Source organism: Schistocerca gregaria, chromosome 1, assembly GCF_023897955.1.
Source record: "Schistocerca gregaria isolate iqSchGreg1 chromosome 1, iqSchGreg1.2, whole genome shotgun sequence".
NCBI lineage: Eukaryota > Metazoa > Arthropoda > Insecta > Orthoptera > Acrididae > Schistocerca > Schistocerca gregaria.
In genome coordinates, this window is record NC_064920.1 from 549,481,439 (window position 1) to 550,460,829 (window position 979,391).

Sequence of the window (979,391 nt, forward strand, 5' to 3'; positions counted from 1 at the left end):
GTAATCACTGAATCAAACAAGATTTTCTCATTGTTTTAAATTTTATTGCCTTCGAAATAAATGAGATGTTCCATCAAAATGACAGGATTCTCAAAGTATTCCATCAGAGGAGAAGTTTGGGAACCCCTGATTTAGAGAAGCTTGTGTTAACTCGGTCTGGAACTGTAACGGTTGTGTTGAGAGAAATGTAATTATTATATTCAACATAAAAGACACAAAATTTTTTAGTTTTTCATGCACAATTCTTTCTGTGAAAGACATTGTAGAGCTTTTATAGGAATTTTTAAGTGAAAACAAGAGTCACAATGATACAAGGGTAAGTCAATTATTATCCGCAATTGAGTTATATTTTTGTTTATTTCGGTAGTACTGCATTGATGATGCATGCTTTGTTTATTTGTTGTTATATCTTTGCAATTATTAAGCTGCTAGGTTAGTTTCATTATCGCTGCTCTGCTGTCTGTTTGCACCAAAGAAGAGCAACATTCAGTGATATGTTTTTTTTGTGGTGGGAAAGCATATCGGGCCGAAATTCATCAAAGATATTTGGTACAGTACAGGAACAGTGTTTTGCCACAGCGAAGTGTCTACAAATGGATTGAAAAAATTCCAAAATGGTCCCACAAGTGTTACGCTCAATGAAGGAGCAGAACGACTGTTTACCGCCGCAAATGAAAAAAAGCCATTTAGCATCCATGTGGAATGATTCTCTTAGACAGACAATTAATTATTGACGAAGTGTCACATCATCTGCAAATTAGTCACGGTTCTCCCTACAAAACCATCCACAACATACATTCATTTCATAAAGTTTGTGCAATATGTGTCCCAAAACAACTCACACAGTTGCATAAACAAACGTGCTTGGACATCTGCAAAAAACATTTGGATCGCTATGGTAATGCAGGGGACAACTTCTTAGACAGTATCATTACTGTTGATGAAACATGGATCCATCATTACGAGCCAGAGTGTAAATTGTAGAGTATGGAATTGAAACATCCAAATTCTCCATGCAAGAAAAAGTTAAAGACCCAACTATTCGCAGGAAAACTGATGCTTACGGTTTCTTGGGACGCACAAGGTCCAGTACTGGAACATTTTGGGGAAGGGCACCACAATAAACAGTGTATGTTACGGTGAGTTGCTTACTGCCAGGCTAAAGCCTGCAATTCGAAACAAACGCTGAAGATTTCTGTCAAAAGGTGTTGTGTTGTAGTACAACAATGCCCGTCCACATACTGCTGCCCACACTGCTGAAACACTCAAGAAACTCAAATTTGAAGTACTTGATCATCCTCCGATCATCCTCCATATAGTCCCAGTCTTGACTCTTGTGACATCACTTGTTTGGTCCACACAAACAGGCGTTAAGGGGCTGTCAATTTGCCTTGGATGAAGCAGTGAAAGAAGCGGTGCATTCCTGGCTTGCAGCTCAACTGAGAACTTTCTTTTATGAGTGCATCAGGAAGCTTGTACAACAATGGACCAAGTGCATTGAAACGCGAGGAGCCTATGTCGAAAAATGATGTTCTTGTAAGTCTCCTATTTGATTATAGTAAAATTTTGTAACTACTTCGCGAATAATAATTTACTTGTAACTTCCCCCTCACTTACCGACCTCAATGACAGTGAAAAATTAAACCACGTGTACCTAATGGAAATTTGGGAAAAGCAATCGTCACCAAAGTTAATCTGTCGGTAAAGAGGGAGGAAAGGGTTGCATCTAAATGAAAGGAAAAATACAAATGAAACTGGTGGAAATTAATTTTGGAATGGGTTACAGTTAATAAAGAAAGTAAATGTGTGGCTGTTACGTTAACAATTAACTAGCGGTAATTAGATATTTGAGATTTGGGGGAAATTACAGTCGCCAGTCCTATCGACAATTACTATAGTAACTGAAAAAGAAAGGTTATTACACACATAATTAGTATTAGAAGTGTGGCAACTGAAGGTTGACACGTGTAGTGTGAAAACTGAAAGTTTGTCAGAAGTAAAAAATTTCACTACACTCTGACTTAATTTAGCAAAAGAAATAATGAAACCAGAAAATTGAAAGTTAATTTAGTGACTGAAATTAATAGTGAGCTTTGTTTCTGAAGCACATCGAAATTCAGTAAAATACGGTTAGTCTTGGGCTACCTCAACAATCATTTCAATAGCTACTTGAATGTACACAATTTAGAAATAAGAGATTTAACTTTGAACTTGAATTAAATGATTCTGGACAATTTACAATAGTAACATTTAGTACGTACCAAGCTGAGCTACAACCACAGGTAAGCTAAAATATGCTAACAAATCTCGCACTCTTAATGTGTGCTTGTGTAATCTAAATATTGTAGCCAGCTATGAATACCTTAACTGAACTTTGAAATTAAATCAGTGAAATGGAATGATATTACTTTAATGCTGGCATCTGAATTCCAACGACACTCGGGTTCATTTCGAAAAAGGAAGGGACCCTGCTTGGTAATGCAATTGGGACAATGAGCAACAAAGGTTCATGCTAAGTTGCTGTAATTTTGTGACGCAACAATTTTAAAAGCTGAGGTCTGCCATACAGTTCTAAGACTTTACGTGCTTCCAGTCTTCCTTGTTGGGTGATTGAAGCCGTCGATCAAGGAGGTGGTGACAGTCACCCATTGTCAGCCGTCGCTGTTGCAGAAGCTGGATGTTGGCACGCCTTCTTCTCGACACGGTCACCAGGCGAAATGGGCTCTTGATGTGCGCCAGCTAACACTTCCCGTCCGCGACACCGTGTCAGGAACTAACATAGCAAGTCGAGCGCAATTACATGCTGCCAAACTCCGAAAGCGCGGCAACTCGCGGGAGTGTCACATAACACACGTGCTCCACTGCCCTCCTTCAGCCAGACTCCCTCTGCTCTGCCCGCACTCCAAGCGTCAGAGTTCACACTACCAAAGATCCTAAACACCTTGGTTCTCCACACGACCTATCGATGTATTCGTTCAATAGCATAGTTTTCCCTACGCCAGACCCAGCGTATAAACACAAATAATATTCACAAAACAAACCAATTATACATTGACATAAATGCATGTATATACAAATACTAAAACAATTACAATATACAAAGACACAGGAACTTCATATCTTCAGGTAACAAAATAAGGAAAAAAAATTGCAGTGCAGTAGATGGAAATAGGGGATATGCATATCCGGTGTTACAGACTTACCCTCGTATATATGATGACAATGGAAATAGTCTGCCCAGAAGAGTTTCAAAAACACATCACACAATGAAAAGTTTTTTATTGTAATGCTAACGTAAATATGTGTGAATGAAAGCACTCTTTTTGTTTTAATCTATACCCTTATTGTCAGTCAGTGGGCTCATTATTTCTGCAAAGACTCGTGCAGTTCTGTGTGATGCTAACCACCTGGATGGCTAAGATTTAAATAATTGTGCAAGGAGACACTATGTGTTTACATTACGGAGTGCAGCAGGTTAAGATTGTTGTAAGCTACAAAGAAATTTTAACTGTGGGCAGAAAATGCAAACCTCACAATGAAAATTTATTTATTCTGTAGCTGAGCTGATGATAGCGTAAGGTCAACTTAAGAAATTGTCCTTTTAGTCTCAAACAGCACATTGTCTTATTATTTTAAATAGTCTCAATTGTTCCAGTTTCTGATACACTTGATGATGCATGTCATTGTATCTTTGCATCATATTCTACAATGTAATATACCAAGTGCATGTTTTAAGTATCCACGCCTCGGCAGCTGGCAATTCCACCTCCTCTGCCAGAAGTGCTTAGACCCCCACCCCCCACCCCCTGCAGTTTCCATCATTAGAGATACTTTTGCCCTCCACTTGCTGCCGTTCTGGATGTCAGTGCTGATCGCATTTGTAAACTGGACACATCTGACAAAAACACCTGGATATTTTTAGCAGAATTTAAGAATTACAATTATTTTGTGTGGGAGTCTTTATTATTATAAAATGGAACGTTTTATGAGGTGCCTCAGTGGCATGGGTCCAAAGAAGCAGCAGAGAAAAATATAAGATGCAAACTGTGAATTTAAAGTTAAATTAGACCAAGACTATTGCCTTTATTCAGAATTTAAATGGCCCTCTAACCTGTCTTATTTGTCATGAAAAATTGGCTCATAACAAGACATCAGTTTTGGAGAGTAAGTTGACAATTAATCACATTGTTTAGTACTCCATATCATGTCACAATGTTATGAATAGGGAAGTTTCTACTCACCATATAGCAGAGGTGCTGCCTCGAAGATAGGCACAACAAAAAGACTGTCACAAATAAAGCTTTCGGCCTGTAAGGCCTTCGTGAAAAATAGCTCTCTCTCTCTCTCTCTCTCTCTCTCTCTCTCTCTCTCTCTCTCTCTCTGTCTCTCTCTCACTCACACACACACACACACACACACACACACACACACACACACACAAGTCTGCAGTTTCAGACAACTGTAGCCACACTGCGAGTAGCAGCAACTTTGCATGATGGGAGTGGCGACTGGATGAGGGGTAAGGAGGAGGCCGGGGCAGGGAGGAGGAGGGGTAGTAGGATAGGAATGCAGACAGTGCAGTGCTGCTGGGGAGTGCACAAGGACGAGGTGGAGAGAGTAGGGCAGCTATGTGCGGTTAGGGGGTTAGACAGAGGCCATGGGAGAGGGGATAGCAGGAAAGGAGAGAAGTAAAATGACTGGGTACAATGGTGGAATGAGGGATGTATGGTGCTGGAATGGGAACAGAGAGGCTGGAAGGGTGAGGATGATGACTAACGAAGGTTGAGAACAGGAGGGTTATGAGAACGTAGGATATATTGCAGGGAAAGTTCCCACCTGTGCATTTCAAAAAAGCTCATGTTGGTGGGTAGAAGCCATATAGCATAGGCTGTGAAGCAGTTATTAAAATGAAGGATGTCATGTTTGGCAGTGTGCTCAGCAGCTGGGGGTTTCACTTGTTTCTTGGCCACAGTTTGTCAGAGGGCATTCATGAAGACGGGCTTTTTGGTTATCGTGCCCACATAGAATTCAGCACAGTAGTTGCAGCTTAGCTTGTAGATCACATGTCTGGTTTCACAAGTAGCTCTGCCTTTGGAGGGATAGGTGATCTTTGTGACGGGACTGGAGTAGGTAGTGGTGGGAGGATGTGTGGGACAGGTCTTGCATCTAGATCTATTACAGGGATATGAGCCATGATGTAAGGAGTTGGGAGCAGGTGTTGTGTAGGGATGGATGAATATATTGTATAGGTTCTGTGGACAACAGAATGCCACTGTGGGAGGGGTGGGAAGGATAGTGGGCAGGACATTTCTCATTTCAGGGCACAGTGAGAGGTAGTCAAAACCCTGGCGGAGAATGTAATTCAGTTGCTCGAGCCCTGGATGGTATAGAGTTACGAGGGGACTACTCCTCTGTGGCCGGATGGTGGGACTTTGGTAGGTGGTGGGAGACTGGAAAGATATGGCATGGGATATTTGTTTTTGCACAAGGTTGGGAGGATAATTAGGGTCTGTGTAGGCTTCAGTGAGACCCTCGGTATATTTTGAGAGAGACCGCCCGTCGCTGCAGATACAACCGCCATGTGTGGCTAGGCTGTATGGAAGGGATGGTAGCTGTCGAAGTGGAGGTATTGCTGATGGTTAGTAGGTTTGATACGGACGGAGGTACTGATTGTGCCATCTTTGAGATGATGGTCAACATCTAGGAAGGTGGCTTGTTGGGTTGAGTACGACCTGGGGGAGAAGTTGTTGAGGTTCTGGAGGAATGTGGATAGGGTGTCCTCACCCTCCATCCAGATCCCAAAGATGTCATAAATGAATCTGAATCATGTGAAGGGTTTAGGAAGGATCCCTGTAGATGGCCCATGAATAGGCCGGCATAGTGTGACATCCAAGTTGTTACACGATAACATTTATTGCCGTACAGCTCCCAGTATTGGAGTTGGAGGGTGTGAAGGAGACAGCAAACAGTGTCTTAGCGATGAGTCATTCGCACTTGTCACTACTGCTAGCCGTGAGAAATGGTATCTGTGTCACTTAGTAGAGGCCGTATATTCAAACCCCCTGTGAGCCTTAATAAATTATATTAAATATTATTCAATCATTTTCAAAATCGGTAAACTAGATTTTGTTATTCAGGAGAAGACTGAATAAAAATTTCGATGTTGTGACTATCGTGGTTTTGGAGATAGAGAAAATTACTTAAAAAGGAGGGGGAAAAAAAAACGCCACTTAGGGAATTAAATCTAGTTAGGAACTATAACAGTTTATCTTTTGAAATCATTTGAAAACATAACCAGAACTTTCAGTGGGGAGAATTATTTAATTGAGATTTTAATTTAAAAACTTTAACTACTTTTCAATTTTGTAATATAAAAATCAGATAAAATTATTATTTGTGTCTTATGTTGTTGTGGGAATAAATGAGAGCAAATGTGACAGTGTATGAGAAGCATACATTAAATTTCAAGATTAATTTTTTGGTTTCTCGCGTCCATATTGTGTTGTCGTGAAAGCAGGTGCATTTACGGACAGATGGGTGAAAGTTGGAAGTTTTGAAATTGTTTTGTTGGAAAAATGACCGCGTGTGAACTTTCTCCCTTTTGTGTAAATTCCGCGTGGAATTTTTCGTATTCATATAAGGAATATTTGGCAAGCAGTTTCTGTTAAAGAAATCCACTGAAAATGATCGAGAGTGAAACTCACTATTAGTAGCAAAACTGTAATTGTGAAATTACATAATTATTTGGGTCGGACTTATGTATATTTCTGGCTGCTTTGCGTGTGATCTGAATTGCATGAACTGTTAACTAATAAGACCACGTTCTCAGTTAAGTACATTTGGACTTCATTGCAGGTTTTTCTCAATTGAGCTAAAGGACATAAAAAGACTTGTGGAATTTTGACATTTTACTGAAGGAATGACACAACCACCTTCAGCCCAAAAATTATTATAAGATATTTACAGGATAGCTGGCTACTAGAGTTACGCGGTCTTTGCAACGTAAGTGAAGGCATTGTTTCATCAACGCTGCTTTTTCGATTTACTAATAGTACCTACGTTTGCATAGAAATGGGATGGTGAACTGATGCCGTACTGAGGTAGGTGGAACTTCTGCAGTGAACAGTACGACGAATGAGCAAGCAACATTTTATAATCTGCCCAACCGCAATAGGATAGTGCTATGTGTGAGCCCATAGCCATACCTCGGATTTGTTTATATGTAATGCCTTCAAAGGAGAAGTAATTATGACTGATGATATACACTCCTGGAAATTGAAATAAGAACACCGTGAATTCATTGTCCCAGGAAGGGGAAACTTTATTGACACATTCCTGGGGTCAGATACATCACATGATCACACTGACAGAACCACAGGCACATAGACACAGGCAACAGAGCATGCACAATGTCGGCACTAGTACAGTGTATATCCACCTTTCGCAGCAATGCAGGCTGCTATTCTCCCATGGAGACGATCGTAGAGATGCTGGATGTAGTCCTGTGGAACGGCTTGCCATGCCATTTCCACCTGGCGCCTCAGTTGGACCAGCGTTCGTGCTGGACGTACAGACCGCGTGAGACGACGCTTCATCCAGTCCCAAACATGCTCAATGGGGGACAGATCCGAAGATCTTGCTGGCCAGGGTAGTTGACTTACACCTTCTAGAGCACGTTGGGTGGCACGGGATACATGCGGATGTGCATTGTCCTGTAGGAACAGCAAGTTCCCTTGCCGGTCTAGGAATGGTAGAACGATGGGTTCGATGATGGTTTGGATGTACCGTGCACTATTCAGTGTCCCCTCGACCATTACCAGAGGTGTACGGCCAGTGTAGGAGATCGCTCCCCACACCATGATGCCGGGTGTTGGCCCTGTGTGCCTTGGTCGTATGCAGTCCTGATTGTGGCGCTGACCTGCACGGCGACAAACACGCATACGACCATCATTGGCACCAAGGCAGAAGCGACTCTCATCGCTGAAGACGACACGTCTCCATTCGTCCCTCCATTCACACCTGTCGCTACACCACTGGAGGCGGGCTGCACGATGTTGGGGCGTGAGCAGAAGACGGCATAACGGTGTGCGGGACCGTAGCCCAGCTTCATGGAGACGGTTGCGAATGGTCCTCGCCGATACCCCAGGAGCAACAGTGTCCCTAATTTGCTGGGAAGTGGCGGTGCGGTCCCCTATGGCACTGCGTAGGATCCTACGGTCTTGGCGAGCATCCGTGCGTCACTGCGGTCCGGTCCCACGTCGACGGGCACGTGCACCTTCCGCCGACCACTGGCGACAACATCGATGTACTGTGGAGACCTCACGCCCCACGTGTTGAGCAATTTGGCGGTACATCCACCCGGCCTCCCACATGCCCACTATACGCCCTAGCTCAAAGTCCGTCAACTGCACATACGGTTCACGTCCACGCTGTCGCGGCATGCTACCAGTGTTAAAGACTGCGATGGAGCTCCGTATGCCACGGCAAACTGGCTGACACTGATGGCGGCGGTGCACAAATGCTGCGCAGCTAGTGCCATTCGACGGCCAACACCGCGTTTCCTGGTGTGTCCGCTGTGCCGTGCGTGTGATCATTGCTTGTACAGCCCTCTCGCAGTGTCCAGAGCAACTATGGTGGGTCTGACACACCGGTGTCAATGTGTTCTTTTTTCCATTTCCAGGAGTGTAGTTGGTCATGGCTACTAGGAAGGAAGTTGTTGGTTTGGAATCCGTCGGATGTGGGGAAAGGTAGCGCTCAATAGCGGTAAGGCTATGGGCATAAAGGAGTTTAGTGTAAAGGGAGGTAGCATCAATAATGACGAGCAGAGCACTGTGTGGTAAAGGGATAGGAACTGTGGCGAGTTGGAGGAGGAATGGTTGGTATCTTTTCTATAGGAGGGTAGGTTTCGGGTAATAGGTTCAAGGTGTTGGTCTACTAGAGCAGAGATTCTCTCACTGGGGGCAGAGTAAGTGGCCATAATGGGGCATCCTAAGTGGTTGGGCGTATGGACTTTGGGAAGCATCTAGAAGGTGGGCGTACAGGAAGATGGACTCCATGGAGAGGCTTTGGGATGGGTCTTTTAGATTTGAGGAGCAACTGGAGATCCTGCTGGATTTCTGGAATAGGGTCACAGTGGCAAGGTTTGTGGGTGGATGTATCTGACAGCTGGCAGAGTCCTCTTATGAGGTAATCCATGCAGTTCAAAACAACATTGGTGGAGCCTTTGTCTGCAGGTAGGATTAGAAGGCCGGGATCAGGTTATAGAGGGTGGACTGTGGTTCTTTCTGTGGATGTAAGGTTAATTTGCATGTTGAGGGATTTGGTTAAGAAATTTTGGAAAGTTATGAGGGAGTGATTCAGGGGCAGTGGAGATGGATCACAGTTGGATGGAGGAGTGAATTGAGATAGCAGAGTTCAACATTGGTTTTTAGTTGAGTCTGATTGGTAGGCTTGGTGGCGAAAAAGTGTTTCCTCTGTAGGGACCGGGAGAAGGAGAGAAGGCCTTTAAGAAGTCCAACATGATTGAATTTGGAAGTGGGATAAAAGGTAAGGCTGTTGGAAAGGACTGATACTTCTGTGGGGCTAAGGCTGCTGGAGGAAAGGTCCATGAAAGTATTTCTAGTGTGTTTAGGTTCTGGATTTTGTGTGGTGGTGGGAAGGAGTTTTGGAGGGTGGGGTAAATTTAGTAGGTCTGTGAAACAGGGTTTGTCAGCTTTGAGGGAACATGGAGCAGGTTTGGAGGTTGTTGCTGAAGTGATAGACAGTGGTACTCCAAGGCGGGAGTAGGAAGTGAGCAGGGTGGGGAACTTCTTGAGGTCTGTCCACCCTGCTCACATCCTACATCCATCTATGAACCTTGCCACAGTGACCCTATTCCAGAAATCCGGCAGAATCTCCAGTCGCTCCTCAAATCCTTAGGCCCATCCCAGAACCTCTCCCTGGAGTCCATATCTCTGCTCACCACTAATACTTCCTGTACTCCTACCTTCTAGATACATTTTAAAGTCCATAAACCCAACCACCCAGCACACTTATTATGGCCACTTACTGTGCCCCCATTGAGAGACTCTCTGCTCTCGTAGATAAATACCTTCAACCTATTACTCGGAACCTACCCTCCTAGATAAAAGATACCAACCATTTCCTCCTTCGACTCTCCACAATTCCTGTCCCTTTACCACTACTCGTCACTGTTTGTCACCTCCCTTTACACTAATATCCCTCATGCCCATGGCCTTACCACTATTGAACACTGCCTTTCCCAAAGCCGGATGGATTCCAAACCAACAACTTCCTTCCTAGTCGCCATGACCAGCTATACCCTTGCCCTCAATTACTTCTCCTTCGAAGGCATTACCTGTGAACAACTCCAAGGTATGGCTATGGACACCTGCATGGCACCATCCTGTGCCAACCTGATTATGGGCCGTCTAGAGGAATCCTTCCTAAACACCCAGACTCCTAAACCCCTCGCATGGTTCAGAGTCATTGATGACATCTTTGCGATTTGAATCAAGGGTGAGGACATCCTATCCACATTCCTCCAGAACCTCAATAACTTCACCTGGTCCTACTCAATCCAATAAGCCACCCTCCTAGATGTTGACTGTCATCACAAAGATGGCACATGTGGTATTATTGGGAATGTTCTGCATTCTGTTACGGACTTGCAAAGTCTCACCTTTGTTTTTCGCTCTCTTTCCCTTTCTTTGTTTCCCTTTCCCTCTCGTTCCTCTGCCTTGGCATTTGAGGATCCTCGTTTTTCTTCTTCCTCCCTGTGCACTCCTGAAGGATGTCTGACTTATAACAAGTGACTGGGTAACACATACTTCTCAGCCCTGGGTCGACAGGTAGGGTTCGCATGTACCTGCTGGTAAAGGCCAGGCCCGGGGAGGGGTGATTGCCTGAGCTGTAACCTTCCCAAATACCTGATTGGTCCCTCTGTCATGTGTTCGGGAGGTGTGACCTGAGGTGTGAACAATCACCTAAGGCGGGTGCGCCCCTTGTGAAGGTGGACCCAGTTGGAAGGAGCGTGCCATCAGAGATGCTGGCAATCATCGAGGATTCCCCCACGATGAGTCAATCATCTTCCCACTCAGAGCCTACAAAACGTAAACATGATGAGACTAATGATTCAGAGACCCTCCCCACTGCACCGTGGTTCCTCGTGGTCTCACGTACTGAAAATGGTTAGCGTTTCGCCACTGTAAATCTGTTTATTATTGAGATAGGTGTAGATGGAATTGCTGCCCCTGTGAAATCCTGCTCTCATTTATGGAATGGCACTTTGCTTTTGGGGACCACTTTTGATTCTCAACCACAACTACTGCATGGTGCCTTGCTTCTCCGCTGTTACTCTGTTCGTATCGAGGCCCGTAGAACTTTGAATTCTTCCTGTGGTGTAATTTACACCAGGTCGACGGTCTAACTGAGGCCGAAATCCAATCTTACCTCTCTGATCAAGGTGTCATTGCCATCCATCATGTAATGAAAAAGGCAGATTTCTCCTTAGTGGCTACCCACACTCTCTTTCTCCCCTTTGATAGAATGGTGCTTCCATCCAAGCTCAAAGCAGACTATGAAATTATTACCATCTGGCCATTCATTCCAAACCCGGTGCACTGCTACCAGTGTCATCATTTCAACCACACTAGAACGTCTTGTCGACACCTAGCCAAGTGTGTCACCTGTGATAGGGATTCTCTTGAGGCCGATTGTCCACCACCTCCTCCCCGCTGTATCAACTGCAATGGTGGCCATGCCTCCTCCTGTCGGGATTGTCCAGAGTATCTTGATGAGCGGTGTGTTCAAGGGATCCAAGTAAAGGAAAAGCTGCCTTATCCAGTTGTTCACAAGTTACTGGATAGTCGCATACCCTGTGTTCTCCTGTTTGGTACCTATAGTTTTGTTCATGTTACCCTCACTCCATGAAGGACATGGCAACGCAGACATGCGACCTCCAATTCAGCTCTGAGGTTGTGAACTCACCCAGCATCCAGGTAGCATCGCCATAGCCCCATCCAGCTTGCAACAAGCCATCGAACTCTCGCCTCAAGGGGCGAAGCCACCAGCTACACAACTGGTAGGCCAGAAAGGACAGGAGCCAAACACTCGAGTCTTCATTTAACCAGAAAGGCTCGAACAGGTCCACCAAAGGCAAATGGTCTTCTCCTTTGCCACCTTGAAGGTTCTCTTCAAAGGTGTCACCACATGATACCTTAGCCCAGCAAGCCTCTGTGTCGCTGTTGTGCACCAACAATCATTTTTCAGTGTTGGACTCCACAGATTGACTGCACAAGCAAGCTGATGCGTCTGTGGATGCCATGGAGCAGGATCCTCCTGTTTCTGTGTCCCTCTTTCCCAGCTGTCACTTGGCAGCTGTCGAGGTGACACCCCTACATCTCTTCTGCCTCATGACTCTCCTCCAATGGAATGTTCGTGGCCTTCGGTCCCACAAAGAGGATTTACAACTGCTTTTAGCGTCACAGGATCCCCTTGTACTCTGCCTTCAGGAAACGAAATTGTGCCCTCATGAGGGCTTTGAGCTTTCACATTTCTTACTGATTCTTTTTGACCTTCCCACTGAGGTTGGCATACCATCTCACAGGGGTGTCATGCTGCTCATACAGGATGGCATTCATAGTTTCCAAAAGTGTTACGTGTAACAGCTTTTTTAATTAGGTTGTATACGTTATTTTTTTAGCCAATAGACCAGCTGTCTCATTCCAGTAGATTCATATGTAGGAATTGATTTAAATGGTATTGCTGATCTATCAACCAAAAAGAGGAACACATATACAAGCTAACGAGAAACCTATTCCACCTAACTCACTTGTGAAATTTATCTACAATACAGTTATATCAGCTATCATAGGTAAATCAAAATGGGAACTTTGGAAAACATATAAGGTAAATATGACAATGCAAAAACATTTACTTGAATATTAGTACACTTCAGACTGACTACCGATCTTCAAGCTATCGCAGTTCGCCTTTTCCTTCCCCACCTGACTTTCTCCCATTGTACCATTTATGTACCTCCATCACTCAATGTCACAATTTTTTGCTCCCCCATTTTTTGCTACTCGGTGACTTTAATGCACATCATCCCCTTTGGGATTCTCTCAGGACCTGTCAGAGAGGTGCCCTCTTGGCTGACCTTAACCAACTTAACCTCTTCTGCCTTAACACTGGAACACCCACTTTCATTTCTGACTCCTCGTACTTCGATTTGGACCTCTCCTTGTGCACTGCCCAGCGTAACCCTCCTCTTGAGTGGTCCGTTCTTTCTGACACCTACTTGAGTTACCATTTTCTGTGTGCTATACGTTTGCTGACTTCTACTCCATCTGCAGGCCACCTAAATGGCAGCTTCCTAAGGCTGATTGGCAGCTTTACTCCTCCCTGGTGACCTTCAAAGAACAAGATTTCCCCAGTTGTGATGGCCAGGTAGAATATTTCACAAACATTATCCTTACTGCTGCAGAACGTTCTGTCCTCCGCACTTCCTCCTTACCATGTTCTGTCCCAGTCCCTTGGTGGACTGAGGCATGCCACGATGCAATTCGCATATGGAAATGTGCTCTCCACGTTTTTAACTGCCACCCAACGCTGGCAAACTGCATTCATTATAAACAGATGCATGCAAAGGGTCGTTGCGTTCTTTGGGATAGCAAAAGCACTAGCTGTATTTCAATCACTAGTTCTTTTAAGAGTTCCACACCTTCCTCTGTCGTGTGGGCCAACCTCCAATGGCTCTCTGGAACCTAGATCCATTCCCCAATTTCTGGCCTGACTGTAGCTGACAATGTCATCGTCGACGCTATTGCTATCTCCGACACCTTGGGCCGCTATTTTGCAGAAGTTTAGAGCTCTTCCCACTATCACCCTGCCTTCCTCCATCGGAAACGAGTGGAGGCTGCTCGGGCGATACACTTCTCTTCTCCGAATCATGAATGCTACAATACTGCCTTAACTATGAGGGTTAGATCATGCTCTCAGTTCATCCTGATTCTCCGCCCCAGGTCCAGACGCCATCCACATTCAGATGTTGCAGCACCTTTCTCTTGCAGGCAAGCACTTTCTGCTTAACACGTATAATCACAACTGGGCAGAAGGCACAGTTCCTGGATGCTGGCTGAAGCCACTGTCATATCCATACCTAAGCCCGGTCAGGACAAAAAACTTTCTTCTAGCTACTGCCCCTTCTCTCTTACCAGCTGCATTTGCAAGGTGATGGAATGTACTCGTATGATTCATGCCGGGCTGGTATGGCAGCTCAAGTCTCTCAATTTACTGACGAATGCACAGTGTGGATTTAGAGCGTGGTGTTCTGCAATTGACCATTTCGTTACTTTGTCCACCCTTGTCATGAATGGTTTTCTGTGGAAATCCCAGACTGTGGCTGTTTTTTCAATTTGAAGAAATAGTATCCTCTGTAGTCTTTACAAGTGGGACTTCCATGGCCATCTGCCCTGTTTCCTTCAGGAATTTTTAAAAGACAGAATTTTCAAGTTTTGAGTGGGTTCTGCCTTGTCGGACACCTTTATCCAGGAAAACGGTGTGCCCCAGGGTTCCGTCCTGAGTGTCGTCCTCTTTGCTGTCGCCATTAATCCTATCATGGCCTGTCTGCCACAGGGCATCTCTGGCTCCATTTTTGTTGACGATTTTGCCATCTATTGCAGTTCTCCACGGACCTGTCTCACTGAGTGGCGTCTTCAGCAGTATCTTGATCATCTTTACTCCTGGAGCATCGACAATGGCTTTAGCTTTTCCACTGACAAGACCATCTGTATGAATTTCTGGTGGTGCAAATGGTTTCTCCCAACATCTCTGTTGCCCTTCCGTCCATTGAAACTATGAAATTGCTGGGGCTCAGGCTTGATAGGAAACTCTGTTGGTCCTCCCATGTATCTTACCTGGCAGCCCACTCTTACGTGTCCTCAATGGCACTTCCTGGGGTGCCAATCGAACACCCTCCCTTGTTCATTCGAAAATTGACTATGAGTGCTTTGTTTATGCGTGTGCATGTCCATCCTACTTACACCGTCACAACACTGTCCACCATCATGGCATCTGTTCGGCCACAGACACCTTTTACACCAGCCCGGTTGAAAGTCTGCATGCTGACGCTGCTGAACTACCACTGTTCTATTGCCGTGACTTTCTCCTCAGCAGGTGTGCATGCTGTTTGTCTGCCATGCATGGCCACTCCTCCTTTGATGATTTCTTTGATCATTAGTATGGGGCTTGTCCCTCTTCTCTATTACCTCCTGGAGTCCGCTTTCGGCACTTGCTACGGCAACTTAACTTCACACTACTGGCAACTTTGCCGGTGGGTGTGAGCCTTTCACCAACTTGGCTTCGTGAAGCAGCCCATGTTAACCTTGGTCTTCATGCGCATCCTAAGGACACTATTCCAGCCTCAGTCTATCGCCTTTAGTTTCACGACCTTTGCATGGAACTTCGCGATAGTACCTTTGTGTACACTGATGGCTCTTGGACTGACCGTGGGGCCAGGTGTGCCTTCATCATTGGCACCTGTGTCTTTTGATATCGGCTTCCGGCACACTCCTCAGTATTTACAGCCTAGCTCTTCTTCTTGTATCAGGCAATGGAGTACACCTGACGACACAGCCTTTTCAATTGTGTCCTCTGCGCAGGCTCATTAATTCCTTTCAAAGTCTATGTGCACTGTACACTGCCCATCCCTTAGTGCAATGGGTCCAGGAAAACTGTCAACTACTCACTCTTGGTGGAGCCAGTGTGATGTTTCTGTTGGTTCCTGGTCATGTCGGTCTGCCAGGAAAGGATGCTGCTGACGCTGCTCCCAAAGCTGCAGTCCTCGTTCCTCAGCCCACAAGTACCTATATTCCCTCCGATGATCTCTTTTTGCCGTCTGTCAGGAGGTGATGTCCCTTTGGCATCGCCAATGATCCTCCCTTCACTGGAATAAGCTCCGGCTTATTAAGTCTCTCATAGTGGCTTGGATGACCTTCTCTTGGCCCTCCCACCGGGAGGAGATTATTTTAACTTGGCTGCATATTGGGCACTGCCTTTTAAGCCATTGTCATTTGCTAAGTGGCGCTACCCCACCTCTTTGTACACATTGTACCCAAATTTTAACTGTCCGCCACTTCCTAATGGAATACTCTTTTTTTAACCATTTACGTTCCAGCTTGGATTTGCCATCTGATTTATCAGCCATTTTAGCGAATGATGCACGGGCTGTCGACCTCGTTTTAATTTTTATCTGCTGAAGCAATATGGCGAAGGCCATTTAATTTTTAGTTTTGGACCTCCATTTCTGTATGGAGTCTTTTGTAGCCCTTTTTCTATATGCCTGATTTTAGCTGTCTTCTATTCTGTCAATTGGGACGGACATATAGTTGTTTAACTCCTCTCTGCGTTTGTGTTCTATAGTTTTGACTTGGGCACATATGACCCCAGTTGTTATTTGCACCCTAAAGCAAAACAAAAATGAAACAAAACAAACCTATACAATTTACTCGTCCATTCCTACACAACTCCTGCTTCCAAGCTAAGCTGCAACCACTGTGCTGCATTCTATGTAGGCATGATAACCAACAAGCGGTCTGTCCGCATGAATGTCCACCGACAATCTGTGGTGAAGAAACAAATGGACACCCCGGTTGATGAGCACACTGCCAAACATGACTTCCTTCATTTCAATGACTGCTTGTGAGCCTGTGCTGCATGGATTCTCTCCACCAACATGAGCTTTTTGAATTGCGCAGATGGGAACTTTTCCTGCAATATACCCTACTTTCCCATAACCTTCCTGCCCTCAACCTTTGTTAGTCATTCTCCTCACCCTTCCAGTCTCACTGTTCCCGTTCTAGCACTATACAGCCCTCATTCCGACATCTCACCCAGTCTTTTTACTTCTCTCTTTTTCCACTAGCCCCTCTCTCCACCTCTGTCTAACCTCCCAACACATAGCTGCCCTACTCTCTCCATCTCATCCATGTGCGCTTCCCAGCAGCACTGCACTGTCTGCATTCCTACCCTACTAATCCTCCTCCTCCCTGCCCCATCCTCCTACTTACCCCCACCCAGTTGCCACTCCCATCATGCACAGTTGCTGTTGCTCGCAGTGTGGCTACAGTTGCCTGAGACTGCAGTCGTGTGTGTGAGTTGCATTTGCACATGTGTGTTTGTTGGTGAGGGGTGTCTGTTTTTGGCGAAGGCCTTACAGGTCGAAGGCTTTATTTGTCACAGTGTTTTTGTTGTGCCTATCTTCGAGGCAGCATCTCTGATATACAGTGAGTAGCAACTTTCCTTTTCATAACATTGTTACATTCCAACCTGAATTTTCCATTCAATATCCTGTCAGTGATGCAAGGAAGAACATAGTAAGGAACTTCAGAAGAGTCAACAAAAACAAAATTCTGTGTTTAATTACTGTATGCAATCTTACAACAATATTAATATTGTAGCCTTCGTGGTTAGTTAAAAGATTGCTGAGAGAGGGAAATCGTATACAGATGGTGAATATATATATAAGGGGACTTCAAAAAAATGGTGCTAAATGTAATATCATGTCCATCCAAAGTGAAATGGTGTCAACAATTTGATGAAGGCTGCACAGATGTTAGTGATGCTGATCTGGAAGGAATGTCATCAACATTGAGCACAGACGACAATGTCGAGGCAATAGAGGAACTGATTTACAGCAGTCTCACGTTTTTCTAATGATGGCAATGTTAACTGAGTGATTCTTGAGGCTCTGTGACCCAGGAGCAATTTCTATCATTGAAGAATTGTATGCTTGCTACAACGTCCTGATAGTTATTTACTGATAATTGGTGACTGTGTTGGAAAAATAATGCCCTTATCTGTGTCACTTTGAAGTGTAGTTTAGCACAAACTTTCGGAAGTCCTCTCATTAACAGTTTTTTTATAAATGCACCTAAAAAGCTGCTTTGGGATTTTAAGAACAAAGCTGATATTCTTAAAACATAATTATAGAGTTACTATTGACTGCTAATCAGGAAAAATGGAACAGTCAAAATATCTTTGAATATAGCGAACAGGCAGGTTGAAGATCTTAAATTATTTTTCGGCTTTAAAGACAGCAGTTGACAAGTCTTGTGACATAAATGATACAGTGTAAGTTTAACTTCTTGTATGATTTATTTCATCTACATGTCCCAAACAAGAACTTTTACATTTGTTGCCACTCAAAGGTCAAACGTGTGGAGAGGACACAGTAGTGGAAATCGGTGTAAAAGCATTGATATTTGTAGGTAAATTATAGTCCAATCCACAAACGATGGCGGATTGCACATGTCGAGGCACGGACGGGGATTGCATTGTTAGTGATTCCAACCAACAGTTGCAGTACATGTGCGCGTACTTATCACTGACCACCACAATCAGCAATGACAACTCACAACAAATGGAATTTAAATTCACTAAGCAACTCGCTACAATCATGTTTAATGCTGGCATTAGCTACAGGATTCACAGCAGAGTGCTCAGAACACTACTGATCACTCATTGACTGTTAGAGAATACGTCACGTAGGTGCACAGAACGAGTCTAAACTTGACCGCCATCTTTCATGACTCCAATTATAACACTGTCAGTTGGAATAATTTTGTACAATGTATAAGCAATAATATGAAATCAAATAGACTGACTGACAAATGCAGTCAAATAGTATTGCATTTGATGACTGTAATACAGAATATAACAAGACATTAATGATTCAGGTGTTGAGGGTGGAATCCTGTATAAAGGCAGTCAGCACTGTGTGTGTATCCCTCCTGCAGATAGGAAATCATTAAATTGGCAAGAGGTTGAACTGTTCAAGTACAGTGACTGATAATTCCATTAGACTGGGCACAAAATATGGACAGATTGGAAAATATGGGCAAAGTAGAAAATTATGTTAGGCATAGAAAGGGTTACTTTTGCACAAAAGAAGATCTAAAACTGTCATTCATCTCAACTTGTTGCTGATTTATAGTTGCCAGTAACTATCAGACGTGTACGACAAATTTTGTCACATAACAAACATGTAGCATTCAAGAAACTACGAGAAATCCACACTAACGCCCAAACATAAACTGGCTGGATTGGAGTTTGCTGAAAACTATATGTCATGGCCATCAGAATGGGATTAAGTGATCTTCAGTGATGAGAAGTTTATTTGAGATGGGCAGGATGGATTTCAGTGATATTGGCATGATCTGAGAACAGGACAGCAGATAAGAATGAGCAGAAACTTTATCAGTGGGAGTGTTCTGATTTGCGCAGCCTCCTGCACTAAAGGTAAGTCATTTATTACTTGGCTGAACACTAGACTGTAATTTAACATGAGTCCTAAGATGCTAGAGACAGAACTGATTAGAATGTACAAAGGGCGTTCAAAAAGTTTTGCATAGTCGTCCCTAATTTTTTTATTTTTTGCAGGAAGAGAATGAAATTTTTTTTGAACGCACTTGAAACCCTTAGATATGCATTGAGCCTACTCAATGTAGCCTCCATCATCTGTGAGGTACCTGGCCCAACATTCTTTCCATGATGTAAATGCACTTTGGTAAAATTCTCATGATTGACTTTTACACCAATTGTCATGATGTAGTCTGATGAGCTGACCCTGAAGTTGTGGTTTGTGGGTCTTGATTGTCCAGTGACATTTCAGAAAGCTGTCATGTCATCAAACATCTGTCATTTTGGATGATTTGATCAATGGCTTCCTTATTCACATCAGTGACTGCCGTTGATGATCTACCTTATCATGGATTGTCCAGTAGAGAGAAATCACCTTCTTTAAACCTCTGCAACCACCGCAGGACACTGCTGTCATCCACTGTATCCACCTCATAAACAGGGAGCAACTTCCTGTGAATCAATGTGGCAGAGTCATCGCCGGTCTTGAAGAGGAAATCCATCACCGACCGTTGTCACAACCTGACATCTACTTCCCAGTCCATTATGGCTCACCATAAATAAAAGAAAATACTTTTATACACCAACTTATAGATAAATTTTCCAAGTAAATTCAAAAACAATTTCATTCTCCTCCTGCAAAAAATGGAAAAATTAGAGACGACAGTGCAAAATTTGAACGCCCTTTGTTATAAGGACCTAGGGGACGACAGTTCAATGTTTCAGCAAGATAATGCATCTGTGTAATTTTTGCTGTAACAAAAACTGGTTTGAAGATGTCAATGTCTTGCCCTGGCCTGGATGTAGCCCGGATTTGAACCCCATGGAAAACCAGGGAGTGCCTTTATGCCAATTTCCATCGAGGAAATTCAGATGCCTTATTTCGTTACTCATTTTATTAAAGAAACTATTTAATTTTGTCATGATTGTTTGTCTTATAGGTATCTCCTATTTTCATAGTAAATTCAATACCTGGATGTTTCAGACAATGTGCTATTACTTTTGTGAAACCCTGCCTGTACTGATTTCCACTACTGTACAACAAATGCTATAATTGACTGCACTGAAAATATCATGTACCACTTGATAAATTTTCTCAATTTCAACAGATAGGCTGAAAAATATGACCAACGTAATAAACGGGTTTTTTGATATTTTGAAAGAAATGACGAGATACGTACCAGGTAACTATTGCCTCATTCATCAAGAAACACTTTGTGGACATAAATTTCCAGAAGAAAATTACAGAGTTATGGAATTCATGATTATCAATTTCATTATATCTACAGCATTAATCAAAACCAATTTAAAGAAGTTTCAGTTGAAATGGAGAGTGAGTGCCCAGATATTCTGTTGCATAAGAAGGTACACTGGTTAAAAAAAATAGAACATTTTTGAATGTTTCTCTTACTTATGAACAGAAATTAAAGCATGTATCCTTGAGGTTGGTGTTCACTATCTACAGGGAGTTTCAAAAATGACTGGTATATTTGAAACGGCAATAAAAACTGAACGAGCAGCGATAGAAATACACCGTTTGTTGCAATATGCTTGGGACAACAGTACATTTTCAGGCGGACAAACTTTCGAAATTACAGTAGTTACAATTTTCAACAACAGATGGCGCTGCAAGTACTGTGAAAGATATAGAAGACAACGCAGTCTGTGGGTGCGCCATTCTGTACGTCGTCTTTCTGCTGTAAGCGTGTGCTGTTCACAACGTGCAAGTGTGCTGTGGACAACGTGGTTTATTCCTTAGAACAGAGGATTTTTCTGGTGTTGGAATTCCACCGCCTAGAACACAGTGTTGTTGCAACAAGACGAAGTTTTCAACGGAGGTTTAATGTAACCAAAGGACCGAAAAGCGATACAATAAAGGATCTGTTTGAAAAATTTCAACAGACTGGGAACGTGACGGATGAACGTGCTGGAAAGGTAGGGCGACCGTGTACGGCAACCACAGAGGGAAATGCGCAGCTAGTGCAGCAGGTGATCCAACAGCGGCCTCGGGTTTCTGTTCGCCGTGTTGCCCATTTTTCAGATCCGAAAAGATTACTGCATCACGCTATCTGGACATTCTTCGTGAATTTGTGGCAGTACAAACTGCCTTAGACGACACTGCGAACACCTCGTGGTTTATGCAAGATGGTGCCCAGACACATCGCATGGCCGACGTCTTTAATTTCCTGAATGAATATTTCGATGATCGTGTGATTGCTTTGGGCTATCCGAAACATACAGGAGGCGGCGTGGATTGGCCTCCCTATTCGCCAGACATGAACCCCTGTGACTTCTTCCTGTGGGGACACTTGAAAGACCAGGTGTTCCGCCAGAATCCAGAAACAATTGAACAGCTGAAGCAGTACATCTCATCTGCATGTGAAGCCATTCCGCCAGACACGTTGTCAAAGGTTTCAGGTAATTTCATTCAGAGACTACGCCATATTATTGCTACGCATGGTGGATATGTGGAAAATATCGTACTATAGAGTTTCCCAGACCGCAGCGCCATCTGTTGTTGACAATTGTAACTACTGTAATTTCGAAAGTTTGTCTGCCTTAAAATGTACTGTTGTCCCAAGCATATTGCAACAAACGGTGTATTTCTATCGCTGCTTGTTTAGTTTGTATTGCCGTTTCAAATATACCGGTCATTTTTGAAACACCCTGTAGAACTAACAAATGATCAGTGGGTCCAAAAATTTTATTTCATGGTAGACTTTTATATCATGTAAATTATCTTAATGGTAAAGAGAAAGGGAAAGTTTTTTTGGTGTTAGAAGATGTTCTTTCATTTGAAACTAATTATCTCACTCTGCTCAAGATTTTGAAAGATAAACTTTGATTCACTTTCCAAATCTGTTGATACATCACCAAGAAAATAATTCTGAAATGGTTTGCTATTTTAAAATTACACCTTTAAATGAGGAAGTGTTCTCTTAACAGGTTTCAGGAATTCAGAAATAGCAAACCAGTGTTAGACTTTGAATTTTTAAAAAAAAATAACTTTTGAATGGTACCATAACTATATTAAATTTCTCTCCCTTTAATATTGGCATAGCAAGTTCAAAATGTAATTGCTGAATTTAAAAAACAAAGAAACGTGGTGCTTGAAATTTGAATTTCTTTGTACTGATATATAAATATAGGAGATAATCAAATGTGAACTTATTTCACAGAACAAGTGGTTTGCTTTGAAAGTAATGGAAAACGAAGATATGTGGATTTTTAACACCTGGAACAGCATTCCTGACTCATGTAATAGGTTTAAAAAACTAGCATTCACTGTTCTTCCCTTCACAGTGGTGGAATGGTGTGCCACAGGGAATGGGGATCTTGGCGTCACCCATATTACCTCTATGAAAAACCTGACAGTCTCAATTTTTGGCATGTGCTGATAACAAGCATGAGTGTTGACTTGGAGCAGTCACTAACAGGCAACCTCTGGGGAAACTGCTACATTTAAGTTGCTTAAGGCATACTCAGGCAAGTGAGGCTGTGAGTGAACCCTTATTTTTTTTATCGTTTTTGTGGGACTGAGGTGGATCCCTCAAAATGTTCTCTTCCACCTCCCAGCAGAATGGGTGGGGCACTGATACGTGTCAAAACTTAATCTCTCAAGAGGCCTCGCATGACAAGTCCTCCAGATTCTGGATTTATTTGAGGTAGTTCGGCATGCATGTTGCAGATTAGAATTGGGTGTGTGCCCCATGAACACAATGTGTGATCTATTAAATATATGGGTTGTTAAGTCATAATATAATACAGTACCTATTTCACAGTTGGTTTTTTGGTTTTTTCTTTCCTTTGAACCAACAGCAAGTTCCTGTGCTGCACCAGAGGTGATGTGTCTGCATGGGTGCTTCCTTGTAATTGTTCTGGAAACACATAAGCAAGGTGCTGTGGTAGTATCAACTTCCATTTGTGACATCTCACCAAGCTTGTGTGAAATATGGGTAGATGCATGCAATAGGAAAGTTGCGCTCAGCATGTTTTCTCTTCTGCTACCCTGAGTTCAGCATGTATTGAGTGAGTTCAGGTATTGTGTCTAATGTGATTGAATGATATTTTAGCCAGCAGTATCACGAAACGAGTGTTCATAATAGTGTACAGTAGGTATTTTTAATTGCACTTTCTAATCACTTCCATTCAGTGAATAAGTGAAAAATTAGAGCTTGTTAAGGATGTTCGATCAACTGCAGGTCTTAGCAGTTTAAAGGGAGAACAAATCCAGCAATCTCATACAAACATTGAATCCAGATAATTAGAACAAAGTGGTTTGGTAATGTGACAGTGAAGCATTGTGTAAACTCTTCTGTTGGCCATGTTTGTTTCTCAGAAAGGGCAAATTTCCTTGGAACAGCAAATATAGTGCTTATTCGGTCCTTTACAGGCTGCAAATTGCAATTTCACTGTATGAAAAGTCAGGATCTTCTATCCATGCATGAATAGCAGGGGCACATTGGTTGAAAGTTGGATTGATGTGCAGTTAGATGAATAGAAATGTGCAAGGATTTTAAAAGTGCAATGAACCAGTGAAGTAAAACTTGGGAACACTTTGGGAGATTGAAAGCAGCCATCTGCTTTTTAGGACAACTAGAATTATCATTTCGAGGTTACTGGGAAAGCTGCGACACTAAGCATGAAAGCAATTACTGTGGAAAATCCATAAAACTGAGACACAATTGCTACCAATTAAGTACATTGATTTCTCATTGTTATGAGATTTTCAATTTAACTTCCTTTACTGCCTGTCTGAAGAACTGACTTTGCTAACAGATGTTACATTAACATTGTGCAGTCAAAATCCTTAGAATTACACTTTGCAGCAAGGAAGTGGACAACTTGTTAACTGTGCTTGTTACTCTTACGCAGGGGCGCTGACTTATAGAGTAAATTGTGGCCCCCATACCTGAGGTCTTGCCCAGGAAATTTTCTAAATTTTAGATGAAAAATAGTGAGTTTTAAAGTTTTTTAAGCATGTTAGTGTCATAAGATCAACATTAGAATCCCAAAAACTAAACTCTCGATAATTCATCACTCCAGGAAACTCGACAAGCATGACACTTTTTTTCACTTTGAAAAAAGAGACAAAACATAAACACGCACGGTAGTTTCATAAAAAGCTAATTTAATTTACAGTAATAATCATGCCCTCCATAAACCATGGACCTTGCCATTGGTGGGGAGGCTTGCATGCCTCAGCGATACAGATGACCGTACCGTAGGTGCAACCACAACGGAGGGGTATCTGTTGAGAGGCCAGACAAATGTGTGGTTCCTAAAGAGGCAGCAGCCTTTTCAGTAGTTGCAGAGGCAACAGTCTGGATAATTGACTGATCTGGCCTTGTAACACTAACCAAAACAGCCTTGCTGTGCTGGTACTGCGAACGGCTGAAAGCAAGGGGAAACTACAGTTGTAACTTTTCCCAAGGGCATGCAGTTTTACTGTATGGTTAAATAATGATGGCGTCCTCTTGGGTAAAATAATCTGGAGGTAAAATAGTCTCCCATTTGGATCTCTGGGAGGGGACTACTCAAGAAAACGTTGTTATCAGGAGAAAGAAAACTGGCGTTCTACGGATCGAAGTGTGGAATGTCAGATCTCATAATCGGGCAGGTAGGTTAGAAAATTTAAAAAGGGAAATGTATAGGTTAAAGTTAGATGTAATGGGAATTAGTGAAGTTCGGTGGCAGAAGGAACAAGACTTTTGGTCAGGTGAATACAGGGTTATAAATACAAAATCAAATAGGGGTAATGCAGGAGTAGGATTAATAATGAATTAAAAAATATGAGTGCGGGTAAGCTACTACAAATAGCACAGTGAACACATTATTGTGGCCAAGATAGACACGAAGCCCATGCCTACTACAGTAGTACAAGTTTATATGCCAACTAGCTTTTCAAATGATGAAGAAATTGATGAAATGTATAATGAGATAAAAGAAATTATTCAGGTAGTGAAGGAAGATGAAAATTTAATAGTCATGGGTGACTGGAATTCGAGAGTAGGAAAAGGGAGAGAAAGAAACATAGTAGGTGAATATGGATTGGGGGTAAGAAATGAAAGAGAAAGCCGTCTGGTAGAATTTTGCACAGAGCATAACTTAATCGTAGAATCATAAAAGAAGGTTATATACATGGAAGAATCCTGGAGATACTAAAAGGTATCAGATAGATTATATAATAGTAAGGCAGAGATTTAGGAACCAGGTTTTAAATTATAAGACATTTCCAGGGGCAGATGTGGACTCTTGACCACAATCTATTGGTTATGAACTGTAGATTAAAACTGAAGAAACTGCAAAGAGGTGGGAAATTAACGAGATGGGACCTGGATAAACTGACTAAACCAGAGGTTTTACCGAGTTTCATGGAGAGCAGAAGGGAACAAGTGACAGGAATGGATGAAAGAAACACAGTAGAAGAAGAATGGGTAGCTTTGAGGGATGAAGTAGTGAAGGCAGCAGAGGATCAAGTAGGTAAAAAGACGGGGGCTAGTAGAAATCCTTGGGTAACAGAAGAAATATTGAATTTAATTGATGAAAGGAGAAAATATAAAAACGCAGTAAATGAAGCAGGCAAAAAGGAATACAAACGTCTGAAAAATGAGAGCGACAGGAAGTGCAAAATGGCTAAGCAGGGATGGCTAGAGAACAAATGTAAGCATGTAGAGGCATATCTCACTAGGGGTAATATAGACACTGCTTACAGGAAAATTAAGGAGACCTTTGGAGAAAAGAGAACCACTTGAATGAATATCAAGATCTAAGATGGAAACCCAGTTCTAAGCAAAGAAGGGAAAGCAAAAAGGTGGAAGGAGTATATAGAGTGTCTATACAAGGGCGATGTACTTAAGGAAAATATTATGGAAAAGGAAGAGGATGTAGATCAAAATGAAATGGGAGATACAATTCTGCGTGAAGAGTTTGTCAGAGCATTGAAAGACCTGAGTCGAAACAAGGCCCTGGGAGTAGACAACATTCCACTGGGACTACTGACAGCCTTGGAAGAGCAAGTACTGACAAAACTCTACCATCTGGTGAGCAAGATGTATGAGACAGGCAAAATACCCTCAGACTTCAAGAAGAACATAATAATTCCAATCTCAAAGAAAGCAGGTGTTGACAGATGTGAAAATTAGCGAACTATCAGTTTAATAAGTCACAGCTGCAAAATACTAACGCGAATTCTTTACAGACGAATGGAAAAACTGGTAGAAGCTGACCTCGGGGAAGATCAGTTTGGATTCCGTAGAAATGTTGGAACACGTGAGGCAATACTGACCCTACGACTTATCTTAGAAGAAAGATTAAGGAAAGGCAAACCTACGTTTCTAGCATTTGCAGACTTAGAGAAAGCTTTTGACAATGTTGACTGGAATACTCTCTTTCAAATTCTGAAGGTGGCAGGGGTAAAATACAGGGAGAAAAAGGCTATTTTCAATTTGTACAGAAACCAGATGGCAGTTATAAGAGTCGAGGGACATGAAAGGGAAGCAGTGGTTGGGAAGGGAGTGAGACAGGGTTGTAGTCTCTCCCAGATGTTATTCAATCTGTATATAGAGCAAGCAGTAAAGGAAACAAAAGAAAAATTTGGAGTAGGAATTAAAATCCATGGAGAAGAAATAAAAACTTTGAGGTTCACCGATGACATTGTAATTCTGTCAGGACTTGGAAGAGAAATTGAACAGAATGGACAGTGTCTTGAAAGGAGTATATAAGATGAACATCAACAAAAGCAAAACGAGGATACTGAAATACTGTCAAAATAAGTTAGGTGATGCTGAGGGAATTAGATTAGGAAATGAGACACTTAAAGTAGTAAAGGAGTTTTACTATTTGTGGAGAAAAATAATTGATTATGCTCGAAGTAGAGAGGATATAAAATGTAGACTGGTAATTGCAAGGAAAGTGTTTCTGAAGAAGAGGAATTTCTTAACATCGAGTATAGACTTAAGTGTCAGGAAGTCGATTCTGAAAGTATTTGTATGGAGTGTACCCATGTATGGAAGTGAAACATGGATGATAAATAGTTTGGACAAGAAGAGAATAGAAGCTTTCGAAATGTGGTGCTATAGACTAATGTTGAAGATTAGATGGGTAGATCACATAACTAATGAGGAGGTACTGAATGGAATTGGGGAGAAGAGGAGTTTGTGGCACAACTTGACAAGAAGAAGGGATCAGTTGGTAGGACATGTTCTGAGGCATCAAGAGATCACAAATTTAACATTGGAGGGCAGCGTGGAGGGTAAAAATCATAGAGGGAGACCAAGAGGTGAATACAGTAAGCAGATTCAGGATGTAGGTTGCATTAAGTACTAGGAGATGAAGAAGCTTGCACAGGATAGAGTAGCATGGAGAGCTGCATCAAACCAGTCCCAGGACTGAAGACCACAACAACAACAACAACAACAACAACAATAATCTTGCTTATAGACTATTACAGAACAGTGAATATATATAGCCCTGAAAAGACTGAAATTATATTTAAATAAATCCTAAACTATCATTAAAAGAATAAAACATAAAATATTGCTGTCGCACAGTAATAGCACTTTGATTAATAAAGAAGTATCTAATTTAAGCTTACTTTGAAAAAGGGTCGTGGTTCATTAAATAAAAACAATATCTCAAAGTTAATACTTGAATACAGTAAGTAAAGTTAATACTGTCAGTCAAAAAGAACGTAAACAGTGGGGTTTAATTGGGTCTTACACCCTAAAAATATTTAAGTATTTGAAAATAAGTAATACATTATTATAGTAATATAGTACTAAACTAGTACTAATATTTTGAAGCTGAAAATTTAACATTATGTATATATTTAACACCTCTATTTTATAAAGATTTTTAATATTGCTCTTAATGCCATTATTAGGGCTAGAGTGTCTTTACAAAGGCGCAAATTTCAACTGTCAGATTGGATTACTGAATATGAAGTTGTTCAATTCATCAAGAATATCTTGGTGGGTATGAAGAACAGCCAAGTTGTTCAATCGCTTCTGTCCCATTGCTGATCGGAGGTATGACTTCACATAACATTTCTCCAACTGCAGGCTCTTGTGTAATGTACTTTCTTACATCACATTTTTTTTTTTTTTAAGGACCAGTTGATTTTTATTAGCGATATCAGCTAATATATTCAAGTGTAAGTGCAGTCTCTCAATGTCTAGGTCATTTTAGAAAAACTCAGTTGATTTTTCCAAATTTGTTTCACCTCTGTTTACTAAAAGCAAGCACTCTTGTTCAACTGCAATGACCTGTGCGAGTCCAGTTGAAGCAAACCGCTCAGTAATGCGAGATTGTATGTTTCACAAACTTCAATGTAAATAGCTTTGTAGTATTCCTTTGGGGGTTTGAAAGTGTGCAGTGAGCTGGCTTCATTGCCTTCATACTTCTTTGGTATACTTCGATTCCAAGGAATTGAAGAATCATCAACTTGTGAAGGTTTCTCTTTTAAACACAATTCCCAAAAGTGTTCAAAACTATCATGCCTTCCATTCAATATACAAATCAAGCCATCATATATTTTTACCAGATCAGCAACACTTAGATGAGGGCATTGAATTTTTTCATTGACATCCTCTACTGGGTTCATAGCATGGCAATAAAGACGTAAAAAGAAACGTCTTGAATAGTAACATTGACTCAAGGTAGCCTGCACATTTGTAAGCTGCCTCTGTTTTGTCCTCTGCAGAAAATGTTGCAAAAAACTCTACAATTTCTTAAAAGATTTTCAATATTCTCAAGATTCTAGAATTTTCCATTGTCCATCAAGTCGGGCAGAGGGGTCATAGACCAGCTTGGTTGTTAGTGTTTTCACAGCATATGCTTCTGAACAGTCCCATCCTTTTGTTGGATTACCTTATGGTGTTTATTAAGTCCTTGGCTAAAGCCATAATATCCCTCATAGACGTAAGATGGCAGAGACTGTCTACAACTGCCAAGTTTAAACTGTGAGCAGTGCGGTGCACATAACATGGTTTTGGTTGTATATCCAAAACTTTTTAGTCCTTTGAACTTACCTCTCATATTTGAGGCACCATCACAGCACTGTCCTCATGTTATCCATTGACAAATCAAGACGAGCAAAAACATGTTTTAAAATACTAAACAGAGTTTGTGATTCAGTGTTGGGCATCTCTTATAAGCCAATAAAGTGTTCATTGATGATTAAGGAATCATTGACAATACAAATACAAAATGACACTTGTTCATGAATCGAAGAATCACTTGTTTCGTCAACCACAACAGAAAAAAATTCAGTCTTCTTGACTGAAGTCAACACCTTTCTCAACACAGACGTTCCTAGTAGATCAATGATCTCATTTTGAATATCGTGGGATGTTCACTTATATCCTGAATGCCCTAACCAATCTTCAAACTCAAGTATGTCATTCTTTCGGAGTTCCAACAACTGAAAAAAATTTGAGTTTGCTTATTCATACCCCCTAATTGCTATTCCCTGTTGACATAGAAGCACAGTAGTAAAAATTGTCTCAAGAGCTAAATGGCCTTTCTTCATATCACTCCCTAACTGTTCATTCAATTGGGAGGCCACACTTTGGTTAGTGATTGAATTTAGTTTCAGAAAACCTTTTTGCGTAAACATATTTTCATGAAGACGGAATTTTTCCAAATCCTTTTTCCAGTTAGAAAACCCTCAGGAAGTAAATGCATCTTCTTTTTTTGAAGAAAATTGTAATAGATTTTTAGCATCTGCCTCTTTGCAGGTTTTGCAAAAAAATTTTGGTAGATGTTTCATATTCTAACCATGTATATTTGATCAACCAAGACTTCTGAAATGATCTTCCCTTACTGGATTCTCCAGGTTTCGGCTGTGAACAGTTCTCAGCTGACGACAATTAAGCAACTGACACAATAATTGCTGGAGGTTGACTTGCAGTATCAACAACTTCCAAGCACACCTTTTTGGTAACAAATTTATCCATTGTGAACTTAATTCACAATACACTGAGAGACTGAAGCAAACGAATAAAATGTAGTCATATAAAATAGTCCACTAGACACTAAAGATGAAACACGTCTGCAGCATTACTGAATGAAACTATCCACACTGAATGACTGTGACAACAGGGTGGGCTTTATATAGCCACGGCATCATAATGTCTCAAAGCGTCAAGGCGCTGCAAGGTGGAGGGTTCCAGGCACTTCTGCTCCAGTCCTTTTGATGTCACCACGGCTGCAGCAATGGTCTGCTGGCACCAGCCTTTACCTGAAGGTTTGCGCACCAGGACAAATTCTACGTGTGCTTGCAGCACCTCTTACAACATAATAATAATTTGTTTAACTCATGACTGAATGTGTTTTAAAAGGTAACTATCATCAAACAAGGAAAATAAAAATTCCAACATAATTTTGTGATTTTACAAAGCATAATATAACTAATAATTTTCTTAAATTACTGGGGGATCTCTCCCCCCCCCCCAAACGAATTTTTGAGGAGGCTCGGGCCCCCTCAGGCCCCATTGAGTCAGTGCCTGTGCTCTCACGTGTAATTTATATCTGCTGATTGGTAGTAGGCACACACCTGCTGGCATTGTCAGCACTGAAACGCAAGTGAGGGAACATTCCCCCTCTCATTGTGCAGCTTATTGTCTACAGACTGTTTGTGGCCTGGAAAATAATCTGATTTGACACAGATGTCCGGGTTTTCTAAGTTTTTGTCTGGGATCGGCAGTTTAAGTGATGGCAGGACAACCACAGTGACACCTCAGCTTAATTAGTTACACATTATTGGCGCCTGAAACAGTTTAATCCACAAAAATTACTCCATTCAGTACATAATTAAATGAACATGTTCACTGCTTATGTTAACTTTGGCATACCCCTGAGATATGTCTTCTCTTAGCACCACCCTCTGTCAGCATAATGCAACACTGCTTCAGTTCAGTTAATTGAAATATGGCAAGCTGGATTCACTTAGAAGAATGGCTGGATAGCTCTGTCAGTGAACACACTGAAGAGCGGTTTCAGTTAAAAGAATGAATACATGGTTCAACTGACAGAAAAATTACTGATCGTTTTCACTTGGAAAGAAAGAAAGAAAGAATATTTCAGTCAATATGCAAATCTTTTCGGTTGATTACTTCCACTGACTGCTGTCACTAAAATAAATAAATAATTATTCCAACCGCCAGGTAAAACTGCTGCTGACTGACACGATTGTTTTCATTCAGCTGCCCCCACAGACTGGTTTCATTTAAATGAATGAAAGAGTAGCCTGACCAACTGAACGATTGTTTTCATTCGGTAGATCCTACAATCTGGTTTCATTCAAAAGCATGAATGAATAATTCAACCAAATGAGTCTATTGTTTTACACCTACGCAGGCACAGCTCTATGATGAGTGGCTTCTTTCTTTGGCAAGAAGACCTTTTGATGTGTGGTGTTTGTGGCATACAGTGATACAGTTTTTACTAGACTGTGTTTTATTTTCAGACCAGAGGGCAATGGCAGGTTTGCCCTCAATTTTAAGTGACATTCAAACGAATGTAGCTAAGGTTTACATGATTTGTGATATGTCCAGTTTGTTTCCTAAAATTTTTTAGGGCATTCTTAATGTGTTCACATGGTGATTGGCCAACCCACGTGTTTTTCCCCCTAGCCAGTCATATTTCCCTAAGCTGCTATTTTAGCTTTCATCTTACATTTCGTGTTTTAATTTCATTTTAGGACCTAAGATCGCTCCTCTGTCATTTTACTTATGTTTTACTCTCATTTTAGGACCTAAGGTCACTCCTCTGTTGTTTTACTTATGTTTTACTCTCAAGTATAGCACATTTCGCCCTTTCCCTGTTGTCTTAAGGTGCATGAGATAGAGCGATTGTGTGCGTCAATGTGAATGAAAGAGTGAATGAGTATAATTTTGTAGGTTTACCATCATCATGTGACAATCATTTTTATATACATCATGTGACAATGTTTTTAGAAAAACCACACACACAACACACACATACACACACACACACAAACTCTTGGCACTTGAGCTTGCATTTTTCTGTTAAAGGTCCGTTCATCTATTTTTAACCGTGTTTCTTCTTCCTGTGTCTTCACAAAAATCCAACTTCATAATATGGCAGCATCCAAAGATGATGGTGGATTGAGCTGGATGACCTTTTGCTTAAAAGTACAGATCCTTTTGCCATGAAGTCAGCCAATAATCTTACAATGACTAAAGACACAAAATAAAACATACATAGGGTTATTAATAACAGTGTATTCAGAAATAAAACCACAATTTAAAAGTCCACTTACATTATGTGATTATGAGTGCCATTTGGTTGCGACTCGTGAATAAAATAATGAAATAATTCTAGTATTAAGCGGAGCTGGAACGATTCAACTGTAATTTTAGCAAATAGAGGGAATGTTTTTTTTCTAAAACCATTAAACATATTGCTCTGAAATTTGGACTACATGTTCAGTGAATATTTATTTGTTGTTGTTGTTGTTGTTGCTGCGGTCTTCAGTCCTGAGACTGGTTTGCTGCAGCTCTCCATGCTACTCTATCCTGTGCAAGCTTCTTCATCTCCCAGTACCTACTGCAAACTACATCCTTCTGAATCTGCTTAGTGTATTCATCTCTTGGTCTCCCTCCACGATTTTTACCCTCCAATACCAAATTGGTGATCCATTGACTCCTCAGAACATGTCCTACCAACAAATCCCTTCTTCTGGTCAAGTTGTGCAACAAACTTCTCTTCTCCCCAATCCTATTCAATCTTCCTCATTAGTTATGTGATCTACCCATCTAATCTTCAGCATTCTTCTGTAGCACCACATTTCGAAAGCTTCTATTCTTTTCTTGTCCAAACTATTTATCGTCCATATTTCACTTCCATACGCTACACTCCATACAAATACTTTCAGAAATGACTTGCTGACACTTAAATCTATACTCAATGTTAACAAATTTCTCTTCTTCAGAAATGCTTTCCTTGCCATTGCCAGTCTACATTTTATATCCTCTCAACTTTGACCATCATCAGTTATTTTGCTCCCCAAATAACAAAACTCCTTTACTACTTGAAGTGTCTCATTTCCTAACCTAATTCCCTCAGCATCACCCTTCTTAATTCGACTACATATCATTATCCTCGTTTTGCTTTTGTTGATGTTCATCTTATATCCTCCTTTCAAGACACTGTCCATTCCATTCAACTGCCCTTCCAAGTCCTTTGCTGTCTGTGACAGAATTACAATGACACCGGTGAACCTCAAAGTTTTTATTTCTTCTCCGTGGATTTTAATACCTACTCCGAATTTTTCTTTTGTTTCCTTTACTGCTTGCCCAGCATACAGATTGAATAACATCAGGGAGAGGCTACAACCCTGTCTTACTCCCTTCTCGACCACTGCTTCCCATTCATGTCCCTCGACTCTTATAACTACCATCTGGTTTCTGTACAAATTGTAAATAGCGTTTCACTTCCTGTGTCTTACCCCTGCCACCTTTAGAATTTGAAAGAGAGTATTCCAGTCAACATTGTCAAAAGCTTTCTCTAAGTCTACAAATGCTAGAAACGTAGGTTTACCTTTCCTTAATCTTTCTTCTAAGATAAGTCGTAGGGTCAGTATTGCCTCACGTGTTCCAGTGTTTCTACGGAATCCAAACTGATCTTCCCCGAGGTCAGCTTCTACTAGTTTTTCCATTCGTCTGTAAAGAATTCGTTTTAGTATTTTGCAGATGTGGCTTATTAAACTGATTGTTCGGCAATTTTCACATCTGTCAACACCTGCTTTCTTTGGGATTGGAATTATTATATTCTTCTTGAAGTCTGAGGGTATTTCGCGTGTTTCATACATTTTGCTCACCAGATGGTAGACTTTTGTCAGGACTGGCTCTCCCAAGGCCGTCAGTAGTTTCAATGGAATGTTGTCTACTCCGGGGGGCTTGTTTCGACTCAGGTCTTTCAGTGCTCTGTCAAACTCTTCACGCAGTATCGCATCTCCCATCGCATCCTCATCCACATACTCCTTCATTTCCACGATATTGTCCTCAAGTGCATCGCCCTTGTATAGACCCTCTATATACTCCTTCCACCTTTCTGCTTTCCCTTCTTTGCTTAGAACTGGGTTTCCATCTGAGCTCTTGATGTTCATACAAGTGGTTCTCTTATCTCCAAAGATCTCTTTAATTTTCCTGTAGGCAGTATCTATCTTACCCCTAGTGAGATAAGCCTCTACATCCTTACATTTGTCATCTAGCCATCCCTGCTTAGCCATTTTGCACTTCCTGTCGATCTTAGTTTTGAGACGTTTGTATTCCTTTTTGCCTGCTTCATTTACTGCATTTTTATATTTTCTGCTTTCATCAATTAAATTCAGTATTTCTTCTGTTACCCGAGGATTCCTACTAGCCCTCGTCTTTTTACCCACTTGATCCTCGGCTGCCTTCACTACTTCATCCCTCAAAGCTACCCATTCTTCTTCTACTGCATTTCTTTCCCCCATTCCTGTCAATTGTTCCCTTATGCTCTACCTGAAACTCTGTACAACCTCTGGTTCTTTCAGTTTATCCAGGTCCCATGTCCTTAATTTCCCACATTTTTGCTGTTTTTCTACTAAGTTATATTACCATCGTAAGAAATATATATTAGTTTTTGTTTTACGATTTTTCTAAACAGATGCTTATTTTTTCTCTAAAATTTTGCAGTTTTTCTTCTATAACTCTTGAATTATTCAATATTTTTTTACAATTTGTTATAAAAATGAAGAAAAAGAAGTAAACAATATTGTGTGTATAAATTTCATTGATATACTGTTACGGGAAATGGCTTCCAAAGTTTTTTAATACGTTCCCGCCCCATATGATGGATTATCAGCATCCTCTTCTTTTTCCATTGTTAATTTCCTTTTCACTGGTCTTTTCTTCTTGTTTGCTGCATGTTGTAGGCTTTTGTCTCTTCTTCCCGCACCTCTTAGTCTTTCTTAATCAATTAGGCACACCGAGGAAATGGTGTAATGACCTTGTTGGAAACCTAAACGTTTCAGCACCTCTCATTTGATAATGTTTCCTTCATTGTATGTTGCCATTGCATCATACGAGGTGCATGCAAGAGCTAAGGCCTCCGATTTTTTTTCTAATTAACTACTCACCTGAAATTGATGAAACTGGCGTTACTTCTCGACGTAATCGCCCTGCAGACGTACACATTTTTCACAGCACTGACGCCATGATTCCATGGCAGCGGCGAAGGCTTCTTTAGGAGTCTGTTTTGACCACTGGAAAATCGCTGAGGCAATAGCAGCACGGCTGGCCAATGTCCGGCCACGGAGAGTGTCTTTCATTGTTGGAAAAAGCCAAAAGTCCCTAGGAGCCAGGTCAGGTGAGTAGGGAGCATGAGCAATAACTTCAAAGTTGTTATCGCGAAGAAACCGTTGCGTAACGTTAGCTCGATGTGCGGATGCGTTGTCTTGGTGAAACAGCACACGCGTAGCCCTTCCTGGACGTTTTTGTTGCAGTGCAGGAAGGAATATGTTCTTCAAAACATTTTCGTAGGATGCACCTGTTACCGTAGTGCCCTTTGGAACGCAATGGGTAAGGATTACGCCCTTGCTGTCCCAGAACATGGACACCATCATTTTTTCAGCACTGGCGATTACCCGGAATTTTTTTGCTGGCGGTGAATCTGTGTGCTTCTATTGAGCTGACTGGCGCTTTGTTTCTGGATTGAAAAATGGCATCCATGTCTCATCCATTGTCACAACTGACGAAAAGAAAGTTCCATTCTTGCTGTCGTTGCGCGTCAACATTGCTTGGCAACATGCCACACGGGCAGCCATGCAGTTGTCCGTCAGCATTCATGGCACTTTCTGGCCATCATGCAGGATTGTGTGCACAGAACCCACAGAAATGCCAACTCTGGAGGCAATCTGTTCAACAGTCATTCGGCGATCCCCCAAAATAATTCTCTCCACTTTCTCAATCATGTCGTCAGACCGGCTTGTGTGAGCCCGAGGTTGTTTCGGTTTGTTGTCACACGATGTTCTGCCTTCATTAAACTGTCGCACCCACGAATGCACTTTCGACACATCCATAACTCCATCACCACATGTCTCCTTCAACTTTCAATGAATTTCAGTTGGTTTCACACCACGAAAATAAAGAAAACGAATGATTGCACGCTGTTCAAGTAAGGAAAACGTCTCCGTTTTAAGTATTTAAAACAGTTCTCATTCTCGCCGCTGGCGGTAAAATTCCATCTGCCGTACGGTGCTGCCATCTCTGGGACGTATTGACAATGAACACGGCCTCATTTTAAGACAATGCGCATGTTTCTATCTCTTTCCAGTCCGGAGAAAAGAAATCGGAGGCCTTAGAACTTGAATGCACCTCGTACACTCCAAAACGCAATGTTTTTATCTGTACAAACACTCTTTTGGGAATCCTAATCCAAATTAAATTATTTACACATTCATTTGGATTTTGTGTTTTCCCATGTAAACACTTTTCCAATAAACTTGGCTGTGATAAATCTCTCAATATGGGCTCAAATACAGCATTTGGCAAACTGTTTTTATGGGCATATTCCTTTCCTTATTGGTATGGTACTTACACCATGAGCCATCACCTTTGGGGCACACTGCATGTTGTGTGTGCTCATTTGTCAATCTTTTCTGAAGTTGCTCCTCTAAATCTCAGGTTTCGTGCGGACAGGTAAAATAACCTCATTAATTGCACGAGCATCCAAAACAACTCTGATATTCCGGTTGGGTTTCTTTACAATAAGTAAAGGGCTGCAGTAATGTGACGTGGAAGGTTCAATAATTTTCCACTCTTAACATTTGTTTCAACCCGTGCCACACAGCACGTTGTTGGGATAGTAGCATATTGTAAGTTTTGTGGAAGAAAATCTGGTGAGGCTTAACTTCTATTTTATACACATGTGTTGACCACATCTTGTCGTTTGCTAAATACTTGTATATGCTTTGACAAAACATCATAAAGTTCATTACGTTCATCATGTGTGAGAGCTGTGGTTCCTGGTAACTTATTACTAATTAAAGTTTTCAAGTCCTCAAACTCGGCATCAGGTGCGTGTGTCTCTGTGTCAGCATCATCAGTGTCCTGTATTAACTGAATCTTGTACCCTGTACAATATTTATCGTGCTTGAGAGTCCTGGTATCCAGGTCAATTGAAATGTCACTGTACTTATCACTAAGTATACATTAACGCAACGCTGGGAGAAGTCAATAGTGCTTCCCGTCTCGCACGATATATCTAAACCTAAAATGCAATTAGTTACCATGTTTTGGACGACGAGCAATGGCCATTGTACGATTCCATTACCTAACCTGAATGTCACAAATAACACGTCTCCTTACCCTAGAAGACTTATTGCTTACAGCAGTTAAAATTTTACAATTCTGGATAGGATACTCGCACATTTTCTTGTAAGAATCATAGGACAAGACACTGACAGCTGCTCGTGAGTCCAGAATAATAGTAGTGGGAATACCACCCACAACACCTGTAGTTGAAGCCAAAACAATATCATTGGATGATGAACGAAATTGTGTGTTCTCTAGAACAGTTCATCAGACAAGTTTTCGTCATGATTATATCTTATGAGTAATAATGCTTGCTGTATACAAGTGTGAGGTCCATGATCATTGTGCCGTTGTCAAATAATAAATTTAAATTGAAGGTGCCCCCCCCCCCCCCACACACACACATATCAATTCTTCCACAGCCAAGACCTGGGGTACAGTAGTGACTGTTTTTAGTTTGACGTCGTCACATTTGTAGTGGGTGCAGCTACAGATGGAGGTGGAATATCACTAGTTACTTCGATAATATTTACATAGGTATTGTTTATTCCAATCTTTGCGTTTCGTTATCATGTTTTGACTCATCTACAGATTCGTAGATGCGTTCCAGTTCTGAGTTTGCATTTGCGGCGGCGGCAGTTACCACTGGCCTGTTTTGTTCTTTTGCTGTGGTGGTGTCGCAGTGTTTTGACACAGGGCAGGGTAGTTGTTGTTACTCCATCTCTGTTCCTGGTTTGGTAGGGACTGATGGTTATTTTTATTTGTCTTAAAATTTTTGTTACCATTCTGATAATTATTATTACCGTTGCAGTAGTAGTAGTTGTTGTTGTTGCTGTTGCGCTGTCTCTTATTTGGATTGCCGCCAGTATAATAAGAAGTGTTATTATTGCTGTTTGTGCTGTGTTAAGCATGTAGGTTCTGTTGTGTATATACATTTCCCATGTGAAGCGTTAGTTTCTGTTGGCGTGCGTGTCCGACGGCAACAGGCGCGCCGGAATTGGGTTGGCTACCCTGAGTACGTTGCATGGCGGTGGTGTAAACATTGTAGCAATTGTTTTAGCGTACGGAACGCTGGTCCTCGTAAAGCATGTCCACAGAATTGAGCACTGTGAGAAAATACCATGCTTCGTTCTCTGGGATGTGCAGAAGTTTTTCTTTGATATTTAACGGCAGTCTTGTCTTCAATGCGCGGAGGATGTCTCGCGTTGCAACCAGCTCGTCAAGGAAATGTCCATATTTAGATATTTCTCAAAATACCGGCGCAAATTGCCGTGCTTAGGATTGAATGGTTCAGGATCCCCAATCTGCCTACGAAGTCGTTCCTGAACATATTATGACCAACATTTAGATAAAAAGACTCTCAAATTGTTCGTACGTGACACATCTGTCTGCTTCATTATACACCTATACAGTTGCGTCGCCTCGGGTATAACAAGACATCCTCTTACGGTCACTCCACGTACGAGGAAATGTATTTCTAAAGGCTTTAAGAAAGATGACAGGATGTACGGTTCTTTTTTCAGGTATAAATGGCTGAAATTGTCTATGTTTTATTAGGCTCTCATCTTCCTTCGCATTATAGTAATGTTTAGTTTCAGAATGATTACTGTATGGTTCAACTGGCGAATGGCAAGGTAAATGTTGTTGATACTTATCACTGCAATGCAGTGTGTCATGTCGAGGTGCTTACTGTTGTTGTTGTTGTGAGTGCATAGTGTGCGGTATGTATGCGCCGTGAATGTACTTGTGTTTATTGTCAAACTGTGTTCTTTGGTTGCTATCACCGTCATTGCACACTGGTTGTACGTAATTGTCAAACTGTTTCGATTGCACAACGGCAGATTACGTGTCTGTTGTTATTTATAAATTCCGCGACAGTGGCATGGACAACAGCAGGCAATTTTTCTTGTAAGCACTCGTCAAAATATTTGTCGTTATGCTCTATCCAACTGTTAAATTCTCTATTGATACATGAGAAACGGTTGTCAGTGCGTAGTCTTTATCAGAAAAAGCTTTCAATTGTGTCAACCTTGTTTTCGACATCGGCAATTCGCGTTTTCATATCATCTTGCACTGCCACATAAGATTTAATCACTACCACATAAGATTTAATCTGAGTCACTACATATTAGCATGTTTTACTAATACGGGAAAGGGATACGATTATCGGTCGAATGCAATAACTATCCCCATTAAAATCCACATATAGACATACTTCCTAGTTAGTCATAAACGTGTACACAGCTTGAGATACAGAACAGAACTAACAACTAACATGGAGGCAGTATTGCCAACTCTAACAAAAACCCGAGTCACTAGATTCGATATCAAAAGTCACTAGAAAGTGGCTAAAACTGATTTTACTAGGGGTGTACTGAAAATTTCGTGCTGTGAATGGTGTAATAAGCCAGTGGGGATGGGGGTAATAAAATATTAATAAAAATTGTCTCATATGTAACTGATAAATTGTCTTAATTAAACGATGTACCACTGGCGACAACATACATTTAAAATACGCTAACGTTTAATTAAACATGCTATCATAATTGACACAACACATAAATTGTTGTTTCAATCACAGTAGTCAAATATACTAGATATATACAACTATATTCGTAACAAAAGAAAGCAAGAACTCAAATTAGGTTAAAAAGTATATAACAACTAACATGGAGGCACTGTTGCCAACTCTAACAAAAAACCCAGTCACTAGATTCGATATCAAAAGTTACTAGAAAGTCTAAAAGTGAGCCATTCATCGTCGTCACTCAGAAGATCGAACAACTTTTCTGTTTCATGCTCTGACAACTGTAGTTCATGTAGAGGGTTGAACGTCGCTCAAAAGATGATGTTGCAGTTTGACTGGTTTTGTCGCAAAAGAGTTACTTTTGTTTGTTCTAATAAGCTCCAATACAATCTTTATTTTCTTTCTTTAGCTGGTCTCTCAATATGATCAAAGCATGAATTGTCTTTAACGATAATCTGTTACGTTGTTTAGTTTATATAATGTTTATAGAACTGAATATTCTTTCCACTTCTGCATTTGAATGCGGTAAGCATAGAAGAGTCATTGCTAGCTGTGATATCAAAGAAAAAGGATTCTCCCCTGCGGCATTTTTATACTGCAAAACCTCACTCCAAAATCGAACAGTGTTAGTAGTGCTATTCCACATTATGAAGTTGATATTATGCCATTTTTGCATCATACCATCTATGAAATCGCCACTAAAACCCAATTCTTTGGATACATCCGCTACAGCATTATTTTTATTCACTTTTAGTGTTTCTTCAACATTCAGCATTGACATTTTTTTCAGGATCGTAATGTTACTTGGCAGTCTTTGTTGAAATTCTTTTACGAGTTTCAAACTACACTGAATGCATCTCTTATTCAAATGAACCTTATTTTCTTCAGACAAACTTGACTCAGACAATTTCTGTTCAAACATAAAGCCAAGGTTCGGATTTGTGGACATACATTCGCTTAGAACTGGTGTTGTCAACAAATCAACAGTTGGAAAAACTATGTTTTGTCAGAGCGACTGCATGAGAAATACAAATGCATCTAGTAATTTAGTGGGGTAATTGTCTTCTCCTTCAAAAGCTTTTATTGCTATTTGTACGTCTTTTAAAGCATGTTTAAGGTAAAACATGTAAAGATGATTTGAGTCATCACTGTACATCTTGTACAAAAGATCAGCAGTGTAATAATTGTATTGAACCATGGCAAGTGAAAAATGTAGCTTAAGTTCTTCCCACTGCTCCAGAAATCTTCGTATTGCTGGTTGAATTGAAAGCCAACGTGTTGCACAGACCTTCAAAATTTTTGGTGGCTGTTTTCCACAATTTATTGTCTCATAAACATTTTTATATTCCTCTTGTCTTTTGGGTGAAATGGAGAACCAATTGTAGGTTTCCCATACAAGAAACTCTATGTTTCTAGGTATGGTATTCACTGAGGCGTGCGAAACTGCAAGCTGAAGAGAGTGACAAATGCAACGGATCAATACCAAATGCTTCAAACCATATTTTCTCTTGAGTTGTTCGAAAAGCCCATTGTTTATTCCAACAATTGTAGAAGCATTATCTGTGCCAATTCCTACCATATTAGCGATTGGAAGTTTGAGATCTTTCAAAGAATTCACAAGAACAGCAGCCAGATTTCTTGCATCCGCAGTTTCTACTACAGTGAGTTTGAGAAATGCTGATCTAATGGTTTGGTTATTTACACTATAGTACTGTATAACGATACCTAGCACTTTAGATATTCATACATCTGTGAATTCATCCATTAGTGCATTGTATTTATGGTTACCTATACCTTCAACCAATGATTGTGTAAAATATGGAGCCAAAATTTCAGTTATAACGTTAGTGCACTTTGTACGATGTAATTGCATGTTTTTAGCGCCCTCATCACCGGAAAACACCTTCTTGCTCAGTATTCCTAAATGATCTACCACTAAAATAGAACAATGTTCAGCAATAAATAAAGAAAGGGCGCTTTCCGTTCTGCTTGCTATTCTAACTGTAGTTTTTGGAACAATTTTCACAGGTAAGGTGGTTTGTGTTTTTTTAAATCAATTCTTTGTTTATGTTTAATAGTTTTCGAATGCTTTCTAATATCACACAATTTAGCATAAAACTCTGTTGCACATATTTGACATCTTGCCTTGGATAAGTCTCCAACGACTGGTTTCAGCCACCCATTGAATTCAGGTTCTGCTTCCCACGCATCCCGATACCTTTGAGTGTACTGCTTCTTCTTCTTCTGCAGTAAATCCATTATGTAAGCCACCACAACATAAGTTTCACCAATTTATAATCACTGAAATTACATTAAAACTCAGGCAAACTTGAGGTCATGAAACAATCTACTCACTCGGTAACTCGATATTAGTCCTATTGTTCATTGTTTAAAACGTAATAATGTCTGACATACCCGACCGAATTGTTCTTGCGTTACCACTGTGCATGTGGTAATAATTTGACTGCGAGTTAACATTTCGAAAAATTTGAGGTTGCTGGACAGCAACTTGATATTATGTGTTTTTTGTCAATTCGGAAATAAAGGGACTTCAAAAGTTGAAGACTTATAGATCGATACGCTATCGACGATAACACACTAGTGGGTAATGAATAATGAATTATTCTACAGTCAAGGTTTTCTTACTCTGTAGGCAATTCCCACATTCAGGTTTACTAAATGCTCAACAATGATACATGATCTGCTATGAACTTAATTAAGCTTAGTAAATCTAGAACAAAGTCAGTGTGGTACCCATTCTATAGTTAAAATCTTAGTTTTGTTAATGAAAATACTGGCCCAAAATAGTTTTGATTTGTACTTCAAAAGTTGTCGGTACTCCAAAAGTCGCCAGATAAGTCGCTAAATAATTTTTATCGCTAAAAAGTTCTTTTTTGTCGCTAAGACGAAGGCAAAAGTCGCCATTTCTAGCGACAAAGTCGCTAAATTGGCAACACTACACAGAGACTCGGCAGAGCAATAATGACGTCAGACACCAAATTGCGAGGCCTCGCCAAAATGGATTCGGAACTAGATTAAGGCATATTACTGGTAGACGGTCTATTTTCTAAATTTGCGTTAGCAGAATAGTCAATAAAATGTCGCTCGTTAGTATTCGAGTCAACCGTAACGTCACTTTCATTATTTAATTGGCATGTGAGAGTCTGATTTCGTCTGTGTTTGCAGTCTCTGGTTCTCCATTGTTTTCTTGTCAGTGTATGACACAATAGAAATTTAAAGTCGTGTGTGTAATCAGAATAAATGTAAAACTTAATCTCGCTGTGCAACAATGTCTGAACAATAAGAGTCCAAAGCTGGTTTAATCGTGGTCGATACGACCTATCGACGCCACACAGATTGTTGACTTGTGCTTGGATATCTGTCACATCTTTATTTGTCTTTTCTTGTTGTAATGAAAGCTCTGAAAATTTCGCGTTGAGGTCGGACACTTGTCCAGTCAGTCTATTATTTATCTCCTCAACACGGCTACACAAAATGTCTTTTGGTGTTTTAAGTGCAGCTATATCTGATTTAATTTTATCATGTGTTTTCATCTCGCCATGAGCTATTTCTAAAGTGGCGCGATAGGCGTCATTTATTGGTCATGTTGTGTAACAATAGCATCGAACATTCGGGCAATACTAGTGATGTGCAACTGTTCCACCTCGCCACGTCGTAAGACATGACGTCAGACACCAAATTGCGAGGCCTCGCCAAAATGGATTCGGAACTAGATTAAGGCATATTACTGGTAGACGGTCTATTTTCTAAATTTGCGTTAGCAGAATAGTCAATAAAATGTCGCTCGTTAGTATTCGAGTCAACCGTAACGTCACTTTCATTATTTAATTGGCATGTGAGAGTCTGATTTCGTCTGTGTTTGCAGTCTCTGGTTCTCCATTGTTTTCTTGTCAGTGTATGACACAATAGAAATTTAAAGTCGTATGTGTAATCAGAATAAATGTAAAACTTAATCTCGCTGTGCAACAATGTCTGAACAAGAAAATTCATTGTCGAAATTAAAGGTGGAATTTTGAATACTAATGGCTGCACGCCATGTTACGTCGCACAGAACTAAAGTCGGTCATATTGTGAACTGATAAAACTCTATTGTTGCACTGTATGAATAATGAAAATAATTTTGGAAACCGCGATGGAGCTTGAAATCACCGCTTTGACTTATCTTGTATCCGCGATTACAGCGTAATTTCAGGTGTCGACATAGAATTCAGGTTTGGAGGGAGGGGGAGGGGTTGTGTTCACTGCATACTGGACGATTTTTCACTAAATACCAACTCTTAATTTACATTCTGTCTCGTATCTCGTATGTCGTTTGTAATAAGTATGTAACAATAGGAACACAGTACAGTACATAGAACAGTGCGTCCAGACACGAAGTCGCCAGTTTAATTAACGTTTTTTTTAGATTAGTGATTACAATATATTCTGAAATAAAACACAGTTTAAAAGTTCACTTACATTATGTGATTACGACTGCCGTTTGGTTGCGACTCGTGAATAAAATAATGAAATAATTGTAGTATTAATGGCGGCCCGCCTAAATACGTCCGATCTGGACAAGACCTAGAAAACAAAAGGTGACTCTTCCTCTTCTACCAGTAATATGACGATCAAGTGTTTCCAGCGGCTGCATGCAATATTTATACAACCGTGGACCATATCTATGGCACTAATTACTTATTTCATTACTTATAATTACGTTTTCTGCTAAGAAAAGCTCAGCATGTAAATGTGCCTTTAAAATAGTAAGATCGAGAATATTTTTAGTAATGGCCAGCTCAAGAGTACCATTAAGTTAGTAACAAGGTACGTACTTATATAGTTTAACTTTTAAAAAATTGTCTCTCACAGGAAATTTCAGTGGGTGTACTGTTGATACTTGGCTCTTTTGACTAACGACGAAACCTATGAATGAAAACAGGTAAGCTACCGTGTGGCATGAATTGCCAATGGGACAAAAATTCAAGATATACTCTTGCCTCTGATGCATCATGCAAACACCCTCCATCTAGAATGAGATTTTCACTCTGCAGCTGAATGTGCACGCACTCCACCGCAGAGTGAAAATTTCATTCTGGAAACATCCCCCAGGCTTTGGCTAAGCCATGTCTCTGCAATATCCTTTTTTCCAGGAGTGCTAGTTCTGTAAGGTCTGCAGCAGAGCTCCTGTGAAGCATTGAAGGTACTAGATGAAGTACTGGATGAATTAAAAGGCTGTGAGGAAGGGTTGTGAGTCATGCTTGGGTAGCTTGGATGGTAGAGCACTTGCACGCGAAAGGCAAAGGCCTGAGTTCGTGTATCAGTCTGGCACACAGTTTTAACCGTCCGTCTACTTCTTTATTAAAGCATTCATTCAAGTTTGCAGCAATCACATGAGTGAAAGGAGTTCTTGACATCAGATATGCAAGCAGCTATTAATCTGAACCATGTGCCTAAACCAACCTGCACACTGTGTTCTATATGTGTAGGGAACTATTTTCTAATTGTCACTAAAATGCTTCTAGATGTGTGACCACACTGTCAATGTGTAAAACTTCTCATTTTTCAGACACTATTGCAGATGGCCTTCCACAGGATGTTTTCCCTAATATAACTGTATTGTCAATGTGTACAACTTCTGATGTTTCTGTAGTTAGGAAAAACATCCAGACAAAGGCCATTTGTAACAGTGGCCAAAACGTTGGAAGTTTTCGGTCGCAAACGCAAAAGAATTTTACTGACTGTTACAATGGCCACAGGAACCTGTGTTTACATATTTTTTAATGGTTGTTCTGGTATGATAAAAAGTCAGTTTAGCCATAGTTCATTTGTTCACTTGCAGTTTTATGCTCCTTCATCAGTCTCTCCAAACAAACATCACTCATCCTGTTTAGTGACAAAAATCATTTTGTTTCAACAATTTCAAGGTATGAATAATCTAGTTACTTCACTCAGATTTGTTCAAGACTATGTCTAGTGTTCAACTTTTATACATGGTCACCCAAGAAATTAATTTGTCATGTGCTGCCATTCGCGTAACACTCTGCTATCTTCAGTCTGTTCAAAACACAATTTTGCACACATTTACTTCACAAAATTACCATCCATCAATTTTCAATTACAGAAATGACTAAAAATTGAGGTGCCACCCAAAAGAGAGACATCAATAAATAAAATTACACTTTTCATGGATCATATTTATCACCATCACTTTCGAAGAAGTCCACTTGGGATGTGTACACACTGGTCCTAATGGTTTTTGCAGGAACTGAAAGCTCCTTGGAATGAATTTTCATGGGCCTGTTTAACACTGAAACTTCCTGGCAGATTAAAACTGTGTGCCGGACCAAGACTCGAACTCAGGAAGTTTGCCTTTCGCAGGCAAGTGCTCTACCGTCTGAGCTACGTAAGCACGACTCATTCCCCGTCTTCATAGCTTTACGTCTGCCAGTACCTCATCTACTACCTTCCAAAGTTCACATAAGCTCTGAGGCTCAGTCCAGCACACAGTTTTAATCTGCCAGGAACTTTCATATCAGTGCACACTTTGCTGCAGAGTGCAGGTCTCATTCTGGAAATATCCAGCAGGCTGTGGCTAAGCCATGTCTCCGCAATAAACTTTCTTCCAGAAGTGCTAGTTCTGCAAGGTTTGCGGGAGAGCTACTGTGAAGTTTGGAAGGTAGGAGACAAGGTACTGGCAGAAGTAAAGCTGTCAGGATAGGACGTGAGTCATGCTTGAATAGCTCAGATGGACAGCGTGTTCGGTCAGAGGGTTAGCTGCCCTCTGTAATAAAAAAAAAAAACTGAGTTAATCATTCAACAACGAACTTAAACGGATGTCTTACGACTTCCGCCCCGAGCAGATGCAACGAACAAAAGTGAACAAAATGAGATTTAAAAAAATCGTAGAGCCTTGCCTGCAAAAGGCAAAGGTACCGAGTTCGAGTCTTGGTCCAGCACACAGTTTTAATCTGCCAGGAAAGTTTCATATCAACGCACACCTGCTGAGAGTGAAAATATCGTTCTATTTAATACTATTTATTTTTTTAAATTTTTTTCCTCCATTAAGTCCTGGGTGCTCAACAAAGTGTGTAAACTCACTTTGTTGTGATGGGAGAACCAACTGCCCATGAGCCACTTTCATCAGACAAAATCCTCTGACACTTCCTGTAAGACAGCCAATGACGTTGGCATACGTCATGAATGGTCTGCCTAAGATGTTCCAGCACCATATTCCGAACAGCAGGAACATTTTCAGGAGTAATGCTGTTTCACAGCTGTCCTCAAAGGGGATCGTCGTCAAAAGATCTTGTGTCATCTTGAAAAATGTTTAAAACCGTCATAAATTTAAGTGTGACCTAAGATGTCTTCCCCAAATGCTTGCTTCAATATTTCATTTGCTTATGTAGCAGTTTTTTCTGAGTTGGAAACAAAAGTTTTTGCATACATTTTGTTCCCAGACACCTATTATCAATTTCACATGACATGCAAAACACGAGAATGGGGCAATGTGCATAAAAACTAAACAATACAACCTACCACAAAACTTGTTGAACCACCAATTCTCAAAGTATATATGAGGTACCACCTGGCTAGACTTAACCAACTACACATTCATTCTGGGAACGTTGGGGTAGCACCACGTATATACTCCCTATGACCACCAGAATCATTATACTTCAATTTTAAACTGTTGCATGAACTTCTGGGCCACAGCAGAACCATCACTCTTGGCCACTAGCCAAAATTCACTCCAATGTCTTGAAAGCACGTGCAGTCCACCTGGAGTTCCCCAACTGCTAGCACATAACTGTAACTTCCAGAACCTGGAATATCAATGACATCACAGCCACAAGAAATGAGATGCTACTGTTAATGTTTATTCAGAGTGTCAATAATGATAACCTTTCAAAATACATACAATATCATTCTTTGTCACCTTTCAACGATGCTTTAATACTTGCCAACAAAGCAATGATGCATTTTGGAATCCATATTAGCAACAACGTGTAGAGCGTGTGTAACAAATATTAACAAGGTGGAATAAAAATAAGGGCTGGGGAGGTTTGGAGGAAGGGGGAGGAGTTGTGTTCACTGCATACTGGACGATTTTTCGCTAAGTACCAACTCTTAATTTACATTGAAGAAGAGTAGGTAAGCTTGTTTCCATTAAGAGCTACAGTATGCATTCCCTAAAGCCCCAGAAATATATGTTAAAAAAACAACATATTGTTTAACAGTATTATAGGAGTGAAGGAAAGGCTACTTTGTCCGCTCCATATTTTTTACTGAACGTGTTTTCAGAACAGCTTACCATGTAAATTCAATGTATGTGATACAGAGTCACAACCTCAATAGCCGAGATGAATGTGAGCTATGAAAATTCTCCGTTGACTTGCACATCTCAAACTTACGCGGTCTACTGGGGGCCGAAACGGAAACACACAGTAACACTGGGTTCGATGTGGGGCGGCGGAAGGGTGAGTGGACTGCTGTAGCCTGTTATGGGGTTTTGTACCACTGTGGGCTATGCCGGGGATGAAGCCTCTCCCTCGTTTCTTCGTCCCCAGTTCAATACAACACAATACAGTACAAGTTCTAAAATCCCTCCAAACTGGTTGTTGCTCTTTGATGTGTTTATTCTTGCTGTTGTGAGTGTACTCACCAAGGTGTAGTGGTTGTCACATACAGATTTCAGTGTGCTAAATTCGAATTAACTGTATTTTATATTATGTAGTGTGCAGTGATCAGCTTACTGGTGAATCAGCTATTGTGTGTTATGAATTATATATATCCATATTTTTGTAGACGATTACCTAACCATTTTTTTCAGAATCCTTATTTTAGTGTATATTCTGTTACTGTGTGTATTATTAACAACTTACACTGAAGAGCCAAAGAAACTGGTACAACTGCCTAATATCGTGTAGGGCCCTGTGAGTACGCAGAAGTGCCACAACATGACATGGCATGGACTCAATTAATGGCTGAGGGAACCGACACCATGAAACCTACAGACCTGTCCATAAATCCGTTAGAGCACGAGGGAGTGGAGATCTCTTTTGAACAGCATGTTGCTAGGCATCCCAGATATGCCCAATAATCTTCACATTTGGGGAGTTTGGTTACCAGCAGAAGTTTTTAAACTCAGAAGATTTTTCCTGGAGCCCTTATGTGGTCCTTCTGGACATGTGGGGTGTTGCATTTTCCTTTTGGAATTCGCCATGTCTGTGAGAATGCACATTGGACATGAATGGAAGCAGGTGATCAGACACGAAGCTTAGGTACTTGTCACCTGTCACAGTCGTATCTAGATGTATCAGGGCACCCATATCACTCTAGCTGCACATGTCCCACATCATTACAGAGCTTCCATCAGCTTGAACAGTCCCCTGATGACATGCAGGGTTCATGGACTCATGAGGTGGTCTCCATTCCCGTACTCATACATCCACTCGATACAATTTGAAACGAGACTCATCCAACTAGGCAACATGTTTCCAGTCATTAACAGTCCAATGTAAGTGTTGACAGGCCCTGGAAAGTCCTAAAGCTTTGCGTTGTGCAGTCATCAAGGGTACACGAGTGGCTCCAAAAGCCCATATCGATGATGTTTCGTTGAATGGTTCAAATGCTGACACTTGATGGCCCAGCACTGAAATCTGCAGCAATTTGCGGAATTATTGCACTTCTTGTCACGTTGAGTGATTCTCTTCAGTCATCATTTGTCCCATTCTTGCAGGATCTTTTTCCGATGGCAGCGACGTTGGAGATTTGATGTTTTACCAGATTGCTTATCTTCACGGTACATTTATGAAATGGTCGTATGGGGAAGAGCCCCGCTTTTTCACTACCTTGGAGATGCTGTGTCCCATTGGACGTGCACCTTGCTATAACACGATGTTCAAACTCACTTAAATGTTGATAACCTGCCATTGTAGCAGCAGTAACAGATCTAACAACTGTGCCAGACTCTTGTTGTCTCACATAGGTGTTGCCGACTGCAGCTCCTTATTCTGCATATCTCTGTATTTCAGTATGCATGCCTATACCAGTTTTTATGGCGCCTCAGTGTATTTGGCAGCAAGTATTTTTATGTTGGAGTCTGAATATGACAGTAAGATGAATATGTGTGATGTTGAGAAAAAGAGTAATTACCATATTTACCTGATTATAAGACGAGGTTTTTCCCCAGATTTGTCATTCGAGAAATACAGGGTGGTCTTATATTCACAGATTATACTATTGCTGCTGAGGTTAACATTTTTACGTTGTTGAGTAGACCATATAACGCTAGTGCTACATTTACAGAGGTCGCTTTTACATTTAGAGACGAAACTTTGCCCTTTGAGGTCAGGTTTAGATCTGTTTTTAAGAATTCCGATGGTCACGGCTCGTCATACATTATTTGCATTCCAGCAGTTTCGAGATTTCCCAATACGCTGAAGTGTTCGATACAGTATCAGCGTTGCTTGAACAACCACGTGACACTGATCCGCGCTGTGCTTGTGCAAGAGATACGCGAGAAACTATGAACCAGCCATTACAGCAGTCTACTGCTCCTGTTAACATTTGATGATTTTGTGGAACCCAGGAGAAAATAGCAGTAAATTCTATCTTGGAAGAGGTATAGTGACACCATCTTGGCTGAGAGCTAAGATGATTTCTGGGAGGATAGCGGAGAGCATGCAGCACATTTTGTCGTGTTGCCAACCAAGGGAATCTGTCCCATGCAATTTGTCTTTTTATGAACATCTGCTTCGTTTAACATGTGGTTAGCGTGAATCCATTTGCAGTCGGAATTGGGCTGACTTTAAAACTGGTCAAATACTCAACAAGAGTACTCATTTATGCAAAATAAAGATGGGGGCAAGTGACGTACTTACACCTTTCTTGTTGCAATGTTGTTGACGCTCGCCGTAACATATGACAGGAATTACAGAAGGTGGTCAGCTTTTTCTACACAGCCAGTGAGAGACTGGCGGATGGGCGATAAGTTTGGAAGTGAGAGACTGTGTAAATTCCCACGTCGGTATAGAAACGAAATTCGGAAACAGCTGTGTTCTCTGGTCCCACCGTAACAAAAACCTCAGAAATAGCAACATATTCAGAAGAAACTGACAAATATTTATGACAGTGAAGATATAAATTTCACAGTTATGCTATTAGCATGATGAAGGTTAAAAACGTGATACCACAGACTAAAGGGTTAGTAAACAAAAAAGGTAGAAAAGAAAACAGTTTGAAAAATAATATAACCATTTATTTTGTTTCTCAAAGCATTATCAAAATGCTGACAATCAATAAATGGCGTAAGTTTAGAATAAACATAATTTTAACTTTTTGGCAGATACTTTATGACAGTAAAGTAGTTTGTTGCTTTGATTAGTCAGAATGTGTGGAAAATAAATTTTTCTATAAAAAAGGGAGGTCGTTTATATTCTGGGTCATCGTATGCTTGGGTAAATATGGTATGTGATTTTATGATTAAGAGTTCATCTCCCTCAATTTTTGTGTTTCAGATATTATGATGACATTTGTTCTGAATATTTTTGTTAGGTTTATAATGTGCATAGTGTTTAATGTTTTTAAAAAGAGACGTGGACAGTTCTCATTTAGTCACTGATGGGTGTAAAACTCACCTTCAGAGCGTAGAACGTCCAGTAATTTCATTTGGAATGGTTCAAAGTGGACGACTATGCTCCAAAGATTTTATAAAATTCTATAGAAGTATAACTACACTCCTGGAAATGGAAAAAAGAACACATTGTCACCGGTGTGTCAGACCCACCATACTTGCTCCGGACACTGCGAGAGGGCTGTACAAGCAATGATCACACGCACGGCACAGCGGACACACCAGGAACCGCGGTGTTGGCCGTCGAATGGCGCTAGCTGCGCAGCATTTGTGCACCGCCGCCGTCAGTGTCAGCCAGTTTGCCGTGGCATACGGAGCTCCATCGCAGTCTTTAACACTGGTAGCATGCCGCGACAGCGTGGACGTGAACCGTATGTGCAGTTGACGGACTTTGAGCGAGGGCGTAAAGTAGGCATGCGGGAGGCCGGGTGGACGTACCGCCGAATTGCTCAACACGTGGGGCGTGAGGTCTCCACAGTACATCGATGTTGTCGCCAGTGGTCGGCGGAAGGTGCACGTGCCCGTCGACCTGAGACCGGACCGCAACGACGCACGGATGCGCGCCAAGACCGTAGGATCCTACGCAGTGCCGTAGGGGACCGCACCGCCACTTCCCAGCAAATTAGGGACACTGTTGCTCCTGGGGTATCGGCGAGGACCATTCGCAACCGTCTCCATGAAGTTGGGCTGCGGTCCCGCACACCGTTAGGCCGTCTTCCGCTCACGCCCCAACATCGTGCAGCCCGCCTCCAGTGGTGACGCGACAGGCATGAATGGAGGGACGAATGGAGACGTGTCGTCTTCAGCGATGAGAGTCGCTTCTGCCTTGGTGCCAATGATGGTCGTATGCGTGTTTGGCGCCGTGCAGGTGAGCGCCACAATCAGGACTGCATACGACCGAGGCACACAGGGCCAACACCCAGCATCATGGTGTGGGGAGCTATCTCCTACACTGGCCGTACACCTCTGGTGATCGTCGAGGGGACACTGAATAGTGCACGGTACATCGAAACCGTCATCGAACCCATCGTTCTACCATTCCTAGACCGGCAAGGGAACTTGCTGTTCCAACAGGACAATGCACGTCCGCATGTATCCCGTGCCACCCAACGTGCTCTAGAAGGTGTAAGTCAACTACCCTGGCCAGCAAGATCTCCGGATCTGTCCCCCATTGAGCATGTTTGGGACTGGATGAAGCGTCGTCTCACGCGGTCTGCACGTCCAGCACGAACGCTGGTCCAACTGAGGCGCCAGGTGGAAATGGCATGGCAAGCCGTTCCACAGGACTACATCCAGCATCTCTACGATCGTCTCGATGGGAGAATAGCAGCCTGCATTGCTGCGAAAGGTGGATATACACTGTACTAGTGCCGACATTGAGCATGCTCTGTTGCCTGTGTCTATGTGCCTGTGGTTCTGTCAGTGTGATCATGTGATGTATCTGACCCCAGGAATGTGTCAATAAAGTTTCCCCTTCCTGGGACAATGAATTCACGGTGTTCTTATTTCAATTTCCAGGAGTGTATTTTACTCTGAGCTAGCTCTCTCTCTCTCTCTCTCTCTCTCTCTCTCTCTCTCTCTCTCTCTCTCTCTCTCTCTCTCTCTCTCTCTGTGTGTGTGTGTGTGTGTGTGTGTGTGTGTGTGTGTGTGTGTGTGTGTGTGTGTGTGTTCCCCATGCTTGGCTTCATGATTTATCTTCTCAATGGATTTATTGAAATGAGTACTTTGTGCTTTTCAGGAGCCTGTGCAGAAGATGATGCATGATTATTCATTTGCTCGAATTCCCAAGTTAAAGGAAAAAATGCAGTAGGTGCCCAGCAGTGAAGATGATCTAAAATATCCAGAAGTCAATTCTGGTACAAAATCAGTGTGGCTGAAGTACAATAAGCTGTGGCCAGTGAAATAAAAGCCCTGAGCATGGAATATCTGCATTCAGCCATTGCACTGGGCTGAAGTATACCTCATAGAGTGTTCCCACTCAAATGCCCATCTGTGTGCTGCCAGGTGGCAATGGGCACAGTTTGGCAAATAGATGATGTACAGGGATTTCGGCAGCCTGACAGTAGTGATTGATCTTACTTTGTTGCCAAAACACCCATGAGTAAGGGTGATTAAATGTCTCCTGCATACGCAAAACATGTGCAGTAGTTCATGTGAGGGGGAGGGGGGGGGGAGGATTGTTGGTTGAGGGAAGGCACCTGACCATACAAGTGTAGCACAATAGATGCCCAAGCTGTCACATGCCCATTCATGTTGAAGAGCAGATGACTGTGCTGTTGAGGGCATCAGGACTCTTGGTACTGGCCATTACACCAGGTGGTCTTTGCTCTGGTTGTGTGTCACCCATGGAGAGAACCATTATTTGGAGTAGGCGGCATCGTGGCTTACATTTGCTGTCATGAAATCACCAAATTTAGCAGCACCTGACTGCAACTCTCCAGCAGTCTCTTCAGACAGACTGCAGTTCAGTACAGTCATGACCTTAGGTATTTTCTCTCATGTGCTGTGCCATTGATTGAGAACAAAACCAAATTACTTGAAGACACTTACTCCCCTCAGTTCTTGGTTTATACCTGAACAGATGAAGAATCTCCTGAGGATGTAGGGTTCTGAACTGATGTTTTTTGATGTTCGATGTTCATTGATGACAGACAGTGATCCCAGGTTGTGACTAGTTCTCCTGTACACATCTAACCAGGACACCTCCAACACAGTAATCCAATGGAACGGCAATGAATATTACTGTTGCCTGTGGTAACTACAACAACTAATTTCCAGCTCTTTGAGGAACTGTACTGGCACCAAGAGAGCATCCGGAAGGGTCTGTACTTTGGCTCTCACAGATATCATCAGTGAGTGGATTTCATTCCGTATGGGATTGTGGACAGTAGCAGTGTGGGTACAAACATCCCCAGTGATCACAATGTTGACATTTATTGACCTCCAGGCAGGACACATATTTACTATGAGATGACCGCCTTAATCCACTAATAACACTACATCTACATTTACATAGATAGTCCGCAAGCCACCGTAGGGTGCATGGCGGAGGGCACCCTGTACCACTACTTGCCATTTCCTTTCCTATTTCACTCGCAAATAGAGGAAGGGCAAAGCGACTGTCCATATACCCCAGTATGAGCCGTAATTTCTTGTATCTTATCATCATGGTCCTTATGTGCAATGTATATTGGTGGCAGCATAGTCGTTTGGCAGTCTATGACAAAGCAAGCTGGGATATTTTTACTTCCACTCTTTTTTTGCCATCTGCCACCTTAAAATTCATTTTTTCAATTTTGACTAATTGTTGTTAACATATGTGAGTATAAAAAAATGGTTCAAATGGCTCTGAGCACTATGCGACTTAACTTCTGAGGTCATCAGTCGCCTAGAACTTAGAACTAATTAAACCTAACTAACCTAAGGACATCACACATATCCATGCCCGAGGCAGGATTCGAACCTGCGACTGTAGCGGTTGCTCGGTTCCAGACTGTAGCGCCTAGAACCGCAAGGCCACTACAGGCCAGCTATGTGAGTATAATCTGCATTTCTGTAGAAGAGAAAGGTCGGCCCTGAGTCTTAAAGAATATAACACCAGACCTCATATTGTGTTTAGTTTTATGTATGTAATTGATTTTAAAATTTTGACTATTCCAATTAATTCTTTTGTTATAAGGTGAAATCAGTAATTGTTCCGTGACTTATATTCTATTGTTGACTTATAAAAGTTCTGTAATAATTATGAACTTCTGTAAGAACCACCAATAGCAGTCTTTAAGTATCCGTTTGGGTCTATTCGAAAACATGTTAGCAAAGCCAGCCCTTAATTAATTCTAAAGTAATTACCAGTTTTGTCAAAAGTATTGTTTACGTAACTGTATCTGTTAATTTCATCATTTAAACAAATAATTCATTCTAACTCTTGTAGTAGAAGAAACTATTAAAAAGATGGAATTTTTCGATGTATTCAGTTAACTTAATGAGTTAAGTTTTAATTGTAATTTCTGTAAATTAAATGTCAATGTATAGTTTCAATGCCTATTATTGCGATGATATATATAGGCCCGATTTTTCGTCCCGAGACAGTCAGTCCACAGCCTGGTTTCAGACGAGGAACGTGAACCAGTTAGATCAACAACAGTGCATCCACTTAACTGTGAAATAAATGTAATAGGCTGAGTGCTAAAACAATGACAGTGCCTGTCCAATACGTACCGTATTATTAGGCAAGAGCTGTGTGGTTAGGTTTTTACTGCTTGTGGATGTTCAGCAGTAAACTATTGTAGCAGTATGTTGAAGTCTGCTGGCAACCTATTCGTGAGACTTATCGAAAGTTAATCAATGGGGCACTGGTCATAGAACTGTGTATTATTGGGGGGTTGTGAACAGTGAAAGTAAAGAACTGTGAAACGCAATTCTGCACCTGTCGGCTAAATTATTTGAAGTAGTCAGTGTTGAAATTCCACCTCGTCCCCCCCCCCCCCCCCCATTTTTCAGCCAGTATCACAACACAGTACGTCAACACCGAGGACATTCAAATTGGGAATAAAGCAGGCAAACAACACAAGTCAGCTTCAAATGCCGGTTCTCTAAATTTTCTCAATAGTGTTTCCAGAAAAGAACATCACATTCCATGCAGGGATTCCCAATTGAGTTCCTGAAGCATCTCCATAACACTTGTGTGTTGTTCAGACCTACTAGTAACAAATCTAGCAGCCTGCGTGTGAATTGCTTTGATGTCTTCATTCTATCCGACCTGGTGCGGATCCCAAACACTTGAGCAGTACTTAAGAATAGGTCACACCAGTATCCTACATGTGGTCTCTTTTATAGGTGAACCACTCTTTCCTAAAATTCTCAGAATTAACAGAAGTCGTCCATTTGCCTTCCCTACCATAGTTTTCACATGCTCGTTCCACCTCAGATCACTTTGCAGTTTTATGCTCAGATATTGTAATGGCTTTAATGTGTCAAGCAGGACACCAGTAATACTGTATCTGAACATTAAAAATTTGTCATCCACATTAACTTCAATTTTTCCACATTTAGGGCTAGCTGCCATTCATCACACAAACTGGAAATTTTGTCTAAGTCATCTTGTATCTTCCTACAGTCACTCAACTTTGACACCATGGCATCATCAGCAAACAAACACAGATTGCTGCGTGCCCTGTCTGTCAAATCATTTATGTGTATATAGAGCAACAGCGGTCCTGTCACACTTCCCTTGGGCACCCCTGATGATACCCTTGTCTCTGAAGAACATTCGCTGTTGAGGACAACTCAGTTATAATATTTAAAAAGTCTTTGGGCCACTCACATACCTGTGAACTTATTCCATATTCTCATACCTTAGTTAACAGCCTGCCCAACCCCCCTCCCACCTTTTTAACATATTTGAGGATTCCAATGTCCTCCATGAGAAGAAGTACCACTTTGCCTGATCAGGGCCTTCTGAATTACTAGCTTCTTTCCAATTTTGATCTCTCTCCCCTCACAACAGTACACCTATCCATTTTAGAGCCACCCATGGCACATTTTTGGCTATCAATCTTACAATATCTCCTCTCCCCTCATTGCTTCGCTACAATGGTCGGTGCATTATAATCTTTGGGACAGTGAACACTTTCTGGTGATGCTGTCACTTCATTGTTACTGCATCACTGTGAGGTAACGGGCTATTTGCGGCACCCTGGAAATATTTTATGTTCGGAGTTGGGGCCGCTACACGGGCCTCTCGGCCATCCGGGCCCTGGCAGCAAACACATGGTGCTGAACGTGAGCTGGACGAGAGGGGTAGCCCCAGCGCATGGTCCAGGCGTGTGGCTCGGAATTCTGCTGTGACGAGGACGGTGCTTTGTGTCGATGAAGGAGATGTCTATCCCGGGAGTGCCAAAGATGGCAGACTTTGTGAAACCTTAATGGCAGACATTTCACAGTTCGTATAGAAAATAACAGTAGCCATTTGAATGATGATACCTCAAAAAGAAACATATACATTACTGTTATTTGCACGATGACTCTGTTAGCGTAATCAGATTTTCAATATCTTTATTAGTTAAAAAGTTTAGTATCTGACGGTAAATTATACAAGTAACACGCAGCAACAAATTTCCAAAATATAAACGCTTCGTCCGATTTTGTTGATCGCCATGTCTTTAGAAAGCTATTAGTGTAAACCTAAATTGGTATGAATTACATACATGAACCTTGAATAATACATGAGTTATTGGAGGTCAAAGTGACCGGTTACTATCGATCGCATCAGGCCATAAGTACTCCACAGTGACATTAAAAAACGGTAGCAGCATGCTTGTGAATATATTTATTCATCTGTGTCTTTGTTTATATCGGAGATACAATATTAATGAAGAAATTGGTTAAATATTTACCGTGTTTTCGAAAGCACAGAGACATTACGCTACTGGTCTACCTTGTGTTTCTATTCCTTTGATATGTTTATTTGATTTGTTTATGCATTTAATGATGTGTATTAGAGCGTACACGTTTGTGAGTGTACATTTGCTTGGAGACATGGAGGGAGCGCTCTAGCCAATCACAGCGCTCGTTACTAAGGGAGGCGACTACGGAAGTGAATGGAGGGAGTTCTGGACAGTACGCCATACAACACAATGGTGGACGCGGCGGATACGGAGTTGGCGGAAGGACTTCGGGTGTGGAGTGTTTGCGTGTGGTCGCGGCAGAAAGAAATACTTTGGAGTGCCGACTTGGGCACTTGTGAGATTTCCGTGGCTTCTACAGTGAAGACATAGTGTGTGTTTAGAAGTGAATATCTCGCGAGCTGTGTTCTTCATAACTAATTATGTGCTGTAGGAATCTATCGTTTACCTGTTATTCAACTTATATTTTATTTAATTGCTGGACCATGGACACCAATAAGTGTTTTGCAGAAATATACCGCATTCTCAAAAATACTTCTACTATCGTACTCACCATTTAAAGTCATTAAGATAGTACCAGCAGATTTTATTTAATTGCAATCTTTCATTAATAAATTTATATGCTACATTCGTAATTCAGAATTGCCGAGTGATAGAAACCTTCGACCATTCATGTGTGTATTGTTATCTTGTACTGTAGACTCGGCAGTATTTGGCCTGTAATGCGGCATCTACGTATCCCAGCCCCTAGACAGCGAAATCAGCCAAAACTTTTAATATTTCATCTCTGAGTTGGAGGGTGCGTAGTTCTTTGAAAGCCCGCAATGACAGACCACTTAACGTGATGGTTTATTCAAAGAGCTGACTGGCAGTTTTATACCTCACCTTTGTCCCTCTGTCAGATTGCATTAATGAGGTTGTGTGAAGCATTTCCCGTGATTTCACCTGCATTTTTGTAAATGCAACCCAACCCCCTCCCCCCCTTTCTGTACAAGCCCTCTCCAGTGTTGGGCTTGACTACTCTAACTTCTTGGCAATCTGAATCTTGTAGAAGCCACCTCATTGTTAGTCTTATGAATTGCTTTTTTGTCACGAGGCACAGACATTCCATAGAACATTGTAGCAATTACTAATGCAGTTGCAAGAAATGGTTTACTTTCTACGATTCTAATGGCGGATGTGACATGAACAGTTTGATCACAAATATTGTGTTGATTCCTCAGAACTGCATGTAATACATTACAGTATAGAAGCAAATATACCTGATGTAAAGGCATTTAAATTTCACAGCCAACAACTATATCTTCCACTGTGAAGATCAGTTACAATTTTTGTCTTTTATCCTGTATTTCAGATATCACCTTATGATTTTAGTGTATAGAATACAATGAATGCAGTGTTAAATTCAAAAGACTTCTCATTAGCAGTCACATCTTGTCCACTATCATCAACAGTGGCAGTTTTTATCAGTTATTGCATGACTATCAAAGATGAAATTGTTTTGGAGAAATCTGGACAATATAGCAAGCAAATGACCTGATCATGTTCATAGCAATAATAGATAATGTGTAACTTCTGATAGTTAATTGGGGGAATTCTGTTCAGTAAGATTGTAATAAATAAAATAACTTGTAAAATGTATGTAAAAATTATCTGAAACATACGCTTTTATATTTAATACATTAGTGAAGGAGTGGGTAATTGTTATAGCTTGGGGGGCCACTTTATGGAAGTGGAGGTTAGCAGAAGGCTGCACCTTTTAAAATGACTGCATTCATTAGTTAACTTTGCCTTTCTGAAAAGGTATAAAAGCCAATAAATATAAATGAAATAAAATTGTGGCACCTTTATTCAATTTATTTATGTACTAATTTCATGTCATCTATCTGCAAGCACATTTAATTTTAGAGTCAGTTCCATGAGACAAATGTATTCTATCAACCAGCTTTTTTAAAAATTTTATTTTAAAGTTAGGAGTGAAGACTACTGGTTGAGATCATCATACATGGCAAGCTCATGTCTGCTGAAGAGCATCAATATTTGCATGTATTGATCTTCAAACAAGAAATACTTTCCTAACAGGTATATGTAAGCCCAAACACAGAGAACATTTTCCCAGCAAATTTATTAATACATGGACATTTTTCAGCAGGCAAAAGATTTATAAAAGCCAACTAATGTCCCAGCATTAAACATTTCTTTCATGGCGTGATCTGATTAACAATGTGTCAGTAAGTTCAAACTACAAGGCCTCAGGTGCTATGTCAATAGCAGGGACGATGGGATGAGAGAGCAAATTTAACTGAGCTCAGTTTTCTTAAACTCGTCATTTCTTCTTGTGACATCATTCTCCAAACATTGCAGATGCTACATAATCTTAACACAAACACTTCCAGCCTCATTCTGTTTTCCTAACAAAGATAAATCACAAAAACTGCCTTTCTATGATTGCTTTGCAACAGACCTAGTATTGATTTTAATAATTTTACATGATTCCTTTACCTGCAATGTTCCATTCAGTTCATCCAATTTCTCAAATATATTAGCTACAAGCATCATAGCATGTTTTGTTTCATAATTGTACTTCTTAAATACATTTCATGACACAATAAGCGAATTGCTTTATTTTCTCTATTAATAAAGAAATAAGTGTTTCTGTACTGTGCATTAAACACATGACATTCATCACTGATATTGTAGATTTACTGTCACATAAACAAAATGGAAGCAGACCAGATCAACCAGAAAAACACTGCGTTATACTGTTCATGCAAACTAAATTACTGATGGGAACAACTGTAACTGGAAAGGACCTTTAAGGTTGCTCTCATTAGCATTATACATCTATATTGAAGTGTTCATCCTAGTGGAAGTCTTCAGTTGTGCATGGGGAGGAAATCTAGGTTCAAGGTGAATTTTTCTGATTGCATTGGCGGGCTGCTCAAAAGTCCTTATTGGGCAACATGTGGCCTGCAGGCTACTATTTGGACACCACTGCTTTAGGGTAAAATCTGTGATCTCTAGGTAAGAAACAAGCCCAAAATGTCAACAGATTCACTGAAAACATCAGGTATTACTGAAGCTGGAAAATAAGTAAGGTATACACCTTTTTTTCTTTTTTTAAATATATGAAAGAGAAGAACTGTTCTAAACACATATGTGCCCTAAAACAGCACACAAATTGTCATTCCTGGTTGAGATCAGTTTGCTGAACACAGAGTTCCTGAAATTAAGGTAGTTCTGTGACAGCAATCCTCTGTTAATGTAAACTTTGGACATACTGCAGCAGCCACCATTATATTGGAACTCTATGCATCAAAATGATGGAGGATCCTGTTTTGTCTGCAAAATTGTAGAAAGTTATTATGTTTATAAAAATCTCAGGGTGAACTACATGTTGATGGAATGGGTAGCTGCTGATGTAAAACGGACAATGCTGGACAATCTCCAGGGACACCCGCTACACACTAGTTGTATTAAGCTAGCTAGTCGCTCAGGAATGTGTTGTTCTCATACAGTCTTCTTATGTAGCCAGCCTTAATGTGATAATGAAATGATTTGTTGTAACACTCCCGCTTATATGGGCATAAATTCTGGAAACAATAACATACAGTCAACACTGCATGCTCTGATTGAGGACCCTCCAGAGCAAGCTGAAGAGCAAGTTGCAAATGTAAAGAGTAACAGTTCAGAGTTTTTTCAAACTATGTTTTTAGCAGTGAAAAACAAGGAGGGAATATTTGTGAATCTGTCATTTTAATTTCAGAAGGCATTGCAAGTAATCATAAAAGATATAAAATTTATAAAAAATGCCTAATGATGGCACCTTTGTAACTGAAACATAAACATCTCAGTATGCAGAAAGTGAACTTGGCTAACTTCAGAAACGTTGTCATGTTAATGGAAATCCTAAATAACATAGAGACTGGATCAAATAGTTAGTACAGAGGTGGGAAATACAATAAATATGATTAGTAGTGAGCTGGAGCAAATGGTTTCCATTGCAATAATAATAAGTTCACTTGTATTGCCAGAGCACAGGCTTCCTTGATACGAAAGTGCAACAGCATACAAGATGCTTCAACTTACCTTATGGACGCTTTCTGTTGGAAACAGTGCATCTGATCTTTTTCGAGTGAGATACGGATTTTGTTCACATAAATACACTCCTGGAAATTGAAATAAGAACACCGTGAATTCATTGTCCCAGGAAGGGGAAACTTTATTGACACATTCCTGGGGCCAGATACATCACATGATCACACTGACAGAACCACAGGCACATAGACACAGGCAACAGAGCATGCACAATGTCGGCACTAGTACAGTGTATATCCACCTTTCGCAGCAATGTAGGCTGCTATTCTCCCATGGAGACGATCGTAGAGATGCTGGATGTAGTCCTGTGGAACGGCTTGCCATGCCATTTCCACCTGGCGCCTCAGTTGGATCAGCGTTCGTGCTGGACGTGCAGACCGCATGAGACGACGCTTCATCCAGTCCCAAACATGCTCAATGGGGGACAGATCCGGAGATCTTGCTGGCCAGGGTAGTTGACTTACACCTTCTAGAGCACGTTGGGTGGCACGGGATACATGCGGACGTGCATTGCCCTGTTGGAACAGCAAGTTCCCTTGCCGGTCTAGTAATGGTAGAACGATGGGTTCGATGACGGTTTGGATGTACCGTGCACTATTCAGTGTCCCCTCAACGATCACCAGAGGTGTACGGCCAGTGTAGGAGATCGCTCCCCACACCATGATGCCGGGTGTTAGCCCTGTGTGCCTCGGTCGTATGCAGTCCTGATTGTGGCGCTCACCTGCACGGCGCCAAACACGCATACGACCATCATTGGCACCAAGGCAGAAGCGACTCTCATCGCTGAAGACGACACGTCTCCATTCGTCCCTCCATTCACGCCTGTCACGACACCACTGGAGGCGGGCTGCACGATGTTGGGGCGTGAGCGGAAGACGGCCTAACGGTGTGCGGGACCGTAGACCAGCTTCATGGAGACGGTTGCGAATGGTCCTCGCCGATACCCCAGGAGCAACAGTGTCCCTAATTTGCTGGGAAGTGGCGGTGCGGTCCCCTACGGCACTGCGTAGGATCCTACGGTCTTGGCGTGCATCCGTGCGTCGCTGCGGTCCGGTCTCAGGTCGACGGGCACGTGCACCTTCCGCCGACCACTGGCGACAACATCGATGTACTGTGGAGACCTCACGCCCCACGTGTTGAGCAATTCGGCGGTACGTCCACCCGGCCTCCTGCATGCCCACTATACGCCCTCGCTCAAAGTCCGTCAACTGCACATACGGTTCACGTCCACGCTGTCGCGGCATGCTACCAGTGTTAAAGACTGCGATGGAGCTCCGTATGCCACGGCAAACTGGCTGACACTGACGGCGGCGGTGCACAAATGCTGCGCAGTTAGCGCCATTCGACGGCCAACACCGCGTTTCCTGGTGTGTCCGCTGTGCCGTGCGTGTGATCATTGCTTGTACAGCCCTCTCGCAGTGTCCGGAGCAAGTATGGTGGGTCTGACACACCGGTGTCAATGTGTTCTTTTTTCCATTTCCAGGAGTGTAGTTTCACTGTATTTTGCATAATTTTGCTGATATTGTCTAAAAATCTTATTGAAACTAACGATTTCAACAGCTCTAAAGGAAAATCCTTATTTTCAGATTAACGAATGGGCTTTTTAGTGTTGGAAAAAGGGGAGAAAAGTTTTCTTCAATTTTTATATGTGACTAAACTTGTTTTCCAATTTTTGCGCTTACCATATAACAAATTACCAGAAGATATCACTTTTGTATTTGGATTTACAGTAGAAGGTGTTCAATATGCATTCTGACTTGTTCCATGCATTTTTGTGACTGCCTTTGTGCACTTTTAGCACATGAAAGTATCTCTGCATCTGGGATTGACCAGTATACTTTCCGAATTCCTTTTCTCATTTTTATTTTATGTTGCAGGATACTGTTGATACACAATCTTTTTGATACATCCCAGAAAGAAACAAACACAAGTTAAATCTGGTGGCCAGGCAAACCAAGTCTTTGCACTCTTGTTACAGTATTTAAAAAAATGTTCTCAACAAAGCACTATTTGGCTGATCAGTCAACCAGGTAACATTTGATTTAAGGCCCATCTGGCCACCAAGTAAAAATATCTTGGATACCCCATCTTGCTGCAACCAGATTAGCACCTGTACTGCTAAAGAAACATCATCTGGCAACTCTGTCAATGTATTTTGAAGATATTCAGAGTGGGCCAATGCCACTCAACATTTAATTGATCATAACTCAATGAGGGTCTGATAACTTGATCATAGATGAATTCGCACCAGATATTTATGCACTAGACATGCTGTTTGTATTGCTTGCTTCTCTTGTAACCAATAGTAAGCGTTGTGGATAGTCACATTGGCTTTAGAGTTGCAAGGAGCTTCATTCATTTTAATTTAAAAACCAAATGCAGAAGACGATTCTTGTCTGGAAATCATTTATGCTTAAAGCCTCATGAACATGGTGTACACAACTATGATACAGAGCTCTCATCTTGGAATACTTTGGTATTCTTCGTATAGAAATATGAGATTTCAGATTTATTGTAGAAAAACTATTTGCAGTCTTGTTTTGTCTCACAAGCCTTACGTTGCTTTGTCTGGAAGAAGATCCTGCAAGAATGGGGACATCAATGTTCAATGTGACAGAAGTGCAACCCTTCCACAAACTGCTACTGATTTCAATACTTGGTCATTAACTAGTGTCAGTATGTGAACCATTTAATGATAAACCATTGATGTGGGCTTTTCAGAGCCAAAGACCCCACTCATTTACCCTTGATGACTGCACAACACAAAGCTTTATGCATTGCCTGGGCCCATCAACACTGACATTGAACTGTTGCCTGTTGCCTGGTTGGACAAGTCTCGTTTCAAATTGTATCAAGCATATGGATGTGTATGGGTATGGAGACAACCTCATGAACCCACAGAACTAGCATGTCAGCAGGGGACTGTTCAAGCTGGCAGAGGCTCTGTAATGATGCGGGACATGTGCAGTTGGAATGATATGAGACCCCTGATACATCTAGATTGACTCTGACAGGTGACACATACGTAGGCATCCTGTCTGATCACCTGCATCCAATGATGTCCATTGTGCATTCTGATGGCAATTCCAGCAGGACAATGCGACACACCAGATGTCCAGAATTGCTACAGTGTGGCTCCAGGAACTCTCTTCTAAGTTTAAACACCTCCACTGCCATCAAACTCCACAGACATGAACATTATTGAGTATATCTGGGATGCCTTGCAACGTGCTGTTCAGAAGAGATCGCCACCCCCCTCATACTCTTATGGATTCATGGACAGCCCTGCAGGATTCATGGTGTTAATTCCCTCCAGCACTACTTCAGACATTAGTCAAGTCCACGCCATGTCGTGTTGCGGCACTTCTGCGTGCTCATGAAGGCCCTACAAAATGTTAGGCTGGTGTACCAATTTCTTTGACTCTTCAGTGTGTATGTTGGAGAATTAACGATGAATGAGCATACTGCAATATAGTATACGGTACTCGCAACGTAGTGAAGGGGTGGTTTAGTGATGATACAGAAACGGTCAAGCATGCTGTTGTGTCATTGGTCGACATTGAAATTATGCAAAAAGCTGGTAAAATTGGAAAAATTGATCTCACTATCAACTTTAATGCTTATTACATGTAAATTGATGGTGTCTTTCCCATTCCATCCATCCAATGGTATACTGTTGATTACCACATAATGGTTGACTGGCATAACTAGTTTGAGATGGAGAGGGTTGGTGGAGAGGCAACACTTTCCAGTGATGACCAGCACTGAAACAGTGATCACGTACATGACTGTAATTTGCGGAATCAATCGAAATGGAACACTGAGCCGCCTGCTACCTCATCACTGTGAAATATGAGTGTAAGTGTAGAGGTCATCATTACCTTTCGATCGCTGTTTAGAAACGATCCATAGTGCCGCAAAATTCTACCAGTTTCCATATGTTGTGACCATCTTTTGTTTCAACCATTCTGCGTGTGTTGTGGGGCAACAGTATAATTTACACTGTGCGATGTCCAGTTTTCTGTGCGAGCTAATGGAATGAATCTTTAAGTCGCGGTGGAAAGAACAAAATGTGTGGCAGTGTACAAAGCTGTAGTCATACACTGCTTGGGCGTGTTACGGCAGAAAAAAACAATGTAGTAAACAACAAAACAGGGATCCTCTCTTGTGACTGGTGGTCTGTGGGATACGGTCCTCCAACAGTACAGATGATGAAACTTTACACTGTTTTGTGAAGGTCACTTTGATCACTGGCCACCTGCTCCAATGGATCAATACCCATATATTTAATAGGATCTCTACATGTGCTCAATGCCAGCCCATAGACAGTATTTGTTTCCTGATACAGTGGACGAGAGACATGCAGTAAAATCCTATTGCGTTCTCTATCAGTGACATTAGCAGATATTTTATGGTTCATAGTTTATCTCTGCAGCATGGTACAAACATCTTGATGTCATTTACAGTCTTATTAAAGCAGTGACAGTTACAAAACGGTCTACTAATGACGCAATATGGACATCACAGCAATCTAAACTTGAGTACAAGACAGCTACTTTATATGAATGACATTGGCATCCATACCTGTTCGCACCAAAATTGTAGTTGCAGGTACTTGAAAATGGCGATTAAGCAAAAACAAACGGTCATATATAAAGATTACTTATTATAAGCAGCTATTTGGTGTATCTCTCTAATAATATTCAGCTGAGTTTAGTAACTCCTGAAGCAGCTCGTGCTCAAAGATAAGGAAATGATGTGGCATTTCCCACAAAAGCCACGAAGTGTCTCACCTTCACAAGTGTGCTGTGATCTTTTAGAGCCCGTGTTCAAGTGAAGCGTAGTGGTGGTGGTGTACCTCGGATTATAACTTGTGTTTGTATCACAAATTGTTTAGATAGTCTTGCATCATCTGCAAAGCTCTCGCTCTTTGTGCAATGGTGCATTTAGTTCCTCTGACATATTCAAGATATGTATGTGACAATATACCACACATTGCTTAACGTAAGATATAGTAACTTCTGGAGCAGTTTGTGTTCAATGACAAGGGTCATCTACCGCCACAGAGAAGGCTGAGGTATTTCCTGCTTACCTCGTGGCTACCCTTGGCTACCACTTGCTGGCACTGCGGGCCTGGCACGTGGCCTCTTTCAGCAGGGTGCAGAGACTCTGGGGCAGGAAGTGCATCCGCCGGAGTGGGTGATCGTGTTGCCTCTTGCGCTTCGGAAGACTGATGGGATTTTTATCAAATTATCTACAGTTACAGCACATGAATTTATCAGTATGATTTGTGAAGTGTAACTTTGTCCCATCCTGCTGGATCTTCATTATTTGATGAAGTGTATTTGTCCTCTTCTTACATTCGCCAAATATCATTTCTTTCCAAGCATCACACAAATGGCTATCAATGCAGTTTTCAGCTGCATGATTATAGCTAATATACCCATTAATCTCCTTGAGGTACAATAAGTTTTGCACACTTCTCATCAAATTTATTTCTCAAGTCACGAAAAGTTTGCAACCTTACTAAATTACTTATATTAAAACTGGCAGTTTTGATATCTTGGCCCCTCCTGATAAAATTTCTGTGGACGCCTATGCCGACTAAAATCATTTAATCACGGGTTCTCGATAGACTGGCGTGCCATCACTCTAGTACAGAACCGATGACGTTCGCGTATCTGTCCGCAAGTTGCGTTTGTCTCGATGCCCAGTCAGGTTGGTCATTGCTGCTTCCAGATGCGGCAGCACCGTGTACTACATTTCACTCTCTGCATACCCCAAAATCATCTGTAAATTTAATCACGTATTCTTCACACTACATTGTATACGCAAAATAATTAAAATTTTGACATTTGCGGGCACACACCATTGTGTTCCCCAACTGGTGGACGAGCGTTTCAGGACTGCTGATAGAGACGTCCAGCTGCGCAACGAAGTATTTAGTGTGATTCGTCGATCACTTCGAATGAGACGTCTGCGCGTGCCAACATTCCAATAGTCACAGCTGTGAGCGTCCGGCTGGAACGCCGGAGATCGGACAGGTTCGGTCGACCTTGTTACGATGATGACAGACGCCTCGACCAACGACTCACCGTGATTTCGTTCACTGCCAGGTCTCCGTAAACATCCTGCAAGTCTATGAATATTTGCAATGCTCTGTTTTCCGCCAAAACAAGCTCAATGACAACTACCTGCTTGGAACGCACCTCCGTTACAGATGTTTTTTTGAAGGCTACGTATAGCAGCGTCACCTATCGGAACTTCATGAAACTATAGAGGCTGACTCGGTAATATACCACGATGCCCTACAACTAATTTCGCATGTTTTCAACAGAAACTGGCGGAGTAAAAACGGTTTTATTACTTATTAACGCCTCTCGTACTTTTGACATACATTAACAAACCGTGTAACGCCCCGTTTTTAAACCGTTGAACAAGTATCTCTCTTTGCACATCCTAAGGAATCTTGTAATTTTTATTGAAATATTGCTTTCATAGAAGATATGCTGTGTTGCTCTATCGCCCCCTACAAACTAGTAAGATCGCGCATAGTTAAGATATTTGATTCTCATTTAGTAGGACAAGGGGTTAAAGCTGTGTTCGGTGAGTCAGATTCACATTGCTAAGGGAGAACCTGGGATGGTTCTTTCGAAAAAGACACAGCTGATATCCTTCCACATCCTTTTTCATTCCAAGTAAGTTTTTCCTTGTGCTCACTAAATCTGTTGCTGCAAATTTATATTGCTGCAGATTTATATTTCTTTTCACATTAAATAATGCGAAAAGCAATATAAATCTGCCTATTCGAACAGAATGTTGTTAGCTTTTGAGACGCTTAGCACTTTGCATACTCAACTCCGCAAGATGCCCTTAATTTGTGCCTACGTTTGTAAATAATTATAGATGTGGATGGTCTTTATATATGTCAACTGCCCTAACAAACCATATGCTTTCCACTACATTTGTACGACCAACAAGGAAGAGCGGTCGTCCTACCCGTACTGTAAATTCAACGCCAAGGAAATTGTGTGTGTGTGTGTGTGTGTGTGTGTGTGAGAGAGAGAGAGAGAGAGACTGTGAGTAGGAATAGAAAGAGAGACCGATAACACTAATAAAACCTGATAGGCCGCGTTCGGTCATACAGCTTGACTAAGAAGAAGTAATGTATCACATGTTATTAAAACATCAGTATACGAGGAAGAATGAAACTTGAATTTCGTTACAGTCCCTCAAGGTCAAGGAAACCTACGTTGCCTTCACAGGTATTGACGTTGCTTTAGAAATTAAATACTAGCGGTTTTAGACTCCAATGGTTAGCTTCTTAACTGTCGACTTAGTGTTTAGATTACCTGCACAGACTTCAGCTGAGAAGTTCTAAAAGAGCCTTCCACGAGCTCGAAATTCAACCCGAGCACGACGCAGACCGCACTTCGTAATTAATGCTAAAACTTATAAGAAATAATAGGAAAATGAGATTGTTATAGAGCAGAGGCGAAATGTCCCCCAACAGTTTATTTCATAGATAGGAAAGTCTGTAACAGCTACATTAGATAAATGAATCTCTGGATGTATGAGATTTAACTGAAAATCTGAAGGCCTCTTTTAGTTAACTGTAAAATATATTCTCAATCTGACAAAATGCCTTCGATCAGTTTTGTCCACGGCAGAACAAGCCAGTTTGTTCGACATAAGAGCGCCACTCTGGCTAACATTGCTCTCTATTTCCTCTGTTCTATCGGCAAGTTATGTTCGCGAGGCTAGTCACAAACAATGCAACTTTCTTCGTAGCACGGTTGTAATTTTATAATGCAAGACTGTAGGAGCTTTAAGAGAAGGTTGCTTGGGTATGATAAGCCTTTCGCAAAAACGCAAAGAACAACTCGTTTACTGAAGACTTTTGTACCAACTGAACTGCTACTGCAATTTGCAACTCCTTCTTGGGTACCATGACACAAATCAGCACGTACTCAATTTATCATCAGTCAATTCCTTGTACATCGGGTTTCAAAACTTTGCAGGGATCAGTATGCTGCATGTAAGTAATACAGTGTGTGTAATGGCAAAGTCTTCAGTCAGTACAGGTAACAATGTGACAGTAGTAAATCCCAACTCATGGCTGGGATCAGTATACTGCAAGCACATCAAAGTACATATAAGGAGGTCTTACAGTTTGGTAAATGTCGCTTGACATCTCATTGCTAGTGTGGATCGCATTCTTCAACCAGCGCATATCACTCTGTACACAACTCCAACGGTTCTCTTGTTTTGACCTAAGTCGACATGATTAGACATCCGAGGAATATACACAGATACCTGCAGTACAGTGAAACAGAAGTTGGCAGTTTCATTAGTAGTTTTGAGCACCAACTCTTGTCAGCATAGCTGATGCCACAGGTTTATTGGTTGATGTCTTATAATGTGTTCCTGTCTTGCTCAAGATTGGCCTACTGGGAACACATCATGATGTAGCTAACAGGAGAAATACACGATGTCAAGAGTTGTCACTTAAAACACAGGCAGTTATTACTGCAGAATACATTATATATCACTCATGGCTGAAGTTGCTACAGTGTGTATGCGTGAAGAGAGCGTCATTTTGCTTGCAGCAGTACTTGATATCATCTTTGACAGTTTACAGCATGTCTCCAATCAGGACAGCTGGTAATACAACACCACTAACTGTCCACTCTATAGTATTTCCCGAATCTCGATATAGCGTACATGCAGAGGTTCTCCAGCTTGATGGAGCTTCAATATACAATTATGCATGCTCCACGCAAAGTAGCTGGTACTGAAGGCGCCATCATGTCTCCCATATGGTTGATGTAGAATCTCAGATTAGGCTAGCATGCTGCAATGAAACCGAAATACGTTTGAATCAGTCTTGCAGTGCAATATTTTTAACACCATTATAGAGCTTGGTTAGCTGGTAGTCCAGGCACTTAAGTGGATATCTTCTAATACGTACTTGAGGTCTTTTCCAGGAATGGGGTACTACTGGTAAATCACAAAATTAATAAAGAGCTTAGACGCTTTTTTTTTATCGACCAGTTGAAAACACCAGTGTTGGCACCATGTCTGTCCCGCTAAAGTTTGGCATACTGAGCTGCACGTAAAGAAATTTTAACACTTGCTAAGCGGCACTTGACTTTTGGAGTTGCCCATTTTCTTCAACCAGAGCAGGTAATACTACAGACACCTAAAATGACATATCCTGAAGCTTGTCGTCATGATGCAGCTCACTGTGGCAACACTCAACATTAGCAGTTTTCATGTAAAGCACAGGCGGACGACACTATATATCATTAATGCCTAAAGTTGGTATGGTGTGTGCCCTAATTCTGTGCTTTTCATTGCAGCAGAACTTAACACCATTTTCGCCAGTGTTGAGCATATTCCCAACTACAGCTTTTGGTAATTCGTAAACCACTTTCAATCACTTTTGTAGAGTTCCCCCAAGTCTTGATATGGTGTATGTGAAGAACTCCTACAACTCACTGAAGCTCTGCTTGACACATAATTTCCACTCAAAACATGGGTCTGCAGACATACACTTAATTTCCCATATGGTAAATACAAATCTCGGATTGTGCTGATATGCTGCAGGGATACTGAAATATGTTTAAAGAGCTCCTAATGTTCAGTATTTTAAAGCCGTCATAAAGCCTGGATAGCTGGTAGCTGAGACACCAATGTGGATCCCTTTCAGTGCTACACCAATCCTTTTCCGGGGATGGCATACTGCAGGCACATCACAGGGTACATACAGAGCTCCCGCTGTCTGGTGTAGCGTAAGCTGACTGCAGTACAGTTGGCGTTATGTACATCATCCAACCAGAGCAGTGGGTACTCCAGTCAACACAATCGATCCCCAATTTGTTACACTCCAAATTTTGGTCTCCCCCAATGTGACGCAAGCAGAGAGCTCCAGCAGTTTTTGGAAAATCGAACGACGTTCACACGTTCTCCGCACGACGCACTTAGTTCGTGAGCACCAGTATCGACCTCCAGTCGTACGGCAAGTACGGGCCTCAAACTGGGCCGGCGAAATTCGGGCAGAGTGCTACGCGCATAGGGATCTCCAGCAGCTCGTCAGAACGGTTGCCTATCTCCGGGCTAGGCGGTTGGCAGCCCTGACTCGCTATTCGACCTCCTCGATGGTGGGCCCCGTGTTGCGGCCGGTCTGGTGCAGGCGCGTCATGATGGGCGTGCAGACGGCCTGCAGCTCCCCGAAGCGGCGCTGGACGTCGTCCTTGCTGGCGTCGGGCACGGCGTCGAGCCACGTGAGCGCCTCGTCGCAGGCGGCCGCGGCGCGCTGCCGCGCCCCCTCGTCGCCCAGCCGGCTGCCCACCTCGTCGAGTGCGCGCTTCACTGCCAGCGCGTAGTCCTCCAGCCGGTGGCGCTCGTTCACGCGCTCGCGCGCCACCGCGTCCTGCGCGCGGAATCTCTCCGCGTCCGCCACCATGCGCTCGATCTGGTCGCGCGTCAGCCGGCCGCTGTCGTTCCGGATCGTGATCGCCTGCAGGCAATACGTTTACCTCTACGGACCGGTAATACTGAGCATGTTTCAACAATATTCACGCCCAGAAAAAAAAGTGAAGCACGCGGAAGATATGGTTGGATATCAGTGTAACTCCGTACATGCACACATCATTGACGGATGAGTAAATAATATTTACAGTCGCAGTTTTCTGTAACACGTAGAACGGTGCGTAATGCCTATTAATTTTTTCTCAGAATATCATACCTTTTTATTTTTTTCTCGTTATTAATTTCTATGAATGTTTTCTTTTCTCCTTAGTAATAAGACATTTGTACATTGCCGCAGAACACGGCAAAGATAGGCTTTTAAAATTATCATCGTAGCAGAGGAGCAATGTCCGGGGAATATCCAAAATTTTTTTATCAACTTTTATTTCAGTCTCGCTTAAGAGTACTCATGTCTTAGATGTCAAACAAAAAAGACGTGCAATTTTTACTCGTGCGTCAACAATGTAGAAGTAAGTGATATGTGTGATAAAAAATGTAAGAAAATACATATTGTAAGAGTTATCATAGATGCAAGAATATTTTCATTTATTACGCCAATATTCTTCCACAAGCATGATTTTTGCCTACAATCATAAGAAGTAGTAATTTCTTCCACCCTGCAAGACATCTTATATATGCTAATCATCACACGTGTGTGTGTGTGTGTGTGTGTGTGTGTGTGTGATAATCGAGCAACTGACTTTTTGGTAAGCACCAAGTTTGCCGCAAAATATGATTTGTGTGACTTCAGTATTGGTACGTTGCCTTGTATTTTTCTTACGCTATAAGGAAGACTGTTCATGGCACCAATTTAGTTACAACAAGAATTCAGGCTTTAATTCCAGTACGGCAATCTGTCATTACGTAAATTTCATTCTGATTCATATTCTTTGTGTTAGCTGTTGGGCTGCCTCCCAGCACGGTTATTCCAAAATCGACCAACAGGCCTAACACAACGGCCTCTAGATTGGATTAGTATTATTAGTGTTCAGTGGCATTACCAGGCCTGGCAGAACACACGCAAGGCGTGAAAAGCATCATATATCGAATGATAATTGTGAAGGACACAGAGAGATGGCGTATTCATGTGAAAAGTGCAATCAGCATCTAACAGAGTTTCAAAGGGCCTCACTGTTGGTCTCCATTTAGCCAGGTGGTCGAGTTGTACAACATCCAGAGTTGTGACAGAGGCCCAGTCTCCGACTGGATGGGAACACGAGGGCAGGCGGACTCGTCATCAAGGTTTCCGTCGACCACATCTCGCCACCACAAGGGAGGATCACTGTATTGTGCTTCGTGCACACCGTGACCCCTTCCCATCTTTTCCTGTTATCCAATTCCCTCAATCATTTTGTGTCATCCCACACAATTGGTCAGGTACTAGCAGTAGCCAAACTAGGGAATTACTATTCCACGCACAGGCTGCTGTTAACACCTCAACACCCGAGGCTGTGTTTTGAGTGCAGTAGTCAGTGGGAAGCAACTACCCTGAATATCCATTGCCTGCGTATATAGCGGCAACCTAGGGAGAAGTCTCGTTCTTCCAATTTAGTGGTGGGATACAACAGAGTTACTCGTGGCATCACGATCTGGGGTGCTGTCGGATTTGACAACAGGTCACGGTTGGTAATGGCTGACGCTCAGGGGACTACAGTATGTCACGGAGATCTTATGTCCTCCTGTGCTACCTCCCATGTGACAGTATCGCGATGCCATGTTTCACCAGAAAAATGATCATCCACACATGTGCTCTGTGCATGGTGTCGAGGTACTCTCATGGTCTGCAAGATTCGCAGACCTGTCCGCAGCAAGGGACCAGCTCTCACATCAATCCCATCCCAGCCCCAGTATCTCAAGTGAAAAGCAGTAGTTAGAACAGTTGTGGGGAAACTTCTCGTAAGGGATGATACAACAGCCTTATATCCCAAGTGAGTTAGTGCATACATCCAAGCCAGATGGGGTACAACGTCATAATAATAAGTAGGTTCATACTGCACAGTTCTTTGTACATTTGACTCGATTTTGTACTCACTGAAATAACATCACATACCCTCTCAACCTCCTCTACTTTTGGGCGCTTCATCGATAGCTGTACCGCAGCTTCAGCCAAAATGGAGGGGTCTCTCTGGACAGGCCATTCTACTCTGTGCTTTAACTGCCGCATTATATGCGCAGATATTAACACAGAACGAACCAGCTCTGTCAGTGCACAGCAGCTCCTTACTACATATTTAATGGCGCAGTAATCTTTAGAGTATTTTAAGAAAACTGTGAGTAATCTCCATACATTTTGTGGAACAAATTCTCTGACGACATGGACAGTGCCATGTATGCAGAAAGAAGGGAGCCTCACCTACCTGGGTCAGCTGAACAACGACCAACACAGGAGACTCTGGTTTCGCAGTGCAGTAAAGGAAGTAATGGATGTTATGAATGACGCAGCATACGATACGAATATTGATATGGAAACCGTGGTCATTATCTCAATGCAGATTGGAACGTGAGAGAAAGAGAGCGGCAAACGTGCAAAGACTATTGGGACAAGCTTCACGAGAGAAAGAGGCGAGGTCGTTGGCACTGGCCGCAACCTGCCACTGAGCATTGCTGTGGTATGGAATACGGACGCAAAACACTCTTTTCTTTTACTGGTGGACAGACATGGATAGTGCCTTGTTAAGAAAACAAAAGTAAACGTCACAGAGATATCGGTGTCGGCCCTTCTGTCATCTATGTAGAGTGTCACGTTGGAAATTGGTGACAGCTTCACATCGTGGCATTAGGGAAACTGGTGTTGTCAGCAAATCCACAGTGGAGAAAGGATGTCAAAACATAATCTCACTGGGAAAAAACAAAATTAAAATCGAGCTAGCCGCGCCAAAGACAGCCAACTTATTTGTGCAGTCCCCAGTGCTTCTAGCACGAAATCTTGAAACATGAATACCTGATCACATAATTCAGTGTCAGAGCGTAATAAGGAGTGTGAACAGTCGTCTTAGTGAAGAATAATTTTAAATACTGCCACGTCTTCTATTACAGCATTTAACATGATGCGATGAAAAAGAAACTAAAGAAAAATGGGAAGAGCTCAGTTGTTGTTGTTGTGGTCTTCAGTCCTGAGACTGGTTTGATGCAGCTCTCCATGCTAATCTATCCCGTGCAAGCTCTTTCATCTCCCAGTACCTACTGCAACCTACATCCTTCTGAATCTGCTTAGTGTATTCATCTCTTGGTCTCCCTCTACGATTTTTACCCTCCACGCTGCCCTCCAATACTAAATTGGTGATCCCTTGATGCCTCAGAACATGTCCTACCAACCGATCCCTTTTTCTGGTCAAGTTGTGCCACAAACTTCTCTTCTACGCAATCCTATTCAGTACTTCCTCATTAGTTATGTGATCTACCCATCTAATCTTCAGCATTCTTCTGTAGCACCACATTTCGAAAGCTTCTATTCTGTTCTTGCCCAAACTATTTATCGTCCATGTTTCACTTCCATACATGGCTACACTCCATACAAATACGTTCAGAAATGACTTCCTGACACTTAAATCTATACTCGATGTTAATAAATTTCTCTTCTTCAGAAACTCTTTCCTTGCCATTGCCAGTCTACATTTTATATCCTCTCTACTTAGACCATCATTAGTTATTTTGCTCTCCAAATAGCAAAACCCCCCTACTACATTAAGAGTCTCATTTCCTAATCTAATTCCCTCAGCATCACCCGACTTAATTCGACTACACTCCATTATCCTTGTTTTGCTTTCGTTGATGGTCATCTTATATCCTCCTTTCAAGGCACTGTGTAAGGCCCCTACACTTCTGTACTCCAGTACGCTCCCTTTGTGTCCTATTCTCAGTTTTCCGTATCCCCTCTTAACTTCATATACTGAACATGATAAAGATCGTCGCAGTGAAATTAGAATGAAACCGTAAAATTCCGCAGAGTAGTAAAGTTTGGTAGAAAAACGTATCTACACAAGAAACTTTTTTCCGTTCAATTATGGAATTTATAAGTAAAATTCAGTCTTTTCTATAGGGAAAATTCTACAACACCTCGATACACCAAGTGATAACAACGGTTGTATCTCACTGAAATACTATATCAGCCATGGCACACAGAGAGCTTATACAGAGTTGGTTTCCAAAGACGTTATCATACCTGCGTTCTCTGAGACATTATTTAAAACCTATTCTAATTTTTTAGTAGGTGCCTAATACATCGTTCAACAGGATAGTAATTCGAATGGTAAAGAAGGAACGGCACTGTTGATAGATTCATGGGTGTAATTGTCTCACACCTCCATAAGAACCTTTCAAGTGATAGCAGCTGGAATTCGTCTTCTAAGACTGTTAAAACTACAGTGCTAATATACTGTAAACCAAAAGCGACTGAAGTGGAGGAATGCTATTCTCTAATCTACTGTCTAGACTCGCCATACGTGGTTTGCGAAGATTTCAGCATGGTTCATGTCACAGTTAACACTTACAGAGGGGATGTACTGATTAATTTAATCGTTCACAATGACGGGTCCCCAGTATTCATATTATTTCCAGGCCACTGATCATGGACGACATTCCTCACAATTTACTCTTCAAATATCGCGTAACGAAGTAAGTGGGAAACATGTCCTACGCCCGTATCCCATACTTACAGACCACTTCTCCATCGCAATAACTTTAAAGAATTATCTCAAGAAAGACACACCTTCGGACGTCAAACGAAACATGAGAAGGACAGATTGGAAGATATATAAAATTTACATCCATCAGTGCATTCAATGAGGACTGATGCAAGGTTCAGGTAAGGAGAGTTATTGCTTGCTAATTGTACTAATCCGTGATGCTGCAACTAATGCAACTCTTTAATCTACCGACTGGGGAACCAAGTGGAATCAGTACCATGGTGGATCCAAGAATGCTCGCGCATGATCACATAACGAAGACGTTCATATAATATATGCAACAAACAGCATTTTTAGGAAAATAATTCAAAAAAAGCGACAATAAGAAGTGACAAGAAAAAGTGAAGCACCTAGAAAAGAAGGATGAGACGAAACTTCATGAGCTGAGAGGGTATGTATTGTTATTTCAGCGATTGATTCGGATCTACAAAGAACTCGGCAGTATGAGTCCAATTATCAGGATCACTTTTCACTCCCTCTGGCCTTGATGCATGTACTGATTAGGTTGGTAAGGGTATCATGAGGTCGTTTTGTTCTCTCCTGAGGCAAGGTGGTCCTAAATTGTTCTAGGAGGTTCTTGAGATCCTCGATACTGTGAATGGGGCAGATTTGACGTCCGAGTTCGTACCACATATGTTCTTTCAGTGACTGCTTTCTGGACCTCGCTGACCATGGGGCTACCTCAACACCCTGCAGACAGTTCGTAGAGACACATGAGATGTGTCGACGAGCATTATCCTGTTGAAAAATGGTACCACGATAAGGTCGCGAAAATGGATGCAGGGTGTCCATGGCGTACCAGTATGCCACGAGATTCGTCCGTCACTACCAGTTGTGATCTAAAGTCATATCCGAAGGCTCCCCACAACATGGCTCCAAATTCAAAGCTATTGTAATTAAAATTTCGCTACTTGTGCCAGTGTAGACGTTCAATCATATGGATACCCAAATTTATAGGACTCATGTTCAGGCTGTGTGCTGAAGGATTTGTTTTTTTAGTAGTGTTACTGCCAAGACTTTCCTTTAGGTGTTGATACTGGTATGACGACGCAGGGTTGAAACATAAACATCAGAGTGCATTATAGTAGCAAACAGTCAACGTGGATCTGGACAAAGTGAGCAGTGCTTTATTCGTAAAGCTGTTCATCAAAACATCAGCAGCAGAACTGCTGTTCTTCGTGAGTGTCGATGCATTGAAGGAATACGGAGGCGTCTTCTTTCTGTGCTGGGGTTGAAGAACATGGTTCGGAAGTTCGAATTGACTGGTGATTCGTAAGTTCCTCCTGAGAGAGGCCGATAGTCAGTTGCGCCACAAACTGTTGAAGAAGTCACTGTTGCCATGGCTGGGAATGCTGGATGCAATGAGAAGCCTTCAAGCAGTGTATGAGCTGTGTCACGACAGCTGAACATTCAATGATCCACCATTCGAAAAGTGCTGCGAACAATTAGGAATTTGTATCCGTACAAACTACACACTATTCACCAAACTTGGCACATGCTGAGGAGATTCGAGCAGACTTGCTACTACGTTACTTGCTAGGGTTGAAGCGGACGACCTGTGACCTTGGCACATTTTGTGCAGTGATGAGGCACACTTCACACTCACTGGGGCGATGAACGCTGACAATTTTCGCATTTGCGGAACGTCGTTGCGAACGAACCTTCGTTATGTTCCCCCGCATAGTGAACACATCAATGTGTGGTGTGGCTTTACGGCGAAGTTGACGGCTTCGAGGACCAAGGATGTGCAGCGCGAATGGCACACGATACTGTGGTCTGCTTCGCCACATGTGTTCGCTGCTCTATGGGAGAGAGGTGCTTTGCGCTCGACTGTTTTGAAGCGCGATACAGCTGCGCCACCTCACACTGCCCGCCAGGTAACTCGGTTACTCCGTACACACTTGGAGAAAACCGAATCATTTGCCAATCGCTCCAAACTGTGTACCCACCAAGATCGCTACCCATGTGATCTCTGGCACTGGGATTACCCGAAGGACAGGATTTATCAAAGAGTGACACAAGTTGGAGGTCGAAGATGAACGTAGAGATGTAAGGAAGCAGTCTCTAGTGTGGTTCCATGCTGTCGTGGATTCAATGGTCGTTACACTTAGCAAACTCTGGAACCTGAATGTAAACATGGTACGCAGTTAACATACGTTGCCCTCTCATGTGGAAATTAAAATGTGTTTCTTTAAATGGTTTATTCGTTATTTCTCTTCCGCACTTCCTTACCAATGTTTCCACAAAGTTTCACTCATTTTTCATTGAGGCTGTCTCGAGTAGTGAAAGTTTAATTATAACCACCATATATATGTATTTCCCACAAATTTCTGTCGGAAGATGCAAATGAGAAAGCAAAACTCTCATTATATATTGCGCTTGAAAGAGCTGCAGAAACCACTGGCCTTTCTAATCGCTCAAAAAGGCATAACTACAAGCGCTTGTCAAAACTTCACTACTTCAGAAACATTTGGAGGAAGGAAAAGTAAATGTTATTTTTAGATAATATCGCGAGATAGGTGGTCACTGGACTGACACACAATTTTCTCATTACACAAATTCTTTCTTTTATATCGACGGACATTTAGGACGGGGGGTAGGAACAGACCTTCGAGTGACATTCTACTGAGTGCACTATCCGAAATTTACCTCGAGCAATTAAACATAGAACAGACTCGTGGAGATTACTGACAACAAACAGACCCGAGCTTTTCGACTCTGTAAGCGCAGAACAGGGAATCGGTGATCATAAGGCCGTTGCAGCATCCCTGACTATGGAAGTAAATAGGAGCATAAAAAAGGGAGGAAGGTTTATTTGTTTAGCAAGAGTAATAGGAGGCAGATTTAAGACTACCTAACAGATCCAAACGAAAATTTCTGTTCCGACAGTGACAATGTTGAGTGTTTGTGGAAAAAGTTCAAGGCAACCGTAAAATGCGTTATAGACAGGTACGTGCGGAGTAAAACTGTGAGGGACGAGAAAAACCCACCATGGTTCGACAACAAAGTTAGGAAACTACTGCGAAAACAAAGAGAGCTTCACTGCAAGTTTAAACGCAGCCAAAACCTCTCAGACAAACAGAAGTTAAACGATGTCAAAGTTAGCATAAGGAGGGCTATGCGTGAAGCGTTCAGTGAATTCGAAAGTAAAATTCTATGTACCGAGTTGACAGAAAATCTTAGGAAGTTCTGGTCTCACGTTAAATCAGTAAGTGGATCGAAACAGCATATCCAGACATTCTGGGATGATAATGGCACTGAAAGAGAGTATGACACGTGTAAAGCTGAAATACTAAACACCTTTTTCCAAACCTGTTTCACAGAGGAAGACTGCATTGCAGTTCCTTCTCTAAATCCTCGCACAAGCGAAAAAATGGCTGACATCGAAATAAGTGTCCAAGGAATAGAAAAGCAACTGAAATCACTCAACAAAGTCCACTGGACCTGGCGGGATACCAATTCGACTCTACACAGATTACGCGAAAGAACTTGCCACCTTTCTAACAGCCGTGTACCGCAAGTCTCTAGAGGAACGGAAGGTTCCAAATGATTGGAAAAGAGCACAGGTAGTTACAGTTTTCAAGAAGGGTCGTCGAGCAGATGCGCAGAACTATAGGCCTATATCTGTGACATCGATCTGTTGTCGAATTTTAGAACATGTTTTTTGCTCGCGTATCATACCATTTCTGGAAACCCAGAATCTACTCTGTAGGTATCAATATATATAAATGACCTAGTAGATAGTGTCGGAAGTTCCATGCGGCTTTTCGCACATGATGCTGTAGTATACAGAGAAGTTGTAGCATTAGAAAATTGCAGCGAAATGCAGGAATATCTGCAGCGGATAGGCACTTGGTGCAGGGAGTGGCAACTGACCCTTAACATAGACAAGTGTAATGTATTGCGAAAACATAGAAAGAAGGATCCTTTATTGTATGATTATATGATGGCGGAACAAACACTGGTAGCAGTTACTTCTGTAAAATATCTGGGAGTGTGCATGCCGAACGATTTGAAGTGGAATGATCATATACAATTAATGGTTGGTAAGGCGGGTGCCAGGTTGAGATTCATTGGGAGAGTCCTTAGAAAATGTAGTCCATCAACAAAGGAGGTGGCTTACAAAACACTCGTTCGACCTATACTTGAGTATTGCTCATCAGTGTGGGATCCGTACCAGGTCAGGTTGACAGAGGAGATAGAGAAGATCCAAAGAAGAGCGGCGTGTTTAGTCACAGGGTTATTTGGTAAGCGTGATAGCGTTACGGAGATGTTTAGCAAACTCAAGTGGCAGACTCTGCAAGAGAGGCACTCTTCATCGCGGTATAGCTTGCTGTCCAGGTTTCGAGAGGGTGCGTTTCTGGATGAGGTATCGAATACAGGGTGATTCAAAAAGAATACCACAACTTTAAAAATGTGTATTTAATGAAAGAAACATAATATAACCTTCTGTTATACATCATTACAAAGAGTATTTAAAAAGGTTTTTTTTTTACTCAAAAACAAGTTCAGAGATGTTCAATATGGCCCCCTCGAGACACTCGAGCAATATCAACCCGATACTCCAACTCGTTCCACACTCTCTGTCCAGAACTTTTCCTTTTGCACAAACACCCATTCTCTGTAAACTGTTTATACCAACGTTTAATACACCACCTATCAGGAGGTTTAACACCATACTTCGTTCGAAATGCACGCTGAACAACTGTCGTCGATTCACTTCTGCCGTACTCAATAACACAAAAAGCTTTCTGTTGAGCGGTCGCCATCTTAGCATCAACTGACGCTGACGCCTAGTCAACAGCGCCTCAAGCGAACAAATGTACAACTAAATGAAACTTTATAGCTCCCTAAATTCGCCGACAGATAGTGCTTAGCTCTACCTTTTGTCGTTGCAGAGTTTTAAATTCCTAAAGTTGTGGTATTCTTTTTGAATCACCCTGTATATTGCTTCCCCTACTTATACCTCCCGAGGAGACACGAATGTAAAATTAGAGAGATTCGAGCGCCCACGGAGGCTTTCCGGCAGTCGTTCTTCTCGCGAACCATACGCGACTGCAACAGGAAAGTGAGGTAATGACAGTTGCACGTAAAGTGCCCTCCGTCACACACCGTTGGGTGGCTTGCGGAGTATAAATGTAGATGTAGATGTAGATGTATCGTAGTATGCGACATTGTCTGCTACACTAAACTTTTCCCTCATTTTTGTTTCCTGAGTTCTCCTTGTGATAATGTGTGTTTAGTCTTGTTTAGTTTTGGTTGATCCTTTGTATGACTATTCATTGGTTGTACTGACATGACTAATAATAAGGCGGCAAAGTTTTTCAAATCGCAATGCGCGACGTTTCGAGGATGTGGATACGGACTATGAACACGTGACTCAGTTTGTCAGTTATTCTGAAAGTAGGAAAGAAACGTAGGTGACAAAAGAACTAATTTACTTTTAAAATAACATATCTAACATAAGTGACGTTCTATTTTTAATTCTAGATCTTTATTACAGTTTCATAAATATTTTCGCAAGTGCCTATATTAAATTTTTGAATCTGGCAAATTTTGAATGGTTTTTGCTTAAGACGTCCAAGGTCAATGAAAAACGTTTTATGCATATGGATGGGAACTGAGGGTAAGTGACCATGTGTCATCGTAACTGCCTTCTGCTTCACGTCTGCTGTGCTGCGAGCTACGTTAATTGAAGTATTTTTATTACTTGTCACTTCTTCCGTGTGTTTTTGCTTTTAGGAAGCTTTAATTGTCGAGTGACAGTAATAGTGTTCCATAGATTTCGTGTTTGTTTTGAATACAGTCAGAGAGAGTCCCTTTAGTCAACCATAGTGCCAGTGTGCTAGTGTTTGTTTTCAATACAGTCCAGAGACAGGCAGTGCTATATCATTGTTTTCTACAAGAAGTGTCTAACAACCACAGTTTAGTCAACAATCAGCCGCCTTTAGTGAATTAGCAGTCTAGTTAAAAGTTGATTAACTCTCTACAGTAAATTGATTTCTTAGGATGGATAGGATGTGTGACTGCTGTGTACGGACGCAGGAGGAGCTGGCCACTGTTCGCGAACAGCTGAACGTGTTGATGGCCGCGGTGAGCCGTCTTCAGGCTGCTGCCTCGGAGTGTAGCGGCAGTGGGGAGTCTGGTGCGTTGCGTGGTACACCCCAGGTGTTACATGTTTCACCCACTGTCCCTGCTATCGAGACATCTTCGCGGGTTCCGGGCGCGGTTGGGCCACCCTCTCCCCAAGGGGAGTGGCGGGTTCAGCGGCGCACGAGGCGGAGGGTCAATGTGGAGGCTGGCCGTGTGGCATCGCCGGCTATGCCTGGGAGCGGACATGTGGCCGCTCCTTCAGCAAGGTCCGAGCAGGCACACGGGGGGAAGGGTTTATAAGTTATTGGGAGCTCCAACGTTAGGCGGGTGATGGAACCCCTTAGAGAAATAGCGGAAAGGTCGGGGAAGAAGGCCAGTGTTCACTCTGTCTGCTTGCCAGGGGGTCTCATCCGAGATGTGGAGGAGGCCCTACCGGCGGCGATAGAGAGCACTGGGTGCACCCGAATGCAAATTGTTGCTCATGTCGGCACCAATGACTCCTACCGTCTGGGTTCAGAGGTCATCCTCAGTTCGTACAGGCGGAATTGGTGAAGGCAGAAATCCTCGTTCGTGGGGTGGAAGCTGAGCTAACTGTAGTATCGTTCCCAGATCCGATCGCGGTCCTCTGGTTTGGAGCCGAATAGAAGGCTTAAACCAGAGGCTCAGACGATTCTGCGGAGATCTGGAGTGCAAATTTCTCGACCTCCGCTATCGGGTAGAGAAATGTAGGGTCCCCCTGAATAGGTCAGGCGTGCACTACACGCTGGAAGCGGCTACAGGGGTAATGGAGTGCGTGTGGAGTGCACATGTGGGTTTTTTAGGTTAGAGAATTCCCTCCCTAGGCCCGACAAGACGCCTCCTAAGACGCGGCAAGGTAGGAGTAGGCAAAATGCAACAGGGAATAATAATATTAACGTGCTAATAGTAAACTGCAGGGGCGTCTATAGAAAGGTCCCAGAACTGCTCTCATTAATAAACGGTCACAATGCCCATATAGTATTAGGGACAGAAAATTGGCTAAAACCAGACGTAAACAGTAATTAAATCCTAAACTCAGATTGGAATATATACCGCAGAGACAGGATGGACAGTGAAGGGGGAGGAGGGTTTATAGCGATAAGAAGTGCAATAGTACCGAAGGAAATTGACGGGGATCCGAAATGTCAAATAATTTGGGTGAAGGTCACGGTTAAAACAGGCTCAGACATGGTAACTGTATGTCTCTATAGGCCCCCTGGCTCAGCAGCTGTTGTGGCTGAGCACCTGAAGCATAATTTGGAAAATATTTCGTGTACATTTCCCCACCATGTTATAATTCTGGGTGGAGATTTTAATTTGCCGGATATAGACTGGGAGACTCAAACGTTCATAATGGGTGGCAGGGACAAAGAATCCAGTGAAATTTTTTTAAGTGCTTTATCTGAGAACTACCTTGAGCAGTTAAACAGAGAACCGACTCGTGGCGATAACATATTCTGCTGACAAACAGACCCGAACTATTTGAAACAATTCATAAAGATCATAAAGCGGTCACTGCATCGATGATTTCAGCCGTAAATAGAGATATTAAAAAAAGGTAGGAAGATTTTGCTGTTTAGCAAAAGTGACAAAAAGCAGATTACAGAGTACCTGACGGCTCAACACAAAAGTTTTGTCTGAAGTACAGATTGTGTTGAGGATCAGTGGACAAAGTTCAAAACCATCGTACAATATGCGTTAGATGAGAATGTGCCAAGCAAGATCGTAAGAGATGGAAAAGAGCCACCGTGGTACAACAACCGAGTTAGAAAACTGCTGCGGAAGCAAAGGGACTTCACAGCAAACATAAACATAGCCAAAGCCTTGCAGACAAACAAAAATTACGCGAAGCGAAATGTAGTGTGAGGAGGGCTATTCGAGAGGCGTTTAATGAATTCGAAAGTAAAATTCTATGTACTGACTTGGCAGAAAATTCTAAGAAATTTTGGTCTTATGTCAAAGCGGTAGGTGGATGAAAACAAAATGTCCAGACACTCTGTGATCAAAATGGTACTGAAACAGAGGATGACAGACTAAAGGCCGAAATACTAAATATCTTTTTCCAAAGCTGTTTCACATATGAAGACTGCACTGTAGTTCCTTCTCTAGATTGTCGCACAGATGACAAAATGGTAGATATCGAAATAGATGACAGGGGGATAGAGAAACAATTAAAATCGCTCAAAAGAGGAAAGGCCGCTGGTCCTGATGGGATACCAGTTCTATTTTACACAGAGTACGCGAAGGAACTTGCCCCCTTCTTGCAGCGGTGTACCATAGGTCTCTAGAAGAGCATAGCGTTCCAAAAGATTGGAAAAGGGCACAGGTCAACCCCGTTTTCAAGAAGGGACGTGGGACAGATGTGCAGAACTATAGACCTATATCTCTAACGTCGATCAGTTGTAGAATTTTGGACACGTATTATGTTCGAGTATAAAGTCTTTTCTGGAGACTAGAAATCTACTCTGTAGGAATCAGCATGGGTTTCGGAAAAGACGATTGTGTGAAACCCAGCTCGTGCTATTTGTACACGAGACTCAGAGGGCCAAAGACAAAGGTTCACAGGTAGATGCCGTGTTTCTTGACTACCGCAAGGCGTTCGATACAGTTCCCCACAGTCGTTTAATGAACAAAGTAAGAGCATATGGACTATCAGACCAATTGTGTGATTGGATTGAAGAGTTCGTAGATAACAGAACGCAGCATGTCATTCTCAATGGAGAAAAGTCTTCCGAACTAAGAGTGATTTCAGGTGTGCCGCAGGGGAGTGTCATAGGACCGTTGCTGTTCACAATATACATAAATGACCTTGCGGATAACATTGGAAGTTCACTGACGCTTTTTGCAGATGATGCTGTGGTGTATCGAGAGGTTGTAACAATGGAAAATTGTACTGGAATGCAGGAGGATCTGCAGCGAATTGACGCATGGTACAGGGAATGGCAATTGAATCTCAATGCAGACAAGTGTAATGTGCTGCGAATAGATAGAAAGATAGATCCCTTATCATTTAGCTACAAAATAACAGGTCAGCAACTGGAAGCAGTTAATTCCATAACTTATCTGGGAGTACGCATGAGGAGTGATTTAAAATGGAATGATCATATAAAGTTGATCGTCGGTAAAGCAGATGGCAGACTGAGATTCATTGGAAGAATCCTAAGGAAATACAATCCGAAAACAAAGGAAGTAGGTTACAGTACGCTTGTTCGCCCACTGCTTGAATACTGCTCACCAGTGTGGGATCCGTACCAGGTAGGGTTGATAGAGGAGATAGAGAAGATCCAACGGAGAGCAGCGCGCTTCGTTACAGGATCATTCAGTAATCGCGATAGCGTTACGGAGTTGATAGATAAACTCCAGTGGAAGACTCTGCAGGAGGGATGCTCAGTAGCTCGGTACGGGCTTTTGTTAAAGTTTCGAGAACATACCTCCACCGTAGAGTCAAGCAGTTTATTGCTCCCTCCTACGTATATCTCGCGAAGATACTATGAGGATAAAATCAGAGAGATTAGAGCCCACACAGAAGCATACTGACAATCCTTCTTTCCATGAACAACACGAGACTGGAATAGAAGGGAGAACCGTTAGAGGTACTCAAGGTACCCTCCGCCACACACCGTCAGGTGGCTTGCGGAGTATGGATGTAGATGTAGATGTAGATATCCTGACTGTGCTAAAATTAGAAATGAAATATAATTTATTGAGTTTTCATTTATTTTTGAAATCATATTTCTGTCATAAGTGACTTTTTTTTACTAAATCCCTGTTTTGATTTAGAATTTCATAAAAATTTGTACAAGTTCCCATATCGAATTTTACAATCAGCATTGCATGTAGCGTTTCAACTTTAAGTGAAGTTTTTCCGATTCCACATAGTATTCATCAACGAAAATACTCGTTCTGAAGGTGTGTTCGTCCCTGGTAAGCCGAGTACATATTGGACGAAGGCCAGGCAGCTTGTGTGTGGTATGTGCAGTTCATTAAGTTTTTGAACACCTCTAACCACCGTTCCTCCGTGCTGCTCTTCATACCTTCCCATCTCTTCAGAACATCGTGACTGACGTAATCTGAAATGTAGTTTACCTCTTCAAACAATCTATCTTCAGCTATTGTTAGTTGTCGTCGGTGGCATCTGCAGAATTAATTATTGGTACAGCTGTTCCACAGCAGCCCATTTCAGACTATTTTATAACTCAGTCCAGTCATACTCTTTGATATCATTGTACTGATGCATATACTTCTGTAGGTACTTGATGCAGCTATCAGAGGAGTTATATACATAAAATAATTTTTGTCGATTTTCCCATTCTCCACAAGACTTCTTAACTTATTTCGTATGTTCAGAGGAATATAATCTTATTCTAAGCGCTTTGCGTACTTGTTTTTGTGATCCATAAACAAGTGTAAAACTTCCGCAAAGAAAATTCTAACTCCTTCCATCATCTTCACAGAGTCATTAAATAAAGCGTCTTGTACATGTACAAAGCTCCGAACATTCATTAGATAAGAGTGCATGTAGCACAGCTGGGCATTTATCTTGCGATAGAAAGTTAAGATGTCGATGGTACAGACATTTGCATGGCTCTCTCTATAGCAGGCAAAAGTGCAAGCCATCGTGTTTTACTATATTTCAGGATTCTTTTGTATTGAATTTCTGCTTCTTCACATAAATGTTTGAGGGCTTTTACATCCACTGTGTATATATAAACGTACGAATAAATCTTAACAATATATTCGACGCCCACGGTAACAAGTCTGCTGATGTTTGTATAGCGTTGTGTGTAATATGCGCTGCGCACTCCACACCAACTATTTTTCTCCCTGAGCCCTCTCGAAGTTTGAAGAAAACATTACATTGTTCTTCACCTTGAACTCCGCCAAATCTGTATTGGCATTATCTGCACAAATTCCCATGACTTTTCGAAAGCTAATGTTTTTCAGAAGGCGCTTTGAAGAATCATATACACTCCTGGAAATTGAAATAAGAACACCGTGAATTCATTGTCCCAGGAAGGGGAAACTTTATTGACACATTCCTGGGGTCAGATACATCACATGATCACACTGACAGAACCACAGGCACATAGACACAGGCAACAGAGCATGCACAATGTCGGCACTAGTACAGTGTATATCCACCTTTCGCTGCAATGCAGGCTGCTATTCTCCCATGCAGACGATCGTAGAGATGCTGGATGTAGTCCTGTGGAACGGCTTGCCATGCCATTTCCACCTGGCGCCTCAGTTGGACCAGCGTTCGTGCTGGACGTGCAGACCGCGTGAGACGACGCTTCATCCAGTCCCAAACATGCTCAATGGGAGACAGATCCGGAGATCTTGCTGGCCAGGGTAGTTGACTTACACCTTCTAGAGCACGTTGGGTGGCACGGGATACATGCGGACGTGCATTGTCCTGTTGGAACAGCAAGTTCCCTTGCCGGTCTAGGAATGGTAGAACGATGGGTTCGATGACGGTTTGGACGTACCGTGCACTATTCAGTGTCCCCTAGACGATCACCAGAGGTGTACGGCCAGTGTAGGAGATCGCTCCCCACACCATGATGCCGGGTGTTGGCCCTGTGTGCCTCGGTCGTATGCAGTCCTGATTGTGGCGCTCACCTGCACGGCTCCAAACACGCATACGACCATCATTGGCACCAAGGCAGAAGCGACTCTCATCGCTGAAGACGACACGTCTCCATTCGTCCCTCCATTCACGCCTGTCGCGACACCACTGGAGGCGGGCTGCACGATGTTGGGGCGTGAGCGGAAGACGGCCTAACGGTGTGCGGGACGGTAGCCCAGCTTCATGGAGACGGTTGCGAATGGTCCTCGCCGATACCCCAGGAGCAACAGTGTCCCTAATTTGCTGGGAAGTGGCAGTGCGGTCCCCTACGGCACTGCGTAGGATCCTACGGTCTTGGCGTGCATCCGTGCGTCGCTGCGGTCCGGTCCCAGGTCGACGGGCACGTGCACCTTCCGCCAACCACTGGCGACAACATCGATGTACTGTGGAGACCTCACGCCCCACGTATTGAGCAATTCGGCGGTACGTCCACCCGGCCTCCCGCATGCCCACTATAAGCCCTCGCTCAAAGTCCGTCAACTGCACATACGGTTCACGTCCACGCTGTCGCGGCATGCTACCAGTGTTAAAGACTGCGATGGAGCTCCGTATGCCACGGCAAACTGGCTGACACTGACGGCGGCGGTGCACAAATGCTGCGCAGCTAGCGCCATTCGACGGCCAGCACCGCGGTTCCTGGTGTGTCCGCTGTGCCGTGCGTGTGATCATTGCTTGTACAGCCCTCTCGCAGTGTCCGGAGCAAGTATGGTGGGTCTGACACACCGGTGTCAATGTGTTCTTTTTTCCATTTCCAGGAGTGTATAATAACTATAGTTTCACCAGGTCAGTTCAGGATATCTAATATTTTTATATTAATTCCAGTCTTTGGATGAAAGTATCGCACTAGTGTTGGAAATATTTTGAGGTCTTTGTGGTTTGAAACGTCTGTACAGATAAAGATAAATGGAACGCCTTTAAGTTCTGTCTGTAGGTTGTCTAAAGAAAAACCCGCAATCGCATTATTTATTATTGCTTCGCACTTAGTTTTCCCGCAGTGTAACTTCTTTTGAAACACTAAAAATGTTGAAATGTATGTGAAATCTTATGGGACTTAACTGCTAAGGTCATCAGTCCCTAAATTATCGTAAGGACAAACACACACACCCATACCCGAGGGAGGACTCGAACCTCCGCTGGGACCTTGGAAACACTTTTGAACCAATTTACTAGTACATTCCACCGATCTAAAACTCTGTGACTTACCGTGTGAAAAGCCAATAAACCTACGGCTCTTGCGAGTTCTTCGTAGTCAGCGAAGTTTTCCAGACGGAAATAAGTTGAGAGAGATTGTGTACCTGCAGCAGTCTGCGCCCTTTTACGTGTTTCAGATGTTAAATGAATTTGTATATCTTGTTTCCTGCAGTGAGCAACGGAGAACACCCCATTACACTCTTTGCACCGCACTTCCAAAGGTGTTGTACACTTCTGTAAAAAAAGGGGAACTCCTTTTGCAAGTCCTTCGTGAATTGAAAACATCGTTTTCTAACAGTCGGTGGCATTGCTAAGTAAAACAAGGAAATTAGTTCACGGACCCCAACGAAGCACGGAAACACAAATCAACAATGTTGAGTCTCCACGCGCGGACTAATTTAGAACCTAAACAACTTCGGATCACCCGGAGTGCTTCGTCTGGAACCTATTGTTTTTCAAATCGCTGCCAACCTGAGAGAACTAAAGAGTGGTCACCCCGGGCTAACAGCAAGTGGTGTTTCACCCAGCCGTACTATATATTTATTTCTTTTTTATGTACACGAGACAACGAAAGGAAATGCACATAATCACACCCATAAATCCTAAGTTCATTTCCTGATTCGTAGTGCTTACGATACGTGGCAATAATCTGCAGGGGTGTAAATTACCGGAATGCGGGACAAATTAGGCATTTTGCTGGACGGTGTGGCAAAATCCAGGAAGGCCCCTCAGAATCCGGGACGGCTGGCCGCCTTAACTAATAACACCGAATGAAGACTCGCTAGCTAAGCTTACAGGGCATGCAACAAATACGTTTGTGCGTAGGCTTCAGGTACCGAACCGCACCTCCCTTACCGCATGGTGGTCGTTAACAACGGAGCCCTCGCCACTGCAGTTGTCCCCTCCCTTAGTGTGCCGACCGTACAGGCTAAGTTATTTTTCGCGCGCTCTAAGAAACAGCCCGTGTGGTGGTATTGACGAGTAACGGCTGCAGTGTAATAGGAAATACTTCTGAATGAACAAATACTACAGTGACAAGGCTCGAACGCTCTTGATTCGTTTGAAACTGTTCACAGCTCACAGTCTAGTGGATAGCCTAGCCGCCTCTACATAGTAGGGTCCCAGGTTCGATTCCCGGCTGAGTCAGAGATTTTCATAGCTCAGGGACTGGATATTTGTGTTGTCCTAATTGTTCCATCTCTTCCTCCTCACAAAGACGAGCAAGTCGCCGAAGAGCCGTCAAAAGGAAAGACTTGCACCAGACAGCTAGAAACCCAAGCTGGCGTCTCCTGGCCTTAGGACCATTTCACTTCTTTAAAATTAGCGACTTTTTAAAGGCAATAAGAACGGCATTAGGATACAAACTGAGGTGATCAAAGTCATAGGCTGCTTTTGCAAAGAGTAGTACAGCAGCTTGATGTGACATGGACTCAAGACGTCGTCGGAAGTCCCCTTAAGAAATATTGAGCCATGCTGCCTCTTTAGCCATCCATAATTACGAAGACGTCGGTGCAGGATTTTGTGCACGAACTGATCTCTCGATTCTGTCTCTTAAATATTCGTAGGAATTTATGACAGGGGATCTGGACGGCCAAATCATTCGCTCCAATTGTCATGAATGTTCGTCAAACCAATCGATAACAATTTTTGCATGATGTCATGGCGCATTGTTATCCATAAACATTCAGTCGTTGTTTGGGAACATGAAGTCCATGAATGGTTGCAAATGGTCTCCAGGTAGTTGAACATAATCATTTCTAGTCAACGATCGTTAGATTTGGACCAGAGGACCCAGTCCATTCCATGTTAACACAGCCCACATCTTTATGGGGCCACCACCAGCTTGCACAGTGCCTTGTTGACAACTTGGGTCCATGCCTTTGTGGGGTCGGTACAACACTCGAACCTTACCATAAGCTTTTACCAACTGAAATCGGGACTCGTCTGGCCAGGCCAAGGTTTTCCCGTCGTCTAGGCACTAACCGATATGGTCAATCGCCCAGGAGAGGCGCTGCAGGTGATGTCGGGCTATTAACAAAGGCACTCGCGTCAGTCTTCTACTGCCATAGACCATTAACACCAAATTTAGCACGTCTCACATTGACTTCAGCGGTTATTTCACGCACTGTTGATTGTCTGTTAACACAGACAGCTCTACGCAAGCACTGCTGCTCTCGGTTGTTAAGCGAAGGCCATTGGCCACTGTGTTGACCATGGTGAGAGGTAATGCGTGAAATGTGTTACTCTCGGGACGCTCTTGAGGCAGTGGATCTCGGATTATTGATTCCTAACAATTTCCGTAAAGGAACGTCGCATGGATCTAGCTGCAACTGCCATTCCGCGTTCAGTCTGTTAATTCCCATCGTCCGGCCATAATCACTTCGAAAACCCTTCATAAAAATAACGTAAGTACAAACGACAGCTGCCCGCCGCTGTGGCAGAGCTGTTCTAGGCGCTTCAGTCCGGAACTGCGCTGCTGCTGCGGTCGCAGGTTCGAATCCTGCCTCAGGCATGGATGTGTGTGATGTCCCTAAGTTAGTTAGGTTTAAGTAGTTCTAAGTCTAGGGGACTGATGACCTCAGATGTTAAGTCCCATAGTGCTTAGAGCCATTTGAACCATTTTGAACGAACGATAGTTCCGCCAATGCACTGCCCTTTCCTATCTTGTTTACGCGATTGGCAACCGGAATAAAATAATAACTGGATCCTTTGAAACGTCCCCTTAGAAAAATTATACATGACTGTGCTTAAACTGACACACAATATTTTTTTTAGCGCAACGCAATCTGACTTTCAAAAATCCCTACAAAAGAATGGCCCTGACTAAATTAACCTATACGTTTCACAAATCACTTACCTCACAAAAATCTTCGTTATTCGAACTACTGCAATACTGCGAGCGCCACTACTGCCAGTTAAATAAAGATTCAAACTACTGAAGGCACTAACTACTGATAGGCATAGTTAGCAAATGAAAGATTTTAATAGAGAACAAACAATGTATTTAACTTAATATCATCAAAAGTCATAATATATATAGCAGTTCATGACATCCAGTCGTACAGATTTCAAAACTCCGCCATTTCTCTCCCCACATCCACCACTGCTGGCGGCTCACCTCACCAACTGCGCAACGCTACGCGCTGTTAACAGCCAACAGCCCAACACTACAATGGCAGACAACAATGCAAACTAGCCACAGACTGCACACAGAACAGCCAGTGATTTTCATACAGAGCGCTACATGGCGTTACCAATAAGAAAACCTAAACAGCCTACTTATAAAGCCCCCATGCTCCCCACAAAAAATTTTACAAATTGTTTTGGACAGTGGCCAATACAGATTTGAATAAAATTTTTCATAATTACAATAACAAAGGATTGAAATGCACACGCTTATCGATACAATGTTGGTCAAAAGCTAAAATGTTCTCACAGTCCATAAAGACAATCCTGATCATTCATCACAGTAAAATTGCAGTGTTTTTTTTCTCAAAGTCTGAGCAGTAAAAGAGAATGCACACGGAAGTAGTGGATTTCCATGCAGTCTTGAAGAAGTACTGTTGTCCTTCCAACGGAAAGACAGTGCTGACTCTTGACATGCAGACAGGTAATGGGCCATAACAGAGCAAACCCACAGAAGAGTCAGTCGAAGTTTTAAAGAATATTGGTACGTAGGTCGTCACAGAGTAGACCCATTGTGGTCCTGGTAGAGATTACGGTATTGGTAGGCCACCAGAGGTGCAGACCCACTGCAGTCCTTGTAGAAATAATGGTATTTTTGGGTCATCAAAGGTGTAGACCCACTGTAGTCCTTGTAGAGATGGCCAGCAGCCATCCGTTTGACTGTGCAAGCACGCAATCACCATTGAAGAGTCTTGCGGATAATATAGCAAGTCCATAACCACCACTTGTCCACTCACTAAAAATTTGTTTGAAATGACCTTAGAATCAGCAATGCTGTTATCCAGTCCCTTGCTGAATTATTAACACGCGTGCAAACACTATCAGTCCCTACTTCTCACATATTGTCCATATACTATGACCAACAGAAACATGTGCAGTGAAATGTAATTTACAAGTTACTTAATTTTATGAACTGGTGTCAATTACAATTTTATAACATAGAATAAAATAACAAAGGTACAAAATACATCATTAAAAACATAATAATACAGATAACATTTGTAATAATAGGGGCTTTACAAAAGAATATGAATAAACATGTACATCAGTGTTACAAGAATTATGACATAAGTACATATATAAAATAATGAGAATAGTTTTCGAAACATTAATTACACACATGACCATTAAAACAGAACAGAATTAATAATGTCTATAAACATCTTTACAAAGAAAATAACATATTATTAATGCAAATTATATTTGAGGATAACACTATTCCTCATCATAGTGAATGTACCTTAGTACTAGAAAAATTCTACAACATAAATCGTATTAGCTAAACACATAAAGACAGGAAAAACACAAATATACAAGAGTACTAAACACATAGTAGGATAACACAAAAGGAAAGGACAGGGTTTCTTTTCAGTGTACCATTTGGTACTGCAGTCCAACCCAAAACTTCATTCCATAGATCTTTCGTCTTATTTCAACATTTGTTTCCACCAAAAAAAATCCTATCCAAGCATTTTTTTTGTATTTATATGTTCACACATTTCTTACCTCATTATTTATTTTCCATTATCTTACCTCATCATTTATTTCCATGAAAATCCTACCTAAAACTGTTGTCCCTAAACCTTATTTTTTTGTTCATATCCTCTTTCAAAATACTTTTTTGGCCAAACCATTTTCTTATAGCTTCTCAATGCATTTCTTGCAATTCATCACAACTTGTTCTCTTATATGGCCTACCCCATCTTAAGCTAACTTAAATCTACTGAGCTCAGATGCTAAACTAAGGGTTGAGGCAATGAAGCAGCACAAAACAATTAGCACAAGCAGCAATGACAAAAAATGCACATTGGCAAAGCAAGCAGCAGTAAATCTAAATTAACAGAGAAAATGCAACATTACAACTAATATGAGCCAATGTGCAGCAACAAGAAAAATAAATCAGTAGTAAAACTGGCTTAACAGGGTAATACAAAGTCAAATTCAGTAACACTATGCCTGGCAAACAGCAGCAGCAAATGCTATAACTTATACCTAAACATAACAAAGCTCACTAAAGACAACAATGCAGATAAGGGAAATGTCTATTCACATCTTAATGTCTATGTAATTAAAGTGGTGCACCACAACTTATTCTACCAAGTACTTGAAAAGAAAATTATGTATGCAATTCCTGTGAAGGGAAATGTCTTTTTGTGCTCCCTCATTTTTTGGAAGTATATCACAAAATTATTATTTACTGGATCTGTAGACAGAAAATATTTATATTAGTACATCTATAAAATTTTATTTTAACCAATGCTGCAGTGCAGCTAGAAACTAGATGTTAAACAAAATAGGCAAAGCAAGGCGTGAAACGTCATTCACTATCCATATGGCATTTCATAATGCAGTAAACAACCTTTCAACTAGCAAGACAATAGATGTGAAATGTTTCTAATCATTTCATTTCAGAAAATATCATAAATTAAGAACACTACAGTGTAATCATGTTTTCAAGTTTAAGCGTGTCATATTTGCGATGCTTTCTACAAAGAAATGTAAATAGCGGGACACACAATATTTGTTTTTAGCGCTATGCAATCTGACTTTCAAAAATCCCTACAAAAGAATGGCCCTGACTAAATTAACCTATACGTTTCACAAATCACTTACCTCACAAAAATCTTCGTTACTCGAACTACTGCAATACAGCGAGCGCCACTATTGCCAGTTAAATAAAGATTCAAACTACTGAAGGCACTAACTACTGATAGGCATAGTTAGCAAATGAAAGATTTTAATAGAGAACAAACAATGTATTTAACTTAATATCATCAAAAGTCATAATATATATAGCAGTTCATGACATCAAGTCGTACAGATTTCAAAACTCCGCCATTTCTCTCCCCACATCCATCACTGCTGGCGGCTCACCTCCAACTGCGCAACGCTACGCGCTGTTAACAGCCAACAGCCCAACACTACAATGGCAGACAACAATGCAAACTAGCCACAGACTGCACACAGAACAGCCAGTGATTTTCATACAGAGCGCTACGTGGCGTTACCAATAAGAAAACCTAAACAGCCTACTTACACCTTTTACCGACCTCCTAATTCAGATGATACAGTTGTTGAAAGGTTCAAAGAAAACTTGAGTTTGATTTCAAACACGTACCTCATTCATACGATTATAGTTGATGATGACTTTAATTTACCCTCGATATGTTGGAGAAAATATGGCTCCGGAGGTACACATAAAACATCATCCGAAATTGTGCTAAACGCATTCTCTGAAAATTTTTTCGAGCAGTTAGTTCATGATCCCACGCGAATAGTACACGGCTGTGAAAACACACTTGACCTCTTAGTAACAAATAATCCTGAGTTAATAACGAGCATCACAACGGATACAGGGATTAGTGAACACAAAGTTGTCGTAGCGACTCACATCCTCCGAAAATAAACGAAAAATATACCTATTAAAAAAAGCACATAAAAATTCACTTGACGCCTTCCTGAGAGACAACCTCCACTCCTTCCAAATTAATAATATAAATGGAGACCAGATGTGGATTGAATTCAAAGAAATAGTATCGGCAGCAATTTAGAGACTTATGCCAAATAAACTGAACGACAGAGCTGATCCTCCTTGGTACACAAAACGGGTCAGAACACTGCTTCAGACATGCCTAATTTAAACAGACGCAAAATCCCCGAGACTGGCCGTCTTTTACAGAAGCTCGAAATGTAGCGCTGACTTCAATGCGAGATGCTTGTAACTGTTTCCACCAACGAAACAGCTTCGAAACCTGGCAGAAAATCCTAAGAGATTCTGGTCGTATGTGAACTATGTTAGCGGCAAGAAACAATTAATGCTTTCTCAACATTCTGCAATGGAGATACTATCGAAGCCAGTGCTGCCAAAGCAGAGTTACTAAACACAGCTTTCCGAAATGCCTTCACAAAAGAAGACGAAGTAAATATTCCAGAATTCGAATCAAGAACAACTGCCTACATGAGTAACGTAGAAGTAAATATCCTCGGAGCAGTGAAGCAACTTAAATCACACAATAAAAACAAGTCTTCTGGCCCAGACTGTATACCAGTTAGGTTCCTTTCAGAGTATGCTGGTTCCAGAGTACGCTGATGCATTAGCTCCATACTTAACAATCATATACAACCGTTCGCTCAGCGAAAGATCCGTACCCAAAGACTGGAAAGCTGCACAGGTCACACCAACATTCAAGAAAGGTAGTAGAAGCAATCCACTTAATTACAGACCCATTCATTAACGTCGATATGCAGCAGGATTCTGGAACATATATTGTGTTAGAACAGTATGAAATACCTCGAAGAAAACGGTCTATTGACACACAGTCAACATGGGTTTAGAAAACATCGTTCTTGTGAAATACAACTAGCTTTTGACACTGTAACACACAAGCGGCTTGTAGTGAAATTGCGTGCTTGTGGAATATCGTCTCAGTTATGTGACTGGAGTTGTGATTTCTTGTGAGACAGGTTGCAGTTCGTAGTAATTGACGGAGTAAAACAGAAGTGATTTCTGGCGTTCCCCAAGGTAATGTTAGAGGCCCTTTGCTGTTCCTTATCTATATGAACGATTTGGGAGACAATCTGAGCAGCCGTCTTAGGTTGTTTGCAGATGACGCTGTCGTTTATCGACTAATAAAGTCATCACGAAATCAAGACAAACTGCAAAGCGATTTCGAAAAGATATCTGAATGGTGCGAAAATTGGCAGTTGATCCTAAACAACGAAAAGTGTGAGGTCATCCACATGAGTGCTAAAAGGGATTCGTTAAAATTCGGTTACACGATAAATCAATCAAATCTAAAGGCCGTAAATTCATCTAAATACCTAGGAATTGCAATTACGAACAACGTAAATTGGAAGGAACACACAGAAAATGTTGTGGGGAAGGCTTAACCAAAGACAGGACACTTGTAAAATGTAACAGATCTACTAAGGAGACTGTCTACACTACGCTGGTCCGTCCTCTTTTAGAATACTGCTACGGGGTATAGGATCTTTACCAGATAGGACCGACGGAGTACATCGAAAAAGTTCAAAGACGATCACCACGTTTTGTATTTTCGCGAAACATGGGAGAGAGTGTCACTGAAATGATACAGGATTTCAGCTGGACATCGTTAAGAAAGGAGTTTTTCGTTGCGACGGAATATTCTCACGTACGGAAAGATCTAGGTGTCCGTTCTTTCCGCGCGCTATGCGAGATTGAAATAATAGAGAATTGTAGAGGTGGTTCGATGAACCCTCTGCGAGACATTTAAATGTGATTTGCGGAGTATCCATGTAGATGTAGATGTACCACTGTCTGTATATGTGAATATCACCATCTCACGACTTTTGTCAGCTCAGTGAACACGTCCGCATCTGTAGGTGAATGGTCAGCATATCTGACTGCCATGCAGAGTACCCAGGTTTAATTTCTGGTTCTACCAGAGAATTTTCCTTGGTGAGAGTATTATAATGTGATCCACTGAGCCTCTAGATGCAACATTTCAACATTCGAAAACCGACAACGGCCGGGAGTCTGATGTGCTAACCACATATCCCTGCATACTGCATCAGAATGAAGCCTTATGGCACAGGATGACGCAGTGATGGGTCACCACTGCGCAGACCTCTGGGCCTAACAGCTAAGCTAGATTTCTTAACTGTAATAAAAAGTGAATAGTTTTGACCAATTACCAAAAAATGACTGGAATACTCCCTTTCAAATTCTTAAGGTGGCAGGGGCAAAATACAGGGAGCAAAAGGCTATTTACAATTTGTACAGAAACCAGATGGCAGTTATAAGAGTCGAGGGACATGAAAGGGAAGCAGTGGTTGGGAAGGGAATGAGACAGGGCTGTAGTCTCTCCCCGATGTTATTCAATCTGTATATTGAGCAAGCAGTGAAGGAAACAAAAAAAATTCGGAGTAGGTATTAAAGTCCATGAAGAAGAAATAAAAACTTTGAGGTTCGCTGATGACATCGTAATTCTGTCAGAGACAGCAAAGGACTTGGAAGAGCAGTTGAACGGAATGGATAGTGTCTTGAAAGGAGGATATAAGATGACCATCAACAAAAGCAAAACGCGGATAATGGAATGTAGTCGAATTAAGTAGGGTGATGCTGAGGGAATTAATAAGGAAGTGAGACACTTAAAGTAGTAAAGGAGTTTTGCTATTTGGGGAGCAAAATAACTGATGATGGTCGAAGTAGAGAGGATATAAAATGTAGACTGGCAATGGCAAGGAAAGCGTTTCTGAAGAAGAGAAGTTTGTTAACATCGAGTATAGATTTAAGTGTCAGGAAGTCATTTCTGAAAGTATTTGTATGGAGTGTAGCCATGTATGGAAGTGAATCATGGACGATAAATAGTTTGGACAAGAAAAGAATAGAAGCTTTCGAAATGTGGTGCTACAGAAGAATGCTGAAGAATAGATGGGTAGATCACATAACTAATGAGGAAGATTGAATAGGATTGGGGAGAAGAGAAGTTTGTTGCACAACTTGACCAGAAGAAGGGATCGGTTGGTAGGACATGTTCTGAGGCATCAAGGGATCACCAATTTCGTATTGGAGGGCAGCGTGGAGGGTAAAAATCGCAGAGGGACACCAAGAGATGACTACACTAAGCAGATTCAGAAGGATGTAGGTTGCAGTAGGTACTGGGAGATGATGAAGCTTGCACAGGATAGAGTAGCATGGAGAGCTGCATCAAACCAGTCTCAGGACTGAAGACCACAACAACAACAACCAAAAAATGTCATGAATGGCAAGAAATCGCTTTTATTTTGGTGAATCCTAGGGTATTAAAAATGTAGTAGGGTGTATAACGGAAAGAATTGTTATTTAAAATTGTTATTTAAATAGCACCATTAAATATCGCTGCTAGGAAGCTTCGTTGGCAAGTTAAGTTACACTGATCAGACAGGACATTATGACCCCTACCAAATAGCTGGTATGTCCACCTTTGGCAATAATAACAGCAGCGGCGCATCATTGCATGGAAGCAATGAGGCCTTGGTAGTTCGCTGGAGGGAGTTGGCACCACATGTACACACTAAAGTCACCTAATTCCCGTAAATTCCGGGGAGGCGGCGATAAGCTCTGGCACCACATTCAATCACGTCCCAGCTGTGTTCGATTGGGTTCAGGCCTGGCATGTTGGGGATCCAGCACATCAATTGGAACTCGCCACTGTGTTCCTCCAACCACTCCATCACACTCCTGGCCTTGTGACATGGCGCATTGTCTTCTTGAACATGCCACTGCTGTCGGGAAACACGATCGTCATGAAGGGGTGTACGTCGTCTGCAATCAGCGTACGATACTCCTCGGCTCTCATGGTGCCTTTCGCAAGGTCCACTGGCCCCACGGATGTTCACGTGAATTTCCCCAGAGCATAATGGAGCCGCCAGCAGCTTGTCTCTGTCCCGCAGTATACGTGTCAAGAAGCTGTTCCGCTGGAGGACGATGGATTCGCGTCCTTCCACCGGCCTGGTGAAGGAGGTGTCGGGATTCATCAGACCATGCAAAGCTCTGCCACTGGGCCAACGTGACGATTTCAGTCATAGTTGCCGATGTCGTAGTGTTAACGTCGGCACATGCATGGGTCGTCGGCTACAGAGGTCCATAGTCAGGAGTCTTCAGTGCACTGTGTGTTCAGTACTCTGTCCAGTGTTAATGTCTGATGTTAGTTCAGCCACAGTTCGCCGCCTGTCCTGTTTTACCATTACGGCCAGCCTCCGGTGCCCGACACCTGTAATGAGGGGTGGCCACCCAAGTCCACGACGGGTGCAGGCGCTTTCACCTCGGTTTCGCCTCGCGGTGAAGACACTCACCACAACACTCCTCGAACACCTGACAAGTGCCGGCCGGCGTGGCCAAGCGGATCTAGGCGCTACAGCCTGGAACCTCACCACCACTACGGTAGTTCTAACTTCTAGGGGACTGATGACCTCAGAAGTTAAGTCCCATTGTGCTCAGAGCCATTTGAACCATTTTGAACCTGACAAGTCGTGCAGTTTCCGAAACGCTCGGTCCGAGCCTCCGCGCCGTGACAATCTGCCCTCGGTCAAACTCAGATCGCGCGCCTTCCCCCTTCTATACATGGACAGCTCGCTCCCTAATAGTGCAGGCACCATGCGTAGCAGTGATTCCTCGCCTGGACGGGTTTATATCGGTGGTCACAATGCTCTGGCTGATCAGTGTATTCTACGAAGATATTTCGTACTGTGAGGGGTGTTGGACAGGCAACGAGGAGGTACCTGTGAGCGTCCAGTGCTGGCGTCCCGGGCCGACACGTTGAGGATGCCATTGGCGTCGATGTCGAAGTTGACGTCGATGCGCGGCACGCCGCGGGGCGCGGGCGGGATGCCCACTAGGTCGAAAGTGCCCAGCAGGTTGTTGTCCTTGGTGAGCGCGCGCTCGCCTTCGAATATCTGCCGAACGAAAAACATCCAAACAATCGTTCCGATCGATAATAAAAGGGACACAACGATCAAGTCCAAAAGGGGCGAGATCCGTATGCCTTACGGCCACCGTCTGTATGTCGTGGTTTGCATGCGGAGAAACAGAAGCGTAAGCCATTAGAGATATCATTTACTACTTTTGATGGTCCGTTACCAGCACAAAAGACGTGCATATTCACTCACGCTGTTAATCAGAAATGAAGAGTGTCAGTAATGATTACCTTTTTTTTAATGTTGGCAACAGACCAGCAAACGAAGTAAATGTTGATGGAACGAAAGCTTTCACAACCGGATGACATTGCTGCTGGTAAATCTTTCGGTGTATAAGGTCGTTGTCCTCGAAACTGTTCCGTTCCGAATGTTCCGTCCAGAGCTGCGCTGCACATCGTCAGAGGCGTTGCTCCTCTGTTGGGTCTTGCCGACCGATGCTCGGAAGCCCGAGTGTTTCTCTCCTTTGTATTAAAAATGTAACAGATCGGATCGGAAATATTTTACAGAAATACGATATTAGGCCGGTTTTTAGACCAACAAAGAAAATAGGTCAAACACTCCGATCTGTAAAGGTTAAACGCCATATTCTGTAAGCACGTGGCATATACAAGGTGTTACAAAAAGGTACGTCCAAACTTTCAGGAAACATTCCTCACACACAAAGAAAGAAAAGATGTTATGTGGACATGTGTCCGGAAACGCTTACTTTCCATGTTAGAGCTCATTTTATTACTTCTCTTCAAATCACATTGATCATGGATGGAAACTCACAGCAACAGAACGTACCAGCGAGACTTCAAACACTTTGTTACAGGAAATGTTCAAAATGTCCTCCGTTAGCGAGGATACATGCATCCACCCTCCGTCGAATGGAATCCCTGATGCGCTGTTGCAGCCCTGGAGAATGACGTATTGTATCACAGCCGTCCACAATACGAGCACGAAGAGTCACTGCATTTGGTACCGGGGCAGCGTAGACAAGAGCTTTCAAATGCCCCCATAAATGAAAGTCAACAGGGTTGAGGTCAGGAGAGCGTGGAGGCCATGGAATTGGTCCGCCTCTACCAATCCATCGGTCACCGAATCTGTTGTTGAGAAGTGTACGAACACTTCGACTGAAATGTGCATGAACCACATGTTGTGTCGTACTTGTAAAGGCACATGTTCCAGCAGCACAGGTAGAGTATTCCGTACGAAATCGTGATTACGTGCTCCATTGAGCGTAGGTGGAAGAACATGGGGCCCAATCAAGACATCACCAACAATTCCTGTCCAAACGTTCACAGAAAATCTGTGTGGATGACGCGATTGCACAATTGCTTGCGGATTCTCGTCAGCCCACACATGTTGATTGTGAAAATTCACAATTTGATCACGTTGGAATGAAGCCTCATCCGTAAAGAGAACATTTGCTCTCAAATGAGGATTGACACATTGTTGGATGAACCATTCGCAGAAGTGTACCCGTGGAGGCCAATCAGCTGCTGATAGTGCCTGCACACGCTGTACATGGTACGGAAACAACTGGTTCTCCCGTAGCACTCTCCATACATTGACGTGGCCAACGTTACCTTGTACAGCAGCAACTTCTCTGACGCTGACATTAGGGTTATCGTCGACTGCACGAAGAATTGCCTCGTCCATTGCAGGTGTCCTCGTCGTTCTAGGTCTTCCAGTCGCGAGTCACAGGCTGGAATGTTCCGTGCTCCCCAAAGACGCCGATCAATTGCTTCGAACGTCTTCCTATCGGGACACCTTCGTTCTGGAAATCTGTCTCGATAAAAACGTACCGCGCCACGGCTATTGCCCCGTGCTAATCCATACATCAAATGGGCATCTGCCAACTCCGCATTTGTAAACATTGCACTGACTGCAAAACCACGTTCGTGATGAACACTAACCTGTTGATGCTACGTACTGATGTGCTTGATGCTAGTACTGTAGAGCAATGAGTCGCATGTCAACATAAGCACCGAAGTCAACATTACCTTCCTTCAATTGGGCCAACTGGCGGTGAATCGAGGAAGTACAGTACATACTGACGAAACTAAAATGAGCTCTAACATGGCAATTAAGCGTTTCCGGACACATGTCCACATGACATCTTTTCTTTATTTGTGTGTGAGGAATGTTTCCTGAAAGTCTGGCCGTACCTTTTTGTAACACCCTGTATAGAATTCCGTTTGCGTGCGGTAAATTTTATATTGACACAACCAAGAAAAGCGCGAATACACGGCTCAAGGAACACAAAGTCTTTGCCGACTAGCATAGGCAACATACACAAATTGGCTGTAGGAGTACATGCTCTTCAGTCAGGAAGTCACGAAGTGCAGTTTTCTGAAACCAAATTTTTATGTCTAACGACGAAAATTTTAATAAGAAAGAAGAGACTATGAAACCTAGCGACATATGGACAGTAGCTCTGCAGAATCGATAGTGAAGTTTTATCTTTTATAATGATCATTTCTGTTTATCACATGTGACTCCGATCACGTTTCCTTTTTATACAGTATAAATGTCGTTCTCAGACGTCAGATGAGTCAGTCGGAAAGAGTAAACGGAGCAGCAATACCTCCGAAGACGTCCAGCGCAGTTCTGGACGAAATGTTATGAACAGAAGAGTTTCGTGGGCTACCACCTTATACCCCGAAATATTTACCAGCAGAAAAGTAAATGTTTCCCTTGCTCCATAGGCAGGCCAAAACACGTACGCAATTCAGAAAACTACTACAATAAGACCCAGGTGTATTCATGTTGAGTGTTTTTGTATTGTCATTTTTTACCGAACGGTGAGATCATATCTCAAAACGTGTTGCAGTATTAAATAATGTTTAAAAAAGGTATCAAAGAACTCGGGCTGGGGGCAGTCTCTAAAAAAACTTATTTTAAATTGTAAGAAAAAATAACACTCGAATTCCAACCCCTGTTGCTTCTAATAGAGTGAATGTAGACTCTCCTGGAGTACACTATTGATGAACAACCCTCGGGCTTCGAGTACTCGGACACCGCGAGGCTTGGACGTTGTCCTCACTCATCTTCTGGAATATGTAGACAGATCGCTTGGAGATAACGAGTACGGCATTCGTCCAAAAGTCGCTGTGTCGCTATACTGCCATCTGGCAGACCAACAGCTTTTTATTGTGGCTTTCAGTTTTTCAGGTCGACCATATCAGTTCCTTTGACTGGTTCAAATGAGAGTGATTGTTCACTCTTGCGAAAGTGACAGAATTGTTTCAAGTGTTTAATCGGAAGTAAGCAGTATTTAAGAGTGAAATAAAGGTAATTTTAAGATTTTGTTGTGAAATTTATAGAAGACATCACTTGAAAAACCATGCACAGTTGTTTATTCAACGTAGGCATAAAAACACCGAAGCACTGTCCGCTGCTGAGAAAGATGCGGATGACTGGAATGTGGCAGTGAGTCAGGTCTGCATTGTGACATGTCCTATCCAGAATAGTATGCGCCGTTCTAAAAACATTTCTGTCAACATTGTAAGAACGACTGACTTGATGAGGTTCGAACTATTCATCTCTTGGTCGGTTGGTTGGTTTGGGGTGTAAAGGGACCAAACCACAGCGCCATGAGCCCCATTATCCTCATGCAAACAAGGCTCAAGTTAAAACAATTCCCAAAAGAAGTCGCGGAAAGGAATAGGGCGGAAAACTAACGGGAAACCACACCGAAAGAAAAACGAAAGAAGCCAACCAAAAGTGGAAAACGTACACTAAAGGAAAAGTCGTGGACGAGATTAAAATAATATATCAGATGGCCGAGGCTGGCTGGTTACAAGAATGAAAAAGGATGAGCCAGCAACTCTGCAACACACTAAAATCTCCAGCCTAAAAGAGAAGGCGAGATGAACACACATAGGGACCAGAAGAATACCAAGGCAAACAAACAGCAAAGAAAGAGTGAGGAAGAGTTAAAATGGAGGGAGGCTGGATGCCAGGGAGAGAAGGCCAGACGCCCACCCTTAGATTGTATGATAGAAACCCGCTTCACGAATAAAACGTAAAACAACACCTGCCATCGATGCATTGTCTCCCAACACCGTTGGCAGTGTGGCAGGAAGGTTAAAAGTCCGCCGCAGAGTGATTAAAATAGGGCAGTCCAACAAAATGTGGACTACTGTCATGTGGGAGTCACAGCGACACCGAGGTGGGTCTTCGCGACAGAGGAGGTGATCATGTGTTCGCCAAGTATGGCCGATGCGGAGTTGGCAAAGGACAAGCGAGTTCCTGCGAGTGGCATACATGGTTGATTGCTTCATATTCGTTGTCTCCTGGATAACACGTAGTTTATTTGGTGTACGTAGGGTGCGCCATTCAGTATCCCAGATCACAAAAACTTTAGGGCAGAAGACCGATCGGAGATCAGTTTCCGGCATGCCCATCTCCAGAGTTGGTTCGCCGGTAGCCTGTTTGACTAGGTGGTCAGCAAGTTTATTGCCTGGGATCCCGACATGTTCTGAGTTCCAAATGAAGGTCACTGAATGTCCACTGTTGGCGAGGGAATAAAGAGACTCCTGGACAATCATTACCAATCGATTGCGTGGGAAGCACTGGTCGAGAGCTTGTAAGCTGCTTAAGGAGTCACCAAAGCACTGATATTGGTCAAATTATCCATTTTTGTTCATACGGTTTCAGCATCTACTGTGGAAACAGTTCAATAGTACTTTTAAGTTAACGCGTATGCCGCCAAGCTGTCATCTGGAACAGAATTGTTGGTGTCATAAGGATCGACACGAGTGAGGGAGTCTAGCCGAAATGGGCCAGCACCGAGAGAGGTGGCACAGTGGTTAACGCACTGGACTCGCATTCAGGAGGACGACCGTTCCAACCCGCGTCCAGCCATCCAGATTTAGGTTTTCCATGATTTACCTAAATCCCTCCAGGCAAATGCTGCGATGGTTTCTGTCAAAGAGCACGGCCGATTTCCTTCCCCATCCTTTTCAAAATCCGATCTTGTACTCCATCTCTAATGACATCGATGTCGACAGGACGTTAAACCCAACCTTCCTTCCTTCCTTCTTCCGAAGTGGGCTGGCTGTCAGTGGCGGGCAAGCGTTCGCCTGAGGGCGAGCTCGAGGATCCTAGGTTGGATGTCCCAGGGCCCAAGTAGCTGGGAGGGGGTCTGGTCTGTTGGATTTGGCGACACATCTAGGACTTTATGGGTCGAGATGACGATCCCAAACATGGTAGCTTCTGGAAGAATGGCAAACAATGGGTACTACGAAATATTTCAAATTACAGATTTTTACAGAGACTCATTGCAGATTCACTGCAGTGCAGATTTAAGCATACCAGCGTAATCACGGCACTAATGTGCTTGTATTGACACTTTAATATCAGTAACATTATTAAAACTGCAGAAGTTAGACGGCAGGGTAAATTTTTAATGTTACACAACCTTTAATAAACTCTTGAACGCTTCTTGCAGTCTTTACGATCAAGGTGTAGGATTGATACGAAGAAAGTGTGCACAGTCTCGGCAACATGTGGGTGGGCCCACGTGTTCCCACTGCACTGCAGGAGTCTCGCTGGGAAGCCCTTGCACATTCTCTGTACAGTCCAGATCTCTACCCATGCGATTTCCATATTTTTAGTGCCCAGAGGATCATAAACAACAACATTAATGGCTTTTGATTTGCTTCGGACAAAGATGTGCACGCGTGGGTACAATCATAGTTCCGTAAGCAACCGCAAAACACTTTTCCATGAAGACATTGACCGTATTTGTCTCACAGTGGAATAAATGTCTCAACAGTTATGGTGATTACTTTTGAAATAATAAATAGTTTACTTACTTTTTCAATGTACCTCGTTTTCATTTGAGTGCCCCTTATATTTCGAAACAACGTCCCAGTTACTGTGGAATAAATGCTGCAATAGGTCGTTCGATTTACGCATGTTTTAGTTTCCTTATTGAGAAAAAGGCCAAAAAATTGGTCGGCAGATACAGTTTTTTTGCAGTTTCTGGAAGTATATAAAGAGCGACTTGATGTTACTGATAAATTGTGCGTAGGAGGAAGCGCTTGTGTGCGACCACATTCACACAAAATAGTTATAACGAATCTGGAAAGCTTTTTGGGTGAATGAATAAATCTAAATATGAAACCAAAAATGGGAGTCGTATAAAGATTATGTTCTGAAACACCAAGAACTGTACAAACCGTGTATTTCAGGGGTTCCCAAACTTTTTCTCTGGCACAACACTTTAATTCTGGTACTTCGACGGAAAACCTTGTTTGTTTGTAAGGCTAATAAAATATGAAATTTTAAGAACTAAGAAAAACTTGTTTTATCCAGTGATAACTTCAATTTTACATGATAAGCAATAACACAGAAATAAAAAAAAATTGTTAAAAATTAGAAAAAATGTCGAGAAAGAAACGTTATGTTCTTAATACATTTTCGCGGAATACTTATTCAGTTCCCAAGGAACACCAGTGTTCCACTGAACACCGTAGCTGCGAAAGTAAAAATAATATAAGTATTACAAATGGCTACATTAACGAAAAATAAAGTTCTATAATCCCAAAAGAGTGGTGCGTCCGCAGATGATGTTTACAAGCCAGTTTTTGGTTGGTTTTTCATGGTAGACAGTATTTTCATCTTCTAGTGCGATTTTTTTTTGTAAGTATATTTGTTGCAAACATTTCATTCCTGCGCGAAATGCATTTCGATTAACCATTTGTGTTACTTTGCCTTGTATTTAACTCACATATTAGCACTAATGCAGTGCAACATTGATACCCCCTGTACGATTTCAGCTGACAGGACAGCTAAGATCCTCGTCACTGCGTGAAATGTGTGGCGTCCTGAGAGACCTGAAGCTGACCGTGCCACGGGCTGTGAGGAGGCTTTAGCTGCGTGCGTTCGCGGCTCCGCAGCGCCTCTGGCTGAGTCCGTACAGTGAATGGTTTGCGCTCACCTGGACGGTGACGGCGGGCTGGTTGTCGGCGTAGGTGGAGAAGGTCTTGGTGAGCGAGCAGGGGATGCGCGTGTTGCGGTCGACGACCGCCGTCATGATGCCGCCGGCCGTCTCGATGCCCAGCGACAGCGGCGTCACGTCCACCAACAGCACCTCCTGCAGGTTGGCGCTCTTGTCCCCGCTGATGATGGCCGCCTGCGCACCGCACGTGCAACCTCTCTTTCATACACCTCCGCATTACCTTCTACGTCTACATCGACACTGCTGGCCATCAAATTTACAACGCAGTAAAGGTAGCACCCAAAAAAATAACATTAAAATAGCATCAAGTGTACTACGCGCGGCGTTCAATAAGCTATGCAATACTTTTCTCCTTGGCCAATTTATGAAACTTTTCCCGCTTCAGTCTATATAGCTTCATGAAGTTCCGATAGGTGGCGGCGCTATACGTAGCCTACAAAGTGGCGTCTGTAGAGGAGATGTGTTCCAAGAAGAGACCCGTCGTTGAGTTCTTTTCGCGGAAGACCAGAGCATCGCAGATATTCATAGGCGCTTGCTTAATGTCTACGGATACCTAGCAGTGAACAAAAGCACGGTGAGTCGTTGTGCGAAGCGTCTGTCATCGTCGCAACAGGTCGCGCAAACCTGTCCGACGTCGCTAGTGCCGGCCAGCCGCACACAGTTCACAGTTGTCACTCATGCTGTGTTGGAAGGTGCGCAAATTCTCATACGAGGTGATCAACGGATCACAATCGAACTCCTCGCTGGTCAATTGGACGTATCTCTTGGTAGTGCTGACACACTCATTCAAATGGTTCAAATGGCTTTGAGCACTACAGGACTTAACATCTGAGGCCATCAGTCCCCTAGACTTAGAACTACTTAAACCTAACTAACCTAAGGAAATCACACACATCTATGCCCGAGGCAGGATTCGAACCTGCGACCGTACCAGCAGCGTGGTTCCAGACTGAAGCGCCCAGAACCGCTCGGCCACAGCGGCTGGCAACACACTCGTCCACCAGTTGGTGCACTCAGAGGTGTTTGCCCACTGGATTCCTCGTCGCCTAACAGAAGACCATGAACACCAACGAAGGACCATCTCTGAAGAATTGCTTGCGAGTTACGGGGCTGATCGTGACAATTTTTTATCTAACATCTTCACAAGCGACGAACTATAAGTCCATCACTTCGAATCGGAGCGCCACACCATTTTTCCACCCAAGAAAATGTTCAAAGCCGTACCCTCAGCCGGTAAAGTCATGATGAAGGCTTTCTGGGACTCTGAATGGGTTATTCTGTTTGATTTCTCTCTCATGGTGCAAATATCAACGCGGAAGTGTATTGTGCTACCCTCAGGAAACTGAAGAAACGACTTCAGCGTGTTTGTCGCCACAAAAATACAAACATTGTAACATCATCCATGATCCATGATCCATTACAACACAAGGCCTAACCCAACTCTTCGCACCCGAGAGGCCTGTTCTTCCTCGTGTACCCCAAAGCTCGGATCTTGCACTTTCGGACTTCCATCTGTGTGGCCCAATGAAAGATGCACTCCACGGGGAGCAGTACGTGGATGGTGGGGTGGTTATTGATGTAGCAAGACCTTGGCCCCGGCGTCGACCAGTAGAGTCCGGACATACAGACTCTCGCAGTACGGCAGCGTAACGCCTCGCAATCATCGGAGATTGTGTAGAAAAATTATGTTTAGCAGTCAAAAGAATGGGGAATAATATGGTGCACTGGAATCCTGAATAAAAGCAACCTTCTTTCAGAAAAAAATGTGCTCCATTATTTACTGAACACCCCTTATACACATTGGAATACGCAAATGATTATCATTACAGCGGAACTGTACAAAATATATAGCAATAATATCATCCGTATTCTGTATATAAGGAAAGATTACACAATGGAAATTTCATTCGGAAATGACATTTGAATATCACGTTGACAATTATTAATTTGTATCCGTCTAATAATAATTGAATTAAAGAAATCTCTTGTGCCACATGTGTTTCATCTTTTTTAATTAAAGGGATCTTCAGTGGCCTGAGATATAGACACATTTGTGTTAATTCATACTATTTTGTTTCACATATTCGACATTACACATTGAAATTATAAACTGTTCCGGGATTTTCTGCTTTTCTGATATTTAATAGTAATTTACGTTTCTATTGCAAATGAACTAACAGACGCTGTAGCCACAACGCCAGTTTTAGGCACTGATCACTGCAGCCTATGACTTATGCCTGATACAGCACCCTTCAGCGTGGGCAGCTTCCTTGCTTCAGTCTACTTCCACGAGGCAATGACTAGGGCCACGGACAACCTTCTGCGAGATGAAGGAATGTGACAGAACTTCTTCCTCCTCATGATCAGCTTCAGATAGCAGTATTTATATCCACACAGCCAGCCAGTCATCTTTGGACAACTGGACTATGTGATGATGTTGGCCTGTGTGGAATGCTGCCGTCAAGACGACGATGTGTGAAGAGCGTTCAGTAAGTAATGCAGCAATTTTTTTTCTGAAAGCAGGTTAGTTTTATTCAAGATTCCAACACACCATATTATTCGTCACTCTTCTGGCTACAAAACCCCAATTTTTAAAGTAATCTGTGTTCAATGTGACAGCCTTACGCCACCGTATTGGGAGGGCCCGTGTACCCACGTGGTACCACTCTACTGGTCGACGCCGGAGCCAGTGTGTTGCTAGCCGGCCATTGTGGCCGAGCGGTTCTAGGCGCTTCAGTCCGGAACCGGGCTGCTGCTACGGTTCTAATACTGCCTCGGGCACGGATGTGTGTGATGTCCTTAGGTTAGTTAGGTTTAAGTAGTTCTAAGTCTATGGGACTGATGACATCAGATGTTAAGGCCCAAAGTGCTTAGACCTATTTGAATTTGAACCAATGTCTTGCTGCACCAATAACCTCCCTGTCACCCACGTACTGCTAGTTGCGCAGTACATGTTTCATTGGGCCAAACAGATGGAACTCGGAAAGAGCGAAACAAAAAATGGTTCAAATGGCTCTGATCACTATGGGACTTAACATCTGAGGTCATCAATTCCCTAGAACATAGAACTACTAAAACCTAACAAACTTAAGGACATCACACACATCCATGCCCGAGGCAGGATTCAAGGCCACACCGGCCAGCGGAAAGTGCGAGATCTGGGCTTAGAGTGGATGAGGAAAAACAGCCCAATGAAATTTCGTAAGCTTCTCTCGGCTGCGCAGAATTTTTTGAGGCGTTGCATTGTCATGGAGAAGGAGAAGTTCGTTTGCGTTTTTGTGACGACAAACACGCTGAAGTCGTTTCTTCAATTTCCTGAGGGTACTGTATCAGAGACACTTTCTGAGTTGATCGTCACACCATGAGGGAGGACATCAAACAGAGTAACTCCCTCAGAGTCCCAGAAGACCGTTTCGATGACTATACCGGCTTTGAATTTTTTCTTCGGAGCAGAGATGTTCGATAAAAATGGTCACGAACAGACTCATAGCGCACAAGCAATTCCGCACAAATAGTCTTTCATTTCACCATTGCACTTAATGGTTTTCTGTTAGACGGCGAGGACCCACACAGGCAGTCACCTTTGAGTACCCCAATAGGTGGACAATTGTGTCAGCACTGCCATCAGTGACGTCCAGTTGCGCAGTGAGATGTTTGGTTGTGATCCGGCAGCTAAGTGGCTATGTTTTCATATATTACTATTGCTTGTGCGCTATGAGTCTGTTCGTGACCATTTTTATCGAACATCGTTACAGGTGACGAAACATGGGTACATCACTTAGAACCGGTAACAAAACGGCAACTCATGGAGTGATACCACACCATCTCTGCTCCGAAGAAAAAATGAGACTGTCCGCACTTTCCAACACTGCAGGAGTGACAGCCGCATGCGGCCGTCCGGCACGCTTGAGGTTGGACAGGTTTCCTCGACCTCATTGCGAAGATGACAGACGCCTCTCCCAACGACTCACCCTGCTTTTTTCACTCCCACGTCTCCGTAGACATTCCTTAAGCGCCTGTGAATATCTGCGATGCTCTGGTTTTCCGCCGAAAGAAACTCAACTCTGGTTGGAAGACACCTCCTTTACGGACGCCATTTTGAAGGCTATGTATATCACCGACGTCTGTCGAAACTTCATAAAACTATCGGGAGTGAAGTGGGAATATTCCAAGGTGTCTCACAACAAATTCGGCATTTTCTTCAACCGAAATTGGTCGTGAAAAAAAGAGTTGCATAACTTATTGACCACTCCTCGTGCCTTTGATGCACTAGCCCACACCATCACCGAGCTTTGAATGCCCTGCTGTTGCCTGACTGCGTTGGCAGCCTTACACTGTGCTGCCTACTTGTCGAAGTTCACCCATCTTCGGAAGTTCAGAGACTTGAACTGAGATCCTCAGCCATGTGGCGCTGAGCCTCACGCAGCCAGCCACATCCATTCGTGAAGGATGGCGTCAAACAGAATACCTGCTTCAGAGTTCCGGAGGATGGTCACCATGACTTTACCGGCTAACATTGTGGCTTTGAATCTTTTCTCCACATGGGCCCGGACACTTGAGATGGCCCCAATTCTTTCGAATCAGCGTCAGAGGACATGCGCTGTCGCAGACGAGAACGGTGCTAGGAGGTCAACTTGCAGGGAGCCTCTGTGACGGAATGTGTGTCACACTCACCAGTGTTCCAGTGAACAATAGCTGTGACAAGAAGATTGAATGTTTACAAGTAAAAAACAATAAAGGGCATTTGTATCCATTGACTGCCTTATTCTCCTGCACTAGAGTAGAGAATTACTCGTCTATACCAGGCCACACTCGGTCTCTGTCACGCTACCTACAAATTTCGGAGAAGCCGCTCTACATGTGTTCTTTTTTCCGTTTTACAGAAATGAAAACTTATTTGCTTGATGTTATTTCTGCATGTTGTTACCAGCTATTGAATGTTATAGCCAACTATCGAAAGTGTGTTTGTGATGTCAGTGAAATAGTAATATATGAAAACATAGCCACTTAGCTGCCGATTACTTCTCCCCCCCCCCTCGTCTCTCTCTCTCTCTCTCTCTCTCTCTCTCTCTCTCTCTCTCTCTCTGTGTGTGTGTGTGTGTGTGTGTGTGTGTGTGTGTGTGTGCGTGTGTGTGGGTGGGTGTCCGGGTGGAAGGGTGGGTGGCGTGGGAGTTTTGGGTGGATAAGTGTGTGGGCTTGTGTTAACTTGGTTAGGTGTGTAAACGGATACTTTTTTACGTTATCAATTCTTTTATTAAGTTTAGCAAAGCATTTGTTGATATGTGTCTTGTCATTTTATCACGTGTTCGTTCTCTGCAAAGAGGTTCTGAATTTAGTAGTTACCCCGCATTGCTATAAGGCATTTGTTGTGGTTAATTATCTCGATGATTTTCATATCTTGTTCAAGTTGGTGAGATGATGTTTTAAGTGCTCCGTAAATCTGAAATGGTTTGTTTCATACATCCAATACCTGATATGTTATTTGTACTGTTCTAAAATTTCTGCATATGTATACTGCATTACAACTTTGACATTCAAGTCAGTATTTTCTTATCCCTAAAATTTGCCCCTTTGATTGTTGGTTGACGCAAGTTTGTTTGGTGAGTTTGCACAGTTTTATATGCTGAAAGGAGACCCTGTTTCTTTAGTGAGTTTGCCACTCCGTGTGTTCAATTAAGTATGTAAGTCATAGTATAACATGTACTTTGTTTCTGTGTGCTGTTGTCGTTGTGTGTGTGTGTGTGTGTGTGTGTGTGTGTGTCTGTGTGTGTGTGTGTGTGTGTGTGTGTGTGTTGTGTGCATTTTCCACTTTGGGATTTGCGAGTTTTTATGCATCAATGGACTGATGGATGTGTTGTTTATTGTTTCATTGCTGTCCATATGTTGTTTTCAGTTTTTTTCTATCAGTTGCAATGAGGACTGTGGAATTTCTTACGTACTATATTTCGCACAGTATCACTTTCAGGTACGGCTTTTTCGAATACAGCCTCTTAACCTCATTTAGTAACCAACACTTTTCTGCATATAATTTCAACGTTTCTGCGGCTGGTTTAGATTTAACCTGTTCCTCTTGCAAGTCTGGTTGAACTTTATGTGCTGTATCATTTTCTGGAGCCTCAAACCTATTTTCTTGTATTTATCCTACTTGTTGACAGGAAATCCCTGACAAAGCTGTAACAACGTCTCTAAGTATTATGTTGTTATTAATCAACATAATATTACATTGAGGTGACAGAAGTCATTGGACACCGCCTAATTTAATGTCGGAATTCTTTTGCCAAGCTTAGTGCAGCTTCTCGACGTGCCATCGACTCAACAAGTCATTGGAAGTCCCCATCAGAAATATTGAACCATGCTGCCCCTATAACCGGCCATAAATGCGAAACTGTTGCCTGTGCAGGATTTTGTACATGTACTGACCTGACCTCTTGGTTATGTCCCATAAATGTTCGATAGAACTCATGTCGGGCGATCCGAGTGGCTGAATCATTCGCTTAAATTATGCAGGATGTCCTTCAAATCAATCACGAATAATTGTGGTCTGGTGAAATGGCGCATTGTCATCTAAACAAATTTTATTGTTTTTTGGGAACATGAAGTCAATGGGTGGTTGCAAATGGTCTCCAAGCAGCCTAATATAAACATTTTCAGTCAATGATCGATTCAGTTGGGCCTGAGGTCACAGTCCGCTCCATGTAAACACAGGCCACACCATTATGGAGCCAGGAACAGCTTTCACAGTTGTTCTGTTTACAACCTAGGTCCATGGCTTCGTGGGGTCTGCGCCACACCCGAACCATACCATCAACTTTTACCAACTGAAAGCCGCGCGGGATTAGCCGAGCGGTCTGAGGCGGTGCAGTAATGGACTGTGCGGCTGGTCCCGGCGGAGGTTCGAGTCTTCCCTCGGGCATGGCTGTGTGTGTTTGTCCGTAGGATAATTTAGATTAAGTAGTGTGTAAGCTTAGGGACTGATGACCTTAGCAGTTAAGTCCCATAAGATTCGACACACATTTGAAGATTTTGGACCAACTGAAATCGTGACTCAGCTGACCAGGCCATTGTTTCCAGTGGTCGAGGGTCCAATCGATACGGTGACGAGGCCAGGGGAGGTGCTTACATGTGATGTCGTGCTGTTAGCAATGGCACTCCCGTCGGTTGTCTGCTAGACGCCAGATTCCGCCTCACTGTCCCAATGAATAAGTTCGTCACCGTCGCATTCGGGAGGACTACGGTTAAATCCCGCGTCCGGCCAACCTGATTTAGGTTTTCCGTGATTTCTCTAAATCGCTCCAGGTAAATGCCGGGATGGTTCCCTTGAAAGGGCACGGCCGACTTCCTTCCTCTTCCTTCCCTAATCCGATGAGACCGATGACCTCGCTGTCTGGTCTCCTCCCCCGAAAACAACCCAATAAGTTCCTCGTGCGTCTCAAGTTGATTTCTGTTGTTATTTCACGTAGTTGTCTGTTAGCACTGACAATGTGTTCAAGCGCCTGCTCTTGGTCGTTAAGTGAAGGCCGTCGGCCGCTGCGTTGACTGTGGTGAGAGATAATGCCTGAAATTTGTTATTCTTGGCACACTCTTGACATTAAGGATCTTGGAGTATTGAATTCGTTAACGATTTCCGAGATGCAATGTCCCACGCATCTAGTTCCAACTACCAATATGCGTTCAAAGTCTGTAAAGTCCTGTCATGTAGCCATAATCAAGTCAAAAACCTTTTCACGTGAATCACTTGAGTACTAATGACAGCTCTGCCAATGCACAGCTCGTTTATACCTTATGTGTGAAATACTACTGCCATTTGAATGTTGTTTATTTGTTCAAAGATCATGTTATGTTTCTTGTGGGATGGAATGACAGGATCATGGTCTATAAAGATTGTGGTTTATCAGTCCGCAATATTGCTGCACACATCTGGAACTCACGACTTTTATATGAATGTGGAATTCATGGGAGGACAATGCTCAACACCATATGGGATCTCAACAACCCCTTGGCGAGGAGCATCCTACGAGACAGGTACTTTGTTTGCTTGGCTGTGCAGCCATTAGTAGGTATGTAGTGCCAGTTCAAGCACAGAGCGTGTCATTGATGAGATCATCGATGATGTCATCAGTGCCGGCCGGAGTGGCCGAGCGGTTCTAGGTTCTACAGTCTGGAACCGCGCGCCCGCTACGGTCGCAGGTTCGAACCCTGCCTCGGGCATGGATGTGTGTGATGTCTTCAGGTTAGTTAGGTTTAAGTAGTTCTAAGGTCTAGGGGACTGATGACCTCAGACGTTAAGTCCCATAGCGTTCAGACCCATTTGATGGCATCAGTGACACACTCTGTACTTGAACCAGCATTACCTTCCTACTGCCACCTCTTGTACATCGAGTCAGGAAATGGGCTTGTTCACTTAGCACAGCAACTATTATTGCAGCTTCCCTTGACACTGCAGCACAGAAAGGCAGGCCAATGGCTCTGAGCACTATGGGACTTAACATCTGAGGTCGTCAGTCCCCTAGAACTTAGAACTACTTAAACCTAACTAACCTAAGGACATCACACACACCCATGCCCGAGGCAGGATTCGAACCTGCGACCATAGCGGTCTCGCGGTTCGCGGCAGGCCAATGGTTGTCCGCCAAACAACAATAGCGGATAGAGAAGTGCCACCACGTCCGCTTTTCAGACGAGTCGTGATTCCACCACAGAATATGATGGACATGTCTGGGGCACCCAGCAGAACGAACATAGCCGTATGATATTGTACAGGATTTGGCGATAATGCCGCGAGGGAGAAGGAATGTGGACATCTGGGTGAGCAAAACATCACAAAAATGTAAAACTCTGGCTGCAGGTTTATTCCACTAAATCTAGCCTGAACGGATACAGCTGAAAGATGCAGCTAGTTGCAGATTAACGACGGCCAGACTAAAGGGTTATAGCCCCAGAATAAGGAGAAGCAGGAAGGTATGTGCAGTTGGGTCAAGGTCTGGTTAGCAAGAGAGCGTCTTGGCGCTGCCAGTGCACTTTCACAAGTCAGTCCTGGGACCCTCACGTGACCATTCACAACCATCTGATTGGCTGCTAGAGGAGACTTTGCAACAAATCAGTCCTGGGCCCCTCACGTGACCATTCACAACAATCTGATTGGCTGTTAGAGGGGACTTTGCAAGTATGGCCTAGTCAGCGAATCTTCAGTAAAGTGTTACCTCGTCAGCAGTACTCACTATGAGAAAACTATTCATGTGAACTGAATGTGAGTAGGTGGCCATATCGAGCGGGCTCCGGTATCAAACCAGCACAGACCCAGGCACATCTCTCAGCAATGGAACACAGCTTCACTGCCTTAGAATGAAAAATTGAAAAGAAAAAGAAAAAAAATTAGTTGATAATAACGTTTTCAACTTAGCCTGGGGGTCAACCACGTACAGTATTCATCACAGTCATACGCATACAGCACCCTGGAGTGGTAGTATGGATGTTACTGAGTACTTGACAAGGTCAGGGAGATGACAGTGCCCTAGCTTCGAGGTTTCCATGACACTGTGGCTGAACAAGATAATGCAAGACGGCATTTTGCCCATGCTGTGTTCATCTACCTTCATGCAGAGGGTGTTCGACTTTTATCATGGACAGCAGATCTTTTTCTGGGCTTACGAGAGGCTGTCACACGACAACTCGCTAGCCACTACCGTCGATGAACTGTGGCATAGAATCAAAGCCGTATGGAACGATGCACTGGTATCTGTCAACCAACATCAGTTTAATTCTACACTCAGAAGGATTAGAGCCACTGCTGCTGCAAGAGGTGGCAGCTTTGTGTAATAAATTTCACATCTTGCATACCCGCAAATCACCAGAAAATTTAATCATGTATTCTACCTACTGTAGTAGAGAGGGTGTCTCAAACCTTTTGGATCAAACTGAAACAGGTGATAGTGGGTCCACAACCGTTCAGATCGAGAACCAGTGGTTGGAAATGCATATTTATCGTGTTGTGGACATACACAGCATAACCACATAACAACGTATCTCATAGTAACTGTTCAAAGGGACGACCGCTAATCTCAGTGAATGAATGGCAACAGTGCATGACGTTTTGCCACACTCTTTCAAAGATCCCTGGTGTCTGATGTACCAGTGGACAGTCAGCTTGGAACCTAGCAATCAGGTCTTCATCCATTTCTACGGGGGTTCCAACACCAAAGTCTTGAAAAAGTCCAGACGTGTGAAATCCGGCGATCTTGCTGGTCATGGGACAGGACCTTCCCTTCAAGCGGCGCCGAGTGGCCGCCGCACGGTCTAGGGGCACCTTGTCACGGGCCGTGCGCCCCCCCCCCCCCCCCCCCTCCCCGTCGGAGGTTGGAGTCCTCCCCTCGGGTAAGGGTGTGTGTTAGTTTAAGTTAGATTAAGTAGTGTGTAGGCTTAGAGACCGATGACCTCAGCAGTTTGGTCCCATCAGACCTTACCACAAGTTTCCAAAAATTTCCCTTCCAATCAGACGGTGAGGGTTCGTATTTTTCGGGCGCTCGAGGGCACTGACACCGAAGTGGGCTGGTGCACAGTCGTGCTGAAACCACATCCCTCCGTGGACAACAACGGCCAGAGCCTCCAAGAACTGCATGCGCCTTTGCAATACATGCATTGGGAAGGGCGGTCATCGCTTTGCACACTAAGAGCTATGCCGTTGATATGCGATGTATAGCGTGTATGTCCACAACACAGTAACTATGCGTTTCCGGCCACTGGTTCCCCATCTCAATATAATCAGTTGTGGTCCCACTATCACCTTTTTAATTTGACAAACCGTTTGAGACACACTGTATTTGTACAATAAGTAAAATTTGATGTTGCGACATTAATGGTCATCAGTGTATAATCCTTAAGCCACATTACAATGTGTGGTCGTGGATACTTCTGGTAGCACTACAATTTCTCTCTTTCCTGTTACATTCACGAATAATGCAGGAGATTAGTTACTGTTTGTAATCGTCAGTATGAGCTTTAACTCTAAAATATCCTGGCGATTTCGCCTTTGGCGTTTCCATGATGTCAAACTCGTGGACTTGGCCAGAATCCACTCATAGTTTCTGATGTGCGGCACATGAGACAAACTACACAATGTACTGCTCATAACATTTACTCGGAAAAATTTATTGACGGACCTGGATTAAATCTCACCACTATTGAGTACTCAAGTAAGAAATAAGGGTCGCCAGTCTCTGTTTGGCTCGCGAGGCAGGATTAAAATTATCACTTTTTCTATGCTACCAATAAATGCTCCGTAGCATCTAACTACTTTCAGAAAGATTCCGAAATACGATCTCTGGATGGAAAATGTACACCGCTAACAGTTCATTCATGCCTCTAGTCGGCTGCTAGCAACTACGCATGTAATCTCCACTAGAAACAAAACAAGATAACAGCTCAAAGGCAGTGCTGATAAGTAAAAAGATGACACAAAAACATCACACCTTCAGTTTACACGAAACCAAATTTAGCTTACTGGCTTCAGTTAAAATTCATCAATTCTACATCTTTTATCCAATACCACCTTCAGTAGGCTACTGGATCTGCGGTCTGACATAAGAGCTCTGCTTACCAAGCACCATGAGTAATTAATTAGAATTTCATACTCACACACGGGAACGTTGATATGTCGGGACACATAGACCACCAGCCTGACGGGACAGCGCCGTAGGTAGATGAAGAGAGGGTTCGTAGGGGCCACAGCAGTGAGAACTAAAATACTAATACGCTGAAGCGGCAAAGAAACTGGTATAGGCAGGCGTTTTCAAATACACAGATATGTAAATAGGCAGAATACGGCGCTGCGGTCGGCAATGTCTATATGAGATAACAAGAGTCTGGCGCAGTTGTTAGACTGGTTACTGCTGCTACAATGGCAGGTTATCAACATTTAAGTGAGTTTGAACGTGGTGTTATAGTCGGCACAAGAGCGATGGCACACAGCATCTCCAAAGTAGCGATGAAGTGGGGATTTTTCCGTATAATCATTTCATGAGTGTACCGTGAGTATCAGGAATCCTCCGGAAAAAGATCCCGCAAGAAAGGGCCCAATGATGACGGAAGAGAATCGTTCAACGTGACAGAAGGTGCTGCAAATTGCTGCAAATTTCTATGCTCGACCATCAACAAGTGTCAGCGTGCGAACCATTCAACGAAACATCATCGATATGGGCTTTCGGGGCCGAAAGCCCACTCGTGTACATGACTGCACGACACAACGTTTTACGCCTCGCCTGGCCCGTCAACACCGATATTAGACTATTGACGACTGGAACCATGTTGCCTGGTCGGACGAGTCTCGTTTCAAGTTGTATCGAGCGAATGAACGTGTTTGAATATGGAGGCTACCTCGTGACTCTACAGAGCCTGCATGTCAGCAGGGGACTGTTCGAGCTGGTGCAGGCTCTGTAATGATATGGGACGTGTGCAGTTAGAGTGATATGCGACCTCTGATACGTCTATATACTACTTTGACAGGTGATGCGTATGTAAGCATCCTGTCAGATTACCAGCATCAGTTCATATCTATTGTGCATTCCGACGGACTTGGGCAGTTCTAGGAGGTCAATGCGACGCCCCACACGTCCAAAATTGCTACAGAGTGGCTTCAGGAAGACTCTCCTGAATTTAAACACCTCCGCTTGCCACCAAACTCTCCAGGCATGAATATTAATGAGCATATCTACATCTACATCCATACTCCGCAAGCCACCTGACGGTGTGTGGCGGAGGGTACCCTGAGTACCTTTATCGGTTCTCCCTTCTATTCCAGTCTCGTATTGTACGTGGAAAGAAGGATTGTCGGTATGCTTTTGTGTGGGCTCTAATCTCTCTGATTTTATCCTCATGGTCTATTCGCGAGATATACGTAGGAGGGAGCAATATACTGCTTGACTCTTCGGTGAAAGTATGTTCTCGAAACTTTAACAAAAGCCCATACCGAGCTACTGAGCGTCTCTCCTGCAGAGTCTTCCACTGGAGTTTATCTATCATCTCCGTAACGCTTCCGCAATTACTAAATGATCCTGTAACGAAGCACGCTGCTCTCCGTTGGATGTTCTCTATCTCATCTATCAACCCTACCTGGTGCAGATCCCACACTGCTGAGCAGTATTCAAGCAGTGGGCGAACAAGAGTACTGTAACCTACTTCCTTTGTTGTCGGATTGCATTTCCTTAGGATTCTTCCAATGAATCTCAGTCTGGCATCTGCTTTACCGACGATCAACTTTATATGATCATTCCATTTTAAATCACTCCTAATGCGTACTCCCAGATAATTTATGGAATTAACTGCTTCCAGTTGCTGACCTGCTATTTTGTAGCTAAATGATAAGGGACCTATCTTTCTATGTATTCGCATCACATTACACTTGTCTACATTGAGATTCAATTGCCATTCCGTGCACCATGCGTCAATTCGCTGCAGATCCTCCTGTATTTCAGTACAATTTTCCATTGTTGCAACCTCTCGATACACCACAGCATCATCTGCAAAAAGCCTCAGTGAACTTCCGATGTCATCCAGCAGGTCATTTATGTATATTGTGAATAGCAACGGTCCTATGACACTCCCCTGCGGCACACCTGAAATCACTCTCACTTCGGAAGACTTCTCTCCATTGAGAATGACATGCTGCGTTCTGTTATCTAGGAACTCCTCAATCCAATCACACAATTGATCTGATAGTCCGTATGCTCTTACTTTGTTCAGAGGGGTGTTCAGAAGAGATCTCCACTCCTCGTACTCTTACGGATTCATGGACAGCCCTGTACGATTCATGGTGTCAGTTCCCTCCAGCACTACTTCAAACATCAGTCGAGTCCGTGCTACGTCGCATTGCGGCACTTCTGCGTGCTCGCGGGAGCCCTGCGCGATACAAGGGAGGTGTTCCAGTTTTTTTTGGCTCTTCGTGTTGTCAGGGGTACCTATGGATGCCGCTGCTGCGAGCAGAGGAGATCATCCCACCGACAGGCGGCACATCGTCCCGAGGAGCCACTCCTATCGCGGATCTACAGGGAGTCTATAGTTAAAGTCACAGATTCAAAACGCTGCAGAAAGAGAAGCTCTGTTCAGGATGACGTCAAATTTGATCATCGCCAGCGTATTATTGACGCCGGGCGAAACGTCATTGAACAAAAAAATTAACGAAAATTTTACCAGTAGATGGAGCTGTAAGCGTCTGAATATGAACACTTACACACGCGCTGCACGGGGCTGATGCTCAGGTTTCGTGCGAGATGCCCATTGTGACTTGTCTCCATCAAGGATCGCGCGCTACTCGTAAAGCTCTTGCAGAAGTTCCGGAGAGTCACGTGTGTGGAAAAGGTATTGGTCCGATATCTGCTAAGGATCTGGAGAAAATGATTACAAAGTTCTAAAACACAGGTTCTTTCGAAGTGTAATGTGGCAATGGGAGGAAAACATTTAATACGAAATGGGCCGAAGACGTGGTCAAAGCACTGCAGGAGGTGTAAGCGGTGGTTTGCAAACATGCAGTGTACGGGGAATTGCCCGAACGCTGGACATGCCTGCGAGCACGGTGCATAAAATCCCATCCAGTATTATTCATTGCTGTTATTACAAAAACATCCATGTTCAGGAGTTGCTTCCTACTAACATGCCATCAAAACAAACGTTCCCGCTGGATTTTCTTGCCCGCATGCAAGTGGACAATGAATAGCCATGGAACATTCTGTGGACAGATGTTAATACGCACAATTGCAGAAAATTGGCAACGGACAATCCGCTTGTGCATCAGCTGGTACTACTTCATTCCGCGGGCATCGTTTATCGCAGGCCCATATTTATGAGTCCCGCGGGTCTTGTTACCTGTACCGTCACTGTTACACGCTATAGGAGTCTTTTGCGCACCAACGCCATTCCAACCTTTCAACAGCATGAAAGGCGCTCCACCGCATATTGCGCAACCATTGAAGTGCCTGCTGCAGAGGCATTTCGGAAATACTACACTACTGGCCATTAAAATTGCTACACCAAGAAGAAATGCAGATGATAAGGGGGTATTCATTGAGCAAATATATTATACTAGATCTGACATGTGATTACATTTTCACGCAATTCGGTTGCATAGATTCTGAGAAATCAGTACCCAGAACAACCACCTCTGGCCATAATAACGCCCTTGATACGCCTGGGCATTGAGTCAAACAGAGCATGGATGGCGTGTTCAGGTACAGCTGCCCATGCAGCTTCAACACGGTACCACAGTTCATCAAGAGTAGTGACTGGCGGATTGTGACGAGCCAGTTGCTCGGCCACCATTGACCAGACGTTTTCAGTTGGTGAGAGATCTGGAGAATGTGCTGGTCAGGGCAGCAGTCGAACATTTTCTGTATCCAGAGAGGCTCGCAAAGGACCTTCAACATGCAGTCGTGCATTATCCTGCTGAAATGTAGGGTTTCGCAGGGATCGAATGCAGGGTAGAGCCACAGGTCGTAACACATCTGAAATGTAACGTTCACTGTTCAAAGTGCCGTCAATGCGAAGAAGAGGTGACCGAGACATGTAAACAATGGCACCCCATACCATCACGCCGGGTTTTTCCATTCGTGCACCCAGGTTCGTCGTTGAGTACACCATCGCAAGCGCTCCTGTCTGTGATGCATCAACAAGGGTAACCGCAGCCGTGGTCTCCGAGCTGATAGTCCATGCTGCTGCAAACGTCGTCGAACTGTTCGTGCAGATGGTTGTTGTCTTGCAAACGACCCCATCTGTTGACTCAGGGATCGAGGCGTGACTGCACGAGCCGTTACAGCCATGCGGATAAGATGCCTGTCATCTCGACTGCTAGTGATACGAGGCCGTTGGGATCCAGCACGGTGTTCCGTATTACCCCCCTGAAACCACCGATTCCATATTCTGCTAATAGTCATCGGATCTCGACCAACGCGAGCAACAATGTCGCGATACGATAAACCGCAATCGCGATATGCTACAATCCGACCTTTATCAAAGTCGGAAACGTGATGGTACGCATTTCTCCTCCTCACACGACGCATCACAACATCGTTTGACCAGACAACGCCGGTCAACTGCTGTTTGTGTATGAGAAATCGGTTGGAAACTTTCCTCGTGTCAACACGCTGTAGGTGTCGCCACCGGCGCCAACTTTGTGTGAATGCTCTGAAAAGCTAATCATTTGCATAGCATAGCATCTTCTTCCTGTCGGTTGAATTTCGCGTCTGTAGCATATGTTCGTGGTGTAGCAATTATAAGGGCAAGTAGTGTAGAATTATCAGCCGTCATTTTCCTAGCCTTCTAGATTCCGTGGCTGTCTAGACCACCTGATCTTAATGCGTGTAACTTTTGTCTGTGCGGTTATCTGAAAAATGTTGTGTTCGGTGTTCCAGTTGCGAACGTAGCTGAACTGAAGGCACGCTCTGTGCAACGCATTCTAAACGTGACCCCCCAGACACTCAGACATGTTGTGGAACATGCTGTTTCTGAATTTCAGTTTGTGGCAGGTAACAATGGATACCGTATTGAACATGTATTGCATCTGTCTCACGACAATTAGAAACCACAGTCATTCTGCTTTTTATGCGTGTTTTGGCCGCAGGACGATGAAAAGCTGATGTCATTTTGCTTTTTATGCGGTTTTTGTCTCAGAACAATTAAAAACCGATTTTTCCCATCCGATGTGGTACGACCGTGCCGTGCTGGAAAGGTTTACGTAACTAACTGTGCCACAAGTGTTGACTGCCGAACTCGTCCAGTCATGAAAATTGAACAGTGCGGATGATGTGATGTGCAACTCAAATCAAAGTCGTCGTATTGCGATTCATGTGTCAATTGTAGGCGACCTCATTTACCTTAATTTACGCCATCTACTGGTAAAATTTTCGTTAATTTTTTTTTTCGAACACGTTTCCGCATGTGTCGATAATATGACGTCATTCCGCGCAGTGGTTCTCTGTCCACACCGTTTTGAATTTGGAACTTCAATTATGGGCACGCTACCCTATCAAGTGTTCGCAAACAGATTTTTCTGCCGGCATAGTATTTAAACGACCAGTGCCCAACTGTCGCCCTACGAAGTCGACTTTGTACTGCCAGCTATCCACCGAGAAGCAGAGCTGCGACCTTAGCCTCTCTGACCTCTGGTGCCAGGACTTCGGTGTTTGCGATATGAAGTGGGACAAGCATGTAATGGCAGTTGTGGGGAAGGCGGATAGTCGTCTTCGGTTCATTGGTAGAATTTTGGGAAGATGTGGTTCATCTGTAAAGGAGACCGCTTATAAAACACTAATACGACCTATTCTTGAGTACTGCTCGAGCGTTTGGGATCATTATCAGGTCAGATTGAGGGAGGACATAGAAGCAATTCAGAGGCGGGCTGCTAGATTTGTTACTGGTAGGTTTGATCATCACGCGAGTGTTACGGAAATGCTTCAGGAACTCGGGTGGAAGTCTCCGGAGGAAAGGAGGCGTTCTTTTCGTGAATCGCTACTGAGGAAATTTAAACAACCAGCATTTGAGGCTGACTGCAGTGCAATTTTACTGCCACCAACTTATATTTCGCGGGAAGACCACAAAGATAAGAGGGATTAGGGCTCGTACAGAGGCATATAGGCAGTCATTTTTCTCTCGTTCTGTTTGGGAGTGGAATAGGGAGAGAAGATGCTACTTGTGGTACGAGGTAGCCTCCACCACGCACCGTATGGTGGATTACGGAGTACGTATGTACTTGTAGATGTAGATATAGACTAGACTGCTACTGTGCTATTGCTATTGGACAGCCGCCCAAAATAATGATCCTTTTCCAGATAGATTTTTTTGTCCATATAATATTCAGTGGACTTTTTTAGTAATGGACAGCTACTACAAACTTTTCACAGACTACTTAGAAGCAGACAACACAGAGTCTGCTCTGCTAGCTAGAAATTTTTGTGTCTTTTCTTGGTGGCCGAATTATTGGAGAATTGTGAAGTGTTCTCTTATGCGAACTCTTTCAAAGTTTCCCATACCGGCGGAACAAGTTGATTGATCTCTAAAGATCAGCTCTTGAACGGATTCGCACAATTCTCTTAAAACATCATCCGCGCCCCATCGAGTCTCCTACTAGCATCCTACATCCGAGATGACTGTCCGAGGACTTCTCTAATTCGCGAGCTCCAATTCTGAATAAAAGAGAATTTGTTAAACTGAAAACGTACAAGTTAAACTCATTTCAGACGGTATTTTATCTGGAGTATAGCTCTATATGGAAATGGAACATGGACAGCTAACAGCACCAGCAAGAAAAGAGCGGAAGATTTTGAAATGAGGCGCTATAAAAGAACGCTGAATAATAGGTGGTAGACTGGACAATCAGTGGAGACGCATTGGATGAAATCGGAGAAAAATTAAATCTAGGGTACAGTTCGACTAAAGTAAGAGATAGTTTATAAGGGTACAATGTAAGGCTCCAAAGAATAAAAAGTACGAGAGCTGTTCCAAAAGTAACCGACTTCATTTTTTATTGTTGAAACCAACTGCGGTACGGGGCGTGTGCGTTCTCTATGGTGGTAGACATTTTTTCCGCAGCTGCCGAAGCAAACAGTTGCTGGATAGCCGTTGAAAAGTGAACACATGTAAGTGGCAGTCTGCTGACTTTGTGTCGTGGGCAAAATGCCAGGAAAAATGGAAGAACATGGTCGCATTAAAATTTTGTTTTAAGCTTGGCGATTCTCAAGTTAAAACAATCAACAAGATTCGACAAGTCGCGACAAATCAATGGTTACCACACAAATAACAAGTGTTTCAAAGATAACTGAGCATCAGTGAATAATGACGATCCATAACATCTGCAAATGAAGTTGTTATTGATCACGTACGGACTCTCCTGATGCAGAATAGACGAATCATAACCGCAAAACTTGCAGACGAGGTTAATTTAATACTGAATCTATTCGTCCCACTTTAACGGAATATATGGACGTCAGGAGGATGCCAGCAAAATCTGTGCCCAACTTGCAAAAAAATGAGCAGAAGGAACTTCGTTCGGAGATCACACAGAACATTTCGGGTATTGTGAACAGTAACCCTAACTTTCTGAACTCAGTGATGATTGGTTATGAGCCACGGGTTTATCATCACCAACACCAAAAATCGAGGCAGGTCCGCAGTAATGTAAAAGTAATGCTGACCATCCTTTTTTTTTAAATTTTAATATTTTTAGCACAATGGCATGGTCCATCACGAGTGCGCTCCAGAAGATACTAATGTCAATAAGGAGTGCTACCAAGAGGATCTGCGTCGCCTTCGTGAAGCAGCGAGACTTTATAAGCGGACGATCTGGACGTGTGTCCGCCAGAAAAAGGCAATTTCTAAAGATGAATGTCATTATGAGTTTTGAACATTATTAAGGTAAATACATGGTTTGTTCTCTATCAAAATCTTTCATTTGCTAACTATGCCTATCAGTAGTTAGTGACTTCATCAGTTAGAATCTTTCATTTAGCTGGCAGTAGTGGCGCTAGCTGTATTGAAGTAGTCCGAGTAACGAAGATTTTTGTGAGGTAAGTGATTCATGGAAGGAATAGGTTATTGTTAGTCAGGGCCATTCTTTTGTAGGGATTATTGAAAATCAGATAGCGTTGCGCTAAAAATATTGTGTGTCAGTTTTGTGATGATCAGAATAAGTAAAGAGAAAACTATTTGAGTACGTTGGGTTTTGCTCAGCTGTCTGTACATCAAATAACGTAAGAGGTTTACCAGCACAGTAATTCATAATTTTTCTGAGTGGATATTTCAACGTAAACGGCCAGACTTGTGGGCAGCAGGCAGTTGGTAACTTGACGACGATAATGCACCCGCTCATTATTCTCATGTAATTCAGAGGTTTTTTTGCCAAACACAACACGGCTGTGATTTGTCAGCCTCCCTGTTCCCGTGACGTAGCTTCAAGTGACTTGCGGCTTTTCCGTAAACTGAAAAATACTCTGAAAGGGACCAGATTTCGGAACAGGGAAGGCACTATGCAGAATTCGTTGAAGCAGCTGCGCACCATACTAACAGAGACTTTCCAGCGATACTTCCATTAGTGGCAGCAGCGTTGGGAGAGGTGTGTATAAGCTCAAGAGGACTACCTCGAATGTGGCTAGTGACCAACAATTGTACCTGAATAAAGATTGATTTCATAAATAATAGTCGGATACTTTCTGAACAGCCCTCGTGTATCCATTCCGCTACTCCCATCAACCACCGCCCGGACAGTCTTGATAGCGTACGCCTACAGAGCAAGTTCGTAGTGAGAAGAAACGGCTGAGAGGACCTGGACGGCCGCGCCGTAGGCGACGGCCTCGTCCGGGTTGATGGAGGCATAGAGCTGCTTGCCGTTGAACATGTCGCGCAGCATGGACTGCACGCGCGGGATGCGCGTCGACCCGCCGACCAGCACGACGTCATGCACCGCCGCCTTGCTGAGGTGCGCGTCCGCCAGCGCCTTCTCCACCAGTGGCAGCGTCGACCGGAACAGGTCCATACACAGCTCCTCGAAGCGCGCGCGCGAGATCTTCGTGTAGAAGTCGATGCCGTCCATCAGGGCGTCCACCTGTCGACAGATGTCTCTATACTACCTATAACCCAGTGACAAAGATTACAACGGCTTGTCCAGCGCACGTCGTGTATCAGATCCCAGGACGAATTGCGAGGGTCACTGCAAAAGAAATGCGCGTCTTTGCCATTCAGAGAGGTTATAGAAACATTCTTCCCACTTGTATTCAGATTCACGAGGGGCGCTCAATAAATAACCCATCTTTTTTCTGAAAGCCGATTTCTTTTATTCAGTATTCCAATACACCATATTGTTCCCCACTATTTTTTGCTGCAAAACCCTACTTTTTAACATAATCTCCGTTCTATGCGACTGCCTTACCCCACCTCATTCGGAGGTCCTGTGTGCCCTCTTGGTCGATGTCAGGGCCAATGCCTTCCGCGTACCAATAAGCTACTGGTCAGTTGCATACTGCTCCTCGTGAATTACACAAACAGTTCCATACAGATGGTCCTTAATTGCTCTTTACGGTCAGCTGTTAGGCGGCGAGGAACCCAGTGTGCACACTCCTTTGCGTACCCCAACTGGTGGATAAGTGTGTCAAAACTATCGACAGAGACATCCACTTGAGCAGAGAGGTGTTTGAGTGTGATCCGTCGACTACACAGAATGAGAGTGTCCGCACGTTCCAACATTGCAGAAGTCACAGCGGAGTGCGGCAGGCTGGCACGCGGGAGATCGGACAGGTTGACAGACAATTTGCCCAACGGCTCACCGTGCTTTTGTTCACTGCTAGGTCTCCATAGCCTATTAATATCTGCGATGCTCTGGTTTTCCGGCAAAGAAACTCAATGACAGCTCTCTGCTTTGTCACACCCCAATTACAGAAACCCTAATAAACAACCCCTTGTGGTAAAAGAAATAGGAAAATTAGTCATCCTGATACTGACGGCAGCTACGATGACAAATTTTACACTTGTAATAATTTGATTAACAGGAATTTAAGGTGAATAATACTATTTATCATGAAATAGAGACTGAATGAGAAAATCTGAAAAGATACGCAACAAAAACATCAAAGAAAGAATTGCAAAATAACTAACAACGAAGGTTAAAGCCCAGATGGTAAATTGCTCAAAGATAACATTTACCATAGAAGAGAGTCGTAGCCGCATCCAAAAGGAAGTTCGATGTGACTACAGTGTAACTCGGAAATGGAAATGTTAGCTTTAGTAGCTATCTAGTCGCTCTCTAGTACTATAGCGATAGTAGCATGAATGTAAGCGCTACTAGATTGTTTTAAGCTAATCGGAAATTTGAAAATTTTGCGATATAGACTGAAGTATTATTCAAAAAAGCAAACTCATCTTTACTGTTAGCAAGACAACGGGATAGGGAGATTCGCGACGAAATTAAATCGTGTCAGATTTGTGATGGGACTTAGCCTTCGTGATGCTGAATAAGCACGAACAATCAAGGACATTGAAAAAGAAAGATCGACGACAGAAAAACAATCATTAGTCTCGAGTAGGTAATAAGACAAACGTAAAAACGAAGAATTTACAACTGCGCCGAGTTGTCAGAAGTTGTCGTCAACGACAGGATTAGTAATGCAAACGGAAGCAATTCCCTGAGTGAGAAATCGGTGTGCGTGCTCAGCGTAGGGACAACTAATTACAAGGAACAATAAAATTGGATTCAAACTTTAATTCTTCGTGTCGGCTACATAACTGAATAGACATTATCATGGGTATTAGCGAAAATTGACTATTACAATATTATGAACTGAATGAATTCATGATGATTTAATAGTGAACAGTCATCGATTTGTCCCAAGATTGTGACGCAGTCTGAACCGTGCTTAAGTATATGTTATCTCTGGAATTGCATCGTGTAGTTATTGAACACGCGACGTAGCGACGTCTTGACGACGGAATAATAATTTATCAGTTTAACATCCTCGCAATTCCATAATGTGGCCACGATTTGGGTGATGCATTGAAGATTCAAGACTTTATATTATTAATATTCAACATCCAGTATGTAAGCGGGCATAATAAAAAGAAGAACTACAGTTAGCCAGTGCGAGCAAGCTGAAAAGTCTGTCGCGGACTCACAACAAAAGAAAACCACGCGAGGAGTTTGTGTTTTTCTACTAGTTACATTGTGGCGTTGTCGTGAGCGACGGACGCCGTTCCACGTCGTACCGACTAGGACAACCATCGCTACCGAGTCGTGTGAACTCTAAGGAGACGCAGACGCCACAGCTTGGAACAAACCTCTGTTACAGACGACATTTTGAAGTCTATGTATACCGCCGCCATCATCAAAGCTTCATTAAACTATAGGGGCAAAAACAGGAAATTTCACGATATCTCACAAACAATTCCGTATTCTTTAGCCGAAATTGGTGAAGGAAAAAAGTGTTCCATTACTCAATGAACACCTCTCATAATTCAACTTGTTTCTGCAAGGCGCACTGTCGTAGAACTCCGTCAAGATGACTGCTGTACTTAATGTTTGTCTGAGGCACCATGCTGTTATAGAGTTCTTGTGTTCTGAGGTAGAGACTGTGCGAAACATTCACAAGAGCAAACGCTGTTGATCGCACTACAGTTAAGTGTTGGACAAACAGATTATCTGGTGAAAGTGGATGCGCCAATACTCGCGCCCACATGTGCAGTGCCTGACAAAGAAGCACTACACAGATTCCTGAAAATATGCACTGTATTCAAAATCTGATTCTGATTGACGAACAAAAAGCAGTGAGCGAACAATCAACGCGAATGACCGTAGGAGAAGGGAGTGTGTGCACAATACTGAAGCAGTTGAGGTTGAATAGGTACGCACCAGGTGGGTTCCCAGGAAGTTGATGGATCTCGCAAAGAAACACGCAGACACTGTTCAGTGACATTCTGTGACGTTACGACACTTCTGGAGATGCGTTCTGTGCAAGAATGTGGTGAGAGGTCAGCTAATGCTTGGCACTTAGCAAATGCCAGGAAGAGGCCATTGATTTGATTTAGACCTTATAGTATAGGATATAAAATAAAACAGCACTTTACTTTTGTCTCAAAACGATATGTGCATTTTCTTGGATGGTTATCGTCATACAAACATTTAAAACATTCAGTCTTTATGAACACTACCTTACTGCAATCAAATTTTTAATTACAAATTCACTTCATTATATTTGTGCAAAATAAAGAAGTTAATGCAGTAATTGTAATGTATGTAATGCAGTAATTGAAATGAAATATTCAAGGATCAGATATTAAATTTAAGGATCGAATTTTATTTAAAATCACGTTAAAAGAATAAAAAAGACCACAATCATTTTGATAACCATTTCAAAAAAAATTAACGTGCTCTCAGGATTGAAATCGCGCCTCTGGTTTACAAAGCTAGAACCTTAACCATTACCTACGAAGATACTGAGTCAATTCATGTTATTTTTAATGGTTTAGCGCCACAGAAGCAATTTTTTTCTTCGTATAATCACAAACAAGGATCTACCAGCGAGGATGGCTGCACTGTTTGAAACTCGGCACCGAATCCTATGCTATTTTATGAGTCGTCTCAAAAAAATCAATCCCACCCCTAGTGTATCAGTGGCAAATAACTCTTTATTGTATTCGGAAGTAAATGATTTGTAACGATAACATTTTATTATCAGATGAAATACCGACAATTTATACCAACATAGTTATATGCGTTGTACGTAAACCCTTTGTGGCACACATAAACAAAACAAGTTTATCTTATTCCTCAGCGCTTTTCATTTTCCTGTCGGGAAATTATATATGACTCTCTTAATACGTTCTTCTCTTGTTGAACAGTAATATTGTAACCTGTCAGTCCACAGCGACTGACAAAAAACATGAACCACGAAACTACAACATACTGGACAACAATTGTCCACCAACAAGAAAGCAACGTTTACTCTAAGTGATTCTTAGCAAAAGTACTGTAAGAAAAGTAAATACATTGCAGAAGAAATGAATGAGCCTAATAGTAAACTTAGAACAATAAATACGTAATACTTGAATTACTTTCTTATTGGTAATCATTGGACCCCCTACTCTAATTGATCGGGTTATTACGATTACCTCTGACAACACTAGGGGATTCCTCCGTAGTTTTGCGGTATTGTCATCTTACGACGCATAATGTGTGGTGTACCCAGCGTTCACTTTTATAAATGAGCTAAAATTGTTACTACACACTGCAGATTTAGGCATCTGTTGGTCAGTATGTAGAATACCAATCACACATAACTTGATACTTTTACACACAGGCGCGGGCCCCCTAAAACATTTGCTGGCTCTTGCTACGTGGCGAATCTGGCACTACGGGAGTTTTTGAAGCGGGAACAAAAAGCCAGTCGTGGAATAGGATAATGGAAACTCGCTCAAGAAGAAGTTCAACATAGCGCCTTCAGGAAATGCAAAATGGCTAAGCAGGGATGGATAGAGGACAAATGTTAGGATGTAGAAGCTTATCTCACTAGGGGTAAGATAGATACTGCCTACAGGAAAATTAAAGAGACCTTTGGAGAGAAGAGAACCACGTGTATGAATATCAAGAGCTCAGATGGCAACCCAGTTCTAACCAAAGAAGGGAAGGCAGAAAGGTGGAATGAGTGTATAGAAGGTTTATACAAGGGCGATGTACTTGAGGACAATATTATGGAAATGGAAGAGGATGTAGATGAAGACGAAATGGGAGATAAGATACTGTTGAAGAGTTTGACAGAGCACTGAAAGAGCTGAATCGAAACAACGCCCCCGGAGTAGACAACATTCCATTAGAACTACTGATGGTCTTGGGAGAGCCAGTCCTGACAAAACTCTACCAGCTGGTGAGCAAGATGTATGAGACAGGCGAAATACCCTCAGACTTCAAGAAGAATATAATAATTCCAATCCCAAAGAAAGCAGGTGTTGACAGATGTGAAAATTACCGAACTATCAGTTTAATAAGTCACAGCTGCAAAATACTAACGCGTTTACAGACGAATGGAAAAACGACCTCGGGAAGGATCAGTTTGGATTCCATAGAAATGTTGGAACACGTGAGGCAATATTGACCTTACGAATTATCTTAGAAGAAAGATTAAGAAAAGGCAAACCTACGTTTCTAGCATTTGTAGACTTGGAGAAAGCTTTTGACAATGTTAACTGGAATACTCTCTTTCAAATTCTAAAGGTGGCAGGGGTAAAATACAGGGAGCGAAAGGCTATTTACAATTTGTACAGAAACCAGATGGCAGTCATAAGAGTCGAGGGGCATGAAAGGGAAGCTGTGGTTGGGAAAGGAGTGAGACAGGGTTGTAGCCTCTCCCCGATGTTATTCAATCTGTATATTGAGCAAGCAGTAAAGGAAATTTAAAAAAAAATTTGGAGTAGGTATTAAAATTCATGGAGAAGAAGTAAAAACTTTAAGGTTCGCCGATGACATTGTAATTCTGTCAGAGACGGCAAAGGACTTGGAAGAGCAGTTGAACGGAATGGACAGTGTCTTGAAAGGGGATATGAGATGATCACCAACAAAAGCAAAATGAGGATAATGGAATGTAGTCAAATTAAATCGGGTGATGCTGAGGGAATTAGATTAGGAAATGATAAACTTAAAGTAGTAAAGGAGTTTTGCTATATAGGAAGTAAAATAACTGATTATGGTCGAATTAGAGAGGATATAAAATGTAGACTGGCAATGGCAAGGAAAGCGTTTCTGAATAAGAGAAATTTGTTAACATCGAATATAGATTTATGTATCAGGAAGTCGTTTCTGAAAGTATTTGTTTGGAGTGTAGCCATGTATGGAAGTGAAACATGGACGATAACTAGTTTTGACAAGAAGAGAATAGAAGTTTTCGAAATGTGGTGCTACAGAAGAATGCTGAAGATAAGGTGGATATATCACGTAACTAATGAGGAGGTATTGAATAGGATTGGGGAGAAGAGAAGTTTGTGGCACAACGTGACTAGAAGAAGGGATCGGTTGGTAGGACATGTTGTGAGGCATCAAGGGGTCACAAATTTAGCATTGGAGGGCAGCGTGGAGGGTAAAAATCGTAGAGGGAGACCAAGAGATGAATACACTAAGCAGATTCAGAAGGATGTGGGTTGCAGTAGGTACTGGGAGATGAAGAAGCTTGCACAGGATAGAGTAGCATGGAGAGCTGCATCAAACCAGTCTCAGGACTGAAGACAAAAACAACAGCAACAACAACAACGGAACCATTATCAGTTACACGCGTATGTGGCACCCCTTTACAACCTTAATGCTGGAACATGTCGCGTTCGACAAAATCGACAAAACCACGAAGTTTAGCTGTTGCATGATAACTCCCAGCCGTATGGCAGTGAGAAAACCACCAACGAGATCATGAAGCTTGGGTGTACGGAATTGAAACACCCACCGCTCAGTCAGGATCTGGATCCGTGTAATTACCTCCTCGCCTGTAAACTGGTTGAATATCTTCGCAGAATGATATTTGAAGACGATAACTCCTTTGTGAAGGCTGCTAAACAGTGGCTCAGACGTGCTGGTCCTGACTTCTACCGCGCAGACACATAGGCCTTAGTAGTTTAGCGTCGCAAGGCGTATCAAAGGAATGCATATTATATGGAAAAATTACCTTTTGTCTCTGAGGTTATATCAACATACTGTAAAAAATATCAAAGGTATGGAGAAAATTGGATGTTTAAAAAAGCGTTGTGCATTTATTTTGGAGTGACCGTCGTAATTTAGGGAAACCATGGAAAACGTAAATCTCGATGACTGTATATAAATTAGAGTCTCCAGTCTCCCAAACTCCCAAACTCGTCCAATGTACCGATTTTTCGCTTTGGGTCCAGTGCCGTATAACATCCGGGAAATCGCATTTAGTTGCTTTTTTATCGCCCGCCCTGTTGCCACAGGAAGTCCAACACGTTTCCCCGTGTACCGTCAACTGGGACCTATTCGCGTTGTATTTGGCAGTTCCTGAACTAATCAACAGAGGCACCTTTGTTTACATCACAGGCAGAAGATAATTGTTAAATTAATTTTATTTGCTTTCGGAGGAAAACTGTGAAGCCATTATAATTGCTTCAGTTAGTGAGTGCAACCACATTTTTAGTACACGTCTACTTTATGGATATACAAAATACAAATTCACTATTTTCTGTGTCAGAGTTTTGTCTCCGTGTCTTGTAGTTGACGTACTATCAAACGATTGATTTTGCGGTTGTTATCACTCGTGAATGTTTTAATATTTGTTGGCAAGGGATTCTTCATTTCTGCGAATTTTTTCCGCAGTTTATTTTGATCTGAAGCGTATTTGGAATGATCAAGATTTGCGTCGTCTCCTGGATATTCACTACATGTGGGAGAGTCTGCCACTCAAATCCTGTAGAGGTGTCGAGGGAAACATGCATGTCTCAACTTTATTCTAATCATTGGGAGATTTTTCTGACCGTACCACGGATTTGTTGGTATACCGCACAGCACTGAAGCGAACGAAAAGCCATTTTTCTGCTGGGTTACTTGTCACTCCTGTTTCCATTGATTGTACGCCTGTTTTTTTGAAACATGAAGAAAGTGGAAGCTGTGTAAATATCGGGTCTCCTTCTTTGATGCTTCCTTTCGCAAGACCATCTACTACTTCGTTATGACGAGGGCCCCTTTACCCGTTTATTAAATATGCGGATTTATTTTTATTGTTGCCTTTCATTACTAAATCCATCACATCGTAGAAACAACTTTCCACTTTCGATGCTCTAATTGCTCCAAAGCACTTCTAGAGTCAGTCAGAATTATTGTTTTGTTTCGCTTTTCAGTTCCAAAGTTAACTGCTTCTTTAATAGCTGTTACTTCTGCAATGTAAATGCTGCTTAATGGAGATAATAAAAAAATGTTTAGCTCTCTGCAGCCTAGGGCAATAATATTGGCAACCAAGTCCCAATGAGTTTGGGATTCATCAGTACACATATGTAAAAAAACTGACCATTGCTTTCCACGTAATTTATTACATCCTTATTAATTTTGACCTCTTGACGGATTCTGCCTGGTAGATGAAAAGCATAAGGTTGGCAGACAGTTGTTTCATATTCTTTACTGAACACTGGTGACGTTCCGTCTGTCCGTGTCAAATGCAACGTGAATCTGAGGCACTGGAAGTGGTATTCGTTCAGAAGATATTTAACGGCGGCTATTTTAGCATTCTCAGCATTGTCGCGTGTTGACTGGGTTTCGTCTGTGTTTTTAGTTTCGTTTTGATTAGATGGCTGTTTGGTAGTTTCAGGCACGGATCCAGGGTTGAAAGCTCGAGGGTGAGGGAGTTACAGTTCTTTTTTTTCTTTTCCAAGAAGTATTTAATAATAATTATGATAAAATTTGTAAAATGCTTTAATATAATAATGATAATAATTAGTTTACATTAATGTTTAATGTATCGCTTTAGCTTAACGAGAATAATAATTTATGCTGTAAAAAGTCGAAGAATGCACTCACCATTATTAGTCAATCGTCAAGGGCAATTTTTCGAGTCTTTTTTCGGAGAATTGCATCGTACTGAAACTGTCCGCAGGTCGTGGTCTAGTGGCTAGCGTTGCTACCTCTGGCTCACGGGGTCCCGGGTTCGATTCCCGGCCGGATTGGGGATTTTTCTCTGCCAGGGGACTGGGTGTTTGTGTTGTCCTCATCATTTCGTCATCATCATCATTTGTGACAGTGGCTAGACTGGACCAGGTAAAAATTGGGACTTTATACGTGCGCTTTCAGATCGTATAAGAATGAGAAAAATTAAAAAGGGTCAGTCTATAAGACCCACTTGTTACAAGTATACAGCATGATTCCGAGATGATATATATAACTTTTAGGGATGACAGACAAGAGATTGTCTCAATTTAAGGGAGGGGATCCTAGTTCGGAAACGAACGAGTCGAAAGTTGTAAGCGAAAATGGTTTTGATATCTCTGACAGTGAAATACTTGTGCCAGTACTGTTATTACTAAGACAGTAGATTAAACAACTTCCTGAGGTTGTAGTACGGACCAAAACAAAAACAGGTCTAGTAAACCTGGGCTCTAAAATGCATACCTTAAGGGGCTTGACTACTTGTTGATCTTCTATATTACGAAACAAATCTCTTCTACAGCAAGCTCTTTGACTTCCATATTTTTGGAGGAGATAGTATCAACCGAAACAAGAAATAACTGTCCAATAAACATGGGTTCTAAAACGCATACGTTAAGAGCTATGGGCATTTGTTTAGTAGAAGAGACGTGTTTCACTGTAGGGAAGAGTAACAAGTGCCCATAACTTTTAAGATGTACATTTTAGTGCCAATGTCTAACAGAAAGCTTTTTCTTGTTTTCGCCCATTCTGTCACCACCGAAAATTGCCTAACCTACAGTCTTAGAAACTACAGTACCGGTACACGTAGCCGGACGAGGTGGCTGAGCGGTTCTAGGTGCTACAGTCTGGAACCGCGCCACCGCTACGGTCGCAGGTTAGAATCCTGTCTCGGGCGTGGATGTGTGTGATGTCCTTAGGTTAGTTAGGTTTAAGTAGTTGTAAGTTCTAGGGGACTGATGACCGCAGAAATTAAGTCCCATAGTGCTCAGAGCCATTTGAACCATTTTGAACCGGTACATGTATTCTAGTGTCAGAAGCAGCAGAACGATTTTCGCTTATAACTTTCGACTCATCCATTTCCACACCAGGGTCCCTTGCCTCAAATTGATTTATTTACCCTCCTCCATCTTCACTCAAAGTTTGTAGCATGAGCACGGCACCATCCTGCGTGTGGAAGGAAATAGGAGGCGGTGGAGAAAGTGGCTTCAGATTCTGGGCGATGTACCTGACGGCAAAACATGTAGCGTCATTAGGAAGGATGGCCACAAACGGAGACGCAGGCACGTGGCACTGTGGCAGACCTGTATGGTGGACTCGGTGGTGGCGGACAGCTCGCGCTTGGCGCGCTCGGCGGCGGTGCGCAGGCGTCGCAGCGCGCGCGGGTTCTCGTTCACGTCGCGCTTGAACTTGCGCCGGAACTCCTCGGCCAGGTACCCCACCAGCCGGTTGTCGAAGTCCTCGCCGCCGAGGTGCGTGTCGCCCGCCGTCGACCGCACCTCGAACAGCGAGCCCTCGTCGATGGTGAGCACCGACACGTCGAACGTGCCGCCTCCCAGGTCGAAGATGAGCACGTTGCGCTCGCCCCTCAGCCCCTTGTCCAGGCCGTACGCCAGCGCTGCCGCCGTCGGCTCGTTGATGATGCGCAGCACGTTCAGACCCGCGATCGCGCCCGCGTCCTTCGTCGCCTACGGACCGGTGCGTTATCCTGTTACAATTTACACTAAAAACCTCGATTTTTTTCCTTTATTGTGTTTTCATTCCCCCGCTCCATAAGGGCAGGGGTGGGCTGCTCTTCAGCCGAGTGATACAGTTAGTAAAAAGATGAAAACAATATATATAAAACACGATAAAAAGGTGGACATAAAAACACAATAAGGGGGACAGTGAGGGTTAAAAAATACACTTACACAGATGTTCATTGTGGGACTTTAAAGTCCACATAAAGATAAAAAACAAATTTGGCGATTTGCAGAGCACATAAAATACACTGAAGTCACACGCACAAATTAAAAGTTGGCCAGTGTTAGAAAACACCAGAACGACAACACTTTAAAAGCACTGCACGAGACTGAGCACACACGACAGAGAATAAAAACTGCTAGGAGGGACCTGCCGAGGGAGGGGAGGCCTGAGAGGAGGGAAAAGAGGGGAGAGGAAGGAGCAGAGGCCGAGGGGGGCTGGAGGGGGCGAGATGAAAAGAAAGGGGATCGGGGAGCGCACAGAGGAGCAGGAGGTGGGCGGGGTGGGAGAGGGAAGGCAAGTTCGGAAGAGAGTGAAGAGATGTGGAAGGGGTGCACGGGAAAGGGAGGGGGCACAGGAGAGAGGAAAAAATGGCTCAGGGGAAGGGAAAAGGGTGGGAGAGGGAGCGCTGAGGAGGGGAAGGGGGAAGGGGGAAGGGGGAAGTGGGTTTAAACTTGGTAGGAGGGATAGATCTCAGCGAGAAGCTCAACATCTGGGAGGTCTAGGCGCTGGAAGGTACACTTTTAAAAGAGGTGGAGGTCGTGGAGATGGAAACTGAGTGGAACACAATGGTAAAGGCGCAGCAGTGGGCTGGGGCTAGAGGGGAGAGGTGATGCCAGGGGTTGGGGGAATCCAGTCTGCACATAATGTACAGGGTACGGATATGTTCAAGGAAAAGGAGAAGATGTGAGATGGGGATGAGGTCACAGAGGATCCAAGTGGAGACGCGAGGCAGATATGGAGAGTAAGGCAGAGTGCATGGCGTTCGAGGATTTGGAGGGCTTTATAGGATCTGGGTGGGATCGAAATCCATGTGATGCTGGCATCACCAATTTAACTGTGTGGCCTTGCAGATGTCTGGTTATTGGGGCAACAAATGGTCGCGTGTTTTCTACAAATGCCACCACGTGTTATTGCCCAGAGACCTTTCTTTACACAGTGGAGGAATATTTTTGTGCCACAAAGTCTCAGGTGGTTCTCTACATAAAGGGCTGGACCTTATCATATCTATATGGAGATTATCATCACTCGTGCCTTGATTTTTGGTATTACTTGCAGACTGCACATGCGGAGGTTGTGCGCTGTTCCCACTATCGCGCGTATCTTGCTAATTTTCTTAACAGTGTTTTTACCATACATCTACTAAAAGCAGGCGTGTTCCCCACGTGGTAGGCGGCCACTCGATTGGGAACAAAATATGACGCGCCGACACCTTAGACTCAGGCCGCCTGCCATCCTTTATTACTTGTGGGGTTTCCAGGTTTATGTTCCACATAAACTTTTCACCGCTAATATCTCTGGAACCACAACAGATACTGACAAACAGCTTTCACGGTGAATGTACGGCAGAGGCTCGCGACAGTAAATACTATGAGACATTCTAAGCTGTGTATGAATATTGATTTCAACACAAACTTATATTTTTATTTAAATGGTCAGCCCATATTATTCCACACGCAATCAATAAAAGAGACATCGCTATAATAATGGTATTGGTTGTATTGCAATACGTAATTTACATCCCGAGAAATTGGAACGCGAAGTTGGGGCATGAAATGAACGAAACGCGCCGCTATTGCACTTCCCGTGATGGGAGTGTGGCCCACACGTTGTTCGTAATCGCGATATAATTAACGTGCATATTCGTACTTTCACTGCTATCTCAAGGGCCGAAAGTAATAATAGGGATTCCTACTGCCAACATCGATACATACATAACGGAGTCCTTTGTGTGTATTGCATTTATCTACTTACAGACTGCAGAACAGTGCCGGCCGGTGTACACCACCCCGTTACACCGCCACGTCAACCGTTCCACCTCTGCAGTTGTGCACAGGAACGGGCTTCAATCGACGCTCTGTGTGGAAGTGACTCACTACGAAGCAAGTTGTTTTATGTGGAAGTACATACTTCTTCATGGCACCAGTGTACTGTACACAGTAATTGATGTTAGTGTTGTAATCTTGATATGAATTTTTACCTGTCCATCCGTTTTAGGCATTTGACACGGTATTCACAAACAAGGAAATGGTTGACATGATACTACTGTACGGAGAATGGTACCAAAATGACACACGTGCGGCACAGGGGTAGGCCTAGCGGTACCATAATAGACGTCGTCCAATCCGCCCTACCTTCGTGAACATTGTTAGAGGACTTCTCACGACAAGGCGGTTGTCTCCAAAAACGCAGAGACAGAGCTGAGGCGTAACACATGAAGCAGCAAAGGTAGGTGTTCTGGTGGCCGCTGCAATAAACCCTCATGCAAGTATTCGTGAAATGGAGAGGCAGATGGGAATCCCTCGAACAAGAAAAATGCATGTTCCGCACAGGCATAGGTACCGCCCATACCATATGGCGCTAAATCAAAGCCTCCGTGGTAACGACATTCACAATCGCCTGGAATACAGTCAGTGGGTTCTGCACCAAGGCCATGACTTTATACGTATGGTACCGTTTACTGATGAGGCCACGTTTACAAATCATAGGAACATCAACTTACACAGTATACACTACTGGTCAGCAGAAAGCCCACACTGGATTCGCCAGGTTGCACATCAGCGGCAGTGGAGAGTCAATGTTATTGTGCAGTATTGTAGGACATACAGGGTGTGGTAGATAAGTAATGAGACTCAGTCTAGAAAAACAAATTTATTGATCCAATTTGTACAAAACGTTAATATTCTTCAAAGTACTCGCCTTGGGCGTCGACACAACGTTGCCAGCGCGTTTTCCAAGCTTCATAGGCCCCACTGTAGTCCGTTTGAGTTATCCCAGTTAGTGCCTTCGTGACAGCATGTTGGATGTTCGGAATATCGTCGAAACGATGACCCTTCAGGCATCTTTTGACCTTCGGAAATAGGAAGAAATCAGGAGGACTCAAGTCAGGGCTGTATGGTGGCTGCGGCACAACTTCAACTCCAATTCAGGTCAAGTAGGAGGTCACGAGGAACGCTGTATGCGCCGGAGCGTTGTCGTGGTGGAGACGCCAGCGTTGAGCAAGGTCCTGTCGCTTCCGTTTGACGGCTCTGTGCAATCGCTGAAGGACTTCTTTGTAGAATTCGGCATTGACAGTCTTCCCCTGAGGGACAAACTCTTTGTGAATTAACCCCCGCTTGTCGAAAAACAGAATCAGCATTGTCTTGATGCGGGACTTTGACATTCTTGCTTTCTTCAGCCGCGGGGATGCCGGTGTGTGCCACTCCGAGCTCTGGGCTTTCGTCTCCGGGTCGTACTGGAATGTCCACTATTCGTCGCCTGTTACTACGTTGTCTAAAAAGTCTGTATTATTTTCCAAATCATTCAACATCTCACGGCAAACGTCCACTCATTGTTGCTTTTGTTCGGTGGTGAGCTCTCGGGAACCAATTTTGCGCAAACTTTCCTCATCATCAAAATCTTGCGTAACAATTTGGTGAACTGTAAATTTATTCACGGAGACCTCATCGGCGATCATTTTGAGACTTAAACAATGGTCGGAGTCCAGGAGTTCTTTCACTTTGGCCACCGTTTCATCCACACGACTTGTTGAAGGGCGTCCAGATCGTTCCATGTCTTCAACGGATTCCCTCCCGTTTTTAAATTCATTAAACCACCGGAACACTTGAGCTCTTGATAGGGAGTCTTCTTTGTAGGCCTCCGTAATCATAGCAAAAGTTTCCGAAGCAGTTTTGCCCAAGCGAAAGCAAAATTTGAATGCATACCGCTATTCTATCGAGCGATCCATCTTCAGCGTTTTCACAAGTGTCACGGGCACACAAACAACGTAATACGCGAAGCTCGACCCTCACTGCACCAGAGCTCCGACGCGACTGCGAACGGGTTCTATTGTTAGCTTAGATCCCCCACCACGTGACGTACAGGTGGAGACCGCCCTGCGAGCGACTGGGGCGCCGCGCGGCGGCCAGTCTCATTACTTATCTACCACACCCTGTATCATTTACCCGTATTTCACTGATGACACTCTTTACAGCCGGCCGCTGTGGCCGAAAGGTTCTAGGCGCTTCAGTCCGGAACCGCGCGACTGCTACAGTCGCAGGTTCGAATCCTGCCTTGGGCGTGGATGTGTGTGATGTCCTTACGTTAGTTAGGTTTAAGTAGTTCTAAGTTCTAGGGCACTGATGACCTCAGAAGTTAAGTTCCATAGTGCTCAGAGCCATTTGAACCATTTTTGAACACTCTTTACAGGCGACAGTCTGAGCAGTTCCTGAGATCTATCTTACCTGGACTGATGGGAGACCTACCCCTTCATTTGCGCCAAATGATGTGGTATCAACATGATGCATGACAGGCGCTAAACCAATAATTTCCACATCAATGGATTGGATGGGGTAGTGCCATTCTGGGATTTCTAGCACGGTCGCCAGACCTTACCCCCCATGGACTTCTTTCTCTAGGGATATGTGAAAGATGTGGTTATCAACAGGTCCAAACAACAATGGCCTGCACGAAAGCCCGTATCACCGCTGCACGTGCTACAAAAACACCACAAACACTAACTGCCGTGTGTGGATCGGTGATGAAGCGCGAACAGCGGTGTTGCCAAGCAAATGGCGCTCTCTTCGAACATGCTGTGAGACATGTGATTGCCCACAGGCATACACTTTATGTTCCGGGAGATCAAAAAGTCAGTATAAATTAGAAAACTGAATAAATCACGGAATAATGTAGAGAGAGAGGTACAAAGTGACACACATGCTTGGAATGCTATGGGGTTTTATTAAAGCCAAAAAAATACAAAAATACAAAAAATGTCCGACAGATGGCGCTTCATCTGATCAGAATAGCAATAATTAGCATAACAAAGTAAGACGAAGCAAAGATGATGTTCTTTACAGGAAATGTTCAATATGTCCACCATCATTCCTCAACAACAGCTGTAGTCGAGGAATAATGTTGTGAACAGCACTGTAAAGCATGTCCGGAATTATGGTGAGGCGTTGGCGTCGGATGTTGTCTTTCAGCATCCCTAGAGATGTCACGTCGATCACGATGCACTTGCGACTTCAGGTAACCCCAAAGCCAATAATCGCACAGACTGAGGTCTGGGGACCTGGGAGGCCAAGCATGAGGAAAGTGGCAACTGAGCACACGATCATCACTAAACGACGCGCGCAAGAGATCTTTCACGCGTCTAGCAATATGGGGTGGTTCTAATAAAACCCCATGTCATTTCAAGCATGTGTGTCAATTTTTACCTCTCTATCTACATTATTCCGTGGTTTATTACGTTTTCAAATTTATACTGACTTTTTGATCACCCGGTATTACGGAGAAGACCTATGCTTGTTTCGTTTCTATTATCGCACGTTAATGTATTCGTTACACCATCTGCAACGGTTCAATTGTGTCTCAGTCATTAAAGATGTTCAGTGACATCTCCTGCACGTGGCATGTCCCACTGTGTAATTGATGTACAACTACGTACAAATAGCATATATCCCTCTGTACAGCCCTTAGACAGCCATTAATTTGGTTTATTGTGGCCGGTTGTTATCGGCATTACGTTACCATTATGTCCATTGCAGTACTGTCGATAGCTTCAATAAAGCACGTGCAAGTAAACCGCGTCCTTATTTTCATTGTGGTGGCTGCACATCCTATGTTTCCCACACGCACTAAGAGTGTACGTAGCAATACGTGAGTACAGCATTATTCCCATCGTAGAACGTCAATCACCTTGTAATTACGACCAGCGCGAGGGTCACGCTTGCATCGCAGGAAGTACAGCAGCGGCGCAGTTCGTTCATTTCACACAACTTGGCGTTCCAATTCTTCGGGATGCAACAATCCCATTACTGTTTTCATTTCTCATGTTACTGATTGCGTGTGGAATAATTTGGGGTGTCCATTTAAAAAAATATGTTTTTTGTTGAAACCAGTATTTGCACACGGTTTAGAGTGTCCCATAGTATTTATTTGCGTGAGCCCCTGCCGTACATTCATACCCGTGAAAGCCGTTGTCAATATCTATTGTGGTTCCAGAGATCAGGTAAAAATGAGTGTGTCAGGGTGTAGCACAGCGATGAGAATGGGGGAGCACCGGGTCCAGGCCTCGAGATTCGATCCCCGACCCCCTTGTTGTCCTCCAGCCTGTAGGTGACTGTGAGCCTAATAAAATAAATAAATAAAAGAAAAAACTTTAAAAAAATTAAAAAAGTAATGGCTAATGGTCGCTGCTTGTGGTTTTTGTGCCACGTGTTTGAAACCCAATTATTGCTTTTAGTTCCTTTAAGCTTTTTTTCATTTATCTGCCCCGCGCGGCTTTATCGATTAGTATTAGTAGTGAAAGGTTATTAGATAAATGTTTCTTATCAAATTAAGGGATACAAGGGCGTTATATTAACTGTAAAACTGGGTTTCACAATAAGTGGCATACGTTTATTATGTAGGTAATATACAGCGTGTCTCACCTTAGAGGCGTTAGGCGCAGTTTCTCTGATGTTTCAGCAGATATTTGCAATTTCGTTTTTGCGTCTGTAGCTGGAGTCAGCCCAAACAAATAATGCTGGCCAGCTTTTTCTCAAGACACCCAGTGTCGACAGACATTATAAACAAAATTATTTTGAAAGTGGAATTTTACGTGCCCATTCCGTAAAGCGGTCGGAGATTAGTCTAGTGCGATTTTTGTTTTATCCATTATTATTAACCACGACAGTAAAACACGAAGAAAAACCAGTTCTCCAGCGACGACAGCGCCGCCTGGACCCCGCGCTGACTAGTACCATCGTGAAGAGCCGGTCATTGTGGCCGAGCGGTTCTAGGCGCTTCAGTACGGAACCGCGCTGCTGCTGCCGTCGCAGGTTCGAATCCTGCGTCGGGCGTGGATGTGTGTGATGTTAGTTAGGTTTAAGTAGTTCTAAGTGTATGGGACTGATGACCCCAGATGTTATGTCCCATAGTGCTTAGTGCCATTTTAAACCATCGTGCAGACTTGCACTGCTAAGTCGCTGCTTGGGTACTGGTTGTTCTTCGTGTTTTACTGTTCCTATTAATACTAATCGATAAAGCCGCGCGGGGGGCGCCTTGTCACGGTTCGCGCGGCTACCCCCGTCGGAGGTTCGAGTCCTCCCTCGGGCATGGTTTTCTGTGTTTTCCTTAGCGTAAGTTAGTTTAAGTTAGATTAAGTAGCGTGTAAGCTTAGGGACCGATGATCTCAGTAGTTTGGTCCAGTAGGATCTTATCACAAATTTCCAGATAATCGATAAAACAAATATCGCACTAGACTAGTCTGCGACTGCTCTACACTCTACAGCTCCCTGTAGTAGCATGGAAGTTATTCCCTGATTTCTTGACAGATGTCCTGTCATCCTGTCCCTTCTTGTCTGGAGTCACAATCTTTTTAAATTCTCATATTCTTATATTTCATTCTTTTATCAATTCTTAATTCTTATATTTTATTCTTGTGACTATTGCTCAGAAAGATTTCGTGCATTCCATTGGATCATACCAATGGTACAACATTCGAAACACAGTTATTCTGGACAACACGAACATCACGCGAAGGCAGGTTTGCCATTGTGACATTTCTTCATAGGAATCTTACTCGGGAAAGAAAAATCGTCAACATTGGTGGCGACTTCACGCGTCGGCATTAGTTTCGTGGCAAACCATGCATAATGGATCACTTTCTCGAAAGCTGGCGCTCGCAGTTGATTATAAATATTGACAGACACAGAAATTTCACGGAAAACAATTTCAAATAATTTTTTCATTTATTTATTTTTTTATTCCTTCACCATACATACAGTTAGTAGACCGAATAAGGATAACGTTATTTCAGTATTCATTGGAAGATGGTCGTGTAGAAATCTTCTACGAACATGGTTATGTAATGAGAAACAAAAGTAAAAATAGTAATCGGGTTTCGAACGCTTGGCGCAAGAGTGTGAAGCCGCGATTATTTGCTAAAAGACAAAACACCTCTACACCTTTGACCACCGTTTTCTCAGAAACGGTCCGAATATCTAAGAATAGGCCGAAACACGTGTTTGCTAATTTTGACCCATGTTACATTGAACCAAGTTTCTGGGAAGTCGGGTTATGGCACTTGCTGTGTTTTCCTCGCTAGTAAGTGTATACAATATAGCAGAAAGAATATGTGATCAAATTTGTACGTGATCTGGGAATATATAGACTACGAAATTTAGTATAATTTACCAGCCATCTCTGGCAGCGACATTTTATTGCTCTAATCTGGCTGGCCATTGAATCGAACTAAACTGTGATGGCAGATGCGGATAAGTCATTTCATGTTGCTTCAGCTCTGTGCCGGAGATCATCAACTACAGTGATTGATTGCACTGTTTAGTCACTTACGAAATATTTAGGTATAATTTCATAACACTAAAAACTGTGTCACATTACTAATCAGTAATCAGATATAAATTATACGTTCTATATTAAAATTTAGGATTTCGTTTGACTTTAGACTGTTAGGGCAAACTTGCTTAAATGCGAAACAGTATTCAGTAATCATTGCTAACTCACTCCGCAAAAGTCATATTCTGTACAAAATTAACTTCCATATGCTTACAGTTCCGTTAGGAGAACTGGTTTAAGAGGTGCTACTTTGTAACGCTTTCTGCTGTAGTTTTACTTTTCTCGACAGACGTAAAGTGGAAGGTTGGCTAGTTGGGGGCGAGGGTAGCTAATACGAGTACCTGTTTTTCTTTCCAAAATATCTCTTACTCTTTCTTTATGGTTAAGAGGAGTTAAACCTAATGCGGTAGGCCTATAGTGAGTAATATGAAAATATACATTTATATGCCGTTCTACTTCCAGGAAAATTGTTTCTAAAAAAAAAAAAAAATTCAATTGTGTGTGAAATCTTATGGGACTTAACTGCTAAGGACATCAGTTCCTAAGCTTACACACTACTTAACCTAAATTATCCTAAGGACAAACACACGCACCCATGCCCGAGGGAGGACTTGAACCTCCGCCGGGACCAGCCGCACAGTCCAACTTGTTTCTCAAATATGTTTAACTGAGTGAGAGTTGTTATTGCACGCATTTTTGTTTTTCGATTAAAAACCGGGACATTTGTGTATCCCGAATGATTTTTTCGGGACACCATGACATATATGTGGAAACCGGGACTGTCCCTGAAAAAGCAGGACCAAATACGTCCTATCAGGCGATGTCGTTCGGGGCCGATGAGATCCTGACTGGTGTCCTGAACATATGGATTCCATACTTCCATAGCACTCGTATGTTTTCCGATAAACGCGTGCAGTACTGTGGTGGAATAATACACTGCAGCCTCGACATGTCACAATCCTCCCGCTGTCGAATTGCAACACGTGCTGACAGACTTTTCTCATTGTTTTCTGAGGTGTAACACGATCTTCACATGCCATTTCTGAATGAGAAAACGCTGTCTATAATAGATCCTTAAAAGACAACGCTCATGTCGTTACTCCTACTTACTTCCTGCGGTTGTGCTGGTATGCTAATACACAGGTGTGCAAACGTTAAGGCAAAACATAGAAAGAACTTCTACAGTATAGTACAGAAGGTAACTAAAAGAAATACGCAATGACGCTTTTAATCACTAACTTTGTGTTCTGCCTTACGGCAGAAGCCTCGTCAGAGAGGTCCACCGCATGGGCGTCTAGGGAAGTGATTCCAGTGGTGGTTTCCCGTTGCCTTCCACTGATGATGATGAAATGATAATGCGGACAACACAATACCTAGTCCATGAGCGGAGAAAATCTCCGGCCCAGCCTTGAATCAAACCCGGGCCACTTGCCGTGACAGAACGCCGCGCTGACCACCTTTTCTTCTTTAATCTTATTTTGTTGTATATTGTTCATTAAAGTTGTTCGGGGCTGACGTCCGTTGGCACCCATTTAGGTTCTCCATTGATCGGTTCACTCAGTTTTTTGTTACAGAGAGTGGCTAACCCTCTAACCGAACACGCTGAGCTACCGTGCCGGCATAAAATTTCGATTTTACCACCATTTATAAGTACTCTGTATCCTTGAAAACCATCCACAGGCTGGCCGGCACACCGGACCTCGACACTAAACCAACAGGCGGATTCGTGCCAGTGACCGGCACGCCTTGCCGCAAGGGAACCACTCAGCTTCCGGGGCAGGCGCTTTTAACCAAAGGCATCGATTAAACTGAAGTTACCAAGATTTATGATGGTCCCCTGGACATCGGAAAAAGCGGGACATGGTTCGTAATAGGATGTGTGATCACCACAGACGGTAAAGCACGCTCTACCATGTGCTCTCCTGCTGGCCACAATACAGGTAAGGAGTTCTTAAGGTAGGGTTTTCAATTCCTCCACAGGCGCAATTAATGACTCCTAGATGGTCGTTGGCGTATGTGGGCGTACTGCAATACGACCCCCAGCGCGTCCCACATGTTCCAGATGGGATTTAAGTTCATTCGTCGAATACTCACTCGTTCGAAGAGCTTCTCCAACTGCGTCGAACGATGAGGTCGCACATTGTCATCCATAAAACTGAAGTGAGGGCAAAATCGCACTCCTAAAAAGATTCGTATGGGGAAGGAGTACAGTGGCACAATAATGCTGGCCAGTGAGTGAAATATTTGAGGGTGAGTACCGTCAAGCCACATTATGGCTCCCCACACAGTAACACACGGACCACAAAAACGATCATGTTCGACAGTCTTAGACGTACCCTCATATGGCGTGAGGTGAGAACACATACTGCACCCAGGAACATTGTCGAACGTGATAGTTTTGCTGGTTCAGGTGTTATGCTGTGGAGAGTTGCAATGCTATTTTGTACTGTAACCTCGCTGTTACTAATCGGCCTATCCTACTTGCGACATAAAATATGACCGTAGATCGCGTGTATGCCTAATGAATTTTTTTAATTCTATAAGGCTTGCTATTCCGAAGAAGTGATACCGATAGTTAGGACGAAAGTGTACAACCGACGCTTCTGATGGAAAGTCTACTAAAAATAAAAGTAATTAAACCGAACAGGGCTATAATTTGGAAAATGAAAGTTATTTTGTGCATGCATTCACCAACAACACTGGACAGGAAGGGGTACCACTGATCATGATTCCAAAAGTAACACTAATGAACGAAAAGGAAGTAATTCACGGTCGCCAGCCCACTAGGGCGATTTACATACAAAATCCTGTACAAGACGATGGGAAAGAAAACATGTATTATTATACACTGACATGGCAACTAAAGGCTGACACGTTTTTGTTTTTTTGTTTTTTTCACTAATTTTAAGTGAGTATGTAATGATAAAGAAAACTGAGAAGTCACTCTTACGTTATGTTTGGCATTAAATTTTGATATGCAACTGGTACTGAACTTCGTTACATGAACAATGACTTTCAGTGACCTCAGCATAGAAAAAAAACAAGCACTTTTTAGTTGGCCATTACTTATTTTGCAAATTGGATTTCATATTATTGTCTGAACAACTGAGCCTTTTTTACTGACTTGAACAGAATTAAATACTAGAATACGTACCAAACCAAACAGTCCTGTGCTCCAAGCTATATGAAAAATAAATAAAACTTCCGCACTCTTAATATGTGCATTTCTTTAGATTTGGATTTTTTTCCAGTGTTTGATTCTCAAACTTGAAAAATGAAATTACTTTACTTTAGTCATATACTGAAGCCTCTGTTGTACAACAGTTAATTGAAAGTAGACTGAGGCTAAAGTTGTTAAAAGAGAAATTATTCATTAATTAACTAGCTGTAACTATTCAATTTGTTTCTTGTGACATTCAGCGTATTACGGGGGGAAAAAAGGGACAAGGATCGTGCCTGGTAAGAATGTCTGGGAGCAATGAGGACAATCGCCCTGAGTTTAACTGATTATTATTTAAATAAATCTTATCGATCAAATCACATTCAGTTGCGCTGCTGGGTTAGCCGTTAATATTTTCTGCCGATGAACAGTCTTACTTCAGCGCTGTGCATACGACGAAACTCAGAGCCGACGACGAAACCGTGTTGCTGGAACTGCTGCTGTTGTTGAGGACGGTAGCATATCGTGGAGCCACGGCTAATTATAGGAACGGGCCGTCGTAATTAATACAGCCTCTTCCGCCTGTCCACTGTCCTTCCTCCTGCTACTAGTCATCTGGCCGGGGCGCGTACATGATGCAGCCGAAATGGTACTCTCTCCTGCGAGAGCGTTAACACCACACTTCCGCACACCACAAGCGCTGGAATCCTTCGATCCTCTCTCCGCGCGCTCTGCGCAACAACTCCAAACCCAAGGATTTTACAACGTACAAACATTGCTACTATCGTTGCTAGTCGATGCAAATAACAATTCTTTTGGCTTTTTCCCAGAGTTTATCAGTTTCACAGTAAAACACAGATAAAGACAACGAAATGTCAAACTACTTCTACCTAAATGTACACATACAGTGAATCAATGCCCTTACTTATTAAAAGGAAGCATTTAAATTACAAATATTTACATACAATTGTTTTATATACTTGTTTTGTAAATTAAACTGCCTTTTGCTGCTGCTATTTAGTTTATTTCTCCCATACGCGTTTCGCCTTTTCTTGTTTTAAGGCATCATCAGTGGGATCTACAAAGATACATTTTTGTTTAATTTTAGAATAAAACAAGAAAAGGCGAAACGCGTATGGGAGAAATAAACTAAATAGCAGCAGCAAAAGGCAGTTTAATTTACAAAACAAGTATTTATATGCTTGCTGCGGAAGATGGCCACGCAAACAAAATTGTTTTATATCGATAGCAGGTGCCATGCATCCTGCATTTCCGGTGTTACAGTACAGGTACATGCTACTGGTACATGGTACACTCACTGTTGAACGCCATTGTGACACTGTGCTCCTTCCCCACAGGTGGCCGGTCGGTGTGGCCGAGCGGTTCTAGGCGCTACAGTCTGGAACCACGCGACCGCTACGGTCGCAGGTTCCAATCCTGCCTCGGGCATGCATGTGTGTGATGTCCTTACGTTAGTTAGGTTTAAGTAGTTCTAAGTTTTAGGGGACTGATGACCTCAGAAATTAAGTCCCATAGTGTTCAGAGCCATCTGAACCATTTGAATCCCATAGGCGTCATTTGAGGAGGGCATTCGGCTCTGACTTTACTTTTAAGGATGACAATGCGCGACAGTAACGAATTACACAGGCAAAGTAGCTCTTGGAACGAGAAGACATTCGGCGAATGGAGTGACCTGCCCGTCCCTCCGACTTAAATCCCGTGGGGCACTTGTGCGGCTCGTTGGGGAGGCATATCGCAGCATGTCGACATGCACCAGCGACACTCCAGCAGTTGCCAGCTGCGCTGGTGGACGAATGGAACCTACCTCAGGAGCTCCTTACCAACCTTGTGTCCAGCATGGGAGCTTACTGTAGAGTATACATGGCCGTTCGTGTAATTACACACCCCATTAAGAACCATTTCTCGACTTTTTTAATGTCCAAGAGTCCATTATGAATCGTGGTTACTTCAGTTTAATTGATTTTAAATAAAAGTGTCACTTCTTGTGTCGTCCCATTGCGTATTTCTTCCGAGTATCTTTTGTAGCAGTTCTTTCTGCATATGGTCCAAGTTTTATCGAGCTACGTTACTTGGTAGTAAGACATCGTGCGAAAGCCACTTTCGACCTTAAGTTTTGTGCACCCGTGTAGTCTGCATATCCAGGCATGTAGTACTTTTCATGTCAATTTGACTTTTTTTCATATCGCCTTAGGGCGTTGCAATTTTAATGGCCGTAATCCAAGATGCTACTCCAGGTGAGTGTAAAAATGAACGTGTGCAACGGAAAATAATATGCTAAAATGATAATTTGGCCCTGTCTGACTACCCCCCGAAGCAGATCTTAGGATCTCTTAATCCTCTTTTTTACATATAAATTACAATCCAAACATAAATAAATGATGAAGGCAACTAATACTACTAAATGATGAACGTTGTTGTTCAATATAAATTTAGTATGGATTAAAATCATCCCTTTAAGTACAATTGTCTATATTTACTAACTAAAATTATTAATCAATTGCCCAACTCTTCCCCTTATTATGACTGTGCGGTCTAATATCACTAACACGAAATGACTGACATCATCTACGTACCAAACACTAGAAGACATCACTTTCAAAGATGATCTACGGTGGTGTGGAACCTCAGTGGAAATAAACTAACGTGACCACAGCTGTTTAGCTTTATAGCTGTTTATAGTAAGCCGAAGCAATTTGCGATATCACCATATGTACTGCGACCAGTGCGTCGAAGCGATGGTTTTCGTACTCGTCTGGACGATGGAAGAGCTCCAGCCACAAATAAACTCTTTCAGACTCTAGGACGGCAGAATGCGGTCCTCCGACTAATATACTCTAATACTGTCTTCTCCTCTCTATGTTCTACAGACGAGAAACTCGAAATCCGAAATTCAGATAACGTCTCAACGTAAGTATACGCAGAAGAAGTGCTCTCAATTACTGAACGCTGTGTACTCAACGATAACTTCCAACCCGGACGTGAAGTCCAGAATCGTATAGGTTCGCAACAGTACAGTGCCTAACTGTTCTAACTATAAACTCTCCTGAGAGCAAAGACTGCAAGTCGGTCTATACCATCAAAGCTGATACCGAGCGACCCTCACACACGGGCGCTCACAACGGAAGACCCCGTCTCTCCACCGCTGGCTTCCCAGAAAGGCTTGGATCCCCACCCTCGTAATTCTGAAAACGAATCATATTCCCAAAACCACGGAATATTCTCCCTCTATACAGATTCTTCCGAACGCCGACAAACCATCGTAAGGACTTTGTCGACCAGCGCGGAAAGTTTGCGTGGAAAAACCTATACTCGTACAATGGTACGCTTCTGTGTAAAAATCCTTGGAAATAACCCGGGCTGCGTGGTTTCCGTGGTACCGCTTCTGCGTTCCTCCCCCCTTCGTCCAAGATTTGCAGAGTTCCCGGTTATCCTTACGGTCCTGCTACAATAGCGGCCGGCCATCACCCTAATGTGCTTCAGAGCTCAGGTGCCACAACGTCTGTCTAGCTACTTCCTGTTTTTAAGCAGGACCAACACACCTGTGCAGGCCTTCCACCCAGAGCTTGAGTTCTGCCTGCCGTTTCATCTCCACTGGCGTTCCAGCCTCTACTAAGATAGAAAATCATTCATTGCACCGTTCTGTTAATAAAGACACTCCGTCACCTTTCATGCAATAAGCGTTAACAAGGCATTCGTGACATTGTCAGTCTCCTTTAAATATTCATATATACGATGTACAACCTATCAAATGATAGCTAATTGTGGTTGTAGTTCACAGCAAAGTATGTAGATGAGTGTTCGTAAGGTGCGAAATTATAGCCACCTTACAATAAGTGTATATTATGTGTTCATGAAAGCTTGTTTATGTGGTGATAGCGTCTTACCGATGGAGTTGGGTTGTCAAAGACAAAAAAAAAAAGCAACATTTTTTTCTAACGACTACTGAAAAGAAGAAATTAAGAAGGTGCTGGGGGGACACAGACGCAACGACAAGATCGGTGAAGGGAAAAATATGAATGAGAACAGAACATTACTTCGCTGACATTCGCTGTTGCAGCTTCCACAACAATCGGCCGAGCTCTATCCAAGGAAAGTATAATGCCAATATTTCAACCACCTACAATTAAAGCCTTTTGGGCTGCGTGAAAGATAACGTCGTTTTTTTTCTACCCTGGATCGTGCAACAGGTTACTCCAAAGTCGCATCACAGCACACGCGTGCCATATTAATCCACATAAATCCGTCTGATGATGGAGATTTAAATCTCCGAAACGCCTAGTGGGCAAAACAAATAGTGGCACGTAACCGTAAACCCGTTGATCGATAACAGTAACAGTCACGGTAACGCCTAACCAAAAATGTTCGTATTTGACTCTAGATTGCAAAAGACTCGAAACTTTATGATTGTATTTGATACTAATTCGCGTTTCCCATCAACGTGGAATTGTCAGTATAGGGTGTACAACAGCGCAACTTTTACTTATTTTGTATGTGACATCCTCTGGAGACCTTATAATTGTAGGTAATTAGTGCATAAACTATAAATTATAACTTCCTTTGAATAAAATATGGAACAGTTGGCTTAGTAAAAGTGTAACGTTTTGCCCCCTTTAGTGTTCTAAGGTTAATGACTACGTATCTAAATTAACAATAGAATGTTCTTTTGTATGTCTAGTAACAATTCTTTCAAGAGCACCGGACAGAGAATTGAACATTTATACAGGTCTATAAGTACCATCTAGACACCACATGACAGTAGCATACAAGACCCATATTTCTGTATTATAGTCATACGCGTAGGTACACCAGTATTTAGTCACATACATATAAGAGGTATATAGTGACATACATTTAGAGCCTGAGCTTCCCGTATCCTGCTGATTGGCCTGTGGGAATACAGTCAGTTATTTAAGCGTTGGTCGTCCCCTGGCATTCTAATTACCAGGAGCATTAGAAAAGCAGCGCAGAGAGCTATACTGGGGCGTTGTCACTATTGACGAACTCGTATATTATCTTACACCTGGATGACAGCAAGGTTTGCAGGCTGCCTGAAGACTGATGACCAAGAGGACGAATATTACTTGCAAGGGCGTTTGTGTGGTACTTTTTCCGAGGAACAGGCAGGAATATATGGCTTGGATCATCCTCCTCTCCGCAAACATATGGAGGGGTAGCGCTTAGGTTGAGCCGACAGAGGTGTTTGTTGAAGTTGTAATCTTGTAATCGTGGGATGAATTAGTGCCTAGTGACTGCCTTTGTTTTAGATATCCGCGACCATTCCTCTCGCCAGTCAGAGGACAATCACTTTCTGGGCATGTCTTTGAACTGGAGTTTATCATATTTAATTAGCCCATGCCTGTTTTGCTAGGGCATCTACTTGTTCATTTTCAGGTATCCCAGAGTGGCCTTTCATGCATACCATCACGATGTTACGACTGCTCCTATGCACCCGAAACAAAACGTCGACAACTGCTCCAACTATGGGTTTGGGACAATTATTATGACAGATCGGCTGTCACAATAGTGGAATGTGGATTCAGCTTGTACAGGCCTCGTCATTAAACTGATTCCGGGCGGCCGTTGCGGGATATAAATGCCCGCCGCTGATATCTACAGGGTGTTCCAGCACAGTGGTTGCAAACTTCCGGGAGAGACAGAGTGCATCTAGGTGCTGGAAAATCACCTGCATCGCCGTCCGGAGTCTTAATTGCGAAGACCTTCTCTGATGACGATCGTTGACTGTTTTTGTTCTTTTTCTTGGTTTCTGCTCTACTAAGTGTAATAAACATTTTTTTCGCCCTGTTCGTTTTATTATTTTCTTCTATTTTGTGTCGTATGTCAAGAAAACGTTTCCGACCATGTATTACTATGTGATTTTCCATCGTCTAGGTGCAATCTGTCTCTCCTGAAAGTTTGTAGCCACTCTGCTGGAACACCTTGCATATCAGGAAAAAAATGAAGACTAGGATAGAGGAGATTAGTGTTTCAAGTCCCGTCGACAGCGAGATCATTAGAGGCGGAGCACAAGCTCGGATTAGGGAAGGATGGAGAAGGAAAGCGACCGTGTCCTTTCGAAGGAACCATCCCGGCATTTTCCTTTAGTGATTTAGGAAAATCACGTAAAATCTAAATCAGGATGGCCGGACGTGAGTTTGAACCGCCGTTCTCACTAACACGAGTCCAGTATGCTAACCTCTGCGCTATCCCGCTCGGTATGCAAGACTGCTGTTTAACCACAGTCCACGATAATGAATCGCGAAACTCCCACAATCCCCCCCTCCCCCTCCTACAGCGTCGGTAAGTGAGTGGTGAGTGGCACGGATAAGTACACCGAAGTGATTGTGTGTTTTGTATTTGGGAGTGGGGAAGCACATTTGAAGTGCAAACGAGGTCTATTTCAGGGTTCATTGTCGCGCTATAAATTGTAGAACCTTCGATTTGCCGTATGTGAGAGGCTGTTAATGTTTGTCAGGGACAGAAAATTAGCACACTGCGATTAAATGATGATACAGCACTGGTAGACGAAAGTGAACATGTTAACTGTAACGGAGCATGTGCTAGTTGCAGTTTAAGATATGCACAAAATAAGGAGAATGCGTCACGTGTAGACATGCTGGAGGACTAAATGTTACAGCCGGGAAAGAGAATCTTGTAGATACATATACATTTTGGTACCTAGGAAGCAGAATAGATAAAAATAGTCAATACACGTAAGGCATACTAGAGCAAGGACAAGGCCGAAAGAGTGTTTATAAGAAGAAGCAGCTGCTTTTCTCCAAGAATGTGAAAATCGTGCCTAGTTTTGAATGTGTTAACATCGCTAAGAAATTCGCAAAGGAACTCGTGAAATGAACTACAATCGCCGTAAAGATCAGAAAGTATGTGCAAAACACGCAAATATACTCTTATTGAGTTGCTTTTGTGGAAATTAAAACACCACTTCAAATGCATTTGTCGTTTGAAAGGATTTTCAGTTATTCGATTAAGAGTCTGCTGCTGTGAACCACGTATATTACAGTGCAGTGAGAGCTCATTATTAAATGCTGACATTATAGAAGACTGGATATTATTTTGATTACGTTTTCCTGTTCGTTAGAAAAATCACCGTCATATTCAGTGATTGTCAAATTTGGAAGTAGGAGTATTAACCCATTCGCATTCAGAGATGGGTGCAGCCGTTATACCAGTTCCGTGTTGTGCGGTACAAAGACAGTTTCACTTGTTATAGATTGTAGACCTAACATCCGGCTTTTCTGTAGCTCGCTGCTTTCTGCAGTAGTTCTACATCCATACCCTTAGTTCTACATCCATACCCTTAGTTGTACGTTCGCGATATTCAGGCATTAATTCTAGATTACACGCATTTACTGTGTGTATCGTGAGCCTAGTGAGTGACAACATGGGTCATCCCTATGAAATAGAAGGCACCAGAATTCGGCGTTTTTTGGAAGAAAGCGATTTTAGTACTTTGAGTAATGGTGAATATTATGACACTGCAAGCGACACATCATCAACTGATGAAAACAGTAGCATGTTGGACAACAGAGAAACTGGAAATAGACAACAGAGCGCGGTTGCACAAGAAACGAGTGCCGATGAGACAACAGAGCGCGCTGCAGACTTAAGAGAAGATACGTCAAGGAGTGTAAAAAGATACATGTATATCTCCTGGATATGGCAATGTTAGATGAAAGCATAATTTACCACATAGTGAACCTAGAACCGAATGTTCCGGTTCAATGTGGCAGTGCAACTTTTGAAGAATGTAACTCCCCCTGTCTACACTTTTAAGGGACCACCAAGCAAGACTGAAAATCCACTAAGGCTTCAAGGCAAAAGTTAGCGATATTTTCCAACAAAAATAACGCTCCTAAGTGTGTATATTTACGAAAAATGAAAAATGATACACGGTGTACCATAAACAATAGAAGTACGAGTGAATTATTATAGTGTTATAAGTGCATAGAAGTAGTATATCTTTTCATGTTTCGTAAATAATCAGGTACTATATCTCAAAAACAAAAACGTATGGTAAAAAACAATCATATTTCAATGACAAATCAGTTCTCAAAAATGGTAGACGACTGGGTTAAAAATAGAAAATTTTTAGTTTATTTCGTGCCATTCTTGTGCTACCGCTGGTTGGTTATAATTAAAGTGTAGCTACTCATAAAGGTCCAGTGTTGGCTGTAATTTTCGTATGGCAGCGGAACTTAGTAGATACTCTAATCCGTTAATGCGGAATCGATTTTCGGTTGAAAACAAATTAGTTCCGATTTTGGCTACGAGAAGCAAATCTGGAGCTCTGAATTCAAGAAAAACGTATAGCAGTGTTTCCATATGTAATGGGCCAGGAACAGGACATGGGCAGAATACGTCAAACAAGTGAGAAAGATATAATGTTGATTTTACAGGGTGATTCAAAAAGAATACCACAACTTTAAAAATGTGTATTTAATGAAAGGAACATAATATAACCTTCTGTTATACATCATTACAAAGAGTATTTAAAAAGGTTTTTTTTCACTCAAAAACAAGTTCAGAGATGTTCAATATGGCCCCCTCCAGACACTCGAGCAATATCAACCCGATACTCCAACTCGTTCCACTTCCACACTCTCTGTCCAGAACTTTTCCCTTTGCACAAACACCCATTCTCTGTAAACTGTTTATACCAACGTTTAATACACCACCTATCAGGAGGTTTAACACCATACTTCGTTCGAAATGCACGCTGAACAACTGTCGTCGATTCTTTTCTGCCGTACTCAATAACACAAAAAGCTTTCTGTTGAGCGGTCGCCATCTTAGCATCAACTGACACTGACGCCTAGTCAACAGCGCCTCAAGCGAACAAATGTACAACTAAATGAAACTTTATAGCTCCCTAAATTCGCCGACAGATAGTGCTTAGCTCTGCCTTTTGTCTTTGCAGAGTTTTAAATTCCTAAAGTTGTGATATTCTTTTTGAATCACCCTGTATTACTGACTGCCGCTTACACAACTTGTTCAATGGGAGCACCGGAGACGTCGACGAGATGCTGTATCCGTAAAACGACGTGATCGTTGTTTGCAGCACTTCCGGTGGAGTCTGAGCAACTTCTTGTTGTATACTAGCCTTCAGATCAGGTGGAGACCAAACGTGTCATTGGTAAAAGCTTTCTGATATCCCCAGAGACAGTCAGATGGTTTGAGATCTGGTACTCTTGCAGACCATGCATGAAGAAAGCCTATGGAGACAACACGTTCATGGAAGGTTGGATTATGCAGATCTTTCACTGGGTGAGCGACATGAGGTGTTGCCCGTCTCGAATGAAATGAATGGTTCCCAGCCGCGAGGAGTTGCTGAACGGTCTGGGGCGCCATGCCACGGATTGTGCGGCCCCTCTCGCCGGAGGTTCGAGTCCTCCCTCGGGCATGGGTGTGTGTGTTGTTCTTAGCATAAGGTAGTTTAAGGTAGGTTAAGTAATGTGTAAGTCTAGGGACCGATGACAGCAGTATGGTCCCTTAGGAATTCATACACATTTCAATGGTTCCCACACGTTTGCGTTCTTCCAACGCAGTAATCACATGCTCTGAAAGAGGGTCGAAAGAGGGTCTTGATAACGTGCAGACGTTGCAGTACACTTGACAGACCCTCTAGGTGTGTCCTCTTCAAAGAAGAACGGACTAAAAAATGGTTCAAATGGCTCTGAGCACAAATGGCTCTGAGCACATCTTAGGTCATTAGTCCCCTAGCACTTAGAACTACTTAAACCTAACTAACCTAAGGACATCACACACATCCATGCCCGAGGAATTATTCGAACCTGCGACCGTAGCAGTCCCGCCGTTCCGGACTGCAGCAGAACGGACTGAGAATAATGTGCTTGTGAATCCACACTGCTTAGTCACATACGGCGAGGGCAATGGTTCATCGCATATAACACGCTATTTATACTATACTGTGTGTTCTGCCTTACGGCAGATCTTCTCATGGAGGAAGACTCGTCAGAGAGGTCCACCGCATGAGCGTCTAGGGAAGTGATTCCAGTGCTGGTTTCCCGTTCCCTTCCACTGATGACGATGAAATGATAATGAGGACAACACAACACCCAGTGCCTGAGAGGAGAAAATCTCCGACCCAGCCGAGAATCGAACTTGCGGCCCCTTGCGTGACAGACCGACGCGCTGACCAGTCAGCTATCGGGGCATACACACGCTATTTAACAGTACGCCAAATTTGGCATTTCTGTATATCCATTGCACCCTTTAGTGTAAAATGCGGCTCGTCACTCCGAGGAATATTACCCGCGCACATGTCATCAATTTTGATGCATGCCAGAAACCGAAGAGCATACAGGATGTTACAAAAAAGTACGGCCAAACTTTCAGGAAACATTCCCCACACACAAATAAAGAAAAGACGTTATGTGGACATGTGTTCGGAAACGCTTAATTTCCATGTTAGAGATCATTTTAGTTTCGTCAGTATGTACTGTACTTCCTCGTACTTGTGTTGACATGCGACTCATTGCTCTACAGTACTAGCATCAAGCAAGTCAGTACGTAGCATCAACAGGTTAGTGTTCATCACGAACGTGGTTTTGCAGTCAGTCCAATGTTTACAAATGCGGAGTTGGCAGATGCCCATTTGATGTATGGATTAGCACGGGGCAATAGCCGTGGCGCTGTACGTTTGTATCGAGACAGATTTCCAGAACGAAGGTGTCCCGATAGGAAGACGTTCGAAGCAATTGATCGGCGTCTTTGGGGAGCACGGAACATTCCAGCCTATGTCTCGCGACTGGGGAAGACCTAGAACGACGAGGACACGTGCAATGGACGAGGCAATTCTTCGTGCAGTTGACGATAACCCTAATGTCAGCGTCAGATAAGTTGCTGCTGTACAAGGTAACGTTGACCACGTCACTGTGTGGAGAGTTCTACGGGAGAACCAGTTGTTTCCGTACCATGTACAGCGTGTGCAGGCACTATCAGCAGCTGATTGGCCTCCACGGGTACACTTCTGCGAATGGTTCATCCAACAATGTGTCAATCCTCATTTCAGTGCAAATGTTCTCTTTACGGATGTGGCTTCATTCCAACGTGATCAAATTGTAAATTTTCACAATCAACATGTGTGGGCTGACGAGAATCCGCACGCAATTGTGCAATCGCGTCATCCACACAGATTTTCTGTGCACGTTTGGACAGGAATTGTTGGTGATGTCTTGATTGGGCCCCATGTTCTTCCACCTACGCTCAATGGAGCACGTAATCATGATTTCGTCCGGGATACTCTACCTGTGCTGCTGGAACATGTGCCTTTACAAGTACGACACAACATGTGGTTCATGCACGATGGAGCTCCTGCACATTTCAGTCGAAGTGTTTGTACGCTTCTCAACAACAGATTCGGTGACCGATGGATTGGTGGAGGCGGACCAATTCCATGGCCTCCACGCTCTCCTGACCTCAACCCTGTTGACTTTCATTTATGGTGGCATTTGAAAGCTCTTGTCTACGCAGCCCCGGTACCAAATGCAGAGACTCTTCGTGCTCGTGTTGTGAACGGCTGTGATACAATACGCCATTCTCCAGGGCTGCATCAGCACATCAGGGATTCCATGCGACGGAGGGTGGAGGCCTGTGTCCTCGATTACGGAGGACATTTTGAACATTTCCTGTAACAAAGTGTTTGAAGTCACGCTAGTACGTTCTGTTGCTGTGTGTTTCCATTCCACGATTAATGTGATTTGAAGAGAAGTAATAAAATGAGCTCTAACATGGAAAGGTAGCGTCTCCGGACATATGTCCACATAACATATTTTCTTTCTTTGTGTGTGAGGAATGTTTCCTAAAAGTTTGGCCGTACTTTTTTGTAACATTCTGTATACAGAACGCAGCTGAGGATCATAAGGTTACTGTTGCTGCACAGTCTCGATCTTGTACAGGTACGATTGCAAAATAGACGGTGAAACTTCGCGTAGTTTTGGCCGTAGGGTGGACAATTCTCGTGACACTGCAGGAGCACTGGCACCGCACGGCGCACCCGCTGCACGTTCGGTTACAGCATCAGCAGCCTCGTCATTAACTTCCACCGGGATACGGTGCCTTCCTCTTCCAGGTGCCACACCAAGCTCTCCCGTGTTTTCGGATTTCATTATAAAATTCTTTAAGTCATTTAATGACATCGGGCCCCTCCTCACACCTTTCTGTCGACAATACTCTCTCGAAGCAGCACTATAAGAGCCGCAGTTCATAGAGAGCCTGTATACAGAGTGGGTGGCCATAGGTGAAGTTGCCCGTGATTGGTTGATTAGCTTTGGTGCCATTTTTCTGACAAACGTCTCTCGCGCTTCCTATGTTCGCCGTGCTTTTGAGTAGAATTGAAGTTCAGAGGACTTTTGAAACGATTAAAAGATATTTGAATTATTGAGAGACTTGTTATGCGTTGTGCATGCATGTCCGATTTAGTTGTATATCTTTTTTAGTACGTAATTAAATAGGAGTTGAAATAATGATGCGTTTTGTGATGAAGTCGGTAGGCCTACATGTCTGCTGGAAACGGAAAGTTCCTGTAATTGTTGTGCCATGCTCATTCGACTTTATAGCGTCACGTTTTATTTCGTTCCGAATCAGACCACTAGGCATTATTTTGGTTTCAGTATTATTGCCTGACTGTTGACGCAGGCAAGTTGTAAGCACGTTTTCCACAGTTGTCGTGGTTGCTGAAACATTATTCGTAGTAAATAATTGTAGGTCCTCTTGAAGACAGTTTTTAGTAGGCCTACTTACAGTGGGGTAGAAGGGATACGGTAGTTTTCTTGTTATATTTGGTCGTTATTACAGTAGCCTACATTTAACATTGCCTGATTATATATATATATATATATATATATATATATATATATATATATATATATATATATATATTACTGAATACCTCTCGTAGATAAACGAAAAAGATTACAAAAATCAGGTAATGTTAAATGTAGGCTACTGTAGAAAGTCGTAAGCAGATGTTTACTTGTGACATGCAAAAAGCAGTACTAATACTTCTCACACTTTTTGCATGTCACAAGTAAACAACTGCTTACAACTTTCATTTATCTGACGTAATACAGGTACGTTAAATCTTTAGCGTTATGCACTTCCGATACAAAACAAATGCTATAAACTATTTTTTGAATTTACGTTACTTTCATTGCAATATGTCTAGCAAACGAACTTTAAAGGAGATAAATGCAAGTAACGAATAATTTTTACAGCCACTGTATCAAATTTTGCTGTGATGTTCGTAGTGGGCTACTACGAGTATATTATAGCTGTAAAGAAAGGCATTTAACGAATGATTTCGCCATATTGTCTTGTCCTTTTGATTCGGTGAGTGTGTACTCCACTACTGGCCACTCAAAATTCCCACCCGCAGTTTGGCAGAAAAATGGCCGCCGTATCGTCCGGTTGGCCACTCTCTCTCTATACAGGCTCTCTAGCAGGTCACAGCGCGCAGCGATGGATTTGCACCTGGTGGCTAAAATTGAAACTAATTTTCTTTCCATTATACATCACTCCATATTAAAGCATTAGCATATCTACCAAGTTTCGCGATACACCTAGGGTTGCCATACGCCACGGATTTCACGGACAGTTCGCGATTGTAGGGTAAATGAAAACGTCCGGGCCGAAAAGGCAAATGTCCGCGATATTTGCTGGATTTCAAGTCAACTTCCGGTAATTTCAAAAACTGCCGTCAAAGAAGCATCAATATGTTATCTCTTTGCCTTCACATTATATAAAATCCAAACAGAACAGAACAGCTTTCGAGATATGGAAACAATGGGCAGTCAGGCTCAGGCGTACGGTACATCCTCTTCGATTTGCGAGATTGCGAGTTGTCGATACAGTGGGTGGTCAGTCGTCTCTGGCAATGAAGAGTTTTATCCTCTTTGATTAGCTTGTTGAATGTTCGCATGGTTTGTTGTGCTTGCGATTTCGTTGTGTTATATTGTGTTAAATAGTTGTTATTATTTTCCTGGTGGTTTAATAATGTCGGCTAGACGGAAGGTTAAGTACAGGGAGGAATATACTGAACAGTTTCCAAGTATAAAGCGAGGAAGAACTGAATACGAAGCTTTCTGCAAAATTTGCGGGTGAGTAACATTACGATTATACACAGACCCATTGAAATCGTTGTTTTCCTAGAAAAATTATTCTATTATACGTTTTTCCTCTTCACAGTTCCTACATTTTAATCAGTTATGGAGGTAGACGTGATATTAACGACCACGTGCAATCGAAAAAGCATAAGACGGCAGTGGTTTCATCATCTTCCAAACAGCTCACCAGCTTATTCAAAACACAGACAGATGGTAATAAAGTAGCTGCAGCAGAAGCTGCATTTGCATTTCATTATGTCAAGCACCATCATTCATACAACTCAAGTTCTTGCGCATCAAAAATTATCTCTCACGTTTTTAGTGACAAAGTTGCAGTAACCTTCTCCAGTGGTAAAACTAAAACAGAAGCCATAATAATTTCTATGGCAAGTCTCTCTTTTTCTATCAAACTGGTATTGATTACTTGATGAAATGGAGTAAGCCTTTGTCTGATATTAAACATTTTGACTGGATGTTGCTAAAGACTGTACCTTCATGGGAAAATGTTGAAAAGACGTTCAAGTGGATGCATGAAAACACAGGCTGTAAATTGAATGAGTCCCTTCTCTTTGACCAAGTACTGAAATTAAATTGTGTTTTGGGGGAGGTCAAAGATGAAAGTTTTGAGAATATGATGTCACATAAGAAATGGGTGTTCTTCATTCATAATTGTATTTCTAGTGAGCAGTATTCAGAGTTGCTGAAAATTGTGGAATTTTATTTCTCCATTCCCAGTCATAACGCCAATGTAGAGAGAGTCTTTTCCCTCATGAATTCTCAGTGGACAGAAGAAAGGAGTAGGTTAACAGTAAAATCAGTTGATGCAAATGCAGTACAATGAGATGGTGTTTGTTTACGGCAAAGCAGACAGAAGGGTTCGAGAGGCAGCACAGCTACACCAAAGCAAGTACCTCACAGACACCAACCACATCACAGAAAATTTCAAACCCTGTTTGGGCGTTTGTGTGAACGTGAGTCCTTTTAGACAGTCTAATATGCAGGGAGGCGGCAGACTATGCTTTCACCACATTTGGAGAGCCTTACTACAGGATAATGAGACGAAGCCTAGTGGAAGCTCCAGGGGGTTAACAGTAAAATCAGTTGATGCAAATGCACTACAATATGAAAAATGTAAGTTGCAGTGAATTTCATAAACTGATTGAGAACCAGATTATGTTGCTTTCATCTATTCATGGTTCTGAGAAATACGATTGGTATAAGAAAAGCTCAAATGATGACAATAGAACTTCGTGTACTGAATAATGTAATGCATATTCTTATTTTTTGTAATAAATGCTTTCTTAATGAAGCAGTTCTTCCTCAACTCTGGCTCATTAATTAAATGCACATTTCCCTTAGGTTATGGGCATGAGGATTCCTTATTCCTCTCATTTACTTCGATCGGCTACGGTGATCGTAAGTTTTGTCCTGGTTTTGGATTCCCTAGATACACCGTACTTCGCCAGATGGCCTTTTCGAAACGTCGTGCCGACACTGCGACCTACGGCGGCAAGATTCTGCCGAGGCGTGTGTAAGCTGTTAGAAGGCTGCTAGCAGGCTGCGAGAGCTGAGTACCTGTCGCTGCGAGTCGTTGAAGTAGGCGGGCACGGTGATGACGGCGTCGCGCACCGGGGCGCCCAGGTAGCTCTCGGCCGTGTCGCGCATCTTGCCCAGCAGCATGCCGCTCAGCTCCTCGGGCGAGAAGCGCTTCGTCTCGCCGCGGTACATCACCTGCACCAACGGCCGGCCGCCCTCGTCCACCACGGCGAACGGCCACAACTTGCGGTCCGCCTGCAGCACCGCGTCGTCGAAGCGCCGGCCCACCATGCGCTTCGTGTCGAAAATCGTGTTCGTAGGGTTCATCGCGGCCTGAAAGGCCCACCACGTCCTGCTTAAGTGCTTCCGTATGAGCTCATACTCGTCTGTGCCTTAAATCCAGGGAATACAACATGCTACAGACTTAAAATATACACTACTGGCCACTAAAAATGCTACACCACAAAGATGAGATGCTACAGGCGCGAAATTTAACCGACAGGAAGAACATGCTGTGATATGCAAATGATTAGCTATTCAGAGCATTCACACGAGGTTGGCGCAGGTGGCGACACCTACAACGTGCTGACATGAGGAAAGTATCCAACCGATTTCTCATACACAAACAGCAGTTGACCGGCGTTGCCTGGTGAAACGTTGTTGTGATGCCTAGTGTAAGGAGAAGAAATGTGTATCATCAGGTTTCCGACTTTGATGGAGGTCGGATTGTAGCCTATCGTGATTGCGGTTTATCGTATCGCGACATTGCTGCTCGCGTTGGTCGAGACCAAATGACTGTTAGCAGAATATGAAATCGGTCGGTTCAGGAGGGTAATACGAAACGCAGTGCTCGATCCCACCGGCCTCGTATCACTGGCAGTGCGAGATGACAGGCATCTGACCCCCATGGCTGTAATGGATCGTGCGGCCACGTCTCGATCCCTGAGTCAACAGATGGGGACGTTTACAAGACAACAACCATCTGCACGAACAGTTCGACGACGTTTGCAGCAGCATGGAGTATCAGATCGGAGACCGTGGCTGCAGTTACCCTTGACGCTGCATCACAGACAGGAGCGCCTGCGATGGTGTACTCAACGACGAACCTCAGTGCACCAATGGCAAAACGTCATTTTCTCGGATGAATCCAGGTTCTGTTTACAGCATCATGATGGTCGCATCCGTGTTTCGCGAAATCGCGGTGAACGCACTTTGGAAGCGTGTAATGGTACAAATGGTTCAAATGGCTCTGAGCACTATGGGACTTAACATCTGCGGTCATCAGTCCCCTAGAACCTATAACTACTTAAGCCTGACTAATCTAAGGACATCACACACATCCATGCCCGAAGCAGGATTCGAACCTGCGACCGTAGCGGTCGCGCGGTTCCAGACTGAAGCGCCTAGAACTGCTCGGCCACAACGGCCGGCAGGAAGCGTGTATTCGTCATCGCCATACTGGCGTATCACCCGGCGTGATGGTATGCGGTGCCATTGGTTACACGTCTCGGTCACCTCTTGTTCGCACTGACGGCACTTTGAACAGTGGACGTTACATTTCAGATGTGTTACGACCCATGGCTCTAGCCTTCATTCGATCTCTGCGAAACCCTACATTTCAGCAGGATAATGCACGACCGCCTCTTGCAGGTCCTGTAAGGGCCTTTCTGGGCACAGAAAACGTTCGACTGCTGCCCTGGCCAGCACATTCTCCAGATCTCTCACCAACTGAAAACGTCTGGTCAATGGTGGCCGAGCAACTGGCTCGTCACAATACGCCAGTCACTACTCTTGATGAACTGTGGTATCGTGTTGAAGCTGCATTGGCAGCTGTACCTGTACAAGCCATCCAAGCTCTGTTTGACTCAATGCCCAGGCGTATCAAGGACGTTATTACGGCCAGAGGTGGTTATTCTGGTACTGATTTCTCAGGATCTATGCACCCAAATTGCGTGAAAATGTAATGACGTGTCAGTTCTAGTATAATATATTTGTCCAATGAATACCCGTTTATCATCTGCATTTCTTCTTGGTGTAGCAATTTTAATGGCCAGTAGTGTAGTTATTTTAATGTAACACTACCTTTCTGCTCGTAGCTTCTCCTGAGCCTACATATCTACATTTACATCTGCTTCGATACCCCGCAATCCACCTTGCGGCACCTGGCGGAGGCTATCCCGTACCACTACTAGTCGATTCCCTTCCTGGTCCACTCGTCAACAGAGCGAGATGAGGCCTAATCCCTCTAGTATTATCTACGTGATCCTTACGCGCAATGTGTGTGTGCGGCAGTAGAATCGTTCTGCAGTCAGCCTCAAATGCGGGCGCTCTAAATTTTCTCAGTAGTGCTGCTCGAAAAGAACGTCGCATTTCCTTGAGTCATTATCATTTGAGTTCCCGAAGCAGCCTGTGTTGTTCGAATCCACCGGTACCAAATCTTGCAGCCAGTCTCTGAATTGCTTCGAAGCCTCCCATTAATCCGAACTAGTGCGGATACCAAACACGAGGACAGTACTCAAGAATGGGTCATACTAGTGTCCTAAACGCCGTCTTCATTACAAATGAATAAGGGTATCCTAACATCCTTCCACTAAACCGAAGTCGACCACCTGCCTCCCGTACTGCAAACCTGACGTTTTCATTCCATTTCATATCGTTTTGCAGCGTTACACCTCGACACTTAACTGACGTAGCTGTGTCAGGCAGCACACTACTAATTCTGTATCTTCACATTTCTGGTTTGTTTTTCATAGTTATCCGCATTAACTTACTTTCTTTTCCGCCACGACTTCGATGTCTGTCTTCAGAAGATTTCCATCTCATGTGTGATGAAACGTGACACATTCCGCTAAACAAACGAAGATTTATGCAATGTACTCCACCCCCTTGTCGCATCTTGGGTATAAAATCGAGACTTCAGCTTCATGACTAAGTTAGCGATAGGTGCTTGTTAGTCACTGCAACCTGCATGTATACATCTGCTTGACAGATGTGCTGTTTGCAGAGTTAGTGGCAGCATGACTTGTAATTTCACATGTCGGACGCCGCTGTTATGCGTTTATCTGTTTCCTTGGAAGTGGTTTCTCCGTTACTAACGCTCATTTTATATAGGACTGAGGTGGGCATAGTATAATTTCTGATCCGTAATCGGATGTGAACAGTGGACGCTATACATCTCTGGAAAAGCTACACTGTGCATGTATCACACAGACCCTCTGTTTTAAGGAAGTAGTTTTTTCGTTTTACAGTTTGTTACAGTAGTTTATCGTAGAGAAACCTGCAGTAAGGATGTATGTCATTCTCTGGAAAAAAAATTTCTTACATTAGAATATTAACAGCGCTGCATTTCAGACGACTGATTGGCAGACCGCGGCCATTAGCTGCTCCCTCCGGTTTCATATATAGGGACCCGCTCTGCCCTAGTCCAGTCAGTCTGGTACTCTCTCTGGATTGCGTCTCTATCACAGCGGTACTGCGTTCTGGTCGTTGCTCGTTATTGACATTTCCTGGCTCTGGTTCCGAGTGGATTTACTATTGGTGTCAGATGTGGGGTGTTGTGGTTCCTACAAGCCTCCGTTGTTTATCTATTCCTTGTTGTGTCCGTCCTAGTCGGTCGTTGTCGGTTGTTGTCGGTTGTTGTCGGTTGTCGTTGGCCTGTCGTCTGTAACGTTCCCTCTTTCTGTTTATTTAGGTTTGATTTGTTTGATTGTTATTCTTTATTTCTATTATTCGGAATCTTTTTTTTTATTAAATTGAGCCTGAAACTTACATAATAAATACTTCGCGTGAAGTACGATTTGCAGCATAAACAAAAATTAATTTCGGAAATGTAATCCACTGAATATTAAAAGTAAAGCTTTTGAACAACGCGCGTGACTGACTAGATACATTCAGAGGGTACGTACATTCGCGTGCGAGTGGTTGCGGTCTGATGAGAAATTTTCATTGTAAAATAATTTCGTCGTAACACACTCGGAGATTACGAACGTACATTCAGAGTAGAGGCACGTACGTTCTATCATTCCCCGTGGCCTGGGTAAAAGAATGGCAATTATTTAAATCTAAGAGTATTTCTTTTGCATCGGACTAGTATTTTTATAAGAAAAAGAAGATTGCAGGTTCTGAATGTCTCGGCAAAACGAATCGGAAGTAATTTTAGCGGCCACGAAAGGAAAGTAGAGAGCACAATCACGTACCTCTACTGTTGAGCAGCGCCGTTTTGAAGATCTTCGGTTCCATCTAAAACTCGCCTTCTCTGCTTAACATAAATACTCCATAGGCATGGGAATAAGGCTTGTTGTGCGATGAAAACAATATAAAACACATCTTGCGTCTTTTAACTCATTCATTTACCACACACACACACACTAGTAATTAGACAGTACGACATCCCACCAGCCCATCAGAACAAAAAGTAGTCGTTCATACAAGAAATAAAAAACGAAGGGCGAAATTGTTCCTATGTCTCTCAAAGATAAAAAGTTTACCAGATATTTCTCTGGTGTGTCACTGGAACAATTTTTCAGCACCTCTGCGATTAAATCACAATATTTTCAGTTCCTTTACACGTCCGACTCGTCCTTGTGTTTACCCGGTGGTGTGAGCTCCACCGCCGGCGGCTTCCCCGCCTGGCGGCTCCGATCCGCAGCGCAAGGCGTTCCCAAGGTTGGTTTTGGTTACTACACATGTTACAAGCTATCCTGCCTTTATAAATCGAGGTATGGCATTACCTCCGAATGACATGCTTTTTTCCAGACAAATACCGTGACACTGAATAAGGACGGTGATCGTAAGAGTGTATATTACCAGACCAGCAATGTGGTTACAGGTCTCCAACGGTGCGCCCTCGAAATAAAATTACCGAATTTTGAAAGTGATTTGGCTAAGGAGCTTGGTATGAAAACTGTATTTGCAACTCTCTCGTGCCACCGCTAGATATTCCTCCAGTATTTGTAACGCATTCTGTTTCAAAGCCATGTCAGAGGTTCTGTGATATATCCACAGGTGGTGGTTGATTGAGAATGGCCAAAAAACAGCAGTAGATGGCGTACTGATGGAGATCGTAAGAAATGTACACTAGCTTTTCAGATCTCTAGTGCTACGCTTTCAGTAAAAACGATATCTATGATTTGGAAGCAAGTCTTTCCATTCAACCACATACCAGGGTTGTATCCGATGGAGAAATCCTTTAATGATTACAGGCACAAGTGAAACATATTTCTAGCCTCTCATATCTTGAACCGAGTCACCTTTCTCGAACCTATCTGCTACAGTAAATTTCCAACATGGTTTTAGGTACTCCCTACGCATTTTTCAACTGCTGCCATTTCTGCAGCTTTGCGCATGTCATCGTTCCAATTTAAGTCGGACCTGAGCAGAAGTCGGAGAGAGATTCACCACCTTCTGCAACTCGTGTAGAAACATAGTGACCTGAGTTAGTGCGACACGGTCGTGTTCTGACCATTCGGTGGAAATGGGAACAAGTTGTCATAGCACTGTCAACAATGTACGATGTGTAAAGTCAGCACCAAGCGAAGCCTACTGCTGCAGCACTAGATAATATAAAAGACTGTATGGGGACTGGGAAGAGCACAAGCATTTTGCTACTGCACTGTGGTGTGTCCCCAAACTACGTACAGATACTACAGTCCGAAGCTGATACCCATCCCTCAGGGTCCATTCATGTCTATCAGTCCAACATGCTATCTTCGTTATTCTGCACCATCCAACAGAGAAAAATTACGAACTATAAAAGCTCCACTAACTTCATCCAATACAGAACTCGACAAGATTTTTCCCACATCTCTCTCCTACCATATATCGGAAACAAATACCAATGCATTGAGCACATGTGATGATCCTATTAAATATACAGTTATTAAACCTACTGCGCAGACCAGTTTAAAGTTTCATCACCTGTACTGTAGAAGGATGACCGTAGCCCACAAACTATAAGTCAAAGAGACCCTCCCTGTGACTCTGCATTGTTGTTTGAAACACTGTTTTTTTCTGCTGTAACACGCCTTGTAGACTGACATACATTTTGTTTTTTTTGTCATGACTTCGAGGTCTGTGTCAAGCTCTAAACTGAGGTTAAGATGTTCCGACCCATTGCTTCTCACAGAAAACTAGACGTAGCACGGTATAAGTCCTGCTGTTACTCCTGCTACCATAGCACACCACACACACTGGATGATTTTAAATAAAAGACAGTTACAACTTAAGGAAATGGGAAGAGTTTGATGGCATTGTGGAGAGTTTCCAAACTGCAGTCCGAAGGTGATTGACGGCCTCTACATTTAAACTCATCTGTTACAAGGATGGAATAGCTGATGGCTTTTCATTCCATTTCGACCGATTCCTCGTATTGCAGACATGTACTCGATGACTGTTTCAGTGCTAGCCACTCCCAGAAGGTGTTGCCCCTCCACCAAAACTCTTTCTCCAACTCAAACAAGCGATGTCAGTCAATCATTATGTGGTAACCAAAAGTGTACCAGTGGACGAATGGGATGGAAAAGACACCATCGATGTACCATAATATTAAGCATCACAGTTGATAGCTGAACAATTTTAGCAATTCTACAGTAATTTCAACCCCAGCCAATGATGCGACAGCATGTTTCCTCAGTTTCAGTATCATAGCTAAACTTCCCCTTCTCTACTTTGGGAGTATCATTGTGAATGTAGGTAGATGACTGTGCAGTACGTCCATTAGTTGTTAATTCTCGAACACATATATCATCAGAGTATACCAGACAGCACTCTACATATATTTAACACCTCGAGCATGGTGTATAATTTACGATCTATCTCTATGCAGATGGGAGTCAGAGAGCATTCTCGCAGTCTTAGGATAACATTAGAGACTGAAAGACCCCATCGCACTGTCTTTGACCAGCCTGCCCTGCAGCACCGTTACCGATTTAATCTGCAGCCGACTAGAAGCAGACTGTTACATTCCACGTCTAATGAATGAATGGAGCTTGCCGAGTCCTCGCCCATCCAAGTGCACAAGATTTCTCCAGATGTGCCCATGCCGAGGAGGTTAGGACTCCTTATCGATGTATAGTAACAGATTTGAAAGTGTTGTGATGTAATAGCAGACGTTTAAGAAGAACAAGAAATTGATGATTTTTATGCATGATGGAGCTCCAGATGGACGGAGTTCCGCTGCGCGGAAGAGCCGCCGCGGACGCGGAGTCCTCTATGGGCTGGCCGCGTCCATTTGTTCTGGCGCGTGTTCGACTTCCGCGGCGGGAGGTACTAGAACATATGTACTTTGATGCACCTGTAGAACCAAGGCCGCTTGTGACAGTAACATACAGTAGTTGTTGCGATCGGGTTTTTTAACATCTGGCGGTTTGTAAGACGATTACACATTTCTTTCTAAGACATAGTGGTAGCATTCACAAGAAAATCTTATGATACATGTCCATCCATCGCTGATTTTCTCTCATTATTATTTGTGAAGTATTATACTTAGCAGTAGGGGATGCTGGATAGGTTTATCAAGCTTATAAAGTATGTGTTTGCGTTCTGACATGTGCAAAGGAAATGACTATGTCCAGTCGTGAGGACAACCACAGGTGGAAACACAAGCGGCCAAAGACACTGCTAGCTAGGGCATAGCCACCTATGGTAAACTAACATACGCAAACAGCGACAAACGTCGGTAAGCCCCTGCATATCAGCGACACTGACTGGCAACTACCAGCTGCTATTAGAGCCGACCAACAGGCCACAGCAGGGACACCGACGAGCTCGCCCACAGGCGCACAAACAAACTGCCAACATTCCCTCACACTGTGTCCCCGGTATATGACCTATCGGACACAAGATCGATAACAAACCTAACTGTTGCAGGCTGCTGACGCTGAACGAGGACTCTGTACCAGCACCCAGCGCCAGCCGCCGAGCAACACAACGCACAACGCCAAAGTATCGACATGCAAGATACCCACTACTAACAAAGCCTATCCTTGCACAACCTATCGCAGGCAACAAGACAACCGCTACTGCTCTTACCACCCGACCTAACTATCGCAGAGGTTTTTTTCCCTTGGCTCTTGCCTTGGCACTTTTTTTTCCTCTGCCCTTAAAACAGCTACCCAACGTCAGATTTCGACCAATCTATCTCCAGATGAGCGCGTATTAATGGTTAATCTTAACCAGACGTACGCAAACATCGCAGTACCCACATCCTGCGACACCTCACTTTAGTGAATACTAACCCTTACGCAGAGATGGCAGTAGACCTTTTGTGTTTGCCATCATGCCGGTGTGGGCGTGGAGGGGCTCCACGACTTTTTATATAAAGTCGTAAGGAAGGTACGGATTTGATGTGGAATACTGTGATAGAAAGGGAAGAGTATGTCAGGTCATAAGAATGGTACAGATATTTCTATTTTCAGAGCTACAGCTGTCAGAAGGGTGTATTTAAGATACTTCACTCACTGTCGAATGTTATTCAACTGAGACTGCGATCATAGAATTTAAGTATAAGTATAGCCATCTAATATGTTTGAGACCATTTTTCCTAGGACGATTCTATGTGTGCTTGGCGAGCATCACCGGTGACCTGTGGCCAGAAAGATTCACGTTTCCCATTAATGCCAGGAGCTGTCCCAAGTAGCTGACTTAACCGTGTAGTCCTCTAGACGGCCGAATAGCGAACTAATACTAAGTATGTGTTGGAAAGCTTTCGTGATCGCGTGGATATTTGAGAAGATTCAATATGGATGTCCGTTTGCACTGGACCATTATTCTCTCCCATGTAAATTGTCTGGTTGACTTCTTCTGCATATTTCGCACCTTTATTTACTTGAAGGGACGTCGATTGTGGTGTGTGTATCTAGCAGGTGAAAGCCACGTTTTCTGGTTCTCTAGACACGAGAAACACCTTAGTTGACTTTGTAAATTATAGGGATGATTTCGAATCTGTTATATCACCGACATCGGTATTCACGAGAAGAAATATCTGTTTCTCTCTTTTTTTCGAATTTTCGTGTAAAGGTTCTTTGCAGATGGGATAAGTTTCTAGTTACTGAATGGTTTATATCACGCTCCACCTCGCTAAAGTCTTGGGTTTGTAGAGAAATAATTTCCAGTCTATATCTTCAGTATTATGTTGCGCGAGTGGTACTGCTACACAAGCAAATATTGCTATGTGCTTGATATCGAGAAGTATCGCGAAAATGGTGTGATATTCTGACAAACCATGCAAATACTGTGGAATACTGTTCTTGTAATCCCAGATTCTGGAGATGGGTGCAGAAAAGCAAGCAAGCAAGTGGGGCAGGAGTAGAAACAGTTGCGTCTTTGTATTGAGGGGAACCTACCCAGCCTTTGCACAACAGTTCTGAGTGTGACTTCAGTCCACTGACAGCGCTCTGGTCATGCATCAGAAGTGGATGACCACCCGACCTCGTGGGTGTATCTAGTGCAGCGAGGAGTGTACTTACGGTGCATGTTCTTATGCTGTCTCTCTTTGCAGTATATATACGAATGATGTAAATGTGTAGATTTTTTATCGTGCAGACAAACTGTATCTTTACTACAGCGACACAGTACACAGTGATATATTGCTAGGTTGGAGATTGGGTTCACATTCTAATATTCAAGCTCCCATCCTCTGTGGCAGAGCAGTGTAATTGTGGAAGAGTCTTTCTGTATTTGACGATCTGAAGGTCACTTTGCAGGGTTTACTTGCGAGTGCAAAATGGTGATTTGTAAAAAATACAATCATAATACTCCATTCATTCACAAGACATCCTTTGTGCCAGGACATAGGAGCATCTACAAAATGATTTGCGAAAACGATGGAGGCAAGGTATGTATGGAAAGTTCTGAGAAAGCAAATATTCAAAGACAAGGTGAAGCAGACCATCTATCTCTGGCTAGGATGCCGTCACTCATCCAGCACTGTGGCATTAGGACATCTCCAGACCTGTAGCAGTAGGATACCGAAAATTCCCGCCATTTTTCTCTTCTGTAAGAAAGTACTTCGAATTGTGTTTGTGTAATTGTTGTCATTTCCCTCGTCTGTGCTTAGATAGTGCTCTCTTTCCAAACAACAAAGATGCTTTTATGATTAACAGTATTTCCGCGAGCGTGCACAGACATGATGAAAGCTCTTAGTGGTGAGAATGTTTAATATTTCTGAGACGTATGTTGACAGCAAAAAATAGTTCAAATGGCTCTGAGCACTATGGGTCTTCTGAGGCCATCAGTCCCCTAGAACTTAGAACTACTTAAACCTAACTAACCTAAGGACATCACACACATCCATGCCCGAGGCAGGATTCGAACCTGCGACCATAGCGGTCGCGCAGTTCCGGACTGTAGCGCCTAGAACCGTTCAGCCACCCCGGATGGCTGTTGACAGCAGGACGTCACGATTACCAGGAAGGAAACACATGATGTCTCGTTAGGACCATCAGGAAGAATGCAATCGGTATTATTCTGGGCTATTTTCGTAAACAGGTCCTGGTCACTGTGCGAACATTTTGTGGCGATGCGTCAGCCACGCTGGGCAGTTAAGCACGGCTGGACGCAGCTCGCATGTCCCGTTCGGATCGCTAGGAACTGTGCACCCTGTGCTATTCTGGAACAGATTTCTATAACGTGACCTGCGACATCAGAGTCCGCAGGTATAGCATCAGCAATGATAAACACACATGCTGCCCAGAGGTGCCTTGCGTATGGGATCAGTGTGAGCGCACCTTGGAGTTCTATGATGTCAGTATAACACTCGAAGAACTCTAGCTGTATACCCGAAAATAGATGTGACTTTCATCTGCTTTCTGTGGGCAGCAGTGGCGTGAGAGCGATGGCTCATGCTGGCTTGTGTCCGGTGGTGGCTCATGGTGGCATCGACACACGTGCGCCTTTGGAGCCTCTGATACATTGACAATTGTTTGAAAGCGTTTTTATGTGCAACGAGTGTTTATGTACTACATTATTTCCGACTGTTGAGGAATTGTGACCGTGTTTGCAGAGCATTATAAATGCATTATTTCAGTGATTTACGAGTAGTTTGCAGGTCTGTATGCTGTGTACTGCATTATTTTGACGATTTACGGGTTGATTTTCGTGTCTGCACATGAGTGTACTGCATTATTTACGAGTAGTTTGCAGCTCTGTAGGCTGTGTATTGGAACCCCAAGCACGTCAGGGCGAGTGTTTTGCATCAGTGTAATAAATATACTATGTCAAATACATCCCTAAATAAATTATTCCAAAATGATTAAAGCACAGTCCTTCCTCTCTCCAGCAGCTCAGCACAGGCTGAGTCTTTTCCCGCCATTTTCCCCTCCAGACCGCCATCTTGGATTACATCATGGAAGGGACGACAGCGCCCTCTGGTGGCAGTACTGTATACTATGTCAGCTGGACTCTGGACCTCGTGGTGAACACACTGGATGGAAGTATTCCCTCAAATTGTTTAAATACAGACTGCCTGCAAAATAAAGACTTACATCCATCTTATCTAGACAGGCTGAGTCCTTTCCCCACAATATTCCCCCACCCCAGACCGCCATCTTGGATTATGTTATGGGAGGGATGACAGTGCCCTCCGTGGTGGTACTGTGTACTAGGTCAGTTGGACTCCAGATCCAATGGCGAACACACTGGATGGCGGTACTGCCTCTAATTGTTTAAATAAAGCCCAAATGCCCAACACAGGCTGAGTCCTTTCCCGCCATTTTCTCCACCCCAGACCGCCATGTTGGATTATGTCACAGAAGGGATGACAGAGCCATCTGATGGCAGTACTGTGTACTAGGTCAGGTTGGAGTCCGAACCCCATGATGAACACAGTTGATGATGGTGCTGCCTCTAATTGTTTAAATAAAGACTGAATATAAAGACTTATATTCAGCACAGGCCGAGTCCTTTTCCTGCCAATTCCTAGGAAGAGGTGGCGGTCGGTTGGCTTAGGTTAGTGGAGGTAGCCCAAGTGACCTATTTCCCCGCCATTTTCTTCGGTTAGTGGAAGTAGTCGTGGTGTGTTGCATTGTCCAGATGTAATTTGAACTTCCCTCCGGGGGGGTGTAGCAGGGGGCATGGCACTTTCCTACTGAAAGCCATCATTTTGGATAGCGGTACTTGCGTCATCAGCTGACGTCACAGCCGACATCTTGGATGATGTCATGTGCTGTTGCCAAGTCTACAAGCCGCCATCTTGGATGACGTAATCGCTGCCATCTTGGCTACATCTAGCAGCAATGGAGAGTGGTGTGACAAGTGCTTAGTCCCACTAATCATGCCTGAATGGGCACTGGGGGACGCCGGATTGAAAAGCAGCTTGTGAAATTTGTGCAAGTAAATGCAATTCATTATTAATGTACAGGTGACAGGATTTTCGGTCTCCCCGACATCAAGTTACTGTCGTGCGTCGTTAGTAGCCCACCAACAATGGTAATTATCTGAGAGTGTTAGGGAGTATTCAGCAGGAATTTTGTACGTCAGACGAGGGTTCGGAAGTTGGGGCACTTAGTTTGTGCGCTTCCTGTGGCAAAGGCAGAACTGGAGTAGATTTTCGCTTACACATTTCGTCTCGTTCGTTTCCGGACGTAGGGTACCCTGCCTCAGACTGGTACATTTACCCTCCTCCGACATCCCTGAAAGTTTGCAGTATTATCACGGAATCACGATGTGCGATTATGCAGGGTGTAAACGACAACTGTTTACAACTCGCAGTGATGTGGAGGAAGTTGAGACAAACAATTCTGATACACTACGCCTGGCGTCCACCAAGTCGGGAAAGCTTCAGATTGGACTACGAAAAACATTTAAGCTATACCGCAAGGATGTCGCATGAGATTTTCAGTATTCTATCGCTCATTTCGCGCAAATTATCAGCTCTAGAGAAAAAATGAATAGGAACTTTTTTTGTAATAAATTTAATATAGTTTAATTTTGCATCAGGACACGTTCTCGATCAAGGCCGCAGTTTTCGAGTTTTTCAAGAAAAATGTACAAAAGTGAACTTCAAATGCACCGCCACTGGTCACAATTTAGAGTGTTATTCATGGTATTCTCTCCTACTACTGTACAAAAATTTGCGCGACTACACGAATTGTAAGCCATATTCGACCTTTTCCGGTCTCCATTTACTGGACTATTTACGCCACCTGCTTATTCTTGCACTTACACATTGTAAAACTGACATTTGTGAAAATTTTGCCTAACAATTTTGTGAACTTAACTACCATAAAATTGACAAATCATTTAGTTTGTCTGGTCTTCTTACTACGAAACTACTGTTCTTGTAAGGGTCAAATTTAGATCGAACTATAATAGTAATTAGTTTCCACACAATGTTAACATAGGTTTTTTCTTTCACTAACTTCACGGAAAGTTTAGTTCTTAACGAAATAGCCGACCCCAAAAAATGTCAATACGGGAAACAATTCGTGTAGTCCCAAATTTTCGTGTAGTGGTAGGAGGGAGGCCATGGGCGACCGGTGGGGGATGAGTGTGTGGCCGGGGATGCCTTTGAAGGTCACTTATGCACGATTACCAGCAAAAACGTATCCCAGTACAAATTTAAACTACACTAAGTTTCCTACAAAAAAGGCCCTACTAAATATTTCGTTAATTTTTTAGTTCGCAAGAAGAGAGCGAGAGAATATTCAAAACGTAGCGCTACGCGTATGTGCTGTACCTAGGTGTTTATTGTAGGCCAATTTGAAGAAGTCTTCCCTCGTCATAAACTACAAGTGTCCTGTATCAAACTGTTCGTATCGATTTACTCTACACTACTGTGATACCTTGTAACATCCTGTATATTTCACGTGCATTTAACATATTTCACACATTTTGTTCACGTATTTCATCTGTATCGCTAGCAAATTTTGCCCTGCAACTTCATCTGAATTTTGAGGTAACTTGTATTTTTGCCAGTAACTGACGGTTGTTTCGAGGAAAAGGACTGTCGCTGGCAGCTGTCTGATTCTCCGCCGTTTTAAACAATGCGAATCTAACAGGGCTTTAATTATATCTTCGGTATTGAGCCGTGTGGCATGATCTTTGGTCCTGAAACACGCTGGCACAATTATTAGCTGGGAGTAGTGCTCATTGCCATGATACAGCTGATGCACTGAACAACGCAAATAGGAGACAGGTTGCGGTTAATACTTTTAGAACATTCTAAATCAACTACTGACATGAAAGAAGTACCAAAGGTCGTTTTCGGGCTTTTCCACATGTTGCCCCTTCTCATCGTCACCCCGCACTCCTAGCAATAGTACGGGTATCTTACTTCCACCGCATTTTTATGCAAATAATGAGCTACGTATACACAAAATTTGTTGAAACTGCGCCAGGCTTTCCTGAATTATGCTTTTATGTCATCCCTTATCATCCCAGACCCTCAGCTACAGGGAAGCAGAGGGTATTTTACTGTTACAGTAAATTTTTGCAGATATTAACTGATACGTGTACCAAATTTGGTAGAAATTCCCTTCAGCATCGCGGAGAGATGCTGATACGTAACTCTCTTTGCGTCTCTTCCACTCTTGACGACAATTCTTGGCATAAAACGTCATTGTGAGTGTCGCCAAGATATCTGGCGACCCCGAAAACGATGTATTTTTTGCAAATTTAGGACGTTATCGAAAACTTTTCCGTGGCACGTCTTGTCATCCTCATCCCCAGCCCTATTGGTGATTGCGGTATATTACCCCCACATTTTTATAGAAACAATACGTTATGTATACACAAAATTTGATTGATATAGCTCGAGACGTTCCTGAATAAGGCCTCTGAGTCACTCCCTTTTCACACCCACCTCTATTGGTGGTAGGTGGTTCTTCGCGGGCGTGCGCACAACTCACCAAAGTTTCATATTAATCGTACAAGTGGTATAGGAACGCATAGAAGACGTACAAGCAAACAAATCATTTTTAGGGTTCCGTATCTCAATCGGTAAGAATCGAATCCGTTAAATGGGAGGTTCAATTATATTAAATTCCCTGAGGATATTAAGAAGAAGCAGACATGCATTAACGTTCAAAATGAAAATCATAACGTTTGGCGATACAGTACGGAACCGCGTGACTGCTACGGTCGCAGGTTCGAATCCTGCCTCGGGCATGGATGTGTGTGATGTCCTTAGGTTAGTTAGGTTTAAGTAGTTCTAAGTTCTACGGGACTGATAACCTCAGAGCCATTTGCACCATTTGATAACGCTTGTTTTGCATGGTCAATCCTGGCTTGTGAATGAAAAATTAATCAAAATACAGAGCACACATCTCGATATGGAATAAGTCTTAACATTTGTGAATGTCCTAACTTTGACGGTATCGAGTTCCCCGTAAGGATTCAGGACATCCCAAAATTTGAGGCACAAAATCCCAGAATATCGGTTCACGTTTATGGCCTGAAGAAGAAGCAGAAAAGCAAGCCAGATGAGCACGAGCAGCATGCTATCGCTGGACCACTCCATTTTTCTAAACATGCAGGTGAGCGTGATCTTCATGTAAACATGCTGCTCTTCTCTGAAGCTGATAATCAACAGTATGTATGGATCAAAGACATGTCCTGCCTCCTTTGGAGCCAGTTGTTGAAACATAAAGAAACACATTTGCTTCAGATGTCTAAAGAACTTCTCAGAAGAAAAGTATTTAAAAAGACATCTGACAGACTGTGAATCCAAGGAATCAGTACATGTTGTAATGCCTACACAAGAAAAAAAGTTCATTAAATTCAAGAACGGTCACCGCTAGGGGCAACGTCCGTTTGTTGTATACACCGACTTTGAATGTCTCCTTGTTCCTAGCACTTGAAGTGAAGGGAACCCCTTGCCTCACATACCACCTACACGCAAAAACACGTACCATATGTGGCGACGTACCAAGCTGCATGTTCATATGGTTCCAAGTCTTAACCACTACGAATCATAAGTCGGGGATAATCCTGCTGTTTGGTTGTTCACTGAGCTTGAAAAACTCTCGTGGGAAGGAAATGGATATGCTGTGTGGCTAGGGCCTCCCGCAGGGTAGACCGTTCGCCTGGTGCAAGTCTTTTGAGCTGACGCCACTTCGGTGACTTGCGTGTCGATGGGGATGAAATGACGATGATAAGGACAACACAACACCCAGTCCCTGAACGCAGAAAATCTCCGACCCAGCTCGGAATCGAACCTGGGCCGTTAGGCATGACATTCCGTCGCGCTAACCACTCAGCTACCAGGGGCGGACTCTCAGCACCAATATCCCCAAACCGACTCGGAGGTGGATAAGAAATTATACGATGATGCGGTTAGCTGTCATATTTGTAGACTGCCATTAGACAGAAAAGCTGAAACTCCCCGTAGAGGTCATTGTCATCTTACAGGGAAGTTCCGTGGTGCAGCTCACAACACGTGCAATTTGAAGTATCAGTTGCCATGACACATACCCGTTTTTTCCATAGTTTAAGTGGGTATGATGCTCGCTTTCGAGCTGAGCAATTGGTTAATTTTGGGTAGTAGAAAAATCAGGTCAATGGCCTGCCTGAGAGTGTTGAGAAGTATATTTCATTCTCCAAACAAATGACGCCAAAAATTATGCTCCGCATCCTTGACACGCTACGTTTTATGCAGGCACCACTCCAGAAACTGGTTGAAACTCTACGTCTGGAGGATATGCATATCACCTGATCTGCTTACCCCGACGAAGAAAAGTTTCAGCTTGTGACTAAGAAAGGAGTTCCCCCTATGAGTATCTGAACAGTATGGCGAAACTCGACAAAACCAGGCTATCCGGCATACCTGCATTTACCAGAACTCTCACAGGCGATGTTATATCTAGTTCAGATTATGAGCATGCCGTGAATGTCTGGCAGGCATTCAACATTCCAAATTTGGGTGAATACGCAAGACTATACATGGACACCGATGAGCGCTTGCTTGTGGATGTTTTTGGAGAAGTTCTAGAGTGTATGTATGGCCATGTACTCTCTGGACCCTGCCTTCTATTACATGGGACTTGAGTTGCCCTGGGACGGAATGCTCAAGAAAATGAGGCACAGCGTCAAACTTGTGACTGATGACGATATGCTTCTTTTCTTTGAGCGCTTGATCTGTGGAGGACTTTGCCAGGCACATAATTCACGTGTGAGTGTGGGGCTTAACGCATCTCTTGATTCAAATTATATTCTGTATTTGAATGTGAGTAACTTATACGGGCATGCCATGATTTAGCCAGTGCTGGTTGGTAGGTTTCGATGGGTGCCCGAAAACGAATTAGAGGGATCAGGTGGAAAAATATTGGGCTGGTAGCTGATTCTGATGTAGGGTATGTGGTGGAGGCAGACCTCATATACCCCGTTAGTTTGGATGAAGTGACAAGCGACTTGCCATTATGTCCAGAGCAACAAGCTCCACAAGAAAGTAGTATTCCTAAACTGATGACCACTGTTGTACACAAGCAGAGGTATGTAATTCATTATTGTAACCACTAGCAGTGCCTCAGCTTAGTGATGAAGCTGGGTAGAATCACCTAGGCTATCTCCTTCAATCAGTCCCCCTGGTTGAAGGAGTATATTGAATCAAATACCGAAAAGAGGGCGGGTGCGACTAGCGACTTCGAAAAATATTTTTACAAATTGATGAATAATTGCGTTTTCGGTAAAATCATACAGAATGTAATAAATGAATGCGATATTTTGATTAGGACCAATGGGGCGTAAGAAAATGCAATGCCAGACCAAACTTTAAGCAGGTCACAATTTTCAGTGAGAACTTTATTGCTGTGAAAATGTCAAAGGATCCAGTAGAGTTTACGAAACCAATCTATTTGGGTATGTGTATACTGGACACCTCCAAACTCTACATGTACTGCTTTCATTATGAGTTGCTAAAACTCATTTCGTGGAACCAGTTACTTTATATGGATACAAATAGCTTCATGTACTGAGTTAAAAACTGCAATCCGTATGAAGTATTTAGGTGTCACAGTAATTAATTCGACACATCGTGATAAGCAGCCAATAATCCTTACGGTATTGTACCTCAGAATAAGAAGGTTAACGGCTTTACAAGAGATGAGGCGGATGGATTGCCGATTGTCGAGTTTGTGGGTCTAAGATCCAAAATGTATGCATATCGTACAATAGGTGGAACCAACCAGAGGCAAGGTAAGGGTGTGCGACTTACGGCACCATGTGTCCTCACAGACTACTTGCAGTGCCTGCATGGTGGAGTTGGCGCCGCCACAACCACCACATTTGGTACAGAAACCAGTATTCGATCGCCAGCTCGTGAGGTGTACACTGTGCTGCAATCTAAAGTCGGATTGTCACCTCATGACGAGAATTTGTGATGACAAGATCGAAACCCTACCGTACTCACACAATTTACTTGAAGCACGAGAGGGGATGGGGGACTCCTACGGTGTGAATGAGAATGTGTGAGTGACTGGTTGAGTGAGAGCTTGTACCTAATAGTATGGCTCTTTTATCATAGCTGAAATATTGTATGTGTGATGTATAGCACACCTGCATGTGTGAGTGCATATGTGTGCCCGTGTGTACGCTTGTGAGTGCATTTGAGTGTGGATGTCTGTGAAAATATGTACAGCTTCTCTTCTCTTGTCGTCTAAACTATTATTATCGTCCACGTTTCACTTCCATACATGTCTACACTCCATACAAATACTTTCAGAAACGACTTCCTGACACTTAAATCAATACTCGATGTTAACAAATTTCTCTTCTTCATGAACGCTTTCCTTGCCATCGCCAGTCTACATTTTATATCCTCCCTACTTCGACCATAATCACTTATTTTGCTCCCCAAACAGCTTTCATAAGAAGACGCAACAGTATTTTCACACATGTCCTTCTTGTTGAACTGATGGATAGCAGGACACCCGTAGAATTCCAGGTCTTGAATAGATGCAAACTTGAAGATTCGCTGCATCCATGTGATCTTCTCCTCGCCTTTGGCGTAGATGATGGTCTCAGGATGATCGAATATTCGAAGTGACGTCATCTTTTCTTTATGAGGTTTACCAGGATCGTGCAGTCGAGTCCATGAAAGAAGCGTGTTACTCACTTTGCACTTCTCGGTGTCTTAGCACAGTTCACATCCTTGAAAGGCCTCGGTGATGCAATTCTTGCTGAGGATGTCTCTATTATACCAGCATCTTCAGTATGTGCTGTGAGTCTACACTCATCATCACAGTAACCTTGAAAGTTGGCATTTCACACTGCAAGTTGTCATTGTGAAATGCTCTGGCCACGCCACAGCACTTGGTCACTTATACAGCACGCTGCACAACATCAGTAAGTGGGCAATAGTTAATCGCATTGTCATATAGAACTAGAGCATACACTTCGGTGTGTTCTGGGAAATTTGATGAAGATTCAAATTCGATTCGTACATCTATTCGTCCTGATTTAATTATCTCATTCTGCATAAAACAGTCTATCACGATGATTGGTGCCAGCTCCTTGAATTTCGATGGACTGAGTAGGCATCTCACCTCTTCACCAATAAGAAGCACGAAACCTTGCACAGACGTCAAATGCTTGACTGTATACATTCTGACCTCACAGTAGCAATAAACTGTCATACAGATCGAATTCGGAATTCAAGTAGACTCTGGCATTAGTTAAATTACAATTGTCAAATAGGGTGGAATCATTTGCTAAATTCCCCTTATACAGGTCTGGAATGCAAGTATGATGAATCTTGGTGTTTTCAGCTGCACTGAGGTTTTAATAGCCCATGTTTGTCTGTTCAATGTTACTAGCACTGGGTACTCAGAAACCTCCCACGAGTGGAAAGTTAATGGTAGATATGAGTAGGGGGGCAAGAAGGATGTAAGTCCATTTCGTTACTGTGGGTTGCCTACTTCATCGGCACGTTTGCACTCAGGGGCAAACCTATTGTTCTGTTAAGTGCCTTTCCATGTCAACCTATTGTTCTGTTCAGTACTTTTCCGTGTCAACCTATGGTTCTCCTTTGATTGACAGGTACTTACCCTATTGTTCTGCTAAATGCGTTTCCATATCTCTGCACTTAACCTATTGTCCCCAACCCCCTCCCACTCCCCTCCTCCCTCAGGAAGAGGATGCAGGTGCATTTTGTTAGGGAGGATTGCCTACATGAGGGGCAAGTATGCACTCAAGGGCAAACCCATTGTTCTCCTTTGATTGACAGGTATGTAACCTATTGTTCTCCTTTGACTGACAGGTCCTTGCCCTATTGTACTGTTAAGTGGTTTTCCATGTCACTGCACTTATCCCATTGTCCCCCACCCCCTCCCACCCCATCTCCCTCAGGAAACTCCCAACCACTCACTGCTACAGGTACACTTTCAGGTTTGAGTTAACATATTGTTCTGTTAAGTATTTTTCCATGTCACCTCCATTTCACTTTTGATTGACAGGCACTTAACCTATAGTCTTCCTTCCCAGTCACATCCCCTTCCCCGATCCCACACCCCCCTTGCTGCTACAGCTACACCTTCAAGTCTGAGTTATAGCAATAGGCCCCTCTCACACTTATCAATTTGATTGACTACTTAATTAAATTGATTAATTAGTTAACCTCTCTGGTGGTAAAGTGCTACCGCCCCCTTCCACGCACCCCCCCCCCCCCCTCCTGGTGGTAAGTTGAAATCCTGTCAGGACAATGCAACCTCTACTAACCTCAGAAAATGGTGGGATAAAAGGGCACGTCCACTAACCTAAGTCATCCAACCACCATCTCATTCTAGGAATTGGCGGCAAAAAAGACTCAGTTGATTGATCATTTGGAGGGTATTCGATTGTAACGTATGGAATATTGTTTAAACAATTTAGGCATTGTGTGGAGTATTGTTTATTTTTAAAAAAAATTAGGGGATTCAAGGCATTGTATAGAATATACTGAAACTGATTGATAGGAAGGATCTCATAACAGGAAATTCAAGGGTATATTGTTTATTAATAAAAAAAAACAGTTTGTGGGCTTGGACTTCCCTTGCTCATCATTCCTTGCTGTCTGGAAACACATAGGTCTTGTAAGAAGTAATTACATAGAGAAAACATGATGCACAACCTGATGTTCAGCACTGTGTATCTTATCCTAATGTTTGGGCCTTTGTTTGCACTTTGTTCTGTTAAGAGGTTTTCTATGTCACCCCCATTTCCTTAAAATATTCTATCACCATTGATAGCTGGCCATGTTGGCCGAGCAGTTCTAGGCGCTTCAGTCTGGAACTGCGCGACTGCTGTGGTCGCAGGTTCGAATCCTGCCTCGGGCATGGATGTGTGTGATGTCCTTAGGTTAGTCAGGCTTAAGTAGTTATAAGTTCTAGGGGCCTGATGACCTCCGGTGTTAAGTCCCATAGTGCTCAGAGCCATCTGAACAATCTACCGCCATTGATACCAAATTAAGTAATTAGTTATGTCCTCCCACCATATTCTGGTAAACTTTTCGAATTTCTCATGCTTTTGAACGCCATTTCCGGCACATTCTTCTTTGCCACACACCCCCTTAAAGTTTTGTACTGCATTTTACATTTAAAAAATTTGTAAATTAACCTAGTGTTCTGCACTTAACCTGCTGTTCTGCTCCATGTCACCCAATCATGCATCACCTTCCCGTTAACTACTGTACCGCTAACACGACACTGATATAAAAAATTTATGCAAATTAATTAAATCGGCATTCTTCACATGTATGGGGTACTTTTCCTTAATTCGCAGCATCCTATTGGTCAGTGAAATCGATGGAATATAGCCGCCGCCACGAGCCACCTCTGGACGCAAACCACTGTGAGCCATCACTCTCATACTGCTGCAAGTGAAAGTTGGGTCTATTTTCGTGCATACAGTTAGAATTCTTCAAGTGTTATACGGACATCACAGAAGCCCAAGGCACGCTCATGCTGGACCCATACGTGATGACGAGTAGCTGTGGTACGGTCGAGCACTGAGATGATTCAATGCTTCCCAGAAAGGCACAGGGTGCATTGCTCATCAAGGAACAGGTGAGATGCGTCTAACAGTGCTTCAACTGCCCAGCATGACTGACACAACGCCGCAAAGTGCCCGCACGTAGCTACAAACCCTCGCAAGCGCATCTAACAGGGTTCTCAATCATATAGTGATGTCACGTGACTATGTAAAAAATAAAAACCGAGACGACCTCGCGGAAATTCTATAGTGTCCCAGAAATAGTTAACGACCGCTTTCTTTATGTCTCAGCTTGTATGAACGGAAATTCTTGTCCTAACAGAACCTGTTTACGAAAATAACGCAGAATAACGTCGAATGCAGTCTTCCTTGTGGACCTAACGTGGTATCCAGTCTATCACGTGTTATCCTTCCTGTTTTCAACGCACACAAACGTTCCCTCCGCTGTGTAGAGGCTCCCATATCCCAGCACAAAGGATGTGAATGAATCGAGCATCATGATTGGCTCTCAGCGAATTTATCAACCGAATTACTGATGCCGCCAGTATCAAAGCACCAACCACCTTGTCTTTCTTTCTGTAGAGGAGACTTTCAGCAGTTAGTTTACACAGATCGCCATATTGCACTGGCAATTAAATCTTACAAACTACCATACATATCGTGAAATACAGAAAGACCCTTACTCGTTTACACTGCTCTCCCACCGAGGACAGGAGCTTGAATATTAGAGTGTGAAACCGACCTGTGACCCATCAATATACAGGGTGCGTTCCGAAAGTAATGCAATTATTTTTTTAAAAGTAATTTATTGAACAGATTTGCACAAACACTTAAAATTCTTCAAAGTAGTGTCCTTGGGCCTCTACACATTTTTTCCAGCGACTCTGCCATGACCGGTACGCGCCCTGGAAGGCGTCTTCTGGGACCTCTCGCAAGGTCTTCGTCACGGCGGATTGGATCTCGTCTATGGACGAAAAACGGGTTCCTTTCAGGGCTGACTTAATCCTAGGAAACAAAAAGAAGTCAGCTGGGGCGAGGTCAGGACTATAGGGGGGGTGGGGCAGCGTTGGCACCTGCTGTTTGGCCAGGAACTCGCGGACTCGTAGCGCGTTGTGGCAAGGCGCGTTGTCGTGATGGAGTTGCCAGGTAGCGGAGATGTCCTTTCTCGTCCTGACGACCCTTTTGCAGAGTCTTTCCAGCACATCCACGTAGTAGGCAGCGTTAACTGTCTGTCCTTGAGGAAGAAACTCCTTATGGACCACTCCTTTGCTGTTGAAAAAGACAATGAGCATTGTTTTCACTTTTGATTTGCTCATTCTTGCCTTTTTGGGCTTAAAGGCCTTTAACCACCTCGAAACTTGTGAGTAGGACAGAGCAGAGTCCCCGTAAGCCTCACGAATCATTTTGTTAGTCTCCTCAAAAGATTTGTTCAGTTTAGCACAAAACTTAATCGCGTAACGTTGCTCGATCCCATTTTTTCCGTGACACGGTCGGCGCGCAGAGGTTTACAATAACAGACATCCTGCCGCTTCCACAGCTCGGAGAGCACTGAAACCGGTTTCGCGGCAAAGCTTAGCGTCCCCCCCCCCCCCCCCCCCCCCCACCTACTCCATGTGGCCCGCTCCCACTCCGACTACTAGGAGCAGCGCGGGAAGTTCAATTGCATTACTTTCGGAACGTACCCTGTATCACCGCATGCCCCACAAAACGTCAAATACGGAAAGACTCTTAGTCAATTACACTGCTCTCCCACAAAGGACAGGAGCTTGAATATTAGTGCGTGAAACTGATCTCCAACTCAGCAATATATCACCACGTACCGTGTCGATGTAATAAACATACAATTCGTATCCTGTGCCAAACAAAATCATCCCTTTTATATCATTTGTACATATACCGTGAAGATGGACTGTACATTATATATACTCCTCACAGCACTAGAGATTTACTCGCAGCCAACGATCACAAGTCATCCACCCCCAACGCGCGACCAGAGCGCCCACAGTGGACTGAAGTAGCTCTCCGAACTGTTCTACAAAGTCGGGATCGTTTCCCCTCGGCACAAACACGTTAGTGTTTCCATTCCGAATCTGCTTCCTTGCTTGCTCGCTTTTCTGCACACATCTCCAGACTCGGGGATTACAAGAACACACATATTTTCGCATGGGTAGCCATAATATTATGCTATTTTCTAAGTGCTTCTCAATATCAAGCACTAGGCAGCACCCTACCGATCGCTAGCGCAACATAATTCCCAAGATATAGACTGGAAATTATTTCTGTACAAACCCGAAACTTTAGCTATGTGGAGCATGCTCTAGACCGCTGAGTAACTAGAAACAAACAAACGAGAAATGATATTTCCACCCACGAATACTGATCTTGTTGATGTAACAGATTCGAAATCATCCCCATAATTTACAAGGTCAACTAAGGTGTTTCTCATGTCTAATGAACCAGCAAACATGTCTTCCACATACTAAATGCACTCCACATAATCGATCTTCTGTCAACTAAATAAAGGTGCGAAATGAGCAGAAGCAGGCAACCGAACTGGAGGGAATAACAGTCCAGCACAAACGCACCTCCATACACAATCTTCTCAAATTTCCACTTGATCACGAAAGCTGCCCAACACATACTAAGTATTAGTTCCCTACTCGGTCGTCTAGAGGACGGCAAAGTTAACTCCGATACATTCCTACACACCAACAGGCCTCTGCAGTCGGACAGCTGCTGCTGTTAATGCGAAACGTGAATCATTCCCGCACAGGTCACCAGCACTGCAAGCCAAGCACGCAATGGTAGAATCAATCATCCTAAGAAATCGGTCACACAAAACAAGTTTGTTTGTGTGGCCATCCTCCGCAGCAAGCATATAAATACTTGTTTTGTAAATAAAACTGCCTTTTCCTGCTGTTAGTTACTTTATTTATCCCGTACGCGTTTCCCTTCTCTTGTTCTAAGCCATCATCAGTGGGATCTATAACGATACAGTTTTGTTGTTATGGATTATCAAACAGTTCACTTCACGATTTTTTGTAAAAAAGTAATTACTTGCGATTTTCTGATCTGCGTTTCCTCACATCTGGTCTGGAGGTCGCACTACCACTTTTATCACCGCAATATAATCACATCTTTGTGTTGTCGCCTTCCACACACTATTCACCATGCTTCTCACTCTTATTTGTGGTGGACTGTTGTTCTTTTGTCACTAGATAGAACTACTTCATCGTACACTGCTTTTGACAGCGTAAATATTGCAAATCCATTACATGTATGATCTTCATTGGTATGTTTACCTATTTGTTGCCAACCTAACGAAGTATATGTTCGATACTAACTTCTATTTATGATGTTTATAACGTGTGTGTGTGTGTGTGTGTGTGTGTGTGTGTGTGTGTGTGTGTGTGAGGGAGAGAGAGAGAGGGGGGGGGGACAGAGAGGACGTTTTTTGTTTTTTTTTGGGGGGGGGGGGGGGTGGAGGTGTACTAGCTGTTAGCGCGTGGCTGAAAACTTTGGTGGCAGCTGTTTTGACTTTTCGTTTCAATATTCTGTGGAGGAGTTCATAAGTGAGTGTAAAGATGTTGGGTTTTATTATTATTACATTGGACAGTATTATTATATTATTACTTTTTTGGAACGTTATTCTATTATTTTATCTGTTAGTGTAAATAATGAATTGCTTGGCATGTGTATTTGGTCATTCAACAGGATTTTCCCCTCTGCTTTGGTTTTACGCAAGTAGTAATTTCCTTGCATGGTCAGGAGGTGTTTTTTTTTTATTTTGTTGATTCTAATAATTTTCATGTCATCTTCTCTAGTGGTTGGTTTGTGGTCATTTTCTCTTAGGTGTTCTGCAAATGTGGTGTGGTTTGTCCCACATTTCCAGGCTCCCCTGTGTTCCTTGTATCTGATATCAAATGTTCTCCCTGTTTGCCCTATGTATGTGCGTTCACAAGTGTTACACTGTAGCTGATATATACCTGCTTTCTGGTATATGTCTCTGTTTTTTGTCAGTTTTGGGGTGTAATTTTGTATAGATTTATCTGTTATGTATGCTATGTTTATTCCCTGTCTTTTGAAAATGTTGGTGATTTTATGGGTGAGTTTGTGTTTGTATGTTATTGTGTCCATCTTGTGTTTTCTTTCATCTTTTTCTGATTATCCATCGTGTTTGTTATGGGGCTGCGTGTTTGTGTTTGGTTCTCTTGCGTTGTTGTCTGTGGTTAGGAGCTTTCTGCTTTTATTTTACTCTTAATTTTGTTGTTTAGCTTTGTGACTGTGTTATTATTGTAACCATTATTTTGTGCTATCTGCATTATTATGCCCAGTTCCTTTTGGTAGCTTTCTTTGGTGAGTGCTACCGTGTTGAGTCTATGGAGCATGTGTCGAAGTGCTGCTTGCTTTTGTGTGTGTGGGTAGTTTGAGGACTGGGGAATGATATGTCTGTTGCTGTGAGTTTACAGTAAATTTCAAACATATGCTTATTGTTTTGTTCTTAGATTGTTATATCCATAAAGTTAATTTGGTTGTTCTGTTCTCTTTCAATTGTGAATTTTTTATTTTTATGTTGGGGGTAGAGAATAACGATGATAGCATGTTGGGCTGATTGATTTAAATGGACGCAGATCTGCTACGGACTGTAGTATCTTTATCAAGTTTGTATACGTACCACATGGTGTGCATTTCCTCCAAATGGTCACAAATGGTTCTGTTGCACTAACTCAGGTCGCTTTGTTTGTACACGGGTTACAGAAGGTGGTCTTTCTCCAACTTCTGCTTACTTCCGACTTAAATTGTGACGATCACATGTGGAAAGCTGTAGAAATGGGATCAGTTGCAAGATTCGTATGGAGTGACTAAAACCACGTTGGAATTTTACTGTAACAGCTAAGCTCAGGAAAGGTGACTCGTTTCGAGATGTGGAAGTGCCAGAAATATGATTGAGTAGTGGTTGTAATCATTAAAGGAATTGTCAATAGGATCCAATGCAGGTATGTGCTTCAATGGAAAGACCTGTTTCCAGATCCCAGACATCATTTCTAGCACTAGAACCTAGTACACATTTTCTTATGACCTCAATCATCACATCATCTATTACTACTGTTTGTGTTCCTTCTCAATCAGTCATGACTTATAACTCAGTCCATATATCGCAGAACCTCTGATATGGTATCGAGAGAGAACGCGCTACAAATGCTATAGAATTATCTAGCTCGGGCGGTGTGAGGGAGTTGCAAATACCACTTACATACCATATTCCTTAGCTGAATCACTTTCAAAATGTGGTAATTTTATCACAAGGTTGCATTGTGGGCTACGTGTTCTTCTGATATTACACATGGTATTTGTCCAGAAAAAACCACATCATTCAGAGGTAATGTCGTACCTCGATTTGTAAAGTGGGTACAGATTTTAACATGGATATTTGTGTGCATCTGTAGAAGCAAGACCACTTGTGACAGTAACATACAGTAGTCGTTGCGATCTGGTTTTTTTAACATCTGGCCGATTACATTTCTCTTTCTATGACACAGTGGTAGCACCCGCATGAAAAACCTAACAGACATCCCCACCCATAGTTGATTTTCGGTCAGTATTATTTTGCATCCTGTGGAATCATTTATTGGTCAAGTATTATACTTAGTAGTGGTGGTGGGGGGGGGGATATGTTTGCGTTTGAGCATCAGTCTCATAATGTATGTGTTTGTGTTCCGACATGTGTAAAGGAAATGACTATGTCCAGTCGTAAGGAAGGTATAGATATTTCCATTTCCACCCTTCAGCATGGTGTATTTCCGATACTTCATTGTGGAAAGTCGTTCAATTGAGACGCCGATTGTAACATTTAGTTGTAAGTACAGGGATAAAATATATATGTCACCGGTTTCTTAGGATGATTGATTCTACCATTGCGTGCTCGGCTTGCAGCGCCGGTGACCTGTGCGGGAGTGATTCACGTTTCCCGTTAACGGCAGCAGCTCTCCAAATGTAGAGGCCAGTTGGTGTGTAGGAATGTATCTGAGTTAACTTTGCCATCCTCTAAACGACCGAATACTGAACTAATACTTAGTATGTGTTGGGCGACATTCGTGATCAAGTGAAAATTTGAGAGGATTGTGTATGGAGGTGCATTTGCGCTGGATCGTTATTCCCTCCCATGTAAATTCTTCAGTTGACTGCTTCTGCACATTTCACGCCTTTATTTAGTTGAGAGAAGATCGATTGTGGGGTGTGCATTAGTATGTGGAAGACTTGAGAAACACCTTGGTTGATCTTGTGGGTGCTCTGGTCGCGCGTTGGAGGTGGATGAATTGTGATCGTTGGCTGCGAGTAAATATCTAGTGCTGAGAGGAGTATATATACGGTACTGCCCGTCTTCGTGGTATATGCACGAATGATGTAAAAGCGATGATTTTGTTTGGCACAGGATACAAACTGTATGTTGACTACATCGACACAGTATGCGGTAATATATTTCTGGGTTGGAGATCGGTTTCGCGCACTAGTATTCAAGCTCCTGTCCTTGGTGGGCGGGTAAATTCGCTAAGAGCCAGTCACAATACTCGATTCATTCACATCCTTTGTGCTGGGATATAGGAGCCTATACATAGCAGAAGGAACGTTTGTGTGCGTTGAAAACAGGAAGGATAACACGTGATAGACTGGATACCACGTTAGGTCCACAAGGAAGACTGCATTCGACGTTATTCTGCGTTATTTTCGTAAACAGGTTCTGTTAGGACAAGAATTTCCGTTCATACAAGCTGAGACATAAAGAAAGCGGTCGTTAACTATTTCTGGGACACTATAGAATTTCCGCGAGGTCGTCTCGGTTTTTATTTTTTACATAGTCACGTGACATCACTATATGATTGAGAACCCTGTTAGATGCGCTTGCGAGGGTTTGTAGCTACGTGCGGGCACTTTGCGGCGTTGTGTCAGTCATGCTGGGCAGTTGAAGCACTGTTAGACGCATCTCACCTGTTCCTTGATGAGCAATGCACCCTGTGCCTTTCTGGGAAGCATTGAATCATCTCAGTGCTCGACCGTACCACAGCTACTCGTCATCACGTATGGGTCCAGCATGAGCGTGCCTTGGGCTTCTGTGATGTCCGTATAACACTTGAAGAATTCTAACTGTATGCACGAAAATAGACCCAACTTTCACTTGCAGCAGTATGAGAGTGATGGCTCACAGTGGTTTGCGTCCAGAGGTGGCTCGTGGCGGCGGCTATATTCCATCGATTTCACTGACCAATAGGATGCTGCGAATTAAGGAAAAGTACCCCATACATGTGAAGAATGCCGATTTAATTAATTTGCATAAATTTTTTATATCAATGTCGTGTTAGCGGTACAGTAGTTAACGAGAAGGGGATGCATGATTGGGTGATATGGAGCAGAACAGCAGGTTAAGTGCAGAACACTAGGTTAATTTACAAATTTTTTAAATGTAAAATGCAGTACAAAACTTTAAGGGGGTGTGTGGAAAAGAAGAATGTGCCAGAAATGGCGTTCAAAAGCACGTGAAATTCGAAAAGTGTACCAGAAAATGGGAGGAGGACATAACTAATTACTTAATTTGGTGTCAATGCCGGTAGAATATTTTAAGGAAATGTGGGTGACTTGGAAACCTCTTAACAGAACAAAGTGCCAACAAAGGCCCAAACATTAGGGTAAGACACACAGAGTACAGAGCTGAACATTAGGTTATGCATCATGTTTGCTCCATTTAATTACTTCTTACAAGACCTATGTGTTTCCAGACAGTAGGGAATGATGAGCAAGATAAGTCCAAGCCCACAAACTGTTTGTTTTTTTATCAATAAACAATATACACTTGAATTTCCTGTTATGAGATCCTTCCTATCCATCAATTTCCATATATTCTATACAACACCTTGAATCCCCTAAATTGTTTAAATAAACAATATTGCACACAGTGTCTAAATTGTTTAAACAATATTCCATATACTACAATCGAATACCCTCCAAATGATCGATCAACTGAGTCTTTTTTGTCGCCAATTCGTAGGATGAGATGGCGGTTGGATGACTTAGGTTAGTGGATGTGCCCTTTTTTCCCACCATTTTCTGAGGTCAGTAGAGGTTGCATTGTCCTGATGGAATTTGAACTTATTACCAGGGGGGGGGGGCATGGACCTTCCCCCCAGAGAGGTTAATTAATTGATCAATTTAATTAAGTAGTCAATAAAACTGATAAGAATGAGAGGGGCCTATTCCAGTAACTCGTACCTGTAAGTGTAGCTGTAGCAGCAAGGGGGGAGAGGGTTGGGGGAGGGGGAAGGGGCTGGAGGGTGGGAGGGACAATAGGTTAAGTGCCTGTCAATCAAAAAGGAAATGTGGGTGACATGAAAAAGCACTTAACAGAACAATATGTTAACCCAGACCTGAAAGTGTACCTGTAGCAGTGAGGGGTGGGGAGTTTCCTGAAGGCAAAAGGGGGTGAGAGGGGGTGGGGGGGGGGGACAATAGTTTAAGTGCAGCGACATGGAAGACCACTTAACAGAACAATAGGCTAAGGACCTGTCAATCAAAGGAGAACGAGATGTTAAGTACCTGCCAGTGAAAGGAGAACGATAGGTTTGCCCCTGAGTGCATACCTGCTTCTGATGTAGGCAACCCGCACTAACAAAATGAACTAACGTCCTTGTTGCCCCCCTACTCTTATGTACCAGTATTCAGATCTTTTAGAAACTTCCAATGCTCCTCGTCTGCCACAGTGATGTGCGGCCTTTTGCGTATAATTTTATTGATGATGATCTGATTCTGCTCTTAAGAATCCATCCAAAAACATGAAAGTCCTGCATGGCAGAGTTAAAGCGTTTTAATGCTGGATGACAATCCTAATTTCATCGTTCATGTTAAATGTCGGTGAAGCACAAGATTTATGCGAGCAGTATTCCTAGTGCATGATTCGCTCATCATATTCCACTGGATGAGATATATTGAGTGACGACGTCATTGCGTGGTTTCAAGCCTACTGATTTAAGAAACTTGTAGTTCGCACTTGTTATAACCTTGCTGTTCTGCTACGAAGTGCTATACTGTGCGCTGGTTTTATACCTTACGCCCATCTTGTCGTAGACGTAGTCATACAGCCATTTCATCACCACTAAAATCAACAAGTTGGTTATTCTGATCCACAATATGCAGCTCCAGTTAGTACAATATCTGAACTGGCACTGGAAGGTATATAGCGGTGGTAGGAGCACGAACAATCTTATACTCTGTTCCTTAAATCGAATGAACCTATCTATCGTTGAGATAGTTCATTGCAATTTTCACTCAACATGGATGGTACTGACAGGGAGAATATGCACTGTCTGATCAGATTTGTAAAATTTAATGTGATCTGTCTTCAAAACCTGTCCCTTTGTGTAACCCAGTAGTGGGTCTATTGAACCTTCCTGCTTGAAGTCAATCGAAGCATTCATCTTCCTTATTTCAGATTTAATTCTATTGATGTTTGCATGGAGCTCAATCCCTATTCCATACTGTTTTAAAACTTCGTTTAAACCGTCAATGTCGTATGCACCAGGTTCAGTTTCTACAATTTCTTCTTTTCCATTAATTCCCAGATGCAGTTTATTGTTACCCTCTGTTATATTTGAGATGGTGTTGTATGTCTCCAGTCCAATCAGCGCGATGCTCCAATCTCGAACGCTTAAATCAATTGATGGGAAGCAATTAGCACGTAGTACAGGCGATCGTTCGACTGGTGAATGGGTACTTAATACCCGGCCTTACATATCATTCGTAAACAACAGAAGGAACGTGATGCATAGATGACCACACAGGAATGTATTAAAGTCTTGGTAGCGTCGAAAGAAATACAAATAGTAGACGTTATTTGTATTTCTTTTTTTAACATATGCTACTCAGTGAATTCCAGATCGCCGTGCTAAATCCAGATTCACAATTCCGCATTGTCCTGATTTCCACATAGTCTTCAGTAATGTATTCCGCATAAATACACCTCAGAATCTCGGAATGTTGAATTTCTTCGTAACAAACTGAAGCAGATCTATATTTGTAAGCGCCCTGTCTGGTAGGCCTGCTAGGCGACTTTTATGTGTATGAAGAGACCTAATCCTTTCTTCTATGGTTTGAAGTATAGCTCTTTTCCGATGACTGTTGCTTCCATCATGCGATTATGTCTTCGTACCTCCTGCAGTTGCTCCTGAGAGCTTTGTGCATTCTTGACAGTCCTGGCAATAGCCGCAGCACTCCCAGCCAGTGAACCCATCTCTGAGACCGGCTGAGGCAGGAATGAGGAAGGGAATAATTCCACCCGACGTCTTGGGTATTGGTAGAACCCTGAGTGGTTTAATCAATCTTTTTTTTCTCCCTCATTTCTGCTTCAGGGTGCTTTCTTCAACTGCAAATGCTGCAGTTCCATATACGCTTCCTCGAGTAAATTTATTCCCTTATCACCACGTGCCAATCGTCTTAGAAGTTGTGTTCCAGCTCCACAGTAATTATATCCAGGAATGTGTAATTCGACTGGTAGTTTGTCGAGAATACCGCCTCCTCCTCTAATGCGTCTCCTATCAAGCATGTTATGCCACTGATGTATTTGTGCTCTGCGTTCCCCATTATATAACAAATCGTCAGCATCAGTTCAGTTGTTTCGCGATGCGGGAAAACCAAGCCATTTAACCAACGCTCTATTCCCTCGACGCCGTATGGCCCTCTCTACAAGGTACACATCTGGTTCCGAGCTCTTCTGTAACTCTTGTGTGTAAAAGCATCCTGCAATTTCAGTATCGCTGCTGTCTTTTAAGAGGAAGGTTCTAGGATTCGTTCTCAGCACTTTGGAATCTGTGAATATTTCGGTTGACCAGTTTGGCATGTATGATTTCTCAAACGTTGTCTTGTGTTTTGAAATATGTACTAAATCACCTACATTAAATTGCTGTTTGCTCTGATGTATCGTTTTAATATGATTGTCTACCGTATCTAGAAGTCTATTATCCCGAACATCGATTGGTCTCATTTTATTGTGCGATATTTGGTTCGATTATACTGTGCAATTATTTGCGGGAGGATATCAATCCACCTGTGTTAGCCACGAGGACTGAATTGCATCTACATCTGGGATTTCACTGATCTGTTCAGATGTTCCACGATACGCACCTTCAAGTGGGTGAACGTCGAGTAGTGATGTATTCCATACCACTCCATCACGGCCTTCAAATATTTGTTGTAAAACTCACCGCCGTGATCAGTTTGAAGGTTGTCTGGGATTCGATTCTTCCCCGTCTGCAGCACTCCATCAAACAAATGCGCGACTTCCTGCCCGGTTATCGCATTAATGCCCAGGCATAATTAGACCATTAAAATATATTTCAATCCGTTATTCACACGTGAATATTCCCTCATGTCGACAAGATCATCCTGCCACAGGTCGTCCAAACCTTTAATCATAACGTGTTTTCGGGGGTATTTTTTGGGTGCTGGTTTGTGCAGTTCTCAAACTAGTCTCGTTACTTATTCGATGACGCCGCTCTCTCTAAACTCATAAATTATTTAAAAACTTCATTACCAGCGGCATCTGATGCCATGAGCACTCGTAGCCAGTCTAATAGCTCACTGGGGTCGTCGTATATACTGCTGGAGTCGATTTCTCGCTCTTTTATGCCGAATATCACTACCATCACCACTGCTATTTTTTTCACCATCCAAAGTAGATCTTATAATAGATTTGTATTTCACATTGTTTCGACTTTTTGCATTCTTCTGCAATCAGTTCAAAGCAATACTTCACGATACGTTTCCTGATCTTTAGGCGAATAATTTACAGTTTTAGGAAAATAAGGTTCAGTAGACCGGGTGTTCTGTGAAATTTTTTTCGCCGATCTGTATTGTTTTTTCATTTAAAGTTGTAGGCTGTGTGCCCAGCATGTATTGTTTCTCACCACTAATATCAAATGTTTTGTCTGTCCCAGCGTCGCTGAGGCGGTTAATCAAATCGGCAATAGCGTCATCGTCGTCATTAGAGAATTTCGCTGAGAGTTCATCGAGAGATTCAGTAATGCTTTAAAGGTTTCTCGCAGTGTCTGCTCCCACTTCAAATGCCATAACCTCAGCAAGGGCAACTTCTAGCGAACGGCCTTCCGTGCCTCTGTGACTTTATTCTTAGTCGACATCCTACTGTATACTAATCGGACTTCTGTTCACCATGAGGTTTTATTTATCCACTCTTCTTCATCTTATGCTACTCGTCCTTCTCAGTAACAGTTATTCTCCCTTCAGTTGAGCTGCTTATTTTCAATTGCGTTAACTTGTTCGTACAATGTCCCGTTCTCAATGACAGCTATTCCCCCTTCAGTTGAACCGTTTACTTTCTTCTCGATTGCATTAACCTTATCATTCAGTGTATTGTTCAATCTCAGAAGAGTTTGACAATACGTCTCTAGTTCCTTGCGTACATATCCAACTTTATGTTCGAGAGTTTGAATTTTCGCGTCCACATACAAGCAAATGTTTTGTCTATATACACCCATCTTATCAAACTGTCAAACTGAGCTCCCGACATGCGTGCGAATTTATCCATGGTGATATATATATATATATATATATATATATATATATATATATATATATATATATATATATATATATATAACTCATGGAAGTTCCATCTTCCGTCTGTACCTGCCATCATTCAGTTTTCTTGTTTTATCAATAACGAGAAACCTGTACTGTGAGTGATTCCAGCAATCTGCACATATCCATACAAGACCTTTGAACGACATACCGGTTCCTACATGAGTCTGTTAAAGGTGTTTTAAATTCAGATTGTCCTGTTTGAATGCTGTAATTAGATTTTCATTATCCCTCACCAGCTGTTTTGGGATTCTGGAATATGTCTCACTCAGATAAAATACATCAACAGCCATATGGCGACCGAAACAGTAATATTTTCGAATTCCAGCTTGGTTTTCCACAGCAACGTCGTGAAATATGAGCAATGTGTTTGGCTTTATTTTACCGGTGGAGTGATATCGCTGCTCTCTCTGAATGTCGTGTATGCCATACAATTTGCACTCGTGTAATATCTCCTTAAATAGTTGGTATTTGGGCTGAAACAGTGTTTTTGAAAATACACTTACATGTTGAAAGCGGACTCCATCCAGATGTGTTAGCAGCGACATGAAAACATTTGTCTTGCCGCAGTTGGATGAACCTACAATTATTGCACTATGTTGTCGGGAAGGAGTGCGCCATTCTTCTTCTTCCGGTTTTCTTGCCACCGTCACATCTCCAGTCGCTTACAACAACAAAGCCTTGATGCTTCATCCACCCTGCCATGATACCTACTACGTCAGGCACTGGCATGCAATGGTTTTTTTTATAGAAATGATAAACACTATGCCCTTTCCATGATACCGACCACTACAGGGCTTTTACGGATAATTTGGTTTTAGACATAATTTTCTGCTGTTGCATGTTTCCAGTGAAAATACTGGGGCAATAGCTTTAGTACTTGCAACATAATAAGAGGTAAGAAATAAAAAACACATACATGGTTACATACTTTTTTTAATTCAGTAATCATACACAGGATGCACTACATCAACTGGTTCTTTCTTTATCTTAACGCCAATACAGAATATAGAAAACAAAGCCTTCTTGTAAGCAGAAAATTCAGCAAATATTTCTCTCGACCTTATTGGCAGTACATTAGTTTTCTCCTGCACCATACTGACCCACTGTTCGAAGTCGTCTACATGCACACTGTTCATACTTAGATACTCTGCAATGTCTCTATACAAAGCTTTAACACAAGGAAGCCATCTGTTCTGTCTTTCCAACACAATGGATAGCATCATCTTTAGATCGAAAAAGTTTTAAACGGTGGGGTGGTGTAGATAAATGGATGTGTTATCTGATTTCGCACGGAGTGCAGAGTCATTGTACACTGTTGTACAGTAGCACAGTAAATGTGTGGAGGAGGACGGCTCGGATGATAATCGGTGGTCAACTGCTGCTTGACGTACGCTTTAGCACGACAAAATTCATGCCATTCCACCTCCGTAAACCACACTTTAATATTTTTAGCTGCATTCTCGTCCTCTATCACAATATGCTGCTCTCTGTCTATGGTTGCTTCTACAGCAGTATGTAAACATTTCGAACCACTAGTGGTTAAATTATTCACTCTGTCCGCGCAGTATCACTGGAATATTCTGCGATGGCGCGTATGGTGGAGGCCAGTACCGACCTGCATCATGCTGATTAGGACCTTCGGTGCAGTTCGGCGAGTCAGGAGCTGGCTGGGTGTCTTCAACCGACAATAACAGCTGATTGTCCTGCTCTATGAAGCTGCCCAGGAACGCGACAGGATCCCAGGATGCTGCCGCTGCCGAGGATCCCGACTGGCTGGAACACGTCGCTGTTGCAGACCCTGACAGACTGGAGGATGTCGCACCCGCTGATGAGCAAAGAAGAAAACCCATTACAATTCATGATAGAAGCACAAAGACCCTCGCACGGCAGTAAACACAGACAGTAAGCAGGGGGTACTTACTCTTCCGCGGGTTCTTCGTATTCTGTTGCTGTTGTGGTTGGACAGCTCTGGGCCATCTCGACTGATGCTTCATTCTGGGTGACTGCCTGCAACTGAGGCTGCAGAGCTGCTGGGGCCACCTTATATCCCCATTGTGATTAGATGCTGAGTTACTATTGGCTACTATCAATTTCAAGCGCCTATGGTGGTATAATTGTGTTAGAGGGGCGCACTTGGGCTTGCTGCCCGGGAGCACCAGCGTTCGAGCTCCAAAAAAGGAACTGCCAATTTTAATTTCCTACCAATTCCCGGGTGGAGGTGGGGTGGGATGTCTGCACAGCCCTGGGACAAAGAAATTCAAGCCAAAATTCGAAATTCCCGCCAATAGGGTGGGTTGGGGGATAGAGAGGGTGGAGAGGGGGGTTGAGGCTAGAGTACACGTGCAGGCTGAGAAAGTCACGTGCTGTCATCCGGGAGTGGGGGTGGGGCTGATCGGGTGCGGGGGTGGACGGCGCTGGGGATGATTAATTGATCAACTTAATTAATTTGCATATCAATTTTATATCAAAATTGCACCCGTAACCCCAACTCCCTACTACTAACAGGTACTACAAACATTACATTTTAGTAGATATCAGTGGACAACAATCTTCCTCAGACGCCAATGAACAATGAAAATCAAATAGCACACACTCTCACACTTCCAACACTGGATCGACTAGTGAACACTGTAGAACTAGAGTTTACTAAATGCAGCACTATTCAATAGAGTTAAAGTACGGTGTCACTGTACCACTCATTCTCGTGCACAAATAAGAGTTTCGATGTAATATATTTTTGTGCTTGATAGTACTGGCACAGTAACATGTACCAGTACTGCAAAATGTATTCAGTGGCAAGCAGCAACACTGTTCAAAGCAGAAATACATACTCTTTCTGTGACAGTATGAATAGAGTTGAATACTAGTTTTGTCAGTGATTGCTAACGTGTTCTTCATTAAATGCGAGAAGGTACAAAAACAGATCTGAACAAAAATAAGGTAGAAAACAACAAATATCCCTACAACGCATTTAAATCAAGCAGTTCACACATGGATTCGTGGGCGGGAACATATGAACGCAATCAGTTTCTGTTCTGCAAGAAACATAAAGAATTATAGAATCATATACTCTACCCAATATTACATATGCGAGACAAAAATCAAGCAGAATATGACAACAAATTCATAATGCAGATCAAAGAGTGCAATCCATGCAAGAAGTCGTAATCAGGAACACAGTGTTATGAAACCAGGCTGCGTTTATTACGAAATCAAATCAAATATGAAAGACATTGAATCACCCAGTGAGAAACGGAGACGAAGTATTGATTAAAGCTCTGTACAGCACGGCGCTAGGCATTATGCTACTCAAAACTTCGAAGGTACACAACACTTCCTATGCTTCACGTATAACGCTTGGGCCCACAATGGCTTCTACTGTCACGTGACGCGGTTTCAGCCAGTTCTGAACTGCAGACGGCGGCAAACGCAGGGGAAAAGGATGGCCATACTTCCCTTTAATACAGAGCTTTAGGACTGATAAACTTGCAGCGCTCCAAGTGGCCTAGCAGCAAACAAACGTGTTACAGAAGTTCCTACATGAGTTTCAACCCCCTAGTGATGGCAACAGTGAACTCTATACTTGAACAGAAATATTTCCTATGTAGAAATCGCTATACTCATACAGTGAGAATAACCTAAAACTTGATCCACAGGTATTGCACAAATGGAAGGTGCTACATATATGCGGTTTTCACAAAATAGATTGATAGGCAGGGGCTTATATTGTTGTAGTAATACTGAGAAAGCGTATTTTTTGTGCAAACATACATCTTTTTAAATGGGGCAATGCCTATTGACATCAAGAAACTAAAAGCAGGGTAAATTAGAATGCAGTGGTGTCTGTTTCAGGATTCTAGTGCGAGTCCTTTGCGGATGTTCTGAAAAATTTCTACACCGGCACTTGTTCGTGCAATTCAACGTGCATTGTTTTTGCTTACAGTGTGCTTGTGTATTCCTTGGGTTCACTGCCACTTGCTAGTCAGTTAGTAGGTGACTGTCCAAGCAGTAGGTCGTTAGTGAAGTGTGGGATTTACCATTGTAGAAAAAGCCGATATGCTCGTGGTGTAAGGAGACTGTAGGAAAAATACATTTATTTCTTGTACGGTGTATGCGGCAAGCTGTCTCAATAGACGTCTACCATCTCGGCAATTATTTATCAACCTCTTCAATCAGTTACATGAAAGTGGTAGTATAACATCTAGGCAACGTAACAGAAGGAAGCAAGAGGCGACAGAATAATGGGAAATTAATGTTCTTCCTGCTGTTACAGTTGATATGCACGTTAGCTCCCGCGCGATCGCACGAGGAAGTGTCACGAGTCAGGCAAGTGTCCTGTGCATTCTCCATCGGCATAGGTTCCACCTCTGTCACATCTCTCTCTGTCAAGAGCTGCAAAGGAACGATTATGAGAACCGTGTTAACTTCTCTGTTCATGGGCATCAAGACAGGATACTCCAATGCAGGGGCGGCTTCTGAGGTAGTGCCACTGTGCCGTGGCATCACTTGTACAAAAAAAGAAAGAAAGAGAAATCTGTGTGAACTGCGCTTAAAACATTGTTTCAGAGTATGTATTTTCTGATTTGAAGAGGCGCATTTCGCCGCGCGTGTTCTCCGGTAGTTTTCTGAAGCTTGGAGCCAAACACATATTGGCACCGTCTGTCCTCATAAGCGCTGGTTTCTACACGCATCTTTCCTTCGGCCAGAGAGCAGTAAGGTCCAGGACCTATAGAAGCACGATCTGCCATCTAGTGATCATATTAGAACATACCGGGGTGCAGGTTTCTTATGATCCAGTTTTACAATCTTTCTGCAAGTTAATGCTAATGCATCCCTAAACGCTAATTAATGCTTAATTAAATCGAATGCAGAAATAATACACTTAAATATCGTTATAAATTGCTATATGTAATTTGAATATAATTATGCCCTTATATTTTGCATTATTTCAATATTGAAATATTTCACAACAGTAAGGCTATTGCTACAGAACAAAAACACTAACGTATTCACCACCAGTTGAGCATTTGTTTTCCAAACAAAGGTGTAGTATTTCTGTTTATATTCGCTACGTTCGTGTAATGCAGTCCTGTGCAAACACGTTGTAGTTATTGCGAGGTCAGGTAGTGAACCGTATGTAGCTGTTGGATTGGATTGGATTGTTTGGGGGAAGAGACCAAACAGCGAGGTCTTCGATCTCATCGGATTAGGGAAGGACGGGGAAGGAAGTCGGCCTTGCCCTTTCAAAGGAACCATTCCAGCATTTGCCTGGAGCGATTTAGGGAAATCACGGAAAACCTAAATCAGGATGGCCAGACGCGGGATTGAACCGTCGTCCTCCCGAATGTGAGTCCAGTGTGCTAACTACTGCGCCACCTCGCTCGGTATGTAGCTGTCTGCACAGTGCTATCTGCAAGGAAAAATTCAGTTGACTGTGAAAATAGCAAACATGAACAAAGTAAATGAGTTATTAAAAACGCCATTTAGCGACAGGACTCTCAGATAGAAAACACTAGGTAGGCCACTCCCGAATCTGAATATGTAGCAGCAAACAAAAAATCGATGCCGTAAGTTCAATCCAGAAATTTACCAAAAGATGAAATGTATTTGTGGTTGTGAATAAAGCAACGCTGTTTTTTGTTTTCATTGTGCGTCTTCATTGGTGTAAGACTGCAATAACTGATATTGGGCACATATGGTCTAAAATGAAAGTACATGAAATGTCAAAGCGACACATTAAAAATGTTCATAGTCTTTCATTTCTAGGCAAAACCAACGTTCAACAGAAATTAGATCCGCAATATAGACAACAAATACGAGGGCTATCCACAAAGTACATTACGTTTTCGTTTGTGTCCGTTAGGGGCGGGGCTAGCGCGGCCTCCTTGGTGTCATGGCATTCCGCCGCTCAGTCGGCATCCTGCCGTGCTAGTGAGAGGTTCGTGCTGTACTCCGTTGAGTTACTGTGACAGTTTGAAATGTCAGTGTTAATTGAAAATTACGGGAAGTCTGAAGTGCGTGCTGTAATAAGTTTTCTGACTGCAAAAAACTGTGCACAGATAGAAATCTATCGGCAGCTTTGTGAAGTGTATGGGGACAACATAATCACTGAAGGTGGAGTGCGTCAATCGGTCATAAAATTTAAAAATGGCCGAACTAACGTTCTCGACGAAGAGCGAAGTGGAAGGCCCAGCATTCTGACTGCCGAACTTGTCGAAAAAGTCGATGCCGCGGTCCGTGAAAACCATAAATTCACAATAACGGAACTCTTTAGGAGTTTTCCACAAATTTCACGAAGTTTGTTGCACGAAATCATTACCGAAAAGCTTGGTTACCACAAGTTTTGTGCAAGATGGATACCAAAAATCTTGACAGAGATTCACAAAAATCAGCGAATGGCTGCAGCGTTAACGTTTTTGGACGCTTACGAGAAAGATGGCGACTCATTACTCGATCGCATCGTTACTGGTGACGAAACATGGGTTAAGCATGTGAACTGCGAGACAAAATAGCAGACAATACAAATTCCCCCCCAAAACCCAAGAAATGCATGCAGACAATGTCGGCAAGGAAGGTGATGACGACTGTCTTTTGGGACAGAAAAGGCGTGATTTTTGTGGATTTCCTGGAAAGAGGCACTACAATAAACTCTCAAAGGTATTGCCAAACTCTGCACAACCTCAGAAGAGCAATATAAAACAAGCGCGGGGGAAGTTGCGCCCAAAGATCTTGCTTATTCACGACAACGCCCGGGCCCACACGGCAAATGCCACTCGTGAAGTTCTCGAATCTTTTAAGTGGGAGTTGTTTCCTCATCCTCCGTACAGTCTCGACCTAGCACCGAGCGACTTCACTTATTCCCAGCAATGAAGAAGTGGTTGGCTATGCAGCTTCAAGAAGTGGTAACCACGACGAAGGAATTTCCAAGCTCGTCCATCGCTACGATAAGTGCCCTAATTTAAATGGCAACTAAGTACAAAAGTAGTATTTAAGTGTGGCTTTCACCTGTATATAATAAAAACAATCCAATACTTTATTTATTTTTAATTCCAAAACGTAATGTACTTTGTGGATAGCCCTCGTATACAGCCACAACAAAGGCGTATAAAAGAATAGATGTATATTGAATTTAACTGTAAACTTTATTCGGTTCTGTGGTGCTTTGGAGCTGCCTCTCAGGGGCCACGATGAATCTGATGCCTCTCAAAATAAACGGTTTTTCGCGAGCTAATTTAGTTTCGCGCGGAACTGGATAAATATCTTCAAGTTCATCTCACTCAAGCATCAGTGTTCAAAGGCATTTCTAAGACTGTTCAGAACAAACTACTGCAGTGCACGTTAGAAATGTACTATGATGAAGTTCGTAAAGAAATACAACGTGCCGAATATGTTGCAATAATCGCGAATGAAAGCATATATGTGTCTTGCGATTTTCAATTGGTTATTGTTTTGTGTTATGTTGTTGAGGGAAAACCTGTTGAAAGATTTTGGAACTTTGTTAATCCGTCAGAATGCTCATACCGTAGCTGAGAATATTCTGAAAGAAATTGAACCATTAGTTGGCGATGTTCGAGCAACACTAATAGCTCAGAATTACGATGGTGCAAACGGCATCAGTGGCAAGTCGAACGGGCATCAGAAATTAATTAAAGACAAATATCCAAATGCAAACTACATCCCCTTGAGTTCAACCTTATGTATACGGCAGCCTCTGTTAATCGCAAAGCCCGCATCTTCTTTGCACCCCTTCAGATAATTCTTCTTTCTTTCTAACTCGCCACAGAGATCAAAGTTATTGCATAGCATTATTCAAAAAAGCTTACCCCGTGTGTGTGACGAGATGGAATTACTATTCATGAGTAGTAAAAGATGTTTTTAAAAACAGTGGAAAATCTTATTACTGTTAAGTGAGAGCATTAAAACTATCTCCTACTGTTGAAAAAGCTGGTTCATACAAACAAAGACTGCAAGATAACGAATTCATTTTTTGGCTTTCATTTTTGTGTAAGATAATGCCTCATGCAGACGTACTTTTTAATCAGCTTCAGAAGAAGATAACCGAACCGACCACAGCAACGCAAGACAACCAGAACTTTGAAGCGGTAATGCAAAACATGAGAGATGACATTGACCCCATCCTTAAAGAGATAAGTTTCGAAAATTACGAGACGACGCCCGCCAAGAAGCCACGAATTCTTGATGGGCATAGAAAAAGAGATGCTTTGGATGTGTGCGATGCCGTCCTTTCTGAAATAAAATTACGTTTTCAGTTCACTGGACACCTCATTGCAGCCAACGTATTTGATGTAAATCAGTTTCACAAATACATCACAGATTTTCCAGACAAACACCTTGAAATTAAAGACACATATGCAGGTTGTTACGAAAAGGTACGGCCAAACTTTCAGGAAACATTCCTCACACACAAATAAAGAAAAGATGTTATGTGGACATGTGTCCGGAAACGCTTAATTTCCATGTTAGAGCTCATTTTAGTTTCGTCAGTATGTACTGTACTTCCTCTATTCGCCGCCAGTTGTCCCAATTGAAGGAAGGTATTGTTGACTTCGGTGCTTGTGTTGACATACGACTCATTGCTCTACAGTACTAGCATCAAGCACATCAGTACGTAGCATCAACAGGTTAGTGTTCATCACGAACGTGGTTTTGCAGGCAGTGCAATGTTTACAAATGCGGAGTTGGCAGATGCCCATTTGATGTATGGATTAGCACGGGGCAATAGCCGTGGCGCGGTACGTTTGTATCGAGACAGATTTCCAGAACGATGTCCCGACTGGAAGACGTTCGAAGCAATTGATCGGCGTCTTAGGGAGCACGGAACATTCCAGCCTATGTCTCGCGACTGGGGAAGACCTAGAACGACGAGGAAACGTCCAATGGACGAGGCAATTCTTCGTGCAGTTGACGATAACCCTAATGTCAGCGTCAGAGAAGTTGCTGCTGTACAAGGTAAAGCTGACCACGTCACTGTGTGGAGAGTGCTACGGGAGAACTAGTTGTTTCCGTACCATGTACAGCGTGTGCAGGCACTATCAGCAGCTGATTGGCCTCCACGGGTACACTTCTGCGAATGGTTCATCCAACAATCTGTCAATCCTCATTTCAGTGCAAATGTTCTCTTTACGGATGAGGCTTCATTCAAACGTGATCAAATTGTAAATTTTTACAATCAACTTGTGTGGGCTGACGAGAATCCGCAAGCAATTGTGCAATCGCGTCATCCACACAGATTTTCTGTGAACGTTTGGACAGGAATTGTTGGTGATGTCTTGATTGGGCCCCATGTTCTTCCACCTACGCTCAATGGAGCACATAATCATGATTTCGTACGGGATACTCAACCTGTGCTGCCAGAACATGTGCCTTTACAAGTACGACACAACATGTGATTCATGCACGGTGGAGCTCCTGCACATTTCAGTCGAAGTGTTCGTACGCTTCTCAACAACAGATTCGGCGACCGATGGATTGGTAGAGGTGGACCAATTCCATGGACTCCACGCTCTCCTGACCTCAACCCTCTTGACTTTCATTTATGGTGGCATTTGAAAGCTCTTGTCTACGCAACCCCGGTACCAATTGTAAAGACTTTTCGTTCTCGTATTTTGGACGACTGTGATACAATACGCCATTCTCCAGGGCTGCATCAGTGCATCAGGGATTCCATGCGACGGAGGGTGGATGCATGTATCCTCGCTAACGGAGGACATTTTGAACATTTCCGGTAACAAAGTGTTTGATGTCTCGCTGGTACGTTATGTTGCTGTGTGTTTCCATTCCATGATTAATGTGATTTGAAGAGAAGTAATAAAATGAGCTCTAACATGGAAAGTAAGCGTTTCCGGACACATGTCCACATAACATATTTTCTTTGTTTGTGTGTGAGGAATGTTTCCTGAAAGTTTGGCCGTACCTTTTTGTAACACCCTGTATATTTCTGAAAAAAAAAGGAAGCTGAAGGGTAAACTTCAAGTCTTCTATGCTAGGCCTGAGTTATGAGCAATTGCTGAGGTAGTTCCATTTCCTTTGCTGATTCTAGAGGATGAACTTCGTGGCACATTCGACGAGACTGATACAAAGTTTTGAAACTGCTAATCGCGACGCCTATCTCAACATCAGAAGTTGAGCAGTGCTTTTCAATGCTCAAGAGAATTAAAACGTTCCTGTGAAACACCATGAAAGAAGAATGACTGAGTGCCTTAGGGATGCTATCGTGTGAAAAGTCATTAGTGTGTAAAATTGAACATTTCAATCTGAGATGACTGATTTACTTGCCAACAAGGAGTGACGAATCGATTTTCAATATCGTTCCTACTAATTATTTTGAAGCTATCTTTCCAAAGTCATGGACTTGTTGCTTTTGGCGAGTAAATGCTTTTAGTTTTATCTACATCTACATCCGTACTCCGCAAGCCACCTGACGGTGTGTGGCGGAGGGTACCCTGAGTACCTCTATCGGTTCTCCCTTCTATTCCAGTCTCGTATTGTACGTGGAAAGAAGGATTGTCGGTATGCTTCTGTGTGGGCTCTAATCTCTCTGATTTTATCCTCATGGTCTCTTCGCGAGATATACGTAGGAGGGAGCAATATACTGCTTGACTCTTCGGTGAAGGTATGTTCTCGAAACTTCAACAAAAGCCCGTACCGAGCTACTGAGCGTCTCTCCTGCAGAGTCTTCCACTGGAGTTTATCTATCATCTCCGTAACGCTTTCTCAATTACTAAATGATCCTGTAACGAAGCGCGCTGCTCTCCGTTGGATCTTCTCTATCTCTTCTATCAACCCTACCTGGTGCGGATCCCACACTGCTGAGCAGTATTCAAGCATTGGGCGAACAAGCGTACTGTAACCTACTTCCTTTGTTGTCGGATTGCATTTCCTTAGGATTCTTCCAATGAATCTCAGTCTGGCATCTGCTTTACCGACGATCAACTTTATATGATCATTCCATTTTAAATCACTCCTAATGCGTACTCCCAGATAATTTATGGAATTAACTGCTTCCAGTTGCTGACCTGCTATTTTGTAGCTAAATGATAAGGGACCTATCTTTCTATGTATTCGCATCACATTACACTTCGCTACATTGAGATTCAATTGCCATTCCGTGCACCATGCGTCAATTCGCTGCAGATCCTCCTGCATTTCAGTACAATTTTCCATTGTTGCAACCTCTCGATACACCACAGCATCATCTGCAAAAAGCCTCTGTGAACTTCCGATGTCATCCACCAGGTCATTTATGTATATTGTGAATAGCAACGGTCCTATGACACTCCCCTGCGGCACACCTGAAATCACTCTTACTTCGGAAGACTTCTCTCCATTGAGAATGACGTGCTGCGTTCTGTTATCTAGGAACTCCTCAATCCAATCACACAATTGATCTGATAGTCCGTATGCTCTTACTTTGTTCATTAAACGACTATGGGGAACTGTGTCAAACGCCTTGCGGAAGTCAAGAAACACGGCATCTACCTGTGAACCCGTGTCTAAGGCCCTCTGAGTCTCGTGGACGAATAGCGCGAGCTGGGTTTCACACGATCGTCTTTTTCGAAACCCATGCTGATTCCTACAGAGTAGATTTCTAGTCTCCAGAAAAGACATTATACTCGAACATAATACGTGTTCCAAAATTCTACAACTGATCGACGTTAGAGATATAGGTCTATAGTTCTGCACATCTGTTCGACGTCCCTTCTTGAGAACGGGGATGACCTGTGCCCTTTTCCAATCCTTTGGAACGCTTCGCTCTTCTAGAGACCTACGGTACACCGCTGCAAGAAGGGGGGCAAGTTCCTTCGCGTACTCTGTGTAAAATCGAACTGGTATCCCATCAGGACCAGCGGCCTTTCCTCTTTTGAGCGATTTTAATTGTTTCTCTATCCCTCTGTCGTCTACTTCGATATCTACCATTTTGTCAACTGTGCGACAATCTAGAGAAGGATGCACAGTGCAGTCTTCCTCTGTGAAACAGCTTTGGAAGAAGACATTTAGTAATTCGGCCTTTAGTCTGTCATCCTCTGTTTCAGTACCATTTTGGTCACAGAGTGTCTGGACATTTTGTTTTGATCCACCTACCGCTTTGACATAGGACCAAAATTTCTTAGGATTTTCTGCCAAGTCAGTACATAGAACGTTACTTTCGAATTCATTGAAAGCCTCTCGCATAGCCCTCCTCACACTACATTTCGCTTCGCGTAATTTTTGTTTGTCTGCAAGGCTTTGGCTATGTTTATGTTTGCTGTGAAGTTCCCTTTGCTTCCGCAGCAGTTTGTAACTCGGTTGTTGTACCACGGTGGCTCTTTTCCATCTCTTACGATCTTGCTTGGCACATACTCATCTAACGCATATTGTACCATGGTTTTGAACTTTGTCCACTGATCCTCAACACTATCTGCACTTGAGACAAAACTTTTGTGTTGAGCCGTCAGGTACTCTGTAATCTGCTTTTTGTCACTTTTGCTAAACAGAAAAATCTTCCTACCTTTTTTAATATTTCTATTTACGGCTGAAATCATCGACGCAGTAACCGCTTTATGATCGCTGATTCCCTGTTCTGCATTAACTGATTCAAATAGTTCGGGTCTGTTTGTCACCAGAAGGTCTAATATATTATCGCCACGAGTCGGTTTTCTGTTTAACTGCTCAAGGTAGTTTTCAGATAAAGCACTTAAAAATATTTCACTGGATTCTTTGTCCCTGCCACCCGTTATGAACGTTTGAGTCTCCCAGTCTATATCCGGCAAATTAAAATCTCCACCCAGAACTATAACATGGTGGGGAAATCTACTCGAAATATTCTCCAAATTATTCTTCAGGTGGTGAGCCACAACAGCTGCTGAGCCCGGGGGCCTATAGAGACATCCAATTACCGTGTCTGAGCCTGCTTTAACCGTGACCTTCACCCAAATCATTTCACAATTCGAATCTCCGTCAATTTCCTTCGATACTATTGCACTTCTTATCGCTATAAACACGCCTCCCCCTTCACTGTCCAGCCTATCTCTGCGGTATACATTCCAATCAGAGTTTAGGATTTCATTACTGTTTACGTCTGGTTTCAGCCAACTTTCTGTTCCTAGTACTATATGGGCGTTGTGACCGTTTATTAATGAGAGCAGTTCTGGGACCTTTCTTATATGTTGGTAATTTGATTAAATTTGCTTCGCAAAATCCAGATTACAAGTTCGAATAATTTGATCTATTATTTCTGATACTGGCACTCATGCTGTAGAAGAAACTTTTCTGGCAGTCGGCTGCGTATGTAAAAGAAACGAGGAGTTCTGGATGTCGAGGGGTAGAAGAGCGGAGTGGAGTGACAAGCCACGCCTCCCTCACACAGGGCTGGCAGCCTACGTCAGTGTTATGTGCTCCTGGGAAGGCAGGACCGATGTAATAATGGACATATGTATCGCTGATTCAATCTGGTGTGACAGTCATATTCTAACCTTGTGACAGAGCAAGACTGCTCTCTGCACTCATTTCAAAGTAAGAAAAGGAATCAACCAGCAAGCACAACTCAAAGCGGAGCACACAAATCATTTCGCAACAGCTAGAGAGCAATTGTTAGCTTTCGTTGGTGATGTCGTTACGTGGTAGTTCAGGCCAGATTTCCACCGGTATCTTAATCAAAACACCCCCTGCTTACGACTGCCACGTAAAAGTGACCGAACATTCCCCGTGAGGAGTGAATAATTGTACTGTTGATATGTGTGCGTGCGTGTGCATTTGTGTGTGCGACGGAGATTTTCGGAGTTAGTGTTACGTTTTGTATTGCTTGTAGACATGCGAAAAGGATAGCTAAAGCAACCCCCCCCCCTCTCTCTCTCTCTCTCTCTCTCTCTCTCTCTCTCTCTCTCTCTCTCTCTCTCTCTCTCTCTCTCTCTCTTAAACAGACATTTGCTATCATGTTCTCCAGGAATATATCAATCTCTTACTGTGAATAAGAAGGGTGCTGTTGCAATAAGTGTTTATTTCTGTTTCTATATATGTTTTGTTTGATGTGATATCTTATGAAATATATGGATTACCCACAAAATTCCATATATGTTCGATGTTCGATGCTACGAAACTATTTTTTTTTTTTTCTCCAACACCAATGGAATGGAATTCCTGAGCGGCCGCCACTGCTCCAATGTATCACGTATCTTGTTTAGACATGAAGCCACATTTACCAGTCATGGCCAGGTAGCTGGAACATGTCTGTCTCTTGACAGTCCCCATTGGCTTCGTCAGGTGGAACCTCAGCGCCCATCGAGTGTAAACATATGGCGTGAGATAGTAAACCTCAACTCATAGGCCTGTTTTTCATAGACAGAACAGTGAATGTGCAGAAGTATCGCAGACGCCTAACAGACCTCCTGACATGGATGGTAGGAGAGATTTTTCTGAAGACTAAGAGGAACCTGTGGTACCAGCAAGACAGCTGTCCAGCCCATAGCGCACGAAGTATTACATCATGTCTTCACGGATTATTTCCAAATCGTTGGACTGGACGCAGAGGACCCGTACTTTGGCCAGTCCGTTACCCAGATTTGAGGTTGTAGACATTTTTCTGTAGGACAAACTGACAGATGCTCTCTAAAAGGACATACCAACTACTCCCAATGATGTGCAGCGACGTATTACTGCAGCCTTCATGGACACCGTGACGGCATAGGAGAAAGGAGATATTCTATTTGGACATACCCAAACAACGCCATGAGCGATGTTTTCCGATTTGTGGGTTATTGGCGTGGACTTTCCAATGCGTCTACAAGAAAAGGTGTACCACACATAGCTATGTAACCTGGCATGCAACAGTGCTTGTACAAAGACCCTAGCTGCTAGGAATCAGAAACGAGTGTGTCGGCTTGTCAATGACAAGAGGTTTCAAACCTGCAGGGACTGCTGCTTTCAGTGAATGTAAGTTATCTCAAGAAGTTTCCAGGCAAAGAATGCGAAGGGAACTGCGTCCAATAAACATTATGAGTCAGATACCATAAAAGCCCTTTGGCCCAGCAGTACATAAAACTGAATGTTTTCTGTGGACCAAACAACTCAGAAACTGGGCAATAGCTTATTGGAGGCGTGTTGTGTGGTCCAATGAGTCGTGATTTTTCTCTTTTTTTCAAATGATACGAAGCACAGAGAACCCACACGGCCCAATAAGGCGTTTAACCTGCAGATTGTGAGGGTATAGTTCTGGTTGGAAGTGGTTTCTTGTTATATTGGTGCTGTTCCTTGTGCCACGACTTGGGCCCTCTCATTTAGGTCACAGTAAATGTGAACCAGGATGTTTCTTTCTATCTTATCTGTGATAAAGTACTGCCCTTTGTTCTATACATTCATGATGAGTATGCTGTGGCTACCGCATCTTCCAAGATGACAACAGCTATGTTCAATAGGCTTCATGCCTACTTTCGTCTTACGAACACTGTGGCATATTATTGCACATTGAATGGCCCTTTAAATCAGCCAATGTTAATCCTACAGTAAACTCCTGGGACTATGTGGTACAGTGGGTGAAACTTAGCAATTAATATGTTCACAGTTTCATAGCTTTGCGAGATCTAATCGTCAATCAGTGGCTTCAGCTCAGTTTCATATACCGGAAAAAACTAGTGGCCACTCTTCCTTGCCGAACTGAGCCCGTTGTCTAGGTTAGAGGTGGTTTCAGCTTAATGTAATCTGAGGATGACTAATGTTTTGTCTGGCATGCTTACATGAGATATATTGAGTAAGTTGTGGTGGAGAGCCTGTTCAAGATCACTCTGCATTGCTGCCAGATTCCCCCATCCCTTCCCACCTTCCCCCAATGATGTCGTGTGGTGTTGTCGGATATCCCTTCCCATAACCTTCTGATGTATATATAATTTCTTTCTTTGGGGACAGTTTTTTGTACAGTACATACATAGACCTAATTTTGGCAGAAAAATTTTACAGAAAATATCCAGAGATACAAGAGTTCTTTTGTGGAATAATAATAAAGACCAGTAGCATTGAAATAAAACTAATACATACACTTAAAAAGAATGTATATACAGTACATTTCCCATGGTGGTATGTTACACTTCTCAGCCAAAGGAATATTAGAGAGAGAGAGACTTGTTTAATACAGTTATCATTTATTGAAATGAAACCCTCTAATAAAGAGTGTATTCAACGCAGAAATCGTTTATTATGTAAAAAGTCAAAGATGTGGTTACGGATTCTGGTGTAGGATGTGTTGTGTTAGTAAAACTGGTATATCCTAATAGTCTGCATAATGTGCACAATGATTTTCAACATGTCTGAAGCGCCTAGTTCCATGCAATGGTTCCCTCTCCAGGCCGATGACGATGCTGGAAGATAAACAGAGACTTATAATACAAAACAGAAACCTCCAGTAGTGCATTAAGTTATGGATGAGCTGATTAGAAGTCACCCACTCTATCACCTTCAATTAGTCACGCTGGCTGAAGAAGTATATTGATATTATGCGAACATGAGGGATTCTACAATGAATGACCATGAAAAAGATTTTTGTAAACTCATAAAGAATGCAATATCCAGCAAGACAATGGAGAATTAGAGAAACCATCATGATATTTGGTTTGATTTTTAGTGTATATATTAGTTTTATTTCAGTGCTGCTAGTCTTTCTTATTAAAGTAAAAAAGAAAAACAAATCTCTGGACATTTTCTATAAAACTATTGATTCCAACTTCATCTTTTTTTTTTCAGTTTCATATGCATTTACGGTCACCATTTTCATAGCATTTCCCAATGTTTGCCTTCCTATAGCAAGAAATTTAAAAGTTTCATTGAATGTTTTTCATTTCCATAGTATAATTTTTAAGACTTCCTGCACATTATCCCCTCAGGATGAGTGTATGACATGCATATGAACTTACCCATAGTAGACAATGTACTGACATAGTTACAGGTTGGTACACAATCTTTTAAACAGAAATTCCTGTAAGGTTCGTTTGTATTACCCCTCACTCCATTTTCTTGTTTTATCAATAACCAGAAATTTATGCTGTTCGTGATTGAAGCAATCCCCAGATATTGTTATAAATTCATTGAATGTCATGCTTCTTTTTCCAAAAAACGTCAGAGTCTTTTAAGACCATCCCACTAGCATTCTAACGTAGTTGAAGCTGGGACATGATCCTGAAAGAATGTAGTACTAAATGAGCAACTGCGGACAAGATAGGTCAGTAGTATGAAAATAAACATTTAATTTCTTCATTTATGCCGTTGCAAAACCCACAGCAATTCTCATTTCACCAGCTTTCAGTGGCCTTGAAAAATTAAATGGGTTCATTGAAAAAAATCTATAGTCACTTGATAATGTGCTAGATTACGAAGTTCCATATATTAACCATATGGCAAAATACTCTCCTGTGTGTGCTATCATTTGCCAAAATCTAGTTCCGACATCTCAAGCTGTTTATATGAGATACGAGCGATGTTACGACTATTTCATCCTGGCTTTATCATTGGCGCACACGATCAAATCTGAGTAAGCTACATAAAATGCATTGTTTCGAGATAGATAGAAACCTCCTCCCAAGTCTAAATAATAATTCAGAATATTAACTAAATTTTATACACAGCTACTGATGATGTGCTATGCTCCAACTGCAAAATCATAAGGACCCCTATTTTTCATTGTAAACTTTTTGAATTTCGCGCAGTGTCTTTCTTAGATGCGGAATATCACAATAACTATGTTCATTAACGAAGTGATGGGGATTTTACAATGAGGCTGACAGATAGATCTATAAGTAAACCAAACTCTGTTTTTTTAACGAATAGTTCCTGTAAAATCGTGTGAGAAATAATGGCACTGTTGCATCTCGACTAGCAGGTCAACCGGCATTCTCTGTGTGCACCAATAGGCGCGTGCAGCTGCACTGGACAACAGGGCTTGTTGACACGCAGATTACTGACTTTGTGTACTTACACTGAAACACGAATGTGGTCCATTCGATGTCCTGGCGTTACACAATAAGAACCACCAATGTGCCAAAATCATGAGTGTGCCAAATCTGTTGTCGTGACGTTGTCAAGAACACATATTTTAAAATTACATTATACTAGCGTTGCATCTCCTTCTACTAATCCCGAACTACAAGGCGGCTCTTTCATGGAGGATGCTGGGAGACAAATCTTGCGACAGTCTCCTAGAACACTGGTTGCAGGGACAATCGCTGCCGCCTCCGCCCCAGGGCAGTCAGCAAACAACATAGCATGAAAAAGAGCGATGGTTAGTCACTAGGAAGACCAACTACAGCTTCTTCGCTTACAGTAATAATTATCACACACAACACAAACGAATCAAAACTATTTTCACAGTGGCTTCTTTACTGCTATGTAGCTAAGCTTGGCAACGATCAAATATTCCTTAATGACCAAAGTCAGCGTAACTTAACCAATCAGAAAAACGTCACCTTAAAATGCGTCATCAGTACAGTAGGACAATAACACATTCAAGCCTCTGCAATAACAAAGAACACGAGGCGTCTAACTCGTCAATACGCATGTTAATATCGTTTGCGTCTTCATAATAAGAACGATATAGAAAAGAAAATAGGACACCTTATCAATGAAGTCATAGAATCAATGTGTGAGATTTTTATTTAGAGCTGTTTAAAAGAACGATTTAATATGCAGAAAGATAAATAAATAGATGAGTGAATATGGACCCTAAATGCGCTTCTGTAGAGTTTTCACAACTATACTTCCAGTGTGACTGAAAAGAAAAGCTCATAATCCATATATATTACCAGTTTTGACTTAACGGCAATCAGCAATAGGCTTTTCATGCGAAAGCAATTGAAAATCTGACGGCTGTTCAGTGAACAATTGAGACAGGAAATCAAAGAAGTGGATGAGGGATCATATCGGAATGGAAGACGCAGTGCTATTCAAACTAACCTTGGAGTTGATGACAAGTTTGCCTTTTTAGCTCTGCTACGGACCTCAATAGGGATAGCCATCAATGGATTCTACACAGAACAGAATGCAAGGCTACAAAGTAGTGGTGCAGTTTCTGTAGGAGCCTGAATGTGCTGGGTTGTGACAGAGGAAATAACAAATTAAATGATAACTCTAGGAATCTACTACAATCCCTTACATATTGTTCCCATAGGGATCGCGAGGATAACATTAGATTAATTATAGCACTCACAATGGCATTAAACAATCATTTTCAGCGCATTCCATTCATGATTAGAACTGGGAAAAGCGCTAATAACGGTACAGTGGGACGTAACTTCTGCCATGAGCTTCACGGTGGTTCGCACAATATGAATGTAGATGTAGAAATTCAACTTGTATCGCGTTTCATCTCCATAGCGTCTATTAGTTAGGTTAGTTAGGCCAATCGTCTGTAGATGTTCTGGAAGCCTCAGACTGTACGGAACAACATGCAGCACAAAATTCTGTTACAAAAGAACTGTCTCTGAAGCTTCAGAATCTGCACAAAAGTAGTCGTGTAAATGGTTCGGCTTTATAGATGTGTCAAAATCCTGGAAGACTCAGGACAATAACTCGAAACAATGTCGATTTCCCCCAATGGCTTTTATTAGGCAATTGTTCAGAATTGCGTGAGAACAATCTCAAACGATTCAAACGGATTAATACAAGTGAAATCCCCTACAGTCAGTAAGAACCATAATCACGACAGTTCATTTTCCTGAGCACAGAAATAAGTCTAATAATAAAACTGACCTTGCGACTTATTTTAGAAGAAAGATTAAGGAAAGGCAAACCTACGTTTCTAGCATTTGTAGACTTAGAGAAAGGTTTTGACAATGTTGACTGGAATACTCTCAAATTCTAAAGGTGGCAGGAGTAAAATACAGGGAGCGAAAGGCTATTTACAATTTGTACAGAAACCAGATGGCAGAACTTTATTAGAGTCGAGGGGCATGAAAGGGAAGCATTGGTTGGGAAGGGAGTGAGACAGGGTTGTAGCCTCTCCCCGATGTTATTCAATCTGTATATTGAGCAAGCAGTAAAGGAAACAAAAGAAAAAATTAGAGTAGGTCTTAAAATCCAGGGAGAAGAAAGAAAAATTTGAGGTTCGCCGAAGACATTGTAATTCTGTCAGAAACAGCAAAGGACTTGGAAGAGCAGTTGAACGGAATGGACAGTGTCGTGAAAGGAGGGTATAAGATGAACATCAACAAAAGCAAAACGAGGATAATGAAATGTAGTCGAATTAAGTCGGGTGATGCTGAGGGAATTAGTTTAGGAAATGAGACACTTAAAGTAGTAAAGGACTTTTGCTATTTGGAGAGCAAAATAACTGATGATGGTCGAAGTAGAGAGGATATAAAATGTAGACTGGCAATGTCAAGGAAAGCGTTTCTGAAGAAGAGAAATTTGTTAACATCGATCATTGGTTTAAGTGTCAGGAAGTCGTTTCTGAAAGTATTTGTATGGAGTGTAGCCATGCATGGAAGTGAAATGTGGACGATAAATAGTTTAGACAAAAAGAGAATAGAAGCTTTCGAAATGTGGTACTACAGAAGAATGTTGAAGATTAGATGGATAGATCACATACTAATGAGGAGGTATTGAATGGAATTGAAGAGAAGAGGAGTTTGTGGCACAACGTGACTAGAAGAAGGGATCGGTTGGTGGGACATGCTCTGAGGCATCAAGGGATCACCAAATTAGTACTGGAGGGCAGCGTGGAGGGTAAAAATCGTAGAGGGAGACCAAGAGATGAATACACTAAGCCGATTTAGAAGGATGTAGGTTGCAGTACGTACTGGGAGATGAAGGAGCTTGCACAGGACAGATTAGCATGGAGAGCTGCAGCAAACCAGTCTCAGGACTGAAGACCACAACAACAACAATAAATCTGAAGGAAGAGCAGCAATGCAGTATCCGTATCAATGTAGGCCTAAGAACTACCATTGTTTGCATATCTTCGAATAATAAAGTCTATTTATAACTCGACCTGAATGCCGTTTTAACTGCATTCAGCCTGAAGCGCTGTAATCGAAAATGCACATAATTATTTCTGAGATTTTATAATGAGAGGGATAAAATATTTCCCGAATAAAGCAATATAGACACACACAACCGTGCAAGCGCACGGACTACAAGCTCACTTGTTCGAAATTGTAGCTCATTTACAATTAATTTCCATGATATCCATTTAATATTTGAATCGAGTTGGAAATCTTGCCTGTCTATGCTGATTGATACCCACATCTACATACGTACGTACTATACATGGCAGAGGATACGTAGCAGATTTGGGCTTCTTCATGCTATAGTCATGTATGGAGCATGGAAAGAATGACTGTTTAAATGCTTCTGTGCATGCTGTAGTTAGTCTAATTTTTTCTTCATGGACGCTAAGGGAGCTTTAAGTAAGAGCCTGAAGAATATCTCTCGATTCTTCAAAAAAATACTTGTTCTTGAAATTTTGTAAGTAGACTTTTGCGGGATAACTGACGCCTATTTTCAAGAGTCTTTCATTTCAGGTTTGCAATATTTCCCTCATACTCTCCCGTGGAAGAAAACTGCGTTCTTTTGCGCCACACTTCTTTTATATGTTCACTATCCCCTGTTGGTGCAATTTGGTACGCATCCTACACATATGTTCATTATTCCAAAATGGGATGCACAAGTGGTTTGTTATGAATCTCATCTCTAGACTGTATTTTCCCATTACCTTGCTAACGAGCTGAAGTCTGCCACTTGCTATCCCTACAATTCGTTAAATGAAAGTATTTTTTATGATGTGACTGATTTTAATTGTGAGTTGTTGATACTGAAGTCATACAATACTACAGTTTTTCGTTTTGTGACTTACAGAATTTTACATTTCCGTGCATTTAAATACAGCTGCCAATATTTGCAATACTTTGAAAGCTTATCAAGATCTGATTGAATATTTCTGCAGCGATTCGGACAGTACTTGGTTGATGATAACTGTATCACATGCAGAAACTCCGAGGTGGTGTTAACATTGGCTGTCAGGATGCTAATATACGGTAAAACATGAACAGCCAGAGTTCAAACACACTTCCCTGCGGCATACCTGAAGTCACTACTACTTGTGTCCATGACCTTCATCTAAGATAATGTATTGTGTCCTCCTTACCAATCCGAGAGTTGTATAATGTTCTATGATCAAAATGGGAGATGAAACAGTTGCAAATTCTATGTGGAATCTGATAGGAATCACATACGTGAAATTTTACGTACGCCAGCGGCGGCACAATGTGCTGACGTTGGCAACAACCGCCCATGAAGTAAGTAATTAATGCTCTTCGTGCACTATGGTTGAAAGGTTCATGTTTGTAACCTTGTCCGCTCAGTAAATTAGTTATCGTCGAAAGCGGACTTTTCGTAATAAAACTTTTGCGTTGGTATGAATGTCACATAATGTCCAGCATTCAACGGTCCTTGCCAACATCAGCACACTACGTCGGTGCCGTAAGTAAATTTTAATCGTAATAACCATCTTCGCAGTGGCGTTGGAGATAAATCTGGACAGTAAAGGAACATTTATAAAACGACGCACGTTTTTGTCTACGGCCGTTGTTGTTCAAGTCATACTATACAGAAAATCTCAGATCTGCAGACAGCATCAACACCGTTGAAAGGAAAATGTAGTACGTAATAATTCTGTCTATACCTGAGTTCGAACTTGAAGGAAAGCACACAGAAATTGTCTCAAAATGTTCAAAGGAGTGGACACGTAACATAAATACACGTTACCTGATTCTTGGCTGCCTCTCCTAAGAGTCTCTCGGTTTCCGTAAACGCAATATAACTCGGTGTTGTGCGGCTGCCTTGTTCATTCGCGATGATTTCCACTTTCCCAGCTTGGAAGACGCCAACGCACGAGAACGTTGTCCCCAAGTCGATTCCTACGGGAGGCGCTCTGCTTGACATGATCGCTAGACGGTCCTTGGTCTATCTCACAAACAATTTTATACTCCCGATCAGGTATGCTGCTTTTGGTTTTTGAGCGTGTCTTCGTAACGGAGACATGAATACTTGTAAATTTGATTGGCCTAATTTGTTTATTTCAGTGTCATCATCACACAATCTATGGAAGTTTTTGTAATCCGCAGATGTTACAGATGTTTAAACACTGCGACAAACAGTTGAATGACACAAAAAATTCTAAACTGCTGAGAAAATTATAGGTGCAGATTTGCTCTGCATAAATTTGTATGGAAATCTTATATTACAATATCGAAAGCAATTACATCGTGATTCTGCTACAACACTAGTTTTCGGTAGTGACTGAAGGATCTGTGAATTCAAAGGCTGGAGCATACAGAAAAGCTGTTAGTCCCACATCTTAAAAACATGAGACACAGGCAGTGCCACGATCTCAGTTGGAAAGTATATTACCGGTATATATCTGTTTTTCGCGGTCTCGCTAACTTTCGTTTTTAAGCCTGCACAATAGTCAAAGTAAGAACTCAGTCCGATTAAATAACAGCTTTAAAATAAGATAGCAGTAGAAGTCCTACAATGAATTATTTAGTTTTATTTTACTGCATGAAATGAAAGACAGAGAGAAAGATTCTCTTGTTTTCCTAGTTCGCTGTATTTTGAATCTTATATATTCTGCTGCTGATGATGATGATTATGATGACAGGTTTGTTGTTGTTGTGGTCTTCAGTCCTGAGACTGATTTGATGCAGCTCTTGATGCTACTCTATCCTGTGCAAGCTTCATCATCTCCCAGTACCTACTGCAGCCTACATCCTTCTGAATCTGCTTAGTGTACTCATCTTTTAGTCTCCCTCTACGATTTTTACCCTCCACGCTGCCCTCCAGTACTAAATTGGTGATCCCTTGATGCCTCAGAGCATGTCCCACCAACCGATCCCTTCTTCTAGTCACGTTGTGCCACAAACTCCTCTTCTCTTCAATTCCATTCAATACCTCCTCATTAGTACGTGATCTATCCATCTAATCTTCAACATTCTTCTGTAGTACCACATTTCGAAAGCTTCTATTCTCTTTTTGTCTAAACTATTTATCGTCCACATTTCACTTCCATACATGGCTACACTCCATACAAATACTTTCAGAAACGACTTCCTGACACTTAAACCAATGATCGATGTTAACAAATTTCTCTTCTTCAGAAACGCTTTCCTTGACATTGCCAGTCTACCTTTTACATCCTCTCTACTTCGACCATCATCAGTTATTCTGCTCTCCAAATAGCAAAAGTCCTTTACTACTTTAAGTGTCTCATTTCCTAAACTAATTCCCTCAGCATCACTCGACTTAATTCGACTACATTCCATTATCCTCGTTTTGCTTTTGTTGATGTTCATCTTATAACCTCCTTTCAAGACACTGTCCATTCCGTTCAATTGCTCTTCCAAGTCCTTTGCTGTTTCTGACAGAATTACAATGTCATCGGCGAACCTCAAAGTTTTTCTTTCTTCTCCATGGATTTTAATACCTACTCCGAACTTTTCTTTTGTTTCCTTTACTGCTTGCTCAATATACAGATTGAATAACATCGGGGAGAGGCTACAACCCTGTCTCACTCCCTTCCCAACCACTGCTTCCCTTTCATGCCCCTCGACTCTAATAAAGTTCTGCCATCTCGTTTCTGTACAAATTGTAAATAGCCTTTCGCTCCCTGTATTTTACCCCTGCCACCTTTAGAATTTGAAAGAGTATTCCAGTCAACATTGTCAAAAGCTTTCTCTAAGCCTACAAATGCTAGAAACGTAGGTTTGCCTTTCCTTAATCTTTCTTCTAAGATAAGTCGTAGGGTCAGTATTGCCTCACGTGTTCCAACATTTCTACGGAATCCAAACTGATCTTCCCAGAGGTCGGCTTCTACCAGTTTTTCCATTCGCGTTAGTATTTTGCAGCTGTGACTTATTAAACAGATAGTTCGGTAATTTTTGCATGACACGTTTCAGGAGGTTAAACATCTAATGTCATCAGTCCCTTGTTCCCCATCCCCATCCCCACGACGGAAACAGTGTGCCCATCTCGTCGTTAATCCCTCTGGCAGATTCGAATCAGATCCGGCGCGCATCCCCGTCCCAAAAGCGGACGCTTATACACGCACGGCCATCTGGGTGGGTATCGGTGTTTGTGATGTTTTTAAACACTACTGCAGTATCCTGCTCGCTGTAATGGCTTGAGCGAAATTAAAGATGTGGCATTTCTTAATATCGCAAGACCCCTCTCCCATTTCGAAGTCTTTGCTAACAGGAGGAGGCTGCTGGTAGTTTGACTATTTTATACTCACTGTCCTGCAAAAAGTTTGAGGCCCGACTTTCATTGTGTGTGTTCACGAACTGTTAGGCAAATAGCAATATATTATCTACAGGATTAGAACAAGAAACAGGCAGGATTTACATGTACGAAGGAAAAATAGTTATCTCCAAAAACAATTTTCTAACTGGGAATAAAGTTATGTAATACGATTGTCCTATTGTTTAAAGAGAGAAATCAAACAAATTTATTCTAAGAAGTCTTTGTAATGTACCGGTACCGGTACCACTTAAGTTACAGTTAGCCCTACTGCCGAAGATATAATACGGGGTAAAGGTCGTTAAAATTTTTGAAATAAATCTTTTGTGGCTAACATTACTCCTTTCCAGTTTGCTGAGCTTAAGTTCACATTCATTATGAAGGAATATTGACTATTTCATTTGATAGTAAATGAGGAGGAGCAGAGGATTTGAGTGACTTTATGCCAGTACCAGTGGGGATCAACATAAAACTGCACTGTTGTGTCTGTAATGCAGACTAATGTGTCTTGAGATGGTGTTTAGAATTATGTGCTTATCTTCAGAATGATTGCACTTGTATTTGTACCTGTGACATTCACGTCGCTGCTACACACTGATAAATTATTAGCGACTAGCTAATATAAGTCTAAATAAACAAACAGCTGAAAATGAGTAAGTACTATCCCCTAAAATTGTTGTGCTTTCATTCTATGACAAGAATTATGTAATGCCTCCCCATCCCCTATCTTTACATATTTCATAGTTTACTTACAATATATGCACCAAAATACTCATCTAAGATTTATCTACCATCTGACACATATTTCGTGAATTTACCTTGCAGTTCTACCTTTTATAATGAAAAATGCGATACATATGGCGGAAATGGAGATATCAGGATCAGCTACCACAAGTTATTACCACAACTTTTATTTCATTTTCACATTTGTTGGCTCTGCCAACTCTAAACCAAATTATCACCTTCCAACTTTAAGCACCAACAGCTCATTCACTCACAATGTTTGGTAGAAACCATTACGAAGGAGGACCCTCTGGAATACGTAAAGAATGCAGGTCATTGGACAGTTTCAAACAGAGTCAACTACTGTAGACTGAACTGACAATTTTAATTAATCAAATACAGTCAGTTTGTGCTTAAATACACTACAAATGGCATAAGAGAATTACCAGGAAAGTTGCTAATGGTTCTAATGGCTCTGAGCACTATGGGACTTAAAATCTGTGGTCATCGGCCCCTAGAACTTAGAACTACTTAAACCTAACTAACCTAAGGACATCACACACATCCATGCCCGAGGCAGGATTCGAACCTGCGACCGTAGCAGTCGCGCGGTTCCGGACTGAGCGCCTAGAACCGCGAGACCACCGCGGCCGGCGAAAGTTGCTGATTTCTAGGTTATACTAAGTAATTCCTTGAAGGAGCATGTGTTGATGAATGACCCAGTAACATGACGAAGGGGTTAATGGTTGATTGGTGTAAAAGATGGGGGACGGGACCAAACTGTTAGGTCAATGGTCCCTTGTTTCGAATAAAACAGTGTCACAAGAGTGAGAATAAAACAAGCGCGACTGACAAAACAAAACGGAGAGAAAGGAAAAAAAACCACAAGAACGACGGAAGGGCAACAAACACTTAAATGGACAAAGGGGGACAAGAAAACCACAGAAACGCAAGACACAGGTAGAAGAGATTAATACGACAAAACAGATTACCATGGCTGGCTGACCATGAGAATAAAAAGGAGAAGCCAGCCACTGCAACACATTAAAACCTCCACCCAAAAGCTTTAGGGTGGAAGACACAGAGGGACAAAGGACATGCGCTAAAACTTAGATCAGATGATAAAATCCACTCTCACGAATAAACCATAAAACTGAATTAAGGTGTTGTCAGATAAAAGCGGCAACGAGTCCGGTAACCGGAGATTTCGGCGCAGGGCAGTCGAAGTGGGGCAGTGCACCAGAAAGAATATGGGCCGCTGTCGACCGGGCGCCGCCCCGACACTGAGGCGGCTCTTCACCATACAGGAGGTAGCTGGGGGTCGGCCTGACGTGGCCAATGACGAGCCGGCAGAGAACCACAGAGCCCTGCGAGAGGCTCGCATGGAGGACTGCCACACGTTTGTAGTCCCCTTAATGGCTATCAGTTTGTTGTGCGCACTGAAACTGTGCCATTCCGTCCCTCAATGCCGAGAAGCCTGGTGGCGCAAAAACGAATGCACGTCAGTTATTGGAATGCCGATCTCCATAAGTGGTTTCCGTGTAGCCTATTTGAACAGCCTGTCAGCAAGTTCATTGCCTGGGATTTCGATGTGTCCTGGGGTCCACAAAAATACCATTGAACGACTGGACCGTTCCAAAGCATAAATAAACTTCTGGATGGTCGCCACCAAAGGATGACGTGGGAAGCACTGGTCGATAAGTTGTAGGCTGCTCAAGGAGTCAATACACAGAAGAAACGACTCCCTGTGGCATGAACAGATGTGCTCGAGAGCACAAGATATAGCCACCAGCTCTGCAGTGAAAACACTGCAGCCATTGGGCAAGGAATGCTGTTCAATATGTCCTCCATGGCCATACGCGAAGCCGATGTGACCATCAGCCATTGAGCCATCAGTGTAAACCACTTCATGGCCTCGGTACATGTCACGAATCGAGAGGAAGTGACAGCGGAGAGCCGTGGGGTGAACTGAATCCTATGAGCCATGTGGAAGGTCCAGGCCAAGTCGCAGCCTAGGTGTAGATCATGGAGGTGTACACGAATGGACCTCGAGTGTAGGTGGTAAAGGCAAGGACTCCACTTTGGATAGAAGGGATTGGACATGAACTGCAATTGTAAGCCCTGACCTGGGCCACCGATGGGGGAGGATGAACCACCGTGGGTGGAAAAAGGAGACACTAATTCACATGCCAGGAGAACTACGAACGTGTGCGACATAACTGGCGAGCAGTTGTGCACGCCTGACCTCCAATGGAGGGACTCCAGCCTCCACCAGGACGTTGGTCACCAGACTCGTCCTAAAAGCCCCCGTCGCTAGTCAAACGCCACAGTGGTGCACTGGGTCGAGTAAACGCAAAGCTGAGGGTACTGCCGAACCATAAACTAGACTCCCATAGTTGAAGGCAGGATTGAAAAAGGGCTCTGTGGAGATGCATCAGTGTAGAGCGATCTGCACCCCAGTTGGTGTTGCGCAGGCAGTGGAGGGCATTGAGGTGCTGCCAGCACTTCCGCTTTAAGCTGAGGAAGGTGAGGAAACCAACTAAGTCGGGTGTCGAAAACCAGTCCTAAAAATCGATATGTCTCCACTACAGTGAGGGGATCATCAGTAAGGTAAAGTTATGGTTCCGGATGAACGGTACTACGTCGACAGGAATGGATAACGCACAACGTTGTGGCCGAAAACTGGAAGTGTGGGCTAGAGCCCATAACTGTGCCTTGTAGATGGCTCCCTGTAGGCGCCGCTCAGCAACACCAGTACTGGTGGAGCAGTAAAAAATGCAGAAATCGTCTGCATACAGTGAGGGTGGGGCAGACGGCTCTACAGCTGCTGATAGACCGTTAATATCCACTAAAAATAGAGATACACTCAATACAGAGCCCTGTGGGACCCAATTCTCCTGGATATGGGGTGAACTATGGGAGGCACTAATTTGGACATGGAATGTACGAAGTGACAGGAAATTCTGGATAAAAATCGAGAGCGGGCCTCGGAGACCTCACTTGCATATTGTGGCAAGGATATGATGTCGCCAGGTCGTGTCATAGGCTTTTCATAAACCAAAAAGATAGCAACTAGGTGTTGGCGTCTGGAAAGGTTTGTTTGGATGGCAGACTTGAGGGACACAAGATTATTAGTGGTAGAGCGACCCAGGCGGAAACCGCCCTGGCACAGAGCCAGTAGACCACCTGACTCCAGGACCCAACCCATTCTCCAACATGCCATATGTTCCAGCAATTTATGTTGGTGAGGTTGATGGGCCACATCAAGCGGGTTGTTACCAGGTTTGAGCTCTGGTACGATGGTGATCTCCCGCTAGTGTGATAGAAAGATGCCATTGTACCAGATCCGGTTGAAGATCACGACGAAATGTTGCTTGTAGTCACACGAGAGACGTTGATCCAGTGGATCCAGTCTGGCCCAGGAGCTACATCAGGGCAATGTGCAAGGCTACTGAGTAGCTCCCACTCTGTAAAGTGGGCATTATAGGGTTCACTGTGGTTGGAGAGTCTAAAAGAATGGAGGGTAATTCTCCAATCCAGAGGCACGAGCATAGTGCTCAGCAAACTGCTCGGCAATCGTGTTTGCATTGATAGATAACTCACCATTTATGTTGACACCGGGAACACCTGTTGGGGTTTGGTACCCAAAAACTCGTTTGATCTTTACCCAGAAGTGGGAAGGTGACTATGGCACCCAACAGACGAGATGTATCTCTCCCAACACTCCTGTTTCCGTCTTTTGATAAGCTGGCGAATGTGGGCACGGAGCCGTTTGAAGGCTATGAGGTGCTCCAAGGAAGGGTGCCGCTTATGCCTCTGTAGAGCTCGCCGATACTCCTTAATTGCCTCAGCGACTTCCGGCGACCACCAAGGGATTGTCTTTCGCTGGGGCACCCTAAAAAACGAGGGATCGCGTTTTCCGCCGCAGAAATGTTCGTTGTAGTTACCTGCTCAACCAAGACATCGATGTTACCATGTGTGGGAGATTCAACAGTGACAGCAGAGGTGAAGGCTTTTCAGTCCGCCTTGTTTAAAGCCCATCTGGGCAGGCGTCCGTGGGCCTGACGCCAGGGCAGTGACAGGAAGATGGGGAAGTGGCCACTACCACACAGGTCATCATGTGATCTTCAGTGGATTGATGGGAGAAGGCCAGGACTGCAAACCAAGAGGTCAATGGCCGAATATGTGCCATGTGCCACACTGAAATTTGTGGGGCACCTGTATTTAAGAGGCAGAGGTCGAGTTGTGACAGTAAATTTTCGACATCTCTGCCTTGACCAGTAAGCACGGTGCCACCGTTATGAATGTTAAAATCTCCCAAAAGTAGCAAAGGTTTAGGGAGTTCATCAACCAGCCCAGCCAATGCATTCAGGGGTATTGCACCATCTGGAGGAAGATATACTTTGCAGATAGTTATTTCCTGTGTTGTCCTTATCCTGACAGGCAAGCTTCAAGAGGGGTTTGAAGGGGCACAGGTTCACTGCATACTCAATTCAGGACATAGAAACAAACTCCAATAGTCACTACGATTCTTGTAATATTCCCTATAGCTGCAGAGGGCAAGGGTCCACATTGTTGGGAACCAGGATTCCTGGAGGGAAATTCAGAAAGCAGGTGTAAAGCTTAACAGTTACTGTAGCTCAGCCAGCCGCAATTCCACTGGAGGATGGCATTATCATGAGGCTGGGAAGGCATGAAGCGTGATAGGAGGCACATTTTGCCTCAGGGTCACCTGCTGCCACCGATTGAGTATCTGTTGTCATTTCTATGGTGGATGGGGCGTCAGTGAGATTCTGGTCTGCAGGGGACACTAAAATCTCCATCGCATCCTCAAATGCAGAACTGGTAGGGAGTAGAGGTGTAGGGGCCACCAGACGGTCCTGTTTCTTAGCAGACTTCTTCTCACTTTGCTTGCTCCCTCGTTCTCTTTAGGAGCTTGCTGGGAAGATTTATCTGAAGCAGCTTCAGGCACAGAGGAAGACTGTGAGGCTCTTCATCCAGCAGCTTTTGGCTCCTTGAGCCACTGGCGTGTGTCTGCCATGGCATTAGTGGAGTCCTTGGGAGAGAGAGCCGCAGGGGGCCTCTTCCTCATGAGAGGAGCTGGAGGAGGATGTTGCTTCTGCGACAGGGGGTAGGGGACCGATGTCCCCTGTATTTGCAGGAAGATTTGCCCCCTACCACCAAGCGGCAGGTGTGTTCTGGTGGCCCGGAGGGTCCACAGTTCATGGCACAGAATGAGGAACCACTGGCACTTGGGACGGCAATGGTGACATAGCTGCAGCTTAGGTCGATGTCAACCGAATGGGATGTAAACTTTCAAATCTGCATTTAGCCCCTGTGTAGGTAAACTGGTCCATGGTCTTGTACTCGACGATTTTCCATTCCTTTTGAAGTACTGGGCAGTTTGGCGAGCAGGGGGAGTGGTGCTCTCCACAGTTGATGCAAGTGGGAGGAGGAACACATGGAGTATCTGGGCGCAGTTGACATCTGCAGTCTTAACATGTGGCACTGGAAGTGCAGCAGGAAGACATGTGCCTGAACTTCGAGCACATAAAGCACTACATATTGGGAGGGACATCACAGCTGTAAAACATCACCTTGACCTTTTCAGGCAATGAATCGCCCTCAAGATGAAAGCACTGGTAGCAACCCTGTTGTCTTTCAGTCTCCTGTAAATGCACTGGGTGAAATGAACACCCCACCGTTCTAAATTGGCGAGGAGCTTGTCGTCAGACTGCAAAAGGAGATCACAATGGAAAATGATGCCCTGGACCATGTTGAGGCTTTTATGGGGAGTGACGGAAACAGGAATATCACCCTACTCGTCACTCGTCACTGTCACTGTCACTGTCACTGTCTGAATCAAGACTGCACCGTTTCACACTTTGGACAGTGCTGCCACTCCTCCAAACTTATCCTCAAGGTGTTCAATGAAAAATTGAGGCTTCATAGGTAGACAGGAGACCCCATCAGTTCTGCTACAGATTAAAAACTGAGGCGAATATGGCTCTCTCTGTTCTGTAGCCCTACATTCCCCTCACGGTATAGCAAGGGAGGGAAACAATTTAGGGTCATACCTGTCGGCACTGTATTTGACCTTGCCCTTCTTAGAGACTGCTGGTGCCATACAGTCACCAGCAAGAGATGACTTAGTCCACTTCATTGCGTGTCATTCACCCTGATGCCACCCACTCTGATCAGGGGCTCTCCTCATGGGTGCCACCCAGCCACAGCAAAGACCAACTGGCATGATGGCCATTGCCAGGAGTCCTGATGCCCCAGGAAGACAGGCATCTACTCCTTGGCATGCATGGGGAGTTTACAGCTCAGGCATCAGCAGTGTGATCCCTGTGTTGTCAGGGGGCTACCACCAAATGGGTACATGACGGCCCCACCACAACAGACTGGCTACTGTGCTGGATATTGTGTGCAGAGAAATCGAATATTGACATGGGGGTGAAAGACGACAGGAGACAATGGAAGAAGATGACATACCCTGAAAAGTGTCCTTGCCCAAATAGTTGAAACACACGTGGAGATGCAAAGCCATGACAAGAGATTCAGGATATCAAATCTAAGAGCACTATAAATAACTCATGCATCATGTAAGGTGTCCTCCTTCCCCATATGGCCCGCACTTCTATAGATTTTTAAAAGTGGCAGGTCAAACAATAGAATGGGACCTGAACTCCTAGGGCCAAAACGTGAGAGACCAATTTCAGTTGCCTCTTACAACAGACAGGAATACCTCTGGCCTATTCTAACCCCCGAACCCACAGGGGAGAAGGGTTAATGCTTTCCATTGATGAATAAACCCGTAACATGGCAAAGGAGTTAATGCTTGCCACACCTGTATCATTTAAATCAAACTACATGTGTCCCTTAGGTCATTTTAAATCGCATATACTCTGCGAGCTCCAACTGATTTTTTTTTTTTATGTAATAGGTCTCCCAACCTAGAGTCTTGTAGCACTACCCGTCATTTAGTATGATAATTTAAAAATGGGCATAGTTCAGCAAGCACCTTTGGCAGCATAAAAGTGAAGTTCAGTGTGCCTCAGAGATCTGAATATCTTGCCTTTAACTCAGCAGATAATGAGGATGGTTTGACTCTTATAAGGAAAAAATCCTTCTAGAGCTAAGTTTTAAGGCAATGGAGTGGGTGAGTATTAAAGTGAAATAGTCATTAGTGAGAACAACTAGGGCATCTGACACTTCCTACTTGAATTAGGCACATGAACAATGATTTAGAAATTTTCAGAAAAGAAAAGGAAACTCTAATACTTGGGTAAAAAAAGAAGATTATGATGATGATGGTGATGGTGATAAGTGGAGCTCTGTCTAGGTCATCTGCCCTTTCCCTAACTGCTCCTGGATCATCTAGGGAGCCTCATAATTCTCTCAATAATTGGGTAAACCATTAAGCCGTCGGCACACAGACCATGCATCCGAACGTTGAGAGTTGAACGTGACGAGTTTCTGATGTCATAGCATGGAATAGCATGTTCGGGAGTCTTTCCGAACATGCAGAGCAATATCTAGCATGTCAAATATCCTGAGCGTGCATCTGAATGTTGACCAATCAGATGGCATAATACCACCATGTCACATGCGCACCATCTCCCTTCAGCATTGAGCTGTGAGGTGCCATATTGGCATTCAGTTCAAGCCTACATGTATATATGTCATTTCTGAGTACCAGCAAATTGAGAATCATTCAAAAACCTGCTGTTAACTGTGTGACTTGTTGCAACAAAATAATGAGAGACATCATATTCGTGGTAAAAGAATTATTGTAACTTGCGTATTATGAGAGTATATCATTTGAAGTTCGCAACACACTGAGGATCCACAAAAAACACATTGTTCTGGGTACAATTTGTTGTAATTAAATTTCAGTTAGTAACATATCTACGATTAAAGTTTTAAGCAAGAGGCAAGATCTCATAAGTAGACCCTCATTGAATAATAGTATTCTGCCGTCCGATATGTCTGCATTGTGGTATAAACATGTCAACAACACACTGCCCACCAATCAATTCAGCTTCTCACCTCCTCCAACTGTGGCAGGTGTGGCGTGCTTGACACCAGAGAACACCGCCTGCAATGTCAAGCTGTTTCCGATGTGTGGAGGACTTGCCAGTTAATGGTGGCTCTCATGACGCGAACTACACCGGCCCTCGTCTCTGTTGATAATGTCATTGTACCTGATTTTAAATATTTCCCACGTGCAAAACACAATACTGCTGTGTGGTTGTTGGGCCATACTGTCTACGCCCTCATCGACCGGAAAATTCACAATGGACTCACTTTTTTGACTTACATTTGGGAACAATATGCTAAGATCAAAAACAGTGAAAAACACCATGAATATTTTGCCAATTTCTCATCAGCTGCATTGCATCATGCATATGCGAAACAACTCTAAGATGTGTACGAGCTCTTCTCAACTTCCCTCAATTGTCCATTTAGTATCGGAATTGAGTTTTGATGATTCGTACACTGATCTCATTCTTGCCTCTTACATGTAGTATTCAGGAAACATTCCTCACACACAAAGAAAGAAAGAAAATATGTTATGTGGAAATGTGTCCAGAAATGCTTACTTTCAATGTTAGAGCTCATTTTATTACTTCTCTTCAAACCACATTAATCATGGAACGGAAAGCCACAGCAACATAACGTACCAGTGTGACTTCAAACACTTTGTTACAGGAAATGTTCATAATGCCCTCCGATAGTGAGGGCGCATGCATACACCCTCCATCGCATGCAATCCCTGAGGCGCTGATGCAGCCCTGGAGAATGGCGTATTCTATCACAGCCGTCCACCATACGAGCACGAAGAGTCTCTACATTTGGTACTGGGGTTGCATAGACAAGAGCTTTCAAATGCCCCCATAAATGAAAGTCAAGAGGGTTGAGGTCAGGAGAGTGTGGAGGCCATGGAATTGGTCCGCCTCTACCAATCCATCGGTCATCGAATCTGTTGTTGAGAAGTGTACGAACACTTCGACTGAAATGTGCAGGAGCTCCATCGTGCATGGACCTAATGTTGTGTTGTACTTGTAAAGGCACATGTTCTAGCAGCACAGGTAGAGTATCCCATGTGAAATCATGATAATGTGCTCCATTGAGCATAGGTGGAAGAACAGACTGACGAAACTAAAATGAGCCCTAACACGGAAATTAAGCGTTTCCAGACACATGTTCACATAACATCTTTTCTTTATTTGTGTGTAAGGAATGTTTCCTGAAAGGTTGGCCTTACCTTTTTGGAATACCCTGTATAGTTAGCATCAGGTGGTGAAATATAACCAGTCTCCATGTATCTGTCTACCTTTGTTATATGTTTACGTATAAACTAGTATATATATGTTCATATTACGAAAAAAAATAAAAATAAAAGGAAGAGAGAGAGAGAGAGAGAGAGAGAGAGAGAGAGAGAGAGAGAGAGAGAGAGAGAGAGAGAGAGAGAGAGAGAGAGAGTGAGTATGGTAAAAAAAAAGAAAATGCGCAAAAAATGAAAAGAAATAAAAAATAAAGAACGCAAGAAAGAAAGAAAAACAAAAAAATTGTTGTCACTTCAGCGTAGTCAGTAGTGTCGATGAATCAAGGCCAGATACGCGAACTGACGATAGTTCGCATCTCGCTAAATCTAAATATTTTTTTCACAATATTCACATATATAATAGGTTCTGATGCTTTATTATTAGTTTATTGTAAGTATATACAACAATATTTGATGTTATATTTACATAAGTTCACCTTTTTTGAGGAGTGAGTTTGTTCGATTGGCTTAATCTACAGGACAGCTTGCGCTGCTTGTATAAAGATATGTTGTTCCTTTTTCTTTTGAGTTTTGTGATTTACAAGTTGTAAAGTTTCTGCTACTGGGTAGGAACAGTGATCAAGTAAGAATGACTTTAGGGTTTTACTAAAATGTGGCTAAGATAAAATAGTGTTTATCTTATGTGGAGAACTAATGCAAATTTGTGTCCCACTGTTTGTAATGGAACTTTTGTAAACCTGTGTCCTTATTGATTGGACATGGTACTTTTTTTTTCTTAAAACATGTACATCAATACTGAAGTTTTTATTTGTGTATATTACATGTAGAACAACATGACTAGGATATGAACAATGGAGGAAATGTGCGTTTTAATACAGCTAATGTGGGAATTTTAAGCAGCCTGTTGAGTAAACAGTGTTATTTATGAACTAGAAACATCCCAAAACTGCCACTGGAGAGCGTTGCGATCTTGTATACCATGTTGAGGCCCACGTACCTTATGCACAAGTTTTGTCATTCCTGAGCATTCAGCAGCACGTTGAACTTGGCATGCTCCACATTAATGTTCGACAGCACGGTCCGTGTGCTGACGGCTTTAACATTTGACAGTACGGTCCATGTGCCGACGGCTTTAGGTGATATTCACATCAAAGCCAACAAGAGCCATATTGATCACACAAATCAAAATGATAATGGAAACAAATAGAGAACACAATTCAGTTCACAGAAAGTATTTTTAATTTTGAAGAGGAAAGAAGGCAGCAGTGATATGCTTTCATCTTATAGCATACAAAAAGCGTTATGAGAAATTGTAGGTATACTTTGGTTCCCAATAATGAGTTGAAAGATTAAAACGCATTTAGGCCAATACAAATCATTCATGGAAACAATAACCAGTTGTAGCAGGAAGTGTTGGGAACTTACATAAATATACTTAGAGTTCTAGAATTGGACCACTTGAGAAGAGCATGTAGAATTTTCCGATTTGACCATATAAGAAATGAGGAAATAAGAAAAATAACATAAAACCAACATAGGATTATGGACTGAATGGAAGAAAGACAGGTAGGATGGTAATTTCATTTCAAAAGAATGGAAAAAAAGCAGGGGGCCTCAGATAGACTTACAAATCCAAAGTTAGTGGGAAAACTGTGTCCCAAAAACCAGGATAGGTTTAAACACTCTGTCCATCTTCCCCCATTGTATTACATGACTATGTTACCTATCAGTTTCCATGTGTCTTCATCACTCTGTGGTAAGTATCACTCTACTCATTCTTTTATTACAGTCTGCAAATCCTGTTTTGAGAAATGCATTCCAGAAAAGTAGAATGAGCCAATATAACCATTAACAAATGATGCGCTTTTAGCAACTGTATTAATAATTTACTATCTTTTAATTGTTAGAAAATATTTGTGCTTACTCAAGCTAAATGTAGCACAGTATAGTTATTAGGAAAGCCATATCTTTGAAAAAACCTGCTGCTCCTTCCTCATTCATCTATACTACAATATAAAGCCAAGTCATTGTTTAAGGTTGTTAGCAAAAATCTCAAAAAGTTCTTGACCAATTTACTTCATCTTTTTGCACGATTTAAACTTTGGACAGATAAAGGATTTTTTTAAAAAAGGGAAATGTTAGTATAAATCAAAGAATTCCTAACCAGTTTACTTCAAAATTTTAAACTATGTTCTACTAAGCATTTGGAATTTTCACACATTACTCTAATAAATGTTCAGATGAATGTAAGCTATACATTTTCTTAAACAACAATGTTGACATCTTGTATTAAAACCAACTACGAGAAAGAAAATGCTGTGCTGTGCTGTGAAAATTGTGGGTTTCTTTCTCGCAGTCAGTTTTAACTACAATAGCGTGGCATTTTAACTATCACAAAAAATTGTTTCTCCCATATGTATTCTTTGTCCTTATACATAATTTTACACAAAAATTGTGTACACAACTATGTACTGTTTTGTTTTCTTCTTCACAATTGTTTTACAATAAAACTGGGAATGAACTAAAACTTTGTAGTCATACCCAATTGCAAATTGAAATTATGCAAAATACTATCATTGAAGCTACTATCCTCACAGATTGAAGCAAGCAATATTAGTTGTTTTTGTTCATTACAGTGAGTGTTTTAAGACACCTTGCCAACTGTGTCATTCATGATTTAAATAGTGAAAAACTGCATCAGTTACTTATTTTTTCATGCTTAGCACAATGCATTTTGAGAATTTATTCTCATTTTCAAATGCATTTGTTTACTTGAATATTTTTGGTGATGTTTGTGTGTGTGATTTCCTGTCTCTTTTTCATTGAAGATGACTTTTTGATGTTACAAGGTACTGTGCTTCCTCCATTGAATAGAGTGTCACACATGCAAATAATCACTTACGCTGTTTGTTTATGTAATCAAAACATGCTAAAACATTATTTGCAGTTATGGAAAACAAGCTCGAGACTTTTCATATCCCCTCACAGCCTATTCATTTTTGTCGTCCCCCCTCCAACTTTTTATGCTTACTCTGATTTCTTGTCTTTATAAGGGCCTCCATCACATAATTCACAACTATTTACTTATATAACACCAAAGTTTTGTAGCACTGCAATGTGCCAAAACCACGCTTCCATGTTGATTCTTTAGAACATATTTTTATTTTAGGGTACTCTTCCATATAAATGTATTGAGTGTTCATTTGTGTTCTAAAATAATTCACGCACTGATTCCACAGAAGGATGTAGAGAATCACGTTGAGTCACACCTACCACATCAAGCGACACAGTGGTCGGATGGGTCCAACTGGGCCATCACAGCCAGAATGCAGAGCCTTGCTTGCTTGCTGTACTTGAACATCGAAATTAAACACAACTCAGAACTATAAAAAAATATTTGCGTGAAACAAATTTTCCTGACATTTGTAATTTATACTTTGTGAAAAAGAGCTAAAAATGAAATTAGGTTTTTGACCGCATCTAGTCAATTTGTTTGTTTGTTCATTCACACATCATGTTTTGTAAGTCCTGTCATAAAGGAGAGCTTTCTTGTGTAGTTGTGCTAGAATTGAGTTCACATGACCATATGTATACTGCACTCTCAATAAGGAATCCTTCAAGGAAGGCAAACTGAGCTGCTGTTTCTGCATTATTCTCAAAAAGATGGTACTCCACTGTAAGCTATCTTCTTAAAAAATTTGAGAACAAGGGAAGGAAGGTAGTGGATCTGTAATCAAACATCACTTGCTTAGATCCACATTTATGAATAGGCTTTATTACAGCATACTTTAGTCTTTCAGGAAATACCCTTTGACTCATCAACTGGTTACAAAGGTAACTCAAGGGTGGCACAACCAAATAAGAAGAGATTTTAGTACTGTAGTTGAGGTCCTATCATAGCCAGAGGAACTGCTGTTTTTCAATGACTTTTTTTTTGTATCACTTTAAAGCTGATGTTTGCTAGTGGAGAATGCATTGCCTGTCTAATAAAGACTAACAGATGCACTTTTAACAGACCATTTTTCAGTCTCTCAGGTTTTCTTGGCACGATTGATTAATGTGCTTCCAGGTGTGTTGTCAAGTCCTTTTTTCCATTTTATGCACAATGTGCTGAGGGCCAACCAGCCATCTTCTTCAGGTGCTGCAAGTTTTGCTGTTATGTCTACATGGGGTCCAGGCAGTAAGTACACATAACAGAAAAATTTGCAGATGGATGGGTCAGTCTTTGAGATATTGCGCCCAAAATGGAAACAGCGACTCAGCAGAACATCTGGAAGTGGACTTATTTGTTCCCATGTTTTGATCCAGTGTCGGTCACTGAATTTAGTAGCCATTGATCTGAATTTCATATGACTGTCCCAGTGCTATTGCCATCTTAGAGTTGGGTACCGCTTGTCTTACTGTGTTTATTTCTTTCGTGCTTGATAGGTAATATCACTCCAAATTGTCCTTGCCTTGTTCTTAGAATTTTGAATTTTGAATTTTTCTTTGTAGTTACATGGTTTTCTTCCTTTTGGTGAAACACTGAAGGCTTTTGCAATACTGCTTGTGGGCCTTGATTAGAGCTAGTCCTCTGTGTTAAATAAAGATCTCTTCCTGGCACAAGATATTTGGATCTCAGATGTTAGCCACCCTTTCCCAAAGCTTTCATTGTAATTGCCACTGACTACAGTAAAGGACAATTGTATACATTGTACAAATACTTTTAGAAAAAAAATTCTCATCTACTGCACCCTTGGTAAACTTTTCTACATTTTTTCATCTTGTAAATTCTACCTGAAATATCGTAACTGAGACAGCATTTTTGATTCTGTGAAATTCTCCTTTTCCTTTCTTAGTTAAACCTGACTTATGAGAATGCTTTGGTGTTGCCATTTGACAAACACAATCAAATAAACCATTTGTTAAGGGACTCATCTATTTCAGTAAAGAAATTCAAATTAAATAATAAATTTGCAGTTGCTGTTACATGATGACCTCCTGTTCTTTTTGGGAATGTTACTGTGGGGGTGAACTGAAGCTGGACATCAGTAACTTGAGGTTTCCTCAATCAGAAGTGTTTCAGATGAGATCTATCTTGAGAAACTCCACATCCAGTTATTTCTACTATGTATTATTAGTGGCCCCCACTAATTGCTTAATGAAGTTTAAAACAATTCCTGTTGGGGCCTCAAAGACCATCAGGGCTATCTTTTATGATTCCAAGACTGTTATTGAAGAAGAGAACTCAAACAGCCCGTAAATTTCAGCCGGCACTGAGGTCTTTGGCACAGAACTTAACCCACTTTTTGGTGTATGTAGTCACTCCAATTTCCTCATATTACATCTGCAGTAACACTAGGTAGATACCCATTAATATCTGCATGACAACGTTGAGATTTATTTTTCGACATGTGCATTCTATGGGCTGTAAGAATAGACGCATATTTAAAATCAATATTGCTACCAACCATGCAGTTAACATGAAATTTATTTCCTAGGATGTAGATACATAAATAATTTACAGACATGTTTCTAATTTGTAAAGTTCCCCAATTTCTTGGTTTGTATGTGTTGAGAGAGTGTTAAAATGTTTGTCAGAATAAAGAATCCCACTCAGAATCTTAAGCTAGGATGCGAAGTCAACAACCGTATCTAATATTGTGATTGTGGCAATCACCAATAATCTGTTACCCAAGTTCGTTGAAGCATTATACACCACTAAGCAGTCAGTTTACTGGGCAAAAAACAGTATTCCAAGATTTATGTGAATATTTGAAGCAGTTCAATGTTTTAGGTGAAGAGCAACTGTGATCATTACAACAACCAAGAGTATGAAGTATACTGCTTTTCTTGTACAACATATGAGGAAGCTATGTTTGGCTAAATAACAATCACTTGCATTCTAAGAACATTTTAGGGTATAAATGTAATGAATACAGAATGATGTTTAATAATTTTGTATGTCTTATTAATCCCAGCAAATGACAGTGTTCTCATGAATCTGATGATAATTACAGACAATTGCCGTCAAAGAATGAAGCATATATAAAACTCTCTTTCACAATTTATTCTTGCTCTGTGAAATTGTAAGGTAAACATAACGCTAACTATGGAAAATAACTATATAAAACTGAAAAGTTGTAAATAACTACAAAATAAAGAAATAGCTGGGCATATTTGTGATTATTTTTAACCTTAGACTTATTTAAGGTTACATAATACTGTGACGTTCATATAGTAATTCACTGCCCTGATTCTAATAGGGAAGATAATGATTTTATACCAAGCTTCATTTCTTTAAGTACTGCCAAACTCTGTCTTTTAGTGAGACATTCATAAAACAATGAACAAAACAAAATTCAGCTATTTTGTTTCTCAGCATGCATAGCTGTTAGTAACAGAATTAAAATCCAGCTGAAAAAGTAATGAAATAATCCATAATATTACGGAATGAACTGTGACGTGTAGAAACAAGTACTGTCTAATGGCAAAGAAAAGGCTGCAATTATTACTAGCACACGACATTCTGTTACTACTGTTGTGGCCTGACAGTGTATTTGCCTTCAGTGTCAGTCAACTAGTTTATAAGCTACAGAGTATTCAGTAACTTCATTTATACAATGAAGCATCATAAATGTATTATCAAACATGTCAGAATAATAAGCAGATGAAGACATTCTTTAAACAGCTCCTATTTGTATTAGCAATCCAGAAGTACTAAACTGAATGAAAAGCAAAATGCTATATGCGTTGGGTACAATACAGCTTAGAAAATTTTTCTTTGTACTGAGAGAATTGCAGAATCAATATGTATGTATATGTTAGGCAATGTCTGGAAATGATAAACACCACTATAATGTCTACACTGGACAAATAAACGTAAAAAATTTGAATATGAAGAGCTAAGGAAACTAAAATATTATTTACAATAATGGAAGAATTATGAAACTAGGTCACTTATGTACAAATGTGTGTTTAATAATAGGCCTCAACAACAAATTATTTCATGCATCATTTTACAAAGATATCAAACAACTGACAATTGACACATGACTTATTCTCACTGCCTACAGAACATCAATGACGTTCGCTCATTGTTGAACTGAGTATCATCTGACTAAATAAATTTTAAAACATAATATATTTAATTCATTTAATTATATGTTACTTCTCTTACAGAGAAATGCCGGAAGACAAATTACTTACAAAATTTATGTACTTTACAAGATGAAAAATTGGGTAACATGAATATATCACTACATAGCTTTTCCTTCCTCAGGAAATTAGTACATATTTCTTACACACACTAGTATTTTCTAGCAAAATAACCTCTGTTGTATACAATTATCATTAGTATGTTTCGTTGTCATTGTTTCAGATAGCTTCAAAACTTCTGTCATATGAAGGTATAAATCAATCAACTCTCACAAATTTATGGACATGTATTAACTCTTCTCCACTCATGAATAACAACAACAATCACTATGAATTAAATCTCTTCATATTAATAAGCAATCTACAAACATTTTGACCTACAATGACAAAGATTTATTTTTTATCTTGAACTTCTGAATCCATTGCAAAATGATGAAACTAGACAGAACATGCACAGTTTCATTTGAAATAAAATATCAGAAATTAGAAAGTATTATTTATTTTCATTTGTACAAACTTCTGAAAGCAGTGCCGAAGTTATGAATTGTATGAGTGGTCGTGATAATCCTGCCACATTATCATACTTACACTTTACCATCAAATGAAATATTTTTTATTTAAATCAATACATGAAGGCTGGCACTCTAATGTCAAGTTTCCTCACTTCATACATGTACAAAGACAAAGAAGAAATAGGAAGATATAAATTAATGGGAATGTACAGAACTGATGAATAATGACGATAAATAAATAACATAGGTAGTTTTCTGCAAAGTCCCGGACTTCTGCAGTAAGAACACTGCATTAGAAAGGTCCAGTACAACTTGCAAATCTCATGAAACAAGTTGTCACTGTGTAATTATTTAATAGCCTTCTCTGACAGTACTTCATCACATAGGATTCTGTGGGGACAGGAGGTTACCATTACAGATTCAAAGATGAGTGAAGAATTTAAATCCAAACCTGCAGTAGAGACTGTAAAACCAATAGAGGTATTTGAACAAAAGGAATTGGTTTCTTCTCCTCATTACACATTCTTGTTTTGCCTACCACTCACAGGGACAGGAAACAGACTGTTACTAATCAAAAGGTCAATGGTGAATTAAAGTAGTTTCCTGCTGCTTTGAAGATACCTGAACTGGTTGGATTGATTAAAGCCAGTCTGCTTGGTTCACCTGGCACTGTTTCCTCACTTAAAACTAAAAAGGCTTTAAAAATCACCAGCAAGAATTAGTCTGTTAATGACAGTGAACCTGTTTCAGGTAGTTACAGACTGATTCAACAAAAATACTTGATGGTAACAGGGTAAATGTTGCCAAACAGCAGACGAGCAAAGGTATCACTTTACTCACTAGTAAGAATACCTTAGAATAGTAGGAGAGTGGCACTTTGTTGCTGAAGCCTCAACAAAAATGAGAATTTTTGCGTAAGTAATCTGTGCATCTTCATGTAGTAACAGTTTCTCAACAAGGACACAATGCACAGGTATTTTCTGAGGATAAAATGGGTGATGAACATGACTTAACATGTTTACCACCACAAGGCCACTGGAAGCCGCAACAGAGTGTTATGCGTGACACCTTATGCCCATTGGCAGCCATAGCAAAACCTCCTGCATGATGACCTCGTGGTGAAATATCCATCAATATGTGTGTGGCAGCCAATGTGGTAAAAGCTAAAAACCAGATATTGTGAGAAGAACATGACAAACCATTTGGCAACGTTAGTCAGAGAAAAGTAATGAATATAGGTAGTAGCAATACAGCCCCTGGAAGTATTAATAGCTAAAGAAGAGCTCTAAGGAGCAGAAAAAATTCATACTACTGGTGTCAGTGAGGAGTTGAGAAAAGAATAGAAATTTGTCAGAATCTGGAGAACAATATTGCAACAGCTGTGCTCACACCTTCAACACAGGTCTTGTAAAAAGCAGCATCCATGATGTATCTGACTTGAGTTTCTTGAATTCTAATCGAGTTACTGTATGTACTGAAGTTTTATCAGACACCTGTGGAATTTGAGTGAGAAAAGTGCAAAAGTACAAGCACAGGTATAAAACTTGCAGTTAATCTAGAGCTTTAAGTACAGATGTAAGTTCTAACTGTTACTGATAGCTCTCCACGTAAGAGAGATAGAGGATAAGAACTGTTGCTGTCATTACAGAAGAAGCAAAGCAATGTCTTCTTTCAGAAGTGATTGAACCAGCTTGTACACAGACAGAGACAGTGTTTGTAAGTGACAACCTTCAAAATTGATTAGATGGCTATAAAGAACAAGGCAGATAATCAGTCTGCTGCATCTGAAATCAATGTTCCATCAAATGAAACTAGTGAAGAGGAAATGTTGAGCAAGACAACATAAAAATGAGAGAAATAAAAATGAAGAACCTAAACATGAGCAAAATAAAGATGAAACGAAGCGGAGTGTTCACTAAGTAAAAGAAAGATGTTCACGAGAACAGTCTCCAAAAAAGAATGAGAAAGACGTACAACCTGACTGTTGGATGTCTGACCAGAATCCAAAGTTCTCTCTTTTAGAACAACGAAACAACATAGAAACAGCTGCACCTGGGCTTCTATTCCAGTGAAAATACAATAGTGGCTTAACTATGTGTTTTTGTTTTTTTTTTGTTTTTGGTTACTGTAAATTCAATTATATTTTAAATACACCAGTTGCATAGGAGGCCAAAGAAAATTTTTGACTGGAAACCAGCTTACAGACATGAATGCAACACACCATAGCATTCTTGGAAAGATCACACAACAAAATAATGGAGCATCAGGGAGTATGCAAGGAGGATGCCCTGAATAGAAAGGTTTGGCAGAAGAAACAGGAGTACAAAAAAATTTTATTTATTTATATTTGTATTAATTAATCCTATAATAATATATTAGCAGCAGTTCTGTAGCTAGTATTGTTGAGGGATTCTTTTAAATAAGACGACCTATATCATTTGATACTAATTTTACTTTCCATGGAATGTTCTACCCTGATAATGACTGTTACATGGAATTAACCATAATATATACCGAAGTATTTGTCAATGTTAAATGTCTTGAACTTATTCCAACCAACTCTTAATTTTATTTGAACAGCTGTTGGATTTTAATATTCCAAGTGTTAGAAAGCTCCCTGAAACAGGACTAAAAATAATAATACATTCTGTAAAATCAGTAGAGGGTCCAGGAAAGCTGAAGAAGCTCTTTACTTGTTTTAGCCTCCAGTTGATAGTTAAATTCCTATAGCTGGTTGAAGTTGTGAACTGAACTGAGTGGAAGCCCACCAATACATTTAATATTTTATCATGAAATTTTGCATTTTTTAAAATAGAATACTGTTTTTCAATGTAATACTGTTAATTAAATGTAATACTGTTTCCCAAATGTAATATTGTATGCTAGTTTTCCCACAATAATAACGAAGCTTTTTATATTAATTTCACATGTAAGAAATAATGTTTACCAATATTTGAGAGTCAAATAAGAACATTTATCGTATCCTTATGATTCTAAAAGCACTGTAGTTATTTCCTCTGTGTTATGGTTTTCTGCGAGTGGTAACTGCTGCTATCTTAGAGTTCTGATAAGTGGCTCACTTGTCATTCTCATCTGTTCTATAAGCTTAACACTGTAGAATTTTAAATTAGTCATTTAATTTTATTCAGAATATGTTTTGCAATATCCATAAAGATCTACTAATATGAACATAATGTATCACCTTATTCTGTTGGTATGAAAACTTTATTTAACAGTATGTGTCTAAGTGTTAACACTAAATATTCTTCTACAGCGATCTCCGAAAAATACTGTCTTCTATAGACAGACTCCATCAGAATACTAGTTTCTCCGTTGGAAATTTATTTTGTTGATGTTAAGCAAAACCGCAGTAGTACAAATCACTATTGTAACTATCCCTGAGATGCCATGACAGGAATTTGATGCAAAACTTTGGAGATGTAAAAATGGTTCCAAAAATTAGTTTTTGTCAGGGTTCATTGTATTTTCCTTTTTGATGTGTTTTCATCACATTAAGCAATTCATCATTATCAATGTGACAGGAAGTATGACTCTTTCGATGGCAGTATGCTGTTCAGCTGTTTCAGATTGACATTTATCCAGTTTTACCCACAGATTCAGTTGTGTACACATCTCTCTCTCTTACTCATGCTATCTCTGCTGTCCGTGTAAAATGATCCTTCATTTATAGGAAGTTATAATCCACTATTCAGATCCGAAATTCATGAAGAATTTTTTGCTGCTGATAATTCCAACAATGGAAAATCCAGGATGGAATGTAATAATCGTATGAAAAGGATAGTAGGTACTCACCATATAGCGCAGATGCTGAGTCGGAGATAGGCACGAGAGAGAGAGAGAGAGAGAGAGAGAGAGAGAGAGAGAGAGAGAGAGAGTGTGTGTGTGTGTGTGTGTGTGTGTGTGTGTGTGTGTGTGTGTGTGTGCGCGGTCGCGTGCGTGCGCCAACAAAGGCCATGTTGGCCAAAAGCTCATTTCCTGACAGTCTTTTTGTCGTGCCTATCTGTGACTCAATATCTCCGGTATGTGGTGAGTAGCAACTATCCTTTTCATTACATTGGTAATATGTGCAAGTTCTTTATTTTGTAACGGGCCCATGTCAGTATTTACACACACACACACACACACACACACACACACACACACACACACACACACGTGTCTCACCTTGTACATGCCCAAATCCATATGTTTCTCCATTATTATTTCACCCACTGTATGTTTCCAACTAAAAGTAGTTCTATGTCCCTCTTTGTCAACAGCCTATAGAGTTTTGGCTTATAAAATTGGTTTTGTACCAGGGTTCCTCCTATATTCATGGCTAAATTAGTCTATGTTGGCAAAATTGATGACAGCCAATAATGTAGCTTTGTAAACCCACACAATGTGCCTTTCACTTGGCTTCTGGTAAACAAGAAATTTGACAACTTTAATTACTGACTTCATTGTGTATTTTATTTATGGCTCACAAAACTAGACAAACAACTGAATCCTGTGACTTCTGAAATTTTCCCGGCGTATTTGTTCTTCTAATAATTTCCGGGTATGCAGCCGGATCCCGTCGACATTCTGCCACGATATTTCGGCCCAGAGACGTCCGGCCATCATCAGGTGAGCCGCGCGGCATGCCGCGCATGTCAACACGTCTGTGAGAATCGGTATAAATACCGAGACTGCACCTGGGCTCTTCAGTAGTTGTGTACTCACCTGATGATGGCCGGACGTCTCTGGGCCAAAATATCATGGCAGAATGTCGACGGGATCCGGCTGCATACCCGGAAATTATTAGAAGAACTGAATCTTTCTTGCTACAGTTGCAATCTGTTCCTAAGAGGTTTTCTGCATACTCCCACAACTGAGAATTACGTTAATTATGTGTCATACTTTGTTAACACAAAACAACCACTTTAACTGATGACTTAAGGTTCCAAATGTAACCGTAATTACCCTATACCATCATGTTCACTTTTCTTGTATAATGCAGTGAGCATACTGCTTCTTATAATGGAATGATTGTATTACGACACAAGAAAATCTACAAAATTACTATGATGCTTACAGCTCAACTATTTTATCGATCCTTTATGTCAGTGTGTTATTTTTAGAACCGGAAAAATATATAAACTACAATAAAATGTGTGCCATCAATTTGTATGAAGAAATACAAAACAGGAACAGATTATATTGTTTCATACCTAGGTAAGACAAGGTAGTAATTGTAACATGTTGTTGGTTGCTATTACAACCCTTTATAGTAAACCGTGACACCATACAAACTTGACATTTTGCATTATGCATGTATTATTCATTTTCCTGAGAAGTAAGTTTCATTCATATCAATTGCTTTTCGTTTTGGAGCCTAAAGTATGCCACATTGTATTATAACCTGTCACAAATTATAAAGTTGCATTTAGTGAGGCACACTGATCTATTGATGTCTATAAAGCATTAATCTCAAATAAATATTAACCCCACTTACTCTGTGATCTTGCCTTATTGCATGTACTAACTGATTGTGATGTACACTGATGTTAAAATCACAAAAAATTAAAATTAATTATCTCTGGCAAGTTTTATTTTGCAAAAAAAATATTAGAAATATAATCAAACAGCAACATATTTAAGTACACCAGTAATAAATAAAAATTAAAGCTACAATACATACACATATTTCTATTTAAGTACAACTATAAGAATATATTCAAACCCCAGGTTATGCCACTAAGTCAGGTAATAACATATTTCTTCTGGAACTTTGGTCCTTTATGTCCCTTCTTTTTAATATAAAGTGCTAAATGTTGACAATATCACAGTACTGACATCTATGGAAAACATTCTAGTACATTGCTTAAAAATATCTGCCATTTGTCTGAATACTAAAATACACACCAACTGTACACACAATAGTATACAGTAAACAAGAACAATGACATATAATCTCTTCCTAAAAGCTATACACATTTTCAAAAGCTTTTCTGCGCCTGAATCACAAGGCAGAAACTAAAAATATCTTCAGAATGTAAAAGAAACTTACTGCTTCAGTTAGTTCCATATAGTTTCTTATCAAGTAGTGTGCTGCTTCAGCACAGGCAATATGAGCACTCTCACAGAATGCACTGCATATTCAATTGCTTCAGTGTGAAGCCTGTGTTCACCATTATTAGTTTATTCAACACAACCAAAGCAGTAGCGACACACAAATAATGTCTAAGGTAAGTGAAAATCAACAGCATATGCAACATGACAAAATGTTATGAAAACAATAACTTAGCTACTATACAAATACATCTGCAACAGCTACAAAAACTGTCTTACCATAGGCTTTCACTTTTGTACCTTTTTAAACCTCTCAGACATTTATTATTCTTATATAATTAATACAAAAATAACATCATACTGCTTGTTTCTTTCCCGTTATTACAAGTTGTTTTAACTACTGAATTAGTTTATTCGATTATGAAGACTCTGATGATTTATGGGAAGGACTCTTGTTGTGCTAGATAATTTATGTCAGTCTATATTTTAAAATTCCTAACACTTTCTGTAACACATGCACCAGTAAATTATTTTTGGACATCAAAGAAATATGAAACATAAATATGCTGGTGACAGCTCTCAACATGGAACTTGATTTTTCACATTTTAGAGTCCAGATTTTTATATGGCATGTCCATAATTTGTTATTATCTTTCAAGTTATTTAGGCACTGTTCACTACTTACATCACCAAGTTACACGGCACCAAAAAATATTTCAACATTCTATGAAAAATGTTCCAAATCTCCCATTGCACCACGACAAATAACTGGACAAGATGTTAACATAGCAAATCTTAAAAATTTATACATTTCAGTTGTGTTAATTCCACAAAACAGGAACAATCTACAGATAACCACATTGATAAACATCTCACCATTTTAAAACAGTTACATGAAATATTTTATATCAATCAAAACTGCTGCATTAGTTACCCCCATTTTCATTCGAGCAACAAGAAAATACTACAAAAAACAATGAAACACAATAATGAACAACTGTAAAATAGTAACTTTCTTAAAACACACATGTGAATTACAACAAGTTATTAAAATGCTATGATGAAGGCAAACAGTCTACAAAATGCCATTAACACAGATATAGAAGCATACTTTCTCAATTATTTACTTGATTCATATGAGGTGATACAATTACAGTATTACCATAATAAAAGGGTGTATAAAAGGGCCAGGTTCTACTAAACAGCACAGCATTAAAAAATACTCTTAAGTTTTCTTCTTCCTTGTCTCCACTTAAAAAACTATTTTTCATCCCAACACTCATTATGTACACATAATTAAAGTTACTAATGCACGTTTATCATAACTTACATGAAATTTGAGGCAGTTCTTATGGAGGCAATAGATGTGGGAAGAGTTACTGAATTTCTTACCAACATACAGAGTGTACACTTTCCTTCATTTTCTTTGTTTTTACAGTCCATTTGGCAACTAATAAAAACAAATGAGCCTTAACTAAATGTAAATGAATTAAGTAATTTAATGACCAAAAGATTATAAAGTGTCACACATGATTAGTTTCATACACTGCATCAGGACCGCTGAAGTAGGGCAATTGGAGGACAAACAAGCTGAAATGCCGCAAATAAACATTAAATGAAATGACACAAATCATCCACACTTACCCCACAATAATAGCAAATCAAATTACTGAACTATCAGATGCAATATTAATGCAATGGACTGATAGAATATCGTAATTTGTGCCGGAAATATGAACTTTCATGATGAGGACTCTCGATAGTTTACGACAATACTCTTTACTGGATTCACAAGCCCCCCTCATACTCATGCACCTTAGTTTGAGTGGCAGCCTCTTCTTGTGGGCTGCCTTTGGGCAAGTGCTAGCACTCTGGGCAGTTAGGTTTAGAAGAAGAATCTGGCAGCAGCACAGCATGTTCCTCTCCTTCTACTGCTACTTCACCTTCCACTTCTTCCACAGGCTTTGCACTACCATTTGGAGGGCTGCGGGCAGGTGTGTTGCCTGTTGACCTGCGACGTTCTGCTTCTGCTATGTATTGCTGCAGCAGGCTTTTATCGGTCTGTCAGATGAAAAATTTACATCTTCACTAAAAACTGATAAAGTATGAGAATTATATTAAGTAACAGGAGAAAAAAAAAACAGCTATATGTAATATAGATTTGTTAAGTATTATATCAAACATTACAGCTAATAGCAAACATACAGGAATTTTTCTCAGTGTTATTTCTCATAATTTCAACCTAAACTTTCCTCATTGTTACAGACAGTAAACAGTAACAATGAAACTCCAGACTATCATCCATTCCTACATCACTGCAGTTTAAACAAAGTGCAGCAACCACAAAAGAAATATTTATTTCTGACCAAGAGAGATGGCACAATGATGAGCAAAATGGACTTTCATTTGGGAGGAGCAATGTTTAATTCATATCCAACCATTCAAGTTTCTGTTTCCCAGTTTCTGAAACCATTTCATTTGTAGACCCTTCAATAAATCTGTGGCCACATTTTCTCTCAGCATCCCAGTCTGAGAATGGGCTATAACTCAATGTATAGTTGACAAGGTCAAACAATGGAAAATCCAGGACAGAATATAGCAATATTAAGAGAAAGAAAGTTGCTACTCACCATATAGCGGAGATGATGAGTTGCACTCACACTACATCCCCATACCCCCATCTTTCAACCATTCCACTATGCAGCAATTACTGCTTAGTGTAATAGGAGACATTGAACTACAGCTAGTAAATAATGAAAAATTATTCTGGATTAAGAAAAAAAATAATAAAATTAAGATGATAGTGAAAAGAAGGAAAGGTAAGTTTAAAGTCTTTCAAGATAATTAGAGAAATTACTCAAGTGAAGAAGGCTGAGTTTTACTATCTGCTTTGCCCTATCATATGGGTGATTGTGCATTTCACCTGCTGCGATTCAGGAAAATCAAGAGAGATTTAAATAAAAATTATTGAACAGAGTCTCAAATCTGAGGTCAATATCCTGATATTTTTGCTAAATTAAGTAAGTAAATCAAACATTATGCCAGACATACAAAGAAGCTGGAAATTGCATGCATAAATTTTCTGACCTTCATGGATCATTTCAAAAGTTTAAAGGTCATACACAAAATACTTAAATTAAGACAAAGAGATTTTCACAAGTTAAGTATATGCAAGCACCATTAATTGGCAACATGTACCATTCACCTCATGCAACAATGAGAACATGCAAGTTGATTCGTTAAGCTTACACGTTTCAGTCGCTCTTCTAGAAAATGGTAATTTTTCCACAAATATTTTTTCTCCACATTTAGATTAAATTTAGGTCAAAATTCATATCTTACTAATCTTACCCCCACACACGACAATATGCCGAAAGATGGTGCAGTAATTAATGCACTGACTTTGCACTCATGAGGACTGAAATTCAAATCTCTGTCCAACCATCCATATTTAGTTTCTTTCACTATTTTCCCCTCAATCACTCAAGGTAAATTACGGCGTGGATCCTTTCAAATGGATGCTTCCGTTTACCCTTTTTTATTTTTGTTGATGTTCATATTATTAGTCTATCTGTCCCGTTAATGAAATTTGCGAGAACATTGTAATTCTGTCAGAGTTTTTAGTTATTTTCCCAGAACTTTAATTCCTCTTCCAAATTTCTCCTTGCTTTCATTTGTTGCTTGCTCAATATACAGTCTACAACACTATCTTTCCTCTTCTTAACTACTGCTTCCCTCTGATGTGCTTCCACCTGTTACAGCTGCAATGTGTTTTCTGTACAAGTTGTATGTAATTTTTTGCACTCTGTATTTTTTCTCTGCTATCTTGAACATTTATCAAAAGTTTGCTCTAAATTTAGAAGTGTTATAAATTAAGGTTTGCCTTTCTTCAATCTAGGTGTCAGTACTACCTCATTTATCTGGAGCCAGACTCATCTTCCCTGAGGATTGGCTTTTACCATTTTTTCCATTCTTCTGCAAATAATGTGTGTCAGTATTTTGCAACTATGATTTACTAAACTGATGGTCTGTAAGAGTGACACCTGTCAGCACCTGCTTCTTTTGATTTGGGATTATTATACTCAGAGTATTTTGCCTGTCTCACATCTGGCACACCATTTTTGTTGTGGTTGACTCTCCAAAACATTTAAATAGTTCTAAGTTACAGTTACAATCTCGGAATGGGTGTGAATGCTTACCTTTCATACACAGAATTCATCAGATCATGAAAATGCAGTCAGTGCAGCATATAATGACACTGCAGCTATGTTTATGGGAGTAGGATGTTAGACACAAAACAACTGAAAGGGCTGAAAGCAAAGCTTTAAATTAAAAAATGTATTTTCAGTTACAGATGATGAATCTTGTTACTGCTGCTTGAGCTTGAGCATTACTACAGTGTGTCACTGCCTGGCCCACATTTTTTGGCATCTGCTATAATGTGACAAGCTTGCAGAAGTTTCTTTGCACTTGATACTCCTGGAACCAAGCCATATATCACTGCCATGATGGGTGGGAGATCCTAACTACATCAGATTGTTGATTGCACATATTTTAAGCAGCATAAATAAAATACAGATCATGCAAATTGTCTACAGAATACAGAATTAACTAACCAGTATCAATTATCATCCAATCTACATACATTTCATCCTGCTTATTGTGTTTATGCCTTGATCATTCTCTTATAATTTGACTGCCCCCCCCCCCTCCCCTTTCTCTCTCTCTCTCTCTCTCTCTCTCTCTCTCTCTCTCTCTCTCTCTCTCTCTCTCTCTCTCAGCATTAATTATTCTTTGGCATTTCAAGATGTGTCCTATCAACCTATCCTTTCTTTTAGTGAGATTGTGCCACAAGGTCTTTTTTCCATATTTGACTTTGTACCTTTCCATTAGTTATCCAGTCCAGGTATCTCACATTCAGCATTCTTAGAAGTAGAATGATTTGTCCCTACTTCATTCCACAAGCTGGCAATTTCTAACCATTCTTTTAATAATGTCTCATTTTATGTGATCCCACTCCTACTAGAGGGTAATCATACAGCTACATTCTTGGAAAATATATGTATGAAATAACTGGAGTATATGTATTACTAAATGTGTTCCACCAACTGCTTAGTGCAACTTCCACTGGCAACTCCAATGAAAATGTGACTGTCACATGACTAGCAATCTGTAGTGGGGCAGGAAAGGGGGAGGGATAGCAGGATACTTGTGGGGGGAGAGAAGAGGACTGTCTAGGAGGGTGTGCAGGGACTCAAGATTGTAAGGTGCAGTGTCGGGAAGTGGTGTGTGAGGGGAAAAGATAGGGACCAGAAAATGAGAGGAGCAGGAACAGGAACAGGAAAGAAATGGCAGGTACATTGCAGAGGGTAGCATACAAAGAGGGTTAGGAAATGTGAAAATGGAGGAGGTGATAGGATGAGAGGTGGAAACTGTTGGTTAGAGGGGTGGGGATAGTAGGTTACCATAACCTGAAGCCAAAATAATTTCGGGTGTGGAAAATATGTTGTAAGGATAACTCCCATATGGACATTTCAGAAAAGCTGGTGGCTGACAGGAGGATCCAGATGGCTTAGGTTGTGAAGCAGCCACTGAAATCAAGCATTTACGTTCAGCTGCATGTTGTGCCACATGGTAGCCCACTTTGCTCTTGGCAACAGTTTGGTGGTGGCCTTTTATCCCGGTGGACCGCTGGTTGGTACTCATACCAACACAAAAAGCCATTTAATGATTGCTGTGGACATGATATACAACATGGCTGCTTTCACAGGTGGCCTGGACTTCGGTGGCGTAAGCTAAGTGTAAGACAAGACTAGAGGAGGAAGTGCTGGGTGGGTGGATTGGGCAAGAGCAAAGTAGATCATCTTGTGGAACAACATGCAGCTGGAGGGTAACATTCTTGATTTCAATGGCTGCTTCACAGCCCAAGTCATCTGGACCAGTCCCAAAATTATCCTGGCCTCAACATAACATTAACCTAAAGTCCCCACACCCATCTCCCAAGAGTTTCTGCCCCCTCACCTTATCACCTCCTTCCTTTTCACATTTGCCTCACTCTTTTTGTGTGCCTCCTACTGCTTATGTATCTGCTCATCTTTTTCCCTTCCCTGCTTCACTCTTTTTCCACCCCCTGTCTACCCCCACACCCCCTACCTCCTGTCACTAGGCCTGGCAGACTCTATTCCTGCAAGCCCTGCCAGATGGCTTGGCTGAAAGCTATAATGTGTAACAGTCTTTTCATTGTGCCTGCCTGCAACTCAGTGTGTCATCTTTACAGTGAATAGTAATCTATAGTTTTCCTAGTTGCTGTTGTTAGTAAAGTTTCTCATTTGTCAAAAAAGAACATGTTGTAATTTCTCTGTCTGGTAGTAAAAGTTGTGTTTTGTTCATTAAAGTTGCAACTATTTGTGACACACTATGCTTAAAGGCCTGCATTTCATCCAACTTCTTGCAGTCAATAGATTCTGCCATGAAATTCCATTCTGGAAGGACTGCACAATATCAATACGTGGCAGGTTATGGAATATTAAGTGGAATTATAACATTTGCCAATTAAAAATCTGCTTACATTTGAGAACAGATGGAATTCAGAGGTGGCAAAATACACTGCACATGGTGGAGACTTTGACAATCACTACTGTAAATCCTGCTGTGTTCTCATTGTCAATACACATTTATGAGCAGGTGCAGTGTCATGAGGAAAGACTTTCTTTCCCTACTGATCTCATTTACACTTAAATGTAGATACATACTCTGCAAGCCGCTGTAGAAAGCATCATGGGGGTACTTTGTGCCATTGTTACTCATTGTCTTTCTTGTTCCACATTCAAATAGTGTGATGGGAAAATGATCGTATGTGTCTGTACAGGCTATAATTGTTCTGGTCTGTCCACAAGATGTACATTGTGGTCAATATAAGTGTTTTGCAGTCTTTCACAAATCTGGTTCTCTCATTGTCTGCACCACCATTTGATAGACAGATCATTGTCTTCTCTCTAAAGATAAATATTTACGTTCATGGAGCATTTTTGTAGCATTCTAGTACTGACTGAACCAACTGGTAACAAATCAAGCAGTAGGTCACCAAATGCTTTAAGGTTTTCCTTTACAAGCGGCATCTCATTTCTTCATCCATACTTTCACGTTTTACTCTGCTAGGTAACAAATAAGATGAGTGACTCATAAGACGTAGGGAACAATGATCTTAACCTTCTCAGCAGACGAAACTGACTTCTTTGCATTTGTAAGGTATGCAGCCATCCAGACTTGGCATGTAGTAAGTCCTCAGAAACATCTTTATCACTTAATACTATATTTATGATGCATTTTGAGTAATCATCATCAGATAACTGCAACCAAATTAACACAAAAGACGAATCAGAAAAGCCCATATACAAATATTAAAAGACCAATGGGCCATCAGGAACAAAGTACACATTGAGCACAAGTACTTACAATATGCTTAGGAAGTGAAGTCAAATGGATTTATAATCATTATGACTGATGACTCATATGTTGATTTCATATTCTTAATTGACAAAAATATCAAACTGTCACACAAAAGACATCATTGTCCTCTCCCATGCAGAGAGACATTAACAAACAACAGATAATTCATTATGCTGAAGCTATCGATACACTTTACATGCTTTGATTGTAAAGAAAATTCTCTAATAAATTATATGACACTCAGTGTAATAATGCCATTGAGCTTCATTGCAAAATGTGTCAGAGAACCAGTCACCAATTAAGGTCTCTTTAAGCTCATATAAACTTGTGGCTTTCATGACAGTCAGGACTCGAAGCAGCCATTGTCCGATCAGCAGTTCTCACACAAGGGTAAATTCTTAACAGCACATCTGTGATAACAGGCATACATTAATGAATCACATGCAGGTTATAGCATTCAACACCTTTCTCACCATTGACAACGATGTGTAGAAGACCTGTTGAATCATCCTGATGCCTACTGACGGTTCGTAATGTACTTGAATCCAGTCTGCACATGATAAAATTCCTCTTAGTAATTGCAACTGATAAGTAATAAATATCAGATTTATTCACAAAATATTCATCCTTTATTTGCTGTAAATACATTTATTCATTTTGAGGTCTAACTAATTTCTTTCAGAGCAGTGTTACTGATAATGCAAAAACTTGTTTCCATTGGTCCAAACACTGCTGGAAACACTTTTGCAGCACAATATTTTGGAACAGTGTAATTTAATGTTGCTTTACAGATTCTGTTTTATCTTGACTCAACACAAATCTGTTTTAATACTTTTCAGTTAATGTAATTGCCAAAATACTTATATGATGTCAAATTGCAGAATGGGGACTTCACAGTAAAGCTGTATGCAATTACAAAATCCTGCATCAGAGGCAGATAATGATTACTAATGGAGCTGCCAAGTTGACTGCTGCCCATTGGTCTGATCATTTGCACTGTTAAAGATCACTAAGATAATGATAAAACTTTTGGTAGAACTTCTTTGTAATGATTTTGTCTTGGACAGTATGCACTCACAAGAGCTAAAGAAAGTGATCTTAATCATCTGTAATTTGTATATATAAAAAATCTAATCACCATGTGGCACCAGGAAAACCACAGATATAAAGGTACTGAAATCTGCAAGAGCCAGTGGCTCTTCCTCCTGGCACAAGGGTTGAAGAAGAAGGAAGAGGGTTAAAAAAAAGAGGGCTGGTGAGATGTAGGTAATAGGGAGAGTTCAATAAAGACTCCCAGAGCTCCAGGTCAGGGGAGATTTATTGCATGGGATGAGAAGGAAAGACTGATCATTGGAGATTGCACTGGATGAGATTTGTGTTGTCATTTTTGTTGATATATTGAACCATGTGACTACTGTTCTTTCTGATATATTAGCTCATTGATAAATCAGCCATGTGGCCATCATTCATTGATTATTTTTGTTGATGTATGGTCTACACTTTACTGAAGACTAATTGTCCTTTTGCTAAGGTGCGTCATAAACCCACAGTTTATATTATTATAGTGTTCAGTGATTAAAGTGTTTAGCAAGTTGTGGTCACTATTTACATTGTTCTGTATGTCTTAGTGTTTTCTAGGTGGTGTTTCTTCTGTTCCATCTCTTGCAGCCTCAGCATAAATTTCATGTTTTCTCCTCTCAATCACAAATCCTCACTCAAAACTGGTTGTATAAATCAGTGTTAATAACCGTTTGGTTTGTGATCTTTTTAAATTGTTGCTTCAATTGTCCTACATAGCCACAATGTATAACCAGTGACAGTCATTATCTTTGGATGACCTACTGGATGTAATTTGCTGTCCACTATCGCAAAATAATTTTTAAAGTGGTTACCACTCCTTCATGCACATTATTTAATTTCCAAGATTCAAAGACTATCAAGTATAATTTACACTTTGATATTTCCAAGTGTGTGTTATTTCATGGTAGTTAATAATAATAAAATTATTATTATTATTATTATTATTATTATTATTATTATTATTATTATTATTATTACATAAAATCATTCCATTCCATCATTCATTAATCAAATGTTAATGTCTTTAACACTAAAAATAATCAATTTTTGGCAATATAATTTAATGGATAGACCAAACAATTTACTCACCAAGTGTCAGCAGGACAAAACACATGAAAAAAGGTTAAAGGTATGCAAGCTGTCAGAGGCAGAACGGTTGAAGGGGAAGGAAGAGTGGTGAAGGAAAAGGACTGGTGAATTTTAGAAAAAGGAGTAGAGTTCAAGAAAGTCATCAAGGACTCTGGGTCACGGGAGACTTACTGGACAGGATGAAATGAAATGTCGTGTGACAAGGGCCTCCTTTCGGGTAGACCGTTCGCCTGTTGCAAGTCTTTCGATTTGATGCCACTTGAGAAGGGAAGACTCTTTCCCTCTCATCCTGTCAGGTTAAGTTTTCCCTTACCTGGGGTCCAGAAAGACTTTTCTGAATGCTACGGTTTTTTCTAAACTTCTCCAGTCCTTTTCCTTGACCCCACTTTCTTCACCTTCAACTCTTCTGCCAAAAGCAGAAGACCTTTTTTCACGAGTGTTTTCTCCTGCTGCTGCTGCTTGGCAAGTAGGTTTTATAGATCCATATGTTATTGTCCGGTATTTTTGTGTGTAGGAAAAAATTTAAGACTGCCTGTGAATGTGCTCCCCCGCACCTCTCAACTGATGGACAACTGCTATGTTCATTTGTTGAGATGGTAAAAATTAAGCTTCAAAATTTCTAGTACATTTCTTTTGGGCAGTAGTGATCAATACTTTGTGTCAAATGACTGGGTTTCAGATCCACATGAAGAAAATTAAAAATGGAAGAAGTATTTTTGATATGAAAATCAGATATGAACTAATGACAATAACTTGTTTTTATAATGAAAAATAATATTAGGAATTGAAGTAGAACATACTTTAACAAAGAACTGTCTGGGAAGATTAAAATAAGAAACACTGCCTTTCATATACAATATTCTACTACCAGTACAGGACCCAAGATTTTAGTACCTCCTTTAGTACAAGCTTACCTGTGAGTAATAATTAGATACAGGAGAGTCCATTGGTCCCTGGCTTTTGTCATCTTCATCCAGAGAGTGAAGCAGCTTTGAACAGAAAATATGTCACTAATTATAGCATCACGAGACTTCACTGAAACAAATCATCTTTTAGAGATCAAAATTGAAATAAAATATGCCACATATAAAAATATTTTTTCATTTGAAGTATGATACCTCAAACAAATCAAGAAACTACTTGCATTTCTAAGGAAGTAGCCAATGCAGTGATTGCTTTTTTAACTTTAACTAGATAATTATGCTCCGATACTGTTATCACGTACACCAAAGGGCAAAAATGGTGGAGCTCCGGTGAAATCTCATGCTAGATAATAAGAAGAAACATTTTGTACATGTGGTGTCTGTTCTTTCAGAGATGTCCAACAGAACAAACACCACATGCATAATTAAAGGTGAGGATGACCAGCTGATAACTTCAGTGCAGATGCACACCAAGCTCAAACTATTACAGGAATCTGCAAAATGCCATGAGTAATGAGGGAAATGGACAAGGGGCACTACATCAATAGTGTGGGTAAGTTCAGAATCCGGGTCTGATGAGAGGCATGCTACGGTAGTCCATGCAGTTGTGATGACCACTGTCTCTGGATGGCACAGTGATCTGCAAATCTGCCTAATAAGCAGAAGAGCTGGGTTTGAATTCTGATCTGGAGAGAAATTTACAGCTTTCCCTTTTCATTTAAATCAATGGCCACTAGGGGCTAATGCCATTTTTCCTTTGTATTTTGAGAAATATGTTTAGTCAAATAAGTGTGGGCTCTTAAATGGGATGTAAAGGTGACCATTAATTGAATTTATTGTGCACACAAACATATTTCCAGCATTAGTCTCTTTTCTTGTGTGCCAGGCCTTTTGTAACGCAAAAACACATTTGTATTAAGAAATGACAACATGCACCCCATGGACTGCTATTGACAGATACCTGGACCTTTTTAGGATCGCTAAAAACCAATTAAATTATGGAGACACAGTCACAAATTACATTACATTTTTTTAGCACTTTCAGCCTCAACAAGAACTGTGTCAATATGTTAACTTCATTATTAAGAGTACCTCTCCCTGATGTCCAACCACACACTATTATTGAACTACTTTATCTCAAGTTAACAATCCATAAATTTCATAACAATTTTTATTCTCTTGCTAAAGAGCAAAAAACATTCCAAAACATGATATGAACTCACATGCATGGATCTGATCTGAAATACAGGTCTTATGCCATTTGGCTACAGTTCCAGTAAAATACGGCATTTCTTCATCTGCGGAGCTAGTTGGCACATAGACTACTCCTACTTTGATGGATGTGGGCTTTGTTTCTGTTTCGGCTACAATAAAGTGTTCACTATGCTATTTGTTGTAGCTTATCTGCATTCTTATTTTCTCATTCATTATTAAACCTACTCCCGCATTACCCCTATTTGATTTGATTTTATAACCCTGTATTCACCTGACCAGAAATCCTGTTCCTCCTGCCTCCAAACTTAGCTAATTCCCTCTACAAGCATTTCCCTTTTTAAATTTTCTAACCTGCCTGACAGATTAAGGGATTTCACATTCCACGCTCCGATCTGTAGAACACCACTTTTCTTTCTCCCAATAATGACATCGTCCTGAGTAGTCCCCATGTGGAGATCAGAATGGGGGACTAACTTGCATCTGGAATATTTTAATCAAGATGATGCCATTATGATCATTTAACAATACAGTAGAGTTGCATGCCCTCGGGAAAAATTATTCCTGCAGTTTATATAAAATTAAGAACTTTTACTGCCATAGTGAAAGTTATTAACTTCATTTAATAAAGGCCAACAAAAGTTCCATGCTATCATACTAGAATTAAGTTATTTAAACCTCACAGTTTATAGATGTCGCATGTCAATAAAATAAAATATATAACTCATTTCAGCTAAATAATAGGTAAACCTGCTTGTTACTTACACACTATCACTTTCCTGATGAAATAAAATACACATTTCATGAAACCTATTTCAGATTATGTCACTGGTGCTACCACTTTTTCCATCATTACATAGGAAAAACAAAGTCACATCCCTCCCCCTTGAGTGAGCAGCCGGTGTTGTGAGCTCACGTTGTGAGCTCATCACCCGAAGTGGTGCCATCTAAGAACGTTTATCACTTTTTAAAATTATTTTTTAGTTTTTCTGTTGTTTCTGCTATGAAAGACAAGGTTGGCACTTTACCAACAGTTTTTACCCCAGTTGTTCCTCTGTTGCTCACCACTTTACACTGAAGGTGAGTGATACTCAGTTTTTTTACCTTACTTCATTAAAACTTCCTGACAAATGTGTGTACCAGACTGGGACTCTAACCCTGAGCATGATCTTTCAGTGGCAGCACTCCAGATGACTGAACTATTCAGCCACAAACACAACCCCACCAATATAGCCAGGGCTGTGGCTAAGTCAGTGTACATATCCTTTCTTCCAGGAGTCTTAGCCCAGCAAGGAATAAGGGAGAATGACTTAAGTTTGGAAAGCACGAGGGGGATACTTGAAGAATTAAAGTTGTGAGAGCATGTCATGAGCTGTGCATGGAGGTCTGCATCAGGCACACACAGTACTGCTTGCAGAAGGCTTCAAGTTTGAGTCCAGTAACGTGCACCTGTGCACACACACACAAAATTTCTTGTAATCAAATATTCCACCACCGAGTGAAAGATTAATCTGGATCCTTTGGGAAATTCTCAGACATATTTTCATTGATGAACTTTAGTACATTTTTGTTTAACCAGATATTTGCTACTGAAGTGTGTACCTGGAAAATGGCCCAGGCTACGAATGTCTAAGTGAAGTTCAATCCACTAAAACCTCTACATGTAACTAGATATCAATAACAGAAACAAAATTAATGCCTTTTATTTCTAACTGAGCAACACTGGAATGATCACTGATATTAGCAATGATGATTTAAAATGAAACAGTGTATCATAAACATTACTCCTTTATTTTCAAAATATGAGGATGAAATTGCTATGAATAGCTTGTTACCTAAACAACAGAAGTGTTAGACGTGGGTACCATGAAACGCAATTACAGAACATTTAATAACTTGAGTAATCTGGAATAGAAACATAAAATGCAACAAAATGATTACAGATTTTAATAGCAGTGATACATACCTTCTCCACTTCATCATCAAAATGATCTTCAGACTGCCTCTCAGTCTTATCACGCTCCATTAGTGTGGCACGCTTAGCAGCCAAATAAAGTGAGCGCTTCAGGCGCATGTAGAAAACATCTGTAATTGCTCTAACTGTGTAATCTGGTATAAATGAATGGCGCAACATGCTGTCCAGATTCACTGACTGAATAGAACCAATATTCTGTGGGTTTTGTGTTGTTGGAGAGTCTGAAACATAATCAGAAAGTATGCAAAAATATAAAAACCAATGCTCTAACATCTGCTTCTTTACTTTTCCTCTACTGTCACTGATGCAATGAGAATGTGTGAATGCAGTTCCATCAAAGCTATTAAATTTAAATATTTATGTAAAGTTGGCCAACTTTAATGCAAAAAAGGATGGCAGTTACAGAACTAACAATAAGATGGTGTGTCACAAATCTAAAATGCGCTATCAAAGTCAAATAAACCTCTGTCACAGAAAGTAATAAACATATTTTATACTAGTACAATAAATGCTACTCATGCATGTTATGACATTTCATTATCGCTACATTTTCAGTTCTCTTTTCTCTTCTAAATTTAGTCCCTTTTGCCTTATCTGATTTTACTACATTTTTACTCATTTTGGTTAGTGAATAGTGATTATAGTGCAAACATAATACTTAAATAGTAGCTCAGTGCAAATGGTGCAACAACAACAGGACTTTAATGATACAAATGTGGTGTTGTTGTTGTCTTTAATCTGAAAAGAATCTGCTTATTTTACTTGTCTCCTGGACTCCCTATGCACTTTTTACCCCTCCATATTTCCCTCCAGTACTGAACTGACAATTCTTTCATGTATCAGAATGTGCCCTAATAACTAATCCCTCCTTTTGCTCATTGCTTCCCGCGCCCGGGTTCCCAGGTTCGATTCCTGGTGGGGTCAGGGATTTTCTCTGCCTCGTGATGACTGGGTGTTGTGTGATGTCCTTAGGTTAATTAGGTTTAAGTAGTTCTAAGTTCTAGGGGACTGATGAGCATAGATGTTAAGTCCCATAGTGCTCAGAGCCAACCTCCTTTTACTCAAGTTGTACCCAAATTTCCTCTCTCTCTCTCTCTCTCTCTCTCTCTCTCTCTCTCTCTCTCTCCCCTCCAATTCTATCCAGTACAACCTCATCAGTTAAATGATCTAGTCATCTCAGCATTCTTCTGTATCACCAGATTTCAAAGGCTTCTGTTCTCTTCTTGTGAGAATTTTTTATCATCCAAATTTCACTTCCATGCAAGGCTACACTCCATACAAAATTTTTTGGAAAAGGCATCTGAATGATTATATTCAGTGTTAACAAATTTTTCTTCTTGAGAAATGCTTCTCTTCCCATTGCCAATCTACATTTTATATCCTCTCTACTTCAGCCATCATCAGTTATTTTACGGCCCACACACCAAAGTTCATCTACTACTTTTACTGTCTCATTTCCTAATCTAAATCCTTCAGTATCATCTGATTTAATTTGATTACATGCTACTATCCTGGTTTTACTTCTGTTAATGATCATCTTATATCCTCATTTCAAGATACTATTCATGCCATTCAACTGTTCTTCCAATTCTTTTGCTTGCTCTGATAGAATTCCAATATCAAGAAACATCAAATTTATGAGGGTGGTTTGGAAAGTTCTTGGAATTACCACGAGAGGTCAGTGCAAGTTATTACCATTATATTCATTGGGCTGTACACATGTGCCACATCAGTGCTCTTGGAAGAGAGCTGTGGTGGTGGCGTGACTGTTGTTGTTCCCACGTAGTGATTAAGTACTTTGTAAAGAAAGGTATGAAAGTAAAGCACATTCACGCTGATTTCCAGAATTCCCTGGGGCACTCCGCTCCTTCATATTCAACTGTTGCCAAGTGGACAAATGAATTTAAATTTGGTTATGATCCGCACAGTGATCGGCCAAGATGTGTCACTACTCCAGAAATCATTGCAAGAGTGCACAAAATGGTCATGGAGGATCGTCTATTGAAAGTGTGTGAAACTGCTCACTCTTGCCAGATGTCATCTGAAAGGGTATATCACATTTTAACCGAACAATTAGCAATGAAAAAAAAATCTGCAAGATGAGTGTCCCGACTCACGCAGCTGGATCAAAAATGCATTACAATGGACATACCACAACAATGTTTGGCCCATTTTAGGAGAAACACACTTTATTTTTTGTGCCAATTTGTGACCACAGGTGAAACTTTGGTGCACTACTATACCCCAAGAGACAAAACAACAATCAAAGCATTGAAAACATGCTGATTTTCTGCCACCAAAGAAAGCAAAGACAATTCCTCTGGCAGGAAAGGTCACGGCATCAGTATTCTGGGATGAAAAGGGCAATCTGTTTGTTGGGCAAACAATTACTGGAGAATACTATGGTAATCTCCTGGAAAAATTGAAACAAAAGATAAATGAAAAAGGCCAGGCTTAACAAGAAAGAAAGTCATCTTCCATCAAGACAAGGCACACCCACACACAAGTGCCTTCACCATGGCAAAATTACATGAACTACGGTATGAATTGTTGCCACATCCACACATGATATGGCTTTGTCAGACTTCCATCTCTTCCCAAAACTGATAATTTTTCTTGGTGGATGAAGATTCACTTCAAACAAAGAATTGATAGCTGGAGTTGACAACTATTTTGCAAGCCTGGAGGAAACTTATTTTTGAGGTGGCATCAAGGCACTGAAACATTGTTGGACCAAGTGCATTAATCTACAAGGAGACTACACTGAAAAATAAAGAAATGGTCCAGTGATGTAAGTACTTTTTCATTGTTCCATCCTCAAAACTTCTCAAACCAACCTTGTATTTCTCCTCTCTGAACTTCACTTCCTTCTCCTATTTTTTTGTCTCCTTTTCTGATGCTCAATGAACAAATTTAACATCAGGTTTGGCTACAGTTATGTCTCACCCCCTTTTCAGCCCCTGCTTCCCTTTCATGCCCTTTGAATCACAATTCCTGTCCAATTTCTGTGCAATTTCAATATAACCTTTTGCTTCCTGTATTTTATCCCCGTTACCCTCAGAATTTCAGAGTGTATTCCAGTCAACATCGTCAAAAGCTTTCTCTAAGGCTACAATTCTATCACGTAGGTCTGTCTCCCTTTAACCTATATTCTGGGACAAGTAGTAGCAGCAGCAACACTGGCTTGTGTGTTCCAGCATTTCACTGTACACCAAACTGCTGTTCTCCGAGGTCAGCTTCTGCTAGTTTTTACATTCTTCTGTAAATAATGGATGTCAGTATTTTGCAATCATTAATTATTAAACTGATAGGTCAGTGATATTCACACCTGTCAGCACCTGCATTCTTCATAACTGGAATTATTACAGTCTTCTTGAAGTTTGAGGGTATTTCACCTGCCCCATCCATCTTTTACACCAGGTGAAACAGAAAGAGATACCAGCAGTTCTGAGTGAATGTCTTCTACTCTAGGAGCTTTGTTTCAGCTTAGATCTTTCAGCATTCTGTCAAATTCTTCTTGCAGTATCCCATCACCAATCTTATCTTCATCTGTTTCTTCTTCTCTTTGCCCTCAAGTTCATTTCCCTTATATGGTCCCTCTATACATACCTTTCACCTTTCAACTTTTTCTACTTTGCTTAGCACTGGTTTTCCATCTGAGTTCTGACATTCATAGACCTGCTTTCTTTTCTTCAAAGGGCATATCAGTTTTCCTATAGGTGGCATGTATCTTTCCCACAGCAATACATGCTACCTCACATTTGTCCTCTAGCAACCCCTACTTAGCAATTTTTGCACTTTCTGTCAATCTCATTCTTCAGGCATTTATACTCACTTTTACCTGTTGCATTAGCTGTATTTTTACATTTTCTTCTTTAATCAATTATGTCATCTATCTCCTGTGATACCCAAGGATTTCTACTAGGTCTCGTCATTTCATCTATTTGATCCTCTTGCTGTCTTCACTAATTCATCTCTCAAAGTTAACTATCTGTTGTCTATTGTATTCCTTTCCTCTATTTCACTCAGTTGTTTAATTCTTCTTTTGAAACTCTCAACAACCTCCGTTTCTTTCAACTTATCCAGATGCTATGGCCTTAATTTCCTACTTTTTGCAAATTCTTCGATTTTAATCTACGGCTTGTAGGCTCTGACCATAATTTATTACATACATCTGCTCCCTGTAAATGGCTTACAGTTTAAAATCTGGTTCCAAAATCTCTGTCTTACTGTTATATAATCAATCAGAAACCTTCCAGTGTCTCCAGGTCTCTTCCTCATACACCCCCCCCCCTCTTTCTCTCAAGATTCTTAAACCCAGTGTTATTATGCTTTGTGCAAAATTCTACCAGGCAACTTCCTGTTCCTTCCATTCAATTTTATAGTATCCAACTCCACTCTCCCATCACTATTAAATTTTGGCTCCCATAACTACCCGAATAACTTATTTTATTTGATCATATGTTTCTTCAATATCTTCATCTGCTGAGCTAGTTGGCATATAAACCTGTACTGCTGTACTGGGTGTGGGTTTTGTGTGTATCTTGGCTGTGATAATGCTTTTACGTGCTATCTGTAGTAACTTACCTGCATTCCTTTTTCTTACCCTTTGTTAAACCTACTTCTGCATTAGCCCTAACTGATTTTGTATTTAAAAACCTGTACTCACCTGCCCAGAAGTCCTGTTCCTCCTGTGACCAAAAATCGCTAAACCGCACTATATCTGACGTCATTCAATCCACTTCCCATTTTATATTTTCAAACACACCTACCTACCTACTTACCTACCTATTTAAGGGAGGTAACATTCTATACTTAGATCTGTAGAATGCCTGTTTTGTTTTCGCAGTGTTCTAAGCTAATACAATACTTTGCAACACATGAGATATCTGCCTTATGGATTTCCTCTGTTGACAAGGTGATTTGTTTATATTACATGCAGAAGTAAATTTTCTTACAAGTATACAAAATGTATGGTCAGTACATACTTCCACCAGATGAATTCCAAGATCTGCCAGCACAATTAAAAGTAGAACAAAAGCACTACCTAGGTTTTGGAAACATCTTGAGCAAGGGCAGAAAGAGGGATAGGTTATGGAAGACTCTAAAGAAGGGCAAGTCACTCAGATCCCAGTATGCGAATGATCCACCTGTTGAGAGGATGAGGTAAAGGTGGGAAGCATCCAAGAGATTATGAAGCCACATTACAACACAGGTAATAGCTTCAACCTAGAGATGATGAAAGGATAGTGCATCTTTTTTTTTTTGGGTTGGGGGGGAAAGGGGGGGGGGGGGGGGAAGGAGACCAGACAACGAGGTCAGCAGTCTCATCGGATTAGGGAAGGATGGGGAAGAAAGTCAGCCATGCCCTTTCAGAGGAACCATCCCGGCATTTGCCTGGAGTGATTTAGGGAAATCACGGAAAACCTAAATCAGGATGACCGGACGTGGGATTGAAACGTCGTCCTCCCGAATGTGAGTCCAGTGTCTAACCACTGCGCCACCTCGCTCGGTCACTGTAGCGTACCAAGTGAAGATGGATTAAGAGGAATGAAATGAGAAGTGGAATTAACAGTGAAATTAAGAACCATAAGAAATATGGAAAGGGAGAAAGGGAAGAGCCATAAATAGAGAAGGAAAACTGTATTAAAAAAATTATGAGAAGAAATAAAGTAAATATTCAAACGTTCATTACATTTGTTATGTCAGTGTAAATGATATTTTTGCTTACACCATTAAATTCCCTTACTGTTACAAAAAGTGTTCAAATAAGATATAAACAAACACCATACAAACAGGCCTCGAAGGCCCACCAGTACCGACCGGCTGTCATCCTCAGCTCTTAGGCATCACCAGATACAAATACATAGGGCACGTGGTCAGCACACCGCTCTCCTGGACGTTGTCAGTTTTTATGACCTATGCTGTTACTTCTGAATCAAATAGCTCCTCAATTGGCCTCACAAAGGCTGAGTGCACCTCGCTCGCCAACAGCACTTAGAAGATCTGGATTGTGACCCACACAAGTGCTAGCCAAGCTTGACAGCATTATTTAAAGATATGGTATAAATTAATAAATTTCCATATATACATGTCTGCACCATTCACCACTAGCTCTGCCAGAATCTGTGCAACTGTTTCAGTCCATATAGTCTTTCCTGTTCCATTGTTGTAAATTCCTCTTCCAACCTATCACTTGTTCTGCATTAACACTATCCATCTCACCTGATACAACTATTCATCCATGTTGAGCTGCTTAATTTTTTTCAGAATCACAAGGTTTTTGTTTGTACAGATGAATTAATTTTCGGTTAAATAAGGCACGAATAAGGGAAGCAATACATCTGACTATTGCGGTGTTAAACTGGCATGCTGGCCACAATGAATATAAAATGTGCAGGTAGTGTATACAACTGCTTCATTGTAGTATTGTATATGATGAAGTGTTTATCATTATGCTTAAATATGTTTACATGAATGGCTTACCTACAACTCCAACATTTTGTGCAAGTGCTTGAGTGCCGAAATACGTAAATGGTCCACTTTCAAATACCATGCTTTCCTGCCCTACTGTCACTTCAACACGGCCTTCTAATATTAGAACAAAATAGTCCACTGGTTTACCCTGCAAATAAAGCAAACATTTTATGAAATATTACAATATGCGGTTGGTGCACAAATTTATAGTGTTTTTACATAAGTTTAATAAACATAACAGAGACATCAGTCATCAATAATAAATTTACTTCACTGCTTACAACAGTCTGCCAATGTTGGGATAATTATTCCTAATCCGCCACTGTGGAAACCATGTTGTTTTGAGGTAAATAATACATCAAGCAATGTTCGGAGTGTGTTTAACCAGGAAAGGAAGTTCCCTGAAGATTGTTTGACAGAGACGGAAAAAGATGAAAACCTGAGAGCACAAGATCAAATGAATAATGTGGGTGCAGAAAGACATCTCAGCCCAACTTTTGTGTAGTGTTTTTTGTCAGTCTAGCAGAATGTGGGCAGGTGTTATTGTGGAGTAGCACAAATTCATTGTTTTTGGACTGCAACAGGGAGACATATTTGGTGATAGTAAATGTCAGCAGTGATGGTTACACCTTGGGGAAGCAATTCATAGTAGACCACACTGTTACTGTTCCACCACATGCATAACATTATGGGGAGTTGCTGCTTTGGGCTCAACTGTTGCTTTCTTTTCTTCTTATTAGCGTAAAGACAGAATTTCTTGTCATCAGTAATGATACAGGATGGGAATGGTCAGTATTGTTCACAAGCCAACTGACGACGTGCAAGCAGAGATGCCTGTATGGCCACTCGCTGATTTTTGTGATTCTGGCTTAGGGCACGCTGCAACCATACACCTGATTTTTGGACCTTCCCCATTGCATGCAAATGTTGCTCAATGGTTGAGTGATTACAGCTGATCACATTTCCCAGTTTTTGAGTACACTGATGTGAATCATTGTAAATTAATGTGTTTAAGTGATCATCACCAAACCCCAAAAGTCTTTCTGAATGTGGAAAGTCGCTAATGTCAAAATAATCCTCCTTAAATTGAGAAAACCATTTTCTTCCCATGCTCTGCCCAGTGGGATTACCCTTATAAATGGTGCAAACTATTCAACTGCCTGCACTGCTGTCATCCCTCTATTGAACTCAAACATAAGAACATTTCAGAAATGTCCTGATTTCTCCACTTAGCACTCCATTTTCTAGCATCTGGAGCTCCACTCACTATCTCCAATGACAAAATGACAATATTTAAACTCAAATAAAAACAGTGAATTACAGAATATTTGCTATTGATAAATAATCCAACAGCAATCAGAATACCAACATCCAAAACAGAAACAGTACTTAGTAAAAAAATAATTATGACTTAGAAAGTGGGGGGAAAAGTGTGATAAGGGCATATTTACATTCCCATCCACACCCTGAGATCATTATTCAAGATGGATAAAATACAACAACAAAAATACTAAAGGAGAAAAGTATATGCAAAGGGTAAAGGAAAAGAAATGATATAGAAAGGAAACGAAACAGAAAGGACATAAGAAAACATAATGAAATAAAAAGAGAAAGAAAGATGAAGAAACAATAGCACATCAAAGATATGATTGGAATAAACACAAAAATTTTAAAAGTACAGGAGAAAAATACTGACAATGAAATGTTTGCAATGCAACTAAGAAGGGGACCAGCACGAATGTAAACTTAAGTATTGAGGAAGTGCAGTAACTGATAAAAGAAGACAGTGCTATGTTGAAGCACCAAAATGAATACATTACTTAATTGTGTTCTGCTCAGTACATCATGAAGGAATGTCTTCAGGCATATCAAACAACTGAAATCAATGTATAGGTCTACCCTATTGAAGAGAATTAACTCTCAGGAACTACTTCTATAGGCTATGTAAACAATTAACTATCAGTAAATTGCCAAATTCTATGGTGCTTACCACATGGTACAAATGAATGCAAAAAAGTAAGAAAGCTGTAACTTTTAGACAATTAGCAATGCCCCAGATATAGTAAGCAACAGATGCTTACCTGTTACTGCTCTTTTAATATTTACTGCAAATCATTCTGCAATACTGAAACTGTATAGTTCTAGTAAAACTTCTAGTAATGTAATACAGCACTCAGTGACAGGTGACAGAAGAAAACGTGTAGGATTGAGTGTGTTAGCATTACATGAAAATAAAATCAAACAGCATTTTATGAAGGGCAACTGCTGGGAAATAAGGTTCATTTATTGTTTCTCTAATGAATGTACTCTATTGATGTTCAAGTGCTTACAGTTTTAGTGAATGATATGGTGTCTGGTTTCAAGGGGTGAATGCTAAATGCAGGTTTCATTGCCAGTGATGTTTAGCTTAGGGTGTTTCAATAGAATTTATAGAGTTCCTTGCCTGTTTTGTTTCACAGCTTCACATCACCATAATCAGCACTTAACTAGACATTCAGTTTCAAATACCTCAGCCAACTATCCACAATTATGGAATTTCTTGTAAAATTTCTGGAAATCAGACACAGTTGTCTCCATAAAATGTCTGCTCCTTCCAGTGACTCCATCAATCAGTTTAATCAGTTTATAGCAGTGCTAATGATTATAGCTTCACTCCTCATTTGAACTTTATCTAGTATTGAACTGATCAATTACGCCCACTCTTGGCACTGGTATTCTCTCTGCTTCACCTACAGAAACCAAACTGATTTGATAGTGAATGTACACTTGCCTCGTGGAGTCCACATTCTAAAAATGCTTCTCTGTATGAATCTAAGAAGAGTTGGCTGTTAGAATTCTGTTTCTCATTGTTAGACACCATATTCTGTCACCTATACACTTAACCAAAAATAACAAACTTTTTTCTGCACTACATTATTCCTTAGTTACCTCAATGGAATTTCTTTTTCAGATTCAGCAATTACACAGGGAAGCTAAGAATAAAATAAACTAAAAGAAAGTGAAACTGGTGATGGTGACTGTAATAAGTGGCAGATCCAATTCATTTAGCATATATTGGCTCATTCCAATGAATGCCTGTAAAATAAAGAATTACACTATATCACCACCTTTCCTAAAGGTGAACACAAAATATTTTCAAAATCATTCTTACCTGAGAGTATATTATTGTCTGAGGATCGTTGCGTGCTTTTTCTTTATTTTTAACTTTGACATGATAAATAATATCCTGTTTAAGCAGTCTTCTTAAAATTGTTTCAGATATTGTTTCTGGTTTGAAGGCATCAACAGCTAGAAGAAAATATACAGTTATTATTGGATTAATGAACAAGAAATTTGTTGGCGATGTCATTGCAGTTTAAGAACCTAAGCTTTTACTAGACATTTCAATATTTACAATATACCTCTTAGTACATAACTGTCACAAGTGCACTAAATATGGGTAGATTTGAGCTTACTTTTCACTGTAACTTCCTTTCTCTGTTAGACTAATGATTAATGGCCCAGAGACATAAATTCATACTTGACTACCTCACTCTTCAAATGAAATTTTGTGCTGCAGTCAATATAACAACAACACACATTTTTCATAAAAGTTAAATGTACACAGTTTTTAAAGATTGTGACCACTGAATTTTTAGTTTCCTCTCAGTTTTTAGACATAAGGTTTGGCAAATGATAAACGTAAGAATAAATACACTATATGGCCAGAAGCTCTGTACACATAATTGGGTGATATCCTCCATCTGACAGCAGGTTATGCATCCACTGAATGCAAATGTAAGTACAATACATCAACACCACAAATATATTTCTGTCAGACTGATGCAATTGGGATAACTAAGAATAAACACATTACAACTGTGTGGGTCTACCATTTTGGGCACATTCAATTTGAGATTTTGCATGAATTACATACTCCTGTTCTACTTTCAGTTATTTCAGTTATGTGAAAGCATCATTATATAACCATAATAAGTCCACTAATTGGAAAAACTGACTGACTTGCTAGATAGCTGGATTCCCTGACCACTCCTAGTAAATACCCATGTGTGTAGCATCATTGCAAAAGTCATGGCAACTATTTTTTTTGCCTCAAAAATGATAATGAATTTAAAAAATTCTGAAATGTATGAGTGGACGGTTAGTTCATACACAAACATTAGAGGTAGGGAGATGAATGAACACACACACCACCATAAAATTCAGCATTAGAAAAAACATGAAAAAAGTTCACCATCGCAAAAGTGTTTTACTGTTACTTGCAACAGTACACAATAGTACATTATGAACTATGCACATCCCACAGCATCAGGAGCCTCCCCAAGAATCCATGGTAATGTGATGTGATGATAGATGGCACTCCTTTCTAGGAGAACGCAGCATGAAGAGTGACCACAGTGTGAACTGAGCAACCATTCTAGATGATTGTTACATGCCTTTAACAGTGTTCTTACTTAAAGAATGCAGATCACTTCAAAAGAAATGTGCAACAATGCCACGAGGAGCTTTTGGAAGTGGTAGGAACTGCTGCTCTACCATACCAAAGGGTTGCTCAGTGGGTAGATGCATTCAGGTACGGCAGAGCTGCAATGGCCAAAATGCACCGATAAAGGCAGCGTGTCAGTGTGTGTACAGGCTGTGTTCATACCCAGATTTCCCAATGCTTTGAGTGCAACAGACTGTGAATGCTGCAGGAATTACAGTTCCATACCTGTATTGAGAAGACAAAAATCTACAGGATTTTATATGATGAGCTACATGTGCGTAAAGTTTGCTACAAGCAAAGTGGGTGCCTCATGCACAAATTGAAGTGGAAAATTGGATATATTATGAAACTTGTCATGTGCATGTAGCGCATTATGAGGAGAAAGGAGGCAATATGCTTGCTAGAATTGCTAGAATCATAGCCATAGATAAATTTTGGGCCAGGGTCTGCAAGCCAGAACTGAATGCCAGGCAGCGAAATGGTATCATCCAGGTTCACCAATCTGGCAGAAATTTCGTCACAATCACTTTCCTGTTAAGTTAATGGTCATAATAGCCTATGGCATTATAAGAGTGATTTTGTGCCATTTCATCCCACGTGGACAAACTGGTAATGCACTGTACTGTTGTACTTTACTGCAACAACACCTATTATGGAAATATATATATATATATATATATATATATATATATATATATATATATATATATATATATATATATATATAGATTCCAAGACTTACCAAGCGGGAAAGTGCCAGCAGACAGGCACATGAACGAAACACACAAACACACACACACAGAATTACGAGCTTTCGCAACTGGCAGTTGCTTCGTCAGGAAGGAAGGAAGGAGAGGGAAAAATGAAAGGATGTGGGTTTTAAGGGAGAGGGTAAGGAGTCATTCCAATCCCGGGAGCGGAAAGACTTCCCTTAGGGGAAAAAAAGGACAGGTGTACACTCGCACACGCACACACACACACACACACACACACACACACACACACACACACACACACACACACACATCCATCCGCACATACACAGACACAAGCAGACACAAGCAGACATATTTCTGCTTGTGTCTGTGTATGTGCGGATGGATATGTGTGTGTGTGTGCGTGTGTGCGTGCGTGCGTGCGTGCGTGCGTGCGTGCGTGCGTGCGTGCGTGCGAGTGTACACCTGTCCTTTTTTTCCCCTAAGGGAAGTCTTTCCGCTCCCGGGATTGGAATGACTCCTTACCCTCTCCCTTAAAACCCACATCCTTACATTTTTCCCTCTCCTTTCTTCCTTCCTGACGAAGCAACTGCCAGCTGCGAAAGCTCGTAATTCTGTGTGTGTGTTTTGTTCATGTGCCTGTCTGCCAGCACTTTCCCGCTTGGTAAGTCTTGGAATCTTTGTTTTTAATATATTTTTCCCATGTGGAAGTTTCTTTCTGTTATATATATATATATATATATATATATATATATATATATATATATATATATATAGAGAGAGAGAGAGAGAGAGAGAGAGAGAGAGAGAGAGAGTGTGAGTGAGTGAAATTTGGTCATGTGATAGAGATGGGAAGTGCTTGAGCATCCACCATAATTGTCAGGATGTGAAACATGGCAAATAGGGTGATGTTCCAACAATTTTCACTTCAAGTCTACCACATTTCCCCCTCACTGTTAAGCAACTTTGTAGATCCCACTGTAAAAACTCCTTTGTAGACAGGTGCATTTCTTGGATGGAAGATTTTTTTTACCCCCATTTGGAATGCAGACACTTTACTCATATTTTTCCAGTCATTTGGGTCAGAAGCCCCGCAAAATACTTGTCATTTATTGTTTCACCCTTCAAATGTTTGTTAGTAAGATGTGTGTGAATCAAACTGCCTTCGTGTGTAGAAGCCCTGTCCACACAGAATCAACTGAATTTACACTGAGCCACATTTCATGGAAATTTGTTTTTAAAAAAAGGTGGAGCCCTTGTCGGTCAAATACTCTTGACAAGTGAGTAGTTCAGCACTTTTGACATAATGAATTGGCTGCCATGGGTGTCCTTTTTTGTTTAAACATTGACATCAAAACCGCATGTGTTGTGAGTGTTGTTTGGCAACTGAAGAGTGAATATGAGGCTATGAGAGATTGTCTCAACAGAAAGTTGAAATATTATAGCAGAATTAAGAAACCAGCAATGATGACAGAGTTTATTAATGACCAAAGCAAAATTCCTCGTATATGTTTTTGACAAAGGCCCTAAGGAAAATCTTCCACTCTGCTAAGAATTGAGAGAATGGAAATTTTTAAAAAAGTAATCAGTTTTTATTTGACTGAGAAAACATCTGCATGCACACAGGTCAAACAATATTTAGAAGGCAGAAATAGTTTTATTTCTTTCAACTTTGTTCTTTGTGTCATTTTCTTCCCAACTGTAGATTGGTGTAGAAAACTATTTTTATGCTGGGTTAATGCTAGTTTTTCACTGGTGAAGTAATTTTCGTTGCAAAACACATTTTTATGTTCTTATTTATGCATGTATGTATGTTTTTCTTTGTCTTGGTATTGGAAAAACTAAGTAATATTTTGTTTCCACTCTTAAGTCACTATCATGGGGAAAAATATGACATCCTCATGCTGGATTTGGAGTGTGTAGCAAAAACAAAGCAAACAAACTAAAGATCAAGTACATACAAAAAAAAAGTCTTCACAACTGTGTGATTAATCACACTGAGAATCAGTTAACTTCCAATGCTAACAGAGGACATTACATTGTTTCTGAGCATGCACAGTGTTCAGCACACTCAGTATTTTAGAAATGTACACTGGCTCACTCAGCTGATCACTGCAATCACCAACCCAATTATAGTGTAGTTGGCAACAGTTTTACACACTGTCATGTAGCTCACACCTACCACTACTGGATGATTTAAGTTAGAAACTTGCATGTATAAAGCAGAATATAAACTGCATTTATTCAGCTGTGCATAGACACAACATAAAATCATTAATACAGGGTGTAACAAAAAGAATCATCCAATTTGGCACATCTATATTTCTGAAACTAGAAACATATACAATGAATTTTGTTTTTTTTTTTATAAAAAGGAAACTCAAAAAGCTTTTTTTCATACCTTTTCATAGGTGTTCAATATGCCCCCCACCCTCTCCCTTGAAATGCAGACCACATGTCAATGTGGTGTTCAAATTGTTCCTGAACTGTAGTAAGTAAGTCTTGAGTCACAACTTACACAGCTGCTGTTATGCAATGTCTCAGTTCATTCATTGTTGTTGGTAAGGGAACCACACAAACAGAGTCTTTTATAAACCCCCGCAAAAAATAATTAAATACAGTCAGGTCCAGTGATCTTGGAGACCAGTAATGTAAGGCTGAATCATTTGGTCCGGTGTGACTGATCCATCATTCACTAATCCTATGCACACCGAGATACGTGCTTCCTGTAACAATGTTCCAAGCAAAGGAAAGCGGACCATACTGCTTTTCCTGTGAAACTGCACTAAACACATCAAATTTTGGCAAGCCCCTCTCATGTTGTACAACTTCATATGGTTGTTCCATACCCCACATTCTCGTATTACAACAGTTAACCTTTCCATTCAAATGGAATGTTGCCTCATCAATAAACACTAAGCATGGAAGAAAACTGTCATCCTCCATCTTGCCAAGAACGAAATTACAAACCTCCACATGTTGTTTGTGACCCTCAAAAGGAGCTTGTAGTAGCTGAATTTTGTATGGTTTCATATGTAAACATTAATGTAACACATGCCACACAGACATCGGATGCATTTTTAGCTGTCAAGCTTCATGGGAAATGGATTTCTATGGACTCCTTCTGAAACTATGGTGGATGTGTTCAACTTTTGTGTCAGACACTCGGGGATGGCCCAGAAATTTTCCTATACACAAACAATCTGTTTCTCAGAATTGTTCATGCCATCATCTAATACTCTGTAGTGTTGGAGGATCTACACCATACCTAGTACGAAAGTAATTCTAAACAGTTATTACTGCCCTGCACTGCGCAAAACGTAGAACCCAAAACACTTTCTGCTGTCCCGACACCAATTTTATTAGAAATGAAGTGGGTGCACACTGCTGCTACCTAGTGGGAACCATGTAAAACCACAGAGTTTGTTCTTTCCAACAGTACATTGTTTGCACACATATCTCAGATAAAATAATAGTTATGACATTTTTAAATTGGTTGATTCTTTTTGATACACCCAGTATATTGGTCCACATCTTGTTGAGACTCATTTTTCATATTCACTTCTGGCCAGCATTAAATTAATATCACATCCATCTTGTATGAAAGTATCTCACAGTAGAACAAAATTTTCACTCTGGAGCAGTGTGTGGCAGATCAAAACTGTGTGCCGGACTGAGACTAGAGCTCAGGACCTTTGCCTTTCGTGGACAACTGTTCGACTGACTAAGTTATCCAAGCACAATTCACAACTAATCCTCACAGCTTTACTTCCACCAGTACCTTGTCTGCTACCTGCCAAACTTCACAGAAGTTCTCCTGCGAAACTTGCAAGCAACTATTTCGTGTATCTTTTGCTCACTGATGATCCAATACCCTTTTACTGTTGAATAATGTACTGTGCACCTTCTAATTTTTTTTTTCAAATGAAGTTGATGTTTTATTAAGTACTTCACATAATTTTGCCACATTTCAATCGAACCTCAACTTTTAGGACTGTAGAAACGTTCAGAGACTTTAAATAAGTTTCTTTGGCCATAAAATGTTCAAACTGGAGAATTTTTGTGGAAATAAATGGTACTTCAGTTTGTCTGTTTGGACAAAACGCTCACAGTACAACTGATTTATAATTTTTTTTACAACAAACTAATTCTGCAAATCAATTTGATACTTGATTCACACTTCTGCATATCAATGTCATCTCTGTGCTAGGAACAGATATTTACACCATGCTTTCACATTCAAAAAGTGAATTTGCCGTAACAAAAAATGTAATCACTGTGAATACCAATATTTGTTTCCATAACAGACATTTTTTTTTGTTAACAGCTGCAATTAATATATTCTAAAGATACCTGTATTTCCCCATTAAATTACTTACTTGTGCTCAGGTACTGGAAGGTTGCTAACGTTAGTTGTGGTGAGATGTGAATCTTTTGTGCCTCTCGACGCTCGGCGAAGATAGTGAAGTCTTGTTTTGTTGACTTAACCCTGCGGCGTTTTGATCTGTTGTCCACTTTGGGAGAAACAAAGTTTGTCATTAGTTTATAAGTTGATTGTGAACACAAGCTACACTAACACCATGACATTTCATGTATTACGTAAATATAGCGAATTTAAAGTTCTTGTACAATAGGTAATCACTCTTAGACATTTGCTAAGCTCTTTAACTATTAGTTGCTCTGTTATTGCAATATATTTTTATTACTGATTTTGAGATCATTAGGAATATGGAATAAGACTTGTGTAACTCCATGAGAAATATTGTATAGAGATGGAGCAATGAGAGAATTTCAGATGATACCATTGTTTTTAGCAAACTACTAATCAATTCAGCATCTAAACTGAACCTAATACAGAAAAAACTTTTCACCATTATTTTTACTATTGTTGAGTGCAGCAGAGGATTTATCACAACAACATTCAAAATTCACACAAGTCAGATTAAATTATAGAACGAACAAATGACAGAAGTACATGATCATAAAATTTTATTCAAAAACTTCTTACAAGACCTAATAATATTAATTTCATTAACATAACATGGACAAAATTCTTAAATGCTTGTTAAGCACTAAATGTAACTTTTGATATCCAGTTATTTTGACTAAATTTTACCAGTACCAAAAAGGAAATTGTATTGCTGATATGACATACTTGAGTGTGTGACATTCGGCAGCTACTTACGCTACACAGACAAAAAGCAATGGCATTATTGGCGTGTAGGTGAAACAACAATATCTTATATTGTCTTGCATTACATTTTTTATTAACACTGTGGCAATGATTCTTATGTGGCAATTTTAGTGTGTAACACACTACCAATCTCCAACAGTGGACAATGTACTGTGAGGCTAGAATAAAACAACCAATCTACCCATATGGCTATGATTCTTCATATCCTTTGACCACACTTGCAATAAAACTTCTTGTACATAAACTACTCCTGGCAAGACTGACAACGTGAAACAACCACCTGTGAAATTATGTATTTCAGACATCAGCCAATACGCAAACTGATTTGATGTTAATTGAATGACTTAAGATAAGCTCAGTGGACAACAAGTTAGTCACCTCTAGAGAAATCATTAAAGGCATTGTTAAATGCCATATAATTCTACCCCTGGACTTTATAACTATCTGGATTAAGTTAGGAAATTATTCCATGAAACTGCACATGTACATCATATCCACATTAGGCAACTTGCTGAGGATTTGATTGCACAGTTCCACTAAATTGCAGAGATGGTAGTGTCAGCATTTTACCTGCTGTTCCAACATGTTCCACAGATTTTCTATGTGCTTCAAGTCATGTGATTTTGCAAGCCACTCAAGATGTAATACAATGGGAAAGTGTTCAGAAACTTCAATGAACTATGTTGTTGTCATCATCTTTAAGTGTCTGAGTGAGTACTGGCCTCTTGCAAGGTGACCGACTCCAAATGTTCATTGCATGCAGTTCCCGTCACAATGTTCCCTTGCTAACATGTTGGGATGGATCTTTGTTCACTGCCTGCAGCAATTCCTCGTTACATTCGTATGCTTGAAACATTCTTGAAACCAGAACTAAGAAGACGACGAATTCCTTTAAAACATGTTTGGTTTCAGCAGGACGGGGCAACATCGCACACTCCAAACACTTCAATGACAGTTCTAGGACGCACGTTTCCAGGCCGGATTATCTCATGTTTCGGCAATGTTCCTTGGCCTGCCAGGTCTCCAGACCTGTCAGACAAACCATGAAATTTGGACGAGTTGAAGAAAGCAATCATTCAAGAAATTGCTGCCATCCCTGCAGAGATTTAGAGATTTAGGATTTTGAGAAGAGACCGAGTCCTGCATTCGAAATGATGGACATCACCTTGACGACATTATTTTTCACAAATAACTTTGTTAACTAAAACGGCAAATAATGAGCTTTGATTTTGTGTAAGTAAACATGCATCAATTTTAAAGTTGGCTGAGTACTATTTCATTAAAAACCATCCGTATCCCATGTATCACCCTGCATTAACCCATATCTTCACAGAGAAAAACTATATTTACAATTTGTGCTTTGTTTATGACATCCATCTGACCTGTTTGTACCAGAGTCTCCATATGATGACTTCATTTTTGGAGTCCATATTCCGTGTTTGTTTGTACCTCTGAGATTGACTTGCAACTATGACCATGTAAGAACAACTTAAGAAAGGCCAACTCTGTTGACATCTCATGAGAACTTCTCAACAAAGATGCTCTTAACAGGCAATAGAAATTCACACATTTTGCTGGTAAATTAGATGAGATGAGACAGAATTTTTATGCTGTATGCTGCATAGGATTATCATAATGAATTTGTTTCAGGTATAATTTCTCATTCACTAAAATGTTGGGAATAACAGGGTAAAAGTACTTACTCCAAACATCTGTTTCATCAACAATTTCTGACTGGATAAGTTCCTCAATGACATCCTCCAATGTCACAAGCCCAATTGTTTCATAAAATGGATCTCCTTCACCTTCTGAATTGACTCTATGAACAAATGCCATGTGTCCTTTTATTCCTGTTAAGACAAAAACATACACAATATTACTCTCAAATTTCACTCCAGCATATATATTATATCACTGACTTAACATCATTGTGATAGAGTGCATTCATTTGAAGGAAAAATGAACTATTTATGATTACCTTCTTTGAACTGCTTGAACATGACATCGAGGGTAGTATCTTCAAATACAAAATTACATGGATTCTGATAGAATTTGCAGAGTGTCTTTAATGGAGTGTTATCATCAGGATCAACAAATGCTAGATCTTTAATGTATAAGACAGTCACAATGTTGCTACGACTTCCTTGATAAACTGGTATCCTGGAGTATCCTGCAGAAAAGAACAACTTTTAAGGTGTTGACAAGTAACAGTAAAGTGAGCAGCCAGAAATTACTTTTTTCTAATTTCAAGTGAGCTGCTTACGCTACAAATCATTGATATAAAGAAATGTTGACACATTTCTACACCATTCCTTGCCAAAAAGGAATCACTATTAACAAACAATTCAGATTCAACAAAATAACCATTAACATGTTGTTGTTGTTGTTGTTGTTGTTGTTGTCTTCAGTCCTGAAACTGGTTTGATACAGCTCTCCATGCTACTCTATCCTGTGCAAGCCTCTTCATCTCCCAGTACCTACTGCAACCTACATCCTTCTGAATCTGCTTAGTGTATTCATCTCTTGGTCTCCCTCTACGATTTTTACCCACTACGCTGCCCTCCAGTACTATATTTGTGATCCCTTGATGCCTCAGAATGTGTCCTACCAACCGATCCCTTCTTCTAGTCAAGTTGTGCCACAAACTCCTCTTCTCCCCAATTCTACTCAATACCTCCTCATTAGTTATGTGATCTACCCATCTAATCTTTGGTATTCTTCTGTAGCACCACATTTCGAAAGCTTCTATTCTCTTCTTGTCCAAACTATTTATCTTCCATTTTTCACTTCCATACTTGACTACACTCCATACAAATACTTTCAGAAATGACTTCCTTACACTTAAATCTATAGTTGATGTTAACAAATTCCTCTTCTTCAGAAACGCTTTCCTTGCCATTGCCAGTATACATTTTATATCCTCTCTACTTCAACCATCATCAGTTATTTTGCTCCCCAAATAGCAAAACACATTCACTACTTTGTCTCTTTTCCTAATCTAATTCCCTCACCACCACCCGATTTAATTTGACTACATTCCATTATCCTCGTTTTGCTTTTGTTGATGTTCATCTTATATCCTCCTTTCAGGACACACTCCATTTCGTCCAATTGCTCTGCCAAGTCCTTTGCTGTCTGACAGAATTACAATGTCATCGGCGAACCTCAAAGTTTTTATTTCTTCTCCATGGATTTTAATCCTACTCCGAACTTTTCTTTCGTTTCCTTTACTGCTTGCTCAATATACAGATTGAATAGCATCAGGGAGAGGCTACAACCCTATCTCAGTTGCTTCCCAACCACTGCTTCCCTTTCATGCCCCTCAACTCATAACTGCCATCTGGTTTCTGTACAAATTGTAAATAGCCTTTCGCTCTCTGTATTTTACCCCTGCCACCTTCAGAATTTGAAAGAGAGTTCATATACATATATACATTAACATATACAGGCAAAAACAGTTTTCAACTGGTTTGGAATAAAGATCATTTTCTTATGTGAGAAAAAGCAGCTAGTGAAACTGCCAGATACTTACCTTGTTTCATTATCTCAGAGACTGTCTCAAAGTCCAATATGGCTTCATAATCCAGCATAAAGACATCTTCAAGCTTTGTCATTACATCAAAAACAGTTTTTTTCCGTAGTTCCAGGGCACCAGAAATGATGTTAACTTCATCTTTCTCCAAATCATTGTATTCTGTGGTAAGCTGTAGAGGCAAATGGCAAGCGAATGATGAATTTGGATGTGATATAAGATATGGAAGATAGTGATTTACTTATATATGAGCATTATATTTAAATTCACATTGTTTTTGAACAAAATCTTTATTAAGCTTTATTAAGTAAAACTGTTATGAAATGAAGATCAGATTAGAAAGTGGTGTTCCTCAGATCAACATGGTCATGGAAAATGTCACAGTATACATTTTATGCAAGAACTGATACTCTTAGATTTGATTATCTCACAGAAAATGAGTGAAGTTGTTACCGCGTATGCATGACAACCAACTAATTTACAAATTAACAGGATAATTTTCATACACACATAAATGACTACATGCCGGAGTGAGTAAAATAATTCAAAGGGTAACATATCAAAGTATCCAGAAAATAATATACTTTGAATATTTTCTTATACTTATCACAGCTGTGCTAAATGTAGAGAAGACAAACATTACATTATATTCTTTAAAATTTATTTAATTGGCAGCAGAACACATATATAAAAGACTTATGATTGCCAAGCTTTCGGAGCTAGTGGCTCCTTCTTCAGGCAGAAGTGTTGAAGGAGAAGGAAAAATGGTAAAGGAAAAGGACAGGAGAGGTGTAGAAAAAGGGGTAGATTTTAGGAATGCCACCCAGAACCACAGGTCAGGGGTGACATTCCCAAATCTACCCCTTTTCCTAGACATTTCCAGTCCCTTTCTTTTACCATTCTTCCTTCCACTTCACCACTTCTGCCTGAAGGAGCCACTGGCTCTAAAAGTTTGCCAATCACAACAGACTTTTATGTTGTGCTGTGCCACCAGTTAGTAGATTTTTTATCTACCCAATTAAGTAATTTAAATAAAATAGAAAGAAACTTCCACATGGGAAAAATATATTAAAAACAAAGATTCCAAGACTTACCAAGCGGGAAAGCGCCGGCAGACAGGCACAATGAACAAAACACACAAACACACACACAGAATTACTAACTTTCGCAACCGATGGTTGCTTCTTCAGAAAGGAGGGGGAAAGACGAAAGGATGTGGGTTTTAAGGGAGAGGGTAAGGAGTCATTCCAATCCCGGGAGCGGAAAGACTTCCCTTAGGGGGAAAAAAAGGACAGGTGTACACAGGTGTACACACACACACACACACACACACACACACACACACACACACACACACACACACACACACACACATATCCATCTGCACATGCCCAGACACAAGCAGACATATTTAGGCAAAGAGTAAGGGCCCGTAAGGGCAGAGATGTCAGTCGAGGCGGAAATACAGAGGCAAAGAAGTTGTCGAAAGACAGGTGGGGTATGAGCGGCGGCAACTTGAAATTAGCGGAGGTTGAGGCCTGGCGGATATCGAGAAGAGAGGATATACTGAAGGGCAAGTTCCCATCTCCGGAGTTCGGATAGGTTGGTGTTGGTGGGAAGTATCCAGATAACTCGGACGGTGTAACACTGTGCCAAGATGTGCTGGCCGTGCACCAAGGCATGTTTAGCCACAGGGTGATCCTCATTACCAACAAACACTGTCTGCCTGTGTCCATTCATGCGAATGGACAGTTTGTTGCTGGTCATTCCCACATAGAAAGCGTCACAGTGCAGGCAGGTAAGTTGGTAAATCACGTGGGTGCTTTCACACGTGGCTCTCCCTTTGATCGTGTACACCTTCCGGGTTACAGGACTGGAGTAGGTGGTGGTGGGAGGGTGCATAGGACAGATTTTACACCGGGGGCGGTTGCAAGGGTAGGAGCCAGAGGGTAGGGAAGGTGGTTTGGGGATTTCATAGGGATGAACCAAGAGGTTACGAAGGTTAGGTGGACGGCGGAAAGACACTCATGGTGGAGTGGGGTCTTTCCGCCATCCACCTAACCTTCGTAACCTCTTGGTTCATCCCTATGAAATCCCCAAACCACCTTCCCTACCCTCTGGCTCCTACCCTTGCAACCGCCCCCGGTGTAAAACCTGTCCTATGCACCCTCCGACCACCACCTACTCCAGTCCTGTAACCCGGAAGGTGTACACGATCAAAGGGAGAGCCACGTGTGAAAGCACCCACATGATTTACCAACTGACCTGCCTGCACTGTGACGCTTTCTATGTGGGAATGACCAGCAACAAACTGTCCATTCGCATGAATGGACACAGGCAGACAGTGTTTGTTGGTAATGCGGATCACCCTGTGGCTAAACATGCCTTGGTGCACGGCCAGCACATCTTGGCACAGTGTTACACCGTCCGAGTTATCTGGATACTTCCCACCAACACCAACCTATCCGAACTCCGGAGATGGGAACTCGCCCTTCAGTATATCCTCTCTTCTCGATATCCGCCAGGCCTCAACCTCCGCTAATTTCAAGTTGCCGCCGCTCATACCTCACCTGTCTTTCGACAACTTCTTTGCCTCTGTATTTCCGCCTCGACTGACATCTCTGCCCTTACTCTTTGCCTAAATATGTCTGCTTGTGTCTGGGCATGTGCGGATGGATATGTGTGCATGTGTGTGTGTGTGCGCGCGAGTGTACACCTGTCCTTTTTTTCCCCCTAAGGGAAGTCTTTCAGCTCCCGGGATTGGAATGACTCCTTACCCTCTCCCTTAAAACCCACATCCTTTCGTCTTTCCCTCTCCTTCCTGAAGAAGCAACCATCGGTTGCGAAAGCTAGTAATTCTGTGTGTGTGTTTGTGTGTTTTGTTCATTGTGCCTGTCTGCCGGCGCTTTCCCGCTTGGTAAGTCTTGGAACCTTTGTTTTTAATACAATTAAGTAATTTGATCAATAATTGATTGTTTCCATTATTATATTCTTTAAGATGTATAAGAGTCAGATCTATCAATAAATTTGCCATCATGAAGGAGTAATTTGTCAGCAATAAATCCTTCAGGTTCTTCTTCAATTTTACTTCATTACTAACTAAACTGTTTAATGTTGGTGCAAATTATTAAGACTTTTTTCCGAATAACAGTTTTCTTTTCTTGAACCAAAATAATTTCTTATGTCGACTGCTCTTATTGCTTATACTGAATCTGTAATCTGAGCTGTTAGGTGGAAGAAATGTATTTCTTGTGTGCAGCAAATCCCCTTAAGGGAGGTAGTCCTCTTTGAAGATAAAAATAAATCTATTTTAATTTTTCAGGTTTAAAATTTGCTGTGTGGTGTAGCGTTCACCCCAAATTAATCAGAAACTCCATTATCAAGCACAAGGCGATTTGTGAAAAAGAGGCTCTGAAAACCATTCACAGCAACAACAAAATAGTATACACATAATTTTAACACAGCATAACTAACAGGCATTATGGAAATTTTTAACATGCCCGAACTTGAGATTGGACCAACCCATTACATCTTCAAGCACAGAAGCAGAGGTAAAGGGTATTGAGCAAACAGTGCAGCAGGTGACAGGAGCTGGCAAAAAGAGGCCCACAGGACCACCATGGCCATGAAGAAAAGGCAGGAGGAGCCCCTTTTGGATCTGGAAGAATTGCTGTAGGCCTATAAACCAGGGTTAGCTGATTAGAGGTATGTTTAATTATACTACAAAAAATATAGACCGAGAATTTGAACACCTTTTTCTCAAAACCATGTTTTTCAGATTGGCAGGTAATGCAGCTTGTGAATGGTACATATGATTTTGATTGGAATTTGATGCCAACTATTTAAAATCAGTCTGTTTACAGTCAGTCAGTCAGTCAGTCTGTTTACAGACAGTCAGTCAGTCTGTTTACAGTCAGTCACTGTTAAGGCATCTGCCAGCACTAAGGAGGCTATCTGGGTTAAAGTCCCTATCTAACACAAATTGTCTTTACTACCTTCCTTTTTTGTCTTTCAACAGGTTTGATGTGGCCAGCATGAATTCCTCTACTGTCCCAACCTATTCTTCTCAGATTAACATTTACACACAATGTCTGACTAATTGGTGGATATATTCCGGTACCTGTCTCCTCCTATCGCCTTGCTTTCTAAGGCTTTCTTTAGAACCACAGATGTGACGTTCTGATGTCTTGCTTAATGCACAGTTATTCTGTCCATTCTTCTAATCAGTGTTTCCCAGATTTACATTCTTTGCTAATTCTGTGGAGAACCTCTTCATTCCTTACATGAACAGTCCACTTAAATTTCCAGCACACTTCTGTGATGCCACATACTGATACTTCTAATCTCTTCCTTTCCAGTTTTCCCACAGCCCAAGAGTCACGTCCATACAGTGCAGTGCTCAAAACATATAGTCTCAGAAATTTCTTCCTCAAATTAAGGCTGTTTTGCGAACAGCACATGGAGAGATTCCATTCCAATTTCGTCCAGCCCTTACCAAAAAAATTCAGAAATATTTAAACAATATGAAACTTCAGGACAGATTTGAACAGTAGAAAATATTACAAACTAAATGAACACTATCCTGGGATGACTACATGCAGAGTTAATGAGCTAGTAAATTTTATAGGAGACTTTTCCCCTCGTAAGTAATTTTCTTCACAATTCCAAACTGACCAACTGATGTGTTACCATCAAAAATAATCACAGAATGAAAAGGTTTGCACAATTTTTGTATTTCTGGAAATCAGTGTAGTTAAATAGAGCCGAGTTGGCATGTTCATTGAAAAGTAAGACAGAAGACATTGATTTCAAAACTTCCATCACCAACACATTTCTGCAGGAGGCGGCCTTTTATTGAGGTGGCATTAGACTGCTGACCTACCTAAAAAAGCCAGGGAATCCCTACCACCACTAAACCTGAAACACTGTAGGAGTATCAGCACTGCCTCCCTGGTAAAGTTGGCTGCAAAGAACCACTTTTTACCAATGTACTCACTTCATAGTGAATCCACAGAGGAAATAAAAGCAAAGGAGATATGCTCCCAATGCCCACTCTAAAGCAACAGAGTCGGTTGGTTTTGATCTATCACAAGGACTCTGGTGGTGGCGAGTCCGCTGCTGTATTAGTTACAATGTGTGCTAGACTTCATTACCTTGTAGTCAGATATGTAAGGGAAACTTATGATAGGTACCTGGTTGCGGGTCGAAGATCCACACTGCATATCCGATTGCTAAAATAATACGCATTTGCATCTAGTGCAGCATGTCGATGTGTCTGTGGTAAGTGGTAAGCAATGCATTCATATGCCTGCACTCTCATTCTCTTCTCGATAACTCCCTTGGTTCAGTACCTGCTTATTTATTTCCTTCTACAGCTACATCAGACTCCGCAAGCCACCTAATGGTGTGTGGTGGAGGGTAATTTCGGTACCACTATCTGAACCCTCCGATCCTGTTCCACTTGCGAGCAGTGTGTGGGAATAATGATTGTCGGTAAGCCTCTAGATTGTCTCTAATTTCTCGAACTTCCTCCTCATGTTCAATATGCGAGATGTATGTGGGGGGAAGTACTATGTTGTCCTACTCCTGAAAAGAGCTGTCCCGAAATTTCAATAGTAAATCTGTCCGTAATATACAACGCCTCTCTTGAATATCCGCCAGTGGAGTTTGTTTAGCATATCTGTGACGCTCTCTCACCAGCTAAACGCGCCGCTCTTCGTTGGATCTTCTCTATCTCTCCTAGCAGTCCTACCTGATAAAGATCCCAGATAGATGAATAACACTCAAGAATCAGGCGAACAAGAGCCTTATAAGCCACTTCTTTCGTGGACGAGTTACATTTCCTTAAGATTTTTCAGATGAATCTGAGTCTGTGGGAAATCTCGGGTTCTGTTAGATCTGTACATCGGCCTACGATCTAAGGGCTTTTGTTTGTACTATAACAACGACCTGTCTTGTTGTTTAATCATGATTCTGTTCAATTCTCGAGTTTTCGCTCGTTCAAATGGCTCTGACAACTATGGAACTTGACATCTGAGGTCATCAGTCCCCTTGAACTCCTTAAACCTAACTAACCTAAGGACATCACACACATCCATGCCCGAGGCAAGATTCGAACCTGCGACCATAGCGGTCGCGCGGTTCCAGACTGAAGCGGCTAGAACCGCTCGGCCACACCGACCGGCTTTTCGCTCGTCCCGCGACATATAGAGGTTTGATGGTACTATCTCGAAGAGGGGTCATTCCGCTGTAACTTATCATCTCGATAAAAATTATACATACTGGTACAGTATAAGAACTCTAGCTGTTAATTTGATCGAACACAGCAGAAATCTGTGGAGCGGTAGGATTTAGTGCTGTGTTTTACATTGTTTCACACAATCGTCGAAGTTATGCAGAGCCATAAATTAATTATTGTGGTTGGTTCGTAATTTCTTTCTTGTCCCTTGCACACGCGCCGCGCGACTCCGCGAGTCAAATGTCACTTAATTGATCCCACTATCTCGATACAATATCGAACGCAGCTGTATATCGGAAACTATCGAGCCCGTTCAAACGCGAGTATCGTTTGCACAGCTCTACTGATTTGGATGATAGAATGTTAGTTTATAGTGAAGTGGAACAAGTTATTCTTTAAAGTGTTACAATGTAATCAAACTTAAGACACATTGTGACTCAACCGATCCCGGCAGATTTCGAGTTTTTCGTTTACATAAAAAGAAGTCATATTAAAACAAAGTCAACTATAATTAATTATTTCGTGTTTAAATATTTATATTCTACGTCTTTGGAACAATGCTGAAGTTTGTAAGAATTTTTTTTTTTAAATTATATTCTAGTAAGTTTTGCTTAATTTTTAACAGTGATTGTACCTGAAGAGAGAAACTCTTTGCTTTCTATAGCATCTATGCACATCTTCATTATGTGCACACTAGGCGGGAAGTTCTGAATGATAGTAAAGTAATTTTGCGAGGGTGCATAAAGTAGAAACTGTCCTAGATATTAGTTCAAACATTGTGGTTATAATATCTGAAAAGTTTCAGAATACAAACGTTTAAAGATTAAGACGATATCGTAAACTGGGATTTACCAAATATTCGCAGTCCTCCTGTCAGTTTTCTATGTATTAACCCAGCCTGTGGGCATTATCATGTCTCTACAGAAGACAACGAAATCAACATCAACACTATCTTTCACTGAAGAACTTTGTATCTTAGTATGTGGATACGCCCTTCAATGCGGAATTGAAAAGGTATATTACGGCGTGCACGTGCATCAACAACTTTTCAGATAATGAAATACTGCGCCAGTTAGGATTTTCATGCGAGCACGATGCGTTTTAGGTATTTATCCCCATTTTCAAGTAGCCAAGGAAGTTTACATTGGTACTGTAAATCATGTCCACACGTGTGCTGCTGCTGATTTCTTTCCCAGCACTCTTCTTATGATCTTACTGCAATCGGAAATCCAAGATATATATGGTGAATCACCTAATATTTGCACCGCAAATATTGCGAAAATACAAAGTGCTATTGATGTGCGGTTTTCACATACTGGATTCGTGGTTGGGGCCTCGTATTGTTAGACAATCAACAGACTTTCATAATACTTAGAAAGTGTACTTTTGTGCAAACATACACTTTTATAAAATGGAACAATGCTTATTGACATAAACAAACAAAGTAGGATAAATTAAAATATCATGGTGTTTATTGCAGGATTCTAGCGCGAGTCGCTTACGAGATACCGTGTTCTGAAACGTTCCAGCACCGACCCTTGCACAAAGATCAACGAAAGTACTTACGCTTGTTACGTGGATTCTGTTCAGTAACGATACCATTACAGGTCAAGTTCAAAATGATCACCGGTAGCGACAATACACGCATACAGTCTGGTATGGAACGAATGCTGTACGCTTGCTAGCATTTCAGGAGATGTCCGAGTAGGCTGCAGTAACTCGTCGTTGCATATAATCGGGCATAGTAGTTATGTCCTTTTAGACAGCGTCTTTCAGCTTTCCCCACTGAAAAAGGTCTACAGTCCGGGGAACAAGCTGGCCAAGCAACAAATCCTCTGCGCCCAATCCAACGATTCGGAAACATTTGAAGACATGCTGTAGTACTTCGTGTACTATAGGCTGGATAGCCATCGCGTAGGTATCACAGGTTCCTCCTAATCAGTAGAGGAACGTCTTCCGGCATCTATGAACAATAAGTCTGTTAAGAGGCTGGTATACTTGTGCGCGATCAGTGTTCCGTCTATGAAACACTGGCCTATGAGCTTATGGTTCACCGTCCCATGCCACATGCTTACACTCCATGGACGCAAACATTCCACCAGACAACGCCAAAGGGTACTGTCAGCAGATCAATAGTGCACGGTTCGGTAGTTTCCCTGGCCATGATTTGTAAATGTGGCTTTATCACTAAACAAGATACAAGGCACATCTTGAATATCCTGTCTTAACACCCATGTACAGAAGTCAAAACGATTTTCATAATCGCTTTCACGCAGCTCTTGATGGAGAGAGATTTCAAAGGGATGGAACCTACTACGATGGAGAATGCGTAGGACACTTACCTGACGCACGTTGTCTAGGTGTTACACAACCACTTACACGTAACTGGTTGAAGACTCTGATAATTAACTGGCGAGATGGTTGAGGTCTTGTGGGATATCTTGCCGCATACACCGTACGGAAACGAAGTGCATTTCTCCTGCACTCTTCATACACCGTATGTCGGCTTTTTCTGCACTGGTAAATCCCTTCGTCCATTTCAGGACCAACTGCTTGGACTATCGCACACTAACTAGCAAGTTGCAGTGTTTCAAGGAACACATAAGCACACTATAAGCAAACATAACAATGTCGCTACCTGGCAACTACGCAGATCGAATGCCACAAACAAGTATCGGTGCGGAAACTTTTCGCAACATGATATATCGTAAGGGACTCTCACTAGAGTCGGTAATTTCCAAAAATGTTTGCCAATCGAAGCCGCGGGCTCCAAACGATAGATATCGAACGTGCGATTCTAAATCAATCACGCAACTATGGTGGCGCGCGTTATGGTAAATTATTTGTGAGATGTTAGGAAAACCAAAACGATTTATGACGGTGTTGAGTGGTATGTCTGGTATTGTAGACGCTTCTTTGGTCGACTGCCTCACGTGGAATAATCTAATTCCATGGTTATGCAATGTAGAAAATTGTTTGAATTTTGTCGGAAATGTGACACTCAACCCATATTTTTGCGTGACACTTGCAGAGTCTACCCAGGTTACAGCAAAAAGGGAATGCTTCCCCTAGCATACACATCAAATGGACTTTCTCATGACGATTAAGTCGACGACGAGTGAGCTAAGTCGTTTCCTTTGTAAGTACAGCTATTTTAATAACGCTCTTGTTATGCCGCTGCTGCAGTGACCACATGCTCATAACGCGCGCCATTCTTGGAAATTACCCTACAATCCTGCAGCAAACGCCACTGACATTCTAATTTAATGTATTTTTGTTTGTTAGTTTCATATGGCATTGTTCTATTTTAAAAAAAGTATGTGTTTGCACCAAAACATTTTCTACTTGCGTCTGCAAAAAAATAGACTTTCTAAGCATTATTACAATCTGCTTATCGGCTAACAATACGAGCCCCTGACTACCAAACCATTTTGTGAAAACCGCACATCAATAGCACTTCGCATTCCCGCAATATTTGCGGTGCAAGTTTTACACCAGTCACCATGTATTTTGAGATTGCAGTATGACCGTAAAAATACGATTGCAGGAAAGACTGGTAGCAACACACAAACACACAAACACACAAACACACAAACACACACACACACACACACACACACACACACACACACACACACACAGTACTTAAAATGGGAATGCGCCTTGCTACGCATGAAAACAGGAAACAGGAGCAACGTTTCAGTATTTAAACTATTGCTAAGTTTTCTATGGCTCAGATCTTTGCGTCCGGGAACTAGTATGATAGTACGGACACACGCATCCTCCTCCCTGCTGCACGCGCAGATCCAAGGGGTGAAGGGAACATGGAGGAGTCATGAGACCCACAAAAATGGTTTTTAGAGTAGAGTAGAGCAGAGCAAACCATCAGTGGTAGCCAACATTATATATCATCATATGTCTGTGCCATTCCTGAAGACAGTGATTCCAATTCAATTGCAGCAAATTCTTGTTAACATTTCTTATTAATTATCTTGCTGTTGATCTCTTCAAATCAGTGGTTATTTTATTTCGTAACTGGTGTAAAAAACATATTTAAGTGTACTGAACTTTTCTAAAACTTTGAGCTTTAAACTGAATTAATATAACAGGACAGTAATCTGTTTTTCCATTCGGTTTTTGTTTTTAAGAAAAGTAATACATATAGTACTCTTAAATTTTTGTGCTGTAATCTCTGCTGTTGTAATTAATAAATAAGATACTTGGTTTTGTACGTTACAACTGCAGGATTAGCTTGTATCCTTTTTAAAGGAGGTTTTTAAAAAGATCTTTATAACCTGGCATATCTGATATCTCGGCATCGACATATCACCGAGCACCAAGGCCCTACAGTATTAATTTTAAAATTTTCAGCTAGTTTACGGAGTAGGATCTAGTATCGTGAAAACTGGAGTCTACAAAATGGTGGGAAATTTTAAAAATTACTACCTTTTTTAGTAGAGGGTACGTTTTAGCTACATATCTGAGGGTTAGCTCACGTGGACTGGTCTGCATCCTGATTGGCTGTAAAACCCTTCCCGGACCGTGAAACGCACCCTTACACAGGTTCCACCCGTTGTTAACAACAAACCTGACTCCTCGTAATTTACACAACGGAAAATGTGGTAAGTTCCTTCCAAAAAAAATGCATTTAGAGAGTACAGCATTTGAAAACTGCCTTTCAGCTGACTTCTTCAGAAGACCTGGTCTTTTCTTCGCCTTCTGCTCCATCTGTTACTAAAAAGTAAGAAACAGTTGCAATAAACTAACAACTATGACCACTGTTCGTTAGTCCTCGTTAGTCCGCAGATGGATCCGGAAAACCACAGGAAGTTGGGGAAGACAAGGCAGAAAGAAGAAAGACAATCCACTAAGAGAATCTTAAGAGAAAAACTCACTCCTCCAATGTAGGCAGCAACGACTGAAAGAAACAGTATTGTCCTCAGCTGCACACTTGAGCTCACCACAATCGTAACGTAAGTGAAACAACGGTGAGTGCACACTTCGATTTTATATTGTGAAAATTACGACGAAGTCAAACTTACGAGTCTGCACAACTACACTTATTAAATTTTCGAAAGAACACTTTTTATTAATAGGCGGAACCTTATATAATGCAAAGAAAATAGTAGATCTTCTGAAGGAGGTCAACAAACATCGTCTGAAAAGAGAGAGTACATCACCAGTTAAATTAACTTACTGAGAATTCTGAAAAGCAAGTATGACAACAGCAAGAAAAGAGACAACTTTAAATATCGGGGTGAAAAATAAACATCAAAAACGAAAAAGCAGCAATTAAACTATGAAATGAAAAAAAATGAAAGGACATACATGAAAGTGAGATGTATGTACAAGAAAAAAGGTTTTACTGAAGACATTAAATTAAGGCATTGTGATTCAGTTCTAAAAGCAAGAGTTCTCGATGGGTCGGAAATATTACTTATACGTGGATGCAAAATGACCTTATAAGATGTGGAAAAGTGTCTTGTGAGAAATATTAGGTTCAGTCGAGAAAAAAAGACAAAAATTTGGTTTTGAGACAAAATAAAGAAATATATTCATTCTGTCTTAAATAACTTATGAGATTAGACGTGCTTCGCACTATGGACCTCTAGAGAGAATGAGGAAACATGGATTAACAAAGAAATTCTATCTATCGCTTGCAGCTTTGTCCTGCATTTTGCGCGGGGTTGGCGTGGTTAAATCGGATTTAACATGTTAATGTGAAGGGGTTGCCGGATACCCTTCCTGCTGACAACCCGTACCCCCCGGGACGGAATCAGAGTATCCCATCTGTCTGCGTCCAGTGTAAATCATGGAAAGGTGCGGATGTGTTTCGAGTGTCTGTGAGTCGTGTAACTGAGGCAGGACATGGGGACCAGCCCGGTATTCACTTAGAGGGATGTGGAAAACCGCATAAAAACCACATCCAGGCTGGCCGGTACACCGGCCCTCGTCGTTAATTCGATCCGGGGCCGGCGCGCCTATCCGAGTCCAGGAAGCAGTGCATTAGCGCTCTCAGCTAACCTGGCGGGTCATGGATTAACAAAGAAAATCCCCCTCAAATTCTAACAAAACAGGAAATGAAGGGGAGACAAGACGGAACAGAACTTAGAAAAAAATCCAGATTGATCAGGAGTCCTTACTCAACAGAAACAAACAGAAAAACAACTCTTGTGAAACAATCATATAAGATTTCATTCTGAGAAAAAGTTTAGGAGAAGGAGAAGGATGAAGAAAAGAAACAGTTATCTTTATGTGGACCTAGCTGACATGAATAGAAGCTTTCTAAATGTGGTGCTACAGAAGAATGCTGAAGATTAGATGGGTAGATCACATAAATAATGAGGAGGTAATGAATAGAATTGGGGAGAAGAGGAGCTTGTGGCACAACTTGTCTAGAAGAAGGGATCGGTTGGTAGGACATAATCTGAGACATCAAGGGATCACCTGTTTAGTATTGGAGGGCAGTGTGTAGGGTAAAAATCGTAGAGGGAGACCAAGAGATGAGTAGACTAAGTAGATTCAGAAGGACGTAGGCTGCAATAAGTACTGGGAGAAGAAGAAGCTTGCACAGGATAGAGTAGCATGGACAGCTGCATCAAACCAGTCTCAGGACTGAAGGCAACAACAACAACAACAGCTGACCTGAAACGAAATAAAAAAAATAAAAATGAAAAAAGACATTTATGTATATTATTTTTATTGCAATCTAAGTACGCGTGGGGCATTAAAGGCGACGGACCGCAAGTTATATTTTGAGGCACAACTGATCCCTGGATCGGTGCCTGCCTGCGCCGCACGCTACAGCGGCCGCATTGCGTTCCCGCTTCCTCTCTCGCCGGCCGGCTGGGGGCCGCAATGCACCGCCCTGCAGCCGCCAGGGCAGCGCCCCGCAGCGGTTGCGGGCAGAACCGGTCACGCAGCCGCTTACTGCCCCGACTTCTCACTTGGTCAAGGCCAGTGGAGGTGCGGAGCGCAAGGCACACCCCTGCTATATAACACGTTCCGCACCGACGCCGGTGTAAACTGTCAAGTGCGCCAGATCGAACCGGCAGCGTTACGACTTGCTCGACCTGATCCTGCTGCCCCTGTAGGTATGTGTGTGTGTGTGTGTGTGTGTGTGTGTGTGTGTGTGTGTGTGTGTGTGTAGTGTTGGTCAGCCATTGCAACACATCTGGGATCTGAGTACCACATTCGAGAGAGGGAAAAACTTTTCACTTTGCGGATCGGCTCGAGTCGCCAGCACTCATGGATCAGGATGAGACCGGTTGTTAGCTGTTGTAGAAGTTCTCGGTTCTGTATCAAGTAACGTATTTTGTTTATTCCCAGCTGCCTCTCGTTACTAGAATTCGGGCAAAGACATTAACCTGTTACGGAAATTTTGTCCGATCTTTAACAGTTTCACATGGCACACACCGGTGGCGAAAGATACCTATAAGTACGTCGACTGTCTGTATTTAGGTTTCTTACGTTTCTACTTGCGATACATATTTCGGAGCGAATGTTCCATCGTCAGAATTTCCAAGATTCGCTTGGAGGTTTTCCTCATGACCTAGAGAAGCAGTCGCGTCTGAATATTGCGACTGCATGGTTCAAATGGTTCTGAGCACTATGCGACTTAACTTCTGAGGTCATCAGTCGCCTAGAGCTGAGAACTAATTAAACGTATCCAACCTAAGGACATCACACACATCCATGCCCGAGGCAGGATTCGAACCTGCGACCGTAGTGGGCGATTGCATGCTTCGCCATAGATCCTTGGCGAAATTCATGAAAGTCGTTTCGTTTTCACTGCACATATATCGTCAACAAATTGAAGTATTAAAATCTTGAAAAAATAGTACTTATTATATCTAGTAGAAGCCACTGCATTAATGGTCGAAACGTCTGTTTTGTTCAGTGACAATTAACAACAGGACACCATATGCAGAAAACTTTTCTGTTAACTCTCGCCGAGAAAGCTCCCTACGGATGAATTTCTGTGTGTTAGCTATGTTTTCCAAGCAATACTTATGACCTAATACGAACAAAACGAAAGTATATAGTGATTACATATTTCACTGCAAATTCTTTAAATTAGGGCGGTTGGTTATTTTGGATAATCATAACAACTATTTTAGCAATAAAGAAAAGAGATACTTTCGATTAACAACACCCTTTGGCCGAGCGGTTCTAGGCGCTTCAGTTGGGAACCGCGCTGCTCCTACTGTCGCAGGTTCGAATCCTGCCTAGTGCATGGATGTGTGTGTGTGTGTGTGTTGCCCTTAGGTTACTTAGATTTAAGTAGTTCTAAGTTTAGGGGACTGACGACCTCAGATGTTGTAAGTAGGCTGTTTAGGTTTTTTTTATTTGTAACACCACCTCTGTATGAAAATCACTGGCTGTGCTGTGTGCTGGCTGTGGCTGGTTGTCATTGTTGTAATACTCGCCATTGTAGTGTTGGGCAGCTGTATATTAACAGCGCGTAACGTTGCGCAGTTGGAGGTGAGCCGCCAGCAGTGGTGGACGTGGGCAGTGTTGGCGGAGTTTTGAAATTTGTAAGACTGGATGTCATGAACTGCTATAGATATTACTATTACGGTAAATACATTGTTTGTTCTCTATCAAAATCTTTCATTTGCTAACTATGCCTATCAGTAGTTAGTGCCTTCAGTAGTTTGAATCTTTTATTTAGGTGTCAGTAGTGGCGCTCGCTGTATTGCAGTAGTTCGAGTAACGACGATTTTTGGTGAGGTAAGTGATTTGTGAAAGGTATAGGTTAATGTTAGTCAGGGCCACTCTTTTGTATGGATTTTTGAAAGTCAGATTGCGTTGTGCTAAAAATATTGTGTGTCAGTTTAAGCACAGTCTTTTACAATTTTTATAAGGGGACGTTTCAATGTTAAGTCCTACATAGTGCTTAGAGCCCCTTTTTTTTATTAACAAGCGGCAACCTGAGACTATATAAACAAAATATTTTTTTACAAAATAGTTTCCCTGAAATGAGAATGGAAGCATAGGAAAGGCAACAAATTTATGAAACATTTTTTTTCTTTTTTAACAATAAATAAGGTGTTATTCGATATATCACTGTCAGTTTAGACATCGAAGGCCACAGTATGGCGTAGGTTTGGAGCTTGGGGGCGCTCAACGGAGAGGTTATCAGCGGTCCTACCAAAGTAACAAATAAATATATGTGATGCTTCGGACAGGGCAGAGTGACCTGTCTGCGAAAAATGGGTTTATCTTACCGTGGCAAGTGGGCTCGTAAATGTGTGACATATTCCTGGCTGTGCCTGTGCATTATTGTAGACGCTAGGGACGATTCCTGGTTATCATGCGGAAGAGTGTCTGGCACAGGTTGCAGAGGATGGGTCGTTAGGAGTGAGTTGTTGCCTGCTGTGCTGCTGTAAGGTAACCACAACTAATACGGTGTGGGAATACCGTTCGCATTCAAAACAGTTTCCAGTCGTCTCGCGATGGATAAATAAAGATCCCGGATGGTTTTCAAGGAAACTTATGCCACTATTTCTGCAAAATAGTGGCAAGTTCAGACAATAACGGAGGTGGATAATGATCAAGCACACATTTCTCCAAAGCAGACCACGAAAGCTCAATAGTATTGAGATATGGCGATTGTAGTGGCCAGGTGAGAGGCGACAATTCATCCTCATGCTCTCAAAACCAGTCCCAGACGATTCGAGCTGTTTGAGCAGGGCCCTGTCGTCTTGTAACACAGCATCGTCATTGGGGAACGAACACTGTACCTTGGGACGGAGATGGTAGACCAAAGTGGTCACATAATGCTTGGCAATATTGGGACCCTGTTCAGTAAATATGAAGTACCGCTCAAATCATCACCGAACTCTGTCGTGTTTCACTCTTGAGGCGTAAGCTCGTCTAGAAGTAGGAAACAGTGTGAAACGGTACTCATCGGACCATATGATTTTCTTCCACTGCTCCACAGTTCAGGTTTTTAGGGCTGCGGCATCGTATTTTCCTGTTGCGGGCATTTGCATCACTGACAGATGGTTTCGCAACTCCAGCTCGCCCTGAAATCCCTGCTTATGAAACTCCCTCGAGTTGTTTTGACGCTGACAGGATTCGCAAGTGCGCGATTCAGTTCTGCATTGCATTTTGCTACTGTAATCGTCTTTCTTCCCCCCCCCCCCCCCTCCCCCCAATCCTCTTCAATGCCCGTCTGTCACCATAAGTCAACACAGACTTTCGTCCACGTTGTGACTTAGCGGATGTTTTGCGCTTTCCCTGTGTGCGGTATAAACCTTCGATGCGTTGCCTCTTGAAACATCAAACGTTTAAGTTACCTTGGTTACAGAAGAATCCGCTATACAGGCACCAACAATTTGCCCACGTTCGAATTCACTTGGCTCCTTCATACTGCACTGACAACTGACACAATACTGTTCCGACCACGAGTGACGCTCGCAACGCATTGAGTACGTAGCGCAGGTGCCTTGCGTGGTCAAATACAGCAAGCAACGCGAACTGCAGGCAGTGCTCTGCGGGTGTTAGACATCTACTGGAAATGGAAATCAGGGCACAGCAGCGCTCTGGAGAGTCGTACCCCTAATGGTTGCAGGAGCTGGCCAACTGATGCGCCTGCATTCGTCTCAAGCTGACTGCCAGAAAGGCCTAAATGTTGAAACAATAGTGTGGAGCTGCTCGGAGCACGCGAAATCGAGGAATCGACCAATAAGCCCCTGCCGGTGTAGTGGGCAAGTAGTGGACCCTGTGGTGAGCAAATGGTGATGTAACAATGCTGCTCGTGTGTTATCGGGAGTGGTGGATCATCAGTGACGAATCAAGTTTTTCTGCAAGTAAGTGAAAGAATTAGATTCTTGCAGTGTGCAGGCGTGGAATTTGGCTTAGTCATTTCATGGTTTTCTACTCGTTTTGTGATTCCGTGAGTGAGCTCGTGGTCAATATGCAGAGCCTACCATCAGACCGCGGACCTAGTAGTGAGCTGAATGCAGCGGTTGATAAAGTGATGCCGAATTTTGTGAATTTTACTTAATGCCTCATACAAACGCAGTGTGTGTGTGAGAGAGAGAGAGAGAGAGAGAGAGAGAGAGAGAGAGACTTGTTTCCAAACTGACTTTGAAATGTTGTTTTGTTTTTATGGAGATTGGCGGCGGAATGGAGCCACGCTAATGCGGTGTATGAATTGTTGGCGGTGTAGATGTGCCACATCAGAGTTCGGTTTTCAGGATATTGTTGAAAGTAGTCGGATGCTTCGGGCATCTATTAGTTCGTAGGCGTAGTGAGAGACGTTAACTCACTCTCTTGGGACAAAGCGAGGCTGGCGAACATTGTTCAATAACGAATCGGTGCAGGAATTAGTACGCGTCCGACAGCAAATGTTTACGATTAAATCTGTGGAGCCATACAAGAGTTGGACACAAATAAGGAAACACCACGAGAAACACATGCCTGAACATAAATGCAGATGTTAGTCAAGCCTGCAGGTTGCACTGTTGTATTCTACCAAGAACGGCACCTGTGCTACGTTCTCAATATGTTTCACACGTTAGTCATGGTCAGAACATTGTTCTGTGTAGTTCTGAGTGCATTACGTCGGAGCTAAGTGACTTCGAATGTGGGCAAATTGTTGGCGCTTTCGTAACAAAGACAGCCAAAGTGTTCGGCGTGCCAAGAGGCATCGTGCTGAAGATTTATACCGCATGCAGGAAAATCTGACAAAAATATCAGTTGCATAGTTGCAACGCGGTTGGAAGTGCGTGTTGAGTAATCATTGCAGACCTTCATTGAAGAGGATTTTAGCGAAAAACACGAGGATAACAGGTGCAAAAGTCATTGCAGAACTGAATATCCTACTCGCGAAACCTGTCAGCGCCGAAACACGAAGGTAGTTGCTAAAGCTGGGAACTGTAGGACGAACTGGAGTTCCAAAACCAGACGTGAGTAATGTAAATGCCTACAACACGAAAACTTGGTGCCGAAGCCGTAACCTGGATTATGGAGCAATAGAAGAAAGTAATTCAGCAGACTGAGTCCTACTGCACAATGTGAGACTTCACACGTCACGTTCCACAGTGACACGCTACTAAAATATATGTGTAACTTTTCTACACAAATGGATCATGACTTCAGCATGTCAGTACCGCCATTTCAGCTCATGGCTATTCCGGCAGTTTCATATGTAGCGTTGGCTCGACACTCGAGTGTTACAATATGGTCCCGAAACCAAAAACACATCCCTGCAACTTCCCCTGTACGCCATCGCTCGCTTGTTCAGCATTAAAATTTAGAGTTTTGGTCGAGCTATGCTTCAACCGGTTCGATGATATTACTGTGGGCATTAATCTGGCAACTTGCATTATGGAGTGGCATGTAGGACAAACGCCAAAGGGGATTGTGCCCTTTGGTTGCAAAATGCGTTCTCGATTGTTGCATATTCGGAGCAGTTTGATCAGCAACTGCTGCATCGGGAAAGTTTTATGGCAGGAGGAAGAGTCTCTGCCACAGACAACTCCGCAGTGCAGTAAGCAGAGAATGTGATCAATGTATGGTTTCCTGTACAGTGCTCGCGTTCAAATCAGTTGTTGATCAAATGCGATTAACATTCCCTGGTAGGTGAAAGCGGGGCTATCTTCCAATGCTGAATCATTTTCACACTTGTGGCACACAAGATTTATAATAGGCCTTTGATATATTTATCATGCAGCTAGCACCACGTTACTTAACAGGAACATCTGACGGCTAAAATTTGTATCTGTATATATACAGACCACATACTAGGTGATAATACAGTGTTTCAAAAGACTCATTCGATTTCACTTGACTACATCTTCAACACGAATGATACTGTGTGAAGAGTTTGACAGAGCACTGAAAGACCTAAGTCGAAACAAAGCCCCAGGAGTAGACAACATCCCATTAGAACTACTGACAGCCTTGGGATGGCCAGTCCTGACAAAACTCTACCATCTGGTGAGCAAGATGTATGTTGTTGTTGTTGTTGTTGTTGTTGTCTTCAGTCCTGAGACTGGTTTGATGCAGCTCTCCATGCTACTCTATCCTGTGCAAGCTGCTTCATCTCACAGTACCTACTGCAACCTACATCCTTCTGAATCTGCTTAGTGTACTCATCTCTCGGTCTCCCTCTACGATTTTTACCCTCCACGCTGCCCTCCAATGCTAAATTTGTCATCCCTTGATGCCTCAAAACATGTCCTACCAACCGATCCCTTCTTCTAGTCAAGTTGTGCCACAAACTTCTCTTCTCCCCAATCCTATTCAATACCTCCTCATTAGTTACGTGATCTATCCACCTTATCTTCAGTATTCTTCTGTAGCACCACATTTCGAAAGCTTCTATTCTCTTCTTGTCCAAACTAGTTATCGTCCATGTTTCACTTCCATACATGGCTACACTCCAAACAAATACTTTCAGAAACGACTTCCTGATACATAAATCTATATTCGATGTTAACAAATTTCTCTTCTTCAGAAACGCTTTCCTTGCCATTGCCAGTCTACATTTTATATCTTCTCTACTTCGACCATCATCAGTTATTTTACTTCCTAAATACCAAAACTCCTTTACTACTTTAAGTGTCTCATTTCCTAATCTAATTCCCTCAGCGTCACCCGATTTAATTTGACTACATTCCATTATCCTCGTTTTGCTTTTGTTAATGTTCATCTTATATCCTCCTTTCAAGACACTGTCCATTCCGTTCAACTGCTCTTCCCAGTCCTTTGCCGTCTCTGACAGAATTACAATGTCATCGGCGAACCTCAAAGTTTTTACTTCGTCTCCATGAATTTTAATACCTACTCCAAATTTTTCTTTTGTTTCCTTTACTGCTTGCTCAATATACAGATTGAATAACATCGGGGAGAGGCTACAACCCTGTCTCACTCCTTTCCCAACCACTGCTTCCCTTTCACACCCCTCGACTCTTATGACTGCCATCTGGTTTCTGTACAAATTATAAATAGCCTTTCGCTCCCTGTATTTTACCCCTGCCACCTTTAGAATTTGAAAAAGAGTATTCCAGTCAACATTGTCAAAAGCTTTCTCTAAGTCTACAAATGCTAGAAACGTAGGTTTGCCTTTTCTTAATCTTTCTTCTAAGATAAGTCGTAAGGTCAGTATTGCCTCACGTGTTCCAACATTTCGCCGGAATCCAAACTGATCCTCCCCGAGGTCTGCATCTACCAGTTTTTCCATTCGTCTGTAAAGAATTCGCGTTAGTATTTTGCAGCCGTGGCTTATTAAACTGATAGTTCGGTAATTTTCACATCTGTCAGCACCTGCTTTCTTTGGGATTGGAATTATTATATTCTTCTTGAAGTCTGAGGGTGTTTCACCTGTCTCGTACATCTTGCTCACCAGATGGAAGAGTTTTGTCAGGACTGGCTCTCCCAAGGCCGTCAGTAGTTCCAATGGAATGTTGTCTACTCCGGGTGCCTTGTTTCGACTCAGGTCTTTCAGTGCTCTGTCAAACTCTTCACGCAGTATCGTATCTCCCATTTCGTCTTCATCTACATCCTCTTCCATTTCCATAATATTGTCCTCAAGTACATCGCCCTTGTATAAACCTTCTATATACTCCTTCCACCTTTCTGCCTTCCCTTCTTTGCTTAGAACTGGGCTGCCATCTGAGCTCTTGATATTCATACACGTGGTTCTCTTCTCTCCAAAGGTCTCTTTAATTTTCCTGTAGGCAGTATCTATCTTACCCCTAGTGAGATAAGCTTCTACATCCTTACATTTGTCCTCTAGCCATCCATGTTTAGCCATTTTGCACTTCCTGTCGATCTCATTTTTGAGACGTTTGTATTCCTTTTTGCCTGCTTCATTTACTGCATTTTTATATTTTCTCCTTTCATCAATTAAATTCAATATTTCTTCTGTTACCCAAGGATTTCTAGCAGCCCTCGTCTTTGTACCTACTTTATCCTCTGCTGCCTTCACTACTACATCCCTCAGAGCTACCCATTCTTCTTCTACTGTATTTCTTTCCCCTATTCCTGTCAATTGTTCCCTTATGCTCTCCCTGAAACTCCCTACAACCTCTGGTTCTTTCAGTTTATCCACGTCCCATCTCCTTAATTTCCCACATTTTTGCAGTTTCTTCAGTTTTAATCTACAGGTCATAACCAATAGATTGTGGTCAGAGTCCACATCTGCCCCTGGAAATGTCTTACAACTTAAAACCTGGTTCCTAAATCTCTGTCTTACCATTATATAATCTATCTGATACCTTTTAGTATCTCCAGGGTTCTTCCACGTATACAACCTTCTTTCATGATTCTTAAACCAAGTGTTAGCTACGATTAAGTTGTGCTCTGTGCAAAATTCTACTAGGCGGCTTCCTCTTTCATTTCTTAGCCCCAATCCATATTCACCTACTATGTTTCCTTCTCTCCCTTTTCCTACACTCGAATTCCAGTCACCCATTACTATTAAATTTTCGTCTCCCTTCACTATCTGAATAATTTCTTTTATTTCATCGTACATTTCTTCAATTTCTTCATCATCTGCAGAGCTAGTTGGCATATAAACTTGTACTACTGTAGTAGGTGTGGGCTTCGTATCTATCTCGGCCATAATAATGCGTTCACTATGCTGTTTGTAGTAGCTTACTCGCATTCCTATTTTCCTATTCATTATTAAACCTACTCCTGCATTACCCCTATTTGATTTTGTGTTTATAACCCTGTAGTCACCTGACCATAAGTCTTGTTCCTCCTTCCACCGAACTTCACTAATTCCCACTATATCTAACTTTAACCTATCCATTTCCCTTTTTAAATTTTCTAACCTACCTGCCCGATTAAGGGATCTGACATTCCACGCTCCGATCCGTAGAACGCCAGTTTTCATTCTCCTGATAACGACATCCTCCTGAGTAGTCCCCGCCCGGAGATCCGAATGGGGGACTATTTTACCTACGGAATATTTTACCCAAGAGGATGCCATCATCATTTAATCATACAGTAAAGCTGCATGTCCTCTGGAAAAATTACGGCTGTAGTTTCCCCTTGCTTTCAGCCGTTCGCAGTACCAGCACAGCAAGGCCGTTTTGGTTAATGTTGCAAGGCCAGATCAGTCAATCATACAGACTGTTGCCCCTGCAACTACTGAAAAGGCTGCTGCCCCTCTTCAGGAACCACACGTTTGTCTGGCCTCTCAACAGATACCCCTCCGTTGTGGTTGCACCTACGGTACGGCCATCTGTATCGCTGAGGCACGCAAGCCTCCCCACCAACGGCAAGGTCTATGGTTCATGTATGATGCAAGATGTATGAGACAGGCGAAATACCCTCAGACTTCAAGAAGAATATAATAATTCCAATCCAAAAGAAAGCAGGTGTTGACAGATGTGAAAATTACCGAACTATCAGTTTAATAAGTCACAGCTGCAAAATACTAACACGAATTCTTTACAGACGAATGGAAAAACTGGTAGAAGCCGACCTCAGGGAAGATCAGTTTGGTTCCGAAGAAATATTGGAACACGTGAGGCAATACTGACCTTACGACTTATCTTGGAAGATAGATTAAGGAAAGGCAAACCTACGTTTCTAGCATTTGTAGACTTAGAGAAAGCTTTTGACAATATTGACTGGAATACTCTCTTTCGAATTCTGAAGGTGTAAGGAGTATAATACAGGGAGCGAAAGTCTATTTACAATTTGTACAGAAACCAAATGGCAGTTATAAGGGTCGAGGTTGGGAAGGGAGTGAGACAGGTTTGTAGCCTATCCCCGACGTTATTCAATGTGTATATTGAGCAAGCAGTAAAGGAAACAAAAGAAAAATTCGGAGTAGGTATTAAAATCCATGGAGAAGAAATAAAAACTTTGAGGTTCGCCGATGACTTTGTAATTCTGTCAGAGACGGCAAAGGACCTGGAAGAGCAGCTGAACAGAATGGACAGTGTCCTGAAAGGAGGATATAAGATGAACATCAACAAAAGCAAAACGAGGATAATTGAATGTAGTCCAATTAAGTCTTATGATGCCGAGGGTATTAGATTAGGAAAAGAGACGAAGTAGTAAATGTGTTTTGCTATTTGGGGAGCAAAATAACTGATGATGGTCGAAGTAGAGAGGATATAAAATGTAGACTGGCAATGACAAGGAAAGCGTTTCTGAAGAAGAGAAATTTGTTAACATCGAGTATAGATTTAAGTGTCAGAAAGTATTTGTGTGAAGTGTAGCAATGTATGGAAGTGAAAAGTGAACAATAAACAGTTCAGACAAGAAGAGAATAGAAGCTTTCGAAAAATGGTTCTACAGAAGAATGCTGAAGATTTGATGGATAGACCACATAACTAATGAGAAGGTATTGAATACAATTGGGGAGAAGAGAAATTTGTGGCACAACTTGACTAATTGGAGGGCAGCGTCGAGGGTAAAAGTCGTAGAGGGAGACCGAGATATGAACACACTAAGCAGATTCAGAAGGATTTAGGTTGCAGTAAGTACTGGGAGATGAAGGAGCTTGCACAGGATAGAGTAGCATGGAGAGCTGCATCAAACCAGTCACTGGACTGAAGACCACAACTACAACAACACCAACAACAACGCACTGTAACGGTCGTGAGTGTTAGTTATCTTTGAGATTGGGCGTATTGAGTTGATGTTAGTCGAGGATGCCTCTAAGACGTCGAAGACGCCACTGGCTACAGCTCCAAGAGTTTGAAAGAGATCGTGTCATAGGGCTACAAGAAGCTACTAGATGTTCCTTCCGCGATGCTGCAGAAAGACTTGGCAGGAATGTAGCCACGGCACATGTTGCTGGCAGCGGTGGTCCCTTGTACTAATCGAGCAAGTGCAACCGACATGGAACTGCGTCCCACAAAATGACATTCGGCACCAGTACGACACAATGCATGCACGTTTGCATGCTTTCATTTAGCTTTCTGGCGGTTGCATCGGTTATTGAGGTACCAGCATTTCACATGCGCAATGGCATTTTTCGCGCTTATTTTAACCTGTGATCTTGTAATGTTAATCAAATGTGTTCCCTAGACAAAGGTATTCCAGAAATTTCATTACTACACACGAATTACTTCTTGCTGCTGGGATTTTTTTCCGTCAGTGTATTAAGGATGTTGATGAAAGATTATGAGAAACATCTTTGGGTAAACTGTGGCTTCAACAGCAAAGACACTGGGCATGTTTGATTATTGCCTTGATGTTTGTTGTGCGTCCGGAGGAGAGCACACCGATCGTTTGTTCAAGATAAATGAAAACTTTGATCCTAAACGTCCCTGTAGAAACCACAGTAAGATTGTGATTGTAACAAACTTCATTCCCGTAATAAATTATCTCCTATTCTCTTCTATCTTTCCTGATATGAAGCGAACAATAGTTTTGATGAAAATGGGAAAGTAATCTGTCATAACTAATTGCAGGGACTTCCAACGTGCTAATGACAAGAGGTGCACATTGTAATGGAATATCAATATAAACACTACCATTTCTGTTTTAACACTGTGGAAATTTGATGAATATTTTCAGCCTCACCAGGAGAAAATAGTCCACAAGCATAGCCTAGTATTTAAGTTTGTACTCTTGACAAATAGACCAGAACAAAGCCACAGACAAGAACAAGCTGTTGGCAACCAATGCAAGATTTTTATAGAAGCGCATCACATTTGATTCACCATTTCTGCTTCAAACACAGGCTCGAGTTAAGAATTTCGTTTTCCTTAATTTTTCAAGACTAAATTTATAGAGCAAAAAGCACTATCTCATACATTTATACTATCAATTACTTTGACAATGTACCTGCAGTAAATCACACGTATATGCCGTTTTGCTTGAGGTGCCGCGTTTCCCACACTGTCTTCAACCTTTAGCTTGAACCCGCTATTCACACTGAGGCGACATGAGATACCTCCGAATACCGCGTCGGACCTCCTTTCGCCCGGAGTAGTGCAAAAACTCGACGCACCAGGGACTCAAAAACTGGTTGGAAGTCCCCTGCTGCCTCTATAGCCGCCCATAATTGCGAAAGTGTTGCCGGCTTACGTCCTGTAAATGTTCGATGAGATTCACCTCTAACGATCTAGGTGGGCAAATAATTGTGCAGAATCTTTTTCAAACCAATCGCGAACAACTGTGACCTGGTCACATATCGCAGTGTCGTCCATAAAAATTCCATCACTGTTTGGGAACATCAAGTCCATGAATAGCTGCAAATAGTCTGCCAGTAGCCGAACATAACTATTTCCAGTCAACGATCGTTCAGCTGGACCAGGGGACCCAGTCCATTCCATGTAAAAACAGCCCACACTACTGTGGAGCCACTTCTAGCTTGCACAATGCCTGGATGACAACTTCGTGGGGTCTGCGCCCACTCTAAACCTATCATCAGCGCTTACCGCTTGAAATCGGGATTGATCTGAACAAGCATGGTCTTCCAGTCGTCTATGGTCACCAGACCAGGAGAGGCGCTGCAGGCGATGTCGTGTTGTTGGCAAAGGCACTCGCCTTGGTCGTCTCCTGCCAGAACACATTAACACCAAATTTCGCCGCATCTCCTAACTGACACATTCGTCGTACGTTCCACATAGATTTCTGTGGTTATTTCACGCAATGCTACTCATTTGTTAGAACTGCAACTGTACGAAACGCCGCTGCTATTGGTCTTGAAGTGAAGGCCGCCGGCCACTGCGTCGTCAGTGGTAGGAGGAAATGCCTGAACTGTGGTATTCTCGTCTCTCTCTAGACGCTGTGTATTTCGTAATATTGAATTCCCTAACGATTTTCGAAATGGAATGTTCCACGTGTCGAGCTCCAACTACCATTCCGCATTCAAAGACTTAATTCCCGTCGTGCGACCATGATCATGTCACCAGAGCACAAATTACAGGTCCGCCAAGACACTGCGCTTTTATACCTTGTATGCGCTAGACCACCACCGTCTGTATAATGTGTGCATATCGCTATCCCACAGCTTTTGTCACCTCAGAGTAATTATTCCACTCATTGAAGTTACGTGTAACTTGCAATAGTGATACAACGTATTTTCTGTATTTTCATTCATGACTATCACTAACTCTGCACACCCCAAATAAAAAAGAATGCAGGCTCGTTGCTCAAAGCGTAAACTTATAGATCTGTTTAAAAAGCTATCTATTACGCTCGCTGCGCAAATACATCAAAATGTTGGCCCGTGCCTTATATTTTTAGAACACACTAGTGAGACAGACCTCGGAATAAACTTGTCTTGTACACTGTCTAGCCGGCCCTTCTGACCGAGCGGTTCTAGGCGCTTCAGTCCGGAACCGCGCTGCTGGTATAGTCGCAGGTTCGAATCCTGACTCGGGCATGGATGTGTGTGAAGTCCTTAGGTTAGTTAGGTTTAAGTAGTTCTAAGTCTAGGGGACTGATGACCTCAGATGTTAAGTCCCATAGTGCTTAGACCCATGTGAACCATTTGTAAACTGTCTCCTCTGGAGTGTGCGACCACATAAATCTACCAATGGGATCGGTGATGCCAGACTCAGCTTTGCTTTAAGACTGCAGAGGCAGGGTAACTCGCGCACGAAAAATGTCGCCAGCAAAAATGTCGTTCGCCGTATTCTTGATTACTGTTCGTTTTTTTGGGAGTGTTATCTAGTTACTTTCTTGTTCTATATTTTTTTTTTAAATGATGTCATTTTGCTTTCAGCCGTCGGCATTAAGTCATTTTCTAGCACAAGATTTTGTCAAACACGTCTACGTTAAGCAGAGGTAACAACGTAAAATAAAATTGTAAAGGCTGAAAGCAAGACGACATCATTTTAAGGAAGTCATGAAGTTGGATTAACGGAAAAGATAGAGAAGACTCAAAGAACGGCGAGTTGCGGCTTAGGTTTGTTTAGTTAGCGTGTAGATCACTGACATGCTCAACAGTCTGCAGAGTTATGGGTAGCAAGAAAAGTTCTCAAAATGTTCAAATGTGTGTGAAATCTTACGGGACTTAACTGCTAAGGTCATCAGTCCCTAAACTTACACACTACTTAACCCAAATTATCGTAAGGACAAACAAACAAACAAACACACAAACACACACACACACACACACACACACACACACACACACACACCCGATGGAGGACTCGAACCTCCGCCGGTACCAGCCGTACAGTCCATGACTGCAGCGACTACACCGCTCGGCTAATCCCGCGCGGCCAAGAAAAGTTCTATAGGACACGTTCCAATAAGAGTCACTAAACATACAGCTGGTGTTAATACAGCGAAGATATAATCGGAGCCATGCCGAAAGGGTTGCGAGATAGACTCGAATATCTGTATTCCGTCTCGAATATGTGAATGATGAGTTATACAAATACTATTGACTTTCAAGTACGTTTGTTGTGTCGTGGGGATTTATCGATCACCCCCGTCGGGGGAGGGGGGGCGGCGGCAGGAGGTTGGGGCATTCGGGAGACGTGAGCACGGGCGGACTTGATGCTTTCGTTTGAAGTATCAACGCAAGAGGAAGTGTACCCTAGATAACAATATATCACCCGCTGCTGACATTCGCTTTATTACCGTGCCGTGGACACTACATTCATCCGCGTCGCGGGCGTTCGTAAACATCGATTTTTTCAATGCCACTCCGTTACTGTTAACTGTGAATGCCACGAAGAAATGTAGTTATGTATTGCACAGCTATATCTGACAAGGGCGACAATAGATACAAATGGTCATTAGAACACTGTCACAATTAAAACTAAAGTACGAATAACAGTAGGCTTGAGCAGAGCAGCCCACATGTACTCCGGTCTCAATAGACGAACAACTTTGCCAAAACTTCTGGTGAGTAATTTAAATGTGTGTCGTTTGCCCAAACCTGTTGACATTCTACACGTGCATGACTATTCTGCAAATCACACGTTAAGTATTTGCGGAGGGTTCACAGAATCACTTTCCGACTATTTTTAGATCGTTCCATTCTCGAATAGCACTTGGATAAAAGGGAACACCTAAATGCTTCCGTACGATCTCTGATTTCTCTTATTTTACTGTGTTGCAGGCAGCCACCATAATACTTCCGCATTCAGAGGAGAAAATTGCTGAGTGAAGAACCTCGAAACAAAATTTCGCCACAACGAAAAATACCTTTGTTTTAAGGATTGGCTTTTAATTCTCATATCATATTGGAGTCACTCCCTCCCCTCTTTCGTTGTAACACAAAACGAGCTGCTCTCCTTTCAGGTTTTTCGATACCCTCTGGCAAGAATTCCATACCTCGGAGCAATACTCCGTAATAGAACGGACAAGTTTAGTGCAGACAGTCTCTCTAGGTTGTTTGTTACGTCTACTGTCTCCCCTACCAACAAACCTCAATCCTTGGTTTGCCTTCCCACGATATAATCTATATGATGGTTCCAATTAAAGTTGTTTGTAATTGTCATTCCTACTTATTTAGTTGGATCGACAAGCTTTCAATTTTTGTGATTTATAGTCTAACCAAAATTTACCAGATTTTTTTTTTAAGTATCGTATTCTTTTATTACAATAAGTCTTATTTGGATCATACGCATATTACTTTTAAGCGTCTTCAGTCATCATTGTATCAGTTCTGGTTTTCCTTAATAAAGAGTTATAACGAAATCTATGCAGCTTTCATTTTTTGTTAATGGTCCCCCTTGTTTTGCAAATGTCTTCAATAGTGTTATTTTTATGACATGTGCACAGTGTCTGAATACGTCGAGTATTGAAACGTGCACAGTGTCTGAATACGTCGAGTATTGAAACAGGATTTTTCTAACTTTAGTATTTACTACATTCGTTTCGTTATCGCTAGTTGATAATTGGCTTGCCTAAAAACTAATTATCACCACCACTAATTTAGCAGCGTCGTTATCATTGTTCATTAGTAAACATATACTCTCTTACTAACTTTCAGATAAAGAAGCGCACAAATATATGTAAGTAAGTGAAATATTCATACAGCTAATGATGAACACACGTTAGCAGTTTTTGCACTCATTTAGTTTTAGAGTAAGATGTTTCGTTAAAACTTTGGTACTTAAATAGAATCCCATATTTTGGCAAACTGAACAGCATAATTCAATAGCAATTATGGTTTAACCTGAAAGGTCTCCACTATGCATTAAGCAGGAACGTACATTTTAATAACTTGTGAAACTCCAGCAGACAACAATAAATAAAATTAGTTCTAATTATTGTAATTTTATAAAAGTGAGTGTGTTGAAATACATTTTATTCAGTCGGCAAAAAGTCATAAAATGAGTTACAGCCCGTGCTGTTCTAGGCGCTTCAGTCCGGAACCGCGAGACTGCTACGGTCGCAGGTTCGAATCCTGCCTCGGGCATGGATGTGTGTGATCTCCTTAGGTATAAGTAGTTCTAAGTTCTAGGAGACTGATGACCTCAGATGTTAAGTCCCATAGTGCTCAGAGCCGTCTGAACCATTTGATGATTTCTTGGGTTTGCCAAGCGGTCTTGTTTCTTCGGATTTCCCCCAAGCACTGCTTTGGCTGTACTGTATTCGGGCATGCGAAGCTAGTTCCGTGCTCACTGAAGTCACCTTGCCTTTTTTTCTGGATAATTTTAGGAATTTTAGGTAGATACATAAATCCGTACAGTTCACAGTTTTTCCTATTGTTCAGCCATCCGCATTTCATAGTTGGACAAAGATTTCAAGATTTTTATCTTCAAATACTAGCAGTTTCATATCGTCCTCCTTTGTAATCCGCAATGCGTGTGTTCGATGTAGCGCTACTGGAAGTATTATTCCATTACACGACTCGAGTCATTTTGTGGGAGGGTGCACGTTTGACATCTTATGTTTCATGTTGAAGTATGTTCTAGACACAGTAATAATCCGCTGTTTTATCTCTGGCTTTGATTTACTGCTGTTGAACAAGGCGCGCGAGTTGTTCACGTTTTCTACGTTAGCCACACTTAGATGGCCAGCTTGCAGTGGAGGCTCTCTGGACTGGGCCTCTGGACAGCACCATCACTTCCGTGTTCGAAGCGTTGATTATCAGGGCAACATAGTATGCGTCGTGGAGGGCTACGTTTCTTATTACCTCCACCGTCTAGGCTCCAGACTATGCCAATACTGCAATCTCATCAGTATGTGCAAAAAAAGTTTTGTTCATGTGGGCACTATATTATTGCGCTGTATAGCGCATAGTGTTACTGTCTCAGTGTTTTCGTGCTCCGTTCCAAATTCCCTACTCTTTGTTCCATTTCTCTTATCGGAGGGGTGACACACAGTGGGAAAAAGAAACTACGTCATCAGCTTCGACCCTATCACCGGCATTTGCTTCGTCTATGACCGGGTTACGCCAGATCATCCGTGACGAGCGTGGCAGCTGGTTGGCTGGCGTCCAGCGCACGGTGCCAGGAATAGAGGGAAGATGCTAACGCCGGATACAGCCTACCACGCGGCAAGACTTCCCGCCGCGCGCAGACCCTGCGCCAAATAACCAGAAAACGTGCCACGAGTCTGCCGAAACTGTGGCAATCAAGGAACAGTACAAATTCAATTTCTTTCGTTTCTTCACTTCTTCCATTTCGGTCAGTGTGTGAAGTCGTGACTCGAAACTGCTTATGTCCGAGAAGTTCCCCGTAAACCTAGGTCAAAACAGTATATTGTATACTGTGCGAGGGACATTCAGTAACTAAAGAGACAAACTGGATGCAGAAAACATTGCATTTTTACAAAATGAGGCTTTTACTACTGCTCAACAGAACCCCCACCAGAACAAATACACTTGTCCCAATGACAAACTTGATGGAAAGAAGTCTTTGCCTTGTTGTTTGAGTCACTTTCCCACTGTTATCACGGAACTTTTTTCTAAGTAATGCCTCTGAGTGAACCAAATAAATTAAAATCCAAGGGAGCCAAATCTATACTGTAAGGAAGATGAGGTAATACCTCCCATCCCGTTTCTTCGGTGGTTTCTTGGGTCAGTTGCGCGGTACAAGCTTCGTCATGTACCAATATCGCGCATTTCTTTGGTTCTAGACCTTATCTCTCCTTGCTGGCTTTATTTTGTTCATCAGCATATTTGAGTAGTGGGCACTATTTAATGTACACTGATCTTCCAAATCATCACAAAAGATAACGCCGTGGGTATCCCAAAAGACGAGCAACATGACTTCCCGCTGATACACACCTTCCGAATTTTTTCGGACAGGTGAGCTGGCATGCTTCCATTTTATGCTTTGTCTTCTGGACTCGGGTTCAAAATGGTGAATTCAAGCCTCATTACGCGTAACTTGCTGTTTCTTCTCTGTACTTGACCTTGTTACTGATAACAAAAAAGAATAAAAAGGATCACTGAATGTTATATGGCGTAGTTTGACACAAGGAAACGTCGGCTTGGTAATGGAGGGAAGTATGAGAGGGCGAAAACTGTCGAGTGCAACCAAGGGACGAATACGGTGATCAAGTTCAGTGGATGTAGACTGCATCTGTTATTCGGAGATTTAGAGACTTGGAAAGGATAGAATAGCGTCGAGAGCTGCATTAGATCACCTTTCCGATTTAATACCGCATCAACAATACTTTTATTTATGTTTAAGGCCAGCTTTGCATTTATACACAAGGCAAGTCCATTTTTTTCTGTGTAGGCGTACATTCTAAAACACTGTCATATTTCTGCAAGACAAAGAGCACCCTGGAAATGAGCAACCCGCACTATGCAGCTTGATCTGGAGAACAGGGCTATTAAATCGAAAGAGCTCGTAGTTAGCATAAAATACGACAGTTTCAGCGTTCAACACAGCACTCTTACGCTGAACCACCAGAAGTAACGAGGTTCGCTCACCATCGGCGGTGATGTGCTGGTTCTTCATGACTTGCCGACAGTTTTTGCGTCCCACATTGACCTGCTGTGTTCAGTTGATAGATGCAGTATGACTCACACTGGAGAGGGCTTTAATCAGCTATCCTCGAGAAGGCGGATGGTCTGGTAGGTTACCGGACGCAACCATAGCTAGATTTTTGTGCAGATGCAGATATTCGTGGATATCAGCCGTAATGCAGCAGTAGTTACTTTGCCAATAGAAGACTGCGCTGGCGTATCTGCAGACATTCGGAAAGATAATTATTTTGGGTTGTCGAAGAGCGGTGTCAGTATTAAGAGTTCCGTCCGCATCTCTCTATAACTAATGTTTCGTATAAAATTATTGGAGTTATCAACGTGTCTCTTAAGTATATTTACACGTATAGTAGGCATCTCTTTTGCAATGAGAAATGAAGCAACTTCGAATGATTTAATAGTGTGATGAAAGTAACGTAAACTATGAAAGATAGAATTTTGAGGCAATGAACGATGGAGACGAGTTGAGATAAAGGAAAAATTGTGAACTGCAGGAGTTGTGCAAATCGCTGGTCGCTGTGGTGGTGATTAGAGAGTGGAGACTTAGGTAAATGGGCACATAATGAATGCATCGAAAAGGCCAGATCCCCAGACAGATGTTGCAAGAAGACATCAGACGCAAGAGGCAATAGGCCGAGCGGAAGACCACGGCTGGGATGGATACCCGGAGCGAGAGAGGCTGTGTGTATGATGGTACTAGCCGGGGAATACTACATGGACTGAGGGAGATGGAGGGGCTGATTGACGAGACCAAAAACCGGTTGCGGTTTGTGTGGCAAACATAGTGAGTAAAGCTGTAGATTTTTATTAACTTTAAGGAAACTTGCTGACATTTTAAATCCTCATATACATAAGGATTAGAGATTGTGAAAACGTCTCCGTGTAGCAGCATTTACGAAGTAACTATGAAAACGAAAGGATAGTTTGGCATCATTGGCCGACAGGCCCCTCCTGCGGTTGTTTGGCTGCCTAGTGCTAGTCTTTATTTGATGCCACTTCGGCAACTTGTACGTCTAACAGTATGTACGGCTTGATTGCAACATTTAAGACGACTTTACTGAGTCCGAAGTGTTTCGGAAATATTCCAGAGAATTCAACGAAATGCATTTTAGTGACTGCAACAGAAAGTTTTAAGTAGAGGGACGTATCAAAAATATGAGAAGGTAAACTTTATACAATTGTGATCATGATCACTCTACTTTCTCAGTCAATGGAATGTGAATTACGGGGTCGACTATCAGACGAAGATTCAGGCCAGGCGCAATCCTAACGTCAGAGATCTTGATTGTTGAATGGATTTAAGAGGTTCACATATTTTTAATAATTTCTCTTATTCATGCGGACCCGTTTAACTACAGGGTCAACACTCAGGAGCGCGAAGCAGATAGCAAGAAAGAAGTATTTATTTATGGAGGTTCAATGCACTTTTTACTCGTCGCCAATGCGGATATACGGAGACATTTTCACAATCCCCATTCCTTACGTATGTCAGGATTTAAAATGTCAGCAAGTTTTTTTTTAAATTTAATAAAAATCCACAGCTTTACTTATGTTTGCCACACAAACCACAACCGGTTTTTGGTCTCGTCAGTCAGCCCCCTCCATCTTCCTCAGTCCATGTAATCTTCCCCGGCTAGTACCACCGTATTGTGTTGTATTGAACTGGGGACCTAGAAACGACGGAGAGGCTTCGTCCCCGCCCTAACCCTCGCTGATTCACAACCCCACAACAGGCTACAACAGTCCACTCGACCCACCACAGCCCCACACCGAACCCAGGGTTATTGTGCGATTTGGCCCCCAGTCGACCCCTGGGAACGTCTCATACCAGACGAGTGTAACCCCAATGTTTGCGTGGTAGAGTAATTGTGGTGTACGCGTACGTGGAGATAGTGTTTGCGCAGCAATCGTCGAAATAGTGTAACTGAGGCAGAATAAGGGGAACCGGCCAGCATTCGCCGAAGCAGAAGGAAAACCGCCTTAAAAACCATCCACAGGCTGGCCGGGACACCGGACCTTGACACTACTCCGCCTGAAAGCAGTGTGTCAGACCGCACGGCTAACCGAGCGGGCAGCTAGTACCACCATACACATATCCTCTCTGGCCCAGGCAATCCATTTCAGCCGTGGTCTTCCCCTGGGCCTATTGCCTCTGATGTCTTCTTGCAACACCTACCTCGGGATCTGGCCTTCTCGATGCATTATGCACCCATACTACCTAACCGTCTCTCTCTCATCAGCGCCACAACGACCAGCGATTTGTACAACTCCTGCAGTTCTCAGTCTTTCCTTTACCGCCACTAGTCTCCATCCTTCATTCCCAAAAATCTGTCTTAGAACACCATTCTCAAATCTCAGGAGTGTTATTTCTATCTTTTGTGTTATAGCCCAGGTCTTTGCTCTGTATAGGAGGACAAGTTGTATTACTGTTGTCCAGATCCTAATCTTTGTGGATCTCGATAGAAGCCGGGACTAGCAGCTTTCAGAGTGCAAACCATGATTTCTTTCCTGTCTGGATTCTTGCCATTATTTCCTGGTCCATCTCATTCCTTTCGCTGAGTTCTGCCGCAAAATATTCGAACTCTTTTACACTTTTCAAAGACTTTACCACGCGCATCTGGAGGTCTGTCATTGTTCTCTCTATTCACGACGAGGTATTTAGTCTCACCCATACTCATCTGCAGGACTGCTCTCATTGTCTCTTCCATTAACACACTTGCCAACTGAATCAGACGTTGCTCATTCTGTGCTATTAGAGCTACGTCGTCCACATAGGCCAAGGTTTTGATCCTGCCACCCAGCTGTATTCCTGCCTCAAAGCTTGTTAACTTTCTCAGCACACTTTGACGAACTAGATTAAACAGAAGGCGGGAGAAGCAGTCTCTTTGTCGCACTCCAGTCTTTACGTCGAATTTCTCTGACATCTTTCCATTTTCTTCCACCGTACACGTTCTCTCTTGTATAAACGCTTCTGTTTTATTAGTTTACTTGGAGGCTTCGTCATTTCCATTTCTGCCACATCGATTGTCTATTCACACTATCATACGGTTTTTGGAAGTCCACAAAAAGACAGTGAATATCTGTGTGACATTCCCATCTTTTTGATAACATTAGCCGTATTATATACAGTTTGTCTGCGGTTGATTTCCCCTTTTTAAACCCTGCTTGTTGGAATCAAAGTACCTCCTCACCGCTTCGGAAACAACATACTCATACTCAGGATCTTGTAAGTTGTGCATAGTAAGGTAATTCCTCTATGGTTACTGCATCTTATTGGGTCTCCTTTCTTTGGTATTGAGAGGACGACAAACTGCTTCCATTCTGCTGGGATCATTTGTCTCCTTTAAATTAAACAGATTAGGTGGTACACTATCACTTGCAGTATACCTCTTCTCCCCTTTTAGCATCTCTGTAGATATCACACCTATTTCTGGCGCCTTCCTCTCTTCAGCAGTTTTGTGGCTTCCCCTACGTCTTCCCCATGCTCAGCAGTTCATTCTCCGCTGTTGGTATTATTACTCTATCTTCTCCGTGCAATTCTTATTCTTATACTGCTGTCATAATGCTGATGATGGTGTCGTCCACATTCATGGGATTGTCGAAATAGTTTTCCCATTCCTCCATAGCTTTCGTTTCATCTCTCACCATTTGTCCTACTTTAAGAACTTGACTATCCAGTGAAAGTGTTTTGTATTACATACTGTTCGATCCATTCCTGTCAGTGCTATCTTGCTGTATGCATACTCTCGCTTTTTTGTTCGACACCTACAACAACTATGATCGTCTATTTTAGCGCACTAGTTTGCGAGATATGGAGGTGAACCACTTAAAGATCGAATCTGCGCCGCGGATTAACGCCGAAGGCCGGCACACTGGCACACCTTAGTGCTGTTTGCAGGGTATTTCCCACGCTTGTTTAGGCAAATACTGGGCTGGTCGCCAAACTCCGCCTTTAGAGAATACAATACACAAACAGTCAAAATCGATAACACGCAGAACGAAGTTTACACCATTCACAGACAGATGGCGCGCACGACGTGCCTTCCTTGGGTTACCTTGACGACTGTGGCGGCACGGAGGGCACCCTGCCACAGAGTTAATTAATGAACTAAAATTTGCCAAATAACGAAAATGCGGACCGTGTACTTGACGAGATAAACGCCAGGGAAAAGTAGAAGACAGTTCTTGGCAATACATTCCGAAGTTTCGACTGTAGGACTCATCAAATGCGTTTTGGGTACACCATTACCAGCCAAGAGTGGCGCTTGTTTAGGTTTCGCTAGGTGCTACTTAAGTTTATTTGGAGTTACATGACACGCGCAACTAGGGGGGATTCGTACAGCTTCTTCTGCCAAAAGAATGTGCTGTATATTTTCTGCAGCAAGTACTGTAAGTAGGCTGTTTAGGTTTTTATATTGGTAACGCCACATAGCGCTCTGTATGAAAAATCACTGGCTGTGCTGTGCGCAGTCTGTGGCTAGTTTGCATTGTTGTCTGCCATTGTAGTGTTGGGCAGCCGCAGCTGGATGTGAACAGCGCGTAGCGTTGCGCAGTTGGAGGTGAGCCGCCAGCAGTGGTGGACGTGGGGAGAGAGATGGCGGAGTTTTGAAATTTGTAAGACTGGATGTCATGAACTACCATATATATTATGACTATTAAGGTAAATACATTGTTTGTTCTCTATCAAAATCTTTCATTCGCTAACTATGCCTATCAGTAGTTAGTGCCTTCCGTAGTTTGAATCTTTTATTTAGCTGGCAGTAGTGGCGCTCGCTGTATTGCAGTAGTTCGAGTAACGAAGATTTTTGGTGAGGTAAGTGATTTGTGAAAGGTATAGGTTAATGTTAGTGAGGGCCATTCTTTTGTAGGGATTTTTGAAAGTCATATAGCGTTGCGCTATAAAAATAATGTGTCAGTTTAAGCACAGTTATGTATAATTTTTCTAAGGGGACGTTTCATAGTACCCCTGGTAGGAAAGAGTTGTCCAAGACTTTTACAGTTCGGACTATCAATATGAATCTTAGTGGTGAGAACACTGCATAAATGAGAACCGTCAGTGCGCGAGCCCGTTACACCATTCAGTGCGCGAGCCCGTTACACCATCGCCCTTATCCGACATCTGTATCGGACATTCCGTGACTGATAGGTCGAGTCAGCTGCATTGATACAGCCGCTACGTCTCGTGTCCTTAGATTTATGTTTATGGTCTACGCTGGGACACGGGTTTACGGCACTTTAGTGCATACGATTTATGCGCTGGTCGATGGAACTGCTCTTCCCTATCTCTGCTACACTCAGCTGACGAGAGGTACTGGAAAGGACTGTCAGTTAAAAGGGCTAATTAAAAATTTATGCAAGGTCCAACGCGTCCTCTTACGCAAATATCACTTCTACAATAAATCTGTCCGCTGAATACTTCAGCCAATATTGCTTTCATTTGTGGTACATTTAGTGTTTGCTGTATGTTACCTTCAATGTCAAAGATTTAAGACTAGTGATGGTAGGCACCTCGCATCAAGGCGTTCTGTCAACTCACTTCATTACAGGACAAATGTTTCGTAAGTTATTCCATATGACGATGCTGAGCCCAAACTGAAGATACAAAAAGACTACGTAAGGGCAGCAGGCTCTAAGCAATCCATCTGCTTTCATCATTTGTGGACCTAGCAATCGACAGAAGCCAAGAGCTAGGACTGATCCTAATACTTTCGGCATACCTCTTTATAAATTATCATCAATGTCGCAGTGGAATAACTTGCGTAGCGAGCAATTTAACCCTTCCGAGGTTGATGGGACACACTTGTTCCAAAGCAATACACGTTTTTGAGCGTTGGTGTTTCTATCGGTCATATCTGTCTAGTGTTCGCAGGCATCCTTTCGGAACTTTGAGAAAAATTCTACGGAGCATGGGGAGGATATACAGAAGGCTGTGAGCGATCAAATGGGGGCGGCCTGTGGTTACAGTGTCTGTGTCACAAGACTCAGATCGAATTAGCAAATTCTCCAGTCTAAGAATGTCTGAAGTAAATAATTGTCTTCAACTACGCACCATAGACTTTTTTTTAGAAAACGTAACTTCATTCCTGAGTAACTAAGCTGGTTTCTACATAAATTATATTTAGTGAGGCGTATATGCCCCAGATATCTTCATGGAGTGTCGAAAACATCGATGTGTGTTTAAAAAGCCGTCTTTATCCTTTATGTTCAAAACTTACATCGGACATTTCATATTTTTCACCGTCCCGAGAATAAATGTGCTTTGATACGGATTTGTTATACTTCCCACATATTGACATCCATCATGTGTACAAGACAATACATCCGCTTTTGCATGCTTGCTTGTAACACTCTGGCGGTCAGACCGGTTATTAATGAACCAGCATTTGACATTTGCAATGGCTCATCCCGCGCTGTGATCTTGCAATGTTAATTACTTAAATGTGTTACCCAGACAAGTGCATTCCCAAAATTTTATTACTCTGCATTCATTAATTTTTGGTGTTGTGATTTTTTTCCCTCACTGTAAATGCAAAATAAATTTCAGCCGTCAAAGGGAAACGGTACTATATCGGGAGGTGTCAGGGATGACTGCTTCGAGCAAATATCTCCAGTGTGAGGAAAACACTTTCCACAAGTCGCTACCGCAGTTAAAATAAGGTCAGTGGATAAAAATTTAGTCACCCACTTCAAAGAACACACTGGTCGCTTTGGGGCGTTCAAGACGGGGTTGAATTTGTACACACGGTCACGTGACACCCCACCGCTGTCTCAAGTCATGGCAGTAAAGTAATGAGCATGTATCAGTCAATTGCATGTAATCTATGATTTAAGATGGATCGACGTGGAGATGTGACAGTAGCAGACAGAAGCTATCGTCTCTGGACATGGGCATGACCAGACCGTGAATGAGGGTGTCGCATTTATTGATGTACCAACGTGGACTGTCCAACATCTCTGTAAGGACTGGTGTACCACTCGCGGCTTAAGAAATAGTGATCGTATGAAGATTGTACACGCCATGCACCGTAGACGAGCGTCGCTCCATGTCAATGACGTTCTGTCTCACACATGACAAGAACTGCTGCTGCCAGTGAACAAGGCCTATCTTAACCAGTTTCAGAGCTAATGCTGGGAACGGAATTACAGACACTGGACGTTTGGAGTCAGGCATGTCAGTGGCGGATACAGAAAAACCTCAACATGGGGACGCTAAAGATATCTTGAGCTACGTTTTCTTTTACTGTAATAAAAAAATAATCAAGTCACAAGCTAAGTTTTAGAAATTTTTATTTAAACTGATTATACACATATACAAGATAGTGCTATCATATGATACAAAAAAGTTAAGGTAGTGGTTCTGTTCCTTAAATGATGAATTCTATGCGCCTATTCTTCCTGACAAATTGGTTAATTACACCGTCAATAGGACAATAAATGACAGGGTGAGTGTTCAACAGAGCTAAGATATTAAGTCGATGCTCCTCCATTGTCGACCTCAACCGTAATGTTGAAAAACTTTCTATTGTAGTAATAGATGCAGATAGACGCACACTTATCCATTCTTCAGTCTAACCGGGTGATCAAAAAGTCAGTACAAATTTGAAAAATAATGTAGATAGAGAAGTAAAAATTGACACACATGCTTGGAATGACATGAGGTTTTATTAGAACCCAAAAAAAAATTGCTAGACGCATGAAAGATCTGTTGCGCGCGTCGTTTGGTGATGATCGTGTGCTCAGCCGCCAATTTCGTCATGCTTGGCATCCCAGGTCCCCAGACCTCAGTCCGTGCGATTATTGGCTTTGGGGTTCCCTGAAGTCGCAAGTGTATCGTGATCGACCGACATCCTAGGGATGCTGAAAGAAAACATCCGACGCCAATGGCTCACCATAACTCCGGACATGCTTTACAGCGCTGTTCACAACATTATTCCTCGACTACAGCTATTGTTCAGGAATGATGGTGGACATATTGAGCATTTCCTGTAAAGAACATCATCTTTGCTTTGTCTTACTTTGTTATGCTAATTATTGCTGCTCTGATCAGATGAAGCGCCATCTGTCTGACATTTTTTGAACGTTTTTATTTTTTTGGTTCTAATAAAGCCCCATGTCATTCCAAGCATGTGTGTCAATTTGTACATCTCTATCTACATTATTCCGTGATTTATTCAGTTTTCAAATTGATACTGACTTTTTCCATCACCCGGTATCTCTGCTTCTGAATGTAAACTAGCTTGCTATTCGGTCCATATTTATAACGCTACGCATCGAAGGTTCTCTGTAAAAGAAATCAGTAGAGTATTCGCGACTTTTCTCGAACAAATGCCAGACATAATAACGTATCGAGATCACTAGAATAGCCGCAACTTTTCTCGTAGGTATGCGTTAGCTATCTATGTGCTACACAGAAACGTATGAAGTACGATGACGCGAACTCACGTGCCACATAGGAAAGTACAACTACTCCGTAACTCTCTTCATTCGAGTCGACTGGCGAAAGAAAGCAACGAATTGCGTGCGGTGTGACTGGCGGGGACGGCGCGGGTGGCAATGCGGGCTGCCTCCCGCAAGGGGGGAGGACGGAGGGGAGGGGGGGGAGGGGGCGCCCCGTGCGGCCCCATATGTATCCGCCACTGGGGTATGTCGCTAAAGGACAGCGGCACATGAAGCTGCTGCTCTCTGTGGGGCCGAACGACACGAACTGCACAAAAAGTGACTGCAGGCGTGTAGGGTACACCTACGAGTCATGATTTTCCGTTTTTTCAGAGGATTCTGGGCGCCGAGTGTGCCACCAGCCCAATAACGACGTTAGCCCGCACCAGTGTGCAGTGCAGGCTGGGCGTGGTTCTGTTATCTTTTGGGGGTGTTCTTCGAGCCATAACTTGGGCTCGCTTATTCGGGTTATCGTGAACACGCACGATGATGTTAATTCAGCATTCTGCCGAGCAAGTGTTATCTTTTCTTCTACATCCTCACGCAGAGACTACAGTCGTATCCAGAGGCATCCACGCGTACCTTTCGTACTTTGTCCAACAAACAAGCAATCTAACATACCTCGACAGGCCCACTAAATCACGTGCTGCTAATCCCATATATTACGTCTGAAACTATTTGGAAAAACAGGTGAAACGTAGCATTCAGCATCCGCGCAAGTTGGTAGCTCTATAACTACTAATCCTCCACTAATTTCTCGTCCAGTGTACTTAGCTTTGAAGGGTAACGTTCATCCTCCAGGATTGTCACCTGTCACTCCTCCACTCGATCCCTTCAGTCAGCCATTGAATTAAATATTGCTGTAGTAGTGAAGAATAACACACACTGTGTGTGGGAGGGGAGGGGGGGGGGGCGAGCGAGAGAGAGAGAGAGAGAGAGAGAGAGAGAGAGAGAGAGAGAGAGAGAGAGAGAGAGAGAGAGAAAGAGATATCACTAGACCCATTGAGTAGTCGACACTTGCAGTTCCCACTATTCTGCCGGACGACATTTAAGTGAGAACGCAGTGTCGCCTGTATCTGTATGAAGTCACATCATATCTTACGATGCTACTGTCGAATTCTGTTACATTTGCTACTCTTGATGGCTTCTGCTGCTTCCTTTTTGCAACTGGACAGGTCAATTTGTCCAGTAGAATCCAGTCCTTGTCAGAAATTCTTGTAACTATTTTCAGTGAGCCTACCTCAGCCGTCTGGCCCGTAGGGTCAAAAAATGTCGAAAACTCTTCCATCGCTGGCCTCTGGTTCCTATGTTCGTACATTCAAGTTATGAACGTATAGTGCGAGAGGACTCACTGCCCGCCCATCATTTCCACTGGACTTTATACACAAGAGCACAAGGTACTTGACACAACACACCTCTGTTACAGCAAATAGCAAGATACAGTGTGTTATGCTCATTGCGGAGCTTGCTACCCTATTACACAAAGTACGTCCACTTTAGGCGGAATCTCCGACCTACCTTGTCACCCTTAAAGTTATCACCACCATCCACCATTAGACTCTCAATGGCAAAGGAGAACTTGTATCGTCTCAGTTATGTCATTGGATTCGTGATTTGCTGTGAGAGAGGTCACAGTTCGTAGTAACTGACGGAAAGTCATCGAATGAAACAGAAGTGATTTCTGGCGTTCTCCAAGGTACTGTTATAGGCTCTTTGCTGTTCCTCATCCATATAAACGACTTGGGGGACTATCTGAGCAGCCGGCTTAAGCCGTTTGCAGATGACGCTATCGTTTGTCGACTAGTCAAGTCATCAGAAGATCAAAACAAATTGAAAAACGGTTTAGAGAAGATATTTGAATGGTGCAAAAATTTCCATTTGACCCTAAATAGCGAGAAGTGTGGGGTCATCCACATGAGTGCTAAAATGAATTCATTAAACTTCGGTTACACGATAAATCAGTCCTAAATTCAACTTAATACTTAGGAATTATAATTACGAACTGAAATTGGAAGGAACACGTAGAAAATGTTGTGGGGAAGGCTAACCAACGACTGCGTTTCATTGGCAGGACGCTTAAACGTAACAGATCTACTTCGGAGACTGCCTACACTACGGTTGTCAGTGCTCTTTTACAATACTGCTGCACCGTGTGGGATCCTTACCAGATAGGACTGACGGAGTACATCGAAAAAGTTCAAAGAAGGGCAGCACGTTTTGCATTACCGTGAAATAGGGGAGAGAGTGTCACTGAAATGATACAGAATTTGAGGTGGACACCATTAAAACAAAGGCGTTTTTCGTTGCGGTGGAATCTTCTCACGAAATTCCAATCACCAACTTTTTCCTCCGAATGCGAAAATATTTTGTTCGCGCCGACCAACAGAGAGAGAAACGATCACCATGATAAAATAAGGGAGATCAGAGCTCGTACGGAAAGACATAGGTGTTCGTTCTTTCCGCGCGCTATACGAGATTGGAATAACAGAGAATTGTGAATGTGGTTCGATGAACCCTCTGCCAGGCACTTAAATGTGGTATGGAGAGTATCCATGTAGATGAAACCAATGAACTTGATAATAAAATTAATGTGGGTGGATTTTAGCAATAATAATAATAATAATGATCCTTGGTCAATCGCAGGATTTTTTCACTCTCCATTTATTTCACGGGCGGAAATGCGAAAAATGGCAAGGTGCACTGTGGTTCGGATCCACGTTGGACTGAAGGCTCTGAGCACTATGGGACTTAACATCTATGTTCATCAGTCGTTGGACTGTAGGTCTCGCTTTAACTGGCTCAGATAATCAGTTCGATTCTCAGAGAAAATCGTCAGTGTAGCATCTCCAATAGAACTATGTCTGCTAAGGCACCGTGGTATTCAAACCAAACTTTGGATTCACTATAGCTCTGTTTTAATTGCAATAATAACAACAATAAAACCATCGTCCACGCAATACTAAGATGATATATACTCTAATCAAGCATGAGCATGCAGATCTGCTTTTTTTTTACTTTAAGTATATTTTTTATTCAAAGATGGATCAAATATTTTAATTTTCGTGATTTCAAATAAATTTATTTTCATATTTTTCTTTGATATGCAGCTACCAGACGATATGCATGATCAGAACCACTTTTCATAGTTTTTTAAAGGAGCAGCTGATCATGGTGATCAAAACACACTTTGTATTTCAAGAAACTCTTCACGTTCCCATCAAAAGATGGAAAACAAACTCTGAGCTCCGACTAATTTTAATCTCGCTAATGGAAGCCGGCTGGTGACAGACGCTAATCCGCCTGAAGCGGTGCTCCAAGGGCAAAGTCGAAGCAGGCGCATCAGACGGGCAGAAATCTCTGGAACTCGGCAGAGACTCTACTGAGGCCGCGGCGGCGTAAGCAGCAGTGGGTGACCCGGTTAGGCACGGGCTGACGCTGGTTCTGACGACAGGCGTCTTCCGGCCGCGGCACCGCAGAAAAACAAACAGCGCCAAGTGATTTGCGACGCTGACGGGTCGATCACGGCTGCAACCGGAGTGTGGGGTGGGGGGATGGGAGGGGCAGGGGAAGGATGCAGCCTTGGCGCGGGACGGATATACGGCGGGTCAGGCGAACAAGCGCGCGAAATACGGCGCCCATAACTCACGTGCACGTGCGAAAACTGTGCCACCACCTGGCACTGATCTCCACTCTCGCGCGTTGCTTAAGGCGAGAGATAATACGCGCACTTACGAAACTGATAACGCTGTCGTCCGGCTAAATTCAAGTTTAGTGCAGGCGTGAAACAAGTTGGCAGCTACGTCTCGGGCCAGCTGCAGCGTCTTTTTCGAAAACAATAGCAATTACTGTAGCGCAGCCAGTCATTTGGGATATGCACTTGTCTCGCTACGGGCGTATGTGAAAGGAACCTAACAAGAACACAAAACTAACAATGTTTAAAGAATAACTATTCCACTCTGCAGCGGAGTGTGCGCTGATTTGAAACTTCGTAGCAGATTAAAACTGTGTGCCGGAACGAGACTCGCCCACTAAAGGCAAAGGTTCCCGAGTTAAGAGTCTCTTTCCGGCGCACAGTTTTAATCTGCTAGGGCCGTGCGAGCTTAGCCGAGCGCTCTCAGGCGCTGCAGTCACGAACTGTGCGGCTGATCCTGGCGGAGGTTCGAATCCCTCGGGCATGGGTGTGTGTGTCCTTAGGGTAATTTAGGTTAAGTAGTGTGTAAGCTTAGGGACTGACGACCTTAGCAGTTCAGTCCCATAGGATTTCACACATTTGAACATTTTTGAATCTGCTAGGAAGTTTGTAATAATGTTTTTTTTTTTTTTTTTTGCTTCGATATTATTTGTTCAGATTTATGGAATAAAGTATGTGGTGAAAGGCCAGACCATAGCATAACCCGAGGTGGAGGTGCAAAGCTGTCGAATGTGATGTGAGATGATTGTCGGCTTCACTTACTCAAAACCTTGAGAAGTTAATCAGAGGACAGTGTTCTGATGTTAACGTCTCACATTACTCCGAAGGCAAAGTTCAGCACTATATCGCGTGCGACAGAGTTATATTTACTGGTATGCTCTTTGGTATCTTATTATTAAGCTGGTAACGTCACGATGAAATAAAATATATGTCGTGGAATTCTGCCACTGTTTCCAGCATTTTAAGTACTCAGACATCTTAGACTGCTCTCCTCTATTTTGTATTTTTTCCTTATAAATGGTTCAAATGGCTCTGAGCACTATGAGACTTAACTGCTGCGGTTATCAGTCCCCTAAAACTTTTTAGAACTACTTAAACCTAACTAACCTAAGGACATCACACACATCCATGCCGAGACAGGATACGAACCTGCGAGCGTAGCAGTCGCGCGCTGCCAGACTGTAGCGCCTAAAACCGTTCGGCCACTCCAGCCGGCATTTTTCCGTAAATTTTCTTAGAAAATCGTAGGGCAAATAATATAATTTCAATTAACCCATTCAGTTCTTACATATCAGCACATTGTAACACACTATATATAATAGGTGCCAACGGCCTTGCCGCAGTGGTAACACCTGTTCCCGTCAGATCACCGAAGTTAAGCGCTGTCGGGCTGGGCTAGCACTTGGATGGGTGACCATCCGGTCTGCCGAGCGCTGTTTGCAAGCTGGGCGCACTCAGTCCTTGTGAGGCAAACTGAGGAGCTACTTGATTGAGAAGTAGCGGCTCCGGTCTCGTAAACTGACATACGGCCGAGAGAGCGGTTGTGCTGGCCACATGCCCCTCCATATCCTCATCCAACGACGCCTGTAGGCTGAGGATGAGACGGCGGCCAGTCGGTACCTTTGGGCCTTCATGGCCTGTGCGGGAGGAGTTTTGTTTAGTTTAATATATAATGGATACATTATATACTCCTCTTTGAAATTCTGAAGGTAGCAGGGGTAAAACAAAGGGAGCAGAATGCTATTTACAACTTGTACGGAAACCAGACGGCACTGTAAGAGTCGATGGGCACGAACGCGAAGCAGTGGCAGAGAAGGGAGTGAGACAGGGTTGTAGTCTATCCCCGCTGTTGTTCAATCTGTAAACTGAGCAACCAGGAAAGCAAACAAAAGAAAAATCTGGAGTATGAATTGAACAGAGAGGAGAAATAATAACCTTGCGGTTTGTCGATGACATTGCAGTTCTTTCGAAACAGCAAAGTACTTGAAAGAACAGTTAAACGGAACGGGCAGAGTATTCAAACGAGGATGTAAGATGAACATCAACAAAAGTGGAACAAGGATAATGGAACGTAGTCGAATTAAATTAGGTGATGCTGAGGGAATCAGATTAGGAAACGAGACTCTTACAGCAGCAGACGAGTCTTGCTATTTGGGTAGCAAAATAAATTATGATGGCTGCAGTACAGAGATATAAAGTGTAGATTGGCAACGGCAAGAAAAGTATTTCTGAGAAAGAGAACTTTATTAACACTGAACATAGACTTTTTAGGATGTCTTCTCTGAAGGTATTTATCCGAGGTGTAGGCATGTATGAAAGTGAAACAGTTCAGACAACAAGAGAATAGAAGCGTTCGAAATGTGATGCTACAAAAGAATGCTGAAGATTAGATGGGTAGATCACATAACTAATGAGGAGGTACTGAATAGAACTGGTGAGACAAGAAATCTGTGGCACAACTTAACTAAAAGAAGGGATCGGCTGATAGGATACGGTCTGAGACCTCAAGGGACCACCAGTTTAGTGCTACAGGGAAGTGTGGGGGGTAAATAATAAGTGTAGAGTCAGACCAAGAGATGAAAGTAACCAGATTCAGAAGGATGTAGGTTGTTGTAGTTACTCGAAGGTGAAGAGGCTTGCACACGGTAGAGTAGTGTGGAAAGCTGCATCAAAACAGTCTTCGGACTGAAGACGAGAACGACATATTTCATTGGTTGATTTCGCTTTTGGATTTATTCTCAAGTTTTTCGCAGTCGTGCATAAAGTTAAATGGCGAATTTCTGTACCTTCTGAGCCATTCGTCATACACTTGTGTTACTGTGAAGTGCAGCATCATCAATGAACAAAAAAAATACTTTTCACAATATCCAATTTATAATAGTAACGAAAATAAGTGCTAATCATATTCTGAGCACTTGCTGCAATAGCTGACAATGTGTCACTCGCTGCTCACATCGAAGTACTGCCCTGTGGAGCGAAATAAAGACCTAGAAACCGGGAGAGGAGGTTGTTAACAGTGTATGCTTCAGTGTCCTTACAGCGGGATCGCTTCCAAAGACTCCAGTGCCCGGCGCACTACAACAATTAAATAGTGACCAGCACTTCTGAATGCTCACAGTGTGTCAACATACGCTCTCAGTGTAGTGTGTATAAATCTACGCTTGTTCTCACTAAAACACAGATTACTTTAGAGAATGAGATTTTTCACTCTGCAGCGGAATGTGCGCTGATATGAAACTTCCTGACAGATTAAAACTATGTGCCGGACCGAGGTTCGAATTCGGGACCTTTGCCTTTCGCGGTCAAGTGCTCTGTCAGGAAGTTTCATATCAGTGCACACTCCGCTGCAGAGTGAAAATCTAATTCTGGAAACATCCCTACGCTGTGGCTAAGCCATGTCTCCGCGATATCCTCCCTTCCAGGAGTGCTAGTTCTGCATGGTTCGCAGAAGAGCTTCTGTGAAGTTTGGATGGTAGGAGACGAGGTACTGGCAGAATTGAAGCTGTGAGGACGGGTCGTGAGTCGTACTTGGGTAACTCAGTTGGTAGAGCACTTGCCCGCGAAAGGCAAAGGTCCCGAGTTCGAGTCTCGGTCCAGCACTCAGTTTTAATCTGTCATGAAGTTTCACGGATTACTTTAGTTCTAATGCTTCATTTTTTCCTTAAAAATCTAACAATCATAGCACATCTTTTTTGACCATGTCGTTTCATTCGCACATGTCTGAACAATAAAATCCATGAATTTCTGGAAGATCATGGTTGGCAGACAGCTATAGTATCACTTTATTAAATAAACAGTTTCGGTCAGAAACGGACCATCCTCGTGTCTAACGTGACATTATTTAATGAGATGCATGACAAATCTTAATTATTAACAAGCATCATGCCATAAACCAACGTGTTAAATTCAACTTTAATACTGGGGTACATACAACACACAGTAAGTAATGTGGTGAAGCACATCCCAAGACCGGAGTGCATGTCTCCCTAGTACAGAGATGCATTTTGTTTCCGACAACTAGGAGGCACTGTCTCGGTACCAACGAGCCAGCGCACCGAAACTGTAAAGAGTACATTTTTGCGTATGTTGTTTCGTTCGTTTGCGGTCTTGGATTGCTCGGCAATGAAGCAATGAAAATAGCAAAGCTTAAGCGATGCGAGTTACGACTGTGTGTTCTCCCACGTTTTGAAATGTATCAGAAAAGAAGAATTATTAAAATGTTTAAGTCGCAATGATTTCAATAAACGAATAACCAAGTTAGTGGGCGACGAGGGTTAAACAAAAAACTGGGGAATATCAGCGAGATGGAAAAGGTTGGGGGGTGCAGAGAGAGCAGAAGTGAAAAGTAAAGTTTGCCTAGGATGCCAGTTATCCTACTTACTCCACTGGGGAGTCAAGATTCGGCGAACATGTCTAGGCCGGTGTGGAAAGAGACAAGGATCTACCAGGGGCAAAATCCGTCCCCTCGTCTGTCTCTTAAGTCGACTACCAAAATAACTGGTTTCAAATCAAGTGATAATATCTACTTTCCCGCAGAAAGGTTGGAACACGGGTTGCTTTCGTTGCATCGTCATCGAGGCTGTGGGACAAGCACAGGCCGAGATGTACGAGGCGTGTTTTGAAGTAAGTACCGTTTTGAAATTAAAAAAAGACCTGCTAAGATATCTCAATTTTATTTTTACATGAAAGCCTGTACCTTAATCTAAAAAAAAAAAAAAAGTTCAAATGGCTCTGAGCACTATGGGACTCAACTGCTGTGGTCATCAGTTCCCTAGAACTTAGAACTACTTAAACCTAACTAACCTAAGGACGTCACACACATCCATGCCCGAGGCAGGATTCGAACCTGCGACCGTAGCAGTCGCACGGTTCCGGACTGCGCGCCTAGAACCGCGAGACCACCGCGGCCGGCCCTTAATCTATACACTGACGCCATTAAAGTCTGATTCTTCCTTGTTTACGTTGTGTACTGAGTGTTTAAGAAAGATGCCTCTGATAATCTTGAGTCCCGCCGACTGTGAAGTACGGGCTGTTATAAGCTTTCTTAGTGCTAAAGACCTAAAAGCGATCGATATTCATCGTAAGATCTGTGCAGTTTACGGAGAAAACATTGTGAGTGATGGAATGGTTAGAAAGTAGGTGAGAGCATTTAAAGATGGCCGCACAAATGTGCATGATGAACAACGGAGTGGACGTCCTTCGGTCGTTAAAGAAAGTTTGTTGCCAGGAAGTGGACAATGAGGTAAGAGAAAACAGACGCTTTACGATTTCCTCCTTGCGGGATGACTTTCCTAATGTTTCTCGCAGTGTTTTGTATGACATTGTGACCGAGCACTTTAATTACCGAAAATTGATCGCACGTTGGATCCGAAAATGTTGACGGGTGTGCACAAAACCAAACTTTTAGGCAGAGCATTGACTTTCCTTCAGCGGTATCACAACGATGATGATGATTTCCTAAGGCAAATTGTTACGGGCGATGTAACATGGGTGGGCTACGTCACAGCAGAATCAAAGGAACAGTCCACGGAAGTTGAGCAAGGGCATCGGTTTGCTGCAAGACGATGCCCGTCCGCATGTGGCGAATCAGACTAAAGATCTCATCACATCTTTTCGATGAGAAACTCGAAATCATCCTCCGTACAGCCCCGATCTTGCGCCCACTGACTACCATCTGTTCCTGCACTTGAAGAAACACTTAGGCACTCAGCGTCTTCAAGACGATGACGAAGTCAAAATAGTGGTGATGGAGTGGTTAACAAGTCAGGCGGCAGACTTCTATGAGGAGGGTATTCAAAAACTGGTACAACGTTTGACAAGTGCCTCAATATTGACTGAAATTACGTAGAAAAGTAGAGTAAGGTACAGGCTTTCGTGTAAAAATAAAATTATTGAGACATCTTAGCACGTCTGTTTTTAATTTCAAAACGGTACTTACTTAAAAAACACGCCTCGTAATTAACGTACGCCGTAGATCGAGGATGCCTACACATCAGTGGGAGGTGTGGCGCACCACCAGCGTCACTCTAGAGATGCAGTGCTGCCCTCTCCCTCTCCCCCCCCCCCCCCCTCCCCTCCACTCCAACCCAAGACACTCTCACTGTTCCACGGAATATCGCTGAGGTTATCCACTCGAGAATTATCACTGAGTCATTAGTAAGACTGGAGGATACTTTACGATAGTAACATCGTGATGATTCTCTCTCTTCCTTTTGCAATTCACAGCTTTTCCTCAATAAATGCAAGTAACCCCTACACCGTTCACAGCTGTCACACTCTCCTAATCGCCTGCCGCTTGCACAGTACTACATGCACGCGGCAGCGACGTGTTGAGTGCCTTATCGCATTAGCGAAGTATTTATGGCGCCTAACTGGCAGAATCACATTGGCTCAATTGCAGGGGCAAGTGTTGGCGCGCGACCGACTCCGCCACTGCTGGAATCAGGTTCAAACCGGTACCCACGGCGTGCAGGTCACAGTCACAGTCAACGCGCCGCTGCTGTTTACTGGCTGGCGCTCGCCGCGAATGCTCTCTCCGCTCACAGCACATAGCCAGGGACGTCACCAGGTACCGTACGATATTGAGTATCGATGTCATTGAACCACAAACTGTATTGATACTTCGATAATACCGAAACGAACTAGAATTATATTAATGCAGTCAGGTGCTCACGGGCGTTGATAAATATCAAAGGGGGCCGGTGAAACGCTCTATCCATCTGAGCCACCGAGGGCACAGAGGATAGTATGACCGCAGGGACTATCCCGCGCACGCCTCCCGCGAGACTCACATCATCACCTTGTATGTCCACTCACTACATTCGTAGTGTCCCACCCAAACACACTCATTACTCGTGGAAGACATTCTAACCAAGTCCCGTAAGAGTTCGGGGAATATGTGTATATCGGCGCAGAAGCAGGAGGTCGTGGCCGGTATTGCCAGAACTATATACTTATATGGATATGGTGTCTGTTCTTTCGGACATGTCTGTAAGTCAGACGTCATTGATGACCTGCAGCCATCTATAACGAAATTAGAATTATATTAATACCGTCAGCTGCCCACAGGCGTTGATAAATATCAACGGTGGCAGGTGAGAATGTGTGCCCCGACCGGGACTCGAACCCGGGATCTCTCGATTACATGGCAGACGCTCTATCCATCTAACGCACCGAGGGCACAGAGGACATGTCCAATAGAACAGACACCATATCCATATAAGCATATAGTTCTGGCAATACCGGCCATGACCTCCTCCTCCTCCTGTGCAGATACACACATATTCCCCGAACTCTTACGGGACTTGGTTAGACTGTCTTCCACGAGTAATGAGTGTGTTGGGGTGGGATAATACGAATGTAGCGTGTGGACATACAAGGTGAGAATGTGAGTCTCGCGGGAGGCGTGCGCGGGATAGTCCCTGCAGTCGCACTATCCTGTGCCCTCCGTGGCTCAGATGGATAGAGCGTTTTCACCTGTTCCCGTTGATATATATCAACGCCCGTGAGCAGCTGACGGTATTAATATAATTCTAATTTCGTTCTAGACGGCCGCAGGTTATCAATAGTGTCTGTTCTTTCCGACATGTCCAAAAAAACAGACAGCATATAAGTATAACACGGAAACAGGTTACAGGCAATGTCCCAACATACTGAGTTGTTATCTGTCTTTAAGCTTTCCTAGAACACTAAACGACTTATTTGTAGTTCAAGACGAAATGCAAAACGTATGTTTTTAGAGACGAAATTCAATCTATACATATAAAAATGTTAATGTTCGTTGGCTCAAAACTTTCAATGTACGAAAGTGTAGTATTTTATCCGTTCTCAGCAACTTTAGCTGTATATATTGAAATAATCAGCATCCCGTTGCATAAAAGAAATTTGATTTCTTAACCGATTTCGGGCCTTACTGCACCTCTTCAGAAGATTATACGTATCACATTATTTGCGAATGTCGACAATAAAATGCATACAGTAAAACGCCGTGGTCACGTGATTCACACTGCATGTATACACATTTTTGCACATGCACTATGACCCACATGACCACGGCATTTCGCTGTATGCATCTTACTGTCGACAGTCGCAGATAATGCAACTGGTTGCTGATTATTTCATTATTTGAAAGTTCTCCACCTATTCCTTTGAAATTTTTGCTCGACGTGCATTCAAATACCAGCGAGTTTTTATATGTCATTTCTTAAATATATATAATAAACAAATAAATCAAATAAATAAATATGTTAGATATACAGAGCAATATTGTTACCAAAAATGACAAAAGTACTCGACCGATTTAATTTTCACGCACTACTGTAACAAAAATATGGACACATGTAGTTTATATTGTTTTATACATACAACAGGAAAAGTCGATAGCAAATGGCAAAGTTTTTTTTACAGCTCTGTAGCAGACTGCTACAGAACTGAATTAAGAAGAACAATAAACTAGGCTGAAGGTCAGAGAGATGGCGGGAAAATGAGGTGTACAAGGAGGTGGGATGAAAGAGAATTACAAAGCGGAAAGGGAGAGATTGGGCAGGAAGAGATGGATAGAGGTGGGTTGGGGGGGGGGGGGGAGCAGATTAGGAAGTACACCCAATTCCCATACATATTAGAAACGCGTGATTCCTCATTTCCCCCCCCCCCCCCTTCATTTAACCAGGACCAGCCGGGGACAGCTAGTATAAAATAAAATGCAAACGCGAGAAGTAAGGGACAATTATTCGAACAACAAACTAAATATTGGTCTTTCCATACGTTTTATGCCACCCTTATGTCCCAGTATTAGCGTGCGAGGTAAAATAGGAATTCGTGGTATGTTTGCATTAACGATGCAGGGTATAAAATAAATATTGGAACTACTTAACCGAAGTAGTGGGCACATAATATTTCTGGTATAGATAGCTGATATCCGGTATATGTAGTTGACATCTTATAATGGACTAAGCATCTTATCTAGTTTTTCTACTGTACTTGTGTTTCCCGTATAATAACTGGACGAAACAGATGTCCATTTTAATTCCACCCAAACTAGTAATGGAAGGTTATTACTATCCCGTCGCACCTTTCGATAGTTGAACATTTCTTAACATATTATAAACTTGCTGCATATCTGGTGCTGCTATTACAGATATTAAAGGAATCGATAGTCAGTCATTTCAGTAATACCGCAGCTGTGCAGCGCCCTCTTAGTCGTCGACTCTACAACTACTTTGCCTGTCTACTGCTAAACCTTTCATATCCGCATACCGCCTCCTTATTTTTAGTCATCAGCCTTCTGACTGGTTTGACGCGGTCCACAACGACTTCCTCTCCTCTGCCAAGATCTTAATCTCAAGACACCCAACGTCCTACTCATTTGTCCCTTACATTCCAGCCTCTGACTTTCTATACAGTTATTATCCTCTACAGCAGGCTCATCCAAGAATTGCGCCCGGCGGAAGGCAGGGTATTTCAGCGCCCCGTCCGCGACCGTGTGTCGCTAGTGTCGGCGTAGGAGAGGGAGGGGGAGAGGGAGAGAGGGAGGGAGAGGGAGAGAGGGAGAGAGGGAGAGAGGGGGAGGGGGAGAGAGGGGGAGGGGGAGAGGGAGAGCGCTGCGGAGTGAGTGAGACCGCACAGCACAGCACAGCACTGCTCTGCGCTGGACTGTCCCGCGGTCTGATCCAACATAAACAAAAAATTCTATTTTAGAAATAATTTTATGTAAGGGATAAAGAGTCTCATTCTTACAGTTAGTAGTTACAAGTAAATATTTCTTGTTATACTTCGTGCTACAGCTTTTTGTATCCCTCTTAGGAGTTTAGAAATCGGATCCTTAGTTTGCTGTTTTGTAATTAATAATTTTACCTGAACAAGTTTAAAAACTTATTAAAAATATAATTAAGGTTATAAAGCTCTCTAATTCTTACAGTCAACATTGTTAAAGAAAACAATTAGCATTTTACACGTTTTTCTTTTTCGAGGAAACGATTTTGTCTAGGTTTGGTACAATATTCCGTGAGACTGCTGACTTCAAAGAATTAGTCAAATTTTTATCGCCAAGTAATGAGAGAAATTTGGCTGCGTGCTTGAGCAAAAGAGGATATTTCTCTCGTGGAAGATATCTGGTAAGGTCAGCCAAAGTTTTACACATAAGAAAGCGGTTCTTCAGGCGGATACCGCAATGCAGGTCAATCAGCTCTAGCTGAAGCACTTGTGAGCCGTCCTCTGCCCGAAGGGAAAACGGGCGAACAAATATATCTAAGGCCGGTTGAAGCTCACTTATCTCCAAAAATCTGTTTTCAAACTGTTCTTGTAATTCGCAAATGATTTGAACATAATCTGAAAAAAACCACATCTTCTTTAAGACTGTCTAGTGCAAGAAAGTGTCCACAATTCTTCTCGCGCAACTGTTTTCCCCACAAAATAAGTTATTTTTAAATGCTTGAATCGTCTGCACTAAATCAGCAACAGAGTGATTTTCGCCTTGGAGTGAAATGTTCAAAGTATTTAAATGACCAGTAAGGTGACTCAAAAAAGCCAAATTCGCCACCCACTTAGGATCACAAAGTAATTCTTCTGCACGTCCTTTCAATTCAAAAAGGTATTTATTTCACCCCTCAAGGAGAAAAACCGATGCAGCACCTTTCCTCTGCTCAGCCATCTTACTTCGGTGTGGTACGGGATGTCCGGGTATTCCGCTTAGATATCAGCCAGAAATTCTTTAAATTGGACATCTCTGAGTCCATGCGATCGAAGATAATTAACCGTTCGTGTCCACAACATTTTTCATGTTGACAATCTTTGCATAAAGTGCCTCCTTGTGTATCAGACAATGGACTGCCGCGAATAAGGAACAGCCGACTTCAGCCATTTTTGACCCAGGAATCCAGTGCGTATCCCTCCATCCATTGTTACACTTGTCAGACGTTCCCATTTTCAACCCATTGACACTAACACGTTTTCCAGGCCAAACCCGTGGTTGTGTCTTGTAATGGTATAAGGTCGAGAGGCGCGGCGGGCGGTCGGGCGGTCCGCACGGCCAGCTAAGCGGCACGGCTCGGCCACTGCAGCAACACACGAATTCGCCCGGGGCGCTGGCCGCGGGCACAGAGTAACATTGTCTGTGTCTGTGCCGCGGGCGATGGCAGTTTGGACGAGCCTGCTCTACAGGACCCTCAACTAATATAGAAGTTATTGCGTGACCCTTAACATGAACTATCATCCTCTCCTTTCCAGTCACAATGTTCTAGCAGGAAATAAAACTATGCAGTACTCTTTGCCTAAGCAGGTTAACGTGATAACTACAATGATCTGCTAAGCAATACTTTATATACGGTGAAGGATTGCTTTTGAAGCACAGAGTAGGAATCTGGTAAAATACGTAACCCTAGTGGAGTGGAACAAAAGCGCCATTATCATTTCGTAACGCACGTTCACAATTTACCTTTTCTTTTCGGGAAACCTTACACCCGAGTTCTGCAACTGATTACACCACCAACTTTTTGTCCTCTTTCTCAGCTCCTACAACTCACTCGTTACGGAGGAATTCTCACTGTTTTTCAAGCAGCGGCAAATAGAAACCAAACAGCATCGTAAATATTTTTATTCAAATAGTCTTGAACGTAAAACATTAGTAACTATGTTGTACCAAGCAAAACAGTTCTCATGACGGCTTAGCAACTGGAACTGGTCAACATCTTTACTAATTTTTTGCGATGAAGACTATTTCAGAGACGTACAGAACTACATGAACAGTTATGAAATAAAACTTGCTGGCAGATTAAAACTGTGTGCCGCACCGAGACTCGAACTCTGGACCTTTGCCTTTCGCGGGCAAGTGCTCTACCATCTGAGCTACCCAAGCACTACTCACGACCCGCCCTCACAGGGCAAAGGTTCCGAGTTCGAGTCTCGGTCCGTCACACAGTTTTAATCTGCCAGGAAGTTTCATAATAGCGCACACTTCGCTGCGGAGGGTAAATCTCACTCTGGAATTATGAAATAATTTATCTGCAGGGAGGTAGGTAGAAGAACAGTATTTTATAATACACACATCAAAAAACGTCTTGCATCACTCCGGTTCCCAGAACTCCTGAAAATAGACTTTGACTGTGGATATTGTATCACAGACACAGTCCCTTTCACTGCTCAGAGATGTCACTAAACCCGCCCAAAGTTGTAAACAATCATGCATGACCAGCGCCTACTAGATGGAGGGCGTCCGACAGCCAATAAGTTCCAGTTATTCCACCAGGAAGGAGGTATATGGCTCGTGTTGTCTGTAGTTCAACCATGCGTAGACGGTCAATACCGCGGTTCGATCGCGTCCGCATTATTACTTTGTACCAGGAAGGGCTGTCAACAAGGGAAGTGTCCAGGCGTCTCTGACAGAACCAAAGCGATGTTGTTCGGACAGGGAGGAGATGCAGAAAGACAAGAACTGTCTATGACATGACTCGCTCAGGACCCCCATAGGGCACTACGGATCATGGCTTTGAGAAACCGTGACAGCAACGCCACCATGTTGAACTACAGGACATCGTGTTACGACTCAAACTGTGCGCAATAGGCTGCATGATGCGCAACTTCACTCAAGACGTCCACGGCGAGGTCCATCTTGCAACCACATCATGCAGCGCGGTACAGATGGACCCAACAACAAGCCGAATGAACCGCTCAGAATTGGCATCACGTTGTCTTCACCGCTGCGTGTCGCATATGCCTTCAACCAGACAATCGTCGGAGACGTGTTTGGAGGCAACTCGGTAAGGCTGAACGCCTTAGACATACTGTCCAGCGAGTGAATCAAGGTGGAGGTGGGGTGGCATTATGTGGAACCGACGTACGCCACTGGTGGTCATGGAAGGCGCTGTAACGGCTGTACGATACGCGAATGCCATCCTCCGACCGATAGTGCAACCATATCGGCAGCATATTGGCGAGGCATTCGTCTTCATGGACGACAATTCGTGCGCCCATCGTGCACATCTTGTGAATGACTTCCTTCAGAAAAACGACATCGCTCGATGAGAGTGGCCAGCATGTTCTCCAAACACAAACCTTATCGGACATGCCTGGGATATATTGAAAAGGGCTATTTATGGACGACGTGACCCACAAACCGCTCTGAAGGATCTTCGCCGAATCGCCGTTGAGGAATGGGACAATCTGGACCAACAGTGCCTTAATGAACTTGTGGATAGTAGGCAATGAAGAATACAGACTTGCATCAATGCAAGAGGACGTACAGTGTACAAGAATCTGGACCACCACCTCTGAAGGTCTCGCTGTATGGTGTACAACATGCAATGTATGGTTTTCCTGAGCTATAAAAAGGGCGGAAATGGTGTTTATGTTGATCTCTATTCCAATTTTTTATACAGGTTCCGAAGCTCTCGGAACCGAGGTGTTGCAAAACGTTTTTCATACCTGTATTATGAAAACCGCACGTCGTTATAGAGGTCGTCATAATTACTACTAAACACAGAATTTCGTGCTTTAGACGCACATTCTGAGGAACTGCAGTAATAAATGAAGGCATATTTTTGATACTAGTAGACTATTTTGTCCAAGAATACACTGTCTGCCTGTGCTTGTCAATTTATTATGTCCCTCTTTGCTTCATCACTCAAACGTGAAATGCGTGTGAATTCCTAAGGGACCAAACTGCTGAGGTCATCGGTTCCTAGACTTATACACTACGTAAACTAACTTACTCTAAGAATAACACACACACTAAGCCCGAGGCAGGACTCGAACCTCCGGCGGGAGGGGCCGCGGATTCCGTGACATGGCGCCTCAAACCACGCGGCCCATCAAACGTCATTTTGCTTCAGATCTATGAGAACTACTTCACTTGATCTAATACGTGGTATCCATGTTTCTTGTTATGTTTTCCCCTAATTCACCTCTGTGCCACATCGCTTGCTTACTATTACTAGTTTCGACTTGCGGCATTGTCAAGTGGAATTACAATGGGACAAATATCCAGTAATTACGGCAGTTCATCGAGGAATGAAAGATGCTTGGCGAGTGTTACTAGACACGACCACAAAACAATCCGATGGAACAGGAAACAGACTGAAGAAAAAGACAAAATTACGACTGTAATGAAAATGAAATGGAGGAGGACGAAACATTTATTCATATGACTGGATGAAAGAGAGGAAAAGGAAGTTCTTTTTGAGTCCAAGACGTAAGAAAAGAGGGAGACTGCGACTCGTAATGGTCGCGATGGGGAAGCACAGTGGGCCCGAGTCGCACCGGCGCACCAGCTATTTCCACACAAAAATGTTGTGTAAAATATGACTGAAATTTATTAAAATATTACTGGACTGCTGCTAACAATTGCGTCAATTTCTATTCGCCGTACATGCGTTTCCATCATGGAATATAACCAGTTCGTAAACTTTATTGGACGTTTTACGGAAAAATGAAATCATTCAACAATGACAGAGTTATGTCTGCTACAAAAAGTTTCTTCTGATTTCGTAAGCTTATATCGTTTACAAAAGTGAATATAGAAGCCTGGACTGTATTTTAATTCGCATACCAATACTAAAAGTTCACCTTGACACCAGTAGTAAGTTGCCAGTTCATGATGTTGAGGGGGGGGGGGGGGGAGGAGGAGGAGGAGGAGGAGGAGGAGGAGGGGGGTGTTACCGAGTATTTCTAGCGTTAGCTGTCTTGCTAGTTCATTACACGATTGCGAGAAAACACCGAAAAAGGCATTTCGCAACAGGAAGGAACACCACCGTACTGGCACCTGCTTGAATGAGCGTTTCTTCACATTGAGGTACCGTCAGTAGTGAATCGGCCTTGAAGCGTAAGTATCTCGCATCAATGCGCCATTAGCCTGCGACGTCACCTGATCCCAAGGTATGTGATTGTTTTTGTGAGGATCTGTGAAAGACCCCGTTTGTGCACTTCCCATTCCAACACTTTTGGGGGAACTGCTTCACTGCATGGCAACGGCAATGACTGCCTTAGCTCCAACAAATACTCGCAAAATTATGGGACGAGTTTGACTGTCGACTGGAAGTCTGTCGTGCCTCTGGTGGAGGGCACTCTGGACATTTGTGAGAGATGAATGAAGACTTTGATCAGAAACGTAGCTGAAGAAAATATCAACCTTGTATATCAAATGGCTCTACGCACTATGGGACTTAACATCTGAGGTCATCAGTCCCCTAGACTTAGAACTACTTAATCTAAGGACATCACATACATCCACGCCCTAGGCAGGATTCGAACCTGCGACCGTAGCAGCAGCGTGGTTCCAGACTGCAGCGCCTAGAACCGGTCGGCCACAGCGGCCGTCTAGCATGCAGCTGAAAGCTTTACCCTTGTAAATTACGATGGTTCTTTTGAAAACAACATTTTAGTTCTATGCGCCAAGTTGAAATTTACACTAGTTTCTATTTTTATTCGTGTACAAGATACACAGTGTAAAAAAAAAGTATTCCATGTTTTGATAGATGGTAGTATCTACCAAAACAATAAAAAAATGTCTAGTAAACATGGGCTCTAAAACGAGTTCCGTAAGAGCTGTGACCACTTGTTCAGCAAAGAAGTCTGTTCCACAGATGCGAAGATGAACCAATGCTCCTAGTTCTTACGGTATGCATTTTAACACCATGTTTACTAAACAGTTTTGTCTTGTTTTGGTCCGTACTACATCCTATCAAAGGACGGAATACTTTTTTTAACACTCTGTATTCGTGTGAAATCTGACACGTATTTTTGAAGCCCCCTATATTTTTCTTTTAAACTTCATTATATCACATCGCGATGCAGTGCTGAGTTTCGGAGACCCTTAGTTTCAGTCTTATTCCGTAGTAACTACGAATTAACGATGAAGAATTACGCAGCCACTGGATTCGTGATTTCCTGAATTGCGTTAATTTACTTCAGTTATTTTGAAAAATGGAAAAACCGCAAGACAGTTGCTTAAACCGTAATTTTTTTTCGTGTAGATGAGCGGTTTCGGAACTCTTAAGTTCCGTCATCTGGTGTAAACTGTAATAATAAAAATATTCTATTACGCACGGATGGGAGGGGATCCTCAAGTCTGAAACATCAGATAAGAAACTATGCCGCTTAAATTTCTAAATTAAAACAAATTGAAAGAGAGAAATGGACGTTACTTAGGAAGACAATCTCTGAAGTCATTCTCACCCCTAGGTTGTCATGGAGCAAAAGGTTTCGCATCAAAAGGGTAAAAGGACCTGAAAAATCCGCGAATAAATGGACATCACGACCGGACACTAAAGGTTACCAAAATAATGAAACATGTAAAATGCCATTAAATGGGGGGAGGGGGTGATTGAATCACATTTTGAGTGGAATTACTTACAAAAAATTCCATAACAACCGCTCCTCCGTGCTGCGCGACTGGAAACACAAATTGTCTTACACACTAAAGAGAAAGATCGGCTACTCGCTGTTCTGGAGGAACTTCAAATCTTAAGAAATCTTCATTCCTACACCTCCCCCCCTCCCAATAAATTAACCAACCAACAGAACCATCACAAAAATATTTTAGTTAATTATTAAATTATCCAGGAAGATTAAGATGTCCACAATACGTAAATTTTTTTTTTTTTTTTTTTTTTTTTTTTTTTTTTTTTTTTTTTTAAGTGTAGGGGTCCTCTTCCCTCCTGTCACAGTTTACACTAGAAACCCGCCGGCCGCTGTGGCCGAGCGGTTCTAGGCACTTCAGTCCGGAACCGCGCTGCTGCTACGGTCGCAGGTTCTAATCCTGCCTCGGGCATCAATGTGTGTGATGGCCTTAGGTTAGTTAGGTTTAAGTAGTTCTAAGTTCTAGGGGGCTGATGACCTCAGATGTTGAGTCCCATACCGCTCAGAGCCATTTGAACCATTTTTTGTCCCGAAACCGGTCGTGTACACAAGAAAAGACCGTGGATTAAACAACTGTCCTGTGGTTTCTTCATTCTTCAAAGTGACTTGTTAAGTTGCGGATGCTCCGTAAGAAAAAAAAAATCTTTGTTACTGCAATTAAGATACCCTTGTAATTGACATTTCTGCGGATCGAGTGGCAGCCTACTAATTTTATTTCCTTCTCTAGCGCCACGTGCTCACTTCGTTGCTTGCCTTTTATTTTGCAGGTAGCCTATATGCAGCCCAGAGCACTGAAGTATTGGTGACTACACTACGGTAACAAATGCTCATCAATTCCATCTGCTGATCACAGAGTTATTTTATTCGATATGTACCGTACAATTGTCGAGTGAACGGCTTTGGGTCAGCCTGTTCCAATTATTTTCGTTTTCCTTGTCCGTCGACGTTTTCATCGGTAAGGAGAACTAACGTACCAGTGTCGCATAGCAAACTACAATCACTGGTGAGTACAGTCTCCCACTGGCTACATGGAAGTGTGATTGAAGTTCACTGTGTGGACTCTGGTCTAAGGAGTTGTGTTGTGAAACACGGGAGAGTAAGACAACGGAAACTTTGTGGTCTGCTGCCACATTGCGCAACCATGTGAGGAGCCAAGTGGCCGCGTTTAAAAGGCCACAAAACAGCGCCCTGCTAACAGCTGTGGCAGCTCGCACCATTGCGTGGCCCGTGTGTGTTCGCTATGACTGCACAGGACGGCAAAGCCGCTCTCAACTGCAGATGCCCGATTTTATTCTGCAGTCAAAATCTGTTTTCAAATTGTGAATGCATGGCTGCAGCGCTCGCACTTATTTCACCATTTATTCCAACAACGCTTTTGGAGGATATAGTAAATTAACATTGACTATGCTTCTTCCTGCGTAATTTTCTTAGCTCCCAGAACTAATTTCGTTACTTAATCCTTCGAAGGTGACCTTACCTTTCTCCTGGGGGCACTTTTTTCTTTTTCTGTCCTCTTGTTTTCCTTAAATCCTATTTTTTTTGTGTCGCTTCTCTAAAAGGTGTTCCGATATCTATTGCATCCATTCTAATTGCAGTGTTTTCAAATACTTGTCAGTTTCAGTGAACCACGTGTGTTTGGACCTGTCGCTTTTTAATAGGTTGAAGGTATGCTTGGTTAGTCTTACCTATTCGGTATGTGTGTCTATAAAACTGTAAACTTCTTTTCTTCATTATATCAGTTAATTTTTCCGTTTTCATATAGAGTTGTCTGGCCTTGATTTGTATTTAGTATTACTGTTGCTTCAAAGTTCCAAGCTTGTCATTACAATTCTTCCTTCTTTCTAAGTTTTCCAGTTTTTCAATATCCTCAGATCTTGTTACTGTAATTGTTTCTTCTGCATACAGTGCCTCACGCCTGATAACATCTTAGTTTTGTGTTCCAGGACAAAGACTTTTTGTTTCCTACAATTGTCAGTCATGTGGAATTCTCTTCTAATTTTGTTTTTGTTTTCCCATTATTATACAAACTGCGTATAACGTATTTTATCTGTTTCCAAGCTTTACTTAATGTGTCTATTTTCTGATGCCAGAAAGAGCTAACAATTACAAGACAGTATTTAGGTGTTTTTGATGATAAAAACCATGTCTTCACATGAAAAGCATCTCTTAATCGTCATACTGCCGAGGCAGTTGCGCTGTGTGCTCTTGTGTTCTCCTGTATGAGATGAACGTAGGGCTTTGTTTTAGTCGTTGAAAATGGCTGCAGTATATTGTCAACACAATAATCGGAAGTTAGGCGATCTCTCTGGTTCTTTCGGCGCAACTGATTAATAGTGTTCTTCCGGGCGTTCTGGCGAGTGGTTCCTTTCATTTTTGGTAGACTCCCATGGAAACATGGCAGCGTATTTCGCTACCTTCAACCAACAAGGGGAGGCCAATACGTTGGGCTCACGGATTTACTTCAAACTTTGTACACTTTTAGTAGGCCATTAAAACAACATAATGTACAAACAGTAAAGTGCACTACTCTGGCAATTGCGGAGAAATCGCAAGAGACGTTTTATGCGTCTGTAATGTAACTGATGTATCTGTGTGATGGTGCGGTCCGTAAGAAGTCATTGTGGTCAAGTCGAGTTTGGTCAGAGGGTTAGCTGCCTACTGCAGTTAAAAAAGGACTAAATGAATAGATCTACGATGAACTTCAACGAGCTTCATGGCACGTCCGCCCCTAACGAACACAGAAACCAATAACGAACAAAATGAGAAAAAAAAAGAGTAGTTAGTGTTCGGCTTTGCAAGGGGGGCGTGGACGAGGCGACAGTTCGAATCCTACTAACTCTTATTTTTAATCTTTTTTTTTCATTACTGGTCACATTAATTTATATGAGATTTGAGAGGGAATTAGTGAAAAAGAAACCCACGTGCATTTTCATGGAGCTATAATGAATTTCATAGGTTATTTGACTATTTACTATTTGTAATTAAAATCGAGAGAGGCCCGCCAGGATTAGCCGAGCGGTCTGAGGCGCTGCAGTCATGGACTGTGCGTCTGGTCCCGGCGGAAGTTCGAATCCTCCCTCGTGTGTGTGTGTGTGTGTGTGTGTGTGTGTGTGTGTGTGTGTGTGTGTGTGTGTGTGTCCTTATGATTATTTAGATTAGATAGTGTGTAAGCTTAGGGACTGATGACCTTAGCAGTTAAGTCCCATTAGATTTCACACACACTTGAACAGACCTGCCAAGTTAGCTGAGGACGTTACGGCACTGCTTTCTGGACTCTGGTAGGCGCGCCGGCTCCGGATCGAATACGCCCACCGGATTAACGATAAGGGCCGGTTTGCCGGACAGCCTGGCTGTGGTTTTAGGCGGTTTTCCACATCCCACAAGGTGAATACCGGGCTGGTCCCCATGTCCCACCTCAGTTACACGAACCGCAGACTTTTGAAAACATTCGCACTATTTCATGGCTTACACTAGACGCAGACAGCTGGGGCACACTAATTGTGTTCCAAGGGGTTCGGGGTGACGACAGGAAGGGCATCAGGCCACCCTCAGACACTAACATCGTCACATCTATAGCAACAAGGCCGACCCCGCGTTGAAGTGGTACAAAGCCCAAGAATATGACGCTGACTATTCGTAATTAAATTTTCAAGGGCGAGGGTCAAGCTTGGAAAACCAAACATTGATATATAATAATGCGAATGACATTATTCACAATCAGTTATTTAGTAAGTCACACTGTGCCAGACGACAAGAGTAAAGCACAATTAGTCATCGGATGTGCTCTTAACATCAAAGATAGCAGGATGGTATTTTCATACAGACTTAGAAAATACAAATTGTAACTTCATGCACATGCATGTGGCTTTTTTTCCATTATATTACCTCTCAGATGTCATGTAAATTAAATAATATGAAAAGTGACGAATAAAATATGGATTAAAAAGGTGTTGTGGGAGCTGACCCGTCGCCTCATGAAAGTTCGTTTTACGAAGATCGAATGCTAATCACTTGACCACCATGAACTCCAATGTCCGACACCCATAAACACATACATTAGTTATATAATAGACACGTAAAACTTCTCTTTGAGTTTTCTCGAGATTGCCAGATTAAGGCACCTTACTATTTGCACATTATTTTGTTTTAATGGCCTACTAAAGATTTACAAAGTCTGAAGTAAAACTGTAATCCCAACAGCGCGGCTTCCCCTTGTAAGGTAAAAAGAGTTCTTTGTAATGTTAAAGACATTCTGCGTCTCCGATAGTCGAGTGTGTGTCGTGTTCCATACGAGTATGGCGTGTCTTGTGTGGTGCAGACTATCAGAACAGTCGATGAGACATGCAACAAAAAACAGCGACGTATCCGACTGAAACAACTGAGCAGATCAGCTATCGTCCAGCACTGTTTCGGACACAATCAAGAAATGAAATACGGCGAGACCAGTGTTGTTGTGCAAATGGGAAGTTTTTGAAACAGCAAAATTACGGACTTTATCGGAATTACGAGGCCAGAAAATCTAATCAAGAGGGTCGCCAGTTTCAGTTTAAATAACGCTAGGGTCCGGCACTCAGTTTATAAGAACCACATCCAGCAGAGTTGGAAAACGCTAAGAAAATTCACTTTTCAAGGGATATTAGCGCGAGCTACATCGAAAGATGTATTAGGCGTCGGGAATCGAACCTGGCTATATGTAGCGGCGTGAGACAAATAATTCAGTCTGGTTGGGATCCAGAAAGTGAGTACACACAGCGGGAAGACTAGCAGCACTTGAAGAAGGTGGCTACGCAGAAAATGGGAACAACAGCTGGGCAGAACACACGGAAGCTCACTGTCAATCGGAAATTAGGGTACAGTGAAAAAGCATCGTCCCAGTAAATTGTAAAGTACTTATTCCATAGCATAAACCTAATTCACGTGATGCACATGGTCTTGATGTAACTGATCACGATTTTCAGAAATCCAACGTCAATTTTTCTGCGAGTTCACGGAAGTAAGTGAATGCAGCAGTGCTTCAGAAGATAAAGAGCCCGAAGCGATCTACCACTCCGTGGATCACAGACCGCAAAGCTCGGAGGTAGTACTGAGGTTGAGCAACAATATCTGGACCGGTCGAGTAATGCACTATAGTTTACTTTCTAAGATTTTAGTTTGAGTTGCCACAGAGACCTACTGCTTGCCAGGCTTGCAAACAAAATTCTGTAATTGAATGTTTCAGTCTCGGATCACACAAATGGTATCATAACCGGTTTCCAGTTGTTAGAAAAAACGTCATGCTCAGATAATCTGTTTCACGGAAAGAACAAAAACGTGAATGATAACACATTAAGGAACTAAATTATATGGGAATGAAACATAGGCGATAAATAGTGCAGATAAGAAAAGGACTGAGGGTTTCCAAATGTAGCACTACAGAAGATTAAATGGGTAGGCAGGATAGTTAAGGAAGAACTGCTGATTGGAGAGAAAAGAAATTCATAGCACAGTTTGGCGAAAAAAAGGGACAAATTCATAGAACACATCATGAGGCATCAAGGAAGACTCAATTTAGTGATGCATAAATTGTAGGTGGAGACCAAGGCTTGATTAAGCAGGCTCAAATGGGTGTCGTTTAGGCTGCAGTCACTTTGCAGATATGGAAAGACTCGCACAATTTAGAATACCACGTAGAAGTGCACTCACGTAATCTTCAGATAAACAACAACAACAACATAAATGAAGATCGGGGCCAGGTACGAATTGACATTTTTCGCACATACACAACGATGCCGTAAGTGATGATATGCTTATAGCGAAGAGAAACACTTTAAGGTAGTGGAAATGGAAGCGGTGGATTGAAATCGTTGTACTTAACCAAATGATCGATGGAACCCAACTACCTAAAGCCTGTGATGTCGTAGATCGATAGCACTCTCACTAGCGTCTCACAGTTGCCAACGGAAACGCAGTGTGCCGATAGCGGTCGCGCGGGGCAATGATGCGCGGCCGCTGAGCCTTGCCTTCAGTGGCTCCGACTGCGAGCACTCTCCGCCGTCTCGGTATAGGATGGCCAGCGGCAGATACAACGAACGCCCAGTCTCAGGCTTCAGCAGTCTTCAGTTTTAGGCAGCCTTCGAAATTTCGCTCGTGCATTAGTACAAAGAGCGTTCAAAAAGATTTGCACAGTCGTTTCTAATTTTTTTTAATTTTTTGCAGGAAGAGGATGAAATGTTTTGTGAACATACTTGGAACATTTAGCTATAGGGTTGGTATATAAAAGTATTTTCATTTATTTACAGGTGAGGCATGATGGACCGAGGAGTAGGTGTCAGATTGCGAAAGCGGTGTGCGATGGAGTTCCTCTTCAAGACCGGCGATGACTCTGCCACACAGATTCGCAGGAAGTTGCTCCCTGTTTGTGGGGAGGACACAGTGGATCGCAGCAGTATCCAGCGGAGGTTGCAGATGTTTAAAGAACGTGATTTCTCTCTACTGGACAATCCACGATGCGGTGGAACATAGACGGCAGTGCGTGATGTGAATAAGGAGACCAATGATCAAATCATCCAAAATGACAGATGTGTGACGACACGACAGTTCGCTAAAATGACTCATTGGTAGTCACCAAGGCACAGAAAAATCTGTGCACGTTGGATGCCTACATTATTAACAAGGGAAATGAAAACGATGAGGAAGAATGTGTGCGAGGGTCTCACGAAGACCTTTACTGAAGAGTGGAAACAGTATTTTAACGGCGTCGTTACCCAGGATGAAACATGGTTGTTTTTGTCCGAACCTGACAGCAAAACCCAATCCATGGAGTGGCGTCATCCGGGTTCCTCTCGGAACAAGAAACAAAGACTTTCGCGAACAGCAGGCCGAAAGGAGATGGCCTCCTTCTTCTGGGATCAGTGTGGTGTCATTTTCATTGAGTTTTTGGAACCTGGCTCCACAATTAAATGTGACAATGTCAAACCTCATACAGCCCTTATGACGCAGGAGAAAAACAGTCCGAACTTGGTTCCGTCTGATTTTTATCTCTTTAGCCGTCTGAAGGCCCACCTGCGCGGTAAAACATTTGATAGTGAGAAAGACCGAATTTGCTGCGTCAAGCGATGGTGCAAAACTCAGTCCCCAGAATTTTACCAAAGTGCATTTACATCATGGAAAGAACGTTGGGCCAGATGCGTTACAGCGATGGAGGATACGTTGAGTAGGCTCAATGTATAGCTAAATGTTCCATACATGTTCACAAAAAATTTCATTCTCCTCCTGCAAAAAACAAAAAATTAGAGACGGCTGTGCAAAATTTTTTGAACGCCCTTTGTAGTAGAATCCTCAAATCCTCACACTGCACGATACTTCAGTTTGCTTCTTGTAATAGCTGGACTTTATTGCTGTTTTTTGCTGTGTTAAGTGTCTCCACAGCGCTTGGAGAAAGCTGTAATTGCAAGAAAACTTCTGTTTACTATATTTGGGAGTGCGCTGATCATTTATGCTACTGTCCAGGTTCCCTACGACGTCAGCTGCTGCATCATTCTGTAGCCTACCTCTCTCTGCTTTTGTGTGCGAAGTAATACACAACAAACCCTATTCAATCGCAAAAGTGTTTCAACAGCAATTAAAAATAAGGAGAAGTCAGACGAAAAGTCGTACAAGTTGAACTACCAGCTTGGTACAAGAAGGCGGCAGCACGCATTTGAGAATCTGCGCAGCCGCTGCCGAATGCCAGCTAAGAGGCTGTGATGACGTTCGGTGCGAGGAATCAGCGAATGACATCACGTCACTGAATCACAAAACTGCGCGGATGGCGCTCATTAGTGCCAAGTCACCACCACCTACTCCAACTGCAGTAGCGCGATCCCCGGAAAAAAATTTCTCGAGATCAAACATTCGCAAGAGACTACATGATATCATAGCGTAGCACTTACCTGTCATGACCAAAATAGATCGAAACAGCGAAAATGCTTAAATCTTCCTCAAAAGGACTTATATTTCATCGTACACTAACAGACTACTGGAACTAATCTGCAAGTCCTGGTGCAACTAACTTCGGTTATAGGAAATGCTTCCATTAGTACAATAACGTGCTACTGAAGTTCAACTTCACAAACGTATCATAACCACTTTTATTTTCTTTTGGGTGGGCCCCACAGCCTCAGATCTCAAGGAAGACATTACTCCACCAGGTTGTGTTTAAAGTATTTTATTTGCATCACTAGTTCCAGGCACCGCCAGTTTTCAAGTGATTCTAAAAATCAAAACACTCCATAAACAGAGCTGGAATCTGAACGTCACACAACTACATTGGATGTCGCATTGAACGAAGATAGTAGGCACCTATAATAACTTACGTAAATAGAGCGTTGTCATTTCAACGGCATGTGTTTTTTTTTAACGAAATATAAACGATGTAACCACATATGTTACAACTGGAACTACTATGTTAGTTTAACGCTGTAGTGGTACGACTTTCGTGTTCTAGCACTCTTTATTTAGGCTAGTTTATGTTTTTCGAAGCACTTGAGAATGTGCAGCACCTCCAACTGGTAGTCCAAATAAAATATTTTAAACATAGTCTGGTGGAATTATGTCCTCTTTCAAACATAATCACTTTCTTCGCAAATTTATTTAAGCAACCTAAGGGAAGTTTGAGAAGTTCAATAGTTACAAAATTCTCCAGCGGTAAGGCAAAAATTAACGACAGAATTGTCGTTTTATAGAGCCCTTCAACCTACAAAAGCTGCTACAGAAACCATCTGGTTACGGGGATGAGTATACGAAACCTACAACATTAGACACAAATCAGTCATAAAACTTGTGTGTTAAGCGAACTTTACGAGCCAAAAGAATCTGTTTACGTTGGACAACGTTTAACAGCAATCGTTGAATACACAAGACTAAATTTTACTAAGAAATGCTTCACGACTCATAACGTCCAGTGTTCCCAATGTAACGACTAAAATTCGACTAAGAAAGACTGCTAACCGGAAACCTGTTGTAGAAATTCCGTTGCGTCCACAAAATTATAAATTAAGGTACATCACAACACAATAGTGAAGCTACAATTTCCAATTGTACGTATTATTGCATGAAAATTGAGGCTCTAAACATAATCCCAATAGTGCTAGTTTACTGTTTGTATCAAATCAAGCTTGTTGGCAGAGTGGCACACGTTATCATCTCACAACAAGGAATAATTGGATGAATGTAGTAGTTTTCAATAATTCTGAAAATAAATAACAGTTGGGGAGCATACGGTTGGTGAACACAAAAAAAGACGCGAAGAAAAAAGACGTCTTTCGAAACGGGTTCGGTTATTAAGCGATAACGCTTCGCAGAGATGACAAGCAACTGCAGTACTGGGCATTACATGAGAGGTATTCTGCATTACGCAGAGGTTTACAGGTAGTATTCCGAGAGCGTGCATTCCAACAAGAATCAGCTGACAAATTACTTCCGCCCACATATTCTCTCGCGAAATGATTAATGGTAAACATAGAGAGATTCGGCTTCTTATTGTGGCTTACAGAAGTCGTAATTTCTGTGCACAATTCACGAACCGAATAGGTAGGAGGAAAGAGGTGGAAGGGAATGAGGGGGAGTCGTTAACGGTACTACATGAAAGTACCCTCGGCCACACTAGTGTGTTCAATAAGTACAGATAGGCGAACAACAGATTTTATAGGAAATGGCCCGAATATAACGAAACAGGCGCTCACATTGGCATACCAAAAGTCATGTACACTAGTGTTTTTGGATATTGCGGCAATATGCCAGTAAAATGCAAACGCTATGAAAGCTGCACGATATTCAAAGCCGTTGAAAACATTTTCTGACGGATAACGCACCCGTGGGCCGAGGGGACCTATTAAACGATCAGAAAAAAAAAACAAGTAGGCATAGAAATGAAGAAGAACTTTAAGATCGCGTGTTGTACACGCTGCATGCCAAACCAGCACATGACTCCACGGATTGAGAATCGCGAACCGTTCCGTGAATCTGGTATTCGTGCACAGTACCGTGAAACAGAAGTTTGCATGGCGAATAAGGGTGTTTCACTAATACGACTGAGGAAGGGGAGCGACCGAAGCTTTGACCTTGTGGCGAGCCAAGAAATTCGACATCAATACGGGACGGCATATTTCGTCAACAATGAGAGGTACAAACCCCCCCCTCAAAGCAGTTCGGCGTCTCTTACGACGTAGACAATGATTTTATTTATGTCCATAAGTTTAATCTGACGCAAACATACCTACCATTACAATGGGCTGGTCGGTGCCTCCGACGGCTTACACATACACTCTGAAAGTTTTCATTCGTGTGGCTACTGTGATCGTAGTTGCTGTACGATTACTCAGGATGTTTCAAATCAGAATATGTAACTACTGAAAATGCATATTTATTTTACAATATTCGTTTCCTTTCGTTGACTTTAAACATAGTCTCAAGTCTAGATGCAGAGATATTTACGAGTTTGGTTTACTACTAAGTCTGAAAGCAGTTCGTTCCAAAAGATAACTGAAGCGTAATTTATGACTCATTGCATTTTAGTCTGTTTTCTGCACACATAGGTACTGTCTACACAATCGGCAGTTATTTCTACCCCTGGCTCTCGTTTATTCAGCCTTTTTTTTAACTCTTACTTGTAGCATTTCACACTCCGTGGCGCAAAATACGACTGAATATTGCACCACAATTGTGCACAAAGGCTTATTTACAATACCATATTAAACATGAAGATTGTGTGTGCAGTGTTGTAAATTCCTCTGCTAAATTCATTACCCAACTTACCTAAATCGATAGCCACATATGAACTACAACGTCAACATTTATACTAATATTTATTTATGTCAGCGAGATAGTGAAGCATTTTTGAAAGTTAGTTAAATAAATACATATCAACGTAAATTTAACAACACAGAACACACACGACAGAGCATAAATCAAACGGATGATTTTTTTTACATGAAATGAATACCGAAATTAAGCATATAAGTTGGCCACTCCTCCCACAAAGTACAGAAACGCACGTTTACAAGGAACTTAGCTCCAGTTTTGACTACTGTGGCAGATAAGAAGTGTGACGTCACAGAACCGAAGATCCTTACATAAAGAGCATTATAGAACATTACAATAAACGCACACCTAACGTGTCGATATGGGTTATCCTTGAGTACCAAAGGAGACCAATGCTGCTCCACACTGTGAACACGCAACACCAATGAAGTGTTAGCACGCTCACAGGTGCCATCCAACGCATTCGTAGAGCACGAAAAACTCTTCTCCAGTTTGCGAGATGAATACTGTTTCCAAAATTACGTTTTCTCCTTGACTTGCCAGTTTAACTGGCTCGTCGCCTATTGAACATATCGAGGATTTAGTCACGGTAGTCGTCGAGAAAACTTTTGCTATTGTTCAGAAGCCAACGCAAATTCTCAGGAACATTACGAGTGCTTCACGGAACTCCTGGGTGGATACTCAACTGAAAATTCTACCGCGTCGTAATTGGCAGGATCCAAGACGGTATCCGTCGCAATATCTAACAACAGAAGCACACACCCAGAGGGTCACCGTTTTTGCTCTTCTTTTCCTTGATTCACAGATACACCAAAAGGTTGCTCCAACACACCAAAAGGTTGCTCCAACATCATGCACTTCCGAGTTGCTTTTGAGGAAGCTCGGTCCAAAGCTTTCCGGTCCTTCTACACTCCTGGAAATTGAAATAAGAACACCGTGAATTCATTGTCCCAGGAAGGGGAAACTTTATTGACACATTCCTGGGGTCAGATACATCACATGATCACACTGACAGAACCACAGGCACATAGACACAGGCTACACAGCATGCACAATGTCGGCACTACTACAGTGTGTATCCACCTTTCGCAGCAATGCAGGCTGCTATTCTCTCATGGAGACGATCGTAGAGATGCTGGATGTAGTCCTGTGGAACGGCTTGCCATGCCATTTCCACCTGGCGCCTCAGTTGGACCAGCGTTCGTGCTGGACGTGCAGACCGCGTGAGGCGACGCTTCATCCAGTCCCAAACATGCTCAATGGCGGACAGATCCGGAGATCTTGCTGGCCAGGGTAGTTTACTTACACCTTCTAGAGCACGTTGGGTGGCACGGGATACATGCGGACGTGCATTGTCCTGTTGGAACAGCAAGTTCCCTTGCCGGTCTAGGAATGGTAGAACGATGGGTTCGATGACGGTTTGGATGTACCGTGCACTATTCAGTGTCCCCTCGACGATCACCAGAGGTGTACGGCCAGTGTAGGAGATCGCTCCCCACACCATGATGCCGGGTGTTGGCCCTGTGTGCCTCGGTCGTATGCAGTCCTGATTGTGGCGCTCACCTGCACGGCGCCAAACACGCATACGACCATCATTGGCACCAAGGCAGAAGCGACTCTCATCGCTGAAGACGACACGTCTCCATTCGTCCCTCCATTCACGCCTGTCGCGACACCACTGGAGGCGGGCTGCACGACGTTGGGGCGTGAGCGGAAGACGGCCTAACGGTGTGCGGGACCGTAGCCCAGCTTCATGGAGACGGTTGCGAATGGTCCTCGCCGATACCCCAGGAGCAACAGTGTCCCTAATTTGCTGGGAAGTGGCGGTGCGGTCCCCTACGGCACTGCGTAGGATCCTACGGTCTTGGCGTGCATCCGTGCTTCGCTGCGGTCCGGTCCCAGGTCGACGGGCACGTGCACCTTCCGCCGACCACTGGCGACAACATCGATGTACTGTGGAGACCTCACGCCCCAAGTGTTGAGCAATTCTGCGGTACGTCCACCCGGCCTCCCGCATGCCCACTATACGCCCTCGCTCGAAGTCCGTCAACTGCACATATGGTTCACGTCCACGCTGTCGCGGCATGCTACCAGTGTTAAAGACTGCGATGGAGCTCCGTATGCCACGGCAAACTGGCTGACACTGACGGCGGCGGTGCACAAATGCTGCGCAGCTAGCGCCATTCGACGGCCAACACCGCGGTTCTTGGTGTGTCCGCTGTGCCGTGCGTGTGATCATTGCTTGTACAGCCCTCTCGCAGTGTCCGGAGCAAGTATGGTGGGTCTGACACACCGGTGTCAATGTGTTCTTTTTTCCATTTCCAGGAGTGTAAATACCAAACGACAGCGTCAGCCGTCGGGCTGCAGCGTTAGCACAGAAGACAAAGGCTACAGACAAAATCTGCCTGTGCTGCATTCAAGTCTAGTCAATGTTTTTATAGTCTTTCGACAAACAGTTGTATCACAACAACTTGTTTCTTCAGACTTAAAAATGATAATAATAATGATGGTAGTCATAATCCTACATTCTACCCGATGTATAATCGAGATATATTAAGGAATAGTGATTTAATTATTTATTTATCGGCACATTTATGCGCGTATCACAGTGAAGTCATACCGGACTTTACCTGTTTCGAACAATGTACACTGTTTCTTTGCTTTTGGAGCAACATAAGAAATCAGCTCTGTCTCTTATTCGTGGCATGGGCCAGGAGTTGCTTGCTTTCATACCTGCTGCGCGCCCGAAGTGACAAATGTTGTCAGTGCACTGTTTGCAACAATAGCCATCAAGTTTCTGGTGGAAGATTTGGGATAGAAAAGATGAGATTCAATCCGAGACTCATGGTCTGACGCCTTAGAACATTGTAATAACGCCACTGCTCGACAGCCTGCGGTTTCTTATGGTATCCAACAGGCTCGAAAAGTTTCAACCTCGGTGCCTCGAAAATGCTTCAAAAAGTACAGCGTTATTGACCATTATTCGTTTCATCTAAGTATATACTACAAAAGCGCAAAAAGTAAGCGAGATTGGTGACCTTTTGGTTGTATGCTTCCCATGTATGTATCACAAACTTCGTCGTAACGATTTAGATCAGGCTGAGATTTACCCAAGTACATTATTTTGGCTGACTGGGTGTTGTGTGATGTCCTTAGGTTAGTTAGGTTTAAGTAGGTCTAAGTTCTAGGGGACTGATGACCATAGATGTTAAGTCCCATAGTGCTCAGAGCCATTTGAACCATTATTTTTGCGCAAGAGGCGAGACACTGTCAATAGATTCTCGAATCCACAACGCCGTGTGGTGGTTGATTTGTCCAAGGTTGCAGATCCGGGCCTTCATATAATGTTTCAGGAGATTTTAATTATTAACAGAGAGTTCGAGTATTTTTCGCTTATTATTATTATTATTATTATTATTATTATTATTATTAAGCACAAAGTAGAAACATGTTGCTCCACTTCAATATGGCGTCGTCTGTGTAGCCACCGCACTATTTAGCAGAATATAATCATCTGAAACAGCTCATGAGGTTCTGCTAGGAACTGGCCCAACTCACTGAAAGCTCTCCAGAGCTGTTGACAAATGATCGATCACCTCCTACTGCGGTGGCTGTTTCTTTACTATGATGGAATGTCATTCTTACGCTGTCGAAGAGACCCCTACACCACAATCACGGTTTCTTATGAATAAATGACCATCTGTAGCCGCCCGGAGTGGCCGAGCGGTTCTAGGCGCTACAGTCTGGTACCGCACGACCGCTGCAGTCGCAGGTTCGAATACTGCTTCGGGCATTGGCGTGTGTGATGTCTTTAGGTTAGTTAGGTTTATGAAGTTCTAAGTTCTAGGGGACTGATGACAGAAGTTAAATCCAATAGTGCTCAGAGGCATTTGAACCATTTGATCATTTGTACAATTTCCGATGACACTGAAGGCCAATTTCCAGTATGATTCAGTGCCGCAAAGTTAAATTCAGGAACTCTCTCAGATTGAAGCTTCTGCTCGCAGTAAGTTTATGCTTATAATATATTGATTGAACCGTGATGACATGACGATCGAAGAACTAAAAAGAGGACAAAAAACTAAATTCGCTACAAAAATATCAAAATAAAAATGAAACAGAATATGGTTACCATAACTATATATCAAATGATTGGTTTTGGTTGCATATTATTAATCTGAACTCGAATTTTCCCAAGACTAGGTTTTTTGTATGTAATCGATACTCTTTCATCTTTTTTGGTTAGAATTAATTAAATCGTCTTTTGACTGAAACCTTACCTATTTCGAGGTTTTTTGACCTTTTGCGTCGATACTTCAGTTGCTTCAGAATGCTATTGCAATCAAGATGCCCCCAAACGGTTTTCGCGGAATTTTTTTTGTAGAAGTTGCCCCCGCAAAACCTATTAAGTCATTGTGAATTAGAGGTGGTCCAGATCTGCAATAGATGTTAGTATTGCTGGGGATAATGTTTAAAAGATTAACCCGATATAGAAAATTTAACCACACGAAAACAGCTGAAATTTCAGGGATCAGCAGAAAATGTATGTTATGTTACATCAGAACGAACTTTTATTACGTGAAGATTACGTTATGGCAGACATAGGGCCTTCCTTCGACGCAATAGGTCTTTGATTTACAAAAAGAGCGGTCAGATCAATAGAGTCGTAAAATAGCTGAGTTGCGTTCTGTGGGTATAACACTACTGCGGGGAAGTACCATACTGGCGGACGACCATCGCTTGTAATAAAAACGTGTCCAGATAATCTACAGAACCAACAGAAATAGCAGATAGTGACACGTTCGTAACAAGGGTTTGCTGAAACGTGGCACTTACCCTCACCAATTCCTTGAGCCTCTCACGGTTGTAGACGTTCCCGATCTCGACGCCGAGCAAGAAGTCTAGCACGCGGCTGATGGGGTAGGAGAGCGGGAAGGTGAGGCCCATGATGAGCTTGGTGACGTAGATGGTCTTGGCGCCGACTGCCAGCCCGTGCCTGGAGCAGATGGCCTGGGGCGTGATCTCGCCGAAGATGACGATGGCCATCGTCGAGCCGATCACGGCCACGAGGCCCGACGTCAGCTCGTCCATGACGATCGTCAGCGTCGAGTTGACGAGCACGTTCCCCAGCAGGATCGAGCACAGCAGGTAGTTGCCCATCTTGCGCACGGGCATGATGGCACGCGCATACCTGTCGCAGAAATGGTCCGACGTCAGCCAGGACGAGAGTCCGACACAGGTTAGCTGGCAGCTGACGGCGAGGCACATTGCTACCGCCTCCAACACAACAATGGGAGATGGCACTGTGGGCTCTAGGGAAACGAAAAAAAAAGTAGCCACACTTCTCGGTATCGAGTACTTTCATTTCGATACCGACACTTTTTACTCGATACTTTCCAATTGATACTTATATCAGTACTGTATAGCAGAAAAAAATGGTTCAAATGGCTCTGAGCACTACGGGACTTAACACATATGGTCATCAGTCCCCTAGAACTTAGAACTACTTAAAGCTAACTAGCCTAAGGACATCACACAACACCCAGCCATCACGAGGCAGAGAAAATCCCTGACCCCGCCAGGAATCGAACTCGGGAACCCGGGTGTGGGAAGCGAGAACGCTACCGCACGACCACGAGATGTGGGCATGTACAGTAGATATCGTATCGAATGATCCTAGTATTGATTTATTACATTTCTATTATGTAGCCAAAATTATAACCGCATGATTCAGTTCTGATACTTTCAACAACTGAAGGTGCTGGCACCAGCCGGACACGGAGGTACTGAGGTGATCCCGCGCCACTGGCGAACTACCAAAGCTGCACCCCTTCCCCAAAAAACTGCATTTCTGCAATTTTATGTGTAAATTTAGTACATTTTATAATTTTTAATTAGGTTTAATAAATTGAGTATGACTACCAGATACAACGAAATAAGTGTCCAAGGAATAGAAAAGCAACTGGAATCACTCAACAGATGAAAGTCAACTGGACCTGACGGGATACCAATTCGATTCTACACATAGTACGCGAAAGAACTTTCCCTCCTAACAGCCGTGTACCACAAGTATCTAGAGCAGGGCCGGTCAAACGCTGCACAGTGTGCAGACGTGCGGAAGTGCTGCACATGTGCGCACGTGTCCGACAGCGACATCTGTTATTAGACAAGTGTCCTAAATGAACGGCGGTGGCTACACTTCTCTGTTTATGTGGTACAAGCAAGAGCGCAACATACCCAGTCTCGTTTACCCCTGGTAACCGTAACCTTAACCTTAACCTTAACAGAGCAGTACTGAGAAATGGCAGGTACTGTGGTAAAGCAAAGGACGGGAGATCTATGTTCTCAGTCGTTTAAAAATGACTGGGAACTGCAATTCTTTTTTGTAGCCATTGGTGAAAACTCACAGTGTTTGCTATGCCGCCGAATAATAGGCGGCCAGCGTAAGTTTTCAAACGAAAGACACTACAATACATATCACAAAGACGAGTGTAGTGTACTCAAGAGTGAAGAACGGCAAGCAAAATTAAATGCCCTTAAGAAAATGGCTGACACACATCAACTCGATTATCATTTCTCGTGACCAGTGATAAACGTGTTTGGATTTATTCCTTTCATAATTAAAAATTATTGTTTACTAAGTGTGCATTAGTGCCTCATTCTGCTCCATGTTACATTATTATCAGGAATGTTGGTCATTAAACCGATTGTTCCAATGTATACTTACATTTAGGGTTTTTTTTCATGTGTGAGGGGCTACGCTCAGCTGAAGTCGATAAAACGTTACATACATTTAATTGTCGGTTATTATACAGATTTCAGTCGGAGCTGATGAAAGATGTAGCAATAATGGTATTGAAATAACAGGTGATCATCAAGAGGTCAGTGAGACAGAAATTACGTGGATGTAACTGAGGGCACAGAGAATTAGTTACAGGAAATCTTGCATTAGTTTAATGTTATTTGAAATCATGAATAAGGTTCGTTGGAAATCACTAAGTGCTCTCTTTCTTAAATACTAGATCAAAAACATTACTCGTATTTACGTGCCGTCAGTCAAGCTGCCTTAAACTTTTATTACTGGGTTAAACTGTTAACATAAAAGTTTACGTCTCAATGAGTAGACTGTGCAGTTCCGCACTGTCGCCTGATAAAGTAAGAGCCTACGAAATATCAGACCAGCTGTGTGGCTGGATTGAAGAGTTTTTAGACAGCATGTTGTTCTCAATGGAGAGACGTCTACAGACGTTAAAGTAACATCTGGCGTGCCACAGGGGAGTGTTATGGGACCCTTGCTTTTCACAATATACATAAATGACCTAGTAGATAGTGTCGGAAGTTCGTGCGGCTTTTCGCGGATGATGCTGTACTATAAAGAGAAGTTGTAGCATTAGAAAATTGCAGCGAAATGCAGGAAGATCTGCAGAGGATAGGCACTTGGTGCAGGGAGTGGCAACTGACCCTTAACATAGACAAATGAATGTATTGCGAATACATAGAAAGAAGGATCCTTTATTGTATGATTATATCATAGCGGAACGAACACTGGTAGCAGTTACTTCTGTAAAATATCTGGGAGTATGCATGCGGAACGATCTGAAGTGAAATGATCATATAAAATTAATTGTTGCTAAGGCGGGTACCAGGTTGAGATTTATCGGGTCCATCAACAAAGGAGGTGGCTTACAAAACACTCGTTCGACCTATACATGAGTATTTCTCATCAGTGTGGGATCCGTACCAGATCGGGTTGACGGAGGAGATAGAGAGAAGATCCAAAGAAGAGCGATTATTTGCTAAGCGTTACGGAATATTTAGCAAAGTCAAGTGGCAGACTCTGCAAGACAGGCGCTCTGCATCGCTGTGTAGCTTGCTGTCCAGGTTTCGAGAGGATGCGTTTCTGGATGAGGTATCGAATATATTGATTCCCCCTACTTATACCTCCCTAGGAGATCACGAATGTAAAATTAGAGAGATACGAGCGCGCACGGAGGCTTTCTGGCAGTCTTTCTTCCCGCGAACCATACGCGACTGGAACAGGAAAGGGAGGTAATGACAGTGGCACGTAAAGTGCCCTCCGCCACACACCGTTGGGTGGCTTCCGGAGTATAAACGTAGACGTAGAACCCGATGACGCTTGTTTATTCAACAGAGGGTTCTGTTTCGATGAAGAGAGTATAGGTGTCTATAGGCCTAATGACCAAAAGCTCTCGTAATATTATTCATCGGCTAGAGAAGGCTTATAATTGAATTCTTTTTTATTTACACATAGCGGCGAGAATGCCTGGTAGACATAGTAAATCACGTACCTCTTCCACCTTTTTTGTTACTTCCTTTTCCGCCGCGTCTCGTTCCAGTTCTTTACTTGCAAAAACCGGCAATGCGTTCTGTCTAATGGCATATTTTCTCCGACACCCGCTCGCCAGCTTTGCGATCCTACGATACAGTATCAAAGTAGCAGCAATAACTCCACTGTTTAACATAAGCGACCTATATAGGCGGTAGTTGTATGGACAAAGCGCACTGTATCCACGTAAACCATGTCAGCGGTAGACGTCTGTTCGGTTGCAGTAATTTCCTTATGATGCTGTTTAACGAAACGACACAGTGTTTACAGTCGCGGGCCGACAAACTATTCTTGTCGTGGGCAGAATATAGGAACACTCGCGGTTAGATGTTAAGCCGTCTTTCCTTTCTTTTTTTCTGTCAGTTTTCCGCCCCACTTTTCCTGCGCCCTTGCCGGTGTGTATTCGCCGTCCTCGCGATGCGGTCCTCCATGCAGGGCAACAGTTTATCGTTCCGTGTACGCGTTAGCGACAGAGCGAGTGGTCGAAATCATTTGTCCCACTTTGCCGATCTTGGCAATAATTTGTTTGAAATGACTTGGCTTGGAATCCGTTTGTTTGAAAACAGATGGAGAGATTGGAGCCATCAGTATGTACATACTCTAATCTTTTTATCCAGCCTAAGTAATATCGATAGCTCAAGGTATCAATATTCTTATGAAAACGATACCTTTCTTACAATACTACTACTGAATAACGTACCGGACGTTTTTCATTCGATACTGTGTTCTTAGGCAGCTCAAACTGTATTGCCGCTTCCGCTGCGTGAAGCACCATATCCTCTAGTTCACAAATAGGAAACTTTCGGAACGTGAAAATTTCACGTGCTTTCAGAAAACCGAAGTAACAACTGATTTTTGACAAACTTAAGACACTGCATACGGATCTACGCTATGCCTGTATTTCAGAATTTGTACATGGTGTTTGTAGGAAGACTTTAAACTTTCGACAGCTTATACATACCAAACACAATGTAATACCAAACTTTGAAAAGATTTATTTGCCATCGATTCAGGAAATCAACGAAAAAAATATTTCACTAACATACAAAGTTTTCAAGATAACATATAAATGTAAAGCTGTTTCCAAGATGTGAAAATATCACCGTACGAAACTATCATTATGCTGCTGTCCCTAACTGAAATGAACACAATTTTGACATGCTTAGAGATACTATAGAGATCTACAAGATATTTGAATTTCAGATTTTGCTTTTTACGTAATTTTGTAAGGTATAAGGCTTCAGAGCGATTTTCTATTGGCACGGAGATGGAGCCCTGTGGCTGCCTGAAGACATTATTGTCGCTACAGCACCGCAGCTGTGGGCTTTCAACATCAGACGCGAACTAATTTCAATCAGGCTGCTGTGTTCGGTTATCGGAGAGCTGAAAAGCTTTCGATTCCAACGCGTTCTCGAGAACTCAAGCCCAGAGTTTCAGCACCATTTCCGACAACAACGCAGCATTCGAGACCAGAACGAAAATAGATATATGTTGTTCTCGTAAAATTTCTTTGCTCTCGGACGTATTTGTTTCTAGCTCTGTCTTACTACAGCAACTGACCCTTAATAATGAAAAGTGGCAAATACTCCACATGAGTACTAAAAGGAACCCATTAAATTTCAGTTAATAAATAGCAGAATTATAAAAGCTGTCAATTCGAGCAAATACCTATGAATAACAGTAACGAATACTTCAAATTGGAACGGTCACACAAATAACGTTGTGGGGAAGGCGAAATAAATACAGCATTCCTTGGTAGAAAACCAAGAAAATTCAACAAACCCACTAAATAGACTGCCAACATTGCGCTTGCCTTTATTCAGAGCACTGCAGGGCGGTGTGGGATCTTTAACTGATAACATTGAGGGAGGACATCGAAAAAGTTCAAAGAAGGGCAGTTCGTTGTGTGTTATCGAGAAAAAGGGGTAAAGAGTCGCTGATATAGTATGGGACTTTGGGTGGCAATCATTAAATCATGAGCGTTTTTGCTCACGGCGAGATATTTTCACAGAATTTCAGTTTCCATATTTCTCTTCGCTACTCGGAAATACACTACTGGCCATTAAAATTGCTACACCACGAAAATGACTTGCTACAGACGCGAAATTTAACCGACAGGAAGAAGATGCTGTGACATGCAAATGATTAGCATTTCAGAGCATTCATACAAGACTGGCGCCGGTGGCGACACCTACAACATGCTCACATGAGGAAAGTTTCCAACTGATTTCTCATACACAAACAGCAGTTGATCGCCGTTGCCTGGTGAAACGTTGTTGTGATGCCTCGTGTAAGGAGGAGAAATGCGTACCATCACCTTTCCGACTTTGACAAAGGTCGTGTTGTAGCCCATAGCGATTGCGGTTTATCGTATCGCGACATTGGTGCTCGCGTTGGTCGAGATCCAATGACTGTTAACAGAATATGGAATCGGTGGTCTCGGGATGATAATACGGAACGCCATGCTGGATCATAACGGCCTCGTATCACTAGCAGTCGAGATGACAGGCATCTTATCCGCATGGGTGTAACGGATCGTGCAGCCACGTCTAGATCCCTGAGTCAACAGATGGGGACGTTCGCAAGACAACAACCATCTGCACCAACAGTTCGACGACGTTTGCAGCAGCATGGACTATCAGCTCGGAGACCATGGCTGCTGTTACCCTTGACGCTGCATCACAGACAGGAGCGCCTGCAATGGTGTACTCAACGACGAATTTCGGTGCACGGATGGCAAAACGTCATTTTTTCGGATGAATCGAGGTTGTGTTTAGAGCATCATGATGGTCGCATCCGTGTTTGGCGACATCGCGGTGAACGCACATTGGAAGCGTGTATTCGTCATCGCCATACTGGCGTATTACCCGGGGTGATGGTGTGGGGTGTCATTGGTTACACGTCTCGGTCACCTCTTGTTCACATTGACGGCACCTTGAACAGTGGACGTTACATTTCAGGTGTGTTACGACCCGTGGCTCTACCCTTCATTCGATCCCTGCGAAACCATACATTTGAGCAGGATAATGCACGACCGCATGTTGCAGGTCCTGTACGGGCCTTTCTGGATACACAAAATGTTGGACTGCTGCCCTGGCCAGCACATTCTCCGGATCTCTCACCAACTGAAAACGCCCGGTCAATGTTGGCAGAGCAATTGGCTCGTTACATTACGCCAGCCGCTACTCTTGATGAACTGTGGTATCGTGTTGAAGCTGCATGGGCAGCTGTACCTGTACACGTCATCCAAGTTCTGTTTGACTCAATGCCCAGGCGTATCAAGGCCGTTATTACGGCCAGAGGTGGTTGTTCTGGCTACTGATTTCTCAGTATCAATGCACCCAAATTGCGTGAAAATGTAATCACATGTCAGTTCTAGTATAAAATATTTGTCCAATGAGTACCCGTTTATCATCTACATTTCTTCTTGGTGTAGTAATTTTACGGGCCAGTAATGTATTTCGTTGACACACAAATATGTAAGGAGAACTGGTCATAGTAATAAAATTTTGGGAATAAGAGCTAGCACGGAGAGATCGAATTGTTCCTTTTTAGCGAGTGCTGTTTGATAGTGGATCGTCAGAGAAATAGTGTCGACGCGGGTCGATGAGCCCACTGCCAGGCACTTAAATGTGAATTACCGCGTAGTCCATTAGATCTAGATGTACATGTAGATTAGACTGAATAAATATTGCGTCCGACGAACAGAAAGGAGCTTTGCAGTTCAATTTAGAGAGTACACACATGATCAGAACAAGAGTGCCCTCGCTAATCATCTGAACGCCTATAAAGCATAAAATTGATCGTACACAAGATAATTTCGGAACTTCACGAGGGAGCTAAAAGCTACACCTTAAATATAATAGAAGAAATGGAAATATTTGTTCACGGCAAGATGATCGCAGCGCCTGTTTAACGAACAAACTTCTTTCAGAGCAAATCGTTATCTTGTCTTCTTCCGGGACCTAGTAGCGTAGCAATGCAAACAGCGGGGCGGCCTCGGTCGAGGACAAGCCGGCACGGAAGCTCAGCGTGTTCGGTCAGAGGGCTGCTAGCCCTCTGTAATAAAATGAGTAAAGAAATCAACGATCAGCTGGAACGGATGTCGTGTGACGTCCACCCAGACCAAATGCAACGAACAATACCCAACAAAATGGGGAAAAAGGTGTGGTACAGCCTGTTACGCTGTCCATCGTGTGCGCGTCGGTCTGTGGCGGAGGATATGGCCACGCGTGGAGCGTCAACACCGGAAGTGAAAGCAACAGTTTTCAGTACTGCTCTGTATATATATTTAGTAATCGTATGTTTCCTATTAAAGTCTTGGGTCATATACTTACTTTCGTGGCATGCATTACACATTTTAATACTTACTAATGCAATACGGTGCCTTAAAACATATTAATCCTCATCCGTGAAGACTGTCAATACTAAAACCGGCAGATATTTGGGTTTAAAATAAGAACAGTTGATGTTTCAAATTACTGTATAAACACAAACGAGGTCGTTGGTGTACTCCTGTCAGTCCAATGAGTTTCGTCATTTGATTAATAAAAAACAGACTTAAGATGGTGGTTTCAATGCTTCAAGTCTTCTACATGGTCTCCCTTCCTCCTTCCCCCAGCTCCCTTTCTCAACATTTTAGTTCAACGCACAGAACGTTCATAAAACCATGTGAAACTGCCAGAGAAGTCCTTGTTTGGAATGATGTTCAATTCACGCGTCAATTTGCACTTTTTCGATGTTAGGGAACCACCTGAGATCCTTCTGTGCTTTGTTGTTCTGTAGCAAGTTCGCACTGATAACACAAAGTTCAAATGGTTCAAATGGCTCTGAGAACTATGGGACTTAACACCTGAGGTCATCAGTCCCTTAGAACTTAGAACTACTTACACCTAACTAACCTAAGGACATCACACACATCCATGCCCGAGGCAGGATTCGAACCTGCGACCGTAGCAGTCGCGCGGTTCTGGTCTGAAGCGCCTAGAACCGCTCTGCCACCGCGGTCGGCCGGTAACACCAAGCCTCGCCACAGGTCTTTATTTTTTTAATTTTTTTTTATTTTTATTTTTTTTATTTTATTTATTTATTTATTTTTATTTTTTTTTTTTTTTTGCAAGAATTGTCCGCATTTTGCATTTCAATCAGGTTGTGGCACACAATGAAGCGTCGTTTAACGGTTGAGGGTCGATGTATGTGGTACAAACTTTGTAAACATTTCTGTCTTTTTCAAAATGTTATAGAGAACGTCTAACACTTTATTTGCTCAGTTTGTTGCTCCACTGCGGTTTGCGACACCACAGTGTCAACACGATATGGTAGCTCGCCGGTTACTTTACATACCTACTCACAACTGGCTGGTCGAATCCACATCTGCTGTGAAGAGGTGTTGGTTCAATTTACCACCGTTGTAACTGCGCCCAGGAATAAAGCCAGTCTCAGAACTTTCTGACGGACTGTGTATACTATTGAAACTCGTCTCATTGTAGTGAATTAAGGTGCAATGTGCCTGAACTGCCACGAACACCAAATTTTCGGCAGTAAAGGAAAACTTCATTACTGTTTTGCGTATAGTGTGTCCGCCTTTAAAGAGCTGCACACCAAGCAAATACGAGGGTCAGTCAAAAAGTAATGCCTCCTATTTTTTTTCTACATTTAATTGTCAGGAAATTTAAATGCAATTACATAGGTTGAAAACCACAACTTTGAGGATCATTTTGTCAATTTTCAATGTAATCTCCGCCCATCTCTACAGTTATGGTCCATCTTTGAACAAAGGCATGTATCCCAGCACGGTAAAAATCACAGCTCTGCTTCCTAAGCCATTGACGCACAGATGTTTTGACGGCCTCCTCATCTTCAAAATGAATCCCACGATGAGCTTCTTTTAGTGGCCCGAACAGATGGAAGTCTGATGGTGCCAGGTCAGGGCTGTAGGGGGGATGAGGCAAAACTTCCCATCCAATTTTGACAATCTCGTCAGAGGTGTGACGACTGGTGTGTGGTCTTGCATTGTCATGCAAAAGAAGAACATCTGCCATTGATTTTGTTGGGCGAACTCGCTGAAGACGTGCTTTAAGTTTTTTGAGGGTTGTGACGTATTGAACAGAATTTATTGTGCATCCCTGCTCCAAAAAATCAACCAGAATCACACCCTCTGTATCCCAGAAAACTGTTGCCATAACTTTCCCTGCCGATCGCACAGTTTTGAATTTTTTCTTCCTCGACGAGCTTGTGTGACGCCACTCCATTGACTGCCTCTTTGATTCGGGTTCAAAAAAATGCACCCATGTTTCGTCCCCGGTCACAATTTTTTTCAGAAACTCATCTCCCTCCAAACGGAAGCGCTGCAAGTGTTGGGAGGCTATTGTTTTCCTTGCCTCTTTATTCTGATCGGTTAACATTCTTGGAACCCACCGTGCACAAACTTTTGAGTACCCCAATTGTTTAATAATCGTGATCACACTGCCTTTACTAAGAGAAATAATGCGACACACTTCATCTGCAGTCACCCGACGGTCACCACGAATGATGTCATCAACTTGCTGAATGTTGTGTGGAGTCACTGCACTCACCGGCCTGCCGCTCCGCTTTTCGTCAGTCAACGGTGTTTGCCCTTCAGCTTCCTTACAACGACGAACCCATCGTCTAACAGTGCTGACATCCACTGTCACAACACCATACACCTTCTTCAGTCTTTCATGAATGCGTATGGGCGTTTCACCTTCTGCATTCAAGAATTCAATCACACAACGCTGTCTCAAACGAACATCGATGTCGGCCATCTTACAAACTTCTGCTGTGCTGCCACCTGTTGACACAGAAAGTTACTACTGCAGTGGATTGCAGAAGAAGGTTTGAGGAATGGCGCCAAATTCAAATTTTTCACTTAACTTAATTTTTTTAAGTAGAAAAAAAATGGGAGGCATTACTTTTTGACCGACCCTCGTACATAGTGTCTCTCCAAACAGTCGTGAGGCGCCTTCTACCTGGAGTTTTGGCAGATATTTGCAATTTTGTTTTTTGCAATGTGCAGTTGGAGTCTGCCCAAACAAATACTGCGCATCACGTTTGTCACGTGACGCCCAGTGTCGAAGGAATTCGTCGGTCTCTTTCCAGCCACGAACAAAATGATTTTTAAAAAGGAGTTTTACGTGTCCATTCGACAGAGCTGTCTCAAATTAATCTATTGTGACGTTCGTTTTGCCCATATGAGCTGAGAGGGACAGCAAAACACGAAGAACAGGCAGTACTCCAGCACCGCCTTCACCCGCGCTGACTGCCATCACAATATAGTTATATACTGCGCATGCATTCCGTGACATTTGAAACGTCTCTTGTGAAGTCGTTACCTAAGACGCTTGTTGAATTTGGTACAACTTATTCACTTTACAACCTGGTTTTAGCTCAATTCACGAACTGCTGGGAGCAGACGCTGTTGCTTCTCGTTCAAAGGAGAGCACAGGATGACCAGCTTAGGTTTCCAATACCTGAACAGAGAGGTTTATCCATCTTAGTCGAAGTCTTTTTTTGTGTGTGAGGTTGGTGACGGAAGGCTACCCCTCTGGTAGCTTCCGCAGCACGGGGAGCTAGGTAATATCGAGAGAGAAAGCGGCACTCTTCGGCGAACGCTTGGTGAGTACGGATCGTAGCTCGTAAGTGGGGTTTCAGGTGATAGGAAGCAAGTTGAGTTACAACTTCGTAATGTGTAACTGTTGAAATACTTAAGAGCTTGAGCTTAACTGAAGCGTGTGAAGCAAGTTATTTTTCCGAATGTGCCATAATTATATTGCTTTAAATAGGCGACTTTTTGCTGTTTAAGTTAAAAGTGTGTAAGTTACTGTGTTCATTTTGAACAAAGATTAAGTAGAATTTCAAAAGGTAAATCCGATTAGGAAAAGCTGGTTAGGATCACTTCAACCTGACGTGAGTGTAATACTGTGTCGAGGCGAGTATGATTTATAATCTTATATTTTGTGGAAGGTGCTTTTGTCTTTGTGTGTCGATTTTGTGCCACGTGTTTGGTAATCAACGACCCTTCTGGTCCACCACGGCACCGCAATAGGCTTTATTCTAACAGTTTGCTTGTTTAATGAGCTATAATTTCTTTCGTGCGCTTTCTACAAAGTAGCACAACAGTTTGATTCGGAATGCAGCACGTGCTCTGGTTCGGCCGTTTGCAAGCAGCAGACGCAGTTATTGTTGTTGTTGTTGTCTTCAGTCCTGAGACTGGTTTGATGCAGCTCTCCATGCTACTCTATCCTGTGCAAGCTGCTTCATCTCCCAGTACCTACTGCAACCTACATCCTTCTGAATCTGCTTAGTGTACTCATCTCTCGGTCTCCCTCTACGATTTTTACCCTCCACGCTGCCCTCCAATGCTAAATTTGTGATCCCTTGATGCCTCAAAACATGTCCTACCAACCGATCCCTTCTTCTGGTCAAGTTGTGCCACAAACTTCTCTTCTCCCCAATCCGATTCAATACTTCCTCATTAGTTATGTGATCTACCCATCTAAACTTCAGCATTCTTCTGTAGCTTCTATTCTCTTCTTGTTCAAACTAGTTATTGTCCATGATTCACTTCCATACGTGGCTACACTCCATACAAATACTTTCAGAAACGACTTCCTGATACATAAATCTATATTCGATGTTAACAAATTTCTCTTCTTCAGAAACGCTTTCCTTGCCATTGCCAGTCTACATTTTATATCCTCTCTACTTCGACCCTCAGTTATTTTGCTCCCCAAATAGCAAAACTCCTTTACTACTTTAAGTGTCTCATTTCCTAATCTAATGCCCTCAGCATCACCCGATTTAATTTGACTACATTCCATTATCCTCGTTTTGCTTTTGTTAATGTACATCTTATATCCTCCTTTCAAGACACTGTCCATTCCGTTCAACTGCTCTTCCAAGTCCTTTGCTGTCTCTGACAGAATTACAATGTCATCGGCGAACCTCAAAGTTTTTACTTCGTCTCCATGAATTTTAATACCTACTCCAAATTTTTCTTTTGTTTCCTTTACTGCTTGCTCAATATACAGATTGAATAACATCGGGGAGAGGCTACAACCCTGTCTCACTCCTTTCCCAACCACTGCTTCCCTTTCATACCCCTCGACTCTTATGACTGCCATCTGGTTTCTGTACAAATTATAAATAGCCTTTCGCTCCCTGTATTTTACCCCTGCCACCTTTAGAATTTGAAAAAGAGTATTCCAGTCAACATTGTCAAAAGCTTTCTCTAAGTCTACAAATGCTAGAAACGTAGGTTTGCCTTTTCTTAATCTTTCTTCTAAGATAAGTCGTAAGGTCAGTATTGCCTCACGTGTTCCAACATTTCGACGGAATCCAAACTGATCCTCCCCGAGGTCTGCATCTACCAGTTTTCCCATTCGTCTGTAAAGAATTCGCGTTAGTATTTTGCAGCCGTGGCTTATTAAACTGATGGTTCGGTAATTTTCACATCTGTCAGCACCTGCTTTCTTTGGGATTGGAATTATATTCTTCTTGAAGTCTGAGGGTATTTCGCCTGTCTCATACATCTTGCTCACCAGCTGGTAGAGTTTTGTCAGGACTGGTTGTCCCAAGGCCGTCAGTAGCTCTAATGGAATGTTGTCTACTCCGGGGGCCTTGTTTCGACTCAGGTCTTTCAGTGCTCTGTCAAACTCTTCACGCAGTATCGTATCTCCCATTTCGTCTTCATCTACATCCTCTTCCATTTCCATAATATTGTCCTCAAGTACATCGCCCTTGTATAAACCTTCTATATACTCCTTCCACCTTTCTGCCTTCCCTTCTTTGCTTAGAACTGGGCTGCCATCTGAGCTCTTGATATTCATACACGTGGTTCTCTTCTCTCCAAAGGTCTCTTTAATTTTCCTGTAGACAGTATCTATCTTACCCCTAGTGAGATAAGCTTCTACATCCTTACATTTGTCCTCTAGCCATCCCTGTTTAGCCATTTTGCACTTCCTGTCGATCTCATTTTTGAGACGTTTGTATTCCTTTTTGCCTGCTTCATTTACTGCATTTTTATATTTTCTCCTTTCATCAATTAAATTCAATATTTCTTCTGTTACCCAAGGATTTCTAGCAGCCCTCGTCTTTGTACCTACTTTATCCTCTGCTGCCTTCACTACTACATCCCTCAGAGCTACCCATTCTTCTTCTACTGTATTTCTTTCCCCTATTCCTGTCAATTGTTCCCTTATGCTCTCTCTGAAACTCTGTACAACCTCTGGTTCTTTCAGTTTATCCAGGTCCCATCTCCTTAATTTCCCACATTTTTGCAGTGTCTTCAGTTTTAATCTACAGGTCATAACCAATAGATTGTGGTCAGAGTCCACATCTGCCCCTGGAAATGTCTTACAACTTAAAACCTGGTTCCTAAATCTCTGTCTTACCATTATATAATCTATCTGATACCTTTTAGTATCTCCAGGGTTCTTCCACGTATACAACCTTCTTTCATGATTTCAGTTATTATGTTGAATAATTATGGCACAACCTCGTGCATTGGTTAAACCTCTGTCCAGAATAGTGCATGAGTAGAATCGTAATGCGAATCTCATTGAGATATTTTTGTGGTATGAATGCAAAGGAGATGATAGTATCATTGTCTTCCATCCCCGTTTTGTGTGTTTCTTCTTGCTGTAGTTAAATTGTGCTCTGTTACATTCTCACGTAATTCTTTCTTACATATTCCTAGTGAGGCACCAGTTATGTAGTTAGAATGTGCAGCCGAATACTTAGATACAATAAATAATCTACGTGAAAGATAAATTCTGTGGTGTTGATCTTACACACTTACTCCGATTTCCAATTCTGAATTAATAAGTTGTTCATGCACGGCATGGAGTGTTATTTATCTGGCTACTTAAAGAAATTTGCATACTTGTAATTAAATTATTAAAGTAATTGAACTAATAATTTTCCAGCTCCGTTTTTTTCTAAATGGTTAAGAAGGGCTTGGGCTGGTGGCGACCCTGAATTTCTGAATTTTTGTCGTTATTTGTGTGAGAGAAGCAGCTATAAATGCGAGATAACGTATGTGGCTCGATGAGAAACGTCGTAAAGATTGCATAAGTTGTGTGTCGGGTATAGTTGCTCATGATATAAAGCCAAAGAAACGTGTAACGTATTACTAATTCGTAGTTAACTGACTACATTCTTGAGAAGAAGACTCAGTTGTAAGGAGCTGGCAAAAAGTTCCCCGACAGGTGATTAAGAGCAACAAATGTCTATCAGTGTAACACAGGTGGTATAGCGGTGTGACAAGCGTAAAAGCGCCACAAAACGCGCTATATATTCTGTGACTTCTAGAGAAACAAAAATTGCGCTGCACGGCTCGATGGCTCGATGGGTGGAATGTTGGGGCCGATAACTGGGTGGATGGCTTACAGAATTTAAAAATGGAAATACATAAGCTGAAGTTAGATATGGTGGCAATCTGTGAAGTGGTATGATAGGCAGAATAACAGTTCCGGTCAGATGAGTACAGCGTTCTACATAGGAAATGATGATGAATAAACAGAAGAAGTAGTGAAAAACATCATTCAGTCCCTGAAGAATAACAAAGCACCAGGAGAAGACGCTATAGCTGCAGAGCTAGAGACAAAACAATCAACAAGTTGACAGAGATTAGCCGGCCGCGGTGGTCGTGCGGTTCCAGGCGCTCCAGTACGGAGCCGCGCTGCTGCTACGGCCGCAGGTTCGAATCCTGCCTCGGGCATGGGTGTGTGTGATGTCCTTAGGTTAGTTAGGTTTCAGTAGTTCTAAGTTCTAGGGGACTGATGACCACCGCAGTTGAGTCCCATAGTGATCAGAGACATTTTTTGACAGAGATTATAGATGTTCTGGGTTAATCGATATGCTAATTTTAACTTTTTAATCCGAGTTGTTAGTGCTGTTTCTTCTCATAGATTATGTTCCAACCACTCTCCTAGATACCAAAATCTGTCAACTTTCTCAATTTGACCTACCAGTTGTAGTTCACTGGGAGTATCACTGATGCTGGTGAGGTATTTTGTCTTTTCTAGTGGCAATTGAAGTCCTGCCTTGGCAGCCTGGAGTTTGAGCACATTGAGCTGCTTTATTGCTACTTCTACTGAGCTTGCTATAAGCACCAGATCATCTGCGAAAGCTAAACAGTCTACTACTAGTCCCATTTGTGTCCCAGGTTAATACCGCTCGGTATATTTGGACTTCCATTTCTTTTCGCCACTCTCTGATCACCTTGTCAGGTGCACAGTTGAAAGGAAGAGGTGAAAGTCCGTCTCCCTGTCTAACTCCTGTCTAACTCCTGTCTTTATTCGAAACTTTCTGAAAGTGTTCCCGTGAACTTTACTCGTGATCTAGTGTTACTCAGGGTATTTTGGATAAGGCTGTGGGTTTTCTGGTCCAGGCCCATTTCCTGCAAAATTCTCATTAGAGTATGTCTGTCGATAGAATCGTATGCTTTCTTGAAGTCAACGAAAGTAACTACGTACTGTTTATTCGCTAGTTTAATTTGACTTAATACTGACTTCAAGTTAAGGATCTATTCAGCACAAGAACGTCCTTTTCTAAAACCACCCTGACAATCTTCACGTTTTGGGTCCAATTGGGGTTCGGCTCTGTTCAATAATGCCTTAGATAATATCTTATAGGTGACTGGTATCAATGGGATCCCTCTATAATTGTTGATGTCACTCAAATCACCCTTCTTTGTAAGGGGTGGATCAGTGCACATGTCCGGTCATCTGTTAACTTCTCAGTGTCCCAAATGCCTCTTTAAGGCTTGTACGATTGACAGGTCACTAACTGAAATTTAATTATAAGACACACGTCTGTGATAAACCTTCAATGTGTTATTGCCTTGAAAGGGCATACTGTGAGATGTAATAAAGAGCATATAAATATTCCAAAATCAGTATGGCGTCTGCTCCATCGAGTGACATGTCATTACGTCACTGCTCTTGGTGTAATTCTGTCATTGACGTATAATGGTAAAGCGCACGAATCGACAGTTCACCTAAACAAATCCAGATTATTATTATTTTTTTCAGAAAAAAGTCTAATGTAGTAAGTACTTTTTGGAAGTACGTTCTCTCATCCTTGCCAATCTGGGAACCGGTTTTACTCGACAACAGATGTGAAGTTTTTACAAAGGTAGTGCTCTCTTGTGCTGTTCGTAATATCGCAAATATCTGTGAAATAAAAAAATCAATACTATCAATTTATTAATATTTGCTGTCAGTCTTTCATTCCCGTGTTATGTTCGTGACGTCAAAAGCAAGTCGTTGCGGCCTGCCGCGAAAGTTTTTTTGCGCCGTCATTTTTCGCTCTCTCACTGCGAGGCAACAACATGCGCTATTTTCGATTGGACAGCCTTCTCTTCAGACACGCTCTTATGGTCCTCTTCGCTTGAAACCGCGTCAGTTCACTTTGAACGCGTGTTTATAACAACAAATCTTAAAAAAATTCAGTTACTTTTGCTCGGTGGCCATAGTGTTGGTTTTGCTGCTGTAACGTGCCTCACACCGCACTAAGGCTTTGAGACACATTTACCTGATATCAGTGTCGGTGCTTTTTGAAGATCGGATGATCATCTTGTTGAAGACAGTTTTCTCTTGAGCAGTTCTAACTTCTGCTTTGTTCTGTCCATTCCTACTGATCTTTCTTACTAAATAAGTAAATGAGTCAACTTGCTCAGACAAATAGTTATCAACGCAATAGCGAACTTTGGCTCTCTCTTCTTTGGGTTTTACATTGGCGTCGCGATGGTTTCATAAAAATAGCCGGCTGCTGTGGCCGAGCGGTTCTAGGCGCTTCAGTCTGGAACCGCGCTGCTGCTACGGTCGCAGGTTCGACTCCTACCTCGGGCATGGATGGGTGTGATGTCCTTAGCTTAGTTAGGTTTAAGTAGTTATACGTTCAAGGGGACTGATGACCTCGGATGTTCAGTCGCACAGTGCTCACAGCAATTTGAACTATAAAAATAAAAATTTTGTTTGTTTCCTTTGTGAGAGACGGTTAGCGGGCCTGCAAGATGTGTTGTTACTATGGCAGCGTGGTAGGTGGCAGGTGGCAATTTAGCACTGTCTTATAGAAGTTGGATGACAAATACATGTACATTAAGTTTTGTCTGCTCTTCACACGGTTTTGGAAGACAGTTGACCGAAGAATTGAGTTCGTGTGTGTGTGTGTGTGTGTGTGTGTGTGTGTGTGTGTGTGTGTGTGTGTGTGTGTGTGTGTGTGTGTGTGTGTGTGTGTGTGTGTGTCATTTAACTGAACTCAGTGTTTGCTTTCTGAAGTACTTTCCAGAAAATGTTGATCAACATAAGTGGATCAAAGATGCTTTCAGTACAGAGCTTCCATCAATACTTCCCATGGAAGAACAACAGCAATTTACTGATATTTCTTCGGACTCGACAATGAAATCGAAGTTTCTTTGTTCAAGTGTGCTCTAATTTTGGAGCTTAGTGAAGCAGGAGTACCGGTTCAGATACCTTTTGAAACGTTCTGCTTATGTGATACTGTTTTATAACCTTTGCAGTCATCAATACGAAATAAATATCCCCAATGAATATGAAGAAAGGTTTGCAGGAGGGCATCTGTAAAGTTTGGAAGGTAGGAGACGGGGCGTGAGTCTTGCTTGGGTAGCTCAGATGGTAGAGCACTTGCCCGCGAAAGGCAAAGGTCCCGAGTTCGACTCTCGGTTCGGCACACAGTTTTAATCTGTCAGGAAGTTTCGTATCAGCGCACACTCCGCTGCAGAGTGAAAATCTCATTCTGAAAACATGTAGAAAGATTTGCGAGTCGCAATTTAAAATCTTGAGCCCAGATTTGAGGAAATGATGGCTGGTTTCATTACAAAAATAAGACGTAATAACATTGAATGCGGATTAAAATGTGTTGTCAGCAGTTAACAAAGAAATAACTGCACTTACTCGTTTTTGGTAAATGAAGTTTATTTACTCCAAATTTTGAAAAATGGTTCAAATGGCTCTGAGCGCTATGGGACTTAACATCTGAGGTCATCAGTTTGCTAGAACTTAGAACTACTTAAACCTAACTAACCTAAGGATAACACACACATCAATACCCGAGGCAGGATTCGAACTTGCTACCATAGCGGTCGCGCGGTTCGAGACTGAAGCGCCTAGAACCGCTCGGCCACCACGGCCGGCCTCCAAATTTTGAGTCCGATATTTCTTGAGGGAGGAGCCGCGGTTGTATGTATTCAAACCAACAGAGCTTGCACTTTCAGCTAAGACAGTTATATCATAGGTATATCGTAACGTATCTGTTCGTTACCCGTACATTAGTGTACCTGTCTGTGAGTCTTCTGAGGAAGTCTCTCTTCTACCTAAGGTTTAAAGGTAAGGGGGGATAATGCAAAATCTTATGTGGCATATTTTCGTACCTGCAATACTACTTGGTTTGCCCTTTCATCATCGACACCTGTCTCATTTTTGTAAATGTTTCATATTACTATCCAGTCCTATAGTTTATTCGCGCTTTCTTCAAGGACTCACACTTTGTCCCGTTTGATATTGTTAAAGGCTTTTTTCATTGCTTCTGGAAGCTATGCATACAATTAGAATCATTTCCAGGCGATTCTCTACAGCTAATTTTTCGGATGGTATTCGTTCTTTAGTCCCCCTATTTTTTCAGAATATAAACTGATCTTTTGAGAGTATAGTTCTTTGCTGTTCAGGAGAATCACGGGTATTTTAATGCATGAACAACTAGACTCAGAGTTCTGTAGCTTTCACATTTTATGCCATCTGGCTTCTTGGGGATGGGTATCATATGTTTCACAGAATCCGCGGGCGCTTTCCCTGCTCACATATAGGATGACAAACTGCAGAAAACGATGCCTGAGGTGGTTTAAGCAGCAGAGACCGTCATGTGCACATTTGGCTGGATCTACCATCCAAAGGAGATACATCCACTTGAAGGTGGAGATAAAAGATGTTTGACAGAAGCGACCTGCGAACACACCAGCAAGTGGGAACGTTGTGTCTGTAGTAGTGTTTTAGCTCCACGCAAAAGAGCAGAGAACTACAGCACCACCATGCAGCAGCCGTGCTGACCTTCCTAGCACCAAAAGCACGTCTCCCAGCAAGGGATTCAGGGCCACTGTAGCAAGGGCAGGTAAGCCTCAATTTATGAGAGGCTTTGTGGAAGTATGACTGGTCCCACGAGGCGGTCGCCAATAATCCCCGCTCACAAGCTGTGGTCGAACTACTGCCGATAGCATACTTTCACCATACCGTGAGGATTCTCCGCAGCCCACCGATTGATGATACCGCCCCTGGTAAAGCTACTATAGTCTGTGAATAGAATGGATGAAACTGATCCCAGCACCCTGACAGCCTGTGTGATGAACCACCAACAAAACCTTCGCCACAGAGGCAATCCCGTGTGTAATAAGCCCTGTACGCGTTGTAGGCGATATAGATACAAGCAACTGTCGTGGAAAACGTTCGACACGGTCGCCTGGCTTATCCTATGCTGGCTGGGCCACCTGCCTAGTGCTAATTCCGGGGTCACTTATATCCCACCTCCTTGCGGGGTGTACCTCTCCTGAAACGCGTTTCCGGCCAAACGTACTTATGACCTTGCTCCTAACCCTTTGTTTGTCCCCTTCAGCAAAATCACCGTGTACATTGTATCACGAAAGATTAAACACACTTTTCATTTTAGTTCCTCCTGATTCAAACAGTTCAGCTGGATTGTTGTCTATACCAGGAGCACTGCTGTTATTCGGGTTCTTCAGAGAGAAATTCAAACTCATCTTACGTAACAGGTTTACTCAGGTTAGTTGCATCTACTTCTCCTTTTCCCCTCAATGATTTTTCAGGCAATTTTCAGCTGTACTATTAATAGAATAGCGGAATGAAGGTGTGTGTACAGTTTTTCCCGCGATTACGCTGTCTCCCCTCCAACAAACTACGTGTCAGTTTCTATCACATAGCTTATGTCTCACTTTTATTTCACTGACATCTTTCTTATACGTACTATAATAGAATTCTTGAGTGCTTCTCATTTGACACTGCAGACGACAGGAACCCTCTCAAATACACAGGGTGTCCGTGATTGAAATTCTAGTTTCAAATCGTTTAAATGGCTCTGAGCACTATGGGACTTAACTGCTGAGGTCATCAGTCCCCTAGACTTAGAACTACTTAAACCTAACTAACCTAAGGACAGCACACACATCCATGCACGAGGCAGGATTCGAACCTGCGACCGTAGCGGTCGCGCGGTTCCGGACTGAAGCGCCTAGAACCGTTCGGCCACTCCGGCCGGCAATTCCAGTTTCAAAACGCTGTAGAAAGAGAACCAATGCTCAGAATGGCATCACATTTGAACAACATCTTATTAAAAAAAAGAGGGAAACGTCATGGGAAAAAACTAAAATTTTACCAATAGATGGCGCTGTAAACGCCAGAATATGCACACCAACACACGCGTGGCACACAGCTGTCCGAGATATCTAACATAACTGTCTCCACGAAGGATTGCGCGCTGCTGGTGAAGCAGATTTACATGAACGGTAGCCTGCGGAATTGCCGAACATTCAGGTGCAAAAAGATATAGGTCCGATGTCTGGTAAGAGTCTGAAGAAAAGATCACAAAATTCGAAAAGACATTGCGGGAGGGATCGAGCGGTGATGCACAAATGTGCAGTGCACGTGAAATTGCCCGAGAGCTGGACATGCCTGCGAGCACGGTGCCTAAAATCCTATGAAACATCCTGCATTGCTATCCATAAAAAGTCATTCTTGTTCAGGAGTTGCTTCCTGCTCACCTACCGGCAGGACGAACATTCGCTGTGGAAGTTCTTGCTTGTATGGAAGTGGACAATGAATGGTCATGCAACATTCTGTGGACAGACGAAGTCCATTTCCATAGCCAAGGACATGTCAATACGCAGAATTGTAGAATGTGGGCAACGGTAAATCCGCTCGCACGTCAGCCTGCAACACTTCACTGTGTCGAGGTGACTGCGATGCAGGTTGACGGCATCGTTCATCGTGGAGCCGTACTATTTCGGGGAGATGAGTCCTGGGTGACCTGTTATCCGTGCCGCCACTGGTAAACGCTGTGAGAGTCTTTTGCGCACCAACGTCGTACTAACTCTTCAACACCGTGGATGTGTGAGTACGATCACTTTTATGCAAGATGGCGCTCCTCCGCACAGCCAGTGAGCTCCTACTACCATCTTCGAGACGATTGCAGGGAACGGTGGTGTTTACCCGAGGGCATGGACTACTACTCTGATAATTTGTGAGATGCCAGGTACTTAATTTTATTTGGGTGTCATAAGTGTGTGCAAGCGAAGCCAGTGAAGCGGGAATGCTGGAATTATCAACCGTCGTTTCCCTGCAGCCCGGCTACCCACATCACCCGATCTTAATCCGTGTGACGTCTGGCTGTGGAGTTACTTTAAAGATGATGTGTTCAGTGCTCCAGTTCCAAACGTAGCTGTACTGAAGGCACACATTTCATAACGCATTCTGAACGTTGCCTCCCGAGACACTCCGATCTGTAGTGAAAAATTCTGTTTCCCTATTTCAACTTGTGGCAACAAACGGTGGACAGCGCATTGTACATATCTTGCGGTAGTCTCACAACAATTAGAAACCGAGGTCATTTTGCTTTTCATGCGATTTTTGCCCTCAAGACAATTAAAAACCGATTTTTCCCATAGCAGGGGGTAAGACGTTGCACTGGCAGATGGGCTTACCTAATTAACTGTGCCGCAACTGTTGAATGCCCAAGTTGTGCACTCATGCGCATTGAACAATATGGATGCTGCAATGTGAAACTCTAGATATAGCCGTCGTATTGCTATTCATGTCATATGTAGCCGACCTCATTTATGTTACGACGCATACAGCGCCAGCTATTGGTCAAATTTTCGTTGAATTTTTTTGTTCCATGACATTTCCCCTTGCGTCAGTAACATGTTATTCTAGTTTAGTGGTTCTGTTTCTACAGCGTTTCTAAACTGGAACTTTAATTGTGGACACCCTGTATAAGCTACTGACATTCGATCCAATACCGTCTTAACTGTCTCAAGTTGATAAAAAGCATAGTGTAATTGTTAGTAACTTTTCAGGTTTATTTCCCATCCTTAGTGTCCTGCTTTTAAACTCCCCCCCTCAACTGTAACGAGAAGCTGGACAAAAGTGTCAACCAACTCATGTACAAGATTTTGGAATATACTAATGAAGATTGGCGATACATTTAGGTGATATGTGCACTATCCCCACGCGTTTCACGGTTGCGTTAATATCCACAAACCTACTGTTTTTCCTTTTCCTACGCCATTTTTTGTTTCGTCAAAAATAGTCGACACGCGAGGGAAAATGTGTATAAAAATATGAAAGTTTTGCCCTGCGGCTGTAAGAAACGTTGTATCAAGTAAAACCTGTGCAGGCTATTACTATTACTATTACTACATTACTATTACTATTACTACATTACTATTACTATTATAAAAAGAGAAAAAAGAAATAGAAAAAGGCAAAATACGGAAAGGCAAAATACGGAAAGGCAAAATACGGAAAGGCAAAATACGGAAAGGCAAAATACGGAAAGGCAAAATACGGAAAGGCAAAATACGGAAAGGCAAAATACGGAAAGGCAAAATACGGAAAGGCAAAATACGGAAAGGCAAAATACGGAAAGGCAAAATACGGAAAGGCAAAATACGGAAAGGCAAAATACGGAAAGGCAAAATACGGAAAGGCAAAATACGGAAAGGCAAAATACGGAAAGGCAAAATACGGAAAGGCAAAATACGGAAAGGCAAAATACGGAAAGGCAAAATACGGAAAGGCAAAATACGGAAAGGCAAAATACGGAAAGGCAAAATACGGAAAGGCAAAATACGGAAAGGCAAAATACGGAAAGGCAAAATACGGAAAAGGAGGAGGAAAAGGAAAAGGAAAAGGAGAAGGAAAAGGAAAAGAAAAAAAGAAGGAAAAGAAAAAAAGAAGGAAAAGAAAAAAAGAAGGAAAAGAAAAAAAGAAGGAAAAGAAAAAAAGAAGGAAAAGAAAAAAAGAAGGAAAAGAAAAAAAGAAGGAAAAGAAAAAAGAAGGAAAAGAAAAAAGAAGGAAAAGAAAAAAAGAAGGAAAAGAAGAAGAGGAAAAGAAAAAAAGAAGGAAAAGAAGAAGAAAAGAGGAAAAGAAGAAGAAGAAAAGAGGAAAGGCCTTCTCTTCTTTCAGCCCAGTGTAAACGCTTGTTCACAGTTACAAGGGAACTTCACTGGCGGATCGTGTGCAAATGCACGCGGTGTAAGCGAGACTTTACGGAGTGGGGTACTCGCCTCTTCTCGGTGGGCGTGCCCGTGTTGCAGATGATCTTGAGGTCTGTCTGGTCCATGGACATGAGGCCGAGGTTGAGGCCGGAGAAGAGCGCCGAGAAGACGAGGCAGACGCAGATGACGATGATGGACAGCCACGTGGGCAGCAGCGGCGTGTGCACGCTCAGCGACACCCACGGCTCCTCGCCCTGGTGCACGAACGCGGGGCCCTCGCCGATCTCCATGCACAGGTAGTAAGTGCCCACCACGGACGGCACAGTCACCACCGCCTCAGCCGACGTGCCGGCCTCCGACACCTGGTTGATCTGCGCACACACACCGCACAGCGACGCATTACAGCCCTCTCCTGCACTCCAGAGAGCAAGTACAATAAATTATACTAGCTAATTACTATAATCATTCGCTACTATCTCGTTTTCCTTTTTCCTAAAGTAATCTCAGTTGCGATTTTGTATAATCCTTTCTTCACAAAAAAGTCGCGAAGGTACTATAATTGCACTGCCTGATAATTGCTAAGGAAGAGGCACATCACCGGACAGGAATAATCACAGGCAAAGATAGACAACATTAAACATAGTACATGTGTATAGAGGTAGAGTGAAATATTTGCAACAAAAAAATGGTATGCACTACTGGCCATTAAAATTGCTACACCAAGAATAAATGCAGATGATAAACGGGTATTCATTGGACAAATATATTATACTAGAACGCACATGTGATTACATTTTCACACAGTTTGGGTGCATAGATCCTGAGAAACCAGTACCCAGAACAATTACCTCTGGCCTTAATAACTGCCTTGATACGCCTTGGGCATTGAGTCAAACACAGCTTGGATGGCGTGTACAGGTACAGCTGCCCATTCACCTTCAACACGATACCACAGTTCAGCAAGAGTAGTGACTGGTGTATTGTGACCAGCCAGTTGCTCGGCCACCATTGACCAGACGTTTTCAATTGGTGAGAGGTCTGCAGAATGTGCTGGCCAGGGCAGCAGACGAACATTTTGTGTATCCAGCAAGGCCGTACAGGACATGCAACATGCGGTCGTGCATTATCCTGCTGAAATGTAGGGTTTCGCAGGGATCGAATGAAGGTAGAGCCACGGGTCGTAACACATCTGAAATGTAACGTCCACTGTTGAAAGTGCCGTCAATGCTAACAAGAGATGACCGAGACGTGTAACCAATGGAGCCCCATCCCGCCACGCCGGGTGATACACCAGTATGGCGATGACGAATACACGCTTCCAGTGTGCGTTCACTGCGATGTCGCCAAACACGCATGCGACCATCGTGATGCTCTAAACAGAACCTCGATTCATCCGAAAAAATTACGTTCTGCCATTCGTGCACCCTAGTTCGTCGTTCAGTACACCATCGCAGGCGCTCCTGTCTGTGAAGCAGCGTCAAGGGTAGCCGCAGTCATGGTCTCCGAGCTGATAGTCCATGCTGCTGCAGACGTGGTCGAACTGTTAGTGCAGATAGTTGTTGTCTTGCGAACGTCCCCATCTGTTGACTCAGGGATCGAGACGTAGTTGCACGATCCGTTACACCCATGCGGATAATATGCCTGTCATCTCGACTGCTAGTGATACGAGGCCGTTATGATCCAGCATGGCGTTCCGTATTAAAATCCTGAACCCACCGATTCCATATTCTACTAACAGTCATTGGATCTCGACCAACGCGTGTAGCAAGCTCGCGATGCGATGAACCGCAAACGCAATAGGCTACAATCAGATCTTCATCAAAGTCGGAAACGTCATGGTACGCATTTGTTCTCCTTACACGAGGCGTCACAGCAACGTTTCACCAGGCAACGCCGCTCAACTGCTGTTTGTGTATGAGAAATCGGTTGGAAACTTTCCTCATATCAGTACGTTGTAGGTTTCGCCATCGGCGCCAACCTTGCGTGAATGCTCTGAAAAGCTAATCATTTGCATATCACAGCATCTTCTCCCTGTCGGTTAAATTTCGCGACTGTAGCACGTCATCTTCGTGGTATAGCAATTTTATTGGCCAGTATTGTAGATTTCACATAGGAAAGCAGGATAACTATACACAAATAACGTTCATGTTATAGACTCCCAATATAAATGAAATTACAATGACATCCAGACCGTTGGCTGCTTACAGGCGTTCATAAATATCAACGGTGGCAGTTGAAATTTTTTGCCCCGACCGGGACTCGAACACGGGGTCTTCTGCTTACGTGACAGACCATCAATTTTTTTTTACCTCATTTTGCTCGTTATAGTTTGTTCCATTTATTCGGGGCGGACGTCCTATGACGTTCGTTTAAGTTCTTCGTTGATCCATTCACTCAGTTTTTTTTTATTGCACAGGGCAGCTAATCCTCTGACCGAACACGCAGAACTAACGTGCCGGCTGTATCCGACTCAGCTATCGAGGACACAGAGGATAGTGTGACTGCACGGACTTACCTCGTGAGACCCACATTTCCAAATTACTGTCATCACAATACATTTGTAGTGCCCCTGCACGCTATACTCATTTCTCGCAGCAGTCAATCTATGACTCCCGAAAGAGTATTAGCAATTTGAGTGCATGTCCGAAAGAACATATACCATCTTCACATATTCATTTCCCAACATAACGGTTGATATCGGACTCAGTAACGAATATGCCTTCCTCAGGTAATAAAGCACATTTTCAACAATTCATGCTGGCTACCAAATTGTTGTGGAGCCTGGTGGGGTATTCTCCCACTGCTCCCCCAAGGTGGGTTTGAGTTCTAGCACGGTTCTGGGAGGGGGTCTACTTCTCGTCAGCTGCAGATTGAATCGGTAACAGCGCTGCAGGGCGGATTGGTCAAAGACAGTGCGAGGGGGTCTTTCAGTCCCTGACTTTATCCTAAGGGTTCAAGAATGCCCTGTGACTCCCACCCGCACAGAGAAAGATCGTAAATTACGCACTATGCTCGAGATGCTAGAAATATGTAGTTCGCTGTATGGTAAACTCTGATGATCTGTATGTTCGAGAATTAAAAATGAATGGACGTATTGCACAGTGATCTATCTATATTCGCAATGGTATTGGCGAAGTAGAGGAGGGGATGGTTTAGCGATGATAAACTGGGAAGCATGCTGTCACATTGTTGCTCAGTGTTGAAATGACTATAAAATTGCACTGTTGGTCTGATAATAGACACTTCAGCGATCACTATGTCATACGTCGATTTATAAGGCTTGTATAGTTTTCAACACGTATGTTAGCGATACTTGTGAGAACCTGTAGAACCAATACCGATTGTGATAGTAAAATGGTTTTGCGATCGTGTTTTTAACATTGGCGGTTTATAAGACGATTACGCCTCTCTTACGAAGACACAGTGGTACTATCAGGAAAAACTTAGGAGACACGTCCATCCATCACTGACTTTCACTCACTGTTGTTTTGTATCACCAGCAACCAGTAATTGGTGAAGTATGATACTTAGCAGTAGGGGATGAGCAATAGTTTCGCCTTGACCATCAGGCTTATAAAGTGAGAGTGTGTGTGTGTGTGTGTGTGTGTGTGTGTGTGTGTGTGTGTGTGTGTGTGTGTTCCGACATGTGCAAATAAAATGGTTTTGTCCTGTCATAAGGAAGCTATGCAATTTAATATGGAATACTGCGAAAAAGGGAATATAAGATTATTTTTTTTAACATGGAAAAGTGTGTCAATTCGTAAGACGCAGCTCGTGGTCGTACGGTAGCGTTCTTGCTACCCGCGCCCGGGTTCCCGGGTTCGATTCCCGGGGGGTCAGGGATTTTCTCTGCCTCGTGATGACGGTGTCGTGTGTTGTCCTTAGGTTAGTTAGGTTTAAGTAGTTCTACGTTCTAGGGGATTGATGGCCGTAGATGTTGAGTCCCATAGTGCTCAGAGCCATTTGAACCATTTTTTTTCAATTGGTAAGAATGGTACAGATATTTCTATTTCCAGAGCCACAGCCGTCAGCAAAGGGTATTTCTGATACTTCACTCATTGTTGAATGTCGTCCAATTGAGACCACAATCGTAATATTTACTTTTAAGTATAGCGATCAAATATATATGTAGCCGCTTTCCTAGGACGATTCTGTCTGATGTGCAAGGAGTACGTGGCGGCCGTGGCCTGTGGTGAGAATGATTCACATTTCCAGCTAACGGCAGGAGCCGTCCAAATGCAATGACCAGTTGGGGTACAGAAAGATAGCTGATTTAACCGTGTCGTCCTCTAGCTAGCTGAACAGTGAACCAATACTCAGTACGTGTTGGACAGCTTTCGTTATCATGTGTGTTCCCCATGGAAATTCGTGAAGATTTAATATGGACATGTGTGTGCGCGGGGGCATTATTCCCTTCTGTGTAAATTGTCCGACTGACTGCTTCTGCACATTTCCCGCCTTTATTTGGTTGAGAGAACGTCAATAGTGGTGTGCGCATCTAGCAGGTGAAAGATAGGTGGAAGACATGTATGCACTTTCTCTAGATGTGAGAAACACCTTAGGTGACTCTAAATTAGAGAGATGATATGGAATTTGTTCTATCACCGACATTAGTAATCTTGAGTGCAAATACCAGTTTCCTCTATTTTTTTTCGAGTTTTCAGATAAAGATCTTCGTAGACAGGATAAGTTTCTATTTACTCAGTGGTTTAGAGCACACTGCACCTTGCTAAAATTTCAGGTTTCTAGAGAAATAATTTCCAGTCTATATCTTCTGAATTATACTGTGCAAGCGATATTGCTATGTGCTTGATATCGAAAAGTATCTCATAAATGATACAGTATTCTGGCAAATCATGTGAAAATACCGGTTTTCTTGTAATCCCAGAGGATGGAGATGACTGTAGAAAGCAAGTAAACAGGTCGGAGCCAGAAACAGTGACACCTTTATGCCGAGGGGAACTGACCCAGTCTTTGTACAACAGTCTTCACAATATATGTACGAGAGTCTGGTGGTCGCTAGCAATATGCAGGACGCAGGAGCGAAGATTTTATATGACGCAGGATACGAATTGTATGTTTACTAAATCGATACAATATGTGATGATATATAGCCTGGTTGGAGATCGGTTTCACTTTGAAATATTCAAGCTTGTGTCATCAGTGGCAGAGCAGGGTAATCGAGGAAATGTCTTTCCATATTCGACGATCTGTAGACCACTTGTTCAAGGTTTAACTGTCAGTGCAATATGCGATCTGTACAAAATAGTTTTGAGGCATTGCAACAGCTTCTATATCGCGTCCAGAGGGTGCTTGTTTACAGAGACCTGTGACGTCAATATAGTTCTGACAACCTTTTAGCTGCACTTGCGATGGTGAGTCGCTTGGCAATTAGGTCTTCGCTGGGCCGCAGGAACGATGGCTGTGCATCTTTGCGCCTGCAACGGCGGTTAGGGAAACACGTGCGTGGCTGGAAGCATCTCGCAGGCTGGTGTGACATTCTTGCGTCGCGCCAGAGTGCACGCCTTGGCGTAATGTGGCCCTAGGCACATCAGCGTAATAAACTACGTGAAATTGTCCCAAAGTAAATAAAGTACTCTCCTTCCTCTCTCTGGCAGCCGGACTCAGAGTCAGTCGTTTTTCCGCCATTTTTCCCATACCACTATGGGACGACAGTGCCCTCTGGTGGCAGTACTGTGTGCTAGGTCAGTAGGACTCTGGACCTCATGGTGAACACACTGGATGGAGCTAATGCCTATGACAACTCAAATTGTTTATTTAGTCACTGCATGCAAAATAAAGACTTATGTCCATCTTATCCAGCAGCCCAGCACAGGCTAAGTAGTTTTCCCACCAGTTACAAGGAAGAGGTGGCGGCCATATGGTTTAGGTTAGTGGGGGTAGCCCAAGTGACCTATTTTCCTGCACTTTCTTAGTTAGTGGAGGTAGCCCAAATGATCCTTTATCCTACCAAAATTTGAACCTCCCACTATTTTCTTGGGAAGGGGGGTTGAGGGGATTAGGTTAGTGGAGGTAGGCCAACTGACCTAGCTTCCCATCAAATTCTTCCAGAGATGACGTCATTGTGACGTTGCCACATATATCGCCACCATCTTGGATCCATCATCTTGAATAAATTTGGTAAGAATGCCGAGTGGGGCCGCAGTGCTTTTGTCCTCCTACTGACGATTATCTCAAAACTGTTTGGACCGATTTAAAAGGAATACGACTAGAAAAGAAGTATCAACCAAGGAAGTGTGTAGAAATCTGTGATCCATACCAATTCGAACGTAAAAGAGATCGAAGTATTATACGGACACTATGTGGCAGTTTTAGGAGGGGAGCGTTTTGAATCGTGTTTGTGTAAGATATCTCTAGAAGTCGGGCCTGAAGTACCACTGTCAACCCCAGCAAACAATTCCGTTGTATTCTCTCCCAAATGCTTTGTTAGTCCAGTTTGCCTTGGGTTGCAGACTGATTTTTTCCTTATTTGAAATGAGTGAATAGACTAATCCCAGTGCATAAAGGGATTCGACTGTGACCCTCACAACTACAAAAGGTACCAACGATCTCAGACGACCGTTATGTCAGTTCTGCTTTCGTGGAAGCACAGAACGCGGACGTAGGATGGGAGCCCTTCGAGGAGGAGGTGGGGCTTGTTTCCCCGGACCGCTCCTCTGCCCTCGTGCAGTATAAGTTGTTTGTTTACGTTCGCGGCCAACTGCAACGATATACTGTCTGCATAATATGCTCCAACTGCCGTGTCTGGGACAGCGAAGGGCCCGTAACGCATAGGCGGCGTCAGATCACCGCCCGGCACTCTGGCCCGTCTAGTGGGCTGTGGGGGCACGTTCCATACACATTTTATGCGAGAGTCAACTGGTGTGACAGGAACGTCTCCTCACAGAACCGTGAAGACTCAAACTGACACCTTATAAAGTAATGGTATTGTACCGACCGGGGAGAGAGGGGGGGAGAGAGAGAGGGGGGGGAGAGATGAGAGAGAGGGGGGGGAGAGAAGAGAGAGAGGGGGGGGAGAGAAGAGAGAGAGGGGGGAGAGAGGAGAGAGAGGGGGGGGTGAGGAGAGAGAGAGGGGGGTGAAGAGAGAGAGGGGGGGTGAGGAGAGAGAGAGGGGGGTGTGAGGAGAGAGAGAGAGGGGGGAGGAGAGAGAGAGGGGGGGAGGAGAGAGAGAGGGGGGGGAGGAGAGAGAGAGAGGGGGGGAGGAGAGAGAGAGGGGGGGAGGAGAGAGAGAGAGGGGGGAGGAGAGAGAGAGATAGGGGGAGAGAGAGAGGGGGGAGAGAGAGGGGGGGGAGAGAGAGAGGGGGGAGAGAGAGAGGGGGGAGAGAGAGGGGGGGAGAGAGAGAGGGAGGAGAGAGAGAGGGAGGAGAGAGAGAGGGGGGAGAGAGAGAGGGGGGAGAGAGAGAGGGAGGAGAGAGAGAGGGGGGAGAGAGAGAGGGAGGAGAGAGAGAGGGGGGAGAGAGAGAGGGGGGAGGAGAGAGAGGGGGGAGAGAGAGGGGGGGAGAGAGAGAGGGGGGAGAGAGAGAGGGGGGAGAGAGAGAGGGGGGGAGAGAGAGAGGGGGGAGAGAGAGGGGGGGGAGAGAGAGAGGGGGGGAGAGAGAGAGTGGGGAGAGAGAGAGTGGGGAGAGAGAGGGGGGGGAGAGAGAGAGGGGGAGAGAGAGAGGGGGGAGAGAGAGAGGGGGGAGAGAGAGAGGGGGGAGAGAGAGAGGGGGGAGAGAGAGAGGGGGGAGAGAGAGAGGGGGGAGAGAGAGAGGGGGGAGAGAGAGAGGGGGGAGAGAGAGAGGGGGGGGAGAGAGAGAGGGGGGGAGAGAGAGAGGGGGGGGAGAGAGAGAGGGGGGGAGAGAGAGAGGGGGGAGAGAGAGGGGGGAGAGGGAGGGGGGAGAGGGAGGGGGGAGAGGGGGGAGAGGGAGGGGGGAGAGGGAGGGGGGAGAGGGAGGGGGGAGAGGGAGGGGAGAGAGGGAGGGGAGAGAGGGAGGGGGGAGAGGGAGGGGGGAGAGGGAGGGGGGAGAGGGAGGGGGAGAGGGAGGTGGAGAGGGAGGAGAGGGGGGAGAGGGGGGAGAGGGGGGAGAGGGAGGGGGAGAGGGAGGTGGAGAGGGAGGGGGAGAGGGAGGGGGGAGAGGGAGGGGGAGAGGGAGGGGGAGAAGGAGGGGGGAGAGGGAGGGGGAGAGGGAGGGGGAGAGGGAGGGGGAGAGGGAGGGGGAGAGGGAGGGGGAGAGGGAGGGGGAGAGGGAGGGGGAGGGAGGGAGAGGGAAAGAAAGAAGACAGGAGTTTGTCTCGCGAACAGCGAGCTCATTTGAACGCCGATATGAGCGCCTGCGGCAGGTTGCCGGTGTCTGGGCGACAGAGGAGGGCGGACTGACCGTGAAGACCTCCGGCTGCGGGAAGCTGCAGGGCGCGCCGCGCGCGGCGGCCACGCGCGTGAACGTCATGTTGGTGCCGGGGCGCAGGGCGACGCCGAACAGGCGCAGCCGCACCTCGGAGTCGGCCAGCACCTGCATGCGGCCTTCCTCCACCTCCACCTTCTCCGCCTCGATGCGCAGCGACACCACCGACGCCACGTCGCCCTCCGCGGAGCCGGCCGTCTGCAGCCGCACCTCCTGCGCCCGCGACAGTCCCGGGGCGGAGGCGTCCGCCGCCAGGGGCGACACCGTCGCCGGCTGCAGCCGGGACTCCGGCAGGCTGACGTTGCGCCGCTGCCGCCGCACCACCCACCTGTAACACAGCGCCACACGGCCTGCTCAGAACACAACCCTAGCCGTATTCGCCAATGCAGTTATACACTAGTAATGTGCGCGATCGCCTTGACGTTGCTCTCGTAAGACCTAGACGCGGCGTGGTACATCGTGGGGGAGGGGTTCCTAAAGAGACACCGGAATCGTTTTTAAAAGCAATATGTTTTCAATTTGTTTACAAAACAACCTGATCCCTCTACATCTACATCCACACTCCGCAAGCCACCTGACGGTGTGTGGCGGAGGGTACTTTGAGTACATCTATCGGTTCTCCCTTCTATTCCAGTCCCGTATTGTTTGTGGAAAGAAGGATTGCCGGTATGCATCTCTAATCTCTCTGATTTTATCCTCATGGTCTATTCGCGATCCCTTTCAAAATACTCTCCATTGCAATTGATACATTTGTCCCATCGGTGCTTCCACTGTTCGAAACATTATTATAGTCATCTTCAGAAATGGCTGGCACCTCCCTATTTCCCTCCTCCACCCCCCCCCCCCCCCCCCCCCCTTGAGTCCTTTAGTGTTGTCAAATCGTTGTCCTTTCGTGCCCCTTTTCATGCGTGGTACTAAGAAGAAGTCGCAAGGAGCCAGGTCAGGCTTTTAAGGAGCATGGCGCAGCGGAATCATACCATTTTTAGTCAAAAACTAACAGACGGCTGTGTGTGCAAGTGCATTGTTTTGATGGAAGAATCAGTCTCCTGTCTGCCACAAATAGGGTCTTTCTTTATGACAATCTTCTTAAAAATTCCAAATTAAATTTGAGTGCAACCTCTCGAATTTTTTCAATATTTTCGTCGATTCGGGCTATTGATGGACGTTCAGAACAAGCTTTGCCATCAATCGACACATTGCCATTTTTAAATCGAGCAAACCACTCATACAGTTTCCCCATATCGTCAAGTCGGTAAGCTTTATTCAATATTAAAATAGTTTCAGCAGCATTCTTACTAAGTAGAAAAAAAAAAATCACAGCTGCAAGTTCTTCACTTGAACTTGCCATCACAAAAACCGAAAGAATAATAAAAGAGCGCTAGCAAAAACAATCACTGCAGAACAACACGACAGGCTAGGTCGACACAACACAGGCGGCACTGAACTAGGAATGAGTGCATAATACACGCCCAACGGCGGAAATGCGTACCACACAACTTCCAGCCACGGCAGTGTTATTCCTCTGTTTCTTCTTTTTCTTCTTTTTCTTTTTGGTAGGGTACCCTCTCGTAATACGCACGATACTGGGCAACGACAGCAGAACGTCGCTAATCCGACCTCTGATGGTCGTACACACGGCATCCCAGTTCTGGTGTTTGTTTATCATCGTCTGCGACATGAATCCGTAGGCAGATGGCCGTTGCTAGATGAGATAGTTCGATCACTTTTAGTATGAAATAACTTGTTTCTAACTCCATCAGTAAGTGTCATTGTGCACGCATTTGCTTTACAAATTAGTGACACTGTTGTTGTTACATACTGAAGTGTGTAATACTAAATTATGGCACCAACTAAACGTAAAAAAGTGACGGTCACTCTACAACCAGCCCAGTGACTTAAGTTGGTCAGGATAGCTGATGCTGAATTTCGTTCACAATATCAGACGTTTTGTAAAAGCCTGCAACTGTGTCATGTTTTGTAAACAAAATAGTGGAAATGATGATTTGCATGTGTGTGATATTCTTTTTTATGGAGGCGACACAATACCTTCTGACTTCGGAAAGATACAAGAGAAGTAGAAAATCACACATGCAAACATCACCAAACATATTTATGTAAACAAATGCACAAATGCACCTGAAAATGGGAATAATCCTCGAAACGCGTAGTTCTACGCAACAAAAAATAAGAAACTGGTGAAGTTCGCATTATTTAAATCATAGCTGACGCTGACTGCACAACGGAAGCAGATTTAACTGACAGTCAGCTCATTAACGCTGGAACTCGAACAATCGATGAGAGAGAAAGAAAGATAATGAGAACAAAGACACTGAACCTACGGCTGGAGTATCACAGACGTGTGCTAAAGAAGCATTTGATATATACCCTCAGTTCATCGAACGAATCTCTACGACTACCCCAATAGACATTTTCTTGATTGGGAAATGGTGGAACTTCGCGACAGTATATAAATTGTCGTCTGCTAAGCAAAAGAACATTGCAGACTTTTTTCGTCACGCTTAAGACCAGAACACTGTTTACCATTTGATTTCTAATGTTTTAAACAGTTAAGTACAAATCAGTTGCGTGTCAATGGACCACTGTAGTGAGATACGTACAGATGTTGAACTTCCACTCGCAGTAACAATATATTTCCAGACGATACAGTGATTTTACAATACATGCGCTAGTGTATATTAAACTTTCGTGTAAGGTCTTTTAGTGTGTGAATGTTTTCATTTCGTTTCTGTTTTTACATGGAACAATATACCTGGGTTACCAGGCAAAATATCGTGGCATGCAGTCTACGTAATATAGCTGTAATCCCGAAACTTCACCGCGTACTCTTTACGCTGGTAAAATTTCAAGTATCATATCAGAAAAGTACCTGTCGACCAAGTATGCCACATGCAACCGAGGGGACGGGAGGGGAGGGAAAGTTTTATACGCAGTTAAAATAAATAAATAAATAAAAAAATCAACTGTCAAGCCTCAAACTTGGAATGCTGCAAAAAAACTTTGTGGAACACTTTGCGAAGGCGGTTACAGTTCAAACCCTACCGTCTGCACCCCTTTTAACACTTAAAGGCCGGCGATTACGTCCGACGCCTTCAATATTGGATCACAGTGCAAGAAGCACTTGAAGATCAACATGTGGCGTACAAGCTGATATTCAGCGAGGAACCAGCCTGCTAGTTACGTGGAAAGGTTAATTGCCAGAATGCGAGTGTTGAGTCACTCTTCCAATTGTGGCTCATGAACAGGATTTGCCGACTGTGTCACAGACGCAACCCTATTGGCGTTTTTTTTTTTTTTTTTTCCCCCATGACAAGACTAAGAAGGGTACCGCTAATCTTGGTGTGTTGCACTTGTGGTTGTTCCTGCAAGTGAATCGGAAAACTTTATCTTCCAATAAGACACAGTCTCAATGGAGCAAGAATGTTCGCCACTGCCTAAACGACGCTGGATTGTGCGTAGTGAAAATGAAGTGCCTCTTTTCCCTCCCCACCCCCACCAGCCCACACTCACCAGGTCGCTTGACCTAACGTCTTGCGACTTTTTCCTTTTGGTGGGGAGAGGAGGGGGGGAGTGTACTTTAAGAACCGTGTTTACATACGTCCACTGCCAAAATCACTGGAACAGGATGTTGTCGCACAAGGCAGGGAACGAACTAGATTACCGCTTCCACATGTGTCACAGAACATATAAAGAATGCAAAACGCAAACTTGTCGATTTTATGGTCCTATTCATGTATCAACCATATTTGTACACATCATACTTTAAAAAATATAGAGATTTGAAAACGAGAGAAAATAGCCCTGCATTGCTTGGCACTTTTCGTGACGGATCCTGGAAGCTTGAGGCTATGGTCACGCTGACACAGACACCGGACGATTCGGACGACGCCGGCAGTCGGTCAAAGCTGGCCAATCCTTTCAAATACGTTCGTAGCAAGTTTGTGGTCTGAAAGAAATGGCTCTAAGCACTACGGGACTTAACATATGAGGTCATCAGTCCCCTAGAACTTCTAACTACTGAAACCTAACTAACCTAAGGATACCACACGCATCCAGGATTCGAACCTGCGACCGTAGTAGCAGCGCGGTTCTAGACTGAAGCGCCTAGAACCGCTGGGCCACAACGGCCGGCTGTGTGGTCTGAGACAGACTTCATCGACTGTCATCGGATAGTGGTCAGAAAAATACAAATACGTTTGTTTTCTTCAGCGAATACGGGCGACATTACATTGCAGCAGCTGATGAACTGCTAAACCCAGCTTGCTGTAAAAACATTTTGTAACAACTGGCAGTACATCTCGCGTATTTATAGTCTTCTTAAAAAATAAGTATTTCCGTTCTAAAATAAAACAATGGATGATTCTTTTATGGTGCAAGCATTACCTTTGCCTCTAGTAGCGTAGTTGGCTGGGGATTTGTGGGGAGAGCGGCTGTGTTGGGAGTCGCAGAGAACGTCCTGAACTGAAGCCTACACTCACATAATTTGTAATTAGTAAAAAGGGCCCCTCCATACCCACACTCGCATGGTGACCTTTCAAAAAGATCTACTGTCACCTCTGCTTTCATTACTATCTAAACAGAATTCCGCCGAAAATGCAGCAGTTTATTTTCGCCTGGCTTGTTAACCATTTGCAGCATTCAGAGAAGCGCTTTAAGTGGCAAATTTTCAGCAAAACCTATATATTTCTTTAGCTGCAATGTTAAAATTTGTTTCTTTTACCCAAACATAGCGCATCTTTCATTGCTTCACCTTATTAACATGCTGTGCGGACACAACTGCGAGAGGATTCTGAAACTGTTTTTTATTAGGTGAAGAACTGAGGAAAAGTAAAGTGAGTAGCTTACGAAAAAGCACTTCTTCGGTAGAAAAGTGTGATGGCTTCACATACGTTGTTCAAAAACCCATAGCATTTTTTTCTTTCAGCAGCTATCGATGGTCTTCGAAAATTACATCTTTTACCGAAAAAGTCTGTTGTTACTGAAATAACACGGTAGCTAACGTAGTTTTACATAATGACGATATGGTAAAATACTGTCCAATTTGCATGTTATGATTTGCCAAAATCTCATTTCGATAACAAACCGTTGATGAAATATAAGGAATCTTGTGGATATTTCACTCTGGCTATATCAATGGCGTGGCGCGATCGCAAATGAGTGTGCTTCTCAGATTGATTTTCTCAAGATTGGTGGCAGATAAATGCCTCTAACCAAAACTAAAGAAAAATTTCATTGCACACCTTCCCGAATTTCGCTCTGTGTGCTACTTTCAGGTAAATATCACAATAACTATGACCAATAACGAAATGACGGGCACATCATCACGAACCTGACATATAAAGCGACAAGAAAACCGAAAATGATTTTTTTACCGAATATTTTCTGTAAAATCGTTTGAAAAAGACTGCAGGGCGCGCGCCTCGATTCTGTCATCGCTGACCGGCCGAAAGGTAGGAAACACTTATCGGTCTCCCCTTCCAAACAAACGAATTACTACCCCAGCGCTTTGGACGAAAACTGGTCACTGCGCATCGCCCATGGTATTCTGTGCGAGCTATATTTCCGGGAATGTAGCTAATCCAAATTTTAAAATATCGTTCATATACCTTGATAGTTCATTTTACACATTCAGTTTGAAATCTCGCCATTAGTCAAGCATGTGCAGTGATGCTGAAATGAAAAATGTCACTTTCCAGTAATTTACATTCCTTAAGATTTGTACCACACTTTCTTCGCAACGTAATTCCGCTGGAAATAAGTACAGTTTTTGAATGTCAAATTACAATGCTACTTGTCTGTATTCACCACTGACTACGTGTGATGTAAAGGCAACAATGCTGTACACGTGAAGTATGTGCAGAACATTCCCTTCTGCATTATCATGTGTTCGTAAAAGTAATCCGGTAGTTGGAATAGCCCAGCAAGAGTATTTTTTTTTTTTAGACACATTTGTATTCGTCGCATCTTTAGTAAAAAAGACTATCCTGCAAAATCTCCAGCTACATAAATGTTGTTGTACTCTTCAGTCCAGAGACTGTGATGCAGCTCTTCATGCTACTCTATACAGTGCAAGCTTCTTCATCTCCCAGTACCTACTGCAACATACATCCTTCTGAATCTACTTAGTGTAGTCATCTCTTGGTCTCCCTCTACGATTTTTACCCTCCACACTGCTCTCCAATACTAAATTGGCGATCCCTTGATGCCTCAGAACATGTCCTACCAACCGATACCTTCTTCTAGTCAAGTTGTGCCATAAATTTCTCTTCTGCCCAATTCTATTCAATACCTCCTCATTAGTTATGTGATATACCCATGAGTTGCCAAGTCTACATTTATTATCCTCTCTACTTGGACCACCATCAGTTATTTTGCTCCCCAAATAGCAAAACTCCTTTACTACTTCAAGCGTCTCATTTCCTAATCTAATACCATCAGCATCACCCGATTTAATTCGACACCATTCCATTATCCTTGTTTTGCTTTTGTTGATGTTCATCTTATATCCTCCTTTCAAGACACTGTCCAACCCGTTCAACTACTCTTCCAGGTCCTTTGCCGTCTGTGACAGAATTACAATGTCATCGGAGAACCTCAAAGTTTTTATTTCTTCTCCATTGATTTTAATCCCTACTCCGAATTTTTCTTTTGTTTCCTTCACTGCTTGCTCAATATACAGATTGAATAACATCGGGGGTAGGCTACAACCCTGCCTCACTCCCTTCCTAACCACTGCTTCCCTTTCATGCCACTCGACTCTTATAACTGCCAGCTGGTTTCTGTAAAAATTGTAAGTACCCTTCGCTCGCTGTAATTTACCCCTGCCATAAATGTTCAGGGATTCATTTGACCGAGCAGTCGAACGTACTACGACCAATCTGTTGGCCGTGTCTTACCGGACGTCCAGCGATCGAGACTTGCGGACGAAGTTGGTGCCACTACAACAACAGCTTAAGGGCGCGATCGACGCCTTGCAAATTGCCAGTACGCTGCAATCAACACTGCATTCACAGTGCCTACCACAACGCTGTCAATGATAAAGCACTCTGCTTTGTGTTCTGGCTAAAGTTGGCAGCGGGAAGAAGCAATAAGCATCGGCCCAAAGTCGTCGGACTTCCGTCGATTTCTCCATTTCCAGGTAAGAGGTCACATATCACATGCTGTGTTTGTATACTACTTAACCGAGACACAGCTTATATCGATTTCACATGTACATATTCAACAGAAAATTGTAACTGATATCACTTGATCTCATTTTTCGCTGCGACTTCTATAATGAAATATCGAGACAAACTTCTAGGTAATCTAACATTATTAGATAATGTCGCTGAAGCCACTTCCAGAGATGAAACTAACTAAAATATTCCAGGATAGGACACAAAATCTTCATCCCCCTCGATCCAGCATAGCATCGTCATAGCACCGTTAATTTGAATGAAAAAGTGGTAGCGGAAGTGAAACTGCTGCAGTGGAAGATGTAGAGAGCGATTACATACATAGGAGTTCATGTTAGAGAATGTGCCTGTGCAACCGAACGCCTCACCACGCAGAACAGGGAGTGCCACATCATAGTACCATATCATTCCCATTCCGGCAAAACATCCATTTCCACCTAAGTGACTGAGTAATGGCGACTAGTCTGAGATTGTGAATTATACATCAAGTGTAATACAATACAGTACCACACACAGTCCCTTTCCCCCTTTAATCATTCGCCGGCCTGTGTGGCCGAGCGGTTCTAGGCTACAGTCCTGAACCGCGCTGCTGCTAAGGCCGCAGGTTTGAATCCTGCCTTGAGCATGGATGTGTGTGATGTCCTTAGGTTAGTTAGGTTTAAGTGTTCTAAGTTATAGGGGCCTTATGACCTCAATTTAAGTCCCATAGTGATCAGGTTGAAATATTTTTTTTAATCATTCAACGGACCAACTGACTGTAGTCGCTTTCGGAGGCTGTTTCCAAGCACCCAATATTGAGAGGGTCGTGCACCGACTCAATTCTATGTACACTTATAGACAACTTTATAATGCGACTGTATTCACTCTGCTTTACTTACTGTTAGTGGAAAGACGTTTCAGGTTGTGGCACGAAGTTGATCCTCCGAACGAGTGGATCATTCGCAGATGGTATCGACAGTTTTTAGGTGTGTATGTATAGGAAAGAGTCCTGACCGCTCTCGTGTTCCTGAAGAAAATGTTGCACGAATTTAAACTGCTTTCTAACGTAGTCTTCAAAATCAATTCGTCGGGCCATTCCGGAGTTACAACTACCTACAACAACAATTAGGCGTGTTTTGATACGTCGGTTGGTTATGAAGCAGTACAAGTTACAGCTGTTACAAGCTCTGCGTCCTGATGACAAACGCATACGTATGGCATTTTGTAAAGAGATTCTTGATGCTATTGACAATGCTAACACTTTCGAACAACGCATCGCGTTCAGTGATGAAGCGACTTTCCATGTTAGTTGCCAGGTAAACAAACACAATGTTCGAATTTGGGGCCTACAGAATCCAAATGCAGCCACTGAACATGTACGAGATTCGTCTAAAGGCAATGTGTTTTGTGCGGTATCCCGATCATCTGTTTACGGCCCATTCTTCTTTGATGGAAACACGGTTCACGGTCAGCAGTATCTCGCTATGTTACAAAATTGGCTGTTTCCGAGGATGCACGAAGACAACTTCATTTTTCAACAAGACGGGGCACCCATTCACTGGAGTCGCCAAGAGCGTGAATATCTGAATGAAATTCTACCGAACCGTTGGACAAGTCGTCCGTCAAGGAGCTGGCGACGTAGCTTGTCTCAGCTGGACTCCACGGACACCCTCTGACGTTTTCCTGTGCGGTTTCGTTAAATACAATGTTTATGTACCACCACTCCCACAGAACCTAGAAGAGTTGAAGAACCGGATGCGTACTGCCATAGCATCAGTGACGAAGGACATGCATGCCCGAGTATGCGAGGAATTTGAGTATCGATGTGATCTTGTTCGTGTCGCTGATGGAGGACATATTGAACATCTGTACTCTGAACTTGAGAGGATCGTAAATGCGTGTGTACAGTTTCATGTTCGTGTGTCTTGAAGTTTAATAAATACATGCATTCGAAATACGTATATTCTTTTTGAAACACCCCGTCCAAACACAGCTAATAAAATGGTTCAAATGGTTCTGAGCACTATGCGACTTAACATCTGTGGTCATCAGTCCCCTAGAACTTAGAACTACTTAAGCCTAACTAACGTAAGGACATCACACACATCCATGCCCGAGACAGGATTCGAACCTGCGACCGTAGCGGTCACTCGGTTCCAGACTGAAGCGCCTAGAACCGCACGGCGACACCGGCCGGCTCACAGCTAATAGATCTAGAGCAATAAATAAGTAAGAAATAATTACTAACAGCAGACTTGGAAGCTGTGAAACACGGTGGTGAGCAAAACTTCAGCACAAAATTAACTTTCGAATGATGTGTCACTGCCAATGCTCGATGAAAATTTGACCACACATAAAAAGTAACTGCTGTAATATAATACAGAAGGTAACTGAAAGATCTAGTGAGACGAACGGAAAGGAGATTTTTATAAAGACAATTATTACACTGATGTCACCGCGATTCATGTTGCTCTCCCTGAATTGAGTCACATCAAATGAAGACTTGTAATTGCAGACTAAAAGGAAATTAAATTGCAGGGCAATGAAGTATTGTGTTACTCTACATTTAGAAGACTGTTTAGATGTCTACCACACCCAACAATCATACTAGCTGATGTAGAAAACGATGTTTTCACAGCACGCAGCAGGGCATTTAAAAACCACGGTATCGGGTTAACAGGTTGTGTGGTGACCACGGGCGGCAAATGCATGCTCTGCAGCGTGCTCCCTTGCTGGCCACAGCGATGGTAAGCAGTTCCTTCGGCAGGGAGTTTCTTTGTCCAACAACGCGATTGCCAACTGTTGGATGGTCGTCGCTTCCTGTCAACGCGCTGCAATTCGTCCCCCAAATGCATCCCATTCGTGAGCCATGGGATTTAAGTCACGGCAATAGGCAGGCCAGTCAATTCGCCGAATATCCGCTCGTTACAAGTGCTCCTCTACCTGCGCTTTTCGATATGGGTCCTTATACTGCGCACCTAGCATTACTGTTAAATGTGGTTGCAGCTGCGCCCGTCAATTGGCGTGGGCCCCTACTTGCCAGTTGCAGAACTTAGCGGCCATCTGCTGCTATAGTTGACAGTGGTCGACCACCTGCTCTCACTTGGGCAACAGTGCCTGCGGTTCGGAACGCTCCCCATGCACGTGAAACAACTCTGTAAGCAATACCAAACCCCTGCGCTACATTCCTCACACTACTTCCATTTTTCCGATGTTTCTTCCTCGTGTAAAGTCATCCAGATGTTGTCTCCGGGCCATGTTGGTGTGAAGAACACCACTGTGGGGCACCCAAACTGCTCGCTGATTGACACACACTGTCTTTTTCCCGTTTCTTCAAATGCCTCGTCTCCCATTTGGCGCTATAGTAGTGCTGGTATCACGCCGTGTGATGTCCAGCTTTTTGTGGATGAGTGGGAGACGTCTGGCAACATGCTCCCGCACTGTCATTTATTTCCAGTTGTTAATAAGTTAATCAGTATCGTCCTTAAGTTTTGTAGCCTACTTTTGCAGCAATCTGGAAGGGTATTTTACAAAATGATCTGTTATATGACAAGTTTGACAGCAGCTAAAGGTGATGCATTACCAAAGAATTACCACTAAAATCCAACTGCTACTCAATTTTTCGCAGATTTATCCAATGTAGTTCCAACAGCTGTACGGGATGAAGAGGCGACGATTGGAAATGTGGTAGGAGTGGGGAGTTTGGTGTTCTGTTGCAGACGACGTCGTTACACAAGAAGTCGACATTTTAGTACTTTCTCCCAAAATAATCGAGGGCAGAATTGGAAGCGAAAGCATCAAATGTTTTATCAATGATGCAGCAATGGTGAGTACACACCAAAATCAACGAACATCGTAAAACAAACTTCTTTTCTGCTGAAAGTACACTACTGGCCATTAAAATTACTACACAAAGAAGAAATGCAGATGATAAAGGGGTATTCATTTTACTAGAACTGACATTTGATTACTTTTTCAGTCAATTTGGGTGCATAGATCCTGAGAAATCAGTACCCAGAACAACCACATCTGGCCGTAATAACGGCCTTGATACGCCTGGGCTTTGACTCAAACAGAGCGTGTACAGGTACAGCTGCCCATGCAGCTTCAACACGATACCACAGTTCTCTGAGAGTAGTGACTGGCGTATTGTGACGAGCCAGTTGCTCGGCCACCATTGACCAGACGTTTTCAATTGGTGAGAGATATGGAGAATGTGCTGGCCAGGGTAGCAGTCGAACATTTTCTGTATCCAGAAAGGCCCGTACAGGACCTGCAACATGCGGTCGTGCATTATCCTGCTGAAATGTAGGGTTTCGCAGGGATCGAATGAAGAGTAGAGCCACGGGTCGCAACACATCTGAAATGCAATGTCCACTGTTGAAAGTCCCGTCAATGCGAACAAGAGGTGACGAATGGTACCCCATACCATCACACCGGGTGATACGCCAGTATGGCGATGACCAATACACGCTTCGAATGTGCGTTCACCGCGATGTCGCCAAACACGGATGCGACCATCATGATGCTCTAAACACAACCTGGATTCATCCGAAAAAATGACGTTCTGCCATTCGTGCACCCTGGTTCGTCGTCGAGTACACCATCGCAGGCGCTCCTGTCTGTGATGCAGCGTCAAGGGTAACAGCAGCCATGGTCTCCGAGCTGATAGTCCATGCTGCTGCAAACGTCGTCGAACTGTTCGTGCAGATGGTTGTTGTCTTGCAAACGTCCCCATCTGCTGACTCAGGGATCGAGACGTAGTTGCACGATCCGTTACACCCATGCGGATAAGATGCCTGTCATCTCGACTGCTAGTGATACGAGGCCGTTGTGATCCAGCACACGGCGTCCCGTATTACCCTCTTGAACTCACCGATTCCATATTCTGCTAACATTCATTGGGTCTCTACCAACGCGATACGATGAACCGCAATCGCGATGGGCTACAATCCGACCTTTATCAAAGTCGGAAACGTGATGGTACGCATTTCTCCTCCTTACACGAGGCATCACAGCAATGTTTCACCAGGCAACGGCGGTCAACTGCTGTTTGTGTATGAGAAATCAGTTGGAAACTTTCCTCATGTGAGCATGTTGTAAGTGTGTCCACCGGCGCCAGTCTTGTATGAATGCTCTGAAACGTTAATCATTTGCATATCACAGCATCTTCTTCCTGTCGGTTAAATTTCGCGTCTGTAGCAAGTCATCTTCGTCGTGTAGCCATTTTAATGGCCAGTAGTGTACGTGGCAGTGACTAGAAATCTTATTCTCAAATTAGGAGAAACTTCAGTTCGCAGGAGCCGTGTCTTGGATATTTCAGAGTGCACTTAAGCGAAGAAAGTTTTTTTCGGCTCACTTCAGTAAAAACAATAAGAACATTTACAAATCACGCGCAAGCGAACTAGAGTTGGAGCCATTACTCAAAGCCACCATTGTCAGTAGTAAGACAATACCACAATGTCGTCTTTATTGCCACTGTTAGATTCTCAGCATGCGTGTGTGCCCAGCGGTTGCGTTACCAATCTGCAGAAGAACACCTATCAGATATACAGAGGGGTGCACGACGCAGGATAAGAGGACGCATGCAACAAAACACCACTACAAGCTATTGCTAGTAATTTTGGGAATGTGTGCTGCAGATGCAATGTAATGGCGAGTCACAGAGTTGCATGCTGTTAGTGGCAGTAAGGCTACACTGAGATGGCGAGGCAGATCACTGGGCACCAAATCACAATGGAGGTTCATTCAAAGCTCTAAAGACAGAAAAAAGGAAGGCATTTATTAAATTATACTCTTTGCAAAAAGCAACAGCTAAAGCAGTGTAGAATAAATTGTCAAAAGATTATCTTGTAATCGTGGAAAAACTAATAAAACCTATTTCGTCAGAGAGTGGCTCACTGTTTTGTTCGCAAAAAAGGTAGGTAGGAATGTATGTAGGAAGATTGGAGCCTAAAGTCCCGTCGACAGCGTGTTCATTAGGGACGGAGCGCTACCACGGATTACGAACGAACGGGGGGAAGGAAATCGGACGTGCCCTTTTAAAGGAACCATTCGGGCGTTTGCCTGGAGCGATTTGGGAAAATTATGGAAAACAAATCTGGGTCCCCCACGAACACGAGTCCAATGTACTAATCACTAGGTCCCATCGGTCAGTACAAGACAGAGGTGGCAACGGAAGGGAAGTTCAAAAAATGGCTCTGAGCACTATGCGACTTAACTTCTCAGATGATCAGTCGCCTAGAACTTAGAACTAATTAAACCTAACTAACGTAAGAACATCACACACATCCATGCCCGAGGCAAGATTCGAACCTGCGACCGCAGCGGTCGCTCGGCTCCAGACTGTAGCGCCTAGAACCGCACGGCCACTTCGGCCGGCGAAGGGAAGCAATAAGCACACCTGTAGAAGTGTGATCCATTACATGTTGTGTTGCAGTGTCATCTGAACGTTGATATTAGAGGAAACAACGATGTAGGTAGATGTGGCCGTACTTTGTATTCAAATCTAAAAATCCTTATTACTGGGGAATAGTAATTAACATTGCCAGTCAAATATAACATCAGGAACTGCTCAGGTTCGGAGCACGATGAGTGCAAACAGCTGAGGGAGCATCACTGGTACGTAATGCATTTAACACATGTTTAACGCTAGAAAAGCACACTGGACTGGCATTAGGAAGGACGGCGGTTCAAACCGGCGTCCGGTCATCATCTAGGTTTCCCGTGGTTTCCCTAAATAGCTTCCGGCAAATGCCGGGATGATTCCTTTGAAAGGGCATGGCTGATTTCCTTTCCCATTCCTCCATAAACCGACGAGACCGATAAGATGGCTTTTAGGACCTCTGCTCCAAATCAACCAACATACTTAACAGTCGTTTCTATTCTCCTTTTGTACTTTGAACAGGTATGCTTTTCACTGGTAATAGAGGCAGAGTCGGTTTGCATATAATAAACTATTTGACAATTTTCGTTTATACGGTGCATCCCTAAACTTGTCAACCAGCAGCCAATAAGGGATATGCGGATTCGAGTTTCACCTAGTCCCACCAAATTATTGGGCGACGTTTAAACAAGAGGTAGTATAGAAGGTATTGTGACTCTAGATTTACCAAGTGTGATACAGAACCTTATTAGAATTCGTTTGAGAACTGTCGAAGGCTTGTGGTATATTATATATATTTGGTGTATAGTTATTGGATTTCATGTATTTTATTTTTATTTCGCATTGTATTATTATTACTATTACTGCTTCAAGTTGAAAAATAGTACGCCTGCCATGTTGCATAATGACTGTATGTGACATATCCAAAAAAGGAACAGACACATATTGATATCTTCAAACGTTGAAGACCTAATATCGGTAGATTATTGTTTTCACTTTTATCTTTTTTATCGTTCCACACCTTCGCCCAGTAAACGGAATAATTGCTTTGTTGTTGGAGAGGCTATTTTACGCGCTGTCGGTTCTGGGCGCTTCAATCCAGAACCGTGCTGTTGCTGCTACGATCACAGGTTCGAATCCTGCCTCGGGCATGGATGTGTGTGATGTCCTTAGGTTAGTTAGGTTCAAGTAGTTCTAAGTCTAGGGGACTGATGACCTCAGACGATAAGTCCCATAGTTTGTAGGGCGATTTGAACCATTTTTTGAGCTACTTTACGTCGTAGCAATATAAATATTAATTTAGAGAAAGCTCCGTTTCGGTTCTGCATTGTTTATATTTATTATCAACAGAGAAACACGTAAAAGGGTTTGTTTGTAAACGAATATAAAACAATGTTTGAAGAACAGCAGAAAAGATGCCATTTGGACAGAAAACCTTAACAGAGTGCGGTAAGTTCATTCTAAATAGGGAGAGACCGTCAAAAACCTCGCTTAGCTGTCTTCAACAGTTGACACAGTAGATGGGATGCAATGTATTACGTGACTCAACGTTAGACGACTAACATATACAGTGATTCGGTCAAAAATATGAACACACAGCCAGAAGTGCGTGCTTGAACATACTACGTAAGCGTGTAGTGGCGTTGTTATATTTGAGGGCTGACGGCACCAATACAGTTCCAACAATACGTTGCAAGTGTCTGTCACGGACAGAACTGTTTCCTGTGTAGTGGTCGTCGAAGCGGAACGAAATAGAACGACGAGACTCTTCCGGGGTGAAATGTATTACTGCCTAGACACCTGCCACATTCCCTGTCTTCCCGAACTATCCGTACAGCTGCTTGAATCTTGACTTTGGTTCATCCTTACCTCATCTGAAATGCACGATAATACAGGGTGCACACAAAGTCCGGGAACACTTTCAATAATAAAACATTTGATATGCGAACCATGAGTTACGCAGCAGAGATCAATAAGGTAATCGAATTCTTGCCATACCCGTCCCAGCATGGCATCGTCGACTGTGGCAGTCGCTTCCCGTATTCCCTCCTGCAGGTCTGCTACATCACGTGCTAGAGGCGGTACATACACCAGATCTTCAATGTGTCCATACAGAAAAAAAGTCACACGGAGTGAGATCTGGAGATCGGGGAGGCCATTTCCTGAAACAGCTGTCCCCTTCTGTAGCACGGCCGATCCATCGATGCGGCAGCTCCGTGTGCAGGTACCCACCAACTTCACGGTGAAAATGGGATGGAGCCCCATCCTGCCGAAAGATTAACGGAGACATCGATTGCATTTGAGGCATCAGCCATTGCTGCAACATGTCCAAGTAGGAATATCCAGTGACAGTGCCCTCGGCGAAGTAGTACAGTTTTCGAGGTGACAACACAAATAATATTTACCTTTGGGGAATCACGCTCAAATTCAGTGCATTCGTGTGGATGCTTTGTACCCCAGACCCGACAATTATGCCTGTTCACTTTCCCATTAGTGTGAAAAGTGGCTTCGTCGCTAAAAATTAAGCGATCAACAAAGCCATCCCCATCCTCATTCAATTGTTGCAACTGCGAACAAAACTCAAAACGCTTGTCTTTATCGTTGTCATTGAGCTTCTGCACTAGCTCCAGTTTGAATGGTTTCACAGACAGTTTCTGTCGCAGGACTTTCCACATTGTCAGCGGAGCCATTTCGACACGAGATGCAAGACGCACCGATTTCTTTGGACTCCTTATGAATGTCTCTGGTACGCGCTCCACATTCATTTCACTCACACTGGGACGTCCGCTTCTCTTTGCCGGGCACCAGCAACCCGTCGTAACGATTTTGTTGTACCAGTGGTAAATAGCCTTCCTTGCAATTGGCTTCTTACCGTACTTGGTTCTTAATATCCGCTAAACAGCTGTAGCACACTTGTTTTTGTCGAACTCCAACACACAGAAAGCTCACTGCGCACCTGAACTCGCTGTGTGTCGGAGTAGCGCTGACTATCGGCAAATTACCAAACTACGCTGTGGCTGTACACATTAAAAAGAAACTTTCAGGGTTTCTCTTCAAAATGATGTACGTATGATATCTGCACAATGTTTGGTTCTTGTGCGATAAATAATTGGAAGTGTTCCTGGACTTTATGTACACCCTGTATTATAAATGTGAAAGCAACTGCCTGTTACCATTTCACAACTATAACGCCGAACCTATTTTGATGAAATTTGCTTTGGACATAATTTGAAACCGAGCGAGATGGACTCGCATTCGGAAGGACGACGGTTCAATCCCGCGTCCGGCCATCCTGATTTAGGTTTTCCGTGATTTCCCTAAATAGCTCCAGTCAAAAGATGGGATGGTTCATTTGGAAGGGCACGGCCGACTTTGTTCGCCATCCTTCCCTAATCCGATGAGAGCGATGACCTCGCTGTTTGGTCTCTTCCCCTAAACAATCCAATACATAATTTGAACGCTAAGGAAGAACATTGGCTACTTCAGAAAGTGAAGTTCGTAATGCAAGATATTTATTGATTTGAAGAATATTTCGCGAATTAGGGGAAATATTGTTCTTTGAAAAAGCTATTTACTCTTCGAGTTTTGACCACATTTGTGAAACTGCTTTTATTGTTTGACATGATCTACATAATACGATTCAACGTAATAAATACAATAATCCATGCTTACATACTAATAATAGTCTAAAGTTCAACACATTTTAGCCGTCGAGTGTCACGCGTCTGTTGCAGCTGAGACACTTTAAGACACTCAACGACGGCGTCATTTAAATGACAAACAGATGCGTCGTGCCTTTACATGTTGAACACTGAAGGCTTTCTAGTGAGGCAGTATCCGATGACGAGATGCGAGCACAACTGCAGGTAACAGGCAGCTGCCGTTATTGTAAGTACAGTAGCTTACTGGTCATCATTCATCGTAACAAAACTAGCGGGTAACGGCTTGTATATGGATAAACGCACAGTGCGTGAATTGCATAGACTGGTAGGAAACTTGACATAAAACGTGTAAGAATCGTAAATTACTTTGTGCCACAGTAAATAGTGTGCGAGACTTCAGTCCGTTCTACTTTTGCATCACTCTTTTTCGATAAACCTCGTACTGCGCACAACCCGGAAGTTCTTTCTCGCACCTTGCCCATGGCGGCGGCGTGTAGAGGAAGTAAGTGCGTTTTAGCGACGAAGGTCACGGCCACCACACACTAGTATTTCCCCTGTGCTTGCGCAGTTGGCCACGCAGCCGCATTTCGTTCGCAGCGTCCGGCTGGCGCCTTCCGCATTCCTACCCTTCCGTCAGCCCTGTGGGCGAGGCGCCGTGCCTCGCAAAACGCGTCGTGTGATTGGAAGAACGGTAAGAACACTAAGTTTAAGGCGTCGCCTGCTTGAGAGACGGTTTTACCGACAGAGCTCCCGCACCGCTGGAGGACCATCGGATGAAAAAGTCAGCCAACACCATACACATGTAATCGTCCCAGCATTCACTTTAAGTTATCTAGTACACCCTAGGCTGCTATTGCGTTATGTGGGTCCAGTCCTTAACCACTGCAACAGTCTTGTCTTTTATCGCAACGGTTACGGCGACAGCAGGGAGAATCCATTGCATTAGACGTGCCAGTTGTGTCTAGAGTTAGAATCCCTTCACAGAAAATGATGGTAACGGTGAACCAAGACAAATCCAGCTTCAAGAAGCTATACGGACAGATTGAGAAGACGGAATGTGGCAAAAGCGGCCGAAAGTGTTAACACTGGGTAACGTGACGGACGTTGGAAATGCACGAATGCACGTCCTTTCACTACCACGAATTTTTTGCGAAACCTATCTAGCTAGTCTGTTCGGTGTTCGTAGTGACCACAGAACACTGCGCCAGTGTTTGAAGATGCATCTGTGCAGAATTCGTTCTGTCGAATCATCGCCAGCTGAAGACAGCAGAAAGCATGTAGTTTTCTGTCAGTGGTTCATGCCGTATGGAACAAGAATATCCGGTGGAGCGGACTCCTTATAACATATTTTGACCTGAGACATAACTCCGCTTTCAGAATTTCATCCATTGTGGCTACTGAAAACCCACGTCAGCTGTAAAACTCCTTCTGAACGCACAAGTAGAGGGTGTTCAGTGTGCAGTGTCGTTTAGGCGCATCTTCAACACACTGAGACTTCATAGAAGACTAAAACTGTGGGTAGGGCCAGAACTCTAACCTGGGACCTTTGTCTTTAGTAAGCATCACATACGCGGCACAGTGAACTAAGCGCTACGTACAGATGGCCGTGCGGTATTAGCCGAGCTGTCTAGGAAGCTGCAGGCATGGACTGTGCGGCGGGTCCCGGCGGAGGTTCTAGTCCTCCCTCGGGCATGGGTGTGTTTTTCCTTAGGATAAATTAGGTTAAGTAGTGTGTAAGCTTAGGGACTGATGATCTTATCAGTTACGTCCCCTAAGTTTCACACACTCTTGAATTTTTTTTTTTTTTTTTTTTTTGCTACGTACAGATGGTGCAACAATTTGTAAACACTACACATTAATACCATCTATTAGTAGGAATGGTTTCCTCTGCGTAATGCTACGCCTTATGCAGCCAACAATGACTTACTTCGTTCAGCTCCCTCCTATTGTTGTTCTTGTGGTCTTCAGTCCTGAGACTGGTTTGATGCAGCTCTCCATGCTACTCTATCCTGTGCAAGCTTCTTCATCTCCCAGTACCTACTGCAACCTACATCCTTCTGAATCTGCTTAGTGTATTCATCTCTTTGTCTCCCTCTACGATTTTTACCCTCCACGCTGCCCTCCAATGCTAAATTTGTGATCCTTTGATGCCTCAGAACAAGTCCTACCAACCGATCCCTTCTTCTGGTCAAGTTGTGCCACAAACTTCTCTTCTCCCCAATCCTATTCAATACTTCCTCATTAGTTATGTGATCCACCCATTTAATCTTCAGCATTCTTCTGTAGCACCACATTTCGAAAGCTTCTATTCTCTTCTTGTCCAAACTATTTATCATCCATGTTTCACTTCCATACATGGGTACACTCCATAGAAATACTTTCAGAAACGACTTCCTGACACTTAAGTCTATACTCGATGTTAACAAATTCCTCTTCTTCAGAAACACTTTCCTTGCAATTACCAGTCTACATTTTATATCCTCTCTACTTCGAGCATAATCAGTTATTTTTCTCCACAAATAGTAAAACTCCTTTACTACTTTAAGTGTCTCATTTCCTAATCTAATTCCTTCAGCATCACCTAACTTATTTTGACAGTATTTCAGTATCCTCGTTTTGCTTTTGTTGATGTTCATCTTATATACTCCTTTCAAGACACTGTCCATTCTGTTCAATTTCTCTTCCAAGTCCTGACAGAACTACAATGTCATCGGTGAACCTCAAAGCTTTTATTTCTTCTCCATGGATTTTAATTCCTACTCCAAATTTTTCTTTTGTTTCCTTTACTGCTTGCTCAATATACAGATTGATTAACATCGGAGAGAGGCTACAACCATGTCTTACTCCCTTCCCAACCACTGCTTCCCTTTCATGCCCCTCGTCTCTTTGTAACTGCCATCTGGTTTCTGTACAAATTGAAAATAGCCTTTTTCTCCCTGTATTTTACCCCTGCCACCTTCAGAATTTGAAATAGAGTATTCCAGTCAACATTGTCAAAAGCTTTCTCTAAGTCTACAAATGCTAGAAACGTAGGTTTGCCTTTCCTTAATCTTTCTTCTAAGATAAGTCGTAGGGTCAGTATTGCCTCACGTGTTCCAACATTTCTACGGAATCCAAACTGATCTTCCCCGAGGTCGCCTTCTACTAGTTTTTCCATTCGTCTGTAAAGAATTCTTGTTAGTATTTTGCAGCTGTGGCTTATTAATCTGATAGTTCGGTAATTTTCACATCTGTCAACACCTGCTTTCTTTGGGATTGGAATTATTATATTCTTCTTGAAGTCTGAGGATATTTCACCTGTCTCATACATCTTGCTCACCAGATGGTAGAGTTTTGTCCGGACTGGCTCTGTCAAGGCCGTCAGTAGTTCCAATGGAATGTTGTCTACTCCGGGGTCCTTGTTTCGACTCAGGTCTCCCATTTCATCTTCATCTACATCATCTTCCATTTCCATAGTATTGTCCTCAAGTACATCGCCCTTGTATAGACCCTCTATATACTCCTTCCACCTTTCTGCTTTCCCTTCTTTGCTTAGAACTGGGTTTCCATCTGAGCTCTTGATGTTCATACAAGTGGTTCTCTTATCTCCAAAGGTCTCCTTAATTTTTCTGTAGACAGTATCTATCTTACCCCTAGTGAGATAAGCTTCTATATCCTTACATTTGTCCTTTAGCCATCCATGCTTAGCCATTTTGCACTTCCTGTCGATCTCATTTTTGAGACGATTGTATTCCTTTTTGACTGCTTCATTTACTGCATTTTTATATTTTCTCCTTTCATCAATTAAATTCAATATTTCTTCTCTTACCCAAGGATTTCTATTAGCCCTCGTCTTTTTACCTACTTGATTCTCTGCTGCTTTCACTATTTGATTCCTCAAAGCTGCCCATTTTTCTTCTACTGTGTTTCTTTCCCCCATTCCTGTCAATTGTTCCCTTATGCTCTCCCTGAAACTCTGTACAACCTCTGGTTCTTTCAGTTTATCCAGGTCACATCTCCTTAATTTCCCACGTTTTTGCAGTTTCTTCAGTTTTAATCTACAGGTCATAACCAATAGATTGTGGTCAGAATCCACATCTGCCCCTGGAAATGTCTTACAATTTAAAACCTGGTTCCTAAATTTCTGTCTTACCATTATATAATCTATCTGAAACCTTTTAGTATCTCCAGGGTTCTTCCATGTATACAGCCTTCTTTCATGATTCTTCAACCAAGTGTTAGCTATGATTAAGTTATGCTCGGTGCAAAATTCTGCTAGGCGGCTTCCTCTTTCATTTCTTAGCCCCAATCCATATTCACCTACTATGTTTCCTTCTCTCCCTTTTCCTACACTCAAATTCCAGTCACCCATGACTATTAAATTTTCGTCTCCCTTCACTATCTGAATAATTTGTTTTATTTCATCATACATTTCTTCAATTTCTTCGTCATCTGCAGAGCTAGTTGGCATATAAACTTGTACTACTGTAGTAGGCGTGGGTTTCGTATCTATCTTTGTCACAATAATCCGTTTACTATGCTGTTTGTAGTAGCTGACCCGCATTCCTATTTTCCTATTCATTATTAAACCTACTCCTGCATTACCCCTATTTGATTTTGTGTTTATAACCCTGTAGTCACCTGACCAGAAGTATTGTCCCTCCTGCCACAGATCTTCACTAATTCCCATTATATCTAACTTTAACCTATCCATTTCCCTTTTTAAATTTTCTAACGTACCTGCCCGATTAAGGGATCTGACATTCCACGCTCCGATCCGTAGAACGCCAGTTTTCTTTCTCCTGATAACGACATCCTCTTGAGTAGTCCCCGCCCGGAGATCCGAATGGGGGACTATTTTACCTCCGGAATATTTTACCCAAGAGGATGCCATCATTTTATCATACAGTAAAGCTGCATGCCCTCGGGAAAAATTACGGCCGTTGTTTCCCCTTGCTTTCAGCCGTTCGCAGTACCAGCACAGCAAGGCCGTTTTGGTTATTGTTACAAGGCCAGATCAGTCAATCATCCAGACTGTTGCCCTTGCAACTACTGAAAAGGCTGCTGCACCTCTTCAGGAACAACACGTTTGTCTGGCCTCTAAACAGATACCCCTCCGTTGTGGTTGTACCTACGGTACGGCTATCTGTATCGCTGAGGCACGCAAGCCTCCCCACCAACGGCAAGGTCCGTGGTTCCTAGACAATATATTTCGAAGAGGTTTTGCCCCCTCGGACTCGAGATTTACACCCACCTCACCCTCACACTATTAAGCAATTTTAGAAAAATGTTCACCAGTATGATACTACAATTTCCCGACAAACACTATAACTTGCGTTTAAGTACATGCAGCGTGGTACTCAATTACGTGACTTGCATGATAGAGGGCAATTTCAACAACTTTTGTAACTCTGTCATTCTCTTGTAATGTTGCCTTACTCTTTAAACACTATTTTTTTGACTCGGTTTTTGGTGTCTGACGCTTTGCCAACCCTCATTTAACAAATGTGTTTTGTCCGATCACCTCTCCGCTCGAGATCTGCCGACTGATTTTGAACACGACTTTGATCTCACACAATGGATTCCATCCTGAAGTAAATGTGTCTTCGTATTTGCCTGGATAAGACTATTCTGTTACGAAACTTCCTGGCAGATTAAAACTGTGTGCCCGACGGAGACTCGAACTCGGGACCTTTGCCTTTCGCGGGCAAGTGCTCTAACACCTGAGCTACCGAAGCACGACTCACGCCCGGTACTCACAGCTTTACTTCTGCCAGTATCTCGTCTCCTACCTTCCAAACTTTACAGAAGCTCTCCTGCGAACCTTGCAGAACTAGCACTCTTGAAAGAAAGGATACTGCGGAGACATGGTTTAGCCACAGCCTGGGGGATGTTTCCAGAATGAGATTTTCACTCTGCAGCGGAATGTGCGCTGATACGAAACTTCCTGGCAGATTAAAACTGTGTGCAGGAGAGCTTCTGTAAAGTTTGGAAGGTAGGAGACGAGATACTAGCAGAAGTAAAGCTGTGAGGAGTGGGCGTAAGTCGTGCTTCGGTAGCTCAGTTGGTAGAGCACTTGCCCGCGAAAGGCAAAGGTCCCGAGTTAGAGTCTCGGTCGGTGCACACAGTTTTAATCCGCCAGGAAGTTTCATATCAGCGCACACTCCGCTGCAGAGTGAAAATCTCATTCTATTCTGTTACGACTCTCATAACTGTGGGCTACGAATCTAAGTAGGAGTGCAACAGTAAACTGCAATAGTTCTCTCATTTAGCTGCTGGGAAGAGGTGGAGGCTTCGATTTGCATACGTCTATCTGCAGCTCGGAAACACTATCACTTTGGAGACGATTGATTGCCCACTTGGGTCAGCGTCTTTCCAGTTCTCTCCATACTTTCTTGTAGTTTGCAAGAGAAATTTAGGTACGCAAATTTACTGTATTGAACTTACATGGCTAAGACCGTAAATGTTCAATGCTGGAAAAATACTTTGCTATGCTGTAGCGACAAGTAAGAACAGTAAAATTTAAGACTTCTATATACACCTGAAAATCACTGGATGACTGAGCTGACATATTGTCCCAGCAAAATATTGGCACCCAGCAGTTCGCTAGACGTGGTGTGGTACAAATTAAAACTATTCGTTTTTACATGGACATGTTCTCATGCAGAGGAATCCATAAACTAGTTTTATTTTTTATTTTTGGGTTTTTTCTGGAAACAATAATCCGTTTCGTAAAGTTGTTAAGACAACTGAATCTAAAATATAGTTATTTCATACATGTAGAAATTAACAAATATCAATATTTTATTGCCAGAGGGTCATGTCCTCTCCTTGCAGATAACGTGCTATGACAACGTTCATTTCAATGCTGTTCTGCCACATAAGGTTTCGTTGCTCGTATGTTGGCAGCAGAAGTCGCATTTTCGCAAGCTTTGCCCCAGTTATTTTCCCTGTGGATAACATGTAGTAAATCTCAATATGATGTGGTTCAGATCTCCGTCGTCTTTTAGATATTTACTTCAAATGGGAGAATCTATCACTCCGATTTATAGAGGAGCGCACCTCAACGTTGTTTGACTACTTTATGCCATACGCGTGCTTGGAAGACTCATCCAGTTGCGCCGCTATTTTGTTGATATGGTGCACTGGAGATTTTCCTTGTCTTTTATCATCAATTCCAACATGTCATAGACTGACATATGGTTTCCACTTCTATGCTGTAACTGTTCAAACCCATTTTTTGGATCTGTAAGAGAGGCACTCCAGTTCCTGACTTTTACTTTTTCTATGTCCAAGAACGGTTTCGGCATTCACATCCAGATTCAGGTGGATCTCAAAAACTGTTCTGTTGTAAAGCAACGTAAAATGATAATTCGGTCATTTGATGTTGCTTAACAGCAAGCTCTCCAAATCCACTTGAAAATTATGAGGATGTGGAGGACGAAACTGGTCTTGAACTTGGAAGAACTGTTTTGCTCCATTTCTTCCATACTAAACAAAATAGTACTGCAAAAGTAACAGCAGTAAAACAGAAGACTACTTACTTGGGATAATGAAAATTTTCTCGCTGTTTTAAGACTGGGCAATAAGACAGGAGTTGAAAAAAGTATGGAAACACAATAAATGCAATACTTTACCGTACCTAAAACGGCGTAGGAAAGCCGTTGTCATTCAAAACAGATGCCAGTCGTCTCAGAGTGGATGACTACAGGTTTAGTATTGTTTGGAAAGAAATCTTATACCATTCTTCCTGAAAAACAGTGGCAGGTTCAGGCAACGATGATGAAGTTGGACAGCGACCACACACCCTTACCTCCAAAGCAGTCCACGAAGACTCAATATTAGTGATATATGTGGTGGCCAGTGAAAATGCAAGTACCCATCCTCGCGTTCACCAAACCAGTTCCGGACGATGCGAGCTGTGTGAAGAGAGAACCACAGCATCACCGTTTGGGAACAAACACTTTGCCGTGGGATGAACCTGATCAACCAAAACGATCACATACTCCTTGGAAGTAATGCGACTTCCAGAGAAACTATGAGGCTTATGGAACATCACAACATAGCTGCCCAAATCATCACCCAACCTCCGCCTTGTTTCCCTCTTGGGATGTAAACTGTCAAAAGCTGGAAGTAGCGTACTGCAACGCTAATCCGATCAAATAACTTTTTTCCATTGCTCCACACTCCAGGTTTACGGGCATTCGCACTCAAATTCCTCGCTTATGGAGCTCACTTCGGATTGTTTTGGTGCTGACTGGGTTATCGAGTGCGACATTCAGTTCTACACTGACATTTGCAACTGTTTTTTTTATTTTCCGTCACAATCCTCCTCACTGAGCGGCCATCACGATCACTCAATAACACTTCCGTCCGCGTTGTGACTTACCGGATGAATTTTTTCCGCTTTCCCTGTATACGGTGCACATCTTCGTTGCGGTGCCTCTTGAAACACCGAACACCTCGTCTTCCTTGGTTACGGAAGTACCTACCATAGGGGGACTAACAATTTGCCGTCGTTCAATTTCACTTAGGTCCGACGTAGTGCTCACACACAACTCCTGGCACTTGCAGCGTATTGAGGACATTGAACGGGTCCTGTTCACGCTCAAATACCACAATGCAACCTGCCAGCTGGGCTACCATTTGTATTTATCTTCAAACATCCATTTCTCGCTGTATTTCCTTTTTTTTATCCATCCTCTGCATTTGAAACTATCTTTCACGTATGTTTTGGATACATCAGGGTGTATCCAAATGCAGGAAATCTGAGTAACCATATTCCAGGTAAGTCTCTAAACCAATGTTAACGGTTATTCGTTGACTCCTACATAAATTTAATAAGTCGTGGAGGTATGTACCGTCTATGCAACTAAATGAAGGCAATTTGTTTATTGCCACACGCGTTTCGATTCTTCTACTTGGGAAGCATCACAGTGGCCGGAAATATAGGTTTCCTTTTATATATACAATTAACATATTATGTAGCAGATATAATATCCTTCTGTATTACATTTTGTCGCGTTTCTCTTGTTTTTTAGGTTAGAAGAAAATTTTGTAGTATAAGTTCCGTGCTGTGACTGTGTCGTTCAATGTTACTTAAGACTTCCAGCACTAGTAACTCATGTCTGTGGTCCTGGAGATGTATTTATTAGTTATCATACCCCAGCTGGCCGATTTCTGGCGTTCTTTCATACACATTTGTCACATCGCACATATCACTTGCACTTTCCATTTTGTGATCAATGTGTTTGTGTTTTTGGTGTGTAGTGTTGCCAACTGTTGTTGTCGATTTGTCTTTTGTTTGTATTGTGTTTTATTTCTTTCATTCTGTTTCCGTGTTTGCTGTAGTGTCTGTGGGGTTCTTTGATGTTGTGTTCTCTGCTTGTTTTGATTTTTCTTTAGTAGGGTTTTAATTTTTTTGTTTGAATTTTTGTACTATACAGGGTACTGTAGCCATTGTGTGTGGCTATGAGTTTTACTGTTTGTAATTCTTTTTCATAGTTTCCTTATCTGAGTGCGATGTTGTTTAGTCTGAGTAACATGTGTCGTAGAACCGCAATTTTTCATTTTTCAGGTGGCTGAATGAAGCATGTATAATTTTGTCTGTGGCTGTTTGCTTCCTGAAGTTGTCAAATGTGTGTTTATTGTTGTCTCTCTTTATTGTTACAACCAAGAAATGTACCGTATTTGCTTTTGTGTTTCTTTTTCCATGGTGAACTGAATATTTTTGGTTCAAATGGCTCTGAGCACTATGGGACTCAACTGCTGTGGTCATCAGTCCCCTAGAACGTAGAACTACTTAAACCTAACTAACCTAAGGCAACCAGCCACTTTTTAATGCGTTTTATTTACGCCAATATGCATTTCGGGTTTACACCCATCTTCAGCTGGCAAATTACATGGATCTTCAGTTACTGCAGTAGTACAATCTCGACAGCAGTTTGGATGCTGCAGCAGGCCTGTGCAAAAGCAACGATTCCAATCGTTTACTTCAATTTCGCGAGTTTAAAGTCACACACTATCAGTTGTTCATTTTACTTACATTCTCCTCTCCTTGTTTTTTCTTCTTTTTTGCAACAACACAAGCACTTTTTATCGCGTATTTTACACAGGCTCACTGCGTTATCCGCCATGTTGCCGACTGACAGTTCTTGTTCACATACAAATGGTTTATCTATGGACAGAGTTATATTTTTACGAAAGTTTTGAGGTTCTAAGATAAGCTACTGTTTTCTAAATATTGACTTGGCTGATAGAAGTATTCTAAGTACAATGTATACAATTTTTTTTGTAGTATTGAAGATAATAAACTAACATAACATTTATACAAAGCAGTAATTCATACATTTACAATATAACATAGAATTAAGATTTTAGAATTAAGATTTTTATGTTTTATATTATTACATGCATTTGTTGGGTTCATAATAGATTATGTTATTCCTTGATTGTGCTTAGTAAGTGGTTTGATAAGTAGTGTGTGGAAGTTTTTTAGAAATATTCGGTTTGGCAGCTCTGTTTGGTCGTTAAGTATGTCAGAAGGGGATGCATGTTTATGTGAATAAATTTCGATTTCTTCTAGGAGGCTCATTCTTTTTCCTTTGTTGGCTAAGTGGAGAACTTGTAGGTTATGGGATATGTCTGTTACTTGATGTTGTTGTTCTGCTGCATGTTGGGAGAATGTGGATTTATTTAAATTTTTTAAACGAAGAGCATCCACGTGTTCTCGAAACCGTATGCTGAAGTTTCTTCCTGTTTGGCCTATGTATGTTTCTGGACATGAGTTGCAGTTAAGTTTGTATATTCCTGATTGATTGTACGGTTTGGTATTATTTTTAATGTTATGGATAGCTTTGTCCTTTATTTTGTTATTTGTATAGTAGCTGATTTTAATATCTGTTCCTCGGAACAAGTTTGCTATTTTATATGACAGCTTTCCTACAAATGGCAAGCTTGCATATTTTCATTTGGCTGTGTTGTGTTATTCGTTAATGTAGTTTTGTTATTGTATTTGTTTATGTGGGGATTTATCTTAGACTTTAGTGCATCTATTAATTTTGGATTGTAACCATAATTGTAAGCAATTGCTTTGATGGTGTTTAGTTCTTCTATTTGGTCAGCTGGTTCTAGTGGTATTTTGTGCATTCTGTTTAGCATTGCTCTGTATGAAGCCGTCTTATGTTTATCCGGGTGGCAGGATGACTTATTAATTGTGTTATCTGTGTATGTTGGTTTCCTGTATACTTGAAATTTGTGTTTGTTGTTGGAGCTACTTATGCAGAGATCCAGAAAATTTAAAACTATTTCTGTTTGGTGTTCTACAGTGAAGATGAATCTTAATTCTATCTATGTTATATTGTAAATGTATGAATTACTGCTTTGTATAAATGTTATGTTAGTTTATTATCTTCAATACTACAAAAAAAATTGTATACATTGTACTTAGAATACTTCTATCAGCCAAGTCAATATTTAGAAAACAGTAGCTTATCTTAGAACCTCAAAACTTTCGTAAAAATATAACTGTCCATAGATAAACCATTTGTATGTGAACAAGAACTGTCAGTCGGCAACATGGCGGATAACGCAGTGAGCCTGTGTAAAATACGCGATAAAAAGTGCTTGTGTTGTTGCAAAAAAGAAGAAAAAACAAGGAGAGGAGAATGTAAGTAAAATGAACAACTGATAGTGTGTGACTTTAAACTCGCGAAATTGAAGTAAACGATTGGAATCGTTGCTTTTGCACAGGCCTGCTGCAGCATCCAAACTGCTGTCGAGATTGTACTACTGCAGTAACTGAAGATCCATGTAATTTGCCAGCTGAAGATGTGTGCAAACCCGAAATGCATATTGGCGTAAATAAAACGCATTAAAAAGTGGCTGGTTGCCGTATTTTTACAGTGAAATATCACTACTTAAACCTAACTAACCTAAGGACATCACACACATCCATGCCGGAGGCAGGATTCGAACCTGCGACCGTAGCAGTCGCACGGTTCCGGACTGTGCGCCTAGAACCGCGACACCACCGCGGCCGGCTGAATATTTCTATGTATGTTGTTTATATCTGCATGAAGATTATCAATTTTCTCTGTTGGTTCATCTAACATACAGATTATGCCGCCTACATACAGTGACTGTAGCAGTAAAGTACTTTCTATTCCTTCTTTGAGATGACTGTATCTCAAAGATTGTGTTTTCTATGTGGTTGATGAATATGTTTGCCAGTGTTCCTGAAATTGGGGATCCCATTGGAAGCCCATCTTCTTGTAAGTAAAATTCCCTTTCAAATTAAAAGTCATTTTGGGGTGTTATTGTTTTGAGGGTTTCAGTTATTTAATGAATATTGTCTGCACGTAGTTTGTTGTATGTCAGTAAGTTTTCTTCAATTAGTTTTGTTGTGTCTGTAGTGGGTATTGAGCTGTGCGCGTTCTCTATGTCAAAAGAGATGAATGTTGCTGTTTGTGGGATGTGTAAGACTTATTTGTTTTACGAGTTCATTAGTGTTTTTCACTTCTCTGCTGTTTTCCAGTTCATAATGCTGCATTTTGATTTTGTTCATGTGTGTTGCCACATGTTATGATTGTGCATTCATGAAATTAATAACAGGCCTCAATGGAATATGGGGTTTGTGGACCTTGGGTGGGCTTCTGAGTGTTGGTGCTTTAGGGTTCTGTGTAGTGTGTTGTTTTTGTTTATCTGTATGTTTCTGATGTCTTTATGTACGTCTGGAAGTGTGCTGTTTATCAGATTTTAGTTTCGTGATAGTGTTAGAAAACATGAAATCTTTAGTTTTTTCTATATATTGTTCTTTATTGATCACTACTGTGCTGTTCCCTTTCTCGTGACTACGATGATGATAGCTTGTAGTTTTTCTTTTACTTTCTTAGTGGTGTTTTTTCTGTTTGAAGTTAACTGTTTTGCTCTTTCTTTGACACGTTGATTATGTTATTTATTTATTTCTTTAATAGTTCTCATGCTGGTCCAATATTTATAGTGGTATTTTCTTTTTTCTCTTCCTCTGTCGGGATGTTTTTTGTTTTTACCTTCGCTGAACACATGATGAAACATAGACATGGACCATCCAACATGGAATGTGACATGACAGTTATCAGAGTGAATAACCGCCACAAAAAGCTCCTGCCATTGCAAGCAAACTTTCACATACAAAGATCCACTGCAATAGAAAACAAGGAACCCAACGACCAAATCCTTATAAACAATAACACACTGATCATGCTAGCCACCAAAACAAAAAAGAGGGAAAGGAGATTCATTAAATATTTACCCTGGTTACATTTCGGTTTGTTGTTGTTTTGGTGGCTAGTATGATCAGATAGTTATTGTTTATATGAATTTGGTCGTTGGGCTCCTTGTTTTCTATTGCAGTGGATCTTTGTATGTGAAAGTCTTCTTGTAATGCCAGGAGCTTTTTGTGGCGGTTATTCACTCTGATAACTGTCATGTCATATTCCATGATGGATGGTTCATGTCCATGTTTTATCAGGTGTTCAGCGAAGGTAAAAACAGAGAGAGAGAGAGAGAGAGAGAGAGAGAATGTATGTTTGTGATGAAGATGTGAAGCACACTAGGGGTCACGAGGTTGGCCCCGTAGTCGCTGTCTTGACAGTATCTGCAGAGGAAACGGCTACGGCCGCTGGCCACAAATAGGCCGTGACGTAGACTGCGGGATGGCTGGCCGCACCCAAGCAGCGGCCACGGCGCAAAGTAACACCACGACTCGCCTCAGCGCCTGTTCAGATCCAATGCAACAGAAGCTTCACTGACTTTTGTCGCTCTCACTTTTGACAGTGCTGTACCCACTGTGGAAACAGTACAGCTTATACCAAAGGATAGCGATATGCGCGTATACATATGGAGGCAGTATCGCACACACAAGACATAAAAGCGCAGTGAGTAGGCTGAGCTGTCATTTGTACCCTGGTGACTCAGGTGAAAAGTTTTCTGTCGTGGTTATGGCCCCACGACGGGAGACTTTGAAGACGGAATGGAAGATGGAGCTCGACGCATTGGACATTCTATTTTGGAAAACAATATTCCGAGATCCACAGTGTCAAGAACCACCGTGAATACCAAATTTCAGGCATTACCTGTCACCGCAGACAACGCAGTAGCTGATGACAATCACTTAACGGCCGAGAGCAGCGGCGTTTGTGTGGAATCGTCAGTGCTAACACACAAGCAACAGTGCGTCAAATTACCGCAGAAATCAATGTTGGACGTGCGACGAACGTATTCCTTAGGACAGTGCAGCGAAATCTGGCGCTAATGGGGTACGCAGCAGACGATCGATGTGAGTGCCTTTTGCTAAGAACACGATATCGCCTGCACCTCCTTCCTGAGCACGTGACCGTGCATATTGGACCCCAGACGACTGGAGAACCCTGGCTTTGTCAGGTGAGCCACGATTTCAGTTGGAAAGAGCTGACAGTAGGGTTAGGGTGTGGCGCAAAGACCACGAAGCCATGGTCCCAAGTCGTCACCAAGGCACAGTGCAAACTGGCTGTGGCTCCATAATGATGTGAGCTGATGTTTACATGGAATGGACTGGAACCTCTGGCCCAACTGAACCGATCATTCCGCGGAATAATCTTCGGACACTTGGAGACCATTTGCTGCCCTGCATGGACTTCATATTCCCAAACAACGTTGTCATGTCATCGGGACACAATATTACGCAACTGGTTTAAAGAACAATTTGAACGAGTGATTTGGCCACCCACATCGCCCAACATGAACCCCACAAACATCTACAGGACGTAATCGAGATGTCAGGTCGTGCCCAAAATCCGGCACGGACCACATTTTACGAATTATGGAGGGCTGCGGAAGCAACATGGTTCACTATTTCTGCAGTGAACTTCCAACGACTTGGGGAGTCCATGCCAGGTCGAGTAGCTGTACTGCGCTGGGCAAAAGTAGGTCAGTCACGATATTAGCAGCTATCCCATGACTTTTGTACGTGTGTAGCGAGGTGTGTGTGTTTATCCACATTTATCCTACTAAGCCACTATGTATTTTGGGTGGCGGAGGTTACTTCGTAGCCATCTTAGCGATTTTCTATCCTGCTCCATTCGCATACAGAGCGAGGGAAAAATTACTACCTACATGCTTATACGGGCAGTGATCTCATTTTTTCCTTATGATCCTTACGCGAGATATACTACAGTAGCAGCAAATACGAAGGGGTCGGTGTAATGAAGCGCTAATGTCAATTTACCTAGGGTTAGTCTTGTATTATCTCATTGTGTTTTCGATGCACTTCATGATGGTAAAATGTACTGTAGTTATCTTTGTACGAGTATTAAGAACTGATTGCTAGACAGGGTGTCCCAGGAGGAATGGTCAATATTCAAGGTTGTCCTATGGACACGTGTATGCAGAACATTACACGCGGAAAATTTGTACCTATTTCACATAAAGCGTCTCCACGATCTTCAGATTGGCGACACTGCCAGGAGACTTGAATTTTGTCATCGGTTAAACAAAAATCGTCATTTGCTTCTATTAGTAGTATTCACCGATATAGCTACGTTGATAATGGATGGAATCAACTACGCATGTAGGTCACCGAGACTTGACAGGTTGCAGTGGAAACCAATTTCAGTTTTTTTCTTTTCGGTGAATGTTTGGTGCGGCATAGTCGCTAATATGTTCATTTTAGAAGAACCAATGACGTGACAGAATTACTTGAATTTTTTTGAAGAATTCGTGTGTTGAACCCCATGAGGACGTGTCTGTTACCGCACGGACTACCACGTACTTTCAGCACGACTGAGCCCCTTCACAATTTACCAAACGTGTGAGGGAACATCTCTACCGCACTTACCCTACTCGCAGGTGTGGCCGTGGTAGTTTAATTAATTGGCCACCAAGATCGCCAGACTTTGCGTAATTAAGAGTTTTGATTATCAAGTTGGATGAAGTCTGACATGTGCAAACGGGAGGTGAATACGCGAGACTAACTGCTTGGTCACATCATGGGCGTTGGTTCACGCATTAGGGAGCGTGCAGAGGTAGGCAGATAAGCGGCAAGACAAGTTCTCTCACGAGCGCGCAGATACAGTGAAGCTGACGATGGAATATTCAAATGTTATAGTGAACTGCACAAGAGCTGTAATGTAACGTGTACGACAATGCTTAGATGTGAGCGTGTTAAAAATACTTATTTTTCATTTGGTACTTTGTAAAACGCACTGTTGTACATGTCTGTATGTGTAAATCTGACATGTATTGAATAACAGAGAAAATAACAACGTACATTTAACATGTTCTGTCTCGAAAACCATTCCGAACACGTCACATTACTTCGAACGACTGTTCCTGCCGTATCCTTGAATAGTGGCCACCATTCCTCCTGGTACATCCTGTATACCATTTTCTATCTTACTGATTTTATGTTCTTGTCTTTGGGTTTAAGCGACATATAACGACGTTCTCGTGGTTTAGCACTCCTACGCCGACCCTTCAGCTGTCATGCAGAAGTACGCCTCGTAAACGACTATGTCGTCTTTCCTACAGAGATTTTCAATCAAAGTCCCCGAGCATCTTTGGTCTACTCCCGTATAGACAATGTCCTACTGTTACGACCCCAGCAACACTTCTCTGAAACTGTTCCAGGTCTTCCGACAAGCATGACTGATAAGGATCCCAAACTCTGGAGCAATACCCTAAAATTTGAGCCATCAGCGTTGTTGTTGTTGTTGTTTTCAGTCCTCAGACTGGTTTGATGCAGCTCTCCATGCTACTCTATCTTGTGCAAGCTTCTTCATCTCCCAGTACCTACTGCAACCTACATCCTTCTGAATCTGCTTAGTGTATTCATCTCTTGGTCTACCTCTACGATTTTTACCCTCGACGCTGCCCTCCAATGCTAAATTTGTGATCCCTTGATGCCGCAAAACATGTCCTACCAACCGATCCCTTCTTCTAGTCAAGTTGTGCCACAAACTCCTCCCCAATTCTGTTCAATACCTCCTCATTAGTTATGTGATCTACCCATCTAATCTTCAGCATTCTTCTGTAGCACCACATTTCAAAAGCTTCTATTCTCTTCTTGTCCAAACTATTCATCGTCCACGTTTCACTTCCATACATGGGTACACTCCATACAAATACTTTCAGAAACGACTTCCTGGTACATAAATCTATATTCGATGTTAACAAATTTCTCTTCTTCAGAAACTCTTTCCTTGCCATTGCCAGTCTACATTTTATATCCTCTCTACTTCGACCCTCAGTTATTTTGCTCCCCAAATAGCAAAACTCCTTTACTACTTTAAGTGTCTCATTTCCTAATCTAATGCCCTCAGCATCACCCGATTTAATTTGACTACATTCCATTATCCTCGTTTTGATTTTGTTGATGTTCATCTTATATACTCCTTTCAAGACACTGTCCATTCCGTTCAACTGCTCTTCCAAGTCCTTTGCCGTCTCTGACAGAATTACAATGTCATCGGCGAACCTCAAAATTTTTATTTCTTCTCCATGAATTTTAATATCTATTCCGAATTTTTCTTTTGTTCCTTCACTGCTTGCTCAATATACAGATTGAATAACATCGGAGAGAGGCTACAACCCTGTCTCACTCCCTTCCCAACACTGCTTCCCTATCATGCCCCTCAACTTTTATAACTGCCATTTGGTTTCTGTACAAACTGTAAATAGCCTTTCGTTCCCTGTATTTTACCCCTGCAACCTCCACTATATGAAAGAGTATTCCAGTCAACATTGTCAAAAGCTTTCTCTAAGTCTACAAATGCTAGAAACGTAGGTTTGCCTTTTCTTAATCTTTCTTCTAAGATAAGTCATAAGGTTAGTATTGCCTTACGTGTTCCAACATTTCGACGGAATCCAAACTGATCCTCCCCGAGGTCCGCATCTACCAGTTTTTCCATTCGTCTGTAAAGAATTCGCGTTAGTATTTTGCAGCTGTTACTTATTAAATTGATAGTTCGGTAATTTTCACATCTGTCAGCACCTGCTTTCTTTGGGATTGGAATTATTATATTATTCTTGAAGTCTGAGGGTATTTCGCCTGTCTCATACATCTTGCTCACCAGCTGGTAGAGTTTTGTCATGACTGGCTCTCCCAAGGCCGTCAGTAGTTCTAATGGAATGTTGTCTACTCCGAGGGCCTTGTTTCGATTCAGGTCTTTCAGTGCTCTGTCAAACTCTTCACGCAGTATCGTAACTCCCATTTCATCTTCATCTACATCCTCTTCCATTTCCATAATATTGTCCTCAAGTACATCGCCCTTGTATAAACCTATATACTCCTTCCACCTTTCTTCCTTCCCTTCTTTTCTTAGAACAGGGTTGCCATCTCAGATCTTGATATTCATACATGTAGTTCTCTTCCCTCCAAAGGTCTCTTTAATTTTCCTGTAGGCAGTATCTATCTTACCCCTCGTGAGATAAGCCTCTACATCCTTACATTTGTCCTCTAGCCATCCCTGCTTAGCCATTTTGAACTTCCTGTCAATCTCATTTTTGAGACGTTTGTATTCCTTTTTGCCTGCTTCATTTACTGCATTTTTATATTTTCTCCTTTCATCAATTAAATTCAATATTTCTTCTGTTACCCAAGGATTTCTAGCAGCCCTCGTCTTTGTACCTACTTTATCCTCTGCTGCCTTCACTACTACATCCCTCAGAGCTACCCATTCTTCTTCTACTGTGTTTCTTTCCCCCATTCCTGTCAATTGTTCCCTTATTCTCTCCTTGAAACTCTGTACAACCTCTGGTTCTTTCAGCTTATCCAGATCCCATGTCCTTAAATACCCACCTTTTTGCCGTTTCTTCAGTTTTAACCTACGTATTATACGCAAATTCTTGTAGAGACGCACTGCTTTCTCTTAGATATTTCCAACAAATTCGCCTTCAATGCCACTGATTTTACACACTCCACCCATTTGAAATCGCTTCTTAGTATTACACTCTAATATTGAAAACATGCTGCATGAACCAAATATTCCCACCAACCTTGTACTCCGGTAGTATTGGGTTCTCTCTCTTATTTATAAGCATTATCTTTCATGTACCACACACTTGAAGAGAGCTGCCATTCATTGCACCAAGCGGAAATGTTGTGCAAGGTTTTCTGCATTTCTTTACGATCTTCCCGAAGACAACTTCGCCGTTGGCGAATACTCCACAGAGGCGCTCATCCTGTCCGATAAATCGTTTATTTGTACTGAAAACATTACAACTCCTATTAAGTTTTCTTGTCGGCTGCGTACGGGAGAGTCCCCCTTAACGCCGTGTGTGAGGATCATATTGAGTCTATTAGAATCTGGGGATCTTTGCTTACTGTATTTATGAGATTACAGGAGCGTACAAATTGTTTTAGCATACAATTTTATGGATTTCTGTTGGATGACTGAACTGATGGTTGCCGAAAATGATGCCTAATTTGAGTGTTGAGAGTATCGGTCAGTGTTGACCGTAACTAAAAGTTTTGTTCCAGATAATCTGAAGATGCTGGAGATAACTGTCGAATTCCATTGACCATCTCTCACAGACATGCAGCGCCAAACGGTCCGCCACTTTTAAAGAGTGAGTGCAATTGGTAGACTAGTCGCAGTCTTTGTGACGACAGCATATAACCAGTCCGGCCGCAAAGCCAATCTCTTGTCTCATGTGAGACCAAGGAATTTGACTGAGTGTTGTTGAAAGTTGGCGTTTTAGGTACGTGAGCTTCGTAATGAACACGATTCCTTGTCGCTTTGTTGGGAGTTCTTTAGTTCTGACGTAATTGAAGTTATGGCAGCGCCTGGAGAGTGCAGTGACATCGTTGTAGAGCATTGGTCATCAAACTGCGGACCGCTGTTCTCAGCCGTATTTTATCAAAATATGATTCTAGGAATTACGCAACAGCAGAATCCAGACACATTAACTAACATTGAGGCTTCGTAGAAACCTATTTTTCTCGCTCAGTAATGAACGAAAAATGTTACAGACACAGTATTATTTTAAGAAGCGCTTAATTGTAATCGCTGTTGGTGGATTCGGTGGTGAGCTAAGTGAACTTTGACGCTTACGTCAAGTGCAGAGTGTTATGCAGAGCGGCCCATGCGGGATTAATAGAAGTGAGAGGGCGAGTATCTTATTGATTGTCTTCCACCGCTGACAACATCTCTATTTTTTGGTCTACGAACGTAGTTCCTTGGTATTTCTTTCCGCTTGGTAGTTTCTTCTGTGGATAGCTCATTCCGACGTCGCGTCTGGTCGGGAAAAATGGCCACACTACTCGTCGGGAATAGTCGCCGAGGTGTTCACCTCAATAACAGTTAGTTACCGCCAAAAAACAAGCATAATGCAACAGATGAAACTGACTTATAAACCCTTTTATATGTAAAACTATCATAAGCCGTTCTATCCCCTTGCGACAATTTTGTAGTACCAAAGTTATATTATTTAAAACAGTCTCTCTTGTGTTATATTTGACCAAATACAAAAGTCTGATTGGAAACAGTCTGATTGGTATTCTTTCAGATAGTAGGTCATCAAGAGAGAAAGAAAATGTGGTTGGAAATCTGAAAGAACAAACGCGATTCCCGTTGCGATGGCACTCGCCACAGTACCCGCTTAGGTACAGAAAACTGGTCACTATTTAAGTCTTCAGAAGAATCCATATAGTTTCTGCATTGAGTTTTCTTTTTCACTGAAATATACTTGGTGTGATACCTTACAAATTATGTAGATTCAAACTGTGTAAATGTTACGCTTCTATTAATACCCTTTGGTGAAAATTCAATTTTCCTTTGATTAGCTCCTTTACCACCCCTCCCCAAACCCTCTACCTTAGAGGACCAAGGTATCGCCCTACAGTGTCAAAATGGGTTCTTGACCAAGGAAGTTTGAAGACCACTGTTGCAGAGTAATTTCCTCATACTACACACTCGGGAACGCAGTTTTCGCTAATAGAGTAGAGTACAGTACAGGTCAAAGAACGGAATAATATGGCATTGCAACCATAATCTACATCTACATGACTACTCTGCAATTCACATTTAAGTGCTTGGCAGAGGGTTCATCGAACCACAATCATACTATCTCTCTACTATTCCACTCCCGAACAGCGAGCGGGAAAAACGAACACCCAAACCTTTCTGTTCGAGCTCTGATTTCTCTTATTTTATTTTGATGATCATTCCTACCTATGTAGGTTGGGCTCAACAAAATATTTTCGCATTCGGAAAAGAAAGTTGGTGACTGAAATTTCGTAAAAAGGTCTCGCCGCGACGAAAAACGTCTATGCTTTAATGACTTCCATCCCAACTCGTGTATCATATCTGCCACACTCTCTCCCCTATAACGTGATATTACAAAACGAGCTGCCCTTTTTTGCACCCTTTCGATGTCCTCCGTCAATCCCACCTGGTAAGGATCCCACACCGCGTAGCAATATTCTAACAAAGGACGAACGAGTGTAGTGTAAGCTGTCTCTTTAGTGGAATTGTTGCATCTTCTAAGTGTCCTGCCAATGAAACGCAACCTTTGGCTCGCCTTCCCGACAATATTATCTATGTGGTCCTTCCAACTGAAGTTGTTCGTAATTTTAACACCCAGGTACTTAGTTGAATTGACAGCCTTGAGAATTGTACTATTTATCGAGTAATCGAATTCCAACGGATTTCTTTTGGAACTCATGTGGATCATCTCACACTTTTCGTTATTTAGCGTCAACTGCCACCTGACACACCATACAGCAATCTTTTCTAAATCGCTTTGGAGCTGATACTGGTCTTCGGATGACCTTACTAGACGGTAAATTACAGCATCATCTGCGAACAGTCTAAGAGAACTGCTCAGATTGTCACCCAGGTCATTTATATAGATCAGGAACAGTAGAGGTCCCAGGACGCTTCCCTGGGGAACACCTGATATCACTTCAGTTTTACTCGATGATTTGCCGTCTGTTACTACGAACTGCGACCTTCCTGACAGGAAATCACGAATCCAGTCGCACAACTGAGACGATACCCCATAGCTCCGCAGCTTGATTAGAAGTCGCTTGTGAGGAACGGTGTCAAAAGCTTTCCGGAAATCTAGAAATACGGAATCAACTTGAGATCCCCTGTCGATAGCGGCCATTACTTCGTGCGAATAAAGAGCTAGCTGCGTTGCACAAGAGCGATGTTTTCTGAAGCCATGCTGATTACGTGTCAATAGATCGTTCTCTTCGAGGTGATTCATAATGTTTGAATACAGTATATGCTCCAAAACCCTACTGCAAACCGACGTCAATGATACAGGTCTGTAGTTAAATGGATTACTCCTACTACCCTTCTTGAACATTGGTGCGACCTGCGCAATTTTCCAATCTGTAGGTACAGATCTATCGGTGAGCGAGCGGTTGTATATGAGTGCTAAGTAGGGAGCTATAGTATCAGCGTAATCTGAAAGGAACCTAATCGGTATACAATCTGGACCTGAAGACTTGCCCGTATCAAGCGATTTGAGTTGCTTCGCAACCCCTAAGGTATCTACTTCTAAGAAACTCATGCTAGCAGATGTTCGTGTTTCAAATTCTGGAATATTCCATTCGTCTTCCCTGGTGAAGGAATTTCGGAAAACTGCGTTCAATAACTCCGCTTTAGCGGCACAGTCGTCGATAACAGTACCATCGGCACTGCGAAGCGAAGGTATTGACTGCGTCTTGCCGCTTGTGTACTTTACATACGACCAGAATTTCTTCGGATCTTTTTACCAAATTTCGAGACAATGTTTCGTTGCGGAACCTATTAAAGGCATCTCGCATCGAAGTACGTGCCAAATTTCGCGCGTCTGTAAATTTTAGCCCATCTTCGGGATTTCGCGTTCTTCTGAACTTCGCATGCTTTTTCCGTTGCCTGTGCAACAGCGTTCTGACCTTTTTTGTGTACCACGGGGGATCCGTTCCATCTCTTACCAATTTATGAGGTATGAATATCTCAATTGCTGTTGCTACTCTATCTTTGAATTTGAGCCACATCTCGTCTACATTCGCATAGTCAGTTCGGAAGGAATAGAAATTGTCTTTTAGGAAGGCTTCTAGTGGCACTTTATCCGCTTTTTTTAAATAAAATTATTTTGCGTTTGTTTCTGATGGATTTGGAAGAAATGGTATTGAGCCTAGCTACAATGACCTTGTGATCACTACTCCCTGTATCAGTCATGATGCTTTCTATCAGCTCTGGATTGTTTGTGGCCAAGAGGTCAAGTGTGTTTTCGCAACCATTTACAATTCGCGTAGGTTCGTGGACTAACTGCTCGAAATAATTTTCGGAGAATGCATTTAGGACAATCTCGGAAGACGTTTTCTGCCTACCACCGGTTTTGAACAAGTATTTTTGCCAACATACCGAGGGTAGGTTGAAGTCGCCACCAACTATAACCGTATGAGTGGGGTATTTGTTACGAGACTCAAACTTTCTCTGAACTGTTCCGCAACTGTATCATCGGAGTCTGGGGGTCGGTAGAAGGAGCCAATTATTAACTTAATTCGGTTGTTAAGTATAACCTCCACCCACACCAATTCGCACGGAGTATCTACTTCGACTTCACTACAAGATAAACCACTACTGACAGACACAAACACTCCTCCACCAATTCTGCCTAATCTATCTTTCCTGAACACCGTAAAAATTTCTGCAGAACTTATTTCAGGCTTTAGCCAGCTTTCTGTACCTATAACGATATCAGCTTCTGTGCTTTCTATTAGCGCTTGAAGCTCAGGGACTTTTCCAGCGCAACTACAACAATTTACAACTAAAATTCCGACCGTTCCTTGATCCAAGCACGTCCTGTAATTGCCAAGCACCCTTTGACATTGCAGCCCATCCCGCACTTACCCGAGGCCTTCTAACCTAAAAAACCGCCCAGTCCACGCCACACAGCCTCCGCTACCCGTGTAGCCGCCAGCTGAGTGTAGTGAACTCCTGACCTATTCAGCGGAACCCGAAACCCCACCACCCTATGGCGCAAGTCAAGGAATCTGCAGCCAATACGGTCGCAAAACCGTCTGAGCCTCTGATTCAGACCCTCCACCCGGCTCTGCACCAAAGGTCCGCAGTCGGTTCTGTCAACGATGCTGCAGATGGTGAGCTCTGCCTTCATCTCGTAAGCAAGACCGGCAGCCTTCACCAAATCAGATAGCCGCTGGAATCCAGAGAGAATTTCCTCAGATCCAAAGCGACACACGTCATTAGTGCCGACATGTGCCACCACCTGCAGCTGGCTGCACCCTGTGCTCTTCATGGCATCCTGAAGGACCCTTTCCACATCAGGAATGACTCCTCCCGGAATGCAAACGGAGTGCACACTGGATTTCTTCCCCTCCTTAGCCGCCGTATCCCTAAGGGGCCCCATTACGCGCCTAACATTGGAGCTCCCAACTACCAGTAAGCCCACCCTCTGCGATTGCCCGGACCTTGAAGGCTGATCCTCTGAAACAGGACAGGCAGCTGCATCTGGCTCAGCCAGAGACAGTGCCTGAAACCGGTTTGTCAGACGCACCAGGGAGGCTTTCTGATCAGCCTCCGGGGACGCCTTTCGCTGCCTGCCACGCCTTGGAACGACCTCCCAATCAATCACAGGCGAGGGCTCAGCCCCACTGCGGGCAGCAACCGGGGCAACCACAGCGGCGGACCGATCTGGGGACAGACGGGACGAGGTTGACATCCCCGTGACACCCAAGTCCAGCTCCCCACAGTGGTGCCCATTGGCAACAGCCTCAAGCTGCGCGACCGAAGTCAGCGCCGATTGCAGCTGTGAGCGAAGGGATGCCAAGTCAACCCTCATCCGAACACAGCAATCGCTTCTAAACTGTCGCAGTGGTTGCCATTGCTGACGGAACATTCGCCTCTCCCTTGCGAACGTATCGCTCAGATTGAGCGTGAGTTCTGGGCATGCTATTTTATCCGTTTTAAATATTCAGCCAACACTCCAGATGCCGCCAAACGTCTCCGCAATGCAGTAAAAGACACTGACGCCCCCTTTCTCCTTTGTTCTGTCGTGCGGAGAAATACTGCCTGGAATGCTTTCTGATGCTACCCACACAACATTCTGGTTCAATAGGGCGGCCGAGATGTCTGGCGTACCAACCATATTCACACCAGTCCCATTCTCAGATCTATGGAAGTTAGGTAGTTCTTACCCCCATAGTTCTTTCCATACAATAACTAGTATGTGGACCAAGTTTGGCTGAAATTAGTCAAGTGGTTTAGGAGGAAATGTGGAGCAAATGTATGTACGTACATACATACATACATTCATTCTTATATAAGTAATATATGTGGCTATACATTATCAAGTCAAGCATGATGACCATCAATTATATGCATGTCTGCTGTAAGAGAGTTCATGATGGATGTCACCGGAAGAGTCATGGCAATTAGGTATACAGGGGGTTTCCACCATGATTATGGTATAAACTTTGAAGCATTATGGAGAAGAACAAATGTATCACTTTGAGATAAGCGTGGTCTGCAAAAGGTCGGGTCTGAAGTTACGAACCCAAAGAGGTTGGGGTTTAACCCAGAACCGTACTGAAGCAGCAGCGAGGTCGACCCCAAAGTCACAGGCATAGATAGGGGCGCGAAAACTAAACACAACGGAAAGAAAGAAGGAAATACAGTCATAGAATTAAGCGGCATGGGTACGTAGTCTCTCGTTCCCCTTGTGTTCCCATCTTTTGCCTCTCTCGGCCCACAGCTCCAAACCCACGCCGTTGCTACTGTTCTATTTCTACAGTGCCACTTCGATCAAGTAGCATAGCAAAGGAACAACCACTATTGTACAGGCGGCGCCAAAATGGTTTATTTGGCATCAATGCGCTCCTCGGTTCTGCCTGCACAATCCGTTCCCGTCAAACAATGGAGTTCTTACTGCTGTTTCGCTAACGTAAAGTAGATTCTCGAAAGGTCATAAGCAGGTGCAGAAGCAAAGGCTTCCGATTTTTGCCAATTTCTGACATTGGGAAACGGAGCGAGTATCAGTATGGGAGAAAAATCGATGGAACCTTTGTTTTGAAAGGTAATATTTATTTAAAAAATGAGGAAAACTTGTTTTATTCAGTGATCACTCCAATTTTAAATGAGAATTAGTGACAGGAAATCACAATAACATCTTAGTTCAGGAAACCCTGACCTAAGCTCGAGTTAAGAAACGTATACTCTGCCGTTGGTTATTGACTGCCCGAGTATCTGTTGTCTTAAGACAAATGGAAGTCGGTGTCACTTACATATTAACTATTTTGTTGTGGTTCTATTACAAATGAAAGCATCTGAAGTCCAAACTACAGCAGCTGCCATAAAATAAAGCTTAAACAATTTGTAATTTACTTGGTACGACGAAATATTTAATTTTTTGCACGCAATGTTTTTTTATCAATATACACACATCAAAAAAGTTTTCGTCACCCTGGTTCCCAGAACTCCTGAAGATAGGCTGACTGTGGATAGGCTGACTGTGGATATTGTATCACAGATACAGTCCCTTTCACTGCTCAGAGATGCCACTAAACCCACCCAAAGATGTGAACAACCATGCATGAGCAACGCCTATTAGACGGAGGGGGTCCACAGCCGATCAATTCCAGTCATTCCACCAGGAACGAGGTACACCGCTCGTGTTATCTGTAGGTCAACCATGCCTAGACGGTCAATACCACGGTTCGATCGCGGCCGCATTGTTACTTTGTGCCAGGAAGGGCTCTCAGCAAGGGAAGTGTCCAGGCGTCTCTGACAGAACGAAAGCGATGTTGTTCGGACATGGAGGAGATAGAGACAGGAACTGTCGATGACATGCCTCGCTCAGGGCGCTCATGGGCCACTACGGATTATGGCTCGGAGTAACCCTGACATAAACGCCACCATGCTTAATAATGCTTTTCGTGCAGCCACAGGCCGTCGTCTTACGACCCAAACTGTGCGCAATTTGCTGCATGACTGGCAACTTCACTTCCGACATCCATGGTGAGGCCCATCTTTGAAACCACGACACCATGCAGCGTGGTACACATGGGCGTACCTAGCGAGGGGCAGGGGGGGGGGGGGCAGCTGCCCCCCCCCCCCCCCCAGAAGATATTCGCAGTTTTTCCACTAGTCTACTGTTTTTTTAAAATAAGAAATACTGCATTTTTTCTCGGATTGTACAAGTGCGTTCTTGTATTTAAAATGTTTATAAAAGCAGTTTTTCACTGGTTTACTGTTTTATTTCATAAGAAGTGGAGTATGTTGTCTCAAGTCCTTGTTTCCTGAGGCTAGTATGACCTGCCGCCCCCCCCCCCCCCCCCCCAGTTCAGATCCTGGGTACGCCCTTGGCGGTACAGATGGGCGCAACAACATGCCGAATGGACCGCTCAGGATTGGCATCACGTTCTCTCCATCGATGAGTGTCTCATATGCCTTCAACCTGGCTGAATGCCTTAAACACGCTGTCCAGCGAGTGCAAAAGGTGGGGGTTCCCTCCTGTTTTGGGGTGGCCTTTATGCGGGGCCGACATACGCCGTTGGTGGTCATGGAAGGCGCCATAATGGCTGTACGATACGTGAATGCCATCCAACGACCGATAGTGCAACAATATTGGCAGCATATTGGTGAGGCATTTGTCTTCATGGACGACAATTCGTGTCCCTATCGTGCACAAGTTGTGAACGACTTCCTTCATAATAACGACATCGCCCGACTAGAGCGACCAGAATGTTCTCCAGAACATGCCGGGGACAGTTTGAAAAGGGCTGTTTATGGACGACGTGACCCTCCAACGACTCTGAGGGATCTACGCCGAATCGCCTTTGAAGAGTGGGTCAATCTGGACCACCAGTGCCTTGATGAACTTGTTGATCGTATACCACGACTCATACAGGCATGCATCAATGCAAGAGGACGTGCTACTGGGCATTATAGGTACCGGTGTGTACAGCAGTCTGGACCACCACCTCTGAAGGTCTCGCTGTATGGTGGTACAACATGCAACGTGTGGTTTTCAGGAGCAATAAAAAGGTCGGAAATGATGTTTATGTTGATCTGTATTCCAGTTTTCTGTACAGGTTCCGGAACTCTCGGAATCGATATGATGCAAAATTTTTATTGATGTGTAATTGACTGAAGTCATACTTTTCAATAATGTTTATTTTTATTAAACCTAGTTACAAAATCATAAAATTTTATAAGTCAGTGTAGAAGAAAATTGCAGATTGGTAGCTTTATAGCAGGGGGGGGGAGAGAGAGAGAGAGAGAGAGAGAGAGAGAGAGAGAGAGAGAGAGAGAGAGAGAGAGAGAGAGAGAGAGAGAGAGAGAGAGAGAGAGGGGGGGGGGGGGGGGGGGAGGGAGCCGCAGGTTAGACAAATCAGCCAGTGACATCACTTCGCTATGGCTGTTGGCTAACATGTCTGTGGGATACGAGAATCTATGAATTGTAAGTACAATGTACTAAATTGATTTATTTTGTACGAGTACATAGTTGGAAAGACAAAGGGGACAAGCGTATTTGTCAGGGGATAGCTCCACTACTGCATATTGCGTGGTGCAAGCTACTCAGAATGGATATCGCTTCTGGTTTTCCGTCAAGATCACATCACGTCTCATATCATTCACAAATGTTACCATTTCAGCCAGAAGACAAGGGAGATGTGATTGAAATAACAAATATTCTAAATGTATCGCACAGAAGCATTCGTCTTCAGTTCCAGCCAGCACTGAGCTCTCGCACGAAAGTCCTTGAAGAACGAGAGCACCGTAATCAAGTATGGCGAGTATCAGTGATTCTGCAAGTTTCTTTTTAAGCTCGGGAGGAAATACTTTATTATATTTCTATAGTGAATGACGTAGTTAGGTTGGTATCGTCCAAAGATCTCGGAGCCACACCGAATTCGGGAATGCGAATTCATACCATAGGCATTATCGGGGGGTCGCTACAATCCGCAACAACCAACGGGAGACACAGGAGAAGACCACGCCTCCCTGGCAGCGCCCTCGTGCTGGGGTCAGTACAGTATCGAGCACGCAATCGCTCGTAGCCTCCTCTGAAGGTGTCAGTGTCTAAGTACAGGACCAACGAGTTGTTAAAGTTTCCGATAAACTTTTACTTTAGTAAATGTTGAGCACCGCACCTCAAAAGAACATTTTGTTTGTTAGTGTATCAAGTGATGTTAAGCTAGTCCATGGCAGCTGTAAATTACCCAGTACTCCTATGGCAAAGAAGTGTTAAAATGGAGAAAATGTTTTATTCATTAATGTAATAAAGTGAACCAATATTTCATGTGTTCTAGTGTGATGAGCCTTGTTCCACAGAACTCACAGGTGTAGCAGAACCAAAGTAGTTTCGTTGGTCACAACCGCTAGCACGACATTAACCTGCATGAGAGGTCGCATCACTACTATCATTCAGGTATCTTCGGACAGCGCCCGGAATGTAACTCGAAAGAGAAGAAAGAAGGCACCCGTTAATAGCACGAAGCGGCGGAAACCTCAGCGATGAAGCTTTACGACTGACCCAAGGGGAGGGGGAAGGCAGTAAGGTAACAAACGCCTCTCCCACGCAGGCACTACCCGCAGTTCTCGGACCATCTACGGCAGGGCCAGCCAAACGCTGCACAGTGTGCAGACGTGCAAAGTGCTGCACATGTGCGCACGTGTCCGACAGTGACTTCTGTTATTAGACATGTGTCCTAAATGAACGGCGGCGGCTCCACTCCCCTGTTTATGTGGTACAAGCAAGAGATCAACATACCCAGTCTCGGTTACCCCTGGTAACCGTAACCTTAACATAGACGTACTGAGAAATGGCAGGTACTGTGGAAAAGCAAACGACAGGAGTTCTATGTTCTCAGTCGTTTAAAAATGACTGGGAACTGCAATTCTTTTTTGTAGCCGTTGATGAAAACTCACAGTGTTTGCTATGCCGCCGAATAATAGGCGGCCAGCGTAAGTTTTCAAACGAAAGACACTACAATACATATCACAAAGACGAGTGTAGTGTACTCAAGAGTGAAGAACGGCAAGCAAAATTAAATGCCCTTAAGAAAATGGATGAGACACATCAACTCGATCATCATTTCTCGTGACCAGTGATAAACGTGTTTGGATTTATTCCTTTCATAATTAAAAATTATTGTTTACTAACTGTGCATTAGTGCCTCATTCTGCTTCATGTTACATTATTATCAGGAATGTTGGTCATTAAGCCGATTGTTCCAATGTATACTTACAATTAGCGTTTTTTTAATGTGTGAGGGGCTACGCTCAGTCGATAAAACGTAACATTCATCTAATTGTCGGTTATTATGCAGATTTCAGACGGAGCTGATGAAAGATGTAGCAATAATGGTATTGAAATAACAGGTGATCATCAAGAGGTCAGTGAGACAGAAATTATGTGGATGTAACTGAGGGCACAGAGAATTAGTTATAGGAAACCTTGCATTAGTTTAATGTTATTTGAAATCATGAATAAGGTTCGTTGGAAGTCGCTAAGTGCTCTCTTTCTTAAATACTAGATGAAAAGCATTACTCGTATTTACGTGCCGTCAGTCAAGCTGCCTTAAACTTTTATTACTGGGTTAAACTGTTAACATAAAAGTTGACGTCTCAATGAGTAGACTGTGTCAGTATTTTAAATGTTTAATACGCGAAATACCATCCCATGGTTGGCTTGCAAGCTGTGGAAAGAGCACTAGACTGCGCCGGTGCAGAGTATCCCACATGAGCTGGTCCACAGGCAAGCTACAGAAAACTACCATGTGTTAAACGTGACCTGTAGTTTCTATACCGCCACGGTCGCAGGTTCGAATCCTGCCTCGGGCATGGATGTGCGTGATGTCCTTAGGTTAGTTAGGTTTAAGTAAGTCTAAATTCTAGGGAACTGGTGACCTCAGATATAAAGTTCCGTAGTGCTCAGAGCCAATTTTTTGTAGTTTCTATAATTGAGAATGAGTTGTTTGAATAACAAAGAGATCATTCCACGGAGAAGACTCTCAAAGCAAAAGAACATTCTCTGAGGAAATTCTCATTTTCATACGAAAAAAACATTCGAAGCAATATTCTCTGATGAGTTTCTGCTTGAGACGATTCTTGGTGCGTATCGAGCACAGAAAACAAGCGTAGCCTTACACTTCATTCATCTCGCTCAAACTTTACTTTTACCAATAAAAATAAAACTCATAACAGCATTTTCTACCAAGGAATAAAACTGTACAATAAGTTACCAAAAGAGATTAAAGAAATTCCCAAAATACGCGTATTTAAAAAGGCAGCTAAAAAGTACCTGTTATGCAATACATTTTATACATTGAAGGATTACTTAGTTAAAACAGAGTACGGGTTTGATAAAGAATGTCATACAGACCAAAATTAATAATAATGATTATAAAATATCCAACATTCCACATAACACCTTCACTTCATGTTTTTTCCCTTCTTTTTTCCTTTCTAGAAATACCTACCCCCAAGCTATGCATAGCACAATACTAACACGTCTTCCTCTTTCTGAGCTCAACATCTCACTATTATGGAGGGATGCTGACTCAGTTTTTCAGGATAGCAAATGGGAAGTTGCGGTACAGAAAATGGCACAGAAATCACCGGTGTGTGTGTGTGTGTGTGTGTGTGTGTGTGTGTGTGTGTGTGTGTGTGTAATGTTATGAGACGATGTGAGTATAGTGTGTGCAGTGACTGATAGATATGAGTGAACAATGCGGCATTACATCATTTAATAAGTTATTTGTACAAAAAAAGTATTGTATGCCAGGAGTAAATCCAATTACTGACTGTAACAAAGTCTGTAAATATATGTGTAGACGAATTTTAACTTATTTTAAATTGATCTAAATTTGTAAATACTTCGCTTTAACATGTCCTATATGCTTGTAAAAAGAGATTTACGGATGAATGAAGCTACTACTACTACTACTACTACTACTACTACTGCATATATTGAACTGGCATCTGTCTTCTGGAAGAGTTAAACTACGTTTCAATTTCACTCTTATGTGCGGTAATAAATTATTAAGACGATTACGGACAGTTTACGAAAATGCATTCTCTTGTCATGTTACCAAATTTTCTACGTAAGTGTCTCTAAATCTGAACACTGGACAGAGTTTTCTAATACGAGACAAATTTGGTTAAATCGACGCATGACGGGCCTCTTGCGTGTCAGTACGTAAGCCGTCGTCCATGCCATTCGTTACGAGAAACACATCTGTAGATTTTTAATAAACCAGTTATTTCTCCTGATCCGCCTGATTATTTTTGACATAAAATATAAGATTTATGCTTTGAGAAAACAGTGACGAACATCTGAGAATACCAGTGACACAGTTGTCTGGTCTACACTTAAGTCTTCTGGCAGTTAAGCTTCAAGATTTAGGTCGGCAAAATAGCATTACAAATGCTTTAGTTCTCACTTCGTTTGAAAAATAGCCCCCTCTTGTTTCACGATTTTCAGGAAGGAACGTCGCCACGAAAATAATGTTGTTATTGTTAAACGCGTACAAACTACAGATTAACTATTCAGTATTTCTTCGTGCAACGTTTTTTTTTTTTTTTTTTTTTGCTTTCCAAGCAACATAAATTCTGCCTTTTTTAGTAAAAGACCTCAGTAAAGATTAACCTCAACAGAGCTCACTTCAAAGAAAGGAGAATATTCTCCGCTTATGTGAAGCTTTATTGTTTCATTCATACTAAATAGGAGAATGTTCTTTGTTTTGAGCAACTTATCCTTTTACTCACCCTGAGAACACTCTCGGGTAAAGCATATTCTCAAAAAATGGCTCTGAGCACTATGGGACTTAACATTTGTGGCCATCAGTCCCCTAGAACTTAGAACTACTTAAACCTAACTAACCTAAGGACATCACACACATCCATGCCCGAGGCAGGAGTCGAACCTGCGACCGCAGCAGTCGCGCGGCTCCGGACTGAGCGCCTTAACCGCGAGACCACCGCGGCCGGCAAAGTATATTCTCCAACTCGCTTAAGTCCCCGAGAATTTTCTGCGAAATTTCGAGTGTAAAGAGTCTTCTCAGTTTTATTCATGCGAATAGGTCGAATGTTCGCAATCAATGCCGGATTTATGAAAAGGGCGGCAAGTTCAGAAAAATTACAGGACGTTGGCAATAAATGAACAGCTTACAGAAAATAAATTTATTTTTGTGCTCCGCCAGAAAATGTCGATTGTGTGGGCTGACCCAAAAGAAACAAAACTGGTGTTGTAAACCAGTGTGCTTACTTAACTGGTTCGATTTAGTTAGGGTCGCACGCCTGCATTCGTTCCCTCCACTTCTGGAAACGTTTCACTCGTCGTTTACCATAACGCAGCGGAACGGCGCTGACATCCTTCGTCCGAGCGCTCCGACACTTCTGCAGTAAACTGCCGCTAAGTTGACTTGACATGATGAAAAGTGCAAAATCTGTTTCTTTTTTTTTTGGGGGGGGGGGGGGGCGGAGGTATCAGTCTTCTGACAGTTCTGATACTGATACGGCTACGGCTCGCCACGCCTACATCTCCGATGGCCATGTCTTTGTCTCCGAATGGCCATTACTTTCAACGTCATTAATTATTTGTTCTGTTCATTCCATCTCTGCCTTCTCCTGAAATTTTTGCGTTCTGTGTCAACCTGCAATTCCGTAGAAGTGGCGCACCGACGTCTCAACATCTCTCTTATCGTCAGATCCCTCCTTCTAGTTAGTGTTTCGACATACTTCTTCCCTCGCCTATTTTGCGGAGAAACTCCCAATTTCTTGTTCGTCCACTTTATTTTCAGCTCTCTCGTGTAACACCTACCATACAATATTTTGCTCCGGACGAACCACCTCAGAAATTTCCGCTTAAAATCAAGACAGACATTTTATACTAACAGGCTTTTTTTCGCCAGTACCGCCTTGGTCTTCCATGTGTAATTTTGCGTGTTTACATTTTTCACTAGTCTCATTTCTGATACTTGTCAGTACTTTCGCCTTCGATACTTCAGTGCCTGTATTGTTAAGACGTACGACGCGACGCTCCTTCGAACATGCATGCACGGACGGATAGCCAAAGCGCTTAGGTGACCGCTCGCATAAAACAGGAAATCCGGGTTCGAGTGCTGGCCCGGTAAAAATTTTCACTGTCGTCATTCCATTATACAGGTGATGGTTGTCCGTATTCTCAACTGCGAGTGGATGTCAGGACTTTCGCCTTCATTCCGTTCACTCTCAATCGAAACTGTGCTCATTACTCTGTCCATTACATTCGACGAGTCCAGCAATAGTTCATTTTGTTTATCATTAAAATGTCACAGACCCAGGCTCAATCTAAAATTCGACATGCGTGTTCTCTAAGTACAGCCCATCTCACGTTGGGAATCCTACTTACCGTCAGTTTGTTTTCCTGTTGGTGGGCGCGACGCCGCATTAAGGAAACAAAGAGAGAGTGAGTGAGTGAGTGAGTGAGTGAGAGAGAGAGAGAGAGAGAGAGAGGTGCCAATTTCCAGCAGGGGCCTGGCCGCGGGTGACCTTTGAAGCGCCGCTCAAAGGGCGCCATTCAGTCAGCCCTATGCGAGGGCAAAACCGGCAAAGGCCAGTGGCATGTCGTGCGCGTTGCTAGCTGGCCGAGTTCACCGCTAACGGTTGTTTCATTTAATAACTCACGAATATATTGTTACCAGACAATGGCGGTTATAGTTGACTGACGTATGCATTACTATAGAGGAACAAACATCAAAGTCTTGATTTTTAACTGCCTTACTGCTACAACAAGGCTCACCAGTGACGGAGTCCGGACAATGGTGACTATCAGGACAAAATTAAAGAGCGTTATAAAGTGTAGGCACCAAGAGTGTACTGAAACCAGTTGTCATTCTGGCGTCAAGTATGTAGAACTGTGGTCACCTCCACCACCGATCACAGTCCGAGGGGGACTGTTATAGTTCAACATTAAAGTTATCCTTCCACTTCTTAGTGGGATACTGTTGTTGAGGACAGCCCTTAGGATTCTTCTGTTAAGCATCCAGCTGACATTTATCTAGGTAGTGACGTATGTACCACAATACTCATTTCAGTCCAAGTCGAATTGCAATCTCTTCTTTTGCTGTCCTGTCTTTCCTAACCTTCCCTTTAGCATATGACCAGTTCACTAGCTCTCGTTCTCCTCTTCTCTTCAATCTAATGTCCACGCTTCGATGTCATAACAAAGGACACGTATTACTACGGTCTCATAGAAAATCGCATTCACATCTGCGTATACAACATTGGATTCCGTAACCCTGTTTCACTGTTCCCGCATATAACTGTAGATATTTACGTCCAGCCCATGAACCATGGACCTTACAGAGCTGGAGGAGGGATATCTGTGAAGAGGGCCGACAAAGATATGCTTTCTGGGAAGGGCAGCAGCCTTTTGAGTAGTTGCATGGCCAGTTCTGGATGATTGACTCGTCCAGCCTCGTAACATTAACCAATATTGCCTTGCTATGCTGGTACTATGAACGACTTAAAAGTAAGGGGGAACTGCTGTAGCTCCACTTTCTACACACTCTAAGAAAGAAAAAGAAAACCGACGAACCACAAAAGAATCATCAGAAAGGGGGCGAAAATCGATTGATGTGACGAACATGTACGGACAAACATAATTAGAATTACATAAAAATTGGAAGTATTATTCAAGAGAAAGAGCTTCACAAACTGAACAAGTCAGTAATGTGTTGGTCCACCTCTTGCCCTGAGGCAAGCACTTACTCGGCTTGGCATTGACTGATGTAGTTCATGGATGTCCTTCTGAGGAACATAATGCCACATTCTGTACAACTGGTGCATTAGATCGTAAAAACTCTAGTTGGTTGGAGGGCCCTGCCCATAATGCTCCAAACTTTCCCCCCAACTGGGGAGAGATCCGGCGACCTCGCTGGCTAAGACAGAGTTTGGCAGGCACGAAGACAAGCAGTAGAAACAGGAGAAACTCTCACCGTGTACGAGATGGCATAATTTTGTTGAAATGGAAGCTCAGGATGGCTTCCCACAAGCGGCAACAAAACGGAGCGTATTGTATCGTCGCTGTACCGCTGTGCTGTAAGGATGCAGCAAATGACAACCAAACGGGCCCTGCTATGGAAAGAAATGGGGGCCCAGAGCATCAGTGCTGGTTGTCGAGCCGTTTGCTGGGCGACAGTCAGGCTGGTGGTATGCCACAGCTGCTTCGGGCTTCTTCAGACACTTTATCGCTGGTCATCGGAGATCAAGTCAAAGCGGGACTCATCACTGAAGGCAATTCTACTCCGGTCCAGGCCGAACACGTGTCTGAAGACGCCCCGAACAGCGATGGAATAGCAACCTGTCACCCGCTAAACGGTCCAACATCCAGGAGGGACGGTTTCGGGTGCTACTTTATTTTATAGCAGGACCCCTTAGGTTGCCATCTGCAACACGATTAAGCCACAGCGTTACGACGACGATCTCCTACTCAGTTATGTTGCTCATCCTGGCAAGCAATCCTTACATTTCACCAAGGTAATGCCCGCCTGTGCGTAGCATGTCTCTAGCGCTTCTTTTCGTGACTGATAAACCCTACCTAGGCCAACAAGATCGCCGGATTTTTGCCTAACTGAGAACGTTTGGAGCATTAACGGCAGCCCCCTCCCCTCACCAACGGGAGATTTTGACGATTTAACGCTTCAGTTGGACAGAATTTGGCTTGATATCCCTCAGGAGGACATCAAACAACTCTTATCAAGCCGAAGAACTGCTTGCATAAGAGCCAGAGGTGAACCAACGCGTTACTGACCTGCTCATTTTGTGAAGTTCTTTCTCTTGAAAAAATTCAGATTTTTCTGAAGTTGTGATCAGTTGCTTGTCTGCATATGTAAATCACATCTATCGATTTAGGTCCCATTCGGATAATTCCCTCGTGGTGCGTCGTTTGTCTAGTCAGAGCGCCTAAAAAGAACCGGTTTTGGACGCATACAACGCAATATCCAAGTCCCATGAACAAATTACATGAGATTATGGAATATTACAGGTAACAAAAGTAAAGACCTTTTGATAAATCTGCTCTCTTACGTTCATTGTTGTCAGAATATATACTGACAGAAGAAAATTAGTATACCATTTTAGACGTTTCCAATTCACTCAAGATTTGTTGTTCCAACAATGCATATTAACTACATGAAATGATTACATTTACAGACAAATATAAGCGATTATGAGGTAACAGGTATCGACCCATGCTGAAGCATCTACAAGGGTCACTCCAAAAGATAGGCACAGTTTTTTTTTAATCCATCTTTTATTCTACATGTTTGAAAGTTTTACAGTGTGTAGATTCATTTTTAGGAACAATATTTTCATTTCTCCACATAATTTCCATCCCTCTCAAGTGCATTACGCCATTCGGAACCAGCGCCAGTATACCCGCACGATAAAATTCTGGACCAATCCGTTGGAGCCACTGTTTGGCAGCGTGGACAAGGGAGTCATCATCTTCAAACCTTGTTCCACGAAGAGAATCTTCCAGTTTCCCAAAGAGATGATAGTCACATGGAACCAAGTCAGGACTGCAAGGCGGGTGTTTCCGTGTTGTCCATCCGAGTTTTGTGATCGTTTCCACGGTTTTTTGACTGACATGAGGCCGTGCATTGCCGTGCAACAGCAAAACGTCCTGCTTTTGCCGATGTGATCGAACACGATTCAGTCGAGCTTGAAGTTTCTTCAGTGTCGTCACATACTCATCAGGATTCATGGTGGTTCCACTTGGCATGATGTCCACAAGCAAGAGTCCTTCGGAATCGAAAAACACCGTAGCCATAACTTTTCCAGCAGAAGGTGTGGTTTTCAATTTTTTTTTCTTCGTCTCTGGTGAGAAACGACGGAGCCATGTTTCATCACCTGTCACATTTCTTCCAAGAAATTCATCTCCACCATTCTCGTACTGTTCCAAAAGTTCGCTGGATACAGTTTTTCTTGTTTCTTTGTGATCCACTGTCAACATCCTGGGAACCCACCTCGCACAACCCTTTTGTAACGCCAACACATTCAGTATTCTGCAAACACTTCCTTCCCCTATCCCAGCGTAGAGTGACAATTCGTTCACTGCGACGCGTCTGTCAGCAGACGCCAATTCGTTAACACTCTGCACATTGTCTGGAGTGTGTGCAGTACGAGGCCTGCCGCTGTGAGGACAATCCTCAATATTGCCGTGCCCGCTTTCATCACGTAATCTGCTTGCCCACCGACTAACTGTACTGCGGTCGACAACAGCATCTCCATACACCTTTTTTCACCCCCTTGTGGATGTTTCCCACTGGCTGGTTTGCACAGTACAGGAATTCTATGACAGCACGTTGCTTCTGACGAACGTCAAGTGTAGCAGCCAGTTTGAAGACCGCGCCACTCACGGGAACAGGTTGAACTAAGTTTGAAAACAAGCGGGAAGGATCTATGTACACACTGTAAAACTTTCACACATGCAGAATGAAAACAGTATTATTACAAAAATAGTGTGCATTTCTTTTGGAATGACCATCGTATATTAGAACGTAGTGTAGCCTCCATGGGCGGTAATGCAGGCGCTGACTCTGGCATCGAGTCAATCTTACAGATCGCGATTACTGCCTGGGATAGATTATGGCACGCCTGCTCGACCTGTTCACGTAGATTTGTGAGAGTTGTTAGTCGCACGAGTCACTTCTAGTCCCGTCATATCCGACACGTGCTCGACTGGAGACAAGTCCGAAGATGGCGCTGCCCAGGGAAGCTGCTGCTCGTCTTGCGGAGCACGTTGAGTTTCAAGGGCGGCGTGTGGAAAGCATTATCCTGTTGTAACAGACCATCACCTTCCTGTTGCAAGAACGGAAAAAGAATGGGTCAAACAACATCCTACAAGCACCGAGCGCTGGTTAGCATTCCCTCCAGAAACACCATAAGGGAACGAGAGCTGTAACTTATCGCACACCTCAGACCATAAGGCCTGGGAGGGACCAGTGTGTCTTGGACGAACGTACTGTACGAGACAGCGCTCGGGGTCTATATCGTACGCGCAAATGACCATCACTTGCGTGCAGACAAAATTCGCTTTCATCGCTGAAGACCACGGCGCGCCATTCCACCTTCCAAGTGATCCTGTGACGTTACCAGTCCAGCCCTGCACGTCGATGATGAGGCGTGAATGATGACGGGCTATACATGTGCGTGGCTATAGCCCCGCTGCTAATAACTTCGCAACAGTCCACGTTGACACGTATGGGCTCACAAGCCATCTTGTCCGCGCTGTTGTAGCTTACAATCTACCGCTGCTGCCCTTACAATACGAAGATCATGGCGGGCGTCTGTGCTGCGTGGACTTCCAGTTCATCATCTATGGGTTTGAGACTGTTCACCTGCCCACTGACGTCATCGTGGCACAACTGACGCAACACGTTAATCATTTGTGGCAATCCTCTTGAAAGCACCATCCCGCCACTCGGAAGACTATAATTTGAACCCTGTCCAACTCTGTTGTCGGTAGGGAGCGCAAGTGCGTCTCCGTGACGTAGCTGCCTGCTTGCTTCACACGTGTGCACCAGACAGACTCCTGGCTGCGAGCATTCCCTGTTAAATGGTAGGCGCCAATGGCGCTCTGGTGGCGAACGACGTGCATTATGAGGACATCTAGTATCCCCAGGTGGCACACGCCGTCATCGCATCAAAACTGACGTCTTTTCAGCTCAACTAATTTTTCCCCGGTAGTGTAAAATCCACTGTACTAAAATTTGGTGTATGTTGATTTGTACATCAACGAAAAGACTATTTTGTAAGCCATGGATTAATGTACAGTGTAGCTAGCAATGAGTGGTATGAGGTAAGCGTGTCTCTAACAAAACCCCACGACAGCAAACCTAAGTTTCTACCATGACGGCACTGCGCCTGCCTGTCTCTGCAGCGTTGAGTCGTGAACGCGTCCGACAATGAGTGTCGAAGTATCAGCCTTCAAAAAACTTATTTTCGGATTTTGTTACATATCTTTTACCAATTGTTATGGCACGTATCACCTGAGAGAGCTGCAAATGGAAAACTATCCACTGGATAATCAAAATATCCAAGGGTGTACTGCCGGTCTATAGTGTCCAACGGGCACAATATTTCGGCGATCAAACATGTCGCCATCATCATGTGAACTGACGGACTGAGCTCCTGTACGCTATGGCTGCTCAGGGGGAACTGGGTTCGGTCGCGGCAGCGGCCGATTTAAATACCCTCCGCCCGCGGCGCGCTCCCTCCGCCGTCCGCGCCCCGCGTCACGGTAGCGCGGTGGAACAGATTGCGGCGATGTCTGAGATGACGTCGGTGTGATGGCTCTGTCCGCCGTGGTCGTCACAACTATGCGTTTGCTCGATTTACTCTTGATTAACCCAATCGCTGGTTCTCAAGCCTTGCTAAGATTATAGCCACAGTCACGGTTTATGAGGTCGTCATTGGTGCGAATTTCGATGGCCTCTCTAACAACGCTGTCCCAGTATCTCGACGTCTGTACCAGAATCCTCGTGCGGTCATACTCCATAGCGTGATTTTCCGACAAAAAATGTTCAGCGACCGCCGACTTGCTCGGATACATCAGTCGAGTGTGTCTCTGGTGTTCACGGCATCGATCCTCGACGGTACGCATCGTCTGACCAATGTACGACTTTCCACATTGACACGGAATCTGGTACACGCCGGCCTTCCTCAAACCGAGGTCATCTTTGGCGCTCCCAACCAGTGCACGAGTTTTATTCGGAGGACAAAACACAGTTCCGACCCGGTGTTTCTTCAGAATGCGGGCCATTTTCCCCGAGAGTGCGCCTGTGTATGGAATAAATGCAGTGCCTACCTCCTCCCTCGTGACTTCATCCATCTCAACAGGTTGTGATGCAGTGGTTGGGCGGAGAGCACGTTGGATCTGCCACTCTGAGTACCCATTTTTTCGAAATACAGTTCTCAGATGTTCCAATTCCTGGGGTAGACTCTGTGTGCCCGTTTGACACTATAGACCGGCAGTACACCCGTGGATATTTTGATTATCAAATACGCCGGGAGAAACTCAAGAATCATATCCATTGGATGGTTAAGGCTTAATAACATAGTTACATGGATCACGGACAGAAACTTTGACGCTGTACAAGAACGTTTTGCGCTGCTTTGTAGAAATATGCCGAACTTCTCAATTCACTCTCTAATAATCAGGACATTCAATGGGAACATCAAGAAAAACTATGATGAAACGTAATTGTGCGTGTAGCTATATCTGAGCTCTGGGTACTGTGCACGGCACACCGTCGCTTCCGCCAGACGCTAAGCGGCCTAACTAGCGAGTTAACGGCGACACGCGCCCGCCATTACCGGTGGCCACGCCACGGAATTAGTCACGCCGCGACCACTCAGCCAGGCAAAGCAGCGGCGCCTGCAAGTTAACGCACTTGTCTATTATTCAGCAGCCTGAGCTCTCCGCTACAGCGGCACACTGCGCCAGCAACATTTCGCCCTCTACCTTCCGACTCGTCTGTGCGAACTTTCCAAAAACCATTACGGTAATTCTAGTATTAATTACTCCCTCTAAAACTCCAACGGCAAACACAGAATTTCAGTACAAATTATTATCTGTTAAAATGAAGCAGCGCGAGGGTAGCCGCGTGGGCTGACATGCCTTGTAAACGGTTCGCGCGGCTACCCCTGTCGGAATTTCGAGTCCTCCCTCGGGCGTGTGTGTGTGTGTGTGTGTGTGTGTGTGTGTGTGTGTGTGTGTGTGTGTGTTAGCGTAAGAAGTGTGTAAACCTAGGGACCGATGACCTCAGCAGTTTGGTCTCATAGGAGCTTACCACAAAATTTGAAAGTAATAATACTGTACCAAAAGCCGTTATTTCGATATTGTTTTATTAGGCAATCAGTTCTTAAGTTCCAATCACGTCATCTTCGCGGCTGTCGCAAGAGTGAGACCTAGTACCACTCGTGAACGTGTAAGATAAGGCACCAGTATTCGTATCTGGTACCATAGATATCCAAACTTTATGATGATGTGTGCTCCTGACACATGTAGCAAAAACAGTTGGACAGTAATTGTCTTGGTAGCAAACAGCTGCAGACTGCTGCATACCCTGACCGCCAGATCATTTATGTGTAGAGAAAACAACAGCAGTCCTATCACACTTCTCTGGGGCTCTCCTGACGATACGCTTGTGTCTGATGAATTCTTGCTGTCGAGGCCAACATGCTGAGTGCCATTACTTAAGAAATTTCGCTAGTATTCTACCAATGAAGCGAAATCTGCCATCTCCTTACCTACAGCTAAACTTACGTTCGTTGCATTTCATATACTTGCAATCTGTTACAAGTAGGGATTTGTACGAGTTGTCCAACTTCAGGCACTGATCGTATGGTACTAGGCTTTTTCGTTTTTAAAGTGCACAATTTTACATCTCTGAACATTTAAAACAAGTAGCCAATCTTTGGATGCCTCAGAATCTTATCAAGATGTAAATATTTGTGCAGCTTTATTTATATTTTACTTCATTATAAGTAACTGCATCATCTGTGGTTACTACTAGTCCATTTCACATTTACAAAAAAAAAAAAAAAAAAAGTAACGCAGGGTTCAGTTCAGAATGATACTTTCCCCTCCAGCTCTCGGCATTTCCCCTACAGCACCTGCTCGCAACCCCCACCACTACCGCTCCCCACACGTGCCCTGCCGACCGCGTTATTCTGTGCGCACTCGACATGTGAGAGGGGCAGCCAGATGTCTGGCACGCGCCGCCTGGGCCAGCGTTCCGTTTGGGAGCAATTGGGCGCTGCGAGAATGCGGCGCTGCTTTAACGAGACAGGGTAAACAACACGACTGCTGGGAGAGCAGGCGGGGCTGTCGTGTGGGTAGCGCGCTTGCAGGCGCCACACTGTTAACCTTCCCTCGCGGTCTCGGCTCCTGAGTTGCGATTCGTCGCCTATGTTTTGTCACGGGCAACTGGTAACACTTGCAAATAAACGAAACTGTCTGCAGCAGCACTACTTAATCAGTCTTGCACGCTATGTTTCAATCAACTGTGCTATGTTTGGACTACTTGTTGCAAAGGAAATGATGCGGTCGCTTGTCATCAATCGAGCGGGCCAGTTACGATGACTTCTACGGAAAGAAAACTATCATCTACAGTACTATTTCCGCAGCCGAGGCCGCTAATGGACGCCTGTGCAGATTTGCTTGATTCCCATCAAGTAGTGGAGGATTGCCGGCGAGGTTCGCGATCACCAGACTTCCCTTGGCTACATTGCTCTCCGCAGATCTTTAGAGGGGGGCGCATCTGCCACTACTAATAGATATAAGTTTTTAGTTACGTTCGACAGTCCCCTGGTGCTATTCAAGGAGATTAGGCTGTATACAGGTAGCTCTTTCGTCGCACTCCTTTGTCTCTCATCGCCATTCAGAATGCTAAAGTGACACGTTCAATCGTAACCTTCATCTACAAGTAAGTTTAGGACAAGGTCTACTGTACACTAAGGAAGAAAATCTTTCCAATTGTGCAGCTGAATCTATTGCTTTGGGTCTTCCACCTGACGATGTTGTACATAGTTTTTGATGTTGCTGAGCAACAGTCATAAATAATTTTTAAATGAACACACCGCCATTTGACTGTATTTGAACTCGATGTTACGCAGTATATGTATTAATGACAAACTCAACCGCCTGAAAATGGCATGAAATTAAATAAACAATACATTCAAATGGCGGTGTGTTCATTAAACATCTTTTCCTTTACTTAGTACAAAAAATTAAAAAAATACAGATTGCAAAGAGTTTGGGTTGACACCGCACAAATGTCACCGTAGTCCTCCTGTGATGCCTTTCTCACACTCCCCATGAGAGAACCTGTGATAGTGCTGTTCGGAATTTGTACATGGAAACATCTATAGTTTGAAGGCTAGTTTTGAACACCAGGATGCAGTACTAGACAGGCTCTTATTGGTGATGGGATTATGCCCTCCTCCGACCTCTGGACTGGCAACCGAGCCGTTTAATAGGAACACCTACCGATTAACTTGCTCTCCGAATCACGCTATAACTTTGCCTTTTTCACATTATCAAGCATTGCCATAGGTTAAAGAAGCAATACTTTAAGTGTAATGGCTAGAACCCCGCAGCTTTACATTTGTAGTCTAGCCCTTTATCGTAAACCGTACGGAGATCAGATTGTCGTTCTTGCACAGTGGTAGTATGTTACCTGCCGCTATCAGTTGCGTTGTCACCGCGAAAACTGGCAGCGCTGTGAGGCGGAGCAACGACAACAAACAATAGAATGACTAAGCAGCAAATACAGCACGTAAAGCTCGACGCCCTCTGGGTCTTGGGGTGGGGGTGGGGTGGGGGGGGGGGGTGGGAAGGAGAAAGATGACGACATTGCTCTTTCTCGAAATGTTTCACCGCTTCTCCTCTGAAATACCCTAACCTTTTACGTTCAGATTCAGTTATATGTGGATATTAGTGGAAACCACATGCGAAAAATTAACGTCACAAAATTTCGTCAACAGTTCAGGTGTTATGTAATTAAACAAGCGTCTTGGAGAGTAAGGCAAGTAAGTCCTTTGAAGCAAAAACTTTTTGAAGTTTGAGAGTAAAACATTGTGGATCTTCAGTACAATGGTGGACTGAAAGTAAAGCGACTAACAAACCGGTTACTTGTGATTGCCCCTGTGTATCAGCAGTTTTGCTATCATGAGTGATGGTGAGTAAGCAAGCTATTGTATGCAGAATGAGATTTTCACTCTGCAGCGGAGTGTACGCTGATACGAAACTTCCTGGCAGATTAAAACTGTGTGCAGGAGAGCTTCTGTAAAGTTTGGAAGGTAGGAGACGAGATACTGGCAGAAGTAAAGCTGTGAGGACTGGGCGTGAGTCGTGTTTCGGTAGCTCAGTTGGAAGGAGCAGTTGCCCGCGAAAGGCAAAGATCCCGAGTTCGAGTCTCGGTCGGGCACACAGTTTTAATCTGCCAGGAAGTTTCAAGCTATTGTATGAGTGGTAACGTCAGCTGCCCTCATGTGTCTGCTGGTCGGGTAAGCACAGCTGTATAGCTTCTGTTGTCTCCCCCCCCCCATCTCGACAGCTCCAGGCCACGATGCAGCGGCTTGCGCTGCCTCACTGGGCGAAGAGGAGCGTAGGCAAGAGCGCGCGTCGACGAATCGTGCTATTGAAATAGCTATACATTATACAATGTATACTGTATGCAATAAATTTAACAGTCTCCTTACGTGGTTTGGGTCAATGATTTTTGAAAAAATTTGGAAATTTGTGGTAAGGGTCCAAACTGCTCAGGTTATCAGTCCCTCGGCTTAAATACCAAATAAACTAACTTATGCTAAGAACGCACACACACACACACACACACACACACACACACACACACACACACACACACACACACCGATGCCCAAAGGACGACTCGAACCTCATACGGAGGGCAGTGGGGGGTGGGGGTGGGGGGAAGAGAGCCGCACGTACCATGACGCGGCACTGATTTTTAGAAAATGATGTTCTATTCCCTACGCACCCTCTCTTAGGGGTAGATTTTTTTTTCTTTCTAAAGTAGCCGATGGTCTCATGATGATTCAGTTTCACCTAAACCGGTTCAAGCGGTTTAGCCGTATAAACCTAACAGAAAAAAAACTGCTTCAGTTGACAGTATTTTTTTCTTTATTGTAAGCCTAAAGCTTTATCTCAGGGTCACCATATAATTATGAAAACATAAATGGGTGGCAGTCCGGCCAGTCAGTCATGAGTGGTCACACCCACACCAAGGAAACGCGTGGGAGCGTAGCATCAGCAGCCAAGTCACTGTCCCGACTGCAACACATTTATGTTTCCGCAACTATTTGGTTGTGCAACAAACAACAAATTACTGACAAGTGAAGCTGTTTTTACTCTCTCAAATGTTCCTCAGTTGTGGATGTTCGCCTGATCAAATATTTAGCAGACTTGCTTTCACATTTAATAATGAGGGCGGAAGTAGTCCTACGCATTAGACGACGTTGAGGAATGCGTTCATTACGTTGAACCATATAACATGCAACATGACAACCAATAAAAGCATTTTTCACTGTTATGATGAATTCCGAAAGTCGAGAGTAAATACTGTCTTCAAGGATTAGATAAATAGTTTCCCTAGTTCACGTAATACACTTCAAATCATAGTAGCCCATGTTCTTCCTCAGGGTTCAAGATATCTCCAAACGAGATTTCATCGGAATCGGTTGAACGGTTCAGTCTTCAAAACTTAAGAGACGAAGTTAGTTTCGCGTTTATAACATTAATATGGACTATGGTTTCACTGCATCTACATGCTTATTGAAGTCATGACGTTTCCAATTACTTACTTACATGCGTTTGTTGGTCTCCATAACATAAGTTTTTAGGATTTGGTACTCATTTGAGTATTATCTGTGGAGGATGGCAGAGCGTCTTTGAGAACATCGGAAGCCGGGTCATCGACAGCCGTATCGATTACGTCACGTGACACGAGCGCCGCCACACTACATCGCCTTGTACGTCCGCCCACGCTATGAATATAAATGAAGACGAGCCGATTCTTCTGAGTTCGCATCTTATGCACGACTCTGCCAATCAAAGGCAATGTATGCGCCCTCAGTAGAAAAGACAAACTTGCGACGTACTGGTTCTTGGCGATTAATCTTCTGTTAGACGCGGGCACCTCACAGGTGCAGCTCTAAAAACTCTTTTTGGTTGTTTTTGTTCCATTACGTCATAACTCAATCTCAGGCATTTGCTAATGGGTTGACGAGGCGCCCAGACGCTTTGAGACTTTTTTTACTGGTAAAAACTGATGAAGCACCTCATAGATGTAGTCCGGATGTGGATGGGAGAAAAAAGGGCACAACCAGGGGCGGTCGCTCACGGAGCTACACAAAAGGAATGCAACTGGTAGGCGATGTAAATCGGCAACCAGCTACCTACTGGCTGGAAGCACAATTACGCACACGGCGCAGCTGCGACGCGAGAAACTGAAGTTACCGTTTGCGAGGGAGCATTGTTTCGCAGCTAGGCAGCTTCTGGTTACACTCGGTATATGACGCCTCGCGCGTCAAGTATTATCAAGAAAGTCTCCGGTTATATTACCGTAAAGATTAAGGTAAGTCTCGAAGTAGGAAAACAGACAAAGAAAAAACCTAGAAACATATGGAAAGTGCGTATGAAAACTGAGGACGAATAATCATACCATGGCGACTTAACAGCACAACAACTGAGGAAACTGATAGTGAACAGAAGAATTGATGGGACTGAAGCACCTCAATGAACTACTAGAAATTCAAATTAACGACACTGATAACAAAAAATACAAAATTGGAAAACACAACCTTCTTTCTAGTGGATTCTGGGGTGTATGGCATTCCTGAATCTGTTGAGTCCGAGAAGGTTAATATACGTACCAGTGTCATTTAAAAAGTTATCTTTCAACATACTCTCCATTCTTGTTTATGACGGCCTGCCAGCCTTCTAACTTCTGTATTTCGGATAGGGCACCTTTATTGTTGAGCTTTCTGATTACTCGGGTCAGCTCACGGGAAGCTGCTTCAGTTGTACCAAAATTTTTTCGACGGAGTTGTTCTTTCAGTTTCGGGAACAAATCCAATGCCATTGGGCTCATACGACGATTGTATTGTGAGTGGGGAAGTAATTCCCATACATACTCGTCGAGCGTTCCTCTCACTAGTAGGGTAGTTTGCAGTCTTACATTATCGTGCAAAATGAGGAGAGCAGGTGCAAGAATGTCAAACCCTCTTGACGAATTTTCGGGAACACATCATTTTGCAGAAACGTCTTTTAGTACGCGCCTGTTACCGAAGTCCTCTGGGGGATTTTTTTTTTAACTGTGACTCCGTCCATGTCATACGCAAAGACCATCATCTGTTTCACTTTTGATTGTTAGCGGCGGAATTTTTCTCGGTGTGGAGAGTCGGAACTTTTCCGTTGTGACGACCGAGATTTCAGTTCTGGCTCAAAATCTCGTATCCAAGTTTCCAGGGAAACAGTTCGTTTCAGAAACAGTTCTCTTCCTATTCGGTAACGTTGAAGCAATTTTTCTGTGATTGTTTTGCGGCTTACTTTCTGCTGTTCTCTGATCGTGCGGAATCAACTGGCAGCAACTGTTCTCATCTGTAACTTTTCAGTTATGATTCTGTAAAAATTGAAATCCTCTCTTAAAATGTCACTAGCCATAACCTGAGAGGTGTAGTCTTTTGCAGTTGATTGCCTTTCCACTTACTGACTTGTCCTTATTGTTTACCCGACCCTCATGGAAAGAATCAGACCAACGCGATATTTTGCTACGATGCACTACACTATTCCCACACAGCTCTCTGAAAGCGATATAAATTCCGTTGAGTTTTTTTTTTCCAATATAGGGATTCGATTTTTATGGAAGAAGGCTGCTCACTGTGTTGTCATCCGACCTGACACAGTTTCAGCTTCCACTTTAAAACTTTATTTCTCACAACAAAGCCACGCGAACCAGGGAACACATGTAAGACCGTCTCGCCTAGTCTCGCTCATAACTGAAGTGAATTTCAATTTCAGCACGCTACCGATAATGGTCGGGCATGCACATTGTGCAGGACTTTTGAAATCACTCGCCTACAATCTTTCTTGATTCAAGTTCTGTAAACAACTGTTTTATAAAATAAAATACAAATGACGTACTGAAAGTTAACTAACCTCCACATAACTTCTAAGGACCACCCTTAAGTATTTTTCAATTTCAGGAATAATAACTAAAATGTTTTGTTTTGAAAAGCGAAATAAATAATTCAAGCTGGAATACAAGAGGCCAGATCCCAACAAACGGAGTGTTATTGTCAGTCTTATCGCTGCAGTTTCCCAAGTAGAAAATTGAATATCTCGCTTCGAGTCCCTCCCGAAATAATGTCGTCACTTTGGATTTCTCGTAGCTCTGTTATTTTGATACTTTTTTTACCCATAGTCTCATTTTTACTTTGCTTTTCCGTTGGTTTTTCATGGCAATAGACTACGAACAAACCTCGGCCGTGCGGTCTTGGGCGCCTTGTCACGGTTCGCGGGGCTGATTGTAGGTTTTTTCCTCCACCGTTAATGCTACCACAAATGGTTTCAAAAGCGAACGCCGAAGTCCGGTCGATTTTTATTTGTCCCATCCTGTATGTATTGTGAACCTTGAAAGCGCTAACTCTGAGAAGGTACTCGTACCTATAAGACGACAACAAGTGACCACACATTATCCTACTATGCATTTTTATTCAATCAATTCTTCCTTTGTAAGTTATTAATTATCGCAGAAAATTTTTCCATAAGACATTATTGTGTGTAAATATGCAAAATATGTCAGGCGACTGATTCGTTAGTTTTCAAACTAACAGTTTTTACGAAGCCAAAAATATGTGGACTTATTGTCTGAGCAACTAATATGCTTCTACCGTTTCAAGTTATCAATATGTACTTCCAACAATGTGGAGCATTCTACTCTATTTACTGGCTGCTGTCCTAGAGCTACATCAGTTGTTGGTATGACTAAATTTGTTGTATAGAACTGAACATAATGGTTTTTTTCTCAAAATTTAGGTAGAGTACATTTGCGGAGAACCACCCAATAATTATCTGGAAAATATCATTAACAATTGCTTTATCTATAGATGGAATCATTATAACATTACAAAATGTACGAATTATTCTTGTTGACCATTAACTGTAAAGTCATTCATATAATTATGTAAGGAACAGAAGTGGATCCAAAGCTAAACCTTTGGGATTCCATAATATCTACCGAGACACTAATTTTTTTTCTTCCAACGTCATTTGAATTATTCAGCCCAACTTCTTGCATTCTGTTTGTTAAGTACGCATCAAACCAGTGGTGAGCAAAGCCTTCAATTCCATAAAACTTAAGTTTTTCTGCACGATCAAATTCCTCGTCAAGATAAAAAAGAATACCGGTTGGCGATATTTCATTATTTAATGCTTGTTATGTTTGGCGAGAGAATGTAGCTATAGCATTCTCTGTCGAGTAACCCTTCTTGAATCCAAATTATGATGTACTATGTAAATTGCATCTGTTTAAACGTGAAACTACTCATGAGCACAATACTTTTTAGAATAATTTGGATCAAATACGTCAGTAAGAAACTGAGCAATACTAATTATTTAAAGTTTCATCGGACGGGTCTTATGAAGACGTTTAACAATAGCATATTTTAATCCTTCTGGGGAAAATCACTGTCAGTGATTCTGTACATATAACTAAGTGCTTAGAGTTACTTATTACTTACAGTTACTTACATTACTTATGTTACAACAATTCAGAAATCCCAACACGATACCAGCTTTTGTTTGAGAACTTTTGAAAGTACATTAATTTCAATGCACGAATTTGGTTCTAGTTACTTTAATTTTTAAGGAATAACGTTGTAAATATATTCTCTTGCTTCTCGAGCTAAGCCATCTTATATTTGCTGCCACACTTGGAAAATATAACTTGTGAATTATGTCATAACGTACCTGTTTAGCGTAATTGTGATAGTATCTTGTAAGCTGACTGGTTGTCCTGTGCTCCGTTTCTCAATATCACATAGAGTTTTAGTCTTATCATCTGCCAGTATGTGCATATGACAGTTTTTACAGAACGTAATTAACGTCGGATCTTGGTTTTTCCGACCTTTATATAAAATCTCTGTTTCCTGTTACACGATATTTTAATCTCTTCAGTTATCCGTCGCTTACTGTTGTTTAACGGACTTATCGGATAGCTTTTGAGGAGAGCTGCTTTCAAATAGTGACGTAAGTTTACTATGAAATATAATGAATTTTCCATTAGCATTTCGTTCCTTATGTACCATATTACATACCGCCTTTAAACTTACTCTTAAAACATTGTATGAACATCAACAAAAGCAAAACAAGGATAATGTAATGTAGTCGAATTAAGTCTGGTGATGCTGAGGGAATTGGATTAGGAAATGAGACGCTTAAAGTACTAAGCAAAATAATTGATGATGGTCGAAGCAGAGAGGATATAAAATGTAGACTGGCAATGGCAAGGAAAGCGTTTCTCAAGAAGAGAAATTTGTTAACATCGAGTATAGATTTAAGTGTCAGGAAGTCGTTTCTGAAAGTATCTATATGGAGTGCAGCCATGTATGGAAGTGAAACATGGACGATAAATAGTTTGGACAAGAAGAGACTAGAAGCTTTCGAAATGTGGTGCTACAGAAGAATGCTGAAGATTAGATGGGTAGATCATATAACTAATGAGGAGGTACTGAACAGAATTGGTGAGAATAGAAATTTGTGGCACAAGTTGACTAGTGGAAAGGATCGGTTGGTAGGACATATTCTGAGACATCAAGGGATCGCCAATTTAGTATTGGAGGGCAGCGTGGAGGGTGATAATCGTAGGGGAGACCAAGAGATGAATACATTAAGCAGATTCAGAAGGATGTAGGTTGCAGTAGGTACTGGGAGATGATGAAGCTTGCACGAGATAGAGTAGCATGGAGGAGAGCTACATCAAACCAGTCTCAGGACTGAAGACCACCACAACAACAACATTTTTGTGTTATTAGTAAAGCTCACTACTGTGTATGATTATGCTTCAAAGCGGTAAGGTGTTACTTTTTTATAATATCTATTAATTGTACAGGTACATCGTTATCAGCTAGCCGACTAACAACTGGACATGAATGAATGGTTTCAGCATTAGCACTGTCCACAAAAATGTTGTCAAGTCTATGGGGTTCTATTACACAATTTATAGGCATAAGCAGCGACACTGATGCTAATGTAGAGCGTGGCATCGAGAACTATGTTCAGGAACTATTCACACTATGAAAGTCATGAACATAAAATTTTTCCCTTGATTAAATCGGTGGGTGCGCTTTTCACTGAATCTCTGTTCACAAATTGTAACCGACGACACATGTCTCATCTTACATGTGTTACATGATTTTTTTATCAGTGGTATTGACATCCCACGGATCATATTTTATTGGTAAGAACGTTGTGTTGTGTGTTAAGTATGTTGGCCTGACATTTGATGGTACCTTCATGAGGATCTATGCGATAAAAACTTTTAGTGTTTTTTTTATTTTTATTTTTTCAATCAGTAACCAGTCTGTGTGTGTATGAGGTTCTTTAAAGTAGGTCCAAAGACTCAACGACTACATTCGGTCGCACCACTATGGTTCAACAAAACAGGTCACATAAACAAACGTTTAACACACAAGCCTTCCGTAACGAAGACGACCGCTCTGCTTTAGCCTGGTCTCTCTCGGTCCGCTTTTAAGTCTTCGGTCCATAGTACTGGCCTCAATCCCTATAAATATCGCAGGTTGAGATGCGACAGGAAACGTGAGTGCTTGTAACTGCTTCTAACAGGCTTTTGCCGGTCGTGGAGCGTTATTTCCGGAGGCACAGATTTCTGTTCCACTGTGTGCCTCTCACTCACACCTATACAAAAAAAGCTCAAAGAGACCTTTAGGTATGTGAAGAGGCCGATTACATTTCCTCCTTTTCTCATCAGAACAGGAGATGAGCGTAATGTTTGTTAGTCCGCCTCGGTAGCTGCGCAGTCGGCGCAGCGGATGGTATGGACAGGTTCATTACCTTTAAGCTGATTATTTCATATGTAGAGCCTAGAAAGACTGGTGGAATAACGAGAAGAAAAATAAATTAATCACATTCTTTTTCATACAGTCTTTGCTTCATTGAACATATGCACTTCAGTTTTGATTTAAAGAAGTATTTTCAGTGGTCATGACTCGCTCATGTTGCTACTGTCAGTTTTGGTCGACACGCTTAAATGCCCTGTATTTTACGTACTTTACACAACTGAACTGAGCACAACAGTGCACTGAGTGGACAACAGTTCGTATTATTGGTTTTCTCCATACATACAGCGTTTGTCTCACTCATCAGTAGTTCAGTTGTTCTTAGACTGTGGAAGTCTTGCCAATCTGGCTGGACCAGTTTTATTTCTGTCAACAGCTAGTACATATAATGTAACAACAGCTCTCGTATATATTACGATGGATTACTCTCTTGTTAATCAGAGTGTGCAGCAGTTTTTACTTCATTTTGACGTTGTGCTTAAAGCCTTCTCACTGCACCACCTGTTCCACAAATGCTTGTAATGGATGGTGGATGCAATTTTACTGGTGCCCCTTTTTAACCTGCTTGTCTCAAGATTATGGGTTACGAGTGGGTTCGCCTTCGATAATGATTTGAACATAAATATTGCCGTAGTCCGGTAATATTAAATACGAATACATGGTTTTGCATGATCACCACAATCTATGTTGTTCAATGCATATGCTCCTGCATTTGCGAATTGAACTATCGGTTACACACAACCGAAACTAGCAATCGTGTTTTATTTGTGTCATGTAAACTGCGATATAGGCAACAAAAGCTTTTTGTATATTTTTTAGTTTTAATAAATTATTTAAAACAAAAAACAAAGTTTCAAACATTAAGTACACAATGAAGTCCTCGATCTCCTCCCCCCCCCCCCCCCCCCACCCTCTTTTGCCTTCTAACAACCGCGAAAAACATTCTTCGATATGTTGAACCACATATGAGACATTAACGGTGGCCAAGCTACAAGAAAATAATTACCTACTGAAGTTTACTGGCTGGCAGCGCGGAGGAAACATTTCTGACGCCAATGACTTTTCCAGTATCAGAAAATATCCATACGAGGTACCACATGCAACGCCACTTAATTTCACCCCTTACTTCTGTGTAGCATTACTGTAACTGATCTATCGCCAGCCGCTGTGAGCAGCGGTTCTAGGCGCTTCATTTCGGAACCACGCTACTGCTACGGTTGCAGGTTCGAATTCTTCCTCGGCAATGGATGTGTGATGTCCTTAGGTTAGTTAAGTTTAAGAGGTTCTAAGTCTAGGGGACTGATGAACTCAGATGTTAAGTCCCATAGTGCTTAGAGGCATTTGAACCAGTAACTGATCTATAGTTTCAGTCATGTTAGTACTTCGCTCTTAAAAGTAATTCCCTCTAAGTCCTGTTTTTACACTTCCACAATTCATTTATTTTTAATTATTAACATAACATAATCGTCAGTTAAGCGCCGCGTCAGTTAAGTATCATGTCAGTTTACTAAAAACTGACTGGGACCCTAAAAATGACACTCAATCTTCTCTTTCAAACAATGAAAATTCCAGTTAGGAATATCAGCAATGTAGGAAAACTAAATTGCTACTTACCGTAAAGATGATACGTCAAGTTGCAGACAGGTACGATTAAAAAGACACTCACACACACACACACACACACACACACACACACACACACACACACACACGCAAGCAAGCAAGCAAGCAAGCAAGCAACCGTCATGCGGTGGTATTCGCGTCGGAGGTGTGTGTGTCTTCTTTACGGTAAGTAGCGATCTATCCTCCTCCTCTTTGTTGCTCGTACAACTGCGATCAGTTTATATGAAGAGCGAGTTTTTTTTTAACCCGCGCCAACGTTGATAAGCATGCTTCTTTTTAGATTTTTGTTGAAAATATCCAGTAGGTACTGCGTGCCGTAATCAGTAGGCACCCGCATGAAGTGGTCAGCTTGTCGTGTTGCGTGAGAGATACACAGTTCCACGCTTTTTAAAAACTAATTGAATTCCAGTACGACACAAATCAAAACTGAATTGAACGACGTCCTAGCGGAGACTTTACTGTTATCCATGTCTCTTGGTTCTGAGCACTATGGGACTTAACATCTATGGTCATCAGTCCCCTAGAACTTAGAACTACTTAAACCTAACTAACCTAAGGACAGCACACAACACGCAGTCATCAGGAGGCAGAGATAATCCCTGACCCCGCCAGGAATCGTACCCGGGATCCCGGGCGTGGGAAGTGAGAACGCTATTGCACGACCACGAGCTGCGGACTTTCCGTGTCTCTTTATCACGATTCTTGTAAATTGCAGAAGTAAACGTATTTAAGTGTGTCCACGTCGGATTGTGCGTAACATCACACAGGAAACGACTGAGAAAATTCAAGGGAGGAAAAATGAGCGACTAATTGTTATGCAAGATACGCAAAATTTTTGTACTCTGTTTTGCACGTGTTTTGGTTCGTTTTCACATTCATCAACCAAACTTTCAACTAAAACTTTTTTGTTCTCAGCCGGCGAAAATCATTTTGTCGACTGGAAATGTGAGGGTCAGTACGTTTTGGAACACTTAACAGTGTAATTCTGTGGCATTTCTCGAGCACAAGCAGAACGGAAAATGGCTCCAACAGTGCTTCATTTACTAGAGTGTATCTGCCAGGTTATTACTTTTAAAAATCTCTCATTCCTAGGATAATGCTACAACATAGCAGCAGTATTGATTTTTGAAATACTGCAACTGGGATTTGGAACGGTTCCCCTTTAGACGAGAAAGTGTTCAGCTATTTTATCAAGTTTAAAAAAACTTCTACACCGATGACTAACGTGCCATTGTAAGGTGTAAATCTGGGAAACTTATTATTACTGGTTCAAATGGCTCTGAGCACTATGGGACTTTACATCTGTGGTCATCAGTCCCCTAGAACTTAGAACTACTTAAACCTAACTAACCTAAGGACATCACACACATCCATGCCCGAGGCAGGATTCGAACCTGCGACCGTAGCAGTTTCGCGGTTCCGGACTGACGCGCCTAGAGCCGCACGACCACCACGGCCGGCAGCAGTCGAATAGTTATATTTGTTAACCAAATCTGAATAGCTCGCGTTTTCAAATAGCCTATTACAATACGAGGCTTGTCGGAAATTTTATTTGGTTGTATCTTGTAGAAAACAATTTTAGTGACCCAAGTGGAGACTGTTCACACATGTATTCATTGACCAACTTTCACTGTCTTATGTGGTAGGACAATCCAAGTGAACAAAGGAATAACTCAGCAGTTTTTAGTGTAACACCGTGGAACATTTCTGTAGCCACAGGCGGAGACTGTCAAGCTGGAGAGGGTGCTACTCCGGAGCTTCTCTGCCAGAACAAACCCAGGAAAATTGGAGGCCATTCTGTGTCCAGAAGTAAGTCTCCGTGTCTCCTTTTATAACGGTCGTGCAGGGAAATTAAGTATTGCTGTAAAAGATCATCTCCACTTGTTCCAAATTTTAGCCACGTTACGAAATATAAGGAAATATGGTCTAGAAGAGAATGTAAACGTTGTAAAAAGCCAAGCAGGTATAAACATGGCCGATCTGAGAAGACTTTTTTCCACACAAGTGAGGCATCACTTGTTTGTAGGTACATGTTTGCTCCCGACACGCATTGAAATTTCCGTACCACAGTACGTTAAGATGCCTCTGGCGGAGCCAAAGCTAAATGAGCCAACCGTATGGTGAAGTGGAGATAGGGTTATCAGTTTCCTTTTGACTCCTGACAAGACGTGTTGCAGTACCACGTGGTTTTGTGTTAATTGCAATAGAACTCCAATTATTCGGATAACTAGGAACCGGATCCGATCCAGATCAAATAGCCAGATAACTGAATAAAACAGGTCATTTCTTTAAAAAAGAAAGAAAGCTAAACTTCTGTGTACATATTACTGTAATATAAATGTAATGACTAAAAAACAATTTTGTTTAGATTTTGTACAGTACTGTACTTACGTAACATGTCGGTCGGAGTCACTTGTTTTGCTGTCTTAAATCTTTATCGTGCAGCCAAGTCTCGAATCCCTTTAGAGTGAAGGCTGCATACGGTCACACTCACGCTGTCGCTACCTTCATATTAGGGCATTGATAAGACATGCAAACATATCAGTTCACGGTCCCGCACCTGGTTCTCCCACAATTTGAACGATTTCATCGTTATTGAGAATTTGGAATGCAGGGTCGGGAAAATCACAACGGAGGCTCTAGCCTACATCCTCTGCACTGCCGTCGGAACGTCCAGGAATTTTCGAAAGAATCTTCGTTATGTCTTTAAGTGATATTTCGCACTCTTCCGCTTTTCTATCTTCCTCTTCCTTTTCACGCTTTTGATCATCTTTCTGTACCTCGTCTTTGGTTGAAATGCGTTCCAGTTTATTCCAAGCTCTTTTTAATGTGGCCGTCTCCTCCAAATTCCATGCTTCCGGCATCATGTAAGAGCAATCTTTTAAATTAATTTTTTGGTGATGGGCCAGAATGTCTTCTTCATTTAATCTTCTATCGAAAGCTTCCTCAACAGTTGTCTTCTGTGAGGTCGCTTTTTAGTTTCGATAACTGAATTGTCCATTCGCTGCAGCAAACTCTTTACGTTTGGCAGCAGGAAGTGTATTTTGAAACGTCCATTTTCTCCAACAGAAGGCTTTCTGTGGCTGGGTGCACTATCCAGTGTTTACATCACCTTACTATGTTTTTCCCCAACGGCCTTTTGATATTTTCTTACTTCATATAAGAAAATTCAGTCGTACCTTTCGCAAAACAATGCGAAAATCATCATAGCCTTTGGTAGATTCCTGTGAAAATTGGAATTTTTTACATCTTCGAAAACTCGGTGTTTTTAGATTTTCCGAAGAACAGAAGTGGTATTTTGTAGTTTCCTGTAGAGTTAGCGCAGTTCACCAAGGTAACATGTTCTTTAGTAACTTTATGGCCAGGAGCTCTAGTTTCCCTTTTAGTAGCTGAAGTTGTTTCGGCCAAAGCCTTCCAAATCATTGCCATAAGATTCTGCTTCAATTTTGAATTTTTCAATAAAATTTTCTGCTGCTTTCCGGTCTGCTGATGCTCTTTCCACAACTTACACCTAACTCACGAATACCATGCCTTGCCTGAAAACTCCGTAGTCGCACACTGCTCGCTATAAATGAAAACAAACTATTTTCTTGGCTGTTTTGCTTTTTTGCATACAGTCGGCTCTGAACGAGGGTTTAAATTTGCTCGCTGTAACAAAAACAGCTTGACTATGGCCACTTCAATCTCTATGTTTTCTGCTTTTTCATCGCTTTTCTCGACGAATTCTCATCTTCATTCTCAAAGACAAACATAATGGTTAAAACCGAGAAGTTGTTACGGTTCCGTCCCTCGATTTGTAGAAACGGAACCCCTTAGAGGATCGCTCTGTTGTCCGTCTTGTGTTAAGATCCCTAATGCTCAGGAACGAACACACTTATCAAGTTAAAATTTACGCCACATATTAAGATCTATGCTCCCTTGGCGGTGTAAAAACTGTAAGCTTCTAAGTCAATGTACTCAACACATTCGGTCCTTAGGCTACATACTTTGATACTCGTAAAGTCACTCATTAAAACCTATAGGGTCCTTCCCGTTGACCTAGGATGATATTCGTCAAGAAGAAAGGTTTCACAGCACAAATAAAGCAAAAAATCTGAAACTTCTTAAATTGTAATTATATCACATATATTTGCCATCTGAACGTACATTGCAATCCTCACCCTTTGAAAGCGTAATAGACGAATATTACTGCGTGCAAACAGAAAATACATGTTGTCTTATTTTAATGAGAAAATAAGTAATGTTTAGTAAATATTTTCTCTCTATGTATATAAATTGAAGTCCCCGGTTGGCTTCTTTTTGCACATCCGGGCTAGTCGGATTAAATTTTGATATGGTCTTGGAATTCCGGGGCCAAAATCTTTCCATTATAGATATCGGTAACAACTGAGACTCGATGTGATTCTCGTTTCCCTGAATGGATGAACTGTCTATACACATTATTAAGTTTGTATGGAACCCTCGATGCGCGAGTCATCCTCTCACTTCACCATTTTCTTTTCCTTAAAAAAAAAAAAAAAAAAAAAGGGGGGGGGGGCAAACTGTTAATGTTCCCACGCTAAAAATTTCTCTTAACTGCTCGGCATTCACGGTTTTGCCTAATCGTTCAAGGCCTTTGTTTTGTCTGGCAAGAATAACACAACGAATTTCCTTTTGGAAGACATATGCCGCCCAGCAAATTAAAGCACACGCACATAACAAAATATTAGGTAAGGATGACAGAACGGATAGTGACATAGCAGCGTGCACCTTAAGCCAGCGGCCTTGCCTTGACCGGTCCCTGTCACATCACAGAAGTTAAGCACTGTCCGACTGAGCTAGCTCTCGGATAGGCGACCTTCCGGTCTCCCGAGCGCTGTTGGCAAGCGAGGTGCACTCAGCCCTTGTGAGACAAACTGAGGACCTTTGTGATTGAGAAGTAGAGGCCCCAGTCTCTTAAGCCCCGGAGAGCGGTGTGCTGACCACATGGCCCTCCACATCAGCATCCAATGACGCCTGTGGGCTGAGGATGACGCGGTAGCCGTTCAGTACCGTTGGTCCCTCATGGTCTGTTCGGACGGTGTTTAGTTTTACTGCGTACCTTAAGGTCACGACAGGGAATGACGTAGGCCGCACTCAATGACAGACGTCACAAACAATGCGCGTAGTACGTGTACTATAGTCATTGTTCACCAGAAGATCTACAGCTTGATTTTAAAAGGATAAAGAAGCGCATAATGTACAGTAGAGTTGGGCAACACGATTCTTTTTCCCGATTCGATTCCTAAGGTTCAATCTCACATTGCGAATCGATTCCTACGATTCGTTCACGATTCATTCTAGTCTGCGATGGCACGATTCTTACGGAATGCAAAAAGTTCTACACCTTACTCACAGATCGCAGGACATGTCTGAAATTGTCAATGGGGTTAGAATCGAACTGTGTCATGATAAGATATGCCAGAAATAGTTTATTTATGAGTAAACATGCATATGATGTTAGAAGTGTGATCCTCGATTTATACGTGTAATGCCTTAATTGATGAAAGCTGACGTCGGCGCGGTGGCTAATGGTAGCGATAGTAAATGGGAAATGCCTTTACGCTCGTTCCCGTCAGCCACCGCCAAGTGTCAGCTTGGTTTTCACGAGTAATATTACGACCCACGAACTTCGTTTGTTCGTTCCGAGCTTCCTTTGTTCACACGCATCCTCCACTTGACTGCGGTCGTAATCATTCGGCACGACTCGGCATGATTCGGAATTTGCCTTCGAAACATAGCGTACTAACAAGGGAACCTCCCCATCGCATCCCCCTCAGATTTAGTTATAAATTGGCACAGTGGATAGACTTTGAAAAACTTAACACAGATCAATCGAGGAAACAGGAAGAAGCTGTGTGGAACTATGAAAAAAATAAGCAAAACATACAAACTGAGTAGTCCATACGCAAGATAAGCAACATCAAGGATAGTGTAAGCTCAGGAGCGCCGTGGTCCGGTGCTTAGCGTGAGCAGCTGCGGAACGAGAGGCCCCTGATTCAAGTCTTTCCTCGAGTGAAAATTTTACTTTTTTATTTTTGCAAAATTATGATCTGTCCGTTCGTTCATTTACGCCTCTGTTCACTGTAATAAGTTTAGTGTCTGTTTTGCGACCGCACCGCAAAACCGTCCGATTAGTAGACGAAAGGACGTGCCTCTCCAATGGGAACCGAAAATATTTGATCGCAAAGGTCATACGTCAACCGATTCCTCTGCAGGAAAACACGTCTGATATATTCTATACGTCACTGGTGACGGCATGTGCGTCACATGACAGGAATATGTTGTCGACCCACCTAACTTGTACACTTCGCGAATGGGTAAAAAGATTCTTCAACCTTGCCCGATTTAGGTTTTCTTGTGGATCTGATAATCACTCCCAAAAAAGCGATGAAAACATAAGATGAGAGGTTAAACTGGAAGCAACACATTGATGGTCTGCTGAAACGCCTGAGTTCAGCTACGTATGCTATTAGGGTTATTGCAAATTTTGGTGACAAGAATCTAAGTAAATTAGCTTACTATGCCTGCTTTCATTCACTGCTTTCGTATGGCATCATATTCTGGGGTAATTCGTCGTTGAGTAGAAAAGCATTCATTGCTCAAAAACGTGTAATCAGTATAATTGGTGGAGCCCACCCACGGCCATCCTACAGACATCTATTTAAGGATCTAGGGATCCTCACAGTATATATATTCACTTATGAAATTTTTTGTTAATAATCCTACCCAGTTCAAAAGTAATACCAGTGTGCATACCTACACTCCTGGAAATGGAAAAAAGAACACATTGACACCGGTGTGTCAGACCCACCATACTTGCTCCGGACACTGCGAGAGGGCTGTACAAGCAATGATCACACGCACGGCACAGCGCACACACCAGGAACCGGGGTGTTGGCCGTCGAATGGCGTTAGCTGCGCAGCATTTGTACACCGCCGCCGTCAGTGTCAGCCAGTTTGCCGTGGCATATGGAGCTCCATCGCAGTCTTTAACACTGGTAGCATGCCGCGACAGTGTGGACGTGAACCGCATGTGCAGTTGACGGACTTTGAGCGAGGGCGTATAGTGGGCATGCGGGAGGCCGGGTGGACGTACCGCCGAATTGCTCAACACGTGGGGCGTGAGGTCTCCACAGTACATCGATGTTGTCGCCAGTGGTCGGCGGAAGGTGCACGTGCCCGGCGACCTGGGACCGGACCGCAGCGACGCACGGATGCACGCCAAGACCGTAGGATCCTACGCAGTGCCGTAGGGGACCGGACCGCCACTTCCCAGCTAATTAGGGACACTGTTGCTCCTGGGCTATCGGCGAGGACCATTCGCAACCGTCTCCATGAAGCTGGGCTACGGTCCCGCACACCGTTAGGCCGTCTTCCGCTCACGCCCCAACATCGTGCAGCCCGCCTCCGGTGGTGTCGCGACTGGCGTGAATGGAGGGACGAATGGAGACGTGTCGTCTTCAGCGATGAGAGTCGCTTCTGCCTTGGTGCCAATGATGGTCGTATGGTCGTATGCGCCACAATCAGGACTGCATACGACCGAGGCACACAGGGCCAACACCCGGCATCATGGTGTGTGGAGCGATCTCCTACACAGGCCGTACACCTCTGGTGATCGTCGAGGGGACACTGAATAGTGCACGGTACATCCAAACCGTCATCGAACCCATCGTTCTACTATTCCTAGACCGGCAAGGGAACTTGCTGTTCCAACAGGACAACGCACGTCCGCATGTATCCCGTGCCACCCAACGTGCTCTAGAAGGTGTAAGTCAACTACCCTGGCCAGCAAGGTCTCCGGATCTGTCCCCCATTGAGCATGTTTGGGACTGGATGAAGCGTCGTCTCACGCGGTCTGCACGTCCAGCTCGAACGCTGGTCCAACTGAGGCGCCAGGTGGAAATGGCATGGCAAGCCGTTCCACAGGACTACATCCAGCATCTCTACGATCGTCTCCATGGGAGAATAGCAGCCTGCATTGCTGCGAAAGGTGGATACACACTGTAATAGTGCCGACATTGTGCATGCTCTGTTGCCTGTGTCTATGTGCTTGTGGTTCTGTCAGTGTGATCATGTGATGTATCTGACCCCAGGAATGTGTCAATAAAGTTTCCCCTTCCTGGGACAATGAATTCACGGTGTTCTTATTTCAATTTCCAGGAGTGTATAACACCAGGAGAAAGGATGATCTTCACTATGCAGGGTTAAATCTGACTTTGGCACAGAAGGGGGTAAATTATGCTGTCACAAAAGTCTTTGGCCACCTGCCAAACAGCATCAAAAGCCAGACAGATAGTCAACCAACAATTAAAAATAAATTAAAAGAATTTCTAGACGACAACTCCTACTCACTAGCTGAATTTTTAAATATAAATTAATGGAGGAGAAGGAAGAAAAACTAGCTTAAACATTTGTGTCATGCAATATTTTGTGTAATGCAATATCTTGTACAGACATCTTTTATTAACCTGACACGTTCCACATCATTATTAAGTGTCGTATTCATGATCTATGGAACAAGTATTAATCTAATCTAATCTAAGAGTTTGTCACATAAACTGCAACAAATGAATGCAACAGTTTCACAGTCTTACAGTTTTCCCTGTGCTCTGTCAAAACAAAACTTATGTTTTTAACATTTTCAAACTTTTCCGTTTGCAAACAGTCAAATCCTGCATATGTCCAAGCAAATCTAAACATGTCCTGGAATTTTGGAGAGCGAAGTTGATTATGTGTGATTGCCTGAACTTTGATAATTGACACGCGATCACGTAAACAATACTGCTCTGTGTACCTGTGCAGTTTCGCAAAATAATTGTCTGAAAATAAAAAAAATTAAACTTTTCATTCGAGGGAAGATTTGAACCACGGACGTATCGTTCCGCAGCTGCTCGCGCTAACCACGGGACCACGGCGCTCCTGATCTCACATTCTCCTTGATGTTGCATATCTTGCACATGGACTACTCAGTTTGTACATTTTGCTTCTTTTTTTCGTAGTTCCACACAACTTCTTCCCGAATGAGATTTTCACTCTGCAGCGGAGTGTGCGCTGATATGAAACATCCTGGCAGATAAAAACTGTGTGCCCGACCGAGACTCGAATTCGGAACCTTTGCCTTTCGCAGGCAAGTGCTCTAACACCTGAGCTACCGAAGCACGACTCACGCCCGGTACTCACAGCTTTACTTCTGCCAGTATCTCGTCTCCTACCTTCCAAACTTTACAGAAGCTCTCCTGCACACAGTTTTAATCTGCCAGGAAGTTTCGTATCAGCGTACACTCCGCTGCAGAGTGAAAATCTCATTCTGGAAACATCCCCCAGGCTGTGGCTAAACCATGTCTCCGCAGTATCCTTTCTTTCAAGAGTGCTAGTTCTGCAAGGTTCGCAGGAGAGCTTCTGTAAAGTTTGGAAGGAAGGAGACGAGATACTGGCAGAAGTGAAGCTGTGAGTACCGGGCGTGAGTCGTGCTTCGGTAGCTCAGGTGGTAGAGCACTTGCCCGCGAAAGGCAAAGGTCCCGAGTTCGAGTCTCGGTCGGGCACACAGTTTTAATCTGCCAAGAAGTTTCATAACTTCTTCCTGTTTTCTCGAGTGATCTCTGTTTAGTTTTTCAAGCCCTATCCACTGTGACAATTCATAACTAAATTTGAGGGGGGTGCGATGGGGAGCTTCCCTTGTAAGAATCGATGAATCGCATGAACTTTGAATCGTCACAACTCGGAAACACGCAATCGTTCTTACGACTCTTTTGAACGACGATTCGTCCGTATCACGATTCGATTCTTACGATTCTTTATTCAGAGTCGTTCAAATGAACGACTCATTCACGAATCGCCACAACTCTAGTGTACATTATACTGTAATAACCATCGAACAGAACCAACAATTTTAGTCATACAGTACAAATTTCTTTTTCTTCAAAGTGATGCGGATAGTAAATGATGATCCGGATAGCTGGAATTATACTGTACCTAACTTATTCTTTCCAGATGATAATTACAATGTAGAGTACCACTCGTAAACCTATATACTGTGAGAACGTAACAGTGCTGCATTTCGTCAAACAACGAAATGTATCTATCACTTCATTCGTCTGAACTTGACTCCCGCAGAGAGCACAATCCGTCGCTAAACCCAGCAGCTCCATCTGGCTGCTTACTTCCAACGCTGGCCGGCGTCGCTGCAGGCCGTTGGTAGAAATGAAACAGCGACGAGTTGGGGCGAGCTTCGGCTGTGTTGCGGACGCTTTTACAGATAGCGCGCTGTTTGATTACAGTCGTCAGGCGTGCGTGGGCGAGCGGCTGGCGAACCGCAATTACTGCGTCCCGCGTCCCGGCTTTACGCGTCGCCTCTACACACACACACACACACACACACACACACACACACACACACACACACACCGCAGCTGCTAGGGACGTCTGAGCAGATACTTCAGCTGCAATATCGCGTAGCTTGTACAAGCGCTTCGAATGCCAGCGCGCGCACACACACAGTGAGGTCACTTTACAGCCAATGGCGCCACGCAGTAGACTCTCCTGCTTCGTATGCTAACCGATCACCGATGTGTCCATGACAAAGTACTTCACTTTGGCTTGCATAAAACATCGTGACTTCAATACTAGCAAATACAGAATACCCCAGAAGACATGACAATGTAGCAAAAACAGTACATCAACAACTTGCCATACAACATAAACTAATAAAACAACACGTTCCCACATACAAGTATGCACCACAAAATGTACTGGAGAATGATGACTACAAATTATACTGGAACAGAACCATTATAACAGATAAAACACCACCACATAACAAACCTGACATCGTACTCACCAATAAAAAGAAGAAATTAACACAACTAATCGAAATATCCATACCCAATACAACAAATATACAGAATAAAACAGGAGAAAAAAGTGAAAAATACATCCGACTGGCTGAGGAAGTCAAGGACAGGTGGCATCAGGATAAAGTTGACATTATACCAATTATACTATCAACTACAGGAGACATACCACACAATATCCACCAGGACATCAACGCAATACAGCTACATCCAAACGTATATATACGACAACAGAAATCTGTAATTATTGATACATGTTCAATTAGCCCAAAGTTCCTAAATGCAATGTAACATATACCGTGTAGTTAAAAGGAAGTCACGCTTGATCAAGGTCCGCGTCACTTTCCATTTTTAACCAGACATAACGTCTGAGAAAGGAAAAAAAATAATAATTCTACAGTTTAGTTAGGTGCTAAAATTGGGAGTAATGTAGGGGAGGGAGTGCAACAGAGGGAGGGGGGTGGGCGGGTGTAACAGCCAATGTCTGATTGCCTTCAGAGGTAATGGTCTAAGAAAGGTTGGGAAGCACAGCTCGAGACAATGTATTTCATACACAAAAGCAAGATTGCTGTGTCGACATTACAGATAGCGTAGAGAGCCCATGAGTTGTAACAACTGAGGTAGCAGGTTCGCGTCCATCTCCTCCCAGTTTTTTAACACTTCATTTTCTACAATATTCTGAGTCTTTCTTATTCGTTTAATCCAAGTATTACCTGAGAAGCCGGTGTTATTATGAATAATGAACTTGCTGTAGTTCTTGTTACAAAGGCCAACGACTGGAATGTTTCCCCGGTGCTCAGAAATATTAACGTGACTGCCAGGCTGTGTGTGAAAGTAAGCACGAGTTACACAGTGAAAGTTTTTGATGTTACGAAATTCTATGTAAGATATATGTACCTATCTCTGGGTTTATGAACTGGCACATGTTCATAGCTTGCTGGTAAATATCTCTTTCCAAAGCAACAGTCAAGCCAATGGAAGATTTTATCGTCATCCCGTCCAAAAAATGTCAAGTCAAATCAAATATCAAAACCATGGTGATTTGCTTTTTTTGATGTCAAGAACGAAGTTCATTCAGAGTTTGTTCTGCCACGTTAGACCGTCAATGAAACTTTTTATTTGGAAGCTATATATTAAGTTGTGTTCGTTAGAAAAGACCTGATTTGTGGCAAACAAGAGACTGGTTCTTCCACCACGACACAGCCATCTCTGTTACACTTTTTTTGGCTAAAATGGCATAGTCTCGCTACCCTACGCACCTTACTCGCCTGACCGTGCGACTTTTTCTTATTTCCACGCATGAGAAGGTGATGGAAAGACACCGATCTGACGGCACCGAAAAAGTCAAGAAAAAACGAGGGAGTGAGTTTCTGAAGATGACTACAAAAATGTTTCTAAGAGTGAAAGAACCGGTAGGACAAATGTATTAGCTGTAATGGGGATTATTCTGAAAGGGATAAAGTTGTTTTGTAAGCAATTTGACAACATATAACTGTTAAAAAATAATTCCTGTTTTTTTGGGTACCCCTCGAAGAAAAAACCATGTAGAAATATTTTACACGGATAATACATTTTGTGGGCGGACACTGACACACTTTGTTAGTGTCCTTTAACGCACTGGTCTGGCTGTGATAACGCCCTTCGTTGGTAGATAACGTAGCCGCTCCAATCCAGTCTGCGGCAAACCTATACGGCCTTTTCCTGTATCTCCTCAGCTTACAGTACATGGCCCCTAACATTTCCCGTAATCCATTACTGCACTGCAATTTCATTACAATAATCGGAACTTAAATGGGATCAATGTTAACCAGTGTTGAGATCCAGTCCGTGTGACACATCACAAGAAATATTTATGATACTATGATTACAAGAAGTTAACTAGAAATTTCGCTTTCCTTCTATGAGTCGTCTCCGGCCACGTGACTACAACTGCCGATCATATTGCCAAAGTTTTGACTATCTACTCTTCCGGGCAAGAATGCTACATATTTTAACACATATTACCTCTAAATCTAACAGTTCGACGCATTTATTTAGATGAGGTGAATAGCAATATAACATTTTTCGCTGAGAGTGGTGTTGTCTAGAGGAAAACATCGCTGTTGGGCAACCGAAAGATATGCAGAAAGATTTGGATAAAATTTCCTTTTGTTGCCATGAATGGCAGACCTCTGTGAATATGACTAAATGATATGTAACATCCATAACAGAGAGAAGAAACCCAGTAGCTTGTTGGTGAAGATCTGGAGAACGTTATATCGTTTACATATTGTGTGTGATATGGGACGAACATTTTAAACCAGTATTATGTAGGACAAATGCAAATCTTCGATTTGTTGGAAAAGTGCTTAGAAAGTGCAGAGCATCTGTAAAGGATCGTGCCTTAGAGAATTGTTGCGGAATGCAGCAGGTCGTTGTAGCTCGTGCGTAAGTTTAACGGATACGCTCACGGAATTTCTATGGAGTCTTTGGAAGAAACGGGACGTTCTCGCGAAACACTGTAGGTTAACTTTAGATAAACAGCATTTGAAGAAGACTGCGCAACCATTCTGCTTCCACCATTGGAAAACTCGGGTAGGAATGACGAGAACAAGATGACATATTTGTGCGCATTCACAACACTATAGTCATTCTGTACGCGAACGGTTTAGAGCAGAAAACCACTAATGTCGGTATTAAGTACCCACCACCACTCACCATGCAGCATCTAGCTGAGTGTTTTGTAGATGTAGAATGAATAGACTGTCCACGAATGTATAGTGCATATTAAAAGCGATAGTGAAGAAACAATTTTTCGGGAAGAGTAACTTTAAAATAGCCGTTTCGTTGTACATTCTTTATTTAAGTGAAAGGCATAATTTAAGTTCTTTAAAAAAACTTCAGAATTGGACAGAAGATAGAGGGGACGCTATCTTCATGTGACAAAATTTTATCAGAATTCCAATTGGGAAGTTACGGACTGGTTAATAAAGCTATGAGATTGCGGTGGTGTTTTAGAACTCACTTTATACACAGACACAGATGACATCTGCGTAATACACTCAGACGCTCAAGGTAGCCAGGAATTTAGCGCATAATCGCTGGTTACCACCGTCTGAGTTGTATATCGGTGATCTCACACGTGGAACTTCGTAGCATCCGACAAACGTAAATGCACAGTCATTATGCAAAAGGACATGGAAGCAATGGAATATTGGAGATCTGTAAATTCGTGTGTGACAATTTGTCTTAGTTGACCAGTAATGCCGAATGTAGAAATGTGAAGTGTTCTAAGTGCCTAGCGACAGCCTACGTTACAGCAACTATGCCAGTACTTCATTTAGAAATAAAACAATTCTTCTGCACGAATCCTGTTCAAAGAAAATAAAGCACAAATAGAGTTCCATTACTTAGACCCTTAGCGAAAAAAAAATTCCTAAGAATTTTTCGTAAAATTTTACATTCATTTTGTCCTCGTCACTCTAACGTAACCAAATTATTGCGAACTTGCTGTTCGATAAATACTTAATTCAGGGAAATACGAACAGTACAGTTTCTTTTGAGAGATTTCTCTATTGTGAGCTGCAGAGGTCACCCATTTATGTCGGTCCATTGTATCAAAAGGTATAGGACAACCTTTGCGGAAAGTCATGTCATTCCACCTGTGAAAAGCACATTCCAGGGATTACGACTATGTTTCCAGGAGTTCTCTGACACGTCTCACAAAAATACCGTTCTGAATTCGGCAGAAAACTGATAAACAAAGGTTGGTGAAGAAAGGTTTACGTAAGTAATTCATTAACGCCATAAAAAAGAAACAGCCCTATCAATTTATGTCCCTCCTCTGCCATGGCCCCGTGATGTAACTTTTTCTGTTAGACTTAAAACCTGTAATTAAAAATCTAGCGGACTGAAACAGCCTGTCTTTTATTGAACTGAATACAAAAACATCTTTATGCATTCGAAAATCAGTCAATTTTGGAACTGCTTGTTAAGCTGCGAGATTAACGGGGTTAGAAGGGCAATTCGGAGAAGTTAGTTGGGGAAAAAGTTTCGCGCATCAATTACAATCTTAAAATAATCATGAAACAATTAAAATCAACGACTAGCCAAATGCATTTATTGAGCTGTATATTTCCTATGTTTCTTCGTAGATTCCAACAACATTGACTGCATTAAGCTGTGATCAAATGTATCACACTGTTCGTGCCGCTTGAGTACTTTCCTCGATTTCTAACACTGATGACATATTTGTCCCCTTTAACTAACAATTCCTATAGTAATTTATTTTCAGTGATTTATAATTTCAGCTATCCATCTTTTGTATCTACTGTCGAAAGCGTTATTAATATTTTTAAATATTTTATTCTACAGACTCTGCGAAGTGTCACTATCAGTGGACGAGAACGTACCGGAAGACAATCCTAATGGACTTCACTATCACACTACACAGATTGTATTCGTGTAGTTCAAGATATATATACAGAATAAAAGGCAACAGCCTAAACTACTACGGTACAAGTCTAACTTTAAACTGTCAACAACCACATTTACGACGAAAACACTGATAAAATGAGAAAGATAATCGTTAAGTAAACGCTTGAAAGCAACTGCGGTACGTACCTACTGATGAAGATCACGCCCACTACTATAAAGATGCACACAGGACCATAATTTCTCAAACCCATACAATTTTTGAATTGGAAAAATGTTAATCCGCGACTGACCATAATGCGCAGACGTCAACACTCCGTACACAGACTAGGACATGGGCTAATATCTTTGAATTAACCAGAGAGTAAACGCGAAGATACATCGTGCGAATCTTGAGACTTCGCGCAATCCATAACAGTAGTATTTCGTTTGAGACGAAAACATTAAGGACAGTCGAACTGCCAGCTGTCTTTGGCTAAACCGTATCAGGAACAGATTAGAACAGCGAATCACACATACTTACTGGTTCTTGAGATCATAGAGCATCATCATCACCATCTTATCAGGTGTCAGAAGAACGACCTGCTATGCAAGCCAATGCAGTGCGGTGCTGTTACAACACAAAAATTGACAAGAAGCAGTGACACGTGGTAATAGGAAGAAGGAAGAAAAAACCTTCATGTCCCATTGGCGATAATGTTATTAGAAACGGAACACAAGTACAGTTTGTGGGAAATAGGCTGACATTCGCTTTAAATGATTTCTGGGAAGTCCGAAATTCTAAATCTGGATATCAGGTGCGGAATTTGAACTGTCGGCTTCCCGAAATCAAGTCTTGAGTATTCGCACAGCCCCATGCGCTTCGTAGGATTGCGACTGTCGCTGTGACGTTGGATAGACTAGCGTCGTTCGTTGCGTTAATACCGGAAAATAAGGCAAGTGTATTTACATTTGTAGCTTGTAAAATTTAGAACAAAATTACATTAGCACACTTACTTGCTGCATGTGAAGTTGAAAAAATATGTATATATGACGTAGGAGAAATGCGCTTCGTACTAAGAAATTTTCCAAGTCTTATATCACTGTTAAATTCTTTGAGATTCTCGCATTAATGCTGTTTAACAAAGGTCTTCAACGACAGCTTACTTGTGTCTAAAATCCATCGGTCTTTCTTGCAGATGAGTTTAGCGATGACTTCTTCAGTCTACTCAGACTCTGAATAGAACTTAGACTTTCTAAGTCTCTTTCAGCGTGGAAATGACGTTAGTACAGTAGCTGCAGCTCTGGGTAAGGTCACAGTTCGCAACGTGAAGTTACAAACTTTAAGGGCGATCTGTATCAACATATCCGCTCCCTAATGAGCGCACTAACTTACAGTGGAACCCAGAAATGACATGTTCAACTGAATTAAGTAGAACTAATAATTAAGTTGAATAAAAATTGAAAGTGACTTTTAGCGAGATTTTCAAACCTAGAACCAGGAATTATGACACTTCACACTTTGTATCTGAAGATATCTGCAACAGACGTGCAGAATGGTACGAGGAGGGAAAATTTGTTTCATTTGTACAAGTGTTTTGTAAAAAATATCTTGTTAGAGAGATCTCGTTAGAACACACGTTCTTCGTTTAGCAGCAGGGTTGCAGTGGAAATCGTGAAATGCTCGACTCTTCGTCAAAGTTGACGGTTAAACCACATACTGAGTATTCCTATCTTTGTTTATAAAAATGGCTCTGAGCACTATGGGACTTAACTTCTGAGGTCATCAGTCCCCTAGAACTTAGAACTACTTAAACCTAACTAACCTAAGGACATCACACACATCCATGCCCGAGGCAGGATTCGAACCTGCGACCGTAGCGGTCGCGCAGTTCCAGACTGTAGAGCCTAGATACGCTCGGCCACTCCGGCCGGCCCTTTGTTTATACTCCATACAGATCTTTAAGGGGAGTATTATACAACATTACTGGTCCGAAGGGTAATAAATAGTAAATTCCATTTTTGTTTAACTGGAACTTTTGAAAAATGTCAAAAACAAGAATGAAAAACCGATTAGTAATGGAAAAACTGACGGTCACGGGGGAAAATTTTCATACGAAACGTTTTGATATAATCATCCGACAGAAGGATAATTTTGTTTGAACTTTTCCCACACAGTGACTGCTTCTACATCTACCTCTACATACACACTCTGCATGCCACTGTACGGTGCGTAGCGGAGAGTATCTTGTACCACTACTACCCGTTTCCATTCTTGTTCCAGTCGCCAACAGAGGGTGGAAAGAACTACTGCCTATATGACCTCGTACGAGCCCTATTTTCCCGTATCTTACTTCAGTGGTCCTTATGCGAAAGATATGTTGGCGGCAGTAGATTCGTTCTGCACTCAGCTTCAAATGCCGGTTCTCTAAATTTTCTCGATACCGTTGCTTTGAAAAGAACATCGCTCTCCCTCCTGGGATTCCCATTCGAGTTCCGAAGGATCTTCGTAATACTTGCGTGTCGTTCGAACCTACCGTAACAAAACTAGTAGGCCGCCTATGAACTGCTTCGATGTCTTCCTTTAATCCGACCAGGCTCTGATCCCAAACACTCTAACAGTATTCAACAATAGGTCGCATTGGTGTCCTATATGTGATCTCATTTTCAAGTGGACCACACTGTCCTGAAATTCTCCGAATAACCGAAGTCGATCTTTCGGCTTCCCTAATATAATCCTCGCTTTGCAACTTTACGCCCAGATATTAAAACGACGTGACTGTTTAGAACAGGACATTACTAATACTATATCCTAACATTATAGGTTTGTTTTTACCACTCATTCGATTTACTTACATTTTCTCATGTCTGTTTACACTGCTAAACGCCTAAATTTTAATGAATTAAGAAAAACTACATTCATTGTTGAGTTTAAATAATATGATGAGTGGGGGAGCTTACAGCGGCAAGTTGTCTACACAGCTTCTCCACGCGCTCCGCTTGCAGGCTGTGATCCCGCTATTTAGTCAAGGATCCGTGTAATTATGGAATGAGCTGTAGCCGGCAGTGAGCGAAAGTGAACTGTGGTCGGTGCAGACAGCTATCCGACCGCAGCTTTCAGCCGACTAGATGACTGTGACAAATTTTTTTAAAATTTGATATGCTCTGGCTGATTAGTCCTCCTTCAGACCAGAGGTAGGTGTAGGTGTGTGTGTGTGTGTGTGTGTGTGTGTGTGTGTGTGTGTGTGTCCTTAGGATAATTTAGGTTAAGTAGAGTGTAAGCTTAGGGACTGATGACCTTAGCAGTTCAGTCCCATAAGATTTCACACACATTTGAACATTTTTTGAAACATGCGATAATGCAGGATGTTACAGTTGTCGATTCGTTTCTTTCGATAAAAACGCGTTTTACGGGTGTCTGATTTGTATTTAAAACTTAATATGAATGCCCCACGTGTAATTTCTAAGGTTGTTCTTAAACAAGCTTTGACCGTATCACGACATGCAGAGTTTCATAACTGTACCTGGACGCCTGCACGAGTTTCGAGACAGTTTAATGTATCGGACGAGTTTCCGCTAGTCATGCTTCACCGTCCCATCAAGAGGAAGAAAAAAACTTCGTTTGCTCCCTCTCAAAGGACCGATACAGAGCCTATCTGTGGTGCCTGTACCTCGCTGCAAACACCATTGAAATACGGCGATACCAACAGCAGCGAACCATCTGCACCTCACACACTAGTGACCTACAGGATGTATAAAAAGTTCTCTGCTTACTTGTTTGCATCATCGTCATCAAAATTTAGCCCATGACGACGGTGAAGGAGGCAATCATCAAAAGCTTCGAATTTTATCCGAAACTGACGCGATGAGTAAACAGAGAGCTCTTTACGCAAGGACTCCGTCGCGAAAAAACTTTGTAGTCAAACCTACAGGGTTACGGTAATTCTATTCCCCGTAGATTTCTCGCGTCTCTCAGAAACTAGGCTTCTGTACTTTCCTTAGCGCATATCTTAAAAAGAAACGTGTGCGACAGAACGGCAGAAACATGACATGAACATATTGAAATATTAATTAGCAAAGAAAGCACGAAAGCGGATGCTGAGGACGTCTCGTTGGAGAACGCTGCAAGCCAAACCCTTCGCAAATATGTGCCACATATGCTAATAGTTCAAGTTTACTACGTAATGGCAAGATCGGAACTAATTGCTTCCAGTAGGACCATCAGCTTAATGTCTAACTTCGTTAATCAATCCTGACCGTTGACCACTGCCATTACCGCTACTTGTCGAAACTGTAAATGTCCGGTATCCTACAGGGATGCTAGTAAAATTCTTTTCAAAGCATCTACATGAAAATTCTGCTGTTCACGTGTAAGTACTTGGCTGAGGGATCACGGAACACTTTCTGACTAATTCTATACTGCTGCACTCTCGAGTACCAAATGGGAAAAACGAACACCTAAGTCTTCACGCAAACTCTGATTTGTCTTATTTTATTACGCTGGTTATTTCTCCTTATGTAGGTAGGAATCAACAGAATATTTTGAAATTCGAAGGAGAAATTTTATGAGAAAAATTTTGTGAAAAGATCTCACCGCAACGAAAAATCTCCATGAAAAACACAACCACATCGTAACACCACCACATCCGAATTTTACTGCTGGCACTACACACGGCGGCAGATGAGGTTCATTGGGCATTCGCCTTACACACACCCTGCCACCGGATCGCCACATTGTGTGCCATGATCCGTCACTCCACACAACGTTTTTCCGCTGTTCAGTCGTCCAATGTTTACGCTCCTTACACCAAACAAGCCGTCGTTTGGCTTTTACCGGCATGATGTGTGGCTTATGAGAAGCCGCTCGACCATGAAATCCACGTTTTTTCACCTACCGCTTAACTGTCATAGTACCTGTAGTGGATCCTGAAGCAGTTTGAATTCCTGTGTGATGGTCTGATTAGGTGTCTGCCTATTACACAACAGACCCTCTTCAACTATCGGTGGTCTCTGTCAGTCAATAGACGAGATCGGCCTGTACGCTTTTGTGCTGTACGTGTCCCTTCACGTTTCTGCTTCACTACCGCATCGGAAACAGTGGAGCTAGGGACGTTTGGGAGTGTGGAAATCTCGCGCACAGACGTATGATAAGTGACACCCAATCACCTGACCACGTTCGAAGTCTTGAGTTTCGCAGAGCGCCCCATTCTGCTCTGTCACGATGTCTAATGACTACTGAGATCGTTAATATGGAGTACCTGGCAATAGGTGGCAGCACAATGCACCTAATATGAAAAATTTATATTTCTGAGGGTGTCCGGATACTTTTGATCACATAGTGTACGTGAGAGTCTGTTCCGTATTTTGCGTTAATACAAAACGATCTGCCCGTACTTGAAATTCTTCGATGTTGTTCGTCAGTTTTATCTGCTAAGGATCCTACACCGAGGAGCAATATTCCAGGTAAGAAAGGACGAGCACAGTGTAGGCAATCTCTGATAGATCTGTTGCATCCATATGGGCCCAAATAGCGGCACTGAGGGCACTCGTCGTCGCTGTCGCCGCCGCACACCATCATACGGAGGGTACCCCGTACCACTACAGTCATTCACTTTCCTGCTCTACTCGGAATCAGAGCGAGGAGAAAGACCTTTAGGCAGCCTCAGTACGAACCGTAAAATGTCGCGTCTTGCCTCCGAGATCGTTAAGCGAAATGTCGTAGGCAGCAGGTGAATCAGTCTGCATTCGGCCTCAAATGCGGTTCTCTGGATTGCCGCGACAGTGCCTTGCGAAAAGAGCGTTGACATTCCTCTTGGGCCGCCCATTTGAGTTCTCGAAGCGTCTCTGTAATGCGTCCGTGTTCACCAAACCTGCCGACAACAAATCTAACATGTCTCTAAGTCGCTTCGATGTCTTTGTTTAATCCGTCCCGTTGCGGATCCAAATACTCTAACAGTACTCAAAAATGGGTCGCACTGTCATTCTATACGCCGTCTCCTTTACGGGTGAGCTGCACTTTCCCAATATTCTCCCAGTAAAACAAAGTATAACATTCGTCTTTCCTACTACCAATCCGGCGAGACCGTTCCATTTTATATCGCTTTGCAATGTTACGCTTAGAAATTAAATCTGTGTGTGTCAAGCAGCATCCTACTTGTGCTGAATTCCAACGTTACAGGACTGCTTTTCCTATACATCCGCATTTATTTACATTTTTCTGCATTTCGATCAAGCTGCCATTCATAATACGAATTAGAAATTCTGACTACGTCATTTTTTATCATCCTACTGTCATTCGACGCCGACGCCGCCTTCCCATACACCACAGCGACATCAGCAAAAACTTGTTAAGTTGCTGCTCAGCCTCTACGTCAGATCATTAATGTATAGGCACACTAAGAGCGATCCTGTCACACTTGCCTAGGCCACTCCTGACGATATCTTTGTCTCTGATGAACACCCGCCTCGAAGACAACGTACTGCTTTCTATTGCTTAATCTTCGAGCCGCTCACATATCTGCGAACCCAAACTGAATATGCTCGGACCTTCGTCAACAACCAGCAATGTGCCTTGAAAGTGGCGGGGCGTACTCCCGCCGAAATATTGGCTGTCACTGTAAATATTACCTGGCTGAATTCCCATAAGTTGTTTGAAAAAGATACACAAATGTATATGCTGATGGACCTGACATTATTATGGGCTACGAATATCTCCTGAAGATGACATCTCATGAAATATATTGCCACATATTTAACTTCATCCCATGGCTGAAAAGGGAAGCAGTCAAGAAAGAGATACGTAAAATGCTTTTGTGAAATATGTCAGTCGACTCGGATGGAGAGGACTCGTCCTTAACTTATTCACATTCAGTAACTTACACAAGTCTGTGATTGGCATGAAGTTTGTTTCAGGCACTCCAAATTCAGTATTCAACTATTCACGAGTGCTTGTGCCACTGTTGCCGACTGCTGGTTTGGCGTCGCGACCATTTCTACTTGTTGTTGTTGTCTTCAGTCCTGAGACTGGTTTGATGCAGCTCTCCATACTACTATATCCTGTGCAAGCTGCTTCATCTCCCAGTATCTACTGCAACCTACATCCTTCTGAATCTGCTTAGTGTATTTATCTCTTGGTCTCCCTCTACGATTTTTACCCACCACGCTGCCCTCCAGTACTATATTGGTGATCCCTTGATGCCTCAGAATGTGTCCTACCAACCGATCCCTTCTTCTAGTCAAGTTGTGCCACAAACTCCTCTTCTCCCCAATTCTACTCAATACCTCCTCATTAGTTATGTGATCTACCCATCTAATCTTTCGCATTCTTCTGTAGCACCACATTTCGAAAGCTTCTATTCTCTTCTTGTCCAAAGTATTTATCGTCCATGTTTCACTTCCATACATGGCTGCACTCCATATAGATACTTTCAGAAACGACTTCCTGGCACTTAAATCTATACTCGATGTTAACAAATTTCTCTTCTTCAGAAACGCTTTCCTTGCCATTGCCAGTCTACATTTTATATCCTCTCTACTTCGACCATCATCAGTTATTTTACTTCCTAAGTAGCAAAACTCCTTTACTACTTTAAGTGTCTCATTTCCTAATCTAATTCCCTCAGCATCACCCGATTTAATTCGACTACATTCCATTATCCTCGTTTTGCTTTTGTTGATGTTCATCTTATACCCTCCTTTCAAGACACTGTCCATTCCGTTAAATTGCTCTTCCAAGTCCTTTGCTGTCTCTGACAGAATTACAGTGTCATCGGCAAACCTCAAAGTTTTTACTTCTTCTCCATGGATTTCAATACCTACTCCGAATTCTTCTTTTGTTTCGTTTACTGCTTGCTCAATATACAGATTGAATAACATCAGGGAGAGCCTACAACCCTGTCTCACTCCTTTCCCAAGCACTGCCTCCCTTTCATGCCCCTCGACTCTAATAACTGCCATCTGGTTTCTGTACAAATTGTAAATAGCGTTTCGCTCCCTGTATTTTACCCCTGCCACCATCAGAATTTGTCAAAAGCTTTCTTTAAGTCTACAAATGCTAGAAACGTAGGTTTGCCTTAATCTTTCTTCTAAGGTAAGTCGTAGGGTCAGTATCGCCTCATGTGTTCCAACATTTCTACGGAATTTATCTTGACAAATTATTTATGACAGTGAGTACATCCCTGCAGGTGTTTTATTGAATGGAACCAAAACATCAGTCCACAGAAAGTCGAATGGTGCTATGCTTCAGGTAACCTCTGCAGTGGTACTCTTGTTCAACACAAATCCGCTCTCTGTGTGAACTGTATGCAATTCCGCACATATTGGTTTACTTCCGTCTGCCTATTCCTCCACCACCAGCTTTCTGCTACTATTTGTTGGTGGATCAGCAACCTTCATGACCCGCTAATGTGTGATCACGAGCTCCTTACAGATCTCGCCTCCGTAGCTTCGGTGGTACCACTACCCGTGGTCGCAAATAGGCTTCTCTGCATACGAAACTGTGACTGCTTAAAATACTGCTTGTATTCGTTGTCCGCTCTGTGCGCAGATTGCCATTCCTTATGCACGTTATCCCCAATACATAATACCGCTACTTTTCTATTGAAACCAACCACATTTCGACGCTTCTTCCTAGGTTTATGCGTGACTTTCAAATGAGATTCACTTAGTCTTCCTCCCAAAGTGTCAACCTACTAAGAGGATCCGTTAACCCCAACAACCAATTTAATGCCGCGTGACATGTTATTACTCTAAATTTTTTGACATGCAGGTAATATTTGCAATACGCCATTATACGAATAAAGCTTAACATCTCTCTCTCCATCGTGGAACAGTTTCGTTGTGCAAAGTTTAGTGTTTATGCATAAGGTGCCAACGGCCTTGCCACATTGGTAACTTCGGTTCCCGTCAGATCACAGAAGTTAAGCGTTATCGGGCTAGGCTAGCACTTGGATGGGTGACCATCCGGTCTGCCGAGCGCTGCTGGCAAGCGTGGTGCACTCAGCTTGTGAGACAAATCTTTCAAGGCACATTTACGAATATGGAAGCTGTTTGTTGCCCTCCATACATGGTTTCTCCTTTCGAAAAAAGGACAACCTGAGTTTCGGATGAGCGATGCTTTGTTTTCTAAAATCGTGCTGATTTATGGACACAAGCTTTCCTTTCTCAAGGAAATTTAATATCCAGAATGAGATTATCACTCTGCAGCGGAGTGTGCGCTGATATGAAACTTCCTGGCAGATTAAAACTGTGTGCCCGACGGAGACTCGAACTCGGGACCTTTGCCTTTCGCGGGCAAGTGCTCTACCATCTGAGCTACCGAAGCACGACTCACGCCCGGTGTTCACAGCTTTACTTCTGAGAGTATTTCGTCTCCTACCTTCCAAACTTTCTTTCTGGAGTGCTAGTTCTGCAAGGTTCGCAGGAGAGCTTCTGTAAATTTTGGAAGGTAGGAGACGAGATACTGGCAGAAGTAAATCTGTGAGCACCGGGCGTGAGTCGTGCTTCGGTAGCTGAGATGGTAGAGCACTTGCCCGCGAATGGCAAGGGTCCCGAGTTCGAGTCTCGGTCGGGCGCACAGAAATTTAATATATTCCAACTCAGAATATGCTCCAGAATTTTGCAACAAACCGATGTTAAGGTTATTGGTCTGTACTTTTGCGGGCCAGTTCTTTTAACTTTCTTATATACAGGAGTCATCCGCGTTTTTTTCCAGTCGCTTGAGACTGGTTTACAAGTGACTGAATAGGCACGTATGGCTAAATTTTCTCGAGTTCTCGGCAAGATCTTTCGCTATGTGGAAGTAGTTGTATGCTTCGTGGATTGATCTCATTGTGGACGCATGAATTTGAACTAACTTTTCCCTGTCAAGATTTGCTCGTTCCCTTTTGAACCGAAAATACAATCATCTGTTTCCGCAGCAGTTTCCCAATTTGATTGTTAAACCACTGAGGTTCTTTTACGTTCTTCGTCAACTTAATCGGCTCACACTTTCCTAGAGCGTGATTTACAATCAGTTTAAGATCTGCCCGTAATTCCTCTACGTACGTCATATTGGAGCCAAATAAATCCATCCATTGTGCAAGTGGGATACTAACGACTCCGTATCTGCTGTTTATAGCATAAATACTCAGCTAGCCTTCCTGACTCATTGATTTACTTCAGTTACCATCGTTTGTATAGAGACAAGAATTAGTGATCATGGTACCGACACTCGATAAGGTCAAACCTGTTTATAGGTACAAACTCTGAACTTTTTCTGTTACGCACGGGATTGTGTAACTAGTTGGTCAAGACAGTTTTCGGGAAAAAAAGTACAAAAGTACTTCACAAGACTGACTGCCCATACCACCTGCAGTGAATCCAGAAACGTCCCAGCCTATACTCGGTAGATTCAAGTTTCCACCAACTAACGCTGCATGCTGTGGCTTTCACCGCGCTACTGAGTGTTGACTTTCCTCGAATGGTTCTACAACATTTACGGCATAGACAGCTGATCGGTAAAAATATCCGGTAACGAACTTGAGTTGCTCTGAGCCTGCTACTAGTGCCCAGTTAAACTCAATTTTTGCACCGAGATTGACAATATCTTTCTAGACGGCAATGAACACTCCACCTCTTACTGCATCTAATCTACATTTGCGATATACGTTCCATTCCTCGCTTAATATTTCGGAGTTTTTTTACTTTGGTTTTGAGCCAGTTCTCAGTTCCGAGAGTACTTCGAGCGTGGTAACTTTTCTGGACCACTACGCATTTAGCAGCATTACGGAAAGACCGATCCATCATCTACAGTCCGGAAGAAAAAAATTGTCCCCTCCAACCGCAAACTGATCGAGAAGACCAAGTAGCGAAGACGTGGGAGGCCAAGAAATTATATGTTACACGGTTTCGACAAGTGAATTCCTCCTCCGCACCCTTCTGAATCCTTGTCCTCTGTCACTGATAACCATTTATCACAGAACATAAATCTTGACTTCACCTTAGTTGTATCTAACAGGGGGTATCTTTTTGGTGCGCCCTGTATCAGGCAACAGAAGCATATTGCCAGTGATGTTTTCGCATCCGTTCGAGTTATTTCTGGAAATCGCGATAATATTGCAAGGAGTTCAGTAACATTCGCAAGATATGAACCTTGGGTAAATGCAGGATTTCCGAGACAATAGCATGCTGTGCAGAATCGACGGTGACGCAATAGCTATAAACAGTGAGCTATCTCTACGGAACTGGATGGGCGAGTCAGCAGGGAGTGCCGTCACCGCCATCATAAGCGCAGGGAGCGCATTCAGCGCTGGCTCGCAGAATCCCAAGCTGCTGGAAACCTTCCGATCAATAATCAAGATTCCAGCTCTTGCTTGATTTGACAAGTCATGGGTACAGTCTCTCTTCTTCAACGACAGGAAATCATAGATCATTAGCCGATTCTATCTGCAATAAACACAACGAGCTTCTGTGAATGTTGCAGGCATCATTTCAAGTGCTGTACTGAATAGCAGATACGTTTATGGATAGGGCGGCTGTATGTGCTCACTGACTTGTGTTTTGGCGGGGGTGGTGGTGGTGTCTGCTAGCTTCAGGTGTCAATCTACACTCTTAAGAAAAAGAGGAGAGGGAAAAAAAACCGAACCGCGAAGGAAATATTCGAACAGGATGGAAATCAGTAGATGTGATGTACATGTAAAGACAAATAAATGGTTACAATTTCACAAAAAAAACGATGATTATTTCAAGAGAAAGAGCTTTACGAAGTGAGGTGTCAGTAACGCTTTGGTCGACCTCTGTCCCTTATTCAAGCAATTATTCGGCTTGGCGTTGATTGACAGAGTCAATGGAGGTCTTCCTTTTGGATACTGAGCCAAAATCTGTCCAACTGACGAGTTAGATCGTCAAATTCCCGAGCTGGTTGGATGGCCCTACCCACAACATTCCAAACGTTCTATATCTACATCCATACTCCGAAAGCCACCAGACGGTGTATGGCGGAGGGTACTTTGGAATATAAGGGAGAACCGATAGAGGTACTCAGTCTCGTATTGTTCGTGGAAAGAAATATTGTCGCTATGACTCTGTGTGGGCTCTAATCTCTATGATTTTATTCTCTTGGTCTCTTCGCCAGATATACGTAGGAGGGAGCAATATACTGCTTGACTCCTCGGTGAAGGTGTGTTCTCGAAACTTCAACAAAAGCCCGTACTGAGCTACTGAGCGTCTCTCCTGCAGAGTCTTCCACTGGAGTTTATCATCTCCGTAACGCTTTCGCGATTACTAAATGATCCTGTAACGAAGAGCGCTGCTCTCCTTTGGATATTCTCTCTCTCTCTCTCTCTCTCTCTCTCTCTCTCTCTCTCTCTCTCTCTCTCTTCTATTAACCCTATCTGGTACGGATCCCACACTGGTGGGCAGTACTCAAGCAGTGGGCGAACACGTTTACTGTAACCTGCTTCCTTTGTTTTCGGATTGCATTTCCTTAGGATTCTTTCAATGAATCTGAGTCTGGCATCTGTTTACCGACGATCAACTTTATATGATCAATTCATTTCAAATAACTCCTAATGCCTACTCCCAGATCATTTATGGAATTAACTGCTTCCAGTTGCTGACCTGCTATATTGTATCTAAAAGATAAAGGATTTTTGCCGGCCGGAGTGGCCGAGCGGTTATAGACGTGCAGTCTGGAACCGCGCGACCGCTACGGTCGCAGGTTCGAATCCTGCCTCGGGCATGGATGTGTGTGATGTCCTTAGGTTAGTTAGGTTTAAGTAGTTGTAAGTTCTATGGGACTGATGACTTAAGGAGTTAAGTCCCATAGTGCTCAGACCCATTTGATAAAGGATCTTTCTTTCTATGTATTCGCAGCACATTACATTTGTCTACATTGAGATTCAATTGCCATTCCCTGTACCATGCGTCAATTCGTTGCAGATCCTCCTGCATTTCAGTACAATTTTCCATTGTTACAACCTTTCGCTATACTACAGCATCATCCGCAAAAAGCCTCAGTGAACTTCCGACGTTATCCACAAGGTCATTTACGTATATTGTGAATAAGAACGGTCCTACGGCACTCCCCTGCGGCACACCTGAAATCACTCTTACTTCGTAAGACTCCTCTCCATTGTGAATGACATGCTGCGTTCTGTTATCTACGAACTCTCAATTGGGGAGAGATACGGGGACCTTGCCAGCCAAGGTACTACCTGGCAAGCACGGAGAGAAACAGTAGAAAATGTCGCATTATGGCGGCCGGTCTTTTCTCGCTGAAACGTCAGCCCAGGACGGCTTGCTATGAAGGGCGAGAAAAAGGGACGTAGATCATCGTCGACGTACCGCTATGCTGTAAGTGTACCGCAGTTAGCAACCCAAGGCGTCCTGTTATGAAAAGAAATGGCACCCTCGACCATCACTTCTGGTTGTTCGGTCTTCTGGCGGGAGATTGTGGGACTGGTATCCGATCACTGTCTGCGGCGACTCCAGCTACGTCTCCGATGGTCATCGGGGCTCAGTTCGAAACAGGAGTCATCACTGAAGACAGTTCGAGCGCAGTCAACGAGATTCGAGTTCGAAGACTTGTTTGGAGACGATCCCGACAGTGGTGGAATACCAGCCTGGCCGTCGTTCGCAGTAAGGCCCGGCAACCAGGAGTGATGGTGGGGCAGAGTGCCGCTTCTTTTCATAGCAGGACCCCTTTGGTTGCCGCCCGCAGCACCCTTACACCTCAGCGGTACCTCGGCGATATTCTACGCCCCGTTTTGTTGCCCTTCGTGCCAAGCCAGCTCAGGCTTAAATTTCAGTGAAATAACGCCCGCGCGCACACTCCATGTATTTCTACACCTTGTCTTCGTGCTTGCTAAACCCTATCTTGGCCAGCCAGGTCGCGGAATCTCTCTTCAATTAACAACGTTTGGCGCTTTATCGACAGAGCCCTCCAACGAGCTTCGGATTTTGACGATCTAACGCGCTAACTGGACTGAATTTGATACGATATCCGTCAGGAGGACATCCAAAAGCTCCGTCAACCAGTGCCAAGCTGAGTAACTGCTTGCGTAAGGGCCAGGGGCGGATCAACGCATTATTGACTTTCTAAATTTATGAAGCTCTTTCTCTTAAAGAGAACATCCGTTTTTTTAAGCCCATATTTGTGCCCCTTTCAATGGCAGTAAAGTACTTAGTTGTGCGCTCTTGTTACTCTTTCACCTTTATTTTATTCTCTATGGCATACCGCGAAGAATGCAGGTAACTTTCCCCAGAGTGTTCTTCCAAAAAAAAAAAAAAAAAAAAAAAAAAAAAAAAAAAAAAAAAAAAGTCAGAAAGCAAAATTTGCTTACCTTTCAAAGTATCTGATACAATTTACTTCTTCAATATTCATAATCCAGGCGCGCAAGTAATTTAACCGGGAATCCCTAGAAGAACAGAGATGTTCTCGCTGAAATGTTTTCCGGAAATTTAGATTCGCTGAGGAACGATTTTTCTTATAACTAGCGTACGGACCATCCGGATAACAGAAATTAAGAGATGGACGAGGGGGGAAAGAGTGGTGACAAGTCAGCAAACGTGGTATTTCTATGACTTACTAAACACGAGAAAAAATTACAACGGCGGGAAGAACGGGCGGCGAGTGACGAGCAATTTATTAGGCACCACAGACTGGAGCGAGACCCGTCGGCGTAACCGAGGTCGCTAATGCATGTTTGTGCTGCTGCCCTGCACTCGGCAGCAGCGCATTCGAATGAAGTCATGGGAAAAAAAGCAGACAAGCTCCAATCTCTTTCATTAAATTCGGTACCTTCCCCCGCAGTGTGTCACGGAATGAGGATATTTAACACTGTTTATGTCAGATGGGAAAGTTTGCACGGTGGCAGCTTTGGTGCTTGCGCCAGCACCAGATTCCATCTTCTCCTTTCTATCATCATACAGACTCATCCTACACACACACACACACACACACACACACACACACACACACACACACAAACAAACACACACACACAAACAAACACACACACACAAACACACAAAAGGAAAGCGGGCACTAAGATCAGTCTGAAGAACCCTTCCTGACTAGGCGGCTGAACCTTCCTTCCTCATTGTCTGCAAGCGAATGATACCTTAAGACTTTTCTTTTTGAGTGTATTTGTGATCACCCTGTTTCTCCTACAGGTCACTTTCTTTTTCAGGTGTGGATTACCCAGGTTGTTACGCTTATTTATTCTTTGAACTGGAGAGAAATCTTTGTTTTACATTGTTTAACGGCTAAGAGCACATTTCTATTGATGACTTACGACAACCCGACGGCAGCGCCCTCCACACGGAGGAGGACGTAAGCGCCAATTGAAGACCAGCCGTTCTACGAACTCTACACCACTGACTTCGGAGCTGTATTGTTTCTCTTGTTTTAAGAGTTGTCTATACTGACGAGATTTTCTTATTTTGACCATCACCCACTGCTTCTGACACATCACTGTAAATTCTCAATTTATTTACTTAAATATTTGCATGTCAAGTTCCGTAGGACCAAATTGAGGAGCAAATCTCCAAGGTCTTGGAACGTGTCAGTACATGAACTTACAACATAAAAGTAATAGATAAAAATAAATGTCCATGAATTTGAAAAAAAAGTCAGTCCATAAGTTTAAGCAAACGCTATCAGCAATACATTGACAATCAGCTTAATTTTTCAAGGAACTCCTCGACAGAATAGAAGGAGTGACCCATGAGGAAACTCTTCAGTTTCGATTTGAAAGCGCGTGGATTACTGCTAAGATTTTTGTATTCGAGTGGCAACTTATTGAAAATGGACGCAGCAGTGTACTTCACACCTTTTTACATAAGAGTTAAGGAAGTACGATCCAAATGCAGGTTTGATTTCCGCCGAGTATTAACCGAGTGAAAGCTGCTTATTCTTGGAAATAAATTAATATTGGTAACAAGAAACGACAATAAGGAATATACATATTGAGAGGCCAATGTCAAAATACCCAGACTCGTGAACAGAGGTCGACAAGAGATTCGTGAACTCACACCACTTATTGCCCGAACCGCCCGTTTCTGAGCCAAAAATATCCTTCTAGAATGGGTAGAGTTACCCCAAAACATAATACCATATAACATAAGAGAATGAAAATAAGCTAAGTAGACTAATTTACGTGTCGAAGTATCACTCACTTTTGATACCGTTCGAATAGTGAAAATGTCAGTATTAAGTCTTTGGACAAGATCCTGAACGTGGGCTTTCCACGACAGCTTACTATCACCTGAACACCTATGATTTTGAACTGTTCAGTTTCACTAATCATATTCCCGTTCTGTGAGATTAAAACGTCAGGTTTTGTTGAATTGTGTGTTAGAAACTGTAAAATCTGAGTCTTACTGTGATGTAACGTTAGTTTATTTTCTACAAGCCATGAACTGAGGTCATGTAGTGCACTACTTGAAACCGAGCCAATGTTGCACACAACATCCTTTACTACCAAGCTAGCGTCATCAGCAAGCAGAAATATTCTAGAGTTACCTGTAATACTAGAGGGCATGTCATTTATATAAATAAGGAACAGGAGTGGCCCCAACACTGATCCCTGGGGCACCGCCCACTTGACAGTACCCCACTCAGATCCCACATCACAGCTGTAAACAACATTGTGAATAATGACCTTTTGCTGCCTGTTGCTAAAGTACGAGGTGAACCAATTGTGAGCTACTCCCCTTATTCCGTAATGGTCCAGCTTCTGGAGCAATATTGTGAGATCAACACAGTCAAACCCCATTGTTAAATCGAAATACGCCAAACGTTGGAAACTTTTTGTTTATCCCATCCGTTACCTCACAGAGAAAAGAGAATAGAAGTCGTTTGACAACTGAAAATGCTATAAAGCCGAACTGTACATTTGATAGCAAATCGTGTAATGTAAAATGATCAATTAACCTTACGACGCTTTTCGATAACTTTTGGAAACACTGATGGCATAGCAATAGGTCTAAAGTTATCTTCATTATCCCTTTCTCCCTTTTTATAAAGCGGCTTTACTACTGAGGACTTTAATAGCTCAGGAAACTGACCATTCCTAAAGGAAAAATTACAAATATGGCTAAATACAGGGCTAACATGTGCAGTACAGTACTTTAATATTCTGCTAGGCACTCCATCATAACCATGAGAGCCCTTAGTCTTCAGTGATTTAATTATTGACTCAATCTCCCTCTTGTCTGTATTACAAAGGAGTATTTCAGACGTCAATCTCGGAAAGGCATTTGCTAAGAAATTTATCTGATTTCCCGTAGAAACTAAATTTTTATTTAATTCATCAGAAATGCTCAGAAAATGGTTGTTAAATACTGTACCTATATCTGATTTATCAGTAACACAAATATTATTACTGCGAACTCACTTTATATCATCGACCTTGTGCTGCTGACCGGACACTTCCTTCACAACTGACCATATGGCTTTAATTTTATCCTGTGAATCAGCTATTCTATTTGCATACCACATACTTTTTGCCTTGCTAATAACATTTTAAGCACCTTACAATACTGTTTGTAATGGGATACTGTAGCTTGATTGTGACTACTTCTAACATTTTGATATAATTCTCACTTTGTTCTACATGATATCTTTATCCCACTAGTCAGCCAACCAGGCTGTCCACTACTGCTAGTACCCCGTTTAGAATGTTCTAATGGAAGGCAACTCTCAATGAGCGTGAGAAATGTGTTATGGAAAGCATTGTATTTATCATCTATATTATGGGAACTATAAACATCTTGCCACTCTTGTTCCTTGACAAGTTTTGAAAAACTCTATTGCCGTTGGATTAACTTTCCTACGTAGTTTGTAATTAAATACGACATTAGTTTGAGTATAAAAACCTTTTTGTGTTAAGATTTGTGCATCATGGTCTGAAAGGCCATTCACCCTTTTACTAACAGAGTGCCCATCTAGTAGTGAAGAATGAATAAAAATATTGTCTATGACTGTGCTACTGTTCCCCCGCACCCTAGTTGGAAAAAAACACAGTTTGCATCAAATCATATGTATTTAGGAGATCTACCAACATCCTTTTTCTTGCACAATCATGTACAAAATTAATATTGAAATCACCACATATAACTACTTTCTGGTACTTCCTACAAAGTGAATCAAAAACCCTCTCTAGCTTAAGAAAAAAATGCTCTAAAGTCGGAGTTAGGGGACCTATAAACATCAGCAATTAGAAGTTTAGTTTCACTAAATTCAACTAATGCTGCACAACTTTCAAATATCTGTTCAGTGCTGTGTTGTGATACGTCTATGGACACAAATGAAATACTTTTACGTACAGAGTCACTCCCCCGCCCAGCAAGGAACTCCTTGAGAAACAGCCAGCAAATCTGTAGCCTGGTACAGGAAGCCTCTGAATTATCAAATTATTTACGTGGTGCTCTGATATATCAATAATTTCACAGTTAACATCAATTAGCAATTCATTAACTTTATCTCTAATACCTCTTATATTTTGATGAAATATGCTAATTCCTTCTCTACCTGGAAACATTACATCCTCTGGAGGTGAGACCTTAGTTAGGTATACCTGCTTAAAGGAAATGCATCTATCAGCTGACTTCAGTCTAAAGAAGGTGCAGCTCTAACACCAACTACTACAGGAATTTTTCCATGAGTGGTTCCACCACCACCACCACCCACTACACTGTCACCTATAAACTTAGCCAGCCTCCCCTTCCCATACCTATTGAGGTGCAGGCCATGCCTAGTGAAGCCCCATCTACTGATAGACCCAACTGGCACCACTGAGATGTGATCCATGCCCTCCGCCATCAGTGCCCTCCTCAGCCCCACATTAATGCGCGTAACAGCCGCATTAAGGTGAGTCCGATCTTGACGCTGAAAGTTAAGTATTTCATTTATCTTACTGTAATAAAAATTCATTAATACGATTTGCTTGAATTGTTGCCTAGCGATCCGAGAAAGCACGTTTCCTAGGTAACCATTACTCGACGCATATTCAGGACACACCATATACTGACAGACGTAGTCCACTTCGCAGCATAGATGCAATAGTACAGAAAACATCAGATAGTAATTTAAGTGATGACTCTGCAGGAAGACTGTCAGAGGCAGAAAAAATAAAAAAACACACACTGAAGTGAATACACATTAAGGTACCGATGATCACAATATCTGTATTTATACCCCGAACACCGTATATACACTCCTGGAAATTGAAATAAGAACACCGTGAATTCATTGTCCCAGGAAGGGGAAACTTTATTGACACATTCCTGGGGTCAGATACATTACATGATCACACTGACAGAACCACAGGCACATAGACACAGGCAACAGAGCATGCACAATGTCGGCACTAGTACAGTGTATATCCACCTTTCGCAGCAATGCAGGTTGCTATTCGCCCATGGAGACGATCGTAGAAATGCTGGATGTAGTCCTGTGGAACGGCTTGCCATGCCATTTCCACCTGGCGCCTCAGTTGGACCAGCGTTCGTGCTGGACGTGCAGACCGCGTGAGACGACGCTTCATCCAGTCCCAAACATGCTCAATGGGGGACAGATCCGGAGATCTTGCTGGCCAGGGTAGTTTACTTACACCTTCTAGAGCACGTTGGGTGGCACGGGATACATGCGGACGTGCATTGTCCTGTTGGAACAGCAAGTTCCATTGCCGGTCTAGGAATGGTAGAACGATGGGTTCGATGACGGTTTGGATGTACCGTGCACTATTCAGTGTCCCCTCGACGATCACCAGAGGTGTACGGCCAGTGTAAGGAGATCGCTCCCCACACCATGATGCCGGGTGTTCGCCCTGTGTGCCTCGGTCGTATGCAGTCCTGATTGTGGCGCTCACCTGCACGGCGCCAAACACGCGTACTACCATCATTGGCACCAAGGCAGAAGCGACTCTCATCGCTGAAGACGACACGTCTCCATTCGTCCCTCCATTCACGCCTGTCGCGACACCACTGGAGGCGGGCTGCACGATGTTGGGGCGTGAGCGGAAGACGGCCTAACGGTGTGCGGGACCGTAGCCCAGCTTCATGGAGACGGTTGCGAATGGTCCTCGCGATACCCCAGGAGCAACAGTGTTCCTAATTTGCTGGGAAGTGGCGGTGCGGTCCCCTACGGCACTGCGTAGGATCCTACGGTCTTGGCGTGCATCCGTGCGTCGCTGCGGTCCGGTCCCAGGTCGACGGGCACGTGCACCTTCCGCCGACCACTGGCGACAACATAGATGTACTGTGGAGACCTCACGCCCCACGTGTTGAGCAATTCGGCGGTACGTCCACCCGGCCTCCCGTATGCCCACTATACGCCCTCGCTCAAAGTCCGTCAACTGCACATACGGTTCACGTCCACGCTGTCGCGGCATGCTACCAGTGTTAAAGACTGCGATGGAGCTCCGTATGCCACGGCAAACTGGCTGACACTGACGGCGGCGGTGCACAAATGGTGCGCAGCTAGCGCCATTCGACGGCCAACACCGCGGTTCCTGGTGTGTCCGCTGTGCCGTGCGTGTGATCATTGCTTGTACAGCCCTCTCGCAGTGTCCGGAGCAAGTATGGTGGGTCTGACACACCGGTGTCAATGTTTTCTTTTTTCCATTTCCAGGAGTGTATAATTAAGTTTGGCGTTAAATTAATTAATGTTAAAATAAAAAAATATTTGCAAATTCATTGTATTATTTGTATATTGTATTTGTATTAGCAGAAACATGTAAGTAATCTGTGTCTGTCTTTACACCACACACAGGTTTATTTTCTTTCCCTGCCTACCGTGAGATTGCGGTAAATAGATCTTTGGCTGCCGTTGGTTAGTCGGCTGGTGGAGAATAAGTGGTACAGCCATAAGTGGAAACTCACGTTCGGGATTTATTTCCTTGACTGACGATGAAAGGCACGTAATGTTGAGTGTTACTGTGAGTTAGCAAGGCAGAATGATGACTTCCCTTGTTCGCAGAGGACCACATCGTCACGACTTGGCAAGGGAACAAGAGCATGCAGTTGAATGCAACGAAACCCCATGACGTGTGAATGGTTTAATGGTAGCACAAAAGAGGCGGCCCAGTTCGCCAGCAGCCTGGGTGACAATCGCGTCAGAGCCGATATTGGCTCGGGCATTGCTGGCGCCTGCCGTTTTCGACCTTATCGACTTCACTGCGCCCAACAGCGATGCTTCTGGTGCAAAGATAGACCCCACACTGGCGAAGCGAGAGACCGAAACAGTAGCTCCCTCGCGGATTGCGAGCGAAGCTCTGGATATGCCTTGAACTAAAGGGTTTTATTACGAAAGCGCATCATTCCGTGCATTTACCTGCAGCATAATTAATGATCATTACTTATGAGTACTAAATTGACGTTTCTACAGTATGACGCACCTCAGCCTGCTGCGTTATGCGGGAACCAGTAACCCGCAGGCATGCTGCGAGCACTGCATGATGCTCCAGATAGTACAACATGAATTATTGCACCGATCTGTATCTTCTGACAGGTAGGCCTATGTAAACAATATACTGCATCCTTTTTTTCTCTCTCAAAGAGCTAACAACTAAGGAAAACATCTACGGTTATTTCCTGTAGGAAACGCAGGAGAACACACCTTATAATACTGTCACAGATAAATTGCCTTGTCCTGTACAGCATTGTCTTTTCATTCGTTCTTAATTGTCCGAAAACAGCTTGCACGTAGGGACATCAGGATTTTGGAAGAGCTCTCGTTGTACGTTGCTCTATAAATAAAACAAGTTCCGGTGTTGGTGAAGAAACACCAATCCAATAACTGACGTTAACTGCACACCAAGCTCTTACATATCATGCAGAAACTATTGCCGTAAATGACGATTTCGAGAACTCCAATGTCGATCGTTCCTCAGATTCACTTACTCCAATAAATGTAACCGCTTTTCGCCAGAAAAGAGTATTTCAGGTTCATCGTCCTCATAATACACAGGTTGCATATCCACTTTCAGTACTGATGCCAAGCAAATGGGTCAGGGGATGCATTACCGTTACTTTAAGGTTTCAATTTGAGCACACCTCTGTGAAAGGACAGTGCTAAAGGGCGCAACGATTTTCCGGGACTTGGTTCCAAAATCATTCTCGGTCTCAGAAGTGATACGCTTTCTTCCTCATAGAACTAGCGTTGTATGTGAAACACCCTGTAGAGGCCGCTATAGTTGATGTCCTGTTTCTTGCCTTTCAGAAGGCCTTCGGCACAATACACGCATCACGAACAACCTAACACTGGAAACTCTCTAGCAAACGAAACTCAGTTTCGTAAATGTGACGCATTGTTGTAATAAAAGGTTGCGTCGGGCGTAGCTATCAGTTGTGTGACGTGGCCTCTGCTAATTATTATATGAATAACCGGACGAGGAATATCTGTAGTATTAGGATGGTGTTCGAAGCAGACGCTGTGTTAGTTTCAGAAACCTGTAACAAATTGTAAATCTGTGCATGATCAGTGCCAATTGCAATGACGGGCAGCTCACTCTGGATATAAATAAACGTAACGTAATGCGTTAAAACACCGAAAGAGCCGATACTCCTTGGAACTCGTCACAACCATAAAACATCAAGGAGTACACAGTGCGAAAGATTTAAAGACGAACGACCACATAAATCTGACGTCGGGAAGGTGAATGCCCGACTCAGACTTATAGCAGTTATTATATGGAAGAAATTTGTGTACGCAAGCCGTAACTTACGAGGGTCAGTCGAAAAGTAATGCCTCTCATTTTTCTCATCATAAAATAAAGTTCGTTAATTGAAAAATCCCTCCCCAAGAACCATTGAACTTGCCATTGGTAGGAAGGCTTGCGTGCCTCAGCGACACAGATAGCCGTACCGTAGGTGCAAACACAACGGAGGGGTATCTGTTGAGAGGCCAGACAAACGTGTGTTTCCTGAAGAGGGTCAACAGCCTTTTCAGTAGTTGCAGGGGCAACAGTCTGGATGATTGACTGATCTGGCCTTGTGACACTAACCAAAACGGCCTTGCCGTTCCTGTACTGCGAACGGCTGAAAGCAAGGGGAAACTACAGCCACAATTTTTCCCGAGGGCATGCAGCTTTCTGTATGGTTAAATGATGACGTCCTCTTAAGTAAAATATTCCGGAGATAAAATAGTCCCCCCATTCGGATCTCCGGGCGGAGACTACTCAGGAGGGCGTCGTTATCAGGAGAAAGAAAACTGGCGTTCTACGGATCGGAGCGTGGAATGTCAGATCCCTTAATCGGGCAGGTAGGTTAGAAAATTTAAAAAGGGAAATGGTTAGGTTAAAGTTAGATATAGTGGGAATTAGTTAAGTTCGGTGGCAGGAGGAACAAGACTTCTGGTCAGGTGAATAAAGGGTTATCAATACAAAAATCAAATAGGGGTAATGCAGGATTAGGTTTAATAATGAATAGGAAAATAGGAATGCGGATATGCTACTACAAACAGCATAGTGAACGCATTAATGTGGCCAAGATAAACACGAAGCCCACGCCTACCAGAGTAGCACAAGTTTATATGTCAACTATCTCCACTGACGACGAAAAGATCGATGAAATGTATGATGAGACAAAAGAAATTATTCAGATAATGAAGGGAGACGGAAATTTAATAATCATGGGTCACTGGAATTCGATAGCAGGAAAAGGGAGATAAGGAAAAGTAATAGGTAAATATGGAATGGAGGTAAGGAATGAAAGAGGAAACCGCCTGCTAGAGTTTTGCACAGAGCATAATCATAGCTAACACTTGGTTCAAGAATCCTGAAAAAAGGTTGTACACATGGAAGAAGCCTGGAGATACTGGAAGGTATCAGATTATATAATGGTAAGACAGAGATTTAGGAACCAGGTTTTAAACTGTAAGACATTTCCGGGGGCAGATGTGGACTCTGACCACAATCTATTGGTTATGAACTGTAGATTAAAGCTGAAGAAATTTCAAAAACGTGGAAACTTAAGGAGATGGGAACTGGATAAACTGAAAGAACCAGAGGTTGTACAGAGTTTCAGGGAGAGCATAAGGGAACAATTGACAGGAATGGGGGAAAGAAATACAGTAGAAGAAGAATGGGTAGCTCTGAGGGATGAAGTAGTGAAGGCAGCAGAGGATCAAGTAGGTAAAAATACGAGGGCTAGTAGAAATCCTTGGGTAACAGAAGATATATTTAACTTAATTGATGAAAGGAGAAAATATAAAAATGCAGTAAATGAAGCAGGCAAAAGGGAATACAAACGTCTCAAAAATGAGATCGAAAGGAAATGCACAATAGCTGAGCAGGGACGGTTAGAGGACAAATTTAAGGATGCAGCGGCATGTATCCTTAGGGGTAAGATAGATAGTGCCTACATGAAAATTAAAGAGACCTTTGGCAAAAGGAGGATCACTTGTATGAATATCGGGAGCTCACTTGGAACTGGGTAGTTCTAAGCAAAGACGGGAAAGCAGAAAGGTGGAAGGAGTATATAAGGGTCTATACAATTGTGATGTACTTGAGGTCAATATTATAGAAATGGAAGAGGACGTAGATGAAGATGAAATGGGAGATACGATACTGCGTGAAGAGTTTGACAGAGCACTGAAAGACTTAAGCCGAAATAAGGGCCTGGGAGTAGACAACATTCCATTAGAACTACTGATAGCCTTGGGAGAGCCATCTCTGACAAAACTCTACCATCTGGTGAGCAAGATGTATGAAACAGGCGAAATACCCTCAGACTTCAAGAAGAATATAATAATTCCAATCCCAAAGAAAGCAGGTGTTGACAGATGTGAAATTTACCGAACTATCAGTTTAATAAGCCACAGCTGCAAAATACTAACACGAATTCTTTACAGATGAATGGAAAAACTGGTAAAAGCCGACTTTGGAGAAGACCCAGTTTGGATTCCGTAGAAACACTGGGACACATGAGGCAATACTGTCCCTACGACTTATCTTAGAAGCTAGATTAAGGAAAGGCAAACCTATGTTTCTAGCATTTGTAGACTTAGAGAAAGCTTTTTACAATGTTGACTGGAAGACTCTTTCAAATTCTGAAGGTGGCAGGGGTCAAATACAGGGAGCGAAAGGCTATTTACAATTTTACAGAAACCAGATGGCACTTATTAGAATTGAGCGGCACGAAAGGGAAGCAGTGGTTGAGAAGGGAGTGAGAAAGGAGTGTAGCCTATCCCCGATGTTATTTGATCTGTATATTTAGCAAGTTGTAAAGGAAACAAAAGAAAAAATTGGAGTAGGAAATAAAATCCATGTAGAAGAAATAAAAACTTTGAGGTTTACCGATGACATTGTAATTCTGTCAAACACAGCAGAGGACCTGGAAGAGCAGTTGAACGGAATGGACAGTGTCTGAAAGGAGGATATAAGATGATCAACAAAAGCAAACGATGATAATGGAATGCAGTCGAATTAATCGCGTAATGCTGAGGGAATTAGATTAGGAAATGAGAAAGTAGTAAATGAGTTTTGCTATTTGGGGAGCAAAATAACTGATGATGGCCGAAGTAGAGAGGATATAAAATGCAGACTGGGAATGACAAGGAAAGCGTTTGTGAAGAAGAGAAATTTGTTAACATAGAGTATAGATTTAAGCGTCCGGAAATCGTTTCTGCATGTATTTGTATGGAGTATAGCCATGTATGGAAGTGAAAACTGGACGATAAATAGCTTGGACAAGAAGTGAATAGAAACTTTCGAAATGTTGTGCTACATAAGAATGCTGAAGATTAGATGGGTAGATCATATAACTAATGAGGTGGTACTGAACAGATTTCGGAGAAGAGAAATTTGTGGCACAACTTGACTAGTAGAAGGGATCGGTTGGTAGGATATATTCTGAAGCATCAAGGGATCGCCAATTTAGTATTGGAGGAAGCGTGGAGGGTAAAAATCGTACGGGGAGACAAAGAGATGAATACGCTAAGCAGATTCAGAAGTATGTAGGTTGTAGTAGGTACTGGGAGATGAAGAAGCTTGCACAGGATTGAGTCGCATGGAGAGCTGCATCAGACCAGTCTCTGGGCTGAAGACAACAACAACAACAACAACAACAATTGAAAAATTTGAATTCGGCGCTACTCCGAAATGCTGCTTTTTCAGTCCACTGCAGCAGTAGATTTCAGCGTCGACAGATGCCAATACTGCACTCGCTTGCAAAATGGTAGACACCGATGTTCGTATTGACGTTCTGTGCTAGAGTTCTTGAATACAGAAGGTGAAACGTCCATTCGTATTCATGAAAGAGTAAAAAATGTATACGATGATGCAACAATGGATATCAGCACTGTTACAGAAAGGGTTTGTCCTGGTAAGGGAGCTGAAGGGTAAACTGCATTGGTTGACTGCACACAACATTCAGTGAGTCAAAGACGTCATTCATGTTGACCGCCGGACAACTGTAGATATTTTGTGTCTTATTAGCTCCCTCAGAAACGGCAGTGTGATGACGATTGCTCAACAACTGTGATACTTTAAGGTTTGTGCAATTTGGGTACCAAGAATTTAACCGACCAGAATGAAAGAAGGAAAACAACTGCCTACCAGCTCTTGCAGCGCATCCGTTTGGAGGGTGAGCAGTTTCTGGAAAAAGCTGATCGGAAACGAAATATGCGTTCATTTCTTTTGTATGGCAGTCAATGGAATGGAAGAACAGAAACTCGCCAAAAAAGGAAAAATTTAAAAAATGCGATCGGCAGGTAAAGTTACGGCTACGTTATTCCGGGATGGTGTGGTTACGGTTGATTTTTTGGAACAGTGATGCACTATCAGTTCTGTCAAATACGTTAGAACCCTCGAACAGCTTAGAACACATCTTCAGCGAGTTCGCTCAACAAATCCTTCGGCGTATGTTGTTCTTATAAATGACAATGCACGACCACGCACCGGTCGTCAAACCAGTGAAGGTATTGTGGAAACTGGGTGCGAAGTCTTGTGTCATCACCCATACAGTCCTGACCTGGCACGATCAGACTTCCATCTGTTCGGGCTGCTAAAAGCAGCTCATTGTGGTTTCACTTTGAAGCCGTTAAAAATGTCTGTGCGTCAATGGCTTCGGGAGCAGGACCGTGCGTTTTAGCACGCTGGAATATGCCCTTGTTAAAAGATGGACCAAAACCATGAAAATGGACGGAGACCATATTGGAAAGTCATAAATTAGCAGTCAATGTTGTTTCTTCATTCTATGTCGTTTCATTTAGAGAAAAAGGCGACGTTACTTTTTGACAGACCCTAGTACAATACACTAATGCGACCAAAACATTTATGTTCTTCGGTCTACCATCATTAGGGTTTACGGTAGAGATAACCAGATTAAAAGGGCTGCATCACTCTTCACGAGATTGATTGGACAGTGTGATTGTGCCACAGAGAGTGCTCGAGAACATGGACTGCAAAAGCATTTTGCTATTAATTTAACGTGTCCAAGCCTCTTTAACCAGGACGATGACTAGGCACTTTCCAGTGAACACGAGACGCTCCTAATTTGCACTCGTGCGCCTGATCGTACACTTCATTTGCTAATACTTATAGCAGCAGCAATGTACCAGCTACCTCCTACACGAACACACAAGGCTCGCAGCGGCTGCCACAGAAGGCAACTGCCACGAGAGTTTACTCGCTGCATCGTGGCGACAAGACGCTTCTCACGACATCTTTAGATGTTACGAAAACTATTACCACAGAGGCCCAGATGGAACAACAAAAAACGGTGTCTACTACGCACCCTGTCCTTTACATCAATGCTCATGTTCCTCTTAGTCCAACACTGCAGCAAATCCTCGTCTCACCAGTCTGCAGTCATTGTGAGGTAGACAGCCCTGCTACCACCTTCGGCGACCTTAACATATCGGGGAAATCGCTGCATGCGTTGGGAAACACCTACTTACCACTGGCGCGGCGCCTCGCATAGCATGTTAGGTTGTCTTCCGGCAACTTACCTGTAACAGAAAAACAGAAAATGGTCAGATCCTCGTTTTTTAATCTGAGTATTAAATACAATGAGTTTAGTAGTAGGCCGTTCGTCATTCTGACGTGTAATTTAACTCCACACAAAAAAAGGTAACGAAGTAGGTTCTAATATGTGCTCTGTTTTATATGGGCGTGAATTTTCACTTGGCAGCGGAGTGCGCACTGATTCTTAACTTCCGAGGAAATTAGAAATATCTGCTAGAGAGAGACTCGAATCAACGACCTTTGCTTTTCGCAGTTAGTGCTCTACCCACTGAGCAATCCAAGATTTAGAGTGAACGTAGAGTCAACTGTAGCGACCCTCATTACCCCTCTATGTTGAAAATAGCCAATTCTTCTCTGTAAGAAGACATCAGGTGAGGAGCGCTGTCTTCCTAGAATCGGCGAACCAGCCGAGTTTAGACTGGAGGGATTTACTCTCGAATTTAACCCAAGTAGCCCTTCAAGTGCAACTTCACGTAACAACTTTAGCATTTACAGACACAGTAACGTGTCGCGGCTGAATGATTCCTCCTTCGTTGGTCTCGGTAACTGGAGGTCAGCGTGACTCAATGCCAACCAAAGGGGCCTGGGTTCGTTTGCCGGCTGGTTCAGAGATTTTCTCCACGCGAGGACTGGGTGTTGTACTGTCCCCATAATCGTTTCACCACCACCGACAAGCAGGTCACCTAAATGGCGTCACATAAAGAGAGTTGCACCCCGTGGCAACGCCGTCGCACAATAGTTTTCTTTCTCCTTTTTACAAAGCACGATTTGCAACAGCGTCTGTTCACAAGTGTGTCGTCTGTGAACACCATTGTGGGGCCAGATCACTTACATGCTCATACTAATACTACGACGACTAAACCGCTGAACCGATTTTGGTGAAATTTGGCTTGAAGATAGCTTGAACCCCGATGAGGAACACAGGTTAAAGGAAGATTTAAAAAATCGATCCGTAACAGGGTGACGTAGGGAATTAAACATTCTTTTTTTGCATCAGTGAACATAACCCAAATCAGAAAGTATTAAATATGTTGTATAATGTACAGCCACTTTCCTGGTACTGTACAACAAAGTTGACAACGCGAATCGAAATCATGTTGGCAAGGGCCCGCTGCAATCCATAAAGACAGGACCAACGTGATAGTTCAAGTTTCTGATGGATTTGGTCATTTAAATGTGGAACATTGTGCCTCAAGAGAACGCTTTGTGAATTGGTGCATCAAGAGATGGTTTGTCAGTCCATAATAGCTGAAAATTATCCAGCACTTCTGCGACAAAGAAGTGTGTCAATGCTAAGTGCATATTTCAATCATTTACGAGTGCGTAATAAAGTGAACTAGTATTTCGTGTGTGCCAGTTCCATGAGTCTTCTCCCAAGGCAATCAACGAACACACAGTTGTGGCTGGACGAAAGTAGTTTTGCCTGGTCACAACAATGTCGATAGCACTATGCATAGATGCGCGCTCCTGCACGGCCCTTCGTATCCACCGCTCGGCAACAACGTAGCGAGTGTCACCGTGTTGATGTTTAGAATAGGTGGTGGGGGGCAGAGGAACGTTGAAAGTCACGGGGGGGGGGGGGTCGAAGTGGGGGACCATGGAGGGACTGATGTAGTGGGCAACGTCTGAACCACCACGAGGCTATTCGCTGATGATACCGTCATAGGCAGTAAATTTACAACACTAGGAAACTGTAGCGAAATGCAGGAAAACCTGCAAATGATCGAGGTTTGATGCTGGGACTGAAAGGCCACTCGGCCAAAATTATTGCATTGTGCCAAAATAGCTGTAAAAGCTAGTAATGTTCGATTACACTACATCCCGAAGACAGTAAGAAATGTGAAATGTTTTAATGCATTTTATTGGTGCACACTGAAGTAGAACAGAACAGTCTCATGAAGCTAACTATGGGGGAAAAGTAGACGTCAGAACATCAAAAACAGTTTCATATTTTTAAAAAATGACAGCAAATTTCAATCTGTTCACTGAACTGATCAGTGTTCTGCTATCTTCTTCATAAAAAAAAACCACTGCTGTAAAGCAGAATGTGCTACTGCGCCAATGGCCCAAGTTACGTCTAGTACGTGGTGACGTAACACCTTTGGCTGACACGGCACGTGGAGGGGGTTCCCCTCTCAGTTCGCTCACACCTCCCGCCTTAGTCTTCGCATACAACAGAACTCAAAGCACGTTAGGTGTGGAGCGAACGGCGTTGCTCGTGACATCTGCCCCCTACCGCCATACCGCCATCTCTCTCTCTCTCTCTCTCTCTCTCTCACCTCGACCTCGCGCTCACAGCTGTACTCGCTCTCTCGCCTATCGATTCCACGGTTCGCCAGCGAGTGGGCGGGCAGGCGATGGGTCCATGTTTGACGAGGCGCTTTGCTTCGTCGAAAGGCGACCACCCGAGGAAGCTCCGTAGTGAAAACTCCGTCTGAGAGGTCAGGACTGAAATGTTGTACGAAAAGTAACGCGGTCCCACAACACCCTCTGTCCACAACAGACTTCGTGAGAATTCTTTGATATTGACACGTCTATTCAAGAGCGACTAGAGTGCGACAAAGATACTTTTTTTTTAATATTTACGGGAAATTCTAATTCCAACAACAAAATCTCTCCACGACAGATTTTGGTGAAATGGAAATTTGTGGTAAGATCTTATGGGACGAAACTAAAGGGGTCACTGGTCCCTAAGCGTACACACTACTTAATCCAACTTAAGCTAAGCTGACAACAGAAACACTCATGCCGACGGAGGGGGTGGGGGGAGAGGGAGGGGGGGGGGGCTGTGCGAACCGTGCATCGCGCCTAAGACCACGCGGCTGCCCCAAGCGGCGACAAACTTCGTGAGAATTTGTCGATAGTGACATATCCATTCAAAGCAATCTAAAGTCTGCCAGTGATATTCTAATGTTTGCGCGCAATTTTAATTCAAAAACTCTGATTTAAAATGCTCTATATGCAGATTTCGTTATTACTATGTAAGAACATGCAAAAAATTGAATATTTTCCAAAAGTCTGGAAAAAATTTTTCACCGAAACTAACAGGTACAGTCGCAGTTTTGTTTCGGAATGTAATGATATTACTTTCTTTGTTATTTCAACGTCTCGCCGATAGCTTCATCATTAGAAGAAGAAAACATCACACTTAAACGCCTCGTCAATGAGGAGTATGGTCGGAAGCAGAAACTCTTCACAGGTGTATCGAGCGAGGTGGCGCCTTTTTTTAGTACACTGGAGTCACATCTGGGACGAACGGGGTTCAAGATCAAGCCTGGCCTCCGTTACGGATTTTCCACGATTTTCCGGAATCGATTAAGTCGAATGTCGGAATGGTTTCTCTGAACAGAACTCGACAGTTTTCTTTCTGTAACACTGTCGAACCTGGACTTGTGTTCTGTGACTGATGATACCTGTCAATAGGACTTATTACACTACCTTATCGAAAGTGTGTAATGCGGAACTGACCACTGGATGTTACGAGTAGCAGACCCGCCAATATTTGTATTACCAGTAGGGAAACAGGAAAACAAAATGTATTTTTCACAAGAGCTCCGTCACTTAGAACATGGACTAGTTACTGGACGTCAGCTGAGTAACAAATTCATCGGATACATTTCAGCCCTTCTAAATTTGCCCAAGTCGATTGTTGGTACGTGATTGTGAGGTGGGAAGGCGAAGGTGCAGCCACAATTCAACGCCAAGATGAGATACCTCGTTTACTGTTGGGCTGGAACCGTCAAAAAAAGAACTGGAATCGGAGCTTAGAGTCCTGACTGCGCGCAGGGAGTTAGAGCACCTCCTCATTAGCCACACAGTTCCCTTATCAGGGCTAAGCGACGCTCGAGGTGGCGTGAAGAGCATCGGCACTGCATAGTGGATGACTGGAAACAAGTTATGTGGGGTGATTAACAACGCTGTACCCTATGGCAGTCCGACAGAAAGCTGTGGCTTTAATGTATTCCTGGAGAACTTTACCTGACCTTAGCTGTAGTGCCAACAGTGAAGTTCGGAGTATAGGCAGTGTTGTGAAATGAGGGTGCTTCCGTGGTTAGGGTCTGGTTCCCCATTGCGCTTAAGAAAATGCTAAATGCTGATCTTTATGAAATTAAGTGGTTGAAGTTTTTAAAAACGCCAAACAGGTAAGGTCATTAGTCTCCTGTCAGTGTACCTAATTTGTCTATGCATGTAGGAAATTCTGAGCGCAAGTGTGAAATGTGTTCCAAATGTTTTTTTAGCGTGTATCTGAGGCAGACATGAGAACCAGTCTGGTGTTCACTTAACTGGCTGAAGAAAAACGCCTAAAAATCTCATTCAAGGTGGCCGGCACACTGACTCCTCGTCATTCAGCCAGGCGGATTCGGTCCGAGGTCGACATACCTACCCGTCGCGGAAGCGATCGCATTAGAATGCGCGGCGAGACAGGCGATTCCTTTCACAACATTGTGTACTGTATACAGTAGAGGAACACGACGATTGCTTGTATAAGAATGACAATGCGCCCAGTCATAAAGCAGCATCTATGAGGCAATAATTCGGGGACAATAACATTACTGAAATGGACTGTCCAGAGTGCCGACCTGTGACCAATGGAACACCTTTAGAACGAGTAAGAACATCAGTTTCGCTCCAGACTCCAGCGTCAAATATCTCTATCTTCCCGGGTTTCGGCTCTTGAGGAGGAATGCGCTACCATTCACAGACAGACATTCAGACACCGCACCGAAAGTGACTCTAGCGAAGCTCAAGCGGTCATATTAATGTTGACTAATACGTCTCCGGATCCTTTTCATCGGACAGTGCATAAAGCCTAGTTTTTTTCGTTTCTTAACTGGATAGCATTTAGAAGGAAATGAGTCGCGGACCCTTTGAAGGAATCACCCAAGTATTCGCCTTCACGGATGCAGAAAAAAGATACAAAAAAAACTAGTGATGGCTGGTCGGCCATATGAAGCCTGCTTCTCGCGAATTAAGTCTACGGTCACTGTATGCGGATCATCGTCTTGGCTTTAAGAGGAATAAAAACGGCGACTACCTCGGTGACAAAACCCATCTCATTTGGCGATCTAAGCAAAGCACTAAAAAGGCAGCTGCTGTTTTGTTGTTTATAGTAGTCAGAAGAAGGGTCCAATCCAAATGTCCACGTAAGTTTATCCTCTTCATAAGTTTTCGTATCTGTGCCATTACCGCACCCTATGAACTTTGCTACAGTTTTTAAGGCATGCTCCCACTCCGTATTTTTTACTCTTGCACACACTTCCATCCATCAGCAAATTAACTATTTATTAATGTATAAAACTTGAGATTTTATTTGAAATTTCCTGGCATGTTTCCCGTTGGCCTACGTCTCGATACCTTGCTCATTTTGTGCTTAATCTGGCGCTTCGACAACAGCAGTGGCTAGCGCTGTCTAAGATTCAACCCCAATTGCTAATGACAGACTTGATACCTCCGGATGTGTCCTGTCTACTTCACTGTTGATTTTCAGCTATATCCATACCCCGCAAGCCACCTTACATTGTGCGACGGAGGGTGCTGTGTGTACAACTCTCACTTTACCCCTTTCTTGTTCCAGTCACAGAACGATCCGCGGGAGAACAGCTGCTGGTAGGTCTTTGTGTGAGCTCTGGTATCTCTAATTCCATTTTTATTATCTTCTCGCTAAATACACTTAGGCGAAGGCAATACATCTAATGACTCTCGTTGGAACGATGCATTCCCATTTTGACAGCAAACCACACCGTGACGCAGGACGCCTCTCTTGTAGCATCTGCCGCCGGAGTTGGCTGACCATCACTGTGGCGCTTTCATGCTTACTAAATAAACACGTAACGAAACGCGCTGCCCTTCTTTTGTATCTTCCCACCCCCTCCGTCAACCCTACCTGCTAGAACTGCAGCGCAATACTGAAGTGATAGTTAAACGAGGGTTTTGTAACATTTCCTTTGTGGGTAACATACACTTCCTGAGCATTCTTCCAAGGATTTCCGGTCCGGCATCTGCCTTGCCTACGTTAGCGTTATGTGGCCGTTCCACTTTATATCGCTCCGTACATAATCTATCCGATATTTCATGGATGCAACTGATACCAGTGATACCAGGTGATCCGTCTGTACATGTGCAATATGTTCCATTTCTTTATTTTGAAGGTCATGAAGTATCTATACGGCAGGACGACTTGATGTCATAGTGGTTATAAATTGTCTGCCTGCCTGCCTGTGAAAACCGTATCGAAAGCCCTACAGTAGTTCTTGAGATAACCTGAACATATAGACAGAAACCACGTCCGGGTAATTAAATTGTGTATGTGAGAAGAAAGCGGATTTGTTACACTAATTGTGTTCCTTGTAGAGAATCTACATCTGATCTACATCTACATGGATACTCTGGAAATCTCATTAAGTGCCTGGCAGAGGGTTCATCGAGCCATCTTCACACTAATACTCTATAACTCTACTCTCGCACAGGAAGCGGAAAAAAAACGAACACGTATCTTTCCGAGCGAGCTCTGATTTCCCTTATTTCATTAGGATGATCGTTTCTCCCTGTGTAGGTCGGCATCGACAAAATATTTTCGCACTGGCAGGAGAGAGTTAGTGATAGAAATTTCGTGAGAAGATCCCGCCGCAGCGAAAAATGACTTTGAATGAATAGGAAGTGTCGCTCCAACATTTTTAAAAAAAAATCTGAGTTTATTTGCTCGAGTACTGACTTAGCAAATGTCATGAGATAGTGGTGCACAGATGGCGCAAGTGTTTTCTATGTGCACCACACTCCCCTTATGCCAGCTGCAGTTGTGTAGGGGAGCTTTTAAGAAGTGGTTGTAGAAGTCATTTATGTAATATGCAAAGTCGTCGTGAGCTGATGGCTTACGGAGTTTGGTGGGTGGTAGGTGCCCGACGGATAGGCATTTCGATTTCGGCAGTGGTGCGAGAATTCGGTTTCACACATTCAACTGCGTTCAGGGGGCAACGTCATTGGTTGAATAAGCCTGTCACAGTCCACCACAAAACCGGCTACCGGCCTCCTGCCTCCCTCGATGACCGTAACGGGCGACATCTTGGCCGGATAGCCAATAGTGACACGACGGCAACTGCGTAGCAAATCACGGCTCAATTCAACACTGGACGTGCTAGTCACGGCTTTCAGTGGACAGTCCGTAGGAAAATGGGCTGCGTGAGGTGTGGGAGCTGGCGCCGCACCCGAGTGTCACTCACAACTCAACGTCATCGGGCACGTCTTGCATTTGTCGCCAAACACCAGGGATAGACAGTGGCGTAACGTGGTATGGCCGGACGAATCAAGATTTCAACTGCATCATCCCGATAGGAGGCACCTAGTGTGGCACAAACTACTTGAATAGGTGGATCACGCATACCAAGAAGGTGTGGTCCAAGGCGGTGGTGTGTGTCATGCTCTGGGGTGTATTTCCCTGATATAGAATAGGCCCCCTAATTGTTATTTCTGTTGTTCTGGAAGGGATTTCGAATGGTCCGTATTATGCTGAGCTCCTCGGAGACCTTTTGCATCAATTTTTGGCCTTCCAAAACCCTGATGGTTCTGCGCTGTTTCAACATGATAACGCGCCGCCACATCACTCCCGCGTCGCCTAGAAATCGGTCCAGGGGAGATCTAAAGATTGAGATGGCCACCCCGGAGCCAGATTTTAAACCCCATCGAGCATATCTGGGATGTCATGGAACGTAGGATCCTTGCGATGGATCCTGCACCCACGAACAGACCAGAACTGGCTACCGCTCTGCAAACGATTTGGTGTCAGCTGCTTCCAGAGGAGTACCAGGGACTTGTAGACTCAGTTCCACGGCGTCTCACTGCAGTCCTGCTTGTGTGCCTATCCCATGATATGTCTGCGTACACTTAGAAACATCAAAAAAATTTACTAGGCAGAAAAAGCGACTTTTTACTTTATCCTTTATACCTGGTTTTCTCTTGAACTGTCGACTACCATCGAAAATGCTTTTTCTGGTTAAATAGCTCAGACATGTTCACTGTTGAAAAAAATTTCATTAAAATGTTTATCCACTTACGTTCTTCAGAGTATTTACGCAAAGTTTATACTTTTTCTTTGTCCAGATATCATAAAACGTAAATATTTCGCTTTCACAATTATATTCCTTCCTTCTTGCGGACGAGTATTAGTAGAAACGATACCAGGCCACGGACCCAGCTTCCCAATAAGTGGGGAAAACAAAGCAAAGAACAAGAAGATTAAGGGGGATACGAAATCCATAACTAAGACAGGAGTGAGAGTTCGGCGAGAATAGGTAAGATTCTTATGTTAGCCGACGAAACCACTGTACCCTACGCAGTATGCAGCATAATCAGCATTCTAGAACTCTACGCTCGGTACAGTCAATCGACCACTGATTCACTCACGACGTGGTTATTTACACGCGCACCCACAACGGTCGTGCAAAACAGCCTTTAGATAGGTAGTGACCGTCCGCGGCAGCTCCGTGCAGACTGGCCACTGGCTCAAGGCCAGCAGGTGCAGAGCGCGGATCAGTCCGCCTGCAACCAGCGGGAACCGGCAGTCTGGCGGGAACCGACCTCGGCATATTGTCTCGGGACAAAACATACCTCAGGTTCGCTCTGGCGCAATTTAGGTCGCGTGGGCACGAACGACTGGCAGACGGTACCGCTACAAAATACTCAATCACTAAGTTAGAACCTGTTGTTAGCTCAACATGATTCAGGTCCGCATCCGTACTCCTAATGGTGTGTCGTGGAGGTTGTTTCTGATACCACCTACGCTTCTCCCCTTTCATTTGCCATTCGCGAATGGGGCGTGGGAGGTCGACAGTCGTTAAACCTCCGTATACGCTCTCATTCCAGTGACTCTGCCGTCGTCTTAATGAAAAGAACGACGACATTACTTGTCTGGAGACTCCGTCTGAGGGCAGTCATTTCTCGAGACATGTTGGAAGAAGTAACACGTTGCCATAGTCTTCCTGGAACGTACACTCTCGGAATTCCAAGTCTAAACACCTAAGTGAGACACAGTGCACTGATCGCGACTGACAATGGAATTTGTCAAGCTCTCGCGAACAGCCCGCTCTACCCCTGCGGATAGTGAACCGAACACACAACACGTAACGGGTACAAGTGCAGATATTTTTATACCTGGTACCTTAATATCTACACGGGTCAGTGAGTTGGTTGTACTTTCTCTGCGTCACATTATTTACAAGCTGATGTTTTCCCGACGGTCCTAAGTGGGATGTGCCTGTCATATATACTAACCGTTTTGCGTTCACAGCTCCACAATGCATAACCTGTCCTGCTGCCCAGGGGAAAATGAGGATTGTGGCTTGCTCTTGCCGAAGGTACTTAGAACTAGTATGTTTTCAGGCTAGTGAGTACCTCTAATGCTCATAATTGTCAGCATGAAAATGACGTCGTCAGTCACCTACAGAAATATCTACACTTAAACCCCTTACCCCCTGTGTACAGGGTTTCTCACCTAAGGGTCACCAGATGCATTTTCTCTGGTGTTTCATCCCACAGGAATAGTGCTCATCACGTGTTTCATGCGATGTCCATTGTAGACGGGACGCGTTGGTTTCTTTCCCGTCACAAACAAAACGGTTTTTAAAGCCGAAAATTTACGTACGCACTCGATAGAGGGGTCCCAGTTAGTCTAGTGCGATATTCGTTTTATCGATATGTGTGAACAAGGACTGAAACACAGAACAAACGGCAATCCAGCAGCGGCTCACTAGAGCGCTGCATGCTTGGCAGCCTGCCGCGGTGACCCTGCGGTTCTAGGCGCTGCAGCCCGGAACCACGGACTGCTACGGTCGCAGATTCGAATCCTGCCTCGGGCATGGACGTGTGTGATGTCCTTACGTTAGTTAGGTTTAAGTAGCTCTAAGTTCTAGAGGACTGATGACCTAAGATGTTAAGTCCCATAGTCCTCAGAGCCATTTGAACCATGCTTTGCGGTATCAATCAGCGCGGATGAAGGCTGTGTTGTTGCTACTGGTTATACATGGAGTTTTACTGTCCTTGTCAACACAAACCGATGAAACGAACATCGCACTACACTAATCTGGGAGCGCTCTGTCGAATGGGCACGTAACATTGCGATTTCAAATAATTTTGTTTGTGACGGGAAACAAACTGATTCTTCGCGGTCACGTCACGTGAAAGATATGATGATCAGTATTTGTTTGGCCCTACTCCAGGTACACACTGCAGAAACGAAATTTAAAATATCTGCTGGAACGCCAGGGAAAACGCGCCTGACTGCTATTAGGAGAGATACCTTGTATGCATACACATTAAAAAAAAAGTTTTGTATCGCCTCAGGTCCGAGAGTTCGACAATCTGTACAGAAAACTGGAATAGAGATCAACGTAAACCTCATTTCCGCCCTTTTTATTGCTCATGAAAACAACACATTGCATGTTGTATCACCATACAGCGAGACCTTCAGAGATGGTGGTAAAGTCTGCTGTACACACTGGTACCTCTAATACCCAGTCCTCTTGCATTGATGTATGCCTGTATTCGTCGTGGCACAGTATCCACAAGTTTTTAAAGGTACTGTTTGTCCATATTGTCTCACTTCTCGACGGTGATTCGCCGTAGAGCCCTCAGAGTGGTTATTGGGTCACGTCGTCCATAAACAGCCCTTATCAATCCATCTCAGGCATGTTCTATAGGGTTCATTTCTGGAGAACATGCTGGTCACTCTAGTCGAGCAATGTCGATTCCTGAAGGACGTCATTCACAAGATGTGCACGATGCGTGCGCGAATTGTCGCCCATGAAGTCGAATGCCTCGCCAATGTCCTGCCGATATGGTTGCACTATAGGTCGGCGGATGGCATTCACGTATCGTACAGCCGTTACGGCGCCTTCCATGACCATCAGCGACATATATTGGCCCTACATAACGCCATCCCAAAACAACAGGGATCCTCCACCTTGCTGCACTCGCTGGAAGTGTGTCTAAGGCCTTCAGAGCCTGACCGCGTTGCCTCCAAACACGTCTCCGACGATTGTCTGGTTGAAGGCACATGCGACACTCATCGGTGAAGAGAGCATGATGCCAGTCCTGAGCTGTCCATTAGTCATGTTGTTGGGCCCATCTGTACCGCGCTGCATGGTGTCGTGGTTGCAAAGATGGACATCTTATTGACGCCAGGAGTGAAGTTGCGCATCATGCAGCCTATTGCGCACAGTTTGAGTCATAAGATGTCCTGTGGCTGCACGAAAAGCATTACTCAACATGGTGGCGTTGCTGTCAGGGTTGCTCCGAGCCATAATCCTTAGGTAGCGGTCATCTACTGCAGTAGTAGCCCTTGGACGACCTGAGCGAGGCATGTCATCGACAGTTCCTGTCTCTCTGTATGTTCTCCATGTACGAACACCATCCCTTTGGTTCACTCCGGGAAGCCTGGACACTTCCCTTCCTGAGAGCCCTTCCTGGCAAAACGTAACAATGCGGACGCGATCGAACTGCGGTATAGACCGTCTAGGCATGGTTCAACTACAGACAACACGAGACGTGTACCTCCTTTCTGGTGGAATGACTGGAACTGATCGGCTGTCGGACCCCCTCCGTGTAATAGGCGCTGCTCATGCATGGTTGTTCACATCTTTGGGTGGGTTTAGTGACATCTCTGAACAGTCAAAGGGTGTCTGTGATACAATATTCACATTCAACGTCGATCTTCTGGAGTTCTGGGAACTGGGGTGATGCAATGTGTGTGTGTGTGTGTGTGTGTGTGTGTGTTTCATAAAAATCCAAGGACGAGAATCTGTCTTGGAGTTGATGCAGCTTAATAACCAAAACTATCTTATCCACAGTCACAAATTTACGTACCTGAGATTACGTAAACAAAGAACTGCTTCACACCGAAGACCTGCTGCTTCGCTTCAAGAGGAAGCAACGAAACTTAAATATGAGAGTTTACAGAACGACAAAGCGATTTGCATACAGAAATGTGTTGATATTTACTAATTCTCGTTTGTGTCATCCAACACTGCCGACTCTTACAACGGTAATTTATAGAAAATGAAGAAAATAGCTAATACAAGGAGTGGAAGTAAGTATTGTTAAGAACAGAAGTTAATAGGGTGGAGAGGAAACTAAGCGCGTGATGGCGTTCCGACCCTCGCCTCTCTATTAGAGTCTAACGAGAATGGAAATAAACCGGAAGTTGTTAGTGGGTGTAACGATAAACCAAGTACACGCAAGATTACCGCAACATGTGAGAGAGTGACAGTGAACGCCAGGAAAGGCCATTTCCTGTGCTCCGAAGCGTTAGACTTACTCTGAGGCGGAAGTGGTGGAGTGACACTTGTCTCCATGTAGAAGTAATGACCGCGGTATTCGTACCAAGTGGTTTACGGACGCTACGCAAAACCGAAATGACAATATTTCGAATCAGAATCCGCAGCCTGATTCTACCGAAACCGAGTGCACTGTCTTTAGCACGCCCTACCTCATGGTGTCAACAGTTTACATGCTGTCCCTACACTCACGGGACAGTCTATTTTAACGATGGCGGAAGACTGCATTGTGAGCACATGTTTCCAAGACCGGAATAAGTTTCTAACTTAAATTCTCCTATTCGTCTGGAGTCATTACGATGTAAAAACACTACAACGTTTCGGCCACCATTACGGCTGTCACTGTCAAATTATTTACATAGTCTGTCCAGGAAATAACATTTAACGGCGGCCGAAAGGTAACAGTTAACAGGGCGACACATTAAAGCTGCGTTTACACCTGTGCGCCTTGCGGCTAGTCGCCGTGCGGTTGTAACTTACCCCACGCGGAAGCAGAGGCGCCCAGCGTGAATGGAATGCACTCACTCGCACACACATGTTGAAGAAGTGGCTTGCAACAACTACACGCCTGCCTGTACTTGCTTGTGTGTGAGGGGGGGGAGGGGGGGGCAGGGGGCGGAGGGGGCAGTTGGGGGAAGCACAGTCGCACACCGGCTAGACTCATCGAGTAGTTTTGTTGTGTTCTACAACGACAGAACGGTCCTCGTCCTTGGACAGACTTGTTCGCCCAATATCTACGTCTACAGCTACATGGATACTCTGCAAATCATTTTTAAGTGCCTGGCAGAGGGTTCTTAGAGGGTTCTTCCTATCTCATACAGTGCACGGATAAAACGGACATCTGTATCTCTCCCTGCGGGCTCTGATTTCCCTTATCTTATTAGATTGATCGTTTCTCCCTATGAAGGTTGGCGACAACAACAAAATATTTTCGCATTCGGAGGAGGAAACTGGTGAACGAACTTTCGTGATAAGATTCTGTCGCAACGAAAAACGCCTTTGCTCTAATGGTGTCCACCCGAAATCCTGTATCATTCAGTGACACACTGTCCCCTGTTTCGCGCTGATACCAAACATGCTGTCCTTCTTTGAACTTTCTCGATCGAAGCAGACGAAATGAATTAAAATTTGTGCTGGGGCCAGGACTCGAACCCGGGTCTTCTTGCTTGCTAGGCAGAAATGCTCACCATTACACTATCACAGCACAATGGTCAACATTGCTGCACGAACTACCCAAGCTGAGTGCCCTCCCCAACACAAACTTCATTTTCCCTTATATATTGTCACTGCTGGGGTGCTTGCCAATATATCGGAGAGCCCTGGCAGTAGTGACAATATATAAGGGAAAATGAACTGAAGTTTATTTTGGGGAGGGCATTCACCGTAGGTACTTCGTGCAGCAATGTTGTCCATTGTGCTGTGATAGTGTAATGGTTAGCATTTCTGCCTAGCAAGCACAGAGGGTTACGTACCCGTTGTAATTTAAAAAAAAACTGAGTTAATCGATGACCAACGAACTTAGTCGGATGGCTTACGACGTCCGTCCCGAGCAGATACAACGAACAAAAGTGAACAAAATGAGATTAAAAAAAAAGCAAGCAAGAAGACCCAGGCTCGAGTCCCGACGGCATCATAAATTTTAATTCATTTCCTAAGCTTCAATTATTATCGTAGATAAGAGACTTAAATATCTCAGGGAAACATTTAATTATAAGATTTCTCGATGTACTTTGTCAATCCTACCTGATAAGGAATTCTTAACACGAGAGCTGTCCTCGGTTTATGGGTGAGACAGATCATCGAACGTAAACACAAAACGTGCGAACAGGCCTCGAAGGCTCAAGGGCGCCGACCGGCCGCCGTCTCATCCTGAACACTTAGACGTCACTTGGATGCGGATAAGTTTGGGCACGTGTTCTGCACACCGCTCTCCCGGCCGTTGCCAGTTTTCGTGACCGGTGTCGCTGTTCCTCGATGAAGTAGCTCCTCAATTGGCCTCACAAGGGCTGAGTACACCCCACTTCCCAACAGCACTCGGCAGACCCAGACAGTGACTCATCATAATGTTAGCCAAGCCCGACAGCGCGCAACTTCGGTGATATGACGGTAACTGGTGTCGCCACTGCGGCAAGGCCGTTGTCTTCGAAGTTAAATGTCGCAAGTTGATCTGTGAGCCTCCACGATAGCATGACAGATTTTCGTTGTTGTACATACGTGCTGATCAGATGCAGAATATAAGTTTGTCTTAACCAAAGATTAGGGAAGAAAGTGGGCACCAGAAAGCATACATTTTGCAATCTCCGCAGCAGCACACTAACGGTTCCATACTTAGGTGCTGATATGGGTGAAGAAGAAAATACGCAGGTGAAGACTGGCACTACTGTCACACCATTTCATGATACAAAGTCTTCGTAAGTGAATGGTGTAATTTAAAAATTCATAATAAATCGATTTATTACTTTATATAGTCAAACCTTGCAGCAGAAGCAGCGGCAACTATCCAAGTTTTTGATGTATTAATCACAATCTTTCAATATGTACACCCTTGGCTACACGATACGTATCTACATGGTAATGTAATTATTCCCATACTCGGTACAGCAGATCCTCCGACATGATCTACAGTGCATGTTTTATCCTATCACATACTTCCTCCTCGAGGGACACGGGTATTGATGGTACACAAATTCGGTCTTTCACAAACCCCCACATGAATTAATCATAGGGTGTTAAATCCAGCTAACGGGGTGATGAAGCGAGAAGCTGCCGTTGCAGCACGTCCAATGCAGCGCTGGTGAAAAACACGATTAAGAAGCTCTCGCACGTTCCTGAGAAAATGGGGCGTACACCATCCAGTTGCACAACGTAATCATCATAACTGGTGTTCAGCTGCTGTAAAAACCTGTTTCCAACATGTCTCTAGATGAGCTACGCGTCAGCGTTTGTTGTTCGAGGAAAAAATAGGTCGTGTGCTCTGTCGTACGACATGACACATAAAACGTTCACTTTTGCAGAGTCTCGTTGATACTCTAGCAACGTCTGTGGTTTCTCGCTTGTCCAGTTATGAATGCTGTGTGTTCACCTTGTCACTTAAGAGGACACCTTGCCAGTTACGAGAACATGGGAAGCGGCTTCAGAGCAGAATCGAAGTCTTTATACAACACCAGCGTCCTCAGTTTTTAACTGCAGTTCTTCACGAAAAATATGCCTTTTCAACTTTCTCTGCTGGTAAAAAGGCCTGCACTAACTCCACTTTGTACGCTTTAAAAAGTAGCCGCTTACGTACATCTTACTCGCTGTTATCTTCGGCATGAGCAATTCCCTGCTTGCTTTACTACGTGACCTGCGAGTACTTCGGAGAAACGCCTCACGCGCTCTTTCGACGTCGGCATCAGCCACACGACGTTGACCGTGACTTTCCCCCTTGTATAGGCATCCGGTTTCCACGAAACGTCGGTACCACCGCCCTTTGTTCCTCTTGCGTGGTGGGTCTTTCCTGAACAGTACGCGAACCTCACGCTGCACTTTAACCACACGTCTGGATACCTCAAAACGGAGCACACGGAACACCTTTTCCTGTTGCGACGCCGCCTCGGAAAGAGACGCGCTACGCCTGTGAAGTAAACATGTAAAGCAGACAGCGGGTAGCGAAAAAAAGAAAACCATGGGCGGTGGCCGCTGTTTATGCTCCAAGATTTACCCATCCATTTATAATGAATATTTAAAACTGCGGGATTCATTTATAAACATCGTCTACTTCAGGAGGTTACGCGGTAAATTCGCTGCGTGATGCAATGTTGCTGTGTGGTGTACAATTACACGAGTTAAGGTGATGCTGCACGAAGGTGGAGAAAAAAAAAAGATACACCATCTCCTCAACATAATTGCGTCTGCTAACTCAATAACTTCGCTTAATATCTAAGAGTGCACAGAATTTTCAATCTGTTGCCATGTCATAGCGAGTTTACAGTTTGTTACACAGCTGTAACATGTCTGCTAATTTTCATTCTATGTTGCTGACGAAATTCTCTGGCGGTTACCGAGAAGCTGCTACTAAGTGGCGGCTTCCGAGACAATTGCTGCCCCACTGACGAGTGACGCGGCATGCTTCAGTCTCACACACACACGCACACACACACACACACACACACACACACACACACACACACACACACACACACACACACAAATGAGGCCGCGCCGGCGAGGTCGGTGAGGCCTTGACTACTGCATTGTTGGGCAATTCGAGGACGAAGTATCTCTAGATTCGAACTTGTTCTTTGTATCCTCGAGAACCGACACATCCGACAGCAAGGTCTCGCTTTGTACATTACCGTCTTCCCGTGTGTCGGCATCTTTGCTTCACATACATAAAATTATTTTCTTTAGCGGAGCACCGTGATGGACAAAGAAACGCTAGATACACATCCGAGAACTTGACGGACGCAGCGGGTTGCGTGGCTGAAATCTGTTATGACCGTCGCAAGTTGGCTGTACTCCGAGTCCTTTAAATTCGCGACAACGCTCATCAGTAGACTGCAATACTTCACTGGGCTACCACAACTGGAGTCCTGGACTTCTTACGCAGCCAAAAAATTTGCCGATAACTGAGAGTAAGTTAGGTTTAAGTGTCACTGTTATTAACTATTCAAACGCGTCATTGTAATGTGCAATCACTCCAGTGTTATTTCTGAAAATGCGAGTTTAGCGCCAGGTTTTTATAACGGAATCGAAACAGCTTATTTTTATTAAATGAAAAGAGGCACAAATGCTGATATATTTGCTGAATTACCAAAATCACACAAAATGGGAACAGGCCTATAATTGCAGATCTGACTAATTTGAGAACTTTTCCACAGCTTCTCCTTTAGTCGCGCTCACATACATAGGGACTGGTGACGAAACATTCGCAGATTACCCATTCTGGTACAAGGAGGTGTCTGTACTCTTCTGTGAGTCTTATAGCAGTTATGAATCTACAAATTGTTAGAACACAATGATTTTTTAACATTGGTAACTTTGCTCATTTTTTCTCGATGTGTGTCAAAACAGAGGCGCACCCAATGATTTGACGTTAATAAGCTTTTTACGCATTTCTTCTCGAACATTTTCTCGTCCTTTATCTTTTCTTCCTTCTTACCATTTCACAGTTAGCCTTAAAGAGATTTTACACTCTTTTTATTACAAATCTTACTAAGTGCTGAATACCTCATTTCTCTTGCTCAAGGCACAGCAACAGCTGATTGGCGACATTACTCGTGTGAAACAACTGACGCTCGGAAAACTGGAATTTTATCGGCCTAGAAGAAACGAATCGGGCTAATATACACATAAACGCGACAGCAAAATTTAGTTTCACAGATTCGATTTTAGTCTTTCCGGACGAAGCGTCATATGCAGACATGATATTACTCGCAGTTGCATTCGTGAAGTTACTTCGGCGTTCTCGCTAGAAACTGTTTCCCAGTCACCACCACGTCACGCACGCAATACGTCTGCCGATGTAACAATAGTATACCTAAGGATGAAGTGCTAATACTTTAAATCCATCACTCTAAATCAATAGTAGCTTTTAATCAAATCACATTTATAATATTGAGTACCCGGTTATAACGTTATTTTAGTCATTTTCACTATTCCTTAGCTGAAATATTATATTCTGAAATATTATATTCTGAAATATTATATTCTGAAATATTATATTCTGAAATGGAATGTTTAAATGCTACCACAAAACACGGTCGACATATTACTCGTAATGTTACTGAACGAGTTTTTTGAAAGAGTAACACCATACATTAATAGAAACAACAGCAACAGCACACGATAATCGAAACAGAATTGCTCAAAGGGCATCAGTTCCACGATACGTGCACAGTTATACGGCAATATTGAAACCGTGCATCGATTCCAGAGCTGAATTGGTGTAATAACATAGTACGAAACTTCCTGGAAGATTAAAACTGTGTGCCAGAATGAGACTCGGACTCCGGACCTTTGTCTTACGCGGGCAGGTGCTGCACCGACTGTGCTGCCCAAGCTTGACTCACGACTCCTCCTCGCAGCTTTACTTCCGCCAGCACCTCACCTCCTACCTTGTCTCCGCAATATTCTGATTCCAGGTGGTCTTACAAGTTTCACAGCCGAGCTTCTGTGACGTTTGGTACATAGAAAGTGAGTTACTGGCGGAAGTAAAGCTATGATGACGGGTCGTGAATCGTGCTTGGGTAGCCAATTCGGTAGAGCACTTGCCAGCGAAAGGCAAAAGTCCCGAGCTCGAGTCTCAATCTGGCAGACTATTTTAATCCGCCAGGAAGTTTCATATCAGCGCACACTCCACTCCAGAATGAAAATTTCATTCTGAACACAAAAATATATTATTTGGGCAGGACATGGGAAAGAATTTATGATCACAGTGTAAGAGTTCCATAATTAAAGAATTTGTTGCTAGCGCACTCGAGCTGATGTAATTTCGATGTATTGCCTACGCGCTGCCTGCGATATGTAAGCTAGAAGAGAATCTGGGACCGAAGAGCAGTATTGACTGCAGTAGGAACTTGTGTAGCAGTAGGAGTAAGTTGTTACTAGCGAGCAGTCGAGTCTGGTGTATCGTGTTGGCTGGGCCGGTCGTGTGCAGCGATGGCGGAGCCTGAGCGTTGTAGGATAAGGTAAAAGCAGCCTCGCGCATATGTAGTATTGTTACATCAAGTCCCATGTAAATGTTTTAAAAAATCTGTTAATAATAATCTTTCTCATAAAAAGTAACTTGACATTCATCTCAATTTAAAGAATTCACTAATTTCTCCAATCCTTGGCCATCCCGATTATTGAAAAGAAAAATCAGTTCTTTCCTTTTATATAAGACAAATCTATTGGCCAGCACTGCACTTAGCTGCGCCAGGAAAATTTCTTATAGGAGCAGATATATACGCGTTATCCGGCGATCTAATTAAGGTAAGATTTTTCAGTTTATTCAGAATGATCTATCAGGGCCATGACGCAGCATTGCTGACGTCCAAAATTTACCAGGTTAAATTGACTGTCAATTATTGAAAGGTTATACGTGACCCACATTTTTTTATTGAGAGATTAGTCACATTTTATTATTGATACGTTACGCAATTTTCCTGTTGGTAGGTTATACTGAATGTGAACGACATAATTATATTTTTTTTTTTTTTTTACTGTTGAGAGGTTTAGGAATTTTTCTGTTTTGTGGTTACACTAAATGAGAATATTATTCATATTATTTTATTTTGTGGGGAGGTTACAACAGCAATCCTGGTACAAATTTTATATATTCTTAACGTATTTCACGGCACGAGTTACGATGATAAAAACGAACATTAATCCAACGAGCATGGGAGAAAACCGTAGAACAATTGTGTCACGGTTTTGCTATGCACGTTGTTTCCTCCAACCAGCCAGTCACCTCAACGGCGCACGGGCTAGTACGCCTCGCAAACGGACGCCCATCCTTCACGGAGACAGTTGCACTACATGTCTTGCCTCGTCTAGGAGTGAGCTCGTGTTCCACCCCAACTACCGCTGGCCTTTCTTGTTAGCTTCGTATAACCTGCTTCAGTGGTTCCTCCACAGGAACGACCTAAGAATTTGTCCCTGTTAAGTTCCGTGGTAGAGGCAATTTTGTGCAAGACTTGAGACCCAAAACATCTCAGTCTTCTTCGTCAAACTGTCCCGAGAAGTGGCCATCGTACTAAATTCCTTTGAATACGCGACCAAGAGCCAAACATATGCCGTGTCGTTTCGTTGTCCTCTCTGTTGACTTCCGTGTGATCATAGGACAATGAAGCTTCGTGGAAACATTTGTGAGGACATGTGGAAGAGAAGTAACGAATAAACTACTGGAACTAACACCGTCTACTTTCCACATGAGGTGGTAACAGTTTTTAATTGAATACCATGTTTACGTTCCAGGTTACAAAGGTTGCCCAATGTGACAGCAGTCTGCATCCGCGACAGGCTGGAACCGCACAAGAAATACCACTTCACGAACGGCGGACCATGGAGTGATCAGCTGTCGTGACAGAGCTCGTGCTTGAAGATAGCACACCGAGTCCAGTATTGTCAGCCATGTCATCACTAACTTCTTCAACAATCTGTAGCGCAACTCGCCATCGGCATTTCCCAGGAGCAATTCACAGATGACAATTTAATGCGAACTTCTCAATCATGTTCTTCAACCCCGGTGCGGAAAGAAGTCCTCACCGTATTGCTTTACTGCGTCGATATTCGCGAAAACCAGGGACACCATCGCTGTTGTTTCGGAACACTACTGCTGCTGTTTCGGCACCGTAGCTTTACGAGTAAGCCCTGCTTACCTTATCCAAACTCATGTTTACTATTTGCAACTATAATGCACACTACTTCATCGAACCAGTACTGCCGTCTAGCGACAAAACGTGACACTAACACTACTACGCAAATCCTGCAGTGAGTCTGAACACCATTCCTGTAACTTTGTGTACCCATACAGTAGAAATTTAACTGTAACCACCCTATGTATTACAAGTCGGCACATCGCGGCGACAGTTTTTACAAAACTAAGCCAAAAACGAAAAGTTACTTACTGCTTCCAGCAGTGGTTATATAGTCTTATAAAGCATATTATCAATGAACTTATTTACTAACATACACACGCTTTTCGTCTCACAGCACATTTGCATATGAAACTCAAACAAAAATTTTGTAAGCATCTGTGGAAGGAGTAGCTTTTTGTTTTGTCATATTTTGTAAACATACTGTAATCGGGATGCGCCATCGTTCTGTATGTCGATGTACTCTTAGCAGTACCAGCAGTAAACCTAAATTCAAAACAATTAAGTAGACTATACAAACACCTAAAGGTGAATCCCCAGGGCTCTAAATGCATCATGTATTGAAATAAAAATCACGATTTGTGACCAAAACCGGTTTCTGTTCTTTCTCAGCAATGACCGAAATTACGATAGCTTTAAATATTTAGCACTGCGTCAATGTCAAACGTCCAGGTTTGTGGTACTGAACCCAAATATTCATATCGCTGACACACACACACACACACACACACACACACACACACAGACACACACACACACACAGACAGACACAGAGAGAGAGAGAGAGAGAGAGAGAGAGAGAGAGAGAGAGAGAGAGAGAGAGAGACCGCAAAGTGTTCCGCAAATAATCACCTCACAGCCAGATGTCCGCTCTACTTGGTTTGGAACAACGCATAAAATGTCCCGTTACGCCACGTGAAAAACGTGTATGCAGTTCTTGCCGTACTGAAGAAGAGAACGACACCGCGTCTTCGCGACTTTTTTGAGCGCGCAACAGCGGCGTTCATCTGACGCACGTAGGACTGCTTTTCGCTTTTTCTCCCGTTTCTGGCATGAAAAGCTCGTTGAAAGCTGGACGTTTTACGAAAGACAACAGCAACAGAACAAGAAGGAAACATTTTTGCTGTGGCGCCGACGAGAGGAGATGAGCGAAAGAACTAGGGTGTGGGACGCGGACGCTCAACGGCTTCAAAGATGTAGTGGCAAAAAAAAAAAAAAAAAAAAAAAAAAAAAAAAAAAAAAAAAAAAAAAAAAAAGAGAAAGCAATTAGCAAGTGCCTTGTTAATAAAAAATGAGAAAGCAGATAGCAAGTGCCTTGTTAATTTATTTGCTCAAGACGAGCTGAACAAGTAAATTAATACCTACCACAGTTTTAGGACAATGGTACTTGCCTCTTCAAGATAAATCGACAAGTATGTATCATTCGACTCTAAGTTTTCGTCTCTTCTCGGCCGAAATGAATCTATAACATGATAAACAATAACACTAATTACGTTGCACAAGGTTTAAATCTGCCACCGAATAAAATGTAGATGGTAAATGAAACTGTTCTCTGGGCAGATTATTTCCATTACATCTATGTGTGTAATCTCCGAAGCACCTCACGTTGTGTGAGGCAAAGGGTTCTTCTGGTACACTACAATCTTCCACCTGCTCCTCCCTCCTCCACCTCAGTCCTCCACTTTTCTCTGTTCGACTCAAGAATGGCACGTGGGAAGAATAACTGTCGATAAAAATCTGTATGAACTCCGATTTTTCTCTTTGTGACCACTTCACGAAGCGTACATGACAGGAAATAACATGCTGCCCGATGTTTCTTGGGACCTACGTTCTTCCAATATCAGCAGCAAATTGCTCTGTGAACCCCATATTTGATGGGTTTTATATTGTATTATGTTCTATGAGTCCGCGCGCTTTCAAATGAGCAGCACGTTTAGCGTCTCTGGAAACCGTATTGTTTCAGGTACTATTCTCCGACGGAAAACGACATACCGGTGCTCAACGAATTTTCATATATCCCTATTTTCACGCTGTAACTACAGTTTCAAAACAATGGCATATCTAAGATTTATGAGAAAGACGTCGGTTTTGCTACAATGTATTAAAATTAAATGTCAGTTAATAACGTACTAGCGATTAAAGCCTTCACGAGATGGGTAGATAAAACACATGGTCTTGTGGACAGAGATGCGGAGTTACTAACGCAAGTGTAAATCAGTTCATGCCCTGCTGCAAACATTCACTGAAGTGGCAAGGGATAGTGATACACACGAATAGAGCTGGAGGTAGTCTCGCAGACACGAGGTATGAAAGGGCGGGGCATTGGCGGAGCTGTCATTTATACTCAGATGATTTACGTGAAAAGGTGATCATGGCCGCACGACGCGAATTAACAGATTGTGAATGCGGAATGGTAGTTGAAGCTAGACGCAAGGGACATGCGACTTCGGAAACCGTTAGGCAATTTAATATTTCGATATCCACAGAGTAAGGAGTGTGCGGAGAATACCAAATTTCAGACATTACATCTCACCGTGGATAACGCAGTGGCCGACGGCCTCCACTTAAGAACTGAGAACAGCGGCCTTTGCGTAGAGATGTCAGTGTTAGCAGACAAGCAACACTGCGTGAAATAACCGCAGAAACTAATGTGGGACGTACGACGAAGGTATCCGCTAGGACAATGTCGGCGAAATTAGGCGTTAATGGGCTATAGTAGCAGACGAGAGACGCGAATGTCTTTGCTAACAACACGATATTGCCTGCAGTGCATCTCGTGGGCCTCGTGATCGTATTGGTTGGACCCCAGACGACTGGAAAACCGAGGCCTAGTCAGATGTTTCATTTGGCGAGAGGTCGATTTGACTGGCTAAAAAGAGCTAATGATAGGGTTCCAGTGTGGCGCAGGCCTCACGAGCCACGGACCTGTAATGTATCTGTTTACCGAGACCTAATTTTCCGAAACACGAGCTTATCAGTCACTTTGTAACTGGTCGATTGAAAAGACTATCTCTCATAGATACATTCGCTAAGCTTCGACTCATGAAAGTCTCTTAATACGAAGAAAAGCATTGTTGATTAAAAACACGGAGCGGTAGCCTGGAGAGCGAATCTTAGTCGAGTTTTGGGCGACATATGACGATGGACGGTTGCCTCAGCTGAGGAGTTCTGGGTCAGGGCAAGACGAGAAGTGGAGAACAGCTAAGAATTGAATATTACTGGAGGCAAGATTTTTTTGGATTTGATTTTGACGCAGTAACGACACAGCAACCAAATGGCATTTTTGCTTTGCTTTACTCAAATTAATCAATTATTGTAGTTTGTTATTTTCATCGTACAATGACTGCGAGTGTTAGTTAAAGGTGACGATATATCAATGACATGACCAAGGTTTTAGCAAATTCCATCCACTTCTGTAGCTTAGTTTCATTTAATACTGCCAATGTTCGAAATTTCTTTAATTAGAAATTTTCAAATCAATTTTCATTTAATTACTTTCCGTAATATCCCATCATTAAATAGTTTTCAATATAAGGCTATTGTACAAGAACGCTCAATTAGTAATGCAACACTTTTTCCTGAGAGAAGGTTGGTTTTATTCCGGATTCCAATTCACCATATTATTCCCCACTCTTTTGGTTACAAAACCCTATTTTTTCAACATAATCTCTGTTCAACTCGACAGGCTTACGCCACCTTACTGTGAGGGCCTGTATGCCCGCATGGTATCACTCTACTGGTAGACGTCCGCAGCTCGTGGTCTAGTGGCCAGGGTTGCTACCTCTGTGTCACGGGCTCCCGGGTTCGATTCCCAGCCGGGTTGGGATTTTCTCTTATCATTCGTGACAATGGTTAGATTGGACTGTGAAAATATTGGGACTTTGAAAGGGTGCTGATGACCGCGCAGTTGAGCGAACCACAAACCCATCATCATAATCTCATCTACTGGTCGATGTCTGAGCCGATATCTTGCTGCATAAATGACCTCCCCATCACCCACGTGCTGCTTCCCGCGGAGAGTATCCTTCACTGGGCCAAACAGATGGAAGTCGGAAGGTGCGAAGTCTGTACGATGGATGAGGAAGACCAGTCCCATGAAGTTTTGTGAGCTGCTATCGGTATGCACAGATTTTTGTGAGGCCTTGCGTTGCCACGGATAAGGAGAAATTCGCTTGCATTTTTGGGGCGACGAAAACACTCGAGTTCGCAGCTCGTGGTCGTGCGGTAGCGTTCTCGCTTCCCGCGCCCGGGTTCGATTCCCGGCGGGGTCAGGGATTTTCTCTGCCTCGTGATGACTGGGTGTTGTGTGATGTCTTTAGTTTAGTTAGGTTTAAATAGTTCCAAGTTCTAGGGGACTGATGACCATAGATGTTAAGTGCCATAGTGCTCAGAGCCATTTGAACCATTTTTGAAAAACACTTGAGTTGTTCCTTCAGTTTCTTGAGACTAGCACAAGACCCTTCAGATATGATCGTTGCACCACGAAGGAGAACAAACACAATAACCCCTTCAGAGTCACAGAAGACCGTCCATATGACTTTATTGGCTGAGGATGGGGCTTTGAACTTTCTCTTTAAAGGAGACGTGGTGTGGCGCCACTCCGTGAATGGCAATCTTGTTTCTGGTTCTAAGTGACGAAGCCATGTTTCATTCCTATGATGACGATCGACAAAAAACTGGCGCGATTAGCCTCAAATTCACAAGACATTCCGCACATTGAAGCCCTTTGTTTCTCTGTTAGGCGGCGAGGAAACCAGCGGGCAGACACCTTTGAGTACACGAGTGTGTGCGCACTACCAACTGAAACTTCTAGCTGAGCAGCGAGGTGTCTGTGTTCCTTCGATCACCTCGAATGAGAATGTCCCCACGTTCAAACATTGCAAGAGTCACGGCCGTAAGTGGCCGACGGGCACGCGGGAGATCGGACAATGTTGCGCGCCTTGGTTACGATGATGTCAGACGCTCCGCCCAATAATTCACCTTGCTTTTGTTTACCGCCAGGTCTCCGTAGACTTGTCGCCAAAAGAAACTCTTTGACAGCTTCCGTTAAAGACTCCATTTTCAAGGCTACGTGTAGCGTCGCCATCTTTCGGAGTTTCATAAAACTATAGGTGCTGAAGCGGCAATATTGCGCGATATCGCACAATTCCAAATTTTCAACCGAAATTGGCTGAGAAAAAAAAAAGTGTTGCATCATACTTTGAACGACCCTCCTAAATCTGTATCGCACTATTTGTAATGCAACTGTTATAAGCTTACGCCCTTACTGACTATACACGGAACTTTCCTTTTTACCTTACGTCATGTTCTTGGATAAGGAAATCGTGATTTATGTATGCTACAGGCAGGACAAATGAGATTAGCATACAGGCAAGTGGAGTAAATGTTTTTAATACAGGTAACGTAGGGATTTTACGGCCGTTTCGTAAACAAACTGCGCGATCTGCGAGCCAGAAACAGCTGGCAACTGGCGCTGGAGAGTGCTGCAGAGAGTTAATCACCATGAGGGCAAGTTCAGTGAGACGCAGCAGCCTGTTTTCAAGGGTGCACCAACCACGACCCGTGTGAGGACAGCTTTACGTTTCGTTTCCGCAGAGATCGCGAAGAACAAGATAATGCACACAGAGGTTTTTAAACACTCATACTTCTCGCGCTGCTACGTGTGAGAAGTACTCACTGCCATGCACTTCGGCGTGGTTTCCTAGAGTATAGATTTAAAAAGTAGAGATTTTAATATAGAATGAAAATGAGCATTAATAGGTAAAATGTGTTTTACCACATGAAATAAAAAGTAGTGCAACCTTTTTTTTAAAAAAAAAAACTTTTGTATCCATGACGTCGCAAAGATGCGATTGTTTTACCACAACAAGTTATCTATTTATCACTGGGAGAACTTATTGTTCGTCATCATAACACTTTATACCGGATGATCAAAAAGACAGTATAATTTTTAAAACTTAATAAATCACGGAATAATGTAGGTAGAGAGAGAAAAAGTGACACACATGCTTGGAATGACTTTTTTTTTGGTTCTAATAAAATCCCAAGTTCACAAAATGTCCGACAGATGGCGCTGGACAGCAAAACGTCAGTAACTGCGCATGACAATCGTGTTACAGAATCGCATCATCCCCATCCTGGCTGGATGGCGCTCCGCCCCACATTGCTAGACGCGTGAAAGATCTGTTGCGCGCGTCGTTTGGTGATGATCGTGTGCTCAGCCGCCACTTTCGTCCTGCTTGGCCTATGAGGTCCCCTGACCTCAGTCCGTGCGATTATTGGCTTTGAGGTTACCAGAAGTCGCGAGTGTATCGTGATCGACCGACATCTTTGGGGATTCTGAAAGACAACATCCGACGCCAATGCCTCACCATATACTCCAAACATGGTTTACAGTGCTGTTCACAACATTATTCCTCGACTACAGCTATTGTTGAGGAATGATGGTGGACATATTGAGCATTCCCTGTAAAGAACATCATCTTTGCATTGTCTTACTTTGTTATGCTAATTATTGCTATTCTGATCAGATGAAGCGCCATCTGTCGGACATTTTTTGAAGTTTTGTATGTACTTTATGTCATTCCAACCATGTGTCTCAATTTGTACCTTTCTATCTACATTATTCCGTGATTTATTCAGTTTTCAAATTTATACTGACTTTTTGATCACCCGGTAAATAACGAGTAAGAAGATGACAGTTTCTCCCGTTCAAAGTAAGAAAAGACAAGCAATAGCTAATATTGCAACTTAGGATATACTGCGCTTAGTTTATAATTCGTCTGCTGTGAATACTTCGCAGTTTACGATCACGAGACCGTGCGTGATAACAGAGACATCCGTTGGTGGCTTCAGTAACCAACGGCCCCATTTCAGAAGAGGGTAGAGGATCGTAGGCCCGGGCTAGACGCCTGCTACGTATTGCGTCATCTAGCGCCATGCCGAGACAGCGTGACACCTCCCGTCACGTGCCCGCGGCGCCACCTCCACATTCTCCGCTACGTCACTTCCGGCCAGCGCCGCCCGCGCCTTCACGTAGCGGTGCGTAACTGCGCCGCTGCAACAGGAGCCGCGGGGTCCAGCGCAGCCTGTTAGCGTGTTTACCAGGCGGCAGTCACCCGGCTCCGGTTTCGTCCGCTCGGCTGCCGCGCGATGAATGGAACTCCCGACGGCACGGCCTCTCAGCCTGCCAAAGCGTGCCGCCACTGCCAAGCATTTAAAGTAACCGGTCTTGTGGCAAAGTAAGAGGTCTTCACACTGGCTAAGTGGCGCACTGCAAAATAACCAATGTGCAATCATGTGTGCGTTTAGTCATTGAAACCTGCACTGTCAAAGATCTTTTATCTCCACATCCAGATGGATGTACCTACATTTCAAACCAATGTCCATATGATACTTTTCCCGTCCTTATGCTCTCAAGGATCGGTTCGTGCAGTTTGTCGGTGGTAGAACTACAACGTATACCTCCATCTCCATAACCCAAAATAACTACGTGTACGTAAAACTGCACTTTTTGCACTCACTGGCTGCAGTGGACTTTGATAATCTGAACCTCTCCATAATCCATATATTTTTTGCCTGACTGGCTACTGCCGACTTTAGATAATTTGAAGCTCTCAATAATCTGAAACTTTTTCCCGGTCCCCTGAAAAACACTCGATAAACGAAAAAAGCAATGTGTTTTGGTTCTCTCGGTAACGTGAAGTTGTAATAGTGATGGCGTCTTTTATAAATTGAAATCAGAGCTCCCGCACTCACTATAAGTTACTTACTTCTGTGATTTCCATTAAAATCCCTCTACTTCTGTGATTCACACTAAAGGCTCAGACGCACATATATCGTTTGCTTCTCCGACAGATATCCCATTCAGTTTACTGTCTGCTTTCGTACTGTGTTATTTGTGGACTAATATTATTCCCACTAGTATCTTCAGCTATAAATCCCTCAAAGTACACTCATGCTCACAATTGCGGGTTTAAATCACCTCGGAGTATGACCACACGGTGCATTTGACCTGCGGCCGTCGCACGGTGGCGCTGGCAGCAGTCCACATAAGCAAAGGTGTGCATGTCAGAGTACCGTGTAGCGAGTAAGTATGCGGAGCTTTTCAGACGTGCTAATGGTGACTGTGTGTTAAAAATGACTCAAAGAACACACATTAATGACATAATGAGGGGCAGAATACAAAGGCGGCTGGAGATTGCTCAAACACAGCAGGTCGTAGCACGGGCCCTCCGTGTGCCACAAAGTGTGATCTCAAGATTATGGCAACGATTCCAGCAGACAGGAAACGTGTCCTGGCGTTACAGTACGGGACGTCCACAGTGTACAACACCACAAGAAGACCGATATCTCACCATCAGTGCCCGCAGACGGCCCCGGAGTACTGCAGGTAGCCTTGTTAGAGACCTTACCGCAGCCACTGGAACAGTTGTCTCCAGACAAACAGTCTACAGACGACTGAACAGACATGGTTTATTCGCCCAGAGACCTGCAAGGTGCAGCCCACTGACCCCTGGTCACAGGAGAGCCCGTAAAGCCTGGTGCCAAGAACACAGTACATGGTCATTGGAACAGTGGTCCCACATTATGTTCATGGACGACTCCAGGTATAGTCTGAACAGTGATTCTCTCCGGGTTTTCATCGGGCGTGAACCAGGAATCACATACCAATCCCTTAATGTCCTTGAATGGGATCTGTATGAGGTCGTGGTTGGATAGTGTGGGGTGGGATTATGATTGGTGCACGTACACCCCTGCATGTCTTTGATAAAGGAACTGTAACAGGTCAGGTGTATCGGAACGCCATTTTGCGCCAGTAAGTCTGCCTTTTCAGTGGTGCAGTGGGTCCGACCTTCCTCCTGATGGATGACAATGCACGGCCCCACCGAGTTGCAATCGTGGAGGACTACCTTGGAACAGAAGATATCATGCCCGCCTGTTCTCCAGACATAAACCCCACTGAGCACATCTGGGATGCTCTCGGTCGACGTATCGCTGCACGTCTTCAAACCCCTACGACAGTTCAGGAGCTCCGACAGGCACTGGTGCACGAATGGGACACTATACCCCAGCAGCTGCTCGACCACCTGGTATAGAGTATGCCAACCCGCTGGGCAGCCTGTGTACGTGTGCATGGTGATCATATCCCATATTGATGTCGGGGTACATGCGCAGGAAACAGTGGCGTTTTGTACCATATGTGTATCGAGATGGTTTTCTCAAGACCTGTGTCGTGTGTGTTCCCTATATGCCTATGCTGTTAGCGCCGGTTTTGTGTAGTGCCACCTTGTGTGGCACCACATTCTGCATTTATCCTTAATTTATGAGCATGAATGTGTGTATGTTATTCTCTCCCGGTGCTATAAAGTTATACGAAATTGAGAAGAATGATATACATTCTCTTGATAGGAAGTCTGAGCTACAGTACAGAGTATTAAGATTCATTTATTTTATTTGAACTTGAACTTACAAGTAGCTTGCGAACTCGTGTCGGAAAACAAAGCTTAGCTGTGCGCCCGTGTGGACGCTTACACCCCCCGAGCTCTAGACGTGAGCACGAGGCAGCCGCGCCATGCCAGGGCCCCGAGAGATTGGCGGACCCACTCTGGCCCGAAGTAAAGCTCGCTTCCCCAGTTTGCTGCAAGGACATGCCCAAGCCGGAAGACTGTCAGGCGTATACACCTGCCGCCTCTTGAGACAGCAAGTTGTCCCCAAAACACAGGATTTTTTTTACTTTTAGCCACGTGGAAAGGAAACCAGAATACAAGGACTTTTTCCATTCGTTAACAGCAACAAACCGCCGACTGGAGAGCGACGCAGATAAACAAAGGGAGACGGAAAATCGTTGTAACCGAGACGACTGCTGATAGAGAGGAAAGTAAATTTCAGAAAGTGAAACGAACCCACCACAGACCGGAGACAGCGAAGGGGGAGTCGAGAGGGCATTTCACCCCATGAAAAATTAGCGGTTTATCACAATACACTAAAGTGTAGGGGCATGAGATTTTAACAATAACAATTGTGGTTCGCTGAAGGTCACCACACTTTACTTGGGAGGCAGCTCGCCCCATAAACCAAACCGAAAGGTAAATCTCGTAACTTCAGAAATGACTCTTGTTGCCGCCGTGTAGTAAGATTGTTGTTGCTGACCTCTTCCGAGAAGCGCCGCTCCTCGTCACAGCTGCCTACCGCCGTGATCCAGTGCAGCCCTCGCGAAATGGTAAGTCCACACCAGGCCGCGTAATACTTCACAACTTGCAGCCATCTCAAGCTTCGGCATCTCGACCCGTAATACGAGTATAAAGACACACAAACAGCGACCATTAGGGCGCATGGGGTTACTGGATGAGCAATTCTCAACAAGCTTCACTTACTCTATATTACAATGCAACTCAGGCTTGCATTACATAAACATGTACACTCCTGGAAATGGAAAAAAGAACACATTGACACCGGTGTGTCAGACCTACCATACTTGCTCCAGACACTGCGAGAGGGCTGTACAAGCAATGATCACACGCACGGCACAGCGGACACACCAGGAACCGCCGTGTTGGCCGTCGAATGGCGCTAGCTGCCCAGCATTTGTGCACCGCCGCCGTCAGTGTCAGCCAGTTTGCCGTGGCATACGGAGCTCCATCGCAGTCTTTAACACTGGTGGCATGCCGCGACAGCGTGGACGTGAACCGTATGTGCAGTTGACGGACTTTGAGCGAGGGCGTATAGTGGGCACGCGGGAGGCCGGATGGACGTACCGCCGAATTGCTCAACACGGGGGGCGTGAGGTCTCCACAGTACATCGATGTTGTCGCCAGTGGTCGGCGGAAGGTGCACGTGCCCGTCGACCTGGGACCGGACCGCAGCGACGCACGGATGCACGCCAAGACCGTAGGATCCTACGCAGTGCCGTAGGGGACCGCACCGCCACTTCCCAGCAAATTAGGGACACTGTTGCTCCTGGGGTATCGGCGAGGACCATTCGCAACCGTCTCCATGAAGCTGGGCTACGGTCCCGCACACCGTTAGGCCGTCTTCCGCTCACGACCCAACATCGTGCAGCCCGCCTCCAGTGGTGTCGCGACAGGCGTGAATGGAGGGACGAATGGAGACGTGTCATCTTCAGCGATGAGAGTCGCTTCTGCCTTGGTGCCAATGATGGTCGTATGCGAGTTTGGCGCCGTGCAGGTGAGCGCCACAATCAGGACCGAGGCACACAGGGCCAACACCCGGCATCATGGTGTGGGGAGCGATCTCCTACACTGGCCGTACACCTCTGGTGATCGTCGAGGGGACACTGAATATTGCACGGTACATCCAAACCGTCATCGAACCCATCGTTCTACCATTCCTAGACCGGCAAGGGAACTTGCTGTTCCAACAGGACAATGCACCTCCGCATGTATCCCGTGCCACCCAACGTGCTCTAGAAGGTGTAAGTCAACTACCCTGGCCAGCAAGATCTCCGGATCTGTCCCCCATTGAGCATGTTTGGGACTGGATGAAGCGTCGTCTCACGCGGTCTGCACGTCCAGCACGAACGCAGGTCCAACTGAGGCGCCAGGTGGAAATGGCATGGCAAGCCGTTCCACAGGACTACATCCAGCATCTCTACGATCGTCTCCATGGGAGAATATCAGCCTGCATTGCTGCGAAAGGTGGATATACACTGTACTAGTGCCGACATTGTGCATGCTGTGTTGCCTGTGTCTATGTGCCTGTGGTTCTGTCAGTGCGATCACGTGATGTATCTGACCCCAGGAATGTGTCAATAAAGTTTCCCCTTCCTGGGACAATGAATTCACGGTGTTCTTATTTCAATTTCCAGGAGTGTATTTTCATCAGATTCGTCTCAGTAGTTACGCGTTAGATTCAATTAATTCGCTCCCATTGTTTTCGCAGTCAATCACAGGTGCCAATTTAACTTTGTAGCCAGATACATTGCGGATCAGGAGCGATTACTTCTGATTGAAGGTTAGATTGCCTTATTCCAAGCACATTTGAGTACTTGGATAGAAAGGTTTTATTCAATTATTTTCTTGAGTGCAACTAATTAATAAATTATATTACATATTAATTTAATACCACTCCCCCCATTCATTTATCTTAAAAGTATGAATCGTCGGACTTGCTAAAGAGAACAAATGCTTTTCAATTAATGAAGAAAAATATTGTTATTGAAACTGTGGAAAGTGGAATTTAGTAAAAAGATGTTACAAAACAGCTGACTATTTTACAATCTGCATTGTCGATGATTTAAAAAAAATTAAGATTGTCTCACCGGAAGACTCTCAGGCAATAAAAAAAAAAAAAAAGAAAAAAAAAAGAAAAGAAGAGTTCAGGTGCTGACGTCCTGTCGAGTTTTCCAGTCTTCAGGAGTTCTTGCTCAGGTGAATAAATCAGTGTGGGGGACGCGAAGTTCCCTCGGATCGTTTAATGTTGAAAGAAAAAGGTATCTTTTGCTCAGCCTCTCGGGATTGAAGGATTTGTGGTGAGGGATGGTTGGACTTCAACAATTTAAAAAAAATGTTTAGCGATCACGTTAAAAATTGTCTACTGCTGGATTGCCAGCGTGAACAATTCGTATGTATTCAATGGAGTGATGAACAAAAACAACTTCTGAATCGTTACGAACCATGCAGCATACTCAATACAGACGAAACCAGACTCATTTTATTAATGTCTTCCTGATCGCACTCTGCCATAAAATGACAGTTTTTGTCACGGTTAGAAACTGAGCAAGGTCACAATATCTATCCTTCTGGTCTAGACTGTAATATGGACAGTTCTCAAAAGCTGAAGCCACTCATAATAGAGAAAACAGTGAAACCACGTTCTTGCAAGGTAATAAAATCGCTGCCCATAACCATGGATGACAACAGAATTATTTACTGAAGGGCTGATCTCGATTAATAGTGATATGAAAATGGAGAAATGCTAAATTTTGTTTTTTGTACAACTGCACCGTGCGTAACAACCCACCACTGGTAGATTATGTAAAACTGATTTTTTTCCGCCACCCAATACATCAAGACCATTGGAACTGGAGACAATAGAGCATTTTAAAATTCCATCGCAGAGAACTGGTTTCACCTGTACTGGATAACACTGAAAAACGTGAGAAGGCGAACGTAACAGTTTTGATCGTTATAACCGTGACTTACAAGGCCTGGAAAAATGTCAACTCTACCACTCCTTACAACTGCTGCAAAAAATGCCGGTTTGCAACGCAAAGAAAAAACGCGGAATGACCACCAGAGTCGAAAGAATTAAGCAAAACAGTCCTGCCAGATTCTGGGTGGGAACGTCTACATAGCGGAGGTGAGTTGACCTGGGGTGTTGATGTATCTGTGTCCACGGTCTTCGGACCGCCGCTGAATCGTTGGCCTGTCAGGATGAGGACGAGAAAAATACCGAAGAACAACCAGCAACTGCAGTTACATTGAACGAGGGAAGGTCATCTGCCCATGTCCCTCGACGGTACGCCCTCATTACGGAAGCGAGTGATGATTTCTTCTCAGCTCCAATCATAATCGCAAATTTGCTAGTGCGATCTAACGCACTGCTTTCCGGGCGGGAAGGCGAGCTGGTCCCCGGCACTAATCCGCCCGGCGGATTAATGTCGAGGCCCGGTGTGCCGGCCAGCCTGTGGATGGTTTTTAAGGCGGTTTTCCATCTGCCTCGGCGAATGCGGGCTGGTTCCCCTTTTTCCGCCTCAGTTACACTGTGTCGGCTATTGCTGGATAAACACTTTCCCCACGTACGCGTACACCATAATTACTCTACCACGCATTGGGGCTACACTCGTCTGGTGTTTGACGTTCCTGGGGGGGGGGGGGGGGGGGGGGGGGGAGGGGAGGTGTCTACTGGGACCGAACCGCACAGTACAGTACCTCTGGGTTCGGTGTGGGGCGGCGATGGGGTGAGTGGACTGCTGTGGCCTGTTGAGTTGTGAGCCACTGAGCCTCTCCGTCGTTTCTGGGAAGTTGCTCTCAAACGAAAATCACCGACTTCTTTTTCAAAATGACGTGTTATATTTTCATTGGTACGTTTTCGCACACTGTTTGTCTGTACTATTTGTGTCTATATTTATGTAATACTAGCATTTTGCACGTTTTTAGAGCAAGGAAGAACGCACATAAATATGTACTACAATTATTTGCAGGGAGGAAATAATTGTTCTTAGTTAAACATGTTTCGCTGCAGTTGGAGAATTGTCAGCGGAGTTTTCTTCTTACGAAATAATATACAGTCGAGTATCAAATATCTGAAGCTAAACGGATCTGCGAAAATTCAAATTACGGAGAGTCTTCACTCAAACATTCGGTAGTTCGATTTTTTCCTTGATCCCTTTAGTTTCAATTATTTACTAATCGGCTGTATATGTTTTTATAAGAAGAGAAGAAAACCCCGCCGACGATTTTCTGACTGCAGCGGAACACGTTCGGCTAAACACAACGACTACCTTCTTATACGGAGGCGAACACTTTCAATCATTACCTAGTTACCAATTCCGACGTGTTGCGTTCCTGCGACGTCAGTCTAAAGTTGGGCTTACAATTTTGCTAATGCGCGCATTTTTCAAATCCAGGAAAATTACGCATTCGAAGGCCAAGTCTAGAGCAAACACTGCCGACAGCATGCACAAAAGTTTCATTTGGAGCTCTGATTGACAATCAACAGTTCTGTTCGACGACATCAAATTTGTGGAAGCTAGTAAAGAAAAATTACAGTGCACCTATTATTCCATAAAATTACAAAAAAAATTGAAAATGGACTGAAACAAAGTTTACGAGAACATTCAAGATAGCCAAGTCATCGAAACTGGCGTCACTGCTGTATGGTATTTAATCCATTTTCAGTGTTCCCATGGGCTCTTTAAAGTTGAAGGAAAATGCTGTTTTTTGCACAGCCTCTCCGGATTGACGGATCTGAGGCTAGTGAGGCACAGGCGGGTTTCAAATTTTACTTCTGTGATAGTGCATGAAATTTTTTACGGTCATCGACCCTGTCCTGACTTTTCTTCACTTCTGAAGCGCATGTGTACTGAATGATTCGTGTTTTACTTCGTGAAACTGAGGAAGTCGTTCTAACAACACTACATCAAGGACTGGAATTTGTGCCACGAGCTAAAACAAGCTGGGAGTGGGGGGGGGGGGGGGGGCGGGGGCGGTGGAGGAACAGGCGGCTCGCCTCTAACTGTTATTTCCGTCGAGGCGACAACGTGAGACACTGAGACCTCAGGACGTCTAATGGTTACACTCACCAGCTGACTCCGGCCACTGTTGGCCTCTGTCGTAATCTGACACCCACTACAGTCAGTACGGGCAGCTGTGTGACTTCTTACCTTGCCCGCTCCCTCCCCCCCCCCCCCCCCCCCCTCCGCCCCTACCGCCACCACCGCCACCACACGCGGGCTGAGACGACGCAACAAGCCCAACAGAAGGACAATCACACACCGGCACTGTCACGCACGTGTTACCATTACAAATACAGTGTATTTGAAAATACAGTTTTTAAAGCTTGTGGCATTTATTATATTCAACTTACAATTATAAAAAATACATCAAATGAAAGAGCACCTTAAGCAATGTTGTTTGTAGGCCTATACCCGTGCGCAAAGCGAAAAGTATGGAACCACCAAGAGTTACTGATGAACGGGTTGAAAGAGTGAGTCTTTCACGCGCAGCCTCGAGAAATCTGTTCAGGAAGGCTAGTCGTGAATTAGCAGTTTCAGTGACGTCTGTGTGAAGACTTAAGAGGACGCTTAGAACTGCGTCTTTATCGCTTTGCAGTTGTTACCAGCTCTAAAGACCAAAGACTGTGGTTTACAGGCCAAACTTACGAAAGACATGATGAAGATTTCCTGGATCGTGTCGTCTTCAGTGATGAATCGACATTTTACCTAAGTGGAAATATGAACACACACACACGCAGTATGTGAATCTGGTGTTCAGCAAATTCCCACGAAATGGTACAGTTTCAACAAGACTCCCCTTAATTGATTGTTTTCTTAGCCATATACCGGTGGGAACTCTGTGAGGCTTTTTGCTGAAGCAATTGTCAGGTTGTTTACGTTGATGTGTTAGAAATTGGTCTCTCTTCAATTGGAAGAAACTGAACGAAAGACCTTTATTTGGAAGTAAGATTGTGCGCCGCCTCACTGGCATACGAGACTGGTTATCGATGTTTTACGAGGCCCCTTGATTGTGCGCGATATGACACAGCTTGCTTTGCACGACTACGTCCACACACGATCTGACGCCATGCAATTTTTACCTTTGGGGTCCATGAAGGATGATATGTATGTGCCTCCGCTACCGGCCGCTCTACCCGACTCTAGAAACAAGATTGTTGCAACAATTACTCGAGACACACTATTCAAGGTTTGGCAAGAACTCTTATATTGATTCTACGTGTGACGGATGGTGTTCAATGTATGCTGTAAAGAAAACTGTTCGAGCTGCTCTTTCATTTCACGTGTTGAGTATAACTGTAACTTGAATGTAATAAATGCTAGAAAGCCTTAAAATCCGTATATTCATTTTGAAACATGTAGTCCGCAGCTCGTGATCGTGCGGTAGCGTTCTCGCTTCCCACGCCCGTGTTCGATTCCCGGCGGGGTCAGGGATTTTCTCTGCCTCGTGATGACTGGGTGTTGTGCGATGTCCTTAGGTTGGTTAGGTTTAAGTAGTTCTAAGTTCTAGTGTTCAGAGCCATTTGAACTATCTAGTATTAACATATTAGACATTCGCAATGTGCTTCTCAGCTGACCCCAGTGTCCGGGGGCAAGATGTCTTTTTCCAGCCTGAGGTTAACAAGCGGGTGTTCCCCTAATCCTCTTAAGTGGGTTCCGGTGGATACATACAGAGACAGCTGACGTGCGAAACGACTTTAATTCCCAAGGTGTTAGGCGTTTCCGAGCACTTGCTTGATGACGGCGTTAATGGAGAAGACCACTCCTCTAGTGTAGTAAAATTGTGATTCACTCGAACAACCGATACGTTTACATTTGTCGACGGTCGAATCCCGATGGTCCAGTCCCCACTACCACCGTAACTGACGGTGTCGTTGGGTCAGCATGTGAACACGTGTAGTGGTCTGCTGCGGAGCTCCATTTTCAACAACGTACGATGAACGCTGAGATCCAAGACGCTTGTGCGTGCACCAGCAATGTACTCTTTTGGCAGAGATACCACAGGTCACCCATCTGTCTTGTTTTACAGCTTAGACAAGCCTCCAACCCCCAAATTCTGTGAAGTGTTGTGGATATCCAGACATTTAGCGCCGAGTGGTAGTTTCAATGTCCTATCTATTTCCATAGATATTGACGACAGTAGCACTTGAACATTCGACCAACTTCGCCATTTTCGAGATACTCGTTCATAGACTCTGCGAAATAATAATAATAATAATAATAATAATAATAATATGCCCTTCGTCAAAGTCGCGTATCTCAATGGATTTCCCCATTTGCAGCCCCTATCTTCGCTACGGTGATCCCTCGTCCGTGTCTGCTCCTTGTACATACTCTTACTTCTGCAACGGCGTCACGTGTCCACAATGCAGCCAGACGGCATTATGATAAGAACTTTGAGAGATCGTAGGGCACTCTCACTTCTGGTTCGGTGTCATGCCGTTTAATCTTCTTAGGGAAGATCATCTTTATTACGATGTGACTTCATATATCATGATGACATGCTGGGCAGTAGCTAATGCTCTTGCTTGTGCGCTCTAGTGAAGGAATAGCGGTAAGCTTTGCCTGCATTCAAAAGAATAGGGTGCCGTTTTAAACAACAGCGGTAAACAACCGACGGCTGAGGGGAGCGTTTTTCTGCAGAATCCGAGTGAAAAAATTTGCGGACTGCCGAGTTCTGCGGTCTCATTGTGCAGTCACGATGGATGGCGCCGGTGGGCCGGAGACTGTGTCCAGGTAGGCTGACTAGCACCGAGGAGTCGCCGCTCCAATGGGCAGAGCATTGAAGACCGGCAATAAAGCAGAGGGTGGGCCCTTGTTAGGCAGGAAGCCGACAAGACAACGGCGAATTTTCTGTGGGACAGGTCACTGACGTCCAGACTCTGTAACAAAACATATTTGTGAAGGCGCGAGGCTTTCAGCAAGTTTATGGCCGTTCTTTGGGAAGTTCGAAATAGATGAACAGGGAAGATAATCTTTATGGAGGGCTGTGGTTCCATCCTAGTCATGTTGTTAGCAAGAGACAAGGCGTAAAGGCGTGGGAAAGAGACCGTTAAGTTGAATTTTTTTTTCCTCCAAATTTCTTTCGAACCCTTTTTTTTTCTTGGAATGCTTGAGGGTGACGTAGTTTTTGTGCTATACTCCCGATTCACGGGTATGAAGTCAGATAAAGTGATTAGTATACTGGTTAGTCTTGTGTGTCGATCTTCAGCTGGTGAGTTTGTTCATCATAGACCTCATATTAGTGAAACCGATTGTCAAATAAAAAATGTTTGTGTGACGTTTCTGTAGCCATTTTTTGTCTTGTGATTTTAAGAATGAATAAAGCTACTGTTATTTAGATCACAACTCCTACCTATGTTCTGATTAACATTACCTTTGCCATATTTATTAAAGTATTTGTTACAGAAAGGAAGGACCAAGCTTGCAACTTTTCTTCAACTTTTGACCAACATAACTTCTGAGGGAATATACGATGCTTTTTAAACATGGAGGCCTAAAGAGGTGACATTCTAGAAGCTTATGTGAATCCTTAGAGGACTGTGGGGTGTAATGATTTCACTCTATGTTAAATTACACCTCAACACATGTAGTTCAGATTGTAGAATGTGTCCATTAGTAGACAACTCAGTGCACGGCGTATCAGTAATGCTGATCGCGGATTTCAGAATCTATACAAACACTACTTTGATGTAACTTACACACTTGGTACATTACATTCGTGTTGTATAGGCCATCATTCTTTCTTAGTCTGAATCTTACTACTTTTCTGTTATCTTTCTTTGTCTCGGTTCGTGGAATCATCGCAGTTACGCACTGATGTGCGTTCTCTAGGACTGAAAGGACTGAAGCTGATCGACACTTGTCTGAAAGTCTGTAAAATTACCACCAAGACAGCTGGAGTTCCTTCTTGTCAAATCCACTGTAAATGTTATCTACAGGGTGTTTCACAATTTGTGTTACAGACTTCTAGTTTTTGTAGAGAGACTTAGTAGGTATGGAATGTGATACGGGACCCATGTCCGGAAATGTACGTTTCGGATGTAAAACAAGTCTGAAGATCGGATCACTTTGAAATCTCCCGCTTCGCGATACACAAGCAGCGGAGACAATGAGGTCTCACCTGTGTGGTCTACAGCAGCACTTGGGAATAGGCTGTATTTCGAGTACTCGTCGTTGGATGGTCTTCTATGTGACCAAGGCCGTCCTCTTCAAAATTGACAGGGCGGCGCCACCGTGGAGCACCGCAGCCAGCTCTCCTAGATGCGGACGTACCAGTTTCTCGTCTGGCATTGTTGTAGTCCGACGAAAATGTTGTGTGACGTCAAAATAACAGCGACTGACGACGGCGCCCTTTTCTCAGTTTGCGTAAGTACCGTGAAGCGGGCACACTTTCAAGTGATTCGATCTTCGGACTGCTTTTGTATCCAAACGGTACACACCCGGACATGGGTTCCTTATCAAAACTTTGGCTACTGTCAAGTTTTTTTTGCGTGGCCATCGTTCGCAGCAAGCATGGAAATACTTCTTGTTGCAAGTAAAGCCGCCTTTTCTTGCTGCAATTTAATTTATTTTCCCAGACGCGTTTTGCCTTTTTCTTGCTCTAAGGCACCGTCAGTGGGATCTAGAACGATATAGTTTATTATTTTTACATGATCGAACAGTTCACATAGCGATTTCCTATGTAAATAAGTAATTACTTACTGTTGGAATAGTAGAGTATGGATGCTTGATGGTGGCGTAGTTTTTGTGCCATACCCCGGATTCACGTGTATGAAGTCAAAGCGATTAGTGTTCTAATCAGTGCCGTGTGTCGATCCCCAGATGATCACTTTGTCCAGCATAGTCACCATATTAGTGAAAGCGTTTGTCAAATGAAAATGTTTGTGTGAGTTTCCCCTTATCTGGCCCAGAGGTTGCACTACCACTTTATTACCTACACATTAGCACCATTTTCTATCTGAGAAAAGGAAAAAACGTGGTGCACAGTGTGAAAAAGTTCGGGATACAAAATGGTACTTATGTGTCGGTGATAAAGTGGTAATGCGACCTCGAGACTAGATGAGAGGAAACGCAGATCACAGAAAACAATAAGTAATTACTGATTTACATTTAAAAAATCGCGACGTGATCTGTTTGATAATCTAAAATTAATAAAACTGTATCGTTACAGATCCCACTGATGATGCCTTAGAGGAAGAGAAATGTAAAACGCGTCTGGGAAAAATAAATTAAGTTGTACCGAGAAACGGAGGTTTTATTTATAAAATAAATATTTCTCTACTACCTTTATGTCCTCTGCAAGCTCTAGAAGCCTGGATTAGGAATTATGAAATACCCTGTGTACAATGAATTTATCGTGAGCATAATCAAGACAATTATTCAAAGAAAACAAATAATGATAAAAAAACGTTATTAGGAGTAATTACACATCTACGCACTTCCTGTACTTTCCGTTAAACTTGTAAGTCTGGTTTACTAAATAAAGATGATTATTTTTTCTTCATCTGCAGTACTTTGGAGGACAATATCGTAGCAGACTATTAAGCAATGTTTTCACCTCCAGTAATGGCTAAGTGACTCATTTCTTCGTGGGAATTTAGGAAAGCGGCAGCAACGCGTAACTTTTTCGTATAGCGTATGAAGTTCGCCTGTCCCGTGAGGGATAAAATATCGCTATTCCATCTTGAATAAAGCATAAGCAACCGCGGCTCCTTAAAATTCCTCCGGTTAAGGTGGAGTACTCTGACGCAGTTATATTCCCCCTTTTCAGAACTGCGCAGAGGTAACTCTCCGAACTCAGTTGCTAAAACCGTTTTCTGAGCTATGCGCACGCCATTAATGTATTTAATCCGTGAGGTGCTTTCAATTAAAACTTGCTCCGCGAAATCTTCCTAAAGACGTTCTGCCGGCAGTTCTTAATGGCTGCTAACTACTTCTGTAGCAGACTCTGCAGAGAAATTGCACGAATACAACCGCTACAACTCGGCTGGCTATTATAGAAAATCGGCGCCTTCCTTCTGTAGACACTATTTAGTCCCGTCTTTCCCTAAACTCTACAATTTTTGCTACATTCAATATTCCAAATGGTATTTCTTACAAGGTAAACTCCCCAACAATCCCCTCAGGTTTAGTGGTACGATGGCCCAATGGATACCCAGTCAGAAACTGAACGTACACGAAGCATCAAAACAGGAAAAAGATGTACTTAACTGTGAAAAACAAAAGCAATATAGAAACAGTGAACGCTCCAAGCTCAATAAGTGCAATATCAAGTGCCTTGGAACAACCGCAGCGGCGTGGTTGAGCGGTCACGGCTTTGGCTTGCAAAACAGGAGAGCCGGGTGCAAATCTCCCTCGTGCCCAGTATGTTTTTCCACAAAATTATGAACTGTCCGTCACGTCATTGATGGGTCTGTTTTCTTACTGTAGTCTTGCCGAATATCGTACTGCACATTGTTTACAGAATATGAGTCATGTAATAAGAATATATTACAGTCGCAAGTAAATGTGATGATGAGAGAGAGAAAGCAGGCGAGGAACCGCAAAGACCGCTCACAGAAATGAAAAAACAACAAATAAACGAATGTGAACCATGTTACAACAAAGGAATTCGGGAGTCCAAACTTCCAAAACGGAACCCCAGAGTGGTAACATGTTGTACTTGTTTAGAACGAATAGGAGGTATGTACGTCTGGAGGTCCCTTTCTGACATCTTGCTGTCGCAAACGGACGGTACAACACGACACAGACACAAATGTCAATACAATAAACAGACAAGTCAATGACCAGACGGACAGTTTCTAATTTTATGAGAAAGAAATGGGGCTCGAGGGAGATTCGAAATAAACCTCCCATTTCTCAGCCCAAGACAGTGACCACTTACCAGCGACGCCGAGGCTCTTCAAACTCGCTCGTTGCTGCACATCTTGAGCTCGAACCGTTCACTGTTCCTAGATTACTTCTTCTTCCACAGTTCGGTACACCTTCTACCAGTTTTCATGCTTGATCTGTGTACAGTTTTTGACTGACTATCCAATGGACTGTCTTACCAGAAAATCTTCATTCCATTTCACTTCACCCCCCCCCCCCCCCCCCCCGAGTGCAGGGGGGCTCTCCTAGGAGTCGTCAGGGGCATTTCCTTTATTTTTTCCGCAGTATTTCAGATTTCGTTACTGCACTGTGTAGATGGAGTTTGCCCAAAGAAATACTGGCAATCACATGTTTTATGCAAGGCCCAGAGTTAACAGACAGCGTCAGATGGATTCCAATTTCAATCAAAATTAATTTTAAAGCAGAATTTTGCATTCCACTTAGATGGAGTCGTCCTAGATTAATCTAGTGCGATATTCGGCGTAGCGATATGTATTAACAGGTACAATAAGACACTAACAATAACCAGTACTCAAGCAACGACTGAGTAGCGCTGCTGCATGGCGGTACCAATCAACGTGGACCAGGGCGCCACACCAGACGGGATTGAGTCGGACAATGAAGAAGTGCGAAACAAAGGTTTTACGGTATTTTACTGCTCCTGTTAATTCTTATCTCTGAACCGATCATCGCACTAGACCAATATGGGACCTCTATCGACCTCGTTCACAAAATTCAGTTTTAAAAATAATTTTTGTTTTTAACTGTAAACAAATAGACGCTTTCGGTTGAGACTGGACGTCGGATGAAGCATGTGATGAGCAGTATTTCTTTGGCTCGACTCCTCCTACATATTGCAAAAAGCGAAATTGAAAATATCTATCGATACACCTGGGAAACTGTAACTGACTTGCCTTAGGAGACACACCCGATATATAGATTGAGCCGTTCCAACTGCCTTCTCAGAATTCCTAGCTTCCCTGTCACGTTCAAGCATCTGACATCCCACGCTCCGAATCTTCGTGTTACCCATACACCGGTTATTCCCTCTTTTCACTCGTGTTGTTTGCAGTGGTGTATCAATGCATGCAAAACTGTAATCTGGTTGCGATGAATTCATATTGTGGTGAATGGCATATACCGACTGCGAGAATCTGACGTTCCGTGCTATGAACAGCATCTCTGTCTTACCAAACCAAAGATTTTGTTTTACGAACTCTTTGTGATAAAATGGAGAGATCGGACGTGTAAGGGGAGGAGAGAGATTGTATTATTGTTTTTTGCACAAAATAAAATCCAATAACTTAACATCAAGCATTCAAGGTGGTATATCTGCATAGCGAAATTAGTTAATAATCACGGTACAGATAATACGAGACGCAGATCGCTCGGAACTGAAGTTTAGAACGATAGTGCGAACCTGCATTTTCCAGTGTCACAATTCGTCGAGAGATTATCTCCGAATTAATAAAATTTAACTTGTTAAATTGTTGGATCTATCATCCAGACTCCTCAAACAACAAAGCACACAATTGTGCCGAAAGAGCTGCGTAGCGACTAAAGGTTTGAGAGATTTCAGGCGGAGCAGATAACGACAATGTTCCGCGAGATCGCCTCTGCGGAATACACCTCTGGCTCTCCTGTGGTATTTAAAACGAATTGTTTATATTTTTCAAGTTTTCAGGAGAGTTAAGATAAAAGGAAATATGGAGCTGAGCTAAGCTAAACCAACTACAACCAATAACTAAACTAACAATTAAAATAAAAGCACACATAAAGAATATTTATTATTAATAACAATAAATAAAGAATATTTATAATTAACAAATAAAAATAATATATTAAATTGTCCATTGGCAGGGCTCTCCAGAGACCCGAACGGGATCTGGAATCTTCCGCCGATGGAGTGATCATAATCGTTTCCGTATTCACATGACGGTAGTGGCATCCAGACGAACGCGAGCAGCAATATCGCTGAACTATAGAAGGACACATTCTAATTCGGTATTTAGGTTTCCCGTGATTTCCCTAAATCGCTCCAGGCAAATGCCGGGATGGTTCCTTTGGAAGGACACGGCCGAGTTCCTTCCCCATCCTTCCCTACCCCTATAAGACCGATAACCTCGCTATTTGGTCTCTTTCCCCGAACAATCAACAATCAAATTCCGACACGTGTTGGAAGACGTTTATCCTCCTCGCACGATCTTCCCACAAACTACCAACATTCAAATGCCAGTTTTAAATGAGGAACCAGTTACGCTTTATACAGAATGCAGATGGGGTTACCCCTGCCTGCTTTGTGTGGTTGCACTGGAAATCTGAATATCTTCACAACCACGCCATCGAATTTGGCTTTTGAGCCACGCCCCGTGAGCAGGGTGTTGCAGTTTTAATGGTCAGCAGTGTACGTCGCGAAGATAAATCGTGTGGCCCGCACATCGATTTAACCACGCGAATGACGGCGGCCGAAGTTATTTCGGTCTCTCGATAGAAGAAAGCACGTCGTAAGGTGAGCATCGGTTACAGGAGCGGTTTGTGGTCGACGAGAGGAATCTCGCAGCCACGGGTTGGGCGAGGCGCGTGGAGCGACGGTCTATTTCGGCGGTTCCCGGCTCCAGCCAGTTTGCGCCGCAATTCGCAGAGCAGTCCCGTGACCCGGACCTGCCCACCTACGGACAAAGGGGAACCGTTACGCAGGTGACACCATTGTGCCTCGACCACGGCAACAAAGCGACTTGTTGACAGGATTGCTAAGATAGCAATAACCAATCTGACCTAATTACGCTCTCTCCATCGTTGTCGCATCGCTCTACTAAACACGTTTATTAGTTACTGTAGTCAGTTGAAGACGACGCCTGCGGTCAGTAACGTAGCTACGATGCATTTTCGTCGATTCTCTTATTTGTATGATTGACGTGTTTCCCCACGCAACGGAATGTGTCTATCAAGTAAAAAGAGGGTGTGCAGAAAAGTGGCAAGGCTATTAGCACCTCACAAAGAGAGGTGAGTATTGTATGTTAACAGGGAGCGAGTGAATGTATAAAGAACAGCAACACAGTAGCAGCCGTGCTGGACGCTGAGGCCACACAAACTGGACACCATAGTTTTGTTCTATGCTCCACTGTCAGAACTCTGTTGTTTTAATCGAGGCGCATATTTGAATACATATTCCGCGAGCCACCTTACGCTGTGTGGCCGAAAGTACTCTTGGTACCACTAGCATGTAATTTCACGTTCCGTATGCGGAATGGAACACATCCTGGACAGTAAGTGCGTAAAAAAAAATAATTAAAAAGACACCAGAAAAGACCTAGTCTATAACGGAACATGGGAACATTCAGCAGTAGGGGTCAGAAAAGGAGCGAATGTAAGTCTAATACTGAAGATTGCATGCGTACATTAGAAACCAAGGCGCCACTGATAATTCAGAGCTACGTTGGTTTCTTTCCTTCCCATTCCAGTTCCTCTTCAATTGATACATACCTCCAAAATGCGAAGAAATGAGAAGAGAAATTCTATCCTCTCTAACCATACAGAATGAAACTGAGGTCACGTGAGGTGATGGGGAAGCGCGCGCGCGCGTACACACACACACACACACACACACACACACACACACACACACACACACACACACACACACACAGAGAGAGAGAGAGAGAGAGAGAGAGAGAGAGAGAGAGAGAGAGAGAGAGAGAGAGAGACTCGTCAACGTTTGAAAAAACCCGAAGGTACGTAGATGACGCTAAGACAAGTAATTTAATATGAGACCCGTGGGGCCGCAAATGTCGGAAAATACCCCGAAGTGAATGCCAAATGCTGAAACCGTGAGTCACCAAATGACTTACAGCGCAGCACGTACAGCGGTGGATCCTACCAGTCTGTCGCACCAGATCGTCCCAGCCACGCCATCTGTTCACGTCGGTTTGGCTCCGGGCCTACCAGCGCGACTTTAGCTCATGGGGCTCAGGCTTCGAGTCTTGCGTCTGGCAGGCAATGTTCACGTTTAAGTAACATTTATTATTTTACACTGAAGCGCCAAAAGAAATTGGTACAGGCATGCCTATTCAAGTACAGAGGGATGTAAACAGGCAGCATACGGCGCTGCGGTCGGCAACGCCTATGTAAGACAGTTTCTGGCGCAGTTGTTAATTGGTTACTGCTGCTATAATGGCAGGTTATCAAGATTTAAGTGAATTTCAACGTAGTGTTATAGTCGGCTCATGAGCGATGGGACACAGCAGCATCTCCGAAGTGGGGATTTTCCCGAACGACCATTTCACGAGTGTACCGTAAATATAATAAAGGGAGAAGAAATAAAAATGTTGAGGTTTGCCGAAGACATCGTAATTCTGTCAGAGACAGCAAAGGACTTGGAAGAGCAGTTGAACGGAGTGGATAGTGTCTTGAAAGGAGGATATAAGGTGAACATCAACAAAAGCAAAACGAGGATAATGGAATGTAGTCGAATTAAATCGGGTGATGCTGAGGGAATTAGATTAGGAAAAGAGACAAAGTAGTGAATGTGTTTTGCTATTTGTGGAGCAAAATAACTGATGATGGTCGAAGTAGAGATGATATAAAATGTAGACTGGCAATGGCAAGAAAAGCGTTTCTGAAGAAGAGAAATTTGTTAACATCGAGTATAGATTGAAGTGTGAGGAAGTCATTTCTGTAAGTGTTTGTATGGAGTGTAGCAATGTATGGAAGTGAAACATGGACGATAAATAGTTTGGACAAGAAGAGAATAGAAGCTTTCGAAATGTGAGGCTAAAGAAGAATGCTGAAGATTAGATGGGTAGATCACATAACGAATGAGGATGTATTGAATAGGATTGGGGAGAAGTTTGTGGCACAACTTGACCAGAAGAAGGGATCGGTTGGTAGGACATGCTCTGAGGCATCAAGGGATCACCAATTTAGTATTGGAGAGCAACGTGGAGGGTAAAAATCGTAGAGGGAGACCAAGAGATGACTACACTAAGCAGATTCAGAAGGATGTAGGTTGCAGTAGGTACTGGGAGATGAAGCAGCTTGCACAGGATAGAGTAGCATGGAGAGCTGCATCAAACCAGTCTCAGGACTGAAGACCACAACAACAACAACAACAACAACAACAACAACAACAACCGTAAATATTAGGAATCCTGTAAAATATCAAGCCTCAGACGTCGCTGTGGCCGGAAGAAGATGCTGATAGAACGGGACCAACGACGACTGAAGAGAACCGTTCAGCCTGACACATGTGCAACTTTTCCGCAAATTGCTGCAGATTTCAATGCTGGGCCATCAACAAGTCTCGACGTGCGAACCGTTCAACGAAACACCATCGATGACTGCACCAAGTTTTATGCTTCACCTGGGCCCATCAACACAGACTTTGGACTGTTGGTGACTGGAGACATGTTGTCTGGTCGGACGAACCTCGTTTCAACTTTTATCGGGCATAGAGACGGACCCATGGACCCTGCATGTCAGTAAGGGACTGTTCACGCTGGTGGAGGCTTTGTAATGGTGTGGGGCGTATACAGTTGGAGTAGTATGGGACGTCTGTTACGTCTAGATACAACTCTGACAGGTGACATACGTAAGCATCCTGTCTCATCACCTGCATCAAATCAAGTCCTTTGTGCGTTCGGACGGACTTGGGCAATTCCAACAGGACAATGGGACAGCCGACAAGTTCGAAATTGCTACAGAGTGGCTCCAGGAACACTCTTCTGAGTTTAAACACTTCCGCTGGCCACCAAACTCCCCAGAGATGAACATTATTGAGCATATCTGGGATGTCTTGCAACGTGCAGTTCAAAAGAGAACTCCACCCCCTCGTACTCTTACGGATTTATAGACAGCCTTGCAGGATTCATAGTGTCAGTTCCCTCCAGCAGTCTAGTCCATTCCACGTCGTGTTGCGGCTCTTATGCGTGCTCGCGAGGGCTCTACACGGTATTAGGCAGGTGCACCACTGTCATCCATAAGAATTCCATTGTTTGGGAACATGAACTACGTCTCTAAGTAGCCAAACGTGACCATTTCCAGGCAATGATCGGTTGAGCAGAACCAGAAACCCAATCCATTACGTATTAACACAACCCACACCATTATGGTGCTGTCACCCGCTTGCATACCGTCTTGTTGAGAACTTGGGACCACGAGTTCAGGGGTAGGCGCTCACTCTAACCCTACCATCAACTATTCGAAAGTCAAATCGGGACTCATCTGACGAGACCACGTTTTTCCGGACGTTTAGGACCCAAATGATATGGCCATGAGCCCAGGAAAGGCGCTCGCTCAGGTGACGTACTGTTAGCAAAGGCATTCGCGTCGGTCGTCTGTTGCTACAGCCCATTAACGCCAGATTTCGCCACAGTGTCCTAACGGATACGTTGTCAACTGACTTCGCCGACTTCTGCGGTTACTCCACGCTGTGTCGCTTGTCAATTAGCACTGACAACTATACGCAATCTCCACTGCTCTCAATCGTTAAGTGAAGGCCGTCGGTCACTGCGTTGTCCGTGGCGAGAGGTAACCCTCGAAATTCGTCATTCTCGGTACACTCTTGATACTGTTGTAAGAGTTGCACGACTAAGTAATTTATTGCTAGGGCACTCGGTCAGATTTAACTTTGATGGATTGCTCACGCGCTGCCTGCCATGTGTAAGCTACAATAGAATCGCAGACCAGAGGGCAGTGTCAGCAGCAGCAGCAGCAGCAGCTCGCCGTCGGGCGGTTGGACCGGTCGTGGGGAGCGATGGTGGTGCCTGAGCGATGTAGTACAAGGTAAAAGTAGCGGCGCGGATATGTAAAAAAAAAAAAAAAAAAAATTGTTCAAATGGCTCTGAGCAGTATGGGACTTAACGTCTGAAGTCATCAGTTCCCTAGAACTTAGAACTACTTAATCCTAACTAACCTAAGGACGTCACACACATCCATGCCCGAGGCAGGATTCGAACCTGCGACTGTAGTTAGTAGTCGAGTGGTTTCGGACTGAAGCGCCTAGAACCGCTCGGCCACCGCGGCTGGCTGTAATGTGTAACAACTGATTTTGTACTATTGTTATACCAAATCTCATGTAAATGTTCCTGTAAAAAAACTTTTAATAGTAACCTTTCTTATAAAGATAACTTTTGACAATCATTCATCTGTCTTTAAAAATTTTACTAATTTCTCCTATCCATGGTCATCCCTATTACCGTAAAGAAAAATCAATTGTTTCTTTTTATACATAACTAATCTAGTGGCCAGCACTGCACTGGTCTGTGCCAGAAAAAATTCTTACAGGAGCAGATATTTACGCGTTATCCGGCGACTTCATTGAGGTAAGAATTTTCAATTTGTTCAGAATGATCTTTCACGGCCATGACGCAGCACTGCTGACGTCCAAAATTTACCAGTGTAAATTCACAAGCAGTTAATTATTGAAAGGTCATATGTGAGCTACAATTTTATTGAGAGGTTAGTCACGTTTTTATTCCGAGGTTACGGAATAATAAATTGTTGGCAGGTTACACTTGATGCGAATGTTATATTTAAAAAAAAACTGTTGGGAGGTTACACTGTGGATCGCAAAATACTGAATTCTCTAACGATTTTCAAAATGGAATGCCCCGTGCGTCGAGATGGAGTTACTGTTCTGCGTTCAAAGTGTGTTAGTTCCCATCGTGTAGCTATCGTCACATCGGACATCTTTTCACATGAATCACAGGAGCACAAATGCCAGCTCGGCAAATGCACTGCCGTTTTATACCTTGCTTAAACGATATTACCGCCATCTGGATGAGTGCACATCTGTGTCCCGTGTGTTATGTCACCTCCGGGTGTATTAGACTGCGCTACTACGGAGACCAATCGCGGTGCTGGTAGCAGAGCGCGGTCCACTTACGGCAGCCGGCCTCAGAACAAACACGTGGCGCTGCGGTAGGCGGCGGGCGCCGGTGTTTACTGGCCACGCCGTGCTACTGTGTGGGGAGTGGCGAGTGCGCCGGCCCAGAATAACCACGGCAGCCGAGCCGAGTCTCGTCCATCAGCTGAGGCGCCGCTGGAGGGCACGAGAGGGGCGGAGAAGGGATGGAAAGAGGGGGGCGGGGGAGATCGATGCCGCACTAGCGCCAGCAGTGCTTATTGTTTCCGCGGGCACTACAGCGCCTGGGGCGGCCAGCTGACACCTGGAGAACGACTGCTGGCAGAGGGCATTCCTCCGCACGAGCGACCGACCCCTGTTCTCGCTAATGACTCATTTGTTCGACTGCGTCCTATGTCACACACGCTTAGCTTCTCCAGTACTTTTGAAACATTCCTTCTCGACAGTCGTCTCGGAGAGTCTCTAGCCGTCGAAGTCTTGGCGCCATGCTGTGAACGAGACAAATTACGTGACTTACTGTTTCGTAGACTTCCTCCGAAAATGATGCTGGGGTTACGTGGATAACACGTCTCATATGCGTCATGTTCAGGCCTAGTCACTGAGGGATTACAGAAATCCATGCACTTTCACATCTTTCTTTGATAATGGAATTACTGTCTATTGGAACTGTGAGGTTCTCACAGACAGATGGCGTTACGAGTTTTTCATTGCCTACCATAGATATCATCACTGCACGATCGTCTTTTAGTTATTGAAATGTCGGTCTTGCTATTAGAGGGTATATAGCTTTTGTGTAATGGCGTTGATGATGGCAAAATGGCCATGTCGGCGGTGGCTTCTGGCCACTTTGTATAGGGGGGAAAACGTAAACGCAGCGGCCGAAAGAAGCGCTTCGCGGCGATACAGCAAGTCCAAGAGTTGTCCGCTTGCGGCACAGAAAGACAGAGAAGAAAAAGATAGTAAAAAGCAGAAAATGGGTAAAAGAAGAGTCCGAAGAGCAGGAAACCCAGCCCTACGAAAGCTCTTTTTGACGATAACGGTGAAGATAGAGTATGCCTGTACTGCGAAGAGAAATGTTCAAATTCCAGGGCAGAAGATCAGTGGATTTAGTGCCAATTGCGTTCACTCTGGCCCCATGAATTCCGTACAGAAGTTGAAGAACGCAGTTTGACTTTCATTTATGAAAATAACCAATTACTTAATACGAATTACGTTTTACAATAACACATTTTGTTTTCTGTTGCAACAGTTCTTAAATCCGTTACTTTTGAGTTTAGAACTAAGCCTGCTCGTTTCGGACAAAGTAGACATTTTGCCACTTTGTGAGAATTGAATTGTTTAAAATACCTAATTTGATTTTCAGGTAATCAAACTATTTGATGCTATACTTCAGTAGTAGGAGATTGCGATCACTCACTTCTATGCATTTCCTTCTATTGGTATTCAGCTTAAAAAAAATTGTAATACCCATAGCCTAGCCACTTTTCCCGGCTCTCCCCTACACGAGAGCTCCGTACTTCAATTCCCATTGCAGTAAAACCCAATTTAGTATCTTTTAATAACCCTCACCAAGTCCGCTCCTTTCGTTAGACAACACCTTCACATAGCTAGGCGCTCAGCGGTTTTTTAGTTGGCCTCTTCCTAAACAGTTCTTGCAAGCTCGCTGAACAGCAACCGACAACTTCAAAATGTGCAACTGACCAAGACGTTTCTACGCCCGCGGACGGGAACATACTTCCGATCACTTGCTGAACTTGCACACAGACAGAACTACTTTGGTAACCCCTGACCAGAGTCTTCTGAAAAACAGGTGCACACCACCTCCGCTACAGAGGGATCCGACCGAGCGAGGTGGCGCAGTGCTTAGCAAACTGCACTCGCATTCGGGAGGACGACTGTTCAATCCCGCGTCCGGTCATCCTGATTTAGGTTTTCCGTGATTTCCCTAAATCACTCTAGGCAAATTCTTGGATGGTTCCTTTGAAAGGGCACGGCCGACTTCCTTCCTCGTCCTTCCCTAATCCGGTGAGACCGATGACCCTGCAGTTTCATCTCTTCCCCAAAGAACCCAACCCAACAGACTGATTAGAATCCGACTCCTGCTACCCCATCACCTCCCACCAGATTCCTTGACTTCGCCCGATCCCGATCTCTCGCCAAATTATTTTACCACTTACGCCTTTGGGCCAATCAGCCTCCAGAGCAGCAAGTAGACGCTGCAATTGGCAATTTCCTGAAAACACTAGTAGTAATACTGTCAAGCGCTGCTGCCTGCCTACACTTTAAGGAGATTGTTTCGCAAAGGGTATGAGCCAACGCCAGTCATCCCATACGAAACAATCGGATTTGAGAAACGCCAGGTCGGACCAGGCAGTCCATCACCTTTTAGCCGGATTAAGGAAACACCAGACTCTTATCTCTTATTTGTACCTATGAACATACTTCGCAAACCACTGTACGGTGCATGGCGGAGGGCACCCTGTACAACAACGTCATTTCGTTTCTTGTTCCACTAGCAAACAGAGCGAGGAAAAACAACAACGTAGGAGCCCTAATTTATCTTCGTACTCCTTAAGCGAAATGTATGTTGGCGGCAGTAGAATCGTTCTACAGTCAGCTTCAAATGCCAGTTCTCGAAACGAACTACTTCCCTCCATTTGAGTTCCCGAAGCATCGCTGTAATATTCGTACGTTGTCCTAACCTACTGGTAACAAATCTAGGACCCTGCCTCTAAATTGTTTGGATGTCTTCCTTTAATCTGACCTGTTGAAGAGCCCAAAGTTTCTAGCTGTTCTCAAGAACTGGTGTCCTGTATGCAGTCTTCTTTACAGAAGAACCACACTATCCCAAAGTCAGCGGCCTTGTCGCAGTGGTTGTACCGGTTCTCGTTAGATCACGGAAGTTAAGCGCCGTCGGGCTGGGCTAGCACTTGGATGGGTGACCATCCGGTCTGCCGAGTGCTGTTGGCAAGCGGGGTGCGCTCAGCACTTGTGAGGGAAACTGAGGAGCAACTTGATTGACAAATAGCGGCTCCGGTCTTGGAAACTGACCTACAGCAGGGAGAGCGGTGTGCTGACCATATGCCCCTTCATATCCGCATCCGGCGACGCCTGTGGGCTGAGGGTGACACGGCGGCCGGCTGGTGCCGCTGGGCCCGCCAGAGCCTGCGGAGGAAGTTCACGTTTTACGTGTACACTTTCCCAAAATTCTCCCAAAAAACCATTTCTACGACGTGCCTGTGTCAGGAAGCACTCTACTAATACCGTATTCGAACTCTACAGGTTTGTTTTTTCTGCTCCTCTGCATTAACTTACATTTTTCTACATTCAGAGCTAGCTCCCACTCATCACACCAACCAGAAATTTTGTCCAAGTCGTCTTGTATGCTCCCCTAAAATTATTCAACGACTGCACCTTCCCGAACACCACAACAAGATCATCAAGAAGTCGCGGATTGATGTTGAAACCTGGTCATTTATGAATAGCTGTCCTATTACATTTCCCTGAGGCACTCCTGACGGTACCCCTGACTGAAGGACACCCACCGCCGAGGACAACGCACAAGGTCCTATTATTTTGCAAGTCTTCGAGCCACTCACATATCTGGAAACATATTACGGATGCTCAGACACTCGTTAACAGCTTCTGTTCTCCGAAAGCGGAGAAACCGACGCTGTAGCTCACAATAGCTATCAGCAATCCAGGACTAGCCTTCGGGCGTGGCCCGTAAGTGATACGCTACATACGCTACACAATGTGTACAGGGATCAGCGGAAGTTTTGATCGTCATTCGCTGATGACGAAACATTTTGAATGATGTTTTCCCGTTCTGTACGCCGAAACTCCTGGTGGCGCACCAAGCAGCACTGCTTTTGCTGTGCGTGTCAGTTACACTTCCATGACACATGACAGACACTTAGACCCACAGGGTGGCAATGTTTCAGACTGTAGGAAAATCCGTTGTCGAGGTACGGCAAACCGAAAAACTCCAGAATTAGCAGCATTATTGTGAGGTTTCTAGTTTATTTTTGGTATTCCACGGAAGTGATATGAGCTTTATATTTTCATTGGATGTGTCATATTTCATATTTGTACGTCAACATTTTTCAAGCAGTAGTTTTCGATAGTCGATATATTACGCAACAGATGTTCTGTGTACAAGCACTGTGATCTTTGGTTGTCACCAGTATTGTCGCAGTAAGCACTGAGTAAACTAATGGGACAGAAGGGCTTCGGTTATGCTACTGGGCGGCTGGAAACAGGCTGCTGAGCAAGCGATAAAGATACAGGGAAGGATCAACTGTGAAATATGATTTCGTAAAGGTACATTGCGTAGTGATGTTTGCTACACTACTTGCTTAAGCGTAGTTAATGTGTGTTTCAATAACTGAACGTTTTAATGGACTTTTCCTCTACAGGTTTGGGTTAACTAGTTCATTGTTTGGACGAGAATACGTAAACTAAACAGTTCATATTGTTTGCTTGCACTCAGTAGATAGTTTTACCATCCCGTTACCAGTTTCTGTAACAAATTTCTAGGCAGAGGAATTTGTTATAAAAATAAATTTCATAAAAATCAGTATAATTGTCGATGAATGATGACTGGTTTTTGCAATACGGTTTTTTAATGTTTAGACTACTATCAATCATTTAGCAAGTTAAATTTCCACACCGTCTTCTTACGAAAGAATTTGTTTTTTCTTGCGGAACACAGGAACATTAAAGCACGATGCGCTTACAAGGGAACCTCCCAATCGCACCCCCCTCAGATTTAGTTATAAGTTGGCACAGTGGATAGACCTTGAAAAACTGAACACAGATCAATCAAGACAACAGGAAGAAGTTGTCTGGAACTATGAAAAAATAAGCAAAATATACATACTGAGAAGTCCATTTGCAAGATAGGCAACTTTAAGGAGAATGTGAGCTCACGAGCGCTGTGGTCCCGTGGTTAGCGTGAGCAACTGCGGAACGAGAGGTCCTTGGTTCAAGTCTTCCTTCGAGTGAAAAGTTTACTTTATTTTCGCGAAGTTATCACCAGTCCGTTCGTTCATTGTTTACTGTAATAAATTAAGTGTCTGTGTTTTGCGACCGCACCGCAACCGCGCGATTTGTAGACGAAAGGACGCGCCTCTCCAACGGGAACCTAAAACATTTGATCGCAAGGTCATAGGTCAACCGACTCCTCCAAAGGAAAACACGTCTCATATATTCTATACGACACTGGTGACGGTATGTGCGTCACATGACAGGAATATGTTGTCGACCCGCACGACTTTTACACTTGGCGAATGGGTAGAAAGATTCTTCTACCTTGCCCGATTTAGGTTTTCTTGTGGATGTGATAATCACTCCCAAAAAAGTGATGAAAATATAAGAGTTTGTCACATAAACTGAAAATAAAAAATTAAACTATTTACTCAAGGGAAGACTAGAACCAAGGACCTCTCGTTCCGTAGCTGCGCACGCTAACAACGGGACCACGGCGCTCCTGACTTCACATTCTCCTTGATGTTGCCTATCTTACTGATGGACTACTCAGTTTGTATATTTTGCTTATTTTTCATAGTTCCACTCAACTACTACTTGTTTTCTCGATTGATCTGTGTTCAGTTTTTCAAGGTCTATCCACTGTACCAACTTATACCTAAATCTGAGGGGGGTGCAATAGGGAAGTTCCCTTGTTAGAATAGTTGCCTATCTTCGCACTTTTGTGTGCAAGGCTTTTCTTTCCTTTAACTTGCTTGCAGCTGCGCTGCATATTTGATGTTGATCACTTCAAGCAGTGCCCAGTTTCCACCGCCACAGATAAGCCACAAAAAATTGTTAGGGCAAGATACATTACAGTCAGGAAACAGTGAGATCATTCAGTGTAAAGGATTGCTTTTTAGAAATTATCAGATTGGGCATAGTTAAAGTTCAGATATGATTACATTTCTTGTCAGACAATTATTCGCAGTGTCCTAAGATACAATGGCGTGTGTATTATTCAGTGTTTAGAAATCTATAGCGCATTTTATAGAAGCATTTTGGTGATCTTTCCTTTCAGAAATTTGACTAGTGGTTTATGTACCATGTGCATTCTGTTAGCTTTTGTGTTGGAAATTTCAAGTCGCGCTTTGTAGTACTGTTCACTACACTGCAAAATACAGAATTCTCGCGAAAGTTTATTTACTTCATAGTTCAGGTTTCTAATTTGGTTGAAATTAATTAGAACGTAGTTATACAATTTCACTTTAGCGACTCATTTATCAGAGAGAATTTACGTAACTACATAACTTTCGTTGTTCATTATATTAACACACATACACGAGTTATAAAGAATAGCAGTTCAGTCCACTCGAGCTTCAGTTTACAATATTAAAGTTACAATTTGATGCGATACCAACTGGCTTACTAAGAGGGGACACCGTCCACAGGTATCAGCAATGCGATTCTCCATATTCTGATCACACACTGCGATCATAGTAGTCACTGGAGGATGTTTACTGGCTGTTACGCGACAGCGATTTTACCACGTCATTATTCAACACAAATTTACAAATAAATACGGTGGCATCCTTTTCCTTATACCAAGAAACTGTAAACATCCGTGTACTGACAACAGCAACCTTTCTCATGAGCACACTTCCTTTCACAGTTGAAAATGGCTATATTGTAAGCCGCGACCTACGGGGAGGATTTCTGTTGGGTGCAACGAGCTATTTTTAGGAGACATGAAATAAGGAAGCCCCTTTCCGAAAATCAGCGGACCACCGAGAGCAGAGTGTTAGGCTTTACTGTCGCAAGAACATCCTTCAAGCGAATTTGTGGCAGCTTAGGGTAATTACGTAAGTGACCTTTGTGACTGATAGCGAAACAGAATGACTCACACGGATGGTAGTTGCTCGTACGACAAAAGCATGACGGCTGTATATTTGTGCAGAAAAATCAAGAAATGTGCCACGTCGCCATGTTTAACCCTTGCACATGTCAACAACGTACAGTATCCAGTAATATCACGACATTGCTCATTCAAGCCAACATATTGGCCTCCAGTTCCAAATGCAAAATGAAATCTATAAATTACAGAATTAAAAAATTCTGTTATTAAACTAAAGTAACTGAAAGTTACTATTTATCGATGCTACCTTATTCATGCTACAGAGTAATCTAGGATTTGTACTTATTATAAAATAGAAACAGTCAAGATCGCGACATTTCATTTACTTATTTTAAGGTATTACCAAGAACGCAAGGAAAAGCAAGTAACATCCTGGCGGTGGTAGGCGGAATGGAAGGCGAAAATGTTCTCCAACCGGTCCTGAAAGCTTTAGATGATACACGGATCCAACAGATGGGGGACAGACATTGTTATTGGTAATGGATGTACTTTCGTAGAACAATATTAGTGGTCTAGTATTCTTCAAAGATCTTTGATTTCGTTCCCCTCTTGCATACTGCACCTTGGCAGAGGGGGAACTTCGTAGCATCGCTGCTGTATATGGGAAAGAAGTCTCCAGCGGACGAAACTGGGAGGATGGCTGCTCCCTGCGGACAGAGTCGCAAGAGGAACCTTGACCAGCCAGAATCAATACGGACAACAAGGCGCGTGGCGTAGCCAGAAAGTCTTTCCAGTACACTAGCTTCGGCAACCGAAAACTGGGACGGCTCTCGGCTTGCGATCGGCGCGTGGAACAACCCTCACCTCCCTACTGGATTTAAGGTTACGGTACAGCCTAAGAAAGCGCTTGCAGAGCTCCAGGCGAGTGGCAGTATTTGTCAGGATCCCGTTTCTCCCACAGGGAACACAGTGATACCAGTGAGGAAGTAATTGCTTTGATTGTCGTTCTGCCAACATGGAGATCGTTGTAAACTGAGCACTCTCCCGATTGCTGAAGAACTGGACAGGGGATCGTCTTGGATGGATATTGGAACGTGTCTCAGACATTACGTAATAAACGTTATCATTTGCACTTTTTTCTAATCCGTTTCCAATTCAAACTATTACCCTTCTCTGGCATCAGTCTCCTAAGCCAACGTCAATAAAACAATCTATTTGCAAATAAATAATTAGGCCCTATTACAATATACGTGTATCAAACCTTTGCTACACAGACACAGACTTGCATTATATTTAATGCTTATCTCTATGTTTCGAATCAACATATCGAAACATTTTTATGTTCAAATTCCTTCTAGCAGTTATGAACAGGCTCACTGTAACGTCTCCAGTAACGCCTTACATGTACAAAATAAAATTAAAATTAAAAAAAATTCCTCTTGAGACCGAAGTTGTGGAAACAAGGAAGTTACGCTAGTCAAGATCGTCAATATAATTAAAGGCAGCCAAATAGCTCAAATATTTGTGCATTCCTGAGTTGATGGCAGAGGACATAATAGTGTAAGATAAGCGAAATACAGGGCCTTCCCATTTAAGTATCTGTGACTGGAGTTTATTCTCGTACTAAAGACAACAGCATTATTTTTCTACAGAATATTTTGAATGTCATGCTTCTAACAAAGTTTCCCATCTACCTCCAGGCCCAGATTTTTGAAGTGTGACTTACTGGATCATTCTATGAAGATAAACTGCTTCTTTGAATGAGCTCCGTGTCTGACCTTATATTCAGACCTGATGCAGTTATCGGTAGGTCGCGGGGTGACTTTACCCGCTACTATATTTCCAAATAATTTTGAATAAATCCTTGTTCAGTTACAAACAACACACTATACAGGGCGAACCCTTACTTAACTGACAAAATTCTGAGATTTTTATGGATATTTTCTGAGTATTTTGATACCAACGGAAAAACGCTACTTTCCGAGCATAAAAAATACGAATATGCTCCTCTTTAAAGACTGACAGCAAAATGGGGAACCAGCTGCCTCAACCCATATTCCGCCTTTCTCGCCAAAACTTTTGGGATGCGAACATGTAGTCGCGCTTTTTTAACACAGACCATTCTACATCCTTCTAGCCAGTATATTTCCGAAGTTAAGCATACTCAGCATCTCGCTGTCACTGCCCCTCTCTCTCTCTCTCTCTCTCTCTCTCTCTCTCTCTCTCTCTCCTCACTGATTTACAGTGTATCACACTACCACTGTCTTCTCTGTCACTTCTGTGTCTGCTTTTGTCTTTCTTTCCCACTGTCACTGTCTCCACCATACACTGGCAGCTCAAAAATTCTGGAGATGTTCAACATATTTTTTCCACTTTTACCCAAGTGTTTAAAATCTAGGTCCAACATGTGCCATTCTGGGAGACTGCAGACTCCCCGAGGCCTAAGTATGGTCTCCACTCACCTGTACTTTCCATTTCCACTGTCTCTTCTATCTAAGTCCATCCCTCTATGTCACTACCACTTCCTCTCTCTTCCTCCCCCACTCACACTGTCCCCTCTCTCTTCCACCGCAACTGCCCCTCTGCTACTCTCTATCAGCACGTAAAATAGCGAATATGTTCGCATGCCAAAACTTTTGGCGAGGAAGTCGGAATGAGGACTGAAGCAGCTGGTTCCTCATTTTTCTATGGATCTTTTAATGAGGAATGTTTTCTCCTTTTTTTGTGCTCTGGCAGAATCATTTTTCCGCTGGTTCCTTTCTTCGCCCTGTTACAGAAGAGTGCGCACCTTACATAAAATTAAGTCTATAGGTCAGTAAAGTGTTGACAGATATATAAACTTTGACATATGTAAACAACAAATAAGTACGCATAATACACGATTAACACAAAATCGTTATTTTACTTTTTTTCTGAATACTTCGCTCATCGATCGTAATTCACTGAAAAATGCTTCGCTTATGATTTTTACCATAAAATTGTAAAAATATCAAATATTTTACTAAATTCGCAGTATTGTCAGTTTTTGGGAATTTGTGGCACTCATTTTAATTTATTTTCAGATATGTTAAGACCCTTTTTAGCTCTTTTTATGTCACGACAGTACCACTATGGGCATATTTGCGTCGACTTTAAGTGCCAACAATTATACAGAGAGAGAGAGAGAGAGAGAGAGAGAGAGAGAGAGAGAGAGAGAGAGAGAGAGAGAGAGAGAGAGAGAGAGAGAGAGATATTTATTAGTGAAAAATGCTGATTAAGCTTCCCTCGTGTTCACTACGCGAATTAAAACTACATTTAACACTCCGATTCGATGTTACATGCATATATAAATGCGGTGACTTTGACCTCTGAATCTCGGTAACCATTGATATCGAAAAAGAGTTTCAAGGTTCCTCAAGAACATCAGCTTAAGATCATATGGTGGAAATTATAGAAGTGGCCATCCATCTCACAGCTGGTATTTTGGTACAAAAGTCTTCCAGGATTTTCTGAGGAACCACCCTAGAACAAATGGTACTTTTATAAGCCACCTAAGGTGCACCCTGGACCACAACTAATGCGAAACAACCAACCGATTTGCTCAGTTTGCCTCGACTGGAAAAAGACTGTAATGTTTAAATTTTGACCCTGAACTGCGGGATAGCTATAGTACGCCCGTTCTTCCGGTATGTACGCGGATGGTCACTACCCCAAGGGCTATCCAAGGCACTTGCCCCTTTGTCTCCGTGTTAAATAGAATTCGAGATATGAACGGCTGAAAAATGGAAATATATTGGCACCGTGCATTTTCGTGCACAGACCAATAAGCGACTACTGGCTCGTTAAAAAGTAACTGCATTTGATTTGATTTCCTACGCCACTTGCCTGCTTATGTGTATTCCACTGACAATATCTGCTTGTCGACGGCATACAGTGCATTTTCTTTGGAAACAACTCGTTCCATTCACTAAGGGTGCTTCGAGTTAACAAATATCACTTTACTCATCGCCCTCAAGATTACATTCAGTTCTGCTCTGTTCTGCATCGGGGTTGTTTTTCCGTCAGTGTTAGTTGTACGTGAACTCTGATACACAGTTGTGTGGATAGATTTGCTGTTTAAGAGTTGGCCTATATGCACTCTGTCTGTCGGTTCACTGATTGCGATGAATGTGCGGAATAACGACGCCATGCTAAACTGTTCCTGCAGAGACGGCAACCGCATTACAGTACTGGTGCATCTCTGTTATTGCTGTCTTTTGTTGCGCGTTTTGGTGACTGCATGTTTCAGTAACTAAGGCAATTGGTGTAACAAACCGAGTAAATCATAGTTACATTATTAATCCGTAACGAGCTGTCAGAGACCAGAGGTTCCTCGTACCAAAATAGTCAGAAAATATCCCTGAATAACCTCCGACGTTTTGTCGGTAGTTTGTTGACACTGAAGGACAACTTTCTCGATCCTGTTTGCTAGATACCAAAGGAATCTTTGGCGAGTGTTTCTCTTATTTCTATGGTGTCTGAACTTATGCAGAAGCATAGTATGCTCTGTACAATCAAATGAGTGATAAAACTGAATCATTTGAATGAGTTCATTAGCTTCTTAAAAGCCCCGAATTTCTCCTTCCATGCAATGATGAACTGTCTATTCTAGAGTAAGATTCAGTAATATTGATCACCGTCTTCCTGGTTCCACTGAGATGCCTCTTGGCGCAAACTGATCACCATGTGCAGTGAGAGCAATGGTTGTGACACGAACTAAGTAATACAAACTACGCATGGACAATTTAAAACCCATGCTTACCAGCTTGTGGATTATCTACCTCCAACTACACACTACGACTCTACCCTCGAACGGTTTAATAATGGTAACTGTCGCTGTACTCTTAAGCCGACAAAATGTCCAGGCCTAAAAAATTCTAAATAGTGATGTATCCACCACATTCATGGTTATTTTCAAGATTATGCTGCTTTAGTCGCTTCGTCCTGTTTGCTTGCCCGTATCAGAGCACCGAGCAGACACATCCAACCGGTGACCTACATCTGCATCTACACACTTGGCCTGCAACATCATACGGTGCATGGCAGGGGGACCTTGCACCACCGCTAGTCATTTCCCTTCTTCCACTCGAAAGTGGGAAGTGGGAAAAACAAATCTATAATGTATACGATATATGCAGCGTGAAGCGACGAATGAAATTTTTTTACTGAGGCCGGGATTCGAACCACGGTTTCCTGATTACGAGGCAGATGCGCCAACCACTACTCAACCCTGGCTAGTGACTTTGCGCAACTGTCCAGCACTACCCTAGCTCACCTTCCCCCTCAATGCAGCCCACTTTGTATTCCCTCCTGAACTCTAACGTCATTACAGAGGCGTTCTAACTATATTAGGTGGCGTAGTAGTTAGCGCACCTGACTTGTTAGCATCAGACCCTGGATTCAATAGCAGCCATCAAGCTCTAATTTCCTCTTCCTTGTCTTTGTGGTCTTTATGCGAAAAATACATTGCCGAAAGTACACTCCAGGAAATGGAAAAAAGAACACATTGACACCGGTGTGTCAGACCCACCATACTTGCTCCGGACACTGCGAGAGGGCTGTACAAGCAATGATCAGACGCACGGCACAGCGGACACACCAGGAACCGCGGTGTTGGCCGTCGAATGGCGCTAGCTGCGCAGCATTTGTGCACCGCCGCCGTCAGTGTCAGCCAGTTTGCCGTGGCATACGGAGCTCCATCGCAGTCTTTAACACTGGTAGCATGCCGCGACAGCGTAGACGTGAACCGTATGTGCAGTTGACGGACTTTGAGCGAGGGCGTCGACCTGGGACCGGACCGCAGCGATGCACGGATGCACGCCAAGACCGTAGGATCCTACGCAGTGCCGTAGGGGACCGCACCGCCACTTCCCAGCAAATTAGGGACACTGTTGCTCCTGGGGTATCGGCGAGGACCATTCGCAACCGTCTCCATGAAGCTGGGCTACGGTCCCGCACACCGTTAGGCCGTCTTCCGCTCACGCCCCAACATCGTGCAGCCCGCCTCCAGTGGTGTCGCGACAGGCGTGAATGGAGGGACGAATGGAGACGTGTCGTCTTCAGCGATGAGAGTCGCTTCTGCCTTGGTGCCAATGATGGTCGTATGCGTGTTTGGCGCCGTGCAGGTGAGCGCCACAATCAGGACTGCATACGACCGAGGCACACAGGGCCAACACCCGGCATCATGGTGTGGGGAGCGATCTCCTACACTGGCCGTACACCTCTGGTGATCGTCGAGGGGACACTGAATAGTGCACGGTACATCCAAACCGTCATCGAACCCATCGTTCTACCATTCCTAGACCGGCAAGGGAACTTGCTGTTCCAACAGGACAATGCACATCCGCATGTATCCCGTGCCACCCAACGTGCTCTAGAAGGTTTAAGTCAACTACCCTGGCTAGCAAGATCTTCCGATCTGTCCCCCATTGAGCATGTTTGGGACTGGATGAAGCGTCGCCTCACGCGGTCTGCACGTCCAGCACGAACGCTGGTCCAACTGAGGCGCCAGGTGGAAATGGCATGGCAAGCCGTTCCACAGGACTACATCCAGCATCTCTACGATCGTCTCCATGGGAGAATAGCAGCCTGCATTGCTGCGAAAGGTGGATACACACTGTACTAGTGCCGACATTGTGCATGCTCTGTTGCCTGTGTTTATGTGCCTGTGGTTCTGTCAGTGTGATCATGTGATGTATCTGACCCCAGGAATGTGTCAATAAAGTTTCCCCTTCCTGGGACAATGAATTCACGGTGTTCTTATTTCAATTTCCAGGAGTGTATAATCGTTCGGCAGTCAGCCGCAAATACCTGTTCTCTCATTTCTCTAACAGAGTTTCGAGAAAAGAACGTCTTCTCTCCAGGGATTCACATTTGAGCTCACGAAGCATCTTCGAGGTACTCGCACGATCATCGAACGTAGCTGTAACAAATGTAACAGCACTCTTCTGAATGTTGCTTCATGCCTTCCTTAAATCCGACCTGGTGGTGATCCTGAATACTCCAGCAGTACGTACGAATGAATCTCACACGCCATCTCCTTTACAGACGAGCTGCACTTTCCTAAAAATTCTCCAATAGACGGAAGTCGGCTATTTGCCTCCCCTATTACCGATCTTACATTCCCGATCAAACTCCTATGGTTGTAACCTAGATATCTAAACGACTTGGCTGTGTCAAGGAGTTCACCACTAACGCTGTATTCTAACTTTCCAGATTTATTTTCCTACTCATCTGCCGCTGACTTACATTTTTCTATTAATACCAAGACCTACGTTTTGTGGAAGCCTATCCACGTTGTTGTGTGATACCTTAGGCACAAAGCAGTTCTTCAGTTGATAGTGACTTACGACCGTGCGTCAGAGAGAACCCAAGTGTCAGAGAGGATGTAATATGGTTGTTTCTTGTCTGACGGCCATTCGTGTAGATTCACGGCTCTAAGTGTAACTCCTAGCCCCGCTAATGTGAGACCTTTAGCCAAGCTGTGACAACGCACTTCTCATGCATGCCGACACGAACGCATTACAAGAGATAGGCCTATTCCGTGAACCTCTGCCCACTTTGTGTGTCGCTAGCAAGCGTACCACAACTTCCGGCGTCGCAGCACAATGGACGTTTATCAACGCGGGTGCTGTATAATACGCGCTCACGGGGGATTTGGGAACTGGTATGTTCAGAATCAGTAACATATAGAATGAGTCAACAAAATGCTCATATCCGTTTAATAAATTACATGTATGAAGTGGTGTTAAATGTTCCCTTCACAAAATCGAAAAAAAAATACGATTTAATTTTCATATACTACGTAACAACTTGTAATTCAGTTTTCTTTTCTTTCTTTTTTTTATAGTAAGGGTACTGTGTAGCCCTCGCGGGATATTGTGCGTCTTAAGCCGCCGATTCCGGTACGAGGAGGTGCGTCGGCCCCGCATCGAATTCACCCGGCGGATCAAACGATGATGGGCCAGTGTGCCATCCAGCCTGGATGTGGTTTTCAGGCGGTTTCCCACATCCCACTAGGTGAATACCGGGATGGTATCCAAGTCCCGATTCAGTTACAATATTCGCTTCCTAATCACATGAATAACAGGATATGCAGAAAAGTGGGCTACACATATTCCGAGCTTGGGGTTATTGGGATGGCGGCAGTAACGCCATCAGGCCACCCCTTAAATTAACCATGCCGAATCCGTTTATAGCCATGCCGACCCTGCGCCGGGCCGGGACAAAGGACAAGGAAAAAAGTAACATCTACTGCGTAGAAAAAGTTTCAGTTGCTTCATTATATTGTTTGGTTCATCTTAGACTTACCACTTTCTTTGAGTTTTGAACAGAAAATAATTAGGCGAACTGGAGAGCATTTAGAAGCTACACTGATGATGTTTTGCAGCAATTATTCGTAACCTCCGTGAACGTGCGTTATCGTGAAAGAACAACTTTCTTCTTTGCAAGACGAGGACATTTGAAAGGTGGAAATGCCAAATATTATAAGCGCCAAATTTCACATTTGTGAAGAGATTCAAAACACAATGTGTCTTTTTGTACGTAACTTATTTATATCAAAAATATTGAGAAGGCATTTTGATACCGTACGAATTTGCTACTCATCACTGCAAAAAAGAATGAGACAAATCAGAAAATAAGCATTTATTAAGACGTTCTGGACCGTGTGGAGTGGTAGCGCGGTTTAAGGCGCAATGTCAGGGACTGCGCGGCCCCTCCCGCCGAAAGTTCGAACCCTCCCTCGGGCGTGTGTGTGTGTGTGTGTGTGTGTGTGTGTGTGTGTGTGTGTGTGGTTCTTAGCATAAGTTAGTTTAAGTATGTAAGTCTAGAGACCTGCGGAATCAGCGGTTCTAAGTGCCTGTGGTAATACATGTACAGAAACATAGCAGTAACATTTCATCCAATAGAATTACAGTCAAAAAGCATTTCTCATACCTCTAATTTTTTTCACGAGAGATAAATCTACATTAAAGAAAAAATCTTTTCGTATTTCATGCTGTTTCTTACACAACTCCATTCTTAGGATCAGATGTTTGCAACCTCTGTCGCAGCTCAAAAATCTCTACCGATTCACCAAAAACTTTTACGTTCTCTCTTCAAACCGTCCCAGGTTAAATGGAGGAGACCGTGACGCACGACACTTAACGCGAGAGGAACGTACTGCTTGGCAAGAAGACTATACGTCATCTAGTAATGAATATTTACAACAATTTCTTCGTGATTTGACACTTGGGACGACACCAGGGAGATGGAAGACAGTACCGAGAACACAATACCAGTGAAAAAGCGTTGTGTGTGAAAAACTACACTTTGATAGTTTGATATTTCTACTCTTCATGTAGTCTCAACGCCAACCATTAATTGTCTTTCAGCGACGCGTAGTACAGGGTATTCACAATTTAGTCATGCAAAAGTAACCTTTAAAGGTAAATAACTTTCAGAAATGTTTGATACAGCACTGAATGACTATATCTTCAACTCCTGCTTTTGAACACTAGCCCGCAAAAGGTGCAGATCCCGAGTTCGAGTCTCGGTCCGGAAAACAGAATCTGCCACGAAGCTCCACTTTCAGTTACTTTTGTGTAATTCCTAGTCTTGAAAAAGAAACGAATCAACTTCCTAACATATTGTCCGTATTTTCACTCAATAACGTGTTACGGAATTATTTTCTGGTGTAACTCACCACTCAGAGAGTCCGCATCGATTCCACAAAAGCGAGCAGCAAGAAATATGCATTGTTTACCCGGCATCATCATGTTGCCCCTTGACGTGCAATAAATAATCAGTCACACTTTGAAACGAATAGTGATGTTCATACCTACAGCATTGGAGGGGGGAAAATGACATTTATTATCAACTGCTAAAGGTGGCTATGGCTCAGAAAGGAATTAAATATGCATCGACAAAAATTTTTGGTCGTTTGCACAATAAGATGAATTTGAACGTCAGATACCAACGCAGATTTTAAATTTAATCTAAAATTATGTATTTTGATCTACTATTCCATAGAGAATTTTAATTTAATAACTTCAACGTGATTTTAAGTGTGGTTGCATGAAGAGTTCTGAAAAACAAAGCTTTTATTCACTGTGGATGAGAAATTGACCGAAAAATATGTTTATTAAGGTTAAAACCAGTCATGTGTATATATGCTGCAGACAGATTAGTTCCACATCGTTTCCATACAAAACTTTAATGTGATATATGGAACATCTAACTAAGCAGATAACTAACTGGATACCCATTTGGAGGAGCGCGGTTCAAATCTCTGTCCGGCAATCCAGATACTAGTTTTTGATATCATAAAACGACTAGCACGATTGCCATGATGGCTTTTTTTCAAAAAGGACACGACCAATCTCCTCTACTATATTTATTGTATCACAGCTCGTTCTCGTTTTAAAAATGAAATAGTCGGAGAGCCTTGTAACTCGACTAACCTTCCTTCCCTTTAGCCACAGTCACTTTATTCGACAAGCCTCAGCAGAGAACTATTCTGCAGGTTAGTATGTTCGACACTACGTCGATGTTCTCGCCTCCTCGCCTCTCTGTCCAGTTGCACACACATTTATGCAAACGAGCGTTGCTGTTTAGTTATCGGAGCGTTGCTCGAACATATTAGCTGCCTCTGTTGTGTGAACACATACTGGGGGACAGTTTTTTATTTTCTCATTTTTTTTAATGGTTTACTCCTTTCGAGCACCCGGCAATAAAAGCCAGCTGATGAAGCAACATTTTACGCAAAGCTCTGCCTAGTAACTAGGTCGCAGCTGATCTAACAAGAGCTGGCACGCGCTCAGACAGAGAAGATTGGCCAGTCTCCAGTCACCTTCCGTCGTCTATGGGATTTATAGGCAGCGCAGAGTCTAGGATACGCGGTAAGATACCACAGAGTCGCGTCTGCGACGACGGAGCAGCTGCAACAATCCTCTGGACCGTGCTACAAAACACCACGCCAGTTGTGTAACATTGAAGTACGGTGGACTGGTTAAGTCTTAGTCTCCGGATCACGGTGACCAGAATAGAAAGAAAAGCAAACCTAAGGGACTGTGTGCCAAGTGCGGTTCAGACTGCATATAAAAAGCCTTTGCGAATGCGTAATACAGTTAACAATGTAACCTGCCAGAGCATCGATGGTTCAGTGAAGATTGTCTTCACAAGACTGAGTATTAAAACGAGAGCGGTAGCAACATATGTCGCCATATGGAAAATGTGTTCAGTGATTAAATTTTTAAATGCTGCTGAAACTGGAAGTCAAATGTTTTATGCCAACGATCTTTAAAATCAGTTACAATAAGAATGAAATGTAGAGGATGAGTAACAGTTTGAAAATAGAACAGCACAAAGTAGCAACAATGTCACATAACTTGTTAATTTTTTGTACTATGGGTAGTCTTAGATAACGACGGGGTGAAAAAGAAAAATACAAGAGTAGGTTGCAGCGCATTTGGGAAGCCAAGTCGAGTACTCAAGAATAAAAGAATTTATTTCTGGTGGTGCAATGAGAGAACTTCAGAAATAAGTTACACATTATTACGGCAGGGCAGGTAACTTTTTTCTGACTGCTGCACTAAGACTTCAAACTGACACAGATACATGACACTATTTCTCAACATAGTCATCAAGCCACTGGAAGCAATGTTTGGAAAGTTCTGACACTCATTAAATTCCTCGAAGACAGAAACCCATTCCTTATTCAATGAGCCATTCGAAAAGGGTTGTGTAATCATCATCCTACTCAGAAAATCGGAGAATGTTGCGAATCAGTTCTTCGATAGCCTGGATGTTGTCTGCTGTGGATGGACTTCTTTCCCGATCAGCATCACCCAAATTTGTGGGGCAGGGTCAAATTATTGGCTCCTCCCCGCCATCTTTTGAATACGTTTCCAATTGCTCCGGCCTTCCACTGTGATGTATCTTTTATCCATTCAGCAACAGAAGTGTGTCTGAAAGAAACCCAGAAAATAACCTCTCTTGACATTGTGCCACTCTTGTTACGGTATCGTCCTCGCGTAGAACGACAAGTGCAACCTGCTTTTTGGAGTCCCATCGCCCCTCCCCTGTGTATCTGGTCGTGTTTCACCCCAACAAATGTACAGCGTTGCAAGCCATCGTGGAATCAGGCCAAAGGCATCAGCGCCAGACGCAGTAATACCTGGTAAATGTGCAAGCAGCTGACACTTGCAGATGTAAGCGGAAATCAGACAAAAATGCTGTAAGTAGAAATCACACTTCAAGGTCTCTTGTAACTAGCTGTTCTTAGATCTAGAAAGCACATCAGAATTGTAAATGCGTATAATTATAGACGAACGGCGATGTTTTAAATCGATAAACTAAAACTCGTATGCGTATATACACATTTTTAGTAGCTGCGGATACGGATTATAAATCCCTTCAAACAATTTAAGAATAAGCCCCGACTGCATCTGAAACAAAGTTCACAGTGTGTATTAAGACTTTTAGGTTGTGACAGTGTCGCTCTGGTTTTTTACGGGTAAACTATTCAACATCCAGCATTCTGCAGTGGGTAATGGTTAGGCGCACGGTGAGATACGATGGGAATTGGTAGCACAGAGTGTAAAACTGTCATATAGATCATGTAACATACAGGAGTGAACGGCTATAATGATAACGAAATTGGTATAGATGGAATATGTAGCGAAGTGAATGAATGGTTAATGGACGAAGGAAGTTATACAAGGAGCAGTTCAGTAAGTAATACAACACTTCTTTTAAGCAAATTGGTTTATTCAGGATTCCTATAACACGATATTATTACACACTCTTTTGGCCACAAAGTCCACTTTTTGAACACAATCTCCGTTCAGTGCGACGGCCTTACGTCTTCCTGCTGGGAGGACCTGTATACCCGCACAGTACCACTCCACTGGTGGACGTCGGAGTCAACGTCTTGGTGCTTCCCGCGGAGTGCATTCTTCATTGGCCTAACCAGATAGAAGTCACGACGTGCGAAATCCGAGCTGTAGGGTGGACGAGCGAGATCAGTCCAATGAAGTTGGGTGAGCACCTCTAGGGTGCGCAGGCTTGTGGATGGCCTGGTCTTTTCATGGAGAAGGAGAAGTTCGTTTGCGTTTTTGTGGCGACCCACGAACCAAGACGTTTCTTCAGTTTCCTGACGGTAGACGATACTCTTCAATGCCGAGTTTCATCATTATGGAGTTCATCAAATAGAAGACCATCGCCACGGCTTTATCGGCTGGGCGTGCGGCTTTCAACTTTTTCTTCGGGAGAGAGATGGTTGCCGCCACTCCACGGACTGCTTCTGATGATGATGATAGACAATAATTTGCCACGATCAGCCTCGTAACGCGCTAGCAGATCCGCGCAGATAGTATTTCGTTGCTCTTTACCGTGTTCTGTAGGCGGCAAGGAAACCGGCGAGTCGACACTTTTGAGTACCCCACTGGTGGACCAGTGTGCCGACGCTGCCAACATAGACGTTCACTTGTGCACTGACGACCAGTGACTATTATCTTTTGTTTTTGTACTTCCATCCTTTTGTCAGGTCTTTGAGACGACGGCCGTTTACTATTGTGAGAAAACGTAACGCGTACAGCCGTCATTATTTTCATTATTTTGTTGCAACCAGTTTCAGCGCTTGAATGCGCCGTCTTCAGGCTGTTGTTGATGCGGAAGGGGTCGTGACGATTTTCGCTTGGTTTGTTAACGATTTGTAACTTTCGGAGAAGCGTCAGGGCTGGCGAATTTTGACTAAAACGTACATTTCTCTTGTTGCTGTGTTAAAATATGCTTTTTTTTTTTTTGCTAAACCACAAGAGTTTACACAATGTCACCGCACCACAATAACATCTTACGGAGATGCAATTGCGAGCGAATTCTGAAACAGTGGATTATTATGTAGTTTCAAAACTCACAGCATTTTTCGTTTCACCTGCTGTAGGTGGTCCTTTCATTGTTTCATCGTAAAAGACTGTAGCTATCGGACTACATGGTAGGAATTCAAGTTGGGTAATGACCACATGGCAAAATACTCTATTTTATGCCATCATTTGCGAAAATCTCATTTTCGATATCTCAAACTGTTTATGACATACCAGGAACGCTATGGATATTTGGTCCTGATTTTATCGCTGGCGCGGGGGATCGCAAATGTGTGCGCTACATCACATCAGTTTTCTCGAGGAGGAGGAGGAAGAGATTAGTGTTTAACGTCCCGTCAACACCGAGGTCATTAGAGACGGAGCGCAAGCTCGGGTGATGAACGGATGGGGAAGGAAATCGGCCATCACCTTTCGAAGGAACCATCCCGGCATTTGCGCCATGCGATTTAGGGAAATCACGGGAAACCTAAATCAGGATGGCCGGACGTGGGTTCGAACCGTCCTCTTCTCGAATGCGAGTCCAGTGTAATAACCACTGCGCTATCTCGCGTGCTAATTTTCTCGAGATCTTTGGGAAAGATTACAAGGCGTGCGACTCGATTTTGTCATCGCAGATCATAGCAGACTGGCCGAAAGTGGGCATACGACGTCGATCTCCCCTTCTGAACAAACGAATGATCACCGTATTCCTGCGCGGGCTTCACATCATCCTTTTAAGACACATTGGGCGGTGAGCGTCGATCTACCAACAAACCTATCAACTTAATTCGCGGTGTCTTGGTGAGCACGATGGCTTATTTCTACAATTCTGTGACTTCTCCGCGATGACTCATCTTAGTGCGCCGATTCCATACAGCTGACGCACACATGCACTACTTCACTGCCGCCTCTTACATCAGCAATGTTAGACGCAATCGCTTGTTACAGTTTCTACATTATGTATAGCGCTGCAAAGCGACGAGTGTGGCACTTTATAGGGGGGGGGGGGGTGCGCAACTATTTATGTTTTTATTTATTTATTTTTCTTTTGAGAGTTCATTTCCCTAACAGCAAGTTGTGTCAGCTTAAATATTTGTGTCTTTATAGCTCTACAATAATCATATAACCTTATTCCAGAAATGAAGATAGCAAGAACTAAGGAAAAAAGTTACAAGTAATCGCAGTACCAAATACTATCGAAGAAACATAATCCTGAACACTAATTACTTTACAAATTGAACACGTTTATTTCGAAACAGTGAATATATGTTACTCTTGTAATAAAGAATGTAATTTATATGGAGGATGGACCGAAAGTCACGAAGAGACTTTGACGAAGTACGTATAACTGTGTACGAGTATACCCTCTTATATTTGTTCCTTTCTCCTTTCTTGTTTCAGATCCTGACGGGGGAAGGGTGGGAGACTGGTCGTCCTTCGTCTTTTAAGTGTGTGAAAATATGAAACTAATAAAAAAAGTTATTTACAGTTGTAACTTCTGAGAGACCTTTGGTACACCCTGTACTTACTGCCATCAGTGTGCAGCTTTCGAAAATGCGAGTGTTGACCAAAGAAAATCTCCGCTCCAATCCAAATTCTTTGGACGTCTGTTTTAGTAACGCTCTTTTCTTTCATTCCACCCTGTATAGTACTTGGGACTTATTGTTCGTGGCAAAGTTTGTCTAGTGCTGTGACATAACTGGAGAATATAAATTAGGTTTCCAGAGTAATATGTGCACAAGGATTAAACATATGGATGCTAATAATTGTAAGTAACGCTTCGAGTCACTCTTATGATGTAAATAACTCCCGAAACCTAGCCACATTCAGTGCTTGCTTCGTTTTTTCTGTTTTCCCGGAGCTACACAGCCCCACAATACTACAAACAATGAATAAAAATTATGTACCACCTGGAATTAATTCACTACGCGATTCGAAACCGGTTATCGAACAATAAAAGTTTAACGGTCACTAAAAGAACGATTACAGTTATTTCTGAATTAAGATTTTCTGTGCATGACGCATACACAGCATCATTTTCCAATGAAACATACACAGGTCAAGCGTTAAAACGTTAACTGAAGAGGTTATACTAATTATCTGATGATAATGTTACGGAAGCGACAGAACAGTGAGGCATACGCTAAGGAACATCTGATTGGATAATACTCCGCTAAAGGCGAGGGGTGGGGTGGGAAGTGGGGTTCTCACATGAAAGACTGCACACACCTCTCCGTAAACACGGCACAGTGCTTTGTGGATGAAACTCGGTTGCAATTTTTCACTCGTACATGTACCGAGAGAGAACACTTTGTTCCAGCCTGCCACTATTTAAAGTTTCCTGAATATTTGTGTGTTCTGTACCGACCTGCTATCTCCCTAGCAGCGGTTTCCTGAAGTCCTTCCCCCTATCACGTCACAGCCACTCGAGAGGAACCACAGTGTAGAGCGGGATCCTAGCCCACTACCGCTCTGCTCTGCAGAGTGAATGACTCAGTACATATGGAATTCTCCAGGCTGTGGCTAACACAGTTCTCCGCAGTATTTTTTCTTCCAAGAGTGCTTGTCCCGCGAGGTATCCAGGAAAACTGCGAAATTTGGAAGATAGGAGATGAGGTACTGACGGATGGAGGGCTGTGAGGGCGGGTCGTGAGTCATACTGGGATAGCTCAGCCAGCATGACTATCGTCTCAGAAAGGCAAGGTTCCGGGTTCGAGTCCCGGTCTGACACTGCGCACACTCTACTGTACTTTCTTTTGAGTCATCAGTCTTCTGAGTGGTTTGATGCGGCCAGCCGGTATTCTCTCTTCTGTGCCGACCTCTTGGTCTCAGAGTAGCACTTGCAATCTACGTCTTCAATTATTTGCTGCATTTATCCCAGTATGTCTTCCTCTACAGTTTTTAGCCTCTACAGCTTCCTCTAGTACCATGAAAGTACTTCTCTGATGTCTTAACATGTCCTATTCCTTCTTCTTGTCACTATTTTCCATATATTCATTTCCTCGCCGATTCTGCAGAACAACTCATTTCCTTGCCTTACCCCCGCTGCACAGATACATTTATTTTGTGTGTGTTTTATTTAAAATGTACTTCCCCAGAATCGTCCAAAAAATTTAAGTCATCCGTTATCCTTCACTACAACTATCTTGGCGTGTTCATTACTTTTAGGCTGCTTCGTATTATTATGCTAAAGTATTTAAATGCTACAGGTTGACCAAGAATGATGTAATTTCATATCGTCGGTTCCTTTCCCTCGCTGATGGGTAGTACCTTGCATTTGTCCACATTTACAGACAGTTGTCGTTCACTACACCATTTTCAAATGCTGTTAAACTTATTTTTGATTCTTTACTATTAATGAGATGCTTACCCGTAAACGACGAGATCTAACAACCACAGCGTGCCATCTGTCTGATAAATCCATGATTTATATTGATAAGAGCTATCCTTGTTGGAACTGGTAAATACGGTAGATGAGAAATAACACACAAAAAACGGTAATACAATGAAAGAAAGTCCTGAACGAATACAGTACTACGCAAACATACACTGTTCGAAACACTTAACGACTTGTACAGAAGACACTTCCCGGAAGAAATCGTGGTACATCAAAAATCTTCGATTATCAAGTAACAGCTGCTATCCCGCCCAATCCACTGTCCCCTTCACACAACAAGTAAGTTGTTCAGCAGCAAACGCGCCATAAAAACTCGCACCATAGTTCAAAGTCTAAGACATACACCGCTAATACTGCTGGTAAAAGTATTTCAGAATTATTAGCTCTTCAGCTGCTTCCGAGTATTTCGAACGCAACATGCTATCTAACCATGAAAAGGCACTTTCACAATTACTGCAGCTTGAGGTGATCAGTCGAAACAAAAAGGAAGCAGATGTTATAGTTTTAACACCTATAATAGTAAAACCACAATCAACTTTGTAAAACATTTATACAGGAAACAATCAAGATCCAGCGAAGATGACACACCGGTGTGAATGGAAAACGGACACAGACTATGTTTTTGCGGAAGGCGGAGTTTAAAACGCAAATGACGAAGGGGAAGGACCAAAATATGGAAGTACCTTGAGAAAGGCAAGCTTGAAAATAAATGCCGATGCTAGCCAATACTGCAGATAGCACCTCCTGTGTTCGATCACTAGCAGCACCTGTGCAGTGTACTCAATACGATGCAAGTGTCAGCCGTCGTCAGGACGATGTTCTGTACAGTTGTGAGCGCATTACGTAATAGTTGAGTGCCTTCGGACGTGGTGGACAAATTGTTGTTCTTATGGCGGATAGTTTCATAACCAAGTTAGCCCAAGTGTTTGCTATTTCAAGAGGCACGGTATGGAAAAGTTATACCGCATACAGGAAAAGCGGAAAACAGTATCCAACAACTCACAACGCGAACGAAAGTGTTCAAATAGCTCTGAGCACTATGGGACTTAACTTCTGAGGTCATCAGACCTCTAGAACTTAGAACTACTTAAACCTAATTAACCTAAGAACATCACACACATCCATGCCAGAGGCAGGATTCGAAACTGCGATCGTAGAGGTCGCGCGGTTCCAGACTAGCGCCTAGAACCGCTCGCCCACCACGGCCGGCGAACGAAAGTGTGTGTTGAGTCTTCGGGACGGTCATTGAAGATGATTGTGACGAAAATAAAGACAACGAAAGTTGCGAAAGACACTGTAGAACTGAATGTCGCACTCGTGAACCATGTCAGCACCAAAATAACACGAAGAGAGCTGCATATACTGTGAACTGCAGGACGAGTTAGAATTCCAAAACCATTCAATAGTGATGCAAATGCATGAAACAGGAAAACGTGGTGGCGAAGCCATCAAACCTGGGCTGTAGAGCAATAGAAGGAAGTCATTCGGTCGGATGAGTCTTGCTGCACACTGTTTCCAACTTCTGGCGGAGTTTACGACCCAAGAGTGAAACATGGCAGATGTTTGATGATGATTTGGACAGCCATATCGTGATATTCCATGGGCCCTATATGGTCACTCTGCGAGGTCACATTACTGCCAAAGACTGCGTGATACTTTTGGCTGATCAGGCCCACCTCAAGGTACAAGTTTTATCACTAGTGGTGACGCTGTGTTCCAAGATGGCAGAGCCACTGTGTACACAGCAAGCATCGTCCGAGAGTGGTTTTGTGGGCTCGAGAATGTCTTGGCGTATCTCCCCTGGCTACCATACCCATCAGTTAATATTAGAGCGCTTCTGTGGTTTAGTTTGGACAGAAGGGCGCGTGATCGCTCTCAACCTCCTCCATCGCTACCTGAATCTGCCAATGTTTTGCAGACTGAATATAACAAGATTGCCTTAAAAGCCATAGAGGGCCCGTAATTTTGCATTGAAGCTGTACTGCCGGCCGGGGTGCCGGAGCGGTTCTAGGCGCTACAGTCCGGAACCGCGCGACGTTACGGTCGCAGGTTCGAATCCTGCCTCGGGCATGAGTGTGTGTGATGTCCTTAGATTAGTTAGTTTTAAGTAGTTCTATGTTCTAGGGGACTAATGGCTACAGCAGTTGAGTCCCATAGTGCTCAGAGCCTTTTGAACCATGGTAGTCTACACGAAATGCATGATACTCTGCATGAAACGAAATGCATGATACTCTACATCAGGGGTTCCCAACAACATTTTCTCTAGGACCCCTCCCCCCCCCCCTCATCGAGCATGATTGGTACCTTGACATATCACAGTATCAGGTACCTAAGAAAGCCAAATTAAGTGTCTTTTTATACGTTTTCTATTTTTTCTATTTTCGGTACTTAGAAAAAACATTGACATATTCATCATAGAAAAAATATTGAGCTTAAAACTTTTTCAATTTAGCCATCATTGTTATTGTTAAATTTTTTATTATTGCTCAAAATCTTTGTCTTCAAATATGGATGTTTAGTATAACAAACTCCTTGAAAAATAATTTTGAGTATGAACTGAAAATGACAGGAAAAAATTAAAACAGTGTATTGGTCTCAAGTGTACTACACCTGAGATTGCATGGAGTAGACATGTGTGAAAAATAAGAAACCACTTATTTCATGAAAGGTATTATTCATTTGAAAAAATACAGTTACAACAGAGTACCCCGTCAGTATACAGTCAGTTTTAATTTTCAGTTCTTAATTAGATGAGTTCAATCTGACCTTTGACTCCATTATTTCCGAAATATTAGGCCCCAAACTAGAAACTTGCAGGAAGCCGCCAAAACTAAAAATCTGTTATCATACGAAATATATTTAATATATTTCTTATTGTAGTAGCATTTTACGGGCCCCTCTGGCATAGCTCGGGAACCCCTGGGGGTCCGCAGACCACCTGTTGGGAACCACTGCTCTACATGAAACGCTCGTCATCAACCGACGTTGTTTACTGTGCCAAGTGCATTGTTCGGTACGATAAAAGAACAGCTAGTTCTACGATTCTCTGTTCACAGCGCCTCCCTCACAGCATTAGGTCGTCTTCGGAGGGATTGTAAGAGTATCGGCTGAGCTTTCGCGACTGCGGCCGGGTAGCCAGTGACGCTAGAGGCGGTTTTCAGCACAGGCGCAGAGAACACAAGCAAGCTAGCGAACCGCACCTTCACGCCTGCCCGCCTGCTTCGTGCCTTTCCTCGCTCCTAGACTCCAGCCAAATACGTGTGCCAAGCGATGCAGGCAGCTCCGTTTGCTTGTGTATGATGTTATCCTGATACCTCCCAACATTCTCGGCGTATACTGGTGTTCAGGATGTATGAGGCAGGTGAAATGGCTTCAGACTTCAAGAATAATCCCAATTCCAAATAAAGCACTTATTGATAGCTGTAAATACTACAGAAACATCCGTTTCGTAAGTCATGGTTGCAAAATACTGAGGAATGGGAAACTTGTAGAAGCTGACCTCAGGACAAATCAGTTTGGGTTTCGTAGGAACGCACGAGGCAATGTTAAACCTATGGCTTACAAGATAGGCTAACAAAAAGGCAAAACTAAGTTGATAGCATTTATAGCTGTAGAGAAAGCTTGTGACATTCTTGACTGGAATACGCTCTTTAAAATTCTAATGGTATCAGGGAAAAATGCAGGCAGCGAAAGATTATTTACAACATGAACAGAGTCCAACGTCACTCAAGGGAGGCACTGGCTAATCTGTATATAGAGCACACAGTAAAGAAAACCAAAGAGAAATTTATGGAGAGGATTTATGTTCAGTGAACAATAATAAAAATGTCGAACTTTCACAATCATCTGTCACATGGAGAAGACCTTGACAGAGCAGTTGAACGTAATGTGTAGTCTCTTCAAAAAAGAAGTTATAAAAGGAACGTCAACGAAAGTAAAACATGCAACGTTAGGTACTCGAATTAAATCAGACGATGCTGAAGGAATTACATTAGGAAATGAAACACTAAAAGCAGTAGATGAATTTTGTTATTTGGCCGCACTTTGTGAGGGCCAAAAGGACACATTATTTAAAATACAGACTGACTACAAAAAGACCAGCACTCCTGAAAAGAGTAATTTGTTAACATGTAATATAAATGTAAGTGTAAGGGTTAGGAAGTCTGTTCTGAAGATATTTGTCTGCAGTGTTGCCTTGTTTGGAAGTGAAACATGTATGATAATTCAAGGAAGCAGAGAACAGAAGCTTTTGAAATGTAGTGCTAGAGAAGAATGCGTGAGGAGGTACTACAACTAATGGAAAAATGAAATTTACAGCGCAGTAATACTAAGTTTGGTAATTGAGTGAAGTGGGGAAGGGGCGCAGTGTCGAAACTGAAGAGGAATACCTAGGAATGAGCACAGTAAGCAGGTTGAAATGTATGTAAATTTGAAAATTTGTGGTTCACCTTCAGATGAGTGAGGAAAAAGTTACACATTTATGTTAGCAGCATGACGCTGGGTACTCTTTGTGACATGAAGATCAACACTTTACTGTCTCGCCTTGAGTGTTAGTCACACGGCAGTTCCTTTGGCCGATAGGCAATGAAAGTGAAAGTTGCCAGATGGACATTAAAACCAGTAATCGCCCATACTGTCAAAGTAACAGAAATTCATTTCTCGACGCCACACAACAAACACTCCAGGCGTGCCATTAAAATGTTACCCGTCTTCATGTCACAGAGTCAATATCCGGCATCACGCTACAAACTCAAATATCTAACTTGTACATGCTCCATCATAAGATTAAGGCGGTAATCCTCGTAAGGTAGTTTATTGATAAAACAAATCTTTGTTAACCGACTGGTCGCATTGCCGCTAACGGAACGCAAATACCATTCCTCTTGTTGCATGTGGGGGAGATAAATAGATTTTTTTATTTGGGAAAGACTGAAGTGTTTATACTTCACGTATCACTCGGCAAAGAAAGTAGTTAGTTTTGTTGGAACAGTGAAGAAAGGCACGGTCTCTTGGGGATCAAATATTTGCTCCGAGAAAATTCAAGTTTTCGAGAAAGTAAACAGCTCCGAAATTGGAAAGAAAGCCCTCTGGCTCGGAATTCATTCGGGCCCTCCCGATAAGCAGTATAAACAATATCTAGACAAAGAAAAACCCTACACTTTAGCATAAACACGAATATAATACACGAAAATATTCATTAAAAAAGTTTTAACAGCGGTAAAGAAAGTTATACCATATGAGAAAAAGTTGTTTCCGATGTTATTTCGTACTTATAGAGAAAAAATAACTTAATTGAGTACCTTCTATATACTGTTTGCTGTTTTTGTTTGCATATACCTTTCGTAATGTAAATCAATGTTTATATTTTGAAATGTTTGACTATACTTCGGCAATTATATCATTTCCAGCAGTGTGAAAAATTTACCACACGAACTTTGGCAGTAGCATCCTTTACGAATTTTGCTTTGGCAGTTCATCATTGCTAGTTCCTTAATTCTGATACTACATTCCGATTTTTTTCTATTACGGATGCCATAGCGTAACGTTCGCCGTCCGATGCTCGGCTGTGAGAGGTAGTGTGTTTACGTTTAGTGAACACACTTCGTTTGCAGTCCTCTTTCTTTCCGCTCAGCTGGCGTCTGGTAATGTACGTAGAAGGCTTCTATGAAGTTTGCAAAACTACTGGCGAGAGTGGATCGTGCATCTAGAGCGGACAGCTCAATTTTCCCTTAGTCGGCAGCAATGAATCTATATTCATCGATGTAAAAGAATCAACACCGACACAAGACGACGTATTCACCAAAGCTATCAATTCTCGGAACATTTACTCTGCCCAAAACTGAAAATGCGTCTGAAATATGCGAGACTCGACTCAGTTTAGGCGATCTAAACAAGCCCTATAAAGAACGCAACTTTCGAAATGATCGCATACCTATTCTAAGAAGTCGACAGCACTTAACGCTCCAGTATTTTCATCTGTTTTCTTTGTGGTTAGTGACTGAGCTCTTAACGGCGGAACAGCAAGTTGTCATAATGAAAACTTGTTGCGAATGTTGTGCAGAGATTTGTAGAGATTGTAGTGTTCGGTCAGCGCCGAATATGTCGACTGTGCTGAGACTGACAGCTAAATTTCAGAAAACCGGTTTGGTTGTGGACATTGAACGCTCGGGGCGTCCGCGTGTTAGTCGTTCTCCGAAAACATCCATCGTGGGTGGTAACATTGCTTCAAGTCCGGTGAAATCTGTTCGCAGACGTTCACCACAATTGGATATTTCCAGAACTAGCATGCAACAAATTATGTAAAATCTATACTTTGGGCCTATAAAATCCAACTGATAAAAGAACTGAAGCCAAACGAGCAGAGCATTTACGCACACGATGTTTATGAAACAAAGAGCGGGCAACAAGTTCCTCAGCAAAATAATGTTTCGAAAGATTCTTTTCAGGTGGACCCGCAGCATACCTTAGGTCATTGAATGACGGTACGTATTTTTCAGTTTTCACTGATTTTATTCGCTCATTACTTACATACGACGAGTCTCGTTTCGACAATTTGCCATTTTCAAGTAGTCATGCAATGTAAAATATATAGTTTTTTGTATAAAATTATAGAAATTTAAGTTTGACGGCTTACGTCTAGTTTGGTGGACATTTTACGTTTTGTGTGTCACAATATACTACCTTGTGTGTCGACTGAGAACGTTTCTCGTTTTCCGTGCTATTAAAATTTGTCAGAACTATGTGCGGTGAGCACTTTATTTCCGCTTACGTTCATTTGACAGCACAATCTACTCCAGTGTCACGTATATGTTTACAATGAATTTACATTTCATATTCGGGGAATTTCAGTAATGATGTTCACTGTAGAATGGCTTCGTAACCAAGGAAGACTGCAGGATTTGGGACAGCAAAAACCCTCGTGTAATTATGGAGAAGCCATTACATCCGCAGTGACTCACTGTGTAGTGTGGTATTTAGACTGAGGTCGTAATTTGCCCGCTGCTACGACGATGAGCGCCGGAAACGCATTAACAGAGGACGGCGAATGCTCCCGCAATATGACAGAGTCTTTTGCGGCCTGATCTGGCTATGTGAATGCTGAAGAGGTTAGGTTTCAACAAGATGGCGCAACTTCTCATCCGTGATTTGCAACAACGGATTTGTTACAACAGAGGTTCCTTGGTCAGAGTGATCTCTCCAACGGTGAAATGAGTTGCCTACCAGGTGACGTGATTCGACATCATGTGATTTCTTTCTATGGGGATATTTGGACTCTCCTGTGTGCGCCAACAAACCACGACTGCTTGGCTCAAAGCCGAGATTCAGCGAGTAATTTCATAACTCGTGGCTGCCTGCAGAGTCGTGGAGGGGCATTTGAGTAACACATTTCATACAATCACAGCCAACACACTCTTCAGTGATGTGTAAATTACTTAATTTCACCAATAAATTTGCATGTTATTACACACTCAAAGGTTGCGTTCTTTATGGGAAACCCTTTAGAAACTGCGATAGTGAAACCTGAGGTAACTCCGAAAGAAGGCTCCCCAGAGGCTGTGAAGAGATTGGGAACTCTTATTGCGCGGTGCATCACCACATGTACATCTACATAGATATTCTGCAAATCACACTTAAGTGCCTGGCAGAGGGTTCATCGAATCACACCCATGTTGGAAGTTGTTCTTGGTTCAAATTCTGGAATATATATTTTGTCTTCTTTCGTGAAGAAATTTCGAAAAGTTGTTTTTAGTAACTCTGCCTTTGCAGCCCTGTCATAGATAGTATTTCCCTTGCTATTGCGCAGAAAAGGCATTTGACTGTGTCTTGCCACATAACGACCCAGTCTACACAACTCCAATTTATAATTCGTTAATGAGTTTACCACAGTATACCGAATCGAGACTCGGCCCCCAAAACACTGATTCACAGGCAACGTTCTTACAGACTGAGCTTTCCGGGCACGACTCACGAACCCGATTGCAGTTTGCAAGAGTACTAGCGTACTGCCAAGTCATTTTGCAAGACTATCACTGCAAAAATGTACATCACGCTCTGTAATACTATAAAGTGCCGTATCATACCGAAAACTACCAAAAATCGAGTGCGTCTGAACTGTGACACCTAACGCAAAGAAGCAGAATGCAATTTCACTTGCCCTTAGAAGTTACGTAGCTGCTTTATTCTCGGTATCAAATGGATACTGTTAAAATGTCAGCGCAACATATATAAATAATCCACGACACGTACGAAAAGAATTCGTCGGTACTAGGGATGTAGTGCCAATCCACATATACAGGACGCTAGACGGACAAATACACGACGTCCCGAGAACACGTGACCAGGCCGGCAATGTATGTTGACAACACAAAATCTGTTCTGCTCATGTGAATGCTCACTTCAGAGATATTTGCTCTATGGATGCTATCACAGAGTAGCTATGCATGCGCCAAATCTAACGACTAATGTCTGAAGTGTGAAGCGTTCTCAGGCAATGCGACATCTCTGATGCCTGTAAACAGGTCAGTGTAGCCGTGGCCTTCATTTGTGTAAGACCTGTTATTTTGTTTTGCCTGAAAAGTGGTAAGTTTAATAACAGAGCAACGAATTGTCGTGAAGTTTCACCTAAAATTTGGAAAAATCTGTACCGAAATTTATATTTCAGTAAAAGAAGTGTGTGGCGAAGAAGAGTGTGTCTCATGTACGCGAGAGTTTGAGAAGTTCATGCGTTTTCAGGACGACCGAGATGATGTTGAAGACAACTTACTCCCATGACGCACTCCAGCATCAAAAACGGATGAAGATCTATAAGAAGCAGTTAATCTGATTCGATCTAACCCTCGGGTAGAGTGTTCAATCGATTGCTGTAACTGTCGGAATTGACAAACGATGCATAAGGCAAATTCCGCGTAACAAATTTAACTTGATAAAAGTGTGTACGAAACTGTTGTCAAAAATTCTTGACACCATTTCCTGGAAAGAGTGATAATTTGTGATTAATCTTGGTTTTTTTCACTTTCGATCCAGAAACAGAGCACCAGTCTATGCATTTGAAGAGCCCAACTTCACCGAGAGCGAAAAATTCTCGAGTGAACAATTCAAGATTCAAAGCGATTACGATCTATTTTTATCGATTTTAGGAACTGTGTATCTTCACTGGGTTCTTGAAAGTGGAACAACTGATCAACATTACTATCTTTAAGTTAAAGTTCAATGCCGTGACAAAAAAAAAGAAGGAAAAAGATCCGAATTTATGAAAAACTCGTGGGTTCTGAATCAATAGAATGCGCCAGCTCATACCTCATTGTCTGTTAGGAGGTTTCTAGGAAAGTGCAGTATCTCATTGTTAGACCACCCACCATATTTGTCTGACCTAACACAATACGACTTTTCTGTACCAAGACCAAATCTGAATTATTTGTTGTTGTTGTCTTCAGTCCTGAGACTGGTTTGATGCAGCTCTCCATGCTACTCTATCCTGTGCAAGCTTCTTCATCTCCCAGTACTTACTGCAACCTACATCCTTCTGAATCTGCTTAGTGTATTCATCTCTTGGTCTCCCTCTACGATTTTTACCCTCCAAGCTGCCCTCCAACGCTATATTTGTGATCCCTTGATGCCTCAGAACATGTCCTACTAACTGGTCCCTTCTTCTAGTCAAGTTGTGCCACAAACTTCTCTTCTCCCCAATCCTATTCAATCCCTCCTCATTAGTTATGTGATTTACCCATCTAATCTTCAGCATTCTTCTGTAGCACCACATTTCGAAAGCTTCTATTCTCTTCTTGTACAAACTATTTATTGTCCATGTTTCACTCCCATGCATGGCTACGCTCCATACAAATACTTTCAGAAACGACTTCCTGACATTTAAATCTATACTCTATGTTAACAAATTTCTCTTCTTCACAAAGGCTTTCCTTGCCATTCCCAGTCTACGTTTTGTATCCTCTCTACTTCGGCCATCAGTTATTTTGCTCCCCAAATAGCATAACTCCTTTACTACTCTAAGCGTCTCATTTCTTACTCTTATTCCCTCAGCATCACCCGGTCCATTCCGTTCAATAAAATTGAATTGAATTAAAAGGAACAATATTTCACTTCATTTAAACAGTGGACAAAAAGTGGCACGCGTCATCAAGGAGCTCCTATACGGAAAAATCGGATGGAGTGTTGCAGGGATTCAGGAGGGAGTATATTCAGGGTGACAATAACTAAATATGTATACTTTTGAAATAAAATGTTTTATGCAATAGACGTGTCATTTTATAGCAACACCTCGCATATTGCTTAGACTGGCATTTATGGAAAAAAGGATATTGCGGAGAAACGGCTTAGAATGAGAAGTTCTGTGGTTAAACAGGTATCCGCTCTGAATCACAAGATTTGCCGTTCAGTCCTCACTATGTACTAGGATTCGTACTGCCACTTAACCCGTCTTTCAGCTTTGTCGGTGATTTGTTACCGTGAAAAACATGAAACTGCATGATGCTTCCGTGTCCGCGATGAACTATAGGCGTCTGTTTAAGTAAAAGTCAGTTCGAAGGTTGGAGGAAGTTAAAACTTTGCTTATAATTCCTCTACGTCCATCATAAAAGGTGAAGACTGTGGCGCACAGCTTGTAATCTGTGGAGTACCCCCTTGTTTCGTTGCGGCACTAAGAGGGGAAGGGTGGTGGGACTGCCGCCAATCATTTGATGGCAGGCTGAGTGGACCGGATATATGAAACTAGTTCCCCAACCAGAATACTGTGAAATATGTGCCCAGTATTGGCAGGAGGTACCTGCTCACCAACTGTGGGCCTATCTGCATACGATGACGGTATCTGTTCTGTTGTGCTGTGCAGTGAATTCAAGAAAGATAGGAATGTTCCCATATGTAATGGGTTAGAAATGGAACTTGGGCAGAAAGATTATAAACGTGATATATGCATAATGTTCGTTTTATTACTAACCGTAACTTACGTAACTTGTTTCATCCGAGCACCAGAGACGTCGACGAGATAGAAGGCCGTAACTCATTAGCATATCTACCCAGTTTCGTTACCAAAAGATAATTACAGCCCACACTGGACCTCCACGAGTAGCTGTATTTTAATCATAACCACCCCGTACATCCATTACCGTATCATTTTAGTCAATATAACAATGCGTCTTATATTAACTACAAGTACCTTATTTTGATCGATGGACGTTTAACATATTTTGTATTTCACAGTTATATTAAAGTATGCTTTATCGAGTAGAAGAGATACGATTCTGAGTTTATAATTTGGTTTTTCGTTTTTAGCTTCTGGAGGTCGGGTCGAAAGTGAATTTTCTTTTTGATTGTTCAGACAGAAAAGAAATCCCCGAAAGGAAGAAGTCATTCTTTTCGCCGAACACTGTCGAGAATGTTTGCGAGGCCGGAATCTGTGACAGGCTGCGGAACAGTTCCACTGCCATGACGCACGTCTCCGATTAAGGACCGCGATGATAAGGTAAGAGGAATCATAGCTCTTACGGAAGCAGTAGTCGTTTTTCCCCCACCCAGTTTGCGAGTGGAACAGGTAAGGGGATAACTAGCAGCGGTACAAGTTATCCTCCGCCACGCACCGTATAATGGTTTTGTAGTATGGATGTAGATGCTGAAGAGGAGAGCATTCCATTCACAGTAGGGCCACGCCTAGTGAAGCATTGCTGTGTTCAAACTAACCGTCGGCTTGAGGAAAGCCTTGATTTTTTTCGCATGCTTTATACGGTAGTTACACGTTTATACAAGTAATTCCTCGCTATATTTCATTATGTTTTGAGGTACATATAAAATTTGACTGCTGTATGGGAAATGCTCTAGGGGTACGAATATCGAACACACTGTCTGCTCCGCTCGATGCTTCTGCAGTGGAGCAGCTACTTGCCCATAACGACTTAACTGCTGCTCGCTTGCCGGCAAAAACAAGTGTAAAGTCCAGGTGCAGGGTGCCTCTAGCGTTCCAAGTGATACCATTACGCAACTAGTCCCTCTTATTAGCTTGCGTTCTCCTCGCTTTTATAACTGTCTCAGTGTGCCAATTTTGTACAAAGTTAACCTCACGGGGAAAAGTTATTTTTATAGAACTGGCAAAGAATTGATGCTATCCCGTTTCCTTGTACTGTAAAGTATATAACAGGTTTACGTAAGCTCTTTTCACGTAGACTCAATGCATGTGATTTATCAATTTGCTGCGACAGCAGCACTATTTGAGATTCAGAGTTACTGTGCAAGCACAGGCAAGACTTTGAAACTCAGCTTCATATAATACTTTTGGCCCTTGTAGAAGAAAGACACTATGAATACGAATCTTCATTCATTTCCCGAAACTGCGATACCTGTGCTAAAAATGAGGTTAATACTCTATGAACGCAGTAACGATATTGCTGACGTGGAAAAGATGTGAACAAGCCCGGTTAGATAATAGGCACTGTCACATGCGACAGGTCGCGAGTCTTTCAAATCTAGGAAGTGATTACTTCCTTCTACATTATAGCTCTGTGTTGCCTAAAATTTGTAGCAGATATTCTGCAAGTTAGTATGGTCATTGGTTCCTCAACGCTCGTCGAGAGGTGTTATAGGATGGTTTTCGGAATTTAACCTTCCTTCGTAGATTGACGAGAACCTTAAAAGATAAGCATGAGGGCACGAAGGGAGGAGAAAAGAAGGATTTAAAAATCCCGTCGACGACGATATCATTAGAAACAGAACACAAGGTCGAATGGACAAAGGTAGAGCAGGAAATCGTTTGAAAGGAACCATGACGGCGTCTGTCGGAAGTGAGTTAGGTAGATGAACATAGAAAACCTAAGTCTAAATGACCGAACTTGAGTCCAGCACTGCACCATCTTGCTCTGTGTGCTCCGCAGCTCGTGGTATAGTTGCTAGCGTTGCTGCCTCTGGATCACGGGGTCCAGGTTCGATTCCGGAGTAAGTTAGGGATTTCTCTGCCCGGGGAATGGGTGTTATTATATCATCAACATCATCGCTTTATGTGACAGTAGTAAGACTCGTAACAACTCCCTGCAGAGTTCCATCCAGCTTTCTTTTCTTTTTTGTGTAGAGAAGCAAGTGTTGGAATATCTATCACATTCATCCTTTTCTTCCTTGTTCCACTTGTGTTAAGTACGACAATTGACTACTGCACTGTGGTCAAAGAATATGTTTGCATAATTTTCGAGGCTCAAGTAGTACCGTAATATATGTCAAATTAACCATTGTAGTGGTGGATGGTCCTGGATTTGTTTACCAGTAGTGGCGAAGACTGGCGCAGATTATTGAGAATGCTAGGAGGAAGATGGAGTACGCTATGAGGAAGACAATGGAGAACACTAAGAAGATAAGGACGAACTTAATGGAAAAGGAGGAAATTATATTACTTTGGACGGGATCAACAGCGGCGGCGAACTACACGGGTGCCATTTGATTAGATGACTGGCCGCCACAGCACGTTGCCCGCCTTTCGCGCCATAAATTGCAGGCAGCACGAGAGCCACGCCCTGCGTTTCACGTGGGCGGAGTCGACCCACCCCTGACATCTCGCGCCTTTTGCAGGAATGATGAATTATTGCGAGACCAGCTTAGTACCAGCCATACGTCTTTACTCGTGGACGTCTCCTATATACGAGGGACGATTTGTTGGCATATATCGTCTGTCAGATGTAATGTACCTGTTTGCTCCATAGAGTGACGGAGCTGGTCCATTATCTTACAAGCAGTTACCTTCATATAGAGGGTCGTGGTCATTTGTCAGCGGGAGGGCAGGTGATTGAACGATATGACTAACAAACTCCACTATACAGAAACATTTACTCACCCACATCGTAGCACCTTCCACCCACGGGTAGGCACTGCCCTATGATGCAAGGATCCCCTCTCTGGCGAGAGAGCTCAACAGCGCGAGCTACGTATGGAATCAAAACATCAGTGCGTCATGTGTCCTTGCAATGCACATCACGTACTAATGAGAGGGCAACGATAATCTCATCGGGGACTTGTCTATTTTGTACGGAGACACACACAATGTATCAAACGAGTGGTAATTTAGTGTGTGACATCTCTCACGCCCACAGTTTTAGGAATTGTAATGTCGCTTTTCCAGATGACTGGACGGTAACCAGGCGAAAATAAGTTTCACTCTTTGGAAGTATTTTGTACATCTCATTGTGCAGAGTCTTTCTGTCTGCGTTGTTGTGGTTTTCAGTCCGAAAACTGGTTTGATGCAGCTTTCCAGGCTAGTCCATCCTGTCCACATCTCTTCATTGCTACTTTAACTGAGATCTATTTGAACTTGCGTGCTGTATTCGAGCCTTGGTCTCCTTCGACAATTTCTTGCCCCCATACTTCCCTACATTACTAAACTGATGCCTCAGTAAGTCGTATCAGCTGATCTCTTCTTTCAGTAAAGTAGTTTCATAAATTTATTTATTTTCACCAATTCCATTCACTAAATCCTCATTAGTTATCCGATCAACGTACCTAATTTTCAGTATTCTTCTGCAACATCACATTTCAAAAGCTTCAATTCTCTTCTCGTCAAAACCACTTATCGTTTTCGTTTCACATTTGTACTAGGCCACAGTGTAGATAGGTAAGTACCTTCAGAACAAACTCGAAAATATTTAACTTTGTATTAGTCTAGTCCAATATTCAACTTTGCTCCCCCCCCCCCCCCCTCCATACTCTCTCTCTCTCTCTCTCTCTCTCTCTCTCTCTCTCTCTCTCTCTCTGTGTGTGTGTGTGTGTGTGTGTGTGTGTGTGTGTGTGTGTGTGTGTGTGTGTGTGTGTGTCGATCTCCTACTCCGCCGGTATTCCTTTGTCTGTCCATTCCTCCTCGGTCCTCTCCTTTCCACCCCCTGTGTCGCCCCAACTCCCTGGCAGATTAAAACTGTGTGCCAGACCAAAACTCGAACTCGGAACCTTTGCCTTTCGCGGGCAAGTGGTCTGCTAAGTGGGGTACCCAAGCACGACTCACGCCCCGTCTCCTCAGCTTTACTTCTGCCAGTACCTCGTCTCCTACATTCCAAACCAAAATAAAGCTGTGAGGATGGGGCGTGAGTCGTGCTTGGGTAGCTCAGTTGGTAGAGCGAAAGGCAAAGGTTCCGAGTTAGAGTCTCGGTCCGGCACACAGTTTTAATCTGCCAGGAAGTTTCATATCAGCGCACACTCCGCTACAGAGTGAAAATTTCATTCTGGAAAAATCCACTGGGAGTTGTCCTTTCCAGGCAGTAAGTCTTATGCATACAAAGTTTGGTTGAAATCGAACCAGTGGTTTAGGTGATATGGAATCAATCGCCTTAACTCTTAATACATTTCTCCCACTGTGAAACATAATGGTCAATGCCTACATGATGAAATGTTTGCGGTTGGTCACACGGAACCATGATTGTACCCAGGCGTGCACCTTTTTGTTCCAATCAAATCTACAGCCATTGAATGTCTTTCTTCAGGGCCACCAAAGTATGGAAATCGCATGGGGACTATATGGACGCTGTGTAAGGGCTTCCAAGCGAAACTTTTGAAGCGTACTGGAAACAACCATGGGAACAGGTGGACGGGCGTTTTGTTGACAGATTGCTTCAACTACATTGCAGAAATTTTGGAGGGAAGCCTTTACAGACTGTCAATACTATCACGATCCCTCCCCACGCGATTTTCATGTTTTTGGAGCCCTTAAGATAGACACTCTTGAGTTCAAAAGTGCCACCAGCAGTCTATCTGTGCGTTGGGAGTTAAAAAGAATAGGGTACAATGGCCGAGCAGCTGCTCGTAAACTACACGTTTTTGTAGGCGATGCTTGAGGTGGTGCAGAGACCGGCGCACTGCACTGTGGATGACTAAACTAGTGAGTTGGAGTGATGAATCACGCTGTAGCCTGTGGTAATCCGGCAGAAGGGCTCGGGTTTGGAGAATGCCTGCAGGACGTAACCTGCCATCATGTGTAAAGCCAGCAGTGAAGTATCGCAGAGCTGGTGTTACGATATTGGGGTAGTTTCGTGGTTAAACGTTTAAGAAAACGCTAAATGCAGAACGACATGACCGCATTTTACAGCCGTTTGTACTGCGTGCAGCAGAGGAAGAGTTGTATGAGCACGACAAGGCATCTGCGAGGCTATTGTGTGTTGACACATTCCTGCATCGGACTGCCCTGCCCAGAATCCCGACCTCAATCTGGAATGCTGTAAAAATAGATTTTGGTCCAGACCTCAGCGTCCAACATCACGACCTTCTCTGGTTTTGGTTCTTTAAGAAGAATGGGCCTCCACTCCTCCACAGGCATCCACACACCTCGCTGTAAAGATCCGCTGCAGAGTTCAAGCCATCAAACAGGAGCATTTTTGTTTGGCTGGTGGGGGCATCTGGAGTGTGGATGGCAAGAGTTGATTTGGCAGGAGGAGGTAGGCGTAGTATGGACAGCAGCAAGAATGAAGAGGTCGACAGTTCTATCAGGTGTGATGGAAAAGCTGTAGTGTCTTCGCAGCGTACGTTGAAGTGCTAGAGCGTACTAGTTGAAGTTAATTTATGTGTGAGAAGAAGGAATTCTGCCCGTAGAAAACTGGAGGACTCTTAGTTTTCCTTTGCTGTGGCCAGATGCAAGTAGGAGCTCAGTTTCTGTGTCTTTAGTAAGTTTGTCTCTCAGACCAATAAACCTCAGGCATCAATCTGAGTAAACACAGTGAACCATTAACTGATGGAAGTAAATAAAGGGGCTTCTCATTACATTTATATTAGCGTGCGCTCCCGTTATGTGGATTTTCGATGCATTTTTTGTTGTCGCTTTGCTCCAGTGTGGGCTGCAGTCTTTAAATCTACTGTAGATACACGTGGACTGAGGAGCTCAGACTTGAATCATTAGCTATTTTGGTTTAACTGTATTTGATGTCGATCTTCTGTCGTTTGCCGATTCTTTGAAAGCATGTTGCGTCGTCCAGAAATGTGTAGCAGGAGCGACGTGGTGACTTGCTCTTAGGAAGTTGCTCGCTCTCGCTTTGACCATTATTACCAGTGAGCCTAATCACATATTAGCTAATATCCTCCTTATCCAGCCCCACCCCCGCTATTGACAACATCAGCAATTAACTGAAGTTTAGAATGAAAAAAATCACTGAACACTTGTTTTTACACTGACGAATGGTAAATGATAATTATTAAACCAGGAACTGATCAGTCAATGAGACAAAGTATTCCTTATGTCTAACAATATTTTTTAGTGCTTGGCGATTCCATAGAGTGCTGTGTGCACAACGATCATATGATGAATAAAAATAGAAGGAAGGTGAGCATTGGCCGTAATTTTGATGATTTATTAACAGCAAAATCGATTTTCGATCACATAACGAACATCTTCAGTGCTTTAGCGTACAAATTAAAGGTCATAGGTACTGGTGTCTAATAGCGAGTTTTAATTTGTACGCCAAAGCACTGAAGATGATCATAATGTGATCGCAAATCGATTTTGCTGTTAACAAAACATCAAAATTACGGCCAATGCTGACCTTCCTTCTAATTTTAATCTTTTTTAGGGTTCGGCAGCGAAATCGGTGGAAACGGAACCCTTGTGGGATCACTTCGTTGTCCGTCCGTCCGACTTTTCAAATCCCTTTTTCTCAGGTACAGGTAGATGTATCCAGTTGAAATTTTTGTCAAATGGTAACGTCTGTAGTCCTTTGGCGATGTAAAAGACATAAGCCAAGTCAATGCAAGAAAAAAGATACGGCCATTTATGTCACATATTTGGATAATCGTGAACTCGCTCGTCAAAACCTACAGGGTACTTTCCGGTGGTCTAGAATCAAGAAATTCGGCAAGAAAAAAGGTTTCACAGTACAGATTACACCAGATGAAAAAAATATTTAGTCTGTCATTTGCTTCAATCTTTTAATTTAAACATTCTAGAGAGTCTTGGAACCCCTGAGACCGATATCTTCCGAGTATCGATGTCAATAACGGACAAAAATCGTCGATATCCTCGATTCTCGGATTAACTGTCTGTATACGTAATGAAGTTTCTACAGAGTCCTCACTGCCCGAGTCCTACTCACACCTGGCCAAGTTGAGTGACGGAGCAGTTCTCGGCTCATCGCGAGTGCTATCTGTAACGCCTTCTCAGGCAAAAATCTAACTAGTCACACTGAAGGTATAAACTTGTTTCAAAACATTCTTCCCCTGCACCACTCCTCTCCCTAGCGACACTTACTTCAGCCACACCTCAGTTTAAAAGCAGCCCCATTTTTTGGACCACCGCTATACTGGTTTCCTTAATATTTTTTAAACAATTTTTAACCGATGCTTGATCACATGTGAAACCTGATAGGGACCTCTAGTGCACCTTTTCCTCAGCGGCTTCAGCGCTTAATATACGTGCTTCTGTTCCCAGAATGAAATTGTCACTCCGCAGCGGAATGTGCACAGATATGAAACTTCCTGGCGGATGCCGGGTCGAGACTAACTCTGAACCTTTGCCTTTTGTGGACAAGTGCTGTACCGACTGAGCTACCCAAGCATGACTCACAACGCGCCCTCACAACTGAGATACTGGAGGAAGTAAGCTGTGAGAACGGGTTCTGAATGGTGCTTGGGTACCTGATTCGCTAGAGCGCTTGCCTGAAAACGCAAAGGTCCACAGTTCGAGTCTGGTTCCGACGCACACTTAATCTCCTAGAATGTTCTGTACTTCTGTTTGTTGGCAGATCTTAAGTGCAGAATATATTTCCGTTAAGGAGTCAAACTGTTACGATGTGGTACGGCCCTCACTAAACCTACATGATAAACTCTAATCGACGTTCTAGCTGACTGCTCGATTCACGCCTATAAGTAGGATCCAGTCAGTAATGTATCACCTTCTCCGGGTTCCACTTGTTAGAGGTAGTGGCAGGCAGGTGGGATGTATCACCAGATGATGTTGGAGGCAGCTGAATGTAAAGAAATTTATTCACGCGGTCAGGAAAAGGGGATAGTATGTCACAAACTTAGCTATCCGAAGTGCCAGAGTTGATAACGCTAGAGGTATGAAAGTCTACAAGGGACAGACACTAGGAGTGCTATGAACTGAGAGCACCCGTGGTGTTGGGTTTAAGGTCGCTTTGTAACGACGGGCAGTGGTTAGCGACCTCTGGTTGTCATTAGCACACGCCGAGTAATCGACGCCAAGAGGCACCTGTGCCCTGCGCCGTAGCTACTGATCAACAGGGCTGCCAGAAACGGGGCTACCCCAAGGGCCGCTTGGGTAACATTTTTCCACGCTAGTTACATCATTTGGCGCCGCCTCTTCCCCACTTTTCCCCTCTTACACTTTTACGGGTGTCAGCACTAAACGTGATACGTGCTGTACAAAAATCTCGTGGCCGCTAATTGTGATACGTCCAGTATAAAAATATTATAGTTGTAGCGGCTCTGGTGCCCTCTTCCAGCTTTACATACCAAGCCGCTACACCAAAACACGATTACAGACCGCGCCGCCGTACAGAAACTCCACAGAATCCAACTGGACATCTGGCTCTAACGTCTACAGGGCGACCCCTAAAGTCATCCTCTCATGGGACGTGAAAACGCACTTGGGCGAGGAGGTGGTGACGTCACACCGTCGAGTTCGCCGTCCACCAAACTGTAAGGAGCGAAAGGAAAAATCTGGCATGTCAGATTTTGCCTCGTGGAAAGGAACGTGGCCAATGAGATGCGCCATGGATTTCACGTCAAAAGTAGAACTTAGGAGACGCCATATTGTATAGAGTTAAACTCTTTATTATTATTATTATTATTATTATTATTATTATTATTATTATTATTATTATTATTATTATTATTATTATTATAGAGTACTGGGTACGAAAATAAGCTGTTTCAAAGCATCACTACATCGATGATATATCGAAAAGCGTGGTTTTATGTACGATTTTTTGTAATAAAAAGAAAGGAAAGCACATATCGCTAGTTAAAGCTTTCTGGAATTCTCGAAAACATCGAAAATATGGCTACTGTGCATTCGCGAACTGATGTTAGATGCTATACATTTTAAAACCGAAAATGGGATGGAGATAACGAAAACCTTCTACTAGCATGTATCTCAGATCGTTGTAAAGCATTACGTAGCGTTGCTCTGCCAGCAATTCTCTGTTTCAGCCAGTGCCAAGTCCATAACCTTTTCGCCATCAGCCGAGAACTGTTGCTGTAGAGCGCTGCGATCGAAATGACGATGAGGAACACGTCCCGTCTGGTGTAGGAAGGTCGTTTCAGAGTGTGCAGAAATCGTAACGGACACCATGTCTGGCCTGCTTCACGATGAGAAACACATCCCATGTGAGGAAGGAAGGGTACGCCTGAAGGTGCACGCGTCTCTCTCGACAGGCACGCATGCGCGATTCCATTCATACCTAGAGACAACAACGCACGTCGTTCCAGTGATCAATACGTCCGCTTTGCTAGCGACTTTAGCGGCAGAAGGCGTATTTTGAGAAAAACCCTAAATTGTAAAAACAAACCCAAGTACTGAGATAAGGTATTAAGTATACGTGTGTGAGCGTGGTGGAAGAGAGAAAAATGGCGAAGAGTATTTTGTTTCACAATTGTACTTGTGATTTCAAAGTAAAACTTCGTCCTGTTGGGTTACTGAATGGCGAAGGACTATACAAAATAGAGAGGCTGTATTAGCGCAAAACTTACACTTCAATTTCTTTTTAGAGTGAAAAAGTATCCCATTTGGGAGTTCCTGACCAAGGTATCTACCACTTCGAAATCTATCGCCAATCCCGAAGTCTTCTAAACACCGGTAGAAGCCCAGGAAAAGTTCATTAAACTAAACTGATGACAGCTTACATTCCTACCTACAGAAATCGAAATGGGTATTCCATTCTCGACGTTTATAGCCAATGGTCCAAGAGCACCCAAATATGTGGTTCAAATGGCTCTGAACCCTATGGGACTTAACATCTGTGGTCATCAGTCCCCTAGAACTTGGAACTACTTAAACCTAACTAACCTAAGGACATCACAGACATCCATGCCCGAGGCAGGATTCGAACCTGCGACCGTAGCAGTGCCGCGATTCCGGACTGAGCGCCTAGAACCGCTAGACCACCGCGGCCGGCACCCAAATGTGTGTTCATTGCTGAAGGTGCAACTTTGTAGAGGTAAGTGGAGAGAAAGTGGTCGAAGGATAACACACTTTCAGTTACTCGAACGTCAGTCAAATCCCATCAGTGCGCTTGAGTGTTGAGCAACATTTTGAAGTAATTGAGTCAGAATTTCTCGCTCTGTTTGGTGTGCTTTGGAAGGCTAACATATTGTTCTGCAGAACCCATACAGCAGTGGAAGCACCAATTTCAATTATAACCACCCCAGAATCACTATTTCTCCTACACGTATTCGTAGAAAGTACGGTAGCTTCTTATTTTTTTCACCTTTGGCTCGTTGCTTCCCGGTTCTCGTTTTTTAGGATCTAGAAAGACATTCATTTCACTGTCTGTACAATCCGCGGAATCGACCAGCAAAAAAAATGAAATCATATTTACTACTTCTCAAGTCGACACCCCTTTTTCTCGACACACAACAATCGTGTAGCGGTGAATGAGGTATCGTTAGAAAATTTTTTTAACCAGCTTCTGGCACTGCATATCGATTTTGCGCAAAAAACCGTTTGCGGAACATTTTAACATGAAACAGACTCAGCTGTTATAGGCGAAAATGCATCTTGGATGCCCAGCTTTATATCTGTATTTTACGAAGCTACTTTATTACTCCCGAATAAGGGACACCCTTATTACAAACACTCCCTTATTACAAATACCATTTTAAAGTACAAACAATCGTGTTGAACGAACATCCGCAACTGAGCATTACGCTAGTGGTTGAAAACGCTGCTTCAGTTGTAAATTTCTTTTATCATCACGACCGGTTTCGGGCTCTCGTAAGCCCATCCTCAGCTGTCGCAACTGTGCTTTGGCCCCCGAGCGCCACGGTGGACGTGTACTAGGCGCGGTTTGCTAGCTATAGCAAACCGTAGTGATAATAAAAGAAATGTACAACCGAAGCGGTATTAACTGGATAATTTGTATACAGCGTTGTCGCAGATAATAACCTTGACCGCCGCGGTATTCCATTATCTATGCGCATCTTACAAAAAGATTATACTTTCCGAAACGACAAACATATTTTGTCATTGCCGTCCCGAATCGTGATTTACCTATTGCTACTACCGCATAATGTACCTACCGTAATTGAAAAATGTTCACTAGTTGAAGTTATAAATTATTTGGTTCTACTGACAATCCCTGATCACTGCCACGAAGTTTCGCACTTGTCTTTGCGCTCAAAATAACGGTCTTCAAATTCCATGTGTTTTTCATTACACCACGCTGTCAAAATGCTAACACAAATGGAAATATGAACGCGTGCGAAAAACTGACTTTCTTAACGTGAGGTGTAGTAGAAACACCAAACCAGCAGAACCGCTGAACAGCACGAGTATTTCCGTGACTGCCCCGTCTGGGATGGGGAGACTCATGTGACCCATGACTGTTCAATGTGCACATATCAGAGGCATGCGTGATCCTGCACCGTTGCATGTGCCCCTTGCCTCTCCTCGCAGTCTTAACTCCACACAATAATAATAAAACCCTACTGGGCTTTCCTAAAAATAACAGTACATAACATACCTCTCTTAAAAGAGACTGCCATCACACAGCTCGAGAAGCTTAACGAATGTACAGAAAAAGTACGTTACGGAATGTCATTCGAGAAAACTGAATTATGTTCAACGACAGAAATTTGAAGTCTGAAAACGAAGTACGGTAAAATCAACAGGGTCTCTTACTTTAAATATCTCAGAATTCACAGAACCGACAAGCCTTGAAAAAAAAAATCTAACATCAAAATAGCCTCCAAAAATTCAAAATGCGTCAGGATTAGTCCAAAACCTCTAGAATAAAAAATCCGTGTCAAGACAGTTCGCCACAACGACAAAGTCGCAAAAACAACAATGCTCTACGCAAGCGAAACAGTGACACTTAACAGAAAACACGAACTCCAAGTAAAGAGATGTATCATTAGGAAAATCTTAGGAGCATATTCTAAACGGCTACTGGCTAAAAGCAATCGCAGAAATGTTTTCAAACATTAAAATTTACATTAAAAAAAGGCGAATGAAATTCTTTCGTCGTCTCAACAGACTACCAGAAAATCGATTGACAAAGAGGAAGATGGACTATGTAACATCACTTGAGAAATCAACATCTTGGCTGAACGAAATTAGAAAGGACTTCAAAAACCAACGTTTTAGAACAAGAGACCTTCAGACAAAGTAAATAAATAGGCTTTTATATTAGAGCAACCGAAACGAAAGCAGTTCAGACCAAAGTTGTCGGAAGAAAGTAAACAAGCCTTCTCGGAAAGAATGAAGCCCAACAAGGAGAACCTTAAGAAAAGATTATTATTTGCTTAACGTCTTCCATTTATTGGAAGAATTCGCTAACAACAACAAACTGCAGAGAAACGAAAATAAACGGTTAGAAGAACGCAACATAGAACACAGGGAGCGTAAGAAGAGAACTTAGAGAGAACGAAGCAACAAGAAAAAATTATAAATGCTTAAGTTCAAACGTTCTCTTAAAATGGAATATTCACGGTGATGATGATGATGCTGAGTAAGATGAAAAATTCCGATTGTATTCGCACTGTGTATGAGTTAGATGTGTGTGTCCAGTGTACGCCTATACCCTTCCATATAGTGCGGTTAGGAGACAGTGTTCAGAGGTAACGCCACCCACCACTCACAGCACAGCTGCGTGTGACACCTGCTGTGTATTCTGATATCCCAAGGGACGTAACAGCTCGCGTTGCCTACTAGGGTAGAAGATTGGATTTTTTTTTTTTTTTTTTTTTTTACAGTTAGAAGCCCGCGCTTCATGTTTATTCATTAACTTATTGCAAGTATGCGAGCAGATAAGTTCATTTTTACGATAAGCCATTCAGCCTTATCTGCTCAACACACAGCAGTATCTGCCACGTTTCTTCAGTAATAATAATATGTCTTGTTCCTGAACAGGCTCTAAGAACAGCTCCATTCAAGGCATGTTCGCTCTTAGAGTACCCAAAACGCGAGGAACTGTACAGAACATTTCTTTTTTTTTTTTTTTAACTTAGTCGGTATTACAACTCCGTCAGAGGGAACGTTAAAACACAATAGTGACCTCATTGCTCTTAACCAAAGCTTACGACTGTGTTGACTAGAATATATTACTGAATGTTCTTGGCGCGAAAGGACTGGACACTGTAATACATAAATTAGCTGCTGAGCATCACTGCTACGATAACTTTGTGTCTGAAAACTTTGAAATTAGAACAAGAATTGGCCAAGGTGATGAGCTGTCATCGATTGTGCTGGCTCGTATGAACCGCTCTAACTGTGGAAGGAATGAAGGATCACTGCTACTGACAGCGTAAAAAAATCGAATAGAACTAAGGCACGTCACCATGACAGACTTATCACTAGAAGATACTTCGGACTAATTTGACCACTGTTTCCATGTCACAGAGTGAGGGGAAAAAAAAAATCTTGTACCACGTGCGATTTTCTTTATTCACACCCAAGTGTTTGCATCACCACTATCGAGGTCACGGACGTGTAATAGGAAAACCAGGCAAGCAAGAAACTCTGAATGTTGTCTGTACGGGGAGTAAGCGATAACGTTTCCATCGTACCAAATTGCTGTTGCTGAAGTGGAGGCGAACAAATTGATACAGGACGCTGGTTGTCTATGAAGCCGGGAAACACCCTCAAATAGACCTAGGAACCCACCTTAAGTATAGCGCATTCGTGTAGCACAAGATTTTGGCTAAAATAGTCTTTCAATATTAAAAAACACATTCGTGAGTTATGTCGCATCCTAGGTATTTAAAACGGTTTACGTGCTCCAAGATTTTATCATACAATACTATTTTAAATCTTACAGGTTGTCTGCCTATAAAAGCCATTAATTTAGTTTTATCTACAGACAATGTTAGGTTGTAATCAGAGGCTATCTGCTACAACTTCTAGACTTTCCTCTGAAGGACATCTTCGTTCTCTGTAATCTAATTACGTCATCTGCGCATAAAATTAAATTCGGTCTAGTGTCGTTATCTAAAAAATCCCCTTTTATGTTAAACATTCCCATTTGCTGGTAACTTCGTCTATAATTAAATTTAATTCCGTATGCGGAACCGTCGTAGAAAGTAAAGCCATTAAAGAAACCCAGGTGAAGATTTATATAAAAAAACAACAGCAGTACCAATGCTTGCTTATGGGAATGAAGAAGAGGCAACAACAAGACACCAAGGGAGTAAAATACAGACTCAAGACATGAGATTTCTAAGGAGAGTGGAAGGAAAAATCGAAAAAGATGAGGATGTAAGGAAAGATTTAGGAATATACAACCCGGACGAAAAAAATAAAGGAAAATAGGAGGAAATGGAAAGAACGTGTAAATATTATGGGTGGAGAAAGATTCCCGATAAAGGTTCTCAGTTGTAAGTGCACTGGAAGAAGACATCTAGAAAGACTATACAAGACATGGAGCACTATTACAGAGAATTTGCGTAATACATGAAATGAAGAAGACTGTTAAAAACCTCTTATTTTTGCACTGAAAATGCGTAAAATCGACGTTTGTGTAAACTGTACCTCAAGTATTGTTAATTTTAGGAAAATAAAAATAACAAATCATTTTGTTTGTCTGACCTAAACTATGAAAGTACCGTGCTTGTAAGAGCTACATTTACAGTGAATTGTAAGATTGATTAGTTTTTGCATAACGTTTACGAAAGTTATTCTTCTTTCATTCAACTCGCGGAAAAGTTAATATTAATAATGTTAACAAAATAGCTGACCAAGCGGGTGGCGTAGGATAGCGAGAGGATGAGCCGTAGCTTAGGTGGTTTTTGTAGGCGATTTGAGGTTGTTTCCGTACTTTATAGACTAAAAGCGTTCCGCAACGAACTGTTCGTCTCTACTTCCCTTACACCACTTATGTTGTACACAGTTATCCTTAAATTCTGTATAGCGATCCTATCAGAGTGGTGAAGTGAGCGTGATAAAGCCGTCGGCACACATATCGTACATTCGAACATTGAGCATTCCGAGTTCCTGATCTCATCGCGTACAAAAAGCATATTGGGGAGCCCCTCTGAGCGTGCAGAGCAACATGTCAGATATTCTGAGCGTGCGTTTACACGTGGACCAATGACATGGAAGAGCACCACCTACGTCACACGCATGTCGTCTCTCTATTCGCGAGACACCTTGTTGCCTTTCAGTTCAAATCCATATATCCATATGTATATATTTAGTTTCTAGGAAACAGCAAAAAGAGGATCTCTCGAAAACCCGTCTTTAGTCGCATGATTTGTTGTAATAAAATGACAAGAAATGTCATTTTGGTGGTTAAAGATTTGTTTCGACCTTTTTCTTTTACCAACATTCACATTTTCCAATATATTTGATTCTTTCTTATTACTTTTACTAAAGTATATTCGATGTTACGTAAATATCATTGCGCTCTTTTTGATGATTGGATTTGTTCGATTGGTTCAATCTACGACACAGCTTGCACTACATGCAGTAGGTATTTTGCACTTTCTTGTTTTGAGATTTGTATTTCACACATTATAAAGATTCCGCTGTTTAACAGGAACCGTAATCAAGTAGAAGTGACCTTAAGGTTTTGCTAAAAAGAGAGAATGATGAAATAATTATCTTATGTGGAGAATTATTGTAAATTTGTGTACCACTATTTGCAATGGAACTTTTATAAGCCGATGTCCTTATAAAGTGGACATGGTATTTTCCTTTTTTCTTTAATAACATGTGCATCAAGATGGTCATTTTTATTTATGTATACTACAGACAGAACAATATGACTAGCATGTGGTGAAGGGAGGAAATTTGAATGGAGCTAACGTGGGAATTCTATGGCCGTGCATTTCATGAACATGTCGATTTGCGAACCAGATAAAGCAGACAACTGCCGCTGGAGCGCGCTGCGATTACGTATACGACGCATAGAGTAAATATCTCTGGAGTGAGCATTGCGTTCTGCGCATCTTGACAACATTAAACCAGGATTGTCACGTGTTTTCGGGACTTCACTGTGCGTGTGTGTGCTTTCCGCAGGGTGTGGAGTTTATAATATCAAGAGTTTTGTTGCGTTTTCACCGTTTGTTGATAGTGTAATAGCGATGGTGAATTACAGTTGTTGCTACGGATGCAAAGAAAAATATGTGAAAGGAGGGATAGTAACTTTTCATGGGTACATACAATGTAGCTTTAATTATAGTGATCATATTAATAAGAGACCTTGTATGTTTAAGAATTTCGGGACGCATAATTAAGGCTTGATTCTGTAGACCTATTTTCTACGATTTTATGAGTATATAATAGATATTATGGCTCGTACAAAAGCTTACAAAAATCGCTTTCTCTCGTAAATTTGCTAGTGGAACAGGAAAGGGAATGGTTAGTTATTTCAGCAAATACTATCCTCCATGCATTTATCGATGACTTGTCGACTATGTATATAGATTTGAAAGACGGGAGGCAGATAAATTCAATAGAGTGGGAGTCTGTAATTGTCTTCGTATAATTTGTGTGTGTCCAAACCTTTTTGTTTACTATAAAGTTACAGTAAGAGACCATGTTAAGTGTATCTAGGACATGGAGAATGATTGTGTTTGATTTATATTTTAGTTTCCTGAAGGATGAACAAGTAAAGATGTAGCTCTAGAAAATAAGGAGGAGTAATTTTGTCCCCACAAAATATTCCAAAGTATGTTCAAAACACTTTGAAGAGGAATGTTTAGACAGAGAAAAATTTGGATGTGTGTGGCTGAAGGTAGATGCTATACAAACTATTTTTATTTTAATTTTCCACAGCACCTACTACCTAAAGTACCCATACGAAAACCACCTATAAAACTAAATTTGTCAGGTTCGTATATATAACTTGTGGTTATCATATTTGCTACTTTCTTTCACTGAGAAATGTTTCATTCTGCATTATTTGGCATAGGTTTTACTCTGAGGTGTGTGTTTCATCTTTACACTCAGAAACCTTGACAAACTGTGATGACAATAGTGCATAAAATCAAGATGAGCGTCCCCAAACACTTTCATTTGTGTCACTTTCAACTTCCCTTAATGGTGTTATCTGGGTTGCCTGTTACCTGACCAACTGTATTTGCTTTGCAGTACACTTATTCTCCGATCGCCTTTTTTTTTTTACCCTTTTTACTCAGTCTACTATTTATTTAATAAACTGGGAGTAAGTACGTAAAATGCTTTAAATAAATAACTCAATGTGTCACCAGTAAGAAAAATTGTGCTTTAGGTCGCAAAAACGAGAAAATAAATACGCAGAAATTGCAGAAGATAGGACGAATTAGCAGGGATATAATAGCTAATGTGTGGCAAATTCAGTGTTTTTCTGACACTTGCGAAAGTACTAGCGTACTGTCAAGTCGTTTTGCAAGACTATCACTGCAAAAATGTATGTCAGGCTCTGTAATACGATGAAGTGCCGTATCATACCGAAAACTACCAAGAATCGAGTGCACCTGAACTGACACCTATCGCAAAGAAGCAGAATGCAAAATCACTTGCCCTTAAAGAGTTACGCAGCTGGTTTATTCCCGGTATCAAATGGATACTGTTAAAATTTTTGCGCAACATATATAAATAATCCACGACACGTACGAAAAGAATTCGTCTGTACTAGGGATGTAGTGACATCCTAAATATACAGAGCGCTATACGGACAAACACACGACGACCCGAGAACACGTGACCAGGTCGGCAATGTACGTTGCCAACAGAAAATCTGTTCTGCGCATGTGAATGCTCACTAGAGATATTTACTCTATGATACGACGCTGAGACACACGTACCGTATGCAATAGTCGCATCATTTCTGAGCGTTCAGCAGCATGTTGAACTCGGCACGCTGAAAGTTGACGTTCGAAAGCACGGTGCATGTGCCGACGGTTTAAGCATAAGCGTGGCATACCACGTCTGTTGTGGCCACAGCTGGTAAAGTATTTTAATGTTCAAACCAAATTAAGATTGGACGATTAATTTTTACACCGACTGTAGCGCAAGCTGTTCCACTTGAACTGCCAGAACGAAAGAAATGATGATTGGGTCCTTTTTCGATCTGTGATAGTGATTTGCTGACCTTAGTCCACAGGAGACGGTACTGGCGTCTCTTACTGGGACGGGGTCGTCTGTCTAGCTGCACCCCTAATCTCGTTGGATGGCGTCCAATTAAAGAGAGTGGTCCTGGAAGAGTCGCCAGCTGTCCTCTCCAGCAACGTCTTGGCTCGGGCTGACCTGACGTCACACGGTAACCCAATGCCGTCGTCTTTTCAGTGGGCTTAGCGTCGCGTCCACGCGACATCATTACGGTCGCGATGCCGGGCTCCAAGGTGGACAATGACGAGGGAACTAATTGTCCATTACTTTCTTGCACGAAATGTCTCTGCTTTCACTTGAAGTCTGAGCGGGATGCTAACTCCACTATTCCCCGACAGTTTAATGAGCTATCGTCTAACGATTAACGAGAAAGAATAATGTTCTCCTTGTGGATGACATCGGAAGATCACTGAGCCTTTTTGCGGATGATGCTGTGGTATATCTAGAGGTTGTAAAAACGGAAAATTGTACTGAAATGCAGGAGGATCTGTAGCGAATTGACGCATGGTGCAGGGAATGGCAACTGAATTTCAGTGTAAACAAGTGTAATGTGCTGCGAATATACAGAAAGAAAGATCCCTTATTTACCTACAAAATAGCAGGTCAGCAACTGGAAGCAGTTAATTCCATAAATTATCTGGGAGTACGCATTAGGAGTGATTTAAAATGGAATGATCATATAAAGTTGATCGTCGGTAAAGCAGATGCCAGACAGATTCATTGGAAGAATCCTAAGGAAATACAATCCGAAAACAAAGGAAGTAGGTTACAGTACGCTTGTTCGTCCACTGCTTGAATACTGCTCAGCAGTGTGGGATCCGTACCAGATAGGGTTGATAGAAGAGATAGAGAGAGAATCCAACGGAGAGCAGAGCGCTTCGTTACAGGATCATTTACTAACCGCGAAAGCGTCACGGAGATGATAGATAAACTCCAGTGGAAGACTCTGCAGGAGAGACGCTCAGTAGCGCAGTACGGGCTTTTGTTGAAGTTTCGAGAACATACCTTGACCGAGGAGTCAAGCAGTATATTGCTCTCTCCTACGTATATCTCGCGAAGAGACCATGAGGATAAAATCAGAGATTAGGGCCCACACAGAGGCATACCGACAATCTTTCTTTCCACTAACAATACGAGACTGGAATAGAAGGGAGAACTGATAGAGGTACTCAGGGTACCCTCCGCCACACACCGTCAGGTGGCTTGCGGAGTATGGATGTAGATGCTTTATGATTTACTGCACTCATCGCACGATATCATATGTAATCCACCTCGTGAAGACAGCTGTGTAGCTTTTCAGTTATTCATTTGCAGAGAGAATGGAAAAGTTTCGCGAAAGAGAGTAAAAAATTCCTCTTTCATGCATTTTTTTTTTCTTCACGCTTAGTTGATACCGAAGAAGCAAGATCTAGGGTTGTTTTCTCAGTTACAGTCCGTTTACTAGTTTCGATGAAGTACGATGAATTCTCAAGAATTTGCCGTTCGTTTCGTGGATCATATTTATGGTCAATCCTCAAGCTTCATGCAAGGTCAATTTGAAGAAATGGCGTTTCTCTCCAGGAGTTGAACTATGTAAATGTGGCCAACAGCAAGATCATAAAAACCTGCTCAATTGTAGAAACCTCCCAGCCCCATACACGATCTGGTTATCGCCAGTGATACAGCAGTTCAAACGGCGGAATTTTGGCTACCACAAGGAATTTAATCGTGTACTTATACTGTCTGTAAATTGTTGTCATATGAATTTAAACATGTACTTATATTGTTTGTCCATTGCTGTCTATCGGCTATATGTGTTATGTTCTGGACATGAGTGAATAAATAAAATATAGCAAGACAGGAATTTCCACAGCATACTCATCATGAACACATAAAAGAAAGGCCAACAGTTGGCCACTGTGAATGATGAAAAAAGCATACTGGCTCATCCTCGTGGTAATCTGAATGGTGTGGTCCAAGTTACGGCACGAGTTTTCTTTTGTTACGTGAATACAATACAAGTGGAAAAGTAGAATCATAAACAGATTTACCAAAGTCTTTATTAGCAATTTTAAACATATGGTAGGTACGATAGGCAATTACATCTCTATCATTAAAACTTTAAAGTCCAGGTACACTTGACACTCCACTACCACCTCTATGGCAACAGTGAACCATCCGTTTCCATGTGAGAACGTGTCGTTTATATCCAAGCTATAATTCAGTGAACATCCAAGAAATACACAAGGTCCATCGACGCGAGCGTGGGCTGCAACACTCTTGACTGGAATGCGATTTTTCTTGTCCCCAGATGTTGTAGTAAGTTCGATGTTCTCTATATTTTTGTAAACTGTTGTGCGACGACGTCGATATGTCCCGTAAGGCATGTTGGCGGCGTTCAATGCAGTTGCCTGTGCAGCAGCAAGACATAGAATGAGCGTAGCGCGAGAGCGCGCTCGCTTAGCGTGAACTGACTACAACATCTGGGGACAAGAAGAATCGCATTCCAGTCAAGAGTGTTGCAGCCCACGCTCTCGTCGATGGACCTTGTGTATGTATTGGATCTTCACTGAATTTTAGCTTGGATATAAACGACACGTTCTCACATGGAAACAGATGGTTCACTGTTGCCATAGAGGTGGTAGTGGAGTGTCAAGTGTACCTGGACTTCAAAGTTTTAATGATAGAGATGTAACTGCCTATCGTACCTACCATATGTTTGAAAGTGCTAATAAAGACTTTGGTAAAACGGCACAGAATAACGTAAGGCCTGAACGACCCCATCCAAATAACGCAAGTTGAAACGCCCCACTGAACTGTTGGTGTACTCTATGCCTTGCATCATTCGGAGGCAAGAGACCAGTGTGGCACATATGCCCCAGTCAGCCACTGTCCAGTTTGTGTTGTTCGGGCCACTGACGAAGTGCAGCTTTTACACGATCCAGTCATATTAATGTGGCTTCCTGCCAAAAGCCTGAATAACTACCTTTCACTATGTGGACGAGCAGGAGGGGAGTCAGTGAGGTTCCAGAAGGTACCTATATGGATGTGGATCAATACAGACTCCAGTGCCGCGATCAACCGGGCTAGATTTCTCGGTTGAGGAACCGTGGCAGAACAGCCCTATCGAGATCTTCCCACAGAGCCTCAATTGGGTTTAAATCAGGAGAGTTTGGAGGCCTGGGGAGTACGGTAAACACATCCTGGTGATCTTCAAACCACACTCGTACACTGCGAGCAGTGTGTCACGTTGCATCGTCCTGCTGGTAGACGCCATAGTCTCTAAGGGAAACGAACAGCATGTAGTGATGGACACGGTCCCCAAGGAGATATACATATGTTCATCTATTGTGCCTTGCAGAATGATGAGATCATCCAGGGACTGCCACATATACATTCTCTCCGCACCTTAATGCTCCCACCTCTGACGTGGACCCTTGAGACTATTGTTGCAAGGTCATATACGCCAAAAAGTCATCTGTACGATGGAGCATAAAATGCAATTCATCACTCACTGGACATCCAGTTGCGATATTGGCGTGCAAATTCCAGCCTTTGTCATCAATGGACTGCAGTCAGCGCGGGGACGTTAACCAGGCACCTGCTAGAGGCTCATACGCAGCAATGCTCGCTGAACGGCCGTTGAGGATACATTGTTGGTATCCCCTGGTTCACCGGCACTGTTGCTCAATAGTTGCACGTATATTCGTCCATCTCCGCAGCCGTCCTTCAACGTTGTCACCTATGGCCTGTGGTGCACCATATTTGCTTTGGCGCGAGTGGTGCCATTTTGTCAGGCATGTTATACTTTAACCACTGCGGCACGCGAACAATTTATAAATGTAGTCGTTTCCGAAGTGCTTCCACTCTTCGCTCTCATGGACATTAGATAAATCACTCCGTTTCCACATCACGACAACGACTGCACTGTTTTCCTTTATACAGGGTGGTCGGAAATACCCGTTACAAACTTCTAGGACTTGTAGAGGGGAGTGAGTACGTCGTATTTTGAATAGAAACCCGTATCCGGAAACGTCACCCAACGAGACTACAGAGCGTCAAAGTTATAGGCGCGGACGTCTGTAAATGTACGTATACATTGGGTGATTCCGTGATGATGTTACAGACTTTCTAGGATGATGGAGAACGATAAATGTATTTATTTGAAGTAAGGATCCCTAAACCGGAAACGAACGAGTAGAAAGTTACAAATGAAAACAGTTCTAATACTTCTGACAGTTGAATACATGTGCCGGTTCTTGTGTGGAGAAGAGTGTAGGGCTGGTAACTTTCAGTGGTGGTAGTGTGGGCAAAAACGAGAACAAATGTCCAATAAACGTGGGCTCTAAATTGCATACCTGAGGAGCTATGACCATTCGTTCATCTTCGCTAATGTGAAACACATCTCTTCTACTGAGCAGGCGTTCATAGCTGTTAAGGTACGCACTTTAGAGCCCACGTTTATTGGATATTTTTTCTCGTTTTTGTCCACACTACCACCACTGAAACTTACACCAATCCTACACTCTTCGTAACACAAGAACCGGTACATGTATTCAGCTGTCAGAGGTATCAGGACGGTTTTCGTTTATAAATTTCGACTCGTTCGTTTCCGGTACAGGGATCCTTACTTCAGATTAATACATTTATCGTTCTCCATCATCCTAGAAAGTCTGTAACATCATTACGGAATCACCCCATGTATACGTACATTTACAGATGCCTGCGCCTATGACTTTGACGCTCTGTAGTGTCGTTGGATGACGTTCCCGGACATGGGTTCCTATTCAAAATACGAAGTACTCACTCCCCTCTACAAGTCCTAGAAGTCCTTAACGGGAGTATACCGTCCACTGCTAGTGCAGTCCCCTGACATCTTTGAGTGGTTATTGCACTTTGACGTCGAACATAGGCCGTTGTCACAGTAACGTGATTGAGCTGTATGTGTGCCACTATAAGTAATGAGCTCTTGAATTGTGCACAACTCTAAATGTCCATTACATGCAGTTTGAAATGTTGGTTTTAAAACTGGTTGACAGCGACCGGAATCCGCTGGAATTCTCACTTGCTGTTGGGTTTGAAATCTGTTGTCACTGACAGTGTGTGACACCTGCCACTGGTCCCTCTCCATTAGGAACTTTTTATGACCGCTACTATCACGCTGTGTTACGTCACTACGAGTGGTAGACCATTCCCTCTACACACGTGGAACAATTCGCGTCGATACACGAACAAATCAGGCAACTTGTTTCACTGTGTGGTCATGGGCTTGTCCCAACATGGAAACTCCTTTTTGCAATTCTGTCACATCCAAGTCGATCCATGTTACTGGGCTGATTCTGTACAACTGATTGGGACAAGACCCCACTCCACTATTTCGTCAACAGTGGAGAGTCACACGACAGTGGGATATGAGTTCCACACCGTACGCAGCGCTTCAAAGAGAGGGTGCTGTTCCTGTAAGGGGGGTGAGAATGATAGTCCAGCCAGCCGGAATGGCCGAGCGGTTCTAGGCGCTGCAGTCTGGAGCCGCGCGACCGCTACGTCGCAGGTTCGAATCCTGCCTCGGGGATGGATGTATGTGATGTCCTTACGTTAGTTAGGTCTAAGTAGTTCTAAGTTCTAGGGGACTGATGACCTCAGCAGTCCTATAGTGCTCAGAGCCATTTGAATGGTAGTCCAGTGAGCTTATTTATAGTCAGAGTTAAGAGATTTGCAAATCTCTCCGAAGATAGCACAATTCTTTAAAAAGAGAAACTCTGTCAAATGTGTTCGAGAACTAGAAGAAGTGGTTATTTACCCTGAGCTTTGTTTAATAGCATAGTCTACAACCTAAAAGCTGTAGATTGTGGTATAACCTTCACTTAATTTCTGTTTACCGATCTAGACGAAATGTTACAGATGCTTTACAACTATTATGAGTGTGTGTTTCTCGCCGACTCTCCCGCTGTTTGTACGGTCTAACGTTACATTGTAATTCCCTAGTGAGAACTGTATCAAATATCGAAGAACTACACTGAGGTCACAAAAGTCAAGGGATACCTCCTAAAGTCGTGTCGGGCCTCCTTTTGCCCGGCACAATGAAGCAACTCTATGTGGCATGGACTCAAGTCGCTTGAAGTCCCTCACAGAAATGTTGACCCATGCTGCCTCTATAGACGTCCGCAATGGCGAAAGCGTTGTCAGTGCAGGATTTTGTGCACGAACTGTTCAAAAATTGTTCTAATATGTGTGAAATCTTATGGGACTTAACTGGTAAGGCCACCAGTCCATAAGCTTACACACTACTTAACCTAAATTATCCTGAGGACAAACACACACACCAATCCCCGATGGGGGACTCGAACCTCCGCCGGGATCAGCCGCACAGTCCGTGAATGCACTGCCCTGGACTGCCCGGCTAATCGCGCGCGGCGTGCACAAACTGACCTCTGATTGTGTCCCGTAAATGTTCGATGGGATTCATGCCGGGCTTTCTGAGTGGCCAATCCATTCGTTCGAATTGTACATAACGTTCTTGAAATCAATCGCCAACAATCGTGGCCAGGTGATATGGCGCATTGCCATCCACAAAAATTCCATCGTCGTTAGGGGACATGGAGACCATTTGCAGCCATTCATGAACTTCAGCTAGCCGAAAATGACCATTTCCGGTCAATTATCGGTTCAGGTGGATCAGAGAACCCAGTCCTTTCTCCCATGTAAACACAGCCCACGCCATTATAAAGCTACCACGAGTTTGCACAGTGCCTTGGTGATAACTTCGGTTTATGGCTGCGCGGGATCTGCGCCACACGCGAATCCTACCGACAGCTCTTACCACCTGAAACAGGGACCCAGCTGACGAGGCCAGGGTCTTCCAGTGGTCTAGGGCCATGAGCACATGAGAGGCCCTGCATGCGATGTTGTGCTGCTAGCGAAGGCACTCACGTCGGTCGCCTGCTGCCGTAGCGCATATCAACGCCACATTTCGCCGTACTGTCCTAACGGATCCGTTCGCCGGATGTCTTATCTGTGTTTATATCACGCAGAGTTGCTTGTCTGTCAGCACTGACAACTACGCAAACGCCTCTGCTCTCGGTCGTTGAGTGAAGAGATGTCGGCCACTGTGTTGTCCACAATGCGAGATAATGTCTGACATTTAATATTCTCAGCACACCACTTACACTGTCGCTCTCGGAATATTGAATTCCCTAACGACTTTCGAAATTGAATGTCTGATGCATCTAGCCTCAACTACCATCCCGCCTTCAAAGTGGTAATTCCTGTCGTGTAGCCATACACACGTCGCAGTACAAATGAAAGCTCGGACAATGCAATACCCTTTTATACCTTGTGTACGCAATACTTTCGCCACATGTGTGTGTGTGTATATATCACTGTCCCGTGACCTGTAACCGCAAACATTGCTGTGGCCTATGGAACTCTGTCATCCGATTTCAGCTGAAACTCTGTCATCCGATTTCCTGAACGACACAAAGGGAAGCGCATCCACGTTCTCAGTATGTCGTTTGGTTTTTATTCTCCCTTACGATAATCCTTATATGATTTCTTACATCATCTTGCAAACGAACTCCAAATGGTTTTAGTAAGATTTACATTATATGAGATTGCGTAGTCTAAGAGCTCCTAGTTTTTTTCTGATGACTTGTTTCGAACAAATTATGTCCTCTTCAGATAGTGATTATTTTTTAGTGCTAGAAACGCGTACGAGCTGACACCTGTTATACCTGCCAGATTTCGTATTTAACAACTAAAGATCGTGTAATTAGCCGACACAGGTCATAATAAAGAAGTGATCCAGGGTATGTATATTTCACAAAGTTATAAAACAAAGTCTCCTAGCTACACAATGCGGACTTTCAACATTATTAGTTTACTGTTCCAGTTTGCAAATGTGACTGAGTGTAGTTCACGATGCTGTGGGCAATAAAACATGTGAAAGTGGGGCACTCAGGCGGGAATTAGGAAAGCTACGAGTGGCTAGACTACGAAATGCATTTTACGCTCGCAATAAAATGCGCTACGGCCCATCAAAGAGATAGTAGCTAGCCCGTTTTTCCGACTATTACGACAGTAAATTATAATCATTAGAAACAATCATTCTGGCATCATCAAATACATTAAAATAAACAAATAGTTAAGTAAGTAAATGGTCAGAGATCACTTGAACGATTTCTTTGTTATGGAAATGACGTAGACGAATGACCTAACTGGCTACTAGTTTCAGTGGATGGATACATGCAGATCATTTACAAGCTCCTGAAACGCACACATTCTCAAAATTTAGTATCAATGAACATTTATTCACTTCTACTTATGCAGCTACACTTAAAACTAGATTGTTTTTCACTTTTTTTGCAGGTCACGAGTTAGTAAAAGATGATAACCTTAAGTGAAGATGGCTAAGTAAGAGGGAACATTCCGATGCGAGATGGATAAGAACGTACAACACGGAAGACCCTCTTCCAGAAGTGGAAGTCAAATGGCTGATATATTTACGTAATAGATAAGTACTCGCTGTAAGAAGCTAGTTGTAAGTTCAAAGAAGCGTTTGTAAGCTCTGCTGAGAAGACTCGTTGCAGTGTGTCCGGAAGGGTAAAGGAAAAGGAGACGCCATTGTGGAAATGAGAGGGAGGAGGAGGCATTAAAAGAAAAGAAGAAAGCCTGGCATGAATGGAACAGATACCGAAAGGCTGAAAGTAACAGGAAGTACCAGGACAGAAATAAGTGTAAGAAAATGGTAGCAGAAGAAAAGAGGTAAAGTGGGAGAAATTCACCCGATAGTTGGAAAAAGATGTTACTAATGGTAAAAGGATGATATATGAAATTACAAAGAGTATGAGGAAGGACAAAAACACATACAAATCTAGTGAAACGGGAAAGCGGAGAGCTATTAATGAAACCAGAGGTGATGAGGAAAAGATGGAAAGAGTACTTTGATAAATTACTAAATGTGAAGAACGGCAATGGAAAGAACAAGTACGGTATGAGCGCAGGGGTCTGGAAGAAGAGGATATAACGACGTTAGAAGTGGAACTAGCTCTGAGAAAGATGAAAAAAGTAAAGACACCTGGGATAGATGAAATTACTGTGGAGATGATAAAGGCATCTGGACCAGTTGGGCTACAATGACTATACAGACTAATAAGATGCATTTGGATTCAAAAATGTGTACCTGAAGAATGGAGAAAGGGGATAATAATCCCAGGTTTCAAGAAGGGTGACAACTACCGAAGGATCACACTCCTACCACAAGCAGCAAAAATAATGGAGAGGATACTGGAAAGAAGAGTGAGAGAAAAAGTGGAACGGCTGTTAGAAGAGGAGCAGTGTGGCTTTCATCATGGTAGATCAACAGTGTACCCAATCTTTAGTATGAAACAGCTGATGGAAAGACATTGGGAGTTTGGGAAAGATCTGGTCATGACATTTCTCGACCTAGCGAAAGCATACGACTGTTTCCAGGGAAAAGGTATGGACAACCTTGAAGAGAAAGAGAGTTGGAAAGCACACACTTTAAGTCATCCAGGCAATGTATGAAAAAAGCTCTAGGTGTGTGCAAACACCAGTTGTAAGAACTGAATTGCTTAAGAATGTTACGGGACTAAGACAAGGAAGTGTGATGTCACCACTACTATTTATAATGGTGATGGATGACACAGTCAGAGAGACGAAAGAAGCCTATAGAGGAAGGGGGGGATGAAGCTGTTACTATTTGCTGATGATATTGTGGTGTGAGGAACAAGCATTAAGGAGGTACAAAAACAGACATCCTAAATGATAAGGTCGAGTAGTATGGAATGAAATTTAGTGTGGAGAAAAGCGAGAACATGTTGGTAACCAGAGGGGACAGAGAGGGCAAGGGACAAAGTCATATTAAGGGATGGGATATTGAAATAGTGGACAACTTTAAATATTTGGTAAGTGTATTAATGTGAAATGCTCGTTTGGAGACAGAAATTAGCAAAAGAATACAACAGTAGTACATTTTACCAGTGTGTGAGGAGCTTCGTGTGGAGGGGAGGGAAGTACCAATGAGGTGCAAGCTGGCGCTATACAAGACTGACTTCACACCCATACTAATTTACGGCTCAGAGACTTGGAATATGACTAGAAGAGAGGAGAGTAGGACACAATCCAGTGAAATGAAGTTCCTAAGAAGTATGCTAGGGAGGACGAGGAGAGAGGGAGTGAAAAAAAAATTTTCGGAAGGAAGTTGCAGTGGAGAAGTTGACTGAGAAAATTGAAAAGAATAAATTCAAATGGTTTGGACATGTGAAGATCATGGGAGAGGGGAGAATACCAAGAAGAATGATGGAGTCCAAGATTGAGGGCAAGAGGCCAAGAGGAAGACCGAGAACAAGATGGATTGACACAACAAAGATGAGTTTGAGGAGGAGGAACCTACTACGAAACCAAATTGTGGAAGAAGAATGGTGGAAAGACAGAGTAAAGTGGCGAAGTACCATTGATATTCCAACCCGACCAGATGTTGGATAGAGGGGAAACGAAAATGATGATGTGTTCCTATGCAAGAAGTTAGGCATTTTAACTGCACCTAATCAAATTCGTCGCAAATAATTCATGACAATTTGAGAAAAAAACGTGATGTCTGTACGTGCCACGTTTATTACTCATTGGTAAAGCTGTCAGTGGCTCAGAATGAAGCTCAACGTTCAGCAACAAAAAATTCTCATCATTTGCGAAGTAACAAGTATCTGCGAGGAGGTAAAGTTTTAAATGTAACCTAAAATCATTTATTTTGGATAATTCCTATTGCGTGGGCCAATTTTTATTTAATGACTGGTTATTGTTACTGCTGTTGTTTTTAGTTCAAATACTGGTTTGATGCGGCTCACCAGTGTACCCATTCGATTGCAACCTACATTTGTTTGAACTTTCTTACAGTAATCATTCCTTGACCTCCCTCAAATCTCCCTCCCCCCCCCCCCCCCTACCTTAGGCCCAGACTACCCACCAATGCCAAACAATAGTTCCCTACTGTCTGTAAGGTTGTGCCACAGATGTCTAGTTCTGTTCAGTATCTCCTCATTGGTTACGCTAACTACCCATCTAATCTTCAAGTCTTCTGTACAGCCATGTATCAAATTTCCTCTTGTCCGAGCAGACTAGGAACACTAGGTGAATATCCTCCATAGCACAATACTGCCTTCCCTTCTCTCCCCTCCCCCCCCCCCCCCCCCCCCGTTAGCTCCGGAAGTGGCTCATGTTTCGAGTTGTCGTTCGCCCTGAATGAGTTTCCAGAGACCACCAGCAACGTGTTGTAAGAAGAAACGTGATTCATCCGACCAGGCGACCTATTTCCGCTACAATATTTATGACGTGTCCAGAGCAAACTTAACTGATTATGTCGTTGGATCAACATAAGAACACGTTGTGGTCATCAGTTGCGAAGCCCTATGTTTAACATCGTGCGTTGAACGGTGTACACCGGAACATTTGTGCCTAAACTAGCAACAGGTCGCCGCCTATCCTCCTTTACAAAGCCTTGAAACATACGACCTCCACGTTCTGTGACGATGCGTTGACGACCAACACCTTCTCACCTGCTCGTTCTTTCACCGTCCTCCAATCTCTTTACCAAGTTGCTGACAACAGCATGCAGACAGACGATCAGTGTTTTGTTTCCCAGCAGTTCGTTCCCAAGACCTACATAGCGTAACAGAAGCAAACAAGTGCAAACAAGTGACGACAGCAGAGGGGAAAAATTAATGTTCTTGCTATCTCCATGAAGAGCTGCACGGAAACAATTATGAGAATCTTGTTAATTTCTGTGCTTGGGCATTAAGACAGGATACTTCAGAATTATCATGTATCTTATTTAATCACGAAGCCACATTTACCAATTATGGCCAGCAGACAGCCGAAACCTGTACTACTGGTCTGTTGACAACCCCTGTCGGTTTCGTCAGGTGGAACGTCAGCATCCATAGAGTGTAAACGTGTGGTGTGGGACAGTGAACCATCAGCACATAGGCCAGTTTTTCATAGGAGGAAAACTGAACGCGCACGAGTACCGCAACCTCATAACGGACCATCTTCCACGGATGCTAGGAGGCGTTCCTCTGCAGACTACGAGGAACGTTTGGTACCAACATGATAGTTGTCCAGCCAACAGTGCAGGAAGTACTACAGTATATCTTCACGAATTGTTCCCAAATCGTTGGACTGGACAAAGGACCTATACCTTGCCCGGCCCCTACACCGGGTTTGACGCCTGTAGACTTTTTCCGCGGGTTAATCTGAAAGACGCTGTCTACAAGTGATATCAACTACATGCGATTACATGCAACGACGTATTATTGCAGCCTACTCGGACACCTCCGCTGAAATGCTACAACGTGTATAGCAAGCAGTCTTTGCATACCAGACAGGAAGCGTGTATTACCTCCGCCAATGACCATTTTCAACACGACCTGTCATAGTTGTCACGTTAATGTTCAGAATCATAGTGTATGTACTTATGGTGTTCCTTAGAGTGAGCTACCACAGGTACTGTACAAGCGTCGGTGCAGAAACTTTTGAAAATTCCATGTTTCGTAAACGATTCGCGCTAGACTCCTGCAACAAACACTAGTAGCATTTATCCTGCTTTAATTTTTCAATGTCAATAGGCATTGTTCCATTAAAGAATGTTTTCACAAAAAATGCGTTCTCTTGGTATTATTACGATATGTTCATCGGCCAACAAAAAAATGTGTGTGAATTCCTAAGAGAGTTGCGCGTGTTATTGGTACCGTTGCCGGTAAATATTGCCTTACCAGCCATCAGAACACGTTGAATACAGAGTTCATTGACAGTGATCGATTGACAGGATTCCTTTCGCTTGGCAGATGTTGCACACACATTGTCGATAATACGAATGCAGAGTCTGCTCATGTACTGTGGACATCACTCGTGTTTGTTGAATACCGAACTGTGCAGCAATTCTTCTAGAGCTCATGGTTGGGCTGCGTTCTGGCATTTGAAGAATGTTCTCAAATTCATTACGGGATATTCAGATACGAGTACAACATGTATGCTGGGAAGTTTATCATGTTCACGCTCTCTCTCTCTCTCTGACACCCAACTACTCTGCGATCCGAAGTTCTTTGTTCGTATTCGCGAAAAGCGGTTCTGGAATTCCCACTGCAAAACCGGCAAACAACGATCATGTTACCACACTCTGCATTTGTGAAGATCAGTGATATTTGCGCCTTAAGAAACTGCAGCGCTTGTCGTTCGGATATCTGTGTTCGAATGACAAGGCGCTGCGCCGACTACAGGTGCTATGAAAGTCACATTTATTCGCAGTAGCGAATGTGACCCACCTCCAGCTGTATATTGGAATGCAATGAAGATCTGTGTCGGACCTATAAAAGAACCTGAAGTTTCCGCTTTAAGCGAGCGGTTACCTCAACCGCTTCAGCAATCCACGCTCGACTCACGACCAGAACGAAACTTTCCTACGTAGTCGTCCATGTGTCAATCTTGTAATCGTACATCCTAGTAATGTTATTCCCGTACAGGGGAGACATTTTATTTGTAAGTCGCAGGCCCGGTATCGACCGGTAAACACAAAATTGCTATACCTGTGTTACGAAGAAGTACGATAGAGTTCATTCCGCCATGCATGCATGCTAGTTTCATGTATAGTGTTTAACTTTAGCCTACTCAAATGGTTCAAATGGCTCTGAGCACTATGGGACTTAACTTCTGAAGTCATCAGTCCCCTAGAACTTAGAACTACTTAAACCTAACTAACCTAAAGACATCACACACATCCATGCCCGAGGCAGGATTCGAACCTGCGACCGTAGCGGTCGCGCGGTTCCAGACTAGCGCCTAAAAACATTCGGCCACTCCGGCAGGCTTAGCCTACTCCCTGGGGCATCTTCACATACCCTCGGGAACAAGGGTACACTCCAGTGGTATGAGTGCCCCGTTCGTGTACTGTCGCTTTAGTTCAACCAATGAAAGTACTACTGAATGATTGCACTCATAAAAATCGACAGTTCTAGCAAGCTAAACATGAAAGAGTAACAGTGATTTTGGGTTCGGTGTGGGGCGGCGGTGAAGTGGGTGGACTGCTGTGGCCTGTTGTGGGGTTGTGAACCAGTGAGGGCTACGGCGAAACGAAGCCTCTCCGCCGTTTCTACGTCCCCGGTACAATACACAATAGCGATTTTAGTTGAAAGTACGATTACACGGTTCAACCGACAGAAAGATTGGTTTCAGTTGAAAAGAAATTACTCAGTCAATATGCAAAATTACAACGCTCTCAGACTGGTTGCACTCTAAAGAAAGGAGCGTATAATATTCCAACCAATACGTAAGACTACGTGCGACTGAATTGTTTTGATTCGGTTGTTCCCATCACTACAAACAAGCCCATTTCGCGACTCAAGCTACTATCCAACTATAATGTTGTAAGTTTGTGACACTTGCATGGAATGACACTTGTCCGGAGAGGGAATGTGTTGACATTTGTACAGAGTCCTGGACACTAGATAGTGGACAAGGCGTTCCACAAGTAGGACCAACCGCTCTGTTCGCAGCTACCTGCGGCGTAATCTGGGGATGGCCAAAGCCCATTTCAGCTTGCACAGCTTCACTGATTTTCGGGTTATGTTGACAGTGTGGAAACTCTGCTATGGCTAGGACGTATACACCTACGTGTGTGGTTTGCGTGAAGTAGTGTTGTTGATTTTTGCTTTCTCAATGTAAATTTTCAAGACTTTACAAACCTGCAGCTACAATTATGTCCGTGTTTAGACTTGCATGGAAATGCTTTTTTTTTTTTTTTTTTTTTTTTTGCGCAAGCAAGAGAACTAAATCCAGCCACAGAAGCTCACTGGCAGGCTTCAACTTAAGAATTTGTTTTCGAATTAACATTACTTGGAAAGTGGTACCAGACATTGATTTTTTAGTGAAAACCAAAATAAGTAATATTTATTGGCTGTGTGTTTTTATGTTTCACATTTGAATAAATCAGAAACGAAATATAAATTTGTCAGTTTAAATTGCACCTAAAACGACAGTCAAGGCTGGAACAGTCTTAAAAAATACCATGTTTCTTACTTAGCTGCGCCCCCCCCCCCCCCCCTTGTTTGCTTCTCAAAATATAAAGAGATGTTGAATTTCATTGACAGTTTTCCTTAATGCAACAGTCTGAAATCTGCCACGAAACGCGTTAATGAGCCACGCTGAAGCGATGCATTGTTGCTCACTGCTTTTGTGCGAGCGCGAGTCAGCTGGCACGAGCTGCTGTGCTGAACTGGTAGACTTCTTATGGCCGAGTGCACCAACCCCGGTCAAAAAGCATGATAACCAATGTCCCGCGATCATGGTTAAAAATAAATCGCGTTTAAAATGTTTCTGCAGTGCACCAACGTTAATCGCTGGTCAGCAAACCGTCGTCAGCCAACTGTGCATTTGACCGCGGTAAACTCTCTACATTGCAATGGAACGTGCCCTGGCAACGCAAAGATGTTAGTAAACATGAAATTGCACAGATAATCGCTGGTGCCACGTTCTATCTTTGCTGCTTTTTCCGTCGACAAGCAGAAGTGTGTGTACGTACCTCGGTACCTATTTCTGATCTGTTGGTTTCTTTTTTGGAGAATAATGGAGAATAAAAGAAGAACACCGAATTTCTCGAAGTACGAGATAGATGTACTTCTTGAACTGGTGGGTGCAAATGCATCCGTTCTTGAAAATAAGAAAACCGACGGCTGCAGCTTAAAAGAAAAACAGGCAATGTGGTCCCATGTGGAGGCGCAATTTAATTCTACTCCTGGTAAGTTCACTCATAAATGAATAACTTTTCTATGTTCATCGTAAGCGTAGGATATGGCACACACACTGGCTTTTAGTTTGAAATTTGGAAGTGTTATTGGCGTACCACTGAAATACGTGATAGGACTATGTACATTTACGGTTGGAATTGTTTTGTTAGTTCTAAATTTAAAATCCAATGCCGTGCTACTGTTAACTAAATATTATGTGACCAACAGAAGCTTTTATGTTGAAAATTGTGAACATACGTTTCTCACTTAGCCCTGTGCCGTATTATTCATATATGCCTATACCACTTTCTTTTTAATGAACTGATATGTAAACAAAAGCCATATACAGATCTTAGTTTTTATTGCAGTTATAAGTTAAGAGCCTCAGAATGCAAAATGGACTTATGAATTAAATAATATTAGAATTAATTTATGGTACTGCAAACTACATTTATTTAATTTCAGGTGTGACAAAAAGATCCTGTGACAGGCTGAAAACCTGTTATGAAAATATGAAAAGAAGACTTCGAAAAGACCTTGCAGAAGAAAAGGTGGAAGTGTATAAAACAGGTTGGGGGAAGCCTACCCAAAAAACCACGATCCATGATCGGGCTAAACTATTAGAAATTGTTGGTTCCTCAATGAAACCGTTAACAAATGCATATGATTCCGATGCACAGTTTAGCATGATTGTGGATGTTGTCAACATGGAAAGCAGTGCAGTGCAATGCAGTGCAGTGAGAACACGCCACCTGCTTCAGTTGTCGAGTTAGCAGAGTGCACACAACCTAGCACTTCCCACACACCTGTCGTAATACTAAGTAAAGAGACACCAAATAATGTTCTGGTGGAAGTCACCCAGCTGCAATCTGTTTCACAGTCTCCTGATCAACCCAATGAAAACATTTGCACGCCTAAAAATACATGGCATCGTCGCAGGATGCCTGCAAAAACAAGGCCATCAGGTTCGGGAACAGTAATCGAAAATGTGTACAAGAAGGGAGTGGAACTACTGGAGGCCCAATTACTCATGATGATGGCAGAGCACAAGAAGGAGCTGAGGATTAAAAATTTAAAGGTTCTGGCCCTGAAAGAAAAACTAAAGCACTGGAAGAAAAATGCCAGTGACAAGTGACATGTGACTTTTTTTTCTGTGACAGTGAATTTTTTTTTAATTTTTTGTGTTAAGTTGTATTTTGTCCAATGTATTAAAGTTGTCTCACAGTTCAAATTGTTTCTCTGTGTTTGTCCTGTTAGTGATCCTGCTTCTATCATAGTTGGTGTCTAATATGTGCTTACAGCTTATTTGGCCTGGACTAAGTTTCATCCAATCACTTAAAATTAGAATTACTTCATATATAAAAACAGATTAGCAACACTGCAGTTTACACAAGTAAGCTACATGTCAGTTACAGGCCTGCAGCCATAACATCAGGTGCCAATTTCTACTTAAATGACTTAACAATGAGGTAGACTGTTAATGAAACAAAATTATAGTAATAAAGCATCCTTGTTACTCTAACTTTGGAATGAACATATCTGCAGTAACACTTATATAAATGAGGCCCAATGTTATGTTTTGCATTGTTTGTACCAGAATATCCTAACATATTAAATTATGAGGGAAAGTGCTCCAAATCATAATTTTGTGTGTGCCATTTTCCGTGCAATACTCTGTACCAGGTAATGTTTATAATGGGAACCTATACCTTTTATGACAATACAATTTGAAGTGAGGCATGTTGAGAAATAAATTGCTGTGGTGGGTTCTCTTTTCTGCAAAATTAAGCATAGCATGTGTGGCTTTCCTAGCCACACCACTTGGTGATGTGTGTGGTGGAAACCTGTAACATTTATCACAACAGTATTTGTAGAGAGGCATTGTTGAATAATACATTGCTAATATGGACAGTAGTGAGATTAGCATTGTGTGGCTTATCTAGCAATACTCTGCACCTGTTAATGTTTACAATGTCAGCCCATAACTTTTATCACAGCAAAATTTGTAGCAAGACATTTTCAGTAATGCATTCCTATGACGGGTTACTGTTTTCTGCTATAGTAGTCATAGCATGAGTGGCTTTCTTAGCAATACTATGCGCCTGCTAGTGTTTATGATGGCAACCCATAACTTCTGACACAACTGTATTTGTAGTGAGGCATTTTTCTGTGGCACTATGCAATGACAAGGAATTCCCTTCTCTACAGGTGAACATTAAATATGTGAAAATACTGCATCAATATCAGTGACAGAGTGAGGGAGGGAGTTTCCCTCAGTAATAACAAAAGTATGACACTTCGTACCGTCAACCCACAGCATTACAGTTCTGCTTTCATATCTTCCGAAGTAGCACACTCCTTAACTAATTATTGCTCTTGCACTGATCCCCAAATTATTAGACATTGCTGATAAAATTCTATTGCCTTTTGTAGCAATGAGAACTTGGTTTTGGTGGCAATTTCTAAACACAAATTTGTCTTCAATTTCATGTTTTTTTTTAATGCCATACAGTTGTACATAATATTGTGTAAAGTGCTGCTACACACATGACTGACTAGAATTAACAACGCAATTCAATTCTTTGCACAACCTTATAGCCACACACACATATGTTTAAGAAAATCATACTGTAAATAAAGAGTAGTGATTAATATGGAAAAAATTTAACAAATAAACAATCCCAATCTGACATTTTATGTTATTACACGAATGATTATTTATTTTGTGCCCATGTGTTTACTGCATATTCACAATTTGAAGCTAATCTAGGTGATAAGACTGCATTGATACTGAGGAGAAGTGCAGTAAAATAATCTCTAAACTGAAAGGTTCTAATAATGAAGAATGTGTTCTTTTAATATTGCAAAACTGTTGGACATTCACATATTTGTCGTAACAGTAGAAAATTTAAGAGATGTTTAGGATCTATAGTGAACATAATACAGAAATATCCATTATATTTTATTCCATTCGCTTTTACTCTCACACTCTCTAAATGTAATGGAGTCATTTGTTCTCAAATTTAAGTACATACCCAGAAACTGAACATGTATATAAATAACAGAGTACTGCATTGCTTTCACAACCAATGTGATGCAAGAAATATATATTTAAAAATGAATTAGCAACAGTTCCACACTAAAAGAAATATCTCAGAAAAGCAGCAGTTGGGTAATTGTCTGTAGGCAGCACATCATGTCCCTGGCACAACAAAACCTCAAATTTCGCATCACACACCCAGTTCAGTGAGTACCTTTATGTTCGCTAGACAGCAGAAACAAAATAGATTACATGCTGAAATAATCAAAAAAATTGAAAATGCGGCGAAATCCCATAACTATAATCATAATTTTTCATTACGAACAATGTCTGAATTTATGTTAGATTATCGGAAATGTTCATTAATTATAACACATCGAACTGCTCTTCCAGGTAATGTATCATCTCGATACATCTGCTGTCCAGGTAGCACTGGTTCGTTGTCTTCAATGTTGGGGCCTCTCTCATCACGTAACTGATCTAAAAGTCGAGAAATTTCAGGATCTTCTGGTGGTTCTTCACTACCTGTACTCCTCGCAATATTATGCAAGACAGCCGTACCCTCAATGACTGACATTGCTTCCTGTGGATTACATCTTATTCCTACAGATAATATGGGAAATCTTCTCTTCCACATACCATATACCATGTTTTCTCTCTGCAGTGTTTCTAGTTTTAATACGAGACCTGTTATATCGATGCTCTGCTTCATTTTGCGGATTTAAAAGTGGTGTTAACAAGTAGCATCTACATGCATAACCACTATCTCCCAGTAAGTGACCCTGTGGAATTTCTCCGTTTTCAAACTGAGCTCTGCGAGCACAGTTGAGAAATACGGTACCGTCGTGCACAGAGCCCGGCCATCGAGCGACAATATCTCTTATTAACAAATTGTGAGCACTAATGGTTTGACAGTTAAAGGAAAAATTTGATTTCCTATTGCGGAAAAGTTCCGCATTATGTCCTCCAGGAGAATGAATTCTTATATGGGTACAATCCAAGGTACCAAGAACGCCAGGAAATCGGTCCAATTGACTAAAACCATACATCACAGAGCGCACTTCTCTTGTAGGAAATTTTATAAAGCGAGGAGACAGTGATGCTATGATGTCTGATACATCACTAATGATTCGTTGTGCTGTTGTACTATGTATATTACTGTTGTCCCCAATAAGAATATTGAATGCACCTGTTGCATATGCCCTTAAAGTAATCAAAAGTCTGTTTATCGGAGAAACTTGGTTATTCCGATCAGTAGGAAATTCTAACCTATCATTAATTGATTTAATAACCACCACACTTTCTTTTGATAGACGAAATCTCTCTTCAAACTTCCTGTCACCATAATCTTCAAAAGGGTTTCCCCTTTCCACAATCACTCCAACATGATTTCGGTCACGATTTAAATGGTCAAGGTATAACAAATCTTCCTCAATGCCATCCATAACATCAAAACGCGCCGCCATCTTAATAGCGTATGCTTCTAAAACCGTGGTTATGTCGAGTAAACCGGGAAAGAGCCTCGGTTAAATATAACCGCGGTCGATTCCCTCGTTTAACTTAGATCGATGTTGGTGCACCAGAATACTGCACTGACCAGGATTATATATCGACTTAACCGCGGTTAACTGTTAATCGAGATTGGTGCACTCTGCCATTAGAGCGCCTGTACCTGTGAGAAGCCGGTTAGCCCGGCAGAAAGCTCCAGGCTTCGTGAAGTGTCACTCCGTGCAGGTGTTCAAACCCCGATATTATTGCACTTGGCCTCCCGCAGCCGTCATCGGTAAATGAAGTGACGTTACAGTAAATAAGTACAGTGGTGACTCCGGTACACGCATCGCACTGTGAATGACTTCAAGGCATGGAATTACATTTTCCTGGAGACACGAGTCTCAACCTTGTCTTTGTTAAGTATAGAAGCTGAAGCAATGAATTAGTGCTACAGCCGCGACTAACTGAAGTTTGTGTTAAGGTCGGCATTGGACTAGGGCAGTCCGTGCCGATGTGGCAGCCGCAGTGCTACGATGAAGTTGCCCTGGAGCAGAAGACCTGGGTTGAAGTTCAGACAGCACAAATTTTAATTCATTGCTTCAGCTTCTATCTTTATCGAAGCTTTCAAGCAGTTGTGCATATACTTTCAAGCGTTCCGCATGTTGTCCTGAAATATCACGATGAAACGTCTGAAGCGCCCTCACTCCCAGATGCAAAGTATAGCGGTCGAATGAACGAGGGAGACTGCTTTACGATCCTGCATGGCCCGCTACGCGCAGGGGGCCAATCAGTATATGCAGGATGTTAAGTGTAGCACTACAGAGTCCATCGATCCGATATTACTACGACGGTCGTGGGCTGCGACTAGCACGATTGTGGAACGAGAAACTGCAGCGTCGACTGGCCGCTGTCCAGTTCTTACTTATTCTTACACGAGGCACAATAAGATCATCTCTCAAATAAACTCTATGCAACTGCGGATTTCTGAATGCGAAATCTGTGGGGGGCAACCTCTTGCCATATTTTCTGAGTCGTCAGTCTTCTGACTGGTTTGATGCTTCCCGCCACTAATTCCTGTCGTCTGCCAACGTCTTCATCTCATAGCAGCACTTACAACCTACGTCCTCAATTATTTGCTGGGCGTATTCCAATCTGTTTTCCTCTACAGTTTTCCCCTCTAAGCTCCCTCTGGTACCGTGATGCCTTAACAGATGTCCTACCATCCTGCCACTGCCGATTCTGCGGAGAACCTCCTCATTCCTCGCCTTATCAGTCCCACTAATTTTCAACATTCGTCTGTAGCACCGCATCTCAAACGCTTCGATTCTTTAATGTTACGGTTTCCCGACAGTCCGTGTTTCACTACCATACAAAGCTATGCGCCAAACGTATATTCTCAGAAATTTCTTCTTCAAACTAAGGCGTATGTTTGGTACTAGTTTAATTCTCTTGGGCTAAAATGCCCTTTTTTTGCCAGTGCTAGTCTTCTTTTTATGTCCTCGTTGCTCCGTCCGTCATGGGTCTTTTTCTGTATACGTAGCAAAATTCCTCAACATCTACTTCCTGTTCACCGTCCCTGTTATGTTTCTCGCTGTTCTCAATTCTTTCGTCTTTTTTCGATTTATCCTCAATCCATATCTTGTACTCATTAGACATCACTCCATTCAGGTCCTGTAATTATTCTACCCTTCCACTGAGGATGACAATGTCACCAGTGAATCTTGTCAATGATATCCTTTCACCTTGCTTTTTAATTCCGTTCTTGGACCTTTCCTTTATTTCCGTCATTGTTTCTTCGATATATCGAGTAGACAGTAGGTTCGGAAGACTACACCCCTCTCTTACACCCTTTTTAACCCGAACATGACGTCCTTGTCTTCCATTTTTATAGTTCCTACTTAGCTCGTGTACATATTGTATATTACCTTTCCCTACATCTTACATCTCTTTTTCTCAAAATTTCGAACATTTCCCACAATTCTACGTATGAAAGCGTCTAAATTTCTCTTTACTCTTGATTCCATTATCAACCGCAACTTCAGAATTGCCTTTCTGGTGCCTTTATCTTTCGTGAAGCAAACCGATCGACATCTTATATAGGGTTCTGAAAAACTGTATACCTTATTTTGAGAGGTGATGGTATGAACCAAAACATACCTTTTCGCTACTGCGAAACATCTCTTCTAGTCATTAAGTGCTCATAGCTTTTAAGGTATTCATGTAAGAGTCGATGTTGCGTGGACAGTTTTTTCTTATTTTGGTCCGCAATACCATCTCTCAAAATACGTAGTACTAATTTTAAATAACCTGTATACAGGCTGAAAATGGCGTATTACTTGGTGCTGCTGCGCTGAGTTGGTATCCATTTGCGTAACAAAGCATGTAGCACACTTTATAGCAGTTTGACGTTTGTTGCATTCCGCTTTCTGCTCGAAGGCTGATCAGTCGCAGCCCTTCTGCTAGGAAGCCGGTGGATGGCTGCTGGTCGCCGTGGACTAGGACCGGCCCCTCCTCAGCCTAGCTAGCGGTCGCGAAGCCGGCCAACGCGGGCCGTTGACCTCGCGACTGCGCCTCTGACGCCGCCAGCGCCTGCCAGGCTTCCTCACCAGAGGAGCCGACTCCCCCCTCTGCTGCTGCGAGCGCCACAGCGCAAAACACTGCCGCACTAGTACACTAAGGTCACAGAAGTCATGAGATGACTATATGCATATACAGAGTGTCCCATTTATCTTGACCACCCTGAACAACTGTTTGTCCAGGTGCAAATAATAAAATGTTTCAAGCAAATGTTCTTTAGCCGTCAGTGGTACATCAATCAGCATGATTGCCTTCGTTGTAGCTTTGCTTTTTACAAAGAGATGAACAGCGGTATGACTTTTTTAAATGGCACCTTCTCCAATGTTCTATTTACCGATGAATGTTCCCTCCCAAAAAAAAAGGACAGGTAAATACAAGGAACATGCGTTATTCGTCCAGCTACAACCCACGATGTCTCAGACAGGTGGAACATCAGCGTCAATGGAGAGTTAACGTCTGGTTTGTGATGCTTGGTACTACAACTATTGGCCCTTATTTCATCGACGGTAGTCTAAACGTCACAGCATATGACAACTTCCTAAGACGAATTCTTCCTCCTCTTCTAGATGAAGTGTCGCTAAGAACCAGAATGCTTATGTGGTACCAACACGGTGGATGTCCAGCACATAATGCCTTGTTCTGAACCCAATGTATCCTGCCAGATGGATTGGTCGAGGAGGAACAGTTACTTGGCCTGCTAGGTTTTCCGATTTAAATCCTCTGAACTTTTTTCTTCGGGGATGCATTAAAGACTTTGTCTATCGCGATATTCCAACTACTCCAGGACATGCAGGAACGTATCGTGCTTGCTTGTAGTTCTCTTCAGCGGGCAACATTGGAAGCAGTAAATAGCTGTTTCATTCAACGAGTCGTATCGGTGGCCAAGGTCACCACTTTGAGCACCTTTGAATGTTCTACTCCTGGGCAATGGTACAGAAGAGTCAAAGACCATGTTGTGTTATGTTTTTATTTGGTATTCATTTGTTTTCTCACAACTCCGGCAAGTGTACGAGTTTGTGATCCCGGGCTCAAAGGCAGTGTTGCGTTATGTAATTAATAACGTTGTGTTTCAGTGAATGGTACACTGTGATACATTTTTGAATATGTCTTTAGGAGAGTAAATGAATTACCGAATAAAAAATACAGGGTACCATTTAAAAAAGTCATACCGCTGTTCATATCTTTGTAAAGAACAAACCTGCAACGAAGTCAATCGTGCTGATTGATGTCTCCCAGACGGCTAAAGAACATTTGCTTGAAACATTTTGTGATTTGCATCTGGACAAACAGCTGTTTAGGGTAGTCAAAAGGGACACGCTGTATATGTACATGGTAGTAGCATCGCGTACACAAGGTATAAAAGGGCAGTGCATCGGCGGAACTGTCATTTGTATTCACGTGACTCATGCAGAAAGGTTTCTGACGTAATAACGGCCGCACGACGGGAATTAACGGACTCTGAATGCGGAATAGAGCTAGACGCGTGGGACATTCCATTTCTGAAATTGTTAGGAAATTCAATATTCGGAGAGACACTGCGTCAAGAGTGTACCGAGAATACCAAATTTCAGGCAGTGGCCTTACTTAATGACCGACAGCAATGGCGTTTACGTAGAGTTGTTAGTGTTCACAGACAAACAACAATGCATGGAATAACAGCAGAAATCAATGTGACAAGTTTGACGAACGTATCCGTTAGGACAGTCCAGCAAAATTTGTAGTTACTGGCCTCTGGCAGCAGGCGACCGATGAAAGTGCCTTTGTTAACAGCGCGACATCGCCTGCAGCGCCTATATTCGAGACAATATCGATTGAACCCTAGGCGACTCCAAAACCCTGGCATAGTTAGATGAGTCCTAATTTCAGCTGGTAAGAGGTGTTGGTAGGATTCGGGTGTGGCGCAGACGCGATGGAAACATGGATCTACGTCAACAAGGCACTGTGCAAACTGTCGGTGGCTCCGTAATTGTTTAGGCTGTGTTTGCATGGAACGAAGCGAGTCTTCTGGTCCAACTGAACCGACCGCTGACCGGGAATGGTTATCTGTCGGTCCATTATGGCCAGGGGACATTGGCTGGTACGTACTTCTCAATTCAATAAACTTTACCAACAGCCGTATACTTTAGGTTATTTTATTTTATTTCGAACGCAACAAATTTCGGCCATTATTTTGCCCTTTCGTATGCATCAGTCTCACAACGATTGGGATTCACGGTATTCAGTTTTATGGCGCTGTACGATAAGCTCATTGCTTCGAAAAAAAGCGTATTGGGCCTGAAGATTGCAAAATGAATGGCCGAAACTCGTTGAGTTCGAAATAAAATAGAATAACTTAAAGTGTATGGCTGTTGCTAAAGTTTATTTAATTGAGAAGGGAATGGTTATGTTCGGCTACCTACAAACCATTTGCAACCATTTGTTGACTATGTCGTATGATCCAAAGGCACTTGCATTCGTCGTCTGGCTAGCATAGCCCATTAACGGAAAACTTCGCCTTACTGTCCTAACTGATACGTTCGTCGTACGTCCAACGCTAATTTCTGCGGTTATTTCACGCAGTGGTGCTTGTTTGTTAGCGCTTCCAACTGACGCCGCAACTCGCGGTCGTTAAGAGAAGGCCGTCGCTACGGAGTTATCCGTGGCGAGAGGTAATGCCTGTAATTTGGTATTCTCGGCACACTCTTGACACTGTCGATCTCAGACTATGAAATTCTCTCACGATTTACGAAATGGAATGTCCCACGTGTCTAGCCCCAACTACCAATTCCGTGTTCAAACTATTAATTCCCTTCGTAAGCGGTGATCACGTCTGACACCTGCTGACACGAATCACCCGAGTGGATGCGGCAGCTCCGCCAATGCGCTGCCCTTTTACACCTTGTATTTGGGATGCTGCAGCCAACTGTGTGTGAGTGAATATCGCTATCCCACGACTTCTCACCTGAATGTGCTTTGAAGATTATAGTGTGTAAGAGTAGGTACGTCAAGAACTTTCTTGTGAAGAAAGCTAGTCTCAAGACTTTTTGATACCCCCTCGTATAATGGTTGACTGTCTTTGGAACGTACGCCCTCTGAATTTTGACACAAACACTCAGCCATGCACAACGCGTCTGTCACCGTAGACGTATGACCACCTCAAGGCTTCCCCACTTACTAAATGAAGCGGTAACGAAATGTGCTTCTCTTCTTTGGGTCGTCTCTATCTCCTCGGTCAGTCTTGTCTTGTACAGATCCTAGACTGACAAACAATATTCTTGGCTCAAAAGAGTTTTGTAATCCTTCGAGGATTTATTACACTTCCTCACCATTCTTCCAAACATTCTCAGTCGGGCATCTGACTTAACAGCAGTTAGCTTTACGTGGTCGTTCCATTTTGAATCCCCCCTCCCCCTCACACATACTCCCAAGTATTTAACGGATGTGACTGCTTCCAGTACTTTGTCGTCAATAGTGCATTCATATAATAACTGATGTTTCCGTCTGTTTATGTGAAATACGTTACTTTTTATAATATCACTGTCAATACCTGAACCAAGGGTCAGTCCTCAGCAAATCATCTTGCATTTCGCGTTACGATTTGTCTGTGTACATTAGAATCATATGGAAAAGACTAAGGTACTTTTAATCCTCAGTCCGGAGGTAGGTTTGCACGCTAGTGTATCCTATGCAAGCCTTTTCATCTGCGAATAACTGCTCCACCCAACATCCTGAATCTGTTTACTGTATTCACGCCTCCATCTGCTCTACAATATTTTGCCCCTAAAATTCCCTCCTTAACCAAATTGACGACTTCTTGATGTCTCAGGCTGTCTATTAAACGATACCAATTTTAGTGTAGCTAAGCAATGATATTTTTACCCCGGTTAGACTCAGTACTTCCCCATTAGTTTTCCATCTAATTTTCAGCGCTGTTCTGTAGCACTGTATTTCAAAAGCTTCTATTCTCGTCTGAACTGCTTATCGTCCACGACTCCCTAACATTTATATTAATGTTACTGTACACAAATTTCATTTTTTGGGAATGCTTTCTTTTCTATAGTCATTCTGCGTTTTATATTCTCTCTACTTTGGTCGTCGTCAGTTATTTTGCTTCCCAAATACCGAAGTTCATCTACTACTTTTAGTCTTATTATCTAGTCTCATTTCCTCACCATCGCCTCTTAATTCCACGACATTCCATTACTCTTGTTTTACTTTTGTTAATGTTCATCTTAGTTTTTCAATACACCATCCATCGCATTCAACTGCTCTTTAAGTCCTTTGTCATCTGTGACAAAATTACAGTATCATCGGCATCTATTCCACGAACTTTACTTTCCTTTCTTTTGTAAATTTCTTCTTGATTTGCTTCACTGCTAATTCTTGTACGGACTGAACAGCACTGGGGATATGCTACAACTTAATCTCACTGCTTTCTTTAACCACTCCTTCCTTTCATGGCCCTCTACTCTTTATAACTGCCGTCTGGTTTCTGTGCAAGTAGCAAATAGCCTTTCGCTCCCTGTATTTTACCCCTTCTACCTTCCCAATTTCGAAGCGACTATTCCAGTCACCAATGTTGGAAACTTTCTCTGAATATTCAAATGTTATAAATATACGTTTCTCTCTCTTTAAACTCATTTCTAAGATAAGTCTCAGGATTAGTACTGCCTCGCGTGTTCATGCATTTCTCTAGTGTCCAACCTGATCTTCCCAGTGGACACTAGAATCTTATGAAGTATACTAACGGAGCTCCGCTGCCATGAAATATTGACACACAATTGAAGAAAACATTCTGGAAACTGGACTTGCGAGTCTCACCTTCGTATGGAAGTCAATCACAGGCCGTGAGAAAGGCGTTGGTGCCTCCCAGCGGTACGTGCCACACAGAATACGCGCCAACTGCTGGCGGGCGGTCTTTAATCGATGCTAATTAGCTCAGCTACGTCCTCCGGTACGTCACGGCGCTAACAGCTGACGTCATACTTTTATCTAGTCTCGCGTGGCACTTCCTGCTGGTCAGAGCTGCTTAGTCAAGTTTCCTGGGCTGCCACCGCCCCCGCCCGTGTGGTGCGTAACTGACAACAAGACGCTGCTGCTACGGAGTTACTAGGATTATCTTAAAGACAGCTATTTTCACAGATCTTGGGTACATTTATGGAAAAACGTTGGCCCCAGTTTCGCTGTGTTACCTGAAGTCCATTGTACAGCATTGCTGCAACACTTCTGTAACAATATATTCGTCATTACTGTAAATTCTGCGTGTTATCATACTGGAACACCTTTTCACTTTGTTGAAATGTTTTCTTGTATGCTTTTAATGTTTAAACTTACACGAATTCAGGTGGTAGACTTCGGTTAGTAAAACTATAAAGAAGATTAATCACAGAAGTGCGACCCATCCCAGAATTGCTAAAGTGAGTGAGTCCTTTATCAAATAGGACCAACGTGAGTTATCGAACCTTTAAGATCGCAGTCAACACGAATGGTTCAATTCAAATGGCGCCAAGCACTATGGTACTTAATATCTGAGGTCATCAGTCTCCTAGACTTAGAACTACTTAAATCTAATTAACCTAAGGACGTCACACACATCCATGCCCGAGGCAGGATTCGAACCTGCGACCGAAGCAGCAGCGCGGTTCCGGACTGAAGCGCCAAGAACCGCTCTGTCACAGCGGCCGGCCACCCTCTGTCAGGATCATGTGAAAAACTGAGGAGTAACGTAACGAGGCCTAACAGCTCATAAGACTTTAATTTTTTTGGTGTTTGCAGCGACGTATCAGCAGTTCCTGTATGCCTGCAACACTGAACCGTCCGCTCACAAAACAAAATGGCGGAACAGGCTGATAAATACAGCATCATGTGGTAGTTCGTTTTCTATTAGGTCGGTGGATAAATCCGTAGAGTTTTTGTTTTGCATGCTGGTATATCAATTGCTGTAGTTTTACGTAACGATTGCCTTTTTGTGATTCAGTGTTGTCTTTGAGTTAACATATTGCAGTTTCGTCATTTCCAGTAGTAAGCGGAGATGTAGGCGCTAGACAATGGAGTGTCAAGTGGAGAAATCGGAACATTACTGATATATTATGCTTTTTTAATTCATTGCGGATAGTGCTATTGGGTAGAGCTGAGCAAAAGAATGGTTTTCTCGTTTTGAAATTAGAGACTATCCACATCCAGGAAGACATTCGGGATTTGATGAAGACCGTTTAAACGCAATAACCCACTACGATCCTCGTCAGCGTACCAGAGAACTGGCAAATTTGATAAAGCGCGATCATTCCACCATCGTGCAACACCTGCATGCAAAGGGGAAGGTTCAAAATTCGGCTGCAAGCATACAGCATGCCCTAACCAAAGATAACAAAAATCAGCGAGTGGCCATATGTCCATCTCAGCTTACTCTTTACTTGGCTCGTGAACACCACCGACCGTTCCTATCCTGTATCGTTACTGGTGCCGAGAAATGGTGTCTTTATGCTAACACGAGAAAAAGAAAGGAATGGTTGAGCCCAAACAAGGCACGCCTTTACAACTCCCTGTGCGCACCCTTAAAACAATGTTATGCATCTGGTACGCCGATCGTGTGTTTTACTACGAATTGCTTCCCCCGAACTGTCATCATGACTGCTGACATTTATTAACAACAACTCAGACTGTAGCGGACGCAGTCCGAGAACAGTGACCGGGAAGACTGCGTAAAGTGATCCCACTCCACGATAACGCCAGCCCGCATTCTGCTAGACTGACAGAAAACACTATACAGGAGTCGGATTGGAAAGACATTCCACACACACCTCCTTCACCTGTGTTTTGCGCCCTCAGATTTTCACGTTTTCCGACTTCTACCTAACAACCTTCAAGGAACCGTCTTTCCGGATGAAAACGCTCTCCAAACGCAGCTCGACCAGTTCTTCCACTTGAAACTACGCGATTCTTACGGTCGTAGAATCGGAAAGTTACCCTAGCGTTGGCAAACTGTTATAAATATTGAAAGAAAATAGGGTTGGAACTTAAATAGTGGCAACTATTTATTAACAACCGATACAAAAGAGTTACATGTTTGCACCTGTTACTGTCCTTCAAAGCATTCGCCAGCGTTGTGTAGAACCCGTTGCCAGCGATGTATACCGTTAGCAGAGCTTATTCTGTTGATGGTGCGAATGGAGCGGTCTATTACCTGTCGAATCTCTGTAACAGTTCTGAAGCGAATGCCCTCGAAGTGGTTCCTTCATCTTCGGAATCAAATCAAAGTCACAAGGACTTAAGTCCAGGGTGTATGTTTGATGATACAGTACTTCCCAGTCCCATCGAACGAACAGAGCAGCCACAGCTTGCGCTGTATGCGCCCGCGCATTGTCGTGCAAAATGATGGGTGGGTCGCGCAGAAAGCGTCGCCGCTTCTTTCGCAAAGCTGGTCGCAGGTGATGATACCAAAGCGAACAGCAACCGTGCATTGACGGTCTGCCGTGGAGGAACCTATGCGTTAGGATAACACCATCACAGTCGTACAGGAGAATCACCATAACTTTAGAACGCTCCATTCGCACCATCAACAGAACAGGCTCTGCTAACTGTGTACTACGGCTTCCATATCGCTGGCAACGGGTTCTGCACGCGCAAACATGTAACTCTTTTGTATCGGTTGTGAATAAATAGTTGCCACTATTTAAGTTCCAACCCTTGTATATTATTTACGATTGAAGAGTCTAATGTGTATCTGTTGCAATTATTAAACTTGTAGATAAAGGCGACGAACTTGTGCATCGACCTACTACATTTCAAATGACTAACAACGAAGGTGCACTCTCAGTGAAGACCCGCGAACAGCAAGAGAAATGGAGACCCTGCAGCTCGAAAACCGACGCGTCACAATCTAAGCGTTACTGGAAGAAGTACAAATCAGTTATGGATCAGTTTCAAATATCTCTCTCGTGTGAGTACACTTGCCAATGACTGATGTTTATTATGACTGCATCTTTACATTACAACGTCCTTTAAACACGCCTGTCTGAAGGAACAGACATTCTTACAATTACAGGTGTGGTAAATATTAAGAAACGGATTCACACTTTCTGAATCTGAACCGATGTCAACTGATTGCGTCACCTGAAAATTTGTGCCGGACGGAGTGTAATCCGGATTTACCGCTCATCGTGAACAGTCGCCATAACTTCGGGTAACCGAACAGGCCTCCAGTACCGATTCAAATTTCCACGTGTCACGGAGTCCACAAAACTTACGTTCGCACATTTCATGATTTCTGCACAGGGAGAGGGACATCTTTTATCGTTATTTTAGCTTGCTGAGGCATGGATGATGGTTATAATGTCTGTTTATATAATGTCGGTACCTTCACATAAGGAAGTCCTGCAAGCAGGCAGGCAGGCAGACAGACAGACAGACAGACAGACAGACATACATACATAAACATAGACATTGATGTATCCATGCATCGACGGATTAAAATGACGATAAAATATGTGCGAGCGTAAGGGTTGTGGTCTGTGCGACATACGAAATTTTGGATGGCTGCCGGAGGCCTGTGCGGAGAGCAGAAGTGGTTAAGGCGACCACCCGCCATAAGCGAGCAATTCCGTTTCGAGTTCCAGTCCGGCATAAATTTTCTTGTATCAAACACACCTAACATCAATCCAGATTCGAAAAATGCGAATCCATTTCGTAATGTTTACTAATCAGTAGCACACATCAAAATTAACCGTGACCATTACTGGACGAACAGCTCGGTCCATGTCCGTGGAACAACATATAGACTCAGCTTACATTTAGCACGAAGAATAACATAAAACTCAAAACAGCGTTTTGTACCAAGGAACATAACTGTACAATATATTGCCAAAGGAGATTAAAAACATTACCAGAACAAATATATTACAAAAGGCAGTTATTTTTAACTGTTAAGGAACACATTCTATACAGTGAAGGATAACATGGATAACACAGAGAGGGGGCTTGGAAAATATGAAAGAAATAATAATAAAGATAATAAGATGGCTGTCGTTTTACGTGACACCTTAACACTATGTTTTTCCTTTTCCAGAAAAAGTTACTCCCAACCTATAGAATGTGTAATACTAGCATCTTATCCTCTTTCTGAGCTCAACACCTCACTCTTTATAGAGGGATGCTGACTCAGTTTTCAAGCTAGCAAATGGGAAGGTGAAGTACAAAAATGGTCCTGCGTCACCAGATAGTGAGCACAGTTTATGTAGTGTTATGGAAGAATAGGTATGGAATGTATGTATTATGTAGAGCCACAGGGAGTGAGAAATGGGTGAACAGTGTAGCATTAGCCCATTATATCATTAAATAACTTATTTGTCAAACAGCATTGTAAACGAGGGGTGAACACGAGGGGTTTTAAACTGAGTGGCCTACTTGGGAAGGTGAAGGTCGCAAAGTTAATCTGACCATCCCGGTTTAGGTTTTCGTAAATTACTTAAGGCAAATGGTGGGATGGTTCCTACGGAAAGGCTACGGCCGGTCATGGTGTCCCACCCTTGTCAAAGTAGACCTGCAGGTATATAAATGCCTACACAAGTGAATTACTTCATTTCTGTTCTTCTTACCAAAATGTGTCCAATATACACTCCTGGAAATTGAAATAAGAACACCGTGAATTCATTGTCCCAGGAAGGGGAAACTTTATTGACACATTCCTGGGGTCAGATACATCACATGATCACACTGACAGAACCACAGGCACATAGACACAGGCAACAGAGCATGCACAATGGCGGCACTAGTACAGTGTATATCCACCTTTCGCAGCAATGCAGGCTGCTATTCTCCCATGGAGACGATCGTAGAGATGCTGGATGTAGTCCTGTGGAACGGCTTGCCATGCCATTTCCACCTGGCGCCTCAGTTGGACCAGCGTTCGTGCTGGACGTGCAGACCGCGTGAGACGACGCTTCATCCAGTCCCAAACATGCTCAATGGGGGACAGATCCAGAGATCTTGCTGGCCAGGGTAGTTGACTTACACCTTCTAGAGCACGTTGGGTGGCACGGGATACATGCGGACGTGCATTGTCCTGTTGGAACAGCAAGTTCCCTTGCCGGTCTAGGAATGGTAGAACGATGGGTTCGATGACGGTTTGGATGTACCGTGCACTATTCAGTGTCCCCTCGACGATTACCAGAGGTGTACGGCCAGTGTAGGAGATCGCTCCCCACACCACGATGCCGAGTGTTGGCCCTGTGTGCCTCGGTCGTATGCAGTCCTGATTGTGGCGCTCACCTGCACGGCGCCAAACACGCATACGACCATCATTGGCACCAAGGCAGAAGCGACTCTCATCGCTGAAGACGACACGTCTCCATTCGTCCCTCCATTCACGCCTGTCGCGACACCACTAGAGGCGGGCTGCACGATGTTGGGGCGTGAGCGGAAGACGGCCTAACGGTGTGCGGGACCGTAGCCCAGCTTCATGGAGACGGCTGCGAATGGTTCTCGCCGATACCCCAGGAGCAACAGTGTCCCTAATTTGCTGGGAAGTGGCGGTGCGGTCCCCTACGGCACTGCGTAGGATCCTACGGTCTTGGCGTGCATCCGTGCGTCGCTGCGGTCCGGTCCCAGGTCGACGGGCACGTGCACCTTCCGCCGACCACTGGCGACAACATCGATGTACTGTGGAGACCTCACGCCCCACGTGTTGAGCAATTCGGCGGTACGTCCACCCGGCCTCCCGCATGCCCACTATACGCCCTCGCTCAAAGTCCGTCAACTGCACATACGGTTCACGTCCACGCTGTCGCGGCATGCTACCAGTGTTAAAAGACTGCGATGGAGCTCCGTATGCCACGGCAAACTGGCCGACACTGACGGTGGCGGTGCACAAATGCTGCGCAGCTAGCGCCATTCGACGGCCAACACCGCGGTTCCTGGTGTGTCCGCTGTGCCGTGCGTGTGATCATTGCTTGTACAGCCCTCTCGCAGTGTCCCGAGCAAGTATGGTGGGTCTGACACACCGGTGTCAATGTGTTCTTTTTTCCATTTCCAGGAGTGTACTTGTAAAACTGTTCTATGGGTGAAACGCTAGTGAATATTACCCATCCAGGCAGAGGGGCGAGAACGAAAAATACCCACCTATAGTGACTTTAAAGTAAGTTGCGACTTTTTGACAATTCAGCACGGAGCGAGTGGAGGGAAGCGTAGTTGCCAGCACGTGCTGGGGACGTCAGCAGGTGACTAACGGTGCGATGCCACATCTATTCGGCGCGGAACCTGGCTAGCTTGGTTGACTGCGTGAACATCAAGTCGCACCAAGCCGGCCAATCTGGGATCTTTCTGAATTGATTTTAAAGAAGCTATTCGGCAATAAACCCCTTTTCTCGCACAGCTTACAGTTTAATTTTTAATTCGTACGCTTCATTATGAACCGGCTATCGTTTCGTTGATGGTCATAGTTGTTATAGGTAAACTACTCCAAGAAAAATAGTTTTCGCTATGAATTCATATTTGACACATGTTAGGTTACATTTTGCTGGATTAAATGTAGATAATCTATTGAATTATTCTTTAAACTTTGAAAGATAGCGCAGTTTGTTTGCGAACTCGGGAAAATTTGACTTATGTAAACTGCTACACCACAAACTCTTGCGTCAGTGAAATAACTGAAGTGAAATATTCATAAATTCCTCGCGTCTCGTAAATGGTAGATATCGACACAAGTTTCTGGCAAATGATAACGCGCAAAGACGAATGTGTTTTGCCTCATTTTTAATAAGCGGAAGTTCCATGTCTTTCGCGATATTCAAGCGACTACAGATTCTTTCAATGAAATAATGTAATTATTGAGGGTCATCGATAGCAGGTGAAACGCTGTGTGCTTTGTAATAGTATAAGTGAAGAAATTAAAAGTTTATTTTTGTACTGAAAATGGGTTTCGTAAACTATCAACCTGACTTTCACTAAGTTATCAGTTTAATAAAACACTACTTCACGATTCTGTCAGAATTTCAACTGCGTTAGAATGTTAGTGAGACGAATATTTCTATACTCTTCTGTGCTTTGACAAAGAAGCAAATTTCAACATGGCAACGACAGAATTACCCATTCCTCAAAACACGTCTCCCCAACTACCTTCTTGGCATGACTGACAACTGAAGACCGTTCCTGTCGTGTAACGTTTGCAGTGGCTTCTTTTGTCAACCTCAGTGAGGTTACTTTTCACCTAGGCCCATATACTCCGTCAGATTTAGATGAGCGTGATATGGAGGGAGCTTGATTAAACTATTCCCTTTACTGTAAGCCCGTTCGTAGACCTGGTAGTGTCAAGTTCTCGGCTTGTACAGCACTAAAAGTTCCATTAACTTCGCCTTATACGTGTTAGGTACAACTATCTCACGGAACATTCCTTTATACCCAGAGCAAAACATCCACTTTCCTCCACTGCATTGTTGGAGCTTTACTCATCACAACAGCGTGGTGTGAAATTTTGTCCATTACTGCTGTCGAGTTCCGAGGAACGTTTTGCACCAGGACGTTGTCTTACCAGCCGGTGAACGTATTCCTGGAAGGGATTTTTATTGCAAATTTCGTATTCGTATGTACTTATTAATGCAACGCCAAACAACACACTTGTTTACAGAGCCTGGCGACTACAGAACACCTCATTGCCGGAAAATACGACTTTACAACGAGAACTGAGGAACGCTGATGCCTCTGATGCACGATAGCACTTGGTGGTGTTTGTTTACGGTTTGGGAACAGAGGCGCTTTTTACCGGCCGAACCGCTGGCGGCATGGGAGGGAAAGCCGGCTCGCCATTGGTGTTACCTGGCCAACGGCGTCACTTCTCACTCTTGTCGGTCTAACGTCAAAAGTCGCCACTAATTTTAATCGCACTACAATCTTCTTCAGGTTAACTTCTATTCGGAAAGCGGTTGCACTCAGCACCTGTTATATTGACTTGTAAATTATAGATTGCAGCAATCAGTAGTCGTCCTTTTTAAATTTTAATATGCAGATCCAATTTCGGCTACAAGCTAGCCATTCTCAATTCGTTATTATTTTCGCTCAATGCATGTAAGTCCCTGTTGATCGGCCTTCACACACAGTTCATTGAATACTCACAGTTTATTGAGTATTCAATGAACTGTGGGTGAAGGCCGATCAACAGGGACTTACGTGCATTGAGCGAAAATAATAGCAAATTGCGAATGGCTATCTGATTTGATCTATTATAAATGGTTTTTGAAAGCCTGCAACTGTAGAAACAATAGGTTTGTTTGTAAATAAATCTTCTGCTACCAGTCACGATTTTTCTTTATTTTACTTTTCGCACGACGCGTTTCGAGAAATAATTCATATTTTCAAGTGCATTTTTCGTGTGTGTTAAGCCATTTCTTTTGATGTTGTCAGTGTGTGTAAATCTGCTTCATTTCTTCTCAATTTCGCCACTAACTTTACAACACACACACACACACACACACACACACACACACACACACACACACACACACACACACACACTAACAACATCAAAAGAAATGCCTTAATACACTCAAAAAACGTACCTGAAAATGGGAATTATTTCTCGAAACGCGTCGTGCGAAAAGTAAAATAAAGAAAAATAAAGAAAAATCGTGACTGGTAGCAGAAGATTTATTTACTTAGAAAGAAACCTATTGAGAATGGCCAGCTTCTAGCCGAAATCTGGATCTGTATATTAAAATTTAAAAAGGGCTACTGAATGCTGCGATCTATAATTTACAAGGCACTACAATCTGTTAACCCTAGGACGCCTAAGGGGTGAGGGTTCGTTGAACTCAATTTTTTTTTATGTCCCCTGCTTTTGCCCAAGTAACTTACTTACTACATATTCCCTTTGAGTTATTGTTTGTTGGCTATTTCATGAAACGTTAGTGTCAATATATTTTATAGAAAATTCCTGCTTTGAAAGAAAAAAAAACTTATTATGGGTCCAACAACCCCCCCCCCCCCCTTTAGGCTTCCATGCTATAGAAAATTACTTTTAGTAGGATTCCGTATTTCTCATCTGTACAACAATGCAGGTTAGTTTCTTGTTGGTTGGTATTCTTGATATTCACAACAATCTGTTTACTTTCAGAGGAAGCGATTGTTGATGTCAGTCAGCTGTTATTTATCTTGTAAACTTTCAGTGAGTTAGCGCAGTTTCCAACATGTAGGCCTCCAGTAACTTTAGTGTCCTACACAGCAAAAACGAAACCAAGTGAAAACTTACTGATGTTGTCAACAGTGCACCAAGATAAAGACACTGTTGGAGGAGAGAAGAATAAAACCGAGATAAATGCATATTATAATTCCACTAAAGGTGGAACTGATACCATTGATCGAATGGCGCGTATGTACACCTGCAATAGGGGAACAAAGAGATGGCCTCTATCTGTATTTTACTCTCTCGTCGACATTTGTGCTATCAAGGCAACCACCATATTCATCCAGCAACATCCTAGATGGAATGAGAAGAAACACAACAAACGGAAACTTAATCTTCTGCAAGCTGGGATGGAACTACTGAAATTGCAGGTAGAAGAAAGAAGTGCCAATGCAAGAGGGTTATCTAACCAAATTGTTCAATCAATGGAGACTATTCTACAAAAGAAAATCAAAGAAGTGACAACAGAAGCACGTCAGCCTCCTGCAGTGAAAGGTCGGTGCCATATTTGTGCAAGAAAAGCTAAAACAAAGAAGCAGGAGTACAACAATCTAAGTAAACCAAAACAGTATTGTGGAGAGTGTCACAAATGTCACAAACGTGTGTAACACACAAATGGCTCTGAGCACTATGGGACTCAACTGCTGTGATCATTAGTCCCCTAGAACTTCTAACTACGTAAACCTAACTAACCTAAGGACATCACACACATCCATGCCCGAGGCAGGATTCGAACCTGCGACCGTAGCACTCGCACGGTTCCAGACTGCGCGCCTAGAACCGCGAGACCACCGCGGCCGGCTGTAACACACATTCAGAAATAAATTGTGAAGTGTGACTCTTGCTTTGAAGTTGAGGACTCAAGAGTAGTCTATTGTATATGAACACATGTGTATTTTGTATTGTAATATGTCAATTTTTTATTGACTCAATTGAATATTTATAACAATTAGCAACGTTATTAAACCGATGCCGTAGTTAAAATACATTTTGGAAGTTGTAATTTTAACTTATGTAATACCTGTGGGCTCACCGAACCCCCCACCCCCCTCCTCCCCTTAGACATCCAAGTTAGGAAAAAAAGGCTTGGGCGTCCTAGGGTTAAGAATTTATTTCTGCCCTTCGTATATAGCAATCTAAGAGACCATGTAGCAGTGGCTGGCGGCGCCATCCTGGGCCAGTTTTCCGGCCGGCCGCTATCAGCGCCTAGGTCAGCTGTCCACTATCGCTTCCGCCGGGCGTGGCAGTGAGCCCGCTGACGGAGCGCTGCCATTGGCTGCTCTGGTGGGCGTCTCCAGGGCGCCGCCGCCGCCGCCGCGCAGCGAGAGCTCCAAGGAGACGGCGCTCTGCGACTCAGCACCGGCCCCCGCACTTCCTGCTCGGCGCCCTATTCTCGGCCTCTTCTTCCCGCCCCCTTCCCCGGAACACAGTGCGCTGCGCACCTCGGCCACTTCCAGGTAGACCCGATTCCCGAGAACTCCCTCTGGGGAATTTTTCCCACAGGAAGGCCTCCTCTAGGGCGGCTACAAATACTACCAACCCGAAGGGCGGCTCTCACTGGACGTCAGCGAAACAGAAAGGAAGGCGTCTTTCACCGTCCCGTGCTGGTGTGATCTCACTTGACTCGACGCCCACTCTACACCGCGTAGACCAGTACAGAAAGGTGGAAGTAGAGTTACGAGATACCAGCCGTGGCGCGGAAGTCGGAATGTAGTAGCAGGATCATGACTGCTAGCCATGACGTTTACTAATGGACTAGACAAAATTCGCGATGCATTTTCATCAAGTTTGTGTGGTAAACTGCCGAGAATGAGACAATAGAAACAGTGTTGTCCAGACATTTCAATACATCCATATTTCTTTGCGAGAGATTCGATACTTGCAGACACATCCTACAGTATTTATAAGATTCATATTGCCTTTTCGCCTTATTGACTGCATTTCATTTCTTTCTAAATAACAAATAATACCAAATCAACAGCATTATCCCCCTCCATACAATTCTTCTTCTTCTTCATCCTCTTCTTCACTCCATGAAGTAGGCTTCCAGACTATTCCGTCTTCACTGAAGCCGTCTAACCTTAGATCGCTCTCTCGCTCTCTCTCTCTCTCTCGCTCACACCTACCTTTTGTTTTGGTTTATAACTGACTAGCTTTGCACCTGCTGCTTCGCTCGTGTAGACTGTATGGTATGCACACTTATTTGGTTTCCTTTAATCGAATTTTTATGTTGTTCACAAATTACAGCGCCTTCTAAACTGTTCACGCTAATTAAGACATTTACGCATCGTCTTTTCTGACCAAAAAGTGATTCTGGCAACTCGAGTCCAAGGTTTTTGTTAATCACGCCTATGCGTTCTTCTGGTGAAATTGCCATAGAAACTTTCATCCCCTAACACACATTTCTTTTCACCAGTTTTCATATATGTAGGCTTAACAATTTTTTTAATGTAACGAAATATTGTCTTAAAAATTTTCATCCCCTCTTTCACCCCATTAGGGGTGGTTTTTCGTAAAATCCCTTCTTGAACAACGCTAACAGTATATGAACGTCCTTTCCAAATTTCAAGTTTGTATTCTTAGCTGTTTGGCATCGGCAGTGATTATATGAGGGGCGTTCAAAAAGAAACGAGCCGGGCGCATAATTACAGAAACCAGTATCTGTATCTTAAAGCATTGACCCTGGCTGTTGAGATACTTTTCCCACTGTGACACTAGCAGGTGAATGGCTGTCTCATAAAATATCCGGGACTGCGATGTGAACCAGTTCCGCACGTACAGTGGATGTCCTCGTCCACACGAGTGCAGGAAAGATTATGCTGAAGTTCATCTTTGACCAAGAAGGTCCCCTTCTGATTCACTTCCTGCAGCACGGGGACAACAGTGAATGCCGAGAAGTTACTCGCAAACTTTGAGTACCCTTCGCCAAGCGATCAAATTAAAACGCCCAGGCAATCTCACCCACGACAATGCAAAGCCTCATACAGCCAACACAGTCGCCTGACTCTTACAGAAATTCAAATGGGAGGTTCCCGGCCACCCTCTATACATTCCAGACCCCTCTCTCTGTGATTACGACATTTTTGGTCCCCTTAAAACGGCTCTGAAGGGCAAACGATTCACGTCGGACGACGACGTCCAGCTGTACGTGCGGAACTGGTTAACATTGCTGTCTTATTAAATTTACGACAGCCGTTCACCGCCTTGTGTCACAGTGGACAAGTGTCTCAACAGCCAGTGTCAATACTTCTAACATACAGGTACTGCTTTCTGTAATTATGCCTCCGGCTCTTTTTTTTTTTTGAATGCTCCTTATATACTATCTGTGTAGCTAACCTATCTTTCCCCATTATGTTGACTTGCTGTTTCTATGTAGGGATCATTGCTCTTTTTTCATTTATACAGTGTACATTAAATTATGTCATTTCAGTGGAGTTTATTATTGTCCCTAATATTACCTTAAGGAGCGTAGGTAGAGGCTGTTAAGCTAATCGTAACCGTTTTAGCACACAAGCACTATTAGGAACATAACCCACAGTAATGCGTTTCAGAACTCAAGCTCCCATCATATAGCTGTGTATGTTAACGCTACATAAAATGTGCTTTATAGAAGCGCAGTTGCTACGTTTCAGTACGTTAGAGAACAATATGAAATATGAGGAAAATCCGATGGCCCGTTTGCTCAATGCTCCCCTTGCTAGCTACACAACAGAGCTGTTCAAACCGCTGTGTTGTGTTACCTCGTTTTTTAAACTCTTTTTCTTTGTGGAGACGGGGGAATTTCCTGAACAGGCTCAGTTGGAGGGCGAGACGGCAAAGTTGAGGCACACGGCTTAGTAAGCCGCGGCACGCAGTGAGAGCAGCTCGCAGCCGCGGTGTTGCAGCGAGCATTTCGTTGTGTAACTTTCGGTTCTAAGAGCAGGTGTGTGTGTGTGTGTGTGTGTGTGTGTGTGTGTGTGTGTGTGTGTGTGTGCGCTCGTCGTGGCGCGGTTAGTCATCGTGGCACGAGCCAGCCTCAACCGGTACACAGCACGCAACCTGGCGCAAGAGCTGGTCGGGAAAGCCCCGTCTTGTGCGGTGTGCGGTTAGGCATCTCCAAATAACGCCGCACTTTGTCTGCTGCACTGTCCAGCCACATTAATATGGCCACCTGTTAATGGTCCGAATAACCACCTTTTGCAGCACGGATTGCTAAGAGACGTAAAACCTGCTGGCAGATTGAAACTGTGTGCCGGACCTTTGCCTTAGAGCACTTGCCCGTGAAAGGCAAAGGTCCCGAGTTCGAGTCTCGGTCCGGCACACAATTCTAATCTGCCAGGAAGTTTCATATCAGCGCACACTCCGCTGCAGAGTGAAAATTTCATTCTGCTAAGAGACGTACTGGAATAATGTCTGAGGTTCTGGAAGGTACCGGTAGGGATGCCGACTCTAGTGGCGCGGCCAGCTGCTCTAGGTTTCTCTGTTGACGATCCATGGCACGAACAGCCCAATCGATATGGTTCCACAGTTCTCGATTGAGTTTAAATCCAGTGAGCTTGGTGCGCACTGGAGTATGATAACCTCATCCTGGTGCTCTTCGAACTGTGCACGTACACTGTGTGACACGTCGCGCTGTCCTGCTGGAAGAAAACCGTCGTGCCGAGGAAAACCAAACTGCATGTAGGGATGGATGTGGTCCCGAAGAATAGATGGATACTTTTGTCGATCCATTGGGCCTTCCATAATGACAGATCACCCAAGGAATGACACGGAAACATCCCTTAGACCATACAGCGCCCTCCTCCTGCTTAGAGCCTTCCGACAATTGCTACAGGATGTTTGCTTCCAGATGGTTCACGCCGCACACTCCAAAGGCCATTAGCCAGATGGAGCGTAAAATGAGATTCGTTTGGAAAGGCTACCTGCCTTCACTCCGTGGACGTCCAATTGGAGTAGTGGAGTGCAAATTTCAGCTTTCAACGCCGCTGAACAGAAGTCACTGAGTATGCAAACTAGGAGTCTGCGGAGGCCCATACGCAGCAACGTTTGCTGAACGGTCGTTGAGGACAATCTGTTGGTAGCCACCTTGGTTCACTTGTGCGGTAAGTTGCTCAACAGTTGCACGCTCCCACCTCCGGCGTGGACCCTTACAACGGTGTTTTACGGCCATACTTGCCAAAAGCCATCTCTCCAATGGAGCATAAAACACGATTCACCTGTAAAGGTCACTTGTCACTATTCAGTCGACATCCAGCTGCGGTATTGGCGTCCAAATTCCAGCGTTTTTCACCAATGAACTGCAGGCAGGATGGGTGCATGAACCAGCTGCCTGATGCGGGGGGCCCATACAATCACTGAACGGCCGTTGAGGAGACACTATTGGCCTCCCCGTGGTTCATCTGGGCGATCAGTTGCTCAACAGTTGCGCTTCAATTCGCCCGTGCATATCTCCGCAGCCGTCGTTCAGCCCTGTCGCATAAGGCCCGTGGTGCACCAGAACTGCCTCGGCGCCAGTTTTGGAAAGCATCGTTTTGCCATGCCCAGTATGCTTTAACCACGCCGGCCGCGCACTGTTTACGAACTTAGTCGTTTCGGGAATGCTATCACCCTTGGCCCGAAAGCCAATAATCATGAACTTTTTGTCGCCCGATAAATCGCTCGTTTCCAAATTACAGTGACTACAATGGATCCCGCATCCTCCTGGTACACCTCGTATACCATTGCTAGTGCTGCTGCCTACCGCCTGTGAGTGGTTACTGCGTGCTCACGTCGAATATAGGTGGTGGCCACAGTAATATGACTAGACCGCGGGGTACAGGGCTCAGTCAATACATGAACGCACAAATTGCCTAGACTTCCACGCAGTCCGTCACGAGGAGGAAGACTGTGCAACTGTTTTTCACTTAGGATTCGCCAGTTTATACATCCATCCGCCGTGTTCGGTAGATTCCATAAGGAAAAATCCCATCGGGTATGTGGAACGCGTCAGTGAATACATTAACAAAAAACATACGAAAATCTACATGAGTACTCCGTGTTTGGCAGAGGGTTCATAGCACCATATTCAGACAATTTCTCCACCGTTCCACTCTGGAATGGGACGTGGGAAAAATGTGCAACTAAACTACTCCGTGCGAAATCCGATTTCCTTCTTTGGTTTCGGTAGTCTTTTTCGTAGGCAGTATTCGGAATAGAAAGTTGGTGATTCAAATATCGTGAGAAAAGATCCCAACGAAAAAAGATTTTATTTTAGCGACTGTCACCTCAACTCACGTGTTGGTCCCGGACACACTAGCTCCGTAATTTCATAACAACAGGAAACTAGCTGCCCTTGCCTGAACTTTTTGGATGTTAATGCTATCTTGTTAACGAACTATAACGCGTAGCAATATTCCAGAAGAGGACATCTCTTTAGATGATTTGTTGCCTGTCGTAGCTGTTCTGCCAGCAGCGTGTTTTTTGTTCGCCTCCTCGACAACATTTTCTATGTGAGCGTTCTACTCTGAAATGATCGTAAGTGTAGCCCCAACGTTTATAGCTGAATCGACAGCCTGTAAACTTCTGTAATTTATCGTGCAACAGAAATATAACCTTTTTTTATAGTATACATGTGGACGACCTTGCACATTTCGTTGTTCAAGATCAACGGCCAATTTTCACACTGTAAAGAGTACCAAATCTTTTTGCAATTCGTTTTCATCTTTTATCGTCGTTAAACTACACCATCTGCAAACAAAGGAACCTGTGAACTTTCTGTTTTCACAAAAAGTACCTATTTTTGCAGGGGTAAATCTCTACGTGAATACACGTAAAACGTTAGGGTACTTTTTACGATTATGTTTAGGATCAAAGTTTTCGTGTCCGTTTCACAAAGTTTCAACACACCGTCCACCGGACGCACCAAACGCCCAGATAAGTCCCGACCCATAGTTTTGCGAGCTTCTCTGGAGTTAGCGCATTCACTGCGTCGCTGTGCGGCGTTGTTCAGTCCAAATTGTTGGTAAGGAAGGTCACGGGGACACACAAAGTCTTTCACCTCCCACCTTCCCCCTCTCTCCTCGCTCCTCGACAAAGAGTCATAGATACCGTGAGATAAGGCGCCCTTTGAGGCCAATAGAGCGTACGAGATAAGAACACCCCTTGCGCTGGTGAAGCTCTAGTGCCGTAGGATTCGTTACGAATAGGAAGGTACGGCAGAGAGTGTGTTACTGTTAACAGTTCAGTGATAGTGTTGTCCTTGCCAGAATCGACAGCAAAACCAACAGCGACAACGAAACTTCGGGTATACATGCCCAAGTCGCAATTTGATGAGGGGGAGAGGGAGGGAGGGAGGGAGGGAGGGAGGGAGAGAGAGAAAGAGAGAGAGAGAGAGAGAGAGAGGGAGGGAGAGAGAGAGGGAGGGAGAGAGAGAGGGAGGGAGAGAGGGTATACGAGGATACTGAAAGGGTAATACAGTACGTAAAGGGAGATGGGGGATTGGAATGCAGTTGTAGAGCAAGGAGTAGAAGAAACGGTTACGGGAGAATAAGGGCTTGGAACGAGGCATGAGAGAGGAGAAGCACTAGTTTAGTTCTGTCATACATTTCAGCTAGTAATACTCTGTTCTACAATCACAAGAGGAGGTGGTATACCTGGAAAAGTCCAGGTAAAACGGAAAGATTTCAGATACATTACATCATGGTCAGACAGATTCCTAAATCGGATACCGGATTGTAAGACGTACCCAGGAGCAGATATAGACTCAGATCACAATTTAGTAGTGATGAAGAGTGGGCCAAAGTTTAAGAGACTAGTCAGGAAGAATCAATACGCAAAGAAGAAGGGGGGGGGGGGTGTGTGTGACGAGATAGTTCATGTTCTCTAAGGCTATAGATACAACCATAAGGAATAGCTCAGTAGGCAGTACAGTTGAAGAGGATTGGAAATCTCTAAAAAGGACAATCACAGGAGCTGGAAAGAAAATCACAGGTGCAAAGAATGCAACTGCGAAGAAACAATGGATAACAGAATAAATACTTCAGTTGATCGATGAAAGAAGGAAGTACAAAAATTATGAGTCAAATACAGGTACACAGAAATGCAATGCGTTGAGGAATGAAACACATAGGAAGTACAGGGAAGCTAAAACGAAATGGCTGCAGGAAACGTGAAGAAATCGACAAAGAAATGGTTGTCTGAAGTACTGACAAAGCACACAGGAACGTCAAAATAACATTCGGTGAAATTAAAAGCAAGGGTGGTAACATTAAGAGTGCAACGGGACTTCTTGTTAAGTGCAGAGGACAGAACGGATAAGTGGAATGAGTATATTGAAGGCCTCTATGAGGGGGAAGATTCGTCTGAAGTGATAGAAGAACAAACAGGATCGATTTAGAAGAGACAGGGGATCCAGTATTACAATCAGAATTTAAGAAAGCTTTAGAGGATTTAAGATCAGATAAGGTAGAAGGGACAGATAACATTCCACCAGAGTTTCTAACGTTATTGGGGGAAATGGCAACAAAGTTATTATTGCGTTGGTGCGTATAATGTGAGAGTCTGACGATATACCATCTGACTTTCGAAAAAAAGTGTCAGCCACGCCATTCCGAAACTGCAATAGCTGGTAGGTGCGAGAATTATCGCACAATCAGCTTAACACCTCATAAACCCAAGTTGATGACAATAAACAGAAGAATGGAAAAGAAAATTGAGGATGTGCTAAATAACGATCTGTTTGGCTTTAGGAAAGGCAAAGGTACCAGAGAGGCAATCATTGGGGTTGATAATGGAAGCAAGACTAAAGAAAAATCAAGACACTTTATTGGATTTGTCGACCTCGAAAACGCATTCCACTATGTAAAATGGTACAAGATGTTCGAAATTCTGAGAAAAATAGGGGCAAGCCATAGGGTGAGCTCGGCCTGCAACAGGAGACCTCTGCCGACAGCTACGTGAACTGCCACGGTGAACTTTTAGTTTCAGTGTGAAAGTTAAGATTTACCGCAAGTTTCCGTCTTCGTACACGTAGGAGATGGTTATAGGAAATTGGATGAATCTTTTTGCAACACTGTGTGGTGGTAAAGATCAGTTTGTGGTCGCTGGATACCAGCTAACCGCTACTGTTCGCATTTTACTTCAGTCGGTTTTGTGTTGAGATTTCAGTTTGTTCAAATATTTCGCGGGAATCCAGCCGAACGACGTCGTCGACAGCTGGAGATATTTCGACAGGAGCATACCCTGTCATGTTCAGAGCATAAATGCAGCAAGTAAAGGCTGGCAGGAGGAATTTAAAACCTCAGTTTGCAGTCAAACTCCGGACAGTTAACCAAAGACGATCGACATCAGAAGTTTTTCGTTTGTGATGGCGCTAGAATTTACTGTTAGAGAGAGAGAGAGAGAGAGAGAGAGAGAGAGAGAGAGAGAGAGAGAGAGAGAGAGAGAGAACGAGTTACTGACTGACTGACTTAGTGTGAGTCTTATCTATCCGATACTTCTCTGCAAACCGATGTTTTAAATTCCCATGCACAGCGATTACTTGCTGCAGTTGTACCTTAAAAATGACAGGGCGTGCTCGTATCGAAATATCGGCGCTTGCCGACAAGAAGCTGCATTCCTTTATGTTGTTTTAACATTGTATACGCCGGCAGAAACTGATGTCTTACAGTATGTTTTCCTGTGACTGAGTATCTTTTTCAACCCCAGCACAGTAAGATAACCACTGCCGTCCGCAACGCAGCGATGCTAAGAGACCATACTTTTAATTTAGACAAATTTTACCACTGGATAGAACATAATGACTCCAGAAAGATTAGCGTACACCAAATTTTACACTCACGATTTTTTGTTGTTTCAATAGATTACACATAACGTAATCTAATTTGCGATACAATTGACAGTAACAGACTCGTCTGTGAAACTTAACGGAAGTAATTTTGCGCACTATGTTTCGTTGCCAAGTAACATACCTCAATGAAACTCGGACCACTCAATGAAACTGTTAAAGTACAGTGCAGAAGATAAGAAACAATAACGCAGTAAAACGAACAGAAATTACACTTTTCTTCGAAGACAATAGTTTCACTGAAGTCACCACGATTTATGATGGTATCCTGGATATTGCGAAGGGTAGGGCACGGTTCCTAATAGGTGTGATGAGTGATGCCACGGGCGGCAATGCATGCTCTACAACTTGCTTCCATGCAAGCCACTAGTTTCGTAAGGTCTTCTTGTGCTATACACACTGTTAAGAACCATGTCCAGCCTTTCGTAATATCCAAGGAAACATCACAAATCGCGCAATTATTGTCTTTGTTTGAAACTGCCATCCCTGTTCGTCTCATTGTATATTTGCTGCCTTATGTACTATACTGTAGCGGTTCCTTCTACTTATGTTCCAATTTTCATCGAGCTAAGTTAGTTGGCAGTGATACATCACGCTAAGGTTACTTTCGTCCTTAAGTTTTGCAAACTAGTGCAGTTCTACAACGCAACCACTGCTGATAACCAAATATCTACATATTGCAGTGTCACAGAATAGCAGCGTTTGTATTTTTAGATAAAATAAAACCCCAATAATGATGCCAAGGCAATGATGAACCGCGTTTGAGCAAAGAAAAACGTGTAATTGTGTTCTAGCTCGAAGGGGAACTCTGTTAATTACGTGTTCTGCAAGTGCGGAAACAGCGTACAATCCAGCATATTGCGAAGCGTCTGGCCGTGCTTTAAACTGCTAGTATTTTTTTAAGTATCAATGAAGCTTGGGAAGACCACAGACAACCATCAAATATGCTACTATTCTCAACTATTTTTTTTCCATTTTGGGAACGATCGCCTAATGTTGCTACACCACTAAAACAAATATACACCTCGTAGCTTTCAGTTCAGGCTGTTGATCAGTGATATAAACTCGTGCAACATCTCCAAACTGCTGTATGTATTCATGTGGCATATTGTTTACTTCGCCTGACGTACTTCTAGGCTGGTTGTCGCAAGTATTGCCGCGCGGAGAGGCCGCTTGGTTTGAGGCGCCATATTACGGATTGCACGGGCCCTCCCGCAGGAGGTTCGAGTCCTGCCTGGGGCATGTGTGTTTGTGTGTGTCTCTTAGCGTTAGTTGGAGTTGACACACTATTGAACAATTGTCAGGAGCATCGGGCAGAATTCTTATTCTATTCGCCGAGTAATTTTCTACCATTACCTATGTGACCCAGACAGAACACATACTATGTCAGGTGAATTCAAGAATGAATTTATAATCATCCATCACAAAAAAGATTTAAGTTTGGACAAGGGACGGAATTTGAGCCACGCACCTCGCGAATAGGAGTGAAGCATATTAAACGTTGCAACACTTAGTTTTGATTTTTCAACGTTCATTTCCTTCCCGTCGCAGTTTAGTCTCTTACATTTATGTTATAAAGTTGATTTGCGTCACCTTGTTAGGACAACACTTATCTGTCGGATACTCTTTATGCTTCAGATTTCTACATGAAGTGTCACCTTGAACTGCGCTTTACTGTTGTTCGTGTACTATTTTTTTAATTTATATACTTGGGTGTTTTAACGGTTCAGCTGTCGCTTGTGGAAGAGGGCAGCAAAGGCTGCTGTATGATTACAGCCGCTGTTTACGTTAGAGGACGACGCACAGCCGCTTTTCGGAGCTCGCCGCCGATTCGCCGCCAGCGATTTGCAATTCTGAACAAGTTTGGTGTATAAACACCACGGCTGCCAGTGCCGCACAAATGGGACCGCGTGAAAGGAAACGCTAAACGCAGCACCGGCAGTGGTAGAAAGGTATGCCGACTACCGCTGAAGAAAAATATCTTCATCAAAAAACATTACGCGAGTAGTGGCGCGACTGCCTTTGCACTCCCGGTTCTTCATCCCTTAGGCGTTTTCTCATTAAAAAAACTCTTTAATCGTTTTATTACTTTCCGCCGTCATCACGACGGAGCAAGTGATTCAATAAGTACGTACCTTTGCAAGGCCGTGTTGCCGTGTTCCGCAACAGCTGTTACACGTAAATTGTTTCCCGTCGTACGTTTACTGCAACTTAAGGATGTTTTTCACCATACGCGTTTCGCTTTTCTTCACATAGCACTTTCAGTGGTCATTTCTGTTTTTCCCTTTTCTTTACGTACTCTAAAGTCCACTGCTTTTTCCCGTCGTAATTAGCGGAGGTTACCGTCGAAAAAACCTGGTTGCACATTAACTTTTCGCAATGTTTAGGCTTTTATCAACCTGCTTATCCTGCGATTGAAGAAAAAAAAACACGCATTTTCTTGTAGTTGCAAACGACAGAACGAGAATAGACCCAGGAATTGTGAAGCAGCTGTGAACAATGTGACCACACAAATGAAGAAATGAAACTGTAACGTCTTCGTTAAACAACATTACCTATAGTTCGGGGACGGAAAACGATAAGATTTCAATAACTTCGCTCATTTCAATTAAACTTACAAAAAAGTAATATGTAGTTAACTATTAATGCCAACGGCCTTGTCGCAGTGGTAACACCTGTTCCCGTCAGTTCACCGAAGGTAAGCGCAGTCGGGTTTGGCTAGCCCTCGGATAGGTGACCGCCCAGTCTGCCGAGCGCTGTTGGCCCGCGGGGTGCACTCGGCCCTTGAGGCAAATTGAGGAGCTACTTGACTGAGAAGTAGCGTCTCCGGCCACGAAAACTGACAACGGCCGCGAGAGCGGTGAGCTGACCTCACGCCCTGTTCATATTCGCAGTGACGCATATAGGCTGAGGATGACACGGCGGTTGGTCAGTATTGTCAGACCTGCTCGGACGGAGATTTAACCATTAATATTTGTCATTTGAGTCCACTTTATCAACTAAGCTGTTTTCTCTTGGAAATCATTTCGTGCACGTTGGCATTATGGCCCGTAATTGCGAAATAATATTCTTTTCAACAATTCGAAATAAAATTCTTCGTTGTGCACTTGCGTGTTTCAAAACGGGTAGTAGCGAGGCGCAGGCGCGGCGAGACGAGGTGGTCTGGTATCGGTTCATTCTACTTTGCGCATCTCCCTCTGCGCGCAACATGGTTGTGACTGTGTGTTAGGATCGTTCGGCGTAATACCCTTATTCTTCCTTATACCTAGCGTGCTTACGTCATTAGCTCGGGACAGGGCTTTGTTGTGCGTTCTCTACTTCATTGCTAAAAACCCTGGCTGGCAGGTCCTACAAACGTTAAGTGTCCAACAGGTCCAGATAAAATAGACACTTGGCAACTCTTCGTAGCCCCTACGGCAACTACTGTTGGTTAATCTGGGGGGGGGGGGGGGGAGGATGAGGCGAAGGGGATCAAACAGCGAAGTCATCGGCCCATTGGATTAGGGAAGGATGGGGAAGTGAGTCGGTGCGCCCTTTCAAAGCAACCATCGAGGCATATGCCTGAAGCGATTTACGGAAATCACGGAAAACCTAAATCAGGATGGCCGGTAGCAGGTTTGAACCATGGTCCTCCCGGATGCGAGTCTAATGTGCTGACCACTGCGCCACTTCGCTCGCTACGGCAGCTAAACATAGGGTACTGTAGTATATTCCTAGATTCCTCATTCAGTACTGGTTCTCGAAATATTGTAAGTAGGCTTTCCCGGAACTGTTGGCATCTACCTTCCGCCAGGTGAGGTGTTTCAGCATAAACCACTGACACAGTGAAAAACATTATTCCATTAATGGCATGTCTACAAGTTTGTTACTTCGCCGCGTGCAGAACCTGTTTAGGTCGTCCTGTTCAGCGCCACGTCGCTACCCGGGCAGCTTCACAATAGGGCGCGTGGCGTCTGCGAATGCTGCCAACAGCGTGATGCGCCGAGGTGCTTGTAACCATTGCGTAATCGGCGTCTGCCGTCTCCGCGGCTGCAGCGCTACTCTGACTCACCGCAGTAAATAGGCAGGCGGCTGTGACGTCGAGCCGGCTCACACCTGCCGTATTCCACAGTAACCCCCGCCCACAACTAGCGCGGCCGCGGCTGCTTAGCTCGTCGGTGGCCTTAAAGCCGTAACTGATGGGTCCCGCACGGAAACAACGCAAATAGCACCAGAGCGTTAGTCTTCAATCGGTGATAATAAACGAGACTTGCCAAAGTCGCGGCAGGGATTGCGCCATTTGAAGGTATGTTTGTGGCATGAACGTAGACACGATGTCTGAGCAGTCTGTGATAGACAAGAGTGTGTAGGCGAACATGCCAGCAAGTCGCGAGTTATCCGAATTCGAAAGTGGGATGTAAATCGCTGCAAGACGTATGGCTAGCAGCGTATAGCCAAGGACTATGTACGTAACAGCACTTTTGTCAGAGACGAGATCGTTTAAAATGGAATCCATCCTGCAGTGACAGCGACGTTTCTGTGAGCGAACGCCAAAACGTTAGACGACAAAATTATATAAGGTGGTTGTTGTCGTTTTTGTGGTCTTCAGTCCTGAGACTGGTTTGATGCAGCTCCCCATGCTACTCTACCTTGTGCAAGCTGCTTCATCTCCCAGTACCTATTGCAACCTACATCCTTCTGAATCTGCTTACTGTATTTATCTCTTGGTCTCCCTCTATGGTTTTTACCCTCCACGCTGCCCCTCAATGCTAAATTTGTGATCCCTTGATGCCTCAGAACATGTCCTACCAACCGGACCCTTTTTCTTGTCAAGTTGTGCCACAAGCTCCTCTTCTCCCCAATTCTATTCAATACCTCCTCATTAGTTATGTCATCTACCCATCTAACCTTCAGCATTCTTCTGTAGCACCACATTTCGAAAGCTTCTATTCTCTACTTGTCCAAACTATTTATCGCCCATGTTTCACTTCCATACATGGCTACACTCCATACAAATACTTTCAGAAACTACTTCCTGACACTTGAATCAATACTCTATGTTAACAAATTTCTCTTCTTCAGAAACGCTTTCCTTGCCATTGCCAGTCTACATTATATATCTTCTCTGCTTCGATATTCCACCGCGCCACGTACGAGCGATCTACCAAGCAATTTCGTCCAGAATGTGCAAAGCCACTGTGTCGTGAAGTTTTGTTACGGAATTATTTCAATGCGAACTGTTACAAATAAGACAGGAACGCCTACCGTCGACATATTTTAAGTGCACCACAGATACAAAATACACTGTCCAGTCAAATAAATGTGACCACCTGTCAGCAGCGTGGACGTACGGGAAGAGGGCTAATGAAGTTCTTGAAGCTACCGACAGTGTTGTGGAGGTATGCCGACTTTGAGTGCCGTGGCCAGTTGCGCTATGTTTCTGGGTTGGCATGCATGGCACGAACAGGCCGATTGAGGAGTCCTTCAGGTTCTCGATTGGGTTTAAGTCCGGGCAGTGTGCATTGTCCTGCTGGTAGATGCCATCGCGCCGAGGAGAAACAAACTGCTTGTAGGGGGTGGGTGTAGTCCCCATGCATAGATGCATACTTCTGTTTATCAGTTGTGCCGTCCAGTGTGACGAGATCACCGAGGACTGACACGAATAGCCGGCCGGTGTGGCCGGGCGGTTCTAGGCGCTTCAGACTGGAACCGCGCTGAAGCTACAGTCGCAGGTTAGAATCCTGCCTCGGGCATGGATGCTTGTGATGTCCTTAGGTTAGTTAGGTTTAAGTAGTTCTAAGTTCTAGGGGACTGATGACCTCTGATGTTAAGTCCCATAATGCTCAGAGCCATTTGAACCATTTTTGTGTCATTATGCAACTGAATGTTTAGTATCGAATTACAAATAAAAGCCCTAGAAAGAAGAATCATTCGAAAACTACTCGGTCCACTAAAAAATAGTGGTATGGAAATTAAGAAATACCGAAGAAATATATCGCAATACACAAAACATAACTGAAACATTACGTCAGAGGCGACTGCTATTTTTTGGACATTTACACTGAATAGCATTGAGAGCACATTGCGCTTACAGCGTACGAGCCCTCTTCAGAGGTTGTGAACGCAGAGTTGGTGCAGCAGGTTTGTGGAACTGCGGCAGTGCCGTAGCCGGCAGAAATGGCCCATATCCCCTTCCGGACAGGCAGCCAGCGCCCTGGCACCTTGCCACGACCTCTGTGACGTTGCAGTGGAGTCGCGTCTTCTCCGAACGCTGCGCTATTCCAAGAAATACCAGTCCTTCGCTGCCTGCAACGGTTAAGAGCGAAGCCTCAGCTACGCCCGTAGCAAGAAATTTTCCGCTGTTCCGTCTCGCCATTGCACGACCGTGTGGATTGTTTCAGCAGCAGCGAGGAGAGGAGTTAGTAATGTTGCTGTCGTCGTTGCCGTTGCGCGCTCACACACACACACACACACACACACACACACACACACACACACACACACAGTCCAACAGAGAAACGTGCTGTGAAAGTAGTGTGTGTCAAACACACACATATGGTAGAACAGAAAGAATGACAACAACAGAACAACAAAAAGTGACCAACAGTACGAATTAACACTGTTTACTTAGTAAGTAAAGCATGCAAACTGTTCGTGATCCCAGCACACAAAATTTTAAGACAAAACAAATCATATTGTTACAGTGACCACTGAAGACACCTTAGAAAAAATTGAAACGCGTTTGGTCTTTCAAGACTCATAGTAGCAAAAGACGTAGTTAACCTATACAAGTCGTTTATATACTGGTGAACCAAAACATTATGAACATATGCATAACAAAGTGTTCGTCGTCTTTGGAACGAAATACACCACTGATTCTGCGTATCAGAGATCATACAGTTTGTTGGCAGGGACTTGGAGGTATGTGGCATTAGATGTCTACGCACAGGTCACATAATTCACATAAATAACGGGCCGTTGATTTGAGCACGTGGTTATGGGGACCGATAGTGACCCAGATGGGTCCCATAGGATTTACATCAGCGAATTTGGTCTAAGAGACATCAACGTGAGTTCACTATAATGCTCCTCAAACCACTGTAGCACGGTTCTGGCTCAGAGACACGGAGAAATGACACTGCTGAAAGATGACATCGCCGCTGGGGAAGACATCACGCATGAAGGGATGCAGGTGGTTTGCAACTGTCAACGTGTCTACCGTTACTACCACACGTCCCATGAAAGAGCAGGAGAACGTCTCCCACAGCATAATACTGCACCCACCAGCCCGCGTCCGTGGCGCGCTCCAAGTTTCGAGCCACCGTTCACCTCGCGGACGGCATTTGTTCAGACCACTGTCGCTCTAGTGTAGCGAAAACGTGATCCAAGCGAAGAGCCGACAACTTTTCATTGATCGACGGTCGAATACCGATTTCCCATTGGTCACAGCTATCTAACTGATTATGTCGTTGGGTCAATATGTAAACACGTAGGGGTGGGTCTGCCGCGGGGCTCCTTTTCAACAACATACGATGAATGGTGTGCTCCTAAGCACTTGTGCCTGCACGAGCATTGTGCTCTTGGCAGGGATGCCACAGGTTTTCGTCTATCCTGATTTACACAGCAGACAAGCCTCCGAACACCATGTTCTGTGAAGACTCGTGGACATCCAACCATTTACCGCCTAGTGGTAGTTTCGCTGTTTTCTTACCTCTTTCCGTAGATGCTCACGACAGTAGCACGTGAACAATCAGCTTCGCTGTTTTCGAGATCTTCTCTCACAGGCTCTCTGTAACAATAGCCCTTTTGGCTCATCAGTGTACGACTAGACTTGTTCCAGCGATGCATCGTCTCTGTCCCGTGCTAGCCTACTTCCTATGTCGTCCTTCCTTCTACTTTCATACTTTATTTTGATGCCAAGATCACTACTAATAAATCAAAGCTTCACACACTTTTCAACTGTATATTACACCGTATCTTATGTTACTTTTATGTAGATTACAGTCAGATTATTTACTTTCACTACTTCATAATTCAAACAATAACGGACAATCCCCAAAATGTTGTTGTCTTCAGTCCTGAGACTGGTTTGATGCAGTTCTCCATGCCACTCTATCCTGTGCAAGCCTCTTCATCTCCCAGTACCTACTGCAACCTACATCCTTCTGAATCTGCTTAGTGTATTCATCTCTTGGTCTCCCTCTACGATTTTTACCCTCCACGCTGCCCTCCAATGCTAAATTTGTGATCCCTTGATGCCTCAAAACATGTCCTACCAACCGATCCCTTCTTCTAGTCAAGTTGTGCCACAAACTTCTCTTCTCCCCAATCCTATTCAATACCTCCTCATTCGTTACGTGATCTATCCACCTTATCTTCAGTATTCTTCTGTAGCACCACATTTCGAAAGCTTCTATTCTCTTCTTGTCCAAACTAGTTATCGTCCATGTTTCACTTCCATACATGGCTACACTCCAAACAAATACTTTCAGAAACGACTTCCTGATACATAAATCTATATTCGATGTTAAATTTCTCTTCTTCAGAAACGCTTTCCTTCCCATTGCCAGTCTACATTTTATATCCTCTCTACTTCGACCATCATCAGTTATTTTGCTCCACAAATAGCAAAACACATTCACTACTTTGTCTCTTTTCCTAATCTAATTCCCTCAGCACCACCCGATTTAATTTGACTACATTCCATTATCCTCGTTTTGCTTTTGTTGATGTTCATCTTATATCCTCCTTTCAAGACACTGTCCATTCCGTTCAACTGCTCTTCCGAGTCCTTTGCCGTCTCTGACAGAATTACAATGTCATCGGCGAACCTCAAAGTTTTTACTTCTTCTCCATTAATTTTAATACCTACTCCAAATTTTTCTTTTGTTTCCTTTACTGCTTGCTCAATATACAGATTGAATAACATCGGGGAGAGGCTACAGCCCTGTCTCACTCCTTTCCCAACCACTGCTTCCCTTTCATGCCCCTCGACTCTTATGACTGCCATCTGGTTTTTGTACAAATTGTAAATAGCCTTTCGCTCCCTGTATTTTACTCCTGCCACCTTTAGAATTTGAAAGAGTATTCCAGTCAACATTGTCAAAAGCTTTCTCTAAGTCTACAAATGCTACAAACGTAGGTTTGCCTTTTCTTAATCTTTCTTATAAGATAAGTCGTAAGGTCAGTATTGCCTCACGTGTTCGAACATTTCTACGGAATCCAAATTGATCCTCCCCGAGGTCCGCATCTACCACTTTTTCCATTCGTCTGTAAAGAATTCGCGTTAGTATTTTGCAGCTGTGACTTATTAAACTGATAGTTCGGTAATTTTCACATCTGTCAGCATCTGCTTTCTTTGGGATTGGAATAATTATATTCTTCTTGAAGTCTGAGGGTATTCCGCCTGTCTCATACATCTTGCTCACCAGATGGAAGAGTTTTGTCAGGACTGGCTCTCCCAAGGCCGTCAGTAGTTCTAATGGAATGTTGTCTACTCCGGGGGCCTTGTTTCGACTCAGGTCTTTCAGTGCTCTGTCAAACACTTCACGCAGTATCTTATCTCCCATTTCGTCTTCATCTACATCCTCTTCCATTTCCATAATATTGTCCTCAAGTACATCTCCCTTGTATAAACCTTCTATATACTCCTTCCACTTTTCTGCCTTAGAACTGGGTTGCCATCTGAGCTCTTGATGTTCATACATGTGGTTCTCTTATCTCCAAAGGTCTCTTTAATTTTCCTGTAGGCAGTATCTATCTTACCCCTGGTGAGATAAGCTTCTACATCCTTACATTTGTCCTCTAGCCATCCCTGCTTAGCCGTTTTGCACTTCCTGTCAATCTCATTTTTGAGACGTTTGTATTCCTTTTTGCCTGCTTCTTTTACTGCATTTTTATAGTTTCTCCATTCATCAATTAAATTCAATATTTCTTCTGTTACCCAAGGATTTCTAGCAGCCCTCGTCTTTTTACCTACTTGATCCTCTGCTGCCTTCACTACTTCATCCCTCAGAGCTACCCATTCTTCTTCTACTGTGTTTCTTTCCCCCATTCCTGTCAATTGTTCCCTTATGTTCTCCTTGAAACTCTGTGCAACCTCTGGTTCTTTCAGCTTATCCAGATCCCATGTCAAATTCCCACCTTTTTGCAGTTTCTTCAGTTTTAACCTACAGGCCATAGCCAATAGATTGTGGTCAGTCCACATCTGCCCCTGGAAATGTCCTACAATTTAAAACCTGATTCCTAAATCTCTGTCTTACCATTATATAATCTATTTGATACCTTTTAGTATCTCCAGGATTCTTCCATGTATACAACCTTCTTTCATGATTCTTGAACCAAGTGTTAGCTATGATTAAGTTATGCTTTGTGCAAAATTCTACCAAGCGGCTTCCTCTTTCGTTTCTTAGCCCCAATCCATAATCACCTACTATGTTTCCTTCTCTCCCTTTTCCTACCGACGAATTCCAGTCACCCATGACTATTAAATTTTCGTCTCCCTTCACTACCTGAATAATTTCTTTTATCTCATCATACATTTCATCAATTTCTTCATCATCTGCAGAGCTAGTTGGCATATAAACTTGTACTACTGTCGTAGGCATGGGCTTTGTGTCTATCTTGGCCACAATAATGCGTTCACTATGCTGTTTGTAGTAGCTTACCCGCACTCCTATTTTTTTATTCATTATTAAACCTACTCCTGCATTACCCCTATTTGATTTTGTATTTATAACCCTGTATTCACCTGACCAAAAGTCTTGTTCCTCCTGCCACCCAACTTCACTAATTCCCACTATATCTAAGTTTAACCTATCCATTTCCCTTTTAAATTTTCTAACCTACCTGCCTGATTAAGGGATCTGACATTCCACGCTCCGATCCGTCGAACGCCAGTTTTCTTTCTCCTGATAACGACGTCCTCCTGAGTAGTCCCCGCCCGGAGATCCGAATGGGGGACTATTTTACCTCCGGAATATTTTACCCAAGAGGACGCCATCATTTAATCATACAGTAAAGCTGCATGTCCTCGGGAAAAATTACGGCTGTAGTTTCCCCTTGCTTTCAGCCGTTCGCAGTACCAGCACAGCAAGGCCGTTTTGGTTAATGTTGCAAGGCCAGATCAGTCAATCATCCAGACTGTTGCCCCTGCAACTACTGAAAAGGCTGCTGCCCTCTTCAGGAACCACACGTTTGTCTGGCCTCTCAACAGATACCCCTCCGTTGTGGTTGCACCTACGGTACGGCCATCTGTATCGCTGAGGCACGCAAGCCTCCCCACCAACGGCAAGGTCTATTGTTCATGGGGGGATCCCCATATATCTTCATTTAAGTACTAACTGAATTTATATCCCCAAAATAAATTCAGTTATTACTTAAATGAAGATATATGGCTCTGTAAACTGCTTTATCTTTAAAAACCAACATCATCTTTTTACACGGCACTAGTTCACAGCTTGTAAATAATTTTCGTTGATTTTGAAGGCTGGTGCGAACCTTTTTGACTTGGCTGAGAGCATCACGTTCCTGACTTCTGCACCACAGGTAAATCTGAGGTGGGAATCTAACACGGGATTTCCGCGTCAGTACCCAGAAACACTAACCACTGGGCTATGGAGGTGCTCACAGCTGAACGTTCGAAGCGTTTTTTAAATGAATTTTAAGTTCCGTTGCAAATTATGAGTGGGCACTGAAATTCGTCGGAAAAAAATAAAAAATATGACGAAAACAGCCTTTGCCACGTGGTACTTAATAGCGTAACAATAGCTGTTCTCACCGAATATGGGCTTGAAAGTGTGCGTGGATTGCAGCTGGATGGATTTAGCGTTCCACAACGACAGGAGAGTAGCATACAGTAACCTGCAGAATCTGTTTCAATGAAACTTTTTTTTTTAGCTTTGCCTTTTCTAAATGAGAAACACACTGTTTCGAGCAATAAGAATTTTTTTTTTTTCCCACAGCAGGCAGTAGTCCCAGGGCGGAGAGTAATCGTTGGATCTGCAACATGGAAATGAGTCCGCCTACCGAAGCAGAGATGTAGCAACTTCCACTGTGCATTCAGCGTTCAGCGACAGCTCATGTTATCTGGACTAGAAATGCTTCCACCGCTCTTTATCAGCAGCCTGAAAAAGTTTGCACAGTACGTGCGTCACCAGGGGACCTGATAAGAAATTGTACTTTCAATGTAGTATCTTTGCCACAGTCCGAAATTGTGATCAGCTACGCTGAAGATTCGCCAGTCCCTTGCCGTTTGCACTGACGCCATTAAGCAGTGACCTTTTCTATGAAGTTAAGGCGCAAAGTATTTAATATTTTAGGAATAGTCTTCATCCAGTGAGTGGATGTGAATGCTTCGTAGTTAACAAGTATTTAAGTACACTCAGTCGTTACGATTGTTTTCTCAGTTCTATCTTAAGCAAAAGTAGGCAAACAAGAATGTCAATCTTTGTTGTACATGTAACAATTACTGATCTATACGAAATGAAATCGTCGTAAGTTGTGCTAGGTTGGCCCCGGGGCAAGGTGGGAATTTGTATGCGCATGCGTGGTTTGGTTTAGCGACGAAGCCCACTTTCATTTGAATGGGTTGGTCAATAGGCAAAACTGGCGCATTTGGAGGGGACTGAGAATCCGCATTTCACGATCGAAAAATCTCTTCATCCTCAACGGATGTGTGGTGTGCGACGTCCAGTCACGGAATAATTGGTGCGATATTTCTTGATGGCACGGTGACTACCGAACGGTACGCAAAGGTCCTGGAAGATAATTTCCTCCCCGTTATCCGAAGTGACGCTGACTTGGACAAGATGTGGTTCAAGCTAGACTCCATAGAAGCAGGAGAGTGGAGTACTAAAGGAGCACTTTGGGGATCCCATTCTGGCTCTAGAGTACTCAGAGGCCACTGGCATGGGCCTCCATTGGCCGCCATATTCTTCGGATCTGAACACATGCGACTTCTTTTTATAGGGTTATATTAAAGACAAGGTGTCCAGCAATAACGCCAAAACCATCGCTGAGCTGAAAACAGCCGTTCAGCCGACAGAGTCGATGTTTCGATACTTCAGCGGGTCAAGCGGAATTTTGCTATTCGTTTGCGCGACATCATCGCCAATGATGGCAGGCATAGCGAACACGTCTTAACATAAATCCGAATATGTGTAGTGACGTTTACATGCCGAATAAAGTGTGTGCACGCCGTAGTTCGTAACTAATTTACTTTTTTTCATGTAGTTCAATAATTGTGATCCTGTATGTGTTTAATTCACCTTCGGCAATGAGTTAATAATGAGGTACTACTGAAGTCGGCAGGCCACCTTACGGTGTGTAGCGGCGAGTACTTCTGGGAAGACAGACATTTCCTGATCCACTCGTGCGGAATGAATGACATTCGGTAACACTGCTTATGAGCTCTGATCGTCGTTTCTCGACATTTATGTGGGACGAAGCCAACCCTCTCTTACTTTTAAGGGTGAACCTCTACAATTTATAAATAGCCTTTCGCTCCCTGTATTTTACCCCTGCCACCTTTAGAATTTGAAAAAGAGTATTCCAGTAAACATTGTCAAAAGCTTTCTCTAAGTCTACAAATGCTAGAAACGTAGGTTTGCCTTTTCTTAATCTTTCTTCTAAGATAAGTCGTAATATTTGCATTATCCATCGGATATTCTGCCCTGTCATGTGTCATTACTAACGTCGTAACAGTAATATTTCTTATTCGAGAATTACTTAGTCTTGCATTCCACAAATTTTATGTTTTGAACGGAAAACGTAACATATATTTTCACTGCCAAACATTCTTCATGCTGTAGCTTAGCGGTACTCATGCCGTTAAAATATTCAGCCGGAAAAAAATTGTGCACAGTTTTAGAGGTTTCCAGTACACTCGAAGATTTATTGTTGCAACAGTGCATGTGGAGTAAACTGAAATGGTTACATTTATATATCGACAGCACAAGCGGTTCCGAGGTACCAAGTATCGATCCGTGCTCGAAAACCCGTGGTAGCGTCCACGGGCGGCAATGCAGGTGCTGACTCTGGCCTCCAGTCGATCGTACAGATGGTGAATACTTCCTGGAATAATTTATTTCACGCCCATTGGACCTGTTCACGTACTTCTGTAATAGTTGGTTGGTTGACAAGTCGTACGAAGCACTTCTCGTCCCATCATATTACACGCGTTCTCGATTGGAGACAAGTCCGTAGATGGTGCTCGCCAGGGATATTGCTGCACTTCTTGCAGAGCACATTGAATTTGGGGGCACTGAGTGGGCGAGCAGTATCCTGTTGGACTACATCTCAACTTCCTATTGCAGGAACGGCCAATGAACGGGTATAGCAACATTCTGCACGTACCGAATACTAATTAGTGTCCCCTCCAGAAACACCAGAGGTGAGCGAGAGTTGTAGGTTATCGTACCCCCAGTCCATGAGGCCAGGGGTGGGTCAGTCTGTCTTGGACGACTGCACCCTACTAGGCGGCGCTCACCAGTCTACACGCGATCGACCATCACTTGTGTCCAGGCAGAATCTGCTTTCCACACTGAAAACCACGGCGCGCTATTCCATCTTCCAAGTGATTCTCTGACGGCACCAGTCAAGCCGTGCACGTCCGTGTTGTGGCTTGAATGGAAGACAAGCTACAAGTGTGCGCCTGTACTCCCACCGCTAATAACCGGTTCGCAACAGTTCGCGTTGACACGTCTGGGCTCGCAAGCCCTCGTATCTGTACTGTGGTTGCTTTACGATCTGCCAATGCCGTCCTTACAATATGACGATCCTGGTGGGAGTCTATGCTGCGTGGGCGTCCAGTTCATCGTCTTCTGGTGTCACAATGTTCACGTGATCACCGACACCAGCATCTTTGCGCAACTGACTCAGGACGTCCAACTTGGGTGCCAGTTCTCGGAAAGGATCGTCCCGCCTTTCGGAAGGCTACAATTTGACCCCTTTCCAACTCTCTCGGTTGGCTGTAGGAAGCAAAAGTTCGCTTTCGTGGCGTGATTGCCGGCTTGCTTCACACGTTTTCATCATACTGAGTCTTCTGGCTGTGAGCATTCTCTATTAAAGGGTGGACACAGATGGCACCCTGGTAGCTGTTTCACTACGCTATGTGTTGGCGGACAAAGCTGAAACCATTATCAGTGTACCTACAATCCCCCGATCAAAATCGACGTCGTGTTTCCAGGTTTACTAATTTTTATTGGGCACTGTATGTTTCTCATTTACTACATACACTGCAGTTCATGGGCAACTAATCTTATGTTACACACACACACACACACACACACAATTTCTGTTAGGTACTTTTTGATGCCTTCGGCGATGGATGCCTTTAGAACAGAAGTGAATCAACGTATTTATGATTTAGTGATTCGAAGAACAAGCGAACAAGTATTTGGGGAATCGGAAAGTAGTGTTCTTTCTGCGATATTCGTTTGTCATCTGTTCACTATGTACTTCAAAGCTGTGCCAAAGACATTTTAATGTTAGATCCTTAAATTTCAAGGGAGTCGCGTAACATACCAAACAGTCACATGCCATTGGACCCTATCGGATCACGCGAAACCATTATGTTCGGAATTTCGAAGCAGCTAATATTTTTCCTTCGTGGATGCGTTTTGTTTTTTCGTTCCGCTTTGTCCCTGGTCTTGTGGTGACTACATTCTCTGGCAGTACTTCTCATTTGCTAGTTTTCTGGCTGTGTAAGTTTCTGCTGAAAATGTCTGATGGACTTAAATTAGCCTTTCCTAGACCCTTTTTGACCTGCTGTATCCAGGGCATGGTTTTGAGTTGTTCTACGTATGTCGCAAATTTTTTCAATGAGTCTTTGTTGGGGGTCTGTGGATACGCCCGTAAAATTTTAATAATCTCCTCCTAATGTCTGCCGCGAGATTCATATCCATCTCCCGTCCTTTTGAGGCTAGGTATCTTCTCAGACTTTAACATTGTTGTTTTATCATATCTTCGACGTAACCTTTTCCGTAAAGTTAAGCGTTTCCCTAGCGTGCAAGACATCAGGCTTGATAAATGTCATTGTGTTATTTTCGTGTGTAGGGACAAACATTTTTTGTTTTGCTGTTGATGTGTATTTTACCGTAAGCTCTAGTATGTTTCTGCTTCAGATTTTTCTGTGTCATTTAATCTCGTCTCGTAGGTGCAAGGGTATCACCTAAATGCTTGAAGTAAGGAACTCTCTCGTTTTTGAGCAAGATGTTTCGAGCAAACGTACCCGGTTTTTTTAGAAGTATATTTGGAGGCCCACTCTTTCAGCGCATTCCTTGAGAGTTTCTGTCTTTACGCGGTTTACTTGCACGCCTGTGGTCCTGCATTGGTACATTGAAGTTTCGAACGTATAGTGCGGGAAGACTCTACGGCCTCCCCTCATGTCCATTACACAATGATTAGACGGGAACACAACTTGTTATACACAGAACTTTATTCCGTAATACCTTACAAGGCGTTATTCGGCAATACTTTACAGAGAGCGCATGGTGCCCACGAAATACAGCACTTCGCTGATAGAGACATACGTCTGCTCGCTGCTGTCTTTCCACGCTACCTGTGCATCCGCTCTCAGCGGCCTCTGTACCTGCGTACACGATGGACCCAGAAGGCCCCGTTGCCCACACCCAAATTCACAATGTTTCCCGGCAGAGGGCGGACTATACTGGGCAAGTTGACCCGTCCAGTTTGCACGATGGCAATAGGGCATCTAAGAACACCAAAATGAGTCATGGAACTCAACACTATGTCCTCAGTTGTCGTCGTCTCGTCGTCTGCTGATTATGGCAGATCGTCTATGAAAGCTAGGAAAGAAATTTAGATGTCATTTCTAGGTCTTCCAAACCTAAGGGATTTCCATTACTCAATAAAAACCATCGTGTCTTTAAATGAGCATAGTTTGCTTTATTTTCGGGTTGTGACTGGTGTTCCTTTATTACAAGTGACGTGAAATTTGATGGCGTTAACACAACCCGAAGACACAGATCGTGCTGCCACCAAGAGAGGGATGCACGTGTGTTGTCACAGAAGATCTCAAACGTCACCAAGACAGACCATCCATTAGTAGAGAAACTTTTCGTGAAACCGGCTCTGTTGCAGTAAAACCGAAAGCCGGACGATCTAAAACGCCTACGGATGATACAACTTCGATCGCTCTTCGGGCATCTTTCAGTACAAATCCAGTGCACCCTGTTGGACCCAGCTCACGGCAGACTGAGATCAGCCGTTCATCAACACCTCCAGGAGCAAACTGTTGATCATTGTGCTCACATACCAATACGTGTGGTGCTTGTAGTCCAGGAGGAATGGAGAAGCTAAACAATACGTCGAGCACATACTATATAAGCCTCCATATGTTACCACCACCGACTGCCTTGTTCTGTACAAAGTTCAACGTAGTTAGAGAATGAATAAAACCATGCTCAAATGAAAGAAATCGTTGTTTTTCACGAGTAATTCTCCGTTCAACACCTTCAGAAACCTCATTTTCATTTGAAAATCACCAGCTGCATGCAGGCTTACAGAATGATCGTCACGTTACTAGCATAGCCCAGTTTCCCCATCTCACACTACTTGATCTTAAACGTCTGTTTATCCAACTGCTTTTTCTGTCTTTTTTGTTTCAGAGAGGTGGTGTGACACCTATGGACAATTTAGATACGACGGCTGTTTTAACCTGCTATCAAGCAACAAATTAGACCAAATTAAACGCATTGATTTCGTATCAGTTATCACATGTCTGTCCGCAGCTCGTGGTCTCGCTTCTCGCGCACGGGGTCCCTGGTTCGATTCTCGAGAGGACTGGGTGTTGTGTCGTCATCATCATCATCATCATCATCATCATCATCATCATCCATCACGATTACGGTCGGAGTAAGGCAATGGCAAACCACCTCCGCTAGGACCTTGCCTAGTATAGCGGTGTGGGTCTCCTGCCCCTACGCTCCTCTGAGTATGCGGGCTCACCACCACCACCACCACCACATGCCTATCTGGACACTCCCAGCATATGGTTGAGTTTCACCTTGGGAAGCTACGTAACGTTACTTCACGCGCAGAAATTTCGGCCTGGCAAAAACATGGCGCTCGCCAGACGATTGGCCACGGCTCCCTGTAGTGGCTGTCAGGCTAAAACCGGTTTCTCCGAGCCTTCTGCAGGCGGCGGGACCTCTTGCCCCTGCTTCTGGCACTCTGGAGTGGCGCTGGCCTTCTGCCATCGAGCAATCTCTGTTTGCCCTCATCCGCCGAGCCACATGAAAAACAAAGCCAGCAAGAAGCCGCAGGTGCGAACTTCTACATTCTATGGCAAGACTCTTATTAATATATACTACCATACGTAGACAAGTCGTCGTCTGACGTTGTTACCAAAAATCTCTGAAACTTCTTGACCGATTATGTTTAGATTTCTACACGAAACTGTAATAAACGATCGGACGGACCTAGGTTACACATTTTTAATATATATTGTAAGTACGTGTACCATACAGGTTTGGTCCATTGATCGTGACCGGGCCAAATATCTCACGAAATAAGCGTCAAACGAAAAACTGCAAAAAACGAAACTTGTCTAGCTTGAAGGGGGAAACCAGATGGCGCTGCCATAGGTCTAACGGATATCAACTGCGCTTTTTTTTAATACGAAGCCCTATTTTTATTACATATTCATGTAGTACATAAAGAAATATGAATGTTTTAGTTGAACCATTTTCTTCGCTTTATGATAGATGACGCTGTAATAGTCACATACATATGGCTCACAATTTTAGACGAACAGTTGGTAACAGGTTGGTTTTTTAAATTAAAATACACAACGTGATACGTTTGAACACTTTATTAATGTGGTACGTGTACCTTTGTGAACTTATTTCTGAGAACGCATGCTGTTACAGCGTGATTAAATGTAAATACCACATTAATGCAATAAATGCTCAAAATGATGTCCGTCAACCTCAATGCATTTGGCAATACGTGTAACGACATTCCTCTCAACAGCGAGTTGTTCGCCTTCCCAATGTTCACACATGCATTGACAATGCGCTGATGCATGTTGTCAGGCGTTGTCGGTGGATCACGATAGCAAATATCCTTCAACTTTCCCCACAGAAAGAAATCCGGGGACGTCAGGATACAGTGAACGTGCGGGCCATGGTATGGCGCTTCGACGAGCAATCCACCTGTCATGAAATATGCTATTCAATACCGCTTCAACCGCACGCGAGCTATTGAAGTACATCGCCATTATGTTATGCAGTGAAACATCTTGTAGTAACATTACGTAGGAAATCAGCATACTTTGCACCATTTAGATTGCCATGATAGGATAATTATCCTTCCTCCCATAATGCCGCACCATACATTATTAACCCGCCAAGGTCGATGATGTTCCACTTGTCGCACCCATCGTGGATTTTCCGTTGCCCAGTAGTGCATATTATCCCGGTTTACGTTACCGCTATTGGTAAATGACGCTTCGTCGCTAAATAGAACGCGTGCAAAAAATCTCTCATCGTCCCGTAATTTCTCTTGTGCCCAGTGGCAGAACTGTACACGACGTTCAAAGTCGTCGCCATGCAATTACTGGTGCATAGGAATATGGTACGGGTGCAATCAATGTTGATGTAGCATTCTCAACACCGACGTTTTTGAGATTCCCGATTCTCGAGCAATTTGTCTTTTTACAGATGTGCGGATTAGCCGCGACAGCAGCTAAAACACCTACTTGGGCATCATTTGTTGCAGGTCGTGGTTGACGTTTAACATGTGACTGAACACTTCCTGTTTCCTTAAATAACGTAACTATCCGTCGTTCGGTCCAGACACTTTGATGATGTCCAGGATACCGAGCAGCATACATAGCACACGCCCGTTGGGCATTTTGACCATTAGCCATACATCAACACGATATCTACCTTTTCCGCAACTGGTAAACGGTCCATTTTAACACGGGTAATGTATCACGAAGCAAATACCGTCCGCACTGGTGGAATGTTACGTGATACCAAGTACTTATACGTTTGTGACTATTACAGCGCCATCTACCATAAAGCGAAAAAGTGGTCCAACTAAAACATTCATATTTCTTTACGTACTACACGAATACGTAATAAAAATGGGGGTTCGTATTTAAAAAAACGCAGTTGATGTGTTTGATCTATGGCAGCGCCATGTAGCGGGCCAACCATAGCGCCATCTGCTTTCCCCCTTCAAGCTAGACGAGTTTCGTTCTTTGTAATTTTTTCGCTTGATGCTTATTTCGTGAGATGTCTCGCCCGGTCACTATCAATGGACCACCCTGTATACTTCTATACGAAGACAAGTCGTCATCTAACATTGTTACCAAAAACCTCGTAAACTTCTTGACCGATTATGTTAGATTTCTACCCGAAACTCTAATAAACGATCGGACGGATATATGTTACACATTTTTAATATATATTGTAAATATGTGTACTATACAAATAGGACTCCAGGTAGCATTCGAAAAGACTGAGATAGTAGTAACAGATCCACTGGTAGCCAACCGCCCAACAGCAAATAACAGGAAAGTTAAAGTAATGAGTCAGTTCAAATACCTAGGAGAAATTTTGACGTACAACTTGGGCGAGAAACCGGCAGGACTAGTGAAGACTAACAAAACAACAAAAGCTAAAACATTAGCATAGTCTACATACAATAAAAATGTCTGTCAATGAAAGCTAAATTAAAACATTACAAGACGATGGTTCAACTAGAGGTGACGTACGGATGCAAAACTCGTTTCGAAGTGACCCAGAAAAACAGAATCGACAAAAGCCTGAAAGCAGAGAGTAGAATAGTTAAAACATGCGTAAATAATAAGTGTCAGAAAGATTGACAGTGGCGGCTACTGTCAAATGAAGTGGTATACAGCGAAGTGGAGCCAGTTACAGGCACCATTCGGAAAGAAAGATCTCTTTTTTTTGGTCACATTATCAGGACACAAGAAATCAGATTATCAAGAAAATTACAGAGAAACTTTGGAACATGAAGCGACAAGTACGACGGGGAAAATAAATCACAGAGGCTATGAAAGAGCTACAAATAACACTGTGCGTTTCGCAAAACAAAACAGAAAATTTAAAGAACTTATGTTTATTCTAAGTTTTAACAATTGACAAATGACAAACAGTAAGGAGGGTATTTATAGATTAGGTACGACAAAAAATATCTGAACAAGTGAAAAGATACTGGACAATTTGGAAATAAAACCTATTTAAGAAGATGACCAAAAAAATGGAGTGGTCAAATGGGGCCGTAAAAACAGAAGAATATAAATGGGAATGGTTGCTAGCCAAAACCCTCGAAAGTTCTTGATCGATTTACTTCAAATTTTTGCACAGTAATATATATAACAATGCACATGTTTTCTCTCTGACGACGACAAAAAAAATTACTGTTGCTCTGAAAATACGAGTATGTGGTTTAGTCTTCATTCGCACAGACTGTTTTAACTACGCTATCAAGGCATTTGAACCACTGGACGAATTGTTACTTCTGTATATCTTTTTTCTCCTTATGTATAATTTCAAACAAAATTTGTATAAACAATGTTCCGTTTCCTTTTATTCCTCGCAGTCAGTTTTAACACACAATAGTGAAGTTGTATTTATGGCTTATCGGCTTATGATTAGAATACTTCAACGAACTCTGTATCATCTGAAAATCTGTAATCATATCCGTTCACAGAATAAAACCATGCAAAAGACTGTTACTGAAGTTCACAGACCCATCAAGCAACTGGAGAAGTCTCTCTAATATTCTGTACACTAATGGCCCCAACTAGCCATTCATTTTAAGCGACTTCATTGCGTAATTAAGATTTCCTTTCCAACACCAATAAACAAAGCTCAGAGTCACAGATGAGGAGTGGGGAGGAAATTAACAGAGAGGAGGAGGGAGGAGGACCATGACAGAGAGGGAGGTAGAGGTGATGAATAGGAAAAAGGGAGGAGGGGAAGGGAGAGGGCAGACAGACGGAGATCACGACATACATCCAATTACCAACATATTTATCAAGCCTGCGATGTCGAGATTGCTAGTAATAACCAGTTTTCTATGGTCTGGTTTCCGAGTTAACATACCGAATGAACTACCACTTTGTGGTACAATAAAAAAAATAATTTAACAATGTGAAGATGGGTCGTACAAATTCCTCTGCTCGATGCTGTCTGTAGCCAAAGGTTCACCCACTGATCGAGGTTTACAGTGGTTAAAACAAGGTCTTTCATTCTGAACGACCGTAATTCAAATGCCGGTTTGGTATCTAGATTCATGAAAAGAATTTTATTCACTGCAACTAAGTAATGGACCCAGGGGAATAAAATCAATGAAGATGCGGCGACACGAAATGAAGATGCAGCTTTCCACTCCAGTCTATCCTGTGGAAGACTCTTCGCCTCCGAATAACTATTGCAACCCGCATTCATTTTTACTTGCTTGTAGTATTCACTTCTTGGTCTCCCTCTAGAACTTTTATCCTCCACACTTCCATCAAATAGAAAATTCCTTCATGCGTCTGGTTGTGTCCTACCACCTGAACACTTCTTTTAGTCAAGCTGTGCCATAAATTTATTTTTCCTCTAAATTCGAGTCGGTATTAGATTCCATCTACCCATTTAATCTTCAGCATTCTTCTATAGCACCACGTTTCAAAATCTATCTTCTTGTCTGCATCGCCTATCGTCAACGTTTCACTTCAATACAAGACTACACTCCGAACAAAAATCTTCAAAGACGACTTCCTGGCACTGATTTATGTTAGATGTTAATATCAGTTAACCTGCTGTCTAAATAACAGAACTCGTCTACTCTGGTGCTTCACTTCGTAATCTAATTCCACAGCATCCTCTGATTTACTTCGAGCGCGTTCCATTAACTCTGTTTTGATTTTATCGATGGTTGTTCCATAATCTCTTTTGAAGATAGTACCCATGCCGTTCAACTGCTCTTCCAAGTCCTTTGCCATATCTGACAGTATTACAATAGCTACGGCAAACAGCAATGTTTACGTTTTCCTCCCTAAATCTTAAAGCCTTTTCCTAATTACTCTTTGCTTTCCTTCACAGCTTGCTCCACGTATATCTTGAACAACATCGAGGATACATCTTCAACTTTTGTAGTCCTGTCTTCCTCAGATGCGTGTAATATTACGGTATACTGATAATTTTTACTTTATGGACCGTCTGACTACAAATGAATGAAACAGAATCATATTTAGTCAGACTGTCCATAAAGTAAAAATTATCAATGTACCGTAAAATCGAGGACAGGCCACAACCCAGTGTCACACCCGCCTGAACTACTGCTTCCCTTTCGTGTCCGTAGATACTTCTAATTGCAGTCTGATTTCTGCACAAGTTGTAGAAAACCTTTCGCTCCCTTTATTTTATCACCACTAACTTCAAAATTTCCAGAAACGTGGTCCAGCCACATTACCAAAAGCTTTCACTGAGTCTACAATTGCTAAAAACATATGTTTACCTTTTTCCACAACTTATATGTAGTAACAATTTTCTTCCTCAACCCTCTGTAACTAACTTCCGCTTCAATTTTAGTGAACTCGTTCTCGACGGGCGTTAAAATCTAATCTTCCTGTTTTCAAAACATGGACCTGAAACTTGCTCCCAGGTGTGATTGTGGCAGGTATAGCACGTTCTGTATACTACACTGAAGGAAGAAAATCGCGACACCAAAAAATAATGTAGAGTAATGAAATTTCTGGAAGACATTTGTCTAAGTATTATATTTAAGTGATTAACATTGCAAAATGACAGGTTAATACAAGCGCGAGCTAAGCCATTGCGAATGTGAAATACTGGTGCATTAATAACTGATGTAATCACGAGAATGTTGAATGCAAGCACGCAAAGTGCTTGCATCGTGTTCTACTTTGTGCTCGATGTCAGTTTGCAGGATGGAGTTCCATGCCTCTTGTACTTGATCGGTCAATACACGTACGGTCAACGGTGGGTGTGGATGACGAAGGAGCTGTCGTCCGATGATGTTCCATATTCGCTCGATTGGAGACAGATCTGGTGATTGAGAAGGCCAAGGCAGCATGTCAACACTCTGAAGAGCATGTTGGGTTACAACAGCAGTATGTGGGCGAGCGTTATCCTGTTAGAAAACACCCACTTGAAAGCTGTCCACGAATGGCAGCGCGACAGGTCGGCTCATCAGGGTGAGGCATAAATTTTGCAGTGAGGGTGCGTGGGATAACCTGCTGTCATACGAAATCGCACCTCAGACCGTAACTCAATGTGTAGGCCCAGTGTAACTAGCACGCAGACATGTTGGTTGCCAGCCCTCAGCTAGGTCCTCCTAACTAACACACGGCCCTCACTGGCGTCAAGGCGAAACCTGCTTTGATCAGAGAACACAGCAGATCTCCACCCTGCCCTCCTATCAGCTCTCGCTTGACACCACTGAAGTCGCAAATGGCAGTGGATTGGCGTCAGAGGAGTGCACGCTGTAGGGCGTTTTGTTCGGATCTGTCCTCGAAGTAACAGATTTGTAAAAGTTCTTTGCGTTACTGTGGTGCCAACTGCTGCGCATTGCATTGGCTTCTTACTTAGCTTGCATTTATAGCGAATCTCTTGCCCAACGTAAAGTTCCGAGCGACTGGAAAAAAGCGCAGGTGACACCTGTATATAAGAGCGGTAGCAGGACAGATCCTCAAAATTACAGACCAATATCCTTAACATCGCTTTGTTGCAGGATTCTCGAACATATTCTCAGTTCGAATATAATGAATTTTCTTGAGACAGAGAAGTTGCTGTCCATAAATCAGCACGGCATTAGAAAGCATCGCTCCAGCGAAACGCAACTCGCCCTTTTTTCATATGATATCTTGCGAGCCGTGGATGAAGGGTATCAGACGGATGCCATATTCCTTGACTTTCGAAAAGCGTTTGACTCGGTGCCCACTGCAGATTTCTAACTAAAGGTACGAGCATATGGGATTGGTTCCCAAATATGTGAGGCTCGAAGACTTCTTAAGTAATAGAACCCAGTACGTTGTCCTCGATGATGAGTGTTCAAAAATGGTTCAAATGGCTCTGAGCACTATGGGACTTAACATCACTGGTCATCTGTCCCCTAGAACTTAGAACTACTTAAACCTAACTAACCTAAGGACGTCACACACATTCATGCCCGAGGCAGGATTCGAACCTGCGACCGTAGCAGTCCCGCGGTTCCGGACTGAGCGCCTAGAACCGCGAGACCACCGCGGCCGGCGATGAGTGTTCATCGGAGGTGAGCGTATCATCTGGAGTGCCCCAGGGAATTGTGGTAGGTCCGCTGTTGTTTTCTATCTACATAAATGATCTTTTGGATAGGGAGGATAGCAATGTGCGGCTGTTTGCTGATCACGCTGTGGTGTACGGGAAGGTGTCGTCGTTGAGTGACTGTAGGAGGATACAATATGACTGACAGGATTTGTGATTGGTGTAAAGAACGGCAGTTAACTCTAAATATAGATAAATGTAAATTAATGCAGATGAACAGGAAAAAGAATCCCTTAATGTTTGAATACTCCATTAGTAGTGTAGCGCTTGACACAGACACATCGATTAAATATTTGGGCGTAACATTGCAGAGCGATATGAGGTGGGACAAGCATGTAATGGCAGGTGTGGGGAAGTCGGATAGTCGTCTTCATTGGTAGAATTTTGGGAAGATGTGTTTCATCTGTAAAGGAGACCGCTTATAAAACACAAATACGACCTATTCTTGATACTGCTCGAGCATTTAGGATCCCTATCAGGTCGGATTGAGGAAGGACATAGAAGCAATTCAGAGGCGGTCTGCTAGATTTGTTACTGGTAGGTTTGAACACGCGAGTATTACGGAAAGCTTCAGGAACTCGGGTCGGAGTCTCTGGAGGAAAGGAGGTATTCTTTTCGTCAATCGCTACTGAGGAAATTTTCAGCATTTGAGGCTGACTGCAGTACAATTTTACTGCCACCTACTTATATTTCGCGGAAAGACCACAAAGATAAGAGATTAGGGCTCGTACAGAGGTATATAGGCAGTCATTTTCCCTCGTTCTGTTTGGGAGTGGTACATGGAGAGAAGATGCTAGTTGTGGTACGAGGTACCCTCCGCCACGCACCTTATGGTGGATTGCGGAGTATGTATGTAGATGTAGATATTGCTGCTGCAGATGGAGTGCGATGCGCCAGAGCCGTATGCCGAACACAGTGGTCTTCCCTCTCGGTAGTGCCACGTGGCCGTCGGAAGCCCGGTCTCCTTGCGACTGTACATTCTCGTGACCACTACTGCCAGCAATCGTGCAAAATGGCTGCATTCCTGCCGAACCTACTGCAACATCGCAGAAGGAACATCCAGCTTCTCGTAGCAATATTAAACGACCTTGTTCAAACTCAGTGATGTGTTGATAATGGCGTCTTTGTGGCCTCAAGGCATTCTTGACTAACATCAAATCACCAAGCTCAATCTGTAAGGTGATTAACTTTTACGACAGTATCAGCGTGAATTTGAAGCAAACTTTATTTGCATTCTCATACCGGCGCTCGAAGCGACAGGCGGGAAGTTCGAATACAAGTCTTTCAGATGTAGAAACACACCTACCAACCGTCGTTTGTGTCGCATAACTCGTCGTTGGTACTGTGATATTTTCCGTCCATGTATACAGCGTAAACTATGAATAATGGTGACCCTTTCACAGTAAGTTTGAATCACGAATGACAGCCTCCTTCATTCTATACTGCAGCGCGATCTCACAAAAAAGAATATATTTTATTCCTGTAAGATAATTGAAGACACTGGTGAAATCTACTGCTACATCATACTCGCAAGCCACCCAGTGGTGTGTGGCGGAGGGTACTTTCCGTACCTCTATCTGATCCCTCCAACCCTGTTCCACTGGTGAGCAGTCCGTGTGAAGAATGATTGTTGGTAAGCCTCTGTATTGGGTTGTTGGTAAGCCTCTGTATTAGCTCTAATGTCTCGAATTTGCTCCTCGTGGTCAATCGCGAGATGTATGTGGCAGGAAGTAATATGTTGTCTGACTCCTCCTGGAAAGTGCTGTCCCGAAATTTCAATAGTAAATCTCTCCGTGATGCACAACGTGTATCTTGTAACGTCTGCCAGTAGAGTTTGCTTAGCTTCTCCGTAACGCTCTCTCGCCACCTAAACGATCCCGTGACGAAACGCGCCGCTCTTCGTTGGAACTTTTCTATCTCCTCTATCAGTCCTACCTGACAGGGATCCCAGATAGTTGAATAATACTCAAGAATCGGGCGAACAAGCGCCTTATAAGCCACTCCTTTCGTGGATGAGTTACATTTGCTTAAGATTCTTCCGATGAATCTGAGTCTTGTGTCTGCTTTTCCCACTATCTGTTTTATATGGTCATTCCACTTAAGGTAGATCTGAATAGTTACGCCTAGGTATTTTACGGCAGACGCTGTCTCCAGCTGTTTGTCATAAATAGTGTAGTCGTACAGTAGTGGATGTCTTTTGCTATGAAATAATCTTGTAGATTCTATAGTGCTAAGACACTGGGATTTCTCGGCGAAATGATTATTCCATGAAGTTCTCGAGTTGCAGCCGGATGACGTTGACATTTTGCCACAGGCTGACAACCAGCAGCCATCTTCAGGTGACTTACCAAACCCGAAGACTACCTGGTAGCGAGCTGAAATATCGTGACAAGGTGTCAGCGTCATTCGGCTGCAAGCACGAAATCTCAAGTAATGCTAAGACGTTCACAGAGGAAAATAAACACCGTTTACTATCTTTCCTTTTATACAGGCAAATGGTTATTTTTATCGTTTTCCAGTTTAATTTATATCGATTTCAAAGCCACAAAGCTCCTTCTTAATGAACAAAATGCGGAAATCTAGACACATTTCATCCTCAAGTGTTTCACCTAACACTGAGGAAAATGCTCGTCGATCCACAATCAAGAACGAAATCCATCTGTAAGTAGGCTGTTTAGGTTTTCTTATTGGTAACGCCGCTTAGCGCTCGGCATGAAAAATCACTGGGTGTGCTGTGCGCAGTCTGTGTTTAGTTTGCATTGTTGTCTGCCATTGTAGTGTTGGGCAGCGGCAGCTGGATGCTAACAGCTCATAGCGTTGCGCAGTTGGAGGTGAGCCGCCGGCAGTGGTGGACGTGGGGAGAGAGATGGCGGAGTTTTGTAATTTGTAAGACTGGATGTCATGAACTGATATATATATTATGACTATAAAGTTTGAAACTTTTAGTTCGCTGGCAGTAGTGGCGCTCGCTGTATTGCAGTAGTTCGAGTAACGAAGATTTTTCTGAGGTAAGTGATTTGTGAAAGGTATAGATTAATGTTAGTTCAGGCCATTCGTTTGTAGGGATTTTTGGAAGTCAGATTGCCTTGCGCTAAAAATATTGTGTGTCAGTTTAAGCACAGTCTTGTATAAATTTTCAAAGGGGACGTTTCATATAGACCAGGCGTGTACAATTTTTCTAAGGGGACGTTTCATATGTCGACACTTAGCCGAGGATACCTCACTGGAATCTTCTGATTTTTCTTGTAGTTTGTGTAATTAATGTAGCTTTTGTTTATTGCTAGCGTGTAATCAGAGAGAATTTCCTTTGTAGTTGCAGTCTTTCATTTTTGTACAGTAAAACAGTTTTGGCATCCATGTAGTTTTTGCACGAAGTATTTCGCAGCTGCGCTTGCAATTAACTAGTTATTTTCAGTGCTATGTTAATGTGTTTTTTTATTTTGCTCTTCAAATTGTGCTTTTCTGTGTTGTTGTGTGAAATATTGTGACAACAATGTCGTGTGAAAAACGTAATACTAGGCTCCAAAGTAAACTGAGAAATGACAGTGAAGACGAAAGCAGTGTGTTAGCGCCACCATGTAATGAATTAACTAATGTTCAAAGTAGTAATTTGGTAATTGTACATAGGGAAATGGAGCGGGCTGCAAACAATGGTTTAGACAGTGAAACAATTAGTGAACAGGGAAGCATTATCGATCGATCGGTTGGCAACCGCTCGCCTCAGGAGTCCGAAATGACAGGACACATTCTTGCAAATACTGTAGATTCAGGTTTTGCGTCCTCACCGGTTTCTCAAATAAGTAAAGACACATTTTCTGTTTTTCAAACTGCGAATATTGCCGGTTCAAATACATTTCCGAATAGCACTAAGGAACATGTTTCAGACACCAGTGCACTGTTATTACAGTTAATGCAACAAATGGGACAAAAGCTTCAAAAGTTACACACAATGGAACAAAATCTTCGGAAGTTAGACACCACACTTGAACAAACACGTGAAGATTTAACTACTGAGTTACATAACATTGAATCGAAATGTCAAAAAATCTGTAATGACGTAAAAACACAAATTTGTGAGCATTTTCAACCTATTTTTTCGCGGCATGAAAACGCATTACAGAATCACGAAGCAGCCATAAAAGAATTGCAAACTGTTGTTCGTGAAAATCACGACACCTTGCAAGCTAAAATGGACTCAGTTGCATCCACCGATTCAGTTACGCAACTTGCAAGAACTCAGGAAAACTTAAAGGTCACAGTAGATTCGATTTCAACACAAATGGACACTCTGAAACTTGGTTCAGAAAAACACACTGAGGAAATGTGTTCACTATCGGAGAAAGTAGCCGAACTTTCGGATCAGTTCACTAATTTATCTACGAAGGTAGATGATAATCTGAATGACACAAAACCGGTAGTCTTTAATGACACAGAAGAGTGCGAACAAATTAGGAAATTCAAACAAAGTCTGAATCAAATTAGTACGCAACACCAAAGAGAAATCCGGGAAGTACAAGATCAGCTGACACAGGTAATACAACAAATACGTATTTCAGGCAGCAATCGGAAAAAAATACAGCTGAATGTATACAGAAATTAAAAGGAGGAGATAAATAGTTTTTATTTTCTTCCATTGAAGGTTTAGCATTAGCAACTGAAATCCTCACCATCTTCCTTCACCACGGAAGGTAAAAGAACAACAATGTGTTCGGAAACTATGCATGACGTGGGTATACCGGTTTCGCGAAATTCAGTCTGGAGCGAAATGCGCGACGAAATTATTAAGACTCAAACAATGGCTCTGAGCACTATAGGGCTCAACTGCTGTGGTCATAAGTCCCCTAGAACTTAGAACTACTTAAACCTAACTAACCTAAGGACATCACACACATCCATGCCCGAGGCAGGATTCGAAACTGCGACCGAAGCAGTCTCGCGGTTCCGGACTACAGCGCCTAGAACCGCATGGCCACCTCGGCCGGCAAATTATTAAGGCTCCGAGTGCTAAAACAGACAGAAAGCGACAGTTTCGTACATGACTACCACGCGATTTTCTACGCCGTTTAGAAGACGCTGTTCTAATAAGCCATCAGGTTACACGATAACTAGTGCGATCCAGACTTGTTTACAGCACTGTGCGGAGGTAAGTAAGGCTTCCTCCCACTTCCCCAGCTGCCAGCACCCTCCACAGATAAAGCGGTTTCATTGGGAGTAACTGTCAGAGGCGTGTCTCCGCTAACGCGCACAAATTCCGCATCCAGTACGTCTTCGTCGAAGTTCTTAAAAATTAGTATTGAACTGCACCTGAGCTGAGACTCTTATAGACAACTACATTTTCATTGAATGCTTACACTGAATAGTGTTAAATCACGCATTTTTAACTTTTATTCACAGACTCGTACGTTGTAAAGGGTGTTTGTACAGCCAGGAGGTGATGCACGGGCTTTCTGTAATCAGATTACGCCGGCCGGAGTGGCCAAGCGGTTGTAGGCGCTACAGTCTGGAACCGCGTGACCGCTACGGTCGCAGGTTCGAATCCTGCCTCGGGCATGGATGTGTGTGATGTCCTTAGGTTAGTTAGGTTTAAGTAGTTCTAGGTTCTAGAGGACTGACGACCACAGCAGTTGAGTCCCATAGTGCTCAGAGCCATTTGAACCATTTTTTTAATTATCCGACTACACTGGCTGTGGTTGCGTTCTACTAGGCTGGCGTTTAGACTTTCCCCCACAGAGGGATGTCTGTCCAGCACCTGTCGGAAATAAAATTATCTTTCGGAAAGTACTAGAAGGGAGAAGCACTTGATAAGATTGATAAACATCGTTAAAACTTAGTTATCCAAGACAAACGGATGGATGTCTTATGAATCAGTGGCTATAGTGATACACCTGAGCGTGTCGCCTTATATTGGCAGGGAACAATGGCGACGTTAGGGACGTATTTAAGGAGTAAAGTGTATATGAAATTTTACAAGAGCCAGAATTATGCCTGTCTATCAGTGACATGTCAAAGAAGTTCTCAAATAAGGAGCTGCAAACGTTTTCCTAAAAATGTATACGTTCAAGAGAGAAACACATGCCATAGCTTAACTCTGTTGTCCCCGAGGAATCGTCTATAAAAATCAACGAAATGTACAGAAAGCGTCTCACTTGATACATACACAGTTCGTTTTTCAAGTCTATATAGTCTTTCATTGTTAATTGATGGTTTACTTGTATGTATTAAGATCTCACTATTTTATAAATGTATGAATATCAAAACGATCCATGATGAGGTGACGGATTTTCTGTTCTCCGTGCTAACTGGTGTACCTGGACTTGTCAGCAACATGATCAGGATTGTTAATACCAATATTTAAATGTAAATTATGTAAATAAGTAGTTTCTTTTGTATGGGTGAGGGCGAGAGCAGGTCTTTAATAATACCAGCGGCTGATACAGACCTCAGACGCCTAAACTGAGATCTGCCACTCCCCAGCGTCTTTCAGTTCCCGATTACCTCACGCCAAGGACAATCTTTAGAATAAATTTCTTTTTTCTGTTTCTTCTCACCCGTCCCATAGCTTTTTCTGTCTCTCTTTTAGTGGGAGGAGGGAGGGGGCTTAAGAGTCAACTACAATTCAATTTTGCTGCTTATATGCAAAGAAGTGGTTATATCTTGATGGAGAAACCATGTAACAGCACTGAGAATCATCATCTTGCCTTCAGGTGGCTACAGACGGGCAACATTATGGTTAAGAGTAGGGTTGCGCGTCAGACCCCTGTAGCGGCTAAAGAGTGGACATGACAAAACATAAGAAATTTATCGAAAATTGCAGACGTGCTCTGAAAAAAGAATTGTGCTCCTCGTCAAACATATGCGATTGTCACTGGCCGGTCTTGTGAACAAGAGGAGTCCTGTTTACTAGCAACACCAATGAAGGAAAAAAAAAGACCAGTACTTTCTAGAGTAGTGCTACTACCAGGAACTGACTGACTGGCTGAAAGGCTTGAACGTAAAAACAGTTCCATGGAGCTTGTGGGTATAGGAGCCAAGTCGTGTGCCCTTTGGAATATAAGTTATGTTCCAAGTGCAAGCAGTTTGTACTCCTAAAAATCAAGCACACCTTTTTCCGACATGAAAAGCCTCCAAGATAGGGAAAGAGCGTTCCTGTGTGTGTTCGGGTTGAATTCATACTGAGTATTTCCCATTTTCTAGGCAAGTGTTGTTCAATGAGTGTGCAGATACCCAGCAGGCATGCAGAGGACTTAAATCAGATCGCGGAGACATCAGCTAGCTGGACTTTGCATTTGATGAGACACACTTAGCGAGGGTCTAGAGTAAGCCAAAAATTTGTATTTTTTCGGGTAAACTTGAAATGTACGAGGGCGTGCTGAAAAGTAATGTCTATGAAATTTTTATTCTGGTCTCAATATCGATTCAGATAAAAAAAAACACCACGAAAGAATTATTCGAATGGGACGTAAATCGGTGTATGTGATTTACATGCAGAAACAAATAATTACAATTACAAAAAATTGGATGATTTATTCAAGAAAAAGAGCTTCACAAATTAAGGAAGTCAACAACGCGTTAGTTCATCTCTGACCCTCATGCAAGCAGTTATTCGGATTGGCGTGTTTGACGGTTATTGGGTGTTGTCCTGAGGGATAAGGTGCCAAACTCTGTCCAATTGGCGCGCTAGATCGTCAACATCTCAAACTGATTGGAGAGCCTTTCCTACTAAGCGCAAAATGTTCTCAATTGGGGGAGAGATATGGCGACCTCGCTGGTCGCTGTAGGGTTTGGCAAACACGAAAACAAGTAGTAGAAACTCTCGCCGTTGTAATAGGCCCAGGACGTCTTGCCATTAAGAGCAAAACAAAACGAGTCATCGAATAACGCTGATGTAACGCTGTGCTATAAGCGTACAAGCGATGACAAAGGTGTCTTGCTATGAAGTGAAATGACGCCCCAAGACCATGACTACGGTTGTCGGGCCGTATGGCGCGTGACAGTCAGGTTGGTATCCAACCACTGTCCGGGGCGTCTCTAGACACGTCTTGGGCCTGGAATCTCATTGCCTGGAGTAACATTGTCTTCCGTAATGAGTCCCGCCTCTAAGTGAACCCCGACGATCTGTCTGGAGACGCCCCACACAGTGGTAGGATATTAGTGTGTGTCGCTTGCCATGCGGCCCGTCGTGCAGCTATGATGGTGTGGTGTGCCATTTCTTGTCGTAGCAGCGCCACTTTGGTTGCCATTCGCGGCAACCTCACAGTACTACGGTACGTCGACGATGTTCTACGCTCAGTTTCGTTGCTCTTCAAGGCAACCTATAACGAAACACGCCGTTCTTCGCTGGATCTTCTGTCTCCTCTGTGAAACGGAATTGGTAAGGGTCCTAGACTGGGCAACAGTACTCAGGAATCGGCCGGACGAGTGTTTTGTAAACTATTTCACTCGTGGATGAGCTACATTTCCTTGAAACACTCTCAGTCAATCTCAATGTTGCGTCTGTTTCTCCTGATATTTGTGTAATGTGCTTCTTGCACTTTTAGTCGCTCTGCATGGTTACCTTTAGGTATTTTACGGCTGTTACTGTACCCTGCGACTTGTCGCCTACGGTGTAATCGAACAATAGGGGATCTTTTCGCCTGTTTAGAAGTAATACGTTACATTAGCGTTCAGAATCAACTGCCAGTCTCCGCAGCAATTTTCGATGCTCTGCAGGTCTTTCTGGTGTTGCAATCATCTCGTAGACACACAATCATCGTCCGCGAACGCCCCGACGAAGCCGCCAACTCTGTCAAACAGATAAACTATATAAACAGTAAATAATAGCGGCTTTATAACATTCCTTTGTGATACTCCCGCAATGACGTTTATATTCGCAGATTTTGTTCCGTTAAGAACGTGTTGAATTGTATCTGCAAGAACGTCCTGTGTCCAATCTCAAATCTGCCCCGATACTCTGTATGATCGCGATTTGTTCACTAAACGACAGTGCGAAACTTTTATCGAATGTCCTCCGGGAATCGAGGAACATGGCGTTCTAACCGCTCCGCCACAGTATGTACATTCATTAATGACATTCTCATAAATAATACAGCACAATTCGAGGAGAAACACGTCTAAACATGTACAACACTGTGAAACGATCCATCGTATCGTACTCGCTGCTTCGCGTAGTCTCGCGAAATGTAATTCTCGGGCGCTGCCGGTTACATGCTCTTCCGGCGCGCTACGTACTATTAGCGATGCTACGCTCCGGAGATTAACTCGGGAATATTTTTGGCGCACTGGAACCTGTGTGCTGCACTATTACACACACACAAAACAGTATTAACAACTGTCACATTTCTCGCTTCGACCAGTGGAACACAGTTGCACTTATCAGTGTGCCAAAATCAATTATTAATGCCCGATAGCTGTGTAACTGCATGGAGACAAACATTATCCGACTACTGGACTAGAAAAGGTATATTGCAGCAGCGGATCCACCGCTCACAGTTTCCTCCCAGCAGCAGTCAAAAATACGAGGGCGTGGTGAACAGTAAAGCATCCAAATTTATATGGAAATTCTTAAAGATTTTAAAATAAAACCAAGTTTGTTAATTTCCTACAGTTTTATTCTTCATGTCTACAAATTTCTCAACGTAATCATCCTAGCGACGATCACATTTCTCTCAAAGGCATACCGTTTTGTTGATAGTCACTGCAGAGTGTTTGATATTGTTGACGGAGCCACAACTCACCTCTGCTTGCACCATTTCGACACTATCAAAGTGAAGTCCTCGAAGGTGCGCTTCCTTTAAGTTCTGCAAACACGTGAAAATCGGATGGGGCCAAGTCCGGACTGTATGTACGATGATCAGTGGCAGTGGACCCAAGGAAAATTGTTGCAAATGTCGCAAGCCTTCGAGCACGAATTTCAAATGCACCACAGCTTGAACGTCCCAGAACATCGTGTGCATGACTTCGCCTGCCTACGGCACGGTCTTCAACTTTTTGGCGTCGGTGATCCTCTGTGGCCAATGTCCATTGATGCTCTCTTGTTTTCGGGGTCAGAATGATGAATCCAACTTTCACCATCTGTCACACTGAAGTTAAGGAATCCATCATCCTCACGTAGAACAGTTGGCAGATGTCTCCCACCCACCGTGCACACAGAGTTCTGTACCGCAGTTCCGCAATAATGACCTATACACCCTCCCACGAGATGTCACACTTACCTGAGAGCTGTGTCTCTGTTATCTGGTGATTTTCTCTGATGAAATCATCAAACCGATTCCGATGAGTCTCTTCGGTTGTATAACGCAACGCAGTCGTCCGCTCAGAGCTCTCACACACGTTGAGGTTAACATTACCGTTTCGTTCATTACGAGCACAAACAACCAAACATCGCACATTACTGATGTCGATACAGTCGACATCGTACACAGCTTTCTTTCTTGTGTGAATTTCAGTTGGATGTGGTGGCAGGGGTGGCAATTTTCTGCGGTAGAAACTCTGTCACAGCACGCTGTTTCCCAAGCTCCAATAGAGTTACGTTGGACGTCACCATGTGACATGATACAATTCTGATCCCTCTCCGGCAACGGATTGCAGCTTCTGTCAGCGAAGCGTGAAAGCCGACCGGGTAATATGCAGGACATGCAATACATGCTAAGACAGAAGAAAATTATGTACCACGAAGGAATTATCCAAATGGGATGGAAATCGGTAGATGTGACAAACAAATGATTTCAGAAAAGGTGGATGATTTATTTGTAAGAAAGAGCTTCGCGAATTGAGCAAGTCAGTAACGCGTTGGTCCGCCTCTGGCCCTTATGCAAGCAGTTATTCAGCTTCACATTATTGATAGACTGACTGATGTCCTTTTGAGGGCTATCGTGCCAAATTTTGTTCAATTGACCATTAGTTCATCAAAATCCCGAGCTGGTTGGAGGACCCCTGCAAATAATGTTACAACCGTACTCAATTGGGAAGAGATCCAACGACCTTGCTGACCAGTGTAGGGTTTGGCAAGCACGAGGACAAACAACAGAAACTACTGTCTCGTGCTGGAGGGCAATATCTTGCCGAAATGTATGCTCAGTGCGTAGTAAAGGCCGAAACGGGTTGCGAATTTGACATTTTATATTGAGGTTGCGAATCAACTCGCAATTTCTTATTACAGATAAAACGAATAACAAAGCAAGATTAAGGCGGTTGTATTTTATTTTACGAATGTAAATAGGCCGAAGGTGGGAAAAAAATTCGTGAAATCGCATATATTTGTACGTTGATAGTAGGGAGTGGCATGAACAACATACCAGAAATCCTGACCGATGTGGGGCTGAGTATGGGAGTGGCGGTGCGTTTGAAGGTCACTTCTGTAATTTTTTTGAATAACTCTAGAAATACGGTCTCTAGCGAAAACTTATCCCAGTGCAAAATTACCCACAGAAAGGTCTTGTTCCATTTGACTAACGGTTTGCGCGTAGCGAGCGAGAGAATTAGAAGATATTCGCCCGTGTGGTTGATGAAGGCGAGCTATAATATTGGTTGGCTGCGGTAGCTGACTCACTGTATACGAGGTATCCCATGACGAATGGTGAATATTTTGGATGACAGGAACCATCATTCCAAGTAAAAAAAAAATCTAGTAAACATGGGTTGTAAAACACATTCTGTAAAAGCTATGAGAACTTGTTCCGTATAAGAGATGCTTCACGTTACCTAAGATGAACTCAAAGCTCTTACGCAATTTATTTCAGAGCACATGTACACTAGACTTCTTTGCTTTGAATGATCGTTCCCGTCCTATCCATGAATACTGTCCATTCGCCCTGGGACACCCTGTAGATTTCCTTCATTTGAGCCATTACTAGCTATAGTGTATGTAAACCACTATGCGACATCTCTAAGAGCTGTGCTGTGTTTTACTTGCTTTCGCGGTTTCCGTTAGAGAAAAGCACGGACTGCAGTTACAGCCTCGGTAGTAGCGAGCCGTTCTTTGAGGGCCCACAGCGTTTTCGGACATTGAGGTTACCAGGCCACGGAAGCCCTGTATGTTCTCACGTGGCGACGCAGTAGTAAGCTTTTTACTAGAAAACTGCTACCGCTCCTACCTAAGGCGATTCACAGCAACATCCGGGACTGACACAATTACGTTGAACACCATGTAAAGTGTCTTCTTCCAACTTATTGCACTGCCAGTACAACAAAGTACTGAAGATCCAGACGAATTGCCAGCTTTCGTTACGAAATCTAACTGCCTCGGGGACTGTCTTTCCTTTTATAAAGTAAAGGACCATAAATTATAGCCATTTTGAGCTCCTGCATACTTACCAGCGCAGACAGTCGTTCCAGTATACTTTATTTAAACGGCAATCCACCTGATCAAACTATCCGATCTTGGTGTCATGTTTTCTTTAGAATGGCATAAATGTTGCAGTTACGCGCCATTGGGAACGTCGGTAGAACAAGAATTGTTAAAGCCTTTTAATTCAGTAAGTTCTTGTCAAATCTGCCAGTCGCATCAGCGAATTGATCTAATCGATACCGGCTAGTCTCTGAACATTATTGATTTCCCTTGAAAACAGATTTACCATCATCCCTGGTGTTACCGAGATTGCGCAAATATCTAGATAATTTTTGTATGAGTTCCCTGGGCCTTCTTGCCTGGATCGAAGCTGATAAATAATTTTCAAGTTTCAAAAATCTTGTACGTGAAAGGCGTAAGTGTGACTTCATTTATACACTGCCTCTACAACCGAACTTTACTAACGTCGGAGATAGAAATAATTACTTTTTTCCAAATGGGAACAGGCTGTCTCCAGAATAGCATTTCTTGGAGAGTCAAGCATTTACCGAGTGAAAGCTATTTAAAATCAGCATTATGATGTTCTTCCTGTAGCTTTAATAGTAGTGTACAACTAAAAGCTTCATGGCGCTTCAAAGGAAGTCTGTGGATGTTAAATCAGAGACACGGGACACATCCCAACGAAGAGGGTATCTTAAAGCAATTTAAAGGAACTAATTCAAGAATTTTCCTGCACTGCAGGACGATCAATAAAAATAAATGATGTCGTTCGCAGACCAGAGCAAGCCTGTCACAATGAACCCGACTGTACAGGCACTCAAGACATCGGAATAACTGGCCCAGGAGGCATCGTAGTTTTCCAGCAACAACGCTGACTTCCGCAATACTAACATTTCTTGCCACGGTTTGAAGTGGAACTCCCCCCCCCCCCCCACCCCACCCCACCCCCTATTCTGTAACACTACCATTCAGACGTCTACGATCTCCTACATGGGACCATATAAATAAGGGTACGCATCCAGATGCGTAGACATCTGAGATCCGTACCCTTCCGTACGTCGATGCAGATTTGCAGTAGAGCTTTTGTGGTTGTCACCACATAGGTACAAGCGTGTAGGATCCACTTCTTCCTAAAACAAGATGTCATTCCGACACCACTTAAGCTGACAGTGTGACAAAGTCATTGCTTATTTAGTAGCGGAACTTCTTATTTCGCTTGAAGCGGTAGGGTGGAGACCGTTCCAGCTCCACACACTCCAGAATAATCCGAGCAGACAAGAGGCATCCATACTCTGCGGACTAAAGAATTAGAATATGGATGTTGGTAAACCCTCACGCAGACGTTCAACATTCAGAGTGGAAAACATGGAACGCAGTGAAGGTGCACAAGCTTACCACGAGGTCGTTGTTCCACAGAAAAATCGTAAATCCCGACTGACCTCTTTTCACTTAACTGCGACAATAGATGTACAATAATCGGCCGACAAACGACTTTAGGTGGTCCTGTAGTGGCGAACCCTTGCACTCGACTGAACAGTGGATCTGTTATCGTTCAAACGCGTTTTTTGCAATCTGAACGGAATGTCACTCTTGTCAAAGCTCTCACAACGGCCCCAGCTGTTGCTAACGGAATGTATATTTTATTGAGAGAGTACAAAAGAGGTCCGCGCTGTACGTACAATTATTCTGACGCCAGGGATAAGTAAGAACTAGAGGCAGATGTGTCATCTGAACTTTTAGCTCGTTAGGCAAATCTGCATGTAGAACTGTAGAACGTATGCATGGATCGGCAACTGACGGCATTTCAGTAGAACTCCATTCACACTAGAATAAAAATCTGCACTTCAGGTTAAAATGGAATACGTGAAATTTTCCATTTAATATTGTCACAATATGGTAGATGAAGTATCTCTGACACCGGTTCTTTACTTTATTTTGTATGTGAATGAAAAGTTAATTAAGTACAGGAAGAAATAGAAAGCATATATAAGGGACAGTCAAATGAATACGAGGCAGATTGAGAAAAGTAAGTTAACTATTATTTAAAAAGTGATAACAGTAATTGTTAACACATTTCTCACACTGTGAGGCACAACAGTCGATGCCTTTATGGTAAAATGTTTGCGTTTACCTACCCAGGCGTACACATCTTCGTCCGAAGTAAATCGACATTAACGAATACCTTTCTTCGGCGCTCCAAAAATATGCAAACCTCATAGGGGGAGATGAGGACTGTATGGTGTGTTTTGCTGGTAATCTCTTAAACATCCTCCATATAGCGCTGATCTCTCCCGCATGCGATTTCCATATTCTTAGAGCCCTGAAAAAGACATTGGTGGCCGTCGATTTGCTTCACACGAAGAGGTGTACGCCTGGGTGCAACATTGGTTCAGTAGGCAACTGCATTGCCCCCCTTTCACGAAGGAATTATGCATCTTGTCTCATAGTGAGATGTTTATCAACAATTACGGCGATTAATTTTTAAATAATAAAGTTTACTTTTTTCCATCTGCCTCGTTTTCATTTGACTATCCCATTAATGCAATAAAGCAGATCACAGAGTCACTGCAGAATTTTGAGGTGGCCAAGATAGAAGAGGCCTCGGTGTTATACTGAACGCGATATCTGAAGCTATCGGAGTCAATTTTCAACGCTAAGGCTGCGCTCATGCGAGGTCACGTGATGTCGAGCGGCAAGTGCGTTGTCGGTAGTCAGTTTGAAGCTTATTGTGAATCCAGTTCTGCAGAATGGGTTTTTCAGTCTAACAAAGAATTTTTGCTGGTGAAACTTTTTGATGCAAATCGTTTAGAACGTTGAAGGTTCACAGTAAAATATCCAGAGACAGCTGCTCCTGCAAAAAGTGTTGTGTCGAATTTGATCACTAAATTTAAATCAACAGTTTCAGTTGCTAACAACAAATGCAATCGTCTAAAGAAAGTTTAGGGTGCAGAAAAATTTCCACTATCAGTCACAATAAAAGATTTTTTATTCGTCACACAACCGGATTCGGGCTTGTGCCCATCCACACGTTTTATACCTGCATGTACATTCCAGAATGAGATTTTAACTCTGCAGCGGAGTGTACGCTGGTATGAAACTTCCTGGCAGATTAAAACTGTGTGCCGGACCGATACTCGAACTCAGGACCGTTGCCTTTCGCGGGCAAGTGCTCTACCAACTGAGCTACCCAAGCACGACCCACGTCCCGTCCTCACAGCTTTACTTCTGCCAGTACCTCGTCTCCTACTTTCCAAACTTTACAGAAGCTCTCCTGCGGACCTGGGTTTTTCATAATAATATATATTACTATTATTACTAGCGAATGTCCCCGTGGTAGAACGATAAGCAGATGATTTTCAAACTTTCTTAGGGTTGTTCTTATTTTCCCAATATTTCTTCATTTTCTCCCGAAGGGCTCCTTTTGGTCGGTATGGTTGTGGTCCCGTCTCTGGAATAAATTTCCACTTATCAATTTTGCTTTTGAATGTATCCCTGTCAAATGTGTGTGTTACGTCAATTTTTGCCTTTGTCAAATCCTTAACTTCAGTTACCCAAGGTATTGATGCTTTAAGAGATGTCACATAGTCCAATAGACATTTCGTTAATCTGTTTCCAGGTAATCTGTCTAGGTGTCCATAGAACTTCATTCGTTCTTTCTGATGTCGATTTCGTTCTTTGATACTTTTTCTGTTGGATCCATATAATAATACATGGATAATAATAATAATAATAATAATAATAATAATAATAATAATAATAATAATAATAATTTACTACTCTGTATTCTGCTTTTACGATGAACAAGTGAATTGCCTATCTGTTTGTAAGACATGGAGTATCTTACTTTTGCAGCCTTTTATACGTCAAAACGGTTTATTCCTTGCTGCTGTTCATTATCGAAATAATGATAGTGGTGATCACAATGCAAACCATAATGGCGGTGATCCTGACGATAATTATTATTATTATTACTACTTCTTTCTTATCTCAGACGTTATTTCTGGTCAAAAGTAAAAAGTGACGCGGACCTTTATCAAGCGTGACTTCCTTTTAACTGTACGGTATATGTTATATTGCATTTAGGAACTTTCGGGTAGTTGAACTGTATCAATAATTACGGATTTCTACAGTTGTATATATAAGTTTGGATGTAGCTGTATTGCATTGACGATATTATTATTATTATTATTATTATTATTATTATTATTATTATTATTATTATTATTATTATTATTGTGGTGGTGGTGGTTATAAACTAACAGCACTTGTGAGAGCTTTTCTGAAGTAATTGAGCGGATATACTTTAATTGCTTCCGGAGATAAGATCATATAAATGCCTGTTAGGAAATCTCTGTGGCAACTGAATCCCCCACACTCTTGCAACTATACAGTTTATCTGTGGAGTAGTCGCGACGCTGGTGTATTTCGAGTCGACAGTTTCGTTGATTAAGCAATCTTCAAAATATGCACCCTGTCTAACTAGCACATACAGCGACGCATCATCATGTATGCCGTGCGCTTGCCACGTGGGAAGCGCGGCGCGGCCTGACCTGGGCTATTGAGCTAAGCCGTAGCCAGTCCATTACTCGCCTGGGAGGTATTCGCTGCACGTCCCCCGGCTCAAGCCAATACAGCGCGCACAGGTCTCCGGCAAAAGTGGACAAAGGGGTCGCGTATTTACAGAAGGCGCGCTGACGGAGGCACAACGGGCTGCATTTTTCAGTGCTGAGGACGGAGAACGAGGACTTTTGCGGACACGTGCTCTACGTCGCGGATAGAGTCTTCAAGCTAGAAAGGTTCATCCATGGCTGAATGATTGCTCAGTACATTGACAACGAACATCACAAACGGAGAGTTAAGTTCTTAAGCAGGACTATTTATTTTGTAGCATAATATATTATTTTTCAACACAGGTAAAAATTAAAACATGAAGTAATTTATTTAATACATTTCAACAGACGACCAGCATATGGGGGTGGTGGGGGGAGAACGAGAGAGATATCTGGAGACGCCGGGGGAGCATGGAAAAACGAGGTAAAATCTGGTTGGATACACAGACTAAGGCATGAAGTTTATGATAGCGACGAAGAAAATCTAACCAGGTATGTAGGGGAAGACAGATTTTCTTGGTCGATCGTGAGGACAGCCGACAGTTTGTCGACTAACAGCTGTGGAACGCAACCCGCTTAACATGTTACAAATGAACGGAACAAACCCTCTCTTCTACCGAATACGCGTTCAGCACTTTAACGGCTAGCTGAATGGTTTCTACTATTTACGATAGTGTAAACACTTGTTCTAATGTAAGTCTCAAATGCCTTTTAAGGGTTGGAAGGACGCCCAAAGAAAAAAATTGCTGATGAACAGATACAACTCAAGGAAGGCAGTATGACAGGAAAATGATGAAGTGGTTTGAACGACATGTGTTTAGAGAAATCCATAATTTATTCTTCCACCGAAACATAGGTTATACTTAGAGTGATACAGTTCTGTTCTGCGATAATGGTATCGTAATTACGAGAATGTAGTGCTAACAAAATACGAGTATAGCTGTGTGATTATCCTTGTGTAAATAGCTTCTTTATAAGACAGAAGGATGAAAAAGGGGAGGGGGGACTTCACTTTATTGCACTCTGTGGTGTCGATGGCGGTATCTCGAAAATGGAAAGAAATTATCTTGTCTCCATTCGGAGGCCTTCGTGTCATTCAGCTGAAACAGTCAAGATAAACCGAGATTAATCTAAATCTCACTGCCCGAAACGAGAATCCCGCCAGTATATTGTGATTACGTCTGTTATGTAAAAGTCCCTCCGCTGTTTCACAAGTAGGACCCATGAACAGTTCTTGAGCTATCTTATCTTTTGAGAAAACGCCGTATCTTTTGATTAACGTAATTGACTCATTATGCACTTCAGATTACTTCATAACGAATGACTCATGTTTACAACCAACAGAGCAATGCATAATCGGCGTCAAATGAGAGGGAGGTCACTGTCAGTAGAAGCGACAGAAAACAATAGAAGAAAAGCTTCCGCTGCATTGAATGGTTTCTGAGAAATGTGTTTTACGGGAAAGTTTTAGAAATTGCACCGCAAAGGTCACTGATTTTTGCCTTCTTTGGACTTCGTTTAGTCAGCCGACAAATACCGGTAATTGCAGATCGGTCGGTCCAAGGACTAGGAAATCAGTGTTTTTTACTCTGTGTACTTCTGACCGTAATTAATAATATTAGACCCACTTTAAGTCTGTTTTTGAACTACCAGTCACCCTCCATTTATACCGAAGACGTTGGTTGTGGACTGTACAGGTAACCCGGTGAAGCGAAGTGGCCAATATTTGGTTGTTAAACCGTGGGCAGCGACGCATGGGGTTGCCTCTTTGCCTCAGCAATAAAGACAGCCTTCTGGTGGGTGTATCGACATCGGAGGGATATCTGTGGCGACGCCGGACTAATCTATGTCTTTCGAAGAGGGACAGTAGCGTCTTCCGTAGTTACAGGGGCAAAAGTCTATATGGCTGATCTGGCTTTGTGATATTAGCCAACATGGGCTTGTTATGTTGGGAGTGCGGCCCATATGGACACCATTCTTGTGATGGCAGGGCTCAGCACATCTCCTAATCGATGCCCGAAATCTTTCCGAAATCCCTGACGTATTCAGAATATACTGACAACCACCCACAATACCTTCGCGGGGTTCAGTGACTTTATCAACAGGGCTGGAATACACCAGAGCTTTTGAAAATCCCAACACACAAAAAAAAAAAAAATCCAATGTGTTGAAGTCGGAGAAACTGGGAGGCCATGGTATTGGGTAACCACGATCGATGTTTACCAGTAGTTAAGTATCACAAATGATAATATCAAGAGCGGGCAGTTTATCATTTTGTAATTTGCGTCTCGCTTGCAGTGTTTCGAAATAAACAGAGACATTAACAGTGGCCGGCCGTTGTAGCCGAGCGGTTCTAGGCGCTTCAGTCCGGAACCGCGGTGATGCTACGGTCGCAGGTTCGAATCCTGTCTCGGGCATGATAAGTGCCATAGTGCTTAAAGCCATTTGAACCACACTGAAACAGACTTGGATTCATTTAATTTACCATGATTCCTGGTCCTGATCACCAAAGGCATGGTGGACACGTAATACGATTTTCCCATGTCTACAACAGAGACTTCAAAAAGCTCCAACTCCAGCAATGGAAAAACATTGTGCAGAGTGGGGCATCACGGTACACAATGTAGCGGTCCGATGGCAGGGTGTGGGTATGGCGAATGCCCAGTGAACGTCATCTGCCAGTGCGTGTAGTGCCAACAGTAAAATTCGGAGGCGGTGGTGTTATGGTGTGGCCGTGTTTTCGATGGAGGGGGCTTGCACCCCTTGTTGTTTCGCGTAGTACTATCACAGCACAGGCCTACACTGATGTTTCAGGCACCTTCTTGCTTCCCACTGTTTAACAATTCAGGGATGGCGATTGCATCTTTCAACACGATCGAGCACCTGTTCGTAAGGTACGGCCTGTGGTGGAGTGGTTACACGACAGTAACATTCCTGTAATGGAATGGCCTACAAGTCTTGACCTGAATCCTACAGGACTTCGGGATGTTTTGCAACGCCGACACGGAGACCTTTCCTCAGTGCAGAACTCCGCGAAGAATCGGCTCCCACCCCCGCAAGAAACCTTCCAGCACCTAACTGAACGTATGCCTGCGAGAGTGGAAGCCGTCATCAAGGCTAAAGGTGGCCCAACACCATATTGAATTCCAGCATTACCGATGGAGGGCGCCACGAACTTTTAAGTCATTTTCAGCCAGGTATCCGGATACTTTTGATCACATAGCGCATGTCTCGATGCATCTGAGTGTGTATACACGGGGTGCAAGTCAGCCTGAAGATGACAATGAGATGCCGAAACTGGTCGTGTAAAGAAAATAACTTAAGAAAATATACGGCTGTTTGGTGATTTTTCTTTGATAAATATCCGACCTGTCGCTGTCCCGCATCCGCGACGAATCAACCTAGATATTGGCCAGTTTGTTATCTTAGGCGTTGTCATGCCTTGTGCACTCAGTTACGTTTCGGAATGTTTCATATTCACATGACCCTATACTGTCTGTATGAAGCTCTTCTTCCAGACATGGTAAGTACTTTTCATACATTCTTCGTCGTATTTTCTAGTTTGGTTCAAAATGGTTCAAATGACTAATCACCATGGGACGTAACATCTGAGGTCATCAGTCCCCTAGACTTAGAACTACTTAAATCTTAGCAACCTAAGGACAAAACACACAACCATGCCCGAGGCAGGATTCGAACCTGCGACTGTAGCAGCAGCGCTGTTACCGACTTAAGCGGCAAGAACCACTCGGCCACAGCGGCCGGCTTTCTAGTTTGTCTTTAGCGTACAGTTACTGTGCTCCTCTTTATTTTTGTCGCTTTTTCGAAATATTCTGAAGCTGAGTCTATTCGAAACGCGTCAAAGTAGATGCGCCTTACATATGGTGACTACTAAATATTTATACAGCTTCCTTATCAGTATTGTAAAGGTCCACTAATGTTCGACTACGCCATTGGTGATAACTCATTGGAAACATTAATAACTGCAAAACACACAGGAGTAACCCGTCAGGAGCGACTGCAGGTGGAATGACCATCTAAATCAAACTGTAGAGAAAGCAGATGCTAGACTGACTATCACTGAAAGAATTTTTGGGGGAATGTCACGTAAGTGGCTTGAAAGCACTTGTTCGACCAATTCTTGGGTACTGTTGATCAGCCTGGGACCTTTACCGTGCAGGATTATTTTCTCCCATATTTGTCTCCCAAAATGACCATTACGATAAAAATCAGAGAAACTGGAGCTCATAAAGAAGTTTATTGTAAGTCTTTGTTCTCACGCACCATTTGAGAGTGGAACAACGGAGGGAGGAGGGGGGGGGGGGGGAGGGCGAGAATGATAGAGGTACCTTTGGTACAGCACATGCCATAAGGTGATTTGAGGAGTATGGATGTAGTTGTAGACAGTAAATACTAAGGAGGGACATAACCTAATTCGGTGATAAACAGTTTTATGCCACAAATTTACTAAAAGAAAAGGTTAATTGATAGGGCACAGCCTGATTCATCAAGGAATAGTAGGTCTGGTAGTAGGGGGAGGGGAGGGGAGGAGTAAAAGTTGTAGAAGCGGGGGCGGGAGGAGGGGCGACGGGAGGTGGGTAAAAATTTTTGGTGGTTGACGAAGGCTTGACTGCAGTAAAAACAGTGACAGGAAAAGAAATTACACACAAAGAAGGGTTTGTGCGACACAAACGAAATATTGTAGGCGTGTTTCTACATCTGAAGGGTGATGCCTATTTAAATTTAGTTTCAGACGCTTAAGTGTGGCGCTAGAAACGCCACTGAGGATGTGAATCATATTTGCTTTCAGTACACGCTGTAAGGGTCGCGATCGATAGTTACCATTCGCATTGGACGTGATGAGTCGATGTCAGCCAAGAATGTCTTTCTGACGACAAAGATGCCGTGATCGATAACTCACTGAGCTTGAACGAGTTCGTGTATAGGGCTACGTGAAGCCGGGTGTTTCTTCTGCGCCATTGCAGAAGGACTTGGCAGGAATGTTGCCGCTGTACGTGTTTGCTGGGAGCGGTGGTCACGAGGACCGGGCTGCATCTGCAGCAGCAATCTGAGCAGCAGTTGGGACCACAGTGATACAACGAAATGTTACAAATCTGTTACCTCGAAGGGACAGACGTACTGCAGCGTGTATTCCATTTACCCAAAACCACTGCCATTTGCAAATTCAGTGGGGTAAAGCGAGAGCTCATTGGAGGGCAGAGAGGAGGTCTGTTGTTTTCTGGTGAAAGCGGCTTCCGTCTCGGTGCCAGTGATGGTCGTGTGTTGGTTAAGAGGAGACCAGCTGAGGGCTGCAACCAACCTGCCTGCGTGCTAGATCCATGGACCTACACCTGCAGTTATGGTCTACGGTGCAATTTCGTGTGAAGCAGGAGCACTTTCGGGTTATCCCATGCACTCACTGCAAAATTGCACCTCAGTCTGGTGATCTGACTTGTGCTGCCATTCATAAAGAGCGTCCCAGGAGGTATTTTCCAACAGGATAGCACTTGTCTACATCGCTGTTATAACCCAACATACTCTACAGATTGTCGACACGTTGCCTTGGGATTATCTATCACCAGATATCTGTCCAATCGAGCACATGCGGATCATCATCGGACGACAATTCGAGCGTCATCGACAACCACCATTAACTGTCCCTGTATCGACCGACCAAGTACAACAGGCATGGAACTATCATACAAACTGACATCGAGCACTAGTAGAAGAACATGCATGAACGTTTGCATGTTTGCATTCGACATACTCGCGGTTACACCGGTTATTAATGAATCAGAATTTGACATTTGTAATGGCTTATGGCTCTGAGCACTATGGGACTGAACATCTACGGTCATCAGTCCCCTAGAACCTAGAACTACTTAAACCTAACTAACCTAAGGACATCACACAACACCCAGTCATCACGAGGCATATAATGGCTTATCTTGCGGATTATTTTAACTTGTGACCTTGCAGTGTTGTTGACGTAACTACGTTACCTAGTAAAAAATATTCCCGAAATTTCATTGGTTTATTTCTTTTTTTCTGCGATTTTCTCTGTCAGTTTAGCTTCAAAGGTGTAATAGTTATTCACAGGATGCACTACCACGGAGAGCTGCACCAATCTAGACATGGGACATACCAATCGCCACTTCATCGGCGTATCTGCCTTGTACTCCCCTACAAACAGCCAGACGATTGTGCTGGCCGCCCACAGACCGGGCAGCGCTAACACAGACAACGCATCAGCCCTCAACGTGACTTCGGAGGCTCCTGCCGGTCTCGAGCCCGCAATAAACAGTAATGAGGCGAGTCCAGCCAATAGCTGTCTTCATTATCCGCCGGCTTAATTACGGGCAGCCGTGCTGTGCCAAGTCCAACCTACCGGTCAGGGAGGCAGAGACTACAGCGACGCGAATCCACAGCGGTCAGCTCGACACGCCTCCCGTGCATCACATTTACTTCCACCTCCATAAGCCCCAAGGTATCTTACGGTGTGTGGCGGAAGCTTTATATTTTACACTGAAGCGTCAAAGAATCTGTATTCAAATACAGATATGTGCAAACACTCAGAAGGTCGGCCACGACTATGTAAGGAAAGTGTCTGACGCAGTTGTTACATCGGGTACTGCTGCTACAATGGCAGGTTATCAAGATTTAAGTGAGCTCGAACGTGCGGTTATAGCCGGTGCACAAGCGATTGGACACAGCATCTCCGAGGCAGCGATGAAGTGGATATTTTCCCGTACGAGCATTTCACGAGTGTACCGTGCATATCAGGAATTCGGTAGAACAAACCTCCGACATCGCTACGGCTGGAAAAAGATTCTGCAAGAACAGGACCAACGACGACTGAAGAGAATCGTTCGAAGTGACAGAAGTGCAACCCTTCCGCAGAAAGCTGCAGATTTCAATGATGGGTCAGCAACAAAACCGTTGAAGGAAACATCATCCATACGGGCTTTCGGAGCCGCAGGCTCACTCGTGTACCCTTGATGACTGCACGACACAAAGGTTTACGCCTCGCCCGGGCCAGTCAACACAGTCATTGGATGTTTATGACTAGAAACCTGTTGCCTGGTCAGACGAGTCTAGTTTCAAATTATATCAAGCGGATGGACGGATACGCGAACAGAGACAACCTCACGAATACATGGACCCTCCACGTCAGCAGGGGACTGTTCAAGCTGATGGAGGCTCTGTAATTGTGTGGGGTGTGTGCAGCTGGAGTGGTCTGGGACCATTGCTATGTGACAGGTGACAAGCACGTAAGCATCCTGTCTGATCATCTGCACCCATTGAAGTTCATTGCGCATACCGACGGACTTGGGTAATTCCAGCAGGACAATGCGACACCCCGCAGGTCCAGAATTGCTACAGAGTGGCTACAGGAACACTCTTCTGTCAATACCTCCGTTGGCCACCAAACTTACCAGACATGAACATTATTGGGCATATCTCGCATGCTTTGCAACTTTCTGTTCAGTAGAGATGTCCACGCCCTCGTACCCTTATGGATTTATGGGCGGCCCTGCAGCGTTCATGGTGTCATTTCCCTCCAGCACTACTTCAGACGTTAGTCGAGTTCACGCCACATCGTGTTGCGGCACTTCTGCGTGCTCGCGGGGCCATTTTCCTCGTCTCTTCAGTGTGTATGTCATGTCCCGCAGAACAAATTGAGATGCAAGTCTCCATCATCATGGAAAGAGTCAGTTCGTGAAATTATAATGGAAGAGTAATAATAGATAAAATGAAACGCATATGAATCCTATGCAGACGACAAGCCGCATGTTTGAATAAATATTATCACCAACGTAACACTGGAATTAGATTTTTTAAAATTTATCCAAGAGTTCCTTCTCAGAAAAGGAGTGGGCCATGAGGAAACTCTTCAGTTTAGACTTGAATGGATTTCTGGCAAAGATTTTTGTATTCTTGTAGGAGCTTACTGAAAATGGATACGGTTGAATAGTGCACGCCTTTCTCCACAAGAGTCAAGGAGGTGCGTTCCAAACGCAAACTGAATATCTGCCTGGCATTAACTGAATGAAAGGTGCTAACTCTTGCGAATAAGCAGATGCTGTTAATGACGAAAGAAAGAAAATATGTATTAGAAGCCAATGTTGGGATTCCCAGATTGCTGAACAGGGTCGACAAGATGTTCGTAAATTTACACGACATATTGCTCGAACCGACTGTTTCTGAACCAAAAAACACCCTTTTTGAATCAGAAGAGTTAAAAAAATTCTATACGTCGTAAGTGAATGAAAATAAGCAAAGCAGACTACTTGTGCTGAACTGTCCTTTATTTCAGACACTGTTCTAATGCTAAATAAAGCAGCATTTAGTTTTTGAACGTGATCCTGAACGGGATCTTTCTACGACACCTTACTGTCTACCTGAACGCTTGGGAATTTGAACTGTTCAGTCTCACTGATCAAGCGCCCATTCTGTGTAATCAAAATATCAGTTTTACTTTAAGTGTGTGTGTGTGTGTGTGTGTGTGTGTGTGTGTGTGTGTGTGTGTGTGTGTGTGTGTGTGTGTCAGAAACAGTAAAATAGTATTGTAGTTTAGGACGAATTTGTATTCTACAAGCCAGGACCATATGTCTAACTGCATTATTTGATACTGTGTCAGTGTTTCTTACAACATCCTTCACTACCAAGCTAGTGTCGTCAGCAAACAAACATTTTAGAATCACCTGTAATACTAGAAGGCATATCCTTTACATAAATAAGAAACAGAAAGATCTTTTTCTTTTAACACTATCATTCCCACTCCCCGCCACCTTTCTTGTTCCATTTGTGAATGGTTTGCAGGAAGAATGATAGTTGGCAAGCCTCAGTGTAATCTCGAATATCTCTAATTTTACCTTCATGGTCTTTTGGGGAGGTATGTATAAGAAGAAACTGCACATTGGTCAATTCTTCTAGGAACGTACGCTCTCTAAACCGTAATAGTAAAATACCACGCCATGGTTCAGAACGTCTCTCTTGCAGCGTCTGCCGCTGGGAATGGCATCTCCGTGTCTTTTTCACGCTTACTAAATGGTTCAAATGGCTCTGAGCACTATGGGACTTAACATCTGTGGTCATCAGTCCCCTAGAACTTAGAACTACTTAAACCTAACTAACCTAAGGACATCACACACATCCATGCCCGAGGCAGGATTCGAACCTACTACCGTAGCGGTAACGCGGTTCCAGACATCTACATCTACATGACTACTCTGCAATTCACATTTAAGTGCTTGGCAGAGGGTTCATCGAACCACAATCATACTATCTCTCTACTATTCTCATACTATCTCTCTACTATTCCACTCCCGAACACCTAAACCTTTCTGTTCGAGCTCTGATTTCTCTTATTTTATTTTGATGATCATTCCTACCTATGTAGGTTGGGCTCAACAAAATATTTTCGCATTCGGAAGAGAAAGTTGGTGACTGAAATTTCGTAAAAAGGTCTCGCCGCGACGAAAAACGTCTATGCTTTAATGACTTCCATCCCAACTCGTGTATCATATCTGCCACACTCTCTCCCCTATAACGTGATATTACAAAACGAGCTGCCCTTTTTTGCACCCTTTCGATGTCCTCCGTCAATCCCACCTGGTAAGGATCCCACACCGCGTAGCAATATTCTAACAGAGGACGAACGAGTGTGGTGTAAGCTGTCTCTTTAGTGGACTTGTTGCATCTTCTAAGTGTCCTGCCAATGAAACGCAACCTTTGGCTCGCCTTCCCGACAATATTATCTATGTGGTCCTTCCAACTGAAGTTGTTCGTAATTTTAACACCCAAGTACTTAGTTGAATTGACAGCCTTGAGAATTGTACTATTTATCGAGTAATCGAATTCCAACGGATTTCTTTTGGAACTCATGTGGATCATCTCACACTTTTCGTTATTTAGCGTCAACTGCCACCTGACACACCATACAGCAATCTTTTCTAAATCGCTTTGCAACTGATACTGGTCTTCGAATGACCTTACTAGTCGGTAAATTACAGCATCATCTGCGAACAGTCTAAGAGAACTGCTCAGATTGTCACCCAGGTCATTTATATAGATCAGGAACACTAGAGGTCCCAGGACGCTTCCTTGGGGAACACCTGATATCACTTCAGTTTTACTCGATGATTTGCCGTCTATTATTACGAACTGCGACCTTCCTGACAGGAAATCACGAATCCAGTCGCACAACTGAGACGATACCCCATAGCTCCGCAGCTTGGTTAGAAGTCGCTTATGAGGAACGGTGTCAAAAGCTTTCCGGAAATCTGAAGCACCTAGAACCGCACGGCCACACCGGCCGGCCACGCTCACTTATTGAAGCCGTGACGAAACGAGCTGCTTCTCTTTGCACCGTCTGTTTCCTCCATCTATCCGATCTGGTACGAAACCCTCAAGGGAACCCTCGAGTGCAAGTTGAGTCTTTATTAAGGCTCATTTGAAAGTATTGTCTTAACAGTTGTGGCCAGAAAATTATTAGCTGATCATGACTAACCACATGCATCAGGAGGGCGACAGAAAATTAGTGTCCGAGTGCTGTAGCGCTCAACCCTCTGTGGCATGTACATGACTTCACCAAGTAGACATCGCCATTCAAGAAATGCTCAAAACAAACCATTAGCTTGCACCATGAACACCGAATGAAAAATGTCGCGTCACAGTGATCACAAGGTCCGCACCACGAAGATCGAAGGCGAGCTCTTTGGAGGTGACAAACCGTGCAGTCTTTGAATTATGTACCCGCTCGTGAAGAATACGTGTAGAATCGTACTGGTGAGAACTGATGGAATGTGATGGCATGCAGGCGAGTGCGGAACAGTATCTTGGCGCGTATCTTGAAGCTGGCTATCCTTTAAGGCGTAGCAGCAGATAGTACGATAATGTTTTGTAGGCACGGAGAAAACGAACATTCAGAAGCTGAATTTGTCCAGTGCTTCCAGTGTAAGTAGGCTGTTTAGGTTTTCTTATTGGTAACGCCACATAGCGCTCTGTATGAAAAATCACTGGCTGTGCTGTGAGCAGTCTGTGACTAGTTTGCATTGTTGTCTGCCACTGTAGTGTCGGGCAGCGGCAGCTGGATGCTAACAGCGCGTAGCGTTGCGCAGTTGGAGGTGAGCCGCCAGCAGTGGTGGACGTGGGGAGAGAGATGGCGGAGTTTTGAAATTTGTAAGAATGGATGTCATCAACTGATATATATATATTATGACTATTAAGGTAAATACATTGTTTGTTCTGTACTAAAATCTTTCATTTGCTAACTGTGCCTATCAGTAGTTAGTCACTTCCATAGTTTGAATCTTCTATTTAGCTGGCAGTAGTGGCGCTCGCTGTATTGCAGTAGTTCGAGTAACGAAGATTTTTGGTGAGGTAAGTGATTTGTGAAAGGTATAGGTTAATGTTAGTCAGGGCCATTCTTTTGCAGGGATTATTGAAAGTCAGATTGCGTTGCGCTAAAAATATTGTGTGTCAGTTTAAGCACAGTCTTGTATAATTTCTCTAAGGGGACGTTTCACCAGGTGGTATGACCTGAAATGTCACACACTTTCCAGGAGGGCCAGTTTATTCTGAAAGGCGTGCGATTTCTATACGCAGACCGGGAATCAAGCAAAACCAAATTATTTTGACCAGTTACTGGTCAAAAGCGATGCTCATATCACAATTGTATTTCACTTGATTGCTGTGATGTAAATATTTCCTACTGCCCCTGCAAGGTCACGCACGCGAGACAGAAGCATAGGAAACATAGCACCTCCAACTTCTCGCAGCACAATCAATAACTTTCCAGGCAATTTAACATCCATATTAACAGTCGGCATAATTGTATACGACGTGTTAAGGCATTGATCATTTTGATACAACTCTCTCGGTATCTCTAATTACCAGGGTTTCTTTGAAATGCATTTCCTCTTTAGATGCAGATTGGTCTGAGTTGAAAACAAATTCCTTGCTGAAAGACGGGATAAGTTTGTTTACCTCATCTACAAATTTTCGGGCTGATTCTGCTGTTTGCTGTGCACCGTCAAGTTGACGCTTTGTTTGCAATTTCGTTAACTTACTTCTTGCAATTCTGTAACAATGTTTGAGGTTATGGAACCGTCCACTGCTTCCCGTGAAATCACTGTAATCTACGCTGTACGCAATCTGATGTGCAAACGTAATAGGTCAATATCATGCACATCCTGCATAACGTATGGAGTATCCTTCAAACGAGCAAACATCAGTTTCTGGTAAGAAGTGCGCCTTGTCCTCGCTTAAAAATACGTCGTTTTTCTTATGGAATACACGGTCACATTGTTGCGGATGATCAATGAACGTAATTAAGTTTAGTATCCGTCCCTTGGACAAAGATTGTGTCTTACTACGCTTCATTGGAGACGGGATTTGCGGCTCCCTGACTGACAAGCGCGATCCCCTACATGGCTCGACACTTTTTTCAATATTATTTTCACTTGTTAAGCACGTATCATCGTCTCTGTACTCCTCATGTACATTCCCCGCTCAGTCGAGCGTGTATGACAACACACATTCCTGCGTCTCATCTTGCAAAAACGCTAATGTTTCATATGGCACTTCTTCCTCGCTCTGCGAAATTCCTTGGGTTCCTTTCTCAAGAGATGTCCACTTTGGCAACTGTTGTAGATATAATGCAATGTTTGCTTGGTGTATCGTTGCCACTGTTCTGCTTTTTATGACCACCACTAGAACTGTACTACTGCTGTGAGTGACGCGTTGACTAAGCGGTTCAACTACGACCCTTACCCCCACGCTGTGCTCACCCTTTGACACCTCCAGTCCCGCTACCCATAGCGGCCTGTATTGTGTTGGCATGGTAGGCATTGTGTGGGGGCGTTGAATGCCGTAAATATCATTAGCCTTTTGCGATCTTCCACTCAAGGCGTTCCTTAACAGACTGGCGGGCGATTTTCAAGAATTGGCCGAACAAGGGTTTTTGGATGGCCTGCATTTCCAGAGGATTGTCCAGTGAATATCAGTCCGCCATCTGCCTTACCTGCGATCAGTTTTAAGCGGTCGTTCCAATTTAAACCACTCCACTCCTAGATATTTTACCGATTTAACTGCTTTCGGTGGTTGTTCTGCAATCGTGTTATCATACAAAAATGTGACGTTCTTTGTATTTAAGTGCGTTACGTTTCATTTCTTTACGTTGAGGTTCAATTGCAATTCCCTGCACCGAGCGTCAGCTCTCTGTAGGTCATGCTGCATTTCGCTACAATTTTCTAGCGTTACGGCGTCTTTGTATACAACAGCAACATCCGTGAACAGCCTCCTGAAAGTTCCTACGTTACCTACTAGTCATTCATATACGCATATTGTGAAAAGTAATGATGTTACAACACTGCCTTGGGGCAGTCCGTAAGTTACTTTTACGTCGTAACATTTCTCGGAGAAAGACATATTGTGTTCAGTTTGCTAGAAATCCTTCGGTCCAGTCACACAGCTCATATGTTATTCCGTATGCTGGTATTTTGTTCATAAGGCGGCCAGGCGAAGCGTGGGGAACGCCTTCCGGAAGTAAGCAACACAGCATCTACCTCCAGAGCCGGTACCTACTGGTTTCTGGGTGTCGTGGACGAACAGTGCGACCTGGTTCACATGATCGTTGTTTTCAAAAACCAATGTTGATTCCTACAAAACTGACATATGCCCACAGTTTCGTGCGTCTGTTCACCGACCTCTCTGGACAATCGGGGCGACCTGTGCTTTTTTCCATTCATTACGAACGCCTTCCTCCTCCACGACCTACGGGACACTGCTGTCAGAAAAGAACAGATCCTGAACGCCACCCGGATATCGACCAGTATCCCTGTAAGAACTTTTTTCCTTCAGTTTCTTTCTTTCCTCAGAAGGGGATGGACCACCTCCAACCTCTGATACCAGAATCTCGTCCGACGGCATCCCGTTGCAAGGCTGTGGGCTGTTCATGTGTAAAATAGTTCCTAGTATATTTAGTTTACTTGCCTGTTTTTAAAACTTTGAGTACCTACATGGACACTCTGAAAATCTCATTTAAGTGCCTGGTAGAGGGTTCATCGAACCACCTTCGCTATTCTCTATTATTCCAGTCTCCTATAGCGCACAGAAAGGATGAACACATATACCTTTCCGTACGAGCTCTAATTTCCCTTATTTTATCATGGTGATCGTTACTCCCTATGCAGGTCGGAGTCAACAAAATATTTTCGCAGTCAGAGGAGAAAGTTGGTGATTGGAATTTTGTGAGACGATTCCGTCGCAGCCATGATTTCCAGCCCAAATCCTGTATCATTTATGTGACACTTCAAATGGTACAAATGGCTCTGAGCACTATGGGACTTAACATCTGAGGTCATCAGTTCCCTAGAACTTAGAACTACTTAAACCTAACTAATCTAAGGACGTCACACACATCCACGCCTGAGGCAGGATTCGAACCTGCGACCGTAGCAGTGTCGCGGTTCCGCACTATAGCGCATAGAACCGCTTGACAACCGCGGCCAGCTTATGTGACACTCTCCCCCATATTTCGCGATAATACAAAACGTGCTGCCCTTCTCTGAACTTTTTCGATGTACTGCGTCAGTCCTATCTGGTAAGGACCCCACACCGCGCAGCAGTATTCTAAAAGAGGACGGACAAGCGTAGTGTAGGCTGTCTCCTTCGTAGGTCTGTTACATTTTCTAAGTGTCCTGCCAATAAAACGCAGCCTTTGGTTAGCCTTCCCCACAACATTTTCTGTGTGTTCCTTCCAATTTAAGTTGTTCGTAACTGTAATACCTAGGTATTTAGTTTAATTTACGGCTTTTAACTTAGACTGATTTATCGTGTAACCGAAGTTTAACGAGTTCCTTTTAGCAATCATGTGGATGAGTGCTACCCATCTAACATGCTACAGCCACCCTTTATTATCTCGTTATTCCATCTATTGAACTGTGATTGCACCGTAAGTGTACAAGCGCTTATCCTCCAATCCTGAACATTGTGGGGCAATGGTTTGCACTTAAAGGTAATTAGTGCAGGAGATATGGCCTGAAAATATCGTAAATTCATTAATACGAGGAAATACATTTGTCAAAATTGAAGCTTAACAACCTAGTCAGTTTTGTAGACCGATTTTTCCTGATTTAGAAAAACTAACTAACCTTAAATTTCTGTGGTTCAAAAGATATTGAATGCACTAGGATTTCAAGACAAACCGTATTCTATAACCTCTCCTGTTTCTAATATCTGTTTTCAGAATACTGAAGCCCAAAAATTTCTGAACACTGATTATAGAGTTATTTTAAGGGAAATTTTCAAAATTTAAACTTTTGCTAAAAGAATTGCAAATGGCCACTTTACTGGAGGCCGGGAAACATTTGGTCAGCCTGGAGCTACGATATGACTAAAGTACTGCCCTGTGTTTTTCTGAAACAAGGAATCGTTTGCAACATGAAATAATTAATGCTAAAGATAAGATGTGGTTATCCTTTTACTATTCTCTTTTGTACTCTAACTACTGTATCATTTTCGTGTAATGGACAAAGAAACATGAAATTACGAGTTGCTGCCAAAGGGTGATACTTTACATAGTCGGGTGTTGAAAACGGATGAGAGTCTAGAAGTGTATTCAAGACAGTACGGACGATATCAACAGTAATGGTGATATCTGTGATGTCAGACACCTCGACTACTTTCCACCACCATGTGCAGAACTATCCTGGTTGTGTGCAGACAAGCCCAGAAACTTCCATACCCTCTGTCTTCTCGGCTGTCTTATCAATGAACATCATCCCCCATCTGCCTCCTCAATCTTGACGCTCTTATCTGAACAACTTGGCGGGAACGCCCACTTCCGTCAGAGCAAATCCAGTCTGTGACACTACATCGTTCAGCTGATTTCTCTAAGTCTTTCTCAGTGGCAGAAATCCGACTGTGGAACAACCTCCCGCATTGTATTTGAGAAACACAAATTTCCAAGAAATCGTTCAAATGGCTCTGAGCACTATGTGACTTAACATCTGAGGTCACCAGTCCCCTAGAACTTAGAAGTACTTACATCTAACTAACCTAAGGACACAACACACATCCGTGCCCGAGGCAGGATTCGAACCTGCGAGCATAGCGGTCGCGCGGATCCACACTGAAGCGCCTAGAACCGCTCGGCCACACCGGCCGGCCAACATTTCCAGTTTCAGAAGATAGTTGACGGCGTGCCTACTGCAGCAACAACAATGACCGTACTAGTCTACGTCTACAATGACGTTCCGCAAGCCACGGTAAGGTGCGTGTTGGATGGTACCATGACTCACTGCAAGTCATTTCCTTTCCTGTTCCACTCGCAAACAGAGCGAGGGAAAAAACGACTGTCTCCATGTCTCCGTATGAGCCCTAATTTCTCGTTGTTATCTTCATGGTCCTTAAGGGCAACGTATGTTGGCGGCAGTAGATTCGTTCGACAGTCAGCTTCAAATGCCGGCCATCTAAATTTCCTCAATATTCTCGAAAAGAATGTCGCCTTCCCTGCAGACATTCCCATTTGAGTTCCCCGAAGCATCTCCGTAACACTCAAGAGCTGTTCAAACCTACCGATAAACAAATCTAGCAGCCCGCCTCTGAACAGGTCGATGTCCTCCTCCAATCCGAACTGGTACTGGTCCCAAACGCTCAAGCAGTACTCAAGAATAGGTCACTCCAGCGTCCTATACGTGGTCTCCTTTACAGGAGAACCCCTCTCTCCTAAAATGCTCCCAATAAGCCGAAGTCGACCATTCGCCTTCACTACCACAGTTCTCAAATGCTTGTTCCATCTCATATCTCTTTGCAACGTTACTCCCAGATATCTGAACGACTTGACTGTCTCAAGCTGGACACTAGCAATACTGTATCGAAATACTACATGTTTGATCTTCCCATTCATCCTCAACAACTTACATGTTTCCACGTTTGGGGCTAGCAGCCATTCATCACACCAACTGGAAATTTTGTCTAAGTCGTCTTATATCTTCCTACAGTGACTCAACTTCGACGCCTTACCGTACACTGTAGCATCGTCAGCAAACAACCGGAAATTACTGCCCACACTGTCCTCAAAATCATTTATGTATATGGATAACAACAGCGGTCCTATCACCCCTCCCTGGGGTATTCCTGACGATATCCTTGTTTCTGGTAGAGAAATCTCTAGTCTCCTGATAAGTCAGGTAATTACAACAACAATTACCATTTTCCCCGTATACACTCTTTACTCTTGTACATCCCTCTTTCCAACATTATCATTTCCCAATATTCTTAGTCGACGCAGTCTCTTTAAATTTACTTTTCCGAAAACTCACTGTACTATTTTTTTAAACCTTTAAATTTTTCTTAAACTTGCCGCTAACACCATTGTTGTTAATACTATTATCGCTATTACTACTGCAACTGCAATAGTACAAGTACTGCCAATATTAACTTTACTAGTTGACAGTATAATTTACTCACACTTCCCCTTCAGATACTGAAATCATTTGAATACTATTTACATTAAACTGTTATTTGTTATGTAACTATGATGTAAAAGAGGTACTGTATGTGTGAAACACAGGTCCGATGTAAGTGAGGATCTGATGGTCCTAAAAAGATCAGGCTAAATAAATAGAATCCTACGAGAAGATTGTAAAGTGCACCGCTCAGTGGTACTATAGGAGTTATCGAGGACAGTGTTAACTTGAGGACAAAGGCCAGAGAGCAGCTGAGCAGTGAACAGTCAGTGTTTATGTACTCAGAGACGATTTCCGAATCTTACTTAGCACCATCAATATATATACTTTGCAGGAATAAGCAGTCCACTAATAGCAATCCCAAGACAATATTTTCAGTTAACAGGCACACAACTCTATATTCCGTGGTGTCGCCACTGTCGAGATTTTAGATTTTGAGTTCGCAGTGAGAAACGGGCAAAGAAGTTCGACACTTCAAGGATCGAAACGTTTCAAGGACGAATTTATTGCGTACAGATAATATCTACCGCCGCTATTCCGACGGACTAACATTTACTAAATCATCTATCATATAGGAATCATCAGTCATCCGTCCGACATCCACTGTTGGATGAAAGCCGCTGTCAGAGTTATGTATGCACTGCGCCAAAACGCTTCCCCCGCACGTCTTAATGGCGCCCGTCCACCATCCATTCGGTTGTCGTTTGTGCATTTGGCTTTATCTCTTGCACTTTACAGTTACGTATTCCACTCCAGTCTGCCCCCAGATCCGTATGTCTCTCTTCCTATCTCCATTAGTAATTAACACTGTAACTGCAAGCTTCAGATACGTACTACACGTTTCACAACGAGCGAGGTGGCGAAGTAGTTAACGTACTGGACTCGCATTCGGTAGGACTGCAGTTCGAATCCGCGTCGGGCCATCCAGGTTTAGCTGCTTCGTCAGTTCCCGGCATCGCTTAAGGCGAATCTCGGCGTAGTTCATTTGATGGGCCACGGCCTTTTCCCTTCCTCAATACAAGCGTTCATTCCGTCTCTTGTAACTGCCCGACTATATTCGCCGTACATTAGCTTTTTTATTCCCTGGTAAAGTGTTAGCTCAATACGTGGTGACGAGATGCAGTAAAAATGTTTCCTGAGTGATGCAATATGGACTGAAAATGGGAGATAATTCTGCCATTAATCGAAAATCAGTTATATGTTGAGTTTACGAACCACCACGCAGTACTACAACCCAACAGAAGTCTGGTTTCTTGGCCTGAGGGTGCGTGAGGGGTGGAGAGGAGAAAACAATGAGCTTGATAGCACGGAGTCCACAAATGCTGTTGCTGGACCAGAAGTAGATTTCATTAAACTTAATAAACGTCAGTCATTGTTCTGCATTCGTTTCTGACTTTCGTAAATCTTATTGCACAAGACTAGATTAACTTAACTTTGAACTGCTTGATTGCCATTAAAAGATAATTAATTAGCTATTGTCACTAGGCGTAGTGGGTGTATTACTACTGGAAGAATATAATGGTACATTAGTGTTCAGCAACTGTTTTCCTTTTACATGATCGGTTTGGTCGGTTGGTTGACTTATTTGTCTGTGTGGGGGAGGGGGGGGGGGGACCCAAACAGTGAGGTCATCGGTCCCAGCGGATTGGGGAAGGACAGGGAAGCAAGTCGGCCGTGCCCTTTGAAAGGAACCATCCCGGCATTTGCCTGAAGCGATTTAGGAAGATCATGGAAAACCTAAATCAGGAGGGCTGGACAAGGGTTTGAACCGCCGTTCTCCCGAATGCGAGTCCAGTGTTCTAACCACTGCGCAGTCTCGCTCTGTACATGATCAGAATATATTTGTGACGGTGTGATAGTCATCACATTTAATTTCAATAAACTGCTGTGCAGCTTTCTCTGTATTTGTTGAATGTTACGAAAAGTATGGAGAGTTATTTATTCCTTGATTGTCACGAACCACTCTTCGGAAATGTTTCACGTCCGAAGTGACGTAACGTAATTGTAGGAAGTTTGACCAAAAACAGTCATGGGGCAAATTTTAGGGGCCCAGTAGGATAAGTTTCGGAAATAGTGGATTTTTAAGTTAGATCCTTCCAATGGTCGGTTCGCCCAAGCCAAATTAGCACAACTGATATTTTAGTCTAGAAAAAGCACCCCGCGCCATATTTACTCTTCCGCTCATTTCACTTCAATTCTTCTGTATCTAGCTGTAATGGTTCGCAACGTAATCAGCACTGAACTATACAAGCATCTATTCTCGAAATTCGGGAAACGAACAAATGACCTGCTGGATTCTAAGACTAATTTCACTGAGTGAAGAAATATTTTCAGACTGCGGAATTCGAGCAAAAGTAGAATTTCTTAGTCTGCACGAAGACGACACACTGAAAACGACTTTGATAAAACGGAAATGGCAAAATTGTTGGTACAACGTCGATGGCGAATATCCGTTATTATCGGGAAAAAGGCAACATGAATACTGATTCAATTCGCTACGACGTATAGCTGGTAGAAGTGGATTATGGCATAAGGCAGCAATGAAAATACGTGTTACGATCCGAATAAACATGGAGTTTTACTTAAGATATTCAACTGAATGTAACAAAGAAAAGCTGTTAGAAATAATCAATACTACCTGCCACGGTAAAGATGTCTTGGATTAATAATCACTACCTGCAAACACGCATTGGTTCTAACTTTAGCCAAGCGTTGTTCGCCTTTCCTCACTTTACACACGAATGCTGATTATTTGTTCTTAAATCTAAATTCCAGTCAGCTGACGAATTCTGTTGTTGGCGTTGGCTTTATGTCTGGTCTCCTTCAGGAGCAATTTCTCACGAAGACTGAAAACCGTTGCACTAGACGATCTGAACGAGGAACATAACTTGCTAAAGACATCTTTATCGCCTTCAACCTTTAAAATAATCTAAAAATTCATACCTGCTGTTTCGGCATTTAGCTATTTTCAAGCGCAACAACGAATTATTACGTGCTCTAGCACACGTCGAAACGTGATAATTTTGAACACATTTATGGTGCCTTAGAGAACGTTAATTCCGCTGTGTTCCACTTGATAATAACCAAAGGCAGAGACAGTACTAGTAGGTTTTTTAAAATATATAATTTTAACGGTCGAAGGCGAACATGATGTCTTACAATAAGTTTTGCTGGGCAGTGAACCCAATCCAAGAAAATTAGTAATATACGCGCAGTCACATTATCTATGTTCGTCAAGTATCGGCGTTGGCGTTGGAGTGAACGCTGTGCGCCGCGCAGTACGAGATTAGTCGATTCGTAACTGATAACTTTTTGTCGATAACGCACTTTTAGCGCCGCCTACGGATGGCCTATTCAGGCACTTAATAGCGGACGAAGCTGTCGATAGGTTGGCATTTGTCAAGTCGTCCAACATCAATCGTCTAAAACCAAATGTCATGCCACAACTTTTTAACAGACAGTATCGATCTTTGCAGTAAGCCATACCGTTCCTCATCTTGGGGTTGAAGTTCCTTTTGTCCGTGTTTGCTTTAACAATACGTATGTTTCTAGACAGGGTTCGTCGCCTTTAGCAAAACACAATTTTGTTTTTTAACCCAAACCGTGTTTCACTGCAGTTGCAGCATCTTCAGTGGGCTTTTGTTTTTCATCTGTTAAAGAGTTTTCTTTGCTGTTTATATACATGCAGCTATTAGTTTTTAAATCGTAATTACAGATATTTGAAAACATCTGCAATTACGATTTAAAAACTAATAGCTACGGTATACAAACACCAAAGAACACTCTTTAACAGATGAAAAATAAATGCCCACTGAAGATGCAGCAACTGCTGTGAAACATTTTTGGGTTAAAAAACAAAATTGTGTTTTGCTAAAGGCGGACCCTACACAAAAACATACATATCGTTCCTTTCTTTACGCCCCAGTGTCTTAGTGTCTTGCCAACACAGAGCTAAACGTAGACAACGGAGATTTATTAATGTTTAGTTCCCAAGCCGACAGTGATGTTTTTATACTATAGCACAGCTTTGCTAATTTTTTTCCAGTCGTCTTGCTAGTTCGACGCGGCCCGCCACGAATTCCTCTCCTGTGCCAATCTCTGTCTCAGAGTCGCAACTGAACCGAACGGCTTCAATTATTTGTTGGATGCATTCCGGTCTGTGTCTTTCACTACAACTTCTAACCTCTACAGCTCACTCCAGCATAATGGTAGTTATTCCCTGATGTCTTGACCGAGGTCTTGTTATCCTGTCCCATCTTCTTGTCAATGCTTTCCACGTGGTCCTTTCCTCGTCGATTCTGCGGAGAAACTCATTATCAGTTCACCTAATTTTCAAAATCCTCCTATATCACCGTTTGTCAAACTCTTCTCGTCTTCTCTTAACCGGTTTTTTCAACATTCCATGATTACCTTACGTACAAAGCTACGCTCCAAACGCATATTCTCAGAAACTTCTTCCTCAAATAAATGTCGATGTTTGATATTTGTACACTTCTTGGCCAGGGATCCCCTCTTTACCTGTGCTAGCCTGCTAGTTGTGTCCTCTTTGCTTCACCCGTCATACGTTATTTTCCGTCTAAGCAAACAGAATTTCTTCACTTTGTCTATGTTGTGCTTTGTATGTCCTCTTCGCTTCATCCATCACATTTCATTTGGCTTCTAAGCTAACAGAATATCTTCATTTCGCCTATTTCGTTGTTCCCAAGTTTGATCTTAAGTTTACCGTTAGCCTCATTTCTGCTTCTACGAACTGCTTGTTTCCGTTCCCTCTTTTCCCTGGTCGCCCTACATTTCTTCTTTCTTCTGGATGGTATTTCACGGTCATATTTGGCAACCAAGTAGGTTGACAGCACTGTTGTGCAAATATTTAGCTGTATCATTCACGGCGAATATGTACAACTGCATGACGGAGTATGGAGTTCGTTATGCCCGTCTAATCTATGCTGCACTGCAGTGGCTTAAAGTCTAGGGAGCAGAAGACCATTGGCCGAGACGAACACGACATTGGTATGCAGACATTTTCACTGGATCCTAGATCTAAGAAAACAATACTTAGGCCGATGTACTCATATTCTGGACATGACCTTGCTACCTCCTCCTTCGAACAACATTTTACTTCAAACTTACGTTTATACAAATACCTAATTTTTTCGGCTAACATTCGGAAAATATAGCATCGGGACATTATGCGACACACAATCTTAGAGCGAACAGTAAAACTGAAAACTAGCTTAGCGCCCACTGCTTCGCTTATTCTCATCAAATTTTTAAGTTACCCACAAGTTGCAACTTCTAAATTTTTCAAGCTAATTAATCACGGTATTTTCCGAATGTGCTTCTGACCAAAAAGCGATTCTTTTAGCCGGAGTTCAAGGTTTTTGTTAATCATATCTTTTTCGTCCTTGCGATATTTCCATAGAAACTTTCATACCCGAACACACATCTTTACGTATAAACAAAAAGTGGTGTATCAATTTTCATAGATTTAGCTTTAAATTTTTTTAATACAAGGAAATATTTTCTTAATTTTCATCCCCTATTTTACCCCCTTAGCGGGAGAACTTCCAGAAACAGTAAAACATGATTTATAATTTCTAACCGAGAAGCCAAATACTAATTTTCCAAGACAGCTTTAAAAAAGGCTTTCAAAATGAAATGTTTTCATGAAATGTTTCACTCCCCATTTCACCACCTTAGAGGTTGAAACATATATAACACACTTTCACGACTTAGGAAACTTCAAAATTTTTTTTGTATGCACTAACTGTTATATAAAAGAGGCAGTGTCCTGGCTGACTCATCATCGCCCAGCCGAAACCGCCAGGGATAGGGACTCGAAATTTATATACCGACTTTCATATATTTAGAAGTACTGCAGTATTTAAGAAGTACTGCAGTATTTTTAAAACTATATATACCGATTTTCAAATATTTAGTTTTAAAAATACTGCAGTACTTCTTTAATAAAGGCTCATTTTCAAAAAACTTACAGCCAACGTCCTCTCCAAATTTCGAGTCCCTATCCCTGGCGGTTTCGGCTGGGCGATGAGTCAGCCAGGACACTGCCTCTTTTATATAACAGTTAGTGCATACAAAAAAAATTTTGAAGTTTCCTAAGTCGTGAAAGTGTGTTGCTATTTTAGTTCCTACAACAACTCTAAGACGCAGTTACTTCTCAAAGTTTTGTACATATGGTTTTAAGATGATGTGTTCACATCATCTGGAATTTCTTGGGACTTGTACTGAAGCGATGTACAGTATTAAGTGCTGCTGTGAACAAATTATGTGTTTTAATACAATAATAATTTGTCCGCTTCCGTAGACCAGGTCGCTGACTCATGCCTATGTGGTGATGTTCGGTTCTAAGGCAAGCCAGTTCGTCCCTGCCAATGCAAAGTTTTCGGTACCAGTATCTGGCCGGCTAGGGAGGGGAGGTGGTGGCGTCTAGTTCCTGGTCACGAGTCTTTGCGCCTGTGTCCTGCACTGAACACCGTAGTGTCTCGTGAAGAGAGGGCGTGTGATGCGGTTGGTGGTGAACCGTCCGTCAGACGCTCTAGGTACTTTTCGAGGGGAGTAGGTTGTGTACCGCACGAAGTTCAACCCTTTCCCTTCCCTTCATCCATAACAATACAAATCTAACACTGCTCTCACAGTAACGCAATGAGACAGACGCTTGACATTTCATGAGTGGTCCCTTGCCAAGAGCAGCTATGCAGCACTCCAGAATGTTTTCCTAATTCCTCTACTTGAGTATGGGACTAACATTATTATTATTATTATTATTATTATTATTATTATTATTATTATTATTATTATTATTATTATTATTATTATTATATTACTGTTAGTAGTAGTAGTAGTAGTAGTAGTAGTAGTAAAATCTTAGATATCTGAGGTTCGTTAAGTGAGGGCAACGGCAAAGAAACTGGTACACCAACTTAATGTTGTGTAGGCCGCAGAAGTGCCGCAACATGACGTGGCATGGATCCAACGAATGTCTGAAGTAGTGCTGGAGGGAACTGGCGCCATGAATCCTGCAGGGCTGTCCATAAATCCGTAAGAGTGCGAGGGGGTGGAGATCCCGTCTGAACAGCACGCTGGAAGGCATCCCAGAAATGCTCAATAATATTCGTTTCTGGGGAGTTTGGTTGCCAGTGGAAGTGTTTAAATTCTGAAGTGTGTTCCTGTAGCCACTCTTAAGAAATTCTGGGCGTGTGGGGTGTCTCGTTGTGCTACTGATATTTCCCAAGTCCGCCGGAATGCACACTGGACATGTATGGATGCAGGTGATCTGACAGGACGCTTGCGTACGTGTCACCTGTCAGAGTCGTATCTAGACGTATCAGGCGTCCCATGTCACTCCAACTGCACACGCCCCACACCATTGCAGAGCCTCCACCAGCTTGAACAGTCAGCTGCTGACATGCACAGGGTCCATGGATTCATGAGATTTGCTGATGGTCTAGCACTGAAATCTGCAGCAATTTGGGGAAGGGTTGCACTTCTGCCACACTGAACGATTCTCTTGAGTCGTCGTTTGTCCCGTTCTTGCAGGGTCTTGTTCCGGCCGCAGCGATGTCGGAGATTTGATGTTTTATCGGATTCCTGATATTTACAGTACACTCGTGAAAAGGTCGTTCGGGAAAATCCGCACTTCATCGCTACCTCGGAGACGCTGTGCTGTGTCCCATCGCCCCTGCGATGTTCAAACTCACTCAAATCTTGATATAGCAGCAGTAACCGATCTAACAACTGCACCAGACACTTTGATCTTATAAAGACGTTGCCGACCGCACGGTCGAATTCTGCTTGTTTACATATCTCTGCATTTCAATACACATGACTATACCTGTTTCTTTTTTTCACTACAACCCAACATTGCACAAGTCTTTAATTTCGATACAAAGCTTGCTACCGTCGGCGGTACAAGAGCGTAGAGCCGCTTCAGCGCCTTGAGATACTGAACGAAGGTTGTTTACATTCCTTATCTCGAAACGGAGCACGCCCACTGACTGAATTATGCCTGTAGTTTCACTAGGACGAAAAACATCGCAGCCTTGAACCGTGACACCATCTTTGCGAACTGTAAGAGTTGCATGTGCTTTAAGGTGAGGTGTCATACACAGTTCTCATCAACGTCTGTATTGTGATAGCAAGAAATCCGGTTTAACGAATCTACGTCCTAGTTCAAGTAAGCGACAAAAACAACACGTAGAAAGATCGGGCCTAGTAGTAACCCACGTTTCTATGTCATTTAAACACAACCCTGGAAAACACGCCTCGGTGATGTGTTACACAACACACGCGTTGCTCAGTGGCTGTGGCTGGGCGTTATCTCTTGCCTCTTTCCGGCGTCTCTAGCACGCACCAAGTACAGAAACAGAACTGTCACAGCTTTGTCTCCTTATCACAGTAGATATACCAACAGTTTACAAGACGATCTTTTATAAATGGACACAACCATGACAATCGTATCAATTGAAATGTTCAAAAAATCTGCAGGCAGTCACTTTATTAAAGCTTACATCACACCTTCCGGGAAATTTCACCATCATATGGATTCAGTCATAGTTAATGCAACAACTGCTCCGTTTTTTGTGCACGATTTTCTGTGCAACCTGTGACTTTTCTTTTAAGAATCTTAGGACACTTTGTGCGCACGCGCACACGCGCACACGCGCACACACACACACACACACACACACACGCACACACACACACGCACACACACACACACACACACACACGCACACACACACACACACGCACACACACACACACGCACACACACACACACACACACACACACACACACGTCAACTTCTACGTAACCGCATCCGAACTTTAACTGATTCCACCTTACGTTACTGTTAAGAATGCTACGACAGACTTCATGCAAAAGCAAATAAAGCGGATGATTGCACAGTCCTGACAATTTTCAGTATAAGAAATACTATACGTAGACAATCGCAAATTCGTCAGTGCCGTTCGGCAAGTGTTAGTACGCCAGAGGACCAATTGTTTATATGGTTAATACTCTCTACTTACTGAGTTACTGAAGTTAACAATAGCACTTTTCGTAAGTTTTAGATACTGTCTGTAGGAGTACAGCCACTTGTTATCGTAAACTTATAAACAGTCTATGTCGCATTTTATGTAAACAGTGCTTTGTGGCCGGCTTCTATGTATCATCATCATACCAAAATGTCCTTGCTAAAACGTCAGTGTTGACACAGTTTATGAAATAACACCTGGTACTAGATGTTAGACAGCTGCGCAAAAGTACATAAAACTTTTAATTTACTTTTACACAGCTGACTAATGGCTAGTGTGTTACTTTAAGAATTTTGCCAACATTGCCACCTCACCATCGACATTTTGGTGTGAAAATTGTTTGGCGCATAGTGGATGCCAAATCTAAATAAAAAGTGGCTGTTCCAAGGTTACGTTTTTTATAAGATGTGTGACACACATTAACAACATTCGAGAGCTCTTGCCATGGTCTGGAGAAAAAAACTTTCCCGACAGATTAAAAACTTGCGAGTATTTCTGGTGTGGAAAAGCAGTCGCTGTCTTGCGTGCTATCAAACTAAAAAAAAAAATGTTTGAATATTGTGACAAGTTATGAAATCAGAAGAGCGATTCACGTTTGTGTGTTTGGGGGGGGGGGGGGGGGGAGGGAGCGAGGAGGGGAGGGGGGGTGACAGTAATTAGAAGTACTTCAACACAATCACATCTCAATTTAATTTGATGTTCAATTAATGCATAATTGATTTCCAGAGAACACAGGCTAATTGCCTAAAAGAGGGCCCTAAGTACAGCGAACGTTTGTCTAGAAAGTGACGATACTATATGCCAAACATTCAAAGTGCCACACATACCACGCGACACCTATCCATAGCAGCTAGAAATAAATGATTCAGTTAATAGAACTCAGAATCGCCTATATCGATGATATACTGATAACAGACTCCGATGGGAACGAAATACAAGAGTTATGTATCTCCCCCCCCCCCCCCTCTCTCTCATCCCCTCCTCCCTAGTTTTTTCACAGTTTACTTAGGACATATGTACATAATATGTAATATAATGGAAAGTGGGGAAAAACATAGAACGAACGTAGACCTAGGGCCAGGCTACAAATCAATTTACGTTTCCCCCTTTTGGCGAAATCTTTTTTAAATCTGCCTTCTGTAAAACAATGCGTGTCTTGCGCGTCAGGTGAAAAGTGAAGTGAAAAAATGTTAAAAACAACGTATATAATCACTAACAATAAGCAAACACGCCAAGGATGTACAACGCGATAGAATACATGGCGTGCTGTCAAGTCACAAAACGCATGAAAGCTAGTCATCTTGTATAATTAATATACCTTAAGAAAAGTAAATTCTATTGAAGATGACACACAGGTCTGTAAGCAGTTTTTGAACTAAGAGCGAAAAAAGAAATACATGGAGTTCTGCGTAAGCCGGTGTTTGAAAACAAAAATAAGCAAATGTACCACTGGTCTTGTCATGGCTGTTAGCTGACTTTCGATGTTTTGTTCGTTACTGGTCGTGCACGAGGTATGTCACATCATAATCTGATGATAGAATTACCACTGAAACGGCTGGTGGAGTTTCAAATAACAGTAACGGAAGCGTAAATCAACGATTTTTTTGTTTACTGTACAATACGTTGCAGCCATTTTCAATCAATCGCAGTCTGACAAAGTAATTACAATAATTAGCAAGTGGGATAAAAGCTTCGTAGCGTGCCCCCTTTTCGTAGTGCTTGTGCAATAGTATGCACCAAAACAGAAGTCTGAGACTACTTCATTATCCAATACAGATTTTCTGCATTTACCGTGCAGTTTCAGTTTTCATGACGAAATGTGCGGCAAACAAGCCAAAGTGCTTTAAATATGGCGTAAACATTAGGCTACACAGTCTGTTGCCACAACCTTTCAATTTAGCTTTCGCATCCGTTGGCTTCGGCAACTCTCAACCAAATTATTGCCGTACAAACTAACCAAGACCTCGGGCTATGCCACAGATATCACCACACAAAACTTTCGCGAGGGAGTAAGGGGTTCAATATAGCAGTGTAACCAGAAAGTAGATTAAGACAATCATCAGGGATTTTTTAATAAGAAATCAAAAAAACGCTCTTGTGACCGTAGAAAGTTTCCTAAAACCGCAACAGTTTAACGCCAATTTAGGTGATTCCGCAAGTGATATAAGTCGTGTCTACAACATTGTTTTACGCTGTTCTGAAACCTCACCCCGTCCTTCACGTCAATGATAAATTAAAATGCGCTAGAAGCGTTTGTCAATAGCGAATTTATCATTGACGCGAAGGACGGGGAGAGGTTTCAGGACAGCGTAAAAAAATTGTAGACACGACTTACATAACTTGAGGAGGCGCCTAAATTGGCGTTAAACCGGTCGAGGTTTTAATAAAAGAACATTATAGCCCGAGAAGTGTTTTTTGCCTTCTTATACAAACTTAGACATTTGGCTGCGGTTGTTTGCAATTCGAAATAATATTACGGAAATAGCAGAACGCCGTATCTGAAACTGAATATAAACACGGTAAAAACGGACCTATGCCTATAAACACACGGAACTGTGACCAATCAAGTGTGAAATAATTGCTTTTTCCATTACATAAACTAGTATTCGAAACATTGGAGACTGATTTTCAGATAAAGCATGCAGAAGTTACACATTTTTATTTGTAGCAGGATACTGCGTAGTGACTAGCGGTAGTACTGGTGTTAGTCACTTTGGAGCTCTCATCTTCACTGACTATCGCAGCATTTAGAACAGTGGTCGTCAAACTTCTTTGCTCAAGATCCAATGCTGACATTATACGCTGGAATTTGGGGTTGCCTATGTACAGACTCGTTATTAATTGGCAACCTATATAAGCTGCCGTGTTAGGAGCTCCCAGTACATTACCGACAGGAAGCGTGCGATGAGCTAGCCACTGGCCCCACAAATAGCGATCATAAAAAGTTGGCACACTTCGTGTCGACTGTTCTCTGTCATATTGCTGCCACCCTCCGTCGGCCCAAAGTCCTGACACAAATTGGCTAATGCTCTGTTGTCTGTATGAGCGAATGACACCTAGCTTAATTTTACATTCCTTGCTGCAAACGTGTATCGGATTTGAAGTTAACGTCTCTGTAATGCGCATTTAGGGATCCATGTTACTTCCGTGGAAAAGTTTGCACCACAGCAGCCGATCGGCAGAGTACTGGGAGACAAACAATAGATTACCTCTCTCACATCCTCTAACCCTGCAGTGACTGCACTACTTCTCCCTCTGCCCGTGAGGTAAGCGGCAGACTTAGCATGCGCCCCAATTCACACACATCGCTTAAAATAAAGAAAGCTTTAAAATGCTGTCTTCGTCAATATTTTTGTTTGTTGTTGAGCAGAAGGAGGACACCCTTCATGAGGTGTTAACGTCAAAGAACGTTTTTGGATTCGACTTATTTGCGACGTGCGTATCTTTTATAACACGGTTGACGACCTCAGGCTGCACGACTACTGATTCGGGCCGCATTTTGAAGACCCGTATTTAGAACTATCCACAGCCACATCTACGTTGCTACTCTGTAAATCACACTGAAGTGCCTGGCAGAATGTCCATCGAACCACTATTACCATTATTTTCTATTATTCCAATCTGGAACAGCGTTAGGAAAAATGAACATTTATATCTTTCCGTTCAAGCTCTGATTTCCCTTACTTCATTATGACTGTCATTTCTCCCTACCTAGGTGGCGTCAACGAAATATTTTCGCATTCGGAGAAGAAAGCTGGTGACCGAAATTTCGTGATAAGATCCCCGCCTCAATGAAAAACGCCTTTGTTTCAATGATTTCCGCCCTAAATCATCTATCATGTGCGTGACATTCTCTACCGCATTTCTCGGATAACAGAAATCGTGCAGTCCTCCTTTGACTTTGCGATGTACTCCGTTAATCCCACACCGCGCAGCAGTGCTCAAAAAGAGGACGGACGATTGTAGTGTAGGCAATCTCTTTATTAGATCTGTTGAATCTTCTAACTGTTCCGACAACAAGAAACTTTCTTCATTTCGCCTTCTGCACAACATTCTTTCCAATTTAAGTTGGTCGTAATTTTAATTCCTACGGTTTTAGTTAAAATTACGGCCTGTAGATTAGATTGATTTATCGTGTAACCGAAATTTAACGGATTCTTTTTAGTAGCCACTTGCATGACTTCACACTTTTCACTATTTACGGTCAACTGCCGGTTTTTTCGTACAATGTAGATATCTTACCTAAATCTTTTTGCAACTGGTTTCCATCTTCTGATGACGTTACAAGACGGTAAACGACACCATCATCTGCAAACAGCTTAAGACGGCTGCTCACAGCGCTTCTTAAATCGTTTATATGGATAAAGAACAGCAGAGAGGATGTAGCACTACTTTGGGGAACGCCAGAAATCACTTGTGTTTTTCTCGGTGACTTTCCACCAGTCACTACGAAAAGTAATCTCTGACAGAAAAATACCAATCCATTCGCGAGCACGCAAATCCTGTATCATTTACGCGACACTCTCTCCCCTGTTTCTCGGTAATACAAAGCCACCACCAGAATTTGCCAGCATCCAAGCGTGCGCCGGACAAGGGCTAAAGTAGAAAAGTAGGTGAACGGTAACTTGCCCATCAGCAGCAGCAGCAGTTTCCGCGCGTCGCAAGGCGTCCTTCGGCAGATCGACGAAAACGCCGTCCGGCTGGTGCACCCACTGCGCATCGCCCCGCTCCTCCGCACAGCTGTCGTCGGACTCGTTGGACCCGCAGGGCCGCCGCCTGCTCGTCTTCAGACAGAGGAATATCCTGGCGTAGGCCGGAGCCGCCGACGCCGGCACTACGACGGTCAGAGCGGTGACCGTGGCGTTGCCCCCGCGGTCGCGAAACACCGAAGCGGCGCCCCGGTCCGCCTGCAGGCACTCGTCGGCTTCGCCGCTGCGGCGCGGGGTTGCCCTGAACTCCGAGTCGCCGAGCTCGTCCAGGTGGGTGCCTCGCACCAGCAGCCGCAGCTGCAGCGAGATCTCGCCGGCGTCGCCCGCCGGGGCGAGCGCGACATTTTGCAGGTGGACGCGTTCGAGGGCGGGTTCGTGTCGCGCGCACACGCTCACTCGGCCCAGGCACAGAAACGCTAAAATACACAACACACGCGCTGCCGTGCGACAGCTCCGCGGCGCCATACTGCGGCCGACTGCAGGCGAGACCCCTGGCGGCGGCAGCCTTATATGCCAGCTGACGGCCGGGCCGGCGCCATGACTGCCTCGCCAGCGCGCCAACTACAAACAGCTGTCTGCAGCCCGCCGCGTCGCGCAGCATGCCGCAGCCTCGCGCGCTTATCGCGGCGCCCGCTCTCCACCTCGACTCGTGACGTCACACTGTCAACACGACAGCGCTTCTAAAATCACGCTCCTTGCCTGTGACTTTCCGGGCTTTAGAAAACAATTCCGTTTCCCACCTCGGCCGTCCCCCAGTGTACCGCAAGGGTCGGTAATTCGTCATACCATACACTGACAAAAAATATCGCAACACCTAAAAATAAATAGTGTAGAGAAATGCATTCGTCTAAATTCAGATTAAAATTATAGGGTAAATAAAATAAATAAAAATTACCTCATTAAAAAATTACCTAAGGTAGAATTAAACAACCTTAGTATCAAAAACTAATGTGCATCATACACGTTAATGTACTATAAAAAGGTAAGCTAATTAAGCTTGATACTTGACATTTCACACGTTCCAGCTGGTTTCCTCAAATCAGAGCGCTCAACGTCACGCACCATCCCTTCACCGTTGACAAATTGCCATAAAAAAGGTCAGTTCACTTCCAATTTCCTGTCTGGCATTCTTTCTTGGGCCGGCCGGAGTGGCCGAGCGGTTCTAGATACTACAGTCTGGAACCGAGCGACCGCTACGGTAGCAGGTTCGAATCCTGCCTCGGGCATGGATGTGTATGATCTTCTTACGTTAGTTAGGTTTAATTAGTTCTCAGCTCTAGCCGACTGATGACCTCAGAAGTTAAGTCGCTTAGTGCTCAGAGCCATTTGAACCATTCTTTCTTAGTGTGTTTGCCACTTTTATTTCGTATGTCATATGATGTTGTTGTTGTGGTCTTCAGTCCTGAAACTGGTTTGATGCAGCTCTCCATGCTACTCTATCCTGTGCAAGCTTCTTCATCTCCCAGTACCTACTGCAACCTACATCCTTCTGAATCTGCTTAGTGTACTTATCTCTTGGTCTCCCCCTACGATTTTTACCCTCCACGCTGCCCTCCAATGTTAACTAGTGATTCCTTGATGCCTCAGAATATGTACTACCAATCGATCCCTTCTTCCAGCCATGTTGCGCCACAAACTCCTCTTCTCCCCACTACCTCCTCATTAGTTATGTGATCTATCCATCTACACCATTCTTCTGTAGCACTACATTTCGAAAGCTTCTATTCTCTTCTTGTCCAAACTATTTATCGCCCATGTTTCACTTCCATACATGGCTACACTCCTTACAAATACTTTTAGAAAGAACTTCCTGACACTTAAATCTATACTCGATGTTAAGAAACTTCTCCTCTTCAGAAACCCTTTCCTTGCCATTGCCAGTCTACATTTTATATCCTCTCTACTTCGCCCATCATCAGTTATTTTGCTCCCCAAATAGCAAAACTTCTTTACTACTTTAAGTGTCTCATTTATTAATCTAATTCCCTCAGCATCACCCGACTTAATTCGACTACATTCCATTATCCACGTTTTGGTTTTATTGATGTTCATCTTATATCCTTCTTTGAAGACCTTGTCCATTCCGTTCAACTGCTCTTCCAAGTTCTTTGCTCTCTCTGACAGAATTATATTGCCGTCGGCGAACCTCAAAGTTTCTATTTCTTCTCCGCGAATTTTAACACCTATTCCGAACTTTTTGCTTCCTTTGCTGCTTGCTCCATATACAGATTGAATAACATCGGGGATAGACTACAACCCTGTCTCACTACCTTCCCAACCACTGCTTCCCTTTCATACCCCTCGACTCTTATAACTGCCATCTGGTTTCTGTACAAATTGTAAATAGCCTTTCGCCCCCAGTATTTTACCCCTGCCACCTTCAGAATTCGAAAGAGAGTATTCCAGTCAACATCGTCAAAAGCTTTCTTTAAGTCTACAAATGCTAGAAACGTAGGTTTGCCTTTCCTTAATCTTTCTTCTAAGATAAGTCGTAGGGCCAGTATTGCCTCACGTGTTCCAACATTTCTACGGAATCCAAACTCATCTTCCCCGAAGTTGGCTTCCACCAGTTTTTCCATTCGTCTGTAAAGAATTCGCGTTAGTATATACGGACAAAAAAAATTGCAACACCTAAAAATAATTAATGTGCAGAAATGCATTCGTCTAAATTCTGATTAAAATTATAGGGTGAATAAAGTAAATAAAAATTACCTTCATTAAAAAATTACGTAAGGTAGAATTTTACCACATGCCTTCGTATCAAAAACAAATATGCATCATACACGTTAATGTAATATAAGAAGGTAAGCTAATTAAGCTTGATACTTGACGTTTCACACGTTCCAGCTGGTTTCCTCCAGTCAGAGCGCTCAGCGTCACGCACCAACCGTTCACCGCTGACAAATTGCCATTAAAAAAAAAAAATGGTCAGTTCACTTCCAGTTTCTTGTGTGGCATTCTTTCTTGGTGTGTCTGGCACTTTTATTTCGTATGTCATCACACATGATAGCCACACCAACAACAACACGCACACAATGATGCTAATCCAATACACACCTTTCATACACAGCACTAACCAAACAATACTCGATATATCTGCACAAGCCGCGATTCAGCGATACATCTAAAGTTAGCACCATTACCGAGATCGGCTTACATTAGCTCTTTCGTGGGCAAAATTATTGAGCAGTTTTTTTTAATGAATGGAGATGACTGTGAAAGTGAGGTCAGACCCTTCCTTGGAGTTAAATGACAAAAGCAACTTTCTCAATATATGTCATATTCATTTGATAAATTTACTTCTCTTGTTACAATGATTGTTCACAATTATTTGCCATGAAATTTTCTGAAACATGGGTCTATGCAAAGTGGTATTTGACAATATGTACAAACACAGCGAGTGCTCTTTTCCGCAGCATTAGTACTACAATGACGGCACGTCCAGTAGGTTTCTCTTTAAATGGGTTGATGCTCCCCTACAGCCACATGACGAAAATACTCAGGTACTTTACCCCTTTTTGCCAGAAAGACAGGTTTTTGTCCACGCCTTTTTTGGGATGAGAAGCCAGTGATCAATTGTCTGGCTAGATGGCTCCTATATGTGAGCTAATCATGCTGTCCACTTTCTCTTTTACTAATTTTCCACAGGATAAAACTGTTCACTGCAGCAACATCCACCAGAAAATAAAATATTCTGTGCCACCATTTTACAGAACGTCTGCCAATAGCATACCTTTCTCGTAATTGATCACACTTATCGACACCACCCATTATTTTGTTGTATTCTGCCACAACTTCAGGAAAAGAAATCTCTGTACTAGTACCATCATTGTTTTTCCTTTTCACTGTGGCTGTTTCTCATGGGTCATGAATTGTGGACAGGAAAGTGACGGGATGGTTATCCATCCATTTTACTGCAGAAGTGGCTCCTTTTGTTTCAAACTGGAATTCTCCTCGTTCCAGTTTTACGTGCTCCTTGATAAATTTGGTAAATCAAAAGCATTTACCTTATACTATAGCTTTGAGGAAAAAATCACAAAATGTCACTCAAACAGCACTGAAAGGCTCCTCTACAGAGCAACACTCAGCTATACAATGCCTCTGCGCGAAGGTACAGCAAAAACGGCGGGAACTTTCGATTCGAAGTAGTGCCCTATACTACCCTATACTGTTCAGTAGGTGGTAGCACCGTACAGAGGTGGGAACTGTGAATCCCACGGGACTAGGAGCGAGTTCATTGCAGTGGGAAGCATGTTTCCCACGGCTCACGAAAGGGTTAGATAAGCTTCGCACGAAATTGCATGAAGCCGAATTTTTAAAGGCTGCAGTTCATCGTTGCGACTGTTTGACCGCTTTAATAACTACACCAAAACTAAATTTCATCCAAACAGGCCATGAAGGCCCAACGGTACCGACCGGCCGCCGTGTCATCCTCAGCCCACAGGCGTCACTGGATGCGCAGAACGGAAGGGCATGTGGTCAGCACACCGCTCTCCCGGCCGTATGCCAGTTTACGAGACCGGAGCCGCTACTTCTCAGTCAAGCAGCTCCTCAGTTTGCCTCATAAGGGCTGAGTGCATCCCGCTTGCCAACAGCGCTCGGCAGACCGGATGGTCACCCGTCCAAATGCTAGCCCAGCCCGACATTGCTTAACTTCGGTGATGTGACGGGAACCGGTGTTACCAATGCGGCCGTTGGCTTAATAACTGCACTGGTGTCCAACATTAAAGCAACAAAACACTCTTTCCCCGTCCTGAGTCTAATTCACGATACACAAACTGTCAACAGACGTCTGTGTTCTGCAAAACCAACACGGATTCAGAAAATATCGTTCGTGTGCAACCCAGATAACTCTTTATTTTCCCATGAAGTAATGAGTGCTGTCGACAAGGGATCTCAGATCGATTCCATATTCCTAGATTTGCAGAAGGCTTTTGATACCGTTCCTCACAAGCGACTATTAATCAAATTGCGTGCATATCGAGTATCGCCTCGGTTGTGTGACTGGATTCGTAATTTCCTCTCAGAGAGGTCACAGTTCGTAGTGATAGACGGTAAATCATCGAGTAGAACAGAAGCGATATCTGGCGTTCCGCAAGGTAGTGTCATAGACCCTCTGTTGTTCCTAATTTACATAAATGATTCATGTAATAATCTGAGCAGCTCCCTTAAATTGTTTGCAGATGACGCTGTAATTTACTGTCTAGTAAAATCATCAGACGATCAATTTCAATTACAAAATGATCTAGACAGAATTTCTGTATGGTGCGAAAAGTGACAATTGGCACTAAACAAAGAAAAGTGCGAGATCGTCCACATGAATAGTAAATAAACCCGATAAATTTTGGGTACACGATAAATCGCACAAATCTAAGGAGTGTCAGTTCGACTAAATACTTAGGAATTACAATTACGAGCAAATTAAATTGGAAAGACCACATAGATAATATTGAGGGGGAGGCGAAACAAAGACTGCGCTTTGTTGGCTGAACACTTAGAAGATGCGACAAACCCACTAAAGAGACAGCCTACATTACACTTGTCCGTCCTCTGCAGGAATATTGCTCCGTCCTCTGCAGGAATATTGCTGCGCGGTGTGGGATCCTTACTAGGTAGGATAGACGGAGGACATCGAAAAAGTGCAAAAAATGGCTGCTCGTTTCGTGTTATCGCACAATTGGGGGTGAGAGTGTCAGTGATATGATACATGAGTTGGGGTGGCAGACACTGAAACAAAGGCGTTTTTCTTTGCGGCGAGATCTATTTACGAAATTTCAATCACCAACTCTCTCTTCCGAATGCGAAAATATTTTGTTGACACGCACCTACGTAGGGAGAAATGATCATCATAATAAAATAAGAGAAATCAGAGCTCGAACGGAAAGATTTAGGTGTTCCTTTTCCCACGCACCATTCAAGAGTGGAATGGTAGAGAAGTAATATGAAAATGGTTCGATGAACACTCTACCAGGCACTTAAGTGTGAATTGAAGAGTAACCATGTAGATGTAGATGCAGATGAGATTTCAGTCAATGGATAAGGACGTCAAAACAGGCGTCAAGGCACCTACGAAACGGAGTAGTGTTAACTGCGTAGACCCACATCCGCAATTGCTGTCAACAGTCACAGACAGTGCACTATGCCACAGAAGAGAGAGAGTCAGAGGAATAATGGAAGCAGGACAGTCGACAACTCATGTGGTCTGATGGCAAAATATGAATCGTTCTGTTGTTTCTCGGATGTGGCGACAGTTTATAGAGAGCGAAACTGTATCAGGAAGACCAGGACAGAGCCGACAACATATGACATTAGAAAGAGAGGACCGTTATGTGGCTGTAAGGGCACGACGGTACCGGCTTAGTTCTGCGCAGCAACTGGCATCTGTCCTCGCAGCATCCACTGGTCTTGTTATGTCGAGGCAAACGGATTCGCACATGAAGGGAATGCGGAACACGATTTCGAGACTCGAACACAGTGGAAAGAGATCGGGATCGTGGAGGATCGCGAATGGTGTGGGCAGGGACTTTTGTTGACCACTTGGACATCTCTTCATGAAATTGTACGGGTGAATCGGAAACGTTTAACTGCTGACAGGTATCATGACGGGGCCCTGGGTCTCATGTACGGTTGTTGCGAGGTGCTGTGCGCCCAGACTTCGTACTGATGGACGATAACGCTTGATCTCACAGAGGACGAGTGGTTGATGTTTTCGTGGAAACGGAAGATGCTGGACGCATGGCATGGCCTGCTCGCTCTCCGGATTTGAATCCCATAGAGCATGTCTGGGATGCACTAGGGAGACCGGTTGCATCACGTCAGCATCCACTGACCATTCTCCAAGACTTGCGAGCAGCTCCGCAGGAAGAATGGGCGTTGTTGCCTCAACACGACACTGATGACGTCATTCACAGCATGCTCCGTCGTTGTCGGGCCTGTCTTGCTGCCAGAGGTGGTCACACCCCATAGTGATCACAGTAACCAGTTGACCGAAAGTGTGTGTAAATCTGTTAAGTTGGAAAACACGAAGAACATTTTCGTCTACTTTTATGCAAGCTGCTGCTGTTTCGGTTCTGTATTCTTTACATTGTTTCTAATTTGCTATCAGCTGTTTATACTGTTTTGTGGCAAAATAAACTCAACTTGCAAAATTTATGTTTGTTGCTTTAGTTTTGGAGACCAGTGTATAAAGCTTTAATTTAGTTATTTTAGCGCAACACAATGGATGGAGCATTTACTTGCTGTGTTGAGGTCGTAGTTTGGAATCTCGCTAAATGCATCTAAGTTATTTTTAAATTTCTAAATCTTATCAAAGACTTTGATTATTATTTTTATTCAGTTAATTCGTTTACAAACATTATTTTATTTCTGATTCCTTGCCGCGTCATTTTCATCAATGTACTATTTTATTTGCTCTAATTTTGTCTCCCTATTATTCTTTTTTCGTCTGGAATCTCCCTGTGTAGCTTACAATCTGTAACCAAGTGCGAACGCATACCGGTCATCCGTTGGTAAAGCGGCAGGTCGTGAAGCCAGTGTGAGCACAGCTTGAGACTTTAAGCTAACCAATTTCAGCGAGAAATTGCAATCTGCTTTTAGCGCTGAAACTGATTTATTTCTGTTTTTGATTTTACTCGTAGATGTTAATCTTTTTAATCGCCGTGAATAAAGCGATCGTAACTTTAATTCTGCCTCAGATTATTGACCACCATTTTCTGGGATACACAGCACATCACGAGGCTGTGGTTAGCTTAGGACATGAGTTTAAATTCATGCTAAAAAACGCGCCGTCCGCCGCAGTTAAGTCACTGGTCACTTAAAATCAGCTGTCAACATAGCGTCTCGCATTTCCGCCATACTTCGCAACGGCCACTTCCAATATTGCTTCGCGTTACATGTTAACAGTATTTGTGAAGTAATCCGCCGTGTTGTGAGTCATCTATAATCGAGCGGTTGCCTGCAGCCGGTGTGGCAACGCTGTAGCGGTAAGTGACAGACGTCAAGTACCAAGAATGTAAATTAAAGGGGATCACTGCTGTCGGCTGCAGCGGGACATTACGCGGGATTAGCGGCGGTGAGAGAAAATATGTACCGGACCGGGATTGGAGCCCGGGATCTCCTGCTTATAGGCAGGTGCGTTAAACACTGCGCCATCCGGGATACAGCGTTATCGCAGCTGCGCACAATATCTCGGCGCGCCTCACGGCCGACCCACACTCCCAGCGAGCGGCACCTATCCGCAGTCCCTACTCAAAGGTCAGACGTATTTGTACATCCGCACTGAAGGTGGTGGATCCATTGTCCAGCTAGACGTATCAGTTACATGAATGTGTGGTGACAGTTATTTTGGACATTTCCGAAAGAACAGACACCACGTATTCATATAACTACTGTATCAAGTAATTTTCATCGGAGTATTCGTAACATAATAAAATGATTAACGCTGCAAGGTCATTGTAAATGTAAATGTCGTGTGGCTGGGGCCTCCCGTCGGCTAGACCGTTCGTCGGTTGAAAGTCTTTCGATTTGACGCCACTTCGGCGACTTGCGCGTCGATGGGGATGAAATGATAATGATCAGGACAACACAACACCCAGTCCCTGGACGGAGAAAATCTCCGATCCAGCCGGCAATCGTACCCGGGCCTTTAGGATTGACATTCTGTCGCGCTGACCACTCAGCTACCGAGGGCGGACTAGGTCAATGTAGGCGCGAGATAAGAAACTGCGAATGGCAAATGCTGGTACATTAATATCCGGTGCAACAACAAGAATGTTGATTGCAACCGTGCAAATGTGCATGTCAGATATCAGATTGTGGGATGGAGCTTGAAGCCTGCTGCACTTGGTCGATCAATACAGGGACGGTTAATGGTGGCCGTGGATGACACGGGAGTTGTCGTCCGATGGTGTCCCACGTGTGCTCGACAGGAGACAGGTCTGGTGATCGAGCAGGCCAAGACGACATGTCGACACTCTGGGCAACTTGTTGGGTTACAAAAGCGGTTTGTGGACGATCGTTATTCTTTATGAACTCACTCCCTGGAATGCTGTTCATGAATGACAACACAACAGACCGAATCACCAGACTGACGTTCAGTGTTCCAGTCAGGAAGCGTGGGAAAACCGCGAGAGCTGTCCTGCTGTCATGCGACATGGCACTCCAGACGATAAGTCCATGAGTAGGTCCAGTGTGTCTAACGCAGACACGTTGGTTGAAGGCCATCAACTGGCCTCCTCCTACCCAACACATGGTCATCACTGGCACTGAGGCAGTACTGGTTTTCATAGAAACCATAACAGACCTCCACTCTGCCCCCTCACCAGCTCTCGGGCTTGACATCACTGAAGTCGGAAATGGCGGTGGGTTGAGGATCAGTGGAATCCTTGCTACAGGGCGCCTGGCTCCGAGCTGTTCTTGAAGTAACCGATTTATGACATTTAGTGGTGTCAGTGTGATGCCAGCTGCTACTCAGATTGCTGCTGCAGATGCAGTACGATGCGCCAGAGCCGTACGCTGAACACGATGGTCTTCCTCCTCGATAGTGACACATCGCCGTCCGAAGCCCGTTCTTCTTTCGACCGCACATTCTCATGAGCACCATTCCGTTGCTAGTAGTCATTTACATTGGCTAAATTCGTGCCTGGTCTGTATGCAGTATCAAAGAAGGAACATTCGGCTTCTCGCAGGCCTATTACACGACCTCGTTCAAACTCAGTGATACAGATGTTGGTAGCGGTGTAAAAGCATTGTTGACTATGACTGTATTTATCCAGTTCAACGCGACTGGAAACTGTATTGAATGTCAAGAGGTTTTCTACACTGTATTAAGCATGGCAATATGTTGTGTTTTTTGCTTCAATCCAAACAAGACACAGGCCATCCCCATTACGAAGAGTGTCGCTCCACCCGTCACCGTTAGAGGAACAGCCGGAAACTGCGCATCATCCATCCGGTACCTCGTCGTCATACTGGACAGACGTCTAACGTGCCACCAACACTTTGAAGGAGTACGTGGCAGGACCCTTGGACTACTCAGGCACCTATATCTAGTTCTCAATCTACACCCACTTGCTATCTATAAGTGCCTCACACGACCTCTCCTCGAGTATGCAGTAGTTGTCTCGGGCAATATTGACGACACCCACGTCCGACTGTTAGAACGAATTCAGAGCATGGGTTTGCGACCAGCTCTCCGTCTTCCTCAGGGCTACCCATCCCAAGAAATGAACCTATTCGCTCATGTATCGCAACTGAAAGAACGACATGAATAAAGTGAAAGGAAATTCTCCGAAGAGACTGCTAGCTCCACAAACACATACATCAGAAACGTGGGCAACAAAGCGAGCAACGGTTCACTCTACGACGGTCATAATCTTCCGCACAAATATGCAGTGGCAATTAAAAAAAAATAACGAAAAATCAATAAATAAGATAAAATGTAACAAATCCGCTACCTAGATATCAGCAATAGGTTCCACTAAATTTGTTACAAGTAATGACAGCCGTAGGTAAGGACCAGGTATTTATTATTAATTTAGTGTGCGGCTTTCAGGATTAAAGTCCACAAGTAATATACATGACATCGATACAAGATACTACAAAACGGCAAAGGCAAATATACAGTGTGTCACAGAAGGAATGGTCAATATTCAGCGATATGATAGGGACGATCATTGAATCAAAAGCCCGCAGCTCGCGGTCGTGCGGTAGCGTTTTCGCTTCCCACGCCCGGGTTCCCGGGTTCGATTCCCGGCGGGGTCAGGGATTTTCTCTGCCTCGTGATGGCTGGGTGTTGTGTGATGTCCTTAGGTTAGTTAGGTTTAAGTAGTTCTAAGCTCTAGGGGACTGATGAGCATAGATGTTAAGTCCCATAGTGCTCAGAGCCATTTGAACCAATTGAATCAAAGATGTCAAGTAAACATGGGCTCCAACATGTATATCTTAAGAGTTGTAATCACTTCTTCGTCTTCGATAGAATGAAACAAATCTACTCTACTGCAAGCTCTTTGGTTTACATATTTTGAGAGGTGGTAGTATGGTTAAAATAAAGAAAAACTGTCCAGCAAACATGAGCTCTAAAGCGCATACCTTAAGAGCTATGAGTACATGTTGATCTTCGGTATTGTGAAATCATCTCTTCTACTGAACAAGAGCTCATATCTCTTAAGTCATGCGTTTTAGAGACCACGTTTACCAGAGAATTATTTCTTGTTTTGGTGTATATTAATTCCTCCCAAAATGTGGAAAGCAAAGAGCGTCCAGTAGAAGAGACCTGTTATGCAGTATCGAAGATGAAGAAGAGCTCGTAGCTCTTAAAATGGGCATTGTAGAGCCCACGTTTACTGGACTTGTTGCTTTTGTATATCTTTCCTGTCATATCCCCCAATATTGACCATTCCTCCTGGAGCACTACACGTACATACGGGGTGACCACAAGCAGCCTGAAAAGTTTGTCAGGATGCTTTAAGGTGGGTTATGCTGAGAAATAATTCTTAAGTAAAAATTCCATACGCTCTGCCGTTTCCGATTTAGTTAGCACCGACGTTAGCTAATCCGGGGCCCGCCCGGTTGGCCGTGCGGTCTAACGCTCGCCGGCACGGTAGCTCAGCGTGTTCGGTCAGAGAGCCGTTTGGCCTCTGTAATAAAAAACTGAGTGGAAGGATCAACCATCGAACCTGAAAAGGATGTCTTGCGACGTCCGCAACGACCAAACACAACGATCAATAACGAACAAGATGAAAAAAAAAAAAGACGCACGGCTTTCCGGGCGGGACGGAGCGCCTGGTCCCCGGCACGAATCCGCCCGGCGGACTTGTGTCGAGGTCCGGTGAACCGGCCAGTCTGTGGATGGTTTTTAGGCGTATTTCTAAATGCCTCGGCAAATGCGGGCTGGTTCCCCTTATTCCACCTCAGCTACACTATGTCGGCGATTGCTGCGCAAACAGAATCTCCACGTACGCGTACACCACCATTACTCTACCACGTAAACATAGGGGTTACACTCGTGTGGTGTGAGACGTTCCCTGTGGGGTCCACCGGGGGCCGAACCGCACAATAACCCTGGGTTCGGTGTGGGGCAGCGGAGGAGTGAAGTTGACTGCGGTAGTCGTCGTGGGGTTGTGGACCACTGCGGCTGCGGCGGGGACGGAGCCTCTCCGTCGTTTTTAGGTCCGCGGTTAACATAACATAACATAACATGGCTAATCCGGCCGTTGTGCGCGCAAATTCAAGCCACCCGTCAGATACAACTAGGCATCATCATTCAAATGTAGAAACATGCCTATTGACTTTCGTTTATTTTCTACAGCTCGTTCTTGTCGTTGCGAATTTATTCCCGTCTGTGTATCATTCCGTACGAATCCTAATTTCTCTTATCTTGACTTAACAGTCCTTATGTGAAATGCGCGTTGGCAGGAGTAGATCCTTTTGCTGCCAGTTGCAAATGCCGGCAATCTAAATTTTCTCATTAGTGTTTCGCAGAAACTTCTCTCCAGGGATTCCCACCAGAGCCACGAAGCTTCTCCGTAATATTCGCGAATTGATCGAACCTACCGGTAATAAATCTAGCATCCCGTCTCTGAGGTACTTCGATGTCTACCATTAACACGCCCTGGCGGACACCCGAGCAGTAGTCAAGAAAGGGTCGTACTAGCGTCTCCTCAAATAGTCGTGCAATACTCAAGAATGAGCTACACTTGTGTCCTACAAGCAGTCTCCTTTACAGATGACACTTTCCTAAAAATTCTCCCAATAAACCAAAGTTGATCCTTCACCTTTCCTACTACTGTCCTTACGAACTCGTTTACATTTAATATCGGTCTGCTACGTTAAGCAAAGATATATAATCAACTTGACTTTGTAAAGCAGCACACCAATAACATTGTATTCGAACATTACATCATTGATTTTCCTATTCGTCTGTATTAACTTACAGTTTTCTGTATTTAGAGCCAGCTGCTGTTCATCACACCAAACAGAAATTAGAAGTGGGCTTAACCGTAATATTTACGTTTAAAAACATTTGTACTATGACAGCACTGACTACTTAAATTAGTGCCGGATCGCTACCACACATACGTAATATTCTTGCTAACGTCTTGTTTACTGTCCCATGTGTACTGAAACGCACTTTCATCAGTGTCTGCATTTGCTACCAATTGTGTAACACCCTCTACAGGTTGTTGCTTTTTATACGCTGTTTTATGTACATGATATGGAATAAAGACAAGATGCGAATCTATAAAGTTGAGGTGAAATGCAGGAAGATCTATAGTGAATCGGCGATTGGTGCATGGATGGCAGCTGATCCTCAGAAAAAACAAGTGCAGCGTACTTCCCATAAATAGGCGGCAAGACACTTCATTGTGCCACTGCACGACTGCCGAGTCAGCACTCGAAGCAGTCATATCGGCAATCCGTATATACAGACCACAGAAAAACCACATAAAATTAATACTAGGAAAAGTAGATGTTCGCCCGACACTTGCTCGTCAATCTAGAAACTTCATTAGACATGAGTGACAGATGAGATAGAGAAGGGCAGTGCTTTTCGTCAAAGGTTCGCCTGGCAAGTGACAAAGTGCGAAAAAAATTCTCATCTAAACTCAGTGGCAGAAGCTAGAAAAAAGACAGTGAATATCACTGTGTGTCACAATTCTAAGAGCTGACTAGGAACCCCTAGAGTGAGAGGTCGGAAAAGCCAATAATGGTTACGTCATTCGACGCCCCACATATTGTCTATCACGTAACCACAACATTGTAGAAACATGGGGCGGGACGGAAAGCATCCAGTGGTGAGCACCACGTGAGGTTATGGAGCGTAGTTTAACTGCATTGACGACCAGTGACTCACAAAAGTGCTACAGTGCTACTGGTGTTAACACAAAGCAGAGCAATGGCGGCGGTAAATAAAGCAGATACTGCATTACATCTACAACAATAGTTGCCGAAGTTGACATTTCCTCAGAAAGAAACTCAAGAATTTCGCAGAAGTGGCAGATGAAATACACACATCAAAGAAAGTTTTGCATCATCTCGGTTCCGAGAGTTCCGGAACCTGTACAGAAGACTGGAATAGAGATCGACATAAACATCATTTTCGCCTTTTTTATTGCTCATGCAAACCACACAATGCGTGTCATACCACCGTACAGCGAGACCTCCAGAGGTGGCGCCCCAAATTGCTGTACACACCGGTACGTCTAATGCCCAGTAGCATGTCCTCTAACATTGATGCATGCCTGTATTCGTCGTGGCACAGTATCCACAAGTTCATCGAGGCAATGTTGGTCCAGATTGTCCCACTCCTCAATGGCGATTAGGAGTAGATCCCCCAGAGTCGTTGGTGGGTCACGTCGTCCACAAAAAGCGCTTGTCAATCTATCCCAGGCATGTTCGATAGGGTTCACGTCTGGAGAACATGCTGGCCACTCTAGTCGAGCGATGTCGTTATCCTGAAGAACGTCATTCACAAAATATGCACGAGGGGGGCGCGAACTGTCGTCCATGAAGACGAATGCCTCGCCAGTATGCTGCCGATACGGTTGCATTGTCGGTCGGAGGATGGCATTCACGTATCGTACAGCCGTTACAGCGCCTTCCATGACCACCAGTGGCGTACGTCGGCACCACATAATGCCACCCCAAAATATCAGGGATGCTCCACCTTGCTGCACTCGCTGGACAGTGTGCGTTCATCCTGTCCGGTTACTTCCAAACACGTTTCCGACGACTGTCTAGTTGAAGGCATATGCGACACTCATCGATGAAGAGTATGTGATGTCGTTCCTGAGTGGCCCATTCGGCATATTGTTGGGCCCATCTGTATCGCGCTGCATGGTGTCGTGGTTGCGAAGATGTACCTTACCTTGGACGTCGGAAGTGAAGTTGCGCATCATGTAACGTATTACGCACAGTTTGAGTCGTAAGACGATGTCACGTGACTACACGAAAAGCATTATTCAACATGGTGGCGTTGCTGTCAGTGTTCCTCCGAGCCATAATCCATAAGTAAGGGTCATCCACTGCAGAAGTAGCCGTTGGTCGGCCTGAGCGAGGCATGCCATCGACAGTTCCTGTCTCTGTCTCTCTGTATCTCCTCCATGTCCGAACAACATCGCTTTGGTTCACTCCGAGGCGCCTGGACAGTTCCCTTGTTGAGAGCCCTTCCTGGCATAGGATAACAAAGCGGACGCTATCGAACCGTGGTATTCACCGTCTAGGCATGGTTGAACTGCAGACAACACGAGCCGTGTATCTCCTTCCTGGTGGAATGACTGGAACTGATCGGCTGTCAGAGCCCCTTCGTCTAATAGGCGCTGCTCATCCATGGTCGTTTACGTCTTTGGGTGGGTTTAGTGACGTCTCTGAAGAGTCAAAGAAACTGTGTCTGTGATGCAATATCCACAGCCAACGTCTATCTTCAGGAGTTCAGGGAACTGGGGTAATGCAAAACTTTTTTTGATGTGTGTATTAGCGTTTTTGCAAGGTGAGTCAGTAAAATGTGTGGTGTCGTATACACTCCACTGTGCGGAATATGAAATGAGGAGTAGAATAATGAAGATACGTGCATAACAAGTGAAAGTGATACTGAAACAGGTGTCGAGCCATGTAGTTCATCATCCTAGTTGGACAGGGAGCCACTAATCCAGTCTCCAGTGAAACGAAGTGAAGGATAATCGTTGTCCAAGGAGAGGCTAGTAAACACAACTACGTACTTGGAAGGTTACCCGCAGCATAATAAAAAAGCAATTATGAAGAGGTTTCGAGTAAATACGTAGCAATATGACCGAGCAGTGCATGAGAAAAACTACGGAATATCACGGGAGGACAAGGCGCACCTCTTACAAAAACGGTATTCGCACCTTTCAGGGTTGCTGGATACAATTTACAGGATGTTATGCACTTCAAATGTCCTAGACAAAGATTACGGTAATTTCAGGAGAAGCAGTGGATGGTTAAATAACTTCAAACAGTGCTAGACATAAGATAGTAAAATTTCAAACAAAGTGTCTACTTGACGATGCAGTGGAAATTGCGGAATCGGTCCAAAACTTTCAGTTAAAGTAAACAAATTTACCGCTTTGTTCACTAAGGAAATTGTTTCCAACTCCGATCCACTGCGACTGGAAGAGGAAATGCATATAGAAGAAACCCTGGAAATTAGTGGTACGAAGAGAGTTGTATCAAGATGAACTAACATCAATGCTTTAACGTATTCATATACAATTATGTCGACTGTTAAGCTGGATGTTAATCTGACTTATTTCCTGCGTCGTGAGAAGTTGGAGATGCTCACCCCCTTACGATTCTTTCTCGTGTGCGTGATCTTGCTAGAGTAGCAGGGAATATTTACGTCACAGCAAGCAAGAGTGGGAAAATGGGCGAAAGAGATCTACAAGTACGGTATGGGGACTGCCTTGCTTTTGCTTGATTCCTGGTCTTCATATAAAACCACACTTCTTTAGAGCAAAATATCCGTCATGAAAAGTGTTAGATATTGCAGTTCATACCACCGGGAAACACTGGACAAATTCAGACTCTGGATATTTGTTTTTTCCATGTCTATAATACATATTATCGCACTATCTGCAGCTACGCCAGCCAGTTTCATGATAAGCGGCAAGACAGACTGTTTCGAATTCGGTTGCATGCCATCAGATTCCATCAGTTGTCATCACTCCATTACACCAGTATGATTCTTTATGCATTCTTTAAAAATGGATACCGATCAGAACACAGTTTGGAACTCCCAAGGAATTCGCTTTCGATCTTGATGGTGTCAAGTTTTGTGGTAACTGTGACACACCATTTTTCATTCGATGTTCATGATCTAAGTTAACGATTTGTTTTGAACATTTCTTGAATGTCGACAATGATCATTTTGTAAAGTATAATACATGTATCTCATAGAAGGGTGATCTATGCGCCTTTCTAACACTCATTTTCTGTCGCGCTCCTGATGCACATGGTGAGTCATTAGCAGCTAACATTCTTCCTGCCATAACTGTTACACTTTCAAAAGAGCCTTACTAAAGACTAAACTTGCGACCACACACTCAAGGTGTCCACCAATATATTGCCCCTACAACGCATATCTCGCGGAAAGCCCATGAAAGTGAAATTAGAGAGATTTGAACCTTAACAACAATCCTTCATCCCATGCGCCATTCGCGATATTAGCAGGACAGAGAGTGGAACACAAAGCATCAGTAGCAAAGCAAAGTCCGTCTGGTTCCACTCTGCATTGTTGGCAAATTTATTCAAGATGGCGGAACCAAGATGGGGGCCATACCTGTAGATGTGGCTAAGTTGCAGTGACGTCATGGCGGCGAGTCCAAATTTTGGTGGTAAAATAGACCAATTGCGGTATCTCCACTAACCTAACCCCCCTTCACTCCTCTACAGATTCTCCTCCATCTGGAAATTGACAGGGAAAGGACTCAGTATGTGCTGGGCTGCCAGATAAGACAGACACAAGTGCTTAAACAATTTGAGTAGTCATAGACAGTAGCTCCATCCAGTGCACTCATCCTGAGGTCCGGAGTTCAACTGACCTAGTTTATAATAGCGCCACGAGATGGCGCAGTTGTCCCTCGGCCTCTCCCCTCCCATGACGTAACCCAAGATGGCGGTCTGGGAAAAAATGGCGAGAAACGGATAGTCTGTGACTCTGTGTCTAGCTATTGGCCTGGGAGGACGGACATAATTGTGTACCGTGTTCAATGGACGGGATGTCTGTGCTGGAGGAGGAGGAGTATATTAGTCTTCAAAAAACTCGCCACACAACTGTACAAGAAATCAAGTCACTCGAACAATCCTCATATCCTACACCTGGGCAACTACGATCACAACCATAGATGGAAACACAAGCACCTAAAGACACTCATTAGGGATTAACCATCTATGGTAACTTCGTAACTACGCAAACGACACAAAGAGGCGAGCCCCTGCACATCAGCCACTGACTAACTTTCTAGCTGAGCCTCTGCCATGAGAACTGGCAATCGCAGGGAAGCCATACACGACTCAAAAACAAACCCCCAACACATATCATACCGCCAGTTCCTTCAGGACCATCGAACTGACAAACCCACAACGACCTGGCTATGTTACAGGAGCAGCAGCAGCAGCAGCTGGCCCAGGAGACATCGTCGGCCCAGCAGCAGCAGCACTCACCTCCTCGACAGGACTGATCATTCCATGACAATCTGGCATTACTTCCATGGTACTGATGCATGATACCCAACCGCTAACATAACCTTACCTTGCACGCTCCGTTGCAGATAGCAAGAAACCGCTACTGCCCTTACTATCCAACCTGACACTGTCGCAGAGGTTTTTTTTTTCCCTTGGCACTTTTTTCCCTCTGCCCTTCAAACCGCTCTTCTTTCAAGCTTGATTCTGTCGAGCTTTTTCGACTACTTCTATCACCCAGATGCGCCCGTAGCAATGGGTAACCCTACCCAGACGTACGGATAACTTCGCAGTTCCTCGCTCCTGCGATCTCCTCGGTTCTAATTACTAACAACGCAGAGGTGACAGTAGACCTTTTGAGTTGGTCACCATGCTTGTGCGAGCGTGGAGGGGCTCACACCTGTGAGGACTGTGTCGATAACATTGGTATTTGGTGAATATGGGGCAAGTTACGCTTCGCAACTCATGCTGATAAATGCGTATGTTGTAAATGTAGATCATTCGATAAAAATTCAGTCAGTTTTCCGAAGCGCAAGAGGCAAGACCTTCACTCCAGAGTACCCGCAACCTCGCTGGAAGACTGGAAGAGAGGCAACGCGCCGGCTTGTGGCATGGCCAAGGGAGCGCGCCAGCTTACGGCACGGTCACGCGGTAGCCGTTAAGCACTTCCTGTCGCGTTGGAAATACCCGCTGCCTTCCTCCTTCCCTTCCCCAGCGCAAGGATACCCTTTGTTGTTGAACACGGACTGCTTCAGGAGTTATTACATCTGGTGTTGCAGAATTCTGTCACATAAGGAACTTGAAGATTTCACAGGAATTAAATGCACCACTGCACAAAGAGAGAGAGAGAGAGAGAGAGAGAGAGAGAGAGAGAGAGAGCGCTAGCGCTTTGCAGATGATGTGAGTATATTTAAACAATTACACGTTTTATTCCGGTTAGCGTAAGATGAGTACTAAAAGATTATAATTAATGTTAGTCTGGTTGGGAATTTGGTAAGCTAGACTGGATACCTGGTGAAACAGTTGCGCAGTAATGCAAGGTTAACTTCCTCAGATAGCTCACAGCTTTTAACCCACTTTTATGGTCTTGAATATCAGCACCACTTTAAGAACAAATTAATGCAACAACATTACACATGTTTCGCGGTCATATTTCATGTAATTGTTCTTGCGTAAAGCACTCGCTAGGTGCTGATCCCTGCGTTACAGTATTCTAGTGAATTCTCTCGATATAGCATGCCTTTGCTACTGTGGGTACAAAAGCCAGTGGCAGAAACAAAAAAGAATATCACTATCAAAGCATTAATTTTTTGAGTCACCAATCTCCTGACTGGTTCATGCTACCCACCACGAATTCCTCTCTTGTGCCAACTTTTTCATCTCAGAGTAGCACTCGCAATCTACGTCCTCAATTATTTGCTCGACGTCTTCCAATCTCTGTTTTCCTCTACAGTTTTTACCCATTACAATTCCCTCTAGTACCGTGAAGTTATTCCCTGATGTCTTAACAGATGTCCTATCATCCCGTCCATCCTTCTAATCAGTGTTTTCCACGCATTCATTTCCTCACGGATTCTACCGAGAACCTACTCATTCCTTACCTTATCAGTTCACCTGATTTTCAACATTCTTCTGCAGAACCCTATTTCAAATGCTTCGATTCTTTTCTGTTCTGGTTTTCCCATAGTCCATGTCTCACTACCGTACAATGCTGTGCTCCAAACGTACAATCTCAGAAATTTCTTCTTCAAATTAAGACCTATTCTTGATACAAGTAGACTTTTCCTGGCCATGAATGCCCTTTTTGCCAGTGCTAGTCTGCTTTTGATGTCCTTCTTGCCCTTCCGCTATACGTAGACTACTTTGCTGCCTAAGTATCAGAAACCCCTAACTTCATGTACTTCCTGAATTCCAATTCTGATGTTACATTTTTTGCTGTTCTCATTTCTGCTACTTCTCATTACTTTCGTCTTTTTTCTATGTTTTCTCAATTCATTTCTGTACTCATTAGGCTGTTCATTCTATTCAACAAATCCTGTAATCCTTCTTCACTTTCTCTGAGGATAGCAATGTAATCGGAGACTCTTATCATTGCTATCCTTTCACCTTGAATTTTAATTCCACTCTTGAACCTTCCTTTTATTTGCGTCACTGCTTCTTCGAGGGATAGGCTGAACAATAGGGTGAAAGATTACATCGTTGTTTTACACAATTTTTAATCTGAGCCTCTCGTTCTTGGTCTTGCACTCGCATTGTTCCCTCTCGATTCTTGTAGATATTATATATTACCCGTCTGTTCCTATAGCTTACCCCAATTTTTAACAAAATTTCGAACATCCTGCATGACGTTATATTGTCGAACGCTTTTTTCAGGTCGCCAGATCCTACGAAGATGTCTTGATTTTTCTTCAGACTTGCTTGCATTATAAACCGCTGAGTCAGAACTGCCTCTCTGGTGCCTTTAAACGTTTAACGATTACTCAAAGCATAGCAGAGATATGCAGAGACAGTGACTGGAGAGTGAAGTTTCAGCCAGTCTGGTGATTTCCTTTCATTGTGACCAATGCAAGACAACCTCATGCTGCAGAGGTCAAATTATCTGCATCCTTAACATTAAATACAAGGGAGATTTTTAGTCGACCTGAGACACGAGAGAACCTGTGTCGGGTCTGCACTAAAACTACAGTTCAACTTATTAATGTGTTACCCATGAAAGTACTCGATACACCAATGAACAATATTTGCCACGTGTTACTCTTACACTGAAATTTTACTGGGTTGTACTCATAACCAACGAGACAAGTGACACAAATGTAATTACAATGAATTAGCAATTAATATAGAATTATTTCCTATTACTTGTGTGTGATGATGAACATTCCCTTGCCTGTAACCTCAGTATCGATTTTTATAGTTAAGCGTATACACTACTCTGGTTACTCACTGACACATTTAGGACTCTGGTCAGACGTTAGTGCAGGAAGTGTGAATTTTACGATGAGAGACACCGAGAGTAATAGAGATGAGAGTGACCCAGTTGCTGAGTGCGAGCGGGCTGTAGGCATGAACGTTTATGCTAGCCAGCCCGTTGACTATAACCGAGGTGTGCCTCAAGTTAATCGATGAAATTCTTAATTGGAACTTGCAAATCGTGCTGCGCTTTCTCGAGAAGAACTGTAAAAACTGTCTGAACGTTAACCTTCCTGCAAACCTGCAACTTTATGTGTTGAACTAAAGGTCGAAGCAGTTCGCGTGGTGAACGGTGTGTTTGCCCGAGAACAGTGAAGTGTGTTCGTTTTGCTTCTGTGTTTTTACTTGTGCCTTTACAGGGATATTCTTATTGCTTCTGTATATATGCTATATGTATTTCGGAATAAATGTGATTTCAAAATTTTTAATTAGTAAAATGATATTTACGCACAACGTCAACGCTGCTGGAGCTTGTGTTTGTTTGTAACGTTATGATATTTTGTTGTGAGTGATCTAATGCGACAGTAATCTCGTTTTATGTTGAGTATGTCGTTGTCATATCTTGTTCAGTTTAATGTCACAGCTAAAACACTAATTTAAACATCTGTACTTCAGCCTGTTCACACGGAGACACAAGCGTCGTTATATGATTATTTTTCTAATGTTTGCAGTGTCAACAGTGTTGTCTATGTACACACATATTTAATTGAAGCAACATTTATATGTTTAAACGTGTTTGACACTCCACACATTTGTACTTGCCTCTGGTCACACAGTGACACAAGTTTTGTACGTACCTACTTTCTAATATTTTGAATGTCAATTCGATGTGCTTTTATGCGTCAGCGTATTTATATGGGTCTATATGTACAGTGTATTTGTCATGAGATACGTTGACAGGATAATTTTCTGAAAGGATGAGTGATTTGCAATAGTAACACAGTAAGTGTGAATGTGTAATAAATAACTTTCCAAATGACTTTAAGTATGAGCGTATTTGATCACAACTCATTCATGTGTGTGTGTAACGGTCTCCAGGCAGTGGTTTCTCTTATAAATTCTAAAAACAGTTGGGCAGAGTCTGTGGAATTTTCTCATTTGGTGTTCCCCTTACTTGTATGTAATCTAAATAAGCTTACCGTCACCCTAGCGTACATGAATGACTGTGAAGAGTCTTGTTTATGTGAATGCCAATCTTTGTCATCTTGACACCAGATAAACCATTTACACCCATAACGAAGCACATCAGACAATGACAAAACAAAATAAAAATAAGAAATGATACCCGTAGCCCAACAAAAAAGGTTTTGATGTATTTGTGTTACAGGTTTGTCTCAGCAGAACTACATCACCATCCACTTTGAAGTTGGGGAAGGGGTGATTTTACGTGGCAGCTTTTACCAAAAACTGTCACATAACCTGTTTGATAATCCATTTTGCAGCTCTGACTATCAGATCAAACCAAATCACTAATGCTGCATGAACACTGCAAGCAATAATGGCAGCTGCCAGTGACTGCAATTCTAATTAAGTCTATCCCTTTTCCTCTTGGTACTGCGAAGGAGTCTTGTATTTACAGCAGCCTTCAGGGCTTTAGGTGGCTGGTAAAAGGGAAAAGACAATAGGGGAAACCACATGGGTCGTAAAGATGTTTCTGCTGAAAACCAAAGTCTCATGTAGGTAAACGCAGGGAAGACAGTGTCTGCCGACTAAGTGCAGCAGGAGTGACTAGCGAGGGCGGCCAGCCTGTCATAAATACTCGTTGTGCCCGGAGCGAAAAGAATTCCCTTTAGCAAACATAAATATCCTAAGGACAGGGGAAGGCACGACGCTACAAATATGGGAGAAGTTGCAAGCCCAGAGGAGGACAGCTGAAATATTTGTTCAAAATTCAGTAAGGCGATCTGTGATTGGCTCTTAGTAATTAGTCTGTTAGTGGGGGGGAGAGTTTCTGCACATGTCTATATCGACACTATCTCACAGGCTGTACTAGAAATCTGTTAGATAGTGGCGGTGGTTTTCTGTTTTGTTCCCCTCACCAAGGGAGAAATATTCTGATGAGCCAAAACGTTATGACCACCTGCTTAATAGCTTGTTTGTCCGTCTTTGGAACGAAATACGTCACTGATTCTGCGTATCAGAGATCCGACAGTTTGTTGGTATGTTTGTGGTGGTATGAGGCACTAGATGTCTATGCACAGGCCACGTAATTCGCTTAAATAACGGACCGCTGATTTGCGTACGCGGTGATGGTGCCCGATAGCGACCCAGATGGGTTCCTTAGGATTTACATCAGGCGAATTTGGTTGCCGAGACATCAATGTGAGCTCAGTATGATGCTCCTCAAACCACAGCAGCACAGTTCTGGCTCCGAGACACGGACAGTTATACTGCTGAAATATGACATCGCCGTCAGGGCATGAAGGGATGCAGGTAGTTCGCATCTGTCAGCCTGTCTTCGATTACTAGCATATGTCCCATGCAAACGCATGAGAATGTCTCCCATATCGTAATACTGCTACCACCAGCCTGTGGCTGTGGCGCGCTGCACGTTTCGAGCCGCGTTCACCTCGCTGACGGCGTTTATGGAGACGATCATCGACCTACATTAGCAAACATGTGATTCACCCGAAGAGCCGAGACGTTTCCGTTGATCGACGGTCGAATCCCGAAGGTCCCGCGTACACTGCAATCGTAATTGACGATGTCTTTGAGTCAGCATGTGAATACGTAGTGGCGTCTGCTGCGGATCTCCATGGTCAACAAAGAACAATGAAGAGTGTGGTCCGAAACACTTGTGCGTGCACCAGCACTGAGATGCCGCAGATCACCGTCTCTCTTATTTTAAAGATTAGAAAAGCTTCTGAGCCCCACATTCAGTGCAGAGACTTGGACGTCCAACCATTTAGCACACAGAGGTAGTTACACTGTTCTACCTCTTTCCGTAGATGCTCACGACAGTAGGACGTGAATGTTCGACCAGCTTCGCCGTTTTCGAGATACTCGGCCAGAGTCTCTAATTAATAATAGTATGCGCTTTGTCAAAGTGGCTTATCTCAAAGGATTTCCCCTTTTGCAGCCCATATGTTCGCTGGGATTTAGCTACAATACAGCAGGTCAGCAACTGGAAACAATTAATTCCACAAATGATCTGGGAGTAGGCATAAGGAGTGATTTAAAATGGAATGACCATATAAAATTAATCGTCGGTAAAGCAGATGCCAGATTGAGATTCATTGGAAGAAACCTTAGGAAATGGAGTCCTAAAACAAAGGAAGTAGGTTACAGTACACTTGTTCGCTCACTGCTTGAATACTGCTCACCGGTGTGGGATCCATACCAGATAGGGGTGATATAAGAGATAGAGAAGATCCAACGGAGAGCAGCGCGCTTCGTTACAGGATCATTTTGTAATCGCGAAAGCGTTACGGAGATGATACATAAACTCCAGTGGAAGACTCTGCAAGAGAGAGGCTCAGTAGCTCGGTACGGGCTTTTGTTGAAGTTTCGAGAACATACCTTCACCGAGGAGTCAAGCAGTATACAGCTCCCTTATACATATATCTCGTGAAGAGACCATGAGGATAAAATGAGAGAGATAAGAACCCACACGGAGGCACACCGACAATCTTTCATTCCACGAACAATACGAGACTGGAATAGAAGAGAGAAATGATAGAGGTACTCAAGGTACCCTCCACCACTCACCGTCAATGGTTCAAATGGCTCTGAGCACTATGGGACTTAGCATCTGTGGTCATCAGTCCCCTAGAACTTAGAACTACTTAAACCTAACTAACCTACGGACATCACACACATCCATGCCCGAGGCAGGATTCGAACCTGCGACCGTAGCAGTCGCGCGGTTCCTGACTGAGCGCCTAGAACCGCTAGACCACCGCGGCCGGCACACACACCGTCAGGTGGCTTTCGGAGTATGGATGTAGATGTAGATCTAGGATGATCGACCGTCCGTGTCTGCTCCGCTTACATACAGGGTGATCAAAAAGTCAGTATAAATTTGAAAATTTAATAAATCACGTAATAATGTAGGTGGAGAGATAAAAATTGACACACATGCTTGGAATGACATGGGGTTTTATTAGAACAAAAAAATACAAAGTACACAAAATGTCCTACAGATGGCGCCGGACAGCAAAACTGCTACCGTGACGGGTGACAGGTACGTCGATATGTTACAGAATCGCATCATCCCCAGCCTGGCTGATAAACACCTGCTGAAACGTACGATATTTATGCAGTATAGCGTTGCACCCCATATTGCTGGACGAGACGCGTGAAAGATCTCTTGCGCGCGTCGTTTGGTGATGATCGTGTGCTCAGCCGCCACTTTCGTCATGCTTGGCGTCCCAGGTCCCCAGACCTCAGTCCGTGCGATTATTGGCTTTGGCGTTACGTGAAGTCGCAAGTGTATCGTGATCGACCGACACCTCTAGGGATGCAGAAAGACAACATCCGACGCCAATGCCTCACCATAACTCCGGACATGCTTTACAGTGCTGTTCACAACATTATTCCTCGATTACAAAAAGTGGTTCAAATGGCTCTGAGCACTATGGGTCTTAACAGCTGTGGTCATCAGTCCCCTAGAACTTAGAACTACTTAAACCTAACTAACCTACGGACATCACACACATCCATGCCCGAGGCAGGATTCGAACCTGCGACCGTAGCAGTCGCGCGGTTCCGGACTGTGCGCCTAGAACCGCTCGGCCACCGCGGCCGGCTCCTCGACTACAGCTATTGTTGAGGAATGGTGGTGGACATATTGAGCATTTCCTGTAAAGAACATCATCTTTGCATTGTCTTACTTTGTTATGCTAATTATTGCTATTCTGATCAGATGAAGCGCCATCCGTCGGACATTTTTTGAACGTTTGTATTTTTTTGGTTGTAATAAAACCCCATGTCATTCCATGCATGTGTGTCAATTTGTATCTCTATATCTGCATTATTCCGTGATTTATTCAGTTTTCAAATTTATACTGACTTTTTGATCACCTGGTACTTCAGTACCGCGTCACGTGCCCGCAACGCCACCAGTCGGTATCTAACGCCGCGGGTGGCAGTAGGCATAATGTTTTGCTCATCTGTGTATACCTCAGCGGTTAACCACGGCCTAACCCTTAAGAGTAGAAAGTTGTTAGCATGTTTATTAAAATATCATTGGTCGGTATTTGAAAGGTCTGCTACAACTGGCCAGCGAGATTGTGACGCAGGTAAAACCAGCTGAGCTTTGAAGACAAGAGTAAGAACACACTTCTCCTCAGGGTGTCATGAAGAGCACTTGCTGCGAACGAACCCGAGAGAAAACTTTTTCTTGAGACACAATAGAGCTGCAGAGCGAGATGTCTCCAGCTTGGAACAGAAATGAGACGTCACGCTGACTTAGAATCCTTCGTCGTTACCGCAGCCATCTTCTGCCCTCGTACACCATCAGGGGATTAGGCATGGGCTTTATCTGCATTCACAGAGACGAGGCAAGTACGAAGTTCTTTATCTTGCATTAGGGTTTTCAGCGTCAGAAGGCTGCACCCGCTATACGCTTAGGCGCGATTACTGGTGTTTGTTCATGATTTTCCGGGTCATTTCTTTAATCCATTAACTTTTTCTGCCATCACTGCTCATTTTAACGACACATTTTTATATTGTTTCTATACCCGTACCAAGGTTGTCATACTATTTTCATTCCCTTGTTCGCCTAATAATTGTCTGTGATATTGATTCAGTGGATAAATCAGTTTTCATGTATTTTAGAAATATATCAGATTGTTATAATGACCCTAACTTTCCTTTCATAGCTTGATGGATCTCGCTGTAAAATACGTTCGTGTGAGGTGCGATACCCACACGTTCGTGCTTAACTGAGCACCCTGGTAATTTCAGTAGATACGAGAGCTGTTTAAAAAGTCCGTGCAAAAATAAAAACTACTTACGTCTTTGGGGTTAACCTTTTTCATTTTTCGACGTAGTCTCTTTTTAGACTTACACACTTCGTCCAACGCTGTGCTAATTTGTTGATCCCTTCTGAATAATAGGAATTATGCAAGTCTGCAAAATAGCTATTAGTTGTTGCAATCGCCTCCTCGTTTGAATTAAGTCTTTTTCCTGTCAGCTATTTCTTCAAATTGGGGAACAAATAGTAGTCCGAGGGAGCCAAGTCTGGAGAATACGGGGATGTGAAAGAGTTGGAATCCTATTTACATTAATTTTGCGACCACAACTTCTGAGATGTGTGCTGTGTCGTGATGGAAAAGGACTTTTTGCGGTCCAATCGCCGGCGTTTTTCTGGAAGGTCGGTTTTCAAACGGTCCAATAACGATGAATAATATGCACTTGTAATAGTTTTACCCTTTTCCAAATAGCCGATGAGGATTGTCCCTAGCGAATCCCAAAGGACAGTCGCCACAACCTTTCCGGCCGAAGGAATGGTCTTCGCGTTTTTTGGTGCAGAAAATGGTTCAAATGGCTCTGAGCACTATGAGACTTAACATTTATGGTCATCAGTCCCCTAGAACTTAGAACTACTTAAACCTAACTAACCTGAGGACATCACACAACACCCAGTCATCACGAGGCAGAGAAAATCCCTGACCCCGCCAGGAATCGAACCCGGGAACCAGGGCGCGGGAACGCTACCCCACGACCACGAGCTGCGGACTTTGGTGCAGATTCTCCCTTGGTAACCCATTGCTCAGATTGTTCTTTGGTCTCAGGAGTATAGCAATGTATCCATCTTCCATCCTAAAGTCCTGCGGATTCTTCCTGAACAGCTGCAAACCATGCTTGCAACACTTCACACGATTCCGTTTTTGCTCAAGGGTGAGCAATCGCGGAACCCATCTTGCGGATAGCTTTCTCATGTCCAAATGTTTATGCAAAATATTATGTGCCCGTTCATACGAAATGTGCACAGCACTAGCAATCTTACGCACCTTAACTCTTCTGTCATCCATCACCAATCATGGATTTTATCGATGATTTCTGGAGTCATAACCTGCACAGGGCGCCCAGAACGTTCAGCACCACTTGTACCCATACGGCCACACCGAAATTTTGAAACCACTTATAAACTGTTCTAATCGAAGGTGCAGAGTCACCGTAACGTTTATCAAGCTTCTCTTTAGTCTCCTGAGGCGTTTTGCCTTTCATAATGTTTAATCACCACAAGAAATTCTTCATCGTTCACTTTTTGACAATCACTCGACTTCCTTCTTTCACGCGATAGCCAAACACAAAGAAATAGACAAATATGGCTGAAACTTGGTGTGCGTTCTTTCCAAAGATGCTACTAACTAAACATGACCACGATTCACGAGACCAAAGATACAAAAAAAAAAAAAAAAAACACTGGAATGAAGTATTGCATTTCAAAGATGCTCAAGGGGGATCCAAATTTAAGGAATTAGCCACTTTTGCGGTTACTCTCTTAATACTGACTCATTCCAACGTCGATGTTGAGAGACTATTTAGCAGTATGTATGTAATAAAAAACGAGCAGAGGAGGTAGAATAGAGCTAAATCTTGTAACTACTATGTTACGAATACGTAGTTGATTGAGGTTGGAAGGAAAATGCTGCAACGAATATGAATTTCCAATATACCTTTAAAAAAATCGGTACCGAAGAATCGTATCAGTCTGAAACCGACGATGATGATGATGCAGACAAAAATGATTCATCTGAAGAAGACTAATTCATTTAATTAATTAGCTGTTGTTATAGAATTTTCTGTATGTTCCTGATGTTGACTTGCTGATTTGCTTTTTGTACGTTCATTTAAAGATTGTGAATATTTTATTACTTGAAAATCAAGAAAACTAATTACTAATATACGTATTGTATTCTTTCATAATAATTAAAAATATTTTTAGTGGAAAAATTTAACGTTTGTGAGAGTAGGGGCACTTTTGTTAGTGGTTTGCTGGTGGTTTTTGCACTTGAAACTGGTAGAGAGCTCACATTAACTGTTGGCAACACTGCTTGTGCGTTAAGCGTGTGATACAACTTGTCCACAGAATTCGGAAGGTTTCGTGTCCTTCCCAATGATTGCGAATCTATTCCACCTATCTCGGAGTGGCGCTGAAACAGCACCTAGGAAGTGAATTGCGTATTATTATTATTATTGGCCATGAGGACCTATTTAGGTATCGCGTCAGTGTATCAAAAAATTATAAATAACATCCGCAACCAGTCTCTTTTTTCACTAATATTTTATTGAAAATGCATACATTTCTGTTGTCAATAAAATATTATTGGAAAGAGAAACTGGGAGAGGAAATTATCTATGAGAGCTGCTTATTATTTGACCTCGAGCTGACCGTGACTGAAAGAACTTCATTTCATGTTCTTTGCTACAGTTGACAAGCACATGTGATCATGATTGTCATTGTTCATGAAGCCTTGCTACTTCTGAGCGTCATTTCCACTGCAGTTTAGTGATCCAGCGGATTCCTGACGGAAGCTCCCAGTAAAGTTAATGGACCTTGAAAATTATCGTTGGCAGCACTGTTAGCCCATAGAGGCACAAGAAGCCAGGCCCAGAAGAAAACACGTTTGCATTGTCGTATGCTTGACGTTATCGCAGAGTTTTCAGGTGATATGCCAGTGAGATGTTTTGTGTACAACGTACTAATTATTTTCAAAGCGCTGGAAGTGAATGTTATATGCAAAATAAAATGCAATAAAACGGACAGATTTCTGTAAAACAAGCATGCCGTCGAAAAATCCGATTCTGAAAATGAACAAACGCTAAGTGCAAGTAAAAGAATAAAACAGCTGCCTACTCGTAAGTACAATGAAATCTACTTAAGTTATAGATTATTTGGACTGGGAGTGAAGATTTTGCTTTCCCTCTATGTTTAGTATGTGGGTATAAAATGGCAAATCAATCTATGCTTCTTAATAAACTGAGACAACATTTTAAAACAATGCATTCACATTTGCAAGATAAACCTGTAAACTATTTAGAGAGGTTGTCTGAAAAGCAAACAAGGGCAGCAAATTCTTTTGAAAGTGTAATTCCTGTTTATGATAAAGCTCTGATCGCTTCCTACCAGGTCTCTGAACTAATAGCAAAGAGTATGAAAGCTCATAATATAGATGAGTCACTTATTTTGCCTGCTTGCAAAAAAATGGTCATGACGATGCTAGCAAATGAAGCAATTATGAAAATAAGCAAGATTCCTTTGTTAAATGATACAGTTGACACGCATATTACAGAAATGCCTACTGATACTGAGAAAAAATTATGCAGTAATAAAGTCAAGCACTCAAACTTTGCATTGCAAGTTGATAAACCAACAGACATTACCAACTAATCGCAACTTGTAGCATTTGCCTGTTTCAGTAATCAAGAACATATACTAATTCAGTTTCTTTTTTGCAAAGAATTAAGTGTGTCAACTAAACGTGAGGACGTTTACACCATTTTAAATGATTATCTTAATATGTGGTAGTTACCATAGGAGTCATGTGTAGGCATTTGCACAGATGGCGCCCCTTCAATGGTTGGCTGTGTTAAGGACCTTATTTCTTTTGTATAAAAACAAAATAATGATGTTATCATAACTTACTGGTTTCTTCAAAATGAGGCCTTAATAGCAAAAACTGAGAGAAGTCTTAGAGCAAATTGAGCAGATGGTAAATTTTGATAAAACAAGTCCTGTCATAAGCCATTTACTCGAAAAACTTTGTATCGATATGGAGTCAGAACACAAACGTCTGATTTTTCACACAGAAGTCAGGTGGCTGTCGAGGGGAAAAGTGCTTACCCGTGAGCACGAGCTACGACAAGAACTTCTCGTGTTTTTCGAAGAAATGAAACATTTACATTTTTGCAACCTTCTTCGAAGTGAATTTTGGATTGTCTGATTGCAGTATTTGGCCGATATATTTCAGCAGTAGAATATTTTGAACCCCAGCATGTAAAGGAAAGAAGGAAATATCCTTACATTCACCAACAAAATTGAAGGGTTTCACAGAAAACTACAAATATTGAAAAGAAAAGCTATTCAAGGTAACTCAGAAATGTTCCCGTTGGTAGGGAGCACGTGCGTAAATGAAATACTTCCAATAGTAGTAGCTCATTTAATAAGTTTAGAAGAAAAACTGAGTTCATATTTTCCACACATCAACACTGAACAGTACGACTGGATTCGAAACCCATTCATGGAAACTTCAGGTGATTTCGGCTTAACATTAACAGAAGAAGAAGAACTGGGAGCTATATCTACTGATTATGGACTGAAGATTAAGCATAAGGAGCTGTCTCTTGAAGCCTTTTGGATTTCAATAAAAGAAGAATATGTGTCGGTATCTAAAAAGGCATTGAACACTTTCCTTCAATTTTCGACGTCATACTTACTTACGTGAATTAGGATTTTTTGCTCTCACCACAATTAAATGTGAAAAGAGATTATCTCTTCAATGTATTGACGAGGAAATGACACTTTGTCTTTCAACTATATCTCCAAACATTAAAGAAATCGAGGGGACACTTCAGGCTCATGTTTGTCATCAACACTAAAAAAGAAGACGTAAAGTACGTTTCATTTGTATGACATTATTACTTTTCTCTACAATCCGAATTAATCGTTGGTTTTATTGCATTATTTCAGTTCAATACGTTTCACTTAATAGTTTCTCTTGCCTTTCACCTTCGCATGGTAGGAGGCAACATGGCGCTCGGCCCTCGCATTTGGGCGACAATCGTGCTTTAAAAATTCTCACATTTTTATACAAAAATTTTTGTTCATATTGTGATAATGTATGTTTTTTTTATAAATATAAGTTGTATTTTCTGTAGTCTGGACGCGAAATTCAAAATAAAATGACTAAATTGTTATTTTATCACACTTTTTATTTCCTGCATTGACTGTCGTAAAATATTCCTGAAAAATGTGTTTATAGTGCGCCCACAACTAATTGTGGTCTTTTAAATGCAACCGAAGCTCCAAACGCTTGAGATCCACCATACTAGACAGATACATTATTACAGCATTTGAAGTCACAACATTAGAAAATCCAGTTTACAATGTAGCTGGGAGGCTCTTCTATAAATTTCTTGGAGCTTAATATAGAGGTTAGTGCAAGTAAACATGTATGTAGCATTTACAGAAAACATCTAGCTACTGATACAATCTCACATAAGCTCCCAACATCCACACAGCCACAGACATGCAGCTTTCCATTCAATGGCGCATCGTATCATATCTGTTCCATTATCCAAATCAGCCTTTCAAACAGAACTACAAACTGTTAAACAAATTGTATGAATGCAGAGTCTCGCAGCGATAACATTGAATAAAATGTTCTCGGGTTTCCAACCATGTCAATTGCTTAAAACTACACGAGCTTTCGGCCAAGCACTCCTTGGCCATCGTCAAGTGTTATGACTGCCGGCGGGCTGTAGGTGCGCCCTTATATACGCTAGCTGCCGACTGTGACGTCACTGGTGGCCGTGACGTTGCCATATATGGGCATGTTTTGAGTCGGCCTGCCCTCTCCAACTGCGCGATCGCTGGATCCCACGCAGCGCTGAGCTGCAAGCCACCGTCTCTATTCAGGGTGTTTGCGGTAATTTTTATTTCAATAGCTTCCTTTATTAAACTGTCCCAGAAGCTGTTAGTGCGAGCCACGACAGAGGTATCGTCAAATTTTATGTGGTGACCGTTTTCTAACGCGTGCTCAGCTAGCGCAGATTTCTCTGTATAGCGTAGGTGATAATACCTCTTCTTTCCTGCTTTGTTCCACAGTGAGCACTGTTTGTCCAATGTACTTCTGGCCACACTCACAAGGTATTTCGTGGACCCCAGGTGTTCTGAGACCTATTGCGTCTCAGTAATCGACGGGTTTTCGTTGGAGGCCTGAAGATTGATTTAATCTTGTGTCTTTTCAACAGGCCGCTTATCTTGCCCGACACAGAGCCACAGAATGGCAGCAAAGCAAGTTTCTTTTCCTGCTCTTCATCGGTGGTCTTATTCTGATGTTTCCCAGAAATCACTTCTTTCAGTTGATGGGCGCTGTAGCCATTATTCCTGAAAACCTTGCGTAGGTGGCTCAGTTCATGGGGCAGGTGTAGTTTTAAGCAACTGACGCGATTGGAAATCCAAGAACATTTTATTCAATGTGAAACAAATTGTTTCCAGCAATGGCTGTAGCTCTGCCATGATTGATAATATTCTATGCAAAAAGAAAATGGATAAAATTAGACCACTTCTACACACTGGTCAACAACAATCACTCATTAGTTTCAGAGGCTGGTGCAAAATTTCATATATTGGCAACATTTCACATAATCTTGCAAAAAATTAGTCTCGCAACTGCAGAGCTACATTTTATAACACCAATAACATTTCAAAATTTTTATTCAATAGTAAAGACAAAGTGCAACCCTTGTCATTTGCAACCATTGTAGAAAAGTTTATATTGATCAGTCAAGCAGAGCTGTGGCAATTAGGTTATGAGAACACGAGATAAGCTGGCGATTAAAGAAGAGAGATTCGGCCTTTGCTGATCATCTTCCAACAGAGAACTATCCATATGATATAGAACATGAACTTTTCCATTCTGTCAAAGAAACCATAAACGTGATATTATTTAAAAAAAGCAGAATGATGACACTACTGGAAATAATGGAAGCAAACAAACGAATGACACAGAATTCCAGTGTAGTACTAAACAATCAGACTCAGCTTCCATTTTCTCCATTGTTAAATTAAGTACTCGTTCCAAATACTAGATTCAGATAGTAAATTCATTTTATTTCTCATCATTTGTTACATGTATCTCTACAGAAAAACGTTCCTTGTTTATCTGCCCCCTCTTATTTACTTAATGTTATTACTGTAATATTTTTCTTATGTATCCTAAGTAAACACATTGTCACTTTTGTATTTTCTGTACAAATAACATCTGTGTAAGTCGCACATCATGTTTAACTGTGTTTGCCACATTCAGTTGTCACCTAAAGATGGCCTGAGAAGCCAATAGCTGGTTTGTGAGAAAATCAGTACAATTTTGCAAGTGTTTTCCTCTTTAATATTATATAAATTTAATGTTTGGGAAACATTGTTAAAACATTCTCAAAAAGTTGCCTATACATATATTATATGTACGACAGTATTGGGCACTACCTACTGTAGTTGAATGGTTTGACTCGAGCCCCCACGTACTATGGCACGAAAATATATACATTTGTTACACTCAGCTTAATTGAGCGGCCCAGGGTTGTGGATGGCCTCGGTGTTTGGCTACGTTTACGACATAGGGTGCCAGCTTACACCTATCGCAAACTCACTTTTTAAGCTGGAATAAAATATAAAAAGACAATGCAGGCAGGTATTGCAGTGAAACTTAAAATATTGAGTCACTCACGTTGGTTTATAATTTCAACAACTAGCTTGTTTCAATTTTTCCACGAATAGTCTTCAGTATATTGACTAAACACTTGAAATCCAGTCTGAGGGTCTTTTACACAAGGGCGGCCGTTAATAACTGATGCTACAACACTTCACTATAAAATTCATATGTCGCGGTCACGGCACTCGACACTCTGTTGACAGTTCGCAAAAAACACTGTTGTCCGCTGTCCTAAACCACCATATTGCGCTCAACTTGACCGCTTTCGAACGTGGCTACCAACCCACTGCTACCCCCAGATGCGCGGCACGTCCGGCTCGTAGCGTCGCTCAGAACCAACTCCCTCAAAGATGGCCGCCCTATGCACCCTCGGCGCGACTGCCTAACTCAAAACATTGTTTGAAAAAACAATTACGAATATTCTGAAGCTAAACTCAAAAACACATTGAAAAATATGGAAATTTTCCGGGCAATAACAATCTAAAGTTTAATTTTTTCATATGCCACCGTTTTTCACAAATAATGTTCTTGCAGCGTGATTTTGATTTTCCCGGATTTTTGATACTAAACATAAATAAACAAATAAAAATACACACTTAATTACTCATCTACCTCTTTAAACTTTAGAATGCTGCCGCTAGTTTCATCTCGTTGAATTTATTTATTACCAAAAACATAGTTTCTCTCAGTCGAATCCCATATTTCGACCTCTCGTAAAAAATGGTACAGATTCTGCTAAATAGGCTATAATAGCTCGATGCATCTCTACTAGCCACATCCATAGACACTTTGTTTATATTAATTCGGCCAAAGCATTTCCGAAATATTAGCTTTTGAATTTTCATAAATTTCCAATTTTTAAGACGACAATAACTTTTAAACTATTATATAGTTTTGTGGCGCGTCTAGATAATTTGGTTTTATATAGTTTTTTGTTCGTGAGTGCCAACTAGCACCTCCGTGTCACTCTTAGTTCTTTTTCTATCAATTTTTCTCTGTCATATGAATTTCTCCCAGCGCGCAAACACTACCATATGCACCCCTGCCAAGCTTCCTCTCGAGTTTTTCCAAGGCAGCATGAACGCTAGCTGCTCGCCACGGCCCCGTAGCAACCGCCAGCCACATGCTCTGCGGCGGGAAACTGTCGCTCTAATCTCCCCCTCCCCCCCCCCCCCCCCCCCCCCCACATAGCTTGTACGCTCACATACATCACATACTAAACAATTGGGTACCTAAAAACACAACAATATTGGAATTCAACACTGTGTAAAAATTTCGAATTTCGAAGCAATCAGTGAAAAACCTTCAGAGTTACACGTTTTAGAACAACCAAACATTTACTTTTTTGCCGTTATAGATAACATCACGTGCATATCTTAAGTGAAAAATGAGCATCAAGGAATAGTACTTTGCTATCCCACTTGATGACATAATCTCCTAAACAAGAATAACGGTTATCAAAATGAGGAAAGCTATAGTTGCTATGGCTAATGATCAATGGGCTTAAGGACAGGAAGGCCCATCCATGAACCGTGCACCTTGTCGTTGGTGGTGAGGCTTGCATCCCTCAGCGATACAGATAGCCGTACCGTAGGTACAACCACAACGGAGGGGTATCTGTTGAGATGCGAGACAAACGTGTAGTTCCTCAAGAGGGGCAGCAGTCTTTTCAGTAATTGCGGGGGCAATAGTCTGTATGACTGACTGATCTGGCCTTGTAAATTTAGCGACAATGGCCTGCTCTGCTGGCACATCGAACGGCTGAAAGCAAGGGGAAACTAAAGCCAAAATTTTTCCCGAGGGCATGCAGCTTTACTGTATGGTTAAATGGTGACAGCCTCCTCTTGGGTAAAATATTCTGGAGGTAAAACAGTCCGTATTCGAATCTCCAGGCGGGGACCACTCAGGAGGACATCGTTATCAGGAGAAAGAAAGCTGGCATACTATGTGGAATGTCAGATATCTTAATCGGACAGGTAGGTTAGAAATGGGTAGGTTAAGGTTAGATGTAGTGGGAATTAGAGACGTTTGGTGGACATAGGAACCAGACTTCTGGTGAGGTGAATACAGGGTTACAAATACAAAATCAAATAAGAGTAATGCAGGAGTAGGTTTAATAATGAATAGACAAATAGGACCGCGGATAAGCTACTACAAACAGCATAGTGAACGCACTATTGTAGACAAGACAGACACGGAGCCCACTCCTACCACAGTAGTACAAGCTGATATCCCAACTAGCTCCACAGATGATGAAGAGATTGAAGAAACGTAGAATGGGATAAAATAAATTACTCAGATAGTCCAGGAAGATGAAAATTTAATAGTCATGTGGAACTGGAATTCGGTAATAGGAAAAGGAAGAGAAGGAAAAGCAGTCAGCGAATATGGCCTGGAGGTAAGGAATGAAAGAGAAAGCCGCCTGGTAGAATTTTGCACAGAGTATAGTTAACGGTTAATTTAAGAATCCTGAAAGAAGGTTGTATACGTGGAAGAGGCCTGGAGATACTGGAAGGTTGCAGATAGATTACATAACGGTAAGACAGAGATTTAGGAACTAGGTTTTAAATTGTAAGACATTTCTAAGGAGAGATGTAGACTCTGACCACAATTTATTCGTCATGAACTGTAGATTAAAACTGAACAAACTGCAAAAAGATAGGAATTTAAGGAGATGAGACCTGGATAAACTGAAAGAACCAGAGGGTGTAGAGAGTTTCATGTAGAGCATTAGGGAACGATTGACAAGAACAGGAGAAAGGAATATAAAAGAATAAGAATGGGTAGCTTGGGAGATGAAGTGGTAAAGGCAGCAGAGGATCAAGTAGGTAAAAAAGATGAAGGCTAGAAGAAATCCTTGATTAACAAAAGAGATATTGAATTTCATTGATGAAAGGAGAAAATATAAAAATAAAGTAAATGAAGCAGGCGAAAAGGACTACAAAGTCTCAAAAATGCGATCGACAGGAAATGCAAAATGCCTAAACAGGGATGGCTAGAGGACAAATGTCAGGATGTAGAGGCATATATCAAAATGGGTGAGATAGATACTGCCTACAGGAAAATTAAAGAGACCTTTGGAGAAAAGAGAATCACCCTTATGAATATTGAGAGTTGACATAGAAAACCAGTCCTAAGCAAAGAAGGGAAATCAGAAAGGTGGAAGGAGTATGTAGACGGTCTATAGAAGGGTGATGCACCTGAGGGCAATATTATGGAAATGGAAAAGGGCATAGATGAAGATGAAATGGGAGATATAACCTAAATTGAAACAGGGCCCAGGAGTAAACAAAATTCCGGTAGCACTACTGATAGGCTTGGGAGAACCAGCCACGACAAAACTCTTGTGTCTGCTAAGCAAGGTGTATGAGGCAGATGAAATACCCTTAGATTTCAAGAAGAATATAATAATTCCAATCCCAAAGAAAGCAGGTGTTGACAGGTGTGAAAAATCACCGAATTATTAATTTAATAAGTCACGGCTGCAAAATATTAACACGAATGGAAAAACTGGTAGAAGACAATCTCGGGGAAATCAGTTTGGATTCCATAGAAATGTTGGAAGACACGAGGAAATACTGACCCTACGACTTATCTTAGTAGATAGATTAAGGAAAGGTAAATCCACATTTCTAGCATTTGAAGACCTGGAGGAAGCTTTTGACAATGTTGACTGGAATACTCTCTTTCAAATTCTGGAGGTGGCAGGGGTAAAATAAGTGAGCGAAAGACTATTTAGAATTTTTACAGATACCAGATGGCAGTTATAAGAATCGGGGGGCTTGAAAGGGGAGCAGTGGTCGAGAAGGAAGTGAGACAGGGTTGTAGCCTATCCCCAATGTTATTGAACCTGTTTATTGAGGAAGCAACAAGGGAAACAAAAGAAAATTCGGAGTAGGAATTATAACCCATGGAGAAGAAATAAAAACCTGCATAGTTCCATGTGTTTGCTCACTGTCATCCATGAAAATAAAGTCAGGATAGAATGCACCTGAAAAGATGGACGTGTGGAAGGAATAAAGTGTCACACTAACGTTGACCTTTTTTGTGTACGGTGTTCAAAGCTTATGAGCTCAGGCACACCCATGCAGCTTTATGCCTTCCCACACCGTAACACCTGGACGACCAGAATGGTCATGTTTCATAATGCTGGACGTTCTCTCATATGGTGAAAGACAGGAACATGTAACGCACCCAGGAGCGTTGTCAAACAGGATGAGGCATAATGTTGCATGGGTGTACTGAGCACCAAATCTTTGAACACGGACATTCACCAGTCGAAATTGTTGTTACACTGTGCTCCTTCCCTAAGTGATTCTTTTCGGTGATGCATTCAACCCTGATGATGAGAGCATCGCCGGCCGTTGTGGACGAGCGGTTCTAGGCGCTTCAGTCCGGAACCGACCTGCTGCTACGGTCGCAGGTTCGAATCCTGCCTCGGGCATGGATGTGTGTGATGTCCTTAGGTTAGTTAGGGTTATATAGATCTAAGTCTAGGGGAGTGATGACCTCAGACGCTAAGTCCCATAGTGCTCAGAGCCATTTGAACCATTTGATGAGAGCATCGAATTGCGCAGTTCGAGGTGCTCGTGAAACGAGAGGATATTGGGTGAATGGGCTGGCCTGCCTATTCCCCCAACTTAAATCCCACCGAGCACATGAGGGATATATTGGGGAGATGTACTGTAGAATATCCACATGCACCAGCTGCTACCTTGCAGCTGTCAAGTACGCTGGTAGAGAAATGGAACGCCCTTGCACCAGAACTCCTTACTAACGTTGTGGCCAGCACGAGAGGACGTTGTAGAGCGTGCATTGCCTTCTGAGGTGATCACACAAATTACTAAGAAATACGTCCCAACTCCTCCAACATCCTGGGGACTATCAAAAAATGGGGTGACTTCAGTGCAATTACTGTCTTCGAATAACAGCGTTATTCCTGTTGGTTTCAATGCGTATGTCTGTCAGTTACCTTCTATACTACACTGTAGCAGTTCTTTCTATGTATGGTCGAAGTTTCTTAGATATATATCAGTAACATATCATGTGGAAGTTACTTGAATAATCCTTCAATGTTGGGCGCAAATATAGGAGTCTACATGCAGCAGATAAGGGTAGATAATGCAGCGGATTTGTCATGTAGAAACCGCATTTGGGGGTTAGTTATTTTTCGGCAGATCGTGTTATCGTCGTGTAACAATGAGAAATGACTATCAGCACATGCTGGAATTCAACAGTGTCAGATTCGTGGTCTATCGAGACTGTAGTCTATCGTTCGGTGATATTACTGCTTGCGTTGGTTAGGATTCCACGAGTTCAGTTAGGATATGGATCCGATGGGTTCTGGAGGGGTCCATACTCAATGCTGTGGGGAATCTGTGTGGCCCTGCGCGACTAGCAACTGGGAGGATAGACATATTGTTGGGTTGGCCCTGTCTCAGCAACATTACTCAGGAAACAAACCTGATTGCAAGAAAACAAGTATCCACAAGGGCAATGTCACAACGTCTAGGGGAACACGGACTTTCAGCACAGCGACCATGTTACGGCGCCCTGCGACGTTGCATCAGAGACAGGTGCGTCCACTGACAACACTCGACACTGCAGTGGTACCACATAGTGCTTTCAGATGACCCCCATTCTGTGCACAACATGATGAAGGATATTTCCCTGAGTGGGGGCTTCGAGGAGCACAAATGTCGCCAGATTGCATTTGTCATCGCCGTAGTGGCAGAGCAACTGGATTGACGGTATTGGGTGCGACTGTATAAGCAACACGATCACCTCTGATTGACGTAGCCAGTAATGTGGACAGCAGGTGTTGTATTTCTGGCGTGCTGACGCTTTCAACGAGATAACCCATGCTGCCCTGGCCAACCTTAGTACAGAGTGTGGCCAACTGTTGGCCCAGCCAGAACATTTTCCAGATATTTGAGCCACCGGAAACATCTGGTCATGGGTTGCCGAGAGAGCAGGCAGCATGCCACCACTGACCAGCCAGCACGACTGATGAACTCTGCCACAAAACTGAAGCAGCTGACTTCGTCTCGATGCCTAGCTGAGTTAGAATCGTGTAACTGCCTGGGGTCGTTGGTCCGTGTACCAAATTTCGCGCCTTGAACAATCAGAAATCATCCTCAAATCAAATCATGTATGCTCCTCACTGCACAGTACACTCATTATAAGTAAAATCTCGTTACCTGGTGTTGTAGTTTTGATTTCTAGGAATGTGCCTTAACGAAAAAACAAACAAGATTATTTTCAAAAATAATTTGCCAGGTGCGAGCAGTACTCACCCGCTGACGGTCCCGTACAATCTTGATTAGATGAATAGACAGTTCAGATATCCCAGGAATCGAGAATCTCGACGATTTTTACCTGTTATCAGTATTGATACTGGCAAGATATTGGTCCTGGGAATTCCAAGACTTTCAAGAACGTTTCAACTTTAAGTCTGAAGTTGGATAACGGACGATAAAAAAATAATATTTTTTCCGCGTGATCTATACATCGAAACAAGTTTTACGTCACCTCGTTCCCAGACTCCTGAAGACAGACGTTGACTGTCGATGTTGTACCACAGACACAGGCTTATTCACTGTTCAGGGATGTCAATAAACCCGCCCAAAGATGTAAACAACCATGCACGAGCAGCGCCTATTAGACGGAGGGGGTCCGACAGCGATCAGTTCCAGTCATTCCATCAGGATGGAGGTACACGGCTCGTGTTGTCTGTAGTTCAACCATGCCTAGACGATCGATACCGCGGTTCGATCGCGTCCGCATTGTTACTTTGTGCCAGGAAGGGTTCTCAACAAGGGAAGTGTCCAGGCGTCTCGGAGTGAACCAAAGCGATGTTGTTCGGACATGGAGGAGATACAAGGAGACAGGAACTGTCGATGACATGCCTCACTCAAGCCGCCCAAGGGCTATTAATGCAGTGGATGACCGCTACCTCTGGATTATGGTTCGGAGGAACTTTAACAGCAACACTGCCATGTTGAATAACGCTTTTCGTGTAGCTACAGGACGTCGTGTTACGACTCAAACTGTACGCAATATGCTGCATGATGCGCAACTTCACTCCCGACATCGATGGCGAGGTCCATCTTTGCAACCACGATACCACGCAGTGCGGTACAGATGGGCCCTTCAACGAGCAGAATGCACCGCTCAGGATTGGCTTCAGGCTCTCTTCACCGATGAGTGTCGCATATTCCTTCAACCAGACAATCGTCGAAGATGTTTTTGGAAGCAACCCGGTCAGGCTGAACGCCTTAAACACACTGTCCAGCGACTGCAGCAAGGTCGAGGTTTCCTGCTGTTTTGGGGTGGCATTGTGTAAGGCCGACCTACGCCGTAACGGATGAACGATACTTGAATGTCGTCCTCCGACTGATAGTGCAACCATATCGGCAGCATACTGGCGAGGTATTCGTCTTCATGGACGACAGTTCGCGCCCCCCTCGTGCATATTTTGTGAATGACGTTCTTCAGGATAACGACATCGCTCGACTAGAGTGGCCAGCATGTTCTCCGGACATGAACCCTATCGAATATTCCTGGGATACACTGAAAAGGGCTCTTTATGGGCGACGTGACCCACCAACCACTCTGAGGGATCTACGCCGAATCGCAGTGGAGGAGTGGGACAATCTGGACCAACAGTGGCTTGATGAAGTTGTGGATAGTATGCCACGAAGAATACAGGCATGCATCAATGCAAGAGGACGGACGTGCTGCTGGGTATTAGAGGTACCGGTGTGTACAACAATCTGGGCCACCACTTCTGCAGGTCTCGCTGTACGGTGGTACGACACGCATTGTGTGGTTTTCATGAGCAATAAAAATGGCGGAATTGATGTTTATGTTGATCTCTATTCCAGTCTTCTGTACAGGTTCCGGAACTCTCGGAAACGAGGTAATGCAAAACTTTTTTTGATGAGTGTATAATTACAAATTAAAAGCTTTTCGCATTCTTTTTGCTCTACTTGCACTGTGAAACCTTGCTGCTTGCCAAATTTTGTGATTCTAGGCCAATGGGAAGTATCTCATAGGTTTTGAGGTGTGAGTTTCTGATAATCCTAATATGTGACAAAAATGGCCATATATTTTTGTTTTTTTCGCTTAGAAGCTTAGCTTTTTTACATCGCCAAGCGACTAGAGACGTTAGATTGTGACATAAATTTCAATCTGATACGTCTACGCGTTGTTGAGAAAAAGGGCTCTTAACATACAGAGGGACAGATACACAGTTGGTTAACAAACGACAAAAAATTGTTGCGTGTGATATAATAACAAATGAATAATTTTTGGGTTTTTCCTTTACTTGTACTGTGAAACTTGGTGTGTCGCCAAATTTCGTGATTCTATGTAAACAGGAAATACCCTTTAGGTTTTAATGAGTGAGTTTGCGAGTACCAAAGTGTGTGACAGAAAGAACCGTATCTTTTGATTGGCTTAGAACCAATTATTACACCACCAAGGAACCACAGACCTCAGTATGTGACATAAATTTCAACTTGATGCGTCTACCTGATGCTGGAAAAAAGAGCTCTTAGCAGACAGAGGGACAGACAGACAGTCGGATATCAAAAGATAATTTTTTTCGTGCGATATAATTACAAATTAACAATCTTCGGATTTTTTCATTTATTTGTACTGTGAAACCTTCTTTCTGGCCAAATTTCATGATTCCAGATCAACGGGAGGTACCCTACATGTTTTGATGAGTGTGTTTGCGAGAGTCAAAATACGAGTATGTCACATAAATGGCCGTATCTTTTGATTGCATTGATTCAGATGCTTCAATTCCTTACACCACCAAGGAACAGTAGACTTCAGTATGTGACATAAATTTCAACTTGATACATTTACCCGCTTCAGAGGAAAGAGGTTTTTAACAGTCGGACAGACAGACAAATAGATAAAGACAAATGGACAACAAATTGAGCCTATAAGGGTTCCGTTTTTATTGACTGAGTGCGGTACTCTAAATAGACGTATAAACTGGAGAAACAGATCAAACCATTTCTTTGCAAGCATCAATTCACGAAAATGGAAGTTAAGGAAAATATCGTTTCTATCACTCCATCTTATCGCCAGGTTGTAAGCTCTCCTCCTTCCATTGGTATATCTTAATACTCCAGCATTACGCTTTGGAATATGATGGCGCATTCCTGATTCAGCACTCAGTAACTTAAAATTTAAAGCAACTTTGTAACTTGCTCATTTATCACTTACCAATGTGGCCCGTTGCACTGAATCTGCAGGACACAAGCTTTCGTTATTGCGTGTTCAACTATATCCAGTGTAGTACACTCTGGTGTTCACCGGTTTTCAGGGATGAATCGCTTATGTTAACTCGGCATTATTCGGTATCTCCGTGATACATCAGTTCTCGTCCTTCGTCGAAGAGCTGACACCATTGACACACACTTACCCTTGAGTTGTTGTTCTCGATAATGCGCTTGCAATCTGGTTGAAATCTTAATTAGTTTGGGATACATTTCCTGACGACTTGATTATATATAGGTGCTCATTGACTTGCTACAAAATCGCACTTTATTCTGACGATAGATTCTTCATTTATATTTTATTGATAGGAACATTTTACTAAAGAATGCATAATTATGCAATTGCTCATGACATTTTCGTGAAATTCTCATTGGCGTATCTATAGCATCCGCAGTTCCTTTACAATTATTAAAGATAAAATCCGTCTTTCTCGCTACCAAAAATGTCTGCTTGTTTTATCGTACATGTTTTGTTTTATTCATTTAACACATCATCAGTTGTTTTATTTGCATCTGATTTCCGTGTATTTCTAAAAATATTGTTGCAAGCATATTTCTCAAATACTTCTGCGTTTGACATTGATGATTTCGCCTAATTTCACTCTGGCTCGAGCACTACACACTTTTCGGCGTAAAATACTGCAAAATTTTGCACCACTAATGTTTACGCGATTTACGTGCTCCCGGCCAAACGTATGTCTATGTACACTCATGCTCATAAATTAAGGATAATTGCAGAATGTGTTGCCACACAACGTGGCACTGCACAAAACTGCTCCTAATAGCATAGGCACATAGAAAACACACACGGCACAGATCTGCAACTCCACGGTATTGGTGATAAGTAGAGAAAACCGTCCCGAAACACATGTGCTACAAAACGCCCATGTACCCCGACATCAATATTGGATATGACCACCACGCACAGGTACACAGGCCGCACAACGGGTTGGCATACTCTGGATCAGGTGGCCGAGCAGTTGCAGGGGTATAGCCTCCCATTCTTGGACCAGTGCCTGTCGGAGCTCCTGAAGTGTCCTAGGGGTTTGAAGACGTGCAGCGGTACGTCGACTGATAGCATCCCAGGCGTGCTCGATGGGGTTTAAGTCTGGAGAACAGGCAGGCCACTCCATTCGCCTGATATCTTCTGTTTCAAAGTACTCCTCGACGGTCGCAGCTCGGTGGGGCCGTGCGATGTCGTCTATCAGGAAGAAGCTGAGACCCACTGCACCCATAAAAAGGCGGACATACAGGAGAACAATGACATCCCGATACACCTGACCTGTTACAGTTCCTCCGTCAAACGCATGCAGGGATATACGTGCACCATTCATAATCCCACCCCACACCATCAAACAACGACCTCCATACAGGTCCCTTTCAAGGACATTAAGGGGTCGGTATCTGGTTCCCGGTTCACGCCAGATGAAAACCCGGCGAGAATTTCTGTTCAGACTATACCTGGACTCGTCCGTGAACATAACCTGAGACCTCTGTTCCAATTTCCTTACTAGTGGCCAACTCCTTCTACTCCATTGACGAATTTTTTAATAGAAACAAATGAAGTGTTGTATATATTTATACTATTAGTATTGTTATTTCAACTTAAGAAATACACTCCTGGAAATTGAAATAAGAACACTGTGAATTCATTGTCCCAGGAAGGGGAAACTTTATTGACACATTCCTGGGGTCAGATACATCACATGATCACACTGACAGAACCACAGGCACATAGACACAGGCAACAGAGCATGCACAATGTCGGCACTAGTACAGTGTATATCCACCTTTCGCAGCAATGCAGGCTGCTATTCTCCCATGGAGACGATCGTAGAGATGCTGGATGTAGTCCTGTGGAACGGCTTACCATGCCATTTCCACCTGGCGCCTCCGTTGGACCAGCGTTCGTGCTGGACGTGCAGACCGCGTGAGACGACGCTTCATCCAGTCCCAAACATGCTCAATGGGGGACAGATCCGGAGATCTTGCTGGCCAGGGTAGTTGACTCACACCTTCTAGAGCACGTTGGGTGGCACGGGATACATGCGGACGTGCATTGTCCTGTTGGAACAGCAAGTTCCCTTGTCAGTCTAGGAATGGTAGAACGATGGGTTCGACGACGGTTTGGATGTACCGTGCACTATTCAGTGTCCCCTCGACGATCACCAGAGGTGTACGGCCAGTGTAGGAGATCGCTCCCCACACCATGATGCCGGGTGTTGGCCCTGTGTGCCTCGGTCGTATGCAGTCCTGATTGTGGCGCTCACCTGCACGGCGCCAAACACGCATACGACCATCATTGGCACCAAGGCAGAAGCGACTCTCATCGCTGAAGACGACACGTCTCCATTCGTCCCTCCATTCACGCCTGTCGCGACGCCACTGGAGGCGGGCTGCACGATGTTGGGGCGTGAGCGGAAAACGGCCTAACGGTGTGCGGGACCGTAGCCCAGCTTCATGGAGACGGTTGCGAATGGTCCTCGCCGATACCCCAGGAGCAACAGTGTCCCTAATTTGCTGGGAAGTGGCGGTGCGGTCCCCTACGGCACTGCGTAGGATCCTACGGTCTTGGCGTGCATCCGTGCGTCGCTGCGGTCCGGTCCCAGGTCGACGGGCACGTGCACCTTCCGCCGACCACTGGCGACAACATCGATGTACTGTGGAGACCTCACGCCCCATGTGTTTAGCAATTCGGCGGTACGTCCACCCGGCTTCCCGCATGCCCACCATACGCCCTCGCTCAAAGTCCGTCAACTGCACATACGGTTCACGTCCACGCTGTCGCGGCATGCTACCAGTGTTAAAGACTGCGATGGAGCTCCGTATGCCACGGCAAACTGGCTGACACTGACGGCGGCGGTGCACAAATGCTGCGCAGCTAGCGCCATTCGACGGCCAACACCGCGGTTCCTGGTGTGTCCGCTGTGCCGTGCGTGTGATCATTGCTTGTACAGCCCTCTCGCAGTGTCCGGAGCAAGTATGGTGGGTCTGACACACCGGTGTCAATGTGTTCTTTTTTCCATTTCCAGGAGTATATATATATATATATATATATATATATATATATATATATATATATATAAAAATGGTGACATGTTCCTCATCCACGAGGATCTCCTCAACACGGATCTATGGAACGCAAAACTAGTCTAATCTAATCTAATCTACCTGCTGTGTTTGACCAGCCTGCTGGAATCGGTGCCATAATCTTGAGATCACACTTTGTTGCACACGGAGGGCCCGTGCTACGACTAGTTGTGTTTGACCGCCTCCAGTCGCCCTAGTATTCTACCCCTCATAACGTCATCAATATATGTTCTTTGAGCCTTTTCAACACACAGTCACCGTTAGCAGGTCTGAAAAGGTCTGCATACTTACTCGCTGCACCGTACTCTGACATGCACCAACACACCTCTGTGTATATGGACTGCTGCCAGCGCCACCGTGCGGCGACCGCAGGTGAGATGCACCGCATGGTCATACCCTGAGTGATTTAAACCCGCAAACCGCCCACCAGAGCATTGTTTCACCATGTATCCACATTATCCTTAATTTATGAGCATGAGTGTATTTCGTGTATACATTGTTTCCAACTCACGAGACCAAAATAAAACGAATGACGAGCTTTGAAATGAATAAAACAAAACGCACATTGTAGTATAAATTCCTGTTTATTACAATTCGCTAAGATGGGTTCCAGATACCACAAACGATATTTCCAAGAGTTAACTAACAATTATAATGCATTTATGCGTCAGTAATGCTGAAAAAATCAGCTGACTAAGCGTTCCCAAAGACATTTTTGTTCCAGAGCTGTTTCGAATGCGTTGGAGCCAGAGGATAAGCTTGAAACAATGTCGTAAATCGCTCTTCAGTATCTCAGTCGAAAGGCATAAGTCTCAAACTCGACTCACGCATTTTGAATATGTTAGGAAGTTTCAAAAAATGTGTATGGTTACTGTTATCATCATTGTTGTTAAGGTAGTTCGTATCGATGGAAATACCAAAAGAATGATAGCAAACACCTTTTAGCTCCACTACATAAAAAAATAATATTAGCATGCTACAATTTCTAGGGTAAATACTATAACAGATTTTTTTTAAAATTCTTGTAAATGGTCCCACACAGTAATTTTAACAAATAAAAACAAAGAAATGGCAACTACTAAAAAATTAGCACCTAGTGTGATGAAACTTAGCTAGTGTGTTAATTATATGACTTGGCATCAACACATCATAGACACACGGGAGCAGACAAATTATATTAGTTCTAATTAAAAACACCTTTCATTTTTTGCAGAATGAACCACGACAAAACTGTTCCGCTTTGTTTAGAGTACATATTAGACACGCGAAATACCCGTTGACTTCAAGAAGGACATAATATTCCTTCAAGAAAGGTAGTAGGTGCCGACAGGTTCCAACATTACGGGACCAACAGTTTAATATGCCGTAGCTGCTAAATACTAACACTAATTATCTACAGATGGATGGAAAAATTGGTAGAAGCCGACTTCAGGTAAAGAAACCCTGTGTTCTAGTTGAAAAGTAGCATCCCCACGAAGCAATACTGACCTCAGGAGACAGACAGAAGAAAAACAAACATACATTTATAGGATTTGTAGATTTAGAGATATGTTTTTATAATACTGATTGCAATAGACTCTTTGAAATTCTTAAGTTATGAAGGAGCGATAGGTTATCTACAACTCGTATAGATAACAGACTGCAGTTGAGATGAGATTTTCTAAAAAAAATTCTTTCAGTAAGAATTTATTACAGTCAGTCACGTTATCACTCAGTTCCTGCTGCAAATTTCCCAGCCAGGTTGGGTTGTTGGTGTACAAACGTCATTGATAATAGCTTCATATAAAGATCTAGCAGAAAACTAATAGGCAGTGGCCTTGCTGACTTTGATAACCAGTTCCTTCTGATGAATATTATAACGATCAGAATAGAAAATTCAACTATGAGTTCAAGAGGGTGGTAAGCAAGCCAAAAACTGATTACCTTAGGAAAGTTCAAACATATGAACTGGAGTGCCTATGGTATGAATGTAAAACACAACATTTTTATTAGTAAAGTCTTTATCTTAGTTGAAAGCTGTTATACCCGTAAAGTAACGCAGATTAGATTAACATCTACAAAGAAGCGATTCATTACTTGAGGAATAAAGGTATCTTGTAAGGAAAAAATGAAATAATATCTATCAATCAGAAACAGCTCCGGTGTTAATGCTATAGCTCACTGCAAGACACACTGAAAACATTTTTCAAAATAAAAGTGAGGTGTAGTGGAGAAGGAGGCTGGTAGTACCAGAGATGAAGAAGATCAGGTAGCATAAGAGTAAATGAGCCGTTGTTAACAGATGTGTGTAGTGTTGCAAGACTTTTTAACGAGCATTTTATAACTGTTACTGAAAAGAGAGGATTGTCAAGTTCGATAGACACTGCCAAGAAATATCTGAGACCAGCAATTGCAAATAACTTCGGTAATATGACAATGATCCTCACTGTCCAGTAAAGTAAAGTCTACTAGAGAAATCATTAAACTGAAAATTAATTAGTGGTCGTGATGAATACGAACGAAGTTAATTAATTAAACAGTGTTCTTGTAAGTTTAGTAACGTATTAAGTTATTTGTGTAACATTTTCCAAATGTATGAAATATGCTGCAGTTTTTTTAAAGGAAGGAGATAAAGAAATATCGTCAACTTTCCGCCCATTTTCACTTTTGCCGACATTCTAAAGAGTTTTAGAAATGATAATACTCTATCGGCTTCTTAACAATTTGATTGCAGATAATATATTATGAAAGTCACAGTTCAGGTTTCTGAAGGTTTCTAATATTTGGAAGGCTACTTACACATGCAGTAGGGGTAGACTTAATTCAATGCAGTATAAAATACAAGTTGCTGGTATATTATGCTATCTATCAAAGTCATTTGGTGTGTAAATCACAATATCCTTTTGAGCTTGAATATTTCAGAGTAACAGGAAGTGTTACAGAGTGGTTCAAATCGTATTTCCCTGTCAGGGAACAAAGTTTGTATACGGGAAACAGTCATGTATTAAGCTGTCAGGCATCAGCCAACTAATTACATGTAGTTACTTTTTTGCGTATATCAATAAGCTGTCATCAATAATCTAATCGGATGTCAAGCCTGTTTTCTTTACAGATGATAGAAACATTGCAGTCAATAGCAAATTAAATATAGTTTTGGAAAGATCGTTAATAAAATATTCTTGGACATTAATAAATTAAGTTATGTTGAAGAAAGAAACAAAGCCAAACAGATAATTGCAGCATCCAAGAAGAAATTTTGCGAAGCTTTGGAAACAGGTTGGAGACTATGGGTCAAGCTGCTGGAAAACCATTCTGGAGTGTGATTAGCAGTCTTAGACAGGGAGGTAAGAAAGAAATGACAAGTATTTTGGACAGGTCAGGAAAACTGCTGGTGAATCCTGTTGATGCCTTGGGCAGATGGAGGGAATATTTTGAAGAGTTGCTCAATCTAGGTGAAAATACGATCAGTAATGTTTCAGATTTGGAGGTAGTATGGGATAGGAATGATGATGGAAATAGGATCACATTTGAGGAAGTGGAGAAAATGGTCAATAGATTGCAGTGCAATAAAGCAGCTGGGGTGGATGAAATTAAGTCGGACCTCATCAAATACAGTGGAATGTCAGGTCTTAAATGGCTACACAGGATAATTGAAATGGAATGGGAGTCGGGACAGGTTCCACCAGACTGGACGAAAGTAGTAATCACACCAATCTTTAAACATGGAAACAGAAACGATTGTAACAACTACAGAGGTATCTCTTTAATCAGCGTTATGGGTAAAATCTTCTCAGGCATTGTTGAAAGGAAAGTGCGAGTATTAGTTGAGGACCAATTGGATGAAAATCAGTGTGGGTTTAGGCCTCTTAGAATTTGTCAGGACCAGATCTTTAGCTTACGGCAAATAATGGAGAAGTGTTATGAGTGGAACAGGGAATTGTATCTGTGCTTTATAGATCTAGAAAAGGCATATGACCAGGTTCCTAGGAGGAAGTTATTGTCTGTTCTACGAGATTATGGAATAGGAGGCAAACTTTTGCAAGCAATTAAAGGTCTTTACATGGATAGTCAGGCAGCAGTTAGTTGACGGTAAATTGAGTTCATGGTTCAGAGTAGTTTCAGGGGTAAGACAAGGCTGCAACCTGTCACCGCTGTTGTTCATATTATTTATGGATCATATGTTGAAAACAATAGACTGGCTGGGTGAGATTAAGATATGTGAACAAAAAAAAGCAGTCTTGCATATGCAAATGACTTAGTTGTGATGGCAGATTCGATTGAAAGTTTGCAAAGTAATATTTCAGAGCTAGATCAGAAATGTAAGGACTATGGTATGAAGATAAGCATCTCCAAAACGAAAGTAATGTCAGTGGGAAAGAAATATAAACGGATTGAGTGCCAAATAGGAGGAACAAAGTTAGATGAGGTGGACGGTTTCAAGTACTTAGGATCCATATTCTCACAGGATGGCAACATAGTGAAAGAAATTGAAGCGAGGTGTAGCAAAGCTAACGCAGTGGGCGCTCAGCTACGATCTACTCTCTTCTGCAAGAAGGAAGTCAGTACCAAAACTAAGTCATCTGTGCACCCTTCAATCTTTCGACCAACTTTGTTGTATGGGAGCGAAAGCTGGGTGGATTTAGGTTACCTTATCAACAAGGTTGAGGTTAAGGATATGAAAGTAGCTAGGATGACTGCAGGTACTAGTAGATAGGAACAATGGCAGGAGGGTGTCCACAATGAGGAAATGAAAGATAAACTGGGAATGAACTCTATAGATGTAGCAGTCAGGGCAAACAGGCTCAGATGGTGGGGTCATGTTACACGCATGGGAGAAGCAACGTTACCCAAGAGACTCGTGGGTTCAGCAGTAGAGGGTAGGAGGAGTCGGGACAGACCAAGGAGAAGGTACCTGGATTCGGTTAAGAATGATTTTGAAGTAATAGGTTTAACATCAGAAGAGGCACCAATGTTAGCACTGAATAGGGGATCATGGAGGAATTTTACAAGGGGGGGCTATGCTTCAGACTGAACGCTGAAAGGCATAATCAGTCTTAAATGATGATGATGATAATGATGATGATTAATAAATGATTCCTAGCCCATTCATGGATTTTGAAAAAAAAATGTTATACGCAATTCTTTTATGAGGTTTTCTCCAGTGTATGCGTAAAATATGACGGCAAGCAAGCGAACGAAAAGGCTGGCAGTGTTAAATTCTTGGGATAACAACTTGATAATAAATTGTGAGAAGCATTCCACCGAACTGCTAAAGTGCCTATATAAATCATTATATGCAGTGCGGGTGCTGTCAGCTACAGGTAATATATAAAGGAAGCTAGTTCGCTTACTTTCATTGCACAAAGCTGTACGGGATCATTTTTTGCACTCATCAATCCAATCTAAAAATTTTCCATGTTTAGAAGTGTGTAACACGAATTATTTGTGGTATGAACTGTAGAACTTCCTGCAGAGTCCTGTTAATTTTCAAGTTGACATGGTAGGTGCAAGAAGTTATATATGTGAGTGGGCCTGTATCTGACATACGATAATTAATCACCCTCCAAAATAACGAATTAGGAATGCAATGAATACTAAATGAAACAATAATCTCAATTACTACAGTTTATTCTGCTAAAGTTATGTGTAATACAATTGAGATTCTAATAATTGCACAAGCGAAATAGTTGCAGTTGTAAAGTTGCACTGTGATTGTTGTGATGTTAACTGGAAAGACAGATAGTACTACAGAAGAGAATACATTGCATCTGTGGTTGGTGTTTAAATCAGACTATTCAACTTAATCCAAATGCTAGCATTCAAACCGAATTTTGAAGTAAATAAAAAACTATAAAATGCCCTGTACGTCTTATCACGGTTTCAGATCAATCTCATCATAGTAAATTTTAGGTGGAGACTACAGTCCCTCTTCATTGCACTCCTGTGTTGTAAAATGATCACAGCTCAGGGGCTTGCTTTAAGGAGATCCTGTTTGCGTTCGTCCACGTTACTCCGATGCCTCAGCGCAGCCCTGCAAAAGGCTGTCTGTCAGCCTGCACCTCTCCCGTGAAATGACTCCAATAGTGGCAGCCTGCTATACTCCTCTGGCAGTCTGGGTGCTTCTGCACAGTCCCAAATCTGCTTTCAACATCGTCTAATTTATACAAGGTGATTCATAAGCAGCCGTACAAACCTTATGGATGTAATGAATGCATCAAAATAAGAGTAAAATGTTATATATAGTTTTGTCTGCAGTTGCTTTATTTTAGACTTATGCAGTAGAGTAGGGATCAAAAGTGCAACACAAACAACACCAAATTATTCCAAAAAATTTCGGGCTTGCAGCCGCGTAAATTCGACTTCTTCTTCTGATATTTGAGATGTCCAGCCATCTTCAGAGTGAAGCGAGGTGACTCACAGTCTTTGTGCTGCGAAAATATGAAGATGCACACCAAATACCTCTTCGGGGAAGAGAGAGTTTTAAGTGTTCGCCGATTGGATAAGTTAAGACATTTCAGACCAATGTTACTGAGCTATTTAAGTTTTTTTTATTAAGATGCCGTAACCACGGTATATTTCCAAAGTTTTTCAGGTTAGTGCATTTTGTAAAGCCGACTGCCATGAGTAAGATTTTAGGGAAATCTGCTGCTGCTGTTGTTAAGGAGAGGATCCGTTTTACCCGCCGAAAACTGGACCTGGTTTCGGAACAATTGTATCTCTTGTATCTAACGATATCTGTGGAATTACCCTACAATTCATGGAACTGGATTGATGGTATAATGTGGGCCAAGTAAGACTGGGTTCGTGAGGTAGCCACATCGAGACAGATAGCAAAGTTTAGCCAGCTTCAGACGTCTTTGCAGCTAGAAACTGTTATTCGACTCTCCGTCATTAACATGATGGTTAAAGATTTGGACGACGCTACGATGATGATTTTAAGTAAAGTACTGAACTTTGCCCCCACGCCAAAATTTTTACCAATACCAGCTTTCGTCAGTGCCGATGAAGAAGCTTTTCGTCCTCTCTCTACGGAATAGGACGAAGAAATAAGACGCGAAACTTGTCGAGCAGTTATGAAGGCTCGCCCACAATGGAGTAACATATCTGTGGCAGAGAGGGCTGCACTACATAAGCTTCGCCAGGATACGGAGACGGTGGTTCTTCCAGCTGATAAAGGTAATACCATTGTTTTGGTGTCTTGTGACGACTATCATGATAAAATGAACAGTTTACTGAGTGACAGCACATACCGGAAGTTCAGTAACGACCCCACCAACCAGGTGGTAAGGAAGACTGCTTCGCTTCTGAACGCCTCCCACTTTCCACCAAAAGTTGTGCGAAGATTGAAACCAAGTTGTGCGGTTCCTTCAAGGCTTTATGGACTTCAAAGATCCACAAGAACGGTGAGTAATATCGGCTCTCCAACCTATGATTGTGACAAACACTTAACGTCGTTATTAAGGCCTCTGGTGGGAACATGTGCTAATCACATACGTAACACTGTGGGCTTCGTTGGCAAACTGAAGTCACTCAAACTGAACAATTCTGACATGTTAGTCAGTTTCGATGTAGTGTCGTTGTTCACAAAGGTTACTCTTTGGGAATAATTGTTTCTCATTGAAAAAACTTTTGATAAATAGAGTTCAGCTTTGTTTGAACATTTTTTGACCTCGACATATTTTTTATTCAATAACGAATTTTATGAACAGACTGACGATGTCGACATGGGTAGTCCTTTGTCGCCCTTGGTGGCCAACTTATTTATGGAGGACTTCGAGGAGAAGGCCCTGGAATCTGCTAGCTTGAAGCCCACAGTGTTTGGAGGTATGTTGATGACACGTTTGTAGTGTGGCCCCATGGTGAACACAAGTTAAAAGAATTTTTAAATCATCTGAATTCCATACACAGACAAATTCAGTTCACAATGGAAATGGAAAAGATGAATGCCTTCCATTTTTGGATGCTTTCGTACGGCGCGGAGATGATGGCACTTTGGGACATGCAGTGTACCGAAAACCGACCGATACGGATTTATATTTACGTGCAAATAGCTGCCGCAATGCTTGGCAGACGAAGAGTGTATTTTGAACTCCGGTACACAGAGCACACGTCATTGCTGACGAGAGCAGTCTGGAGGACGAGCTGCTACACCTGAGAAGCGTTTTTGAAGCCAACGGGTACTCTCCACAGCAGATACGTAAGGCACTACAAATGAAACCAGCAGTGGGTACAAGAAAAGCTGAAGAAGGCATGGAAATATTTAAATCCATGGCTTTTCTGCCATAGGTGGGAAACCTATTGTCAAAGATAGGACGGGTCCTCAGTAAATACAAAGTGAAAGTGATTTTTCGCTGTCCATCAAAGACAGCAGAACTCCTGGATTCCGTTAAAGATGCTTTAGTGCTCCGGAAGCCTGCGATTTACAAGACTCCTTGTGAGTGCGGCCGTTCATATATCGGACAGACGATACGTACAGTCCAGGAGAGATGCATAGAGTACCGCAGGTACACTCGGCTCTTACAATCTAGCAAGCCTGCAGTGGCAGGGCACTGTACTGACACTGGGCACTCTGTGGTGTACGATAACGTCGAAATTTTAGCCTCGACTTTATCTTTCTGGGACTCAGTAGTGAAAGAAGGAATTGAAATTCGGTTTGCGACGGATTTAGTTAACAGAGATAGCGACTTCAGCTTGGAGAAATCATGGAATCCGGCAATTTCTGTAATAAGTTTCTGTCGGGAAGTTTCAATGTCAATTATGTTATTTAATCAATTACACGTCAATTTTTTGAAATGCATTCACCCATTCCGTCTTTTAAACAATTACTGACTCTTATTTACACTCCAAACAATTTTGACATTTACCTCAGTCACACTCACCAAATATTTAATACCATGAAAAACTTTAAAATTTTACAAAGTAACATAGAAAAATACAAGATACACAAAAGTCAACCCGTATGTGCAACATCGCATTAGAAAATAGCTAGCACAATTACACAACAGTCCAAGCATAAATCACCACTAAACAATTCAAAATTTTAAACACTTCTATATACAATGATTGCATACAGTAAAAAATCTATAGAATAGCTAATTCATGTAAAATAATAATCAAGCACAAAAATGAAATAATATCTCTATATACAAAATACACTTGCATCACTGTATGTGGATCAACGTGCAGGTCTGTGAATAGGATTTCAATTGGTATTTTCGTCTTTTCGTTACATTGGGGTATCAGTTCTCCAAAGAAAATCATACTCATACGAAGCAAAACATAACAGTAATTCATTAATAACATTCATTTATAAGACGTAAGGTCAGTCAATCCACAAGGATTCTACCAAATGAATAACGTAAAAGACACTAACTTCAGTTTGAGGAACATTGAGTTTGTCACAGGAGACTCACATAGTTAATGTTAGTTATTACTGTCCATGCAAGTACATTCACTTCATGGAAGCAGTTGGGTCTCAGTTTGTCATAAGGCAACTTGATTGTGATGCCGGATCATCAACAGCGTATTGTTTTTTTTTTCTTAATTTGTTGCGCGCACACACACACACACACACACACACACACACACACACACACACACACACACGCTGCCTGTGTAAGTTGCAGTCTGTGATCAGATCACAGCCGAACACACTAAAATTTTAATTTTTGGTCTTAGAATGAATTCAAAACAGTTTTTTTTATACTGAGAGGTTAACGTCCTCCTGCGATCAAGATTACAGGCTGCGACCAGTGTGAATGCAAAGTAAGTGATCAGGTCTGCTCTCAAATCACAACAGTTTACAAGCTCATCAATGTGACATCATCTACATCTACATGACTACTCTGCAATTCACATTTAAGTGCTTGGCAGAGGGTTCATCGAACCACAATCATACTATCTCTCTACTATTCCACTCCCGAACAGCGAGTGGGAAAAACGAACAACTAAACCTTTCTGTTCGAGCTCTGATTTCTCTTATTTTATTTTGATGATCATTCCTACCTATGTAGGTTGGGCTCAACAAAATATTTTCGCATTCGGAAGAGAAAGTTGGTGACTGAAATTTCGTAAAAAGGTCTCGCCGCGACGAAAAACGTCTATGCTGTAATGACTTCCATCCCAACTCGTGTATCATATCTGCCACACTCTCTCCCCTATAACGCGATAATACAAAACGAGCTGCCCTTCTTTGCACCCTCTCGATGTCCTCCGTCAATCCCACCTGGTAAGGATCCCACACCGCGCAGCAATATTCTAACAGAGGACGAACGAGTGTAGTGTAAGCTGTCTCTTTAGTGGACTTGTTGCATCTTCTAAGTGTCCTGCCAATGAAACGCAACCTTTGGCTCGCCTTCCCGACAATATTATCTATGTGGTCCTTCCAACTGAAGTTGTTCGTAATTTTAACACCCAGGTACTTAGCTGAATTGACAGCCTTGAGAATTGTACTATTTATCGAGTAATCGAATTCCAACGGATTTCTTTTGGAACTCATGTGGATCATCTCACACTTTTCGTTATTTAGCGTCAACTGCCACCTGACACACCATATAGCAATCTTTTCTAAATCGCTTTGCAGCTGATACTGGTCTTCGGATGACCTTACTAGACGGTAAATTACAGCATCATCTGCGAACAGTCTAAGAGAACTGCTCAGATTGTCACCCAGGTCATTTATATAGATCAGGAACAGTAGAGGTCCCAGGACGCTTCCCTGGGGAACACCTGATATCACTTCAGTTTTACTCGATGATTTGCCGTCTATTACTACGAACTGCGACCTTCCTGACAGGAAATCACGAATCCAGTCGCATAACTGAGACGATACCCCATAGCTCCGCAGCTTGATTAGAAGTCGCTTGTGAGGAACGGTGTCAAAAGCTTTCCGGAAATCTAGAAATACGGAATCAACTTGAGATCCCATGTCGATAGCGGCCATTACTTCGTGCGAATAAAGAGCTAGCTGCGTTGCACAAGAGCGATGTTTTCTGAAGCCATGCTGATTACGTGTCAATAGATCGTTCCCTTCGAGGTGATTCATAATGTTTGAATACAGTATATGCTCCAAAACCCTACTGCAAACCGACGTCAATGATATAGGTCTGTAGTTAAATGGATTACTCCTACTACCCTTCTTGAACACTGGTGCGACCTGCGCAATTATCCAATCTGTAGGTACAGATCTATCGGTGAGCGAGCGGTTGTATATGAGTGCTAAGTAGGGAGCTATAGTATCAGCGTAATCTGAAAGGAACCTAATCGGTATACAATCTGGACCTGAAGACTTGCCCGTATCAAGCGATTTGAGTTGCTTCGCAACCCCTAAGGTATCTACTTCTAAGAAACTCATGCTAGCAGATGTTCGTGTTTCAAATTCTGGAATATTCCATTCGTCTTCCCTGGTGAAGGAATTTCGGAAAACTGCGTTCAATAACTCCGCTTTAGCGGCACAGTCGTCGATAACAGTACCATCGGCACTGCGCAGCGAAGGTATTGACTGCGTCTTGCCGCTTGTGTACTTTACATACGACCAGAATTTCTTCGGATTTTCTACCAAATTTCGAGACAATGTTTCGTTGTGGAACCTATTAAAGGCATCTCGCATCGAAGTACGTGCCAAATTTCGCGCGTCTGTAAATTTTAGCCCATCTTCAGGATTTCGCGTTCTTCTGAACTTCACATGCTTTTTCCGTTGCCTCTGCAACAGCGTTCGGACCTTTTTTGTGTACCACGGGGGATCCGTTCCATCTCTTACCAATTTATGAGGTATGAATATCTCAATTGATGTTGCTACTATATCTTTGAATTTGAGCCACATCTCGTTTACATCGCATAGTCAGTTCGGAAGGAATGGAAATTGTCTTTTAGGAAGGCTTCTAGTGGCACTTTATCCGCTTTTTTAAATAAAATTATTTTGCGTTTGTTTCTGATGGATTTGGAAGAAATGGTATTGAGCCTAGCTACAGTGACCTTGTGATCACTAATCCCTGTATCAGTCATGATGCTCTCTATCAGCTCTGGATTGTTTGTGGCCAAGAGGTCAAGTGTGTTTTCGCAACCATTTACAATTCGCGTGGGTTCGTGGACTAACTGCTCGAAATAATTTTCGGAAAATGCATTTAGGACAATCTCGGAAGACGTTTTCTGCCTACCCCCGGTTTTGAACAAGTATTTTTGCCAACATACCGAGGGTAGGTTGAAGTCCCCACCAACTATAACCGTATGAGTGGGGTATTTATTTGTTACGAGACTCAAACTTTCTCTGAACTGTTCCGCAACTGTATCATCGGAGTCTGGGGGTCGGTAGAAGGAGCCAATTATTAACTTAATTCGGCTGTTAAGTATAACCTCCACCCACACTAATTCGCACAGAGTATCTACTTCGACTTCACTACAAGATAAACCACTACTGACAGACACAAACACTCCTCCACCAATTCTGCCTAATCTATCTTTCCTGAACACCGTCTGAGACTTAGTAAAAATTTCTGCAGAACTTATTTCAGGCTTTAGCCAGCTTTCTGTACCTATAACGATATCAGCTTCTGTGCTTTCTATTAGCGCTTGAAGCTCAGGGACTTTTCCAGCGCAACTACAACAATTTACAACTAAAATTCCGACTGTTCCTTGATCCAAGCACGTCCTGTAATTGCCAAGCACCCTTTGACATTGCAGCCCATCCCGCACTTTCCCGAGGCCTTCTAACCTAAAAAACCGCCCAGTCCACGCCACACAGCCCCCGCTACCCGTGTAGCCGCCAGCTGAGTGTAGTGAACTCCTGACCTATTCAGCGGAACCCGAAAGCCCACCACCCTATGGCGCAAGTCAAGGAATCTGCAGCCAATACGGTCGCAAAACCGTCTGAGCCTCTGATTCAGACCCTCCACCCGGCTCTGCACCAAAGGTCCGCAGTCGGTTCTGTCAACGATGCTGCAGATGGTGAGCTCTGCCTTCATCTCGTAAGCAAGACCGGCAGCCTTCACCAAATCAGATAGTCGCTGGAATCCAGAGAGAATTTCCTCAGATCCAAAGCGACACACGTCATTAGTGCCGACATGTGCCACCACCTGCAGCTGGCTGCACCCTGTGCTCTTCATGGCATCCGGAAGGACCCTTTCCACATCAGGAATGACTCCTCCCGGAATGCACACGGAGTGCACACTGGATTTCTTCCCCTCCTTAGCCGCCATATCCCTAAGGGGCCCCATTACGCGCCTAACATTGGAGCTCCCAACTACCAGTAAGCCCACCCTCTGCGATTGCCCGGACCTTGAAGGCTGAGAATGATCCTCTGAAACAGGGCAGGCGGCTGCATCTGGCTCAGCCAGAGACAGTGCCTGAAACCGGTTTGTCAGACACACCGGGGAGGCTTTCTGATCAGCCTCCGGGGACGCCTTTCGCTGCCTGCCACGCCTTGGAACGACCTCCCAATCAACCACAGGCGAGGGCTCAGCCCCACTGCGGGCAGCAACCGGGGCAACCACAGCGGCAGACCGATCTGGGGACAGACGGGACGAGGTTGACATCCCCGTGATACCCGAGTCCGGCTCCCCACAGTGGTGCCCATTGGCAACAGCCTCAAGCTGCGCGACCGAAGTCAGCGCCGATTGCAGCTGTGAGCGAAGGGATGCCAAGTCAGCCCTCATCCGAACACAGCAATCGCAGTCCCTGTCCATTCTAATCGATGTTTAACAACAGTTACCGAAACACGAGTCCGTGCCTAGATAACGCAAGCGGAACACGCAAAGAATGTATCAACTAACCTGTACAAATGCCTAACGACTGCGCTACAATCTGCTGAATTTACGATTACAGTAACTAAAACTCGAAATTGCACCTCCTATACGAAACTCACACGCAATTTAAATAAGAATCTACGAAGTAAACACTAAAGCGCGATGCTACAACTGTCAAATACTATAATACGCCCGAAATATATGAATTAAACAATGCAAGTACCCAAAAACACGCAAAGAAATTAATTAAACTATCTAACAAATAACTAAGCTAGGGTTATACGACTTGCTGCTGCAGCTGCTTATCCAACGGCGGCAGGGAGCACACTTACACGTATTGTTCCTTCATCATGAAATACACAGTCGTAGGGTCTGGGTAGCATTCACCAGTTAGTCGACAGGCCACTCGAAGTTTCCCATGACGCCAAAAACAGTGTGTATGCAAATGACGCTGCTGTTGGTCGATTGTTTGGGCAGTGGCGAGGCGGCAAGGCCCCAGCAGGGAGGGCAGCAAACCGGTGCTGTACAGCGGCTCGTGCGGTGCAGGCAGCTGGTGTCCCCTGCCTCCCGTAGCCCTGTTGACACCTGACCCCCCCCCCCCCCCCCTTAAGTTGGAAGCGCCACCGACTGTCAAGCCATGACTCTGTCAAGCGCCACAGTTGTACTGCCTGCTGACTCGTTTCTGGTGAGCTACTTACCGGCAACTGGCCTCTGCCCACGGCTCTATGGCCATCCATTAATTTGTGCCATCTCTCATCTGCATTTCTCTTATACCTCTGGCTCTTGTATGATTTGTTTGCCATCCAAGGAAGTTTAAAAAACATTCATTGGTTGTACAGTTTATATATATTGATTAGCCACAACATTATGACCACGTACCTATTAGCTGGCATGTCCGCCATTGGCACGGATAACAGCGGCAATGCGTCGTGGCATGGAAGCAACGAGACCTTAGAAGGTCGCTGGAGGGTGTTGGCACCACATCAGTACACACATCACCTAATTCCTGTAAACTCATGGGAGGAGAGCGATGAGCTCTGACGCCAGTTTCATTCACATCCCTGATGTGTGCTATCGGGTTCACATCTAGCGAGTTGGAGGCCGGTACATCATTTGGAACTCGCCACTGTGTTCCTCGAACGACTCCATCACACTCCTTGCCTTGTGACATGGCGCATTACTTTACTTTAGTTTACTTTACATGTGGCAAGGGCCTTACCGACCATACGCCTGCTCTGTGAGCCTCTTCCCCTTCTGCCTGTCCAATGCGCTGTTTGTCCAGTTGCTGTGTCCTCCCGAATGTTATCCCGCCATCTGATTCTGGGTCTCCCTCTTCCTCTAGTTCCATCTATTGTTCTGCTGAATGCCATTATAGGTAGTCTATTCTCTGTTATTCTTGCTATATGGCCTGCCCAATTCAACTTTCTTCTCTTGAGCACTTCGACGATGTTACGGTGTTTGTACAGCTCTCTGAATTCTTCATTTCTTCTTATTCTCCATTCCATGTTGTTTTCGTCGTATACAGGTTCAAAAAATTTTCCTTAGTACTTTTCTTTCGAATATTAACAGTTTTTCTTAATCTTTCTTTCTAAATATTAATGTTTCACACCCATATAACATCACAGGGTTAATGGTCGATTGATATAAGAGGATTTTGAACTTACTGCCAAGTGATCTTTTTCTTAGAATTTTGATGAAACTAAAAAGGGTCTTGTTTGCTTTTGATAAACGGGCATCTATTTCTATATCTGTTCTGTTGTTACTACTAAAAAGACTTCCTATGTACTTGAAGTGGTCAACAGTCTTGAAATTGAATCCATTTACAGTCAGAGATGTATCGTTTCTGGTTTTCTTACTTATGGGCAGGTATTCTGTCTTTTCTTGATTAACATGTAATCCTGTTTTCTCAGCAATTTTGTAGTAATTTTGCATCTTTCTGATTAATTCTCTTTTGGAACTACTTATTAGTGCTACATCATCTGCATAGGCAAGTCTTGTAATGTTCACATCCTATAGCTGGATCCCTTGTGGACTGGTTTTAGAAAATTCTCTGTCAATCTTCTCCAGCACAAGGTTAAATAAAATAGGTGAAATAGCATCCCCTTCTTTCAGTCCAGTGTACACCTTAAAATCTTCAGTTTCTCCTACCGGTGTCTTTATGCGACATAAAGTTTCATCGATACACATTTTAACTAATCTGATTATTTTTGATGGTATTTTAAATCCCTTCATTATATTTAGGAATGTATGTCACTGTATGCTATCATAGGCCTTTTTTAAAATCTACGAGTAATTTGTGGACATCTACATTGAATTCCCACGCCTTCTCAGTTACTCGTCTTAGGGCGAATAAGTGATCTAGTGTGGATCTGTTTCTGCAGAAACCGCATTGGTAGTCCCCAGTCAGTTCTTCTATAATTGGTATCAGCCTGTTTAATAGGCAGCTTGATAAGATTTTGTAGGTGACATCCAGTAAGGCAATTCCTCTGTAGTTATCACAAACTAGTGGATCATTCTTTTTAAATATGGGCACACAATTGCAGTTTTTCAATCTGCAGAAATGGTTTCTGTCTCCCAAATTGTTTCTATTAACGCCTGTATTTCTAATTCCAGTTGCGGGCCTCCATTCTTTAATAACTCAGCGTATATCTTGTCCTCGCTACAAGCCTTGTTATTCTTTAATTTCTTTATCGCTTGCTGCACTTCATTTACTTATGGGGTAGTAACTGTATCAGCTGTATCAATTGTATCAGGTTCTTCCAAATTAAGGTAAGAGTGTGGGTCATTGCAGTTGGGAAGTTGTGAAAAGTATGTCTTCCATCTTTTTTGTATGTCACTTTTGTTGGTCAATATTTTCTCATACTGATCCTTTATGAACTGTCCCCTTTTATTGAATTTACCAAAGGATTTATTTTTTATTTTTTGATACATCTATCTTGTCTTGTGATGTTGGAAATCATCCTCTGCTTCTCTGATCATATTGTTATAGTGTTCCCTTTTCCCTTGTCTTAGGGTTCTTCGCGTTTCTTGGAGGACTTTATAGCATCTTTCCTTCAATGCCATGTTGTGCCTTTCTTTAATCCATGCATTCCTCGCATTTCTTCTTTCCAGCACTTTTTCATGTCACTTTGTGTTAAACCAAATTTTATTAGATCGTTTTCTTTCACCTATAATTTTGGAAGCTGCTTCTTGAATACAGCCCTTCAGGTGTCTCCATTTGCTTTCGACATCCTGTGGTTCTGCATTGGTCAGTCTCAGTTTTGTTAGACTGCTTTTAATTACTTTTGTATGATTTTCTTTTATATCTAGTTTCGCCAGGTTTCCTATGTTATATCTTGTAATTTCTTCTCTATTTCTATTTACTTTCCTTTTGAGTTTCACTTTCATTCTTGATATGATTAACATGTGCTCTGTGTCACAAACCGCTCCCCTAAAGGTTCTGACATCTTTAATACTGTTTTGGAATCGTTTCTGGATAACTACAGGATCTATTTGATTGACTACCTTTCCATCCATATCCATGTTCCTAAATGAATGCGTTTATGTTGAAATTTTGTGCTGCTCATGGTAAGACCATTTGACATTGCAAAGCTTATAAGTCGAACTCCATTATCTGAACTTCCCTCATGTAAGCTAAAATTGCCAATGGTAGGTTTGTAGATTTCTTCCTTTCCTACTTCGGCATTAAAATCTCCTAACACTATTTTCACATTGTGCCTACTTAATAAGTTGTGCATTACCTTGTTAAAAACTGTCTCTGCCCTGGGAGAACATGGTTATTATGAAGGGGTGTATGTGCTTTGCAGCTAGTGAACGATACTCCCTGGCCGTCATGGTCCCTTTCACGAGCTCCATTGGACCCTTAGATACCCACATGAATGTTCGCCAGAGCATAATGGAGCCGCCGTCAGTTCGTCTCCGTCTGCAATACCGGTGTCAAGGAGCTGTTTACACTGAAAGAAGACAGATTCGCGCCCTCCCGTCGACCTGATGAAGATGGAATTTGTATACATCAGACCATGAACACGGCACCATTGCGCCAACGTCCAGCGCCGATATTCACGTGTCCTTCTTAGTCCATGCCGATGTCGTGGTGTTAACATTGGCACATGCATTGGCCGTCCGCTGCGGTGGCCTATCGTTAGGAGTGCTCGGTGCACTGTGTGTTCAGACACACTTCCACTCTGTCCACCATGAAAGTCTGACGTCAGTTCCGCCACAGTTCACCGCCTGTCCTGTTTTACTAGTCAGCTCAGCCCACGACGTCCGACATTTGTAACGAGGGCCCGCCGGAGTGGCCGAGCGGTTCTAGGTGCTTCAGTCCGGAACCGCGCGACCGCTACGGTCGCAGGTTCGAATCCTGCCTCGGGCATGGACGTGTGTGATGTCTTTAGGTTAGTTAGGTTTAAGTAGTTGTAAGTTCTAGGGGACTGATGACCTCAGAAGTTAAGTCCCATAGTGCTCAGAGCCATTTGAAGGATTTTTTTTGTAACGAGGGGTAGCCGTCCAAGACCAAGACGTCTGGACGTGGTTTCACCTTGGTTTCGCCACATGTGGCAGGCACTCACAACAGCACCCCTCGTACATCCCACAAGCCGTGCAGTTTCCGAAATGCTCGTGGCGAGCTCCGGGCCATCACAATCTGCCCTTGGTCAAGCTGAGACAGATCGCGCACATTCCCCATTCTACACACGGATAGCAGGCCCACTGATACTATGTCTGACTGGCAGCCTTTCCTCGTCAACGATGCTGCTATCGCCTGGATGGGTTTATATCGGTAGCCGGTCGGTGATCATGAAGTTCTGGATTATCAGTGTAAATATAAATACTGTACAACCTGACCTTACAACGATTTCTCATAGACATTTACCATTAACATCGTTCTCAATTAGTATTTTTAAATCTTTATTATAATTTTTCTTTATGTGAAGATTCAATCACGTTTGTTCGAACTACTATCCCAATTTTACTTCAAACTGAGTCAAGGTAATTTTTAATGAAATTGACTGACCATTCGATTAAAGTTTAGTTATATATCACATACTAATTAACTCTTGTCCTTTTAGCAGTTAACTTTTGCACCTAACAAAATTATATTCTTCTCAATCTCTAATTCCTGGCAGTTTCTATCCTGACAAATTTTTCTGACAAATACTTCTCTCTATAGAAATTTTTAAAACATTGTATAAGATTATGGGTGTGTTAGTGATTGGTGGCCCACGCAGTTATCTTTCACCATCATGTGTTACAATTTATGCCAGGGAGGTCCATTGATACTTAGCCGTCCTCCATCATTTATCCGCACATTGCCATATAATATCCTCCACTTCAGAACTACTGTGGTCACACTGTAGTTTACGCCAAATTTTGCTCGTTCCTGTTGTCTCAGTCCATCCATTTATTATGCGTGGTCTGTACTCCATCATCTCACTTTCCTCTATACTCATTGTGGATTTTTGCAAATTGGAAAATTGACAGTCTGTAACGTAATATCACAAGCATAATTTGACTCACAACACATACGAAATTTATTTTACGTCATTTCATTTTACTGCACACATCCTTAGATTACGGTGTTCCCTTTACCTCACCTCTCTTCATTTTTACATTTTTTTCAACCACATTTTGGTATTATTCTGTGTCTGTCTCCATGTTTAGCAGCAGATCTAAAATTTATAAACACTCCATTCTTCAATATGAGTCGTGAACTCTTTCATCTTCTCTTCTTTTCAATTTTTTACATGGTTATCGTTGATCATTCAGCTGTCTGTCATATCATTAGTTCCTGGAGATGCATAAAATCAGTACATCATCCTCTCAATAACTTACACGACGTCTCTCAACTGATGTGATACGGTAGTTGGTTTAGCTTTCTGACAGGGTGTGTATTTGCTCAGTACCTTCCTTATTCGTCTCCCCAGGTTCTTGAAGTGTACCGACTTAGCATAATATTTACAGGGTACACAGTAAGCGCATCTCAAGTGTGCATGACAAATAATTTGTGTATGGGCTCTAAAAAATGTTCAAATGGGTGTGAAATCTCATGGGACTTAACTGCTAAGGTCATCAGTTCCTAAGCTTACACACTACTTAACCTAAATTATCCTAAGGACAAACACAGATACCCATGCCCGAGGGAGGACTCGAACCTTCGCCGGGACCAGCCGCACAGTCCACGACTGCTGTGTATGGGCTCTTTCTGGATGCATACTAGCTAGTTGTACACTGTTTGGTTTCCGCAGTTGTACAAGACGCCAATCCTTGTAAAATAAAACTATCTGATACTTACGGAAGATCAATCTCGGCATTTCTGTTCTGCTGCTCGTAAGACTGGGCTTTATCCTGTTAATTTTCAGTGTTGATAAGAATGGTTCCCATAAAACGTAATATTCTTAAGGTAAGCTGCATTAAAATTTGCATCTTTAACCTCGTTATTTTCCTCCACTGTCGGTGCCATGCGTTCCAATGACAGTGCGTCTGCCACAACGTTTTCCTTCCTGGGAAAGTGTGCCACATAAAAACGAAACCCTTGCAAATAACATAGACTTTCATTTGTGGTACAGCCACAACTGCTATGTAACGTGTTCGTGGCAAACAAATCCGTCGCAGTTGTAAAATATTTTATTGACCAAAGTCTTGCACAACAAAAGTGGCTATACACTACCACAGTTTCGCTGTCTTAGCCCCATCATCAGGTTTATCTGAAATAAAATAACAGTTGCAACTTACTGCATCAAACAATTAAAAATCTTTAAACAATTAAATGTTGATATTTAGAAACTGAAAATCAGATAAAATGATTGAACAATACCCCCCTAGCAGTAGTAGGATCGATAGGCAAACCTCTATAATTTTAATTAATATTGTGTTTATACTGGTTGCTGGTGATGAGGAAAGTCAGTTATTAGCATTTTATTGATGATCTCATTCATAATCAGCCATGTCACAGTCATCACAGTCGCTCAGGAAATCTCTAATTAAGCTTTACTTGTTTAAACAGAATCGGACGATGACTCTCCTTGTCCGCAGTCTCGATGATTCGAAGCGATCTGCAATCCTGTGTAAATAAAATGTCTTGGTTTTATTGCGTTGCGTAGTGAGTCAGGAAACCTCAGATCAAGCGGAAAGTTTGCTTTGATAGAGTTTAATTATCCGATGAAATAATAGAGCTCTTGGATCTAATAATTGCAGGTTCGTTTCCAATTCATCAGAAGCTCCCTTCTGATTACCAACGAAACGACACCTCCGAGCAAATTTCCAATTAGAGAATACAAATATAATGAAATTCCTTACACACCTTTGATGTAAATGCTCAGTATATATTTTCTCGAGTAGCATACAATATATTTTCAATCTCTTTCTTCCAGTAATCTCGATAGCAAAACTACAATTATTCATTGCGGCTATTCGGCGCGGAGTAGATCCTAGAAGTCCCCTCAACACACCAGATATAATATTACAAAGAGTAGTTATGCGCTCATGGAATAGTAATAGTACTGTACTAGATTTCGCATCGATTCTGCGAGTATGTAGATGGTCAAGTAGGAATCGTAATTCACTCATAGAATTGTTCAGGGATAATTAGTAGAATATAAAGAGATATTACACCTCTACCGTAGGTGAACCTCTCAAATAAGATCCCAAACTGTGGCTACCAACTCCAACTTTCAATCGCCTTCCATGCCATGTGTATGTTGCTTAGTTGGACTTATTCTGCTGGTAGTCACACGACTTTTTCTTATTTGGTTGTTAAGTCGAACATCTCTCGTAATGGACCTCAATTACTTTCTGTTATTACCTAAATTGCTTCTGCATTTTCTCGGCATTTGTACGTGCTTGTACCTTAGTTCTCCTCCGTGCCGTGTTATGCGCCCCTGCGCGGTGTTTGCCACGAATACGGCCCGCAGTGTTACTGGTCAGTCCGCTTGCCGCAGCCTCTCGGGTCACACAGGCGCGCTGTGTCAGTGTTCGGTTAAGTGTCGGCCTGGAATGTAGGCGTTTTCGCGTGCTTCGCTTATCAGGCTGTAAGCTGACTTGACATTCTGCAACACAGTGTCGTCATTTAGTTTAACATTAGCTTAGCGCATGGCTTCCTCCTACTCTCCTATGGTGGCTTTATTGTTATAGACTGCATACATTTCCGGTGGCAATTTAGGGACAAAAAAAAATTCCCAGACTGCGACTGAAAGATGGAGTTCTTTGCAGCCACAATTGGGGATGTTATTTAACAGTCCAACTTCGGTAGATGTTTGCCTATCGGTTGTTTGGGCATGGACAGGACGTCGTAGGCTATTGTTCAATCATTTTCTCTGCTTTTCAGTTTCCAAACATCAGTCTGTAATTGTTTAAAAATTACTTAATTGCTTCATAGAGTAGGTTGAAATTATTGTTTTACTTCAGATTTCAGATACACCTGCTGAAGGGGCTAAGACCTCGAAACTGTACTAGTGTATAGCGACTTCTCTTGTGCAAGACTTCGGTCAATAAAACATTTTACAACTCTGGCAGATTTGTTTACCATTAACATCTTCCGAACAAGTTGCCCAGAGCGAGGGTCGTCCATGTGTCAGTTTGTCTGGCATTAAGAATTCCCTGTCAGGGAGGACATAAATTTGCTTAGTCCCCAAACAGTAGTTAGTGCTTCCAGCTCTGTCATAGTGTAACTCTTCTCTGCTTTTCGCAGGCTGTGGCTTCCAAATGCGATATTTCTCTTTGCTATCTCTCTACCTTGTTCTATTTCCTGAAACAGATTCACCCTAAGACCTCATCTTGACACATGAGTGCTCAAACCAAACACTTTGCTCAGTTGGGAAGAAACAATACTGGCGATCTCATTAATGCTCCCTTCAAACTTTCAAACATATATTGCTGTATTTCAGTCCACTTTCAGGTGACGTTCTCTCCTGATAAGGAGCAAAGACTAGGCGTGGTTACAGTGTCCTTTACGAATTGATTGTAGGAATTTGTGAGTCTTTAAAATGCACACACTTTTCGCTTTTTCCCGAGCAATGAATATTTTACCATGGTCTCTAATTTCTGTGGATATTGCCCGATTCTGTCTGCAGATATTACATGTCCTAAAGGTCTACTTCCTTACATCCAAATTCTGACTTTTCCAAATTGATGATAACTCCATGTTTTTCGACGGTTTCATGTAACTGACAATATTTTGTCGTGTTCTCCTCACGTTTTCCCTGCAATCAGTATGTTGTCACCATACAGCATACCCTTAACCCTGTAGTAACTCTGGGATTATGGATCCAAGTCCTCTAATAAATGTTGATGCTGAAAAAAAACTCAAACGGTAATTTCTTAAACTGGAAGTAATATCTGTAGCACAAGAATGCTGTGTACAGACGACAATGTGATTGTAGTTCTATTTTCCAGTAGCCAGTCCACAAATTAATTGATGTCAAGACATGCACTTTGTGGAAACACTAAAGTAGCTCTTCTAACGTCTCTGGTCTATCTGCCTTTGGTTCCATTTGGTATTTATCTGCAGGATTCGAAGTACAAGCCTCATGGTTTCATCCTTCTTCTTGACACACCACAGCAGGTTGTTATAAGAGCTGATTGCCTGTAATATGATCCCTTACTTCAACACCTTCAACTAGTTCTGTATCTTTTCCTTATTAATGTGTGGCAGTTGGTGGGGCTTCACAAAAAATTTGCTATGTTCCTTAACCTCGAATTTATACAATATGGTGTGGATGGTCCATGGCGCGTGTGAAAACACTCTTACATACGACTTCAAACCATGCTCCAGTTCTGTTTCTTGCATATTTGGATTCGATCTGTTGAAGTTTCGCCTCTGTCTCCTCAAAAATTGCCTAAATTTCTTCTTACTGTGTTTCTAATAATCTCAATGCCATTTTAATATTTTTGTGGTATTGAAAAAATTAAAAAACCTCTCTCACACCGGCCTGATTTAGCTTCACTGCTCAGGATAGTAAAAAACATGCGTATATTAAGGGAATCTTCATTCATAAGGCAGGCTTATCACATTCACACAGTTCAATACTGTTCTATCTTGATTAAATTGAGCTTAACATAAATTCCATAAGGCAGTGAAGCAATTTCGAAGTCTCGGTGAGACGAAAATTGTCAGTCGATCTCCTGAAAACATTTGTAATAATTATTAACTTTCGGTGACGACATGTGGAAGACCGGAGACCTGTTGGTAAGACCGTGTTAGCCTATTTATTTGAAGTAACTGGATATCTTGAGCATACAAAACGGCAGGTTCGTCCAGTGTAAATCAGACGTTCCCCACTGTTCCCGTGCAACACAGCGTAGTAAGCAGACACTGTCAATAATAATCAGTTAAATAATACGCGAACACACTTACTTTTAGTTTAGTTTATGTATTAAATTCCTTCTCATACAGAATCTCATCAAGATGGCGACTAGCTCAACAATACATACATATACATCCTCCTTCTTTCACGGCTAATCGGCAAGCATTTTCATTCTTTTTTCATAAGAGAAAACATAGATAGCAGAGAAGCTATTCCATGGAGTGAATGGACGCTCCAAGGAATAACAGGGCTTGAAACTACTTTGCATTGATAATCATCGTATATTAAAGTTTAGGAATCGGTAAGATAAGAAGAGATATTTCGAGATATGTACTGAGTTATATAATTTATAAAATTTCTGAAAATATCGCGGAGAGACCGGTGCAAGAGACATTACACCATGACTACTTCTCTTCCGTCCTTTTCCACATAATTATTGAAATGCAAAATGACATTTTTATCTGCTACTTTTCCCGTGACGAAATTTTGTCTGAAGTGCAGAACCATCTCGTACCTTCTTAAGAAATCAAGCCCTAATATCGCCGCTATTGTCAATCCCTGAATCACCATAAAATCAGAGTAAAACCTATGATTCTGGCACTTGAAACCAACTCGCACCAGCTCTTTTATCTTAGCATTCTTGCTACTCACAGCTCCTCTAAACCAGTAATGAGGACTCTGAATTTTATGTGTAATATTTCAACTGGTATTGGGGGAGTGCTTGCTCTTCTGTCCTCATGATGGTGAGCTGGGGCTGGACGAGCACCACCTGTGCTGAGTGTGACAGAAAAATGTGAGGCTGAGCGAGGTCGCTTTTTTATGAATATAAAGAGGAGTGATCAATAGCGTGTGGCTGTTCCTCAGAGCGGCCGATCTGCTACAAAAATGGTTTAAATGGCTCTGAGCACTATGGGACTTAACATCTGAGGTCATCAGTCCCCTAGAACTTAGAACTACTTAAACCTAACTAACCTAAGGACATCACACTCATCCATGCCCGAGGCAGGATTTGAACCCGCGACCGTAGCAGCAGCGTGGTTCCGGACTGAAGCGTCTAGAACCGCTCGGCCACCGCGGCCGGCCGACCTGCTACAGCTCTGAGCCAGTGTACCAGGCACGAATCGACGGCGAGCGCGACTTTCTGGAGCCAGCGCTAAACGTTTTCTGGCTGTTTGCCACCTTGTCCGACGCCCGGTGTTAGTATTGTTTTCAGTGGTTCTCATAATTTGAGGACTGCGGCCATGGGATGCCTGACGCACCAGCGCCTAGCGTCCAGGCGATATTTTGCTCGTTTTTGGCGGGCATTTCACGGCTGCTTTCACGCATCCACCAAAATGCGAGAAGTTGATTGGGCAATTCAAGAAGACATGACGTGACATCAGAGAGTCCTACTGAAAACTGACGGCAATGACCACGAAGGGTACAAGAAATGTTGCTATGTTGCTATCCAGCTGGGATTTTGCAGAGCGCGCTGAATACAGATGACAGGCGCTTTTTTCCACGGCCTCCTACGATTGGAAACGTTCGAGGGCGGTGGGGTCGCAGAGCAGTAGTTTTAGGTGTCGGTGCTCTGAACACGAGATGGGGAGTCTCCTCTGGACATCTTGGGAGAGTAGGTGTATTGATACTGTCTCCTCCTGGATATACTCCTGCGCAGACCTGGGAGTAAGAATGTCTCGGTGATCTGGGCCGAAATTTAAATTATTTCCGGAATTTATCTCATCCGGTTTTTATCTGCAGGTAGCGATCATCAGTCCGAGCCCAGCAGCACAGAGGTCAGGGGCTGTACCATCCGACTGCTGTATGGCTGTCTACATACTGCCTGAGATCCTGGTGATTAAGTATTTGCAGGTCAGGCCTAATACGGGTCTGTAATTCTTCTCGTTTTCGCGCTACGGTAACTGCGATTTTGTTGCCAATTTTTCCCACAGTTCTCACTTCCGATCGGCATTCCGTCGCAGAGTCGGGGTTTATCACTATGTCTGTTGATTGACTCACTAGTAATAAATTACCGTATTCAGTATTTCAGAATGGGTGCCCCTTTAAAAGACTACTTATTCTCAACATCTTTATTTTGTGCCCTTGTTCTATTAAAGCATTGTTCAGTGAATCGCATATTTATATGTTTATTAGACAAAATTAATCTCTTTGTGATAATTTGTTTATCATATTTTGTAGTCAGATGATAAATTCCATTTCTTGATCACTTTTTTAACTATTGAGACTTTGAATCCAGATATTATACACACTTCACCAGCCCAGCACCTCGTGCAGTGAATTTTCTTCTAAAAAGACATGCATAACTTCGTGGGTGGAATGTCTTGCATTGGCCGTACGTAGTATCTCGAATTTCCGTCGCTGCCTTCTCTCTGAAGTGAGGACATACGAATCTGATTTTCAAAACATTAGCCTACATTTCGATAACGTCTCACGGAATTGTTCGGTGCATAGCTTCGGGTGTTTGTGATACGCAGCGTCCAGGCCCAGCGAAAAAACTTTTGTACTGACACAAACTGCTTTCTAAGCTCCACCTCGGCATTGTGGCGGCAGTCCCGCTGGTAAGTACTGGCCGATCAGAATGTGACTCCTCCCCTAATGCGGCACAGTCTATTGGTCAGATCGTGACTCTCTTATTCTTCTCTGTTGCGTTCTTCTTCTCTCTGAATTCCGATATTGCTTGTCGAAAATCTGCTACCCTTCTTCTCTTTCGTGAGCGCGTCTAACGTTTCTCTGTGCCTGTGGTTTATGGTTTCCTGCTCATTCTTGAGTTGCACTGAATCTCTTATTTCGGCATGTTCACTGACATTTGTTTGTATCGTCCTGTCGGACGCTGTGCATTAAGATTCGATAACTGCTCCGCAGTGGTGTTTAGTACTTACACTTTCTCTACCACCTCCTCTATCGTATCTTCTAGTGAGTTTGTGTACTCTTGCCTTCCTGATATAACTTCTTCAATATCTTTAGCAATGGAGTTGACGTCTTTCCTCAATTTTCCTATTGTTCCTTTGGTGTTTTGCGCTAATGTATCTACTTCTGCATATGCTTCCGGCATCCTGTTGTCTAACTTCTTGTTTAAAATTTTTCCCTGCTCTTCGCATTTCTTTATGTGATCTTCTCCTTCCTGATTTATGGCTTCTATCTTTTCATCTACTTTTCCATTTCAATTTTTGAATTGTTGCTGATTTTTCCCAGATTGTATATCCCATATTTGGTCACTTTTCTTAAAAGTCTCCTCACAGTACTTTAGTAAATTCTCACTCCTTTCAAGTCGTTCCTCTAGTTTCTTGAACTCTGCCTCATTTTTCTTGAAAGATTCATCATTCTTTCCTTTGCTCTTCTTGAAGAGTTCTGCGTTATTCTTAAAGTGTTCATCATTCTTATCTTGACTTTGCTTAAGCAAATTTTCGATTTTCTTAAGTTGTTAATCATTCTTCTCAAATTTTTAAATCAGGAAGCTCTGCAGGTCGAATGTTGCAGTGGGTGGTGGTGCTTGCTCTCGATGGGCATTACTCTGCGCTGCACTTTCACATCTTGTAACCTCTGAATTTTCCTCCGCGCGTGTAGTTTTACGCTCATCTACTCCCCTAATTTCTGTCTCCGATATTTCGTCACTACTTTCTTCCTGGTATTGTTCGTTAATCATGTCGAATTTGTGCTGAGATGTTCCTTCACAGTGCTCGCTATTATCTATCTCCTGAATCTTACCTTGCAGTACTTCCATATTTGAACCTCTCTTTAGTGTTTCTGAATTATTTGCAATTTCCGTCTCTACCACGTTCATTCGTTCTAAGCTTCGCACGCTTGCTCTTGTAATCCTTGGCATTCCCTAACAGAAATATTAAATGTCAAAGACACTTGACATTCAAGACAAATCTAACCAACCTAACACAAAAAATCCTCTTTGTTTTTGGGCACACACTAAAAATTCATTCCCCTTCTATCATACAACCCACACAAACACAAAAGAAATAAAATTCCCTCCTAAAGTTCGATGATGGTGAGCCGGCCGAAGTGGCCGTGCGGTTCTAGGCACTGCAGTCTGGAACCGCGAGACCGCTACGGTCGCAGGTTCGAATCCTTCCTCGGGCATGGATGTGTGTGATGTCCTTAGGTTAGTTAGGTTTAACTAGTTCTAAGTTCTAGGGGACTAATGACCTCAGAAGTTGAGTCCCATAGTGCTCAGAGCCATTTGAACCTTTTTTTTATGATGGCGATTTTGCTGATTAATGACGGACATATACCATCATTATTAGGAAACTGACCGGTAACAACTGGGGAGCACACCCACAGGTCCTCGCCACGTCTGCCCTTGCTTTGTGCTTCTCCGCTGCTGGATATGCAGCAACTCTATGGCAGAACTCCAGGCATGCCGAACAGGTAAATATTGCTCTAAATGAAACATGATGAATTCTAACCGGCTGCTTGCGGGCAACCCCTGCTGACAAAATCTACCACCTCATGGGCGCAGCACCTCCAGACATTTGAAGGAGAACAGCAGCTGAATTGGAAAGACAGAAGCAGGAGACGGATCAGAGACACCCCCTGTTTCGATGGGAACATCAAACACCAAGACCCAAGTCAAGAAAAAGTCTTCTCCGGACAACGCAACCAATCCAGACATCGCCAATCCAGACAGCACCTGCAGACCATAGGATACACCTCTGGCGTACCTCATCATCAGGGAAATATTGGAACAACCCCAAGGAAGAACTTGCTACAGGTCATCACCTCCCATACCCGACATGGAAGGTACTCAATAGACTGGGAACTGGAGTATCTCGGTGTGTGGAGAACATGAAGAAATGGGGATACATCTCAGGGGACGAACTATGTGAGTGTGGTGAACCTCAAGATCATCAGCACCTACTCAACTGCAGGAAACCTGTGTCCATGGACGATCTGATTATCGCCATTGATGAGGAAGTCTGTGCAGCGGAATTCTGGGCAGCACTTGGAACATAAATATGCATATATTCTCTGTAAGACTTGTAATATAAATGTATGATATGCTATGTATGATAAATCATTTTTAATATGTTATGCTCTGAACACGTATGAATAAATAAATAAACCAACCTCACTGAAAAGAATACACAAAAGGTTACACACCTGCACTTAAAACTATATTTTAAAATTTGCGAATTTAATTTTTTTATGCAGCAATACATGTCCTATTGATTTTAGGTTTCGCAGACCTATCGGTAGCGTCAGAACATCACCAAAATACAAGTTGATGTGGTAGATGGAGGAAGTTATCTATGCAAATGGACCCTCTATCTGAGCTACGTCAATTAATCATCCTACAAAATAATGACTTAGGAATCCAATGATAGATAAATTGAATAAGAATCTCAATTACTTTGGTTTATTCCATTAAAGTTGTTAAAAAGCACTTGACAAACAACGGTAGTATTAAAAAACCTTGGAGCATCTGACAAAAGGGTCAGGGGAAAGATTACAATAATCACGGAAGTGAAATAATTGTCGTGACTTTTCACCTGTTGTTGGAGATAAAAGCAGATTGTTCAGTGAATCGAAAAGCAAGCCTTTAAAGTGAAACTGGAAGTAATCAAAAGGCTATAAAACGACTTTAATGTCCGTACACGTCTCGCAGTTGTGGCTCGATCTCATCATGGTAAATGGCTGCAGAATCGGTCATTGGTGGCACCAATTACCCTCGTCAACAGCCAAGGGAAAATGAACCCGAAATAAGTCTAAGACCTTCCATACATCAGTTCTGGAGGTAGCAGCCCATCCACAGCTCTCAGTGGAGAAGTCTGACGGTGAGGCTCCTGAAGATCCAGACTCCTGAAGAACACGTAAGTGCTGATCGAGTGTTTACTAAAAATTAACCTCACAATGCCGCATGTTGCGTCTGTTTCTGTATTCAGATTGGCTTGGCTTCTGATCTTCTCACCACTGACAGGTCGAAATGGTACTTAGAAAACGCTAGTCCCCTTTCCTGCGCTGTCCTCTAGTTGGTTAACAAATAACGAGCGTTCTAACATTTAATACAGAAGAAACACATCTGACTCTTTTTCCATCTCTCTCTCAGTGACCAGTGAGGTAGGTGCTCGGCGGCAGAGTCGAACTTCTATTCCTAACTTCTAGTTAACTTATGTTAGCCAGTTCCTGTAGTTCTTGTTGTTGTGTAAACATTTGATTTTTTCCACTCCTGGGCCGTGAAACAGTCGTGGCTGCGGGGCTTGCACTGTGTCCACGACACTCCGAGCACCCCAGTGCGACATAACAAAGGGCTGACCAGTGGCCTGCAAGCCAGCGCCTCTCCCAGCACATCTTTCTGCTAAACGACTCCACGTGTAGCGCACTACTTTACTCCCCTGGCAGCCCGGCTACTTCTGCACTGTCCCAAATTTACTTCCAGCCTTGTCTCGTTTACATACGACATACAAATCCGAGTAAGAGACTAAATGAAGAGTAAGTTACAGCAGTCAGCTACCGACAATCGTTAGTACTATTATGTATCACATTCGATTAAATATCTGATCTAATGCGTCTTTCTTTAAGATTTTACATACGAGTATATTATGGGACTGTTTCCAAAGAAACGTTCGCTTAACAAAGCAGATGCGAGTACCAACCACCGCTTCCCAATACTGATTCTTTAATGAAGTTTTTTGTAAACAATAAACCCCTTTTTCAAACCAGCAGCTGAGTTTATAGAATCAAAATTAGAAGTAAGAGTATTCTACATAAAGATTTAAATCCACTTCCGTGGTCCAGAAAGGTTTCTGTTTTGCAGCAATACACATTTTAAATGACTTTCCAGCAGTCATAAAAAGTTTAAGTACTAATACAGTTCACTTTAAGACGAACATATAGGATTTTTAGTGGCCTACTCCTTCTACTTGATCAACGAATTTCTTAGTTGAACCAACTGATGTGTACAGATATTGTTGATAATGTCAGATAATGTATTACGTTAAATCTGACTTTCATACGCTATGTGATCAAAAGTATTCGGACACCTGGCTGAAAATGACTTACAAGTTCGTGGCGCTCTCCGTCGGTAATGCTGGAATTCAATATGGTGTTGGTCCACCCTTAGCCTTGATGACAGCTTCCACTCTCGCAGGCACACGTTCAATCAGGTGCTGGAAGGTTTCTTGGGGAGTGGCAGCCCATTCTTCACCGAGTGCTGCACTGAGGAGAGGTATCGATGTCGGTCGGTGAGGCCGGGCGCGAAGTTGGCGTTCCAAAACATCCCAAAGGTATTCTATAAGATCCTGGTCAGGAATCTGTGCAGGTCAGTCCATTACAGGGATGTTATTGTCCTGTAGCCACTCTGCCACAGGTAGAGCATTGTGAACAGGTACTCCATCGTGCTGAAAGATGCAATCGCTATCCCCGAATTGCTCTTCAACAGTGGGAAGCAAGAAGGTGCTTAAAACATCAATGTAGGCCTGTGCTGTTATTGTGCCACGCAAAACAACAAGGGGTGCAAGCCCTTCCTTGAAAAACACGGCCACAACATAACACCACCGCTTCCGAATTTTACTGTTGGCACTACACACGCTGGCGTATGACGTTCACCGGGCATCCGCCATACCCGTACCCTGCCACATTGTGTACCGTGATTCGTCACTCCACACAACGTTTTTCCACTGTTCAATCGTCCAATGTTTACACTCGTATTGGGGGAGTGCTTGCTCTTCTGTCCTCATGATGGTGAGCTGGGGCTGGACGAGCACCACCTGTGCTGAGTGTGACAGAAAAATGTGAGGCTGAGCGAGGTCGCTTTTTTATGAATATAAAGAGGAGTGATCAATAGCGTGTGGCTGTTCCTCAGAGCGGCCGATCTGCTACAAAAATGGTTTAAATGGCTCTGAGCACTATGGGACTTAACATCTGAGGTCATCACTCACCTAGAACTTAGAACTACTTAAACCTAACTACCCTAAAGACATCACACATATCCATGCCCGAGGCAGGATTCGAACCTGCGAACGTAGCAGTCGCGCGGTTCCGGACTGAAGCGCCTAGCACCGCTCGGCCAACACGGCCGGCAAAGTCCAGCTCATACAATAGCACCGAGCGAGGTGGAGCATTCGGAAGGACGACGGTTCAATCCCGTCTCCAGCCATCCTGATTTAGGTTTTCCGTGATTTCCCTAAATCGTTTCAGGCAAATGCCGGGATGGTTCCTTTGTAAGGGCACGGCCGATTTCCTTCCCAATCCTTCCCTAACCCGTGCTTGCGCTCCGTCTCTAATGACCTCGTTGTCGACGGGACGTTAAACACTAACCACCACCACCACCATACAATAGCAACTGGGATAAGGCTCGCTGTGCTGAGCACGAATGATGGTGTCATTGTAATGAAGTTCCAAGTGCAAGTAGACTGAGTGCCTGCCTCCGCCCATCCTACATCACGGTGGCAGACAGCACTCGTTGTACGGAGTCGCTGCAGGCTAGGCTCAGTGAGCGCGCACCACTGGGTCCGCCAGGTGCCGGGCAACCACTGTCAGCCTCACACAGCAGCTTCTTTTTCCATTACTAACCCTGTGATGCCAAGATCGATACTTATCGATACGTGATACCACAGTACTACTTTCGAACTGAAGCTTCATACATCACATTTCGCTAAACTTCTGTTTTCTGTCTGAAGTTTCGATGGGTTTTTCTGCATTCAGAAGCCGAATTACAGTACGAATCTAATACCTGGCCAGCTCGTTCATTTTGTCACACATTATTAAGACAGAATAAATGATCAGTAAACTACCGTTCCTGCTCGCTGTGTCATACTGGCGCCAAGGGTCAGGAAATTCTATGACAGGGTGGTGGAGGTGGGGAGATAATTGTGCGACTCCGCAAGGTAAGAAGTTATTTACTTTTAGAATGATCCTCTGCAGTGTCACAAAGTCATTTGTAACACATTTCTTCGGCAGCAAGCGAAAAAATGTGTGTTCTACGCTTTTGAACAAAATTGTCTCGAAACCTGGCAGAAAATCCAAAGGGATTCTAGTCGTATGCAAAATACGCCAGCGGCAAGACACAATCAGTGCATTCTCTGAGAGATAACAATGGAAATACTGTCGATGTTAGTGCTGCTAAGGCAGAGTTACTAAACAAAGCCTTTCGAAATTCCTTCAACAGGGAAGACGAAGTGAATATTCCATAATTAGAATCAAAAACAGCTGCCGACGCTAGTATCTTAGAAGTACATATCTTCGGCGTGGTGAAGTAACTTAAATCACTTAATAGAAGCAGTCTTCCGGTCCAGGTTGTATACCAGTTAAGAACCTCTCAGAGTACGCTGATACAAACAGTCATATACAACCACTCGCTCGACGAAAGATCCGAACCCAAAGACTGGAATGTTGCGCAGGTGACACCAATATTCAAGATAGGTAGTAGGAGTAATCCATTAAATTACAGGCCCATATCATTAACGTCGATACGCAGCAGGATTTTGGAACATATATTGTGTTCGAATATTGTGAATTACCTCGTAGAGAACAGTTTATTGACATATAGTCAACACTGCTTTAGAAAACATCGTTCTTGTGACATGCAACTAGCTCTTTTCTCACACGAAGTGTTGAGTGCTTTCCGCAAGGAATTTCAAATTGATTTCATATTTCTAGATTTACTGAAAGCTTTTGACGCCGTACCTCACAAGCGGCTTGTAACCAAATTGCGTGCTTGTGTAATATCGTCCCAGTTATGCTACTGGATCCGTGATTTGCTCTTTGAGAGGGCACGCTTCGTGGTAGCTAACGGAACGTCATCCAGTAAAACAGAAGTGATTTCTGGCGTTCCTCAAGGTAGTGTCATAGGCCCTCTGCTGTTCCTTATCTTTATAAACGATTAAGGGGACAATCTCAGTAGCCATCTTAGATTGTCTGCAGTTGATGCTGTCGTTTATCGTCTAGTAAAGTCAGCAGAAGATAAAAAACAATTGCAAAACGATTTATATATCTGTATGATGCGAACGTAAGAAAAGTATGAGGTCATCCACATGGGTGCTAAAAGAAATCCGTTACAATTCCATTACACAATAAATCAATCAAGGCCGTAAATTCAACCAAATACTTAGAAATTACAATTACGAACAACTTTATTTGGAAAGAACACACAGCAAATGTTGTGGAGAAGGCGAATCAAAGACTGCGTTTTATTGCAGAACATTTAGAACGTGCAACAGGTCTACTAAAGAGAATGCCAACTCTACGCTTGACCGTCGTCTTAAGGGGTACTGATGCGCGGTGTCAGATACTTACGATTAACGGTGTACACTGAAAGAGTTCAAAGAAGGGCAGCACGTTTTATATTATTGAGGAACAGGGGAGAAGTGTCATGGACATGATACAGGATTTTAGGTGGGAATCATTAAAACCAAGTCGTTTTTCGTTGCGGTTGGATTTTCTCACGAAATTTCAGTTACCAACGTTCTCCTCGGAATGCGAAAATATTTTCTTCACGCCGACCTACATAGGGAGAAACAATCATCATGATGTTGTTGTTGTGGTCTTCAGTCCTGAGACTGGTTTGATGCAGCTCTCCAAACTACTGTATCCTGTGCAAGCTTCTTCATCTCCCAGTACCTACTGCAACCTATCTCCTTCTGAATCTGCTTAGTGTATTCATCTCTTGGTCTCCCTCTACGATTTTTACCCTCCACGCTGCCCTCCAATACTAAATTGGTGATCCCTTGACGCCTCAGAACATGTCCTACCAACCGATCCCTTCTTCTAGTCAAGTTGTGCCACAAACTTCTCTTCTCCCCAATCCTATTCAATACTTCCTCATTAGTTATGTGATCTACACATTTAATCTTCAGCATTCTTTTGTAGCACCACATTTCGAAAGCTTCTTTCTCTTCTTGTCCAAACTATTTAGTGTCCATGTTTCACTTCCATACATGGCTACACTCCATAAATATACTTTCGGAAACGACTTCCTGATACTTAAACCTATACTCGGTGTTAACAAATTTCTCTTCTTCAGAAACGCTTTCCTTGCCATTGCCATTCTACATTTTATATCCTCTCTACTTTGACCATCATCAGTTATTTTGCTTCCCAAATATCAAAACACCTTTACTACTATAAGTGTCTCATTTCCTAATCTAATTCCCTCAGCATCACACGACTTAATTCGACTACATTCCATTATCCTTGCTTCGGTTTTGTTGCTGTTCATCTTATATCCTCCTTTAAAGACACTATCCATTCCGTTCAACTGCTCTTCCAAGTCCTTGGCTCTCTCTGACAGAATGACAATGTCATCAGCCAACCTTAAAGTTTTTATTTCTTCTCCATGGATTTTAATACCTAATCCGAATTTTTCTTTTGTTTCATTTACTGCTTGTTCAATATACAGATTGAACAACATCGGGGATAGACTACAACCCTGTCTCACTCCCTTCCCAACCACTGCTTCCCTTTCATGTCCCTCAACTTTTATAACTGCCATCTGGTTTCTGTGCAAATTGTAAATTGCTTTTCGCTACACCTGCCACCTTCAGACTTTGAAGGAGAGTATTTCAGTCAACATTGTCAAAAGCTTTCTCTAAGTCTACAAATGCTAGGAACGTAGGTTTGCCTTTCCTTAACTAGCTTCTAAGATAAGTCGTAGGGTCAATATTGCCTCACGTGTTCCAACATTTCTACGGAATCCAAACTGATCTTCCCCGAGGTCGGCTTTTACTAGTTTTTCCATTCGTCTGTAAAGAATTCGTGTTAGTATTTTGCAGCCGTGACTTATTAAACTGATAGTTCGGTAACTTTCACATCCGTCAACACCTGCTTTCTTTGGGATTGGAATTATTATATTCTTCTTGAAGTCTGAGGGTATTTCGCCTGTCTCATACATCTTGCTCACCAGGTGGTAGAGTTTTGTTAGGCCTGGCTTTACCAAGGCTGTCAGTAGTTCTAATGGAATGTTGTCTACTCCCACGGCCTTGTTTCGACTTAGGTCTTTCAGTGCTCTGTCAAACTCTTCACGCAGTATCGTGTCTCCTATTTCATCCTCGTCTACATCCTCTTCCATTTCAATAATATTGTCCTCAAGAACATCGCCCCTGTATAGACCCTCAATATACTCCTTCCACCTCTCTGCTTTCCCTTCTTTGCTTAGAACTGAGTTTCCATCTGAGGTCTTGATATTCATACAAGTGGTTCTCTTATCTCCAAAGGTCTCTTTAATTTTCCTGTTGGCAGTATCTATCTTACCCCTAGTGAGATAAGCCTCTACATCCTTACATTTGTCCTCTAGCCATCCCTGCTTAGCCATTTTGCACTTCCTCTGGATCTCATTTTTGGGATGTTTGTATTCCCTTTTGCCTGCTTCATTTACTGCATTTTTATATTTTCTCCTTTCATCAATTAAATTCAATATTTCTTCTGTTACCCAAGGATTCTTACTAGCCCTCGTTTTTTTTACCTAATTGATCCTCTGCTGCCTTCACTACTTCATTCCTCAAAGCTACCCATTCTTCTTCTACTGTATTTCTTTCCCCCATTCCTGTCAATTGTTCCCTTATGTTCTCCCTGAAACTCTGTACAACCTCTGGTTTAATCAGTTTATCCAGGTACCATCTCCTTAAATTCCCACGTTTTTGCAGTTTCTTCAGTTTTAATGTACATTTCATAACCAATAGATTGTAGTCAGAGTCCACATCTGCCCCTGGAAATGTCTTACAATTTAAAATCTGGTTCCTAAATCTCTGTCTTACCATTATATAATCTATATGAAACCTGTCAGTATCTCCCGGCTTCTTCCATGTATACAACCTTCTTTTATGATTCTTGAACCAAGTGTTAGCTATGATTAAGTTGTGCTCTGTGCAAAATTCTAGCAGGCGGCTGCCTCTTTCGTTTCTTACCCCCAATCCATATTCACCTACTACGTTTCCTTCTCTCCCTTTTCCTACTGATGAATTCCAGTCACCCATGACTATTAAATTTTCATCTCCCTCATCTCTCTCACTAGCTGAATAATTTCTTTCATTTCATCATACATTTCTTCAATTTCTTCGTCAATTGCAGAGCTAGCTGGCATATAAACTTGTACTACTGTCGTAGGCGTGGGCTTCGTATCTATCTTGTCCACAATATTGCGTTCACTACGCTGTTTGTAGTAGCTTACCCGCATTCCTATTTTCCTATTCATTATTAAACCTACTCCTGCGTTACCCCTATTTGATTTTGTGTTTATAACCCTGTAGTCACTTGACCAGAAGTCTTGTTTCTCCTGCCACCGAACTTCACTAATTCCCACTATATCTAACTTTAACCTATCCATTTCGCTTTTTAAATTCTCTAACCTACCTGCCCGATTAAGGGATCTGACATTCCACGCCCCTCATCATGATAAAATAAGGAAAATCAGAACTCGCACGGAAAGGTGTACGTGTTCTTTTTTCCGCGCGCGGTTCAAGAGGGGAATGATCGGGAATTAGTGTGACGGTGGTTCGACAAAATCTCATCCAGGCACTTCATAGTGATATGCAGAGTATCCATATAGAGGTAGATGTAGTTTGGTTATAGTTCCCTTCTATCTACAAAAAATGTGTAATGTTTTTCTTCATGTATTTGGTGATCACCAGGAGAACACGTGACGCCTCCAAAGACGGAACTGTGCCAAGTGGCTGGTCACCAGCTGCAAATGCGCCGAAGGCCATCGGTCCTTACACAAGCGCGCGTGTTGTCTTCGGTCGCCCCGTTCGTTTTTAAGATCTGAACTACACTGAAGCGCCATAGAAATTGGAACAGGCATGCGTATTCAAATAGATAGGTATGTAAGCAGCCACAATACTGCGCTGCAGCCGGCAACGCGTATATAAGACAAGTGTCTGGCGCATTTGTAAGATAGGCTACTGCTGCTACAATGACAAGTTATCAAGATTTAAGTGAGTTTGAACGTGTTGCTATAGTTGGTGCGTAAGAGATGGGACTCAGCAATTCCGAGGTAGCGATGAAGTGGCGATTTTCCCGTACGACCATTTCACGAGTGTACCGTGAATATCAGGAATTCGGTAAAACATCAAATCTCCGACATTGCTGCGTCCGGAAAAAGATCCTGCAAGAACGGGACCAACGACGGCTGAAGAGAATCGTTGAACGTGGCAGAAGTGCAACCCTTCCGCAAATTGCTGCAGATTTCAATGCTGGGCCATCAACAAGTGTTAGCGTGCAAAGCATTCAACGAAACATAATCGATATGGCTTTCGGAACGGAAGGCCCACTCGTGTACCCTTGATGACTGCACGATACAAAGCTTTATGCCTTGCCTGGGCCCGTCAATAGTGACACTGTACTGTTGGTGACTGGAAACATGTTGCCTGGTCGGACGAGACCTCGTTCAGATTGTATCGAGCGGATGGACGTTTACGAGTATGGAGACAACCTCATGAATCCATGAACTCTGCAGGTCAGCAGGGGACTGCTCAGGCTGGTGGAGGCTCTGTAATGATGTGGGGTATGTGCAGTTGGAGTGATATGGGAACCCTGATACGCCTAGATACGACTCTGACAGGTGACACGTACGTAAATATCCTGTCTGATCAACTGCATCTATTCATGTCCATTGTGCATTCCGAAGGAGTTGGGCAATTCCAGCAAGACAATGCGACGCCCCACACATCCCGAAGTGCTACAGAGTGGCTCCAAAAACACTCTTCTGAGTTTAAACATTTCCACTGGCCGCCAAATTTCCCAGACATAAACCTTAAAAAAATGGTTCAAATGGCTCTGAGCACTATGGGACTTAACTTCTGAGATTATCAGTCCCCTAAAACGTAGAACTACTTTAACTTAAGTAACCTAAGGATATCACACACATCCATGCCCGAGGCAGGATTCTAATATGCGACCGTAGCGGTCGAACTCCAGACTGTAGCGCCTAGAACAGCTCGGCCACTCTGGCCGTCCATAACCCTTATTGAGCATATCTGGGATACCTTGCAACGTGCTGTTCAGAAGAGATCTCCACTTCCTCGTACTCTTTACGCATTTATGGTGCTGGATTCATGGTGTCAGTTCCCTCCAGCACTATTCATACATCAGTCGAGTCCATGCCACGTCGCGTTGTGGAACTTCTGCGTGCTCGTGGGGGCCCTAGGCCTACACGATATTAGGCAGGTGTACCAGTTTATTTGGCTCTTGAGTGTATTATTCTCTGTTAACGAGGTGATGCATTTCACTGTTCTGTGACGGAGAAAGGTTATTTTTGTCATTAGTAATTTAAGAATAATGTGTAAGTATATTCTTGGGCCGCTGGACAATCTTACTGTGCCTGTGTGGCAACTCCCCTAAAAAACATCATTCCACAAACTTATCCTCGCTGTCTCCGTCAGAGCACTGGTCTTCGATGAGTAGGTCAGAATGGGAATACAGTAGCTACTGAAGACAGTTAGTTCTGCCATACATGTTATCTGGTTGTCCTAAAAGAGATGTCTTACTTGATTGCACGACTGCACAGCTTTATGTGTGCGGTTTATAACTTCACTTCGAACTACCTTTTTATAATCTATCCCACGAGCCAAATACGGGAAACGTTGCACAGTCCAAGAAATCTTCCATTCAGTTGTAACCAGGGCTGTCTCATCATCTGCTTACTTTCATGGGTGTTGTTGTTGTGATCTTCAGTCCAGATACTGGTTGGATGTAGCTCTCCATGCTACTCTATCCTATGCAAGCTTCTTCATCTCCCAGTACCTACTGCAATCTACATCCTTCTGAATCTGCTTAGTGTATTCATCTCTTGGTCTCCCTCTACGATTTTTACCCTCCACGCTTCCCTCCAGTACTGAATTGCTGATCCCTTGACGCCTCATAACGTGTTCTGCCAACCGACCTCTTCTTCTACTCGAGTTGTACCACGAATTCCTTTTCTCCACAGTTCTATTCAGTACCTCCTCATTAGTCACGTGATCTATCCATTCCGTTCAACTGCTCTTCCAAGTTCTTTGCTGCTTCTAACACTAGTACAGCATCATTGGGAAACGAAGATTTTGTTTCTTCTCACTGAACTTTAATTCCTTCTCCAAATTTTTCTGTTGTTTCCTTTACGTATTGCTCAATACACAGATTGAATAGCATCCGGGATAGGCTACAACCCTGTCTCACTCCCTTCGCAACCACTGCATCCCTTTCATGCCCCTCGACTCTTATAACTGCCATTTGGTTTCTGTACAAATTGTAAATAGCCTTTCGCTCCCTGTATTTTACCCCTGCCGCCTAGAGAATTTGAGAAAGAGTATTCCACTCAACATTGTCAAAAGCTTTCTCTAAGTCTACAAATGCTAGGAACGTAGGTTTGCCTTTCCTTAATCTATCTTCTAAGATAAGTCATAGGGTCAGTATTGCCTCACGTGTACCACCATTTCTGCGGAACCCAAACTGATCTTCCCCAAGGTCGACTTCTACCATTTTTTCCATTCGTCTATAAAGAATTCGTGTTAGTATTTTGCAGCCGTGACCTATTAAACTGATAGTTCGGTAATTTTCACATCTGTCAACACCTGTTTTCTTTGTGGTTGGAATTATTTTGTTCTTCTTGAAGTCTTATGGTATTTCGCCTGTGTCATACACCTTGCTCACCAGATGGTAGAGTTTTGTCAGGGCTGGCTTTCCCAAGGCGTCAGTAGTTCTAATGGAATGTTGTCTACTCCCAGGCCTTGTTTCAACTTAGGTCTTTCAGCGCTTTGTCAAACTCTTCACGCAGTATCATATGTTCTATTTCAACTTCATCTACATCTTCTTCCATTTCCATAATATTGTCCTCAAGTACATCGCCCTTGTATAGACCCTCTATATGCTCCTTCCACCTTTCTGCTTTCCCTTCTATGCTTAGAACTGGGTTTCCATCTGAGCTCCTGATATTTATGCAAGTGGTTCTCTTTTTTCCATAGGTCTCTTTTAATTTTCCTCTAGGCAGTATCTGTCTTACCCCTAGTGAGATAATCTTTACATCCTTGCATTTGTTCAAATTGCTCTGAGCACTATGGGACTTAACTTCTGAGGTCATCAGACCCCTAGAACTTAGAACTACTTAAACCTAACTAATCTAAGGACATCACACACATCCATACCTGAGGCAGGATTCGAACCTGCGACCGTAGCGGTCGCGCGGGTCCAGACCGTTCTGCAACTAGAACTCAGATCTACTTAAACCTAACTAACCTAAGGACATCACACACATCCATACCCGAGGCAGGATTCAAACCTGCGACCGTAGCGGTCGCGCGGTTCCAGACTGTAGCGCCTAGAACCGCTCGGTCACTCCGGCCGGCCTTACATTTGTCCTCTAACCATTCCTGCTTAACCATTTTGCACTTCCTGCCGATCTCATTTTAGAGACATTTGTATTCCTTTTTGGCTGCTTCATTTACTGCAGTTTTGTGTTTTCTCCTTTCATCAATTAAATTGAATATCTCTTCTGTCACCCAAGGATTTCTACTAGTCCTCGTCTTTTTACCTACTTGATCCTCTGCTGCCTTCACTATTTGATTCCTCAAAGCTACCCATTCTTCTTCTACAAGCTTGAGGCCAATGGCGGAGTGCGCTGTCCATACGCCCCTTCCGAATTCACACTCGAAAACTACGCCCCTTAGGTGTAACTGAATAGGATATGTTGAAAGTAAGAAGGCAAAACGCCTTTTGTTGCTTCATTAAAGACGTTTAGACTCGACGTAGAAGCATGCTAGTTGCATCAAGGAGACCGCTACAAGGAACTTCATGAACCGGTAGCTCACAGCTAGCGCCAAAATAAAATAATTAATTTCTGTGCGTTAGTTACAATTTACTCCAAGTTGCTAAATTCATTAATGCTGAAGATACGCATAGGGTGGGCAGCAATACTGAAACGCTTAGAACACAACTTATTACAACGCGTAGTACGACGTAGGAAAACTGTTGGTATTCAAAACAGCTTTCACTCGTCTCGGAACGGATAAATACAGATCCTGTACGATTTTCAGGGCGATCTGATACCATCCGTTCTGCAAAAGAATGGCAAGTTCAGGTAACAATAATGAAGGTGGATCGTTATCACGCACCATTCTCTGCAAAGTAGACCACAAAGGCTGAGTAACATTGAGATCTCGTGACTGTGGTGGCCAGACAAGATGCGATAATTCATCCTCGTCTCACAAAACTAGTCGTGGATGATGGGAGCTGTGTGACCATCGGCCCTGTCATCTTGGAACACTACATCACCAATGCGGAACAAACACTGTACCATGGGATGTCCCTGTTCAGCCAAAATGATCTCGTAATTCTTGGCAGTAATGCGACCTTGCAAAAAGGGCCACATGAAATACCACGATACGTGTGTCCAGATCACCACGAAACCCCGCCATGTTTCACTCTTGGGATGTAAACTCGACCAGAAATTGGAAATATTGTGCAGCAAGACTCATCCGACAAAATTATATTCTTGCATTGCTGCGAGGTGCAAGTGTCATGGCTTCGGCACCACGTCTTCCTATTTCATGCGTTTGCATCACTGCCAGTGGTTTCGGAATGCCACCTCACCCTGCAATTCTGTGCTTCTGGAGGTCTCTTCGTGTTGTTCCAGTGCTGACAGGGTTCGCAAGTGCGACACCGATTTCTGCTGTGACTTTTGCAACTGTTGTCGTCTTATTTTTCGTCAAAATCCTCTTCAACAATCGTCTCACGATCACTCAATACACATTTTCGTCCGCGTTGTGACTTAGCGAATAATTTTTCCCCTTGTCTTGTATGCTGTATAAAACTTCGAAACGGTGCGTCTTGAAATTACAAACATACCGGCTCCCCTGGTAATGGAAAACGTGGTTCAAATGGCTCACTATGGGACTTAACATCTGAGAACATCAGTCCCCTAGACAGAACTACCTAAACCTAACTAACCTAAGGACATCACACACATCCATGCCCGAGGCAGAATTCGAACCTGCAACTGTCGCGGTCGCGCGGTTCCGGACTGAAGCGCCTAGAACCTCTCGGCCACACCGGACGGCCTGGTAATGGAAGCGCACACCATACGAGCACCAACAATTTACCTATGGTCGAATTCTCTTAGTTCCGACATAATGCATTCACAACGATACAGAATTGTGCTCTGACCACGACTGACACCTACAGCGTATTGAAGAGATTGTTCAGGAGTTCAAAAAATGGCTTCGAGCACTATGGGACTTAACTTCTGAGGTAATCAGTCCCCTAGAACGTAGAACTACTTAAACCTAACCAACCTAAGGATATCACACACATCCATGCCCGAGGCAGGACTCGAACCTGCGACCGTAGTGGCCGCGCGGTCCAAGACTGAAGCGCCTAGAACCGCTCGGCCACTCCGGCCGGCTGTTCAGTTGTCGTTCACGATAAACTATAACAGCGCAACTTGCACGCTTGGCTGGAATCCGCAGTTATCTTGAAGTATGCATTTCTCACGGTGTATCCAAACGTGTGCCAAACCCCTACAGTTCTATGCAATCGGATGAATCTTTTTGAAACACACTGTAGTTTAAATACGAGGGGATTCAAACTTGTGGGTTGCACATTATTATGGCAAGTCAAGTAAGACTCCTGGTCCCACGCAAATCTCAGTCACTGTTTTTACATACGACACACTATGCGGAAGACAAATCTCTAATATCAGAAACCGATTATCGCTGTAGTTTGTAGTTTAGACAAAATACGAGCGGACTTCAAAAACAAATTATACATTGTGACTTCTGAAATTTTCCCGGCGTATTTGTTCTTCTAATAATTTCCGGGTATGCAGCCGGATCCCGTCGACATTCTGCCACGATATTTCGGCCCAAAGACGTCCGGCCATCATCAGGTGAGTACACAACTAGTTGTGTACTCACCTGATGATGGCCGGACGTCTTTGGGCCGAAATATCGTGGCAGAATGTCGACGGGATCCGGCTGCATACCCGGAAATTATTAGAAAAAAAATTATACATTTTTATTTAAGGCTGCAGTACTCTTAAAAGTGACTCAGATACATTATACTGTTTTGCAACATACTCCCGAAGTCTTTGTCAGCAACGGTCGAAACGTTCTGCCAATCCTTAAGTTCCTAGCCGATAGAAATCCGCTCCTTGGTTTCAGAATGATTCGAGAGCCGCTTTGTGAACATTCTCACCGTTGACAAACCCGTAGCTGATGTGGATCAATTCGTCGATTGCTTGGACATTGTCGCCTGTGGTCGATGTCGATAGCCTTCTCAGTGAATTTATGTGCAATTTAGGCATTTTGCCAGGAAGAATCGTACTGCCCCCGTCCTTCAGTTTTGGATGAACTTACCAGCTGTCAGGTCGCTGTACTCTCATCCTCAGATGCACCTGTTAGCCGTCGTAGGTCAGCGAGATCAGTCAGGGTGTTGGCTAAACTCTATCAAGGGACGAAAAGAAAAAAGAAAACAGTAGAGTTTTCATCACAAGAATTTGAATAGACGAGGCGTGACATCCGCAGAGAACCGACCTCATCACAGAAGAAATACGACGAAGCAGCAAATAGGAAAAAGAAATGCCACGCACCGTAACACGTCGCTTCCGGATTCCTGACTGTGCCGGTTCGATTAGCGACGAGGGCCGTTATACCAGATAGCATGACAGTTTAGGTGGCTTGCCACATCTGCTAGGTGAATAGTGGGTTAGTACCCATATCCTGCCTCAGTTACACGATTCTCAAACATTTAACAAAAATATATGTAGCTGTGAAACACTAAACAGCTGCTGGATCTGCGTGTTCTTTCGTAGGAACAGATACTGTGCGTTCAAATAATTGATAAGCCTGGCTGGGCAATATGCGAATGTCCGACCTCCTGTGGGAATCTGTAAGTAGCGAATAGGAGTATAAGGGACAGGGGGTCCGGATAGGTGGCGCTCGGTGGGAGTGTAAATCGCCCGTCAGGCGAACCGAGATGGTGCGCGCAGTAGCGATAACACTGTATTCCGGATGACGCAGTGGTTACCGCACCTGCCTAGTAACTAGGAGGTCCCGGGTTCGAATCCCTGGCCGGCACACATTTTCGTTCGTCGCCGCTGACACAGCCCAATGTTCCACTGAAGCTGGTAGCAGTGATCCCCCTTCAATTTACGTATAGTATTTCACAGCTGAGGATCTGGGTGGTGTTTGTTCTTTCGTAGGAACAGACACTATGCATAAAGAAAAGGTTAGGCAGGAGTTCTCACACTTCCACGAGGATAACACTAGACACAAAGAGCTGGGACACGCAAATTAAGTCCGGGGGGTGGGAGGGGGGGCGGTGACAAGAAGAGCATCTGGCCACGCTTTTCCTCTAACAGTGCCAGATCCATTTAGCAAGCCGATACCGGATAAGGCAAAAGAAAAGGGAGAAGAAGTGCACCTGTTATGCGTACAATAAAAGAAATGTGTCTTCAGGTATCACTGACACGTACTCACTTCTTGCAATCTACGGTAGTGCAATGTTCTTAGTATAGGACGACTTTTGTAACTTACTTTTTGAAGTTCCGTCGTATATTCGCAACCTCCTTCTCTCCCATTCCCCTCTCGTCTTATCCCGCGTGAGTGGCGCTGATCTGACGAGGGGAAGTCACGCCGTTCCAAACACGGGTTTACTTCAGACTTTGTACGTATTTAGTAGTCCATTAGGACAGCATAATGTGCAACTAATGTAATGAGAGAATAGCAGTGTGTCAACGTCCCGTATAAAATAATAAAAATGATAATATTTTTTGTTAATACCTTAACTCATGAAAACTGATAAATTTTGAAGTAAGCAGCGCTACGCCATGGCACTATGAAATCAATCTGAATAAACTGAAAAATTCTTACCTCATGGTGGTGTCGCCTGATAACTCTGTCTATATATATATATTCGTGAATGGCACAGCTTAGTGCAATGCTGGCCTATCTGCTAATACTGGACAACATTTGTCTGAGATCTGAATTATTAGAAAAACTGACTTTGCTTATTGACACAGCTGCACGGCTGGTCGTCTGATTATTAAAGAACACATGAATACGATCTGAGAAAATTTCTGAAATATTTAAATTTAAATAAATGACTGGATAGGGACTGGAGATCACTTGGAGCAAAATTATTCCTTCCTTTTTTTTGTTGACTGGTAAAAATTATATTCTGAAAAACTTTTACATTGTTGATAAAGGTGTGCAATCCATTATATGACAAATTGTATATTACAAATCTGGGTCAACTGGTGCTGACGAATCACAAAAAAGATTGAAACAAATTCATATTAACATCCCAGACAAGTTACTTAACTACGCGCTTGCCAATAAAAATAATAAAATTTACCTTACAATACATGGCTATGAACTGCGCTGTACCAGCGACAGACTACAACCGCACTGTAGCAACGATCGACTGCAACTGCTGTCGAAACTGCTCTGACCTGCGACTCTATTGCAGCAAAGATATTTCCTGTCACAGGCAGCACGTGAGCAATACGTCGAAATTACATTTGCTCTAGCAGGGTGGTGAAGCCCTTACAAGTGTTTGCAGTATTATTTGGCTGTTTACTAACTGTAATTATTAGAACAAATATCATATTTATAAGTATCGACAAGTAAATGACAAAACGCATGAAGTTCTCCTAAAAATGTACGTCCGTCGTGATTTGTGAATAAGGTCCCCTTCTTGCAGAAGACTACGATGGTATTTGAATCTTCATGACATTCATCATCCGCAGAAGTCGAACAATCGCAAGTCACCATCATTTTTGCAGTAAAAATGTAAATTTTGTGAGTTTCAAAAAACTCGCAGGTACACAATTTGTTCTTGAAAGGACATCCGACGATGATTTGTCCGTTACCCTTATATTCTGGCGTATTGTAACTCATTGTGTTATTGAATAAAGTTATTTACAGCTTTATTTATCGATGTCTGACGGCTTTCCAAGCCTGTTCCTCGCCCTTGAAACCTGTGCCTGCGTGTCGAAGCATCCAGGTGCAAACCAGTTCTGGGTACCTCAACCGATTGCAGGGATAAGGGAATTCGTAAATCACGACCGATATACATTTTCAGGAAAACTTTATGCATTTGGTCGTTTACTTGCCATAATTATAAATATAAAATCGGTTGTAATAATAGAAATTAGTAAACAGAGAAATGCCACTGAAAATTCAATGAGAGTTCATGTAAATACACATGTTTTTCTTCACACTTCTTTTCAAATGTCGTATGTATATATGAAATAATATGACCAGTATTAAAAAAAAGTATACCTTTAAAAAACAAAAATAAAGTTGCGGGATTCGACGCTGTGATATAGTGATTACGAAACTTTAACGCTCACTACCTGACCACCACTTACAGTCGGTAACGCACAGGCACGTATTCGAAGTGTCAAACTTCTGTTGCGATTTCCTCCAAACTGCCTAACTAGAACGCCATACTTCTTGAACATTGTCTTGTCCTAATGGTCTACTAAAGCAATAGGGAGTCTGAAGTAAATCGGTGACGCGAACGCCGTGGCCTCCAGTTGTGAGATGAGATGAAGTCAGGCCACAGCAGAATCAACAGAATAATCCTGTGATGTGCGGACCACACTTTTGGTAGATGGTTGTTGCACATTCTTTAAAAGTCCACACTGCCCTGCCTACCGAAGCAGGTTGGGCAAAAATTAGCGACTCGACGGTCGATGCACCAGTCAGCACTGGACACGTGCGGTCCGCCAATTACACGTCACCCTCACAAACTGGTTTGAGGCGCGACTCCCCAGTCCGAACGAGCTACGTCCTTATCGGTGAAGTGTGCCAGGTGACATAACTACCCGAATTAGTCAGTTTCAGGCTCCTGGGAGCAGGAAAGAACGAATCTACGAGTCAAAATTTCACTGATTCTGCGGAAAAATCACCGTAGTTCATGAAGCCTGCAAATTAAGTGCCAAAAAGAGAATTAAAAAAACTGTTATACGGTATATTAGGTTGGTGCACAAGTTCGTAGCTTGTTTTGGTTTGCTTGTTGGTACTTCGGCTGCTACGAGGCTATTTATTTTGTCACGCTTTATTTTGCTATTTGAGTTAACTTATTGTCATTTGGAGATGGCGAGTGGACATTTGGACGGTAGCAAATGGAGTGCCAAGTGGAAAAATCGGAACTTTTCCGAGATATTCTTCTGATTAAGTCCAGTAGAGGGCTGAGAGCAATGCAGGCAGCCAGCAGCATTTGCGCCGTGTAGGTACATAATGCCATTGGATAGAGCACGACAAGAAAATGGTTTTCTCGTCTTAAACAGGATCCTTTTGACACCAGTGACTCTCCACCTTCAGGAAGAGCTTCGGGGTTTGATGAAGATCGTTTGTCCTTTGTCATTTCGAACATGTCTCTTTTTACACAAAATAGTGCAAAACATGATTATAATACCAGAATCAAAAACAATCTGTATAAGGACTATAAAAGCTTAACATTAGTACAAAAAGGAGTCAAATACATGGTTACTCATATATTTAATAACTTGCCAGAGCATATCAAAGGTCTTGTAAGGGATAAAGATCGCCGGCCGGGGTGGCCGAGCTGTTCTAGGCACTATAGTCTGGAATCGCGCGACCGCTACGGTCGCAGGTTCGAATTCTGCCTCGGGCATGGATGTGCGTGATGTCCTTAGGTTAGTTAGGTTTAAGTAGTTCTAAGTTCTTTCTAAGTTCTAGGTAACTGATGACCTCAGACGTTAAGTCCCATAGTGCTCAGAGCCATTTGAACTATTTGATAAATATCGGTTTCAGAGTGAATTAAAGAACTTCCTGTTGGCCAAATCCTTCTACTCCATCGATTAATATCTACACAAGGATTATAGCTCATAACTCTGTCTGCATTAGAACTGTACAATATCCATGTATCTGAGTTTTAAAAAAACGTGAAAAAAACTTTGACTTTGACTCATCCCAGAGACTCCTCGACAAGAAATCCATGGAAAACTATAAATGTAATGTAATGAACTCATTAATCCACAATGATCCACGTCAGAGTACTCTAGAAGTGCTAAATACACTCCTGGAAATTGAAACAAGAACACCGTGAATTCATTGTCCCAGGAAGGGGAAACTTTATTGACACATTCCTGGGGTCAGATACATCACATGATCACACTGACAGAACCACAGGCACATAGACACAGGCAACAGAGCATGCACAATGTCGGCACTAGTACAGTGTATATCCACCTTTCGCAGCAATGCAGGCTGCTATTCTCCCATGGAGACGATCGTAGAGATGTTGGATGTAGTCCTGTGGAACGGCTTGCCATGCCATTTCCACCTGGTGCCTCAGTTGGACCAGCGTTGGTGCTGGACGTGCAGACCGCGTGAGACGACGCTTCATCCAGTCCCAAACATGCTCAATGGGGGACAGATCCGGAGATTTTGCTGGCCAGGGTAGTTGACTTACACCTTCTTAAGCACATTGGGTGGCACGGGATTCATGCGGACGTGCATTGTCCTGTTGGAACAGCAATTTCCCTTGCCGGTCTAGGAATGGTAGAACGATGGGTTCGATGACGGTTTGGATTTACCGTGCACTATTCAGTGTCCCCTCGACGATCACCAGAGGTGTGCGGCCAGTGTAGGAGATCGCTCCCCACACCATGATGCCGGGTGTTGGCCCTGTGTGCCTCGGTCGTATGCAGTCCTGATTGTGGCGCTCACCTGCACGGCGCCAAACACGCATACGACCATCATTGGCACCAAGGCAGAAGCGACTCTCATCGCTGAAGACGACACGTCTCCATTCGTCCCTCCATTCACGCCTGTCGCGACACCACTGGAGGCGGGCTGCACGATGTTGGGGCGTGAGCGGAAGACGGCCTAACGGTGTGCGGGACCGTAGCCCAGCTTCATGGAGACGGTTGCGAATGGTCGTCGCCGATACCCCAGGAGCAACAGTGTCCCTAATTTGCTGGGAGGTGGCGGTGCGGTCCCCTACGGCACTGCGAAGGATCCTACGGTCTTGGCGTGCATCCGTGCGTCGCTGCGGTCCGGTCCCAGGTCGACGGGCACGTGCACCTTCCGCCGACCACTGGCGACAACATCGATGTACTGTGGAGACCTCACGCCCCACGTGTTGAGCAATTCGGCGGTACGTCCACCCGGCCTCCCGCATGCCCACTATACGCCCTCGCTCAAAGTCCGTCAACGGCACATACGGTTCACGTCCACGCTGTCGCGGCATGCTACCAGTGTCAAAGACTGCGATGGAGCTCCGTATGCCACGGTAAACTGGCTGACACTGACGGCGGCGGTGCACAAATGCTGCGCAGCTAGCGCCATTCGACGGCCAACACCGCGGTTCCTGGTGTGTCCGCTGTGCCGTGCGTGTGATCATTGCTTGTACAGCCCTCTCGCAGTGTCCGGAGCAAGTATGGTGGGTCTGACACACCGGTGTCAATGTGTTCTTTTTTCCATTTCCAGGAGTGTATGATGAACTGTGTTAATTCCGCCATCGCGCGACATTTTCATGCAACGTCGAAGATTCAAAAATCGGATGTACTGGTACTTTTTCTATATCGTATCCATACACAGATTTAGAAAAGCACGTGCTATTGTTTCGTGAACACCATTTTGGAGGGCATTACACATGGCAAACATAAAAGGCCCTTTAATTAAAATAATAGAAGAAGTATATAAATTTAACATACGTCAAGTCAAAATTGGTAGTACACTTTCTCAGAAATTTAGAACAAGGGAGAGTCTGTTATAAGGCTGCCCCATGTCATCAACATTGTTTAAAATATGTGTAGACATCAGACTTCAGACATGGTTTCGTAAATGCAATGGTATGGGGCTAGAAATTAAAGATGGAATTTATTTTTCATCACCTACTATTTGTTGATGATGAAGTAGTTATAGCCAAGACGGGGGGGATCCAAATTATATGTGTAACCAATTAGCGATGGAATACAGAAACTGAGGACCGGATATTAATTAACAGAAATTAGAGGGCCTCACTAAAGATCCAGATGAATTACACATAGAGGAAAAGAAAATTAAGAAGGTCAGTACTTTCTGCCAATTGGGATCCATTTTAGAGATGGAGGGAAAATCAGAGGCAGGAATTAATAAAGCAATTAGCAGTGGAAGGGAGGTCATTGTGATGCTCAACTCAATCTTACAGAGCAGAAATATAGTAAACCGAACCAAAAAATCATACATACGTTAATAGATACTAGAAAGCATAATTATGTTTGGAGTGGAGGAGACTTGGACTACTAATCTGAAACACATAAAAATACTGCAAAGCAGTAGAAATGCACTTCTGGAGTAGATCAACAAGTATTTCCATAATAGAGAACGTAAGAAACGACGAAATAATAAAGAGAATGGAAGTAAGAGAAAGAATACATGATGTGATGGATAAAAGGAAGCTGCAATGGTGCTGGCATGTAAGAAGAATGGAGGAAGCCAGAATTGCGAATATGATCCTGGAAAGGGAACCGGACAGAAAGAAGGGAAGAGGACGCCCTATGACCACCTGGCTCCAAAATGTACGATTAACAATGATTAGACTTGGCGCAGGAGAAGAAGATATACAAGATCCGAATACCTGGAGGGACATCCTGAGGGGATAAATTAAGATCTAATGTAACAGATGTAATAATTTCCGGGTATTTGTTATGTTGGAGAAAAACCTTTGTGTAGACGATAATCTCAATAAATAAATAAAAGATATGTATGGGTACTGCACGCTCTAAGCCAAAATCACAAGAATCAGCAGCTGGTCATATGTGCATCTGTGCTAACTCGTCATCAATTGACTCGTGAACAACAACGACGATAATTACCCTGTATCGTTACTGGTGAAGAGAAATGATGTCTTTGTACTGCCACAGAGAAAAGAAAGCAATGGTTCAGCACAAACAGAGCAGCAACTCCCCATACAAAGACCTGCGCACATCCACAAATGATAATGTTATGCACCTGCTGCAACAACGACGGTGTAGTATTGTAAGTAGGCTGTTTAGGTTTTTATGTTGGCAACGTCACCTACCGCTCTGTATGAAAATCACTGGGTGTGCTGTGTGCAGTCTGTGGCTGGTTGGCATTGTTGTAATAGTCGCTATTGTAGTGTTGGGCAGCTGGATGTTAACAGCACGTAGCGTTGCGCAGTTGGAGGTGAGTCGCCAGCAGTGGTGGATGTGGGGAGAGAGATGGCGGCGTTTTGATAGCGGATGATCTGGACGTGTGTCCATCAGAGACAGTAAATTTGTAAGACTGGATGTCATGAACTAATGACTTTTGAACACTATTAAGGTAAATACATTGTCTGTTCTTTATCAAAATCTTTCATTTGCCAACTATGCCTATCAGTAGTTAGTGACTTCAGTAGTTAGAATCTTTTATTTAGGTGGCAGTATTGGCGCTCGCTGCATTGCAGTAGTTCGAGTAATGAAGATTTTTGTGAGGTAAGTGATTCATGAATGGTATAGGTTATTGTTAGTCAGGGCCATTCTTCTGTAGGGATTATTAAAAGTCAGACTGCGTTGCGCTAAAAATAGTTTAGTGATGATTTGAATAAGTAAAGAGAGAAATGTCTGAGTACGTTCAGTTTTGTTCAGCTTTTGAAAATCAAATAACGTAAGGGATTTACCAGCACAATAATTGACTAATTTTTCTAAGGGGACGTTTCATATGTCGATCCTTAGCCGAGTATAGCTCACTGGAATCTTCTGATTTTGTTATTGTAGTTTGTGTAATTAGTGTAGCTATTGTTTATTGTTAGCGTGTAATTATATAGAGAATGTCTTTTGTAGTTGTAGTTCTTCATTGTTGTACAGTAAAACATTTGTGGCATGCATGTAGATTTGCACCAAGTATTTCGTAGCTGCAATAGCAATTAACGAGATATTATTTTCAGTGCCATGTTAATGTGTTTTTATTTATTTTGCTCTCCAAATTGTGCTTTTCTGTGTTATCGTGCGAAATATTGCGACAATAATGGCGTGTGAAAAACGTAATACTAGGCTGCAAAGTAAACTGAGAAATGACAGTGAAGACGAAAGCATTGTGTTAGCGCCACCGAGTAATCAATTAACTAATGTTCAAAGTAGTAATTTGGTAACTGTGCGCAAGGAAATGGAGCGAGCTGCAAATAATGGTGTGGACAGTGAAACAATTAGTGAACAGGGAAGCATTATCGATCGATCGGTCAGCAACAGCTCACTTCAGGAATACGAAATGACAGGACACAATCTTGCAAATACTGTAGATTCAGGTTTTGTGTCCTCACCGTTTTCTTCAACAAGTCAAGACACATTTTCTGGTTTTCAAAATGTGAATATTGCCGGTTCAAATGCACTGCCGAATAGCACTGAGGAACATATTTCAGACACTAGTGCAATGTTATTACAGTTAATGCAACAAATGGGACAAAGGCTACAAAAGTTAGACACAACACTTGAACAAAATCAGAAACAAATGGTACAAAATCTTCAAAAGTTAGACACAATGGAACAAAATCTTCAAAAGTTAGACACGATGGAACAAAATCAGAGACAAACACAGCAAAAGCTTCAAAAATTAGACACAATGGAACAGAATCTTCGAAAGTTAGACACCACACTTGAACAAACACGTGAAGGTTTAACTGCTGAGGTACTTAAAATCGAATCGAAATGTCAAAAAGTCTGTAATGACGTAAACACACAAATCTGTGAGCATTTTCAACCTATTTTTTTGCGGCATGAAAATGCATTACAGAATCACGAAGCAGCCATAAAAGAACTGCAAACTATTGTTCATGAAAATCATGAGACCTTGCAAGCCAAAATTGACTCAGTTGCATCTACCGATTCGGTTACGCACTTGCAAAAACTCAGCAAAACTTAAAGGACACAGTAGAGACGATTTCAACACAAATGGACACCCTGAAACTTGGTTCAGAAAAACACACTGAGGAAATAAGTTCACTATCGGAGAAAGTAGGCGAACTTTCGGATCAGTTCACTAACTTACAAAGTTGGATGATGATCTGAATGACACAAGACCTGTAGCCTTCACTGACACAGAAGAGTATGAACAAATTAAGAAATTCAAACAAAATCAGAATCAAATTAATACCCAACACAAAAGAGAAATCCGGGAAGTACAAGATCAGTTGGCACAAGTAGTACAAGAATTACATATTTCAGAAGACACTCGTGCTCCAACACCGGAAGACGGACTTAGAAACACGGAAAAGCCACAAAATAATAACACAGGTCATTTCGGAAATTATGAAAGAAATTGGCAAGGAGCACCGAATTTTGAGATGGAACCGCCGACACGACGTAACAATGACCGATATGCGACTCGCCGACACGATGATTTTGACAATAAGGTGTTCATTACTACACGTAAATTCAAAACGTTTAAGAATTCCGGCAACGACATTCATCCACAAGCGTGGCTTCATTAATTCTCTCATTGTTTTCCTCCCAACTGGTCATTAGAGCACAGATTAGAATTTATGTGTGGCTACTTAGAGTATGAACCAGCTGTAAGAATGCGATCGGTCATTCACGATTGTCACAGTGAAGGAGAATTTTTCATGCCTTCTTCTCAGCATGTTGGTCTCAAGCTCCACAAGACCGAGTAAAACATAGCATCATAACGATGAAACATTTCGAACAATCTAAATTTTCCAGTCTTGTGAAATATTTTGGAGACATGTTGCACAAGAATCAGAACCTGTCAAACCCATACAGCCCCTCAGAACTCATCCGTATTTGCTTAATCAAATTGCCTGAACATTTACAACACTTCATTTTGGCAGGACGTTGCAAAGACGACATTGAAGCTTTTCAGGGACTCTCACAAGAATTGGAATTTGACACTGACAATCGCGGGACGCGAAAACAGGAACACCACAATTACAGGTCACATCCGTCACAATTCCGCGATGACAGAAATAACAAAGGGACACGACAAGGCTATTCTTACAACGTAAATCGTGACCAAAACAGACACCACCAGTATGACAACCGTTGGGAGAGTAGTAATAATTACAGAGAAAGATCACCTCTCTGTGGTAATGACTATTACAAAGACAATCAAGGAAACAGACAATATGGGAACCAAAATAATTATTATCAAGGGAGACAGAACAATTTCAGACACAACGGTCCAACGCTCAGTTACGATTCCGGGAGAAATTCTCCACCACATGACCGACAAAAAAGAAACTATGTAAACTACCGACAAAACGACAGACCTGAATTTCATCAGAACTGGCGGGATTCAAACAGGGCAGGGCCCTCTCGACAAGGTGAATTTGTAGAAGTTAGCTCTCCAAATCCTAATAACGACGCGCGCGACAATGAGACAGTAGGCAATGACTCATACCGCTGGCAGCCACAAAACGTATGCATGAAACTGACGACGCAGCTGCCGTAGCTAGTAATTACGTAAAAATGGAAGACATTAGGGACATCTTACTCCAGGAACACGACGTAAAACAAAATAACATTGCATATCCTGTAATTCACATTACAGTAAATGACGTAATATTTACGGCAGTACTTGACTCTGGCAGTCCCATTTCAGTAATCAATGAAACAGATTTTAGCAAATGAAACAAATCGAACGATTGCCCCACACTTCCTTTACTTAAGATTAAATTACAAGGTGCAATTTTTGGAAAAAGTGTAGATGTACGCCAACAAACCAACTTAGACTTCCTTTGTCAAAGCCACAGCTTCTCTATAAACTTTCTTATTGTTCCGATACGGTCGACGGAAATTATATTGGGAGTAGACGTTTTGAAAGAATACAAAGCAATCTTAAACTTTCACGATGCTGAAATAAGTTTAGAGAAAGAAGGTAAGTCAATAGCTTTGAAATTTGAAGATTGGCTCTCAAACCATGACGAGGAAATTAATCGGCTTTACCTCCTGTTAGACAACAGTTCGGAATTGTCGACGGAACTTGACACTAACAATCACGATGCAAGTATTGAGAGGGATGATATCGACGGCGTATTTGATACTAATGAGTTAATTCAGAATGAAATTCAAACAATTGTAATGACACTGATAGGCAGAACCTTTTTGAGATTTTACAATCACATTCCACAAATGTAACTCACAAAACAGGAACAATCAAGGGATTTCAATACCAATTTCGTGAGCATACTACATTTTGTGTTAGACCATACGTAATTCCAGCACATTATAGGGACCGTGTTAGAACAGAAATACAATCTATGCTTGACGAGGCGATTATTGAGCCTACAGTAAGCTCATACAACAATCCATTACATGTTGTTGAGAAGAAAAATGGATCGATCAGGATTGTCTTAGATTCGAGACAAATCAATACTATCATCATTCCTGAAACAGACAGGCCGCAAACGTTGGAAGAACTTCTTCAAAATTTTAATGGTGTAAAAGTGTTGTCTTCCATTGATCTCAGATCCAGCTTTTATCAGATAGAACTTCATCCAGAATGTAGAAAATACACAGCTTTTATTTGTTTCGGCGTTTGTTATCAATTTCGGAAACTTCCTTTTCGTTTGAACATTTCTTCGGCAGCATTCATTCGTGGGCTAAATTCCATATTACCTGCGTTCTTGAAACGTCACATCACCTTATATGTGGACGATATTCTGGTAGCAGAAGCCTCATGGGAACAACATAATCGCATCCTCAACAGCGTGTTACATACTTTTGCAGAATCTGGAATTACAGTTAACTTGGAAAAGTCTGAATTCGGTAGGACAAAGGTGAAGTTTTTGGGATATATTATTTCTTCTGAAGGCATTCAGCCGGATCCTGAAAAGTTAGAAGCAATCAGAGCCATTCCAGTTCCATCCACAAACAAACAAGTCCGCAGTTTTCTAGTCTCGTAAATTTTTACCGTCGTTTTCTGAATATGCAATTTCTAGTTACACCAAAACTTTGTTCTCTCACAGGCAAAAATACTATTTGGAACCGGGACGAACAGGCACAGTTGGAATTCAATTCTTTGAAAGAATCGCTACTTAACGCGCCAATATTAGTTAATCCAGATCTGTCACAAGATTTCTGCCTTAGAACGGATTCTTCTAAAGTCGGTCTTGGTGCCCATTTATTTCAAGAAGCCATAGAAAATGACACTGCTGTTCAGAAAACCATTGCTTTTGGTAGCAGAGTGCTAACAAAATCTGAAAAAAATTATTCCGTCACTGGATTAGAAGCTTTAGCTGTCGTTTGGGCATTTAACAAATTCCGTTTCTTTCTTTCTGGTAAGCACGTAAAAGTATACAGTGATCATCGTGCATTACAATTTCTTATGTCTTCAAAATTAAATCATGACAGGTTAAAACGTTGGGCATTGTTTCTGCAAGAATTCCACTTCACAATAGTCTACATTCCCGGCAAGGAGAACCTTGTTGCGGACGCACTGTCAAGCGCACCGGCTGGGATTGAGAAAAGCAACACAGAAGGCAACCTCGAGAAAAATTTCAGTATTCTTTACATTCAGAAAGTCGCCTTTGAAAACTTCATCACCACATCTTTAAAGGACATTGCTCATGAACAAGATAAGGATCCGATTTGGAAAGACATCAAAAGTAAATGGCATGAAAAGACACACACACAAATTCGGCATTATATCTGGTTAGAAACAACATATTCTTCAAACGCTGCACTGTTGATGACAAGCTATGAGTACTTTGCATTCCTGACGATTTTGTTAATAAGCTCATTTGGAACATTCATTTCAGCTATGCACATTTTGGTCCACAAAAATGTTATCATGTTCTTCGGACGACTTGTTATATTAATAATATGGAAAAGAGGATTCGAAGAGTCTTCAAAATTATTTTTAAACTTTCTCACTAAACTATCTACCATCTCACATCGTGCTCTGTTGTTTACTATCATTCCTTCAAAATTAAAAGACTTTGCTGCTGTTGATCTCTTGGGACCCCTTGTCAGAACATCGAATGGATTTTCGTACGTTCTAGTCGCTGTTGAACTTACTTCAAAATTTGTTTCTATCACTCCGTTATGTAAAGCAACTTGACGGTCTGTATCCAACGCCTTGTTAAAAATTTCTTACGTGAAGTTGGAAACGTCAGTAAAGTCATTTCAGATAACGGACCGCAATTCAGATCTGCTGTTTGGTCACGCATGCTTCGGAATCATAAAATCATACGGTTTTATTTCATTGTACTCACCGTCTGAATGGATTATGAAAGAAATCAATAAGCTTTGGAGACTTTATAGTCACAGAAAGCATCAGCGTTGGGACAGATATTTACACTTATTTCAAAACGTACTGAATGGAATGCCTCATGACTCCACTGCTTTACCACCTATTCTTGTAGTGAAGAATGAAGAACCACCAAACAGAATCAGAGAGCTTGTACCTTTTCCGAATACACGTAAACTTCGACACAAAAACATAATTAATTTGGCTATTAAAAATATAAATTCTGCTGCAGACAAAAGGAGAAAACTACACGGTAAAGTAAATGCAAAGAAACTATATATTGGTCAGAAAGTTCTCATTAAATCTCATTCATTGTCACATAAGAAGAAACACTTGAGTCACAAATTCTTTCTGGTTTACTGAAACTCTGCGTACTAGGAAGAGTAAAAGTTTACACCACATTTCACATGTAAACCGTTTATTGAGAGATAATCTGCTTTTTAACTTAGTCTTTGCTATAAAATTTTTCACTTTACATTACTAGTATGCTTTTTCAGACTTAGAATCCGTGAACCTGCAACTATGTTTGAAGTTAAATATCCAGTCAAGAACCAAGATAATTTATTTAAACAGAAATTACGAATCCATTGTTATAGTGAACAGACGACACAGTGTTGTTATTTATGCATTCTTGCTTCTTAGTTGCACGATTACGTAACGATTATACGGCTTACACACTTATAACATATACTGCTAATGCGATTTTAATGCAACATTTTGGTTTACTTGAACAGATATTCTTCATTTGAAGTACAGTCTGTGAGATTAAAGATGACTTAGCATTTGGTTTCTTTGATAGCTACACGATTATATCACGACGCTACTAATATGTGACACAATTTACATTGTTGCTTTTGCGGTGTATCTGTTTGATATCTGCACAGTTTTACTGTATTATTTTGGAAAGTAAAACATTTTTAGTAGTAACTTTGTGGTATAGCTACAATGAGACACCCTTTTCCGTAGCACAACAATACGTTACAGTACAGTACTTACTTCATCACGGCAGTAAGCGTAATAACTACGATATCTATAGGCAAAGCATTTCACTTTTGTTTATTACGAAGTAAGTAAATTGAGTTCTACATAACTTTGCTTACAGACGACGATAATTACGACACTTCGCGCATTTTTTACCCTTAAGTAAAGACAGAGATTATCTTACAACAAGTTGCACAGTTTAGCGCTACAGTACACGTATTTGAGTGATTTATTTTGTACTTAAAAATTTATTTAAAAAATTTTTTGACTTACGAAGATACTAAGGTTTTCCGTGATACATTTCATTCCATTTCTGTAATCTGTAACACATGAGGGTATAATTACATTAATCCTCAAGTTGGTACACTCCTACTTTGTGTACCATGTGTTTGGCAAGCACAAGGAGCCCTAGCTAATATTGTATTTGCTTATACAACTTTACACATCGGTACCATATTTCTCTAACACATAATTACACAGCTATCTGATCATTTAACTGAGAGAGACAAACATTTTTTTACTACGTCAGTGACAGATGTTTGCGTAATTACACAGTTGGATAACTTCACACTTACGAAATTGTATTTTGTCTGTACTTTGTGAACTGTTCATATTTTTCGGAACCACTGTGATACTATGAGAGCTTTGATTGATGTATTTGGTATGGGATCATAATTTTTTAGGTACGTTTGAGGTAGATGACACTATTTAAATGAGCAGAGAATTTTTTTTAGGATTTGAAATTATTGCAGAAATCTACGACGTTTTTGAGATTTGACTGAGGTTTTATGATGTTATTATTACGACGACGATGTGTATTATGCTGTTGAGGTATGTTTATGATCAATAAGCTGATGCTATATGAGGAATTTGATTATGCTACGTATTTATTATGATGAAATATTGAAGAAGTGTCGACGAATATGTATATGTGTAATAAGGTAAGGAATAAGGAGTAGTGGTTAGGGACTCTGACTTGTGAAAAAGGATGTTGAAAACCAAGAATCGTACTTTAAGAGTTATGAAATGTGTGTAAATGCATGAATGTATCACAATGCCGGCGAAAATTTTTTGGACACTGTTACATTTATACGATTTTATTTCTACACAATTGTAATGCAAATTCTCGACCTGTGAAATTTTTTATATGAGACAGGCACTGCTGTCGTAAATATTTCGGTAAGAAAGTTAAGTGACCTTCACGTAATGCGTCGTGGGCACCCGGCTGTGCCACCTGCCTGGAGAAAAAGCCATTATGTGGAGAAAAAAAAAGAGACCATTAACCCTGATATTGACATTCCTTTGTAGAAAGCACAGCAAATACGACACTTTCTGATATTTACTGAAATGACTAATGAAACGATGGGAAACATTTCACGGCTATTGTCTTGCTAGTTGAGAGATTTTTTACTGCCTCATGGAACGCCATATGGCTGGTGAATGACGTTTCACTCCTTGCTTTATGTATTTATTTGCTCGTTCTGTTTAATATCTAGTTTCTAGTTGCACTGCAGCATTGGTTAAAATAAAATTAAATAGATGTACTAATTTTCTGTCTTCAGACCCAGTAAAGGATAATTTTATGATCTACTTTCTTAGAAAAGAGAGCACAAATAGACATTTCCCTTCACAGGAATTGCAAAAATAATTTTTGTCAATGACTGGGTAAGTTGTTTCATAGAGTAAGTCAAGGTGATGCATCACTCTAGGGTTAAGATGTGACATAGTCATTAGACATTTCCTATCTTTAATGTAATATTTTTTTCTGCTTGAGCTTTGTCATGTTTAGGTATAAGTTATAGCATTTGCGGCTGTTGTTTGCCAGGCATAGTTCTACTGAATTTTACATTGTATTAAGCCAGTTTTAATACTGATTTATTTTTGTTTTTGCTGCACATTGGCTCATATTAGTGGCAATGTTGCATTTGCTTTGCTAATTTAAATATACTGCTGCTTGCTTTGCCAGTTTGCATTTTTTTGTCATTGCTGTTTGTGTTAATTTGTTGTGTGTTGCTGCATTGCCTCGTACCTTAGTATATATATCTGAGCTCAGTAGATTTAAGTTATCTTAAGATAGGGTAGGCTATATAAGAGAACGAGTTGTGATGAATTGGAAGAAATGCATCCAGAAGCTATAAGATAATGGTTTGGCCAAAAAAGTAGTGTACAGTGGAGAATAACTATTTTCAAAGAGGATATGATTAGAATACAGAAAGCATGCTTGGATATAATTTTTTTTTTTGGTGGAAACAAATGCTGAAATAAGAGAAAAGATCTATGGAATGAAGTTTTGGGTTGGACTGCAGTACCAGACATCTCGCTGGAAACAAACCGTGTCCTTTCCTTTTGTGTTATTCCGCTATGTGTTTCTGTACCCTTGTGTATTTGTGTTTTTCTGTCTTTATGTGTTTAGCTAATAAGATTTATGTTGTAGAATTTTTCTAATACTAAGCTACATTCACTATGATGAGGAATACTGTTATGCTCAAATATAATTTTCATTAATAATATTATACTTACTTTGTAAAGATGTTTAGACATTATTTTCGAAAGCTATTCTGATGTTTGATGTATTTACTTGTGTCATAATTCCTGCAACACTGATGTATATGTTTATTTCTATTCTTTTGTAAAGCCCGTATGACTACAAATGTTATCTGTATTGTTATGTTTTTTAATGATATATTTTGTACCTTTGTTATTGTATTCTCATGTTATAAAATTTATAATTGTATAGACACCAGTTCTTCAAATTAAGTTACATTTCACTGCACACATTTCTGTTAGTCATAGTATATGCACAATATGTGAGAAGTTGGGACTGTTTGTGTTTGCTCGTGTGTTAATAATTCAGCAAGGGACTGGTTAACAGCATTGCTGGTTCTAAGGACAATTCCAAAAACTTTGTGAGTGCACAAGTGGTGGTTTATGGACTTGCTATATCGTACGCAAGACTCTTTCGATGGTGATTGTACACCTGCACAGTCGCAACAGATGGCTGCTGTCCATCTGTACAAGGACTACAGTGGGTCTGCACCTTTGATGGTCCGCCAATACAATAATTTCTACAAGGACTACAGTGGGTCTACACCTTTGCTGACTCACGAGTACCATTATTTCTACAAGGACTGCAGTGGGTCTGCACATCTGCTGGCTCACCAATACCATAATCTCTACCAGGACTACGGTGGGTCTGCTCTGTGATGACCTACATACCAATATTCTTCAAAACGTCGACTGACTCTGCGGTAGGTTTGCTCTGTTGTGGGCCATTACCTGTCTGCATGTCAAGAGTCAGCACTGTCTTTCCGTTGGAAGGACAACACTACTTCTTCAAGGGAGCATGTAAATCCACTACTTCCGTGTGCATTTTCTTTTACTGATCAGACTATGTGCAATGAAATCATACTCTGTTGAAAGATCAGGACTGTCTTTATGGGAACAATTTTTGCTTTTGACGAACAGTGTACCAATAAGTGGAAGACAACGCACACTGATCTGTATTTGCACGCAGACAGCTGCCACCACCCTTCACAGAGGAATGGGGTACTTAAAACTCTTGTACATAGGGCGCGCACTATCTCTGACGCAGAGAGTCTACCCCAGGAATTGGAACATCTGAGAACCGTATTTCGAAAAAATGGGTACTCAGAGTGGCAGATTCAACGTGCTCTCCGCCCAACCACTGCAGCACAACCTGTTGAGATGGATGAAGTCACGAGGGAGGAGGTAGGCACTGCATTTATTCCATACACAGGCGCACTCTCGGGGAAAATCGCCTGCATTCTGAAGAAACACCAGGTCGGAACTGTGTTTTGTCCTACGAATAAAACTCGTGCACTGGTGGGGAGCGCCAAAGATGACCTCGGTTTGAGGAAGGCCGGCGTGTACCAGATTCCGTGTCAATGTGGCAAGTCGTATATTGGTCAGACGATCCGTACCGTTGAGGATTGATGCCGTGAATACCATAGGCACACTCGACTGATGTATTCGAGCAAGTCGGCGGTCGCTGAACATTGTTTGTCGCAAAATCACGCTATGGAGTATGACCGCACGAGGATTCTGGTACAGACGTCGAGATACTGGGACAGCGTTGTTAGAGAGACCATCGAAATTCGCACCAATGACGACCTCATAAACCATGACTGTGGCTATAATCTTAGCAAGGCTTGGGAACCAGCGATTGGGTTAATCAAGAGTAAATCGAGCAAGCGTATAGTTGTGACGACCACGTCTGACAGAGCCATCACACCGACGTCATCTCAGACGCCGTCGCAATCTGTTCCACCACGCGACCGTGGCGCGGGGTGCGGACGGCGGAGGGAGCGCGCCGCGGGCGGAGGGTATTTAAATCTGCCGCCGCCGCGACCGAAACCAGATCCCCCTGAGCAGCCGTAGCGTACGGATCTCCGTACCGGCACGTTCACAGGAGCTCAGTCCGTCAGTTCACCTGATGATGGCGACATGTTTGATCGCCGAAATATTGTGCCCGTTGGACACAACTCAAGAATCACAATAAGTGTGTGCATTTGACTGCTTTGTTATTGTAATTATATTTTTTTTCAAATATGTATTGGCCTCTGCCCAAAACAATTTATATATTTTTGTGTGGGGAGCATGGGGGCTATGTAAGTAGGCTGTTTAGGATTTTATGTTGGCAACGTCACCTAGCGCTCTGTATGAAAATCACTGGCTGTGCTGTGTGCAGTCTGAGGCTGGTGGGCATTGTTGAAATAGTCGCTATTGTAGTGTTGGGCATCTACATGTTAACAGCGCGTAGCATTGCGCAGTTGGAGGTGAGCCGCCAGCAGTGGTGGATGTGGGGAGAGAGATGGCGGAGTTTTTAGAGTGGATGATCTGGACGTGTGTCCATCAGTGACAGTAAATTTGTAAGACTGGATGTCATGAACTGATATATCAAAACAACTCTTCAGCTATCGATCTATCTAGGATTAAGAATGAGTAAAGACAACCTGATACAACGAGTTTTACCTGAAAGTGACAGTCATCATTATACGCTCCAGAAATGACAACCACGAGAACTTTAATAACAGACAAAATGTTAATCATCAGTATGTACAAAATTTTCAGCAATCGCAGACACATTTTGGCAACAATAGAGGTTTTTCTCCACAACAAGAACAAAACCAGCCGGTTAGCATACCTAACTAACAATGTAGTCTTCAAGGTCAACCAAGCTTTAATGTTTCGCCGCCTACACGCATAGTGTCGGCTCCACCAAATAGTAACGCACAGCAACAAGGAAATCACTACGTACAGAAGACACATCATTTCAACTCCTGTCGCAACGCGCCGTATAGCAATGATTATTATGACAGACGTAAAAGTAATGATCACAGTTTTCAGCGAACATATAATAACAGTCGGTCTTAAATTCCTATTTAATGTTAAAGGATGAAAATGTACAACTGCCATTAGAATTTCAGCACCCCTTTTGAATACTATTAAGGTAAATACATTGTTTGTTCTCTATCAAACTTTTTCATTTGCTAACTATGCCTATCAGTAGTTAGTGACTTCAGTAGTTAGAATCTTTTACTTAGCTGGCAGTATTGGCGCTCGCTGCATTGCAGTAGTTCGAGTAATGAAGATTTTTGTGAGGTAAGTGATTTGTGAAACGTATAGATTATTGTTAGTCAGGCTCATTCTTCTGTAGGGATTATTAAAAGTCAGATTGCGTTGCGCTAAAAATATTGTGTGTCAGTTTAGTGATGACCAGAATAAGTAAAGAGAGAAGTGTCTGAGTACGTTCAGTTTTGGTCAGCTGTTTGAAAATCAAATAACGTAAGGGATTTACCAGCACAGTAATTCACTAATTTTTCTAAGGGGATGTTTCATAGTACACTACGAACTGGTTCCGCGAGGTGTAGGTACTGCTACTGATGTTTACTGTGAACAACTGAGACGTCATGCAGACGCAGTCCGAGAGCCACGACCAGGGAGACTGCGCAGAGTGGCGCTACTCCACAATAACGACTGCCCGCATTCTGCTAGACTGACAAACAACACTGTGCAGGAGCTGGGTTGGGAAATCATTCCGCACCCACCTTCTTCACCCAACCTTGACACCTCAGATTTTCACCTTTTCCGCTCTCTATCGAACAGCCTTCAAGGAACTTCCTTTCCTGTTGAACAAATGCGCTCCAAGCATGGCTCTAAGAGTGCTAAGTCTGACGACCACATGATTTCTACAGTATCAGAACCGAAAACTCACCCCAGTACTGACAGTCTGTTGTAAATAGTAAAGGAGAATATACAGTATTATTGATGACTTAAGTCTCTGTTACGTGTGTCTGTTGTGTTTATTAAATTCACGGAAGGACGCTACGAACTTATGCACCAACCCAATACATTCCTCAAGTAGGGAGGGCTGGTTGTCACCAGCCATGTTTCCGCTCGCCAGCCATTGTATAAAATAAATAAAATGAACAAAATGTAGACCCGCCTCAGTTATATGATCCGCAGACATTTAGAAAACTTTCGTGCACTTTCATATGTATTAACACTAGACGCAGATACATGTGGCACACAAACTCCGCCAGGGAGGGGGTGGGGGTGGGAATCTGACCACCCTCTACCACTGTCAGTACCAAATGCAATAATTAAGATGGTGACGCCGCGAAGACACGGGAAAAAGAAGACGAAGAACCCGAATGAAAACTAATTTGCTGAGACTAGTCTGTTGTAGTTTTGAAACTCGTTTCATGATCGAGTACTGTGTGTGACGTTTCTGGAGACTAAAAATCACCTCCCTAGGAATCTAGTGGATTCCACAAAACATGGTTGTCTGAAAACCGACTAGCTCCGTTCGTCCACGAGACCCATGGGGCGATAGATACCGATGCCCAAACTGATGACGTATTCCTTGACTTCGAGGGTGCTTCTATGCTTTTCTGCACTGTCACCTAATGAAGAGAATAAGAGCGTGCAGAATGTCGGACCAGCTTCGTCACTGGACTGAAGAATCATTCTTAACAAATCAAAATGTTTAGACGTAAAGCTAATTTCAGGAGTATGTTATGTTGTAGGCCCAGGAGTCGGAAGGTTCCTTCAGACTAGACAAAAGCAGTAATCACACCAATCTTTAAACACGGAAACAGAAAAGATTGTAACAACTACAGAGGTATCTCTTTAATCAGCGTTGTGGGTAAAATCTTCTCAGACATTGTTGAAAGGAAAGTGCGAGTATTTGTTGAGGACCAATTGGATGAAAATCAGTATGGGTTTAGGCCTCTTAGAGGTTGTCAGGACCAGATCTTTAGCTTACGGCAAATAATGGAGAAGTGTTATGAGTGGAACAGGGAATTGTATCTATGCTTTATAGATCTAGAAAAGGCATATGACCGGGTTCCTAGGAGGAAGTTATTGTCTGTTCTACGAGATTATGAAATAGGAGGCAAACTTTTGCAAGCAATTTAAGGTCTTTACATGCATAGTCAGGCACCAGTTATAGTTGATGGTAAATTGAGTTCATGGTTCAGAGTAGTTTCAGGGGTAAGACAAGGCTGCAACCTGTCTCCACTGTGTTCATATTATTTATGGATCATATGTTGAAAACAATAGACTGGCTGGGTGAGATTAAGATATGTGAACACAAAAAAAGCAGTCTTGCATATGCAGATGACTTAGTTGTGATGGCAGATTCGATTGAAAGTTTGCAAAGTAATATTTCAGAGCTAGATCAGAATGTAAGAACTATGGTATGAAGATTAGCATCTCCAAAACTAAAGTAATGTCAGTCGGAAAGAGATATAAACGGATTGAGTGCCAAATAGGAGGAACAAAGTTAGAACAGGTGGACGGTTTCAAGTACTTAGGATGCATATTCTCACATGATGGCAACATAGTGAAAGAACTGGAAGCGAGGTGTAGCAAAGCTAATGCAGTGAGTGCTCAGCTACGATCTACTCTCTTCTGCAAGAAGAAAGTCAGTACCAAGACTAAGTCATCTGTGCACCATTCAATCTTTCGACCAACTTTGTTGTATGGGAGCGAAAGCTGGGTGGATTTAGGTTACCTTATCAACAAAGTTGAGGTTACGGATATGAAAGTACCTAGGATGATTGCAGGTACTAGTAGATGGGAACAATGGCAGGAGGGTGTCCACAATGAGGAAATCAAAGAAAAACTGGGAATGAACTCTATAGATGTAGCAGTCAAGTCAAACACACTTAGATGGTGGGGTCATGTTACACGCATTGGAGAAGCAAGGTTACCCAAGAGACTCATGGGTTCAGCAGTAGAGGGTAGGAGGAGTCGGGGCAGACCAAGGAGAAGGTACCTGGATTCGGTTAAGAATGATTTTGAAGTAATAGGTTTAACATCAGAAGAGGCACCAATGATAGCACTGAATAGGGGATCATGGAGGAATTTTATAAGGGGGACTATGCTCCAGACTGAACGCTGAAAGGCATAATCAGTCTTAAACGATGATGATGATGTTATGTTGTAATTGTTGTCTCCAGTTCGAAATTTGGTTTGATGCAGCTTTCCACACTAGACTGTCCAGTTCATGCAGCTTTATCTCTGTGAAGCTGTTGCAACCGCTATCCAGGTTAACCTGCATCGGCTAATGCCACTCTAGGCGATTTTCTTCCCTCGATAGTAATCGAAGCTGAGCTACTCACCTAGGGTACCACACTTCTAACGATTACAGTCGCGGCGGATGAAGTCGCGCCGACAGAAGTGCCGTATCAGTGACAAAAACGGTCGCTTCTGAAGTTGTGTTTCAACTACCCACGAGAGACACCATGCACGATGAGCTGTCACTAAAAACATTAATATTTAGCTGCAGTAGCATTACACGTAGTTCGTCGTAGCATTACACGTAGTTCGTCGTAGCAGAAGGTATAACCGCAAACTAAAATGGTGGATTCATCCAATTATTATGAATCGTCCAAGTAAAGAAAGTTTGTGTTGTTACACAAGAAATTTAGGAGCTATTCGGAGAAATTTTCTGACTGTTACCCCATATCCGTAACATCTTTCGAGCTAATGCTGTCGAAAGTTGAAACTAACTTACAGAAGAAGGATATTAAGTTACGTGAGAGTGTTGTTGCCGAAGAAAAACTTGCAGTAACATCGAGGAATGTTTCTTTAACTAAATTTCGTTATTTATTAACGTGAACATATATTTAACATAACAGAAACATAAACTAAGTTGCATTAAAGGAACTTATGTAACAACTTCACGTAAACTGCGTAATCACTTGTAATATTCTTCAAATGATGATATCGAGTCTTCATCCACCACTCCAGTATTTGCTGAATTGTGTAGGGCTCTGTGTGCTTGTCGATGTCGAAGTACACTACCGGACAGCGCAGTTTTTATGAAGGAGTCAGTAGTAATGCTGCCGCCTACAGTCTTTCGGCTGCAAATATTTTATTCATTTTAACGTTTTTATTTGAAAGTCTAGTTTATCGTGGGTAGTCATTTCTTTTCAGTAAAGCAAATGAGATGTCAAAAAGCTCCTCACGTTTCTCTTGTGGAACGACACAATTTGAACTGGGTGTCAGAACTCTTATCAAGTCACTTTCAGTTAAGTCCTAAAGATTCCATTTTTTTCCTTTCTGCTTTAGCAGCGGAAGGCGTAACAGCAGTGTTAGGTGGCGGTGCAATGTCTTCATTATGCTTTTCCGCTACATCATCCTCAAAGATAAAGGCATCATTCATGTTCCAGGCATCATTCATGTTTCCTGAGGTCCTGAAGCTAAAAGAAACATTTTTGGAAAAATCCACGTACCACTTCATAATGTGCAAATGTGTGCGATGTGATATACACACATCAAAAAGAGGTTTGCTTCAGCTCGGTTTCGAGAGTTCCGGAACCTGTACAGAAAATTGGAATTAACATCTAGCAAAAGACCGCATCAAGTGTTTATCAAGAACAAAACCTTCGTCACTTATGTATAAATACGAAAGGTACATTTTCAAACAATGGAAAATCCAGGATGGAATGTAACAATACCAGACAAGGAAAATTGCTACTCACCATATAGCGGAGATGCTGAGTCGCGATAGGCACAACAAAAAGACTCACACAATTATAGCTTTCGGCCATTAAGGCCTTTGTCAACAGTAGACACACATACACGCACGCACACACACACTCACTCACGCAAACGCAACTTGCACACATGTCTGTAGTCTCAAGGACATGATTTGACTCAACATGATCATTTCCCGGACTAAACTAATATATTACAACAATATTTAAATAAATAAATGTTATTAACATTCATCCACGCGCAAACGACTCACAGTAAATACAATTAACGGTTTGCGCATAACTGAATAAGCCAACATTCTTGCACAAATGTGCTCACTATAAATGATAACAGATTGTCATTAATATTGTCTAAACAGTTATTTAGGTCTGCTTGTCAGAAGCGTCTTCCGGCACTCCCTCACGAAGATGGCGTCAACTACCGCATGTGACTGGGCACTTGTTAAATTATCATGATTTTTTAATTATCAATTGTAGTTAATACTGAAACAAAGTTACTGGAAAAATAGTACACTGTTCATTGAATAAATACACAAGTACGACAAAATATGAAGTATTAATGCTGTATTAATTTGCTGTGTGAAGGACACGATGTTCTGACAAAGATCTGCATAATGAAAAGATACAAAAAACGTAATAAATCAAGAAATAAAAAGGATACAGGCACATAGCTTTCAGAGATTATACCTAGAATGCAATGCTAACGTCTGAAGTATCGTACACTGAATTGCATGAAGTATTTAATAGCTGTTAATTCACATGTCCATAGTGAAAATGCTTATTCACTGTGAAATATTAACTTCTGCAGTTTCAAAGACATGGAAATATTGCCATGCCTCAATTTCCGGGATTGCAAATGTATGCAGATTTGCTTTAATACTTGATTATAAAATTTGATGGATACTCAAAGAGCTGTGAAAAGTCATCTTTCAGTTAGTCTGCCTCCCTACCATTTCTTGGAGCTTTGCCTGTCCTCTCAAGCATCAAAGTTCCCTGTACAGGAATTTACAGATTTCCGGCCACACACTCCCCCTCTCCTCTGCACCTGACCTCACCTGGAGCGGCCACGTGGCGTCCTCGCCCCGCCGACTCGTACGCAGCTGAGCAAGCAAATTCAGTTCACATCAGTACCAGCTCTAGGTGGACGAGTAACTCGCCCACATAGTCGTAACGTTACACTCTGAATTACTTTGACATCGTCCTTTAATCCAACCTGATGGGGATCCAAAACGCTCACGCAGTACTCACGAACGGGTTGCACTAATGTTCTATACGCTATCTCCTTTGGACATGAGTTACACTTTCTTAAAATTCTTCCAATAAATCGAAACTGACAATTCACCTTTCCTACCACCGACCTTACGTGCTCATTCCATCCCATATCACTCTGCAACTTTAATTCTAGGTATTTAATTGACATGACTGTGTCAAGCAGCACACCTCTAACACTGTATGAAAATTCGTCTTCATCTACATCCTCTTCCATTTCCATAATATTGTCTACAAGTACATAGCAATTGTATAGACCCTCTATATACTCCTTCCACCTTTCTGCTTTCCCTTCTTTGCTTAGAACTGGGTTTCCATCTGAGCTCTTGATATTCATACAAGTGCTTCTCTTTTCTCCAATGGTCTCTTTAATTTTCCTGTAGGCGGTATCTATCTTACCCCTAGTGAGATAATCCTCTACATCCTTACATTTGTCCTCTAGCCATCCCTGCTTAGCCATTTTGCACTTCCTGTCGATCTCATTTTTGAGACGTTTGTATTCCTTTTTGCCTGCTTCATTTACTGCATTTTTATATTTTCTCCTTCCATCAATTAAATTCAATATTTCTTCTGTTACCCAAGGATTTCTAGTAGCCCTCGTCTTTGTACCTACTTGATCCTCTGCTGCCTTCACTACTTCATCCCTCAAAGCTACCCATTCTTCTTCTAATGTATTTCTTTCCCCCATTCCTGTCAATTGGTCCTTTATGCTCTCTCTGAAACTCTTTATACCCTCTGGTTCTTTCAGTTTATCCAGGTACCATCTCCTTAAATTCCCACCTTTTTTGCAGTTTCTTCAGTTTTAATCTACAGTTCATAACCAATAGATTGTGGTCAGAGTCCACATCTTCCCCTAAAAATGTCTTACAATTTAAAACCTGGTTCCTAAATCTCTGTCTTACCATTATATAATCTATCTGATACCTTCTCGTATCCCCAGGATTCTTCCATGTATACAACTTTCTTTCATGATTCTTGAACCAAGTGTTAGCTATGATTAAGTTGTGCTCTGTGCAGAATTCTACCAAGCGGCTTCCTCTTTCGTTTTGTTCCCCCAATCCATATTCACCTACTATGTTTCCTTCTCCTACTCTCGAATTCCAGTCAGCCATGACTATTAAATTATCGTCTCCATTCACTACCTGAAAAATTTCTTTTATCTCACCATAAATTTCTTCAATTTCTTCATCATCTGCAGAGCTAGTTGGCATATAAACTTGTACTACTGTAGTAGGCGTGGGCTTCGTGTCTATCTTGGCCACAATAATGCGTTCACTATGCTGTTTGTAGTAGCTTACCCGCACTCCTATTGTTTTAGTCATTATTAAACCTACTCCTGCATAACCCTATTTGATTTTGTATTTATAACCCTGTGTTCATCTGACCAAAAGTCTTGTTCCTCCTGCCACCGAACTTTACTAATTCCCGCTATATCTAACTTTAACCTATCCATTTCCCTTTTTAAATTTTCTAACCTACCTGCCCGATTAAGGGATCTGATATTCCACGCTCCGATCCGTAGAACGCGTTTTCTTTCTCCTGATAACGACGTCCTCTTGAGCAGTCCCCGCCCGGAGATCCGAGTGGGGGTCTATTTTACCTCCGGAATATTTTACCCAAGAGGACGCCATCATCATTTAATCATACAGTAAAGCTGCATGCCCTCGGGAAAGGTTACGGCTGTAGTTTCCCCTTGCTTTCAGCCGTTCGCAGCACCAGCACGCCAAGGCCGTTTTGGTTAGTGTTACAAGGCCAAATCAGTAAATCATCCAGGCTGCTGCCCCTGCAACTACTGAAAAGGCTGCTTCCCCTCTTCAGGAACCACACGTTTATCTGGCCTCTCAACAGATACCCGTCCGTTGTGGTTGCACCTACGGTACGACCATCTGTATCGGTAAGGCACGCAAGCCTCCCCACCAACGGCAAGGTCCATGGTTCATAGGGGGGGGGGGGAGGGGGGGGGAAGGTGAAATACTGATACAAAATTCATAGTACCTTTGAATAAGTGGATTCATCTATGTGAATTCAAAGCACACTGCGTTTCTCCCTGAACCATCCGTGATACTCAGACATACAGAAAACAGATCAAATGCAATGTAACTGCGTACGAGTACAGTGCTACACTATGCCGTGCGTTTGCGCTGGGTGTTGATGACTGTATTACCACTTTTACAAGGAATTTTAGAATACGTGGCGCCAAGTGATGTCTTGGTGGCGTCGGCGTAAGTGACATAATATTATGAAAAAACTGACGATAAATACGTATACATTGAGGGAGAAATACGCCGAAATGCGGGAGTACTTGCATGTTCTCTGCTTGGTGTAGGGCAATTCTTGTACGTGGCAGCAAGACGCTGGAATTTTACTGTAGCAGATAGGTTCGAAATGAGTGAATCCTGTCCAGTTAAGAGAGTGCCACGAATATGATTTACTAGTGGCTTTAATCATTATAAGACATCCCCTTAGCATCCAACGCAGGTATGTGACTAGATGGAAATCCTTGATTCCAAACAGCAGACAGCATTTCTACGGGAAAGCGTAGAACTACAGATATGAAAAGCCAATGTATTTTGTACATTTCGTACGATTCAGTCTAGCGTTGCATACTTTTTGAAGTGATTCGTCACATAGTACACCATGTACTGTATGTGATCATTCTCGATCAACCGTCGCCTATAACCAGTGGATATACTGCAGAATCTCTGACATGGCATCGAGATAGAATGCGTTACAAATACTGGAGAACTATCCAGCGGGCAGTTGCAAATACCGGCTTCATACCACGTTCCTTAGCCGAATCACTTTCTAAACTAGGTGATTTTATTACGAGCTTGCACCGCCGGCGACGTGTACCCTCACTGTCTGTCCGTTAATACACACCCCGGCGGTCACCGTCTGAATTCAGTATGTTGAAAACCACTTCATCCAGAGGTAACGCCATACCTCGATTTATAAGGCTTATATAATTTTTAACATGGATATCGTTAGCGATACGTGTGTGCCATCGTGTTTTTAACATCTGGTGGCTTGTAAGACGATTACGTCTTTCTTTCTAAGACACAGTGGTACCACTCGCAAGAAAAACTTCTGAGACATATCCACCCATCGTTGATTTTCCCTCAGTATTGTTTGGTATCGCCAGCATTCGGTTATTGGCGACGTATTATGGTTAGTCGTAAGGAATTCGTGATAGATTCGCTGTGATCAGCGGGTTTGTAAAGGATGTGTGTGTTCAGACATGTGCAAAGAAAATGGCTTCGGTCTGTCGTAAGGGAAGGTATGGATTTGACGTGGAAAACTGCGACAGCTGTAAGGGAATGAAATTTTTTTGTGTGGTACATTATGTCCAGTCATAAGACTGCTGCAGAGTTTTATATTTCCAGGGTCGACGGCGTCAGGAGGGGTATTTCCGACACTTCGCTCATTGTCGAATATTGTCAGATTGAGTGATATTGCACCTTAAGTGTAATGCTTTCACATTCCTGTTTCAAGAAATAAAATACAAAGTGAATGTTGGTGAAACTGACCATGCAAGAAAATTGGAATCATATCAACCTTTATCATACACTTCCACATAAATTTCTGATGTGAATGGTTTACAAAACAGAGCATGGTCCATAGATGGATCACTAAAAGAGTACAGATCCCTCAGCACATGTATACCACTCAAGATGGTGATATGATACACTGAGGACTTGAAGTGCATTATCAAGAATGTAAACCAGGAACTAATCCTAGTAGAAAGTGCAACAGATATATTCAGGGAGGGCAATGTGAGGCCAAAGAAAATAAAACTATGGTCGAGAAATTGGTTAGGACATTTCCAAATATTTATGTAACCAATGGGAAGTGTTTGAAATATTTAAAGGCATAGGTGGAATACTGGTCTTCAACTGCCATTAACTTTCTATTCATAGAAACTGTTTGAATACACCATACTATCGAGTGCATGCAGGCAGACACGGGCTATTAAAATAGCTGTTCAGTTAGAAACTAGACAGTTCATTATACTGGTGCTGTAGATAAAGGGAATGAGAGCCTGAAATGTGATTACAGTGAATGGTAACCTAACCATTGCGTACGCCGACTGTAATTCAGAATTCTGCCAATATGACGATTTATAATTGGAGTTACGTAACAATGTTATAGCCTGTTGATTGATATTTATGCAATGTTTCTCCTTCTTACCTTGAAGTAGTTAATGAAGATGAATTTGTATGTGTACTCATTCCACAAAAATTTAAGGAATTAACACCCTTTGTCATGACAAGATGCTCAAAGCAAGAACGAAACTGTGAGGTCAAGGCCAGTAAATATTCATATAGTATTTGAACGATTAGAAAATTTTCGCAAAGAAACTGCAGCTTACATATTATTACCACGTAACTATATGATTAATTATTCACTGCTCATGGTAGTTGTGCAATGAGTTGTATAAATGAAGAGGAGGTGTTTCACATCTAAAAAAATTAATGATGACACCTCAAAGTGCAAAACATCATTATACACACTCAAAGCATTTACAACGAATGTGGACAATTTTTACTTAAGGATATTGCTTTCTTTGCATTCAAAATGTTCGATGTGTTTTCACCACATCCTCCTCAAATGTAACATTAGCAAAACAATGATCCTGGGATAGCTCAGGAAGATATGGTGAAATTGCTTCAAATTTTTGGCCACACAGATATGATTGTGCATTTTAAAGACACTGAGGAGGATTCATGGACATATAATACGTATTTGCAAGCATTTTTCAATTTGGAATCTTGAATCATACAGTTTCCATCTCTCCAGAGGCTCAAGCAAAAGTATCGAGAAGAAGAAAGTAAAGTTATGTTTACATCAGATAATGTAAAATTACTTTGAATCTGGGTGACAAATAAATAACTTTTTTTTAAAAAAAACTTTTTTGTTGTAACTTTCTCCACTCACAATCATCAACCACTTGAACAGCTGCATACTCCCATGGAACAGTATGTCCTGCACTGTAGGCAAATTCCCATTTCATTATGTTGTGACCTGAGTTACACTTCGTATCTGCAAATTGCACTTTCTTTGCACTCTGACCAACACTTTTCTTTTTACTGAGTGGTTTCAAATCCTTGTACATCAGTTGCTCCTTTCCTACAGAGTGGTTACCACTCAGAGCGTACATATGTATGTGTGATTGGGCTTGGGAATCAAGGTATGGTCTTTTTGTAAATAAGGACAGCAGCAATGTATAATAGCAAAATATTTTTGTTTTGTTCATATTATGTAATACTTTCTTTGGAAACAATTTTTTTGTCCAATATGTTCTTGAGAATCCTTTAAAAACAAGTGGAAATATTAGAGGTGTTTTTTATACTGGTCATGAAAACTATTAATGACTAGTGGCATGAACGAGTACGTCCAAAAGAACAGACTCTATGCATTCATATAAAGAATACAAGTCTCTGTTTGTAGTAGACAAAATTTTTAAGTTTCTCATCTGAAGAGTGGATTATAGAATGATATTTATTCCAAACATTTCTCCTCCTCTAATGGAACATACTTGTAATTGTGTGCACTGCATCAGTTAATGTTTGTCTTACACTCTCCACAGTAGCACAACATCAGCTTTGTTAAAAGCTATCTGATGCCAACAGTCCGTCATTTCGTCTCTTCATTGCTATTCTGCAGCAACATTATTGTGTACTTATCCTCCATACCAACAATAAGTTCCGCATAGCCTTACACTCCCGCATGTTGACGAGTCTGAAGTGACCGCAGCGCCGCAGTTCTTAGACCCGTCATTCTCGCGGAACTATACACATCAAAAAAAGTTTTGCATCACCCCAATTGCCAGAATTCCTGAAGACGGACATTGACTGTGGATATTGTATCACAGACACACTCCTTTCGACTGTTCAGAGATGTTACTAAACCTGCCCAAAGATGTAAACAACCATGCATGAGAATCGCCTATAAAACGGAGGCGGTCAGACAGCCGATCAGTTCCACACATTCCACCAGGAAAGAGGTACACGGCTCATATTGCCTGTACTTCAACCATTCCTAGACGGTCAATACCGCGGTTCGATCGCGTCCGCATTGTTACTTTAAGACAGGAACGGCTCTCAACAAGGCAAGTGTCCAGGCATCTCGGAGTGACCAAAGCGATGGTGTTCGGACATGGAGGAGAGACAGAGCGACAGGAGCTGTCGGAGACATGCCTCGCTCAGGTCGCCCAAGGACTACTACTGCTGTGGATGACAGCTACCTACAGATTATGGCTCGGAGTAATTCTGACAAAGAAAAATTCGGAGTAGGTATTAAAATCCACGGAGAAGAAGTAAAAACTTTGAGGTTCGCCGATGACATTGTAATTCTGTCAGAGACGGCAAAGGACTTGGAAGAGCAGTTGAACGGAATGGACAGTGTCCTGAAAGGAGGATATAAGATGAACATCAACAAAAGCAAAACGAGGATAATGGAATGTAGTCGAATTAAGTATTGTGATGCTGAGGGAATTAGATTAGGAAATGAGACACTTAAAGTAGTAAAGGAGTTTTGCTATTTGGGGAGCAAAATAACTGATGATGGTCGAAGTAGAGAGGATATAAAATGTAGACTGGAAACGGCAAGGAAAGTGTTTCTGAAGAAGAGAAATTTGTTAACATCGAGTATAGAATTAAGTGTCAGGAAGTCGTTTCTGGAAGCATTTGTATGGAATGTAGCCATGTATGGTAGTGAAACATTGACGATAAATAGTTTGGATAAGAAGAGAATAGAAGCTTTCGAAATTTGGTGCTACAGAAGAATGCTGAAGAATAAATGGGTAGATCACATAACTAATGAGGAGGTATTGAATAGAATTTGGGAGAAGAGGAGTTCGTGGCACAACTTGACGAGAAGAAGGGACCGGTTGGTAGGACACGTTCTGAGGCATCAAGGGATCACAAATTTAGCATTGGAGGACAGCGTTGGGGGGGGGGGGGGGGTAAAAATTGTAGAGGGAGATCAAGAGATCCATACACTAAGCAGATTCAGAAGGATGTAGGTTGTAGTAAGTAGTGGGAGATGAAGAAGCTTGCACAGGATTGAGTAGCATGGAGAGCTACATCAAACCAGTCGCAGGACTGAAGACCACAACAACAACAACAACATCAGTACAGCAAGGATTTTCGAAACCTCCACTGTGTAGAACTCAAGATCAAACGTAATTCCCACACTAATGTGTTTACTAACACTGTTTTTTGAGCTGTATGTTGAATTAAACAGCATTTTTTTCATATCAGGTGGTTGTCATGGATTTACCTCACCTGCACAAACAAGGAAAAATCAATAATAAGTTACACAGATTTTTTTCCTTAAATTCTATCATCATCATTGTCACAAATGTTTACAGGGGAGTTCATTGCTGTTGTACATTTCTGCATGTTTACCATTTGAGAGTTCTTATATAAAATGGGGAACCGTATTTTTGCCATTGTTAATATATAACATTCCTAGCAGTGTATGCAACTTTAAAACACACACATGTACAGCTATACCATTTCTGATTTTGATGTAAGAGGAAAACACACTGGGCTCTACAGCCAGTTTATGACTATTGTTTGTGCCATCACAAAAGATACTGTTGAAAAATATGAATTAGTTCATGACACTCGACGATAAATGTGATAAGCAAAGATTGATACTATTAGTTGTTAATGTAAGTGATGCCAGTGTGAGTGTACTACAGGTTCTGAACACTGAAGTATCTTTCAACACTTTGAACTCGTCCATTAAGTCACTGCCAAATGATACAATGGAGCAAATTATTGCAGTACTTGGAGCTGAGCAGTAATCATACCACAGCCACAGTCAGCCGAAGCTGGTCATTGAATTGTGAAATCAACAAAAGTAACCACCTCTTTGTTGTCAGACCACACGTGCTGATACCTAGGCCAGTCTGCAGAACATAAACCCCTGCCAATTACAACAACCAGTCAATGCCCCGGTTCCGGATTGTTTGGTATAACGTACTAGGTTACTATAATTAAACTACAGCTACTCCTGGAGATCCAGCGCGGGCTGTAATTATCATATGGCAGCGAAACTTGGCAGATATGCTAATATGTTAATCTGGAACAAGTTGTAGCTGGAAAAAAATTAGTTTAAACTCTGGTCGCCAGGTGCAAATCTGATACTGTACACTGTATGATGGCATGACATCCACCCTGTCATTTAGTAAGCCATAACATGAGTGAACGGTATGGCTATGGAAAAGGGAAACCACATCCTGTTTGTGAAACTGTTTTATGTTAATGGCAGATATTACAATGCCCACACTGTACACTGTTTGTATGATGGTATGACATCCACCCTGTCATTTAGTAAGCCATAACATGAATGACCAGCTTCGGCTGACTGTGGCTGTGGTATGATTACTGCTCAGCTCCAAGTACTGCAATAATTTGCTCCATTGTATCATTTGGCAGTGACTTAAAAGATCAGTTTGGATTCCGTAGAAATGTTGGAACACGTGAGGCAATACTGTCCCTACGACTTATCTTAGAAGAAAGATTAAGGAAAGGCAAACCTACGTTTCTAGCATTTGTAGACTTAGAGAAAGCTTTTGACAATGTTGACTGGAATACTCTCTTTCAAATTCTAAAGGTGGCAGGGGTAAAATACAGGGAGTGAGAGGCTATTTACAATTTGTACAGAAAGCAGATGGCAGTTATGAGTCGAGGGACATGAAAGGGAAACAGTGGTTGGGAAGGGAGTAAGACAGGGTTGTAGCCTCTCCCGGATGCTATGCAATCTGTATATTGAGCAAGCAGTAATGGAAACAAAAGAAAAGTTCGGAGTAGGTATTAAAGTCCATGGAGAAGAAATAAAAACTTTGAGGTTCGCCAATGACATCGTAATTCTGTCAGAGACAGCAAAGGACTTGGAAGAGCAGTTGAATGGAATGGACAGTGTCCTGAAAGGAGGATATAAGATGAACATCAACAAAAGCAAAACGAGGATAATGGAATGCAGTCGAATTAAGTATTGTGATGCTGAGGGAATTAGATTAGGAAATGAGACACTTAAAGTAGTAAAGGAGTTTTGCTATTTAGGAAGTAAAATAACTGATGATGGTCGAAGTAGAGAGGATATAAAATGTAGACTGGCAATGGCAAGGAAAGCGTTTCTGAAGAAGAGAAATTTGTTAACATCGAATATAGATTTATGTATCAGGAAGTCGTTTCTGAAAGTATTTGTTTGGAGTGTAGCCATGTATGGAAGTGAAACATGGACGATAACTAGTTTGGACAAAAAGAGAATAGAAGCTTTCGAAATGTGTTGCTACAGAAGAATACTGAAGATAAGATGGGTAGATCACATAACTAATGAGGAAGTATTGAATCGGACTGGGGAGAAGAGAAGTTTGTGGCACAACTTGACGAGAAGAAGGGACCGGTTGGTAGAATATGTTTTGAGGCATCAAGGGATCACCAATTTAGTATTGGAGGGCAGCGTGGAGGGTAAAAATCGTAGAGGGAGACCAAGAGATAACTACACTAAGCAGATTCCGAAGGATGTAGGTTGCAGTAAGTATTGGGAGATGAAGAAGCTTGCACAGGATAGAGTAGCATGGAGAGCTGCATCAAACCAGTTTCAGGACTGAAGACCACAACAACAACAACAACAACATGAGTGAACGGTATGGCTATGGAGAAGGGAAACCACATCCTGTTAGTGAAACTGTTTTATGTTAATGGCAGATATTACAGTGCCACTTTGAGAGAATATCGTCAGGGGAAAGTCTGGAGAGAGGCCTGATGTAATTACATGGTACCAAGGAGATGATAACGAAACTGGAAAATATGAATGAGCTTGGTGTGGCACCTGGAAGAGGTAGGCGTCCTATCCCAATGGAAGTTATTGACGAGGTTACTGTTACTGTAACTGATCATGATAGACATTCCTTCTTAGTGGTAGTGCTTGTGCGGTGCCACAAGAATTGTCTATCCCATCTTCAATAGTGTAGAAAGTTTTGCAGTCTATTTTAGAATGGCACCCATACAACATCCAGTCGGTGCAGCAACTAAAACTTTATGATGCCCACGCATGTTCTGAATTTATTCTTTGTTTTCTGGCAAAGATCAAAGCTTATGACATGTGGCTCAGTGGATCAGCTATATTCTATTGTGCGACGATGCACATTTTACATAACAGGGCGCAGTGAATACACAGAACTGCCGAATTTGGGCACTGTTAAACCATATGTTTTTCACAAAGTGCCACTGCAGTCGCTGTATGTGACTGTGTGATGTGGATTCAAAAGCACCTATATTATTGGTCCGCTCTTCTTCTTTCACTCTGTCTGCTTGAAGGGGGGTCTCATCCGATATGTGGAGGAGGCCCTACCGGCGGCGATAGAAGGCACTGGGTGCTCCCGACTGCAAATTGCTGCTCATGTCGGCACCAATGACTCCTGCCGTCTGGGTTCAGAGGTTATCCTCAGTTCGTACAGGCGGTTGGCGGAATTGGTGAAGGTGGAAAGCCTCGCTTGCGGGGTGGAATCGGAGCTAACTATTTGTAGTATCGTTCCCAGAACCGATCGCGGTCCTCTGGTTTGGAGCCGAGTGGAAGGCTTAAACCAGAGGCTCAGACGATTCTGCGGAGAGCTGCGGTGCAAATTTCTCGATCTCCACTATCGGGTGGAGAAATGTAGGGTCCCCTGAATAGGTCAGGCGTGCACTAGACGCCGGAAGCGGCTACAAGGGTAGCGGGGTACGTGTGGAGTGCACATGGGAGTTTTTTAGGTTAGATAATTGCCTCCCTAGACCCGACAAGACGCCTCCTGAGACGCGGCAAGGTAGGAGTAGGCAAAATGCAACAGGGAATAACAATATTAATGTGCTAATAGAAAACTGCAGGAGCGTCTATAGAAAGGTCCCAGAACGGCTCTCATTAATAAACGGTCACAACGCTCATATAGTACTAGAGACAGAAAGTTGGCTTAAACCAGACGTAAACAGTAATGAAATCCTAAACTCAGATTGGAATGTATACCGCAGAGACAGGCTGGTCAGTGAAGGGGCAGGCGTGTTTTTAGCGATAAGAAGTGCAATAGTATCGAAGGAAATTCACGGAGATCCGAATTGTGAAATGATTTGGGTGAAGGTCACGGTTAAAGCAGGCTCAGACATGGTAATTGGATGTCTCTATAGGCCCCCGAGCTCAGCAGCTGTTGTGGCTGAACACCTGAAGAAAAATTTGGAAAATATTTCGAGTAGATTTCCCCACCATGTTATAGTCCTGGATGGAGATTTTAATTTGCCGGATATAGACTGGGAGACTCAAACGTTCGTAACGGGTGGCAGGGACAAAGAAGCCAGTGAAATTTTTTAAAGTGCTTTATCTGAAAAATACCTTAAGCAGTTTAACAGAGAACCGACTCGTGGCGATAACATATTAGACCTTCTGATGACAAACACACCCGAACTATTTGAATCAGTTAACGCAGAACAGGGAATCAGCGATCATAAAGCGGTTACTGCATTGATGATTTCAGCCATAAATAGAAATATTAAAAAACGTAGGAAGATTTTTCTGTTTAGGAAAAGTGACAAAAAGCAGATTTCAGAGTACTTGATAGCTCAACACAAACGTTTTGTCTCAAGTACAGATAGTGTTGAGGATCAGTGGACAAAGTTCAAAACCATCGTACAATATGCGTTAGATGAGTATGTGCCAAGCAAGATCGTAAGAGATGGAAAAGAGCCACCGTGGTACAACAACCGAGTTAGAAAACTGCTGCGGAAGCAAAGGGAACTTCACAGCAAACAAAACATAGCCAAAGCCTTGCAGACTAACAAAAATTACGCGAAGCGAAATGTAGCGTGAGGAGGGCTATGCGAGAGGCGTTTAATGAATTCGAAAGTAAAGTTCTATGTACTGACTTGGCAGAAAATCCTAAGAAATTTTGGTCTTATGTCAAAGCGGTAGGTGGATCAAAACAAAATGTCCAGACACTCTGTGACCAAAATGGTACTGAAACAGAGGATGACAGACTAAAGGCCGAAATACTAAACGTCTTCTTCCAAAGCTGTTTCACAGAGGAAGACTGCACTGTAGTTCCTTCTCTAGATTGTCGCACAGATGACAAAATGGCAGATATCGAAATAGACGACAGAGGGATAGAGAAACAATTAAAATCGCTTAAAAGAGGAAAGGCCGCTGGACCTGATGGGATACCAGTTCAATTTTGCACAGAGTACGCGAAGGAACTTGCCCCCCTTCTTGCAGCGGTGTACCGTAGGTCTCTAGAAGAGCGAAGCGTTCCAAAGGATTGGAAAAGGCCACGGGTCATACCCGTTTTCAAGAAGGGACGTCGAACAGATGTGCAGAACTATAGACCTATATCTCTAACGTCGATCAGTTGTAGAATTTTGGAACACGTATTATGTTAGAGTATAATGACTTTTCTGGAGACTAGAAATTTCCTCTGTAGAAATCAGCATGGGTTTCGAAAAAGACGGTCATGTGAAACCCAGCTCGCGCTATTCGTCCACGAGACTCAGAGGGCCATAGACACGGATTCACAGGTATATGCCGTGTTTCTTGACTTCCGCAAGGCGTTTGGCACAGTTCCCCACAGTCGTTTAATGAACAAAGTAAGAGCATACGGACTATCAGATCAATTGTGTGATTGGATTGAGGAGTTCCTAGATAACAGAACGCAGCACGTCATTCTCAATGGAGAGAAGTCTTCCGAAGTAAGAGTGATTTCAGGTGTGCCGCAGGGGAGTGTCATAGGACCGTTGCTATTCACAATATACATAAATGACCTGGTGGATGACATCGGAAGTTCACTGAGGCTTTTTGCGGATGATGCTGTGTTGTATCGAGAGGTTGCAACAATGGAGAATTGTGCTGAAGTGCAGGAGGATCTGCAGCGAATTGACGCATGGTGCACGGAATGGCAATTGAATCTCAATGTAGACAAGTGTAATGTGATGCGAATACATAGAAAGAAAGATCCCTTCTCATTTAGCTACAAAATAGCAGGTCAGCAACTGGAAGCAGTTAATTCCATAAATTATCTGGGAGTACGCATTAGGAGTGATTTAAAATAGAATGATCATATAAAGTTGATCGTCGGTAAAGCAGATGCCAGACTGAGATTCATTGGAAGAATCCTAAGGAAATGCAATCCGACAACAAAGGAAGTAGGTTACAGGACGCTTGTTCGCCCACTGCTTGAATACTGCTCACCAGTGTGGGATCCGTACCAGATAGGGTTGATAGAAGAGATAGAGAAGATCCAACGGAGAGCAGCGCGCTTCGTTACAGGATCATTTAGTAATCGCGAAAGCGTTACGAAGATGATAGATAAACTCCAGTGGAAGACTCTGCAGGAGAGGCGCTCAGTAGTTCGGTACGGGCTTTTGTTAAAGTTTCGAGAACATACCTTCACCGAAGAGTCAAGCAGTATATTGCTCCCTCCTACGTATATCTCGCGCAGAGACCATGAGGATAAAATCACAGAGATTAGAGCCCACACAGAAGCATACCGACAATCCTTCTTTCCACGAACAATACGAGACTGGAATAGAAGGGAGAACCGATAGAGGTACTCAGAGTACCCTCCGCCACACACCGTCAGGTGGCTTGCGGAGTATGGTTGTAGATGTAGAAGAGAATACACCCAGAGGGCCTATTAGATGTACTGTAGTTACTGCACATTACTGAGACCTACTTGTGCAAATGAGATTCCTACTTAGAAAGAGCTCCACTATGCGGAAACCACTGTCTTCATGGAAGATGGGACAATATCTCATCTAGCTCGCACGCTAAAAGATCTACGCAATGCAACCTCCCACAAACGTGTTATCTCCAGAGGTTTTCCAGATTCATGGGCTGCAGGATCACCTGATACGAATCCTTGTGACTTTTGACTTTGTGGATGTCTAAAAGAACATGTTTACGAGGACACGTTTGGACTACCTGATCTGAAGGCCAGTATACAGAAACATGCTACTCAGATTCCACTGGAACTGCTGTGGGCAACGATTGATCACATCATTTCTGGATGCAGCATCTTGTCGATGTCTCTGGCGCTCTTTTTAAACTAATTGTTTGACGACAGTTAATAATAGGATCAACATTATACAATTATTAATTACTTGACCTTTTCTGCACACATGCTCTTTCTAATCCATTGCATGTGGAAATATTTCTATACATCTCTCCTGCATTCACAGTGTCAGTTTTGCTCCTGGTGGCCAAAATTGGAACTAATTTCTTTACTCAATGTAAATCGGTTCTGTATTAAAATGTTAGAATATCTGCCAAGTTTCGCTGCCATACGATAATTACAGTCCACACTGGACCACTGTGAGTAGCTGCACTTTAATTTAGACCACCTGGTTCTTATGTAGCAACTACTGCAAAGGCAACAGGGAGCAGCAGCCTTTAAATCCACCTGAACTGGCTCGTCTTTGTATGACCAGCTGGCTGACGTAGCTGCACCCAGCCTGTGTGGTCGAGTCTTCACTATAGCTATGTCGCCATCACCATTGCTCCATCAGGCTAAAATCCACGGACCTCTGCCTGACTGCCTATCCCCTAGCAGGAATCAGTCTGCCGCCTCCTCTATGAGACCACTTGCTGTAGCCAGATTGTGTTAGCCACCTGCTGCCACTCCACAACCACCGAGTCTGAGCAGCACGATGACCAACCGTAATGATTGTGGACACCACCAGCCACATGCACTGCAGAGGCCGCATTTGTGCTGGGTGACTGTTATCAACTTAGCCCAGCATACCAACTATGCCAGTGCAGCATGTCGCCTTCTCAGCTGCATGTGTTAACTCTTTGCTGGTTCTACCTTGCCTGATGCTACAAAGCTTGAATATTATGAGAGAATGCCAAACCGTACCACAGACAGATGTTCAACTGAATATCTGTCCAAATTGAATAAATTAATTAAGAAACAAAAAAGAAGTTATAGCAACCTCATCAGGACATTCTTCCGCTGCACCTGTTCCCATCTTCAGCAGAGAAGTGCCCTCCCCACATCCATCCATCTTGTCCCAGGTTAAAAAGAGAATGATGCCTACGAGATGTTGGTGTTTTCAAGACATTTACTATGTCCAGTAGTCCTTAATATTCTGGAACAAATTATTCTCAAAAGTGTCATGAAGCTGCAACTGGAAAACCGTGGAGTCAATGAGAGAATTTTAATGTTACATGTTCAAGTGCCTTAAAGTTAAAAATGTGTATAAGTTGTATCTTTAAATTTAAAAAAAAATACAGAAGAGTGCCATAACGTAATTGACTATTCTTTTTTTCCTGAAGAACTGATACCTTTTTATGTAATATTTCAAACAAATTTCACAAGTTTCAAAGTGCTGCCCTTATTTCTAAGCATGATTGTTGCGATGATCATTTCGATTTGCACGGAAAATATCAAATTGGTGGACCTTTCCTATTAAACTACGTTGTTAGGCCTTAAAGAGGAGTAAAGTAAATATTTTTCCCCAATGAACTAAGTGAGTTTGTCTTTCTTATAATCCCTACAAAAACGTGCAGTCATTATAGCTCAGCCTGTTGGGGGTATAATCGTTATGAGATTCCTCTGTTTTGTATAAACCTCTGTAATTACCTTTCTCACTGAGCGTCACTGACTGGATGATTTGGGGAGCAATAAAAATTATTGTAAGAAATGTTATTATTCTGTTACATGTTTTTAATTACAATTCGTTTCATCTCTACATAGGTATCATCCACAGCAATAACTGTTTTCTATCTGTCTTCAGTTCAGAATGTATCGCGTTCAGACCAATAGGAGCGACAATATATTTTGGTGTTCCATTTGTAAATTCTGTTTGGATGGAGTTAATACATATGGTTTAATTCATATTTAATTGTAAAAGTATAGAAGGTTGAAATAAGTTCGTACACTGCGGAAAAATCTGTGAATTTCTTAGACTGGGGATGTATCAAGAATGGATCTGATTGGCTTCTGTGTTGGCCCCTTATTGCTCCTAATATATACTAACCACTTGCCACTCTGTATTCATGAAGATGCAGAGCTAGTTCTTTTTGTTGATGCTAGAAGTATGGCAATCACACCAAACGTACAAGAATTAGCCGAGGAAATTATAAATAATATCTTTCAGAAAATTATTAAGTGGTTTGCTGCAAATGAAGTCTCATTAAATTTTTATAGAACATCATACATACAGTTCTGTATAGTAAATGACATAAGGCCATTAACAAATATAGCATTTGAACAAGAGTCTGTAGCTAAGGCAGAATATTCAAAATTGTTGGGTTTGTGCACTGATGACAAATTGACTTCAAAGAAATACACTGATGATCTATTGAAATATTTGATTTCAGCTACTTATGCTACTAGAGTTATGACAAATTTGGTTATAAGCATATCAGTAAATTAACTTACTTGATCTGTTTTCAGTAACTGATTTTATATGAAATCATATATACATATACTTACGAACTTTATTATTAACAACAAAATTATAACATTTTAACACTTTTCTGCTCAGAACTGGCAGTGCCACTCTATTCATACTGTGCATGAGGAGGACTTAGAGCAGTGTATAAATTTACGTATTCATGCAGCAGCAAAGTATGTTAGTATTACTCCTGGAGGTTAGGTAGGATTAATACTTGCTCCACAGATCATGAATATGACACTTTGCAGTGTTGTGTCATGTGTCAGTTTAACAAAAGTTTCCTTACTTGTTATAATTTAAATGTTTTTTAAATAATTGTGTGATTACTAAATTATATGTTGAAGTTCATCTGTTGAGTAAAAGGACTTGCCATTCAGTTTTTAAATGCTGTCTGGGTATCTGTTAGAGTGGCTGAAGACTTTTGTGGCAGCCTAATTCAGTCTTTCTGTGCCAAACTTAGATTTAAGCCAAAATAGTGAAGGGTAGGAATTCGCGTCCGTTAAAAATGTTTACGTTATGTAATTTGATGTTGATATTTGCTAACTGATACTGTCTAAAAGCGAGGTATAACACTCTGTATGTCTAGTCAGGAATGACTGTTAGTTTCCGTCAGTTACGAAATCTTAGTCTGCATGACCTGGGTTTGAATCCATATGCAGAACGAGACGGTTCGTCGTGTCATTTGAAGTTCATACATATTCTCAACTAGCTACTCGTGAATAATTTAAATTTTTAATGTAATTTTGTGTTAAATAACAAGTACGATATGTTACTTTGAAGAGGAAATCATGAATACGACGAACTTACTACGTGCATTACCTATCTGACGTACTAATGAGAGTGTTAACATTTTAGGTATGTCATTTATTGCAATAAATGTGAGCTTACAAGCCTTAAAGACAGTCTTATCTGTGATAAGATGTTCGCTGATATTTGTAGTATCGTGACATTACTTTGCATCTTGAGTTATTGCGATACAGAGCATAGTTTTCTAGTTGGAACCATTTTCAATAGTCAAACGACTGTACCGACGAGTGATTAGAGGACCTGCTAGCTAGCTGCGTTATGTGGGTTGCATGCAAATCAGGCGAAATGCAATTCAGGTCGTTCGGATACTTTTGAGCATGACTGTACATTAGTATACAAATTGAATTTTCAAAAGTTTTGAAGTTCCATGCTTCCCATCTGTTGTCACAGTTTATCTATAGTGCAGTTGCACTGTATGACAAATACATTACATCCTAGATCCCACAGAAGCCGACATTATATATATATATAGAAATTGAAATAAGAACACCGTGAATTCATTGTCTCAGGAAGGGGAAACTTTATTGACACATTCCTGGGGTCAGATACATCACATGATCACACTGACAGAACCACAGGCACATAGACACAGGCAACAGAGCATGCACAATGTCGGCACTAGTACAGTGTATATCCACCTTTCGCAGCAATTCAGGCTGCTATTCTCCCATGGAGACGATCGTAGAGATGCTGGATGTAGTCCTGTGGAACGGCTTGCCATGCCATTTCCACCTGGCGCCTCAGTTGGACCAGCGTTCGTGCTGGACGTACAGACCGCGTGAGACGACGCTTCATCCAGTCCCAAACATGCTCAATGGGGGACAGACCCGGAGATCTTGCTGGCCAGGGTAGTTGACTTACACCTTCTAGAGCACGTTGGGTGGCACGGGATACATGCGGACGTGCATTGTCCTGTTGGAACAGCAAGTTCCCTTGTCAGTCTAGGAATGGTAGAACGATGGGTTCGATGACGGTTTGGATGTACCGTGCACTATTCAGTGTCCCCTCGACGATCACCAGAGGTGTACGGCCAGTGTAGGAGATCGCTCCCCACACCATGATGCCGGGTGTTGGCCCTGTGTGCCTCGCTCGTATGCAGTCCTGATTGTGGCGCTCACCTGCACGGCGCCAAACACGCATACGACCATCATTGGCACCAAGGCAGAAGCGACTCTCATCGCTGAAGACGACACGTCTCCATTCGTCCCTCCATTCACGCCTGTCGCGACACCACTGGAGGCGGGCTGCACGATGTTGGGGCGTGAGCGGAAGACGGCCTAACGGTGTGCAGGACCGTATCCCAGCTTCATGGAGACGGTTGCGAATGGTCCTCGCCGATACCCCAGGAGCAACAATGTCCCTTATTTGCTGGGAAGTGGCGGTGCGGTCCCCTACGGCACTGCGTAGGATCCTACGGTCTTGGCGTGCATCCGTGCGTCGCTGCGGTCCGGTCCCAGGTCGACGGGCACGTGCACCTTCCGCCGACCACTGGCGACAACATCGATGTAGTGTGGAGACCTCACGCCCCACGTGTTGAGCAATTCGGAGGTACGTCCACCCGGCCTCCCGCGTGCCCACTATACGCCCTCGCTCAAAGTCCGTCAGCTGCACATACGGTTCACGATCACGCTGTCGCGGCATGCTACCAGTGTTAAAGACTGCGATGGAGCTCCGTATGCCACGGCAAACTGGCTGACACTGACGGCGGCGGTGCACAAATGCTGCGTAGCTAGCGCCATTCGACGGCCAACACCGCGGTTCCTGGTGTGTCCGCTGTGCCGTGCGTGTGATCATTGCTTGGACAGCCCTCTCGCAGTGTCCGGAGCAAGTATGGTGGGTCTGACACACCGGTGTCAATGTGTTCTTTTTTCCATTTCCAGGAGTATATAAACACAAGGGAAAGGCCAAGTTGTTTCAATAGTAGCAAAACTTTTTGTAACAGGTATGAAGAAGTATCTGCTTCTTTACATTCTGCCAACCAATGCATTCACTTAACAAACTCAAATTTCTAGTACAGATGGTGGAGCTTTAGCGAGTGTAACAGTGGCCTTCACAGAGTTAACAAGTATTACATCAAGTACAGTGTTGAACTTACCCATGAAACTATCTCATATTGGTTCAAATGGCAAAAATTTATAAACTGACAACAAGAGGTATTGTATAACACCACTTATTTTTCGCAAAGTACGTCTTGAAAACTAAAACTGTATTAATAGACATAGAGGGATAAAAAAGAAACAGACGCAGTTCTTGTATTTTCCTCACAATTTCACATGTGGAATAGCATTAACTAAAACTGTACAGTAACTTAAGTCTATGTGGTGACAAAATCTAAAAATCAGCTGAATACAAGTAGTTTACGACAAACAGCGTGTAACAGAAGTGACAGCAAAAACACTTTGATGGAAATGTCCAACTTTTTTTACCTTACATCATCAACTTCTACCGTGGTGATATTGGCTATCTGAACCTCGAGGCCTTTTTTGAAGTCGTGGACTGGATCTTATTTGGCAAGAAAAAAACTGCTGTTTCGACATTCTAAAATACTTGAAGAAGGACTGTTCCTTATCTTCCAGCTCCTTGTATAGTGTATGGAACTCTCCGTCGCTGTCTCTACGTTTCAACATATTTATTACCCATATCCTCCTCCGCTGTATTTCTTCTTCTTCTTCAAGTGCTATTGCAATCACTGCCAAACTTCTTAAATTGAATTTAGGCATCTTCGCGCTTCCGGTAATTCCTTCGTCAGTCGTCACACAAACTGCAAATAAACAAAGCCACACTGGTGAGAACCTTCCGTGACGTCACAGGACGTTACGTTGACGTTCCGGGTAGTGCGAATGCTCGGACGATCTTTTGGGAATTGACGTTCCGTGACGTGACGGAGACGTTCCGTTAAGTGTGAATCGACCTTTAGTCAAGTGGCAGACGCAAGTAAACATTGTCGTTGAATATGGAAGGACGTTATGCCTGTTCCTGATGCCAAAAAATCTTGTTGTCGACTGTTTGCTAGGTACGGAGTTTTTCCGAGAAAAGAAAGAAAAATTACACTTTTCTTTGGGTAAGTGCTACTTACACATCGAGGGCAGGGATAATGAAGCAGATTTAATAAAAATCCAAGTGGAATATGCTAAGTACTACCAGTGAATTAATGTAAAATTTTTAAAGGCAGAGAATGTACCTGCAGATTGTTTCTCAAGGAACTAGGGTGAAAATGACAACAACAGAGGATGTATACAAGATAAAGCAATGGAAGCTTCTTATCTGGATACAGAACAGCAATTAGACTTAAGAAACTTTTTGAGGAGACTCCTTGCGTACTGTTTACGTATGTGTACCATATGGACGGAATGTCACATGGCACATTTTGCCGTAAGTCTTACTCCATTCCATGAACGAAACGGGAGGCTGTTGATCGAGAAACAAGACGAATAAAAAAATGTCGTGTGGTTCAGTGGAAGGTAACTGAACCGTCACATTCATCGTACTGTAGACCATTATTAGCAGTACATGAACCTAATGTCCAAGTATGCCTCGTTCTGGATGCGCATGCTATTAATAAAATAATAATGCCAGACCGCACACAACCAGAAAATCTAGAAGAGCAAGTTTCATGCAGTACGCTATTTGACTAGCCTGGATCTCCGGTGTTCTTATTGTCAAATGAGTTTAGGAAATACACAGCTTTTGCTCATGCTGGCAGAAGTTATCAGGTATGTGTTTTACCTTTTCAACTTAACGTACATTTTACTGTATTCGTTATGGCACTGGATACAGTTTTCGGACCAGATCTCCTTGACAAAATAACACTGTACGTTGATGATGTCTTGATTGTAACTGCTACATGGGAAGAACATCTTGAACTATGGACCAAACATTAAGTAAATTTCACGGGCTGGAGTCACAGTTAATTTGCAGAAATCAAAGTTTGGTCGAGAGGAAATACAATTTTTGGGTCATATTATAGCTCCTGCAGGAATAACACCTGATCCTGACAAGTGCAGTGAAAAACTTTCCAGCTCAGAACACAAAACAGCAGTTGAAATCGTTTCATGGTCTTTGTTCGTTTTTCCGCCGTTTTGTTTCCAGGTAATTAACTTAATAGCCCTGCACTGCTCGGGCTATTAAGCAAGAACATGGTTTGTCACTGACTTCAGTAGATTCTAAAAATCTAATGTCATCCTGACATGAATTTAGGTTTTTGCGTTGCCACGGACGCATTCTTTTCGGGAATCGGCGCATGTCTATCTCAAATGCCTGAAAAGAACGGGAAGATTGAAATCAACGTGATTAGTTTTGCTAGTAGTAACATTTCAGATGTGGATGTATATATTTGGCTACTGAGTCAGAAGCTCTGGCCGTAATATGTACGTTTTAGAAGTACAGTTATTACGTTAACGGAGACAACGTTAAGGTATTTTGTGAGTACCGTGCTCGGTGCTTTTTATTAATCTGTAAGCTACTACATCCTAGGATCGCGAAGTGGACAGCTTTTCTATAGGAATAAAGTTTCGAGATTACGTATAACACTTTGTAGCGTCTACCGCAACGACTGACTGATCTTTCGGATTTAACAGGACAAATACCTGATTACAGAATTTTGTGAACGAAAGACACCCATTACAAACAATACTATTTCGGTATGTGTAACAACATAGCTACATTGCAAGATGCAGATCCGAAGTGGCATAAAATAAAGACTCTTCTTACATAAAAACCCACCCAGAAAGTTTTACAGCATTCCACATCTCAAAACAACGTTTTATTCTATAGACACAATGTTTATCGTGACAACTGGAGTATTTGCATTCCAGATATTTGTAGATAAACCTTAGTTTGGTTCCCATTATGTTTCTGGTCATTATAGTGCCACAAAATATTTAAGGAAACTGAATTTATGTTGCTACCTTCTAAATAAGCGAGTAGTGAACAGCTGTCTTGCGTACTGTGTCAAAAAGCAAAGCCTAAAAAAAAAATCATGCTACACGGAATAGCATTTTTTTTAACACCCCCCCCCCCCCCCCCCCTACAAACTGTGTCTCTTGGTGTCAGTGGACCAGTACCCTTCGGGCGAGGTGGTTTTAAGTGTTTAGTAGCTGTGTTTGACCGTTTTTCGAAATATGTCAAGTTGTACGCTTCAGGATCGACAGCAGCGCCTACTATTGTTGGGACGATTCACAGACATTACATACCAACAATTGGCAAGGCTGTCTCATTCCTCAGGGAAAATAATTCGAATTTTACGTGCAAGAAATGGAACGATTTTCTACAAGACAGTAGTGTTAAACACATTTTGATATCCCAGTATCACCCTCAAAGCAACACGGTTGAACACATATTCAGAGAATTCGATGGATTTATGAGAACTTATGCTAGTACAGAACACACACATTGAATAGAATTTATTGAGCAGCTGGGAATGTTGTAAATAATTTTTCTATTTACACAACGCTATACACACCTGAAGAATTACTTTATAACAGCAAGGAGCACAACGAATGGATAAACCGATTGCGCCGGCCGAAGTGGCCGACCGGTTCTAGGCGCTTCAGTCTGCAACCGCTGCCGTCGCTGGTTCGAATCCTGCCTCGGGCATGGATGTGTGTGATGTCCTTTGGTTAATTAGGTTTAAGTAGTTCTAAGTTCTAGGGGACTGATGACCTCCGCTGTTAAGTCCCATAGTGCTCAGAACCATGAAACCGATTGCCACGCCTGTCTAAAGAAGCACCTGCTCTAGACGACTAGGTAAGGAACCCATGTGTTGCACCCACTGATCATGCAGGAATTAGAAAAATGTTCACAAATATTTAACTGGAGAAACAGAGCTACTTAAATCTCATCCGAAATCGTCTATTTTACATATAGGAAATATCAAAGGCAATTACTCTATACGGGACCCTATCGAACAGTCAACATGCCACATCCAGATAGTTTCCTTCTGGCCTTTCCTAAATCTGGTAAAATTAAAGGACATTATTGTCACCAGGATCTGAAAAGATATCTGCATGTGTAACTAATGATTTTGTTCTCTGATTTGAGAAAGCAATAGGTGCACTAACGTCTTTTACAAAAGATATGTGTGAAAACTGAAGGAAACAAAGACCGAAACCTATGCTTTTATATTATGAATTTTAGGTTAATCAAATTTTTGTAAGAAAAGTACAATGGAATAGATCACTACTTAAAGTAATCCTGCTGTAATATGTACAGATTTTGTTGACTGCAGCGAATGCTGCTTTTATTTACTGAACAAATTTCTGTGGGTCCAGAGGTCCTGTGAATCATTATATGGAACACTATATTTGTAAAGCAATTACTTTACGATGCTTCTTCTTGTAGGTACAGTGTGTTTAAATGTTGTAATTAACAAAGAACTGAGAGAAAAAGCATTGAAGTCTCAAGCTAGAATGTGTATTTATGAAAGGACCAATGCTCTCTTCAGGCAGAATCTAATAAGTAATCCTCATTTTTTTACTTAATTACTATTAATTCATTAGTGGACAGTTAGCACAAGTAGGTGTATATATTAGACTTTAAGTTCTGTTATACAGAAGAATGGTCCCTTAACCATGGTCTTGAACTGATTGAAACTAATATGAATCGAGAAGAGCACCAACAGTTAATTATAAATATTTCTGATGGAATCTCTTTCTTAAAAAGTAGATGAAGTATATTCTACCAACTGCTTTCAAAAAATGAAATCCTTGAGCTTAGATTAGGCACTGATTCATTGAAGCTAATAATGGATGGAAGTTTCACTTTGAAACTATACATATGCTGAGGCGCAATGCTCCTTAGTTTGAACCGTTCTCTATTTACGCTTTGCTTTACCTGTATTTTCGCACGCATGTGTCTTGTTCTGCTGTGTGCATTTTCTACTTCGTAGTATAGGGAGTGCCTGCTGCCCAACCGTTAACAGTGACGAACCCACTTAGTAGAAAACTTTAAAGCAAAATCGGCTTAACCTCGCCGGCAGCTGTGGCCGAGCGGTTCTAGTCGCTTCAGTTCGGAACTACACGGCTGCTACGGTCGCAGGCTCGAATCCTGCCTCGGGGCATGGATGTGTGTGATGCCCTTAAGTTAGTTAGGTTTGAATAGTTCTAAGTGTAGGGGACTGATGACCTCACATGTTAAGTCCCATAGTGCTTAGAGCCATTTGCTTAACCTCACCTGAACATTTGTTCATTAATATTGGAAGTCGAATGTAAATATTTTGTACAGGACAAGGAGAAGACTGAGAAACAAATGACATATTGACTTTTTATTCGACAATACTAACTGTGCAATACAGACTTGGTTGTCGAGACAGACAGTTGGATACGCGGCGAAGTTATGAAAATTCAAATGAAATTCATAAAATGAGCAACAGGTGCAAACTTAATATAGACATGAACTTCGCCCAAAGAAAATTTTCGTAACATGTTATATTATCCGGCCACCTTGTACTGTCTGAATAAAACTGAGCGGATGACCTAGGGTTAATCAAAATGTATATATAAATGTTTGTATACGTATCTGCGTGCAGTTTTAGAAATGGAAATAGTGTACCATTCGTATTTTAAAATATTTATTTCAGCACAAACGGCTTTATTTGTGCAAAAGCATCGTTGATTCTGTCATACAAGTTGTCTCACGATCCCAGACTCTGTGGAAGAGTTGACGACTACCTAAGTGACGTCCTGATCGTGTGACATCTAGGAACAGTACGGACAAGAAACTAAACTCCTGGATCCCATTCCTATAAGTGGGACAGCTCACCCACCTTTGTCGGCTCCTGTCAACAGACATATCCGGACATGTGGTGTACATTTTCATCGATCAGTGATAAAATTATACAAAATAAGAAAAACATTTTCTTATATATACTAACAATTTCTACGTATGTACGTGAAATCCGTATATCTGTTGGTTTGTGTATCGATAAAATATACTGAGTGTTCAGTGGGAAGGGGGAATGAATAGACATTACGTAGTGACTTACTTAATTGTCTTGTCAAATTCATTGTCGAAAATTGTGCCAGTACCATTCAAGCGGGCTGTGTAATTCCCCAGATAGTAACACAGCGCCCCGATCTCAGAGATTTTCTGTGAGTCATTTACGATGTGATTTTGTTTTGTGAAAAGTGCTAGTGTCTCAATACTGTCTTCCACTCTCTCTCTTCTGTGGTAGCCGTCCCAGTGAGAGGATGTAATAAAGTTGTGTCTTACGATGTTAATTCAGATAAACTGAATTGGAATAAAATGATTATTTACTTTATTCAGTTGTATTATTTAATTTACTCCTTGTCTTCCTTCTTCTTCCTGCGTTACAGCCTCTGTAGATCCAGGGGGAGCCCCTTCGCGGACTGTATTTTCCGCTTCTTCTGCCAGAACCTCTTCATTCTTTCTCTTCTTCTCTCCCGCTCTTCTTCCGAGATCTTCAGTTTCCGTTTCTCCTGGCGGCTCCACTGGTGACATTCTAATCTTTAGCTGTATTCTTCTCTGTCATTGATCTCCGGCATATTTGTCGGTGTATATTTGTTCTTCCAATTTTCCTTTCCTTCGGCCTTGATCCCCAATTCTAACCAATCCTTCTGAAGTTCAACAATCCACTTGGTTCCTGTGTTTCCCCTTGTCCTCCCTGTTGTTTCCCACACTCTCTTCGTCATTCTGTCCATACTCATCCTAACTACATGCCCAGCAAACCATGCCCTTTTGAGTCTGATTTCTCCGGATATTGTTCTCATGTTCCGGTACAATTCTTCGATAGGTCTTCACATCCATCTCTCACCACCTCTTTTGGGACCTAGTATTCTTCTCAGTATTTTTCTCTCTTCTTTCTCTAGTTGTTTGCCCCGTTTCTTCCTAGTGTCATCGTCTCAGCTGCATATAATACTGCATTCCTCACTGTTGCCTTGTAGTGGCTTATCTTTGCCTCTGTGGATATATTCTTTTTATTGTGTATCTCTCTCGTCATGCAGAAGGCTGACCTCATCTTCTTTATCCTCTCTGTTATTCCCTCCTTGCTCCTGTTCCTTCCTGTTATAAATTCTCCCAGGTATTTAAATTTGTCCACCATTTGCACAGTGCCTTCCGGTTTTCCCAGTGTGCAGTGGTGTTTAATGTCTAATGTATAGGCGATCCTCAGTCCCACCTTTCTGGCTACCTTACTTAAGTTGTCGAGTTGTGTCTTTGCGTCTTCTTCCGTCTCACTTACTATTGCTATTTCATCTTGTTTTCCTTTAATAATTTTTCATGTTTTTCGACAAATATTCTTTGGTGGTCGCCTTAATATAACGATACAATGGATCGACCTCCATTGTAGCAGCCTTAAGAGCTCACAGCATGTTCCAGAAAACGAAACGAAAACTCGACTCCGTCCGAACACGCCTTGAAGGCCCAACGGTATCGACCGACCGCCGTGTCATCCTCAGCCCATAGGCGTCACTGGATACTGATGTGGAGGCACATGTGGTCAGCACACTGCTCTCCCGGCCGTTGTCAGTTTTCGTGACCGGAGCCGCTACTTCTCAATCAAGTAGCTCCTCAATTCGCCCCACAAGTGCTGTGTGAACCCCACTTGCCAACAGCACTTGGCAGACTGGGCGGTCACCCACATAAGTCTTAGCCAAGCCCGACAGCGCTTAAATTCGATCTGATGGGAATTGTTGGTACCACTGCCGCAAGGCCGTTGGCCAGAAAACGGAACTATCGTCATTTTATTACATGAGAACAAAGCCCGATGACAATTTATAAGCGTCATTTTGTTGCAAATTTTGTTGTGACACTCAAAGCTGATTAATCATGTTTCAAAGATGGCTCTGAGCACTCTGGGACTTAACATCTGAGGTCATCAGTCCCCTATAACTTAGAACTACTTAAAACTAACTAACCTAAGGACATCCCACACAACAAAGCCCGAGGCAGGATTCGAACCTGCGATCGTAGCGGTCGCGCGGGTCCAGACTGAAGCGCCGGCAATCATCTTTCCACGGTCATGTATCGGCATGTTAAAGACAGGCCTACAATACAGGCTTCACCGATTATCGTCATTCATTTCTCGTCCTTGTAATCGCTCTTTCCTCTCTTCTGACTGTTAGATTACATCACAACAATTACTAACAGCTTGCTAATCGGAAAGTGCGATTATACTGTTACCGGTTGTACAGAACAATAGAGTTCCTCTCGGGTCGGAACTCATGAAACCAGCGGAAAACTGTTGTTTTGGAAGGACTAGAATCGCGAAAATCCTGCTGCAAATGCTTGAAACACTAATTTACATTCAGACCCCCTCAAAAATAATAATAATTCATCGCGCGGAAAGGCTCTCCTTTCATCTTCATTGCTGAGAGGAGTTTACCGAAACAAATGAAGAGCTGAACCAGAAGGCCGCGATAGCTTAAACTAAAGCGGGTTAATACAATGTGTAGCCCGGTCAACCGCCTGTTATGGAAATAAACATTCAGTAATAACTCAGGAAGTCTCAAAGCTTCTAGAGTGATCTTTGTACTCGTACTATCGGTCTCCCAGTCATAAAATACGAAATCAGGCATTCAGTTGAAGTGGGGAAGTAGCGTTAATCTAAAGCGTCGATAAAGTGTGACGACCACTTATGAGGCGTTCAAACGTGCGCAGTTGTGGGCTTGATAACGTGAGTGCTCAGAAATGGAACAAGCACACTCCAAACAGACAACATTCCTTTCGTTTCTTCTGTTATAATAAACTTCTGTTATAGTAAACTCCTCTGCTCATAATATTGCTACGGCTAGCATCACTTCCATCTCGTCAAAAATGTACAAAGCGCCTTCTCCAGCAGTCTATGGATACACAGAATGTCCAAGCAAGTGTTCAGAAAGTGGAACAGCTACTGGCGGGCCGAAGTAAAGGTACTGTCCACTGTACTTACACACACTGAACTTTGAGAAATTGGTTTACTAATGCAAATATTATTCATCTAACGCGACAATTTAAAAATTGCTCCACGCCAGAATTTCTCTGATTTAATGTTTTCAACACAGAAACGGAACAGCTTAGTACAAGTTGTTCAGATTATAACTAACGATTGAGAAATGCAATTACAATCAAAGAATTGAACCGGTTAACAGCTATATCTAAGCACAATGTTCCTCTTTTGTTTAATGGCAACCTGTACCTTAGTACAATTGCTCCGGCTGCATTTACGACCAAGAGCTGATTAATTACAACATCAATGATCGGGTACAAACCAGAAAGGAAAGGCAATATAATAGCGGGACAAATTTTCAAACGACTAGTGTCTTCGTAGATTACTGCTGCCTATATTTACGAGCGAAGAGCCGACCGAGTAAAACTCTGAGGGTCAGGTACAAACCAGAGAATAATAAGGAGGGCAGGTAGACAATGAAACAAATCACCACGAGGATTACAGAATGTTACTCCCCTTTATGAGCAAGCGGTTCCATGGGTCCACGGTGCGTCGCAGCGGCTACTGAGTGGAGCCGGTGAAAGCCAGCTAGAAGGTGGCAGCCCGGCCACGAGCGGTCGTCCGACACGAATGTTGCCAACCAAAGGACGGGATGCCGGCCTGCTGCTTGTAGTGGACGCCTACCCCGACGGAGTACTCCGGTGTCTTCGCTGTGCTTAGGCCCTCCTTGCGCAACTCGTGGGTTGTGCCGCTCGGACCTCGTGATCACCCTTTGTCGCGAAGCCACCACCAATCCCCAAACTTCTGGCCTCGCTCTCGGACCAGTGAACCCCATATATATATTGGCAACCAAAGGTCTTCTAAGGACACAACCCACAGATACCAACTCTTCCTCATAGATATTGGCAGTGGGGCCGCAAGAGATATAGTCGATACTACACTTGAGCCAGTGGACCCAGGCAGAACAGTTTTCCAACTCAATTTCGCCACAGCTCAGACTCGACTGTAGCAGTGTCTTGTTAGTACCGAATAAATGCATTGAAACTTCATGCTGGCCGCGGTGGTCTCGCGGTTCTAGGCGTGCAGTGCGGAACCGTGCGACTGCTACGGTCGCAGGTTCGAATCCTGCCTCGGGCATGAATGTGTGTGATGTCCTTAGGTTAGTTAGGTTTAAGTAATTCCAAGTTCTAGGGGACTGATGACCACAGCTGTTAAGTCCCATAGTGTTCAGAGCCTTTTTCTTTTTTTTTTTTAAACTTCATGCGTGATGCGGAATTTTTCACATGTCTCAGTGTTTATGACGTCCTATCTCTTGAGCTACTTGTCGTATGATGATGTATTTGTGTAGATACATTCAGCGACATATGTGGATACTGCCAGAGAAGTATGCTGCGAATAGAGTTAGTAGCCAAGGAGAAATAAATCGAAAGTTTATGCACACTTTTTTCACTCATCTTAGTGTTTCCGACGTCATATCTCCTGAAATCGGAAATTGGTGCTAAGATCCTATGGGACCAAACCGTTGAGGTCACACTGCTTAATCTAACTTGAACTAACTTGCGCTGAGGACAACACACACACCCACGCCCGAGGGAGGACTCGAACCTCCGACGGAAGGGGGGGGGGGGGGGGGAGCCGTATACGGACCGTGACAATGCGCCCCATACCACGAGGCTACCCCGCGCGGCATCTCTGCTGAACTATGTGTGCTACAATTTGGTACGTGCATTTAGCTGAATATGTGGATAGTGTCTGAAAAATTTATTGCGAAGAGAGTTAGTAAGATTGAAGTAATAAATTTAAATGTCATCCATGACGCATCATTTTTCATCCGTCTCATTGCGTATGACGTGATGTAGCCTGAACTGAACTGTGATAGGTAGGTGATTCTTAGCCCTACAGTGATGTTTACTTGACAGTAAGGGATAGGTGCATCGAGTCTGGCTGACAACCGTCCGTCGGTTTAGGAGAAAATGAGGAACATAATACACTAAGTATCCGGACATCCCCAAAAACATACGTTTTTCGTATTAGGTGCCTTATGCTATTGCCAGGTACTCGTTATCAGCGACCTCAGTAGTCATTATCGTTAGACATCGAGAGAAACCAGAATGAGACGCTCTGCAGAACTCACAGACTTCGAAAGTGGTCAGGTGGTTGGGTGTCACTTGTGTCATACGTCTGTACGCGAGATTTCCACACTCCTGAACATCCATAGGGTGTAATAATGAAGTGGAAACGTGACGGGACACGTACAGCACAAAAACGTACACGCCGACCTCGTCTGTTGACTGACAGAGACCGCCAACATTTCAAGAGGGTCGTAATGTGTAATAGGCAGATATCTATTAAGACCACCACACATGAATTCCAAACTGCATCAGGATCCACGGCAAGTACTATGACAGTTAGGTGGGAGGTGAGAAAATTTGGATTTCATGGTCGAGCGGTTGCTCATGAGTCACACATCACACCAGTAAATGCCAAACGACGCCTCGCTCAGTGTATGGAGCGTAAACATTGGACGATTGAACGGTGGAAAAACGTTGTGTGGTGTGACAAATCACGGTAAACAATTTGGCAACTCGATGACAGGGTATGGGTATGGTGAATGCCCGGTGAACGTCATCTGCCCGCGTGTGTAGTGCCAACAGTAAAATTGGGAGGCGGCGGTATTATGGTGTGGTCGTGTTTTTCATGGAGGGGCTTGCATCCCATGTTGTTCTGCGTGGGCCGGCCGGTGTGGCCGAGCGGTTTTAGGCACTTCAGTCAGGAACCGCGCGACCGTTACTGTCGCAGGTTCATATCCTGCCTCGGACATGGATGTGTGTGATGCCCTTAGGTTTAAATAGTTCTAAGTTCTAGGGGACTGATGACCTCAGATGTTAAGTCCCATAGTGCTCAGAGCCATTTGAACCATTTTGTTCTGCGTGGCACTATCACAGCACAGGCCTAAAATTATGTTTTAAGCAACTTCTTGCTTCCCACTATTGAAGATCAATTCGGAGATGGCGACTGCATCTTTGAACACGATCGAGCACCTGTTCATAATGCACAGCCTGTGGCGGAGTGGTTACACGAGAATAACATCCCTGTAATGGACTGGCCTGCATAGAGTCCTGACCTGAATCCTATAGAACACCTTTGGGATGTTTTGGTACGCCAACTTCGTGCCCGGCCTCACCGACCGACATCGATACCTCTCCTCAGTGCAGCACTCCGTGAAGAATCGACTGCCATTTCCCAAGAAACCTTTCTACACCTGATTGAACGTGTGCCTGCGAGAGTGGAAGCTGTCGTCAAGGTTAAGGGTGGGCCAACACCATACTGAATTCCAGCATTACTTATGGATGGCGCCACGAATTTGTAAGTCATTTTCAGTCAGGTGTCCGGGTACCTTTGACCACATAGTGTACATTTGTACACATATATTCACACATGCATACACACATTTTTATAATATGTATGGATTCCACAGCTGCTAGTACCTCCTCACTATCTGGTTGTATTAAACGAAGAATATATCTAATCTAATCTTATCAAGTACAACGGGAGCCGGTACATTATATTATGAGTGAAGTAGTCGATCCTTCGAGGTGAGTTTCGAGTGGCAAGCGTAAACGGGGAGAAATGGAGAGATTCTTACCAATACTGTCGGGATTCATTTGGATTTGTCGCCAGAACTCAGTGAACCAATCGTAATCGGCTGGGTCTTTAATATCTTATTTTGTGTTATGTATCGTATACAAATGGAAAGAGAAAATAAAGAGGGTATCCTGCCGGCTAAGGGTCAACTTTTCACTGAAGCGCTAAGTGTACCAAAGACTTCGCTTTACACGAATGATTCAGAACTTTATGAAGACCACACTAAGACGAGAGTGAGTACTCTTAGATCGTTCAAAGAACAGACCTAGACTACACTGTAGTGGAAAATAAAAAGTGAACGCTCTGCAGGAAACTTTCGACATGACTGAAGTATTCGTCAGATATTACGTAAGTTGTACACTGCATGCGGTCATAAGTGGTAAACTAAAGCGGATGCGCAGGAGGGGCAGTCCTGTAAAGCTCGAATACGGTATTACCGATAAGCTGCCTGAGACAATCGCGTTAATTATATCTGTAGGCGTAAATTTGCGAAACGACACGAAATGGAACAATCAAATAAATTCAGTTTTGTAGGCAAGTCGAAAGTTTGAACACTGTCTATTGGGAGCGTTCTGGGAAAGTGTAGCGCACTTATAAAGAAGACAGCGGGGCCGGTTAAAGGAGGACTTCGAAGCAAGTCAAAGGCGAGTTACTAGATTTGTTATCGGCGGATTCGATCAGTATGCGGATGTTGTACAATGCACACACACACACACACACACGAACACAGTGTTGACTCTTGATATAGTTATACCATTGTTTATCATCAGAATTGCTAATTAGGTTGCTCGTTAGAAAACCTAAAGTTGTATATCATCGTTGCCTGGCAGACTTCAGTAGGTAGGTTCAGGTTTTATCTTCCTTCGCGAAGTCTGTCACGTCTACCTGTTGAATGTAAGAGACTTTAATGGATGTATAAACGGTTTAGTGTCGTGTTTGTGCTGTTTGGAAATGAAAGAAGAGAGAGGGCGAATCCCAGTGTCGGCATATGCGTACTCTTCTACAACAGCACCAGAAGGCTTTCGAGCTTGACGTCACCACCTTCAGTATCATGCATCCTCGCTGAGGAGAAGTTTGTAATCTAACGCACCACACAGGCGCGTAGTCTGGTGATGATGAACTGAACGCCACCGTCGTCTCTCCTCCCCTTGCTTCCATCACCATCATTCGATCCCACTACCTGCGTGTAGAGTACCACTGCACGAGAGTAATTTGGGGATCTCGACTACGGAGGACTTGAACCTCTACTTTAAAGTAAGTGACTATTCCTTTCCACATAAATGTAGTCACGAATCTAGAAGTCTCCCAGCTTAATGATTATTCCAAGAAGTTTCGGGATTAGGGTCGGATGAAGTCGACTCCAACCGCTTAAAATCCCCTAACCTGGTGTTAAATTGTAATTATTTTCTCGCCTCCATTAATTAATTTGTAACTGCTCACTGGTCGCCTGAAGCGGCTTGACACTCAGTCTCGGCGTCACACTCCTTCCGTTAATCATTGAGCAACTTCCCCTGCTTTTACGCGCACCCACCTCACAAGCTATGGTACCTTCTCGCACTGTTGCCAGACCTCCATGCAGCCGTTTCGCCCGCCCTATATTTTCAAGCACCTGCCAACTTCAATTTTACAGAATTTCTGTGACATCTCCCACAGTTCAGACATACTTGTAACCATTCAAACTGCTCTTCTCTATATATGTTCAGGTCTGGGGGTGGGTCACACAAATGTTTTATAGGTAATCTCCTTCGTAGAAACATTGTATTCTCCCTACATAGCAAGCTGGGTTTAGACTGGGAAGAGGATATGAGAACCATGTGCTAACAGAAGAAATTCATATTGAAAACGTCTCAGAGAAGTTGAAGATAAACATGGGATGTCTCCTTAGCCATAATTGCAGCCTATGATACTGTCTGGCATTACAGACTCCTCTTCAGATTCATCATTATTATTCTGTATTGGAAACTGAACATTCTGAACAACAAACACATCCAGGTGTTCTCAAAGAACCCTAAAAGTGGAGTTTACAAAATGAATTATAGTATCACACAAGATTTTGTTTCGGCCCCACTCCTTCTTAGCATGTGTACATCCGACCTTCCAGAAACAAAGTCAAGAAAATGTATATATGCTAATCGTATAGCTTTGATCACTCAGCTTAGCTTTAATGAAGATGATGTAACACTAACATCAGACCTGAATATTTTGGATAAATACTTCGGACACAAAATTCTCCGACTGAATTCTCAAAATATCATTGTATCAACTTTCCACCTACCGAATGAAAAAGCAAACTACAAACTAAGCATCACATTTACAGATCAGACTCTAAAATATTGCAACATCCTAAAATACAAGGCATGACCTAAGTCAGGTCACTGACTTACAAAAGCCATCTCCAGAATGTGGCAGCTAAAATCAAAACTCAGAACGATGTAGCCCAGAATCTGACAGGCACCGCCTGGAGTGTCATTGCAACAGTCAGATCGTCAGCCTAAGCCCTTTCATGCTCAGTCGCAGAATACTACTGTTCCATCGGGCTACACAGTGTTCATACTAAAATAATTGACACAAAGCTCAGTCGAACAATGAGCCTCATCACAGGGTGTATCTGTCCCACTAACTCACACTGGTTACTGGTGTTTAGCAATATTCCACCACCATCTAAGAGAAGATTGCAATCTTTACTGAACGTGTGATGTGTGTACAATCTTATGGGACTTAACTGCTAAGGTCATCAGTCCCTAAGCTTACACATTACTTAACCTAAATTATCCTAAGGACAAACACACACACCCATGCCCGAGGGAGGACTCGGGCCTCCGCCGGGACCAGCCGCACAGTCCATGACTGCAGCGCCTGAAAGTGTGGAAAGGAATCAAAAACAACCCAGAGGTAGCAGTTCATTCAGAATTTTCATTATCACAACCTTTGACTGAGGTCTAGGAAGCCACTGTGGCGCTTAACAATCAGTCTGCAGAACCGTCATTTCAATATTCAAGATGCCTGGAGCAATGGATAGCAGGCGTAAACGTTTGTAACTGAAACTCCCTGAGAGTGAGCAGCAGGTTTTCATCTGCCCCAACGACACTGGTGTGTACTGAATTGGATCATAACTGACTTGGGCAGATGTGGTGTACTGCTGCACCAACGAGGATGGAAGAACTCCTCTCAGTATCATTGGAGCGAAGAGTAGCATACTGTACATCATATAACATTCTATAGTTGCCTCAGAGCTTTCAAAAGGCAATGAAAGTCAGCAGTTTGTTTGCAGAAACTTCTGAGTGGATTTCAAACCTGGACTTACAGTATATTGATAAATTTTACTTATGGACCGTCTGACAGCAACTGAATAAAACAAAATTTTAGTGCCATACGCGTTTCGCCTTTATTTTCTGCAAGACATCATCAGTGGCCTGGAATATGTACATTTGTTAGCTATTTTATTTACATTTTTGTCACTGTTCCTAGAGGTTATAAACAGTTCTGGTGGTTGATATTTCCTATTAAGTAGTAATGTTTTGAACTGTACTTGCAGGTTGCGTGGACAATTTCTTACATAGTGCGCTCCTGTTGCGTTTTTGGTGTTGTTCTTCTTCTTATGAACGCCAATTTGCGGTTTTTTCCACATTCCACAGCACTATGCACTGAACGCTTGTTTTAATGCAATCTTTTGGTTTCTGTTGCCGACTGTCAAATGTTTTTGCCAAAGATCGAATGTTATTGCCAAACTTGTAAGTATTGAAGTATCTGTGGTCTGTTCGTGTATGCATTTGTGTGTGTGTGTGTTTTGGTGTGATATTTATTTTATTTTATTTTTTATTTTTATTTTTTTGTGCTTTGTGTTTGTGTGTGTCCCATAGTGCTCAGAACCATTTGAACCATTTTTGAATAGGAATGGCGAGGCGAGAGAAGAAAAGAGAGTAATGGATCAGGAAGCAAAGTGGAATAAAAGGCCTGATTATGATAGTTGACATCGTCAAACGGGAAATCAGCCCGGATTGGCTAACACATATTTGGGTAAAGAGAGAGCCGCGCTCACAGTGTCGCCTGCATGGGCGCGGACAGAGCCGTGGAGTCGAGAGCAGCTGACGTCTGTCTAATGGTTTGTGCTGTAAAGTCTAGATGGCAATATGCACAGTCAAGACGCAAGCATAGCCACAGCAATTTACTGGCTGAGTATACAGTACTCTGTTATGGTGCAGTGCGTTGTGTAGCTGAAATTGCCACTCAAAGCAATGCGGTAAAGCGGCGTTATATTTTATAGTTCAACTCTAGTTGGGAGTTGGATTACTTGTACACCGAAAGCGAAGGGGGAGCACAATGTTTGATACGTGGTAAAATATAGGCATAAAAATGTGCAGTTCAGAATGTCACTAGAGAATACGCCACCTCAACCAGTATGGATATGTAGAGGGTAAAAAACAACTTAAGCTTCTTAATAATCTACACGAGGAAGGAACTAAAGTAGAGGTAAGTAGTAGGGTAAGGGCAGCTGGAGTCCACTTTTTATATCAAACTGATACGCAAATTAATTAAATTAAACAATTAATTATTCTCTCAGCCCTCACCCCCATCCCCAGATGATGTCATGAATTTTCCACAGACTGCTCGTGGGTTTCAGTTCCCTCCCCCTCCTTCTCTCCTGTATACCCTGTTTCGAATGTTGGCATGAATTTTGAATTTTGGAGGGAATTTATTTGTCTCAGGCTTGTGCTGGCGTCCCGCACATACGCCTCTCACAGTAAATTTAAAATGGTGGTGCTCCTTCCGGGACTCAAACCCTGGTCCTTCTGGAAGCAAAGTCCTAGTGCAACCTCCCCCCATCCTCAACACAACTACACCACCAGAGGCGCTTGAAATTGCCAGTAGCCAATAGGAGCATAGCATCCAATCACACTGCAGATATAAGATTGGTTCAGTAGCTCTACAGCCTCAGTTGCAGTCAGGCAGTCAACATGAAGTGCCAACAGAGATGGTCTTGCACTGAGCAATTGCAGCAGCAGCAGAATAGTAAGAAGCCACGGAAGAGTAAGTACCCCTTGCTCAATGTCTGTGTTTACTGCTGTTGGAGGAAGAAGCCTTGATGCTGCCATTATCGCTTGTAATTCTTTTTCTTCTTTGGTCATCAGTGGATGCGACGTCCTCCAGCCTGTAGGGGTCTGCAGCAGCGATGTGTCCCAGTCTGTCAGCACCCGCACCAGCAGCAGCATCCTGGGATCCGTCATGCACCTGGTTAGCTTAATGGAGCAGGACAATCAGCTGTTCTTATCAGCTGAAGACACCCAGCCAGCCCCTGACTCGCTGAAGTGCACCAAGGGTCCTAATCAGCAGGTCTCACTTGACCCCATCATATGCGTCATTGCAAAATATCCCAATGATACTGCATGGACAAAGTGAGGATGCAGTGGAAGGGAAGATATCAATTAAGGCCTGAGCACTGCTACTGTTCATTTCAATGTATAATTTAACCACTACAGGATCGAAGCGTTTACAAATTGATATAGAAGCAACTGCAGACAGAGACTGACGTGTTGTGATAGATATCGAGAATGCAGCTAAAAGTGTTAAAGTGCGATTTACGGAGATGGAACAGGGTGGACCATGTCGTGCAAAAGCCTACATCAAGCAGGAGTTGACAACCGAGTATCATTCGAGCCGTCCTCCTCTGGACGTTTACAGCGCTCCTCTAATTTTATCCATTACAACAGTATACGATGACTCTCCACTCCGTGCGAAATCGGCTGACACATCCATTTATATGCAGCACTCCACCATTACAACCTTGTCCATTCTACAGACGATGCTCTCTGTTGCGTTGGGAAGACTGGGCAGATGGCTGCCTTGTGTTAAAGCTGCAGAGTATCTAAGTATGAACAGTGTGCATGTAGACGATTTCGAACAGTGGGCCAGTATGGCGCCGGCGAAACTAATGTACTGCCAATAAGTTTGAGAGAAATACATGCTGAATTCTGTGCTTACAAGAAGGCCTTATTTTCTGTATTCTCTACTGGCGTTAAGATAAAGAAAAAACTAGTTGACGTTGTGCATCCTGTGTGAGATTACTGAATTAAAAAATGCATATAACCATGTATGTGTTTTTTATTTCATACCTCTTATTATATTGCAAGTACTAAAGCTATTACCCCAGAATTTTCACTGAAAACATGCAACAGCAGAAATTATGGCATAGTATTCATTAATGTCTATAAAAATCCATTGCACGCGAGTACCTGACATAGTAGGTATCAAGGCAAGGTGGGTGAAGCATCTCAATTTTTTTGTAACCGACTGGAGATGTGACGGTGCGCAAGAAGAGCTGAAGAAGAAGAATGGCGCACTTCTTCACGAAATCATACATACGATAACTGTAGGTCCATCCAACTAAGGCAAGACAAATGTTCTCATGTCGCTGCTGACACATCCAGATGGAGTCCGCTTTCAGCATGTATGTTTATTTTCAGAAACACTGCTTCAGCCGGAATACCAACTATTAAAAGAGATATTGCTGGGAGTAAATGGTATGGCATACACGAAATATTGTGAGAACAGTGATGCCCCACCACCGGAAAAAGTTGAGTCAAACACGGTGTTCATATTCCACGATGTTGCTGTGGAAAACTAAGGTGAAACTCGACGACGTTTCTATTTCGGTCGCCATACGGCTATTGATGTATTTTATCTGAGTGAGACTTATTCCAGAATCCCAAAACAGCTGCTGAGGGATAAAGCAAATCTAATTATAGCACTCAAACAGGACAATCTGAAATTAAAACACCTTTAACAGGCTCATGTACGAACAGATATGTCGTTCAATGATCCCAGCAAAATTTCACAGCCACAACGATGACGCTATTTCTGATTTCATTAAGCGTCACAGCGACACTAGCACAGAAAATATTCGATGTCAGTGGTGGAAAAGCATACAAGTTGGGGCGCAGCCTATAACTTCAAATTTTAAAAAATGCAGATCGGTGAGAGACAGTTTCAAAGAACACCCGGTCTACTGAACTTTATTTTCCTTAAGACCCACAAAAACAGTAAATTATTCGCCTAAAGATCTGGAAATGTATCATGAAATATTGTTTTTAAATGATCTCCATAATAATGCAAAAAGCCGAAGCAATGTGAAATACAAATCGGTTATAAGACCTCTATTGGATGGTGAAAGAAACAGCAATGGCGATGGTACTGACATTCAGCACAAAATAGTGAGCAGTCGATTCCCGCACTATACAGGGTGGTCCATTGATAGTGACAGGGACAAATATCTCACGAAATAAGCATCAAACGAAAAAACTACAAAGAACAAAACTCGTCTTGCTTGAAGGCGGAAATCAGATGGCGCTATGTTTGGCCTGCTAGATGGCGCTGCCATAGGTCAAACTGATATAGACTGGGTCTTATTTTTTTTTTAATGGGAACCCCCATTTTTATTACATATTCGTGTAGTACGTAAAGAAACATGAATGTTTTAGTTGGAGCACTTGTTTCGCTTTATGATAGATGGCGCTGAAAGAATCACAAACGTATAAGTACGTGGTATCACGTAAAAATTCCGCCAGTGCGGACGGTATTTGCTTCGTGATACATTACCCGTGTTAAAATAGACAGTTTACCAACTGCGGAAAAGGTCGATATCGTGTTGATGTATGGCTATTGTGGTCAAAATGCCCAACGGGCGTGTGCTATGTATGCTGCTCGGTGTCCTGCACGACATCATCCAAGTGTCCGGACCGTTCGGCGGATAGTTACGTTATTTAAGGAAACAGGAAGTGTTCAGCCACTTGTGAAACGTCAACCACGACCTGCAACAAATGAATATGCCCAAGTAAGTGTTTTAGCTGCTGTCGCCTCTAACCCGTACATCAGTAGCACACAAATTGCGCGAGAATCGGGAATCTCAAAAACGCCGGTGTTGAGAATGCTACATCAACACGATTGCACCTGCACGATATTTCTATGCACGAAGAATTGCGGCCCTGCCGCGGTAGATACACTGGTTCCCGTGAAAACACCGAAGTTAAGCGCTGTTGGGCGTGGCCGGCATTTGGATGGGTGACCATCCAGCCGCCATGCGCTGTTGCCATTTTTCGTGGTGCACTCAGCCTCGTGATGCCAATTTAGGAGCTAGTAGACGAATAGTAGCGGCTTCGGCCAAGAATACCATCATAACGACCGGGAGAGCGATGTGCTGACCCCACACCCATCCTATCCGCATCCTCTTCGGAGGATGACACGGCGGTCGGATGTTCACGGTAGGCCTGAAGACAGATGGCTTTTTTTTTTTTTTTTTTTTTTTTGAACAGGAATTGCGTGGAGACGAATTTGAATGTCATGTAGAGTTCTGCCACTGGGCACAAGAGAAATTATGGGACGATGACAGATTTTTTGCACTTTTTCTATTTAGTGACGAAGCGTCATTCACCAACAGCAGTAACGTAAACCGGCATAATATGCACTATTGGGCAACGGAAAATACACAATGGCTGCGACAAGTGGAACATCAACGACCTTGGCAGGTTAATATATGGTGCGGCATTACGGGAGGAAGACTAATTAGACCCCATTTTATCGATGGCAGTCTAAATGGTGCAATGTATGCTGATTTCCTACGTAATGTTGTACCGATGTTACTACAATATATTTCACTGCATGACAGAATGGCGATGTACTTCCAATATGATGACTTGCCAGAAAACCCTAAGAAATATTGGTCTTATGTCAAAACAAAATGTCCAGACACTCTGTGACCAAAATGGTACTGAAACAGAGGATGACAGACTAAAGGCCGAAATACTAAATGTCTTTTCCCAAAGCTGTTTCACAGAGGAAGACAGCACTGTAGTTCCTTCTCTAGATTGTCGCACAGATGACAAAATGATAGATACCGAAATAGACGACAGAGGGATAGAGGAACAATTAAAATCGCTCAAAAGAGGAAAGGCCGCTGGACCTGATGGGATACCAGTTCGATTTTACACAGAGTACGCGGAGGAACTTGCCCCCCTTCTTGCAGCGGTGTACCGTAGGTCTCTAGAAGAGCGTAGCGTTCCAAAGGATTGGAAAAAGGCATAGGTCATCCCCGTTTTCAAGAAGGGACGTCGAACAGATGTGCAGAACTATATACATATCTCTCTAACGTCTATCAATTGCAGAATTTTGGAAAACGTTTTATGTTAGAGTGTAATGACTTTTCTGGAGACTAGAAATCTAGTTTGTAGGAATCAGCATGGGTTTCGGAAAAAGACGATCGTGTGAAATCCAGCTCGCGCTATTCGTCCACGAGAGTCAGAGGACCATAGGCACGGGTTCCCAGGTAGATGCCGTGTTTCTTGACTTCCGCAAGGCGTTCGATACAGCTCCCCACAGTCGTTTAGTGAACGAAGTAAGTGCATGTGGATTATCAGACCAATTGTGTGATTGGATTGAAGAGTTGCTAGATAACAGAACGCAGCATGTCATTCACAATGGAGAGAAGTCTTCCGAAGTAAGAGTGACTTCAGGTGTGCCGCAGGGGAGTGTCGTAAGACTGTTGCTATTCACAATATACATAAATGACGTTGTGGATGACATCGGAAGTTCACTGAGGCTTTTTGCGGATGATGCTGTGGTGTATCGAAAGGTTGTAACAATGGAAAATTGTGCTGAAGTGCAGGAGGATCTGCAGCGAATTGACGCATGGTGCAGGGAATAGCAATTGAATCTCAATGCAGACAAGTGTAATGTGCTGCGAATACATAGAAAGAAAGATCCCTTATCATTTAGCTACAATATAGCAGGTCAGCAACTGGAAACAGTTAACTCCATAAATTATCTGGGAGTACGCATTAGGAGTGACTTAAAATGGAATGATCATATAAAGTTGATCGTTGGTAAAGCAGATGCCAGACTGAGATTCATTGGAAGAATCCTAAGGAAATGCAATCCGAAAACAAAGGAAGCAGGTTACAGTACGCTTGTCAGCCCACTGCTTGAATACTGCTCAGCAGTGTGGGATCCGTACCAGAGACGGTTGATAGAAGAGATAGATAATATCCAACGGAGAGCAGCGCGCTTCGTTACAGGATCATTTAGTAATCGTGAAAGCGTTACGGAGATGATACATAAACTCCAGTGGAAGACTCTGCAGGACAGGCGCTCAGTAGCTCGGTACGGGCTTTTGTTGAAGCTTCGAGAACATACCTTCACCGAGGAGTCAAGTAGTATATTGCTTCCTCCTACGTATATCTCGCGAAGAGACCATGAGGATAAAATCAGGGAGATTAGAGCCCACACAGAGGCATACCGACAATCCTTCTTTCCACAAACAATAGGAGACTGGAATAGAAGGGAGAACCGATAGAGGTACTCAAGGTACCCTCCGCCACGTACCGTCAGGTGGTTTGCGGAGTATGGATGTAGATGTAGATGTATGTCCGGCAAATAGCTCGCGTGGGTTGGAAGCGGTACTGAATAGCATATTTCATGACAGGTAGATTGGTTGTGAAAGATCCATACCATGGCCCGCACGTTCACCGGATATGACGTCCCCGGATTGCCTTCTGTGGGGTAAGTTGAAGGATATTTACTATCCACGGGCAACGCCTGACAACATGCGTCAGCGCATTGTCAATGCATGTCCGAACATTACGGAAGGCGAACTACTCGCTGTTGAGAGGAATGTCGTTACCCGTATTGCCAGATGCTTTGACGACATCACTTTGAGCATTTATTGCATTAATGTAATCTTTTCAGAAATGATAAGTTCACAAAGGTACATGTAACATATTGGAACAACTGAAATAAAATGTTCAAACGTACCCACGTTCTGTATTTTAATTTAAAAAACCTACCTGTTACCAACTGTTCGTCTAAAATGTGAGCCATATGTTTGTGACTATTACAGCGCCATCTGTCACAAAGCGAAAAAAGTGGTCCAACTAAAAAATTCATATTTCTTTATGTACTACACGCATATGCAATAAAAATGGGGGTTCCTATTTAAAAAATGCAGCTGATATCCGTTTGACCTATGGCAGCGCCATCTAGCGAGCCAACCATAGCGCCATCTGGTTCTCCACTTCGTCTGACGCTTATTTCGTGAGATATTGAGCCCGATCACAATCAATGGACCACCGTGTATGTATATTTGGATGGACCATTTAAGAAAAAGGAGGGTAGTCATACAGTGGGATCAAAGCCTACACACAATGCTTTGGCATTCCTGTTCCAGGAAATACGATATGAACTTAATGGGGTAGTGGTTGATTGTACACGTAATGTTGGCATAGCATCAACCCTTAAAACATCTGTCTAATCATCATCCTCGGACCTGAATTGCCTGTAGGCAGAAAAGCAGAAGAGTACCGCCGATTTACTGCATGCATACAGCTAAAAATGCTTATGGGATGCTTTGAGGACAATTACTATGACTGCTAAACAGGAACTTATTCCGGTACAGAGTGCAGCAGTTAGCAACTCAGACATTCAAGGAGCTAAAGAGGACATCAGATTATCATCAGTAAAGTTATGTGGAAAATGCCGCACATCACTATGGTAGACGAGGAGCGTTTGAAGCTTTTAAAAGTTTTGAATACCTGTTCATATCTGCCATTAACTTTCCGCTCATGGAGATTTTTGAGTATCCGGTGCAGTTGGAAACACCGAGATTCATCATACTTCCATTTCAGACCAATAGAAGAGTGAATTTAGCAATTGGTTCCACCGCATTTGACAACCGTAATTCAACTAAGTCCAGTATCTACCTGAATTCAGAATTCTATCTTTATGACAATTTACTGCTACAGTGGGACCAGAAAGTACACAATTCAGCATATGAAATGTATGTAAATTGTCGTGCTTCTTACTCTGAAGGTGTTTAAGAGGAAGAAGCATGCCTATTCAATCCATGAAAATTCGAGTAGCTGGCATCAACCATCATAGTAGACTGTTCTAAGCAGAATGAGACAATTAAATCAGGACCACTAGGTATACGAATCGAATTTGAATCCTCATCAAATTTCCCAGGACACACTGCAGCATATGGTCTAGTTCTACATGACTGTGTGATTAACTATTGCACACTTCCTGGTATTGTGCAGCGTGCTGTATAAATGATCAACTGCCGTTGGGTACCCAGAGAATTGCACAATGACAACTTGCAGTGTGACGTCTTGGCCGACATTCAAGGTTTCTATGATGATGGGTGTAGAAAATTCATATTTAAAGATTCATAGAACACACAGGAGATGCTGGTATAATAGAGACATTCTCAGCAAGAATCGCCGAGGCCTTTCAGGGATGGTGGTTCACACATTACTTCCATGGACTCCACTGGGAAGATTGTGGTACACCTTTTAAAGTCATTATGACGTAACTTCGAACATTCGATCATACTGAGACCATCAGCTACGTCAAAGGCGGGGGGAACATCACAAGAATGCAGTGAATCTCCAAGTTTGCTTCTATTCAAGACCTGAAATTCTACGGGTGTCCTGCTATCCATCAGTTCAACAAGAAGAAGATGTGTGAAAATACTGTTGCGTCTTCTTATGAAAATGTAATATTACTTTTAAATTAGATTAATGGAAATAAATGAATTTTCTACCTCACATTCTGTGGTTTTCTTTCTTTCTGCCCAGCTCCTACTCACATAGTACGTCGCTTTGCCCAGATACTACGCCCGTGGCTGTGTTCAAGCACAGGAGACATAATGTCAGACATGTTTGCTATATGTCTTTGGAAGCGGACACTATCACGTGCTGCCTGTTCCCAAAAACCTATAAGTGTAGCACGATAGGCGAAATCCCATGCTCTCATTACATATATTTTGTTTTCCTCTATCTTAAACGTCACCTCCCTCATGCTTCGAACTAATACCTTGTGCACCTTGCACAGCCTTTGTATGCATTTGTAAGGGTAGGGATTAGTGAAATAAGAACGAAGAATAACTATTTTTTATTCAGGCATAAATATGCACAGTAGCAATACAGCTTTACATCGACAAATCTAGATGTTTTTTACAATACACTAAGTAACACTACTTTTAAATTCACAGTTCTTGTTACTACTTGAATTTTTTTCCCAGTTCTTGGTTTTACGAATAATACTAGTGGTTGAATAAGTTTTTTACTTTACATTGCAGAACTGATTGCAGCTGTTGCAGATGCACACTTCCTCTCACACTAATACTATTACCGTTACTAGTGAAATTCCACCCAAATAGAAGACTAATTTATACGTTCAGCTGGGTGGCCCGAAACATTTTCCACCTCAAGCACCTGAAATAATTTAATAACACAATGAAGCGGAAGGCCCTAAAATGTTCGACCCAAAGAGCTGCTCTAAAATGAACTGGGTGGAACTGACATTCAAAACCAATATGACTTGGACAGCTAGCGGGAAATGATATTTTAAAACTAATCTGTTTACACAGGCATTCACTCAAGCACTCACCCACATGAAGTACAAAAGGGAGAAATACAGTTAATTGTTTTTTTCCTTCAGTTACAATTATTTAACTTTTTTGATGATTTTGGTCCAATTTTTAATTTTATCATTTTTTATAATTTTTTCCCAGCACATGCTGCTTACATGTTCTTGCATATATTCAAAAAAAAACGTAATATATTAACACACAGGCATACATATTTAATTAGACATCCACACTCAAACATACTCACAAGCATACAGACAGATACATTAGAACCAACACATGCTGGCACACCATACATCATACACGTACAATATTTACGCTGTGATAAAACATCCATACTATGCGGCACAAGCTCTCTCTCACTCAGTCACTTTCTCTCTCATTCACGCCGTCAGAGTCCTCCGCCCCCTTTGGCGGTTGAAGTACACAGTGTAGGATTTCGATCTTGTCATCACAATGGCTCTTTTATCGTCATGAGGTGACAATTCGACTTTGGATTGCAGTGTAGGGCACATCATCTGTCCTCGGGATCGAATACTACTTTGCTGTACCAAACGCTGAGGTTGTGGCGATGTGATAGTGAATTGAAGACTAAATATGAATCACGAACAAGCCTATCACATTTTTAGGAACACTTTTCGCAAAAATATTTCCTAATATGTCCAAAATGGCTGCCAAACTGCTATGAGTGTTCGGCTCAACATATCTATGTGAAAAACTGCTCTCTCTAACGAATATAAATACATCTCCACGAACAGCCACTCTGACACGCATCTCTCTGCAGTTCTGCGAATTGCGAGATCGATTGCAACAAATACAACTCGCACTCTTCAGTGAAAAAGAGACACACACCTCCACATCATCTGCTGAATGACATTTCCGATATATAAGAACACACAAGCCTGTGTTTTTTCTGATGACTTATATTTATTCATTTAATTATTTCTGTGATTAACCTACAGTTAGTTTGTCGTTCATTGGTTGTGTTGTATTCTAGATAAACTTTTAGGTTGACCTACTGAATTTAATGGCTACAGGTAGTAGTCAAAGGAATATTTAGTTATCAGATGTCAAAGTAATTACTTCTGTTTCCTATGCATAAACTAATGTAAGGAATATAATTAAAGGCATTAAACACCATAATCTAATACACTGAATGGAACGAGACATTAGACACCACAACAATGTCACAAGTTTACATCTGGTCCGACACGCATCTGTTCTCCGGTTGTTACGGCAACTTGTGCAAACAGCTACAAGGTTAACTACCGCCAACCGTAAACAATTCTTTCTCTCCTGAATGAGCTGGAGCGTTGCTCATTGAGCCGATTTGTGCCCGCATCTGGACAAGCGCGTTAGCCGGTGCTTCCGGGATTTAGAGAGGCGTACCACTCCCGGATTGAACTCCAGAGTAATCGGGTTAACTACAGGGACCTGTGTGCCGGCTAAATAGGCTTTCCGACCTTGGTGTTTCGCATGCTTTTAGCGTTGTTGCACGTACTGTGGGCTGCTGACCAAGCAGTTTTTCGCCATGGTTTTCTGATCAAGTCTACTGCTACTTCACGCCAGTGTCGAAGAAACATGGAAGGATGGTACTAATGGAAGAAATACCTGATACGTATCAGGTACATCAACGGTAAATGATTGATGTATAAGCTACGACTCAGGTCAGTCAGGATTGACCCAATTTCGCTCATCGCTAAGGATCGATTCCGATACTGGAGAACCTCTGCTCTACTGACGAGAGTTTAGAAGGGAATAGCAATGGGCTAGGCGTGAATTGGAATTTGTATCGACGAGGGAGACGTACTAGAGTGTTGTGTGCAAATATGGTAACCATCATGTCAGTGTGGTGCAGAGAATAACGCATATCCCTAAGAAGCAGGCCACCAAGGTTCGAACCCCGGTGCTAGCATAAATTTTAATTCATTGCTTCGGCCTGCACCATTATTGTAGCAGCCGGTGTGTTGTTATCGTTAGTCAGGCAGTACCCTTGTCGACAGCCTTCGTTTACACATAGTTTTGTAGTCCTTTGCTACTTCGTTTCTTCACGCTGTGATTCGTGGAAATAATTACACGGAAAGGGAACCGGTGTCTTTTCAAGGGTGGTCATTGCTACCAGGTACACAGAAAATGTGATGAATGTATGAGCTAGTTGCACATGAATTCCGAATGGAGTGAGTCTATTTAAAAATTGCAAATGTGGGCAACGTTCTTGCCCACCTGACGAAGCAAATGAACAAGTTAAGAAACGAATGCATAACTGCACGAAAAGAGTCCACGAAGGTAATGCCTGTTTTCCAGATATTTAAGATAAATTTCAGGATTTGAAAGATAAAGCTTTAGATTTCAAGGCAGACGTGCCACATTATGAGATCTCCAAGATTGCATTGTGTGAAATAAGAAGAGAAGCTACCGGGACGGTCCAGAACTGTGGCACTATATCGGACATTCTGCTGAGAGAAGACGTCTTGAGAGTAATTGAAGGTAGCAGATGTTTCAAACTGAAGTTGGGTCTGTTCCTGACAAAAGAATCCTGGTATTTGGATGTGAAGAAGCAGAGAAATCCGTGTGAAAATGGAACTGTGCTTACGGACGCTACATTTTACAGAGATCTGAAACATTGGAAGCACAGCAGAGACGAATGTGTTTCCTGGTTTATTTCTTTTGCTTCCAGAGAAAAGTCAAAATACATGTGGAAGACTATTCTTTGTACAGGAAAACAAGATGCAAGGTTCGTCACCGAAAACTGCAGCACTGGACTTCGAAATGACTGCAATTAAAGTTATGAAAACAGTGTTCTCAGAAACATTCCTTTTCCCTTGCACTTTTCACTTCTGTGGAAGAAAATACGAAAACTGGGATTAACAGAGGAATATTGGGATAGAGAAGAAGTTAGATTGTTTTGTCACGTGTGTGCTGCACAAAAACATCTACTAAACTCTGCTGATGAAGCGTAAATCATAATATCGGAGGAAATGCCCGGTGGAGAAAAGCTTGCAGAGGCTGTCGGCGCTTTCAGGGCTGTTTGGATGTCTGAATAAAGGAAAATTCTACAACCTCTGTAGCACCTCCGCAGATTCTCCTTCTTGCACGCCCTCATAGCAGATATTTCTGCTTGAAACACAGTGGCCATCTTCCCTAGAGAGATTGCACTCTGCAGCTTTGGTTGCACCCCGTAGACCCTGGCCCCAACACCTTGGTCTGTTTTCCAACTGTCAGTGAACCAAACTATGTCCTCAGTACTATGTCGACATTTGTTCTCCCAGTGCTCTCTACTTCCAGTTACTACGATGAAAGACTTGTTGAAGCAGCCGGGAGTTATTATACAGTCGGCCGGCATTTCTCCAACCATACGTATGTCTACCTCACTCATTATTTTAGTGTGAGATCCTGGATACCCCAGTGAGTTCCAGTCTTTGCCAGTCTTTAACTTGTGTGGTCCAGCTGCTGCCTCCATCTTTAACCACAGGTGTAATGGGGACATGTCCAGCATGGTTTCCATCCCAGCCGTGGGTGTGCTGCTAATTCCGCCTGTAATGGCTAAGCAGGCCAATCTCTTCACCTTAGTAAGCTCCTTAGCAGCTACCTGCTGTTCTACTTTTTCCACCATACTGTAACCCCATAAGTGGTCATAGGTCTTACTACCATGGTGTATATCCACTACATACTCTTGGGGCTTAAGCCTCAATCTTTACCACAATCTGTCCTGGTACTCATTAGAGTACCTTTCGCCTTGGAACAGTTGCTCATTACGTGAGGGGTCCATGATAGTGTCTCATCTAGGGTTACCCCTAGATATTTCGCTAGCCCCTTCACTGATAAAGTTTCATCGAGAAGCTTGAGATTCCAATATGTGTGTTTGATCTGCTTCCTCGTAAGTGGTACTACAACAGTCTTCTTACGACTGACCGTTAACTCCTGTTTCCTGCACAAATTTTGCACAATGTCCAATGCTCCTTGTGCCATGGCTCTGACTGTACTTGAAAATTTGCCAAGTATTACTGTGACAAGATCGTCTGCGTATCCCTGGCAAAAGTACTGTCTAGAGTTTATTCTACAATGAGCTCATTCACCACAAGGTTCCACAGTAGAGGGGACAGGACCCTTCCTTGTGAACAGCTTCTGGTGGTATTGATCACCATGTTTCATTGCATCATGATGGCTTCTACCTTTCTACCACTTTGCATGGCTCTAATCCATCTCTTAATGGTGATCTCCAAGCCATGGACCTCTGCTGCCTTAACCATGGATTCGAAGGTCGTGTTGCTAAAAGCCCTTTCCATGTCCAAGAAGATGCAGAGGGCTATTTCCTGAAAGTGTAGTGTTTTCTGCACCTTCCCAACAAGTTGGTGGAGTGCAGTTTCACGCGATTTTCCTGGTTGGTATGCATGTTGGTTTGTGTGTAGAGGGACCCTAGTTAACCTCCTTTCCCTAACATGCACGTTGGTCAGTTTTTCTAATGTTTTGGTGCAATGCGCCCGCGTTTAATTTTGCGTAATTCCCGCGGATCTGCAATCCCTCTGGCTGCAAGAGCGAGTGGAGCGGGATTACCGCCGGTAGAGGGCAGGTCGGAGGAGAAGGTAGTTAAGGGCTGCGACGACCTGGAGAAAAGGAGAGTGTGACACAGGCGACGAAGAGCGCAAGGGAGGCAGCGTGTGGGTGTGGCCAAGCGTCTGCCGTGGTCCGTTGGCAATAGTGGTGCCTTTGCTGACTGCGTGTACTGCGTGTGCTCTGCTATTGAAATTGCAAGTAGTTTCTGTCCATTGTGGTGCTGAGTTGGAGTCCGGTGTGAACTTTGAAAGTACTGTACTCGGTGGCGTCTGCTGGATGATACCCGTGGGTTTCCGACTACGAGTAATCTTCGTTACATCCGTGTCTCGGCGCTCTCTAAGCAAGCGTTTGTCAGAGGGCGCTGGATGTTACGAGAAATCACGGTGAGCACCCGATTAGTGTGCACGTCACTTGGAGTCTTAAGGTGGCTATTTTGACTCCGTATCCTTGTTGCTCGTTATGGTAGATCAATGTGTTATTTATGAAGGTTTTGCCTGGTAGTACGTGAGTCCAGTTCTGTCAATGTGTATGGGCTTGTGGCTGTCACTGCCTCAAAATGATTTTACAATCTAAGGGTATAGAATGCAGATGTAATTCTTCTGGTTTAGGAATTGCACTTTATAGTCGGTGAAAATTGTTGAATCTAGCTACTTTATTTCTGAAGCATGTCTATAGTTAACTGTTGGCTAGTATCACGAGTGCGAACTGTTTACTAAATTGTGTTCATCTGTAAAAAAAAAAAAACTTAAAGAAGAAGTTCTGCATTTGTATTATGTTAATTTTTACTAAATACTTAGCGAATAGTCTCTGTGTTACAGGATAGGTGACTGTATCTGTCGTTAACTATGATCTTGTTAAAGACGCCTGGGTGCCATGACTGAAATTTTTAATGTAGCTTTTTAGTACTGTGGTAGCGGTAATCGGCGGTCTATGTTAGTAGAGTAGAAGGAATTATAGCTACTGGTGTCGCCTCTGCCACCACCTCTATCATCATATTTGTGACACAATCATTTGATCATATGTTTTGCTGTTTGTAGTGTAATGGTATTTCTTTTTACTTAATTTAATATTCTTTACAAAAAGGAAATGATTTTACACTGTTGCTCTTTTGATGTGTTTGCCATCAGTTAGTTATTGAAATGTAGTCTGTTCAGTTAATGTTATTCTTGGATGTTTGCTTTTAAAATTAAGTTCAAAAAATGGTTCATATGGCTATGAGCACTATGGGACTTAACTCCTGAGGTCATCAGACCCCTAGAACTTTGAAGTACTTAAACCTAACTAACCTAAGAACATCACACACATCCGTGCCCGAGGCAGGATTCGAACCTGCGACCGTAGAAGTACTTAAACCTAACTAACCTAAGGACATCACACACATCCATGCCCGAGGCAGGATTCGAACCTGCGACCGTAGCGGTCGCGCGGTTCCAGACTGTAGCGCATAGAACCGCTCGGCCACTCTGGCCGGCAGAAATAAGTTCATTAGTGTTTCTAGAAACGTTAATAAATTCATTATGGCTCAGTACCTTTCCACTCAACACCAGCTCCCTACTGCATTTCAGTTTTAAGAAGAAAGGAGGACAGATTGATTGGTCTCATATCATTGGCCGTGGTATGATGCCAGCCTTTGTGACCGAGCGGTTCTAGGCGCTTCAGTCCGGAACCGCGCTGCTGCTACGATCGTAGGTTCGAATCCTGCCTCGGGCATGGATGTGTGTGATGTCCTTAGGTTAGTTAGGTTTAAATGATTCTAAGTCTAGGGGACTCATGACCTCAGATGTTTAGTCCCATAGTGCTCAGAACCATATGAACCATCTGAACTTTGGTATGATCAATTCTGCATGGCTTTGGAATAAAGACAGCCTTCACTGCCCTCCACACGTTAAGAATGATTCCTGCTGCTAGGCTAACCCTAAATAAGCTGCAAAGGAATCTTATTAAGTTCACTCCTGCTTGTTGCAGGAGTTCTGGAAAAATTCCATCTGGGCAGGTGACCTGAATGGTTGGAATTTTCCCACCGTCCACTGGATTTTACTATGGTCAACACATTCTCTGGCAGATTCCCAGTTCTCCCTTCGAATACCTGAAAACCGGTACCTCACAGGGATCTCGTCCTGGTCTATGTTGTCTGTCTGAGTATATTGAGGGAAATGAGTCTTGAGGAATAGTTCCAATGTTTCATGTGCTGTCCTTGTATACTCCCCATCCTCTTTCTTTAAAGTTCCTCCTGGATTAGTTGGTATCCTAGTGAGGATTTTGTGAAGTCTGGCCTGAGCGGCCATACTATCTACCTCCTCACAGAATACCTTCTAGGACGCCAGCTTTGCTTACTTAAATGCAAGACTGTATTTGACAAGGGCCTCCCAATATTCTCCTTCTCGCAAGGTTGAACAGTCTTCGTACCTGTTTCTTCTGTGATTCTAGGTTGTTGTTCCACCAAGCTACACTGCTAGTGACTGAGCAGTTGTCATGGTATGACATGATGGCAGAGGTCACTGCCTCTGCTACCTCCTCAAATTCTACTGGATTCCTTATTGAAGTACGGACTTCTGGTAGGCTTCAGTCCAGGTCCCTTCTATGCGCTCCCCAGTCTGTTTTCCTGGGATTCCTATAGGACATGCTCTGTCTAATGCCCATTTCAACCTCGAACTTAATGTAATGTGGTCTGATAAGGATGGCTCTAAAGCCACGTGGCATTGTTTGACGTAACTATCCTTTAAAGTGGAACTGAAGGTTACGTCAATTACCTCTTCCCTTCTTATATTCCTAAATGTAGGTTCCTTGTCCCTATTTAGGATCTCTAAGTTATCAGCTAGAAGAAATTCTAGAAGATACTCATTCAGTCTCCATCATACCGCCATTGCCGCTTCTGATGTCTTTGAATACCCTGACGGCAACCTGCAAGGACCCCAGGAATAGTCTGAAGACCTATTACTGCCTTGCCTTCAGGGACTTCTCTCTGACTTCCACCGCAAGGCTTTGACCGTTTGGTGCAACCTTCCAGTTGATTACCTTCGAATCCTCTGTCGAGACTTTCAGCTATTGAGACGCTATTTTCTCAATCAGAGTCTCTGGAGAGGTATCCCTAAGGAATTTTGGTACCCAGATTAATATCTTTGTTGTCTTGAAGAACTCAGCTGCTGTTTTTACCAGCAGCTTTGCATCCTCCCACAGTGATATTAGAGGCACCTTTTCCTTGAGTCAGTCCACTGTACCCACCACCTCACACACAAAAATAAGAGCACCGTGATCCAGATAGACTCTCCTGAATTTGGGCCCTGGACCAGCATCCTCCCCCCCTCCCAACCTTTTCAAAGAGAGCCATATGCATGAGCTCTCTCTGCTGCGAGGTGATCTTGACCAGTGGATCGCCTTGCTGGTTAACCGCCATCGTAAAAACCGAGACTGCAGTACTATAGGTCTGTTTCCCTGTTTCTTGTCTCGGGTTTTCTGGATATGCTTATCCTGAGAAGTGGGAGTCTTAGTTTCCTCCCTTGTTTTCTTACTGCCTGCCCTCAATGGAGGAGGGGCTTGTACACAACGTTCGCCCTGGGGCAGTCTTTTCTGGGAGGTTTGGGCTCAAGCCTTTTAAGTTCACTCAACTTTAGGAAGCCACTCTTTTCATTCCTTTAGCTTTTGTTCTCGAAGAAGTTTCCTCCTCTGAACTCCAGACAAATCTTTGATCTTAATCTGGTCCAACTTTTTTGTAACCATTCCCACTGGAAAGTTTTTTAGTTGTAGATGCGATGGGAAGTCCCTGGCAGAGACATCACGTACACTAGCATGCACTCAAAAATCAGTTAATGGTTCGTTGAGAAATCAACTTAGAATGCATTCAAAAATCTCCAAAAACCAACAGGGAGGCATTTAAAAATCATATGCATAATCGATAGACCAACGTGCGCTGGATGCTGGGCGCTTTGTGAAAAAAGGTCTTTTTCTTCATGAAAATGAATTTGGTGCCCCCTGAAATTGGTGCTTGGGCCAGATATTCTGGTTTGCCTCCCCCTGCCCCCCCCCCCCTACCTAGTTCTGGGCCTGGCTGCAAATGATCTCCAAGTTGCTGAACATAAACATTTTCAATCAATGATCGGTTCAGATGAGCCAGAGAATCCAGTCCATTCCATGTAAACACAGCTGACACTATTATGGAAACGCCACCAGCTTCCACAGTGCCTTGTCGACAAGCTGGTCCCCTGGCTTCGTGGGATCTGTGCCACACTCAGTCGCTACCATCAATTCTTACGAACTTAAATCTGGACTCATCTGACCAGGCCATGGTTTTCCAGTGGTCTAGGGTCCAACTGATATGGTCAGAAGCCCACGAAAGGTGATGTGTGCGATGTGCTGTTAGCAAAGGCACTCGCGTCGGTCGTCTGTTGCCATAGCCCATTAACGCCACATTTCGCAGCATTGTCCTAACAGATGTGTTTGTCGTAGTCCGACGTTGACATCTGGGGTTGTTTCAGGCAGTGTTGCTTGTCTGTTAGTACTGACAACTCTACACAAATGCGTCTGCTCTCGCTCGTTAAGTGAATGGCGTCGGCCACTGCTTTGTCTATGGCGAGAGATAATGTCTGAAATTGATTATTTTCGGCACACTCTTGATACTGTGGATCTCGAAATATTGAACTCCCTAACGATTTCCAAAATGGAATATCCTGTGCGTCCAATTCCAACCATAATTCCGTCTTCAAAGTTTGTTAATTGCTATCGTGCGGCCATAATCATATTGAAAACCTTTCCACATGAATCACCTGAGTAGAAGAAACAGCTCCACGAATGCACTGTCCTTTTATACCATGTGTACGCGATACTCCTACCATCTGTATATGTGCATATCGCTATCCCATGACTTGTGTCACCTCCTTGTGTAGCTGACGAACTTAATTATAAATAAAAAGTGCAATATTGTCTATTTCCTACAGTATTAGTATATTTTTCCAACCTGGTTTCCGTTTACAAGGTCATAAAAAGAGTTTAACCGACTATCGTCGTCAAAGAAGATACAATATTCGTCAAAAACAATTAAATAGACGTTACTCTTCAAAAGAGAGGCAGGAACGCGGAGTAAATGTCATCTTTAACAGTGCAGTTGCAATGTGATTATAAAGTTAAAAGTTGAACAGTAAATAAATGCAAAGGTATCAAACTAGATAAAAACATTAACACTAAACTTGAAAGAACAGCGCCTATACAACAATTTCATTTGAATTAACAACCCCATTAAAACAAAATTTGTACCTCATAGGCTTATTGAAGAAAAGGTTGAAGAGGTAGGCTATTAAATATGGAAAGTGGTACAGCAACAGAGTAAAAGGTATAACTGACAATTGTAACATTAGGACATATGGGTACAGTCTGTTGTTAAAATTATTAATTCTATCTTTTACTCTTTTTCTGTATCACTTTTCATACGTAATACCTCTTCAAGCTATTCTTCTTCATATTATTGCGACTATCAATTTAACTTAAATTGTTACATAGGCGCTGGTTTTTTTTTTTTTTTTTTCGAGTTCAGTGTTACTTTTTTTTTCTGCTTTGATCCCTTTACATTTATTTACTGCGTAACTTCTAGCCGCGCGGAGTGGCCGCGTAGTTTGAGGCGCCATGTCATGGATTGCACGGCCCCTCCCGCCGGAGGTTCGAGTCCTCCCCCAGGCATGTGTGTGTGTGTGTGTTGTCTTTAGCGTAAGTTAGTTTAAGATAGTTTAAGTAGTGTGTAAGTCTAGGGATCGATGACCACAGCAGTTTGGTCCCTTGGGAACTCACACACATCTGAACATTTTTCGTAACTTCTAACTTTTTACCCACATTCCAACTGCACTGGCAACGATGAGAAAGATGATTTTTTTCTGAATTGGTACCTTATTCTTGATCAGTAACATCTTTTTCAATGTTGCTCATGAATATTATACCTTTTTTGATGACGATAGTCAGTTAAACTCTGATGATTGCCTTGTATGCCCAATAATAATTTGACCAAATAAATTAATTCTTTAGAACATACACAATATTGGGCTTCTAATTTGCCGTGATGAAGTTTCCTACCAAGAAACGACGGAAGAATCAGTCAGCATGATGACCTTAATTCAGGGATAAATCTAGACAAAATCGCTGTCCAGCAGTGGATGTCAAATATCTGATTATGATGAGTTGCGTAATGCAACGTAATCCCCCGTCTGGGGAAGGATTGCTTATCATCATTTTTGCCACGGTATATTACGCCCGTAACTCAGTCGTGCAATCGAGTTGTTATCTAGAGGAGCACACGGGCAAATATTTAACTTTGAATATTACGTCATTACAGAAGACAGCTTACGCGGAATATTACAGACATGGTTGCTGCACGCTTTCTGAAGAGCAAGGTCCTAGGTTTTCGCCTCGGCGAACGATGGGGGGAAATACAGGAAGGGCCACGCATCATAAATCCCTCTGAGTTACGTAAGGTTGCAACATTTTACTTCCCGGTGTAGTTTAAGAGTCTTATGCAAGAGCAAAAATAATATACTGGGTAGTTTTGATAACAGCTTTCGTTCCTAAAAGTTGACGAAAGGAAAGGAGATTATGGTTAAACATCTCGTCGACGTCATTAGAGACGGACCACATGCTTTGACTGGGAAGGACGAAGATGAAAATCAGTCGATTTCTCTTCAATGGAAATGCTCCAGCATTTGCTTTAACCTATTCAGGATATCTAAGAAAAAACTAAATATGAATCTCCGTACAGGGGATTGAAGAATGTCGAGAAATGCTCTCCTTTTGAGTTATTACACAATTGAAAGTATATCGTATCTTGTGTAATATCGCCAGACAGTGGAAGCGGTTTAGTTTCTACATCTACAGTCATACTCTGGAATTCACTGTGAAGTGCATGGCACAGGTTACTTCCCACTGTACCAGTTATTAGGGCTTCTTCCCGATGCGTTCACGTATGGACCGCAGGAGGAATGGCTGTTGAAATGCCTCTTTGCGCGCTGTAATTTACCTAGCCTGGTCCTCGCCATCTCTACTGGAATCTTACGTGGGTTGGTCCTAATATATTCCTACCGGAATCTTAAGTGGGTTGGTCCTAATATATTCCTAGATTCAAGTGGTCCTTGAAACTTGGTAGGTAGGCTTGTAAGTGGGCTTTTTCGGCATAGTATGCAATAATATTCAGATGTTTGCCACTTCACTTTCTTCGGCACCTCTGTGACATTCTCACACGCGTCAAATAAACATGTGACCATTCGTGCAGCACTTCTCTGTATACGTTCGTTATCCACTGCTAGTTCTATTTGGATGAGTCCCACATATATGAGCAATATTCTCGCATACGCCCAAGACGGTTCTGTGAGCAATCTACTCTGTAGACTTATTGCATTTCCCTAGTATTCTACCAATGAGCAGTAGCCTACCACTTGCTTTAAGTACGACTGAACCTACGTCATCCGACCAATTCATGTCTCTACAAACTGCTCTATTCAGGTATTTGTATGAGACCATCGTTTCCAATTACGTCTCGTTGATCTGGGGTCATAGGATATCACCCTTTTCTTCATTTTGTGAAGCGTATCATCAGCGAAAAGTCTAGAGCTCCTCTTAATATTTTCTGCAAAGTCATTAATAAACAACATGACCAGCAAGGGTCGGAGCACACTTTCTTGGGCACGCCTGAAGTTACTTCCACACGTCTCGATCACTCTCCATATAAGACAACACGCCGAGACCTCCCTAACAAGAAATGTTCAGTCCAGTCATCAAGTCTGATATATTACAGGATCATACTTTTCTTTATAAGCGTAGGTGTAGGACTGAGTCAAATGCTTTTCCGAAAACAAGAAATACTGCAACTGCCCGACTGCCAGTGTCATGTGAAGAAAAATGTGATTTTAAGTTTCACGGGATCAAACCAGAGGTTTCGCGGTTCATGTCATTGCTATACTTTTTTTTAGATTACGCTACATTTTTGATATCGATCAAAGAAGTATATTTTTGCCTGTACCTTTGACGCGAAGTTCACAGTGCTGCAAGAGTAGGATGACAGATGCAGGCAGAGTGGTACTTTTGCTTAAGCTGAGGAAGAGGTTAGACATATACATTGGTTTGTCTGCTTGATACATGTACGCCATTTATGACCAGAAGACGCCGGCTGTACGACAAACATGCGGGAGTTACGTACGCCGCCGATATGAATGGATGGCAGGAGGATTTCATTACCTGCGTGTATCTTATCAACTGTGGGAATTTCTCAACTAGATTTTATCAAGACATGTATACGTGTGACTGTTACGGTCGCAGGTTCGAATCCTGCCTCGGGCATGGATGTGTGTGATGTCCTTTGGTTAGTTAGGTTTAAGTAGTTCTACGTTCTAGGGGACTGATGACCACAGATGTTAAGTCTCATAGTCCTCAGAGCCATTTGAACCATTTTTTATACGTGTGGCGGGGCTGTTTATGCTTTGGCTTCATGTAATGTAACATGGAAATTTCAGAATAAGTTCCATAAGATCAGATGATGACAGTATACGACTGTTCAAACTGGTGTACTTGGAAAAATGAAATTGCCTACACTGAGGTCGCCGCATACAGGGTGTGCGAAAAGTCTTTCCCTGATTACATAAATTGATAACTCAGGCTAGAAGTAAGACACAAATATGAAACTGGTGTCTAATTGTTTACAAACTACCAAAGTTTTGTTCACACATCAGTAAACTTCCACATGAGCACCCTTGGTAGCACGTAGCACATCTAGGCGATATTCAGTTTCCGTCCACAGATTGGCCAACATCACTGGAGGGATCGATTCAATGACTGTGGTTATTCGTTGCCGCAGGGCTTCACGATCTGGTACATATGTTCGGTAGACCTCGTCCTTGACATAACCCCATAAAAAGAAGCCTAATGGGGTTATGTCAGGAGAGCGTGGAGGCCAAACCGTTGGCCCATCACGACCAATCCATCACCCAGGAAAGGTCATATCGAGATAGGCACGGACGTCCAAATCCCAATGAGGCGGTGCACCGTCTTGCCGAAACAAGATATCGGGGTGATACTGAAGCAGCTAAGGAACAGCATACAGTTGTAACTTGTCCAGATACACTGCAGATGTGATGGTAGCCTCAGTGAAGAAGAATGGCCCGATAATTCGATCGTGCAATAGCGCGCACCAAACATTCACCTTTGGACTGCCTCTGGTGCACTCCATGACCTCGTCAGGGGGTTGTGAACCCCAAATGCGCACATTATGACGATTCACTACTCCACTGACGAAAAAGGTCGCTTCGTCGGAAAAGGCAATTCGTCTGAGATAACCATCATCGTCCTCAATACGTGACAGCATTTCGACCGCAAAGTGATATCGACGTGTACTGTCATTGGGCAACAAGGTGTGAACGATTTGCACTTTGTATGCACGAAACAATAAACGTTTGTGTAAAATGTCATGGAGAGAGCTTTTTGGCATCTGTAATTCACGTGAGGCCCTGCGCACCGATTTCTTCGGATTTCGCAGAAAAGACTGCCTTACAGCTTCCACCTTGTCTGCTGAGGTTCTTGGTCGACCAGACCTCGGAAGGTCAGCAACCGATCCTGTGTTCTTGAACTTCTCATACAAGGCTTTATTGCTCTTGACATCAGGTGGATTCCTTCCAAATGTTGTCTGGAAGTGTCTCTGCACTGTAGTTGGTGATCGTGTCTCAAGGTACCACAGGACACACTGTGCCTTCTCCAGATTGGTTAACATGGCTTCTTGGGCACTGCACCTCATCCACCTTCTTACGTACTGCGAACCTAAACCAGAAAAAAAAACTTTGATAGTTGTAAACAATTCGACACAAGTTTCATATTTGTGTCTTACTTCTAGCCTGAGTTATCAATTTATGTAATCAGGGAAAGACTTTTCGGACACCCTGTACAACAGTGTTCTTCATTTCCAACAATACGGATCGCCCAACAGCACAACATGCGTGCCTTACCCAGTCCGGAACCACGCGGCTGCTACGGTCGCAGGTTCGAATCCTGCCTCGGGCATGGATGTGCATGATGTCCTTCGGTTAGTTAGGTTTAAGTAGTTCTACGTTAGGGGCTGATGACCTCAGATGTTAAGTCCCAGAGTGCTTAGAGCCAATTGAACCATTTTTGTGTGCCTTACAAACTTTATCAACAGTTTCTATCTTTATTCTTCATATCTAAATATTTGTTTCACAGCTTAACCATCCTGGTGACGAATATATTTCTCTCAGTTAGAGACCAGCTTTTTGACAACTGTGCCACGACCTCATCTCTGCTTGCACCACTTACTCACTAAAAAAATGCCACCCTTGAAGGTGTACGTAAGTTCTGGAGACAGATAAAAATTGGATGGGCTTACGTCGAGACTGTATGGAGGACAGTCGATGACAGTGAACGCCAGGCGCTGGATTCCTGTAGCGCTCGTGTATAGTCTGGCATTGCTGTGTTGGAGGAGAGAGTGCCCCATGTGCGTGAGGTTACAAACTGGATTGTAGCACGCTTTTTCTCACGCACCGACACAGATTCACTGTACACCGCCATATTACATGCTACAGTAGGAGCCCTCTAGCGCCAGAGGATCGCCACTCACGTCAGCGAGGTGGGAAAGTCGACCGAGTAATATGCATGCCACGTAATACCTTAACTGATATTGAGAACACAATAAACAATTCGGAGGTATTACTTTCCAGCAGGCCCTGGTAGATGGCATTGCTATCACTCACTTTTTGCAGTTACACTGAAATGATGTCACAGTTTTTGTGGCCAGCAGAGCATTTTTCCTCAGATCTTCGTTGATCCATTATGGACCATGGGACAACGGCTGGCATGTATTGTTGATGCAATAATTTATCAACAGCCGTATGTATTGCAGAAATTTATTTTATGAACTTCTTATGTGCTACCATTTTCGGCATTGCATTGGTGCCATCTTCAGGCCCCACACTTCATATTCGTAAAATCGCTATACACGGAAGGAGCCATATAACTGGATCCGTGAATCAAATCGTTATGCAACAGCTCTTGGTGGACAGGCGACAAATGCATATCATCAAACTTTTGTGTCGCTTGGCCACCAAAAGCTGTTGCATTCACGGATCCAGTTATATGGCTCCTTCAGTGTATAGCGTTTTTACGAATATGAAGTGTGGGACCTGAAGATGGCATCAATGTAATGCCGAAAATGGTAGCACATAAGAAGTTCATAAAAAAATTTCTACAATACATACGGCTGTTGATAAATTATTGCATCAAGAAATTTTCATCAGATGTTATAAGGTTCTTACGTCAGGACTAATCGATGAAATTAATGTCAGTCACTTTGCGAAAGAATCCAATCATGTTAGAGAAAGGATCTACGTATACATTGATAAACCAAAACGTTATGACAACTGCCCTCTGTAAGGTTAGATGCCCTCTGGTGGCGTTGCTGGCACGTGACCCAGTAAGAAAAGTTTGTAAGCCGAGCAAAGAGAACGGGGTATTAGCTTAGCGAAGACATGGGCTGCAAATAGAGAAATCATTGAGATAAGCGACTTCGGCAAGCGGCAGATTATTATTAGGCAGAGCCTATGAACGAGTATCTCGAAAACGGCAAAGCTATTCGCAGGTTCACATGCTACTGTCGTGAGCATCTACAGAAAGTGGTAGACGGGCCGTGAAACTACCACTAAGTGCTAAGTGATTGGGCGTCCGCGACTCTTCACACAGCTTGGGGTTTGGAGGCTTGTCTGCTCTCTGAAGTAGGATAGATGGCGATCTGTAGCACCTCCGGAGAAAGACAACAATGCGGTGCACGCACATGTGTTTTCGATCACACAATTCAGCGCACATTGTTAAACAACGGGCACCGCAGCAGACAATCATTCGTGTTCACTTGTTGGCCCACCGATATAGCCAGTAACGATTGAGGTGGACTCGGGATCATCTAGACTGGACCGTGCATCAGTGAAAACGTGTCGGTTCGTCGAGTGAATCACGTTTTTGCTACAGCAGGTCGATGATGGTCTCCATAAACCCTGTCGCCCACGCGAATGGCTGCTCGAAACGTGCACCGCACCATGGACTCAGCTTGGTGGGAACAGTATTATGTTATGGTAGACATTCTCCTGCACTTGCATGGGACCTGTGGTAGTAATCAAAGACCAAGCGGCTGGTCCCGGCGGAGGTCCGAGTCCTCCCTCGGGCATGGGTGTGTGTGTTTGTCCTTAGGATAATTTAGGTTAAGTAGTGTGTTAGTTTAGGGAGTGATGACCTTAGCAGTCAAGTCCCATACGATTTCACACACATTTGAACTTTTTTTTTTTCTTCTCATTGCGCTTCATGTCTTTCCTGAGGACGATTTCATGTTTCAGCAGTATAACTGCCCATGTCTCGCAGTCAGAATCGTGCGACAGTTGTTCGAGGTTCATGGTAGGAAAATCACGTTAATGTCTTGGGCACCAAATTCACTTGATGTGAATCCCATCTGGGTCGTTATCGAGCGCCGTCACCGCGATACAAACCAGCAACCATTTATTTACGCGAATTGTATGACTTGTGCGTAGAGGTCCAATGCCACATACCTCCACAAACCTACCAACAAACTATCGGATTCCTGACACGCTGAATCAGTGATGTATGCCGTTAAAAAGACGGGCAAACAAGCTATTGAGCAGGTGTCCATAATCTTTTGGCTGGTCGGTGTATTTTCTTACGTTGTAGGCTTAACACAATAAAACAAGTTTTAAAGTTGGAAGCCGCGTGTATGTCTCGAGCAAGCGTAACTCACTGCTCACTAATACCCAGACTATATTCACCTTGCGAGGTGCCGGGGCTAGCAGTGTATTTAACCCTAAATTCTTCTAGAATCTTCAAATGGGAATGATGCTTTAATCCCCCCGTTTTCTAACTCCGACTTTTGTTGTTGCACATGGACTAAGAAGAAAAGCGAACTGACTGAAATAGACCCTGCAAGTGGAGCAGAAAAGAGTTTGGCACCTACAATAATTTAATTTGATGGAAGTGAAAGAGGAAGCCGCCTGGTAGAATTTTGCACAGAGCATAACTTAATCATAGCTAACACTTGGTTCAAGAATCATAAAAGAAGGTTGTATACATGGAAGAACCCTGGAGATACTAGAAGGTTTCAGATAGATTATATAATGGTAAGACAGAGATTTAAGAACCAGGTTTTAAATTGTAAGATATTTCCAGGGGCAGATGTGGACTCTGACCACAATCTATTGGTTATAAACTGTAGATTAAAACTGAAGAAACTGCAAAAAGGTGAGAATTTAAGGAGATGGGAGCTGGATAAACTGAAAGAACCAGAGGTTGTACAGAGTTTCAGGGAGAACATAAGGGAACAATTGACAGGAATGGGGAAAGAAATACAGTAGAAGAAGAATGGGTAGCTTTGAGGAATGAAGTAGTGAAGGCAGCAGAGGATCAATTAGGTAAAAAAACGAGGGCTAGTAAGAATCCTTGGGTAACAGAAGAAATATTTAATTTAATTGATGAAAGGAGAAAACATAAAAATGCAGTAAATGAAGCAGGCAAAAGGGAATACAAACATCCCAAAAATGAGATCGAGAGGAAGTGCAAAATGGCTAAGCAAGGATGGCTAGAGGACAAATGTAAGGGTGTAGAGGCTTATCTCACTAGGGGTAAGATAGATACTGCCAACAGGAAAATTAAAGAGACCTTTGGAGATAAGAGAACCACTTGTATGAATATCAAGACCTCATATGGAAACTCAGTTCTAAGCAAAGAAGGGAAAGCAGAGAGGTGTAAGGAGTATATTGAAGGTCTATACAGGGGCGATGTTCTTGAGGACAATATTATGGAAATGGAAGAGGATGTAGACGAGGATGAAATGGGAGACACGATACTGCTTGAAGAGTTTGACAGAGCACTGAAAGACCTGAGTCGAAACAAGGCCCTGGGAGTAGACAACATTCCATAAGAACTACTGACAGCCTTGGTAAAGTCAGGCCTAACAAAACTCTACCACCTGGTGAGCAAGATGTATGAGACAGGCGAAATACCCTCAGACTTCAAGAAGAATATAATTCCAATCCCAAAAAAAGCAGGTGATGACAGATGTGGAAATTACCTAACTATCAATTTAAGAAGTCACAACTGCAAAATACTAACGCGAATTCTTTACAGACGAATGGAAAAACTGGTAGAAGCCGACCTCGGGGAAGATCAGTTTGGATTCCGTAGAAATGTTGGAGCACGTGAGGCAATACTGTCCCTACGACTTATCTTAGAAGAAAGATTAAGGAAAGGTAAACCTACGTTTCTAGCATTTGAAGACTTAGAGAAAGCTTTTGACAATGTTGACTGGAATACTCTCTTTCGAATTCTAAAGGTGGCAGGGTTAAAATACAGGGAGTGAGAGGCTATTTACAATTTGTACAGAAAGCAGATGGCAGTTATAAGAGTCGAGGGAAGGGAGTGAGACAGGGCTGTAGCCTCTCCCCGATGTTGTTCAATCTGTATATTGAACAAGCAGTAAAGGAAACAAAAGAAAAGTTCGGAGTAGGTATTAAAATCCATGGAGAAGAAATAAAAACCTTGAGGTTCGCCGATGACATTGTAATTCTGTCAGAGACAGCAAAGGACTTGGAAGAGCAGTTGAACGGAATGGACAGCGTCTTGAAAGGAGAGTATAAGATGAACATCAACAAAAGCAAAACAAGGATAATGGAATGTAGTCGAATTAAGTCGGGTGATGCTGAGAGAATTAGATTAGGAAATGAGACACTTAAAGTAGTAAAGAAGTTTTGCTATTTGAGGAGCAAAATAACTGATGATGGTCGAAGTAGAGAGGATATAAAATGTAGACTGGCAATGGCAAGGAAAGCGTTTCTGAAGAAGAGAAATTTGTTAACATCGAGTATAGATTTAAGTATCAGGAAGACGTTTCTGAAAGTACTTGTATGGCGTGTAGCCATGTATGGAAGTGAAACATGGACGATAAATAGTTTGGACAAGAAGAGAATAGAAGCTTTCGAAATGTGGTGCTACAGAAGAATGCTGAAGATTAGATGGGTAGATCACATAACTATTGAGGAAGTATTGAATAGGATTGGGAAGAAGAGGAGTTTGTGGCCCAACTTGACTAGAAGAAGGGATCGGTTGGTAGGACATGTTCTGAGGCATCAAGGAATCACCAATTTAGTACTGGAGGGAAGCGTGGAGGGTAAAAATCGTAGAGGGAGACCAAGAGATGAATACACTAAGCAGATTCAGAAGGATGTAGGCTGCAGTAGGTACTGGGAGATGAAGAGGCTTGCACAGGATAGAGCAGCATGGAGAGCTGCATCAAACCAGTCTCAGGACTGAAGACCACAACTACAACAGAAATTAATTTGATAAAGAAAAGTTTCATTATCGTAGTGAGAAATGAAAGGGTTGCTCTACCGATCAACAGAATGAAAGTTCTGTCCAAAATAACAATTTGATTTATTATGACTTAACTCCAAATAATAAACGAAACACATGAAATATTTACAATACGTCAAATTGGATACTCAAATAAATGCTGTGAAGGTGAAGTTATCCATAAACTAGCTTGTGACGTTTATGACCAAGTGGTATGTGGAGCCAATTCCTTGCAACTCAAATCTTTAGAGAAACACCCAGCTAACCCAACATTAATTGCGGCTACAGTAGTGAGAACTCAGACAATGAACACCCAAGACAGAACCACGTTAGAAAAGGCGAGAACAGGAGCTCTCTGTTAAGCTCTGACTGTAACATTACAAAATTCCCTAATCTGCAGGTGCTGTGGACATACATTACCAAGGTGTCTTCTTAACTGCATGGGCACGATCTGGCATACCAGAGGCGATGGCTGGTTGCTTCGACGTCCCGTCATGGTCACGATAATGTCGCGAGTATAGCCCGAAACAAATTATCCTGGTCTGGTTGTTCCAGACTAAAGACTTCCTAGCAACACCAATGCGCTTCTGAGGGTGACGAAGAAGTCTCGCTACACAATCGCTGATGGTACAGTGATTGATTTTAACAAGAGAAGTCACACAGTAACTCCGATACAGTCAACTTTAGCCAAAACTGCTGAAGACGGACAATATAGGCCGCTTGTACGCAGAACGCTCAATGGCCAACTGTACTCGGAAAGTTACGTTGAAGTCGAAACTTCAGCAACTTCGTCAAACAGTTACAATTAAATGAAGGCATATTAGACAGCCAACGGAAGGCAGGCTGTCCAGAGCAGCGAGAGCTCAGTCTTTTAGCCTACTCTGAGAGAAAGGCGAGAGGCGACTCTCTCAAGGGCACATGTACAGGCCGAACACAAAACATTCCCGCCCCCATGACAGTGGCCTTGGTTTAACGTTCCAGCCAGCAACTCGAAAACCGGCGGATAATTCCACTCTATTGCCGACACACTACTATTCCACCAATGGGGATACTTGGCGCCAATTTCTGCGCCGATGTTGCTACGTCACGGAGATATCCCCTGACCAAGCCAATCACAGTTATGATTTTGCAGAAAACGCGGGAATTTGCCCGCCAAGACTGCCTGGGAACACAAGTCATTCCCATGCCTCGCTGGTAGCCCGTCATAAAGTGTTTTCGCTAAGTTTCTGCGAAACAACGGAATCTCTAGCCCGAGCCGCTCCTTCAGGCCCCTGTGGGCGTGTCGCCCCCGCTCTTATGACAACGTTGGCGTCTGGAAAGCATCCACTCGACTCCCTCACACCCGTCGGCATAACCTATTCAAGATCAGCAGAACCCGCCTGTCACCGGACCACCCGGCTGACGAGAGTCACTGCGTGGGAAGTCCGCGTGTGAAGCTATAGCAACTTTTCACCATATGCAATTAGAGAGGAAAATATTCATATCTTCTGAGTTCTCAATACTAGCCTTGTAATGACAATACTCGGCCATACTTCCCCAAATCGAATTACTCAGAGTAAGATATAAATATGAGAGGGAGCAAGTCACTGTGTGCATCTACAGGCATGCCACCCCTCATAGCCCCTACGCCATTTTAGATTGTAATTGGTAAGTGGTTGGCTCACTTAGGTGCAAGATAGTGAGTCAATCGCCCAAGAAATATCTTGCTAACTGACTCCAAATGCTGCACTCTATAAAAAAAAATCACTGCAACAGAAGATGCAGCTCATAGAGGGAGGATTGATTATGACATAGCTAACTTAAGCTTCTTAATATGGAAATCTAACACTCATATCACACATCTAACCCCAGGGAGCCCCTTCCAAACATAGATTCACAAGGACATTCACACTCTAAATATGGCCCGTGCATGTGAGCCAAATATGGAGCAGTTTATTCTTTACAATCAGAGTTGGAGTGCTCCGCAGTTAAATGCCCAAGATGTTACAACAATTTCAATCATTAAACTAACCTGAACTCAATCACACATGATACTATTTAAGTTAACAATCTCTTTGTGAGCTTTCAGAATCTAATCACAACCCCTGATTCATTCTGTCTCCCTGCAGCAAGAATAACCTTTACAAAATGTTCCCTGAACTGATGGTCCATTCACAATGACAGTGGTTGTATCTGCTTCAGTGTATGGGACTTCAGGCACACTGTTTGCATACACACAATAATAAATACAGAATACAAAAAAACTATGGTGTAGAGAACAATATGGTAATTTGTGTGCCCTACTCTACCACTTACATAAGAATTACAATGTAAAACACAAACACTACAAGGTATAACATACATTACAAAAACAACACTAGAGAAAGAAATTTAAGAAAAAACAAGGTTAATGGGGTGTCAAGTTGTGCTTGTACATTGCACAATTTTCACGACTGTGCTGAGAATGAGGCACTAAATCACATTGTTAGAAATATTCGAAGCATTTCACAACTTCATTGGTTTCTCAGAGGGGGGTTGGTCTATTGAGTCATATGCATTGATGCACGTGGTTCCATGTCTTGAGCATCGGAGGGGGCTTTCTGGATGGGGCCACTGTACTGACATCACATAGTGCTAAATGTGGGGTGTTGTTGCTACGTTGTTGCCACAGCAATAGGGCGTGCTGGAGCATCTGCACTACACTGTTGAGATTGTAGCAAGACCCACGCATTTGATCACGGCAGTACAGTAGGAATATATAGTGTTAGGCCTCATCACGTCGATTAATTGTCTCTGAGGTCTACTAGTTGGGATGCATCACTAGTCCAGATCTCTCCTCTCCCTAGACAGTACTTTACGTTTCCCAATATTGCAGTTCGACGAGGGATGATGGCACGTGGAGTGACTCCACAAGAGTGTGAGGTCGTCCAGACAGGATCTAACTAGGAGCGACGATTGCTACAACAGCTCTCTAAGTTAGAAGAGAAGTTAGAAATGAAACAATTCATTTGTTAGAGTGTGTGGCACGATACTGTTTTGTGTACGCAGATCGGCCAATGCTAGTGAATTGTAAAAACTCAGACAGGTGAGTGTATAGCGTCCCTTTCTGTCCCGAGGCACCGACACCGTACGTGATCTTCTTCGTGTACTCACGACAACGTGGTCTGCCGCAGGAATCCCTCCAAACGGCTGCTGCGTCCAGAGAGCTATCTGGCTGTTGCGTGCTTGTCGCGTGCCACTGTCAACGGCCAGCCTCACTTTCGCTTGTGGCCCGGCCAAATCCCTCAGGTAAACGGCCCGGTGACTGTCAGCTTGCAGGACCGGACGCTCCCGCGCCCTTCCCGTCAGGTGGCGTGCTGACGCTCCTCTTGTTTTTGCTCCGGCTGGGTCTCTGCATTGCCACTATACCCGTCTACTGCACAATTCTGACAAAAATCTTATGCCTAACTTTTTCCCATGACCTTCTATGTTATAATAAATCAACATAACCATACATTGATGGTCTGTCATTTCAGACACTCTTATTTTAATTTTATAGCTATTAGTCTATGGTTATCATTATAACAAAATCTTGGTGTATCTAATCTAGACATGGAAATAATTTATCTTGATATTTGTGTAGAGACCGATCTCACTACTGTACATGGTGTGTGACGCTACGTATTGGATGAACAACTAAATGTGCTGATCAGCACTAATATTACTATTACTTATATAGATCGACAGTAAACATTCTCAAGAATTGACTACCATTTGCCAACGATCTACATTATATGTCTTTTGAATAAATTATGTTATTATGCAGGTTGAAGTTTTACTGAGCTCGAAAGAACATGCAACTATTCTACGTTCGCTCGCCCGTCGTCCCTCCACCTCGGGTCTGTGGTTTGCTGACCTGTAAAATAGCATCGCTACAGGCGCGCGCCAAACATTCCTACTTGTGGTAGAAAACCCCCACAATAGTAAGGATCTAGTTATTGCTTAATCCTAAAGTTTAACTTATCCTGGTATATGGTACCTAGTATATGACCTTATACAATACTCTTACATAATTCCTGTTACGCTGAGATGTCTCGTTGCTCGCCTCCGAGTTCTCACTACGCCTCACCGAAACTCCAGAGACTCGGTTAGCCATGGCTATACAAGAGAATAAATTTATAGTTGAAACTTCCTTTTGTATGTGATGCAGTTTTAGCGTTCAAAGCGCACCTTTCCAGAGGCAATGTAATGTGACCAAGCCAGGACTGGTTCCTGTTGAGGATTCAGTCGCCCACCACACGACAGCTACACAGTATGCCACGAATCTCTAAGTATAATTCCTTGGTTATTCATCTGTGACAGTCACGAGCAGCACGCTAAATCACCAACCAGCACATTGGCATGGTAGGCCTTATGCCCGAATTTCTACCGTCTAGGGCACCATTGGAGTCAAACGCTTACAGGTTCACCCCGACTTGCAAGACAACGATGCTGGCGCATCACTGTCAAAACAACACAGCACATATTCATCCTCGAAATCACGCAATATACCACAATCCTGCAGTGCACTAACGCGTGCCAACAAGCATTGGTATGAACGTCTCGCGAACTGGTTGTGGCCGTTATGGAGCGTATCACGATTTGCCAGAACGCTTTGAAACCTTCCCGTCTAATATTGGATGAACGTTTGCTTGCTGACTGAACGCTGCGTCTCTTAAAATCTTTTAACTGCTGCTCTGTCAAGACTACCTGCTGATTATTACGACGAAACATAAAATGTGTTGTCGCCGTGGCCCTCAGTCGTTACCTGAAATTATTAAGACTGATTATTACCTTTAATTATTTATACTGGATCGCCATCTGACTGCTACAGCAAACTGTGGAATGAATATACTTACTTCTCTTTAACATAATTATAAGCTGCTGGTGGAGTTTCATAATACTTTGTGACTGGAATTCTTTAAGTTGAAGTTAATTTCGATTTGATAAAAGCTGAAGCTCAGTTTAGACTTTTCTTTTAAGATAACAATAAATTCCGTAAAGCATTTACGTGAATGATTTTGGGATAGAAAATTCTTAATGCATTTAATCTGGTAGAAGTTAACTATATTCTGAGAACGATCTTGACAAACAATTACAAGGGGTATAGTTCTTTACAAAAATTCTTAAAAAGTAGCGTTGCGCTACATACCTAATTTTCCATCAAAATTACATAACTATATTCTGAGAACGATCTTGACAAACAATTACAAGGGGCATAGTTCTTTACAAAAATTCTTAAAAACTAGCATTGCGCTACATATAGCGAGTGGCTGGCGAGCACACCGCTTCTTTCAAAGTGTTAATTCATACCTCGCTTACAGCGACCTCCTCTCATGTCTCGCTAGCTATGACTGCCTCGTCTCACATCTTACTCGCAACTGCTCGCTTCCAACGCTCAATGCTACAAAAGTGCGGTCTCGCCGCCAACAATGGTTATTGGTGCAGACAATCCCTGCTACCATTACAGATGTATTACTGCGCGCTGTTTCCCGCTCTTTCTCAAAATGTATCTATGCGCGGTTTCCCGCTCTTTCTCAATAATACACAATGCAATTTAATTAACAAAACAATTTAAATAAGAAACAGTTCAGATAATTACATGCTAAAACAGTTTAAATACGCCTATTACATAATTACATTTTTTTTTTTACATTTCATAAGTTAGCAGAATTCTCTCAACTCTCGTAGAAAGACGTTTGTTATAATCAGGTGTCAGATGTAAGTATCTTTCTCAGTAATGAGCGTGTCGTATTTGCGGTGCTTTCTACAAAGGAATGTCAATAGAGAGGATAATGGCCCTTTTTTTTTTTACCTGTGCCTCTGAAAGGCACACACTAATGGCTCTCTTTTGTCAGGTGGTTGTCACGCAGCTGGGTGCCCACGACGCATTACCGCATTACGTGCAGGTGGTCACTTAATTGTCTTACCGAAATATTTACGACACCAGTTTCCGCTACGGTGGCAGTCTCATATAAAAAAATTCACATGTCAAGAATTTGCGTTACAAATATGTAGAAACAAAATCCTTTAAATAGAATAGTGTCCAAAAAATTTTCGTCGGCATTGTAATACATTCAAGCATTTACATACATTTCATAACTCTTAAAGTACGGTTCTTGGTTTTCAACAACCTTTTTCACAAACCAGAGTCCCTAACCACTACTCAATATTACTTACATTATTCGTCGACACTTCTTCAATATTTCATCATAACAGATATGTAGCATAACCAAATAACTCATATAGCATCAGCTTAAACATACCTCAGCAGCATAATTCACTTAGTCATCGTAGTAATAACATCATAACACATCAATTAAATTATCAAAATCGTCGTAGCTTCCTCCAATAATTTCAAAACCTAAAAAAATTCTCTGCTCATGTCAAAAGTGTCATCTACCTCAAACGTACTTTAAAAATCATGATCCCATACCAAATATGTCATTCAAAGCTCTCATAGTATCACAATGGTTCCAAAAAAATATGAACAGTTCACATAATTACATGCTAAAACAGTTTAAATACGCCTATTACATAATTACATATGACGCTACTCGGCTTTCTTAAAATTTTACTACGTTGTTGAGTCATATGGACTCAACATAAGTATAAAATTTGATTATAGAAAATAGTTTGAACAAAGTGTATACACAAATGCTGTCATACGAAATGATTTGTCTATCTCTAATAAAGAGAATATGTAAATAGAAAGGGTTTTAGTAGGAATTGTACATCAAGTAAAATTTGGTTCCCTTAAATTTAACAACAAGAATAAGAGTAAATGTGAAAATCAATATACAGATCATATGAAGCAATTAAAAGTTTACATTATGAAACATTTAATTCAAATTGGCATCTCTTAGTACCACAATTAAGGAAGGTACAAAAGGAATTGGATAGCATGGTCAAAGCACTGGCAACTGTCTGTGAATGCACTCAAAAGTCTGTTCCTTTCCCTCACATAGCACAACACCAGGTTTCGCCATGTGGTTCCATCATCGCCTTGCTCCATAGTTTTAGTGTACCCAAACACTAAGTACGTCGTCGAATAGCCTGAGTTGCCGCAGCCACATCAGGATTAAGTTCCATCTCCAATGGTCCATTAAGGTTGGTGGTGTGCATCTTGGTATGCAAACACCTATTGTCGTACATCATACTGTGGTGTGTATCTAGGTATGCAGGCACCAATTGACATACATCGGGCTGTGGTGTGCATCTAGGTATGCAAACACCTCGTCGAGAACATATTTGGTTGAAGTCACGTGTTTCACAATTCACTGATTCTGTGCTCAATAACCATGGGGATGCACAGGAATTAAGGTACGGGTAAAATTGTTTTGGCAATGGGTTCACGGACATTGTTGGTACCATAATTTGACTACCAAATAATTTTCCCTATGACAAAATATGTTGTGTCGTAATTTGTAACAATATGTAGTTTTAATTTAAGAATTCTTCCAGAAAATTATTCCCATATATAAAAGACATAAAAGTTCCTACTTATTCAGTATTTGATAGTATACAGATTTGTTATAGACAAGTACATTATTACTTATTCTGTATTTACATATCTTAGTTTCTTACATCATTAATTATAAATTTTGTTGACAATGCATTTCTTGACTTACTGTCCTAAAATTTTATCTTCCATTCAGGGGTGTAGTCGTCAGTTATGAGTCGTCAAATGTCAGGTCATAATGTACAATAAAATTACTGTCATAAAATTATTTAAAGTATTCTTTTGCAGCTGAAAATTAAGGTAAACATTATTCTGGTTAGACATTGTAATGTGTGGTCCCCATCCATAGTGTTGCAATGTGTCACATGCTAGCAAAATTATTTCTTAACATTATACATTTCTTATATACTAACATAACATACACATTCTTCTTCTGCATCTGTGTCAACTCTCTGCATAACCTGTTATAAACATTCAGCATTAATTAACGTCAGCGCACGGCATGACTTATTATAAAACATTCAGTATTAATTATCGTCAGTGCACGGCATGACTTCAATAAACATCTTCTGGTACTTCTCGTCCGCTCCTGGCATGACCTATAAAACACTTTATCATAATATTAACTGCTGCAAAATCACGTCAGCTCCCGGCATGACCTATAAAATTTCTGTAATGACAATTAGCGTCAGCTATCTGCGTGACCTAAAGATTCACATCCTTATTCTAGCTAAAACTACGTTTCATTTTGATGATGTGTGACAACAATGCTGCATTCTGGAATAAAGAGTACATGTTAATGTTACCACTAAAATAATTGATTAATGAACGATCTATATTATCAGTTTAGCTATTGCAAAAATCGACATTTTCTGAAGTAATTATGTCACGTTATAAAAAAAATTTCTTTCATTTATGAGCTCTCTGTGCACAAATTCATACGTCGTGTCGTTGTCTGCATGTTCTCTTTAAGTTAGGAAATGTTTCTCGTGTTTTTATTTGTCTTGGCTGGCGTAGCATCATTAAGTACTGCTGTGTTCTTTAAGGTACGGTGAAATATTAGCGGCCCGCTGCGTGTCGCGGCTTTGTTTGTTACTAAAGCGCGCTGAAACTACCATTGTTGCATACTTACGTGTCACGCCGTCCTTTCGTCAGCTGAAATGCAAAAATTTAAGTCAAGAAATGTTTCACGTTGGATACATGATGATTCCCTAATGATTTCTTCTTACGTAGCGTTTCCACATGCACTACATTAGCGTGTGGAATATTACGAACTCTGTAAGGGCCTGCATACAGAAGTTCGAATTTACGGCATCTGTGCTTACCTTTGTTGGAAAGAAAATGAGTGCGAATCAGTACTTTGTCGCCAATCTCGTACTTCTGTAGTCGACTTACCTGCTTCTGTTGTTTCTTCCGCCGATCTGCAGCTCTTTTAGTGTTTGCTAATGCTGTGTCTATTATTTCACAATGTCGAAGCCTACGCGTCTTAGGAAAAGTAATTAGTTCGGTAATTTTGTTCGGTGGGTCTTTATTTGTCAGTATTACGGTTGGTGATAGCATCGTAGATTCATTGGGTATTGTATTTATCACTTCTTGAAACTGTAAAATATATTTATCCCATGTTGTATGTCTTTTATGACAATAAATTCTGCATAACTTCCCGATCTCTTTCATTATTCTTTCTGATGGGTTGGAAGAACTGTGATATCTTGATATGTAAATAGGTGTTATGTTCTTACTTTCTAACATTTTCTTCCATACGTCTGACCTAAACTGCGGACCGTTATCCGAAATAACCTTCTGTACACGTCCTACTACTGATAGAAAATCTCTTACAAACGCTCTTGATACTGTTCTTGCTGTTGCTTTCCTTAGTGGAGAAAATGTTACAAATTTGGATGTTAGTTCTACAGCTACAAAAATATAACTATAACCATTATTTGTTCTGGGGATTGGACCGAAAAGATCCACTGCTGCCATGTGTCTTAACTTAACCGGTATGATGGGATACAATGGTGGAATGTGTGACACTGTTGATGATTTAGCTTTTTGACATATCTTGCATGATGCTATTACTTTTCTTATGTTTTTCCATGTTATTAAAGTGGCAATATTGTCGCAGAAACAGAAAGCATTTCCTCGCTCCGTAGTGTCCATAACTTAGATGTGTATACCATATCAGTTTATTTACGATCCCTTCCGGAATGCATAAAAGCCAATTATTACCGTCTCGGTATGATCGAATAAAGAGTATATTTTGATGTACAGTGTAATGAAGTCTGACTTTAGCGTTACTTCTGTCTTTCCAAAGCGTTACAATCTCTTTCAGTGTTTCATCTTTCTGCTGTTCTCTCTCTATATCCTGTAATGCTGCTGATATAAAGTTTTCGAAAGCTACTTGTTTAATATACATAATACTATGGTTGTTGTAGCAAAAGGTATTTTCTTTCTCCATGCGTTTATTGTGAATGGACCTCGACAATGCGTCGGCAACAGTATTCTGCGTGCCTGGAATGTGTATAATGGTAAAATCAAACTCTTGTAAGTATAATTTCCAGCGGCTTAATCTATCGTGCGTAAGTTTTGCTGACAATAAAAACTGGATTGCTCGGTGATCGGTATATATTGTTGTATGTCGGCCATATAGAAAATGACGGAATCGCTTAAAAGCGTAAATTACACATAGTGTCTCTAATTCTGTTACAGAATAATTGCGCTCTGCTGGAGAAAGTATCCTGCTTGCAAAAGCAATATGTTTCACGACTGTCTTATCTTCTTCCTTTATTTCTTGGAAATATGTACTCCTAGTGCTGTGGTTGAACTATCTGTTGCAACGGAAAAGTTTTGTGTTGGGTCAGGGTGTGATAACAAAGGTGCTTTTAATAATGCTTCTTTCAAGTTCTCGAATTCAGCTTCAACGTCTTCATTCCATGACCAAAGTGTGTTTTTACTTGTAAGCTGGTATAGCAAGGGCGTGTCTAATGCTTTGTAGTGGATAAATTTTCTAAAATAATTGATAAGACCTAAAAAGCTCCGAAGTTCCTTTTTGTTTGTTGGCACGTCGATGTCTTTCAGTGCTTGCAATTTGTCAGGGTCTGGTGCGATACCTGTTTGTGAGATAATGTGCCCTAGAAATTTTATTGACGCTTTACCAAATTCAGATTTACGCAAGTTTATAGTTATACCATTCTGCTCGAATGTATTCAGTAATTGTTGAAGAGTATGATTGTGTTGTTCCCAGTTTTCTGCTGCAATTAAAATGTCATCGACATATGTAGTAATTTTGTTTTTCAGATCTTGTGGTAGAATAGTATTCATGCCTCGTATAAAGGCGGCAGACAAAATCGTTAGTCCAAACGGAAGTTTACAAAATTGATAGCATTCCCCAAAGCAAAGGAATGCCGTATATTTTCGGCAATTTGGGTGTAGTTGCAGTCAGATGGCGATCCAGTATAAATAATTAAAGGTAAGAATCAGTCTTAATAATTTCGGGTAACGACTGAGGGCCACGGCGACAACACATTTTATGTTTCGTCGTAATAATCAGCAGGTAGTCTTGACAGAGCAGCAGTTAAAAGATTTTAAGAGACGCAGCGTTCAGTCAGCAAGCAAACGTTCATCCAATATTAGACGGGAAGGTTTCACGCCAGGAGCGGACGAGAAGTACCAGAAGATGTTTATTGAAGTCATGCCGTGCACTGACGATAATTAATACTGAATGTTTTATAATAAGTCATGCCGTGCGCTGACGTTAATTAATGCTGAATGTTTATAACAGGTTATGCAGAGAGTTGACACAGATGCAGAAGAAGAATGTGTATGTTATGTTAGTATATAAGAAATGTATAATGTTAAGAAATAATTTTGCTAGCATGTGACACATTGCAACACTATGGATGGGGACCACACATTACAATGTCTAACCAGAATAATGTTTACCTTAATTTTCAGCTGCAAAAGAATACTTTAAATAATTTTATGACAGTAATTTTATTGTACATTATGACCTGACATTTGACGACTCATAACTGACGACTACACCCCTGAATGGAAGATAAAATTTTAGGACAGTAAGTCAAGAAATGCATTGTCAACAAAATTTATAATTAATGATGTAAGAAACTAAGATATGTAAATACAGAATAAGTAATAATGTACTTGTCTATAACAAATCTGTATACTATCAAATACTGAATAAGTAGGAACTTTTATGTCTTTTATATATGGGAATAATTTTCTGGAAGAATTCTTAAATTAAAACTACATATTGTTACAAATTACGACACAACATATTTTGTCATAGGGAAAATTATTTGGTAGTCAAATTATGGTACCAACAATGTCCGTGAACCCATTGCCAAAACAATTTTACCCGTACCTTAATTCCTGTGCATCCCCATGGTTATTGAGCACAGAATCAGTGAATTGTGAAACACGTGACTTCAACCAATTATGTTCTCGACGAGGTGTTTGCATACCTAGATGCACACCACAGCCCGATGTATGTCAATTGGTGCCTGCATACCTAGATACACACCACAGCATGATGTACGACAATAGGTGTTTGCATACCAAGATGCACACCACCAACCTTAATGGACCATTGGAGATGGAACTTAATCCTGATGTGGCTGCGGCAACTCAGGCTATTCGACGACGTACTTAGTGTTTGGGTACACTAAAACTATGGAGCAAGGCGATGATGGAACCACATGGCGAAACCTGGTGTTGTGCTATGTGAGGGAAAGGAACAGACTTTTGAGTGCATTCACAGACAGTTGCCAGTGCTTTGACCATGCTATCCAATTCCTTTTGTACCTTCCTTAATTGTGGTACTAAGAGATGCCAATTTGAATTAAATGTTTCATAATGTAAACTTTCAATTGCTTCATATGATCTGTATATTGATTTTCACATTTACTCTTATTCTTGTTGTTAAATTTAAGGGAACCAAATTTTACTTGATGTACAATTCCTACTAAAACCCTTTCTATTTACATATTCTCTTTATTAGAGATAGACAAATCATTTCGTATGACAGCATTTGTGTATACACTTTGTTCAAACTATTTTCTATAATCAAATTTTATACTTATGTTGAGTCCATATGACTCAACAACGTAGTAAAATTTTAAGAAAGCCGAGTAGCGGCATATGTAATTATGTAATAGGCGTATTTAAACTGTTTTAGCATGTAATTATGTGAACTGTTCATATTTTTTTGGAACCATTGTGATACTATGAGAGCTTTGAATGACATATTTGGTATGGGATCATGATTTTTAAAGTACGTTTGAGGTAGATGACACTTTTGACATGAGCAGAGAATTTTTTTAGGTTTTGAAATTATTGGAGGAAGCTACGACGATTTTGATAATTTAATTGATGTGTTATGATGTTATTACTACGATGACTAAGTGAATTATGCTGCTGAGGTATGTTTAAGCTGATGCTATATGAGTTATTTGGTTATGCTACATATCTGTTATGATGAAATATTGAAGAAGTGTCGACGAATAATGTAAGTAATATTGAGTAGTGGTTAGGGACTCTGGTTTGTGAAAAAGGTTGTTGAAAACCAAGAACCGTACTTTAAGAGTTATGAAATGTATGTAAATGCTTGAATGTATTACAATGCCGACGAAAATTTTTTGGACACTATTCTATTTAAAGGATTTTGTTTCTACATATTTGTAACGCAAATTCTTGACATGTGAATTTTTTTATATGAGACTGCCACCGTAGCGGAAACTGGTGTCGTAAATATTTCGGTAAGACAATTAAGTGACCACCTGCACGTAATGCGGTAATGCGTCGTGGGCACCCAGCTGCGTGACAACCACCTGACAAAAGAGAGCCATTAGTGTGTGCCTTTCAGAGGCACAGGTAAAAAAAAAAAAGGGCCATTATCCTCTCTATTGACATTCCTTTGTAGAAAGCACCGCAAATACGACACGCTCATTACTGAGAAAGATACTTACATCTGACACCTGATTATAACAAACGTCTTTCTACGAGAGTTGAGAGAATTCTGCTAACTTATGAAATGTAAAAAAAAAAATGTAATTATGTAATAGGCGTATTTAAACTGTTTTAGCATGTAATTATCTGAACTGTTTCTTATTTAAATTGTTTTGTTAATTAAATTGCATTGTGTATTATTGAGAAAGAGCGGGAAACCGCGCATAGATACATTTTGAGAAAGAGCGGGAAACAGCGCGCAGTAATACATCTGTAATGGTAGCAGGGATTGTCTGCACCAATAACCATTGTTGGCGGCGAGACCGCACTTTTGTAGCATTGAGCGTTGGAAGCGAGCAGTTGCGAGTAAGATGTGAGACGAGGCAGTCGTAGCTAGCGAGACATGAGAGGAGGTCGCTGTAAGCGAGGTATGAATTAACACTTTGAAAGAAGCGGTGTGCTCGCCAGCCACTCGCTATATGTAGCGCAATGCTAGTTTTTAAGAATTTTTGTAAAGAACTATGCCCCTTGTAATTGTTTGTCAAGATCGTTCTCAGAATATAGTTATGTAATTTTGATGGAAAATTAGGTATGTAGCGCAACGCTACTTTTTAAGAATTTTTGTAAAGAACTATACCCCTTGTAATTGTTTGTCAAGATCGTTCTCAGAATATAGTTAACTTCTACCAGATTAAATGCATTAAGAATTTTCTATCCCAAAATCATTCACGTAAATGCTTTACGGAATTTATTGTTATCCTAAAGGAAAAGTCTAAACTGAGCTTCAGCTTTTATCAAATCTAAATTAACTTCAACTTAAAGAATTCCAGTCACAAAGTATTATGAAACTCCACCAGCAGCTTATAATTATGTTAAAGAGAAGTAAGTATATTCATTCCACAGTTTGCTGTAGCAGTCAGATGGCGATCCAGTATAAATAATTAAAGGTAAGAATCAGTCTTAATAATTTCAGGTAACGACTGAGGGCCACGGCGACAACACATTTTATGTTTCGTCGTAATAATCAGCAGGTAGTCTTGACAGAGCAGCAGTTAAAAGATTTTAAGAGACGCAGCGTTCAGTCAGCAAGCAAACGTTCATCCAATATTAGACGGGAAGGTTTCAGCTTCTAGGAGCACTTTCTTGTATGCGCCCCTTTGTGCGACATCTCTTCACTCATCATTATCCCACAACATGAACACCAGACAGGAAAGGACAAAAACGTTGCTCATGGAATGTTAGTGCCTCCTACTCCATCGACATTGGAAGTCGCGAATATAAAGGCTGGCAGGAGTAAATTCTCTTACAAGACAACGCAGCGTGTTAATACTTTAACAAATTAATCTATTAACGCAAGTAACATTGTTACCTGCAGCAAGGTTTGTAAGGTGTCAGGTAAATCCAATTCCTTCCATGAAAACCCTGACATAATAAGCAAATCTACTAGTATGTCACATAGCTCCGAATAAATCGTGACATTAAATTAACCAAAGTAATACAAGTAACGAGTGAGCAAATGGAATACCACAGACTAACACAAGAATGCCTAAATGCATGTCGTACCTTCCCACCGTGAGGCAGACGCAGTTCCGAGGGGAGAAACGAGGACAGAAGCCGAGAGCAGAACCGTGTTAAGCTAGAAGGCCCTACGATACGGGAAGGTCTGGACACCTACGGCGCCAGCTAACCAGTAGGGCCACACAACCCGCACGTTTTCGCGTCTCAGTTACTTCAAGGCCCACCCCCCAGCCCATGTTAAAAGCTAGAGCCCTCCAGAAAAACAGTATAGATCTTACGATAACACAAAAAGGGCCACTACCACCCGCACGTTTTAGCGTGAGACTTTTTCGCGTCTCAGGTACGTCAAGGACCACCCCCCAGCCCATGTTAAAAGATAGAGCGCTCCAGAAGAACAGTATAGATCTTACGATAACGCTAAAAGGACCACACTAGCTGCAGGTTTTAGCGTGAGACTTTTTAGCGTTTCTGTTACGTTGCAAACTTTAAAAACATTGCTCCACCACGAAAAGTATAACGTTTCTCATTGGATAGACAGAATTTTTGTAGGTGGAGCTTAAGGTTAACATTGAGACCCTGATTGGTCAGATGAAAACATAGCCAGATAGTTTTTTTAAACTAACTTCGGTAAATTGTAGTAAGGAGAAGTTAGAAGAGAGAGAGTTCCGAGACGGCGAGCTGGATGGCTGGTGCGCCGGCCGCTGTCGCCCTGACGCTGCCTAAACACCGACAAGGTAATGAACGCACGCGATGCCGCATTTTTGAGCGCGTAAGGCTTCACTCAGAACTGCAGAAGACTCATCTGTTACACCCCTTTTTCGCGTAATACTAGTGTCGATCGTTAATTAAAACTCATGGTGTTCACATTTGCCACTTGAAGAACAGATCTGAAACGCGATGATTTTTCTATTTTATAGTTATTGAGAATCCACATCAGCCACTGTAATTTACGACAGGTTAGATAAGTAATTAAAGATAATTGAGGGTCACTGTATACCATTTTGATAGTTTTCTCTTTTGTGAAACTTAATTTAAACCTAGATTATAGATGTGATATGGCATAGGTCATCCTTCGATCCATTGTAGAAGTTGGAAAACCACTCAGGGAATATTCGTTCACATTTTTGTTGAACGCAGTTGGTTTTTACCATCCTGTATTGAAACATTTCCTTTTATCAGTATTGCAATTTATAAATGATGTTTTGTGAGTAGAATAAAATTATCAATGGTAAACTTAACTGCTTTTTCTTCGTTATTTTACCAGCTAACTAAAAATAGGAAAGCCTTGAACCCTTTCCACTATATTTGGTTAGTATTAAGATTCTTTTACAGGGAGTGCAGTGGAGCTGACGCTGAGATCATTTAGTATTTGGTTATATCATCACTAGTCTCACTTAACTCTTCTGAATTCGACATGTCATGTGTGGTCTGGCGTCTCCTTAACAGCAACAGGTCCCAGGTTCAAACTAGTTAATTCCCTAAAAAACACGCTCAGAGCGTCGTTGCGCGAAAGTGGTAGGGAGACACGATATAGAACAAACAGACACCACCATGAATGTTTAGAGGTTCATGTATTTGCCCATTCTACTATGTACACCATTTACACTACTACTATTCTACGAACTGCTTTATGTGAGAGATGTGGTGGAGTCCTATGGACTTCTTTCCTTTCAGCGTCTCCAATTCATAAGCATTGTGGTGAGCTGCTCTCCTTATACGGTACTCGTATGGCCCGATGTAAGCAGAATAGTATGTTTGGCATTTCATTTTCTGTTTGTTCGAGAGTCCGAAAGACTTCACGAGCACCCTTTGTCCAATTTGGAAGTGTCGTACACGAGCTCCCCCGTCGGCACGTCTCTTCCTAACCTTTGCGGCAGCCCGTATCCTCTTGAGAGCCAAATCCACTACGGTTCGGTGCTGCGTCGGCTCCCTTGGTGGGAAGTTTACGACCTTGGTTATCAAGTCCTTAGGAACCCGGTTTCTCAGTACTGTAATGGGAACCAATTTTGTTATCCCATGGTGTGCCTCATATATCACCTCCTGGAAGTCTTTAAGGAAAACGTCCCATGTCGTGTGCTGTTTGTTACAGTACAACCGGCACAAGTTTCCGAGTTCCTTAACAATCCGTTCTGCAGCATTCGAGCTCGGATGGTGTGATGATATAAAAATGGGATGAATTTTACATCGATGCAACGTCTCCTTCCATGTTTTTGACTTAAAGTGTGGCCCGTTATCAGAAATAATTCTACTCACATGACCAACCTGTGGTAGGAAAACCCGCATTAGGGCTCGTGATACAGTTCGTCCTGTCGCCCTCTTCAGTGCCGTAAAGGTAACGTATTTGGACGTTAGTTCAACAAATACTAATACGTAAGGCCCCATCAAATCTGTTGCCGCTAATTGTCTTAATTTAGTCGGTACGATTGGGTATAATGGTGCCTGCATGCTCACAGTGGTCTGCTTAGCCTTTTGGCAATCTTTACACTCCAGTAGTACCCTCCGAATTCGACGCTCCATGTTTCGAAAGTAACACATGGTCCTTAGTCTGAGATTGCACTTGCGTGGTCCGAAGTGTCATTAGCTGAGGTGAGTATGCCATATGCCCCTGTTAATTAGGTGTTCAGGGATGCAAACCCGCCATTCAGTATCATTGGCATAATTTCGGTGGAAGAATATGCCCTTGCGCAAAAGGTAGAAGCGCCTGACGGTGGCGTGTCTTCTGTCTATCCATTTCTGTTTCAATAACACTAGGGAAGTGTCCTTGTCTTGCTACTTCTTGATGTCCTGCATACTACAGGTAATAAAATTTTAAAAGGCTACTTTTTGCTTATGGAAAAGGCAGTAGTGATTTTCCTCCAGATGTTCTTCCATGTTGTGGTGAAATCCGATCGGTGACTGTGATAAGGCGTCTGCAATAATGTTCTGACTGCCGGGGATATATTCTACCGAAAAACTGTACTGCTGCAGATATGATGCCCACAGAAGGTCGGCGGCTGTCCTGGTTTATTCAGTACGAAAATGTTACATTCGTTTATTGTTCCTAACACGCCATGCCCCTGGCGTCCATTCTGTCAGCATGCCAGAGGGTCGAGTGTGCATGGATGTCGGTGTGTATTAGGAAGCGTCTGCCTCTGGCGAGCTGTATTATCTTTCTTATTTTATTTGTGAATGCTTCTATTTCGAGTGAGTATTGACCATATATTTTTTGTTACCGTGTGTTCCGTCTTCAGCTGTGTAATTTGTGACATTATCTGTACTTTTGCCACCACGATTGCTGCCTTTTCATGTGTGGAACCTGTTATTACTGTGTATTGCCTCGGAATGTCAGGTATTTTCCCATTGTGCTCGTATAATTCCTGTAGGCAAACTATGTCAGCTGTTTCGTCCTCTATTGGTTTAAATAGCTCTGTCCCCAATACGTCACTTCCTGTGCAGTTTAGTTGGAAAAGTTTCATGTTGTTGGTGGATATTTTTACAGATGTAGCTTCTCTAACCTAACTCTGTAGGGTCACAGGAAACAAGATCGAACGCACATAAGAAATCGTTGTACATTCGTGTACAGTCTATTCCTCCACTCCTTCTTGAGCATGCCTGTCCCGCGAATTTGATTAAGATGGGGTGGTCTGTTGGTAGATTTACCGTTCAGAGTATCATTCTATCTGATTGTTCAGGGGTTGGAAAACATTTTATCCCCTTCTGGATATTTGAAATGTATTAGTCCGCATCTCGTGGTCGTGCGGTAGCGTTCTCCCTTCCTGCGCCCGGGTTCCCGGGTTCGATTCCCGGCGGGGTCAGGGATTTTATCTGCCTCGTGATGACTGGGTGTTGTGTGATGTCCTTAGGTTAGTTAGGTTTAAGTAGTTCTAAGTTCTAGGGGAGTGATGACCATAGATGTTAAGTCCCATAGTGCTCAGAGCCATTTGAACCATTTTTGAAATGTATTACCATTTAGAGCTGTCTGGAAAGAATACACTGGGGGTTCTGCACCTTCATAGTCAACTGTTGCCAAGTGGACAAATGAATTTAAATTTGGTCGGGAGAGCTTATGTGATTATCCGTGCATTGGTCGGCCAAGATGTATCACTAGTCCAGAAATCATTGCAAAAGTGCACAAAATGGTCACGGTGGATCGCCAATTGAATGTACGTGAAATTGCTCACGCTTGCCGGATCTCATCTGAAAGGGTATATCACATTTTAAATGAAGAATTAGAATGAAGAACTTATCTGCAGGATGGGTGTCGCGACTCTTGACGCTGGGTCAAAAACATGTGCCGTCACCATGGCAAAATTATACGAACTAAGGTATGAATTGTTGCCACATCCGCCTTATTCACTAGATATGCCTCCGTCAGACTTCCATGTTGTTGTTACGGTCTTCATTCCAGAGACTGGTTTGATGCAGCTCTCCATGCTACTCTATCCTGTGCAAGCTCCTTCATATTCCAGTACCTGCTGCAACCTACATCCTTCAGAGTCTGTTTAGTGTATTCATTTCTTGGTCTCCCTCTACGATTTTTACCCTCCACGCTGCCCTCCAACACTAAATTGGTGATCCCTTGATGCCTCAGAACATGTCCTACCAACCGATCCCTTCTTCTAGTCAAGTTGTGCCACAAATTTCTCTTCTCCCCAGTTCTATTCAATACTTCCTCATTAGTTATGTGATCTACCCATCTAATGTTCAGCATTCTTCTGTAGCACCACATTTCGAAAGCTTCCATTCTCTTCTTGTCCAGACTTCCATATCTTCCCAAAACTAAAATTTTTTTTCTTGATGGACGAAGATTCAGTTCAAACTTAGAATTGATAGCCGGAGTTGACAACAATTCTGCAGGCCTGGAGAAAACTCATTTCCGAGAGGGGAAAATCAAGGCACTGGAACATCGTTGGACCAAGTGCATTAATCTACAAGAAGACTACACTGAAAAATAAAAAATTTTCAGTTATGTAAGTACTTTTCTTCCATTCCATTCCGAGAACTTTTCAAACCACCCTCGTATCTACTTGTATTCCTATAGTGTCTGTCTTACCTTTTCGTTCTTGTGCCGGGTTTGTTTTACTGTTAGCTGTTTTAGAGGTCTTGCTGTCTTCATTGACAGCACTTGTGTTTAATCTGAGTGTTGGAGTATCTCGTTTGTTGTGTTGGTCGTCTTTGCTTTCTGTCTTTAGCTTGCCTGGGCTGTGTTTGCTGCCCCTGTATATGAACCGTATTGGTTTTATTCTGGTTTTACATTTTGTTGTGTCATATTCTATTTTATTTTCTGCATTTTCGTATTGCGTGCTTGTAGCCCTTGTATTCCTCATTTGAGCTTCCCTGTTGTTATACAGATAGGTGGCATGTGTGCTACTGTCATTCTCTGCATGATTCGGATGTATATTACTTTCATTTTATCTATATTGTGTATATTTCCACATGCTACTTCATTTACACTGATACCATCTACTTCTAGTTCCTCAGTTCGTAACAGCGTTACATATTGGTATGTTGCCCCCTGAAAGCGTTCACGTTTGATTTCTCTAGCTACGTAATAGTCCATGGCTCCTTGTGTGCATGCATCGTCAATGTAATCTGTGATGCGAAAATATTTTTCTTCCACCATGGCACTTATGAGGAAAATGGATCTACGTTCCATTCAGTCAATTGCTTGTGATAACCCTAAGTGTTATCTCCAGGCTACTGCGCCCCTCCATGCTTGTCTTTCTGTAGAGGGTGACCTGGATTTCCTATTACAGCTGTGCTGGACTGTCTGTGTAATGACAGGGTGGGATGTTGTTTCATCTGTTTCGTATTCTGTTATATTATTAAACATTCTCTAGCAAGCCATAGTCGGTTCTATCTATTTGTGTCTCGGAGAATTGCCTGTATGTAGGACTATCTCGTCCCCAGTTTTATTGCGTGTTCTGTTGCGCTGTTTGCATGGTATACAGCCAACAGTGATACCTTCTGTGCAGTCAGCCACTCTGTAATCAGTCTTTTCACATTTACCACACACTTGCTCTTTGTAACACCATTTTGTTGGTTGACCATATCCAAACAGTTAAAGCATTTCTGAACCGCCGCAAACTCTTTAACACTAAGTTATTCAGATTGTATGTAGGTTCTGTCCCTTTGTAATAACTGCTGGTGAGCTCTTGGGGTGACCTCAGTTACGTCATTTACCGCTCGTTTTATCCTTGAACCCGTTTTGAATTTGATTGTTACCTCTTCTGCGACTTTTCCTTAGGATGTGTGGTTGCTAAGATTAATTTCGTTCAGTTCCTCCAAGAAGTCATCGTCTGTTGTTGGAACGTTATACACTGATGTCTGGAGGGTTTCCCGTTTCTTCCCTAACTTTTCGTTTGTGTTCCTGAGTTTCAGTTTCCAAAGTTACAGTACTAGTTGTCTTTCTGATTGCTTTGTCCTTAATTTTATTGTGTCTTGCATTTAAGATCTTAGTAATTATGTCTCTCATTATTAATGGACTTCTGGGTACTTTCTGATTTGAAGAACAGTATAATGGTTCGTTTTGCTCTAGTTTGTAGAATGCATTGCTCTACCTTGCTTTCTGGTTTTCCTACATTGGTTATTGCAGCGACTGCCGCAAACGATGTAGCAGTACGTTTGGTCTCTGTATGCAATTTTTTAGTTTTCAGATTTCAGTTCGGCCTCCAGACGCTGTATGCGATCTAGCGCAGGGTCTTTTGTGGTGGCTGTTTCTCTCCATAACCTGTCATTTTCTGCTCACAGTTCTTCATACTGTCCATAAATCTTCGCCTGTCCTAGAGCCAATACCCATAATTTGTTCTTAATTGGTGCAGGCGTAATCAATGGCACACTCTTGTCTTTAAGTGTTTTCCTCAACTGTGCCAATATCTCACCTACAGCCTTTGTCATTTGCACCTCCATGATTCTTCATTTGAATGTTAGATCCCCCACAAGAATGTCTATGTGGTGTCCCTTGTGTTAATCTGTCCGATGGGGTATCATCTAGACTGCTCCAGTTGCCCTCAGGGGGAGGGGAGGTGGGTATAATTCAAATTCACAATGTTCATGCCTGCAAAAGCCAGCTTTTGCCGTTTTCGTCGCTCCTAGTGTTTGCATTGTTTATGCAAACAAGAAGATGTTGACCATTTGGGAACCTATTGCACACTTCCTAAGTATTACAGAATGTGAGATTTTACGAGTTTGCTCCAGGTCTCTGTTACGACAGCTCTATTACATAAAACAGTCTCCATACAGCTATAAGTTGCCACATCTCTTCTAGTTTCTTTGTAAGATGGCAAGAACTATGCCCCTTACATGAAGTCATTAAAGATCACTGAATTCACGTTGAGCGAACAGTAGGGCTGAACAAAAATGACTGACGAGGCACAATCAATCTTGTAGAGGGTATAGTATGGACATATTGGAATAATTAATGTTGGGTGATGGTTTTAAAGTAATTCACGCGACATAAACACTTTGTGGAAATGCGTCGATTTACTGGAGGCTATTTTATCCCAGGGAAGTATTCAGAGTTGATCGCGGTTGGGTGGCGGCACGCAGCTGCGGAGTGGAGAAGGGAAGCAGCAATAGGCAGCTTAGGGCGGCTCAAACTCTGAGAAAGCGGTAATGGGGCGCGGCCTCCAGCTGCCTTAAGATGAGTGACAGTGAGGCGGTGGTTGATCCCACGCTGGTGTACCGGGAAGCAGATGGAGAACTTTTACACCTGTTGATAAATGACCGTTGTTCCGTTTTCAGTGAAACATGTGAGAAAGCTGCGCAAAGCTATGGTGGAGCAGTCAACAAAGGTCGAAATATTCGTGTTCGTGACTATAGCAACTTCACGCTGAATTCACGGTCCACAGAGTCTTAAGTAAATCAGGTGAAGAACAACAATGAAATACGCTGGCCTCCGATGGGAATGTAGGGCCAAGGAATTTGAAGTACTCTCCTGGGAGTCAGAATTTCGGAAAAATTGGTGTTTTATGCAGATGCTAACCTTAATGGGTGGCCTGAAGGAGCTAAATAGCAGAAGTTGAGAGGAAGGGAAATTTTGTGGGAATTTGTTCACTTCCCAGAGCAAGCATTGGTCGGCACTGGGAAGCGACGCATAATTAACATGATTTGCGGTACAATGGGCGTAAGTGATTTTGCTGGAGGGGAAAGCGAGGCGCACAGCGGACTGGCAGAAGTCTCCGTAGACGTTTTTTCTCTGTTCCCAGCTTGGCTAGAGTGCAGATATGGCACTTTTTACTCAGCTTGCTTGAGAGAGAGTGAGCATCTCTGCAGTTTAGGACTTAGCAAACGGAATGATTGAGCTTTTCGTTCAGCTATGTACTGAGCAAGATAGCTAGGAGTGAATAGGTGAGCGCAGCCTTGCAGCCCCATGAGGATGGCCGACGTCCGCACAACGATGCAGCCCCGCCATACTGAATTCGGTGATATTGCACCCTCTGCAGCTTGAGTTAGGCCACTGATTAATTTGTTGGATCACATCGCCAAAGTTTCCACGAGGGTTTCATGGGCCATGTATTGCAGAATTCTTCCCGTACTTCGCATTACGCCTTCGTCAGTCGCTAGGAATTAATTTTGATTTATTGCACTTCACCCCACGTAAACATAATTTATTCCCACTGCCTATTAAGAGAGTCATGCAATGTAATGATTGAAGGTTCTGAGTTAAAATAAATTTGTGCTAATCGACTGCATCTGTTTTCAATCAATTAGTTGAAATCCCAAGTCACTTTCTTAATTAATTTTATGTTCAACATTTGTATCTGGTGTTCAATAGCTGAATATAACATGAATGTGCACTCCTTTTTAATTAAAAGTGAACAATTTTGAATCAATTAATGTCAACATTGTCACCGCAGTTCAATCAGGAGTCACGGGGCCTTATTACTTTCTTTGCGTTATCCAATATTGTGGCAGTTTTGCACTCTCTGTTGATCTGTTAGTCAATTAGCTGGGGTGAACACACACCAAAACCAGATAAGTGACGGGTGGGGTGTTATATCTTTGGCTGTAGTGTGAACAGACCGCACAGGCGTTTGATGGTTTGCTTTTCTTGTAGCCATTCACTTGAATGTCCTGAAGCACCCACTATTGACGTGTCTGCTTTTTCCACAGTCGCTCACGTCGCAAACCGAGTCTGTCGCCAAAATGGGATGTGCCCAGTGGTTGGCGGCACGTCAGCTGGTACGCCGGCACTGTTGCTGATTTATGATTTGCTGACATTTTACAGTCTGAAGCGGCATGCCACCCCACGACCCGGGCCACAGGGAATGATTGTTACATGTGGGCGAAATTCATTAGTAGTATTTACACATCTTTTGTGACTATAGTTTTATCTCCATGGATTGTACTCACTCGCAGTGGCACTGATGGCACTACCTGCACTCGCTAACCAATTGCGAACTTTATCGGCTCCTGCTTTGCACCATAAACACTTCGCGTAACCGGAGTGGACGTTAACCCACTACCAACACACTTGCCATCTTGGTTATTGATCAAAAGATTAATAAGCTTTACAACTCCAATGACAAATGTATTGCAACTTAACATGGAGAAAATGTACTTTTACCCAGGGTCTTGTGTATTTTCATCTGGGAGAAAGTATATTGTTAACTGGGAAATCCAGAATGTTTGTCTCTTGCCCATGTATACATACTTTCCAGGTAATTAAATTCATTCACTTGCTCAGTTTTTTCATTTTTCAATTTTACCACTGTCTCTTTTTCTTTGTTTCTACTGCAGACTAGAGCTTCTGTTTTATGTGTGTTTACTGTCGTATGGAATTCGTCCGCCATTATTCTACCCATTGTGTTCAGGATTTTTTGTAGATCTCCTCCACTTTCTGCAACTAGTGTTATATCATCGACATCTCAGCATATCTACTCGTACATTATCTCCATTAATTATTACACATATGTTTACTGGTTCTCTCATTGCCTTCTGTATGTAGAGATTGAATAAGTATGGGGATAGGGAGCAACCTTGCTATACCGCCTTTTGAATGCTAGCTGATTCATCATTATTACTATAGTCAACTGCTCCAATTTAATGTATGTAGGTATTATATAACTGTCTTCTCTTTAAAGCTGATTCCTGATTCACAAGGAATATTGAATAATACATTTCAGTTGGCATCATCAAATTCTTTCTCAAGGTCTATAGCTGCTATGAATGTACCCTTACCCTTCTTCAACTATTTCGCTATCACTTGCTTCAGTGTCAACATTGCTTCTCTTGTTACCACATGTTTTGTAAAACCATGCTGGTCTTCAGAGAACTGACCCTCTATTTCTTTTTCCATTCTTCTGAGAGCAATTCTGGTGATCACTAACTGTGCATGGCACACCAGGCTCAATGTTTGGTGTTGCCCACACGTCCTTGCGTATGGTTTTCCTAGGTTATGGTGCTATTATGCATTTAACCTGTAAATATCACCTACCAAGTCGTAAAGTGCCATCTCCGATTTATTACCCAACCTTTTAAATACACACATCAAAAAAAGCTTTGCATCACCTCAGTTCCGAGTGCCGGAACTTGTACAGTAAATTGGAATAGAAATCAACATGCACTTTTTATTGCTCATGTAAACCACACATTGCATGTTGTACCACCATACAGTGAGATCTTCAGAAGTGGTGGCCCAGTTTGCTGTACACACCGGTACCTCTAATAACCAATAGCACATCCTCTTACATTGATGCAAGCCTCTATTCATCCAGGCATACTATCCACAAGTTCAAGGCACTGTTGGTCTGGATTGTCCCACTCCTCGACGACGCTTCAGAATAGATCCCTCAGAGTGATTGGTGGGTCACATCGTGCATAAACAGCCCTTCTCAGTCCATCCCAGGCATGTTCGATCGGGTTCGTGTCTGGAGAACATGTTGGCCACTCTAGTCGAGCGATGTCATTATCCTGAAGGAAGTCATTCACAAGATGTGCATGATGGGGAACGTGAAAGGTCATCCATGAAGCCGAATGGCTCGCCAATATGTTGCCGATTTGGTTGCACTATCGGCCGGAGGATGGCATTCACGTATCGTACAGCCGTTATGGCGCCTTCCATGACCACCAGCAGTGTGTGTCGGACCCACATAATGCCACGCCAAAACATCCGGGAACCTCCACCTTGTAACCTTCCCGTAAAAAAAACAATAATTTGTTTTTGTTAATATCTTAACTGATGAAAAATGATAAACTTTGAAGTAAGCAGCGCTACACCATGGCCCTGTGAAATCAATCTGAATAAACTGAAAAATTCTTACCTTATGGTGGTGTCGCCGGATAACACCCTCTATATATCTGCTCTTGAATGGCACAGCTTAGTGCAATGCTGGCCTATCTACTAATATTGGACAACATTTGTCTGAGATCTGAACTATTAGAAAAACTGACTTTGCTTATTGACACAGGTGCACAGCTGGTCGGCTGATTACTAAAGAACACATGACTGAGTATGTTTCTGAAATATTTAAATTTAAATAAATGACTGGATCGGGACTGGTAATGACTTAAGGCAAAATTATTCCTTCTTTTTTTTACTGACTGGTAAAAATTATTTTCTGAAAATCTTTTACATTGTTAATAAAGATATCCAATCTATTATATGAAAATTGAATATTACAAATTTGGGTCAACTGGTGCTGAAGAATCACAAAAAGATTGAAACAAATTCATATTAACATCTTAGACAAGTGAATTAACTACGCGCATGCCAATATAAATGATAAAATTTACCTTACAGTACATGCCTATGAACTGTGTTGTACCAGCGACAGACTAAAACTGCCCTGTAGCACTGATCGACTGCAACTACTGCCGAGACTGCTCTGATGTGCGTCTCTATGGCAGCAAAGATATTTTCTGTCACAGACAGCGCGTGAGCAATATACTGAGCCGGCCGGAGTGGCCGAGCGGTTCTAGGCGCTACAGTCTGGAACCGCGCGACCGTTGCGGTTGCAGGCTCGAATCCTGCCTCGGGCATGGATGTGTGCGATGCCCTTAGATTAGTTAGGTGTAAGTAGATCTAAGTTCTAGGCGACTGATAACCTCAGCAGTTAAGTCCCATAGTGCTCAGAGCCATTTGAACCAATATATCGAAATTACATTTGCTCCAGCAGGGTGGTGAACCCCTTAAATAACCCTCCAGTGGGGGTAAAAATTTGGCAGCGATGCTGAGTCAATTGGACTTGCCATGAGCAACAAATTTTTCTATCGCAAATAGATATGAAATATTTAGTTTACTAAGTCTACAAAATGAGTTTTGGTAATTAATATACATATGTTTTACATAATTACAGAGTGTATATGAAATCATAGAGAAATTAAGTAAGTACTGAACATACAAAGGTATTTACAAATATTAAGAATTAGATAAAGTGCACAAGCACTGTATAAGTCTTTAGTATCTTTTATAAGAAGAAGGTGAGGAATGGAAAGGATAGCATCATGGTTGTAGCACAGTGGGGTGTACATAACTGCATTGAAAAGGCCATATCTTTTCACAGAAGACAACACCAGGTGTGACAATCTGAATGTCTCTTTTCCGAAGCATTTATCAGTGTAGCCAAGACACTGAAGTGTAGTATTAATATTGTATGTTGCCTTTTTGGTAGTACATTAGGTACACCAAGCAGTAGGCCCATAATAGCACCTCTGTTGGTCAGTTTGGTGGACAGGTTGATATGACAACACCACATTCTTGTAGAATCCATAATCTGTACATCAACTTAGAATTATTGCAAAAAGTCCAAATAGAGTGCTCCATGACCATGAGGATGGGAAAGATACAGGAAAGTCTCATTAATTAGTGATAAGTGGGTCAGAGGTTGAAGGATACATTTGGTCTTATAACATTTTGTGAAAATTACGTTACTGACATCAATCCAAAGTTATTAAGTATAAGCCGAGTTTCTGTCCCATTACATATGTAAGGTAAGCTCACATGAGCGTTCCGTTGGCGGTGTTACATAGGTATATACTTGGTTTCACATAATAAGTAGAACAAGGAAAAAATTTTATGTTACTCATTTATGTGGCTTTTAGGAAGTTTTACATGACAATTTTACAAAATGTTGTGGCGTTCAAAGGCCAAACAATAAAATGAAAACATTAAATAAGTGTAACATAGGAATCATTAGTACTAAGCATATATTCTCAGCTGGAGAAATGTTGCCAATCAGTGGCCTGTCAAAATTTCATTAACTGCTACAGATGATATACAAATCATTATCCAGAAAGAGATGATATTACATGTAGCATTGAGCTGCTAGTAAGAACATATAATATTGTGCAAGTGATATAAGAGATACTCAAAACGTATCACATTTAACTTAGTGATCAAGGTGCCTAGCCTAATGATGCATACAGGTAATGGAATCTATACATAAGACAAGAACGAAATATTGCAATATATTTTGGACTAGCAATGCATTGCTTTGGGATTAATGGTTAACTGCTTTTGATTTACTGCTGGAAATAAAATGATTAATGTCACTTGTCATTCGTCATGAGTCAGCTGCAGCAAGGTTATCAAATAAGTAAAGTATATGTGATCACATTCATGAAGGATAGAGAAAATTCATATTAACATCCCAGACAAGTTACTTAACTACGCGCTTGCCAATAAAAATAATAAAATTTACCTTACAATACATGGCTATGAACTGCGCTGTACCAGCAACAGACTACAACCGCACTGTAGCAGCGAGCGACTGCAACAACTGCCGAGACTGCTCTGACCGGCGACTCTATTGCAGCAAAGATATTTTCTGTCGCAGGCAGCGCGTGACCAATACATCGAAATTACATTTGCTCCAGCTGGGTGGTGAATCCCGTACAACCTTGCTGCACTCTCTGGACAGTGTGTCTAAGGCATTCAACCTGACCGGGTTGCCTCCAAACACATTTCCGACGATTGTCTGGTTGAAGGCATACACGGCACTCATCAGTGAAGAGAATGTGGTGTCAGTCCTGAGCAGTCCATTCGGCATGTTGTTGGGCCCATCTGTGCCGCGCTGCATGGTGTCGTGGTTGCAAAGATGGTCCTCGCCATGGACGTCGGGAGTGAAGTTGCGCATCATGCAGCCTATTGCACACAGTTTGAGTCGTAACACGACGTCCTGTGGCTGCACGAAAAGCGTTATTCAACATGGTGGCGTTTCTCTTAGGGTTTCTCCGATCCATTATCCGTAGGTAGCGGTCATTAACTGCAGTAGTAGCCCCTGGGCAACCTAAGCGATGCATGTCATCGACAGTTCCTGTCTCTCTGTCTCTCAGTATCTCCTCCATCTTCGAACAACATAGCTTTGGTTCATTCCGAGACGCCTGGACACTTTCATTGTTGAGAGCCCTTCCTGGCACAAAGTAACAATGCGGGCGCGATCGAACCGCGCTATTGACCGTCTAGGCATGGTTGAACTGCAACCAACACGAGCAGTGTACCTCTTTCCTGGTGGAATGACTGGAACTGATCGCTGTCGGACCCCCTCCGTCTAATAGGCGCTGCTCATGCATGGTTGTTTACATCTTTGGGCGGGTTTAGTGACATCTCTGAACAGTCAAAGGATCTGTGTCTGTGAGACAATATCCACAGTCAACGTCTGTCTTCAGGAGTTCTGGGAACTGGGGTGATGCAAAACGTTTTTTGATGTGTGTAGTTCTCCTTGTATTCCATCTGCTCCTGCAGCCTTTCTTTCTCTAAGCTCCTTTAGTACTTTCTCATACTCTTCTTTCATGGTAGGAACCCCTATATTATCCAGCTCCACTTCTTTATATTCATGCTGGGCCTCCTGCTGGAACATACTTAATCTTGACATGCTATTGCGGCGATAAACCTGACCGCCGTTTTCAGGTGAGCAAGTCGTCCACTAACTCACCGTAACTGAAATCAAACCAAAGCGGCAGCTTCTTTATAAACCACCTGTAGGTCCACCACATGTGAGTTAACATAGCTGCCGGCCGCGGTGGTCGTGCGGTTCTAGGCGCTGCAGCCCGGAACCGCGGGACTGCTACGGTCGCAGGTTCGAATCCTGCCTCGGGCATGGATGTGTGTGATGTCCTTAGGTCAGTTAGGTTTAAGTAGTTCTAAGTTCTAGGAGACTGATGACCTAAGATGTTAAGTCCCATAGTGCTCAGAGCCATTTTTTTGAGTTAACATAGCTGCCCTCTGGCGCAGAGCACTTTGGCGCACCTGTTGTGAAAACTCGCGGAAATGATAAATCTATATCAAACACTGTTGACACCTTTTTAAGACCGAAACAAAGACTATTTTAATGTCTAACAAAAGAGGGTTCGAAATCTTACTTAAAAGATACCCTGTATCTCTGTTTATAATATTGTCAATCATCCCCATTACGGTCGGAGGAAGGCAATGGCAAACCACCTCCACTAGGACCTTGCCTAGTATGGCGGCGCGGGTCTCCCGCGTCGCTCCCCTACGCTCGGTAAACGGAGTATGGGACTCATCATCATCATCATCAACAACCAGATTTCAATAGCTTCTTTCAATACAAAGTCACAAAATGCGACACAGAGGCAACCACGAGTGTTTCATCGTACAATATTTTATGTCCTTCAGTAAGACAATGTTCCGCAGCTGCACATTTTTTTCGGGCTGCAATAAATGCACGTAGCGATGGTGCTCCATACATTGACCCTGGACTGTACGAGTCGTTTGACCAATATAGGTTTCCCCTCAATGGTAGAGAATTTTTTCGATACAGGGCTACCTCAAACCGAAATCATCCTATACTGAGCACAGCTCCATTCTAGTTTTAGCTGGCGGACAGAATACCCTTTTAATGTCAAATATCTTCAAAGTTCTTCTGTTGGTTCCCATGAAAGTCAAATCTGTAGAGTATGACGGATCTGATTGTCGGTATAAACATTTTGCTTGAACACTGCTTTTAGATGATCCAGTTCTTTGTCAACTATCTGCATCCAACATGGCATAAGTTCTTTTGACCTATGTGTGCAGCGTCCCTTTGTGTGGGCACGATGGATGACAACTTGATGCGTGAAGACATCGGTCTGTAGGTGTGAGTTTACCATAAACTCTGTGTCCTAACGTCGCATCACTCCTCCTGCAGAACAAGACATATAAAAACAGAAGTTTTCCATCCATTTCAACGTGCATCGTGAACTCAATATTGGGATGCAGACATTTAAAATGATCTAGGAAATTATCCAGAGCATCCTTCCCACGTGGCCATACCATTTATGCATCGTCGACATGTCTCCAAAAACAAGTTGATTTTAAGAATGCTGTCTTCAGTACCTTGTCCAAAACGTCATCCATTAACAAACTGGCGACTATGGGGGATAATGGAGTCCCCATAGCAACTCCTAACAGTTTGTTCAAAGTATTTGTCATTAAATAAAAAAATACATCAACACATGGCGACAAAGCTTAGGTGTTTCTTTGTCCAATTTTCCACCAATTAACTGCAAAGAATCTTTGAGAGGAATCTGGTAAAAAGTGACATCATCAAAACCAAGGAGCATGTCTGGGATTCTGAGACACAAAGACTTTAAATGCTAACTAAAAACTAGAGAATTGGAAATATGATGTTCTCATTTTCCTACATGGGGACTGAGAATGGATGCTGAAGATGTGGCCAAACTGTAAGTAGGAGTACCCCAATTGCTAACAATAGGCTGCTTTTGTACCTTAGGCAAACCGTATAATATCATCAGGACTGAAGCACCAGGTCGAGGTTTTTTTAAGAACAGAGTCAGACAATGTACTCTTCTTCAAAAGTGAGAGCGACTTGAGTTTTATACGTTCAGCTGGATCGTTCTTGCCTAGTCGGCAAGTAAAAGACCAATTTTACCAAAATAATCGTCCTGCAAAAGAAGAATTGTTGCATTGCCCTTGTCTGCTGGTAGAGTTATAACATCGTAGTCTTCTTTGGTGGACCAGATGATGGGCCTTTCAATCCGAGGAGATGTTACTTTACAGGGGTGGCACCCAAAGCAGTGTATGCAAAACCTCTTGCCTAACTCCGTCAGCTAGATCCTCAGGAAACCTTGACACTGCTTGTTCAACTGCAGGAATGAATTTAGTAACGAGAACATTGCTAGTTGTACAGGCAAACTTTAATCCCTTTCCCAATACCACCAGCATAACAAACGTCCAGTTGTTTTGTTGCGAGATTAATCACAATGTGTTGGCAGGCGTCATCATCCATTATTGTAGACTAAGAAGAAAGCTATTGAAACTTCAAAGATTGCCTACTGATGTCTTTTGCATGGATCCAGTCTGATATTACCCAGAACAAACTGTCAGCCCATTCCCAGGATGGAGCGACAGCAGCGTCCATACTTCCAAATGCAAATAAAATAAATCTTTGAATATGAAGTCCAGTTGTTTGCATGTAAAAAGAATGCCCTGCCTTTCTAACTAGCACACTTGTTAATGTTGTTGGCCATTTTTATCCCAACGTAATGAACAATTGTGGCAAATATATATGTTACACCTTCATTCTGGCACCTCAGCACAAAAGCAAGGGCACTCAGCAACATTCCCTTCTTATTATGAAGTTCATCAAACTTCCTTACAAGTTCAAACATCTCCTCCCTGTAGAGGCTCTTAATGTGTCTCCTTAAACTTTCCCGGCATAGTGATTGATGATAATTCGTATCGGGTCTCCAGCCGGAACATAGTGTCATCTTGACACTGTAAGTTTATGGGGCCCCATAAATAGCCTCAAGGGGGAGGATGTATTTGGAAGTGTAAGGAGATTTGATAAACTTCTTAAGAAGAAGGGGAAGTTACTGAGACCCTCACTTTTCTGCTGATGTGTCAGAATGAAGGTATTATACACAAATTTGCAAGAACTATTACATTGGGACAAAAAGACATTAAGAAGCGTGCTGGTGTTGCCTTAGTAAGAGAGTACATTCGGTTTACATGTAGACAACTTGAATTCATATCCAAGAATTTATTTTATTTGGATTTGGAAGTATCAGCGCTGCTGCCTGCTGCATCCTGGGAATAGGTTCACAGTTCATCCTGGGCAGTGTCAGACAGGGCCCATCCAAACGTCGTCAGTAGGCAATCTTCGAAATTTCAGCAGCTTTCTTCTCAGTCTACAATAATGGATGATGACATCCATCGATATGTTGTGATTAATCTCACAGCAAAACAACTGGGCGATACTATGTAAGGTGGCTATAATTTCGCACCTTACAAGCACTCATCCACATACTTTTCCATGATCTACAACCAGATTAGGTATTATTTGATAGGTAGTACTTCGTACACATGAATATTTAAAGGAGACTGACATTGTCACGCACGCCTTGTAAATAATTGTTAATGCTAATTGCATGAAAGGTGACAGAGTGTCTTTATTATCATACTAGTAGAGGTTGGAATGACAGTGGGAATGAAACGGCAGACGGAACTCAAGCCCTGGGTGGAAGGCCCACACAGGTGTGCTTGGTCCTGCTTAAACACAGGAAATAGCAAGATGGATGTCGTAAGCACCTAAGCGCTGGAGCACAATAGAGTCGCGACCAGCCGGTTTTGTAGCCGAATCGGAAGGATTATACAACGGAAACTACGGAAATCTTGGACGCAGGTGAGAGGAACGAAGAAGCGGCACCTCGAAAACCACGCAGGCTGGGTTGCTTCCAAGGCTTTTTCTTCAGAAACGTACCATTGTACGAGTACAGGTTTTTCCTCGCAAACTTTCCGCGCTGGACGACAAAAGACTAAAATATGGTTGGTCGGCGTTCGGAAGAATCTGTAGAGAGAGAGAATATTCCGTGATTTTGGGATTATGATTCGTTTTTGGAATTACGATGGTGGGGAGCCAAGCCTTGCTGGGAGATCAGCGGTGGAGAGAAGAGGGTCTTCCGTTGTGAGCGCCCGTGTGTGATGGTCACTCCATATCAGCTTTTGGTGGTACAGACGGACTTGCTGTCTTTCCTCTCCGGAGAGTTTATAGCTAGAACAGTTAGGCACTGAACTGTTGTGAACCTATACGATTCTGGACTACAAGTCAGGCTTGGAAGTCGTCGTTGAGTATGCAGCGTTCAGTAATTGGGGGACTTCCTCTGCCTATTCTTACGTTGAGACGTTATCTGAATTCCGTCCGTGTGGCTGGGAATTCGCGTTTCTCGTCTGTAGAGGAGAAGACAGTATTAGAGTATATTGGTCAGAGGTTCAGCTTCTGCCGTCCTAGTGTTTGAAAGAGTTTTATTTTGTGGCTGGCGTTCTTCCATTGACGCAGATGTGTATGAGAACCAGCACGCCGACGCACCACACGCAGTACCTGCGGTGGTATCGCAAATTGCTTCGGCTTATTAGGGCTATAAAGCTAAACAGCCGTGATCACGTTAGTGTATTTTCACTGAGTTTCCACACCACCGTAGATCATCTTTTAAAGTAGTGTCTTCTAGTGTTTGGTACGTGGATGATGTCAGTCATTTCGCGTTAGTGATATTAGATCGCGCAGTCACAATAAGGGGCAGAGTTGGGCAATTGATTAGTAATTTTACTTAGGAAATGTAAACTTTGTAATATAAAGGCTTTTTTTAATCTACAAAAGAAATATAAGCAGGGACAACATCGCCTTCATCATTCATTTATGTTTAGATTGTAGTTTATAGAATTAAGAGAGCCTAAGATCTGTTTCAGGGGGTAGTCAGACAGGGCCAAATCTACATTTTTGAGTTTATTATTCTCCGTTGCGCACATTCAGTTTACACCCGCCGGGAGTAGCATCATGGAACTATGCTGGCGGGATTGGAAAATGGATTAAAGTTTTTCCCTAGACCCAGGAATGTCCCGCATATGTAAGTCATTTCCGCGGTTGGACAAGTGTGTCAAGGTTTACCAAGGATCTAGCTGATTAAGTTAGGCAATAAATCTTGCATACATTGCTTCGAGTGTCACCCCTGTAAAGTAATACCTCCTCACTTGAAAGATCTGTGATCTGGTCGAATAGAGAAGACCAGGATTTAGTAATTCTACAAACAGACAAGGGAAATGCAACAGTTCTTGTTTTGCGGGACTATTATTTGGGTAAAACTGATCTTTTAATTGCAAACTGGGCATACCGAAGATTACAGAATGATCCAGCTGAATGTATAAAACGAAAGACGCTTTCACTTTTGAAGGTGAGTTTATTGTCTGATGACATTCTTAAAAAACTTCGATCTGGTGCTGCGATCCTGACGACATTACATGGTTTGCCTAAGATACACAAGTAAGGGGTTATTCTATGGCCTATTGTTAGCAGTTTGGGTGCTCTTACTTACAACTTGGATGAGTATTAGCAACAATTCTTAGTCAACATGTCGGAAAATATGATCATCATATTTCCAATTCACTTGTTTTTATTCAGCGTTTGAAGTCTTTGTGTCTGTTCCATGGATTTACCTATTAGTCTGTTATGTCACTGTTTACCAAAGGTCCTCTTGAAGATTCTTTGCAGTTAATTAGTGAAAGCTTGGACGAAGAAACAAGTAAGCTTTGCTCCCGTGTATTGATGTCGACATATATTTTATTTAATGACAAATACTTTGAACAAATTGTCGGAGTTGTTATTGGCAGTCTATTATGCCCCATAGTCGCCAATTTGTTTATGGGTGATTTTGGGGGCACTGCACTGAAGATGGCGTTCTTAAAACCAACTTGTTTATGGAGATACGCCACATGGGAGGGATGCTCTGCAGCGTTTTCTCGATCATTTCAATAGTCTGTAATTCCAATATAAAGTTTACGATAGAAGTTGATAAGGATGGAAAACTTTCTGTTTCAGATGTCTTGGTCTACAGGAGGGATGATGGGGCATTAGGACACAGCATTTATCATAAGTAAAGCAGTGTTCAAGCAGAACGTCTATAAAGACAATCAGATTCGTTGTACTTTACAGCTTGGACCTTTGTGGGAACCAACAGAAGGTACAAGGGAATCAGTGTTGTTCCTGTCTTTCACATAAAACATATCTTCAAAAATAGTAAGAATTTTAAAGAAATTTGATGTTAAAAGTATATTCCGCCGGCCAGCTAAAACTAGGATGCAGCTGGGCTCAGTGAAAGATGATTCCAGTTTGAGGAAGCCCGGCGTCGACAAAATCCCCTGACACTGCAGGACAGCTTATATTGGACTAACGATTCGTACGGTCCAGGATCAATGCATAGAGCACCATCGCTATGTGCATCTATTTCAACCAGAAAAATCTGAGGTTGTGCAACATTGTCTTACTGAAGGACATGCAATGTTGTATGATGAATCACAGGTGGTTGCCCCTGCGTCACATTATTGGGACTGTGTGAGGAAAGAAAGTATTGAAATCTGGCTATCTGAGAATATTATAAACAGAGATAAGGTGTATCCTCTAAGTAAGATTTGAACCCTCTTTTGTTAGACCTTAAAAACAATGGTCTTTATTTCGGTCTTCAAATGGTGTCAACATTGTTTGATATCGATTTATCATTTCCGCGAGTATTCACCATAGTTGCGATGTCGTGCTTTGCACTAGAGAGCAGTTATGTTCGCGCACGCACAGTGGACCTGCAGCCTGTGTATGAAGGAGCCGCCGCTACGGTTTGATTTCAGTTCTGGCGACTTACTGCAACAACCCACTTACCTGAAAATGGCGGCCAGGTGTACCGCCTAAATATTGTGTCAAGATGAAGTTATATCCCAGCTGGAGACCCGATGTGAATATCATCAATCACTGCGCAGGAAAATTTATAGATTTACTTCTTCTTCCTCCTCGATAGTCAGATTGCTGTTGTCTCTTCTGTATAACTGTTGTTCCTTCCATCGGTTCACTGTAATTTCATCATCATAATATATAAATAACCCGTCTTTGTCCTTCATATTCATTGTTTCTGCCTTTCTTGTTTCGAGTACCTTCTTTAAATCTCTGTATGCCATATTAGTTTGTTCCACCTTTGTGCTATTCCCATGTGTTCACAAATTTGTTTTGCCCTCTTATTAATCTTGTTCCTTAAGCTCTTGTGTTTCTGCGTTCCTTCTTCATCCTTCAAGTTTTTGTACTCTTCCTTCCTTTATCACATTCACAAATACCTCACTCTTCCCTGTTCTGATATGACAAGGAAATTTGAAGAAACAGGTGAAGGAGTTGGTTGCGCAGGGAGGGGGGAGGCGGCACACTACCATAGCAGATGCTGTTGCTACAGCCGACTGTGCAACATATGCCTCAAATTCTCCAGCCAGATCTCGAGCTTTGTCACGGAAATTGCCCCTCCCATGGGCAACGGTTCAACAGATTTTGCTGTGAATTTTCTATAGGTACCCCTACAACATTCAGAATATTTACCAAATGAAACCCCATGATAGGCTACAGCGCCGTAACTTTACGCTTTATTTTCTGACATGCAAAGAAATGGAGGACATGTAGCGGGGAAATATTCTTTGGATGGACAAAGCACATTCTGCTCTGCAGGGTGAAGTGAGTGCAGTCGCAGATGGGGCTCTACTCCGGCACATGTTGTGCAGGAACATTTGTTACCCTCAGCTTACTGATTTTTGGTAAACTTACCTTTAAGCTTAGATACCTCCCACTGTTTACTTTATTTCACCTTTAATCTTTTGAACTTTAGTTCACAGCACATCATAACTAGAGTATGGTCGCTGTTGACATCAACTCCACAGCAGCTTCTGCTATCGTTCACCTGATTCTTGAATGGTTCAAATGGCTCTGAGCACTATGCGACTTAACTTCTGAGGTCATCAGTCGGCTGGAACTTAGAACTAATTAAACCTAACTGCTTTAATTACACTCTTGATGTTATTAAGACTTGAACACTATATTGAATCATTGGTCACCACTGATTAAAATGCTAGTGGCCTTGACGCAGTGGTACTGCCAGCTCCCGGCACTTCACTGAAGTTAATCGTCATTTGATTTGGCGAGCAACTGGATACGTGACCGACTGGCTGGGTCTGCCAACTGCTGTTGACAAGAGGGGTGTCTTCAGCCCTTGTGACCACATACTCTTCCATATTGAGTTATAACTATCGCCTGAGAATGACATAGCTGTCGATCGGTATCGTTGGGCCTTCAGAGGCCTGTTCGGAGTTATTATTTCAAATGACGATAATCACAAATAAGCTATAGATGGGTGAACAACATTCACTGCTAAACAGCATGCCAAAAACTGAAATTTTAATTCAAATTTCAGACTGACCAAGGTAGTGCAGTGGTTAGCACACTGGACTCGCATTCACGAGCACGACGGTTCAAACTTGAATCCACCCATCCCGATATAGGTTTTCTGTGGTTTCCCTAAATCGCGTAAGGCAAGTGCCGGCATGGTTCATTTGAAATGGCACAGCCAGTTTCATTTCCTAACCCAAGCTTGTATTCCATCTCTAGTTATCTAGTTGTCAACAGGTCGTTAAACATTGATCTCCTTCTCTTCAGATTTCAAGTCTGTGATTTGAGTCACATGACAGAACTTCTTCCTGAGATTTCAGCAAGAAATCTTTCACGTGTTTCATTCCTATAGAAAAGTGATTCTGAGTCCAGTCTATCTGATTATTCAGTTCAGGCTCAACATACGTATGAAAATTGTTTTCCAGATATACAAAATAATTAGTTTCGATGTGCTTATCTAAATCCAAATTGAACTTATTATCCAAAAAAGTTCTCAGTACTTGAAATGGTTTAAGAAGAGTTATTTTCCGCTTCATTCTTACCAAAGTTTAAGTCCTTCCTAAACGCCTGAATGTTATGCTTCCATGTAAATACATTAGTGTTTTCTCCTTGGAGAGATTTATTTAACTTGTTTTCCTAAAATAGAACTGCTAGATATCATAACTCGAATAATCAGTTTACACTTCGAAAGAAATTCGCATTTAGATACAATAACAACATTCTATTTTTTTAATCTCTAAAAGCCGTTACAGAGCACATCCCCTTGACAGCCACTGGATGTCCTTAAGCAGTAAAAATGCACTCAAATTCGATGCTCTTTTATCAGAGATGACTGACGATTTGATTGAAGACTCTAATTACATTTTGATACAGCACTCAGATCAGCAAAATTGTTCTGTCACTAGAGTCTCTAGATGAATCCTAAAAAGGGTAAGTGACGATGATAATTCACGAATTTACCTCTATGATGAAATTCGGCTATTCTTCCTGTCATTGCTACTATAATATAGCCACATATATCAACTCATTTTTTTCCATTCTGAGGCCATTTATTCAAAAAATTGGCTCAGTTTTGACAAGTATCCCCACAAACACTGAATAAATAGTAAATCTTGGTGCACTCACTCAGCTGAACAATACTAGTTATTCCAAAAGTTGTGTGAAACTTCAAGCATCATTTCGATCTTCCTTTACTTATTGTAGTACGTTGTGCACACTGGTTGCGGGTAACTTCCAAAATACATCTAGCTACTGTATCATTTCACAGTGGAAATTTTTTAATTTGTCGACGAATTTTTGATTCGCAATAATTTTATTCATGCTTCAAAGTCTTTTGGGCATGCAGCCGGATGGATCACTCACAGAATGGTGGCACAGTGTGCCAACATTGTCACTTTATTCCTGCAATCTTTGGTCGATGGGTTAGACACACACAGTCTGCTGAAAAGTATGCAGACCCCCATTCTCCCTAGTAACGCGAATTGACCACTAGATGTGATGAAAGGTGGACCCGCCAGAATAAAGGGAGTTGTTAGTATAGAGGCAGCAACAGCGAATCGGTCAGTAGAGCTCAGCGACTTCGAAAGCGCGCTACTTATTGGATGTAACCTGGGTGCAAATCCATCAGTGAATTTCATCCCTTCTAAAACTGCCCAAGTCAACTGTTGTTCATGTGACTATGAAGGGTAACTGCAAATGAACTACCACAGATAAACCGAGACCAGGCAGACCTCATGTACAGACTGACAGCGACTGTTAAGCACTGCGAAGGGTGGATGTAAAAAAAAAAATAAAAAAAATAAAAAAAATAAGTGAAATCATCGGAAAGAATCGCTTGAGTTCCTAAGAGTTACCAGCAGTCCAGCTGATGCAATACTGTGCATAGGGAGTTAAAAGGAATGGGGAACAATGGGCAAGCAGCTCCACGTATGCCACACATTTCTGCACTCAGTGCCAGGGACGTCTCAGGAGGTGTAACAAGTGATGCCGCTGGACAGTGGGCAACTGTAATTGAATGATATAGAGCGACGAATAACACTATACTCTCTCGCAGTTTGATGGAGGGGTTTGGGTATGCCTGAAGACTATTACCTGGTATCACGCATACACTCGACCTTGTACGAGTGGTACAGAAAAGTTGGTGGTACGATATGGCGCTGTTTTCCATGGTTAAGGAGTCGTCCTCTTACTGCATTTGAGAAAATGCTTAATGTGTACAGATACAGACACATTTTACAGCATTGTGTACTGCTTATATTAGGGGAAAGTTCAGAGATGATTATTTGAATCAGCAGGACAATGCACCCTGTCTTACCTGTGAGCCAGTGGTTTGTGGACAATAATATCCTTGAAATGGACTGGCCTGTCCAGAGTCCCGATCAGAACCCATGGGAACATTGACTTTGCTCCAGACTCCAGCATCCAACACCAGTACTTTCTCAGGTTTCGTCTTCAGAGGAAGAATGGGCTGCTACTTCTCTCTTGGCCGGCCGGTGTGGCCGTGCGGTTCTAAGCGCTTCAGTTTGGAACCGCGTGACTGCTACGGTCGCAGGTTCGAATCCTGCCTCGGGCATGGATGTGTGTGATGTCCTTAGGTTAGTTAGGTTTAATTAGTTCTAAGGTCTAGGCGACTAATGACCTCAGAAGTTAAGTCGCATAGTGCTCAGAGCCATTTGAACCATTTTTTGCTACTTCTCCATTGACTTTCAGATACCACATTGAAAGTGTCCTCAGTAGGGTTCAGGGTGTCATAAGGGAAGGATGAGGAAAAATGGAAATGAGCATTTGGCGTCATTGGCCGGGAGGCCCCTTGCAGGGCAGGTCTGGCAGCTTTGGTGTACGTCTTACTACATTATACGCCACACTGGGCGACCTGCGCGCTGGATGGGGATGAAATGATGAAGATAGCACAACACCCACTCCCAGAACGGAGAAAATCCCCGACCCAGCCAGGAATCGAACCCAGGCCCGTAGGACAGCAACCCGTCATGCTGACCACTCAACTATTGGGGTGGACGAAAGATGAGGACAATCCGTATTAGTGATCACTAATAGATGTCTGGACATTTCATGTCTGATAGTGTACCGGGTGATCAAAAAGACAGTATAAATTTGAAAACTGGGGAAATCACGGAATAATGTAGATAGAGAGCTACAAATTGACACACATGCTTGGAATGACATGGGGTTTTATTAGAACAAAAAAAAGTTCAAAAAATGTCCGACAGATGGCGCTTCATCTGAGCAGAATAGCAATAATTAGCATAAAAAAGTAAGACAAAGCAAAGATGATGTTCTTTACAGGAAATGCTCAATATGCCCACCATCACTCGTCAACAATAGCAGTAGTCGAGGAATAATGTTGTGAACAGCACAGTAAAGCATGTCCAGAGTTATGGTGAGGCATTGGTGTCGGATGTTGTTTTTCAGCATCCCCAGAGATGTCGGTCGATCACGATACACTTGCGACTTCAGGTAACCCCAAAGCCAATAATCGCACGGACTGAGGTCTGGGGACCTGGGAGGCCAAGCATGACGAAAGCGGCGGCTGAGCACACGATCATCACCAAACGATGCGCGCGAGAGACCTTTCACGTGTCTAGCAATACTTTGTTATTTTTTTTTTGTTCTAATAAAATCCCATGTCATTCCAAGAATGTGTGTCAATTTTTACCTCTCTATCTACATTATTCCGTGGTTTATTAAGTTTTCAAATTTATACTGACTTTTTGATCATCCGGTGCATACAGTCTGTCTTAGTTTATTCTCAAATCATTACGCAGCCCTTCCCCTGTGTGAGAAACAATGGACTAACACGTCAGTAAATGATTCTAGAATCAATTGCACCTAACATTTCAGCTATTGTTAACTCAACACATCACCAGTTAATACTGGCTGTTGTCATTTGATTTCAGTCTACTGAAATAATCCCATCAAACACCTTGCAGAGTGTCTTCTGAGACTGCATGTATAATGCAAAGTTGTGCTGATAAGTAACGCTTCCGAAAAGTTTGTTGATAGCACCACTTCCCAATGTTTGACTTCGTTGGCGGAGCGACAACCTCAGCTCTGCTTGCACTGCCTCGTCGCTACCAGAGTGAAGTCCTCAAAGTAACTTGTTAAGTTTTGGAAAGAGATGAAAATCAGATGGAGCTAAGGCGGGACAGTAGGGAGGATGATCTATGACCGTGTACCCAAGGTATCAGATTGTTGTAGATGTTGCAGTGCTCCTGTGTGGTCTAGCAGTGTCATGCTGGAGAAGATGGTGCTCCAGGTATATATAAAGTACCTGAATTCGTGCTGTCAGTTTTTCTCACACGCTGACATAGTTACCTGCAGTCATATTACACACTATAGTTTGAGTCCTCTGGCAGCAGAGGGTTGCAACTTGCGTCAGCAAAGGAAGAAAGTCCACCGATTGATATGCATGGCATGTTAATACCTCAACTGACATTGAGAACAGAATAAAAAATTCTAAGGCATGACTTTTCAGTAGGTCCATGTATGTGTACACCAGACACTTCTCACATTAGAAAAGCTTGTAGGATCCCAGTGGGTCTCTCAGTTGTAAAAAACCAGCTGTCATTATCAAACATTGATCCACACCACTAATAAAATTCCAATTTGTACATGCTTCAGTTTTGGGCAGCTGGCTGCCCTCATTAGTCCTATGTTGCACATTGCACTTCATGTTTCTTGTGCAGGCCCACTGCATTTCCAGTCTGCCCACTACTGTAGCACTCAAAATATTAGAAGTTATATGAATGTATAAAATGACTTATCTTAATAATATGAATATTTATATATGTGTTGGGAGAGAGAGATTGATTTTTGATTGAGATTTTTACTTTAAGTCGTAACTGGTACCTGAATTTTGGTTGCTGCCTCCTTAAATGATCAGCTTTCAGCTTCTGAACCAGTTGGTGACGTATTACAATTTGGAGAAAGTTATTGTTCTTTAATGTCTAAAATACGACTCTGTTAGTTTCTTGACCGTATTGCGGATAGCTTTGAGCCCAAGTTTTCGTAGCTTTTCATACCAAAGGGACCATTGTTGTAAGTAAGATCAAACAGCAATCTGCTTTTCGTGAGAAAAGGAGATTGCTTGGCACACAAACTTCCTTCAAACTACACGTCCTGCTACATCAAAATTGTTTAGTGGAGTTCAGCACCATACTACTGTACAAGAACATAATCCAGTTACTGTAATTAAGAAATTATGAGACGTTGTTACTTATTGAATGAAAACTATAGAGAATGCATTTCTTTTCCTGTATTTTAGTGAACTTTATACACTTACAATTCCGTCGATTGATAAGACGAAGACGACAATGAAGTTCACCTCCTCTTGCAAAATCAAGAATTTCTATTATTCACTTCCATAAAATTTGTATACGTAAATGCTTGGCAACTCTTACATATACTTTACTCGGTTTTATCACTAAAATATCCATTTCCATTAAATGTAACAATACGTTATGAGCGACGGCCTAGCAACACGTCCTCTTTCCACAAGATACAGATCAACAGTCCTCTTCTTTTAATAAATCAATTGGTTTTTTTATTTAGAGTCCATACTCAAAGATTCACAACTACTATCGTTGCGGGGATTGCGCGCTAAAGAGTTTCTTGCTATCCAGTTGCGCTTCACTTCACTTCAAGTACTTTTTCAATCACATTTACATTTACGGTATTTACTCGTACATAAATTACTGAGCTTCTCAGAATAAAATCAGGCACAATTAGTTTTAAAAAAAGGACAGTGATGCTCGCATAGCATTACAAATATCAGTCTTACTGGGACACTAGGAGCACTACAACACATGGTTACAGCATATTCCTGAGCATCAAGAACGGGCTCAAACTGTGCAACACTATCCCTATTCCAGCACCTATTAAAAGGTCAAGGTCCATGTCCCAAACATCTGCATCGAGTGTGTCGGATGAAGTAACACACCAATCTGTGAATGTGGAGAGGAAGGTCCCACTGATCATGTCGTTCTCAGATACCCCCTTTTTCAGGTAGACAGAGACTGCAGAAAATTAGACTGCGACCTGCAAACAATTGTAAGTTTCCAAAATTTGTGGTCTAAAGTCAATGTGATAGCACATCAGGTATCTAATAGGCAATTACTTAACTTTCAGTATACAAGATCAATGGACACACTGAATATCAAAATAATACCAACAGGTCATAAGAAGAGTTTCCTAAATTATAGATAATGATATGCACATATAAATTTTATTAACAGAAACTTGTATATATAGGGAAAAAAGAATGCTATGGCCACCCACAAGGATATGCCATTCAGTGCACATTGTTTAACAACGGACCCCGCAGTAGACGACCACTGTGTGTTCACATGTTGGCCCAATGACATTGTCAATAATGATTGTAGTGGACTCGGTATCATCTAGATTGGACCTACTATCAAAAATGATTCAAATGGCTCTGAGCACTAGGGGACTTAACATCTGAGGTCATCAGTCCCCTAGAACTTAGAACTACTTAAACCTAACTAACCAAAGGACATCACACACATCCATGCCCGATGCAGGATTCGAACCTGCGACCGTAACAGTCGCGCGGTTCCGGACTGAAGCGCCTAGAACCGCTCGGTCACCGCGGCCGGCGGACCTAATATCACTGGCAACTTGTCAGCTCCTCGAGTGGATCATATTTTTGCTAAATGTGGTCGATATCTTTGCTGACGATGATGTCATCTTTCAGGAGTATAATTGTCCGTCTCTTGAAGCCACAATCATGCTACGGTGGTTTGCGGAGCGTGATGGTTAATTCATGTTAATGTCTTGGCCACCAAATTCAGCTGATAGGAATCGATGGTTCACATCTGGGTCGTTATCGAGCGCCATCAGCTCGTACACGACCGCACTGCGTACACAAAACAGCGGCCAATTATTTACGGGAATTATCTGACGTGTGTAGATACTTGGTGCCACATAGCTCCATTAATCTATCGACAAACTGTACAATTGATTTGTAATGTGTTACACAGATGGCTCCAAGTCGCAAAATGGTCACTCGTCTGTGCCGTGTCGATTTCCTGTGCCTGTGTAATAACAAAAGAAACTTGTCTTTTTATAAGTGTGTCTTCTGCTGTTTATCGAAATAGTGAGGTAAGCTGATATGCACTTGTGTTACCTAAAAAGCTGCCTGCATTACATAAAACGTAATATTTGTATAATTTTCGTAATTACAAAATATATTCTAATTACTGGTCGTGGGCACTGAACAGATTACGAAAATAACCAGAAGTCCAGAGTTCAAAATAGGTTTGAATTAGATCTAGAATGGCCCTGTGCAGCAAATGAAATGAACAGCAACTCGATACTGAATTAACTAGGGTAAGTCGGCAGTGGAACTGCGACAAGTTTTGCCGAGGGAGACCGAGGCAGAGACGGGAAAGGGACCAAGGCTGGGGCGCTATTCAGTATCGCTCATACCGATCGGTGTAGTAGTTTAGTCTCGGTAGTGACGTAATTTTCGGTTCTTTATCCATATATCCTATTCAGTAAGCTTCTGAGACCTGTTACCGAACGGTCCTCCCACCGATTTTACGACAATTGTACCGAGAGGTTTTGGATTTCGGTGTGGCCCTGTCGATCGGTGAGCTGTGGATTATGTACACCTATAATTTGTTATTTTAAACATATTTAGCACTTTTAGCTTTGGATTTAGTGATTGTGTTACTAAAGAATCACCAAAGGACGCATCTATTGAAAAGTGAGGTCATAATAGACTGTTTTCCTTTGATAGAAATATGGTTCAGTTAGGTTGTTACTGTGAATGATTACATAAAAAAAGTTTTTGGTCAATATTCTCTCAAAATATGTGTTATTTTTATGCAAATAAGAGTTTAAAGATCATTAAATATCAAGATATCGGCTTTGCTTACATGTGTCACCAGAGTGTGAACTGACGTTACTAGTGACTTTGTGTATTTTTCCCACAAATGGTTTCATTAGTAATTATCGAAACGTGTTTACAACTTTCAAGTAACAATGGAAAGCAATTATGTGAAGCCTGATATTGGAAACATTCCAAACTATCACGCATTTATGACTTATACAGCACCGTTTGGCAATGAGGGTCAGCCTATGTTCCTCTACGCAATAGTACAAGAACTGAACACTGCTTTTGCGTTGTTTGGCGTAGCCAAGTGGATAGCGCGCGCGACGATACGAAAGGACACGGGTTTGCGCACGAGGCACATCCCCTTCAGAATGCGACACGTCAGGCTGCACTACATCAACTAAAGTTACGCTCTGGACACCGTGGCAGACACCAGTCACAGAACAACCAAGAGAATATACTGGGCCCTCAGGGGGAAGCCGCCAAAAAACAAAATTGAAAACAAACTCCCGCAATACAATTGGAAACAAATATGAGGAAATGTCTCAGAAACGTGTTGCCTAAACATGCAAGTGACAAGTGCGACTTACCTGCCATGACCGACATCCTCGAGCACCGTTTCACCTGCGGGAATGCCACGAACATATGGGACGCGGGCCAGCAGATGGTGGCCCACATCAACAGAACGGCGCCGGGAAGCATCACAGTGGAAGCAATCACCGCCCCAGACTGCAACCCACTTCCACGACCCACGCGACTAGCGACTCACTGGATCCTCGCGATGACGGCAGACGCCATCGTAGCGCGGAGCCAGACCGACCAGCTGGCATTCCTGATGGACCTCTCGGAGGAGAACAAGACGGCCCAGCAGCACAGGCGCTACCGCGAGAGCTTCAGAAACTTCCTGCAGGTTCCACTGCAGACAGCGATCGCCAGAGTCCTCCCCAGCCTGTGACCCTCAGCACCGCCACCAGCCACCTCACCACACGAAGAAAGTGTGCAGTGATAGTGAATAAGCGCAACAAAAAAAAAAAGATAGAGTTTTCTCCTATCGCCTCAAATAGTGAAGTATAGTACTCCAAAGTGTTTCTTCATAGTGAAATCACCACTACACCTCTACCATGCTCACAGCCAAATCAGAGTCAAAAGTATGCCCAATAACATTAAGTGTTTTTTATTCCATTATTTGTAATACATTGTCTAAGATACAAGCATTATTTAGTGAAAAGTGCGATCTACTCATAATTTTTTAAAATGATTTTCTTGCTACGTGCCCTACAAAATTATACTATTTACTCCCATTTTCCTCTCTACTTCTCTTATATAATATCACAATTTTTTTCTTTCTTCTTCAGTTTATGTGTAATCTGTAGCATATGTAAAGAAGTTACCTTACACTTCTACTCTATCTGTCACGCTGATGTTTTCCCTCATACTGTCCCACCAGTGCCAACTAGAGGAAGAGCTCAAACCAACATGCACAATGTGCCTGTGGCTTTCACAAGTGCATGACATACACAAATTTGAACTCAAAATCAGTGTATCGATGCTACTTATAAATTATTATGCCTGTCCTGCAATGTCTGACCCCCTCCCCCAAAAAAGACGACAAATCGCCATGTAAAAGGGTCCAAGTAACAACAATAACAGAAAAACGAAAAAGAAAAGAATATACAAACGAAAACCTTTAAAACGGCAGTGATGTTAACCAACTCTAGGAATATAATAGGTTAACACAAAGAAATATTTTTAAAAAATGTATCGTTGTTAAATAATTTAAATAAATATATATGGTTACAAAAAAAAAGATGGGTGCAAAAAAAATTTTTTTTTCCTCTCCATGTATGCAACACGTTCTGAGACATGGTTATTCGTGTAAGTTAAGGTTTTTCTGCAACATTCGTTATTACTTACATGTAAGAGCGCACTTCCTCAGCAATGATTTCGTGATTTCTGTGTGTTTAAATAATGAAAATACAGAAGATGAATTGCTGTGAGTGAAACAACCGACAGTGACCTTTATATATTTTCTTGTCAGAAATAATTCACCATTTTTTTCCGAATATGTAGCGATTTCCGAGTATGCGGGTAGTCACGAATCTAACAGCACAACTTAAATTACTGGGAATGTAACTTGCAGCAGTCACCTTCATAATCTTGCTTGTCACAGCTGTTTATCTGCGATCGAATCCTCAACAACAGTAGACAGAGATGAAAGATCTCCGCCATAATATTTTTAGACTGTAGCACCATATACGAAACATTTTCATTCATGAGATGCATGTTATAAACTCCGACGAACTGCACGAGCTCTCGAAAATGCGTTTTTTCAATTTTGTTTTTAAGACCCAAATCGTTGACGTATCGTATAGGGAAGTGGGCTACTTAATCATTTGGATATCTAGGAGCGAGTTATAACCACATTCTGTTTATCTTCTTATTCTTTGGAATTCTCAGAATCAATTTTTTCGGGTGTTTTTATAGATGTATTAGTACAATTCGGTACTACACACTATTCCTAACTCGTTTTTCGAAACGTAAAATCCAAAACACGATTCAGTGTGAATGAGAATAAGATGACATAACGCGGCATTTACGACAATCTGCAGAATGCAGTCAAATACGCTATCGTTATTATGCATGCATGGAAACATGTAGTCAGGGAAACTGTAAAAGTTTCTGTGCATTTCAGCCGAGAATCATGGAAATGGAAATACTGCGCCTTTCACTGTTAAGGAGGAGGCAAGAGTGATGATGGAAGCACATAAGCTCGATGGAATGCAGCGTCATACGATGTGGCAACGTAAACGCAGTTTTCGGTACTTCAGAGAAAAGCGCGCCTGTGTCGTCTGCTAGCCGCTTTGGGTTCGTGGCGCTGTAGTGCGCATGCGCGGATATTTGGCCGCTTGCTTTTGATTGGCTTGCGTTACGCGAATCGACAACAGCGCTTCGGTTCCCTAGAGGAGGATGCTAAGTTCACCGGACTTGGATACGATGTGACGTCATTATAACGTATACGCGCTACATCGAAAACGATAGAAACCTTATATCGACTATTCGACTTTGTGAACTTTCGAGAGGTTGTGACAGGATAGCGCTGTGCTCTGCGCCATTCATTTAAATGTGGTTTGTAGTGATGGGCTAAACTGCGATTTTCCAATATCAGTGATTTCAGTGAATGCTACTTTTCAGTAACTGTTATTCTTAACTGTGATTTGTCACAGTTAAGGAACATAGGTAGTGTATCCCTCCGCCACTGCTACTTCTGCGATTTCTGCTACTTCCGCGATTTTGCGACTCCTGCGATATCTGCGACTTACCACTGTATGAAAAAGTTACATCTGTCCACACAGAAAATTGCATCTAAACAAACCTGTCATTGGTAAGTATGTTATACGTTTGTTCTACCGTTGGCTTTAATTTTGTATTAAAGAAACAACTGTGAAAATATTAATAGTGTAATTAATATGTAAGTAGCCATACAGTAACTTAATAAGTCGTGTTTATAAAATGAATTCTAACATATTGTTATATTCACAGGTACCCGAACTACATTTCAGTCACTCAGTAAAATGATAACTCAAAATATCATTGTCAACAGATCTGGAGAAATTGCCACTGCGTCTTTAGACCGTTTTTGTCAGACGAGAGGTTAGTTTCTAAGTGTTTCGATGGACTTAATTACTTCGGTGAGATCGTTCTTGCAAATGTGAAATTTTCCCCATTGAGTGGCTTTCATTACACCAAATATTAGCAATCTACTCTGTCAATTATATAGCTTGTAATTAGTGACAGCAAAAATTGTTAATAATCCTTGTGATTTTGCAGACACAGTTCTGACTCTGATTACTCGTTGCTGTACGTATCTATCCACATCAAGGCTGTTGAGAGAGACTCGTGAAGATTCAAGACAGCTCTTACAGGATTTGCAGTTTAAAATTGACATAATTGTGAAATAAGTGTGCAGATGAGTGATTAAACTATGCTTATTGAAGTTGTTGTGCGGTTTTAAAGGAATAATAAATGTTAAATACAGTGAGTGAATAATGAAAATCTCATATTCCACATGTTTAAGCCGTCCTATACCCGTAATTTCCCGACACTTATTTACTGGTATACACTAGTAACTAGTTGGGGAGTGACATGCCGCCCCCCACCCCTCTCCCCTCATCCACAGTCTTCGTGTGACACCTGTAACATATCCCAAAGTCTACAATATGCATTTTGAGGCTGTTGATATGAAAGTGGGAAGTACAGATCTTCCAGTTAAATCAGGAATAGCTTAAGTGCATTACTTGAAAGTAACACAGGAAAGCTTACTTATGTAGGTGGTAGTAGTGTCGGCAAAAATTTCTTGTGTGTGAAGTTGCCATGTAGAACACCAGGTGTAAAATTTTTATACCGAGTCTTGAACTGTGTCGGAACAAAAGTGAGGCATTCATATGACTCAATAATACTGTTTTCATTTCACTACACTTATACAGATGTCTGAGTTCTGCTCTATTAGCATTGCAAAGTCCTGTATGCATGTGGAGTATTAACCAAAACTGTCATATTGGAAGCAGAATCAAACACATTTGTTACGTTACTTGATTATTTCACAAGAAAAGGCAATGTTGCTTCTTATTAATATAATACATTCAGAGTCACAGCTGTGTTTGACCAATCATAACGGATACTGAATGTGCATGTCGTCATATAATGTGAAGGGCTTATTTCAATAGTGGTACAAGTCCATTACCTCCACTTTTCTGTCTATAATGATTCTGAAATTAATGATCCAAACAATCATTAATAAAGGTTCATTTCTAGCAAGAAGCCATATGCTTGAATATTTCTGGTATCTTAACTGCAGATTTTTCAGCGCTCATTTAACTTTACGACTCTGTACCTCAAAATGAACAAAAATGGACTTGTACCACTAATGAAATAAGTCCTTCATATGGACACAAAGAACACCGATCTCGTGAGGCACAAGGCTCTCATAACGAAGTACGTACGTCGGTCAACAGATGGCACTAGGAAAATAATGTTAACTGCGCCTTTTAGTTGCTACTTGGGACTCTTAGCTGCGACTTGTCACTGAAATCGCAGAAAGCAGTACGGAATTAGGCCAACAGATGGCTCACGGCGTTGGACGAGAAATGCTACTTGCTACTGCTGACTGTGACTGAAATCGCAGTTAGATTTTGTAAAGTTGTTATTGTGATATCTGTGACTTCTCAATCGCGTATTTCTAACAGATACGCAATTTCCTACCCACCACTAGTGTTTTGCGTTTAAATCGTGTATTGTACTGTGTTTGTGTCCTGTGCGTTGTTTTTCGTTTGCTCGTCTCTAATTATTGTGGCTATCCGCTCATGTTGTGATGCAATTCGTATTTTGCATAATATTGTCTTAGCAAATTATAATGCTGACATAAACCACACTGACATGGTCAGGTACATGCTAAAACTATTGTGGTTGTATACATGACATAATATACAGTACGTCTGGTTTATCATACCACCATGGAGTGCTTTGACACTGCAATCATTTCATACGTCAATCAGTACTAGACACTAACCTTTGGTTGAGATTACATTGAGAAATCCACTTCCCCTTGTATTTCATCTCCGTCGACGATTTTTCTTCAACAATGCCTCATATTTTTCTTTTTAAATTCGAAATTCAATCATTCTATACACCAGTCATTACTGACACTAAGGTACCTGTCTCTGCGGTCCGAGTGTAAAATTACTTGGAATTATGGTTGATAAAAGACTATCTTGGGATGGACACGTAAATTACTTAGCTAACAAACTTGCACGAGGTCTCTTTCAGCTACATAAATTAAGAAAAAAAGTCAGCAAGAGTATGCTACTACAATCTAATATATACTGACAAGACCATTTGTATGAAACCATACTAAAATGTTGATAATAAATAAATATTATTTTCGGTGTAAGCATTCAATACAACAATCACACAATCTAATCTGGTCGGGACATAAGAAGACTTAACTTTTTTACGAAACGTGTTGTCCGTGGTGTTTTCAAGGCCACGGTTCGAATATTTCTATTAATATCCAGCTCTCTTACTTTTATTTTGGTGAAATAAATATACGCTGCCACACAGCTGTTTTCAGAATCGCATGTGTCAAAACAAACCACTAGCTGACGGCAGTTTAGAATCTCGAACGTTCGTAAAAGTCGATAGGTGCGTTAATCGAGTACAGCGTATATACGTCATAATGACGTCACATCATATCCAGGTTGGGTGAACTTAGCATCATCCCTCCCGGTATTGCTTCCGAAATGCTTACTGAGTAACGCAGGGCCTCTAATTCGAGTATTGGACCGTTCGGTGCTCTAGAGTACCGAAACGCGGAAAGATACAGAATAGGCACCCTGGAACGAGACCAACTGTTTCCCGTTCCCAGGAACTAGAAGTAGGAAGCAGCGACCAGTCACTATGAAAGGCCATTCCTTAGAATTCGTTCTTCGCCCCTTCCGTTCATCTTGGTGAACTGTTCCTTTGGAACTGTTAATTCGTGATCGACCTATGTAATAGGATGGAAGTTGGAGCTTGAGTTAATTCCCTTTATTTTATTTTTTTAGTTGATTCTTATTTTTCGGGGGTTCTGTTTTATTTCTACATTAATATTACTGCTTGTCGCTGTTAACATGATTTACTACTACTATTACACACACACACACACACATCGTAAAACACTGTGTGTTACAATGATTAACGAATACCTGTTTGGAGTTTCCATATACAGTTCAAAAATTCGTAGCAATACATTGAATTGAAATGAGTCAAAAAAACTCTTTCTGGTTGGAGGCTTTACTACGTAATAAACTTCTCTCATATTGCTTGGAATTTCATTTCTGAAACACTGAGTTAATCATCTTTGCATTGTTGTACTTCGTTTTCCAGTAGGTATATTTAAGAAACGTTTTCTCATTTTCATTAACACACAGAAAATTTAGTTCTTATTTATAACATTAAAAATATGTAGGACGATTATAAAAGACTTTCAGATTAATTATAATGAGCATTCAAAAACATGAAAAAGTTCAAGTGTTCTAAAAGCCCTATAAGAGTGCTGTGGTCCGAAACTTGCTACTAAACACACAGAGCTACACAAGCTACATGCGTACACATCGACCATCCACTACACTCGGCCGTGTTGAGAACAGGAGTTCAGGCTTCAAAAGAAATGCAAGGGGGTGTAATGCATTTCCTGACAGCTGATGAATTGCAGAGAATAAAATTCCTCAATGAATGGCACAAATGGACAGAAAGCACACACAGGTCAATACACTCCCCCATCTATGGCTGATGCAGTAGTATTAGTGCCATGGCTATTTTCATTAGCATAGATATAAACACTGTAACATTCCTGGCAGCATGAGCCCAGCATGCTTCTTTCCTCTTCGTGACTGAAGACTGCCTCCTTGCCTCTATTGTTGATTGAGGAGTTTTATTTGTAGAGCATGAACTAAACAATGAATTTTTCATATGTGTGCTCTGTAGCTCACCAAAATTATGGATCCTCAGTCCAGCGAGGGTTGAACGTAGATTTTCAATTTGTTCCAGTTAGCCGTGAGTTAACATATGCATAAGACAGGACTGTGCCTAAACAATATAATGAGATGTGATCAAATCAAAAGTATACAAAGACGGAGTGCCACTAAAAATTCTCATGGCCTGTACTGCTTTCTATCTTTCCTTCCTTCGAAGTCTTCTGAGCAACTTCAGTCCCACACTCTCACCTACATTTCTGCTTGACTAGATCCACAAAGGAAGACAATAAAATCTTCCTTGCTTGCCTGTAACTGAAAGTAGTATATGTTGACTAAGACGCACAGCAACATCTGAAGTGTTAGCCACCGATGACAGAAATGACAGACTGCACTGTTCCCATTGCAGACTTTAGCTCAATGTTAATTAAATCAACAACTGCATGCCAAAAGCCCAATGACTGCTTGTTAGTATTCTAATTAGACTTTTAAGCCTACCACTACAGATTTACAATCAATCTTATTTGTATCCTAGGTTCTAAACAAATGGGTTTGAATAGGATACAAACTACCATAAAAGCGTTTCTTTGTGATCAAATGGTGTTAACAAACAATGCAATATTTATGAATAAATCTGAAATGATGTAAATGCAAACAACACCAAATATTTTTCACAGATCCTTGCTAGTTACATCGAATCACAAACACACAAAACCAAGGCACAGCAACAAACCAAGTTAGCACAGCAATGTTGCAGTGACAGGCGTGTGACTGTTCCATAACAACAACAAACCACCACACAGCTTACCTGGGCTTGACTGGTGGGCTGCTGGCTGTCTGAGGAGAGGGGCTGGGGGAGGCCAAAGCACCAGTGGAGGGTGGTTGCACAGCACCAAGCTGACGATGAATGCATTGAGCCAAGCAGAGGCAAGCAAACGCCTCTGCCAAAAGTCAAATCACTTTACCATGCCTCTTCCTGGATTTTTAGGCAAAATCAAAAAATTCTATGAGTTTTCCACAACAAAATAATTCTCTGACTTAGCACTGTTTTCCAGGAATATGGACACCACAACATTGTGTTTTGTCTGTCCGAAATTTGAATGCTAGCATCTGAGCTGATTAATTTTTTAGTGTATATTTGGGATAAGATTTGAGTAGGTACATTGCACCAGAAGTGCAAAAGTAAAAATCGTTTGGTAGAGAAATGTGACACCTTCAATTTGCGATAATTTTTTGTTAGCCCATATTATTTTGTAGGGCAGTTACTATGAGACAAAGGCCATAGGTAGTAGTGGGAACAGAATTATTTTATCACTCAAAAGAGTGCTACACAGTAGCTTCAGGTGAAAGCACTAATAAATGCAGTATTTAAAGTAGCAAAACTGAATCTTCTATTCCTACATATATAAATTAAAGTTCCCACTGCGGGCTCTATCTGTATGTTCGGCTTATCTCAGGTACTACTGTAGACATTTGATACAGATTTTACTAACAGACAGATCATTCATGAGGAATGTTTGTGTATATAATTTATCAATATCTTGTACAAACTGGCTGAACTATGATGAGCTACAGTCCCCCACCACTGAGAAACGATGCCCCTGCCTTCTAGTGGTGCACAAGATAGGCTTACAACCACCAGACTGTAGTGCCACGCCGGTGTGAGCTACTGCCAACTTCTTAAGTGACCTGCGATGTTCATCAGATTTTCAGCTGATAAGAACAGATTTTTCAGTATGTAGCTTATGTTGAAGGGTAATGTGGGAAAAGGTCAGGCAAACATCTGTTGCTTGCGCTGGACTGGCATTGCAGGCAGGCAGCCAGGAAGTGGCTGTAGCTCACGCTCAACTGGTTCTGTAGTTAGAGTGACCAGCAGGCACTGTAGTTTGCAGCTGCCATCATTGTCATGAGAAATTACTTGAAGCACAGATGACATTCATTCTTTCATAGAACTTTCCTGGCACACGCTGCTTAACTGTTTATATTATATGAATTTGATGATATTCAGTTGCCTGAAGCAATTCTCTGAATTTAAATTACAGAAGAACCAGACAGCTGTTTGGCTGGATACCAAAGTCTGACCATCCTATAATCCGGATATTTGGCTGAGCATTGCCGTGAAGCACATTGTAACATCTGAGAGAATCCATGGAGGTCAGGTGAAGACTATCAGGCAGATATAGGCATCACAGTTCACGAGTTAATCGAACAAATGACATATTGATTGACTTACTTGCATATTTTGAGTTGCGAACTTTCACTTCTCGTTATTTGAGGATACTACTGAACATGATTTGTTAACTGCAGGATAAATGACGAAAAATGCCATTCAATAATATTTTGATATAAACAGTGACAACAGTAAGTTTGCTCGTTGCTGTACTGAGCTCAAACTGACTGTGGTGGAGAAAAAGAAAAAGGAGGTATGTCCCAGAGTCTTAGCATGTCTTTTCTTCTTTTGCTTAGAATTGTTCTATTACATTGATCAACAAGGTACCATTAAGTAGGTATCTATTTACTAAAAACTCTGTTTAATTAAAGTTGTTGCAGATATCAGACATTTTTGTGAAACTGTTACTATTATTATTATTATTATTATTATTATCATCCTTTTCTCAGACACTATGTCTGGTTAAAAATGGAAAGTGACGCGGACCTTGATCAAGCGTGACTTCCTTTTAACTGTACAGTATGTGTTACATTGCATTTAGAAACTTTCGGGTAACTGAACATGTATCAATAATTACAGATTTCTGTAGTTGTATATACAAGTTTGGATGTAGCTGTATTGCATTGAAATACTGGTGGATATTGCGTGGTATGACTCTTGTAAGTATAATTGGTATAATGTCTACTTTATCCTGATGCCACATGTCCTTGACTTCCTCAGCCAGTTGGATGTAATTTTCAATTTTTTCTCCTGTTTTCTTCTGTATATTTGTTGTATTGGGTATGGATATTTCTATTAGTTGTGTTAATTTCTTCTTTTTATTGGCGAGTATGATGTCAGGTTTGTTATGTAGTGTTGTTTTATCTGTTATAATGGTTCTGTTCCAGCATAATTTGTATTCATCATTCTCCAGTACATTTTGTGGTGCATACTTGTATGTGGGAACGTGTTGTTTTATTAGTTTATGCTGTATGGCAAGTTGTTGATGTATTATTTTTGCTACATTGTCATGTCTTCTGGGGTATTCTGTATTTGCTAGTATTGTACATCCGCTTGCGATGTGATCTACTGTTTCTATTTGTTGTTTACAAAGTCTGCATTTCTCTGTTGTGGTATTGGGATCTTTAATAATATGATTGCTGTAATATCTGATATTTATTGTTTGGTCCTGTATTGCGATCATGAATCATTCCGTCTCACTGTATATATTGCCTTTTCTTAGCCAAGTGTTGGATGCGTCTTGATCGATGTGTGGCTGTGTTAGATGATACGGGTGCTAACCACGTAGTGTTTTCTTTTTCCAATTTACTTTCTTCGTATCTGTTGATGTTATGTGATTTAAAGGGTTGTAGAAGTGGTTATGAAATTGCAGTGGTATAGCAGATGTATTTATGTGAGTGACTGATTTGTGCATTTTGCTAGTTTCTGCTCGTTCTATACAGAATTTTCTTAAATTGTCTACCTGTCTGTAATGTAGGTTTTTTATGTCTATAAATCCCCTTCCTCCTTCCTTTCTGTTTAATGTGAATCTTTCTGCTGCTGAATGTACGTGATGTATTCTACACTCCTGGAAATGGAAAAAAGAACACATTGACACCGGTGTGTCAGACCCACCATACTTGCTCCGGACACTGCGAGAGTGCTGTACAAGCAATGATCACACGCACGGCACAGCGGACACACCAGGAACCGCGGTGTTGGCCGTCGAATGGCGCTAGCTGCGCAGCATTTGTGCACTGCCGCCGTCAGTGTCAGCCAGTTTGCCGTGGCATATGGAGCTCCATCGCAGTCTTTAACACTGGTAGCATGCCGCGACAGCGTGGACGTGAACCGTATGTGCAGCTGACAGACTTTGAGCGAGGGCGTATAGTGGGCATGCGGGAGGCCGGGTGGACGTACCGCCGAATTGCTCAACACGTGGGGCGTGAGGTCTCCACAGTACATCGATGTTGTCGCCAGTGGTCGGCAGAAGGTGCACGTGCCCGTCGACCTGGGACCGGACCACAGCGACGCACGGATGCACGCCAAGACCGTAGGATCCTACGCAGTGCCGTAGGGGACCGCACCGCCACTTCCCAGCAAATTAGGGACACTGTTTCTCCTGGGGTATCGGCGAGGACCATTCGCAACCGTCTCCATGAAGCTGGGCTACGGTACCGCACACCGTTAGGCCGTCTTCTGCTCACGCCCCAACATCGTGCAGCCCGCCTCCAGTGGTGTCGCGACAGGCGTGAATGGAGGGACGAATGGAGACGTGTCGTCTTCAGCGATGAGAGTCGCTTCTGCCTTGGTGCCAATGATGGTCGTATGCGTGTTTGAAGCCGTGCAGGTGAGCGCCACAATCAGGACTGCATACGACCGAGGCACACAGGGCCAACACCCGGCATCATGGTGTGGGGAGCGATCTCCTACACTGGCCGTACACCTCTGGTGATCGTCGAGGGGACACTGAATAGTGCACGGTACATCCAAACCGTCATCGAACCCATCGTTCTACCATTCCTAGACCGGCAAGGGAACTTGCTGTTCCAACAGGACAATGCACGTCCGCATGTATCCCGTGCCACCCAACGTGCTCTAGAAGGTGTAAGTCAACTACCCTGGCCAGCAAGATCTCCGGATCTGTCCCCCATTGAGCATGTTTGGGACTGGATGAAGCGTCGTCTCACGCGGTCTGCACGTCCAGCACGAACGCTGGTCCAATTGAGGCGCCAGGTGGAAATGGCATAGCAAGCCGTTCCACAGGACTACATCCAGCATCTCTATGATCGTCTCCATGGGAGAATAGCAGCCTGCATTGCTGCGAAAGGTGGATATACACTGTACTAGTGCCGACATTGTGCATGCTCTGTTGCCTGTGTCTATGTGCCTGTGGTTCTGTCAGTGTGATCATGTGATGTATCTGACCCCAGGAATGTGTCAATAGTTTCCCCTTCCTGGGACAATGAATTCACGGTGTTCTTATTTCAATTTCCAGGAGTGTATATTTGTGGCATTGTGATCGTGCAAGTGTATTGAGTGCTTCTAGGTATGTGTTACTCTATTTCAATACTTCAAAAGAGTAGGTCAATATTGGTATAGCGTAAGTATTTATAGCTTTTGTCTTGTTTCTTGCTGTCAATTCTGTTTTCAGTATTTTTTTTTAGTCTTTGTCTATATTTTTCTTTTAGTCATTCTTTAATATTTGCATTATCTATTCCTATTTTTTGTCTGTATCCTAGATATTTATAGGCATCTACTCTTTCCATCGCTTCTATGCAGTCGCTGTGGTTATCCAATATGTAATCGTCTTGTTTAGTGTGTTTTCCCTTGACTATGCTATTTTTCTTACTTTTGTCTGTTCCAAAAGCCATATTTATATCATTGCTGAATACTTCTGTTATCTTTAGTAATTGGCGGTACTGTCGCTGCCAGTAGTTTTAAATCAGCCATGTATAGCAAATGTGTGATTTTGTGTGGGTATGTTCCAGTAATATTGTATCCATAATTTGTATTATTTAGCATGTTGGATAGTGGGTTCAGAGCAATGCCGAACCAGAAAGGACTTAATGAGTCTCCTTGGTATATTCTACGCTTAATCTGTATTGGCTGTGATGTGATATTATTTGAATTTGTTTGTATATTAAGTGTGGTTTTCCAATTTTTCGTTACTATGTTTAGGATCTGTATTAATTTAGGATATACTTTGTATATTTCCAATACCTGTAGTAAACCATGAGTGGGGTACACTATCATAAGCTTTTTGGTAATCAATGCATGCGTAGTGCAGCGACCTTTGTTTAGTTTTAACTTGATAGGTCACCTCTGCATCTATTATCAGTTGCTTTTTACATCCTCGTGCTACTTTGCAGCAGCCTTATTGTTCTTCATTTATAATGTCTGTGTAATGACTGAAGTTAATATTTTGTATATCGTTGGTAGGCATGTTATGGGGCGATATTTTGCTGGGTTGGCTGTGTCTGCTTGATCTTTAAGTTTCAGATAAGTTATTCCTTGTGTAAGTTTATCAGGGACAGTGTATGGGTCTGCAGTGTAACTGTTAAATAATTTAGTTAGATGTGAATGTGTTGAGGTGAACTACTTTAGCCAGAATTTTGCTATTTTGTCATTTCCAGGGGCTTTCCAATTGTGTGCAGAATTACTTGCTCGGGTGATTTCATGTTGCAAAATTACCACTTCAGGCATTTGTGGTATCATCTTGTAGGAGTCTGCTTGTGCTTGTATCCACCATGCGTGTCTCTTATGTTGTACCGGGTATGACCATATGTTGCTCCAGAAGTGTTCCATGTCTGTTATGTTTGGTGGATTGTCTATTTTAGTGTGTGTATTATCTATTGTCTGGTAAAATTTCTTTTGGTTTGTGTTGAATGTTTGATTATGTTTCCTTCTATTTTCACTTTTTTTTAAATCTTCTAAGTCGTTTGGCTAATGCTTGTAATTTCTGCCTCTTTTCATCTAATTGCTCTATCGCTTCTTTTTGTGATATTTTACCTAACCTTTTACGTTTTTTGTTTGATATTTCATTTCTTATAAATTGTGTTAGCTGTCCGATGTCTTTTCTCAGTTTTTCCATTCTGATCTATAGCCTGTGTTGCCATGCTGGTTTGGTGGGTTTCTTCTGTGTGTTGGTTGGTTCTGATCTCTGCCTCATGTGTATATTTAGTGTAGTGAGTGCTCCTACATAAACCAGAAGTTGTAACTCTTCCATAGTCGTATTTTCATTTTTTTTTGTTGTGTATGATTGTGATAGTTGTTTCGACTTGTGGGTTATTTGGTGGTCTATGCAAGAATGGTCTAATGTCTGTATTTGTGTCTTTGTATTCTATATATGTCAACTGAAATTTTCCTTCTATATCTAACATGTGTGTTACTTCATGTTCTATTTGTGCTTGTTCTGGTGGCTGTATTAAGATTTCGTTTTCCTCTGATTGTTTAATTGATGTGTGTTGTTCTTTCTTTGTTTGCTCTGGGATGTTTTGAGTCCATTACTTTATTTAATTCTGGGTATCTGGTAATAAATGTTGTGTATACTTGTGATCTGTATCCAGTTGTGTTGGTTCCTAAGTTTGTTGCTTGGTAACAACAGAACATGAGGTGTCGGTTAACTTCACCTGACCATCTCATCCTCTGTCTTTGTTTTCCTTCTAGAGTAGTTGCAGGAAGCATATCCTGCAAAACACCTCTATTTGGATTTAAATCATTTGCCATGTGGCTAGCAGTGTCGTTACCATTGTGGGCGGGCATAGGGTTCAAGCGTCTTCCTCGACCATGACAGCACTTGTCCGAGGCTTAATTAGTTCTGTCCTGAATCAACTAATCACACTAAAAGGGGGGTTAGCCCTATTAGTGGTTTGTTCTTTTCGTCGCCTTTTACGACTGGCAGAACATACCGGAGGCCTATTGTTTTCCCGGGCCTCCAGGGGTTTTATTATGCCTACTAACAGAAGTACAGGAGACAATACTCAATCAACTGTGACTCATGAAACTCACTACACTTTCAGGGATTGATTTAATGAAGTGTCAAATGAAAATAACAATACTCAGTGCGGTGATCAAACACGACAAGCACAACTGCAAGAAGGACCGACTATTATCTGAAGACGGATCAAGTTGAATGCAATTGTAACCCTTGTATTTGTTGTTCAGCCAGTGTGACACAGCACCCAAATTTGACACAGTTTGCCAGAATTTATCTTTCAGCACACTGCAGTGGTGTATGTAGTGAATGACTTTTTTCTGAAGGTGGACTCATTTATGAACACATGCAAAAATGTATATTACCTCCTACTGCAGAGAAATTGGTGTTCATTCACCATAATATGTCTCTAGTTAACAAGAGTACTAATTTATTTATTTATTGTTAAAATGAAGAATAAATGGTGTTTTTATTTGAAGATATTGTGGCTTTTTATGAATATCTCACTCAAAACAGGCATTTTGCCTAGACACCTAAGCACAGAAGAGTATATCTTACTAGTGAATTAGTCAATTTTATAAAATGTTCATTTTTTAATGAAAATTCAATATTCACCAGACATTGACATATTATCCAATATCTTACTAGACAGCAAAATTAGGTTGGATACCTGATACTTGCAGGATACTCATATCTCTTAATATTTACAACTATGCATTGACCCGTAAACAAAATTACCACTATGCACACAAGTCACCCAGCTGTATATACTTAGTGCTCAAACTGCAAAGCGCAGGCTGGTTGCTAGTTTCTAATAAATAGATAGCAACCATTATCAATTTTAACCATGATTCCTTAAGCAATGTGACCTGGTAGTAACCTTTTAGTCTCAATCTGATATTAAATAACATGGGAATTTAATGTTATTTTCATTATTAGACTATTTAAGATTAAATATTAAAGAAAATGAAAAGTTAGTTAATTTATTGCAAGATTGCACTTCACTTCATAAAAAAATGAATTTTTTCTAACAGAAGAATCACTCCATTTAGACGACAGTAATAATCTCTACTTTAAAAAAGGAAGGTGCATTTTTGCAGGCTAAGTGGGTTTACTTTATAAAATATTGTTATGTACAGAAGCAATCATGTGAGGGTCTTGGTAAAAAGAGCACAGCAATTTTAATGCTCGACACAATAATACCAGTGTCATTACACGATACATCTACTTCAACAAGTGAAAACGAGCCAGCACTCTTTATTAAGAACCAGCATTTAGTTCCCCTGCCTTATTTCTTTAAAAAAATGGAATGGTAGTGAAGTGTAACTTTTGACTAACATTCACCTACCGAGCAAATCCACAGCACTTCACGCTCGTGGTGTGTTCGGTTAAATATGTGGATCAAAAAGTAAAATTGTGAAGACGGAACCCGACAGCAAGCCACACTGTTCCAGTCACGAATGTAAACACAAACTAAGCAAGTCAAGAGGGTGGTGGAAAACTTATTCTGAGCAGGCTACTATAAGTCCTAGCATATTCCACATTAATTTCCTCTTTGTTTGATTAGCCCTTGCCATAGAATATATTATGCAACATACATATTTAGCATCGTGGAAAAAAGCTGCCGGCTCTTCAACATCAATTTCTTCTCAAGCATTTATGATATGGAAGATTCACATATTCACTTTTATGTCCATGTGAATTACAAGGCTTTTGTTACTGATGGAAACAGGAGGAGAGGGGATGGGAGGACGCTCTCATTAGGAGCTAGGGTGCAACAACCTAAGACCAACACCATAAGCTCTTTCTACTTTTTTTTTTTAAGAACTACCCATTTAGTTTTCTATACAATGGCATTATATGTTTTTCAGTTTTTATTGCGACAATTTGCATTTATTATGAGATTAGTACCAATGACAAAACATATTAAACTGTAAGAATAAAGGCTGGTCAGGAAAATATACAATGTGTATCAAAAAGAATCACTCTATCTGGCATGTCTATGTTTCTGAAACCAATAAATATATACAATGAATTTTGTTTTTTTGATGAACAGGAAGCTCAAAAAACTTTTTTGTATACCTCTTCATAGGTGTTCAATCGGCCCGCTTGAGATGCACAGCATATGTCAATGCATTATTCAAACTGTTCACACACTGCAGCGAGCACAGCACACTGCAGCTTCCACAGTCTCAGTTCATTCATTGTTGCTGGTAACGGAGGCACACAAACAGAGTCTTTTATAAATCCCCCTCAAGGAATAATCATATACAGTCAAGTCCAGTGGTCTTGGACTCCAGTAATGTCAAGCTGAATCATTCAGTCCAGTGTGACCGAGCCACTGCTCAGCAATCCTTTGATTTAAAAATTCCCACACTTCCAGATGCCAGTGCCCAGCCAAGCATATCAAGATATGTGCTTCAGGGAGAGGGAGGGAGGGAGGGAGGGAGGGAGGGAGGGAGGGAGGGAGAGAGAGAGAGAGAGAGAGAGAGAGATATACACCTTTTCCAGTGAAACCGCACAAAACACATTAAATTTTTTTAGAGTCCCTCTCATGTTGTACAACTTCATGTAGTTGTTCTGTACCCCATATTCTCACATTATAATGGTTCATCATGAAATGGAATGTTGGCTCATCAATAATACACATTAAGCGTGGAAAAAAAATTTCATCCTCCGCCTTGTCAAGAACAAAATAAAAGAATTCCACACATTGTTGTTTGTCACCTTCACAACGAGCTTGCAGTAGCTGAATTTTGAAAGGTTTCTTGTGTAAACCGCGACAGAACACGTCAGATGGACATCGGGGGCACGTTGAGCTGTATAGTGAACAGATTTCTGTTGACTCCTTGTGAAACAATGGCTTATGCTTTAGACCTCTGTGTCAGACATTTGCCTTTACACATACAACCTGTTTCTTGGAACTGTTCATGCCATCATCATCTAATGCTCTGTGCTGTAGGAGGATCCACACGATACCTAGTACGAAAGTCACACTGGACAGTTATTACTAAACTGCATTGTGCAAAATGTACAAGACAAAATGGTTTCTGTTGTTCCGAAACAATTTTTACTAGAACTGAAGGGGGTGCGCACTGCTCCTACCTAGCGGGAATGTTGTAGAACTCTTAGAGGCTGCCCTTTCTAACAATAAATTATTCACACAAATATCTCCAATAACACAACAATTATGATTTTTTAAAAATCAGATGATTGTTTCTGACACACCCTGCACTTCTCTGCAGGGTAAAACGATAAAAAAGCCTTCAGTTGAAACGTTCCGAGGTATATACAGTCCATAATGGTGAACTTAGTTATATTATCATTGGTTTCTGTTAAACAAATTATATTCAGGTTTTCATTTGAACTGAAAGCATTGAAACTTACACGTCGGATTAAAAAGTTATATTTCCAACTTGTTTGTGTCAGTGGGGGACATCCAACAATACTGCACTCAACCCGTCACCCCACCCTGTGCTTGGCTGGCAATTTTGAAATCTTCAATGGGAGCCCCATTTTTTATTGCAGATTTTGATTCTATGGTAAAATCTACATACGTTTTGCCTGAAGCATTTCCTTCATTTTGCCACAGATGGTGCTGTAATCTGAGGAATAGAAATAGGAAAACAATCTTAATTTACTTAATTATAAATTTCTGCAAATGTGATACACAACTACTATGTAAGAACA

General features: G+C 42.7%; 2 protein-coding genes, 1 long non-coding RNA gene, 1 other non-coding gene and 1 pseudogene across 6 annotated transcripts; 3 read left to right on the forward strand and 2 right to left on the reverse strand.

Moving 5' to 3' along the window:
- Window positions 1-72,535: 72,535 nt before the first annotated feature.
- Window positions 72,536-224,987, reverse strand: LOC126356037 (heat shock protein 70 B2-like). The gene is made up of 7 exons (XM_050006704.1): window positions 224,685-224,987; window positions 167,445-167,738; window positions 139,568-139,951; window positions 129,420-129,698; window positions 109,100-109,294; window positions 101,971-102,144; window positions 72,536-72,913 (listed from the first exon to the last, which is right to left on the reverse strand). The coding sequence occupies exons 1-7, from the start codon at window positions 224,859-224,861 to the stop codon at window positions 72,536-72,538; spliced, it is 1,881 nt and encodes a 626-aa protein (XP_049862661.1). The 5' UTR covers window positions 224,862-224,987.
- Window positions 224,988-250,442: 25,455 nt separating this feature from the next.
- Window positions 250,443-732,830, reverse strand: LOC126356038 (unextended protein-like). 3 transcript variants are annotated; one of them, XM_050006726.1, is made up of 14 exons: window positions 732,139-732,723; window positions 393,384-393,735; window positions 385,075-385,376; window positions 361,229-361,583; window positions 285,065-285,236; window positions 283,511-283,702; window positions 283,236-283,382; window positions 280,718-280,852; window positions 274,288-274,424; window positions 271,146-271,284; window positions 264,651-264,880; window positions 261,464-261,538; window positions 258,854-258,930; window positions 252,906-252,992 (listed from the first exon to the last, which is right to left on the reverse strand). In XM_050006726.1, exons 1-13 carry the CDS (start codon window positions 732,681-732,683, stop codon window positions 258,898-258,900), a joined length of 2,814 nt encoding a protein of 937 aa, XP_049862683.1. In that variant the 5' UTR covers window positions 732,684-732,723; the 3' UTR covers window positions 252,906-252,992; window positions 258,854-258,897. The 3 variants fall into 3 exon arrangements, with proteins under 3 accessions (XP_049862676.1, XP_049862692.1, XP_049862683.1); XM_050006719.1 differs by lacking the exon at window positions 258,854-258,930 and having other exon boundaries at window positions 250,443-252,992; window positions 732,139-732,830; XM_050006735.1 differs by lacking the exons at window positions 258,854-258,930; window positions 732,139-732,723 and adding an exon at window positions 480,330-480,487 and having other exon boundaries at window positions 250,443-252,992.
- On the forward strand, window positions 330,591-330,708 carry LOC126288921 (5S ribosomal RNA; annotated as a pseudogene).
- On the forward strand, window positions 416,655-416,728 carry Trnas-cga (transfer RNA serine (anticodon CGA)). The gene has a single exon. It is a non-coding gene; the product is annotated as a tRNA-Ser (tRNA).
- Window positions 732,831-963,575: 230,745 nt separating the features above from the next.
- On the forward strand, window positions 963,576-964,648 carry LOC126356116 (uncharacterized). Its single transcript, XR_007565592.1, has 3 exons — window positions 963,576-963,989; window positions 964,148-964,258; window positions 964,436-964,648. It is a non-coding gene; the product is annotated as an uncharacterized LOC126356116 (long non-coding RNA).
- Window positions 964,649-979,391: the final 14,743 nt, after the last annotated feature.

Coding starts and splice junctions, on each gene's coding strand:
- LOC126356037 (XM_050006704.1), bottom strand. CDS start 224,861: ATGTCAAGCAGAGCGCCTCCCGTAGGAATCGACTTGGGGACAACGTTC. Junction 109,295..129,419: donor CCTACGGCGCGGCCGTCCAG/GTCCTCTCAGCC, acceptor TGCGGTGCGCAG/GCGGCCATCATCAGCGGGGA. Junction 72,914..101,970: donor CCAGCACTGGACGCTCACAG/GTACCTCCTCGT, acceptor TATTGCCTGCAG/GCGATCACGATCCGGAACGA.
- LOC126356038 (XM_050006719.1), bottom strand. CDS start 732,683: ATGGCGCCGCGGAGCTGTCGCACGGCAGCGCGTGTGTTGTGTATTTTA. Junction 385,377..393,383: donor CGCAGCCGGAGGTCTTCACG/GTCAGTCCGCCC, acceptor GTGTGTGCGCAG/ATCAACCAGGTGTCGGAGGC. Junction 264,881..271,145: donor ACAAAATGTTGGAGTTGTAG/GTAAGCCATTCA, acceptor ATTATGTTTCAG/ACTCTCCAACAACACAAAAC.